General features: G+C 38.7%; 4 protein-coding genes across 12 annotated transcripts; 2 read left to right on the top strand and 2 right to left on the bottom strand.

The window, feature by feature from the left end:
• Window positions 1-267,351: 267,351 nt before the first annotated feature.
• On the bottom strand, window positions 267,352-779,398 carry NAV3 (neuron navigator 3). 6 transcript variants are annotated; one of them, XM_050987333.1, is made up of 39 exons: window positions 779,165-779,398; window positions 649,234-649,639; window positions 449,564-449,681; window positions 448,785-448,837; window positions 425,080-425,152; window positions 421,238-421,415; window positions 407,669-407,737; window positions 404,839-404,978; window positions 396,740-397,778; window positions 389,169-389,284; window positions 375,805-375,913; window positions 373,658-374,041; window positions 370,172-370,291; window positions 333,113-333,251; window positions 329,613-329,889; window positions 326,829-327,534; window positions 324,799-325,287; window positions 318,279-318,320; window positions 315,773-315,933; window positions 313,747-313,935; window positions 311,290-311,342; window positions 306,649-306,672; window positions 304,277-304,354; window positions 295,926-296,009; window positions 294,189-294,300; window positions 292,792-292,913; window positions 290,813-290,985; window positions 288,499-288,652; window positions 285,345-285,519; window positions 281,529-281,626; window positions 280,806-280,901; window positions 280,386-280,554; window positions 279,414-279,649; window positions 277,297-277,451; window positions 276,320-276,391; window positions 275,707-275,903; window positions 274,963-275,081; window positions 272,146-272,349; window positions 267,352-269,996 (listed from the first exon to the last, which is right to left on the bottom strand). In XM_050987333.1, exons 2-39 carry the CDS (start codon window positions 649,312-649,314, stop codon window positions 269,877-269,879), a joined length of 6,924 nt encoding a protein of 2,307 aa, XP_050843290.1. In that variant the 5' UTR covers window positions 649,315-649,639; window positions 779,165-779,398; the 3' UTR covers window positions 267,352-269,876. The 6 variants fall into 6 exon arrangements, with proteins under 6 accessions (XP_050843290.1, XP_050843279.1, XP_030093701.2 ...); XM_050987322.1 differs by lacking the exons at window positions 649,234-649,639; window positions 779,165-779,398 and adding an exon at window positions 519,252-520,908 and having other exon boundaries at window positions 267,352-268,628; window positions 269,849-269,996; XM_030237841.2 differs by lacking the exons at window positions 649,234-649,639; window positions 779,165-779,398 and adding an exon at window positions 519,252-520,907.
• Window positions 779,399-871,477: 92,079 nt separating this feature from the next.
• On the top strand, window positions 871,478-890,806 carry E2F7 (E2F transcription factor 7). Of its 2 annotated transcripts, XM_030238570.2 has the most exons (13): window positions 871,478-871,492; window positions 871,642-871,722; window positions 874,250-874,525; window positions 876,480-876,648; window positions 879,044-879,325; window positions 879,967-880,125; window positions 881,149-881,286; window positions 882,119-882,313; window positions 882,963-883,047; window positions 883,670-884,186; window positions 885,125-885,395; window positions 886,649-887,073; window positions 887,619-890,806. In XM_030238570.2, the coding sequence occupies exons 2-13, from the start codon at window positions 871,642-871,644 to the stop codon at window positions 887,793-887,795; spliced, it is 2,775 nt and encodes a 924-aa protein (XP_030094430.2). In that variant the 5' UTR covers window positions 871,478-871,492; the 3' UTR covers window positions 887,796-890,806. The 2 variants fall into 2 exon arrangements, with proteins under 2 accessions (XP_030094430.2, XP_030094431.2); XM_030238571.2 differs by lacking the exon at window positions 871,478-871,492 and having other exon boundaries at window positions 871,551-871,722; window positions 885,128-885,395.
• A 50,665-nt stretch (window positions 890,807-941,471) lies between these two features.
• On the top strand, window positions 941,472-950,117 carry CSRP2 (cysteine and glycine rich protein 2). 2 transcript variants are annotated; one of them, XM_009086713.3, is made up of 6 exons: window positions 941,472-941,567; window positions 945,200-945,318; window positions 947,232-947,400; window positions 948,357-948,489; window positions 949,156-949,249; window positions 949,807-950,117. In XM_009086713.3, the coding sequence occupies exons 2-6, from the start codon at window positions 945,207-945,209 to the stop codon at window positions 949,881-949,883; spliced, it is 585 nt and encodes a 194-aa protein (XP_009084961.1). In that variant the 5' UTR covers window positions 941,472-941,567; window positions 945,200-945,206; the 3' UTR covers window positions 949,884-950,117. The 2 variants fall into 2 exon arrangements, with proteins under 2 accessions (XP_009084961.1, XP_018765691.1); XM_018910146.3 differs by having other exon boundaries at window positions 941,501-941,562.
• A 1,793-nt stretch (window positions 950,118-951,910) lies between these two features.
• On the bottom strand, window positions 951,911-1,018,024 carry ZDHHC17 (zinc finger DHHC-type palmitoyltransferase 17). Of its 2 annotated transcripts, none has more exons than XM_050986499.1 (17): window positions 1,017,923-1,018,024; window positions 1,001,546-1,001,649; window positions 992,828-992,950; window positions 989,469-989,546; window positions 987,969-988,113; window positions 981,993-982,057; window positions 980,531-980,693; window positions 975,845-975,970; window positions 974,451-974,593; window positions 972,055-972,155; window positions 965,202-965,326; window positions 963,154-963,216; window positions 961,929-962,022; window positions 958,614-958,697; window positions 958,058-958,215; window positions 957,140-957,234; window positions 951,911-955,116 (listed from the first exon to the last, which is right to left on the bottom strand). In XM_050986499.1, the coding sequence occupies exons 1-17, from the start codon at window positions 1,017,983-1,017,985 to the stop codon at window positions 954,978-954,980; spliced, it is 1,869 nt and encodes a 622-aa protein (XP_050842456.1). In that variant the 5' UTR covers window positions 1,017,986-1,018,024; the 3' UTR covers window positions 951,911-954,977. The 2 variants fall into 2 exon arrangements, with proteins under 2 accessions (XP_050842456.1, XP_050842460.1); XM_050986503.1 differs by lacking the exon at window positions 1,017,923-1,018,024 and adding an exon at window positions 1,017,091-1,017,270.
• Window positions 1,018,025-1,053,659: the final 35,635 nt, after the last annotated feature.

The following is a 1,053,659-nucleotide window of genomic DNA, read 5'->3' as shown; positions in this document are numbered from 1 at the left end:
TTAGTGTGCTCCAGTATTATGCATTTCTGTAGATTTCCTCAGTGAGCTAAGTAAAGTGCATATCATGTCTTTCTACTGCTGTAACCCACAAGATTCCTTAACTTAGGATCCTCAGTGAATTCACATGACCCTGGAAAGACATGGATTTACACTTGAACATTTTTTAATTTCTATACACAAAAAGACAATTTCAGAAAAGTTTGGATTAAGGAGCAAAAGTGACATCATCAATTCAATCTTAGACTCAAAACAATTTCCCAGAACTATTCTGACTATACTATATATATTTTCTTTTCCTTCTCTGCTCTTCTATTTGCCTTCTATAAAGTCTCATATTCTGCTAAATTAAAGGTGTTCACATGAATTTTCCCCCACAGCTATAACTAGAAGCTCTAGTTAAGACTGAATGCTCACTGTAATGGAAGTTGTTTGAACAAGACTGTTAGACATCTTTAAGATTTTTATAAATCAAATACCTCAGACACTAAAGAACAGGAGTAAAGCTATATCAATATATTTGTTCTACAGATAAAAGCTAAGGTACACAAATATTAAACAATATGCTCAAAGTCACACGAGTCTGGTTCAAGGATCCTTCTCAGTATAAAATGCCTTGAATCCTTACCCAGTACCTGAATCACACCCCATAAAGCCTGTCCCCAGTCCCCATATCTTATATGCAGAACTTCTGAATATTTTCCTTAGGAGGAAGCACTATCAGTATTTAATTTTGTTGGACTTGACAATATTTAAAACTATAAAATTACAAATAAAGATATTTTTTACACAACAAAAGCACTGAATTAAATACAAAAATAGTTAAAGTAATTTTAAATACTTAAGAAGCTTTCATTTTTCGTTAGTTAAGCACCAAGAAATCAATATTGTAAAAATGATGGAATTTTCTGTAAATGTATATACGTATTACTTGCCTTCTAATTTTTAGGGAATAAAAATTTTTAGGGAATAAAGTCCATATCAGCAAACGCATTGCATTGAATTTAGAGTCACCAGAGTCTGGGGGTACAAGAATTTACAGCTCCACATAATGTGTCTTTTCTATCAGAAAAGGAAAGAAAGACTAAAGCCTTTGAATTATGCCAGGACCTAGGGTTTTAATGAAATAACTATCAGGAAAAGCTGGTTAAAAATGTTCTGACTTTCACAGTCAACAATTATTTTGTAGCTTGTGGCTCTCTGGATAGAATATCTTTATTTATCAAAACAACAAAGTGAAATTAAACTCATTAGATGCAAACCACAACATTAATAAAAAAACATCACTGTCAAGCACTCAAAGTTTAATTCATTCTATTTCTGAGGCTTTATGAAAGTCTTTGAGTCACAATTTTTTGTGGGGAGTGATGCTTATTCAGTGCTTAGGTTGTTTTTTCAAGGAATTTAAGGGGTTTACCACCTCCTGTACATGAATTCTCTAGAATTCATGTACTTTATGGAGCAGATCCTTAAAATAAAATAATTATTTTCATTATGAAATTTCTTTAAGATAAAAATATCCACTGATTTTATACACCAAATAATAGATCCTTATTTCCTCTCCACGTCCTTTTTTCTCCCTCAAGCATGTAGCACAATTGTATGTTCCTATATATCCCAGGCAACTCCCACTGAATTCCATTTTCCTGCCTTTCTGGATCATTTGTCAAGCATTCCCAGTTCTCTCGAGCTCGGATTACTGGCTGATACTACTGGCAGTTATGTTGGCAGCTCTACATCTGCTGTCCAGATATCCAATTCCTTATTAAATCTGTCTTCTCTAGAGCTCCCCGCCAATTCTGACTCTTTTTGTTTAGTCAGTCCCAGTTTCCCATTCCATGTCCAATTTTTATGCCCTTTCTCATTATCCAGGTTGACCACTAATCCACTGCCTTTGCCCATCAAGCCTCAGCCATTCCCCCCTCAGCTCAAGGCTGACCAGTTTTCTGGTACTCTTCTGCCCACTGGGGTCCTGGCAGAGCTCTGTCTGGGATAACACGTGGGGGAGTACCAAATGCCGATACAGGAAACTCCTTTTAGATCTTTTTCATCTTGCAACAAAAAGTCCATTGGGTGATAGGCATGCTAGAGTTTATCACAGTCAGCCCCCGGAGTTCTGAGAAGCCAGAGCACACTTAGTAATGACTGCAAATGGATATTTTTCATCTTTGTTTTATTAACAGATCCCTCTTTCCTCTGTGAATTCTTTTCCTTTTCAAAAGGCTTATGATTTTGCTAATTCTAGTGAATATTCACAGGCATGACCACAAACGCATTCTGTCAGAATTGGCAATCTCACTGCTAGGCAGAAGACCTAAATCTGCCAAAAAAGGAAACTTTTGAATATGACATGGAGTTTTATGTTGAGATCTTAACTGTGTTGAAAAATCCTAGTTAGATGCAAATATTTCTAAGGAGACACAAGTTAACATTTGGGAGTCAGGAAAAGACAGATAAATCTATCGAGTAAGTTTTAGTGCATTTTAATATAGGTAACAATGAAGCATGAACAATGTTTCAACAAGAATTTTTAGGTTTTCTTAGAGATTTAAAACTTCTTTTTACAAGTCTCTTAGGGAGCAGAATAGATGAATTCTCTCACTTATTGGACGAACAGTGCATAATACTTTGCATAATGAAATTAAGCAGCCTGAAGTACATGTGAACATGACTAATGAGACCAAATGCAGCAGGAAAACCAAGCAGATGGCTTGAGCGAGCTGGAACAGAGTAGCAGGGACAGATCTGAATATTTTGGGGTTTTGCAGGATACATACAGAAACACAAATATAATTTTTGCATTTCTGTATAACACTGCATCTGTCAGCACTCTGGTGGTCTACAGATCACAAGAGAGAGCTTGCCAGAATACAAATACTGTCTGTGGAAAACCTTTATGTGTTATCTGTGGAGAATAACACAAACAAAATGGAGGCTGGGGGTCGGAGTTGTTTGTTTTGCTGTGCCTTGCTTTTTTAGTTGCATAAAAAGATACTCAAGCTTGTGGTATTCTTAATGATTTAGTTCGTCATCAACAGCCTGGTTCTCAGACACCTCCTTAGTAGTATGAACATCTGGAGGGAAACGCAGTAAGAGAGAGAGAAAGGAGGCAGCTGGTATTAAAAAAAAAAAAAAAATGGTAGGAAAAGGCTTTCTTATCAAGAAAGGTCAATGAGCAACTTATAAAGGATGCTACCAGAAATACTGGAAGATGAAGATATATTGAGCTTGCTCTCATTGCTTTCTGGGAAAAAACCAAATCTGTCCACAGAAAAGATTAACTGTTCATTTCTGTAACATGAGTACAATGAGGGTTAGCAGACAGCCTCACCTTGAGTGGTATTCAGGTGAAGGTATAGCTCTGCTCTGCCTGAAACACATTCTGACACTGGCTATTTACATCTGCAAACTTATGGGCTTGCCTGCAGTTATGTTATAAAGAACAAGCAGATTCAGAGAGAAAAAGTATAAAATTGAGCAAATTTAAAAAGTCATCCTGCTGCCATTTCCACCACAAAGGACTGGGATAAAATGCCTGCAGATGTCTTTTTTCTGACTGAGATTTTTTTTCACTAGAAAACTTTATGTGATGTTTTGAAAGGAAGCACAGATACTACCTCAGATTGCAATATAAAGGTGTCTTGTCAACAAAGTAATTATAACCAATGTTCAGAAGAAAACTATTTAATTGATTTTTCTGCTCCTGTCAATAAGTATAGTAGTCTGCTTCACTGATTATGACAATGCTACAGCTGTAGCCCACATAACACAAATTTGACTATTACATGATCCTAACAGTCAGCGCTCTTAACACAATTTAGTAGTGCAAAATACTTCTATTACCAACACAAAATGTTGAGGTACAAAATACACATTCTTTAATCCCTTCAGTTAGTTTTAAAAAAGTATCTTTCCATTATGTGCACTGGTCTCTCTTTTTTGGAAGTTCAGAATATTTAGAAACATAGAAAGAGACCGCATAATTCCATGGAGCATCATTATTCAGGCAAGAAAATAAAAAAGGACCAAAACTCACAAAACCACAAACTTCTTTTAGTTCTGGAAGACAGTAGTAGTATTTCCTTTTTCTTTTTTCAGGGACCTCTGATGGTATTTTTTTCTCCTGAGAGAGAGAGGACTCAAACTCTACCTTTGTATCATTTTAGGTATGGCATAATGTATATAGGATAACCAGCAACTTTAAAGGAAGCTGGTAAGAGCCAAGTGCAAAACAAACAGAAGAAAGCAGTTCTCCGCCCAACAGGTGAAAAATCTATGAAACTGCCTGAAACATATTAGGGGGTACAAGAAAATTTTAAAATTTAAAAAAAATTTAAAATTTTAGTTTTATGGAGAAACTTAACATAAATTTAGAAAAGAGATTCATTGAGAGCTGGTGATATCACACCGGGTTTAGGAAATCCCTTGAGCTGAAAGTTAGAGGCTGGAAATTTTCTAGAGATGTGTTATGCACTCTCACTCTATTCTTCTTTTCTCTGGAAATCTGCTATGGCTTATTGGTGATAAGATGCTTAACACTCTAGACCAAGGCTAAGAGAATCCCTGGTCTGAATTTTTGGAACCATTCTTTTATTTCAATGAGATAATCTGATTTTTTTTATACTTTTGCCTAATCAAAGGTAAAAAAATGGACACCATCATATTCCAGGAATTAGTCAAAACCACTGCATGACACATCTGCATCACCCACTAGTCCTTAGTGCTGTAAGTAAGCTCACTTGTACTGAAATTTGTATGGCTTAAACTGAGTATGTCCATGATTATTAATTCATTAGTAGTGGTTCCTGTTATTCAGAATAGTGAAGGAGAAAAATTATCATTATTATTATTATTATTAGTAGTAGTAGTAGTAGTAATATTACTGCTACTACTACTAAAATGTTAGATCAATTTTCTTTCCTTACATGGCATGGGTAAGTGTAAGGCAGACAAGCGTAAACACAGAATCCAACATGATGGTCTAAAACCTAGGAGGAATTTTTATTAAAATTCCAAATTTTTATTAATTTTATCTGGTAAAGCAAGAGCAGAAGACAAAGTGAGTGCAGTACAGAGTCATGTGAACACACAGACTTAGAACTGTCTGATCTGGTAACTGCAACTTGCAACTGTTTTCTTTCCCCGTGTGTTGTTTCAGGTATCCATATGGTAAACACAGCTAGACATTTATAAAAAAATTACCTTGGTGACATGCAGCCAACATCTTTGTGTTGGCAACTTTAAAAAAAAATGTGCCTGTCTCAGATGTCAATATTCAAGCTTATATGTGTTTTTTGGTCTCTCTTCTCTCAGTGGTATATTTTTTCACCTTCCTTTTGAGGATATTTTTTTCCAGAATAATTTGGACTGAAATTTTTGTTTATCTATTAAAATTAAACAAAATTAGTGAAGGAAATTCTGGTCCATTTTTCTACTTTCCAATCAAAACCAGCACACAATACAAATAGGCAAATACAGACTTTGGTCTGCACTTAAATGACAAGAAGACAAAAAGATTATTTCTACCAGCACCCTACTTTATTGGTTCCCATTTGAAATTCTGGGTAAATAACACACTCCTGCTTCCACTTCACTTATGCATGATGCTACTTAGTAACATTCTTTCTGCTTTTGCTTCATTGCTCATTAACATTATTTTTTTTACTATAGCAAAAGCAGCCAGTGACAGACATCTTGCTTTGCTGTAAACATTTTTCTTCCACATGAATGCTAAATGCTGAAGTATGCAATTAAAGGTAAGAATCAATAGTGCACTACAGAGTAAAAAAATTACATTTCCTTATACTGTGCCAGCTCCTACCCTCAAACTCTTATTCTGACCTCTCGTACCGCACTAAATTCATGATCTCTAATTCCACACCAATCAATTCATTTACTTGCTACTAAAGAACGACTTCCAGCTTAAACTATCAGCATAACCTTTAATTTATGAAAGATATCAAACAAAATATCTCATACAGAACTCTCCACAGAAAGAACAATTGGGTTTTTTCATGCCACAAACGAAAATAACTGAAGATATACAATTAACAAGTTGACAACAAAGGGCAAGTTTTTGATGTTCTGTCTTCCAGATCTCTGGACTTGCTCAACTAGCAATTATTAAAGTCAACTAATGTGACCAGCTGACAACTTCTAATGCCATATTAAGAGTTTAATGTTCTTTGCCAGCATCAAGCTGATGTACAGTATGCCCCTCTGTATCTAGAAAATTCAGCATGTCCTTTTAAGATGACAAAATAAACTTCACAAAGCTCTGGTAAACAGAAGCTTACACTTTATCAAAATCCTGTAAACTACCTCAGGTTCAACTCTCTTCAAAAAAAGTTCATTAGCCAATAAGATCGGAAAGAAGCATTTTCCTCTCCAAACAGCTCTGATGAGTTGAGTTGACATTTTTCTCACATACACAAAGAAAAAGAAAATCAAAATCCACTTGCCAAGCATTGTTTCCCAACCACAACATTTAAAGGAAGATTGCCATTTCCTCTGGCAAAGACTTATGAACATAAAAAAAAAGCTGTACTCATAAAATCAGGGGAAAAAAAACCCCAATCAAATTAGAAATCTCTAACAGCATGAACTTATCACATACACCCAGGCAGAGCTCTCTCTCAACTAGGGATCAGATAAAGATTTTAATTAGCTCCCTTGAAAATTGTTGTTTGCATTTAGAACAAATGACAAGTTCATCATCACCTCTTTATCATCCACTTTCCAGGAAGCTTCTTTGTCAGAATCTACGCCCTAACCATGAACAGGTGCACACATAAAGCAGTCAAATTATGGTAAATTACAACAAAGTATTGTTTAAGAGTGGGAACCCTTTGTATTTTAAGGTTGGAGTTCCTACTGCCCAACTGGGCAACACAGCTTAGATGGCAAGATTTTAGAGTTGCACTTATTTGGAAACAGGAAAACATGGGAACATTGCATCCAACTCACAACAGTAAAAGCAGGTTTGTATCAAGAATGATAAAAATTACAACACACATGAGATTTTATAATTAGTTCAGACAAACAAATGCATAGCACAGTAAATTCTGCCTTGGTAGAGGAAAGAGTGCCAGGCCCACATATTTTTCAATCTGCATCTTTTATTGTTACCTTTCACATATATTATATGCATGTAGATTTATGAACAAAAATGTGTTAATAACCAATCCATCAGTCCAGAATAACCAGGCTGTAGTAAAGATAGCATTTTTAATAATTTTCATTTGTGTTTGAGGTACTACTTTGTTAATTATAAGGAAGTGCCTGTCACTTAACAGCAGAGGAAACTAGTTTGTAGTGCCTTTATAAAGGTGGAGGTGAATCACAGTTTTAAAGTCTTTTAGTTTGCATCTTAACAAGACATTCTGAAAAACATGGAAAGGTCTACCTAGTTTTCTACAGATTTCCCAAAGTTTGTCAATATTAGATCATCAGGCTTAAAAGGTATGAAGTAATTTATCACAAAAACAACTGCTTACTGAGAATCTCCAACAGAATATTAAGTGATACAGATAACTTTACCTAACAGAAAAGTAACAACACAATGCCATAAAAATGTCCAAAACCTCCAAATGGCCATTGAAATAATCAGTTTCTGTGAAATATTTCTATTAATATTACTTTTTTCTTTTGTTTTTAATTTTTCAATCAACTATTATTTTAAAACTATGGATTAACTGACATTACTGCTTCATTTCTAGCTGGCATCTTTCTGACTATCTCTGAACAATAGGATTCAGAAGGACACTGAAGTTTCAGATACTGTGGTGGGTTGTCCCTGGCCAAAAACTAAGTTCCCACCAGCCACCCATTCACACTACCTCCAAGCATGGAGGGGAGAATTTGAATCACAGAAGCAAGGAAAAACACATGGCTTGAATCAAAGCCAATTTAAAAAGTAAAGGGAAAAAATAGGGCAAAAATACACAAGTGAAGCAAAGGCCCTCCTGCCAGCATCCCAGCACTCAAACAGCCTCCAAGCAACAAGTACTTTGGATAGGCCAGCCTGCAGCTTTTATCACTGAGTGTGACATTCTAAGGCACAGAACACCCCTCTGGTCAATGTGGGTCACTTGTCCTGCCTGCGTTCCCTCCCAAGCTCTTGCACACCCACCCCCAGCCTACTTGCTACAGACAAAATTAGAAAAGGCCTTTTTGTTGTACAGGTGCTGCTCTGCAATAGCTAAAACCCTGGAAAACCCTGGTGTGTTACCACCCCTGTTTTAGTCACTAACCCAAATCAGCAGCGTGTGAGCTGTGGTGAAGGAAGTTAGCTCCATCTGACCCAGACTCCATACAGATACTCAGTCACAGTTCATGGCTCAAGTTAGCCAGCATGACATTGAACTGCACACAGTGACCTTCCCTCATTTTCTTTCCCTTACCATTTCCACCCTGGTTTCCAGACACTGATGACCAAAAAACCAGGACACCCAAAAGCACAACTCATGCAGTCTAAATGTGACTACTGAGGACACAGTCCTCAAACCAGATGTCACTCTGATGCCACGAGCCTCATTTCCATCTCCTTGCTGTTCCACTTTCCAAAGTGCAGCACAAGAAAAATTACTCAACTGTCTTTGGTCCAGATAGTATATAATATACTTTATAAATACCTCATGTCCATAATTGCATTATCCTCTTTTCCCTCTTTTTTTTTTCCTTCCTAATTTCTCTAATTCCTTTCCCTTAATTTACTGCCTGTCAAAGCCTGTCCAGTTCTTGACACTCCTGATGTATTTGACACTTCTTAGTGTTCTCATACTTCATCCAGTTCTTTGATTTCCCTAAAAAATTCAACTAGCATTCAGTCCACTAAGGAACATCTCCATCATATTGTCTGTTCATGATTCCAAGTTGGTGCTTTGTGCTTGAATGGGGATCATGCAGGTAAGAACTTAGTAGTGACCCTTACTGATAGAAATGCAACTTCTAAAGTTTGTGATAGTACATATGTAAAAAGAAGTAGAAATATGATTAAATAAGATTAAGTAAGTAATTGTGTTTCTCACACTATTTCATAGTTTACTTCAGGAATATTTAAACATAAAAAACCAATACTGAGGCAAAACTTAATTTCCATGTTGTACTGCATTGCATTCAAGAAAGCAGCAGTTTTCTTGACTCACTGTCATGTTGTCAGTCCATATTGAACTGAAACAAAGTGAAGAAGTAATTCATAGCACAATATTATTCTCGGCAGTTCCACATGCTGTCCAGGCTATTTAAGTAGTCTATAAATAATTGCCCAGAAAGGCAAAACTGACAGTGTGCATAGACTGGTTGATGAATCATAAGGTATTTTAAGTAATATTTTGCTTGATTAACTGTTTTGTTTTTAAACCACCCACGCCATATTGTTTGATGTATCAGGACAGATCAAACTGTTCTCAGTCTTCTACTGAAAACTAGACAAGCTTACAAATGATAAGTTCTATTGTATTATGGAATTGATGCCAAACAGAGGAGCTGTCTATTGTGTGATTTCAATTTTCTATTTCTGAGTCAAGTATTTAGCACCAGATATTGTTATATATGAAACTAACCCAGATATGTCAGCTTTGTGTCATATGGAAGTAATTTTAGTTTTTGTCTCCTGATTTCCAAAATACATTTATTTGTCCTCCTGAATAATTCCTCATTTGAATTTTTTTTTTGTCAGCTGGCAACCAAACTGATTACATCTAGAGTATCTTCAGACAGAGGCATAAATGAACAGAGCCCACTGATTCAAGGCAAAGCATACCTGACTTCTGCCATTGTAAATGCTGCCAAGTGCATACACTTCTTTGTTTAGCCCAGCAGATGAGGTATTTGCATGTCTAAAGATGCACAAAAGCACCTAATGCAGATTATAAAAGCATCTAAATAAGTAAGCACCTTACTCCCAGCAACCTTCATGGGAGTCAAGCATCTATTATAATCAGTCATTTCAGCAAAACCTACCATGTTTAACTGGTCACCCCCAATACTTCCAGTACTTCTTAACAATATCCTTAATAATGTCAATCAGAAATCTCATTTTCCAAAAGGTAAACATCAAAATTTAGCACTCAAAGCAATAAAGAAACATTTAAATGAGGGTATGAAAAATGTATTAGCTCTATCTTTTAGAAAATAACCCCAAATATCTCAGGTAACAAAATCAGCTTCATCTCCAGGTTTTGCAATTGCAGAGTTATTCCTCCTGGCATGCATACAGTTTTAGATTATTACCTTTGTACAACAGAATGCAATATAATGTTTATGGTAGAGCAAAGCTTTCCCTCACCTTCATGTGATTTCACTTTTTTATGTGCTCCTAAGGAAGTATTACAAATTAATTGCATGGATCACCTTTTGTAGACACAGTATTGTGTTAGTGCTGCCTTAAAAAACACCACTGAATTTGCTAACAATTGGTCTCCCATGTGCATTTGAAGAATTAAGGACCTAAACAAATTTTTTAACTGTTCCTCTAGGTTTTGGTGGGTTGATTTTTGGGTGAACAAGAGTGAGGAGGGTAATGCTTACTTCATTTTACATGTGTTTATTGGATCTCAGTTCCTTCCTTTCCACATTTTTCCCAGATAATAAATACTCACTCTTTTTTCAGCTCAGTCCTGAGATTTAATTAAGATGGAGTCCTAGCATGCTGGTTATTGTGCAAATATGCAGTCAAAAAGAAAGAAAAACATTATAGCAATAAACTAAAGAGTTTAAACAAATACTGACATTGGTATTGGAGAATCAGGACACAGTGCCAAGTTACTTTAAGTAAATTGCCACTTTAAAGTCCTTTTTCAGTTGGAAAATCTACTGTAATGCCTATCAAGCAGAAATATAGTAAAAATGATGGAACTAAGAATGTAAGTTAAAAACTCCCACCCTAATAAGGGTATGAAGACAAAAACAAACAGATGAGAAAACAAATGTGCTTGTTCCTAACATTAGAAGAAGCTTAAGGCTGTGGAACACAGAAGTAAGCCACCAGTCTTTCAATAATCACACAAAGCTTTTTCTTTATTAACTCCTCAAGATGGTATTTCAAGAAATAATACTAATCGACACATTAAAGAGCTGCTTCTATAAGAGTAGCAGAAAAGAATAAAATTTCATATTTTGCTGTATACTATTTAGAATTTCTTTTGGTATTCTATTCTTTTATGTGCTACAGGAGTATTCAAAGCTATATTCAGTAGAAATGAGACATCCAAACAACTCACCTCAGAGACTATTTAGGGCAAGCATGCCAGCACATCAAACAGTACCAGCTACAACAGAGAGATGCAAGGACAAGCTCTGCTACTATTTCAGGCTGTCTCTGGTGGAGAATTTAGGTGCCAGTTATGAAGATCATATAAATGTTTTATGTTTTGCACAATCACTATTGATTAATTATGACCTATATTAGCATTGGAAAAGCCTCAGCAGTAAGACCCTGTAAGACTGCAGACAGTCATTTCAGGTGAATTACTGGTGTGATCCTACAGAATGTCAGTAAATAATGAGATCATCTCACCACAATAATTATCGAGGCAGTAGAAAAACAAACTAACAAAATGCAGAGCAGTGACATGTTATCTAATCACAACGCTGTGTTTGTGTAGACCTTACTTTGAAATGGATCCATTTGAAAACACAAACCCCTTCTGATATGGCTATTCTAATATGCATCAATAAACTCCTGAAAATAAGGATTTATAAATGTAAGATACATCTGCAGTTTTGGATATACCAATAACCATCATCACTATTTTGGCATGGGTTTGTCTATTCTTTGAATACCATGCTCAGAAAAAAAATAGTATAACAAGAATGTAACATCTCAGGGCAGGATGTTCCACCTTCATTTAAATAGCAGGGGATGAGGATGTCCAGTGAGCTGGGCTGGAGAGGAGGGTAGTGTGCTGCCACAAAAGCTCTTTGCAGCAGTTAATACTGGAAGCTTTCACAAATCCATGACTGGAACTAGAGTAAGCTTTACTCTGACTAACAAATTGCTGACAGCAATTAAAAATGACCCAATTATTTCTGGAAAAAAATAGCTCTTTAAAACTTTAAGGTGAAATAGACAGATGGGAAGAGTAAAAAAGCAAAATGATCATGTATGAAAATTCAATAGCATTTTAGTTGAAAACAGAAAAATTGAATAACATTCTTTATTGTCTTTCAATATAACAGAATAATACAAGCTACTGTTTTCAACTGTTTTTTAACAGGTTTTTCCATAAATAGCACTTATGGAAATGTTTTAATTACTTGTTAAAGCTAAATGAAGAGAATTTACTTTGTTGCATACTGTTTCTTTACAACCATTCTTAAAATTACTCATTAAACTGGCATGCCATTGACATAAAAGTGCACTTTTATTCTGTTCCTTTAAATCACTGAAACATCTGTATAATTCCTTAGCACCAACTTAACTACTGATGCAGCTGAAAATGCAGTCAGTAGGCATCTTCATCCCTTCAACATAATCTAGTATCTCAGTGATTTGTGAGGCTTACGTAAGACTCCCATACAGACCAATACAGCTATAAACCTTTCTATTACCACAACACAGCTTCTTAGATGCTGTTATTGTTCCTCTGGGTACTTATTTGCTAGTTAAATTTTTTCCCTCCATATAACTTAACTAACCCTTAAAAGGAATCCTTTATAAATACTTAAAATTATGAGAACAACAAATCACTTACAGAGAATATATTCTGAAAGCAAGTTTTTCTATTAACAGATTCTGTGGCACAGTGTTCATTAGTTATTTTTTGTTACAAATGAAACTTCTGAGGAAAAAACAAAACCCCAAAGTTTACATTTCCTAAATTCTCTCAGACTGCAGAGGCCACCAAAATTCAAAAAAACCCAAACAGTGGTTCCTGACTCTATTTAGAGCCTCCAAACATAGTATCTGCAAGGAACAGTAAATATTAAAACAGTCAGTAGTACACTACTAGCCTGGCCAAACCTTATTCAGCACAAAGGCTGCAGAAATGAGCTGTGTAATTCTGGCTATGATCAAAACTGACTTTATATTTTCAAATCTGTTTCCTGGGACTTGCTCCCCCTTTCACTGTTACATTCATCTGCTGCCTCTTGTCTTAAACTGAACTCCTATGCCACTGCATCTTTGGTCATTATATACACCAAACATCACAAATGATGGATCTACATTTCCTGACTAGGTGTTAGAGCTAGCAAGAGCTGCTGGGAGCTCCATGATATTCTCCAACAAGCACAAGAGTTAAGCTTCTGTTTTGAAGGTTTCATCCAACACAGCTCTGACACTTTTTCTGGGAGGAATGAGCTGGTACTTCAATGAGGATGAAGATGCACCATGACAGACTCCTTACAGTATGCAGTCCTGAACAACCTAAGGACTCTTCTAAGTTTCACAACAAGGCAACCCAACCAGAAAAGCTGGGCCAGAAAAGTTTTGTGAAAGCATGGCCACCTCTGTTCTAAAACACATCCTACTCTCCTGTAGAAGATGTGATTCAACAGAAATTTGGCAAATGTGGGCACACACACACCTGCACAGCTTTCAGCTACACAAATGATCCATGACCCTTCACGATCGCTTTCCTGGCCTTGCAAATGTAATTATGCAACACTGTTCACCAAAATAAAAGAAAACAACAACAACAATAACAATAATAATAGTAAAAATTTTAAAAGGGGAAAAAAGCAGGAAACCTCTAAAGCAACCCTATGATCCTTTAAGGCAAGAAGTTCTGGATTTTCCTCTGTATTATTAAATCAATATAGAAGACTTTTACACTATGATTACAGCACCTACTATCAAAATCCATAAAAAAGGAGCTGGAAATTTTTTTAGTACTGAATTATGAAAATCAGAATTTGGTGTTCATTTGAACACCAAGCTGAATCAGCTTAGTGGCCCAGTATCTGCAAGCAATGCAACACATTATGGAGTACCTTAATTATTCATAGGTTTGAAAGACACTATGTTCCTTCCAAAAGGCAAAAAACATCCCCCTATCAATTATATCCTACAGAGAAAGGAGGTCAACAAATTTAGCAGAAGTTACTCTAATATTTGTGTTGGGTAAATCAATAAAAAGTAAATAATAATTGTTTAATTTGATCTGTCAGTTTTTTACCTTTCATCTTTTTCACTTAACCCAAACATGTCCAGAACCATTCACTGTCACTGTGTGCTCTGAGGAGAATAAATTATTAGAGTACATTAGTATACACTGTCTTACTTTATATTAGACTTCTATTTCACTGTATCATTGAAGCTGTGGTTGCCTCCAGTGAACGTCTTTCTCCACAAGGCTCAAAATCTTTTTCCTCTTCCTTTTCTCCCCTCATCTTTCTCACTGCTTTGGTGGGTAATTGCAGTCACCCTTTTTCTCATAGCAGCAAACTGAGTTCTACCCTAGTAAAAAAGCTAAACCCCATGACCCTCTTGGCTCTTGCTTCCCTTGTACAGACAGTGCCTGATTAGTGATGGCCTTCCTTATGGCTTTTTTCTTTTCCTCTCTTCTCCTTTTGCATTCATTTCTGCTCTCTGTGTCCAACTTCAAAGTTTTCACTCTAGAGTGCTTCATTTCATCCTTATTAATCTCACCCATTCAACTTGCCTCCCAACTACCACTTGACTGATATTCTCCATTTCCTCCTTTCAGTCTTCCAAAACCACACTTAATCTGAACACCAAGTCGACTTAACACAAAAAAGAGAAGTTCATGTGTTCTTCTAACACATTGTAATATGAAATGTGAAAACTATATTTTTATTTGCATAGGATAGGCTCGACTAAAACCTGAGCAAATAAATTATGCTGCTCCTTCGAATACCTGGCTAAGCCAATGTATTGTAGGCAAAAAGTTACTATAAAGTTTTGTGTATGGAATTAAGGATTAAGATCTAGAGAGCTCTGCTGTTTAGTTCAAAGATGTTTTATTACTCAAAAATATTTGCTCTTCAAAAAAAACTATATGTACGTACATGGGCTGGGATTAGCAATAAATATATCTGTACATGAGAACAAATAGTGAAGCATTTTTCACCTATATTAAAAAAATACCAAGAAGAAAAATGAGAAAGGTATTAAAATGTAGTGAAGATGGTACAGATTTTAAGATTAGGGTGAAAATATTGAATGCAGGGATGAAGATGTATAACAGGAGTAAAAAAATATAAATGATCAGTTAATTATAAAACTAGAAGAAAAGCTCAAGAAGATTAAGCTGAGGGCGACAGAACAATTCCTAGCCCAAAGTCAGAAAGAACAGGAAGAGGATATTTCAGGTAGCAGGATCATTATCTTGTCCTATAGGTACAGAAGAGAGTAGAATAGTGTAGGGCCGGAAAGTAGGAGAGACGAGAAAGCAATTAGAGCATCAGATGGTTGGAAAGCTTTTCAAAAATGTCTGTTTTTTCAAAGGAAGTTTTCAGAGTAGATGTATTTAATTTAAAGACATGCAGGTCAAGGGAGGATGAGTAGGCAGATCACACTGTATCAATTCAGCAGCTATCTTCAAGGTTCTGGGGATTATTAGACACTGGAAATGTGAGAGACCTCATATATCAGAAGTTCAGATAAGCATTTTTCATATCATGCAACATGGGAAATCATTACTCATTTGACATAAAATTAGGATTAATATCAGAAATATTAGGTCAGTAAGTAACTAAAGGGCAAATGAAAGTGGTTACTGTTAGAAAGTTTCAGGCTAGAGGGAAGCTATTAAGAGAGTTCCTCAATGACCAGTCTTGGGAGAAATCTTATTATTTTTGTAACTACTTTAACCAAAGTGTCAGTACTATATTGAATGAATTACCTATCCTGGTAATTCTTTTTTGGGGAGATAACCAATACCAAGGAGCAATGGGATATTTGTATGCAAAGAACTGGGTGACCTTGAGAACACAACACCAGTGAAATAAAAATCTAGCATATAAATGGCAAGGCCATCCCCTAAGGACTAATAAAATCATTTCTTCCATAAGCCAGAATTTCATCAGTTGAAAATGACAGAGGTGGAAAAGGATAAGTCATAGGATTTAAGTATGAGCTGTTAGTGTTATATGGACAATGCAACTCTAAGCTGCATCAAACAAGATTTTTCAGGAGAGAAGGAAATACCAATATGGGCAAAATCTAATCATTGCTATCTCTAAATTGCCACAGAACCCTGTTCACTCATGTTACAGAATGATAAGCTTAAATTGGAAGATGTGCAGAAAAGAGGTGCCAACATGATCAGAGAAATGGAAAATCTATCTGACAAAAAGAGACTGAAAATGCTTAAGCATATCTGGTCTGGTGAAATGAAAGTCAAGAGAAAATATGCCAGGGAACTGAATAGTGAAAGGAAGGAAAAATTATTCCGTCTAGGAGGCACAGCTGGCATAAGAACAAATAAATAAATATAAGGTGGCCATGAATAAAGTCAGGCTGCAAATAAAAAAAATAAATTTAAAAAAAAACCCCTAAACATTAAACCAGTGGGAACCAGTAACAGAAAAAATGGATGCATCTCCCATCCCTTTCCCAGAACTGCACGTTCTTGCACTGTGCCTTACAAGCATACATGGGTCAATATGAAGGGCTTGAAACAGTAAGGAGCTGGAGTTGGCAGCCAAGGAGATCCCTATCTATCTTATGTTTTCAAAATTCCTTAAACAGCAGCTACCATTTCTCAGGAGAAGCTATGTATGATAAACGGAGGATAACAGAATATGAGTCTTCAGTTTACAGAATCATACACCATTTTTCCACAGACTAAATGTGCTAATTAAAGCAATCTACCTAACTTTTTTGTGGAATTCACTATTTCATGCCCCTGAGATACTTGTGACCTTTCCACTTCAACTACATTTTATTACTGAACTGTTAAGTGACATTTTCATATACTTGAATATCAACTCTACCTTATATAAGTCAAAATACATAGGAAAAAGACTGTCCAGCACCAGCCATGAGGAATTCCATTTCTGAGATCACAAATCTATACCTTACCCTCATCTCAATGTATCTACATTTCTAATAGATTAAAGAATAATTTTGCAGGCATGGTAATTTTGTTCTGCTGTTTTTTATGTAACTATTCAGATGTAGTATAAGAGATGCTGTTAGTTGATGAACTCTGAATGGAGGGGACAGAAGAACTTTGTAACACCACTGCATCACTGTACCACTCTTTCATTAACAGCCACTTTCCAAAACAGGCTCACATGTGCAATTTTTTCCTGAGGAGGTAAGAACTGACAGAAGTCAACTATTTATTTTTCATAAAGAAAGAGGCTTTTCTAACCAGATACATGAATTTAGACAGCTCAGTTCTCACAGTTCTCAGACCCTTGTGAAGGGATATTTAAAGGACAGTAACCTTTTCATTTTTTTTAACAGAAATGACTGAGAAGCCAAGAAGAGTAAGAGTCAATGAGACCTTGGCAGTTCTTTCACAACAAGTTCAGGACTTTTTATTGAACCAAAAGAAGAGTCAAGAACTGACCAGGAAAGCCATTGTAGGAGAAACTAGAGAAGAAGCTTTCAAAGCTAAATTAGTAATCCAGCTGCTGACTTAATGGCATCCTGGCTAACTGTCCCCAGCTCAGCCTCTGGGCCATGACCACAGTACATTTTCCCATTTTATATACATTTGGTATTGCAATACTGATGGACCATTGACCAGCTCACACCGCTCACAGCTCCAGGGACCTGACTGAAAAAGCTGTAAGTTTCCCCAAAAACTAGTCAGCAAATTCATTTTCTATCAGTTGCCTACTGCAAAAGTTGTTTATTTTATTTGTAAGTTATTTGAAGCTTGTTTAAAAAAAAGTAATAAAAACTCACCTATACAAAAAGTAAATAGATGATGAAAAAATGTTACCATCAGCGATAGTTAGAGCCTCGTTCAACCCTAGCAAAATGTAAACAAGGAAAGGTAACATTAACAGCAACATCAGAGATCCACTATTGCTACACAAACAAAAAGCAAAGAGTAAACAACTATGTACAAACAACTTAATTCAGAAAACAATTATCTGTGACAGTGTACACAAGTATACTGTCTCCAGCACTGCCCTACACAAGCAGGTATTCACAATTGTGCCACCTCTTTCTGTATGCCACTTATTCCAGTTATTTCCCAATACTTCCTAACAGCAGTGTCACACAGCAGTTACACATGTTAGGGGATGAAAGAATAGAGCTCAGTGTCTTCAACTCAGCCTCAGCTTCACCTAAATAAAATACTGCTCTCCCTCCTTTACCACAGAACTTACAGGAACTATTTGGACTTGGCTTACAGAAACATCCATCCTAGAGAGAGCCTTGCCTAGATAGGTGCACTGAGCTTCATGAAAGATGTTCTGCTCTAGCAGGGCTCCAGGGTAGGTATCAGCAGCCACACTGAGGTCACTGCAGTGCCTGGGAAGGAAGAGCTATAAATGCCTCTGTTTGCACTCGGCTGCCTTCACTTCTCCTACCCAAGGTACGATTTGTCCCGCACCCACGGATTTCAGTGGTGTCATGGGACGTGCTGCTGTGCTTCTGCAGACCCTACGCACTAAGCCTACCATCATTCCTAATTTCTTTGCCACCCTTGGGCTTTTTCTGCATCAGCCTAGAGAGAATTTGATAAATTATAGCTTTCATGAGCTTATTTGAGAGCTGAAAAGTACAGCCCGTATATTTAAAACATCAACCCCTCCAGAATCCACATCCTGTTTATTTATTTTTTTAGTATTTGCTCTGAATGTTACCTTCCAGGTAATTCACATCTCATCACCAGCAATCTTGCTTGCAAGGGCAATATATGACTCTGATCCTATACCCCTAGAAATGTAGAATGATTTAAAAAACCACTTTGATAATTTGAACCACAAATTTACATTTAAATGATATATTACTTTTTTAAAAAACCCTATCTTGTTATTGTAAACCTATTAAAACATTCAGTTTTTATGTAGCAACTTTTATGTAGCGCTTAGATCAATACTCAGCTGTTCCATTTATTAAAATCTGCCATTTTATCTGCAGAATTTGTACTTGTTGGTATTGCAACATAAGGATCTCTTAAGTTTAAAAAAATAGCTGTTGGATAAATATAATCTTAGGCACAATATACTGCTCATTGTTTTCCATATAAATCTTTAGATTAGAATTGCTGAGCAAAATGACTGGAGAACTGCAGTTACTTCTGCTGTCACTTAAGTGTTCTATCTTATTTCTGGCACGTTCTAATTAGCTAATTGGTTTCGACCTTGTTGGGCTCTGCAAATGCAGTCCATGCAGCAAATTATACAAAGAGAGCAGCTGGTCCCATAATGTTATTGTATATTGCTTCATCTCCTGAATGGGATTTATCTCCCTGATCCAGTCTGTCACATGATCTGAGGAAAAAAATAATTTGGGGGCTTTTTTTTGTTTTACTAAGAAAAATGTGTAAAGCACAAACACAGAACAATTTCCACTGAGTGTGGAAACACTGTGAATGTATTTAGTGCTCACATTTTTCTTAGGACACTAGGAAACTAATTTGTCTCTTTCCTGAGCCTTTTAAATAGATGATGTTGTTATCTTAGGTGACATGTCAGCAGAAAGCTAACATGCAGTAGAGGCAGTACACAATACTAATGAAACACTTCACAGGCAAATCTGGTACACACTGTCACTAATTCAAAGTTTATGGTAGGTTTTCTTATCAGTGAAGCCACCTTTTCCATTTTCTCTTTCTTTACTGGCTTTATCCATATTAAGCTCAAAGGAACAAGAAAGCTCTCACACATGGCTTGCTGAATATTGGCATGATTAATACCTGCTCCCTGACAGCTGTTTGAATTGAGGTGTTCTCTCATTGTAAACAGTCTGGACTGTGTTCCTACTGAGCTCTGGCTTTTGAGGAAGGTCTCTCATATGCACAAGAGGGTGGCAGGAGAGAGGGGGTGCAAACCCATTCTCCACGCTTGCTCTGCTTTCTTCAATACCTGGAATGCCACAAAATAAGCCTGAGCAGTCAGGATCACTTTACCAGGGCTTTTAAAATAATGTTAATTCTGAACTAGCATCAGGTGCCAACAATTTATTTTGTATTTAAAAAGTGCTGTTAACTCAGCATCAGGAGGCAGTTGTAGCTGAAACACAAATGGGCCCCCACTGACTATGTATGCTAGGGCCAATAATTCAAAGCAAAAAACCTCTTCAACTAATTACAGGCCTGTACATTTCCATTATATTTCCAAACAAATCTAAATTTTCTTCTTAATGCAGTCATCACAGCATCTCCATGGTAAAGGTAAGTATTGTTGCCATTTCCAGGAGGAATGGACAGGGAAAGATGATGGCATGAGGTGACCCAATAATGTATGACAGCAATCCCTACTTCTTATAAGCAAGGGTGCTTTTCTTCACACCTCTCAGGATGTACCTTCTGTTCTTTCCCTTGCCTACAGGCAGATCTGCTACCCAGGTGGATTAATACAGAGGAGACCTATGCCAAAAGCAGCTCTTTCATTGACCACATCCTCTCCTCTTCCCTGTAAATTCACATGGGTTGCCATTCATCACCAAATGGAGGCATCTGCCACCATGGTTTCCTTGAAATTTAGCTGGAACTGATGAGTACTTAGAGCAATGCTTGGGGAAAAATCCATACCATCACCGTTAGCTCTCTAGCAATTAATTTGATGTGCATCATTTACACTGAACTTGCAACAAACCTCCAAGTTGAGCTACTGCTGCTCACCTCAGAGTATCTTCACATGACAGAAGGAATTAGACATTTTAAAGGGACATTTCTGTCCATTAAACCAATTCACAGCCCCAAAACAGTGTCTCAGACACACAGTTACACATCTTGATTTTTCTCTTTCCCCTGCTGCCCCGCCCTGATGAATTCCAGCACCTGACTTTCCATGATACAAAACAAGACTCATTTTCCACAGCGCTGAAAAGCCAGATCACTCTAGGGAAACAATGTTTCCTCCTGCTGCATCTCCTTTTCCTCTCACCATGTCACGTGCACACTCCAGAAGCACAAGACACCTTCCTGTTTTGTGCTGAGTATCATTTTTTGCTCAATTTCTAATCAGCCATTTGTTAAGGGAGCTGCAAAAGCACACAAAGGCAGCAGCTGTTCCCTCGCCGCTGCGAGTGTGCAGCTCCGCGAGCAACTGCTGCCGGAGGCGCTGCCCAGAGGTGGCTGGTGATGCTCACTGAGGCCTCCCCAACGCCCCAAAGAGAATCCTTCTCCTCTGCAATGACTCTCACCCCATGGCATGAACAATTAGATTGCTATCAGCACTTTTTTTTAATATGGGCATTAACCTCAGGAAAACACAAAGCGTTTACTGAATGCGTGACTTTGTGGAGAGTATAATCTAAAGACACGGAGGGTGCTTTAAAAAAAGGTAGTACCTCTGTTTTTTAGAATACTCTGTTTTGCAGAAGAGGCTATTTTACTATTTGGTAGTTTTCATACTATTATAAGCACAAATCAAATACAGTTAACAAAATTACATGTAATGCTTAGTTCAGATACATCCACCAAGGAAGCAAAACCTGAGAGCATTCTACACATCAAGTCAAGGATACAGAAACATAATAAGGAATGGACAAAACCCCCAGGATGACACAAAACTATAATGAAACATCTAGACTGATAATCCATGTCATTACATTTTGCAACACTTCAACAGTTTTTAAAAAAACAATACCTTTTAAATCAGATTTTCCCAGTATCTGACATTCAGTTTAAAACAGGGAGGGAGAAAATCAAGTTCAGATGCAAGTCCTCAAACATACATGGATACAAATAAGGAGGGTGTTGGTGTGATACCCCATTGAGGAAGCACCAGCTGAACATGCTAAACTAAAAGATCCTTGAAGGCCTCAACAGAACTTACCATACTTTAAGCATTACTAGGGGTTTTCAAATAAAACAATTTGTTCCATTCCAAGGAAGAAACCTGCATTTTTGTGCTTTACTCCTGTGAAGACCCCTAGTGTTAGCAGAGCCCTCCAACAGACCAAAATATATGATGATACAGATTAGAGGTAACCTGGTCCAAACCTCTACTACTCAGGAAATGAAACACTGATACAGCAATTCAGATCCCAAGGAAGAAGTATGATCCTCCATTTAAAAAAAACTAATGTGGCAGATGAGCTCAGTGAACAGCATTTTTTACTGGAGAGATACTATTTAAATGCATACCCTCTTGTTTTCTGGCTTAGTGCTTCAACTGGGTTTAAAATTAATACTACTGGATTTGTTAATTAAACCCTTTTTTTTCTTAGAGTATGTTTTAGAGTGAAGTATCTCTAGATAAAAGATAGATAACCATGTTATCACTGTGAAAACTGCCCAAGAAATTACCTAATAATGGGCTTTAGTGTGTATTACTGTGCAAAATACTGAGTAAAACAGACAGATTTTAATGAGAATTTAAGTATTTCCACTGTATTTTCTATAGGCTTTAAAGTATTCATCAAGCAACATTATTTGAACACTGTGTTGCCTTTTACTAATTCAGCTTATTTGATAGCAGCAGATCAAAATTATACATATTAAATATACATATGTAGAAAGCGAGATATTGAATTGTGAAATGCCTGAAATGCTAAATTAAATCCCAATAAAAATTTGCTGTAGGACATGAATCCACACACATTTTGAATTTAATGAAGTAAACTTACATAAAAATGCATGCAGTTGCTTCATAATCTATGTAACCTTCCAAAAACTGTACTTACCTACCTAATTGATGCCATTGATAACTGCAGGGAAATATAAATTAAAATAACTCATTTTGTAAGAGGAATATTTTGTATCTGGAAAAACATCAGTCACCTATACAATTCTGTGTCCCTGCACATCACAAATAGGAAGCAGCCATGTTAATTGCCAGTGTTTAGCATTTCATTATGTACAGCAAACCTGTACTTAAATATCTATTTCTAGAGCAATTACATGTAAGAAGGTGGTAAGTGCACGTGTCTAGCAGTGGTCAATGTCTCAGGTGACAATCCTCTCTGGCATCTTTAGATGGTGCCAGGGTGGCAGAGAGAAGTGTGCAGCCCAGTGCCATGAACTGGTAGGGCCCTTTACAAGAACCCACAGCAGCGCTCTCAGACAGCCTTGAGCAACTCAACCAGAGCTGACCTCAGCCAGAAAATGCCTCCTCTGCCTGGAAAGTTATCCTGCTTCCCCTGGGAGGCTCAGGTGATGAACTGGGAAGGACTGTAGAGCAGCTGGAGCAGCTGGCAGGATGCCCTCTTCTCCCACCTCCCTGGCAAAGGGGACTCCCACGAGGTGTTTGAACTCCGCTCTTTCCTCCACACCCTCCTGACCAGCACAAGGGCACAGGCCCTCCATCTTTAGACAGGAAATACCATTTTAATCTAAGTACTAGAAAGCCTTGAGTGGCTCTGTATGAGTCTAAAATCATAATTTTTTCCATGTGCGCTAGCTGATATAATGAAGGAGAGAATCAGCCCCCTAATGCAAATGATACTATGCCACCTTCAGCGTGAGGGATACACATAAAACCTAAAATGTATGCTATTTGAGTGAGAATATAAATAGAATTATGCAAAGAATGTGCTTGTGACACGAAGTAATTTTTTGTGGTAATTTCTGAGGGGGAATGTTGCCTAGGCAATAGCCTATAGGGTAAGGTCACAGTTAGAACTCAAAAGCCCCCATTTAAAAGGCAAAGAAGTATGATAAATACAGAGTTACATGGAGTTTACTGAGTTTCTGGCATTGTTCCAGCAGAGCTATAATCCACTCTGGCTGTCATTCTTGTTCTAACACCCATTTTTGTACAGAAACAGAAAAAAAGAGCAGCATGTTCTCTCATGTAATATGTATGCATAAATCTCACCCAGATATCCATCCCTGGAATCCACAGATCTTTGCTAAGCAAAACTCACACCTGCTGTCTGGAATCTATTAATAAAAAATGCAACAATATCTAAACATCAGCTGAAAAAGTGTCCTCAGCCCGTATACACAACTCCCATCCCAAAATCTGATTACCTGGAATCCAAGAGGAGAAGAATCCACACCTATTTGCTGTATAATGTAGCAGGCAAACAGCCCATCTGCCATGGGATGAGCCAGAAGCACCCACCCACCCACGTGAACAAGATGAAATGTCTTAAACAATGCACATTGGGTCAAGTGATTCACCTTTTAAAGAAGCTGCAAAAGAGTTACTCTACTTCAACACCTCCCTCTGTTTAATAAAAGTTTAATAAAATATTTACACTGTTTAGAACATTTAGGCCATTTCAATATTTTTGAAGATGGAAAATTATGGTTAAGGGAGCATCTTTAAATCTGAGGAATATTATATATTAGGTAAGCTCAATAATAGATGAAATTGTACATACTGTTACCATTTTAGTTACAAGTCTTAACAGAGATATGATTAATTACAATACTAATTTGTACTTGCTCTGTATTTCAACAAAGTATATTATATATGAATATTAAATTCCTGGCACTCCAGTGACTCATGTTGAAAAGGCTGGCTTTTGTTGCTTCTGCTACTTACATAAATTGAAAAAGCAATCTAAAATATTACTCATTTAATGAAACTATTAAATAAGCCAACAAACAAAAAAGCTAAAATACTCCTTGGGAGTTTTGTAAATAGGACAGAAGGGTGTTAAAGAGCAGAAATTAAAAAGTAAACAGCATTGACATCTGCACTTTAGGTTCTTTTTACAGTCACAAAGGAATAAATACAGAAGATGGTTCATTTAGCTTAGTTCCTCTATCTGCTTTAGGTTAACTAACTTTAGAAAGTAATGCTTCTCTTCTCTAAGAACAGATGCTAAATCAGAGTCTGATGGCTGCAACTGCAGATATTCAAAATTTAAGTTTAATTCTACCCACTGTTTCCAGAAGATAGCAAAAATCCCACCCCAAAACAACCCTCCCTCTCTCCCAAAGAAATTGCAAAAAAATATTATTGATAAGGAGGATTTAGTTAGTTTAAAGATCAAGACTTCATTGCAAGAAGATTACACCATTCCCAACAAAAAGGAGAGAGATAAAAGGTCTTCTCCCTTCACCCAGGACAGCAGATCCAGCAACGGATTTAAATTCCAGCCATGCAGATGTAGACCTCCAGTTAGGATTAACTTTCTAATGGCCAGCTAAATTGAAGTCTAAGCCTAAAGAGACTTCTTAAGAAGGTGGTGAAATGTCTACCCCTCTGATTTTTGCTGAAAGAGCTGATAGCTCTTGGAAATTATTTCTCTTTAAAAGGTAGGAGACAGACAACAAAATGTCCTTACAATTCCTCTGTTGTATGAGCAGTTCTTGGTTGATGGGTTCAGTGTCCATCTTACAGACCTGTCTATTGCCAGTCACTTTCCAAAGGACCCCAGAAAGCACTGCCACTCCACCTTGGCAGCACCATTCCAGCTTCCAAATCCAGTAGAGAACTTGAGGGCCCATAAATGCACAACCCATACTTTTTTGTTGTCTTTTTAAACACTGTTCAGTGTCAGAAACAAAGGCAGAAGGCCTAATTTCATTACAGTGTTGCAAATTAGCCTCCTTTAACCCAGCAACAGTCATTTGGCACAGTGGCTTTGTTTTCCATTAACTTTCCCTAATCATATTCCAAGTCCCAGTAATGATTTAATACCTTGTGTTCATTGCCAGTTTTGCTGCTGCCAGTGTTTTACCTGCCTTTTTCCCCCCCTCCCAATCCCATCATCAACACAGTCTTGGCAAGGCACAGGTAGGAGAGTGCTTACCCACCATTAACACTCGCTTCGTGTCTCCAAGTCTCAAGGAAGCCATCAAGTCTCCTTGAGTCAGTGAACTTACACTCAATTAATTCCAAGAGCACTGAAAGTCCTTACTTTTGGCCACAAGAGGCACCATTTTGTCTTTATTTCCTCCCTGCCAATAAATTTTCATGAAACGAACACATCCACTTGCCCTCTACCAAAACGTTATGTCTAACTGGAAAAATCCCAGTAGAAAAGTTACATAAGCCAAATGTACAAAGTGCTTCTATTTTATCTGAGAAATTTTTAAAAAGCAATATTGTCAACAACAAGAAAAAAAAAAAGCACAGAAGAAAATGGGAAAAAAAAAAAAAGCAGCAAGCTTTGATGTCTGCTTAATAGTGGTTTGAGGGCAACTTTGCATTCCAGTTCTGTCCAATCCAAAAGAAAGAAACTGACTGCTCTCTTTTGCTTTTAGGAGAGTGTTGATCATCAACACACTCCATCCATTTTGCTTAACCATCCCTGATTTCTTCCTCTTTTCTCTTTCCATCCTTTTACCACACAGGAATATTTCTTTCTGCCTTACTTATACTCCGTTCTTTTCCCAGCACTGATGTTTGACATCATCTTTACATATTTTCCACCACTTCCACTGTTAGAACTGATTTTAGCTCTTGGTAAACAATTACAGTAAAAAATTGGAATTTCTGGAACTAATCACTCTTTTTGTGGAGTTTGATTAAGCACAGCAGTATGATGATACCCTATAGATTACACAAAAATCACATCAGTTTTGTGACTGAGACTCAGCACCTAGACCACGCATTTTTTTATTTAATTACTAACCTACAGTGGTATTGTGCCTTGCAATGGAGAGAGATAATGCCAGGACAATCCTTGGTTTTTTGCACCTTATACTTCTGCAATTCAGTCTGCCTCCTCAAACTCTTCTCTTTCTAGAACGGATCAAGTGCCCTTGCAACAACAGTAGGAAATGAATGTATTTTAACACGTCTATTAATGGAATTTTGTAGCTGTTTTGTGTCTTGACTGTATCTTTCTTTCAGTATTTTTATATGTGTGTATGAATACAGGAATGCATCATTCATCTCCCCTTGCCCCCTTAACATTAGCTGTGGTTGGTTTTCTGTGTCTCTTATGGTGGTGGAAAGAACACTTAATGGTCCTTCTACTGGCATTTGTGCTGTTACATCCAAAATGGGATCCGTGTGCAACCACTGACAACAGAAATTTTCCTGAATCACTCTCAGAATTAGTCCCAGATGAAATTCAGTGAGTTAAAATAAACCCTAACAACTAATCCGGGCCCACTTGAAGCAAATGCTGGTAGTTATAACACTTATTTAAAGAAATTAAGTATTACTTGTCACTCCATTAGTAGACTAAAACAAGCATAGAAAGAAATTCTACTAGAATCCTTCTGCATCTTCAGAGAATAGCAGAAACTCTAAATGTGGCAGAATAATTCTGAACACTGCACATTTTATTAGATCTTGATAGGTCAAATCTCAAAGGGGAGTGCACTGAAGTCTGAAAGACTTTACACTAATACTTGAGATCTTATGAATAGGTGCTTTCATCTTTCACTTAAGTTCTTCATCAAATCTCTACAAGAAAACAAAACCCCCACATTTTATTGTGTACAAAAATACAACAGAGTAAAACCTCCTATAAGTGTAATTTTTGTACAGGTGCACTGCAGGGAAAACAAAGGGAATGGGAATACCTCTCTGCTGCTACAGTGAGGAAGAGAATATGGCTGCATCTTACTGACCACACTCAAATACCTAACATTGATATAGCAGACCTCAAACCTGGTCTCAGAAAGGCAAACATCAACAGTTCAATCCTGCCCAGCTATTTAAGATGCAAGGGAAAAGGGAAGCATATGAATTTATGTGTATGTACGGAGCAGAGTGCACCTGTGTTACCAAATGAGTCCAGCCCTCACAAACTAGCCTCTTATGTAAAAACACAATACAATCTGAAAAAAACCTAACATATACTTGCCCTAGATAACCCAAAATGTTACTGCATTCCATATCCATCTGTGCCCAAAAATGGTCGCTGTTTTTTAAGACCCAGCCCGGCCAGAACTGGAATTGTGCGGCAGTCGGGAGGTGCCGATCGCGTGGAAGGACTGGAGCACCCAAGCCAACCCGCTCTTCCACCCGCAGCACCTGCCAAGGTGCAGGCCCTGCTTTGGGGGGCTTCCTGCGCTTGCAACACTCGGAAAAGCTGCATTTTCAATTAGAAACTGTTTTTAGAATGAACTCTGCAAATCCCATCGGCAGCAAAGCTTGGGCTGGCCCCTGGGCCTGGGACCTCCCCCCCACACACACCTGCAGCAAGGATGGCATTAGCACCAACACCTGTGGCATCCCTGCAGCGGCAGGAGAAAGTGACACACGCACCGGGACAAGTCCTCATCTGCGACTAAAACTGCTCCGTAAGCTCTCACCTTCCTGCAAGCGTTCTTCTTGTCTGCCATCTTTTCCCTGTTTGTTTTCCAGACCACATGGTCAACTGGGGAGCACCATTTTAAGGAAGAGAGGTGACACCATTTTCCCTTTGTCCCCCAAGCGATGCAGTCACCATTTTGTGGTGGGCGCCATTTTGTGGTGGGTGCCATTTTGTGGTGGGTGCCATTTTGTGGTGGGCGCCATTTTGTGTGTGGGGTCAGCCGCCATTTTCCCAAGTCTCCTAACACACAGATGCGTGTGGCAGGGGCCGCCTTGGAGGGGGGCAATAAAGACCCTGACAATCTGGGTGACTCTTTGTTCCCATGAGGCTTGTGAAATTCAGCAATTTTGTAGGGATTTCTTACTGGGTTTTTTTCCCCTGTTGCTGATTCACTTCTTAGTAAACTGTTATTTTTTCTACTTATATCTGCTTGTATCCATTCCTTATCGGTGGAAAGAGAGTGGCTGAAACTTAAAGGGGATGTAAATAATTTTAGAGTGTCCACCCCTCTAAATTGTCTTAAACCAAGACAATACTTTTGGTACATTTCTCCTAAAATACAGGGAGGCCTTTATATTCAGTACTTCTTACTACACGTAACTGGCTGAGCATTCAAGATGTAACTAGCTCTGGCAAAAAATTGATTCAAATTTCCCTTTCTAAGGTATCTAACTTGAAGACCTGAAGCAATTTTGAATTATTACACCCGTGTCTCCTTAAAAAACCAATCAAAAGACCAGAGAAGCCACATCTGTTTTCTCAGCTCTCAGTTGGGTGAATTTGTTTTCTCAGTCCCTTCAAAATAGAGATATGACATCTTTACAGAGCATGGTGAAAAAACAGTGGAAATTCACCAGTTAGGGTCTTTGGGTTTTCATTTCCTTGTGGTACCCTTTGAGTTGACTCCAAGGCTGCAATAAATAGGAAGCTAAGGTCACAGTCTTACACCTGGATAAATTCCAGGGCTTTTCCTTCTTAGTGATACTGGTAAGGACTGTGATGTTTACAAGCAAGTCATTAGCTTCCAAACTAGAAAGGAAGGTTGCTCCATAAGGGAGTTTTCCCCTGGAGGACAGAAAGAAAAACATGAGCTAGAGCTTTTCCAGCAGCATATGCTAGATGAGGGATCTTCAATAAACAGTTGATACAAAGAGGGTCACTGCAGTCTCACAGGTGGTTTTTACAGTGCATACGTCTATGATTCTTGTCAAGGAAAGATAATAGGAGAGCCTGGTGCTATTAAAAAAATATTAACTTAGACATACATACAAGTCATAGCACAAACACACTTCAGAAATTTATACAAAAGCACAAAGAGACTGGTGAGTGGAAAGATTCATTCAACTGATAATTCTAGAAAAATTAGAAGCAATTAAAGCCTCAGACTGAAAGAATATTATCAAACAAACATAATCATGGAAGTAATTAAAAGCATTTGATTGCTTCATAATGGGCAGAGCTAATCAAGCTTGTTCCTAATCAAAGTGTTCTGCTCATTTTAAAGGTAACAGTAAAAAACAGTGAAATTACTAAAGAACAGGTTACACTGCAATGTAGAAGCTACAACCTAGGTAAAATTGCCCATCTTGCATGCAAGGAACCAATGTGGATATTCACTGCATCAAAAGGATGAAAAGACATCTGCTTGTCAACAACCCAGTTACTTACATTCCAGTGAGGTTGCTTTAAGTAGGTCAGGGATGTGGAGGAATGTGTGAAGCCAGATTTCTGAACTACTTACATATCCATCTCTGGCAGCTGGCATTCCTGCAATGTAATGGACCTTGCCCATCAAGGTAGGGTGAGGAAACTTCTCTGTGTTTCCTTATCTAACTGGCTAGTGATCACTTTGGTTTTCATGAAAGAAATATTTTTATTAACATGAATGAAAGCTAACCAGAGTATTTTTGCCCTCTCCTTCTTACTAATGCAAAGTAAAAACTCATTTAATGATGGTGGGCAAGAAAAGAAACCATCCAGGTGATGTGTAACAGAATGATGCATCATTTTGATCACAATTTAGATGAGTGCAGGCTTAACCTACCAGACTTTGTTTATCCTAATGCCAGTACTATATCACTTGACTCTAATGTTTTACCATAATGAAATTTGAGTCAAATAGAAGAAAAAAACCAAACAGGTGCATATTTGAAATATACCCTTTGCTACACTACCTACTAATCATAAGAGGTAGAAACACGGGTTGACTCATAACCAGCAGCAATTCACCCTCCAGTGCCACTGATCAGTCAATCCCAAAGCATTTTACCAGGGAGAGCAGCACCACTTTGTCAACAGCTCAAATGGAGATGGTAAATAATTTTCCCAGGGTCAGCACCTCCTACTGGCAGAGCTGGGACTGTAACTAAATTCATTATCAGCCTGGTAAACGAACAGATCATAAAACTTGATAAAAAAAAAAAAATTAAGTGTTTTATCATATGACATCAGAAAGTTATATGTTGAATATATATATAATGAATCATGTTACAATACCTAAAGATAGAACAACAATCATTTATTATTGACTTGATGCTGTTGTTATAATCTGGATTTAAAATAATTAAAAATGTATGCTTACTTAAAACACAATTCACAGAAGGGTCTCTATGAAGAATTCAAGTTTATTACAATTTCTGAGTATATGTTCTCAGATCAACTAAGACACCTCAGCTCCTCATAAACTACAAGTACTAAACAGCCACCACCTTTCAAAATAAACCCCCTCCAACGGACTTTGGAAAATAAACCAAAGCTGGATCAATCTCTATTGTCAGCTACAATAGTATGAATTTGAAGAAAATATTAGTATTTTGGTGCTCAATATTTATGCTCACAAATTGCTTTGCTGACATGAAACATTTTGGTACTCTTATTGTAAAACTTATCAACCATCCTTTTTTCATAGGCCCCTTCTTATAACACAATTGCAGTATTGTATAGAAAGTGGGAAGGTTTTATGACAAATAAAAGTCAGATTAAATTTTGCACATAAATACCACACTGCCACCCATACTCAGGGAAACTCCAAGTATACCTAAACCATTTTATGAAGGTGAATGAAAATATAGCAATGTTTACTGGATTAAATAACCACAGTTACCCAAAGCAAAATTCTTATCTTACAAACAAACTGCAATGTTTACTACAGCCTGTCTTTCATTTACTGGTTGTTGCCTATCTGGGATTGTTATGGAACTTAAGAGCATATCAGCCATGGGCAAAGAGCCACTTTCTATTGATAGACAAGTACATATTTGTTCCACTCTACACTTTTAAGCAAGTTCTGGACCCACTTAGCAAAGAACATTACAGCTAATATAAGGAAGAATACAAGATACTTTCCTTGCCCCTTTCTTTGCCCTTAGCCCAGTGCCATGGTATCCTGTGAATGAAGACCTAGGGTGTCAGTCGTTGTAAATGCAGTGTTAGCCCAAAGCCACAAATTATTGTCACCCTGTCTCTCAATTAGAAACAATATACACTCATTGCTGCACTAAGTACACTTGCTCCTCAGGCAGGCTGAACCAGTTCTTGGTCAGTTCCATTCCATCTCAATTTAAGCACTGGGAATAGGATAGAAAGATCAAGTAAGACGATGAACAGAAACATTTCCTGTTGCTTGAAATGAATTGCCTGGAATCCTCTTCTAAGTCTCCAAAAGGAGATATGGGGAGACTATTATCTCTCATCAAGCTGATGAATTGGTAACTGTTGAATCAATACAGAAAGCATCATGTGTCTAACAAACAGTCATTTATGTCTGTGAAGGAAGAGAAGGACCTTTATTGTAGTTAAGAAATACAGTGATTAAGGAAAAAGACAAGTTTTAGGAGAAAATACCAATCTGCATTGATCTCCTGAAGGACTTCAAGAAGGAAATTAATCAGGAAGATGGATGTAATCAAGAGTTACAGAAATGTAAAATTCCTAGGCAGCTGAGAATCTCAGAATACACAGCAAGTTTGCTGGATGAAGGGAGAACAGGAAGAAGGTGAGGAGAAAGGGAGAAGAAGCCCTGCAATGAAATTTTAGTAACACAAATATCTAGCATAATCTACCTTTCACTTCTTCTTTCATATATTTTATAAATATTTATTAGACATGTTACATGTATTTCACACCCAGCTATTGAGCTCATGTTCTCCAGGTAGCCAAGAATAAAGGAGCAGGTCCATGCACACGCTGCAAAGGACAGGTGAAGAACTGGTATTCAGCTGGTCCAGAAGAGCTGTTGTGCAGTAACAGTGATAGACTGCATGGCTTCCTGGCCTGCAGAATGCCAAACCTGTGAAGATGCCAAGGGACATTCCCACACAGTGCCTAGTTTCGTTATGGTCTATGGGATTCTACCAAATATCTCTTGTGGCTTTGAAACTGACTGGGCAGCACAGTAAAGAGAAGCAGCTTGCATTGTCTCAGAGCCTACACAGGATCAGCGGTAGGAGCACAGACCAAGACTTGGCAAACTCTGACATCTGCAATGATGTCAGTTGTAAAAGCTTCCTTCATCATTCCTCTGACTGCATAAGAAGGTACTCACGATCTGCTTTGTTAGGAGATGAAATAGCAAAGTGAATAACAGCATAATACATGTAAAAGTATTAAATGCTATAGCATGAGAATATAACTGTTCTGTGTACTAGCTTCCTGTTTGTAAGCTGTGCTTGATACTGGTTGAGTATAACACACACAAGTAAAAAGGTAACTGGATGATGTTATGCAGCACAAACTGTCCTCTGGACCTTAAATATCGTAAACTGCCATTTAAAAAAGAATAAAGGCAGCAAGGCAGTCACATCAACTAAACCTTGTGGAACACACCTTACTACAGCTTGTCATAGCACAGGAAAAAACTGTAAGCAGTATTATAGCACAAATTAATATTGGTTTCTACTGTAATCTCACAAGTGTGAAAAAGAGAACTAAAAATTGCACCACAAGATTTATTTTACACCAAAAACCACCTCAAAAGCTCAGGCATTGGAAATTTTTAGTTTCATCAGGACTTTGAAAAGTCTAAATAATTGGACTTCTGAAAAACATTAGTCCCTGAAGAGACAAACTGTTTGTGCTATACTGTGCTCAGTCTGAATTCCAGATAGACTCAACAGCCTCCTACATAATGTAACTGTCCTGGAATAAAATGAGTTTTTTTCTTTCTTTCAGGCATAAAATACAGGAACACTAGAAGCAGGCAACATGTCTCTAGTGCAGCATTTGGGCTCTATTAGTCAAAGTGTTGTATTCCTTAAGTATACATCAGAGGATAGATGTGCACATAAAATACCATATGTCAGTTTCGAAGCTGTAATTTACATAGTTATTTAAACTTATGCAAATCAAGACATTAAAGCTGAGACACACACCAATAAAAGGAAATTATAAGTTAGAGCTGCCACATTGTCCTTAACTTCCTGCCAGTGACTAGGTACAGTGGAACATATGGCAGCAGGCTCTCCCACTGTTCCCACTGCTCCTGAGAGAAGGCCATATGGGCTGCGGTACCTAGACACAACAGGGTGCGTTAGGAACACACGGCAGCCTCACCTCGCCCTTTAACTCTCACACAGCTCATGCCAACTACTTGGAGACAATCCTTAAGCTGTGGCCCTTTCTGTCCTGGGTACTTCTCCTGGCTCTTTTCACAGAGCAGTATGAACTAGAAGGAGGAATTCACATCCCTTCCCTGACTCAACCTGGAGAATTCCAGATTTTCAAGCAAGGTCCATAGGATTTTCTACCCTGCAACATGTTCATGAAGTAGCTTGGTGTAAATCACAAAGGCGAATCATGAGGCCTTTGACTTTTCCAGCCTGGAAGTAAGGATCACAGAGGAGTTTATCTCCTTAAGCCTAGACTCAATCTCCTAGAGTTTTCCCATTAGCAAAATAATGAATATAACACCTGAACAAGAGTTGTGCATGCCAACTTTGGCAAAGTTTTAAGATCATAATACAGATGATTCTGACAATCCCTTGGTAAGATAACATATTAGCAATAAGAAGGTTTGTTTTGCAAAAGTGGCAGAGACTCAGTATTACTCAGCTAATCAAAAAAAGGTTTTTTTCCAAGGAAATTATTACAGTTATCTTTCCAGCTCATAGTAAAAAACAGAGGTTTGTTTTGCTTGGGGCTTTTTTCACACAAAGCTCTTACCATTCCAGGTTTATTGTGCTAACTGAAAAAAAAGCACATTTATAAATTAAGCATTTATAAAATGGCCTCCCTCTAGTGCATACTTAATTTAAGGCCTTAAGTGCTTTTAAATAAAAAAACCCAAACCAACCCTATTCATGTAGGTTTCTGAATCAAAGGAGACAGATAATGTATAAAAAAATCGGGGAGATTAGCAAAGAAACCCTTATGGATCTAATAAAGACAGATACCACACTGTTAGGGTTTACCTGCTAATTCCACATTTTCAAACAGTAAAAAAAACGCAAAAAGTTCGTGGTTTCTTCCAAATGAAAGAACCTAGTAGAAGATCAGAAATACAGATCTCACCCATGCACCTTCCAATGTTGTTACTCAAAATTTAGCATCATTTTACTAAACAGCTTTAGTGAATCCATCAATAAGAACAGCAGAGCTGCCATCTTCTGAAAATCCCTCAAGTTTCCTGAGACTGTCTACTTACTCCTCTCAGCATTAAATTGTCAAAAGCTTAAAGCTTTACAAGACATCTTAATTCAGACCTATAAATTTTACCTGACCATGTCTGGAAATGAATAGGCTGACAACTGCTATTTGTTACTGTGACTGCCTGCCAGGAGTTAAAGAGTCACAAGACAATGAAAATACTTGAAGCAGAAGTTGTATGTTTTAACAAAAAAAGAAAATATAGCTTTTATTGCTCTAACTCTACCTAGCCACTTTCTCCAGAAATTGCTCCTGGAGAAACATGTACATCCTTTCATGAACCTTCCCCTTTCCTACATGGTGATATGATACTCCACCAAAAGGCTCACCTGCTCAGGGGAGGAAGTGGTCTGAGCATACACAGAATGTCTGCATCGTGTGACGTGTCTGCTACTGACACATGCCAGAAGTCACGGCTTACAGATGCTCATGCTGTAAAATGCTTTTCTGGGCTTAGAAAAAGCTCTGCCAGTCAGCTGGGAACACACAAAACTGCAGCTCTGCTGCAGTGAGGGGAGGTAGGTCTGGATTAACTGAATCTCTTCCTGACAGATTGATATTTGTGCCCCAGTACTTTATATTCCTGGTGGAAGAATCTGTGGGACACATGCACAACAAAACAAATGCAGAATAAAAAGAATCCCAAACAGTTAATTTACTCTGCATATTTGAATATACCGTTGTTGACAGTTCTTCACAAGTGCAGCCTTAGTGTAAATTACGTTAGGATCGCTGACAACTCTGTGCAACCAGACCTCAAACTATTGTTTTTTCAGCAAAATGAGGCCTTAGCCATACCAGTTTCTTTTATTACCAATTGTATGAAGCTGAACAAGAGCAAGTTCCAGATTCTGCTCTGGGGATGGGGCACAGACTGGGGAGCAAGAGTCTGGGGAGAAGCACTGCAGAAAGAGACCTGGGGGTCCTGGTCGATGGAAAGTGGAACACGACTCAGCATTGCCCTGGCAGCCAGGAGAGCTAACCCTGTCCTGAGGCACATCAGGCACAGCATCACCAGCCAGGCAAGGGAGGGGATTGTCCTGCTCTGCTCTGCACTGGGACAGTCTCACCTCAAGTCCCGTGCACAGGGTGTCACAATATAAGAAAGACATTAAACTATTCGAGAGCATCCAAAGGAGGGCCACAAGCATAATGAAGGGTCTGGAGGGGAGCAGCTGAAGGATTTTCTTTCTTCAGCATGGAGGAGACTGGGGGAAGACCTCATCGTAGTCTTCAACATCCCTACAGGGGGAGAAGGAGGGGAAGGTACTGATCTCTTCTCTTCCAAGACCACTGATAGAATTCAGGGGAATGGCATGAAGCCACGGCAGGGGAGGTTTAGGCTGGATATCAGGAAAAAGCTTTTCACCCAGAGGGTGGTTAACCACTGGAACAGGGTCCCCAGGGAAGTGGTCACACCACCAAGCCTGAAAGATTGCAAGAAGTATTTGGACAGTGTAATTAGGTACATGGTGTCATCCTTGTGGTGAAACAGGAGGTGCATTTGATGATTCTGATGGGTCCATTCCAACTGAGCTGTTCTATGATTCTACTTGCTTATGTGAAGCTTTTGTAACAAGAGGGAGATAAAAACTTTTTGGCCACAAGACAAAAAATATTGTCACAGAGACTAAAAAATATTCTTTTATGCCTCCTGTTTACTACAGGCTTGAAAAATATCCTCTGGTTAAAAGCAAATAAATATAAGGATGTAATTTTATTAGTAATTCCAACAGACACTGCCTTGGGGATGTTCCCACAATACTGAACTGCTAGCTTGGGAAAAACAGTTTGAGTTCCATGTACATAACAAAACAATGCTACAGGTAATCTCTAAAGATTTCCTATGCCTGCACTGAGGAAATCAAGTGGAGTTGCAGATGTCAGTGAGTTGTTAACTTTATAACGAGCTTATAAATGCAGCAACTCACAGTAAATGGTCAGTCCATGTAACTCATTATGAGATGCAAGAGAAATAACATGAGGTCATTTGACTACTGTTTGTTTTTCTTGAGGAGTATTTCAGAGAGGCAGCATCCTTCCACTGTGCACAGTGTAGTGACCATATCTGACGTCAACCTAAAATGTCCCAGCTAGTAAGTGAGGTTAATTAATGATGCATTCATTCCCTGAGTGAACTATATTACAGCCAGGCTAAAAATTCCTTTATCAAAAGACATAAAAGCAACATTGATAGGTTGAGGAAATCAGATCTTGGCAAACCCTACCAATTATGGAGTCAAAATTCTGTGACAAATATTGACCACAACCAAAGAGACAGGGACCAAAAAAAAACTACTGTATTTTCTTAGCCAGTATCTCTGAATGAAGTACTTGTATGAGGTCACATGAGTGCAGAAAGATAATGAGCCAGTCTCTGGGCCTTCCAAAACACCTTGTGGAGTGCAAAGATATGCTGGAGTGCTGTGCCAAATGGAGATTGCCAGTGGTGCTGTGGTGGGCAGCTTTACTGGGGTCTTACACTCTCTCCTCTCCTTGCTGGAATTACAGCCTCTCCTAGGAACAGCAGCCATATCTGCATGAAGTGCTCCAACTGCTAGCACCAGCCTTTCAAATGACAATGAGGGACAGTGGGAAGAGTCATCACTGAGAGGGAACCTGAAGGGGCAACAGGGGCCAACTAGTAAAAAAGAACAGAGCAGCTGCAGAACTTAAACAGAAAATGACAGACAGGGGGGAAAGCCATCCTGAAACAGTCATCCTTCAGTGACCCTTCTGCTGCTGGTGCTGCTCAGGCCTTTTCAGAAAAAAAGAATCATGATGTGCTGAGGAAGAGAAAATTTTCCTCTCCTTCAAGCTGTGAAACATCTTTGATGAGCAATACTTAAATGTCAACACCAATGTGTTATGGTCTACAGAAAAAAGCATTATTATCAGAAATCACAGATGCTGTTGCATTTCATAGTCCAGGTGGATTATGTTGTCTAGAAATATTTTTTGAGAACAGCTCTTTTTGAGAACAGCCCCAGCTACAGACCGTAACCAATTTCATCTCCTCTATACATAACTGAAATGTACGAAGGTCTGAATTTCTTACCTGGAGACCTACTTTTCCAAAGTTCGGAGCTAATGGCCTGAGATCAATTAATTTATCTTAATTTTGCCTAGCTGGCCAAAATCATTTCAAGGCTAGACCAAGACCCTTGGACTGCAAGGGCTTGCCACAACAGTAGGACTATCTGTTTCTTCCCGAACCAGTGTTTTGTGAGTGGTTTCAGTTTGTGGGTTTGGGTTTGTCTTTTTCAAGTGAACTTAACGGTTTTGTACTCATGTTATAGTAAGAAATTTCACAGCTTTCCAAATTCAGAAATATTCTAGGCAAAGTGACCTATGTGTTCCCACCACTGTTAAGAGGGAGCCAAAGATTCAGCTAGTCTTTTTTCAAGAGCATGGCTTTCAAATCATTGCCAACAGCATTCCTCTGAAGAAAAAAATATGAATGAAAGCAAACCTAGAGAAGTTTTTTCTTTTAGAACAGTGTATTTCTTTATTTTCACAGAACTGTGTAATCTCCATCTCATTAAGATGTGTAAATAAGGCCTGTTTTTTTCTCTCTTCTTGGTTTCTTTTCCTCACTGTCCTTTTTCTATCTGGCAGGAATGCTCCAGACCTTGGAGCTTTGTGGTTTATGCGTTTCTTTGTCAGGTTAGATTTGCAGATTGGCCAGAAACAAGACAAGACTTGTCAGTGCTAATGTTCCTGACACTGACTCTTCACAAATCTTTAATATTTGCTGTTTTGCTTATCTGGTGCAATAAAGTTCAACTACATTTTGCATCTGATTAAGAACCAGCCATCTAAAACCAATTCTCTCCTTCGCATCTGAAAAATGAAAAATGTGCACACTGGCATTAAAGTAATCTTTTCCTTTAAGAAATAACACTGGAAAGGCTACACCCAAATTAAGTCTGCCTCAAGTATTACAGATTGTTCCATATGAGTTACTGAAAGTTTCCACCTTAGTGCACCACGAATCAGACCCTAAATAAGGTGTGTTGAAACTAAATTACTACTGTTGCATCAATAAACACATTTACTGTTCTCTAGTCTTGCTGATTATTAAATGGCTTATAAGGTCACATAAACAATTTTCCATTACTTCCAAAATAATCATACCTGACATTTAATTTCCTTTTTCTCCTTAAACCATATTATTTTAGGATCAGCCCAGATGGACCTGTGGTGGTGGTTTCCTTTTAACATTCATTCTTAGGAGTAACAGGTTCCTCAACTGGTATCCAGGTTTGCTGGTATCTAGCTGATTAACCATATTAAAATATGGTTCATCTTATTTTATCACAGAGCTCATAACACCCACATTATGCTTAACTAATGTTTTTTTAAGTACACAGTCATTGTTTAGTTGCTTACAGCTCTGGCAGACTGAACAATGGGGCTAAAATAACCCATGCTTCATCTCCTACTTTGTCAGTCTTCAGAGGAGGGGGTGGGAGACACGACTAGCTTGTATATTGAAATACTGAGTTTCAAAAACTAAGCTGAGGCATAAATATGTAATGTTCTATGTGCTGGTATTCTCTCACTTCCCTCCTCCACACTCTTTCCAGTCCACTTGTTTTGTTTAAAAGATGGGAGAATATGGGAAAGAAGTCAAAAGCGCTGACCCATGAAAATACATGCAAATTTGGTTGGGCTGAAGCTATTAAAAGTTGCTAGCAGTGGCTGATCCTAAATCTGACCTGTTATTCTTACTAGAGAAGGCTGGCACAAAACTAATAACACTATGAACTCCAAATCCACTTCCTCCAACATGCATATCAATAATGTTTTGCATTTTACTGGTACCATGTAGAGAGTACCAAGCAAGATATGACCTTAATTTAGCTTTCTTGTGAGTCTTTAATTTTATATCAAGCTTTCATTCCTCCATTTCAGCTGGACAACATAATGGGCAGTAGACAAGACTGAGGATTGCAAGAAGACTGAGAATAATCTCTGGAGACTACAGACATTGATCAAGAAACAAATGCTTCTTCTATTCCTGTATGAAAGAAACCTATCCTAATACATGAAGACAATGGAAATAAAGATGCCTGGGCAATATAGTAGTCAGCACTGCCTAGGTTTTAGTGCCTGACTTCACAGCTTTTACATTAATTTTTGCTGTAATTTTATCCTGCAGACGTGTGCTAAATTGTGAGAACAGCTGAGATCAACATAGGTTTGCACCCCAGTTCTGCAAAATGGTCTCTAGCTTACCCATCACAATAAAAGGTGAACTGTACTTTAGGACTGGAAGAATGTATTTTCACTTTTATCCAGATATAGTGGTATGCTGCTCCATGTTCTCTCTTTCTGTTAAAAACCCACACATTTTACTTAAAAAGTAATATTTTCTCATTTTAGTAAGAGCTTATGTTTAGCTTACAGATATAACTACATTTTTTAAACAGCTTGTCACCATTTACATACTTGAATTAAGCTTAATTCAAATTTCTGTATTTCACTTGAAAAGAAATCACTGTCCTCTAAAAATTTTTATGTTGAAGTAAAATGCTATGGAACAAGGCACTGCAAAAGCTGTCTCTCCCTTTCCCTATGCAACTAAAACCTTAATTTAGCACGTGTTACAAGTTGTAGTTTTACCAGGCAGGGCTGTATCAAATGATAAACTCTTTAATGTCATCAGTAGTGTAATTATCATTCAACAGTATCACAGATTATCATTCCTGCAGCAGATATAACTTCATCTCTAATTCACATCAAATTAAGTTTTTATAAAAGAAAACTGAAGAGTATTATTTATAGGATTATTTATTTTCTATCTCCAACTTGAAACCTCACTCCCCCATCCTATCAGAAAAAGGGGAAAGGAAGTTTCATGCTTATTTATTAGAGCTGTTCATGTAATTAGACTCTTCCTGGCAACAGCAATTTCCTTGTCAAAACTAGTAATCATAGCACCCACTTTTGTTGCTACATGATTCATTTTTGTAAGTTTAGTATATATTACATAATACCTCACTATTTTTCAATTGTTTTGTTTTCCTTTCACAATGATTATTTTGAAGTTGGATCAATCTCTCATTAAAAGCCAGGGAAAGACTCACACCATCTATACAAGTAACTGCACTGGTCCTTACAGTCTAAGAAGTGCCTGCCCAGCCCAGAATTCCTGCATATGCAAATAAAAAGAGGTATTTTTTGCTCTGAAGTAAGGTGACAGAAGAAGTGTGCATCTCTGCACCTAATGTGAGTTGAACAGTTAATAATCACACTAAAATGAAGCAACTTTGACAAAAAGGAAGATGATTCTAGTAAGTGCAGTCAGGTCAGCTTGCCATTTATTTATGTGCTACAATTCAAGTAAACATTACCTGGAAGGATGCAATCATCACCCTGCCAAGAGAATCTAGACACTACAGACTGATTAAAATCCCTCTCCATATAACTTGCATTCTATTAAAATTCAATGCCAGATTGTTGCTATTACTCAAGTTAGAATAACAAAGCAGTACCACAGATTTCAGGAAGAGAAAGGACTACTTGAGAACTGTTTTGAGCATTGAACAGGACAGGGAAATTAATTCTTTGGTGAGAAGTAAATAAAGTACTGAAAATGGCAACATGATTGTTCACCACTTTGTCCTGTTATTCTCCCTGTGTATTTGTCCTGAGATACTATTTGCTTTAGAAAGAATGACATTTGAAATTGTTTGTTTCCAAGCACTTGTTCAGGATTTTGCACAGCAACCCAAAAAGGGGGTTTTGCACTGAAGTTGCCTTCTGCAATCCTGTAATAATTTCTTCCGACATCATGACTTTTAGAGACCACACATGGACAACAATGAATCACTGGCTGTCTGGGGGCAAATCAGCTGTCACAGTTGTGACTACTTCTGCAAGAAGAGATCCTACCCCAAGGAGTTAGCAGGCAGCCACATGGAAAACATCTGAGCAGCAGGATGAGTTTACTGGCTTATTCACTCCCTTATTCACTATGCCAGTGTTTGCTCCTGACTTCCAATCTTAGCTTATCCTTTGCTCTGATTTAACCTATGGATCCATTATCAAGGACTCCTGGTCGTGGTACAATCAGTATTGGGGATCTTTTTCTCTGGCTCCTGTTTCTGCTCCTGATGGGGAATTGGGCAGAGTGGTGTTTGCTTTTCTAATCATGAGGCCTTCCTACCTGCCTGCAAGAAGCCCAAAACAGGTAGACAACAGGATTTGACAACAGGATTTAGACAACAACTATACTAAATTCTCTTTTCTGTTAAAAAAAAAAAATAGCCTGCATTTGATTAGAGGTTTCCAAAATGTTCCTTTCAACATTTATCTAAACAATCTTTGCTTTTATCACATATGTGTTTTATCTTCTCCTTTATATTTCCAGCAGCCCAGTCCTTCTACTGCATGCTGTTGAAGACACATAGGAGTAACACAGGTGGTCATATATAAAGTTTCAAAATTCTAACAAAATCAATTTCATAGATTTTGAATAGTTGAGATATCATGACTGCAGGAGGCATGAGGCTTACACTGCTGATTCTGCTGCCATTGATGACATGGAGCCAGAAAAGAAGGAGGGTCAAGTCAGAGAACATGAAATCACACCTACCTGTTCATCACCAACACACAAATCTTTGTGCTTTTTTTTGTGAGACATATTCATCATCTAAATATTGCTCAAGAGTTTGCAAAAGAAAAAAAAGAAGGAAATTGAAATCCTGAATTGCTTGCAGTGATGTCATTTAGCAGCCACCACAGCAAAGCAAAAGTGGAGGATACCCACAGTTCACAGCAACAGAGAACAATGATATCAAGTTTTACTAACAAGATTTCTAGATGATGTTTCAAAAGCAAGCAAACCTTGGCGACTTTAGAGTGGGTAAGTGGAGAAATTTAAACTGTTATTTTGTATAGTTAATTCTTTTAATTACTGAAATCCAGTGACAGAGAAAGTATTTATTTCTGGGTTACACAAATACTTGAAGATAGCCCAGTATTCGTATTGTGAAAAAACAAAAAGGACCAACATTTTCAGCCTAGCTAATAGAATAAAACCCTTTCAAATCATATTTAAATAGATGCATAGGTTTCAAAACCAAAGAGTAGGACACTCAAAAAAAAGATTATTTTGACAACACATATTACAAACAGTTTATGTGATTTGATTCTTCCTGGAGAGATTTTGGTTGAATTTACAGACAAAATAATCCATAACTCAATATAAAAGGGAGTATGTGTATCTGGAAGGAAGGTGGAATAGCATGCTAGAAAATGACAATTTAATTATTCAAGCTTTATGCCCTGAGTTTCTGTGAAGACTCCAGTTAGTTTAATCATTAGCATGAAAAATTACCTAACACTTCCACTGATGACTAATTTTGCCACCCCAGTGGTAGCTGATCAAATCTCTTGCTGCACATATGCTGAGCACATAGCTCCCAGAATGTCTGGCAAAACATTCAGTATTTTTTCCTTCATTTGGACTCATAAAGCGTCTTATGTCACTCTCTTGCTTGGGATCCTTCCACCTTTTCATCTTTCCATTCTGGTATAAATGTCTGTGAGAGGCAGCTGAGAAAGAGCCCTGTAACCTGTTAAGTGATTTACAGGACTCAGAATACAACATCAGAGAAGCCCCACTGAGGCATGTGGTGCTATCAAACTTGAGTTTGATACCCTTCAGTACATCAAGCATCTTCCAGAAGTGGGATACCAAGCTCTCATGGCTCTTGTGTAGCACCCAACAGCCTACAGAGAAATCCCACACCATCTATGAAATACCAAAAAAATACAGGTGCTTCTGTGTTTGTGGATAAATCAATCAGCTTCCACACCTGTCCCTATGAAACAAGGAGATGACAGAAAACCTCACAATAATTCAAGTTAACAAATGAAAGGTCTGACTGAGCAAGAGAGCACGAGCTCCATCCTGAGTTTGAGTTCTTATCTTAATCATTGCAGCTACCACTTGGACAACCTTCCTTTAAAAACCTCCCCTCTCCCATTTGTCCTCCATCACTTCTTGTGTGACAGGAAACCTGCAAGCATTCACCCATTTCCCCACTTATTGCTAACTTGAGTCTCACTGTACCACTTCCTGCACTGTACCACTGTGCAAATGTTAGCACAGTCTAACAGTGAGTGGATCTAAAAGATACTAGTTATTAACATTATATACATACTACATATCTGGGCTACAATTCCATTTTTCATGGTATAGCTGTTAAGAAACAAGCAATATATTTCTAAAATATCACTATTCCTTCCCATTCTTTTCCATTCATTATCCTTTCAAAATACAATATTGAGTAGTCCTCTAAATTCCTTGAATTCTTTGCATTGTGACTAACCTTTCCTCAAAGTTTAAGACACAGGAAAAGTCCAAAAGTAGACTCAATTCCTTAAACATCCTCTAGTTGGGGATAAGACCAAGAGACAAGAATTTATTCTTTTTCAGACATTCAATACAACAGTCTGCAAAACACAGTAAAAGGCATATAGTACTTTGAATTACTTGAATAACAACCCACAGATGCCTGCTTCTGAATGTTCTTTATGTAAGAAAAGAGTTCTCTACAGAAGCACACACAATCAGTATCTGTATTTTCCTGAGGTCCAACATACAGCTTGGAAAAAACTCTACAGGCTGCACATTCAGCATCTCCAACAAAATTCAGCTCTCCAAAAAGCAGAGCCGCAGGCATAACATGACCTGAACTGACAAAGTCTCTGTGGACTGGGCAGCACAGCATGGAAAACTGTAATGGGCATTGCCTACTGCCTTTTCTACTTAATTACAGGCATAGCAGGAAAGTCACCTGGCATTTCTGTTGAAGGAGGCTGTATTACTATACTATAAATCTGACTAAAGAAAATCCAAACTCTTCTTTCCTCAAATTATTCCTAAGACTCAGGAGTAAAATCACAGAACAAGTTTCTATAACACAGAAATAACCATTAACAACTTGAGTTGTCATCTAGCAAATGAAGTAAAGGACTAAGGTAACAGCTCTCGAGTTTTCAGGACTAGCAATGACAATATTCCCCCTTGTGGCCTTAGGCAAGTTACTTAACCTCTCCAGATGAGAGTCCCCACCTGTAAAAAGGAGGATAATGATATTTACTTACCTCTCTCGGAGGAAATGTGAGAACTAATTACAATAATTTGTGTAAAGGGTTTTGAACCTGAAGAGCACTAGGTAAAGTGCTAAGGAAATAGTGTTTATATAAAAGGCTGAGGGGAAGAGAAGATTCAACTTACAAAGTAACACATCCTTTTAAGAAAGAAACATAACTTAGTCTTATGCCAAATCAAACTATATATCTGAGATAATTTTCCTACTACAAAGTCATGAAGCACTGTAACTGAGTACCAAGGCTTTTTCATAGCACTGGCCATGCATATTCCCCTTCTGTCTAAACTTAGTGAAGGAGCTCACCCAAGGTAGTTGCCAAAATTGCCCTACAATATTCCAAAATATGTCATGCACATAGACTGTGATCAAATTTGTTAGGCATATTGACATTTGTTTACCCCAAGCACTCTGATGCTTGTTTTGGTCAAGACATGGACATTGTTTACCTACTTGTCCTGACTTTGGTGAATGTCACCATCTTTATAAGGGCCTCCCTATGTTATTTTACAACCACATTTTAATGTGACAACATTACCAAGTGAAAAAAACAAAGAAGAGCAGCTATTTTAACTAGAGGTGAGTAAAATTATTCTCTGTATATACTTTGTAGCAAGTCTACCAACATATCAAAAAAGAGATTTTTTCCCCTTGCCCCAGGTCAGGGAAGGCAAACTTATTACAAAGGGGGAGAGAGGTGAGACCAAGGTGACCCCAACTAGATATGTAAACCAGAGGAGACAAAGTTTAGGGTTGATTTGATTGCTGGGTTTTAGCTTTTACTGGAAAAAACAATAAATGCAAGAAAGCAAGAAATCTGTTCATACACATGCAGGAGATTATTTTGGTGCTGACCATACAACATGGAAGACTGGACAATAATGAAGTAGCACAAACAGGTGGGCTGATTGAGAGACACCCTTACATGCCTAGTTAATTTCAAACCTGGACAAACCAACGTATTGTTTTCATCTCTGACCAACTAGCCTAGGCCACACTGACTGCCTCTTGGCACACATTTGAACACTATACAGAGTACAGAGTTCAATTACTTTTACTTACAATACAATTGTGTTTTCCTCTTTGCTTATGATTAGAAATTACTAATCAGACACATCAGAACTGTTGATTAATGTTCTTCATAATTACAACCAATTCTGTAGATGGCATAATTGATTTAAAATCTACTTCTTGATTGGTATAAATTCATGAATAAAAACTTTTTGTCTAATAAAGGAAAAAACCAGACATGACTGCACATGCAAGCAGCTGAACAGGCACCTCAGCATCACTACACCTGCTCTGGCATCCTATTGCAAACCACAGCATTAGCATTCTGAACCCTACTGAAACACAGTAACCAGAATTATCTCTAGTTCAATGTCTCTCTCACTGGATAATTCAAATATGATTTTCAGAGTTATTCAGAACAGTTATTTCGGGTTATTGATGTTGAAATTGGAACAACCGGAACTAATCTAGAATTCTGCATTGCTTCATCTTTTGTACTGTAAGTTTTAATTATTCTGCTACTTTATTATGCCTTCCAAATAAAAATTAGCCTTGGGCAGAAAGATTAGAAAAGATGCTTAGATTTTATAACACATTTTGGGTAGCATTGTGGGGTGCGCATATCAAGTGTTTTGTTGTAGGATTTCCTTCTCTGCCATAAAGAAGCTCTCTGGTGCATTTTTTACTTCTCCAAGTTGATTGCTTACCATCCACAGATATTAATATCCTGCTGATCTCTGTGCTTTTGAAATGTTTTCTTTGGCTTGTTTTTTTTTTTTTGGTTTTTATAATTTTTGTTTTTTTCTTGTTTGCTTTTTTGTGTGTGTTTAGTTTTTGGTTTTGCGGAGCTTTTTTCTATTTAAACAAGTTGATTGCAATTTTCAAACACTCACCTAGAAGTAAAAGCCAGATGAACCAATATTGTCAGAAGATTATTTTCATCAGTAACTTTCTTAAAAATGCAAGATTTCAAATAGGAAGTTAAAATCATAAAATAAGATGGACCCTAAAACATGCTAGCCATCCTAGGTAAAGTGAAAGCTCTGTGAAGATGTTGACAAATAAAATGAGACATAATTTTATTACTTTTCATTAAAAAATTAGGCATATGCTTTTGATTATTTTATACACAGTTTAAAGTAGTTCCTATTCTGATCATCTTAATTACTTCAGCAAAGCATGGCAGTAGCAGTATAAAAGTTTTGCACCAAAACTAACCCTTGTGCTTCTTAAATGTTTATATGATACTTAAATTGGAACTTACAAAATTATTTTAACTGACACTGCAAGACAACTCAAGCTTAAGAATAAAAGCTAATTTATGTTGCCAAAAAACATTCCTTTACATCAAATAAATCAGTTTTGATTTTAAAACAAAGTAATTGCAAAGGTTTTTATTTATAATTTGATTTTTGTTAAATGAAAGTTTGAGTGATCACCAACATGACCTTCTTGATAAAGAATTTTCATTAAACAGATCATAAAGTTTCACTAGGTGAAACTTGACCAACCCTCCTTACCATTCACATTAAAATATCAGGGATCATCTGAGAGGAGACTGTGTCATGACATATCTTATTCTCACAGGGAGAATATTCAAGGATCTCCAAGCATAGCCCAGAATTGCGCTGACTCATACGACTTCAAGATGGAGTTAAGCTCTAGCTCTGTCTGAGGATTTATTAAGCAATAGACCATAACCATCCTTTCGTTCTTCAAGGCTGCACTGAAAACCTGAGAGAATGAAACTGCAGTCTTACAGGTACACATGGCATTGGTAACCTATCTGCAAGCCACGTTATATTTCAAACAGCAGCCATCCTGTTCCAAGGATTTTCACCCTGAAGGGGTAGCACTGTTGGAGACAACAGCAGCCGCACTGAGCCTGGTAACTGCTGTCTGAAGTAGGGTCATTCCATCACTTTCCTTCAGTTACAGCACTGGCTGCAGACTTTTTGGTACCTACTCTGGGGCTGCTCAGGCATTGCCTCTTTGTATGGAAATGACTATGACATTCTGTATGATCTTCTTCATTCAGAGAAGCTGAGGCTTTAGAGGAAAGCTGCTTCTCTTTTAGCCTTGAATAATACAGACCCTGCTTCAGTCTGATCCAAAGGTGAGCAATTTTGCATTTATAAAAAGCCCCAAAAGTTTCCAGTGGAGCTACAGACCTCAGCAGCTACAGTGCTGATTCTTTGTAATTCCAATCAAATACACACACTTGCTTAAACAACACTTAGCCCCAGATGTTATAGTCACCATGAGTAAATGTCACCAGCAGGCCAAATGAGCAGAACCACTGCTCTATTGAAATTTTAACCATTACTCTTTGAGCTAAAATCCGCTCTCTGAGCCTAACTATCAGTGTGCATAAATTAGCCTTCAGTCAAGTTTAACATGTAGTAAGAGCTGATAACTGACACCAGGTATAATACCACACACTTCTTCAGTGGAACCTTGCAACCAAACCTCCTAGGACTTCAAAGGCAGCAAAGACATCATTCTGTTTTTGCTTGATCTCTGTCTCCCTTTGACAGAAGGCAAAAGTAGGGATGGTGATTAGATGTTTCTAATTAGTATTTCTTCCTACAATCTGTTTTGGCCAAGTGTGAGCAGAACAAAATATTTAAACAAGCAGCATTAATAGCATCGTTATTAACGATGCTTTAACAAACCCATTTTACTGAAGAACAAGATGGAAATGACCTAATGAAAAGCAAAAAAAAAGGAATTAGAGGACATAAGAGAATAAGGCTGTTTGAAAATCCCATGTATACTTCCAAATGTTAAAGTGTACTCTCTCAGCCTGGTACTGCTGCAAACATAAAGGAATAAAAGGAAAAACAGGTTATGGACAGGGAAGGAAGTTTTAACTTTAATAATTTCTGCATCCTACAGTATTCTTAAAAATGCATCATAAATTTTAAAACATTAGTGAAATAATTTTTTTTAAAAAAATCACTAAGTACTAGGTGTAAGTTCATGGAATAGAATCCATGCAGTACTTGGACACCAAGTCTTCTGCTGCCTCTGCATGTTTCCCTCTCAAGGCAAAGATGAATTGGCCTCCTGTGAAGGCACTCACCAACAGGTCACTTGGTATGACGAGGAGGTGTCTATCCCAACCCACAAGTCACCTTCATTTCATCACTGGGTAAAAAACTGTGTTCTTGCACAAGCACGACCCAGCTTCAGTGTGATTTACAGCGCCTGTTCCCTCCCATGCCTGAAGGGGAAAATCTTCAATAATGTCAATACTTTTTGTTTACCCAAATATGAAATAAAGAAGGATCCTAGTCATAAATCGATCACTGCCACCAGTTCTCACCAGTTTTCTGAGATTCACTGTCCAAAGAGTGCAAGATAAACATTCGGTGCTTTCTATTAAGAATCACGCTCAACGCAGGCATTCAGTCAAACATTCTATGAGATAAAAGGCACTATGATAGCACAAAACACCACAAGCTATACAGACTAAGCAAAGCCACAATCTCTTTTCAATCCTCTCCCATGCCTTGGCCTATGTGACATCACACAGGAGCTTTTTTAGTTTTGCAAAGACCAATTACTTTCTTTCTACCCCTCCAGGTTTTTACATTTCCTTCATGATGGGGAAGAAACATTCAGCATCAAAATGCTTATGAGTGGGGACTGAACACACAGAAAAAAAAAAAAAAAAAACCCAAAAATTAACACCATGCCACACATGCTCGAGGCACATTCCTATTCTCCCCTCCTTCAAACTCTAAACATCAAGCAGTACCTACATCTTTAATAGAATAGGAAAACGAGCCATGTAAAAAAATAAGCAAGGCTGTGGAATACCTGAAATGGCTCTTCCTCAAAAGATGCTCCTATTCCTATTTTCCTGTTACATGATTTAGGAACATGATTTAGATTTTATTTAACATAGTTCTTTCACTGCCAGACATCCACTAGTTCTGTCACAGCTTTTGACAGGCAACCTTATCAAAGTTTATTTCTGAGAACACAAGGTGTTTGCCTAAATCAAAATAGCACTTAAGTTTAATAAATTACTGGGAGACTTTTTTTTTAAGTCAGAGGATCTTTGGATCTGTGAGGTTTTAAAAGTTTTAAGAAGACCTAAAAAATAATAATCATAATCATAAATAAATCACTGCAGAAAACTGTAATAGTTTTTATTCAGTAATTCAAGATTTTTTAGAAGTTTATTGAATAGTGAAGCACCTCACTTTAAATTTTGGTATAAATGATAGTGAAGGGAGATGTTCAACAGTTAAACTTTGGCTTCAGATGAATAGCTGCTGAAGATGGGAGCCCCATTCCCAGTTTCAGCAGGCAAGAGTTACTCAGTACTAGCAAAGCTCTCTGTAGTGCTAGTAAAGATGAAACAAGCACATATTCTAAGATTAGCCATCTGTTAAACATGGATAATAACACCTGCTTGCTCTGATCAGTATTTGTAAGGTTTATGTCACTGTATTTTTTAAATCCTTTCAACACTCAGATAAGTCTAAGCAGAAAAAATTTTAAATAAGAAGTCTGTTTGCAGCCCTGCAAGGAATTCAGCAGATGATTTTCAAAATCCCAGTTAAACAAGAATTAAATAAGCAGCAACAGATCTTGAGTGTCTCACTCAAACACAAAACCACATTTACCAGTGGGTCTGACCCTGACATGAGTTGGCATCTCATGACACGGATGGAGAGAAGAGGTCACACATTGAAGCTGGGGTGTGAAGACTACAGTGTGTATCAGGTTCTCAGATGTCATATAAAATCCCAAATAAAACTGTAAGTGCAACACATTACTATAAAGAATGCTCAATTATTTTGAGATATCCATGATGAGATCTATAAATTACAGTTTTCCCCAAGTGAAGCAAAACCAGGTATGTTGATCCAGTTCAGTAGTTTCAAAACAATGACTTCTAGTGTCATCACTAGAAACAAAATTTCTGTACTTCCCCTGTCAAAGGGAAAAAAAAAAAAAAAAAAAGCAATCTTCCAGAGTAATTTAGAGTTATTCATTCCCCTGTAACCTTACTCAGGTCCCTCTTCTGTGCCCTCTGCTTCTCAGTTACCTTGCTCCTTTTCTGTAATGGCAAGTCCCAAAAAGATGGGCTCAATAACTAACACAATTTGGAAATGCAACTTTCCAACATCCTGACTAATAAAGGTCTAAACACAGAGGACCAAGTGCAGAGGAGGTCCTGATCCCACTGGTAAGGGGCACATGCAACATAAATGCAAAGATGAGAAAGTGTTAATTGCTGAACTTTCAGGCTCTGATGCAAAAGTCCTCTACAAACCCAACTTCCATTGATTTTAGGCCTGTTCACTAACAATTATTCATGAGCTGTATTTCAAGTCCAGCTAAAACATACACATGGTAGAGCTTCTGCTAAGAAGGTCACTAAATGTTGTCAATGTGCCTAGCTAAACAAACATTTAATATTTGCAGAACAAGGTAAAAATAAATGAATGTCCTATACAAGGCTTTTTTTCTGAGAACAAAGACTGGACACTGTAAATTTGTTGATACAAAGCTATTTATCCAGGCCATTTCGTCTGTTGTACATTGGACCAAAGCCAAGAGTCACAGTTTTCACCTAACTACTGAAGCAAATGAGTGACCAGCAGACAGAGGTGATTTCGGCCTTTATGCTCTGTGAGCACACTCATTATTAGTCACCTGAAATCAGGAACTTTACAAAGTGACATTTGAGAGTGCACAGGTAATATTTTCCTCTTTTCCTCCCTGTTACTGATTATGCAGTTTGGTTTACAAGGAACTCTATGAAGGCATAACATCTGGAGCTTCCTTACAAATTAGCATTTTGCACCATCAAGTGCTCAGCTGCCTTGTGTCCTACACAAACGCCTGGATCAGAAATACTCAGAAGGGAATATTACATAATCTGCACTTCTACACATGAATGTTCTGATGCAATAATTTATTATGTACTGTACTGGGAAGAATGACTAAAGATGCACCCCCCCACCCCCCCCCCCAAAAAATAAGCCCAAAACAACAGAAAAACATCACCACCAAACAAACAGTCAAGATTCTTTACAGATGCAGTAACACAGGGGAATATATCTGAGAATGCCAAACTAGGAGAGCATGATATCTCAAATGTAATGCAAAATACTTCCTTTGAGACAAGTACCAAATCAACTCATTGACAGACAGGATATAGCAAGGAAAGAATAAGCACACTCTGTTCTAGTAGAAACAGTTAAATGCAGACTGGCAAGAAGAAGAAACAATCTTCTCCCTTCCCACCGCAACCATCTAACATAAAAAAATCAATCCTGACTGCTATTAGTCCCTCAAATCATCTACAAAGTTACTACTTATTATACAGCCCCCTAGAAGCAGCTAAATGAAGGCTTCCAGACTCTTTCCCCTCTCTATACTCTTGTCCAGGTGGTCACACTTCTTCTTTTGCACTGGCACTCAAGCTTAAATGAGTAGGTTAGGAGCAACTCCATCAGCCAGCCAAAATAATTACTATTGTTCTTCTCCTAGATCCACTTTCTGTTGGCTCAGTTCCTTGAACTGACTTACCCTCTGCTCATACAAGAGCAAGAAATGGCATAAGTGGGGGCAGAACCACTATGTCATGGGAAAATGGGAGGAGGGACAGTTTGACAGCAGCATAAGCTGAGATATTGTAGGTTGGCACTCCCTCTGCTGTGATGGAGGACATGTCCTTCTAGACACATTCATAGAAAAAAGACACAATTTACTACACAGCTCATTACCTTTTGGGAGACAAATCCTGCCATTGGACAAATACATACCAATCCTGGTATAGCTGGGGGAAGTAAATTCAAAATGTCCATTTCATGTATTTGGTGTGACATCTATTAACAATCAAACCATATGACACCTACCTGCTAGAATTCTCTACAGCTGACTAAATTCACACCAGAAAAAGACCACTCATTAGTAGCCCCTGGATTTCCAGTGGACAGGAAAATTAATTCCTATAGATTTGTCCTATTGGGTAAAGTACTTTCAATGACACAAATTCAGAATTAAGCTATAAAAACCTATTTTAACATAAAAGACTGATTTTTCAGGCACAGCTAGTTATTCTGAATAGTCACCCATGAAACTAGAGCACATTCTTCTTCTGTATTGCAAGTTCTTTTTGATTTGTTTAGAAAACAGGAATTATCTAGTACTAATATTTTAAACCTCTGTACAATAAATAAGAATTATCTATATAACAGCAATCCATGTTGCTCAGTTTTCAGCAGACTGACAGAATAAATTTCCTTCTCACTGCTGTTCTCACCTTCACTGCTCTCTTGTCTGCCCTCACCTTTCTTGAGGAAAGAGTTAACCCAGCCTCTAATTGTGAGCTATCTTAAGCTAAAGATAAAGCAGGATTTAAAGACCATTTTCAACTAGCTTCACTATGCACTAAGAGGTCACTTGCTTGTTCAACTAACTCTGACTTGAAGTTCAATGGCTATTTTAAAGACACTGATCCTCAGACTACTTTTATTTATAGGACAAAGAAAGTAAGAACAGATTTTGAAACAAATCCCAGAAAATGCCTTATACATTTCTAATTTACTATGTTCTTCAATTAATGGTAGTAGTTCTGGTTACCTAAAAATACATCAAGACATTTTAATTTTACAAAAATTAGACTTTTCTAATCAACATATAGAGGTGGGTCACTCATATGATAAGAGAACCAAATACACAAATAATAAGGTTTCCAAATAAGGGAACCAAAAATAAACAGCTACATTTAATCTGAACATCATTTCTTTTTAGACCAGTATTTCTTTTATTATCGTTAGAGAAAGAGAAGAGCCAACTATACCATTTCCCAATATTTCAAGAAATGGATATCAGCTTCAAATTTTAAGATGTGCATGTTGCCTCTTTAATTTAGCAAATTAAATTAACATTTTCTCAGTATAAAAAATATGCACAATAAAATCTGAAGTTAAGAGTTACATTACTGTTTAGGAAGCTCTGCCTACTTTATTTTTATTATTCTGGAAGTACTATTGAAGCTTCCTTCTGGGGGAATTTATTATTTATATAATTAACTTTATTCTTATTTTGGTTGCACTTTAGGTAGTTTAATATTAATAACTTAATTTTCTCAATTTATATAAATTACCTATTTATTTTTTATTGTCAGAGTTGTAAAAGATAAAAAAGAAACAATGTGAAGTCTGCATCGATGCAGGAACCTGAGATCCTGGCTTATGTAGTTTCATGTTCTAGAAAACAGTCAGATTCCAGTGTCTCACTTCAATTACATACATTTTTGGGAGTTAATAATAGATAAATATACATAGGTATCAAATTCTTATATAATACTATTATGGCTAGCCAGAGACTCCACATTCAAAACAGTATGTAAATGTGTCTAGTCAATACTTCTGACCTATTTTGTTGAGTGTATTTTTTACATATATAATTGGGTCATGTTTCACTAATATCATGCTTTCCTCTTCAACTCATTTTTATTCATTTATTTTATCACATTTGAACAGCTTCTGCTAATCCTATTCTCTGTCAAATTTGGATTAGAGCTGTGCAGAACTTTACCATCATTTTAGCTGACAGATAGGATTTCTGGCAACCCTGAAGATGTGGGTGGAAAAGGCTGCAGAGTGAAATGTTTTTCTTCACGCACATCTATTAGTTACAGTCCCAGGCTGCATTAAGAGACCTGCAAACAAAGCTAGAGATTCAAAAAGTGTTCTAAGAAAATGCTTCAGTCCTCATTATGATTAATATTTGTAATCCAACTATTAAATAATTCACAAAGAGCCCTCGCTTTGAGACTGCTAGGTGGGTCAGCACACATGGAAGCAATGACTGTTTACATAAGAAAGATGAGACTACTGAAGGGATGTGCTAGGATTTGTAAATAATTTTCCTGGCAACTGTAACAGCTATTTTGCAGGTATCTCCCTTCTACGAGTCCTTTAAGAAAACCCCTTCCTAGGTTTCTGTCTGTACATCTTTTCATGCTATTTTGAAAATAACAATGATTAAGCAGTAGGAAAACTGTTTCCTCAAATCAATGACACAATGAGGTCAAGAAAAGTTGTACTTCCATGGGAATACATCCAGTTGAATGTTTCCTGCATGCTCTACAGTTGTGCATGTAATTTGTCTATATCTATCACAACCCTCCTGGCCCCTAATCCCTCTTCCCCCCCCGCTAAAACTTAGATTAAAATAATGCTATGGTTGCTAAGATAAGCACTCTGAAGTTAAGAGAAGCCAGAAGTAAGGCTGTTGGTACAAAGTTAACTTGACCCCCTAGTGCAAAACAATCTTTAAAGCTCCACTATTTTTCTCCACAGTATCCTGCATCATTTAGTGCACAGAATGCTCTGGGGATTAATTTAAGTTATGTAGTGAAGAAGACTGCCAGTAGAATTCCAGCTTCATTTACTGCAGTAATAGGAAAGTCTGTAGTAAATGAAGCAGAGGAGGGCCTCAATCCCTTCCTTTCCATCACCTGCTCCCAGATCACTCTTCCTTCCTATTTCCCTGACTCACATTCGCTCTCTCCAAGCTGTAACACCTTTGACCAGGCATTTCACCTCTTCCCTACAACTTCTCACCTCCATTAATGGCATCTGCCTCTGGGTTGGTACCATCCCCTGAAGAACATGGAGAGGCTCCCTCTACACAGTGTCTGGGCAGCTGCAGGGAGGAGAAATGGGATGTGCAGCTTCCATACCCAGGGCTCACTGCTCTGCTAATGGGACATCAGATCCTGAAACAATCAATATACAAAATATAAGACAGAGTGGCTATAACCTATTTTGCTGGCTGTTACCTATTTTAATAGCTCTCACCCTCTGGGCATGGTTTGCTTTGCCATTGAGTTCATGGAGCAAAGTAAGCAAATTCAGTCTTGCTGGATACATTTTATAGAAATACTTCCAAATTATTACTAATATCATACTAATTAATGAGCCATATTAAAATAACTTTTCTACTAAAATAACTACTTCAACTTTCATTCATTGACAATTCACAGCAAAGACTTCCAAAGCCAAAATGCTGTAAGTATCTAGAGCCCAATCTCAGTTTTATATACAAACCTACCAGAACAAATGGATAGCACTTTCACTTAAAAAAAGCAATTACTATATAAGTCAGTATAACATTTCCAGGAGTTGCTATTCAATTAGAACCTATCACATCAAGAAAAACAAATCAGGTAGCACTCTTTTTTATGTGCACAGATGCCACACTTTCTGCAGAGCTTGCCAGAGAGTAGGTGGCAGTGACAAAACCATGAAGTCATTACTGAGCATTAGAATCACAAACAGATTTATATGCAGCTGTGGGAGCACACACCAACCCAGTGACACCTATTAATTGAACTCTCTGCAGCTGAAACCCTCCTGTGACATATTTCAGTCATATAGCCCCGAGTTGTATGCCACTGGAGTAACAGGCAGAAAGAGCAGCTGGCTAGTCTGAAAAATCAATTTGGTTTTATTCCTTGCACTTATATTTGGGGTTAGAAAAAGCATCAATTATAACTTTATTCCTGCACTTATAAATGATACTATTCTACATATGTTTCACATTCAAACAACAGCACAGTAATTGTAATATTTAGTTGGGGACTTTTTCCCCTGAAAGACTTAAAACTCCATGAATCAAGACTATGTACATGACTTTTCACCATGTAATTGAGTTTCTAATTCTCAAATAAAACAAACAAACAAATAAACACATAAACATTAAAAGTAATCTGAAAAATAAAATTTTCTGCCAGCTTCATATTTGAGGTCTAATTTACGTTTCTTGAATACTATGATAAGTATCCCTAAAGTAGCTAAGGAATTATTGAAAAATCAGTTGGACTTTCTCCATGTGGTACTACACACCAACTTCTAGAAACAAGGAGGAATACATCAATAATGACCAATAAATGAATAAATATAATTAAAAAAACAATGTAATGACTGTAGGTATATTTCTACATTTGTTATACATGAATGCATATTTTAAAATTGTTTAAACTATCCATCTAAGTCCCAGAGATGCTGTTTGGATAAGTCAGTTGAAATTGCTCTTTCCAAAGACAAAACCAGAAGACGTCAAATTCCAAATCACCTTACAAATATGTCAGACCACAAAACCCAAAGTTGATACTATATCAGGATTTTTTAAATCTGTACAGGTAATAATGATGAAAAAAAAAAAACCTGTTTCAGTACTAACTTCTTCACTTTGCCTACATTTCAGCATAATAATTCTTACAGCATTGCAGCTTTTACACCCCTGCTGAGTGGTACCTCAGGTAAAGATGTGCTCCTGGTTGCCACATCATGTGCAGACTCCCTCACTCACCATGACACACCACTGCATCCTGTTCTCCAGACCTGCACGTTCCCATAGCTGTGAGAAGCACCAGTGCTGGTTCAGGTGCCACTCCAGAATATCTACACTCTGAACTCCTGTTCCTCAGGCTCAGGGGTCCTTTATCTGCTCATGTATAATACTCTTTTTACCCAGCTCAAGAAACAACAACATCCTGCTAATCAATGCCATAAACTAACAGCACACTTACTTAACAACTTCTTCCCTCCCTCTTGCAGTGTTTCAGGTTTGTCTCCAACAACCATTTCCAGTTCTCCTTTCTACTATAGCATCTGAATAACATTGTTTTGTTACCATGAAGCAACACACAGAATCCAAGGTGGGAAGCTACATTTGCCTTGCTAGATGTTGATATAGAAGGTTCATTATTTTAAATGCATTACTTCAAATCTTCTCAACTAGATCTTAGAGAGACTGACTTGTATGTCCCACTTCAGAAGTTCACAAAACCAGATGAAAATTCTATTATTTTGATTAAAAACATACCACTGACATTAATTTCTATACTCCTAAAATATCTGCGCTAATTCTATTCCTGAAACATTTACACTAACTCTATTCCCTATATTGACCTGTTTTTGTGAAGTTTTCTTGGAAAGAAACTGCTCAGAACAAATTCTTAACAGCAAGAAACTGAGGTGGGAAGTTCAAATCATGTATTTGTTAAACGGAACATTTCAGACACTCAGTGATACAGCAGTGCTATATTCTGCTTTTAGAAATTTGTGAACCTGCATTATCATGAGTCTTGTGAACACTTTTTTTACTTCTTTCATGTCATGCAAGGTCGTGGACACATTAGACATATTTCTTTTTAATGCATGATCTAGAGAGATTCATTAAATCTGTCGCATTTGAGAAACTCATAAAAACTAGACAGCAAAGCCAGATATCAAACATCTCAAATTATGAGCAACACAACAAGAAAAAACATGCCACCAAAACTGCTGACTGCTAAATTATGATACTCCACAGTTTTACCACTTTTTTTTTAATACTATTTGATAGACTTGCATTGGCTAAAGCATCCAAGCTTTATTAAAATAAATATAGACCAATAATGCCTTTTTTTTTCTGAAGAGAAAACAGGAAACAACTTTAATCCAACCATTTCTCATTCACACTGCAATTCCAAAAGTTCATCTTAAATCCCACTTCAATTTACTTTGGCATTCTTCAATAATTCCGACAGCTCTCTCCTTTGATCTAAATGCTGAAACTGCCAAGTCTTAGAGATGCTTCTAGTGAGGTTTATCCTTTACAGGAAAAAACAGGTAAAACAGGGGTTTTTTTTGTTTGTTTTGCTTGCTCAGTCTTCTAGACTAATATCTTTTGATTTCTTCATTAAAACTGCTTCAATATGCACTTTTGGAACACACACATTAAGATTCATTTTCCTATCTCCTGAGGGTATACCAGGGGGAGGTTTTGAGCATCTGCAGTGGTCAATTGTAGGCAATATATTTACTCCATAAACATGGTCAGATGAGGAAGCAAAAGCCTTTTTTCCATGTTCATTATTAACCAAAGAAATAGTGACCATTTATGTATTTTATTCAGTATCCTAAAAACAGAAAAAAATAAAGGACCAATCCTAATAACAAGACTGAAAAGCCAATTAACTTCATTCTCAACCCCTTCTGAGAGAGGATGGATTTGAAGGAACCAATCACTGTATGAGGAATATTTACCAATATATTTTCCCTTCTTAAGGGAAAGAAAGCAGACAGAGGTATCTTTATGGGAATGATACATGCACACTTATTTTCAGAAGAGGGCATGGGACTGCTGAAACCCAAGTCCTTGAGAGTGCTTGCAGGCTGCTTAAACACAGGAGCTAGATGGTAGCACCACAGAAAAAATATCTTTACAGCATCTTGCAGCATTGAAGAGCTACCATTCCAGCTTTTGGAAAATCTGAGATGCACAACTTGTACATGGCATTAAGGTTCCTGTGCAAAATAAAGTATTATAAATTATCTTGCCTAATGGCAAAATAATTATGATTTTCCAGCACCACAGTGTTGAAGATTCTTTGAGGATACTAGATAAGTAAACTGAGCACAAGGTTAGACAAACAAAAACTCTTCAGCCATTAACTGTCTGAGTATTTTGCTATTTGATTGCTGAAAACCAATGGCTACCTTCAGTAGCCATTGCTATGTACTTATGGACCAGAATTCTATCAGGGGGAGGTAAAAAGAAAAAAAACTCAAAAAATGTTGGCTGTTTGATTGGAGTTTTGTTTTCTTCAACTATTATGAGTTATTAATTTAAATTTTTCACTATTAATGGAAGCTGTTACTTAAATCTTTGGAGCTGTTTTATGAAATGTGCTTGCTGCAACTAGGAACAAAAGCCTAAGAACCTATCTTTGTTTCAAGAACAGGTAGAGAATGAGAGTTTGTTACATAGTTATTGCCCAGAATTTTCCAGTATTCTTGCCTTTGAAATCTAACCCTCCACCCCCAAAGCTCCACCCACAGAGTTGTCAAAAAAAAAAGACTTCAGCACATGCCAATGTGAAAATCTTGGAAATCTGTGTTTGGAAAAAAAACCCAAACAAACCAGGTGATGGGATAACTCTTCATAGGCTTATTTGTTTTATTGCTGCTAGACACTGGCATTACAATCATCAGTTTGTAAGCTTTTGGCTACTTCCTTACATGTCATTTTATTGTATTTTATTAAAAGAACATCTTGTCTGCACAAAATAATTAATTTAGCTCCTCTGAAGCATTTTTATTCTTCATTCCAGTCTTTTTTTTATTCTAATTTAACTGATGGACAGCTAACATAGGCAGCTTGAAGAAAACAGCTGCACATGTTCATGCTATCCCTAAGGATATAAAACACCCAGTACTTGTACATGTTATTTGCATGCACATATTTTGATACTCACCCTCAAGACTGCACATCCACAGGAAGTTTATAATCAAAGGCTTCACTCTGAAGGACTGGAGAGGCTGTTTGCATGCATAATGCTCAGTGTAGCTACCCAAGACAATACCTCAAGGTCACTGCCGAAGTATCCTAGCTAAATGACATTTAGCATCCCCAAACTTTATCCCACAAATACAGTATGACAGAATGTGAGGCAATGTCCAAGTTCCTAATAATATCAAAGACATGCCCAAGGCCAGGGAAAACACAACCATGCCAGGCTGGAAACATCCTAATTGGCAGAGGCGTGCATACTGCACGCAGACCTACACAGTCGCATGCGCACATCCAGCTCAGCTGAAGAAGCAACATCATTACTTATATATCTGGGACTCACAGTACCATAAATGCAGTTAGATTAAGAAATAAAGCAGCAGCAAGAGACTTCTGCTGAGATTTTGTACAGTTTTCAGAAATCTGTTTGGATGTGCCAGCAGGTATGCTGCTTCCAAGACCTTAAGAAAAAATGCCTAATGACTGGTCTCACTGGATCCCATTAAGTGATCATATAAACAGCAGGGCACTGAAAGGTACTCAACAGAAATCTCTTCGTAACGTTTTATGCCACCATGCACTTAGTGTTTCATTTGTTCCTGAGGAAACATGGAAATTCATTCAGGTTTGCAGAATCAAAGTATCATACATGAGACTACTAAATACTAACTGAAGTACAAATCAACTACAAGAGTGAAAGAAGACAAAATTACAAGGACAGAAGACATAGGCACCCTGACTGCAAAGCATGTATTGTGAGCATGTTATTCACCTTTATTCAACAGTGTTGTGTGATAGGGAATAAGCAGAAACCCTCACAGTCAAAAAATGCTAAAAGCTACTGGACTGGTCTAGAAAAGTGTGGTTTACCTAGTAATCACATTACATAGTACAGCTATGCTCATCTCAAAGATCTTATGTGAAAGGCATCTGACCAGTACCCAGCACATCCCAGACTGGGAAGAAAGGTCTACAAGCAGGATCAGGCTTTCGATCAGGCAGTGATCTCCACAGCCACACCAGCCATGTGGTCAAAGTGCCTCTATCACATAGTTTCTGTAACAGATGAATAAAATTTGCCTTTGGGCCAAGCATGAATTAAGCCTGATTTTAGCAGCATGCATGCCCAGCACCTGCTGAAAACAAGACACTTCCAAATGTGCTTCAAGCTGGGCACTGCTGGTGGAACTGGTCATTTACAAATCCTGACCTGCTTAAACAGTAATAATTTTGCCCTTCATCCCAAAACCTAGGAGAGATTTGTCAAGTATTGCCCCTCATATATGCTTAAGATGGACAGGATTGTGTCCTTGCTTTGGCTTTGATTTTCTTTATAGCAGCTGGTATAGTGCTGTGGTTTGGATTTCAGAAAATAATGTTGTGAACATGTTGATTGATGTTTCAGCTGTGTCTGAGCAGGGTTTACACTAAGTCAGGGATCTTTCCTGCTTCTCATACCACCCCAAAGCAAGGAGGCTGGGGGCCACTAGAAGCTGGGAGAAGACAGCCAGGACAGATGACCCCAGCTGACCACTGAGATATTCCATACCATATGATGGCAAGCTCAGTATGTAAACTGAGAGGAAAGCTGGCCCCATTGCTTGGATACTCAGAATGAGCATCAGTCACTAGGTACCACATATGGCAATTGCACTGTACATCACTTGCTTTGCATATTCAAATTCTTGTATCATTATTACTGTTTTTCCTTCTATTTCTGTACTGCCAAAATGCCTTCATCTCAGCCCCTGAATTTTACTTCCTGTGCTCTTCCCTCCAGTTCTCTCCCCATTCTACTGGGAAAGAAAGTGAGAAGGGATCTGAGTGGTGTTTCCAGACCTGCCAGCTTAAGCCAGCACAATTGTTAAGTATGTGTAATATTGACACTGTTACATTCTTACTATATTAATTTTTTCAGTATCCATTGTAGTGAATTTCAAGCTGTTTGTCACTGTAGCATTTGTCTTAGATGTCTTTTTCTGGCAAAGAAAGCTCTCCAACAATGAAATAATTGTGGTAGCACATTGACCATATCTTGAGTTTGGGCATATGTTCCAAGTAGATCTGTTTAAAAACCAATGAAGCAGAACCTAAAATTGAACAGAATAATATGTCACCATCTTTTACCAGAAAAGGGAACTCCTGGATAGCTCTACTTCTTGGTGCAAAAAGCAACCTTTGAACTCCTCATACATTGTGCGACTACTGCTATGGTCAGCATAACTGATGTTTTTCCTTCTAAAAAATATTATGTACTGAGAACTAAAACAGTACTGAAAACTATCCATGTAAAAATATTCTGTGTCACATTTCTATATCACCCCAAAATTCTCTTGCAGCTTGAAACCTTCCCTCAACTCAACCCTAACAATTGTCCATTTCTATGAATGCTACAATGAAATCAGGTCATGAAGGCAAAACATTTTTTCAAAAAGGGGAAAAAAAAGGAAAAAACCACCCTGTCTTGACATTCCTAAAATATGAACTACTTACACTTTTAGTATACCCAGTTTTTGTTAAGATGTCAACAGAAAGCATTAAGACATTCTGTTCCACAATAAGGATAATCTTAAGGGCCTATAACTTGCATAATTGGAATTTGGAAGTTTTACAATGCTGTTCTTCACAAGTATGGACAAGAACAATTCACAGGGTTATATTCTTTTTTTATAATATGCAGAATTAAAAAAGACTATTCATTCTGACAAAGACTGATATGTCTAAAGTGAACTTATGAATACTTTATTCAGTGTCAAAAATTATTTGAGCAATGATTGGTTTTCGGCTGTTGAACAAAAAAATAAGGCTACTTAGAATTTTTTTTCTAAAAGCTTTATTTCATTAGCATTCAGCATTAAGGGGTCTGAAAAAACCAACCTTCTCTGGAGTGCCTAGATCATGCACTCATGTTTTCCATGTGGGATTTATACTTCCTTTTGCAGACACTGATGTGATAGCCGTCTGAACGTACACACTTAGAGTTATTTTTAAACACTGCTGTAATACAGCAGAGGTAAGAACAACTTTGATTTCCAGGTGATAGTTTCGAAATAAATTTTGGAAAATTTAAACCCTACAAAAGTCTCAAGACAAAGTCTTGCTGCAATAACAACCAGGTGATTGAGGTTACAGAAGACCTCACATTTGCTGATTAACCATAATAGGAACTCCTAGGGTTCAATAGCATTGCTTTGACTAAAGCAGTCCCTGCAACTGTAACTGTTTAAATGTTTGGAAGAGCTGGGAGGAGAGAGTGAGGAACCAACCAACCAAAGAAACCACATATACACAAAAACTAAACAACCCCACACACAAACAAACAACCCAATACAAACCTTACCAGAAAATGATGCACTTTTCATAAGCTATTTGAAATAGCTCATAAAATTCACCTTATCTCCCTGGTACACCTTCACAATCTTTATTGGTTGGACTCAATGATCTTAAGGACCTCTTTCAACCTAAACGATTCTGTGATACTATTCTCAGAGAACATATCAATAATGTGTTGTCTGAAGAGATTCTCAGCTCATATATGCTGTGTTTCTCTTATGCAAACAACCTGATGAAAGGCTTCAAGGAAACATTCCAGGAAAAATTAAATCTATATACACAGTACTCATTTTTTATGTGGTATCTCATGCTTCAATTTCAGAAGTTTTTATTTTAGCTAGGAGTACACTTTCACTTGTACAGATCACTTTAATGTCAGAGGATTTCCAGATGCTCAGCAATTCACATGCACATAGCGCTGCACAGAATGAGCATCTTACCATGGGAACTTACCCAACCACCACTGTGGTTTCTGGGAAAATACAACAGAAACACTCAGAAATCCAGACTCTAACAACTGAAGAACAGTTGATTAACTCATTAAATCAGGCATAAACATAGTTTCAACAGGGTGATACCTAATCACTTCGTCTACTGCATTAATGACAGTTACTTTTTGATTATATACAGGTCACCTCTCTAGCCTTTACAGTACATCAAGTGTTGTTTGGCTCCTAACCAGAGCTTATTGCAGTATCTGTTTTAAATTACATTTCCTATCCTTCTCCCCTCAGTTTTAAAATGCACAGAAGAGAAAGGCATGTGTAAGGGAAGAAGAACGTGCAAAACTGTTTAAATTCAAATTCTAATAGCCATAGTCAAATCAACCAAAGAATTGCATTTGGTGCTCCAAAAAAACCCCCAAAAAAATCCAAAAAATAAGCAAGTGTTGCTTAAGGTTGCTGCAAGATTGACATTGTACCTGTAAACATATGGTGCTAACTTTGAATTTTCACACACCATCTCTGTTCTCTAGTGAATACTTTTGTCAAATGTGAAAAAAACCATAATTGTTTACATACTTCACCTGACATACCTGATATTACACTCACTAAGAACTCAGCTATAGCAGAATGGATAAGAGAAATAGCTTACCAAAACCAACACCCGGAATAAAAAAGTTCAAAGTGCTTTGGTACAGCAGACACATTTAGAAACTGATAAATTCAATTTCATTAAAAAGGTGATAGGAGGCTGCAGTTTTACCTATCAGTTTCTGAACCTTGAAATCTCTCCTTTCCACAGAAAGGATGTTGCTTCAAACCCTTCCTATCTGGAAATTAAAGCAGCAGAGTAACTGCTGCAGGAGGGGCTGCCCAACTGCTCCAAGTGAGTCAGCGTGTCCAGCACCTTGGGCTGTTTGATGCACGGCCGGCAGCTGAACAGATTGGGCAGTGTGTGTCCCTGTCCCTGCATACATAGGAGCCATCTGGAAACAAACAGCTCAATCATGAAAGAGCAAAGCTAACGAGGCAAATTGCAGCTTTCTGATCAAAAAAATTGCAATCTCCTCAAAAAAACCAAACGTAAAAAAAAAAAAAAAAAAAAAGAAAAAAAAAGGAAAAAAGGACGCACTTGCTTACTTGCTTTCCTCCTTACTACTCCTGTTTTAAGACTCACAAAAGATGAGGGTTTTTCTTTATCTCCTTCTGTAACTATCCTTTTCAGTTACATTAAAATCATCACCATGGGAAACGAGGAGGCAAGGGCTAGCACATGGTTCTGGGGCTGGTGCCTCAGTCCCAGGCACTGCAGATCCAGCAGCCTTGCAGCCCAGCAGGTTTCGCTGAAGGCTGCTGTCCGGTCAGGGAGACCTTGTGAGTAGATGCTTAAATACTACAAAATTTAAGACCACAACAGCCTCTATAATACTCGAGAAAGAGCAGCTGGAGGAAGGAGACAAGAAGCTAAGCAAATTGTGTACATCAAATGGGATCAGGCCGTGAGCACCGTGCAGGAAAGCCGCGCTAACAATGCGCTATTTAGCTTGGCCAAGCTCACAGCAGCCCCACGCCAGCCTTGCCCCAGCACAGGCACAGGCGCTGGCTCTACCAGCAGCAGCTACTGAGAATCAGCCCCAGCTGCTCTGAAGTTTGTGACCTCACCTTTAATGAGCCTAATTAATTTACTTTCAAGGTAGCCTGACTCCAGATTGCACTGTGTTTTCCAAATGTTTTCCGCAAAGCTGGGGGAAGAGACATCCGCTCCCTGTGAGCCTCCACACGGTCCTGGGGTATCCCTCCAGTTCAGGTGCTGTTTAGCACCAGTCCCTGCCAAGGGGAAAGACCCATTGCCTGCTTCCTGGAGAGCCTGGGGAAAAAAGCCAAAAGGTAAAATACTGCAGAACAAAACATTCTGACTGAAAATTCAACCAGGATTTTATTATTAAAAACAGTCCTCAGATTAAGGATTATAGCTCCTAAAACTTGGGCGGGGGGGGGAGGTTTAAATACCTTTTTTGACATTAAGTGATACAGAAACAGAGATCACTACCTTCATTAATAGGTGCTTTTCTTTCCTTATTCAATCCCTCAGTCTTCTAACACAATTTTTTCTCTGCCACTGACAACTTCTGCATTATTTATACAACGGCCAAACTATAATTGGCCTCTTTCACATGGGTGAATATCAACATATGGAGGAGAAATAGGGCAAGGAGAGAATGCAGATAAGTGACAATTTCCATATTTGTGGAGAAAACAGTTGTACTCTGACAGCATGACAGGTTTTAGACATACTGTTCTGCATTTATACATAGTTGATGTCTAGCTTATAAAGGTTCATTTAGCTGGAAAATCATCATGTTTAGCTGCTGAAAGGAGGCTGGAACAGAATGAGAAATTCTCATGATCTGTGTGAACAAGACAACCATTTTGCTGTAATATAATTTTTCAGAGTACTGGATTTTTCTTTCTAGACCATTCTGATTTTACTTTAGATCCAACATGAAGATACAATTTTTACTGTACACAGCACTAGGAAACCAGTGGCCAATTTCCAGTTTTTAGAAGAAGAAATTACATAAACTTAGAACACACACCCTATTTTACTCCTGACATTGCCAGCTTTTCTTTTAGCTTATTATAGCACATTTTGTTCCCTTCTTTTTACTACAGCAATTGAATGAAGAAAAAAAACCAAATCTTGACATTTACATCCTGAAGCTTTAAAAATCACAGTATATTCCCACGTAAAGACATGTGCTGCCATGAATTAAAGAGGGTCACATATTACTAGGAAATTCTGGTTCACAGCTGGGACAGGGTCATTTGAGAATATTTCTTCATATCAACTACACAAAGCTGTTTAAACAGATCTTGCCTTACAGCTCAGAAAATATGATCTCATCTCACTTACAAACTACACTAAAACTGCAGCCTTGAATTAGGTTAAGGAGGAAGGGATGGGTTGGGTATGTGCAGGGAAGCAAGCAGGGAAGAACCAAGCTAACCTCTAAAAGCACTTACTCTACAATCTCTTAAACTCATTCAGGTGCAAAAATTACTGCAGGTTCAGAGAGGGAAAATATACACAAGCAACACCTGAACTGCTGCTTTTCTTCTCTCCACTGGAAGCTTTACTGACCAGATGACCAGAGGAGAGGTAATTCTCCCACTTTGCCCAGTGTGCCACCACTTGTGCACACCTCACTGGCTCCCTGCATGCTTCAGGCAAGATCCAAAGCCTGCTGGAGCCACTATCACTCCCCATATCAGCTTTCATATTCCGGCTTCAGGAAGCATCGGATGTCATAATGCTTGTGATTCACAGTAATATAAAGCATTTTCTCTCAGGGAAGCCCTGACTGGACAAGTCAGACTTCAAACTGCCCATAAATTATTGCCACTCCCAATACAAAGGACCTTTATCTACAGTTTTACTGACAAGATACCCATCTTTCTGTGGGGCTGATAGTCAACTTTGCACTGCTATTAGGACTCTGAGATACAAAGTTTATTCTTAGTGCTTCTTTTGCACTGTAAGATTCTGCAGAAACACATACTGTGATTAGCTGCATTAACTTGGGACCAGAAAACTTGAGACTCAACTCCCAGCACTGCCACAGGCTCCCCCAATAAGGCCTTAGACACATTACTTAGAATTCCAATGTCCCATGTCAGGTGTCTATAAATTGGCTGGCAAAGTCTCATCCAGTACTCCCAGACTTCTTACAGTCACTGGAATGGAACAGATAGCTCCAGAGAGCAGTCCATCTCACCTGCAGACAGCAGCCCATCTTACACCAAGACAGACGCCTAAGGTAGGTCAAATGAATCACCTTCTGAAGGTATTTAAACTTAAATGAGATGAATCCTATCCTTAATCCCCCTCTGCCATTGATCCCCATCTGTCATATGGGATTTATGTTTGAACACACCAATAGGATGTTACTTTGATTGGCGCCTACGTTATATAAATGACTGTCTGATGTGTACAGACTTGCACACTTCAGAAAAAGCTGTTCCTAAGATCTCAGCCTGTTTTGAATGTAGACATGAAGATTTCATGGGCAGCTATGGTTTTGACTTTGTATTTGTTTTGCCCATTTAAGTTATCACATATCAGAGTAGTACTAGGTGTTCTCCTGTATCAGCCTCTCATTGAGCAGAAATCTCACATAATTACATGAACCTCTGGACAGATAAACTGGCTCCTGTACTGGGGAAGCTGCTGTAGCAGAATTTTGCTAATTCCTTTACAATAGAAACTGCTTTCTGGTATGAAATTGCTAGTCTTTTAAGTATTACTGGAGCTGAAACTAGTTTATCTTCTTTATGTCAGATAAATTCCCTCCTGGACACAGAAGGCTAAAATCCAGGTCCTTTGTACCATCCCACCTGTAAATAATTCAAATCCCAGTTGTGAGCATGGCATTATACATACAATAGCTTTGTTCAGTAGCAAGTCAAACAGCTTACCTAGTTTTCAACTGAAAGAAAGCAAATCATGATTACTGGGAAACAGGACACTTTCTTCTATTTAAAACTGAAAAAATTATCATTTATGCCAGGGTGAAGGTAAAGAGGTTTTAAAGAGTAACTCAGCATAGTTTCTGAATAGAGCTCCAAACTGGATGTCCAAATCCCCTAGTATGAACAGTACCCAATGACCAGCAAAATATACTTATATCTGGCAGAATGCCTAACAGACAAGTGCTCACAGTCACAGGTCTGAAGTTTCCATGATTCAATTGAAATCCCTTTGAAGGAGAGGGTTGATGGCTGCAGCAGAGAGCTGTTTATTGATCTCTGGGGGCCTTAAAAGATGGCAGTTTTTCCAACATTTGGGCTAGGTCGTTGGGGTTTTTTTGGCACAATAGCCCATGTCCCCATTCAAAGATCTGGATCCTATTATGCTAGGTGAAGTATAAACACATTACAAGGCATGTCAGGCCCTGTTCTAAAGAGACTGCAGAGCAAACACTGCTCCTTGCAAACATGAAGCGGCTCCTGATGAAACAGCTGTCGCCGGTTACAACCCACATTTGGAATTCATGTGTTAACAGAGCATCCATACATAAAAATAACATAAAACAAAACAAAACAAAAAAAAAAAAAGAGAGAAGGAACATGGCCACCACACATTAGGATGTTTGCTTTTGATTTTTCCCATGTATCCAGGCAAGCAAGCAGCCTACAAAAACAGGTTTAAAAAAGCCTAACTAGCTATTTGAAGTGATGGTGACAATAAGTGACTTTGCATGCAGTCTTCCAACTCAACTATAAAAGTGCTTTGAAGGGAAAAAAAATATAACTGTATTTCTGGGACATAGTTCTGCTCGTCTAAAAAAACCATGATTCACTAGAAATACATTAACAAGGTATTTGTTATGGTATATAACCATATATGCCATATATAACCATATATGGTTATATATGGTATATATATACCATATATATGGTATATGTGAGCCAGAATTGGAAGAGCAATATTAGACCAAGTCCAATGGAAAAAGCAACATGGCCTGAAGCAGCAGTTTTGTAACAGGAGAAATTTTAGCACGTGTTCATTTCAGACTCTCTTTCTGTGCCTTATCTAGGGAAAAACTCACATGTATTTACTACTACTAAAACTCACAGCAATTGTACATGCTGCATCCACATGTACAAGGGTGCTGTCCCACGTGGTGAACATGCTTATTACATGTTAGTCTTAGGCACTAACCTGCTGATACCAGCCAGCTAAGGTTTAGTTCTATCTCTGCTAGGCAGAGTTTGTGTAGATCATCTTCATCTCTGCAGCGACAGGGGCAGACCTGTTTGACCATCATGGAACAACACAGAGCCTCTCCATCACACACCTCACTTCTAGTTCCTCCTAATCTTGCTACACATAAGTACAGAAAACTCATATAGCCAGTTATAATGGGACAACAGCTTGACTGGACTAACCACAATCAATAAACTTGATGATGGTCTTTAGGAGTGAAAAAGTTTCAGTACATTCCCCTACTCTTTTTTTTTTTAAGTACTACAGCTTAAGGTAAGCACAGTTCTACACTATTTACTATACAATCTCAAACTTTATACCTAGAATTTATTCAATACAATTACCTCTAAGCAACTACCTGTAAGTATCTCAACAGCACTACAGCTATAAGTAAGACAGGCTGAGCTGATATTTTTCACAGTTTGAGAATAAATTTTTTTATTACTTCATCAGCGTAATCCCTAAAGTATTCAGAGTGATCAATACACTTATCCCAAAAGGACCCATGAAAAGGCCAATATTTGGCTTACTGGAAGACAAAACCTTAAACAATTTGTTAACTATAACAATCTCAACTAGGCTCAGTACTCATTACATCCACCTATGACCTTTTGTCCACCCTTGAGTTTATCCTTTCAGACTTACACATTTACCTACTTGAAACCCCCAAAGCCAACACTGCAAACTACACCAAGAGGTTGGATTTTTACCTCCCCAGAAAGATTACTTTTCTTCATCACAGAAAGAGTCATAGAACTGAGTGGAAGAAGCCACAGTGACACCACAGACTAGGGAATGGCAGGTGCTGACGCCTTCCAGTAAATAATTTAGAATTGCTCTGTGACATCAGTAAACACCACTGAATTCATATGTTGTTTTAAAAGTAGCTGAAGCACATAGACATTCTAAGAGCTAAATTTCAATGCAAATATCTAAAAAGGCAGAAAAAAGTTCTAGCTTTTGGGTTTTACTTGAATCCTTAAGTAACAGTGCAGACAGTGCCTCCTATGCCTGCAGAAGACTGGTTCATCACCTTTAATGGACATTTAGCTGGTTTTTGCTTTAGAATCTAATTGACAGTACAGGAATAAACTGTGTTGAATTCAAAAATCTGAGCTCTAGCTGCTTGATATAAAGATAAAATATTAAGTACTATTATTCTTCCAAAATGCTTATTTCCATAGCAAGTTTTATGCCTTGCTCACCTGTAACACAACTTTCATCAGTATTTATAAAGAATAATTGATTTTGAGTAAACACCTCACAATTATAAGCCAGTGTACAATTTATAAAGCAAATATTTGCATATCAAATATTAAAGTAAGCCCATTATTAAAAGCAGACATATATTTTGAAAATGACAAATGCAAGAAAAAAACTATAGCATGTGACTTTGGGTGGTTTTGTCCCAGATGGATTTTACTTTAATTTTTCATTAACAGCATTTTCTCAGTATGCTAAAAAAAAAACCCAAAAACCTGTAAATACACAGTAATAAAAACCCCAAACAGATCAATCCTCTCATGCAAGATTTACATAAATAAAGCAAATATACAAGATAAAAGCAGCAAAGGCCTTACACAGCTAAAGCACATCACAAAGAACTACGTGACCTCTGTCAAGGTCACCTGGATATTGCCTGGTGTTTCTCTGCTCTAACTAGCAGCTGAGTAAGCTAACAAAGCATGAAGTAAGAAAGTCAAAAATGATGAGCTAGTGCAAGGTAACTGCTTGTTATTAGCATATGAAAAAAACATAAAGAAATAAAAAAATTTCAAAAAGAAAGGCACCCGCTGTCAGGCTTTTCATAATGAAATATTAGTATATCCCAGATAGAGTTATCAAATGCAAGAGTATAACAGACAGATCTTTAATTAAATATTTGGGTTGTCAGAAAATACAGAAACTTTCATTTCAGGATTTAGAAGTCCTGCAATTCAACCAATACTCCATTTGCAGTCAAAAAACATATCTGCCTCCTACCCTCAGCTGGACTACTCAAGGACATCTTTGGCAGTTCAGGGGGAGCGCACTCTCAAAGGCAGCCCTCTCACTGGAGACACCTGTTTTCTTACCAATGCCACCAACCAACTACCCAAATCCTGGAGAGGACATGGAAGATGCTAATCAAGACAAGTTTGTCCTGGTTCAAAGCAGAATCACGACAGGATTCCCTGGTTCAGATGCCAGCCACAAGGTTTGCCACCTCCTTCTGGTATCATCTCACTGATGATGGGCATCTGGAAGCTAAAGACTATTTACACAAATCCTGGCCATAACAATAAAACACAGGGCACTGGCACTCCCACATCTCAGAGTAGCAGGAATTCTCTTTTTAAGTGAAGTACCTACTAATAACCATAGTTTATAGTTTTAGGATACATCAGAGGAACAAAATAAATGGAAAGAAGAGTTAGCAACTTCAAGGGGCTTTAAATCAGATCCCAAAGAGGAACACTAGTTAGATAAATAAACAAAACTTCTCGTCAGTTACAACGGATGAAATAGGATTATAACATACAAGGGCAGCTTAAGGGAAGTTCAGACAGAACCTCTTCACACTATGCTACGTGTCACATCTTTTACAACAAATGCTGTTTAATCCAAGAGACACAATAGGAGTTAATAGCAGCAAGTTCAATGGGTTGGTGATTTTTAGGTCAAAAGGACAGGCGATTACCTTCTCCGTTCTCAAGGATTAACACAAATCCAGCAATTTCATCAAATCTAGAACTGGTACCTGGTCTAGTTAAAAGAAAAGAAAATACTAATCTACAGTCTTTAAGTAGAAAGGTGTCATCTGCTCAGCAAGGTGGTTCATACACTTGTTACCCTGATGGACAAAACACTGATACCTCATCTCCAGTCTGGGCTCTTGTACCCTGAGTGCCCAGCCAGGTTGATGAGTGAACCTCTGTGTATCAGGGCACAACTTAATACTGCTATTTTCACTGTGTGGGGATCAAGGAGCCTTTCAGCATCTCCAGCTTTGCAAAGAGAACATTAAGCTTTTAGAAGTCCCATTAGGAAACAGACTAGACACATCTCAGTAGAGACAACTCAAGCTCTCCCTCCAAACTAATTCTAGTCCAGCATCCTTTCTGAGTTAGGCACCTCTCCTACTCTCAACACTCCAGTCAGAGTTTACAGTGCATACAACTTCTTTTCTCTTTGAAATAAGAGCAGATCACATTGCCTGGCTGCAATCCCTAATCCTTCTCAGAACCAGTATTTTAGGGGGGGGGAAATCACTTTTTTTTTCTTTTACTGGAAGTAGCCAAAAGTATTACAGTGCACTTTGTTAAAACACATTCAGATGTAGAATGAGGAAGCAAATGAAACCAGTCTATAACAGCACTTTTTCCAACTTTATTAAAATTGGCACAAAAAAACCCAGAAGTATTCTCATGAATATGGATTTTGTATTTTATTCCAGATCATTGTCAAAGGTAATGAAAAGAATTGGAATAATGGAGATGGCAATTCCCCATACACTATCTGTTCTGCAATTTATTACATGGGAAAAAAAATTCTGTTCACATAGACAATAGTGCTGTTCTACAGTATTATTTTTACAACTAGAACATCACCCTGAACTAAATAAAATGCCTTACTAAATTCAAAACACAAAACTTACATTATCAACAAGAAACACAAAGAGCCCTTTTTTAACTCAAAAAAAAAGTTTCAAAACTCTTTTGATTATGTATTACACTATCTTTCTTTACACTATGTATGTATTACATATGTATTACACTATCTTTCTTTAACCCTCAACTATTTGCCAGTATATTGTGTCTTTTATCAACACATCATACCATTAAGTTTTCCTTATCACTTTATCTTGTAAAAAATTTAAAAATACAACCCCTCCCATCTCCATCTGTATCATCACATACTTTAAGAATTCCTCTCAACTGTAATACTTTATCCTAGAAATAAATGTTTATAAAGAAATGCTGTCCATAGCTTTAGAAAGAAGTAGAAACAAACAAACAGAACAAAAAAAAAAACAAAAAACCCAACCACAAATAATCCAAACCAACCAAATAAACAAAAAAAAAAAAAAACCCCAACACCAAAATAAATTAAAAAAAACCAAACAAACAAAAAAACCAAACAAACAAAAAAAAAAACCACCCTGACATGCTACTAGTGGTCATTAAGTTTTTCAAATAAGAGTTGGATCAAGTGTTCATCTGTACAGAGACATATTTTCTGGGAAAAGCAAGACTGTTACCCTGAACCAGATAAGCTGTATGTCAAAGAAACTTTATTTCCATAGTGCTTTGCACAAAAGCACGCCAGTTACTTTTTACTGCACTATCTACATAGTTATTTAAACACATGGACGTGAGAGTTCATGGGTACACTCATGTCTCTGAGCCAAGCTGAGGAATGGTTACCAGCTTTCCCATTTGCAACTGCTACACTGATTTTTCAACCACATGATTACAGAGAAACGATACCCTTAAGATAAAGGTACAAAACAGAACTTGTAAATGGATTTTTAATCACTTAAATCAATTCCTTAAAACATCACTGAGCAGCTTTGAGGCACTGTGCTACCTAGTCATTATAGCTATGGCTACATTATTAAAGCTACCAGAATACATTTGGCCATAAATCCTGAATAGTGTCCAGGAACCTTACAGACAGCATCCTTAAATGAACCAAATTAGGTTTAGCCACTCCTAAATAAAATTTTATTTTCCTGGAATTTTTATGTAACTATAATAATTCAGAGATGATTAATTATTTGGATAATTTCTCATGACTGTTTTAAAAATTGTTAAATTTTCTCAATTGAAAAAGATATTATGGACATTAGAAGCTTATGAGATAACTCCACTGCACAGGAAACATTCCAGATTTATTTCGTGTTCTGATAGATTTCTCTGAGCCTATTTAGGGACATCTAGAAAAGAGAAGTGGCATCCCGAGTTTGCAATTCTCTGAGAATTTAGAAGATAGCAACACCACTCCCTCTAGTATGGAGAGGGAGAAGTGTTCAGTGCCTTCTGTTTCAGGGAAATACCTCCAGACAGGCAGTGATAAGAAAACAGGTTAAGAAAAATGGTCAGCTCTCTCATAAGCCATTCATGTGCTCCTCCTTTAGCCACTTGGGGAAAACAACAGAAGAGAAAAGCCTCTAAAACATACTGGTTAGACATTTATCAAAAGTAGTACATAAGGAGGCATTCTTATTACAGTTCCCTTCCAGCTTTCAGTCATTACAAGACTCAAAGAAAAAATTAGTACTAGTAAATATTTTTACTTCTTTTTTTTTTATTTAAACAAGAAAATTTTTTCCACCTGCTGCTGCACAAATCGCTCAGCTAATCCATGCAGTCCCTGAAAGAGATTGCCTGTAGCCTGCTCTCAGCCTATCACCAGGAGAAATCATGAAAAACCCTTGTCAGTTGTCCTCCTCCAACTGCATTCTGCTTTGGTGTCTGCTATTTCTGTAAAAGACGTAACAGTAAAACCACCCCCACTTTTACTGGGGTGTATGAGAGAAGAGTAGAGCCTGCTCTAGCAAAGATGACATTTGTACATAACCATCCTGAAAATATTTGTTAACCTAATGCTTTGTTTACTTAGTCTGGCAAATGCTTTTATTTTAACCTCGAGTATCTTTAGGAAATGTCAGCAGTAAACACAAATTAATAGTTTGCTCCCTTATCTGTCTTTCTCATTAAGTTTTTTTCCTAGATACAGAGTTATGTCTAAAACAAACAATCTATAGAGAATCAAAGTAAAATCAAACGATGAATTATTTCTCTTTGTCAAACTGCATATTTATACAGGCATCACCAGCAGAGGGAAGAAGATCATGGTATCCATGCATAATAGTTCCTCCATGCTTTTCTTCCAGATATGCAGAAATATTTTTTTGTCCTTTTCATTTGTGTCACAAACTTTAATGTCTCTTCCACAGCATGTAATACGAGGTAGCGTGCACCCTTTATTCAGAAAGCAGTTCCCACTAAAGAGTTTATCTGTGTGCTTAAACATGCATGCAAATATAAAACTACATACAAATATTTTTTAAATTGTGCTCAGTCTGCTGAATGGACAGGAAAAGACAACAATCTGCTAAACAGAAGCTTCATTTTCATGTAAGGAAACATCAATTAACTGAGTTCTGTACAGCTGAGTGGCTTAAAAACTTCTGCCAAGACACTAAGCTGCTCCTTCTTTTTACTTATTACAGCCAACCCTGCCAAAAGACCATAAAAATTGATTTTATGTTTCCGGTGTCTCTATGCTAGCTGGAAGAATATAGATTTTTTTTTTTTTCCCCTAGGTTTCTGACAAACAGAACCTTCCCTTATCTCACACCTTCGCTACACTAACCAACACTGAGCATCTTCTTGGTCATCTCTTACATCTGATTTAAGTTATGATTAAGGCAGGAAAACATTGCAGATTGTTAAATCAAACACTGTTCTGTGTGGTTCTAAAGGGTTTCTTGCCCATCAGTGTCACACAGGAGGCTATATCCCACTTGTACTCCTATGGCATATATGGTAACTGATGATTTTTCACATTTGTTTTAAGGAAGTATTAGAACTGCTGTTAGACTGTGAGCTACCTCTTTAAATTCCAGTATCAACCCTCAAAATGGATTTAGCATCTTTCGCATCAAACATTAATAAGGCTCACTTAGACGCTCTTAATGTGAAGGAAAATTTGGCTTGTATGAAATGGCTACACTGGAACATTTCATGCTTTTGCAAGTGCAGGAGTATGATTATTTCCTACAGTATGTCATTATCTTATGCCCTGTGGTTCTTTTTGAAATTATCTCTTCTCACTCAAGCTGCCTACACTATGTTTTTTAAGCTATATAGTCTCAATTTATGAATTGTATGCATGCAAATTATGAGTAACTATACCACCAGCCAAGTAATACACCACACTAAAGTATATTTCCCTCAGACCCTACTAATAGAACTAAAAACCCAAAAAGCTTGGAACAAAAAAAGATATATATTTGACTCAAGACATAAAATCAGGTCATTTGTTTCCAAGACAGACAAGAAAATACTATTCTAGACACATGTGCAATCTCCTTATGCTTTTCCTGAGCAGGTTTTTTTAAGCATGGCAGGAGATGTCATTTCACATCCTCACAAAGCAAATTAGTTCACAGCCTACTTGTCCTTGTACCCAAAAGCTTCCCCCTCCCTTTTTCAGGGACACTCCTAGAACAACTGCCCATTTGTAACTCTAGATGTCAAGTCATCAGGGAAAGAAAACCCCCCTCGGGTCTGCAAGTACCACCTTCCCTTTCTCAGGATGAACTAACTCTCTCAGACAATAAAGCAATTTAAACACCGTGTAACAGATTAACATGCAACATGGATGGCACACTGCACAGCAGCTCCAGGATCAATATCACCGCTGCAGATTAGGACTCTACTTGTCATCTACAACATGTATGCGTATCTAAAACTACTCTACTGACCTTTGTACAGAAAATATTGTTTCAGAGACAGTGAAATATTATCGCACTACAACATTTTGCATTGAGTTTACAAGGTAATAAAGACAGAGCTACTTCTTCACACGCAAATGGCTATTAAATAAGGAAAATAAAACTTGACATCCCCCAGACAATCAAAAGAAATTATTTATTTGGATGCCAACATCTGTCTTGAGATTGTGGCCAAGTGCTTTTCTGTGCTCATTTAGGACTCTACTTGGAAAGCTTTTCAGTTACATCTACCTAGAGATTTCTCTCTACCACTTCCCATCTGACAGAAATCACTCAACTGGGTCTGATGAATAATAGCAAAAGGCAGCTTGTATCAGAGATGATTGAATTACAGATTGTTGAAAGTGCCATAAAGGCTCATTCCAATGACTACATTTAATTTATTTACTATACTGACTACCAGAAGCTAGCAGTCGTTTGATATCTTTATTTCAGAAGGCTAGAAACAAAATAAATATTACCATTCTTTGTCACTTTCTCACTACTGTACCTAGTAGAGTTTGATAAGCAAAATTAACTTTTAAACAGAGCGCTGATCCCCTACCCATACCGTGTGCAGCCAGGAAACTGAACAGAACGCACCCAAAGCAAAGCAGGGCAAGTGGTACTCGGTATGAAGGAAACAATGTCAGAGAAGATGAAATTGCATGGAAAGAAAACACATTAGCCTGACAGCCTTTCTAAGTAATGAGGGAAAGCCTTTTGTGAATTGATACATAAACGATTAGCCGTTGTCCTGCGGTCCGGAGGGGAGAGCAGCGCCGGGGCGGGGCACATCGCCGCGCCCCGCCGCCCTCCGCCGGGGCGACCGTCGGGACAGACCACCCTGCCGAGGGCGGGGGCACGGCGGTGGCAGCGGCCAGGTGACACCCGGAGAAACAAGTTGGCCCGGCGGCCGCCTCGGCACCGGCTCCGGGCAGCGGCGGGGAGGGATGGAGGGATGCGGAGCGGACGGCTCCCCTCTCCTGCAGCCGGGGCGGGGGGCGACGGCGGAGCTCCGCGGGGGAGGGGAGCAAGGAGGGCGGGGGGGTTGGGGGGGGGCGCGGGCGTCCCCTTTGTCTGTGTCGCCCCTCCCGTAAACGCCCCCACCCCCGCCGGGAGCGCCCCGGGGGCGGGCCCCCGCCCCCCCGCCCCCCGGCAGTGCGGGCAGAGCCGGCGGGCAGGCGGCGTTACAGCCGCCCCCGGAGCATGTGCGCTCCCCCGCCCGCGCAGCGGGCAGCCCCCCCCGCCCGAGGCGACGCCGCCCGGGCGCGGCTGCGGGCGGCCCCGGAGCGCTGCCTTACCTGGCAACCGGGGCGGGCGCAGCCGGCTCCGTCCTTCAGCCTCTCCCCACGGCGGCAGCTCCCGGGGCGAGGCTGCGGTGCGCGGCGGGGCGCGGGCGGACCGCCCCCGGCACGGCAGGCAGGCTGCCCCGGCCCCCTGCGCTCGGCGGGCTGGCGGCGCGCCGGGCGTTAAGTTTCGGCGGCGGTGGCGGCCGCCGGCGGGCAGGGCAAGGCGAGGGGAGGCAGGCGGGGCGGCGGAGGCGGCACGGGGGCTGCGCGGCGCCGGGAGCGCCGCCACACTGCAGCGTCTCCAGGAATCCCTCCCGCGAGAGGCAGCCCATCACCCCCGGCCCGCCGCCCTCATTGGCTGCGGGGCGGGGAGACGCGCTCCCGCGGCCAATCGCCCGGCGCCCACCGAGGGTGGAGCCGCCGCGCCGGCCTCGCCCATCCCGCGGCCGCGGGTCCCTGTCCGCCCCGTCGGGCGGGGCCGGGCGGCGACGGGCGGGGTAGAAGGATGAGGATGAGGATGGGGAGGATGAGGAGGGGTATCCCCGCGCGCGGTGGGCAAGGCTGGCATCCCCGGGCCGCCGCGGGGCTGCCGCCGGGCGGCTCGAGGCGCTGTGCCGCAAGCCCAGCGGCCGTCGGGCGAGCCGGGTGCCCCGGGCGAGGCGCGGCGGTGGCCCTCGCCCGTAGGTGGCGGGGCGGCGGCGACCCCCGGCAGGCGTAGTTGGCACTGTTAGCGAGCCTGCGGTGCGCAGTCCCCCCTCTGCCGCCGCCCCGGGCAGCCCGCGCCGGGCAGTCGCGACCGAGCGGGGAGTCGTAATTGGCTTCTGTGGCTTAGGCGAGAGCAGACTGTATCGCGTGTTCAGGTAAGGACGTGCGAGGGTTAACCTAATTCCCTTGATCCATCCACTCTGAACTGGAGCTTTGATTAACATTGGTCTGCAAAATGTAACTGTAACAAATTCAATTAAGGGAAGCACATTTCTTCAACTTTTAATTAGATCTACCCTATTTGTCTCATGTTTAATATAACATAAAAAGTTGCTCAGGTTCCAGGGGGAAATGGAAATAGATTTAGACGTAAGCCCAGCTTTTAAAAACACAACAGACTAAAGTTCTTTGTTCCTCAGCATATATTGCTGCTGCATTTATACCCTCAAAGAGGATAACAAGCAATATTCCTCAAAGAGGAGGAAAACAATTTTACCTGCACAATTGGAAACGTAACAGGGTGGTATTTCTGTAAGTGTTTCCCATAACCTTTAGTTGGTTACAGGGTACTGAACATACAGGTTGTAGCCCAGGTTTGATGCACTTACTGTACATGATCCTGCCGGATTACAGTTGTTCTAAGAAAACTTGAGATAGTAGTAATATATTTCACAACCATTTAGTTGGTTTCTGTTATTACACTGAGAGTGAAATTCACCTAAAGTACATCTTAATGTAGGTAGCAGATGTTGGCAAAGAGATGAGCCCGTATGCCATCGTCAGCAGGTAACTGAGAAAGTCAAGCAGCCCCAGGCACATCTCGTAGGTGACTTATTGTGCCTTCAACAGAACTGTTTTCTGCCATTCCCCATCCATACTTTCGTGCTGGGATTTGACTCTAAAATTCACAGCCCTTTTCCAGTTCAGTTTTTCTGATCACATTTGTTCTTAAATCTGTTAGTCAGAATATCAATTTTTCTTGTATGGGTACATTAGATCATGAGAGGAGAGAAGGAAAGCAAATGCAAAACAAATTACATTGCAAAGCTTTTACTGAGCTACGGACAGGAGGAACAACCATAATTTAAACTGCATATGCACAAGTGTCACCTGTGTTCAGATTACCCTGTGTGATTTAAAAGGGTTGCTGTTTTCTCTGTCCCAATACTATAGATATCAAGGATTATTTTCTCCAGGATCATATATCTGGTCAGTTAAAAAACCCACACATTTCAGTGCTAGTAATTATGAGGACTTGATGCTGAGTTCCTAACAGCCACACAGCCAGAAGTCTGTGGGAGTCTGACATTCACAAGGCATGACACATCATATGCTGTCTTAGTATTTGAACAAAGACAAGAAACATCACTGAAGCCCAATGGCCCTTCCTTAGTGTACAGACAGCAAGGAACAGAAATGCTATCTTGTAGTAGTCCTGAAGAGTATACCATCCCTTTTGCACTCCTTGGTAGCCCACACATAATTATTCTGCTGTGTCTAAAAAAAAAACCAAACAAAGAAAAAAAGCCCCCCAAACCAGCTGTTGTAGCAGCTGGGAGAGTTTTTGCCTATTATTTTCTGAGCTTGGTTGTTTGCAATGAAAGAATTGCTGCAAAAGTTGCTTCCTTCAGTTTCTTTCAAGTTCAAAGGTTTATTCATACAAAAAGAGGTTTTCAGTCCTGCAATGTTTATTTCACTACTGCATTTTGAAGGAAATGGGTAGTTACTATGCAGTCATTATCTTAATTATACCAAAGGAAGTTGTGAGGCTTGAGGAATGACATATCCTGAATGGACAAGGATGCTCTAGAAGAGCATAGGAGCCATTTTATGAATGCTTGGAGTGGTAGCCAAATGCTAGCCTCTAAAATCATGAAACATAGATCACTGTATTTGTTATTGTTAACTCTTCCACAGTTGTGTTTAGGGAATCAGAAAGGATGCTATTAAGAGAAAAAAGAAGATACATGCAAAATCCAGAAGAAATTCTATTCTAAGCCCTATTTTGTTGTTTTGTTTGGCATTTTAACATTTTTAATGTGTTTTAATGCATCAGAAGATAATTTTAAAGACTGTCAGCCATTTAGAAGTTCCATCAGGAATCCTACTACATACAAATGAAGAACTAGACTCCATTATATTCTTCATATGTCCTGTTTTTGTTTTAGACTTTGACCCAAAGATACAGGAGTATCAGATAAAAAATTGAATAAAAATCAGGACCAGAAATTATTCCTTGTTTGTCTTTGTCTTTTTTTATTTTTTACTTTCTGTATATTGTGACTTCAAGATATAACCTCAATATTCGAAAGCAATATGAGCCATAAAAACTAGATTTTGAAAATGAAAGACTCCTGTTTAATCCATCAAGAAAGAGGAAACCTGGGCCAAAGCCAATGAAACCAATATTTTTGGGCCTATCCTGGCAAGTTTTATGGCATATAAAGAGCAGATGCTAGAATGGCAGTCACTGAACTGAGGCTAATTCAGGAGCAGCAGCAGTTGTTACACATAAAAAAAGCAATTGGGTCTTTGACTTTTTTTCCTATTGTAGGTCACCCTTCATATGACCAAGTATCACAAGTGCCACAAATAGATGTACAAGGTGGGTAGTCAGGTAAATAATGAGAGCAAATCACTGGCAGGTAAATAAGTAAATAAAACTTGTGGCATGTTTATTTACTTGCCAGGTAGATCTGTAAACTAACTGAACTGGCTTTGTGTTGCACAAGTTTGCAGATCCCTGTCTTTAACAGAAAAATGCTTTTATTTTGTTCTTCGTTATCATGTAATTTACTCCTGTTTATGCTTTGATTTTGTCTTTTCCATCCTCAAGTTTTTAGTTTTTAGAGAAGTTCTTTTATGGGAAGATAAAGGAATTGGGTTTTGCTTAGGGAAATGGAACGTCTTTTAAAATTAGGCTGTGATTGCACTAGTTAATGAACATGTTTCTGAAATTTCTTCTAACATATTAAAGGTCTGTTCTTGATTGTTTTGGTGTTTTTTCCAGTTGACTGGGAATCAAAGGGCTGGTCTGTATAGCTGAGAATTAAACACTTGGAATCCCATTTTGGTGTTCTGTTGTCACACTCTTGGTTTCAGTAAAGTTTACATAATACCTACTGAGTGGTGATGATGCACTTAGAATGAAAGACATGAAAGCAGAGAGAGAAAGCTGCATCCCAAAGTGACAATTAACCTTCAGTAAAATTAATAAATACTGGACTAACTATTCAACTATACACAACTAATGGAAGTGTAACATGAAGCAAATCATCTTTGAAGATGATTTTTCTAAAAATGTATGTGATTGCCATTTGGGTAGAGGGAGTGGAGAATAAATGTTGGGGGTTTGTGGTTTTAATCATAGCTAAAAATCAAAGGGTAAAATCAAAGAACTTGTTAGTCCATTCACTGATGTTTGTCTCAGCTTGTCATCTGATTTCATTGTTTTCTTCTGTTTGATCTGTACACATCTGCTGCTGCTTCTAAGTTGATTAGGCAGAGATGGTCTCTTTTAGTCTGCATTTGTATAGCAGCTGACACTGAGAGCTCCTGCTTTGTGCCCAGGGCTCCTGGACACTGTGGCAGCAGAAATGAAAATGAAAACAGAAGTACTCTGAGGGGGTGTTCAAGTGTAGCCAAACCAACTTGCATATGCTTTGCACAGATGTCAGCTGTGTAATGTGTGAAGTGATCTGAGTCTGTGTCAGTCTGTTCCCCTGTAGATGGTGCCCCTAGTTCAGGGATTCTCTTTTGGGTTGTCAGATCTGCATCCCTAATCCCCCTCCCCTCTTTGAAAGTCACTTTTTGCCAAAGAGCTTCTCAGGATGGTACTCCAGAAAAAAAAGTTTTTTCACTGAAGGTAAGATGAGCGGGACTGAAGTCCCAGTTCTCTTTCCAGGCAAAATCTATTATATAAATGACAAACTACTGAACTCTTAGCTTTCAGAACACCCAGATATTATCAATCTCCTTACCTTATGACTTCCTCCATGTAAAATTTCTAATCCACAGTTAGTATATGCATCACATGGATGACTGTGTAATAAAAAGAATGTAAAATGTCATTTCTAATTTAATTTTGAGGAGTGACCTTGCAAAGCAGGTGGAAGATCTGTGTAATGGCAGTCAGTGTTACCTCTGAAGGGAGGGTCGAGATTTAAACAATGTTTTTTCAAATCAGTATGAGTGATTATCACAATGTGCATAAGAGAGCACATTCCATGTCTCCAATACAAATTAAGCATCACTCTGTATGGAGAGACTCAAATGAATTGACTTCTAAGTGCAAAATATGCTTATATTCACCCAAACCTGAGAGTGCAGTGAGAGTGAATAATATAAGTATTGGACTATAACACTGAAATAGAGGTAAAATCTTAAGGCTTCAGGCTTCCTAGACTTCGTGTCTCTAATTTGAGATGTCCATGAAACCTTCACTTTGCAGCAGACATACAGCAAAAATGGCCCAGGAAGCCAGCCCAGCCAGAAAGCATGGTAAGTTCTACCATCTAACTATGCAGAGTAGGGCAAGAACTTCCAGGTGAATTAAAAATGGGATATAATTACTAAAGAACTAATTAATATATTTTAAATTTCAGAAAATACTTCTGAATATTAGTAGCATGATTCTAAATAAATAATTCTCAAGGGAGTTTGTTTTCATTTAGCTCACATTGTCATTTCATTCAAAGTAAAACTACCTTAGTATTTGAATTTAAAAATGCCAAATCAAGAAAGTGTACTATTTTTCTCTAAAGTAATCATTATTTCATAATATTTTCTGTTTAATGAATGCATTTACTTCTCTTACAGAAATTCTGATGTCTAGACTTTTATTAAGCCTAAAAGCTTGCAAACCACATAGATAAATGAACTGAAAGGTATGCTTCATTAATATAATTAGTAGAAAAGATTTTTGAATTTTGCTTTCCTCATAGCACTATCTCAGCCAGTATACAATATGGTAAGCTAGCATTTACTCTGGCAACTCTGTCTGTCAGAAACATCATTTTGTTTACAAACTAAAAGAATTGTTTTGTTTGCCTTATTGCTTTTTCTAGAGCATATGCCATAGCCTTCAAATTGTGTGAGTATAAATTAGAAGGAAATAGAGCTCTCCAACTGGGTTGTTAAGATGATAAGGTCAATAGTAATGTCTCTTCTGCAAACCTTGATAGATATTTATCCAGGTCAAAGCTGAATTTTTATTCATTACAATATGTTAGTGAAAAGAAGGCCTTTCTTGGTTTTAAAAAATTTAGGCAAAGAAAAATAAATCCTACCCAGTGAACCTAATTCTCTTCACAGTTAGGTATAAATCTGTAGTAAGACTTGCTGTCTTAAAAGCACAGTTTTCACAACTGTTACCTTGTATAAATCAAACTGCTCCAAGTCCTAAAGAAGTTAATGTAGCAATGCATAATTTTAATTCAAGTGCTGAATTTAAATACGAAATTTTAAGGTAACAGAAACTCCAGTTGCACTCTGGGGACATAGTTTCTTCTTCACTCAATAGTTCCTACTTAGTCTGGGGCAAGGTCATCTTCCCTAGCTGTTCATAAATCTGTATTGAGAATCCCCTGTCACCTTCCTAGGCTTTCTGCCTTTGGTCTCTTCTCTTGCCAGTCTTTTTACCTTCCTCTCAGTCCTTTCTGTTCCTCTGAGAATATATTTTGGGTTAACATAACATTGCCAGTCCACTGTGAAATGGTCTGAACAGTCACAGTCATCCTCTTCTGCCTGATGTTAGATGCATTTCTGCAAGAGCCAGGATTGGTTCTTTTCTGTTAGGGATGGAGGTGAAGTCTGCAGTCAGAATTATGACAGATGATGAGGTACAGTAACAAAGTGGTTCCTTGCTGTGGAGTGGAAAGGTAGGTCATTAAGTCATTGGTTTGGTTTTCATTCTTGTTTGTATGTGAACAGAAGTAACTACTAAGGAATGTTGCTTCCTGGATAAAACCAAAATTAAATAATAATAATAAAAAAAAAAAACAGGAAAAGAAAAGAATAAAAACAGACTAAAAAGCAATTTATGATGGGGATAAGAAAGGTTCTCATCACTGGAAGCTCCCCTTTGCCCACACTGAGATTGGACTAAGAGCTTGCTAACTTGAGCTCAGTAATTTGATCCTAGGGAGAAGTTCAGCCCAAAGGAGTATTTGGTACTAATTAGTTTAAGGATTTTTGGCTAATATCTCCTTGTCCTTTAGTGTGGATTTTCAAAGAAATGGTGATTTCATATGGTCTTTGATGTTGGAACTCTAAATTAAAATGTTCTTTCTGAAGATGAGAGCCTAGATTAAGTTATTCTGGGACTTCCAGTGGACTCCTTCATTCTTTCCTTTCTCCCTTCTGCTGGAATCTATGGCCTACACTTTCCCACCATGATCACAGAAAGGCATTATCATCATTATTCCCTCATAAATACAAAGGTATCTGCAGAATAACCTCAGGGACTTTTTAGAGCATCAATCATTCATCCTAAGTTTAAAAAGACCTCTTCAATGCTAAGACCTGGTTTTTTTTATTAGCTTCCTCTTCAGCTTGGCTTTTCTTCTGAAAATTACTAAGCTTTATCTCTGACCTAACTTTTGGGGTTTTTTTTAATTAAGGAAACCAGTCATGCCATTTCCATCATACAAGGGTTCATAAAAATATTTACATTTGACTTTTTCCAGGAGATTTATATTAGTTTTCTATCCATTCTACTCTTATTTAAATAGAACTTTTTTGATTTTTTTTTCCTGCAGTCACTTCTAAAAAATCCTTGATGGTTTTCTTTTGAGGAAAAAAGGTTATGTGCCAAAGTTATTTATATAATTGCCAGTTTAATTACAATCTAATGTCTCATTCATTGTGGCACACTGTACTCTGCAAGCTGACCTGTGATAGATGGCTGCAGGTGCAGTGGCAACAGATTCACCTGTGTACAAAGCTGGGCAGGCTCAATCTGTTGTCAGCAGACCTGCCCTGAAAAACCACACCAGCCCTCCAGTGATGATCAGAACATGAAAAATTCTCTGACCAGGCCTGTTTGGAGTATTTCAGTGTTGTGGGGTTTTTACACTCCCAGTTTTTGCCATGGATGCATAGTCCCCTGACTTTCTGTACTGCCTGTATGTTGGTGAACACATTCAGTGGCTGTCCTAGAAAGGCATCTCAGAGCTGTGTACAGGGACTAGCTGATGCTTTTGGCATATTTTGTCTCACTCCACTGCAGATGCTATCATATATCTGATGTCAGCTTACAAGGATCTCAGAAATCTGTGTACCTTTCTGGAAGGACCTCCAGAACCTCCAGAAAGGAGGCTGTAATGCCAGACTACAGAGAACTGTATTTGTAGTATACAAAAGCTCCATTTGAGGTTGTTCTGTTCCTATTTCTGGTGCTGGTTAGAGAGTTCTGTGAGAAAAAAAGATTTGATGCCTTCACATGCTAAATTTCATGGCCACGAAGGTTTGCTGCTAATGACATATAGTCATGTATCTATAAAGTAACTGAGGTTATGAGAGACTTTTAGGGGTCATCTTTGAGCAAAACCCACATGCTCAAAGCAGATCCTGATAGGACAAGTTCCTCAGGGCTTTGTTCAGTCAAGTTCTGAGTGCCATGAAGGATGAAGGGTTTCAAGTCGTGTAGGTGGCCCTCAAGACCTCCTCATAATGCACCAGATGTGGTTTTACAAGTACTGAATAAGCAGATAGATTTCTTGCTTTGACCTCCTGGGTCTTCTCTTGCTGACACTGCCAAGAATGTAGTTGGCCACTTTTGCTGCAACCCCATACTGCTGATTCACGTCCATGACTCAGAAGCACAGCTATACATTGAGAAATTGAAAGGCTGTGCACATGCATGTCCATCCTTGGTCAGAATCAGCCAAAATGGGTCAGCTTCCCACACCTCCTTCATGAATTTGGTGTCAGGGAGTCCATGAACCAGCCTGAGGGGCCACAGCTGTCACTCCTGGTAGAGAGCTGTGTCTCCTAGGGTGGTGGTCTACTGGTCACATGAACACCATTTATTACTTTAAAAAGTTGGGGAAGCTCCTGTGGGAGGAGTATAGGGATTCTTCTGAAATCATTCCATTATGTGAGGATTTCTTCTGAAATCCTCCATAAACGTGAGGTCTGTGAGCACATTTATGATCTTGACACTAGATTCTCCTAGCTCAAACTAATGATCAGGAGTGACTAAGCTTGAAAGGGTAATGACATCCTTCTAAGATCTGGAGCTTCAGAGAGGTGTACCAAACACTTGGCAAATGCAATTATTCTTGTCCTGAAATTCACTGTCATCCTGAAAATCTGCTTTAAGCTGTTCCAGGCCTGGAGATGAATGTTTTTCCACTATCTGAAATTAATTTCATTTGTCCAAAGTTTCCAGACAGGAAAGAACAGATTGCCCTCATGCAGCTATGGCCCAGTCTATCCTGGTAGGAGGTTAGGATTTGCTTAAAAGATTTTGTCCTTGTTTTTAATGTGGAAGAGTGGAAATGAATGACCACTCACTTGCAGGATGTCTGCAGAGCAGATTTATATTGTCATAATGCTCTATGGGCTTTGGGAAGGAGAGACCTGCCCCTGTATTTGGGACAGTTACAGCATTGTTTGAAACAGAAACTGAGGGTCAATAAATGCAAAATAATGGCCTATAATTATCTATAACCACTAAGAAGATATTGTATTGAGGGGAAACCAATCTGGGAGACAATCTGCAGACTGCAGCACTGTGGATGCAGCTCAAGTGTGCACCAAATACAGACTTAGTCTATTAATCTTCTTTGCAAAGTATATCAGGTATACTTATACAACACTTCACGTAGCTCTGGATTTTTACTTCAGCTTTTCATGTTCATTCACATTCAAATGAAGCCTTGGGGTACATATCTCAGGACTTTTTCCTTGCTTACTTTTTGAGCCCTCTCATTATACATTAGAGACTTCCTTCCCAAGCAGTCATGCACAGTCACACCAAGATGGGATAATGGTACTTATGTTTTCTACAATTAGGTGTTGTAAGCCCTATGATAACTTATATACTTACCTCTATTTCAGCAGTAGGAAGCCCTATATAGCAGCAATAAAGCTGGTATAAAGCAGAAATGCTAATATAGCAGTATTAGAAATGAAATTAATTAATATAAAAGTAAAATAATCAGTGTATTTTCTAAAATAAACCAGAAACGGTGTATAAAGTAAAATAAAACAATAAATAAATTAGCAAAGCTAGTATAGCTGTAATAGTATTGTATTAAAGATATATACTGTAGCAATAAAGGATATAGTAAATTTTACAGTGAGGCTACTCTAGTAGTAGTAAAACTAGAGTAGCAATTAAGAGACTCTTCTCTTGGCATGGAGAGTGAGTTTAAAGTTTGTTTTGGAATTGGGGTTTGTACTGTCTGGAAAAAGATGAAAAAGGCTCTTTCTGATATTATTCTTTTTAACTTCAAGGGTTGCTGGAATACCCTGAAGCACCCTGAAAATATGCAAAATTCTTTCACTTTCACAGTAAGAACTACATTTTTAATACAGTTTCAGTAACAATTCTTCCTATAATAATTTTTCTACAGAAAATTATGTGTGTTTATTCTTCTAATTAAAAAAATATATCTAATCCATTTTTTTCATGATAGAAAGTATAGCAGAGTAATCTTTGCCTTCAGGTCATAACACTTGAGCCAGAACTGGAGAGTTGACTGAACTGAAATTCTCCTAATAAGCCACAGAAAAGTGACTAATACAATGATAATCTCTGCAGCTCTTGCTGGAACCATCAGCACTATCTGAGACTGAATATTATTACTATTCATCATCAATATCCTCTGCCTCAGGATGTCATTTCTAAGGTGATTTTCTCATCACTATTTTTTTTTTCGTTTTTGATTTCTTATCTTGTCTTCTTTATCCTTGCCATATATTTGCAGCTTCTACACAGGAACTGTAATTAAACCTTTTCTTTGCTCTGTGCCTTCAGCCTCCAATGCATTGTATAATGTTACAGTCCTAAAGTAGAAGAGTAAGAATCCACTAATGTAAACTTTTGGGAAGGTTTCCAAAAGTACATTCTGATTTGAATCATGTAATAAATTGCACTGACATACATTTAAGCTTATAATGGTGTACTAAGATCTTTCCACTTATATAACAGAAATATGGGACTTTTGTGACTTAGAATTTCTAAAATGGTACTCTTAGTGAAAGAGCACAGGTAATCTGAAGTCTGAGAATGCCTATGATCAAAACTGAACATCCATTTTCTATTGGCATCTAAATGTAGGTTTAATGGCTTAAATAAAGGTCATTCTGATATTTTCTGGCCTTTATTCTTCCTAGTGTAAGAGAAATGTTTGGGTATGGTAGTACAGGGGTTCTGTTTGCCTTTTTTATATTATTTTCCTTTCCATGTCTTGTTTGTATTTTGCTGTATCATTTTACTCCAAGTTCTCTAAAGTTCTTCCCCTATTTTTCCTTCCCTGTTTGTAATATTTAAATTGCATTTGAACTAGACTTTCTACACCTGACTTGCTATATACAGATTGCATTATTTGGCCTAAATTTTGCAATATGAAACTCCTCAAAAATCCACTGCTCATAAGATGACTGACAGTTTTGGGACATGTTCTAATTGTTTTCCATTTGGACATTTTACTGGTCTCAAGGCAGATTTAATAGAACCCACATTTCTCCAATTAGAACTAATTTAGGAGTATAAAGCTAGTTTGATCTTTGACTATTCTATCCTCTCAAATTCAAACCTCTCAGTTAAATGCCCTAATTTTCTTCTGATTCTTTGCCTATTCACTTGATGGCATTGACCCCAAGAATGCTGGCCCTTTGCTTGGAACATCCTATTCTAGCAGCCTAATTTAATGTCAGCCTGGCTACTCAGATGCTGCTGAATATATTGAGTGTATGGCTGCTCAGGAGCTGCTGAATCTCTGGTTTCTCTCTAAAAATTGCCTCTATATTTTTGGTATCCCTTGACAGATACCTGTCAATGCATTATTCAGTTTTAACCCAATGCTTATAGTAAAAATATAATGTAATTTTTATATATTATCATAATTTGCTTTAAATAAAACTTACAGCTTTTAAAAAAAATTTGAAGAAGCTCAGATGTCGATGGGCGCAAAACCGCTGCTTGTAGCAGCCAAAAGCTATCTATTTCTGAAAGTGGTTTCACTTGTTTGCACATCTCAAGGATTCAGGTTGGCAGAACCAGTTTGCTGTTAAAACTAAGGCAGATTTGAAACCTGCCAAAAACCAGAGATGTGTGCTCTGAGAAAGGTCGTTGTGCAGTGGGAAACAGAGCCACAGTTTTCCACAGTGTCAAATCTACCTAAGAACAGAGATCCAAGGTGCTTTTATTGATGCTCAGTCTCTGCTTAGTTGAAGAAAGATAGCCAATCTGCAGACAGATTCCCAGTGGAACTGTGCTGGAAATACAAGATGGTAGGGATGGGGAGGAGGACACTGCAGACTCTGTAAATTCAGATTACCATATTATAGCTGTGTCTGTGCTAGGATGCCCTGACTAACACAGTTTTTATTGAGGTTCTTTTTGAACAGTGTAGGTAGGGCTCCAGGTCATAAACTGTTCTCCTGCTTCTGGGCCTGAGAAAGTGAGCCTAAACCCATCCATTACCCAGGGTCTTGACTGAGAGATCACATTCCCATCCGGGCTGTGACCTCTTCAGACTGTGTCTGCCATGGCAGATGGAACAGGAATACCAATCAGGAGAGGTTTTTAAAAGTTTTAAAAAGTGATTTGTGTGAAACCTGTGCCAGCACCTCTCAGTATTTCCCACATGGACTAGAACCACATAGCATCCTGCTTATAAACAAACTCTCAGATGTTTCCTGTTATTAAAATGCTTGTGATGTTATAGCACTAGAACACATTTAGCATAATTGTTTTGCATTGGCATCTATAATTTCTGATGTCAGTTCTGCATATTCTTGTTTTTGATTCCACCACAATTTCAATCTTCTCTTCTACCATTTTTGTTCTTTCAATGATTCATTCAAGCTTGCAGTTTGAAAGTCCATCTGCTTGTTTTAAAAGCAGATCTTTCTCTTTCTAATCAGGAAAAGAAACAGCAGAACCAACATAACGTAGCTGGAATTCAGGTAATTACATATATATTTACAGAATGCAGATGTGTTCCTTTTCAGGTCAAAATTTGTAAGCCAGTTTAATAATGAGTGCCCCCAAAACATCTATCATTGCAGGAAACAATCTGTTTTTTGAACAAATAATGTGGAAGGATGCAACATGACAGGAGTCATGCAGTTTAAACTTCATTCCAAATTAATATACCACATTTCATTAATTGGTAATATTTCAAATGAACGTTTTACAGAACCAGTAGACATTGGTATTGTAATTTTCTCATAGTAAACCATCTAATAGAAACAAAAATTCTGAAATTCTGCTTCAGACAACTCATTTTCTCTTGGCATTGAGCACTCTTCTCAGCTCTACTCAGCACTGGGATTTTGTGAACATTTCAGATTTGTTTTTTCACTTGTTTTACATTTGCAGCTAGCTTAAAAACATTATGCAGTAAAGCTTGAAAAACCAGCACCCAAGTGTCAAATAACACAGACAAAGTGCAATCCCCAAATTCATGTATTTTTCTAAATTTAATTTTCAAGCCAGTCTTTTAGGATTTGGATTTCTTTTTAAATATTTGCAGTACTAAAGATTCTCAAATCCTCATCAATCTAGTCACAATACCAATACATAAGAATTGATGTTAGTTGAACTTATAACAAATCATTATCAGAAAGGAAGGATGAACAAAAAGTCTTTTGGTATAAGTGGGCCACGTATTTTGGCATATGCTGAAGTAGCAGTATTGCTTTATTACAAAGATTAATTATTAAACTCAGTTGAATGCCAGAAGGCCAGTTTTTATGTTTCTCTCAAGAAAAAATCTGTTAAGATTTTCTTCTATACCTTTCCTGTTATATTTCAGTAAATGTGACTGCTTTTCAGTGGTTTAGAGCTCTGGTGCTTTCCCTGGTTTGAGGTTTTCTTCTCCAGTTCAGCAACCTGTTCTTGTGTCCCCAACTGTTTGGATTCTCATGACATTCATTTGGTCTAGAATTCATGCATTTCTAAGTGGTCTGCACAGAATCTGTAAAATACAGTTGACAGGACTATAGGTATTTTCATATCCTTGGGTTTGCATCTATCTGTAATGGCTCTTAACCATTTGCCTAATCTTTGCAATTTCCATCATTTCCCTTTGTCACAAGTTACCTATGAGTTGAGCTGGAAAACAGGCAATATTAAACATTTATACTGTTTTGTATGTGAATAATGTGGGAGAGATTGAAAAAGCTCTTACTATTTTCCAAGTATTGTCCTTCTTCACTGTAACCAAATTATATTATCTCATTAACAAATTTAACCTCTTTCACTTTGAGACTACTAGAATGCAAAATTCTTCCCTCTATGTAGATGATTTGCACAAAAGATTAAATTGTTCTTTCTAAGGAAAGAAAATGCATCAGTACATTTATACTCAAAGGATCAGAGCTGGAGGTATCTCTCCTTAATGAATGATTTTGAAACTTCTGGACTAAAAAATCTCAGTGCAATTAAAAGGAATGCTGGAAGTATAGAAAACAAAAGGGTGCTTATAGAAATATACATCAGAAAGTGTAAGAATAAGAAGATTAGGAACAAGCTAGAAGAGAAAGCTTTGCGGGCTACAACAGACATCAAGGGTCTTGAGCCTAAACTGGGCTCTGATGGATTTTTGGCTGTAAATGCTGTTTTCCAGATGGAACCTGACTTTGATAACTCAGTGAATTAATAAACAGCTCCTTCTCTGATCAGGTGTTCACTGGTGAGCAGAAAGTCTATTGGCCTTGTAAGCAGGACAGGTATTCAACCAAGAATGCTCTAGAAATATTTTAAAAGGGAAGTTTTTGTTTTCTTTCCTAATAGGACTTTATTTTGGCTTATCTACCTTTATCTCTGATCCCATGCCATTCTCCTCTTTTACCCTTCCCATTTTCCTTCTTTGAAACAATTTTTCGTTAGTGTAGCTCCCCAAAATATTCTTGATTCATTGATGTTGGCAGAAAATGCTGATCTGTTTTAATCAAATTCTATAGGAATGTATTTGTTTCAGTGAAACTACAGCTGAAAGCAATTATGAGCTCCAAATCTGAATCTCTGTAACAAAATTAAAATTTAAAAAAATCCCAGGAGCTTTTCTAGCGACTAGGTTTTAAGTTAGTGGCACTCTCTTGGGAATTGAGGCTGCAAGTTCAAGTCCCTGTTGCATCTAATTTGGAACTGGAATTGGAACAGAAAATTGGATCTAGGTCATCTGCATTTCAGGCAAGTATCCTGCTCAACAAGCCAAGAAGCCAGCATCCATTATCCAACAAATGTTTTTCATTAAATGAAGTCTTGAATAGGAGAGATTTAGCTTCTTCCATGCTACACAGAGGATACCCTGGTACCCAGCCTCCCATGGTCCCCTTCCTGTCCTGAGCCATGTGGCAGTTCCAGGAACAGACTCAGTTTCAATAGACCCATTCCTTTCTAGTAAGTGACTATCTAAAAAGAACTTTTGACACTCCAGCTGGCACTCCTGTGAAGTCCTGGGCTGCCACTCTCTCTGGCACTGCAGAGATGTTCTGTCTTGTCCAGAGATAAAGGCAGGAAACATGGAGAGGTAACTGAGGTTCCCCATTCCCCCTTGATGCCTAGCCTAGTAACAGCCCAACCCTCCATTCCCTAGTCCAAGGCTGGAAAATAAGAGGAGAGATTTGTGCCCAGATAATAGGAGCAGCAGAACTTGCCTGAAGCAGTTTTTCTTTTCTTAAGGGAAAAGGCTGGTAAATGGAAATTTAGGAGTTCGACATCTATTTGAAGTATTGAACTCTTGTGTTTACTTCATTCTCACCCTGGATTTACAAGTATGAGCTATTTTCATCCAAACTGGAAGAAAAAGCAAGGCAAACTGGCACATGTAGTAACCAGTCTCTTCCTTACTCATATAGGCCTGTTATGAAGGCCTATTTCAAGTTTCCTTTTTCTCCCAAAAGACATATTAAACTCAGCTTTTAAGGGCTTTACAGTATAACCAAACCAGCTCAGCACAGCAGGAATTCACATATTTTTTCCCATATTATTATAAAATCTTCTTTCAAGTGTCTTTGTACACCACCGCATTTTGGGAATTCTGGAGATTATAAATAAAAGCATCTTCTTTTCTTGAAAGAGCCTCCAGGCAAGTTCTTTCAAAAGAAGCTTCTCTTCACAACATTAGAGAATTCAGTGTAAAGTTCACTGTTACAGGAAAAATATTCCTCCCATTTATCAAAAGATTATTTTAGACACGTTAGTTTAAGACATACCTTTAAAAGGCTGAGTGTTTAGAAAGCACAACAAAACCCTTTGTTTTTTCAATCTGTATGTTTGCTTTGCCACCTTCAGGATGCACCTTCATAGCTTTGTTCCTAGTTTAGTGATTGCATGTATCTTCTAAATGCACACAGATCAACCTGGAAACACCATTTGTGCATGACCTTATCTCCAAGTGCCAGATGGATATAGGCAGGTAGCAAGAGAGCTGTGGAAAAAGCAAAGGTTTTCATTTGCACTTCCTGACACGTCTGAGAGATGGGAAGGTATTTGCTTAGTCCTTCAGTGAAAGTTGGGTTCATATCCTCAAAGAAGTCCAATGGGAAGTTCCTATTAGGTCTGCCAGCGTTCTGTTGCATGAAATGACGAATTTGTATTTGAGTAAGACCATGAGGATTTCAAAGAAACTACTGGTGATTTGAGAAATTTAGCTGAAAGTTCTTGGCTACCTCTGGGGTGTTAAACAATAATTTGTGGAGGGTTGGTTGTATAGGACTCAGAGATTTCTAGAAAAAGGTTCACCCAAATGTCAAAGTTAATGACATATTCAAAATGTCAACTAAATGATTATACAAGCAACTTTTCTCTAAAGTTTTTTGATGTATGACAGGTGTCTACCACATTCCCACAGCTTAATGAAGACCAGTACAGAAAATGGGAATTGATCATAATTGCTGCTGAAATGGAAAGATAACGACCAATGACCTTCTTCATTGATGGGAACAATAATGTCTACTGTGGATAAAATATATACTTTCAGGAATGTGGCTCACAATCAGAAAATCAATAAGGAGAAGGTTCAGATTCTGCTGACTGTGTACTAAATGTCTGCTGACTGAAATGAGAGCTTAACAGGCAGATCTGTGAGCTGTGGAGTTTTACACCTTTGCACTTGGAAACTGGTGAAAAAGTTGGAATTAAGACTTACTCTTAACACTCACTGTGTAATTTCACAAATAAACAAGAGAAAATGAGGGTGTTTTTGAAAAATAAGAGAATAGTAGTTTATCAAAAGAATGTTTCTTTCTCTAAAGAAATGTTGACTCGCAATTATTTTCAGATATGATTTCAGCAGGAAATTAAACATGCTTCAGGTAGCAAAAAAAAGTGTAACTGTGGCTCTTTGTATACAGATGTTTACAAAGAACCCTTTATTAAAGAATTTGACCTACAGGATCAAAATGTAAGATAGGTTTTAAAACAGCCATGTCTTAATTCAATGAATATTTATCTTGTGCCATATAAAAGCATGTGCGTGTTGTAGCTCTTGCCAAATGCCATTAAATTAAATTAAAAATACATACACTGTTATTTTTCAGAATCAGTGGCTTCACAGAGAATTACAACAGGAACTCAAAGAACCCATTGAGTTCTGTTTTAATTTTATAATATTCTGGTTAATAATGTCTATTAAAACATCCATTAAAAAGCATCATGCTAATTTAACTGGGAATATATAATGGATGCTGTTTAATGCTCCCATTAAATTAATGCTAAGACTTAGTCTCTTCAATAGATGTTGGTATTAATGATATCTTAAATAGATGCTATTATTAAAAAGAGTAATACAACATTAATTAAAAGCAAGCTAGGACTTCACTGTCAAGAGAAAAACTCTTTACCCAATAGACACCAAAATATTAGCAGTAGCAAAACATTTTCTTGTTTGGTTCACTGTCTTCTACATTCTACCATTATTTTCTCTATAGTGTAACAACCTCAACTGTGCATTGTAATCACATGAGATGTCAAATGGATATAAAATACATGCTTCCACAGTGATGGAATGCTTCTTAGTTTCTCTCTCTTTCTCTCTATTTTTAAATTAGTAAATGCAAAGTTTAAATGAATCAGAAATTATCAATGTCCAAATATTATTTGATGGTAATTTCTGTATTTATAGTTAGCATTAAATGATGGATGAATATTCTTTTTTATATGTGTATATATTTCTGTGTACTCCATGGCATAAATTTATTGTTTTGAAAACCTTTTTTTTTAAATTCACTATAGTTCATAAAGCTCATAATTCTGTAAAGCTACTGAAAGGCAAGAAATGGCCATGTTTGACTGCTGTGAAACAGAAACATACAAGCAGGTCTCATCACACATGCCATGATGGAGCTGCAGCAAGTACAAGAAAACATGGAAGCCAAAAGCCATGGTTTGTTGTAAATACCACATAATAATAAACCTTAGGGGTTATATCCATGCTACTGTGGCTTTTCTCCACTTTGAAATGCAAGCTAAAGTACACTCATCACCAGGGTTGCAATACTATAACTTTGTTTTTAAGCTTGAAAGTCATTGCTTTTCTCTGTCATCAGAGACTGGAAAACACTGAGCAGAAACGAATACATGAGAAAGAAAAGATCATGAAGATAATGCTCATAGTCACATCTCCGATAGGGAACAAGATTCACATCACTTTGTAGACTCATATTTCCTGACATTTGTCCTAGCAGATTATGATCACAGAAATAAAGCAGTGGCTGGGAAACACCACGGGAAGGATTAAATTAAATGATTATGTAAACTTCCAAAGGAAGACTACTTGCACTTGCATCCTGACTGCTAGAAACCTTTTGGAGTTTATTTAGAGATTGACTCTTTTTCAGCATAGCAGGGTCTCTTTTAGGGATCCCCTGACAATTTTAGCTTGTTTTATTGGGCATGCATTGCCCTGCAGTTACCATCTCCTTGAGCAGAACTGGCTGTCAAACCAGCAGCTGCTGCCTGTAGCCTGTTCACCAGTGCCAGCCAGCAGGAGACCATGACTGAAGTGCAAAGAAGGATAATATCACATACAAAATCCACTAAAGTCATATTAGGTTGGTACACGATTAAAAATCTCAGATACAGTGCTAATGGGAACCTCTGTACCGAATCCTTGTATTTGTAATGAAGAATTATTTCAAGAAAGTAACAGAGCTTTGCATTTAAAAGTGAAAAAATAAAGATGACTACCCTCCTTTAACCCCAGTTGCTTAATATATTTCAGGCAGGGAATTCAATCAGCAAAAGCTAAGCGAATTGAACACTGAAAAGATTTTTAAAACAGATTGGACAGGTTTATAGCCTATGTAAAACAAAAATAATCAAATCATATTCATGTGCTAAACTGATTACTTTCAGCTCTAGTACTGCACAGCAGGCCTGGTCATGAGGGAATGGGAGGAGAGCTGCAAACAGTTAGGCTGACACTGACTGGGATTTTTGCCTGATAGAAAAACAGGGAGAAATCAGGGTTGACAGTCACAGTAATAGACCTTTCCTTCAAGAAAAGGATTATCTGATGTTTGATAAAGATGCTTTTTTTAATTTTCAGTTTTCATTTTCTTTTTGCTTTTAAAAATAATTACAACCCAGTTGCAAAAATGGAAATAATAGATAGGGTACTATTTGTCAGCCATTAACCACAAATCTTTCTAAGAACTCTTTGGTTTTTAACTAATGGGCTCTCCCTTCTCTTCACTCTCAGCAATGAAGAAAATACCTTTTCAACTTGTCCCTACCTTGTACAACCCAAGTTATCCAAATCCTTGTGTCTTGTGATCAACTACTCAGAGAGCACAAAGGGAATACTAAATGTTAATTGGATAGGTTTCTGACTTTGCATCTGTTTTGAACATCTACACGAATGAAAGTAATGAAGAATCAGATTCAGTAACCTTTTACATGCAGTTTATAGAGACATTTTTTCAGTAGGGAAAAAAATTACCTCATATTATTAATGATTAATTCATAACTTACCTGTGCTGCCTGCATTATACAGGGAGGAGTAGGTAGATGTTGCTGTATTGAGAATTAGCAAGTAACTGCAGAGTTAAAAGGTATATTACATTAGTCTCACTGAGATTTTCTGAGATGACTGGGTGAGGAGCACATTTTATATTTAATTAAATTACTAATTTTATATTTAATTAAAACTGAGTGTTTCCTTACCCCTTGTTTACCACATGTGTTCACACAAAGCAATAGGTGCTGAAAGTATATGAACTAAGGTTAATTGAAATTTTGTAGATTTGTGATATTCTCATGAAAATTCGCAAATACAAAGTAAAAAGTTTTTGTTAATAATCTAAATCATTATTTTGAACCATGTGTTCAAAACAGTATGCCTTTATAAAATAAAGGTTTTCAACACAATTTTTGGAAATATTTTATCCAGCCATGTTGCAAATAATAACAACAATTCATTGATTTTATTTAAAATCTTGTCTCTTACAAAGAGAGGAAAAATTCCAATTTGGGTATTGAAAAGCTGAAATAGTTATAAAGCTCTAAAAACAGTAATTTTCAGCTTTGAAGCCAGTACAGACAGTAAAAAAGTCAACACCTTATGCATTCTCTTTCTGACAACAAAATGCCTAATCTGTGGTACATTATTAGAACTAAAAAGCTCCAACAAATGAGAACAGAGGAGTTCCTAAATCTGATGGCTGAGTCATTCCTCTTATTTCATGGTTCCTCTCAGCATTAAAGCACACTGCTGATCAATCTGCAAGACAGGGATTTGCAATGCCAAATCTTTCAGGACAAAGTTGATTGCTTATTAAAGATTCCTTAATTTTGGTGGTCAAGCTGTTCATGAATCAAGAGTTGGAGCTTTGAGGGTTGGCACTGCAGAGCAGCACGGCTGTTACAGAAAAGCTGACCATGGGAAATAACCTTGGGTTGTATGATAAAGACATGATTCATCTTGTACTCACAGATGAAAAAAATTGCTTTGAAAGATAAAGAAAATTTTATTACAAAATGTATTCCCTCTCCAGAGGAGAAACTTGGATAAACTTTGATAAACTGAAGATATTTCTCAGTATTAAAAGTCACATTGAGGACACCAGGACTCACATGTAAAGGAAGATTTAAATTCCCTCCAGTCAATGGATATAAAAGTGTCTAGGATTTATATTACAAACAACACAGGGGTTAAAAAACCTGCAGGCTACAGTTCTGCTGGCTGGCTGACTACTTCATGAAGGACACTTGGAACTAGGAGAAAGCCTATTCAGAGAGGAATAAGGCTTGATTGAGAAAGAAACACTTAAGAGGTCAAAAAGGGCAGGGACATGAAAGGATTTGAGAAATATATCTAAATAATAAAAGGTTCTCCATCAATACAAGTAAAAAGAGAACAGAAATACCCAGGGTTCCATACAGTAGGAGGAAAATATGGGCTTTGGCATCATGCCTTTACTAGCACTAGGAATCTTTTGCTTTTAAAAACTGAACTCTGATATGAGCTGGCAGGGCAAAGCTAGAGGTTAATGCAAAGAAAATGGGTGTAGATACTTTCCACCAATTTTGATAGAAATGCCATTGTGAGCTTAAAAAGTCACTACTGTGTATTTTTAACAAATCTTTTCAGTAAGAACTATTGCTATGTGGTTGGAGAATAGAAAAAGTAGCAGTGATATTTTTCAATGGAGAATAAATGTGATACAGACATGTGCAAACTTGCTCTTTTGTCTGTATATAAGATAACAAATGGTGAAGCAGAGCTCATCAGAAACATTAGGGGTTAGAGAATATTTGTTAAATATCACAGGAAGTTACCAAAAGTAGACTGGTAGTGTATGTTCTCAACAAATCAACACAGGTCTTACCTACCTTAAGAGGTGAAGCACCGAATAACTGAGTCAAATGTAAAATTGTGGGTGAGGTTCAGCAGGTGAGCCATCAAAAGCTAAACTGCAAGGGAATAAAAAGACTTGTCCAACGCAGAAGGACATGGGTGGCAATGGGGAACAGCAGTAGAGTGCAGAAGTTCTTTACCAATTTGTCCACGGGTCTGTATTTCTCTGAAGATTTCAATAATGAATGGCACCAGCAATATGTTAAAAGTTTCTGCTGGTAAAAAAGCCAAACTGTTGTGGAGTGGATGGAGAAGGATCTAGAACAGCCTTCCCATGCTCTATGGACCCTTCAGGACTACACAAACTGGTTGCTAGAATGACTGTTTGGATCACTTGACAAGGAGATCTCTTTTAGATACCTTTGCCTTCACCAGGATGCTTCAGAAGCCCATCTTCAACCTTTTAATTTGCATTTCAAAACCCACATGCTAAACTGGCACGGATATTGCTTCTGTTTGATGCATAAGTAGTTTACACGTTCTTTGAACAGTCTGCCCACAGTATCCAGATGCTCTGGAGTCAGAAGGATTGTGCTGATGAATCTGACTGAATCCACTTGCCAGCTTTACAGTGCCAAGAAAGCCCATAACATATGCACGGGAACCCAGCATTCATATCAGATCAGCCTGAACAAGAAAAAGCTTGGTAAGGTGTTTTGGCAAGGCAGTAAGGGCATTCACTGGTGGAGCCTCTGCTAACAGTACTTAAATCTTTACCATTTACTATGGAATTCTAAGGTTAGATTTAAATGCACTCCCAGTTTTTCCTTACACATTACCAAACTTTACCTGCTGTAGCTATTTTACAGATCAAACCCTCCTCTTTAGGTCCCCTAGATGCTAATCATGTCAGCTGGAGAAGATCACTTTTATTAGCACACCTGTGAGATCTCTTTTTCATAGCTTCAGACCACCTTCACAGAGAGTTTCAGCTGTCTGTTTCAGGTGACAGATGAGCTCAGCTGCTCATGAAGAAAGCAATGTCTTATTTCACCAGGATCTTCTTGCTGATGCTCCTGCCTTGGGAGCATCACAAAGAGCTCAGGGAGTCCATATGCACATCACAATATATGAACTAGCACAAACAAGTGAAATCTGATGTTCTGCAAACAAAAAGGTTAGTGTAGGTAGGCCCCTGCTTCTTTGTCTCTCTGAGAACCACGTTATAAGAACTCGGGTCTGAGTGGAATTATACAGAAAAACATTTTCTTTAAGCATGTTTTTAAGTTGAGCTGGTTGCACAATAATTCTGTTCTGCTGGAGGCATAGTCTGTGGGTATGACCACTCTGTTGTGTCAGCTCTTCAGTGAAAACATAGCCTAAAAATCTATCTTTGCTGCAGTTAGTTCCAGTGACAGGAGTTCATTTGTTAAGAACTAAGTGGATTCTTGCCCTGCTTGTTGGCAGTGCATTTAATAGACATGCTCCATCCCTGTCCTATGTTATATGTTTACAACAAAGCATTCAGAACCCTAAGTGGAGAGGCTGCCTTGCTGTTGCCTGTGGTACAGATTCTTGCTGCAGCTTTTAAACTGCACCACTGTTTGACTTTCTCTCCTTGATTATATATTCTTACATAGAAATAAGTGTGGAATAAGTGACTGCTTTATAAATGTGCTCTCTCAGAATGTAGAGCTGCTGTCTGCAGAGAACATTTATTCATGGAGGGCCTGTAAGGCCACTGTGTGAGCAGCAATGTAATCTGACTCTGACTGCATGGAAGTGAGGGCAGCCATGCTGCCAAGGCTTACATGCTGACCTTGGGAATGCTGTGTTTACAGCAAGTCACAGGAAGGCACCAGAACCAAGAACAGGTGGCCTTGAGTTGTGCGAACAGCCTACAGCCTACGGGGTTTTAAACAGTTCTGATTTATTCACTGTGACACTCCCTGTATAATAAGGTTGGACTTGGAGACTGCAAAATAGGAAGTTTCCACGTGTTTTTTTGTGAATATGATAAGGAAAATGGGCTATAGCTTTTCATGTAAGTGATTGACATTCACTCCATCGTCACTTTTCAGATTTTGAGCAACACTGCTCGTGGACACATCTTGTGCTCCCTGCTGTTGCCTGATCCCTCAGCCAACAGTGCTCAGGCAGAGCCTCCCATCTCTTGAACACCAGTCCATCCTTCTTTATAATTTGCTACTTTAACATAGTGATCATGTTCCCAATAACCTCAGTCTAAGAAGATAAATGTTACTGAAATTTGTTGAAATTTTTTTTCTGTTATACATACCTTCTTTTTTTTTTTCCCCCATATATTTTGTTAGGTTTAGATCCTGATCCTTCAAACAGGCAATTTATTTCAGTGGATCTGTAATAACAGATAATAAAACAGGGACACCAGTGCCCCCACAAAAATCAAAATACTTACTGGTCAGCTCTCTTGAGCAAGAATCTTTCGAACTTAAGTTTGTCAGGCTACCACAGAGATATATTACACATCTCACTACAATATTCTTTCTTCTGGTCCTAAACAAGTTTGTTCTTGTTTCAAAACTGCCCATTGCAGTCAAATATTTAGCAACTACAGCTTGTGTTTGGGGTAAGTTAATATCTTTACAAACTCAATTTTATTGTCAGTGTAATGTGACAAAAGTCATGGCTGAAAATAAATAGCCTAACTCATTCCATCTCTTACAAGAAAAATATTGGGAGTTGGGCATCAAAAATAGAAAATGTGTATATACAAAACTTTGACAACTCTGCAAAAGCATGTCTTTATGAAATTGTATTCTGCTAGGTGTTTCTTTCAGGGAAAGTCACCTGCACTGACCTGGGGATGAGGATGTGACACTGCCATACTGCTCAGGCTTTTGCCCCTTCTGCTCTAAAAGGGCTTTGTCAGAGCCTCTAAGTGCAGTTTTCAATCCAGTCATGAAGATGCCTGAGCTTTTCTGTGAGCAGTACAGAAATTTTTGACCAAAAGAAAAAAATCTTCAGTTCTTCACGCTTGGTGTAGATTAATTTCTATTTACATATATCTTCACAGCAAAGTTGAGTCAGAACTTCCTTGGAGGAGATCATTCACAGTTCCAGTCCTGGGGCCTTCCTAGATGAGCATTTCTATGGCCTCTCAGAATTCTTCTCTCTCGGTTTCCCTGCTGGTTTGTGGGTCTTTCTGACCCAGAGCAGAAGTTATAACACCCACCTTCACATAGGATAATGCTGCTATTCCCCAGATTTATGGCTGCAGGCTGTATCCAGTACAGGTCTTTTGGCAGCCATCTACTTGGTGGGCCTTGGAGACATTAGAAAGAGCCTTTTCTACTTTTTTGGTGAGCAGTTGAATTTGTACCTCACCTGAACCTGAACTAGTCAGCTGAAACTCTCACCATGCAGATAGCCAGAAAACATTAAAAAGAGGTCTCACTGGTGTGTAAAGTGACCTCTTTCCAGACAAATTATCAGATACCCTGGGGAGCTCTTGTAATGATTACCAGCTAATGCACTTACATATAGCAATGGTCAGTAAGGCAACACAATGATTTTACAAGGTAGAAGATAATATTGCATCACCTCTGTTTTCTATGAAACTGCAAATATACAGTGAACTTTTGCAGACTTCTGTCATTTGTTGATGTGATTTTGTCTTACAGAAGGCAGAAACTGAAATGGGCAGAAACCCAGTGATTTTCCAGATGGTATTTACTTTTCATTTTACATAAAGTCTCTGTTACATGGCCTCTTTTATCCTATCAATTTTTATTCACTAACCACACTCTGTCACCAACTTTTAGAATCACATCAGTACTAGCAGCACCATTATTGTCCTTATTCAGCAAAACACATATGTTCCAAAATTTCAACTGCCCCTGCAGCAAGAATAGTTACAGAATGATCTGGAAAAAAAAAATCTCATTTTTCTTGATATTCTAACGGGACTGTACTTTAGATTTACTGAGGTTACAAGAATAATATGGAAAATGTGTTTTGGCTTTTATAGTATTTTTTATCTTGATGAAGTATTAGTAGGAGCTCTCTGTGCCAGATAAAGAGATGGATTCACATTTATGTTTGATCCAAGAAAGGTAGATGAAAGCAGACAGAAAAAAAAATATGTTAAAAGCAATCAGGTGCTCTAGAAAGATGACTTTTTATTTTGAAAAGATATGCATATATCCAGTCAAAAGATGGGAATAGAATGAGAATTTGAGCTGCACCATTTGCTCCAGCAGTATTCTCTCCACCTACCCTCTTCAACTGTCGTTCTTTTCAATTTAACTTGACTGGTGGGAGAGTAAGAACTAAAGGGCAGTGCAGAAAGTTGGACAGAGTATTTTTGTTGCCTGGAAAATCAGTATCACTCTCCTGCAAATCAGGATGCTGTAGCTGTCTGGGCTCATTCTGCACACTGAACTAAACTGCAGTACAAATTTTCTTCCTCCATTTGCTTATTTTAAGCTCCAGCTAATTACAACTGTTTCACAGTCTTCCTAAAATCACCCTGTGGGAACGTTAGAATAATGGTCTTTTTCTCAGCATTGTAACTAGAAGGTATTTTTAAGGTGAACCTGGAAATGCTCATAATGCACACGAGCATATGTTTCTCTGTGTGTGCATATGTGTAGTGCATACCTACCTACACAAGCTGACAGACGCCTTGTGGAAAGAGAAGAGAAATAAAGGGCACTTTTCCTGACCTTGGGGTCAGGAACTTAGGTCTTACAAAAATAAACATCTTTGGGATGAATTTAAAGGTTCCTGCATGAGGCAGCTTTTTTCCAGTGCATTTTACCTCGTGGAAGAAAAACTGTTGGCTTGTTTACAATACTCCCAGATGTCAATTAATTCCTTTCACAACTGGTTTGTGCAGCAAATTTCTCAAAGCTACTGGTTATCTGTCCTTTTGTTATGGATTTATACAGTGCCTAGCATAATGCATCACTGGTGCCCAACTATTGCTGTAAGTGAGCACCAAATAGCTAAGGAACTGAGCACATGTTAACTGCTTTCAAGTAAATTAGGTACTATTTATCATGGACAGAGTGTTTTTTAAGTCCTGTGGGGAAGGGGTTTCTTTCTTCTCCTTTTTTCTTCCCTTCAAATTTTCTCAACTCAGAGATCAGAGATGCATGAACTACTTATTGAGTTACAACCTGCTGTTCACGAATCACTCAGATACTGGCCTGATTCAATAATAGGAAGACCATTTCTATAGAAATTGACTCATTTTTATGTTACTTAAATTTTTTCTAAATGGCAGTTACAGAAAAGAAACCCTCAAAAATACCTTTATTTTGGGATAGAGGTTTGAGGCTGAGAGGGAAATAGCCCTCCTGCACTAACATTATTTTACTGTTCAGAATCGGGATGCTAATTTGTAATTTTTCTTGTGCAGGATAAATGTTTGTTTAACTGACTGCTGATTATAAGGGAACTGCCTCTATTAACACCTAAAATCCTAAATTTTACTGTGTGTGGTTTTTGGATGTATCTTAAACCGAGACTGAATACCCAAACACTTGAAAAAGACTGAAAAAATGATAAAACTGAAATAAAATATTTGGATGTTCCTAAACAAAGTTGTTTCATTTCCAATCCTTGTGCAGGCAGAAGGAATTAATTTTGAGCTGCTGCAGCTCTGAACTGCATTACCAAGGATAGGATACTACCACTAACCACTGGCATTTGCTAGTGCTGTTTTGCTTTTAGAGTAGATTTCCTGGCAGGAATGTGTATTACTCAGAGTTAAGAGGTACTGTCATGTACTAAACAGGTTTGGTAGAAGAGTTGACCACAGTCATGTCAAACCTGAGTGATTGTTTTTTAGTAGTCACAGATAAATTGCATGAGAAGAATGAAGAAGTACTTTAGTTTAAGAGAAATTTTACTAAAATATAATTTCAATTAGCATATTGTGCTGCTTTCTCTCATCTGTGTCTTTCTACTGTAATTCAATTGTGACAAGCTTCAGGGTTTTTTTTGTTGGAAACTAATTATCAGCTTCCATGCAATTCAATACATCTTTGGCTTTCTACCTCAGTTCATTTTTTTTCTGCTTGTACCACTAAAATTAATTGCAGTTTTTACCTATCTAGAAATAATTCCAATTTTAACAAATTTTCATGGTTCAAGTCTGTTTCCACAAGGAAAGAGGATTTTTCCAGCAAATTTGAAAGCCATGAATTTGTCACTGTCAGTAAGTTTTAGAATTCTAAGTTAGGGTTTTAAGTCTGAACATTACATAGTTAAGAACCATGTATACATATGCATACAACATTCTTTCAAAAAAAAAATTTGCATCTCATGTCAGTTTCAGCCCTTGAGTAATTTATGCAGTAATACAACTATAAAATAGTTTAGAGTGAAAAGGACTTCTAGAGGCTGTTTTGTTCAATGTCCCACTCATTGGGTTAATCTGGCCCTTGTCCCAGCTGAGTTTGAGCACCTCCAAGGATGCAGATTCTATAGTCCCTCTGGGGAGTATCTCTCAGTGTTTGACTGCTATTACTGTGAAAAGCTTTTTTTTTAATATCTAACCACAGTTTTGCTTGCTGGAATTTTCATTCATTCCTTTCCCTTTCATCGTGTAGCTCCAAAAAAGTCTGTCTCCATCTTATCTACACCCTCCTATTAACTTGGTGCATGCAGTCATAATGTCCTTCCATGGCCACCTTCTCTGGGCTGAACAGACCAGCTCTCTAAGCCTCTCCTTGTTCACCATGTGCTCCAGCCCCCTGACCATCTTGCTGGCCCTCCCCTTACTGCAGTGCTTTATCAGAGTGCTGCTTTGGCCAGGAGTTCTCATTAGCTCATTACTTGGCCATTACTTTGTCTCTCAGATTCCTGACATCATAAATGGTCATGACTGACACCTAAGAAGCAGATTGTGAAAGCATACCATTATCACTGGAAGTTTCTTCTCTTTCCTGGGTTGTGTCACCCTTGGAGAACATGCATTTGCACCTGAACATGCACATGCTAGTTCCAAAAGTCTAATTGCAAAAATACCTTTCCAGGTACCACGTAGACAGAGAACTCTCTTGAGGACTCTTCTCAGGATCTCCATATATTCAAGGAGGCATCTGCCTCCTGAGGTCTACCTAAGCTGATAAAAAAAATGTTGAAGAGGCTTTATCATTTTGAATTTCATGTAACAAAGATATTACAAAGCATAGTCTCTAAAGCATTCTTTGCTGCATATTCGGTATATGATCTTGGCATCAGCTGTAAACAATTATTTTTCATTAATTTGTAAACATAATGTCCTTTAATATTCATCCATCAGCACCTGCACTGTCAAAGTTAAATTTTCTCACAGTTTTAGTATTTAGTTACACAATTTTCTCTTATCTTAAGAATTATCAGGTAGAAGACACTTCCAACAGAATATTCAGACAGAAGCTGTCTTTTCAGTGGCAGACAAAGAAATTTCTCTTCACAGTTTTTAAGAGAAAATAGCTCCTTTGATAGTAGATGCCACAATAATGTAAAAGTAATTATATGTAAAGATGCTGCTGCTTTTTGCAGTTTCTTTGGGGAGAGAATATTCATAATTGTCTTAATCATTCTCAGGTTTTTGCCTTTTCTGGTTGTATTATTCTCTCTTCAAGTTGTTCGTGTTCCCAGTTCACAGAGAACACATTTCTCTTTACGGTTACACCAAATGGTTCTCCTTAAACACTCTCCTCAACAAATCAGTTCATACCAGCAATACAAAGCAGTAAAGCATCATAAGAGATGAAGTACTGCTATTTTATAGGATGCAAACTGGATTCAAATTTGCAGAGTCCTGATATGATCCCTTCTTATAAACTTCCAGAGTTTGTCAGAAGAAAATGCATTATTACTGTTTTTTCAAAGCTCTCACTTGCATGTATAACACAGCCTAAAAAAGAAATACTAACTCTCCTGTGAATCATGAGTGAGAAGCCAATTCTTCAAAATGAAGCTTCAGGAAGGCTTTGTGTTCCAGGTCTTATTTTAATCCAATCTTACGACAACAGAAAAGAACAATCACAGCCACTTTGTGGCTGGCTTTTGCTAAATGCCTAGGTTTCCCCAGGATGAATTTTACATTCAAGCAAGAAGAAAGTTTAATCAACAATTATGTTCCTTAATGTTTCTTTGAAAGGTTTGTTTGAAAATTTGGCAAATTTCATTTTGCTTTTATTACAATGAGAAATGAACCAAAGCAAGATGTTGCCATCTCCCACATTGATGGCACACATTGCATCCAAACTCCTGGCTACCAAATCAAGATTGCTGGTATAGTATTGAATTTTGCCTTTTGTGAGTGTGATCAGCTTGAGGAGTCTTTTGGGAAAGGTGGGGAACTGTCTGTTGGTTGCTATGGAAGAGACAGGCACAGCTGTAGTTTCATAATCTGTCTAGCAAATACAACCTCATTGAAAACAACAAATTATTAGTCTCAAAATGTCTGAATACTGATCATAAACTTCCCTCTTGGTAATCTCTAACCAGAAATGCCCTGACACGATTTTCAGTGAGAGAGCTATTAGCAATCAAAGATATCTCATGATGTGAGGCAGACTTGAGTTATATGAAGAATCTTGCATCCAAACTACTTCACTGTTCCTGCAAAACCACTGAAGTAGGAACTGTCACAGGTCTTGAAGCACCACCTCTGTTCTCAATTTCCTATAGTTCATAATATTTTCAAACTGGGAGGGAGAAGGTTTTTTTCTGTGTTTTCTAAGGGTCTGATTATGGATGGAACAAAATTCTTTATTTGCAATCACAATTTCTGTTGTGGCATAATCCCTGGGTGGATTAATGCAGAAAGACTGGATGTTTACACCATAATCTAAATTATATGGTGTTTTTCTATCTAAACACTGCTTTCTTGTGAATCATACTTGCTAGATTCCACCTGTTGTCCAATCACTATGTTAGCAAATAAACTTAAGCCTCAGTGTGATGGAGGGACAAAAATCAATCTTTCTTCACTGTGTTGGGTCATTATCTTGCTATTGACTGGTTCTGCATTTAACAATTTCCAGTCTTATTTCTGTTTGTTTTCACAGTTCATGTTAATAAACAACATGTAGAATATTTCTTTTCCTTATTGCTTTGAAGGCTAAAGTGTCTCCCCCTCCCTGCCTCCAAATTTGAACCTTATGTTGTGTTGGTTTTTTTCATTAAAAGCAATAGTGTCCATATACATTTGTCCTACAACCAATACTCTTTAATTAGATGTGGACTTTTAAGAGAAAACCTTTGGTAGTGTGCAGTTTTGAAGATATGATCTCCGTACACTGAAGTCCCAGACATATTTTTAACAGAACCTTTAATGCTCTGGGAAATGCCTGCAGGGCTCTAAATTAATGTCTCCCACTGATAATTATGGAGTTGCCAAAATTAGCTAATACTGACATAGCAGAAGCATGAAATGAAATATTTTTGTAACCTTCCATACCAAGACTAGAGCAGAAGTCCAGGAAGAAAATGTATCTGCAATGCACTTGAATCATATAGGTTCTAGTAAACAAAGTTTAGGTGTGATTGAAATTTCAAGAAAACAAAAAAACCTTTCATTTCTTGAAGCACATCCTTAGTAACTACCCAAATAATGATTTTTAAAATTAGTAAACAACTTGAAGGACTTGAAGGACTATTTTTCTTGAATATCTAAAGTATTGCAATATGTTTTTAAACCTAATGGGCTACTTTTCTGTTTAGAGAATAATTTGTTGTGCATCCTTTCAAACTGTATGGCTTTTTTGCAGGCACACTGAAAGCAAGACAGCCTATGACTAAGCAAGAATAAATCAGCCCAGTTTCCTTCTATCAGTTCATTTTCTTTAGGCTGAAGACCCTCTCCTTTTGCTTGAAAGAAGCAATAGTGCTTGTCTGCTTCTTCTAACAAAGGAATATTATCTCAAAACGAGTCATCTACTCTATTTTTATTGGCCACTGCTGTGTTCCACTTCTACATCATGAAGATATGATCCTGTATAGAAGCCTGTTAGGAGTGTCATCCAATGATAACAAGTGGCTTGATAAAACAAGGAAATATAAGCTGCTAAGGGAGACGAGGAGAGAGGAAGGGACTAAAGATAAGTATGATGAAAAAGAGCCATAGCAACAAATCCCCCTGCCTAATTCAACAACATGTGCAAAAGAGAATAGTTCTCCTCTGTGAGCCCTGCTAAAATTTGAACCTGTTGCCTCTCAATTTGGCTGCTGGGACCAGGAGAAACACTACCAGTGGGACACTTGTGAAAAGCAACAGCCAAAAGCATCACAGACACACAGAGGGTGTGGGAGGGGCACAGACAAAGATGGTGAGGAAGTCAAAGTCTCTGGAGACTTAAAGTGAGCAGAAAGCTTGTGTTTGTTTTTAAAGGTAAAGTGTGGTTGCATGAAGTAGGAAAGAAAGGACTAAGGGTCCAGCTAGGTCCCAGGCTAAAGTCAGAACACCTTTCCTAGTATCACCTGATCTCCCAAAAAGGGAGATCCCTCCCATGGTTGTTGTTAGCCATAACACATTCTCCCCTCTCCCCCTCTCCCTGCATTGTTCCCTCTGCTGTCTCCATGACTGACTGTCCTTGGCCAGAGCTGCTGACAATACAGCTGCCTGCATGAAGTTCATTCTTTCCTTCTTTCAGCCTTGGAACTGAAATAGCCTGACCTGAAACCATTGTTATCCCTAGAAGTAGGTCATTTTTTGGCAGTATAACAGAAATAATATAGTTATATGTGGCCATATATGTGCAACTATATATATTCTTACTAGCACTTCAATTAGAAGAGAAGGTTCATCTGCCAAAAGGAGCATGGGTAGTAATGTTTGAATTAACACTGAGTACATTTTCAGTGGAAATATTCTTTTGATTACTGAAACTGAAGTGCTTCAGTGAATTATCCCCATAATGCTTTCTTGGGAAATAGTTACTTCATGTAAAAAGCAACTTGTGAACTGTACCTCTCCAAACCATTAGGGTGTTTTGCCATACAACAGTAAGATACAAGTAGAAAGACAGTGACAAGACAAATGGAGGTTTTATGGGAATAAGTGTTGCTTGAAAGGAAGAAAATTATGGTGAGGACTGCAAAGAAGAAAATTACATGTTGTCACCATTTATTTCACACAGGAGAAAAGTTGTGTTTTTCCATGCTAAGAGTAGCTGCAAATTTGAAGAGCCTCATATAAACTCTGTATAATTCCAAATAAATAAAGCTGCATTATAAGCCTCAAGATAAAAATTCGAAGTTATGAACCACCATCATTATTTCCTTGTGATAACCAGGAAACTATCCCTTATTTCCTTGTGACTATTGAAGCAATACTGCCTAAATCAGATGCAGAACATGCCTGCTCTTATACCTAGAATACAGAATAATAATTGTCTATGGCGTGAGAGGAGAGTCCTTTTAAGCATCACAGGCCTACCCAAAAACCACTAGGGAGGGTAAAATGAACTTCAGGAATTACATAGGATCAAATAGTGCTGCTGCAGCTCTATCTCTGGAAAGTTACTGGCAGAAAAGTAGAGGGAATGTTTGCACCTTAAGGTTAGATGTTTAACATGCCTGTCATATGTCTTGAAAAAAAGCTGTGTGCCAGTGCACTTGCATGTTGAGCCAAGTATGCCTTTTCTAAAGTCATAAATTACATGGTTTAATTGAAATCTATTTTAAAATCAATTCTGGTAACTCAGTGCCTCTGAATTCACTGACGCAAATAGAACAGGAAAAAACAGGTTTAAGCTGATTAAAGAGACTGAATGTAAAGACTGAATACCTCTTTTTTCCTGTAGCCTGAGCAAATGCAGATAGTGTGGATTTATTAATGAGAAACTTAAGGCTAATGCTACAGAATTTTGTTTTTCAGGACAAGGAGTATAGCCAGAACTTACTGGGACAGTTTGCTCTGTTTTACTTCTGTTTGCATCATGCCTCACTTACGTCATTTGCTCTCACAAGCATTGAATTCAGAAAAAAATTATTTTAAATTCCATTTCAATGCATCATGAATCACTTTCACTTAAGAAATGACAGCTTAGAATCACATGAAATTGCTTCCAAAAAGGAGAAAGATACCTTGCCAGGTATTAACTAATTTAGAATCTCTTAAATCCTTCAGAACTACTGAAATCTCAGATGTTCAGCTCGGCATCATGTCTGGAAATTGGTATGAATGTGAGAAGACCAAAGAGGGTCCTTGGTAGCTCTGATCTCACACAGCACGAAGGGGAGGACTTCTTCCTTGCTTTGCTTCACGTGTTCTGTCTCCAGCATTCACTGTGAATCAAAACCACCTACAAACTCCTACAAATAGGAATATTTATTCATAATCTTACTCTCCATAAAATTCAGCGACAGCCTTAGGGTTTTTTCTGGAGGTTTCTGATGCAGGCAACGTCAGCATCAGCAGGCTTGTACTGTGATTATATAGTTGGATTTTCAATTTCTATCCTTCTGCAAGTGTCCCAAGTGTTTTCAACCTTACCCAATTTCTCATTAGCAAAATCCTATGCAGCATTCTTTTATGGTTATGGCTGTTTTTCAAGTATTGTCTCCAGTGTAGTTCATGATTCTTGTAGGACATTTCAGTACTAAAGGCACAAGGTACCTATAAGCCTTCCAAGATCTCAACTTTTCTCTTTATATCCTCTATTTCCATTAAGAAAAAAAGATGAATAAATAAGAAAAATATTTTCCCCTATAGTATTTTATTTTGTTAATGCATACAGAAAAGAATCAAAAAGTCTGATTTCATGTTTGACTCCTTACCTATTGTCATTCAAGTCCAATTGCTAAAAAGTTTTTACTATGGCACCTTCTGGCTCTTTTTGATAATAGCAATTGCGTATTGCCTTCAGCAGGAAAAAAAGCAGGACTTTGATTAAGTTACTTATCTAGGTACAAAATACATTTTTTAAAGTTTGGCAGCAATGAAGTAAAAAACATACTTCCCTTCATTGTTGCCAGGTCAGCACACTGGGGTTTTTGAAGATCAGGCTCAGCAATGACAATCTAATGGGCACCAAATTACAGTAACATGCATTTCTGGCTTCCTCCTTTCATATTTAACAGTGTTTCATTACAGATTTTAGTGCTTCATTAGCATAGAGAAAAAAAGTTATTGTCACACTCTGTTTTGCTTTTCATTACTAAAATAAATTAATTATGGTTCTTGAAATTCACAGAGCATTGCCACTTCCAGTGGTCTAAGCATATTAAGCTGTCTTCTTGGGAAAAAAAACAATAAGGCCACATCAGCAAGACTGACATTTATTTCAGTCTCCTACTCTAAAATCTGTAGTTAACAAGGTCAAAAAGCATTGGGTGAATTATGGGACAAGAATTCTTAAGATGATTTGCAGCAGGGATTTATTATGAAGCCAAAATTGTATTGTCAGGGGGAAGCAGATATGTAGTGAATGTGAGCAAAAAACCAGTCCATCTACTTTACATGCTGTCAAGTGTTAAAGGCAGGAATGATTCACAACTGCACAAATGGTGCAATTCTGAAACTGTAGGAATTATTTCCTCTTGTATCAACCTTTGAGAGAAAATACCTTTGCATATGTCTAAAGCGTGGAAATAACTAGTTTTTTCTCTTCTCTAAGTCAGGAAAGTATTACCCAATGTCCAATTAAACTTTGAAATGAATAACTGACATACATGAGAATAAATTTGCTGGAAGTAGATGAAACCATGCATTTTAAACTTGCCTACAAAGGGTTTCCTCACTGAGATTTCCTTTTCTCTCTTCCAAGTAATGGAGATTTCACCAGCCATTTTTTAAAAATTCTTCTTACACTCTACAGGAGTAGGACGTCTTGCATGTAGCTTCACATTCCTCTGGAAAAGCTGTTGCAATATGCATCAGGAGTAAGAGAATGTTCCAAGAGGCTAGAGGACAGCATGGGAATACAGGGTTGGATGAAAAGCCCATCCCAAACTCTCCAAGAAGAAACTGAGAAGCTGCAGGCAGGCTCCTGTTGTCTGCAGGCTTTTTCAGATCTTCGGCCTCATGCAACGTATGTTGTTAGATGCCAGCTCTAAGCATGTTCCCTGCTTATTGATATGCCAGTACTAAGTGATGTAATAACTGATATGAAACAGTTTTCAGTGTAAAGCACAGCAAGATCTCTGACAGTCCTTCTTGGCTGTTTCACCAAAGCCCTGAAGAGAGAATCAGGGAAGAAGGTGCTGCAGGGCAGGTGCAGAGAGACTGAGAAGTGGTTGAGTCACCCCGTTTGAAAACCAATCTATATCGAATTAGCGAATCCTTGTCACAGCCCTGGTAGGTATATAAGTATTGCTGCTCAGTTTTACAGCAGTCTGGGATGGAAAGGAACAAATTCTGCTCTGTTTTAAAAATGCCTTTAACCAGTTGAGTAAAGGCAAATTAGGCAGTAATAGCTGTGAATGTGCCTTATAAAGTGCAACTTAAAGCCCCTGCTGGTTACAGTTGCAGTTTACATGCTACAGAAACCTTATATTTACTGTTCCTTCAGTGCCTTATGATTTTATTAAATTTCACATCCACAAACTTCTTTTTCTCGGAACACATGATGAGATATCTGCCAGAAAGCTGCTAGCAGTTGGGTTACTCACACCAAAGGGAGGAGATTTGTGTTCAGGTGCTGTAGTTTGAATTTGAGGAGTCTTTGAGCAACTTGGTCTAGAGGAAGGTGTCCCTGCCTGTGTGGTAGGAGGGTTGGAACTAGGTGGTCTTTAACCTGTTTCTTTCCAGCTCAGGTAACTCTATGATTCTCTGATATATTGTCTTATGAGAGAGACTCTGTCTGGCTTGTAAATAGGTATCAACTCTCTCCTAGCTCCTAAGAAAAATATGATGTAAAATGAATGACAACACATAGCACCTGAACACAGCTCAACAGAAGAAGTGAGGTACAAATATAGCTTATCAAAACATACATTGAATTTTCTCCTCCCAGAGCCCAATTCCTTTGCACTACTAATATTTACTGGGTGAGTTGGGGAAGGAAGGAGGTTTGTGCTGCCCCCGTTAGAGCAGAAAATTTTAAAAAGTTAATCTTGTACTCTGAATGAAACTGGACTCATCAGTCTCTAGATTTATTGCATGTTTAGCTGATAAATATACTAATAATGTAAAAACATATTCTGGCAAGCAGACTAATATTATACACAGGTGTTCTTTTGGGGATATCTGCTGAACTTGGGAATCAGATTCAGTCTCTGGGAATACCATGTATTTCTTGTCACTGCTTAAAGCAATGTGTTCAGAACACATTATTTCTTTGCACTCTAGGCTTTTATTATTTAGCAAGAAGAAACTTTTTTTCCCCTTCTGAGTGGATGTCACTTGAATATAACCAGAAGAGCCAAAACTGATTTTGAACATCTTGAAAGAACCTATTATACAAATAAAGTGCACTTTGGGGCTTCCATACTGACGAGTTGAAAGAAAGACACTTTCAAATTGATGCATGCTTGGGAATGCTAATGAGCAGTCTTGGACATATGACTAAACAGCAGCATTACAATGCTGTTGAGTAGTCATCTTCTCCAGGACGTGTCTGCCAAACAATAGCTACCAATTTTATTTTTCTTACAGAATGTTCTTCTGTACATGGTATTCCTTTTTTCTTTCTTTTTTTTTTCTTATTTTTTCTCCTTTATTTTCGTTGTTATTTTAATTTGTTTTTCTTCCTCATTTTCTGTTAGCTGAATAGTAAAAAAACCCTATTAGTAAAACATTCTTGTTTATGGTCAGTCCTTTTATTTAAATATCTCTTAATTGATTTTTTTTTAAAGCAACAGAAGCAGCAGCAGAAGTTCAGAAGCATTCTGTAGTTTCTCTATTATGGAACTGGGACATTTAAATGGGGAAATAACTTCATTTCAATAAGAAGTACTTCATCCTTTGTTAACTGATTTCTTACTTTCTTCTAAACTTCAAAACATATGTCAAGATTGCTTCCAGATAAAACTATTTCATCTGTATTACAGAGAATTCTCAACATTTCAATAGCTCTGGCTGGAGGAGTACATAATAGTCTGAATATCTCCAGGTATACATATATGTCTGAAACCACTGAAGTTTTCTCACTTTTGTAAGGTCCAGTCTGGATTACTATTGTTTTTAGCACACTACTTTTAAAACCTGCTGAATGCTCAGCCTTGCTAGTTACTCTCTGAGCCTTATTAGGGTGATGCCTGAGGTTGTCCTTTCAGGACTGTTTTCCTTATATACACATTTTTCCCCCCTCTGAAAGATGTTACCACTCTGTGGGAAAAAGAATGCCCTAAGACACCAACAAAGTCCAACAGCTTACAAATAAAAGGGGTGAAATGCTGTAACAGAGAGAAGCTTTATGATGCATTTATATTCTTGATGGATATGAAAGGTTAGGGGCCAAATATGAGACTGTATGGCCAAATACATTATTTTAGCACTGACAAAGATGACAGCATGGAAAAATTACAGAGAAATTCAAAGATACTTAAAACATTAGAGCAATAAATAGAAATCGTCCATTTCCTTTATTAAATAAGCTTATATTGAGAAAATACACCTTAGAAAATGCATAAATGAACCAAGAAGAAGATGGGCACTAAAGACAAAACTGCTGAATGCAACCAAGCTGTAATTTCTTGGTCCAGGGACCATCAAAAGGAAAAATCAGTATTGTCCAAGGTTAAATGTGACTTAAAACTCCTAAGTGGCAATAACTGTCCACACAGGAAGAAATTACAGAGTTGTTCCATTACACTGAACATAAATTAAAAACATTTGTCAATGAGTTCTAATGGCAAGATAGAGTGACTTTTATGCAGGTGAAGACTCCTGAAGAAGGAAGTTCTCCTATATATTGACTATAAGTTTGAATAATAACCTTTATGTTAAAATTTCTTTCAGAAGACAATGTCACCTTGCATTTTTCTTACAATGGGCAATAAAATCAGACTGTCAGTTCATCTAAAAATAATATCCATATTTTGCTATCAACAAAGTGCTTCTTGAAATGTATTTAAATATATTTTCCAGAATTGGTTCTTTGTATACAAATATATGAATAATTTATGTGGCTGAATGTGATTTTACAGATCATTAAAAATTTGCACAGCCAGAAATGCATTCCTGAAATCCACGTTTTACTTATATAAAAAATTGTCATGTTAAGCAGTCTGTTAAAAATGGTCATGCTGATGTATCAAACTTTATTGCAGTTGTCTTACGATATCAGAACTGTTTGTGCTAGTTTCTTTACTGTCATCATATCATTACTTTATAAAAGAGATGTGATAGGCTTAAACATTCTGCTTATCTAATTCATGATTGACAACTGAACTTCTGCACAGCCAGATAAACACTTATCTTCAAGCAACATAGTATAAAAAAAATTTAACTGGTTGCAGTTATTCATAATTGCATCTGCTGAAGCTGTAGCCTAAAATTTATACTGTATTTTCTTAGGAGATGGTGTCTTCTGTAAGGGTGCTTTTTTGGGGGGGAAACTGCTGTGTCATTGTTGAGGTATGAGAGTGGTCAGGTACTGCCTACACCTACAGCCATATCCAGGGCTTCCTATCTAACTGCAAGGATTTGTCGTGTCAGTCAGCTGGTTCCTTGAGAAAAGAGAGGGTGAGCACAAGAAATGATAAGGTAGGAAGGTGTTGCTCTTGAATTACTACACACCACAAGAGTTTACTGAAATGACTGTTTTAAAATCCAGTTACTGTAAGTTCTGTGGTCCAATAAAGTATGGCTAAAGCATGTCTGTTTCCTAGCCATCATTGTTTTTAAAATGTCTAGTCCTCAATTTCAAAATATCAGATACGATGTATGTGCTTTAGCCATTAATGGTGACTAATGCTAAAGCAAAGATGCTAAAGGTTTTAAATCATAAGACCTGAAATGATATTTAGGAAAAGGAGAAAGTTTAGCTTTCACCCCTTTGAAAGGTCAAATGGGAATTAAAAAAAAAAAAAAAATTCAAGTCCTCGAAGTTTTATAAAAGCAGTAATATCTTACCTTTGTATGGTGCTTTTTTTCCTGAGCACTGAATAAACATTAATAACAGCAAATGTTCTGCAAGGTGTGGAGTCTCCATTTTACAGATAGGAGAAAATGAGGAATGAAAAAAGTTATGGTCTAAACTCTCAGGAGTGCCACTTAGGTGGATCTTAGTAAACCTTACTTAAGTTATGGTATTACGTAATACCCAAAATTCCCAATAAATTTACAGAAAATATTAATAATTCAGTAATAATGTAGCCAGATCCAAAACTACTGAACATGTACTCCTACAAATTAACTGCCTTTCTCACAGCCTCTCACAGGCAGCAGGAATGGCATCAGAAAGCTCTATTTGAATTCTTACCTCAGGGTTAACACAGGTCATAGATTCATTCGATAGCAACCTGTGAAACTGGTAATGTGCCCTCTGTACAAAAAAAGACAAGATCAAATTGCAGTTTGGGTTTAGTTTCTTTAGGGCAAAAATCAGTCTTTCCATGGTGTATTACGTGTGGTCAGTCTCTTTGAAGCCAGGCCAACTCATGTTTTGGCTAGCCCCTGCAAAGGGGCAGTTCTGTCATTCTGCTCAGAAACTGGTACACAGAAATCCCTTGCATGCATCTGTTGAATCCAGTTCATAGTTGTATTTTTTTGTTTCTATAAAAAAATCCCACATCTGTACCATGTGACAGAGCGTGGTGTGGGTACACTTCAGTGACACTAGAGCCTGTATGTCCTTCAGTGTGAGCATAAGAAACACTGTGCATCACAACAGTGCTCTGTCTAGCCCTCTCCTCTGTCTGGCACTGGAAGAGCAACCCTGGCCATTTCTCTCAGATGTCTCCCAGCATCCACAATCACTGGATGCATGTTGCTAGAGGATACATCCATGACCATCTCCCTTTAGTATCTATGTATTGATTTTTGGAGCATGAATTGACCATTAATCCCTTGGTGAACATGATGATGCCAATACTCTTCTACTGATTTTCTAAGTTTCATTGGCTGGTATCTAGTTCTTGTCCCACAGAATTTGTTGAACAATAGACTGTATTAATTTCACTCACCAGCACCTTCATGTTTTCACCATAGCCCCCTGTGCTGGTTTTGGCTGGGGTAGAATTAATTGTCTTCACAGTGGCTGGCATTGGGACCATGTTTTGGATTTGTGCTGAATCAACAGAGTTGATAATAAGAGATTTTTTTTTGTTATTTCTGAGGAGGGCTTCCACAGAGCCAAAGTGATTTCTGCTTTTTCTACTGCTGCACTGGCGAGCAGAACAGGGTGCCTGGGAGGTTGAAAGGACACACCCTGGACATGTGACCCCAACTGACCAAAGGGATAATTCAGACTTTATGGCATCATGCAAGGTAGACAAAGTTGGGGAAAGAAAGAGGAAGCGAGGGACATTTGGATTGATGGGGTTTCTCTTACCAGGTCAGTGTCACACTTGATGGGGCCGTGCTCTCCTGGAGATGGCTGAACACCTCCTTGTCCATGAGAGGTGGTACATTTTTTTATTGTTATTGTTTTTCTTTGCTTGTGTGTGCACATTTTGCTTTCTCTATTAAACTGTTCTTCTCTCAGCCTACCAGTTTTACTTTGATTCTCCTCCCCATTCCACTACGTTGTGGGGAAGAAGGGGATTGGGCAAATGACTGTGTGATTCTTAATTTCCAGCTGGCCTTAAACCAAAGCACCCCCTCCAGTTTTTCCTTCTCCCAACTGAGAGTTGTAGTTGTCTCTTTATGTAGGCAACTGCTCTATCTTTAATAATTTTAGTTGCCCTGCTCTAGATCCATAGCCTCTTACCAGCTAAATAAACATGCACTGCCAGGCAAAACAGCTCCACTCAGCCTTGCTTGGATTGGACATCCCTGCCTTTTTTTAATGTCTAGTGTGGTCCTGCCACAGAAGTGTGATTTTATATACACTGGCTGCAACAGTAAGGCTGCCCTACATTCCCATCCCTGCGATTAAAATAGGAACAGTAGCTCACACAGCACGTGGAAACGGGTTTTTTTTTCTTTTGATTGAAAGAATAAGAATAGAAAAGGAAGCTATTTTGTTAGGCTTTTAAAAGGGATTTGGAGATGCTGGCAGTCTCCAGAAAAGCTTCTTTTTACTGCATTTTGTGCCAAACCTCACAAAATTACTGTTTGGCTATGCACTGGCTGCACATTGCAGATTTGCTTTGTGGTTGCCTGGATTAAATTTAGTTTTAAAATATACCTTCCAAACAAAATCCAAATTCTCAAGCTGTCTTTCATTTATAGAAGTAACAAAATACTTTCAATTTTTCAGTGCTCTTTAAAAATGATGCTTCTAAAAAAATAAGGAATTTCTGTGTCTTAAAAGTAGGAAGATACTTAACATCTTTATTAAACAAAATAATTAATTTAAATGTTTCAGAAGAAGGAAAGAAATGAGCTGATTATTGACTTGCTTGACTAAATAGGTGCTGCAAGTCCATCCTGGGCCAATAGATTAGTGACCTCATTCTGGTACACAGCTTTTACAGCTGGTAGGGATATTACAGGTATTTTACAGGTGGTAGGGATATTATCTTGGCATTCAAAAGTCACAAAATCTTCCTTTCTTCTGCCACCAAATGCTGTGTGAATACACACATGCTACTCAAGTCAGAGATTTTTCTAGCAAAATTCCATAGGAATAAAGACCTTAAATCAATTTTTAAAAATTTATCCTTGTTTTCCCTAGGTCTAGAATCCGTGCCTGTAACAGGAGCGTAGTATTCCTACTGCATCAGCCCAAAGCATGGACAACCCAGGACAGCGTCGTGTCACTCAGCTTTATAGGTTAAAAATATAGACATCTGAGTGATGCAAACATCTTTCTGTTCAAACAGAATATTAGGGTGCCCTCAGCCAGTGAGGTGTGTGACCTATTTTTTATTTGTGCTGTCCTGTAACCCAGTTTCTTGGTTTGTTGCTGGGTCCTGATGAACCACATTGCAGAAGAAAGGCTCCTCTGGCCTCTTGGGTTGTCTCTAGAGTGAATCCAAGACACGGAGCCTGAGTGTGGCTCTGATAGCTTGTGGCATGTCCACTTTCTGTAGATTTGCAAACCTTGCCCTGCCAAGTGTACTGTCTTCTCTTAACCTCCTGTCAGGCCTCACAGCATCCAACATATCCTCCTGCTGTCAGTCTGTAAATACACTGCTCTGTGGGCCACTTCTTTTCAGGTGCTTCAAAGCAAAAGACAGGAATGCATAGGCACAGACCAGGACCTCGTGCCAGCAATCGGAGTGCCACAAGAGGTCTGAGGTGTGGGAAGTTGTTCAGAGGCACACGGGTCACTCCTCGCTTCTGCCAGCCAGCCAGTTTAGAGCAGATGATTCTCTCAGCCCCCCACACCCTCCTTGGGCATGCTTAGGTGCCTTTTGTAGGAGATTCAGAGATAGTTTGACATGGCACACAGGCCAGAGTGTTGGTGGTGTATGCGTTCCTGGCTTTAACGTCCCACGTCTGTTTACCCATGTCCTTTTCCCCGAAGCTGTTGTTCACTAGAGTGTAATAGTTTTGATCCCTTCATACTGTCACTGCTTCTTGGTGGAACTTGAAAATATCACAAGGCTGAATGAGATCTTTGTTTACCTTAAAATAGACTCCAGCAGTTCTAAGACAAATGTAGTTTAAATATGGAGCAGAATAGGGTCTCTCTGGAAAAAACACTTGGATCTCTGCCGAAGCCACTGCAGAGCTGCCATTTCTTCATTAGTTCAGTATTCAAATGCTAGACTGAAAATGACTCTTGCTTTTCCTCACAAGGACTACTTAAAAATGGAAATTACTCTAAATTGCCAGGCAATAATTTCTCTCAGGGGGTCTGCTACATTTTAATTCTACTTACTTCTCTCTTTTCTCCTATGTACACCATCCCTCAAATATTCTATTTCCTTAAGGCTGTTTATACTCCACCATGAAATTTCTGCACTCTGTCTGCCAGCAAAAATAATCAAAAGTTTTCAGAATCTAAGGGATTGCAGAAACCAAAGGATGCTTGTCTCAGCTGGCACACCTGGATACAGCATTTGTACAAGGTTGGGTAAATTGGCCATATGTGAAAGTCCTCCCACAGCATAAGTAAAATAGACATTTTTTATGATCAGGATAATTAGTTGATTTTTTCTTCAATCACAGGTAACATTTTACAACTGCTCTGAGTGAAATGGTGAAGTAGCAAATTCATAACAACCACTTAAATAATGGAGGAAAAAAAACCTCCATGCCCAGCAATGAAAGAGGCTGGAAAGCCAAACACAGGTGGGAAAACCTGCAGAACATGATAATCAAGAGCTTTTCTCTTGAAGCCCTCAAGGACTCTCCTCTGTGCAGGAAAAGTTTGCCTGTTCATCTCTGTAACTTCTGCAGTCTTGCTTTCATTTTGGTCTGCTCCTGAATTATCTATCTGTACGCACATGCGGAGCACAAGTGAGTGAAATCCTGCTGAAATTTGCATGCCTTCAGCCCTTGAGGCAAAAGTGCCTTCAGAACTTGATACAACAGCAAAAAACTTCAGTGGTTCCTTCAATCAAATGACTGACATGAAAATATCTCAAACAGCTATATACTGGAATACTAGAATTGCTGAGAGTAGGAAAGGCAATTTCTTGGTTTTCTAGTCATCAGAAACTTCAAGAAGGAGGATGACATTTTCTATGAGGGAAGAAGGATCAGATCATCCTTTTCACCACCCCACATGGAAAATAGCCAGTGAGAAATTCATTCTGTACAGAACAACAATTTTTTTTTGGCCATACATTCTGCAATACTTGAAACCCATAACCTGGAAAGAGCCGAGTCCAGCAGAAGCATATCCTGCATAGTACTGCACCTCGTTGCATCCTTAAACCTTTCTGGTTTATCTTGATCCACTGAAGTCCAGAGAGTTTCTGTGAGTTGATGCTGAGGTAGATAAACCAAAAAGAGGAAAGGAATACCAAACTGATGTGGAGCTGTAAGACATAAATCAGTGTCAATCAATATTCTATGCTTTTGGAGACACTAATCAATAAGAGGCACAGTATTGCCAAGAATGCCTTTGTTTTCATTAATGTATGAAAAAAGTGAAGTCAGAGAGAGTTTTTTCTTCTTTTTTGTTTGTTTGCTTTAGGTCAGTATGATGCATTGTGTCTCAGGGAGAAAACTGTAAGTTGTAAATTATGCAGAGCTAGGCAGAAGTGTCTATTGTGCATTTTTTTCAGGGGTAGAACTATAATTATTTCTTTTCCTTTCTGTGTCCTAAATGTCCAATTATTTAAAAATTGTAACATGAAAACACTGATAGGGATTATGTGCAGGATAAAAAGTGGTGACTGTAGAAGTAAAGACTGGAGAAGTAAAGTTGACTGTGTAGAAGGTGCTGAGTTTTAAGATTACCAAGATCTCTATTTCTTTTCTGATGTAACAACCTTGGCAGTGGCCATCCCTGAGGATTTACTAGAACTGGCCTTATTCTTCTCTTCTGCTGTGGTTAGATAAACAGTAGGCAAAGACAGTGTGTCAATTTGCAATTAATGACATTAAAACAAGGCTGAGCCACACATGAAAATTGTGTTTAGCCTTGAATTTTTATAAAACTTGTTCAGATAATCTGACCTAAGCATTGCTATTAACACAGCTGAATGCATGGAGCCAGTATTCAAAGCAGGCTGTGATATTGTAACCTAATTAAAATTGATTTTGTAATGGGAATATTTGGTATTTTTTCTTACTTAAAAATCTCACTTCAAACTAAGTGGCTTGTGTTTGACAAGTCAAGGAAATCAAATAATTTATATGTGATGGCAGGCAAGATCATAATGAAGACATATATGGACACAAAGTTATCGATAACAAAAAAAACCATGTAGTACTCACCACATACTGTTCTTTCCTTTGCAGTTGTGCCATTGCTAGGCAACTGAAAATGGATGAATACTAGATTTCAGATGTATATCTATACACTTACATTAGGCTTCATTTGCAGGCTCAAAAAAGGGGTTTGTGAAAAGCTATCATCTTTCTGATCAGGGTCCAATATGCCTTTACTACCAATAAGGACAAGAAAATAGATTATTTCTAGCAGGAACAACTTTGGTTGATAAGCAGCACAGTGTACTTTTTTTTTTTTCTTTTTAATGCAGTAACTGAGAATTTTCTCAATTTTTCATGCTTCAATTTTTTAGTCACCATATTGTGACATTGAACAAGTTATGCACCCCATAGTCGATTAAATCATCATTGGTGAATAATCAGTTACTAAATTTTAAAATATTAGTAAAATTTCCTTCAGTAGGGATTATACATAGTTCTATTAGGTGGAAACATTTTTTACTGAAGTAAATAATCTAATGACGTCTGTCATTTAAAAAATCAAGTTCCAATTGCATTTTCTACATGCTTCAGCGAACACTTAAATTCTTATTTCTAGCTATATTTCACAGTAAGGACAGAGAGACTGCTATAGGAGTATTAAAAGTATCTGACAATTCAGATTTTCTCTACAGCCTGCTGCTCCTTCAAAAAGGGGGGAAAAGGAAAAAAATCTAGTCCCTTGATAATTAGTACCCTTTGTCAAAGCTTCAGTTACAGTTTGATGAAAAAAATCCTAAATGTCAAGAACCATGCAGTCTGATAAATATGGATGACATTTAAAAAGCAGAGGAGGCTGTTTCTAGAAAAGCAGAAGAGGCAAAAAGAAATGTAATACGTATTTATGTTGAGAAATAATTTTTTTACCATGTATTCTCCTCATATATTGACTATTTTGTACTCCTAGTTCTGTTTTTCATGATAGCTGTGATCCCTTTGTCTTATATCAAATGCCTCATCTGCATTTTGCAGTGTTTCTTCAGTGGAAAACAGTACATTTGAATGACCCAGGCCTTTCCACTTGTAATCACTCAGTATAATTGATTGAAAAGACAGAGTCAGAGAACCCTCCAAATATTTTAATTTTTCAGTGTCGCTTAAATTTAGCAAAGAAATGACACCCTGAGAAAATGAAATGGCATGTACTCGTAAATTGCTAACTGTGTGATACAGATCAGTCACAGCCCTCAGTGATTACTCTTTAAACAAGTCTGTCTCACCAGCAGACTCAAAGGAATTGACTTGCTGAATGTTAACAAACTGAAGGAGAAGATATTTTGCTTCTGACAAGTTTGAAAACTTTCTTGTTGGAAAGTGTTTTTCAGCAGGTTGAAGCAGAAAGCTGGTTCTCCCAATTGCCCCTGCTGGGTGTGACAGTGCTCCTGCTACAGTCTTGGCCAGAACAACACCCACTAAGCAAGCTGTAACAGAATGGAAGATTGTTATGGAATAAATAACTAATTGAAAAGTAATGTGCAGTAGGAAAGTATTAAGGGACCAAACTTGTCAATGACAGGGTTAGAAACACGTGTCAGTGTGTTGCAGTGACAGAATGAGAGACAGGCTGTAATGAATTCACAGTCTTCATTTCCTGGTGTATCATCCTGCCAGAGCCAGGAGCATTAAGAATGTAAATGCAGTCACACAGTTAGACACCATCTCATCCTGCATTGACAGGATCCAGGTGCTGTGCCTCTTCTGACTTATTTTTCAAGAGATGGCAGTAGAAACAGCCAGGTTCCATCCACACCCTTAGTGGTAGCATCCCTGGACTACACTGCCCAGTGACTACCTGTCACTGCTGGGGGTACCTCTGAACTGCTCAACCAAATCTACTTTTATCAAAATTCAGTAGCCAAACAAATTAAAAAATAGCCTACCATATTACAAAAATTGACTGAAAAAAATTATTTCTGGGTCAGTTTTATGATGTCCAAAACTGTGCTTGACTTATTTATGAATGTCAAATATCTGTCTTTCTTATTTAATTGCAGTATATGAAAATCTAAAATTAAATATCTCTCAGATTATTTTAGCTAGATTTGTTTTAACAGATTACTATAATAAAGAGATTTTCAGATAGCTTTCAGATGAAGGCAATAATATATGGAAAATTTATCTCAGATATCAAATTGCACCTTTCATATGTGTTGAAAATACCATGAGTTTACTTAATAATCTGAGAGTTTTTGAACAGCTCATTAAAATTTCTGTCCTCCATCCATTTGATTCATTATCTCAGATATGTCTCCAGCACTGGCTACTTGGACTCCCTATTACCTTGCACTTCTGAGCTACTATGATACCAATTCAACAGGAGCAAGGACTGAGACATCTGCACAAAAATAACAAGTGAGATCTGCTAGGTGAGCATCTTTATTCCATCCCTAAACCCTTGAGTAGCTCAATCTATTTGGTGCCAGTATGCAGATCACAGAGGTTTCCCTTTCCTCAGTTTTGTGAGACAAATGAATAGTTTTCACCTTATTTCTAGACTGTATTTCTCCCCAGATTTCTTCACTGATGCATGCTGAAGGAAAAGAAGAGCTGTTGACATAGTAGTAGTGCTCTCTGCAGCAAGAGGGATACAGTCTGGCCTCAGATAGAAAGATGACACCCTACCAACAAATATCCTTTAAAAGAGGGATTACAGTACCAGCACTGAGAAAGTCCCCAAAGCTCTGTGTAATGAAGGATATGCATGCAGGCTGATATTTTTTAACTGATAAAGGAGAAGAAAAATGCAAGAAGAGAAAAAATATCGGCAGTATTGAGTTTGTGGAAAAGACACAAGTCTTGAAACCCTCTTAGCAGGCATGTGTCCAGTTGTGGCTCTGTGTTTCTGAGCAAACACAGATGTTCTTCCAGCAATCCACCAATGTACAGGGGTGTGACGTTTTGCTGCAGTGCATCGCATTTCATCATCTGCACCGTGAGAAGGTCCTGAAATTGGGACTTCAGCCCCTGGTTTCAGTTGTGCTCCTAATTACTATTCTGTCATGTTTCTGGTGAAATCAGGGAGAGCATTGCCACTGTTTTCAGGGATACCAGCATAAGGCCTTTTGTGACCGAAATCCTGCAGTTAAACTGCACATCTATATATTCAGGTCATTTTGTTTTCTGGATTAGCCACAGTATGGCTAATTTAAATTTCCTGCAGCACAGATAAAATAATCTCAGGTTATCTATTAAAAGCAATGACATACCTGCACTCATACACAACTGCTACAGCAGTTGTTCAGAATATATACACCATATTTTAAGTTATAACCTTGCTTATAAAAATTTCCCCTGTCCTTGTGTTGTCTGCTGTGTTGGTTGTGAGCTTTTGTTTTCATTGTTGATGTCTCAAGTGAGCTTTCCTTCTTGCACTGGACTGTTTGATATGCACAGCACAGCAGTACCTTTAACTAGGATGGTAGTTATACAGAGAGAAATGTGGTGTTGTCATCTCCCTTCCTTCTGGGAGGGCTTTGCAAAAATTGCTTTTCATGAAAAAAAATCATTGAATCTTCTTAAGGGTGTTGGAATTCAAGTAGCAAAAAGACTAGACAGAAGGTTATTTAAAATGTAATCCCTTTGTTTAAATATTCACATCCCTTAAAAAGAAAAATTTATAAAAGCGATGCATGGTTAAAAATTAATAAAATTTAACTTTTTCACATGCCATAGGTTTTGTTTCATAAAAATATGTATTTGAGAGTGAAAGCCATGTGATATTTTTAGTATTGTCATTTTTTTCTAAGGCAAATGTAGGAATATCTTTGTCTTCAGGAATAGCACTTCAGCATGAACTTTGAATCCCAACCCCCAGCCATCAGCTTCTTCCTAGATTAGCTGAGTGCATTGGGTCTATTTAACCATTAGCTTTTATTGAAGGATAGATGAATATCAGTCCCTGAAGAATAGTGAATTAGCTACTGCCTTGTAGCAAAGCATTTTCTCTTTTCACTCTACAATAGGTCTGCTATAAGCACAGCTTTTCATGATACAACTGGCAAGTAAAGCGGCAGGTCTGCAGAAGAAAATGGAAATCTTTTGGAAAAAAAGACTCTTAATGTGCAAGGGCTTTTGCTTTCATTTTAGTAACCTTAGAATGAGGTGGTCTTTTGAGAACAGAGTTTTATGATAAAACGATCTGAGTAATGCTTAACTGGTAAAAAATGTGTTCTAGTGAGTTTTAAACAACATATGTTTAATTGCATATAGAAAAGTCATAGCATCACTTAGGAAAAAAAAAATACTTCAAAATCATTGAAATATGAAATATGGTAATATAAACCCTAAAACAAAGAACAGCAAAAACTTAATGGAAAATACTTATGGTAAATGAATTTATGAATTTCTGATGCTTATGTTTTTTCTGCATCTTATGTTTATTCCACTTATTTTCCCTTATCCTTTCTCTCCTCAGAAGGCCAGCTGAAATTACATCAATTTAAGAAAAAAAGGTGACTCAGAACTACTGGCTTTTTTTCTTTATTCAAAAATATCTGTGTTTACACTTAAAGAAAGATATTAAGGCCATATTCTTTTCCCTGTTAGCTCTCAGCTAAAGTTCATGCAGGTCTTGGATTTTTCTTTTAAATTTGAAGAAGATAGCATAAATAACTCTCCTTGTTTTCTTCAACAGAGAGCTAACAGAGAGAGGAAGGAAGCTACAGATGCTTATGCTTCAGTCCCTGATAACCACAGGACTAAAAACCTTCAAGGCAGACAACAGATGATGTATAGGTCAAAAGACCCCAGCTCTATGGGCATTACAATGTACTTTCCTACCTTTTAAGTCTTGTGATGCTTCAAATTTAGTCACTTTGTATTTTAGTTATAGAAAAAAACCCCACAGGTCTGATAGCATTAGAGGCAGAGAAGCATGAGACAGCCCCAGGAACACAGTAGAGTGCATTTTCACAGACTCACCAATGATCATGAGACGTGACATCCTGGGGGGGGAAAGGGGACACAGAGGAAATTTTCAGGAAGGAAAATAGACTGATCTCTTGGGTTTGTTTCTCCAGCAATTTGACTTCACACATGACAAATTGTAATTGTTTCACAATAAAAGTTACCAATCTACCAGCTTTTTAAAAATCACCATTCAGGCCTGAAAGACAGAGGAGAGCAATTGTTCATCTGACCAGTTACGTACTCAGGGATGCTGGATGGGATCTCACATAATGTGAGAACTCTTCTGGTCCTACATGAAATGCCAGCTGCTGTGTCATTTTCTTTGATCATTCACAACACTGGCCAATACCTTTGCTGGTCACTCCATCCTTTCCTTCTTGATCAAAATACTGAAAGTTGAAATCTCTCAACGAAACAAAGAACACAAATTTCCAGATTCATACTGGGGAGGAAATTATCTCTCTCTGGATGTAAAGAGAGAATTCCTGTGGCATCCTAAGGCCTTGATCTGTAATCAACCTAAGGTCAAAGACCTGGGCCTAACCCACTTGTTCTTCATGGCCTTGGAATCTAAGGCCCAATCCAACATAACAGCTGCCTTCTAGAAATACTTTGCTTTCTCTTTCTACATAAAGACTTGACAACCCAGAGGGCTGATCTGGTGTCAGAGGCTGGTTCCAATAGCAGGCTGTCTTCCACAGGGTGACTTATGAGACATTCAGTTCAAATGGGCAGAATCTGTCAATACATTAGAAATAAAAACTCAGGGTTATAAATATCCCATTTATCCAATTGCTGTGTAATCTTACTGTTTTTCTTATGTGCTCTGGATACAAAACAGCCAAACCCTCTTCTTGCCTACTGCATAAAAGTGAATGTAGCAAAAAGGGTGCTTTTGCAGTTTAGGGAAATATAGTTAAATTAATGTTTGCAGTTTCTTGCTTAGTTTTAGTTGAGTCCATAGTTGAGGAAGTCCAAAGTTCATCTTGCATGGTAAATACTGGACTGTGATTAGGCAAGCCTGCATGTGGCAGAGGAGGAAAAACACATTATACCAATATTTGAAGTGGCAGAACAGCAAAATTTGAGTGCCCACTTTTGAAGCTATTTGTCACAGAATGTTAAACTGCATTTGGAGCAACAGAGCAGCGTGGCAGAGATCGAGACAAAAGTGGGTAGCTATGTCCTAGGTGATTTTTTTCACTTAGAAAGCAATTGAGTCCTGCTCAGAAGCTCTCCCATTACATCTGGCTTCTCATCTTGAGTGTGGCAGCCCTCAGTCCAATCCTGAACAGGATCTCTGAAGGAAACCAGGTTGGGAGGTAGAAGAATACCTGGATTCAGATGGACTCAGACCTCTGTTTCCTGACCCCAGTTTAACTGAAAGTGTAGGAATGTTTTTTTGATTTGTTCACTGGATCTAACCCATGGGTGCTTCAGAAGCACAAAAGCTTTCTAAGGTTGAATAACAAGCCAGAGTTACTATGCACTATATGAGTATATCAGCTCAGGCTTTACTCTAAAGTAATGTGTAGGACTGGCCTGCTCTCCAGGTGAATAAAATTTGAGTTAAACTTATTTATAGTGCTGGAGTGAAGGGTAGCCCTTAAAAAATAAAGATAAACATAATATAACTGCCCATGGAATTAATATTACTGTATCAGAATGGGGTATCACAGATTAAAAATAGTTCAATGCCTTCCAGAATGTACTTGTGTTGCCTTGTGACTGACTAAAACCCAGACAGTGAATAGAGCAGACCTTCTTTGGACACTGGCACTGTGACTTTGGGTGTTTCTGAATGCCAGATGGTTGTAGTAGAGCTTAATTCCCTAAAGGCTCCAAAGTCTACTTATTTCATCCTCATGGACAATCAAAGAGTTTCTAAGCCACAAGATTAGAACATATCCAGAATAGAGTTTCATTTCATAGTATCAAAATGGTTTGTGTTGGAGGGGTCCTTAAAGAATAAATAGTTCCAACCCCCTTGCCATGGGTAGGGACACCTTTCACTAGACCAGATTGCTCCAACCTTGCCTTGAACACTGCCACTCAAACTGTGGCACTAAGGGCTGAGAATGTACAGCAGTAGTGACCAATAATAAACAACCACTTTATTTTTTAAGTGCTAGAAACTTCACTTCCTGACTCACAGAAACACGTTTAAGCCTGGAAGAAAGTGAAAAGACATTAAAATATTTACTTCAAATGGCAGAAGAATTTCAGTAGATTGCTGCAGAGACTGCTAGCCTCAGAAAAATAGGATGATACATTATCCCATTCCTTCTCTTGTTTGGTGGCAGCCACCAAACAGGACCAATCAGCTCTTGATAGAAATATTCCTAGTGACATCTGGGTCCTTGGCACATTCCTCTGGCAGCTCTAAGGAGTCACCTTTAAGCTTGACACAGTTATTTTGCTGGTAGGCTGCCTGCTATTCCAAATTACTTGATAAAAAGCATTATAACACACTGGATGCACATGAAATTCTTTAGAGTTTTATCATAACCCTTTTGTCCAGTACAGCTAACATTTCTATGTGTTGGAAAACTCTGGGTACAATATGTCGCAGGTTTGTGATGAAACATGGCAGATTTTTGTAAGTCCATTTCAGCTGTGTGTTTCACTTTCCTTAGCCATGAGTTGCTCTGCAGTCAGTATTTTTGTATAAGAGCTCTAATGCACAAAATACAGCTGAGACAACATAATGGAAAATCTTAAGGGGACTAGATTGCCAAGCAGCTAGAACAATCAAGTGTCTGTGAAAAAACAACAGGCACTGGGTTAATCAAAAAGGCAGGCACTGTGGTAACTAACAGAAGTGACATTTACTGTTATCTCTGTTGTGTTTGGTGAACACAGTTTGTGACTTTTCCATCAATTTAGATACCAGCACGTGTTATTTGCTTGTGCAGGAGCCACAGGCCCTTTTTATCATCTTTTCCCCTAATTTGCATCCTCCTTTGCAAGCTTTGATGAATTTCATTAATTCCAGGGACTCAGGGGGAAAGAGAGAATCCTTCCTGAAGCATTTGCTGGCACCTTCTATGTCTGAGATTCCCCTCAAGCAATTGCAAACAACTGGTTCAACTTCCTTGGTGTTTTCTAAGTCAGTTGCTCAGAGTCCTTGATCCTAGCCTTAGGACTACAAAGATTAAACCTCTCTAGCTTAGATGGAGCTAGGTAGGAATATTGGCCTGTTATCAGTGACTCACTAACTGAAAAGTGTAATCTTTTATTTATTTATTTATGTTTTGTTTTTTATTTTTTTCCTTATTCTTCCCTCTAAAAAATATCTCATTTAATTATCCCTGTGCCATCTGGAAAAATACCACCACACTGACAAACTCAGTCTTGGGCATAATACAATGAAGTCCCTGAAGCTGGTGATTTGTAACAGGAATATTGACATATTCCATGCTGTACTCCTTGCTGAACCTTGGGTATGTGCTCTTTTAATGTGTGTGTTTGGAGATAATGACTTTTAAATGCACATTTGAACAACACTCTCAGGCACGTGTTGTGATTATTGGGGCTGTCGTGTGCAGGGCCAGGAGATGGATTTTAATGAATCTTGTGGATCCTTTCCAATGCAAAATATTTTGTGACTCTGTGTTTATTTTTCCTAGAAACTGGCATAGCTTCCATTTAATGGATGTGCAAATTGCAAAGTCTGCATGCTTTTAAAAGATGCAAGGAAATTTTAAATCCACTCAATATAATTTGTTTAGCCCTGCAGTCTAACATAAAAAAGTTTAAAAGTTGAAAAACAGTCAGAGCAAGTCAGCTGGCTGTAGCCCTGTGTCTACTGAGGTAAGAAGACTGACCTGCTGACAAATCAGTTCTAAGTAGCAACCTCCTGAGGCATTATGATACCCCTGACAACAGCAATATGTATCCCCAGACCCCTTCCTGTCATCCCTGCAGTGGTGATTTCACTCTAGCATGGATGCTCAAGGCTTGAGCCACTGTGATGGCACCCAGCAAAATACAGACTGGGAAGCTCTTCCTAGGTGACAGAGTTCCCATTCAGGCCAGGGAATTAAAGTCTGTAGGAAGTGCTCTTTACCTGAATTCCCAGCACATACTTCCAAAAGCAGCGTTTAACAGAGATGTATTTGGCATTGTGCTCCAAAATTAACTGATGCAAAGTAAATCCATGCATATTTATTAGTTTTGATTAAACTGACATAGCCACCATAGCCATAGTTTTTGATTGACTAGACATAGCTACCAACAGTTTTAGAAGTAACAGTCCAAATCTAAGACCTTACAATAGTTTAATTATGTTATATCCATCTCCTACTCATCCCCCAAATCTATGCAAAGCAGCATCATTATTTAGCCTGCCCACTGCAACTGCTAACGAGATCACTGATTGATAGCAGAGCTTTCTCAGTGTAAGCTGTGAAATCTGAAACATCATTTTAGGGAAGATCAGATGGGCTATGTCCCTCACTGCCTCCAGGTCACTGTCAATCACTGTTCTTTGCCAGTTCCTTTCTTCTTCCCACCACAAAAAATTGAGTAATCTAAGAGATTCAGAAATGTTTCAGTAATATAAAAGACACAAATCACAGAGTCACAGAATATGCTGAATTGGAAGGGAGCTATAAAAATCATTGATTCCAGCTCCTGACCCTGCATGGGACCGTCCCCAAGGATCACACTTAGGTTCCTGAGAGTGTTGTTCAAACTCTTCTTGAACTCTGTCAGGCTTGGTGCTGTGACCACTGCCCTGGGAAACCTGTTCCAGTGCCCAACCACCCTCAGTGAGGAACCTTTTCCTTATATCCAACATAAACCTCTCCTAAAGCGACTTCAGGCCATTCCCTCAGGTCCTGTCACTGGTCACCACAGAGAAGAGATCAGTGCCAGCCCCTCCTGTCCCCCTCATGAGGAAGTTGTTGCTGTGATGGCAGCTTCCCTCAGCCTCCTCCAGGCTGAACAGACCAAGTGACCTCAGCCCCTCCTCATTCAGCTTCCCCTCCAGACCTCTCACCACCTTCACTGCATCCTTCTGGGAGCTCTGGAAGAGCTCCATGTCTTTATTACATTGTGGCACCTGGAACTGCTCCCAGCACTCCAGGTGAGGTCACTCCAGCCCAGAGCAGAGCAGGACAATACTCTCTGGCTGGTGATGTTGTACCTGATGGCCCCAGGACAGGGTTGGTCCTCCTGAAAAGAGTTTCATGAGCTCTGTCTCTCTAAAATAATACTTTTTCATTTTATACAGTTCAAACTGATATGTTTTGATATTTGGAATTTAAATAAGATCCTTTTGAAAACATACATGAAATTTTCATTCAACAAACCACACTAAATAGTTGCCAAAAATATATTATAATTTTAATTTTTCCATTATAGTATATGAGAATATACTTATAGAAAACATTGCAATCACTTTAAATTTGTGAAAGTTAGCAATGTGTTTGAATTAGGGACCTTATCAGAATAAAGGAACAGAAGAAATCAAATACAACCTGTGAAACAAATATCCCTCTATCTCTTTCTATGTGAAAATGTAAGATGAGGATTCAGATTAGACTAACATTAAAATCCTGTCTTTTTTTTACAAAAAAAAAAAAATAGGGGGTACAAAAAAAAAATACTTTTTTTTTTGTACCCCCTATTTTCCTGATCTAAGGAAAACACCCTCATTAAGCAGGCAGTAACCCTGGAGATTTGCCCTTTCCAGCCCCTTGCTCCCTGTATATCTGGCTTTGCTGTGACCAGAAGACATAAAAACACAAAGGCTACTCTAACTGATAATCAGCTAGTAATAAACAGTAAGAGAAGCTGTGATTTTAATAAATATATAACTCTCATCAACAACCAGTATCATGTATTCAGACAACATCCATCAATCACTTGTAATTGGTCTCGTTTGCAGCTAATTGCTGTACTGTTCCCAATGTAAAAAAAAAAATTAAGCAGAGTCATGAGAACATGGATGTTGTGGGATGCCAGCTAATAAACTTCTGGGCAAATGGTGAAAATATTCAGTAGAGCAGTTCTAGAAGTGATTATGGGCACAACAATCTCTGAAAATATTAACTTAAAAGCAGTGGGACAAGAATTGGATGTGATCTGTATAGAAACATAGGTGGCTATTTAGCATCCCATCTTCATTGAGGCTCAAAAGTGACATCTGATAGCCAAGAGACTCAGAGTGGTACATTTCTGATAGATCTTGACAATTTTGAAGGTATTTATCTACCTACCCTTCAAAGGTATCCATTTTATATTAGTTCTATTTAAGTCTTTTCTCCATTGATTGCAGTCTCACTGGCTCACACTAAAGAAGTGTAGTGCTTTGCAATCAAAATATGGAGCCATAAAAAGGTCAAAATTACAAATAATTACAATAATTCACAAAATTACATTAAAACTTCAAATCCTGATGACCTATTCAGTGAAAAAATAAATTGTAATACTAAATGTAAAATGCACAACAGGATTCCACTCTCTTGACAAGAGGCTGCAAAAGATTTTCCAGAATGATCCAATAATTACAGAGTAAGATGTACTACAGAGTTTTGCGCAAGAAAAAAGTAAATTGGGAAAGTTGTTCATTTAAAAGTAAAGAAATAGAGTTATGTTCCTGCATGACCCTGGAGAAACAAATTGTAATTGACCCTTCCCTGAGCAAGGGGAGTGGACTAGATGACCTCCAGAGGTCTCTTCCAGCATCATCTATTCTGAGATTTTGTGATTCCTTCAAATAAACCCTCTGTGCACAAGCTTTGTCTGTTTTGATTTAATTACAAGGTTTCCTGCTATTATTTTCCACAAGAATCCTGATCTGTTCAAAAGACTGATCTAAAGCTCACTGAAGGCCACAGTAGATTTTCCAATGGATTTCAGTATAAATAAAATCCATAATTCTAAATAAAATCCATAATTCATGTGATGGATTGTATCTCTCAAAAGAGGTAAAAAGATTGACTTTTGTTTTGAAATAATAGTTATCACAGCAGTACAGAGCAGGCACCAAGAAGTACAATTGCTGTCAATGCAAATATTATTTATCAATGGACAGAACATTAAACAAATTGATTAATTGGTAGTTAAACAATATATTAAATACTTTTTTTATTCACTTCTCAGTAAATGAAGCCTTGCATTTATGTCTGTATTCAATATATGACATTATCTGATCTTTCCATTGTGAATCAGGGCTTGTTCTGTCTTACTACAGTATAAATTTAAAATAACTTCTTTACCTTCAACTGAACTATTCCAAATTTATGTTGCTCTGAACTGGGGCATGATCAGGGAGGAATCAGCTGGGCTGTTATCTCTGTCATCATGGTTTAGAGCAGAAAACATGGAAGTTGGTCTTGGGATTTATTCAAGATTTGCAGTGCTTTGAGCTGCCAACAGAGTATTCAGTGATGAAAAAGCTTTGCTTCTGTGAAAGGAAAAAATGAATTGCTTCTGTGAAAATAAGGAACAATTAAGTATTTATAAGGATTTATTCTTTGATACCTCCTGATTTTTTTATTATTTTGATTATTACCTTTTTGATTATTTTGCTTACATGACAATTCTTTTTCTGCCCGCTGTTCTAATGTGACATCGGTTCTGTCTTTTGGGATCCACCTCTGTCCAGTGAGTGGCATTTTATGAAAATATGTTTTCCCATTGGTTTTTGTTTCTATAAAACATCTAGTTTAAATAATATTGTTTTAAAAAAGCAAGGAGTTATGCATGCTAGACTCCAGGAAACTGGGGAAGTGGAGAGCCATTACTGAGTCTTGAAAAAACATTCCTTACTGCAGAAACCACAGTATACTTTCTGGTTTTGAGTCAAGTTAATTTGTTTTATCTTTTGGCTTTGTAGACATCTTGTGGAAAGTCTGAGTGAAGTGTCAAAGATAAGAAAGCACCTTAGCTTGCTTCAGACTCATCTCCTTCTGTTTCCTATGATTTCTTACAGTGACTAATTGAGCTTATCTCAGCTCAGTTATTCTTTGCAGAGACACCATCAATCTGCTCTGTAACTTTATACTCAAAAGCAATAGACCCTCAAAGCCTGAGCTGTGGTCTCTGGCAAGTGTGTAGAGTGGATCTGTACTAATGGGAGCAGCTAGTACTGAGTGCCACTACCACAAAAAGCTGATATTTTATAACTTTATCAACCACTTAATTGACCTTTGGAAATACGCTTAATACTGCACAGAGGCACCAAAAGCAGCTTAAAGCCTCAACTGAGGCAATCTTTAAAGTTTCAATACTGAGAGGAGGCTGTGCATCTTTTGCTAGAGGCTCAAGGCTTTTTTTCTTGAAAAAGAATACAAGCTTTTATCTTCAGGATAGAAGAAGTAATGAAAGTTTTAAGGCTAATGGTCTTTTGTCTAGAAGGAATATATTTTACTTCTGTCTTGTATGAACAACACTTATATTCCAGTTGTATAATAACTGAAAATTTCTGACCAGAAGCGTCAATGCTCACTAGTTTATCTCACTTTTGGACAAAAAGGGTAGAATACTGAAATAGAATTCCCTGAGTAGCAATAAACTTAAATTGTATCACATTTTATTTTGATGACAAATCGTATTATTTCAGTTGTCTTTTCACCTTCCTAGTGGAGCAGTTGCCTTTGAAATACAACCAAGAGCTGTGATGGGTGATGTAATTTAGTCACTGGTTTGGACAAGTGCTGGAGAGAATGTGGTTTAAATTATCAGTCATTTAGAAAATAATAAATGACTAATGTCTTCTCTTTCTTAACAAATCTGGATGCTGGGATAATTCCTAAGTTCCTGGCTTGCCCTCAGGAGAGGCATGATTTTATGACAATCCATGCTGCTTGAAATTCTCTTTTACTTTCATGCTATGGAGTAAGGATAAGGTCAGCACAAGTGTTTTTCCTATAGCAGTCTTCTGTATCTTATTCCCAAATAGGAAAAATCTCCTAAAGCATGAATGGGAAACAAGGATCACAGACTGCCACTGCACAGGACTACCATGTCCCATTACTTCCACTGCACCACCTTCCCTGTTGGAAATAGGAGAATCTTAGCAATATGTCTTTCTCTCTCCTGTGAAGGATTGATGTGCAGTAGACCTGGTTCTCACAGGTATGTCTTTGGTAGTGTTGACTCTCATGAAAAAGCACGAGCAGTCATTAGTGATTATGTATACTAGCTCTACTAATCCATGTTCTCCCTAAAATTGGGAGATTATGTCATCCCTGAAATTGGTTAAACTAGTAACAATAGATGTGCTGCTGCTGCTCAGAACCTGAAATTTCCTTTTCCTTTTCCTTTTCCTTTCCTTTTCCTTCCTTTTCCTTTTCCTTTTCCTTTCCTTTCCTTTTCCTTTCTTCCTTTCCTTTCCTTTCCTTTTCCTTTCCTTTTCTTTCTTTCCTCCTTCTTTCTTCTCAGAAGCTCTATGTCTTCTTTTTAAAAATGTGTGGAAAGATGGGAAGTCTATCTTTAGTATCATTAAGTCATGGATGAGGATGCCTCCAGTAATACATTATTTATACCTTTTGCTTAACATTATACTTAATAAAATATAAGTCAGAAGGGAAGGCAGAGTGGAACTATTTATCATCAACTATTTGATGTTAAATTCAGTCAGACTTCATGGTTTTTTTTCATTCTGCCTTTTCTAGAGGAAACTTTGCTAACCAAGTAAAAGTGGGAGACAAACTAAATATTGAGGGGTATATTTCTCATTTCACCCTCCTTTGCCATCCCATCATTAGTGATTTCCTTATCAAATGACGGTAAAACCAAATTGGATATTTCCAATATACTAAGTGGAACAACTCTGAAAAACAGCAGAGAAGGTAAAAAAAAAATCCCAGATAAAAGTATGCTTCAAATGAGATCTTTATCTATGTTTGTTTGTTCAATTGCTGAGGCATTTCAGCAGGTACAAACCATTTATGCAAAGTATGGTGAGCACATTTAACTCCTCCAGACCAATTTTGATTCTTTCACTGCATGTCACAGGAAATCATGAACAGTTGTTCCATTATCATTGCTTGGATTTCCAAAGACCTCTTAATTTTCAAAATAGTTATCACTAAATTAATTTCATATGTAATACATATATTTATACATAATATGTGGAATATACTTGTCATGAAGCATTCATTAAATTTAAAGAAGAATATTTCATTTATAAGCTCTGTTTGCCAGCACAATCTAATCCTAACATTCCACCAAAACATAATTTAAAAACTTTTATGGGATTGTTCCTGCTTGAATAAGAACTTGCTACATGAAGAACAATTTTCCAAGGAACAAATGATTGGAGGTTTGTTTTATAAAGACAGTGGCATGAATATATGTAATATTTCTTGCTCTAAAATTCAAAGCAATCTATGCACCAGGAAAGATAATTATATCTTGAATCTAAAATTTGAGAACTGACAAAGATTGTAGGCAGCACTTTGTTGTCATGTGGTAGGCTCTGAACTACAGAATCATTCAAGTTGGAAGAGATTTCCAGAGGTCACCTTATTCAGCTCCTGCTGCTTCTTCAAAAGCAAGGACAACTTACATCAACTCGCTCAGGGCCATGTGCTGCTGAGTTTTGAATATCTCCAAGGGTGGAGATAAAGCAACATCTCTTGACAAGTTGTTGCAGGGCAGCCTCACTGTGAATTTTTTGTTCCTAGCACCTAATCATAATTTCCCGTGTTTCAACTAGTGTTTCTTCTCTTTTTTTTTTTTTTTTGTTTTGGCAAGAAAGACATCTAAAATGAAAGTCAGTCTTTTTTCATGTCAGTTCCTTCAAATGTTAGTCTGCTACCTCTTATTCTAGAGAAAATGTTCGACAATGGAGATATCTGGAATTCCCAAAACTAGAAAGGAAAAGTTTAGAGGAAAAACAGGGAACAAGACTGCTTTTAAATCCAACTCTGTATATTCAGAAATGAAATAGATATTTTCTGTGAATAAATAGTCTTGAATTTTTTTTCAGTGTCTGGACAGAAAGACAAAATATTCAAAATGTTGAAGCATTCCTAAGGAATCCATAGGTATCACAAATTATAGCTTAGAATCAGACTGCATCAGGTACATGGCTTTGTTTTTTACCACAGCTGGCTGATTACTCAGCTTTGTCTGTCACAACCAACTGTCAGCTAAGAGAAAGGTCAGTGAAGATGGTTAACAGCATTTTGTTTTTTCCAAATAAATTGAAGGTTAGTGTGGTGTTTTGGGTGGGTTTTTTTTTTTTTTTGGCTTTGTTTTATTTTGTTCCTTTTTTTCCAAAGAAGTAAAATCAAGTGCAATTATTTTTGTAGTTCCAGCAGAAGAGGCTGACAGAAAATGTACTTTATTTTTTCTATGTCTTATTAAAAGTGGCTTCGATCCAGGTGACTCAACTGGTATATGAGTTTACAAATACACAAAGGCAAAAGGATCATCCAAGTCTAAAGATGCTGCAAAAAAAGTTATTTATTCTTGTCTGAGCAAAAATAATTACAGCCTTTCAGATTAGTAATTTATTCGTGTTCATTCAAATACTTTAATAATGCAAATGTTTTAGTGACATGAATATATTTACCCATGCTTTAACAAAAGAGAAATAAATTACCTATCCTTTTCCAAACTCAGTGTTAATAGTTGTAAAATTAAAAATTGCAGTACCTGACCTCCAGTCACCTACGTCTGGCAAAAATCAAGATTTAATCTGACTTTTCTAATGACTCTGCACAACCTTAACTGTCCATTAGGTTTTTGTGTTGTAACACCAAGAGGGTTGGGCACAATAAAACAGAATCTAAGTAAATGGATCCAGCTTCTTTTAAGAAATGAAATGGCCTTTGGCAGAGTGCTTTGCACATTGAAAGGAGCACTGCTTACTCAATCTGCCTACCACAGGATCTAAAGGTGAAAGAATGACTATCTGCACATCATACGCATAAAGGAAGTTACTTGCTGAGAATAAAAATGCAGTTGCTGACAAACAAGAAAAACTATGAGCAGTTATTTTTGGGATGGATGTAAGATTAATCTCTTATTGATGCATGCTGAGAAGCCTTCTTTTGCAAAATTTGAAGCTGAGCTGGAAATATATAAATCATAAACCAAAGGGTCCCATATTGCATGCTGGCTTTTTAGTGAGTTGCCGCAGGCTTTGAGGATCATGGTGGATGTAGGTGGCTATAAGGGTCATATGCACTATAATAGAAGCCAGAAATGCTAAACTGGACAATGGGATCTGATAATCCACAAAGCTATTTGTTGACCTCCCAAGGCTTCTCAATCTTTTATGAATATCTGGAAATGCCTGCTCCAAACCACACTCTCCCAATGGCATTAACAGGCTGTCTAGTCTAGCTGCAACTATCCTAAACATAACCTCCTAATATTTTCTGGAATATTTCCTATGGTTCTTCATTCTATTTGCATGCATGCTCTATCTGCATTTTCTCTTTCTCCAGTTAAGATATTTGCCTTAGTTTGTAGGGTTCTCCCAGATTAAAAAAAAGAGAAACCTAAAGGGAAACTGTCAAAGCAGCACTCAGGGATGCAGTCACTGGTGCAAGGTATGGCTGAGTTCCTGCCTGGGCTGCATCTTTGCCCTCCTGGAAAACTCTGGTGACAAGAGTGGCTTAGGGGCTACAATTTCTCCACATCCAACTTCTCTTTATTTCTTGTTTCTTCTTCTTTTGTGTGGGAGCCACTCATATGGCATAAGGCTCTCAAGCAAAATTAATTTAAATAGCTGCCTGAACACCCCAATGTGCCTTCCTGGAAAGAGAAAGGGACAAAAGACACTGGGTTTTCTCTGTTTAGCCTGTAGTGCAACCCTACTGCAGAGAAAAAGAGATTTACACAGTGAAAATTTTCCTTCTACAGACTGGAGACAAGTCTTAGGATACAGCTAGGAATTAGTCAGTTTTTTGTCCTGAGAGGTTAGTAGAATTCAAAATTCTCAGAAAAGCACTGCAGATTGGGGAATAGGCAAGTCTAATTCCTCCTGCCTTTTAGGAAGAAAAAAGCTTTCAGCATCCTTACAATGTACAAAATTTCCCTCCAGAATGTAATGGCTATGTCTCATATTGCTTTCAGTCTACTAGTAGACTAAAATACCACTATAATAAACCCAAAGGCCTTAACACAAGGGAAAAATAGATGGATTCCAGCTGAGAGACTTAGATTTCTCAGATCATTACAGGACTAGCTATTTGCACTTGGCTAGCAAGTGCTAGGTTTTTCCTATATCTGTTTCAACTCCTGTGAGTTTAATACTGCAGACTCACGTTGTACCTGACAGGCTCCAAACCGTAAATTGATTGAAGTTTTTGTCTTACCAGGTATCTTCATCTGTGTAGAGGGAGAAAGTGATACAGGTCTAACAGAAGAAGAGTGTGAGTGCTGGTGATCAGTCATTCGTATGGAAGTGCTGTTGGCAGCTCTGCAGAAGAGGCAGCCTAGGCAAGGGTACCTGTAACTAATCCATCAGTCAGCTGGCAAAGCAGAACACGGGGTTGTTTGTCAAGATTTTTTTCAAGGGCTTAAGGCTTGTTGTTCTAGACAGGAAAAAAGACAGAAAGGGAATAAGATGTGGAAGAAAAATTCTGCCTAAGTAAAACTTGGAGGATTTTGATCAGTTCCTTAACAAAACACCCCAAGAAGCCAATAAAACCACCTTGGACAGCAGAGGATGGTGGGAAGTTGAAACAGGAAAAGGCATGTAGGCATTTAACTTTTCTGTCTCATCTACTGTGAGTTCTTTTCCAAGTTCACAATTCAAGTTCAATAGGATAAGGTCTCTTGTTTGACATGGCAGTCTGGATGGAATTTGCAGTCTGGTCAATATATTTGACAGCACTGGCAGCAGTTGCCAAGGCTTCAGCTATATAGCACATGCATCCCCACTGCCCCTGAGAGCATCTGTCCCACTTGCCTTCTCAGTCCCTCACTAGAGCCCACACTAGCAGCACTCATACTTCCTCCATCAGAAAAAAACAGTCCAGTGGGTTTTCAGGGCACTTGAAGTAGTGCAAAACACTGGAGAAATCAATAATCCAGAAACATGCCTTTATGACATGAATGGTAAGCTCAGCACCCTCTGTGGCACACACCAAGAACCAAGTGTGCCACGTACAGCATGCTGAAGTCCTAACCAAGTTCCTTTCCATCCCAAACCGGTGGCAACAGCACAAATGGGAAGCTTTACACAGCTTCTGGAGAATCTACATCTCTCTCTAATTTCTCCCCAAGACAGTGAGGCTCTTCATTAGCTGCTACAGTACAGTGCCAGTAGCATGTGTGGCACCAAAGCAATCAAGCTGAAACAACAGATAGGAAAGGATCTCCTCTTTGCTCCCCCTCTGGCATATCTATGCCTTATATATTAAAGTGTCATAACTGGCTGTCTTGTGGAAAAATGAGAACCTGGAAGTTTTGGCTTTCTCCCATAATGCCCAAGACTGGAATATGTTCATCATCTCTATGTTGGTCCTTCTGTTACTTTGGAATCAATCTATCTTTATTTATGCCTTTTTTGAGACTATGAGAAAGTGGGGGAAATAATCAGTGAAAAACTCCTTCTCAGCTACCTGAAAAAGGATTTATTTGAGCAAACTTCAACTTCTTTCTGGATTCTTTCTGCACTGTATAGGTGCAGATTTAATGCAAACTGTTTCAAAACCTGACACTGTTTTGGTTAATGTATACCAGATATAACAGGTTGCTTTTCCTTACCTATAAACCACAGCTCAATGCAGTTAATATAGACTGAAACTCAAATGGTTCACAGAATTCTTAGTAAATATATTTTAAAAAAAGGTCTACTTTCATTAAGATACTTCTTAGAGCCCCAAAGAAAATGCAGAGTGTATCTGGACTGGTAATAGGAGACTATAATTTGCTCCTGGAGTATCAGTTCAAGCCAAGCCCAGACTGGTAGTAACCCGAAATTTTTATCTTTTTGAAGTTACCTGATCACATTATTCTCTATAGACAAGTGTGTCCATTAGAAATATGCAACAGCTGGCACAGATTGGCTTCTTGCTGGCATTTGCAAGAGTGAGGATGGGGTAAGAGTGTGGTTGGAATCTAAATTATTCCTCCCTCGAGGTGATTTGGCCAACACGGATTGAGGCCCTTTAATTTGAAAGGGAAACTTGAACTTTGTAGTTAATAGATGAATAAATGGAAGACTTCAGTCAACAGGACTGTCAGATTAGTAGTTTTCACAAACACTTAAATCAAATACCACATCTGAGGGAAAGAAATTAAGATGTATATATCCAGGAGCCAGTGCCAAGACCAGTGAAATCAGAAAACAGATTTGCACTATTTTGCTTCTGTGCCTCAAAATATAAAGTATATCAAGATCTTATTGCCTGTAAAGATGGTTTGTCATGTTTTAAAAAAAGGTACAAAGGACAAAAAATCTTTATCCTCTGATCTGCCAAGAAAATAAATTTTTACAAAAGACACTTAAAAATGGCTTCTCTAAAAATTCAGATATTTATCTAGAGAGGGGTTAATTGGAGACTACCATTGCCATCAACAGCAATTTTTCTCTGCTGTTTATGAGCACTTTCCTGAAAATTATAAGCAGCCCACTCCTGTGTCTGCTGTGTATACTTACTGATGAATCATGCCAGTCAGATACAGAGTGCTCTGAGTGACCACTGGATGAGTCTGAAAAAAAATATTGGACGTTCCATAAGTTTACCCTGAGCTATTTTTAAATGCAATAGCCAAGACATATTTGTACCAAGGTAATTTAAACATGTATTGGACCTCCTGAGCTGGTAAGGAAATGAGTCTATTGCCTTCTGGACTGGCTGGGCAGGGCAGAGCTGTCAGCACCTGCTAGCACAGACTTCACTGACATCCAGGGCACTTCATGGCTCAGGAAGGTGAGCTGCATTAGTCTACAATTTATGTTTCTGCAAGGAAACATAAATTGTACAGTTGGTTTGGTTTTGCATATCAAATATGTGCAGCATATTATTCACAGATCCCGTTAATTAATCCTGATGAAATCATAATGAGAAAAACATTAACACTAATCGATTTGGATGAGATGAAATTTCAGACCTTCCTGACATGCTTATTTGTGGCACATACCATAATGAAAAACAACCACCCAGCTTTCCCCTTGCAATGTGAGCATTAGCTTCCCTAATGGTAAAACAGAAGGTCAGCTTAAAAGTGCCATTTTCTACAATGAACAGCAATGCTTTAAATGACATAGAAGAGCATGCAAGTATTAGAGCTACTGTTTTCATAAAGCTATTCTGCTGGTGACTATTCATAGCCACCCTTGGCCACACGATTCCTTTCCTAAGCAGCTTTCCAATTTAGGTTTCCATAGGCTACAGTTTGACAGAGTAGCTAGAAGAAATCATGCATGTATATTATGAAGTTTCATTATCCTTTTTTCTCTTATGAATAGCATTCCTTAGAGGATATATTCTGTGGGTGCTCTGTGCCAAGGCAGCATTATTTTCCTGTCTTGACTAATGAGGGTTCACCACAGAGAAATAAATCACAGGGTTATGCAAAGTTTTTCTGAAAGGCTCGACAGAAGGCAACTTTTTAAAGCAAGCAGTTGGCCCTTCATGAAAGTCCCCCTGTCAAACATGAGCCAGCATGTTTTCTGGGCTGGTCCCAAGCTGGTCACTGATTGCCATGAAAGGCCTTTGGGAGCTCACCAAAATTCCCTACTTGCAAGCCTTGCGAGTAGCTGCCTGTGCCCAACACCAGGATTGTACAAATAGAAATCACAATCCAGGGCAAAGTCAAGCCCATTAGACATTATCTCTCAGCCAAGTTGGAAAATATTGTGTGATTTCTCACCCAGAGTCTAATAATACTCATTCAATCAGTCCTTTCCTTCAGTGTTGGGCACTGCTGAACTTACTCTTTTATCTTCTCTCTCTCAAACAGGACCACCTATTTCTATTTAAAATGCAAGTGACAAAATCAAAATGTTCCTCCAGCTGTACCTGTAATACCTCCAACTGACTAGGTAAAGTGGTGAGTACATCAGAAGTTTTCAGCAGAAAATGTAAAAGATGCAGCTTCATTATGCAGAGGTAACACATTGCTTATTGCAGGGGGTTCTGCAGTCTTCTGGAAAGAAAAAAAAAGCAGCAAAGTAACCTTGGAACAAAGTATCCACCTTTGACTACCCTAGAGGAGAGTCCTTTTGGTGATTTGAAAAGGCCGTGAAGAAGTGTCCACTTTACACTTTGCTCAAGTATGCTCAAATGGGGGACTTTTATCACAGTTTGTCTTTTATTTTCTTGTATTTTTGTACCCGTGGCTTGTGAAGGCCCAGAAATGAGTGTGTGTCATGCCCAAAGTTTATATCCATCTGTCACCAGCACTAGAGGCTGCTGCATTTTAAATCTTCAGCATACTGCTTGCACAGTGACTCAGCCCTGACAGGGGTGTCCACCCTGAGGATGAGAAAATGATTCAGTATTCATTAGTCTAACTTAATGCAGTCTCTCCTCAGCAGGAGAAGAGCCAATCATGTGCCTTATCTGTGCCTGCTTCTGTGATTTATCCACTGAGGAGTGACCCACAATCAAGAACTTTACTTAAAACCTTTTCACAGGCAGCTATCTGCCAGTCTGGAGATAAAGCTAAGCTAAATACACCCATGCTAATTTCAGACTCTGCTTTTCTTACAATCTGAGAGCTTTCCATAAAGTTTCTGAATACAGTAAGTCAGACATACTGCTTATATGTGTGTACGATTTTCATAAATCAGAGGTGTTCTCTTTCCTAAACTGATCTTGTGGGGCCTTTTTGTGTTTTTTTTTTTTTTTTAATTTTAAATATTGAAAGAATGACGCTGCTCTTAGTATATCATTCCAGAGATGTGTGCTCCAACCTGTGCAGGATTTCAGGATGGAGTTGCAATGTAAAATGAAACCACAAAACACCCCAAACCTTATGAACTTTTTCATTTGTGAAGGTGGAAAAACAAAAAGAACAGAGAAAGAGACAGTACTTGACTAAAGAACAGAGAAAGAGACAGTGGGTCTAATTCCAGTACATTCTTCTCAAATAAACCTGAAGTTGAAACATTTGGAAACTCCCTCCATCACGAGGCAACCTAAAATGCTTTCCAAGGGTGTCTGATTTGATAGATGCAAAGAGGGGAAATAGAGTGACAGACCTGTCAGTCTACCTGTAAAAAGGAGTCTTCTTTCTCTTCCCTGAGCTGACTTTTCCTTGTCAAACTTGTGTTTGCAGGTAGAAGGGTAGAAGAGCAATAAGCTGTTTTTTGTTTTTCTTTGCTTTGCTTTCAATAAACTCCCAAATATGACTTTTTTTTTTCCTAGCCTAGGTTAAGCTGCAGTTGTGGAAATAATATTTCAAACAAACATTCTGAATCTCAGTAGATTTTGCCCTGTAGCTTTACAGAGCCTTTAATTCAGCCAATATGTGACAGTTTCAGTTCAGAGAAAGCAGGACAGAATGCCTTGACCCACAGCAAAACAAGAAGGATCAGCCCTGAAGAAGACTCATTTTTAGAGCATTCTTTGGCCTAATGTAAATTTAAATTCAGGGAGAGGAAAAATTGTTACATTTTTTTCTTGCCTCAGGGTAAAATTATTGGACTCCCAAGGAAGCTTGATAGATCTAGAAGATTCAGGTGCTTTCAAACACCTAGTCAATTTATAGATAGCAGTTTTTCATATAATCCCATGATTGAAGAATGAATGAATCTGACAGCCAGCACCTCAGTAAGGTAAGAAATCAGACTAATTTTTTTTTTTCCAATGTCAAGTCAGTGTCATTTTAGGAAATAGCCGTATTTGGGATCAGTTTTCTGAGTTACTCATGGCTTCAAGAAAAAAAAGGTAGAGAAAGCAGCCCATAATTAATATAAGCATAAACTCATTTTGATTTGTTTCAATATCTCTTCTTTCTGTCAATTCCAAGCACTATCAGATGGAGTTAGCATTAGCCATGAGATTAATTCTCATAAACTTTTTTCTGCACATCGTGCACGTTATGAGATTTTTTTCAGTAATCTTTTCTTAAATTTGGAGAAGTTTCTTCTGGCTCAAGAGTAATATAGGGGTTTTGTTGTTGTTGTTTTGGCTTTGGGATTTCTTTGGTGCATTACAGAATGAAGTAAACCCTACAGCACTGAAGGTTAATGATGGAATTGTATGTGCACTCTACCATTTCTCTGTCTTTTATTTTATTTTACTGAATTTCTACTAAGTGTCATACATTTGAAGTAATTTAGGGTGTTTACTTCTAACTTGAACTTACATTTTAAGAAGCTATTTTAAATTGTGTGCATGTGTGTATGTATGTGTGTGTCTGTAGAAAGTAATTTTCTGTATTGTATCAGATGGCAAACTGGAAATTCCCAATGTCCCAAAGACTTCTTGAAGCCCTGGTTTTAAGAAAAACAGCTTTAAAAATCTTGTTTAGCAAGAGTTTACTTCTCTGTAAACACAACAGATGATTTGTATGCACCTGAACGTTACCATTTTTAAGACTGCCAGACAAAGCCGGTAATAATGATTTGTATGTCTGGTATGTATTGGTATTTTTGAACCTTCTGCTTCTCAGATAAGCAGATGGGAAATGGATGATTGCTGTGAAGCTCTATGGAAGCATATGAAGCATAAAGAAACGTAAATAAAGTGGTGTAAACCAATGTGTTTAGCTAGCCTCCAGTTTTAACTCCTGCAAGCACTACAGCAAAGAGATTGATAACATATACTGATGAAGGCTCCAAGGCAGTAGTCAGTTTGTAAACCAACATGGACTATGTAGAACTCTGATTTTTATTTTAAATTGAAAACATGAAATTGTCAGCAATTAAAGCCCTAGTAATTTCTGAGTCAAAATCCCAAGCTGAGAAACACCAAAGGATCTTTTTGCATTGCTGTGTGGTTGTCCTTGTTTGTATGCAAAACAATGCAAACACTACCTTTTTATTTTTAAGGTTGGTCAAGAACTGAGACAAATGGGGTGCTTCTTATGCTTATTTCACTGCAGTATGACAGAAAGCTATGGATATTTGATTTTGTAACCCATGAAGTAGCAGAAAATCATGTGGGAAATCATTTATGCAGTACCCTTTCACAAATGTTTTCTATCACTTATGTCATGTGAAAGTTGCTCACAAAACACTGCAGAAAAATGTTGAAACTACTGGTACTGCAAGGCCAGTCTGGATCAGGAAAGAACAACTATGTTTTTCCTGCTTTACTTTCATAGTTATGGAGATTTTTTCTTTCTTTAAATCTGGGATTTAGTGTTTTGTTTTGTTTTTTTAACCTGACAGAAGCAAATCAGACTGTGCTACTTCTATCAATATGTGAGTAATGGAAAAAAGAATTTCAAGATGAGTTTTCAATTTCCCTCAAACTGACATTTACTTTTGTATATGAAAATAATTAAACTTTGGGCTTTTTCCCACTTTAATTTTTTTTCATTTTCTTTTTTTCCAGAGTTGGAAGTTAGGCTGTTACTTGAGTTTTTATGAACACTGTCTGTTACTGAATTTCACCTAATGTCCAGAATATCTATGGATGCTCCCTCATATAATTTAACTTTGAGCCCCGTGTTTTATCCACCAAGTGAAATTGCGTGCAATATTTCCCCTTGCAAGTTACTGCCAAGCCATTTAAGAAATTTGATTTTTGGTGGATTTAATGCTTCTTCATAAAAGAAGATAATCACTCTCAAATCTACTGAGAAGTAAATCACTGACTGATGTAACACATCCCCTCTCTTTTTGTGAACACTCATATTTAAATCTAAGCAATTTCCTTGGCATATTTTACTGAATCTTTTCACTCATCACGTGACTTTCTATCTTGTCTGTCTGTATAAAATTTAAAGATGGCCCACAATGCCATAGAAGATGATGTAATTTTGCAATGCATTATAGAATCAATTTTCATGGCTACAAGTTTAACAATATTCAACTCTTTGCTCTGAAGACTGTCATTCCTGCTGCTTAGGAGGATGAGGTTTGATTCTATGAGAGGCAGAAAATGTAGAGGGATTTTGTCATCTAAAAGCTGTGAAAAGTCATAAGATGTGCCTGTATCCAAGTCAATATAAGAAAAATATGATGTTAAAAATTTTAAAGGAGTATTATGTAAAAAAATAAAACCAAAGATGTAGAAATAATGTTACTGTAGCAACTTCTTTTCCTCATAAGAGGAAGATAAAGACAAATATTACTTGAGTGAAATTCTTATTTTAAAATATTAAAATATTATAATTATATATCTAGATAATATATATAATAGTACATTAAAAAGAAAAACAGACAAAACCCTAAAAACACATGCATTCAAAATAGATTGCAAGTATATCCTGAGAGTCCTCTGATCTCACTTCATGAGTGCTGATAGTAGCAGCTGTTATCTTGACATCCATGAGAAATACTTTTCTGTGGGAAATCACATTGGCCCTACCTAGCTGCTTTCTGTAGCATATTCCTGTCTAAAGGGGGAAGGGAGAAAACCACAGGGGCACCATAACTGCAACTTTACCTTATGAAATATATTCTGCTTTCCCTATGGATGAATTGCTCCTTGGAGTAGAATGTCCTGGAATGTGCATGAAATTGCAGCTTGAAAAGGATTAGTTCATGATATATTTAGAATTATTACAGTTCCCATAGATCTGTATATAAATATAAATAGCTGTCAGTGGCTCTCTTAGATGTTTGTAACTTCTTCATTGACTATTGATAAAAAAGTCTAGTATTCAAAATTGGACAGATACTTGATAAGCTTTTCCATTTCCTTTTTGCAAGGGTTTAATTTCCTTTACTCATTTATCTGTGTGTATTTCAAACTTTCAAGGTCACAGATTCTCTTAAAGAGAGACTCCCCTTAAAAACAGATATGCAAAAGCAAAGAAAATCACTTCAGCAAATTTTGCACCAACCTGATGGAATACAAATGCACATTTTTCAAGACAAAACCAAAAAAATTCTTTGCCAATAGGTATTCTATTTGGTATCTAATTGTTAATAATTCATTTACACCTGTAGTTCAGATTTATAAGAGCCCATCAGCAGCTGTTTGGTCTTCACAGGACAGGGAAAATTCAGTCACCTGCTGCAACTTGAAAAGCCACCATGATATTGTGCAAATGGCAGGGATGACCTCCTTTCCAACAATGGCAACTTTTGAGCACTGTGAAGGATGAAAAGTTTGGATTCACTTGTCTGTGAAAAACAGTTCTTTTGCAGCAATGTGGTCTCTTTGCAGAGCAAAGGGATAAAAACATTCTGACAGACTGAGTCCTGGCTGAGACCAGGTACAAAGAGATAAGAAACATTCTTAACATAGTGGATGAGAGTGTTCTGGATACAAATAGGTTTTTTTCATTTTTGGGTTACAAATTCTTTATGATATTGAACAGAACCTCCTAATAAATGTCAAGAAATCACATGGCTGCCATATCATTTATGGTTAACAGCACATAATGGTCATGTAAACATCATGGTTCTCTTCATTTTCATAGTTATTACTGGTAAAATAGCTGAAACATAACCAAACTGATAATTTCATATTAACAGATTCAGAACTGATATTACACTGTGTACTTTCACTCTCCATGGTAACCATGAATAGAATATATAACTATTAAAAAAAATTAATTAATTGGATTAAGAATCAAAATTAAGAACCAGAAGTTATAGTTTATTGATGTATCAATATCATCTGTGTCATAAAAATGAGTCATTACTTCTGTGATTAGATGAAAGGAAGATAGGATATGTTCATGGACATTCTATTTTATTTAATCTATTTTTGATGCATAACTCATATAATGAAAAGTCTGATTGACTTTTAAGGGGGATTTTCATCTCTATGAATTCAGGTGGTGTATAACCTAGATGATAGCCAGCAGGGGTACAAAACAAAAGCAGTGATACAAACACTTAAAAGGAGTTTGGATTTGGGCCATCTTTTACTGAACTGTGTGATCCTTGCTGACTGTTTTGTCCACAATTATTTTTTTCCTATATGTTCAATTTTGCGACAGCATATCTACACCAAGAAGGTTCAGACTTTCCATTTCCTCACAACCCATCTGCAGAACAAAAGACATTCCATCACACACATATCATTTTAATTAATAATGTATCTAAAATATGTAGGGATAAATAAGGCAAGAATAATCTCAGTCTCTAATGCTTTCCTTTCTCCTGGCATGTATGTTCTTCCACAGTTGTCTTTCTACCTTTGATGCCCTTTTGAAGATTTATGTTCTGCTCTTTTGCTGTTATGACTGGCTGTAAATAAACTAGATCACTATATTCCTGTCAGAAAATAACACCTGTCTTGATGACTTATAACTCTCAATTTTTGTTTCCTGTAGGCATGCTGTACACTGATCTTCTAGCAAAGACAAACACTTTCCAGGTGACCAGCTAACACTGGAGCCACAGCCACCACTTCACAGAGCACAGGGAACATGGAGTTAAACACCTGATAATTTGGCTGGGCTGGTTTGCATCTGTTTCTGGTTTGCTTTGGGTGCCAGTCACCATTGTCTAACCTTGCTATCAGAGTTACTGATGGCATTCCCAGTCTCCCCCTAGGCTGCCTCTGTTGGTCTCAGTGTGCCAGGAGTGCTGGGAGACATTCCTGCCTCCTCAGCCGTGGCAGGCTCCTGCCCCACGGTGCCTGCAGGACCCGGGTGAGGCAGGCAGGCATCCAGAGCTGGCCCTGTGTCTGCTGCAAGAGCTCCTGTGTGACAAGGTTTTGGTAATGAGGGACCTGCAGGGCTGGCTTCTCTGGGAAACTCCCAGAAGATTCCCCCTTGGGCAACAAAGCCAATTCCAGCCAGCTCCAGGATGGACCTGCTGCTGGCCAAGGCTGGGCCCATCAGCAGTTGTGGTAGTACCTCTGGGATCTAAGAAAGGGGGGAACTTCTGGAACAGCATCCAGAGAGAGGAGTGAGAATGTGTGGGAGAGTCAGCTCTGCAGACACCAAGGTCAGGGCAGAAGGAGGGGCAGGAGGTGTTCAGTGTCCAGAGCAGAGATTTCCCTGCAGCCTGTGGTGCAGCCCATGGTGGGGAGGATGTGACCCTGCAGCCCATGGAGGTCCATGGAGGAACAGAGATCCACCTGCAGCCTGTGGAGGACCCCACACTGGAGCAGGTGGAGGCCTGAAGGGGGTGGTGACCCTGTGGGAAACCTGTGCTAGAGCAGGGTCCTGGCAGGAGCTGTGGCCCCAGGGAGAGAGGATCCCATACTGAGCAGATTTCCTGGCAGGACTGGTGACCCCATGGAGGACCCACTCTGGAGCAGTGTGCTCCTGAAGGACTGCACCCTGAGGGAGGGACCGTGCTGGAGCAGTTTGTGAAGAGCTATATCCTATGAGAAGGAAGAGAAATTTGTGAAGGACTGTCTCCTGTTGGAGGGACCCCACACTGGAGCAGGAGAAGAGTGTGAGGAGTCCTCCCCCTGAAAAGGAAAGATCAGCAGAGACAATGTGTGATGTGTTGACCACAGCCCTGATTCCTCATTCCCCTGCTCCACTGGGGAGAAGGAGATAGACAAAATCTGGACTGAGGTTAAACCTGGGAAGAAGGGAGGAGTGGACAGTTTAAGATTTAGTTTTTGTTTTTGTTACCCTACTCTGATTTGATTGGAATAGATTAATTTCCCCAAGCTGTTTTGCCTATGATGGTGAGGATGAAAAGTCTCTTCCTGTCCTTTTCTCAGTCCAGAAGCCTTTAATTATATTTTCTCTCCCCTGTCCAGCTGAGGAGGAAAGGGGTAGAGCAACTTTGGTGGGCACCAGACATCCAGCTGGAGTCAATCCACCACATACAATTGACACAAAAACCACTTTCAAGGCAGACTTCCTCCACTGTTAGCAGCCACTAAACCAAGGCAGACCTTCCTCTTCTGGATATACAACTAGCTGCATAAACCTCTCACAGAGAGCCAGTGTGCTCATTCCATCCAGCTGAGCTGCCTAAACTCCTCCCATTGAAAGGGGCTGGTTTCCAGCTTCCTGTTTTCAGAGGGGCATCTTGGCTATTCCATGTACCGGGAAGCCCACCTGTCCCAGGATATATTGCCCTGCTGAAAATGCAGAGCTGTTCTAACAGGTCCTATGGATGGGTGGGAGTAGGTGGTGGCACAGCCAGATGTGCTGTTACAACACATGAGAGTGTGCTGGCTGCCGGGCCTGGCTATGACCCCAAGCAGAAAGGATTTTATGCTATGGAGAAGACAAAACCAGTATCTGTTTTCTTGTACAGTGAGAAAACAGCAACCAGCAGTAGTGCTAGCTGTCTTGTTCTTCCACATCATTAACACTCTTCATTTTTCCCTGATAGCAGGAGATTGTACAAATGTAAAATTTGAATAGGTTGTCTCACTAAGACCGAAGTTAGGAACCAAGTTTCCTATTACAGTCCTACTATACAATGATCTAGACCTCTTTCTAGAAAGGGAATGCACTGTGCAGTGCTTAAACTGTCTTTAGAATTAACACTAAGGAAGAGGATTTATCCAGCTGTGGTCAGTTTTAGTTTTTTTTCCCAAGTTCACCTTTGGCATTGTCCAAATTTTTCCGTTTGCTTTCAGTAGGGATCTAAAGTTGTTACATCTAGAGTAAGAAAGGCCCAACAAAATCAGTGAGAAAAATAATGATTAAAAATGTGTTGTCTCCTCGACTTTTAGAATTGATATTCTCCAAAAGCACATAACCTCCTTTGCTCTTAAAAACCCTTATTAATTTATTGATGTTTTAAACTTTGATTCCTTTATTGACTTCATTCCACCATATTTTATTCAAGGATAGAAGGCCTGCACAATTGTGTAGAATGGTTTTGATGACATCTTTGTGTAAAAACAAAGTCATTGTTCTTATATTTATTGAAGGAAAAATAAAAAAGCTCAGAGGCTCTCTGTGCTCCAATAGGCATGTTTTTCATGTGTTTACAAAACTTTCCTCTCACAATCTATTAAAATATTTTTGTGCTTCACTTCCCTATAGAAAGTGTTCTTTAATTCCATCCACTAGGCATAAATTACAGTGCTATCTGAACAGGAAATTATTCAAAATCTCAATTTTGGATTAGCTAGAAAAGCAAAGATGAAACAATTGTTCCAGGGAAATGTTTAACAGTTTAAAAACAGATTTTGAAGCGCCAGATTTTATTCCAAAAGTTGATATTCATATTTAGGTGAAATCAATATGCTAGGCTGGAGCCTCACATCATATTGCTATCGTCATCATCTATTTGTATTACCTGAGAGCCCTAGAGTCTCCATTCAAGGTTAATCAGTGTATAAAAACCAGATGTTCCCTGCCTCAAAGGATGGATACAGACAGGATGCTACAAAGAAGCAAGAGAGTAGTGTTCAGCAGGAGACATAATGGTATCATCATAGCACCACCAGATGGATATGATATCAGTAAAAGAACTTGGAGGTGAACAGTAAATTATAAATAGCTCTGCAGAAGATTCACCATAGTCAAAAGGGAAATACATGGCCTAAGCCAGAAGTTTGAAAGCATTGTGTGCAGAAGTTGTGTCAGATGTACAGGAACAGCAGAGTTCAGGAAAAAAATAACTCTCCAAAGTTTATGAAGCTTATTAGTGATTGAATATAAATTTAGAATGGAATTCAGCTCTTCTTATTTCACTCAATCACTACCAATTCTGATCATCATCACCAATACTCAGATACTCAGTTAGAAGAGATCACAGAGTCACAGAATGGTTGAGGTTTGAAAGGACCTGTGGAGGCCATCTGGTCCAACACCCTTGCTCAAGGAGGGACACCAACAACCCTTTGTCCAAGAACATGTCCAGATAACTTTTAAGTACCTCCAAAGATGAATACCTCCACAACATCTCTGGGCAACCTGTGCCAGTACTTGGCCACCCTCACAAGAAAACTCCTGTATTTCACTTTGTGCCCATTGACAGGACCTTTGTTCTGGTCCTGTCCCTTGCCACCACTGAAAAGAGCCTGGCTTCTTCTTCTTCTTCTGTATACCTTCCCTTCAGATATTTACAGACATTGAGAAAATCCTTATGAGTTTTCTCTTCTCCAGCCTGAATGGTTCATACTCTCAGCCTTTCCTGTTATGAGAGATGCTCCAGTTTGAGTATATTAATCTTCCTAGTGGGGATGCACTTGACTCCTTGCACTATGTCCAAGTCTCACATGCATTGGGGAGCTCAGCAATGAGCACAGAACTCCAAGTGCAACTTCACCAATGTTAAGTATAGCAAAAGGATAATCTCCCTTGACCCACTGGTAACACTTCTAACACTGCCCAGGACACCACAAGTTGCTGTTACAACGGGGGCTATTCATTATTTGTCTGTAGGGAAGAAAAAATGGGCTTGAGATTTTTACTTTGAAACTTGATTTTTTTTTTTTAATTCTATTTTGTGAGTTTTTAAGGAGAAGATATTTAATCTGTACTAGACCAAGAGGAATGCAAGGTCCTTAGATATGATATTATCAACCAGTCCTTTAAAGGGACATTTGATAGCAAGCTGCCGCTCCATAATAGGTTTCTATCAACAGTTAGAAAAAAGCCAAAAGTATAGAAAAGTCATAGAATCATAGAATATGCTGAGTTGGAAGGCACCCACAAAATTAATGAGTTACAAATCCTGGCCCTGCACAGGACAGCCCAGGAGTCATGTGCCTAAAAAGAATGATTCAAATGCTTCTTGAACTCAGACAGGCTTGGTGCCTTGACTACTTAGCACAGTTGCAAGTGCTCAAACCCCCCCTTCGTGAAAAGCCTTTTCCTTTTATTTAACCTAAACCTCCCCTGAAACAACTTCAGGTGTAGCCACATTTCTCTTCTCAGAGAAAAGCAAGGAACAACTTCCCAAGGGTATTTTCTGGAATTCACATTCTCTGAACATCAGAGAAAGAAAAAAACAATTCTTTTCTCAGTTGCTGCTCACAAGTGGAACGCATTGTGGAAGATTGTTTACCTGAAGGGAATTGGTGATTGGATTCTGGTGTGATTGTTTTGATTCACTGACCAATTGAATCCATGTGTGTGTGTCGGGACTGTCAGCTGACAGTCACAAGATTCTGGGCAGTTGAGTGCTTGGTGCAGACTCCATGTAATATAATGTAATATAGTATAGAATAATAAAGTAATTAATTAGCCCTCCTCCAATATTATGGAGTCCTCCTCATCATTCCTCTCCCAGACGTCAGGGGTGCCCTGCTTTATCGATACTTCAGGCCATTTAATTGAATCTTATCACTGGCCATGAGAGTGAAGAGGTCACTACCTGCCCTTCCACCCCTTGTGAGTATGTTGAAAAGTGCAGTGAAGTGTCCCCTCAATCTCCTGCTGAACAAATCAAGTGTCCTCAGCACTCCTCACACTGATTTACCTCAAAGCCCTTCACCTTCATTCTTCGTGTTCTCCTTTAGGCACTCTCTAATACTTTAACATCTTTCTTATATGGTGGTGACCAAAACTCCACACAATATTAAAGGTGAGGCTGCCCCAGTTCAGAGCAGAGTGAGACAATCCCGTCCCTTGCCCGGCTGGTGATGGATGCTGGGCCTGATGAACCCCAGGACAGGGTTGCCCCTCCTGGCTGCCAGGGCACTGCTGACTCAGGTTCAACTTGACATTGACCAGGACCTCCTGGTCCCTTTTGTCATGCTGCTCTGGCCTCTCATTTCTCAGTCTATGCACACAACCAGGGTTGCCTCATCCCAAGTGCAGACTCTGGCACTTTTCCGTGTTAAACTTCACATGGTTGGCTGGTTGGTCATTGCCCATCTCTCTGATTTGTCAAGGTCTCTCTGTAGGGCCTCTCTCTTCTCAACGGAATCGACAGCTCCTCCCAATTTATTGACATTGGCAAACTTACTTAATATTATTTTGGCTACTAAGTTACATTAAGGGAAAAAACAAAATTTTCCTTTTGAGATCATCCATGCTGTTTTTATTCTCAACTATACCAAGCATTTATCGTGCATTAATCTCCTGTGAAAAGAACATAGACAATGTGTTAAAAGGTCAAGTGGATTATTCCGGATACTGAAAAATGTTTTCAAGGCATTTTTTTAAGTAGTAAGTGCCTTTCACACCTCACTGACCACAGTCTTTGCAAGTAAAACTAGTAGCTTTTAGGTCACATGAATTAATATCCAGTGGTAGCTTTTGCAACATCTTATACTTTGCCATATTTCTCTCTCCAAAATATTTCAAAATGCAACACATTCGGTTATAAATGTTGATCTCTGTTTAGTCAGAATGATTAAGGGACGGTCATTGTAGCATGACTCATTGCTTCTGAATAGGAACATTTTCACAATATTATCTTTGTTATGAAGTGCAGTTATGATTCACATCATTCCAAGCCTTCTTCAAGTGAGGATAGTTATGATTACATTTGGAATACTTCATGCTACTTGGTGATTTACTGGTAGTGAGCTCAGTACTTACACTGTTACTTTCTAAAGGAGGAAAATAAAAGAAAGGTTGACTGCATTCCTTAGAGATTGGTGCTGCCAAAACCATATGTTTTCATTAGATGTAAATGAACCTCCTTAGAGGAAAATTCTTCAAAACTTCTCTCAGAATCTGTCCACAAAGAACAGGAGGTTGCTGACTCATTTGGTCTTGTACAAAGTTCTAACAAAGACAGAGGTTAAAGTCATAGGCAGAGCTTCACTCTTCAATGGAGCTTTGATTTTACATATGTCACTAGCTCTGAAGGAAGATTGCAATAAAAGAGTTACTATAAAACTTGTCCCTATTATGCTGAATTATCTCAGCTGATGTTTGAAATAGAAGAGATGAGCCCAGCTTGTGTACTGATATTGGTATCTGGGATTGTGTTCTTGCATCTGTGTGACCTAACCTAGCTTTTTGTCATGTTGACCTTGTACACTATGTTCAGTGTTTCAAAGGTAGCTCAATATCCAATATCCTATTTCTATACCCTCAAAATGGTGTTCTAATAGTAAAGAGAAATAAAATCTTCTTAATGACATTTTTAATCATAGAGCCAGCAGCATCAGCTGAAGTGTGTGTTTTAGACAACCCTAAATAGATTTCTTTTGATTAGTCTATTAAAGTAAATAAATGTAAATATGCTATCAATTTTAGAGCATACTGATCTACACATTTATTTTATTTGCAAAGTAAGAATATGAGTCTTGAAACAATCAAAGCATTCCAGGTGTGCTTGAAAAGGAAAGGTTTTGACCTTACCAAAAAGCAACATTTCATCTTTTTCTTCCTCAAAATAAACAGACACGTTGACAGACATCAAGGGAACTGCTGAATTTTAAAGATGTCATATTTTCTGAGAGAAAAATAGCATTCTTGACTGCAATTTTTTGACCGCTACTCCTTCAGATCTTTTAATGTGCACTTCTTAATGTCAGAGAAATGCCTCTGCTTGCCTTATGTAAGGCATGCCTAATATACAAGTTATCTCTGCATTAGTTCTGCCTTCTACACAATGAGTCAATTCAAGAAGGAGTTGCATTTGTCATTTATATGTACCAGAAGGTGTGACCATGGACTGAACTGTCTTTCTTTCACAGAATCACGTTCACCTTCTCTTGAGTCCACTTCCATGTCACTTAGGCTGTAACTTAATTTTTGCAAATTTCATACTGGGCACATCTTACTTAACCTCACCAACCTGTTTAGCTGCCTCAGACTTCTATGGGGGTGAAAAGACTATGTTTCTTCAGTTGTTTCCATTAATAATTAAAAAAAAAAAAAAAAATCAAAATTAACATCTCACTGTTGAGCACACAGAAATAGACCTAGGCATAATGTTGAGGCAATCAAGAAATTCTTTTGCAATGCAGTTTGACAGCAGAAAGTCCACAGCTTTTTTAATAGCATTCAATCTACAGAAGGTATTTCATCTATGTAGGGCAATAAATACAACTACACCTGCAGCAGTTCTGGACATCTCATTACACAAGAGACAGTGACAGATTGAAAGAAATCCAGGGTAGCTAAACAAAAGTGATAATTCACTTGCAAAAAAGACTTATGGAAATATTAGAAGGGCTAAATACATACCAGTTAAGCCAGAGAGGAAGAAAATGGAGACAGAATTCCACTGCTATTTAAATAATGCAGAGACAGGAGATGGACATATGACATATTTGTTTCCCTGGTCTTAACCTTGACATAGCCACATTGAGTTTAGAGTCACAAATGAAACACTTAGGACAGTGCCAGGAAAAGTCCTCAGCTGTGTCACTCAAAGTACTGGGCTGTGCTGAACTGGCTATGCCACATCAAGGTGCAGAGCTACAAAAAAATGGACTCCAATATAACCAACCAACCCACCCCCTCCAAACTTCAAAAAACCCACCACAATTCAGAAGCAAAACAAAGAACTGCCAGAGTAAAGCTCCTTAGCTGCACAATGGGGGCAATTTCTTGCTCACACAAATTAATTTTTATCACCTAAGGTTTTGATCTAGTTGTTTTCTTAAAACATTGCTGCCAGCATGGTAAGGTACGGTAGAGAACTTTTCTTCTATTGATTGAATAAAGCTTCCTTCTCAGGAGACACTGACAATAAAATAGCAAATAAGTTTTATTTTCTGGAGAGCCCTCAAACTCTCATGTACAGAGTAAAAAACCCACATTGTTGGGCCATATACAGTAACAGACTAAACATCACTGCATCCTGAAAGTTTATGCCTTAAAGTTCCAAAATCTTTCCTTCCAGTCCAAATGCTAGCTGCACTGAAAAATTTGTCTTAGTACAGAGATGTTGAGAAAAGTTTTGTAAGAGGAAGATACTAAAGCTACACATTATTTGTTATACACAGTTAATCTAGGAGTCTTTCTGGATCCTGAAAAATTCTGAATCTTCACAAGGTTAATCTCCAGAGTTCTGAAAAGATCTACTTTTTAAAACATTGCATAGAAAGTGTTTGCTGAAGTATAATCAGTACATCAATAAGAATGCTTTTTTCTAAAAATGTTTTAAAGTATTTTATAGTAACAGCAGTTAATTGAAAATAATTCTCTTGTTGTGGGGATGTGATTAATTCCTTCTATTTTGTCTCTCAGGGAAGAATTCATAATGTCATATTTCTTTTCAGGGAGTCAGAAAAAAAGAGCTAAATCCTTCCAATCTTATTGCAGTCATGGGACCAGATGCACCAGGAGGATAGCAATAATCTGATCCATAGTTGTGCTGATTTCTTTTTCTGCAAGTTTCCTCTCCTTTGTGGGATATACCAAAGGCTATCAGTAAACATTACAGTGATCCTGTATTAGCTTTGTATATTCGCTTACTAGGTGAAGCATAAACACTACTGATAATTTAAACAATGCCCTATTCCAATCAGCAGTTTGTAGTGATGGTGGCATTTATTCAAAGTTTATGCAGAAATGTGACTCAGTTCTCCTTGCTGAGAAGTTCTGCCATGATTATAAATGGTTATTTTAGCATAGCAGGAAATTTAGCTTAAAGCAAACATATAAATTAAAGCCCAGATATTTAAGGAAGACGTCATAATGATAAGAGAGTTGCTCTTAAAGGCAGGCAGATGGGAGATGCTCAAGGGGGCTGCTCAGCAGGGCAGTGTACAAGTGAGTCCTGCTTGCACAGACTGGACATCTGTGTTTGGCAGCTCAGCTCTATCTTTCCAGAACGGAGGCCCTAAGCTAATGAAAACTGCTGCCAACAGCAGCCTACACAAACCCATTTGACTGCCAAGCTGCAACAACATCAGGCTGTGAAGTTGTTTTTCCCTGTTGTTGCCAGACTTCTGAAGGGACTATCACTTTAATGCCTTTTTTTAATTTTAATTTTTTTCTAACCACAAATTAGCAAATATCTGTTTTCTTTTAATTTACTGTGACAAGACCTATGGGGCACCACTGCCAACTCATAGAGCTCTACATCTGCATTTTTATTTTACAGAGGAATAAGACCCAAACAAAAATAATAATCAGTGAAGACATATTTTCCTGTTACAAGCTAGGTTGGCAGTGGTCTTGTTTTCTCTGACAAGCCTTCATAAACAGTCAGGAGAGACAGCTGTGCTCAGAATTGTGCACCTGTAGCATAAGTCCTCTCCCTCTTCCAGCTGATTAGGGGTAAGAAGGTTTAAACAAGGGAAAAAATATTTGCAATGGTTTTTAATTCCGTAGAAAAAGAATAGAAACATTGAACATGCTGAGCACTGTCCCAAAGCTTATTAGAAAGAATTATCACCTTGAAAGCAATTTAGAGGTACACACATTATATGGTACACTCACTGTCAACAAGCAATCATACTGCCTCAAGTTGAGAAATCACAGAAGTGAAGAACATCAGTGGGGAAGTGAAGCCAGCTAGAGCCAGGATGAGAAAGGAGGAGAGTTAAAGTCAATTTATTGACTTAACTGAGCTGACTCTGAAAATTCAAAACCTGCCTTCAGCTCTAAGATGTTTTAATGCAAATGCCATAGGTTGCTATCCTACATTATTTTAGGGTATGACTGCCAGTTATCCTAACAGACATCCTATTCAAATCCTGTTTAGGCTCCTGAGGAGCCTAAATGTTTACAGTATCCAAAGAGGCCCAAGTACGCCTTTGTAGACCTAACTTTATAATGGTCATTATCACTATTAGTTCACTGAGGTGAGATACATGTTAATTTTTTCCCCAGAAGTTCTATTTCGGTGTTATTTTTAAAGGAGTGTGTATTAAAAGTGTTGTTCTCCTTTACTGGCTCCTTCCAGTAGATCTACTTGTAGCCTAAATTTCTTGGGGAATAGGTAGCCATTTTAAAAAGAAATCTCTCTTGCTTCAATTAATTGCTCCTATGCTACAGTCTTTTTTATTCTTCCTAAGAACTCATATAATACTTTTAGTCTCTGCACTGCACCATCTTCTCTTTTCTCAAGACTGCCTTAAATCTGGGCTTTCTGCAGGCTGAGTATCAGACAGGGCTCTTCCGCATTTGTCGTGTGATGCTTGTGTACGTTCCTAAGTCAGCTGTGAGCCAGCCATGAGCAGGCAAAGGCCAGGAGATTGTGCTAGAGGTGCTGCCACCAGACTCACACAGCCCACCCAGCTGCACTGCTCTTGCTCTTGTCCACTGGCCCCAAGTGACAAGCCCTCGCTGTTAGCCCATTACCTGACCGTGCAGCTTCTCAGATGAGTGTGCTTCCAACGACTGTTAAAGACTCCACAACATTATAGCTGTTCCCCATCCCAGCTTGGCAAGCCAGAGTGCAACATGTTAGCTTTGATGCAGCAGAAATTCATGATGCTCAGGTAATGCAAATTGGCACTAATAGGCACACTGGTACCTCCATCTCTGTGTTCAGTGAGGGGTGAATAAATGCTTCTAGGTACATAATAGAATTTTTAACTGTCACTCCCTGTCACTGGAGTTTTTCTGAGCAGCAATGCTGGAAAATCTTTATGGTAGAATCACACCTCCACGAGTTACTTTTGGCTGTGGCCGCTGCAGAGCTGTGCACCATCTGTCATGAAGGCAGCAGAGAGAAGCATTGGAATAGCAACCCAGACTCATGTGGGAAACACTGGCATTGGCTACGTGACAGAGTAACTGGGAGCTCCACGAGGCAGGTGACAGCTTCCTATTGTACCTCCCGAGAAATGACAGCAGAGCCATTGCACAAAACAGATCTGGGCTCTCAAGTCGTTGAAACAGCAGCACAATGAGAAAAGTTGTGGCAGGCAATTCTCCAGTCTTGTTCATACAAGTACCCCATATCTGTTCTTGCAACAAGAGCAGATCCTGTGCCTTGAAGTGCTTTTTCTCCCCAGACTCTTATACCGTGCCACTAACAAACATTACAACATGTGGGCAAAAAAGTATTTTGGCACGGAGCACATGTTTGTGAATTACAATAACACTCTTGAATGCTCTTATTACTAATGGAATATGGGAGAAATCAGGTGTGCATAAGATACACATGAAGGATTTGTGGTAGCTTTTAGCTCTATCTACTCAGAAATCAAAGAAAATAAACTGTGAATTTAGAGTTAATGTCTCCATTTAGTATAGTTTAGAAAGCAGAAATTGAATCTCATGTGCTGTGTTGTATGTATGTCAGGCTTCATTATCTATGCAATGGGAAATTAGCAGCAGTTACTTAGTGCCCAGCAGGATATTTGGCAGCTGTTTGAATCAGGAGCTGATCATCAAGTTTAGAGAGTCTACTAGAAAAGAGAGAAGACTAGAAAAATCCTATAGGGCTACAATGCAAGCAAAAAGATTTAGTTCAGAGCCTTGTGAAATCAGAGAGAAACTTTCAATTAATTTCCTGGTGAGTTGTGTAGCCCTTTAATAAAGATTCATATGATCTGAGTAGGAACTAACAAGGAGAGTGAATGGCTATGAAGTCCACAGGACTGGACTAAAGTCTTCTTTCAGCAAAGAAAGAAATCAGCTGGAGAGACTCTGGAGTTTTCTAGGGGTTGGAGAAACAGCTGGATTCTTCCCAAGATTCACCAGAGGATGGTAACTTTACACATAGGACTGATTTTATAAAGTCTCTTTTAGTGAAAGATAAAAAATGTACTGGCCAGTCATAGATCGTTGCCTAAGTTTTATCGGTAGTCAGGAGCAGCCATAAGGCAATTCAGTCCCTCTGTTTTCCACTAACAACAAAAGAAGACAAGATGGCTGTCTTATGCTGCAAATCTTAAAGGACTAAGTTCATGTACAAAGAATGCAACTATCAGCTGTTATTAAGCAGTGGGACTTGAAAGACTGTTTTGAAGAGCTCAAAAGATAATCCGGGATCTACTTTTGGAACCTGTTAAGCATTGTCTTTTTACAGATTGAGTTGTGATTTTGTAATTGTATCTCTTTTAGAGAACCGTTTACTTAAAAGAACAAAATTACATTCAATTGCAGTTTTATTAGATAAAAGGAAAGCCATTTTCTGCAAAAGTGGCTATTTAGAAAACACTGACATTGTAATTGTCTTTGTTTATCATGCTGGACAGAGCTTGACCAGGTGGAAGCTTCCTAATGCAAATAGCATTAGGAAGCTTCCTAATGCTTCAACAATTGAACATTTCAATCTAGACAGTCCTCATAACTTGTCTTCATTGCTCTGAGAAGGCATAGAAGGAAAAAAAATCTCATAAATGCAAAGCAAGGCCTTAGGCTGGGCATTTGGAGAGAGGGCGCTGGAAATTACCTGTAAGAAGTGGTAAGAAAGCCAAGAGATTTTGTAGGGAAAAGGCAGCATTGGACTTTTTTTTGAAATCATATTTTTGGCAACTGATCTTACCTTTGGAGAGATGGATGGTTCTTTAAGGATCAGAATCTTCCATCAGAAAGGAGCACTTTGAACTCAGGATAGTGACCCGGTATAGAGACATACAGCCTTGATTTATTTTCCTACTCTCAGCCAAATGCATATTAGACCATTGAGTACAAAGATAAACCATTATGATGTATTGCATAGAGCACTTCCATTATATCTAGACTTCAGCTGTGATAAGTCTTGGATAAACTAAGATTTACCTTGACGATGCAGTTTGAGAGTTCTCTACCATGCTGGGCAGATGGTTACCTTGCAAGCCTCTGCTTAACCAGCTCCAACTATTATCAACTATATCTCAACACTTTTTTAGTAGACACAACTGGTTTTTAATGTCACAGACCCAGACAAATAAATGGGTTTGATATTCTCCTGCTTAGACACCAAGACAGCACCAAGAAGTATAAGTGAGATAAGAGTCCACAATGAAAAACCGCTTGTCTTGGCCAAAACTTATTCAATCAAAAATGGTATATGCATTGACAGATATTTGATACTTCTTCCAGATGATCTTCTAAGTACCTTCCTGCATTTTTCATCTTCAACATGCAGGACACATCACAACACCTTGCTGTTAAAAGGCCCATTTAACGGACATCAGTGCAAAGAGAAAAAAATAACATGTCATGTTTAAAGACCTTTACTAATTTACATGAATTGGCAAGAAAATTGAAAATGTGATTTAAATGTAAAAATGAAACTGTGGTGTAATGGTTAATAGTTAAATTATGTTTTAAAAAAAGTATGAAGTTGAATGCCTCGTAAGGCTAAATGGATAAATTTAAGCTACTAAGTGGTTAAAATACTAATATCAAGCAAAAAAGTCTGCTGTAATGAAGGCGGGCAAGGGTTAGAAATTAAAAAGAATCTCATAAAATAAAAGCTGTTTCCACATGATATGATGATATAAGGCTCTGTGAGATATAAGGTGCTCTGATAATCCTTGAGGAGTGATTCCACTTAATCCTACTTTATGCCACTTTATTTATATGTTTTCTCACTTCACCTGCTTGTAGCAAACATTAATACTGATAAAAAACTATATATGTGATGCACTGCATCATGATTAGAAAAAAGAACACTTTTAATAAAGTTCTATGATTTAAATGGCTTCTAGCAGATAGTACACTTACATTTTTTCTGTGAACTGTAGCATATAGTACATTTCTAAAATTCAAAGGTGCTGCGGTATCTCTTCCTTACACCTCTGTTTAAAGATATAGTCACTGGAATGATAAGGCTCATTTAAGCATAACATCCTTTAAGAGAAGTCAAAATGCTACATAAAAAATCAACTTCCAAATTTTGAGGACAAAACATGACATGAAGAAAGAAAATTTAAAAATCAACGTTTGTTTTACCTGCAGATAAAATGAAAAGAAAGTCACCTCTTTTTTTACCAACATAATAAATCTTCATGCAAGTACTTCAGTGTGACCATCAGAAAATTGAGAGCAAATGTATCTCCTACACTGAAAGATGAAGAGCTGAATGGACCGAACTATTGTGGAAGTGAACAGCTGCCAATTTGGGAGCATTGTGCCTACATTTCCTATCTCTTCCTGTACTCAAGGATCTTCAGTTTGTACTCAAGGATCTTGAGTTTTGCTGAAAATCTTCAGGATTTTCAGCAAAACTCAAACTTTACTCCCACAAAGTGTTTCAGGCAGCTGAACATGGCTTGCTGATATCACAAAGGAACAGAAAAATGATATTTTTCAAGCCTCTCTTGAAACAAGTAATTTATTATTCTATTTTAAACTGAAGTCTAATCAAATCAAACCATATTAATGGGGATATCTTCAACAGTTCAAAAATTTGACTGAAAGACAGGTGATTTTCTTGTCTTGGTTTGAAAAGACAGGTGTCTGCTAAGGAAGGCAGGAGCCTCTCTTGAAATGGAAAATGTAACCTCCCTCTTTCTGAATTATTATAATTTTGAAATTAAAGGGCTCTCTGGCAAAGGTATGGGAGTAGGAATACTAGCTATTTATTAGGAAAAATAAAAATTTTAAAAATGCAGTAATACAAATCAAGACTGACAGAATCAGAATACATCCTGACACCCTGTTGGTCAGGGTGTTGGTAGTAGTCTGATTAAATGGCAGTCCTCCTGGAGTGACAGATGTAGTTCTGTTGAAGCAGTGATCTGGGAGAAGGGTGTAGCTTTCCTCTGAAGGTCCAGTGGTGATGTAGATGGGCCTGGAAATCCACTGGGAAAAGGCTGCCTGTGGTATTCCAAATCTCAGATTATATCCAGTTAGGAATGCTTGGCTCCTCCCCCTGGGAGGAGCTTGTCAGAGTAGGGTTATGTAATTTTATCAGTCATGCAGTGAGACTCAGTGACCCATCAACAGAAGATATCTCCCTGGCGGGAGGATCGGTCATGGAAGAGATTAAGAAAACTGCCCCACCTGGTTTTTAACAGGTGGCCCATTAACAGCAGATAACTGCCCCACCTCTAACAGATGGCAATAGAATACACACATCTTGCATTTGCAACTTAAGACATTTCTTTAGAAGCACACAACCAAAATAGACACTCCTACTCAAAGACATTAAAAAGTAGAACTTTTTCCACGTGCGATTTTGTTATATAGATGATGCAATATAATTAAATTGAATTAAGAAGTCTAACACATTACTGCATTGTTAGAAAACATTGTTAGAGGACTTTTAAAATTTAAATCTCTTGCTAAAGCAGAAATTTGATGGAAACTTTACCTGGTTGTAAAATTTGTCAGTGATATTTCAACCATTTATTTTTGATAAAAATACCTCCTGAATGCTATCAGTTCTACATATAATCTTTCCATAGCTGCATAGATAAACTAAATACTGACACAAACAGGTTGAGCTTCTAGGCCAGGATTTACAGCTCCAAGACAGGTGGTGACCTCATCTTGAACCATGCAGAAGTATAAGTGAGATAAGAGTCCACAGGTTATCCTCCAGGTAGTATTTTTGGTAAATTAAGACATGCCATAGAACAGAAGCAGGGGTGAAATGTGCTAAACCCACAGCAAATAAATTGGTCCATTTTCTTCTTCTTAAAAATCTTTACACAAAAGGTCTGGTAGATGCCATAAGTACTTTAATGGTGATGCAGACCTTTCCCTCTGGGAAATTCTGATCTTTGGGTACAGCCAGACAAAAGTGTTACTGCAGGAGTCATTAAGGAGTTAACTTGTAACACAGTAAAAATATACATGACCTATATTAAGATCTACTCCATAGGAATTTCCACAAAATTTTCTCCTTCACTACCAGATAGGAGCTCTTCATTGTATAAACTAGCAATTACTGCCATGCTGGTCTCATGACGTGTGTCTAAATCAGCTTAGTCTGCAGAGACTCTTCTCTCTGTGCCGGTGCCAGGCACATACAGGATGCTGTTTAAGTGCTAAAGAGAGTCTCACAGATGATATTTGGGACAGTGATCTGCCTGCTATTTATATTTCAAACTGAGTCAAACTAAAAGGATTTCTGAAAGCCTCTTAAGGAAGATTTAAAGAAGGAAACAAAATGAATAGAAGAAACAAAACAAAAAGAATGGGAAAAAACAATGCAGGAAGATGGGGGGTGTTTCACCTGAATACTAGTCATGTTCCACAGTGTACTGACATTGGACCAAAGAACAAAACTAAAAGATAAAAAAGGAAGGAAACAGAACCTATCTTCACCTGGGAGATTCTCACTTTCCTAATTCCAGCAAGGATAGCGTATTATTTTGCCTTAGGCCTATGCCTCAGGGTTTCCAGCAGTACAGACATGAAAGAAAGATGCTAACTAACAGAAACTGTAAGTGAATTTCTAACAAAGTGCTAGCAGCTGAACACTGTAGGAATAGTCTTATGGCCCCACATCACATATAGGACCTGAATTGTGCTAAACTTATCAAAACAAGCATGGAAGGGAGATCCATGAATTCACATGGCCAAGGACAGCATACACTTCTGTAGCCACTGCAGTTCTTTTGACTGTCACATCTTCCTTCTGACAAAGCTGAGTGGTGTACATTTTCTGGCCATCAGGTAAACTGCTTCTGTTTATCTGAAAATAAATGGGCAGCAGGGCTGAAACCTTAGCATACCACTAGCTCCATTTGTCAGGAGAAAGGATGTACAGAGAGTCTGCAGGAGAGCAAGATGTAGCAAACTATCTTCCCTTGAGAAAGGCAAACATTAAATCTTTAACATGGCCAGATAACTATAAACTATCTGAGACTTGTTGAAAAGATGCACTGGCTGTCAATTTGAGGAGAAAGCCAGTGACAGACATAGGATTTCACAACCTGGGGCTTTGTTCTAAAAATGCTGAAATAAATATCAAAACAGCATCTCTTGAAAAGTTCTTCTTGTAAAGAATACTGAGAGGAAAAGTATCTTGATTTACAAGTACGATTGCTTGATATTGTCAAGAATCCCAAATGCTGTACCTGCAGATCTTCTTACACTTCATAGTAAATGAGGTTCATATGCTGCTAAATGCATTCCTATTAAAACTGGGTAATATTTAATGTATCTGGAATATCGTTCTGGTTTTACCTACTTTTTTTCATTGAGTACATGTATTTAATTATCATTGTGAGTCAATTCCTGTGAGACATAAAAGAGAAAATGATACTGAAGTAATTTTCATTAATGTACCTGATTCATCATAGAAATTCCCTAATAATAAAGGTATCATAGAGCCACAATGTCTTATCAATGAGATATTGCAATGGGGTCCTTTCTTGTTTTAAGACTTATTGATTCCTCTGTGACAATTCCATTTTTTAAGGATATTCAAGTTTCCTCAGAAAACTGCTCTTATTTATATGATGCTTAAATCTCATCCTCCCACAATTAACCTTTTTTCCTAAATCCTTGAGCAAGTGTGATTTTGAGGGTTTTTTTCACTGCTCTTTTTACAGAAGTGGGCAGTGTGCATTTAGCATTAGTGCCACTTAGTCTAAGGTTTGCTGAAGCACAGCTTTTGCCTGCTGAAGCATACACAACCTTTAAAGTTCAACTACCCGCTTTTGGAGACTGTTAAAGACTCACCCTGCTTAGCAAGAGTTTAGCTTAACATCTTGTATTCCTCACCATTTCTCTCCCTGACACTCCTAATGCTGAATTTCATGGGAATAGCTCTGTATATCAGTATTTGAAATAGAATTTTAACCACAGAACCAGTGTTAGAGCTTCAAACAGAAAAGAAATAGGTGGAAACTCAGTTTCATCTCTTAGGAAAGAAAGGAAGTGTTGTGCATATTGTTCAACCAGTCACTTATGAATACACTGTTTAAAATAAAATAAAATAAAATAAAATAAACACCCAGCCATTTCTCAACATATTGCAAAAATGCAATATTTCTACTGACAGTTTGGGATTTAATTTTTGAGCAACATCCCCTGTGAACTAAAAAACTAGTTCAGCAGCCACCAAACCAAATGATCTGCCTTCCTACAGGTCAGTGCCCTGTGGGTGATTGTTGTGTTAGAAGGTACAAGAAATACCAAAGCATATGGAGGCTCTTTATTAGTCCAAGCATTGCTTGGTGAGCTAACATTAGCCTTTCTTTACTGGGCCTGCTACAACACTGTCACAGCTCCTTAAGACTTGATGAAGTTAAATAATGGTGATAGCTTCAGTTTTCTGCCAAATATAGATGAAATTGGTGGCTGCTACTACAACTACTACTGCTACTACTATTAATATGACTAGTAATTGTAATAAAAATGTTGAGATTTCTTTTTAATGTGAGAGAAAGCATGAAAGACAAAGCACAGGATTATATGCAGTTTTCCAAAGAAAATAAGATTTAATTCCCCTTTCCTCCATGTGCCCACCAATGTCTTAAGCTCCATCCTGAATGACATTACAGTTAATGTCAGAGATTTTACAATTGTCAACAGGCATGAAGATTACAGCTACTTTCAACTCATACTGTTTGATTTCCATTAGCACACTATCATCACACTGTACCAAACAGAAGGTGCTGAAATCTCTTTCAGTAATTCCTCATAATTTTAGCCCATATGGAAATAAGAATACATTTCACAGGTGAAGCAGTGTATCCATTTTCCCATGCATCCTGCTAAACATGGTATTAATTCTCAGCTGGTCTGAATACAGCTCCACTTCAATGCAATTATTTGCATGCATGCTTGGAAAGTAAGTGCAGCAGACTTTTCTATTTATTCAGCTACATGGTATGTACTTTATCTTCACACACTCATATTAGAATATTATCTAAAAATATATTTCCAGCTCTCAAACAGACATTTCATTAATTTTCATAGACACCTGAGCATATATTAAAATCCAACTGTGCATAGCAAATAGGATTTTTCAATTTTTCAGAATTTTTTTTTATGGATCTTTCCTCTATTAGAGCATGTAATATCATGGGGGGCTGCAATGTCTTTAATTGTGAAGCACTCTTCATATGTGGTGATCCCTGCCTGTAATACACAACATTCAAAACATGTTCCTTGTCTCAGATCAAAACTTTCATTTCTGCCAAGTGCAGGTCATATGTTTAAATATGTATGTTATATGTTTAAATAAGTCAGGAATGAAATGACATGGGTGTAGATTAGGGTCTCAGGACTCAAAAGTGGAGGAAGAAAGACTCCTACAATTGTTCTTACCCAGACCTCAAGGAAAAGAGCCATAACATTTTTGCCATGTCCTTTGCAAGCATCAGGGTGGAAAACCGATCTGTGGACAGAGGGAGATGCAGTGAGCAGCACCAGAGCAGAGGCCAAACAGCCTTGTGGAGACAGCAGGTCTGAAACCCCTGGCCTGGAGCTCTCTCCTTGTGCATGCAGAGCTGCTCTGGCCTGCCACATGCAGGATGGTGTCACACCTTGTGCAAAAGAAGGGTCTGCAGTTGTGGCTGCTGAGGTGGCCCCAGCTGTGGGTCAGGAGACGCCTGAATAGTTCACCTTAGCAATTGTACCTTCCCCTGGTCATGAGAAAAGCTCCAAAAGTGCCTTGCCAAGTGGAAACAGTTTCTGTTAGAAAGAAAATATTCCCTGACAGGGTTAGATATTTGAAAGGATTGTCTCCTGGTACTGCTTCTCACTTTACCACCAAAGATGTTCCCAGGCTGGAGGTGAGGGTTTGTGCAGACATTAAGTGCATTTGTGTGGCCACACTCTGATGGTGTCCTCCTGCTGGCAGGAACAACTGAAGCCACCCAATGAACATCATGTCCAGTTTGTTCATGTTATAGGTGTCAATTGGTGTTAGGAATCTACAGTGGAGCCAGCAAGACTGAAGCCTTTTGCAGAAAATGTGTTTGTGTAAAGGCTTGAAAGTAAGCCAGGTACACTCTGTGTGAGGCCCTAAATGGAGGGTCAGATGCAGAAGCTGGGCACAGAGTGACACAGGGACTTTTTTCCCTCTCTGCCTCATTATTGCTCCACTGGGAATTGCATAATCTATCCAACACTGTGGGGTTTGGTTTAAAAGCTGGCTCAGCAGCAAAAGTGATATTTGAGGATTCTAAGCTATAACAAATACCATATAAAAGCTTCATCAACAAGTCTTCCTCCAATATATTCTTGACATTCTGTATTTAAAACTCTAAATTAGTATTTCTGAAATTCAATAGCAATGTTTTGGCAAAGAAACAGTGTAAGAATGACAATTTTCCTAAGCTGACCGTATGCCATATGCCCATTAAACTGAGGTGCTGTGCTCTATGAAAGATCACCTTAGTACTTACTATACCCCTTAAGCTGAGGGAAGAAAAAAATAAAATTAATCTCACAATTTGATGTCAATATTTTGTTGGAATAGAGTGCATTTTTGTGCATGTTTATAATCAATCTTTAAAAGAAATTCAAACTCGTTTCTGTAACAAACCAAGAATGAAAATACTTCCTGTTGTATCATCCTTCTATGCACAACATCAGCATGGATTTCCTAGAAGTAGACAGCTTCAGAAAATAGAGGAAAAAAAGATATTTCATCTTGAGATTTTCAAACTAAGGTAGTATGCAGAATAAATAATCAGAATATTCTGAAAAATTCACAAAATTCTACATAATTTTTAAAATACAGTCATAACTTCATATGAAGTTTATCTTCCCCCATTTTCTCAAAGCAATCTCAAAAGAAAAAAGATGCCAGAGATTAACTGCAAATTAAATGTCTTTTTAAAAATGTAAAATAAATATTGCTAAGAGCTTCAGCCCCCATGTGTCACTCCTGTTTGACCACTGTCTTTTATGACACACTCTACAAAGAACTTTTGAGCATCTATATTTTCAAGGACAGGAAATGTATTTAAGTGATGTAAAGGTCCATAAATGTATAGTCAACACACTCTTCCACTAAACACACACATTTCTAATTTGTTCCCCTAAAAAGTAACCTTTCCTCATTCAGCCAAGGAATGTTTTTCCTCTATTGAGATCAAGAAGATATATGAATTAAAACTAGTTTATGCATGGTGAGAAGTTCCTGATAAAATATCCTGAAATTGGCATGTTTTACTGTTCCTGTAATTTTTGTTTTATTATAAAAATTGTTATAAACCTATCTAAGCTTAAATAAACCCTAAATAAAGAATTAACATTTTCTTGTGTACTCCTTCACTGGATTGACCTAGAGTTCTCCATAAGTGAGTTAAATGATCAGAAATGTTTGCTTCTCACATCACAGAACCATAAAATCATGTAGATTGGGAAAGACCTCCAATATGATCATGTGCAAACCTTGAGGAAAAAAACACCATGTCAACTAAACCATAGCACTAAGTGCCATGTCCTGTGGTTTTTAAAACACATCCAGGGATGGTGACTCCACTTTCCTGGAAAACATAAAGGCACAAGGAGGGCCACCAGCTCAAAGCCACAGCTTTTCACAGTCACTCTCTGTGGACACTCCCCAGAATGGAAGATGCAAAACTGCGCTCTGACATCCTCAGGCTGCAGGTTTCTGAGGGTGACTTTGGCTCTTGGGTTAGCAAAATGCACATATTTAAAATCCTTAAGGAAGTTCTGGACATATGCAGGCAACCCTGCCAATGCTTTCCTGGCCTCCTGTTCCACAAAACCAAGATGGGTCAGCAGAAAGCTGACAGGAAACAGCTGTGACAAGAGGTGTGTATGTGGGTCCATCAGACAGACACAGTCCTGCTGGAAAGGAGCATGAACATCTATCTACTGGGATGGATATCTCTCCAGAAGAAGTTCTCTTCTCATTCTGTGCTACATAATTTTTAAAAATAAAATTCAGTAGGAGCATTAATGTAAGTTGCTGCTCTCATTTCTCTTGGCAGGAAGAGAAAGTGTTACTCAATTTTATATTTTTCTTTTTTCCTTTAGAAATCCTGATAGGTCACAGACTTGGAGAAGAAGTGAAAACAGGTTTACTATGAAAGTAAAATATCATTGCAGTACTGCTCTGCCATCTACACAATGACAAGATCAGGACAAAGCTGCAAATCTATTCCCAGGGCAATGTGAATTCTAAGCAAGAGCAAGTGGGAATCAACAAAATACCCTAAAAACCAGTCATAAAAGGAAGATGTAGGATATATATGGCTTAAACTACAGCTCTTGATGAAGACACAAAAGCTTTTAATCACATTGTATTATCTGAAATCCCTGCAATACCTGGCTTTGAATTTAAATCTCAGCAAATACATTAATGATGATGGTGTACTAGCCAGCAAAATCAAACTGTTCCTTCTTGGCTCCTGATGAATCATTTGAGTGATGCAGTAGGACAGACAGGGCACTAATGGTCAATACTTTGTGGAAGGCTGCCTTGAGATGACAGCAGTACTCCATAATGTGTATGTTACTGTTCAGAAGATTTTTGGGAAATACAAGGGGTCTCCAAAAATAAAAGCAGTCCTCAAGCTTTACAGTGGGCCCAAGCAGATATTTTTAGCCTTGTTCCCAAACAGCTGTGATTCTCAATCAGTGTCTCACAAATGCAGAAATCAAAACAGGAAAAGAAAAAGGAGGAAATAATTGCATACGTGGGGGAAAATTCAGGTTAAAATATGAAGGGATGAGGGTGCAAATAAACTCACATAATGAAATCACATGGGTGTTTTGCAAGTGAATGTCATGAATGATAAAAAAGTTAGGGCAGTTATGCCTAAATATAGCTTGTTTATCAAAGTAATGTTTCCACTGCTTAAGACAATGTAATAATAGCAATTCTGTGTAGTGTAATAGAGAACATAACACCTAATGTTAAACATTATATGACTGTTAACTTACTGCTGACATTTATTTTGGTCTGCTTGGGGCTATTTTGTATATCTGAGCAATGACTCTTTTTTTAAACACATATTCTGAAATTTTACATTATCAAATTCAAGCATATTTTATGGAGATTTCTGCTCACCAACAAGGATTAGCCTACCAGGGTGAGAATATTTCAAATTGCATTCATTCCTTCTGTAATTATTTTAAGTGACTTCTAATCAGGATTTGAGGACCCTGCCTATACACTCATTTCTAATTATCAGCTGAGGTTTGAAGGACTTTAAGTTGACTTAAGTAGCCCTGATGTATGCAGCTCACGATTCTTTCATGCCAGCCCACCAATCATTCCATTGTGGTGAGGGAAGAGAAACCAACCTCTCTTTGAAAAAAGAAATCACAAAAATACAACACTTTCAAAATGGCAGTACCTTGAAACCTGTGTTATATAATGTGATGTTTTTAGAGCAAGCCAAAACAACAAATAATTTCCACTGGGTCTGTAAGTCAATGCATCTGATAAAGACAAGTTTTCATTAATGAGAGAAATGTTACTGATTAAAGAAAGATCTCTTTAATCTAACTTCCAAATTAGGCTACCTGGCAGAATTAGTCTTAAATTAAAGCTCTCCAGGAGATGCATGCTATCAATACTGAATTTGGAAACCATGAGACTGTGGATGTTGCATATTTTCCAAGAAAAATCTTAGGCCATGGTAAATGTAGACAGAAGAGACTGCTTTTTAAAGTCACATATTTCCCTCTAATCTGGGCACAGGGAGCTGGAGCCTGTCAGATATGCCAGAAGGTTGGGTGCAGGGAGGGCTGGAGGGCACAGCCTTGCCTCCAGAGCCCCTCCCTGGCCACTGCCAGCCCAGAGATCCCAGGCCCTTTGCCCAGACACTGCAGGGCCACTGTCAGTGCTGGCAGGAGTATCTTGCCTGCCTAGGCAGAGCATGAATACAGCACTTTTCTCACCAATCTGAAAGTCATAGTATTCAAGATATTTAAAAGTTACCTAATTTTCTTTTAAAGAAACCATTTGTAAACAAGTCAGATAATAAATTTCCAAGGTGTTTTTTTCTTTTTCCATGCTCCAAATATACTTTAAAATTATGCATTTTCTCAGACAATGACTCCAACGAGAAACTCTTGAGTTTGGGGGTAAACCAGATAAAATCTGTGGAACTGATTCAAAGTCTTAACAAAAATTGAGTGATCTTGACTTTCCTTTCCACTCATTACATAACAAGCTGAATTAGAAAGTCCATATAAAGAAGACAGAATTTTTCCAGGACTTGTCTCCTTGTCTGTGAGTGATTAATATGTAGACTTAGATTAAAAACATTTTTTTTCTGGCAGGTGAAAACAGAGATACCAGGACCAAATTCATCTCCAGTGACAATTCATTAGGCTCATTACCATCATACTAGGAACATTGTTTCAAAAACAAGACAGAGCAGAAATCTCTCTGCTTTTCAGTGAATAAATATTGAACAGGTACTTCTGTCTTCATTTACCTAGATTCTTTTAAAGGGAGTTATTTGAAAAGCTATGAGACATTTTCTGTTTATTCAGACAAAGAAAGCTTTTATCCTCACACACCTGTGTCTTCTAAGCTAGGAAATTAGTCAGCTATGTTCTGCTAAAATAGTGTATTTTTACTAATTATACTGAATGATCCAGCAAAGTGTCTCTGAATAGGAGAATAAAAAACTATTCTCATTTAATATGGTAATGAACAGAAAAATAATTTACTGCCACTTGCTGCAGGAAGCCACTGGGATACCTCTACTCTGCACCACATGATGTTGGGGATCAGGAAACTGGGCTTATTTTTTGAGTGCTTTGAAGGAACTCCTCTCATATCCTGATCGGATGAAACTGCTTGGGCTGTTACAAAGCTTAACTAAGAACCTTATTTTGATAATCCAGTTGCATTTGAGCAAGCACAAAACATTTAAAAATGTGGCTTGGGTGCTTGACCCTGCTCTAAAATTAAAAATTCTTGACTATCAATATGACCATGAGTTATCCATTTTCCTACTGGTTTGGCTCAGTTTTTGTTTGAGATTTTGGGAAGACAGGAGGTCTAATAATAGTCTGAGTGAAATTCCCATCCCAGTGTCTTAAATGGACACACCATGCTGAGCCAACAAAACTCCATTATTCCCAGCAGGCCCCAGAGCAGGGGTCCTTTCAGCCATAACAGAAAAACATCCTCACTTATTCTGTACTATCAGGTAGGGTGAACATGAGGTTTTATCTTCTTTTAAGCAAACAATTCAATAGTGCAAAGAAATTGATAGCAACTGCAAGTCTCTCTTGGTATGAACCACCCTTCACCATCTAGACACTCTAATAAAGCACTAAGAATTATGCAGTTTAAGTTCATCTGCAGTTGGGAATGAGTAATGAAAATCTATAGCATGAAACTGTAAAACTAGGCAATTATAGTGAAACTGTACCCCCATGACAGGGCATTTGGAATTAGATATTTAAAATCCCTTCCAAACCAAGTAATTCCATAATTCTCTCATAATTTAACAGATATACTCTCAGCTGTTCACTTCCACTTCCTGAGGAATTCTCTTAATTGACAGATGGACATTTAAGGGTTTTTTTTTTTTTTCACAAAAACCAGTCGACATTCCCATCCATTCTAATCTGGTATGAAGCATAGAGAATTACCTATAAATTCCTCCTCTTCCTACATATGGATGCAATTATTAGGAAAAGTCTCAAGAGATTATTAGAGCCTCTTAATTTAAATTGGGTCTTCTTTGATGTTGTGAGTAGTCAGGGAAGGCACAGACCTGAGGACTGGCTGAAAAGGGACTTCTTTTAATTCTTTTTCTCGTTTCAGGAGTCATCACACAGATGACTACACATACAAGTTACAAAACAAAATACAAATCTAATGTGCCAAAGGAGAGATAGTAAAGAGAAACTTTTTGCTGTCTTGTCCTTTTAAGGAATATTTTGCATGTTTTGAATATGCCAGAAAAGTTGAAGTTTCAGAATTCCTCTAGTTAAAATGATGTGTTCAAGTATTCATGCCAATATAATATATTAGCTCTGTGAAACACAGCAAAAATAGGAGAAAGAACCAGCACATTTCTGCAGTGATTTTCACAACAGGATTAAGAACATATTTATATTCTGTCTGAATGGTTACCTTGATAAAACCTACCTCGCCTGAAAATTAAAGGGTGTCTAAAACCAAAAGAATTGTTATGTTCATTTTTGTAGTGTTTTCAAGCTACAGTAGGCCAATTCAAGAGTCCTAAGGGTAAAATAAGGGATCAAAATTCAATAGACAATGTGGTTGCCTTTGTACCATTTTTTTTTTGCCATAGCTGTTTTTCTTATTGCTTTCACACTAGATTTTAATTTTAAAACCTATTGCTTTACTAAGTATTGGATATTTCCCCCTCTCCCTGACAACTGGTCAAAGCTATGTTTTTATTTATATGCAGGTGCTTCATTGCCCTCCTGGGAAAGAGAGGAAGGCAGCAGGCAAACTTATTTTCCTACTTAACTTCTAAAAATATTTAACATTTTGATGTTCTTGTCATTATAAAGCAATAAAAAGGTGCCTCTTAGAACTGAAAAACAGAAATGAAATTTCAAACTGGTCCAAATTATGTTAATGTACAATATACAATTTTAAAAGCAGCTACATAAGGTGCAGAGAGTAAATTTTGGTCCATTTTTTGTTCAGTCTGTAATTGGAAGGAGCAGTTTTCATTGTTGTGGTTGCTGCTGGTGGTTTGTTTGCTTGCTTTCCTGTCTGCTCTCACTCAGCTGAACAATTCCCCTTAGCAGGGAGAAGAACATCTCATACCATCCACCTACTTACTGAAGCTGAGATAGAGCAAGGTGAATTTGACTGCATGATGCTCTGTTTTGTTTCTCCTGTCTTTCAGGGGCACATCCCAGCTCAGAAAGACACTTGAATTCAATTAGTATTCTATAGAAGGAGTCTTGTTTAGAGCCCTTCCAGCAGTGTTCCCTTATGAAAGAAAGCTGCACCCCAAAGATAACTGGTTGCCATGCAGAAATCAAGTTCTTAAGAAAATTTCATATATTTTCAAAATCTTCTCTGTGTGTGTGTACATCTATTTATTAATGCTGTGGCCAGGAAGCAGAGGAGAAAGACACAAGGTATTCCATTCCTTATTCAGAATATGAATTCCCCTTTTCAGTCATTTGAAAGACAAAATTACCCTGTGATTTTTATAATCATTAATTTTTTTCCAAAGTTCTGCAAAATTCCAATCTGAATAACATATTCTTTCCTCCAGCACACGAGACTATAAATTGTTTTTGAGCACTGCTTTCTTCGATATAGGAATTTTAATATCTCTGTGGCCACTTACTAATCCTCAGTCTTGGTATTTCACCACAGTTCTCCCCATTGTCACAGCCAGAACCCCTTCAAGCACTGCCCAGTACTTTCTCATGCTCTTAAAAGGTACATCTATGCCATTAGTTAAACCTAAACTTCTCTTAAGAGCTGCCTAATTGCAGTTCTAAGATTCCTGCCATAATCAACAACCTTGTCTTACGTTATAAACAAGGTCTCTGGGAAAATTCAGAAAGTTAACTAGTCCAGAGAAACTTCCAGAGTCACAAGGATGGTCTTATTAAATGCAGCTAGAAGGAATTGCCACCCACTGAAGAACTGACCTGGGGAAAAGGCAGGGCCCAGATTTATATTAATTATCCTGTGGTGCTGTACATTTCAAAATCCAATCATGAACTTTGCCTTGGTCATGTAATTAAACACAAAAATTCATGTGTGTTCTCTATTACGAGTCAATAATACAAACAACACAAACCCAAAACATGTAAAAGCTATGTGAAGATTACAGCTGAAAAATAGAAGAGAAAGGTAAAGTAGATATTTTATGGAAAAATAATACAGCTCCAGCTTATCTGTACAAGTCCTAGCACAGTTTTCCTTCCAGTGCCAAATCCTTCTGGGTGATCAGCAGCGGAAATGTAGTGAAACTCTTCCCATCTGAGCATTTTCTGTTCTTTACACTCCTTTATTTCCCCCCACTCCAAATCTTGCAGGTCTGCATTAATATTCATCTGTATTTATTGACACAGGCTCTGTTAAATGTTTCCATATATTTAATTGGCTTGGTGTGTTTCAACACTGATTGACTCAAGTCCCGGCTGCCATTAATCTTCCCTGCTGACCATGACAAAGCTCTCATAGATTTTTCCCACAAACACAAGTGGCAGGTGATTTTTCAAATTCATTTAATGTTACCTTGTACAGGAGAAACTTGTTCCCTTGACCAAGGGTGGCACTTGTTAAACAACAAGACAGCATTTAAGGTGCGACTGGTTCAGGTTTTGTTGGATCAGGAAGCCTCCAAAGTAACTTGATACAGAGCAGACTGAACTAGACTGTTGAACAGAATACTGTTTTGGGACAATTGCAGAAGTGTGTTTCTCTCTTGCACAGATTTCTTTGTTATCAGCTGCAGTATTAAAAGAAGTTTGCAGAGGGTTTATAGACATTTTTCTTCTGGATTGAAAAGAACATGTGAGCTGTTCAAAGCCACACAATAGACAATTTCAAAAGGAGTTCTCAGCCACTCAGTTGAATTCCCTGATAAACTTAATTTTGCAATTACAATACAAATGGTCTTTTGAGTCCTGCAGAGCTGAGTGGTATCATCCATGGTAAACACATCTTTGTCTGGTCCATGAAGGAGGAACTGTTTCCTGTCCTCCCTTCCAGCTTCAGGAAGCTGAAGAAAGGACATAGCAGATATATGTATTTCTTCTACATGGCAGAGAGAAGTTTGAAGACAAAGGCTGGACAACAGTGTGCCATGGGATGAAGGAATAATGAAAGCCACAAGGCAGCTTTTTTTGGAGACTGTGGAGACTTTCTAGAATAAAAAGCGATATTATTGCTTCATTAGGTTCATCTTTGTGACACTGCTTTTGTATAGACAAGTTTTATGCTGTTGTAAGACAGAGCACAACAATGGAGATGTGGTTAGGACAATTAGACTCATGATCTGTCATTAGCCAAGTAGTAGATACCTAGTCCTAATATGCAGGGTATTTCTTCTTTAGTAAAGGAGAAGAATTAATAGTCTGAGTCTATTAAATTAAAGTGATCAAAGCTCCTACTTTTCTTCTCAAGTTGTAGAACATTGTGTTCTCCCCAATACCACATCCCTCTACATGATTACCAGCAGAAAGCATTGTGTCTTTAGCTGTCATTAGCTAAGCAGGGTTGAAAAATGAAATTTGAATGCTTCCATAAAGCTACGAGCACCTGAAAACAGCATCAGAATAATAAATGTTTTCCAAAATTTAACTGGAGTAGGTATTACAGACATTTCTGCAGTCAAGAAATACATTATTTCTAGAACAGGTAATCAAAGAAATCATGTCAAATTTCACAATGCTAATAGAAATTATTTTTGCCGAGATTATCCCTTGCTAGTTACCCTGTTCATACAGGAACACTGTTTTCCTTCAGGCAGCTCCAGGCACATCAGGAGGACTGAGAACAGTTCATGTATCAGCAGTCCTGCCAACTGGACCAAAACATGAATGTTCTGAGTTTACAGCAGGAAAAACAGTCCAGACACATGATACAGAGAGACAACAACTGAAAGGATGTTGCAATTGAAGGTGGAGAGAGAGGGAAGGGGAAGGGGAAAGGGAAGGGGAAGGGGAAGGGAAAAAATACCAATCATACAAATTGAGATGCTCTCGATTTCATTGCTTAACTCCAAAGACAATAAGAAGGCAGGGTCTAACTTTGGGAAGGCTGATTCTCTCTGACTGACTTGGCACTATTTCTGGAGTTAGGCAGTGCATGTTAGCCAAAGGAAGATTTTTTTGTGTGCTAAGTCTGGTGCCCTGGAAAGAAAATGCATTTGATTTCAGAAGGTAAACATTTTCCTTTTTTCTTTCTCCACATCACCTAGAGTTTAGAAGTTAATCCTTAAGCTTTTTACTAAGTGTTACCTTGCCTACACTGATCAAATGTTTTTCCACTCCCATTGATACAACCATTTTATTAAAGACTGGGTAATTTCTTCTCTTTACTGGTCAGATAGTATCTCCATAATCCCTAGTACCATCTGTATTGTACACAGTTGTGCTGATGGTAGCAGGGCTGACTGCCCTTCTGCATCACATGCCTTTTGATCACACAACACAGCAGCTTCAAATGTGATGCTGGGAGAAAGGGAGAGAGACACAGTCCAAATGAAAATTAATTTATCCTGTCCAAGTCCAGTCTTTCCCTGAGGCTGAGCAGCAGGATAACACAGAGAAAAGCTAACTCCCTTTTCCAAAACCACACAAAGCACAAACAGAAAAAGCCCTATGAAGTCATACGGTCCTCTGACTTATCACTATAGAATTGTCCTTTGCATTATATTGTTTGCTACTGTTTTGACTTGCACAACCATTGAAAATAACCAACATTTCCCTTAGGCATATATTCCAAAAACTACTAGATAGCATTCTGAGGAAATAAAGATCTTACCATCTGTCAGATTATAAGTCATATAAAAAAAAATAAAATACAGAATTATATTAACAGATAATGACATCTAACACTCTAAAATTTGGAAATTAAGAAATAATGCTAAAGTGCTCAATATCATGCATATCTCAAGATGATATCCAATTTAACAGTTAGATACTCTTCCCCCCCCACCTAATGAGCTGACTGTGACTGTTTTTCTTCTCCTCATTTTTAGGTTTTGAATTCAGTCACTACACATAAAATGAACCCTTCTGAAGTTTAATCTCCTTAAAGTTTTTTCTCTGGTGCTCTTCAAAATACTATGCACAGGGCAGCCTTAGGCATTGTCAGGAGTGGTGTTAATTCTCTCTGACAGCCAAAGAGCTCAGGCATAGAGCCCTCACAATGTTTGGGTGCTCAGTCTGAACCCCAGAGCCTAAAGGTTCAAAATAGTCAGACTCATTCACTACCATATCCACCCCAAGTGTAGCTGCTGCTGCATCAGTTATAGTGAAGTTCATATGGTACTCCTGGAAATCAAAGCACATGTGCCAGGTCAGGCTCTGGAAGGCAAGGGATGAAAGCACTGAGTATCAGTGCCAAGCAAAGTAATGGTTTAAAGCTGGATAGACCAACACCCCAGGCTCCATGTGCTGGACCCAGTCCATTTTTAGGTTTCTATAACCTCACGTTCCCTCCACAATATCTAAGAGCAGAATTCTTATTCACAGACTTACTTACAGACTTACTTATTCACAAACACTCAGTGGAACCTATTTCCCCTTGTGTGAAATAGACATGTATTTGTTGGACCAGAGAAGCAGAAAAAGCCTCAGACTTAACAGACGGCTGTTCATGGACATGCACCTATGGGCAGTAGGTGCAAAACCTGGGGAATAAGTTCTGATGCTACTTCAACTGGATATTTTAACTGTTTTAGTCAGAATGGAGAAGAGTCAGCAGAAATCACTGAGTTTGTCTTTATGCCAAAGAGTGCCATTTAATACAGTCATTACAGTACAGCTTCTGGTTTAATAATTACAGCTGTTTCCCACATGTAAGGAGATATTCTAGACACTGGTGTAGAACACATGGCAGTGTATTTATATAATGTCGTATGTTGTAACACATGAGCTTTTATTTAACCCTAATCTGGTGGCAGAGGTGTTGGTATGAATTGAGCCCTTCCTGGGTCTCTGAGCAGGTGCAATCACACCTAAAGGATATCAAACTGCTGTATCCTCATTATTATCATGTCTAAATTGAGAAAACTGACATGGCTGACATCTGCTGCAAATTCATGGGCACCTGGCCTTTATTGGAAACAATAGCATACTGTTGTATGTAAGAGGCCCTGGATCTAAGGTCCAGTGCCAGGCTCCGTAGAAAAGTGTGATTTACCGGGAACAGACTTCAATGTTTTGTTCCCCACCTTCTCCAAACTTAATTCAGTGTGCCCATGCTCCTAAAATGCCTCTGCTCTACTCCTAATTGCTCCTAAGACACATCCTCTCCCTTCATTCGTCCCAGAAAAGTAGTTAATTTCTCATCCTACTCCAGTTCTTTTGCATAACCAGCCCTCCTCTACTTTTCTGCACTGCTGCCCACTCACTGCTGCATTACCTCCTCTCTCGCCCAGTAGTCTTGTTAACTAGTCTCATTTTCCCTTTCTGGAAGCTGGATTATATTTTTTCTTGTCTCACTAGGTATTCAGTTGTCTTCTAAACTCTGTATCTGTTCCAGGTACCTCCTTTGGCTTTGCTCCCCACTACCACTGCCTAAGAAGTTTGTGCAGTCCTGCTGGTGCTGAAGCTTCTTTTCAGACTCATCTATCCTTTTTTTTCAAATTTCACCAGTTTCTACATCACTGTGCAAGCTGCTTAAGAGATCAAGACCATTGGTTACTCTCAGAGGTTCCTGGTCTTAATCTCAGAGGTTCAGGTCTTCCTGGCCTGAAAACATTTAAAAGTCTCTGACACAAGCTCCATGCCAAATTCCCAATTTTGTACCCCAGTCCAACTCACAGTCTGAGTTTCTCCCTTTGTTTGCCATGCATCTTTCCAGTGTCTTTGCCTCAGCTCTGCCTTGTTCCCTGTGCATAATATCGAGTTAGTTTTTTGCAAACTGCTGGATCAAGGGACAGGAAGAGAACTGGAAAAGCACACAACTCATCCACTGTGGGGGTGTAGACCATGTACAGTCACTGCAGCCCAGAGCTGCAATGGCAGGAAGATATCTCCTTCCTCTCCACATTCAGAGAAAATGACATTTTCAGGACATTTATATTCTGGAATTTCAAAATGTGTGATCTGTCTACATTGACTTATCAAGTATGTGTGGGTTTTCATGTATAAAGAAGTTTCTCCTCAATAAATGTAAAATTTGCCTCCAAGCCAATAACTACTGGAGTTTCCAGGCAAAAAGATAGTTCTGACAGTGTATATCCCCTGCAAACTTTCTCTACCCTGGTCTCCCTCTTTAAAAAAGGAAGTTAGTGGATTATAAGAGCCTTAAAATTTTTTCTTAACATTCTTCCAAATTCATCTACAGTACAAAAAAATAACAAGTTACAGGGGAAAAAATTCTGCTGATGCTTTCCACAGAGAATAATCATCTGAGGACTGGATTTTGAAGATCAAACTAGAGAACCAGATATAAGAAAAACCTCCCCTAACACGCTTCAGGAGTAACCTGTCATCAGTTCAATGGACCAGCTGGTAGCTTGGCAGTGCGATGGATGCTCAAAACAATGGAAACCAATCCAAAGCACAAATGCTGAAAAAATAAAAAAAATCAAGTAGTTACTGTCTTTGATTTGTTCTATCCCATTCATATAAATTTAGCACTCAGTGGAAAATACAAAATTCTAGTTCAACAGAATGGCCTGTGTGATGAAGGTGTATATGTGTTATCTTATATGCACAGGCATGTTTATCTAGCATTGTTCCTACCTCTGTAAGGTACATGCCAGGCTAATTTAAAAAAAATAATTTTATTTCCCTTGTAACTTTTTTCTTCATAAGTTTTAATTAAATATAACAAGAAAAGTGGCCGTTGGATTAAATAACGTGCTGTGAGAGTAAAACAACCCAGCAGTCAAAGATAAATAACAATATAAAACCAAAAATGCAAATGGCATACTATGAGTGCAATGATCAGCTGATTAGCCACTTAATTTCTCGTTTGAAATCAAATTTGCATACCTAACTTATCAATTCAGATGTGACAGTAACATTAAAATTAAATATGTGTTTCAGTATTTCAGTAAATGACAGCCATTGGTTAAATAGCAATAATAGTAGCCTTTGTGACAAACATGTAGGGCACATTGCCTAATTCATTTCATTTTCAAATGAACAAAGAATGACTCTGAATGCCTTGTTTCCCTACAAATATGCCCGGGAGGGTTGGTTGTTAACTCTGGAGACTGAAAGATGGTGGCTGCAAAAAATAAGCGCCATTTATAATGTCAAAACCCAACCTCTGAAGCAGAAGGGGGCTGTTCAGACATCAGCTCCCCACACAAGATAAGTGTTTCAGTTGTGGTTTGGACATAGCTGCTCATCAGACATTCTAGGTCTCCATGCAACAGTCTTTCTAGCAACTAATATCAACTCTCGAGAAGGAAATTTAAAATTTCTAAGGCTTTTTTACTGGAAAAAAAACCAAACTAAACATCCCTGACAATTAATGGCTTATGTAATATTTAATTATTCATGTTCAAAAAAATGACTTCCATAGATCACACATCCATGAAATTTTGGGTCAATGTTTGCTTTACTGATGAAGGTATTGAGCCACTTCAGGGACGTTAGGAGCAAAATTTTGCAAAAAACTTAAAATATCTGTCTGATGCATTTTTCAGTACTGCTAATTAATGTGCTGTTGTTTAGGACCATGTATCTGAGATAACTATACCTTGTAACAACTTTTGCATTATAAATTCTTATTTATGAATCTGGGAACAGAGACACATTAAAATCCATTGTGGATGATTATCACTGCTTTTTAAATATGATTGAAAAACAAGAAGGAAAAGTAAATGTTTTTTCTTTTTGTGACAAGAATTGAATTGCACCACATTCAGGTTACCTTTCCTTACATTTTTTGTTTGTTACAAAGATACTTGCCTGGAATGTTAATTCACAGAGGACAGAGAAAAGAAAAAGAAGAACCTGACAGATTAGAACTCTATCTGCTCCTGCACATTTGGAATGGTGGAAACACAGCCTGAAGAGATGAAGAAACAAACCATGGTGCAAGATGTGTGGCAAAGCCTGCATGCAGAAATCACTAAACTATGAAGACTGTTATATAAGACTGTAGATTACTGAATTATTATTTTTGCTTACAGTATATACATGTATATTTAGTACCCAGATACATGCAAGGGTGGACAAAATATTATTTGCCCTGTAATGTTTAAGGTTTTAATCACTTCTGTTGCTAGTAATCATAGTTATTTGTCCCATCTGCATAGCAATGTTCTGTGTGTCAATTTGTGAAAACTATAGGAGATCACCACCTACATAAATAAGTATATAAACGGAAACATTTATGGATTGAAAAGAAGAGGCTGAAATGCTGCATTAGTTTTGCCTTTATTCCTTACTGATTTTCATATACCTGTTTTCCCAGAATTTAGTGTCTTTCAGCACAGAGCACTCTCTATGTTGTCAGTCTCAGAAGCAGCCTGGAGTTTCAGAGACAATTTTTTATAAGCTTATTTCCTTTCATTTCTTAAGTTCTTAGGAAAACGCAACAGCTTTTCTATCTGTCAAACATTGCCATGCCATAAAAATTAGTCTGGTGGGTGTGGGCATTAAAATGCTTCAATTTTCTAGCACATATTTACCTCAAAATAATCCATTTGCAGTAAAAAGGAAAACCTGGCTTTGCAGAGGTTTGGAGGATTAAAGGAAACATTCAAGAAGAGAAAGTGAGCCTGCCCAAAGCATGCTGAGTACCCTGCCTTCTGGGCTCTGCACCAGCCTACTGTTAATAGCAGACCTCTGCTTTTGGCACTAATTAGGAGGATAATTTCATGAATAAAAGTGCTGTCAGAAAACTGTAAGACCAATGTTTTTTGAACAGGTGTTGCTCTTGCAGAGTATTACACAGGACACACTTTGATCTTCTTGACTAGCTGTCTGAACAAGATGTCATGGAAAGAATTCATACTCTGACCATCAGCTCCTCACCTAACAGCCCTGAAGGGCACCAATTAGTAAATCTAAAGATTTTAGTGACAGAAAGGAGTTGGTGGCACGTATTTCATCACAAAAGAGAGTTCAATCTGGCAGCTAGTCTGTCGTTTCTTTGAAGGGTAAAGGAATATTTTCAGGAATATTCAAATGGGAAAGTCTGTGGACACTGGCACTTTTGTTAAAACAAAATCCAGCGAGAGCATTCAAACTCTCAGCCTGATGAAAAGCCTCAGTTTCCAGTTTTTACTGGTTTAATATGCAACCAACTTGCCACCACGTCCTAAAAGAGCTGTGGTTACTTCTGTGCCATGCCACTCCTCCAAAGCCAAGTCACCAGAAACTGCTGAAGAGTCACTCCATTCATCTTCTCTCCAGCAGCCCTAATGGCACTTCTGGAGCAGGCAGACAGCCTGAGTGACAGCAGCCCTGAAGCTACTTTAATGTGTTTCACAGACACGGGCTGGCATTTGTTACCTGAGGTTCAGGGATGTGCTTCAGTGTCTTAATGCCTCTTCCTTCTAGTTCAGATTTGCTTTAAGCACAATTCTGCTCTCCCAGAAAAACAAGGCCAAACTGCAAGCTATTAGTTACTGCTTGGAGCAGGAGCTAGCCACAGGCACTGCAGAACCAAAACCTTGGTCTTGGGATTGTTTCTGACAACACTCTACTCAATTGATTTTTGCACCAAAGAGGGTTTTTTCCCTCTCCATTTTTTAACTAAACTTTGGCTGTATATATGCCAATGCTACTTTCTTAATAAATAAAAAACCCTTGATGGATTTGAATACAAAATCTGAGATAATTCTATCCATGAAAACTCATATTTCTTGCAATGACAAAAAAATGACACCTAAATATTTTTGTAGTAATGTCAGGTAGCATCACCATTCCCAATCAATGCTATCAGATGATGGTGCAGAGGGATAAACACAACTGTTGCTGAATCCTCACAACAAACAGAGATAGAAACCAGCATCTAGAAGGTGATTGATTTCTTTAAGGTACTGTAATGAATCAATACCATTGCTTCTGTTAGGTTTCTGGATCCCTGGTATCCAGGCCTAGAACTGATAAACAAAGCCACACTGTAATCATTACCTTCTGTTCCACAGCAAGATCAGAAGTGTTGAAGGAAACTTGTGTTGAGGCATGATTTCTTGGTGGATTAACTGAGAAACAGAGGATTGCTACATCCTTTTACAATGCTGAGGATCTTCACATGTCCTAGGACAGCCACATTTGTAACATTTAAGTTCATCACCAAAGTCATAGCACCGTCAAATCTCTTGTTTATTTGTTTATTCATTTTATATCTTCATGAAACAACTGGGAGAGTAATACTTTTTTTGGCCACTTATTTTTTACTTATAAATCTCTATGACCACGAGATTCATGTGTTACTATTTCCTCTTCTAACCCTATTGCCTTTTATTTTGACAGCACACACCTGGCTGCTCATTTTTAAATTTTTCCTGGGGTTTTGGCAATTCTTCTCTGTCTTGTGTTGACACCTCCTGTAGCTGGTACTTCACTGATCATGAGTCAGAATGGAGGGAGAGGCTCAGAGGAGGGTCTCAGGTGGAGGGTCTTGGACTCAGGGCAGGTGGTCAGCACAGCATTGTTTAAGTAATCTCATGGTACTGACTGAAATGACTTGGAAAGTGATTTCCATGGTGTTTTTTGCAATGCAACTACATCTGCTGCAGGCTCACAGGAGAAGGGAGCAGCTCAAGAGATAACGCTGATGGATTAGTGGAATGAGAAACTTGTTCCAAAGGCAGCTTTGCTGCTGATCCTGTTTGTCTCACTTAAATGAAAAGGAGCAGGGAAAACATTTTCCTTCATCACAGGGGGGCAAATCATGCTTTAGGTGTGGGGGCTGTAATAAACTTGTCCCTAATCAAATTTCGCTATAATTCTTTTATCATTACTAGTGTACTTCTCCATTTCTGTTTCTTGCTTTTGCCTGATCCATCCTATTTTTGTATATTTGCCCAGTTCAGTCCCAGCTCCTCTTTCTGTTTTTTAGCCATTCTCTTCACCATTTAAATGACCTGTCAAATGCAACACTGCAGGAAAAATGAGGAGCCAAAATGGGAGAGAACTGCAGCTCTCCCCATGCCTGTAGCACTCTGCCACTTCCAGGGCTGGTGGCAGTGCCTACATCAACTGCTTTCTTCCACTTGCTTGTGACTCATGATTTCTTTTGCATAACCACAATAAGCAACACCCACACAGAGCCATCAGTCAGTTCAGCAACGGCAGCAGAAAAGTTTCCTTACTTCTAAGGAAATATTACATTTTTGGGAAAAATAAAGGAAACCAAAACAACACAAAACCCCCAAACCACTACCCAGCAAAGGCTTAATCATTTTGTTTTCAAGGACTATTTAAATTATTTTTCAGAGAAATTATCTTGCATAGCCTACTGAGGAGTTTGAAAAGCAATTTGATTTTAAGAAATTACTGAGATTTTATAGATTTTAGGGAGTCAAGTTCATTGTAACCTGTTAATGGCAGATTTAGAAAGGATAAAGAAGATTGAATGTCACAAGAGCTCAATAACTGACATCTCCTCTATGCCAAACCTTCTTCTGTCTTCCCTAGCATACATTACTCTAACTACTTCAAATGAAATCCAAACAAGTTAACAAAAATACAATTACTTGAGGAACTCTGAGAAATACAGATATACATTACCAAGACAACAACACATGCCTTGCAGCCCAACTTCAAGGGACCAATCATGATTGTTGGTTTGAAGATCTAGGTCTTTTGGTTTTCTGACTTTAGGACATATTTAAAAATGCAATTCTTTTGCATAAAGACCATGAATTCTCAGTGTTCCTTTGGAATTGAAGGCACATTTGTTTTCACTCTTTAATGAAGTCTCATACACAGAAGCAAAGCTTGGATGACAGTTTTGTGAACACTTTACTGTATGCTTTTGATATGAGTGCCGTGAGTAAAGCAGAACTTTATCTTCAGGACTAGCTCAGAGACATGGGGCAAAGTTAGCATATTTCATCCTTCACCCATCACTTCACTTCATTTAAAGAGACATTTCATGTACAGTCAAAGTGACAAGCTTTTAAGAAATTGGAATTTCTAATTTTTTTTGCTATTTTTCTTTAGCTTCTAAGCAACTTCATGCAGAGATGGGAAATTGCATGATAAAGCACCTAAAATACAGTACAGAAAGCATGCATCACTCCACCTGACTATTTTTTTGAAAATAAAATCAATTTTCTTTTCTATTTAAAAAAAAAATAATGAAATGCATTTATTCTGTGGACTGACTGAGATACCAAAGGCTCCAGTTTAATTTACTTGATAATAAACTTCAGCAGGGCCACAGTAAGTATGCTCAAAGAGGAAATTAGCATGTCACTTACTGAACAAGATAATATTCACTTGATGTGTCGGTATCTTTTGTATTCTTCTCATTTCTTGGCTTTTTCACCTCTATTCTCAGCCCTTTATAGAGAGAGAGAAACATGAATACTTATCCACAAACACACCTTTGTAGCTCTCATTTCCCATATAAATCAACAACTTGTTACAAGTGACAAAAGCTGGCAATATTTTCATGATCCATGCCCTCAATTAACACCATTCCAGTGGCATCCATGCTGGGATGGATTTTTTCCTGTGTTTCTGTTAACGGGGTCCAGAGTCACAAACCTGGGAAGTACAAAGCCTCACAGAGCTTCTCCCAAAGCTTTCATTTGGCCTTTCAGTAACCCTCTCCAAAAATCTCATTTCACATTTGTTACCACTTGCAGCAGTATCATCTACAGGGCAGAAGGAAGCTCTTAAGGCTGAGGTTTAGGAACAAATAAATCCAGGGGGAGAGGATACCTGAGTTTGTTCTTTCAACGTTCTCGGTCTTGAAACACAGCTTTTCCAAAACACAGACTGCTGCTGCTGCTGCTGCTGCTTGTGCTCTCTGTGTAGATATTCCCCATCCTGCCACTTATCCAGGGGATCAAGGATGAGCAGTTCAGTGCCTGCCTGCATTGCAGGAAGCCTCTGGTGGGCCGAAAGTTTTTCACAATGCACTAGATGTAAAATTGAAGACCACAACTAATAAGGTAATTCCAAGTGCAACTACCCCTAAAACAATTAATCTTCAAATGTTTTCCTAAAGAAGTCTTTTAAAAGGCCCTTATTATTTTCAAAACTTTATGATCCTGTGACTGTTTTCAAGTAGAGAGTCAATTACTTTGGATGAAATTTGAATTATTTCCTTTGCATTAATGCCCAGAAATAATTAGCAAAAGCACCCTTAGCATGCGACCTCTCTTAGAGAATGGTTTTCCTGGCTTGGTGATTGCTATTCTAAATAGAAAAAAACATTTTTCTTAAGACAGTCTTAGCTGCAGAGGTCATGTGCTGATCCTTGCAGATGAGAGAACACAATTGTGTTTCTTCTTATTCCCAAGGACCTCTAAAACATTTTCAGGCTAAACTGGCAATTAATTTGTGGAACTGAAATTCATTAAATGCTCAAATTGCAAACATGCAGCTGAGTATTAACAGTGTATGAATCATATTTTTCTATTTTATGCAACAAAATAAATTTCCAGTTGAACTCAGTAGGACGAGTCACACTGCCTAAGGGAGCAATTTCTTAACTCAGGGGACTGAGTCAGATGCCTTTATTATCATTATACCCCCAAGAGGGAAAAACACAGAATAAAGTTGAGCTAAAATGTTGATTAAAATGAGAGTTCTGGATTATTTAGTAGAGAAATTATTGTGTATGTGGTAAGTTGTCCTCCTAATTCAGGTGTCTAAGTGAGAAGCCAAAAACTGGTATGACTGCACACAAATTACACAGTCAGCTGGGATAAATACCTCTGCACATATGGGCATGGCCTGGCATGAGAGGTACACAGCCTCCTCCAAATTTTCAAGGAGCAGCAAGAGCTCACTGTATGCTGCCATAATCATGGTGCTTTCCCAGGCTCAGACCCTTCTGTCATGGCAAAACAGTTCCAGGATACCCTGTCCCTCATAGAGAAAACACACATTTCCCTGGATGGATTTCACAGTGGCACTGGGTGCCATTTCTAAAAATGACAAGAGGAAGGGTCCAGGGACCTACAGGTCAGCCAGGCTCACCTCAGACCTTGGAAAAATCTCACAGCCTGTCTTTTTGGGATTCATTAATAAGCATTGTTGTGAAGAACAAAAACTTTACCGTTTAAATCAGCAGTCCCCAGATTTACCAGGGACAAATGATGTTCAGCAAACCTGGGTGCCTCCTACAACAAAGTGAGGTTTGTGGATGTCATGTATCTCACCATTAGGAAAGCTTTTGACTCCATACTCTGCCAGCTGGCAGATGAGGAATTGCGGACTGGAAGAAATTTTGTTTAGATGGATTAAAAATTGAGTAAAAAAATTGAGCCAGTACCTCTGGGCTTAAAATTTATCAATGAGCAGCTCAGCATCTGCTTGGTGGCCAGCAATGAGCAGAGCAGACTAATGGTGGCACTTTCTCACTGTTGGATGTCTTAATCAATGACCTAGGTGATGACCTAGGATGCAACACCTGCAAATTTATGAATGATGCTAAATTAGAAGGAGTTATTTGAACCCACAGGAATTTTTATAAACCAGAGAACTGGTAAAACAGAAACTTCATGATGTCCAACAAGGAGACAAACACACTTCTGCTCTTGGAATAGTATAAGCTCATATGTGATTGAAAAATTCATAGTTATCTGGCTGAAAATAAGATTATTGTTGGACTCTAGCTTGAATACTCTCTCTCCCTGTGAATAAGGTAAAATGAAAATCACCCTGTTGTTGAAAGGAGCTCCCTAAAAGAGATGAGGAAGTTGCTTTTCCTATCTGCCTGGAGCTTGGGAGGCTTCATGCAAAAAAGTGAATCAAGTTTTGGACAACCTACTGGACCATAAGGAAATACTGAGAGATCCTGAAATACTGAGACTGCCAAAGAGTCTTAGGCTTGGTCTAAAAACAGGAAACAACTACTTGAAGAGGAGAAAAAAAACCAAGGGGGATTTAAGGAAAGACTTTTCAGTAGGAAGAATACCTTTGCAGTGTAGCCTTGTCAGGCTGTGCAGGTAAACTCTGAAATTTCCATCCATTTATTTGAGGTTTTCAAGATGCAGCTACACACATCATGGCTGGTCTGACTTAGTATTGCCAACAGTCTTGTTTTTTTGGGTGAGCAGCCTCAAGTCTTTTTGAAATTCTTCTGTGATGAGCAGCTTTATGTTTACCCTCCACTATTCTATACTGCCTAGGGATTTCTGCATCTACATCAGCAATCCTGGCAGGTCCACAGGATTTGAAGATTAATAGGTTGGAAAATGCCTTTTCCATGGTTGCCTGGAAATCCTCAGCTCTGCCTCCTCTGCATGCAGAATGTATTTTTACCAAGACCTAGCTCCTGTAGTGAAAGTTTCATTATGAACTGTAGCTGTCCATACAAATTTGTATGTAAATTAAGATTATACAGACAAGCTAATTACAGAAACATCCTATATTTCAGAAGTTTGGCCTTTCAGTTTAGGTATGGTGTAACCTTTCATAGCAAACCCAGGATTTAGTGTGAGGAGTGTTTGGACTGCATGCTTCCAGAACAGACATCTTACAGCATGTCTGCTGGTAAGCAGCTGATAAAGGAGAAGTCTGTTTCTCCAAGGATGGTGCAGAAGAATCAAGTCCAACAAATAGTCATTTGGGACTTCTCCTGCACTTGACACCCATACATAGAGAAGTGAGGAATCTGGAAACTCCCCATGGTGGTTTTCCTCATCATCTCACCACAGGGGTGGGGCTGGAACCAGCTCTGTGTATTTTTCTCCTCCCAGCAGATATGAGGGAGTGGGGGGCATGGCCCATACAAATGAGACAGTGGCACTGGTGATATATTTTGAGTCCAGAGATATTTTAGGACACAGTAGGTGATGCAACTGGTGCAAGAGATGCTGATCAAACTAGTGAGCAATCTTCTGTGGAACATTTTTAGACATTAGCTTTAACACACTGAAGAATCTTCCCAATCAAGGCACATTACTGAAGGCAATTAATTATTATAAATAACTTTCACATCACTCAAAATTGAATGCAATTTCACTACTCAAGAATAAAGTATATCCCTACCTAAGGATTTTCTACCTTCAAGTTCCAAAAGCCACTGGGAAGGAAAACATCCTCAAACAAACAAATACCAAAATTCCTTTTGTGATCCAGGTTGTAAATTAATAAAGGAAAACAGCATGTGTGATAGAGAAGTGCCTTGCTGTCTGAAGGCTTTATTTTTAAGACAAGAATGTTCAGATTTTTGAAGCAGATGCAGGTGCTCCCTTTTTGTGTCAATGCCAGAAAAATTGCACAATTTGGCACAAAACTAACAGAAATACAGTCTAAGTGAAAATTCGCTGTAATTATTGTTCTACCTTAAAAGCTGTATTTCTAAGCCACCCCAAGAAGCTCTACTTACAGATTTGCTTGCTTTTCTTTCATTTGCTTTCACCCTATTGTGCTTCATTATTCTTGCCCCTCAGACCCAGGTCTAAGAAGTAGGAAATTAACTGCCTCCATGTTGGTGGGTGCTCATGCAACTTGTTTCACAAAGTGCTTCTCAGTGTTGCAGAGACCATCTTAAAAGTACATATTCAGGCTGAAAAATAAGCACAAATAAAACCAGTGGAAAGCAGCACTGATAATTTAGCTGGAGAATCTATCAAACCATGTGTGCCAGCAGTAAAGACAACAGGGAGAGGTGAGGGGTTTGAAAGGCCAAAAGTATTAGCCCAGTGCAAATCTTTTTCACTCTTTCTTCTCCCAGGCCCCTCCTCCCTATGTCTATCTGCAGATTGCCGTTCACATTCCCTGTTCTTTTGCCCAGACCGCATTCTCTGTAACTCTCTTAACTGTGTCATGTAGCAGAGAATATTTATCTAATCTATTGATACCTGTAGGTGAAGTTGTTTGCAACTGGCTGTTATCAGCTGTGAGTTTTGGGTTATGGCTCATCTAAAGGCACTTTTCCAGTGTCACTGGGTTGGGCTTACCCTGTGGGTGCAGGGCTGTGGATGGTGGTAGCTGCACTCCAAATCATTCACCAAGGCATGGGTAGAGAATGGACACCATCTCTTCCTCTGTCTGTTTTATCATCTGCCCTTGACACTCAGATCTCAGTGTGCCCCATTTCTCATTTCCCCTATTCCCTCATTTACCTGATGAACAGGTAGAGGGGGGGATTTCCAGTACTCAGCTGAACCTCAGTGACTTTCTTTACCTGCCCTGCTGATCTTGAATGCCCCAGATCATCCTTAGAGTCTTCTTGAGCTGGGGAAGGTACAGGACTTGTCTCATACTCTCCATACTGCACCAAAATCCTCAAAGATACATTCCCAGCCAAATCCTCAAAGATACATCCTGGAAGGTGACAAGCAGAGACATCACTGCAATAACAGCTTTATGAGGGTAAATATCATGGTGTAACAGTGGCCAATTACTTATACATATTCAATCTCTACTGTTTGAGAACTAGGCTGAACTTTAAAATTTACATGCCACAAAGAATTTGCCTTAAATAGATATTTCATTTCCCCAAGTAATGGGCAAGCTGAGGCTTGCTTGTTATATCCCACTCTCTTCAGTGAATCCTACAGCACAAATTACAAATCTTCACTTTCTTTTCTCCTGAGCAAGGCAGTTGCAGTGTCATTTATAGAGTGAGGCTCTGAATAGAACTATGGCTTATAGTTAATATGTTCTCAACACCCCACAAAATTGTGTCAGACTCCTCAGAGAAGAAATTTCCACTTTCTGATGCTTTTTGGAAGATCTGGGGTTTTTCTGCTGTGAAAAATCACGAGTCTAATTTCACTATTAGTCACTCTAACCACAAAATTTCTATATACAATCATATTGTTCTGGAAATTGCTTGAGTATCCTTGCCTAGATCATTGTCCAAACTGTCATAATACCAGTCAGAATGGTTGAACTCCTAATTTGGTGCCTTCTGAGGAAATTATATACAGCAACATAAGACACATATAGTCCTTCCCAAGCATGCATTTTTAAAACTTGTTTACAGCTCACTGGCCTGTGTAGAGCCCAAAAAGTTCTGCTGGACAAAGTTCTAGCTCTCCTCTATAATTTCCATTAACAGCTGGTCTCTCTGCCCTTTCCTACCTTAGAAGTGAAAGAGCTTAGGAAAATCTGGCAGTCTGCTTGACATGCAGTGAGGTTTTTTAAATTCCTCATTACAGTTTAAAAATCCCTACTGGGGAACGAATTTTCTGATCATCTGAACTTGTGCAAATCAGGGAGTCTATTATATTAATGGCATATTTCATTGCTTTAAAATTCAAAAGTGACAATCTATGACACCAGTTAGGAATAACAGAGAGGGAATAAGCCCAACAGCCAGGGCAGTGAATGACACCCTGCTCTGCACAGAGGCCATTTCAGTCCTTAAGAACTGCACCTTCCTACGCCTGAAAGCACTGCCACAGTGGAAAATTCATTGCATTAGAAGGAAAGGACTTTTTCCTGTCCATAACTGTCCATATCTGCCCAATGAAAGAAATTGCACGTTCTGGGGGTATCTATTTATGATTATTTTGTCACTGTTGTGCCACTGCAGAGTTTGGGCAAATCCTCCAGGAACCAGAAAGAAATGATTTGGAGGAATTCTTAAGGAGAAAAAAGATGGATGACATTATTAGAAGACCTCTTCTCCCTGTAAACAAATGCTCTCAATAGCAGGGATAATGTCTTTCAGTAAGGTAAGCAACATCTGAAAGAGTTGAAACTATGGTCATAATGAGTGTAATAAATCCATGAAGGACATCTGAAATGATTCATAGAAACTGCAATAATTTGTGCTTTATCTAAATTGTGTAAACATACAGCAGAACAAAAAAAAAATCTCAAACCTAAATTCAAAAATATATACAGAAAAATCCGTCAGCTATCTGTGATTTTCATTGCCCTAGAAACTATGAAGAATCTGGTGATACAATCTTAATTAATTTTGTTTGATTTTATGAACTCTATTTATTACTATGACCTCTGCTTTGCTTTAAGACTTTCTTTTTTTATGGTAGAAAAAGGCAGTATCTTTGAATCTTAAACAGGAACATCAAAGAATGTCATCAAAGAGACAGGCTCTTCAAGAAGAACAAAAAGAGACGAATCACCAACCACATCAGAGGGCTGAGCTGAGCAAGTGAAGGACTGGTAAGACATGTTCTCCCTAAGGATGCTGAAAGGTATCCCAGCAATGGTGATGATACTAGAGGGAGGAATTTGCTGTCAGATATTGGTTTTTTGTATGCATCTGTAAATCTCCTCAGTTGCTACAAGCAAACCTACTGCAAATTTAAGAAGGGCTTTAGCAAAGCAGACTGGTTTATTCCTTTTGTTTGGTCAAATAAATAAACCAAGGATCCTACTTCAGCAACTTCTGAGTAGTGCATGAAAGGGGTTTGCAGTTATCCTGCAGTAGTGTCAGGTACTGGTATCAAGACTCTGGGAAGTCACCTGTAGCCTTCCAGTAGGGGTCACTGGATCCATCATTTTCCCTCTGGAAGGTGTTTCCAGGGTGCTAAAACCTTTTGTGGTGTCTATACTTCTGCTCTCACCATATGGCAATCACAGTGCCCCAGCTGTCAACAACAAAACTCATATTCCACACCCATAGAATTTGTTTTCAGAGCTCTTTTTTTCTGTCAAAACAAGAAAATTATACTTTGCTTTCTATCAAAACTTGAAGCATTTCCTATGCCAGCAGAAGACTATCACTTCCATTACTTTCAATCTTTATTGGACTGGGCTAAGTTGTGACCAGCAATAAAGCTCAGAAAAGGCTCTAAAACTTGGCAACCATTCCAGCTGATCTCCCTCTCCTTTGATCTTTCTATTTCAGCTTCTCCTTTTCTTTTTAATAGATTTGGATTTGCTTCTCTCCCCCTAGATAACTGCCCAGATTTAATATAAGCCATTCATTGCAACATAAGAAAAAAAATGCCCAAATCAGATAAAATCTGACAGAAACAGTCACTCTTGGTTCTGTCATTTCCTAGAATCTGAGTTTATATCTTAGCTGTCTTACCAAGCTTTGAGCAAAGCCTTACTTAGGCAAGTTTGAGGGGGAGAAAAAACCTTTAAAATCTAAGGGATGAATTTCTACTGAGCTGCATCAAGAGCTGACATTTCAGGAAGTTTTATTATACTAATGTTCATCTCCCCAGTTCTTGAACCTTGCCTACCACTTTTCATCCTTTCTCTCCACTGCTTACCTCTGTCATCATGCCTAAGATGCTCTCCATTCATTATTGTCACTGAACACAGCCTGCCTGATTTTTCATTCCTTAATCCCTCCTTTCCAAGGTAACTCCCCACTCTTGTTTTCTTTCTCTTACAGATTTACTGTTTCAAATTAACTGTTCCCAGTTCTAGCTCTCACTAGTGTCCTCTGCTCTGTCTTCTCTTCTGTACATCTCCTGTCTCCAGTTCCTCACCCATCTGTGTTTTGGTCCAACGTCTTCTCATGAAAAGGAGAAAAGCTCTTTTCTAACAAAACTCACAAGGGCCAGCAGATGAAAGGTTTTCCTTGGACAAGGAAAAAGGCTGTCCAGCCCATTTGCTGGAACATGTCAGAATTTTGCTATCAGATTTATCAGTTACCACTTAAAAAATAGGTAGTTTTGACTCTACAAAAATAGCAAGATACTCTATCTTTTAAAACAATAGCCTGTGAGGTGGCAGCAGCAGTGACTGAGATGATCCAGGAGTGAGTGTCAGATCCAGGGGCCTCCTGAGCTCAGAGCCACCTGGGCATCACCCCTGAGCCTTGTTCCAGGAGCTGGCACCTGGAAACCCCGGTCAGATAACCAGGCAGTGGTGGGAGTATCTGCAGGAGGTTTGAACAGCTCTAGGCAGCACAGGTTTATATGTGTAATAAAAGCCCTACTAGAGGAAAAGGATACTAAAAAGAACAAAAATATGGACTAATTACTATTAGAAGTGAGAAATCAATAACAAATAGGGAATAGGATATAACAGAGAGTTTCTCAGACAAACACCTTACCTTTTAATGTGGAAAAATTATTCTTTTGTTAGTAATGTTGATCCTGGAAAAATCTTAAACTTTCAAAATCAAATGAATGATTCACCTGAGCAGAAAAAGCCCACTGTTCTTGACCATTCAAGTGGTTTAATGTTATAAGCAGTTAATAACATCATCTCACAGTAATGTGTGCAGGGTCTTCTTAGTCCTATAGGTGCACCACTTACCATGGTAATGGTTGCCCAGTACAGCACTGACTTGAATATAGTCCTTGTAAATTTAGTACAATATTTTAAATGTGTTTCCTGAAAGCACAAGTCCTTGGTAGTTGTAGGCTGTACATCTCACCACTGTGTTCTCATCATGTCAAATCCTTCAAGTGAAGTGACATTACGCTCAGTCTGCACTAAACAGTGCTGGTGATTCACTAGGCTGCAGTCTTCCTTTTAAGTCTGTACTGAGTCAATACTCTGATAGGGGTTTATTAAAGAGCACCCTGATGCTGCAGGTCTAATCCTTTGATGGGGCCTACTGTTGGGATGTGCCCTCTTTTTGATCATGTAACACTCACAGTAATTTTTCTGTAAGTCGCACTTTGCCTCTTAACCTGGATGTCTTGGATGAATTCCAGCTCAGAACAACATGCTGAAAACTCAGATCCCTTGACATTTTCAGTGATAGAAATGAAGTTACTGCTTGAACTGTTTATTATTGATGAAGAATTTAGCTAGTGGTGGTTCTCTGCACCGGAGGTAATCACCTCTGGTGATTCCATCCTTAACTGAGTACTCATTGTGCAGCTGTTCTCTGCATCTTAGAGGTGTTATCAAAAATAATCATTTCAGTCGTTGTGAAGGCACTGGAGACTTTTAAGCAAGAGCTGCCATGTAAGGGTTAAGTTCTATTTGGTTGCCTAATAGTATCATTACATTAATTTTTTTTTTCCAGTAATGTCCAGCTATCTCCACACACGTTTAAAAATACATTTCACAGGGACCTAGGAAGCAATTCTTTCCACAGGCTTGGAAAACAGGGTATTAATATATTTTTAATTTAAAAACCTGGCATATAAATTCATAATCACTTGACTATCTAAGAAATAGAATTAAAAGAAGTTTGTTATGTTTCCTATTTTGTATGAAATAAACCCTATCTATAGATCGTATTTAGAAAATGAAGATGTAAAATGTCTTTTGGGGAAAAAAAATAATTAAAGAAAACAGAGCTTTCTGGAATCTTTAAAGGAGACCAGTCTTCTAGAATGGGAATGAGTCATCTATAATCACACATCACATCTAAGCAGTTCTTTGTCAGGTGTATAGGTTTAATTTCCTGCTGGATTATTAATTCTGTCAGATACCATGGGGGGAGGGAGGGGGGGGAAAGGAAAGTTGTTTGAGCCATGGGAATTTTTTTGCTGTCCTTCCTTCCCTCCCCTTTCTCTAAAACTGTCATTTGGGTGGCTCATATTTTGGTCTGTTACAGTGCCAAACATGAGAAGCAGCAAGAGTATTTTTACAGTATTTTTCTTTTCCTCGGCTGAAATTCCAACAGTTTAACATTGTCCTAAAAAGAGAAAGAACAAGGAATTTGTCAGGGATCCCAAGCTATAGGTCTGCTGGGATCTCTGGCCATTTAAAATCTCTGAACCAGACTGCAAGGAACAACTGTAAACAAGTGTGTGACTGCACAAAGTGTGATACTTACCCAGCTGTTAGGTAGGCGTGGAGGAAACAAAAGTTTGGAGGGACTCTGATTAAAGCCTCTCCAAAAACCAATCAGGGAAAAGTGAGGAAAGGTGAGTTCTCTCCCATCCTCATGCTGATGTAAAATTTATATGTTAGTAAGTGCTATGTACCTCTAAGAAAATTAACATATTTTACTTTAGAATGCCAACCCTTCTGAAAAAAAAGGAATAAAATCAGGTATTGGTGCTGCAAGTATAGCTTCCTTTGATCTTGAAAAGATTTAGAATTTCCTGAACTGTCAGAAATAATTGACTGAATGAAGAGTTGATCTTTCAATCATTCAGACCTGGATCATAAGTGGAGTTTTCCATATTCCCTGTTTGAACATCAAGGAGTCATATTCTAGCTGCTGGGGCAGCCCTGAAGAGAGAATATTTTCTGTATAACAACCTTTTCAATAATTACAATTATGACTTACAAATAGAGGTATTTCTGAATTGCTCCATGTTCTTTGCCCTTAGTTTATATTTTGTAGCTCCAAGAGTGGTGGCTAGAATCTGGATCTGTCTCTCACAATGCACAAATGAGAAAACACTCAGCAACCTGCATGGATTTCAATAATTTCTCAAGGCATCCATCTTCCCTCCACGTCCCTGAAAAGGTGCTTCTCAGAACATTAGAGTGTCTAATCCTCTGGTAAGTGCTAAGTAGGCTGCTATTTTTCAAGCAGAAAGAGCTATTCTTTTCCCTCTCCCACATTGCCCTCCAAGAAATGTGGTTTTCCTAAGAGCAAAATAAAGACTCTATTTGAAGTCTCTATAAAAGAACACAGAGAGAATGAAAAAAAAATCAATATGAGGCCCTTTGGTAGCTGAAATTAGATGCTTCATAATGCTGTGCCAATCTCCCTGAGCATCATGTACTTTACCTTCAGTGCCTTCTTAACACTTTTTGTCCATTACCTGTGGGAATAAAATACAGCCTTAGGGTGCTTGTTTGGTTTGGGGTGTTATTTGTGTCAATTTTTAAAAATGCTTTAGGATTTTTATATTAATTATTAGAAAAAATGTCAAATCCAAGATCAATGATTGGAGTCCCTTTGTAATGAAATACCTCCTACATTTGGTGTTCCAAGTCCAGGTAGGTAGTCAGGGAGCATTTTCTGGTTACATCCCAAACAAACTAAATCAGTATCTTTTATGAAAGCTCTTTGCTAAGGAAGACACACAGAGCAGGCAGAAATACTATGAGTGATATTCTGCACTGAAACTGGCTGAGAGATAGTGATTTTGAGATATTCCTAAATATATTAGCATTGTGCTGATGAAATCCCTCCTAAAGGAGTACTGAATTTGAAGAGGCTGCCTCAAAGTACTTTTGGATGGTTAGCTGGAAAGAACATATCAAGCCCAATTTACATTTATTTACTGAAAGGATAGTCACACACTGAAACAGGCTTCCTACAGAGATGGTTGATTCCCCAAACCTATCAATATTTAGGAGGCATTTGGACAATGTCCTTAAAACCCTGCTTGATCTGTTGGTAAGTCTGAGGTGGTCAGGCAGCTGGACAAGTCGTAGGTCCCTTCCAGCTGAAATAGTAGTTCTGTTTGATTCAATTCAAGTCAGTTTGATTCAATGTATTTTTTTAGAATATGCTAAATTTAGGATTTAGAATAATAGATTTGGAATTTAGAATAATTCTATCTAGCACCTCTTCACAGGTGCAAGCAAACTACAGAATGTTTTTTCTCTTGTGATAACCATCAAAAGACAATGTTGCTGATCACTCCTCTGGGAGAAGTGTGTTTTAGTGGTTATCTGTGCCCTTTATTGACCTTCACAATCCTGATTAAGTCAAGAGGCTGAGTGCTCTGTCTTGTTCAAAATGCTGCCTGACTCAAGCAGCATGAAGCAGCAGGAGAAACACGCTGAGGAGCACTCCAAGGTTTTTCTGCTGGCAGGGAAATCCAGTTCAACTCTTCATTAGCAGAGCATCTTCTGCAGGATAAGGCAGGGGGAAATGGTTAAAACTGGACATTCCCTCCCCTCCACTATTAATATGCATAAAACTTCTTTTGGAGTGAAGAAAAATTTGACTGTTTTATCTACAGAAACACCTGGTCATTGTTACCTCGTTCACAGGGGTCCCAGGATGAGGGAAGAGATGACAAAGTTGACTCCATGTGTCAGAAGGCTTGATTTATTATTATAGGATATATAATATATAAAAACTATACTAAAAGAATAGAGAGAAGGATTTCACTACCATGCTAAGCAAAGAATAGAAAAGGAATGTAAACAAAGGTCTTCTCCCAGACCGAGACAGGTGAACTGTCGTTGGCTCTTAATTGCAAACAGTCTGACGGGGCCAATCACAGATTCCCCCTGTTGCATTCCACAGAAGCAGATAAGAATTGTTTACAGTTTGTTCCTGAGGCCTCTCAGCTCTCAGGAGGGGAAAAATCCTAAGTAAAGGATTTTTCATAAAACATGTCGGTGACGGGTCATTGCCTTGGCTTCCTTTCTAGATTCTCTTTTCTTAAAGAGGAGAATATTACCAGGTTGAGTAAAGAAGGATGTAAAAGTCCTGCTTACTAGGGATGACAAAGAAAAACCTATAAAGAAGTTGATGCTAGTATGTTAGCATTCCTATTCTCAGCACTTTAAACTGTTTAATAACATCTACATTTATTAACTGGTGGTATCTACAGCAATTCAAGCTAAATTTCAATTCCTTTTTTTTAATCAGTTAATGGGTGATGGTGTTCTGAACTGCAGGCAGGACAACAGGTGTACTCCCTGCATAGCCTGTACCCCTGCCAAGGGTTACAAAATGTTGAATTCTGCATCTGTGACCTTTATGTAATGAAGAAGGTCATTTTAATGCTAGGACAGCTGCACTAAGCCATATGGTGAGCTAGAAATGGTGTGATCTCCACTCAAAATATGTTGCAAAGATATTATTCTAGTGCTGCATGCCCTCTGGTATCCTCAGGCAGAGTCTTATTTATCACAGAGTAAAAGCATAATCATTGGAAGAAAAATGATCTGGAGTACTTAAAAAAATATTAGGTACTTAAACAGAAATATTCACTGCTGGATCTGAAGATCATCTCATGGACATTGCTCTTACATGCCCTCGCCTTTGGCTTGGGATGCTCACTGCGTTTGCTGCAATCCATCATAGGACCAGTGAAGCCAGGAGCTCTCACCAGTAATGAATTAATGAGGCTAATTAGAGAACTCTGGGTTATTTCTGCTGCTGTTTATAGGACATCATGATTTAAGGCCACAGTACAGCCCAGATGCTGGTCAACTGGATGAGAAGACCCCAAGTGGTGAGCACCCCGAATAGGAATGCTCCTTCAAATGATTGCTGTCCAGCACACTGATCATTGCTCACATTTGAAGGAACTGGCCCAAATCTTAGATTTCTCCATGAATGTCTCTCTTTGTACAACTTAGTGATGAAGAAGACTCCCCCTATGTGGATGGAGCTAGTTTTTAGGTGAAATGGATGTTGGAAAAGGTTTTAAAATCCCAAATAAATAATGCTGGTGTAAAAATGCAGTACATAATAACTAAGAGAGCCAGTCTGCTTGTTCTCAAAAGCTGCCCTACTATTGTTAAGAGTATTAAGATTAGAATCAGGATGTGCTGAACACAAGTGAAACACCTGTGATAAATGCTCTGAAAACAACTCAGCAGTACAGAGCTCTTACTCTCACAAATTACTTGATTAAAGCTTTAAAAGCCAAAGTTGTTTTTGTTTTTTTTTGTCAAAGTCATGACAATTTCTTCCTGCAAACAGTGCTTTAATGTTGTGTTTTCATTGGATTCTTATAATTCAGATGCAGAATATAACATTTCAGGGATTTTCATTTTATTTTCTAATGTTTTTCTAACGTTGTTATATGTTACATTTGAAAATCTTGATGAATGGATAAAAGGAAAAAAAAATAGAGTGTTTCACATAAACAAGGAAAGACCATGTCCAAGAGTATTCCTTGATTTTAGGAAAATTGCCCTTTCTTGTTATATAAGAAAAGAAAGCTTTGGATTGATCTGCAGTTTCTCCTGATTAAGAGATTGATAGCTTTGTCTCAGTAAGGTAATTTAAAATCAGCTCTGAAATAGGCCAGCAAAACTATCACTTTTTTGGTTTTTTTTTTTTTAAGAATCAGATGAAATGAAGGAGATTACAAAACAAGGATATGGGGTTATGATGGGTGACTTTTCTTTTCCCAAAAACTAATTGCCTGGAAGATAATTAATATAATTAGAAGAAATTTGGGCTCGATGCACAAAAATATTACTTTCAACCTTGTTATGAAAGATCACAAATTGAATGTTTTTGGAGGAATAATTTATAGACGAGGTTAACTGACTACCAAAACTTCTAAGATTCCTACTGAGCTCTCCAAAGCTTTACCTTTTAACTAGGGACAGGGTTTTGTCCTAAGAGATTGCACATAACTGCTTTCTGCTTGTGGTCCCTGCTCCTACAGTGGCAGTATGAGGAAGTCAACCTGTGTGCTCCCTGGTTGTAACAACTCTGCCTGAGCCTACCAAAAAAAAAGAAAGAAAAAAAAAAAAAAAAAAAAAAAAGAAGCAAAAAAAAAAGCAAAAAAAAAGCAGCCAATCGACCCCCTGTGGTTATTTTCCAAATGAAAAATCAATCTAGAATGTCCTGCAGCTGCAGTGTGAGCCCAGCAGCCATCAGCAGCCACAGAAGGAAATGGGGAAGGTTGTTTCTTCCACCAGCTCCTTCCTTTGCAGAGTGCCTTTTCTCAGAAAACACTAATAATCTCCTGGCAACACCTGTAGCTTTTGGACAATAGGAGTGTACTGTGGGGAATCCACACTTTGATATTCTCCCAAACTCTAAGAGAAGCCTCCCCACACACTGGTTTAACTACAGGCTTGTATTTTCAGCATCTGTGCAGTTAGTCTCTAGTAAAATACTGTGTTTGAGACACTCACTAATTTATTTCTGCTCTTGCCAACTGATTTACCCTGCATATTAATATTAAAATCATGTTTTTACAAATGGGTCCATTAATTCTAACTCCATTTCCTTTTCAATTGGTAATATATGTAAAGAACAATAACCAATGCAGCATAATTTTACCCATGGCTATTATAAGGGAGTACACAATATCACATTTATTTCCTTCTAATAGCATTGCTTTCAAATGAGCAAAGGATATTGCAACAGTGTTAGCTTTTTTCCTTCCCTCAATGCATTGCAAAGATGTGGGAGGGTTGGGGAAGGAGAAGCCATTTGAAACCAAAATGGAGTTTGAGAGGTTGATCCAAAGTCAGACTCCTCCAAGGGGAATGCTGCCTTTTACTTTGTGAGGGCTTGGTACAGGTCCATAATGAGCATTAACCAAGATGCCCCAGCAGACACAGGAAGAAGAAATTTTCTGCAATCTTTGGCATAATAAACAGTACTGAACTGTGTCATTATGGAAAAAGGAAAGACCATATTACAGTGCATGGCTGAAAACCACACTGTGAATTTCAACACCAGAAAAACCTGACTTCACAATCCAAATCATGAAAGCCAAGCAAAATTAGTAAACATTTGTTCATAAATTAAATTAGTATTATTTTTCAGATTAGGAGCACAGAAATAGATCAAGTGATAGTTGCTATCATACTTCAGTGCTAGATTGTACAGCAGGGAAGGCAATCAAGAAAGTTAAAACTACCTTTAGAGAACTGAAGCAGTAACAAAGAAAATAACAGAGTTGTACTAGCTTTTGAATTTGTATTGGGCAAGACCCTGAATAATCAGGAAAGAAAAAATTAGATCCTTCATTACAGAAAAATACTAATAGAATCAGATGCTCTTGTTTCTGTGGGAAAAAGGAGTGGTTTACTGAAGAATTTTGGTGGTGTGACTAGGGCTTCAAAGCCCATATAGATTCTCACACAGAACATTCCAAGAAAAAGCACTTCAGTTCAACATCAATACTGTCATCTTGATGGTCAATACCTGTACACCAAACTCAGCACTTACATCCCACTGCAGCTGCTTCCATGAATCTGACAGAGAAATATTCTTTTTCAATTGAATTTTCTAAAGACTGTCTATTTTTAAAAAACTTTTGTAAGAGGGGCAAAACCCATGAGTTTCTAAAAAGAAGTTTTGTCACTTTATCTGGGAAGTATTTTTGCTATCTCCTGTCAACTCTGTCCCAAGATCTTCTTACCAGAATGAGCTAAAGCATCAGAGAGTGCACATCAACATAAATTTCCCAGCAGAATAAACATCTTCAAACAACTGAGCTGGCCTTAGTGAGTGGAAATATCCATTGGCACCAAGAGATCTCTCCAACATCTTCTCCAGAAGAAAGCATTGCAACCATAACAGAAATGAGCTGACTGGTCGCTCTCCACGGCAATCTATGTATTTTACTTTTCCATGTTATTTAGTGGTGGTTTATTAGATAATTTCTGAGAAACACCTGTCATGTAGGTCAGAGCCCACCACAATATTTGGTAGTCAATATCAAATTGGGATCATCTTTCAAGTTATCCTGGATTCCTTTCCCTTGGAACTCTGAGAGTTATGATTGAACATTAACTTCTAATGAAGTGTGCTGGATGGAAGCTGATTTAGGCAATTTACTTTCATAAAACTTAGGAGTGGGTACAAATACATGACAAGATTGCGTGGTACAAACACCTGGGGTTAGGAGTTTTGCCCTAAGTTATGTCCAGTGCTTCACAGGAAGCAGGCTACAAGGTGGTATGTGATTTCATGGCAAATTTTTCTTCATGTGACATTAACAGGTGCCATTAGGTGGTTTGTTCACCCAACAGGTTTATCTCCCTCACTGACACAGGCAAACACAATAAAAATTATTTCAGAAAGGTCTATGGGACTACATAAACCCTGAATAGCTTAAGTGTAGAGTTAAACAGTAAAAGCACATGATTTCAATGTGTCCCAAGTGCAGAGCAAATGAAAACAAGGATCTTTGCAACAGGAAATTTGTGCAGTTAAATCCTGGGCTGTCTGTGATAATGCCCCATGAAATTAGGCAAAAAAATAGAAATAAAACCAGCTCTGAATGTCCATTCTTTGGAAACATTCCTTCATTCCCACAAAGGCGCCAGCATCTTTAAACCTGAGCGAGCAGAATGATCAAACCCCTGAGAAATTTTAGAAGCAGTAGGAGTGCTCCTAGACTACTCCCAGCAACCTGTCTCCAGCTCCTAGTGCATAAAAAGACAACTTCTCTTTTCATTTTCCCATCTTCTGTTTCCCTCAAACCAAATTATGCATCCAGAGAAAAATGTCCCAAGCATCTTTTTCTTTCTCATTCTCTTGGCTTCATCTTCCTTTTTAGTATCCCTTCATAATAACTCTTTTTGGAAATACCCGCTGCACTTTGATTTAATTTCCCAAATCAAAACCCCACTCTGTGTAAAAACTCTCTTTAGCATAAAGTTGGCAGGCTTTCTCCCTTGCTGATAACAGGCATTTAGGTTGGTTGCCAACAGTTACTTCAATAATAGTCTCACTGTCTTACTGACAATTAATGTAGGCTTCCCTGTTAGACTGGTAATTGGGGCTTCAGAATGTCAGAATCTGCTCCAGGTTGAATATCCTGGATAGTGCTTGTGAGTAAATAAATAAAAATATGACAGTGAATAGAAAATGACAATATCTGGCTGAGAAGCAATCCGGGTTGCAGGGTGATCTTTCCTCCTGGTATGGGGGCCAGGCTGGCTCAGACTTGGGAATTCTGGGGCTGGCCCCCTCCGGCTCACTCAGGCAAATCAGTGTGGCTGCTCACCAGCTGAATTGGGTACTTTCATATGAGTAAGGAAAACAAAATCTGCCAGTTTGCAAGACAGAGAAAGATCTCTTTGAAACACCAAGTGCCCCTGCAGTGGGTCATATCTATTAGCAGTCTTAACGAACACTGCAATTAAAATGTCTGGAATGAAATTCCTGCTCCAGCTGCATAGTAGGTGATGGCAGAAAGACAAAACCAGAAGTGAGAGAACTCCCAGTTATGCCATGTTATGAAAGGAGACCTGCAACAAATTCCTTCCTACTCAAACCAGGAAGATTCTACTGCCCTTTGTCCCAATAGTGTGCAAATTCACAAGACATGACACAGAATCAAAACAAATATTCCTTAGAAGTTCACCTTTTCTGGGAGGATTTAGAGAGTTAAGCTGCTGCCAGTTGAGGTGCACAGCCTTCCTGTCCCACGTCTCTGAGTCACTTCTCTTTTTAAAACACAGATTTGTCAGAAAACAGACATTTAACCAAGTTCTGCCAACTAAGCTCTCTAATGCAGCTGCCCTTTTTGACCCATGCAGCTAGATAGAGGATTTTGGTCAAAGGGAAATCTAAGATTAGACTGACAACTCTCCTATGCAACCTGTGTATTTCTAATTAGGGTTCCATAGGCAAAATAAGAAAACAATTTGTACCTGAACAAATTCACAGCCTCTTTTTACTTAGCCCTTTCTCCTAAATTCCATAATGTTTCATTTTCTTTTAATTACTTTTAATTTCATTATTTCATAGACTCTTCAATGCCTTTTTCTCACACATATTTCCCTGCAGAAGAAGGAAAAACCCTTAACCATATCCCTTTATCCACACGTGCCCTGCAAGTATGCCAGGGATGGCTGTATCCCAGGAAGTGTTGTACCATCTTGGTCTTAAGGAGAAGATACCAAATGTTCTTACTTTTTACATTGTTTATTAACAGTGAAAGATATATAATATTAATGTAAGGGTGATTTAATCCAACCATAGCAACAAATTTTGCTACTGTCTTCCAGTTTAATACATTGGGGAAAAAAAAGGCAGATTCTATTTTCAAGTTGTGTCAAATGTAATTTTTCAGTACATATATAAAGGAAATTATAAAAAGCAGTTACAAATTTTCTCTTCTATTTAGAGGGAAGAAGGCTGTTCTGGGTTTTTTAATTTCAGATAAAATATCTCTGTTTTCAGTAAACTTTACATATTTAACATTTAAATGAAAAATATGTTCTAGCTATGGAAAAGTCATCGATTTGGCAGTAAACTTATTCTAGCAAATGGAAGTATCTTTATTCTGAAGCAGCAGTAATACTGTTTATATTTTGTGTTGGTTTTCTTTTGAACTGAGAAATCTGGTTATTTAAAAAATAAACCAATATTATATTTCAGTCTGCCATATTCTGCAGGCAAAAACCATCAGACTTGCAAAGTGCTGTAATCACTGGAAATAAGAAACTGGAGTTGATAAGCTTGGCTTCTCATATAATCATTTCAGGTGAATTGGTGACAGCTGAAATAAAATTCTGGGGATGAGCAGATGTGCCTTTAAATGGCTGAGATTACTGAGTTCCTTTTCCCTCTTTTCTGGGTATGCAGACTTCAGGAGGAAAAAAATATATTTTAGGGGTTTGATAATACAGCTTTTAAAACAAACTGTCTCTTTCATCTTTGCTCATGTTTTTCAGAAGGAGAGGGATTTTGATTGAGAAAATAGCACAAAATTCAGCCTACATTTTGAAAGATAGCTTCTTCCCCTCTGTTCCAAAGGCTATGTCTATTGCATTTTATTTACAGATATGTTCATTTGTTGGCCTATGTGTGTGGCATAGTGATAAGGAGGTCCTGGTCTTCTCAATAGGCAAGAAGGCTGAGCACTTCCAGTAGAAAAAAAAATTGCTTATGGATTTTATTTTAAGGGTTTTTTTTAGTTTTAACATTTAAAATTTTTCTCTAAGATCTCTTAGACAGCTAGAAGAGAAGAATAGAGAAATTCCAGCTGTGGCAGAGCTCTGAGAGTGCACAATTTAAGTTTGATATATCTTCATTTTAGGTAGGGTGGGTTATTAATTTCTGAGGTCAGTGAAAGAGGTGGGCATGGAGGTGATGAGTTGGAAAACATGGCTCTGGACATAACAGGAATTTGGGGTGAGAAGGGAAGAATTAGAGAAACCTGGAAAAGGATAGTAAATATTTCCTTCCTGAAAAACAAAGAGGGTTTTTTTCCTATGCAGAAAATCAAAGGGAATAAAAGAGGATAAAGGAAGCCTTGAGGATGGAAGCTGTGACCCAAGCAGCATTAAAAACACAGTGGCAGCTCTGAACTAAATCTGCATTTCTCTTATCCTATTAACTGGGAAGGCCAGGTTATATTTACTGCTTGCTCCAATTAAAGAGCAGCACAGAGCAGCACCACCTCCAGATGAAGCCTCTGTGGCAGGCTGCTGTCGTGCAGTTGCTGCTGTCCTCCCCTTCTTCCTCCCTGCTCAACTATGTCCTGGGGAGCCCCCTTGTCCTCCTCTGCCCTGGGCTTGCCAGGGCAGAGGAGGACAATGTCCAGGGGAAGGACAATGCACATCCCAGCTCTGATTGCATTTAATCTTTCCTTACTGGCTCTGTGTGTATGTTGTCAGGAAAGGTGGGAAAAAGCCTCTCCTGGCTGAATTGTAGACCACAAACAAGGTAGCCAGGGTAGGGGGTCAGAGAATTACCTTGAAGTGTATTTTAGTGCCATCTGGGATTTAGGATATTCAAGAAGTAGCAGAAATTTTTAGAGAGGGCTTGACACACACAAATGTCTCCAGTGAAGGAAAAGAACAGGTTCTTTTTCAGCTTCCTGCCTGCTACCCTCAAAACAGCTGCAGTGGAAGTGTAGATCTTTGAAAAAGATCATACTCTCCCAACCTGGAAGGACCTTGCTCATCAGTTTGAAATAGATGAGAACATGCTAGAGAATTCAGTTGGATTTTCAATTGCTGAAAATCTTCACTTTCCAAGACATCAGGTCTGGCCCTCCTGGGTTCTCTAGAGGGCCTGAGAGCTGCTCATCATCTTTTCAATACCCACTGGAGCTGGCAGCCATCCCTATGCACCAGGTTTCTTTATTCTGATACAGGTGTATTTCATATTTAGGATAAAGTTACAAGCATTACAGATTGCCCAGCAAAGGTGTGTTGTTGATACACCTCAGTGGGGGTAGCCCAGGGTGGAGTAACAGCTTGGTTCTTGCTCCAGGTAACTGAAGGGACCATGGAATTGTGCAGAGAAAGGCACAGTGGGGCAAGTGTGAGATTTACCAGCCTGATGTAGCACCAACAAAGCTGCTCAGTGCCTGCCCCATTGAGGACTGCAAGGATTGTGCCAGTGAGGAAAGTGGAAGCAGGATTAGGCCAGGTGCCAAAGGCTTGTGAACCAGGATTAGTATGTGCAGTCTGCTTCTACAGCACCTTTAAGAGCCAAAATGGCCATCACACTTATTTCTTCTCTAGTCCACTAGAAGGTATTTGAAACTGGACAATTAAAGTTCCACAGAATTAGTGACTGGTAGCCACAGACATCATTTCTGGTGAATAGGCTGCAGTCTGGTCAGTGCCTCTAACAGAAGATGGCTGCTGTGTCAAACTGGGATGAGAAAGCCCATCCCGATTACCCCAGTCTTGTTACATGAGAATTTGTAGCATATTTCCCTTGAAACAAAGAAACATGGCACATAAGACAGCCAGAGACCAGCAGCATTTCTCTCCCAGAGCTACAGAGCGTTATTATCTTGGAAGGCAGCACTGCCACCTGGGGATGGAAAAACAATATTTCAGTCACAGTTACTGTCTCAGGAGGGGGGTGGTGGTGGAAACATGGAAAAATAAATAGAAGCTTGCAGTAGCTCACAATGATTTTCTTACAGTATACATGAATCAACAATCCCCTCTTGGATTATTGCTCTCAAATAGGTTTACATTATTTTTCCCTTCAATACAAAGGTTCTACCCTTCCACAAGCATAAGTGGGGTCTTGCCTTTTTAATGTTTGTATCATTTAACAACTGTCTACATGGTGAAAATGCTCGGCAATGAATTCCCTATAATTCCTTGAATTACAGTATTATTCCCTTTTTGCTCACTTATACCAGCAAACAAAGGAAGAAGAGATTTGCTGAGCCCAGCTAATAAACTGTTCTGGAGGTGAGTCTGCAGTCTTTGAAATTCACAACAAATACCAATGCAGACATTACCATACCCATATCTTTTGACATCCTACTGAGTCTACTGTCATTTTCTTTACTCACAGCATTTATTCTGAAACATGTGTCTTATTCCTGGGAAAATTGCTGTCCTTTCTTCCATCTCATCTAGGTCTGTCAGGATTTCCTTCTGTTTCACGAAGAGAGAAATTTCTGTACGTACTTACATAGCTAATTATTTCTCTGATCTTGCCTAAAATCCATGTAGAATATAGAACTGCCAGTCTTAAAGAAAACCCACAACCGCAAAAACACACAACCCCCTCTAGATTCAACAGTCAGCAATGTGATTTATCAAGAATTATTATATGCTGGCAGGTAGCCAGCTGCTTCTGATATCTTGAATTGCCTGTATGTTTTCTGTATATGTGTGTTGATATCGAGTGTGATGATGTTAGAAGTATAAGCTGACCTGAGAGCACACAGGGGCCAGAAGGGTGATCCCTCTTCCCTCTCTGCCCTTAACCTTGTGCTTCCATTGAGTTGGCTCAGCCAAGCAAATTGACCTTGCTGAAAAATTTGCACATGCTTTTTATTTTTAATTTTCTGACTTGAAGGTTAATTTTCAGCCAGATCGGATCCCTGTGAACACTGGCACAAGGGAAAATTGAGATCCTGCAGTCAAAATTGCTATTTTGAGAGCTAGTACAAGATACATATCTGCTTACACTGAGCATAGAACCACATCCTCCCACATGCAGCTTACAAATCTAATAACTGAGTCATATCTGAGGTATCGTGTGTAAGTCCAGAAAACTATTGCATGAAAATTCTGACAGTTCATGAGTTATAACAAAAATCCAGTTTTTGCTGTAAAACATACAGAAGGAACCTTTGTTATAAGCCCGAAGCAACATAAAACTGAACAAGACTCTTAGGGCAGAGTACAGAGATTTTTAGGTAGATTCTAATCTTAAAATAGATTATATAAGCACACCCAAATAGATTACCCCAAACATCATTTGAACTGACTCACTACTTACTTTTTATTTGCCATTTAACAGAAAATAACTGCCCTCTGCTTGAAGCCACTTTCTTTTTATATCATTTGCTATTTTAGTAAGCCCATCTATCTTACCTCTGCTGAAAGGATTCTCCTGCAGTAGATAGAATACATTTTTAATTCTGCCTTAGAAACTTTTATTTTTACACAGTTTTCATGGAGAAATGTTTCATAATAAATGCCGAGGACCCGCTTATGTTTATATAATACATCTGCCATCAGACAGGCTTTAGTTACTCACAGAACAGAAATAATTTGGTGTCAACCATTTAGGCTGTCAATCTATTTAGCAATTTGCTTAAGAGTGAAGTGACCAGTTCAATTCAAATGTGACTCCCCAGCATAACTGGGTCCAGATGTTCCAGCTGTGGGAGTCTCCAAGCCCTCGGCTGCCAGAAATTATGAAGAAGGGACATTTAAAGTCTGCCCTCACAGCTGAAATCCAGTCTGCAAGATGACTAGGAGCAACTGCCTGCCCTCTTTTCTCATCTCTTCTGTAAATATGGAAGGGGTTTTGTTGGCTGGGATCATATGAAGGTTTTGGAACCAGACATTAAAGCTGGCCACCCTTTGTGCATAGCATTTTGAAGCAAATTTTTGCACATTTATCATACCAAAGATAGTGGCTGCTACTGAAGCTTGCCAGAATTTTATGTACTTTTCTAAGCGCCTAATTTTGCTCTAATGTGAGGCATTAAAAATGTTGCTTTTATATGGACAAAAAAATAAATCTTTCTGGGCTTCAGATCAATATTTCCAGAATAAAAATACATGTACTTGATAAGGTCTTCAAGAGCTTTGTTCACTCTTAACCAAGACAACAACACTGCCTCTCAGGTACAACAGAGCAAGCTTTTGTCACTTTGCACAGAAAGTAGTATCGAGCATTAATACTGGACAGCATCCTATCATCTCAGGTCAGCTTAATAGCTTTTCTGCCTGAAAGTCTCAAAGCACTTCTGAACCCCAAAAGATGCAGGTGATGTATTCAAAACTGCCCAGGGGTTTTGGACACCCAGATCTCATGAATTATAATGGAAAAAATGGTCTTTCAGCCCCTAGAGGCAAGTCTGAAAAACTCTGCCAGATGGTTTTGTTATTAAAGCACAGAGCTGGGAGTTAAAAGCTGCTGTGAAGAGCTTCACAAAGAAAACAGTGATGTGCACTAGAAAAATTAGCATTACTAGATTTACAAAAAAACCCCAAACAAAACAGGTGTATGGGTACATCATTCAATATAGTCTGTTCTACACTTGGCAAAACTTAAAAGCATGGGCATACAAGTCCTTAGAGCTTTTAGTTTTTCTGTGGCCTGTAAATCTCTCTAAGATAATTCCTTCTTGTCTGTTGAACTTATTTTGCTTCTGCAGTAGCACCAACGGAAGTGGTTGATACATGGCTGAGTTTTATATTAGTACTTTAAAACAATTCTAACCATCATTATTTACTGAGGGCAATCCACATGGAAAAAAATTATACATTTTTTCCCCCACTGGTACTTTAAAGTTATTGTTTCCACTCAGTGAGCGCAACTTATTATGAAAGCTCCATGCTAGAATCGCTTTAGGATGGACTACAAACCAACGTGTGGACTACATGCTATGAAGGTTTTTAACACCTGAGAAGGAATAAGAAAAAATCCAACAGAAAAACCCCAAACCAAACCAAAAATGCCCAACCACCAACGTACTCGATAATACAAAACAAGCTTGTGTCGTGTGTTTTATGGGAATCAAGGACTCAAAAGGAAAAAAAATAATGAATATTGAAAAAGAAAAATCTGGAGAAGGGGGAAATTAGAACATGCTTTCAAATCTGTATTTTCCTTTAAATTACACAGGCCATCCCCAAAATATGGCAGAGTGACCAGCCAGACACTGATCTAATCAGGACTGGAAGAACTGCTTGATTTAAATACAGATATTAAATTCGTTTATCACAGAATGAGCTAAGGTGGAAAAGACCTTTGAGATCATCAAATCCAACCAATGACCTTACACCACCTTGCCAACTCAAGAAGATCTGTTCTTTGCTGGGCACCAAGGTCAGGCTGACAGACCTGTAGTTTGTTCTTTCCTCCTTCCAGCCCTTCCTATGGATGTGCATCACATTGGGCAGCTTCCAGTCATCTGGGACCTCCCCAGTGAGCCAGGACTGACGAGAAATGATGGAGAGCACCTTGGTGAGCTCTTCTACCAGCTGCTTTGTTGGATGGATCCCATCTGGTCCCATAGACTTGCCAGCATCTAAGTGGCACAGCAGGTCATGAACTGCTTCCTCCTGGATTACAGCAGGGTTATTCTGCTGCCTGTCCCCATCTACCAGCCCAGGAGGCCAGATGTCCTGAGGTCAACCTGCCTCATTGTTGAAAACTGAGGCAAAGAAGATTTTAAGTACCTCAGCCTGGCAGAATCACAACATTCATTTATGTTTGACAGCATTTTTACCTCTTAACTGTATTGAAAGCTTGCTAACAGTCAATGGTAGCACAGCTCTTGAGCTGCTGCAGTTTTGCAGAGTGGAAGGGCATTTCCTCCTGGAGACGAGAAGCAAACTCTGGGAGCATCAGTGCATGTGTTATATGTGTTATTCATAATCCATACAACTGTTGCTCCCCTATAACCACTATGAAAGAATAAGCCATGTTATGTCTCAGGGATTGTATCTCAAGGATTAGTTACATATCTACTTCCTTATTGTTTTATAGCAGAGAACTTGTTCTCTTATCTCCTTTGCTCCATAATATGAGATATTGCTAGACTCTCAAAAACACAGTAAAAGGAAGATACCTTTTTAAAAAAAAAATATTACATTTTAGATAATTTCTGTTTTGAATTGTAGTCAAAGCATTCATAGTCTGTTAGTTCTGTTCATCTTCCACACACCTATGCTTTTGCATCTGAGCACCAGTCTTGGCAAGGCAGCATCTTCTAAGACACTTGTAAGTCTTGCAAGTGACTTCCAGGGTCTTTGACGTGACACTCTCTTGCTGGGAGTCATGTTTGTTCAGAAAATGAGGGACCAGTAAAGGTGGCAAATCACGGGTGGGGTGCGATATTTCATCTGAATTACATGAACACTGAACTCTTTATTAGGAAAATATGGAAGGGATATGTGCAGGGTATTCCTTCAGAGCTAAATGGAGCTAAATCCAGCTCACTGTGTACCTTTCCTGAGGAAGGTGACTGGTTGTGGAATAGGTTCAAAACTCAGTGGAGTAGTGAAACCAAGTCACAGCTATAAACAGCTGCACCTATAAAGCACACCCATAGGACCTAGGCTTAAAGCACTGTCAGTTTTACACAGCTGCAGTAAAGGAGCTGTTAAAGGACTTCAGGAAATGGAAGCAGAAAGTATCACAGAGAAGCAAAAGAGCCCCCAGAGAAGCAGGGAAGGTGAGAAGATGGTAGCTGGACTTTTTTCCCTGTCCCAGGAGGGATGTGGAAATAGGTGGAGAGTGGACAACAGAAGAGCATGAAGACAAGTATCAGCATCTCACAAATGTCAGGGACAGCATCTGGGGTTGGACAGCCCTTTGGCCAGATACTCTACATCTGCTCTTTTGTCATTTGCTGCTGTGTCAAGATCTGCATACTGAGAGCAAAGTGGATGATTCTGTGCATCTCTCTACCAGCACCTTGGTGACTCTTTAAAGAATTCAGAGAAGCCACTACTCTGAATAAAATGGAACTCATTAAAAATATGAAGGAAACAAAGAAAGAAACAAGGAAACACAAGGGTTTTCTTAGGAAAAATTTATTGAGGGTTACCTTCAGGCCTTCCCAGTAAGTATGACAGTTTGGTCATGAAAGGAGCCAACCCTGCAGGCTGTTCAGACCAAGCAAGACTCAAGAGCTGATGAGGCCAGAGCTGTGGTGACCCAGTAACTGGATCAATAGGGGATGTGCAACAGATATCACTGGGACACCACGTGGAAGGATATGTTACAGCTTCTCTGTTTGCTTAGTTTTTGTGTAGGATGATTTTTTTTTTCCAAACCAAAAATTTATCCCATTTATAAATTATATGTGATTTTCTTTTAAGAAACCATATAACATAGATGGGATGTTTCACACAAAGAGGTTTGTAATGGACACACTAATGCTGGCTGAACAGTAACAGGGGGTATCTATAAAGAGGAAAAAAACCCAACTCTCAGAGGAAAAAATGCCCTTCCACCTTTGCCTTTTCTTGAAAGGTAGCAAGAGAAAGTTTTCTCCCGTTCTAGTAAGCAGCCTTGCCTGAGGCCATTGTTCCAGCTACACTTCAGGGAAAAAGCCTGGAGGAGCCATCACATGTCCCAGCCTGCCCTTTATAATATGTACCCTTTTTGTTAAGAAGGCAGCTTTAATTGAAAATATGTCTGCTTGAAAAAGAACAAGGGTCATGATCTTGCTCCACAGTGGGAGCCTGCAGGAAAGAACTGGCCTAGCTTTGTTAAAATGCCTTCCTCCACGAGCTGGATGCTGTCTCTGCAGTGACCAGTCCTGCTCATATGCACAATACACCTCCACCTCCTGCTCCCAGTGGCTCAGATCTTTTGTGGCTGTCCCAGCAGAGACAAGTTCAGCCAAGATGCCTCTTAAAGACAACTTTCTGATGAAGGTGAAGCAAGGCATGAGGAAAGGCACAGATCTGCATGCAGGGATGCACATTATCCTCAGTGTGCACACCAGTCCACTGGGTTCAACCACTCTGAAAAGCAAAGGAATTTGCAGGTGCTCCTGCTACATCTACTATTTGTAAGACTGTCTGAGCTTATGCTACCCTAGCAATTTTCAGTTGCATGATGGCATTTTGCCCAAACAACAGCAATAAAGTGGCAAATCTAGCTAAGGATTAAGTCTTCCTTAGACTGTGAAGTTTACGAAAGCTGTGGAAAAAAATAATAGAATTCAAGGTCCCACTACCAAGTCTAGTGTTAATTATTATTTAAGCTGAAACCCAACTAAACAAGGCATTTAGAGACTTTTATCCTGAAACTGAAAGGATGTTTTCTTTTGAAAACCTAACATTTAAAGACCTTGAAGTTGACCACTGCCCTGTTACATGGGTACAGTACAGAGCCCCACTGCAGACAGACTCACCTGCCAGAGAGCTGCCTGCAGGAGGCCTTTTTAAAAGAGATCTGTACTCAAGCAGCCAGGGAAAGCAACAAGAGGATTAGTGACACCTCATTTCTCCTGTCCGCTGCAATCAGCTAAGGACTTGGAAAGGACAGCTTTATTCTTTTGAAGCCTAAGTTGTGTGGGGTAAATTGATTCTTTTACCCTAAATCTTTCTCTGGTGGTAGGAGCTGAACTGATTTCCTCCAGGTACCCAGGAGGGCCATAACAGGTTGTCTGTTGTTCCATTACGCTGCTCCCGACACCTCTTGCTGATGGCAGAGGCAGCACCATTTACCTGGTTTTTTTCCTGACAGAGAAATCACAACAAATACAAGTCAATCACTTTCCTTTGGAGGGTAACTGCAGGAAGACAGGAACATTGCCTCTAAATTAAAGCTATTCTGAAGAATTTTACTGTCCCCTTGGGCTAATACTGGAGGGCCAGCCTGTTAAATGGCATAAATCAGCAAAGTCACAGTATTACTTAGGCTTCTAAACAAAAGGTTTCGTTGCCACTCTGAAGAGATGCCTGACTTTTACCATGAGAATATTTCCACATATCACACTAGTAATCCATTGACAATTGAGATCACAGTATAAATTTTGATGACGAAAAGATTTGTGTAAACTGACTGACAATGCGGCATTGACTTTGCTCAGTCGAAAGCAAGTGTGATGTATCCAGCCAAAGTTACTGTGAAAAGTAAACACATTTGTAATTCATTGGTTAAAATAGCAGCAGAAGCAAATTAACTGGTGCTACCATCTGAGAAATAAGGAGAAATAAGATAGCAGCATTTTGGAAGCAAAGTTGGAAGCAAAATTTGGAAGCAAAGTTTGTGAGATTTGCCTTAGATTCTTCTTATTTAGTTTTATTGTCTGAATCTGAGAGGTGCTACTTAAACAATGAATTTGAGTGCATTTTTAAACTTTGCTAAAGCAAACAGAACTCTTGTAAAGCCTTTGGGCTGTCAATCCATAACCCAGTAAGGAAGCCTTTCTGTTAAAATCCAGTGGTTATACCTACCCTGACCTTTGAGGGCCCTCCTGCTTGCCTCTAAAATTTTGGCACAGTCTATCCTGACAGTGAATTTGACCCATTTGAAGAATCTGACACTGCAAGTGCCTGAGAACATCTCAGAATTAACTGTCTTAGGATGCTGTGCATGAATTCAGATGTTGCCAGAGACCCCCTGCTCCTGGCTTGTGCAGAGATAACTGCATTCCCTGAAAGCTGGGAGAAGAAGAGGCAGCAGGCAAAACTGTCCTTGGTGGTACCTGTGGAGGACTGTGCAGACAAAACCAGCTCCAGAACAGACCCCTCTCAAAAAGGCCTGGACCATAGTAATTTAAGTGTAAATTAGAGAAGTAGCTATCAAATTAAATAAAGCCATAATTCTAGTTAACCAGATCTTCGTCTGGTTAAAAATTCAAGGCAGCATTTTGGCCCTGTAGTTTTGCAATCTAATTTGAAAGACATTTATTCCCTCCCTGCTCCACTTCACCCAAGCGTGACGATCATCAAACAGAAGTTGTTCAGCCTCATTGCGTGAGATGAGCTGTCTGGCTCACGGGCAGCCAAACCTTCTCCTCCCCTCCAAACTATTTTGTAACTGAGCTATTGATCACCATTTTGTTACAATAGTATAAATGTATAGAAAAGTAAAACATCAGCGTGTAACCTGCAACCTTTTGGTGACTTTGCCACAGGAGTAGGGGGAGGGAAATGACAGGGGATGGGGGGGGACACACAGATTTGAAATGCAGATTAATCACAATGGTTATTCTTACAGCAAATTTCCATCTGTGCTTGTGCCTAGTTCTCATTTTATGTCGCTGTTATTATCACTCCCTTCAGCTAGGGAAGGAGGAGCCCTGGGTTTTGATTCAGACTTCTAATGAGAGAAGAACAGAAAAGAGCTGAAAAGAGCAGAAGGTACCCATATGGGTGAGATCAGTGCCCAGAGAGACAGTGGTGTAAATTAAATGGCTGTAGCTAGTCCTGCAAGCTAACTGGGTCTGGGAGGGCTCCCAGGATACTATTGCAAGGAGCAACTCTAGCCACTGATTTAGAATATAAGGAGTGGTGTTGCAGAGGTGAATAAAACTGAGTGGAAGAGAAGGAGGAGAGCCCAAGGACTCAATCTCTTTTGGAAACAAAGAAATGTAGGTAAAAGTGTGTCATGTAACCTGCATTAATGATATAATGAGACGTGAAGTAAAATGAATAACACAGACAAAGCAGCTTTTTGTTTGAGTCACAACCATTTCATTAAGAAGCCTCTGTCAAAGCATTTTTTTTTTGTCCTAGGAAAAAATGTTATGGGCTCCTAGAGGGAGTGGAAGTGAAAGCATCAGATCTGAGGTAGAAGCAAGGCATCTGAATTAATCAATTTGCCATGACAGCTTGCAAACAAGGCAAGAAAAGACAAACAGGACACAACATATCAACAAAAAGATGTGCTGGTCCTCAAAGAGTCCTCCAGTGTCTTTAAAACTATGGAGATATATCTATAGAGATATAAGAAAAATGATGCAGGAAAATTTTAACCTGTAATTTACACCGACACAAAACCCAAGATATCCTGGTTAAAAAATCAGCATGAGATGGATGTACTACAGTCTTCAGTTTTTCTCTATGCTTCACATACATTTTCCTACCAGGACCTCATCTGCAAGACAGATGTTTTCATTTCCATATGTTCAAAATACCTGACTCACAGTGGAAATGCTGCAGATGGAGCAGAAGCAGTATACTTTTCCTGGACTGGCAGAGAATTAAAGACTTGAGCTGTTGGAAGAGACTAGCAGAACTTGGCCTGCTGAGCTAGACTATAAAAATGAGGAGGGTGGATAAGACTTCTGTGTAATAATATGTAGGGTGGGGGAAGAAAGAGTAAATGCAGAGACACTGGAACTTCTTTAACTCAGAGGCAGTACTGGCACAGGAATAAATGATTATAAAGCAGTCATGAATACATTTAGACTTGAAATAAGAAAAGATTTCAAACCATCACAGGAGTGAAGCAGCTTTACAATGGGAAAAAGTAGTGTTAAAGACAGAGCTTAAGAGCTATTGTTTAATGAATGGAATTGAACATGACAACGATAAGAAGAGAATTAAATATGAATGATTCCTTCTAGTTCACTTTTTGCTGTAAAAATCCCTTTGATTTTTTATAGAGAGCTAGATAAAAATGGAACAAATGCATTTTCTCTAATTATCACCTGTAAGTTATTTTCTAAATGCATTAATACAAACACAAAAGAACACTAATTATCCACTAATTAAAATGCAAATTCAATGCTAATAGTCACCTTTCATTTGCCACATCTCACAATTGGAATATCTGAAACCAATCTAATATAATGGGAGTCTACAAAGAGCCAACAGTTTTACTTGCTTAGTATTTGCTGGATAGTAGCACAGGGTTCCAGGAGGAGGTGAATTAATAAATAAATTGCTTGATGAAGAAGGAATAGAACTTAATATCAAGACACGTGCCTCATTGTAAGAGATCACTGTCCATGGATAAGTGATAAGTAAGAATTAATGTGTTCCTTTCTTTTCACCCTCCCCATCTTTCCCTTAATGAATCACAGCATGGGATACCACAATGACCCTTATTTTAACAAAATTGCTGTGGTGGACTGATGTCCTGCATTACCAGGATAAAACCAGACAGGGATTTCCCTTAGGTACTTTATACATAACTCTACTAACACAGCTATCAAATTCAGCATCTACACACACACAAAAACATGATAACCCATTTCTAGATGCCCTTCCTCATCCCTTGCTCCATCACTGAGTTCCAAGTATGAAACACCTGGAGTAGGAAAGTACTTCTAGACTAAAGGCTTTCAGGCAATCTTCTCTTCACACAAGAGGGATCATAGGGCAATACAGAGGCTTTCCTTAGAGAGGAAACATTCACACCTGGGCACAACATGCAAACCTCTGAGAGTCACTGCAAATCAATAAATCCTCTGCCCTCTAAAAGAAATGTTTTTTTAACTCTTCTATAATAGTAGAGTCCACTAAGAACTAATGGAACGTTGTTGTTTTCAGACAGAAATCAAATACTTAAATAACACTGAAATCAAGTCAATGTCTTTGTCTTTAGAAACCCAATTGTCTTATCATGTTCTTAACAGTTATGTAATTGTTTGTTATATAGCACATTACACTGTTATATGGTTATAATTGCAATAGTCAAACTATTTTAAATTATACTGAGATATTAATGCTGCTTTTTATGGAAAAAACTGGTAACTGTATAAAAAGAGATTTTGAATAAGCCCTCTGAAATCCTAGGAGGCATATGAAAGTGTTAAGAGTAGAGCTTAAAAAAATAACATAACAAGAAAAACAATCACTTCATCCATAATGTCTATATTACTTCCATTGTGCTTAGTTTAAGTGCTCCAACAATTTTTGTTATTACCTTCTCAGTGTAATATAATCTCAATGTTTACTAGACCATTTTTGTAACATTTCAGTAAAATCACTAATACAACAGATGTATCTGTGGTTAATAAATAAAACTGTGAGTCTCAAGCAAATGGAAAATTCTGGAATTAGGAAAATTAGGAAAAATTAATGGGGACTTTCACTCTTTAGAAAGAAGTAGGACAAAGTCATGATCTCCAGGAAAGTAAAGGACTCCTACACAAAGTTTTATATAAGAACAGGAAAATTCAAAACCTGGTGTTACCAAAGGTGAAAGGTATGAAGAAAAAAGAAAGACTTCAGAAGAGAAGCATTGCAAAACCCAGAGCAATTGATTTAAACAAATCAATGGCTAGCCTCCTCCTTTTCAGTGCTTCCTTCCCACAGCAGAAAGTGACTGAAGGAAAGCCTGAAAGCAAGAATTTCTGAAAGATCAATAAGTGGATGTTGGAGAAAAGTTTCAGTGAACCTAGTAGAGTGGACAACATTACATAGTTGATGAATGAAGAAGGGATTTGAGAAACTGTTGACTCTCATGGGATCTGGAGTAGTCCCTCAGACTCCAGATCATGAGTAAATTTTCCCTTGAGGGCAGTGGGGAGCTGGTAAGTCAGAGGCCACTTCAGGCAAATGGTTAGAACAAAGAGTGAGTGCTGCTGCAACCACCCTGGCTAGTGCTTTGGGGCAGAGGTTCCACAGAGATGGCTGCTGGAGCTGTGACAAGTACTTAGAATAGGTTATCCTGGCACTCAGAGGTTTACAAGATTGCATCAAGCCACGCTAATCTCCCTCTTCTGGAGAGGAGGAAGTTCAGTGCTCCAGCTTTCCAGAAATATTAACCTTTATTCTCACTGCCAGGGCCTTCACTGCTGCTACTACAAAGAAATTGGGCTAATGAGATGAGCTTATCTGATCTGTGGGGAGCACCCAATCGATTTTGTCTGTATGTTACACCTTTGATGCCTGTTTCCTCCTCTTTGGTTAATGTCTTCTCAAATAGTACCACTAACTCACTGCTTCAAGTGCTCAGCTCTTTTCTTCCTCAGATATTGTCACTTGGGTTTTACTTTCCTGTTCTGCTCCTGATTCTTACAAACCAAGTCAGCATATTTGGCTTAATTTTTAATTTGCCTCTTGCATCCACTCCTGCAGAGAAATGTTTGGAACGCGCTGCCCGCTGTCTGATTCCCTCACTGTACAAAGGGTGGCACACAGAGGAGGGTCAGCTGGCCCAACCTGCTCAAGCAGCTTCACTCTAGAGCCCATGCATGGCACAGGACTGTGTCCACATGATTCTTGAATATCTGCAGCGAGGGAGACTCTACAATCTCTCTGGGCAGTCTGTGCCAGTGCTCAGCTGTCTGCAAAGGAAAGGAATTCTTCATCGTATTCAGGAGGATCTTCCTGTGCTTCAGCTTCTGCCAATGCAGGATCTTCACTTTGATTCATATACAACAGATTTTATGTATTTCGCTGATAAAGTGGGCAAAAATCAAGCAACTACTTTGAAGCTGGTGTGGTTAACAGCCAAAAGAGTTTTCCAGGACATCCACATAAGCACTTTTGTATGATGATAGTTGAAATTACTTTCTTTCTCTCACTAAACACCTTTTATACTGTACAAGACCAAGAACAGAGGTTCCTTTGGTACTGAAGAGACAATGTAATTCCAGTTAAGCCTGAACTGCAACCATGACAGAAACCTATTGCAGTCGGTTTCTGCAATAAACACTTTCAGAAGTACAACTGGAAACTGAATACTGCAAAAAGATAAAGATAAAAAACTAGATAGCAATTTACTGGGTTTTACTAAGCCACTTTACTGAAGTGAAAAAAAAGAACAATTCACATAAATGAAACCTTGGCAGTTCTCCTTGGGCTAATAAATTTCCCTATGAGACAAAATACAAATGAGGAAATGCATCAGAATTTTCTGAAAGAAGTATGATATTTTGATTTGGCCTTCCTTCTAAATGGAATCTATTAGTAATATCACAGTGATGGTTTAAAAATAGGCTTTGCCTTGAGAGAAGAACCACAACCAAAAAATTACTTCACAACCCTTCAAGCGTTAAAACCTTACAGGCTTCTTAATGAGCAACTTCTTAGGAAATGAATCCCTTTCTGTGCTAACTCCAAAGTTTTCTCTTGCTACCTGTGCATTCTTCTATACTTTGCTTCTGTGTCTGCATTCCAGTTCTCTAAACTGTTGCCCTCAAATGCCCCATCCTCATGACACGTTTATCATCACACAAGAGTACTAGCTTGAAAAACAGAAAATGTTTCACAATGCAAGAATTGTTTTTTAATAAGGGTTAAAATCAGTGGACTACAATTAAACAGAAAATATCACTAATAAGTCAAATAAGACCCAGAATCAATAAAACTCCTGGAAAGATGAATGAATAGGCTTTGAAATATAATTTGTTGTTAATCCATAATTATTTAGTTGCCGTCATGCCTAATGTATGCACTTTTATGGGGATACTTCTACAATCCCTTTTGCATTTGCAGGTAAAAATATTTTACAATATTTGTTGCGTATTTAGAAAATATTGTCTTTCTACATAGGAAAACAGATTCTCAATCTAAATAATAATGAAGCAGAATAAAGATATGGCCACTTTTGTGATTTTCTCAGCAAAGCATCCAGTTGAAATTCCATCTCCTGGACTGATGAGTAGGTAACTGTATGTAAAAATTTGGGCATAACACTCTCTGTCTACCCTGATGCAAGGCTTATTTATACCTCTTCTCAAAAGAGGCAGAGACCATGAGCTAGTCAGGATTTCTGTCTTCTATTTAACAAACACAACCTTTTACTGTTAGATAATAACCAAACTGGAAGGAGCAGAAGCCTAGCCTGTTCCCAATTTGAATATTCTAATTGTTAGACTGCAGATTAGGCTGACTTTTAATTGTTTGTATCTTGATTCTTAAAATTTTCAATTTTGGTTGAAGACCAACACAATCTCAATATGGGGAAGATAATTCCCCTAGCTCAGTACTCTGCAGCCTCTGCCCACAGGAGAGCTCACACAGCAGTAGGAACAAATTCTCTACATCCCTGCTGCTTGCAACTTAGGAAAAACTTCTGGGTATAATCAGTATCTGATCAGGGTACAGGTGTTTCAGGTTCCTGGGAAAAAGGGATACCTTCTAGATTCTTGCAGTATAACAGTATTTATTCTTTACTCCAGCTTTGACATTTTAGGGCTTATTCTGATGTAGTGGAAATATCTACTTGAAAAAAGCCACAATATTCCTTCTGTATTTTGAATGGTGGCTAAATGATTCTAGAGCAACAGTGTGGGCACACAGCGTGGGTCCAATCCAGTCTGCTCTGAAAGTCTAAGCATGATGCAAGAGAAATGGAGGAATAAGCAAATGGGCAGGGAAGGGAAGAAGAAGAAAGATAATAGGCCACAACTGGAATGGCCAACTTGAGAGATTTTAAGAAAAGTATCTCCCACATGCAAAAAGGAGTTGTATTACTGTGGAGGAAACCAGCACAGAGCAAAGAGAATCATCTCTGCAGAGCATCTCTGCTTCAATGGGAAATCAGGCCAGCAGAAAGCCCTGTTAATGAAAGGCAGGAGGATGGAATGCTCCTGAAAAAAGATTCACCTGCTCCTCCCCCAAGTCCAAATGCTATTTACTAATAATTTTAATGAAGATGAATGCTTTCAAACAAAAAATATTGTAGATGAAGCTTTATTTAAGTGGGAAAAATTTTGATGTTGCCAACATGACCTTTATGGAGAAGTCACAGGACAGCACTAATATTCAAAGTGCTCTCCCACCTTGGTGCAGTGACAGGATGTCCTTGTGCATGTCAGTTGTTTTTCCACACCTGATAGCTTAGAATTATAGATCTGCAGGAAGACAGTGACTTTTGTCATCCAGCAAAGGCTTTATATGGAGCTTCTCGCTAAAAATAACGTAATGAAACGGTGACAAGTGAGAGGATTCAAACTCAGCACCTCCTCACAAGAACTTCAATCAAATCTCTTTTGTCACAGCAATGTGATTTATGTCTTTCAGTCTTCCTTATTTACCTTCCTTTCATTCCTGTATTTTCCTTTTAATTGAGATTATATGTGTCTTGGAAGATTATATCTGAGAAAAGAGTACAATGGCTGTATTGTTTGTCCCCTCATCCCTGTTTCTTTGCATGTCTGCAAGTGCCTGGAGCTTTGTCTTTCAAAAGTGCTACACAACACAGACCTCTGAAAACATTTCCTGATTTATGCTATAAGGCATTAATTATAATGTTTATTTAAATTAAACCATTTGTATGCACAAAGAGTATTTTCAACCAATTTTGCTCACAAAATCAGTCCTACTATTTATTACAACATGAATATTAATTGTTTTAATTAAATTGCAGTAATTTCAATGGTACAAGCCATAAGGAATAACACACAATGCATTCATCAGAAAATTCGGGAGGGGGCATCAAAACTTTTTTATAGCCAGAGGGAAAGATACTTTTTCAATATGCCAAAGTCTATGTGTACCCATCAGATGTGTGAACATCTCATCTGTTCAAGAGTCCACGTAAGTTTAGGTTCAACTTGACAAACATACACTCAGGATTGTATACTATTGTATTAATATTTAAATAATTTAAAGTAAATAAATCAGGATTTCCAAACAAGCAGTGCTATGGAGCATTCAAGCACAGAGAAAAGGAAAAAATGTCCCCATTCTAAGCAGGCCATAGCTCTCTGATGACAAAATGCCTGAAGCAGGACAAGCAGGCAGCTCCTGATGGGCTCAAAGCTCCCTGAAATTCCTTGGGAGCAGTATTTTAAGCCTTGACATTTCAAACAGATGAATATTTCCCTCCTCAGCCCATCCTTTTCTCCTTTTCCCCAGTGCTCTCATATCTTCTTTTTAAATACTCATTACTTGGATGCCGTGGTCACACAGAATCGATTTCAAAGCTTTGCTTCCACACACAGAACTGAACAGCCACAGGAGCAGGGCTTTGAAGGAGCAGAAGAGACAAGCAGCTGAGTTCTCACAGCTTGAAACACTGAGCTGCAAAAAAGGACAAGCAAAGGGGAATCTGGAGTCTGACATCAGAACCAGTGTTACTGACACTCCTTATACTTTATGTGACACTCCTGCTTTTCTTCAGGGAGAAGGATACAGAATCCAGGGTCTTGGTCCAGCCCTTGGTCCACTTGCACTTAAGGTTTGCACAAAGCTTCTCTTCAGAGAGGGGGAAATAACCAGGGATCTCCTGTGAGCAGTAGGATACTTAGCCAGAAACAGGTATCTTAAATTTTGCTGCAGTGTACCCATGTGGGATTTTTTTAACAGGTTTCAGAAATGAGTCACTGATAGACCACTTATTTCTTAACCAATGTGACAGCATTTTTCAGTTCACTGAAATCACCCCAGTCCCCTTCATTCCAGGATCAATTTGGTATTTGCATTTCAGTATTTTTAAATACTATTCAATAACCAGTTACTCAGCAATCACGATCACACAGACACTCTGCAGTTCTTATAATAACTCCTTGTGAAGAAGTAAAGCCATTTTAATCAATATTTTCATCAGATTATCAGGGCTACAGGGATGGTTGGGGATTGGAGCACTTGCCCTGTGAGGAAGGGGGAAATGTTCAGTCTGGAGAAAAGACAGCTTCAGGGGGACCTGATAGCTGCCCCTGGTACCTGTGAGGTGGCTACCAGCAAGACAGAAACAAATGGTGGTGCACGATGAAAGAATAACAACAGTGGTCACAAAATGGGAGCTTCTGACTTGAAATATAGAAAAATAAAAACCTCAATAAGGAAAACTAAGCATGGGAATAAGTGGCCCAGGGCTGTGGAAAAAGCCAATGCCAAGTTCGGTGCTGACCCCACTTTACCCAGGAAGTTTGTCTAGGAGACATCCAGCATAATTTTCAGCCCAAATGAGTTTGTGGCTCTGTGTGGATCTTATGACTAGAGCGACGCCAAGGGAGCAAAGCCTCAGGATGTGTGCACTAATGCAAACCTCAGTCTAGCTCTGCAAAAGCCCTGGAGTCTCAAGAGTGAATTTATAACTTTTCACAGCACTGTGAAATGAGTAAGATAAACTCAAGCCACGTCTGTTCTGTATTCTCTATGTGCTGTTCTAGATAAGAACTTAAAAAGATAAATCCCTATCTATCCTCTAGTCAGTAACCATCTTATAGCAATATTTATTATATCAGTTTTACTGTGAGTCCTTGCTAAGACTTTGAGCTTTGCAAACATAGGTGTCGTCTTCTAGCTCAGTCTTACCTCTTCGAAATACAAAATCATTATTTCCTAACATACACAGATATTTGAGGTGCATATGGGATCCAGTTTGAAGAGAGATACAAATGAATTTTATTCATCTTTAGAAAAACCTGTGTTCCATAAATTTAGAGGTTTATCTTCAGACAACCATGTAGAATAGTCCTCCAGTGAGCCTAACTTTGATCTTCAGGTCTATACTATGTCCATATTGGGATTTTGAGGCAACTGAACATTTCATATTATTAAGATCTCATGTGATGCACTGCATAGAATACATAAGAATATTCTCATTAGTACCTATTGATTAAAGTGTGGTCACAACTTCTGTTCATATTTATTAGGAGTTTTGTCATTGGTAAGATTTATTTGTTTTCATTTCTACTCATAATAACACTTCAGTGTAAGAAATCAAATCCTAGGAGGTGATAAAGATACAACCACTCAAGAAGTTAATCCCACTTTGTGATGTATAAAATAAAAAAAAATTATTTGGGAACAAAGTGGATCTGGAGATTTTATGTAAGTTCTGCCATGTGGGCCCAGGGTAGCACTGGTTATCCTGTGAAATGCAGTGGTCTGCCTTCCTTGTTGAATTCAAAAGGGAAGAAATGCAGGAAAGAAATGCCAGGGCAAATAAGGAGCTCAGCTCTCAACATGAAGTTTGAGAGAAGACATGATTTTTCTCTCTAAATGCTTTAGAGGCTGACAGCAGAAGGAGAGAAGGCCTATTAAATCTAAGGAACAACACTAACATGAGAACAAATGGGTATGTGGCGTGACTCAGTTTAGGCTGGAAGCTAGGAATATTTACAGGAATGGCCTTTCAGTATGAGTAATCAAGAGGCAAACAACTTGTGTAGCATTAGGATAAAGCTTCATTAACTGTGTGACACAATTTTTTATGATGGCACGTATCCAGGAATTCCCTTCAGCCTTATGAAATGAGCTAACAAGGTACATCTACTCAGATAGGGCTCCTCCTCCATGATTGCTATCTAAGGACAAATTTAGGAAGCGGAGACATTCTCTTCCACGTGACTAAGCAGAGCAATCTTGCATCTTAGATCAGGAGAGGCATTACATAATTTGTTCATGCCTCCTTTCCTCAGAACAGAATATCCTTTTACTTTAAAATCCCAGCTCCCCAGAAGATTATAGGAATTTTGTAACTGATCACAGTAAAAGACAACATTTTGCAGTCCACATATTATATGATTAATGCTATGGCTACTCAACATTAAAAAAAGCAAACAGTGGGAGAGTCAAGCTGCTGGAATCACAGGGTAACTGTTACAGAGAAAAAACCCCTAAATCCCTGTTGCTCCTTGTTACTCCTTGTTATTCCTTGCTTACTTCTTACCAATCTTTGGAGGATAAAAAACCCCAAATCAACACCAACGCCTATGTAGCAATCAGCAGTTCTTGGAGTAAAGTGTATTTTACAAAAGGGAGCATTGCCTAGGTATCTATAATTCTGAGATAATACACATTAAATTAAAAAAAAAATACTTCTGGCAAAAAATAACATGCTGCTTCAAAGAACTGAATTTGCTATTACAAAATAAATATGTGGCCACACCCCCAGACTTCTCATAAAAGCAGATTATAAACTAGCATGAAATCAGATTAATGAAAACTTCACAGTGAAATAAAAGAAAAACAAATCCTTTAAGAAAACAACATCACACACATAAATGAGGCTTAAAGACCATGAAAAGCAGCACAAATTTAAAAAATAGGTATATACTGCTGGTGAAGTAGCCAGCAACAATATATTGTGTCTACTATGGCTGCAGCTGCAGTATAAAACCCCTTTGCTCTCTCAAAATAATCTTTTCAAATTATGGATTTGCAACCCTAAGATTTCCCGTTGCCATGACAGCATGAAACTGTTGTTGCCCCTCATTATGGATCATGTGTTTTAGAAATTTGATAGTATTGCTGTAGTATTTAGGTTGCTTGGAAAATACCCTGCTGCTTTTCAATGTATTTCCTTTTTAGGAAGATGGGGCTTATTAATTCTTTCAAAAGGCACTCTTATAAAGGGTGACATATCAGAAATATAGTGTGTTCTGCTCCAAACAAAATAAGTCTTTCTATGAGCACAAATATTTTACTGGATATTTAAGTAACATAAACCATAGTTCTATGCAATTCTATAAATCTACACCAGAGATAGGACCCTTAATCTGGAAAGATGGTTCTGTGAATAATGGAAATGTACATTTTCAGCTCAAATAACCCTTTCTAGTCCTGCATTCTAAAGGGCTTATTACTAAATGCACACATTTGTTATACTACATTTATTTAAGGTGGCAGTTTTACTTGTAAAAGGATGGGCTGATAGTAGTATCAGGATATTCCCCACTGTGAAAATTTTGTTTTCATTTTGGAGGGGATTTTTGTTCTTCTTAACTTTTGTGTATGGCAAAGGGCAAGGAGATATGAGCCTTATTGAAGACCTTGATGGCTGCAAAGATTCAGTGCTCTAGGCTCCAGGTACAGTAAATCAGAAGTGACAGCCCTGGCAAATGGATAGACAGACCAAATCTCTTCTGCTCACCTTATTGCAGCAACCTTACACTTCTGATAACTCTTCAAATGTATTTGTATATAATTAAAACGTTGGGGCTTTATTCTTGGATCATAATAGCAGATACATCCCCTGCTTTGCTGAGAATTACCATTAGCAGTACTTCCACACAGACTGAAGCACAGGAAAGGTCCCTGCAAGGTTTCCAAGATCAGGAAGCCACTGGAGCACTGCTGGGAGCAAAGGAGCCTCATAGCTCTGATATGGACAAGTCTGCTCTCCTGTTATCTCCTACCAAAAAAAAAGATTAATACCTTTTCTTTGTTTTTCCTCTATCCCATACAGCACATCAAATGACACCACCCTTTTGAGAGGTACCACAGGAATGTAATATATATCTTATAAAACAAATTTTTGTGATTTGCCATTTGCCAAACAGGGAAATGAATATTAACTTCTCCATTAGGGTACCATCAGTGAGATAAATAACTTGGGCAAATACATAATGATCTAGTAAGCATCAGCAAACAGCATTAACTGGCTGATTTTATCCCCTTTGGTCTTTCTTCAGATTTCTACATCTGATGATTGTAAACAGCTCTGTCTTAGTTTAAGTAGAGAGAGAAAAGGAAATATCTGTGTACACATAAGACTCAATCTCTCTATCATACAAGGGACATACAAGCTCTTCTTCAAGCAACAAAGATGTTTTGGTACTGAAGAGGAGTAGAGAGGAAGAAAACACAAGAAACATTTGTTTTACAATTTTTTTTTCTATCATTAAACATGACATAATTAAAAAGGTACTAAACCCAATAATGGATTTGGAAAAACCAAAAAATTATCTCTCAATTTAAGGTGAATTGCTAAATTAAAATGAAGTGAGGAGTATATTCACATACTCCATAGCCTCTGTAAAAGATTACAAAATATGCTTGTGATGTGTGAAGAGCAAATTTAACTCTATCAGTAAAAGCAGCTGAAGGTATACTGGTAAATCAAAGTACTTAGGAAAATGCAGAAAATCAGTTGCTAACACATTATTAAACCTGTTATAATATTTCCTTGGAATATTTTGGCCTGAAAAATTATCACTATTCCCAGCAATTACCAAGCCTGTCTTGGATGCTTCTGTGTTTCCTCCATGGAACACTCCCACAGGCAGCAGGCTCAGAGAAAATTTCCCAGGTCTGTGCCTCCCAGCCCACAAATGTTCCTGGGCACATTTAATTGACCTGTATATGGAGTCTACAGCATCTCAAACATACAGGGAAAGACAGGGATGATAAATAATGATGCTGTCATGAGAGCAAACTAGAAGCAAGCCTCAAAAGCATGTTCTGGCTTGCATCAAGTGTTAGGTCCTACAAATAACTGACATAATTTGGATGATTTAAAGATTATTATTTTCCTAAATATGCCTGCATATGTTTTTGTAGTTTATTATATGTACATTTTACAATTCATTATACATCCTCCACTGAGAGGGTCCTTTATTCTGCCTGCTGTACGATTTCATCTACATTCCTGAGAGTGCACTCAGTGATCCAATCACAATCAAGTGATAAAAAAGAAACCAAGCAGCAGTAAAAGCTGATTCTTTCAATGGTTTTAAGCAGTATTAGCAACATTAGACTGTTCCACTGGCTCAGTTTCACCTTACAACTGCTGCCAGGAGCTGTAGCAACACTGGCATGCAGGCAAAACCACTTCTTCTGCAGATCTGGTATGTTCAGCCACCACAATTCAAATGTCAGCAACTGTCCTGTTAGTCAGTAGAAGCCACATCTCAAAGCCAGATGTAATTCCAGCCTCATGCCTCTGGGTATTCTGACCTTCCTACTCACTTTCTAGGGAATTTGTGTGGATCTGCAAGTTTACAAGCATGCAAATATGCTTAAAAGCAAGAAGGGTCTTTTGGGGAGAATGGGTATTATTGGTAAGTGATTTTTATGTGTTGTTTAACTGAACTCTATTATTTCAGCATGCTGCTCCTCTTTCTCAACCCAGAGATGCTTTGTGAATAAACCTGTGAAGCTTGTCTGCAGCAGAGTTGCAAGAAGTTAGGGAAGGAGGTAAGCAGCCTCTGCAGGTGTGTGAAGAACACAAGGTTTGGTCAGAAATGATTAGGACAAACTATGAATGCTGTTAACCATAGAATGGGTCAACCAGCTCATTTAGACTGAGGGAAAATGAGTCAAAGCTACTGATGATGGTTTGCCAGACTTCCCTGTGAAATGGCATCAGAAGTTAATCTTTTCTAGAAAACTCATTTATTTCCTGGTGGTCCACCAATAGCATCCCAGAAAACTTCTTGTATATTGCTTAATATTCTGAATACTGTTATACAGTGCTTAATATTCAAACCAGAACATCACTTTTTTGCCTGATCTGAGTCTGAACATCTAAGAAAATCTAAGGTTGGATAGAAAGGTACTGACATAGATGAGTACATAACTGCCTGAGGAATGTAGCCCCCTTCCTAAGAAGATGACTCTAAGCAGTACCTGTGCCTCTTACCTTTCATGGAATGTGCCAATTTGCTGATGTTCAGAAAGCAACATTTTCTCTTTCTCAGTCCCCTGTTTCACTTCAGGATGGTAACTCAACTGCAGTCTTGTGGTCCAGTTTTGCATATTGCAGTAACATTATATTTTCTTTGCCTTAAGCAAGTCTCTCTGTATTATGCTTAGTGAAAATACATTTCTTATCTTTCCCAAAACGCTTAATAGAGTTTAAAATAAACATGATGGGACCTGCTGACAGAAAAAGCTATTCAGAGGTCACGCTCAGAGAGAATGCATGCAGCAAAACATCTAGTTCATCCAAAAGGAATTATATCACAGGGGGCACCTCAGCACGCCTATCCTTTCATAGAGCACTTGTAATTTGTTTTTTCTTACTTCAGTACTCTTCCAGCTCTTTTCAAGTGTGCAGGGAAGCCAGATTTTTTATTATGTGGTATATATAATTAATGAGTAATGTGAAGAAAAAAACTAAGGAAAAGAAGTATGACAGCACAAGCCTGTCTCACCCAGGTGATGAAACTGTCAGGAAAAGATGTCTATAAGCCACTTTGGGATTATGAAGACCAAGGAGGTCTGTGAACAAGAATGCTTCACCCCCACCTCCCAAAGAACCAAGCCTTAGGTAGCACCCCAGAGTGCTTGTCAATCAGAGCAAGGCAGAAGGAGAAGTCACGATTTGGCCAACAATTTGGTAGTTATTCTCATAACTCATAACCCATACTCTCATAACATCAAAGATGCCTCTAAATTTAACAGCCTTTGTGACACAAGCCAAATAAAAAAGCCCTGTCCACTCAGTCAGGAGGTTCTGTACATTTTCCAGTGAAATTCAAACTACTGTGGTTTTTTCTCTTCAAATTCGTCAATCTCTCTATACAATGTAGGAATTAAAGTTCTTTGTTCTTTCAACGTAGCAATATGATTCTGCTTTTTTTCCTGTCTAGATTCTTATAAATTTATCTGTGTAATGAACCTCCCAAAATGATTCCTATTTAGTGCAATATACACACTGATCAGAAAACCACCATAACAACAATTTCTTCTCCTAGGTCCTAACCTAGGAGAAGACTAGTCATGGCAAGTCAAGACAATGTCACTAGTGTCTGCCTGCTAGCCAACAAGGATGCAAAAATTGCAGTCTGGTGGAGTCTGGGTGTTGCATGCAGAATTTTAAGGGAATGTTTTCCCACCCCAGAACTGATGCCAGTCTTACACATAAGGAAGTAGGCCAGCAAGAACTGCATTGCCTTGTGCTTTTTATCCTTCCACTGCAGTGAAACACAAGCTATCTTTGAAAGACAACAAAGGAAGAAAATTGCCATCAAATAGATCTATGTTTAAAAGTGAGCATTTCAGACCTTGGTACAGCACAGACAAGAAGTTGATTCTCAGCCAGCCTCTCTCAGTCCCAGGCTTCCCCTTACTCTGAGAATTTTGGTGTTGGTGTAAGTACAAACTAACCTGGAAAATCAAAGGCATATGCAGAGAGATTTGAGGAAGTTGTCAAGAAGTTCAAACAATTGGCCTGTTTCCTAGGGAATAACAGCAGTCTGGTGCATACTGATACTATTTTGCCTTACTGTACTCTGGGCTTTTTCCACCCTCCATCTGTAAGTTTTGAGTCCTGATAGGATTACATATATATTTTTTTTTGGGCTTGAATAGAACTGGTGTAAATTCAGGAATGAGCTGCCAGGCAGAAAAGTTGCTAGTTTCAGAAATATGTGACAGTAAGGCATGAGGTAAAGTTTTCTTAAAAAGGTTTCAGGCAGGAAAGAGGTGGATAAGGGGTAATTATGCTGGAGCACTGTCCTAAGCAGAAGATGAAAGAAATGTTGTGACTAGTGGGAGCAGAGATAGAAAGCCAACCACCAGCAAGCAGTTTGCTGCTTCCCTACTGGTCAAACAACACACCTGTAAGGTTTAAACAAAGAGCATGAAATTATGGCATTGAGAGGAACACACTCCAAGGGTTTATAAAGTTGATAAAGCTTCTGGAGCACAAACCTAGACAGGTGCTGACTGTTCAAATTCTATACTACTACATAAACTGCAGGGGTATAAAGTCAAGGTTGAGAAAGCAAATGTAAAATCCAAATGGTCCTAGTCTCGAGGTCCAAAATAAATATATTTTATACTTTGGCATACTTTTGCCCTCTTTGGGCATTAAAGTAATGAATTCTTGTGTTGAAATAGGCGACAGGCCCCTTCTCTCATTTGTATCACTGGCAGGGCTAGAGATGGATGGAGTTTATGAAGACAGATATCTCTTTGCTTGGTCATAAAATTTACAGGCTCTTACTCCTAAGTACACCCCAGAAAAGCATGACAGAATGACCTATAAAACAAGCAAGCAAATGAACAAGCCAACAAGATATAGAACAAGTTACAGATATTCTTGTAAAGGCTAGGGAGAAAAAAGAACCAAAACCCAAACTACCACAACAACAAAAAATCCCTGAAAAGGCAAAGAGGTTTTCCCATAGAGATGGCCTTCAGCTGCCTGTATGGAAAACCCTGTGGTGTGGTTCTGCAGTTTCTTGTTTCATCTGAATGTAAAAAAGGAGCAAGTTTATGTCTCAGCTCTTATGTGAGCTAAACTCTCAACTGGACTTCAAAACTCATGGTACAGACTACAAACAAAAAGAATTTTATGTGTGAATAATTCAGGTAGTTCTCCACTCAGATTCAGTGGTATCCTATGAGAATTTTCCCACTTTTCACTATGCTATTGAAGAGTCCATCTGGATACAGAGTGCTGAGGCTCTGAGCAGCACTCCTCAAACCCCATTTCTACACGGGGTATGGAAACAATGATTTCTTGGAAAGACAGCACTTCTGTCTCTCATGTGTCACATCCAGTAGAACAATGCTTCTGTTGATTTATAGCAACCAAGTCACTGCTTTTCCAGAGCATGACATTTGCTATTATCTCTTTGCAAAGCATGACAATCTCAGGGCAACAGAAAGAAGACTTGGCTATCGATTAAAACAAACTTGATTCATTAAAAGTACTGCTGACATTTCCACTGATCTGTGGTATTCTTTTCCTTCACATTAAACATTGTAGTCATTTAAAGCTCTTAAGGTCACTGTTCTATAAATGTGCTGTGTTTAAGGTACATGCCATTTAACCATTCCTTGGCCTAAAGAAAAGGAAAAAAAGAAAAAGGATAAAAAGAAGAGGAAGCAAATAGGGGCTGGGTGCATTGCTCACATTGCTTGTCCTGCTCCAGAACAGAGCTTCCCTCAAAGGAGGAGAAAAAGATTTACTAATTAAACACATGCAGGTACTTCACATGCACAGTCTCTCATTGAGCACAAAAATAGCAAGAATTCTTATTGCAGGACTACTTGTTTATTCATCCCTGATGTCACTTTAAAATTGTCATTACAGAAGAGGGTCCAGCAAAGCTTGGCCAGCACCCACACTGCCAACAAAATCTTAAGGCAGAGCTCCTATGAGTCCAACTCCTCAACCCCATCAGCAGCTTCATCTGCCAGCAGTTCAGCTTCCTAGCAGCCCCTGACTGTACCCTGTTCCCTGCTGAAAGCAAGATTTTTATGATTTAACAGTACAGTTCCTACCATTTTGCTACACAGCATGAAACTGTTTAATTCACTGTTTGTTTTACAATTAAAGGGGGAGAACATATTTCCAGAGAATTTCCCACATCCAGGAGGGTTACTGCCTCAGGAAAAGCTAGTAAAAGCCCACATGTGGCAACTTGACCCATTAAGATTACTCACAGTCTAAAATGCCAAGCCTATATCAATTGTTTGACTTCACTCCTAATGGAGTGATGGTATTCTCTCCTCAGAGGAAGACAAGTTCCTCCATTAGGTAAAGGTCCTGGAGAGTGGGAAAAGTCAGTGTTCCACAAAGGGAATTGCCTTGAAGCTCACCAGCTTTCTCTCACAAAGGGCTGAAAAGCAGGTATATGCATGTAAATACCTAATGAAAACCTGCAGAAGAATTGTGTTATTTTTTCAGAGGAATTGTGTTATTTTATCAGAAGTTTTATCAACTTCTTTTTTTTTTTTAATTTTTTTTTTTATACAGAGCTTTTTTTCACACAGTCTTTAATGTTTGTAGTAGTTTAATCTCAACACATAACCCTGCTTTTGTGCTGGAATTTGTCCCTGAGCCTTCATTTGACTTTTTGGGGACAACTGGATATTCTAAATCCTTCTTGAAGGTCAGAGAAAAGTTATTAAAACCCCCTGCTTTTTCATTTCTCTGTGTGTTGACTAAATCTCTGAACACTGAGACAAAATGCTCTTAAAATGGCTGTAACTAGGTGAGAAAGAAGTAAGTCTTGATCACTCTCCAAACAAGAGGCCAGGTTCTAATTTCCTCTTAAGCCTTTGCTAAATAATAAAGCTTGAAAGACTAGGAGCATTACTTTTATACTGGCAGATAAAAGGCTAAAATGAGGAAGAAAAGAGAAAATCTAACCAAGGTGGAATTTGTTCTGGCACCACCAAATGATGTTTGTCTTCTGGTAAGTGTACATGATCCAAATTGACTTGTTGGTCAAACCCTCATGTGCCCAACGTGTATTTTGAAAGCAGAACCAGTCACTAGATCTTAACATCCAACCCAGGATATTTCTGAGTATTTTTATGGCCTATCTCATAACCATGTGATGAATTGGTACAGTGAAAACTCCTGTGAGCAAACTCCAGAATTTACAAAACCTTAGTGGAAGGGGGACTGCTGCATGTACAGTTTAGCAGACAAATGGATGTTCCTTTCCACACAGCAAGTGCACTCTGGAACAGTCATCCAGGGGCTGATACCTGAGAAGCACAATGACACTGAAGTAGCTCAGCACTCATGAGGGGATGGTTTTTTATTATCATTATAACTGGAACTTTTGAGGGGATAGTTTTTTGTTATTATTGTTATTAAAATCATCCACTCACTATTCAACTCCTGGATCTTCTGATAATGAATTCTGCCCTAATACCACTTATCAGTGATTTTCTGCTATAACCCCACTGTTGCAGCCAAATAATATGGCATGTTAATGACCATGGTTACCATTCAAGCATGAATTCAAAGCATTTATGTCCACACAGAGTTGATAATACTGATGCTGCACATTTGAATGATCTGAAAAATAAATAAATGGGATAGTATCTATCTGTGTGAATTACTTCTGAGATAGAGTATTGATTCTCCTAGGGGCATTTTAGATTGTATGCAAGAATGCAAGAAATACAAATGGAGTCCAGCTGCATTGGATATTGAAACTGGGAATAAAATTAGAATGACTTTGGGTATTCAGAGCAATTCTTAATCCAGGGGAACTGCAAGGCTTTTCTTAGCATACTTCACAAAATCTGTTCCCAAGCAGACTTTTTTCCTCTTCCTGTTTTGCACATGGATAAGAACCTGCTGCTGTAAGGCACTAGAGCTAGATTAAATGTGAGGTTAAGGTGTACCACAATTCCAAGAAGTAAGGCAAGATTTTTTTCCCTTCCTTTAAGATGAAAAATGTATCCAATCTAAGGAAACTCAAGATTTGGTAATTTGATTTTAGGACTGTAGGGGTTTTTATCTTATATTTATCTCTTTCCTATGGTATGAGATTGTAGTAAGTATTCCTTTTGTAAGAATTTGCTGATATTTCTAGAAGTATTCTCAAAGATTGAAGACAGAAGATATCAGAGAAAAAAGCTGCTGAATGGAAATATAAATGGACTATTGGCCTATTTCTAGGAAGAAAAAATGTCACATTTTAAAATGCCTAAACATATACCTGTATTTCTAGAAGTTGTAGATCTTGAAGCACAACAATTAATTTCAGTTCAAAAGTATGCATGACCTACAATTACTAAAAGTATCTAAGAATGAAAAAAATCTTGTTTTGCAGAGGTCAGGAAATAAATCAGTTTACTTTCTGAAGCTTTTTCAAGTTGGAAATATGCGAATTCTGGATTCTGCAGCATCAGAAAAAATAAAAATTGAACTATAGACAAAGTGAAAACCCAATAAAAATTTGGTTTTGCAGCAACTCCAGTTATAGAGATATCTGCCTGGGTGATTCAGTTAATTATGTACAAAGAGCATCCTTCCTTCACTTTCTTGCTGCCATAGATCTCCTGCTGTGTCAAAACCTAAAATGAAGATGCTTGCTTTTCAGCCAAGAAATCTTCCTATCCTTTGAAGCATTAACATCAGTAGATGTTACACCCCAGTAAATAGAAACTCCATAAAGAATTCCCTGCTACCAAAAACTCTGTTGAGAGACACAGCCATTTATACACAACCCTGCTAAAAACCTCTACTGACAGAAAGGACAAAAAGATTCACCGGAGCTGTATTTTACATGTACAAGAACTAAATTTTTTTTCCAGTACGTTGTCCCCTGAGATGCAGTTCAGTTTTAAATGTGTATGAGAAGGTAATCTATATGCAAACTGGGCTGGGGGACCTTTGTAAGGAAGGCCAGTTGGAAAATGTCAGAGCACAGCTGTACAGAGTACAGCACAAGTTTGGACAGATCATGTTGATTATGACTGCTAGCTGAGACGCAAAATCATGGAGCTGCAGCTCAGTTAGTTCATGCCTCTTTGCCACCCTAAAACAATTTTGACCTTAGTATTCTTGTATATGAGGTACCACATTTCCTTTGTGACCTTCTGGTTTACCAAAGAGATAATAGCAAATATGTTTCGCAGCGCTAATTCTTATACTTGCTTGTTATTTCTTTCAGAACATTGCTGGACTAGATACTGACCTCTTAAGCTCTGGACCTCAATAATTTTGCTTTCAGAAACATGCAGAATATGAGTCTGTGAGGTTAATGATGAGGAAAATGGGTAGCAGGAAAGTTGGCTGTGTGAATTATGTTGGTTATTGAAATAAATAATGGAAATAGCAGGCGGCATTAGTGAAAATGAGTCGAGATTCTGGATAAATCTTCCTGCTTGTTAAACCAGGGTTAATTATGTACAGTCTAGTTTCGCCGTGTCTTCAAGTAAGATTTAAGGAATTAAACAATCCAGCAAATGTAGATTCCTGCCCATCTCTCCATTACTATGCTGTTTTTAAAACTGTACTTTTTGCATTCACTAAAACAATGGTGTACTGCAGAGGGAGCAACTATATTGCAGTGACACTCCAGTCACAGAAGGTGCCTTTGAGGAATGAGGGCTTTGGACTGGCTGCTTTCAATCCATTGGTGTCTCTCAGAAGGGAAAAGGATCAAGTTCTGCACCATAATGGTGGGAGGGCCTTGCTCTGCAGGTCATTATCCAAGCAATTGGCCATGGCTTCCTTGATGCTGTGAAAGAGGCTGATATTTTAAGTCAGGTTTGTACAGGCCAAACAACCCTATCTACTGCAAAGCTTTAATTAATACAAGGTCTAAAGCATTAAAAAAAAAAAAGGAGAAAAAGCATTAAAAAAAAAGGAGAAAAAGGCAAGTGGGTAATACAAACACAATTAGTATGCAGTGCTCTGAAATTCAAATTCTGTTCAGCCTAGCTGTACTGGAAAAGCAAATAACAGAGGTGCTATCATTGCTACTGATTGGCTTAATACACCCAGGAATTGTGCAGATAGAAATTAGAGTCTGTTTTTCATGCCTATCTAGACCTTTTCATGTCCTCCCTGTTCTTTCGTTTCTTTCAGTAGCTGTTTCTTATCTCTACAGTTTAGGTCTTCTGCTTCAGGGACTCTCTTTTATGGCACCCCCATCTAGTACAGTGGGGCCCTGACCTAATTAAGGTTGTAAGAGCTAATGCAGTGGAAATAAACAATAATAAATTGTTTTCATCAGCATCAAATAATAAAACTATGTTATGCATAAGAAAATTCTCCTTATGTTAACGTCTTCCAGCACAACTTTTGCTAATAAGCAAAATTAATGCCACTGAACAAAGAGACAAGAAAAAACCCTAAAACTCAAGCTAACAGACTGGGGAATAACAGAGAAAGCAAAAGCTGAAAACAATAAAGATGTTGTTCTCACTAAAACAAATGATTTATACCTCCTTAATGCCAGTCTCAGGTACAGTGGGATCCATTTACAATGAGCTCTGAAGATTCAGGGAGACCTCACAGACCCAATTCTCAGATTGTTTGAGTTTGTGAAGCCCAGTGGTGGTCAATGGAATGACAGCAATTTACACACAGAAGGATCTAGGATCTATCTCTCTCATGACTATTACCTGTTAGGAGGCAGACCTAATTAAGACTTAATACAACTATCATCCATTTAAAGGACTTATACAGAATGCTTCTACAAATGTGTAACAGAGAGCATAAGACCTTTTCTCTGTCTCTTTTTTTTTTTTTCCCCCTGCTGTTCTATGGGGAAAGTGCTGCATTCCAGTTTGTCCTAAGTAAGGGGTTCTGGGAAGGGTGAAAAAACCTTAAGGCAAAGAATATAAATTATAATACTATTAGTTTTTCAGGGTATTAGAAGAGATTGCTTTAAAAAGAGAGATGACCTTGTGGAAGATGTTCCCAGAATGTGTGCCATGAATGCTCAAAACCCATGATTCATGTGGAATGGGCATTCCAGTAAGTACTGTGACCTTGTAAGTGAAATTCCAAAAAGGTTTCACTACCTAAAGGTCTTTCAGAGAAGTTGTTATAGTAAACGAGAAACATCTATCCCTGAGTGACTTGCTTAAATAGTCTCAGGTCTGAAAACCTCCTGCCTGCAGCAGTCTCTTTGGCCTCCCTGCTGAACAGACTTGGCTTCTCCATGGCTCAGAGTGGGCTCTGCCAGTTTCCCAGGCAGCTGCTTCCATCTGCAGAAGCAGGAAGCTAGCATAGTTGCCTTTGACAGAAAAATAGGATACAAAACCCAGAGTCAGAAAAGGAATAAAAAAAGCTGGTGTTTTATACAGGAGCACTACAGTAATGCAAAGGACATTTCCAAGGACAGTCCTCAACCCCCACATTCTTTGTGCAATTACAACTCCTTAAAGCTCTTCATCATAGGATGATCTCTGAGCTCATGCAGTTATGCATAGACACCTAGAGGGTCCTTGTCTGTAAGTGGTTGAGAGAAAAAGATTGTCAGGAGAAACCTAATGAAGGAAGAGTGAGGGAGGGGAAAAAATCAAAACAGAAAAGGAAGCGATCATCGGAGAATGTAGAGAGAAAAGTTGCAGGCACCGTAAAGCCAGAGACAAGAAGATTTAATATTAAGGAGTCACTAGCATGTCAAACAATAGCATAAAATAAATGTTAATAGTATATACACTGAGCATATACACTGTGAGTTGAGTTCTGTCTCCTGATGAGGTCCAGCACACTTTCCCCCATGGAGCTTCTCTGTCTCCCTGCTCCAAGTGGGATTCACCAACCCTGGCTTCCATGTTTCACTTTCAGGCACCAGTGTTACTCATTTCAAGATCTCTTTGTAGTCAAGGAAGAAGAATAGATGCCTCAAGAGAGCAATTCATTTGACCTACGTTAGTTGTCTTTCTTTGGATGAGATAAATCGCTCTCTAGAAAAACTATTTCTATAAAAGGAGGCAGTGGTACCCAGATTAATGTTAATATCAGAACTTTATTGACCTCTCCTTAGAAGAAAGTTTCTTTGGCTGGTTTTCTACATTAGGATGAAGAAAATGCCTTTCATTTTCAGGAAAAAAAAATATACACAAAGATAAAGGTGAGCTCTTTTGCCCTACCAAATCCCTAACTCTTCAGTTTAGAAACCATGTTGAGAAGCCACTGACCGTGTTCTACCACACACATTTTATAAAAAATATTCTCAGAGGACCAGATCAGGGAAGATTACAACAACATGCATTATATGATGACTCAGGATTTGACCTTGAATAAAGAGGAAAAAAAATCTCAGAGATACCCTGACCAGCTGAATCCATACTGTGATGCCAGTGCTTTGCTGCAGTGAAGGAAATGCTGCCCTAATGCATTTTCAGGGATGGATCAGGAGCCTAATAACATCTGGCACTCTCAGCATCTTGTCAGGGTCCCACACTACTCTACCAAACTTTGTCATAACTGCAAGAAAGTGACAGATCTGCCTCACCCTGTGGTCTTCTAAAATGTTCTGCTGAGCAAACTAAGCACTGCTTGCATTTAAACAAGATTGCTGGGAAATTGGTAGAGATTTACATTGGTATTTGGGCCAGCTGATTAAAATAGTCTTGCAAGAGACACTGGACTGCCTCCCTCCACTGTGCTGTGGAGTTATTAGGAGGTTGTTTCAAAAAGCTGCAACTTGTTTTGTGCTTTCATTTTGACTTGGCAAGCACACCGTATAGATTGTCCCCCTCCATACTACATGCTTTCTATAAAACCCCTCAGAGAGTCTGGGGAAAAAGATAGACTGTACTCCTCCATCACAATTACAGCAGCAGAGCAGTGTGAAGGAGAAGAAACACTTAAGTTTCTTACTTGCATAGTCCCCTAGTATAGAAGAAAACTACTTCACTGCATCTTCCATTCTCTGCATTCTTAATAGAGAAATTCCACCTTGATAGCAAAGTTAAATTAATGAGATCTTCGCTTCCAGAGTGAAATAAATACATCTCTAGTGCACCTGCTTGTACTAGATACACTTCTCATCTGCAAAACTGATTTCTAAGTCCCAAAAGTATGCACAGCAGAAGAGAGAGAGAATGTTAGAAGTTTCCTATTATTTTTCCTGCAACTCTTATAAAAAGGACAATATCTCTGCCCTAATAAGCAACAGACAATCTCCAGAAGCTGTTTAGTAGTATCATTTGGCTGGAACAGAGCAATTACCTAACAAAGTGGCTGCCAACACAGGAGAAAAGAAAACCTTCTTGAAAACTTGTTATTTGCTCTGGGAGTAGGGAGCTTCTATCCTTATGTTATCTATCTTCTTTCTTTAAAGACTTCCAGCTAATTTTATTATTTTTTTTTACCTTCATGCACATTAAGATTTCCTTTACTACTTTCTGCATGTACATTTATATCTACTGGAGATGGACGGTGGCTGCAGCCTTGCAGTGCTGACAATGTCAATTTCAGTCTTAGCCACATAGCACAAGATCTCATTTAACCCACAACACACTTCAGAGTCTGGGACTGAAGCGCCAAAGCTCCAGGTCTGTAGTGACTGCTGAGCTCCAACATCTAAAGATTACAAGGCCATGTAGGACTTGGATATGAGCAGTAGTTTTACACACTTCTGGGAAGAGCAGGGGTGGCACAAGCACTGGCCTCAGCATCCTGCTCTGGCTGGCACACACCAGCCTTGCCACCTACCACAGAAATATTGGGAACACTCTGACTTCAGAATATAAATACCAATCAGAAACACCAAAGCAAGCTCTGATTCCTCAAATTCCCCCTGTTTTCCCCTGTTATTCTAGTATTCGGAGCCTCTTTTGATCAGCTGTGCTTTCTTTAAGCTAAGATTGAAATGCAGAGATATTTGGGCTTAGGAAATAAAAAATATATTTGACTGCACCATGTATTCCACCAGCTCCTCACATGAAGTTAGTTTTAGGCAGTCTGCCTTAGTCAATCTCTTTTTGCTTCCCTAACAAGAAAATAATTTTATAAAAATACAAATTATCCCGTCACCTGCGAAACACTATTATTTCAAATTGCAGAAGTATATTCTCCTTTAACTAAGGACCAGAAGACTGCTTTTTTAGGCAAAGTGTGGGTTAGAATCTGTCAGAAATATTGCAGTCTGCCAGCAGAAAACAGGTCTTTTGTAAAAACTTTTAATATGGAGCTTCATCATGCACAGACTACAGTTGCCAATACTCAACATCCTGCAAGCTGTCTTCTGACCTGCAGCACTGTGAAGCATTGCAGAGTGGGACTCGTAGTCTATAAATGGCACAAAATGAGAGTAATTGTTATTGGATTGATCTTTCAAGATGAATATTGGCACCATTTGTTCCAGAGGCAGTACTCAATATTGTTGCACTCCAAATTTTACTGTAGAAAATATTCTCTCAGCTAGAAACATGTCTGAATCCTTTCCTGCTCATGAAGCTGCTCAGCAGTTTGTAATATTTATTTTTCTAATTGGAGACAAGCCTAGTGGAAGAGAATAGTCTTTGAAGTGCACACTGTCTGCTGATAATCCTATTCTTCAATGCAGCAAGATACCCTCTGTGCAGAAAAGATAGTCAACTGTTTGATTTGAAACTAATGTTTTAAAATATCCCAAATCCAAGTTACTTAGTTTTCATTGGAATCTGACTCTGCATTCTGTAATTCAAGCTAAAATGCATTCCTGTGTTGTGCATGATTCTTTTTCTACAGATAAGAGCTGAAGTCATAAGCCTCAAATGGGAAAGAGACTCCTTCATAAACCTTGATTTCAATGAAACAAGGCATTACTCACTACATGAGAAACAGCCAGGGTGCTGAGCTGTCTTAGATTTATAAGAAGTCAAGAGGAGATGAAATTCAGCACCAGCCTACTCTGGCAAACAAGAAGTATCTTTTTCTCTGTTAAATGATGAACAGCTGTCCTTAGCTCCCTGTCTAAGACTAGAACATTATAAAGCTCCCATATGAGACAGACATTGCTTGAACTTGGCTACTTTTATAGGAAGGCAAATACAGCTCTGAAATATGGGATTTCTAGAGGCTGTTTTCCAGCTGTGTCTGTAATCATACATGCAATTTTTCATGCCCACCCACCTTCATCTGTGCAAAAGCCAAGGTAGCCCCAACAGCAGTGCTCCCTCCTGTCACAGCAAGGATCTTCAGTCTATCTGTTCTTTGCCCTTCCTGAAAACTCATGAATAAAATTATTTAATTACCAGAAAAGCAAAACTTAAAGGCTATAAAACAAAATGAGCCACTCCCCATGCACAGCCAGACCTAATTCCTTCTAGAGTTTTCTATTCTATGTTGGAAAAATCACTCCCCAGCCACTTGCAAAGCCAGCAGTAAGGGCTGAGGTTTGGAGTCTAGATGATTTAAGGGTGATCTCTATAACTGTGTCTAAAAGCAAGCAAATTCCTTTCTGCTCTAGGAGTATTGCTGACTCTTTGCCAGCTCAATGTGCCTCTCTGAGCCATGGCAAAACTTCAAGTAGCCTTACCTAATTATTCCAAGAAGCTTCCTAATGGCCTTCTTATTTGGTTGCTTTAGAAAATCTTTTTCCTCTTTTCTGACCCAAAAGCCTTTCTTGCTCAGTTTACAGAAGGACCATGGTCATACAGAAGGACCTCTTGAGAGAGGATCACTCGACTTTCCTAAGGATGCTTTTCTATGACACCTGCAAGGAGTGGTCCCCTTGTAAGAGAGGCAGCCTCTGACAGTACAGAGACCAGACATCAGCCTGGGTCAGCACCAAGCCCTGCCACTCCCAAGTGAGGATTGCCTCTACAGGCACCTGGGATTCTGGGAAGGGTCCCCCATGTCAACAGCTCTGATTCCCTTGATCTTGTTTCACGAATCAGACCAGCCTGCCATCCTCAAAGTAGCAGTGAGCCAAGGGCTAGCCACAAGTTCCAAAATTTTATCTGTGACTAAAACCAGGTCTGCAGAGGACAAGAACTAACCAGAGACTGATGGTGCCATCATCTGGAGCTTGGCTGTGAAGTGCTCCCAGGGCTGGTGGCTTCCCAGTATTTGTGGGGATATTCCTGAAAACCTATGAACTCAGGTTGGAGCTTTGTGGTTCACTCTACAGGCAAAGGCTCCCAGAAACATCAGCCAGCACTTTTGTTCTGTCAAACACTTCAATATCAGCCATGAATCCATAAATGGGGACTGAGTGGCACCAGAGTCGATAGCTGGCTTTTTGCTAAACCCTTGAAAAAATATGCTGCTTTCACAAATTTCTCAAAAAAGACCATAACCTTCAACAAATAAAAACGTTCTTAATTTCCAGGTTTTATCTCCTTTAATTGGGAAAAGCCTAGTAGTCATTTCATGGAGATCTCACAGTAGTCATTCTTCTTCTGAGGCATTTTTCACCCATTTAAAAAGCAGGAACGTTTTCAGTTTTTGTAAGAGAGATTGAACAGATGGGTGGGCAGACGGTGAGTACAAAATAGTGCTGCAGGAAACAGCCAGGGAAGCAGCTTGCTCCCATCCATCCCTGCTTGTTTGTTAGAGGGAAGATGCTATTTGAGGTGTGGGCTATAATGGGACAGTGCCTCAAAAGCATAAGGCCTAAACTCGTTGTGGTAGCTTTGCTCAGTAGCACCCACTGACTTCAGTGGGAACAGGGCCACACTCTATGAACAGCACTATTTAAATGCTGTCTGATGTAAAAAGGGTATTTTGTGCAACTGTTCTGCCTTCCATGCCACCTGGCATGCTGTAGGAGTCTGAACAGGGAAAAAAAAAAAAAAGCTTTTTACATAATGGAGAGCAGCATACATATTTTCAGGATGCTGAAAGCTGCAGGACAGAAAGAGAAGGGCAGGCCCTCTCAGAAAGGCAGTGAATTGGTACCAAAGGCAAGTGATTACATTTGGCTAATCTTTTCTAGTGCTGGGGCAGACTTGATGTCTGCCAACAGACATTCTGCCGCGAGCCTCCAGCGAACACCGTCCTCTCAGGCAGCAGCTTCAGTTCTCCTTTCCCCTACAGGCTCTCTGCTGTCAAGCACGTTCTTGGTGGGACTAGGCTCTCCCTTGGAATTTGAATGCATCTTCAGTGGAGGTCTGTCCTTTACCATCTTCTTTGTGCATCCTAATTTCCTCACCGGTATCCCTGCTTCTTTCTGGCTTCCATTCTTCTTCCATTCTTTTCTGTTTTCTCTTTCAACTTTGCCTCCTGTATGACCTCTACGTGACCAAGGGCCTTCCCTCTTGCCCCAAAATCAGTTTTTTCTGATCAATGCCTTCATTGCTGCAACTGTTTTTCTAAATTCTTACTTCTGAAGACATGAAGATATGTGTACCACAAAGAATTGGGCTAAAATATTGCTCTGAAGATCTACGAATATGTATATATATACATACACATATATAATGAAGGAAATGGGTAAGAAACTATCCTGAAGAATGTCTGTACAATTTATATGAAATATATATGAATAATTGAAGTAGAAGCTGGTTTAGAGTACTAACATAGGACATTGGCTTTAATAGCAACACCTCTGTACTTCAAAGGGAGTCGTGGCAGGAATCAGGTTTGTGAAGAGTGCTATGAAGCAAAACCCAACAACCTTCTCTCCCTCAATTAATTTATATTGAAAGCCAAAATTTTTACAGTGTTGCCTGATTAATTCTGAAGCAAGCATGTGCATTTTCTTCAAGCTCATCATAGTCCAGATGCTGTTCTGCAATTTTAGCCTTTACTCCACAAAGACTGTTTGTAATTTTACAGCCAGGCTCTTTATCTCTGAAAAGCTGCATGTAATAAAGGTTATTAAAATTTTATGAGTGGTGGATCTTCAGAGCTTGTAAGCCTGGGCAGCCCTGTTCCACATCAGTGCTATTATGCTTTTGCAATACGAAGAAGTACAACAGGGAGTTTAAATCCTGGCTGCTATTTACTTACCTCACCTGACTCTTCCTGTAGTTCTACTGATTTGAATATTTAACTATATTGTGTTCTTTTGTATTTTTACAGTGCTTTTTTTTCTCATCCTCAAGGATTTATTCTTGTCCCATCAACAATATACTTATTAAGAAGACTTTTCTCCTTCATCTGATTATTAATTTCAGGCTGTAGTATAATAATAAAATTATGCAAATTGGAAATAACATAAGAGCATTTATAAGGACACAGAAATAGCTGATGATTTCTATCTACCTCTCTATATCAAGAAAATGTTTTCCATATTTACCATTACTTCTTACTGTTGTAGACAGGGAGACTAAAAAGGTAGCAGTTATGTTTGTTCTTCATTTCATTTGGAACCTCTTCAAAATATTTTGGCATATAATGACTTGTCAAGGTTAAGGTATTTCACAAGGAGCTCAAAAATTTCCTTACATTACAATTCAGTGATATTATCTAATCCAGTATTTTTTCCTCTACAAACAGCCACTGGCTAATTTTAGATATTGCATCTGATGAATTATAAAAACAGAACAAAAGAGTAGATTCTTCATCACACCCAGAGATGAGGTCTTCAGTTTATATCTAAACCCATGCTGATGTACTATATATTTTCAAATATTTACTTTGGAATTATGTTTAGCAGTTAGATTCTCCAAGGAGTTCAGAAGTCATAAACAACAGTGGTTATTTCTGATAATGGATGAGCTGGGGTTTTCCCAACCACAGGCCAGAAGAAACATCCTGTGTATAAAATGCAAAATGATGGCTGTTCCAGAAGAGTGATAAATTAGACCAAGAAGTAGAGATGAGTAATTTAAGAGAAGACAAAATTTCAAATGAGAAAGAGCCAGCTACTGAGGAATGGGAAAGAGAGATTTATGACTCATAGCCAATGGAAATTAGAAGCTGAGGACCAGGACAGGGAGGTAGGGAAGAATGGCTGCATTCTTGCCAACATAGAGGAAAATGGGAGAATTTGATGTCAGATCACTAGGCTGTAGACTTGACAACTGTGGCTGCTATTGTAGATGACAGTTGGCTAAGAAGGAAGAAAAGCTACTGTGAAGAAAGAGGGAAGGAAGACAGAGGTGCACAATCCTCAGCTATAGGAAAACTAAGTAAATCTATAAAAAAGATGCCATCTATCCAAGAGTCACACAGACTGGTCCAAAACAGTCCAGCCTGTTTTGAATTCAGCTGTGATAGGAGGTTTATGGTTTGGATTTGGATGATTTTTTGTTGTTTACCTTTCTTTCATAAATTTCAGGTGAAAAAATCAATCAAGGTTCAAGAAACAATAGTCAGTTGTCAGTGTTGGGTTAAAATAAAGATTTCAAACAAAAGTTTAGGCCAATCTCTTGTTCAAGGATATAATGTTTGAAACAAGTTTGCAGATCAGAATGGAGTTTGGTGTGATGCCTTCTCCCCCAAATGGAATTGAGAGAACATCCTGTAAAGGACGAGACAGCAGATGGTGTGCTATCTCCCTGAGGCAGAGACACAAGGTGTCACTCTCTAAGTACAGCTACTGGCAGGTCTGCAGTGAGGTATTTCAGTATCAGAACTGGTTTTCAGAAGTGATGCAAAAAAAAAAAAAAAAAAAAAAAAAAAGATAGAAGAAGAAGAAAGAAAAGGTCAGGCTTGCTTGAGTCTTGGCAGCAGGGGAGCAAGCAGTAAAGGAGTCAAAGTGAGTTAATTATCCCTGCTTCTTCAGTAAATTACAGTTTTAGGGCTATGGCCACTGTAATGTCAAGTGAGTTCATTTAAGGTTGACTGGGTATTTCTATGTTATTGTAGCCTCTAGTGTACTTGGAGATTCAACAGACTTGTGAAATGTGTAATGAGGATACACTGAAGGTGGTGGCCCAAGGATGCTGCCCCATAGCACCTTCGTGGCCCATAGACTGCTCTAGAGAAACTCAGAATTGAGGTGAAGGTAGAACACAGCCAGGAGGTTTTCCTGGTTTTTTCATCTGTCACTAGTACCTGAAGAACAAGATTAAATTTTTTGGCTGCTTTGTTCTTGCAAGTTAGTTGTTATAAGACTGATCTCTCTTCTGCTAGAGCCTGTTGTTAGCCTTTCGCAAGATAAAGGGATTGTATGATTTGGGTGGAATCTATGTCAGTGCAATGAAAGCTTTGTGGGGACAGCCCAGATAAACAAATCAGAAGGCATTGAGAAGAAAGAGAAAAGATGAGAGGAGGAACTGAGTGCAAGAATAAGGTTTGCAATCAAAATTAATCTAGATAAGAAAGCATGTGGGGAACAAAAACCCTCTAATTGCATATAAAGCAATATAAGGAACCTGATTAATGAGCACAAGTAATAAGAATATAAGAAACCTGATTAATGAACACAAGTAATAAGAATTGCTCATTAAAGGTCATACACTTCACCTTAAAACTATTACTGAGATGTCATGGAAACTTTGACATGACCAGCTATTGGATAGATTCAATTTCAGGTCAGTTAAGTGGGCTGAAGGTTAAGAATTTGACAGGCTCAGAAATAAAAATAAAAAAAATAAAAAAAAAACCCAGAGCAGATAAGAGAATATTGCATCTTACATATCTACTATGAGCTGAGAGAAATGAGGGAAAACTGCATCATCATGAGAACTTTTGTTCTGCATGGCACTGCCAATACTGACTTACATTTGTATGCTTATGTCTAAAGTCAGGTATGCTCACTCAACACAAAGGAACTTTATATGGGGCCTCATCTTGACAGACAAGTAGGGTTTGGATCACAGGGCCAGAATCCAGGACTGACCTGTGGCACGCTGACAGCACAGGAAGAGCCTTGCTGTGATCTTTGTGACTGTGCAGATGTGATCACATAGCACACATAAAATCATGACATTTACTTAGGCTTTTTGCAAACAGAATGAGGAATAAAAATTTTCTTGATGATGAGGTGTTCTTGAAACTAAAAAAATAAATTGGGGAAATGAACCATTTGTAAAAGTAATTTGACAGAACTATGTGAACATGACTGGAAATTTGAGTACATCAAAAACCGTAACTCTTCTACCCAGATGAAAATAATAATGGATTGAAAACAAAGATGGTTAAGAGTGAAGGTGAAAAAAACATGAAAAATAAAGCCTTTATTTATGTGTCTAGGTGTGTGTACACTTATGTCAACATTTAAATTTACATTAGAAATATTTGTCTTCTGGTATGTCTATTATAGACACATTCAGAAGATAAGACCTGTCTGATAGTTTGAATTATATGAATCAGAAACAAGGAATTGAGAAACACTGAGAAGTAAGGCAAAAGAAGAAGTAACCTGTTGCAAAAAAATATTACTTGATTATAAATCCATAAAGCAGAGCCTGAACAAAGAAAATTCCAAGAATTAACAGGTAAGATAAAATTGCCAATAATCATAGATACAAGGCAAAGTACAGAACTACATTTATCCAAAGAAAGAAAAGAGAGCAAATAGTAAAATTCTGTCATAAACAGTGATAACATACTTTCTCTCCCAGAGTGCTTTAGAATTTTGTTAAATAGCAAGAATTCAATAGAAGCAAAGTGCAAAATGCAGAATACAAAAATAATGCAAGGACTTCTCAAAAGTGAAAAGCGATCACAGAATTTTTTTTTAGCAACCTTAGACTACTTGAGCAATTCTGCTAATTTAAAAAGGAGTAAATAGGGCAAACTGAATAATTCCAGACCCTTCCAGAAGAATAATTCTACACATGGTCAAAAACTTTTGAACGGGAGCAGCACCCACCAGGTAATAATGACCAGGGTAAATTTTAAGGATTTAGAAGGTGATATGAATGACATTGCCTGGAACAGATTGCCCAGTTCCTAAGCTCAGACTTCAAAAGGGAGGCTTGTAAATAAGAATTGGGTCAGGAAGGAACCATGAGATGGTGTAACAGAGTAAAAAAAGCCCAGTTTTTGAAGAAGAGTCTCAGAATTTATTTGATGAGCAAGGTTAAAAGATGGCATAGTCAGAGTTTATGAGTACATGCTTGAGAAAGAGATTTCTGAAAAATGAAACACTTCTGCAGAGGGGGAAGAATGCTTAAATAGGTCAAATAAATGAAAAATGTTCCTTAAAATTATTAGTTTGTGCCAAATGCAAGTAAAGTGTCACCACAATTTTGTTGTTGTTCCTTATTTGTGATTTTTTAACAATCCTGTCAGCACTCTGTCAGTTCTGCTTGCAGCACATCTTCATGTCCTCACTAGACAAACTAGCAGACCAAAATCTCAAATGCTTAACACAGGCACAAGACTTTTGGCTGATCTTTCTATCCAGAAGGACAACAGAGATTTCAAAGTTAGTTTCTGTGTCTAATTAAGGTGAACTGCTGTAGCGTTACAAGCACAAAGTCATAGCAAATCTGATTTTCTATGATAACAGCTAAACAAAGTTGAAGGCTGTGGCTAAAACCACCTGTCTTGTCAATGAATGTGCAATTCTGTTGCCAAAGTCTACCCTGTCAAACACTACACAAAAGCACCAGGGGAAAACAGGTGGTGTGAGTCCTGGCTGCCTTTGTGTTTTCAATGTCTCTCTTTCTCCCCCCCTTTAAATAAACCATGCCAAAAAAGCAGAAGAATAACATCAGAGCAAGAGGAGACTGGAAGCATGCAGGATTTGCCTTCCTTGTTGTGCCAGACATCATCCCAGGGCTGTTTAGGAGATGTGCTTTGCTATACTCACAGAGAAACAGTACAAGCAGTAAAAGGACACAGAGCCCAGTGCTCAGCTAAATGTGTATTCTTGGTAGGGACTGTGTTTCAGCAGTTCACAATAAATGTTTGTGGGCCTGATGGGAACCTCCCTTTTGTGAGGCACATTGCTGTTTCTTTATCCTGACCCTTGGACTCTGGTGGCAGATATCCTTTGCCCAGCTGTGTTTGTCTAATGCATCCTGCCTGCCAACAGTGCCAGGTTGTTAACTCGTAATTTGGTTCACTGGTTGTCCTTCTCCTTCCTCACTTGTAGCACAGAAACAGGAAATGAAAAGCATTCATCCTGTATTATTGTTCATGGCTTATAATACTTTAACTGATCTTTTATTTTCCAAGAATTCCCTGGCTATTCATCTTCACTCACATACTGTTAATAATTTTCTTCTTCTACAATCATTTTGAATGGGGATCATCAGCATACCAGCTGAACATAAAGTATTTTTTCATATAATAACCCCAGTGTTACTTTAGATTCCATTTTTCAGAATTCCCAGCAATCCACATGCCTTCACCACTGTGAAGTATGCAGAGATTTTTCACAGATGGTCAAGCTGTACCATTAATATACCTAGCAAGTATATGAATAATTCCATGTGCTTAGTAAAGACTGAAATACTTCTGTTTCCTAAGTCATGTTTAATTTGCCATTATGTGCCTTATCTTTTTCCCAAATCCTCTGAAAATCTTATCACATCCATATTCTGGAGGTGACCACCTCCAGACATTACAAACCAAGTAATGCTATTACCTATGACTGTTTCCATCATTTCCACCTCAGGAATAACCCCAATAAACAGTGATATGGTTCTAAATGCTGCCCCTCCTAGATGCAGAGCATTACCAGAGCACAAGCCTGTAAGGCTCTCAGGCTCCTGTCTATCACACTCAGTAAATTTAAGGCCCATAATGAACTCAGTGTTGAACATTTCCATTAGAATTCACTGATCCACCTCCCACACCTTAAAATAATCAAGGAGTATCTCTAAGTCTCCCAATGTGAAGCAATCAGCACATCTTGTAACAAAGCTGAAAATTTGGTAAAGAAGAAGGGGGTGCCTGAGGCACAGATGATTGATTAAAGAGGATGCAAAACTTCAGTTCAGAAGATAATATTCTCTGAGTTCTTCCTGCCGGAATGCAGTGAAGAGATATTGAAAAGAAATGTACAAAGCAATTGTTACTTGCCCTTCTGGCTCTCTTTAGAGCAGAATTGCAGTTGGCTGCAGTTACATGCAGTGTTTCATTTTAGTAAATAAAGTCACTTTTTATGGACATTGTTCTTTCCTGATCCTTTATGAGAATCACAGAATAACTAAAGCTGGAGTTGACTTCTGTAGGTTACATTGCCCGACTCCTTGCTCAAATCATGTTCAACTTGGAACAGGCTGCTTGTGGTCATATTCTTTCAGGTTTAGAACACCTGAGCAAGCTCTTCCAGTGTTTCACTATTTTCGTTTTGATTCCTACCCAGATTTTTTTGTCTTACAATCTACCATTTTAGTGGGAAGAGGACACATTTTGTCCCCTTGCTCAGTTTTTACTTTCAAAGACAAAAAAGAATGCAAAATATTCTGACGATTGAGAGTAGTTCTTTTGTAGCAAATATTTCATGTTTCTGTAAAGTATTCTCTCAAAACCCTTCCTCTACCACTGTTTCTCACTGTTAATAACCTGTTTCTCAGCTTCAGAGAACTAGATCCAGACAAGATCAGCTGTGCCACCTAGAAACAACAAAACAGAAACCACTCACCTCACCACACCATTAACCATTTGAAATCAGAAGGGTGTGGTATGAAAGGAGGTACAGAAACACAGCTGAGTTTTTAGATAAAACCTGCTGCTCCAACAAAATACCTCTTCTTCTGTAGTCTCTCCTGTTTCTTCTGGCCTACAGATAAATGCTATCACAGCCTTGGCTATGGCCTTCTTAAATGATAATTCTTCTCCTGTCACATAAACTTCATGTATCAACTCCAGCTCTTGACATGCCTGCTCTGGACAGGGGTAAGATAAATAATTTTAGAAAACACATTAACTTTATTTCCTCAAAAGTCACCTGCCTTGTCCTTCTTATGACCTGTCTCTTCTAGGAGCTTTGAGAAAAAAGGGAGAAACCCTTTCTTGGTTTGGAAACCTGAAGAAACTCAGTTTTTCTTTCTTATTCAGTTAGTTAGTTAACTTTCTTATTCAGTTATTTATCCAAGGACATGGATAAATAACTGTGATGCATTATTTCTCCACTTTAAAGCAAATGTGGCTTATCTGCAACTCCTTTCTCCTCATCTTTTTTTTTTTTTTTTCCTTTTAAGGTCATAAGCATACCTAAAATCTACAGGTTTCCTGTTGGAGCCTACACAAAACCTACCCTTTCCACCCTCTGTAAGCATCAGGCAGAAGAAGGCTGTTTATGTGTCAGAAGGCTTGGGATGTGCAACATTCATTGTTTGGGTTAGTAAAAATAATGACAACAACTCCTGTTAAATATCTAACCACAGATGATGCACTCAAGCAGCTTCAAGGGTCACTGAGTATTTGGGCATTAATCAGACACTCAGACACTGCTGAGGTTAGGAGCACCCTACAGCCTATTCAAGATGGAAAAAATGGATGGAGGGTCTAACTATGGATCTGAGACAAGTTATCATCTTTGTGTAGGAAAACTTGTTTCCCTATGTGGTATTCCTAGATTAACTAAGTAGGAAAAAAGCACAGCATTATGGTCTTGTCAGTCATTTTTTTCTTTGTTTGTTTTGAGGTTTTTTGTTTGTTTGCTTGTTTTTTCTTTTTCTTATTTTGAGCAGCCATTACATTAATAATTAGAGAACATTTGTTTTTTTTTTTTTTTTTTGGTTTTTTTTCTAACCAAGAATAAGAAGTCTGGACTCATGTGCAACCAGACTTGAAAAATACATACATCTCATCTTTTGTCACAGATAACTATATCATTGCCATCAATACCATCTCATACTTGGGTGTGATCAAAGCCCTGATGGAAAGTGGCAGGCTGAAATGGAATGCAGACTACAACTGGTGAACAGCAGAGGGCAAGGGCAGGGCAATGGTTAAAGGAATGGTTATTCTTGCTTTTGTCACCTGCCAGCTGGGCTGAGGCTCTGTGATATATCTGAGTGTGAAGTTCACAGCCCTAGAAAATTCCAGGTAATATGGAGTAAAACAGCTATGTTTGTCTGCAAGTCAGGATGCTGCATGCATAGCAAACCTCTCTGAGCTGCATACAAGCTTTTCACAGCATTTGAAAGAAAACTAAACACGTTGCTATCATAAAAATACTAGTGAAGTTGTGCCCAAGACATATTAATAGAAATCTCACTCTGTACATCTGAGTGGAAGAGAGTCCTCCCCCTCTCTGTGCATTTGGTGCAAAGGATCTCTGTGAGCAGGGTGGATCCTGCCCATGCATGCCCCATAGGGAGCATTGCACTGAAAGCAAGTTCCTCACCTGCTACTGCCAGAGACCCACCTCTGACCACTCCAGGCTCACAGCAGCATGTGGATTTAAAGAAAAGCAAATGAAAATGTCTTCAGAAAACAAAATGTTCTGCCCCTGCTTCTCCCCCTGGGGGAAGGATTATAGTACAAACAAGACATGAAAGTTGTTTGTCATGGTATTTAAGTGCTCAGGTGCACTCAATACAGCATCAGGAAAAAAAACCCATATGGATTAAAATATAAAACAGCCTTCTCTGCTTCTTGCCTTCTTCTGTCATGTCATGCCTATCTTGTCTTTTCTCCCTTGCCTCATCTTCATCTCCCATGGCAAAGTGAAATCCTGCTCACCAGCATGTACATGCATTGTCAGTCAACTCACCCTCCTTCTTCAGCCCTCTGCTGTGTTGACAGAGGGGACGTTTGTAGGTAAGTTGGGAGCAGTGCAATGGTGTTACCCTGCCACAGCATTGCTTAAAGTGCCTTCTTTGGATGGCTCAAAAAGTGAAAGACTTGATTTGGGCTACATATGAAACATTCAGGTAAGGCCCAGCTCACCAATATTTCTTTATCTGCACCCCTTCAGCATCACTCTCATGCACAAAACACCCACGGGTCTGTGTTTCTAAGCATAATGCTCCACATGGCTGCAGGGAGGATTTTTCAGGGGCAAGAGGTTTTTCCCACCTAACTGTTGCTTTACACCTCATGCCACTCAAAGTAAATGGTTGCAGCCAATTCAGGAATGCTACTGCTGCCATCTCCTGAGAAAAGCTAGGCTGAGCATGTTTAATGGAGTTTCAGAAGCTGCTGCCAGAATGTCTGCCTAACTGTGTCCTAATGAAATGGGGTCTTTTGGCTGGACTAGACTAGTCTGTAAATGAGTTACATCTAAATTACAGTTATCAAACTAGAAATATGGGATCCAAACCCACATGTCTAGCAGTTGCCTGGAAATCTCATTTGCTGATGTAACATTAGATCACAGTATGGGATGTGATTAATCTTCTCTGCTTCCCAAAGGCACACAGGAAATCCCTGCCCTACTGGGCTGTGGAGGCCTCCAAGTCCAGCTAACTGGGAGATCTGAAATTTTTGAATTTAGAGACGTAAATGCTGCTGTGACTCTGAGCAGAAATGCTTATCTTTTCTCATTGAACCCTGAGCATAGAAATTTTGAGGAAACCTGTCACAAACTACCATAAATTAAAAAACCATCAAGGGATAATATTAAGCCTTCTCAGGTAATCATGAGCCACAACTGAAAATAGAATTCAGTCTCCTTCACCAGCTAAGTAACATCAATAGCCCTGTGAAATTCCCATTTATAAAATCTCCAAATCCAATGATTAATTTTCCCCTTCTCCTTCTCCATATGTGCACATGTGATTGAATATGTTATCACAGGCAACAAAATGTTTCATACTAAACATTAGTTTAGTTGCTCATAGGGACAACTATGTGGGTCTAAAAGGCTTTCCCAGAGTCTTCTTTTTCATATACTGAAAGCAGTATCTTGCACTATAAAATCCATAAAATGTTCTAAAGCTGCATATTATATATGATACCCTCTGAAATAAGGGGTGATAGACAGTAGGAGTGCCAATCACTTCCAGAGCTTTCTTCATTGGCAGCACCTTGACACACAGTCCTTGCATGAAGCTGGGCTATGTTGTCATCTGCACCCTGCTGCTGTTAATGAGATTTCCTTCCCATTCAGTCCTTAACAATAATGCTCATCCCAATCTTTGTAAAGTGCTTCAACATGAGGCTCCAAAATCACTAAGAAAGTATTAAATAATATTACCTGATCATTATAACTCCTGTGACAACCATGGTAAAATATTTTCTGTTTGCCTAGAGCTAATGACTACTTAACAAATATCACTATAGTAACATGACTATTTCTAATTTTCTTTCAAATTACCAATGAGACTTTGCTTCACTTTCAAGATGAGATATTTTTGCTTGTAATTTCTGAAATTGAAAAATTCTACCATTTTTTACAACAAAAATTCACATTTCTGGATCACAGGAGTGGTAGTGCTGATATCCTTCTTTTCCTTTAGCCAGCCATAAAGAAAGAGAATAAAACCTCTTTTGTAAAGACTCACTTTGAGAGCAGAAGAATAACTTTGGATCCTCTGCTCCCACTGTCCTGTATCCTAGATAACTCTGTGTCTCCCAGCTTACGTCCCACAGTCCTCCTCTAGGCTACAAAGTATGAGCTATTTAGTTTTGGCAGAGTACTAAAAGCAGTAAAAGGTTGCTTTTGAACTTAATATTCCTGAGTCAGCAGAGATGAGGGTATAGAGAAATGGATGGCAGCTCAGAATACTGAGGGGCCACGACCTTGCAAGTCATTCAGCTTTTTCACTGCAAAGTTATTACCATGGGTAAGGTACAGGGCTTCCCAGAGGCTGCTGACCTCTCCTGCTGCTGCAGTGGGTCTTGCCATGGCACTGGCAGAGGAGTCAGCACTCAGGCAGAGTCTGGGAGGGGATGTTGCTGGCTGGATTGTGATTGCCACACTCTGCTCAGCTGTGACAGCATATGCTCAGCATTCAGAGCCAGAAAAGGACAGGATGCTGTCCTTGCACACTCTGAGCAGCCAGCAGCCTTCTGGGGAGTGAGGAGATGGACAAGTGAAATGTGTCAGGCAGAGAAGGGGAGCCAAACTGAGTGTCAGCAGGAACAGCAGAGAGAAGAGGAACACGTACAAGAAAGGCAAAAGAAAAAGAAGGGATGTGCTAAATGGCATAAGGGCAGAGAGGGGAGTGAACAAAATGCTGAGAGAGGAAAAGAACCTGTGAAAGTGACAGGAAATGTTTTCTATCTATGAAAGAATCCAAGCAGAAAAAAAAAAAAAAGGCTAAAACCTTGATGCTATGGAGTTCTCTGACAAAATGCCTTCCTTTCTTTGGAAATGGCAGTCCTCAGAGCAAGTTGCAAAGTCTGCCTCAACAAAGTTACCATTGCCAGTGCAGTCTAAACAGACTGCTAAGGACCCTGTATTAACAAAAAGCTGGATCCATATAGAAATTACCTCTAGAGTAACATCCTCTATGTGTATGTGTTGGAAATAATTTCAGTAAAAGCTTATCTAAAATATTCCACTGAGAAGAAATTCTCCATTCTTTCATTCTAGAAGGAATTGGTGGTTTTGCTCATGTTGCATGGAACAGATCAGAGCATCATCAACTTTAGGACATGTTTCTCCATGGGAGCTGGGGGTAGTGGGGGTATTCATAGTGAGGGAAGCCAGGATACCCTATCCACTTGGGCTGTTGGAGCTTCCAGGGGAGTGAGAGCCTGAATTCCTGCAACAGGCATCTTTGTCTCTGTAGCAAGAAGCTTCGTGCTCTGGATCCTGAACAAAACTTCACCAGAGCAGCAGATCTCTCATTTCAGTTCAGAAGTATCTGCCTGGGGAGCTGGCAGGAAACAAGGACAAAAATATTCTCTGGTAGTGGTACATCCAGAGTCTATTTACTCTGACATTCTTTGGTGCACCATTTTGGCTTCAAAGGACAGCCTTGTTAGATGGAAACCTCCTGACCAGCTGTGGTCTAATGCTCAGCATGTCTGCTAATAAAACTGAGGGGAGAGAATTCATAGATATAAATAGGCAAATGAACCAGAACTCTTTTTTTTTTCTATTTATCCTGCTCCTTCAAAGGAAGGACAAGAACAGAACTCAGCATAACTGAGCAAATATGGAGGATTATATGGACACAGGTGAAATTTCCGTGCATCATACTATGTCCCCCAGAATTAGGCAGAGAGCTTCAATATAACAGCCCTTAAAGACTGGATATTTGTTCTAAAGTTCACACTGAATTTCAGTCTTATATTTTACATTTTGAGTACTGCTTGGTTCAGACCTCTCCCTTGCTAATATCTTTGACGCCTGGTAAGAAAATGTTTTAATTAGTTAAAAAAATTACCTGCCTTATCAAGGACTGGTAACAGCTGAATGACAGTGATATCTTTTTCCATAAAAACCACTTCTTCCAGCATGCCCTGTAACATTTTGCTATAGCTTGTCTGTCTTTCTCTAGGTGGAGCAGCCTCTCTGTTGTCTTGTAGCTAAAAATAGGCAGTTAAGCTTTATTGCCAGCAGCTGCTCCACTCCAGAAAAAGAGGAGGCCTCCCTCCATTCTGATTGCCAACATGGTCTGCAGGTTTTATTCAACACCACAACTGGCAAAATGGCAAACTACTGAATACTGTGCCTAAGGATGCAATTACATTATAAGTCTTGATTGTAATACTCTGTACAGTTACTACAATGTTCAGCTGAATCTTGAAGCAGTTGGCTGACCATCTTATTCTCTGAAGATGATGGTTTATGGAGGAATAAATTGCAGGCACTGAGGTTGAAATTAGGGAAGCACTTCACATGCTTAACCCTATATTCAGGACAGAAATTAAAGAACATGACTTACTCAGAATACATGGCAAGACTAAACATGTTATTTAACCCCAGAGACCCTTAAGCTAGAAATGAAATTTACTGTGTGTGGATGTAGTTTGTTAAACAGGCTGGTAGATTGATACAAGATAATAACCAGCTCTCAAACAAGCAGTATAATTTTATACTTGGAAACAAAATTTGTTTTTACAAGAACACTACTTCTAGAGTATTTGAGACACATTGAATGTACAAAAGCAGTAACACAAAGATATTAAGTAGTAATGAGTAATTACTAATGAGACAAAAAGGTTTCCTTATATAGCTTTTATGTTTCTTATTCCTTTAGATGAAAAATACATTTACATTGTAATGTTAGTTAAGATGAAAATTCTGCCTCCAGTGTGACTTTGCACAGCCACAATCGAGAGTCAGCACTAATAGTTCAAAGCAGTGCCACTAGCTTGACCCGGAAAAGCAGGGACAGAGAATGCCAAAGATCATGGCAGTAACATGAAGAGTGTGGTAATGATGGAGCTAAATTATTCATTCTGCCAACAAACTGTGTCTGGTAGCTCAGGAACTGCTGTACAGAAGCCATATGTCTTTCTGGCATGTGGCCTGCACGAGTGGAACAGCTTACCTGCACTGAAGAGTCTCTTTTCAGACTGTGTGTGTCTTTTCACTGCACTTGCAGAGTGCAGCACAACGTATTTAGGGGTGTTGAATTATCAGTGCTAAAATACAGCTCACTAACTTAAATGACTTTTTCATTCACTAAGTCCTTGGGCTTTCATTGTACAGGTAACAGGTATTTTTTCTGCTTCTTTGCTCTGTCAGAGCCATCCATATATGGCAGGATAAAATTATTAGTGCTGGCCATGTGTCACCACATAAATGCTTTATTTTGTTACCAGGTGTCTTTTCTTCCAGGTTTGGTGTTTAATTGTCAAGATTCATATAATTTTCCTAAATTGTATAATCTAATCTTACAAAAACAAGTAAATGCACGAACAAAGGTGAAACATTATTTCATTGATGAAATTTTTTACTGAAGACATAATTATTCAGTGTGCTCTCTCATTGCTATTTATCAGCATTTGTTTAAGGCTGCAATTGAACAAAGAATAGTAAGTGCAGTTTAGTGTATAAAGGCAAGGTCACATGGCCTTGGCATTAGTTAATTTATCTTTCATGACAGATTCTATTTTCTGCTACTAGTATTATTACCAGAATTACATTTCTTCCATGACAGTGCATCTGGAGCTCTTCCATTGCCAAACTTAGTGGTAGCATTTAATTTGTGTGACATTATTCAGTTATCAAGAAAAAGCACATGCTGAGAAACACTGTAGTTAGTTAATGATAGCATAAAAAATGAGTTCTTGTAAGCAAGAGCAATGTCTCAAGTACTTTGCTAAAAACACTTCTTTCTAGGGCTGCACTATCCCATTCCTGTCATGGGAACCTGGGCATTCACCAAGCAGGTCTCCAAATGAAGGTTAATATGTAGATATGTCAAGACAGGAGACACAAAATGAATTTAACAATTAAATTTCATTCTTTTTCCCTTAAGTAATGGCAGCTAGACAATGTGCAAAGACTGCAGCACTGAATTAAAGGAAAGGCACACTGAGATCACCCTAGTCTAGTCCTTTTTCTGTGGAAGATAATCTCTACATATGTAATTTTCAACAGAAAGGAATCTAAGCCATCCTTGGAGACCTACACTGATGGAGAAGCCATGTAATTCATCATGTATTTCCTGTAATATAATATACCTGTGACTTTGTATGCTTATATCCATATTAACTGAAATACAAATATGCCCATGGCAAGAGTAGCTGTAAACAATGTAGCTGTAAACAGGAAAACTTCATGGAAGGTCCTACCAGGATTGAACAGGGCTCTGCTCTTGCCAAAACATACCTTATTACCTTTATGTACAAACTGAAAGACATAGTAAAATGACAATGCAGGTTTTGGAAATTAAGGAAGCTGCTGAAGTTGTAAATTAGACAGATGATAACTGTAGAGAATCAATAATTTAGTGGGGTGGGCTGATTTTAATATCCTGTTTTAATACAGATAAATTTGCACTCACATATCTGAGAAAGAAAGAGCATAGTTTATATAGACAGGATTGGACTAAGTATTTCAAAATGATAGAACATGAAAAGAAGTCAGGGTCTTGGTAGATAATTAACTGAACATGAGTTTGCAGTGGGATGATGCAATTAGAGAGTGAATGTCAGCCCTGAAGCCTAAGCAGGGAAAATATGAAGTGGGAGTGGGAAGGTGATATTAGCTCTGTTTATTGCAAATGTAAAACCATGACAGGAATGCTATGTGCAATTCCTATATCCACACTTCAGAGTGGACTATCTGATAAACCACACAGTCATAAAGTCCTGCAATAAACATGTTGAGGCCTGAAAGCCATGGCTTATTGTGAAAAGCTAGGAATGAGCAAGTCGCCTGACTTATGAAAAAGACAAGCAAAGAAGACTATTGTAAAAGAGGGTTTTGATTGTGACGTGCTTTTTAGTATAAGAAGAAAGGGCATACCAAAGGACAGTATGGGATATTATTCTCTTGAAAAATTGATATGTAAGATTTAACTGCAAATAAAGCCTTTCAGAAATCCAAACCTCACAGTGAATAATTATGCACATCTTTAATGAGGTTATGAATCTTCTACTCTGCATGGATATGTCTAAAGGTCTTTCCTGGGATTTTGTACTTCCAGGAGAAATTACAGACCAGCTGCTGAGACTTACAGCTGAGGTGCTGCAACTTGTAGGAGCATAATGATCTCTTCCAGCCTCAAAGTCTATGGTTAGGTAAGTAAGACAATTATACTTTCTTTTGAATTCTATCAAATAATATTGGTGTATACGTGCTGATGAGTAGTTCTAAGTTCTTTGAGTTTCAGAATAAGGCATTATACTTCACTGGTTTTGGACAGATTTTTTGTCACTAAAACAAATAGGCCTGTATTTTAAAATAATCCTGAGAATGGGGAGATTGTGAAGTTGTTTCTGAATGGCATAACCTGTTCCCACTAAGGAAACAGCCATTCAAAAATCCTGAATCACTGAAACTGGAAGCAGTACTTAATTTTGTTTCTACAGACATCAGTTGTGCTGAATACAGAAAAATCACATCCTTCAGTATGTCATTTTGTTTTCACATTCATATATTTGAAATAATATCTGTTAAGTAGTCCTGACTGCAAAGACATCAGACCGTGTTCTCAATAAATAATTCCACTTTAATGGCAAAGTAATAATTTAGACAGATACAGTGTGCACACCTGCAAAAAAAAAAAATATACGCAAGCTGGTTTACAAGCTAGAGGAACAATAAACCAATAGAAAATACATCATCCAGTTAAGTCCGATGACACCAAATACTTATTATTAGGGTTTTACAAAGACTACAAAAATTTTCAGATGATTTATTTCACTGTTTCTGTCTATTTACAAGATATGTTACATCAAAAATGTACAAAATATAAAATGTGTACAGACAAATGTTTCACAAACAATTTCTGAGTTGTAAACTAGGTGGACTCACTGAGATGTATTGCAGGAAGTTTTGTATACGTAATATTGTGTGTTTGTGAGCTAAATATGGCAGGAAAAGATCTGCAGGTTTGCTCAGAGCACAGGTACAAAAAAGAGCAGCTTTGCTTTAGTTCTTTGAGTCAGTCAAGGTGTATGAACTGACATTTTGCATCAGAAATGGATCCAGGTTTGGGGGGCACGATGTTGGTCAGACTGAATCCTACGTGCATAAATTCAGAGTTTTATTAGGGCAATAGCACCGTGTAGGAACCTCTAGATTCAGCGATGCAGCTCAGTGCCATTTGGAAACTGCATTGATTTCTTTAAGTTACAGCAGGTGGCCACGGGGTGGCCACGAGGAGTGAATAGCACCAGATACACATGCCGAAGGTAACATCCACGGAGGTGTACAGTACGTGACTACACAATGCCAGAGCCCTTAGGTACCTTCCTGTTCACGTGCACCCATTTTAACCATGGCTCTGGTGGTAAAAGAGTGTTTTCCAGTTACTCTGAGCAGTCCGGATGCAGTCTGGCTGTAGCCTGCCCTGTCATATGAACTTCAAACATTTCCAGACTCTTCCCCCCAACATGTATTGGTTTCATACAGATATTGAAACGTGCGAACTGCGGCACTGATAGCTCCTGCATAGTCGTAACAGCTGTAAGTACAGGACAAACACACCAGGTAATAACAGCTTTTAGGTTTTGCATTCTGTATTTGTTTGCAACATACAGGAAATCTCAGCAAGTGAAACATCTCTTAACACCAACAGAATAAAATACAATATTTTGTTTGTTTGCTTTTGATTTGATTTGTGCAAGGCTTTTTTTTTCTTTTTTTTTTTTTCTTTTTCTCTATATTTACAATACCCACCCAGTAGACTGTGCAAAACCAACCCACTTTTACAGTATAAACTCTTCCTCTTCCACAGTGGACATCACTGCTTCAGTGTTCTTTTATGCTGAATTCTTCATGTACAACTATAGCAATCAAAACAACATGCTGAAACTAGAAAAAGGAAAAAAAAAAAAAAACAAACCCATATATTTGTGCTCATGCTGCATCAAGTGCATCCAGCTCTGCTGGATAAATACTCAAAACATCTATCCTCCCAAAAATTCCATTCCATGGGACCAAATGGATTTGAGCCGATTTTGTCAGCATTTAAGTGGCAGTGAAAGTGGGTTTGGGTTCCTTGTGTACTTCTGAGGGTAGGCAGAGAAATCTATTCACAAGATAAAAATATTATATAGCAACTGTTCTTTCTCTTATCCATTACTTTAAAAAATCATGATATACAGATATGAGGCTACTATGTTAACTGATGTTTTCTCATTAGTAAATGAAGAAAAAAACAGTGTAAATTACCAATGGTTTATGAATTAAACCAACTGTAAAACTGTTCTAGAAATCTGTTTTAAGGCAGTGAGACAGCACCATAAGAAATGTTCCTTCTTTCACTGAAAAGGCTCAAACAAATGAAGCCCTAAAAAGCCTTTAATCAGTGTTGGTTAGTAATTGGTAGAAAACTGTTGTTAAGGAGTGGGCAGGCGGTTAAAAAAGACCCTTGTGGTAAAAATAACTTTATAAAATCTGTGACTTGTGTACTAAAAACTTTATGGAGCGCATCACCGTGACCATGGCAGTTAGAATTAAATTGGCACTTATCCAGCATATCACAGTCATGTTTTCTGGTGATTGCACAATACTGTTTGTGCTTTCTGAGTTACTATCATCTTTTACTCATTTTGGAATGGGCAGCAGTGTATAGCACAAACACCACTGCCGTCCTGTGACCAGCACCATGTGGCACAACAGAGGTTAGAAGATAATCAGAAGGCTGCATTGTTCATGCAGCACCTCAGGATAAACTAAAGGAAAAAAAAATCCAAAGAAGTTTCGCTGTAAACTCGTACAGAGAAACACAGAGAGACAGAGAGAGAGAAAGAGGATAAGGGAAAAAAAAATATTCCAGTTTGGCTAACACGTGTGCAATCTGCTCAGATGCCCTTGGTCTAGGGCACTTTCCAGTTGACAAATGGAGTCTCACTCGGCTCCATAGGTATTGAAATGCCTTGAAATTAAACTAATTCAAGCTTTCCACTTCAATTTTTCTTCCTGACTTTGCAGAGTTAGGTCTCCTGCCTCCCTACAACACACCGTTCTTACTGAGAGACCTCGGTGTGCTGCTTTAATACTGGCAGTGGTCTAGTGGAAACAGATTTTACCATCATCCCACAGCAAGATTTGTCCCTTTCAGAGAGTTGATTCAAGGGATGAATCCAAAATGTCGTCATGGTGGCTGGTGCTATCACTGTCACAGCTCTGTGCGCTCGAATAGTTGGCTGCCTCTTGAAGCCTCATTAGCATATTCATCTGAAAGAAGAAAGCAATGTTTACATAATCTCATCTCATTTAAAACTGCAGCGACCCTGTTAAAATTTAATTAAGCTCCCCTGCTGTATGAGGTGTGCTTGTACCTAGAGGAGGGACCGTACAAAAGGATTTCAGAAAGGGCAGGGTGTTAGCAGCTCCTACTGGCACTCTTTTCATTGCCTTCTGGTTTTTAAATAGAAGTTTAAAGGTCCAAAGAGGGACACAAATGGAGCTGCCTGACAACTCTCTTTAATTCAGGGGTGAGGCCAGCTGCAGCTGCAACACCGGCAGAGGAAGGAAGCCATATCTCAGCTGGACATAGTTGGAGACAGTCAAGCTTCCAGATAATTTTTGGATGGTGTAGATGCATTACACTGGAAAAGCAACTGAAAGCATAATCACAGTAACATACCCCCTCTACAAGAGAAGGATGGGGAGGGAATGAGAGAGGGGTGAACTGATGCCAGCTGCTTCATAAGTGAGTCTCATCTGCTGTTGGGGAGCTGCCCTCAGGAGCAAAACAGCAACAGATCCTCCTACCCAGGAGAACTGAGCCCACCATAATTTAGGGATTACTGGTACCTGAAAACCATCTGAAAATAATCAAATAGCAGCATTAAGATCCAGAAAATTACTTGGATGCTTGATGGCTGACTATATAATGGTCAGGATTTTATTTATAAAGCATCCACTTCTGCCAGCATGCTAAGGATTGCAAGCAATGTCGACAGTACTTCAGTGTTTTTCAAGAACAAATACACTGTCATTACAAAAAGCAGGCAAAGAAAAACCAAAGCCAAAGATCTATTCCTAGCAGTTTGTGTTTTAAGTCCCAATTTCCAGTTTGTTCAGAAATCCTTACATCTCTATGCTTCCAACTCGCACGGTGAAGTTTCTCTAGGCACTGAACAGTGTTCAACATTTTTGCACAGCTTTGCTGAAGCTTTAACACATAGCCATGCTTGTGAACACAGGATACCTGCAGTGGGTGTTCAATATATCCTGCATGAGATGTGCTCTGTTTCCACAAGGGCAGGGTCTGTCCACCCATGAGCTCCACTGGAGGTGGGGGCAAACCCTCCAGTCACAACTTTCAAGCTTCTGATATTTACTCAGACACAAATGCTGACCACAGTGTGCAGGGAGCAGGGCTGAGTGGAAACTGAACTCAGGCTGCCCACAGCCTGAGTCTTCACCATAACGGAGATTATGCTGTGCTGGAAGCCTGTCCAACACACTCACTGGAAGCTCAAATCACAGGGCCAAAATATCACCTGGAAGCTTATGGAATGGAAGAGAAATTCAAATAAGATGATCTTCTACACTTCTTCAGGACACTGTTTTTGAACATGAAACACTAAGGCTGAGGGACCATTTTCTTAACACAGTTAAGTGAATTTTACTCTGAGAAATTCCCTTTTCCAAGGGCTGTCTATTCTAGAAATACAGTTCTCTAAAATGGTATTTTGAATTGTGGTAAAGGCAGTCCACAGAGAAATCACTACACAAGAATAGCAGTTCAACATATGCATTTTAATAGCCCATTATCAGAGGAGGCAATGGTAAACCTGAATGTCTGGGATCATATTTAAATAAAACAATAAGTGGCATTGAGGGAAATCAACTTCTTATCATTTAATGCCACCACACTTGCATTCCTCTGCATTAAGACTATTACACAATCATCAGTTAACTTGAAATATCATGAGAAATAGAAGGATGGATAATTTCTATTTTCACTAAATTCTCAACAATAGGTAAGTTAGATAATGTGAATATTGCAGTCCTTCATTTGTATAATGTAGATGCAAAACTGTCTGATGAAGAAAGATGTTTTCATGATAAAATTGATTAATAAGCTGCTGAAGAGTGGCTCCCAAACAATACAGTGATGAAGACCTGATACAGGGTACCAGATACATCTGGGCAGATGGGAAATACAAACAATGTAAGGCCAAATTAATGTGTTGGTGATACATGCCCTCCTGCTTCTTTTCATTTTCAATGTTTTCATAGATTACAGGAGGATTCATTTTAAAAGCCTATTCTGGAATAGGTGCACAGTACTTTTTTACTGCACAGTGTACAGTTTAACAAGTGAGAGTAAAGTGCATACTGAAAAGCCTCTTCCCAAAAGTCTGAACCTTACCAAGGGATCCCCGTCTGTATCAGTCTGCGGAACGTGCTTAGAGGTTGTTCCTTCTTTTGCTGATGCATAACCTTCATAACCAACATCTTCAGGCCTTAACTGCAGTAGTGATGGCCACTCATGCTGTAGAGTTGCAGAGCTCCATGGATAGGTGTCAGCTACCCACTTGGAGGGATCCTCCCAGGGGGCCCTCTTACCGTACATCTACATTATGGATATAACACAGGTAAGGATTTTACAGATTTTTCAGTACCAGTTGTTACAGCAGGAAAAAAAAAAAAGTCATCACAAACATCAAAAGAATTTTAGAAAGAGATTTGCTTTCAGATGTTCTCAGTACTCAGGTAAAATAAGACCTTAAGGAGATCAGATCTTCTCCACTAATGATCTTTCAATACATAGAGTGGCTGCAAGTTGGGAAATGCTCCATAACTAGTGACACTTGTAGACAACAGCAAGTGCTTGATACAATGTGAAATGAGACCTCTAAGTATTTTGCTTAAGTTAATTTCCCTGCATATCAGGGAAATTAACACAGACCTATCAAAAGCATTCAAGTCAATTGGATTTTGTTCGAAGTGAATTAGAAGTACAGATTGTTCACTTCTCCTAGAAAAATGAGATGCTGAAGCAGACATCTGTCCACATCCTAAATGTGATAACTTTCAGAACGTTAAGAGAAGAACTTCACACGGGATATATTTTTCCTCACTATGAAACATAAAACGCTTATGACTCTGGAGGGAGGACAGAGGAAGAATGAGAATATTGTAATTTTAGGAGATCTGGTAGCATCCTCACTAAAATTCACCCCTCTCTGTATTGCTGTTCACAAGCAGCATGTTAACTGAGAGCCCCTTGGCAGCTGCTTTAAAGATTTCCTTTAGCTGTAGCAATGATGGGGTGGATGGGGAGCCATCCACCAGGGCTTTTTGCAATTTCTCCTGCCTCAAACAGTTTCCCACAATCCAAGAAACACCATGCTACTGGCAGGGCATGCACCCACGCAGGATATAGGTGGGCTGCACTCCTAGAGGGAGTATAGCAGGGGATAAAGGCAGAAGGATGGGTTGTGCTTATCACTGCAACACCTGCTGCCAGGCACTTGCTGAATGCAGAGCTTCAGGTTAGGGAGCCAAGTTCCTTGTGTTAGCCATAGAGATACTCAGTTTTTTTCTGCCCTGCACTGAGGCTAGGCTGCTACAAAAGGGATTTGTAAAGAGAAATGTTTCTCAGAGGTAGCAGGCTAACTCCAGGCTTTAGAACTTCCCTTCATCTGAGATTAACAGCGACTAAATCTTCTCTGGAATCTAGAGCAAGGCTTGTAAATCCTAAGTCTGACAAGTGAGTTTGCAAAGTACCTGACCAGAAAGGCAGTTTTTATCCATCTTTGGTTCCAGAAACACTTAATTATATGATATTAACATTTCTGTTTATTATTAATAACTTTATTCTATGGAAGCCATCCAAAGCAGCTAAAAATTAGTACAGTTCATGAAACAAACATATTTTCTTTTATATGCTGCCATCTTCTGCTGCATAACTGAAGTTTTCATTTAAGCAGTTACCCTGTATGCTTGGGAAAATATGAGCATGAAGAATACCACTGCATTTTTATAGCTGGTCTAAACAAGCGTTAATCTCACTGTGGCTGTTCTATCAAATGTTTGGCAGTATTCTGCACAAGGCATAAACACTGTAATTCCCAGAGAGATAAGCAGTTTTAGGAAAGCTGATGAGATATTCAACAGGCAAGATTCTAAACCTCCACTGCATCAGTATGTCACTGTGTCAATACAGGTGATAAAGAAACTTCAGCTGCTTACACAGTTCTTTGCCTAGCCCATAGCAATCCCCCCTGCACTATGCAGTAATACTATTGGTGTCATGTGTGGGAAAAAATGCCTTTCCACAAAGCATGTTTTTAGAGGATATAGAATTGCTGTGCATAAACAAAAAAAAACAAAACAAACAAAAAAAAAAAAAAAAAAAGAAAAAAAAAGAAAGGGAGAAAGCCAATTAAACACTGGGGGGGGTGGGGAAATAGGAAAAAAAAAAAAAGAGAGACTGGATTAATGTAAATATTTAGGTTTCCTCCAAAGATGTGAAATTATCCAAAATCCTAACCTCTTCTGGTATAACCTGGAGAGTTTTTCTCCTGGTGAAGACCTCATTGCAACCTTCCAGGGGGCTTATAAAAATGAGGGGGAACAACATTTTAATGCGGGCAGATAGTGTTAGGGAGAATTGTTTTAAAATAAGACAGGAGAGAATTAGGTAAGATGTTAGGAAGAAATTCTTTACAGTACAGGTGGTGAGGCACTGGAAAAATCTGCCCAGAAAAGTTGTGGATGCCCCATCCCTGGAAGTGTTCACGGCCAGAAATTATATATCTCTTAGGTGCCTACATGTGCATGTAGGTGGTAGGAGCTATTTTCTGGCACCAGTGTAAAGCTCATTAACTGTTCCATTCAGGGGTAGGCTGAGATTGCCTTGACTCCGGGAGACAATCTGAGCTGTATTTAACCATGCTGGGAACTCTTTAAACAATGGAAAAGACCCACCTTCCTCCAGTCATAGAGAAGAAACCCTCTTCATAAAATACAAGATATGTCAGTGCTGGAGCAGACAAAGCTAAATTATACACCAGAGTAAGAGCAAACCAAAAGGAATTTGAGTCTGCCTCCTATAACCCATCCAAAGATTTTCCTCGTGCAAATGCAACAGCATTTACAACAGGATGCACTGTTTGTTTAAAAACAGCTTGGAGAAAGCATTTCATCAATTTAAAAAATTTCTAGGAAACAAATTACATACCTGGAGTCCTTCTCTCACAGCTTCCAGAAGATAGGGAACCAGGGAATAGTTCCAAAGGTCTGTGAACCACACTCTGGAGCCATCAACATCCATAGGGCAGGGGAGGAAGAGGCGGGGACCTGAGAGGTCAAGTTGTGTATTAAAAAGGTATAACTAGGAAACACACTTAAAATAATCTTCTGAAATTAAAAGAGCAGTACCAGAACAAGCTCAAGTCCAGAGAATACTAAAACAGGACTACATTAAAGGAGGTAACAGTCTCCTGTTATTAAAAATGAACTGGTGCCACTTAGTCCAATTTTAGGGCCTGATGAACACTTACAAGTTTTATGGCAGAGCTATGTGAAAGCTGACATCTTTGCTAACATAGTTATTCCATTAAAAGACCTCAGGTCCAAGGGGTTTTATTGCTGTAATTATACTGCAGTGTGAAAGCAGGAAAAAAATAATTAAACTTAGGAAAGTTACTATCAGGGTATTTTTTTTTTAATTTAGTTTTAAAAATAGTGATATTTTACTTGAAAGTATTTAGCAACAAAGAACTACCAGGAAATTATATATAATCTCTCAATAAACTTTCAATTTTATTTTAAATCTTGCTGACAACTAGACAAATTCCCCACACCTATGTTGTACTTCCCATTGAGACATGGAAACTTAAACAAATAATAACATAATCTTCACAAACCCCTTGAAATGTTCAGCCTGCATCCTTATTTCAAACCATTCCAGCAGTGGACTCACCAATGGTTACATCTGAAGAGCTGTGTGTTTCTAGGAAGCTGTTGAGATGATGCCATGTTTTGGGGATCCAGTCAATGATTTTCATAAGTTCATTATTGCGTATGCTCTTTTCTATTTCCATTTCAATCAGTTTCCTTCTCAGATATCTTCCTAAGAAACCTTTAACAGGCTCTGTGTGATTAGCACACAGCACCCACCTGGGTAGAAGAGAGAAATGTCATCAGCAATGAACAGCAAATACATTATTTCCTCTCCAACATACAGATGAAAGTAATGTCATAGTGTCATTATTCAGCAAGTATAGCACTGCTCCAAGGAACCTCATTTCTGCTCATTTTTTCATCACAGCCATTTCATGTTCCAGCAGGAATTCAAGACACTGCTGAAAACAAAAGTAATGTAGGAATGCAATCATCTTCAGCAACTTGTTAGAGGTGCCAGACAGTGTCTTATTTCTTCTGCCACTCCCCAACACCATTCAGAGACCCATCAATAGAGGAGAGAAACTGAAATGCTTTACTGTGATGAGAAACAAGATCAATATTTGTCAAAGAACTGGGCTGAGAAGCAGGGAGCTGAGCAAACATGGCCACAGTAAATACAGTGAATGTACCTGAAATTGTGATGCATCTCCAGATTTGGTGAAGAAGAAACTCCTTGGTTCATGGTTCCAATAATATAGGGACTGGAAATATAAAAGCAGTAGGATTTTTTGAGGGAGAATTCATTCAAATATTCAGAATATATTCCATCTTTTTATCTGTACTAGGCCAATTTCAAAAGAGTCTGGGTTACTCTAGCCATACATTTAAACTATTTCTAAGGTACCCTTTTTAAAAAGTTTATTCCTGTATGATTTCCCTCTTGCACATATTAGTTTACTAGTGCCCATCTGTAATGAATAAATAAATAAATAAATAAATCCTGTCTTAATGTAATTCATAATTTGGCAGTACGTTTAGCTTTTTAATTTCAAAAGCCATCTCATCATGGATGAGATGAGCCAGCAAATCATTGCATGCAATGATTTTAGGAAGGGAAGTCCCTATGACATCACTTCTACAGCAGAAATAACCAATGTTTTAGGCAGTAAATGTTCTAGAAAATGTTATTTTTACTCTTGCTTGAGAATGAAGGACAGTCAGCCAACTTTCTACTTCTGCACTGCCGCAGGAAAACTGTGGGAAGGGCAAATCTGCTAGACTCAAAGCTGCTCCTGTATGGCATGGTTTATCCCAAATTCCCCTATAGCAATGTGTAAGCTGTTCTTATGGTACTAATGAGCTTGTGTGATCTGACAGGGTGCAAAGGATAACACTATAATACAGTCAAGCATTCAAGCACATTCTTAAGTCTTGCGGTGCATTCACATCTCACTGAGAAGCATGGAAGTAATGTGAATGAAGTGAAGGAGACAGCTACCTTCTTGGCTGAAGGGGGTTAAAATTATTGAAGCACTTAACAGCCTTGCAGATGGCTTATGGGAGCCTAAGTTTTCACTGGACATTTTATTTTGCAAAATAAACAGCAGCTTTTACTGTTTTAATTGTAAAAATCTGTGTGCAAGGAGAGAGAAAAGGTGCTACCTACCATTTATTATATTTACAGTTGAGGAAACCATTGAAGATGTCACTTAGTGAACTGATGTGGTGGAGGTTATCGAGAATTATGACGACAGGGAGGTCAGCACCATTGTTGTCAGCACTGCACTGCTCAGCTAAATTTGCCAGATATTGTCGCAGATCCTTCAGCAGAATTAATAAAAAAAAAACCAAAAACAAAATCACAAAAAAAGCCCCAAGCCCAGAAGAGATTAATCAATTAGACCATAAATATATTTTCACTGGAAAAAAAAAATCAGAAAGATAAAATGACTGATAAAGAGTTTTCCTCCTGTGGATCACTCAGCTGGATCTGCACATGCAGGAAAACATCCTGTTTGCACAGGGCAGCATTAAAGCCTCATGCTAGGAAAAAACAAAGGTGCTAAACACAAGGCAAATGACTGAAGCATTGTGATTTGGGGGATACATTCCTTAGAAATTTGCTGATAAAATATCTTTTATCAGGAGGAAAATACATTGCAATGAAATATGCCATTTCCAGTGGGCTGAGATGCTCATAATAATTTTTGGACCTTCATTCTTATGAGTGCCACATTTATATATCAAAACCCCACCACACTGTCACACAATTTTGGTGTATGAACTGCTCCTTTAGATATCTCCTTTCAGCACTCTCACTGAAAATCTGCCTGCCTTCTTGGAGATGCTTTATCACACCTCATAATAAAATTTGGTGTGTAAGTTCTTTCCTGTCAGCTGTCTGGCTGCTGTTTAGTGCAGCAGTAAAAGACAACTTTCTACAATCCCAACATTTCATATTTTTGTCAACAGTTGCTCTTGAGAATTTGGGCTAGTCAAGTTCTATGGCAGTATCTCTAGAGGTATCTAATTTTGTCAGGGTTGGAAATGCTTAGTATCATGGGCAGAGTTCCCACTGCCATTTTATTTTCTGGATCAGGCATAGCTGAATCTTTTCTTCTTTCATGGGAACATGCACCTTTTTTATTTCAAGAAAGATTTTTCTTTGCCTTTTTATGATCAGGTGTCTCTCAGGGAACATTATAGGTTTCTTCCATGGAATAGTACCATCTATGTTATTCAAACACCCTTGGTATTTGACAATGTTGCTTTTTCTTTTTTTTTTAAATTTTATTACAAACTCAAAAAATTATACATGAATTTTGATAGAAGTAAAGAAAAATGGTAAAAAAACCCCAACCAATCCAATCCCAAAAGCAGCAGTGAAACATCAACAACAGTGAAACACACAGACCAAGCAATTTACTAGAAATCCAAAAGCTTGCTCTTTTGTGGGACAATTTTCTTTAGAGATGTGCATGGTATAACAATAGAACACAAACACATTCTCTGCCAAAGTAAATGGCACCACAAATCCTCTGTACAAAGTCAGTGAAAAGCAGTTATTTTTGCCAGAATGGTCCTTTTGCCCCTTTGGGATCTGTATGTTCTCCCTTCTTACGTTAGCATTCTTTATGTTCTGTGAAAATCAGAAAGCTCCGGACAAACCCTTTCATTTTTGTCCCCCCAGGAACCAAGTAAGGAGTGCACTCAATTCAGGACAGCCAGGTGAATAGCATTATCTGTGGCTAGCACAGTAGCCCTGCCAGAAACCTGATAATCTGAGCTATGTAAATCACTGGGAATGTGACATGATGTGTGAGGCAGTTTCAGTACGGTCAGCTTCCTGACCAGAAATCACGACAGTTGTATCTCCCCAGGGCTGATGAAGAAACTGAGCCCAAGACAGTAATTTCAAATCAGCCCTTTGAAATCTTTGCTAACAAAGGCTGATGTTATCATCATAAAAAAGATACACTACTATTACTATATAGCAAACCTTCTGATAAAGGAATTACAGACACTTCAAAAATTTAATTTACAAAGGAGTTGGACTCTGCATCTATACTTAAAGTGGGTTTCTTCAAGAGGGAAAAAATTGAGACTTCCTTGACAGTGCCTCAATGGTTTGTTTATAACAGAGATCTGGTCCCTGTCTATCACCAGGACTGGACACCAAATTCTTGTAGGAAGAAATGCTAACTGAACAGCAGAAGAGTTGACCCATTAATGGAATCTGTTCTACAAACTGGGCAATAGATTATGTTTGCAGCTGTAACTTACCTTACTTGACTTGTGATCTATGTTAAAAGTTGCAATTGCATCCTCAGTTTTTTTTCTGCCAGATTTAGTAATAACATATTCAGCCAGCCTGTTAGCTAAATAGGTCTTCCCTGTGCCACTGGGTCCCGACAGAATAATTCTGCGATGCTCCATCAGTAAATTAAAGTACCGTTGGGTAATCGGCTTAGGAATTAATGTGTCAAACACAAAACTGTCCAAACTGTTTTCTTCTACTCCTGGGGAGAAAAGAAAAGAAAAGAAAAATGGTCTGTCTTATCCTTGCTAAAGTAGTTATTTGCTCCAGCACCTGATGGCATCAGTGCTATGCCCAAAGCAAAGTAAGATACCTCTTAAATAAAATCTTCTAAATCAAATCCCTGCTTTACTGTAGAAATACTGGCATCCTTCCACAAAAAAATTAAACAGCAGTGGTGAGTTGAGATGAATGGGAGAGATGCAATGAGAGTAAATGTGAAGAGAAGGCTCAGTGAGGCAAAGATATGTTTCAGACATTACTGGCAACGATGACAAAAAAAAGGTCAAAGTGACAGCCACGAGGGCGGCTACCAGTTGTCACATCAATGTATATAAAGTCCTCCTGAAGGTCCCCTCTACCCTCCAATAGCAAATCCCTAGAGATTTTGAAATGTATAGAATTTTTCCTGTGGAACTGAATAAAGCATAAGTATTTCTCATTGTAATCTCTATTTTTGGGTTGGATTTTTGCCACTGTTTAGAAATCTGTATTTTGTTGTGATTTGGCAGTCAGGCAGGGGAGGACAGATATTCTTAGACTTCCCTCAAAAGGCTGTGATAGATACTATGCAATGTCTTACAGGCAGTTTGTGATAAATGTGCCCTCAAACTAGAGACAATACTGAAAGGTCAAGTGTAAGAAAAATAAACATAAAAGGATAGGGAACTGTAGTGTAGAACTCTATGGTGTCTGCAGAAGTATTCTTCAGGTTTTACCTTTCAGGTTCACAGTGATGACGTTATTATCTCCAACCAGATATCCGCAAGGCAGCAGTTCAGGCACTTCTAGGCTATGGGCTCTAGTTACATCCCCTATACAGTAGCTAGCAATGCAGTCAGAGCTTAAACCCAGGCTAGTAGTTGGATCCACTCGAAAAATATACTCCTGAAATTATATGAAAACATAAGGCATAAAACTATTTATTGAATGAGAACTATTTGGAAAACTGCCTACAGTCGTAAAAAAAAGAACTGCGACCTTGAGAATAAAGCTTAATAGTAGTTGGTGTTAGCTATATATCAAAAAAACCTCAAACCAGAACAAAAACTTGGCAAGACAACTCAAAGAATGCAGAAATTTTCTAAAGTGAAAAAGAAAATTGTAATAATACTTAAGCCAATTTTTCAGTGTCTTACCTTAAAGAGACGTCTGATTACACCATCTAAAACATCCCATTTTGTTTTTCCACTGACTCCAATTGATCCTATCAGGTATGCATGTGGCTTTTGATCCTGCAAAGAGAGATTTTATTGGAAAAAATGGTGCTAATTAGTTTTCTGTGAAAATTCATAGTTTTCCTAATGAAAAATAAGATTATTATTTAGAATGAGAGTTTACAACTTTGGTTATAATCTCTGTGCCAGAAGTAGGTACAGATTACATTGCTTTGATACATCTTTATAAAGAAGGGAATTTTGTTCTGCTCTTTGATTGCATCTGTGATCTTAAAAAGATGACTAAAAATAAAGGTTGCACTGTATTTGAAATTTTTTATAACAGAGAACATGAAAACATGACAATACAATTTTTCAGCAGCAAATTCACAGTTGTACCCTAAGGAGACCAATGCATAGATCTAATTTACAATGACTTAAAAACAGAGACAGCAAGTCCCAGGATATCTAATACTAGTTAAACTAAGAATTAGCAGTGTCTAAGCCACCACAAAGGCAGAGAGAGGCCATATGGCATTAGCCTATGGAGTTTTCCATAACTGTATTGATTATGGATGACAGAAGAGAGCTGCAATCTATGGGATATTTACCTTCAGTTCCTGCCTTAAAATATTGAAAAAAATTTGACCTACTATATTCCAGCATTTGCTTAAGCCATAATGCTGCTCTGGGTAATGCACTTACCTTGGCCTGACTATAGCCTTTGTTTATGGTGACTAAAATTTTGACACTATGACCTTCTTTGTGCAGTGCTCCATCAGTGACGTCATCCAGCAAAATATCTACATTAAAAGAAGGGAAGTGATCAGTCTGAAAAATCACATAAATTATGTTCACATCATCAGTTCAATGTTTCTACAAAGGATTTAAAAGTTAAAAATTTGTTTAGAAAGAAAGGCTGCCATGATAACAACTTGGAATTGTTGCATTCTGTGCTTATTCCTAATTCACTATTTCTGTTGGAGGTCTAACAAAAAGTTACAAGTTGTCAATTTTTGCAGGCATATTAAGAGTTTTAATCATGTAGAAACAGATAGAGAATCCACAAATAAATAAAATCTTGCATTATAGTCTTGTCTTTGCTTTCCCTCTTGGAACTGTCTCAAAATTACAGTATGTTCACAAAGTAATATTGTTTAAAAACTAAATCAAATTTATGTCTTTGGGCACTCATTTGTGCTTTTTAGAATGTTGTATGAAGAGAAAACAAGAAATCATTGCATTTATATATTTGCTGTTAAGTTAAATAGCATTTAATTTCACTTTCCAGATGATTCCTTTGCCTTCTGTACATATGGCATAGATGGAGTCCTTTTCACCCCCACTCTGGATTCCTCCAGAATATGTGACTCTATTTTCAGCCATTTCTCTAAGGAAAGGCTTCGTTTTATTGGAGGTGAAGAAAGATTTTGATCTGCTCTACACCTCTGTTTCTACCACTTCATTAACTCCCAAAATGAGGAAGCAGATATATTTCTATTAAAGGCTGGACCTACAGCTTTATTGCAAGTGATAAAACTGCTGCTTTCTTCTAGAAGTTCTCTCTGAGATTTTACTGTTACCTTTAAACTAACTATAAAATTAGATGAGATTATGGATTTGCATTTTCTTCAAAGGCCAGCACAGGAATCCACTAACCTAAGCCCTGTTTGTTCTTAGTGTGAAAAACATTGACTTCATGACATAGTCAGCACAAGGTCAGATTTCATCCAAATTAAATGAGGTCCCAGTAAGATTCAGTCACTTGTTCAAAGGAAAACCAAACAAGGCTTATGAATATAATTTCAATTAATGTATTAAAAATAAGGTTTCATGTTAAAAGTTTGATAACTTACATCAAGATCTAGAATGTAGATTCTGCTGTTGCTTTGTTTTTGTTTTTTTTTAAAAACATTTTGGTTTGTTGGTTTTTTTTTTTTTTAATTCATTGAACAAAGAATTTAAATTTTTTTTGGTGAGTTTTAATAAATCTATGCTTGCTTTATTCCAGGCCGACAGATTTTCTGTGTCACCACTGAATGTTTCACTTCACTTGTGTTTTGGCATATTTGACAAACCTTTGAGCAAACCTAAGAGCTTTGATAATGTCATAGCTTGTCAGAAGGCAAATTATGACATGATACCCCTGTGAAATTTTTCAATCTCTAAATGACCCTTATGTAGCCCTTCAAATTCATTCTTCTTTAAGTCTTTAGGAAAGAGGAACCACTCTGTAGCAAAAGAACAAATTCCGCTTTCTAAGAGCTCTCTCTATCACTGATACCAGGGGCTAAGAAGATGCCCAAGGGCCTCTAATTCCATGGTGGTACTAATTGTTTTAATCACCCCCTGCCAGGTCTGCTCTTTAGGCATGCTATGGTTACTTCAGTTCAATTCTTGTCAGAGCTCTGGCACTCTGGGCCAGTCTTGTAGTGGTCCTTGTTGGCTCCTTTCACTCCAGTGAGTGACTGAAGTCGGGGTGTCTCTGAGCACCACTTCCCTTCCCAGGCTGCCACTCACACTGATCTGGAGGCTATCATCACACCTTAGGAAGAGACAGTGGATGGCTAGGTCACTTCCAGATGACCATGGTTGATTGGAGACATTGCTCCCAGAAAGTGCAATGGTATTTTTATAATATGAAGGGCCAAACCACTCAATTCTGTCAGCTTAATCCTCATCATGATTAACTCCCCATATTCTCAGGGACTTTTGTTCAGTGGTACTCCAGCTGTCTCAGAAGTCCCACAGGACATGGTGGGAAGCGTTTACCCTTCCAAGTTCTCTGGCATGATAACAAAATGATCATCACAATGATCAAAAATTCCAGATTCATAATCAAATTAAATTCTCCACTCCTCATTAGGCACTCATATCTTTAATTTTTTATAATGAAAAGTAATTACTTTGCATGTGAGAAAAACATTTAGAACAATATCACAGAAAATTATATAAAGTTTACAAAATATTGGAATCATTTAGGCTGGAAACATCCTTAGGATCATCAAATCCAACCACTTCTCCCAGTCATCCTGCTCTCCTTCTTTCCTTGCCCTGTTTTCCTCTTCCCCTTCCTCTTTTTTTTCTTCCAGCTTTAATTATTTCTATTATTTTGCTGAACACTTCATCCTAATTTTATTTATTTTCATTCTTTTATCTTATCTTTTACCTTCCCTTTTCTTTCCCCCATTCCTCTTCACCCATTGTATTCTCATCTAGTTCCCACTCCTTTTCTTCAGACCTTCCTTCCCATGTGCTTATTCCTGTATCTAGACAGAGTTAGTGCCAAGCAACAAAGTGCTAATGGCTGCTACTCATGAGAGACATTCTATAACCACCATATTGCAAAAAAAAATTATGTTAATTTTTTTTTTTGTTTTTGTTTGTTTTTAATATGCGTGGATCTGTGAGCAGTTAAATTTTTTCTCCCTGCTTTTGCAACAGCTCATTGCATGCTGAGGCCTAGTTCAGGATCCTCCATGCTAAAAGTTAAACCCTTCAAAGGGCTGTAATGTAAATTAAAAAAAATACCAATTTTCATACAAAATCTGATATTAACCAGAAAAAATGTTCAAATATCCGTGTAATCAATGACTGGCAAGATAATATGAGTAACTGCCAATTCAAATTACAGTCAGTTTGGCATATTTCCAGCTGTACTCTTGCCTAGACTCTTTCCACAATTATTAGCCACACTTTTATTGCTTCCAGAGACTGCATTATAATTTCTGTGGCGTCTATGCTAATGAGTGCTGCTCTGCTCCTGCTTTACTCCTGGTTCTAATGTTAGAGACAGCACTTCTGTTTCTTGGCTACATTATCAAAACAAATGTAGAAGGCTTATTATCATAAGTTCCATGGCATGGAAAATAATCCAATGTTAATGTTCAGGATGTGGACCAAACTTCTGCTTGCTTTCCTTTATTCACAGAAGACAATGAGAGTGCCTAATTGATCAGGAGGGGTTTGGCTTCTATGATAAATGGTGATTTGGTCCAACATAGGCCAGCTCGCTGGGCCAAATTAAAAAAATATAAAGGATAAAGCTGAGACCACCTTCTGCCTTAGCTGGAAATATGAAGTCAAGTTAAGGGAGCTAACTGAATGATCAAAGACCTGTAAACAAAAAGAAGAAAGTTTCACATACTATACTCATACTTATCCCATATGGGCAAGAGAATATACAGGTGTCACGTATATTTCAACAGATAGTTCTTTTCAAATAAATTGTAAACTGGATGGCCAAAGAGTATTGTAAACTACAAAGGCAGAGAGTGTCACAGCTAGGAGCAAAGCAAACATAATGAACAGTCTCTTACTGCTGTTCAGGGGCTTCTAAAAGCTTCATTTCCACATTACCACCAGCATTCTCCCTCTTCTGTTACTGAATGTATGCTGAATGTATACCTGAATGATATGAAGGGTTTTAATTTCCAGTCATGCTTCTCCTGTGGGGCCCATTAAAGGGCTGAAAAATTCTTGCCAACTGCCGAGGCAGGCACGTGCCCAAAGCATGTTTACCTGATGTAACAGCTTCTGTGATGTTTAAATTGTTCAGAGAAAGTCCTAGTGACTGCCGTGATGAAGAGGATGATGTGCTGCTTGATGACTCTGATGGCGGCCGGGCAGGCTTTCCCGTATTTCCAGTCTCTGCCTTTAAGCGATCATTCTCAGCTTTCAGTATCTCAATCTCATTCTACAGACAAAAGAAATCAACACCAAAGCACAGGAGGTTATTCTTTTGGAATACCAATGTTGGTGGCTAGTCTGGTGATGCTGTTCCCCTGACCCAGGTAACTGGTTTACCACTTTCACAACAGAGATAGAATACAGTGAAAACTGGATTGCCTTTACTTCTTAAATGAAGGGAAAGCCCCCAATAACCTTATTTTAGATTTTGCCTCAAGATAGATCCTAAACAACATAAGCTTCAAGCTTTTGTGTTTATTGCACAATTGACCATAAGGTGAGTGTGGTTAGAATTTCCCCAGCTATCCCCCATTTTTTTCAGCTACTTTCTATTGTCAAGTACCTAAGGTAATGGTTAGTTAGGCAAGTTACTGGATGTATCAATGATTCTAAAGTCAAAGAAAATTATTACTGCCATTGAATATAAAATTTAAGCAGTAACTTCACAGAGAAATTAAATTAAAAATGAAAAATTAGAAATTGATAGTTTAACAGTTTCATAACCCTTCTTGCTATCAAATAGGACTTTTGGATCATTCAGACACAGGATTGTTAACATAGCAGTGAGCAAACTCTCTCTGATGAAAACAGATGAATCAGAACAACTGGAATTTTTTAGCTAAATCCTCTGTGCTGCCAAGTCATTACTGAATGTACAATAATAAAATGAAGACTTAGCCTGAGAACAGCCTGGTACCATCTAAATCTAGCTACCAGTTGCTTCACAAAGTGCACTACAAAGCAACTGCTTATGCAGATGGATCTGCGCATCAAATTTATTTCTACATTCACATCACCCTGCTAAAAGTATTACTTTTTAAATGGAGGCTGAACAGCTATATTATACAAGTAAAAACATAAGGGATAGATAGCATCATAAAAAACCCTGGCTACAGCTACAAAAAGATTAGATCACATACACACATGTGAGAAGACAGTGAAAGGGAAGGGGCAAACCAGCATAACAGTAACAGAAGGTAATAGATGGGTGTATCAGTTTCGTCCAGGGTTCAAATCAGGAGCCACTCTGCAAATTAAGCTGATTAATTACATAGCTCTTAGCAGTCTACAATTCACCTGAGCTTTAGGTTTTTAAGGTGCTTTGAATCTAAAAATATTCATGTATCACTTCCACCACTCCTATTTTTTCCCCTTACCACTACTCATCAATCCTCTAAAATATCAGTTTGGCAACTGCAAGGTGGCTGCCTGTTTTTTTGGGTGAACTTCAGAAATGGGGATAACCAGTAACAGCATCTCAAGCAGTTGAGATGCTGTTACTGGTTATCCCCATTTCTGAAGGTTTGAGGAAGTTCCCCCATTTCTGAAGGTTTGAGGAAGTATCCCCATTTCTCTGCCCAGGTTTGAGGAAGTTCAGACTTTGGAGACAGTGCCCACAGCAGACCCCTCCCTCTGGGGAGTTTACCTGACTCAGGCACTCATCTCCCAGTATGAGAATGTCATCAGATGACAAGCCTTCACATCCTTTTCTCCACCACTGCAAGTAACTGCATTCTATTCCTCACAGTTCCTTAAAACCTTTCAGTGCCTTGTGATCAATGCCTTACTTATGTCTGGACAAATGAAACCATATTTATGGACCAGTTCTTGATAAGTCTTCCCTCTAACTGAACTTCAGCCAAATATCCCACAGTAGTGTTTGCACGTAGTGGTGTGAGCACCTGGGAGGATGGCAGGTACCATAGATGTTTAAAGATCTGGCTGAGACTGATACAGGCATTGTGTAAACAAAGAGATCTAGAAAAGACATCAAGCACTCCATTTCTGAAGTTATGAAATCAGGTGCTGTAGGCATCTACAGAAAGGTGCCTAAAGGTGCACCTGACCTAAGCAGCCAACACAGAGCAGTTCTGCTGGCACGACACTGGGCTGGATTCAGCTGTGCAAATGTGGGTTTCCAGTGGCATGACAAACATGGTCTTCCATGGAAGAATGCTAAACTTTTATGTCCTGGGCAGCTGCAAATACTTGAGGCTGGTTCAAATGGTAAGAAGTGCCTATGCTCAAGGAGTTCCATTTCACCTTCTGTACCTATCTCGGGGAAATTTTAGGATAGCTCTTTAGCCCTCACTACTACAGGATTAAAACTCTATTGACTACAACAGAAGTTTATCATACAGCTCATTCCTAGACTTTTAAATGTACCAAATCTGTCTCAACCTGAATCATCAGCCCACGGCCTTGATTCTGTTCCCCCAGATTTACACAGATTTACAGTGCCTTCAGGGCTGGCATAGGTATCTTAGCTGCCATTCCAGAAGGGCCCAGTTCCACTGAAAGATTTATGTCCCAATGTGTGGATATTACAGGTACTTTTGGGCACCCACCATGGTACTGGCCATTTGCATGTATGCAACAGAATTGAGACCCATAAAACTCTGTGCTCTACTGAAGAACGTTGCCATTCTTTTTGCATCCTTTCAGCCTCATGAAAGGGAAAACCTTCTAATGAAAAAATGTGTTCACAAAGGAATTGGGGCAATGTAACAAAAAAATTTAGCAAAATTGTATGATGCTGGATACAGTAATTAGTTCAATTTTACATTCTTTGCCTTGGCAAGCCATGACTGAATTAGGAATCAGAAATGATGAAAGAGTATGCACATAACATCCTGCCCCCCTCCATGGCTCAAGGATTTAAAACGCTGTAGAAATCACTTTTTGATCTGCTTCTCTGTCATGTTGCTAACTCCAGTTATAGGCTTGAGATAATAAATATCCTTTGGGCAGGGATTATGTCTTCTTCCATATCTCCTAAACACATTTTAGCTATTAATATACATGTAAGAATGTCTTTATTATAAGGTGAACACTTATCATACCCATCCTTCAGAAGTACAGTCAATCCAGCAATTTACTTTGTATTGACAGTTTTTTGGTGCCTGTGACAAAGTCCTGGGAGAGGAAACCCACCGGTCATACCTTTGGTGTACATCTCTGTCATCACTTCAGCTACTGCACTGACCTGCATGCGGTTCATGGCTTCCCGGATCTGATCCAGATGGTGAGCAGAGCTGAGGGCTTCCAGACGAATATCTGTTAATTTGAGCTCCTTCTCCCTCAGCTCGCTTTTTAGCTGAAGAATAATTTCAGCCTCTGCCTCTGTGCACTCACAGATCCTAAAGAGGAGCAGGAAACAAGTGGGAGATTAAAGGAATGTTCTCTCCCCAAAGCAGTGTCATTATTAAATATCAAAGAACAGAAAAATGCTTGCTGCTGGTGAAACCTATGAGTGAAGAAAGAAACTTATCAAAGAAACATGAAAACGATCAAACTGCAAATTAAAAAAGGAAAAAAAAAGCCTCCTCCAAAAGAAGTGATCAGATTGCTTTATAGCTTTTTAGTTTAGCTCTCTATAGTGAAAAACAAATTCTTAACTACTTTTCAGGTATCTTTGAGTGTCTAGCATCCATTGGTTTTAATTGGATTTTATACTCACATAATTTCTTTGGTGCAAAGTTTATGATTTCTCTATGCAACAGTAGTCAGAAGTGAAGTGTGCTGATTAAACTGTACTGCTGATATTTATTATTTGTTAGGCATCAATATTTTTCTCTGCTATTAATATTACACAAAGGGACAGTCCTTGAATTAATAGTCTAGAAGATTTTGATCTGTAATGGTTTTGATTTGTGATGGTTTATGTTTTGCTTATAGCCTGTCATTTTGTAATGTATGATCTATGAAATCATGTGGGTTGGTTTTTGGTTTTTTGCCCTTAAAGACTGGATTACCATGTGGTTAGTTTTCATAAGCATTTATTTTAAGGGAAGAAACCATTATAGTGTAAGAAAAGATTGAAACGTGACTGTCTCAGGGACCCACAACTGTCCAGCTCTCCTGTCAGACTGTTTTGCCTCTTTGTATCATCATCAGAACCTACAGTAGAAAATAAAACACTGAACTTTGGCTTCATTGTTACATTAAGCAATATTTCCAGTCAATTCAGTAAATGTTATTTGTTCTTTATTACTGTGACTATAAATAGTTAATATTTTCAGAAAAAATTCAATATGAAAAAATATTTTATGACAATAAGTATTATTATTGTGATTATTGCTGCTAATATTAAATAAAAAAAGTAAAAAAGAAACAAAGGTCAGCATTTAATTGCCAAATGCATGCAAATGCATTTTGGGAAAGAAGATGCAGCACTCTTCAGGTCAGCAGCTGGGTATACAACTCCATGCCCCACACTCAGTTTTACCGGGATCTATGCTTGTAGACCACGCGACCGTTTTGCCTTTTCTTTGATGCCCAGACTAGAGATGACCTGCACACACATGTATTACACAGATGCAATTGGAAGAAAGTAAAGGGAACGGTTTAGAACTCCAGACTCCATCAACAAAATATATGAAGAAATCGTAAGCAAAGGGAAGATGAAGTTCATGGCAAATAAAATACATGTGAAATAGAGGAAGAAAAATAATGAATATAATTCAAAACATGCACAAATATTTTAAATGTGATTAAAGATTAAGAAAGACATACACTAGGATTTTTTTCCTGAATATTAGGGTACAGCTCTTTCTGTGATGTGTCCATACCTTCCTATGCTAAGCAAATAGGAAATGAAATTTTATTTCCATGCATATTCCATTTATTATCTAATAAAACAGTCATGAGACTGGAATTCTTTGGGTGCCTTAAGAAAAAGCAATTATGACCTGATTATTCTTAATTAGGAGAAGGAAAGTAAAGCTAGCATCAGTAGTAGACATTTTTTGGTTCAAAGAGGTGGATTACCCTGTATTAGAAAGAGTTATGAGTTTAACAGAATGAAAAAAAAAGCAGAGGGATATGAGTAAGAGCATCCAAGCTGATAAAAGAGGAGAAATAGAGTAAAAATTATATACATCACTAGCTACAAAGTAGATAAAGTAATAACAGGAGGAATGAGTACACTATAAAAAATATTTTAGAATTTTATATTTTTAGAATGTTCTGAAAAAAGGTAACAAGGAAACGTTAGCATTTGGTCTTTGCTAAGTGGATACGACAAAGTTGCTAATGGTGCAGGGAGAGCACAAAATAAGCTTTGGAAGTTTGTATGGCTAGGTGATTTTGGGTGAAATCTGTGAAAGGATGAAAGATTATGAATAAAGCCCTGCTGCAGAACCAGTATGTAAATGGTGAAGCTCATGAGAAATCTGGCAAATGGGTGGAGCTCAGGATAAGAAGATCACAGCTGTTGACAGTGGTTTCTGAGCTGCAAACAGCCACGCTGGAGGGGGTCTGCTTCCCAGCCCACCCCATCTGCCAAGAGAGACACTTACGCAGATGCTGACTGTGATGGTTTCATTGAAGTTGTTGCACACTCTCCTGAGCTGTGGGGCAATTTAGGTGAGGAAGGAAGGGAGGAATCTGTCAGCTCTTCTATGTCTGAATGTGAGGAAGGAGGTTTGGTGGACTTTTTCTTTCCAAAGGCCTGTTTGAAAGAGCTTCTTAGCTGCAAAACAAATACAGAGCAAGATTATTTTCCTCATCACAGCACTTTGTGTCCAGCTCATGTTTTGAAGAGTTAGTTTGCAGATGCCATCCTAGCCACTGCCTGAGGTCAGTATGCAGAAGCAAGGTATTAACATATGCAACACAGTATCTCTAAAAACATGATACAGTGCTTTGTTTTGACTTTATTAATCCAGCGCAGTGCAGAAGTAATGGTATGGGAAAAGTGCAGGACTGAGTGGTACAGCTGTTGGGGAGGGGTGCTCATTTAAAGCCATTAAGCCCCAGTGGAATCCCATTCCCATGGCATTCCCTTCAAGGGGTGGCTTTAAATAACCACTTTGCGTCTAGGTACAGGCAGAACTAAATGCTTAAATCAAAAGACAAGTCCAATTTACAGGGTTTGCAAATTTATTTTCCCCATTAAAACTTTGAATGGTCAAACTATGCAAATGCTATGATTTGGATGACAATCAAGAGGATCTAAGTGGGAACATGAGGTTTGCTTTGTTGTACTATTGAGAAGAATGTTAGCTGAAAGGTATATACTGTTTGTTGCAGATTCCTTTAGAGTGGCAAGATCTCTGAACATACAAGCATTGCCTTTTCCCTCTAGAAGCTTGTATCCAATATTGAAAAGGGACAGAATAGCCAAAGAGCCATTTATTTCAGAAGCCAAGATGACAACAGTTTTGTCTGCAGTTAAATTTAACTATCTCATTTGTTCATACCTTTGTCTAAATACAGAACTTACTCATCTTAGGAAAAATACCGGTTTTATTTTTATTTTCAGAGAGTTGTTCTGGTCAAAACTGTACAGAACACAACGACCAGCTGGTTCCTCAATGAAAAAATGAGGACTTCAAACACATTTTTCTCATGGTAAAATTGGAGAATGGGGAGTGTGACCACTGATCTTAATGAGAAACAATATTTAAGTCCTTTCCAGCTCATGATGTCTGAGGAGAAAGAAATGGATTTTGGCTACACTCCCCCTTTCTATAGCCTAAACTTTGAGATTAAAATGAATAAGGACAAACTGAGAAGACATACAGGATAATCTGGTTTTAGAAGGTATAAAAGCCTACTGCCAAAATAAATAGCAATCATGCCAAGATAGGGTTTTTTATAGATGCATGCCAACTTTTCCATGGTTTATATTCACCTCACTTCCTCTAGAGTTCACCTTGCAGAAACATGAAAGAGTGTGGAATTACAAATCAAGGGAATGAAGGCTCATCAGCATTTTAAAACAAATGTTTATGCAGATAATATTTTTTAAAAAATAAAAACATATTTTCTGATTTTTACTGAAAGTACTTAATTAAATCTTTAGCAGTATGTGGTATTTGTATGTTCCAACTGAGCAACATCTTAATTGCTTTAAACACTATAGTATTTTTAAGTGAGATTTCTTAACTGATTTCAACTCCCTCCATAGCTGGGTAATATATTTGAGTCAAGGTTTTGAACCAAACTCCAACTGAAGAAAAATCAAACAGGGTTTCAATGTGGCCCAGAGGTGATTTTTGGTCACAACAGCTATTTTAAATTTATGTTGTTGTTGTTGTTTTCTTGTTGTTGTAATTTTGTTTATTTTAATTACTTTGACTTATGCAAATAAAACCCTGCTGATATTCAATAATTTTTAGTTTGCTGGTAGTGTCACAGTATGGATACACATGGATTTCTTGATATCCATCTGGCCCCACAAGAACATTGCAGATGAAATGGACCATTATGTTACTCAGACACTAGGAAATGACATAATAGTTAAAACAGAGGCTTAAACCTGCTGAGCACTCACCCAGTTTTTCTTTTTCTTTTTTTTGGAATCAGCATCATTACCACTGCCAATGCTGGAATGACTCGTAGCGCTGTTGATACTGGAAACACTTTCTGAAGAATGTTGCCGCCTTATACGCAAATCTGAAGAGAAGAAGTTACTGTGAAATCTGTTTCAATATAATAATAATAATTATAATTCTAATATTTATGTAGCATCTGCCTCCTCAAAGGCAGCCTAAATGAACATAAATGGCACTGATGCTTGCAGTGGCTCAGATTCAAGCTATTGAAGCCTGTGAGAAACCAAATAGGGACCGAGGGGGGTGCATACAATCAGTCCAATACTTAGGGGCTTCTCCAAACTAGGCTGTTCTTGCCCTGATGGCAATGACCCTTCACAGCAATCTATGCAAGTGTATCCTCAGAACTGAGCACATGGATTACTCAACATTTCAGTGCCACATGTACTGCAGTTCTGAGGAGTGTAGGCACTGCTCAACTTGTAGCAGCCCTAATCAATGTTCAGATGCTACCTTCTAATATACCCTGATGGAAAGAAACAGAGAGGAGTTCATTAAAAATGAATGAAACAAAATAACCAGGAAGAGGAGAATATTAAAAATGGTTGGTGCAGCTTCTGAGTTTCAATTTTTTAAAAGTCTCTGATAACTATAACTTAATCACTGGAAATTATTCTTGCAGAACATGCCTGCTAATACCAAGGGAAATTACTTTTTAGATTATTTTCTACTTCCTAGAAATTTGCTTTGCTACACTCAAATCATGCAGTGAAATGACCTTAAGGCAAACACCTAAATAATGACCTCTCTAATGAGAGATCAATAACAACTCTCAGGAATGAATACTGTGCTTTTTTTTTTTCCAAGTAATTCTTTTGCTGTTGCTTATCTGCAGGCACTTTTGAAGTACATATTTATCATGCAGTATCGGCCTAACAGCAATGACAAATTAATTTCACATCTGGAATTTAAAACTTGCTTTCCTGCACTGATTTAGCACTTCCTGAAGGAGCTGAAATGTTGTCAGTCTGTCTCTAACCAATGACAACACCAGTTTACAAAGCTATAACTCTGACTGTATTCCCAAGCTATAACCATGCTATACCATAAGACTTCACTTGCCTTAGGTGTATTTCATTAGTCAGTGGCAGGGACACGGTTAACTCTCAATCAATTCCTGGCCACCCGGCTCTAAGATAAAGCTCCGGGAACTTTTGCAGACTGGAAACTTGGGCAAGGTTTCCAGCTCTGGAAATACCACAAGTATGCCTGCCATTCACTTCAGTATGTGCTTTGCCTTGCAAAAGAGTTCCCAAACAACAGAAAAGTAGTGACTTAGCTTTTTATTTTCCTGGGGAGAACTTGTGCATTTATTTTGATAATGACAAACCCGTACCTTTGTGGGTATGATCAGGGCCGTTCAAGGCTCCTTGAATAGCAGCTTGTGCAGCAGAATTCTGAGCTTTCAGCATTTCAATGGTTTCCCTTAGCTCTATAAGCTCAGATTCCTGTGGGAAGAGCAAAGAGAGATCAAAATAATGGCAAAAGAACAATGTTTATCTAAGCTAAAAGAAAAAAATTGCGAGAGAAGAGTCTTCAAATTAAAGATCATGGGACTGTTTGTGTGATCATAAGGGCAACAATAAAAAGAATGCATACTTTCTCTCCAAAGATATGAAGTTAACTAACATATTATTTGTCATTTACTTCATATAAAGCAATCATGCTATTTTTAAGAAGAAAACATTTTAATAAGGACTAATCTAAAAAGGGTCTCAATTGACTATTAAATATAAAATTAAGGAAAGCTCAATGACTTTATTGCAAAAGACAATGAAATAATTTGAAGTACATCCTTTAATATGTGAGGCTACTGTTTAATGGATGAATTAAAAAGATTTAATTTGGTAAATACTAATTTAATTAAGAAGCCCCTGTTTAATAAAAAGTAGAAGTAAAATTACTCCACTTGAATACAGGAAGTTCTGCATTAGAATGCTCAGCTGATTTTTATTAGAAAATATATTTTATTATTGCTTTTAAAGCATTTTTTATTTATTACTCCCTGTCCTTCCAGTCTCCTTCCTATATAATAAGGGTTAAAGGAATTTAAACTCAAGAATAGCAAAAGAAGAGAAGGAAAAGAATAAGTTCTAAATCTTTTGGGAAAGAAACTTGGAGATGATCTGTTTCAATGTCACTGCTTAACTCCTTCTGGAAAGAAAACTTTCTGATGGATTTATACTTTGTAAAATAGTTAAAAGTTCTGGTATTAAGAAAATTCTGTTGTGACTGTGTTGTTTTTCTTTCCCCCCATAAGATGAAACAAAAGCAAACAGTACAGATATTTTCTGTCCAGTTCATAATGAGTCTTGCCACATTTCATCTGTTGGTGCTCAACCAGACTCTGAAATGTTATTTTTGTAGACAGTTACAGACTCCAGTGGTCACTAGCAGCTCACAGATAAACAGATTCTTTCACAGTTTGGGTCAAGGAGGCCTTTCTATTAATAGGACATTGTTCAAAATTCATAGGGGTAGAAAGTTGCAGAAGTTCAATTCTGGAAGGTGCTAAGCAGCCTCCTAATCCTGAGCTTGGTAAAAGGACTCACATTAAATTTTTGTACCAGGTTTAGAGTATTTTTTTCTTCCATGAGACAACTTGCACAGCAAAAAAGTGAAGACCCAAACTGTTTACTTATGGATAGGATGCCTAACCTTTGTTAATGTTCTCAATGAAGCTATTTTTCTCTACTTAAACGTCTTTGTTTCCTGAAATTCTGTTGTTCTGGTTGTGCTGGGAGGGCAGAATGAAGCACTGCAGCATAAGTTTTTGTTACAGGATCTTTCAGTATGGAGCAAACCTAAAGTCATGCATGTTTTCACTGAATTCTGGAAATGAAAGATTTTATTGTCAAACTATTTTATGACACTGTCTGTGTAGACCTGCTGCTGCATGGTTTTATCTACATGCTGCTGGACATTAATGAAAAATTGATCGCAGCAACTATTAAAGAAAAATATGTCTTATTGCCATAGATGTCCCTTTTTCCTTTCAGTCTTTTTTAGACAAAACTCTAACATAATTTTCTCGCTATTTTCTAAAGTAAAGCATCCTCTTTGACAAACCTACCTTTTGTTCAGCTGTCATTGTTAGACTTTGCAATCGGCCTGTCATATTTCCCAAGCTTTTTTCGAAAGCTGCTACTAGATGAGCCTGTGAAAGAAAGACAACATAGGGCAATTTTCCCAGATCTATCTGATTTTTAAAAGTATGTTTTTCCTTCAAGCACATTTTCAACAGCTCTTTAATATCAGTTCAAGCTCAGACTAAGCTAAGTTGGATAGATGAATCAGCCAAATGAACCCAGTGTTCCTCAGGCTTATTTAGCCCCCAGTGAGATTAGGTCAGGTATCTCTGCCTGGAAATGAATTATGGATTTAATGCCTGGCTTTAAGTTTACTGATGTATTAACCAAAAGAAGTCTGCTCCCAAGGAGAAGTCCAAGAGCAATTATTTTCAATTACTGGACGCTTCAAAACAGGAATTCAAGCACTTTATCTTGAAAAGCAAATTTTAACTTCAGAAATAAAACACTTCAGAAAAATCCGGAGCCTTAAACAAAAAATATCACAGTTAGTCTTTTAAAATATCATTGCTTAGTCTACTAATATTATATTGCTCATATTTGTCTGTGTGTGTATAAAATATATTTTGTAAAATATAAAAATAACATTTATAATGTGTGCAAATATATATATAAAACAAAATAAAATCCTGCAAACTGAAAGTCTTACTTCTCAGTATAAAAAGCAATAAAGTTGAAAGAGACCAAAATATTAAAAAATAAATAAACCTTCTTTTTCTTTTTTAGTTTTTAAACAACCAGCATCCTACTTTGCTTGCAAGCTAAATTTATACAAATTATACTTCATCAGCTCTAGTTGGCAATGAGATTTGTAGGGCAAAGAAGAGCAAGTGGTCATAAAAATCCCAATAAGCTAAGCCAGGGAAAGTACAGCCGAGGGAAAGCAAAGATTTAATTTTTTAGGAAGTCCATATAATCCCATCCACTTCTCTCCCAACATCAAATAGTGAAAGCATAAGGAAATGCTTATTTTCTCATTACCATCTCAAAAGTGGTGATAGACAAAGTCTCCAAACATTGGCATGTGGAAATATAACTCAAACTCACCATTTTTATATTCACAAATGGATTAACTGAGCTTCCTCAGGGAGGAAATTTAGTTTTCATTATAGCAGTTCAGGCACACACAATGCCTGGCAAATTTTTCAGTTGCAGATTTGCATGCTTTTACAAGTATAGTTGAAATTGTTGGACATATGTGGTTGTAGGGAATCTGAGGTATAATCAAGAAAAGACATGGTCCAAAAAGGATTTTGTTCTGCATTTTAGGAGAGGGAAAAAGGCTTCTTGCCACCTTGCTCTGTATATTATCCCTCAAACAGAAGAAGATTACCATATGTATAATAGCGGGCTACTTCTTCATCTCCGCTTCAGAGCTGTTACACTGATGAGTGACTTTTGTGTCTTGTACATAATTTTGGATTGCTATAAATATTTAGGCATCCTGAAAGCCTCTTATTTTATTTTTAATAAACTTACTATAAGTTTATTCCTTGTAAGCTACGCTATTTTTATACTTAGATACACAATTACTTACAGGTGTAGTGGTCAATTGACCTGCTTTCTGCATCTGCAAGGATATCTTTGGGATAACTTTTGTGGTAAAGGACACATACCACAAGGACTAACTCCAGATCAACATGAGGCTGGACAAATATACAATCTCTTAAGGATTAACTAGTAATTGTATATATTCCTATTTTAACATTTAAAACCTAGGCCACATTCTTGAAGTTATAATCTTTGATAAAATTAACCTGGAAACCTGTCAATCAATATTACAGCCTTTAGTTGTTTTTACTACTCTATTCCTTTGAGAAAATAAAAATAACTGGTTTTTAAACTTACTTTTAACTTTATTAATTAGCTACATGTTAAAAAATCCAGATTCATCTACAGTGTTTTATTTCCAAAGATGATGACCACAGACCCAGAACACTATCAGAGACAAAATTGATGCACTACTACAGAATTTTAGCCAAATGTCTCTTCATTACTATTTTTTTTAACAGGAAACTAATGGAGCTCACTGTTGCGTGCCTCATAAAAAATCTATGGCTTGGCTGATGGCCCATGGTTCTGTTTTACTCTGAGAATTACAGTGGGGACTGAGGGCTTGAAAGAGGAATAATTTGTTAAATTATGCATTGCTTCTGTCCTTTTCTAGCAATTAGATTGTAATAACCACAGTACTTTGGTACCAAACTAGGCATACTTGTGTAAAGTATTTTCCTATTCCATAGCTACAGATTCATCCTGTATTGTACATGAATAGACAACAAAGAACTTACAGGAAAAATTAAGTACTAAAAACCAGCATTAAAAATGTCATCAAAGGTCACTGAAACTGTTATTTTCTGACAGCCTTTAGCAAAAGACAGCCGTGTTACAAGGGTTCTTACTAAAATTCACCCTGTGACAGAGAACATTACCTTCTTGGAATATTATACCAAACTTTTTGCCTCATAAATGTAATTGGATCAAGATGATGCATTTTTTCCAACTCATTTCAAATAAAGACCGTTAGCTCTTGATTTCCTAATAATAAAGGAATATCATTCAAAGTTCCATTCACCAAAAACTATTCAAGAAGAAAACCTTTTAATTGCCTTGTTCATTACTTTAAATGTTTATTACAAGATAGCATTCTTCTACTGAAGCATTGGTTTATATTCAGAGTAATAAAGTATTCTGTGTTTCTCCATGCTAGCTAATATTCATTTCTTCAGCTGTCTAGGAGCTATGACTTGAAAACTTAGGCAGATTTTCCCTATAGAAATATTATACAATAAAATAAGAAAATGTAATTTGAAAAAGGCTAAATTATTGGTATACTTATATGTGTGTTAAAGTATACATAAAACATAGGTATATGTCTGTATTTCCATTTGAGATCAGGTTTCACATTTAAACAGTTAAATGCAGAATAATTCATAAAACAATTAAAGCAAAGAGAAAGAAGTATCTGTGGCTCTAAAAATGTTCATCAGAAATTAAAGATTCTAATTAGAAACTTTTTTTACACTTAAAAATTTGGTAATTTATTTTGATTGGATTGTTAATCCTCCGTTTCTGAAGATGATTTAATTTATCTAAAATTTTCCATTCTTTCATTCTTGTAAAAATATTCAGGAGTTATTACTTTGTTTTTCTTTTTTAAGATACAGCCAGTCTCTCACACCTTAGAAATCTCTGCGTTAGATTCAGAAGTTTCATTTATGGTGTACAACACATCATTGCAATACTTCAAAGAGTAGCCTGAATATTACATGTGCTTTATATAAAGCTCATTCTAAAGTAAAAATACATCTTCAAATCTGAATGCATTATTTGTACTTGAAAAAAAAGACATCCTGGAATTAAGAGCTAAGTAACTGGGCATTTCTTGAACTATGCTTGCAGCAAAATATATCCCCCATTAACATGACATACATATTAGACACATAGATATACAACTCTTAATCTGTAGATATCCTTCACGTATGAGTTAACTTTAAATTTTGACTTCTATTAACATATGAAATGCCCACTGGAAATAGTCAAAGAGATGTATGATTAGGGTATGACTTCACTGCTAAGACGACAGATTTGATTTTAAACATTTCTTTAGCAAACTGTCCCAGCCAGGCAAACCCCAAATACCTCAGCTCTCAGGTTTAGAGCCTATCCTGAACATGACATTCACATATGAAACATCTGCCTTCCAACGCGCTTTGGGATTTGACCTGTGGCATCCAGATTTATGAAACAAAGGTAAATAAATAAAGTTCCTCCCACCTGACATGGCTGAATGGAAGGAGGTGTGAAAGGCCAGAAGAGATCGGGCTGATTGCAAGCAGCAGCTGTAGATCTGGTGACCTTTTCTGTTTGCTGCCTGCCAGCATCTTGTGGCTTGGCTGTAGGATAGTGGTTCAGAGCTGGCCAAACAAGAGCATTAGCCAGCAAACCCCCTCTGCTTTCTACTGGCATCCTGGCTCTACTACAGTTTGCAAGCATGCACCCTTCAGCTTTATACAGTACAAAGCTCTGATCAAAGTCCCTCTGAACTGGCTTGGTCAGGCTGCTCACTGGAATTTGAGCCCTTGTCAGTCACATACGGAGTCTGCTGGTTGGACATTTTCTGCACTGAAAAAAAGGCCCTTTCTGAATTAGTATTGAGATTTACCCTTCAGCCACACTGAGACAGATGCCAGGGGTAAAGCAAGAATCTCAGAGAAAATTTGTAAATTAAGCATCCAAACGACAGCTGGACCCAGCTTGAATTAAATCTTATGCAGGCAAAACACTTTGGCCCTTTGGGGTTAATCAAATGAAATAAACTGCTGAAGTCAAGCATAGTACTTGAGTCCAGCCAATGAAAACTGAACAACAAATCAAACCAAATAGGAAAATTTTTAGCAGTGTTTTCAATAATACCTGAGAAATGCTTCCAGTTGATAGATTTTGGTATAAAATAATGTATCAAGCAAAGGCTTTATTAAATAGGTTAAATTTCAACCTGCTTGTCTTTTAATGACTTATATACAAATGTCACCAGTAGTCCTCTGTGGAGAAGCAAAGAAAGGCACAAATAGTGTTGAAATGAGCTGAATAAGGTGCTCTTTTTTTCACAGTGTACAATACTTTTGCTCAGTCCTACAAAGGGAAATGCTAACAACAAATTCACATCAAGATGGAACTTTGAAGGAACAAGATTTCTGGCTACTAACACTTTCCTTCTCCAGACCACAGCAAGGGAAAAAGTGCTGCCTATTTTCAGACAGTGAAGGTATGGAAATTAGGAGAGGCTCAGAACTAACACTAAGGAGTAACGCTAAGAGGAATGCATTTGTAGCAAAAGCATCAGAAAGGATTGAGCATTTTTCTGGTTAGCAAAAGCATCACAAAAGACAGCCTGTTCATACAGTTCTCTGCCAGAGATGGATGTCTTGACAGAGAAGACAGGCAGTGACCAAACTTTACTCTAGCAAACTTTATGTTGGTTCAAGTTTTAGCCTTACTGATGAGCAAACATGACTCAAAATGAGGGCCACAGTAGTATTATCCATGTAGAGATTTGATTTCTTCTCTGAGAAAAAAATTCCAGATTTTTTGATTAGGAATACCCCTTCTTTAAAAGGCAGTGACTGGTGAAATATGTCTCTTAGACTACAAAATAAATATTAAATGAATACATGAAAGGAACGCCTTGCTAAGGCAGTGCAAGTTCATGAAATCTAGAAAGCCATCTAGGTTTTCCGTAAGTTTGCCAAGTTAAATCAATTATTTGTTAATAACCCTCAGAATTTTCATGAAAAGTACTTAATATCTGACATTTAAACACCAGCTCTGTAAGTAACTAAATTTCAGTGGCTCCATCACAATTAAATAGTTGAATATACTCTCCACTTTCAACCTGGATTTTATTTCTGATGTTTAGGAGATACTTTGTAGAATTTCTTCTCATAAAGTGCTTGAAGGACTGACAGAAGGAGTGCTAAAACATTTAAGCAGTCTCTTTTGATTGTTTGGATTCATGTGGAAGTGTTGTGTTAATACTTAAAAAGTTCTGTACCAGAAACAGAAGAAAATGAACTCAGGACCAGGTTTATTGTAAAATACTTCTCAATTTTTTGGTTTTGTAAAGTATGTATCTCATGAGAACATCCTGCCAAAAATATTTACTTCCAATATCTAGTAATATCTACTTTTCTTTAAAGATGGTATTCATTGTGAATATAATTTCGTTCATGCCTAGGGATTTTGAAGCCTCTACATTTCGTGCTCCTGAAAAATTTAATTTTGAAGGAATTTCTACATGTTGGGGATTTGGCAAGAGGAAAGATTTCTCTTGTATCATTTAAAAAATGCATGTGCAAAATGGGTCAGCCTTAGGGTTGCTTATAGGTTTAGAGTTTAAAGAATATTTCCATGGAGATGGATTAGAAGGTGTGTAACAGTCAAAAGAACATGATTAAATTAACCAAATGTGGTAGTTCTGGATAAGAAAAAAAAATATGTCTATGCACATATTTTTAGCCATTCTATTGAAAATGAAGTCCTCGCAGTTAGATCCATAAAAAATCATTCTTGCTAGCTGTTCAGAAGCCCAGAGGCAGCATATAGGAACAGATCCCCAACAATCCAGTCTGATTTATACAGACCAACCCAAATTTATTTCTTACCCATGCAGCTGATTTAGTTTGAGTAAAAACCAAGCCCAAATAACCATTTTCAACTTAACTCAGTTTCTTTGAATTATGGATCAAATCTAATCATAGCATGGAGCTGGCTTTGACAATTTGACTGGAATAAGTAATGTTATTAGAAACCATCCTGTATGGTGTTTATTTAATAGAAAGTCATATTGGAAAGTCAGAGGTATAGTGAAGGACTTCTAAATTAGACTGAGGAGAGATTGGACACAGTTTGTCCAAACAAACAAACAATGGCTTAATTTCCTCAGCTGCAGAGAATGCTCTGGTATTATTGCACTTGTTGCTGTATTACAGTCTGCAGCATTTCTGGATTGACTGAAAAGTGATGGAGTCTGAGTAATCTTTCAACTCTCCCTTTCAACACAGCAGTTAGAAAGAATCTGCTGGTGTTTCTGTTCTGAGCCAGTGGAAAGAGGGAAGGGAAAACTGTTTTTCTACCTGCAGAGTGGAGTGCTACCAGGGACCTGAGTTATCACCTGGAACAGGCACTGAACACAAGCCCACCAAAGGCAAACAATTTAGTTTAACTGATATGACATCTCTATTTAGAATAATGAAAAGGTTTTGTTTGGGAGGGACCTTTAATGATCATCTAGTCCAACTTCTGACTCTGGGCAGACACACCTTTCACTAAATTAGGGGCTTGCTGGAATCAAGACAACTCCTCTGGATAACACCAGGGCATTCAGAGTAAATGTGGGCAGTCTGTGATTGTGCTGTGTCACAAGTCCAGCCAGGAATCACCTTCCTGTGCTCCCCACTTCCAAGCAGGGCTGCTGCACCTCTGCATTTGTTGTGGAAAGAAAATGGCCCTGCAGAGAACAACAGACTCACTAGCAAACACACCTTCCCAAAGCATGCTACTTCAGCTCTTCTCTCCTCTCAGTGTGGGTTTTAGTTTGTTGCTCTCAGGATAGATGAATGAAGAACTGCCCAAACTGGTAAAGATGAAGGTCAGTGTCTAAAACACGTGAATGAAGGAGCCCCAAACCCAGTATAGATATTGGCTGGCTATTCTAGCTATACATTCTCAAATGAAAAAAAACAACCCAGAATCGAGATTTTGAATTTACAAACATTGCAATGTCCCACATCATCTGATTAACTAGTTCATTCCCAGTACTCAGAGGAGTCTGACAACCTACACTGCTACAGATATAGAAATACCCACAGGTGCTCTGCAGCCATCTGAACAGAGAAGAAAGTGCTAAGCACAGCTTTTCCACATTTTCATGTGTGGAAGTCACACACAAACAAGCAGCTTTAACAGAGCTAGAAATTATTTTCTCACAACATGAAATAATTTCTTTAAAATCAGCACTTATTTATAAATCTAAATATTCAGGACACATCCACTGCAAAGAAAGGCACTCCATGGGCTGCCCAAGATATCAGGAAAGTGCTTTCTTGAACTGCAAAATGATACATTCTTCTAACTGCATCTCAGATTTCCCTCACAATAATAACAATAATTATGGTCTGAACTGCATTTAAAAATCACAATACCAGATTGTTCAGTAACTTCACCTGAAACCACATCAACCAGACAGGATTGTGGCTCACATTCCATATCTGCCATTATTTTCAGAGAACACATTCCATAACTCATGTTACCAATATATGTTAATTGGAAGGAACACCAGGAAGCTCTCTGTGAAACAGCCCAGTTTTAATTAGCTATAAATCAGCACTGCTTTTGTAGCATATAAATCCTATATGCACTTGTAGACTGTGCTTCCCTTCACACCTGACTGCATTTTGTAGGGTTTGTCTTAGTGAAATTAAATTTGAATGAATTCCATTCCAGAATATGCAAATCATGTCTTTCTTTGGTTGTGTCTTCCTTACTTTTGGCCATTTTTATAATTGATTCTGAGAAAAGGGTGAAACTGAACAGGATAGGACTGTCACATTTAAGGGTGGAAACTCTCAATTTCGACTGTCTACTTTCCATTTCCACAAGATCAGTTTTTCTTGAAGCTGGGACAATATGGAAATTCAATGAAGTCATTAACTTGAAAAAAAAACCCAAAAACTAAATAAATAAATAGTAAATGTCTCCAAGACTATGTTTTGAGTAAGAGCAATTGATAATGTATTTGTTGATACTACTTATCATCACAAGCAAAAATACTTACATTTGCTGAAAGTTGAGAAGTAAGGGTAGCAACTTTCTCCTGTGATGCAACCAGCTCTCTCCGTAGTTTCTGAATTTGCTAGAGAAACAACAGACTGCTGTCAGTATTTCAGCAATGGTTTTGTTGTGGTTATTTTGTATGTTTTCTTGAGACACAACCAATATGTTCACAGTCTTAGCTTCAGATTTTAATCTCAGAACTATCCAGAAATACAAATTGTTAAAAGTTGTATCTCAGTGTTGCTCCAACTGTTTTCTAGCACTTAACTGGTCCAGGATTCCAGTAAAGGAAGCACACATGGGCAAATGCTTAATTAATTTTTATGTATTACCCTTTTTTGCAAGGGAAATGTCATGGGTTTTTACCAAATCCCACAAGTCCCAAACATATGCTGGGTGCAATCAAGGAGAGCCACCCTGGATGTGGTCTGAGGTTTTGAAACAAGAATGCATCCAGGTGAGGTTCACTGTGCCTGACTGTAGGCATGATTCAACCAGCATATGTTGAATGTCTACATTAGACTAAGATAACGTGAAAAATGTACTCTCATGCTGCCTTGGCATGAAGAAGGCTTTGATGGCTACATCAGATGCAAAATTTTTCTTCATTTTCGTCTAAAATTAGGTGAGGTAAAGTAGTATTTTTTTTCTCTAACACATGATTCTTACAGTCTCTGAAATTCAAACATGCAACTTCTTTAAATCTTACACAGTATTCAAAAACTTGCTTGCCAACTTAAAAAAAATAAATGCAGTTTTAAATGTTCTTGTTGACGTGCAAATAACTCAAGACTCTTTTATCCTTTAATGAAAAACAGAATCCTTAAGAAAAATATCTGTTTCCGTTTCAGCTGGGATAGATAACTAACATGAACCCTGCACATCATTTTAAGCTGATTTAACCCTATTTGAGATCTTATAGGGACTTCTGGGCACTGTATTTAAACTCCAAGCACAGCATGGAGCTTCACTTTGAAGAGCCTTTCATATTCAGACGTAAATTATTCCAGACAAGAGAAGTAAAATGGGCAAAACCAGCCTAGGAAAGGGAACATTTACAGTCACTAGTAAAGACCATTGCAGTACTTTATTTTTATGACTCCCATGAAAACCAACAAGAAATACTGCACAAGCAATGTGAACATGTTTCTGTACTTCTATAATGCAAAAATAGCTCAGTCATTTACACTAGCTCAGTGCAACAGGGGCAGATTATCGAGCGGTTCTCCACCCTGGACTGACTCTTTTATTTTTCCAAGCTTTCTCTTGGGTTTTTAAATGCAATTATTTGACATTTCAGCTTAAGCTACACTTTCATCATGTTCTTGCAAATTCACAAAGGAAGGTCTCATGAAGTGCTGTTCAACATCTGCAGAGCATCTCAAGCAGACCCAGATACTGAGAAAACATCATGTAGAAATACACAGGAAAGAAATGTTGTTTATTTTCTATATTCTGACCTACATAAAAGGCAGTAAAATAAGGAACTGGAGCTTACACTACTGAGCTATAACATGCCTCTTTAGCTCCTTTGTTTTAACTTAAAGAGATGAGATGTGAGCTTAGATGAAATTATATTGAAATATACTGCACCAAGGAGGGAAGGATATGTTTATTTGTTCAATTTCCTCAAAATATCTTTTTGTTGACTTTTTCTTTGATTAGAATAGTAAAAATAGGAGCAGCAAAAATGCAGGAGTCGGAAGTCATGTAGCTCTGTGAAGTGGAAATGCACCCCTTGGTGCTGTATTTTATTGCAGCTACTCTTTGGTGCCCTTTTAATACAACCAGGACTTCATTTTGAGAAAGGCTGTAATTGTATCCAGCTGCTGACCCTGGCTTGTCACCCATTCTTATACACTGTGAGGAGAAAGAAGCTATTTTCCATGTCAAATTTGATTTATATCTGAAATCAATCTGCATTGCTCAGAAATCCATCAAAGTGGTCAGTTTCAGAAATTTAATATAATTCAAAATGTGAGGGAGAGAAGTTCAAAGCAATCATTTGAAGTATTTTTCCTCCTGAAAGGCAGCACCTTACCTTGAATTGCACAATTCCTTAGATCCTGCACAGAGTGGTATTAAGTCTGAAATCAGACCTATCTCAACTCCTCCACTCAATGCCCAGTTCTTACTGATTCTTTTCATCTTTTCAGAATGACAGCCAGGAGGCTTTCTTCAGCACAATGCTAAGAAAACACCTTCTAGCACACTAAAAGCTGCGCCAGATTTTCACCAGTACTTCTTCAAAGGTGATGCAAAGACACAGGGCGTATTTTCCCCACCAACTATGCAGTTTTAAAGCAGGTAAACAATAAACTATTAAATAATGTAAGGCAATACAGAAGTATAAAAATGAAGAGAAGTTCTTACCTCTGAATGTGCCTTTTCTTCTGCCTGGAAGAAAACAAAGAAGAAATGGCTTGGAATCAGTGTGCAACATAATTGTGATAGTAGTAGAACATAAAAGCCAGCCACACTGGAGTGAAATGAATAGCTTCACGCATCCATTACATTTCAGGAAGGTATCCAGTAAAAACAATATATGGAACTCTTTTCAACTTGCTTGGCAAAGCTCCAGCTGAAACCCCAAAGAGCCTGCCAGCATACTGACAAAATGAAATGGTGAAAAGAGGGAGAGCAGGACCAGATCTGCAGAAACTGCAGCTACAGTTCTAAGATACAAACAAAAACTTTCTATGCTCACACTGCATGAGCCTTAGTCTGACACAAAAAAAATGTTTATGCTGCAATGATTATTAGGGCTCCTGCATTTATATTTGTTTTACTGCATACCAAGACATGTTCCTAATATGATAATATGTAGTCTCTGATAAGAGAAGTTGACAGCATACCTGTAAAACATTGGGAAAGGGGAGGGGAACTTGCATTTTAATGTAATTTTCTTCTATACTGAGTACTGACCAAAATATGAAGGGCTATCAAGGCATGTTAAAGTTGTTTTCAATTAAACTTGTTAATATTATTTGATAATTTAAGTATTTTCCATATTGCAATGTATTGTGTCATATACTGAAACTTTTTACTCAGCAGCTTTTTTCAACAAGCTAAGAAACTAAACCACTGCAAGGCAGACCTTTGAAAGTCATTCAATTTCTAAGCATTGGATCAGTCCTATTCAGGAAACATTTGGTAGACAGATAAATCTTGCTTCAGTGGGATTCTAATGGAATAGAATGGCATGCCAGAAGAAAGGAACCCTTTCATAACATAAAATAAGAATCAGTTAATGTACTGGAAACTAATCCACCCCATGGTCTGAAGTGGCCCATGTTCAGAGAAGCAGTCTACATTATCTGGAAAAGAATAGCAAGCAGTAGAAGGAAAATGTAGGTAAGCAATTATCTGTAAAAAACATTAGAAACACCAAGAAAACCCAAGGTAAAGGCACTTCAAAAGTTTTCTGGCATAGGACTGTCTGTCCTATACTGTGTTATTACAAATCAGTATAGCTGAATTTGAGCCATTAATTTTGTTGTCAGGATTTTAATGTTTTATAACAGAAATGGTTTTTTTGCTTTATCTTGCATAAGGGAAGAAGACATCTGGAAAATGCCTTTTTCCATACATGCTTATCTGTTAGCAGTCACTAAACATACTGTGATGCTATGATATTTACCTTGGCAACACTTAGAAATGCTTTTGGCTGAAACTACTCTAATACCTGACACATTGCTAGGTGAGGATGATTTAGTATAATGATTTTTTCCCCCATCACCAATGTGATACACTGACTTTCTATGTTTACAAAAAGGAGATCTGCCTACAGAAAGAAAATTTTATTCTATTCCCATTATTACATCAAATATGTAGTGCATGGAGGGTCACAAAAGGATTGAGGTGTCAATTCCCCCTTATGATTTTTTTCTGTGACAAGAAAAACAAAGATTAGAGTTGGTAACTTTTTCCTAAAACTGCCATGTGGGGACATGGTCCTTGTCCTTGGAGCACCAAACCTGCTGATGAAGGCATTGCTACGTGTCCTTGCCAGGCAACTCCCTCAATGCACAAGGAAGCGTTGCCTCTCCCCAAATTCAGGGAGGTGGCTCTCACAAGTCAGATTTTGTGGGCAGTGAAGGAAGTAAATGAATGAGAAAGACCAGGATTTTGGACCAGCTTTAAAAAAATAGAATCTGACAACCAAAGGCATCTCAGTAGTTTTTACTTAAGTTTATGCTCACACCATTGTAACCCAGGACTCAGCCATTGTCGCAATAGAATCTAAAAGGAAAAAATTCTTTTTCTCACTCTACTTCTGCATTATAAGCACACATCTCACCCTTGCAAGGATTATTTTTCTTTTTTTGAAGTCTTAGAACATTAAGGTGCAAATGACATGTCCGTATAGAACTCCTCTGAGCACAGCCTAGCACAATCAATGAAGCCCAGGGAGTCAAAGTGCAGCTAATGCTGAGAGCCAGTGCGGGAAATTGGCAATTAACTAAATATGGGAAAATTTAAGTGTTTCACCTACTGAGCAGGAGGAGACTGAAACAGGAGACAACCTATCATAATTTTTTCAAATTATGGGTTAAATGAGTTCACTGCCAAAACTGAATCAGTTTACTATGTCTGCTCACATGGTATATTTTTCTGTGAAACAAAACTGAGGTCTCTGTACATGAATATCTCTACAATATCTCTAGATTTCCAGTCTATGCCTGTTAAGTCCTGACAACCCAAAAGCAAGTCAAGAAAGCCAATATATACAGAAAAGAGTACTGAATGCAGAACTACTGTGTCATTGGACTTGTTCAATGGCAGAAAATAATGAAACATCTCTTCTGAATCTCATATTCTAATTCCCAAAGAAACAATCTTCAGAGAATAACTTGAAGACTTTCAATTATCCCCTGGTAATTATACATGAAGGTCTTGATCTTCATTTAGTATTTTGATTGAATTTCTCCAGTGATCAGGTCACAAAAACCACTAGCACTAAGGCTTAATACAATGCTTGAGAAATCTAATAAATACCTTTAATTGAGATAACCCTGTGAAGCTATCCCATTGCTCTCTTCACTCAACTGATGTGATACTGAATGGTAAACTTTTCAGGTTCCTACTCCACTTGTGCATCATCTTTTGATTAACTGCTGGAAAGTTTAAACCATTTTCAAAGAGGGCTCAAGCAGAAGAAATTCAGGTCAAAAATCTTTGCTAAAAGTCAATCATAGTAACTATTTATACCAATTTATTTCTGGCCCTTTTCAGATTTTTCTGCAGTTTCCATTATCTTGCCTACATAATCCATTACTTAAGGAGTGGGGCTCAGCTGTAATGTGAATTCACAGTCAGAAGATATTTTTAGTATGAACCTGGGTAAACAGTTTAAAGTTTATTTTGCAGGGAAAATACCACTCTTCAATATCATGGGGTTTAGTTAATATTTCCAAGATACTCTGTTGAAATATAAAAGGTTATATAAATAGTAAGTATTAGCAAATTCTTGCTACATTACACATCATCAGAACACAGATATTTCAGAGTTACTCACTTACTGGGTGCTGAAAGCATCCTGTGTCTCTTTCCAGCTTGATTTTTTTCATCTATTAGTTTAATAACATTCTTCTAAACTTTGACATCAAAGCTTGAGGTATAATTTTTGTCACACCTTCCCATGCAAAATGATGGTAATGTCCCATAGACAAGGAAATAGTTCTAAAGATTTTTTTCAACCACCAAAACATGAGCAAGAAGCTTAACTTAACTCTGACTGTAAGTTATGCCTCATGTAGCCAGCCTGCATATACATTCTACACCTCCCTCCCACCTTCACCTCCCCTCTCCTGCTTCCAAATATTTCAGGACTGGTCTGGACTGGAATGACTTGCAACTTGCAGTTTAAGGCCTGTAAAAACATAAGGCCTGTGTACTTGATGTTTTAAATATGCCCTTGAAAGAACCTTTTTATGATCAAACAGAGCTAGGAGAGGCACCATTGTGCATGGATACAACATACTTCCCAAGAGAACAGGAGTTTAGCTTTGATACAGAGCTACCACATCCTACAAATGCACCAAACTGCAGGAGCTTGGTATTCCTGGGCAAGAACTGCCTCTGGGTGGAGGAGTCCATCTCTGGAATGTCAGCTGACACTATTCAAGAGCTGGACATAGGGAGAGGACACACACTGTGGATGAATGCATGGGATGAAAGCAGGTAAGGGGGCTGCTCTCCTGTGAAAAGGGCTTACTCAGCCCTTTAACTGTAGTTAGTGAGGAGGTTGCAAAGCAACTCCCTGCTGTGTATCAGCAAGGGATTGTCCAAGCATGCTCAACTCTTCCCTATGGAAGATTTCTTGTTAGTAGAACAACCAAAGCAATAAATGATGCAAAATATATTAAAAATCCCCCATCAAATTAAAAAAACAACAAACCACAAACAAACCAAACAATAAAATAGAGGGAAAAAATCAATCCCAGAACAAATTCTGGAGATAGAAACAGGTATTACTCAATCTAATTAATCTAACTAATGAAGATTAAAATTTTAGAAAGTTATTCTCTTTTCTTTGTAAATAACATTTAAATGCTGCCACTTGCAAGAAAAATCAGTAGACACTTAAACTCCAAATTACATCTCCCTTACCCTAAGGCAATCTTGAGGTTTTCAAGTAGTTTACCTCAAACAAGGCCAGGATATAAATAATTTTCTAAATTATGCACTAGCGGAAGGCAAGCAAAATGACTTAAAATGGTCAACTACAGTAGCATAAGGACCCCCATAAGAGAGACACTCTTAGACTCTCACCTTCTTTTTAACTTTCAAAATGTATACTGTATGATTTTAAACACTAATAAGCAATTCACATAAAAAGGTGAAAATAACGTTTTCTAAAATAATATGCAGTAGTACAAAGCTGAAAATAAACATTCCTACTTTACTGCAGTAGAATTCTAATTCTCTTAGATCTCAAAGTATTGAAACTTTCAAGAACAACGAACAAGAACAAAGGCAGGCAGAACTTTTTTCTAAAATGTCAATACTCACCGTAGAGTAGAGAGAGGATGTGCTGGAGACAAGTGATAATGAGGACCCATGTACTTTAAGAAAAGGAAAATAACATGAAATATTGCTGAAAGCATAAAACTTCCCCCATGTAGCTCAATAAGCAAACAAATTTTTAAAATGAGCACCAATTTTCCACAAAAAGCAATTATGAGCTATCAATATAGAATAGCTATTGATAGATTTCCCTGCATTTAGAAAGATTGTCCTCTACAGAAAAAAACATTCTCCTGTATATGGGGCAGGTGAGTGAGCAATGATATTTTGTATTATTATCAGCAAACCAAGCATCACTTTAGTTGCTTTGACAAGAAATCACTTGATAAATACACTCTTCAGAGAAACCAGAAATCGAGCTGTTTATACACCTGTCCTAAGCTGAGCAAATTATTTTGGTAAGAGTTTGTGCTTTGGAAAACAGTTCATGTTCTGTGGGGTGTGCTCCCAAGCTTTCCTCAGAAGGGCTGACCTGTGAGGTTGTAATCCATGGGAAGGGGTAACTGTGAGGGGTAGTGACATATTTCCCTTAGTCCTCAGTGGAGTCAGCCTCAAGAGCATTGAGTGAATGTTGCAGGGCTGCACTTTAAGAAATGGGGTCCTGGCCTACCTGGAAATGGCAAATAAAGACTAAAACTGTAAAAAATATTGCCCCTTCTGCTTCTGATGACTCTCCTGAGGAAGGCTATACCCACAGATAACTTCAAAGAAGATAATTTATTTCATTACCTCTTTGTATTTTTTGTTTTACAAGATTTAAAAAAATATTTACCATTTGCCAGGGTTTGATAAAAAGAAGTATTTTGCTTTAATAGCTATCTGTCTGCAAAAAACAGACACTACAAGAATACTTGGATTAGCCAAATGGACTTTAAGTCTAGTTTTGTATCTATAGAAATATGGTGCACTGGCCATTGGAAAGGTGTGGCTTCCAAAGCATGCTTGATTTTCAGTCTCTGCTTTAAATGTCTGAGCTGAACTGCCATTCTGCACTCATACACCTATGAGTGGCTCCATGCATTACCTCACTTGTGTCACTTTAACCTTCCTCAGAGTTCCTATCTCAAAATATCTGACCTTCTAACAGCATCGTTTAATGCTAATCTCTAATGATCATAAACTGCTGAAAACTGTTTATTGCTGCTGCATTGACTTTCATTTACTCAGGTTGATCACAGTTATCCACTCCAGCTGGATATGAAACAGAACTAATGAAAAAGCTTTCATCAAACCCACTGGTGGCCCATTACTGAAATTCTACATTTAACACCTCTTTTTCTATGCATTAATTGCTTTGTTTTCTCTATTATTCTTCCAGTGTTTCCTTTGATAATTCTGCTCCTCAGCAAAGGGTCTGTAGTCAGCTCTGTCCTTGAATTATGTAGTATTCTTCTGTGCAGTCAGCCATCCTCTCTGCGCTGACAACTCACAGCTTGAGTTGTCCTGCACCCTGCTGCTAGTATTACATACCCAGATGTCTGCCTGATATATCATCTAAAATACAGTAAAGGAATCAGAAAGTAGAAGTATTGTTTGTCTGCTGTTTTATCTAGGGCATTTTTCCCCTTTATCTTGTAACTATGACCTTTGGGGCTAAGGCAAGACTTTTCTAATTTATTATAAAGATGATTTACATTGTAATCACTTAGCAGTAAGCAAGATGAGCGTTATAGAATGAAATCCATGGAAATTCAGTTGTCTTTTTTGTTAATTAAAGGGTTTAAGGACTTTGCAGTCATGGGAATTCTGCAAATAATCAGATTTACCAGAAATGTTAGTCAGAAGAAAATGTTACAGTGCATTTAATTAGGAGTTGTCAGGTTCTCTGTGGATGAAAAAAGAGCAAAACCCAAAACCAAACAAAAAATATTCACCAAGTTCCAGATGTTGAAGATAGCATTAAAGAAAGCAGACAGTAATAATCTGCATGAAGTAGTGAGGTCAGTTCAAATTACAGAATTTCAATAAAGAAATTCACATGGCGTTTGCTGCAGGAGGCTGTAGGAAAGTGGGGAGTTTAAATGACTACAAAAGAAAGGAGATGTTAAGCAGCACTGGTGTTTGGGGAATAAAAAGGAAGCACAGAAGTAGGACTAAGAAAGCAGAGAAACACAGTTGTCAAGGTACGTTCAGACATTTTGCATTTAGAGGAAAAAAGAATAATTTTCCAAGAATGGCTTCCTTTCCTCCAAAATTTCTCACAAAGGATTTGTACATGTATGAGATACATACAGCATTGCTTATTACTGGGTGAAAGTAATACCTTCCATGTTTCAGGATAAGAAAGGCTTGTGACTCCAACTCAACAGGATCAATAAAAGCTTCACAGAATCATTTAAGTTTCTGTGGTGCAGGGCGCAGAAGAAATATATTAAAATTTTACAATGCTTTGGACATCTACTTTGGGATGTGTTGCCAATCTAAGTAATTACTCAGTCTTACCTTCTTCCATGCTGTCCCTGAATGAACCTGAATGACTGATTGCTCGTGGTCTCTCTTCTAAGGACGTAGCACTGCCACACAGCTGGGAGTCATCGTAGAGATCAAAAGAAGTGTCTTGTGCAGGGATGCTGTTTGAACGCATCATGCTGGGTCCAGGGAGGTTAAACTGTGACAGGTTGGTTGGACTCACTGGAATAAAGAGCTTTATTAATGAAGCATATTTCCATTAAGTGAATTTTGCTTCTGCACAAAATTGTAATGTAGGACTAGCACGGTTAGGTGGACTTCATGCTGTTGAGATAATGGAAGACTTCTATTCCTACATTTAAAGCTTCAACAAAAAGGTGGAGCAGATGGCTTCAAAGGAGCTGGATGACATTAATCCTATAAAACACATGGTAACACTAACACTGGTGTCTGAACATCCTTTGGCAGCCCACAGAAAATCAATGGGGGCGATTCAAAAGTTAAAAAGGAATAAGAGGTCATAAGTATTTTTATGAGCAGCTCCTCTAATAAATCAGTACCTGTATTTCATATTTCATCGGTATTAATGACTGCTGTTAAGGCCAAAGTTTATTTGCATATATGAGATATTTATCCTTTGATTTTCAGGAGCACCTACCACTATATTAGGTTAAATATTCATGCAAAGGCCTCAGTTGAATCCCATCCTAATAAACAGGGGTAGTCAGACACGGTTGAAATCAAGAACAGCGTTGATGAACCTACTTTAAGCTTTCACAAAGCTCCTTTGCCAGTAGGAAGGAATACCTATGGTTGCCCTGGACCACACAACCTCAGTGTCTAGAAGAATAAGCTAACTGTCAAGCCAAATTCAGCCTCAGTATTTGGACTTTTAGTTTAGATCATCCAAGATGTGTCCTAAGTTATAAACTACAAGAACAGTTGTGTTGTGAGAGCAAATTATACCATAAGGCTATGAAAACTGAAATAAAGCAAAGGACAATGAAAAAATAAATTTTAAACCCCATGATCTTATTTCTCTCTATTGTGAGTTCACAAGAACTATGAACAAAAAGAAAATGAGATTATTGTAAACAGAAAATAATATAGTGAAAAAACACTGCTTAGAACTGTGACACAGAAAAAACTGTCTCTAAAACTACAGGAGGAAATTCCAAAGCAGTGGCTTGTTTAGCAAGGATCCAACTTCATTTTTAAATGTAGCTTAGCTCACCTTCTTTTCCTGTACGTATTAAAGACTAACATGTGTATGTCTGATCAAATTTCTTTTGAGTGATCATAACCTATAGATCCCATAAGCTGTGACAGAGAGATAGAAGTCTTAATTCTTCAAAGGATGCTAGTAATTCCTTACTAGGGGCCTAAATCATAAAAAGCTCATTGTGAACCTTAGTGTGTGTCAAGTACAGTGGACATAAGTGGGTTTTATTCGGAATTAAAGAAAGAAATAATACTATAAAAATAAACTTGTGTTGGATTAATTTGAAACAAAATTAAGAAGAACCAAATGTAAACTTTGGTTCATAATCAAGTAAAACTGCAATGTCACTCACATCCCAAAATACTATATTGCATTCAAGGTTAGGTTTGGATTGGGCCCAGTGCAGTTACAGCCAGGGCCAGCTACTGAAACACATTGAAAAGGTCTATCTCAAAGTAAACCTCTATGTAGGCAAAACGCAGTGTTTAGTTTCTGACATTCACCAAAACCACTGGAAAGAATCCAATGACTGTGAAACCTAAAAGATGAATAACTTTAAACTAGAAGCTAATTTCCAGGTCTCCCTCAAAATTTATCTCCTTGGTCAAGTCATAAAGAATCCGTGCTACTTTTTTTCCTCTGTGCAAAATAAGTCGCACCCGACCCACTTCATTAACCCCACTGTGAGTTTCCCCTCATTAGTGAGGTACAACAATATGGTGGTGATGGTGATGTGAAGAATAAACTACCTTGTCTGGCAGAGTAAGAAATATGTACAGCTGAATTTTATGGTTCTGTTACAGAGGGGGAGAAAGAGTGAAGGGAAACAGCATTTACCCAGATTGGAAAAGTGATATTTTCCAGTTGCAGATGAAGACATAGCTGAAGGAGAAACAAGTGGGGACTGACTGCCAGTGTCTTGCAGGCCTCCAGTTGAGTGGGAGCGCAGCCATTCCTTGCCTTCCTCCTGACTTGTCTGCCGGGATGATGGTGTGTATCTGAAAAACCACAGCTGGCATGCTCAAGACAATGACAAGGTGATGTCTTAGAAAGAAACAGCTGTCACATAAATACCCTTCACCAGTTACACAGAACAAATCCCTGGGAAAACGTCAAGTCCAGTCAAGTGATTATCACCAGAGATTTTAACTAGGTAGAATTTACCACTGGGTTACATTGAAAACATACAGGACTTGAATCCCCCTTACTCTTCATCCCCCTCCCCAAACAGCATTCCCTTCTATTGAAGAGACAGGATGATAAACCATAGCAGACAGACAACTGAGCTGACTGAAAAGGACTTCAAAGCTATAGGAAGTGTACAGGTTGATGCAAAAGCTTGGAAGCTGTATGGTTAGGATGGGGAACGGGCAGAATAGAAGCCAAAGAACGTTAGTGGCCACTTGCACAATGACATCTGTCACACATCATGTGGGCAATTGATTAGACAACAGGAGTGAAACAGACCAACAACTCTGAAAAAGGAGTTTGCATTGGTAATGACAGCTATTCATGCTCATTTGCACTAGGTCTGCTGCTCTGAATGCTACCTGACATTGTGTCCTGCCCCAAACTCAGGGGAGGGAAAGGGACAGGAAAAATAAACAATTAGCTGAAACAAGTTCTCTGGAAGGAAGAAGTTTGGCAATCAAATAATAAATCAACTGCTTCCTATCATAAACCAATAAAAGAAGTGCAATGTGACATGTGGGCCAAGAGGGAGAGCTGGTAATTCACTACTGGTCCAGCCTTGGCTGAGCTGGAAGAAGGGTAATTCTGGCACTGACTAAACATTAAATTGTGCAGACAGTGTGGGTCTTAATCAAGAGATTTTTTTTTCAATGAAATGCTTCATTCAGACAATATCCTGCTGAGAAATGAACACCTTCTCTGCTACTGTCATGAGCCATCAGTGTTCCCCAAAACAGCAGAGCACAAAGGGCTTTTGATATTCTGGCTTCAGGCTTGTGAGGCACAAGTGTTTCTGCTTAGAGAGAGGATTAAATGAACATGCAAGTTCTTGTGTTGCGCTTGGGGTTTTGTACAATATTTTACAGCAGTAAACCATCTTGTCCTCATTAAATATTTACTTCCTTTCTCCTTTCAAAAATACAGCTATGATCTTTGCCTATAATTGTGGTAGAGCACAGAGTTACTGAGTGGTTATCAGATTGGAAAGATGGCAAAACAAGAACTCAGGATCTGAGTTTTGGACTGGCATCTCTTCACATTAAACCAAACTGACTTTTTTTCCTGGGCTAACTGCTCATTCTTATATGCCTAAAAGCACTATTCCCACTCCAATTCGCTTTCAGCCACCATTACAGCTGTACAGCCACAAACTTTGAACATCCCATAGTATCCCTGCAGGGTCCCCATTGTGCCTTTAATGTCTTCCACCTTCTCCATTCTCTCCAAATCCAAAGGGATTGTTCTGTGATGATAGAAAATTTGACAAAATTCTTATTAAGGAACAGCTAGTGCAAGAGGTCAGAAGGTGCATTATAGTGACAATAGCTTAGCACTATCCTAAAATTTCACAAATATTTATTCATAACTAATGGCATTTAATGGTGCAATCTCAGTTATTGGAAAGCTGCAGTGTCTGTGTGCATGCACATATCTCCTTGCTTGCCAAATCTTCTTCCTGGATTGGGGAGATGGGCTTCCATGCCTCATGAGACTAGACAAGTTACCTAATAATCTGCTCTTTTCACCATGGATGAGAGAAAAGGGTGGATAAATTCTGTTTCCTCTGATGAAGACAGAATTTAGTGAAGAGTTAGTAGCAAAGCTGGACTCTGTATTGATGGATAAGGACTAAGAAAACTGTATGGAGCAACACACATTTTATACTTACAAACCTTGGGTAGTAAAATTAATATTTTCTAGCCCTACCCTTCAATAACTCTCCAGTTCAAATTGCATGAGTGTTTGCATGAGTCCAAAGTCAGATCCACCTCTAAAACCTTTTTTTCTCCATAATGTTTCCAAAAATTAGTCCAATTGAATTGCATAAGTATATTGTTCTGTCTCTTTTAGCTCTCCAGAATTCAATGCCTTTTAAGATTCATTCCATAAGGAAATGATCCCTAATAGTATTTATTTTCCGTGGTGTATCTTGAAAAAAGATTTATTCCTTGGCAGACACAGAAAGAAAAAGTCCATTGTTAAAATTTACATTTTCTGGTTTAAATTGAAATTCCAAGAACTCTGTTGTAATCATGATCAACAAAAGGAGAAGGAAAAATAGAGGCAGCATAGAAAAGGTTACAGGAAAATCGAGAAGCAGCAGTCATGCTCAAAAAAAATATATATCTTAATAAAAAAAAAAAATATATACCTTAATCCCTTTTTGGGTAGTGTATTTCTGTCAAGCTGCATGCTGTTAAAACAAAAAAAATCCCTAAGGACATACAGTAAACAGGACTGTTCAGAATTACAAATTTTAAAGCTCTAGGTTTGTGTGAATAACAGAAGGTCACTTAATGCCTTTTAATATAACTTTCATAATAAATCCTTTAGTCATTGGAAGGAACCACAGGACATGGACCGCTGCACATCCGTTTTTCATCTAGACATGCTCTGGGCTGGGTCAATAATAATTTGGAGACTGTCCAAATCCGAAAGAAGTGCTTCTTTACCATTTCTAACCTTTCTACAGCTTTGCTCTGCAATCTGTGTGAGAATCATATGGTCACAGTATGAATCTTTATTTTACACAGTTGCTTATGATAAGGCAATAGATTTCCAAAATAAATGAAGGCTGTGGCACCTGCTAAGAGGCAGCATGGCTTTGCCAGAAGCCAAATGACAGCTCTGCATGTAGAAATATGTCCTAAAGATTCAGACACTTGGCTTTCTGTTGTTGAGGGGCTCACACAGTAAGGCGATGGTGGGGACAATGAAAAGTGGCACCAGAGCGATGTTGTTCCATTTTCCTGCACACAGTGTCAGAGTGGCTGGTTACCCAAAATACATGGATGGAGTTTTCCTCTTTAAACCCCATCACTAGAAGAGCACCCACTAGCCCCAAAGTGTCATTTCAGCATTCCATCATAAAGTCTTGGTAAATTGGTCTCTGGTTGGTGTGGTTTGAACTAGTTATCATCAAAGAAGTATTGCAAGGTTCTCTCCCTTTGGAACATAGCTTAGTGTCACCATATGGATTAAATGGCAAAATGGCTTTTGAAAGCTTCTGTGTTACATATCATAATCACACCTCTGAGAGCAGCAGTAACTTAGGACCCTTACTACCCTACAGACAAGATGTTTTTTTCCTGTTGTGCTGTGGGTGATGTATCCTTGATCCTAGCAGATAAAGGCAGTGAAAACACTGTTGGCATGGACAATCAGGGGTTACTATCAGGAGTTGGGCAAATGGAAGCAAACTATTCTTACCACAAGGAAATTTTACAGACAGCTACTAGTTAAATAAAGGGCCTTGTTCTGCATTTGGAGAAAGGAAATGGAAGGAGAAAATCAGCAGTATTTTAGTGCAGGCCCAGTTATTATGGTCCATGTGGGAGTAGTCCCATGTCAGACAGAGGACAACATTTTGTACTGTACAGTATTTCCAACATTTTGCTCCCAACATAACTAATAGGATCTAGAATAGCTGGCAAAAAGAAAACATAAATTTGAAAGAATTATACACTTTTTTTTTTCCTTCACAGCTAAAAATGAGGCCTTGATATGCCTATATTTACCTTTATGCACCTCTAAATTTCAAGATGAATAAGCATGATGATAACACCAGCTTCTTATGCAAACACTTAAAAGTCCAAATGAAAAATGTATTTTCCAACAGAACTTTGACTTGGAGATATATGTATTTAAAAGTAATCTATAGCACATTTTCTAAAAACAAAGGAAGCAGTTGTCCTTTAAACCAATGCACAAGCCAAAAGGTATTGCCAGTTGTATGAGCAGGTTAAGAGTGACCACAGGATTTTCCAAAAATCTTTTGAATTCAGATGATCAAATGCAATAGGGATTAATATTCCTCAGCATAAACATGGAGTTATTGCAACTGCATTAAAGTGAGTGTAGCAAATGCTCAATGTGTGTCATTTAAAAAATAATAATGCTTACAAAGATGCTCCTAGATTTTAGATAATTACATGAAACCATTAAGGATAGTTTCTATGCTTAGTAAGTAACTATTACTTCAGACCAGAAACTGCCCTTATCTTTTTAATATCTGATTTCATATCTTTATATCTGAAATCATTCATCCACCAAAAGCTGGGTTCATTGCTTCCACAGAAACTGGACTTTTGGCAAATAGAAGTTAATTTACCTCACATCTCTAAAGTTGATAATAATAATAAAGACAGTCCTTTCTTGAAAAAAGCAATGCATACATGGACAAAGAGCAATATAAAGTGAGGATGAGAATATAATCATATTCCTGATATTTTCCTTTGCCATGTAAACTGAAAAAAGCAATCTTGCAAAAAGATGAATGAAGACATAGGCTGAAGTTATCAAGCTCACTGTATCTCATTCTCTTTCATTTTACACTGCTGAAACTGACTGCAACTGCTATGAGGGAAATTACAGGAAGCCTTACATTCCTCATTTTCTACCTGCCCTGGGTGATGAGGTTATCTCAGGAAAGGGCCCTAGCAGAATATCCTTGAGCTACATCTCACTCCTTCAGAGCTGTTAGGGAATAAAACAAATTATTGCAAGCTAAGAAACAACTAGAGAGCTCCATGACAGGCTGGGCCAAGCTGATATGGGTCTTACAAATTAGTTTCTACAAAGTCTAGGCATATAAGAAAATCTGATACATGATGCACTGTTTCTCACCTTAAAACCACAGCTATCGATTATGATAATTTAAAATAATTGAAAGTCTGGAAGGGCTTAAGTGGATTTCAATGCACTTTCATATCACTCAAAACTAAGCATTCTTTAAAAGCAAACTACAGAAAGCCAGTCATGTAACTAATAACTACTTCCACTCTGCTAATCTTAAAATGCAGATCCTAAAATGCAGATTACTGCTGATCATCCCATTTTTTTTTCTATATTTCTGCATTTTTATGCCTTCCTTGCTGTGTCCTTCGGATTAAGCAGAAGAAAGTTACAAATTTGCAATGCTCAACAGCAATTAAGGGTTTGAAAGAACTACTGGTGATGTGTCCACCTGGAAAATCTTACAACTAAAGCAGTAATATTTTCAATTAACCCCAGAAGATGTTTTTATTTTAAAGGATAAGTGCCTGCCTGATCATTTTAACCCCTCCAAATTGCTGTAAGGTAAAATACAAGTGTCCTCCCATACAGGGAGCTACACTGCTATGACAGTAGAATTAGACTTTTCTAAATACTGCTAGTGCAAAACCAGCAGAAGGCCTAAGAGAGATGCAAAAACTGCCTTCCTTCTGAAAAAAAAAATTTTTGCTTGCTTTTACTGAGTCTGTTTTCTGGTTGTTACATTGCAACAGAATCTCACTGAATGCTACAGATTTTGGCTAGAGCAAGCTCTGACACTGCACTCCAGGAGCTGTCAGGGAGCTCTGCCTTGATGCCACACCACCACTCAGTGGGCAGCCTGAAAATGTGGGCAACATCTGAGCATCCCTGGAGGGACAGAGGGGCAAAAATAGCAGAGACCTTGCAGATTTACTGTCTTCATGAAAGGTGACTCTTTTTTTGGAGGCAGTCAAGGGCTATTTTCCTTCAAAGAAAACGTAGATGTACTCTGAGATCTTGTTCTCATTTTCCTTTTTCTTTCCAGCTGTTTCTTCCTAAAACTTGACATTCCAAAGTCTCAAGTATAATGGGATATCTACTTTGTAAAACTCATATGCAACAGTTTCATTTTCAAAATGCTTTGTCCCAGCACAGCACTACAGCTCTGTACACATGTTCTGCAAGACAGCCCCACTCTTTTCCATTTTGTACCCATGCAAATATATTTGTATATGTAATACATATGTTATATGTAATGCATATATAATATTTTGTATATGCAAATATATCCTGCCCTGTTATATCTCTTCAGACTAATCAGCCTTTGGTCACTCATCTTCAGTAACTCTTTACCAATTAGCACTTTTATTTTCTCCATTTGCTTATGAAAATGTTATCAGGAATAGCACTTAAAGCTTTAGTAAATTCAGGATTTTTATTGCATTTACTACTTTTCTGCCATTCAGGGACCATATTTTCCTGCAAATGAATTAATTTAGCCTTTATTATTGAAAAGGCTGTTAATGACTAATCTCATGTTATTTGTTAATTAACCTATTTTTGTTTAATGTCTTCTGTATTTTTCCAGGCAAATTGGCCTTCCCATAATCCCCTTGCTCTCCATCCCAGCTCTCCTCCTTATTCTTTCCTCAGCAGAGAGCCTTTGAAAATTTTTCTCCAGTTCTAATGACTGCAGGTTTCCAGGCTCTGTCTGAAGCAGGGAAATGAAAAGTTCATCAGGACCACTAAACCAAAGATATCTTCAACCATTTCATTTCCTCTTAGTATGCTTCCCATTACTAATACTTATCCATCAAATTACAGCTAATGCTTCAATGAAAAAAAAAAAAAGTTTCTTTTAATATCATCTATCATTAGCTCTCTCCTCTCTTTCAGTTTTTCCTGCATTTTCTCTGCATAGACTTTATGTTGCTTGCTAGTTGTACCTCATTGTGCACACTGGTCTTTCTGATTTTGTCCCTACTTTATATTAGTACATCTGATTATAAGGACTGCTGATTCAGCCTTTTGCAAGCTTTAGGGTGACTGAAGAAAAAGAAAAAACCTCCTTGCAGATAATTTTTATGCTATGCCATGCTATAATTAGTATAATCAAAGGCATTTCAAATATGAGATTACAAAGAAAATAGGACATAATGTGCTGCCAAGCATATCTGTCTCCAACGTTGCAAATCAATGCTTTTGTTGTGAAAAAATACTTTGCTACAAGTAAGTTTTCATGTATAAAAGAGTTTAGAAACCCAGCATTTGTATCAGACCTTTCAGAAAATCAAACCGCAAAAACCCTCTTGGGGCTATAATTCAAGAAATGACACCATTTGCTTAAGGTACATTCATTTGTTTTGAGGCCATTTCAACATGAACAATGGCTCTCTCTGGACTCAATCACAACATCCCCATATGGGCTCATCTGAAACTTAAAAATATTGCCAACGGCAAAGTATTTGGAACCACTGAAATTTAGTCACTGAACAAATACATAAAGTATTAGCAGTGGGGGTTGCTCAGAAACTTCTGCCAAGCCATTAATTTTTGAAACATGATTTTTAAGATCCTGCGTATCAATATAATTTTTGGCATGAATTCATACTGGTCCACATCATTCTATTGACCTCACCATCCATATATGTGGCAGTGAAGGATTTTGTAAGCTTAGTATTAATAACTGACCTTTTAAGAAATATTGTCACTGTGTGTTCATAGCACACAAATTCAAATATCTAATTAAAAAATTAAAGTTATGGTGCAAACTACAAATTGCTCTGGTATCAGTGTATTTATAACTACTCTTAACAATACTACATATTGGTAGTGTATGTAATATTGGTACATATATATGTATTCTAATTATTAAAATAATACATTATAATATAATCGTACCATAATTTGTATAATAGTATGAGGTGTGAATTTTTGCTGATATAGTAATACTTATGAATGCAACACTTATGAAAAGTTTCCATCTAGATTTCTCAAGGTTTTGATTCTGAGGATTTTTTAAATGCTGGCTTACTGAAAGTGAATTCCTTCTATACAAAGGATGGGTATCAAAAAATCTCTGAGTTTATATAAAGGGCAAAAAAACCCTGATGTTGTATGTTAAAGGTCTTTTCTCCTTAAAATACTTGGGATGTTAAAAAGTAATTTAGTTTAAAATACTTTTGACTGATTCAGTAAAATTTTATTTTTTTAATCAAAGGCTAATGAAATATTTAATTTGATTTTACAGTCCCCATGTGAGATAAGAGTTTCACTGTCAAATCCTGAACATTTTTATGGGAAGAAGAAGTTACTTAGTTCCTAGCAAAGATTATTTTTTTCTCTCCTGCCAAAGCTAAATAAATGTTTCAAAAAGAAAAAAAAACAAAGAAAAAAGAAAAAGAAGACAAAAAAAGAAAAAAATCTTGGTTCAGCTGTGCCAGGCTGGTCACACCTTTTATAATGTGACTTAAATGGCAAAACGTCTGCATATCAAAAAATTCTTTAATAGAGCAAACAGAAAAACATTTTCTTGCATTTCTTTGTCTGTTCTGGGCACTTGCCAGGACTGACCATATAGCAAGGATCTCATCTTGTAAACTGCCTCCCTGCCAGTGAAGCTGCACTTCAGGAAGGATCTGTGTAATGATTACCATGTAAGAAGAAACTTGTCAAGACTGAGTATTTTAAGGCAAGACTGGTCAGCTGAAGACCAGGACACACCAGCTCTGCCTGTGTTTTCAGCTAATGGGAAGAGAAAAGTGGGGGTCCCACAGCTGGAGGTTTGCTTGCTTTGGAACTGCCAAATGCTGGGACAGCAGGTGGATCCTGCTGCAGGAATCATTATGTGCCTCTTGGCTGTTTACACTTGCCTTTAGTTAGACAATTTTCCCCCTTTTCTCTCATTGTCTTCAGAACAAGGGGATCCCAAAAGAATCTCGAGATATAAAAAGTGCTTGTAAAACCTTAAAAGGCAGTTGATTCCACACTACAATGCCTTTCAGCTCTCTTTTCTTCCTTCCTTTTATTACATAAAGGACTAAGCTGCTAATTAAACAGCGTCCCTTTAGCAAAAAAGGTGGAGGGTTCATTTTTTTGGCTCCTGTCCTTTTGCCTCTCACTTATTTTGTGGTCACTGTATCTATAGGCAAGCTCACCTTTCCGAAAGAGTAGATCTGACGCTTCCAGTCCTCATGAGCAGGCTCTGAACCTCCTGAGTGCTTGTTGTCAGTCCAGAGAGAGAGCCATGATGGCTAAGAGGGAGGTCAATAGACTCGGAACTGGTGTGGAGGCTAGTCATGGACTGGTAACTTGGTGTGTCCTTACTGCCCGCTGAAGAGCTGCTCAGGTTTGCAGCCCACACAAGACCACCTGATGTGAAAGAGTGCACTGAGGCAGGACTGGAAGCCAGGGAGTGACTTAAGCTTACAACATCTGCATTTAAGTCCGAAGGTTTACTGAAGAGGGGGCTGCTGCTACCACTTTGCCCACCTGCACTGCCCATGCTGCCTGTGCCCGAGGATGGCGATTCCAGGCTGCCTTGCCGTGCCAATGTGGTACTAGGGCTGGGCATTGCCGATGTGGGTTTCACACCTTCAGTACTGGGTGCAGAGGCAGCTTTACCACTTGCCTTGGCACCAAACAACCTAAATGTAAAACAAATAGCTTTAGAGAAACTGATAGCCGCATTAAACATTCATGGAGCAACATCCTAAGAGCCAAACTACACATTTTTAATTACTGCCACCAAAACCACGCCTACCTAGTTGATCAATCGCAGCACAAATTTAAATTCACTTAACCGTACCACAATAATCATGGTTTGTTTCTTTAGTAACAGCTCTACTCACTCCTATTCAGATGTGCTCTTTGCACAGACCCTCCCAGAGAGAGGAAAAATAATCACATTTTTGTCTTCTTAGTTCATAAACAGATTACACTTTCACCCAAATTCAGTAATTAAGCATTCCCAAATCATTAGCTTTTAAACTCCTCACCTCTCAAATCTGCTTAAATGATTGCAACAAACACTTGCAAAATCCTTCATAGTTCAATAAACATCTAAGTATTTGTGCAAAATTCCCCTCTGGTTGTTTTTTTGCACAGATGGTCATGTGGTCATCAGTCATGTAGTAACCACTCAGACAGAATAAACCGCACCATGGCTAAATGGGCTCAGTTTGTCTCCAAGGGCAGGAACGATAAGAGTGTATGTCACATAATATCTTCCAGCAATTCTAGATATGAAAATTCTATAGTGATGATGAAAAAATAGACTTCAAGTCCTCTAAAATTGGAAATAAAAGTTCATGTGATGTTTTAATGCATTTCTGGAGATATTTTAAGCTGCAGTTAATGTAGCTTATAAATTAAAGGTAAATAAATGAAAAACTTTTCATGATGTAAAGCATGTCTAATAACATAAGAACCCATTTTACATTTTACCAAGCCCACAAAACTCAGCAGCAGCTCCCCAGCTGCCTAGAGATGCTGATTTGGTAAGTGGGCACAAGAGGGCACTATTGGCTTTTTCTCCAGCAGCAAAAGGGCTCCATCCCAATTCATGGAGCACTCGTCCAGATTTATACTTCCAGAAATGTTACAATAGAGCATTTACAATTGATATTTAGCCTTGCCAATGCTTGTGTCGAAAAATGTAACGAAGCTGCTAAGATAATGAAGTGTTTGTAGCTGGAGCTGCCAACAATGGGAAAGCAAATCTAACTCTATAATTTAAAGAGCTCTTAAGTTCTCCATCCAGAATATGACAATGCCTATTCCATTAAGAGAATGTGCCTGAACATAGGGTCCTTCTTCCCTTTGGGGGTTTACCACGGAACTGAGAAGAAACTGCACATGTGGCTGAACTTAGAATCATAGAATATCTTGAGTAGGAAGGGACCCATAAGGATCAGTGAGTCCACCTTCTAAATTTCAAAATATGGTTATGGGGATGTACCTAAAATACTTAAACCTCAGGGAGCAGCCATTTCAGGTCTGTGAAGGTCTTCAAATCTCAAAGGAATCACTGTGTTGTATGAAAAAAATACTGCCCTTTTATTTTCCTGTACTTGATTTGTTTGTGGCAAGATATTCCCTGAAAAGGCTTTTTTGCACAGTAATTCAACATACTGAAAATCCTTGGTTTATATATTGCAACTTCAGGGAGTCATAGAAATGCACTAACCTTCGAAATGTGGGGGAAGCAATATCTGGGTATTTGGATCCTGGCTGTCTAAGTCCTGGTGTGCCAGAGGCGCTTGCCGAAGTCGGGCTGGATTTAGGGGAGCTGGACAGTGAGACGCTTTCAGAATCTGACACGGCCACTTTCTCTTTTTCCTTGTCCGTCTGGTTGATGGTGACGGGGCTGGACCTCCCGGACCCAATCTTGCTTGGCTCTCGCAGTTTGGTGGCAGCAGCACCCGCAGATTTGCTGCTGACGTTGGAGTCGATGCTGCTGGTGCTGGAGCGGTGGCCGCCCCGGCCCGGGATCCCGCTGCCGCTGGATTTCGACGGGCGAGGCAGACTCCGGTACTGCAGAGTTGTCTTGGAGCTCACGTGCAGGACGCCGTCGTCCTGGTTTTGGGAACCGTCTAAGCTCGTCTTCCTCCCTGCATTGGATTTCCCGCTGATGGCTGAAGATTTTGGCATTTTTCCTAGCGTTGCTGACCCGCTTGTGATGGTCGCTCCACTTGTGGTGATTATGGTAGAAGATCCCAACCCAGACTTCTTGAATCCAAATGACCCTGTAGCAGTTGATCTCCCAATGCCAGAGGGAGGCTTTTTCCCTTCATCACCGCTGCTTTTCCCTGCATCTGATGGGGATCGCTGTATGGAGGCTCCTTTCAGCGGAGTTTTCACTTTTTCTGAAGCTTTTGCATCATCGGTTTTTCCTAAGTAAAAGCATATTTGAAAAGGTCACTTGTGTTTAAGCTGCAATGTCTAAATATCCAATTTCAACACTGTATGATTACACTTTCAAAATGAAAAATACACAAATAGAATTCCCCTAAGGGAATGGACCAGTTTGGTCTTTAGTCTCCCATCAGCTATCCGTAGCCGGTATGACACATTACAGGTAAGCTTAAAGTATTAAAAGCTTGAAATTCCTGTGAGAACTTCGAGTTTCATATATAGGTGGAAAATGTAGTTGTAGAAAATTATCTTTAATGAACTATAAGGAATTTGGACTAATTTTTTTTTCTTTTAACAAGATTTCTATATGAAAGAAATATTACTTGGAAATAGAACATCACATGTAATAATTTCCTGAAGTATGACATCAATTATGTGTGTTGAAATTAGTGTTACTTACAGAGTTCTATTGTTTTCATTGGTTACATTTTTTTAGCATGTGACTAAGTTTGTTCTGGTTTTAGTCACACAAAATTATCAGGGAGAGATTATGTTATGGAATGAATTGTCTTGATCTATAACAATATCAATTAAACAAGTTAATTAGTCTTTGTTGTATCCTTGATGACTTCTCAAGATTTTTGATTTTTTTGAGGGGTTTTCTTCAGTCCTGTCTAGGCTTGTGTCTATTTAACTATATTTACACACTTCTTCCATATTTTTTAAAATTTTATTGTTACATGCAGGAAGGTTGAAGATGTTCTGCTATACCAGAAAATACTCTCTTCCTGTTTTAAAAAATAGATAAAAACTTCCATTTCAATTCCAATTTCTCTCTAAGCATCTTTTGTATACCACTAATAACTCCTAAAACATACCAAAGTTTTTAATTTACTCTTGAAGTAATTGTGGAAGCTTTGGAGGTGGATGACCTAATTTCTTTTAAGAAACTAAAATGCAATATAGAGTGACACCTGCAAAGCAGAACTAACTCCACTCATGTTTTTATCCAGCTCACATTTTATGCTACACAAACGGATGCACATACCATGATATAGATCAGACTCTGACCCAGCAAATACACAGCTCATCAGTAGTTAAGGCCTCAATTCTTTGTTTCACAGTGGCTGCATGATTACCTTGAACAAAATAGATCTGGAAAGCTTAGCCTGGTGTTCAGCAAACATTTTAGTATCTCCATTTTTAACTAGAGGGATATAATTTCTGTATCCATATGATCACCATGGCAGTGCTCCTCAGGGGTCTCACAGACCAGAGACTGATAAGTCTTTAGCAGTTCCAAATTACAAAGAAAGAAAAGGGGTTCACAAAGGGCAGGAACTTATTCTGAGATCTTTGCTTGTTGCCTTTACCAATAGGGGTTGAAGCAAGCACTGTTTTTGTCAGAAAATGTTCCACTGAGAATACACATTTCCTTAGTAAAATGATGGATTAGGATTAGATGGTATTAATAAGTGTCTCTTTCACTAGCTTTGTAGTTTTTGCTTCAAAACTAGATTGCAGAAGTGGTTACTACTTCTAGGAGGCCTTCCAAAATTAGGTAGGAGGGGCATTTAGCACTGAAAGTGTGTAAAAAGACTTTTTGTTTAACAAGTTTTTATCATTTAACAGTGGTCTGTAGAACACTCATAGTATGTGAAATGTGATAATTCAGCTTTAGATCAGAAATAACTAAAAGTATCATTTGGAGTACCCTCCTTTGAATATTAAATCTTGTTGATTCGGCTTATAATATTTGGCCATTTCTATCAATATGTTGAATTATCAAAGGTAAGTTTTTCTAGAGAATAAGGATAAGGCACAGATGATTCCAAAAATACTTCTAAGAATTAATAGACATTGACATACACAGATGATAGCACAACAAAATGCAATCACACTTTTTGTTATGGATGAACCCATGTGTACTTAATAAATTATCATTATTATGTAGCAAACTAACAGGTATAGAAATGAAAACGCTATTTTAATATTAAAATCTGAGCTTGCAGTCCTTTATGGGAGGAGCAAACAATATGCATATAGTGTGCATACATCTATAACATCCATCAATCATTCTAAGACCGCTGTAATCTGAACTACAGAAGTTTCCTACCTGGGGTCTTGAGTGCACTTGTTCCTGCTTTGTGCCTGGGCTGAGTTGTTCCTACTTGTGCAGTCATGCCTCTCCTCCAAGATCCGGTCTGTGATACAGACAGAGATGTTTTCTGCCCCCCCTTCTCTGACTCTTCAGACAGCCCCGAGGGAAGGCCTTTCCACTTGCCACTGCTGTCCACGCTGCTGTCAAAGTCTTCCTCTGGCTTCTTCAGCTCTTCAGTGCTGCCCCAAGTTTCACTGTCTGTAACCGAGCGCTTCTCTGAGTCTGTCTTCAGCTACAAGAGATTCGCATGAGAAAGGGTCAGTCCCAGCATCTCTGTTATTTGCTGATTTCTTAAATCATAGTAGGGGAGGAGAATTTGGCCTATTTGCAGCAAGGGCCACAGAAACTTTCCTTCCAAAACATTAGTATCCTGATTCCAAAAGTTTAAAACCATACAAAATATAGCCATTCGGGGATGATATTTCGCTTTTATTTGCAAAAGATTTAATCCCTTTCCTTTATAGATAAACTTTAATAAAGTGAAAGGTAATTCACTCTAGTCATCAGTGGTGATACCTATTGTTCCTCAATTCAGTCTGAATTTCAGAAGTGAATCGCTGTGCTGAGAGGTTTTATTAAAAGCTTGAGCAAATTCCTGAATACACTACTAAAATCACCTCAGTCTGGCTTCTTGCCTTTTCCTACCCAAGACTTCCAGTGACTGGATTAGGAATATTTCTCCAGCAGAACAGAGTAAATTGTGCTACCAATGAGCAAGGATAGCATCTTCCCCAAAAATATTTGTGCTACAGCTGATGGCTTTTCTACTGGTCTGTCTCCACATAAATGAATTCTGTCCAACAAGAAACTCTCTCTAGCTGTATCAGCTAAGAGAGCAGAAGAGGGGCTTATGCCAGCACTACTCATCCGTGGTGTGAAGGCGACCAGCTGGGCTCATGCTCCCTCTAAAACTCAGAGCCACGTGGTGGATACACCAGTGAGCACCTAACGCCCCTGTGGCATCTGCTTTCCCTAAGGCATGCTGATAAGGGAGTGCTAAGGAGCAGCCCAACAAGACAATGCAGAAGCTGTGAAAGTGGCTTAAACAGAAACAGAGACTGACCCTGGCCTCTGTGTTTGACAGGACTGGTGTTCTTTGTGCTGACAGGCTGTTGGGTGTAACCCCTCCTTCTGTGCTTTTCTGCAGCCTCCTGACCTCAGTCTGAAGCCTTATTTGCACATCACACTCTCACCACTCCTGCTTGCCTCTGCCCCTCTTTAACAGCAAAAATATGGTGCTGCTCTCAGGTATCATCAGCCTAAGAGGGGCTGCAAAAAGGATCTCATTGAGGGACAGGCTGTTAGTTATCCTGTGCTGTCACAGCTCCTTCACCACAGAGACCCCTCTGTGGCTGTGTCCTAGGCACTGCTGCCATAAGGAGGATTAATACTGATTACAGGACCGACAGAATAATCAGTTCCTGTTTACATATTTGTCAGCTGAGGTGTACAAAAGGCAAAAGCTCTCTACATTGGCATAATTATGTATGTGCTTTGGACATGCTAACACAGATTTTATGGGTAAGGATTAATGGGAAGAAAGCCCAAGCAAAAATATGTACAAAAATATTGCAGGGTCATTCAAAAGCAAGTTTTATTGAAGTTATTGTTACAGCGTGTAATGTGTAACAACATGCTTACAGACATTTTACCATAAATGAATGGCTGTAAACATACAGTCACACATTTTTAAAGCAAACTGCTTAATTAAAAAGCCAAAAAGAGTAGTACAATACTTTCTAAAAGCCTCTCTTCACCATTATGATACCTGTAATAAGAAAACAACAACAAAATATGCAATTTCTGTCTCAGTCTATAGCCAGCCTTTACTGCTCCAATCACTTCAAAGGACTGAGAAAGGGATCTCTGTGTTGCAGTTTATCTAAAACTTGAAAAAAAGCATTCAAAATCAGTATTCTGTTCATCTCAGCTTCTGACTGAGATTGCCAGCTAGCATGGAATACAGTGAGTTCTGCTTAATGTGCTTGGTAAAGGCATACCTGATAAAGGTATTTTCCTAGTTTTCATAATATAAACAAACTCTGGAATAAAACTAAAATTTGAAGATTCATTGTATCTCTGTCTATCACTGAACAATTTGCAAATAAAACAGTGGCTTATTACAGGGCAGCTAGAACATGAGATAATCCAAATGGAAAAGAAAACCCCACAGAGTTAAAAAGTCAGCTTGGGATTTCCCAGTCCTGATGACTATGCAGTGGAACAAGCAAGCCAGAATCAGCTGGCCATCATTGTTGATGTGAAAGGGAAGAGGCTGATCCCCAGTTAAAAACCATGGAAGTCCCTGATGGAGTGGGAAAGGCAATGGTAAGGGCTGAAGAATGTTAGCATTTGAGTGATTACCTTTGCATGAATACAGCATTGGTCTGGTATCTGTCCTGTTGGAGATTAAAGTGATTTTCATTCCAAAAGTAACTATATTTCCCTGTTGTCTGGGGGAAATAACAAATATGTGTTTTTCTCCTGCTCACAGAGTCTGCTGAAGTCTACACTGACAAAACAGACCACTGAATTGCAGACACTGGCTGCCTGCAGGAGTCTAAATGGAATCAGAAGTGTCAGTCTTGTGTCCTCCATACTTGACATCAAATCACTGGAGGCAGCCACTCTTCCCCTGTGCTGAGTGTTCAGTCTCAAAGTTCCCTACTAGTGAACAGGAGATGACATGGCAGAGAATACTTTCAGAGAATACTTTCCTATTGAGACAAATTTTTCTAGTTTTTTTTCTTTTTTAGAGGAAACCAAGTCCTGCAAGGATTCCATATTGACTTCTCTGTTACTTGCAATTTTGAGGGGAGCTGGTAAGAAATGCTTGGATACCTGCCACCAGACACATACACATACATACACAGACAGATATATGTATGATGTATATAGTTTTTGGCTGTATGCTATTAACAACACTGTTTTGACACTATGCATTGTCACCTTGCATTGACATTTTCATCCTGACCTAAGTGGGGAGAAGACAATCTCTGCCATTTCAAAGGACAGCAAAGCCTGTATACTTCTTCCTTAATGTGTTTAAGTCATAAAAAGCAAAAAAAATGTTATTTTTTATTGTGCTATCTGTTGAAAGAGATACTCCAAATGAGCTGAAGTGAGTAAAAATCCATGATCACAGATCCAATCATATTGCATTTGCTTTGGGTTAGGATGCAGCAGGGGCTGGGACCTGGGCTGCTGCCCCAGGGTGAGCAGAGCTGGGTGTCACCAGCCAGCACCTTCAGCAGTGACAGGTATCCTGGGAGCAGGGAATTTGGAGTGTTAGCTCACAGCCCAGGGTTGGGTCAATAGAGTCTATAGCTTCTTGCATTCAGGTGTAATAGAGGATTCTGTAAGATATGAATACTTCATTTGTTTAGAGGCATTGATACCAACCTTCTTCAATGCTACATGGGGGTGTTGCAACAAATGGCAATAAAGCTACTCACCTGGGCATGAGTGTTCTTCCTTGAAGAGGCTGTTATATTGGAATAAGAGCTGACAGATGAGGTGGTATTCATATCATCTGTGCTGAGGTTGTCAAGAGTGTCACTGAGGCCACTGCTAACCGAGCTGCTGTCATCCCAGCTGCAGAAAAAGGAGCACATCTACTTTACATACTGTGTCTCAATAGGCAGAAGGCATCTCAAAATCAATAGATGTGATTACTTATTTTTCAAGTGATTCACCAGAAACTTTTCAGTAATATTTCCTAAGGTACAATGAATATTGTTCTTCAGACTTTAAAATTAATTATTCACTCTCAGTCAAGTGGTTGCTTGTTCAACTAATGAAAGATGCAGGTGTCCTTAAAAAAATTACCATCAGATCTAAGTGTAAGCCATTAAAAAAGTTCTTTTCATGCTTCATTGCAATCACATTCATTACACTGCCAGGGAAATCCATTAAGCTTACCTGATATTGCTAGTCTCAAAAATTATTGATATCTTAGAGAAGACCTGATGAATTGCCAGGCTACATAAAAATAAAAGGAGTATCTTTTCTGCAGACTAATCTACTGTCAGCAAGAAGTTAGTATTTTCAAAAGTTTTATTTTCTTGTCTTCAGGATCTGTCTAGCTGGTGCAATGTCATCAAAATAGGAATCTCTGAGAATGCAGTCACTGGAGCTGACAGAGAATAATTATAGATCTCTGAAGGAACACAGTCTGTCAATTGTTTTGCTTCAGGAGATTGAGGCAAAGGATGCAACTAAGAGAGAGGCTTCTCTTTCAGAAATATCACTACCAACTCTCACAAAAGCCTTGTTTTTGCACAGAAGGCAGGTTGAACTGTATTTCTCAGACTTCTCTCTACAGAATTGATCCTCTATGGCATTACATTCTGACTTTTATTTTATTGCCATATACAGCATTATACTTCCAGTATTTTGCTACATCTCCATCTGTTCATCTGGTTTTGGTTTATTCACAGGCCAAAATTTTGAAGAAAAATTCATCTTATAACTTTCAAAGGGATTTATCTCCTATAATGTTAGGTATATAAAAGTTAGGTATCTCCTTTAATTTAAGTTACCTAGTTGTCCTCTCTAACCAGTATTAAAAGCAGCCTCCCCCAGGAGGTATTTCATTCAGGCTTAAAATGTCTTAGGCTTGTGGGATAAACTGTCCATGGAAGGTGCCTCTTTTTTCTTTTCCTCTCTTAGAGAGGACAGGGTTGATCAAGCCTCTTCTAGATATATAACTTCTAGCAAGACAAAGCTAGGTGTTGACACCTGTTGATAAAGTCCCAAACTGTTTTGCTGTAGCCTGTTAAAATGATTTTTAGAAAAAAATATGTAATTCAATCCCCTAGTTAAATTACAGCTCAGTGCTATTGACTGACTGGTCATTCAGTGCAAATAAGAAAAATATCTGTGAGTCCTTATTTTACATTTGGAGTTTTGGGAGACTGCAGCAGTGATGGGAACTGCATGGAACAAAATGTGTGCAGATGCACTGGAAAGTTCAGTGCACTAGTCTTGTATCATAGCAACTGCAGCAAGCATTACCTTTCTTCTGCAAAAGGTAGAACATCACATTAGTAAGCCAGCTCAGTGACAAGATAAACATATTTCAGAGGGCAGGAGTTTATTACAGTGCTGCACTTTCCACCACTGAGTACAATGACTACAAATAAATGTGTCTTCTGCTACATTTCCAGGAGATAAACACATGAATGATTTAATAATGAAACTATAATGTCATACATAATAGGCTGTCCACATTCATCTAAGAACCATCTCTGAAGCACTAGTCATTTAGGCCTTCTGTGTTTTTCACTATTTAATGTGATGAATAATTTCACTGATGATAAAAAGCCATTAGTTAAACACTGTGTACCACATAGGAATATACCTTTAGAACAGTGTTAAGACTGAGAACCTTAAGGATGGATAAAAACATAAATAATGTAAATGGGATTATGTTGCAGAAAAGGTAGTATTACCTCATTAAAAGCTGCTCTTTAAAAAAGAGGAAAATAAAAAGATCATAAACCAAATCCAAAAGAATATATATTAGATACTTCCTGAAGGAACAGGAGCTTTTAATGTATGATATTCATGTCAAATAATATTTGACCATCCTTTTTCTGAGTCTACCATAGACCCTGGGGATAAAATTTCATCCTCTTTCCCCATGTCCCATTGTTATTATGCTCTATTTTAATTTTTTATACTTCATTTCGTGCTCCTTTTTCTCTGTAAGAGAATTTACATTTTCTAAATTCTGGACCAGTTCAGCTGATTCACAAAATAAAACTATGTTCTCTACAGCTGAAGTTTTCTGGCAAATATTACTGTGACTGTGTTCTGTTTTATGGCTTCTCTGTGGTGTTTCACAGCCATCACACTCCAGTGTGATAACCCACACCAGTGGATTGTTAGTGGGTTTGGGGAACACTCATGGCCATTTTCTAAGTTGTACAGAAGATCATTCTGAAACCTCTGCTACTGACCTTTCAGAGTCATCACTGTATTTGCCTGGATTTTTTTTTTCCTCTTATGATAGGTGCTTGAGATGTTTCATAAATTTGGGGGTTCTCATACACCAAAATTTCTGGCAATATTCAGTACGCCTACAAAACCCAGGAATATCAGAACCCACTTTCTTTCTAGCATACTCTAAGGACTGTTACAGAAACTGATGCCTACTTGACACAATGCTTTATACCAGCCTTTTGAAAAGACACAGTAAAACCCAAAAACTCCAACAGAACAGACCATATCAGCTACCCCTTTGGCAATGAAGATTGTTGTTTTTATGTATTTTAATGTATTATCCAGAGTTGTTTTAACTTGCTCATGCAGCTAAATTTTTGTATTTCAGTATTTACTGTTTCCGTTTTTATAGACCTCTTTCCCCAAATTTAGATAGTAGAGCTGCTATCAGACAAGAATGTATGTTTTTGATAATGAAAATGCCTTGTTTTTATTTTGGAAAAAAAATCTTGATGATTCATATTAAGATATCTGTTAAAACTAGTAAAATCATAACAAAAATATCTGATAAAATTATTGTGCATCACTTCGAGACTGAAAACCCATTTGTGGAACTCTGCAACAAACTTTAATTTTAGTTCTTGTTCCTTCTACCCTTCATCAAAAAAATATTCATTTATATTTTATTATGCTGGCTGAGATTCATCTTTCTTTTTTTATTTTTTTTTCATTTACTTTTATCTTTTTCATGCATTCTACAGAGTCTATAACAGGTCAGGTTAGAACTGCTGCTCATTAATGCTTTAAACCAGTTTGCTGTTAAAAACCACATTTTAACTAAAAATGTAGATAGAATTTACTTTGTTTTTCTTGGTGTCAGACTCAGGCTGATTTCTTTAAAAGAAAAGGTCAGCAAATGGTGTTCACCTATCTGGGAGACTGAAGCTAACAGAAAAGTGCATTGTTTTGACAAGTTCTGAAAATTTTTATTTGATAAACCCCTGGATCCCAAGAGGATTTCAAGAGGAATCTTGATATCCAGCAAGGTAGTCAGCAAGACACAGCCTTGTCATTAAGAATATGAATTTTGCTATTTTCTAAGAGAAATCTTAAATCTGGATAATTCTTAAGTGTCTTCAAAATCACTGCTTGCGTGTACCTGACATATTTTTATTTTCAGCAGCTTAGCTAATTCTGCTTTGTCTGGGTTCAAATCAGCAAACAGAGAACAAGCCAGCAGCCCAGCAGTCACTGCTCTCATTGTGAATGCATGTAACACCACAGTGTTTGATAACACAACCCTATTTTTTTGCACTAGAAATGCTTAATTAATTTAATGCTTGTAAGAGGTCTGCTTTAGGGATGAATCCGAATTTTGCATTAAGGAAAGATGCCTTCTGTCTTCATTCAAAGAAGTTGAAAGTTCTCTAACAAAAGGGACTGTATGAAGCATGACTGAAGTCTCTGGTGTACCAGACTCCCTGAAATCTGCAAGGTGACTGCTTTAGCCAACATTTTTAAATAAATCAGACACAATAAAGAGCTTCTAATTTACTTTAATGCTTTGCATTAGGCTTACAAAGATGAAATGAATGGAAATACGTGCTTTGAACCTACGTTTTGCTGCAGGGATACCTTAAAATTTAGGTTACTAAATCAACTCATATTGCACAAAAAACCCAGCACCTCTTTTTTTGGCCTTACTATTGCTGTACCTCAGCTTTACATCTGTAAAACAAATACATGCACAAATGGTTAAAATGATGGTCACTGTGTTACAGCTTTCATCCAAAAACATACCTCATGCCCTCTGACTTTCCTGAGACTCTTTGCAGTAACTTTGCCAGTATGCTTTCTGCTTAGATTTGTTTTCCTTTCATGTACTAGTTATGCCAATGAGATAATTTTGAACTAGCTAAAGCTCATCCCCTAATTCTAGCTTGCACCTTTCAAATCTGAACAATTCTTGCCTGTTTTGATGCAAGACATTGTCACTAACTGGCAAAGGTGGCTATGAATATTGCACGCATTCCAGTTCTTCACAAATTGCTCCAAATGCTTCAAGCAACATTTCGACTCCTTGACCGTATCAAAAACTCCATAAAGTTGAGAAATCCACAACTTACTATCTACACAGCTGGTTAGTCTCCACTATCACTCTTTGTCTCACTTTCATTAGTGTGTGCTAGTACTGATAAGATCTCCTCATAATAATCCCCTCATTGACCTCCCTACCACATAATGTTCTGGAAATAGCAAGGTGTCTGAAGGCAGAGCATGGTGCTTAACATCAGTGTGTAGTGCTGCACAAAGACTACAAACACATCCCAACAAGTATCCTCAAATGGAAAGATAAATTGCACTCAGCTGTGCTCAGGAAACTTTTTCATTTGCTTTCCACAAGCATCTGGGGTTTTTTTTGAGTTCCCACACTGAAGTATATGAACCAAATGAGGAATATTCTATACAATATAGGACATTATTTCATACATCAGGCAGGCAAGCAATAGAGCTCTAGGGCAAAGATGCAATTTGACTGTTGCCTACACAATGAGGACCTGCAGATAATATGCAACACATTTTTTCTAAATTTTTGCATGATGCCTGAAAGTAAAATGTACTGGATTAGGAGAGCAATGAATTATGAAGGTATGGGGTGAGAGGAAGTGGTATCAACAGTCTGTACTAGTTCCAAGGATACCTAAAATATTCTCCTTTCAAAGTACTTGTTTCAGAAAATCAAAGCAGACTACTTGCAGAAAGACATGACAGAGCACTTAGACGTGATCATTGTTTCACCCACCCTTCCTGTTTCTACTTTCAGCATTTTCCTACAAGCCCTTAAACTTGCCAGCTTATTGAAGTTCATCACACTGTTAAGCTGGGTCGGTGCCTGGAATTTGTTTGAATATTGGCATACTTCATTAATTTCTGAGACCACCTCCAGCCAAAGTGCCTCATATGCAAATAAAGAAGCTTTTCACAAGAAGATCATCAGACACAGCAAGACTCCAATCAATGTGCTGTCATGAATGCCAGAAAATTATGGTTCCTTCAATGTACTCGGTCCTTGCACAAGCTGCTTGCATTGTTTTCATTACCCATTTTTGCAAGCAGAAGCAGGAGCTACAGCTTTCAAATATACAGCTCTAGAAAACAAAACCAAAATCTTTCCTCTTAAAGAACTCATTTAATCAGAATAACTGTTCTTTCTGGGGAGGTTTGTAGCTGAATGAAAAGCAGCACTGTATTTGTCACATGTTTGCACTGCAGACGAAGAGCTTTAGACCACAGCAGTAGATACACATACTTGATTAGGAATGAGAAACCCTTAGTCACATTCTTGCTAATGCCAATGGAACTCACATATCCCCAGGGACCTTTGTATGGGTTTGTGATTCAAGGAATCTGAACCCATTTAGCAAAACAACCTTTACTTGCTTTTTATAGTAACTTTGGGCTTTCAAACTGTGAAGCCATTTTAAACACTTCTAAATCCCTCATTGTTATGGTGTTAGTGTTCAGGAACACATAATCACGAGAAATGATTGTATGCAGGTGCTTTTATTGAAGAGCTCTGGGTGTCAGGGGTACAAACCCAAATCTGACTCCGACATGGGTTCGGGGTGAACATCTTTTTCATATTCTACCATTATATAACTTTAATGTTAATTATTAAACTTGTATTGTTCAATTGTATACATAGATTTTAGCCAAGCATAGCCTCCTTAGATTAGGAACATACAGTTTCTCATGATCCTTCTTATGATTATACAATAATTATTTTTAATTACTAAACAATCATCACATCTAACAATTATATCATTTATCATACCACTTACGTAGGTACAACGCAAAGCTTAACATTTCAGAGTGTATCTTGACATTTTCCCAGGGCCCCACTATCACTGGCAGGTACAAGCAGGGTGGTGCCCAGGTGTATTTCTCCTGCTGGGGGGAATGGTCTTGGAGGACAAACAAAACAACCGAGATCATGGCACAAGAGGAACATTCAGAGCTAACCCAAAACTTGGCTTCTGAATGTTTGAGGATCTACAAATCCCTCCTAAAAACAGATCAGTGGTGAGCAGTAAGGTGTTGCCCCTTTCTTTGCCTGCACACAGCTCATTGTTTAATGTCAATGAATCCATAGAGGATGCAGCTCTCCCTGTCCCTTTCTTAGAGCTACTCGAGGTCATTATGCAATTTTCATAGAAAGAGCAGATGTATGGGAAACACCAGGAATTTCTTTGATTAGTATAGCACACTTCCAGGTTTACCAAATAAGATGCTAGTACAGTTGCCTACTGTGGATAGGACTTGGACATCCTCAGTTACAGTGATACCTATTTAAATTACAGTGTTCTAAAAATACCAAATCCCTGGATTTAGGTGCCTGTGAGGTGAACAGCTAGGGTGGTGTGAGACATTTGGTGTCAGTGATGTGCGAGGCATCTACATTAAATGTGTGCTAGGAAATGAAGGGTCTGCATTTAATCCCCTAGGGAGTCAACAGACAAAGGCAGGTACATCCAAAGGGTAAGCAGGAAAGACTGGAGAGGTAACAGCAAAGTAAAGGATTTAAACTATATGCTCACAGTAGAAAGTTTGAACTTAGTACACCTTTACTTTACTCACACAAGTTAAGCCCTGCAAGAGGAAGATAGTGTTTAAGCTCCTTCTACACACAAAATCCATAAAACAGGGAGCAAAATGCAAAAATCAGCCTCCACTACACACTCCATGCAGGTGGTCATTACTTCTCTACAGCACACCAGTGGAGCCAATATTAGCATGCATTCTGGGCTGCTGCCATGAACTCTTCCCTGACACCCATATTTCAGGTCATGTTTCAGGAGAGCAAGGCACGATTCAGCTGAATATAAAGATTTTATAGCTACTTCCATAATTGACTTTTGAGAACAGAAATGTCATCTTAGCTCATTAAGAGGAAGAGATAAGAAAATAATTGGACAGTTTTACTTAAAGCAACTCCTCACTAACATGCCAATATATCAGCTGGCTAAATTTCTCCTTCAAAGTTCAATTCAACATGAATTAATCCTTTTTAAATCTTCTACTGTGATCTCAGCTGCTCATTATTCATGAACAGCTACGCTGACCCTTCACAGACAGACTCAAGAGGGCACAGAGTTTGTAAAATCAATACTTTCCTTCATTCCACAGACTGCGAGAGCCAAAGTCCAGGCCCTGAATCAAACTAGAAACTTGCAGGAGCCATAAATTTCCCTACAGCTATTCTGTGCTCATAGCTAAATGAAAACATAGCCAGATGGACTCATACTTCACTGCTTTTTCCTCAGCAAGTGTAATGCATCACCTGTCATACCGAAACAAGGTGACTGCTGAAGCCTTAATCCTAAATTACTTTGAGGTCTTTAAGGTAGAAAACCATCCCATGTATATTTCAAAATGGATGCACTCAGCCTATTCAAAGTAAAATTTTTTAGAGTTAAAAAGAATAGGAATGCATTTATGCATCTGCTTTAATGCAGTATCACTTTGCAAGGATTTTTTTTTTCAGGTTAGAAATCTATTTTATAAGAAGATCCAATTAGAAAATTATAGCCTGCTACAGGAAATACAGCTAGCCCATGAGAACAATTAAAGAAAAATGCATTTTTGCAAGGTCAGTTAATTTCCATATTCTTCCAAGCATTTCATAAGTACCTTAAGAAATAATTTGGTTTTAGACCCAGCAGGGAAAAAAAAAAATGAACTAGTGGAAGATTTACATTCCTTAAGATAATTATACATACCTTGCAAAACCTGCATAACCACACCACAGGATCTGAATATGTCTTTGCCAGAACCCCTTCTGGTTTCCACTTATTTCTGAATGCAACGCTTAATCTGACATGATAGGGACAGCAGAAAGTCATTACCTAGCTCTAAATTCCTAACAGAATGTATAAACAACCAGAAGAAGGAATTTTGTAAAATAAAATTTAGGCAAGTGAATAAAACAATAAATATCCATCTAGGAAGATATTTTATTTCTGGAATGTACAGGGTTGTTTTTTTTTTTTTGACATGAGGCACATAAACAGCATCCATTTTTAATTATATTTTGAAAAATCTTTGGAAAATAGTAATATATGGGCTGAAGCAAGATGTAAGAAAGTAATTCCATCTAGAGCTGTTGACAATATCATAACAAACAAAGGGAGAAAATCTTTTGATGGAATTATCTTCCCACTGCTGTTTGTTAAGTATTTTACACACAGGATGCAAGAGATCTTTACATTTTTCAAATTCAGATTCAGACAAGTTAATTACCATTAGTTGAATGAGCATAAATAAACAAAAAACAAACTGCCTATGCAGTTCTTAAGAAGTTGAAAAGCCCTATTACTTCTTGTTACCTCATCCCTTCATGAAGTAAAAATCTCATTCTTCACTTTGGATATGGCCAATTCCCATCCCCAAAATTGAAAAGATAAATGAAATTCCCCAACACAGAGTATCTCATGGTATCTGCATTTATAGTCAAAGAAAAATCATACCAAAACCAGCTCCTTAAAAACCACGAGATAAGCAGAATTTGGCATTTACCTTTGCAAACTGGCAGTCAACTGCTTCAGATGGGAGGGAGGCATTGAAATATCAAACCTCTTTACTCAACTTTGTCTCTACAGCATATTAAGAAACCAAACAGATCATCCTGATGATTGCTCAGAGGAGAACTATTCCCAGTAATTGTTTGCCCAATGTTGAAGTCCTGATTTACTGCTAACCTCCTCTGCTGTGTAAAGTCTCTCACGCTTAAGCATCTTTGTTCCTAGAACTACCTGCCTTTTTTTGGCTTATGAGCAGAAGCAGGGATTTATTTTTCTTGTCTGCACCTGATTAAACTCAGTCTGAAAAAAACAGTGTCCATAACTATGTTAGCAGAATAAGTAAATCTGTCTTCATTCTGGTCATGATACTCATTCTATAAATCTCCATGATGAAGCAAGTCTTAAATTCAGCAGTTTTATACAGCTTTCCTGCTGCAGTACAGGAAAATTTGGAGTGGTTTTGGCTTGTGACGAATATTTGGTACCCCACAATGTCATTTCCTTAGAATAGGAATATGGGGCAGACAAAGACTAAACCAGAATTTTTATATTCCATTTGTAACTTCACTGGGATTTTTAAAATCATCCTTTACAAGTGCAGGCAGCAACAACACAGAGTTGATCCCCTCCTATCCCTGTTACCTAATTGCAGCACTCCCTAATAAACTTCTTACAATAACAGGGTTCCAGAGTTGGCAGCCTTGCACTGCCTTCCAAGTAGAGCATTCCAGCTGCAGGATGCATCCCTAAACACATGAGAATGTTGGGAAAACATAGCCTCTGAAAGAGCAAAGTGAGTTCAGTCTGGGGGGGCAGTGGGCTTCCTCACACATAGTCTTGTGCAAAGTATTTTCTCCCTGCAGGTCTCAAGAGGAGATGCTGGTTTGTTGAGTTTAGCAACAAGTTGTGACTATGGGAAATGGTGCTAGTTCAAGGCCTGAAGAACTTCTTAATAAAAATCTTCCCCCTTTAACCTCTTTGAGAGCTTGATCCACCCAAATATTTTCAGATAACAAGGTAAGCCTATTTCCTGAAGCCTAATAGGATTACCTGCTTGCAGTCAGCATCATGACAACAGCCTGTCTGGCAAAGGGCAAGTTAAGCAGAACAAAGGGGTCCTTCTTTTCTTGGTTTTGTTTGCCAGGATTGCATCTCACTCCTCTTGCTTCTTTCCCAGATTTTGCTGAGTCATGACTCAGGGTACAGCTTTAGCAGAAACCTGCATCTGCATGACCTGATTTTCAGCATCAGTAGGGACTAAAGGCTTCAGTGGTCACACTCCCTGTGCATCTGGCCTTCACAGTCCTGCTCATCACTGCTGCCTGGACAAAACTACTGGCTGATTCTGGCAAAAATTTGCAAAAAAATATAAAGGTGAAAAAATTATATTTCCTAATTCTCAAGTGAATACACAGCCACATGAAGACAGAGGCAAAGCAGATGTATTTCTGAGAGGAAATGTGCAATATGAATTAAATGTATCAGACATTCACAATTCTATACATAAAATCAGACTGCTTAGAAAGTAGCAAAACCAAAAGCTCAATACAATTCAGGTGTATCTTTAGTCTCTTCTTAGTAAATAGGTTCATGGAACATTTTTATTCAGGTTTGAGATTTAGAGATTTTCAAGACCCTCTAGCCTTTTCACTCACAAGCTCCAGGGTGCTGAGTTTAGAAAATACTGATTTCAGAATCTGACTTATTTACAGAGGTTTAGCCCTCCAAGCACTTATTTGATATTTTTTCAGTATCTCAAATATTCAAGATTTTTTTGCTCTGCATTAAAGGGCTATCTTGGAATTCATATTATTGACACTGCTTAGTTTAAGATAAATTGTGGTTGAAGGGTTTAATGTTATCTTTAATCCTGACTTGTGCCAGGTTTTTGCAGCAAATCTAAACGCTATTAATTTGCACCTTATGTTACATGACATGCTTTTCACATGGTTGTTAACAGCAGTCACTGACAGTGATAGTAATTTAATTATGCTCAGAGATCACAGCTGTCATTTATTCTATCATCAGACATTTTCCAACATATTTCTTTATTCCATATGCCAGTGGTACCCAATCCTTGGTCTCATCATCTCCTAAAAAGTCCCTCTGCCATGTGTTTATCATTTTGCCAATGAGGATAGGAGCTAACGTATGGAACTGTTACTTGAGGTTTCAACCTAATCCTTATCCAATTTTTAAGAGTCTGGAGAAGGCAGGGATTTGGGAGTAAGTTATAGGCCAGATAAACTGCTTAGGTTTCTGCACTATAAAAGAGTAAACATTCACGGAGCTGTGGGGATATAAAAATAGGTGGAAATTTTCAAATAAAATATAGTTGACAGTACATTATTTTTTAACAGAAAATCAATCATCTTGCAAAATTCAAAAAAAAATTATTTCTCAAAAACCAGAATATCTTAGGAATTAATTTTTAAATTTCAGTCAATCTATACTTAGTGGTACTGCAATTAGACATAATTTTCTTGCACAGAGAAAACAGTTGTAATAAGACACTACAAATGTTCTTTTTGTATCTTAGCTTTCAGATGCTTCAGTGTATTTCATTTGATATTTCAAATCATCGTGGAAATGATTTAACATAGAATAAAACTAATTTTTAGTAAATTTAGAGCATCTTCAATGAAATATTATAACATATATTAATCATATGAAAAAATGTATATATAATGAAATAATAAAGGATAACAAAAAATGGAACCCAAAATTTTCAAATGTAATTTCTTTATTCTTAAATGAAACAAAGTTGAATTTCTCTTGTAACAAACTAAAAAAAAACCCAAACCAAAAACAAAAACAAACCCTCAAAATTGAATGCAAAACCAGAGCCAAAATACGTAAAACTCCTTTAAAAAGAAATTACATATTTTGATCAAATCTCTAAAGATACACAACCAAAAAGCAATAACCAATTTTTATGCATACAAAATATTTTGGTATTCTTGCTAGTACAGTGACAGATACTTCTTGGAGGCATTGCTACCTTCTGTTTTCTAAAAAATTTTCTTCAAAAAATGATGAACCCAAACCATTCAGAAAGTTGCAGTCCTTCTTCTGGATAACAGAATAATTCCCTTGGCTATTTTTAGATCAAATTTCCGAGAAACAGGACATTACAGGAACCCTTATCAGCTGAAAAGGTGGCTGCACTAATGTATCTCACCATGAGTTCTCCCTTTCCTGGGGATGAAAGTACTGAAATTACTATTATTGCCAGATTGACTGAAAGAGAATAATGGTGCTCATGGATTCAAGATGCTTTTGACACAGCTTGTAGCTGTGGTGTGAAAGGCAGGTTTTTAAAAGGGGACACATTTCTGCCTGTAAACATTTTCAGCAGCAGAAAAATAATGCCTGATCTCCCTGCAGACATGTAAATAACTGTCTGGGTGGATTTACATCCCTAACATATCAAAACCTAAAAAAAATTTAAGGAATTCAGTTCTGGATGTTTTTAATGGAATCTGGAAGAGTGGGAAGTGCACTGAGGTCAACAGAAAGGGGAAGATAAAGAATTTTGTGATGGGACCAAAGAAGTGAATAACAGAGACAAAAGTCCTCTGGTTGGTCCTCCCCAGCCCTCCACGGCCACACACACGTGCTTGAGGAATGGTAGCAGCAGACAGAGACCGTAGGGGAGGAGATTTTGGCACTTGATAGATCTTTACTGTCTGTCAAGGCATATGTGCTCTGTCAGTCTCACTGCATCCTGCTGGGCACCAGGGGCAGGATCTCTCCAGGCAACTCACTTTGCTGCATTGGGCACCTCATCTCAGAGCCAGTCTAAATGTCCTCCAAAATGATGATGACTCCATTGGGCTCATAAGCAAGACACATTTTAAGCTATCCTACAAGCTATCCTTGCAGCTGTGTGAATTTTTAAGTAACTTTAGTAATATAAAGACTAAGTTCAGTATTTATTATTACCACCTAAAAGACCCCAACCCCAGCCTAGCTGTGAAAGTGGGGAAGTGGATCTAAAATCACAAAGAAAAGAAAAAAAGAGAATGCATACTCACTATTCTTTCAGTTCAGTTTCTCCACATTAAAAAAAAAATACAAAACAAAAAAGAAACAAAAAAAAAACCCCAACAAACCAAAAAACAAACCATGAAGGATAGGCATGAAGCCTGTAGCCTGCAGAAAGAGAACATAAAGGACTAGAATCCTCTTTACCACCAGCTAGGAGAACTGAGAATTAAAATTCTCATCTGCAATGTTGCAGAAAGAATTAGGATGCAAGAAAGGCAACAAAAGACCAGACAGCGAGAGATTGTGGAAATATGATGGATTACAGTAGAGAGGGACACCAAGCTCAAATCCTGCATGAAAAAAAGGGTGAATGTCACCTACAAAGGTCAGAGCTCTAGACATTAGCAGGGAGTGGAGTTTGGAGAATTGACCTACCCTGGGCACATAAAGCCAGACAAAGGGCACTGCAGACAGCAGCACAGGGCCTGCAGCAAAAACCCTCCCATGCAATTCCAGCAAAGAAAGTAAGTTGTCTTTACCTTACTCAAGTACTTTGTTTACTTACTTTTCACCTGAAATTGCCCTGTTCCCTCCCATTTAACCTAAAATTCAGATAATTTTTGCTCTCTGACAGACCGCATAAAATTATCAGAGCAGTGGAAATTAAAGGGCAGAGGGTATTGCAGTAGTGAGAACAGGCTATGGCAGGCTAAAAACTTCACTGTAAACTTACCTTTTAAAATCCCCAGCACGTAAAATACGTACTACTACTGATATGATAGCTCTTCTACAAATAATCCATGCTTATAACATCTAGCTTTCTTCTGATAAGAAATCCCCATTTCCATATGTAATCTCCTCATAAGTTCATTTTCCAGGAAAGACACAGAATTACTGGCATAAATACAAAACTCAAAACATCCTAAAAAGGTTTTGAAAAACTAAAATTTGAGTTATGGGGTACCTATCTTATACTGGGTAACTATTTGGACTATTGTGCTAAAACATAAGAGATAGGACCAACTATGAGAAAATCTACATTTATTTTAGTATTAAATTTCTAGAACAATGAATGATGAGTACCATTTTCTTTTGCAGTAGAGCAGAAGAAAATCCTGAAAAAACACAACTCCCTTTTCTTGGCTGTATTGCTTCAGTTGATGAAAAGGCAAAGAGGCAGTGGTATCACAGAGGCCATTCTTCTCTTGCCTTGCTAGTTTTTGTGGCTTTTTCCAAACGAGGAGAACACCAGAGAGAACAGTCAGAGGACCTCTGATCTTCACTTTTTGCTAACTCACTGCCTTAATGAAGATGGTTGCTCTCTTATCCTTCATTCAAATCTCTGGTTTTCAACTGACACCTCTAACACTGCCACTGCATCTAAAGGAAACCCATGTGAAAATCATGTCTTTTTCAAATATTACCATTCTAATGTTCTGATTGCTAGACACTTAAATACAGATAATTGTTTTGAGTGTGACAGTTAAATGGGTTAAGATTAATTTTTAATAGCAATATGAAAACTGGATGTTGGAGACAATATATGCGCACTGTTCAAAAGCCAAGTGGCCATTGGGTACTCTGTGTTCAACAGCAAAGCTCTGCATGTGGCCTTCCCCCCCCTTGGTATAACTTCTCTTTCCCTGCTGAGACACCTGATACATGCACTGGCTTAAGCACACACTTGCTTTTGGCCTCAGATTCATTCTACAGAAATCTAGGCACAAAGCCAAAATGTCACTGTAATTAATGCTGGTGACGAGTAAAAACGAGAGTGCCAAATCAAAGCTCCAGCTGGAAGCCAGCTCCAGTCATCTGCAAACAGACTTGACTTGTCCTTGGCTGCAGAAAGACTTGTCCATGGCTGCAGACAGACTTGTCCAGCTCTTGGCAGATGCTCCCATATAAAGCAAAGAAAATCTGGTTGTTACGGAATATTAAAACATCACAGGATTACTTCTCGTGACCAACAAGAAGACTCCATTGGATTTTCATTCACTTTGTAAAGTTTCTCTCTGAAAAACTGTAAATTTACTCCTTCCTCCTCCTATTAAAATATGAGTCAGGCATTGCCTATCTGCAGCACAGCAAAGCCTAGGAGCCTCCCAAGACTGACATGGCACTGAGCCCCCACTTTTTTTTGCTGTTACTCTGCTATTAAAAGCATTTGGCAGATTTGAACATGGCAAGCTGCTGGTTCAGGCCTCTGGTCATTCTCAAATCTGTCAAATGTGATGGCTTACACTTGGGAATGCTAGAGCGTGCATCCTTGGAAAATAAACAAGCTATTAAGGGCTCTCCTGTTGATTGTGCAGCATGTGAGTCCATCTCATTATATCTTTATTCTTTTCCACTATCAAAATAGTCTGTCAGTAGAAGTCAAGATATTTATGTGTTAGCAAAAAATAATTCTGACATCTAGTGTTACTTCTTTCTTTGTTTATTTGCCTTTTGTCTTATGAAATTATTCAGTTTAGGTTTTTCTAACAAGTTTTTGGCCTTTTGTTTGCTTGCTTTTTATGGTATAAAAACTTTTACCAGAGTTTGTCTGAAGGACATTTTCACTATTTTATTTATAGTTCAATTGTTGAAAGTAATTTATTTTAAAATCCCTTAGTTCAGACACGCATAAAAGCAGAAGTCTCTTGGGGCAGAAATGAAACAAACTGAGATATAAACCAATATGACAAATTTTTAAAAACACCCACTAACAAGCCTTTTTGAAAGAATTAGACATTAATAAGGATAATGCAAATATACATTTTTAATATTAGTGTAAAAATAAAAGCCCTTTATGTTCTAAGGTATAAATGATCCCTAAATATCCTTCCCCTAGGATTGGCATTTTCTTAAGACTTTCCTTAGAGAATGGAGATTGCCTTTGCTATTAAAACTGTAATGTAAGGGATTTTCAGCACTTACTTCTGAGTGATTCAAAACACAAATTTCTTGATATTATGTAACATCATTTTTCTTTATGACACATAGGATTTAGGTAGAGATCAAAATTCTCAACCACAGATTTAATCTAAAACTGTGGCACTTAAGCATTTAAGGACACAACCAAATGGCTGATTTCCCCAGCTACTGCACACCCTCCAGTCTGTTGGCAGACAATCTGCCTAAAATTATGGCAAATAATGCATCTGAGCAGAGAAAGCAGAAAGGTCTCCTTTTACTTCTTTGTTTCTATCTATTCTTCCTAAATATGAGACAGATTATTTGGCCGCTTTAAATTATCTGAATTAATTTCTCAGCCTCTTTTTACTTCTAAAGTTTGAAGGGGGAGGAGTTGGTTTACTCCTGAGTACTGAGTCTTCATCTTTTATACACTGATGCTTTTTATTTCTCTGAAATCAATGAACTTCACAAAAACTCAAGAAAATTTAATGAGAAATGCTAAAATGCCCCGCTTAATGCTGCTTGAAAAGATCCTTCCATTTGAAAGTTAATAATTTCTGAGTCAGATTCTTAATGCATGGTTCGTCAAACTTGACAGCTTTCCAAAGAAAGGTTGTGTTTGATGATTATTTTAGGGAATAAGGTCTGATGAATATTCATTTCCAAAACTAAACTCACTGGCTTAAAGCTCTTCAAACTAGCCATTTGGTTTCCTCTGCCTTTTTAATCCATCCTAGGCACTTTTTGCTGAGTGACAACTGACAATTACAAACACTAAATTGCATTTTCCAGACCACATCTTTTCTCTGTAATCTCATTAAAATCAGTGGAACTTTGTGCCATGTCTTTTAACAGGTTACTCTCCACACTGTAGTTCACATTTGGGATTGGGAAGGAGCATCTACTGTGATTTGAAATTGCTCCCCTGAAAATAAGAAAGTTTACCTTTACATTGCAACATAGTGCAATATAACTGGAGTATACAGGGTCAGTAAAAACCCCCAAAACCTGAACATTCTGAATGACTGATGAGAGAGCATATCATGGAGCTGGTGTAAGAAAAAAAATTCTCCACCTCCCAGATGGAGAAATCCAGTATTGAAAAAAATTAGTCCTCCTAAGTGAGACCAGGCCAACAGTTCACCAAATTCAGATAGCAGCCTTCATCTCACTGTAGCTTGGTAGCATTAAAGGCAAATCCAAAGCTGGCAATCACTTCTTATTTCTTATAATTCAGGCTTCATTTTGCAAACTGCCGCTTTCTCATGCACTGCCGTACATTATATATTATATGTATAATATTCTCATTCTGGGTATGTAGGCTTCAATGTACAGCCTAGTAAGTTGACAACATGCAGCACTGTGAAAGATAAGCTTTGAAATGGTGTGACATTTCAGGGTGAACAGCTGAGCCATCTTTTTCCTAGCAAGCCATATTTCATAGCCAAGATTACCTTGTGCAACTGAGAAATTGTCTCCTAAGGCCACGACATGCTGCACAGTCCTATGAATCTGCCCAGAACCTACATCCCAACCACTAATCATGGAAAGTCCTAAGTAATGAGATCTTCAGTTACTCCCCTACTGAAAGTGGGACACAGACATTATTAGGATTGAGCATGAATTCTCAGTGAGATATAGATGAGAGCAGAATGCTGTATGCAACTTCAAAAATAAATTATAACCCAAGAGGAATTTCCCATAAACTTGAAAACCTACGCCAGTAGAAAAAGGGCTTTTATTTCCCCTTGCTCACCCAGCAGTGCTGTGCTGGCTCAGTATGCTCTATTTGGAAATGACACAAACAAATAATATTGGGAGGAGAGAGAAAGAACAGCTAACAGTCCCATTGACATGATGGCTGCCTGGCAGTGAAGATTAGAAGCAGTGTTGATAGGCAAAAGCAAAGATAAGCAGGAGAGAACAACCAAATCCTACGTATTCCTGCCAGTGACTAATTCACCCAAACCCAAAGCTCTTTTTGTAGGCTAGTTGTGACTTCACCTCCCCCAGTGACAACCCTCCTTTGTGAACTGCAGTGGTGACCTTTTCCTGCAGGGCTCAGCAGCACTAATCCACCCTGTCAGCCATCCCAGGAGTCTCCTCTATCTTTAACCTTTGTACAAAAACCTTACGTATGGGGGTGAGCAGAATTAGTAGCTGCTGCCAGAATCAAATCATTAAAGCCAAATGAGTTCATCGACATTGTTGTCACTACAATGAACAACCTAATCTCAACTGCTGTAAAAAATATTGATTAAAATAAAAGATTTTACAGAAGTAACTGCAGTTATTTTCAAGAAATTGCCTGCAGAAAAATGGAATCCGAAAACAGCATTCTGGAAAATGTATCTTATTTTGATCTAGGTTGAATTATTTTACCTAACTTCATTCTCACTGTTTTCTAATCAGTTTACTGTGAATTTCTCTAATTTATTTTGATATTCAGATATTTGATGGATGAGAACTTCTTTAACCATTTTTTTTGTTACTATAGAGAATTTTTTTCATTATCCTATTAATATTTCCATTAACTTAGTAATATATTAACAGAGCCATGAATATTAAAAATGACCCCAGTGAGAACAATCACTGTGAAATACCATAATTCTCCTGTTTCTTTGTGGTTTATGTGCCAAAAAGAGTTTTTAAATTGCTAAATCTCATTTTGGTTTACCACTTTGTCTAACAAACTGTTTATTACAACCTGCTCTGGGGGATAGCATTTAATAGGTAGACCACCTACAGTGTGCACACAGTTATAGAACACCACCAAGTAAGCCAGGAAACTCCTCTTCTTGATTAGATAATGAGCTTATTCTGAGTTCTCATGTACCAAGTCTGGGAGGCCTCCTTTGTTTTATAGCAGAAATCAACCATCAGTGAGAGATGGTATTGAAAGCTTCATAAAACAGCTTTTTCCCAAAATCTAAAGCAAATACAAGGGAGTAGCACTACAGGAAGCAAAAATATGTTTGGCATTTTCTCTTTCATTGCATCGCGGCTGTTTGTCAAATACAGCAGGCCTTCCTCTTGTGTGAGGATTATGTAAATAACAGACACTTGAATTTATTGCATAAAGAACCAGGATTACTGAACAATGACTTCTTGATTCCCTGTGGGTCGTATCCCCATTGCGTGGTTCTGCATTTATTTTCTTAAATTAACTAACACCAACTTCCTGTCTTCCAGAATTCACTGAGTATCCTTTTTAAGTGTTTCCCTGATTTTCCTTTCAAAATGCTAGGATTCTTTTTGTCCAGATACGTCGGATTATGAAGTCATCAAGGAACATTTCTCTCTGTCATTGTTACAAAGTGCTAATTTTACCTTTATAATCAACCACTGCCTTGCAGAAAATCAATAAATACTTTATCAAAATGGACATAAACATAACTGTCTGATAAAAGCCTCTTTTTTAATGCACTATTAGTAAGATTATGAAATCTATTACTTTTTTATTACATTGTGATCATTATATTATTGACTTCCTGGCTTTAATATTATTTTGCTTTGCTTTGCTTTTTTGCCTTTTATGCTCTGACTTCTTTTCTGACAGTGCTCTCACAGATATTCCTTGCAATTTATTGCCTTCCAGCATTTATTGCTAATTTTTATTTTAGTATTTTATGTTACTGTATTTGAAAAAAACCTATATAAAAACCCAGCCCAGTGAGAAGAGTGAATTTAACAAGATGCTCTGGGCATAACACAAAATCTTTATTATGGGAAATAGAATAGTCAAGTGAGAACAGCCAAATATAATTATTTAGCAACAGTCCTGAATTAGACTACACGGTGAAACAAAGGGGCTTTCCAATCCAAATCTCTAATTTCACAGCCCTACTATCTCAGTACAAAACACCCTCAATTTATCTTTTCATGAATTTTTCCATCTATTTTAGGCATGCCATTTTAAGGAAGGATTCTGCTGAAAAGGAACAACGCCCAGCATGACTGAATCATTAAGGAATAACATTAGGTGATGTTTTTGACTGAATTTGAATAATGGCTGAATTGCTAACTTTGTAGGGGCGGTTTTAGATGATCTTTACTAATGATTATCATAAGATGTATTATGGTATCCTCTAGAAATAATACTCAAATATTTTAGTTGAATATGTTCCCTGCACAATGGAGCAACATGCAACTAAACTATTTGCCCCAGAATATTTATAATTTCCATAGTGTTTAGGACATGAGAGGATGAGAAAACAGCCAGCATAAGCATAGAAACATCAGTGGTGACCACATGCAAAAACTGAGCAAAGAAGAAGATGAAGGAGCCAGACAGAATTTGTTTGCCTAATCAATAAAATGAGATGTAAGGGTGTAAAGAGCAGATCTATCACAGTTAATGAAAAAAATACATTCTTACAGTGCAGAAAAAAAAGCACAGGTAATGTATGGATACTTCTGAGGAAAAATGGGTATATGACTTTAGAAAACTAAACTCTGGAGGATTAAAAGGGTTGATAGCCAGTTTGCAAAACCAGTAGACTTAGAACTACAATTTTTAAGACAAGAATAGCTCTTTTTCCTTTGTTTCCCTGATTTCAAAATACATCAGCACTGGGATGTTCGGAGCATTAGGGAATGTTTTTACATGTAGATAAAAATTTTAAATATTGTATGCTTCTTAAAACTGGGGATGGCAGAGTGATAATAGAATATTTCCTTCCTTTGTAATTGTAACAAAAGGAAAATATCAGCATATTCTGCTTGCTCATTTCTACTTCTGAAATATACAGCAAGAGATAATGTAAATTAGGTCTAATATACAGCACTATGCTGTCAAGCAGAAATTGGTAAATAATTAGCAGGCCCAAATGACACTGTCAGAGTAAATTTTTAATTATCTAGTTCATCAGACCGGAAGAGACAAAATAGCTTCTGGAACCTAATGCATCTTCACAAAATTCTTTGATGAACAATTTTAGTCTATCTGTAATCACTTGGAGTGCATATCTATAATCACTAGGAGAACATTTTCATTGCCTTTTTTTCTCCTTGGCTCATAGGGTCATTATTTATGTGTTACCTTCCTAAAACAAGCCTTATACTTTATCCTTCAAGAGCTAAAAACTTATCATGCTGTGTCATTGCCAACCACTTAAGGTCACACCCTCTTAGTTTTTAACACCTATCCGTTTTCAGGGTGACATTCAAAGTCAACCAGCTTTAGACAAAGAGCCAGCACAGATGGTGACAGCAGGAAGAGGCAGCACAGCTTGTGAACACCACCTCTTCCCCCATGGAGAACCTGATCCCTCACTGTACACACACAGAGAGACACTGACTCATGGGTGTGTACCAGGAGCACATGCTCACACCACTTGGACCAGCACCTGCAGGCAGGACACACCTAGGCATAGGTATGCTGATACAAATATAAGTTGTGATTGGTGATTTGCAGAGATTGGTTTTCTGCAGAACAGAAAAGCAACATTTTGAGGTTGTTTAAATCTTGTGTGACTTAGGGGTGGACATGGTAAAGAAAAAAGTCACGATTTTGCCTTCTGAAAACTTGCCTACAACAAAAAGCATACCCATTTCTTCAGTCAGTCTAGGGAAACAGAAACATGTACAGTCCATGTAGATTTACTGTACTATGACAATTTAAAAACAGTAGGTGACATAGTTTAAGCCAGGAACTTCAGACCTTTGCCCTGCTTGCCTGTCCAATTATAGCTTACTATTTGGTTTGGGATTTTGGTGTTTATTTTTCAAGGTAAAGGAATTAAATCCAGGCAGCTTGAAATAGAGGCTACTTAATAACGATTTAATGATTTCATCAATTCTAAAATGTTTTTGCTGTAAGTTTGGGCTGAAATACACCTGTAAGTCTCCAATTTTATATTAGGTGAAACAGGAAAGATTGGTTTTTGTAATGACAGAGAGAACTCACGTTGTAGTAATTTTCCTGGCTTATCCTCTGATTCTTTTATTAGATCCTCTAATTATTAAAGTCCCAAAGCACCTGCACATAATACAAAGAGCCTGGCTGGAACCCAGAGCACATTCATCCTTTTCCAAAAATTCTATAAAACATATGCTATTTTGTCTGAGAAAAGCAAAGCAGACTTTGCATTTAAATTATAAAAATGGCAATATGCATACAAAATGGCTGATTGCTTCCACAGCTTAGTTGGAACTTATCAATGTTTCTTATTAAAAATTAAATAACTCTTAGGCTTTGAATGATTGAGTCTATGACACAACAAACTTTTGCTGAGAAGGTAATGGGACCTCTGGCTATCTGTGTTTATAGCAGTAAATGTACCAGGATCACAGTCAGGGAGATAAGGCAAGCTGCTTTAGTAAATCACTGCCAAACAGGAGCCAATCACCCAGGATCACACCCCAGCATCCTGAAGCTCTCTCATCTCCCATAAACGTCATCTTGAGTTAAAGCCAGAAAAGACAAAAAAAGCAGGGCTACTATTGGCTGTGCATACACACAAAAATAACAACCCCAAGCACCAACCAAAACAAATTTTAAAACCCCTTTATCCGCCAGAAGTATTGATGAAGACACACCAGCAATATAGGACATCTCTTTTAGCCTATTAATTACTCCAGTTAGACTACTAAGCTTCAGGGGTGAGTCACTAACAAAGATGGAAGGTGGCCATAAATGGCTTCACTATGTAGGGCAAGAGAGAGCCCAACTTAAAAGCTCCCCATTACAATGAAATACTTTCTTCACTTCCTACATTAATAGATGTAATATTCAAGTTGGAGAGCAGGCTAGCAGGTGACAGATGAAATAAAAATATAGCTGCACACAGCAAAACATTTAAAGTCTGTTGCAATTAATTAAGTCTCTGCCATCTTTGGAAACTTCGTCCTCGTCTCACACTCCAGACTTCTTGGCTGTCATGTTTGTTACCACCCACTTTGCAAAAGCTGAAATAATTCTTTGAATGCTCCCCAGCAGCAGCAGTATGTCAAAGACTTTTTTCCAAATTGAATACTGACAACAGCCTTTTGCAGTTCTTTCTCATTCCTGATTACTGTTCCTCTCTCCCAAAGCCCAGCCAGTGTTTATCACTAAAGTTTACTCTCATATTAGAAGAGATTGAAAGATAAGCTGGAAGAGGTCAGAGCTACTGAAAATTGATACACTGGGAAAAAAAATGTGAGACAACAAAACCAATCTGGAAAACAAACAGTTATCATCTTCATAAATGTAAGTGAAGAGCAAAAGCAGGTTCTATATTTACTGCAGAGACAGAAAAGGACAGAAAATATAGTGACATTTCAAAATGGAACCATCAGTGACCTAAAATCTCACCATCAAAACCACTGTGGCAATACATTTAAAAGAGAGGATCACTATAGAAAAGCCTATAGCTAATTGCTGAGTAACTAATAGAATCAAATACCTATTAACATGGAGAGTCTATTTTGAATTATAGTCTATCCTAGAAAGGTGCAACTAGAGGAAAGAGCTTGGTATATTTTTCTTTGGTCAAACAAACAAGCAAACCAAACCAACAGATGATGAGAATAAGCATGAAGTTAGCTGGAAATCTGAAAAAACCCAAAGAACACAACTGCTGGAATACAGGAAAGCTGGTCAAACTTAAAAGACACCCCAGGAGGTGTAATGGAATTCAATACTGCTTCAAAAGGAAAAATGCAAGGAAATAGAAATTACCAAAGTGAGTTAAAAGGTTGAAGATTAAAAAAGCCCTCTCTTGTAAAAGAAAAATGGGGAGGAAACCAATGAGTAATATGGCTTCAGACAAGTCTTGCAGGCAAGAGATAACACCAGAGAAGAAGTATCATGAAGTAATGCTACCCAAATGGGAATACAGAAGGCTTTTATAAAAATATCAGAAGAAAAAACTAGCACTAGGAAGAGAAACCCATTAAGGAAGGGGATCTAACTTTAAATTAACAGTGATTCAGAAATAACTGAGGTAGCTGCTTATTTTAAAAAATCCGTCTTCAACAAGAAAAAATTAAAACTCTGCCAAAAGTTTTTACTTAAGAAATCCTTGCTTTACCAGTGGCAACTAAAAAAAAATAAATCTGAGATTTCTCTTGGAATTTACAGAAAGATAGCAGATGGAAGAGCTTCATAGAGAAACATCAACAAAATACTAGCTTTCAGGAAATGCACGAATGTGCATTCTATATGTTCTTGTCCAAAATGGTTTTTTTCTCTGCCAAAAATAAGTCCTTTAAGAACACAAAAATGAAAATATATTGGGAAACCAAAAATGTGTTTCCCTTTTTTAACCAATGGAAAGATAGAGCAACCTAAAGTGAATTGATGTATAAAGACTGCAACTTATTACACACCACACCTTCAATCATGTATTTTTTCTTAAAAACTGTTGCTGCCATACATTTTTACAGAGCCTCTGATATTAGCTTCATGAGATCTTTCTCTGATTAGAATAAGAAGCCAGCTGATTCCTAGGGCTTGCATGAGCAGCTAAAAATGTATCAAAGAAACTTTGAAACTGTAGCACAAAGAAATACTATCAGTAAATTTTTTGCCGCTATAGGATATTACTCTCAAGTACTCTTGTGATAAAATGTCTTTCCATTCCTGACACAACAAGCAGTGATTTATCTAGAGTTAATACAGTTCTCCTCATGCACTTTATTGGAATTTAACATACTCAGCTACTGCAGGTTAAATCCCCATCCATCCCAACTGTGCACAGAATCCATTGATGCCTCCAGGCCACGTCTGGATTTTCACAGTCTGGGGATAACTGGCAATTAATGCAATGTTTTTTGTAATTGAGTGCATCACAAAGACAAAGAGCTCTTCTGCAATCACTTGGCTACACACAGCAACTGGCAAGTGCTGAGGCATGAATCTCAGGGAGCCACCCCACCTCTGCTGAGCTCATGGGACCCTCTGAACTGCCAGCAGCACTGCAGGGATGCTTAGGGCTCTCTCTGCACCTGGCCAACATTCTCTGCAGCAAAAGTCCAACCATGTTTCTCTAAAATAAGTCAGAGTATCTCAAAATATGCTGAAGCCAGACACAAAATATGTATTTGCCTGTGGTATTGTCTACAAGGGTCTCAGGATGAGGGAAGAGATGAGAAAGTTGACTCTATGTATCAGAAAGCTTGATTTATTATTTAATGATAGATAATATATTAAAACTATACTAAAAGAATAGAGGAAAGGATTTCATCAGAAGGCTAAGCTAAGAATAGAAAAGGAAGGAGTAACAAAGTCTTGTCTCTGACCGAGACTGTCTGGACAGGTGATCTGTGATTGGCCCGTAATTGGAAACAGCCTGACGAGGCCAATCACAGATTCCCCCTGTTGCATTCCACAGCAGCAGATAAGAATTGTTTACAGTTTCTTCTTGAGGCTTCTCAACTTCTCAGGAGGGGAAAAATCCTAAGGAAAGGATTTTTCATAAAACATGTCGGTGACATTTGCCTATAAAATAATTTGAGAACATCCCAGTTGATTTGAATGATGATATTGCAGGGTCTAATGTTGCTGGCACACTAACCAGAGCAGAAGGGCAGCCACAGAGGCACAGATACTGCTGGTCATGCTATGAACACTGCTGAGAACAGCAGTCTCCTCAGTACCCCTCTGATATCTTTCATGCACAGCTCCAGCAGTCTCTTTAGAGGACCTTGAGGTGTTTGGAGATGTATGATAATTCTGCTTTGATACACAATTAGTAACACAGTTTGCATCCTCTACATGATGAAGGCCCTTCCCTGCTGTCTCTCTGGAAGCTTCCTGCTCCTGGTTTAGCCCAGCCAGCAGATAACTTTCTGACTGCCCTTGTAACATAAACTCAGCCTGAAGAGCTGCTAAGGAAAGCATGAAATAATTTTGGTGATGTGTAAAGAGTATTTAGAGCGTGCTAATAACAACCTTTTTGGAAATCTCTGAATGACAAATACTGTATTGCATGTAGGGTATGTGCTGGAGAGAAAGTGTAGGAGCAGTTTCACTGTTTTATCTTTTTCACTGGGACTGAGCAGTAAAATATATATAGAAAAAGTTAGGCTGTTTAAATACTTTAGAGACCCACAATATTCTCATCAGACTGTTCCACATCATCTAAAGTCATAGCTGTTCAACATAATGGGGTTTATTTTCCTATCAGAAATAGAAAAAGACAGGAAAGGAGAGAAACATTCATGTCTAACTGAGTCTCCTTAAATAGATATGGCTTTCTATGACATGTACATTAATCCAAAAATTTCTCTTGAGAAAATTCTCTAGGGTCAAATGAAAAGAGAATGCAATTTGCTAAATCTACAGCTTAAGCATTCAGCTCTTGAATCTAATCATGTGCCATTCAGAAAGACCTGATGACATGTTTGGCATAATTTCTACATTATGGCACACTTCTGCAAACAGTATTTTGGAAAAACATTCAAAGGTGAAATAAAAATGAATTAACTGGGAAAGATTCAGTTGTGTAAAGTTCACTCAGGAGCATTTCTGTTTGCCTAAAAGATGAATAGTAAACATGTAAAGATTTAGCACTGTCCTCTGAAAATTTATTTTTATTTACAGTTTTTCAACCTTCATAGTGCAAGCCATCCTGACATTATTAGGTTACTTACAATTCTCATTTTTTAATCAAATGGTTTTCATTTATTTTGCTTAAATTTTCCTATTTTTTTTCTTTTTAGACAGTAGTTAATTCTTGATAACCTGGCTCAGGTATTCAAATAAAACTCCTATAAAACCAGATGTGAGACACTTAAGTTGGATTAGTCTTCTTAGGATTTATCTCAAGCTTTTATCCCAGCTTCTCCTTGCAAATACCAGGAACAAAGCTGCTACTCAAATACAGGAAGGTGGTAGCAGAAAAAGGAGAATTTCCTTGCAGGTTTCAGATAGCAAATATCACATCATTCAGTTCTCCCTTGTAGCTGAGTCGTGTCTGGCTAAAGGAAAGGAGCACTTGTCAAGGAAATAGTTATGGGTACCTCAGTAAGCATTATTCAAACCCACTACAGACCCAGGACCAAAATTACATGTGGCATTGCTGACCAGCTACCTTCAGTATTTATTGCCTTTGTGCTGATGTGGACCAAATAGCTGCAGTAAGTCCAAGAATCAGACAAGTCATCACCAAGGAGCAATAATACCAAGGCAGCAATCCAAAATTAAGAAACTATCTATCATCAATTTTCTGTGACGTAGGCTGTTCTTACTGCCCACATGGAATGCTGCAGAGATGGATTCAGAGTTATTGGGGCTCATTTACCACTGCTCTACAATTCAGTGGCTTGCTGGAATGACACATACACACACAAGCCTGCTCAACTTAAAGTTTCCAACATTTCCAATCCAACAGATGCATTTCAAAAGAAAATAAGTGGAAATTTTATGGAAAATAAGTTGTTTAGGGAAAGATGTTGAAAATCTTTTAGGATATTAAGTTTCAAAATTTATCTGGAAGGCTCTAAATTATTGTTGTCAACAACTATTATTTTTAATACATGAAATTTTTTTCCTACATGATTTAGCATTGAGTTTATCCACTTGATATTAATCCATTTCTCAAGAGTATGGCTGGTATCATTAATTTAAATGATTAGAAAGAAAGATGTACTAAAGATGGAATCATAAATTTCTTTGTGCACTGAACAAAGGAAAAAGATTTGTAAAGCAGAGCAATTCAGTTATTTACTATGCATCAGAACGTGTGGGTTGTAAGTGCCACACTGAGTCAACTCTTTTCATGAAGGGGAATGATTTTAACTCAAAGAGGAAAAAGAATACTTCTTCAGCCTTAAAAAACCATGCTGATTTCTCTTTCAATAACTTTGATGTATAGAGAAAGACTCCATTTTAGGAAAATCATTTTTAAAGCTTTTGAAAGATAACTCCTTCCACTAAAGAACGATCCCTGGGTGACAGGCTGTCACTTCACTGCAATGATGTACTAGAATTTATTTTATTTAAAATTAAAAGAAAAAAAATAATCTTTTAAAAAAATTTTTCAAAACAGTTATATTTTATCTTAACATAACCCAAAAGCTTTATGTCTAGCAATGTCCCCAGTACAATCAATAGAGATATGGGCTTCCAGATGGTGGTTCATGAATCATGAAGATTATACACCTTTGCTGATCTCTGGCTTCTCAGAAAGCATTACATGTCATCTAGTCACCCATACATGGAGCACTTCTTAAATTTTGTCTACTTTAGTATTTAAATCAGTAAATTATAATCTTAGAGAAAGATCTAGGTTTGATTCAAAAATATGAAGTACCTTTATTCTTCATATCTTGTTCCTGAAGTTCACAATGATGTTAAAATTGTGTGTGCATTTCCAGTTGGAATCAAAAAATTCAGCTTTTATGTCCTGGCTATCAGTATGAATCTGTTCACTGATAAACTGTCAGAGGATATGCAATACATACCTTTATGTTTTCTTACTCTGTAGTTTCTTTTCCAGAAACTGGTTGAAATCCTATCATTTGAAATATCCTAATTTCACTTTTAAATCAGTTTACCTAGTGTCTGATCAAAAACTGTTGGGTATTTAAACATAGAAGACACTAAATTATATCAGTAAGATTTTTTCCTAGATAAAGCACTTTGAGGAATGACAAACACCTGTTTTAACAGTCATTGTACTTCCCAGGGCAATGCAATTATTTCTAACACAACACATGTATTTAAACTGCAGTAAAGCAATTTTTGTTATTACTAATTTACATTCACAGCAGCTGATATGGTTAGCAGCCATTTTACATTCTATTCTGCAGTATGAAACATACCAGAGTGCAATGCATTCAAAACGAATAAAAGGGAAAATTTAGCACATCAGAAATTAAAGCTAATGCACATAGGAAACTGATTAAAAGTTTATTTTTTATTCAGGTAAATTTAGTTAGGTAAATCTGGTTTTAAAATTTCCTTCAAATAATGTATTTTTTTATTATTTTAGATTATTCAGTTCATAAGCAGGTTTGAATTATAAGTATATTGTATCCTTTTCCAAAAAAACTTTTGTAGAATTCATTGAGGGTTCCCCTCTAAATTTACACATCTGATCCTGCTTAAATTGTTATGACAATCTTTTGTTTACAAAGGAAATCTTTGAAGACAATATTTTAACAATTAGATACAGATGAGATTAGTGCTGTAACATCAAAAGAAAACAAACTCCTAGCATACTGCTGCACCAAACATTTCCCTGTGTGGAGCTGAGGTTGTCCCAAGGGGCTCAGGAGGGGCAGGAAGCCTCCACAACAGCACTTGGAGAGCAGATTGATGAGGGAGGCTTGTCTTTTTCTCTCTCCATCAAAAGAAGACTCAGAGGTGACATCATTAAGATTTATAAGTAAAATGTTGATATAGCAAATGGAGGGATTTTTTTCTATTCCAAAAGGGAAGGTTAACACATGCTGTGCTCTGCAGCAGGCAGCCTGCAGCACAGGGTATTCTACACACTGGCTGGCAGGTTGTCAGCCACGTGGTGTTCTTCCCAGCTTTCCCTTCATGCTCTCTCCCTTTGAACTCACTCTTCAGCCAGCCTACAGTGTTCAAAGTCTATTTCTCTGTCAAGGAAAATAAAAGGCTCCCATGTTTTTTAACCTGCACAGCTTTAGAGACATCCTTCTTTTCATTTTATTTAATCACAGATAACCCATAACCAGTTTCCATCTGGATTCCAGCTATCTTTAACCACGAATGATAAAGTTATCTAGCTATGCAATTTCAGTTCCAAAATGTATTGAACATCACTGCTTTCCTGCAGGCCCAGGACAGAGTAGCCCTGCTCTGCTGCAAGAGCAGCACGTTGCAAAGGAAAGATTCAAAACTTTTCAATTTCTCTCTTGTGCACTGGAAGCAGCACCACAGCCTGAGCAGCAAAGTGCACTCACACTTTAGATGTTTAGTTTAAATTAAATTCATTCTTCCTTTCACTTAACTATTTTTTTCCACCTGACAACTAGGAGAAAGTGCAGGTGTACAAAACAACAGTACATTTACCCCCTTCCTTATGACATCTCCTGAGTGTGAAAAGCCCACCCTGATGGGGCTCTCCATTTTTATCTATTTCTCATTGTTCTAGAGGTCTGCTGAAGTTGCTGAAATCATATTTTATTTGAAGTAAACTTATACCTAATGAATCCAAGGCAAAGGATTTTTATAGTGTTACAAATTAATTGTTTTCCATGAAAGGGTTATTGGAATGTTCTTATAATTCATATACTTAGTTTGACAAGCAGGCAATACCTCAGTCTGGAATGCAACTATTATAAAAGCAGTTCTTTAAGAACTGACTTAACTAAGAAAGAAGTATCTCTCAGGCAATTTAGAACAAAAGACAGCTTAGCAATCATGAGCTGCTTTATCTCCTGTAATAAATCATCAAAATCCATATTTTTATATCCAGTTTTATGAGGCTTCTGTCTAAAACACCATGTGCTTGGTAATGTTAGAACTTTAATATCAATTGCAGCTATTTTATTACAAATTTCAATATGATTTTTTAAAAAATAGCCAGGCAGGAGAATAAAATGACAATATTTGTTTCCTCCAGCCATCAAATTAATCGAGACATTTTAAAGAAATTAATTTGTTTCTTGACTCCAGGACTCAAGTAGGTATCACATGGGAGATTCAAGTTCTTGAATTTTATATTTGAGCCTGGGGTATTTTGGTTAAGGATTTAAATCATACTACCCATGTTTTATTCTAACACAGAGGCAGTACAGTAGTCTTTGCTAGCAATAATGAAGTACAGTGGTGGACCAAAATGCTGCTGCTGCTGAAACTGTAAGTTGAGTCTTAGAAAGCTTTTATTAAATAGATTGATACTCTCTTCAGAAGTAGATTGCAATCAAAATAAACCATCTACACTTTGCCTGAAGTCAAGAATTAGAAATCTGGTAAAAAAAGATAAAGTCCTGCCTCACTTCAAATACCTTTAAAGCATTAAACCAAATTTTGAAATAAGCAGAAATGCCATGTGACTGCATGTCATTAATACCTAGCTCCACACCATCCACTTTTCACAAGTACATTTATGAAAATATTATATTTGTCATCTGTAAAGAGCCAGCCTTTGGTTCAATAAACCTGCAGCAAACCATATGTTCAGCTCATTTAGAGAATGCATTTGTCTTGTATTCCTGCAAAAGTTTAAACACTTATTTCTAATGATTTCTTTTTAATCTAAACTGAAAGTAGTTGTCTCTCTTTCTTCCACTTAATAAAAATTTCAGAAAGAGAAAACTTAATTTGTCATTTGCAGCCTGGGCTTGTTCTAAGGTAAACCTCTGCCATTCACATTTGCCTTTTCTGAGCGTGATCTTCTTATGTAAGCTGGGTGCAAAAAAATGTGTCTGCAGACATGATGTTGCAGGATCATGACAGTTTAATGTACTAATGACAGCATGCTAACAATGCAGTTTGTTTATGTCACTGATATTAGTTTAGTATCTGAACCTAAAACCACACAGCTGGGAAATGTTTCCATGTTTTGGTTTGTGGTTCTATGGGCAATTACAGTAGGTGTTTAAAGTGAATAAGGAAGGGTGAACCTCACAAAATTAGATCATAGTCCAGTTACTTTGCCTATTTTATGTTGCTCAAATCCTGACTTTTGAAAGCATGACCAGAAACAAATCGTACTAATTCAAATAACATTCTTTCTAAATTAATAATGCTGTACAAAATTGTATTACTGAAAAATTTATTTCTCATTATGCTTTTGAAAATAAGGAATTCATCCTCAAAGAATTCTAAATACTTAACAACATAATGAGCCAAAACTCCAGGAGTGCTCCTTTTGACACAATTACTCTGCCCTTCATGCATGGATTCACACATATTTATGCTTTAGGTACTTAAATTTAGCATCCATACTTTGGAGAAACAATAAAAGCCAAGATACACACTGAATTAGATACTACTAACTAGTAACTTAGTTGATAGCCTAGCAGATGCCAAGATAAGGAAAGATTTACACCAGAGACTATGAAGATGCAGGAACATTTGAGCATAATAAAAAAGTAAATGGTGGGAAATGTTAACAGCAACAGCTGTGAAAAGAAATTAGAGAAGATTAAAAGTATAGGAGAGAACAATAATAGTAAAAACTCTTTAAAATGTAAATTGCTTCACAAGAGAGATTCTATAATTACGGCTTCTATAGGAATTTGAACAGTAACTGCAAAAACAGTGAGGTATAGATACTTAAAATTTTTCCAACATCCTAAGAACTTACTAATACTATAAAATCTCAACCAAGAGAATGATAGCAGATCACACAACTATATGAACCATGCTGACTTTAAGACCTACAATGACTTTTTTAGATTGTGAACACAATGTGTCACAGGCATACTGAGTGGTGAAGGCAGATGCAAAGATATTGGAAGCTTCCCTACACAGTGAAGTTTTACACCAAAACTCAGTTTTGCCCACGAACGCCTTAGAGAGCAAGAAGAAGGCAAATTTGTTTCTGTGTTTTATTATTTATTATTTCATATCTGTGGGATGGATATTTGTATTTATTTCCATAGACACAGGTACCCAGTGTTGGAGAGACCTGGATTGTTGGCAAAGGAAAGGGTAGATAGCTGAATGTGTGCACACAGTGCATAGCTCAATACTCTGGCATAAACATTTCCTTTACCCATAGTAAATCTTGTTCTGCAACCAGAAGCAGCAAAATGAAGCAGGTAATAGTTGCAACTTGGCAGAAAAACGGTCACATCAATACCAAACTGCAGAGACACACAGCAGAAAGCACAGTATCAGTACAGTGATGAAAAAACATCACACAGATTCATCTGATAGAAAGGCAAAAAGTAAAGTATGCCCCTTTGGGGTATACACACAGTGGGGCAAATTCCAAATGACAGCAGAAATTTCAATGTGCTTCTAGAACTGTATAGTATGAGAACAGGCATTGTATTATATTTGGATTTCAAGTTACTGTTCATGATGTCTCAGCCTTTTCTGATACGACCAACTCTATGAAACAGAGCTCCCAGTTCAATGCACATTAAACTCTAGAAAAGTTCCTTTTTCAAATGCACAGTATTCCAACTCAAGGCTCATCTACTCAGACAAACACCAGAAGAAGACTTATAGTCATTCAGGCAGGAAGTTAACTAATAAACTAAAGGCAAAATCTGGAATTATTTTATTATAATTAATAATGTATTATGGTGATTATGGTTTGGCTGAGAACAACCAGGCCAGCCTGAGCTAGTCTGAGATAAGTGCCAAATCTTCTGCACATGTGGCAGATGGTGGAAGCATTTGGGAGATTCCTTATGCATAAGAGGCTCAGATTCAATGCAACAGCAAAGTAGCTGAAGTGGGTCATGATAGAAGTACATTAAGCAGCATAAACTTTAAAGCTTTGGGTTTCATCCAAAAAAAGGTGAAAGAGCAAGAATGCTGCATTCAAGGGATGTGAGGGGAAAGTGATTGTACAACCTGTGTTGATTCATGAAGGTGAAGAAGCTGTGGCTTATGACACACTGCACTAAGTTCTGAATGTATAGGGAGTAGAAGGACGATGTTTGAACTCAGTGGAGCTATATCCCCTTTTAATAGGGCTTTCTTTAAACTTCCTTAACAGTTTTCATGAACATCACAGGGTGGTTTGGAAACATTACAATCTACATTGCAACAAACCTTATTCTTCCGAAGAACATAATTCATTCTCTGTGCTTATATCTAATCTCTTTTGGCTCATCTTACTTTGAAAAAGGCTTTGAAATCCAAGAATGTTTCTCAAATGCTCCCTCTCCAAGTCCCAGAAGGCAAATGCTAGAGCGTAGAGGAAGCAGACAGGACAATAAATGAAATGTAATATAATACCACTGAGAACTCTCTTAGCCATATCCCATGTTATACCTGATAAAGAAAATTCATCTTCCTCTCTGATTAATTTCTTATGGTAACTGAAACAAGGTAAACTGGAAGGAATATGCATTTTTTGTAAAAAAAAAAAAAAGTCCAATTAAAAAAATAAAAAACAAACAAGACCAACCAAAAAAAACCCACAAGCAAACAAAAAAACAACACTTAATGAAACAACTGTTGACATCTGATGCTGCCAGTGTCCTTTCTGGTTTTACAATCCCTTCACCAGAACAAGCAAGTTTGCTGTAATACTTTCTGCACCAGTGTTCTTTATGCAAGCTGTGCTTTATGAAAGCAACTCTTAAGCCTTCACTTATGTTGACTTTGTGAATTTAACTTTTATGAAGTTCAAAGAGCAATGCAATGTTATTATGGGGATGAGCTCTCTCAGGCTAGGTTTCCAACATGGAGATCCTTCAATCCTTTGCTTTTTGGAAAGATGTGAAGATACAGGTGCTCTCTGAAACGATTTAGCATTATCACACTGGGGAACCTTCCTGTCCTTTTACATGATCCAGGATATGAGAATCAGTCTGAAAGTATAAATTTACCAAAACCAGTATCACCCTTAGAGATATCAGTCCACATCTCTAAAGAGCTCACAAGGAGAAAAAGTTTTAAAATATAAGCAGAAGATATAATTTAAGTTGTCAGAAAAAAACCCAAATTGAGTTTTCATGAACATGGGATTGCTGTCAGCAAAAGTTGCTGCCTCTAGTAATGGGGAAAATACCAAAACTCCTCTCCTGCTTGCTCCCGATATTTGCAGCATATAATTTATTTTCTGCCCAAAAAAAGATGCCAGCAGAGTCCTTTACAACAGAAAGACAAGGGCAGATCATGCCAATTATGAAAAAGGCTTATAGTAATGATACCACAGAGAAAATGCATATGTCCTACTGGGATGACAGTGGGGAAAATAATCCTCTTGCACAGAAGTTCATCATCCCAATGGCAAGGCATACCTTGAAGCTGTGACACAAACCCCATTATTTTTTGTTCAGAGTAGACCAAATATGTTGCAAAAGGCTGTGGGAGATCAGATGCAATCTTAGGTACTTACACTGTTGTGAAGGAATGAAGCTTACCCTGCTGAAGTCTCAGCAATCTCTACTGCTTTTTTCCCCCTGATTTCACATCATAAATGTGGCCAACATTCTTGAAGATCATCATAAACCATATTTTTCTACCCACCACAGGTTTTTTTGCAACCATGGTAAGCATGTGTTTTATTATCATCAGAACTCATAAAATTATTTACATTTCCCACTTCCTAAACAACTTTTGCTTTTTCAAGGAATAGCATGCACTTATATGTAAAAAACCTCCCCCTTATGTCCACAAAGAACAATTAAGTTTGTAAAAGTAAAGTATTGAAAGGTCAGGGAATGCCAGAAATTGTCTGAATAGCCATAACTTAAATACCTTATGCCTGTGCATTATGACAAACCTTTCAATTAAATATTAACACAGTATGTTCCATTAAGCCTCATTTAGAGGGTTTAGAAGAACACAGGAATACAGCTTTCTTTCTTGGTGTAAGGGAAAGCAGTCATTAGTTGAAGTTCTATTTCATGTTTGTACGTGATAGAGTCTGCAAAATATGTATGAACCAGCACACTCTACAGAACAAACAAATACCTACATAAAGACAAATAAACATCCAGTGTTTGAGTGGCATCTAGAACTTGAGGAATACTAAGAAAAAGTAAAAAAATCCCTTATTTTGGACCTTTTTTTTTTTTCCCCAGGAGAAATCTGCGTGGTTTGAAACCTGGGTGTGAATATTGCATGGTGGGAAGAGCTCTAATAACTTCACTCCCAAGGGAAAAAAGAGACACATACAAAAACGTGGGCACTAGTGACATTCTCTAATTACATGACTGCCAGCCTCTAAATTTTCCACCCTCTCTCTCACTTTGAGCATAAGGTTCCTGTTCTCACATACAGAGCTCCACAAAAGTCTCTCCTGCCCACATCTCATTTCTTCCTTCTGTTACTACCTGAGTTCTATCCAAATTATTTCCTTACACGCCTACTGCACACCTTCTCTGGTCTTTGCATCATGTCAGTGCTTGCATTCCCAAGAAGCTTTCTGTGTTCATTTGAATTTCTATCTAAAATAGGGGTTTTCTGCAAGGCCAACAAATGCTCTGCTGTCAGATAAAGCAACCTTCTTTCTTAAGTAACTTTTTTCCTAGATGAAAATGATGTCCTTTACTCTGATGCATTGCTGACACTGTTTGACCAATGCAGACTATTCCTGACTTGCGCCACAGGCATATTTTCAGCAGAAAATGTGAAAAGTAAAAATTATATCATACCTAGGTAAATATCCTAGAAATTTTTCAACTGATTTGACAGGTTTATAAAACCAGAATCATGAATCTTTTCCCCCTTTGCCCCCTTTGTGACTGAATATATTTTTTTCCCCAAAAGAAACGTTATTTTAAAACAAGGGCACTCAATCGACCACATAACATTTTAGACTGCCAAATTTCACAGCTGTTCCTTATCTCTGTGATGGTCTGACCAAAACCTCAGAGCTGACAGCTCCAAGCTCTGCAAAAGCTGGGTTATGAATTTTTATTTCTCAGATGTAGATACAAGCCACCAATATGAATCTACTTTAAGCTTGAGGAAAAGGAACAGACATAATAGTGGGAGCATGTTTTTTATTCTGACACCCATATATAAGGGCAAGTTGGAGTTTGTTTTTTCACACTGTACAAACAATGGGATAGAACCCCAATTCTCACTTCTCACTACTTGCTGGTATTGCCTTCTTCTGGTACTTGCAAAGGGCAAAACAGGGGGACACGACCATTGTTCTAGCTCCAGCCAAATCCAAATGTGTTTTGAACCATGTCACCAGGCACACACAATCTGTCTGCTGCCTAGAGACCATATGAATTTTCCCTTTGCTCATCAACTGATAAGGCAACCTCTAAAAATCATGCCCCAATCATTTCAGAAGTTTAAGATTGCAAATAAGGGCTTCTTAATATTTTCTCTTACATCTACAACAAAAAATTCTTCCTGAGTCTCGTTCCCATGTGAGAAATTTGCTCTTTCCCCCCACTCATTGTGGTATTTTCTATTTTGGGTGCTCAGAAAACTTGTAGCCTCAGAAGCTTGCTTCCTCTTCCTTATATCATATTTACTAAGTATGAAGGATGCAAAATATTTATAGAGCTCAGACAGGTTTTTACTTAGCAAAGCACTGTTACCTGTCAGCATCCACAGTCACGTCATGAACCCCTCTCTGGATGACGTCTCGAGAAGCAGCAAGGTCTGGTATTCGGTTCAGACTTCTTGTATATAGGTTGAGTCCTCCATCTGTCATGTACCTGAAAATAAATTTGTGGTCAATCAGTGGGAAATGCAGCCATCTGGCAACGTGTTTCACTTTAAAGTTAATGGTCTGTGAAATTCAAATGTTTGAGGTACAGGTTGTCTTATTCGATGGGGGACTTATACTAAATATTCCCACTTTATGTGCCTGGCACAGGGAGATTGGGTATCTGCCTGTTTTCTGGGATCATTTGCCTTTTTCTCTGATGGCTTACAGGCCAATCTCTTTTACTAAAATATTTTCAGACTGAAGCCCTCAAGTATGTTCAAAAGCACATTTTAAATACTGTGGTTTTGCCAAAACATAGCACCAGGTGCAAGAAAAAAATCACTCCAGCTTAAAAAAAAAATAAGTTGCATTTATCCAAACAGATATTAGGAACCCAAATTCATATTCCTTGCTATGCAATTATTCAGATATGAAAAAGGTATTCACTGAAGACCTTACAATGATATTTAAGAATATTTTTAATGTGTGTTCCTTTAACTTGATCCTCACCACATTATAATGCACGTCTAATGAATGAAACAGTGAGTATAGTGCTGTTTACTCACTAGAGAACCATTAAAAGTTTATGAATTAAAAGTACCAGTAATAATTTCTGGAATATCTACCTACAGTTTGGTTGTCTCTCTGAGATGTCTTGGCCCTTATAATGGAGCAGCATCACCAGCCTGTCTTACCCACAGGACTTCTCCATTATGTTCTCAAAGGACCTTTAGTTAAACTGTCCTCCCTCTTTGGCTCTTGTTCTTTCTGTTTTCCTTTTATATTTTCTGATAACTTTAATTTTCCAACTAAGTTAGCATAAATTTATTTTTGAAGGACCACGCACACAAATGGCACTGAACACAGAAGCACACATATTCAGAAAAAAATTCTGTACCTCACTGAACCTATTCAAAGTACAGACTTCCTGAAATAGGGGTAGTCCTAATGTTAGGGTGATGGCTAAAATGATCTCCCAGAGTTTACTCATGATTCAGTCTTTAACACAAGCTCTTCTTGATCCACAAAATGGTGCCACATAAATACACCTTTCAGTCTAAGTATGTGTGCAAGCTCACAAACATTTAACTTCAGTAATTACAGAGAATCCCAGGCACAAAGCAAAGCACGCACACACACTGCTGCTACTCCAGCTGTTCTGTTGGCCCTCTCCCTGTGGAGAGGAAGCAGATTTAATTGAAATCATGTGTGATAGAGACCTGAGGGCTAGTTCTGGGAGTCTGGGAGCACCTGCTTCTGCCTCCATCCCTGTGGCTGGGGGAGGCTGAACAGGGGCAGGCCTTGAGAGCAAAGCTGCAGGAGTGGAGCCGTGTGTGGTAGCTCCAGTGTGAGAGGGCAGTGTGTCCTGGGTGGCACTGTGGGTGAAGGCAACCTCAAGGGCAATAAAACACAAAGGGTTCCTTTGATTATTTTCAACAAAATTCTGAGGCGTTTAAAGCATGGCTGAGATTTGGACGGCAGTTTGGCAAAGTGTTTCTGAAGCCTTGGTGTCTGGAGTTTGGAGAAGGTAACTTCACATTTGTTTTCAAAGGTAAATTACCAGTCACATTTACATATTATATTCATCTTTTTATCAAAGACAAAATTCAGAATTTTTTGACAGATTATTTAGCTAGCAGTGAATTATACAGTAGATTCTACAGCTCTAGTATTGCATATTAAATTTAGCTGTGGCTTGAAAGCAATCCAGACTATATGAATTTTTTTCCAGCATAAGTAAGGATAGACTTGAGAAGTGCAAGAGGTCTTCCTCGCACTAATTTCTAATTACTGCTGCATTTTTTCCCCAAGTGTTTAAAGTAATTAAACTGATAATGGAAGAGGCATAAAGGAGATAAGACTTTACATGCCTCAGTGAATCCTGAAATTTCAGAGCTTATCAACTTGTTCTTAACATTTACTGCACCTCAAAATGTTAACTGAGCACAGAGCAACTTACTATCGATTGAGTTATCCTTATTACAGATGCAAAGAAAAGTCACATAAGATGACTATATTCACCCTTTAATGTGATAAGCTAATTAATGCAACTCATGAGGCACTGCAAAGGATTCCCTTTTTTAAAATTTTGAATAAAACCATGCATCTGTTGAAGACAGCATTAATATTTCCTTTATGATAAGACGTCCTCAGACATTAAAGTATCATTTTTCCTTATGTATTTTCTCTTTTCTAGCACATATAAATATGGCATCCTACTTGACAGTCATTAATGATGTGTTGTGGACAATGTTGTCAGCAGTGCTCTATACACAGATCATTGAAAAAGTCGACCAGGGAGACATAGGAATATGCCTTCTTTAAAATGATGCTTTTTCTAGAGATTTATCTTTGGATGGTGCTTGAGATGAGACACTACTCTAGAGAGCTTAGATCACAGACTTAGATTTCCCTTTAGGAATGTATCATATTCAATTTCGTCCCCCACTATTCTCTAATCATAGCTATGCTTCAAACTAAGAGATTAGATTGACAGCAAGAATTCTAAAATTATAGAGTGGAGCAGTGTGGTGTGACATGACCAGGTACTCCATGGAACTTCTATTTAACATAGTGTTACATCAGTCAGCAAGCAGCCTTGGAGTGCCAACAGCAGTACTGAACAGTAATTTAAATATGAGTAAAACTGTAACATGGCTGTTCTTTTTTAACGATGTTCTAGGAGCTCTAACACACACAGGACTGAAGTGACTTGTGCTCCTAGACTGATATAAGAATTGTTGAATTTGAAAATCAAGGAATGCAGCGTATTCTTGATTTTCCTTATAATCAAGTACCCAATCTGATTGAGCAAACAAAAATAAAAATTGTGATTCTTCCTCCTGGTTACACTAAAAGAGTAACTGGTCTGGTCTTTAATGAAAAGATATTACTGCTGCTCAAATGATATGCACAGCTGAAGACCTACAATAAAGGTCCATCACAGTGACTATGCTAGACAAAATCTGAAGTGGAAACAGGAAGTCAGTGCCGTCAACAACTGCTTTTCATCAGCTGCGTGCAATGCCACACCTGCCATCTCAAACAAAACATAAAAACACCAAAAGAAGACTCAGCCCAGGGAAAGCAATGCAAAATGATGGCTCACAGGACAACTAGAATTTTCTGGTAAGCAATGTTGGAACTCAAAGTTCACAGCAAACTAAATTTGGTGTTAAAGGAGAAGAACAGGATTTGAAGGCAGCCGAGAGTATCACTGGCAGATTTGAAGCTTTTTTTTTTTAATATGTATGTGTATATTTACATTTTCCAACTATAATGCAACTTCTGCTTGTGTGCCAAAATTTTTAGAAAAATCCTTCTACTCCTACCAATCATGCATTAGTTCAAATGGGGAAAAAGTGCTGCTTACCCACTGTTGATGTCATCAGCCCTCAGGCTTTTCCCGAGAATGTCTCCATCACTCATGTAGCCACCAACGTCAGCTTCAGAGGATATGTCCAAATCAGCAGTTCCCTTCTCACTCATGTCAATCTGTGAGATATTTCCAAGGCGAGAGACAGCAGCGCGGCGGAGCGGGGTGGTGTACATGAAGCGAGAAGGGTCAGTGTGTATGAAGCGGCTGGCGCTGCTGCGAGGATAACCAGCACCCAAGGATGGGGCATCTCCCGCCTGCAGCCGAGGACTGGCCTGCCCCAGTCTCCAAGTCACAGGGGTCGATCGGCTGGATAAGCTTGGGATGCTTCTCCCATTCACCTCTGTTGTCACAGTGCTGTCAAAAGTTGTCTCCAATGTGCTGCCAAACAGAATGGAGAAGTCAGTGCAGGGTGATTTCTATGTTCCTGAGAAATCAAGAAAAGTGAATGCTGGAGGAAAGTATATTTGTTTTCAAAAATTCTCTGTCTCTATGTGGTTTCACCATATGCACCGATATGCTTGTGTATGCCCTCTGTACTGAGGCCAGTCCTGTTTAGTATCCTTACAAATGACCTGGATGAGGGAATTGAGTGCCCCCTCAGTCACTTTGCTGACGACAGAAAGTTGGGCAAGACTGCTGATCTGCTGGAGGGCAGGAAGGCTCTGCAGAGGGGTCTGGACAGACTGGATCAATAGGCTGAGGCCAATTGTGTGAGGTTCAACAAAGCCAAGAACCAGGTCCTACTCATGCATCCCAAAAACCCCACAGTGCAGTGCTACAGGCTGGGGACAGAGTGGCTGGAAAGCAGCCCAGCAAAAAAAGAGCTTGGGGTGCTGGTGACAGTGGCTGAACATGAGCTAGTGTGTCTCCAGGTGGCCGAGAAGGCCAATGGCATCCTGGCCTGGATCAGCAATGGTGTGGCCAGCAGGAGCAGGGAAATTGTTATCCCCCTCTACTCGGCACTGGTGAGGCCACACCTCAAATCCTGTGTCCAGTTCTGGGCTCCTCAGCACAAGAAAGACATTGAGGTGCTGGAATGTGTCCAGAGAAGGGCAGTGGAGGTGGTGAAGAGTCTGGAGCACAAGTCTGATGAGGAGTGGCTGAGGGAGTGGCCTCAGGAGAGACCTTATCACTCTCTACAACTGCTTGAAAGGAGGTTGCAGTCAGAGGGGGATTGGACTCTACCCCTAGATAACAACTGATAGGAACAGAGGAAATGGCTTCAAGTTGTAACAGCGAAGGTTTACAGTAGATATGAGGAAAGGTTTCTTCATGGATAGGGTTGCCAAGCACTGGAACAGGCTGCCCAGGGAAGAGGTGGAGTCACCATTACTGGAAGTGTCTACAAGACTTGTAGATGTGGCACTTTGGGACAGGGTTTATTGGTGGACTTGGCAGTGCTGGGCTAATTGTTGGACTTGGTGATCTTTTGGGTCTTTTCCAAACTAAACAATTTAAGGGTTCCATGATTCTATAACCTCTACTTGTGGGAATGGTGCCAAGCACCCAGTATCATAACCAAGATTAGAACAAGAGAATATTGACCCTAGAGGTTTTACTAATCTGTGCATGTGATTGAAGATGCTGTGGTAAAACTATTTTGGTGGAAATTCCACCATACGAGTGTGTGACTGAACATAATCACATACATGGAATGCTTGAGACATGTTTTGTGTGTTACAAAATTAGCAGAGACCCCAGGGACAAATCAGAAGGCAGTGGTTTATCTGTAACAAAATTAAAAGGGAGCTCATGTGGGAAGAAAAGGAAGGAGAGGAAAAAAACACCTGGAGATCTCATAACTGAAATACTACACCAGTGTGTCTTTTTCTCATTGCTGACATATTTATTTTTCACATTTAGATTTTTCCTTGCATATGATCTCATCCCCAACATCTATTTATAAAATTACCTAAAATAAATTTTATCAGCTTCTAAATAAATGTGTATGAAACAATAACTGTCTTTATGAATGATTGTATAAGACATTTTGACAATATAATATATTAAAGTCACATGTAAGTTGCTAAGGCAGTTTAGTGTCATAGCTCATTTTCCCTTGCAAGTCCCTCATTCATTCAGCAACTAGTGATACTCTCCAATGGTCCATATTTTTAGTAGTCTACACAAAACTGGTATACCTGTGGCTTATCTGGGTCCCTCTAAGGCTGGACATGGTTTCTTCCAAATTCTGTCTCAGGTCTGCAATGTTCTTGACAGTTCTCATTCTTCTTGTTTCAGGGTCTTCCCCTGGAAGAAAACAGTAAAATCAATAAAGCATACGCTTTAGCCTGTGAGTTTATAAGGCTGAATAAAGTGCACACATGTATCCAGCTGAGAATGTATACCTATGATTGTAAGTATCTTTTAATATTTTAAAAAATAAAACTTCATCCTTTCATTAATAAAACACATAGATGGTCATAAATAACACGTGGTGTGTAAAAAAACCCCACCAAAGTATTCCTGTTAAGGCAGGCCCAAATCTATTAATGAAACTCTGATTTACATTGTTGGGATTGTTATCCTCTGTAATCAAGGCAGGATGCAGCCCCAGACCACTTGATACATTATAAAGTCCCTTTTTAGTCCTTGACATTTTACATAACTCAGTAGGAAAAAAGCCACAGTAAATCTGTGATCTGCCATCCCAGAAAAAAGTGGGATGACTCTTAATACAACTCTTCAGCATTCCCTTAACATTAACACAGGCTATTTCAAAGTACTTCTTAAGTAAGGCACTTAATAAAGCATCTTTCCTAGACTGCAATGCTTTTCTGAAGAAGGATATTATTCCTCATATGGGATAAAATAAAATATGTTTCTTGGGATACAAATCTGAACACTCTGAGCACACACATCATTTATACAGTTAGATGTTTCAACAACCTTCAGGATCCATTGTGAAAAGCTAGTCTCATATCCCAGATAATGAAACTTTCAGAACTTCACCTGGAACAAGGTTTACTTCATACAATTAAAAATAAATTTAAAAAGAAGAGATGTTATATATGATATGTTACAAAAGAGAAAGATCATAAACCTCAAAGGAGCCTCCAGTGGTCATACACAAAAAACCAGAAATGCAGGTTTTCTAGGAAATTCATAGATCAAAGAAGTTTAATTCATTTTACTTTTGAACAACAAGAGAATTTCAAAAGAAATTCTATGACAAAAGCCTCTGATTTGTTCAAGGCTAGTGTTCTACTTCTGATCATGTCCTGTATCTTGTAAGAAGGCTGGCAAGAAGCATGAGTATTAGAGTTACATGTAAAATGCTGAACTTGAAGTGCAATTAATTCCTTTTTGACTCTATCAATTACAAATTTTCACATCATACCTCCCAGACCTTCTGCAGTCAGGTCCTATTGCCCAAACACTCTGTAGGCTGCTAAGAAAAATCTCAACCTCTGACATTAAATGGAAATAAATTATTTCAGATAAATTACATATAAGCTTTAATTTCTCCTCAATAAGCAAGTGATGCATTTAACGAGCCAACAAAACCTGCAGTTGTGGCTTAATGTCAAACCAGCTTTCACAGCAAAGCCATTTTGAGGGTTTCTCCTCTACCCTGCCCTGGTTGTGTCTTTTGTCCTCTTCACTGCAGCCAAACGGTCCTTCGGGAAATTATGTTTGCTTATTTCATCACTCACAAAAAATTCTTCAGTGCTTTAATGATGCCAAGGTCTGTAAACGTCTGGTTTGGCACCATGGAACTGACAGTGGCATCAACTCCTGGGCGGGATGGAAAAATGAAGTTGGGATACAGGCCCTGCACTGCTGCCAAACTCTCTCTTCTCAAGCCACACCCCAAGGTCATGTCTGCTCACACATTTAGTTTCATAACATAAACTACCTGAGTACATTTTTACATGTAGTGTCTGGCAGGACACAAATGTCTGCAGTCAGTCACTGAAATGATTTACAACTGTTCTGTGTTTCAAGCTAGGTGTGTTTGCTAAAGCACTGGCAGTCAATGCACTCATGGGTCCCAGCAGCTCTTTGCAGAAGTTTCTGTACCACCCTGGAGATTCCTGTGAGGCAAAATGGCTCATGGCCAGGCTAAGCTGAAGGCATTTAGGTCCTGTTAGACTCAGACTGCTTTTTAAAGCCCAGCCAACTTCCAGGCACACTGTCCATGCCTGCCTCCAGCTAGTTGTCTGTGGTGCACTCAGTTCCTCAGCCACTGCCCTTTGCCTCCCCTGCCCTGCCAAATGCAGGCAAATTGACTTCCAGGAGCACTTTATATTCCTGCCACAATACCTATGTAGGGAAGATCCAGGAAATGTTACCTGCCCTGCCTTGAACCAGAGGTGAAAGAGTAGCTTGTTGGTACAGGAAAATCTTCTATTTAACACAGAAAGACAAATTCTGGGGTCTGTGCAGGCAGAATTAAAGGCAAAGCAATACTTTATATTTATTTGAGGAACTGAATACAATTCATATTTTAGAATGATGTTGCCCTTTTCCTTCCTTGTTTATCCTTGTCAGTTGTCCTTTGCTGTATGTTAACATTGCAAATTCTTGCAGCAAAAATGACAGCAGCTGTCTTTTTTAATATGTATTGCACAGTAAATGGCATAACAAAGCCTTGAGGTATAATTGCAATACATTAAATAAAAAAGGTACATATATGGCAATCTGCCAAGATAGATTTTCCCAGTACAGAATACTTTGCTTTCAGACAAATTATACCATATAATTACTGTTATTCTATCCTGCAGAGGATAGAATAACAGTAATAAGCTTTAAATCTAATATCTTTTGATCTCTCAGTGACACAGCAGATAATTTCCACCAGTTTTAACTTAAAAAAAGTTAAAACTGAAATTTCATTATATTAAAATACTACAAAGTACTATTTTGAAAAAATTTCACACTAACTGCTAGAGTGATTTGAAAGGAATAGTTCTTTTTTCTTTCCATCATTCTCTAAATGTCACTGGAATCCTGCTGTGCCATGGATGAACAAGTCAGGAAGTATAAATTGTTGACAGTGAAGAAATTTTCTGTACTGAGTAGAAGATCCCATGTTTTCATGACAGCACTGACTCCCCATCCACATCAAGTCTCCTCCTGTAAAGAGGACTATAGGGATGATGAATATGTTAATTCTTCTGAAAACTAGCTACACTGTGCCTGCTAGTGGAGACACTGTGGTGCTTATTGCATCAGGATTGGGTTCAAAGGCACCCCAGACTCCACTGGGTACTTTGTTTCTTATAATATGGCCCACTCATCACAGAGTCTGGTCATATTTGCAGGACCTAACATATCAGAAAAGGACCTAACACATCAGGACCGTATCAGAAAAGCTCTTGGTCTTGTTATCTCAAGTGATTCTGGTTTGTACACTGAGAAAAAACCATTCTGTTTCACACATGGGGAGACTGGGATAAGACTAAAACTGGGGTAACCTGAAACTTTCTGTCAAAATTCTGTTTCTCTTAGAAGAAAGGCCATTATCTCCAATCATTTATAGCTTCATCATTTGTATTAAACATGAATATTCCAAAAGATTGTCCCCAAATTTTTTGCCTATAAACAGTGAAACATTATTCCCTCAGTAAATTTCTGGAAAATACATTGATTTCTTACACAGTGTGAGATACATTCACAGGAAATCAAAATAGACATTTTACAGAAATCACTAGATACCCAGGTCAGATTTTACATTCACATTTCTGAAGCTCCCTCATATTTACATTCAATAATACTGTTCATACTAATTTCTGTTCTTCTGCACATGTAACCACAGCCCAAAGCAAATGGGAGAGTAACAATTCCATCAATTGTCTGATTTGAATGACAGGATTTACAAATAACAAACGTTTCTCAAGAGAATTGTCCACTGTGAGATATTAACTCAATTCAGAAAGGAAAGTACCAGTTTTACCCTGCAAGCAGGGAAACTGAGGCTTACAAGAGAGCAGGGATTTGTCAGTGACAGACAGCTGAAGAGGAGCAGAGGCAGGTTTGAGCTCGGTCTTCTGTGTCAGCAAGCTTTTGATCTCTAGCAGAAGCCCTCTTAACCTACTGGTACAGTCTAATAATAAAAGGTATGCATACAAAGAGAATTCCTATTTCTTTCTTCTTTTGAAATAACAACCTTTACACTATATACACAGCAAAAATTTTGTCCCTAATGTTTAAACACAATCAGGGCTAATGTATCTACCAGAAAGAAGCTCCAGGCTAGACACATGGCATATAACCTTGGAAAAGCAAGCAGCCTCTTCAAGCATTTAACTGACTGAAGAACAAAGCTTTGGAAATCAACACTTTGAGCACTCTTAAAGGGCTGAGAGATGAAAAGTAACACAGCAGCCTTTGAAGCACCTATGGCTGTGGACTTCAAATACTCACTGGCGTGCACAGATATAAGAAAAGTGGCTATTTAAGCTACACTGAAACTCTGGCACTCACAATTCCACATGTAGGGGTGCAGTTATCTGCAGGAGGGCTAGAGAAGGGGGAAGAAATACTGCAGGTCAGTTTGTAGGAAGGCTGAGACGTGTTTTGTCTCACCCAAAACTTGGATTCAAGATAGCAATTTCAAATCAATGAGAAAAATGCCAGTAAAATATATTTATTGAACAATAAACTAATAGCAGTAAAATATTTCACGTTATTTTTCAAAAAGCTAAGCAAACTATGTTCAGTTATTCACAGGCTGCTGCTGCCCCTGCACCCATCACAAGCAATTTAGATATTTATCTTCATTCCACACTGTCTTAAGAGGTCATAGTAAGGAAACAAAGAAGGAATGGCTAGACACTATTTTTGCATATTACTGCAAATAAACCCAGTTCTGTCTTGGGAAATCACTGTCAAGATCAAAAATCTGCTCTGAGCAGATATGTGCTAAGACTTGGGTCTCCTTCTGCCCTTCCTGATGTCAAGCCAAAGTTAACTTACCTAAAATATCAGTATAAAGGACCTGTTCTAGGTCACCCAGCATTGTTATTATGACATCTTCATCCAGATGTGCAGTCCCTTCACGCAGGCACCCTTCCTCCTCTTCTTCTGCCCAGGTCCTGCTGGGGAAATGGGATGTGCAGGATGCATTTTCATCATCGGATTTTTTGCTCTCCTCATTGTCAGTCTGAAAGCCTTCACCTGTACACTGGTCTCCTGACCTCCTGGATGTCCTGCTTCCAGCAGGGGGTATCCCCTGAAAGGCTTGGGTTGTGGTGAAGCTGGAGTGGCAGAGGGAGTGCACTGACTGCGAGAATGCCTTGGACAGGGAGCCCCTGCACCCGGCTTCTGCACGCCGCTGTTGGTAACTCTGGCTGCACTTGGAGGCGTTTCCAAACCAGTTCTCCCTGTATGAGTATCGCCTCTTCTCCCCTTCACTGATGAGCGTGAGATTGGTTAGAGACTTCTGCTTCTGAAGACGAACACACCCTGCTCTAACCTCCGTGCCTTTAAACACTGACAATTCAGCAGATCGCTGCATCTTTCCGGCTGGGTCTCACCTCAGTTAGATTTCATGTTTCTGAGAGGGACAGCAGCTCAATCCCCTGGAAGCTGCGGGCGCTGCTCCCCGCATCGCCGCACACCCCAGGTAGCAGACGCTTGCACTGGCAGTGAAAGCACAGCTCCCACGTGCTTTCACTCTGCCTGCTGGAAGGGGCTAGACAGGCACAGTCATCTTCTTTAAAATGACGCTGCTGTCTCTGCTCAGCCACTTCTCGTCCGTCACATTAATCCGCAGCACTTACAGTCATTTTCACTTCGATTTCTCTCAAGCAGAAGAGAGTTGATCAAACACTCTGCTCCAGCACAGAAGTAATCCCAAAAGCCAACTGTGTTTTCCCCTCTCCATCCAATCACCGGTCTCATCGGAGCGGCGGGCCTGCATCTCTTTCTACAGCTGCTGCCTTCTGAAATCCAAAGTAGGCACAAGTACTGTCTCGGGCTTTTCCCTCCCTCTCACCAGCTCATGACTGATCCTAGTGCACAGCTCTTCACTTCAGATGGGCTGACACAGAACTGCAAGTACAGCCTCCACGTCAGAGCTCAATAAAGAGCCAAAATTAACCACTGAAGCACAAGCCTCCTTGCATTTTAGTATTCAACCTGCATTCCCAGATATATGACTCTTCTCTGCTACTGCAGTGAATGCTGCTGGCTGCCATGGCAGCAAACATCCTGGTGAATTAAACCGGAGACACAGAAGCCTCTGCCCAGTTTACTGTGCCACAGGTTTCCAGACACAGCTCCACCTGAATGGGATGCTACAGTAACAGATCTAGCTCATGGTCAAATCCTATTTTTCTTCCCGAAAGGTAAGGATGAAAAACTATTTCTTCCATATCACTGTTACTCCCTATGCAGGAAGCTAAAAGCAGACTTGCAAAAAGACCTTCAGTCTTAGCAGAAATTGCAAGGCTCTAAATATAAAAAATGTAATCTAATATCATAAGACAAGACACGGAACACAACAGTATTTGTCTGGTAAAATGATTCATAAAAGGAAATATTTAATTTCTTTCTCCTTAGAAAGCTGCCCTTTTTGCACCTCTGTGAGATTCAGAGGCAAGTAAAGAATTATAAAATCTGTAAAAAAATCATTGTTTCACAATATTCTGAAGAAAACCTATTAGAGGAGGAGTAATTTTATTTATAAAGCAAATTGGTCTTGTGTCAGAACTAAGTTCAGCAATTTTGAATGCTATTTTTAAATTTATTATCCAGGGAGAAAGAAGACTTAAATGTAGTGCTAAAATGTACATCTTTTCTCACAAAGAAAAAGATATTAGTCCCAGAAATGGACAGATGAACAAAAAAATACCTGAAAGAATTATAATTTTGAGACAGAAACTTTTTTATCTAGGGGAAATTAATTTCATAAAACATTATACAGAAATCTACAAATAATAAAATTGCTGTATAAAAATAAACTGCTTTCGTCAGTGTGAAAATATGCTCATATCAAGTCTCTATCTGAAAAACCTTGACAGAAAAATAACCTTTAAAAATGCCACTCTAAGAACTACAAGCTGTTTGCAGATTTCCTGTATGAATAAACAGATGTTAGCAGAATCCTCAGTGTGTATTTCCTGCCTTTCACTGGTTCAGTTTACAGTTTTTGAAGATACACAGAGGAAAATTCTTGGAAATTTCAAAGGAAAGGTACATTTCTTCCTAGATAACTCTCAGAAACACAGAAAAACTCAGAAAAAAAAAATCAGTAGTCCAAAGTAATGGTGGTTTTCCATATTAAAGCACCAGAATTCCAAGAAAGCCATGTTCCACATCACGAGGAGGTACCACTCCCATCCCCACCCAGAACACACAGTCAAAGAGGAGACAAGAGGAATGGTTCTGTCTGTCTGAGTACAAAACTATCCCAAATATTAAACGCCCATCACTTTTTCAGCATGGAAACAAAAGACAGGACTGCTGTGTTTACTCCAGGGTCTGCCAGCTGCAGTGACATATGGGCTCTTGGAAGGGTTTTATGAATGTGCTGGTGCCAGCCTGCAGCAGAGCAGGTGAGGTGTGGATGCCAGTGGTGTCTCAGAGGTGCTGTGGTGCTGGTGTTGTCACAGAATACCAGCACTGCCTGCACACTCCAGTGTTGGTGTGCACTGACTGTACCATGGCTGTCCCAGACTGTCCAACATACCTGATTAAGCTGTGGTGGCTAGAAAGTCCTCACAGGGAAGTACTGACAATAGAAAATTTCAAAAAAAGAAGGGTAGTCTCACTCTTTTTGCATTACTTGGTTTTATATCCTAAATTTATACTCAAATTGGTACAGTGTTCTCCATTGCTATAATTTGAATTAACAGGAAGGATAATGATTTTTAGCTCAGTTGGTCAGAGGAGAATGCTAATAATGGCAAGGTCATGGATCCAGTCTATATGTGGGGCATTCACTTAAGAGCTGGACTTGATGATCGTTTAGGGTCCCTTCCAGACCAAATCAGACTGTGATTCTGTGATTTGGCTCTGTGATGCCAAATTTCTCTTGGTGATTGTCTTGGAATCAAAAGAACAGGCTCTTTTCCTACCAGAAAGAGCAAGTCTGAATCTCTCCCTGGCATTTCAAATCCATTGATAACTTCTCCACCTGCCCTTTCACACCCCAAGACCTGCAGGCAGTGACTTGTCTCCATGGTAAGCTGTAGGCAGATGTGGACCTGCTCTGCCTCCTTCCAGGCTCCCAGTGTGCACGGTCACATGCAGCAGCCTGCACTGCAGAGCTGCAGCAGCCTGCACTGCAGAGCTGCAGCTGGCCTCAGGGCACCCCTCGTGCTCAGCGCTGCTCTGCTAGGGAAGCAGGGCATGGCACAGGTGCTCAGCTCCAACACCAGAGACCAAATACAAGCCTGCAGAACTGGACAGGTACAGTCAGTGCTCTTTCCAGCTGGGAGCAGAAAAAGTTATGGCAGGGGATGAAAAATGTTCACCCAATGAGCCACACCAAACCTCACATCCCATACGGTGCTGTCAATAGGTGCCACACCTCTCCAGGCTGTCTGGTAGTGACACAGCTGTGTCCTTGGCCACCCATGGGCCTCAGTGTCTCTGCTGACCTGTTACTGCTCCCAGCTGAGCTGTTCATTGCAGCCCAGCTTCAGAGCACACAGGCCACAGACCATCAAACTGCAAAGGGAACGACACCTGGACTGTGTGAGAGCCATGAGAGGGTAGCTGGCAGCTGCAGCATTTGTCTGCCTCACTTCAAAATACACTGAAAACCCCATGGGACCAATGCTTTTCTACAGAGGTACTCAGGCTAATCACACACCCTTCATTCAGCCTCCCTGTGTACAGACATGTTACTACATCTCCTAATTATAGAGTTATATGAACTTTTCTCCCATTAATCCCATTGCCTCACATGGTTGACAGGCCATTGTGATCATCCCCAGATACAGTGGACACTTATTTATCTTAGGCCAAGTACTCAGCAGAAACAACACTGAATTTATCCTTGAACTCTACCACATCTCTCTGCAGGGTGTCATTTGCCAAAACATAAAATTGCAATATGGAAAATTCTTAGGTTTGTTTCTTCAGAAAGTACTTTCTAAAGCTCAGCCCTCCATTTAAAAATGTTTACATATAGCAACCAAAAAATACATCTTTCTATGGCAAGAAGAAAGTATAGGAGACTAGAGGAGAACAAATGTCATGACAGCATTGATCCCCAACTACCTTGCAATTCCGTGTGTTCTCCACCCACCAAGCAGGAATATGTTTACATCAAGAACATATTAGGGAACTTCCTCAGTCTATCACAGTCAGTGTAACACACTATATTATTTTTACAGTCTTTTTTATAAAAGAAATTGCAAAAATTATTTTAAGAACTAATAATCTTTGGGCAAATTTTGCTGTCAGATAAGACTTTCTTTGAAGTCTCAGTGGATGGTTTAGAACCCTACAAATGAATTATGTAATAGATCTGGAAATGCATTCAATTATGAATCTCTTCAGCTAAGCTTACTTTAAAAAAAAGTAAACTATTCCTGCATGTATTAATTATTTCTTTCAGAGAACAAAAAATTAAGCACAATAAACATAAAATATTTAAATTTGAATGTTTTTATGCTAATACTGCCATTAAGATAGGCCTATAACTTTTAATAGTACTGTTTGATTTCTGCTTCATCCCTCAGATTTTAGATAATTAGTCAATATTTATAAATTCATGAATAATTACTTAATCAAACACTTTGCATTAAGCTCTTAGAAAATGCCAGCACTTGTGAAAGCCAAATGTTATCAGTGATTTCATAAAATAATACTTTGTGGTTTACAGACATTTACATTTACAATGGATTATTAACTAATTAACTTGCTGACATCCTTCTCCAATAAACCTGCTGCAGAAAGTGATAAATGTCACAGCTACTTTAAGAAGAAATAGTTAGTAAGAAAGTCTGAACAACTTGTTCCCAGCCATACCATGAATATCAACAATCAACTTGGATTACTTTATTAGCCTTTATTGTCATTATAATTTTATAATCCTGTTTATAAAGGTATATTCCAGTTTTGTGGAAACTGAGTGGATATATACTAAGTTGTCTTGTTGAGGCAAATGGTATAAAAACTACATGCAAGAAATTGTTTTCATATTTGAATGCAGAATTGTTCCTTATTTAGGGGATTTAGATTCTGTCTGGGATTTCCTGGACAGAGGTCTGCACACCTGTGTGCCGCATGAGCAACAAGCCTACCACACACAGAACACACCAAACTACTCCTCAGGTGTCTCATGCCTACAAACAGGGCTCATTCAGAGGGAGTACATGCATCATTGGAGCTGTGCACAGAGGGGATTCAAGGTGTGCAGGAAGACTTAAAACTGCTCTAGGTGTACTCTAGTGCTGATCACCATGTGCACTGTGGAAACACTTGGGGCTGCTCTGGCTGAGCTGTGGAATCTTCAAAGGGGAAAAAAAAGCAGACAAAAGTCTGAAGCACTTCAGATCACACCTAGAATAAATTCCCAGCAGAGACATGGGAACAGATTTACAATACCTCTACCAAGATGCAGAACTGGTTTTAGGCATAAGCCATGTATATCTTCACCAAGAGCAGCAGCTTATTGGTGATAATATAAAGATAAAGAGGGTGTCCAGTTGATCATGACATCCACAAGCCACACTTCTGTGTCTGTGCCTACACCAGCCTCCCCATCTCCCTTGCCTTCCAGCACTATTCTCTTCTCATAGCTGTGCAGGTAAAACCAAGAAATCCCTTGCAAAGCAGTGGACAGCAAACTCGCTGTCCTTTCACCAGCCCTGAGCTGGAAGACAGGAGAGGCTATAAAGGTAACCAGCTGCCTTGCAGGAGGAAGACAGAGCAGAAGAGAGCTGAAAACTCCCTCTACAGAGTCTTGCTTTACTTTCTACTTTCCCATCACCACTGTTTAGACAGTAGCTAAGGGATGTGAACTGCCTTGCTGGACACAGAAAGCAGAGCCATGACTTTTCACCACTACAGCAAGGAAATTAACTTAGGTTTGGTTCCTGGATTACACCAGGAGAATGGTGCCTGGCCAACCACTCCTAAATAATTTTAAGATTATTTTTTCTGCATTCAACTTTTGTCTTTATTATGGAGAAGTCTTGAACTAGACAGGCTTAAAGCATTAGTTTGGGTTCAGTTGGCTGATATAGCTCCAAAGTGAATTAGAAGCTCTGATATGAACAGCTTAGCTGGTAATAGGAGTAGTAATCTTGAGCCAAGAAGCAATAAAAAACAGGAATGTGTAAATATTCAGAAAGTAGAGAAACTGTTTATACAACAATGTTGGCTAAAATATTCTAGTCCTGAGGATGTCAGCCTTAGTTCTAAATATCTGGCACTTGAAAAATAATGATCAATGAAGCAGAAACACAATACATGTGGGACAGCACTTTATGAACACACTTCTCCAAGCTGTTTAGGGATTTCCACAGATGTTCAATTTTCTGCCTTATCCTTACTGATCCTTACTGTTCACAAACACATTGTGCTAGGGTGGTGGCTACCGAGGTTCAAAAGATCAAGGTAATATAAAAAGGATGCCCACCCACAGCAAGAGTTGAAAATTTCAGGAAAAAGATAATATCAAAGAAACTTGATTCATTGCTTAATACCCTGAAAATAAGTGACCAGACCATGGAAATTACTCTTGCTATCTCTTTGCTACTACTAGCGTAATTCCTTGATCATATCAGAATAAAGATGCTCTTTAGTAAAAGAGTTGAAATGTCCTTTCTCACAGCTGATCCATCATGGGATAGTCCTCTGAGCAACTGTCACATGACAGTCCATGCAGATCTAACAACAGGATCACCAATGACTTGGTGATAGGTCATCCACGCAGGAAATTAATTATTCAGCAAATATAGTACTTGATCCATTTATTCCTTTTGCTGCCAACAGTTAAATACAGGTGACACACCTCTGTTTCCCTTTGCACACAGAAAATCACTGACCACATTTTCCCAGTGGTTCTCCTTTACAGCCTGTTATGCCAATCAATGGCTTATGCCAGAGTCTAAATTATCACACTAGGAATATCTCTGATGTCTAGTTTTCTTTATGTCATATTCTTCTTTTTGATGCTGTTTAGTTTCTGTTCAGAACAGTAGAAAAGGTCATCAGACATGATATTCTGTTTGATCATTTCAGCAAGTATTGAATTATTTGGGGTTTTTCTGGCTTATCTCTGGATGATTCCTTGAAGCATCTCTTGATTTGTGGTAAGCGTTTCAATTAAACTCTTTATATCTATTAGACCAAGGAGTCCAATTTTTGCAGTAATTAAAAATACTTTTATATTTTAGCAGGTATGCATCACCTCCAAAGAACATTACACCACGTTTCAGAGTGACATATTTATCACAGAACCTGGCTGTGCAAATAAAGGACGTCAGAAAACTTTCAAAGGGACTGAGACAAACCAGGACAAAACCTATTTCAGTAGGAGTCAGCTAAATGTCAAGACAGTCCCCATAAATCTTGGGCATCTGATTTCCCTTCTGGTGGAGAGATAATTTTAGACTGATGTATCAAATTAGTGCTTTAAGTGAGTTATATCCTGTGTGAGAAGAAACAAGACTCATGACTAATCCATTTAAATGTTGACAATTTGTGGTAAAAGAGCAAAACTATAGGTAAAACCAGTGAGACAAGATATCACCTTTAATTTTTGTAAAGTTATAAGATTAAGGATGCTAATGGAAAAAAAACAAAAACCCAAAGCAACAGCAAAAAAAAACCCCTAAACCCCCAAGTAACAGCTCTTGCAGAGTCTCTTTGGAACAACTTGTACACAACCCTGCAGTGCAGTTCAGTCCTTCTGAGAAAGTGAAGTGTGGCACATTTTGCTTTTTGCATCGATGGGCAGAGTCGTGGCCAGATCCAATGCTGATGTAACTCAGCATGGTTCTGTTTACTTCAAAGGAATTATTCCAATATGACTAAAATACCCCATCCCTTCAGCTTTGCAACCTAGTAAGGACTTTAATCCATGTTTACAAGGAATTTCTTGTAACACAATCTTTAGCAGCTTAGCTCTAGCAGCAGGTTTCAGGTCAGGTACAATAGTAAGGACTTGATTGTTTTCTGAATACAGTTTAATTTCTAAAAGGAACATGTCTATTATGTAATTTATGTCTCAGTTCGGATGTTATGATTTAATTGGATGTTATTAAATGATAGTGTTAAACTTTCTGAAGTCAACTTTCCACTGCTCCTCTTGGAACATTCAGTATGATTAAATGACACAACAATTACTTGAAACCCAAGATTGTCAAAGCTCAGTTTTTGCAAAATGATAAAGAGGGTATTTCAACAGAAGGAACAAGTTCAAATAGGTAACAGTGGATTTAAAGCACTAAATATGCATGACTTGAATTTTCTGTGTATTTAATACCCCTCATGATTAGAGGTCAGAAGTATTATTTCAACCCATCACAAAGTTCCTGGTAAGAAACAGATGTAAATAAAGAAGTTCACAGTCTTCTCCTGACTCATTGTTACTCACCAGATATCTCCTCTAGGCACTGTTTGGCGGTCTTACTAAACGAAAAATCCATTTTAGTAGGACTGGTACAGGAGTCAGCAGGTGGTAAAGAGGTACTGTCATTTTCTGAGAGAGTTCTGAAATCAAGCAAGAAGATTGATTATTATTATCTGTCATTCATGTGTTCATGGAAAAAAAGTGCTACTTGCAGCTCCATCTAGATTCATATCACTATAGGGTAAAAATATAATTTTTGTCACATTCTTATTATGGTAATTTAAAGTCCAGCTACACATACATAAAGGAAATAAAAACTTGTAATTGATGAAATATTAAATGAGAAAGGCCATGTGGGAAAAAGCTTATGCAAGGCTGGATGGAAACTTGGCCCAGATATTTAAATCTATGTGCAGCTTCTTTTGATAATACCCCTTATAAGACCCTGGGGAATGGGATAATACAAGTTTTTCAATTAACTTCCTACTAAATAGCTCATATTTGCTTTGAGGGTATATTTCTGTGCATATGAATGATAAATTATAATGGTAACCCCTCACTTAATACAGTTACTTTCTGTTATATGAAGGTAAATAGCAAGAAATACATGAGCACACTGATTGTAATAAAAAACAATAAAAGAAATAAAATATCTCACACACTTATTGCCTCTTACAGAACAGCTGTAGAATCCACTTTACCCTGGAACTGCTGAACTGTGATGTCATCAAACAGCAACATGTACCACCATGTGTAAACAGTAAAAAACATCTAAAAATATAATAGCCACTTTTTGAAATAAAATTTTAAAATATCTTCACTTAGAGCTTAAGCTCTTCCAGCTTTCCTGACATGAATAGCAGTCACTCTTCTGATTTATTAAAAGACTAGTGAAATATTTATATTCTAATTTCAAAGTGTGACATTTTTAGTTCAATTTTCAAAATTAACCATAAAGTGTTTCCAATGACCGACTACACTTCAGAGAAACATTTAACTTTGTGATGTATTTGTATTTTATAAATAAAACTCATAAAAACAGTGACTTATCTCTCAAAATAATTTTATAGCAACTTATTTTATGAAATAAATTTCCAGTTAATATTTTCTTTACATTTACTGAATGAATTTGTTCAGTAATTCATAACACTAGATGAGGAAACAGATAAGTGCACAAAGAGCAGCACATGTACTGACACAAGTACTGACATGGTGGAACCCATTGATTAGAATCATCCAACTCAGAAATACAAACAGATATTATGCCTGATCAGATGCACAGTTTTCTTACCAATTTCTGCACTTTTGAGATACTGGAAACAGAGAACTGCTCTATAAAAAACTATTTTTGGTTCTTGTCTTTCACACACTACTGGAAACACAGAACATGTTGCAAGGTTAGCTATGTCCTGCCAACCTTGAATGTAGTTTTACATTTGATGCTTGAGAGGAGAGTCTCTTAAGTAAAAAAAGAGCGCACTCTATCCCTCTGCAGTGAACACACTCTGGAACTCCACAGGCTCACTTGCTTTTCCAAAGGGCTTTAAATCATCAAAATTTTAATTTTCTGAGAAACAACAGAAATCTCATCTAGGACTATGGATTTCACAGCAACCTAAGTTCTGCTTGCTTGAGACATCAGGTTATTTGTTGTGGTACAGATGGACTGGATAGCACCAGCCCTTGGGTAGCTGTGCTGGAGGACTGCAGGGAGGGAACAGGTCACTCACAAACAGCTCTTTTTCCATGAGATCTCCAGGGGGCTGCTGGCTGCCAGCACTTACACACCAGTCCTGCCTTTTCATGCAGGATGGCCAAGGCCTTGATTTCCTCTGGAGCTGAGCTTAGCCCAGATACTGAGAATGGTGAAAGACTAGACTAGGGGTGAAAGACTTCCAAGTAAAATGATGTAGGATTTTGGGGCTCTTGGGGAACAAGGAGGCCCAGGTACACACTGGCTACCTAAAACTTCAAGGTGCATTGCTGTGGGCCCATTATGGGTTGTGATACATTGGCCCAAGAATATAAATGCCTCTTCTAATTAAAAAAAAAAAAAAGGAAATGAAATGGTGAGGTTTGTCTTGTATAATTCTGGCTTTAATGTCTTTCAGTGGGACACATTATTCCTATAAACAACTCAAGTAATTGCTGCAGGACTGCAGCACAGATTAAGCTCAAAGCAAGTAAACAGCAAATTAAGTGATCTTCTCATTAGCCTTGCACACCAGCCTAAATGAATGACCCTCTATCCTCCACCTACTCACGGCCCACTGCCTTAAAAAGAATTAATTTCTTACATCTCTCTTGATTTGAAAAAAGGGAAAAGAATTTCAGTTTAGTCAAAGCCAGCCCAGTGATATTTCTTCCAGTGCTGTGCATCTACAGTGGAGGTTAACTTAGGCAACCTTCATGAAAACAGGACAATCTATTTCAATCATGGCAATCAAAGAATATATTTATCTCCAACCCACTGAGTTACATGCTACCTATTTTGTAAGAGTAGCAAACTCACTTAATGGGACAAATCGTTCTTTCAGTCAGACCTGCACAAGCTTATTCATTCTGATTAAAATGAGCCTGTACAGGGTAATTAAGAACAGAATTTGAAATGCTACTTAATAAGTGGTCTCTAACACATCAGTCATTTCCTGTCTCTTACAAAACAGCCAACCTTAGATAAACATAGATAACATCAAAGATTTGTTTGCTTTTTAGTTGACATTCTAAAAAATATCAGATGAATATGATGGCGTTTTTCCAACAGCTCCCTGGGATGCAGCTGTCTTGAATGTGTATCACTGTCAGTGTAACAGACTGGCAGGACCACGTCTGCAATATGAGCATTTCGATCACCCATGTTCAAGAACTGTGAGTTAAATGGGGAACAGATGCAAGGAAGGGCTACTAGGATGCTCATGGGGAAGAATAAACCCTTCTGGGGAAAAAACCCAAAAACCCAAAAAACAACAAACACAAAACCAGAAAGAGTTGATTCGGTATAGACTCACAAAAGAGAAGGAAGGGATGGGATTATTCCCTCACGTACTTAAAAAGAGAAAACAAAGAGAAGGAAAACATCTTTTTCAGTCAAAGGACTGAATTAACCAAATACATGTTTATAATGATTTCCTCACTTATCATGCTTCCTCCCATCTCTTAAACTAACACCTCTACAACGGAAACTTTTCTTGCACAATTACTTGAAAATCTATCAGGGAAAAATGGGAGGATATGTCTACAGACCACGTATTTGTTACAACTAAAACTGGTGAGCGGCAATCTTTAGCACTACTTATGACTGCAAAACTTTGGTAGTGACTGTTGCTTTATTTTCACAGCAGCAATGCAAATAACAGGAATCAATAAAGCACTGCAGTAAGACTTTGAGTCCTCACTTTACTGAAGAAAGTATGTTTAGCAGTATAATCTATTATTAACAAAAACAATTAACTAACAGAATGTTTTTTTTCTGTAAACTTAGTTTCAGCTCCACAATCAGTGACACAGAAGTAGCTTCTGGTCTTTAAAACAGGACATCAATATGAAACCCTTTACAAGAAACCCTTTACATGTTATGGTTGCAGGATCCTTGAAAAGTAGTATAATTTTTTCCCTAAGCCTGTGCAAAAACATCCTGAACAGGCATCTGGAATTGAATGTCACTGTACTTCCAGAGATACAACCAGATATATCCTCTTTTCCATCTGTCACTGCTCTGAAACTCCTGCTCACCTTTAAGACTATGGCCTAGTAAAACAATTGCACTCATCACCACGTAGTAAAGGAGTTGGGAAGAAATTTTTAGTAACCAGTACCTTGTTTATTTATTACATTGATATGCCCTTTTTCTGCCCTATCTGTTAAATACTTTAGTCCTTACATAATCATAAAGTAACTGAGATCAGAAAGATGCTCTAGGGGCCATCTGGTCTAATGACTTTCTTAAAGAGGGTCTGGTACCATTAAATTGCTCAGAGCCTTGATTTTTTGGGTCCTGGACATGCCCAGGGACAGAGATTCCATAACTTTGGTCCACAGCCTGCACCAAGTATTTCACCGTCCTCAAACTAAAACCATATTTTTTTAACTTTCAATCAGCACCTTCGCTGCTGTAACACGTATCTGTTGCCTCTTATCCTTTCACCCTGCCTTTCAGAGAAGAGTCTGGCAACATCTTCTCTACACCAACATATTAGGTAGCTGAAGTTGCCAGTTTGTTACTCAAAAGAAGTGTCAAACTGGTATTTGTAGTCCAGCACTGAGAGAATATCTCTGCAAAACTGCAATTCAGACACTGCTGAAACATCTTCCAGATGTTGCCATCATCAAACTAAAACTTAGCTGAAAAATGGAAATTTAGGCAACGCACAACATAGAAGTGTAGCTTGGGATGATGAGTGGTCAGCAAATTCTCGGCAGCAATTTCTAAACTTTCAGCATTTTGGGCAGTAAGCAATTCCTGAGCAACAAAAGCCCTGGGATTTGAGAGCTTTAGATTCTGCATCTCAGCCATGGGAGAGAGACTTACTAAGCCCCTACAGTGGTTACTGGAGGAGTTAATAAAATAAAGCTGAAGTGCAGTACATGCATCCAGGAACAACCCAATGTTCTCCTACTGAAATTCAGCAGGATTTCTTTTTTTGTCATTAATGTACATTAAATGTACCTTTTTCCTCTTGTTTGTACTGTAGCCTAGTAAGTGCTAAACTTCTGTGTTACTGTTCTCCATTTGAAATTTAAGTACTACTAGGAAGACAGCTAAATTCTAAGGCCAATTTCAATACAAGTTAAGGGACTTGGGAAAATGGTACAATTTCCAGTCTCCTACAATTCTGTCTAACTAGAAGAACGTGTAATTTTAAGTAGCAGCTGGTGTACTTCAAACAATTATACAGTCTCCTAAACCTTCCTACTGTATCTGTCTTATCAAGCTTTCTGGCAAATAAATTACATCTTCTTCAGTCTTACATCAGTGGGAGACTGCAGTCAGCTTCAGAGGGGACACATAGGGGACTGTAAAGAGTACATTCACAGCCACCTTTGAAAATAAAGAATCACTTTCTGGCAGAATGGAGGAATTTAAATGATACTTGTTTAGATAATCTCAAACACAAGATAGACTAATGTTACTGCTAATGTTTGAAGAGAAGTTTTAATCCCATATGAATTTCGATGTCAGGCGTTTAGGAGGAATAAAAATACCATGTGGTATCAAATAGGGCAAAGCACCAAGACTGCAAAGCTGAATAGTGCAATATGCCACTTGAGAACCTCCCACTAAAGCAGTCCATTAATAAAAATACAGACTTCTTGAAAACATGATTGTTAATAACTATTATGGGTTTGCATTACTTACTTAAGGTAAATACATGTCAGTCTCTAGGAAACTCCTCAGAATACCTAATTTTCCTCACAGTAATCTACAGTAATATCCTCTTGGTAAACAAAAAAAATATTTCAAAATACATGGTATCTGCAAGTATCATCAACAAATCAAGAAAGCACTAGCTTACTTATGCTTGTGCTAATGGTCTAAATAGATGACACAAGTTTATTACAAGATTCTGCAGAACTCTGGATAACTCTGTATTTTTACTAAATTTTATTGAAATTTTTAACAAGGACTGAAGTACAAACTCACAGAGCTTAGATATTCCTTGTAGCTGGGAAAACCCTGTTAGTCTAAATGGTAATCATTGTTTGCTAACTTATATAAAGCTGTTAGAAAGCTCACCTGAAAATTCTGTGTATTAATTGTGGTAACTGCATTGAAAACAATTATGTTGAAGAACAAAAAATATAAGTATAGTACCCCAGGTCTTGCTCATTTCCACTTACTGTATATCCACAGAAATAAATAGGCAGACTTTGAAATTGTGGGTATTTTATCCTTGGTTATATTTATAATTTTTCTATTAAATCATTGTGCAGTATTACAAACCCCTCGAGATTGTAAAGAAATTTAGTTACTGTGTATTTCTTAGTCAGATTTTGCACTCAATTTGAGAGATACATATTGAAGCAATCTCATCAAAGTCAGTCTTTTACTCTGAGTTTATGGCATTTTGAGATCAGACACTGGCTCTGAAAATTTTATTTTCATCTGAGATTCAACTTCAAATACTCCTTTGCTGTTTGTTTGAAGCAAAGAGACAATTATTAATAAGGAATATTACTGGAAGCTGCACGCTTCTATCACCCTTTAAAATTCAAAATACATACTGCTTCAAGGCAAAGCTTAAAATAAAACTAAGACATCTCCATCATGCAATGAAATGGCATCAACATGCAGCAAAATAGCCATGGAGCAGCACACACATCTGAAGGCAAAGCATAGCTCCTTTTTCTCTCTCCTTGTATATGCACCCTAACACATATGTAGGCTGTCCCATGTACCACCCTTGAAATTCCCTCTATCACTAAAGTTATTCCAGACTGTCACATGCGTATTAAGTGCATCCAGTGATACATAGAATTGAAACTCCAGAGGCTCCACTGCATATTAGAATAAAATAACCCATACTGAGCCTTTGTTTCCTCCCATATGATTTTTTGAATTTATCAGTCATCCAGATTGGTTTTGAAGCTATGTTTAGTTGTGTGTTATGATATATATACTTCCTCAGAGCCTACTTCATCACCTCTTTAATCTTTAGCCAAGACTATCCAGAGTACTAGTCACTAACGAAAACTGGCAGTATATTTTCCTTAATAATGTATTTGTCGTTTTATCAGATCTTAAATTTACCCAAAACTGTAGCTAAAAACCTCCAACAGCTGACAACTGAAAATATTATTCACATCAGCCTGCCAATCTTTCTACCCCTTTTCTGTCTTCTGAGTTGCACAACAATAAATATCCCAGCTTCTCTTCCACTGCTCTATCATATAGCAAAATAAATTTGGAGAAACGTTGATACATTTGACTGTTCGTTCTTCTTTTCCAGAGCCTTGGCCCTCTGAAGAGTTACTATTGCCTGTAAAAATTAACTGTCTGCAGGGAGTTCATCTACACCTATTTCATGCAGAAAACTAAACAGGAAAAGAACTGCAAACAGCAACCTTTTCTGTCTACACAAACTGTTGAAATATTTTTGAATACTTGCAGAAGTTTGTATATGTTTTTTCTTCAAATATCTACTAGTAATGTTACACATTCTGAAAACACCAGGAGTTTATTTTAAGATCTTTTAAAAGAATAGTGAGTTCTAACCAAATATTATTGAATATCAGCAAATAGATGATGAGGTTCTTAGAATGCAAACAAGAATATTCACACTAGAAACCTGACTCAGCTGTGACCTTTCAAAAGCAGCACAGAGAATGTACCACATGGTCTGTATTTCTAATCAAAACACCCTGAATGTTAAATAGCAAATATTTGCAGTGGATTGCTTTTGTACAAGGTAAAGACTCAGAGTTATTGTAAGAAATTATTTATAGAGTAACAATTAATAAAAAATTATATTAGAGAAACATTGGCATGATGCTGTGACAGAAACTGGGGGATAACAGCATGATCCACCATTACTTTATCCATTTTGGCTCTCTTGCTTAATTGGAAGCACAAACCCCAATTTTCTCCGTGATCTTACCTATAAATGAAAGGAGCTACGGTGGCAGTGTTGGGGTGGCTGTATTGCTGTTGCTGAGGAAGCTGGACTGCACCATTTCCTGTGCCTTGGCCACTGCCTGCAGCCATCGAGGCTGACAGACCGACGGAGGATCCTGGGGTGAGAGCAGCACTTGGTTCTTTCCCTTCAGAAGAAGCAAGACCAGAGGAAGGAGAAGCCTTCTCACTAAGCTGAGATTTTGGTGTTGACTGGGACTGGTTTCCTTTTGTAGTCCTCAGTTTTTCAACCTCCTTGCTCCCTGTGCATGAGGAGGAAGTGCTCTGCTTTGCTGTTGGCACCTTTGATCCAGGTTTTGGGATCCCACTAGAAGATGATATTAAACTTTCTTTCTTGGCTGCTGTTGTCTTGCTCCCCTTTGGGATTAAGCTTGCAATTTTTGAGCTCTTCTTTGTAGATGATTCAATGACCTGATCCTTCTCTTCCTTGACCGCTTTCTCAGTGCAAACTTTGTTTTTGTCCCTGTTCTTTTCCTCTTTGTCCTTTGGCTGTAGCAAAGACTTTTTATTGCTGAGATTTTTGCTGCCAGCTTTCGGGGGGGTTAACTTGGGTGATACTTTGGGACTGCTACTTGTGGAGCCGCCGCTGTTCACCCCACCACCTAAGACATCCATTTCACCACACTCTGAAAAGTTGTCATCCTCTCTCCCACTGTCACTGGGTCCTGAGCTCAGTGACAGAGGAGGTCTCAGAGCAGTCCTAGCATTAACCAGCTTGAATTTTTCCAGCATAGATTTTTGTCCAGATGAAGGGGGCTTCACACCTTCAGAAGGGGGTGGCTTGAGCCTGTCTGAAGTAGGAGTAGGGGAGGTTGCAGGACTGGGCTGCTTCACAGACAGCATGGTAGAGGTCGCGCTGTGTTTGACATTCATGGATTTGCTGCGCCAAGGCTTGCTGGCACTTGGAGAGGGTATGGCAGAGACCTGCTGCTGCCCGGTGCTGGTGGGATGCTGCACATTTCCATTCATGCCTGAAGAGGGGTGAGGGCCTTTTGGTGAATCTGCTTAAAACACAGAAAAAAACCATAGTGGTATAGTTACTCTCCCATCTCATGCTTGAGGGTGTTGTTCCCTGGCATTTAAAACACATTTATGTGTGATCTAAAATAAAAATAATCTATATGTGCATGGAACATGAAGGATGCTAATGGAATATGCCTTTCTTCCCTCCATTATCACAGTGTTTGATATTTCCACAAATCCAAGAAAGCCTCAGAAACACCTTTGTTACAACAATTTCATTATGCCAATCAAGTCTTCCAAGTTAGGATTTTATTTTTAATTCTTTAAATCTTTTATTTTTCCAATCACTTGTTCAGAACAAAACACTGATGAAGAAAATAAAAGAATGCTACAATTATGAAAGAAAAACAAAGCTGGACAAAGAGGGGTCTGATGTTTGGTGAAAGGAAAATATGTGCTAGAAAGCTAAGGTTTTGGGCAAGAGGAGAAGGACTTAGTAATACTGAAATTAAATGCAAAAAAATCAGTAGTCATAAAAGTGAAAAAGGCTGGTAGCAATACATTTTTTAACAATGTACTGTTAACAATATTTAGCAGCTCACTTTAGGAACTTATCCCAGTACACTTTCAAAGGTAGGAAAAAATTTTATCAGCAATTTCACCAGTGTCACTACTTGAAAGTTACAGCGATACATCATCTGCAATGGTAGCTGGTTTGGCTCTGAACTCAGGTGGGCAAAGAAGGCTCTGGCACATTCACTACATTTGCATCATCCAGGAACTTCAGGGGCTCTTCAGAATGAATTCTGCAATAATCCAACTATAATCCAACAAGGCTTCTTCTGCAATAATCCAACTATACCAATCAACAGCTATGATTTTCATCATCTAGCCTTATTAAATGAAACAAACCAATGCATGAAAGGGTTAAGCTCTTCTGTATGAAGTTCAGATTCCCAAGACATATCTGAGTATATACACACCACCACTCTGAAACACCAGAGAAATGAAGTGGTAATAGCAATCAAATCATGTGGTACACAGCTATTTCAGCAGCTGACATATGCTCTTTTAGTGGATGCATCTCGCTGTGCCATTCAGTATTGGGACTGTTGGGGAATTAGATGTAAGCTGGTCTATAGTATATTGAATTCTGTACTACAAAAAGCCCATGAAACATACAATTCAAATATAGTTTATGTTATGACAAGAAGAGATCTTGATGCCTTGCATACACACATAGTGTGTTATACCTTGGGGTCCCCCTGTCTGAATAATATCATAGATGAGAATGCTGAGGACAGTTACCCCTTCAGCACAGAGTATGAAGTTATGCATCACTTTCATTTTTGCAGTCTCAGCCCTAAACCTCAAGTAAATATTCAACTACCCATCTGGAAGCCTTAAGTCTGCTAATACATTCAGGGGAGGCAGAATTTTGAGAATACTGAAAGTTAAGTGGTTTTTTCTTTAACAAAGAGAATGAAAACATAGCAAAATTTACTGCTCTGAATAGCATTAAGAAGTCCTAATTGAAAAATATTATAAAATAGTCTGAATAAAAGTAATATGATAACAAGTAAAATTTTTACTTGCTTAACTCTTTTAGTAACTAGTTCCACTAGCAAACCACCTCCACCTTAGTAGATGCTACATAATTCCATCTGCCCAGCTGTTTTTTTGTGTACATCTCAGCCTGGTATGCAAATGCCACAGTGCTACATGGGTGACAAAGATGATGAAGGGACTGGAAAACCTCTCCTTCAAGTATAGGCTGGGAGAGTTGGGCCAATTCAGCCTCCAGAAAAGATAACTGAGAGGGGACCTCACCAATGTATGCAAGTGTCTAGAGGGAGGGTGTGAAGCCAGGCTTTTCTCAGTGGTGTCAGCAATCAGGTAAGAGACAACAGGAAGACCCTGATGCACAGGAAGTTCTACCTGAATATGTGGAAGAACTCCTTTACTGTGTGAGTGACTGGGAACTGGAACAGATTGCCCAGAGAGGTTATGAAGTCTCCCTCACTGGAGATACTAAAAAACCATGTGGATGAACTCATGTTCAATGTGTTGTGAGAGGACCCTGCTTGAGCAGGGGGGTTGGATCAGACAACTCACTGTGGTTCCTTCCAACCTGACACATTCTGTGATTCTGTAGATGAGCTCATTCCACCTTCACAGAAGGTTTCATTCAGCTCTGCCAAGTCTTGCTCTAAGCAAGAAAACTTTAACAGGTAAAGCTTGCTTCAGAGTATTTTTTGTGACAGGCTTACTTACAGCATATTTCCCAGGCTCCAGCTTGCACCATGGAGCACCTTTGGTGGGCAGCAGCATAGCTGATCCCTTGGGAACAAGGCAGGAATTATGGCTGGGCCCCTGCTCTTGTCTAGTGAGCCTCAGATGCTGTAAGAGAGCCTGGGGCCAACCACAGCTGTTGAAAATTACTGCAGCCCTCAGGCTTTTTTTTTTAATATAATTTATACCAGGAATCATCCACAGGGCAGATAACTCAAAAGTGGGTGTGCACTTGCACACATCTTGCCTTGCACTAAGCTAGCCCTAAATACACAGGAGAACTGGAGTCTTAAGCTATTCCAATAGTTTTGCAGAAGAACAATTCACCATAAGAATATGCAAAGCTAATGCAGAATACATGTAACAATCTGTGAACAGCGTGATGCCACGACGTTCTGTTGTATTAGTTATGTTACATATTTATGGCTTCAGGCTATCAGTTTTACTACCAAAAAAAAAAAGTGTAAAAAAAGTGTTCTGATTAAAAAGAATGCCTGTCTTGCAATATTTCCAGCTGTATAATATTGAACTCATTGAGGGAAAAATGTAAAAAAGAAGAGTATTTACTGTTTCAACAGCAGCTTGCTCTGCTACATATATAGCAAAAAAATACAGGTTCCTGGACCCACTGATATTTATCTGATCCCTATGTCACAAATCATAAACAGCAACAAAAAATTACAGACAATTTCAGCTTGTCATTAATCTTCAATTTAAAGGGCATCCTTAATATTCCTGCAAGGAATGTGAACTGAAAGCCCTCAAGAAATGTGACAACGTGTCTGTATGTTTAAAGATGTGGAATTAAAAGGTCTATTCCCCCCCATCTCCAGCACAAATGCATTACTTGAAGCTGCACACAATTAACTGCTTTCTGTGTGTTCAATTGGGCTTGGCTTTAGCTGCTCATTACATGAAACCTGTCCCCACCTTGTGGTGATTTTGAAACCCAGCCTATGAAAAGGATTTGTTATTTCTGTAAACTGAGTTTTACAAGAAGTCAGTCTCTGTTTTGGGCTTAACCCCTTATTCCTGAGATGCAAGTCAGATTCTGGTGAAAACAGTTTTGCATTCTGCTTGAGAGCTCAGAGCTTCAGAGCTCAACCTCCACTGTAAAAGCACAGCAGGAGCACAACATCCTCAGATGCTTAATGCAAAAAGAAAAACTTCTATCATAACACAGCAAGACCATGATGATTGACCCATTTCAAATCCACTTTTCATAGGCTGTTGAACAAATAAAGGACATGTGAAGAGTTGCACTTGTGCCCAGTACTTAGACAACCTCCTTTGTCTTCTCATCTGTGACCTTAACTGTGCTCTGTGCTGCTGGAGAAGACAACCTCTTAACAACAGCTCCTCACTGCAGCAAAATTACTCATGATAATCTAAATATTCTGTAGCAGGCAAGTGTCCAGATTATCCACTTTTAGCCAGTCACTATAAAAAAGGTTAGTAGAAAATGTGAGTTGCAAAGGGTTGCTAGAAGAATGTTTGAAGGAATGGGAAGTCTATCTAGTGAGATTAAAATAATTCAGCTTGTTCAACTCTCCCTTTGTAGCTGTCCATGAGAAAGTAGCTACCCCTTATCAGCACAAGAGGAGAACACCACCAGGGATAACTGGAAAAACAGTGGCACCAGAAGAAACACACACAAACTAGCTATAGATGTACATACTGGCCAGAGATGAACAATTTGCACCAGCATCATCACACCATTGAGTTCCAGGGCAGAGCTTCTCAGAGTTCATATGGGCAAAATAACCAAATACTGTTAAAACTGAGTTTGGAGAAAACAGAAACACCATTTTATATCACTAAATTATATTGAAAAGGTGGAAATAGAACTCCATGACATAGAGAACTTAATCAGTGTTCCAATAGACTATTTCTAAGATCTAAGGGATAAAGACTTGTTTTAAAAATGTGTGAATTATAACATTATTTCTCTGCTGTATTCAAAATGCACTGTTTTTCTACCTTATTAGCAAGCTGAATAATTTCTTCACTTAAATAGTTAAATTTTCCTCATTTTATTTTTATCTTTATGTTATTAAATCAGAGGGAGATAAATGTGACATGTCTGAAAAGCATGCATGTTCTTTGAAATTGATCCGTAAGCTGCAAAGTCCAGGAAAAAAAAAAAAAAAAAAAAAAAAAGCATTGTGCTAAAGCTCCACAAACAAGTTTCAGTTAATGGTTTGTTTAATGTCCTGGTGCATTTTGTGTTTCAGACTTAACCAGATCTATACACAGTTGCTGGTGTGACACAATAGATCGGGTCCGTCGGTTAGAACTGCTCTGCTTCACCAAACCTGCATTTGCTCAGGGGAGCCAGGTTTCTTACTGAGTTCAACTTCTCCCTAAGCAATGTCCAAAGGAGATCATATTAATGAGAGACTAAATAATGGAATACCTAATAAAAGTATTTAGTATTTTATCACTTCTTTTGGATCACCTTCAGGTCTCCTTCAACTCTGTGACTACATATCCATTCCCCACTGTGAATGGGGGACCGTGTTATGCAGGAATGGATTACAAGTGCTACTTATAACTGGATTTAAAACAAAATATCTTATGGTGTATATATTTTCTGAGGTTTCCTTATTGCACATACAGGAAGGTGTACAGCAGGGAACAGAACAACAGTGGTCTGTCCTTGAAGAGGTTTGATAGTCCCAATATCGAACAAACATATAATTAGCACAAGTCATCTCTTTGTTTTAGAAATTAGGGTATATGGACTGTGCATGTATTCAAAAAAAGCTGGTAAAATTATCTTGCTCCAAGCATCTGCATCAGAAGTAAAAATTAAATATAAGGTCTATTATTTGTGCTGCACTGTAGGAAAACAATCAGTTTCTTACTGTATGGTAGCAGTATTTTTTTAAAAAGATGGGTTTTGTATAATTTTATATTATTACTATTGTAAAGGTTGTAGTTTGTTTCTAAACAAATTCTTCAAAAATCTCAAGTTACAGAACAACCTAAAATACTTTTAAAAATATCAAAAAAGTACCTGGAAATCTCATGGTAATATTCAAAAATTAGTCACTATAGTAACTAATGTTATACTAATAAGTATAAGTTTAAAATATAGAATGTCATGGTTGTTTCTCTGTTACTCTCTCAGCATACTCAAATGCAGGTTCTTTTGTTCTTTCAGGACATTATGAAAGAATTTCACTTTGCTACCCTTGCATTCACAGCAGTCATTTTCTCTAATGAACTTCTGCTTTATACCCTAAAAAAACCTTGAATTTATCTTTGATTATCATGTAAAATTAATGTTTTTTCATACATTCTGCTGTTTTGATAGGAAAAAAAAAAAACACATGGAAACATATCAAAAACAGTAGTCCCTAGATATGCACCATTAGTTCTTTTTCTGTAAAATGAATTGATTGACTTTACAAAAAAATACACCCCATATTCTCTTGCAAGCACTGACTTCAGTAAAAACCTCATCAAGGTTCTCATTCTCTGCTGTAAAAAATGGGGAAGTAAAGAAATACATCATGCAAAAAGTCCCATAAATGTACAATGCAATGCAAGCCTTAGCAGTCAAAAGACAGTTTCCAAGTAATGAGCTAAGAATATTATTATCTACATTCATGTCTCGCCTTGAATCATTTCATTCTCACTTATTTCAGTAGCAAACATGTCAACATTATGAAGCAATTCTAAAACCTAAACTGCTGTACATACCTTCACTCAAGTAGCCACATCTCCTGCTTCATAACTTCACTATTGTATTTGTGAATTATACAGTGTGTGCTCAGTTTTCACACTGATCTTGTTCTAGTTTTAGTTTGGATGTCTTGACACAAACAACTCCTTGATAAAATAAAACCCACTACTGAACTACGTGAAACATTCTATCCTGATAGTAAAATAAAGGAATAACTATTGAAAGGATGGTTTTATATCTTCAGATACAGCTAGGGGCAAAGCATGGTCATCAGAGTTTTGTAAAAAAAATCTGGATAGCTGCCTGTTGCTTGGATGAAGAACATTCATTGCATACTTGTTCCTCCCACAGACCCCAAGGATGCAAACGGGTACTATGTATATTGTATCATTTTCAACTCGCTTCTAACCCAGAGATATGAATAAAATGCTGTTCATTACACAAAGGGAAAAAGAAGGGGAGGAAGGGGATGGATTAGTTACACAACTCAGAAAGCTGCATTTCTGCATTATTCTTTCTGAGATAAAGCCTGAAGAGGCACATTTTCCAGGAAAACAGAGTCAGGGTGAGAGAAACGGAAAGACCCAGGGTGTTCAGCTCATTGTCACAATGGCTGCTCCAAATCCCTGCAAAATTTCATTTCACTTGCAATCCTTTATTCAGTATTAAACACACTAGGTCAGGTTCTGAAAGAATAGATACATGTGACATTTTGATGCAAATATAATGTTCTGATTCTTCTCCATTAGAGGCTAAGATGCCATCATTTTTCCCTGAAAATGATGGCAGTATTCCTTGGGGTAAGAGAAGACTTTTATATGGAATAAAATTGCAGGCATCCAATATGGATTAACTTTTACTTTTATAAAGTCACCCTGTGATATTTTCATCAAAGATTGATAAAATATGATTATAACATCTGGAAAGTTTTTCAATCTGAACTTAAATCCCAACTGAAACACAAGTCCTAATTCAGGCCCAATTCCCGTAGGTATTCCTTACCAAGCCTAAATACTACATTCTCTTCTTTGATCCTCGTGGAAGATTCTTTTTTTTTTTTTTTATTTCTCTTTTTATGTGTTACTGGGAGTGTAATCTTAGTAACTTTAATCCCTTACCTTTTTCATTTCCGTTTGCATATTGTGGAGGCTTGTTTTTGTCAATGCTGTTAAAGCTCTGACTTCTCCGATTTAAATTGGAAGCTCCCTGGACTTTGGTACTGCTGCCTGCAGCTGGCACCCTTGAGGGTCCTGGAAGCCTGAAATAGTGAGAAAATCAGTGAGGAACCAGTGAGAAATCTGTTAATTTTATGTAATACAACATATAGCGGAGACAGTGTGCAAATATCAGATCACAGTTTTAAACCAACTAAACCAAATGAATTCAGGAAGCAACAACAAACAGGAGGATTCAAATTAGTTAGACTCCACAAATGAAAATTTAAACTTATCCTTATGCACACAAAAGGGAAGAAGATGCTTTCTAGAGTCACAAGACATGTAAGAAGATGCTTTGCATTTGCCATTAACATTGCTAAAACAGATTCACCCTAACAAATATTAAAGTGCAACATGAACCTTTACTTATATGTCACTTTTTGTAGAGGAAATATCAAAGAAATAGATTAACAAGAACATCAATACATAGATAAGAAATATTTTGTATCTCTTACTCTATTAAATTTTTCACAGTTGTGTTTAGCATAAAAGCTGCCTTTTTAGCTATCTTCTTCAGTTATTTTTCAGAAAGCTATTGACTAAAATACTTCCTCCTTACTATTTTAAATGAAAAATATTGTAAATACTTTTTTTATCTAGATGATACAGATGCATTTATATCTTTTCCATAGAAGTATATAATGTAGACTATACAGTTCATTTCTTAGGATTTGCTGCCACCATCTGAACCTTACTATGTGGCTATACTAAGGAAAAAAATGTAGATTCTAGCTGTTTCTGGCATGTGTAAGCCTGCATATTTTAAATTTGTTTTGTGCTGTAAGATTCCTTAATACGTGCCTACTCCAAACTTTCTGAAGCACCTTTGTGGGCATCCCACTGCTTTCTAGTTTTGTTATCACTTAGATAAAATTAATTGCTCAAATCAGTTTTAAGCTTTTGCCATAGAAGAGCATCTCACTTCTGCTTCTTGCTTCTTGGAATGATTTTAATAATGGCAGTGAAAATTTCACCAGAGTTATCAAATTCTGTTTCACTTTATTATGAAAGAGCATCATTAGAAGGAAGGAAAAAAAATCACATTACAAAAAAGTACGAAACATTTGATTTTTTCAAACTTTTTTTGTTTGTTTAATGCACTAGCACACATAAATGTTCAAATAATTTCATTTTCATTTGCAAACATATGTAAACAACTCCATAGTCTCGTTCTTTACCAGTTTAAACCTGAGAGAACTAATGCACTGGTTATTTTCAGGGCTGGTTCTGGCTGCCAGCCTGCTCTGCTAGTCTCGGTGCCGAGCCCGGAGCAGACTGTCTCCGCTCTGCAGCGCTGCGCGTGCTAACCTTTACCATGACCCGTGAATTCGAGTGATCTTCTGTTCCCTGAAGAATGCACTAAAACAAACTTAAAAATCCATTTGCTCCTTCTCATTACCTTAATTTGACAGGCAGTAAGAGTCCTGAGACCATTTGTCAAAGGTAATGACAAAAGCAATGAAAAGGCATGTGCAACACTAGCAACTCATCTGTTCTGTTAAAATACAAAATAGTTCTGTGTATATTCTGCATGCCAGAATTCAAGAACTTGCCACAATAAGCACATTATATATGAGGTCATTTTCTCTACACACTTTCCAGTTTACCTCATCTGCTGACTTTCTTAATTGAATTCAGGTTTTAAATTGCTCTTGCAGAATCATGTTAAGCAGCTAAGGAAATGCAAAGAAGAGCATAACAAATAAGGGACAAGTCACATACCTCTGAACAGGCTTCGGAAACACTGCCACAGATTTAAAGTATTAGACAGTAAGACTGTTAACTTTGACAGGTTGAATGTGGACAAGACAGGAGCATCAGCAATAAGGAAAACGAAGACCTATAAACGCAGGTGCAAAGCAACTGGACTGTGGTATAGCTCATTTCAACTTATCACCAGCAACACACATTGTGTTAGTGTTCTATACTGCAAAATGCAATCTTTATTGGAGATTGGGCAACTTAGAGTTCATTGGTCTCACCAATGAACTGCAGAGCAAAGGTATAATTAATGAACACATTAATTATCCCCCCTCAAATAAAAAAAAAAAAAGCTAGAAAAAAGAGTAAGCTTTAGACCTCAGCTTCTTTCTTCTATAATCTGGTTTGTAGATTTTAGTGCTCGTGGAAATGACAGACTAAAAGTACTGACAAAATCTGAAACAAGTCAGTTCCTACACACAGCTCTGTCAAATTCACTGCCAAAACAAAGCCTCTCATTCATGGGGACTGTGTGCAGGCAACTCTTGATGGAGCAGAAGTCTTGGAAGTCATTCTTTTGTTCTGCTCTATTTTGCTTCTGTGTAAACTTGACTCTGTGAACTCAGACTTTCAGGTGGGTTAGCTATACATGCAAAACCTCTAGTGGGAACTGGGGCGGACTCCAAAACTTCTTTTCACTCATGACTAAAGTCAGGAATTGAGCCAGAAAGTACAGAGCACTAAAATCACCAACTAATCCTTCACATCCAATATGTTACATGCAGAATACAAAGATGCAGGATACATAACAACCAGAAATATTGCTAATATATAGTAGAAATCAGCCAGTTGGCCAAAAGCCAAAGAATAAAGGCTTTTCTGTGGCAAAGCTCATCATTCCAAAGCTTGCTCACATAACAAAAATTGCACATTGTTTAGAGTCTGCTTAAGTCCAAAGGATAAAATATCAATGGGCATATACTTGCTTGAGTATCACTAACAAGCAATAAATTAGAGATATTTAACTGACCTAGAAGCCTTTTTTTGACTGGTTGCAATTCCACTGTGATTAGACTGAGTTGCATATCTGGCTGTGAGACTGTATGAGAAGAAACAGAGAAATTGAATTAAAGAATTTTTTTGAATATGTATAGAAAGAACACACTTACCAGCAAATGATGAGTTAATGAATGCAAATCGAACATGGATAAAAAATGCAAATTAACTGGCAACAATATGAAACAATGTAAACATGCAGATTTTTATGAGATGCAATGAACAGGTTATGAAATAATGGATATTGTTATAAAATGTCTCATTTGCTAGAAATTATCTTATCAATAGAAAAAATGAGCAAATTTCCACAGTGACTGAATTCCTGAAGTATAGCTCAATTCACACAGAATGTGAACTTCCATACACTGTGCTGCTTTTTTTTTCCCATGAAATGCACTAAGCACAAATACACTCCTACTGGTCTCCTCAGCCACCTGACTGGATTCACAGTAGGGCTCTTAGGAACAGATTTGCTATACCAAATTCAATGTGGACTCAGAAAAAATCCCACTAAAGCAAGGTGACCCTCCTGACAGTAGGGCTGTATGGAAGAAGCACCCTGTCACAAATTTTATTACTGTTACAGCACAGGTCATGTATGCAATGACCCAGGTAATGAAGCAGAGGCTGCATTAAGAAAGTCTTGGCATGTGCTTAGACTCACTGTGGAATTCATAGCAAAGTGCACCTTTGTCTGTTAAGGCATCCAAGTAGCATTTCTGCAACAGAAAACATACTGTGCTATAGGGCTAAAAGCTGTATGTTGCTTTTGACACCCAACAACCTGGGTGTCAAAAGATAGCAAATTATTTCCTCTAATCTTTTAGACATTTGCATAGGAGATATGTCAAATGTATGGCCAAGGTAGAGCTTTCTGTTAGGTAGAGCTTTCTGTTAGGTAATTTCAGTTTCACAGACAGGTGCAACCTTTGGCATTCCACACAGTCTAAGGCTGTAGAGAGGTGCCTAAGCCAGGTGCAATCACATCATCAAATTCCTTGAATTGTTTGGGAAGTCATGGACAACTAAGGAAGCAGAAACACTGATAGTCACAGATTTATTCTGTTTCTCAGAGTTCTGCATCCTCCAGCAATTCTTCTGAGTAGCAGCAGAAACCACAGTGCTCTAGTCTCAGCTTTATAGACTAGGAGCACTTTTAAGAAGCACCTGGTGGTGTTGAGTCTACCAGAACAGTGTTAAGCAATTTCTGCCAGTCCACTGAAGCAGCCAGACCTGAGAGTAAACCAGATGGGAGAAGCTGTCAGGTAAGAAAGGTGTTCCCTTCCTTAGCACTGCAGTGCTGAAAAGGGGTGAGAAGAAGGCACAAACCATGGGACAGTGTGAGACTGGAATGAGATGTGAGATTATTGCTACTTTACTAAATTAAACCTCAACAAATGGTTCAGTGCTGCCTCTGTTCCTTGCCAAAAAAATAAAAAAAAGTCACATTTGCATATGATGAATATAAAAGTAAGAAGAGTACTTCAGTCTTAAGAGGGCAGAAAGGAATCATTCAATATGTAAAAGCGGCATTCAAATCTCTGACATATATCTTCAGAGTAATGCTGAAAAATTGCTATTTTATATGACCATAGCTTCTGTGGATATTATAGTATATAATATCACTTATAATATATTACTTATAACAATATAATATATTACTTATAACAATACCAAAATAATTTCATAATAATCACACTTTATGTATTTTTATCTATCTAGTTTTTACAACATTGAATCATATTTCACTTACAGCTATATTTCTTAATAATGGCTGGACTTATGATGCAAATGTGACATAGGTTGTTTTACTGAATTTGCTACATTTATGCCTGGCATAATAGTCCATCTTTTGATGAGATCTTTCTCTTATGTTTCTTTTTTACAATATACTTAAAATGAAGGAATCTAGAAATGAATCACTATTTATCTGAATTGACTAAAATAAGAGATTTGTAAGAAAAATTGTTGTCAAATAAAACCTTTGTGCATTTATGCTGCAAAAGGTGAAATGATACACAGTACAATCAACACAGAAAGTAAGATGGGAAAAAAGAGTGAGTAAGTTGCAGTGCCTTAGTGTATCATAGTATTTCTACCTCAATACATTCAAGAGTAAACTGAAAGATCAAAACCCTTAATCTCAGTGTTGACAAACTAGCCCACATACTTTTAAGAGCAATAAATACATAAAATACCTATCTGATAATGCTTGCTAGAATGCTTCCCTTCTGTGGCTGTTACTTGGGACTCTATCCACTGGCAAATTCATGAAACATCAGCCTGTAGACTACTTTCAAACTTTCCAGACAGGCTTGACAGGCATTGATGAAAGTATCAACCTCAGTAAAACATGATTTGTAAAGCATGATTTCCACTGTGACTGATTTAATTTATTTTCCAAAGTAATGTGAAAAGATAAAGGCAAAAAGAGAATTTAAGTCATAAAGCAGGTGCATCAAGTTCTAATGACTTTAGGTTTTCCTTGTCAATTAGCTCTGGGTGTGCTGAGCCCATGAAAGCTTTCCATGGATGCATCTCCCAGTTGCTGCCCTCTCTTTCATGGATGTGAACTGCCATGCTGTTTCAGACTAGACTTTAGCCTACCCACTCTTCTAAATATATGAACAAATACTTACATACTGCCCTCTCTCCTACTGGGTAACTGTCAGTGAGGAAAAGAAACCTGCTTTTCTTAAAACAGTTATTTTTAATGCTTAAAAATCCACACCATGATATAGTAAGTGTGTGTCTGCAATAAAGCAGTAAATGGATCTGAACATATAACACATAGGGGAAGTGAAGTAAATGCTGTCCAAAACAGGTAAAATGGCAAATAGGCATCTGAAATATTAGAAATAATCTGGACTCTGCCAAAATAATACGGACTCTGTCTTCCTGGTGGAAGTCATCAATATTTTGTTTTACAAACCAGGGAAACACCAGTCAACACAGCAGATATGAAATGGTGACAATTGGGAAATCTCATTTGCTGTGAGAAAATGGAATAAACATCCTGAGACTGCCCAGAAAGGCAGTTCAGCGCAGAGGCAGCTGAAAAGAAAGGACAGTGGTGTTGCTGAGCCCGAGGTGCTGATGGAGAGCCCCAGGTCTGTATTGTGCTGAGTGGCTGCAGGAACCAGGGCTCAGCATGGTACGACATGGCTGTGCAGCACAGTCAGGACCTGAGCACCATGTTCCATCAGGATGGGGAGCTGATAGGGGCCATTCACTTGCAGGCATAGCACAGTTACAAAATGGTCCTAAAAGGTGTAGAAGAGACTAGGAAATCAATGTAGGCTACAATATTAAATGACTTTATGTGGCACTTGGGATAGGTTCTAGTGTTGGACTTGGCAGTGCTGGGTAGCAGTTGGACCTGATGAACTTAGAGGTCTTTTCCAACCTAAATCATTCTATGATTCTATGCAGAAGGAAGGCAACAGATTGTTTGACACAGGACTAAACTACCAGAAACTCTATCTTGTTTCCATACAATATGTCAGAAAAAAGCAGACCCTTGAAAGTGTGTTAACTCATAAAGCTGAAGGATGAAACTTCTATAAACCTGAAAAGAGCATGAATCAAGCTAAATATATTTTAACGTCCATCTTCAAAAAGTAACTCATGCAGTGACACCCTGAATATCATATACTTTTTATTAAGTCCTCCAAAGGATCAACAGGATCATGTTACATCACGCTGTCATTTTCCTGAAATGTTAGGAGTCACAGGGTGGTTCTAAAATGCCAACTATGCACTATGTTGAAATTAGAAAAAGGGGAAAGGTTTTGTAGAGCATAATCAAACTCTTTCTTCCTTACTGGCATACTTGAATTTTTATATGCTCTTGATCTTACAAAGTGCATTTAGTCTCTAGTCTGAATGCACTCCAGAGCTGTTCAAGACTTTTGTATTAGAACAATTCTTTGGAAAAGACTAGTTTAAAAAGAATGCTTTTTTAATGCAAGTAAAAATTTGCCCAGAAGGTCTCAGTTGCCCTGTGCACCTATTTTTTAATTTTTTTTTTTTTATTAAATGAAACCAAAAAATCTTTCTTTATTTTTTTTCCTATTTGGCTGCTCACAGTCCTACTGGTTGAAAAGCACTAGAGATAACATTCTAAGGTATACCTGACTCCAAATTCCAAGTGTGCCTGGAAAGATGCTGCAGGAAACAAAAGTTTCCAAGCCCTCACCCTGCCAAACAGCTTGGGCAGGTAGAAGATCCGTGAATCCCCAAATGTACTTTCAAGGAACAATGAGGAAGAAACCAAAAAAACCCTTGATTTTCTGTACAAACAAAATTTTTCAGACATTTCTTTTCCCTTTTTAGTCCAGCCTTGGTGAACTAATGTATAGCCATATCCATGTGTATATATTTATATAACTACACATATCTATACCTATACCTATTTGTTTATTCATAGATAACTAAACATTAAACATTTATATAAATTTTATTTATGAACGTGTATTTTATAGATAGAGGTATATTATCTACAGATAGAGGTAAATATAAAAATAAATATAAATAGATAAAAATATATTTAATACATAAATACACTTTTTTTTTTATTCATAAGAGGAAATGTCTGTGGCTCAGGCAGTTCTAGCTCATACCCTGTCATCTGTTCTAAATTATTTGGATTTTTCTCCTTTCCGCTCTTTGAACTTCTGGCATCTTAGTCAAGCAGTCTGTCTCCAAATGATTCATGCTTGAAGGTACAAGGAAAATTATGTTTTCAATATTTTCCTATTGTTCACAACTCATAAACCAAAATGCAGATAACCCAGTTTTGCATCAATATTTATGTTCCTGCAGAATACGAAGACTTTTAATAGGAAAGATTACACAGTGACCATATCTTTTCTGCTTTGGTCCCAGTATTGTAGTACAGGTATTTTGTGGAATTTAATGAAGGAGTACATGAACCACAACTTTAAAGAAACAAAACGGATATCTGGCAGTAACTAGATGTGTTGTGGTTTGGGACACTGTGCTACTTCACTAATGTGCTTAACCTAACCTGTAGCACACCTAAAATGCCATCTTTTGAACCTCTCTATTTTTTTCTGAACAAATTAGACAAGTGGATTACAGTGTGGTGCCAGAACTAGGATTAGGCCCTTAAGGAACAACTGCACAATTTTATGACCTTATCTCCATACCATTTATGATCTTATACTAGAACAGAATTATATCAGAGCACCTACACAGAATCATATGCCACCATTCTACTTCACAGTTCGATACAATAAAACTGTAATAAAGTTTTTTCCTAGAGGAAATGGAAATGGAGGTGACAGAAATGCTGATGTTTTTACTTCTCCAAATCTATGCTAATTATCTCTTGAATCTTTGCATAGATTTCCAGAAAGTCCACATTCGTAACACATCCTAATATACAGTTTGGATTGCTATAAACATGCATCAGTCAAAAAATTATCACATGGTTAACTGTTTCTATTGACAGTAGTAAAATACATTTGTAAGCATTTTGTTCAGTCTCCCCAGTGACTTTAAAATGGTAAAGAGCTTTATAACATAAAGAAAATACAAAAGATTCTATCAGCAGTTCAGCTATTTTCCCTTAAGTATTTTCAAAACACAAATTCCTGTAAGTCTGGTGAATTAGAAATATAAAAAACCCCTTTTATTTTCACTTCTATTTAATCTATTTTCCACAGGCAATGACTGCCAAACAGTGCTGCCTGGGCTTCTTTGGAATTCATATGGATTTTTATTTTAGAGATTTTTTGGTAAAAAAAGAGACAAAGTCATCTCCTTCACAGCAGCTTCTAACTATAATGTTATTTCATTAACTGACACCTGGAAAATCACCATATGTAGAATATCAAATTTGTTGCACAGTCTGTGAAAACAATAAGATATAATAGATGTAAAAAGGACTGACAGAAGAAAAAAAAGGAATTACAAATATAAAACTATGACTTAAATGAATGTAAAAATGCAAGGAAAAGACTGGGTCACCCATTGGTATGAAGGAATTTATTAAGGAATAAACAGGAACAAAGAAAGAATATTTTGCTTCATAATAGGAGTGCTAATTAAATATGGCTATCCTTGCACTTTACATGTATTGAAATTTCATTTGCCACATACAAATAATTATAGGAAACCTCCAATGTTCAGAAGGTGTCAGAATTAAATTGATGGCAGTTCCTGGAAAGTAATAAATGTATGGAAATTTACATCAGATTTCATTTTCAGAGAATGAGAAGATCTAATGAACCTCAGTAGAATGTGAGGGTAGAGCAACAAAAAATGCCTGAAGGGAAAATAACTTAATTATAAAGCTTCTATTCCTTCAGAAGCAAATATATAAAAGATTGGATTCAAGTGCTACAAGGTTGAATGGAACACTTCCTATTAAATTCTACATGATCTGGATTAGCAACAGTGAAAATTATGGCCAAAGTGCATCAAAACTGACATATAAAAAGTAATGAGTGCCAAGGGTGACACAGGCCAGACAATGAGAATATCAGAAATGTACAAAATGAGAATTTAAACTGATTTAAAACACTCTTTTGAAAACTGTAAGAACAGATAATGAGCAAAGATGATAGTTACATTTTGAACTGCAAACAGCAGAAGAGGCAGGAAAAAATTAATGTTCTTGAATAGAGGTACTTTATAAACAGGTGAACCCAGGGTAACTGCATGCCACAGGTTCCTAAAGAAAGTGTTCAGACATAAATCAGGTGCTTTGCAAGGAGAAAAAACTGTGCAACAAACAAGGGGAGATACCAGTAAGTGAAAGACAAGTTTGAAGGATCCAGCCCACAGAAATAGCTAAGAAGGTAAAAGATTCAAGCAGTTTATGATGGACTGGTGGGGAAATGGTCAATAGAGGATGAACAGTTTAAAAAAATCTGAAATGCTATTGAGAGACTAAAAATGCTTTTTAATTTACATTTTTTATTTTCTCTCTAAGCATGCAATAGTCAGTTAGAGTGGTGTATTATAACTATAGAAAAGAAGCTGAATGTCACTTTGAAACACCCTTTCCCCCGTTATTTTAAGCTGAAGAAATGTTATTAGATATCTTCTTAAAGAGGATGGGTTACATGGAAGATGTATGTGAAAAATACCTTCTTACTAATGCTTTGTTCTATCTTTTCTGTGTGAGGGTTATTGGACAGGCTTGTCATTTGCCACTGAGACACACTAAATGCTTTGTTTGCTTGGGCTTCAGGACAAATATGATGAAAGAACTTCCTTTCCGAAGTTTCTGTGATTTGGAACCTTGAGGGCTGTAATGATTGCATCTTTGGGGAGCAGAACAAAATGGAGCCACAGCTGATTTGCAAGGTAAAATAAAAGGTTAAAATAAAACTAAATACCTAAAGGACAGCTTCCTGCAGATCCTGGAACAATCACACAAAGCAGCTCATTCTGCATTATCTCCCAGACATATAAAAATACATCAAATTAGATTAATAGCACTTAGACCCTTACTAGCAAAAAGAGAACAGAAAGAAGAACTAAGTATTTTTTAAATTTTTCTTCTCTTCAGAATCAGTGATTCGGTAATGATTCCACAGTGGGAAAAGCAGGAACTACCTGCCACTTTCCTTTCAGCAAAACCAAGTGACTAGCAAAGGCATGAGCTCAGGACAGCCAAGGGACTTGTTTCATCCCTTTCCTATATATTAACCAAGAAACACACACAGCTATGTACATCTTCCATTTTCCAGCCTATGTCAGTGCAACACACTTGGTGTAGACTGCTGTAACCATATTTTAAACCTTCAGAACATTAATATTTTTTTAACCTTAATTAATATTTAAATGAAGGCCTTTTTCTAAACAGAGTGATGTAATCAAGATTGCTATGCAGATTCCCACTATTCTGACATGGATCTATTTCAATTCATAACCAGAAGCACTACATTTTCATTACTGTAAATGAATTTCTTCTCTAGTACTTCTGAGCAGCAAGCAACATGAAACCCTGTTCCTTGCAGTAGTTATATATGCAACTGCCTGCAGAAATCAGCTACCTAACTTTGTTTATATGCTCAGGAAAACCAGGGTGCACTTTTAATATAACAAATTTAACAAAATCCATCTGGACCTCAAGCTGTGCTCATCATTCCTGTACATGATAAAATAGTTTGTCCGTCTAGGGGAATTTTTCTGACAGCTTACTGCAACCAGTTACTGTCTAATATGTAAATGAGACAGAACTTCTTTCATCCACATGTGTTTTCTCTTAGTGTCTGGGTGGTTGAAAGATCATCACTGTAGATGTTTTGCTCTGATAATGGAATCCACTAGCAAAGCAAAGCATAAAAATATAATGTAGCCATTGTTATCATCTATCAGTACTGACAGATATAAATAAGGCCACCGGCACTGTATTTTTAAAAATAAACCTCAGAGCTGCAATAAACTCATAAGGAAAGAGTGAAGTGCCAACTTCAGATTTCGAAATATTCCATTCCCTCAGTTAGTCATGGAAGAATACAGGAAATTTTAGGGTAAAAACAAATCAGAAATCACATCTAAAACTACTCTTTACCTTTGGTTACTATTTATTTACTGCAGAATTTTTCACTAACAGTCTAATAATTTCAGAGTTTTTATAATTACAAAATTATGATCTTCCATAAAAAAAGTATGCTTTTTGCAAGGCAATTTCACTTACCATGAATCAACTCCCTTCCTTCCTTTTACATTTAATTTGAAATGCTGCTGTTGCCATAGGACTAGATAGGCAAATAATACTCTTTAAGAAGAATCTTGCTTGCCTTCTGTATGCACAACTTTCACAATTCTGACATTGGTCACAAACAGTTTATGTGGGAACAGGAATGTTAAAGTATTGCCACACTGACTGGATTTTGGATAACTTTGAAAGGAGCCTGTGAAAGAAGATTCATTATCCTCCCATGCAAACTTTACACTTAGGAAAGAGAGGTTCCTCCAGAAATTGGTTTAATTACATTCCTGTCTGTGTTGTCTCCTGGTCACATGAGGACAAGTAGCCTCCTGCATCAGTCTCCTGAATTCCCCATTACTGCACAAATCTAACCCAGCCAGTCTTGTGATATTCTGATTATAACCTTCCCCCAGGGCTTCTGTTTGTTTACCTTAGCAAAACAACCTGAGTATGAAACCTGTAGAGACCTAATATAATTTGGTGGCTGTTTCAGTTTTTGTTGGCAAAGGGCTCAAACACTGTATAAAGAATCTTGTCTTCAGTGGCACGTGGAAATGTTCAGACACAGTAATGATCACAGACATTGCTCATTACTGAGGACATCATAACCTGGAAATGGGGATGAGTACCATCACCACTACCATCACCACCATCATCACCAGCAGGACTAGTCTTTTAAATTAGGAGAGTGAGATGCTAGCCCTGCACATACAAAGACAAAACTTTCTTGGTCTTCAGTAACCTCTGTTATCTGTCCATTTTCAGTGTGACTTCTCAGAAGAATTTTCGTTCTCCCATGTATAATCTGTATTTCTCTTGGAAAAAGAAAAGGGCATGACCTTCTCTTATTTGTTTACTAAAGAAAACACAACAGCTTTTTACCTCCTAGGAAATAAAGTTGACATTACACAATATGCTTAGTATACATTAGCTGGAAGCAATGAAGAAGATAACTTTTCTTATAGAATATTGTAACCTAAAATAACCTCAGTTATTAATATAAACTAAGATATAGTTTCAAATACTTAAAGTACAACATGAAATGTGACTGATTACTGAAGATTTAAGAAAATGTATAAAGTCTATAAGAAGCACCCACCTTTTTCATTGTATATATTTTGCTTTTGCTTACATGTAGGTGCACATACAAACACATGGATATCAAAAGACATCTTTATTTCTCAGGTCAATATGCAAAGTAAATATGTGTGAGTCTTCCAGTAAAATAAAGTACCCATGGTGTAAGAAGATGGTTTTCACAATTCCCCTGAAAATTTACTCAAATTAAGCTTGAAGCATTTAGCCATTATTGAAAAAATACAAATGTCCCATTCAGGTGTTAGCAGCTACATTGATTATCTGGCTTCAGCCATAATAATAAGATAATTCTTGTTCCTTTCAAAAACAGTTCAATAATTCCTGCAATAACAATTTCTAGGTAATAAAAGACCACAGGTCAATTTAATGGAAACTATTTTCTGTTATGTGCATTTGCCAAATATTTTTTCAAAAATACACACCGTAAGGGATTTTCTGCCTTAGGGCTTCTGCATACCAAACTTTTCCATAGTTATGTTACAAATGTTAGAAAACAAAAAGAATTAGGAATTTTTAAAACCATATTCAGAACTGCAAAACTGTAATAAAAAAAGGCATACCTGCACAATAATTGTGTAATAATATATAGCCATAAAGATAAACACTTACTATGAAAGGATAAACCAGCTGGTTTTATCCACAGCACTTCAGAAAAAAAGTAAAATTACTCAATTTTTGCTTGACAGCAGTTAGATTATCAATTGAGTTAATTTCATATGGACAGCAAGAAGAATGTACTGTAATATATAGTTCAGATTTTATCCCCTTCCAAAATTCTCCATACAGTGAAATGTGTAGGTTTCAGTATCTGTATGAAACTACTTTTTGCCAAAAATATCTAAAGATCTTAAGTGTCCCATAGAGCAGTCATGTGAGTTCCTAAGGACCTTCTAAATCATGAGCTTCCCCCAGCTCAGTTACCTTGGTTGCATTTCTAATTATTGCTGAGACAATAATTAGATTCCTTACATGAAAAGAATCACAGAAATCCATTTGAGGAATTATGTAAGCTACCTGTCCACATTACAGACAGCAAAAAGTGAGCAAGAGGCAAGATGGATCTCACCAAAGTAATCTTTTCCTTCTTAATTCATATTTTGGCTTCTTTCTAAAAAGAAGTTTTTATTTACTCATTAGCATCTTTAAACTAGAAAGGTGTTTGGAAAATATTTTTAATTAATATTTCAAAATATTTATTTTATTAGGAAAAAATAAATTGAAATAAATGGCTGCTTTGAAAAGAAATGTTGGTAAGTCCACCAGAGAGAATTCACATCAGTGTATGTTTATATATGCTCATCTATTAGTGGAAAACTTGTTTTCACATGTAGTCATTTTTCTTAGGAAAGGAAATATTATTTTATGATAATTTATTTATATTACTTTAAAATTTACAAATAAAAAAAGAAAATTAGTATTAAAAAATTGTATTTCTGTTTATTTCTAAGTTCCAGGGCTCCTTGTTTTGCTAGCAGCTCATATTATACTAGATGTATTTAAATTTATAGTAGAAGATAGAAAATTTTCATATAGGAGAAATTTTTTGGTAGGCACCTTTCTTTATCCTTAAAGACCTACATGAAAAATATATGGATAGAAGAAACCATACTCCCTTAGGCAATACAGACATTACGGTAACAAGCATCAAACTTCTCTGCATGTGAAAGCAAATAGAAAAGAATTTGCTTTCAATTTACAGATAAGAAATAAGAAAGATGTCATCAATCTTGGTCTGGTAATTTTTTACATAGAAATATTTTACATCTGAAACCTAGCTATGAACAGGAATTTAATCAAAGAATTAAATTATTTTAAACTCCTAGATTAAAGTGGAAGGTTTAAAGCACACTGATAGAAGCTGAAATTTTTTTACACCAGGCTTAGATGTCACTATACAAAATCAAAAATGTGTAGCATCTGGGACATGGAATAATTTCCCTTCTTCTTAATGAAGCACGTTTTAACATAGCAAAATAGAAGAGGATAAAAAAGTGCAGAAGGAACATGAGATCTCAAGGAATTATAATGGGAAGCTTAATAAAAGATTCAGCATCTCTTTGCCTACCATGTGGAATCACCACCATCCAAACAGTAAAAAACCTGCTTTATCCAGGCTTTTTTGGGCAAACTCTTGCAATAGTCATGATGTACAAAGAACACTGTAATTTTTTTTTTTATTATTAAAAAATCACCATGGATAAATTATAAAATCAGGAAATGTTTCAGTTCTTTCACTTAATAAAACCAAAAAACAGTAACCAAAGGTATTTATAGGAAGCTGGCTAAGTTCTTAATTCCCCTGATTAAAGCTGTGAGCACTTAATTCCTGAATAACAATAAGTTATTGTCTCTTATGCAGTATTAAATATCCTCCAAAAAGCAGAAATTCAGGTTTGGAAAATGCTGAGAATGGTCAGACTCTTCTGGGACCCCACCATAATTTCCTAGATTACATGTTAACAGTATACTTCACAGGGAAAACCTTCAGAGACATTAATTTTCAGTAGAAGAGAAAATAAAAGCACTTCACTTCATAATGCAGCAGCCAAACACATGGATCTTAATTTTTGCATCAAATGAGGTAATTAACATGTTATTAGCAACACTTCCCTCCAAAACATATTTTTAAAACACTTCTAGTTCCAAGATACAGATTTCTATCAGGATGAAGTGTCTTGGTCCATCGAAGAAGAAATATGTTGATTATATATATTGTTATTATATACATTGTATACAATGTATATATTATATACATTGCATAAAGTGTAATTTATATATCAATGGAATTAAGAACCAGAATCTCAATATATTAGTCTGATACTTTTAATCCAATCTAGATCATTGACTTACCACACTCGCAACATGCAGTTGTTCAGTAAGGCCACAAAAGTGTTTTGAACAAGGTTATAAAATATGGAACAAGCACTGAACCCAAAAAGCAACAGACAAAACTCTTCATGAAGATTCACAGTTGACTTTTTTTTAAACTTTCTCAATAAAATATACATTGTTAATATTCTTCCCAGTGAACCAGATATTTCTGTTTCAAGCTCATTCTTCTATAGTGGCCTTCAAGCAACTACCTTCAAAAATGTTTTCAGATACAGTCAGAAAGCAACGTAATTCAACAATTATTGGGTACCAATGAGTGCTTTGTTTTCTTAAAACTTAATAAAAACTGCCCTCTTAAAAGAAATAACTAGATTTAGACTGTTTCTTTTCCCTTGTACAAACCATTCAAGTAGAAATAGGCCTTCAAAAACGAGAATGTGCAGGGATAAAAATAACACTTTATTTATAACATATAGAATTATATAAATAACACTTTAATAATACTTTCATAATAAATGAAAGTATTAATTGTGCCTTTTCCCCATCTATTTTGTTGATTATTGGAAATTTTTCATTTACATGTGGAACTGGGAATGTGAAGAAAACATGAAAATAACCAGTATACTAGCCACATGGTGTGGTAGCAGTCTCTTACTGTGCAGTGTGCAGAAATATCAATAATAAAGTAAAAGAAAGGCTTACAATTAATTAAAATTGGAACTAAAACTAATTGGTAATGTTCTCTGCTCTTACTCTAACTTTACTCCCAAGAAATGTGAGCTTACCATCAAAAAACACATTGAAACCACTGTGTAAACAGCTAAAAAAATTAAATAGCCTATTTTTTAAACAAAATTTTGTCTTTTTCAAACAGAAAAATGAAAAACCTTTACACCTGAGAAAAATAACTTTTTAACCTACCTTGACTGCATATCTTGGTGTGTTTTAGACTGGCTGATTTCAGCTGGAGTTGAAGGGACCTGTTGTTGTAGCTCCACCAAAGACTGGTAGTACTGTTGCTGATGATGTTGCTGCTGTTTGTACCGAGACAAACTGAAAAACAGCCCTAAAATGGCTTTCAAATTTCCATTCCTTATTTCTATTAAAAAAACAAAAGAGAAAAGGAAGTGAAAACACTTGGGTTTTAGACTTCAGTTTTGTAAAAGTCATACTAGAGTATGTCTGTACATACCTATAGCTATACATGTGTATGTCTTACATCTCTTAATTTACCTGTAATATAAGAGGCATTTTAGGTGTCACTGATAGTATATTTTTTACTATAACTTATGGGTTTTTATGTGTCAGTGTTGCAATAAACATCTGTCTCTACAATGTCTTCATGATGAGCCATTTGCATGGTCATAAACATGAGTATATCCAACCTTAAATCAGACATATTTCTGAAATGTCCTGTCCCAACAAAGTACAAATATTCTAATTAAGGAAAAGCTCATTCAGAAAAATCTGAATTCTTTCTAGTCTTAAATATACATCCCTTCAAACCTCATCCCTTTAAATTACTCTTTTTGCTTTTGGAGCAAATTCTGTGCACATTGGTAATGAACAGTGAGTTCTGGAAAAATCAAAAAGATTGCATAGCAATGGTTCTTGTTAGTGAGCACCTATCCATTCATACAGATGTGTGCAGGAAACTTGAGAGAAGAAAATAAATGGAAGGTTGTTTTTAAGAAAGGTCACTGTAATGCTCATGATCACATCTTTGAACTTTCACATGACATAATTTTGTATCTTTCTATTTTACACTGCTATTACTGATAATGAAAACAAAACCTGCACAGCCTTGATGAGGCTAAACAGCTACCTGAATACAATTCTGGTGAACCCCAGTAGCATCCCTGTGACTCCCATTACTTTTTTAGCTTTTTCCCAGCCTGAGATGAAGATTTTACAAGGATGTTGTCATTCTTTGCTGATAAAGGATCTCAGCGTCAAAAAGAAACCTCAGAAGACTTTAATGAAATTATCTGCAGCATGTAGGTCTGTTCATAACCTCATAATTAATTTTCTTTGGCACTGGCCACCTTGGGAAAGGTTTTTATTAGACCTATGGACTTGCAACCTGACATGCAATGCCACAACCTTCCTGCCTTCCCTGCAAATCAAAATGCTGAACTGTGTGTGCTGCACAGCTTTCCTAGGCAAATTTTCAAGTGGAACTTATAAAATATTACTGTCATTTTCATGTCTCTTAAACCATATTAATTTTCTTTCAATAGGATTAGGTGAAATGTTAATACATATACTAATAAACACTGCAGCTTTTATGCTCATAACCTGTTATTCAAAAGGAAACCAAAAACTGGAAGATACTTTTCAAGATGCAAATTTGTTCCAAGCAGCCATACTTATTTATCTCCTCTGTGAAGATGCTGCAGGATCTTTGATTAGCAATGAGACCACGAGAGATATGTAGAACTTTCCCAGAACTAGTAAACTTTTTAGGCAATATGACTTTTGCAGTCATGTTGGTTTCAAGGAAGATCATTGTCAAGGAATACAGAAAATTTGTATTTAAAATTATCCTAAGTACACCCTCAAAATAACCATATAACTATCCATTTTAAGTGGCTCTGATTTGAGAACACTGCCAGTACATGACACCAGTTTATTTATTCTAATAAATTTGCATCACTTGGTGCTCAGAAGAAGAATCCTTTGTTAAATCTCACTCAACATTTTTCAATCTTAACATTTTGTGTTAATATTTTCGTTACTATCTTTAGGGAAGGATGATATCAGTAACTTTTTCTTTCCTAATTTTAATAGACTTATAGTTAGAATGTTTCTCACAAGCAAAAAATCCAGAAACTTTTAATGTGTACTAAACATATACTAGGAAAAGGAGGAGATTGTTTTTCTTTGTAGCAACAGGATAATTATTTATCAACTGGGCTCTCAAGCAGATATTTGGCAGCCAAGATTTGAAAATTACTTTTTTCTAGACCTCTTTGTTCAATTGTCAAAATGAGGTCATGAACTGGTTGTGAGATCTTCCAAACTTGTTAAGCTAATGGTTTATTGTTCCACAACCTCTCAGATCAAAAACAAATGACCCAGTAGTAATAAGATGCGTTTAACAAAGCTTATTACAAGAAACTCAATTTCTTCTCCCCCTAAAAAACTGTAATACTCAGGATTACACACAGTAAAAATGGTATATTTAAGGAAATCACACCTCTGCAGTACTTTGAAGAGTATCATTATGAAGATAGTGGTGGATTTACTCCAGATTCATGACCAACTATGTAACAGCAGAATTCATTTTAATCTTACTTCAGCATTAAATGTTAAAATTTTATTTTGAAGAATAAAGAGCATTTTAAATCATAATCCTTGGACTTAGTCCTATGTGGTAGCATTGCTTTTAGTAGTATGTGAATTTAAAGCCACACAATTGAGGCATATATCCTATGAAAAATATTTTCCAAAGCAAAGCAAAAGTAGGAATAAAGGCACTGCAGAATGCAGGAAGATTCAGATTTTAAAAAGTACAGAAAATGTATCACATACCATGTCAATGCACTAAAAAATGATGAGTATCCTCATAAAATAAATTCATGCTATTCACACCATTAATTCATACTTGATATCAAAATAAAACTAGGGTGCTCTAGAAATTCTGGTTCTAAATAGCTTTGAGGGGAATGAGAGCATGCAAACTTTCAGTATTCTCTGGCAACAGGACATCTACAAGTGGACACAAAGGTTCTCCTAAATCACTTGGGAGCTTTTCACAATTTGACAATCAAGGTGAATAGACAGTACATATCATGTCTGTGTTGCATGTTTAAAATCCTAGATAGTTTCAGACGGCAAAAGACAACAATTCTGAGTTAATTTAAAAATAAAATAGTGGTTAGCATTTTTTCTCCAAGAATCTTTTAGAATTCAACTGAAATTACCATCTCTGGAAAAAAAAAAAAAAAAATTCCTTCCAGCTTTTAGTTGTGCTATGAGCAAAATAAAAATACAGGGGTGCATCTCTGGACCTGTTACCTTCAGGTGCCATAGAGGTCAAAGGGATTTTGAAGGTGTGCAGCACCTTGCAGAACTGCTTAATTTGCACCAGGACAAAGACATATTCATTTTATTAATTCACTTGCCTCTTACATAAACAAAGCAATAGTATGTAATAATTAAGACAACTGGTATTTTAATGGTTTTTATTTATTATATTTATTAATCTAGTTGCAACGACATTAGGCAATCATTTAAGGTGACTAATACAGCAGAATAATTGAAGCAGCAAAAACATTCACTCTTTGACTTAATAGGAGACATCAAAGGAATACTATAATTTTCAGACTCATCTGGACAGCATTACTACTAACAATAAATTTGCTGAAACAAATAGTCTTCCCTGGGTTTATTTAACTGAGCAAGATTCTTATGTTCTTGTTTGCTGTTTTGAATCAAATATATGAACAAGTTAAAAAAAAACAAAGTATGCTTGGGAAGTTCTGTGCCTATCTAATATTTTGGAGATAACATTAAAAGATTAATACCGTTGAAAAACTGTTGGTTTAAAACATTGTCTCAAGCTTCATGAACATTGCATTTCTTGGTTGAATTTCAAGGGAAAATTAAAAGGAAACTCTCTCACTTGTTATCATTAATCTATATTTGCATGCTGTTCAAGACAGCTGGAGCTCGGTATTTAGGTGCAAGTGATTTGTGTTAAGAAATTCAGCTTTCAGATTAAAATTTTGTTATTTGTTCTGATGATTTGTTTCTCTTACCTTCTGCAGAAAGACCTTGGACATTTACGCCTCTGGCTGCCAGAAAGCTAAGGCAGACATCAACATTCTCAATCTGCAACATGAATAGAAATAACAAGCAGGATAAGACTATTTTACAAACACTGAAATGTTGGGAGAGGGGAAGAAAAAAAACCAACAAAAAAAAACCCTGCTCAGGAATGAATACTTTACATTCATTGCATACTACAGCTCTTTATCAAAGTTTAGCAAGAATGATTACTGCTAATTGGGGAATCGAGATAAAGCTTCCATTGTCTGCTTTGGTGCTTAAAAACAATTCACAAATGCCCAATCCAGAATGGCATGCTGGCAACTCAGCAACCCACCTAGTTAACATAAAACTGGATTTTGTATGCTACAAACAAGCAGCAGTGAAAGCACCCATAGAGAACTGGACACTGAATATATGCCTGCAGATGTGAGCAGCTTAATTTACTAAAAATGTAAGCAAAAACAGTGTAAGCAAAAGTACTTGCTTGGGATGATGTGGGATTCTGTGAAAATGATATCACTCTCTTTAGTGGTTGTTCCTCTAATTTCTTTCCCTCAAAAAATACAATAAATAAATTTAATTTATTTATTGCTTATGCTCCTCAGAAGAGTTTTTGCTTAGTGAAGAACGTGGTGCTGCCTTCTCTTGGTGATTCAGAAGAAATCTACAGCTACCACAGAGAGCTTTAGGTACAAAAGTGTATCCTTTTAGGCTACTGATCAATAAAAGAATAGAACTTTTGCCTCTAAAATGAATAATCACAGAATCAGACTGCTTTCATGTGTCTAATAGATGATGGAGACAGGGTGCTCCAAAATGTTCTTGAGTCACCATCCTCAGCTGATTACCCCAGTTCTTTCAGGACCTCTGAAGGAATAATCAGCCATAAACATAAAAACTACTGTCTTTGTCGATAAATATGCTGATAGGAAAACAGAAAAAATAAGTATTGAGAGGTGTTATGTTTCAAGTGGCTTCAACAGGTTTGATTTTAAAATACTATTTTAGGTTGATGCACTTATTTCAAGGCAATTAGGACCACAAAAATAAAACAAAATTTGAACAATATATTTTAAATGCCAATTATCACTGGAGAATTTTATAATAAAGTAAAGAATATTCAACATTAAAAACATAAAGTTGCAGTAACTCAAGTCCATGCAGTTATTTTATTTGAATGGTTAGACATTTTACAAAGTCTCATGTCAATGATTTTCAACCATCAAAACAGAAGGGGTATATTCACTCCTTGAAAGAAAGCTACTTGGTCCTTGGCAGTATCTTTTCTCACCTAGGAAAGTCTTTAATGACTGTCATCTTTCTATATTGGAGTTCTGCCATTGTTCTCTGGAAATGGCAGTAGCTAATAGGATATAAATATTCTTTTTTTACTACTGACCCTAGAAATATGTATGACAAGTCTACAGAATGTCTTGATCCATGGGTATAAATGTAAAAATTTGTAAATACCTGAAAAATATTCAGATTTGCTCTTCAAGGACAATAAAGGTCAATACACTATTAAACACATTTTTAGAAGTCTTTTGAAACCTTGATTTCAAGGGCATAGTAACATTTACAGTGAATGATAAACAATTTTTTTACTGAGTCAATTACAAAAGAAAACCAAAACTTGAAGTCTGCAATTAAATTAATGAAATTTACAAAAAATTTGGGGTCCACCATAAAGTTTTCATAAATCAGTTTATGGTGGGTGTCACCAATTTGCACAGCTTAGAATATGGAATAACCATCCTAAAATCAATGGGATTACTCCAGCTCTGGTCCAGCACAGCAACCCAGGCATTAACTGTCATTTTCTTAAATGTTTATGTAGTTTTACACCACAAAAAAAACCCCAAATTACCTAGGTAATTTTGTTAATACATAGAGACGTGACACAGCTAAATCAGTTGCAAGCTGGCAGTGGTTAAAATAGGAAGATCTGATTCTTCCTCACCTCCTCTTCCTCCCAGATGTGAGGGCCCTGCTGCTGCTGGGCTTCAGTGCTTCTCAGCGGGCACCAGGAGCTGGCTCTGTGCAGGGAACTCACCCAGCAAAAAGGCAAAGGGATTTCAGTCATTCCAGTTTCCCGTGCAGGCAGAGAAGCACAGGAGCCAGCAGAGGGGAGGGCGTGTCCCAGCCTGGGTAAAGCGTGGCTTGGGAGAGGAAAGGGGAGGTGGGAAGGAGGGACAAGGTGGATGGTGCCACTCCTGGTGGCAGTGGCAAGGCACTGGGCTGGCTCAGCCCTGACGTTCAACCAAACACCTGAATCCATTGGGAAAATTGTGCACATGAAGAGAATATTTCTACTCAACCTTTAAATAATGTCAACTACGTAAGAAAAAACATTGAATGGAAATTCCTGTGCTCTGAAAAATTGAAAAGAAATGAAGATTTGGTGGGCTATTAGCTGCATAACTCATTGTTTCTTTGGACTTTCAAATCAACCATAATGCAGTATCAATTGCTTTAAAGATGGGAAATTCTGCTCTGTAAGTACTAGAAGCCAAAGGGAGGGGAAAAAAAAAATCACTACATTACACCAGTAGCATCCATCTTGAAATAACTGGAATAATATTTCCTAACAAATATTCTATTTTAATCAAGTAATTTTTGATAATTACTTGATTAAACTAAAATATGTGTCAGGAAATATTATTCCAGGACATGTTCCCTCTGCAGTAGTTCAGGAGACCACAGATATGACAAAATCTCCGTTCACTGGAGAATATTTAAGCCCTAATGCAAAAACATCTCAATATCTATCTGCAATACCAAATAATAGTGAATAATAAGCCTACTACCTAAGCCTTCATATACATTTAGTGAATAATATCCTATAGAAACAGCACCTGGTTAATTTACGTGTTTACTTTTACAGCATGTGTCTTTGAAGTCATGTTTCTTAAACTCAGAAAAAAATGCATCATTACCACTAGCACCAATGACTCAGTATGCTGCAGAACTACAAAGCAAATTCTGTTTGGCTTCAGAGTTCACCAAGAGAAGTGTAACAGAAGCCCTGAGTCCAAAGTCACCCCTTTGGTAGGGGTGAATGAAGCAACAGCAGTGGCCAACTTTCAGACAATAGACTGGGGTTGCACTGTTACCCTTATAATAAAGTCTTGTTTTGACTTGTGAATTGAGCAAGTTTGGTGTGGCAACTCACAGGCCCAGAATATCCTGAAAATGTCAGAAAACAACTCTTGCAGTCAGTTCTCTGATAATAACTGCAGTTACTGTACAACTCTCAGAAACTCTTAGGGGATTCAATGAGACATGCATTAATACATTTTTGGGTTATTTTCACTTTCTTTCCACTCTAGTCTAGAAAACGTTAGCCTTAAAATTGTCCCATTTTGAAGCTCTCAGTATGTCTCTAAATATTGCTTTAATTACCTACTTCTTGCCCTGGAAAACCACAGTTATTCTTTGAACTCAAACCCAAGCAGCCCCAAACACTTTTTCTCCAAACTCACTCACAGATGAGAGTAATTTTGCAATTACAAAAGTTCCAAGAGATTTCAAGCAGCTTCCATTCCTCAGTACTGTTTCAATCAAGAGTGGTTTAAATTCCTGAAGTCCGTGTTTATATAAGTAGTTGTTCACTGGGATAAACTCCTCCTAGAGCTGACACTGTGTGTGTAGAATTGTGCTGCTCATATATCTCTGGTTGAAGATTTTGTGGTGTAACACAACACAGACACCAGACAAATTTTGTACCTTACATATGACCACAATTCTGTAGTGAATTTTGCTTGCAAAAAGAACTAGCTTATAGCAGAGATTGTGTTTATCATTATAGTGAGTTGCATCATGAGAACTACAAGGTACTAGAGCAGATGATATTTCTCATTAGAGTACAGAATTCAGGATATATAGATTGACTCCAAATCTTACATATCACTACAGAGAAGAGTCTCAAATTTGCAAATCTGTTTGTACAGGTACATGTTGCCAAGATCAAACTGTTGCTGCTGATATAGTTATCTATCACTCTCAATCCATGATTTTTTTTTCCCAAGGCACTTATTTTTTATTAAAGATTCCAAAGAGTGGAATAAATGTAGCACATTTAATAACAGAACTTCAATACTAAAAACTTTAACAACTATAAATACGTTAAATAATTAACAAAGTAATAAACCTTCATTGCCATGTAGATATTTGCCACTTAGCTATTCAATTAACCATGCTGAAAGTCAATCAGCACTACATGAAATTGCTTTTCAGAGGCAACAAAAACCTAATTTGGAAACATAATCACGTCCTTATCAAAACTCCAGCATTGTGGGTAAAGATATACTTGGCGAAGATTATGATAATTTAGGAATTAATTTGTGGGTATCATGAGGTAAATAACTATTTGATACTTTTTTTTATTTAAGCTGATAGGTTATGCTTACAATATATTAAGCTTTCTTTATAAATCTGATCCTTTTGGTGGTATTCTTACACATAGCATCATGAAAAAAGCACCTCTCCAATATATTTTTACACTGATATATAAGGGGATACAGTTCATATGATAGTGTAGAAATAAAGAGAAATGTCACAGCTGTGATAACATTAATAGATTAGGTAGCACACAAAGATACATTGGAAATATGCTGCCACATTTGATATTGTGTAGTTGTGGGTAACCTGCTTTTGAGTGAAAGCTATTTGAAATTTATCATCAGAACTAAATCACTTAATCAGACTGGGGGACTTGCATAGACGTAGTACTTAATAGCCAGCTGACTTACAGGAAGAGCTCATTTGTGGGATGTACTCACCAGTGATTCAGCACATAGAATATGTCTATTTATTCCTATTATTTCTGCTGTTGCCAAGATTAGCTTTCATCTCCTTTGTCCGAAAGACACTTTCTTCACACGCAAAAAAAAATTTAGTTGTGGGATGTTCATAAGACATGTAATTATGACTAACACAGCATTATGTTTCTCTGTGTGTACAAGAAGCTCAAAAAATATCTTGCTTTGACTAACTCTCTCTTTTAAGTTTATGGCACTATAGTCTACAAGAACACATAGACACACAAGTTATTTACTGTTTGCCTACTTTGAGCTGGACTCTTCCTGAAAAATGGAACACCTTTATAAAAACAACAAACTATTATAACCACATAGAGTTTCTATACATACAAGCTCTTAAATGTTCTTGATTATTTTGGCAGCAAAAGTCAAACAATAATTTCTCTTAGCACTTCATTCAGTGCTATCTTCCACAGTTCTGTGTGTGTGTTTTGACATTCTGATTCGTGACCCAGCTTCCAGATAAAATTTGGCAAAGGATTTTCCCTGTAGAAGTTTTGTAATGTTGCTGATGGTTGATTAAGGACATCCATGGAAATAATATTCTACAGAAATCCAGAGAATCACATACATACTCACTTTCCAGAGAACAGAAACTCCACAAAACTCTTCAGTATTTGATGCATTTTTTTCTTTTTAATTGCAAATAATAAATAGCACTCTTTTGAAATTGATGTTATGGTAGAAGATTGTGTGTGTCACAAGAACTGTATTTCAAATACACTTTACCAGCACGTTTCTTCCTAAATGTCCCCAGAGAACTAACCTGAGTTTAGAGACATACATTTGAATCTTCCTTTTGCATGGATATTCATTACTAATACAATTTGTGGAGGATTTAAATGAATGCAGAATTAGAAAATATATTATTGCTGTTGCACATCTCCTTCTCTTTCAAGTTCTAGAGCACTAATAGAATCAAAATCAAACAAAATTCAGGAGTCACAGCTAGTAACCAGAACTCTAAATATTTACAATTCACGTTGCATAAGATTATTAACTTTAAATGAATGTAAAAGCAGGTACTATTGTCTGATTTTAACAGCAATCATTCATGTAAGGAGATGCACGAGCTTTTGAGATCTGGTTGCTTACTCAGAAGGTGAAATGCCAGTAAACTGATCTCAGTTGCAGGCTCTAGAAAGATCAGAGGTTCAGGAAAGCAACCAAGATATCTTCATAAGTAAATAACATCATTTTATATGTACACGTTGGAGCTGGTAAGAGAACTAAACTTTCCATATAGATTTAGCCATACAGAATGCTCTGGAAGACACTAAAAAGTATTTCAAGGTGGAAATGGCCGAAACTCTGATTTTCCTATGTCTAAGAGCAGTAAGAGAATTGGTCATGTACACTCTCACTAATACATGGTTAATCCTCATACACACACTACCTAAACAGAGTATTCTTTGGCCAAATGTATAAACTTTCACAACCTGCTATGCCCATAGGTGCTCTCAGAGATTTAAAAGGACAAGTTTATTTCACTTTCTGTTCTTAAATGACTCATCCACTGCACACATTGTGACCTGTTGACAACTCACTCGTTGCGTGGGAAACACCCAGATTTTCGGTTTGCTTTGTAATTTTGTTCCTTATGGGTTTTCTTCCCAGCCAGTTTCACTAGTTTGTATTTATGTCTGCCAGTCTTTAAAACGAATAGCTAAAAAGTTACCACAGAGAAATACAAAATGAAAAATGTTGGCTGTTCTATAGTGCCGTGGTTTTAACCTCAGTTTTATCATTCAGATTATTTATCAAACCAGGCTTGACAAACCAGGCTTCATAAACTAGGCCAGAGCACATTTAACCTTTTTTCAATATGTACAAATGGACATATGTCAAATACTTCCTTCACCAAAAAATAAACAAACAAGTCAAGAACTTGCTCCATTTCTGTCATAACAGAATACGTTGCTCACTAATCATGAGCATGCTTGCTTTGTACATATCTGTATGCACTATGATTTTTTAAGACTGAGAAATACACTTTTGACAGCTGACTTACTTTGAAGAGGAGTAACTCTGGTCTGGATGGTCTGGGTGGTCACAAGCACCATCCAGATAAATATTGGTGTACAAAAATGGATTACCCAGTCCAATGTCCTTATCCACCTGCCTATCCATTCTTCAAAGGCTGCACATTCAACACTGTTTGGGAGTCAAGGTGATTCCTAAATGATTGCTTAAACAATATCCAGTAGTGAGATTTCCCTGTGTTTCACTGTAAGACAGATGTTAGCACATCTGAAATTCTGTTCATCTCTTTTGAAAAATGTGTAACTGGTAAACTAATTAAAATATAAAAAGACCATAATGTCTTCATATTTGTATATGTCCTGTGGGATAAAATGTATCTAATCCATAAAAATTATGCAATTATGATTTATTTGTTATAACACATGGTAAGATTTATTCCAATTATTTGTAAAAGTACCAATCAATAACCTTAATCATTATAAGAAACCCCTTCTATGCCACGCACTCCCCTCCATTTGACACTGTTGATTTACCTGCTGTCTTTGAAAAGCTATCAAGAAATTTTACATGCAAAACTGTAGTGCCATTTTCACTACACTGCAATGTTGCATGTTATCCCCAATAGCTGATTCATAGGTGTTCTAAAAGGGAGGATCCTTCTTTAAACTTAAGAGTAGGGTTTCTACTCTTTCTATGTGAAGTAGACTCATATGAGCTCATTTTGCAAGTATTATAATTGAACTATCACAAGCAAGCTGATTATTTTTATATATATATATATATATATATATATATATAGTGCAGTTTAAACTAGTTTAAACACAAGTGACAGAAAGAGTTCTTCTTTCTAGTGTCTTCCATATTCACAGTTGTATGTCCTTATTAACACATAAATGTGTTCATACTAAATTAATTACAGATTTTTAATTTTAAGCAAGACTGTTTAAAACTTGTTTATTTCCACCAAAATTCCTTGTGAAGAAAGTGTACAAAGTATTACTATGTAATAATTTTCTTTTTTTACTAATAATACATAATAAGGACACTTTGAAGAGCAGAGAATACACACAAATTCTCCCAAATCTGAAAGTAAATGCAATGGGAAGAAATGTGGCCCAGAGTAACGCAAAACTTATAATGACTCTTCTGAGGAAGCTCTTTAGCTTTAAATTTGCAGTTTCTATGGAAGATGCTTGTGTGGCAGGCTGCATGTTACACAGTTCCCTTGGCCACAGACTGCTGAGACTGAGTGAAATTTGCCATAAATTCTCAGTTTCCCTCGCAGAAATGGGGAAATTTGAAGAAAGAGAAAACTGGGAGATAAACAAGCTCTCAAAAATGATTTTATTTATTTTTTGGTAATTTGTTTCCTATAAGCTCCTACCGTGGCAGCTGACTGGAATCCCCTCTTGTGACTACACTGGAAGGTAATGTCAAGTTTCCCTGGGTGGTGTAAATTAGAAAACCCACCCAGACAAAACAGGTGTTAACAGTCCTCTGGGAGATGCTTCGTGCATTCTGCCGACTTGCTGTTGCACGTGGCCTAGAATAAGGCACATTCCATATTTCTGTCAAAATCATGACACATTTTAGGGGGCTAAGCAGAATACACTGACATGCAGACACTTTCAGCTTAACTCTTTTGTAGCAAATTCCTCATTATTTGCAATAGAATAATTTAAGGAGCACTTAATAAAAATATCTATCAGTGAACCATGCAGCTTCATTCCAGAACACTGTTCCAAACTAAGCATTGACTTTGCAAGAAGAGACCATACATGCAAATTAAAAACTGATTTACTGGAGGCATCTGGGGAGAATTTTACCTTAGAGAATAATAACTACTGGTATGTAGAAGGCCTCCCAGGCAAAAATTTTTAGGAAATGATACTGGCATTATTTAATTATTAGGTTTTTTTTTAAGGAAAAAATGACAATCTTATTTAAAACTGAAATAGCTTCCACTTCCTTTTCCAACAGATATTAAGAAACAAGCACATCAGATTCTTCCAACATGCAGTCCAAACATGAAATATGATCAGTAAAATCAGAAATGTGAAAACAAATTAACTTCTCAAGTACTTGGAGAATTCAACAGACATATGTACTGACCTGCTGATAAAAGAATGTATGAGGTCACTACTGAGGTCAAAGCATAAGCTGGGGTGTGTATTGTTTTTAAGAAAGTGGTACAGTGGGAATTGGATCCCTTCTGGCATAAATTACTGTCAGCCCTGTCAGGAACACCAAAGCAATAATAAGTGCTGCAAATTTTTCACCTAGCTCCTCACTTGGTGCTTGGAAATCTTCAAGTGAATGTGAAATAATTTCTGTAATGGCAAATACAGAATACAGTCTGTTTGTTTCTGTCTGTACACATCAGCAAGTTAATGAATAATTTACTCTAAATTAAAAACTACCCTAATCATAATTTTTAGATGGCCAAACAGATCATTATAAACATCTGCCTATGATTTTCATTTAACACAAAAAAAGCTCTATCCACAAACACCAAAATGAGAATGGTGTGATAATGGTGTGACCTTTCTTTCTGTTTCTTGGCTTGTGTGCATTTACTCTCCCCATTTTTATATAGCAATCTCTGCAGCAGACATTGTAAAGCACAAAATACAGCAATGGTAATTTCTGAAATGCTTTTGTGCTACCGTAATAGAAATTGTCAGAAGAAAGTCTTGGATTTTTGATTGGAATATAGTGTTGGGTTTGAACTCAGAAAACCATGGATGTGTTTCAATACATTGCACAAATTTCTTAGAAAGCTTATGGCTGCACAGCAGAATGGATCAAAAGAAAAGACAGGGCAAAATTCTTTTCCAGTGTCGGCAAATAACTTGCTACATCAAGACTCATCTCTGTAGGCCTAAGGCCACCCCACCATGAAAGAGCCTTACACATGCACTAAGAACACAAAATTGAAGATAAATACTACCCTGGGAAGATCTTTTTTTAAGGCAACGATAAAAAGAACTGTGTGTTTAAACACCGTGTTTCTTAAAGCAATGCTCTACTCTAGTGAGCCTTTTTTCTTTTTTTTTTTTTTTTTAAACTATGCAACACTTCTGAGTCAGCAAGGTACCAGTCTATAAATATTTATGGAACTTGACAACTTCTGAAAACTGGAGTGCAGTGTGAAAAAGCACGTTTCTTTAAAACAGAGGAGCTTCTCTCCATTAGGTCAAAAGAGAGTCTACAACAGACTCTTCATTTATTAGATTTAATTAAACCTTTGAAAGAATTCCAGTTCTCTCCTGCTACACTACTTAATGCATAGCAACTTCATTCAGCTCATTCAAAAAAGCAGCTTTTAGAAATGAGGGCAGTACAAGCAGTGACGGGATTAATCTTTTAAAAAATAAGTAAACAAGTAAACTACGAGGCATTTCGCTTCATCTCTTGAACTTTGCCACTGGAATCCATCCAGATGCACTGCGTGCTTTCTGAACCCTCCCTCTTGACTGCACCAGAAGTTATAATGCTACAGCTTGTGCAGGAGAGACACTGACAGTTTGCTCCTATCCATCTGGCCTTTTGATTTTATAAACATTCTAGGGATTTTTTTAAATTAGATATATTTTTCATGCTAGCCTGGGAATAGTTATGGAATTTATAGAACATACAATGTTTGTAGAATATTGAGCTCATCAAATGAAAAGGAGTAAAAAATACTTGTTGCTAGCACTCTCTAAAAGCACAGTCTAGAGTTTTCTGTAGGACTAAGGTTAGGTTATGTGGCTGGTCCTCTGGCTGGAAATTAAATTCCTTGGGAAAATATGCATTAGAGAACATAAGTTACTAGTTTTCCTCTATGTTTAGTTTTCATATTACGTACTCAAATTGATCTAAGCCCTAGAGAAAAAAGACAAGAAAACCTGATGGTGAATTGACATCACAGGTTATTAAAACCATTCAGGTTAAACCATTCAGGTCTTTAAAACCCACAGGGATAATACAAGAGGCTCACATTCAGGCTTTCACTTTTGCTAGCGTACCTGAGCATTGCATTTCAAACTCTGTTTGGCATACATGGGAATTTGAGGCAATGGTGTATATGCTTTCATGCCATGCTTCTAAACAGCTTTCCTGCTTGCTTATCTCTGCCCTTTTCTCATTTGGTAAGAACTCAACTATGGTAAGAATTTTCCACATTTTCACAAGATCTTGGGTCTAGATTATTGGTCAATAAAATCACCTGGAACCAGAGAAGGCAGTAGGATATCTGCTTGTAAGCTCAACAGGGTCAGATTTTTTTTTCTTGACTTCTCAGCAAATGCTATAAGAGAAATATCAGAAGTGCTCAAGCCTATAAAATGAAGCCTTAACAAGCACTTAGGGCTTGTTGTAACATCACTTACAATTGTAGCCAATGAAGTGTAAAGTGTAGGAGGAAACAATTTTTTAAATAGTCATCCAAGTGTTTTAAAGTTCCAAAATACTGCCAGTATTACTTGAAAAAAAAAAAAGCATTTTAGAGGGGCTTTAGAGGGGGCACATATCTTCAAATACATTAATTCATACGATGCAACAATCTAAATCTTTCAAAACTGTTTATGCCAAGAAATCTAAATAGAAGCTTTATATACACAAGAACTGTGAAAACAGCCTTGCACATGTGTTTACCCTGGAGTGTTACTGCTGATCTGCCCATGAACGAAGTAAGAGCTCTTAACAAAAGAAAAACAACAAATACCTAATTTAAAGTTGTTATTGGGAGGAATTACTGAGAAAATCTGTGTGACAGGCCAAACAGCTCACAGGGCTGGGATGCTGGTTAGTTAGTTCTGTGTACAAATAGAATACAGAAGACTATAACTATCTAACTCCATGAACTACTATTTATCAAAAAACAAATTAACATGAACTATTACATGCAAATAGGTCTCAGTTCTTAAGTATGGAAACCAAGGGACAAAGAAATTTCTTGTGGTGCTTTTTTGCCCTAGAGGAAAAAGCCATTTGTACAGTCCCATTGTAATTCCAAAGAATCACTGAAGAATCAAGAGGTATGAATAATTCAAACAACCTTCTAATTAGCTGCCAATACAAGCCTAAACAAAATATAATCTAATTGTTGTAGAATTAAAGACTGCCAAAAGCTACAAGGTTAAATACAAATATATTTCACTTTCAGGAAGACTTTCAGATTCATCTTTCAGATCTTTGGGGGTTTGGTGTTGGTCCAGAATGCCACCTGAAAGAGTTGCTTGGAACTGCATAGGTAAACAAGTGCTTTAAGTTGACATAAACAATCAAAAAGGCAAAAAATACTTCTGAGCAGTTTGTGAGAGTGACTATAACCTTGTCCCAAAAAAAAAAAAAAAAATCTTGGACAGACACTGAAAATGAACCCTACCCAGACTAATACATATCCAGACACTGGGCCAACTTAAAATAAGTTCAATTCTAAATAAGTATACCCCTGATTTATGTCATGTGGTCATCTGTTGATCATATGGTCAGCAGACTCCTCAGACTAGGAGTGTTTTAAATAATTCCTGCACATCAGATACTGCCAAAGAGACTACTATATTTATACTTTTACTATTTATTTCTGCTGAAACAAAAATGGTTGTACTGTATTCTAACTATTTATGTATTAAATTTCAGGTTGTGGTGGATTTAAACAGACAAGTTACATTAAAATAAAATAAGGAGATTGTCTTAATATTTTATTCACTTGATCAAATGCCTTTACATGAAAAGGGATTAGTTAATGCTGTTGAAATAAGCAGTCTATGTGATAACTTGCTTGTTCTACAGTTAATTTAAGCCAATTTACCCATCTGTACCTTAACAGCATTGGCTATAATAGGATCACCAGCTGTAATAAAGTCTATATTTTGAGTTAACATCAGTATTTAAGTTCAGTTCAAAGTTTGTCTAAATTTTTACTAATTCTGAATTTCAGGTGCCTCATGCTATGTGGTGCCACTTCAGAGTGGTCAGACCCATGGGCTCTTGACAGCAGGAGAAGGCTGCCAGAGCAGTTATTTCAATGAGTGAAAAATCCATGACTACTTTTCATCTGGTCCCATGGCTGCGGACATGATTGTGGAGGACATGAGACATTTTCTGACAAATACAGCATGTTTCATTTTGACATTTCACAGAAAATACGGTGGTTACAACAGTAGTGGATAAATATATACTGAAAGAGCAGGCAAGGAAGCACATTCTGACTCCCTAACATTGTACCTTTAGATATTGGGGTAAGAGGAGGAGAATGAAGGAAAAAATTCCAGGATCAGTTGTTCTTTTTAAGTCACCCTCACATTGTCATTCTCAGGGAGGGAATATTGACCTGCTGGACCACTGCTGCCTGCTGGTCACATGTGCCAGCAGTAGCACTTTGGGGAGAGGCTGTAAGTGGAAGGGATTTGCAGCAGGGTTCAAAGAAGAGTTTGTTCCTGGAATAAAATTAAGGGCAAAGAAAAGCACAAGGTTAGGAGGGTTAGTGTGCATAAAGGTCAAGGAACTCCAAAATTGTGAGTATGTAAAAGACACTGTAAAATCAAGCAGATTTGGCATTTTTTCCATGAAAGCAGCTCACACTAAGCTGCAGCAGATCCAGGCAGCTTCTGTTCCGGCAAAGATCAAGGGCAGAGTGAGAAAATACATCTGGACAGATCACAGTAGTTTTAATAGGCACCTACTTTCATTCCTTCTCTTCCTTTTCTAACACTGTAAATTGTATTACTTTCTGCAAGTAATGTGATACTGCCAAAAACCAAACTTTTTGAGGTAACAAATTTTGATATTTTACTTTCTAACAGGAGAGCAGGGAAAGGATGTCAAGACTTTCTAATGTATGTCATAAGGGTAAGACAGGATAAGTTTTGTTGCCACATTAGTCTGTAATTAACAACGAGGTTGCTAGGGCATTCTGTGTCACTTTATTAGCCTCATGTCTTGCAGCCTCTTTGCTGTAAGACCAAAGTTTTAAATAGCAGGTATGCAGAGTGGCTAAAAGATGACTGAGTGACCAGCACTGTCACCTAGGCATAATAAACCACACAATACCTCCAAGAGCTTGATCGTTTGTTGGACAGCATTTATTTTAATTTTAAACATACATAAGTGGTTAAAATTACAAGAAGGGTGTCTTCTTTCTTCCCTTCTGCAGCTAAACTCACAATACAAACCCTGATCCACCCTAACATTGCTAATTCCTTTAATTACAATGGAAGCCACAACTTGCTGCTTTCTGGCACCCTCTGCTGCTTTACACATTACACCACAGTCAGCATTTTATGGACAGTTGCACAATTCCTGTGTCTCCATTAAAACATCTTCCCAATAGTTGCATTTCCCAGCCCAACCAAGTAAAAGCTGACGATGCTCCTACTTGGTATGTGCCCTCATTTATTGTTTGCAGACATTAATGCTTAATTCTCAAAAATCTGTCCAGTAGTTCTTTTCTAAACCTAATCTGGACTCAACCTAAGGAACAGAGATATTAGTTCTGGCCAATCTGTAGAAGAGTGGCCATCTCATGATTCCACAGATATCCAGATAATGCAGAAATTCCAAGAACTTAAAAGCTCCCACAAACTTTAATTCACAAACGAGAGGTAGGGGGGCTTAAATACCTTTGAAAGTGAATAAAATCATTGAAAGTTCAATCAGAACTGCACAAGCTACTTTACAGAGATGCATGGCCATGTGTGTGAGCCACACACTAAAACACAGAGTTTCTCAAGAGACTGCATCTTACTGAAGCTTCAGAATTCTCCACTGTCAGGAGAGGCAGTGGCAGATTATTTTAGGAAGAAGGATGAATGAAAGGCCTGGGTACTTCACCTCAATGTTAAGAAATGTTCTTTTGTGAAAAGCCTACCTCTCTGTGGAAAATCAAAGCTCCACAGATATAGAACAATAACCTTCTCTAAATAACATACAGCACTCAAAATGACAAAAGTCTAAGCAGAAGTGGGGGTGGTTGGAAAATATTTAAATAGAAGTCCTCAACTATAACTATAAGAGAACTGGCATTTTGCCACTGTTCCAAAATAATCAGACATTTGAAAAAATCTAGGAAGCTGACAAAATCTCAACATTACCAGAAAGCCTTGTTTGGTTGTACTGTAAAATAAAACCACTTCAGATACATTGTTTATTTTCTTGTTCAGCTTAAATATGCATTTTTGGTGTTCAGCTAAATATCACGCACTTTCTTGTCTATTTTTAAATCCAGTAAACATTCTAGACATTCCTGGTATTTATAACATACTCTCCCTATAGAAGATGATAAAAATATAACCACCATGAAGCAGACATATTTACTGTAAATTGCTACTGCTATCTGGGAAAAATCTGTTAATGTCTTATAACCACAGGTGCTTTCTAAAATGGATGTCATAGTCAATTTGTGTGTATGTATTTAACTGCATGTTTATGTTTAGACTTTTCAGAATATTGCTATTAATGGAGGTTTCAAGGCCATTTATTCCTTACCTCTTTGTCTAAGCACATGCATTACTAACATATATTTGTTCTATTCCAAAACTCCAGGGAATGTTCATATGATATTTTTGAGGGGGAAAAAAAAACAAAAAAAAAACCCACACACATAAAAAAAACCCAACTAAAAATTGAAGAGCATGGAAAGCTAATTACAGATGGGTGAAATGGAGACACTGTATACTGAATCTCTTCAAATGATAAATACTTCAAAGTGTACATCACTCATTAGTTTTCCAACATACTGCAACATTTAATCTCTGTATGTCCTCCCAATACAGTTTCAGCCAAGTTTCTGATTGAATTTCATTCCTGACAAACAAAGCTGAGGAATGGTGAGAAGAGATAGATGGGTGAGATGGTCGTATCTCAGGGGCTCAAGTGGCACATTCCAGACTGAGATTGAGGAGAGGTGGGTTTCAAGGAACTGCAGGGGGGAGAGGGAAGAGAAGGCAGTGTTTGAGGGAAAACAGGTGACTTTAAGGAACAAAAGGATCTTTTAGTGTTTCTGTAGTCTTGGTCTACAGAAGCAAAGTGTGCAAAACCCCTAATTCCAGTCCTAACCAAGCAAACTCAACTATAACCTAATGACTCAGTAGATTTCCTGGAGACTGTATAAGTATTCATCACAATATATGTTCTTTTCATTACATGATTATTTCATTAACATCTAGATGAGTTATTCTCTTATGATTCCACCCAGTAAAAACACAAGGGATTTGTAAGAATAAGCAAAAAGGCTAATAACAGTGCACGATTTATCCTTCATGAATAATGGACTTCTAACCTAGTGAAATAACACTCAGGATGTGTTCCTGCAGCATTTTCTTTTATGGCTTCAGACAGTCAAATGTGAGTGACTCAGGGGAATGTGAATCTCAGTGCCTGATAACTGAGCAACTCTGAGCTATTCTGTGAAGAGGGATTGTTATAAATCTTGTGGTCCTTCTAATGTTCTCAAATGTAATGTTCTAAATGTAAAGAGAACTGCTTGTTTCAGGGTAAAATAAAGAGGTCTCACAAGAGGTCAAATTAGAATCAAACCATATCCAAAAAAGAGATTATTTTGTTGCCTTTTCCTCCCCTGCCTTTCTAAGACAGTAACATTCTTTAGGCAAGATGAATGAAGGGTTCCATTCTTTATTCTCTGCAAGTCTCACATTTCCAGCAGCTCTTCCATCCTTTCCTCAGCTTCCTTGTTCTCTCAGAGTAAAAATATGTTTGGTCTACCACAAAAAGGTATCTGTTACTCTGTCTGTCCAGCTGTCATCCCATCTATATTTTCTCTTAAATTTCTTCAGTTCCTGGAAATTTTAGGGTTTGTTTACAAAAGCACTTGGAATTCCTCCTCTTTCAGATCTATGCTGAACCAGTTTGCCTCTCATCTTACTCAAACTGGCTGTGTTAATAACATTAATTATCTCTTATCAACAAAACTTGAAACAAGAATTCAAACATCTGCATCCTTGAGATTCAACCAGCATTAACACCTTTAACCATGCCCTTAGAGAAATTCTCTTTCCTTTTTTTAATCTCTCCATTCATGTAGTCACAATTATTCCCAAAATGTATTCTTATATAAACCCTCATTATTCCCTTTATCTTTTTTCTTTTGAGGTTACATATATCTCTAGTCTTGATACACTCATTTTCATTTTTACTCTAGCCATTATGTCAAGTTAATTTCAACTGCAAACAAAAAAATAAATTTCAAGGTCTACACCAATGAAGATTAGTAAAGAAATTACTTCCCATAACTATCCTTCAGTTTGCATTATCTATTTGCATATTTTCACTGTACTTGTACCATGTACATGCATTGCTTTTTTTGCCAGGGAATTTTTAAATTTCTCTGGCATAGAGGATTACATAAAAAAGACATGAGCCCCCTGCAAGGAATACACAAGTTTATAAGATGGCTTTGTTGATGTCTAAAACAAAGAAGGAAACTCCAATACTGAAGTTCAGCTTCTAAAATTTTGTCCTGCACTCATCATTCATGATTCAAGAGTTTGGAATATGGGAGACCAGTGATAGCTGGCTTCAGCATTCACTGAACACCAAACAAGTTACAAATGCTCTGAAGCCATCTTGTGCATTACACACTGAACAGTGGATTGCAAGTGTCTGGATGTGTCAAACATCTGTTTGAGGGAAAGTCTTCCCTCAAACAGCTGAGGACAATCACTGGGGAAGGATGTGGGAATGGGATTAATTCCTAAAAAGAAGCTCACACCCTGAACCTACCCAGGAAATGAGAGGACTTGTCTAAGAAAGGACCTTCAGAAGGCTAGTTAGGACATGCTCCTGGCTGTGACAGTATTGGGCCCTTGGGTTCTGGGAATCCCAGAAAGGTTAAAAGTTTAATGTAAATCACCTACCTAGTGAAGAAACTCACAAAGCACAGCTAGTTAAGCAAAAATATATACTTGAAAATGGGAAATCTGAATATGAATCAGGTTGAGGAGTGTCATTTCCCTCACAGAAAAACATCTGCTCATATCCTTTCATAATGGAGCTATATCAGCCTTGTCTGCTCTTCCACACAGAGCTGCCAGTGTTGCAAGACAGGAGAGAACAGATTGTGAAAAGAAGTGTTTGTCACCACTGCGGCTCTAATGTGTATTTAACCCATAAAACAGCTGCCCCCATAAAATTTTTATTGCATGAGACTTAATTCTGCCAAACCACAAGAGCTGAATTCAGAAACATGTAATTAACAGGTAAGTAAATCCTTGTGAGGCAGGACACCAAAGAACACACAAGATGTGTACTACCATGACCTAATTTTCCCAGGGAATGGGGATCATAATGCTTCTGCCACCAATTAAAAAGTCCAAGGAAGTAATGCAATTAATGGGAGCTTGCTAACTTTTGGGGACAGGCTCATCTACACTGAGGGCAAAATGTCCTCATGTCATTCCCAGCTGGACAACAATCTGGCTTGAGGCTGCACAAAAGTATAGTCAACATGGTCTGAATTTAAAAAAAAGGGGGTCATACAGATGTCAAAAGGAGTCCTATAGGTGAAACTGCAGGAAGAAACTGGCCCACATGTTCAAGGAGCTGGGGTTAGTTTTCAAAACTCAGATTGAATTCCCAGCTTCCCAAGGGACCATATTTCTTCACTCAGCCAAATTTCTTTGTATATTTCAATCTGTTGCGTGGAAGGCTCACCTGAAGCTGCTCCAAAGCACAGAAAGTATATCTTGAATCCATACAGCCAATCTCACTAACAACTGCCCTAGCAAAGCCAGGAAATTCTTATGCAGTTCAAAACTGTGCGGGCAGGAAGAGCTCACATGTGGGCCCACTTGACAGTGAGCATAGGGATGACATTTTCAGGCTTCCTGTTCCTCAAAGAGCTACACACAACCATAGCACACACATTTTCACATGGAATTCATGAACCTTAGTAGAACCCTCTTTAGTAGAAACCAATTCTTTATACACAATTATCCTGTTTTCCATGAACAATTTTTAGACACAGGATCATGCTGATGTTCCCATCCCTGGATACTGACATTGCTGGACATGGACGGGTGCTACCTCACAGTGCTGCCCAGCACATCCGTGCCAGAGGAAGCCTGAAGGACACATGGCACATACCCATTTATCCTGTTCACAGCCTGATTCCTTGTAAAGAAGAGATCTGCATGAACCCCATCCTCTTGCAACCTTGTCCTCCTTCAGAGGACAACCCAAGCCTATCAGCAGAGATGGAGCCACCATGGGCTTCTGCGGGACTACAGGAGCACTACAGAGCACATCTAGCACAATAAATTACAAAGCAATGTCTACCAGCATACACACAGCATTCTGTGTCTGTCTTTAGGCTTCACACACTTTAACTTTCTCTGTCACAGAAAAAGCTCCCTGGCTAAGCAGAGACTGATTCACCCACTCTTGTTACCTTCCTCTTGTTAACGTACACAACTTTTCTTCATTCTCATAAAATAAAGCAATATTTTTGGCATTACATTTTAATATTATTAACCTCTTATTAATGAAATCAAGAACTATGTTGCAGAAATTATCTTATTAGTTCTAAACATAGTCACACTAATTCCCACCTATATCAGATATGCTGCTGGTCACCCAAAATTGGTGCTAGCTCTGATAACTAAAGCTTTTTACTGAAGATTCTTATCAATGTGGTACTGTTCTATGGCTCCAACACCTTTTCTCTGCTCCTTGATTTCCAGGATGAACATGACCTCTATTTTTAGTGAACTCAACTTTCTCTGTGGGACTGCAGCACATCTATATTCTAAATCATAAAATTATCTTTGATGCATACCTCTGGTTGTATAAACTGGTAGAAAAGTGTGCCAAAGATCAGGCTGACAAAATAAAAAACAGTCTTCATGAAGTGCATACAAAAACACTAGGAAAGTCTTTAGTAAGAAAGGTCTCTCCAGCACTATCTAACTATGAGAAAGCCCCTGATACCAACAAAAATTAAGGATGCTTTTGTACCTAGATGGGTATTGGCAGAGATATTTCTTGTGGAAAGTAGCAGCAGCTAATCCTCAAAAACACCTATTAAGGCAACATTGATCTCTGAAGGGAAAATTAACTTGAAGTGCAATAAACTAAAAATTTTTGTTAACTTTGAATTTATTTTACAATTTATGCTGTAAACTATGTGAGGAAAGAACAGAAACATGAGTTTTTTAAAAGACACTAGGGACAAAACTGAAAATCTCACCATTAAAGGATTTTCAGTTCATTCAGATTTATTGTATGTTTGATGTGATGTGTTAAAAGCTGAAACACTGGAGATTTTCCATTATATATATCATTTGTTCAGGAGGAAAATAAACCCAAACCTGAAAGCTTTCTCTCTGAACAATTAGATAAAAGCTTTATAATGTATTTTCTACTCAGAAGGCTATCTAATTTTCTCTAATGATGGGGAAACTTAAAACAGAAATTAAAGAAACAAATGGGTTATAAAGAAGCAGAAAGGAATTATCTTTAGATTTTATCAAAAAGTAAACCCTTGAAATCCTGTTAAATTTCATAGCATCTTTTTAAAATAAAGATGATATGAAATATCCTTAATTGACAAACTTATGGAATAATTCATACAAGGAAAAGATAAAAATTCATGTGGCATTATTTTCCATTGAAGGGATTCAAAGAGATGATAGAAAAATAGAAGTTCTGTATTGCTCTTATGGAAGCATGTCAGTAAGGAAAAAATAGGCAAGACCCTACATGACACTCTGGACAGACATATGCTGTAATACACAGAGCTTTAAAGCCTCATTATAGTTATGAAAACAATGCATAAGAAATGCTAAAATCTTTTCTCCACAGTAGACTGACCCAGCAAACAAGCAAACCTCCCCAATTTTCTTACTAACTTGATTTATTTAAAGCTTCTGAGATTTGAATATGAAGTAGTTTATCCCCCAGTACATCTCAGATACTCAGGTTCTGTGTGCAACATCAAATGGGTGAAGATAATGAATTCTGGTAAAGCTAACTATGCAGAAGCTGTGTGCTGCTGGGCTTCACTGGTTTTTAGTTGTTATGAACTTGGACCTATGGAGTCAATTTAATTTGTCTGTAAGTATTTATACATCAATGCCAAAATGAGCATAGTGCACAAGACATTGCAATAAAACTAACTAAAGAAAAACTAAGCATTTTATATGCATTTAAAATATGTTTACAATTTAAATTCAGTAACAGCTGAATTGAGATGCCTCAATTGAAAGATTATGCCATTGGCATCATTCACTTGAAAGATGATGCCATTGGCAAGAGGACAATCAAATGATGAGTGGAACAGACTTTGGGAATATTGGTAGTGATTAATTATGAGGTGGTATCAATATCATCCACAGAGAGTATCAAGAATTTCCAACAGCAGAAAATCCATGTCAGTGCTCCCTAGCTTTTTTAAAGCTAATAATAAAATATCTTAGACCTCCTGAAAATGCGTATCAAAGGCCTCCTGGAAAGGGTATAAAATGGCAGATGAATAGGGAAACATTTCCCTTTAATTGCAAGTTATGAGAGCAAGGATTATGAAAACATATGTTCAAGAAGAGGGTAGTGGGATTCTTGAGATTTATTAACTAGAAAGTTTTTAATTAAAGCAGTGAATGAAGGCTAACAAATGTTATTGGAGTATTTGACTGTTGCTGGTTTGATGGCTGATGTTCTAGCATGTACTGACAGGACATATTGCTAGATACTGGTGCATGACAAACATACATCATGTAAACTAGTTTTGACCCCTGTTGTATTTTTTTCTCCCCTGCATATCACAAACACCTCAAGAGTCCACTGCTATAAGGAGAAGAGAAATGCCTTACAATTCACTGAGCAGGGTAGCAAAATTGAGCACTGCTGAGGAAAATTACCTGAAAATATGGTAAAATTGTGCCTTTGGCTAGGTTAAACCAGTGCAGAGCCCAAAGGCTACAAATGGAGAAGAGGCTCAAAACCTGGGCTCTCTGAGAGAAAAACTGACAAGTTTAAATGATTTTAACTTCAGTACATTTTAAATTTCCTAACTCAGTTAAGAAATCAGCAGTATAGAACTGGAATGTGAAAAGTCAGGAGAATAATCTGATCAGTCTATAGAGGTAAAACAACTCAGTAAAGAGATCCGTCAAAGGACAGATAAATAAATACATTGCAATGAAGTTAAAGTGGCTAAATGTGACACTTTAGTCACTGTGCAAACACTGAAGCATGGCTATGCACAGCAGCTTTGAAAGCACCTGGTTTGACACCCAGAGCACCTGGGACATGTTCTTTGGCCTGGCTGAGCTGTGGCATGGGCTTATGGGAGGAGAAAGACGGACACAAGGAGAGCCACACGTACCACTGCAGCATGGGCATGCACTGACCACGTTTCCTCCACAGCTGCATGGAACTAGAGATGAAATCAAGAATCCCTTTTCCACATAAAAATGCAACAGGGAACATACACCAAGGTTGTTCTGGAGATGCAAACATTGCTAGAGTAGATAGTTCTCTCTGCAGCTCATCTCTCTGTCATGGAAAGGAAGCTCGATAGACAACAGAGTGGTGGGTCCCTAAGCAGCCCTAGATGGCCACTAACCATTTACATAACCTTGGAAAATGACACCCTTTCCCTGTGCTTTTGTGCCTCCTTGTTTGTCTTGCCTGCCTGGAATGGCAAGTTTTAACATGATTGAAGTAGAGAGTGATTATCTCTTGATCGGTGTGTGTAATATTAGAGTTCCACGCTGGAGTTCCCAAAGTTCTCAGCCAGGGCCACTAGGTGCTGCTGTAATATGAGTAATTAAAATAACAACTATTATTAGGAAAATTGTGTGTATTCTTTCTATGGACTGTTTCAAATAGCCTGAAAGTCAGAGAAAAAACTTATTCTAAACCTGCACATTTTTTGAACAATAAGAAGCAAAAGACCCCGTTATTCACGACACTAGTACTCAAAAATTTTCCCCTTCCCTTTTGACACTTTGCAGAAAAAAGCTGCAAACACCTTCCACCTTTAAAAATGCACTGAGAAAATGCACTTTTCTGTTTCATTTCCATTTTTAAACCCAGTTTCAGCAGTTTACTATTATGCAAGTTCAACCAAATCACTATACACCAAAATCCTTGCCAGCTACACAATTACGCACCTTATTTATATCTTATTTGAATGTGAACAGAAAGGCAAAGATCTCAGCATGGGAGAACATGACTTGGATTGCAAACGATTCAATAAATGCATGGTGATTTTACTAAGGCTCAGATTTTGTGTCTCTCACTTTCACAGTATTCTAAGGAGGTTCCTTCTTATTAAATGTAGCTGACTAGCCATAAACACAGTAAAATATTAATAGGACTCCATATGAATCACAGTCACTAAATGCTTCTTGTCTGAGTGTATTAAAAAGTCCTTAGACAGCTGCCAGCTATAGCTCAGAGAGCTATATGACTAAAGTGCTATTTCTGAAAGCCTTGGAGTCAGTTCACCAAACTGGACTTCACAGTGGACAATTCAAAAGGCTATTTATATTTTAAAAATAATTTGGCAAGTGTTGTTTTTCAAACCAGTTTTCCAGACAGAAAGACTCCACTTAATAATTTACTCTTGGATTCACTGTCCTTAGAATGAAGCTAAATGAAATTATTTGGATCCACAGAAGAACAGGTCTGATAAGGCAATTCTGGATTAATTAGAAGTGATGAAGTTTTGCTGACAGGTTATCTCAAGATCCAAAGTTAGCAGAGAAACAAAATTAAAAGCATTAGGCATGTGTGGAAAATAGGTATCAGGAACCTGTATGAGAATTAGGACTTTATGGTAAAAATGGAACAGAATATTATTATTTTATATAAATCCTTAATAAAAAGCATTTTAGGAAGGTGGAGTGGTGCCAACACAAACTAAAAATATATTTTATTCTTACCATTTGAGACTGGCTCCGTGGACAGCCATTGATATCTTCAACCTTTTCATTTGCTAAACAAAAACAGTGAGGGGAAAAGCAAAAGTAAACAATGAGATAAAAGTTTCCTTTCCAACCCCTGGTAAAAAAAAAAAAAAAAAAAAAAAAAAAAGAGAGAATAAAACTCAAACCCAAAAACCTAAAAATCAACACAGGAAAAACCCCTGAAGAAAAGCAGAAAAGGCACAGCAATAAAATGCAGAGGGTTTTGTTGACAGAGAGCTCTTTTCTAAGTAAAGCTCAGTCGTACAGTAACAACACTCTTGTTAGCAGCAGTTGCTTCCATATGCCAAATCATGCAAAGGGGGAAGTGCGAAGGAGGTCGCTGCTAATTCTTCAGCCCCTGCAAAATAACTGCTGACATGAAATCTTCCACAATTGTCTTTGCAGGGTCAGGATACAGTTTCAAGGCATCCCAGAAAGTATGAGCCACTCCAGCTAACAAAATGCACACATGGGAGACATATGGTTTAATGGAGCATTCATTTCTGACAATTCAAAGTGTGTAAGATACAGTTCTGGCCATTTAAAGTATGGTTAAACAGACACTTCCAAACATGCTCACATAAACATATTTTTTAATTAAGACAAGGATGAACCACACAAATATCAGAGACATATGGACCCAGTCAAATTGTATTATTCAGGGTCCATCTTATTGTTAAATACATTCAACTTGAATTATATATTCCCCCACGCAAGGAGTCAGCTCACAGTGCTTCCCTCAGCCCTGGTCTTACCGATGATCTGGATGATTTCTGCTAGCAGAACTCCATCTGCAATGTCCTGTTGCAAATCCTTGATCAACCGCTTGTGGCCAGATTTTGCTAGGTAGTGGTTAGCCCAGTCTGTGTAAATCTGCAGAGCAGAGAGGGAGGGCAAGGGGAAGAGAGGAAAAAAGACAATAAAAAGTCTTAAAACAAATGTTGGCTTACATAGCAGAACTATTCTGGAACACATTCCCATTTAAGAAGTCAGCACTAAGGGAAACAATTTTAATGTGTTTTTTGACTTTTTTTTCTCCCTAACGGTCATGCCCCTCCCCCTGCCATTCTCTGATTTATTTTAGCTTCAAATGATTCAGGCTGTTTCAAGAGGGTTCAAACTTGCTGTGACCAAGCAAAATTCCCCTTATGACTGTAAAGGAAACTCCTGTCGTAAATCAATCACATCTACCAAAACTCCACCTCCCACCACATTTCTACCTCCACACATGCCCTGCCAACAGCATTCATACTTTGGGGCTGCCTAAGAGAAAGTGATAGAAGAGACATGTGCCTGTGTTTGAGTAAGGATTAATTGGGTTGTCACTGGTGTTTCTGCACCTGGTGACGCTTCTGTAACACTTTATGCAGCAATCACTGTGTCCCACTGCCCAGGGACAGGTCATTTACCCCTTGCCTACAGTGCAAAGCGCTCCAATGTGCCCAGAGGAGACTGAGAGCACCAGATGCACAGTAGTTGTGTCACTGGCATTAGAGCACATGTATTCTGGAGATATGCTGTGCCCTTTCTTTGCCTAAAGAGGAGGGAGGAACAGTGAGACTGAGCAGCACCAAATACATAGCAACTGGCAGCACAAAAATGGCAGTTGTAAACAAAAGGTTGAAAAGGACCAGCTGAATTACATCCCGCAAAATAAGGGAGGAGAGGGGCATGAAGAGAGAGGTTGGAGGCGTTTCACTAGGTGTGTATGCACACAGAGCATTTGGTAGCACCTACAGCACACACACAAGCAGAGCCAGGCTTATTTAGGGTGGGATAAGTGGGACACCTTCCCCTCTGCACTGAAGGAGGAGTCACCCCAAGAGCATCTCACACCTTACTGGGGTGTCCCAGCATAGAGAAGGAGCTTATAGAAGTGGAGGTTGGCAGGGGGTGTCACACAACAGGAGGGTATCTGTGGCCTTTGGCAGCCAGCCCTGGCTCCCTTTTGCAGGGTGTCTGTGACCTCTTTCCTCATTCCAGAAAAGAGGACTTGTACAAAACCTCCCAAGCCTCCCACTGCTGTGGGATGATAACATTAAGAGAAAGCACATATGTATGATAGCACCACCATGTGAGTAAATGTAATAACCAAGAGCCTTCCTCTGCAGAGAATATTGTTTGAAAATGTTGAAACTGCACCTTTTTCATAAAAAAAAAAAACCCAAAACCATAAGCTTACTTTATAAACATCCTTTTATTTAACCTCACAGGCCCTTGGGAGAGGAAGGGGTCAGAATCCCATTTTGTGAAGAGAAAAACAGAGGCCAAAGCCATTAACAACTTGCTTATTTCATCAAGGAAATCTGTGGGAGAGCCAGGGTGGGAAAACAGATGCAATTCCCAGTCCAGAGCCTAACTCAGAGAACAATTATCTGCTTTCCACCCCACAAAAATATCACCACTTAGTCCATGCTCACCTGCTAAGGACTTGTTTGCTACCTGAGCACAGAGCCACAGATTTTCTCCCTCATTATTAAAAGAGAGAATAATAGAACGTGTTTGGTCTACGCTATTTCTTCCCAAATTCTTGCAGGAGGATCACCAGCTGATTTTTCATAGATTTCTTGACAGCTTTAGAACTTCAAATAACTCCACAGAATTAAACTGTAGAAGTGCATTCAGCTCTCTGAAAGTCAAAGGATGCTGCTGCTGAATGGGACCCTGAATCTCCCTGCTGCACCCAGGAGTCCACTTGAATCTCCTCTGCTTTCACTGACTGAAATCAGTGTTTTGACTGATTGATATTCTTTTTTTTTTCTGTTACAGCCGAGTAACATAAAAGACTCCATTAATTTATTTGGTTTTTAAAGCAAAATGTAGCTAAGAAAGTGCTTCTTCAGCCATATAATCATATGGAGTCCCCATAAATATTGTATGAACACATATTTAAAATAATATGAAACCATGATGATAAAAGACACATACCACACCCATAGCATCATATATTCCCTACTACTAGTATTTCAACTTCAGTCATACTTTTTAAGTAGTGTTTCAAAAATACTCTCTATTAATATAAGCAGAACTATTTTCTGTATTCCAATGAAACTGATCCACTGGAACATACAAAATTTAATACCACTAGTATTATTATAGGTTAGTTTTATATTACAAATAAAAATACCAGGCATTTCCTTTTTCATTTGTCACACCCTCACAGAATTGGGTGTATCAGTCCTAATTCTGACTACAATTTGAACTATTCTCCCTCTCAGCAGACAAGGAAATTTCAACATAGCAGCTGCTTTGCAAGTGTCTAGTATTCAAAGAATGGACTTCACTGATCCATCCACCCCTTCATAATTTTCTTTTTTCATTAATTTAAAAGTGATAAGCATAAAGAATGCAAACAGCATTTTGTAAGAAAGGCTGATTATCCACATCACACCAAAATTTTTCTGATGGTCAGCATTTAATAGTCATGCAATGGTACAAAAACAGTACTGGGAGGAGCCTGTGTTCAAAGAGAAGATTTTTCACTTCAGATGTATTACAAAAAAATCAAGAAGGCAGAGATTTATTGGTGGAGACAATATAGCAAACCAACACCCAATTGGCAGTGGAATGTCATACTTTATTTCCTCTCTTTCCACTTGCTTCTGTTTCCAACCCCTTCCCCCTAGGATGCCTTTCTCATTCATGTCATTCTTCTGGGACCCAGTCGGTCAGGAGTCTTGTAAAAAAATGAAAAGCATGAAGAGAGACACATGAAATTCTAAGAATGCACACATGCCACTATAATCTTTTTACACTAAATTCTCTCATGTAAAAGTAATGAGAAATACTCTCCCCTTCACAGTTTTCAAGTATCAATGCACCTCATAAGTTTTATCTTTAAATCCTTGGGAAAATATAAAGCTCCGGTGTGCTTCATCATTCACAACACTCAGTAATCACGGGAGAAAACTCAGAACAGATCAAAAATCAGTAACTTCATGCAAGTCTCCTTTTCATGAGTGCTTCCCTTCCACTGGGTGCAGAGCAGCTCTGAGGAGTAGCTGTGCATGCTCTCCCTCTTCTCAGAGCTAGCGATAGGCCACCACATCTTGCACTAATTCGGCAGCAATGCTTCCCCAAATCCTCTTATCTTAGAGTGTTCTGTAACGAGGCTGTTTCAGAGAGAAGCACAGACATGAGTGTGAGCTGTTGCAACACTTCCTCCGCTCTCCACTGCTCCAGTAACCCCGAGCCACAGCCACGCACCGCGCCGGGCTGCGGACTGACTCAATTCCTGCCCGCCGCCCCTCGGGCACGGCCGACCGGGACAGCTCACTCCAGCACAGCCGGCAGCGCAGGGCACAGCCGCTGTCACCTGTGACAGCTGGGAGCATAGGGGACAGCCACTGTTACCTGTGACAGCTGGGAGCACAGGGGACAGACGCTGTTACCTGTGACAGCTGGGAGCGCAGGGGACAGACACTGTTACCTGTGACAGCTGGCAGTGCAGGGGACAGCCCCTGTCACCTGTGACAGCTGGCAGCACAGGGGACAGCCACTGTAACCTGTGACAGCTGGCAGCATAGGGGACAGCCACTGTAACCTGTGACAGCTGGGAGCATAGGGGACAGCCACTGTTACCTGTGACAGCTGGGAGCATAGGGGACAGACACTGTTACCTGTGACAGCTGGCAGCATAGGGGACAGCCGCTGTTACCTGTGACAGCCGGCAGCACAGGGGACAGACACTGTCACCTGTGACACCCGGCAGTGCAGGGGACAGACACTGTCACCTGTGACAGCTGGCAGCACAAGGGACAGCCCCTGTTACCGGTGACAGCCGCTGTCTGCCGTGCGCAGCGCCGCTCTCAGGAGCGCGCTAACGGAGCAGATCTGACCCTCCTGTGTTTGTGTGGTCCCAGCCCCATGCCAGAGCCTGGTGATTTAAGTGCTCACAGCACAAACGGGATTCAGCAGGGCAGCCCGAGCCCTGGCACAGGCTGCTCATGCTAATGACGGTTTCCCCTAGCATTCCTCAGCTGCTTGTCATGCTCCCCTTCAACAGAGTAGAGGAAATAAACCCTGATACCCAAATATAGTTATGAACTTCACCTCGATACTTCACATGTAGCTACAAGGAGCACAGTAGAGCTGCTTGGCAGGATCTGTAATGAAGCAGAACACTTTGTAGCATGGTAGCTTAATGAAGTGAGAAAGGGAGAGGATCTCACAGGTTACTGCCTTTTTAGAAAATGTTTAATCAGGAACCATGTAATGTACATCAGGCAGTGATATAAAGCATCCTCTTTAATACAGAAACATTACCGCCCACCATCGAGGCCAAGTGGGAAATGTCAGATGGGTTTCAAAAGTGCAGTCAGCCTAATGCAATAATAATGCATGACACTTCATCAGTGTCTCTCACTAGACCAGCTCAGCATGCTTTCCAGGCATAAATGAGATCACTCCTTCTATTTATTATTTCTGTAGATATGAGGAAACTGAGGCATAGGGTTCTGCTTTTTGATGTAGCTCACTCAAGGGCAAGCAGCTGGGACTATATTTCATATATTCTGAGTGGAAAATAACTTCTTTTGTGAGCTATTTTATCAGGTACTTTTATATAGTATATAAAGGTACTTTTATATAGCATATTACAAGAATTTGGATCCTTCCTGAATTTCTGTTTGTTTTTTTGTTTGCTACAGAATGTCGACTCTCAGCTCTTGAAATCATCCCCTGTTGCTGTTGAGAAGATGGCTTTCCACATACCTCTGTCCCTCCCTTATGTACCAGAGCTGCAGCTCAGGGAGAACAGCACTTGCTGCCAACTGAGGTACAATAAGACCTTGACAGACCATGCCATTTAGGAGCAGAGGTTAATTTTCAAAAATATTTAAATATTCTTCCACTAAATGAAAAAGATATGTGGAATGAACAGACAGAATCCAGCTTTTATCACTTGTCCTTTAAAATATTCTGCAAAGACAAACAAAGACAATTGTATCCCCATTCATTTGCATGGCAGACTTGAAATGTTGTCCTCCAATGCTCACTATCATAAGCACCTTTGGGGCTGGGGAGGCTTTCTAACAACTCCACTTCCCAAAAGGAATCTGTAGGCAAGAGCAAGCTTCTCACACATTTTTCTTAAGTGTTTATTTTGTAGCAAATAATACTTAGACAAATGAAAGGAAAATTTATCTTAAAAAAAAAAAAAAAAAAAAAGCTGCTAGCAATGTACCTGGGTTGCAATATTCCACAGCAATGCACAATGCTACTTCTCAGCAGAGCAGAGAGAGACTGTCCCTTATTCTATGTTTGGATTATAACAGCACATTTCATAATTATTTTTCTTTATGAAAAATAGAGTAAAGGAAAATGAAACTATTAAATAGCCCCAAGACTAGAATATTAACAGTCAGCCAAAATGGAAATATGGCACTGTTAACTTTATAAAAGGGTTATGTGACTTCTAGTGTAATGTTTTCACTCTACTTAAAATGTTTCCATTGGAAACAACTGATAGTTGATAACACTTAGAACTTTTCACCCATGGACACTTTTTCAAATTGCCTTTGAAAAAGATGAGATTGATGAGTTGTTTCTGTTGTTGCCCAGTATGTTACAAAATGAGCTGTAAATGCTGTATATCTATTTCCTGGGAGGTTGTCCAGTGTGTGGCCTAGCCTGGATGCTGAACACCCAGCAGAGCCTGAGTAACAGTCCCAGAGTCCCTGTGAAGAGGATTTGCCAGAGGAGAGGGCACGACCACAACTTTATTTCGACTTAGCTGTTCTTGGCTAATAAATTGTGGGTAGCAAAGCATGTGTTAGAGTGCCCCTGAAGCAGTTTGTATTTATAAAGAGAAGCTGGGCAACACATTGATTACTGTTAGATTAGGGTGAGGAAATCAGATTACAAAGAGATGCCTTTCTCCTTCCCACTGCCTATACATTAAGGAAATCTCAACTGGAAGGCAGGATCTGACCTTTTAAATATTTTCTTGTTGAAGGATATGCCTCTGGGATGCAGAAGAATAATTTATTAGTTTCAGTCCTCCACTTAGCAAGTAAAAAGCCTAACTTTGAAAACAATAGTTCACATTTAGACTGCCATAAGAGACAGATCAACCATTTGATTTATGTCTTGATTTAATTGGCTATAGAAAATACTCTGCAATTCATTTGCTATGAAGTAAATCTAGGGTCTGGGGGTGGCACATTTTGTAACATTAAGCAAATTACATGAGAAAGAAAAATATTTACACAATTAAAAATATATAGCCAGAAAATGAAATTTAAATGACTTAATTTATAGGCAAGATGGAAACCAATGCACTTTATTTAACAAAATGAAATGAGTATTAAATGACATTCCACCAACCCTGTTTCTGAATCCCACTGAGCAAATGAGAACAATTATGAGTTAAGGAATAGAAACCACTTAGAGGGATACATGCCAATTAACCAAAATGTCAGAATCCCTGTAGTACAATTCTATTTTGTAAATAGCAGCGTGTATCCATCAACACTACTCAGAGGTTTACAGATAAAAACACAATTAAACAAAACTCCACTAATCCCAGCTAAGAAAATTGGTAGAAACAATACTTTTGAACAATCACTGGCAAGCTTTAGATGACTTACCCAACTTTAAGGGGGCTGTTTTATATTTCCAAGTTCCACTTGCAGTTTGTGATCGAGTGACTGAAGTAACATTAGTACTGGCTTACTGTGCTCCCTTTCTACTCATTTCTTCCCAAACTCCAACTCAGAATTTATTTAACACATATGTTTTAGACCAATACTCACCAATGGCACATGAGCAATACTTTTGATGTTTCTGTGCCAGATGGAAGGTAACAGTATAAGGTTCTTTGAATGTGTATCTGTGTGTGTATGTATAAGGTTTACTGAGTAATTTGTATATTGGCCCAGATAAAAATCCAACACTTTATAGAATAAATTCACTTGTTCATACTTTGAAAAGAATCCTACTGATTTGCTTTACAGTTTAATCATCTTGTTTTATTTACTGGCTTCACTCTTGTGCAATAGCAATAAAATGCCACTGGAAGGAGCCAGATCTTCATCCTGAAGCTGCAGGGAGCCTGGACAGACAGCTGCTTCTCTACAGGCTTGTGTTGTGGGGAAGTGGTGCTTGCCAAGGGAGCAACAGCACCACAGTTACTAACACTGGCCTAGAGCTTCCTGAATTATCAGGAGACAATATTAAGTGCGACCCACACAAAGCAATCCTCCAAAGCAGTCGACCTTGAGACTTTTATATTTGTTCATACAACTTTGGAACTATTTCTTAGATATAGATATGGATATATACATATATCTATATATCTATATCTAGATACATATATATATATATATATATATATAATTTAAAATTCATTTCAGCATGCATGTAGTGAAGGTAAAATAAAATACTAGGCATAATATTCAATGCAGCTTTAACATAAAACATTGATTTAAACTAATGTAGTGGGATAATTTTATTACAGTGAGAAAGACCAGGATTACCCAGTGAGCATGAGTTACACCTAAAGACACTGCTAATAAGGTGTCAACATTTTAGTTCAGATAAGCAGTGTGATTCTAAAGGCAGTCTCCTATCACTTGGGCTCTCTCAAAAATCCCCTTCATACAAAAGAAAAAAAAAAAATAATAAAGTGCTTCAAGAAAACCATGCTTTAGTTTTCTTGGTATCCAGGATAACAGAAACACAATTTGTGTTAATCTCAGTCTCATATATGTCTTGTCACTGCCAAGATAAGTTTCATGACCAGTCCTGCATTCACTTTAATAAAGAAACACACAGTAAACAGAGTTCAGTTTTCTGTAAAAGGAAAATTTAACTGAATTTGAATAGGTTTCCTTTATGGCTCACCAGTATAACACCACAGATGAAAGGACAAGACTTCTACAATCTTAATAGAAAGCATGAAATAATTTTGAGAACAAAAACATTATTGCTTTGTTGCTTCTTCTTCTGTTCACAAGCAAAAAGCCAGTCTTGCTATAAAACAGACCATTTCTGGGTGAACACCTGCCTCTGCAAATCAGCAATGGGGCTCCTCACATGGAGCTGAGAAGATTCCACTGTGAAACTACTCCAGATTTTCCATCAAAGCTCATTTTAAGGATTTATAACTTGGACAGGGAGATTCTTTCCACACTGCAATTTGGCATTAAAGAACTTGGCCCAGGGATCAAAACAACCCTCTTTGCCAGCACTTCTTTTTAAGTGTGGAAAGGCAAATTTCTGATATATAAAAACACAAAAATATTAAGACACACGTTTGTTCTCTTGTGAGAAAACAGAAGCAAGTAAAGCCATAACCAATTTTAAATATAGAGTCTTCAGCACTTTTTAAGGCTTAGAAAACTAATTTAAATTTTCTAGTTTGCTCTTATGAGGAAGAACAGTTTTACAAATCAAACTAAACAAAATACATTTCTTTCTGAGATACATATTTTATAATAAGATATTTTAACTCCTGGGTAATTTTTCTCTGTGCCTTGATGCTTAAAAGTTGTTTTTCACCAACTCTATGATTTTAATATCAATTATGGTCCTGTACATATTCAGAACACCACTAAGGTGTTATAGGTAACACAATAATGTTGAGTAAGCTAATGATTTGAAATGCTGTGATCTGAGATTCTTACTGTCATGAATCTGTTAAAATGGGCTTTAGTGGGGAATGTGAGAGTTGTAATGGTCGAGTGTGCAACTGCTTTGCCTTTTGCTATCCATCTGAAGCTCAGGAAACTGAAATTATGCTTACACAGATGACTGCCTATACTCACATCTCTTCAGCTCAAGAAATGAAGTGTTTCAAAGACTTGAAAGACTTAAAATGCAGCTTGGTACAATAGGGATACCACTTCAGGACGCTTCCTTTTTTTCCTCAGATCAGCACTGAAAGCACTGCCCACAACAAATACCTACCAATTCTAATTATAGTAACACTTAAATTTGCAATCATTCAGGGCAATTAATTTTATGTATGAAGCAAATTCTGTCAGTCAATATTCTTAAACAATGAAGAGGAGAAAATAATCTTATCATAGTTACGACAACAGAAGATTTTTCATCTCATATGGGAATCAATGTTCTAATCTTTCTTGTTTCTTAATGAAAGATGTGTCTCATGTACACCTTCTGTAACACAGCCTGATTTGGAAGGATCCTACAATGCAAAGGAAAAGGTTCTAGCTTCCTGCTAGAAATGCCCTGAACATCCTTCCTTTCTATCATAAAAGGTGCCTAAATGCCTCTAGTGCATGCTTTGGCTGCACCTTGCATGAGAAGAGGCAGTGTCACTCAGAGGGAGGACCTTAGGGCAGGGCAAGGGGGTTTTTGTTCACTGTTCAGTCTGCAGTCTCCCATGAACATATTCTACCAGATTTTGATTCTCCTACACCCTTCTGTAGGAACACAGCACCATCCAAAACAGCCCCAAAGATATATGATCCATGACTCAACATTTTTTCATCCATGGTTTACCTCAGAGGACAATGAAACCCCCTTCTTTTGTGAGACAAAATGGTGCTTTAGTGTTTGAGGCTTGTTCTCTGGGTCCCGATGACTGCCCATACACAGGGCCCTCTTCCTCAGGGGACTGCTTTCCACATCTGCAACTCTTCATTCACCGTCCTATATTTTCTTTTCAAATACACATTCTGGTGATACCATGTCTCTTGGATGACAGACTAGAAATGAAGGATAAGAACTGACTAACTCACTTTAAAGGGCCACTGCCTGTAAATTTAATTAAATCCATATCTTCCACCTCCCACACATTCACCCCTTGGGACTAAAGGCTTCTGTAAAGGATTAGGAAGGGGATACTCTCACTGCAGCCACACCACTAAAGAGAAAATAATTCAAGATTTGGGAAGTTGTGAGCAGGAAGCAGATGAGGAAGAAAGGGGCTCACTGAAAACACAAACAAATAACTCTGCTGGCTAGAGATTACAGCATTTATTTTGGACAGAGGCGATTGTGCTCCAGCCATTCCTTCCAAGAGCCTTTTTGTATCTTGCCCTACTAATGTAAGTAAGAAAGGGAAATGATGCAGCGAAAGAAGCATCGTGTCTCCTCTCAAATGAGTCCCTGACACAGCTGCCTGCCACCCTGGGTCCCATCCCACGTCAGGCTCAGTTCTTTTCTTGGACTGTGGTGCTGCAGAGCACTAAAGGAACAAGTAGCTCGCTCCTCAGGTAGCTCTGAGAAGGCTGGCACTCCAGGAGAGCCCACACAGCTGTTCAATCATTCATTGGGATGGGATATGAAGTATTACTTTGGGGACTTCTGTTGACACCCCTCCATTTAATCTACTTTTTTCAACAGGAAAAAAAGGGTTTTTTTGGACCTTGTCCCATAAACCTCCTAACTCATTGACAACATAAGAAAAAAGATAAATTACATGTGCTAGCTTTTTTTTTTTTTTTTTTTTTTTAAGGAAATACTTATTGCTGATGAATAATAAATATTTAATTCTGAAATGCTGGCAAGGTTATTTTTTCTCCAGCTCTTAATTTTGTTAAAGTAGGCAGGTGCTTATTTCACCTGCCCTTTAAATAAACCTTGCTGGCAAGGTGCTTGACTTTGTGAAGCCAGCACAGCTTCTGAGCATTCTCAGAGGTACAATTTCATGTCTGTGCAGATCCTTAATGTAAAAACCTGCAATGGCTATGGACGGAACATGAGCACTGCCAAAACTGACAGCTGCTGAGTGGGAGTTCTGAGGACGAGAGTGATGGATATAGACACCTAAAATGCAAGTGAGATAGGTCATAGGAACATAAATTCTTTGGGGGAGGAGGGAAGATCATATTTCAGGAATTACTGTACAAAGGATATCCTTTGTTAAAAGTCCAACCATTTCCTACATTATTTAGTGCATAAATACGTACTAGAATAGTCCTTAAAACAAGTTTTTCCTTAAATTCTTATAGTTGCTCTTGAAGGTCCCTGATAACAGAGGATTGTGGATTTTTAATAGCATTTGCTGAATATCTCTCATTTTGATGTAAATGTAAGGACAAATGCTTTGGAGGAACTTACTGAGAACATAAAGAACCCTAATGCATTTTTTTAACATTTGGGAACTTGGAGTGGAAAGTCAAGTTTGAAATTTTATGAAACTGGTATATCTCTCAAGTTGTTCAGTCCCACAGAGAGGCTTCTCAAACATTGCACCAGATGGCTTTGTTCTCACCTTCCCTGGACAGTTTAATGCTACTTCACTACCAGGAATAAAATCCCATACTTACACCAATGCTTCATTTTATGTTACTGTCATTATCTTGTTACAGGTTATAACGGTATTGGCATTATCTGCCTAATAATTATTCTTGAGTAACAGCAGTAAAACTCTTTTAAGTCTCAAGCTCTGATCTGGAGTCTGCTGAACTACTTAAGTTTCATCTGTGTCCCTTTGACCGAAAAAAGATGTTCCATGCATTAAAGAAGAATGAAAGTGGGCAAATGGATTCTCTAGGCTGTGGTTTTAAAGTAAAAAAAAATCCCATCTCAGCTAAATAGATTAAATGTATCTCACCATAATACTATATCATAAAAAATATAATATATTTATATTTATAATCTATATATAGATATATATATATATATATATATATATATATATATATATATATATATAAATGTATAAATGTATTGTGTAGATTGATAGGCCTTCAATTTCTAATCCACAGAAGCATTCTCTTATCAGCAACAGTTTATACCACAGTGCAAAATAGGTGACTTTGTTACATGTCAAACAAGCTTCAGGATTTGAATCCCCAAGGAACACTCTAAAATGAAAATACTGCAGTAAAATATGTATTTTAGCATACAAATGATAAACTGTCTTGTATTGTAAACAATCAAAAATATTATACCCTAAAAATGGTATTTAAAATGCTCATAGTGATATTAGTTTCTGTAAATAATTTTCTTAAGAACAATGTATTTCCATTAACTGTGTCAGCACACTCCAAATTCCAATCACACAACAGCTCCAGTGATACAGAGGGCACAGGACAATTCTGCATAATCAGCTTTGAAAGGATGCTCAACCAACAAACTGCCCATAGAGTGGGCAACCCATCTGAATGTTCCTGATGGGGAGCAAAGGTTATTTAAAAACAATAAGCATGCACATGTATTTGCATATTGTCCATTCTTTGCAAAACGAAATTTATAAACAAAATAAACAAAAGTTTTTTGGGCATTCCAGTTCACATGAGAGGATCACCCATATCCTTCAGCAGTAACTAGGTAACTTTTTCTTTTTTTTTAGTACAAAACCATAAAACCTACAGTGTGCATTTGGATGGATTGACCCCAAAGACACAGGAAGAAAGCCAAGAATTGAGAAAATGTCTTAAAGCCACAGGTAGATAGTATGGTAATTATGTAATAGTTTTAGCTATATATATTTCAGCCACTGAATACACACTATGCAAGCAGAGTTTATGAAGAATCTAACAACTAAATGAACAGCAAAGCCATGTGAAGAGAAGCAAAAAAAATTAGGGAAGTCATGATGTTGAAGCACAACTTGTAGAATTGTGCAAATCCTCAGCTATGTACAAACCTCTCTTGCTGCCCTTCATGGGAACAGGCAGTGCAAACACCTCAAAGTAGCTGTGGCATGCTCAGCTTCTTATGTTGTTTTTTCAACTGACCAGACCATCTGTCTTTGGCACGAGTGAACCTTCTTTGTGGAAAGCTGTCAGAATCAGAATTTGCAGGGAAACCCAAACACTTCTAAACAAACTTCATGTATTTATTCACTTGAAGTCAGGAGGCAGAGCAAAGGCTTAAAGCAACAAACAGGGGCTTTTTTTCCCCCATTGCCTGTTTCCAATGTTCCTTGAAAGCATTTATAAAGTCACTTGAGTCTGTTCTCTGTTCCTGGCTGGAAGGAACTGGCATCTTTTCTCCTGTCACTGTGACTGTGGAGTTTTTAGAGAGCCATGACAGACACAGCATGGCCTAGTCCTTTCCAAGCCTGCAATTGGGCTCCTTGAAGTAGAAATGTTCTCTTAAACTCCAAAGTAGTTCATGCAGATCCAGGAGATGCAGGACATCTGTATCCACCTCTCCTGCATAAGCTGATTGAAAGTGCTCTGTCCCTTTAAAGCAGCAACCTTTCAAAGGAGTGTTTATCCTATTTTTGTCTTTCTGTTCCTACAAGCTCCTACTGATGCTCCTGATTTCTAGCACCATCATTTTTAAGCTTTAAGATGCCTTTTAATCTTACTCTCTACACTCATCTTTGGGAAGAGTAAATTGCTCTCAGCCTGAAGAGGGCAAAGACAGAAAATATTTCCATATAATTATTTCTCCCATTTTTGAATGAAAAATCCTTTTTGCCATCACTTCTTGTTATACTCTTAACAAACCTTGTATATGGTTCTACCTTGAATCCAGAACCTGAGTGGCTCAAAACATTTTCCTGCAGTACTGTTTAATCTTCTGTAAAGCAATATAAACTGACTTACAGCAAGCACTTTTTCAACTGCTTTTTCACTTTTTCACAGATGCCTTAAAAACAGTCCACTGGTTCATGGAGGTCTGCTGTATGTTGTGCTGTAAATCTTAAGATAAGGAGGGAATATTTCATACAACATCAAATATTGAGAACTAAGGAGGAAAACAATTAGGAAAGAAGATATCCTTCCATAAAATATTCTATTTCATATTTTTCATTACTGCTTTTTCCCTTAAGAGAGCAGGTTGATATGTTTTGTCTCTGTGAAGTTATATCTAAATTAAGAGATAAGGTATATCTGTAAGAAACAGCTAAGCATGGAGTTTTGCTGTGAGCAAAGGCAATTGTAAGGTTTCCAGGGATTCAGATAAATTTGTCAGAATGACACTTTGAAAATTGTTTTTGTTGAGATGATGAACAAAGAAAAATGAGCTGACTAGAAGAAGCAGAGACAAAACCCAGGGTGAGAAAAATCACTGCAGGAAAAGAAACCAAAATCACAGAATAACCTGTATAGTATCAATGTGCAGAATAAGCAAACATTTCATGTTAAGATTGTGGCTAAAATAATCTTGGGATGTAGGCAAGGAGATTGGCCTGGATTATTTAGATATTTTACCTCTTAATACAGAAAGTTGTCCTAAGTTCATGTAAAGTAGAAAATGGGATTTTAAAATTTTTCTTTTCTTCCTTCAGCCAGGAATAGCCTACTAAAATCTGAACTTTTTTACTAGCTATTCCAGACAAAGGGTTAGGAATGTGCTTCAGTCAATCTGTTTACTAGCAGGACACCCAATGTCATGACATCAGGTACAGGCAAGATCTTCACTTCCCTCAAGAATATCCAACTGCAGCATATACTGGTGCAAAAAAAAAAAAAAAAAAAAAAAAAAAAAAAGCCAAAAAACCCCACATTATTCTCCTCACAAAGGAATTAAAGCACATTCATCTGTTTTCAGCTGAATCTTTCATCACAGTTTCTGGGGTTTGGCCTCCCCCAACCTGTACCATAAGAAAGCAGAAATATCTCCACTAAAGACAACATATAAACAGAAGATTTGTTGCATTTAGGGTAAGAAGTAGGGCCTGGAGCTAAACAAACAAACCAACCAACCACATCCCCCCTTGGCACTGCTGAGCAAAGTGAAGAGTTCATCACAGCTTATTGTAATTATGGTACTAATGAGTATCTGATGCTCTGTCTTGTCTGCAGATCCTTAGCAAGCTGCCTTGTTTCTATGCTGGATCAGCTGCTTCACCAATGCCATTCAAAACTTTGTTCTGCCATAATCCTTTCTCATGTGGAATGAAGTGCTCTCTTTAACACTGTATTCTTTTCCAGGCATCAAAAACCAGTTCAAGGCAGGCAGGAGAAGCCAGAAGCACAGCAAAGCCTGAGAAGGGAGCTCTCAGGACAGGGGGTGGCACCGAGGCCACTGGGTGAGTCAGGAAGAGCAGGACGTGCTGTGACTAATCCTGGTGGAGAAGGAGTGTCACCTGCCACCCCCACACCATGGCAGTCACTCATGCCACAGCTCAGTGACACAGAGGGTGCAGGACAGCACCAACAGCAGGAATTCACACAGGAAGAGACCTGTGGAAAAGCAGGGCTGCATCCAACAGTGGCCCACACTCCCAGCTCAGATCTGTGATCTCTGCTGCTCCCACATCTGAGGCGCTCCCAGCAATAAATGCACCAACTAACTGCAGCAGTATATATCAAATAATATATAATAACCTTGCATAACTGTGCTGCAATATTTCTGATTTTTGCATATTTGGTTATAACTGCATGTTTGACTTATTTATACTTATGTGCATATTCCATACCAGTTTGTCTGATATGAAAATAATCATGGGTGATCACTTAAAGTTGGTGGTGTTCAAGAAATATCTGTTTCCTCCAGAATGCAGGCATCTAGCCTGAGGTAGGCATCTAAGCTCCATTGACAGTCAGTACTGAGAGACACAAGAAGCTGTGAAGCAATTTAACCCAAGCAGGATGGGAGCCTAATGCAAGAAGAACTAATTCCTTTCTGGAGTAAGATTCCTATTTTTTAGAGGACAAAAGCTAGTGAGACTAATCCCCCATGTAGTGCATGACTATCTTTAAACTCTAATTTTGTGGTTGACTCTGGAGCATCTGGTTGAGAAAGTGGAATAGGAGGGTGTGTAGAAAAAGTGCACAGCAGACACTCTTCCTCACAGTTTAAGTAAAATATTTGCTAATTTATCTGGTGATTTCTACCAGAGCAAGACTGAATGGAGTACATCTGTTCAGTACTGACTTGTTCCTGCAAAGGGACAGCAGGAATTTGCAAAGCAGGAGCTTGTGGAGATGCAAATATTCCAGGAGGGTCACACTCCTGGAATATGGATATGGATGAACACCTGTATCTCTGTCTCACTGTCCCCTTTTTGCTTTTCTACCTGCAGAATCAGAAAGAATCCCAGGCCTGGCACATATAAGGCTACAAACAAGCTGATCACACATTCAAACAAGTGATCATGCATTGAGTAGGAACTGAAGGCCAGAAATAAAAATACAGAAAATTGTGTTAAGAACAGGATTTCATAATGTGGCAAAACCTCTGTTTGGGGGTTTATCTTACTGGAGGAGGTGATATGGGGAGAGAAGTGAGAATGTATATCTAAGCAGCTGCCTAATAAATTGATAGAGCATAGAAATGCAGTCAACTGCTTCTAGAAAATTCAGCTTATTCCATCTATGGAAATAAAAAAAACCTGCATATGGGAAATAAAGTAACAGCAGTAATTTACTATAGAGCTATCCATCCTTTCAATGTAAAAATATGAATATGTCAAGCACTATTAATACATTTATATGGCATATATAGAGCACATACAGATGAACACAAGGAATTGCTTTCATTCTCCTCTGATCCTGAGCCCAGCTCTGTGTCAGGCCAATATTTTGGCACCAATTAAAGTAGCCTTAAAAGCTCTTCACCTCGTTCCAGCTGACTAAATTGCCCTACAGTTCTCAAGAATGAAGGGTCTGAAGCTGTCCCAAGTGACAGCTGCTGTACCACACCTACCAGCAGTCACAGTTCTCCCTGGCCCACCGGACTGAGCATCCCCCACCAGGACCCTCACTGAATGACAGCCATCCCACCTGCCCTGAATCCTGCCAGGTCTGACCTAAAATGACCTAAACTATCATTACTCACCTGCCTATACAACAAGGCAATATCAGGAGTCTGGCACTAGGGGAAAATACTGAGGAAAAGGGTCATACTTTGATGTGGTGTTTTGAGTTCCACAGTCCACACATACAGAACTACAGCTGCTGGTGAGCTTTATTTTAATGTAAATCCTTGGTGAGAGAAAGGGAAGGAAATTATCAGTGTGATAAGCTGCCATCAATTCTAATATCCACGTCAACTTTTTGAACAAATCAATAATTTAGTGAGAGAACTGTTCTCAGCCTGGTGCCCTAGACCATTTGTTTCTAGGCACATATTTTATTTACAAAAGGAAAATCTGAAAAGAGCATTTAAAAATTACTACCTTTGGAGACAAACAGGAATTGTAGGATTCTCACAGTTTGTTTGTTACACTGTGTAAAAGAAAACAACATACAATTTGTGGTTGTTTCTTGAAAGAGTCAAATGACTAAAGTGAAAACAGGAAGGAGTATGATAAAAGCCACTGTTAAGCAGCAGCCTAGAGGGTTCTGGGAGTGGTGTCTTTTCTTGACTTGGATTTTTGGCAGAAAGAATTTGGAAAGGTTTTTGGTAAAAACTGGACTCTGTTTGTAATTTCATTTGCAGGGTGTTTCACATGGAGTGAGAACTATATTGGATTGCTTACAGCCAAGGAGAGGTAGGCTGTGTTGATGTCCACTTACACTGACCACTAAAGCATTTCAGACTGCAGGAAATAATGGCACTACTATCCCAAGACAAACCAACAAGTAACTTTCTTCTGACTTTTGTTGATGGGCAGCTGAACATTTACTATCCTCAATTTTCCTTTAAAATCATTGGCATGCCCTCTACAGCAGCAATTCCAGACTCTCAACTTGTTGCCAAACTCTCATTCTCCTGACTGTCTCCACCTTCTCATTCACTATTGCTTCAAGGGCACTTTTGGTCAAATCATTTGCACTTCAAAGTCTCAGGTGGTTACAAATGCTTATTAACTCTAAAGGAACTCTTTCAAGAAAAGCTTTATGTCAACAAAATATGTGGCATCCATAAGCAGACCAGAGCCACAGTGTATTCTAAACAGCCAACAGCATGTATTTGCTCTTGCAACTTAATCAATCCAGATATAATTCATGACATCCTGTTAAAAAATCTATTTTATTTTCAATGTGAAACCTTTCTTTTCCATCACATCAAAACAAGTATAAAATGAGATCATCAACTTTTTTGCACAAGGCTTAAAGAATCAATAAAAGAACATAAATAGCATATGAGGAAATCTATTACAAACCTCCCAGGACATCCTGCAAACTAGAATCTTTCAGATGATGTTAAAATTTAGAATAGCATCTGATTCTCTGCTTGGAAAAAGTCAATAAGAATACAGAGCAGCCAGAGAAAGAAAAAACTGTCCCAAACCAGATCAGAATGTGAAGCAAGAAATCAGACTCACATCATGAAAGGATCACTATAAAATCACCTGACCTCTTACTCTGAAATATCACAAGAGTGTGTATAACAGGAAATATATTTCATATTTGCATATTGGTGATAGGAATTCAACAGTCTTGCAAGGAAGTAAAAACAGTCTGATAATCAGTATAGTCTATTTAAAGTTTTCTGTTTCAAAAATCTTTCCTGGCTTACATGTGCAGTTGCTATCAGCTAACAGGGAAGAATGTTTTGCCATGAGGCAGAGGCAGGCCCAAGTCTGTTTTGACTTTTCTGTATTCCTTATTACTATTCCATAGGATAGTAATAAGGGAATTTTCATGTGGGATCATGAAAATTTTCCAGGGAAAAATTCTGGGAAAAAAGTGAGAAAAACTACAAGCTGGCTGGCTGGTCTACCAACTAAAAATCCTGCTTCAGTCTTTGAACTTGTTCACAGGTCTACCTGTTTATCTTACTGCCAAAGTATACAGTGTATGATGCTTGCAAGTCTCAAATACCATGGCACATTCAAATACAGAAAAAAAAAATTTTAATTGGTTATGAGGAAATACGTGCTGTACAGGTAATAACAGGTGAAATTTGATATTCCTATTCTCTCAAAATATGATGGAAATCCAAAGAACTGCAGCAAAGACTGAGCTAAAAATCCTGCTCTAGAAATACTAGACCCTCTAGAAATACTTTTTGACTTTCACTTAACTTGAACTCATGGAACTGTAATATTATCAGAACATCTGTCAACTAAGGAGAGAAAACCAAAATGAATAAACTGAAATTGAAAAAAAATAAATTGAAAATAGCATGTGGTCATGGGTAAGAAAAGCAACTTCTTGTCCCACCCACACCACCAACTTCACAGTTCAGTAAGAAAATAAATCAGAATAGGGGGAGGAAACTAGGCCACTATGCCAGGAATGTGTTTTTGATGAAAAAATTAGTCCTGTTTTTTACAATAGCTGCATTCAAACACCTCTCAAAGCAGGCCAGATGTTGGTTGGAGCAAACTAATAACATTCTGTATGTGCTTTTAGCCCACTCTGACCCTCATCCTATCAGCCATTTGTCCCAAAAGCCTCCACACTGCATCCATCAGCTCCTGACTCTTGGAGATTCCTCACACAGCTGAAAAGACACATCTCCTTAAGCAGCTGCTGCTGCTACAAAACTCCTGAGCCTTTCTCATCACTAACAGCACTTAAACTGGCAGGAAAACAGCTTTAATTTAAGGGCAGGACCCATATCCTCTGCTTGGAAACCTGTGGACCATCTGAATGCACTCAGCTTGTCCATGCTCTCCCAGGAACAGCCTGCACCTTTTCAGCATGGAGGTGTATCATTCATTTTATTTGTGTGGAAGCTGAAGGAAAAAGAAAAGCCTGAGCTCCAGTGAGAGCAGCTTGCCAGCTCTACTTAGGGAGCCCCTCAGATGCACTGAGCTGACAGAATAAGGAGAGGTGCTGGGGAGGGAGCAAAGCAGCAAACACAGCCTGGGGGAAGCTCACAGCATTTGGGATGTAGTTGCATCCTATTTTCAAAGTAAAACTTCAGGAACATATGCTAGAATCACTGGAAAAATAACTGACATTGGAGAAAACACATTTGGTGCTGATTACATTATTTCTTTTCTGCCAGCTTATACAGTCTTACATGAACTTCAAGTTCTTTCCTCAGTATATTGTAGTGCAAATCACGATTTTCAAAGTTATGACAAAAAGAAAAAATTGGTATTGTGTCTCCCAAAGAAGAACAAGTGACAGCCCAAAGTATCTCAGCTTAGTAAGGAAAATTGTTAATGAAACTAAGACTATTTCTAATATGTGAAATTAACACCAAAAAAAAAAAAATATTACCTCTCTCTCCTTGGAGTCTGCCCAATCTCTGTAATTCCACCACCAGGTCCTTTATTTTTTGGCACCTGTTACACTCCCCAAATGGCTCTTAGAGCCAGTGCAGCACCACTAATGAAGAGGAACATCTAGAGAGTTTCAACTACTGCACTGCTCCCGAAATGCATTTCAGAAACAACAGCAGCTGTAATGATTTAAACTATAACACTCCCCCATTGCAGGGATTCAAAAATATTCTAGAGCAGCTGAACCAAGTGCTGTGTATGTTACTAATTAAAGTACTACAGCATCAAGAAGTCCTCCTACAGCCCAGGATTTTCAATGCAACTACATAAATAAGGAATAAAAAAGTATTTCTTGCTTTAGATAGTGTAAGAGCCATCTACAAGAGAGGACACTGCAGACTGACAGAAAAAGACATCTTTAGGAGAACCAGACAAGCCCACTCTGGAAGTGCTAGTACACTCTAATAAACTCTATTACCCTGGAAATACTCTTGAAGGGTAAATGTCCTGTCCCTCAGGGAGTGAATCCTGGCCTCCAGCTGGGATATCTTCATGCTCTGCTGGTGCACAAATACTAATGCACAGGTCAAAGAGCAACAAGGTGTGGAAGTACTGAGTCAGCTCACTGGGATGGAGTGTCTGCCTTGCCAAGGACATTTGGGCATGCATGGGACACTAACATGTGTGACTAGAGTAGACAACATTCTCTACACATCACCAGCACACTGAGCATCAGGTTCACTTTAGGCATTACACTCAATGTGTTTTAAGACTCAGGTCATACAGGCTCAGACAAGACTCAATAGCTCACTTGGCCTGCTAAGGAGGCAGCTTTCAATGTTAATATGATGAATATAAGGAAAAGCCAAATGGTTTATATCTTCTTTTCTGCACAGTCCAAAAAGTCCTCCTTTAGGTCTGTGTTGATATTGGAAGAAGCCTACTTCATACCTGTTTTTTTGGAAATTAAGTGTATAACATATTCCTAGTTAAGAGGCTCTACTTACATTTTTTCTATTTCTCACTAGAATAACCATCATGTATTCTTTAGCACATAATTCTTCTCAAATGATCCACCCAATCTAATTAATATTTTGCCTCACTTCTTTTGGATTAATTTTCAACGCTATTTACATGATGTTTTGCCCATTTGAGAAGGACTGCCCAGATTTTTTACAACCATGCTACTCATCTTCTGAAATTTCACTCTAAAAATTCTCATATCATGTGAGGCTTGGCCCTGAAAGTAGTTTAATTATTGTTTGAAAATATTGACAGTTGAAGCTAGAACAGGATTTTATTCACATCAGTATGTCATCTAATTAAAAATATATCTTATTTTAGTCTGCCACCAAAAAGTAACACACTGGAATTCTGCTGAACACTCTATTGATCCAATGCCACAAAGGCAAGGAGGAAAAGGCAAAAGAACAACAGTAAGCTTCCTGAAACAGAAATTTGTGAAGCTGCTGCATTCTGAGAAAATCCTCTTCCATAGCAGTGATGCCTGTCCCGGATCTAAGTGACTAGCTGATACACCATCTGAGAAATCACCACCAGTGAAGCTGTTTCTCAACAAAAAAAACAAACAAACAAAAAAAATAAAAAAAAAAAAAAAAAAACCAAAAAAACAAAAAAAACCCAAAAAACCCCAAAATAACAAAACAAAAAAAAAAACCAAAAAACAAAATCACATCATCTCCTTCTTTCTTAAATGAATTTTTAGGATGAATTATTTTGTGAATGCAAGAGCTCAAATTGCCTGGAGAATGGCTGCCTGAAAGAAACTGCTTCAGAAACACCTAAATTCTTTCACTAATTTGTCCTTCTAAGCGCCTCCCTTCCCTCCAAAGTAGCTGTTCATCCTTGTAGCTCTTCCATAGTTCTGAATTAAGAGACATGCTGTGACTGGTACTTGTGACTTTCTGCTAATAGACAGAAAACTGTGAAAACTGGATCCTCTTTTCCTCCAGCAGGTAGGAGGTGGGAAGTGGAGGTGGGGCCCTGGGCAATGAAGTGAGAGAAATGTGTGTAAAGAGCAGAGGAGAAAGAAAAATGCAAAGCAAGAAGAAAAATTAATCACACCCACTCTTCAGCAAGTGTTAGACACCAGACAGTAGAAAGGGGCATTTAGAAAGTAAATTAAGAATAGGGCAAAAACTGTGATTTAAATAGCCATAAGGGAGCTTTTATTTCTCTGCAACTCCACCCCCTTCCTTACAAGACACAATCCCAGTGGTGTTTCATGCAGAGACAGCTCTGTGAGCTACCCTATTTTTACACTCTTCTGAATCACTACTATCTACATGCAGATCCAAATGAATCCCAACAGGGGCCTCAAGATCCTCTTGCAAATGCACAGTTCACAAAAGAAAATGTTTGCAATATTCACACAGTGAATGAGGTTAACTGAAAGGCAAATTATCCATGACTTTTGCACCAGCATAAACGTAGTAGTCAAAATACTTTGCTGTTCAAAATCAACATCTACCTTTTCTGAGGGGAAAATAAACAGGAGCTGCAGTACAGCAAGGTAGTAAAGAAAGTGTGCACATGTTCTGCTCTCAATATTTGGCATTAGAGGTCGGTCTCTACAGCTGGATGTACTGACCATTCACAAGTGAAGGCAGTTACTATGCAAAGGAGAAAAGTTTTATGATGTTTTGAGCATTATGAATGTGTGGCCAAACTGTGAAGCACTGGAATATTTTGTGTGTTAGCAGAGAAATAGCTGGGTGAACCAGAACTATATTTAATTAGGAAACAGTGTCAAGACTATGCCTGAAGCCACTGAAAAGTTATCTGTACAATGATTTTTTTAAAATGGCATTATTTACCCATTGTTTACATTGTTTACAAATTTTAAAAGCAACATGACTAAGAAGAATCCTACAAAGGCCTAGCTAGGTGAACACCTCAATCTGGTGTTCAGAAAAATCTGCTTGTTCTTCTTGTTTAATTTCAGAATGTTCTTACCACCTTGGCAGAGAAACTCCATTGATGGTATAAAGAAGGGTCCTGTGCCTTACAGGCGAGGAGGGGCAACCCCCAGGAGCAGGGACAGGGGCACTTTCCAGAGCAGCAGTGCTCTGGAAAGCAAACTGGAAGACTTCTAAGTCCTGTGATGCCCAGGTGACAGAAGCCAGGCACCATGGGGAGCCACAGCTAATGCATTCCCAGTATTTTGTGCCTCAGACTGCCTTCTTGTTCTTTACAGTTCAGTCTCTAGTTCAATAATAAGGATGCTTAGAAATTTCCTAGTTTACCCAAATATCATGGGCTCTGAGGACAATTCTGCCAAAGTAAGGTTCTCAAAACTTAGTTTTGACTGCTTCCTTTTCCACTCCTGGTATGACCCTACTATAAATGGCTAAGATCAACATTATAACCTAATTCTCACTGGCAGCACTCCTGACTTTTCACCCAAGTTTCAAGACCCTTTTTTTTTATCACTTACCCATTTCTTTAGCCCCAGATTTCTCATAAATTTGGCTTCTCTTCTCAACAGATTTGTGCTCTAAACCACAGCCTCTTTATTATTTCATTTGACATTTATTATTTCATTGACGCTGTTTCCCCCAAATGCCAACCAGCCCTGAGGAAGGTAAATCCTGTTGCTCAGGGCAGAACCTTAATTTTCTCAGTGCCCATGTCCAGTGTTACAGTGACCTCTGGTTGCTGGAAAAGTAAGCCCAAGCACTGGAGTGCATTCAGCACAAGTATAATTATGGGTAGTTTATTTTCTAATCTCCAAGTTTAGAAAGCTTGTGTGAACTGAGACTTTCCAGCGCTCACATCCTGCTCAAATAGCAGAGGATTTTTCACAGGGAAGGAGTGAAAAGCATTTTGCTGACCCTCCAGAATTCCCTTGCCAAAACTGCTCCAAAACAGAGTTGTCATAGCTTCACAGTGAAACAGTCATAAGACTCTCCTCATTGTATCCAGCACCATAGTGCCTATCTCCATCTTCATTCTTTTAAATAAGTGAAATGGAATTTGATTGCTATTCTTCTAAAACTTCTGCCTAAAACAAATACTTGCCTTAAAAGTATTAGCCCATGTATTCAAACTTTTAAAAGCTATAAAGAGCTGAAAACAGGGCCTTGTGATGAACAGAGATATCCATCATCCATCCATCCATCCATTTTGATATATCTGGTAGAAGGGCACAGAATTTCACTGAGCCCTAGATGCTACATCCCAAAATTACTCTGAGAATTTGCTCAGCAGCATTACTTCAGCTTTATTTCTCTTGGGAGGTTTTATGGCGTGTATGGGGAAGGTCGACTATCTCCTCTCAGGAAATAAAGAGACAGATGACAGGGTTCTTGTCTCCTTTCTGCAGTCTGCTTCAAAGGGTGGGTATCACCAAACTGTAAAGTCAGTGAGAGACTCCAGCCTTTCAGAAAGTCTCTCAGAAACACCTGATCCCACCATAGGACAATTGTGTGCAGAACCTCAGTCAGCCTGCATGATCAGATGTCTCACCTCCAAGACCTGACTATTTAACTGCAGTGTGTGCATCATCTGTTTGCAGTTACAAATCCTCTGCTGGAAAAAGACACGGGGTCAGAATCAAAATCCACAACATACCAACGGTCCAGTGTGCTAATTAGCTGGCTGGAAGGGAGAACAATAATAAATAAGCCCTTGAGTCAGAAGCCAGATGTGGCAGAAGCACCCTGAAGCTGCTGGGCAGGCTCAGCAGAGGCCCCAGCCCATCCCTCTGAGCTGGAGGTAACTGCACCCCCCTTTGCAATGGGGTCTCTGGCATGGACATTATGGCACTCAGAAATGGAGTACCACAGTCCCAAAGTATAATCCATAGTTCAGCAAGATTATTTTATTAATTATTTTAAGCATTTAACATGCAGGGTGTGCTGTTTTTTTCCCATCCAAAATGCAAGTTATAATTTTCTGTTAGTCCCAGCAGACCACAACCCATATTTCTTCAGGTTTCTCAACCAGCTATAAAATAGGCCTATAAATGAAAACAATTGCCTAAGTGAAGCAGCCTTCTCAGAAAGGCTCCTTTCTCAAAATATTTATTGTTTTCATAAAGAAAACACCCACAATAAAAAGTGTCCCCCAGTTATATGAAAGGTACTGCAATTTCTGATTTTTTTCTCTGAATGTAGATTACCTGCAGCATCAAACACTACCTGAAGAAACATATTGTGGGCAACTAAAACATTGTAAAGGTCTGTGTGGGAACTTCAGATGAACATATTGGCCCGAGGGGGTAAAAGTCACCCTTAAGGAGAAGGGATGAAGACTGGAAAAGGAAGCAGAACTGGGCAAGTATACACTTTAAACTTGTGAAAGCACAAGAGGGCAGAAATAACAGTTTGCAAAACCCCAATAAATATGTTAGATGAGTTTGGTCATTACTGGGGAAGCCACTAAAGCCATTTGTTATCTGATGTGAAGCCTGCTAGGATCTTAATGCAGTGTCAGCTACTCTGTGCCAGTAACTCACTGACAAGGGATGGGGAGATTCTAATGACGGTTGGGACCAATCTTTTTCCAGAGAAAAACACGCTGTCATTTCACTTTTGGCATCATTTGCTTTACAATACTCACAGTAACCTCAAAGTTTAAACAATGCTCAAGCAAAAGCAGGCATGAGATTGTGGCCACAGGAAGGTTTGGGGTTTGTTTTCATTCAAATAGGGCCACCAACACTCAGGCTCAGAGTATTCGGATCTGCTTTCCTGTTTTGCTTTTTCCTTCGTAATAATTGCTTTTCAGTTTTTAAAAATGCAGCAATAAACCCGGAAATTCCATAAAAGCCATCTTCTTTTATATGAAAGTAAGGGGGGAAGGGGAACCACAAAACCATATGGAAGTCAATGAAATGCTTTATTTGTTCAGCAGAAAAAGGGGACTGTGTATTTCCTGAATTAAATTTGTTTTCATTGTTCTTTTGTGGCCAGCTAGTTTAGGGAGATCATATACAATGACACTCTTCATTTGTGATTTTTTAAAATAAGAGTACCTGTATTCTGCACGTACATGGGTTTGCAGCTGAAGCTAACTTCTTAAAATCTGTGCTCCGTGTTTACAATGATGTAACAGGAAGAAGACTGCGTGCTGTTGCAATTTTAGCAATGCAGCTCCCATGTAATTCTTCACAGTTGTATAATAAAAATATTAACAGCTGTATAATTTCTGTTAGTAATTAAAAAGCAATCCTTAAGGGAAAGGGTAAAACCAGTCTTCACACACATTTTTTTAATATCCACAAATACAATATGTGCAGGGGCATAATTTTGGGCAGCATTAGAAATAGGGCTATGTTGAAGAAAATCTATCAAGAAAATATTGTGTACAGACTTATCCATTACTGCATATTGCAGGTAGTACTGTGATGAAAATTGAAAAAAAACCTCAATGCCCTATGTTCTTTCCTTTAATTCATTCACTGACTACTGGACATGCAGTGTTCCAGTATTCACCATTTTTAATTTTAAGGTGATTTAAGAGCAATGAGTCACCTTGTGCTTATTGTTTTAGCATCCTCCTTTCTAAACCATTACACTTTCTGCTGCTCATTAAGATTTTTAAAACTGCAGTTAAGCACTTAGTCCTCTGAGGCTCAAACAACAAAATTTCACATGCAACCACCAAGTACATTGTTAATTGTTATAATATGACCATCAACCAATACCTACTGATATTTAGATATTCATTAGAAAGTTTTCTCACAAATGAAAGTGCAATATACTGTAACTATACCATATGATCTATAAAATGTACCTGGGAGAAAAAGAATGACAAATGTTTTTCCCAAGGAAAACACAAAAGGGGAAGAAGAAGAGCTGGCAAGGAAGATTTGGCATGAAGGTTTAATTTATCTGTATGGCATTAAATGGGTATTTTGATGACAGCACCTATAGATACTATGTAAAAGGAGGAGAGGAACATAAAACATAAACTATAATTGATGGAAAGTACAAGGAAGTGATAAAAATGCTGTTTTGGAATAGAAAGACTCATAGTCAGCATTTTATACAGCATCTGAAGAGCAAAAGGACGTGGCTTTTCATTCTGCACAAAAAAGTAAAATAAATCTGTGCTTGATTATTCTCTCTCAACAATACTCTGGCATAGTCTTGAAATACAGAAATAACTGCTTATTAGTAACTTCCAAAGTTGGATTACTTAGTCATTAAATTATCAGTATATCCAAGTGAGCTCAGAGATAAGACTTGTGCATTGCTCTAGTTGTCATACACAATGCAGAAAGAAATGTGAAACTACAGAATCACCATGTTCTGTTAATATCTCAAGAACATCCCAAGCCAAACAAATTAAATAAAAATATTAAAAGCAGATTAAAACACTGAGAGAAAATGATAAGAAAAAAAAATTAATCTAGAGACATTGAATTCACTTTACAGACATACAAATATCTCAACTGATAACCTCTTCCCACACATGATCTTTGGATACAATCATATAAAAACATATAATAGGCTCCAAAGGAAAAGTTACAAAAAGTAGAGTACAAAGATGGAAACTTTAGACAAGGAACATGATTTACTTCATAACATGGAGTAATTTGATAATTGAAATGTTTTAAACTCTTCTGAAACCTGGGGCAAGTGGGGAGTTTTAACATAAATAAAAATCCAAATGGAACCATTTGCCAACTTAAAGGGCTTAGGTTAAGGCATCACATGGAGATGAATTCTAACAGCTGCTATACATTTGCAATATCTGTGTGCACTAATCACATAACATGAGCTCAAGTCACAGCAAAAGAACACTTATTCTGTGAGTCACACACTTGTTTGAAGAATTCTCCATTGCATCGCAAGATCAGCTGAGCAAGGAGGAGGGAAAGGAAGCACATTCAAAATTATTTATGGTCACAGTGAAACTTGTCAATTCAGACCTGATTTAGGAGCACTTCTGGGCTCCTTGCTGATGTTAAGCTTCCAGCAGTATCTGTAGCTTCAGATACAAGTTCCCTTTGTATCACCTCCAAGTGGTCAGCAAACCTACGCCAGCAGAAACTGGCTTATTCGCAAATGTTCTTACCTCTTTTGCTTCTCAGCTGGGTCCTAGAAAGACCATTTTACTATGAATTTTTCAACCATCATCAAACTCTACCATGGAAAAAATACTGCAGCACTCTTGGTACTCCAAGCTGCCTATATGAGCTTATGCAGGGTAACTCTTATACTCACAGCCCATTAATATTTCCCCTTTTACAATCAAGCTGAAAGCCTACTCTAAGTTACTAAAATACTTATATTTTTTCAAATTCTCTTTGTCTTCTCTTAGAAAGAAAATTACACTCAATACTGCTACAATAAACTAATATTAAGTACTTATAGTGATGCAGATAAAAAAAGAAAAATGAAAGTAAGAATTACCAAAGAACGTGTAGATGGCTTACATCAAAAATGGATATGAGATGTAGGGAAGGAATTCCTCATTTTCCTTTAGTTTATATAGCAAATAAAGAACATTACATGTAAGAAATGAAACTGTGGCTTTTAAGCCGCAAAGATGTATGAGGAAACATCAAGGCTTCTGTCCCATGATAATGTACAGAATTATGTCCTGTTCTATTCATCTGTCACCTAATCCTGTAACCCTATTGCCACCATGTGTCTTCTCCAAAATTGGATAGCCATCACCCACCTTGCTGAACAAATGAATTTTAATACAGCAGAAACCAGCTTGACAACCAGAGAGAAATGATTAGTGAAAAGGTGGGCAAGCTGAATCAATCCAGCATCAGTGCTGGCCATAGGCAGAAGAAGAGAACATGTGGTCTTGAGCAGGAAAGGAGGCAGCAGATGAAGAGGGAGCAGGAAAATGTCCTCTTTATTAACAAACATGATTCTGCTTAGCTTTATCATTAAACAGTATTTTGGGACGATGTTATTTATTTACTGTTGGTCTTCCTAGCTTCAGACTTCACTCTGAAGCAAGGTCAGGGGTCTCAACAACAGAGTCTAAATTGCTGGTGAATAAAACCTTATGTCTTCAAAGGATTTTCAGATTAACACCAGCAAAGAATGTATTAGTAAGGAAAAGGAAAACACAACATTGTAAGTAGCAGACAATCCTGTGAATAACATTTAAATAGTTAGGCTTATACATATGCTCAATCTTCATTGGCACATATTTAAATACAGGCTTTCACTGTACAGTGACTATTGTGTGTAAGCTTTAAGCCACATCTTTCCAGTTAAACTGGGTGAAGATATACGACCTCTGCTTTGCTTGCATGTTGGTATTATTATTTTCTAAAAAGAGAGAAAAATCAAATCAAAACCAGCTAACAGTAGTAGTTAATGAAACTTCTGTAGACAGATTAACAACTGGAAGTGACAAAGATTTTACCTTTCCTGTCCTGATCCTTGCATGGTAACATGTAGTCAACATACTTGAGTAAATGTTGTGAAGTGCAGCATAATGAATGCACACAAGCAAGAGGGAACAGCATCTATGTGTATCCAAAATGCACACACCATTTAAATGGGGATGCCTCAGGGCCATCTCTAACTCTTTTGTTTATATCTTTTCCACCCAATTGTTCTCTCTCTGGCTCCTCTGTTGGAAAGGATGGGATGTAACCCAACAGATGACTAACTATGTACAATCAAACCCATTTTGTTGCTTAACCCCAGCAACTGCCATAAGTTATTTTTGAATCTCAAGGACCCTTTAGCTATCGTGCTGTGGTGACCCAGAGCATTTAAAAAAAACCAAAACCTCCTCTCTTTTTTAAAGCCAAACAACAATTTGCACTGAAAGGCAAAACCATCTCCCATGTATAACTGCTTGCAACAATCTAGATGTCTCCGAAACACAATAGTAGAGGTTTGCTCAATGCTTAGTTAAACATCACTATTTCCATGCACCCTGAAATCAATGAGAATTTTTTCAAGGATTTTAATGAGCTTTGGGTAAGACAAAAGTGGTTTAAGTCACTGACTTCTGTTGATCCGTGGGCTTGATTTGATATTCTGAAAGAAATACCAAAAGCTAGTTAATAAACATATGCCATGTAAACAGTGATGCACCCTAAAACATGATACTCAGCTGGTTTCCATCTCAAAGCTCAGATTATAATAACACAGAAGCCAGGTGTATGGCACTGACCCAGACTTACAGTTTCAGATCCAGCTTCAGTAAAACAGCTCAGCACGTATTTTATAACAAAGTTATAAAATCTGATATGAGAAGTAGTAATGGCAATCTGAAAATCCAAAATGTATTTTGCAGGGTTTTGAAAATAATTTTTTCTATGAGATGGCTTTACAGATGGACCTACCATAAAACCAGCATTCTTGAATCCCTATGTCCATTATTATCAGTTTTTGGTAAGGTATACCATTGCCATTTGAAATGAGCTATTATTTTTGCACTGTTAAATATGATACAGTATTCTGACTATATGTTTATTATAGCACTGATTTCACCTAAGGTTTATAATTTAACAAGCCTTCAGGGTCACAGATCTACTAAAATTGACTTCATCTTTATACACACACTTTAAAAAGGAGCTTTAGGCATCTGTGAAAACTTTAGGCTTCTGACTTCCTGATAGCTTGCAATAGAAATAACAACTGTGAGCACCCTCCTGCACTGGATAGCTAAATCCATTTTATAACTTGGTTGAACCTTTAAGCACACAGAAAAGATGATGCTTTTGTGCATATTAAATCTTAAAATGCTTTTACTGTCATGATTTGCATCAAAGAATGCATGAGGATTCCTGTGGTTATGGTTCCCTGCTCTTCCTGAAAACTTAAATGGATAAAGAAAATGGTACTAGGAGAGCAATGTTTAAAGATAAGATTGTCAATTCATGGCTGTCCCAGTTCCTCCTGTTTGGCAGTGAAGTATTTCCAGCAGTATTTTAAATGGTCCTGCACAGCAAATGTGGTTCAGGTCTTAACAAAGAAATTCACCACTTGAGAACTTTCTCCTTTTCCATTTAGAGCATTAAAAAGGTTACATTGTTTACTATTTTCTGAAGTACTTTGTCACAGGACCTAAAAGCCACTGCTGATGACCAGCCAGCACTGCACAAATTGTTGGGGTTTCACACAAGGACCTCATGGTGGGTCATCAATGGAAGTGCTGGACCCAGACCACACTTTAAATCTTCATTTCAGTTTTTATATGTATCTTTAGTCACTATCAATGTGAAAGAGCAAAGCATGCTCACACAGAGGTAAGCAATTTTTCCCCAAATGGTCAGGGGAGGAAAAAAAAAATGCTAAGAGATACACTTACAATGGGCAAAAGGAGAGACTTGAGGACCTATTCTGTCATTACTGTAATGACTGAAGAAACATTTCAAAGCTGAAGGAAATAAGTGTTGGCGTGTTTACAGATCAAATCAAATAATGCTCGAGATAGTAACTTTATAGTTTTTTAGCATCATTTACATGCAATGACCAAAATTTTCCAAATTGTTTTGAAAATCCTGTCCTCAAAACAGAGGTTGTCCAAGAAGATTTCAGACAGTCACTTAATAGTCCTAACTATTTTTAAAAAACTTCCACAGTTTCTTTATGCCTGCATACATTTGCTGTCTTACGGAGTTATAATTACATACCTTATTCTGACAGCTCTGAGACAGGCAATCATTAATCACTTTTGCTTAAGACAATCAGTGGCCCAAGTGGGAAGAAGCCTGTAACTTCTAATCTAACACAGAAAGTCAGCTCCTCTTCTATCACACATCTGCTTTCCACTGGCAGACAGCATCTCACTGCACAAATACAAAATTTATGCAGACCTCTTCACCATCTTGAAAATGTCACAGATTACCTCAGATTCCAACAAGCCAGCTGAAATTTAATACACTGGCAGGACAATGAACTGCTATCTGTGTGTTAACCTACACAGCTACTGCTTTTGGAAATGGGTCCAAAATTTGGGAGTAACTGTATGGAACTGAACACAAGTGATTTAGTCAAGCACCTTAAATCCTCCACATTGAAATCTTTCACAAGACTGTAAGGTATTCCCTAAAAGAGCAGGTACTCCAGCCATATAGTTTCATCATTTAATGTCTCTGGATACAAAGGGATCTCTATTAAGGTGCTGCAGTTTCCACCTCTCTGTAGACATATGTGGTTTGAAAAAGTAACATAAATTTAAATTCAGGTAAAGTATCTATGGGACTTTCCTTACCATCATTACAAATAAGGATTTATAATTAATTGCCTTTACAAGATCTGGCTCACTACTTTAACTATGCAAATCATTACCATCAACACTGTGGCATGGAAAAAAGACAAGGACACTGGGGTTGAACATTTTTACATATCCACTTTTATACAAGTTGAACAACCATTAAAGGCCTCTGGAAGCTAAAAATGTGTAATTTCTCTGTTTATCCAGAGCATGCATCTGATACAGAGGATAGCAAGTTCCTTAATGATGACTATGTCAGCTGCCACAGGCAAAGTCATCTCTTGGGTCAGAGGACAGTTTAGTCTCTAAGTTATCTCAGTCACTGCCTCCTCACTCTGTTCTCCAGCATGGTATTAATTAGTTGCAGTTGTAGGGTAGACTGCTGGAATATCAACATCTGTTCACATGCAAGACCACACACTTATCCTACACAGGCCTAACACAGCCAGTTATGACTGATCTGGACTTAAACTGAATTACATCCACCTAGAAATAAAAGTCTCTATGATGCTCACATTAGTTTGACTTTTCATTAGTTACTGTTTCCCATTAAATCCATTTAAATTCCTAATCTTAGTTTCTGATTTTCCTTTTTTTAAGCTATTTTTCCTCTTTCAGACATGTTTTGGAGAGATTTTCCTTAAAATGTTCTCTGAGAATTCTTCAAATACAGGAAGATAATTTAAAGCATATAAGAATCCTTAATGCTTTTTTTTAAAAAAAAAGAGATTGCAAGAAAACTCATCAACTAAACATTCTTATTAGAAATACTGTGTTCTTCCTCATTCTTCAGCAAAATTCATCAAAATGGATAGGTGCCAAATGGAATTCCTACATTATGTGAAACTCCACTTTGTCTACAAAATTATTAGAGCTCTGTTTTAGTTGGCTTTGCAGTACCTAGCAGGGTCTGAGGTCACTATTAGCTTGATTACAGAAGCATGAAGTCATTAATATGCATTAGTTGATTTAACCTGGAACACTAGGCATCAAATTATCCTTCTTTTTCCCTTCAGTGATCACAGCAACTCAATTCAACCCTGATAAATTGGAGTGAGGAGAAAAGAGAACATGATAGTAAAGACTCATTAGCAAAAAAAAAAAAAAAGCTCTATTAGAACAGCCTAGGCTGTTTTGCTCACAAGAGTTTTGACTCATTAGGGAAGCTGGGTGGCCTCTAGCTGAAACTGATGCAGACTTTCCAGGAATCACCTCCACAGTTACAAAGGGAAAATCTGCTGCACCTATTTTTCCACATCATATCCCACTACAGGCATCTGCCGTACCTCTCTTTCCACACCATGTATAACCATAAATATTTTTTGTTTCTCAATGACCTAGTTTTCTGGATTAAGTAGGAACATCATGTCTCCTGGTCTCCCAAGCATTTTTCATAGAGTCAGCAATATGTACTGATTCATGCAAGGAAGTTTAAATATTTTCCATCTCATAAAAGAGCATCTTTGAAGTGATCAAGCTGAGATAGAGCACCCTAACAAAGCAGAACAGTTCTGTTAAATGAAAAAGGTACAAGAAATCAGATATTTAATTGCCTAACTTTAAACATTATACTAAAAAGAAGAATCCATAAATCTTTCTGAGTCACCTAGGCTGCTTACACAGTGCCTGTGAAAAAATAGGCATGAACAAAAACCAGTCTCCACATACTGGAGATACAAATACCTAAAGAAATACTTCAGTGCTTAGCATGTTCAAAGACTGAGACTCAGGTAAAAGGCTCAGAGAAGGCTCCATTTTCTTGAGGATTTTTCTCATACAATTTGTGAATTATGGTTTACATTTCTGTGGCACATGTGAGGTGGCAAAGATGGTGTTTACTTCTGTAGTTGGTGTGTTGACATCATTTATATGTTCATTTCCCCAGTATTTCTTTAACTTGTCCATTAAAGCGACAGTAAGTAAACAGGCCTTAAAGCAGGACTGGAATTCAGGGCCCACCTTTTCCAATAAAAAACCAAACTCAGTGAGATATTCTTCCCAAGCTTCCATTATTGGCAGTGAAGTAATTAAAAAACAATAGATGAGCAACCTCATGCTACATTTGCCCATAGTCTAGTGATTTCAGCCTGAAACTTCAGACTCTTGCTCTCTGCTATGTGAAATCCTCAGACTCTTACAAGAGGATGAATGCCAAATTTCACACCTTTTTATTTAAAACGACCCCTCACCAAAAGTGGTCAATCCACTCACATTAAAAATGCAAAATGTGTGTTTCAGAGCTTTTGACTGGTGGGAATGCCTACATGGGGCAGGACACAGGCTCTTCTGTTCAGCTTTTAATCTTTGACTCATGGCAGGCAGTTGGGCAGCCTGGGCTTGCTCCAGTGCCAGAAGTCATGTTCACAGTGGGCTCCAATGTAACACCAAGAGACATCTGGTAAATTTAAGATACTGAAGGCTGAGATATCAAGAGATGTTAGGCTGAAAGATTTCAATCACCCTGCTGAAGACACATTTTTTATTTTTCCTGGCCTGACAATCCTTTCCATCTTCTGTGGAAAAAATTCTTTACCTGACAAAATCTACCCATCAAGATGTTTTACTAAGAGCAAACTGAAGGGTCTTTTCCCATGTTCACTAAGAATCTTTACTGCTCTTTTTTGTGCACACTTTCAATTTTCTCTCTTAGTGGATTTTTCAACACAAATCAGCCTATAGATGTACTTATGAGTCCTGATTACACATTCAGATTTAAAAATGAATTAATGTCTTACTTAAGGGAGAGATTTAGATAAAATTTCAATGAAATATTCAACTTGGATAAGCCACTTCTTCATATAGGATGTATAAAAAAGTTCTTGGTAACTTTTTCATCCAGTTCAGAGCAGAACTCATCTGTCATCCATAGTGCACTAAAAATGGCATAGAATTAATAAACAGAATTTCTTTACTCCAATTTACCTACCCTTTTAATTAAAACAAAACTTTTATTCAAATGGAATAAAAAAATTTAAAACCCCAAATCTTGTCCTCTTAGTATTTCTATTGTCTTTTGTAAAATGCTGTGAGCTTTTCTCATCACTTACAGAGATGAACTTAAACATTACTTCCAGATTTTAGCTGCACACTCATAACTGCAATTTGAACTGCAAATACTTTTTGGCAGCTGTTAGCACTTACAAATGTTGTCTCATTTGAATAATTATCTAGCAGGATTCTACAAATAATCAGCCTATTTTCAGTGTAATAAAATCATAGCTTTTGCCTAGGATCAACTTCCCCACTATGCAAAGGCACAACCAAAGTTTTATGAACTGTCCTTCCAATGCATTGCTAGAGGCTACCTCTATTTTCATGCATTTCCTCTGCATGAGAGTGAAGTACAGCTCTAACTGCAAAAAGCCAGTAAATGGTGAATAGGTTTCAAACTTCTTTGCATGTTAATAATTTAAATTACCACAATAAATTTCATTATCATTTGAAGAAATGAATGTAGTGATACAATACACATCAGGACAACACCAGATATTTTGGCTTGGCCCCAGCCTTTTCATTTCCTCAAAGAAAGAGGTTTTGCAATATTTTTTTAATAGTACAAACATTCTTCAGCATTTTTGTGTGTAATTTATTGGAAAAATTATTTTTACCTATCTTATTTGCAACATTGTGCTGTTGTAAACAGCCATGGTGCATTCCTGCAAGCCTTGGCTTTGGGGAATAGTATGTGAAATAACACATGCAGCTCAGACTCCAAACAGGGAGAGATAGCAGTGATCTACATTGGTGTTTCTGTTGGGGGTCTGTGTTTCCAGCAGAGTTAGTCAGTGTTTATCCCTGGCACTGATAAAGAGAGTAGGCATGAAGAACAGAAAAAACATTTTTTTTGAAAAAACAATAACAAATATTCTTGAAGAATATTTTTTTTTGGATTAGACATTAATTCGCATCAATGTTGTCTATTTCAAGCACAATATTAACAACAGGTGTGGTCCAAGTAGGGACATTCCATTAGGCATCCAAGGTTCAAACACTTTTTAAAACCAGGGTGTTATTAGCAAGGAGAGAGCTCTGTGAAAGGAAGACTGCAGTTAGAGACTTGTAGTTGCAATTTGCTATCTCTGTGCCAGTATCTTTGAAATAAATATTCAAAGCTTTTTCCATTCCAAGCCTCTGATCTTCCTTTCAAGTGTGGCAAGCACTCTTGCAATCCTGAAAGAACAGTATGAATCATGTAGGAGTATTCACTGACCTATCCATTTTTTAAAATTCTGAATCATCAGCAGACACCTATTCCCTTCCACAAGTCACTATCAACTATGACTTGGAATGTGGAGTGAGATGCATTGACTTAAGTCTCAGAAAATAAATAAAGTTTAGCCTGATGAATGGGTCTATAGCACTATAACCTATGAGAGGAAATAAAAGAGATGTTAGGCTTTGGCAGCTCTGTATGCCTGACTTTTAAAATAAAAGTATTCAGGATTTCAGTGAATGCAACCAAGATGAGGATTGATGCTGGCATCTGCTGGGCGCTGAAATGAACAGAAAATCAACCTCTGGGGAAGCTCTCTTTCTATAATCTAATCTTTTTTTGTTACATAAAAATAACAGTGTACTTAGTTACCAAACATTACTCTGAAGTACCCAGCCTTTTTCTAGAAAGACCAACTACAAGAATTTCCCCTTAGGACCACAAAAACATATTGCAAGATTTTATTCATCAACAGCCCTCCTGCTCACATGACCCTTTTTTCCATTAGCAGAGCTCATGACACCTTCCTCTCCTCCTGTCTCCAACACTTTGCACTGTCATGGAGATTTCTGGTATAGGATCAACTCATCAAGCAGGGAAAAGAACAGCTATTTATTTAGTTTCATCTCTCTTGTGTTCTTTATTTGCCAGTGGTGGAAGGAAGTGCAGTTCTGCCAACAGCTCTCACACCAGTCCCCTAGATCTTGGTAATTATCAATACTACGGACACCAGGTTATTTATGGTGTTGTACAGCACAACCAGACACACAGCAGCTCCTTCTTGGTCTGAAATTGCCCAGGTGCCACATGAGTTACAAAGATGTGGCACTCAAAGGCTTTCACCTGATTCTTTCCTGATTCTTGATTCTACCATGACAGTTCTTAATGGTTAAATTCACCCTTTCAATCAATTCTAAATTTTGAACATTTAAATAAGAATTTATTGTAAAACTTATAAGTAAATATAATATAATGCATAATTTATATTAAAAACCCAAAATAAACAAAACCACACCAATATCTCAAAGGCAAATGACACACAACTTGGAAGAATTAAATTCAAAATATATGCCTCATGTAAATTTGCAGATAATATGTCTGTTATTGAACAGCATTATTTTTTAGTTGGTGTTTTGTTTTTAGTAATTTCAAATAATTCCTAAAATTCAAATGTGTGTTACTATAATAATGATGATGATGCTTATGTAGTTTTTATTTCAGCAAGCCACTTTGTGTAATGTCCCATCAGCCAAATTCTGTCCTTCGAATGTGCTTGTGCTACCCCATTTTCATTCTTTCCTTTTTTTTCTTGAAAGGATCTAAATTATGGTGTTAAACATTCAAAGATTATTTTCTGTTTATCTCAATGGATATTTCTTTTTATTCTTCCTATTAATGTGGAAAAATATTTCCCAGCAAGAAAGGGATTTGTTTTTTCAAAAATCACTAACAAAGTTTACAGATTTACAGTAACCTACATACTAGCCAATTGAAAACTGGTAGCTATTCCCTCCATAATGTGGCTTGCATTAAAAACCCTTTAATAACTGATTATAACTGCATTTTCTTCTCCCCCCACAGACATTCCATTCTTATATTTCCTAACTAAAACAGAGCACATAGGCAGGTGATATAGACATTGTCTGCACAAAATCCTGCACTCACTTAGCTAAAATATGTGTGTTCCAAGCCAATTTAGTTAAACTTATGCAGTCTGTTCTAGCACACATATTTTCATTTACAGATACATTAGAGGGAACTTTGTGAGAGTGGTCAGTTGGATTATAGATTTTTATTTAGAGAGTGTGGCCGAGACTGAAATTGGATCCAGAGCGAACATATTTCTAATATTAAATCCATTTTGTTCTTTTGGAAAATAAAACAGAAAATGAAGGATTTGGTTGTGGAAATTCCTGTTCTCACAGAAAAAGTGGTTCTTTTCTATATTTTCTTAAAAAGGTTTGAGTATTATAAAAATTGTCACGTCATCTAATCCCGCAGAAGTAATGTTTGCTATAAATCTATAAATCGAGTTGTTCATTGGTGGTCTGCCTCTTCACTTTTACTGTGCAAAGCCAGCTTTCACAAGGAGCACTGTTTAAGGGCCCTTATCCTGTTTTTTCATGTATCTGGCTTTCAGAGACCTATTTCTCTATTTCTCCATAGACACATTATACTGGGGACCTATTTAATATATTCACTCCATAGGAACATGTTTCATCCTCTGCAGAAGTAAAGTAATAGGAACCTGAGGATCATATCACACTGAAATTCAAATAAACTTATTTCCCTTCTACATACTGTAGGGAGCATAAATAAAGGCAATGGGTTTTCTTTACCTTTTAATTAATCACCAGCTGTACTTTGAATAGTCCCCAGTGGTTAATTATAGCTCCTTTTGAGGTCTATGCTCTGCAAGTTGCAGCAGCCATCTCACTCTCATTGCTCAGGCCATAGATGCAGCCTGGTGGGGAACTTGTCTCTTCCTTTTGTTAACCTTCTCATCAAGTAATCTAATAACATTCAATTTACCTCAAACTTGACCCTACAGGCTGAAAGAATTATTCTAAAAAGAATTATTCTTATTCACTTACAGAATAGAAACATTTTTTTTCTGAATGCTTTCAGAAGGAAGTGAATAGAACACTCTTAAAGGAAATTGGGGACCTGTGAATTCAGTTGAGAAAAGCCTAAAGTTCATGTCTTCTGTTTCTTGCTGTGGGTAGAAAATTTAGGTACAATATTCAACTGTTAAGCACAAAGTAAACACATCCTCCTTCTACAATGGCTTGAAACAAAATAAGAGATGTGATTGGAGTTTAGTCAAAGAATAAAACCTTCTGGGGACTAGCAAATCCCCAAAAGCCCCATGAATAAAACAGGGACATAGTTTTTCAGTTTGACCACAGGGAGCCTCTCTGAGGCACCCAGACTAACAGAATTTTTCACTTAGGCACTTAGGTTCTTTGAGGAAAAAATAAAGTGTACCTGCCACTGGCTAGCAAGTGAGGCAAAATTGTTTGGCTTGTTTTCCTAAATCCCTGGGGGTTGATCCAATTTGTGAATTTGTGATCTCACTGTTAATATAGTATCTTTTAGCTTTAACTACTGCATTCTTTGTTTCTACCTCTAAACTGCTTTCAGGACTGCTCTTAAGATCAAGTCCTTTATTTACATGAATATAATCTCAAAGAGGTTGTAAACACATTTCTTTATTCAACTTCCCACATATCAAGATGGATCAGCTCATATTGGCTTAATGTATCAAGAACCATTGTCCCAGCAGCTAGAAATTTTGCCACTGTTAGTCAGCATTTCTAATCAAGGAGATTCTTCAAATGCCTTCTGCATGGGGCTCAGAGCATGGGTCTTTATCTTACAATCAGAATCTTGTTCAGTTTTCACTTCCACAATCACATGCCTGCTTTTGAAAAAAACTATATACTCTTTTCCACTGTTCATCTAGAATAAATTTATTCCTTAATATATAATTCCACCACAGAATGTTATTTTTTTTCCTAATTTGGCGTCATCTTTCTATATTCAGATCAAAATGCATTACAATCTTTAGTCTGTTCCATTCCAAAATATCATTTAAAATATGTTCCTCTGAGATGTTTAAAAAGTTTTCCTTCAGTCATCTCACTTCATCTCTTGCCAATCTATGTTCTACTTCATCAACAGATGTCTTCTTTTTCCAATGCCTCTCTTTGTCTGGCCACTGAATGGGATTAATTCCCCTTCCATAGAGTATCTTTCGCCTCCTGGAAAAAGAGTTCTGCATTTGACAGACTCTCTAATTTATTCTGCTCCTTTTCAAGGCAGTTCTTCTCTCCATTCCATAACTTCTAATCACAGCTGTAACAAAATAAAGTAACTACATTCTAGATCCAAACCCCACATACATCTTTTGCATTATTTTTACCGCAGTGTAAAAACACATATGAGTTCAAAAATTATGTTGATACATAATTTAATGATATTTCCTCTTCACAGTGCATATTCTTTACATTTTTATGAAGATTACAGACCATAATTATTATTTTGTGGTTCAAAACTCTTTATGCTTATAAGAGTTACATGCTTAAGTGAAAAATGTTTTGTTGCATAAGGTATTTATCATGCAGTTACTGTCTGTGATGAAGAGTTGAATAGAATGTTTCAATTATTTTAACAAAAAGGTAGTATGTGCCAACTGACTAGCCCACCTTCCAAATTAACTCAAAGAGGAAAAATCTGAACAAGCCAAAGTTCACAGTACTCTCTCTGTCTCTCTTGTATTTCTAAAATTACTTCCAAGATGGTTTAATTCTCCTCCTATGACTGACATGCTAGGGAAATTAAAAAGCTCTTACAGAATCAGAAATGCCTTATTCTCCTCAACACCCCATCAACACCCTTCTGTTTTTCTTCCACAATCAGGCACACCACGAAGGTGAAGGAGAAAGGTGTGACAAGACAAAAGGGATGTAAACAATGGAGGAGATGTGATAAAGGATGCAGCCAGAGAATATTTCAGAAGCAACAGAAGATTTTAAGGTGGAAAAGAGGTATGGAGTGAAAGACAAACTGAAGGAAGTGAATTTCTTGAATAATTCATCATAGGGACAATAATAAGAGAAACCTGGGGTAGAGCAGAAGAAAACAAGCTGACCTCTGGTCAGACAATAATAAAACATAATATTAACAATAATAATAATTAGATTGTCTTTGGAAATATCTCATCTTGATTTAGCAATAAAATTTCAAAAGGATTACTTGTTTCCTAAATCTGCTTAGTAGATCCCATAAAAAAAATAATATAAAAGAGAGATAAATTTGATTAGCTAAGGAAATAGCTGACTTGCTCTTAATGATCAGAAATAACTACCTTCATTTCTCCCAAACATATATACATATATACCTGTTTTTCATTGTTAGGCACTAATTTAAAAGAAATTTTCAGTCAACTAAATGTTTCCTTCCTTCCAATTATGTGTGTTTTTCCTTTGAAGCATCATTATGTTTCTTATTTAAAGCAGAATTTAACATTCCTTCTTTGTTTACAGATCTTCCTACAAAACTACATAAATGTACAAAACTTTATGAATGCTAATTTCAATATCTCATGTCCACAGGAAAATTTATTCTTAACTCCTAAGACCCAGCACAGGTTCAACTACAGTTTGTTGTAATAGGAGGAAAAAAAAAAAAAAGGTTATTTTGGTTATGTAGTTCTGTTGATATGTAAATTAGCACAGATAAAATTAACTCCAGACCTTTTAGAGCTGTAATTTCATCTGGCATTTTATAAAAAGCTTGCAATACTCAATATCCTACATCATCTGTAGAATTCTTTTCTCATTTATTTCTTACATACAACTTCCCAGTTCCATGGCTTTATTTTATATAAATCTAATGCTTCATTCAGGTTCAGATTTTCTGATCAGCAGATGATCTTCCAATTATTCTAGATAAATGTAGGAAATAACTGGAATGATATTAAGTGGAATGATATTAACTGGAATGATATTAAGTGATCACAGTACTTTCAAATAAGAGTTTCCTATCCATCAAAGACGTAAATACAAACTTTAAAAAGCCTCCCCTATTTATGTCAGGTGCTATTATTTTAATCTGAGGCTATTGAGTCTTATTCTAAGGTATGTTTTAAAACTGATATAAATTGACAACTGCTGTGAAAGTCCTATCCACTTCCTACACCCACTGCTTACTCCTCCCTTCATCTCCTGTTACAAGAGTCTGTGAACAGTACTAGGAAACAGATCCAGATTAAGTCATACTTTTTATTTAACTTCTGGTAGAAGCCTGTGATTTCTGATCTATTTGTCTACATACTACTAAAATACTTGTGCTAGCTCAAGACTGAGTTTAAGAGGAGTCAAAAGGAGAATAGCAGCCATACTTGAATGTTTACCAAAGCAGGAGATACTCTAATCATTGTCCAGAAAATGCAGGTGGAAAAGCACTAATGCCTTATGCATTGCACATGACTTCAGGAAATATTCAAAGTAATGTGTGGATGAGAGGTGGCCTTTGGGAGATGTGTAGTTCATAGGCTGATTATGAAACTACTTGGCCAACATGTACATTTGAAATAAATGTTATTGAAAACAACACTATTTAATTTTAGGAATGAAACCATTTTGCTCTTTCTTCATAACTTTGACTACACACCAGACATCCAGTAGGATCTTGTAGTTAAAAGCATAATTAGCAAAACTATTTCAGTAATTTCAAGGGAGTTTCCTAAGCCAACATTTGTAAAATCCTTTTGCCTAATATTAGGTTACTTTCTCAAAGAGGCACTGAGCAATCTACAAAAATATGAATGTGTTTTCAAGGGTAGCTCTTCAGAAAATTATTTAACCTTTAGTACTTGCCTTTCTGATTTGTTTATGTGCTGATGAGAACCTGACATTAAATACATTTAGACTTGAAAGATATAAAACACATGAGGAGATAAAAATGGGTTTGGTTAATAAAATTGCTTAATAAAAATGGGTTTGGTTAATAAAATTGCTTAATAAAATTTCTTGGGTATCAGCAGAGCCCCGTTAAAATCAAACAGACCTCTTAGTTTTAAAAATAACATCATACATGAGTGGTTTTATACATAATCCCCTATAGATAGCAGAAATGTCCTCAAATAAACAGATGAGGCCATTTATAAGGATCCTCTTTCTGTATCTACAACATCAAGACAGAAGTGGTACATATTACTCAGAAAATGCCAGTTGATCAAAGTGGTCAAAACCATACATTCCTCAGATGTTATATTTGAACAAATTCTGTAATGACAGACATTAATAGAAGATTTAACAGAACCAGGTGGTGCCTGTTACACTGTGTTTTCCCCTGCCCACCTATGAGGAGAATGAAGGCCATTCAAGAGTAGGACTGTCCATATTTCAGTATCATTTGTGGCTAAAAAGAAAACAGAAGCACAGGAACTTAAATCTAAGTATCAGTAATCATGTTTTTGCATTTAAGCTGTGTTTCATTTCTTCCACACTTTTAATAAATTATAATTTGGTTGAATGACAACACTGAGTGTTTTCAGTGGGTTTTTGCAACTGTCAGGGTAATATCCTTTCTCATGTAAAGGAAAAGACAGTAAAATTAAACTGGTTGAAATTGAAACACTATTTATCTATGAGGAAATACTTAAGAGAGACACCTAGACTGAACCCAAAGCTCACCATCTCTCTTGTTTTAGACCTCATCACTATGCTATTGACAATACACAATGGTGCCTCATGCTGCCTTTCAGAGAGTCTTTTTTACAAAGTCGAAATTAGGATTAGTGACCAGAAACTAGCTTCAGCTCCAGGATCAATGTCAGCTTCCTCAGAGGGCTTCAGTAGGGAACAGACAAAAACAGATAAACAGACAAACCTTTACTGAGGCCTCTTTTATTTGTTGTTGAATAGGGAGCAAGTATAAGAGGTGTCAAAGCAACTCCTTCTAGCTCACAAGACATCATGAAGGGAAGCTCTGAGTTGTCTCTGGAGTTGTGCTGATATATGAAATAATACCAAATTTTTAAACAGATGTGAGTGGGTGGCAGAGAGGAGGGAATCACGTCATAAGCACACAGGAACTCTGGAAGAGCTGATGTCTGCTAAGATCATCCTTCTTTCCATCTGTGGTGAGGTGCACCATCTTTTAACTTAGCATGAAGTAATGAGAATCTGTTTTACTGCTCCATCCCAAGGCTACTATGGGCATCAAAGACTATCAACCCTTCTAATTTTCTGCAATGGCAATCTCTGTGAAATCCGCAGTTTTCCTTCTGTTCAAGAGGAAGGCATGCAGAAATTGTTAGGAATAAAGTTTTATTCTTTTATTCTAAAGTTTTATTCCAGAGGAATGGGAAAAGACTTAGCTCCAAAGTCTTTTAGGCAGAATGATGAGTTATTATGCTTACAGGGTTTGCAGTACTTTGATCATGTACACCAAAACCTTATAGAGCTGCTCAGTTTCCTGATGTACACGCAGAGGTCATGAGTGCAGAGCCATGTTCCCTCTCTCTCTCCATAAGACTGAAAGCAGAGAATCATGGAAAGGTACAGCAGTAAGCTGAATCATATCCTATGCTCGATGTGGATGCCATACATTGACATCAAAGGAAGTGAAAATACCTTTTTGATAAGTTTAAGTCAATCTGAGAGGTAAAATCACAGAGGGGAAACTTTTAGAAAAAATGGTATAATTCCACAGTGATTACTGAGGAGTAATAGATGCCATAAAGAATACATGTGGCCGATGAAAGTTGTGTGCTGATTAAAGGATCCTGCCCATTTTGCTGACAAGAAACACCTTAGGAGCACAAATTTCAGTATTAGACCCTGCTAAGTGCAGAAGAACACAGGTGTCACCAAAAGACCCTGTGAAGGAAGCATACAGGAACAATATGAATGTTTTACCCTAATATTTATCAGAAAATAATTCTTTGCCCAAAGAAGAGAAGAAAGTTTTCTAAAAATTTTAGTCTGCAAGGAAATTACATCTTATGAGCACATCTATAATATGTATCCTCATGCTCAAGTCTAATACATAAAGATGTTACAGGTTATCAAATACAAGCAGTAAACTTTTTTTAAAAGATATGATGACTGGAAACAGACCTGCACACAACAAATCAGTACAGTCAAAGCAGGTCTCAAAGCCTTCTCTTGTGCACTTGATACAGATTTCCCTGCCATTTGAAAATAAAAGAACGTGGCCAACCAGATGGTGACCATGAGTATAATCTTCTCCTGTGCAGGAATTTCAGGGAAAAAAACTCAACAGTTTGATGCTTGAGTGAGGCAAGGATACCTGCCAACCACCATAAGACTGCTGTTGTGCACATGTGCAGTCTTCTGAAGAAGAAAGACAACTCCTAATATATGTTATAAATAAATTCTTTAAGTGCTGGGATAGTTTCATTAGAATAAATAACAACCATGAGGCCAATGGGACTTTCAAATCCTTAATTTCTGGCAAAGAAATAAAGGACTATATTCTGTCCTAGGATATGCATGGATCCCAGATGTACTCACAGATAAAATACTCAGCTCAAAGTGATGACAGGTTTGGTGTGAATTTTGCCTTATCTCACATCTGCTTTAATCTGGCCCCCCTGAAGTTGCTGCAAAAATGTCTTTGATATTGGTGACAGTTACACACAGTAACAGTGATTCCTGTCCTCCTGTGTGCCATGGTAAAACCAATATAATATTGGTAATTAAGGTCGGGAACAAGAACCAGTTACTGTGAAATAAGCTGGTGGTTTTTATTCCTTACATTTAGGTTACAGTGAAAAATGTGTGCCTGATGTTATCACATGATAGCAATGAAATATAAATCCCAATCCTTGGATTAGTGGTAATTAGCATTGTGGTCATTATTCATGTAGATAAATGTTTAGAAATTTTCAGGGCTAATGAATACTGGCCTTATTTGTAGGGATGCCTTAAGAATCTGCTATAGATTTCACAGAGTAATGACAAAACTTTTCCATTAAACCATGAAAATGGGGTAAGCTGTAGGAAAGCTATTTTCAAACCATGTTTTCAATCTGAAAGCTAAATTTCTTAATTTTAGGTGCCTTTCCCATACTTTCTTTGTATATTAGTTTAAGTATAAATGTTTTCAGCTCAATAATTTCTTTTCCTTCTGTACATATTCCAACTAGATTTCTGACATACAGGCCTTTAAAAGTGTCCTCAAATGCTGCCTGCACTCAGCCAGCCAGAAGCATCTTATATATTTTGCATCAAAAATTTTTGCATTTTTTTCCCTATAAGAAAACCCAAAGCTTTTCAATTCAGTAAAAGCAGGCCAAAAGTAAAGAATATCTAATGTAGTAAGATTTAGCATACTAAAACAATTAAGGTATCAGATAGGCTGAATATTACACTATCCAATTTACAATTGTTACCATAACGGATGTGTTAGTAGAGTCTGTAAAGTCATGTGAGCAGCCATATTAAATTCAGTTATTGGGCATAAAGGAAATCTTTAATTACCATTTGATGGCAAGAGCTCTAACATGAACTGGGTTTTTCTTTTGATGGCAGTGGAACAATGAGATTAAAACAAACTTCACGGGCAAATCAACAATCTGTAATTTTTGCAGGGGGAATACTTAAAACTGGCATTAAAACTACCTGAGTACTAATTATAAATAACTCATGTTATTCCCTACACACTAGAAATATTTTTGAAATGAAATGTTTTAAAAGGGACAATTCCCTTGGCATTAACACAATCTCACCAAGACAATAAGAATCAATTTGTTTCAAAAGATGGAAAAGAAGTGTTTAAGTTAAAAATAAAGACATTTATTGGGCTAAGCAATTTATTAATCCATAAATAACACACCTGAGAAACTCAAGTGTGTTAGGTAAAAAATAAGGCTGCAGTTAGCAGTCACATCTGAAAAAAAAAATTGTCTTCCCTAGGAAAAGAAAAAAGATGTTTCCCCTATCAACTTCTCTAGTACAGTCTATTAAGTTACTATGTGCCGGTATAAAAAGCAAAGGAAGTGGAATAGAGCCTCTGTGTTCTTGATTTTACTTCCTTCCATTGTAATGTGTTCTGACTTTATGCAGGATTACCCTGCTCTTAAAAGGAATTTTCAAGTTGACTCTTGTTCTCCTTTTTTCTTCTCCAAATCATAAAAAAAAGCCAATCTAAACATGCTGAAATTACTCAGAAGACTCAGCAAAGTCTGGTCATGTTGTTGTTTCTAGCTTCCCTAACCAACGGCAGAAACCTCAATTTTGTCAGTGTGTATTTTAAAGCAATTCATCATTGGTGCATCAGATTCACACAACAATGATCAAAGGAAGCAAGGAGCATCCATTACCACAAAAAAAAAAAAAAACAAAAAAACAAAACAAACAAACAAACAAAAAAAAAACCCAAAAAACCTCTAAGTCACTGCAATAGTACATAGAAGTCTTCTTTGGCCAAAAACACTGTTGAGAAATGAACTAACAGCTGCACATTTTTACTTGCTGAACTTAAGTCCATGAAATGAACCCAACACTGAGCCTAATATGAGAGAATCAATGGACTGTTGCCTTACTCAGTGCTTCTCCAAAGACTTTTGAACTAGAACAGAATTCATTTTAATGAGCATCCAACATCTGGAAAAGCCCCTTAAGAGTTACAGAAAGCTGAGTTACAGAAAGCCAAGTTTAAAAACCCTCGCAAGTATACCAAATGTCTACTGAGAAAACACCAGAAAGACTGGAAAAAGGAAAAAAATAAAGAAAAAAATTTAAATCTTCAGTAAATATAAATACATTTCGGAATTAAGAGTGAATTATATTATGATTTGGAGATTTACTTTAAAATCATTTCAGACACAGTTTCTCTTTTGAGTATTTGATAAAAACTGATCTACCTGGAATTAGCAGTAGATTTTTGGATGGAGTCCAAACAGCAATTTTTTTTAAGGGCTTTGAGTAATGCAGTTTTACTCCTTTCTGTAGAGCACAACTATACCTTTGAGAGTACCATAAACAACCATGAGGAAAAACACTCCATATCTCCAGAGGGATTTTTTTATTGCCTCCTTTCTGTTTCCCGCTCAATTTTCAAAAATTGGCTGCAATGCTTTGCTGTCTTGAAAGAAAAATGAGCAGAATACTTCTGCAGCTCTACTTTATGAGTCCTATGGCCTTTGCAACAGGTGGCTAATGTCAGAAGAGTTCAGGTCAAACAGTGTCTGTGCACTCGCAGACATCCAAAGTCCTCTCTAGATCAAAAATGCATTTATGCATGTGTATATATATATTTGACTTTTGGCCTCTGTTCACCAGTAATTTAAATTAGGCCCTAAAAAGATAGAAAAGCTGGAATCAGCTAGGTAATATTCAGAGTATTTCTGAATAGATTTTACACATACAGCAAATGCTTTCTGAGGAAGGACAACTGATAGCATTTTAAATACTATTAATTTTAATCTTTCAGAACTTGCCTCCATCTATGTGACACAAATGAAAACAGTGTGCTAGAGTGACCTTTTGATTTTATGATGGCTGAAGAGCCTTAAAAAGATGAAACATTTAAGGATATTATATTTTTTTCTCCATGGATTTAAAATTAAAAAAACAGTAGAGAGTAATAGATTAATACATATAGAAGAGAGGTTGGAAGGAAGAGAAATAAGAAAATACTTCTAAAGAGTTTTCCTTTTCTGTTTGCTATGATTTTAATAAACTGTGACCCTATTAAAATCACCACTCCATACACTTTTGTAATCAGTTCCTTTTTTGTAATTGTGCCAGTGTTGTATCCACTGTATATGAATTAATGCCAGATAAATATGGCTATGCTTCAAGAAGCACTATTTTTCATAGCATTACCCTGAACTTTCTGGCTCAAGTATACAAATCTGAGGGACAAATGTCTCTGAAAAGAACAGTCTACAGTGCTTCCAGCCCCTCTCTCCTACATGACTCTTCTGCAGTTGTACAAAGGCCAACAAACATCAAATGAGACATGTAGACTGAAGCCAAATAATTCAGACTAAACTGATCAAGTTTACCCATGCAGTGCAAGATGTTTTCAGTTCATAAGGTCTTTTTTCTTTTGTGGGCTAATTAGAACAGTTTGACTAAGACTTACTGAAATATCATGTTCCCTGCCATTCAAAAATTGTATGAGCCAATGCCAACACTACACCCTGCTCCCTTTTAAAGCCATATGCATTTCTCTTAAATTTTCAAACCTGCCTAAGGTATCCACAGCTGCTTCTAATATTTTGACCATAAATTCTTCTTCTTCAACTGAATTGCTATAAAATATGCCAAACAGTTAATGTTATTTTGTTTTTTTGTCTTCTTGCATAATGCTGCTGTATTCAAATGCAGGAACTGTACAACTGAACAACTGAAGCTTGTATTTTTAGGTTCAAAATTGAATAGCTGCCCCTCAAAGCTGGACTTTGCCTATTTAGCTCAGCAGTGTTCATGTAGGTATTACAGCTTTAACATGTATAGGCAGATTAATGAATATTCTAAAATGTATCTCTGGGATTGAAAACCAAAAAAAAAAAAAAAAAAAGGTACATGAAACGATATCCAGTTTTGGAAGCAGCATGATGCTGCTGCAGCAGTATCAGCAGAGAACCAATGACTGCTTACATACCAGTCAGGTATGACACAGACTTAAAACACTGCAATCAGCCACTTTTCCTGTTAAGGACCCCAGAGATACAAATTAGACTGCTGGTGAAATTTTCACTAGCTTCAGGAAGGGAAATCTGCTATAACTGACAGCATTCATAGTCCTCCAGAATCAGAGCTTCCTAGAGAGAAGTCCATGCTGACAACACTTCCCACAGCTCTGCTCAGCAGGAATAGCCTAACAAGGGCTGAGAGGATTGAGTAAGGGAAATACTCAGTCCCTTACTGAAGGCAGGGGTGGAGGATGACTCATCTGGTGCTGTTCCTCTCCAATCAAGCCAAGAGCTCACTGAGGTGCTTCAGGAACCACCCCATCTAATTTTTTTTCCAGAGCAGAAGAGATGGCACCACAATCTGCTTCCTTTGTGCATGGGCAAATGAGGAATCAGAAAGAGCATCCACCTACAAAGACTAGAGCAGCTGAGTACAGTATTCTTGATAGAAAAGTTTCATTACTCTGCATTTTACAGCACCTGTCCTTAACTGGGCAAAATTTACCAAGTTTTATCCATTTCCTAAAACACCATCCAATGTAATGTTGTTGGATTTTTTTAGTGGTAAATTCTGAAAGATGATTTATAGTATATTTCTGAGACAACCTTGGATAAGAATGTTTTTAAGAAACAGAGGAGAAGAATTAACAAAAGGTATTTACCTCACTGCTTAGATAAATTGTGACTCTAATTAGGTAAGCTACAGAAGAGTAAAACACTCCAATAAATGGGTAGATTTACTCTTCACAGAATCACAGAATGGGTCAGGTTTGAAGGGACCACAGTGGGTTTTATCTGGTCCAATCCCCCTGCTCAAGCAGGGTCATCCTTAGAGCACATGGTGCAGGACTGCATCCACACAATTCTAGAATACCTCCAGTGAGGAAGACTACTCATCCTCTCTGGGCAATCTGTTCCAGTGCTCAGTCACTCACACAGTAAATATGTTCATCTTCATATTCAGGTGAAACTTCCTGTGCTTCAGTTTCTGCCCATTGCCTCTTGTCCTATTGCTGGGCACCACTGAGAAGAGCCTGGGAACCTCCTCTTGACACCCTGCCTTCAGTTACTTGTATACATTGATGAGGTAATGTATACAAGCCATCTCTTCTGGAGGCAGAAGAGGCCCAGCTCTCCCATAAGAGAGATGGGAGAGCCCTTCTTCATAAGAGAGATGCTCCAGTCCCTTCATCATCTTTGCTGCTTTTCACTGGACCTGCTCCAGGAGCTCCATGTCTCTCCTGCACTGAGGAGCCCAGAACTGGACAGAGCACTCCAGTCTCACCTCACTAGGACTGAGTAGAGGAGCAGGATCAACTCCCTTGATCTGCAGGCAATGCTCTTCCTAATGCACCCCAGGACACCATTGGCCTTCTTGTCCACAAGGGCACTGCTGGCTCATGAAGAGCTTGTTGTGCACCAGAGCCCCCAGGTCCTTCCCTGCAGAGCAGCTTTCCAGCAGGTCAGCCCTCAATCTGTGCTGGTCCCTGGGGTTATTCTTCCAGGGACCAGGATGCTGCATTTGCCTTTGTTGAATTTCAGTTCTTGTAAACAATCAGATAAGAGTCAAGTTGTAATTTCCTTTAGAAATACCTACATTTCAAATACCCTGCATTTTCCAGGATTAAGGTCATAAGGTCTCTAAGTAGTAATGTAGAAAGTGAGGGAACCTAAATGCACCTGGAGTCAGTGCATAGAAATCAGAACACAGAAAACTTGCTGGACTGTGTCTATGAACCTTGTCATGGCAGAGACTGAGTCAGCCTTTTGTGTTGAGCATTGTACAACCCTCTGTAGCTGGTAATCCCATCCTGTCCCCTGAGGATCCCCACCTCCCTCCCTACTCACCCCTCCTTAAAATCCTTTTTGAGGGATGAGTTTGAGCCTTGCAAGCAAAATGTAGGAAGGACATGCTAGTTCTAAGCACAGTGACAGACACAGGACAAATAAGACAGAAGAACCTATTATTAGTTTTCTGCTTTCTTTGCTTCTTACCCTCCTGTGGAGTTAGGAAAAAAGCTCTCTTTCAATGAGAAAGTAAAGGCTGCCTGAACAAGCAAGTGAATGCAATGACTGTGGCATTTGTGTTGCAGCCATTTTCATACAAACAGTTTCAGATAACTTTGCAATATCAGCCTCAATGTGTACTTTGTTTAGAAAAGATTCCCCTAATCATCAAAGCACTGCATAAAAAACAATCACAGCAATTAGGACATGCCAAACAGAAGAGACAGCTGTGGAGATTTTTTTGTCCATTTCTCTGAACATCCTTCCTTCGATTCACTTGAGTTGAGTTCAATTTTCTAGTCTTTAACTTCAGGCTCTTTCAAACAGACACAGCCCTTACATAGCTATCCAACTGCTAACACTGCTCCTCTGTCTCCAGAGCAACAGCAGAGCCTTGCTCCTCACTCCTCCAGTTTTCACCCAAACATACACTCTGTTTTCACCCCATCCCCAGGGCACTGAAACTCTCTAGGACTCTGACTGCCTCTTCCAAAGAGTGATTTCTGCTGAGGTATTTGACAAGAAATAAGTTAGCATACTACAGCAGGGCCAAAAGAAGTTCAACATATAAACATTTGTGTTCTAACATAAACACAGATAAAAATTTTATGTATCTGTGAGTTGCTTCATTCTCTCCTCACTAATTTGAGGCAATTTTACATCATAAACGATGCAAATGGAATTTAGGTCACTATTCCACTTGTATAGCATCTAGTATCACCAATCCTGTCATTTAAGTGCTTGGATTTAATAGTTTTTGAGTCATAAGATGGTAGAAGAAAAAAGGTTGTTTTTTAAATTGAACTTTTGTCTACAGTATGCCATATTTATTTTCTGACACACTCTCAAATTTATTATCATGAAGCTAAAGAATATAGCTTCCTCAGCCTTAAAAAGATAGCTTGGAAGATCTATTATGAAATACCCTGGAAGCAGGTACAATACAAGAACAGAAAACAAGAACTGGAGCCCTTTAACAATAAGCACTGCAGTCCTTGAAGAATAGGCTGTGCTCTACAGTAGTTGTACCACAGCTGCCACAGTGGACAAAAGTGAAAACCATCATCAGTTTCCCAAAAGCAATCAAACATTTTCAGAGAAATTGTAAAAAGGACTAAGTTCAGCCTGCTACAATTTAAAATAACTTGGTTGTTTAAAACTGATTCCAAAGAAGATAAAAATATTAACAACTTGATTAATTATTTTTCTCTGAGTTAATGTTTTATTTTCACTTCTAACATAATGGAAGAGACATGAGAAAACTAACACAGTATTAGGCATTCTCTTTAGCATGATCAGCAGTGCTTTGGATGAAGAGGAATGATTTTTATATGTATCTAGTGAGCCTCAAATATTAGATTGTCCAACTTCAAAATTTTGAAAGGAAATTAGTTTCTGTGCTTTGTAAAGACCTTAAGCCCTCAGATGCAAAAGCCACTCACCCCTTTAATCTAACCATTTCCCATACACCTTTAACACTTACACATCAAAATGTTTATAGTATTGAATGGCAGGCATTTAGCTACCTTTTGATGCCTATTTTTCAAGATATCATCATCAATTTGACTGATGTCTTCTCTTCCTTACACTGGTATAAGGCTCTGCATCTGTGTTCTCAGGACTGCCTGGTTTGAAATACAAATGGCAACAACCAAATTGGCAGGAACAACACACACCTGCAGGGCACACTCAGACCAAACTGCATGTTCCCTCTAGTGAAGACAGCAAGCACGACGTCCAAAATGAAAATAAGCAGACTGGTTAGACAGGTGACAGTTCCAATGCTTTCCAAACATTTCTGCTTCATGACAGTTTGCCAGGCAAAGTAGATTACAGCTCATGGGGATTTACCAGAGAGATTTCAGCAACTACAGCCAACGAGCAGCACCCTTTGCAGAGCACACATCCAACTTGATTAAGCCTGCATGTAGCCCTGTCACTTGCTATAAGCTTTCCTGCTTATTTCAAGTTGTTAAGCAGAAACCACAATTCCTTAATGATATCCTTTCCCATAAGCAATGGCTGTAGCAGTTATAGCAATGCCATTCAGCTCCTAACAAGAAGAAAAATAATTCACAAGGGAGGTGGTAATCCTCAAGAAAAACTTACTTAAAATGATGTATGCAATACTCTGTAAGGCTGAGAACACATTTATGAGCATCCATCTCATTTTTATACTGGCTGAATTACTTGTCTTCAGATTCTGTCTCTTTAAGTATTTGAGTAGCTTCTAGATTGATGCCACCCTTCTCCTCAGACTGTGACAGCAAGTGAAGAAGGAGGACTTCTAATGCTGGCAGATGAATGCAGATGCTTTGTATATCTGAATGAGATTCTGCAGAGATAGTAGAGAACTTTCAACATGTGTGCAAGTATACATGTGTACATTCACATGTTCAAGTTGACTGCCCACCAACTCATTGAATATTTCTCCTTGTGTGTGCACACATCAGACTTGTCTTTATATACACAGCTGGATTGCCATACATTCAGTAAACTGATTAATTACAGTGTTTCTGGTTAATGATCCATTTCATTATCTCTACAATCTCTGCAGCATTAAGCAGAAAGCTGTGAGAATATATCAAAATGAAACCTGATACCTCCATCTCCCATGCAATGGCTCTTTTTGAATATTATTTTTGCTTGCCTATTTCTTCTCATCACCTCTTCTCAGGGACTTTCCATATCTTCATATTTCTAATCTCTTTTAAGAATCAAAAAGAGGATGTCCCTCTGATAAAAGCATGTCCAGATCCATCACCCTTATGAGGACCATGTCTCCACTAGCTTGCAAAGTAGCCTCAAAAGATTTAAATAATGTACTTTGAAACACAATTGTACAATCTGTCATAATAATGATAACATTAGTAAATGCCTGAAAAGAACTTCAAAAATAGAAGTTCTGTACTACAGGTAAGATTTATCTCAGCTAATTTCAGACACAGAAAATCAAGTGTTTACCTTAAATTGGATGGTTCATCTCCCCTTAATTAAGCAATAGATGCACAAACTGCCAGAGGCTGAGCCATTCTACATTTACATAAAAAACTCGGAAAAAATGAAGGATTTGCCCTCAAGAAGTATTTATCTCTGCCATCTGGATAGAGTAGGAGCTCAGCCTAGGTGCCAACCTTTTCACTGGCTTTAATGAGGTAAGATGAATTCAGCTCTGACTGGAGCCTCCTAGAATCACAGGATCTTTCAGGTGGAAAAGACCTCCATGATCATGGAGTGCAACCTTTGACCAAACACCACCATCCCAACTAAACCACAGCACTAAGTGCCACGCCGAGCTGTTTCTTGAACACTTCCAGGGGCAGTAAATCCACCATCTACCCTGTTTAACCATGCTTTCAGTGAAGAAATACTTCCTGATGGCTATCCTGAACTTTCCCTGGCACAGCTGGAGACTCTGTCCTTTTGTCCTGTTGCTGGTTTCCTGGGAGAAGATGCTGACTCCCACCTAGCTGCAGCATCCTTTCAGGTAGTTGTAGAGAGTCCTCAAATTTCAGCAGGACTTCCATCCATTCTTAAACTGACAAATATATTATTAGGGTTCTAATTCTCAATAAATACAAAAATTACGAGACAGAATTAACAATTTTCTTCAAACAATTTTTGTTCTGTGCTCCCCACTCTTTGTTGATTCTGAACTTCAGTGATCTATGATGCAGTAAAAAACTACTAGGACTCTGTTGAACTTTCCTAATATTTTCCATTGGTCCCAAGCTATTTGCAGACAGGAAAAAGCAGTCCTAAAGAGCCTCTTGCCTGTGCTCCACATATTCTATTCATACTGACCATTAACCACACACACTTAGTCCTGACTTAACAGCAACATTCAGCTATCAGGACCTAATATTACTGAACTCAGAAAGAAAGATTTCCTTAAACACATACAGCATTTTAGGACAATGGTCCTGTATAGACTGAACTCTTCTGATACACAGAATAAGACAGAGAAAGCTGACATGGATTGGGAGTAAAGATTGTGAGTGCATTTTTACTGACCACATTTCGACTGCCAGCAGTCATTCATGGGTGGGGCAGAAGGAGCCTCAATTTTAATCTTTAGAGCCATGAATGTGAACAATTCTCTCTGCAGAATTTATGAGCTGTTTTACTTATCAGTATTTCCTCAGAGTTTTCACACAGATTGATTACCCTTTCCTTATACTGTTTCTGCATACTCCAGTTTGGCTATAGAGTGCATAAAATGGACATGAACTGCATACTGTACCATACAAGGAAATTAAAGGCAGTGACATACCAATCATAGTTCTTAAATTTTTGCTCAAAAACATAACAGGGTATCACTTATAAGAAATATCTAAATGTCCAAAAACTTCAGCAACAAGGATAACCTAAATATTTGGGAATTTTTAATTAACCAAATTCCATAGGTCATCTAAACAGATTGAATTTTTAAAATATTAAAAGGATAGAGTTTTATTTTATTCTGTATTTTTTTTCTCTCTTTAAGTGCATGATTTCCCTGAATAAAAATCTCAGATTATTGATTATCAGAAAACATCAGTCAGCTGACATAAAACATCACAGGATTAAAAACATAGCCCAACATTCCCAAAAATGAGGCACAAAAGCACGGCTTGAAAATCTTACCTTGTGAAAATATAAGAGGTTGTAAATTGTTTAACCACAACAAAATGGTTTGATGTTCTCACTCCACTAAGCAAACAGAAAAATCCCCACTGATTTAAAGAACACAGCAAGTTCTAATTTCAGAAGGATTATTTTGTCATGTGTCTAGAATGAAGAGTTCAAAGTGATGGAGCAAACAACGGACATCTTCCTGGAAGACATCACAGAGATGGTGAGAGAGCTGCAGAAGCATTCAAATAAAGGGTAAGAGAATCTAGTCTGTTTGGAAACTGACACTCAGTAAGTTAAAGAATTTATTTACCATTTCTCCATCAGTCTCCTCAACATTGCAGAGGCAGATTCACACCCCAGAGGAGCTGGAGGGGGTAATGCAGCCTGAGAGAGGAATAGTGGAGGGACAGAGTAGAGCAGCACCTGCCAGACCCTGGCCTGTCACTGGGAGCGTGGGCTGCTGAGCTGCTGCTGAGTGCTCAGGGTACACAGACTGACACACATGGCCTAAGCAGCACAGGGAATCAGTGCTTCTGCTGGGTTTGCCTCTTGTTTCAGTATTGAACATATCAGTTAATGCTACAATTAATGACGAGCAAAAAAGTCATGTTCTGCATCTCACTTTTTTGCACATTACTATAAGCAGTAATTCTATCCTTTCTTTCAAAATTCTATCCTTTCTTTACCAAAAAGTGAACATATATGACATATAGTGTATATGTAGATATATGTGCACATGTGTTACATCCATGTATGCATCTCTAAACCACCTTCCACATTATTAAAACAAATGTATAGACTACACTTTTAACTTTTGTAAATACATAGATAAATGTTAACAGGTATCTGTATATGAGCACAAATACCCATCTATGAGCACAAATACCCATCTGTATTTAACTTGAACCATAGGCTGAATATGTATAGTGGTTTCACCCTACACAGGATTCACTGCTGGTGCCAAAATGCTAAGGCTACAATTATTATCTATGTTCTAAAAAATTAAATCTCATGGTGGCTCTAGAGGAGCTGTTCTAATCTATTCCATGAATTGCTGGTTTAACACTTTGAGTCATATCCAAGCTGTATCCTGCTACTCCAAAAATGTTGGGGCAAACCAATGCTTGCCACACTGAAACACATTTGAAAGTATCCTAAAAGCAGCTGCAGAATAAAATTAATCATATGAGCACAAAAATTATTAGTTAGATAGCTGTTCCATAGAGCTTAACTGCTAAGGACAAAACACCCAAGCTGCACTCAAAGGAAGACACTGTGTGGATCTCAAAGAAAAGGCACTTTATAGTAATGTTGCCTTACACAGTCCTAAAATATCCAACTGGAATTGAATCAAATATTAGTTGAAATATCATCATTCCCAAAGTCTAAATAAGAAAACCAAAGGTAGTTGTAGAAGAGTGCTGTTGCCCTTAGAATTTCCTTTTTTTTTTTTTTTTTTTTTTGTATCTAAGGCTCTACTTGAATATTTGTTAAAATGCTTCAGCAATAAAAAGAAAAAAACTTATATAATCACACAGCTAGTGATAAATCCACATGAATCTTACCAAGCAGCTCTGGAACTATCAATAAATTACACTTTGCCTCATGGTGGATCTATGTGAAGTTATACCCCAGACTTTTCCAAAATGATCCAAAGTGGATTGTTGCTTTGAAATGGAGGCAGGAGTCATACATTGTAAAAAGCCTCTACTCAACCTTCAGTTCAGGTTAACTACTGCATCCGTGCAGAATTTTATGAGAAATGGACTAAATTACAAATACAGAATTACAATATGGCAGGAACCAAAATTCATCCATACCTTCCAAAAGAACAGTATTTGGATATGACACTGCTTTATGGCTTGATTAATATATGTAATATTTCTCTTTATTAATTAGGACAAAATAACTTTTTATATTGAAATGGTGTTATGAATCTTGTGCAACTCTGTGCAAAGGCTGCTGAGACCTTTAAAGACAAATATACATCTGAGGAAAAATTATTTTTGAAAATACTGACTTTATTGTCATACAAAATAAAAAAATTAATGCGAAGTGAAATTTCATCCTTTAGACTGAAATGTGACTACTTTCACTCTGTCTTTGCTAGCATTTTTATAAGTATGTCAAAATAAAATCTTGCAACTTTACTCAAATAATTTAGATTATTAATTGTCCAGGGAAAAGGGAAGATATTTTCCATAGATGGAAATATGTCCATAATCCCCTTGCTTTTAGGAGGTCTGAATTATAAGGTATCTATCTTGCTGATCTGAATCTCCTGTATAATATTATTTTCCTTTTGCCCAATCACCTTTAAATGATTTTATTGAATGACACTATTCAATTCAACACACCAGTACTCAGTGTATTGAGATTTGCATGCTCCCTTTCCTGAAACTTTGCTTAATCAGCTCCCCTCAGTACCCTACATCTCTGTATCATATCCACAAATAAGGCTGAATAACTCAGAAAAAATCCTGCACTGACTTGGTGGGGCCCTGGGAAAAAGCCTTGTTTTCATTTCCACACATTTTTCTTTTATTCCCCACTCCCTTGTGCTAATAGCTTATCTTCCAACCCAAAGCCCTTCAGGCTGTGACTGACATAGCTGTCACAGATGGGGAGGGTTGCTTTGCTCTTGTTCATGGGTAACACAAACACCAACCCATTCCCAACACCCAGCTGGAGAAAACTTGTTCTTGCATAAGAGAAGTGTGGATGTGAAAGACCTGCAAATTTGACTGCATTAACCTCCCCCACACATCTGGAGATGGCATCACCTGTGAACAGAGTTCTTGACTGTCAATCACTACAATAGTTTCTTTGTGGGGCAACCTATTTCTTAGGTTTCAGCTAATATTATAGAACCATACCAGTTTTCAGAGTGATACTGCAGCAAGGTAAATGAAACATCAAAGATGCTGTTATTCTCTCCTTAATTTGTCAGGATCACAAGGTTACACAGGAAAAAAATGCATGTTGTATGTAAAATGCCTTCTACTTCTATTTTCCTATTGCAAACAAGAAAAAAGAATGGATGAATTATTACCCTGACAGACAGGAAACTGAAAACATCAGTAGCAGATTAGGGCCAAAAAAAATAATTTTTCTATGATAATTTAAAGTAACTAAATAACACTTTAAAAAGTAGCTAATTAGATTATTTCTTCAGTATTTTAAAAAAATGATAATCAATTAATAGTTAGCCAAGGAACAGCTTCACTCTGAAAAAACCCATTCATTATTACCATTTCACATATGAGCTGATTTCAAGGAGGTACTTGATAGTAACCAGAAATGAAAATAGATTGTGAATTCCCATGTGAGCCACTCAGCCTTACTCCCTCTCAGAAGCATTTCAAAGGAAAATCTGAACCTGCAGCTCTCCAGCTTTCAGATTTGTGTTTCTCCTTCATGAGAAACAGATTCCTTCAGTTCTTCCTTCCAGCCCTCTGTCTAAGGCCGGTGAGCTGGCCAGCAATGACGAAAGCAGGCGGACTGCTCAGCTGAGAAAATTTCTAAACTCCTTTTGAACTTTTATTTGTTATTTCACATTCTTATTTAATGCCTATTTATTTCCACTATAGAGACAGCTTACGAAAAGAGAGCCTGAAAAACAAAAACCAAACCAAAACAAAAATACTCCCCCCCCAAAAAAAGAAACCAACTTGTTTACTGCATAGATGTGCTGCCAGGAAATCTCATTGTTGGAGCGGTGAGTAAAAATCCTGCACCCTGACTTATGTCTTACTCACCCCTAAATCACGTATGAGCCATGCAGCCTTTCCTGATTAATGAAAGTGGTCAAATGCTTTAGAACACTTGCTAGGAAGTCATCTTTCTGTGCATGGCCATGCTCATTACTAAGCTGTGATGGTTTTACTCATGCCCTGTAATTCAAATCCTGATGCACAACAGGAAGTTTTCACTGCCAGATCTTTTGGAGTTTAACACAACATCAACAAGATACAAAGCCAGGTGTTAAAACTGTCATAGAGAGATAATTTGAAAAAAAAAAAAAAACCACAACAGAGAGAGCTCAACAACTATTTTTGTTCCAATCTGTTTTCAAATTTGCTGCAATTGGAAAGTTTCACCTGAAAAAAATATTTTGATCAACTGTTGAGAGATATATTAAAGGATGAAATGCTTTCTGCTGAATTAAGATCAGAAGGGCAGAGCAGGAAAGGAAGGTTTACAAGGAAAAATATAACTAAAAAGATAAGTCAGACCAAATGTCCTGCTGAAAGTAGGTTAGGACAATACTAATATTATACTTGGTCAAATTCTCTCATGTTTTATGCAGAGTTAGTACATTTAGTGGCTGGCACCTTCTCAGTTTATATATCCAGAAATATTATGATCCAGCTCTAACCACTTCAAAATTATGCTTCTCTTTGATTTGCTTATTTTCCAAGTTCTTTCAGCTTGGTTTACACAGAACATACACAAGAGCCATCAGAAATCTGCACATCTTACATGAGGGAATTATCCCTTCACATTTACCAGACAAAACACTCTGCATTCTTTTTCTGAATTTTAAAGGAGTTATGCTATCTTTCAGCCAACATCCTCTTGCCAGTAAAAACAAAAAGGAAGGTTTGTGACCTTAAAAACATCATGGGCAAGTGAAGATTCACACAAAATAGTCCACTGCTAGGTTTGAGAATAGATATATGCTTCCTCCTCTTCCAGCTTAATCCCCAAACACCCTCACTTGTCAAAAGGCTATTGTTAAGGCATGGGCTTCCTCCAAGACCACATCCTGTGAATCAGGTCAGAGTGAAACACAGAGCTGATTTAAATGAACTGCTCTTTGCGTGCCCTCTAAGTAACTGCAAGAAAAACTGTGTGACTCAACAAATAGTCCAGTATACTAGACAGAAAGAGACAGTGGCCCTAGACCACTAGAATGGACACTTAGTCAAAAAAATTAGCAGCTCTCATTTGTAATTCATGCTGTTAGTATTTACTAAATACAAGTTTCTGCAAAAAGGAAGCTAGGCAGTGTACTCAAAGGCAGAAATTAGGACCCAAAAAGCCATTTTTCTTTAAAACAGGCCTGCTTCACAAATCCTTAGATTTTCCACATCATATTTAACAAGTCAGCAGCCTATCAACATCATTACACACAGGACTGTTGATGAGTGTTATACTGCTTCACAAAGGGCAGAAAATATTCAGCATCTTTAACAAACTGTGCTAGTCTATGCTGGTTGGATACATCAAAATCAAGAGAATATGTCTACTAGAGTAAAATTCCACTTCCAGCTCAAAGCTGGGCCCACACTTTCTGACATTAAAATGATGACAAAGCCAAAACTGTCCTTATGAGGCAAGCAGGAAAAATAACTCATTATTTGGATGTTTCATTCTCAACTGATCCCTTAGAACAGACAAAGGAGAGGCTTGTGGCTATGATGTGGAGATTGGGACTTGAGATATATATGACTTGAAATTCCTAGTCCTGCCACAAAATCCCAGCCTGAGTGTGAGAAAATCATCCATTTTCTCTTTAATCTCTCCCTTCCCTCTGCACTCTGGGGATTATGTTTTTCCCTTTCTCCCACAGTCCCTGTAATAGAGCCATAAATTTTACAGGGCTGGACTGACTTTTGCACACATGCACACTACCTGTCACAACAGGACATCAATCTAGTAAAAACTTCTAGGATCGAGATATGGTTGAAATAAACAGAAAAATCCAAAGAAAGAACATTATTTTTATTTGAGAGAAGAAATGCTTTTCAGTGTAACCAAACTCCCTAATCTTAGTGGTACCCTTCACTCTGATGGGCAGTTTGGGATGCTCCCATCTTCTAGGAACCTCATATGAAATGCAGCTAGAAGAAATATTCACTATAGTGCTCCTGAAGGGATTTTAAATTAAGGATTTTTAAGTTCATAGGGCCTCTATGTTCCTTGCTGTAAAGAACTGAGTCTTCAAGGGTCACTCCACTGTCTCTCAGGCTCTTGAGGCATGAGGACACTCCAATACTTGATATGCCGGGGAAATGAGTGTTTCCAAGCAAGCCACTAGCTTGCTGGGCTCCATGAACACCCTACCAGTGCTTTTGGGAAATTTAACAGCAATATTTCAGGGCAATGCCCCTGGAAGCACCAACACCCACACTGCACAATGGCACTTTTTCTGAGGAAGTAAATCTGTCTCCAAAGAGAGTCCATACATATCTCTATCACCCTGGGCCACAGTGCTGTCAGCTCAGTCCCAGGGAAGCATGCTTTCATTACCATGCTCCTGAAGTTAGCTGAACCAAGGAAAGACAGAATAGAATGAGAAGACCATCAAGGTTGTCACAAATTCCTTGCACAAGGAAGAATCACTGCTAACAATACCATGACTGGCAAGTGTATACATTGGGTTTTCCAGTGATGGAGATACTGTATTTTCCACAAGCAAAGTTTCTCTGTTTAACTACTATTATGGCTGGGAAGTTTTATGAAAGCCTAACTAGAACCTCCTGGGGTACAATAGAAGCCCATAATTTTTATCTGAAGGTGGAGACCACTTAGCTTCATTTGTGGTTTTGAAGAACAGATGATCCCAGGGGACTGCAAGAGGGCTGCACCAAGCAAATGTTACTGGGTTGCTTCTGCTGGTGTATTCACAGTGCATCATCCTGCAGACACACTCCCATTTTTGAGGAAAGGATTTTTTATTGAATAGTTGTTTGGTCAGAAAATCCCCAAGCACCTTCTCCAGGCACAAATGCAACACAGAAGGGTAAGCGTGATTGTTTTCTGATGATGTGCAATACCAGCTCACAACACACCAATTGATAGGAAGTAAGTTGAGTTCTGTGTTCTTATTTTGCAAGAAAAATAACATCAAAGCAGTAGAAATTTAGGCAGAATTCTTAAGCTCAAGTTGATGAATACCCTCCTATCCACAATCCCAATTAAAAATTACTGATGAGAAACATCATTCAACCCACATTCAATACAATTTGTTCACAAATACAAGAGATTTAAGAGTTGATATTGTGTTACTTTACATTTATCTTAACTCTATGAAAATGTGCTTGATACAGATGATTAGACAATAAACATGTAATTGTTAAATTTAGTCCAAGCTCATACAGAATGAAGCTCTTAAATCAGTTATAAAATAGCAAAGACAGATAGTCCTGGATACATAAAGCACATTAAAGACAGTGTTATCTGTTTGATAAAGAAATAATTCAGAGCACTAGACAAGAAGCTGAAATTGCTGACAATCTGAACTCCTGCCAGCTGTCCTGGCTTCACTGGGGCTGTGTGAATTTTAAACACACATAGTCCCAGGTGTCCACAGTGCTGACTGAAATTTTTGGCAGACAGTTCAGTGCTTTTGAAACACTGCTGGCTTCCCATCACCAGTGGTCACTTTGGGGAGAAGATAGAGCAGCAGAAGCAGCCAGAATCTGCCTTTCTGTTGCCTTGGCTGTAGTGCTGCAAATGAAACACTCGGCACAATGAGCAGCCTCTTTTCTTGCCAACCCACAAGGCAGATACCTCCAGGGCACTAGTGCTGAGAAAAGGAAGGGTATGACAAAATGGGGAAAGAAACTCATTTATTTATGTTCCCTAGACTCAGTCTGTCAAGAAACTCTGTGGAGCTTGGCCCTCAGAGACCAGACAAAAATGCATCCAAGAAATTGAAAAGTCAAAGAGATGTGTGATTGCAACAGATGCCTTGCTTTGGAGAGATTTGGGGAATGGTGGGAAAGGGTCACATGAAACCTAAGTAAGTGGTGTGGAAGGGTTAGCTGAGGAAAGGCAGAGATATGGAAGTCATTTATGGCGCACATCTGGTATTCCAATGTGCACAGCACTCCCTTGACGTGAACAGGAGCCCCACCCATGTATGAAAAACAAAAATGTTTGTCTTGAGATCTGTCTATATGAAAAGTTCTCCAAGTCTGGTGTCTTGTGACAGGCAGGATTTATCACACCACTGACAAACTACTTAAAATTGATGAGGGAAAAATGAGAGGTTTCCATGAGCATCTGAATGACCTAGTGCAAAAGGGCTGGCTGAATGGCACTGGAGGGCATCAGAGTAAAACTGAGATGCAATGGTAAGATGCCAAATTAAATGGACCTTAAGAGTCACTTCAACAGCTTCAGCACATGCTTCTGCCTAATCAGATCAAAGTATTTAGCTTGGTTTTGTCACACTGACATTTATTTTAGATTACTTTAACAACAAGTACTTGCTACAACCAAGTGTTTTGGACCCCACTCTCTGTTGGACATGCTCCCAGGTAGCACTGCTGATTTACTGGGGACTACTTCCCCAGCTTAATTGTTCTGATTTCTGTGCTCTAGAGAAGTTAGCTGTGTCTCTTTATTCAGCTGGACTCATAGTATTCTTTGTAATTTCTTCCAGAAGGCCTTGCAGAAGATCAATTTCCAGAGCTCCCCTAAGATCTTCCTGTATAAAAATTGAATTTTAGGTTTACATATGTGTACTGGATCAGCTGGGGAGGCTGACTAGCACTTTTTGATAATGAACACTGATATGAAAAATGCTGCAGGCAAGACAGGAAGACTCAAATAGGGGATACAGAGAAAAATAAGTCATATTCAGTACCCTGTAAAGATGTCTGCCAACATGAAGGAAGAAGCAGATAAAGAAGACAGCAGCAGACAGACAACATGAACAAAGAGAAACTGAAAACAAAAAACCCCCAAAGAAATTAGAAAATACAACAGTAAAGGAACTAATTAACTCAGAAAGAAGGCTAAAATCTTATCATCCAAGTCACACAACCAAAACACTACAATTAATGTATCAGATTAATCTAAGAGAGCATTCATTTTAGAAGCATAAATGAGGCGCAGGGTTCTTGAAAGAAGGAAGTCTAATGATGGGAGGAAAACTTTGGGAACACAAAGCAGAGCACTGCAAGGATCAGTCCGAGGAAGCCAGACCAGAAGACCAGTGGGCCTAGCAGGGGTTGCTGACTCCCAGCAGCTGCACATCTGTGTGCTGGAAAGGACTCCTGGCAACACACTTGTGCCTGAACCAGCAAATGTGTGTGAGTAGCTGAAATCAATCACATTTTCAGGTGACCTGGAGTAAAACACAGCTGCATTTTGCTCCAGGTCAATATTACAGAGTCACTGAAGGGAGACCCTGTAGTCCAACCCCCCTACTAAAGCAGTTTCACCAAGAACAGGTTGCACAGGATTGCACCTATAAAAGGTTTTGAGTGTCTCCAGAGGAGAAGACTTCACAACTTCTCTAGTTAGCCTGTTCCAGTGTTCTGTCATCCTCAAAGCAAAAAAAAAAGTTTTCTTGAAATTCAGTGGAAATTCCTGTGCTTCAGTTTGTGCCCTTTGATCCTTGCCCTGTTTTAGGCACAACTGAACAGTCTGGCCCCAGCCTCTCAACACCCACCCTTAAAATAATATAATGCTGAGATAGGATTCAGTGACCAAATAAGTTGGTCTTGCAAATAAATTCTTTCTTCATTCCTATACTTTTAAGTCATTGCTTAATTTACCTTTCTACAATATCAAGGGATATTTTTTCACTTTGTTACTGTTTAGTGTCTCAAAAGCAAAAAGTTACCTACCATGATCTGATGAATAATTTTGCAAGCAGAATAAAAGTGGCGGTAGAGAAATACAAATAATACTATACCCACAGTTAGAAAAATATTAGAAAATATACTGGTGTTTTCAGACATGGTTTTGCATAAAAACACTCTTTGGTCCAGCTGAACAGCAAAACTTCATCTGCTTCAAAGACAGCCAGCATTTCACCTCATGAATCCAGCAGCTGGATTCTGTTCCTGTGTACATATATAGGAACAAACTTTTCTCTATATGATACTCAGGGAAAAAGAATGTGCTCTGAATACTTGTGTTCAAATATTTTGCATGACTATTCACAGCATAAAGTGTTTATGCAGTCAGCCTAAACATTAGTGGGTTTAGCAAGAAAGCAGATTGACCTGTTGTATGAGACTTGGATACCAAAGCACAAATTATGAAAATCTTGAACAAAAGTGCATTTGAATAAACTACACACAGAATAATTTAAATCATTAGCAACTTATTATTTGCTTTCGTAAGCTTAACCAAGCTCTATTCAATTAAGGAAAAAAGTAAACATAATCACCTCAAACTATTTCTACCACAGTTTCTATGACAATATCACTTTTATTAAACCTCAAACTTCATCATGTCCGCAAACAAGAAAACAACCAAGACTACACATGCAAGTGCAACAAAACCACGTGAGATGAGAGAAACAGCAAGGGAGAAGAGAACTGATGTTTGCTGCTATATTCCCAACCAGCCTTGGCCTTGTGAGAACGCCAACACAAGCGACAAAATTCTCAAACAATCAGGTTTGGTGAGAGTGAAGTTCATAGAGGAAACAGCTGTGTGGCGATGACCTATTGTATTGACATGTATAGCCCAAATTTATTTTAGAATTCTAAGTGCTCAATAGATACATCACAGTGACCACACGTGTCAATCTAAGTGCCTTGCAGACGGGATGAGAAAACCTGGGACCTGCAGTGCAGCAGACGTAGAACACCAAAACAAGAAAGGCCAAAGGCAATGCTTTCAGCAAACAAGAGCCAAAGTTAACCAGATGATGAATTTATATGTTCCATTCTCTTTTGCATATAGAGATCCTTATTTTTTCCCCTCAAAAATCAGTGATGCCATATATGTAATGATATATATAACATAAGCCAAGAAGAAATATGTAAGAAAGACTTTACTCTCAGTTGGAAACCCAGACTACATATTCACTACATTTTGATTGAAAAACCTTTTATCTGACCATTTTTATAGTTACACAGTCCCAATGTACAGCGTTGCATACAACAGTCACACAGAGATATCACATGGATTAACGTGTTTGCTAGCAAAAGGTCTATTGAAATCAGCACTTACAAATGGTCAAGCTTTGGGACAACACAACCTGGAATGCAGAACTTGCATCTGCTCAGCAAACCTGAAGAGACATTAACTCTAACAGTTCCATCAGATCTCTGCTTAGAACTACTGTTTAAATAACCTACACACACTTCTGAGGCTACCCAGGTGGCATGGATCTCCATCACTGATAAAGAAAACAGCATTAATACTTTTAGGCTGATCCTTTGAAGAGTACTAGTATGAAAAAAATTAAAATAATTTCATAATCATAAATATCAATCCACCTTACAGTCCAAACCCCTTTGGCAGAAAGAGTTCATGAAACTTGCTTAGAAGGTGAACAAAAGAGCATCTTTCAAAAAATGTGCCAGGAAGAAAATTGAGTAAAGGGCTGCCACTAAGCTTTAATGGGAATGTCAGACTTAAAAGGGGGTAACACAGAAAGGCTTCAGAAATTAGTGACTTTTTGAATGTTCAGCACTTCTATAAATTCAGGTGGCTGGGGGAAGTTTTAATACCATCATGTGCACAGCCTGCTCTTACTCTTTATGGATCATCTTCTAACACTGCTCAGCAGCCTCCACTGAGAACATAGATAGAGAAGGATGTCAAGGCTGGTACATTGTTTTTGGGAAGTTGGTTTGCTTTTTGTTCTTTAAAAAAAAAGTCTCTGAGATGACAGGTATTGTCAAACCAATGAAATGGCAAATTGGTGTCACAGTTTGTGTCCATCCAGGCTGTTATTTTACTCACTAGAAGTTCAGCAGAGTTCAGGACCAGATGCCTTGGAAGGCTATCACTCCCAGTTGGTCTCACACTAATTACTAATAGCTCCCAAGGGGTTTAAATACTGAAGGCAAATTGCTTTATATCTTTCTCCACACTTTTTTAAGTAAACAAGAAACAATTCTCAGCAGCCAACATAACCTTTTGCTTTTTCATGGAAAATAGTATTTGCTAGTCTAATTTACTTTCCATGGTCTATCCATTAAGGAACAGCATTAAAAAACAAGCAAAAATTATTTTATTAAAAAATTAAACAAGCAGAAATTGCATTGTGTTGAAAAATTATTATCTTCAGACTTATATTATCTTCATACTCACATTCTAGAAACAGGCTGTTCATCACTTGTAGTTATCAAGAGATGAACAGTTTGCTCCTTTATTTACATTTCTGTATAGAATGTCTGATTCCACCAATGCATCATTTCTGGGAGATGGGAAAATGGGACACAGAAAACTCCAAGGGAAAAGTTAAGTGGCATGACCAAAATCTCATGTGTAAATATGTGGCAAAGTTTAAAAAGGAAACCAAATGTTCAGAATCCCAATCCTATGCTTTAACCACAAAACCAACTTTCTTCACTAAGATTGAATTAACACAGTAACTAAAAACAAAGAAAAAACAAGTACATATATGTGCATCTTGCCACTGTAAGAATTCTAATGACATATAAGTGCTCTCAAACTAAGATACAATTAAAAATATATGTTCAATTCCAGGGTGGTAATCAGTTCCACAAACCAAGAGTACTAGAAAAGGAAGAGGAAGTAGCCTCACAGCTTGCTGAAGCTGTGTAAGCCACACATGCAGGCATAATGTACTGGCTGAAAGACCCACAGAAATATATGCTGCTGACAAGAAGGGACTCAGTACTCATGTACAAAGCATGAAAAATGTTTTCAACTACAACAGAAAGCCTAGTTAAAAACCAAGCAGAAGTGTTTCTAAAAGTTAATTAGGACTCAAAAATAATCCCCTTCCAAAAGGAAAAAAAACCCTAAGCAGTCTAAAAAGTATTGTGGCATCCTACTTGAGATAATATTTTTTTTTTTAATCACAATGAATTTCGGCTATATAGGGGCTAGGAAGAAGATATTTTGCAGAAGAGAAAAGCACCAGTACTGTTCACTGAGAAGCTGTTTTTCTGGTTCAGCAGTTCTGCAGCAAGAATGGCCAGATCATTTGAAAATTGAAAAGAAAATCAATTGCATGTTTTTATTTTAAAAGAGCCTCCCTGTGGGAATAGGTGTGGGCGTGAGATCTCTTTTTAAATTTCATAATATAACATAAAGCTGCCAAGATTTTTTTTTTTTTAATACTCTGTTTACTGGGTGCCAGAATGATTTTTCTCTCCTTATGATTCTACTGATCCTTATCAAAATTCATCTGTGAAGTGAGTAACACTAACATTTAAAAACAGAATATTTATTCAGACAGCAGCACTGAGCAAAACAAATTTCAAGGCTGCTATGGGAGTTCAGTGATGACAGCAAAAGTCTATTTACTCATTTACCCCCAAGTTCTGCATGCAGAAAGTTTCTATCAGAGTTTTTTTTTAAAGCAAATAAAGGGGTTTTTTTTATAATTGAGTTCCACAGGTAAAGTTTACAACTAACCTTGCTATCTTCGATCTCCTGGGTTTTTCCTTGAAGCGTTTTCCTCTCTCCAAAATCACAGGTTGACTTTAAGGTAAGCTGACAAGAAAGCATCGAGCTCTCAGCCCCAGTAAGCTCCAAGGACTTTGGTGAGTACTTCTGTGAGCCGGTGGGGCCAAGGTTGGGTATCGGGAGGGCAGTGTGGACAGGCTTTGACCCTACGGCTGGCTGCCTCAGCTTGGAGGCAACCCCAAGCACAGGCATGGCTTCTATAAAAGTATCTTCTTTCTGCCAAAGAAAATGCTCCTGACCTCAGTCTGGTAGGCTCCAGCTTCAGCAATTTCAGAGCAAATGCTTTTAAACAAAAGTAGAAGTCATCTTTTCGAAAAGTCTTAAAACAATAATACTGCGAGTTTCACAAGGAAGCAGAATTTTTCCTTCATCTCTGCCCTTCTCCCTCGCAGCCACTCACACGCACGGCTCAGTGAGTCAGTGGCTCTGTAAGACTAAACGCTCCTTTGGGGCGTGAACTTTTCTCGAAGGTAACTGCCACAGAGCTGCCTGTCTGGGATTAAAGAACTCATAAATTCGCTTTCTCTTCTTCCTACAGCATTCCAGGTCTGTGCATTAAGTGAATGAAGGATGGGAGAAAAGGAGAGAGAGAAGAGAGGAAACCTCCCCGTACTCCAACTGTCAAAACAGCTCAGAGACCACAACACTGGAAGCAGAGACCTCTTCCTGACTACATAAATAACCAGCCCACATCTTAAAAAAAAACAAACCTCTTTTCTTTTTTTTTTTTTTTTTTGTGTTTAATGGGAAAAAAAGGGATCTGAGTAGTGGCCAAAGCAAACAGCTGTTGGACGAGTTTTCATCCCGGAAATAATCTCAGCAATGAAGCTGTTTGTCTGATTCCTGGCTATTTTTCACTGCTGACAACCATGAGCTACGGTGTTTCATTCTCTGTTCCTCCCGTGAAATCAGGTTAAAATCGTGCAAGAGCGTGGCTAGAAACAGACACTGAATCACACTGTGGGTAACGTCTGTCTGTGCTATGAAAAATCCATACAAAAACAGAGCAGGATATAGGAGAATTGCAAGCATTGTTAGAAGATTTAGTCAATACAGCTTTCAGAGCTCTTTTTTTTTTCTTTCTTGCTGGTGGTGTTAACGTCATCTATTCAGTGTTAACACTTCCCTTTCTAAAAACATTGAAAGCTCCATGAAGTCCATGTCCAACGCATCATTTCTGCTTGTTGCTCACAGAAATATTCTTTCTGGCAACCTCAAATCCTTGCACCTAGAAATACAAGTCAGGCAGGCAGAGCAGGCTCCAAAGTGAGTCATGATGGACAGTCCAAATTGTTGAGCAGCATAAACACTTACTTAAAAGAACAACTGTAAATTCCTTTGAGATTCTGTAGCAGGGGAAACCCTTTTAAACTGACATGAGGAAAAAACCTGTGCAGAAACATCATACCATTCAGCTCCTATGGGATTTTATCACCCAGAATTATAGACATGGGGTTTTTAGTTCTGTCTTCCAAAATAAAACATAAGATAGCTTGTCTTATTCTGCCCCAATATACTGCATCGTATTAACCACACCTTCCTTGAACAGTATGTACTATTACCACCACAGATAAAAGCCCAAGAGAAAATAAGAGCCCTCTGGACGTTTATGTTCTCAAAACAAGGATGGCAAAAGTTGAAAAAAGCATTGAAAAGAAAGTAAATGAGAAGCAGAATAAAAAGATCTTAAATCGTGCTTTAAAATTATTTTACAGAATAAACGTGATTCCTGCAGTATTGTCCTCTATCATTCATTTACAAAGATCACACTGACACAGTAAATAAATTCAGCTCTCTGTAATGACTTACAAACTACTCCATTCTTGTTTGTGGTTTGTAGGAGTGAATTTAACCTGTTGTTGTAATCTCCTGACCTTTAAAGTGAGAATTCAGAGAATCAGCAAACACATTTCAGCATCCTCTGCTTATCTGCCATTTGATTTTTCCACCATTAACAATAGATGCAATGGGTTTTGTGCAAGAATGCACAGAGGTAGCTGCTTTGAATTTTAGACAACTTCAGCCCACAGGATACATCAATTTGCTCCAATGATTGGAATATTCTTGTTCAGTGTGGTATTTCAGATCTTCTGCAGAGCAAAGGGGAGGAAAGCTCCTTGCACAGTCTGCATTTGTTTTCCAGCATTATAAAGCACTGAGGCTGTGTAAGGAATTTAGACTTCTTAGGCACAACTGTTAACAGTTAACACTTCAGAAAATGCACATATGCAAAGACTGAAGAGGACCACAGGAAAAGAGGGATTTATCTCTTGCAAGGTTTGAGAAGATGAAAAATCCTCATGAGAACTGTTACCCAATGATCAAGACAAAGAATAAACTACAGCCATGAGACAGATACTTTCTTAAAAAGAACTTTGCCAAAAAAATGTAATTGAATCTTATTACTTCCCGGGGTTATAATTTTACAAAGTAATGCACTTTGGTAATCTTGCTGATCTTCTTTTGAATATGAATGATGAGGTCATGATACCCACAGTCTCTTTTGCAACCCATTTTCCCAGCACAGAAACCCTGAAAGTAATAAGTAAGCAAACTTACTAGGAGTCATCTGTAATACATAACCAACAGGATTTGGAAACAATGATGTGAGGGTGGTGTTACTGCTACTCTTTCAAAAAAATTTTTCATTATATGTTGACTTTAAAGCTAGTACTGGGTCAGGGCCATCCACTTCAGAACCCCAACTACCTAGAATTTGTACAATGGTAGATCACAGAAGTGCTTCTGATCTGTTAAAGATGCAAAGAAGAGTATGCAAGATTCTTTGCAGGAATCATGAAAAATAATGGAGAAAAACAATTTTACTCTGTAAGTAAGAATGCAGCTACAAGCCTAGTCTTCCTTTTCTTGTTTTCTCTAATTCTAAGTAAAAGATAAATAAACAAACATCTGCTACTCTTTGAAATCACTTAACTATAATTTTTGCTTGAAAGCCCTTGTGTACCTCATGGTGAATGTGGGTTTTATGAAGGCTGTCTTGGGGGAAAGAATATTTAACAACTAAGCTTCAGTACTGTTTTCCACACAAACAGGAAAGTACAGGATAAAGCATCTGTGGACAACAAACACAAGCTGTCACAAGATGCAGGTGCTGGTGGGATGACCCTGCAGGCAGAAGGTGTCCAAAGATTCCATAAGGGAAGGAATTGTGGGGAAAGGGCAAAGTAGGAAGCTGCAAAGAAGGGCACATTGTCAGGCATCAAGCTGACCATGTGAGTTTGGTAGTATTTTCCTCAGTATCTCTGTAGTGGAAAGCTAAGTGACTGTCAAGCAAGGCAGACAGGGAGAATCTAAAGTCAGAATGAGGATGATTTAGATATGTGGGAATAATATCCAAACAGAAAAAAGGCATGTCTGTGAGAAACAGGGGTGGAGAAGGCTGTCACCTGGAGTTACATGAAATCAAACACAACACTCTGGAATGAGAGACAAAAATATTCCAGTCAGGATAGAGAAAGCAGTAAATAAAAATATATGACTGACAGAAATAAGGGACACACATATTCACTTGGTTATATTAAACTGATATCTAGAGGGGGACTGCAGAGAAACAGGCTAAGCATTGTTCAGAGAGGAACTGTAGGTTTATAATTTACCATCTTAGACTTTAGAGTAAACATCCTCCAGCCAGACAGGTAAGGGACATCATTTGGATTCAGGATTCAGGAGGATGAACACAGATCATGACTGAAGTCCTGACACAAGGGAAATGGTGCTCAGGAAAGGTTGGAGAGTTAAGAGGAAGCTAGAAAAAAACTGAGGTGTGGGAAAAAATTGAGGGCAACATTTCAATTGGGATGCTAGGTAAGGAGATAAAAGTGTAAAGAGGAACCAAAAAATTGTAAAATATAGCAATGGTCAAAATACAGTCTTTAGTAGTTTTGTATTGGCAGTTCAGGTGATATGTTGAAGGTAGGGCCATTGTTTTAGCTGATGAAATAGTGACAACCTGGCTGTAAAGCATGACTGTGAAAGTGTCACACAATCCATTTTTACATAAATTATAGATTATATTAATGATCTGTACCTCAAAGTAACACATCGTGTATGAATTCAGTATAATAGTCCCCACATCCTAAAAAAAATGTAACCTTTATTTCAAACAGCAGAAGCTAACACATCTGAAGTCTAAAACACTTCATAAAAGAAGGTATCAGTCACTTGTAATGTTATGGTGAATTTCTGTTCTCAGGACTGAACAGAAATAACTGTTCACAGCACAACACCCCAGCATATATTTCCTTTCCTTCACTGAGCCTGATACCAGTGCAAATCCCATGAAGGTTGCTCCCCTTCTGCACCCCCTGACAGTTCAGACAAACTGCTCGTATGAACTGAGCAGACAGCTGGCAGTGTGTCCCAGAGCACAGGAAATATCGAGAGAGGGGACACCTGCCTCAAAAGTGGAGCCAAGATATTTGTTTGCTCCTCCTGCTCTATGATCTTCCACAAGGAAGCTGTTGCATGTGCAGAGGGTCAAACAGGAAATGTCAGGGGTCCAGAGACTGCAGAGCTCTCTTCTGAGCTGTTCCCCCACTTCATCCCACTGGTGTAGCAGCTGTGTATAGAGTTTACAGGAGCCAGGCCAACTTCAGAATGAGCTGATACAATCTCTCAAGATTTTGTGCTCACTGATTTCAGGTTGAGCAGAAAGTTTTCCCCAGCTGGGGATGGACAACTCTTGAAAAAGCAACCAATGGTTCTAAAATACTCAAGGTACCTGAAGTAAGATGATTTATTTATTTACTCCAGATAAGACATGTTTGAGCTTTAAAAATGCAAATGAGACTCTGTTTGGTGTAACAAAATATTTTCAACTTGTCAGATACTGATGAGACAAATCCTTCAGCTCTGACTCATGTTCAGAGCATAATTCTATGAACAATATTTTTTTGTTATTAAAAAAATCAGGTGAAACCATTAGTCTCAAGGCAAGACATTAAACAAGTATTTAATCCCATCTGCAAGTATGTAATGCTGTTGAGCAAGCTGCTGTTGTTTTTCTTAAAAGTTTTGTATTTCAAAAGATATATAATCCAAAGCCCAGTTACAGTCACAGAAAAAGGTGCATCCGGCTTCCTAAAGGAAATCCTTCTGCTTTGCCTGAATGTTTGGGGAAGCTTTTCAAAGACAACTTTTAAATAAGGATATAGTTTTATCGTCTGAACAATTTGGCCTTTCAAAACTGAGACAGGACTTTAAGGGTTTGAAAGTATTAACTGATAAAGTGACTGTTTTTTCTACAATTCATCCATGCTGCATGTTTGCAGCATCTTCCATGAGATAGTTTCAAACCTTTATGTGTAATTTAGTACCATACCACCCTGTGAAGTATGTAAGGTATATTAAAATATTGTCAAGTGGAACCATTAGGCTAAATGACCTTCTCAGGTATATATGGGGATTCAGAACTTTCTTTCTTAAATAGTGGGGTTTTTTTAATTCTAAATCTGTGTGGGTTAAAAATTAGTTTTTTCTCTTTGTTGTCTACTCTATTTAATTATGAAGTATTTTGCTTAGAGGAATTGAGCTTAAACACTATAGGATTGGAAAACAGAAGCTAAAATTTTATGAGGATAAGAAAGAACTGATGGCAACTGAACACACTATGTAAGTATTTACATACTGATCTACTGGCTAGACCACACAGCCAGCTGGTAAAGCTTAATGAAAGGATCAGCTTTTCTCCTTGGGAGATGAAAGAGGAAAAGGGAAAGAAAAGGATATTCTGTTTGTTCATTTCTAAGCAAATGACCCAAACAACAAATGCTGAAGTCTCTCAAAGTTGATGTTAACTGCAGCTAACAAGGAAATATGCCCACAATCTGCATAAACTGGTCAGAAATTTTACAGTCATCCTAACAATTGAAGTGACATCTTTTCTTTTTTTCCTTGTCCCCTTGTTTTCTCATTTACAAAGCCTCTCCAGGACACAGTCATAGCAGGCACACTGGCTTCTCCAGTATCCTCCTGTTCACTGACAGCTATCTTCGCCTTTTCCATTTTTGCTCTCCTCCCAATTTGTCTTTTTTCCTCTGGTGGGATTTCTGTCTTTGTATCACTTTTGGTGGGCCCTGGTAAATTATGATTTCTACTGCTTGCCCCACATTTTTCTGTCTTAGAATACATGACTTCAGTGCTGCATTGTCAAAGAGCATTTCTCCCACTTACCAGGGTAATTAAGAGCTTCAGCTCTTTGTAGAACTGCTGGAGAAATGCCTAAGGTAGACACAACAAAACCTGGCATTTATAGAATGCATGATTAAGCTCTTAAGTGATAACATTACTTTCAATGGACGTGGTGAAGAACAGAATTTCTAGCCTTTTTGTAATAATGATATTGATGGAAGAAGTTTTGTTTCATTTGAAATTATGATCAAAGTTTAAATTATCTGGTGTTCCCCTCAAAATATGGTCCCCATGAATTTTCTGTAATCACTACTGCTTTCAATACGAATTCCCCTGGAAAAAAAAATTTCCCAAAGTACATACACCCCAAAATTTTGCTGGAATATTTCAGTTGATGCTATGGAGACATTTATACATCCTAATTAGATGAAAAGGAAATTGGTGTTATTTGTAGTTAATCAAAGCTGTTCTGACTCTTGATACTAACTGTGAACTGTTCAGAACTTTAATCTGAAATTTCTTCAGAGAAATGGACTTGCTTTACTTCGAGATTTCCCAGCAAACTGTAAAAAATAACTCATAAAAAGAAACTGCGACTAAGAAGGAAGGAATCTGCTGATTATCTGCCATCAGGTGGCTGGCAGAGTGGCAAACCTATGCTTTCATCTGCAGGAAACTTTCCTCTTACGAGCACTGTGGATCTGATAGAGGGTTTCAAAATCACAGTTATGTTGGCATTCACTTTAGCAGTGCAGTGAAAAACTTCTACATAAGGTTCCCACTGGTCTATTAAAAAAAAAAAAGTTACTGTAGAAAAATAGCTTAGAAACATCTGCTACAGTCATGATCAGACTCTTGGCCAAGTGCAGAAACAACAGTAAGAGACTTTGAAGTCAATCAGCTTTGCTATCACCAGCAGATAGCCCTGCAGTCAGTGGAAATTACTGCACAGAGAGTTTAAGAAATATGAAGAAAACTTGCTCTGCCAAAAGTGTATGTAGACAGCAATGAAGAAAAGAACAATTTTTTTAACAATCATGAAAACTGTTGGGAGTGAAAGGTCAGCAATAGGTGTTTAAAAAAAAAGAGACTACATTAAAACTTAGAGAATACTTCATGAAAATGAAGATGGATATATTTTAAGGGATTAGCTTTGATATTTGACCTCAAACAAGTGCAAGCTGCACTGCAGCTGGAGGAGCACTTCTGACTCATGATCTACTCTCTGCTTCTTTCTTGCTTTGACACTGTAATCGTTCAATGCCAACTTGATGATTGATGATCCCCCAGAGTACATACCTACTATAGCTCTACCACCTCTACCCATCTGCTACCCCAGACCCTGGTCTAAGTAGCAATTATTGCCTAATACTTCATGTTATTCCTCACTGCTTATCAGTATAGCGGAATGATCCCAGCACTGGTTTTGGTTTCCTGTTGGCCTTTGCAGTTAGCCATCATAACTAATTTTGTTATCAAGTAAACCTTCTTACAATTCCCATATTATTTTCATCTTCTTTAACCACATAAATATTTGATATTTAGCCTACATTTCCTGTGATTTGCAGTAATTCAAGAGACACTGATAACACATTTTAAAGGCAAGATTTCCTTTGCCAAACATAGTACCTCAATATAAAGAATGAAAAAAATTATAGTTTTTGGTGAAGCTTTACAAGATCACCATTGTTATATCACCTCCATAAGACAATTCCCATCAGAAAATCTACATTTACAGTGCTATCATGCTGGGTGCATGTACCAGTAAAGCATTTTGCCCCCTGGCAGTGCTACGTTTGCAGCTTCACTTTATGATCTTAAGGGTCTTTTCTAACCTAAATAATTGTATGATTCTATGAGACAAGTTTCAGCACACTTCCCTTTTACATCATCTCTGGCTAATGGTCAGAGGCACCATCCTCAGTGTTGGATCTTTTCTGTGACCAGTACTTTCATTTTGGATCTCAAGTTGCTACATGAAGTACAGGTATTGTACCTTGAAGTCACTCTAAGGTTTTTGTTTTGTTTTGATAAACAGATATGTTCTTTTAACCATGTGTTTTGTGCCACTTGCCTGCTCTTACTGAGGAGTTACGATAACACTATCCAGAATCCACATTTTTCAACAGTGTTTCCTCACCAGGCCATATCACTACACAACACTGTGGTTTTCCTGCTCTTGTCTTGTGCTTGGCCAGCTTGGAACTCTGGCAGAGATGGTAACTCACCTCTCCCTGCAAAATATTAAGCAGACAGGCCTTGTCGGTCAATGAATGAAAAACTTGACCACGTATAGTTGAGCAATAAGTGGGTGCTCTTTTCTTTCAAATAGAAATTGGCCTAATACACACACTAAAAATCCCAACCATCTGTCTCTATCTCCTGTTGGCCATATGTGAATATTTCCTACAGTGAGCCTTGAAAGCTTGTGCCTTTCTCCCTTCTTCTGTGATCAGAGCGTGCTCCAGGCCAACTCCTGAAATATGTTCTGTACGTCACAAGACTAAACCTTCCCGTTTTTTGATCAATAAGTGTCAAGGAACTGCCGTTTCTCATTACCAAACATCTCCCATCCATGCTAAACCATACACCTTGTGTCATCCCAACAAAAATCTAAGAGTAAATTACAACAGCAGCTTTTCCAGTCATCAAATTGTATTTCCTCACCGCTACTCTGTCTATAGATCCATGATTTTATCTTTTGTATGTATCTTTATGTGCACAGGAGTACACACGTTTAACATGTCAGACAGATAATGATGCCCTTTGAGCAATTCACCTGGGTTGCTTTATCTTTCAGAAAAAAAAAACCCCAAAAAACAAAAACAACAAAGAAACCCCATCAAACCCTCAATAGCACACAGCTGTCAAAAATAACTTCAAATCCTGCAGATGTTAGATGCTTCCTTCCTGCTTTTCTGCATACTGGGGAGAAATATTACCTTACAGATGTGGCATGTTATTAAAAAGGAAAAAAAAAATGGAAGCAATGTTTATATATTGGTCTTACCTTCCAGTGCAAGAAAAGTGCTAGATGGGAGACAAATAATACAACTCCTCTCCCAGCTTTCATCCATCACTTGGGCTTTTGGAACTGACATATGTAACAAGCATTTGGCAGCCATAAAAGCAACATCAGCATTCACAAATTAAAAAATAAAACAGAAAGCCAGAATATTTTTTTTCCACCTACAATAACCCTAGGATGAGCTACAAAGAAAGCACAGTTTTATCAAAACCATAAGGGAGACTAAACCAGTTATTTAGCTGCAGCACTGAGCTAAACAGACACTGTTAGGTATAAATGAGGAAGAACTAAGTTAACAGCAACTAGTGAAAATGTCCCTGGTGGCATGTGTACCTTCAATGGGGACAAAGGCAGAAGATATTTTCTTCAGATAGATATGTATTTAGAAAGAAAAGTTCTTCATTACATGTTCATGCAGCACCACAGCCAACAATACAGTAACTTTCCTGATCCAGGCAGATTTTCTATTGGTACAAAACTGTGTGATTCCCATTACTTCTCTTCTATTCTCACTACTTCTCTAGGCCAAGTACAAGATATACAGTACAGTCTCTCTCTCTGTTTAGAAAAGATATAATTAGATTCCATACATTATTCCTTTATATTCCTTTATATTTTTCTTGTGTTCTCTTTGAAAGTTTTATTTTTCATTCCATTCCTTTCTCTGCACCCAGTGAGGGAATATTCTCCACAATAAGAACAAGATGTGCATGCAATATTTTTATTTTCTTCTCAGAAACCATTGCAGCACAGCATTAAAATTTCTGCAGTACAAACCACCTGAGCAACACTGGGATCTGTAACAAGCAGACTATTCAAAAATCTCCTCCAATAACCTATCAAAAGATTCTGGTCTTCTCAGAAACCTACTTCAATTTAGAAAATTTCCCAATATCCCATTATTTTGGTTTTAGCTTTATGTTTTACTCACCTAAACTACAATCCAGCCAGTTTTGCTTATATTGCACTACTTCTATTTAGCTTTCTATGGAATTTCTTGACTCTAATATACCTGAGCAGTTTTATTCTGCCTTACATAATAAGGCTGAATCAGTCCAATGCCTAATGCTATGGGATGTTAATGCAAGGAGCAGGAGTCTATAATTGCTGAAATATCTTAGCTAAAGATGGTAGAGAAGGAGGGGAAGAATAAAAGAGGGATACACCATGTGCAGTCTGCTTTCTGACCTGGAAAAGGTTTCCTTTTGTGATTAGAGTTTGCGTTCCAGGCTAGTTACATTCCGGCCAAATTGATTTTCCCACCCTTACATAACTGAACTCTGTTCTTCATTATATGGGTGTAAATCTACAGCAAGAACTTTGAACTTCCAATGAGTAATTCTAGATTTATGCCAGAGTAATTGAGAGCAGAATGTAGCCTCTTGGTTGCTCATAGATATTATACTATTTAAGATTTCTATCCTCCAAGACAATTGTGACTATTTAATTTCACTCTAGCCCCCTCTTCTTTCCTTTAAGCTATTCTACAAGTTGACACAATATTTGGAATTTTTAATACAAGTCATATTTGGAAATATTTTACGTCCAAATCAAGGGAAAATGTAACTGAGAATGTATGTATCAAGAGGAGCTTTTTTTCCTTAGAGAAAATCTTTAGGGACAATACAGAAGCATTCTTCTGTGCTGACACAGGCTGCATGCATGACTGTCCAGCTCTTTTTCAATTCTGCAGAACTATTATTATTTATTAATCTCTAGACTGCTAATATTATTCAAATAGCAAGCAGCTCAAAAAGTTCACTAAATCTATATCTTTAAACTGTTACACAACTATTTTGTAACCACTGAACTCATTAAAAATAAAAAATTATTTCAATGAAGTGTACTTTCTAAGTGCTACATAAACTTTATCCCTGGTATAAGTTTAATTAATTCCAGTGAGTTTTCCTCCAGCAGGAAAGAATTTTTTGTTTATCTTACATGCCAACAATTTGCTAGATTTAACAAAATATGAATCCTTCTTGTGTTATAACTTCTGTTTAAAAATTTATCCCAGTAGGTTTTTTTTTTTAAACAATTTTGCTGATAATGTCATCCTTTGTTTGTTCTTCACAGAATCCAGCAGGGTCTCAGAGATATTCTTGTGTGTGCTAGTGGCTTCAACCCACCCTGTTTGTTCACATAACACCAAAGTACCTGGAGCTCAGAAATTCTGACATTGTCCTACTGTGACTAGAGAATTTCTTTTCTTTGATCTTTGATTTCAAGAATCCTATACTTTCCTCCTCTTTGAGGAAAGACAGTTGGTTTTAATTTAAAAAAAAATAAAAACATTAAACTGGAGAATTTCCCAATGGGGAAACAGACTTAAAGGGAGCCAAACTTTAGTGCAATACCTTTTGGATCATGCCCTCAGCAGGATGTAAATATCCAGTCATTTTTAAACTTCAGCTTAGGCCACCTTAAGTAATATCTGGATTTACAGTGTACAAATGAAATCAAAATCTTACAGAGCAGCTATTTCTCAGACATGGCTTCAAGCTAGGCTGTTGAAAGGCTAGAATTTTAAAGGCCTCTACTTTAAAGGTCTCTGAGTAAGCAATTCTCACTGATTTCAATGAAAGGGAGAGGAAAAATCCATTCCTAATTACAGTGGTCTCAGGGAGCCCAAGAACCAAGCCCAATTTCCACAAAAATCTTTCCACAGACAGAAATCTTTCCATAGATTTTGGTGGCCACATGTGCTAAATAGTTCTCACTCAAGGACTCTGAGGCTGGGATTATATTATACACTTATGTAAATGAGTTCAAAGAAAATGTAGAAATTAGTGGGAATGGTATAAACTTTAGGACCACTATGAGATTTGCTTAAATTGGCAGGCTAAACTATTCTGCATCACTTCTATAAACTCTTTGAAACAAATTTGGCTTAAGCAGAAGCTCTTCTGAACTGATTAAAAAACTTATCAAGGCTGGTTTTAAAGATTTATTTATTCAAATTCTCTTACACTACTGGCAGCCAAGTTGAACTCAAAACTCAACTCTGATTGGAAGAAGTCATTTGAATGTCAGAGGGTTATGTAAAAGCTGAGACATTTTGCCCAGAAGTAAATCTGTGAATGTTATATTGATAGTGCTAGTCTGAGAAGTCAGAAAAGGATTTAGAATCTGGAAGCCTCAGATGCTTTTTAAATTATTTTGAATCCATATAAATATGTTGGTTTCTGCCTTCTGGAGAGAGGTCACTGAGAGAAGCCGCTGGTTTTTGCCATGATATAAGAGTAAAATGTCTATTCCCAAATGCCTTCCAAATTTTAAGTCTCATGCCCTGGAGTTTTGACCCTTAAAGGCAGGGCTCCCAGAGTCTTTTTGAAGTCTGTTAGAAACCTTCCTATCGCTAATAATTTTATACAGATGAGACTGCATAGCAATGGAAAGCAGTACCAAACCTCAGTAGTCTCTTTCTATTTGTTTCAAGATAAGAATCGTAACCACAGGACCCCAAGATCTGTACAGAAAACAAAAACGTCTGTCCACCCTTAGGGAATATAGTGGGTGAGAGACATCATCCAGATTTTGCTGGTGATACCTCAACATATGTCAGTCTGTTTGAAGAGATCTGAACTGCCAAATCAGGAAATCATCATAACTATGATACTCAGAAAAATATTGTGAGAGATTATGATCTTACAGTCAGTAGAATTCAGATGGAACAGAGGAGATACTCAGAAAGATATCTACTTGCAGGAAGGGCAAGATGAGAGCCTCTCACCATCCATCACCCATTCATCCATACATGCATCTATCTATATATAAAATATTATGGGAGCCTGGCCCCTCATTATTCTCATGTTCATTTGATTTGTATACCTATCTGTTGAAAAAGAAAACAGTACTGCTGTATTCTTATGCTTACATTAATGGGTGTTTATGAGTCATGGCCTGGATTCTACAGTAATTTCATCATTACCCATTCTACTGTTCTTCAGCTGATCAATGTAGGAAAAAATCCACATTATTATGCATAGCCTATGACTGCATTTCACTTAAAAAATCCTATGATTTAAGCTTCCTTCTAATCCTTCTAGAGCCCTTAATTACATAGATTTGAAAATGTACCCTATAACTATTATGGGTCCAGCTTGAAATTAATACTTGGGTTTTTTTCCACTTTTACAAAATTCCTAACTCACCATAATTTTTTTACTTTAAAGATTCCATCCTAAATCCAAGTTTTATAAGCTCTTAAAGAGGAGAACTGAGAGTCACCAGACATTTTTTTCTGCTTGCAGCTGAACCTGTTTTTGAAACAATCTGTGTCTACAGAGTTTTTTAGATGTATGCATAAATAGGTGTAGTTAATGAGCAATTTTAAAATTTTCTTTCTCACATTAAGTCAAATATGATGAGGTATAGATTAAAATACATGAGCTCAATTGTAATGAAAAAAGCTAAGGCATACTAGAAACTTTCAGCTGTACACTAGGGTAATGTACTTCCTAAAGGTTTGATCCTGCAGCTCTAGCACATACGCATTTCTCATCACCATCATGAGTTCAATCATCACATGCAGACTACAAAGCCACATCCATTTCAAGTCATTAAGCAGAACTTGCAAGTGGAAGCTGGTGGGAGTTGTGCAGATATAGGACAGTAGCTGGCTCTGAGGTTTTTGCTAATTTGTTCACCATCCTTTGAAGCACAAAAGCAGGAAAGAAAGCCACATGAAATATTAAATCATCCCACATTTCCAGGAAAGTTCTGAAACAATTAAAAGCTACTACCCTAATGTATAGATGTTAGTCAGTTCTCTAAGAAAGCCAGAAAATTTGTAATAGGAGTAATAAACTTTCTACTTACAAGTCCAATAGCAGAGTTTATGTTTGGTTGTATCTACTGAGCAATAAAATATCTATTCAGCACTTAACAAATAATTGTGAAAACACAGGCTGTTACATTTCAGGCAATAGTGATTTTATTAGGAAATTGATTTAGATATTTCGTCCAACTTTGAAGACATACGACCATCATAGATTCAGATCTGGACTGGGACTTGACAGAGAGAATTTATAACAACATGAGGAGACAGATGGCAACAAAAGAAATGTTTCAACAAAATACAGGTAAAATATATTAAGAAAATCTAAATTTCAGAATGAAAAGTACTAACAGCAAATTATTCCTTCTTTACTTTTAAAAGTAGTTCTGCTTCTTGTCTGAACACTATTTTTTTCTCTTTCAAAATTCTTCTTTCAAACTAACCTGTTTAAGTTACATTCTAAATCAGGTAGTGTTAAATTCCAGTGACTAATTACATTTTAAAAAAGCACTGAAAAGCATATCTTTGCTACATTTCTTCCAGATCTTTTACTCTTAATTTTGAAAATGTTTCATTTCAAAACATTCTAGATCGTTTATTTATTAAAAGCATTTAAAACATACTAGATCAAACACAATATTTTCTCTCTCTGAAACAATTAAAAAAATTTAAAATAGAGCTGCACAGCTGTAAGGCAAAAGAAGAATAGCTGATGTTGGCAAGCAGCTGTTGTGCAACACGCCTGTTCTGCAAATGAATCATAATTGTGTCTCTCGAAACTTGTGCTCCCCCATCTGTCTGTTGTATCCGTTACAGAGAGGAACATGGCTCTATGAAATTATGAACTACATTTTGTATTATGTTAGAACACATGTCCAATCTTGCCCAAAGCAAACCTATCAAGTTCCTTGCCAGACAGCTGCCCTTCCTGCAAAAGATGCTTGACATCTTAGTGGGAGAACAACACTGAAAAAACATTGAAACTGCAATTTGAAGCCTACTTCTTCAACTGTTAAGTCTATTTCATCTGTTTGACCAGCAGATGACTAAATTTATCCCATATAATAACTATTTAATGCTAAGCAGGGAGTCACTAGAATTGAGGACTTAATATGGAAATGGAGCCTTTGAGACAAGTAGAAGTCATAGTAAAGACCTAGTCTGTACTAAAAGAAAGGAGTCAAACAAGAGAGTAGGATTAAAGAGTTAGAAAGGGTTTTGCCTGTTCTAGGACACATGGAAGCAGGAATTCATCTCATGCATCTTCATAGATCTATGTCCAAGCAAGCCAGCCCCAGCTGTAATTATGGTCAACAGAGAGAAACTAGAGGCTGCTCTGAGTATAACACAAACCAACCTCCCAAGATGCCTGTTTCCTTCCACCAAACACTGTCAGTCTCCTGTAGGTATGACTGGATTGGTACGACAAGGCTACAGTTTCAAGTTACAAAAAATGAGGCAAAACCACTGAATTACTCAATGAGACTATTCACACCTTTGTCCTCCTGACCCCAGCATTACTCCCAATTGCATGCCACAGGCCTCTTCTCCTTGGCAGTGCAATCATGTCTGTTAATTGAATTGATCCATTTTTAAACAAACCTTTTTTATTTTTTGCCATGGACTTTTTTTTTTTTAGTATTTCCTAAGGGTAGGAACTAACTCCAGAATCTAATCTAACTCCAGAATAACCAACAATTTTTTGTGAATAATGGAAAATATGATAAGCACCTCACCTCCTGATCTGACTCTGAAAAAAGTCCCGATGCCACTGATTGTCCTGGAGTTTTTGGGGGTTTTTTGTTTGGTTGGGGTTTTTTTTTGTTTGTTTTTTTGTTTTTTTGCTGTTGTTGAGTTTTTTGTTGGTTTGGGTTTTTTTTTCTTTTTGGGCTTTCGTCCATCTTTTCAATTTGCTTGCATTGGCAAAAAATTAAAAAATAAAAAAAAAACAGTCAGTGTATTTTGAGTCAGTCTGAAGTCCGTATCATACTCAGTAACATGAGCTTCAGGTTGCAATCCAATCATCCAAGACAGCCCAAATTTTGGTGCTAAGGACAGAGGTACCCTATGCCACCAGTCATCAAAGACATGTTCTGAGGCTGGGACTGTGCACTGGTCCCATATGTCAGGACTGTGATTGTGTTCCATCCAAAGCTGAGATGGGACTAAATGGTCCCGCTTGGCACATACAGGAGATCCCTTGCATCCACTTAGACTGAAAGTTCCTTAGGTCCATAGCTGATATTGCACACCTCTAAACTGATGGTCCCCAAGCTTTCTGGATAATTCTTAGCCTATGATGCTTCTGCAGAGTTCCATGTCTCCTGATTATGAAAACAAGAATCAGAACACAAAACACATATTGAAGACCAGCACTGAACACAACCATGGCTTTGCTGCAACCCCCGTGATAATCTGAGAGCTACAGCTCTGAATCAGGTAGCACAACAAGACTGCTTAAGCACAAACCTAACCCCAAACAGCAACAAACCCACAGTGTTATTATTTCTTTCTTCACCCTACATATGGGACTATTCAAGTGGTGAATACTGTTAGATAAAACTGTAGTGGGTTAAGAGAATTGCACCATTGCAAATTTCCTGCGTAGGAAAAATTAGTCTCAGCATAAAATCAATCTCAAGTCCCAAGAACTTTTGTACATATCCACAAATTTAAACATAGTTTTTGGCAAGTAAATAATTGGTTCTGATGCTCAAACTGTGAGCTCAAACTCATAGCCTTGCAACAATGTCTTATCTTTCACTGATGATCAAAAATTTTATGTGAAACACCAGAAACCCATACATGACTTGAATCATCTCTGGTTCTTTTCTTAACTCACAAGGGACATTGTTCCCAAAGTGCTTCCCATCCAGTACTTACTGTCTTTGACCATCTACTGTTAGCCAGATACAAACATCGTATGAAAATACAAGTTTCTTTCTCAGAATTTCAACAAGTAATACTGCAGGATTGGAATATCTGTACCTGGGCAAACTTAACAACATGAGCTCTTTGCATTTAAACAATCTGTAAAACATTTAAGGTTTCTTTAGGGTACTTCAGCTCCAGAATATTACAGCAGAATGGCATAAATTCATTTTATAATTTGCATGTTTGAAGAACATAAGGTTATAGGCAAACTTCATTAAAACACATCAAAAAGTATTCATATATAAAAACCAGAAACCTTTTTGGGAACAGCTTTTATGTGTTTAGCAGGAAAAAAGCAATTTTAAAAGTCAATCAAGTAAGTGCTTTTCCACTTATGGTTGTGCTTCATACACTTAATTCTTTCTGTTCACACCCCAATATTTAAAACAGTTTCTTATGTAGGCACATGGAGTTGAAATTATGAAGTATCTTATCACAAATTTATCCTTCAGTGTTATTGCTTATGGATGGTCCTTACAGTATATTTTGGCTCAAAGGCACAACTCACTCCTAATTTCCTCTCTTTGATAAGTTTTCTGCCCTCAGGGCGAAAGATCTCCAAGGATATCAGCTCAGAAGTAGCACAGATGTAATGGAATATTTGTTATGCTATGACTGCAGCTCATATGACCTCATCTGGCTTGATATGACAGGTGGCAAAACCTGGGTTATCTGCATTTTTATCTAGACAAAAGAAGGACTGAAATTACTTTAACTAGAAGGACAGTTCCACTTCCTGTCACTCCCTGCACATAAGGATCACAGGGCTGTGTGTAGCCTTAACTGAAATGTTTATTGATTTATGAGTCAAGCTGGGTCTGTGCTGAGGGCTTTGGGGAAATTTTCCACTCTATCCCAGCACTGGTTCAGTCCTTCTAACACTAATGACATGAGTAATATCAATGCCAATGATCTACTAATTGTTGCCACATCACATCACATCTGTTTGCCATCACAAAAATCCTAGAAATTTGCCTAAGAAGGGCTCTCCAGAGGGTACCCAGTCAACCACCAAGCACAGAGGGGGATTAAATATAGGGGCCACACACATCAGCTCACTGCCTGAGCACATCTTCACCATCTCCCATGAAGGAGATAATACAGTTTTGTTAAGCAACCTGTTCCAGTACTTTAACTTCAAAGCAATTAGAAAGCTTTTCCTGGCACATGGTGTTTTGGTAACAGCATGAGTTCCTGGCTCGGGAGAGGTTTGGATGACAGGGGAGCATGTGTATGGGAGTGGCATTTAGCAGCAGGAAGTATTAGGGTTGTTGCTTTTGTAACTTGGGAAGATACCTTAAGATCTTTCTTGTGGGCAACACCTCAGTAAGTTCAGTCAATTTTTTTCTGTCATCGAACATGTTTTTAAATACATTTTACATGTTTTATACCCTAAATCCTTGGGTACTGACTATATCACACCTCACACTGCAACTTTTCCAATGTATTTCAGACCAGAGTGGGGAAAAAAAATCCATTAACTACTTTTCTTTCCATACAATGTTACTACAGTCTGTCCTTCAACAGAAAATTTACCAATACATACAGAAAGCAAACAAAAATAGTTTTTAATAAAATAAAGCAAAAGATTGTCCAAATAAAGGACAAACCCTTTTTAAAATGCATACATAAAAAAGTCCCTGATTCTGTAAAAAAATCATTTGTATATTTAACTCTTATACAATTTAAGTTACAATTTTAGCAAAATAAAATAATTAGTGGCAGCTGTGCAACTAAATCTTCTTGAGGGAACTAAAAATTCCTTTGAATTTCTCCTACCATATCATGTCAAGGATCAAAAAACATTTGAGAAGACTACTATGCTGAGATTCAATTGCAACAATTTTATACAGCTATGTAGGGTATCTTTAATAAAGTTTGGTCTTTTGGTTGTACTCTGCAGCAGACCTGAGCACAAGTGGAATTGTTAGTTTATGGTAGTCAGGTCTACTGGTCTTTTGGTTGTGCCTGGGCTCCCATCAATGTCAAATTAAGTGAATTTTGCTTACAGACAAGAATATTGTATTTCTTTAATTTATATATCAGCAAGGGATTGCAAACATATGCATGTGTGCAAATCGGTTTTATTTTTAAGTTTAAAAAAGGTTCTCAAACATAGTTTTGGCTTTCCTCTTATTTAATTCTTGGGTAATTTAATCTTGATTTCACCAATCCAAAAGGGTGAACAATGAAGAAAAGAAGAAAAGTCACTGGTGGCCTGGAGACAGCTCTGTGGCAGGAAGGAAGAAAAAAACAATGCTATTACCTCTGCTATTATACAAGGATATTTGATTTAATCATAAGCTTCATCACAAATAAAAATTCGTATTTATCATATGAAGACTCAGTTTTACTAAACTGTATATGTCTCTGACGTTTTGGGAAATTATTATAAAAGGGGGCAAGTCCACTACAACTTTAGGAGGTATCCAAGCCCATATGCCATCCAAAACACAAAGATGCCTTGTAATTCTCCAGTTCATTCTCCTTTTATTTCAGTTCAAATGGCTCAGATACTCCTGCCCCCTGCAATCCTTTTTCCCCTTCTGAAAATCTGACCTAGTGTCTGTCTCCTGGAGCCTTTCTGCCAGACATATGGCAGTACCTTCCATGTGACACTGCTGATCATCTTCCTCAAAGGGCAGCTCTTCCTACCATGTCCTCCCCTGACATTTCAGAGAGAAGATTTAGCTGAAACTTTTCACAGTTTTCAGACTAATTATCCATTCCCTCATGAAACAGTAAAAGACAGCATTTGTGGTGCCTAAGGAACTCTTAAATTAGGCAGGCTGATTTTGAAAATGACAAAAACTTAATGAAAAATCTAACATTCACTAAAATTACTCTATACACATTACTGCAAGACATACTTAAGATTTTCAGGCATTTTAAAATCTGGTTTTAATAGGTTCTCAATTTAATGTTTTTATAGCAGTATAGGTGACAAGCCAATAAAAATATTTGGCAAGTCTTTTTTTTTCTAGAGTGGAATATAATGAACCCAAGTTAAGACAGATACAACACTCTAACCAAGTCAACGTCTATCATCCCTGAAAGAAAAACTGATCTGTAATTCACTATGGAAAAAGCTACAAAACTGTGGGTTTGCTATGAAGTAGGACTGAACATCTCAACCCAATTTTGGTGACAGAGTGCAAAGAGAAAGGAAAAAAAAGAGAAAAAGAAAATAAAAGAAAAAAAAGGGAAAGGATTTAGTGCAACGAAACTGTGTTTGATTTGGATTTATTTTATTTCACAAACAAAAGAAAAAACTCTGTCTCAGGAGAGCAAAAATTAAGGCATGAAAAAGGAGGGGAAAAATAATTCACCCCTTCCTTAAACTGTACATTCCTCCATAGCCACTGTTCACATAAAACTCCTGAAATGCTAACTGAACAAAATAATAACTTGGTTCCTTAAAGCTTTGCTAAAGTGTGTGTACAGAAGCCACTGACAAGAGACAAACTTTTGACTACACTAGCACTTTTTTCCAGAGGAATGTCTTGTCTCTATAAACATGGCAGCATCAGGGTCAAAACTGCATTTAATTTCAAGAGTTTCTAACAGAATACAAAATTACCTTCTTGGCTATTTCATCCAGGATATTTGTATTTTTCCAAAAGTATGTGCATGTTCAAATCTCTCTCTCTCACTTGAAGTTGCTACTCTAAAATATGCAGAGGAAGAAATAACAGGAAATTCATGTCAAAACAACAGAATCATTATATGCCATGATGAAAGATAAAAAGGGGATGTACATTATCCTTAGCAAGATTCAGAGAAGCAAAGCAATGAACTGTTTGAAACGTATTGTTTAAAATTTGAGGAATTAGACCAAAACAAATGCCATGGATTTGGTTATTACATATGCTCCAGCTAGCTTTGAAAAGGCCACAATTTTGCCAAATTCCATTCAGTGTCTTCTGTCTTCTGGCAAAAGACTTAGTCTACTGACAGTGTATAGAGCTGAGTGCCATTTCAGTGAAGAAGAAGGAAGACAAGACAGATCTTATTGCTTTGAAGAAGATATTTAGAGTGGATACTTGGAAAAATTTTTTGTAAGAAAAAAAAGTAGTCAAGGATTACATAACAGAAAGTGTAAGGGAAAAAAGAGAATCTTCAGGCTACACAAACACAAGGAAGCAGCCTGCTATATGACTTCTAGTGAGGTCAAAGAGGCAAAGTAGCTTTCATGACACAGAAGCTGTGGAAAATCCCCAGGAAATAAGAGATCAAAGCAAACCAGATCTCAAAAATAGCCCAGGTTTTTTCCAGCATTAAACTCTAGATCACCATAAGTGCGATTTCCAACATATAATGAACTTAATAAAAGTTTTTTTTCCTAATGCCATGATTTTTATCACTCCTAAAGTAATAAATACTTTGAGCAGATTGATAGATTTTCTTGGTTTTTTTAAAATAAAAAAAAAAAGAGGCAGTCTCAACCTATTATATGAATGCTGTGATCAGATTAATAGACATAGAGGAGAAAAATCCTCTTCCTAAGGCCAGACTTAACACAGCTGAGATAAGCAGGCTGCTGCAAATGCCACACAAGGTCATCTGTAGACAGTCAACTGCAAAATAGAAGGTGTAGGAGGGCTGAAAGCTCAAGGCCCCAGCTTAAAACCAGAAAATACAGATACATTTCCTAACTCACAGAATAAATGTCCAATAAACATGTAACATTCAATGGTTGTGATGATCTCTTCATTACCAGCAATGTTTTAGGTACACTAAATTTTTGATGAAAAGACAGACCACAGTTCAGCTACAATTATTGGAGACTCAGAAATCCAGACATCACATAGTATTCCCATCATCTATCGTGTCAGGCAACCTCAGTCTTAAGAAACTAAAAGCCAATCAGCTTTTAAGTTTTAAGAAGAAGCTCATAAAGCCAATCAGCAACTATAAATGTAAAGGAGAGAGACTGAGAGCTAGATGTGCATGTATTGTGTATTTCTCAGGCAAAACCAGCCCTCACAGTGCAGACCTCAAATTCAGCCTCTGTTTTCCAAGAGTAGGAGAAAAAGAGAACAGATATAACATGGGTAGCCCAAGTACCAGAGAATGAAAATAAAGATGGGAGTTTCTCCCCTTTGTGATTTCTGTCCTCTGTCCCTTGAATAGGAGATCCTTGAGTTGGTTACTCCTCATCCTGAATGTCTGGAGGTAGACAGGAAAGGAAATGTGTTTCCAGCTCCAGCTTTGAACACAGAAAAAGAGACTGATTCAGGGAAGGGCTACTTCTGCTTTAAAGAGATTTTGTGGTGTTCCTAGCATGGTTAAAGCTGCCACAAGGCTGACCTCCATCCCAGGACCCAGTTGTAATTTTATTTACTGATGGTGAGACCAATTGCTTGATTTATCAAGCAGTCAAACCAAGCAGATATGCTTGGTTTATCTAAATGTCAAAAATGACCACAGTAAACACTGAATTTACAAATCTCTATTTACATACAATCTCGCCAATAATCTAAAGAACAATGTACATTAATAAAACATTTTCATGTCTTTACCTACACATTCACTGGGAGACCTGCAGAAGAAGGTGGAAGGGAATGGAAGAGAATTCACTTTCTTTCCTTTTGTGAACAGAGCAAGACTACTTGTTAAAAAAAGGGGAGTTGGGGCTGAAATAACATTTCTCTATTGAACTGCTGCAAAACACTGAGCAGCTGTTGTTGATCAGAGGTTTTCCTAGCTTGTACTCATCCACATTCTATTTAACGTGGATCAAGCAGGGAGTAAAATTTTTTCTCACAAGCTTGTCCTTGAGTAGGGCTGTAAGCTCAAAAGCTTGTCTTTTCCTTCAGCTGTATCAGCTGCTATAATAAAAGATAGCACATCTCCCTAGACACCATAATTTCTCCTTTCGTCAATAAAAGCTGAAATATCTGTAGCTGAAAACACCATTTTCCCTCTGACAAAGGAAAATGTTGAATTTGGAAGGCTGAAAAGAAGCAAGTGTTGGGCATTCAACAACTTGATGAGATCTTGTAGAAAAAAAAATCTAAAAGGCAGATGCCAGTTATAGTGGAAGCCAAAGAAAAGATTAAAGCTGAAACAAATGAAAAGTGTTAAAAAAGAACCTAGGCAGACACTTGACTGCTTTGGTTTTCTTATTGTCTGGTCCCAGTTTCTGTGTGATTTGAGCTAGTTTCAGTCTGGTCTCAGGTGAGTCAAAGGTAGGTGCATGCTGCTGGAGGAATCAAGGCTTCTCAACAGTATCTTCTCTACCTCCAAATGCAACAGCATTTGAAGAGCTAAATACTCTTATTGCAGGTGGAGACAGCAGGCCACAAAGGGCTATTAATGCAGCAGCACCTGGAAATTCTGTGTATTAACAGCACTGTTTCAAATGCCTTGCTCTGACCTAAGCCACACACATATTAAAGGCTGTGAAAAATATGATGTGTAATCAGTGTCATCCTGTGGTGGTACAGGAAGGGGCAGGGTTCACACCCCATAATGTGTGTGCCTTGCTCCCCCCTTTACAATGGTATGAGGCTGATTCCTAGGAGTGGAGCACACCCCATCACCTCCAGAGAAGTCTGGGTCACAGCAGGTTACCCTGTGCAATCTGAGGAAGAGGAGACAGACACCAGGAGCACCCTTATGGCTTCAGAGCTGTGATCATGGGTTTTCCTTAACATGGGAGTAGAAAACATACCCCTTTCACTCTATGAAGTCTACTAAAAATACTACTTTAGGCTACTAGCAGACTTTTTGGGGATTTCTGTGAAAAACTGGGGGTGAGAAGCATTATAGTTATGGCACTCAGCAGGTAACTGCCAGAGTAAATGTCCTCTGTGATTGCTCCTGTTTCTTGCTAATCCCATCAAATCTGGCAGGTTTGACTGTATGTTTTCTGAAAGGAGGAATCAGTCATGCATTTACAGACTGATGAGAGATAATTTACAGGTTTTTCAAGTGACAGGAGATGGAGTGTTAGGAGGAGGAAGGAGAGAGAATTACACTCTGAATGTTCATGAGTTTGTGTAATTAAGCAGTTGGAGGTGGATGGGAAAAGACTCCAAGTCCAACTGTGACCTAGTATAAAACCCAGGATTTCAAAAACAAAATATTATTCTACTCTAGGGATAGCACATATATTACTCCCCTTTACTTTAGCAGGTACATATCTGAGAGGTTTATTCCCAATACTAACTAGGATGTAAGATCACTAAAGGAAAAAAATGTGATGTGTGAACACAAGGAAGAGCAGAACATGAAAGGGTCACAGACAAGTAATTACCTCAGTTTGTAAAATATGTCTCTAACCATGGCACAGCTGCCTGATGACATGGAGGCTATTACAGTAAAGGATTTTCCAGTCCTTTTGTTTCAAACTCCTACATCCAAAGCTTAATAACTTGTCCATAAACTTCTGCAAACCGATCACTGTGGTTGAGCACCTTCTTAAATATTGATCTGGCTGTGTCATTAAATTGGCTATTACATAAGCCTGAACAGAAAGAGCTTTCAAGTAACATTATTTAAGAATTGACCTCCTATTTTAAGTGTAAAGGTTGCATCACATCCATCACAAACATTGTCTTAGCTGCAACGTTATCATAAGGCATTGCATACTTTCCTCAAAAAGAACTGCAGAAAGCATCCACTACAAGAGTATAGCTGTACCTTCTTATTTATAACCGAGAGATGATAACCTAAGGCTCAAAGTTCAGGCCTTTTTCATGGCCACTTTGATCTCCATGAAGAAGCCTGAGGACAAATGTATTTCATCCTTGCATAACAACATTTTATGAATTGTTTGTAAAGCACAGTAGGAAAGCAAAATATTTACACTACTTTTTGCACTGAGGTAAGTTGAAAGTAGCCCCAAAGCTAAGTTCCTCAGTGCCACAAAAGATCTTCCTGAATACAGTCCCCCCCACAAGCAGCTGTATGCACTTTTTCTTTAATGCATAGTATCCTTGTAGGATGAAAATAACTTTCTTTGAAAAAACGCTTGAGGCAAAGTTTACCACTGCTTAGATAAATGTTTACATTAAAATTTCTAACATCCATACAGTTAAGATGCTTTTTGATATTTGAAAAAAAAAGAAGCAGATGCATACCTCTACCTCATGTGCAAGAGTTCCCTTGAAAAATTAGACCTTATCTTCAGAGTTCAGCAGGAAGATTGCTTGCATATGTACAGATTAAGATTGTTTCAAAATGGCCATAAGTTTTTCCCCCCTGCAATCTGTATGAACTACATGCATTAAAAAAAAAAGGCTGATTTAAGTTTTAAAAGTCTACCAAATAATTAATATGAATTAATATGAAAACATGTCTGACACAAAAGGAAAGCACGACCTACATTACAAAGTTTTGTAATTTTTATGCCTACTGGTTTATTGGAGACAGTTCCAACCCTGGGTAACTTTGGACAAAATAAAATTGTATGTAACAACTATCTTTACAAAAGTGCATCTACCAACAGACTTTATTTTAAAAGAAATAGAAGTTAAAAATGCATGCATTCATGCACATATATCAAAATTCACACAAAGATAAGTAATTAAAAAGAGTAGTTGTTCAGCTGAACACAAGAAACATCCAAACAGAATAATATGTGAAATATATTGTGAACCAACTCCATTACTGAGGGCCATTATATTTCTCTTCATAATAAAAATTAGTACCTTATTTCAAACACAAAAGTCCAAACTTGCCTCCTAGATCCTTAGTGAAAACTACTTTGACATCAGGCATAAAATAATTGTTGATAAAAGGCAAATTACCTTCAAGCCACCCATACGTTTCTCACAGGCTCTAAATTTTTAAGGATGCATTTAAAAAATCAACATCAAAAGAAAATTTATCTGTGTTAGCACCATTTGCAGCAGTCATATTAAAAAGAAACCAGATTACTCCTATGAAAATTCATAAATCTAAAATTTAAAACCTTTAAATGGCTGAATTTACATCTCAGCATGCTGAAATCACAGTTCACAACTAAGGTTAATGGTGAAACAGTGGCAAAATCTGCAGCCACAAGTTGCACTGAACAGGATACCCTGCAAAATGCTCTCATAGAACAAATAATCCCAGTAATTATCAGGTGCTGCACCACAAACTACACACCTGATGGGAAAAACGTCCAGTTCTATTCCAACTATTAGTAAATATTTCTTTTTGTCTTTTGGCTTAGTTTGTAAATGTTAAACACTTGTTCTAAACTATAGCATTTAAAAATTATTGGTGTGTTTATTAACATTTGAGTAAGCCATAAAGGCAATATGTTGATTTAGATTAAAGCAACATATTAACTTTCCTACAAACACTGCCCTTGGTATTTGACTTACAGGTGGTGCATTGCTGTCCAAAATACTGTCTAAAAAACACAGTGTTAGGAAGTGGGAAAGAGAGACTGTGAAAAATAAATAAAATAAGTAAAAGACCCTTATTCATTCTAGATTAAATTCACCCCTGTGTAGAGAGCTGGCACAGGACTTGTGTACTTCTTACGTCTTACTTAAGTCCCATTTTAGGAATGAGTGCATAAATTCATGCTGTCACAAATATTTCTTAGACTCTATAAACTATGTCTTTCCTCTCTCCAAGCATGTGAATTTCTGCCTTTCTTGCAGTATGTGAATCCCAATTAAAAACAGTAAATAATGAATTTTCTTCAATCTGAAGCATCATAGTTTATGTCCCTGATTTTCCATGAACATATGCACATTTTTTCAGCCACTCTTGGAATAATTTATCATTACTGTATTGTTCTTTAATTTTCTCCTACTCAGGGACTGTTAATAGAACACTGAACAACTTCCAATATTTTATTTTTTTCTCACTTTAGCCTTCTATTCCACTATGATAACAAACTGTAACATGATGAAATTCAAATGAAATGGAAGGTTCTATTTCAGAATTCACGCAGGAGTTTACCCACATTAAAAAAATACTTGTTTTTCCACTATTTTTCTATTGGAACCCAGAATTTAGGGACATGCCAAAAAATTTTTCCAGTTGGAAGCACTCTATCCAAACGCCTTCCAGAAGGTATGTTCCCCAAACTTTCAACTTGGAAGGGTGCAGCTCTGATAATTTAGAAAAGTATGCCACGATGAAATGAAAAGGAAATGTTGCTGGTTTTCTCCAGTTGAGCTTCTAGTGCACTGAAATGAGACCTCAACCTCTTGCTTCAAATCCCTTAAAAATCCTGTGAAGATGCACTTCCCAAGGCTGTTATGCAGTGAGAGAATTAGCTGGAGCTGCTGCTTCTGGACAAGGCACATCTCAGGTGGCCTCTCCTGCCCCACGGCACGCAGAGCCACGAGCACCAGCAGCACCCTCAGGCGTGGGCAGAAGAGGCATCTGCTGAGATTTCTGAGTGATTTGAGACCTGGAGGGAAGCAGCAAAACAACTGCAATGCTGCCCATGAGCCTTGTCAAAAGCCACCTGGATGCTTTCCAGTGTAACCTGCTCTAGCTGACCCTGCCTTGGCAAGGGGTTGGACTGGATCATCTCAAGAGGTCCCTTCCAACCCTGACTATTCTGTAATTCAGTGATTCCTAGCAAGAAAAAGGTTTCATATCCTAGGTGCAGAAGGTTAAGTTTTGCTTACATATCAGATCACACCATGGAAAGTGGGAGTCTTGACGACAAGTGTTTTGTCCTCTGACAAGCTCCATTACTACTGACAGCATTACAGAGAACATTTTGCCATCTTTAATATAATATGATGTTTCCATGAAAAAAAATCAGAATGTATTTTGACATTTCCAACCCAAAAAATTTCAGCCCTCACACCTACACATAACAGACAAGCCCAAAAATCTAATCTTTTATTTTACAGTAGCATTAAAATTTCCTTCTAAATGTTTATAAGCCACCTATTCCTAAGTCATTAGCTTTAGTGAAGTAACTTTGACTATTAAAAGACCAACACTAAGCAAAGTGTTATAGATTATGTGTAAAAATAGCAAGAAAAAGCTAAAACTCACCCATAAGACTGTAATGTTAGCTATTTTAAGAGACAAAAACAACCTCCCACAACACCTGCATTTAGACCTGACATGTCATGCAGTGCTAGAAGCAGACATAACAACACTTGATAGCCTGCCGTGACACACAACATCCTCTAAGCCCATGTTTTTATCCTACTCCCACTGATGGCTGTTACAGACTTCTCAGTACCTACAGGAGAAGATACTTTACTCAAAAATGCAAGGCCAATCTGCAGCACCTGCAATAGTGTGTTTTTCATACTGAATCTCAGATGAGCAGTTTCTTTGAAGAAGAAATTTATCTTATGGTGGCTGGACACTGGCAATTGCATCTGGAAAGCTATACAATTTTGAAAACCCCAAACCCTACAGACAAACAAAAAAAAAAAAACCCAATCCAACACAAAGCAACCAAAAAGAAAAAAAAAAAAGAAAATGGGAAAAGAGAAGGAATATTTTAGTTCAATTTTCCTGATTAGGAGCATAAGGTCACTGAGAAAATTATTCCCATCAAAGAGTAAAGAAGATTCTCTATTTGGGGTTTTCCTTAGACTGATAGACTGACAGCTGCTAGACATAAGGAGTACGAGCTATAGTGAGAGTTTTTCCATTTCATGATATTTTTGTTGAAATATCTGAAATACTGAACAACTAATACAGAAAAAAATTATCTGATGATTTGGGAGAAGATAAAAGATGGCTCTATGGAATGCTAAGCAATAGTTGCAGCAAAGATTTTGAATTTAGGTGAATAAATAGTTTCCATTAAAATGTCAACCCTTCACCCAGAATGCTGCTCAGTATAGGCAGCCTCAAAACACTGAAGAAATTATCTTCATTCTTTGAACTATGTTTCTATTGATGTATTGCCCAAGTGTACAAAACAGTATTTCATATGACAAGATTTACAGTGAAATAAAAACATTTCAAAAAGCATTCTCTTTAAATTGTCTCTTCATTACACAGATGAAATAAATTTTATAACAAGAACACAGTTCTCCCAGGTTTTAGACAGATGACCTACTAAAGGACAATTAAGAGTGTATACTGAGGCGCTGCTGTGCATGGCACATAGGGGACACAGCTCTAAGGATTTGCCTAAGCTAAGCACTGCAAAGAACTGTTTGTGACATCTGTCCTCAGTGTCTCAGAAAGCGTGCAGGAAGAAAATGACTGTCAGCTGGACTAAAATGTACAATTTGCAATGAAAGGTTATTGTTCCCATACACACAAAATGAAGGAGCTAGAAAAGAGGTTATCAAGAGCAACAAAAGGGTAAAAAATTAAAACACAGGTTGTAAAATGAGAAAACACAAATGGAGTAAAAAAATAGGTTTAGAAAAATATTTACATATATATAAATATATATACACATGCTTGAACAACATAGTGTTCTGTGCTTTTATTTTTTCTCTGCTACAGTGTTTTCATTCTACTCTATCTCTATATGAGCCATCAAGAAACCTTTTGGACAGAAATCCCTGAACTGGTGACACCTCTAGCTTGCAACTCCCGGGTTTTCCGCTCCTAAGAGTTCTCTGCAGACACAACACATAAAGACTGACTGGGATGACAAAGTGTCTCCTGCACTTCCATCTGCAAGTGAAGTAATTATTACACCTTCACCTACTCGATACACTTCTGCTGAACCGATGGGAAGACAAGAGGACATTTCTGAAAGAAAGGATTCCATTTATTTCCTCAGGTATTCAGTCAAGTCTTCCATATCTCCCATGCACTTTGCTCATGACACAACAATTAAACATTCTCCCTTTACGAGTTAAATAGGAAAAAAAAAAGTTACATAATATTGACTGAACCCCTGAAGACTCATAGCAACAATTCCTGATTAAACAGAAACATATCTTTACAAACAAACCCCAGACTTTCTCAGTCCTCAAACTGCAGGTAAGTGATGAAAAGATGCAGAGCAAAAATCAAACCCAAGCTTTAAATACTGCCATATGGGGGCTTTTTTGCTACTGCTAACTCTAGCAGTCAGATAAAAATCATGCACACACCATCCCCACACCACTGTATGTCAAGCCTGACTGACAGCAGCACCATATATTTGCAGCCTTTCTGTTTATTATCTGTTTAGCCAGACTACAGAAAAACATTCTTTATTGTGACACTAATTAAATTATTTAATATCTTGATACCCTGGAAATGCCCAGAAGGATCATTTTGATGTTTCTTTAATGAGAGGAGATCCTTACAGCCAAACTGAAAACAGTGAATTGATGATAGTAACAGCTGGTAGGAAAGAGTACTCCAGTGGAATGAGGAGAACTGAGCACTATCATATAACGTTGCTTAATCTCAATGTCACAAAAGACCATTTCAGTGATCAGAAGTAATCCTTTCAACCCAGGAAGAATGCATCTTTGTTTCTGGTTGTTTGAACTGACTCAGGCAATTTAACTTTTATCCAGCTTCTCAAATGACTTTATCCATCTAACTTTAATCTCATAATAGTAGTCAAAAGGGACATAAAATTAAGATAAAAATATAACATTTGAACATAAAATATAGTTCTGTGCTCAAAACCTTCCGGGCAAGATTTCAACCCAACTTTATCCGTGTCCAGCTTTTATTCATAATAAGCAGCAACGCAGCCCTGTCAGCAGTTTAAAAACCGTGCTAATTATGGAAAAAGGAGCTCTCAACTCTTTTTAGAAAAGAGCTGCTTCTGATTTAACATAGTTATCTCTCCCTTCCACATCCCCTTTCTTCTCCCTAATGTAAAAAATCCTCAAAAAATAAATTGCAGTATGAACCCAACTGAGATGAAGCCTTTCTTCAGAACCCAAACCAAACAGAACTGAATGGATTTGGATTCTTTTATCTGGTTTCAGCAAATCAGAAGAAACTCTGTTTTTACTTAAGGAAATAAAAGCTGTTTATTCCAAAAGAGGCCTTTTGGGTGAAATTCACTTTAACACAGGAGGTCAGTGAAGATGTAGTCTCTACTTTGGTCCTGCTCAAACCTTCAAAACATTAAATAAGAGGCACAGAAACCCTTGGGTTAGCCATCCTGTGCTGAGACGCAAAAAAAGCTTGTGAAGCAAGATGGAGAATCCCTTTATGGTTTTCAAAGGGTGGAAGTAAACTCATAGTTCTCATGCTCTTACATAGTAGGATCACCTGTGACCACTAACTGCCTGGGACCTAGCCACTCTGCTCCTTTCCCTACATTTTAACAGAGAATTTTTTTCTTCTTTCAATTGTGCTCCATGTCTGGCCAAATATAACCTGGAATACTGCTTTTCAATTGTGGTCACATTGAAGACCACATTTTAAGAAGGAAATATCCTAAAGTTTCCTATCCCAGAGCCACCCAATTCCAATGTACTTTTTCTTTGGATATGTGCATGCTTGATTGTATCAAAATTACCATTAGAACGGTGTGAAGGGAGCTAGATGCAATAGGCTTACATCAATGGGGGGAACACTTATGAAGTGCTATGACTCATCTTTTTTCCTTGTATTCCTAATGCTAACTTTTCATTCCCTGGGTATGGGATTCTATCTTAGCACTCACATCAACATTTACAGATCTGCTACTTCTATGGTTGTCATCTCCTGACTCTTCAGAAAAAGCATGACTACAGTTATCTGGATGACAATAGCCCTAACATTAAAGAATTTAAACTGCAGGCTAAGAAATGCAGGGTCCCAAAATTATTTTGTAACTTAAAGCATTATAAATGGAGCCACAAAAGACTAAAGAATTGATACTTTGCTAGCAGTGAAGGCTCTGTGTGGACCTCCTGGAAGTACTTCAACCACTGTGTAGTGTATTGGAAGCACCTCAAGAAACCACTCATGACAGAGTGAAAATCCTCATCTGTGACAATTAAACACTGTCACATGAAATGTTCAAAGTATAAAGTTCTCTGAACAACATATATTCTAATTAGTACACAAAACCTATATTACTCTATTTTAAAAGAAGGTTTTTTAAGCATATTAAGTTTTGTGTACAAGTCTCCTGAGGTTTATCTGTGAAATAAATCTCAGGTGTAAAACCTGGCCTGGCTGAAGGACTGCTTCTCACTGATTTTACCCATGGAATATTATGTGCCATTCCACAGAGTGGAGAAACAAGCATGGAAGCTTCAAACCAGCCCAGAAATGTATGCTGAAGTAATTCAGTAATTCATTTTCCCATCTGTTCTATCACCACTGGACTAGACTAACTCTCTTTCCCAACAGACCATCTATGACAACAAATTACTGTCCACTGATAACAATGAGCCAGAAAAAATATGCAATTAGCCAACTGAATAATTATGGGTTTTATTTTGTATACTTAAAATATTAAGCAAAAAGAAAAGGCAATTACATCTTTCTCTACTTTAACTACTGCCCCTAAAACCAAAATAAATACACTCAAAAACCTATCAAAAACAAAGCAAGAATTTGTGAAGGGCCAAGAAAACAAAAATCTTCATATTAAAACTGAGTTTACACAGAGATACTGGAGAGCCACATAATTTACTTTTCCATGTCCTTATCCTACAAGTCTTTGTACAGTCACTCACAAGCATAGTCCCAGTGACTCTCAAGAGTATTCTTGATATTGCTTTCATTAGCTCTTTTCCAAGAACAGGAATTTTTTCTATCCCATAGTGCAAGCAAGTATGATCTAGCAACCTAAAACCCATTTGCAAATCCATTAAACACAAAAGGAATCTTCACTTGGCACCAATATATGCAGAATCAGGACCTTCTAAAAGATTTATATTGTCTTAAGCAAGGCAAGATTTTAGGTTTTAGGTCAATTGGTTTTTTTTGTAATTTTTTCCTTAGAATTTCTGGATCAAGATCAATTCCTTAGTTTTTTAGTATTAATTCTTATTTTAGGTCCTTCCTGTGGTATTATGAATCCTTCTGATTCCTGAAATCTTTTTTCAGAACATCTAATATTTTTTCCCCTAATGGCATAATAATAATTTCCTCTCCACATTTCTAGTTTTTCAGGAGGAATCTTGACCATTTCACCTTGTTGATATACAGTAATGCAGTTACAGATGCTCTGTGCCCACCTCTTTTCCTTTTACACAGAATATTGACCAGCTTATTGTTTAGCTACCCCAGGGTGACAAATGACTATATTTGCATTTAAAATGGTGCCAAGATGGAGTCATTCTATTACATGTCTAATACTTCCAGATTTACATTGCACTCATAACAGTGGTGCTTAAGCAAATACAAGAAACAAAGAAAGCATTTGAAAGCACTGAAATATTTATTTTAAAGAGACTGCAGCTGCTTTAAGTGATCCAGGGCAGTATGGCTCTTTCTATGGGTTAATGTATTTGACAAAGCAATGTAAATTGGGTTGGACTTGGTGTTACAAGTTTGTAACACCAAGTTACAAACAGTTTGTCCACTCCTGATGCTTTAACTACATGGCCCAGAAACCTGCAGAGCTCATTTGTATCTGGAACATGCTGTAATCTACCTTGAAACTGAAAAACAATTAGATAAAGGTTTCAAATGTATTTTATCATCTAATTCCCATAAAAAGTACTGGAAGCTTGCAATTGATTGCAGTTTAAAATTGAACCCACAGGAAGCCATTGAATACACATGGGATGAAGCACATACAGAGACATGGCTTCAGAAGTGTGAAGCACTCTCACATCTCAATGACCAAACCTGCAAAGGTGCTTAAGCACCTACTGACTAACTCCCACTGACATAAACAGGCAGAACTGACTTGAACCCTAGTCTTGAAGTCAGTTCTGTCTGGTTTTTAAAGGAATGTCTTGCCTAACATGCTGGTAAATTCCTACGGGTATTTCCAAAACTCCACAAATTCTAATCTGCATGATAAAACACCTTGAAAATCTAGCCATTATTTGTAAACTGGGGCTTCAGATACACCAATTAAATCCAAATTCTCAGCAACATTAAGATGTGTCACTGCCATTGAAAGAGGGAAACAGAAGGCCCTGACAATTTTGAGGATCTTGCCACTAGAGAATGCTGAATGTTCCACACATTTTATTGATCTTTAGCAAATAGTTAGGTACAATCTGTGATTTCATATTTGCAATTTAACTTTTGTTTTTTTAACTTAGTGCCCTCACTGACCTCATCTGCAGTTGTTGAAAACAGTGGCACTTAATGCTCCCACTAATGAGAATTGGATTTGGTCTTTAGAGAGTGAAAAGAACTAAGGAAGAGGAGTTTTACATTTCTACATAACTATTTGAAGGAGCGTTTGAAGCAGTCAGAATCCACACATTCAAACATAACCACCAATATGTTTTTACAGAAAATGTTTAAGACATCATTTAATATTCACTGTTCTGGAAGCCATTCTCATCTCTATAAATTGATTGTTCTTGGCAATCAAGCATTCTGTATATGCCAAAGAGATTAAAAAAAAAAAAAGAGAAATTGAAGCCAACATACAGCAGCTTTATGTCAAGACTGGTTTTAAAAATAGAGATAAAGAGATATCATTGTACTGGTTTTAAAAAGAGAGATAAAGAGATATCATTGTACTGTATTTTTGATAGGGCTTCTAATTTTTTTTTTTAACTGCAATCAGCACAGGAACTGGTTTTGAAACCCAACAGATTTATCATCACCTGTCTCTGCAGGGCTATTCCTCCTTTAATGGTATGGAAGTTGGGCACAGAGAAAACTGCTTCTCCAAAATCAAACACGTCACCTTACAGCAGAACCAGAAATTATAAAGCCCTGCAGCTTATTTCATAAATTTTACCACAAGATCATAAGTGTTTTGTGTACTTCATTTAAGATGAGATATTCAAACTACCTCAACAATTTGGGGCTTTAATTGTTACTCAGTTACTCAGTTACTCAGGCTCCAGTTACTCAGGAATTTTTTAATTCTCATGCATAATTTACATTAAGAATGTGCTACTCCTGCTTCTTAAATAATAAAGAAGTTTCTAATAATAGAATAATATTTGATGTCCTACTTCTAGAACTAAAGTTTGCTGAATGCACTACACAATGACTTTTTTAATAAGGAGAAACACTGTGAACTCATTGGAGCTTTAAGAAGAAAGTAAGAGTTCAGAAAATCAGCATCCCTTTATAGTTCTTACAGTTCCTCTAAAAAGAGCTTAAGACCAGCACTGCTCAAAAGGGAGAGAAGAATCTATTACCTGTAACTATATTTACACATAAACTATCTTAAGAGTCAGTTTTAAAGACTGTACTACTTAATATAACACTGCCTTAATATATCCTGACTTAGTATGTCCTGCCTAAGAAGCAAAACACCTCAGAAAAACAAAATGGCCAATAGCACTACTACTCTTGGAGCAGCAGTACAATGTTTTGAACTGCTTTATATACACACACACTCTTCTACTTCTTGGAGTTCTAAAATATTTTTATCAAGAGATGTTATAAGCATGCAGCTGGCATGGCTGCATCAGCATTGGGCCACCCCAGCTCTAGACTGGGGCTCAGTGCTGCTCCTACTAAAGAAACTGAACCAATGGACACAGCTCTAGGACATTTTGCCAATTCTGGCTGGCAAGTGTTGAACTCCTACACAGAGTTTAATAACCAAGAAATGGAAATACTTCTAAGTGTGCTGCAGCTGGTGCTACTACATCAATCCTCCTGAAAAGCAGCATCACCCATCAGTTTGATGCAAAATGTGTCAGGATGAATACTGCAATCCTGTGGTGGGAAAACCAGCATAGGATTGAAGGATCAGAGCCTTACTTCAGAGGAATAGACTGGAAATTAAGAAATGTATCCCAAAACCCAGTTCCTGTCCTGCACACCCACTCACTCTCAGCTCTGTTCTCCTGTTCCCAGCAGTCTGCTTTTGGCAAGGAAGTTCTCTCCTCAAAAACTCACATTCAAACTGTAAAACATGTGAAAATTGTTTTGTCTGTTTTTTAGTATTTTTAACTATTTATTTCAACCTCAGACAACACCTCAGTGGAGGAGTATTTTTATCAAAGTTTTTTATTTTATAGGTAACTATGGAAATAATATCCATGACAGAGTCAAAAGGACCTAAAGGACTTTTTCAAGACCAAGTGATGGTCCCACCATTCTCAAAAGCAGCAGGATAAGCCTTTCTATGTAGGTAAGTACAGCATAATCCAAAATGCAGATGAGGATCACCTTATTCCTTATTTAATAAATTGTAGCCATTCAAGTGTCTATTGAACTCTAATCATGAGATAAGAATAATGGAGCACTTTCTAGCATGGGCCAGAGATTTTCAGATCAGTTTTTTTATAATTAATAAACTAAAAACTGATACAAATTTAGGGTAGAAATTCAGCAATTCCCTATTAATGAAAAGGTCCCAGCTTAAAATCTGATAATGACTGCCAACAAAGAGAGTAGGCAAAATGAAAAAGAAATGTTTTCTTCATCTACTTAACCACGTCAAATTCAAACAACAATTTTTCCTAACACGCATGAATTTACTCTGCAATGCTTGGGCCTAACTTCATGAAAAAACAGGTTTTGAAATGTTAAATGCCTCATATCCTAATTTTACACAAGAGAATCCTTATAGTTTTAGCAGAGTTCAGGAGTCTAGAAAGCTCAGCTACTCAGTTCACTATAAAAAAAAACGTGCAAATCAATTTCTGACACCTGGTTTATTTAGCCAGTTCTTATGCTCCACATTTAGGAAAGGAACCCCCAGAGAAATAAGAGTGTCCAAAGCAAAGAAAACCTATAATTACATTACCCTTCAGCTGTGTGAGAATGTATTTCCTGCAGGTTTAAAATTCATGAGAAGAAGAAAGATCAGAAGAATGATCTGAAGTCATTTCTCAGCTGGGAATTTCCTGGAAAATTGTGCTATTCCATGCACATAAAAATAATAAAAAATGTGTGTATTTGGGTATATATAGATGCAGAGGGCCCTGAGCACTGTTTATGTATACAAAGAAATTAGGTAAACTCATTAATATTACTTAAGTTTAAATCAAAAAACATCTATTACACACTGACCTCTACAGGTAAACTATAATCCCATGGCTGAAGTTTAAGTCTAGAATATAGGAAATTCCTTCTCTTTCCTACCCAGAGTCTGAACCTTCCTGACTCTTCAACTGAGGTTTCACCTTTTGAACACATGTTATGGCTGTCAGGAGGTCCAGAAGTTTTAGTCCAATGAGATGTCCCAGCTTTGTGTCTTCCATCCAATTATCAAGAAAATATCTAAGTGCAATATTTTAAAGAAATTTGTATTTAATAAGGTAAGGTCCTTATGGCCAGGTGCTCCCCAATAGGTATTCTATGCCTGTTTGTGCATATGCCTGCACAGGTACTCTATGCCTGTTGGTCCTTATGGCCAGGTGCTCCCCAACAGGTATTCTATGCCTGTCAGTTGGTGGCTAGGATAAATTTTCAGAGACTCAAAAATCTGCTTTCAAAAATCTAAATTCCAACTCTATACTCTTCATTTTCTTTCTCTTTCTTTTCCATATTGCAAACTCCCAAAAGGTTGTCAATTTAAAAGTGCTAAAAGTCACCTTAAATGGATGAGTGCCTCCTGCAGAGCTGGAATAGGGAAGCAGGAGTGAGTCTCCTGCAGGAGAAGCAGAACTGCTGCCAGAAGAACATGAGACTTCATTCAGTTTGTTAGTGATACTAACACAGTGACACAGAGTCACAGTAAAGGACAGAGTCAAGCATCAGGAACATTAATGTCTACCAGATCAGGATTTTCACTAAATGATAAACTGCTTTGTCTAATGCTCATTCTAAAAAGTCTTGTGAGCCCTCCAATTCATATTTCCTGGGTGATGGTTCACAGATTGGGTTTGGACTAATCACATTATCTCAGCCATGCAGTTGCATTTGCAGAGGCACACCACCACTCCAAGCCAGTGGATCACCTGGGCGGAGCACGCTCTAGGCAATTTCCACAAGGGGCTCTTACACAATTATATGTAGCTATGTGCTAATTACGCTTTAAAAAATCTTCCCCTTAGTCTCAAAAAACTCCAAGCATACACAGTTTGCCTTACTCTTTAAAAATTATAGCCTGGTACATGTTTCTGGATTTAAAAAGTACCTCAAAAATGTCTTTAAAAACACCAAAAGGAGATATTTGTAGAGAAACAGATTGTATAAAAACTTCTAGTAAATACACTTGCCATGATGTGTCACTGGAATTTCAACATTAGATGGTCTTCCTCCCTTAAATCCGAAAAAAATGTAAAGAAAATATAAAGAAATCTCATGTGCTCTGTCATTTATCATTAAAAGGGACTGGAAGAAATATTTTTCTTTCCTAAATAAAAATAAAAAAATAGATAGTTCATTAAGTTGCATCTGGCTGTGTTTATATGCTTCTGACAGAACACACAGCATATGTAGATAGGACAATGCACTGCTATGTTTGTGATACTTGATGGAAGATGTGGTGGATAACTTGTTTATGGATAACCTCCACCCTGAAATAATTTCCCTGCTATTTATTGTGGCCAGATCTGCAATATTTTTCATTTAGAGAAAATTTTATGAGCCAAGAGACATGTCAGCTGTGGAAAAGATATTTGCAGTATCTAGAGATGGAGCAGTGCATAACAGACAAATAAATCACTGATAAACACCAGATACAAAACTGTAACATAGGGCCTCAGGGAGATTATCATATATTTTCATAATATCATTTGCTTTCATGGTAAAATGTGACCTAGTACTCTAGGGAGACTTAGATTTTCAATGTAATTTTTATTTGATCAAAAGGAAGGGGGATGGAAAAGAAGGGAGGGGATCAGAAAGGGAAGGAAAGGATCAAACTCCTAATTCAATCACTTGTACATTAAATTGAAGGGCTGTGCAAATTATATGCATTTCTCTCAAAAACCTTTGGCAGTTTTGTTTTCTCCAGTTTTGCATAAAGAAAAAGTGCAGTTGTCACAGTACTGAAAAAGTGGACTGCAATAATCATCCAAAAGTGAACCACACAAGAAAGAGCTATTTTTTTAATGAAAATGAGACTAACCTCATTTTCTGCAGCAAAACACATCAACGCAAATTGATTAGAATGTTTCACACAATTCTTTCACTGTAAGGGTAAAGTGGCTAAGAATGTTTTCAAAGGCACATGAAAATGGAATTACCTGTCAATTTGTATTCACTACTTAGTTCAGCCAGCAGAAAGCCTTTGCATTAGCAGCCATGTACTTCTGCTGAGAGTAAGAAGCAAATAGTTCAGTCTTAAGAACACGAGAGTGGAGAAAGGCATGAAGCAATCACAGACGAGTCTTGGATGACAGTCTGGCTTTGGATGTTTTAGAAATTCTGACTGACAGAACTTGAATGTCCTTAGAAAATCATGCTGAAGCTAAAATTATGAAGAGTAATAATAATTTTTGCTGATGAAGACTTTTTTTTTTTCTCCTGGTATCCCTATAACAGTTTGTCCATATATTTTCTAACAAAAAAAAATCTTAAATGTGTTCAGCACAAAGTGGTGTGATACAGTTCTCACAACTTAATCTGAGGAAAGGGGAATAAAGAAGTTGCTGTAATGAATGTGACATAGTGTGAGGGCTGAGCAGGACAGGATCCTAAGGAAGGCTAAAGCATAGGAGGACACAATATAAACACGATGTAGTTGGTTTTGGACAAGAGCCCAGTGATGCAGGCAAGGAGAAAGGAATGTGTCTCACTGAAAAGGAGTCTATGGCCAAGGCCATCACAGCTGCACTCCTCTTTCTCAACTAAGCCCTGAGAACAGCATAAAAACAAAAGTTCATTTTATATGGCTGGAGAATATCTTGGATGGGATTAAGAGGAAAAAAAAGTCAAGGAACTTAAGAGCAACAAAGCAGACTTCTAATACTTTGGGGAGTTCATTTCATCATCCTCTGACTTGTCCTTAAAATCTTATCTCTTCATTTTTCTAAGTGATCTTTGCTAAACAAAATTCAATTTTCTTATTCTAGTAAGTGGTGATAGAAATGCCTAGTGATATAATGCAGTTCTCATAGATTCTCTACTCGATCATATATAGAAACCTATCAAAAAAGGAAATTATCTAATAAGCTATGCTGCATAACTGTGGTTTGCATGTGAATTTTGCAATGAACCGTACATGGAAATCCTGAAGAAATCAAAGTGCCATAGAAACTGTGGGCCTTTCTGTTGGAAAAAAATCTAAATAACTAGATTTTTTCAAATTATTTCAATCATTTCAATGTATTAGTTCTATTTTACTACTAGATATCATTACAAAAATTAGCCATTTCAGTATTTTGTACTGAAGGCAATAAGCTACCACTTTTACAGTTGAGAAGCTTAAAGCAACAGAAGTTTTTATACCAATTATGGGACTTTGGCCAGAATTATAGCTAACAGAGTGCTGCCTTCCCCAGGCTTTTCAGGCACACTCCTCTCAGTTGCAGTGCACAGAAATGGGGATTTTGAACTGCATACCTGTACTCCTCATCACTCAGATTCAAAAACAGACAAGTCACACCCTGCATGCCAAAAGCACTATTTAGCTGTGCTCTTACATAAATGGGAGACTTCTTTCCTTTATTTTCAATGTAGACTATAGCTGACTGAAAATTTTGATGCAGATATGAAGAAATTAGTATACTACAAAACAAAGTTTTGCTTTTCCAACAGATTCCACCCTGCTGTTATATTCATGTGTCAATATTAAATTTGGTACAGCGAGCACTACGATCATTTGTGGGTTTTGCTTTGAAAATTTCAGAAAAGCATCAGTTAAAAGTGTCAGTAGGAGTGAAGTTGGAATGACTTGCACCATCAAACATCACAACAGCAAGGATACAGACACCTGGAGATTCATGTTTACATATCTAGGCCAAATAGGATAGTACTTGATCTTCTTCTAAGGAGGAGTTAGGTTAGCTTTTCAATTTTTTCATTTGTTTTTTCACCTTTATTTATAAAATATAGGTGAACCATCCTTCTTAAATTCAGAGCTGACACTATTTATACTACCATCTGAAAGAAATGGCTCTAAAAAATAGAAAGGTATACTCTCTTTTCTTTTCCCCACTGTTAGAAGGCATAAATAGCAACATTTTTCACTTCAGAACTAGGCAAGAAAAGAGACTCTGTGACAAAGCAGCATAGCTTGTACAATTCAAGTCTTCTCTCTTCTCCACATCCTAATTCTCTCATCCCTGCTGAGACACAGATGGCACTAAAGAGCTCAAACACAGCAACTTCTTTGTGGCTAAGACAAGGTAAATCAACAGCCTTGTGTTGGCCTCTAATTTGATGCTATTTTCCCCAGAACAATAATTATTAAATAAAGGGCAGAAAGAGAATGGTAAATAATTTGGAACTAGCTTGTGATATTCTATACTGCAACAAACATAGACTCATACCAATTTCAGTAGAGGTGAAGGGCTGAGAAATGCCAAAGGCTGTGTACTTTCACAGCCTGTTCTCAGAAAAACTTTAGCAGGTGGTGTCTGAGATTGCAGTGACACATCTTTGGAGTGGGCAAACAGACAGGACAACCATGACAAGATAAGAGGTCACCATAGCCTGCAGGAGGTAAGCAAGCTCACCCTCTTATCCATAGAAACTTTGTATATGCTCTTTACAGATTGTTTTGGGTATCCTTGGCTAACACTACATAACAAAATATTATATTTCAATTTCCCTTCTTTCCAGGATGAATACATAAATTGCATTTACAATACAAGGTGAAATACAGGAAACTTTAGTGCTTTCATGTCTATTACTTCTCTGTAGTCCACCCTTCCATATTTGTCATACTTCACACCCATTCGGCATTTCAAGTTTGGTCTTATAAGGAGGGAAATAAAGAAAAGAATTAAAGAGAGTAAGTAAAGAAGAAAGAAAAGGAAATGGAGGAATGGGATGAAGGGGAGAGAAGAGAGGTGGAGGAAGACGATAAAAAAGGAGGGAAAGGAAAGGAAACTTTCTCAACTGCTGTCATCTCAGTCTAACAAGTATTTTACATCAGAACTTCTTATTACCATTGCTACTGGACAAACCCACATGTGTTTATGTTTTAGCAACTGGAACCATTTTTTCCACTTTCACATATTTCCAGTTTGCTCTAAGACACCAAAGTCATTCAGACTAGGGAAAAAACTAAGAAAGGGTTGGTACAGCTTTCTGATGAAACAGCCTCGTCAAAATAAACTAACTCTCCCCAACTTTTAACTTCTATATGTCTTATTACAGCCTTCCCCCTATACTCCATAAGACAAATTGACCCCAGTAAACATTCAACCATCAGGTAAATATTCTTGCTTCATCCCTTGCTTCATCCCACTTCCCAATGCAAGGAAAGTAGAAAAGCTCACTCAGTATAACAGAACCCACAGTCAATCTCAAATGGAGGAGTTACCTCCTAGATTTTATGTCAGAAAGGATTTTATTTCATGTTTTACACCAGAGGAAGACTCTATGCCAAGTTTAAATTAAGAACAAAAGTCCATGTAATGGTGCATCGCTTGTGGTTTTGGCAGTAGTAAAAAAAAAAAAAGATAGCCTCAAAGAAAACATACCTTTTATGGAAACCAAATATAGACCACAACTGGCAAAGAGAAAACTGCATGGACAAACAAAACTGCTGGATAAACAAATCAAAATTACACAGGAAGCTGACACCCATTCTTTACAGTGGAAAACCAAAGATAAAAATGAGTCATATATCTTATATTTTTGGACAAGGCAAACTCCCGCCTGTCTGGCGGTATATGATTTATATTCTCAAAGTAGTCTAATATTTCCAATATTACTCCTAAATAACCAACCGAATAATCAAGCAGAAGGATCATTTAAAATCGTTGATGTCATGGAATAGCTTACAACTTAGTGAAGAGTAGGAAAATAACCAGCCTTGAACTGCAATATGCATTTTAGATCAAATTATTAGAGCAAAGAGTGAGCAAGGGAGGCAGGAATGGAGGAAGAGAGGAAGAGTGAGATAAAGAAAGAAATAGGGAAAGCTCCTATTATGCTCTAGGTATGTTAGATACTAACTTTCGTCTTAGGAAGGCAAGTACAATTCTAAAAGAAATTACTTTTTTTTCCACAGAATTTAGAAAATTAGAGTCTGGTTTAATTTTCTTACTTCTGCTCCTTGTAAATTTTCATCCTGACTTGTTCTGCATATAAGATGTCACTTATAAACACATTTACTCATTTGTCTGGCAGGAATATTACCACATCAAATCCAATAGTAAGAAAAAAGATGTACCATAACCTTGGTCAGGAGAAGTGAAAAAGTCAAGCACCAACACATCCTGCCTCATGTCTCTAACAGTTTCTTCAGTTTTGGAACTCCTAGCAGATATTTTAGTAATTTATTCTTACATATTCTCAAATACACAACTGTCATTATCTCTCTGTTGTCTTACTCATGATTTGCCAGAGGTTATCACACCTCTAGAAGAATTGTCAGAAGCAAATGTGCACCTACATCTCAGCTACCCTAATTCACAGGTGGGGGAGAAGTTGAATCCTAGGCCAAAGGAGGCAGTGAATTGTAAAGCCTTGTGGGCAGAAACACAACAATTTGTTCATAGTTCTGATATGAGCACAGTAATACCTTTTGGGACAGAAGGATACTATGTTGATATGAATTGCAAGAGGGTAAGAAATGTTAGGTCTTCAAGTGATTTCTCTTGAGTCCATGTATGTCCCTTCTATAAATTACTTGTCACTTTTCCTTTCAGATAATAACTACAAATCCTTCCTTCTCTGCATAGAAATAATAATTAAAAAAAAAAAACATAAACAGGTTACTTTTAAATTTTGTCATTGTAAAATGTGGGACAATACTTTAAAGTGCACACTGGATGTATGATTCTGATCGAAGAAGAAACTCTTGAAGACTTAGCTGATGTTCCTTTTCCAAATAATACAAGAATTAGGTGATGTCTGATCTTTATTAAAGATGCCTGTGCTCTTTTCTACCACACTAAACTTATGACTACCTATTAAAGTCTACTAATTTGGAAGCTTCTCACTAGAATAAATTTATAGATGAAATACAAATTGCTGTGAAATGTATTCCTGTGTATCTATGTTTGGACTCTCTTAAATTAACTCCTCCTCATCTAGTGTTGCGGTTCACCAAAGTGCTAGGAAGCCACAATGATTCTGCCAAAAGAAAAGGAGTTTAGGATTTATTTGTAAATATCATTTATACATTACCAAAGTCAATTCATCACCATCTTTTTTGAGACATCTTCCTATCCACCACCACAGAGATAACATTTACTAACAGTACTTTACTGTTGAGCAAAGCACAATTAAATAACACACACAGATAGAAAAATAATATAGAAACACTTTATAAATCCCTTTAAAACCTGCTTGTAACATAAACTCCATCAACTTTTAGTATGGGAACCATGATTCCTATTAGTGGGACTATAGGCTTCAGGCAAATGTAACAATATATTTTGTTATGAAATGTGCTGAATAAGATATTTGCACTCTAGGAAGCAGAAAGAAATGCAATGATTCATAATTTTTTGTACAGTGCAGTGAATGTTCATATATCAAAGTTTTCTCTCACTGCTGTAGCAACAAAGCAGGACAGAAAAAATAAATAACAATTCCTAAACAGTTCAGAACAGCTTAAGAAAAAAATAGGGCCGAAATAGTTTTGAAATATTGACATGAATCTTGCACTTCCAGTATCTGGGGAGGGGGTAAGAAAGAGAGAACAAAATGCATAATTTCCTTTTTCTAAATCTAACATTGAAGTGTTATGTTGACGTCATGGCCCCAGCCTGGGCTGTGGAGTGCCTTGCTGGGCAGGGGCATGTTTGATCTGCTGAGTAGCAAAATGTGCCACATGAGAAACTGTCTGGGTGCTGCAAGGTCCCTTAAGATACACCAGCCACTGGGGTGCTGATCCCCAGAGCTCCACTCTGCTGCATCCTTCTACTTTGTTACCTCCCTTCTTATATCACTTGGTACAGCAGAATGTTGGATTGCAGAGACACCACACATTTGTGGCGTCTCTGCAATCCAACATTCATAGTTGGATTGCAGAGACGCCACAAATTCACACATTGGAGAAGAAGAATCACAAATATAAATATCTCCCAGCAATATCAAAATACATGCATCTTCCCAATTAGAAGATGTCAGTAAACAAAATTAGCTGAAAAATACAAACTAATAAATACAATTTGAAGGTCATACTTCATTATGTCCACTTTTATTAAAAGACATAAATTATTTCTGGAGACATAAAATTACCCTAATCATCTGTATTAACTCACTTGCAGTTTAAGGTTTCCTCCTTACTGATGTTATTTTAGAGGTTTTGGTGGTGTTTTTTTGTTTGTTTATTTTTAAGGTTAAATTCAAGGATGAGAGCAAGCATTTAGATGACATTATATTTTTGAGCTTTAGTATATAAAATATGCTGTAAAATTTAGTAAACATACGAAGAAAGAAGTACCACATCCTCAAGGGTCAGGATAGTCAAAGGCAAGTTTCTTGAGCAGAGCCTGAAGTAGGACAGATGCAGAACTGGGAGCACAAGCCCACTGCACTCTCAAGTTTCACAGTTAAATATCAACCTGATCACAAGCAGTGACATGATTTGGCTTTAAATAATCAGCTTTGAAAAACAGAAGTCAGAAGCCTGTTTAAGGCCCAGTTGCCCAACAAATGGCTGAGGTTATGGTAACTAATTTGTGCAAATTTTTGCCAGAAGTTACCCATTTACTGCTGAGCAAAATGACAGCACAGGCCTGGATCAAAGCTGTGGCACACAGTAGACACAAGTCAGTTACTGTCTGTCAGAGCTCTAAAGTTATTCTTATTTATAAAAATGGCTCAAGGTTTTACAAGGTAATGAAGCATCCAAGTCCAGTACCTTCTGAGATAGTTAACTTGGTACTTCACCCAAGAATATGTAGAAAATTACCTTATCTCCAACACATTTCCACAAAAATATAGATATGAAGAGAGTTATTAGACAAGCCAATCACTATCCAAGAGACAAACCCTCTTTCTCCACCATGAGATGGGGTGTGAAACATTATTCTGTTATTATGCAGAGTGGAAAATGGTGCCTACAGACTCATCTGCTCCAGCAACTGCAGCAGTGGGCTGTCATCAAAATCCCTGCTACCACTTAAGGTCTCAAATGCCTGTGGACCTTCTTCCAGTAAGGTCATTTGGAATACACATCTGGGTGCATATTCAATACACGAACAAAGGTCTATATTAAAAATACATGGGGAAAAAGTCATTCTTTCTTGCTACTCCTATGCAGAATACCAAACCAAGGAGGGACATTTTTCAGCAATATTATTCTATCTTTACATAGATATTCTTGTCTTTCAAGATGTGCAAGAGAAGGCACTTTGGTCTTCAGAGAGCCTGTTTCACCAATTCAAAAGTTCACTCAAGTCTTTGATCATTAAAACAGAGGTAGGAGAAGGGAAGAGGAACAACAGTAAAATGGCAGCCTGCCATGCCCAAGTCATCTCACGTTATGAACATATATCCTTCATCACATTAGGCTTGTAAATTCCTTGCCAATTTTCTCTATGATTTTCATCAGCTTCTCCCACAGGGATCCACACAGTGCACGAAGAGTTAAAAGATGGAGCTAACTTTAAAATGTTTGTAACCTTCCAGTGACACAAATGACAGGGGTTTCTTTTTTTAAAAAAAAAAAAAAAAAAAAAGAAAAGCCAACAATATGTTTGGATATATTGGTGGATAAGGTGAAAACAACATTCTCGTCATGTCGGCCTTGAGGCAGATGTTTAAAAAATACAATGACACACAGACATGCAATTAGAATTGCAGGGAGAGGGAGCACGGCTGCATCTTTCACTCTCCTTTGAATTGTCTTTACTCCATGACAGCCTTGACATTTACCAGATGGAGTCAGATTTGTATCATGCACCAGAAGAGACAGTCTTCAGCTAAGCCAATATTTTTCCTTTCAAAATACTGGCATTAACACCTTATTTTTAAGTAAATATAAGCATGAACTAAAAAGAGAATTTTAAATCTCTGCAGCCGCACTACAGCTTTTCTATGTGCAATATATGAAGTGATTTGTAATATTTTAAAAAATAATTTCAAAGTTTGTAATAAACATCAAAAAGCTGTTGCAACAGAGATGAGAGGTGATGGTTTTAGCCATCACCTAGTTGAATGACTAGCTTTGTAATAATCTTCAAACTATTACTATAATTAGCCATTACTTCTGCTCAAACCTTGAATCTAAATTCAGTGGTACAAATAAAAAAGGGAAAAGAGAGACCATATAAAGTCTTATATTACTTACTCATTTTTCTGGCATACTTTTTCATGATACCTATCCAAAATTAATAGGTACTCAAATATACAAAGCACTTAGCAATCATTCTGCAGGAAAAATACATTTTTCTTGATGACTTATGAGAGTTTCACTTACATGTAAATAAAATGTATGCTGCTTGGTTCCACAATATTTATTCGAATGATATTTTAGGTGAGACTTTTGAAATTTCATGCCAAAGTTGGTTTGCTTTCCACAGCTACCATTTGAGTCAGGGAAAGCACTAAACCTTGTCTTGAGATCAGTACCTACACACATGTATTTCTATGGTACACTTCCCAGGAAAGATGCTAGTTAGATGCTCAAGCAGTGAAATTAGATAATGTATCTGTTAAAAGTTACAGAGTCAAATATCTTACTAAACTGAAATTTACCTGAAAAATATCAGAATAAATCTGGTTATTGGTCTTATTTTAAGAATAACATTTTTTAAACATGCTGCTCATAACTGGGCATCATAAACCATCTGAAAACCGGTTTGTTGTTTTTTTTTTTTTTTTTTTTAATAAGGAAAAGGAAATTGAATACAGCTTTTCTGGAAGAATTCATTCTGTGCTTCTATTAATGTCAACAGTTATAAAAAGTACTGGTTTTGTGTTCAATTACATTGAATTCCACATGGTAGGAATCCAAATGAATTCCCTTTCTACTTCCATATTTCTATCAGGATCCAAAAAAAGCAGGGGGGAGGGTAGGGATGAACAGCACATCCTCTGAGACACTAGAATGTCTTAGTGACCTTTTAAAAGCCAGCTTTGAAAACTCCTTGACTTTAGAGGAGGATGGCTTCCTCACAATTTTTTTTAGAATAGCTATTGTCTGTGGAGTAGAAAGGGAAATAATGCAAATAATTACAAGTAATCCTACATATTAATAATGCAGAACCAGGAATAGAGCTCCCTTTTTCAATCAAATCATACTCTGACTCTCATTGCTGGTACTGTAACTAATAGAAACCAAAAGGGTACTTTACATAAAGGTTATACCAAGGCAATCTCTTTGATGTCATTATCGATTTTATTTAAAATTTACTCCCCTGAAATAAAGAAAAGAAAAAATGAGAAAAAGAAAAAGACAGGTATTTACTGGTGTTACTTAAAAGCAGAGGGAAAAATAACAAAAAAAGTCTGTTACTTTGAATTGTAGGTCTACCAAATCAATCATTTACTAAAGGTGGTCAATTTGTTATTGCTGGGATTTGCCCGAGAAAGCTTCAGGGCACCTCAAATTTATTTTTATAGAACCATTTAAAAGGGCAGTGGTTGCCTCTGCAAAGTAATGACATTTCAAAGATGCATTGGAAAAGTGCGTATCCAGAAAAATCACAGCAAAGACACAGATCTCATCTTGGAGAAATGTTGCCAGTTTTCCCAAAAGGCAAAAATACATAGAGACCTGAGAAAGCTCTAAATGGTAAAAGGGACTTAGTAATATATATTCTTTTTTGCTTCATTTTTAGTGATTTCTCCCTGTAAACAAAAAGAATATATTTTGAACCTAGAATTGCCATCTATTAAGCAGACACGAGAAAAAAAAGGGTGTTGCAATTCTGAAAAGAAAACAATATAAATGTACAGTGCAATGCAAAGGAAGAAGAAGTCATCCTGTGTAACCACAATTTACTTGGGACATGCATGTATGCAAAGTATAGGGGACTAGGGAATAAGGAAATCTGTAAAGGAATATTCTGTTTGTCCAACCAGACTCTCTCCCCCTTCTTTTAAGCTTGTGTCATCTCCATGGCCCTCACCAGTGGCTGGCTCACAGCTCTCTCCTTCCCCCTAAAACTAGTCCAGATCTACTAATCTCCCATGCTGATTTCCAAAGCTCTCCATCATAATGCCCCTCACAATTTGTTTTCTTCACACTGTCTTATCTTCTGATCCCAGTCTTCTCAATCCCTATCCAAGCCTCCTAACTAAAGCAAACTGCTGCTTTAGCAGAGAGAGGAACAGGACAATTGTTGAGAATTCAGGAATGATTGGTTGCCTAAACTTGAGTTCTTTGTGGCCTCCACAAAACACTAACATTTCAGGAAAATCCTGCTTTACCTGCCTGGGTTGAAAACCACAGAATCATTCTGGCAAACAGCTCCTGTGCAGCTCATGGACACATGAAAGTCTTCCAGACAAAAACTTGTGCCAGCACAGAACAGGCCACAGAAACCTTTAGTGAACATGTCTGATAGATGACAATCTTCACAGACTTATTAATCTCTCAGATCTGGACAGGTTTTCACAACTACAAAAAAAGTGCTGTGTTAGACACAAAGGTCACAAGGCAACCATATTTTAAATTACTTAAATTGAAATATCAGAATTATTTCAATTAAAAAAAAAAAATGTTTTTTTCCAGTTTTTTCTAAACATGAGTGGCTGAAACTTTCAGAACCAGTTTTTGACAGAAGATGAAAAGGTGAAATTTAATTGAAATGAAGAATAATTTGGCTAAATTCTCTCTCAGTGTTCCCAAGTATACAAATGTCTAGCAACTTGAACACGTGTACTGCTGCTTCCCATATTAATCTAATGGACCATATTCTGCCTATGATATTTGCCACTTTCCCCTTTTCTAATTATTAAAATTTCAAAAGAGAATATATGCTAACATCAGCAGGAAACATGTAGACCCAGCTACTTATGTTCTACATAGGAACATGGAGATGTTACGTTATGCTAGTTTCACACATTCATTTATTGACCTCTGCCAATAGGTCTGCAATAGTAGCTGCAAGAGAAGAACAGCAATATCACCTGCTTAAAAACAGTGATCTTCCTATTTACAAAACCAAAAAAAAAAAAAAAAAAAACCAAACAAGAAACCAAACCACACAAAAACCCCACAAAAAATAAACAAAACCCCCAAAACAACAACACAAACAAACCTGAAATTACTTGATTTCACAACTGACCATAGTGGTGTACTGAAAGGTTAACAATACAGTATCCATAAACAGCATTTAGAAACACATCCCTTTTGCCAGATTTTTATGTGAAGAACCACTTCAGGATGACTATCCAGCCAGGCAAGTACGAGCAAGGGAACAGAAAGATGCTATGTTTTAGCAAAGGATAATAAATCAAGCCATTCAAAATTAAATTGAACTGACTAAACATGCTGAGACAGCCATGAGGAGGAGACAGTGCATGAAATTACTGAGCTTAGAAATGCCTGTCCTTTATTCTGCTGTTATCAAACTTTATAGAGCTTTCACAATGAAGAATTCTATCAGCTAATGAAGTTAAATGAAAGAGGCAGTGGCCCACAATTCTAAAACTTCACACAATCACCAAATTATTGAGATGGAAGGGTCCTCTGGAGACCATTTAGTCCAACACTCAGCCCAAAGCAGGGCCAATCTAGAGAACATTGTTCAGGTTCCATGTGGAGTCAAGTTTTTAATATCTCCAAGGTTGGTGACTCCATGATCTCTCTGGACAACCTGTGTCACTACTTGACCACCCTTACAATTTATTGTTATTTTATATTTAAATGGAATTAAAGCAAGTCTGATTAATGTAACCTGCTTTAATTATTGATCACATTTTGGGCAATGTGTGCTTCATTCTATCTACCATAAAACAAGATTCTCTAGACAGCAAAATTACAGATAATTACTGATAATTTAAAAAAACTGCAGTAGTCATATCTTAAGGTTGGATAGATATACACAGACAGTGGCATAGAGTAAATTATCACTTCTATTTGGAAAATATCCATGAGAATAAATAATTTCTGTTTAAATTTAATCGTTTTTAATGGATAAGGATTTGCTTTTAGCAACAATATCCAATAATTCCACATTGGCAATAGTTCTCTATCTTTTATGAGTAAATCTGCTGTAACAGCTCAGTGTATTTCCCAAGTTCCCAGCAATGAAGTTAGGACACTTCATGACAGCATTAAAATCTATGAGACAATGAATTTGAAGAAAATAACATCTTGCAATGCTAGTGAAAGAAGTGAATCTTAACTAAATGCAGTATATAAATATAGCAAGAGGCTGATGTTTTGTTAATATCCAAAGAATATACTGGCTGAAATCCACCCTTCTGTATCTGAAGGCAAAGTAATTGGTCTATAATTAACTAAAAGGCCACAGCCTCAGTTCAGTCTCTTGCTGGCTGTGGACTGAAATAGTAGTTGTTGCCCCCTAGCAGGCAATTTGGGTCAATGTGTGCCAGTTAACAACTTGGCACATCTGGCTACACCAGCTCGTGTGGACTCGCAGGTTGCCATACTCCATATGAGTGCAGATGTTCCTTTCAGTGCAAACCACAGTCTGCTCTTCCAAAATTCCTGTGTGCAGGCAAAGCTGATGAAAATGTTTTCTCTACAAAAGCTTTCAAGGCTAAAAATATGGTTTAATTTAAGGTAGAATTCTAAGGAGAATGTGATTGTTGCTGAAAATATTTGATTTTACTATATAAAATGTAGTTTTAGTTCTGCTTTTCAGTTAAAATCCAGTATAACTGTATGAAAGGTATAATAAAAACAACTACTTTTACTGGAAATATTACTATGTTTTGAAAAATAAAACAAAATAGAAAATAATTTGAATAGAAAGGATATTTTCAAGCATCTTATCTCCCAACTAAATATCAAGCATGCACATATTATAAACAGCACTGTGTAATGGATGAGGTGAGAAGAGAATTTAAATGATCCTCCCAGCCTTATCTATGTATTAATTCAATCTCAAAAGTTGCTGTCTGGAAGAATGTTTAAAAAGACTGTTTCTCAGATTTTGATCCACCAGACTTTCTCAAACTCAATGTCTACCAGACCCGATGCCTGCAGGACCAAGTTCTAAGTTCTTCCACTCCTTTCACCATCAAACTTGGGCGTGCACCTGTCAGGCAACCCAGAGCAAGCAAACCCTCTCATCTGACAGAGGAGCCAGGGACCTCAGATTGCTTTCATGTGCAGCTAACCCTGGTCAGGAGCTGGGGGGAAGGTAATAGTGGGAAATGAGGAGACAAGGAGACTGAAAAAGCAGTTGGGGGACCAGAACCATGATCAGCTAGCTCAGCTACCAACCCCTGCCAGTGCCTGTGGGGCCTCTCTGGAAACACATGCCAGTGTGCTGGATCCAATCTGCAAGTCAGGAGAGCAGAGCCTCTTGCTGATTTTGTGGTTAGGCTGCCATGGGACTCAAGCATTTATGTTTGCCTACTGTTTGTCTGCTGAGTTTTGAGGGGCATTTTTTGAGCTTTTTCTTTCTTTTTTATTCTGATTCTAAAGATGAGTTTGGGCTACGTTCTTCTCCCCACTTGACTATATCCTGCAGAATGGACAATGATCAGCTCAAATTTAATGTAACAGTGTAATAACAAATAATCAAAACAGTAAAAAGTGAGGATCGATGCAGAAAACTCATAAAACTCCTAGGAAAACCCTTGTATCATGATTTTGAATCCTAAAGCATGCACTGGAAATACTCATAATAAAGACTAGGCAAATACTTCACTAAACATAGCATGTTAATTAAAATTCACAGAGAAGAGTGGCTGAAATCTATGATATCTCAGAAACATTTCCAGTTTTAAGGGAATGGGATGATATTCTGCCAGTAATGACAATGTATGTGGCTGAATACAAGAACAGTTCTGATAGTTCTTTTATTTAAACCATATCCCTATAAAAATAAGTGTGGAAACAGCTTGGATGTTCTTCAAAGAGCTCAATGGGCTGCATAATAACATAAATTAAGGCTAGTTCAACCAAATTGAAGGAGAGTATTTTCATTTTATTCCATTTCTGCAATTTTGATGTAATTTGAACACTGTTGCAGACATGAAGTAAAATCTCATTAAGGCTAATCAAAACCTAATGTAATGCACCATTAATATGAAGAATATATAAGATATTTGTTTAGAATAATCAGCAAAAAAGTTTCAGTCTACAGACCTTCATATCAGATTCCTGCATCTCCTCATATAAATTTCATTACCTAGAGGTTTCTAATTCTTTGCCATCTAGTCACATATCTATAGTACTAACAAAGGTAACTAACACAATAGTATTTGTATAGGTGAGGTCAAGAATTAGTTGTAAAATCATCTCCTTATTGAGAGTCCATCTGTTTTGTATCCAAGAGCAATGGAAACTATATGTGCAGGAAAACATATCTTATTTCTGAGCAATTTACCCTCCAACTCGTTTTCTAAACTGTAGTGGCAACACTGAAACTCTCAAGAGCCACACAGTGTGTGTTTCTGAATCAACCACTCCTGAGCACCAGGCTTGTCTGCAAAAGTCCCACCACAAAGGCTACATTCCATCTGACTGGAGGTTGTCCTCTAGCCTGCTTTGAAATCCTTACTTAAACAAGCAACTTTTCACAGTTTTCAAACAATGAGAACAAAATATGTTTTCCGATTGATATTTATTTGCTTTCGACCAGGTTTCCCCATACTTGCTGGTTTGCTTGTGTGTAGTTAACCCATAGCTTGGGTGTGGAATCTCTACAGGCATACACCTTGTGCCACATCTGTTACTGTGCAGGAGGAGACTGATTCTTTTTTTAAACATTTTCTCACTTTTGCCAAGTATCTCACTTTATTCTGTATTTGAGAGTTGATGTAGTTACAAATAGTGCAGGTCACTCCAAAGTGACTTTCATAAGCTTCAGTATCTTGATGTGACCATATAATTTGGAACTAAAACCTTCTCTTCCTCTTGAAATTACATAAATACTAATATTACTGTTGTTTATACTATATAAAATGACTTCAGTTCTTGGTAGACATATTTTTTTGCTTTCTAAAGTGTTTGTCTTAATTTTCTAAGCAGTGGCTTTCAACAGCAAGTCTAAGAAACTCAAGGGAACCCTACATTACTTCTAAGAGGCCTTGAAGGGGCAACAAAGAAATGCAAGATAAATATATTACACAGAGACACCTCTGACATGTAAATGTGAAGACTTTAAAACCAGCCCTCTAAAGCTGTACTGTGAAAGACTAAATGCTTGCTACACTTAGGTCCTGTCAATACACGTCAACTTTCCTTTCCTAAACTTTGCCCTACTCTCCTACTAATGCTCTGCTTCATAGAAGCTGAAATAGGCCCTGTAAACAAAGGTTTTTTGGCATAACTGTACGTTATCAGGCTGTAAACAAGCTGAGTCCTCCAGGAAAAATAACAGAACTTTATCATCATTCACTTCTTCATTCTCAGCAGAATTCGCATATGGCTGTTCACAAAAATACTTGAAATGAGTAGAACCATGTCAGCAAATATTCAGACCATATGTTCTGAGCTAGTTAGTTAGTTAACAATAAACCCTGAGGTATATTAACAAAAATTAATAGAAAAAAATTAATACCATCTCCAAGCTAATCAATAATTTGTACTTTTCAAAAAAAACCCTTTTCCTGGGAATAGCAAGTTTTATTTCACTTATTTAAATATTTGTATTTTTTCTATACTATAGTAATTCTCTATTTTTTACTTTTATTAGGGAAAAGATTTATGGATCATTATGCTTAGTTATCCAATTCTTGATCAAGGCTTGTGATGCTTCCATGATAGCAGGCATCTTTGTTAATGTCCCCATGTGTTTTAGCGAAGCTGAGCAGAGAAGAAGGGGTTTATTCAAAACCTATAAAGTGTTCATCCACTTATACACACATCGACATAAAACGTGTTGGTTGGGGGACAGGATGTTGGAAGTTTGGGGCTTTTTATTTTATGCCATTTACCTTCATGCTTGCTGATGTTATTTTTATCATAAATTCAACATCCTAGTTTTCCTAATCTTTGCCTTATCTCTTTATTCATTATGTCATATGTGATTGCTTACATCAAGAGAGTTGCTATAGAATGACTGCACCTCTGCTTTAATACCTCTTTGCTCTTTCCCTGATTGATTGATTCTAAAGCACCACAGTAAAAATTTTTTCAAGTTGACAATTACTCTTTTGTGATGCCTAATTGTTTCTATTACCTTTGTTTACTACTAAAATGATAGCTACTGTCGTGATTTTACATCCTCTCCTGCTCTGCTCATGCACAGTAAATATTGAGAGCTGGTAGCAAGTGATAAGTCATGAGACTTGTGGCCACCCTGTGTCAGTCCCAGAGCACACAAACCCACAGGACAGCAACCAAAGCAGCAGTCAACAGGTTACAGAAAAATCACATGAGCTCTACCCTAGGACAGAAGAGTACCTCTGATTCTATGCCACATTTCCAGCCAAAAGATTTTGTTATTTGAGACATCTAAACTAATACCACACTTGGTGAAGCTTTCAGGGTACATTTCCTTTCATTTTCTGCCAGATTTTTTTTGCCATTCCCACAGAGAAATATAAGCAACATGAAGGGAAAAAAATATCTGATAAAAGCATAAATGTCAAGGAACTCAGAACCACCTGCAGCACTAGGCATTAAAAAGAACTATGTTTTTATGAAACCAGAACTTTTTTAAAAACAACAGAGAAGTGAAATGCAAATATACAAAATATTTGTGCCATTATTTCCCCATTTTAACTTTTATTACTATCCTCTACTGGCACTAATTCCATATTGCTCATTAAGACAGTTATATAATGCTATAAAATAGTTTTCTGTTTCAAAGTACACCATTTCTAACAAAAAATGGCTTTTTTAAAGATGCACAGTGGTGTTGCACAGTGGTATTACAGTGGTGTAATACTTCATTGGGTTTCTTTTTCTTTTCTTTTATAAGGACAATTTCATTTTGTGTCAAACCCAGACATACACCATTACAAGTACAGACCTCAGTTTGTTAGAAATTGGCCAGCCTGGATTCATTTTGCACAGTTTTTACTTAGTTTTAAACTGACTAATAGTTTCCCCATCTTCAGAGTGTGCTTGAAGCAAAAAATGCTGTGTTGCATTAGTTAATAAATTGTGGAAAAAAGAGAATATATATATATACACACACACACATATATATATATATGTGTGTGTGTGTATATATATATATACATATATATATACGTATATATATGTGTATATATATACACATATATATATGTGTGTATATATATACACATATATATATGTATATATACATATATATACATATGTATATATGTGTATATATATACACATATATATATGTATATATACATATATATACATATGTATATATGTGTATATATATATACATATGTATATATGTGTATATATATATACACATATATATATGTATATATACATATATATATATATATATATATATATATATACACACATATATATGCATTTTGAACATTTTGATTGAACAAAAAGTCTCTGAATTTTATCAAAAGGACAACTGGGAGTGCGTCCTGAAAGAACAAAATTCTCTTCCTGCCAAGGTTCCCCCAGACAAGCTTGTGTTGCACTCCAGTTGCTCAGAAAGATCCTTGCAAAACAGCAAAGGTCAAGACTGTGGATGAAGACCAGATTCCTGAGTGAGGGATGTCTAGGCCTCAGATGGGTTCAGTTTGCACAGCAATGAATTGAGATCTCCTGTAACACAGAGGACTGTCCTACACTTCCAGGCCACCAGCAGGTACACAGCACTCTCATCTCCAGTGCACCATGCAAGCAAAATCTGTGATCAGCTGAAGTGCAGATCAAGTAAAACCTGACCCTGTGATCAGGACACTCAACTGAGAGAAGACAGACCCAGCCTTCTGGAAACTGCATGTATTTTACATGAGACTTCCATCAGATAATAGCGCAAAAAAAAACCCCAGAGAGCAAAGGCCAGGGCTCTGAGCATTTCCTGTGCCTCTCCTCCAAGTGCTCTATCTGCATGGTTTCATTCAGGCTCTTTCTTGTCTGCTCTGAAGTTTCTCCTGCTGGGATTTTGATGAGTTCTAAGATGGAAGTGAACTGCTAGAGCTGGCTGTTCTCAGCTTGGGGCTTAAACTGTTAAGAAGAAAAGGCAGCACTCAGATATTAATAACAAGCTTTGCTGGAAAGACCCCTGACTATTCCTGGGATCTTCAGAAACAGTTTTAAAGGGAAGATTGGTGAAATCATGATGCTCCAAACCACAATAAAGCCAGGAAGCTGACATTCCTGCCATCCAATTTTCTTTCTGGTAGCTAATACTTATTTTAAAATGTCCAGCATTTCTATGATCTTACTTTGCTTTATGAAAATTATAGAGAAAAAAATCCCCAACCCACAATTATTCCCGAAACAAAGGAGTATTCAGAAATGGCAATTATGCTCATTCCAAATGTCATTGTGCAGTACAAAGTATTTCAGCATTAAAGAGTACTTTACTTCAATTATTTCATAAACTATTTGATTTGGAAATCAACTAGCCAGTATAATAGTATAATATTCATGCCAAGAGAGAAAATCCAAATAAGAACAAAGCCAAGACATTTCAAATTAGATGAAAATAGCTGCCAGAAAAATCCACATCAATACAAAACAAAAATCCACTAAGCTTAGTTTCATCCATTCATTCTGAATTAGTCCAGGAAAGGAAGTAAAGCAGAATGGAAGGGCAGGACAGTGTGCAGACAGGAACAAAGTACAATGACATACAGTAGCACTGACATGCAATAATTAGTAATAGCAATGATTCAGAAAAACAAGCATTGAAGGTTTAGGGGCAAGACAACAAACTGATGGCTTCTTATAGGGCTGATTTACTCTAAGATTTTAAGGGAAAATGGCTGTTTCATTTGTATCTCGACTAATGATTAAAATATGTATCAGGAGCACCAGGGTGGTGGAGCCAGTAAAGCTGCTTGTAGCTGAACTGATGATCTTACAGAGCAATTCCTCTCTTCCTGTCACATTCTGCTATGAGTCAGTTGTGTTTAGTCATCTCAGGGCTCACAGTGTTATGAGCGGTCACCATGTGGAAATGTACACTGTAATAACAGAACAATGCACTGGTGAAAAAAAAGAGAAGAGTAGTAAGGGAAAAAAAAAAATCAACATTAGGCCAAAAAAATCAGGTGGTGCAACTTTTCATTTCCACAAGACTGTATCTTTCTTCTCTACATGTTATACTAGGGATTTTTCCAGTGGAGTTTTATATGTTTCTATGATAGGGATTTCTCAGCTTTCTGGTATTCACCTCTCCTGCTCTGCTTAGCTTTATCCTATTATTATCAGCTTTCTCCTAGGGCAACGTGAATTAACTCCACTCTCTTCTTGGTGTTTACATCCTTATTCATAACAACTAAGTTTACAAGCACTCAAATAACAGAAATGGAACTTCCAGAAACAAACAGGATTATGGATATAAAGGTAGGATTACAGAAACAGAAAGTTGGAGTGCTTTGTAAAAACTGCCAAAATTTTATTATTTCAAACAGAAACTCATTTATAGAAGCAACAGAAAAAAAGTCTGCATGTGTTGGTATAAATAAGAGTCCTACTGAAAGAAATGCCTTTTTTTTTAAGTTATATAACAGTGACTTAGGCAAATCAGCATTTTCTTTTTTTTCATTTGTTTTTCTGTTCAAAGGATGGTCCAAAGATCAAGCACTTCACTACATCCCTTGCATAGATTACTACCCTACTCCATTTTGAAATAAGTAACTTTCCCCCCTCCCCCCCGCCAAGTATATAAATTTGAAAACTATTCCATAACTTCATTTCTCTTATGGTTCTAATTTCTAACCCTGATTTTTTTTAGGATCATTTTATGCGGAATTTTCTTTCTTGGAAGAGTCATTAGGTTTTTCTTTTTCCCTAATGCTCATTCCTCCCTATCATAAAGAGAAATTATATCCCCTCTCAACCTCTGATTCACTTGGCTGGACAAGCTCTTGTGAGACAGACAAGATAAACTGAGCATTCTCCTGACCATCCCAGCAGCCCTCTAGCTGTGTTCCAGTAAGTGCACTGTGAAGGCTGGAACTGAGAACAACATTCCAAATGGTACCTTATCAATACCACAGATAGGAAAGTTTTCATGCCATTATTTTCACTGAACATTAGATGGAGGATCACATTAGGGTTTTCACCACTCTTAGAGATCATATTCATCTTATGATCAGCAGGTGTAATTTTCTTTTCTTTTATTTCCTGATGAAGCAGCTCATAAATTATAAATGCAGAGTCAGTTTGCCCCATTTCATGTTATTCCATGGACCTTAGAGACTCCTTCAGGATGTTTTGATCCTCCTTTGATGACGCATCTCAACTTTTTGATCTCCGAGTGCCACTGGTGAAAACCTTGTTGTGCCATAGCCATTAATGAGAATGTTAAATAAGATCCACCCTCAAACCTATCCTACAGCAAGTCTTCCAGCAATCTGCTTCAAACCCTAGTATGAGATTTCCTCATTAATGTTCCTTACACATCTTTTTAATCATGTACTAATTTTAACTTTCTCTGTCTTAATAAATACTTCCTCAGATGACTATTCACATTTTGTGGTCTATTACATATCCTTCAGTAAGAGGGGCAAATGTTTAGTCAAGAAAAGAAAGTATAACCTACCTTGGTTAATCCATCTCACTTTCTTGCTCATCATTCAGTTACCTCCACATTCATTCTTCTGAAGTATTTCATAAAGCATTTCATGAAGTTTTATAGCTCCTTGAATTAATTTTTTTCTTAAAATATTTGTGAAACACTCATCACTTTCTGTTCATCCAGTGCCATCCTTGGTTTGATAGTCAGTAAAACTCAAAGCAAGCAATTTCATATATGCCAGACCTGCCCCCCCAGCCCCTCCTCACCCCATTCTGTACCTTATGAACAAAAGGTTCCAGTCCATTTAATGAGAATACAGTCCTTCCTGCTTCTTGGGTATGGTAATTCCCATTTTAGACATCATTCCAGTTATTTAGTCACTTGGCCTTTGGCCTCTTGTTCAACATCAATATCCTTACTGAAAAGTGACTCAAAGTATTCCCTGAGTTGTGAGATCGCACTGACTTTGCCCTTAATGAGGATGTGACAGTCACAGTGTAATCATCTCCCATCTTTCACCTCTCTCTTTTCCAGTGACTAAAGAACCTACCACGATTTCTCGTAAATTCCTCAAAAATGCTTAATCAGCTTCACTTTAGGAATCTCACTTATTCACAGTACTTCCTGACTTGTAAAATGGACTTTCAGTACTGCTTGCTCCAGTTCTTTGCATATCTAGATACCTCTTTCAAACATTCATGTTATTTTGTTGAGACACAAACCTTTTTTTTCTTTTTTTTTGGGGGGGAGTGGGGTGGGGGGGTTGTGTGTATGGAAAGGGGAGGGAGAGTAAAAGTTCTAAATCCTTAAGTTTTAACTAAAAAACCCAAGTTCTCCAACCCTCAAGCCTAACTAACCTTACTGGGAAACTTCCTTAATTCCCCAGAATTTGCTATGTTACAAACGAAAGCGATTAGAAGTCTACATTTCATTTAAATGGTATCAATGTGGGACCACATTAGCTGAGGATCTTTTCTGCTCACAGTTCTACAATGTCTTCACAATTTAACAAAATCAAAAGTAATAAATTTCTCTTTGCTGGTTCACTGGCAGTATGGTGAGAAACGCTGCTCTCATTTCTGAGACTGTTGGGATCCATCTTTGTTCTCAAATTTGTAACTAAGGACTGATCTTCCATACTGACCCACATTTCAGAATTATTGCTCTCTAACAACTCTAAAGATACCAATTCTACATTAAAATCTGTAAGTCTTCATTATTCCATTTTCATGTAAGTGATGCTGATCCAAGTAAATTTATTTTATCTATCCTCTTTGCCAGCCATACTAAAACATAACAAACCCTCCAGTCTTTGTGCCAGTTGTATTAGTTACTCAACCATACTTTATTTAAACAAACAATACCTGGTTTAAAAGCCTAAAGTAATTCCAAATTTTTCATATTTAGGCATAAGCCCTTGAGCTACGATTGCTGGTGCAGTTCCAGGCCGCTCTAATTATGACCCTTTCATTATCTATGCAGTTTACCGCCAAAGTCACATAAATATCTGCTTTCCTTACATTTGCTACTTCATTCTGTCAAAATGACAGCCTTTTTTCATGTAATTGTCACCTTTCTACTTCATAAAAATGGATTGCAAGACTACATGATTCTTTCCCTCACTTTGTATTAAAATTATTTATGCCAAAGTCAGAGCTCTAGTCTATCCACAGTGAAGGGATCCATTTCTGTGAAGGCAGTCTAGGCTTGTATAATTGTTAATTCTGGATGTACTACACTCATTACATAAACAAATCCCAGCTGACATTACCTAGACATTTTCACCTGAGCTGCATCAGATAAAATCCATTCCTCTGATACTTCATCTGATTAAGGTGCAGCAAACAAAATAGCAAGTTTTAGCAACTGATGCTCACGCTCTACCAGGAGCACAGTTTTATATTTTACAAAGTTTATCTCCTAGTGACTATTGGCACAAACAAAAGCACAACAGTCCTTCCCATCAAGTCATTAAATAAACCTTAGTGTAGAAAAGTATTTTAAAAAAGGTAATTGTAAATGCTTCGTTATATGATGGTGTGACTCAAACCTCTTTTAATCATTGTATTTTTTTTTTTTGCAGCATGGAAAAAGAGTTAGTGGAGACAAGTATGGACTCCCTTAACTTTTACAGGGTAAGAGGGAAAACATTCCTTTTAAAGGAAATACCAGTTAAATATAACATGAAAGTGAACCTAATTCCATATGCTTGCTTTAATGTGGTACATCAAAAGTGTTAATGGAGAGCAAGTTGACTGTATATAAAATATATATTTATTGGCTACTCCTCTGAGAACAGGTTTTGAGCTGTGGTTTTGGGTTTTTTTCTGAAGTTGCTTTTATATTCCAGAGGATTTCAAAACACAACTCTGAGTGACTGTTTCACCCCCCTGAGATAGGAAGACTATGTGGGCTGGGAATTGTCATGTTTCTGGTTTCACCCTCTAACCTCTGTGTTTTAAACTGTTTACATTTCATGGTTGTGCATCTCTTGGCTAACAATGTTTGGAGATGAACTCTGTTTTTCATTTGAGTGAAGAAGAATGCAACCAAACCTTCTGGAAAAAGTGTATTCAAACCAACTCTCATTTTAGAAACTGCCACATAAATGAATCACAAGTCAGAGAGCAGGGATGTGCTGCACACTTTTCTAAGGACCTTTTGCCTTCTATTTAGCCTTAAGTCCTAGAACTCTACCCAAAGAACAAGAAGGAAGATCTTCCCTAAGAAGCAAATGCTTGAAGTTATACTGCAGAAACTTAAAGGAATATTTGGTCTTGGATGTACTTTGTAATCTGACCTGAATATTGGTTTGCCTTATGATATTTACTTCAATTCCATGTTCATGGAACAGTGCTTAATTTTCTCGTAGGCTCAGGTTAGGATCTCTTCAAGAGCAGTGGCTCTGACTGTTTGGCCTGAAATGAACTGCTGAGTATTGAATGCAGCTTTTTCATAGTTTACTTGTTCTGCTCCAATTACATAGCAATCACTTTAAAGCTATTAGTCTTTATATTACACTTTTTTTTCTTAATTCTCCTTCCATCTCATGCTTCATCCAGAATATATATCTACAGCTTTAAAAGCTTAAACTAACAGAGAAACACATAGCTTGGCTTTAAGGCACTTAGTCTTACATTAGCTTCCTATTTTGCATTTAAAAAAATTTAACTGAGTTCACTCAGGCTAATCTCAAGGGCAGAGGTTTTTTCCTCCTTCTTTTGCAGTTAGTGGGGTGTAAAATTCCTTCAGCTCATCAGCCAACACTCTGACATTAGGAAACTGAGGATAAAAACCCAGCATTTTGCCTTTCTGAACTAGAAGCTGAAATTCCCCCAGGAAGACATATTCTGGAAAGATTTAAAAGAATTAATTCCTGGCTGCCATGAGGACTTCAACAGCCTGCACAGAGCAACTCTTTAAGAGAAACAGCAGTTGGAGAAAGAATATCTGAAGGGAAAGCCTTGAGAGCTGACATAATTTTCATGCATTTCTGCTGTATCATGTCAAGCTACAAGCTTTGCTATAAAGTCCAGGCTTCCTTTTCACTACCTATCAGACTTGAAAAAGCTCATCTTTCAATTATCTTTGAGCTTGTATGCAATTCATGTATGAAATCTAAAATCTTGTTTACAACATAAATCTTATTAAGGAGAGCAGCTTATACTGGAAACTAGACAAAAGAAAAAATTAAGCCTGTTAATAGCAACAAATAAAAATAAGCAAAAACTTAGTAGCAGCAAACAAATCTTGCCTACATTGAATTGAATACTGATGGAGTCCAGGAGACTGAGAAAGCTGGAACTTTATTTTTTCCAGAAAGAAAGCTCTAATTAGGTAGCAGCCTAATTTGAAAACTAGTTCAACTATTATTGCACATAAGAAATTATTCCTGTTTGTCATTTTAAGCCAAGAAGGCAGAATGTGGTCATTTTGCATGCATGAGACTGGGACATAGAAAAAGGGTAGAAAGACTTTTCCAGTACCAACAGAGGACTGTGAAGGGCAGTGCACAAGACTCAGCATATTCTATTTGGGAAAAGGTTATTGCAATTAATGCATGTAGAATAAAGAATGAAGTTATGGCAGGGACTAAAGGGCACTGCAGTTATAGGGACTTGGCAAGGCACTTTAACTCACTTCTAGACTTAATAAATCAAACCCCACTTTTTATCAGCAGCTACACATTAAATCTGAGCATTATTTTCAGAACGTTTATACCTAACTTTGAGAAGGTTTCACCCCATGTCTCCAATTCTTCTGTAACACGAGCACGGCCCTCCCACCTGAACAACTCTATGTATGTTTCTCAACTGGGTTGGTTTGGATACTTTTTGACAGCTTGCTGCTTTTATTTCATATGTTGCTTTTCACTGCCTGGTCAAAGTGCGCAACTATTTTAGAGCAACAATCAATTTGTTAGAATGATGCAGGGCATAGAAACACTGCTTAAAACTTGACCAGATTTCAATCTAAAACCACTACACACAGTTTAAGTGGCTGCCTGAGAATTGTGGGCTACTTCCTTTGATACATAAACCTGGGCAAGGATACCCATTGTACTCTGTAACAGACAGGTGGGGGATGAAGGCACTTGGCAATTATTTTAATGAATTTATATTTTTATGTAAACAACTGGCAATTCTGACAATATCCAGTAGGTGGCAGATACCACATGCAATACAGCAAAATTACAGAAATGCAGAAAGGCCTCCTGAAAAACACTGAAAACACTGATAAGAGTTAAGAGAAGTTAATCTGTCCTCATACATAATTCTTAATTATATAAAGTAGGAATCTCAATGTAATTAACGTGCAAAGCTGATGCACAAACCTAAAAGCTCTTTCAAAAAATGGAAACCACTTTTATTTTCTTAAAACACAATGGATTTCAGTACAAGGCACAATTCACCATGTGCTTTCTCATGATCAAAAAATCATTAAGTAAAAAAATTTGATAATATAATGATTTTATAAAACCTGATATTCATTTTCAGGATTTTATAAGATTTGTAAAAGGATAATGAAACACATAAATTGTTAAGGAAACACCCTGAAATTTCATTCAAAGCACAAATTCACTTTCTTTCAAGGGTCTAAAAGCATTAGGTTATCTCTAATGTTTTTAAAATGGCTCTATAAAAAGAGATACTCAATTTTATGGAATGTGCCAAAATGGGATGTCTGTCACAAATTTTTTTCTATTTAAAATGAAAACATAACTATTCTTTAATAGCTGGAGATGTAGACTAGGCTAGTATGGGCAGAAGTAACTGATTAAATCAAAAGGGGAAGGCCACAGACTCTAACTGCTCATGTCCAACCATGACTCGTGACATATTGAGTTTTTAATGTCTGTGTGTAATCAGGCTTCATAATTCTCAAATCCCACCTGACTTTCCATACCACCTGCCCAAATTCCCAACTGGAAAGACAGGATGAAGCTGATTTTTCTACATTTTTAGAACCACCCAAAACCACTTTTGAGTCCTGAATTTATGTCTGTATCTGTGAGTACAAGACTTTGTAAAAATGGAAGTGTTTTGCCAGTGTTTCTTAGTTTGTATTAATTTAAGCAAAATGATTCTTGAGGAAAAAATATCCAACTAATCAGTATAAGAAAAACAGGGTTTTTACCTTTTTTCAGCTGATGTAGCTTATGGCTTGTATTTACACTAATCAAGTTATTCCAGCTTCAATACCCTACTGAGCCTCTTGTCCTTCAGCAGAGGAAAACTGCTCTGTGAATTTGCATAGATCAGATTATGTGTTAGGCCTCTAATACTGTCTTCATCAAGACCTTTCAAAGATCTGCTTTTATGTTTCAGAATACAAAATTCATAATTCTTAACATGGCTTGAAATCAGAAATTAGGTGCTACTCTGTAGAAGCTCACCTTTGAGTCTATGAAATAAAAACATTTTTGCAGGTAAAGGTAATGAAAAAGTAAAATACATTATAATTCTTTGAGCCTAAGTGTTTTAAGGAGGAGGACTAAAAATAATTGTGTGAATTCTTTTTTTTGCCTTCTTTCTGCTTCTAAATATTCTCTCAGACCTATATAAAACTATTTCTAAAGAAACAACTTTCTCAGTTTCAAGAACAGAGCTTTTGATGTTTCTAAGCTGCTAGAGGCTAAAAAAAGTAAAATTTGAATAAAGCATGTGTTTTTCTTGGTGAGAAATACAATGATATGATCTTTTGCTCAGCAAACTGAAGTCAATGAAAAATCTCATTTATTTTTAATAAGCAAGATTCCTTATTTTCAACATGACTAAATAATTAGCCCAGCAGCAAAGTAACTTAACATCTTTGGGGTGCTGACATTTCACAAACATCTAGTGTTGCAAGCAAAAAACATATTTTTTTTAATAAATAGGACTACTGAAGAAATAAAATCAGAATTGCTTAAGAAATTATGAAATTATGAAAACTCAGAAGCTTTCACTTTTGAAGAGTTCAAAGGGATCAAAAGAGAACAATGGCTTAGTATTCCTCAACAACATCCTGTAGTTTCTGTGACAAACAGAGATGACAAACCTATCATTCTATGCCTAGATCAGTTCTTTCCCTCTGTTTTCTTTTCTCCAGAAGTCCAAACATATGGACAATTGACAATTTAGACCAACTGGCATCACTGCATGTGTCATGAGGATACCTGGCACTGAAAACTGAAGCATAATTGCTAAGTTATTTTATACACAACAGACAGTTGTGATAATAATTAATTTAAGATAATAATTAATTTTCAGTTGCTAAGAGCTCAGAGTTACTCCCAACAAGAAGGGAAGAGGTGACCATCACAATTAAATCACAGTTCTCTGAGCCTTACATCTCCCCTCTCTCTCTTGTGAGCTGGGAAAAAATGACATGCGATATTTTTTAGGTAAATGAGAGTTATTCCTTTGAAAATGTAGCACACAGCTCATTACCTCTAAGTGATATCAATCTCAGACACCACATGTGAGAATATACTTTCCCAAGGTCAGACTCTGTAACATTTTCTGCCAAACTGCATCTCAGGCTGATGGCTGCACATGTTCCTTTTAAAATAAAGGAATTAATTCAAATACCACAAGCTTCTGCTCTTGCTACAGTAATCCTCAAGCTATCTGACTGAAAAGGGGAACCACAAGCTACTCAAAAAACATGCTGGGTGATAGAAATGCAAGATAAAAATGTTAAAGGCATGTTCTGATTGCCAGCATTACATGACTCAGGACCCACCACCAAGGCCAAGAAGTGAGGGGCTTGGCACCACAGACCCCAGGAGGAGCAGCTACTCCTGCAGCACTGCTCCCCAGGGATGTGAGGGCTCTCCCCATGCCACCAGGAGCTCCAAGATGAAGGGGCATGACTCAAGGCATCCATGTACAGAAACCTTCTGATATCATGGACAACAAATGATAAAAATGTGCAATTTACGAGCACACATGCAAGGGAGTGTGAGAGAGAAGAATTAGCAGGTGCATTCAATTCCACATTGCCTGCAATCATTCCAAATAAATGAAACAGAATTTGTATGCTGATAATGTAACATGTAATTTATTACTGTGAAATAGATGCATGGAAAAAAAACTAGTCTTAGGACTTTGAAAACAATAAATGCTGAATTATTTAAAAATATTTCTGAAATATCAACAAGAAGTATAGAAATATCACAGGCTAATTACCTTCAAAAATGCCATTTGGAAAAGCAGCTCTTTCATTGCAGATGAAACATCTTCGATAAAAACAAACAACAAAAAAGAAAGCCCCTGCATCTGTTCTGAAAATTAATGTGGTTGTAAAATACCCCAGATTCTCCTTTATCTTTCATGCTTTTCATGCCTGTTTCAGCATATTTGAAACACTGAAAAGGTTTGTGTATGCATAAGCTCTCACTTGGCACTACTTCTGATTAGTTTTATATACAGCAATCAAAACTAATTGCAACTGTTCCTTAAACAACATTATTAAGGTATTTTTGCAGGCTGTGGTGCCCTCCATGTTTTAAGGGGCCTAAAAGAATATAGAGAGATGTTTTTCTTGGCTTTAACAGTCTCCATTCTGCTAACAGTAAGGACACAATAACAGAGCTGGAAACAATTTATTGGCTGAGAGTAAGTCTAACAAAAAATGCTTTTTTTGGACATGGCCAAATTACTCACAATTTCAAGTCAGATTTGGCAAAGAATTCTGGCTGAATGAAAATCCTGGGATAGCTTTTTGACTTTTTAGAAGTAATTTTCTAAACAGAATGTTTCAACCTTTTGTTCTGGAAAAGGACTTTTAGTTCAAAACAGACCTACTTAAAAAGAAAAAAAAACCTGCAAGAAATATTGTTGAAATAATATCTATTTTTTTTTCAACTAAAACAAAATTCTTTTTTTGACAATACAACCTCCATACTTAAACACTCCTAATTTGTACTCTGCTATACAGAAACTCCCATGCAATGGCTGACAATATAGGAAGAGAAGGCAAAAGATCTGCTTGCACATTATTTTGTGCCTATATATTGTCATAAACCTTGTTGATACTATGATTTTATTTTGTTCCTCCAAAAGGAGCAAATTTTTGTACTCCAGTACAGTTCTCTGTTCCAATCCAACCCTTATTGAAGTCTTTGATTTACTACTGTGTCAACAATATGGGTATATGTTGTTATTAAAAAAAAGTGATGACTCCTTATGGTCAGAGATAAATGTTGTTGCTGCTTACATTAACCTTTATTATGCCTATATAAATCAATGGCTTCCAGCATAAGCTTTCCAGAGACAAAGTTAAATATAATCCTGTTTATACAGCTACATGATGAATTTTACTTGAAAAGCACACTATTTTTATTGTCTGGAATTAAGACAGAAACTAAAAAAATAAGAAATTCCTGAGAAAAGATGAAATATCGCACTTGGTTTCAAGCTAAATACAATGGATCTCTTTTAGAAAAGGGCAGACTTTCTTGAGTGTCAGCTGACACATGCTTCATTTAACTCAAATTTCCATTTACATCTCAAAATCAAGGCCAATTTTTATTCCTGGAGTTTAGTTTGAACTCCTGCTCATGAGGAAAATTCACACCTGACATGCACAAACATCTTCGAACAGCTTCCAAACATGTTCAAACATTATTATTTCTGGTTCAACCAAAGGCTATACTAATAAAAATATTGTACTTGCAAAGTCAAACACTAAAAATTTTAGGAAATGTCAAAATGATGCCTATTTATCCCACCCTAATTCACCCTGCTTATGTGCCCAATTAATGCATTGTTGTGCATTAGAGCCAGATCTTCCAAACCACAAGTCATAGTCACAGTACTCGTTACCAGGATGCATTCTCACTAGCAAACCCCAAACACAGAGATTATCACAAGGACAAAACCACTTTGGTACAACCCTAAATTAATTGAGAGTTGTGTAAGAGGACAACCACAAAGCTGTGAAGTCTCTACCCACAGAACAACTTCCCAGAGCAAGAAGGAAGGAAGGAATCCCACTTCACAACACACATGCACGTCCTCATTGTTCTTTTGTAGGAAGTTTAGGAGAACTGCTTGCCAGAGTTTCTCCCCTTTTTCTATCTGTACAGGCTGATGTATCCAGAGGTGTGCATGTGTCAGAAACCTTTATGCACCTATTCCTGCATACTTTAAACTGCATTCTGGGATGCCATGAAATCAGAAGAACTATAAAATTCAGAACAGGACTGTTCTGAATGATGGATATTTATGAGACTGCAAAAATAGCTCTATATATATATATTGATGCTTTGTAGAACAATAGAGAGATTCAATGTCTCTGTCTCAGTCTTCTGACCCTGCTCTGTTGACCACAGGTAATTCTGTGTGCACAGACACGATCAAGCTCTGTCCTCACGTTTGGGATCCTTGTCCTCCCATCTCACACTTCAAAGAGAAATGTGCTTGGGTTTTTAAGTTAATTTTTATTGCAATTAATCTAAGCAAAAAAATGTTCAAAAGATACGTAAGTGGTTTCACTGACACTCCTAGGCTTTAAATTTATAGTTATCCATTCTGTGTTCTATGGTTCACGTATTTAGTCAATAACAATGTTAAAATCACACTTGAAAGAGTTAATTAAAAACATCCAAAAATAGATGATAATAAAATACACAGATTCCTTCAAGGCAGCACATATTTTTCTTAAGTAAAAATAACTCTTAAAAGTTTGTTTTAGGCTTTCTATAAATTCAAAAAAAAAGTGAGGATATTGAGTATCATTAATACATGACAACTGTGAGCATGCAGTTTAATGAAGCTTTTGAATGTGAAAATAATTCTTCTTTCTGTTTTTTTTTTTTTTTTATTAATGGGACTGAATTTAAATAAGTATTACCATTGTTCAAGGAACAACGGCATTCTTCATTCATAATTTAAATATTCAATAGAACCATAATTAAGAAAAATCTCTCCACTTTCTTACTTCTGAATTAGGAGCTACTTCAAAGTCATCGGGACAAAGTTTATGAAACATCCACCTCCCTGTATACATACTTCTTTCAAGAATTATTTTTATTCCTCCAATGGCTAATAGCACTCTTTGCCTTCCCAGAAATCAGAGGCAGCATATGTGGTAAGTACAGTGTAAGAAAGGCTCCACACAGAAGCCAGAGGTGCATTTATATCACTTTTTGAGGTGGTCCATGAAGTGTGGCACTCTGTGTGAGCTAGCAAGCACCATGCCATGGTGGTTGTGCTGGTACACTGTTTGTTTCAGTTGCAGTGAGTTCAAAAAAATTTTATAAATCAAGTACTCTTCTTTACAAGCACAAGAAATCTAAGGTACAACATACAACTTTATATAAGAAAGCTACAGAAAAGATGTTGGAATCAACAGCACTCAAGAAATACAGTTTTATGAAAAATGTACTTAGCACTTACTAGTGATGTTTACTAATGTGATCTCTTTTAATGATTCAGAAGAAATTACTAAGGTAGCTATTAAGATCTACTGAATCATTCATGGAACATGCTAAGCACAATTCCCTGGTAATGCAAGCTGATTTGAACAGATTAAATTTTAAATTCAAAGTGCATGTGAGCTGTAGAAGAAATTACTCAGTGCCAGTGAAGCTTGACTTTCTATGGAAAACACCAGAAGCTCATCCTTTATTTATTTTTACAATCTGGGGGAGGAGGGATGAGGAGGAAGAAAACAAACCAAGGCACTGAGAGAAAATTGAGACACCAGTAAGCTGGTGAATGTGTTTTCATAATTAAATGTTTCTTACAATATAAAATCCAGCTGCATACAGAAATATATGTAAGAATATATTATCTTTCATTTAAATACAAAGATATTCTTAGGTAGAAACTAATCTTCTCAAACTTCCTTGAGACGAAACATTATATGTTACAGAGACCATTATACAGTGCATATATATTTAATAGACTATCAACAGTTCAGATTTTTTTTTAAATCCTACTATGTAACAAAGTAGTGCACATTATAGGCATATATAATATTTGTTATTTTTAATTTTTATTTTATGGAGATGTCTCTGAAAGACTGAAAAAATATCAGCATAGCTTCTGAGCTTTTCATATATACCTGGTTAAGGCATCTTAAAAGAGAATAAGAAAGGAAATTATATGCTACTAAATTTCTTATCCTGAGCATTGTATTCCTCTTTGTACATCTGTGGTTACTCTTGGCATGCTGAATTCATTTGTGGCCTTGCAATGTTCTACTCCAAATATGTAAGATATTGAATCCATCCATGCAATACCTTCAATATGCAGAATTCTTGCCCTACAATAAGATTATTTCATAATTCCACATAATACTCAGCAGTAAACACAAACATTCATACACTGATAAGTTAACATTTCCACAGTCCAAGATTTCATTTATCAAAGTCTATCAATAAAGTCTTGCTGTGGGGTGTTCTGTCTCATTAGCAATATGTCTGACACTTAAATTTATAAACTTCAGGTCAACTACAGCATCTGCACCTATAAATTAAGCAATAAGCTCCTCCAAATCAATCAGTCAACACTACTGGATGGCAAATGGTACACATAATATTACATGTTTCTAGTGCTGCCACACATTTTACAGTGAAAATTTGTATCACTTTGTATCTTACTGTATTCAAAAGATCAGGAATGAAATCTGAGGAATAATAATAGGCCAGAAAAGAACAGCAAACAGGAATAACGTGCATAAAAGAAAAGGTAAAAGCCATTTTTTGTCAGCTAATAACTTGTTCTTGAAGGATGTACCTTGAAGATATATACTCACACATTCAATGAAAAAAAAAAAGAAAAAACATCACTGAGCTCAATAGGTTAAAATCCTTAATTAGCCTTGCAAATTTTAGTCCATATTTTCACATCTGATGCCCTCCAGAAGGGTAGAGAGTTATTCAACAAGATCACGCAGCGAGTGTCCAGACACACCAAGCAAGAATTGCAAAAGCTGTAACAGGCGTGGGACAGTGATTGGCCAGCTAAATTGGAGGCTGGAAGAAAAGCCTGGTGATTTATGTTCAGACTTTCTTGCTCAGAGTCAGGCTGCATTGATTGTGTGGAAGAGGCAGCTTGGGGGAGCCCATGAGATTTACCTGCTGTGAGCTGTGGGTTTTGGTGCCATGGTTCCCCGAGTGCTCCTGCCCGAGAGCAGCACTGGACAGTACCCACAGGGCAGAATGCCACTCCTGCTCTCAGCTCTGCTTCTCTTGAGCCTTGCCACCAGCTTCTTTTGATCATGGGTCTTCCAAAGCCACCTGCAATGCTCTCATTTTCAGTTTCAATTTCTATCTTCTCTCTGGAATCCGCTTCAAATCCTAATTCGACTTCGATTTGGAATGCAAATTTTTGATAACCAAAAGATGTTATCACCACATTGTCTAAGTTAATGGGTATGTGCACACAGGTACCAGCTTTGATTCAGGACATGACTATGTATATTTTAGAATTAAAAAGAACTCACAGAACTTAAGCATTTGTTTATTCTTAGACAAGAAAATCAGTGGGTAGGCCAAGTGATACTTATTCAACAAATGCCTGTTCATTAAAACTATCATTTTCAGTATCAGTTAACTTTCTTCTATAATTTATGTACCATTTTCCAGAGCTTGTGTGCTTCTGCACTTATCCAAGCACTGTTTTGCAGACTGAACTGAAAATTTCAGATAACAAACCTGACTTTAGCTGACTGTATGCATACATTAAAAATGCATTCTTACAAAATGCTGAGTAATCTCCTTCAGTCCCTGCTGAACTGTTAGGATAATGAGATTCACTAAACTCACCAGGCTTAATTAAGGGGAAAAAAAAAAGTTCTGGCCAACAAAGCTCTTTTTTTTCATCTTTGCTTTGTCATCATTTGAGTACATGGCCACCTACTTGTGTTCTAGAGAGAGAACCTGCACAGGAACTTTGGAATACATGGAAAGGTCAGACAAGCATCTACACTTCAAGCATCTGCAATGTCAGAAAAGACACCTGTTCCTTTTTTTCTCCTCATTCTTTGCATTCATATTGGTTGACATTGACAAGGTAAGATGTCAAAAATATTTTATGCCAGGTAAACATAGATTATGTGTTAGGAAATGCAGAGAGGGGAGCCTGGCTGAGCTGTCACTGCAGGACATAAAAATACAGACACTGGAAAAACAAAACAGGGCAGCTCTCTGCCCAGAGGTTTGTATTTGAATGCTACATCACAATATAAATCAGTTTAATTCAATAAACATGTCTCAGTCTCCCAAAGTATAAATTGTCACCTGATGAGAAAAGAAGTAAAACTAAGGGGACATATACAGCTGACATCCCAAAAATTAAGTTATACACTTATGGATTAATCAGTGCACTCTTCATAAAAGGAAAGACACTACAGCAGCACTGCCTGAGTGAGATTTTTGATGGCACAATAATGGGCTTGGAAGTGGAGAGAATCATAGCCAATTATCCATGCTTTGGAGGGACAGTTTCTCCATGGCCATGTCTATAATCCAAAAAAAGCTACAGTCGGAGAGGACTCTCAATTATTTCATTACAACAACAACAAAAAAGGTTTTAAGATGCTGATTTTTCAGTGTTTTCTGCTAGAACAACATTCAGCACTGTTCATGGCCTGAAAAAAGGCTTCATCACAGTAGTGATAAATCTAGCACACAGGTTCTCACGTGTGGCACCAGGCAATAGTGAGAGATTGCCCAGGTTTTTGCAGTGGGAGAAGGGGAACAGGGTGACCACCAGTGAACACATTAGTCACTGCCTCAAGAGCAAAAGGACCCATTTGATGGTAAGATATGGCAGGCATGAAGACAGGACATAAGAAGAAGAAAGGAAAAAGAAAAGACTAACTACCAAATTAATAATTCTAATATATATTAATGAATGGAGAAGTGAGCTAATAATAAACCAGTTCCCAGAAGCTCTGTCACATTTTTCAGGATTCAAATATGGTGCCTGCACCTCTGCTCTGATTTGATGAAATTGGTTTTTTCTTTAAATATAAGGGAAAAGAATGAGCAGGAAGGGAAAATAAAGGGCAATAAAATATAAATACAAAGTCACCAATCTACAGAAGAGGTAAAAAAGGGAGCAGTTGTGAAAGTAAAATACAATGTGCCCACATTTTAAAAAGTAATTTCTTTCAAGAGAGCAAACATTTAAAATTAACCATATCTTGAACAGATCTAATGGATGTAAGTATTATTTCCATGTCTGCATAAGCATATTCCATCACTGAAGTTCTTTAATGACCAAGGCAGATGACATTACAGTGTCACAATATGTACTATAGTGAAATAAAAACAGTTCTCAATTAGATAAAGTAAAACATGGGCTAAGAAACACAAATGTATTAGAACATCTCACACCCATTCCAACCTGAACAAATTAAACCCATTTGTGTTGGGGTCATTGTGCCTAGGGACTACACCTTGATAAATAATTTGGAACCAAGAAGACAAAAAGACTGACCCAAGGATGGTGTACTTCATAGTCTGAGGACTGGAAGTGGCTTAGGGGCAAAACACCTCCACACACCTTTTTTTAAAGAATCTGCTGCCAGTCCTGAAAAGAGGGTGAGAAGGCATCTCCCTAGAAGAGGAAGGGAGCACAAACACACTGCAGAGGAAAAGTCAGAGGAGACTCCCTGGGCCCATTTTTCACACAAGAGAGATTTTCTGCCATAGAGGGGGTCAGAGGAAAATTTATGTAAGTCTCCAAGTTTTTAAAATATGTCCCATAAAAGCTGAACGATTTTATCCTAAATTCCACACAGTGACTTTTCCAGAGGACACAATAAACACTGCACAAAACTTATGCTTTGCCATCCTGCTGTTCAGTGGTTTAAGGATAAAACCAGCCTGTTCATTACCCTTCACTGCCAGCTAAATCTTCTAATGCTATAGTTATGGTCTCCATTATCAGATGTAAGACTTGTAAATTTCCTTGCTGTTATTGTGACCTCAGCTTTCCAGCATTCCCTTCTCTTTTAAGTCAAGTCAGCTACAGTAGCAATACTGAGAGCTTACTTACAAGCAAGGACTACTGTACTTTTCACATCACTTGCATTTCACTTTTAATTTTGAAGGCCATTAAAACAACACTCATCTTCTGTGTCTCAGAAACACATTCTAGCTAGGTCAAATGATCTCTTTTATCATACAAAGCAGACACTGCAGATAAATCAAATCCTTCCTGTCTGTTTAAGATGCAGCTCACATTGACAGCTAAGCACTGATCTGTAGATCTAAAGATTTAGAAACCAGGCTTATTTTTTAGCCTCTCCCCCTCTCACAAAGTGAATTAGATATTAAGGCTTTAATCAGGTGTTTATTCAGTGCAGCTGGATTGTTTGGCTTGGGGAAATGGAAGGTGCTTCTTCATGTTTGAAAAATTAGAAGAAGGCAAAAGGAATCAAGTTTTACGTATGTTTTATGATTTTTGTCTCACATTTCTTGAAGAATGTTACTTTGAATCACTGGATGCTGGTTTTGTACAACCATGTATTGCCAAAACAGTTTCCAGAGCTAAAGAATAAACCTTGTTTTGAAGCACTATAAAATGTGTATAAAAAATTAATTGACTCTGAATTTAGGATTTCTTGTCTGTCTTTATAGTTACTTATGCCACCAGTAGTTCTCAAAGACTCAAGATTTTATTTAAATGGTATTTGACATAAACTGCAATTTGGTGAGCATTCATTGAGTGGATTATCTTGGTCAGATTAAATAATTACAGGAAACCATGTTAAAGAGGCAGATTTTTAAAGGTTGTTTCTTTTGTTGCTCGAAATATTCATTTAGCCTACTCATCACTGTTAGCATTCTGAAATATGCTTTGCCACTTCATGCATGTCTTTCACCTTATTATAGTTTCAGCTTCCTCTTTCATGCTTTAACTCACTTAACCAGCAAAAATGGGATTGTTCCATGCTCCCTTTGTAGCTCTTCACTGGCTTTTGTTTTTCAGTCATGCCTCTTTTCATGGGCATCTATGCAGTGCTCAAGAGGAAATCTGGTACATGTACAGAGGCTCTAGGCTAATGCTAATATGATTCTGAGGATGTCTATAAAACAGCTGAAAACTTATTACTGTGCTCTTTCCTCATTGCATTTTTTCCTTTTAAATTTTTTTTTGTTCTATCATGAGGTTCAATATTTAGATTTTTCACTTCCCCATGCTGTTTGATTATAAGCTACATATAAAATGTGCTTCATATTTCACAAGTTTGAAAAGAAGAAATGAAGGTATGCATTCCTAATATGACAATTGGAGGAGGATAGCTGAATATAATACAAGCAGAGTGGAAACTTGCAAGCAAGAGGATGTGCTGTCTTCATTTTCAATGGCAGTTGTTGTCAAGTGGGTTGCAGACAGCACATTACTTTTCTAAAGCTGAGACTTTTTATTTTTGCCAAATCTCATGCAAGCAAAGATACCTGGGCTAATTATACATTTTCATCAGCCATCATTCACTTGCTGCCTTCCTGCAGACCATATTCTTAAAAATAGACAAACAAGAAAAGCACACCCTTGATCTTCACTTGGGCTTGTGATCAGCACTATAATATAGTTATTGAAAAGAGGTATCCCTTAGGAAATGGATGTGCATGAAAATGAGCTTTCACAAAGGCAGAAATATCTAAGTTTTTTCCACAGTTTAGAGATATGCAACCCATTTAATCAAAGAAAGCAAAACAAAAAAAATCTTAGAAATTAAAAAAAAAAAAGTGAAATCGTTGATTTTTAATTTTTTGAGACTCAATTGAGTACAGAAAAAAAAACCTATTTATATGCTGATTGGGGTTGCAGGGGTAAACCCTCCATCACAGATTTCATTTGCAGGTTGGAAGAGCCTAGACTGAGAGCACAAGTTATCACTGGGGAGTTTGGTTCATAGGAGTAAAATCTATAGGATCTTCCATCTATACCCTGTAGGCCCTGCCAAAATCAAACAATGTTTTTTACTTACTGAGCTTGTGGTTACACTATGATTTTCAAGATCCTATGTACTTGCACTAATCCATTCAAAAAACCCAACACAAACACTTGATAGTTCTGAGGGCTCAGGCACCTAATCAGATTTAAATCCTGTTATCCTGGAGGTGTTTAATAGCTGCACAAAGCTTTTTTCTTTTTTTTATTTTTTTTCTGATCAAGAGTTGCAAGGTTTGAGGGACTCCAGCTTCCAATTTCCAACTGACTGCTTAAAGCTCCACTACATTGACTGTCCAGTTGTTTGACATTTGTGAATTATGCAGCAGGCAATCACAGTGCACACTGAGTGGCTAATCTACCATGAGCTTCACTCTCAGAATCTGTGAGAGGAAAGAAGTGTGAAACAGCAGTGGGCATGAGAATACAACTATAAATTAAGTAACATTAAGTTGATTATACAAAGTAACATAGACAAGGACACTGCCTCCTAAAAATTGCACTGCTTTCTAGCAAGCTGTTTCTGTAGACTTGGAAAGCAGTGGTGTACTCCAGAGGGTTTGGTGCTGGGTTTTTTTTTGGTTTTGTTCTTTTTGTTTGGGTTTTTTTTTGGTGGGTTTTTTTTTTTTTTGGGGGGGGGGGTTTTGGGAGGGCCGGTGGGGTGTTGAGGACTAGAAACTGATCTTCCTCATTAGTGATTCTCACCTTTCTCCTGTGAGAATAATTCTGCACTGACATATTGCTATTTCATCAGGTGGATGAATTCCATATAATTAGTTTTTAGTAAGTCTTCAAGAAATCTAAATCTTTAATCATCATTGATGGCTTTCTCTGAATTCCTTCCAACTTTCTGGTGCCAGCTTGTCCAGGATTCAAACCTACTCCTTGCAGCACTGCAAAATGAAAAGACAGCTTGCTCCTAAGATCTGTGTGTATTCATACAGGATGTTCCAGCAGGAAAGCTGTTAGACTGGGCATAGCTTCTGAATAATTGGCCAACAAAATGCAAACTATAACTTACATTTGAATTCTGATGCACAAACTCTCTAATTAGAAAATATGAGGCATTCAAATGTTCCACTTACACCAATGATAAATAAATAAAAGAAAATAAGTTAACAGAAATTAATTACAGCATATAATGCTGTATCACATAAAAATATCTGTCAGCTGAATGCTGATTCTCTTTCACAGACCTTTTCACATGAACAGCAGAAATCCTTAAAGGAATCAGCTAGAAGCCTCTGTCTATCATTAAAAAAGTGACCATATGCTTCCATCCCAATTATTAACTATGTGGCATCTCTTACACTTCATCTTCTTTTGAAGCCTTTACCCTGTCAGAAATCTCTGTGGCTATGGTTTTCCACGCTCAGCAGGGAGCTGACTATAGTAGCAGTTCAGGTGAATCCCAAGGGAAAATGTGGCAGCTGAGCTGGAGCTGCTTGAGACTGTAAGTCAATGCAGGTTGGCTGCTGTTAATTTGAGGTTTTTATTAATAATTTAAGCAGTAAGCTCTATCCTACAAATGCTAACTACAGAAATGGACAGGCACTGAGTGGGCATCTGTGCAGTTGTGATGTTGAGACTCTACAGTGTTGAGACTTGACATTTTCTGAAGGAATAACAGAAATAATATAATTTGTACAGTGGGTCATTATGACCTTCCTTCCACACTTATCTCTAGCAGCATCAAGGGCATGAGACAATATGGAAAAAATAATATCTCAATGCCAGTCACTCTATGGTGGAAACAAGTAGAGGAAGAAAGGCAATTCCACAGCACCCTCACTTGTCCTGACGAACAGTGGAATGTGGAATGACAAGAGAGGTTTCAAGAGAGAGGCAAGAGCTGTTTGCTTTCCTCTGCTATGCACATCATGGAAAGGAAGCCCTGTGGTTTTGATCTGAGTGCTTCTGAGCTGAAAAAAGGCCTCTTGGATGCTGATATAGATGCAGGCATCCATTTTTAGCTACTCTATCAGGACAATCTCTCCTCCCTTCCTGCAATCTCAGTTGAGCAAATCACTCTTTCCAACAGTGGTGAGCAAGTGTTGAAGTTAACTATGTGCATAGGTCTTGCTGAATTAAATGTTAAGCACACAATTAAATGCCTTGCTGGCAACTAGATGTAAGAATTCCTAAGGCCACAGCAAGGGGTGCAGATGCTCCTGGAGCACAATAGCAACTACAGAGTAGATTTCCCTGCTGCAAACAGCTTTGGGGACTACTCTTTTCCCTTTATCCTCAAAGCAAATCCATGCTTTTTAAGCAGCTTTTCAAAGAGGGACTATTAGTTCTTGTATTTGCAATATAGATAATAATTTTGTTAAGCAGTGGGCATAATATTATATCTGAGGTAATGTGCAGGAGCTGGATTACACTGAGATGCTTGGGCAGGAAAGTAATTCTCTCATTTGGTAAAAAAAAAAAAAAAAAAGTAACTATAACCATAGATCAATCTCCTCTAAGACAGGGGGAAAATTTCAATTCTGCAAAGATCTCCCATAAACAGTTACCTTGCCATTCTACCATGGCCAAGAAGCCAACTTGCTATTTTACCCATGAACATAACTCATTTCAAGCTATAGGCTGGATGACTTGTAGTATTTACCTAATAACACAAATGTGACTGAACATCTCCACCACTGTAAAAAAACTTTTTAAGTATCACCACTCTACCACTCTTGTTGCTTACGAGAGTAACCATAATGCCTTTATTCTTTAAGAAAATGAATAAAACATGCTGTTAATTGAAGTGACATAGGGACAGACTGTCTCAGGCACTCAAGTGAAAAGATGACCAGCATGAGAAAAATGAACATCACATTAATGGTTTATTAACTCCCTTGAGACTGCTCCACAAGCCATCAGTCAAAACTCCTCATTACTAATTCAGAAATATACAAGTCCCAAAATACAGAACACTTACCTTTTCATATTCCATTGTTAGTACTTTTTCTTTAAAATGTATCTAGGATCTCTTGTTTCATATTCTTTTTGTATCACACCACTCTAGCTACAAGGGTGTAGCTCACTTTCTTTATAATAGCATAATTAAGCATAATATTTAGGAATAATAAAGCCATCTAATAGATTGCATAAGATATATGCAGAATGTTTTTATACTTCTCATATTGTTTTTTTTTATTTCTACATAACACAAATATATATATATATATATGAGTATGATTTAGGTAAATACAGAATCCATGCCTGGACTCCTTTAAATAAGATAAGGCAATTTCCAAGGATCATTTACATACAGTGTATGAAAAACATACTTATTTTATGAAAGGAAATAATTTATGTTCTTTTACCCAGAGTAATTGGAGAGATTTACTCTGCAGAGGAAAGGTGTGTTTTCCCCAGTTTTTAGAGGCAATCGGTATCTTTAATTAGATATGTGACCTTTAAAATTTTATTTCTTCTCCCCAGCTGCATCAGGTGCACACCCCTCCCATAATTACTTTGCCCTGCAGACAGCTCATTTATTTTGTCCTTGATCATTCACAGCTACAAATAACAACCAGAATAGTGCAAGTAACAAGTGGTGAAAAAATAAGTATGCAAAATTTAGAGGAATTATGCTGGTGAATTTGATTTGATTTTTAAATGTCTTCAACATGGAGTCAAAGAGGTGCACCCTCTATATTCTTGTCATACATGTGAGGGCTGTTTGGCAGGGTAAGAAGGACATGCTCATTCTTACTTTCTCCCATATCTTCTTAATAATTAGGGAAGTATTAGATGCACACTTAGCTATTGGAGTAGTTTGATGAGACAGAATTCAGGGTCTAATAAAAAAACCTTGATGTGTTAATTTGCTTTTGTCTTTCTTTATACTCTATGGGATTGGCATAGGAATATATTACCCAAAGTATATATGGGACAATTCACTACAAAAAAAACCCTTTTTTTCCTGTGGTGAAACCTTTTACAAAGCAGAAAAAAACAAATCTCTGCCTATTCACAAAAAATACAAATCTCTGCCTATTGCATTTGCTGAAACATTAATACAAAAAATACAAACTGAAGGCAAGAAATCTAAGAATGTGTTCAAGGAGAAGAAAGGCAAAATACGTTTTTTAGTAAAACGTGAAGTTATAGAAGGTACAGGAAAATAAAACTTCTTTAATTACAGAGCTACTGAAAATGAAACAGCTTTTAGAACTCCTTTGAAGGCATCCACTTTGCAATGAGTCATTTCTGAACCGTCTGGGAGAAGGGATACTGTGCTTTAGAAGGAACATCAGGGTTTGTGTTTCCCTACCCTAAGACAACAAGCAGCTCCCCAGCACCAGAAAATTATTTTCTCGGCTGAACCTCCTGCTTGTGCTTTTACAGAGCTGGAGTCCAAGGTGGCAGTGTTACCTTCTGGGATTGCCCTCTGCATCCCAGAAGGGAGACAGAAGTAGCACCAGGCAGCACTCGGCAGCCTCCCACCAACTGCTTGAGGTGAGGGGCCTTTTCAGGGAATCCCTCCCATAAAGCAAGAGACACATTTTCTCGAAAGAACTTTGGTCTCACTAATAATTTTTCAGAAGACACTCCGGTTAGACAACTCAAGATAATTATTAGGCTGAGTACGGTTTTGAACAAAGAATGGAGTGAGGGAGGATGGTGGGGGGAGAAAGGGAAAGCCCATCTTCTTAAAAGCAAGCTTGGTCCCCTGTTTAAATAAAGTCATCTTTCTTTTTTTTCCTAAAAATATGTCATTTTCTTGTTAACAAGCTTACACAATGGGTAAAGAAGAATAAAAACACCTTTAAATTCCACTTTGAGATACAACTGCGAAGCAGCAAGTTTACTTTTCATAAACAGGCCCTTTCAAGTAAATCTGCCTGGACCTGGCATTGTTTTTCCATCCAAACTTTAGTAAAGAATTCAGGCACTATGTTCTCGCTCCATTTGAATCAAGAATTTTTAAAACTTATTTTAATAATCTGCAGCATCTTGTTTTTTTGTTTGTTTGCTTGTTTATAATGTTCAAACCATGACAACAGTGTGGAAAGAGAGGAAAAGTCTGGTCTGTAAATCCTCACAGCATATATCATCAGCTCCACTTAACCAGCCAAGACAGACCAGACAAAATTCAAAAGACAGCTCAGCATCACAAGAAGGCTTGGAAACAGAATTCGGGGGCTACTCTGTTTGACTGCCCTGAAATCATCACAGCAAACAGTCTGTTCTGGAAAGATAAAGCAAGCTGTGCTACTTCTACTCAATGGTAATTCAAGCTAGGTGGGAAATGTAGAAAATACCAATATGAGGAGCCCAGCACTAATGACAGCATCACTTTAACAAATTTCAGCCATCTTTAGCATCTATACCGAAGCTTTTCTTACAAATATTGGAAAGAAGAAGTGGGAGTGACCTTCTGAAGGTTCCCATTTTCTGTTTTTGCCACTCAGAGATGCTAGACAAAAAACACAGACTAGAAACCTAATTTTTATGTGGCTATGCTTAGGCCACCTACATTTCTACCTAAGTAAGAGAAAAAATGATAAATCCAAGGGAGCATGAGGTTTAAGAGAACAGTTCTCCAATATGCAATAAAAAGTTTGTTGAACCTGATTCATTTATAAAAATTGATTTAATAAAAGAATCAGGTACATTAAAGGAGATCAGAACTGCTAGTAGTAGTAATTCTTTCATCACTGGAAGCCAACAGCAATACTGTCAAATTAACAAGATTTTAAATTAAAATCTAGGTTTTTCTTGGAGATGTGGAAGGTATTTGTCTCAAAAGCACTTGTTTAAAAACAAATTAGCATATCAGGTAAATGTATAATTCTGGAATCTCTCTTTTTAATTTTACTTTTTATTACCTGTTTTAAGCTACTAATAAATTTCTACCACATGAGAAAAACCAGAGCAAATTCAGCACACCTGCAGTCTGTATCCTACAAGGGAGGAATCTCTGGAACATTTCATTATCAAAACTGGTTCTCCATTAGCTCAGAGAAATGAGCTATTGAAAAGTAGGAAAACAGACTTCAGAAGAAGAAACTGTGATTTTTGCTGCTTTTAGTGAAAATACATATGGCTATTATAATTACACAAATAATTACAAGAAAATTGCTTTTGGTTTATATATATCTTATGACACTAATAACATTTTATCTTTTCCCTCTGAAATCCTCAATTTTTTGTATTTCTTTAATCCCCTAATAAATTAATCCACTATTTTTTAATTGAATTAACTCTGTAAATACCACTCTCTGTCACTTCAGTAAAGAATCAACTAAATAAAAAAAATAGAAACAAAATAATTATATCAATAAGATTTTCACACAGAAGGGAGCTGACAGTAGCTACTATTAGAAGAGGAATTTGAATCCTGAGGTATTTCATTTTGTAAGTATGTATTCTTGCTGTATCAACAACATTGTGCAATTTGTAAAAATAGCTCTGTTAGTACTAGATAAATGTTAAAAGGTATATAAAACCTATTACTTTCTTCTAGTGGCTTTTTATGTATTATTTTTGTTTTCTATGGTTTGTTTTCTTGTTCTTGTGAGAGGTTTTTTTTTTTAAGGAATCAGGTGCTTTTAGCAAATGCCTCCTGTTATTTTTGAAGTCAAAATTGGAAATAAATGTCAAAATATTCAAGAAGCCCAGCTGCAGCGTGACTCTAAGTCTACTTCTGCTTCAAGTATCCAAGACCAAACTGTAGGAATAAGTTCAAAACATGTGAATTTGATCCTCAGAACCTTTGCACACGCCTACACCTATCAGCATGGGAGCATTTGTATTGCCAGCACAGACAGACTAGATGGTGACAGTGAAGCTGTATCAGCTACACGTGAGCTAAAGGCTGGCACACTGCATTTCTTCCAGATGTTTTCAACAGTGACAGACTAAAGAAGAGCTAATATCCCAGAGCCCTAGGCACCCATAAAACTGATGGAGAAAAGGATAATTGCGAAGAATACGCTATCAGCAAAGTAAGCATTCCACCCTGAAAAGGCACAAACATTGTCTGCATGCAGCAGGTCACACACTAATGAGGTTGCCTCTACTGCTGCAGTTGATAGGGGAGCAGAGCAGCTCTCTAATTAGGTTTACTGACCAGGGCCCTATACTGTCTTCCCAGCATTAGCAAGTTGGAATGCCACAACCTTCTACATAGAAAGGAAGTGAGATATCTGTCTTACTGCCCACATAACCAAAACAATTTTAAGTCAGGAGTATCTCCATCACTTCATCCATTCATTCATGGAGGATAATCACTTCAGTCTGTCATTTTTACAAGCCTTGAAGTTACTGAAGGCAAGCCTTAGGCAAGTCAGATGTATATCACTGACAACAGTAATCTACTTGATAATATTTGCTGAACTTTTTTCCAAGTCTTTCTTGATAAGGGTCATAATGCATTTATACTTAAGCCAAACTGCTTCCTATTGCAGCACACATACTGATAAAATATAGTCAGAGAGCCCATAGTGTCCATGACTAATTCAGCCTCTTCTCTCCAAGAGCACAAAAAATTAAATGGACAGTGACCAGACTACTTTACCTGCAAATCATGTTTGCAGTTGCAGACCATATCAGCCCTACATCCTGTGACCATATTGGTACATACTAATCCTTGAACTCTGGTGGAAATTCTGATACTCAGGTGCTTCTGTGCAGGCAGCAGCATCCACCGTAGGACCTGTCTGGGAATCAATCCCTCAGCCTCTATTTCAAAGTGCACAGCATGACACTTACACCAATGACTGGGTAAAGCTACCCAAACCAGGTCCATTCAATCTCTATTATTAGATAATCGTGCTGACAGGAGCTCGTGGTTCAGGACTGAACTTCATACTAACCACAGAATGGCAGCATAGCACATTAACATTACCTTAATTTTGTTACAAAACCTGTATTTCAATAGGATGCACTTTTGTCAAAATTCAGCTATTTGCTTTGAAAATTTCCTCACTGGTTTCTACATTAAGTGCAGAGAGCTGTCAGAGAGCACATCTTGGTACATGGAAGTCTCAGCAGCCAATTTGTGAGGAATCAGCACCTTCACCTTTTGTCTTTGCTAACATGATTATTTGATAATGCAATTTTGACAATGTTCTTTTATTTTGACTACATATGTGTAAACAAGTGATTTTATATTTTAAAAATATGGCAACTAGACTGGTACTGGTTTTTATATAATTTATGGTCCTGAAAAAGCAAATTTTGTTGGTCTCTCACCTGCAAGGTACAAAAAGCAGTAATGTAACACCACTGGATACTAAATCTATGCATAATGTACAGCAATTAACATGTCTTAAAACATGTCAGGAGAAGAAGAAAGCGCTGCTGCTCAAGTTTAGTAAATAAGTACATGTCATCAAACTGCTTTAGGACATCAGTTCTCCTTACAGGTTTTCGAGGGATCCTACTAAGTACCCTACTCTGTCTTATGCTAGAATTGTTAAAAATGCCTCTCTAGATAAAATTCTAAATATTTATTAGTGGAAAAAATAGTTCACAATAAGATTAAAACAGATTGAGAACTGTGTCAACCAGTTTCAAGAACAATTTTGCTGGGATAGAAAATAAACAAGGGCAGCCATGGTCTTTGTGAAGCTTGTGATGCAAGTAAGGGCAGAAAAATTAGATCCTGCTTTTATTTTATAGAAGCTATAGTAGTATTCTTTCTTAAATTATCAGGAACATTATGTCATAAGAGCCAATGAAAAAACAAGCATCCAAACCTGACATTTAAAAAGAAAGGGAAAGTATTACTGATTCATTTTTTAATGAAATTGGTCATGTATGACTTCATGGCAACCAAGAGATTAATTTCACTCATAGGGATTATAGGAAATGACTTTTTCAATTAACAGTCACTAGCTGAATAAACCCCTGAGGAGACCTTAGTCTGTGTTACCCTATACTACACAAATAAACTTGGCAAAAGCTGACAAAGCAGAAAGACAGAGGTCCTTCTTGGTTTATCAAAGGAAACCTATTGTCTGTGAAAGCCTTTTATTTACTAATTGTAATTTGAAAACTGCTGTACAATCTCTTCAATAAAGATAATTATCTGTAATGTGGCTACTTCCTGGTATATTGGTTTTTTAAAAATTGTAGGCTCCTCTCAAGTTTTAGCTCAAGCCTGAAAAAAAGGATTTCTGTTGCCACACAAATCTCTCATTAGAACATCATGTTAGCATCAAAGGCTTACAGAAGGGGCACAGGAAGATGTGAACCCAATTGAACAGCTGTGGTTGCTCTGCAAAACCCTGCAGCATACACAGAACATGGAGATGGCCCAAATATGTATGGCTTTCCAAACACATCTTGCCTAAGTGTAACTTCAACTCAGGTTCCTTGGAAAGAAGTCTGCTCTATACTCCCAGTCTCTGCAAGCACTGAGCTCCATCTAAGCGTTACAGTGTGACCTCCCAGGCAATCCTCCTACAACTTCTAAACACTTTTATTGTCAACTGGATTCAGAAATTAGTTTGTTTTTAAATCAGGTATTCCCTTTTAGTAGGCAGCTCTAAACACAGATGGAATTGGGAAAAGCCTGAGTATGCTTTAAATATATTACTAATTCTAGGCCCCAAATATGAAGCCTCAAATTCTTAATCATGCAAGTCACGTAAAAAAACCTCCTGTCACGTTTTCATTTTCCAAATATTTGTTAGTCAACTGCAATCCCTTTCATGAACTTTCACATTATATATTATTTCACGTTACACATATATTTACAGCATTTAGTAGAAAATGTACCCTTTAAAACTTACCAATTAATTTGCTTTAAATGTCAAAAGTTTTATTCTCTGAGGCCAATTTCAAAAATTAAAAATAAATAAAAGCCATGCCAAGCACATATCCTTAGCAGACATTCTTATCAACCAGGTGTACAAAATCCATTAACTGAAATACAGGAAGTTCTCTGACATTGCTGACAAAGCTTACTTCCTTCTCCTCCCAGCTTTTCAACTCTGATATACTTTACAACTCCTTGAGATGCTGATTGTGAACTGCCTGCAGTCAAGATTTCAGTTATGAGGTCAGAATATTTCAGGTGGCCACCCAGTCAGCAGCAAAGGGTGACATTTTCTTTGTATTAATAGTGGGCTTTCCTTTAACATCTTTAACCATTACCATATGTTCCACATTGCAAGGCAAGACGTATTCTATACCCATCTGTAGAGCAGTTGTCTTGTGTCAAGTGGGCAATTCTCCTTATCTCTCTGAGTGATCACAATCTCTCCTCCCTCAGCAGGGGACATCTGCTGATAACAGGCTATTGAATGTCACTGCACGGCTGATAAGAACTCTAACATCCCATTGTGAGATGCCCTGCCCAGAGGGAGGAGCCAAGCATTCCTACCCAGGTATAATCTGGAGATTCTGACAGCCCAGCATGGCTTTTCTCCACTGTATTCCCCAGAGGAACAGCAGCTGCCTTTCCTTCCACTGGATCTGCAGAGGAAGAATACACCCTTTTCTACAGGACCCCCCTGCTCCAACAGAACCACATCTGACACTTCAGGAGGACTGCAGCCACATTTCCAAATGGACTGCTACCAACACCCTGACCAACAGGGTGTCAGGTTGGGTTCTGACTCTGTCAGTGTTGTTCTAGTGTACTGCATTGTTTATTTTATCCTTTTATTTTTCTTCCCTATTAAAGAACTGTTATTTTCTTCTCCCATATTTTTTGCCTGAGAGCCCCTTAATTTAAAATTTATAGGAATTTGGAGGGGTGGGGAGGGTTTGCATTCTCCATTTCAGGGGAGGCTCCTGCCTTCCTTAGCAGACTTCTGTCTTTCCAAACCAAGACACCATAATAGTAATAATAAGATAATTAACCATTGAATTATCTTGAATATCCATCTGTGAGCTGGGACTAAACTTTAAAAAATTAAATTCCTAAGAAGCCAATAAATTGCAATAAGTTCCTTGTTTTTTCTTTGTTAAAAATGATAAGCATAGATCATCTTTATCAGCATCATGTACACATGCGAGACTACACATGTAAATGTACATTTATGGCTTAAACACGCCATATGTGTTTGTCTTCCAGTAATATCATGGGGTTTGTGCAACAGGTTAGCAAAGATATAAGTCCCTCTTCTTAACTATATTCAGGGTGACCCTGCTTGGGCAGAGAGGTTGGAATAGATGACCCACAGTGGTCCCTTCCAACCTGACCCAATCTGTGATTCTTGGAACTGATAACCTGAATAGCTGCCTAAGACTATGAGGCTTTTTAATCCTTTAAATTTTTTAATCTTTTAAACAATGACATAGTTTTCACTGCATATCCTGACAGCAAGAGGTTTCAAGGCTCTTGCTGCAAGTCCTAGTTCATGCATTAAAGAAAACCTTTCCTACATAATTGAAAGTTTGTGTTTAAGGATTTGTAAGCAAAATTGGCCTTTTTGTCTGGCAGACTAGTAATGCTGGGGAGATTGTCCTCGCTAAATGGTGCTGCCAGTAGTGGTTGGAAGAGATGAGCAGGTGCACACAGGAGCAGAGGGACTGCAATGGTACCATGAAAAACAGCAAGAGAAATGGGGTAAGTTGTGTTTGGCCATATGTATTATGGGTACAACAGCAGAAATAATTAGACTTTTGCTTCCATACAGAACAACCCTGAAAGGCAAATTTATCAACTACAATAAAGCAGAAATCTTTCTCTGGAAGTGAATGTTCAGTGAAGTGTAATAATACACCGAAAAGCAAAGCATGAAGTCTGGAGTCTGACTCCACTGCTATGCTATTCAAAAAAGGTTGGGTCTATAGCCCAACAGTGTGAAACTAATTCCAAAAGATAACTATATTGTAAAAGGAAGTACATTTCTTTATCTCAAGTAAACTCAAACAATTATTATCCCAATGATAGCATGCTTTTTAGAGAAAGACATACAGCACTTCTGTATGTCTTCTTCTTCTGTATGTCCAAAGAACCTGCTAAAAATAGTTTAGAATAATGTAATAAAGGACTGCAACATCATGCAGATGAACAAACGCAAAATAAAATTGCACCAGCTACCTTAATTCCACCTCTAAGTGATTAGCTTCATATCCATTATATCATTTCTTTAACACAGTTTTACTGCATTTGATACCATCTATTCCATAGCAGCTCTCGGGACTGAACAAAGCTGGTGAATGGCACAGCACACTGAGACTGAGTAGGCAGGCTGTAAGCAGAGACATATTTTCTATTTCAGCTAGAAGACTATTCTTATAAATGCTGATGCGTTTACTAAAAGTTGTCACAAGTGTGAAAACTGCAAACAGGCACAGGATTGGAGCCTAAATAGCTATAACATGGTTTGGGGACACAGTTTAGTGGTGGACTTGGCATGAGTCAAGAGTTGGATTCAATGAACTTCAAGGTCCTTTCTGACCTTAGAAGAGAAAGTAAAGAGGAGATTATTTTCCCTTGGATTTTTTTTTTCCTATTTCATAGGAGAAAAGCCTGCACAGATCTAAACATGTACCACAAAGTCAGGGAAGTCCACGGGGCCAGCAGGATTTCAATCCAGATATCTTTTCAGTTCCTTAGTCACAGGTTTGCTTTCTTGAGGCGTAAATTGCTAATAAAGCTTGGGATAAATCCATTACAGCTCTGTATCCTAAAGCATGTTCAGCATTAGCAAGCTAACTTGAAATGGGTACACCCTAGAAATATCTCAAACCTCAAAAATATCATTATGAAAGAGTCATTAACTTTAGCAGATTTTTTTTTTCTGTTGTGATGCAGTATAGAACGTTTCAAAAATTAAAACAGCTATTCAACCATCATTTTACATCTCACTAAATATCAAATTGCTTCATCTTTAATTGGATACCTACACCACAGCATAGCCTTTTAACACTGAAGACCAAATGAGACAGCCCTGACTTAGTCTGCAACTCAGCTGTCTGCGCTGTACATGATGAATCACTCCCTATTTTGAGCAGCTTTCCACACACTGAAACTTGCATTCATAAATTCACATTAGGCAGTTAATGGGACAGAATCGGGGTTGCTATGGCAACAGTGTGATGTGCCCTATCACTTAAGTGAGAAAACGAACACCAGTAATTATCACCAAGCAAATGGTATTTTTGTCTCTTGTATATGGTATCTTTTCTATGTTTTACTTTACCTAATGAATGGATTTGTGATTTTCTACAAAGGTAGAACAAAAACCAGCCAATATATTACCTGATCTCACACTAAAAGTGAGTCAGACTACACCACCAAGCAAAGCTCACAGGACTTATGTATTTGCAAACAACATTGACAAGATTATAATGACATTGGGAAACTACAGTTCTGAGTTCAACAGTAGGATGCATCAGATGAAATTCACAGGGTGAACAAACACTGTCTCAATGATGCTTTCAATCTGAAATCAAGATTGCCTTCATGCCATGAAGCCCAAATCGTCATAAAGAACATACAACACTGACTTAGCTCATTTGGGTTGCAACAGATGTTTTGCATTGCAGAAAAATATAGTCAAGAACTCTTTGTGCACTTCCTTTCCCTCCTGAGAAGGTCAGACTGCCCTATTAACGTTTCTTTTACTTAAAAGGACAGATGCAAGCAGAATACATCTGGACTGATATTCCAAAATTAAATATTGCTACAGTCATAACTTTATGACCTGTGTTATGTTTCTTTCTATTTATTCCATGCATAATTTAGAATCTGCAATACTTATTTTAATATGCTAACAAAAATGATATATAGTTCACATTTAAAGTCTCTACCTCCCACCGTTGATTTGCCTCCCCCCTTTAACCTCCAGGAGTCTCCAGACATATTCTTTTACCCACTTATCAGGAGATAATTGAAACTAACCCTATTTTCATGGCTGTTGAGTATAGCAGCTCCCATTTTTATCCTAGATATCCTGAAAGAACAGAGTTTAGTTCTCTGAAACTGCCAGTGCCCAATATGTCTTAGAGTTTAAACAAGCTTAGTGGTGCTACCTGCCTTCTGTCTGGCAGAAAATTCAGGTATGGTTAATCAAATTTTTCAAGGGCCTATCATCAAAGTACTCAAATGTGAAACATATAGCATATCTCTAAAGTTCTGAATCTTCATGATATTATGATAAACTTCCTTATTCACATGAGTTTAGAGATGGTAATAGAGGCACAAATCCAAAGATGGCCATTTAGATTTGAGACTTAGTGCTTAATCCTGACCTATCTTCATAGACACTGCCACACCAAAAGGTAGATCTGCCTCTAAAAAATGTGAAAGACAAAGTGTACATGGAATTGTTCTTCTACCTTTAGACTAACAGACTCTTAAAAAAGTCCCAAAAGACTGCATTAAGAATTCCTGTCCCACAATGAAATCAGCATTCCATAAAATGTAGATATAGCTGAGGAGAGCCTGAAGAAACAAGGAAAATGCTTGAGTAATACATAATATAAAAAAGAAATAAGAGAGCATGATGCTACCACAGAATGAGTAACTCTGCTGTGTTCAACACTGTAAAACAACAGTTAGAAAGCTGCTCTCCAGTGATTTCAGTGCACTACTATATATTTTTATATTTTCATAAAATAACAAGTTTCTAGATAGCATAAGGTGAGTATGCTGATAAGCGTGAGGTAAGGGAAAATAATTAAATAAATTTATTAAAATATAAAATTAATTTTATTTTATTTTTTGTATCTTGAAAGTCTGGAGAAAACCAAAACCAACCAAACAAAAAAAAAACCCTAACAAACCAGCTAGTCAGAGACTAACACATTTCCCAACTTTTCATAATATCCAGTTAAGTGAACTTTCCTGTCAAGATGAATTCTGTACGTATATGTCTCTGTACTCAAAGGTGATTTTCCATTTAATCAGGACTTGCTGGGTTTATTAAGCTGGTCTTTTTTCCTCACCCAAAATTTTATCTTCATGCTTGCAGGAAGTATTTTTCTTCAGATTTTTAATTAAAGTAATGTAATTTGCAGTCCTAAGACTGGCTGGGAAGTTTAGGAGGTTTAAGGACTACATTTCAGATCAGCAACCTGTACTGGGTGACCTTGTGATGAGTGGCATTTTCTAGCCTAGACTGCAATTCCCATGATGTCAGCAGAGGCACATATTTTGGCTCTAAACACTTTATTAGGGACTTCTTCCTCAGGCAAATTATAGTTGTTGGTTGCTATATATCTGTGCACTTAATGATAAAACCACAGCCACTCAGAAAGGCAGATGATATGAGCTGAATTCTAATGTAGAACATAAGCAACATTTTGTAGATAAGAAAGAAATAAATTAAAATAAAACTGTGGAGTTCCCTGTTTCTACCTCAATGTACTCATCCTTCAATGTAGGGCTGTATATTATACTTCATTCTATTCATAAAACTAAAGATAGCTTTATCTCAGTACTTTTATGAAAAATGGCAGAACTATTGTATTATGATCTTTCAGAGAGGTAACATTCTCATTTACTGCTCTGAAACCAGTGGTCTTAAATTAGCTACTGATTTATACAGTCCTCATGCTTTCCTCACTCCAACACATGACCAGTGGTAAAGCACAGAACTGAAAGGGTTTTTTCCTCTACAAATATAAGTTTTTCTCACATAAATGGTTTTATTAAATCACAGAACAAGTCCAAATATTTACCAGAGTTTCACCAAAAGCACTGTTACTCACACATGATTTATAAAATCCCTCTTCACAGTGACCCCCCCAAAACTTACTCCCAAACCAAACAGACCAGCTGGGAGATAACTTCTGTTACACTTTTGAGAAATAATTGAGCAGCTGTTATCTATCAAATCCTGACAACCTGCATAAAATAAATTATCTAACCACTTACTTTAAGAGAAAAGTCACTGATAGCAATCTTAGTGTTAAACACAGAGACGTACATTTATTTACACGGGGAAAGGTTTTTATACTGCATTTTCTCCTGCTCATAAATTGTGATCAGACAATTTAAGAACTTACTTTCTTCATAAATCTTCATTAAAGATTTTATTTTAAAAGGAAAAACTCCCATTTAAAGAGCACAATTGGCTAAGAAATGATGGTATAATTGTAAATAAAAATTATTTATCAACTGTCACTTGAGAGTATTCTGACCAAATTTACTGTCAGTGTCATGGATAATTTTTTGTGCATTTTATTTCTTTGAACAGAAATTGTACTGTGAAAGAAAAAACAATCATGAGCAATGGTCAGGACTCCATTTACAGTAGGAAGGGAGAGAAAGAGGGTGTCTGAAAACAGATTAGTGTCTGTGTAATCTCAAAATTCCTTTTTTAAAATAGCCACTGATACTTGTAAAAATTCAGTGTGAACTTACAGCTTTGTACTAGCAGGGTTTACATCAATCCAGATATGATCTGTCCTTCCATAACCAGCATAAATCAAATGGGCTTCCCATCACCTTCTCATGCTCATTTTTAAATAAAAAACAATGCATGCCCATGTCCAACCCAAAGTGCCATCCTTAGATGATCTCAGACTATATAGGTGAATATAGATCCATATTTTCTTTAATTTCTTCATATCTGGATCAAATATTTTAAACTGATAATAGTTCTGATGTTCTAAAAAAACTGAGGATTTTTGCATTTCTCCTCAACTGGGCTTGAATCAGGCCTGATTTAACCATCTGTCTGAAAACAAGACATTTGTAATCCAAACCAAAGAACATTAGGCCCTCACTTTCTCGGCAGTTCCTAAAACTAGGACACACTGACAAGTGTCTGGATCCTCCCCCATAATTTCTTCTAGGCTAACAGAAGCACTCACCTCTCAAGATGATGTAAGTGTCTATTTAAGAGCCAAAAGCAGGGAGGGTTGTAAGGAAGTACCACCATTCAGGGGCAGCTGGGTTTTCATCTTTAGGGTAGTGTAGTGGGAAACATATTTGTGCTAACAAGTTTTTTTTGTACTCAAATGGACTTAAAAGTTAGCAGAAACACTCTACCTTCTACAGAATTGACTCTCCCTTGGCAGAAACTGGTACAGGGAACAAGCATCCATTCTTTTCCAGTGCAAATTTTGTTGAATTTACCCCTCTGATTTTTTTTTTTCCTGAGGTTTAAACTGTTAAACAATACTGAGCAACATGGATAATTTTTAAATCCACAGCTAGGATTTTGACAGGAACAAAGTTTACAGCAATGCAAACACTTCTGAAAATATCATGTGATTCTATGTCTTAAATCTTGAGAAAAGCCAATGCAATCACTAAGTGAGCAACACTTAAAGCACTTCTCTCCTGTTTTATGTAAACATCACGTACAGTTTCAGTTGCCAAATTCATTAAATGTATGTCTTGCCACATTAGATGTGTGCAACAGACACAGATGACATCCTTACACACCCACATGTACTTTCACTAACATAACAAACAAAATCTCAGTGAGTTCAAGTAAGAGTACTTAACACAGCTACAAGTAGAGAAATGTGCAGAGATCAAGCATATGGCCACAGCATAACTATGTTCAAGCAAGTGCTTGATGATGAAAATTAAATCTTTTTAAATATTAAGGAAAAATTAACTACTATCTCTACTATGTAGAAAGACTGAAGGGCAAAAGGTGCAAAAATAAGCTTCTACTGCTGTGTGAGAGTCAAAGAAATTGCATAAAAGAAGGAAAGTACTTGTTCCCTCTCCTTGATATTGTTAGAACATGGAAATCAAGACGTAACAAGAGTTGAAGCTGACACATGCACACAACTTTAAAAAATTCTACTAAATATCATGTTTCATAGAGCACAAACAATATGATGTACGTAACAGAAGCAAAATAGCTTTTCTGATGAGGAAGCAAAGACCTGCACTAATGCTCTGCATCTCAGAGGCTCCCTAAAATATTTGAGACTGTCCTATCACACTTGCATTTCATTGTCATCATCAAAGATAAGAAGTATGAGGTGGAGGAAGAAAAAGCCTCATGAGATGAAGAGGTCAGCTGCAAAGCTATTTAAACTCTTAGAGTTTCTCAGTTGTACACCACAAATAGAAGAAGATAAATGCAGTAACAAGCTGCAGAGAGTTAAATTTTCAGCCTTTCCGTGTATTCAGTGAAGGAGGTTATTTGTTTGAGGGATGTGATCCTGCTCTGTAAGAATACATAAAACCCACTCGTGCTATGCATTTGGTTCTTGTCAAGGAGGCTGTTATATGAAAACATGGGGTCATTTCAAAATGAGACTAACTGCATTTAAGCAGAAAAGTAAACATTAGCTGCAAATAGCACTGTACCTCGATTTTCAAGAAGAGTAAGATGTTACTTGCCTTAAAATGCTGCCTTGAAACAGTAAGCTCACTAATATTGTCAGAAGATCCAAATGAAGAAGAATGGCAACAGCAAGTGTTACAAAAAAGAAATGCTCCTACAAAAATAAAAGTACACAGCCTTGAAGAATAACAGGCTTTTAAGAGGGACAGTTGATTCATCAAAAATGGAACTGCTCAGGTAACACTAACATTTCTAAAAGTTTTGTTAGGTAAAAAAAAAAAATGACCAATTATTCACCCCCCCACATTGGGATTAAAGAGTTCCTAGCCTGACAAAGTTGTCCCTGAATGTATACAGAACAGAGGATCTTTCAGCCCAGTTTCCAGGATGCTTAGGAGCAAAAAGGTTGAGCAAGGCACAATAAAGTGGGGGGGACAGAAACAGAACTGACTACATAGACTGGGATCCCTGGAGCCTTGACTCCAAATGTAGTGCAAGATCAATGCCTTCCTCTGAAACAAACTGCTCTAACAGGAGAGGCAGAAAGAAAGTGCACCTTAGATTTCCTGCCTACAGCTAGGATAGAGAGGGTCTGTCCTGAAGCTCTGACAGGACTGTCTGCCTTGCTGCTGGAGCAGACAGCACAGGGGAGCAGCACTACCACATCTCCCTGAAATTGAACCTTTGCACTAAAAATCTTCTCCATCCCTTTCACAGAACCCCCTGATTAATAATAATGGAAATGCTGCATTTCTGCACTGTCCATGTCTGATTCAGCACACAGGATCTGCAGCCCAGTTTAGGAAGCCTTTTCAAGTCATTTTTGCAACTGCCTCCACCTTACAGTCACTTCTGGGATTTGAAAAGGTGAGGCACTCAGAGGTGTTATAGCAGCCTGAGGGGAGGGGTGGTTAAACTAGAGAGAATTGCCAGCCCTAAATTTTTGGGCACAATCTAGAATGCCCCAGAACTGAAATGGGCAAGTTTGCAGGTCACAGTCTTGACCACAAATCAAAAGATTTTGATACTGACTGAGTGGTTATCAAAAGACAGACGCACACTTGAGGCAGTGTCTGACATGAGTGCTTTCAGCTCTCAGCACTGTCTACCCCTCCTGTCCCATGGATAACCATCCTGCTTCCAGGGGCAGCAGAGCACAGCCCAGGGCTTCCCACTGGCACAGCAGCGGCGCAGACTCTGCAGAGAGCTGGCACTGACACAGCAGCTGATGACAGGCCACTGTTGCTGTGCATTCTCTCATGCTGCCCCTTCCAGGCACAGCCACGAGTGCACCTTTGGCTCTCTGCACACCACACAGCCTCATCCTGCCACTTCCCCTCATCACTGCACCAAGGAGAGCCCCTCAGCACTAGACAGGGGTGTCGACATATAACTAAGGTACACAAGAATTAACAAGCTCTGTAAATAGATTCTCAATATTCTCAAACCCACTGCCATTGACACAGTCTACTAAGAGGGAGATTTATTTCACAGAAATAAATCACCCAGGAAATTTTGGAAAGCTAAAACATACAATATTCATACTATGCAAACATAGGCAAACATCTTGAATGCCCTTTAATGTCGTAAATTAAGTCCATGCTGTCTGATCCAATAGAAATGAGGATTCTGGAGAACAACAGTGTAATTTCAGAGAATTAGATCTAGCTAAAAGACAAAGGGGAGTGCTTATATGAAAATATCCCAAAGTTCCTGGAACATTAGTTGGTTAAGAAATCTGACCCCTATGCAGGAGCAATGAAAGCTTTCCATACAACTTTAAATGCACTCATACCATTAGAAATGGCTACATCAGTTGTCACAAAACATCACCCTACAATTCAGGCACTGTATAATTCTCCACCTGGCAGTAGGATATGACCAGTTGTCTCAGAAGTCTAATGAAATTAACACATTTTTTAAAAAAATTAACACCCTCACACTCCCATATCATTAAAAATATGTTCATAGTCTTTATCCTCAGACTACTTGATGTTAACTATTACAATTACAATAAATAAATTTGTTCACAAGACCATTTGTGGAAGGTGATAATGAAAAAAAAACAGTCCCTATGAAACAGCTGCTAAAAATTTCTTCAAAAAGCAGTTGACAGTTTGGGAATCTCTACACAGTCCTAGTATAACTCTAATAGCATTTTAAAAAAATCTAATAGAAATACTTTAGGTTTTTTTCACACACATAATTAATTCCTTTAAAACACAGAAACGTCATGAATCACTAGAAGAAATTCCAACATAGAATTCAAATAAAATCACAATTAAACCTTTTCTAACTAAAGGTAATTGCTTTTCAACAACTGAAATTAAATCCTTTTAGGTTATTTGCATTAAAAAAAAAAAATCAATAGAAGCCTTGGGAAATAGAGCACAAAAAGTAGTACAGGAGATAAAATGATCCTTTCATGTTCTGATTAAGGGTTTGTGGATAATGAAGTAAGGCAAATACAACACCAAACCAGAGAAATACAAAAATATTCATAATCTTAAAAAAAAAAAAAGTGAAAACAGCAAAAATTAAAAAAACCCTTTTGCTTGTTTTTGCTTGCTGGTGTTTCTTGTTTTGTCCACTAAGAAACCAGAGATTTTTGAGGTTTCCATACAGACAGAATGACATATTCGTATGCGACTACTTGAAAATTCTTTCCTCAAGCTACGAACTCCAGACATACATTATAAATGACACATTGGTCTCCATGAGCCTTGGGGACAGCAATCAGTCTGTCAATGGCAAATAGGAATGACTTGATGAATATAAAATATCTTTCAGTTGAAAGATTTTTTTCACTGTTTGGAAAATACTTGTCAATAGCAATCCATTTCAGTCTCTCCTGCTGAAGAATACAAAACTAATGTGATTAACCAACAAATTAATTACTTGGACATCAATGCTTGATAAAGATTTTGTTACAGAATTGGGTCATATCTCTGGGCTTTACTACTCAGAGAGGTAAATTCAGATAAAATGCATCTGCTCTCTACACCAGGCCATGGTCTAGAAAATTGTTACAATAAGACTTGTATAAGTGTGAATTTCTCATCCAGAAAAAAAAAATAGCCTAAATACAAAAATATCAGTAATAAGGAACAGAATGAGTGTCTGCAACAACCAGCACATGTGGGTCAGCATCAGGGGACATAGATAAGATTTTAATGAATTTGAATGGCTAAAAACCAGAGACCTGAACTTTTCACTTTGATATTGATACTACTTCTAGAAAGATGACTCATACATAACAAAAAAAACCTGAATTGAATTTATTTTGGTAAGTGATTTCTGTCTATGGCAGGATCTACTCTATCAAACTGATGACATAACATTGGAGCTAACCTGAGAAAAATTCCCAGTTGGACAATATCATCTGAGGCAAAATCATGCTGTCACAAAGCAGCACAATAGAATATGAATACTATCCCCACATGTGTCTCTGGAATAAGGTAGGGAGAAAATAACACAGGTTTAAAGGTTGTTCTCTGTAAGACTGGAAAGCTGGAACTGAGGTACATATTACAGAAATATCCAGCAGATTATGCTATATTTCTTCTTTGATTATTTTACTATTGTACTGTAGAAAACACAACCATTTTGGCCTTCACAGCAAAAGCTTTCATAGGGATAGTCAGAATTGCTTCAAATAAAAAAAGCAATCTCAGTGGTTAATTTCTTTTAAGATTTTGTGAAACAGTAGTCATTTTCTTATGAATGTGTTCATCAACAGCAGCTCTACCCAGGAATGTGAAGAGCATGATTTATACATTGTCTTCTGTCTACTGTGGATCAGTGGAAAATGTACATAAGCAGAAAAATATAAGTGGCAATAGGAGGCAACTGAAAGCAACACCACAAGAAAGAATCAATTTGTACTCTCAGTGCTGATAGCTGGACAAGGCCACAAGGTACTCTACTGCCATGTGTCAAGAAATTATAAGAATTACTCATGATGAAATCAGAAAAATTTCCTGCACAGATTCCATTGCAATACACTCAGGAAGTACTTGTGCTCATCAAACAGCTGATAAACAAAGCGCTGTGGTAAGGAATTTTGTTCTATCCAGGTAAAAAGTGTTTGGGTTTGTCTTCTTTTGGTTGTGATTTAGACAGTCTGATCATACCCCCTACACATTACTGGTGTTTATGTCTCTCAGCTGTCATCACCAGGACAAAGATGTAACTCTGAAAACTGACTGCTCCCACACACTGCTTTCTCTTTAACTGGAGCTCTGCCTCTGCCACAGAAGTTCCCTGTCCCCTTTATTACCCCAGCTCCACCATGCACAGCCAGCTTCTCACAGACAAATTAGTTTTCCTCACTGTTAATTAATGGTGCTCCTGGGTTTGCACTACCTGTCCACAAGTGCATCTGATGGGACCCTGACCTTGCCAGAGAGGCAATGCTTTAAGCTGGACAAGGGGTAGGAGTGAGATCAGAGAGGGCTGCATGGGAACAGTGGTTCTCTAAGCCATGACTGTACATGAGATCAGCATTCCCAAGATGCTTCACAATGAGCTGGATCTTGTTTTCTGTGGCAGCACTTGTCTTCTCTTATGGTCATCTTCATTTAACATTCTTTTGCGATGAGACTGAGCATGCATCTTGGTGCCTGTGACTGCCTCAGCTCTCTGTGTTCATCTTCTCTGCAATCTCTACATCCTGTTCTTTGTGCCCCCACTTGCAGGAAATGCATTCATATATACACATACACACACATATTAGTTTCCTTCTTCCTTAGGGATGACACTAATACACTGTCATGATTCTAGAAAAGGCCCTGGGGGAAGCTCTTGTCAGATCAAATGGTAGTGATCAAAGCTATTTTAAAAAGTAAAATAAAACAGGAGTCCCAACCAAAGAGGGAAAACCCCTTCTTCAAGAGGAAGCCTATGGAATAGTTAGCTGAGGGAGAAGCATTGTTCAGAGTTTCATCTTCAGATGTCATACACAGAACCCTTCTGTGTTTGTTTCTCATTTTGCATGTCTGGCAGCAGGATGGAGAAGGGGACCCTTGAGGGGGAATGGGCACTTCATTCTGTTCTGAGGAGGTATGTGTCTATTGATGCCCTTGTCTCTATATAGGAAATATTTGAGGAGGACATGTGTTGTGGGTTTTTAATGAGGGTGGTTTTGATTAATTTTTGTGAGATTTGTTTGGGTTTTTTCCTTTCAATTGTGAGACCAAGACACAGCTGTTCTATTTGTTTCATAAAATGCCCCCTCTGGATAATCACAGAATAATACTGGCTGGAAGAGATGTCAAGAGAGCCCTCTAGTCCCATCTTTTCCAAGTAGAGTCTGCTCAGCTCACTCAGGGCTGTTCCCAGATAGAAAATTGCCAAGGTCTGTATGCACAGCCTCACTTACAGTACCTGTACTGTCCTTGGGGAAAAACCTTTTCCTTTCAGTACAGCTCCTCTTTTTTCAATCTACTCCTGTTGAACATGGTGGGAGAACAAGAGACAAAGAGCCTGGTACCCTGTCCTTGATGAACTCCTGGTAGGAGCCAACAGACTGCTCCTCAAGCCATGCCTGGCTTCTCATCACAGGTAGGACTCTGCTGAACTGCCTACAGCATATTTATTTACTGTCACTCTTGTTCAGAGGGGCCCCAAACTGCAAGGAGAAGTTTAGATAGGGTATAAGAAATGGCAAGGAAAGAGGAATCATGCCTTGCCTTGATCTCAGCCTGTATGTCTCCTCACAGAGCTGAGGAGGTTCTTGCTGCCTTTGCTGTCAGGCAGATACTGCTGTCCCCTGCTTGCCTTTCTACCTACCACAGCCCCAGGACTTCTTCCACAGACTGGTTCACCTCAGACTGCAACTTTGTGAGGAGTTATTGTTTCCCAGGAGCAAGGCTCCCAAGAGCAGCACTTTGTTCCCTCCTCCAAGTCATAGACTAAGATATTGAACACAACCAGAACAAAATCCTGTAGTACTTCTCTTACTACCAGCCTCCAAAGTATGACCCATTAAAATCACTCTCTGGGCTGAAACAGATCAGACCACATCTCATCACAACTCAGACCACAACTTAGACTTCAAACACCTTCACACAAGAATTCTGTGTGAGAGAGCATCAGAAGCCCTGCCAAAAATGTACTCTTACGCTATATTTTTTCTTAAGACACAAAATCATTCAGCTGTAGCATTCCTACAAATAAATAGTAATTTTCTCCCAAACCAAGAGGCTGGTAAAAATCACAATTCTCACTGTGAACCAGCAATGAAATCACTGTACTGGGACAACTGAAGACAGCTGTTGACTTTGCATCCTGGATTTCTTCCAGCTGTCACTTGCAAAATGGCATTTTCTCTTGTGCTATTTCAGCTGGAGTTGTGGTCCAGTTTCCATGCTAGAATTCCTTCTTGCAAGCTCCAGGACTTTGGATAACCTTGACTTTCTAAAAAACTGTTTCCTACAGTATTAAGAGAATTAAAATTAATTTCCCATAGCATCTAATCTCACTAGGCAGGGATCCCCAAATAAAACAAATAAATAAATAGTTTCATTCTCAGCAGTCAGAGCAATTGCAGCTAGAAATAAATCAAATTTGGGGCGCTAGTGTCAGTACTGCAAAAAGAGATTTGGGTGAATCAAAACATTTTTGCCCTGATATTTCCACAGTTTTAATGTCCAAGTTTCCAAATGCTGTGAACTTCACAAACACTGGAGCACTCAGCTTCAGCTTTATATCCATCCATCAAAATTCACTGTTAAATGGAAGAAAACCCCCTGGGGAGAGGGGTGGGAAAAGACAACTTTTTCCTGTGTATGCAGGATATATGGCTGGATACACATCCACTGATACAAAAGGACTTCTGCTTTTTTCCACCAGAAAGGCCTCCAACATTACCTTAGAAAAAATTTCATCTGGAAATAACTGCCAACTATATAAACACATTTGTTATATAAACAAAAAGGGATGGTTTTAAATCAAAGTGAAAAACTCTTCTCAGATTCTGAAGATTGATACTTTTTCATCTCTGGACTTGTGAGTCTATCTTTCAGAAAAGAGATCTGCACGTGGGGAAGATAGTGCCTCCAATAACATAGAAAAATATCTGACAAATTTAGAGATCGCTCAACTAAAAAAATATTCTTTTTCACAGAATCATACTACCTTTCCAATTTAAAACCAGTCAATTATTAAAGAAGAATTTGCTAAATTCAGAAGTATTAAAATGTCTAGATTTAATTCTAGAATTTGAAAATAGCATCTCCACAGCCTTTGCCCAAGATCATATGGATCAAGCAATATACACAACAATAATTTCTATGGATTTCAAGCTTATATATGAAAAGACTTTACATCTGTAAGTGCAAAGATAACGGATAAAGATAAATCCCAGTATTCTGGTTTTCTGATAGCCAGCAAAGAAAATTAACTGCTTTCTATAGTATTGTTTACTTGGGACAGAATTAAAACATACTTCAAAAATTGCCACTACAAAAAGCAGGGCAGTCTTCCTATAAGGCTTCACCTAAGGTCTACATGTAACATAACAGAGGCACATTATAATTCCAGTGAAGTCACACTGAAATCAAAGCCATAACCTGGCATCAAGAGTAAAAATGAACTAAAGTTTTGAGAGGCTTTTATATTATTTTTCTGATCCTTGAAGAGCTTTAATGTTAAAGCAATTTTCACACCTGCTGGATGATTGATGATTTCTGGGTTCTGTAAAAACTCAAACCAGGGCACAGCTATTTATGTCCGAGAGATCCTAATCTCTACACACACACTCCAAAATCTGTCTCTATCTTCATCTCTTTTTCACTGTGTACTTTTGAACAAAAGTCTGGGTTATATGGGAAGCACAGACAGACTTCTTCAGAGACCACCCTGGTGATGAGGGATGGCAGAGTCCTGTCAGGGAGGGGAGGAAGCTGAACTGGGACCATACAGGATGAGAGGCAAATGTTTTGCGCCAAAAATGAGAGGGGAACAGATGCATTCCTGTGAGCACAGGACTGTGTTCATCTACAGAATCTTGACACGTTGCAAAGGCAGGGAAGAACAAGGCCTTCAGCTCTCCTCTGCCTTGTCCCAACACAGATTTCAGCCTGTGATACAGCCACACTGTTCTGGTGCCATTCTTTGGGAAGATGCCTCCTCTCCTTCAGGCTGAGGTGCTCATGAGCCCTGCCCAGGATGGTGAAGACTTGGAGATGAAGGAACATGCTCTGAGCATGGCGGGTCTGTGCTCCCTCTGAGAGGACAACAAGTTAGAAGCAAGTTACCACCTCTTAATTTTTGCTTCTAAACTAAGACTCTGGTTTTTTTCCTAAACTTAAAACAGCAGTAGTCCTCTAGTCTTTGAGCTAGATTTGGAGTACAGAGGCTGATTTTGCACCTTATTTGAAGACATAGTGAAGGCAATTAGTGCCAGAATCTGCCCCTGCCTCCTTCCCCCAGATGTTTTCAGAAACATTTTACCTGTCTGATACAACAGTTCCTAAGAGATGACTAATTTAAACAACTCTCTCACACTTTCCTGCAGAGTTAGCTTGAAATCACAGATATTGACATTTGCACGGCAATGTCCTCTAGCAAACAAAGATTGGACTGTTTATAGGAAACGGTGTTCAGAAACCAAAGAAGCTTCTGCAACTTGCCAGAATAGCAGATAAGTATGCCAAAGTTCAGAAAAGCCATGAATACAGTTCAATACTGAAGTAGAGTAATACACATAAAAAGACAACCACCTCAGCAAGAAATAGTTAAGTAGGGCCATGACAGTTTTAATGGGATTCAGCAGCTGGAAACCCATGATGTCATCCCTTAAGCAGTCAAGGATTCCTTCACCTCTTTCACAATCCTTTCTGAGGACAGCACTCACATTGCAAAACCTGGCACCACACCTCTCCTTGTAGCACAGGAGCACAGATGAATGCAGGGTTGCTCTTTTTCTGCAAATTCTGAAGAAATTCACAGAAAGTGTAAGTCTCTTCCTAAAACAGAATTGAAATTCACCCTAAAATATTCCCTGAAACAATTTTTAAAAAATCTAATGATTACTCTGTATGTTCTCTATCTAAAAGAGTAGCTGGAAGAGTATCTAAAGAGCAGCTTGAATATTTTATTACAGAGGGAGTACATCTTGGTTAAACAGTAACACAATTTATTCTGACTGTGATTGAAGCATCTGAAAGCACAAATCAAATCAGATCATGTCAAGAATATAACAAAAAAGTCCTAGTCTAAATCTTTAAGATAATTTACCTTTCAGTCTTTCGCTATTTGCAGTATCTAAAGAACAAGAGACAATGAGTGATTTTAAAAGACAGGATTAAATCAACAAAAAAAAAAAAAAAAACAAAAAAAAAAACTTGTACAGTCTGCCTGGTTATCCAAGCTAAAGATAGTCAGATTTCCTTACCAATATTCCCACAATATCACTGTACTGTAAAGATGACTTTAATAGGTAAGACAGAATTCCTTTAGCACCTATAATAGACATTAGTACTACAGAATTAAAAAAAAAAAAAAAAGGACCAGGGAGAGCAGTAAAAACAATAATTTTTGTTATGCTTTGGGCCTCAACTACAATCTGCAAAATATAACAAGTATGGCCCAGGTAAAGGACACCTTTGAACAAGAGACAAAGAACTTGTGCTCTGAGTGGAAGTAGTAGTCGACATATTTTAGTTAAGCCAAAACAGATGTGAAGCATAGTCAATTTTCAATTACTCATGGAAAAACTATCCATATTTCAGACTAACCATAATAACATGCAGAAAAGATCCTGAACTTTTTCCTTTTCATTTTTAACCTCACTCCATATCTTCATTTTATGTTTAAATATAAATTATGTACAGAACGTTCATGCAGTTATTTTACATATGTTTTAAATTTGTGGGTTTACTTTATCTTCCCTATCCCACCTCATTTATTACCCAGAATAGCAGACTCAATTGTAAATAAATACATACCAAGTGTACTGCTCATTTTATTTTTTCCAGTGTTTTTATTTGTTTTATAATGAATCTCAAAAGACTTGATTTCCCTTTCTTTTACTAAGAAATTCTAAAGGCTATAAATGAATTATCAGCTATGCTATCTACAGAGTACAGATCTATATGAGACATGATTAAGTAAGAAAAATTACTTATTTTTAACAGAATTTCTGAATGCCCTTTGGATGTTGCTAAATTCAGGCTAGAACACCATGATCCAATCTGTCTGTAAGAAAGATAGGGAAAATTGTAAAGGCTGATCTGGAAGAAAAGGTCACCCTAACAGATAAGGATATATTTAAAACATCTATTTTAGAAAAATATATGGGGAATACTCATCAAGATTAATAAACTTCTCAGCTTATTAAAAGTGGCCAGGAAACAACTTTCATGAGATTAAACATAGCTCTACTGTCCTTTACAAGTACTCAGCTCACATATCAAAAATTCTTCTACACGATTTGAACTAAAGCTGAAGTAATTTTTATCTCTGCCTTCATTTCACAAAGATAATAGAAAATCCATATTTAATGAAGTCTGCTTTTGGCAAGAGGAAATTTGGACTCAAGCAGATTCTCAGCTGTAAGTGAAATCCTTCCAAGAACTGTTTCACAGATATAATTATAAGGTGGAAACATACTTGACCTACTATTGTCAGTAGAAGAGGTGAAAAATTAAAACCTGAATTGGCATAAGAGTGCTTGTAGAACAGAAAAGTCATCAAGTTTCAACTCCTTCAAAATAAAAGAACAGAAAGATTTAAACATCATTCTTCAACCCGTTTTTAAAACCAAATACCAGAATTAATCAGTAAAAAAAACTTAACAAAAATCACAAAAGAAGATCCCAAACCACCTATGTTCTCTTCATCTTTGTGTGAAAACCTGTCTCATACTTCTACAGGGAGCAAGGGTGAATGCCTAAGTGCCAACTGGTAGCTAGTGCTTTGATACCATCAGTGAGCTAAATTATCAAACCATCAACAAAAAAAATATAGCTGTGCTCAACTCAATTTGGAATACAATAATGGAAACAGGCAATCTCATCTAAATCATCATCTGCAAATCTTGAAACGTTGCACCCCCATTTGCTTAGGAACATCAAACCATCAGATCTTGGTATTATAAGTCAAGGTGCAATCCACCACACTCAGTGGGACTCATAATTCTGCCTGGGAAATTCTGGAAATGAAGGTGGAAACATGCATTGCATAACTCACATACTCTGACAAACCCTGCTGCACTGGGCCTGCTGAAATAGAAAATCACTTCATCTATTTGCAATGGTTATTTGTCCAAGGTTTTGAGATTTTTTGACAGGCTGGCAAAGAGATACCCATGAACAGTATTTGCACAAAGTGGGAAAAGAGACTCAGATATATAATATCTTGTTTATTAAGCATAGAGTTTATATAGGATTTTTATATAGTTCATAACAGGTAATCATTTTATCTTAAAGAATGAAAATGAACCCCCCCCCTTTTCCCCTCCCCCTTGATTTGCCTCTCATGACAGAGATGTTTTAGAAACCTTCAATAGCAAATTGTACAAACAAAATCTTGACACCTGCCACACAGGAAGCACAATAACAACAGATCCAAAAGGATGTGGTTTATAAAATAAAATATAAGCATCTACTCATGTAAAATGTGTTTATCCAGCACTTCATGCTTTTCCAATGACACTGATTTTCTTTGTGAGCAGTAACACAGGGATTACACATGGTTAGCTGCTGCAGTCGTGAGACAGACGAGAGGCAGCAGGAAAGTGTTTCCTTTCCCTCTGAAGTAGACAGAACTCAAACTAGAGCTATATTCAGTTCAAAGACTTCAAAAAGCACATGCCACCGCTCAGGTTTTAGATGAATCTTAACACACGAGATTCAGTAGAGAGACGAAGCTTTGGGTCTTCAGGCAGGCAGTACTTTAAAAAAATAATTAGGAATTAAATGCATAAAACCATGTAACTGAAACATGAAATTATTAATATCTTTGCAGAATTGAGAAAAGCTAAAGGTCACATTTGCTGGCTAAGCAGCTCACCATGCTCTTATTTGTCCAACATGAATAAGCATTAAATCTATTTGATGTCTGCATACAAGGCACACAAAACCAGGTGAAGCAAGGTTACTATGAAACCTTTTCCATTTCATTGTCTGGATGCTCTAATAGAATTTGTCCCCTTAGCACTGCCAAATGGCATTTAGAAGCTTAGTCACACCTGCCAGATACAATCACACAGGCACCATGCCATGGTAATCCAGAGCTGCATCTTGCCAAATTAAAGCACAAAAATCCCCACAAAAATGTAGCTATGCCTTCAGAAAGGTGGCTGCAAAAAAACAACACAGTGAAGCAGACCTTCTGACCACAACAGCATTCACGGCTCAGACATCAGTGAGCTACCACCAGTGATAGGTGACACTGTCCTTAACGGCTGAAGATCTTGGAATTTGAATGTGAAAAGCTTTTGGTTTTGTTCAGGTGCACACACTGACAGCAAACTGTAATCCTTGCTACAGCAACACCTACAACAAAGGTTTGGGCCCAAAGTTATTTGTTCAGGCCCAAGTGATTATTTAGACATTAAAATACTACAGCATAGATGCAGAAAGAGAAAAGAAGTAAAGAATGTGAGAACTTCTACCCAAAAAGAAAAAAATATGAGACAAATCTATCCAAAGAAAAATGCAATCCAAGATAACCTTTTAGGAACAATAGAGAGATCAAATGTAACTAAACTCTCAGAATCCAGGTGTAGAAAGCCCACTCCTTTAAGTTGATTATGCAGAAAGTAATGTATATGAAATCATACATTTTCCAGATGAGGGACACATTTTAAAACACTTTATAGGCTTGCATGTATATTTAGCACTTGATAATTTAAAAATTAGTTATTTTAAACATTTCAATAACCAACCTAGCATTTAGTTTACTGTCCAGTGTGACCTCTTATTAAGAAAAATTCTCTCTGGTTGAACACCTGTTCCAAGACAAATGTCTGACTCACATTTAGAAAAAAATTAGATGAAGATTCATTCACTGATGAAAACTAACTCAAAAAAAAAAAAAAAGAAGAAGAAATAAAACAGTATTAGATAGAACAACTAATACCAGAGAATATTTTTTTTTTGCCAGCCTAAGAAAAGATTCACTACCCAATAAGTACTACATCAGCTCTTCTAGAACGACCAGCACTTCTGCATTGCTTTGATTAGATCATCCTTGGAAACTGAGTGCTCAGTTAAAGAGATTTCTGATTTTTACCTCTTGCTCCTTGATTGCAACCTTTCATTTGAGAGAAAAGCCACCGTGGTTCAGAGAGCACGTTACACTGACACATTCCATTTCCTACAGCACTTCCAATTATTTGAAAAGCAAGGCTTCAGAGCTGGAGTTTAAAGACATAAGGATTGGCTACAAGGTCTCTTTTGTTTTAAAGCTCCCCAGCCCTTTCCAAATTCTCTCCCTCACCTCTACTGCCACACCTGAACATCTCTCACTTAAAAACAAGTCAAGTCTCTGCAGAATCTTCATTTTGCAAACCAAACAGCTATATACTCCATCTCTTTACTACATCCAATATCTCAGACTTGATTTGCTGCCTTTCAGGACAGATTGGAAGATGGATTTCTAAATAAGATGGATTTCTTAATAGTAAAGACCTTGTGAAGAGATGGTTCACTGAGACATGTCACTGAATTTATGTTGAATGGTGTGCCTGGACATAAGCACCTGCAGCTTAGGAGCTCAAAATCAAACCATGTCAGCTAAACAGTGGAAAGAACTACAAAATTTTTACTTTCTCAGAAACATCTCAGTCAGCACTATTTTTTTGTTCACTGTCAAAGTGATAAAAACCACAGGGTGTCCTCCACCTGGCCTGTTAGGTGTACTCATAGAAAAGCACAGCTCTAAGTATTTCAAAGAGACATGGACTGTGGGGTGGAAGGCATTGCCCAGTTTCTTCTAGTACACAGTAGGATGAATTACAGGTGTTTCAGTGCATGGGGTCCCCTGTCTTGATTCCAACACAGACCATTGGGGGAGCACCACAGATAATGCTGTGGCTCATTCCAGTGTGGCTTTTCTCCACCTGACTGGAGGCAGCAGAGGATGGCCTGACAACCTCATAACAGCCAGGGGCATTCCTGCTATTTACAGTGCTATTTACAGTGCTCACAGGGGCATTCCAGTGCTATTTACAGTGCTCACAGATGATAAACAGCAATGATCCTGAACATCCTACTTGCACACCTATTAACATACAGTGTACTATCTGAATGGCATCATTCTGGAGTTTTATCACAATTAAGAATTTCATGAGTGCATTGTGAGTAGGCCTGATGTGATACAACTGCATTACTTTCCCCACTGTATCTGCTACTTGTTTGAAAGTTATTTTAAAAAACCAAGATCAGAACAGTAGTAATGCATATGCAAATTGAGTCAGCTCCTTCAGTGCCTTCCAAAGGAATCATTTTTTGTCAATTCTTGTTCTTTACATGCATTTATTTTATTTTTCAAGTTTGATGATAAAAATGTTTCCAAAGTGCATATTTAAATAAAAACTGGTGCTGTACAAGCACCCACCACTATCCACTGAAGCAGTTATACTGAAAGACTACATCTGACTTCTGTATCTTACTCCAGTATTAAAGAAATATTACATAGATTTACATATAGATACACAAATCTAAGTACATATATTCATAAATTTATATGCACACTGATAACAGAATAAGATGATAAATGATAATCACAAGACTGCTAATGTTCAATTGATATCCTTATTATAATTTTAATTGGTTATTTAGCCAGTACTGTAGTAATTACAGCATTTACAAAGCATTTTAGGAGCTATAAAATAATTTTCCAGAAAGATTAGATTAATATTTATATGATTGAAATTTTAATCTCTATTTCCATGTTTATCACATTTTTAAGCCAATAGTAGAGCCTGAAATATTAAATCAGAAAGGCTATCAGCAAATAACTAAAAGTAGAAAAATACGTCTTTTTACTGAACTCCAGCTATACATTAATAGATTAGGATGATAAAAAGGAGACTGTTAACATCATATCTTTGTTAGAAAGCAATATTCTAGATTAATGCTCATTAAAAGTACAGATTGGTTTCAAATATAGTGTAAATTATGATAAAAGCAAAACTGATAGCTAAATTAATTTGATAAAGTACAATTCGGATTTACCTATCAAGCCCCAGAGGGGAAAATATTCTCCATGAGATAATAAAATTCTTCAAAATCAAAAGACTGAATTTTGCAAAGAAAGAAAAAGACATCTCTACCTCAACACTATCTAGTAAACTTCTTTTGAATGTATGGAGCCCTCTCTTACTGCTGTTTCAAAAATTTAATTACATGAGAAGCAAATCCTGTTAAAATAGTTGAGTGCGTGTACATTCAATACCCCACTTTTTTTGCTCTAAGGTCATAAAAGTACCATTCTAAGTACTAGGGGGCTAGAAGAGTATTTAAAGCTTTTTTGCTTTGTATTGCATCATTTCCTAGTAAAAGAGTCAGGGAAATGATAAAAAGTACATGTATTTAATTCAGCAGCCATTTAGTTAAATTCTAATAAGCAATCTTTATCCATACACATTTATCTTCCTGCCTAGGGAGAAGTGGTGTAAGACACCATGAAAAATACAGAACTACCCATTCTTCAGAAATGCTCTCCTTTTGAACTTTTATATGGTTCACAGGCAGGCTGTGTAATCAACAAAAATAATGAGTTCACTTACAGCAGCAGTATTAGTGGCTGATCACGTAAGCTGCTAGAAACACTAAAAACTGCATTTTCTATTGCTGCACTCAATCACAGCATTTACTGAAACTTTTGAAAGCAAAATGTAAAACATTTTGGACTTCTCCCATGACACACAGATCAAATGTACTTAGTGGGGAGAGAAGCTTTTCACCTCACCTTGAAACTGATAATCAAGCATTCTTTGTTTTCAGCTGGTGTAATACCAACTGCAGAAAATACCTCCTGCTCATCAAACTTTACTGCCAGTAGCAGATGTGTGACTTAAAGGTCTTTACATTTTGACTTCAGCTGTTCTCAAACAACAGGCTCTTATCTTCCAGTGCAACTGCACAGACATAGCTAAAGGCAAAGTTTTCTCAAAGCAGTACCAAAAATTCTACAGAGTCCACTGACTTTTATTTTCTGTACCTTGGCTGCATAATAATGCCTAAGCCAAAACATTTAAATGGTTGCATTTGTAATTGTACAACCATAAATAATTACAGAATTTGTACTTAACAAAGATTCAGACAGTTGTAAACACAGGTGCCTCTGTCTTCTGGTATCAGGACAAATTCTCTTACAAGCACGAAACCATCACAACAGTATTGTGGGATAACCTACAGGTGCTTTTTTCATTCTCATCAGTGTTGACCTCTTCCCAAATATAACTTTATATTGTTATTTGACATCATGACTTTGTCCCCCAGTTTTCAGAACACTGGGAAAAAAATGTGGTAAGAGTGATGTAAGAATCACTTATTGACAGAATTTGCTTTGTGGGTCCCAAGCCACAGAAATGCTTCCTTTTAAGGAAAGGAAATTGAATTAAGGCTTTTGAGACTACACGCTCAGTAAGTGAACCACAAGGGGAATAAGAATCCTTCATTAGAAAAACCTAGAAGACAATAACATAATCAATCTCAAGATGATTCTCTCTTGCTATCTAGAGACTCTCAGGCTAAATGAGAATACATAACAACATACAACATTTTCCTATTAATTATAAAAATCTTTGCTTCACTTGACTTTCTTGAGAAACTTCGATATGTGCTTCCAGTTTGGGGTCATCTCCCTTCATACACAAGAGCTGCATATTCGTGCAGGAAAAAATTCATCCAACCTGTTCATGTTCTGCAGATGTCACTTTAATTGTGACAAAATACCAGGAGAATACTGTATAGCCATCAGACCATATCCTGGATTCTAGTGGATAAATTACAAGGTTCCTTTCAGTACATTCAAATATGCTGTCTATTGACAATAGCTAAAAGACTTCCTCCCCTCCTCCTCTTCTCTCTAGCTTAAGCATCCTATGGTTATAGGTTTCGAGTCAGGAATGCCTGAAGGCCTCTGCATTTTCATTTCTCAGAAGACTACAACTACACCTGCACCTTTGCTTTATGACTGGGACAATCCATTCCTTGGAGAAAAAAAAAAAAGATACTGTATAATCATATAATTTAAATCCAGTATCATAATCTATCAATAATTATAAATTCCCAACGTGTTCACACAGATTCAAGCCTGGTACTTGGACTTCAAACCAAAAATAATGACTCCATACAATTTTACATGGTGACAGGCACCAAGTGGTCTGATTTAAGGTCATGGCTGGTAGATACTACTGCAACACAAACACTGCAAGAGTAATGCAAAAAAATCACAAAAAGGTAGTTAAGACTTTCTGCATATTACCATTTGCCTCTTCCAAAAGTTAAATTTTGTTTAATTGTCATGACCACCTACTCTCACTTAAATCAGGGTAAAAGGAAGATAAAAAATATTTCCATGGCATCTTAACATTAATTAACAGCACTACTTAAACACGAAAGACATTGTTCTAATTTATATACCATCTAAGAATATGTATTTTCTTTGGAAAAAAAACAACAAAAACAATCTGGTCTGTGATTGAAAGCATTCACATTGCACCCTGAGATGATATACTATGAAATTTGTGCAACACAAAGCAAAGAGGAGGGAAGGAGAGAATACAGGAGGGATACAGTAACTCACATTTTTATTAACTTACTTGTTTTATTTTATAAAATAAAGTAGAATAAATGTTAAACACATCGAGGCAAGATTTCATGAGTGAAAATCAGTGCAATAAGTTAGTCTTGAACACAGCACTTTATGTGGTCCCAAAAAAAAGCTACCTTTTCTATTACATTATTTGGATCATGTCTCTAAATGGAAGTATAGCTCCTCATTCATTAAGGAGCACCACCTAATCAGGTTATTCAGTAGCACTCTACCTTTCTAATATAATTCTAACTGTCAAATTGTTCTACACTAAAAATATACTAGAACATATCCAGCTTGTTGATATATTCATAGCCTTGAAATACATTTTATTCAGGACATTTACAGTGGGAGTATGAATAATTTCAATTTTAAGAAAGGTGTCTGATTTTGAAAACCCCAAAGTAGACTAGCTACTCCAAATAGACTGCTTACCTTACTAATGCTGCTTTAGACTGACAATTTTTGAATTCAACCTACTATTTGTATGTGTACAAGGAATATCTACTACCATAGGACTTTCTGACCCTGAGTCTTATCTCTAAAATCTTCTTAAATATAAATTACTATGAAATAACAATAACAGTAATTATTTGTTCTTCCCTGGGGCATTTGCTGTCAAGGCCAAGCTGAAAATGGATTCATTTACAAGAGGCACACAAACATCCAAACCTGCAAAATGACTGCACTAACATACATTGATCTCCACCCTGTGCTATGAGTCAGGTCATCTTTATTCTCTTATCAGCATGTAAATAAATAAGTAAATAAATCATAATTTCTAAACCTCAAGATAGCTATCCTACAAGTGAAAAATTAAGTTGAAAATTCAGCTCAACCAAGCACTGCATAGACAAACTGTAAAACCAAAAAGTCACTGTCCCAAGGAGCCCTCAGTTTAGGATAAAGTACCACAGAGGTAGGGTTAAGAGAAAAAAAGAAGATGAATGAAAACACAGGCAAACAAAACAATGTAGAAACAAAAAGAGACTAATACTCTTAAGATGAGCAGTAGTCAGCTGGTTAAGGAGATCAACAAGTTAAATCAGTTGTTACCATACTTTCAGCAATTTCAATGAGTTTGGGCTATGGTGGAAGCACACAGACATTGCTGTGTTTCCTCATTTTGTCAGTGTCCTCCAGCACACAAGTTACTGTGTTCCACAAACACAGAGGTTCCACTTTAACCCCCAGTACTCTTATTTTTCATTCACTCCTTGCTTGATTCTACAAGTAGACAGTCTTTCCCTCCCTATGATATCTTTTCCCATTATCTATGAAGACCAAAACTTTTATTTCTCAAATTATGAGTCAAAACACTGTACAATGGAAAAACTGGATACCACATAAATTATGTAAGATAATATCAAGATTTCTGATTAAAACTAGTACATTTACAGGCATCCATGATTCTGAAAAATAGTAAACTGCAAGGAAAAGCAAGTATACATTGCCTCTTAATACAAAAAATTTTCCTTTCACAACCCAGTCCTAAAGTTTACTCAAACCAGATAATCAGGTGATTCTTTATTTCTGTCAAGAACATAAAATAAATTAAAAAAAAAAAAAATAAAAGCTTATTTGAAAATTCCTGGGTGCAGATAAATGAAATGCATGTTAAATGACAGTTTCTTTAGATTTTCATTTAAGGAAGAGTATGTTCTTTTTCCCTGATAATTTACTGCTTGATTTGCTTTTCAGCGGCCTTTAGAGCCACACTGTCTGAAGAGTCAGCTTCATGAAACTGTAGAACAGATATTCTCATCTTCTGCATTTATTTCCATATGAATGGAAACCCGGACACTTCGAACTGATCAAAAGGCCCCAATTCCAAACTCTGTGAAACTAGAAAAAATTAACCTGACATTTGCATGTATCTGAAATTGCCAGAAACATTAATATGCCAGTGTATTTTCATGAGGAGAATAATTTATAGCACCAAAGCTCAGGGTTTTACTTCAGTTGGGTTTTCAAAGCTAGCATGAAATGCATGTGTATTTGAAAAATAAGATATCAGCTCATTCTATACTGGTGGAATGACTTTTTTCAAGGTAATGTCAACACCACACAGAAACTTCTACAGTGCTAAAAGCTCACAATTTTATTAAAAGGTAATAAACACAATATAAAACAAGCCAAAGAAATTAAATGTCAGAGCACAAACCAAATAAAAATGTTATATCAAAAGGTTTATTTGATATTGAGAATATAAGGAATAACCAAACAAAAATGCTGTAACAAAAGGTTTATTTGATATTGAGAATATAAGGAATAATTATAGAGAATTATATAAGGAATCATTATTGTTGTCATTAGGTCATTATTGTTGTCTCTAAGTCTCATGATTCTACCCTGACATTTTCATAGGCACTTTTACAACAATCTTTCCACGGAAACTCTAAAAACAAATAAAAAACCTCATCTTCATCCATTTCTCATCAACCTCCTTCATCCACCACCCAATAGCTAGCCTACCTTTAACACAAAAACCTCCAAGGTGTTTATAAGAGGAGGAATGACTGGAAAAGCTGCTCTCCCTTCTGTCACCTACACCATCTTCTTAAAAGGACTTTACCCACGAAGACATAGGACCAGACAGATGTGGGGCAGCCACTGATGGGACAGCCCAGAAAACAGAGCACAGGCACCTTGTCAGCAGTCTGCTCCCCCAGCTGACTCCATTGGAAGAATACTGATAACACCCAGACCCATGTCAACCCCTTCAGTTTAACTCATGGGTTGCCCTTTCCTGTCAGGGCAGGTTGGGTGTCCTGCAAGTGGAAACAGTGAACTCTGTAAATCACAAGATGGGAAGCTCTGGAAAGATAGCAGCCAGTAGATCTGGAGAAATCTGATAAATTTTCATCAGCAAAGTGACTATATGAGGAATAACGTTTGAGTAAAATCAGACTAGCATCTTGTTTTAGGAACTAGCTCATGTTCTGCTTTCTGGACCTTCTGTTAAATCAAAAACCAAACTACATCCAATGACAAATTTTAACACTAAAATGTTTCTTCTAGAAGGGACAGTATGTGCTTGTTCCAAACAACATTAGAGGCAATTCAACCAATTCAATCATTGTCTGAAGAGTCATTGAAGGGCCTCATTCAGACAAAACAGGGTTTGGAAGATTTTCAGTTTTTAAAAGCAATCTGCATTAAAAACAAAGCTATTGAGGAACCTCCTTTCCTAAATTTTGGATTATATTGTTATTAATATTGTAATAATAATTGTAATGACAATTGTTAATATTATTTGTTATTAAGACTTCTTTTTTACAAATCCAGTTAACTAATGCTCTCCAAGAGGTAACACAAAGGACTGTGGACTTCAATGGCTCTGCAATAGCTTTGGTGGATTGATAAGTCTTTGTCTGACAAACTGAATTTAGGTTGTTCTCAAAAAAGCTAACAGCTACAAATATCTTACTTTAATGTAACCCCAAGGCCCAAGTTATGTCACAGACTGCATGCATACACAAACTAGCAACTGATGGGGATTGTAACTCTCACCTGCTGTGACCAGATACATTTGGGCCATTTGCTTTTTTAGTTTCGGGTTGTTTGGTGAGTTAAAACCCCAAACAAACAAACAAACAAAAAAACCACAAAAAAATTAACCAATATGTTCCATCACAAATTGAAATGAAAATTTTCTACAGAAAGCCTGCCAAAAATCATTGGAAAGATTCCCACTGTTATCTAGAGGTCTGAGTAATTACACCTTTAGAGTATAACTGTGAAGTATTTTAATCCAAGCACAGCCTAAACCAAGAGATTGCCAACAATACTGCACCTCTTTAATGAACTCATGTGCAGCTACTGATTTGATTTTGAGAAACATGTTAGAAACACTGATGTCACGTGCCTGGAGCACTTACCAGGGTGCATTTTTAGATATAGTACCAAAATTTTAAGAGTGTCTTGCAAATGTAACAAATGGTACACGCTCCTTCAATCTCTAGTTATGTTACCAAATGGTAAAAATCTTAAACAGCATTAAAACACATACAGAGAAATAAATTTTCAAGTCTAGAAAATGGGGGAGGGGGGGTGGGGGTGCAGTTTACCACGAAGAACAGCAACCTTTTATTCTTTTTCTTTACTAGAACCCTCATGATTCCAGTGGTGTACTTTTAGGAATGTGGTGCCTGCAGCATTCCCAAACACACACTGCAATAACTGAGGAAGAAGAAAAATGGAGCTCAGCCTGCCAAGAACACATTGACAACCAGTATCTCAGAGAATCACAGAATGTGCTGAGTTGGAAGGGACCCACAAGGATCATCGTGTCCAGCTCCTCCAGGAGCACAGGACCACCCCCAAGAATCACACCACATGCCCAAGACTATTGTCCAAACCGTTCCTGAATTCAGAGAGGCTTGGTGCTGTGACCACTTCCCTGGGGAGCCTGTTCCAGTGCCCAGCCACCCTCTGGGTGAAGAACCCCTTCTTATACCCAACCTAAACCCCTTCTGACACAACTTCAGGCCATTCCCTTGGATCCTGTCACTGATCAACAGAGACAGTCCTTGTCCTGTCACAGAAACAAGATCAGTGTCTGCCTCTCCTTTTCCTCTCACAAGGATCTCATGATAGGAAGAAACAGGTACTTTTTGAAAATATTAAATAGCAGCAGTAGACTTATTTTCCCCCTTAATGAGGCATCAGTTGTTACTTTATTATTAAAAATCCTCCTAAGAGACTAAAATAAAGATAAAAAATAAAAAAAGATCATGTAGTATACATGTGCTGGCTACCACACAGGACAGTCATGGGTTTCCCTGTGCAGCTGTCAGAGCAATTGACTTCAGTCACAGAAAACTCCTTTACAGGGGAGGAAAATAAAAATTAAGACAGCACCCCCCAAACATATGTTGCATGGTTTCCCTTTTAGCTCCTTTGAAATTCTATTGTTACTCAGGCAAGCAGCACAGCCAGAGCTGAAAATTTAACAGTTTAAAATCTGTAACTCACCTTCGTAATGAATTAATTCCTGGAACACCCAACTTGAAGACTGTTATGCCAGCTGTTCTACATTAGCAGAATGACAACTCCTCCTTTCTTTCTAGTTGTGACATATCAAGATAACACAAGATTTTTGACAGACCGAATTTGGATTGGCCACAACTATTAGGTACAAGTTATGGAGGAATGACTTACTTTAATCCTTTGATGGAAATATACAGATAAGTTAAGGGCAAGAAAGATACTAACTACTGTAAAGGCATTTTGCAGCTCTTTTACTAGTTAATAGTTTACTTATAGCAATGCCAATCAAAAGCAAACAAAAACACTAGGGGAGAGGAGAAGGAAGCAAAGCAGACATGCACTGGTTTCGCTTACAATGGACTAAAATGAACTTTTGGATTGAAGATCAACTTAGCAATCTGGCTCTTGGGATCATTTTTGTTTATAACATTACGTACCATTTTAGCTCATTACTGTTGAACATGGGATATAGCATGGAATATTGAACTCCTTTTTTGCAAGAGAGTTTAGAAGATTTTCAGTTTTTAAAAGCAATCTGCATTAAAAACAAAGCTATTGAGGAACCTCCTTTCCTAAATTTTGGATGATATTGTTATTAATATTGTAATAAATCTTGATGTACTATCAACTACTAACAGGCAGCTATAGCTCATGAGTGTTTCTTTCATGGATAATTTTGTCTTTTTTTTTTTGTATGTAGTCAATTCTGAAAATAAGCTTGCATTACTGGTGTATTTTTAAGAACAGAGCTCCTCTGCATTTTGAAGTCTCATTTTACAGCAGGACTGGTGCTACCCCAGAGCAAATTGTAACCAGTTCCATCTGTTTTCAAAAAAAGAACACAATCCCAGTTGTCTACACTCACAAAGGAAAACATTGGGAAAATCCTGGAATTTTTTTCTATTATTTCTATCTTCCATTCCTCTGACTGATCCATTTCATCGTCCTGAAATTATTTCTTCATATCTTCATTTGGAAATACATAGAGAAATGGCATTGCAAAAAGTTGCCATGTTGCAGTAGACAATGACAAGAAAGTACCATCTACTTTAGCTATCACCTAAATGGAACTAATTAAGAAAGTATTCCCCTATCTAATGCACAGTCCAACAGGTTCCTGGATTCCTGAGAGCATGTATAAATTACTACTGGGAAATTAGGATAAAGAAAAGAGATACAAGGCAGTAACAGCTAAGGCATGATAAGTACTTTGGTAAGCATGACAAAGAAAAAGCCTGGATATTCCCTCTTTTCTGCGCACAATCTTCCCGTTCCTCCCTCACACATATTTCTAAATGACATGTGTTTTTCTATAGGAGATCACATTCTATGAAGAAAGAGACACATTCATCTCTTGGGGATTAAATACAAGGATGGAATCAAGGGATATTACAAGCAAACTGTAAGGTCTTTAAACCAGTCTTTTTCACTGTATTCCTACAGCAGCAGCAGAACTGTATCCTGATTCATAACTGAGACTCCACAATGCAAATAAATAGCCATAAGTGCAGTATATTTATTTTAAACACTAGGTAAATATATTTGACCTTCAATACGAGGACCTTAATGCTCTGAGAAAACTCAATGATAAATGATTCAGAAGATCTTTCAATTTTACAGATGAATAAAACTGAGTATAAGCAACTGTCCTGAGGGTACAAAGAAAATTGACAAAGCTAGAATAGAAACAGACCTTCAGTCTCTTGTCTAAACCTTAACATGCATAATCCTTCCTAAAAGCAATAATGCAGCAGCTACCATATAGCAATAGGAATATTTATATTTACATTATTAATAAGCTATTGCATAACACCTACAGATAGAAATTATGTTTCACAAAGCTGTAACTACTCCACTCTAGATACAGAGTATGTTCAGGTAAACTAAATTACCACCTTCCAGAGCTGTGACTTAATGTTGATCTGCTACCTTTTATTGGATTTGTGTGGCCAGATTTTGGTAGAGGAGCCCAGTGGGTCTACAGGGTGGTTTGTGTTTGTGCTTTGGAGCTCCCTTTGTTTCTCATTTGCAATGCCAATAATAAATCCAAAGTCACCTGACCTCTGCAACCAAACCAAAAATAGCACCTGCTGAAAATTATCCCTTCCAAATTGCACATTATGGACTCAGTGTTTACATCAGCAAACAACAACAAAATATATTTTTGGCAGCTGCCCCCCAGTCCTCTTTTCTTGGTACAATGACTCCACCATACTTATAGCTTCTCACTGTCATGGACCTAGCATGCAACTTACTAGTGGCATCAATGTGGTGATTCAGACAGAGGAGAAAGTTTAATCCATGTCAGTCAGATGGCACAGGGACCAAGAGTATTTTAAGGCTGCACCTCTTATATCAAGGGCTAAGAGCAACAACCATGCTTCTAAGGTGGAGAACACTGACAGAATCTATCAGAGGAAACAAGTAAACACACAAATTCCTCACCAACACCCCCACAAAAAATCCAATTTGGAAAAAAACCAATTAAATCATGCACTTACTCTTATAATTGTTTTAAAAGACTCAAGAGCCCCCAGCTGTGATTCCTGCCCTAAGCACTGCACAAATGTGCACACAGGTACACAATGTGACACAGACCCTGAACTGTTTTTCAGAAAAACCAACAAGTGGAGAGAGAAAAACATTTTCAGATTCAATCACACTAGATATTTTCCTATGCATTGTTGTCCATATTACATGTTTATTTATAAGCACTCATTCAAGATACTTGGATGCAAAAATATACATGCAAGTAAACATGTTCATGCATGCATATTCACACACACAGTTACCTGCCTGTCTGTATCTGCACATATACTGAAAAAAGTGATAGGTTGGGGTCAGTCGAGCACAGGAGAAGGAAAACAAAAACAAGACAGAGGGCAACAAAGATGCAGCAAGGAGAGAGGGAAGATGACAAGTAATGAGAATACTCCTGACAGAGAAAGGAGGAAACAACAGTAACAACAATAGGAAAAGAGAGTCAGGCAAAAGAAACAATTCCAAAAGCCCAAGTAATAAAGACAGCCTGCTGACTTGCATTTCAACTACAGGTTTATTTTTCCATCAAAAATAATAAAGGTTAAACTGGTACCAAAGCTACTTTGCTACAAACTTTTGATATATTCCTGTATTCTGGAGCTGTCCCTCACCCTGGTAAAATCCACATTTGGTCACTTAGGTAAAAAAATGCCATTAAGAAACATTTCTGTGCCCAATACTGACAATTCTAGAAGACATCAAGGACTTTTAGTATCAAAAAAGGATAGGGATTTTGCATAAACCACTGCCTAATGAGATACAATTTTATTACACCTTAACATGTTACGAAAAGAATATTCCAAGGCTCACTTAACTAACTGTAGAGTGTCCTGAAGTAAAAAAAAAAAAAAAACAAACAAAAAACCCAACCAAAAAAATATACCAACCAAAAATACCCAAGAATAAAACCCACAAAACCTAGATGTGAAATGGAGCAAACATTGGTATCAAACTAAGTAGCTCTATGAGCTTTTTATTTTCCTCTAGCAAAGAAGCTTTTCTCATTTACCTGCAGGAAACAGAGCATAACTATGTTACTTTGTACATATACATATTTATACATATTTAAATCAAAATCAATATATATGTGCTTGCCATTAACTAGCTGTGAAAGGAAGGAAGAAAATGATAACCATTTCCAGAGAACTTCCCTGCCTTTGCATTCTTTTGTACTTGAGCGCTGGAGAACAGCCAACATCAGTACCTAACCATTAGAAAGATGAAAATGAAGTTCCTTCCCAGCAGTATTCTTTTATTTGACTACAGCATGAATGCACCTTGGCACTTCAAGTTAAGCTATAATAAAGCACAGTCTTCCACTCTGGTACTAGAGATTCACATTAAAGAGCTGCGTGCACTATGAAATTAACATGACAAACTAATGCAGCCTTCACAGTATACCTTGTCCCTAATTTTGAGGTTTGGAAAGGTTTTCACATGTATTTCTTTGAGTAAGGATGCAAAAATCCTAGGAAAAACTCATTTGTAGAAGCTAGGCTTTAAATTTTTGGTGGACAATTTCTGCATTTGTACAAGCCTTTCTCATTTTCTCTATTCAGAACGTGTATTTATGTATCTTATCTAAGAAAACAAGAACTGGGTTAATTTGGGACTACTAATTGTTGTTGGCAATCACTCAATGTTCCACCAGATGATTTCATTCAGAAGCTAAAAGCCACAGTACGAGGCAAGGTTGCTTTGTCATATATTGCTTTAGGCTAGGCCTATCTAGAATGAGTTTAAAAGGTTATTAACTCTGCTCTATAAGCAGACACACAATGCAGTCTCACAAGAAAATCCTTGCTGTAATGTTTATAAAATGCAATCTTTAAAAGGTCTTTATATCCCTCCCACAAAGGCACACTGCAGTACAGCCCCTCACTTGTTTACTTCTGATAGCAGCAGCAGCAGATGCTTCTCCTTCCAATTTCAAAAATTAGCCTTCCAGGGGAATTAGAGAAGCAAACAGTAGGACTTCCTCATGTGACACACAGATTCAACAACACTTACAATACATTACTTGTTCTGCAAGACAGCAGAGTTAATTAGGAAGCTGCAGAGTCCTTGACCTGAATTTAGGATCCACTTAAATCTCAAGGTACCATTACAGAGTGATTTTAAGAAACTAGCTCAATGCAAATATGGTGAAAATAACAACAGCAGCAGCAGGTTCTCCCAACTACTTTGTAAACACAGCAGCACTTTTCACTTAAAGTAGAAAAATTATCAAAGCAAAAAAAGCTTTAGTTGCAGCCATGTCAACCTTGCTCTAGTGATTTTTGTGTCTTTCAGAGATTCAAATCTAGTCCAGAGCTGGAATAAGCAGGAAGTTCTGGTGATTTTTGCTTACTTCCAACATTTTTGGAGGAATCCTGGCTATTCTTTTATTAGTTTTTGCTATATGAAGCTTGTTCAACATAGTGAAGAATTCCATAGGAAGTGCAAGTTCAAGGGAAGGGGGACAAGAAAATAGGCATTTCCCCTAAATGCATGGTTTAATAAAGGATACTCAATAAATTTTAGGAAAATTCTTTCAAAATCAGCAAGCAGGATAGCTGAGTGCTAATGCACTCATTATGGAACCTATCACAAAGATGAGATTTCAAGCAGCAGAAACCTCACAGCACCTTTTGAAGGTATGATCTTCATGAGGCTGGGTGATAAATTCCCAAAACAATGTCACAGTGCAAGAAGAGATCAGCTGGAAGGCCAAGCTCAGGTTCTCCAATCTACAGTGTCATGTGCAACTGCTTCTCAAGCTTATGCCCCTTCTTAGAAGACAAAAGAGAGCACAAGATTGCAGATTAGTTCAGCATTTAATCCTTGAAGTTCATAACATTTTCCCAGATGATGTTTTCAGGACAAAGCCAGACACATGACAAATACTATTGAGAACAGTTTGAAAAATAACAATGCTAAGAGCAGGAAAGTAGTAAATAACAAAAACAGTGATTTTCTTGTTTTGTAGTGCCACTGTAGAGAAACAACAACAACAACAAAAGGAAAGTTTCATTTACTTGCTTAGCTATTTATTATCACGAAATATTCTTTGTAATGAGGCTAATAAAAGCTTTGTTTTAAAAAAGTAGGAGCAACAGCAATCAAAAAACAAGATTTATAGTATAAAGTCTTATTTTCTTTTCTACTTGACATATTTAAACCATGCAGGTAGTTTGTAACCACCAAGGTGTCCTAGGGAATATTCAATAATCATGAGATACTAATTTCATTAATTTCACTGTTTTCTGCTTCTTAGCCATTGTATCATATTCTAAATCAGAGAAGACCATTTGAGACAAGACACTTAAATCCACCTTTGCAATCTAAATGGTAGAGACTGGAAACTGTGTCCTTAGCACTAAGGGAAGACCAAGTCAGTCTGTTTATTTTTTCAGTGGGGAGAGGGAGGGTAGTAATCAACCCAAGTGAGAAGCCACTTTCTTCTCTCACTCAACTCTGCAGTGCACATCCCAAGCCATGCTGTGTATGTACATATAGAATAATATTCATTCCAGCTATCTGATTACACAAAAAACTGCCAGCAGTAACAGCTGCAAAGCAGCTGATTGCCTTCCCACCAGGCAGTGATGACACCCCATACAACTTTTACTTGGTATTCCTGAATTTAAAAAAAGTTTTAGTCAGTTATGGGGGATATATTAACAACAACTGTAAGACAAAACTGATAGTGATTGAAAAAGAAAGCAACCATCTACAAAACCAAGGCATATTAGCAAAATATTTAAAAAAAAAATCTGCTAGCCAGTATTATTTTAAGAACAGAATTAATTCAATCAGTATTTAATTTCCTAGCTGTTTTGGTGCAGCACTGGGACAAAATACTTCCTTGCAATCAAGTCTTTCTTGCAAACAGCAGCTTGGGGAAAGCAATGAAAAAGTATAAAAGAGAAACATGTATAATCTTATTTACATCATGGTTGTCCAAAAAGAAGAAAAGCCCTGTTAATATGCAGCAGAGGACATGACTTTACTTTATAAATTATTAAATATGGATTCATATTCCATAAAATTATATTTAACTTCATTTATTAAGATTATAAAAGTTGTTTTGTTGTGGTTTTTTTTTTTTTAATTTGAACTTCTCTAGCAGTGTGCACAAAACAATTTCAGAAAGTGAGAAGAGTCAGGTGGTGGGGCCCCAGGGAGGTTTGATAGACACAGAGATAATTCAAGTCTTTCTAGCAAAACTTTTGAAACAGAAAACACATGGAATACGGAGGGAGAAAGCTTAAGGGAAGGAATGACAGAGGTAATACATGACAAGCTGATATAAAAAAGCAACTGTAGTTTTATCCCTACAGCCCATTTCTCCTTATCAACTGTGTTGGCTCTTCTTATCTGTGCCTAATTCTAGAGTATCAAAGTTAAAAAGCTAAAAAAGAACTAATATCTTCCCTCAGCCCTGATGACCCCTCACCATTCCCTTGCTGCACTATTTTTGGTTAAAACACTTGTATGTCCTGAAAAGCACCCCACAAAATCCCTGCCAGTTGTTGTGCAATATGGGATAACAGTGAGCCTAATGAATCTCTGATTCTTCAGCAGCTCTGCAGACCTCTGTGGTTTGCAAAGCACCCCCTGTCAGACAGATGAGCAGATGGACAAGAACTGCACAGAATATCCATGTATATGCACACACGTGTAGGAGTGACTGGGATTTATGAGAAGGGATAGAAAGCTCAGTCAGAGCAGCCTTGGGAAATAAAACAAAAAGGGAGACATCAACCTTTTTGTTCACATAATCAGCATCATTCAGACCGCAGGTATTCACTATTAAAATATGAAAATGCACTATTAAACAGGAATAGCAACAACTCTGGTCTGCCCAAGATTTCATGTCATTATTTTTCAAAACAATTGTTGGATGAATACAGATTTAGCCATAAAAATGGAAACTCAGGTGTGGAAATGGGGAGCACAGACACAGCAGTAGTAGTGTGCTCATGAGAATAAATCATGCTTCTGGCCAAACTGCCTCATGAGGATGACCTCTGACTTTCCTGAAATGCTGTCCTGTGCACTGAATATTGGCTAGGACAAAGGAGACAGGGGACAGAGGAACAGTGTAGTGTACATGCTGATTATTCCTGTTATATCTGACCCTTTTAAACCTTCTCTCTGGATTTTTTGTTTTAAAGAATTGTGTATCAAGACTGCCTGATGCTTTCAACTGTAAACTATTATTATTACCCCACCAAGCAAAACCTGACTGATTACTGGACTTCTAATTAATCTCCAAATGCCTACCAGGGAGATCAGCAAGATATTGAACACTAGACAATGCTTCCTTGCCATTCCTGCTAATTAGTTTTATTTAATTATTGTTCAGTAATAGAGCCTTGGTGTCTATTTGAATGTCCCTCCAGGTACAGTGGCTCACCTGCCTACCAAAAGAGAGACAAGAAAACAATGTCATTTGTTCTGAAAACAGAGGTTGTTATACTTTCTCATATTTATCTTCAAAGCCTGGATTTGCAGAGGAGGTGGTGCAGTGGTAAAAACCTTCCTCTATTTTCATTTGGTTTGGCTCTGCCTCTAAACAGAAAAATCAGGGCCTTTTGTCAAGAGAGTTTAAAGGAAATATGACAAAAAGCTATCCCTGTGACCACTCTGGGTGTGCAGAATTCCAAGACAGGGACAAGATGTTCAGAGGTAAAAAGCCTCTTATTTTGGAAACAAGAAATTCTGCAAGGATGTAATTCCTACTGTATTCTGCCTAATGGATTTGAAATCCAGACACAAATCTTTTGTTGTGAGTCAGGATAGGGACCCAGAGGGCTCATCTGAAACACCCTAGACATAGTGGAACAGAAAGCAGTAAATTAGTTGGCAGACAAAGCAGATATGCCAAGCATTTGAGGCACAGATTATTATTGTTACTGGGAAACATTTTGTACATTCCTGTATTTCTGAAACAATTTCACAGATTTACACGTGAACAAGTGCATAGATGATACCTGGGGGTACAGCCACCTGTGTTGTTTACTTGTGTGCTGCCTCACAGACATCTGCCTACCCACAGTGAGCCACAGCCAGGCTCCCAGCCCCGGGCTCCAGCCTTCACAGGGCCACAGCAGCAGCATCCTTCTAAGGCTTGGCTTTGCCTGCCTGCAGCAAGCAGGTGTTTTTTGAAGATACAATGCAATCTGGATAGCCTGTCAAAGAAATGGCCACAATGGGACTTTTTTGTAATGAAAACATTAAAATTAAATGAGCAGAGCAGTCAGGAAATTTTGAATGCCTTTTGGAAATTGGCTAGCATAAACCGTGTATGTGGCAGAGTATTACAAATTGCAACATTGATTTTGAAAACAGAAGAACCCTTCTGAATGACAAAATACTGACAGATAAGATAAAACCCTTTTCTGGTTTTAAAATGGTAATTTTAAAGAAGTTGCCTGTATAAATCTGTTGTGCAAAATGCTAGTTTGTAGCTCTCTCTGCCATGTCCTAAAATCATGAACTCGCACACCATACTGTAAACAGCAATATATGGACCTGCTACTCACTGACATTTCTGTCCTAAAGCCTTGAGATTTATCCTACTGATTTAATAAGGAATTACAGTGCACTGTGGAAAGGGCAAACAGAGGCATAGGAAGAGCATTTAACCTGAAATACCTCTGTGGATGAAGCAGTATGGCTGGCACATCAAGCCTGGAGGAAGAAAAGGCTTCTTTTGGACAGAGTTACCATGGACACATGGTCCTTGGGCAAACAGAAATGATGGACACCCCAGAACTACCTGTTCCAGCTCATTCCCAGTTTCCTGAGGCTTTGCATCCAGACAGAAGCATGTGCAGAGGGAAGGCCTATGCCTGTTTCCTGTAAGAGGTCAAATCAATTAAATACAATAATCTTTCTAAAACCTTTTTCCTTTCTGCACTATTAGCCTGCCTCCCTCCTTTTCCCAACACTTCAGCCACAGAAATCAGACTATTGCTTCCACATGGCTACTAAACTAAAGCTCTAACTTCATGACTTAGGCTCATCTTTTACTGTGAGCATCAGCCCAGTGACACATGCCAATTCCACAAGTATAAGTAAGCCATGGCCAGAAATCAATAAAAATGTCATTGCATCTTGCAGCTACAGGAAGAATAAGGAACTGGACAGTCCTGCAGCCACAAAAGAAGTATGCACCTTTTAAAATGCAGGTGATAACGTTTGATGGGTTTTGACATAAGGAGTATATTTAAGTGTCATACACTAAAAATTATTGACATATAGTTGTTCAGGCCTAAATCCAGACCACAGAAAAAAAACCCTGTGCTATTATGCATATAACATAGCTATGAAATTATTAGAAAATTTACATCCTAAAGCACAGTCTGCATTTTTAAAGCTACCTGAGAAGTCTTATATGGAGCTTTTTTCTCAATTTTACTTTTCTCCTAAATTGTTCATGCAGAAAACAGTAACAATATATTCTGCAGCCACACAACCATTGAGTCTTTTCACAATACAATATTTTTTATTTATTGAAAGGACATAAGGTATCCAAGAAATTCAGCTTGACTCTTGCCTAGTGCTATCCAGTTCATATGCAACTAAGGCACTCATGTCAGCCAGTAATTCAGCCAATATTTCTAAATATTTCCTAGTTTTCCTGGTAAAATGTAAAATAATGTAAAAATTTGATTTCGAGACAATACAGCAAAAAGAGACAGCCAAATTACTACTACTTCTCATGTTTCACCACCACCTATAAACCCTTCTTTTTTTTTAAATATTAGCCCTTTATAATGATATTAGCATATCAATGATATTCCAGTCAAGATCCCTGAATGAAACTAAAACTAACAAGACTTCTGTTTATTATCATCACATTTACTTCTTCAGCATCAACCACAGCCCAAAAGCAGAGCCTGTTATCAACTGCAGAGCCTTTGGTGGTCGTTGCATTGTTCCACAGATGGATAAAATATCTACAGACTGGCTCAAAGAAAAGATTTGACCTTGAGGTACAACAGATCCTCTTTGAAACAAACCTTCCCCTCCTAGGCAATCCAAAGAGCTTGTGTCTAAAAGTGAATCTGCAGATATTAGGCATGAAGGGAAAAAAATTCTTTTAAAATAAGGGGGGGAGGGGTTGGAGGAAAAGGGGACTCTGGGTTCCAGGTCACATAATAATGGTTCAAAAAACAGTTCACTAGATGGTGAGATTCATGCTAACATTTCTCAGCTTTTCTGCCACAGAAGGGTGGGAATTATGAAGTGGAGAAAGCACCATGTTTTAAACTAATTATCATTTATATTATACCTCTCTCCTACATTGCAAAAAAAAAAAAAGCTCAAAAGTTGAATATATTTTCATTTATTTTTTATGTATTTCATTTATATCTTATGTAATAATTTCATCCTGTCTGTTATGATAGTATATTACCTAAAATTCTCTGCACTTTATAGGGTTATTGGTATGACTGAGTGACTTAGATTAACAAATCTCAGAGACACTAAAACCACGTATTTGATTTTATAGGTCTTACAATTGTTTTATGTTGTCCATAAACTACACCAATTTCAACTTTTTTCCCAAATATGTTTTAAAAATTTTTGATCTTTAGACAGAAACATTCATACCAAAAATTAAAGGAAAAAAAAGACCCAAGCCAAAACCATATATTGTAAGTATATAATATATGTGTAATAATGAAGCACGTAACCTGCACTTCAAAACATTGTTTGGACAGTCCCACTGAACCTATGCAATAACTCAGAGGCCAGTAAATCTCACTTCAAGGCACTGTATGAAATATTCTCTCTGCTGGCTGCCAATCAGGGCAGGCCTTACCTTAGAACCCAGGCAAAAAGAAAATTAGAGCGTTTTTGAAATTTTAATAAATTAGAGATTGAGAAAACCTAAAAAACAAAGCAAGCAAAAAGCTTTTTTCAGGAAAAATCTATTAATGTAATACCAAAAAACCAATAAAGCATGGGTACTGCTATTATCCCCCAAAAGCTTAAGACATGAAATTGAGGTTTATGAAATAAGCATTAGAAATATTTCCAGACCATAGTATGAACTTGGAAGATGAGATTTTTTAGGACAGTCTGTTGCAGAAGTGGGATTTCTGAAAGAACTTCCCATACTATGGAAGCATGAATTTACATGCTTAAACTGCCTTAGATCCTGAAGGATAGAAATTGAACAATATATTGTCCAGAACTATGGCAGGACAGAACGAGAAGGCTCTACCCATGCAGCCACAGTCAAACAAAAGATTTCACCCTGTCTCAGGCTGATGTCAGATTTTTGCTTCAGGTCAGCAAGTCCAGGTTTTGACAGACAGTTTGCTAGACAAATTCAGGGAGTTCTCTGTTTGCAATATCACGTGAGCATAGCAAACTACTTTATCCTCAAAACACATTCACTTCTAGCTTACTGAAAATCATCCAAGAGTTTGCAAGTCATTCAAATATAATCAAGTAATTAAAAATAATCTTACCTTCTTTTGATCTTCTAGTTTATGACTTACTGGATTCCTTCCATGTTTGTTCATCTCTGAAGATAAATCCATCACATTCATTCCTTGCCCTTCAAAATGAAATCGGTTCAGCGATGCAGCAAACTAATCCAAAAAACAGGGGCTACAAACACAGAAACATGGTGCTTTTTTCCATCACACACCATTCTCTGAACATCAATGACTTGGAGAAATGACTAAGAAATGCATCAGTTGAGCAGAGGAAAACTTTGCAGTTCACTCTTGAGACTTTCCAAATCACCATAGCGTTTTTAAAAGCTGGTGCTTTAGAAGAGAAATATTCAGCTACCACTTTTAACTCCAACTGCTATCTGTATCTTTCTTCACACGTTTCCATTTTACAGGAGATTACATCCTGACTGTGAACCTGTTGAGATAAAAAAAAAAAAAATCATCAGGATTGATTTACAATTTTCTGTCAATCTGTAACTGATTATCTGTCTTCATTAGTACGTGTGGATTTTGTGTGGTTTTTGTCATGGTGGTTTTGGTTTGAGGTAGGCTTTTTTTTTTTTGGTTGGTTAGTTTTGCTTTGGTTTTTCAGTTTTGTTTGGTTTTGTTAAGTGGTACTGGAGTTTAATTTAGTACTTGGCAGGATGAAGTAATATATGATCCCATTCATTCCCCTCTACATCCCTGTGAGCACAGAGAGTATTCACTGAGAACAGCTAGTGAATTCCAGCTACCAGTGTAAAGGAAGAGTTATAGGAATGAGAAAAGCAAAGACTATTTGACTAAAATACTGAAAACACTAAAGTAAAAATGGACCAAAAAGATCCTCCTTAAAATGCCAACTCCCGCCCCTAAGTTTTCTTACTGTTATCCAGTTACAAATAGAAGAAAGGCACAAGGGTGAGATATACCCAAAAATGAGAGAAAAATCAAGAGATCAATATTGGTACAAAGAAGCACTGATAGCATAGTACCCTGCAAGATACAATTTCTTCCCCAGACCAAAGAGTGTTCCAACAAGAAACAAAATTGTAGTTACTCTCAACACCACAGGGTGAGGCACCTATTTTTATCCATATTTATCTTCACATCCAATAGAACATGACAGCAATAAAAGACTAATCAAGCAATAAGAACAATCCTTTATAAAAATAACTAGAAACAAACAGAAGACGCATTTGCCTCGGGAAATCACAGGGATATAAACAATCGTACACTAAGCTACTATATGAGAGAACACATACCCAAACAGCTTGTTACCCAAACACCACTTTAGCCTGATACATCTTACCTCAGAATCAATTAAATTTTCCTTGCTATTCTAACTTTTGAGAATCACCTCCTTCTGCAGATAAGGAGTGTATTACAAACACACCAAAGGAAACTCAAATGCTTAGAGACCATTTTTCATTATTTAGAGCATCCAAGGGAAAGTCACTGAAATAAAAATAAGACTAAGGTGTTAACTGCACATAAAATAGGAAGTAGGCATTAAAACTATGCTTTTAAAATCTTCCATAAATTTATGATTTTATTGGATTAAGAAGCAAATCAGATTCCATAGTATACTATAGTCTTCCCTAGCACACATAGATTTTCTCACCCTGTTTTCACAAAATCTGAAGCACAGCAGGACAGAGCCAGATAGCACTCTCAGGTGCAGCCTGTTCCCACCCCTACCTGTGATTTCCCCCATTTGAGTGTTACACAGATCCACAGAATGCACAAAACCATAATGCCAGGATCAGGAAGATGAAACAGGAGATACCGCTGCAGGGATCAACATCTGGATTCATGCTTATAACAGTTGTAAAGCCAAGGTAAGTCAAACCCAAGCTGTTAAAACCCAGCAGTTTCTCTGGTTCATTTCATGGTCAGACATGTGAATTATATTACTTCCCATGCCTGGCAATTATGCTATGTTAGGCAATTAAGCTATTCTGTGGAACTGGATGGCGTTTTCAAGCCAAAGTTCGACAGAATGGAAATAATTTTGTTTGGACTGCCCTCATTACTTTTAACATGCAAAGCACAGGGTAGCAATTCTTGCTTGTTCCATCCAGCACATTGTTCCTTAGTCTTACAGCTGTTTATGTCAAAAAGGCTGAATTAAATGCTCTTCACTGGCAATTTTTTTTTTTTTTTTTACAGCGGAACCAAATTTATTATTCACTGTTTTACACTGATATTTAACATACATACAATGACAGAATAAAGTATCCATAGTTCTAGATAGCATGATGATCACAGACTAAAAATTGATTGTTAGTGGGTCACCTACACATACAAAAGTCAAGGTGAGTTAGGGCTTTTTTACATTTTTATTCTCCTAATAGACACAAAATTCATTCAATACAATTTTTAATAATTTTGAGATACTTAGAGTCTTCCAGATGCACTTAACACTGCAAACACAGGCCTAAGGAAGTAGAGCAAGCTATCCAAGCCAGGAACATATTTAGCCTTTCTTGCTAAATAACTCAATGAGGAAAATACTGTGTGGAAATATTTGTGATTGTGGTTGAGGGGTGGAGATTAGTGACTTCCTCCTCTAGAGAAACTATGGAAAGCATTCAGGGTGATGAAGCTACTGGTTTAAGTGTCTCAAATACTTGCCTAAATTCAAGTGGATGTAAGTCAGGTGAAATATATCTGAACTATCTTCTACTCTGCAAGCTACAGGTTACTGACAGACAAGTGGGGAACAACCCCAGAATATATTCTGAGAATTAACCAGAATTATCCTTTCTATACTGCCCTTACTGTCATCACAGATAGCACTTGAAAAGTTTGCACTGACAGGATTTTCAGAAAGCAACCAGCATCCTCAAGCTCCCTGCTGCCTCTTCTATGTATTAGTAGTAGCAGTAGTAATAACAACAACATTTTTCTGTAAGTGGCACAATAAATATTTCATGGAAGTGAACATAAATATCTTTACAGAGTCTGGATGTTGCAAATCAGTCTGGTTGAGGAGAATGTTCAGGGAGGGGGAGTTGTAAGCAACTACTGATTTAGTCAATTCTAATAGCTGTACAAAATCAAGGGAAGGTTTCTTCCCATTGTCATTGGCCTTCAGGACTATTCAAGCTCTATGACCACATAAGGTGCATTCTGATGGCTACCTGGGAGGCTTCACACCAAAACATTGCTCTGTGGTTGTTGTCATTGGCAAGGGTGGGCACAAGGGCTATGTTAGAGACTCAACCTTCTCTTCCAAAATCCTCTTGTGCCCACAGGGACATTCTCAATTTTTACCACACAGTTAAAGCAATTTTGAGACAGGTCCAGGTATAAAACTATGACTGTAATTTGCTCTTTTCAAATTTTCTTGTTTGTGTACAGGGTAAGTGGACGGAATTGCATCCTGGGTATTATCAGCTGCATGGATAATGGTTTATGCTTAATAAGAGTTATGTTTTTATTTTAAAATTTTGGGAAATCTAGATAGAGAAATTATTTTCTGGATATGCTGATAGGAAATGCCATGCAAATTTTAGGACACAAGAGCAATTTTCAGTACTAACACCTCATTATTAAAATGGAGCTTCTAGTTTATATAATAGACATAGAATCTTGGGGCTGGGAGGGAGAACAAACTGGAGACAATGCCCATTTACCTATTTCAAACACAACAGTGAGTATGCCAGGACCAAAAGCAAGTGCCTTCTGTAAATCTCAGTGTACAGCTAAAGTAATCCCAGATACAAACCAGCCTTTGCTCTTGCCCATCAGTGTTCCCAGGGATGGCAGCAAGGCTGAGAGAAATGGTGGGAGAGTATCAAGACACTGACTCCCTTGAGATTGGCAATGGGGCACATCTTGTGCAAGGCATGCTCTGCCCCACTGTCCTTGACTTTGGTAATGCTCACCACTAACATTCTGCAAAATTATTCAGCTTCACATTGAAGACAGGCAGGTCAGGAATTTTAGAGGTGTAACTTCCATACTTCACATGGTTCTGTGAATCTTCCAGGTGATGAGGCACCCCAGTATGGCTCTAATAACTTACCCATAGCAATAGTTTCACAATGGCCTTAAAAAACCTCTAACCATGAAAGCTTCTTATCTTTCTTTGTAGTCTTTTCCCACAGGGAGAAAGCATTAAGGCTCTCTGTATGGTATAACTTCAAACATTATGATCAGGCACACAAAGAGTTATCAGAAAAAGAAGGTGATGTTGACTCTTGGAGGATTTGAGAGCAATTCCAGGGAACATTGCTTTTAGCCAGCATTCAGAATAAGAAGCCAGTATCTGTTCTCTGCACACACATATGATAGAAGTGCCACAGAAAGGCTTGTCTGCACCAGATAAAAGCAGTCTGGAAAGGCAGCTGCTGAGGCAAAAACATATCTCTAAGCACTGAGATTGCCTACAGAATTATTTATTCTGATACAAAATTAATTCTTCTCCAAACACAGCCTGATTCGCAGCAATACAAAAAGCTGCAGTGTTTACAGCTCTTTCTAAACAATGTAATGGCTTTTACTTAGATAAAAAGTGACCCCATAAGGACAAGTCCAGAGATGTTATTTCCTTTATAATTGCATGTAGGGCTCAAACATTTTGTATTATTTCTGTGAGCAGTGTCACTTTATCCTCTGCATTTCTTCATAGGGCAAAACCCCTCTTCAGCACAGAATGCTGTGTGGAGCCGCCACATTATCAGTGAGGACAGAATTACAATTGTTTGCATTGTTCCTGGCTCCAGCCAATGCATATTAAAATATTTATTTTCAGATTTGTATGGATTAAAGGAAAAGATAAAGGGTGATCTAATATTTACATCCTTGCAATGCTTTTCTGATAAGCAGAATGCCAATTGCCTCAAAATCAAACTGAATGCACAAATTAACACTGGTGCACATAACGAATTAGAAAAAATAAATTAAAAAACATACATACATATATATATATCTATACACACACACATACTTTTTTATATGAGACTGATCTATTCTCAGAAACCATTGTTATAAATGGCACAGCAACTCAAATCTTTCTGGCTTTCTCAAATCCTTTTTATCTTACATTGCAACATCCATCAAACAGGCGGAATTCTCTCTACAGAATTTAGAGCTGCTATTACATGACAATTTTATTTCAGGTTTGGAACCAGTACCAGACAGGAATGCCTTCTCTCTTCCATCATCCAATTCTTTTGCCACTGAGTATCAGAGATAAAGAAGCATAAGAAAGGGAACACAAAGTCTATTCTTAAGAGATAGTCCAGTCTAGCCTTTTACTATGATGTCTCCTAAAGATATGTTGTGAGGGATGACAAGTTTTGTTGCATGCACAGTGCTCTGAGCCAAGATCTGAGCATCAGACCTAAATGATACTTGGTTATCTTTCCCAGCGCTGCCCTGCTACATATGCAGTCTCTTAAGAGATTCATGAAACGTCTACATTTCACTGTGCCTTGCAGCACTTCTGCAGACATGCTGCAAAGGACAGATTCCACCTTATATCAATTCCAACTCCAGTTTCAGTGGAATATTTCTCCATTTTTGTCCAAACTTGTTTTGAAGGTTCCTCTGTACTACTGAAATAGATGGAAACAGTATAGTGTAGCTTTTATGGTTCTAATGTTTGGAAAACAATAGGAAGACTGAATATTCCTTATTTACACGCTAAATACTCTGCAATATTTGTATTATTTTTTATAACTCTGCATGTATAACAAAAGAGCTACCTTAAAAAAGAAGATAGGCAAATATTCTCCAAAGCCTACCAAAAACCTGGATGGGATTTGAGAAAGACAACACTGAGGTGGAAATTAAGGGGAATGCAGAAAGCATATTCTCATATTCCAGGTATACAATAGAAAGAGTAAGGAAGAAAATACAATTCAATCAAACAATGTAAGTACAACTACAAGGATCCTAAATTGCTCTGACCCATTAACCAAAGCAGCCTCTTTATGCAAGAAAACTATTTATGAGGCTCATGAGAAAGAGAAAGGCTAATCAAAAATAGCAGAGAGCTCACATACCTTTGAAATTTTGTTTCCTAGGGAGCTATTAAGCCTTCATTTCTCCTGCTTTTAAGTTTTGATTGGCATGCTGAAAAAAGATGCAGCTGACCTGTGTCTGAGCAGTGGCCGATCTTCCGGGAGTTTTAATCATTTACAGCTATTGTTCTAATCAGATTGCCAAGACATAAAAAAAAAAAAATCCAGAAAAATTGCATAAGCCCTTTTTTTGGTGCACTTTACAAAATTTCCAGGGAGAAAAAGGCCCCTGGGCTTCAGGAAATATGCTGATATATGGAAGCCCTATAGAGACTAATATATCTGGTATATTGCAATACCTTATGTATGTATGTATGTAAAAACTTTACTACCACCCATGAATGGAATGCAATCCAAGGAGAGGTGTTGTCTCTCTGGTTCATAGGCTGTGAATATGACCAACAGAAGCACATATAAAGCTTCACATATGCTACTATTTTGAGCAATTTACATATTCAAACACCGAAACTGCATACTGAAGGGTTGCCAGTTACTCTTACATGAAATACTTAAATCCACCTCTCCTACTTTACTGGAAGTAAGAACTTATTCTCCCCAACTTGATAAATCTACATTCTCGAAACTTAAGAATATCATTAAATTGCCCAGCCTCTCTTGATCTGTCAAGGCTTGCTAAATAGCTCAATTGGATAAAAGATTCAGCTGCATTTTCAGAATATTTTTAACTCAATGCCTTCTACAAGTGATAAAGCAAAAAATATTACCTAAGCTCACAGACAATTTCACAGCTGCTTCAAAATTTGCCAATTAATTCTTTCAGTATTTGTTTAGTGGCAGCCTTTCCAGGTGAACCCCATGCTCATCACAAGAAATTACAGATAAGTGCTGATCAAACATTGCAAACAGTGCTCTGTTACCTCAGTATTCAATCCATGTCCAGACCAGTCTCCTGCAATTAAATCAATGGATTCAAGCAAATATGTGGCTGAAACAGCAACTCCTAGAGACTGCAAAGCAGAGAGATAACTGACTAAATGAGACTGCCAATTTGGGGAAGGGGAAGGAGGTAAAGAGAGCAGGGAAATGGAGATGAAAAAGGACTATAAAGATTTTTTATAGAAAGATCCAAGTGACAAAAAGTATTTCAAATATTTAAAGACAAAAAGCATCAGTAGGCGGGGCTGTCTTAATAGCAAAGTAAAAAGATGACCTTTGATGGTAGACGTTTGTCCTCACAATCACTTCATCACAAACTAGTTTAAATTTGGGCTGGGAAAGACCTTCTGGGTAAATTGCTTCCTGGTCTGCCAGTGCAGAATACATTACTACATTGTATTTCTAATGCTTTATTCTGCTATTACTCTAAATTCTCAAGTGACACAGCTCATAGTGCTTCCCACATGAAAATGTTAAACAGCCCAATAAAAAAGAACCCTCCAAGAAGTTTCTCAGAAGATGGGTACATTGACGTAACATTTAAGCTGAATTTTACATTCTTCAAGCAGTTTGTATCAATATTTACCAACACAGATTATTGCTCACACCATATATTTTTATATACTGATTGTAACATCACAATTTGGAACACATTAAAAATCTTCTTTTATTAATACAAGTATCTAAGCAAACTTTTACTTATCTTAGGTCTCAGTCCATTCAAGTGAACCTTGAACAGACCTTGAGAGTACCACACATACAACTGCATTTTAAGATGTCAAAGCACTTTATCAATTACTGAAATTGTAGAATTAAAAAGGGTTTGAGGTAACATCTATGAAATAATTGATAAGAGAATTATAAGGTCTTTGTGTCTACCTAGAACACACGTTAACTCATGAATGCTTAAATTATGTCTCAAGACAATAACACACTCAAAGAATGTCACACTCCACTTGTAAAGTGGAGATTTGCATCACTAGGTACACCAAATTGTCTGTGGGACAATCTTGAGTTGGATTCATCTGAACAAACACTGTTGCATAAGTCTAAAATCATGGCTTGGTGTTCTCACTATAGTTTGAGAAAATAAATTGGCTTCTTTAGAATGAAATTCTTCTCATCCAAACTAGCTGAGATGAATCATGACCTGGAGGAATAATGACCTAAGTGGCTTTGGAATGCACAGACTTTTGCTGTATGTATGAAATCAGGTGAGAGGAATCTTTTCCTTCAAACCACACATCTGAAGGGATGGAATATGTGAGGCTCATACATTAAAACAAATGCTTCGAAGCCATTAAAAAAACCACCACCAACAACAAAAAAACCCTAAAAGCCAAAACCCAAAAAACAAACCAAGTCTAAACACACCAACACATCTAATCAAGTCCTACTGGAACATTCCAAACAAGTAATCTACCAGCTATCTCCTCATTCAATGTGGATGTCCAGGAACAACAGATTTTTCTCTTTTGTCACAGGTGTAAATGCTGGCTGCCACAATAACTGAGCTACTCCAGGGGAAATGAATCTTCTCCTTTCACAGAAAGTTGCCTACAACAATTACTTGACTGAGAGCTATGACTCTTTTTTCTTAAAAGTTCAATCTTGACTTGGCAGATAGTTTTTCAACAGTGTTACAAAAACTTACTGATTCCTTTTAAATAGGAAAGACACAAATAGACCTCAAGTACTTCAAACTTTTTCCTGTTTTTCATTTGTTTATGTTAAAGTATATTTTACCGCTACTTAAGTCAACAATAAACCTTGTTGTAGTTTAGGAATGATACTCTCCAATTTAGTCCTGCTAAAACCACTCCACACTTTCTTCCCTCTCCCCCTGCCAGTGGGTGCACAAAAGGCATAGATCTATGGGTTGAGATAAGAACCATTTACTAGAAAGAGCAATGAGATTAGAAGACAGTAATAGCAGCAAAATTAATAGGAAAAGGTGTAAGACAAAGAAAGGATTTCCAAAGAAAGCCTGCAATAGTACACAGTAATCACATACCAATCAGCTCTTCCCCACTGCATTTTCTCCCACTGGAAGGAGCATCCTTCTCAAAAGCAAAAGAGAGACCCTTTTCCCAACCCTAGGCATTGACTGTGAGATAGTACAGAAAAACCTCCTAGTCATAGCTCCTCAGCTACTACAAAAAATTAACTCTGTCCTGGCCAAAAGTAGGACACTTGAAAGTAGGCCTTTTGCTGTTTTCTTCCAAACCTTTAAAACAGCTTTGAGAGGTTTTTTGCCTCTTAATATGCAGAACATTTTTTTGACACAGTCTTTTCTTAGCAGACATAGCTTGACCTATTTCTGTAATATAACACTGACAATCTCCTCATTGCATCATACAAGTTACTTGCCCTGAAAAAATAACAATAACTGGGACAATCTTATGAGTTCTACCTGTGTCAATACCACCTCTTAGATCTGAGTAACACAGATCCCTGACCTAGCTACAAGTTCCCTCCTCATCCATATCCTGTGCTTATATTTAGAGATTCTGTGATTCTTTGTCACACTGTGAGATGAGAGATATTTAAATAAAAGGCTTGGTTTGCAAAATGTTTTGTAATACCATTTGTAATATCTTCTACTACTTACTGCATGAATTACATTGTCTATAGCACTTTTGATTTTGTTTCTCATAGCTAAGCAACTTTTAATATCATATATTTAATATAAAACTTTCCTCATATCCTAAAAGCTAAATTTTAACAGTGAATTTCTGGTTATTAATCCACCTTCAAGTTAACTACAGGATGTTGTGATTTTAAGACCAGCTGAAAACTGAGCATGGTACAGCTGTTTGCTCAACCTCTCTTACTCCTTCCGTCCCACCCTGATATAATGGGGTGGGAAATCTAAATAAAACATTTATGTTGAAATAAGAACAATTTAGTAGTTAAAACTGATGGCAACACTGATCTACAACTCAGCTGAGGTGAGCTATTAGAAGTTCTATTCCTCTTTTTAAACAAACACATGTTCCAGCCCTTAAAAAAAATGCCAAAAAATTAAGTCTATTTGAAATGGGCAATAATTAAAGAAAAAAGAAATGCTAATTATCTATGCAAACAATTCTTACTTTCTCTGCTGAGACAGCTGTCTTGTAATTTGCCCTTCCAATTATTAAAATGTGATTCATGTCACAAACACACTGCTGAATTAGACCACAATGTGCACTGCTTGCACTGCTGTATTTACATCTAAATATTGTCAGCCTCCCAGACACTCTTGGTAATCAACACACATAATCTATATCATTCAAGATAAAAACATGCAAAGGTCAGAGATCATCCACAATTACAAAACAAGCACAATTGCTTCGTGTGATGAAACACACATGGAGTTGTGAACAGTATTTAGCTGGATAATATCTGCATCTCATATGTGTGACAACCCAAATTTGCCATTAGCCTTACATAATCAGAAATCAGGTATGGAAAAATTTAGAGAAATTTAGCAGCTGGATTTTTAAGAAAATCTGTTTTCTGAAATTAAAAACTCAAATTTAATTATTTTGTTCACCAGATGAACAGATTGGCAAAAAGATGACAAAAACAGTTCTGTAAAATGTATTATGTACTCTACCACAAAAATAGAATCTACCTGAAGAACTTTCTGTAATTAATTTCATTATATATTTGTGTACAAATATTAAAAGATTTCATCCTAAAAAGATGTCCCTGTCCTATTAATTTTTGACAGCTAATAACATTTCAGAGTAAAAGGGTAATCCTGAACATATTACTGCATCTAAAAATAGAGCTAACATACACAAAATAGTATTTTTATGCAGGAAAATACTCCACACATTTTTACAAACTTAAATTTGCTCACAAATTCAATGACTGCTATTAAATAACATGCACACAAATTTCAGATAGATACAAAATTTTGGTACCTCTTATAATGTACCTCAATTACTTTCCCAACTTCTTCTTTTAGTAATTTAGATGAACCAACCTAAACAGCCTCAACCAAAATAAAGATTGTTACAGTTACTACTGGAAAATATAGCAACCCCATTGAAATACAAGTACAATATTTATTTATTTTTAAAAATAGAGCACTGCTTCCCAAATCCCACAAACTTATACAAAGGAATGATATGAACATTGTCTAGGTGATGCAATAAGAATGTATGATTTTCATCATGTCACTGTGAGATTCTGCATGAAAATGTTTTGGATGTTCATAAATCCGTGAGACCAGATGGGATCCAGCTCAGGGTGGTGAGGGAGCTGGCAGATGAGCTTGAGAAGCCTCTCTCCATCATTTGCCAACAGTCCTGGCTCACTGGTGAGATTCCAGAGGACTGGAAGCTGGCCAATGTGACCCCCATTCAAAATAAGGATGGGAAGGAGGATCCTGGTAATAATAGGCCAGTTAGCCTGACCTTAGTACCCAAGTTATGGAACAGTTTATATACAGTGTCATCACACAGCACTTACAGGATTCCAGGGTATCAGACCCAGCCAGCAGGGATTTGGGAGGGGTAGGTCATGTCTGACCAACCTGATCTCCTTCTGTGACCAGGTGACCCACCTGATGGATGCAGGAAAGGCTTTGGATGTTGTGGACCTGGACTTCAGCAAGGCTTTTTGTCACCGACATGTTTTATGGAAAATCCTTTACTTAGGATTTTTCCCTTCCTGAGAGCTGAGAGGCCTCAGGAACAAACTGTAAACAATTCTTATCTGCTGCTGTGGAATGCAACAGAGGAAATCTGTGATTGGCCCCGTCAGACTGTTTCCAATTAAGAGCCTATCACAGTTCACCTGTCCGGCTGGTCTCGGTCTGAGAAGACTTGTTTTGACATTCCTTTTCTATTCTTAGCATAGCTTAGTAGTGAAATCCTTCTCTCTATTCTTTTAGTATAGTTTTTATATATTATATATCATATAATAATAAATCAAGCCTTCTGATACATGGAGTCAACTTTCTTGTCTCTTCCCTCATCATGGGACCCCTGAGAACGGGGTAACAGCCTTTGACACTGTCTCCTAAAGTTGGCAGCCCAGGGCTGGGACAGGAGCACTCTTTGATGGGTTAGGAACTGGCTGGATGGCCGGGCCCAGAGGGTGGAGGTGAGGGGCTTGGAATATGAGCCCTATGAGGAATGACTAAGGGAGCTGGGGTTGTTTAGCCTGGAGAAAAGGAGACTCAGAGATGACCTTATCACTCTACAACTCCCTGAAACGCAGCTGTAGTCAGGTGGGGGTTGGTCTCTTTTGCCAGGCAGCAACTGACAGAATGAGAGGACACAGTCTTAAGTAGTGCCAAGGGAAATATAGGTTGGGTATTAGGAAAAAGTTTTTTTCCAGAAAGAGTGATAAAGTACTGGAATGGTCTGCCCAGGGAAGTGTCACACGATGGAGTCACCATGCCTGGATGTGTTTAGATGAAGACTGGATGTGGCAATCGGTGCCATGGTTTAGTTGAGGTGTTAGGGCATGGGTTGGACTCAATGACCTTCAAGGTCTCTTCCAATGTAGTGATTCTGTGAAAACACTGAATTATAACTACTTATATATTTCTACATTCTTGCAGTTTCAGCAATCTTGCGGTAGATTTTAAATCTAGCAATCTCGTGGTAGATTTTAAAAAGGAAAAATACCATCATACAAGTAGAGGCTAGGACAGAAGAAAAGGCTCAGAAAACAATGTCTTCACCCAAGGAGGGGATCATATTGCAGTGATAGAAATTTAATGGTTCTTCAGGAAGTATAATGAAGCCTTATCTCAGGAGACCTCTATTCTCCACATACATCGAGTGGTGACAACTCATCCTTACCAAAAAGCCAATACACAGAGGAAATCACTTGCCTGAGTGTTAAATCCTCAGCATGTTAGATGCCTGCTGTCATCAGAGACTAGCATTACTATGCACCCTACCAAGCTAGCTTAGATACTGCAGTTCAAAGAGACTTCTCTGTATTTCTCAGTACCACAAATAGAGAACACCTCTGTTAAATCTGAGCCTGTTAGCCTTTACAACCCACTGCCTGGTTCCCCATTCCAGTACATCAACAAGCCAAGTCTGGTCTTGGCAGGCAGTGGGGAGCTGCACAGCAGTAAAGGCAGTCCCCTGGAGTGGAAGGAAGCACACAGCTTTATCCTGCCACATTAGCAGCAGAATCGATGGGCTGCAAGACTATTCTGCACAGACATCCTCTGACTGAAAGTGGATCTCTAATATAGAACACCCTTGAGTACAGAAATAAAAGGGAAAGCTGTGAAACATTTGGGGTTACAGAAGCATTTGACTAAGCTTTCCCCAAAACAACAGCAGAAAGAAAACCAGTCTAGCTCAGTAACTCAGCATTTACGCACACAACATTCCTAGATAATAGGAAGCAGAACACAGTCTTTTTGCACAAGAATCATTGTGGAAATTCATGAGCTGGTCATTCAACATAACTGAAGCAAGCAAAAAGCTGTTTGCTCCGTAAGAGTTTGAGATAGGGATGGGTAAGTAAGATTTGTACACAATAAAGCATAGAACTCAGAGATAGTGTAAACAAATAATAACAAAAACAACCTCAGCTAGCTCTCTCAGCTAGATATTTCTATGCACAACTTCTCAGTAAGTTCAAATTCTACTCTTGTACTTTTGTTTCATTAGCACTCCATAGCAGTGCTGGACACACACACTAAACATCAATGCCTTCAACTGGAACAATTACCTTCTGCTTTAAATATATCTGAATTAATACATACAGAAAACACCACTGAGAGCAATATCAAGTTCTCTTCTGGTGAGTCATAAAAGCAATTTGTTCTTCACAATTTATTATTTTAAAAAGCCACGTTTCAAGCAATTTTAAAAAATCTGCTTAAGCTTGTAAGGTCTCTCTATTAAGAACATACTTGTTTACCCTGAACATGCTACTAATTTGTAAGAGCAAAGGAACAATGTCAGGCAATGCCCCCCCCACCCTTACCCCTTTTTTATTCTTGCCCCTTAATAAAAAGAGTTGAAACAAATAAACATAGCCAATTTTCAGGACTGATTCACAAAAACTGGACTAGTAATAAAGACAGGTTATTTGTGCCGTTTACAACAGATGTCAGTAGCATAACACAGTCAAAATGAAGAGGCCCATATTATTATTTATGACCTGAAATTGTTTTCATTAGGTACTTATAGTAACATTGCATAATATTTTCAAAAATAAAATGCAATCAAAACAATGTTGATGTTTTATAAGCAAATCTCGTTCTGGTCCAGCTCCTACAATCAGGCTGAGAAGCATCTTAGCAGCCATTTGCACTTACAAGAACACAATTTTCTATCTCCACATGAAATGGTGAAAGAATTAATGACAATGACCATGAGATTCACATTTCACCACCTTGTTTAGTGAGCTCTCTCTCCTTTATATAAAAATTGTTGTTGTGCTCGATAAACCATTTAACACCATGTCCTTCATTAGCACAGAATGAAAAATGAAATGGAGAAGAGGATAGTCTCCATCCTGTTCACAGCAGGAAACTGCCCATAGTAAAAAAAAGCTATGATCACAAAAGCAGGTATTAAATGTCAGTTTAAGCAGAGCCAGGAGACAAGCTGGAGCCAGTCCATCTATGACAGGCAGGCACACAGGTGGGATAATTTGCCCTACTGCTGCCCAGGGTGCATATGTTCTCTGGGTACAGGATCAGGCAACAGAGTCAATCTGGCACCTCACAGGAGCCCTTAGTTCTTTTGCACAAGTATTTAAAAATAGTCTGCTGTTTCCATGATAAAATACTTTTTCTCATATATTCCATTTTTATCGTGCTCTTTTGCCAGACAATTTTCAAGTGCTTAATATTAATTAGCTCTCAAAAGGCATATTTAAAAAATAGACAATCATTTCATCCACACTTCAGTCCTCTGTGGCACAATGTGGTGACAACAACATGACAGCTACTTAAAAAGCAAAATATAATAATGGAGAACCTAAAGCTGCTGAGGGTAAATTTTCTTAAGCTTGAATTTTCAAAGCCTGTTCAAGGACCCAGCTGAGCTCCTGTGGGCCTCTTTGAAGCTTCTAGCTTTCCTAATCAACCCCAGGATCTTTTTTCAAAGAGAAATTAAAATCTCAATATTACTAAACCCTATTAAGCACATACCTTTGCCCCATCCTGGCTTTCTTTTGTCATCTGGGTGTCTCTTGAAGTTTCTGGCCAGTACTTATGGGTGTTTTTGTTCTTTGTGAATATTTTGCATTCTCCTACTTTCAGACTTAAGAGTATGTTTTCTATTGACCTTCATGTAAAATTCAAAATATGAAATTAAGATCATACACAAAACCAGGATGGAGTAAGAATAGTGAAGGAAACAATTACGAGGCTGTATTTCTAAATACCTAAAAAATGCATAGCCACACAACAACTGGCAGGCAAGCTGTAAGTAAAATCACACAGTTGGTTTCCATTTTAAAGACTTAATGTACTAACAATTATAATTAATTTCTAGTTATTTGCTATTGAGATATTTTTATTGCTCATCTGCACTAGTTATGATGCATTTATTCCACTTTTTTCAATGGCAAACACTGCAGGTCCCAGGTCAAGCACTAGGAAGTGCATTGGAGGAGCAAGAAAAGAGGATTTCAGTTTTGTCAGAACAGCAAAATAGTGTTTTAAAATATCTAGTATGGATATTGAGATGACATAGATAAATTATGTGTAATGAAAGAAGTAGCTGATGTTAATAACCGAGCTAAATTGGTAAAATAACCAATTAAAATGTCATCTTTAATTAAAATGCCAATTAGAGCAAAGGGTTATTAAGATACATGTCAGTCACTAAAACTGATGAATCGTAATTCTTTTACAGGATGTCTTTTCTTTAACCTCCCCCAAGAGCAAGAGCTCTTACCCAAAATAAAACCAAGCTCTTATTGCCTTTTTTTAACACACATTGCATTCAAACTATTCCAAAAGGCAAAAATTAACAGTGCTACAACACAAAAAGATATTAACCAGCTCTTAAGACAAAGAGATATCCAACCAAATAAAAGGAGGAAAAATGCAGGAGGGGGAGAAAAAAAAGGGCAAATAAGGTAGCCTGAGGGTAGCTTGGTATGGCAGCTGATATGAAATGCAGATTCTTCTTCCCAGCCCCCCACCTCTGAAAGGAAGACTTCTCCAGATTTCAAAGCTTGTATAATGAGGAGGCAATAAAACATTATAATCTGCTAATGCCTGTTACCACTGATTCACAGGACTTCCTTTCCCTTCAATTAACCCACGTCACATGGATCACCATGGCTTACTAGACTGTGCATGAGGATGGGGATTACACCACAATTGACATAAGATAATAACACACACAGTAGAAACACAGCAATAATACCTCCAACAAGCCCTGTAATTGGAGCCGAGATATTGCAATGACAGATCTATTAGCACGAGGTCAGTGGGAAAACATCTGGGTTCCAAGCTTAAAAGGGGCAGTTTTCTGGCCTGACCAAAAAGTCATCATTCTGCTTTCTTCCCTGTTTAGCTCAGTGGGTTTTGGATCAAGACAGCATCATTATTTTGGTGTCTCCCTAATGCTGCATTCAATCACATCAAGAAACAATAAATCCATGCATGTAAAATAGTCCACCAACTGGATGGCATGCTACCTTCCTTCTATTTCTTCAAAACCAAAATCTAGGAAAAAGGAACACAACCCAGTGAAACTTCATTCACAATCTGAAAACAGGCTTCCAAATCTAGAAATTAGCAGCTAAATGAATATGCACACATACATAATTTTTTACTTCAATGTGCCCACTTCTCTGGTTTCATCTCAGCCTAGCCTTCCCCTGCTTTGCCACCAACACTCCCTTACACTTGTTTTATTTAAAGATCTCATCAGAAAATGCAATTGATTTCATGAATGTGTGAACCAGCTAATCTGTTCCCAGCCTAATCAACCTTAGCTTCTATGGTTGTACCCTCCAGGGTAAGCCTCACCTGTTTGTACTGTACTATACGACAATACTAAAATGCAGGATCAGATGACCCAAACTGTCTCTATAGTTTTCTCATGAACCATGAAAACAAAACAAATGAAACAACATACTCAGTGCCTATCCATCAGCTTTATTTACAGCTTCTTTCTATTCTATAAATTCCTTTCATTACCATGCTAAATTTCTAATACACAGGATTGGAAAATTCATAAATCTCACACTCCTATGGGTGTTGGGGTTTTTGTTGTTGTTGGTTTTGTAGGGTTTTTTAACTAAACAAATTTTAGAATACCTGTATTTTATTACACTTATGCTTAAGGAGAATGCAACTTAATTCCAGTCTGTTAGGAATTATTGAGAGAGAAATTACCATCCTCCTCATCAAAATCTCCAGAGTCTTCACTGATAGTGCTGTAACACATTTATTGTGCCTTCTTCACATTGTCTGTTGACATTCAATCTGCCCTTTGATGATGAAATATGCAAATTGTAGAGGCAGAAATATGAGGTTCACATTCCACTTAGTTCTACCTCCCAAAATTCAGCCACAGAGACAAAATCTGTGTTATGCACTCCTGCACTCCAACCAGACCATCAAATATCAGACTATTTTTATAAGATAATATTTACAGGAAAATGAGTAAAAAAAGGGAGATCAAATAGCTGTTGGAAAGTTATTACTAAAACCTCAGAAAACTTCTTTTCTGAAAGGTTCATAAATTTGCAACTGGTCACAAAATCAGCTAGGTTGGAAGAGGCCTTTGAGATCATTTAGTCCAGCCTATAGCCTTACACAATATTGTCAACTAGACCATGGCACTGAGTGCCACATCCAGTCTTTCCTTAAACACTCCAGGGATGGTGACTCCACCACCTCCCTGGGCAGCTTATTCCAATGCCCAATCACTCCTTCTGTGAAGAACTTTTTACTGGTGTCCAACCTAAACCTCCACTGGTGCCGCTTAAGTCCTCTTAAGAGCACTTTGTGCTTTTGTCCTCTTGCTGGTTGCCTGGCAGAAGAGACCAACCTGGTTACAATCTCCTTACAGGAAGTTGTAGAGAGTGATAGTGTCTCCCCTGAGCATCTTCTTTTTAACTCAATTATTTTATCTTTACCATATTCCCATCTATGGAAAGCAGAATAGAATTGGACTTGGCACTTACTATGCTATGCTACACTAATGCTCTACAACCATTTTATTGCCAGGTAGAGGTCTCTTGGTATTTTGATTCTTTAGGAGAAAAATTATGATGACAGTGATGAGTAAACTGAATATTGGTGACTGAGAATATTCAAGTAATTTTCAATTACTAAAATAGGAAAAAAAGAAACTTAAAACCCACTAATTTCTGACTTCATAAATCAGACAGTATAAGTGTAAATATACTTCCATTGGATTATTTTGGCATATTCTGTGGTGAAAATAGACAAGACAAGCTGTTTAAGATCAGAAAGTTTTCAGTATCTAATAGAATGTTGAAGGAAGTACATCAAAGCAGACTGCTAAATAAAACTTCAGTGTATCAGAAACTTCACAAGGAAAGAAAGCAAACAAGCATCCATACCAGCAGAAATAGATGCAACTGATCTGATTTGCTGAATTATTATACAGATCTTCCTAGCAGAAAACCAATAGTCTGAGTTGTAATTGAAGCAAGAGTTACCAGAATTAGATTTAAAAATCTTAATTAATACATCTAAGAGCAGTAGCCTTGCTTTAAGTATAGATTCTATAGGTCGCCTTGAAAAAGACTGTTAATTAACAACATCCTCTCTCCAGATTATTAAATTTTCAGATGTAACAAAGAGAACTGGCAGAAGAGTTGGCATCCTAAATTGGCCAAATGAAACACAACACACTGAGAGGAAGATGAGACAATACAGCTAACAGTGAAGTAGTGATGGCACCAAAACATATGAAGAGAATTAGATATATTGTAAAATTATGATTTTTTGATTAGTATCTACTATAACAAATTAAGGAACACATGCTACACATAAAGGCACTGAATGTATGTATTAAATATAATTTGCTTCATTCAGAAATACTGCTGCTTCAGAAAAGGTGAGAAACACACCATTAGGGTGATTTGACAGTCTTGTTTATTGCTGCATACAAAATTATTCAACCCTGACTTCATGAGCTGCAGTACACCCCAGGAAACTAGTTTTTCCCATTCTATCCTCTGCTTAATATATCTGCATCATTTCATCACCTGTTCAGGGCCTGTTCACCTGTACAGAACTGATTACTTTTCCAACAAGACTAGTGACTTGATCCTCTAAGTTTCTTAGAGATCAAGAGATCCAATTCTCTTGTAAGCCATTTTATTTTCATCATGCAGCTATGCTTGCAGAACATCCATACACATGTATTTTTAAAGGTCAAACATATGTAAAGACTCATCACTCTGTTTGCCTTTGTCAATGCACATAGCTGAGGACAGGTTACCTGTCACAAAAAGCTCAGAAGAAAAGCACCAAAATCTTTGCCCATTGGTTTTTAGTTTGAGTTACTGCTAGAAAGGCTTTATACCTGTCTATGAACAGGTCATATGATGCATTATCTTAGCACAGGATGGATCATTTTGAAGCACACCAATTTCTTTTCACACCACTACACTGCTATTGCCACTACACAATGACATGGGATTTGTACATCCCCTAAGCACACAGTGCTACTGCCAGAGCACATCTGGAGTTAGTCAGTGATGTTCTGTCTGACAATCAGTCTCCTCATGCTTCAGGAAACAGAAAAACACCACACATCTGGTAGAGATGCTTATGATTCTGACTTGTGTCTAAAAACAGAGGACTAGAGCCCATCTCAGCAGAAAGATTATTCCAGAAACAAGTACCCATAGAAAAAGATGAAACTCTCCTCCTTCAGCACCTCACATATGTTCATATCAGAGTGATATTTTTTCCTTCCTAAAACCCTTCTTTAGGAAAATATGCAAAATTCCTTTGTTTTCTCGATGTGATAAGCCTTATCAGAAACTCCTTCAAAGCTCAGCCTAAGCTCTACTGCACAAGAGCCTACACATCTATCCCGTGGCCTCCCAGACTCTGTGGACAGTGAGCTGCTCACACTGATGTGTCTTTCCATACCCTCCCCACAGCTTCTGTCCTTCAGAAGCCCATGTGCCAACCTGGACTATGGCACATTTATGTTTTTCCTCCTTGGAGACTCCTAATATTACCATTTTCTCTTCTCAAAGCAGTTAGTATTAGACACTACAACAAATGGTGTTTTCTCAAAGAGGCTGCTGAAGATAAACATCCAGATCAATTTAACAAAACCATCCTGGAAAACTATAAATGCTAAGATCACAGGAAGAAGGGAAAACAGCCATTTAGCACGAAGTGACTGAAATAGTTACAGAGCTGAAAAATTAAGTAGCACAGTGCACAAGACAGAGCCTGAAGGACTGGTATTGTTTAGTCCTGACACATGACTCATAGCCTTAAGTGCAGTTATGTGCAAAGTTGAATCAAGTTATTTCAACATTTTTGTTCCTGCAATGGTAAAAGCTCCAAAGGGAAGAGAAAAACAGAAAATCAAACCCTGCCCCATGACCACAGGCAGCAAGGCAGCAGTTCAACAGTTTACCTGACACAACCCTGCATGTCCCAGACTGTCTCCACTTCACTCTCCCCACGAGGGCATCTAAGGACTGCTCTCTGCTGCCAGCACCAGTCCTATGACTGCACTGATGAATCATGGAGTCTCTTCTCATGATGTGCAAAATCTCTATTGCTTGGCCAATAGCTGCTCTGACTATGGAGTCAATCTGCTCTCTGGATAGAGTATCCAGCCCCAGGATACTCTTTGTCCTTTTGGGATCTTGACTATAGTAAACACAAAATTCAGCTCCCAAAAAGTAGCTCATTCATCCCTAGCAAAAGGCCACCATTTTGTCTGCAGGCTGTAAGTTCATCACTATATTCCCCTGGGTCACAAATAGGGCCATTAGCACCATTTCTCTTCCATTCTTTCTGCAATATCATTCTCTTGGGAAATTAATTAAAAGCCTACACAGAGACTTACATTTCAGTCTGGACAGTTTCCCTCCCTCCTCCCTCATCTCCACTATGGACATATGATAAAATCATGTCCATAAAAGAAAATTATTTTGAAGGAAAGTCAGTTGTGATGCAGTATCCCAAATGTTTATGCATTTCAAAATATCACCATAGAACAATTCATTGTTCACTAGTTCCAATGGGAGAAAGTAGAAGCAACACAATACTAGTATCAGAAGCTTATAAAATGAAAGTAGCAAAGAAAAAGGAGAAAAAGACAGCTCTGTATTTTATATACAGCCACAAACATTCAGAAAATTACTGGTAACAATGAAGTTATGTTACCAGGGTAGAGCTGTGTCTTTTCACAGCACATATTCATTTAACAGGCACAGAGCAGCCAGTGACATCTTAGTCAGGAATCAAGAAGCATGTAATAAATCATAAAGTTGTAAACAACAGCATTATCCTACAGACTAGTAAAAAGGTTATTCATTTACTGCTCATAACACACTGCCTGGATGATGCTTCATAGCTCAAATGAAGAAGAGTATCTGTTTATAGTCTTACAAGATATCAGTACTTAAAAAATCATGTTAATCCTGCAGTGAACTATCTGAGAATAATGCGTAGCTCTTTTATTTTCAGCTAAGCACAAAACTGCATTTATGTACTCAGAGCTGTTCTCATACCAGGGTAAACCAGCACATTTTCACATGATCTCTGCTAGGGAGGAATCCAACAACAAAAGTGAAAACAAAAATTATTTGTTTGAAGGAATGTCTCTACAGATCCTCAGACTTATTAATAACACATTTTTAGCTATTACTGTATTTCCCCACCAATTAGACACATAATCTCCAAGCTTCAATTTGAAAAAGACCACACTTTGCAATGTTATAGTTCTATATAATTAAGCATATAAAAGACTTCTTATACTTTTATAAGAAGCCATAAGCAGCAATTACTGTCACAAGTGACTGCTGACATTCAAAAAAAGTCACTACATGTTTATGCATGTATTTGTATGAAAGAAAAATGATAATTGGCACTTTGGGAGGACTCTAGAAAGAGTTCACATGGGATACAGGACATCAAAAGTAACAGGCCAAACAACCAGCTGAAAATAAGGGCACCAAAAAATTTCCACGTTCTTCTGCATTTCATATATCTAATAATGCCCCACTGCATGGCAGATGCTTTAAAACATTCACTGTTCTCAAATAATCACGAGAAAGAAGCGCTAAAAACCTCATTGCTGGAGTCTCAAGGAAAAGATGTCTCTCTCAAGGTCTTCTGCAAAGCCTAGAGCAGCAGTGCAGACTCCCACACCACCTAACAGTTTTGCAACAGTTTTTCCAGTTTTTAATCTGCACCTGCAGAACAAAACAGGGCGCTGGGATTCAGTGTGACAATCCACTGAGAACAGAGTGGCAATAGAGTACGAGACTGAAGCTGATGAGGAAGACAGTGCTTATGAGGTGCTCCTCCTGCCACCAGCACAGCCTGTGCTAAGACCAGGGTCTTTTCTGGTCTACAGTTTGCAAAACTTGAACAGACCATCCAGGAGCTGGACTAAAGCAAGAGATACAACTCCTCTCCAGACAGATTACATACTTGATTTCTCTACCTTCATGCTGCTATAGGGATATATCTGGCACTACTAATTTTTCTGAGACTTTGTCTATTTTCCCCCTAGGTTTTCTTTATTTATATATTTACATTTGAAAAAAAAATGCTGCTAAGGAGGCAGACAGAGAAAGGTTTTTGCATAGAAAAGCTGTGGCTGTGAAGAAATGTTTAGTCTGCATGAAATGGAAGAATACTTGTTAGGAACCCTTAAGGCAAAAATCAAGAAAGTGGGCTAAAGAGAAGGCACACATGCATATCTCAGCACGCATTTCTGCTGATTAAAGAATATTCTTCTTATTAGGAAGTAAGTTAAAAATGCCTGAATCTTATACTAGTATTTAGCTCTATGCTTAAACTAATGCCACTTTCCCCAAGCTAAACTAGTGCTCTCGTTTGAGACCACAGGAAAAAAAAAATCATTTAGTTATCATGAGAATCAATTACTCTTAACGTGGCTCAGCACATCTTGATGTGTTACTTCACCTAAGAATATCTGAAGCCAGACAGTTCTAATAAGTTCTGCACTACATGATGAACCACATATATGAACAAGAACTTGAACAAAAGCAATTAAAGTAAGTTGAATTTTACACAAGAGTGAGAATCTCACATTAAGAAATTTGAATCTGAGCAATTTCATGAGTCTCCCAACATAGATCTGATAATTGTTTTGGTATGCTTTTGTTCCAAGTTTAGAAAAGTTGTTTCTTTCTTGACTCAAAGCTTTCTTGGCCACCTAGATTTTCAATTATTCTTTATCATAGTCATTTTTTATGATAGCTTTCATTTGTAATCAATTGTATATTTGCTAGAAGCAGCAAGGATTTGTATAGAATCAAAAATAGCCAGCTGCAAGAAAACTTCATTTGAGCTTGCTTTTATCATGAAAATAAAAATAAACCAATTCCCAACTGTCAAACAACACAGTGAAAATTAAGAAGTTGAAACACTTACATCTTCTTTCCATATGGATAAAAAATACATTTTTTTTTTCCTAACTGAAAGATATTAAATATTACATTTCACTGCAAAATATGTGTTTGCTCTCACAGTTATTATGACCTTCAGCTTCTCCATCACATAAAAGGAAGTGTTGATATGTCAAAAGTAGATCTATACATTCATGAAAACCTCTAGAAGTGAAAAATCAGACACAGTGGAAAACCAGGAACATAACCTAATCAGGTATTTAAATCAAGATGATAATTTTCTATTACAATAGAATTCCATTATGTGATTTAGAAAACATTTAACTACATTAAAAAAATATGAAAAATTTGGGAAAAAAGAAGAGACTTGACAAGAAGAAATGAGTAAATGCTACACAGCAAAATATGGGGAAATCCATAACAGTAATCAATGGTTAAATGCTTTACTAATGTGATTTGTGAAATCAGCTTCATTGTGCTTGTTACATCTAAACATTTGCTAGATAAAGAAAAAAAAATACTAAGGCTAATTCTTAGTGAATGTGACAGGAAAACAACCAACTTCTAAGTACATGGCAGCTACACAACTAACTTTGGAGATGTACTTACAATCCCAAACAGAATTACATACTTTTGGACTCTGAGATGAAATATTTGCTATTTTATATACTTTTAGGTGTATTAAGAAGCTTCTTGATTTTGAGGGACTTCCCCTTTATCTCTGAGCATAATGCTGTTATGGTTGGATTTCTTCCTGTCCCCTTAAGGGATGGAAGTTGTTTGCAGGAGATCAGACTTTCACCTGAAATCTGATGTGCAAGTTCAGTTTCTGCAAAACCCCTAGCAGAACAAAAAAGAACAAAAAAATCTGTGGATATCATGTCACCAACCAAAGTGCTCCCTAGCAACAATTCCTTGAAAAAATGTATGCACCTCCTGCAGCAAACATGGCATTCATAAGCAATCCCATACTTTGTCCAGCTCCAAGATGTTACATCCCACCATCCAAGGAGCAGAACAGACAGCAGTCTCCTGGTGTGTCCTGACATAAGCAGAGAGTTCAAAGTCTGTTTCCCTTCTATTATATCAAGAAATTTATTTTTCTGAAGGACAAGCAGCTTCTTTCCAAGAAGATACATCATGACTGAAATTTGAAAAGCTCATTTAAGAGAAAGCATCCACACTGAAAGACAGGCATAGAGCAACCTTGGAGCTCAGACTGGTGTACCACTGGACATCAGACAACACTGAAAAGCACAGATGTGTGCAAAAGCAAAATTCCTCTCTGCACTTCTGTAGTCAGAGACGGGATGGGATCACAAAGTTGACAGCAGTGATTCAATCAGAGTGGAAACACCCAGGATAAACTTATGGCAGATGGCTGGAACAGTAACATACATGCTGCATTCATTCACCCCTCTATTATTCATCCTGAAGTCCCTCTTGACTAAACTGTAATTTTCAGGAAATTACAATGATAATGGTAAGCAAATGAACCAAAATTAAGCCTAATGCAAATGAACTTCATCCATAAAATATGATTCATGTTGGAGCCATGTATTTTTTTAAAAAACAGAAAATGCAACCGATTTGTTTCCATATGCAGATGTAAGTAGATACACAAATATACAAGCACTACAATTGTACCAATAAAATTTTGCATGTAACGGTGACTCTGCATAAAATAGAGTCCATCACTTGTATTCTATTCTTCTCAAAAACAACCCTTTGGTTGATAGAACTATAATTAGGAGCTAAAGGTTTGTTACTCTGTCAGTTGCATGAATTGATCTGCAATGAAGCTTAAAAAAAAGAACATGAAAAGGGCCCTAAGCAACCAATCATCAGTGGACTTTGTAGCCAGCAAAACACCTTTCACAGGAGTGAAGCTTTGTGACATCTGCAAACAAATTTCTCTAAAACTAAGCATGTGTTCAAGTGAACACAAAGCACTGCTATTTGTAAAAAAACAGTTTCAATTTACTACAAAAGTTTCCTTCTATGGAGCAGGGAAGGAAAACATCTTTTGTATGAGGACATTACTAAATCACTAAACTTTAATTGTATATGAATTATAAGAACAGCATGTATTTTGATAGTAAAGGTGTGTATATATAGGGTAAACCACAGTCTAATAATAACAGCAAAGAGGCTGATAAACCACCCAGTTGATCACTGTGCCTGTGTGTAGAGTGACTATTCTCTCTGACACATTTTCAAGTGCCCTATTTATTCAACGAAAAGATTATGCAAGAGCCTGACATGTATCAAACAGCGTGACAGACAGACAGGCAGACACACATATTACTAAGCCCTGCTGCAAAGCTCCAATTTGTGGCAGAACCCAGTGCTCATCTAACCTCTGTCATCTTAGCAGGCACAGAAATTGATCACAATTATTACTGCAGACACATTCAGGTTTGCTTATTCAGCCTTTCCACCAGAAAGTCCAATGCCTTTTGTGCTGTGGAACTGCATCTTTAAACAGTTGCCTGAATTAACACAGGGAGACTGACAAAAACACAGCTCTTCCTTCGGCTCCGATTTTAAACTGAAGCGGAATCATGAAACATCATAGTCAGAAATCAACTGCTCTTAACCTGCTACAGAGCTAACTTCCAAATGAAACAATGAACAACAACAATAACAAAAAAAAAAAAAAAAAAAGAGAAAAAATATCTCAAAAATATTTCTGATTCTCTCTGAGGATGTTTTATAGATTTCCTATAAACAGATTATCATATGGAGCACCAAAGTAACTCTGCTTTTTCAAAAAATTACAGAATTATCTTCTGCTTCTAGCAAACATTACTATTTTTGTTATTTAGGTTGGCTGTATGAAAGAGAAGCAAAAAAAACGTCTATAGCCTGTCTATAGAAGAAGGCAGATGCCAAAAAAAGATGTATCACTGCAATACCAGCGAAACCAAACCTATCATTCTCTCTCAAATTATCATTATTTATACAGGCGAAATTGCCAATAATGGAAAAGATACAAGATGAGTAATAATAAGCACTGAAGACTTACCAGGACCTAACAAAGGTCTAGTGATGCCATAAAAATATATACCAGCAGTTATGAATTCATGCCATCAGATACTTGTTTCTTGAAATATGAACCTACATAGTGTACTTTTTCAAGGCACAGGCTTTCAGGAATTCACTTAGGAACAAGTTCTATGATATTTGGGAACAACTGTATTTTAGAATTCAGGATCTGAATTACACACCATTTCACTCAAGGATAACTCTGGCTGAGAAAACCAAACCCAGAGCAGATTCTGCTAATATTCAAATTTGTGAAGGACTTCAGATATGAAGGATGTTTCACCAATATCAGTGTTAGCTCCTAATTGTTTGGGCCTTTAAAACTTACTCCTATAGCTCACAGGTTCAAGAATGATTAATAATCTGCAAGCATTTTATCTGCTACAACAAGAACCATGCTTGGATGCAAGCATTTCCAATAAATGCAAGTTAAAACTGTGTCTACGCAGCTTGATCCAAAGAAGCTGTGAGTCTGCAATCCTCAATGGCACTGGCAAGAAATGGCTTCTACTGAAATCACCAGGATTTCTCCATTTCATTCTGGGATAACATTTTCTCCAGTGGTATGGAAAGCATCAACTACAATGCTGTTTTGGTTAAGAGTTATTATTACATATTTTTTTTTCCTGTGGTACTGCCATGAGATTGCAGCCAAGACCATGATTTCCTGGGCTAAGTGCTACATAATAAAATGCTAATTCTCCTTTCTGAGAATTTTAGCAGTATTCAGTCAATCATGGACAAATCCACTCTATGCATGGAAATCTTATCCATGCTCCAATTCATCACCTCAGGCTACTTAAGACATTTATTTACAGGGAGAACAAGATCTGCAGAGACTTACAAGTATCTAATCACACAAAACACTTTGCCCACATTTCAATGCCCTGTTACTGCTCAAGTGTCTGGGGCATTTCAGTTTTTCCCTGTCAAAGTTTGCAAGTCCTTCAACACATCAATAATTTCTTACCCTCGTGGGATCCAAAGAACCTAAAACACCTCTCTAAGGTAGCCTCAGTTCTGAGGGAAGTGCCAGAAGACAACCAAGTCCCCACAATTCTCATACTTTGAAGCTGGTTGTACTCATCCTGCACTGATATCCAAACGTAGCCAGGGGAAATAAGAGCATATGTCTGTGTCCTGCTGAGCCCAACTTTAAGCTTGGATGTAGCAGTCAAAGGTACAATTCCCTGTTCTGCCTGACTTGGAACATATGCACCAGAAATGCTACAGAATTTATGATTCTGCATAGAAATGAGGGTTCTGCTCTTTGCATCTCCCACAGAGCAGGAAGAAACATAAAAATAGAGCAACTGAGTAAATCACACAGATTGATTTTGGCAAAGGCAGATTTAACCCCAGCAAGGCTTTTTAAGAAAACTACAATACAGGAAAAAATTGCTTTCATATTAACCAAAGGAGATCAAGAGACCCAGGCAGAAAGGATCAGGCAAGGGGAGAAAGTTAAACTGCCAGCAAAATTTAAATCCCAAAAAGGGCTTGTACATAAGAAAGCAAAGAGTGGAATAAAAAATTCTCTCAGATTCTTAGAGGTTTCTTTATTCTCCTCCTGTTAAGTAGCCCAATATTGAAGTGCCTAATTATAGTTCTGTGTCTAAAATAACAGGATAACAGCCATTTATATACACTGCCTCCTGACAGTCCTCAGTACAAGCCAGTACACCCCTCAAAACACAAATACAGGATATTTAGATGTTGCAGTGCCCTTTCACAAGTCATTCCTTGCATGACTGACTGTAGGACTAGACTACTCTGTGACTCTTTCACTACCATCCTTTGCTGTTGCCAGACTGGACTCAACAAACAACTACTAACACTGCTGACAGAGACAGCAAATAAAGAACATGGGAGAACAATTTAACCACTTCTGATAAAATTCCTCTTTATGGAAGACAAGAACTAAAGCCACAGAGTTTTTAAGCTCTCAGTACCAAAACCCCCTGAATTTTGGAAGTGTCAATACCTGATTACTGGCAGCTGGTATCTCCTTACCAAGCAGTGCTCCAAGACAGTGGAATGGAAGACGCGCTGATCTTCAGTCGCTGTGGGTGCTGCTTCTGAGCCAAAATCCACTCCCAACACTGCCTACTTGAATGCTGCTTCATCCTATGCTTTTTCCATCAATGGCCTATTTCATAAAAGTCTTATGACCTCATAGCTTCTTTTTTAAAATATGGCTATAGTCCCCAGAATAAACTCGACACAAACAGATTAATTACTCTGAAATACTGCATTTTACCCAAATCTAAGAAAAGCCCAAATTTAGAATACAAGATCACTTAAAAAAATTACTTCCTACAGCTAGAGGCTAGCAATACAGCTCTCAATTTGGTAACATGGGAGATATCTAAAAAGGAGGAGAAAAAATACTCAATTTTCAAACACCTTTTTATGTAGTCATGCAATTTTAACCAAGAAAGTCACTAAATATGTTTTCTTTTAACCACAGTGCATTACTAGGAAGAGCTACTTTTCCTCTCTTCATACCTCTGAACAGCAACTCATTTCCTTTCATTATAGCACTGCTGTTCACACACAAGATGAATAAATTTCACTGGATTCTCCCTGTTTTGGATACAGATCCATTGTGAACTGAGCAGAAATAGTTTCCTCAATTAGAACACATTCTGAGTCAGTTGCAACAGTCCAGAAATGGCACAGTGAGAATCTAAATAATAAAAATAAGTTTCACTGGGCAGAATAACTCCAATTTCCCTGCATGTTCAGCCAGGCAAGAGCACGTATAAGAGCACTTGGCTGTGACCAACAGCACTTAAGGTACCAACAATAATGGTTTATGTGTCAACATCAAAAATGAATTTTTAAATGCTCAGAAATAAAAAAACAAACAAACCTGAAGAAACAAAACCTGGTTTGAATAAATAAGGTAAATGAGATACAAAAGCTAGCAGACCACAGTGTGGAATCATGGCCTGTATTTAAAAAGTTTGCAGCTAGCCTTTTTGGAACCACAGAATCATTAGGGTAGAAAAAGACCTCTAAGATCACAGAGCCCAGTGATTAAGCCAGCACTACCAAGGCCACCACTAATCCATGCCTCTGACCACTACATCTACATGTCTTTTGAACACTTCCAGGTATGGAGACTCAACCACTTCCCTGGACAGCCTATTCCAATGTTTGACTAGCCTTTGGGTGAATAAATCTATACTAACATCCATTATAAACCTCCCCTGCTGCTACTTGAGGCCATTTCCTTTTATCCTATTGCTTGCTAACTAGGAGAAAAGGCTGATCCCTACCTGGCTACAGGCTCTTCAGGTAGGTGTAGAGAGCCCTCCTTTTCACCTGGTTAAACAACCTCCCCTCCTTCTGCTGCTCCTCATAAGACCTGTATGCCAGACCCTTCAACAGCTTTGCTGTCCATCTCTGGACACAATCCAGGTTTTTCAAATTGCAGTGTCTGGTTACAAGATGAGACAAAGAGAAAGAGGAAGAGGAAGGTAGTTCCTGCTGCCATTCCATGCTGCAGGGCCGCCTGCACTGACAGCAGACTTGGCACCTGCTTCCAAGGATGCCACAGGGCTGAGCAGCGAGACTGCAGCAGCAACCCAGAAACACTCCAGAGGAAAATGTGCAGACACACACACCAGACATTGGCACTACAGAGGGCATTTTAAGTGTGCACAAGCTGTCACATTCCTACCAATCCCCAACACGACCCAAGACTGTCCAGGTGCAGGTCCCATCTTCTCCCAAGCCTGCTTCACCTTGTGCTCCACATCTGCCACGTCAGCTTGCCAAGTCCTAGTCTTTAGCATCACTTTGGGAGACACAGCTTTTGAGGAACAACTGGGTGCTGAAGGTGCATGAGGTGGGGGAGATGTCTGACTGACCAGCTGCTGCAGAGGATGGGGAGGATGAGCAATGGGACACTGCACACCACTCACATGATTGTTTCTTCCACTGCACACCAGCACCAGAGGGCCTTCTGCAGCAAAGTGAAAAAGGGTCATCACTGCTATGCCTGACAAGAGGAGAAGAGAAAGAGAGGTGATGTCTTCCCTGAAAGCAAGAAGTTACAGGAAGAACACCAGGAGCATTACATGTATCGTTTCTTCTAGCTTCACGTGAAATAGCATCACAATTTGGAGTGTCAGAGTGCACTAAGAAGTGCTGTTAGTACTTTTACTGCCATATTAGCAGTACCCAAAAATTCAAAATGTTAACAATTACTGTTAGATCCCCCCAATTAATATAGTCTTGTTGTTAAAAGGTGAAAACCACCTTCTTTTACTAATGTACATAATTTGAAACTAGAGTCTACCCTTTTTGCTTCTGTTTGACATTGCACAGATATATCTTATCCAAGGGTGATACAGCTCAAGGCTGAGAAAGGCCAAATTGGGTCCTCTAGTCTAGTTTGGTGTATAATGGCCCATATAATGTGGACCATCACAGTTGATCTGGGACTGAAACTAAGAACTTATGACAAACTTGCACAGACTAAAAAATGCATCCACCCTTAAACCAACCAAGGCACATTTTACTTCCATGGTTTACTTTATTGACAAGAACAAAATTTAAACAAAATGCAGAAGAATTGAGTCCTCAGGCAGTGAAAATTAAGAAATTGTTTGTGAAGCAAAATGGAAGAGAATATTTGCTACTTGAAACTTTGGACTACCTTATCCTTATTCCACACAAAGAAGCAGATTAATGCAGCCAACAGTATCAACCTTGAACACTAAGGTGAAAATGCTACAGAACATTTCTGAAGGGACTCAGTGGTTCCTTTCCATTGAAAGAGGTCAGATCTACAACAAACATTTTCATTTCATATCACTATACTTGACTTTCTCCTTTTCATATCTTAGTTATAGTAGAAAGTAAAAATCATCATGAACAATACCTATAATTGTTGAAGTTATTAATTGCAAAAGTATTTTAATTTTACAATATTGCTTCAAATAAAATGTGAATACATTTTTCTTTAATCTGTGTGTGAAAAACAGCTTATGAATAATTCATTCAGTGCTAACTCCTCTAATCAGAGAATTATTTACATACTTTTACTAGTGTTAGACTAACTCTGTGCATTATTGCTTCACTAAATCCCATGAAGAAAAATGCCAAAATTTCTCCAAACTCTATTATTAGCAAGTAAAGTTATTCTTCCACCACAATTTCCTACTCAAGGGAAGAAAACAAAATTCATACTGGTTACACAGAAATTTCCTACCACTATCCAAATATAGACATTTAAATAAATAAATGCATAACTCGAGGGAAAAATGGGAGGTCTCTTGTCAAATTTAAGGACTGAAACTCAGTGGAAGAGAGAAGCATCCCAAATCCATTTCTGTCCAAACAAACCCCAAGCTTTTGTACACACATCTTCCAATTGTAGTTTTGAAAATTTACCCCTTGGAGCATACCTGGCAGCAGCTGAAAGTGGTAAGTGCTCCAAATCAATTTCCTGTAATCACAACTGTGACTTTCCTGCTTCTGTCCTCCAGGAAAGATTGTGAGGCTCACACCATGTGACAAAAACTAAACCAAATTGATTATTCATTTGTATTATCAACATTGCCTCCTGGATTAAGTGAGAGGCTTCTATTATATAGTAGACTTCTGTTTCCTAAAATCCTGGGTTTTCTACTTTGCTTTTCAGATTCATTTTTATCCTTTTTTTCCCCTTTGTGCAAGCCTTATTGTCTTCCTTTTCAACTGCAATTATCACTTTTCAATACTAATCCTTTCCCAAGCAGCCTAGATTTTCACCCCTTTGTACTGATCCAGGTTCCTTAACATTTGATCCAGTAACTGGCTTATTTTGCTACCTAATCCCTCATTTGCCACCTCTGCATACAACCTGGATCTTTCCCTACCTAAACAACTCATTTTCTACGCTCATTACTTTTTTCTTTTATACTTTTTATCTCAGCCTCTCTAGTTCATAGGATTACTAATTCCTTTTCTATCCAATAAACCCTGGTCTTTTCTTATTTTATTTAACCTTATTTTCTCAACAGATGTTTTAAGCTTTTCTCCTATTTAATTCATGTTTAATACTCAGAATTAGCTGAATGCTTTAAGTTGTTGCTTTGTATAGTACAATAAAGAGAACCAATGATAATCAAAAAGCATACCAAAAAACAAGAAGTATAAAATATTTGTTCCAGTGGCATGCATGCACATATATAACAATGTTAAACTATATTATCTCTCTAATGAGTTGTGATGATCCTCTGTCTGCAGTGGTAGAACAAAATAGAAAAAAAAAAAGGCTTCCTTCATACTGGGCTGTATAAGCACAGAGAAGAGTGGAGCATCAAGCTAAAATTACCAACAATTTGCAAGGGTTGCGAAAGAAAAATGTTTCTGTCAACCACAGCTTCTGGCCAGATGCTCAAAATCTGTCCAGCATCACCAGACACAGACAGTCTGAGTCCTGACACAGCCAAGATTTTTGAGTTCCAAAGACAACTTGATGCATTCCTTTAGACTTCACTGATATTTCTCCCTAAATATAGCTTCTGTCTGAATGAAAAGAAAAAAATTAATAAAACCAGAAAAAAGATGCAAAGTGAGAACACAGAACAGTTCAACCAAAGAACCATTTATTTCTTTAATTGTAATAAATATTTTATACATGGATATCTTCTATAGACACAGAAGAGCTTTGTCCACTCTCCTGGCACCAATGGCTGTAATAAGACAGGAAAGATTCTCCCCCTCTAGGCAGAGAGGCATGGACTGATGGTACAGAGACACTCTCATGCCAGATCCCACATCTGGCCAACAGCTCCCAGGGTGTCACTTCTGCCCAGAGGAGCTGGAGGGCGCAGGGACGTGCAGGAAGATGCGCACTCCCGATGGGACATGGCCAGGACAGAGCCGGCACATGAGCCAGGCTTCCACTGCCAGGAGCTGGTGTGAGAGCTGGCTGGTCCTCCCCAGCTCCTTCACAGACAGCCCCTTGGTGAGGGACAGAGCTAGCACAGCTCAGCTCCCTCAAGAACACTGCCCGTGCTTTCCTGCATGTTTATATCCCACATATTTCCAGTTTACACAAGATATAAATAGGCATTGCTGTAGAAGGACCCTGGTTCTGCTCAACATTTGTGACATCTGCCTCAACTAGAAGTTTACACCACTGAACAGGTATTTCATCAAAGATGAGTCTTTAAAAGTGAACAATCCAATATTCCCTGTACTTGGACTAGATTCTTTCAGAATATCTGCAGTGATACAAACATCCAGAAAGCAGAACAGACTGCAAGGATTTAAACCTGCTTTGCTGTTAGTTTTATGCTTTTATGGTTTCATGCCAAAAGCTCTGAATAGTGAAACCAATGGGGTAAAGGAGGTTAATGGGATTGATTTGTCAAACTATGTGAATTTCTATAATGTTGAAATGATAGACTTTTTTCCTCAGAACTATAAGGATTACTATCAGATGTCTAGAGGGCAAGTACCAAGGCATAGAAGTATGTGAACCCTTATCAGACTATCTTTAATGTGCAGTATTGTTAGAGATAATGTAATTAAGGACAGCAATAGGGATTTTTTAAAAATAAATTATGCTAATTATATTATCATTTTAAAATTATAATTAAATATTCAATTATAAGAAATACAAAGGAAATTCAGCAATTGCATGGCATGTCTCTGTCATGGTGAATATGTTTTAAATTAACATAGCAGCTCATTATAACCAACTGATTTTATCCAACAACATATGACAGTTTTACTAGGTACTTCCACGGACATTTAAATCAAACTCAATATACAGTATTATGGAGACACTTCCATCCACTTGCTTAAGCTAATCTTTGTTCAAAGAACTCGTGTAACTATGTTTAAATGTATGAAAATGAGAAAATCCTCTTTATTTTGTGCTACTTTTTACTCAGCTTTTTGTCCATAGAACTCATTTACAGTTCAGTGCCCAGTGTCTATAGGACTCCTACCATGCCACTGAACAAATGGCAAACTGCCACTCAGGAGTGACACAAGGGACTTCTTAGAAAGGCTTCATCACCCAAACTGGATATTGCCCTGTACTATCCAGCCTGCCTACACCACTGTTCAGGGAAACTCCTAAAATCTGCTCTGGATTATGTTTATCCAACTATTTTTTGATGTTTTGGAGCTACTTGGGACCTAAGTTAAGTGGCTCCAGAATAAACAGGCATTATGCAAAGAGCTCAATTTAGAACTTTGCATTCCCTATCTTAAATAAAAGGAGCTCAAGCAAGCTATGCATGGTTGAAAGTTTGTCCTATTAATTTCCTTCCTCCCCTATCCCTAAATACCTTAGACCTACGTTACAACGTGCTTTTGGAAACATCTTAAGTAGAACAGAAGGAAAATTAGGCTTTTTCTAAATAGGAAAGAAAAAAAATTAAAACAGTTTATAATAAAAAACCCACCTGCATTATCACTTACTAAAACTCTGTTACATGGTAGGAACAATTTCATATCCAAAGAAGGAGTAAGTGTAAGCTTTTATTTGTTGGCCAGTTTCTCAGAAGTTAAACTAACTTTTTGAAAGTCATTTGAAGCACTGTATGCAGGAAATCCCTAAAGCCTACGTTCAAACACTGCTTGATTCATAAGTGAGCTCAGAAAATAAAGGGAAATTGAAATTTATAATGAAATTTCTGTTTACTTTGGGTAAGGTAATCTAAAAACTACCAACTTCCCCCAAACATCATCTTTTCTTCACGCAAACTCTAAATATTTCTATTTAGTTTTTTAACAGAGGTTATATTCCACTTAAATACAGATGAATTCTATGTACAAGATAAAGGAAAACATGAGCATAATTTAATTTATATAGCCTAGTTTAATGAGAAAGCCTGTAAAACCCACCAGTTTAGATGCTTAGTGACTGGCATTTTTGTGACAGTAATTTTTGTCTATTATAAATAGACTCCTGTATAACCACTATATGGTCTTACATAAAGACCAAGTCTTCCTCATCCCTGTTGTTATCATCATTCTCAAAAGAAGAACCACAGTTAGTAACATTACAATCAAATTAACATTGGATTGTATGCAAAGATAATATCAGAAACTTATTGGGGAAGAAGTAAAGCCCCACACTTGTACCTGTGAGAGCAGCAGAAGCTCATCATGGCTCTCAGCTTACAGAAGATGCAATTACATCTGGCTATGCTGCCCAACATCTATACCCTCTTACAGTACTCCTTTGAAACAGAAGCTCCCAAATTAAGAGGCTACAAATGGTGCTACCTACAATTTCTGTATGGTTAGAGCTGCTGCTTCTCTCGTGGGACCCTATTTAAATGGCTGCCAAATAAACTCTTTCACCTCATCTTCAGTGACCAAAGCAAATGGTCAAAGCCCTCCTCAAGGCAGACAAATTTGAATCCTGCACTAAGTATTTTCACACCCTAGCAATAATGGGCTGTGCCTTTCAGAAACTAAGGTGCCATGCCCTCAAACATTATAACCTGTAGCCAGGCTGCCCTAATAACTTCACATTTTGAATGTTGCTTTGTTTACCAAAACAGGTATCTTCTAGCCTTCACACACATCAGAACCCTGGGTTTCCAACCCACCCAACCCAGTCATATCAGCTATTATCATAACTTGTCACATACTCCAGGCTTAACAGGAAGTTAAGCATAATGGAGAACAGGTGATTTTACCTGTCTTAATACTATAAAATAGGTGCTTTTGTCCTGCCATCTATGGTGCAATCTAGCTCCAGGAGTCACTCACCAAGCCTTGAAGAACTTCCAAATCTGAAGTGAAATTGCTCAGAGAATCTAGAGAAGACCTTAACAAAACCTTTATAAGAAGCAGGCCACCAACCAGAGAAAGGGAAATTCAGCTGGTGAAGCTGCCTGGGAAGGTTAAGGCAATGCATATTACTGAGTCCTCCAAAACTGTCTTTTCCATACAGCTTTTGCTATCCTTCCTTATTTTCTCATGAAAGTGACACAGTTTAAGAGAAAGTAAGAGAAATTTCCCTTCTCCCAAGTTCACCACTGTGTTTTACCTATACACATGAAAATTACATGAGATAAACAGAAGCAAATCTGTTATCAGGCCCTACCAGGTCACTTTGTTCTGTCACTTTATCATTTGTTATCTATACACCCCTGTCTCCAGATGATAGGAACATCTGCTAGTCAACAAATGAAAGTTAATTATTATGATGATGACAAGACTGACCTTTTCACAGCTGTTCTCTCACTCCCCATCATCCCCAAGATGTTTGGAAGTCAAATATGAAGCAGTGTTACAGTAACTCAACACTGAGCTAACAACTGATGAGATTGTGTGTTCTGGATTTTAACTTTTCCTTAAAGTAAAACTAAATACCCAGGCCTTACAAATAAAAATAAATAAATAAGGGAAAGTCTCACTAAACATTCGTGTGTAGGAAACAAGAACTTCCATGCACTACATTCTTTACAGATTTGCCTAGCAACTTTTACTGCAGCATTTAGTGAAAACTGCAGTTAAACCCATCATATTAAGTTACAGCACTGGAGCAGAGGGAATGAGGAATTAGGAGAGAAGGTTAGGAAGGATGATATCTTCACCTGGCAGAGATATTCTCACCTCTTCCAGCTCTTTCAAATTATGATATCTGCACATAACACAGTCTTGCACCTTTCATCCTCTCTGCTCTCTCCAGGAACATACTAGTCACAGCAAGAGAATGCAAGGCCAAGGAGGACAGCTACACTCTGCTGACTTCTGTACTCCCTTCCTGCCTCTTCAGATAATGATAGGTAGGAACAGTTCAAGAGCTTGTTGACAAACTGTATCAGGAGAGGTCAGTTCACGTTCATGCAAGCACTCAATCTGTGTAACCCTCTCCTCATTTTCACAGGCTCAGCTAGGCTGGAAAAGACCTTGGAAATCCACAAACAACACAAGCAGCTACACATTTGAAAGGGATAGCCAGCCAAGCCAGCAGTCCACACTGCTTTCAGGCCTGCCTGGCTCAACTAGGAAGTGTGACTACCAGTTGTTGGTTTCTCTGGGTCTGGACTGAAGGCACTTGAGACAGTAGCTCATGTTCAGACTCAGGTGTTTATTATTTCTTATCAGTAAAACTGTCTCACTGCTGAGAGTTCAGCAGCTTTTCATTAGAAGGCACAAAATGGCTCACAATCTCTTGTTACAAGGTCTTTTAAGACTAAACTACCCAATTAAGAGCTGACACCTGGATTATTTTCCCTTTTAACCCAATAACTGATCCCACAGAGCCCTCAATGCAGACTTTACTGCCCAATTACAAAATGCCACCACAAACCCCTGGAGTAGAAGGAAGAAGAAGCATGAAGAAGAAACCCAGGACAACACCCTGTGCCCTCCCATCTTTCTTCCATCCACAACGTACTAAAAATCCCAAACCCTAAGTTTCTCACCAAGTGATACACCTACACTACTCTCTATAATCTATTTCACATTTTTGTGGATTCTAGTCTATCTTGAAGTCTAGGAAACTTTCTCCATGAATGAGGGTCAAAGTCAGTGCTCCCCTGGGGGTCAGGGCACCCCAGAGCAGACAGAGAAATATTCCCAGTGCCTTGGGTTTCCACAGGAAGATAATATGGGGTTTTGTATCCACTGTGTGAAGCGCCCTATTCTAGGCAATGGATGTTTTTATTTGGTCCTGCTTTGTCACACACAAGCACAGTTTGCATTTTCAGACAGTAAGCACTATGTACAGCCATCTCTTGGCTACAACTTCTGTTAACCCATGGAAAGAATGGTTAGATGGTTTTTCAACAGTTAGAACTGAGAGTTCCCAGCCTAGTCTTAAGCCACTGGAATAAGGCAGAGAGAAAAACACAGTTTATGCCAACATTTTCTCCTGTTTAACAACTTGAATGAGCCTTTTCATCTGAACAGAGCTCACAGTCATGCTGCAAGCAAGGCAGGTATATGCTGTATCATCACTCTTGCATTAAAACACCCAATTGAACAAGACACCAGCAAAACCAGATTTTCTGTAGGCAGAAGAAGGAAGGAGGGTGACAAACGTTACTGCTTTCTGAAGAAAACTGGAGCACAGAAATGCTTAATATGTCTCAGTTAAATTTGAAAAGGAAAATGCAGTAGCTTTGCTTCCCGTGGACTGCATATTTCATGCACTTTGTATTTCCCAGGAAAGTCAGTTGGACTCTTCCCACAGACTTCACAGAGAGCTGGATCAAAGCTGTTCTACCAAAACAATAGCTTTCCCATTTGTCCCAGTTCACTAGAACATTTGGGCATGCAAATGCCCAAGGGAAAGAGAAGGACTATTTGAGAGATGAGTGCTTTCCTCCACACAATACAATATCTGAAGACTAAGGCAGCCATGCTCCAGCCATCATTTACTGCATATTTCCTTAAGTGAAAAATCCTCCTGCTTCACTCCTAAAAAGGTGCTAAAAGGCTATGGAGTACCTTAATTAAGTTTCCAGAATGTTGCATTGCAGTTGGCAAGCAAAGGAAATAAGACAGTGTGATAGCCAGTGACAGAAGATGAAGTATTACATTGCTTTGCTTATTACATTATCATAGCTATTCCTCTGAAGATTGCAAGAACATTGGGGAATTACAGCTTCACATCCCTCCTTATCTCCTACCCCCTCTCATAAAGAAATGGTCATTTCCTGGATTATAAAAGGGCAACTTCCACATGTTTCAGGGCAGCTTACTGAAATATAAATCTATATAACACAAAAGAATAGCAAAACAGCATAAAGAAAGGATAAAGTAGTGGATTTTATTCTGTCTCTTTTCCATACTCCTGAAATATATATGTGGGACGGAAAGTCATCTCAGTTCACATGCCAACAAAAGCCCTGATGGGGCTGTCACTGTCAGCATCAACTAGAACTGCCTTCAGCCACCACATGCTGTGTGAGAGCTAACCAAATCCCTCCTAGCCCTGTGTATAAGGGTGAGATTCCTCCCCACACCACTTGCATTTAGTGCATTTCACACGCACCTGAAAAATTGACCCAGATACTTGCATTTCCATTCTCTCTCTTAATAAAATTAAAACCTAAAAACTATGAATATTTAAGCCCTGCCTCATCTTTATGCAGCTGAATAAATTCTTAGACTGTGGGGATTTTTTCATCAGGTGACTATTACCACACCATACTTTTAAGCAATAGATTACATACAGATAGCATGGTTCTTCCTCACAGATGAATTTGATCCCCGTTGTGATATTTTAATAAAAAGGTAAAACCAGCATGCACATAATAGCAGGCTGATCAGAGTTTAAAAATAAATCTTCTCTTCAAAAGTAATAGCAGCAGCACATTCTCTTCTCTGCTGCTGCTTTCGGAAATGACTTTATTTGGGTACCAACTGTCAGATTCATGGAAACATTCTGAAGAGTGAGAATGCTGAAATAGTTTCTATAACAGTGATCACAGCTGCCATGCAGATGACAGCAAATGACTTTTCAAGAGAAGTAAAAGACAGAAAAAAACACTTAAAAAATGTTTTTTATATATTACCTGCCCATCCCAATCCTCCTAAGTAAGGTAAAATATAATTGATATGAGGTTTTAGAAGAACATTTCCTCCTTTTTTCCAAATTACAAATAAAATATTAAAGTAGGCTCTGACATAGAACTATAGCAATAAAAATCAAAGTGTCATCTATGTACAATGCTAACTATGCTAATCATGTTTTACGACGCTAAGAAACAGTAAGAAAGCTCAATACTTCTCTAAAACTGCTCAAAATTATTACTAAGAAAAAAACTAAAGTTTCAGAAATATATTAGAAGAGTGCCACTGCCATTAAAAATGCAATTATATTTTAAAAAATTCATCTTTTAAAAGTATAAGAGAGAATTTCCAATTTTTAGATACATTCTGTCAGGAAACACATTGGAACAAGTTGATAAAATTATTTCTGGACATATGGCTGGTTTTATTTAGAGAATTCAGAGAGAGATTTTTATCACTTCTTCAGAGATATTTACACGCTCCTCCTCCTCCTCTCCTTTCCCCAGATCACAGGGATCACTGACGGAGCTCTCGTTAGAGCTTCCCAGGAAGTCACAGGAAATCTTTCATGTCTCCTTCAAATTTAAGTTGTTCTTTCTTTTAACATAATTCCCCACTAATCTCATTGGGTCTTCTTATACATATGAGGTAGCAACAGACTTTGCCCAGCATCCACTAAAGCCTCTCCAAATTAACAGCAAGAACACTTTAATACCTATTACATATTAAATACACCTATTAGCAACTAGTTTGATGCCTTCCATTCATAAACACTTGCAGAGCTATCTATATTCTGATTCATAGATTTCACTTGCACAGCGAGGCTCACACTCAAGTAGCACAAAAGAAACACAATCTGAGCTTGGTGTCATGAGGGATGAGCTATGTTTATAACATGATGTAATATCCCCATGATGCACAGCAACATCCAGTCTCCCCCTGTATGCCTAGAGTATGGCACCACCTCAAAGAGGAAAGCAATGCATCAAAGAATGCCTTGAAAATGCATCCACAAAACCTTGAAAAAACAATCATTCATTTTCACATTCTCAGATTTGGAAATATAGGCGCAAGGAAAAAAATGCAATGTCTTGGTAAAAAGCACTTTTCCTTCTAACAACTCTTACACCACAAAAAAATTACAATGAACTACACAAGTAATTTCCTAGGAAAACCAGCTAGAACTGCTTCCTGACTCCAAAAACAAAGCAGTTACATCAAAGTCCTAGAAGCAGAAAAACTGTGCTTCAGCAATATGAAAGTGTAGAAGCTCTGATAGTAACAGGAGAACCCATAAACACAGAGTTGTCTCTCCAGAGTGACTAATTTTCCCCTATGCTAAATTTAGCAACAGCTACCTTTGCCTTACCACACACAGATATAGAGGGGAGATGTCAAATGACAATGAAGAGCAAGAAAAACCTAAGGATTGTCACAGTCTTATTAAAAGTTTCCTTATAAAAATAAGGGAAAGCAGCTGTGTCTGATTTTAAAATACCCTTCCACAGGCTCTCACCAGGTTGCTTGAGAGCAACTCCAGGCCTGGCCTCATCTGCAGCTACTTTTGAGCACTTGTTAAGAGTGCAGACATCATTTTTGTCACTGTGATCCTGTCCATCTTTCATAAAATTCTCTTAAGACTTCCTATCCCAGCTATGTGTAAATGAATTCATCCTTGGATGATTCAGAGGAAAACTAAAACAATGCTCAAAGATGAAACTCTCCATCCCAATTCATCAGTGATTCAAAACCAAACAATTTCATCTTGAAACTTTATAATGAAGTTTCAGTTACAAGTCTTTCTATTCTTTTCCCCTAGAATTATTCATTTTTTTATGTTTACACACTTAAAATTAATTACAATTCCCCCCCTTGCCCTACTGCAAAAGATTTTCAGTTTGGAGCTTTGGGTTGGGTTTTTTTGGCTACTACTTGCTAAATTTTTTCTCTTCCTTTAAAATGTCACTATTAAAAAAGAAACCAGATTTTGATAGAGAAAAAAGGCAAAGCTTTTCATTTTCTATCAGATGCATCTACTTTGAATAAGCACATTCCTTTATAGAACATCAACCAGAATGAATAATTATTCCCCTCTCATTCAATGAAACTAAAATGGCTGGCTGGCTTATATATATGAATTTTTTTAGTTGAGGAACATAAATCTCCCACATTTCCTTTACATCCAAGTGACAAATCTTTGCCTTTTTACTTCACTGTGTCAGGGAGCTCTGGATTCTATTTATACACAGGAATAAAACTGTTCTTCATTTCCTACCCTAAGGCCTCGTCTTGACAGATCTCCATTATAGCTTTTCATCTGAAAAACTGCATGCCTTTTATCATTTATCCTTGCCCATGCTCCCAAGTATCAGTCTTTCTAAAACACCATGTATTTTCATTCAGCTGTGTTCCATTAGCCCCTACAAACCTCTGTGTGTGTGTGTCCACAACGCTGAGACAGCACTCACAGCAAAGCTAATTGAGACAGAGAGCTACACTTCTGTTCCAGTCTGGTGGTTCTGATGTGGATGCTTTCCTCAGACAAGGAAACAGGATAAGAAATAAATAGGAAGGCACAACAGAGGGCAGGGAAAAGTGGGGGAAAGCATGCTCTAGGCCAAGTCATAGGATTATAAAAGTACTCAGATGGGAAAGGACCCCAGGAGGCCATCTGGTCTGACCTCCTGCACAAAGCAAAGCAAAATTCAGTCGGGTCACACTACTCAGGTGTGAATTCAAAGTCAGGCCACAGTGCTCAGGTCCTGCCAGGCTGTGTTCCACAGACCTCTAAGGGCACCCCAGCCTCCCCTGGCCACCCCTTCTCCAAGCTCAAAGACACTGGTGACACGTGGCACCCTCCAGTTCCAAGGAACTGAACAATATCTGAAGACACCTGAAGAGTTTTCTGACATCATGGCACTCTGCATGTTACATTTATGTGATTAATGGCTGTGGAAATTACAGGTAGCAACTACAATATCTACAGGATTGCTTAACATTCAAGTGAAGCAGAAGCAGAGGAAGATTTCTAGACACTCAGAAGCAATTCTCCATGACCTTTACTTAAAACACTGAAATGTAACAATATTCTGCACTATTCTTATGCTGTAGATATTCCTTGGAGACTGTCAATTTAAAAGCAGCAACCAACCTACCCCATCTTTTCTAGTAAGAAAATATCCTAATTTCTAAATCAGGGGTGAATAAAATCGGACCGAGTAATGAAAGGACATTACTGATGCAGTCTTAGACAGGAGCTGTAGGAGTTTCCACACATCTCTAGAGTAGCATTCACTACTCTATCCCATACTGCTAAAAAAAGAAGCAAGAAATTCACCAAAATGTTCAGCATTGATCTATCTGTGTTCATAGTAAGGCCTACAGATTCTGCAGTGGCTTTACTGGAGCAACCACCCCCAGAGAGAGCATTTTCAAAGGCTCCCTTAAAATTTCTGATTATTAGCATCATTGCTAATAAAACTGCACAGAGTTTCCATCACCATGACCTGCAAATATCTAGATTGATAGAACTGACTGTAATCTCATATGATAATAGTTGGGTCCTCAATTTCCCCAGTGTTTATTCATACAAAGAAAATACATTCCTGCGACCTTTGCTTCCTAAAATTAAGCAGAATAAATGGAAAAATTACTGTAAAATTGAAACCCACAGGATGACTATTGGCAGTTCAGCTCCAGAGATTTTTACCTTTAATCCACACCTCATAAAACCTGTAAGAAAAATAACAATTAAATACACCAGGCAATAATAATAATAAGGTGCTGCTTAAAAAGGCCAGTAATTTTATTCTGTTCTCTCAGCGCCATAAACAGAATGCACAAGAGAATAATCTGATAATAACGAATTCATAACTAGTGTTCACGTTTTTCAACCCCCTTTGAATGAAAATTTTGGTTAAAAAAAAAGACTGAGTTACTAATTCTTATTTGAACATCAGCAGGCAAAAAGGACGAGTGAGACATGTAAAGCATACATAATGCAACTGTCACTACTCTATTAGAAATTCATCTGACAGACTTGTGAGGAAAAAGTTTTTTAAAAAAAATATGGTTTTGGAATATTTTTTCAATTTTCTTTCCCTTGTATTGTAGACAAGAAAACAGGAATCTGCAGGTAAATATATCAACCCTCTATAGTCTCTCACCACCACCTGAAGTGCAATTAACTGTTGCATTTTTTCAATCAGCTTATCTCCCACTCCACACATAGCTTTCTAATATGTACTATCAAGGACCTTTTACTTTTTTCCTGTTTAGCCAAGGCTCAGTTATAAAAGAAGAAAATCAGAAAATCCATTCTAGGGCAAGATTAAGAAAATGTTGCTTCCTGATCTGAATTTTAAGTATGTTTCTACATAAATAACTGATGCAGCAATAAATATAATTTGAATCAACTGTTCATTAATAATGTATGGTACCCAGAGATAATTATGTCACCACCATTTGCAATGTTTTGGAGTCATTTGAACTTTGAAACTCAGGTCTGAAAAATAAGGAATCTTTGCCCTCTGGCTTTCTGACTGAGTCATGACCTTTCAGATGATCTAGACTACACCTCTTCTTACACTCAGCATCCCAAAGAAGACAAGAAGGGCTTTGAGTCTCCCATGCTGGCTTTTATTAGAATAAAAGGTAAGGCCTTTTGAAGCAGAGGGAACTCCTCTCTGGTGTGTAAAACAGAATAATAGTAAGGGAGACTTTCAAATCCCTCTGCTCAGCCTGCCTTTTCCAAAAGGATCCTTTTGTTCATGCTTACACTTTCTGAGGTTTCTTGCTCCCCTTGACCTCCCTCATCAGGCTCTCTTGAGACCCAAAGGCCCATAGAAAGTCACCCCCGCTGCTTCCCATATGTTTCCTCCTTGCTGTTCCCAGGAATTGCCATCCTCCTGCACATTTATTTCTCCCCTTAGGAACAAGCCACCATCCTCTTTCCAAAGCCTTCATCAAAGCTGGCACACAGCCCACAGGATGAGACAAATGGGCAGCTGCCTTCTTTCCTGCAGCCCCACCATAGGCAAGAGAGCAAACAAAGCAATAAATAGCAATACAGCCCACAACATTTTAATTGACACTCATCCCTGTAGCAGTGAAGGATCTAACTAAAGACTGCACGACTTTAGAGATAGTATATTGTTCTGACACTCACTGCCAGTTTTTAAAAGCCCCTCCTCATTCCTACCACTCTGGAATTCCACCCCCACTTCCATGCATCCAGCCTCTCAGGCAGCTTACAAAGCTTGAGTGAAGCAGGCTTCAAGGCCAATCATTTAACTAATTAATCAACCACCAAATTTCAAGGTATATTTAACATGCCTACTCCAATACTTGCTTTTACCTGATTCTCTCCTCTATTTTCACTTTTTTCCCCTTCTCCTTTTCTTCAAAGAGTTTCTGGCTTTATCTCTGCACGGCAAGGCACATCTGGGTCAGGTGCTTGGCAAATTCACAGGGTGGACCTTTGTTCTGATTTATCCCTTGTAAAAGGAAGAGTGCTGTATTGTAAAGATCTCTACAAAAAGCCACAGGAATCTCAGTAGTCTATAATCCTGCCCACAATCTGCAAAGCTTCCTGTCTAAAATTTAAATTTGAAGGAAATAAGGACATGGATAGTAGCCAATTGATGTATACAGTTATGTGCTAAAATGTGGATTCAATTTCCAGATCTGATACCAGAATCCCCCATGATTTTCCACCAGCCTCCATTTTTATCTTCAGGTCTGTACATTTAAGATAGTGGTATTCCCCTGCATCCTGCAGAGATTCTAGATAAGCTTTCTGAAGGATTATGTTACAGCAGCGACAGGGAAAACATCAAGGAAAATAAAAATCCATGAAGAAAAACTCCTAAACCTTAACCAAGGGTAACTGTAAACAAAGAGTAGGTTTCTCAATGGTATTGGTATGATACAAAAGCTGTAGAAGAGGTCTGCATGAAAAAAAAAAAACCAACCCAAACAACAAAAAACAGTATTCAAATTGAAGTGTCTGAAGGGGTCAAAGCAGCTGACAACTTCCTCATTCCCAGACCTCAGATTTCCACTCTTCAGACACAATATTGAACATGGTACAATCTGGACAGGAGCAAACTCTTAAAGAAATCTACTATGCAGCAGTAAACTTTTTACATTTGAAGACTCATAATTAATTGATTTTAAAATATTGTCTCCATGACCAAATTTTAGCAGGAGCACCTACACAAGTTAAGAAGTTCAAAGTCACTTTAAAGTGCAAAGTTACCTTTAAGTGCAACTATGAATCAAAATTAGGGACACACAAATCAGAACCCCAGATCTCTACAATTATTTCTGTTTTAATAAAATAGAGAAATACTTTTGTGTCAATAACAGCCAAGCTTTGTAAGTGCTCTGTTTTCTGTGAGATGAAGGATATTACCATTTCCCCCTGCTTTTAGAGAACAGCTAGAAGCAGAAAGACTAATAATACATAATGGCAGAGTCCTGCATTGAACTGGTGCTAAATATGCACTGTTTCTCTGAAGCTTTGAAATCTAAATTAGCTCTTTAGAAAATTACTTTAACCATCTGCATAGCATAAAACTAATCTTACTCAACAATTAGTTTTAAATCTTAAAATATGAAACTAAATTCAAAAAGAAATTCAGTGGAAAAGGGTAAAACTAGCAAATTGAGGTTTAAACTTATGACAGCATTAAAGAGCATCAGTATAAAAGTCCAGTGCATGTACTTCATATTTTCTTTCAGATTTAATTTTAAGTAACTCCATAACATTTAACTGTTTTTTCCTTCAACACAAGAACTATTAATCTTGCCAATGATTTTGGCACTGTTATCACTATCAGTTCATTTGAAGTCAGACTTGCACCTGGCTTCTGATTGCTGGCACCCATTTACAAATTTAAATCAATTAAACCTATTAGTATGTTCTCTGCAATGCACTTTAATTTTTATAGTGATGCATTATTAATGTAATCATCTCAGCAAGTCCTATATCATATAAAGAAAAAAAATTGAAGTGTTCAAATACAGGAATTTAAGTAGATCAGAACTTACGGTGCTGTATATTATTTTACCATTAAAACAAAAAAAATGGCAAATATTCACTGTAACTTGTATATAATTAACTCACTCAAGGAGAAACATGAGTAAATCTGACAGAAAATTAGCAGACAAAGCAACTCCAACTGGGGCAATCCATGTAAATATTCTATGTGAATAGATGATCAGATTTTGTTACTGTATTTATGTAGTAAAACAAAAGTTGTTCTTCCCCAAAACCAAGCATGAGCAGTGCATATACAGAGGCTCAAGTTGTAATATCCTGTCTGTGTTTGACAACTGATAAGTGCATTGTCCAGAAAAAGGTGAGGTTGATTGCTGCTGCAATCCTCTTAATGGCCTCATCCCCTAAACAAAAACAAGAATAGCTTTTAATTCAAAAGGAAATTTTCAAAATTAAACAAGTACCGAGTGTCATTCAAACAATAGTGACAGAATCCCAAAAACAGTATTTGAAACTCTGCTCAGTGCTAAAGACTTTGTCCAATAGTTTGTGTTTTGAAAATAAAGCTCATTGCAATAACTTGCTGGCAAGGACAAAACCTCCAATCTCTCTAAAACATGCTTCTTTAAAATCAGACAACCAAAACAAGATTCCTTTCTTTTTTCTCCTTATTTACTTACAGGTGCATCTTCCAACTATTACAGACCCTCAGTTCTTCCCATCATACTGATGAGATGTTATTTTAGCTATATCCCTTATTTAATACCCCTATAACCTGTCTTCAACTAATGATCACCTGTAAGTAATCCCATTTTAAATAAAGGTCAAAATTTTATATCCAATGGGGTAAAAGCAGGTCTGGAGAAAATTCAGCTAAAGCATGTGGTATTTTAATGATCCAGACATCAAATCATCCTTAAGATGGGTTTTCACTATTAGAATTAATTAGCTTTAGAGTTTTATGTGTCATTGCTGGTTAAATTTTGTGTTAATGGGCTTCAGTTCAACAAGCAAGACCTCTTTGGAAATGCCAGTTCATGAAATACAGTTGTTTATCAGACCTCTTGAGCAATAAGAAGGGCACACCATCTGATAGCTGCAGCACAGAAAGCAAATGCTATTTCATGCTTCACAGCATCAACTAATCATAGCAGAGGCTGTGACAGATCTGCTCATGGGCTGCATCACCCCCAGGACTGGTGTGCTCTGGGAGCTGCCTCAGCTGAAGCCTGTGCATAAGAGCTCTGACCCAAATGGGACTGTCGAGGAGCCAGGACAGCAATCCTGATGGCTCCCATCCTGCACACCAGTTTACAATCCTTGCTCTGCAGCAAGGCTGAAGTGCTACATTTTGGCACTTTTGGGCTAACAAGAAGAAATCTGCCACCCCAGAGAGGCTGAGAACCCTCTTCACCTTCCTTTAGAGGCACAGGGAAATGAGCATGTTCATCAGGCAATACACTGCTTACAAAGCACACACTGTTTCTGTCAGCTTGAGAGGCAGGCTAAGGCACGTAAGACATTGTCCTGTATGACCTCTAGCTCCTGTAATTCATCACTGCCATGGAACAGGAAAAATGGTGCTCTTAGAAAACACATGAATGTTCATTATTTTTCAAAGTCAGACTAACTATACCTTACCCAGTGCTGCCAATCCTATATTTTTATCTTAATCCTAGGATCTGTGATGGGTTTTAGAAAAATCTCATATTCAAACTACAGACATGGCAATAAGAGTTCCTACATCATTTGTAGGAGTTCCTACATCACAGGTTTGTCAATATTTCCTAATTAACAGATGTCACACACAACTATTGAAGAAAAGCTTATCAAAATTCACAGTAAGCATTGTTTCAGAAACAAAATCCAATAGCAGATGTTCACAGAATAAAAATCACTGCAGCTATAAGGCAAACCAGTGTGCCCTGCAAGCTTCAAGCAGCAACTTTTTGAGACCTCTGACATCTGAATCAGTGTCTCAGTATCTACTGTAAGTTTCTGTTGGCATGTCTAAAGCCCTTTGAAAATATTTTTGCCTGTGATCTGCTAACCATTTGGGAGCAACTAATTGCACAAGTATTAGCTTCTGAAAGTTCATAATAAAAATCAGAGGTTTTGGTTCTACAGCTTAACCTTGAGTCCCATATGATTCTCAGACCATTTCAAAAGATAAGGCTAAATGAACAGAAGTTTAAACCACACAAATAGACTAAAATATTTTTTCTTTTTTTATGATTATGTATTCAAGATTCACTGAATTTCAAGGTCAATAATTCCATCATTGAGAAGATATATACATAGCAAAGTATAACCCAAAGCAAAAATTGTGCAAAATGTTATATGCATGTGGAATATCTGAAAGCCTAGCTCACTCTCAGTAGCTCACAGGGCTAGAAAAAAACACTGATGAAACTAATCAGAGATCCAGTATTGTCTCAGTAGAAAGGAATAGGATTTTTTTTTCTTTTGTGCAATATATATTCAACCTCACTCCCCCTTCTAAATGTTTTTCCTTTGATTTATTCAAGAACATATTACCAAAGAAGAGCAGGAAGGTTAGATGCTATTTCAAAACAGGAGGTGGAAAAAAAGAGCCTAGTATTATCCTCCTTCAACCCTCCAATCCTCAATAAATATCTGATTTACTGCTTGAATCCAAATGTGCAGAGGAATATTGGGAGCCAGCCTCGTTGCTCAGTGCAACTTTATGTGCACACACAAAGCACCTTCTGCTTTGGAAGGAAAAAAAGAACCAGTAAGAAGTCTCATAATTAGCACTGAGAGAACTGAATATTTTTTTCATCTCTTAGATGCCCATGGAAGCATATCTGAACACTGTAACCATGGGGAAGAAATGAAAAATGTAAAAGTTCAGAGAGAGGATAGGGGGTATCGGATCTAGAGAGAAGAGGTGAACATCTTGACAAGGAGAGAGAAGGCAGGAAGGAGGAGGATGAACATTTTATGAGGTATGAGAAAAATAAAGAAGCAATTAAGATGGGTTTGAAAAGAAGAGAAGGATTAAAAATCACTGGATACTGTGAAAGGACAATACAATGCAGAAACAATGAAGAAGAAATGGAGGGGGAAAAAATATAAATAATGTGAGAACACCAAGCAGGGTGTTCTCTGCTTGAGATAGGGTGAGGTGAGAAAACAATATATGATGAGATAAACAGAAAATATGACAAAAATTCACAACTAGCCATGTCAACCAGGAAGAGAGATTAGAATACAAAGCGTAGAACGGCAAGAGTAAATATTCATTCAGGTATATTGAGGTGCCAAAAGCCAAACTGGGGTACCTTAAATGTGATTCTGGAAAGGGTTATTATACTCTACAAATTTTCAGGTACAATACAATTTGACCAAGTACTAGCACCCACACTACTGATTACTGCTTAGAATGAAACTTTGCAAAGCAACTATATTCTTGCAGCATTCTTGATGTGTCTGTTGATCCAGATGTCAGTCTTGCTCTAGCTACTTACCTATGATGTCAGAAAACACTGGGAATGTTGCAAAGGAGCAAGGACATGTTTCAAAGGAGCAAGGACAGGATTCTGGTAATATTTTGGCTGTCCAGGGATATCTTTTATTCTTCACAGGGAGATTTAAGTTTCTACTAAGTCTTTATTTCCAGGGCTAGGCTCTGTTCTACATTGCTTTACTTCAGCATGAAACATACCAGAGTCTAGTAAAATTCAACTGCCTCGTTACATTACAGTGTAATGTAATGTAAACTTGTAATAATATATCTATACACATACACACACATGGAAGCTAGTACACTTTATAACCAAGACCTACTGATATAATGGGAAAGAATTTTCATGAGAAAAGAAAAATAACATTACCTATAACAATTTTTGTAGAAAACAAAGACTTCTGATTTATGATTAAATGGCCCTAAAGGACAAACATTTTAAAGTTCAAAGAAGGAAACTCCTCCTTTTCTACACCACTGGTCCCTGACTATTCTCTAATCCCATCAGCAATTTACCAATCAGTGAATCTGTCAGAAGGTATTTCCCAGGTGAACTGTTGCTGTCTGTGTATTCTGGGCACAACACACATTTTCTATTTTTATTATTTCTTTAGATTTATAGAAGATGTCAGGCATTCTGGAGGGGCCTTTTCTGTGGTGTAGAATCCTGTGCTACAGACAGAATCACAAACTAATCAATGTCATTGCAACAAACAGAAAATTGCTCCGTGCTCACTAAACAGCCCTATAATGGTCTACAGACCAAATAAAGCACCAGGGGAACATAAACACTTCCATTTCCTTTCCAGTGATTTCACAATCTAGTTCACCACAACAAAAAGGACTGTGGTCTTTGTCATTGCTATCAAAAACAGCCTAGATATTGTCCCTCTTAACTAAATCTAGAAAAATTCAAAGCTCTCAAATTGCAAAAAACAGGGATTTTACTGAAACATGCAGGTTGCCAGAATAGCTCCCAAGCCACTGCTTTAGGCAGGCTTTGCTGAAGGCCAGTGGGAAATTGCTGCTCTTACCTAACACATCAGTTCAATGTGACAGCAAGGTGGCAGACACACATGAAGGAACAGAGTAAGGTCAACCTGAAAAACAGACAATAGCTTTCAATATTCTATTTCAGGCAGATGAAAGATGCACAGTCCTTTCTATGCTGGTTATCCAAAAAAACTGCTAAGCCAACCACTGAAATGAAAATGAGGATTCTATTAGCAGCTTTGTTGCAGGTTTCCCTACAATATATCCAGGCTGTCTAAATTTCATACCCATTCAGAATAGCGGCCTATCCTCCTTGGAAATTGGTAATACCACCTCCACATTTGCATAGTTCTATCAGTTTTATGTCTGGGCTGTCATAGGTATGTGCTATGCACTGAATTGTGGATAGCTGAAGTCTTTCCTCACGGCACTGACATATAGGGATGTGAATTCATATTTTATTATGGCTTTAAGCCATCTACATACTTCCTTTTTTATCTACATGTTGAGAAAGTGCTGCACAGAGCTTTTTTGGTTTTAAGTCACTTGCATATTCACTCATAGCAGCTGTGATATTCAGCTATTTTGTCTTTTGTGTGTTATACCTCATTAACATAGAATGCAGACGCCCTAGTGAATAATTAGCTAGGGTAGGATACTTGACTCCCATAGATGCATTCTTAATTTGACATTTAAATTAATATCACATTACTGTGGCTTCATTCAAAAGTCACCAAAAAAAAAAAAAAAAAAAAAAAAACCAAACCAGCAATGGTAACATACACAAGAATATATTCACTGGAAACCAAAAAAATCTGTCCGCTAGACATGCTATACAAAACTGCCAAGTTATTTATGGAATTAATTCTACTGTGCTGCTCAAGAAGAAACAGAACAAGGCTGTGTCCAAAAATAAATCAAGAGAAGAGAAGCCTGTTACAAGGCAGCAAACAACTGCTATTTAAATATTTTTAAACGTGGATGGCATTAGGTGATCCACTTTGCATGAAGAGGAGCTCTGAACAAGGTATCCCAGGCTGACTTAAGAAGCATTAAGGTGATTATGTCACTTGAATGAAGCATCCTTTAGCAAATTCACTTATGCACTGATAATGAATCACTTCCTACCTTAGGAGCACAGCTACAAGGTTTGAACCCTTTTTCAAACTATTGTAATCTGCTTATCATGGTCAAAAAGGTCAACAGTGTTTATCAGATGTCTATTTCCAGCAATAAGTTAAAGGACATTCTAGATCTTATGCAGCATCCATGACATATCAATAGAGCTTTTTTCTGATTTCTCTTGAGGAACCAAACATCCAGATAAAAAGGCAAAGTTGAAATTGGTTGCATGGCTGGGTATTTAACTGGTACTTCTCTGCAGAATTATATTTCTGTGGGTGAAGTCTAAAGAGTAGAGTATATAAATTCCGGTTTATTTGCATGAAACAATAATTTCAATATTTGATAAAACCTATCACCTTTGTGAAGGACATGCCACACTAGATGAAGACTACCTGACTTCTTACTCCACCAATAAATTGAGTTATAAAGGTGTGAAGAACACTGGCTCAGCCTGCAAGTTTAAGTTGCCTATTTTCTTGTGATTGCTCCCAGACTTTGAATTGACAGGACTGAAAATCCAACTTTATTGTCTGGACTCAAACCACAATGACTACACGACACAAATAACTGATCTTATCTAAGCTCAAACAATTCTGACAGTTCAACTTGTGCAGTTCCATTACAATAGATAAGGTATCCCCCTATCAGTAATGCTGTCACTTTATCAGGTATTTTATCTGGCACAAAAACCATGAAACTAGAATAAAATTCAGTCATACTTTCTGACTAATGTAAAAGGAATGCATCTGCTTGAATAAAGCTGCCACTGAAGGGCTTGAGATACAAGGAAGCAGGCATATTAACTTGTCTTGCAAACTTCCTGATTTTCTTCCCATCATCATATCTTGTCCTCTCCTGCAGCAATTTATTTGGTTTTGTTTGCCAGGCTCAGCAAGAAAACAGTCATTCACTGTACAGGGCTGATTGTTGACTGGGGAAAGCTTAAAAATAGACAAAGTCTGAAAAAGCAGAGGATCTCTGGCTACAAAACATGAAGAACTTTCCTCTTGGACAGAGGGACTGTGTTTTTGTACAAAAACTTAACTGTTTTGTCAAATGGCACTGCCAGTCTTGTATTTGCTCACTCAAGCACTGTTTTGCTGCCCCAAGGAGCCAAAGGCACAGTGTGCCATGGGGTCACACTCTGTCTTAGCTAAAAGGCCTCTGTGCCCTTTGCAGAAGTGTTGGCCACAGGCTTCATAGCTACTCACGGATTTCAAAAATAGTCTTGAAATGCTTGTGAAGGTTGGTGCTATCTGAAAGCTCAGGTAAGGCAGAAAACAGGAGGGGGAGCTCTCACTGCACCACACAGGAGGAGAAACTGGTCCAGAAGGGTTCTTCTACCAAAGAGGGAGAGTTCATGCATCACCGTTTGTGCCTCCCAGCACCATGCTTTGGCAGCCTCGTGCTGGTGGGAAGGGCACGTCACTCTTCCAGCTAGATCCTTTTCTTTAAAGCATTCCCTAAACCAACAGCTTTAAATTGATTGGTTTTAATCTAATCTTTAGCTTGTTTTCTTTACCAGGAGGAAGAAAATCATCATAATCTGCCACGTGAAAGGCTGCACTTCTCCTACCCTGTGCTTTTGTCTGATTGCTGAGCTAGGAGACCTGCACACATTTTTAATCTAAAATCCCCCAGAACTTTGGTTCCCCCAGTAACTCAGCTATGCTGCATGCATGTATTAACACAGCAGCACTTGGCAGCACTGAGAAGCATGCAGCACTACTAAGGGTATAAGTGTGGAAGAATCATGGTTGCTTTGGTAACCACCACTTTGAGTTTTCCTGACTTCTTTATTTCCTTCTTGCCTTTAAACACTCAGCCATAATTCCACACATGTCTGCAGGACACATGTGCCTTATGACATCTGGACAGTCGTAAGACTAAACTCAAGTCTAGTTTACCCAATGCTAAAACCTGACAACTGCAATGGTTTTTTGTTTTAAGCATATTCCTATATGTTTTTAAAATGATTCTCAACCAGGGCTTTTGCCAGAATGACAAAAAAACACAGAGATAAAGATGGCTTCTGATCCTGATGGTGTTCCTAGGGAGGGGAACACAGAAATAAAAATATAAAATATACAAAAACACAAATACAAAACCAGCCATGACTCCAGAACTGCTTTGGTACTCTCTTAACACTTCCTCTTACATGGCATAGAGATGGGCACAGGGAGCACCCACAGCGCTGCTTCCAAGGAGCTCTCTGTGTAACTCCAAACACCAGTGCTTATCCCACATGCGACAACCATCAACTCCTGACCCTAACAACAATGGGCCTTTGAAATTTTGCCAGTACACTCACTGCTAAATAAAAGCAGTATCTACAACCTTCAAAGGAATGAAGGCTCCTTTGATTTTACAATGATTCATACATCCAATTTTAATAATTACCTATTTAAAAAATGATTTTAAATTTTTGACATTAAATTAATCAAGGATCTATTTCTACCAAAGCTTCCTATTTCTGTAGAACATCATTATTCCACTGCTGAAATTTTTATTTCAATATACAGGGCAATTTATTAAAAAAAAAGCTAATACAAGAATGAAGATAGCAAAATCAACATAATGGCTTTTAAAGACTCAACAAGAAAGCATTATTTACAAAAAAATATAGACTAAAGATAGGATAGTATTGGGAAATTAAAAGTTTATGCTTCCAACAGAGATTTCTCAGCAAGGGATAAAATCACACAATGATTTTCAAATACAGTACTTCATTTGTAACAAACATGATACCTGTTCTTCTCTTAAAGAATTATTAAGGGCCAAGAACTGGTCCCATTAAGGGGCAGGGTGGGGAGAAGGCAGAGGAGACAAGATCTGGGTAGGTGGAACCCTCCAGTATGCTGCTGGTACTGTAACTGGAAATACAGGGAGATGCTAGACTGCTCCAGATGTGCCTCTCTGCTTAGCCAGCCTTTCCTAGGCACAAACCAGCCACAGGGAAACACAGCTCCACATCATCCACTGTAGTTCTAAGGGTTGCACTAACCTTTAAAAACCAAGTGGATTTGCAGAAAGTACAACTTGGGTTTGCAAACAGGATGAAAGAAAACTTATCTTATGATCTTATGTGTAGATATGAATGCTTTGCCCTCTCAGGTATGTGCACCAAATATCACATACAGCACATGTGAATAGAAGGTACACCATTTCCTCTGTACCTGCAAGTCACCTACAAAATGACAGAAACAAAAGTCTTAGCTGGGTGACATTCAATTGTATCCCTGTGAAAAGACTAAGTGCAAATCAATGTCCTATACTGCGGCCACTTCCAGGCAGAGCCTGAGGAGAGAAAACTTGGATCCTCACAGTTCATCCACAGGGTCAGCCTTGTGGATGAAAATACAGGATCTGGAAGCAGATCCAAATCACCCACATGCATTCAACAAAGTGTATCAAACTTCATTATAAAACTCTAAGGATTACACTACCTCTAAAACACTGCAGCTACTAAACAAACTCAGAAGCCAGGTCCTACCCCTAAAGAAAGATTTTTTTTTAAACCCTCCCCATTTTACATATCTCTCCTTCTAAAGCAAAATGAAATTTTAAAAAAGAGGCGATGCCTGACAAGCAGAACCGAATGCTCATGGTTCAAGTCTTGCTTTTACTGCCTTGCTATTACAGTAAGACATATCAAAACAGATTAAGAAGGCTAATGCAAAATTATGCAGAAATCAGTAATACAGAATTACAGTGGGAAAACCAAGTAGTCTGTCAAACTGCCTGTAGAGAACTTAGAAGTATCTGGGGCATTTGCCAGAGAATTTGTTTTCACAGAACCATCTACCATCCTAATTTTTTTAGGATCCCCAATGTCAGTTATATAGAGAGAATGCTTCCACATAAATTTTCATTCACTGAAAAATACCATTGAGATGGTCAAAACTGTACACAAATTCAGAATAAATGTGGTGAATAATTTTGGATTAACAAAGAACTGAATGCTGAAAGGGATGCTATGATTCATCAGTTATATTTTACTTTTTTGGGTTGATTTCCCAACAGCCACTCACAGAACTGGAAAAGGAGATGCAGGTCTGCTTTATAATTTAAAGTCTGTAATAACAGGACACACAGTTTCAAATCTAGCATTTCAACAGCTCTACCTGAAGCATTTAGGGACTTCTTCACTTCCTCTTATCCATATTAAAAATCAAAATGCAAAAAGAGTAAAAGCAAATTACAGGAAGGACCTGGAGGCAAAATTAATAGGTAGAGCACAACAAATAGAAAGAGACCTGCACAGTTCCCATTTATCTGATGCTAAGGTCCCAGAACCTTTTCCTTTCTTACAAATCAGCTGCCAGAGGTTTCCATTCAAATCACGTTTTGCATGCAGGTATATTTTGTGTGACACCCTTGGCCACAGCACTGGCTGTAGTCAGTCAGATTATCCATTACAGACTGGATTACATTTCTGTATCAAAATAACACATTGGCATTCTTAGGGAGTTTTATCAGAACTACTCCCCAGATGTCCAGATATATCAAGCTTCATGAATAGGAACAATTCCTACAGCTGCATGATACAGAGTAACTCTATATGTAGCTCAAGAGCAGGAATTAATCTGGTCCACCACATTTCCCTTATATAGTCCAAACAAAGCCAGGTTCCTACAGAGTTCCTCTGCTGATTGCTATAGGAGCACAGCTGCTGCATAAATTAGCAAGTTAAGTAAATCAGCTGAAGCCAATCTGAATATCTAATCTCAGCATAAAGTTCCAGGATGTGCATTTACATACATAAGGTTACTATTTTCAAGACTTGATTTTAATAACTAAGCCATCTAATTTTTGGTAATAAAATAGAAATTATATTGCTATATTACCAAGCTTTCTTCACACTTGTATAGATGCTTTAGATAGCAGCTGCTGTTTTACTGGAAATTGAGCATGCTATCACTTAATTCCAGAGGAAAGAAGAATCTTCTCATTTGTTAAAACAAAAGAGACCTGCCAAACCAAGTTTATCAATTACCTGTCAAATTATGGTACACTTCAGAAACCTATCCCTGAATCCTCAATTATCTCTTCCTACCCAATTATCTGCAAGCTGTGGAAAAATTCAATTAATGAATTTAATTATTCTAGTATTTTTTCTGGTTCCCATGCTAACTGAGATGATGCACCTGCCTGCAGACACAGGAGCCTGCTTGCTGCAGCTGTACCAGGGCCACCTCAGTCTCTGAGCATCAGTAGCTGTCACCTTGGGAGAACAGAAAAGCCAGCATAGGATTAATGCAGTTCCCAAATATTCATATTGGCAACTACTCTAGAGTCCCAGAAGGTAAACACAGACCTGAAATGGATCTCTGCTAGTTAAAGAGAACACAGAAGAATATTCTGGGCTATAGATTACACCCCTGCAATTCAGTAAAACATATTTCAGTTATTTTGTAGTTAATTAAGAACAGAGCAAGTTCTGTCTCTAATTACTCCCCAACATTTAATCCTGCCATCCAAACCTTTTTTCTAACATTCTGCTATTAGGCAATGATAAAGTGAAGTATCTCCACAAATCAAAGTAATAACTCCTTGCTTGGATACTTATATCTAGACATTAGTTTTATATCTGAATCAGGCTTCATTATGGCAAAAAAATTATTAATTGACCAACTAATATATTTTGTATAGTTGCATGTATTACTTGAAACAAAATAATCATATTATTCTGGTTAACTACATGCACACTCAGAAATTATGGTCCTGAACTCTCCCATCTGCAGGCCAACAAACAAATGTTACACCAAGCAACAACTTCATTTCTCCCTGTTAGAGGCTCTCCACCCAGCAAAAGAGTACCACAGAAGGAATCAGTAAGACCTTTCTGTAAATTTGTACAGAGATGACCTGTACAAAATAAACAGAAGTATCAAGTTCATGGTCTGCACTTTTTCCATAATCCATATACCAATAAGGAAAGGATAAGACCTTTCCCAGTTCTCCGTTTGAGAACAGCCTTTGAATGTTTCAAGCCAGGCAACAGAAGCAACATCTCTGACCAAAGAAAACATGGAATTCCCTCCACAACCCTTTACTTTGACTTCTCAGAGCTTCTCACACCATCAGGGAAAACCAAATTGTATTTGGGGAACAGGAAGCTGAGACACTAACTTTCAAATATTGGCCAGCACGAATCTCAGGACACGACACAGAAACTCCAAGAGACAGGAACAACCTTAGGTACAATTTGTGCTCCCACAGTAACACATCTGTGCTGAGGCAGCAAATGCACAGACACCTCTAAGTTCTGCCCCCTGCCCTTCTACAGACTAAGGAGTAGGACTGTAGCTAAAACCCTGTAGTCCAAATGCAATTCCTTCAGCCTAGGTGCATGTCTAAGTTCCTCCATAAAAAACATTGTTTGAACCATGTCTGAAGAGCCCTTTGTGGGCATTGTGAGCCCACAAAGGGCTCTTCAGAATGGTTTTTTTTTTTTCTCCACAAGACTTTAAATAAACATAAAATCAAAGTAAATTTAGTTGGCAGTCATTTTTAATGAACAAACAGGATGGTAAGCATATTAGCAAAATAGGTTACCAGAAGCAGGAAATTAGGGGGAAAAAAAGCAAAGCTTTGAAAGCCTAAATTAAAAATAAATGAAAAACACAAGTATACATTTTAATTTATAGTAGTTTCTCATTTGTGGTCAAAACAGCAGTAGACAGTAGAAACTATTTATCTAATCTTAAAAATTAATTAAGTATATGTCAACCCTACCCATACTGCCAGCCTCCAGAAAACCTCATGAAAGTAACAACTACAAGGCAAATTTATTTATGATGTCAACAACTAGTTAAGAACATTTTCATAAGAATGGTCCAAAGCCCACTACAGTCCCATGAACTAGTCCCACCTCTTCTTGGCTTTTATTCTTGAAGGTGCTTGTGGGCATACCTCAATTATTATGACTGAATTGCCTTAATTTAAAGAAAAATTTTTCTTAGAAGTACAGATCTAGCAGCTGGAAAACACAGTCTAGTGGGTTTTGAAGGATGAGCTAATTTCCCTTCTGTCCAGCTAAGGCTATCAAACTTACATTAAGAAAAAAAAATAACATCTGCAGCTATTCCTATGCAGTTCTTTAGCATTTAAGAGAATTTATACTACGGAATTTGACTGACTAAACTTGGAATAAATTGGCCCTGCAGCTTAGGATTAGAAATTAACTTCAATGATCAAATATAAGGGAAAATAAAATCTATTTTTTGCTATGTGACAATTTACTAAACTACTGGCATAAAACCCAGTGAGCTTTTAGTCACTAAAATTAATGAATGAAACAGACAAAAAATACAGAGATCCAAAAGGTGCAATTTTTGTAGCCATACTTCATATTTTAAAACAATTATCCTCTCAGCTAAAGGTACATTTTTATTTTTTGCTAAGACTCTCCTGACAAAGTAAAAAGTCCCATAGCATTAGAGAAACTGTGAGGGTGAAAAAAGTAATGACATATAAAAATATATTTTAGTTGGCTTGCATGACAGTATGCACTACTACTGAACTTTACTTCTGTAATGTGTTTAATGGCAACTGGATATATTCACATTTCATTTCTAAATACTCCTTATTATCTTCGGTATGTGTTTTATTATTTAATTTTTAACTGAAATCTGAGTGCCCAAATATATTGAAGGACTGATTAAACTCTTAGTTAAGCCCCTAAAAATATTCTCCAAATGATTAATCCTATAAAGACATCTCTTTCTGCAGCCAAAAAGCTGCTTGAATTCCACTGTGCTCAAATGATCTTCACCAAACACTGCCACAAAACACTAACAACTTGGCACTTTCACTAATGACAGCATTACTAATAAAAATATAACTCTATATTGAAATCTTCAGCCAGATGACGAAGACAACCCACTTCTACGTGGTATACATAAAATAAACTGATTAGTTATCCAGCTCACAAAGACTTTGAAGAATCATCCATCCTGGATTGCAAAGCTATTTGAGCTTCTAGAATGAAGAGTTATGCAGCTGGGGAATAGGAGTAAACTGTTATTTTTAAAGAAGTGTTCAGAGATATCTGCATAGGCATAGAGGTGAGGCTGCAAACACCAATTTCAATTAATTGTACAATCCATTTTAAGACTGGTTTTGATCAATTATATCTTTTACAACCTGAACTATTTCAACTGAAATAGTCTACCTAGAGTACCTACTTTAGGATGCATTCATTTAACATGGAACACTATAGTACAGAACTCCATATAATTCTGATTTAGCAGTTCTACTACTAAATTCCTGCTAAAAATGAATCAAATGAGCTGATAGTGGTTTGGCTGAGGAACTGTAACATTTTTTAATTGAATTTTTAATTCTTATTTAAAGGATGAGAGAAGACTGCTCCGTGCATCTGAGGAAGGCTTTCTTTGGTTACAATGCTATTTGCCAACCAGAGGAATTCCTCAATCTGCAAAACCTACCCACACCTATTCCTTTCCCTGCAGTCCCAGACCACCATCCCCACTGACTGGATGGGAGAAGGAGGTTAGAAACACCCTGAGAAACAGGGGGGATGAGAAAAGGCTGAGGAGCAGGTAGGATAAAGGATAACCAGAAAATCTGTGAAACCTGTTATATCCAAGCCATTATTACTGGACACTCCTTTGACACAGATTTTTTGCAAGAAATGTGACTGTGCACACATCCTGCATCCCATGAATGGGGTGGAAATCCTGTTCTCAAACAGCAGCACCAAGCTGGGAACTGCTGTTTGAGAGGCACAGGTTTCAAAATAGCCAGGCAGCATCTCTGCTGACTGACCACAACTCCTCATCTCTGAAAATCCCCACTGAGTAAAAGGGAGCAGTCCACGCATGCTCAAAGACTTCCTAAGAGTTGGCAGCTGAATTCCCCAAGCACCTCAAACATACATCCTGGCTCCAACCTGGCCTCAACTGTGCTTTTCTGCAGCAGTCCTGCAGCTGCTCTCAATAACTCCACAAGAACACTCTGCAGTTCTTAGTACAGTGACAGTGGCAAGAAAGCCCTTGCTGCTGTCTGAGCCCAAACCATGCTCAGACAAATAGATTAAACACTTCCCACAGACCAAGATTTACACACATGAAGCCTCACCTTGCATAAACTGAAGCAAGTCATTGGACTTTAGTAGGGTTGTAACAACCTGCATCAACTAAAAAAGATACCCCATAAGGAGAGTCCATAAAGATATATTTTAAATGGGATTCTTCAATGGTTTTCGGGGAGAGGATAGGGTTTTTTAAGTGTTAAAAGTCAACAGCAGATTAGATAGAAATAGCTAGGTTTTTATGCACATTTTTCTGATTTTACATTGTCCTGCCTCCCTTCTCTATTGGCATAATATACTTTCAGTAATAACATCTGAAAAGCTGCTGGATCTCAAAGGAAGAGCCAGGTTTTTATAAAAGCAAAGGACCAGGAGAAAAATGTTATCACTGTAAGGAAACATATTTAGGATAAGTGTCCATCATGTCACAAAGGAATCAGACTTAAACATTTAATGTCATTTGCAATATGAAGAACAATGTCCTGCTCTTAATTTCATGACTATTAATCCCATCATGTTTTCATTTGTTACCTTTTCAAGCATTGTCTGATATTCCTGAAGCATTGCACATCACTTCTACACATCCCCTTAGATAACACCTCCTTCCCTTTTTTGAAATGACATGAAAGCTCTGAACCTCCAAGGCAACTTCTAATTTTATCTAAACCTTTACACAAACTGCATGCTAACTTTCTTCCTAAAGCTCTGGTAAAGCAACAAAACCACCATCAAGAAAATGGAGCTTCTAAAAAACAGCAAAGAAAACACCAAAAAATTAGGTAAAAAAGCCTTTGTTTCTGATGGCATTCATGCACAAAAACTTCACGTACCAAGACTTTCCCAAGTGACCAGATGAAATTGTGCATCAACTAATTGGACCTTTGCCTGTAACTTTGAGCTAAAACCCAAACAAAACCACAGAGCCATCGATAAAATCAAGGGAGAAGATCTGCACTCTGCCAGAAGAGAAACAGAGCAGAGGGAATGAACAAACACACAAAAATCAGAGAGAACTTCAAAATCTACTGGTGAAAGCAAACATGAATATAAGCCCAGCAGGAGATCACACATTTTCTGGCTCACTCTACTGAACAGGATGCTTGGAGCTGCCCTGTAATGTGCAAGTCCCAGGCAAGCAAAGCAGGGTCAGTGATGCTACGAAGCTCAGACAGCACTGCTGGATGCAGAGGGGGCACCTCTCCACAGGTCTATATGATCTGCTCATAAGTGCTAAGGTAGGGACAATTCTTGTTCTCATTTCCATAACAAAAGGAGGAATCAAAGACAAGGATCTGGAAGGGTCCAGATCCTTGCAAACAAACAAGTGAACTAACCCCCAAACCAAACAAGAAACCCCTACAGAAGTACCAAAAAAATCCCAAAGTAATCACCTTGTTTGCCTGTTCAATTAGACAACAGAAATCACCTACTGGTCACAGAGGTTGTAAGTAAATAAAACACACTGTATTCTGGCAACTTAAATGGAAAATAAGGTGATTTATTACTAAATAATTTTTAAACAATTTAGTAATTACATAGCACCAATAGCTGCTTTCCCTCAAATACAATTAAGTGAAGGAGAAACCTATAAGAGAATTTGTAAAGCTTGCAAAATGGTTACAAGATTTGTTTGTCCTAGAAGATATTTGAATGATCTCACAGCAATTCATTCTTTTTTGTGAAATGTCATCTTAAACTAATGTGTCAGTAGAGTAGCTGGAGGACAGATTGATAAAAAATGGCAACAAATTTTCAAGGCCAGATGGTTTTCACCCAAGAGATTTGAAGGGCTTCTTATGTGAAATTGCCAAAGGATTGTCATAACCATTGTGCAATATCCCATTTGTACAATCATTTAAATCATCTTCAGTGCTGGAAATTACAGTAAAGAATAGCATCATTAGATTAATGAATATCCATGATATACAGGAGAAGAGCCAACATAGATTTAGCAAGAGAACTGATAACAGACAAAAATATTAAAAACTCTTTGAAGGAATTAGCTAGCATGCAAATAAAAGATAATCTCATGGGTTTACAAAATGACTTTGATCAGGAAGCAGAACAGCAGTCACAAAACCAGCAAGGTTCCAGATTAAAAACTCGGAAAAACATGGCCATCTTGAAATTGAGGAAAGATCAACTTAGAGATTAATATGGGCTTAATGATAAAAGGAATATGAATGAAAAGCATCTTTAGTAACCCTGGAAAATTCCCAAAAATCTAAACTATGCAGAGCTACAGATAACTCACAGTACAGAAAAACTGGGCAATAAAATACAAGTGAAATTCAAATACCAAAATAAGGCACAAAACCAAGACTTGCTTTGGCTATCAAAAGCAATAACAGGCTCTAAATTTGCTATTACCATTTCAGGACTGTAGTGTAGACCCATTATCAAATGCACCAATTAACAAAAGAAAAAAAATAACACTTAAGTACAAGAAACCCCACACAACCCAAGCCACCCCACAGACATTTCTCAGTGTGATGGCTTTCCAAAGGATAACAGAATATTGGGAAGAATTACAATGAAATCTTCAGCAGGTAATTCTACATATATATGCTGAATAAGTTTGAACACTGCATGGAGTTCTGCTGTCTAATTTTCATCACAGAAGTCTGAGACAAGAAATAGAGATGGAGACAACAAATTAATAGAAAAGACTTTTGTATTAGAGGACTATAAAGCAGAACTAATCAGTTTGAACATGAGAGAGAATACAGAAGTGATATAAATTTCTGTACAGTCACAAATCACCTATAAAGGTAAACTGAAAATAATATTCCCCAATTCCAATGAGACATGGAGTGTCAAAATTAAATCAAACAGAAGTTTGATGATAAAAAATGAAGTAATTTCTTTCCAGACAAAAGAAATGCAGTGACATATGATGCAATGTATGTTAAAAGTCTAAAATAGGTCCAAAAACATTTCAGGCAAGCTCACTGCTTAAAATTCAGCATCCCATAGTGTTCACACATGACTTCAATTCAAGAAGCCTGTAAACTAGAGGAGTATACAACAGAAGCATTCTTGGGACTGCAGCAGTCACACACCTCCTCTTGCACTGGCTTGACTGAACACCATCACCTACAGAAGGAATATTATGCAAAAGCATCCTAGGTATCACAGGGCTCAATCCCTTCTTTAATATTGGTAGAAACAGGTTACTTATTAAAAGATGAGCCCATTTTACACTGGGAACTAAACTAGACAGCACTTTGAAACACAAAAAATACGCAAGATAAGAAAAGTCATGTTCTCTTCAGTGCTCAGGCTTACATATCTGTGCATGTCCATAAAGCTGGGAACCCTCTGAGACCAACCCAGTTCTGACCATGAGGACATTCACAGGTCTAGAAAACAGGATACATAAAAACAGAAAAGTGAACAGACATGGTCCGTGAACATACACAAACTTCAGCAAGTTTTTCAAATGCTGGTGAGGAGTGACTTAAGTGGATCATGTGGGAACACAGTGGACATATGGCCAGGTCTCTTGCCACCCCTGCTTTTCTGGATTTAAATCAGTGATGGCTAAAATTACACATTTTTCAGAAATACAGTTCTCAACATTTGGCATCCAATACCAAAAGAGCTGAAAAAAAAAAGAGATAGTATAGCCTCAGACAAATATACACTCAAATTATAAAGGAGAGGGACAGGATTAACATCTTTAATATATATCAACTTTTCCACTCAGTCTACATTTACTATGCTGTCAAGTTATTTTATTCTTTGGAAGCAGTAAATGTATAAGTTAATGCAAAGACCTGTAATTTTCCTTTAACTATCTTTTAATATCAGGCAATAGATCAAATTAAAACTTCAGAATCAATCCACAGATAAGAATGTGCTCTTTGTTTTTAAAATTTAGATTATTAATAGGCAAACCAAAATGCTTTCAAGGAAGAAGAACCCAAACAAACACTTTTAAAGTTACATATACTGTACATAAAATTAGAGAAATGTTTTGGATAATTTTTCTAAAATTTGAATGAAATTTCAGCCCAGGACTGTAGACAAATCAATCCATGACAGTTTTGTGAATAATTAAATGACAATTAGCTTTAATAATGAATGATATTTTGATATAGACTTTTAGATTGGACTTGTTCACTGAAGGTCTGTGATAATTAATGACAGCTGAACTTTGGCCATCTTAGTATAATGGAATTTTAATACTGTTTCCTATTAAAGAGCTCAAGACTATTTTTTCAAAAGGTTTAACAAGCTTGAGATTCTTTTCAGTTATGAAACACTGATTATTTCAGAAGAAGGGTGTAATATTTCTTGTAAAACTCAGTCCATTTCTCAGTTCTTCTCCCTTGGAAACTCTGGAAGGCACAGAAAGAATTCAGCTACATACATTTAAAGGATCAAGTGGGGAAGAAGAAATTACTGCAACATGAGTCACAACTCTGGGCAGAGCTACAAGCTGGCAGAGAGTGGCAGAAGTGTTGCTGAAAAGCAGCCCAGCAGAAAAGAACCAGGGGATGTTGGTTAGCAGCCAGATGAACACGATCCAGCAGTGTGCCCAGATGGCCAGAAAGGCCAGTGGCATCCTGGCTTTATCAGGAGCATTGTGGCCAGCAGGACCAGGGCAGTGAATCTCCTCATGTACTCTGCACTGGGGAGGCCACACCTTGAGCACCATGCTCAGTTTGTGGACCATCACTACCAGGAGGACATTGAGGTGCTGGAGAGTGTCCAGTGATGGGCAAAAGAAATGGTGAAGGGTCTGGAACACAAATTTTGAGGGACAGATAGGACTGTTTAGTCTCTAGGAAAGTAGGCTTGCAGGTGAGCTTATTCCCTCTCTACAGCTATCTGAAAGGTACCCAGGTAGGGGGTGGTCTCTTCTCCCAGGTAACAAGCCATAGGATCAGAGGACATAGCCTTAAGGGGACATTTACATTGGATATTAAGAAAAAAATTTCTTCATGGAAAGGGCTGTCAAGCATTGGAACAGGCTTGAAACTTATAGTAATACACCAAGAAAAATGATTTATGGAGACTAATTGCTTAATAATCTTGTTGCATAAGTTCTTCATGAACCAAGATGCTCACATCCTGTTAGCCTTTCAAGGATATTGTTCATGGTAGAATGATTAAACACAGAAATACACCCAGAACAGTGGATACTCATAAAAGATATTCTTGCCATAGCATCATAAATACTATTCTCTAATATAACAGGGAAAACAGGAATCAAAGTATAATAGCATTTAAGTTGTGCATCTCAATACTATGGGAGAATTAAAGTTAAGAGCTGCTGCAGACAATGCAAAGCTGTCTGCAAACAGGTGAGTAACTCTGAAGAGGTACCTGTTCAAAAAATATCCCCTTGCACTGCATTCACTGGACACAATGGTTCTTAGACCTGAGCAAAACCACAAACTTGAGGAACCATCAGTGTCTCCCAGTACAGGCAAAGTGATTGCTCTAGTTTCAAAAGATATTTCAACACTGTTCAGAGGCCATAATATATTTTAAAATAATGTCCTTAACAGAATCAGCTAGCTTGGGAATAATCCAATAACACCACAGACAGCATTTAGCCTTCCTGCACTGATGAAAGAATCAAATTCTTGCAGAAGAGCAAGAGAGAAGTGGGGAAAGAGGGAAATATCCTCCTGTCTTAACCCACAGCTGAAACATGCTTGGTAGTGTCTTCTCTCAACAGAATGCCAATTAAAAAAAAAAAAAAAAAAAACCACTCCTCTGTAAAAATGCCAGTATCAAACTATACTTCAGAATAGTATTCCCCCTCACCAATTCATAAAGTTTGATATAAACATTTATACCACACATTATCACTGGTTTTGGATATACTTTCAGTTTTTTCTCCTTTGTGGAAACATTAGCACAGCAGCCACCAGGTATTTTACTTCATTTCAGCTACAAGTGTTAAGATAAATTTTCTATTTGATAAGCAGTTCAGGAGTCCCAGTAATGGTACATCTATTGCCCTTTGAGGAGGAAATTACTGTTTAATATTTTCATTAGGGTAATAGACAGTGGTTCCAAAGCAATCAAGATTTTGTGTCATTAACAAGGGATGAGGCTTGCAACACTTAAGGGACAAGATGAGACAAGAGGCAATAAACACATTGTAATGTGACAATGGGTGATAGAATAGGGGGCTTAACGGTGGTGGCAATGAACAGTATGATTTGCAAAATCTCCATTACCAGACAGAAAACCAAAACTAATGCACAGTTATGTAAAAATAATCTTTCTGTAGCAGAAAGAGGGGTCAGGCTTTGAGAGGATCAATGTTGTTTCTGCATTAGTCGTAGAAATAGGAATATCAGAGCACCTCAAAAATCCAGGAAGGCTCAAGGGTTTGCCACTGGATTAAGTCAGATTAGAGCAGTAACAAGGCAAGAAGAGGAGCATGCAGCACAAGCAAGCTCTTCTTGCCCTGCTCTGCCTGTCCTGGCAATCTACACGCATTGATTCATATGGGATTCACACGGGTGAGCGCACAACTCAACAGCAGCTCCCAGGATTAACACTCAGGGTTCACAGGCATGGTTGGAGGTATGAGCAATGCATGGGTGTGCCAGAAAGCCTTCAGAAGTCATCTGAGCATTTTCACACTTCTGCTCTGATTTATATGTGAGCAGAGGCACTGAGGAATGAAAGACAGACAGGGGTCACTGTGGGAGTGGGGCTGTGAAGCTACAGTGGGCTGGCCAGCCCAAAGGTATTATCCTCTCCAATACAGGCAAAACCCCCTCAGAGCCAGGACATCCACAGACCCAGCAACTTACCAGTAAAGAGCTAAAAAAGAATAATATTAAAAAATTAAGTAATACAGGGTTTCACCACAGTAGTTCTTAATAAGGGTGGCAAGAGGAAAATCCACCTCTGAATTTTTTTTGATGAATAGAAGGAACATACCAGTAGAAAGAAGGACCTACAAGTGCAAATTTGCAGCTTCATTGGGGATTACAATTTCCTGTAACTGCATAAAAGCTGCCCTACATAGGGCTGTTATCGTCACCATTTTTCCCTTGAGAAGTATATATTCATTAAAGAACATAAAGAGAGAAAAAGTAAGATCAGCAAATGCATATCATGCACATGATCTTGCACTGGTAAATCAGGCATACGCACAGAGAGATGAACTCAGCCATCATAGGCACTTCTGAAGTGGTCAAAAAACAGCTGTGCAAGCTTGAAACTGAATTATTATCTACCTGAGCATACAATAAAGCTGTGCCAGGCTCTCAAGCTACAGGATCAAAACAGCCAAATTTTTAACACTGAGACAAGAGGATCAGAGGTGCTGCAAGCCACAGGTCCTAAAAGTGCTTCTTTTTTATTATTAACATGGTTTATTTAATTTCACTACTATTTAGGTACATATTTGCATAAAGGAGTTTTGGGACTAAAAGATTTCTAAGCTGCCAAAGCATAGTTCTGTAAGATGCTGACCTTAGCCAATGGGTTTCTCAAATTAGGGTTTGTGTATTGAACACAAAGTTTTAGACTCAGTGTGATTACCACTTCATAAAGCCAGTCCTCTGCCTCTAGAAGGAGAGTGATGGTTTGTTAGTTTAGACCCCAAAGCAGAACCAGGTTGTATCTCCGGGATGAGACAGTCCACCCACTGTGGTGCCCCTGAGTCAGAGAACCCATCCTTCTTCCGGTCAGCAGAGCTCTAGGGCTGTACCAGGAAACAGCAAATCCCAACACAGGATTTGCAGCATGAAGCAGCTGGTGGTGAGTATATGACACCCATGTACACATATAGTGCATGGGAAGGTGACTATTTCTAAGTAACTTCATGGACTGAACACGCACTGGTGGTTGGAACATGCAGTTTCATCCTGGAGTTAAGTGTTCCAATACTGCTCCCTGAACCAAAATGGAAATATTGATTTTAAAAGTGTACTCATAATTCAAACACAGATGTAAACAAAAACTAAACATGGAGTCCATCATATTTAGGCAACCAACACAGGTCATATGATCAAAGGGCCTATCTCCTGCTCTTATACAACTACCTTACTGTTTGATGTGGGAAGCATTAGGTAATTCATGAGAGAACAGGAGAACATGTCCACCATTCAAACCAGCAGGTGCTCAGAGCACACCTACATTCCAAATCCAGGAAAGAGCCATGAAACAAATGTTCCTTTAATATGAGTTCTTCTTATCCAAATGCACCAGGTCCAATGGCTTAGCTTGCTTCCCTGGTCTAAGGACAAGTGCAGATCTGTTTTGGAAGAGAGATCAAGAGCCTGCAGATCAGAACTCCACAAGAAGCAATACCATTTCCCAAGTGTGTGGTACATGGCACCTCCAACTTGAGTCATGCTGTATTTAAGTTCATGCTAATTTGCATGTGTGGATCTCTATATGGTACAATCTATATGCCACCTGCTCTGTGCCTACACATGCAGCAAAAGACACAGGGATATATTTCCAAGCACAAATCATCTTTTCACACAGAGATAGCAAAAAGCAGCTCTTATCCTGCCAGACTTCACCAGCCAAAACCCTGTTCCAGGAGATTTCCTGCTAGTATGCACCTGCCAGTGCCAAGCCTTGGTCTCAACTTCTTTTCTGCCCTGCACTGGGAGCAACATTCTTGGAATGAACAAAGACCATACTGGTTCTCTCCTCTATGGCAGAAATTTGTTACTGAAAGATCATACCCGAGTGACCTAGAGCTATTTGAAGAGTTAAAGTTAGAGCAAACTCCCACTGTGTGAAACCCGCCTCTTGCCAGAGAAAATCTGTAATTGTAGCAGTATCCCACACTAAAAAGTCACAATTTTAGCCATTGCAGATATTGGCTGAAGTGCTGCCTGACTCTGGGGGCAACACTTACAACCTCAAATGCTTTCTACTAACCAGATGGTTTCAAAGAGAGGCAGGGAAATGTAGATTGGACACAGCTCTGCAAATTAAAAGAGAGCAGATAAAGTTTTGAGAGCAAAATGAAATGCTTTGTCCTCTCCCATCCCTGGGCTGCAGTCTCCCTCTTCCAGTAAACAGAGTGAAAAAGGATTTAGGTTTCTTATAATATGTACAGTTCCACCAAGCATCTTAAAATTCTGTGAAAAAATACACAATTAAATACTGTCACTTTAATGCCATCAACAAGATGCTATTTTTGAGAGCATGTGTGACATGACGTAACTCTATGCTATGCTGAATTTTAATACTCTTAAGTTCTGCACAGACTGAAATTTCTTGCAGTCTAAGAAAGTAGAGACTATGTTTTCAGTGAAATGCCTCAGAATTTTCTTTGTGACTCATGTGGGACATCTGGGCTTCATTTTTTATATATAACTAGGTAGCTTTAGCTTTATCCTGCTGTAAAGATTGGCTGCAAAGACTGGAGGGAAAGGTATTGAGAAAGTCCAACTTTTTCTAAGTCCAGCTATATTTCAAGATAGCCCAATAATGGTCACATGGTAGTCAGGAACAGTGGAAAGTTATGATTTACATTCTCCTAAGGGCAGGGGTAAAGAAGTGATCTATTTGACGGGATTTACAAGCCCATCTGGAGCAGCAGACAGAAAAGAACCTGGAATTTTTTGTGTTCCTACGCTCCAGCACACAACAGAGGTGGTCCACAACAAAGAGCCTTAATTCAGAATACTTCTAGAACTGAGATGTATGAGAAGCTGGATCTCATCTTTGTAGACCACACCTGTCTTTCATCATCAGTGAGCAAAGAAAAGGACATTTTCATTCCATCATGATGTCCAAATCCCCAGCTGGCAAGCAGCACTGCTCACAGAAGTCCCAGACATTATTTGCCCTGACAAATTAAAACAGGATCAGAGTAAGGTGTGTCAGCTTGACAAGAAGATCTGACTGTGAAGCTGTGCTCCACATTAGAGGACAGTATCCTCCTCAGTACTGGAGCTCAGCAGGCAGAACAGGTCACTATCACTGCCCCACCACTGGAGAGCGTGATAAGGGCTCTGTTGGCAGAGTAATTTCTGAGCAATTACAGCCTCTGCAGCATCCTGCCTCTCTAAACCCACCATTATGGAGGTACAGCATAGTTAGGCATATGAAACCTGGAATCCAAATCTGAGAGATGATTCATAAAGGAAACACTGAAACCCAATTATGATTGCTGAGCATGAAAATAAAGACTACTTGATTTATTAGCAAAGTATGGCTGGAAGTTTTGTCATCCTTGTTTTCTGCACCACCTTTGGAAATTTTCTTTTACTTCCTGGTGCTGTTTTTTGAATTTTGTGAAGGCTTGGGGTTGTTTTGTAATACAAACAGCATATACTCAGACATCAAATGCAAAACAAAACAGAACTTGAGCAGAACTGTGTTGAGGGAGAGGTTTTTTATTTATGGATTGGCCAGGCATAAACCTGACTCTAAAAATAAGCTGAGCAACTGTTTTCTCTAAGACACTAAAGCTTGAAGAGATTAAAAAACTGCAAGTGAAATCTGTATAAAAGCAATGAAAATATTGTTCCATCACTGACATCAGTCATTCATCATCATCCATAACTGACTATCACTGGCATCAGTCAGAGCATCACACAAAACACTAAATATGTGATGGGATATGGGCACGGTATTCATCTTACACAGTATCATATTGCAAACTCATTTAGTTACTCTAGTATTTGTAGTGCAGCTAGGCTATGATTCCAACTGCAAACTTAGCTATGAAACCTGCATTAAAAATTGAGTCCCAGAGCATCCCATTCCTTCAGCGTTTAAGGCTCCATACTGAAAAGCATGCCTGCTTCAATAAAGCTGCTCTGACCAGCAATCAAGGGAAGAATGGCCATGTTTGTAGATGAAAAATTTAACTCAAGACCTACATGAACACAAGCAACTTAAAACCATGCCCTGTAAAATCTAGGATGGCCACCTTCCTTGTAGGAATAGCAAGTCAGCAAAAATTTGAAGAAATAGATATTTCTCCTAAGCAGACCCACACATATATGTACTGAATCATGGACAATTTAAATAATTGTTAGATTAAAAACAAATTAGAAAAAAAAATTACACAGAGACTCAGAAGAATAGGAAGACATGAGAAAGATTTGACAAGAAACAGACAAGGTAGGAATAATCAGCTACAGCAAAGAAGAGAGCAATTTGCGGAAACCAGACATTCAAAACTGAAGTTCTAGGGAAATCTCAAATGATCCTAGGCCAGTTTCTAAAGAGCCTTTCAGAGAGGTGGGGATGGAATGAAGAACTAGTACTTTCTAAAATGAGAAGTGCTGAACTTTTTGAAAGGACCACATCTGTTTGCTTCCCTCACTGAAAGAACCAAAGGAAATGATGCCCTGTCAGCACACTATTTTCTAGATCCTCTTCTCAAGTCAATTACAAGTTTGAAGAAGCAAGTAGTGGTCACAAGTTCTCAAGTCCTCCAAAGAGGGTTCAAAACAGGGAAACTTACACAGCAAGTTACTTCAGGTTACTAGTCTGATGCTCAAAAGACAAACTATCTCTGCACATGCTAACTGGCATTTGGCATGGGCTAAAGACTTCACTTAGCCCAAAACGAAACATGGTTGAACCAAGTACAGCTGTCCTGTGCTGACTATCAGCTAAGCACACAAGTTGCACTTCACAGGTTTCTGCAAACCAGCTGTATCACAGCAACAAAAACCTGAGCCATCAACCCTTGCTTGGGTATCTGCAGCCAGAGACAGCACCTTGTGTGTGTTCAGCCAGAGAAAGCCCAGAAATACTTTTTCCAGTTCAGTGGGATCTCTGTACAGAAGCTGAATGAATGTCCCAGGTTGCTAGAATTGTTACCTTCCTACTGGCTGTATTTTATCATTAGTGTGATAATGGGGCATGTTCCAAAAACTAAATATCTCTGCATTTTTCTGAACAACACACCAGATTAGTTTTCCATTATCAATCTTTACTTCTTTCTCATCGTTTGCCTTGTATCGTTATGCAAAACCATAACTTTCACACAAAAAAAAATCACCTGAACATAAACTAAGCATTTACTGCACCAAGTCTGAAAAGATAAAGCTATATTACATGTGATTATTTCAAACATTAGAACATTAAAAAAAATTATCTGCAAGCCCAAATTAACGCTCCAGTGACTTATGCACCACATCAATTTACACTTTAGGGAAGGGTCATCTTAGTAGCAGATAGCTGTGTAGTCTGAACCATAAACCCTAATTTAAAAACCTGAATTCTCCCATTCAGTGCAATGGGGAAGTCAGGCTGCAACAGAATCCAGAACTGCCTTCACATTGGACAGTAGCTTCCAAAGGCAAATGACATTAAAATCTGAAAAGGCAAAATCAAGTTTAAATGCACACCATTATTCTGTCAATGAATTGTCTCAATCTCATAAGAAGTATTTGAAAATACTGAAGTTTTCTGCAAATACAATTTGTTTGCCTCCAGGATAGATGGTAACTGAGCAAGCAATCTGAAAGTTTAATTTTTTAGTTTAGATAGAATAAATTATTTGCTTTCTTGTTGGATCTAGCCCAAAAATATATTGAATGTTTAAAAGCTGAGCATATGCTTAAATATCTCACTCAACTTCATCACTGAAAAATTAGTTTTTCCACCCATTTTCCTAATTATTTTGTGTTTCTTTCAAAATCAAGTTTTTTTAAAACTCAAAAGGAAACATTAGTATTCTACTCAAGTTTAATTATTCCCTCTACCTTTGCTAGTTATTAGCAAAAACGTTTCAGCTTGCATTACCTAATAGATAGGAAAAAAATCAAGACGCCCTTCTTAGGGCTGGAGGTCTAATTGTACCTGTATGACATTTTTCTCCTACTCCTCTTCACAAACCTCATTTCAGCTACTTAAAAAGGAACATACTCACAACACCTTGAATTAGAAGATTTCCAGATTCTGTTATTACAGTTTTAAATTACAATCTTTTTTTCAGATTCCATGACTGACAATTTCCCCCAGCCTTTCTGTAAAATACAGTCAGCAAAGCAATATTATTGGTTGTAGCAAGATGGGAGTCAGCCTCCCCTGCCAGCAACAGGACAAAAGACACAACCTCAAACTGCACTGGGGAAGGTTCAGGTCGTACATCAAGAATTTCTTCAGAGAAAGGGTTGGAATGGACTGCCCAGAGAGGTGTCCATCACTGGACAACATCCCTGGAAGTGCTCAGGACACAAGCAGACATAGCACTTAGTGCTGTGGGACAGTTGACAAAGCAGTGATAGGCCAAAGGATGGATTTGATGATCTGGGGGTCTTTTGGAACCTAAATGACTCTGTGATTAGAAGAATACAAAACAGGAAATAAAGTGGTTTACATATTCATGTGCTATTGGGATTTTTGTTGTTGTTTCTTTGATTTTTTTTTTTTTAATAACATCACTGTTAAAATAGGACCTACATTGACAACAATTCAGGCAATATGTAGCCTAGGAAACTGCTTATAAAAATATATGCCTTGCTGCTCTGAAGTCAGAGTGATTAAGAGACAGGCTACTCCTGGATGGATTTCTATTGCTGCAGGTACTATTTTAACCAAGACCACATAGAAGCCATGAATAAATATTTTATATAACTATTATTTATAATACAAGTTATTCTGTGGAAACAATGTAAAATAATGTTAAGTGCTGTTAGGATAATTTGAAATTAAATCAGATGATACAAGAAACCTGCTCTTAGTGTATACATGCACAGAGAAACTATATGCATGCCCATGTACAAATTATTCCCAGCAAGCCACTTTCAGCTCAAACAATTACTGAACTAAGTATTCTCCAGCTAGGTATTCACATCTATATATAGGTTTTCTAGCAACAACATTATGTAGTTAATAATAAAGAAGGCCTGCACTAAAACAGAAAATCTTATTAAAGGTTATTAGTGAAAGCTGATGTTCTACAAAAATTAGGTTCTCATAATGTGAATTAACAACTAAGGCAGCCAAAATCCCAAGCTGTTATCAGAGGCAAGGTAATTGCTCTGGCTGGGATCTATCCAAGATTAAAGCATCCATACTTAAGAGTCTCCGAAAAGCATTCAGGCTCCCAGTATAGTCACTAGTCAAGGCAATGGATTTAAAGTATCTACTTCAGGGAAAGTCAAATCACTCTCTAGGACCCTGTAGCCTGTCCTGACTTGAAGCTCAATGCAGTTTGCCTTGCCATCAGAGTTTCACATCATTTAAAGTGCCCAAGGGATGACAGATACCAGGTGGGGCTGATGGAAGACTCACACATCTATGGACCATCAGCCAAAGGCCACAAGTGTTGGCCGAGGGGTGCCTGTCCAGGAAATTCTGAGATCTTCACCAATGTAACAGGAATCAGACACCCTGTTCATATGTAAGAACTAATGATAAATGTTTAAAATTCAGGTACCAGCCTCAAACTGCAATCAACCCCAAGATAAATTAGCACATAAGGGAAAAGGGAAGGAGGGGTGGTTACCCGGTGTTTAAAACCAAATATTCTCTCTTCAGAAGCTTGCACCCCTTCTCCCACCTTCCCTTTTGGCCAGCATCCAGAGATGTGCACCAACTGCCAAGCTGGAGAATAGTTACAAATTGAATTCTTATCTCATGGAAATGCAATCTGCTTCCCATAGAAACAATAGAAAAATACAGCCCCTACCACTTATATTTAAATAACAAAGGATTAGATAGTACATGTAGAAAACTATTTTTCAACTTGAAGAGCAGGAAGATTTGAAGAAGGGAGCAGAAAACACTTTGGCAGCATATTTACTATGCATTGTTCATAAGCATGCCTGGGAGCTTTACACTTTGTAATGCGGTTGAAAAATGCTGATAAATCTTAGTTAAAATATAGCCCAAGGTAAAATGATTATAGGGCTCAGTGTAGTTCAAGGTTTACTTGTGAGAGATTATTCCAGCAATCCACCCTCACACAAAGATTTTGTATCTTCACTGTAGAAAAACACCTTAAAACATCTAGCTTTAAACGTGTTTTCAAGTCAGAAAATGTATCTACAATCTACCACTGCCACTGTAATCTTGTATTTTGTTCTGATTGCTATGTTACATTTTACAATAAGCTTCATTTGCAGTTTAATTTAGATAGCTGATTTGTGGCTATATCTTGTCTCTCAATGTTAACGAGAAACAGCAATTTGAATTACATTCCCACAAGTTTTATTTCTTCATCTTGCACATGATTTTTTTTACCCCTGCTTCCTCTAATTTTAATTTCACCTTTGTGCAAAGGTGAAATTTGCCTGGTTTTTGTAGTTCACCAAACACAGACAGTCACTGAAAGTGCTCGCACTCCCCCAGGAGTGGCCACTGAATCTCCCCTGTGGCTTTTACCAAGGGACCTGGAAAACAACTGAATATATTTTCAAAAGGTGACACCTGAAGAGGCAAAGAAAGGTCTGGCTGCAGCTCAGGAAGGCAGTTGCTTCTGTGGATGTCACTACTCTCCTCATCAAAGCCCCAAACAAAACAACAACAAATGCATCCCTTTTTCCTTCAACACCTGAAGAAAAGGCTGGTAAATGCAAACATCATTTTGAGAAAAGCAAAAGTAATTTTGCATTCAATACTGTTCAAATATTCCTGATGAAAATTCTAAGATAGAAGCTAAAGACTAGTTTTAAAAGCTCTCTGGAAAACATTCTCCAGAAGAATTCTGGAAAACAATGAGAATCATTACTGGCAAAATAAAAATGAACTTAAAAGCAGCAAAACTAAGGAATAAATTATATATTTAAAAAGCAACAATTCAGTCACAACTACTACAAATTTCAAGAAAGCAAAGCATAGGGACACTGACTTTTTAAAAAATAACAAAATAAGTTCTGTCTGGCAACAGATCCTACACCATGTTACATAGAACAGACTTGTTTTTCATTTGCTTAAGATTTTACTGCTGTGTATTTTCTACAAATCTCCCCTCACAAAGAGTGAAATACCTGCTCCTTATTCACTTCCCCCAAGGACGAACATGAGCAGAGGAAATAGTTAGATCCACAATACCACACTGCACAATGAGTTGGCCAAAACAGCCCTCTTTAGGAAGCCACAAAAGGGATGCCACATGCTTCCTCAGAGGCATTTGTAGTCCTTGCTGATGACAGGCTGGTAGTCAAATGTCGCCCTGATTTTCTAATATTTCCTAAGCCTTCTGGTGTTTACTCCTTTGTGGAGAACTTTCTCACACACTTTCTGTAGATAACACGTTGTTTTGCATTCCTTTATGGAGGAGGAGAAACTTGATGGACTGTTAGTTTGTCCAGTGGTCTTGGAGAGGTGGCACTGTCACCCTCCAATCCACTGTCACTTTTGGGAAACTATAAATATTGGAGTCAGAAATAAAATTTCTCTTTTTGCTCTTCTCTTCAAAAAAAAAAAAAAAAAATAATTAAATTAAATAAAAAGGGTTGAACGAGCTAGCAGCTCAGAAAGTTTTGCAAGCCTGTTTCAGGACCAAAAGGGAGTTTTCAGCACTGTCAAAGAAGAACATCATCAGTTTGGACCTTTTCCTGAAACTCAGCTGTTTGGACTTGAAGCAATGAACTTTCCTTGGACTGTTTTTGCATTTTCTTCTATTTTAAGATTGTTTTAGTGATGTGATGGGAATTTGGTGTTCTGCAGGTGAAGGGTTTCCCTGATGGTTCCACACCAGCATTTGATTGATCTTTTGATTGTATTTTCTTTTTAATTTACTAAACTTAAAAGGGTGAGATGTTGCCAACATATTTTATGAAAAATCCTTTACTTAGGATTTTTCCTTTCCTAGAGTTGAGAAGCCTTGGAACACTAAACAATTCTTATCTGCTGCTGTGGAATGCCACGGGAAAATCTGTGATTGGCCCCGTCAGACTGTTTCTAATTAAGAGCCTATCACAATTCACCTGTTCGGCCCATCTCGGGCTGAGAAGACTTCAGTTTACACATTCCTTGTCTATTCTTAGCTTAGCCTTGTAGTGAAACCTTTCTCTTTACTCTTTTAGTATAGTTTCTATATCTTATATATCATATCATAATAAATCAAAGCCTTCTGATACATGGAGTCAACGTTGTCGTCTCTTCCCTCATCCTGGGACCTCAGAAAACCCCTGTAATAGTCAAATCCCAGGTGACTGCTGACATCACAGCACAGCCCCTCATTCCTAACCCATCCAATTGTCTCTCTTTAACCTACAGTTAGTCTACTGTCACCTCAGATATTCCATTTCCAGCCCCCCAAATGCAAGGAAGTACTTCACATCCTCTCATCAATAACTAAATTCTCTCCTGCTGCCCAGGAACAAATAACAGGATAGAGATGAAATATTCTTGAGCTCTGTCTCCTGGCCACAGACAGAAGCAGCTACAGAGAGATCTCATTCCATCAGTGCTTCCTGGCTTGGAAAATGTTGCATGAAGATGAAATTTTAATCATTTCCTGAACATTAATATGATGCAATTGTGTTCAGAACCAATGGTGGAAATGGCCATTCTGATGAAACAGAAATTTCAAGGAATCCTTTTAAGGATTTCAATTAACAAAATGAAGTAGAACAACAAAAAATATTTTGAGTCCTATGGGTTTTTTTTCTTTTCTGAAAAGCCATGCTTCATTCAAAGACATATCATTTTGGATGTTATTTCTTATTATATAGAACAATTAGAGGAGTCAAAAGCCGAATACAATGTTTTGATTTCCTTAAAATAGTGCTTCAATGAAGCTAAAATAACATGTTTTGAAAAATCAGTTTTATGGACAAATTAATGTTTGTTTTCATCCGCATTGAAAAGAAAATTCAGCACTGGCATTTCATTGAAAACAGGCATGCCAAGTTTCAACCAGCTGTAATATTGCAACTGTGAAAACAGATTCCAGAGGTTCGTTATCAGCTTTGAGCCATTGTTAAAAATTAAACCCACACACCAAACAAGCCCCCTCAGAAAATGGCAAAAAGATCCATGACTTAACAGAAATAAAAAACAAGCAAACAAACAAACAAAACAAAAAACCAAACCAAACAAACAAAACCCCAAACAAAACACTTCAGGAAGAGAACAGCTCCTCAGCAATATTCCTATGGGAGTCTAACATGGGCAAAACAACTCATTTTTCATACACTGGCTCTGAGAAACAGGAGAGCTGCTTTTGCTATATTTTCCATATAAACCTCTTTCCCTCAGAGATCTTTTGAGACAAACAGGAGCCATAGAAGATTTTTACCCAAAACTTTACTCTTCAGGAAAGTTTCAAGCAACTTAAGACATGACAATGCAATGTAACTCTCTTTGAACAGAAAAGTTTGAAATAATGTTTCTTATTTATGACACCTAAAATTATTTACATTTAAAGTACATATCAAGCTAATTCATACAGATATGATGTAAATATTTCCAGGAAAGACAGTGCATACCTTACTGCACTCTAAACACTGTAAACACAGTCTTCCAGCATTCATTCTGAGATTTTGATTTTACAAGGGCCAAGTCCATTATATCACAGCATAAGTGGCAATTCTAACACTGCACCCACATCCAGCAAAAATCGGTTTATGTTTTTTCTTTTAATCAGTTCAGCAGCCACTACCACTTTTCTTCAATGTTGAAATTGTTTGAGTGATTTTGTTCGAACAAGATAAAATCTTCTGTTGGATAGAGCCATGAAATTTTCTGTGAAGTACCTGCTTCATCTGCTACTGGTGTGCTTAAAGATTATCTGATGAGCTGTGGTGGTTGAATTAACCAGAAATCACACATACTGGTGTTTATCTTGGACAGAAGAGTAAGAAGAGAAATGTACAAAGTTTTCATCCAGTGACTGAAGACACTAAACAATCACACCAAAATAAATTGTAAAATCAAAATTATAGAATTATTAAAATTGGAAAAGACTTACAAGATCACTGAGTCCAACCTTTGGCCAAACATCACCATGCCACCTAAACTATAGCACTAATGGCCAAGTCCAGTGTCGTAAACACTCCAGGGATAGTGACTCCACCTCCCTGGGCAGCCTGTTCTAATGCTTGACAACCCTTCCAGTGAAAAAAATCTTCCCAATGTCCAACCTGAACCTCCCCTCATGCAGGCTGAGGCCATTCCCTTTGGTCCTGTCCCTGCTGCCTGGGAGAACAGACCAACTCCCACCTGGCTACAGCCTCCTTTCAGATCCTTGGACAGGGCACAGTGACCGGCTGCCCCCAGGATGCAGCTCCATCCACCGGCACCCCCCGGGCGCAGCCGCCCCGCCAGTTTCACCCAGCCCAGAGTGCTCCTGTCCAGGACACGGGCTGCCAGCTTCTCCAGGAGAATGCTGTGGGAGGCAGCACTGAAAGCTTTACTCAAGTCCAGGTTGACAACATCTCCAGCCTTACCCTCACTTGGTCTCAAAAGAAAATCAGGTTGGTTGAAAAGGACCTGCCTTTGCTCATCACATGCTGGCTGGGCCTGATCCCTTGGTTGTCCTGTCTGCCAGCTTCCTCTGGACCCTCACATTGATTCCATCCAGCCCCACAGACTTGTGAGTATCTGACTTGTGACTTGCACAGCAGGTCACTACTTCCTCCTGGATTGCAGTGGGTCTAATCTGTTCCCCATCCCTGTCTACCAGCTCAGGGGGCTGGTTACCCTGGGGATAGCTGGGCTTTCTGTTAAATACTGAGGCAAAGAAAGCATTAATTATTTCAGCCTTGTCTTCGTCCTTAGCTATGCTTTTCTCTGCATCCAATAAAGAATGGATCCAAAAAATAATCCCTTTTTTTGTTGTTAGTGTGTTTATAAAAATACTTATTACCTTTTACAATGGTGGTCAGACTGAGTTCTAGATGAGCTTTTGCCTTTCTAATTTTCCCTCTACATCAGCCAGCAACATCTTTGTTCTCTTCCAGATCTGCCTGTCCCTTCTTCCAAAAGTACTAAGCTCTCTTTTTTCCCCCCCTTGGTTCCAGCAAAATCTTCCAGCTCAGACAGGCTCATCTTCTTGCCTTCTGCTTTGGTTTTGGGCACATAAGGATGGCCTGCTCTGGTGCCTTTAGGATTTCCTTCTGAAATTACATCCAGCCTTCTCAAACCCCTTGGCTTATAGGGTCATTTCCCAAGGGACTCTCCAATCCAGTGTCCTCAAGAGGCCAAAGTCCACCCTCTGGGTGCCCAAAGTACAGATTTTGTTGACCCCCTTCCACAGTTCATCAAGAATCAAATTCTTAATCATTTTGTGGTGGCTGTGCCCTGACTACCATCAGATGGCCTCTGACTACCATCACCCACCATCTCTTCTCTGTTCATCAACAGAAGGTCCAGCTATGTCAAGAATTCCTCTTCCAAACACTCCAGAAACCTCCTAGACTTCATCCTCACCACTGTGCTGAGTTTCCAGCAAGCAGCCATCAAGAAAAAGTCTCTCATGAGCCCAAAACACCATAAAAACACCAGAGAGTCCCTTATGTCATATTTTATCTACCTCTTTGTCCTGGTTGTGTGATCTGTAACAGATCCTCACCAGGATGCTGGCCTTCTCCCTGACTCTTATACAAGTAAGGCACTCAACCTTATCATCACTGTCCTTGAGCACCATAAAGTCAAAATACTCCCTAATGTACAGAGCCACCCACTGACTCTCCTTCCCTTCCCATCCCTTCTAGAGAGCCTATAACCACCCAAAATCACACTAAGTCCTGCCTGGAAACTCTCTACCAAGTCAGTCCCACCTAGTGCATACAAAGTATAAGAACACACATCAGCCTTAAACCACATACAAAAAGAGGAAAATTTGTGCAAGAAGCTTGTGTTAAGCCCAGAAATTACTTCTGTAGCCTAGATAAATCTGCATCATGTGATTTCAAAATAAAAAAGAAATAAGAGAACACAAAGAGGGACTATTTCTGTCTAACACTTTGGGCCACAACAGGGATCACTGCAGGGCTACTTCCAGTGGAGCCAGGGCACCTCTGACTTGTACTCAAAAACTCAGCAGCCTGATGCACCATAGCTGATACTTTTGGGTGGTTCCTCTGAGTGAGACAGGCCCAGAGAAGAAGCAACAGGGCTGTACACTCTCCAAATACCTGCATCAGGACTGCATTATCAGAGAAGCAGCTGAGGTAATTGCACCAGACTCTGTTCCCTGATGAGCACCAACACATGTGAAAAGCAGCCTGAACCCTGCCTACAGATGACTTTCACTTTGTGGCCTCACTAAAGTGCTAAACTGAAAGAGTAAATCAGAAGATCCCCCTGGACCCGTTCACCTGAGGGCTCTGGGACCTGCAGAAGCGAACAGATTTCACTCTGGGACCTCAGATCTCCAATGCTCCAAAGACACATTTATCTCAGATTTTTCCTGCACTCCCATGAGCAATAGAGGAGAGGAAAAATGACACTAAGAAAAATTTAAACTAACAATGCAAGTTAGGAGGAAGAAATAAAACCATCTTTATTTTTTTTTGTCTCTTGAGTCTAAAATTTCAGACTAGAGTTTTTCCATTTTCCTTCTGCCTTCCTACACATATGTTGCCTACACTTAGAGAAAACAACCAAATATATCCTTAACCATCTAACATTTACTGTTACAGACTTCAAAGAACCTGAATTTTTTTCCTTCAAATTCAACATGGGCGAGAAATAGGGGAAAAATCCATAGTGCTGTCATTACTTACCTCACGTACATCATGTATTCAGAATAATAAACTTATATATAACAGAAAAAGGTTTTAGCAGTGATAAAAAGCATAAAAATAAGCACTTTTCACATTGTCATGTACACGAGTATTAAGTGATAATGGAAAGCTATTTAGAGTATGGCAGAACTGGCACTCCACCAAAATAGAAGGAAGCTCCCTTTTAAGACAGGGAGTTTTACAAATGCACAGTCTACCTGCTGGTTTTTTTTCAGTGCTGCTTTATCTTCAGGAAGAATAAAGCTTACTAGAAAGCTTAATAAATAGACCAATTATCACATGGGAGATACTCTAGAGTGAAATCCAAGCAGATGGTCTTATGAAATTTCTGATCACGTCTACATCATGCTTGGAAATAAGCACATAGCCTTCCACTGGAAACTAGATTAAAAGCACAATCCACAATACAAAGTAGAATGCTTTATGACTAGCTTGACACATTTTAAATTTAATTTGCATCCAGCTGTAGTTTTACTTTTGTGCCCACCATCCCACCTGCCCTGGAACCCCAAGACTCTGAATGAAAAGCAGAGCATAAACCTACTCTTCCAGATGCTCCTGGCTGGCTGAGTGACACTTCATGCGGTCAGAGCAGCCCTTTGAGAGCTTGGCCCAGCCCAGGGGTTTACAGCTGAAGTTATCAGACAACACATCTTGTTAAAAGCACATGACAAGAGCATTGGGCAAAGCCTCATTTGCTGCCTTCCCAAACTTACTCCTGGATCTGGAGATGGTAACAATCTCCTTTATAAGTGGAAGTATAGGGGTGTTTTAAAGCTGTGGATGGTGTTATCAACTGACCCTCCATGCTCTCAGCCTACTGGCTACCAAACAAAAGCTGCCTGGAGGGTTTCAGGACCAAAGCAAAACAGGTGCTAGGAAGTCTTGTCAAATAAATGGAGCTGGGAGCAAGCAAGACAACAAGACAACATAATTTAAGTGACACCAAATACTAATTTTTTTTTCATATTATCTTCTACCTGTAATTATAAAAGTAAAAAACAGCTTTAAAACACCCCTATACTTCCACTTATAAAGGAGATTTCTGGACCTCATAGTTTAAGCCAGAAAAAAAATACAAAGTCAGAAACGGAATATATCCTAAAGGACCAGACATCTAAAAAACAACAACAAATAAACAACAGAAAGCCACCAAAATGATAATAAAAAAACCCCAGTGCACACAAACCCAGGAACAACAAAAAAAAAAGGCAAAACAAATAAACCAAAACCCTCTCCAAACTTGCTATTCTTTCAAGAGCTTGGAAGCTTTTACTCAGCCACGTGATTTCTGCCTTTCTTTTGCCATCAATGACCCTCCCCAGACATGGTCAGCCCTCATTGCCTCTGCAAAGGTTTTCTGTGTAGAAAAACAGCTTACCTAGCAGTTTGTTTTTCCATAGACCAATAAAATAAGACCTTCAGTTGACTGCATCCTTGAAAGGCAGGAGTCTCGGTAACAGATAATTCATATATGCTGAAAGCACACGTACCACCACCCCTATAGGCACCCTATCATCTTAAAAGATCACTTTGAATTATCCTTAAGGTTTCCAGGGTGGTTAAGTATGACCCGTAGTTTTTTAAAAATCACATTTATTAAACATTCAATTTCTGCTAGTTCATTTCATCCTTATTTATGATATTTTCACCCAGCTGCCTTTCTCTCAAGCATATACATTATGCCAACAATGCACAATTATTATTAACTGGGTACTGTTTTCTGGATTTCCACCTTAAAGAGAGGTATAAAGGGCCAAGGTTGTCACTATAATTCAATTCCAAACTTCCAAACCTTCCAAATTTCAGAGTGCTACCACTGCACCTTGAAGGTGCATTGACACAGTGACAGCAGGTGTCTTTGACAAAGAAAAGAAGAAAAATGCTACCTTACAGGGGCAGCACTTTCAATTTCAAGTTTAAATGACATAATTTCATCTTAATTGGTATCCAAGAATCTGTACACTGGAGTTTCCAGGTTATATAGTTGTTGTCTCAGATATCATAGGTTCTAGCATCATCATAGCACAAGGATTTCATATTGTCAGAGCTTCCTACCTTCTTGATGTTCCTCACAGGCTGCTCCTCTGCACACCCACTGTTCCTGGTCCTCGCAGTAATCTGACTCCTCTCACTCCTCTTTCCTTACTCTTATATAGCACTAGTTCTAATTGATTACAGGTGTGGCCTTCCTCTTTCCTTACTCTTATATAGCACTAGTTCTAATTGATTACAGGTGTGGCCTATCAAGATCAGGCCCCGCCTCCAATCTTCAGCAACTGGTCCAGCTGCAACTCATTGGGGGACAAGATCACCCTCTACATATAGTGTCAAATTTCTTTTTTTCCCTCGATAGTAATTTATATTGTGATGAAAATTCTTTTACTCATGAAGCTTTAGATTATCCTGCAACCAGAAGAACATGACAGTGGAAGTTGATCCAAAGTGAGCATGATCTGTGTACAGCTACACAGCCACCATTTATAAACATCTTGCCATGAGTTTTACCATTTTAACTTATTTTAATCCTTTTTCTGTAGAATTGCAAAAAAATATACCCAAACACTATAAAAAATATACTCTGTTATGATACCTCTTTGAAAACATGTTGTGTTTTTCAGCTGTTTTGCAATGCACAGTATTCCTGATTTATGAGTCTCTTACTGCAAATCAGAACATTACTGTCACATAAATTCAGGTAAATATATCTGTAATTACACACACACAAAAAAAAGCCACCATAGCACAAAACAAAGAGCAGATTTACAGTAACGAACCACGTAAACCTTCTCTGTCAGCACTAGCTACAGATTAAAACAAAAAGCTTTTGCAACAGCCCACCGAAGAGCACAGAGGTATTTTCAGTGACTCCGGAAAATAGGTATAATACATAGAAGTATTTTCAGTGACTCCTGAAAATAGGTATAATACATAGAGATATTTTCAGTGACTCCTCGGGGGAAAAAAACACAGCGGAGGCAGGGTGGAATGGGGAGGGACGGTAGGGGCTAGCATTAAGCAAACCATGCACACACATTGACTCTCTCCCTCTCCCAGGCACTCGCTAACTGTGCCCGCAGCAGCTGGAGCGGTCGGGCACAGCGCCGGAGCAGAGCCCGGCACAGACAGACAGACAAACAGCCCTGCGAGCGTATCCGCACACAAACAGCATTGCATCACAGCAGCAAGAGCAACTTCCAGCTCATAAACACAGAATACAAGAGAGCATTAGTTATCGGGCGGTTCTACTGACACAGGGAAACCTTCCCACGGCCGGGCAGAGAGCCTCGCTCACCTGCGGGGATGGTCCCGGGCTCAGCCCCCGCTGCCCACCTTCAAAGAAAGGGGCTGCCAGTCTCCTGTCCCCGCCGAGCACACCGGCCTTTCTGAAGCGGTGCTCCTCTCTTTTTCTGCAGAAGCAGGTAGCTCAGACACACCACACGAGCTCCAGACAGAGGAACCCGTCTGCCAAGCTCCTCCATTCCTGGTACTGAGTGACCAACAAGAGCATGGAGAGCAGCAAATGCCACCCGAGCGGTCGCTGCGGCTGACCGAGGAGCGGCCAGGTGCTCCCACTCGGACCAAAAGAGCAGCGACAATCAGCTGCCAATTCCTGCAGGTGGCACGGGTAACAGGGCGTTCCTGAGCTGCACTAATGCCCCGCTCCTGCTGGGGTGGAGAATAGGGAGAAGAAATTACAGCCCTAGCTTGGATTAATGAGGCAACACACATCCTGCAGACTGAATAGGAAGAGTAACAGGTTTCACTTAGAGAAGTCTGCAGCCTCATTACTACCAGCAGCTGTCACTTACCAGACTCGTACAGACAACTTATGCAACAATAGGCAAAGGAAATAATGGCTAAAGGGGAACAGGAAACTTTCTTAAGACGCTTTTCACACTAGTGATCATCATTCTGGCAAGTTTTATGTTTCAAGAAGAAACATAAATACTGACATCACAGTTCTGAAAGAGATCGTATGAGAACAAACACAAAGTTAGACAGGTTTTCTTTATGCCTTCTGCTTCTCAGGAACCATCTCCTTGCATACTGACCTAAAAGTGACAGTATTAAATCAGTCTACAACAGTTAATCAAGATTAACAGCTTCTGCACACACATGTTAACAAATCAAATGGATGCACTCCTACTGAAGGTAAGAGGAGTTTATCTTCACTGGAAAACGGAAAGGGCCTTCTAGGGCTCCTTGAGCAATATCATCAAAGTTTTCCAATTTAAAACTTTGAGACTAGACAAACTCTTCTCTCAGTCAAATGACAATTTAGACCAGTATCATGATTCCAATTAGTGACCCTCATTCTGTTCTCATCTGTCTGGAGAATCATCTGGAGTTTTATTTTTATTTTATTTCCCTCAAGACTATTATTTTTCTGTTTTCTTCTCATAATTAGGGACAACTTTAATGGTATAGGGTTTGGGGGTTTTTTTTGTGAGGGTCTTCTATACCAGATGCCTGAAGAAGGAGTGTAAAGCAAAAAGACAAATAGAGAAATTCTCCTTTAGCAGCTCCTGGCAATAGTTTAATGACTTTTTGAGCTTGAGGCTGCATCAAGGACATGTTTAATAATAACCAATGCACCTGTCTCTAAGCATAAGGAATTTAATCATTTTCTCTGGCACTAACAAAGCTGTTCTGTCTTCTCTTAATAAGGCAATTTAATTATTTTAAAAGTATATAGTGAAGAGAGATGACCAGAATGACTGGTTAAGATGCAAGACTGAGATACAGAAAATCTGATTTCTTCTCTTTGTTCTCTGAGCAAGCCCATGATAAGGGGACAGGTTTTGTTAAAAATCAGCTATTTGACTCACTTTTGCAGAAGGAAGATTTCCTCTTTAATTTCACTGAGATTCAATTCACCTTTAATCAGGAGAATAAAACTTATTTTTCAGTCTTAAACTAACTTTTAACTTTTTTGAAACTTTTTTAACAGTCTTAAATTAACTTTCAGTCTTACAATTTAAATTGTGATTACCTGCAGGGGATGGATCCCAGGCTCCTGCAGCCCCAAAATAAGCCTACAATTTTTAGTTTATGGAGGCCAGTCTTGGTGGCTAAAATTTATAACTACTGATATTTAAAGTCTTGGAAGAACCAAAACAAGCAGTCTACAGCTCTTCAGCAAATATTTCATATCTCCAAGATGGAATTTTTTTTAGACAAACAAATGCCAATAAAAATCCTATGGAGCCTCACTCCCTAAGACAACTGAACTTCCCACCTTCAGCAGGTGTTGTAAAGCAAAGAAGGAGGACTGATATGTGCTGTTTGCTGAGCTCATTTCACCCATGCAGGCTGTCACCCTATCTCCATTCCTCTCCACATCCCATACCTTGTTGGTAAACCTGCCTTTGCTATAGCAAGCAGGAGGTTACACGTCTGCTTAAAGATCAAATCTAATGTAGGACTTCCATTTAAGTTGGTTTCCTTCCCACAGACTTGGCCTACAATCAGTAGGGATGGAGAAGAAGAGGGACTATCCCCTTCTGGCAGCCTGAAGTTTCACTGGGTAAGTGTAGCATGAACCTACAGTGCTCAGCAACCACCTTCACCATCACAGCTGCCCAATACAGCAGTCCTCTCCTATCTTCATCCCCTTGGCCATTACATTTCCTCCCTAAAAATGGTCTTCCCATTTTCAGCCTCTCACTCAACAGGCTTGTGATGAATCAGATCAGAGAATGGGGCTTTTTTCCCCAGCTGGTTCATGAAGCTGACACAAAACCACTGGTGCTAGCAAAGGAAGGCAGCTGGTAGGGACAGAAATAAGCAGGGAATTGTTACAAATTTAATTTTTTTAGTGGATGGTGTGAGGCAAAGCTGCTATCAATTGTGTTCAGATAACATCTCAAGTTTATGCAATTTTGGGGTTGTATAAAAAGAAAAATTAAGAAATTGCTAATATCAGGTTATAATTTTTAGATCTTCAAGAAGTGCCCAAGTGCTTTAAGGAATAGATAATTTAATCTCTCTGCATTTGAGTATGTTGTTTCAACAGTTCTTCAGCAACAGGAAACACCTATTTATTTTATAGTGAAATATGATAAAAAGGATATAAGACCCACCTGATAAATTTGCAGGAGAGCTCATTCATAACATGTTTTAGAGAGGCTGAAACACCTACTTGAGTTCACATATTACCATTTGATCATATCTTGCACATTTGTGTGGCAGCTGGTAATCACAATCCTTTCCAAGATAAATTATCCATTTCTGCTATTCACACAATATTTCTGTGTTCTAATTTTCCTTATACTTTTGATTTCAAGAACCAGGTGTTGCCCTACCAAATAAAAAACCCAGCCTGGCTTAGATGAAAACCTCTCCACTTACCACAAAAATATAGAGTCTCTGTCAGATCCCACATTTGCATGTGGGATTCAGAAGTATTTGAACAGTGAGAGTGAGAGCAGTTTAATAGTTTTGGGTTTTTTTTTTTGCAATATCCAGCCAGTCAGAAGTCACTGTATTGGAGATGTGCTCATTTGAGATATTTCATCAAATATGTTTCACAATGGGCATATTCAAAATAGGTTCATTATGACCTTACCTTGCACTACCTAGTCAACCTTTGCTCTCCTCTAGGATGAATATTCAAAAATGGAGAAACACAAAAAAAGATACAAAGCTTTGAAACGCTTCATTACTAGTCAACAAATTAATGGAGTTTTAGACTAAAATGTGTGGTGGCTTCTCACCCTTTCCCAGATAAATTAGCAGTGTCTGCTGTCCATGCAAGTCTGTGCTCTAATTTGCTCCTGAAAGATTATAAAAGTTTATAGAGAAAAAAAAATTGGAAAGGATAGATTCCAGGCAGTGATAAAAAAAAGAGAAATAGCACTTAGGACTGATTTACCTTTTTGGGGAGGTGAGGGCATGCAACATTTATTGCCCCATGTTTTAAACAATTCACTATCCATATCCTCAGTTAAATAAGCTCAAGGTGTCTGAGTCAGAGTATCTACCATTAGATATCTCAGTGTCAGGGGGCCAGAGGACTCACTGAGAAAGCTTGATGGAGAAAGCTGTTGCTAAATTAACTATCATATATATTTTAGTTTATTAATGAGTAACGGTATTTATCTTTCCTTTTTGAAAATTTTGATCTTATTCTAATAGTATTGTTTTCTGTAATTAACATGAAAGCCAATTTCATTTGGCAGGGAAAATGATTTCTAATCATAGTTTACATTCCCAAAGAAATTTGAAGTGCCATAAATCCACAATACTTCTAAATTTTAAAATAAATAGAATTTTACTGGCAGACATAGGCAATAAGTATACTTACTTAAAGCTTCAATAATAATGGAGATTCGGATAAAAGAATTCTTCAGTTATTCCTGGTAAAATTAGAATTAAATTAAATTGAAACATTGTCCTATGCCTCTGTCTCTTTCCAGTGGTGTAAGTTGGATTTAAAAAGTTTTCATGATTGTTTTATTATGTCATTTTTGCTATCAAAAAAATAGAAGCCTCATAAAACCCAGACTGGGTGGACTGAATAGATAACAAGATCTTTTGATCTGGAGACTGATATCACCTCCTTTATGTACAAAAATAAAACCTTATTTCAACATGAATGTGACCAATCATACAGCTCTAACTCTTTGTGGTTTAATTCTAGAGGCTTTCTTATAGTCTGAGAAGAAAAGCTTTTTTTTTTTTTCAAATTGAGGAATTAATTGAAAAATACTACCATGGGGGGAAAAAAATACCAAAGGCAAGGGAGGGTGGTGAAGGGGAGAATATGTTTAACATTCATATTCTCATCTACTGTCATTTAAATTAGGACCACAGCCATACAAAAATCTAAGCAGTGAATCCCTTTGTCTATGAAAATCATCTGCCTCTATGAAAATCCACTTCTCTGGCATTTCAATACCTAAGTTTTCCAAATACCATTCTTGGCTACAATCTCTTGCCCTTTGCACCTCTGCCCACTCTACAGGTTGCAAACCATGTTGTCACCCTCTCAGTTCCATTTGTTCTTTAAAAAAGCAATTTTCCCTCTGTGTCCAGCTCCTTACACAGCCAAACCCTTGTACTTACCTTCTGAAAAGCCCAGCTGAGATTCTGCTCTACCAGACTGGGAGCAAACTGTCTCCCTTTGTGAAGAGCTGCACACTGACCTCACAGTCTTATAAAGAGGAGAAAAACTTTCCCACCTGCAGTGAGCAGGCAATTTTCACAGATCAGGTGGAATGTATAAAAGGACAAGAAGCTGTCTAAAGTTTTGATGTACTACTTCCAAATTTGTCTATGTGAAAATAAGGAGTGAACAGCAAGACTCATTTTTAATTAGTCCCAGTGAGTCATTAAATTGTTGCTTATTTTGCAGGCTGCAAGAGGGATAATAGAGTTCCTGCATTACAATCTGGTATAAAAACAGGAAAGTAAACTTATTCAAATACACACAAATCCAGACATATTGCTAGTAAAATGTTTATTGATGTTATGCAATATAGTCCAAGCACATCTCAAATATTCGTTAAGAAAAAAAGATGAACACAGCAAATAAACATTTTTCCAATTAAGTGAAAGCTCTTTAAAAGTTAAGGCAGTATGCATTAAAATTGGATTCCATTCTGACGATAACTAAAAGCAACTTTGCGGGGTTCCACATTTATCTTTTTTGTAGTAATTTGCATATAGAATGCAGACATTTGCAAATCAAAGTACACTGTTTGTGCTGCCAGTACTGCAAATTCAACATGGACTCTCAACACAAATTCTTCTCAGGGCTGTCTCTTGCACAGTGCTCCTCCATGTCCTCCAAATGCATCCGAAGAGCGAGAGCTGCTATTCCCAGGTCGCCCCTGCACACACCACCTGTGTGAAGCACAGCAATGCAGAGTCCCCAGGCAGGGGCAAAGGAGTGCTCTTTATTGCCAAAACCCAGTCCTTTTTAAGCAGTTAGCTGGTTGTTAGTTTGCACAGTTTTAAGGCACAACAAGCCCAAATCAACCAACCCCCATACGCCATGATGTGGATGGGATGTGGCGGCAGTCACGCAACACGTCTCTTATGTCTCTTATGTCTCTTATGTCTCACACTTCTCCCTACCCGTGTTCCAGCTGAATCACTCTCCCATAGTTCCCTTCTACTTAGCCTAAGCAGCAGGCCTGAGCCACGATTTTACAAAGGTAACAAAGCCCTTATTTTATAAGGCTTTATCTATATGCAGTGACCACCCTCACTCTCCTCAGAGTCATACATTGCTCCCTCCTCAGCTGTAGAAATAGGAGCAGTCTGGGGCTCTTCCTTGAGTACACGTACAAAGAATTATTATTTGTATTTGCTGCTGATTGGAGAAGGAGATGGAAATACTTTCAGGAAGGGGTCCAACCTGTTTCTGTGCAAGCACTGCATGGTCGCTCTCTGTGCCCGCCTCTGCACCCTGCTTGGACATGCTACAAGGCTCACATGTCAGGTGTACTGAGTTGGCTCAGCAGAATCAGCTGAAGTCAGGTGACTTGGGTGAGCAACAGATGGGCCCACCAGGTAAGGTGTCCCCAACTCCTTGGGCCACCTCCTCCCTCAGCACTGCCTTCTCAGTGAGAGCAAGCACTGTGTGCGAACATCAAAATGTCACAAAACTACTTCATGCAGGAAAACTTGGAGTCTTCTGCCGTTTCCATGGATTAAATAGCTTATAGTGTCAAAAAGCAGCAGAGCCACTGCAAGAAAGGGGTAGATAATGAAGTCTTGGGAATGGGGCAGGAGAGAACAGGAGCATGGCTCTCACTCCAGGCAGCAGCAGCACACCAGAGAGGCTCAGCAACTTGAGAAAGAGCATTCCGACCACCATAATGAACTGGAAGCTTATTAAGGGGCAGTGAAAGGTAAGTACACAGAAAAATCAGAAAAATCACATTGCTTCAGAGAGCATCTGAAACATGGACATTTCACGTTAAATTTGTGTGAAAAAAAGTGCTGAGATGCCCATATACGTAAAAAGACTTCAATATAACACGTGAGGAGGGACGCACTACCACTGCTACTTCACTGCTTTCCTGGCACTTCATTTTCTCCATGGGCATGAGCAAACACAGATCAGCACTCTGGGGGTCTAAACTGCAAGGCAAGGTGATACCCCTCCCTCAGAGCTATTTTCCTGTTTATAATCACATTAATCTAGTTCATCAAATATGATTGGTGGGATAGTGAAAATGTGTTTTGTCTCCTCTGCCCCTGTGAAATGGGTATTGCTGGAATTCACATGGGTTGCATCTGCACTACCTACTACTTGCATCAATTTTAATTCAGTTTTAAGAGCTACTTCTTGCACAAAGTGCATGAATGATAAGATAGAAATGAATGGCTGCACGCTGCCTTGCAAGGACAGGTTATTTCATCAACTCGGTCCATTGGTGTGATTAACAAACAATCAACCAAAGCTCACCAATTTCATCTCAGTATTTTGCCCAAAGACACTGTGAATGAGGTACTATATCTGCCTTGAACTTGCTGTAATTTTAAACTGCTCCACTTTATCACAGCTCTTCATCTGAATGCCTAGTGCCAGGAACTTGCCACTGTAAAATTAATAACATATTGACACTTCCAGCCCCTCAGTCTATCTTTGAAGTTTGAAAGCAATATCAAGGAATAGGTTATTTTACTTGGAAGTGATGACAATTTGTCTAAGACCACAATTCTCCAAATGTAAACAAAACAGAAAGTACACATTTTGGCAGTAACAAATAAATGAAATTTGCATTGGAAAGCATTGAAGGCTAGTTATTTCTGGCCTCTCTACAAGGACTCCAGGGCACAGAAGAACAATGTTAAATGGTCTCTTTCCTTCATGATTAAAATCACTGGGGATAGACTGTTCTCTCTCTCAGGGCTGGATAGATGGGGTTATGGTTCCAACTCCCTCTTGGAAAACACTAGCTGTGATCCACGCTGTAGCATGATGCTTCTCTCTCCCACCAGGGATGGCTCCTTTCTCCCTCCATGTGCCCCTGCATCCCTTGAAGCACCAGCACTACTTGTAGGAGGCAGAGTTCCTGAGTAAGAACAGAGGGAAGTACCAGCAGGATTTAGAGGTACCAGCTGAGAACTTCACAGGGTGTCTCCTGCCACTCGGTGACTGCGAAGTACCAACCACATGTGCAATTCCTTCCTTGCCACTGCCCTCAGTGGGGCTGCTTCCCCTTGCCAAACATTTATTCTGACAGTTCTCATTGTAGAGCAAATGTGGGTTTTCACCTGGGTTTAAGCCAGGATATTCTACGGCCCACAGAGTCTTCTGAGCCACAGTATATGGTGCTGTGTGTCTGAGCTGCCTGCACAGCTTTGGATATCCCTGAAAGCTGGGACTTCAATCAGCTGGTCAAACTTCCTTTTCTCGCATGAAGCTGCAGGGTGAAGCCATCTGAAAGCATTCAACCCTCCAGTGCTACAGAACAGAATCATTAAGGTTGGGAAAGACCTCCAAGACCATCCAGTCCAACCTCCAGCTGAATACTACCATGCCTGCTAAACCATATCACAAAGTGCCCTGTCTGTTCATTTTATGAATACTCCCAAGTAACTCCACTACTTCTTTGGGGTGCCTGCTTCAATGCTTAACCATCCTTTCAGTGAAGAAATCTTTCCCAATATCCACCCTTAACTTCCCCTGGTGCCACACGAGGCCATTTCCCTTGGTCCTTTCTCTAGCTGCTTGAGAGAAGAGGCCAACCCTCAATGGGACTCCTTACAGCCATGAAGCCCCCCAGCCTGGGCTGCCTTGTTGCTTAAAAGCTCCATGGGAGTGGAAGCAGGCACCTTACAGAATCACAGAACAGTTTGGTTTGGAAATATTGCTCTCCTAGTCTTCAAAGAACAGAACAGAATTCCTACAGTGAGTACAGCCAATAGCGATGAGTGGTGGGAGTTACCCTGGCTCAGCCCACAAAGCTGATGGGTCCCTATGTTTAATCCCATGTGGCTGAGCCTGGCTGCTCCCAGGGACAGCAACAGGGGTAAAGCTTTACTGTCAACATCCTTGCACACAGGTTATGTGTATCAAGTTGTGCATTTGCTGTTTGGGATGGCAGTGCCTCAGGAACACACCTGAGCAGAAATATTTCACGTGCTTTACACAGAGCTATAACTTTTCCAACAGATTTACACGAAGAAGAACACAGCAGAAAAAGTGGAGAACATGAAGAGTCAGAGGGACAGTACTCTTGTCCCATAACAATACACTACAGAAGTCAGAAAGTACCTCTGACATTGCTTGAGCATCCTCCTGAATGCACTATCCAATAAGACTTGTTATTCTTGGACAGCAGTATACTTTTCTCCTCATAATTTATTCATTGCTAAGTCTAATCCTCATGCTGATAAGGCAATATACAATAAGGAGAAGAACATAATCATGTTTGAGGACAAGAGTAAGAAAGCATGCCCAAGCCATTTCCTGCTTTGTCACAAATTATTTCAACACCGTTTTGTTTTATTTCTTCCCGGAAGCTGAAAAACAGTGTCTAATGTTTCAACCAGAGAACTGTATTAAACATAGTCTTTTCTCTATCAGTATTATTAGTCAAGGATAAATTTCATAGCTGAAAACATGGATAAGCTGGATTAAAAGGGAAAGAAATGATGGGAAGAGCTCTGCTCTGCAGGGAATAAGATAGAAAAAGTATGTATGATATTATTACAGTTGTCTTGTTCATGACTGAAGCCTCTATTAACCTAAATCCCAATTAGAGGTATATTGACCGTGATGGAAAATGCCACTGGACTGGTGCTACTCCTGGAGGACTCTCCTAAAAACCTTCTCCACCCTTCAATGCACATGCTTTTTGTAAGGCTCAAGCCACTCCTGTTCATACAACTTTTGAAATTCTGGTATCCATCTGGAACCATCCTTTTCAGCCAAGAATCTGTTGTTATGGTGTCAAGGGCAGGAAGGAGAGAAGTGGCCTCAGTTACGGAGTCAATGCCTTGGTTAGAATGTCAGTGACTCTAGGAAACAGATCTCCCATTGGCACAGAAATCACAAAGCAAATGTATTTTCCATCCAGCACTGTCCCTACCATACACTATGAGGGAATGTTCTCCCATCCTTGCTCAAGTCTTTGGGTGATTTGTGTCAATATCTGGATTCTTTACAAGTAGATGCCTGAACACATTGCAAAAATAGCATGAGGCAACTCTGTCAGTGTTTTGATGCAGGAAGTTTCAGGAGTCTTTCACTGATTGAAAGACTGCAATTGAATGAACTTTCAGATTAAAGACCCATCTTCAGCTCTTTGATCTCATGTGCATCAGTTAACTACTGAACTCAAGCAGCTTCTCTTTCCTAGAGGAAAAGAAAGGTTTTATATGAACCTGACAGGTAGGAAGAAACAAGTAGTGCATCCAGATCTCCAACAAAGTAGAACATGGAGATCCGTAAAGAGAATGATATAATACTGGGTGGTGAAACAGATACTATGAAATGCAGAGTACCCAACATCAGGGAATAGTGTGCAAGGTCAGAAAGGTCTTTGGAGGTCCAGCAGAGGTTGTTTCACCTTCATTCTATAAAGCAAGACTGTCTTGAACAAAAGAATGGAATCAGCATTGCATGCATCCAAAGTTTATTTTATGCACTTGATTCAAGTGAAATGTGACAAGAGGAAAGAAAAAAACAAAGCAAAGGACAACCCAAAGGTTTATAAACCATCCTAAGGGCTTGAAAGGATAAAAAGGAGCTAATATATATGCATATAAAAATCTTCAGTAAATACCATCTTCATAAAATAAGCAACATTGCCCAGGGAAATTACCTAATGTATCTCACAGATCTTGATTAATTTTGTAATTATCTATTGTCTTTGTTACTTGATCAGCATTTTGGCATCATCTGATACTGTCCAAGATTTGGTTCCAAATGCAGCAGTGTTTTTCACATAGATATAAAGTTACATTTTTATACTGAGATACTAGGCAGCTAAGCTTTATTACTGAGATTTTCTTACATAAGTGCTTCAGGTTAAATATGGGATTTACCAGGGTTCAGAGCCTTAAGCAGCACTCACTGAATAAAAATTTTGATTTCATACATGTATACGCCAAGTACAATGATCACAGTGAAACACGGTCCCTTATATAAAAAAATATTTAAGAAAGAAAATATTACTACTTTTTATTAGAAATAACGTGTTCCTAATTGAAGAATTTATTTCTACTCTCCATTACATACATGTTGATTTCAAATGGCTTCTTATTTTAGTGAAGAATTTTTGATTCGATCTTGTTTTTAGAGTTTTACAAAGTTCTTTCTCTAGTAACTATGGTTTAGTCATAAATATTTTTCATATTTTTAGCCAGTTATATTAGAAGCCAACATCCTTTAAGACAACTTTTCGTCAAGCTATTTCAAACATGTTTCACTAAATAGCAGTCTAACATGTTTCACTAATTTTAAAAGTGCAATTGCAACCTTAGAAATATATTTCTATAGTATAGAACTGTGACAACTAAGAGAACAGGAGGAATATTTTGATCTTGTTACTGAGCAGAAGAAGATCATAAAATTGAGAGAACAGAGAAATCTGGGAGGGTGAGATAAACTTGCCATCCCAGGAATGAGAGATATAATTTTTTTAGCTGGATTATTCAAGCACAGCCTGTCAGCATCAAAATCCTAGTTCTACTTCTATAAAGTTTTCCATACACATCTAAATATAATTTTCCGTATGAGAGAGCTTCCAACCACCACTGTAATTAAGTCACCAGTATTAAGATTATAACAAACTAAGAACACACAAGATACTTGATTTTGAATTGTTTTTTTTCACTTGGGGTGAAACAATTAGACATCTTTGAGTTGTGACTGTTTTCCAAAATTTATATAAATGACAACAGTGGTAATTTTTAGATTGGGGTAAAACAACTGCTGGAATGAAAATAATATACTAAGGCTGAGGAGCAGGTGCTGCAGGAAAGGTTTCCATGGACTAAGGGTATCAGCTAGTAGTCCACACCTAAGCAACTAAGTGGTCCTTATCTTAGACCAAGCCCCCATTGGGCATGATTGTCTTCTAAAGAAATCAAAATTAATTTTCCTGTCTTAGAGAGCTAACATGTGGGAAGAGATGAGAAAGGAGGGGAAAGAGAGATTGAAACAACAGAGAAAGTATATGTCTGCTAACTAGCCAAGACAACACACCAGCAGGCCATTGGTTTTAAAATATTACAGCAGGAGGAATCTGATAAAAATCAAACATACACAGCACACACCCCCAAAACACTTTTGCAGATATTTATGGGACTGTCACCAGATAAGGGCTGGAGGAAGCACTCAAGTGGTAACATGAAAGTTTTGCAAAAGTGTCTTAAAACTGGCATTGTTAAGGAATTAATCCATACACCACTAGGAGGGCTTTGGAAGTGAAGTGAAGCATCTTAACCTCAAAATAAAGAAATGAATACCAACACAAATAAGAAAAGTGGGTGGCAAGAATTCTTAAAATAAGTGATAAAAGCATCAATAGAAGAGAAAAACAAAATTCTTAAGAGAGAAAGAAAGTAATAAATTTCCAGAGGAGATAAATCCCATAAGAAAAAGCAAGCTCCTTCCCTCTCCTTAGAGGATAAAAGATCTCTCTCCACCAAAAACCTAATAAGGAGGTACTAAAATGGGACCAAATATTAGAGTATTGCACCCAAAAACTTTGGAGCATCATCCATCCTGCAGGGAAAGACCTGGATTTACAGAGTCTACCAATCACCCTAAACAGTGATCTCAGGATTTCCCAGGGATCAGAAGCAAAGTTCCTGTCTGGGCTCAGGAGCAGCCTTGAGTGAACAGCTGCTTTATCTCTGTTCTGTAAAGTGTCTGTCTGTGGTGGTTCCCTGTAACTGCTGCTCTGGAAAGAGCTGCAGGAGAGCTTATGCAGGTCTGTGCTGAAAGAGCACTTTCCTCTTCTCTCACACAACACAAAAGGCCACCTGCTTCATGTGTTTATGGGCAATAACCAAAACAAAAATAAACAGAGGAGATGTCCATGGGCAAAAGAAAACACTTTCTGAGAAATGAACTTTAGAAAAATGCACAGAGAATCCAGGACACTACAGACTAGCTAAATTTACATCAATACCTTCACCAATACAGGTAGCAATGAACAGGGGAGAAAAAAAATAACCCTTTAACAGTATTAATTGTAGCTTTTAATCACATGCAATATGAAAAGACAAAACCCCCTTCATAAAGACTAATGCAATTTCAGAGCTTGTTGGCAGTTACAGTTCAGTGCTTCTGGAGACTGAAAATCAGTCCAGCATGAATTGCATAACAAATGACTGCATTAAATCCACTCACCAGGCCTCAGAATCCAGGCACCAATCCTGAAATTCAGCACAAAGTTACACCCAGGCTGGTGAGACCATGGGCTGCCATGGAAAGAAGCTCTCTCCCAGCAGACTCTGCCCTAGCATCAGAAGGAGCAGCCATGTGAGCACAGCACCAGCTGGCACAGCGACCTGCCTGGCAGAAGATTAATCTGCCAAAAGGTTTTCAATCCAATCAGTTGGCTGAACTGACTCACTCTGCACTCACAGATTGCTCAACCCAGTGCAACGTAAGCCAGAGGAGCAGATGAGATGGAGGGAGCGTGGGACAGAACACAGCCTCCACTCAAACCATGTTATGCACAAAGCCAAGCCTCACACTGAGATGTTCACAGGGCTAGAGGGGCAAATACACCAAGTCTTTGCAACTACTTAATAACCAGGATTTATGTCAAAGAAAGTGCCATTTTCCTACTGGGACCATGACTGAGAGGTCTGCAGTCTAACAGCTGTTAAAAAGCACAGACTTCAGGCCAATATGGAGCTTCTGAAATTGGAACGTAGATGTAGAGCAAATAACATACTTCCACACAGAAAATTTGTCAGACTATGTCTAAAAAATTGATTTCACTTTAGGAGGATGTTCCAGCACAATACTGCACATGAATCAACAAGCTCAGCAAATTTAGCTCATTGCAGCTGAGGAGCTGAAGTACCTTCAAAGACAAGGTATTTTCACTAGCTGCACCTCCCTGAATGGAAAGGAAACACCTGCAGCATCCACAAGATACTCTGTACTAGTGTCAGATATACCCACCAGCCAATATTAAGCTATAATTAAGCTATTTTGGATTTTCCTTATCAGCAGAATCCATCTTTAATTCAGGTACAAATCAAACACTTTATTATTCTTACCACTAAAAGAGATCCATATGGAAAAATGCATAGATGACTATAATAGATCATTAAAATATCACAGAAAAGGCAATTCAGATACAAATTTAGACTCTGCAGTACTGACTAGCAATGTATTACATTAGTGAAAATTTATATACATGAGTGATAAAGATCCCCTAAAGCAAAATACTTGAAAAAACACATTAGAATCAAAAAAGAAACATAATCTAATATGTTCCATTTCTCTGCCCCTTCTTCTTGGGTGTAAAGGGTGTGTTTCTAACACTTGCAGAGCATGCTTCCCAAATGGCAAATGGCTGCCAAACAAATGAAATGTTGCAGCTGACACCATGGAAGTTTGGCTCTTTTCTTTATTCTCTTAGGGGAGTTATCACACAAGCATTTGCCTCTGGCAACCCATTCTAATGCACATTGTGATATTGTCTCATTTGGATGCAGACTGGCAAAAATTATGCATAGTTTACATAGAGACTATCTCATATTTTCAAGGCCTGATCTTGGACATGGTTAACTGAAAACATGGCTCCCTTTGTTCTTCATGCTTTGGTTGTCAGTCACCACCATACATTTCTCTAGTGCAAGCACTGCCTCCTCCTTTTCTAAATCTCATTCCTGTATGTTCTCCAAAAGAAAAGAGCCATGGAACAACGATGTCCTCATACTTGATTTTTTCTGCTGTCCACCTTTTCTTAAAACAATATATTCCATTTCATTTTCAGGAGCTTAGGTTTGCATGTCAGGGGAATTGAATGGCATGATTTGCAAATGAAGTAAGTTATAAAGAAAACTTCAATTTAGCATACACAATGTGATATTCATCTGCCTGTAATACAGGAAGATTAATTGTGTGTTTTTAGGAAAAGTAGCTATTGGATTTTTTGAAATCTACAGGTGACTGTAGGCTCATGCTGGAGTTTATCCCTTCCCAGATACCCTTTGCATTTCTCCCCATGTACTTCTCAATTATGAGGAGAGCCCCAGTGCTTCAGGCACTGCTTATCCACCATGGAGTTCTTCTATGCATGTGCTCAAAGTAAGGGTTCCCTGGCCTTGCCAGTCCTTCCCAGGCAAGCAAGGCCAGCATGCATACCTGCATGCCACCTGCCCACTCTGAAGTGTCAGGGCATGAGAACATTGTCTGCTAGACATATCCTTTACCTCAGAGCACTGAGTCCCATTCCTTGCCTGAAGAGAGCCAGCTCATGCTGGCATGCACTGTAAACCACCTGTTTCATTATTCATCCCCCTAAATCCCCTTTTGTAACACTTCAGCTATCTATTGATATACCACATGATTTAAGATTCAGATGTCCACCTACCTCCATTTTCCACCCCTTCCAAGACTTTACACTTTGGAAGAAGAACTGTCATAAATCTGTATTGCAAGCAATTACTTCTCTCAGCTCCATCACTGGGAGATAATAGTCTTTGGAACCAAAAGGAACTATGTTTAAACAAAAGAAATTCTCTTTCACATTTCACATTTGGTTTTATTACAGAATTTTTAAGGCAAGTTTTATTTTAAAACTGAGATATTATTGACTGCTTAGTAGCACATACATAAATGGCACTAGTGAATGCATCAGAGTTCTGTAACTGCAAAAACATGGAAAAACAATGATGTCATCTCTCTTTCACCCATGCCTTCCTATATAGCCGCTGGTTTCCTATTACTGCAGTGCTGCAGGAATCTGATGGCATAGAGCCAATAACACCGTCAAAACAAACAAACAAAAAATTCCTGGCAGCTACACAGAGATGGATGGGAAGAAGAAAATTCAAAAGCTACCCAAATGACAGTGTGTCAAATATGTCAGAAATACCAAGAAAACAAAGACAACTCCTGTGATAAAGAGGAAGCAAGGGTCCCTTGCATTTTATAGTTTCCTTCTTCCAATTTCCAGTTTAATGCACTGAGATTTCTGGATTATGTAACCTCTTCAGTGGCTGCACTTTGTAATGAATTAAATGCAAAAATAAGTGACTGAATCAATATAGCTATTAATGTTGATAGTACAGACCAGCAAAGAAGCAGCATCCACTAAAAAAGGACAGCACTGTCCTTTGTGAAGTAGTTGAGCAAGGCTTAAAATTATCAAAGAAGTTTCAGAGTTAATAACTTCTTAAATTAGGTTCTCATATTTCACCTTGTCAAGAGCAGGAAGGAAGGCACTCTTCCCTTCACATTTTTTAAGATTGTTTTTGCAGCAATAAGAATCGAGAGTCCATTTTCTCTTTAAACTATAGTTCAGATTTCAGAACTGAATGCTATGGCAAAGGATAAATTTTGAAGATGTACAATTCTAGAAAACAGAAGATTTCTGCTAAATTATCTGCCATGTTCATGCTAGGAAATCAGCACTATTTTCAAAGTCTTAGCACCTTTCTAAAAAATATTATTTGAACATAGCTCTAATAATAAATGGTACCACATTTTTATGACGCATGTTCCTAATTTGAGATATGCATAAAATACACAGAAAAAACCATGAGCAGCTTTCCAACAAGAACTGAACCCAACTCTAGACAGGTATGTATATCTACTAAATCTCAGACCAGATAGAGCTTTAGGACTGTAAAAATTTCTACTTAACAGCATAGCCAAGAAACAATGTCTCAAACAAAGCTCTAGCTGTGGCTTGCCAGAAAAAGTCGGCTTTACTGCCTTCAAGCAGCTGTGGTCTGGAAAGCAACACTAGCCAACATCTATCACCATCAAATGTTTAAACAAAAACACATTATTCCTTTCTCAGATTTTCCTTCTTGCTATCCCTTATAAAGTGCAGTGCTTGGATTTTTCCAGCATTTCCTCATAAAGCCTGTGGTCCTAAATTACAATATGCTACTGATTCTCAAACAAGCGATTAAGTCCTCACATGGGATGGAGTGATCTGTCTAATTAAGGTAAGGAAGACATGATATTTTTGAAGGCCATCCTTGAAGAAACACATTCCTTCATAATTTCACCAGATATAACGTGTATATAGTGCCAGCATAAAGTTAAAAATTGACTCCTTCTCGTGTCCACCACTTCTCTTATGACTTAGTGATTGCCCTGTGGGGAAATGTGCTGGTCTTCATTTCTGTGCTGATCACTATAAGCTTTGACTGGTATTACCAAAGCAGTTCGTGAAGAACTGCTGCCCATGGGAAGGACCCCCTCTGGAGCAGTTCATGAGCTCCTGTGGTAGGAACCCCATGCTGGAGGGGGAGAAGAGTGGGAGGAGGAAGCGGCAGCAGAGATGAAATATTATGAAGCGACCACAACCTCCATTCCCCATCCCCCTGCACCAGCTGGGGGATGGAAGAGATGGAACACCTAAGAGTAACGTGAGACTGAGAAGGAGGTGGCGGGGAAAGTGGTTTTTAGTCCTGTCTTTCTTCCTCACTGTCCTACTCCATTTTAACTACGAAAAAATGAAATTAATCTCCCCCAAGTTAAGCCTGTTTTGTCTATAATGGTAATCCACGAGTTACCTCCCTGTCCTTATCTCAATACATGAGTTTATTTTCTTCCCTCATCCTGACAAGGAAGAGTGGGACAGAGGCTGGATGGGCATCGAGCAGACAGCCAAGGTCAAAATTGTGCTTCCCAATAACAGCAACTCATCTGGACCAGTGGAAGAAAAAACCAAAAAAGCACATTTATGGCCAGTTAGAGGTCACTTACCCCAGCTCTCAGTGAACAGAAACTTGAGCATGTGGGCTGAGCCACTGCCTGTCTGATGAGGGACCCACTCCTGCTTCTGCTCTAGCCATTCAGAAGACAATCCAGAATTTGGCTGTGAGAAGGAGTACAGGACAGCACCTTTCCAATTTGGTGGTTTTCCATGTTATCTTCATCTGGTGTTCACACTAACCAAACTGAATATTACCAGCAGATAAATTGCAGTAGTGTCCCAAGGAGAGGAAACAAATATTTTTCAGCAGGTTGAATATTTCACAGCAGGAGAAAGATAACATTTTATGCAGATACGTTGCTGCAAATCACCACTACTACCAGCAGTGCTTTGGTTGGTTTATTTCTTTAATATGAATATATTTTTTTGAGAAGAATCTTAGGGAATATTTTAGGGAAAGGAAGAAATGCATATCTAAAGATCCTTCAAGCTGAACATCTTTAAATCCTCCTTACAATCAAAGATGGAATGAATGACAAGATTAGGCATTGAAAGGTTTGGATTGAGAGAGTTATTTCATGCTGGGCCACACCTTTTCTAGTCAAAAAGCTCCACTTCAAAGGACACTGGACTAACAGCATATCAATTGCTGTATGCTGAGGTTTTTTCTCTGCTTGGGTTTTTCCAAAAATTATTATAGAGTGGCATATGTGAGGGGGTACAAACTCCCTCCTGTTTCTGCTACCTTTAGCAACAACCAGTCAGTTTCCACCAAATTTGACAAAGAGAGGAAGTAACAAATCTACTAAGGTTCTACAGTGTTTTTGAAGACAGAAATTAGAGCAGGGAGTTAAATTTGATCAGTACCCCCACTGAGAGAAAAGCTAAATTCTAGGTCTGGTTTTCAATACACAAAGAAGAACCCACTCATATCAAAGATATTATAACAGAGACTAAATTGCCTTTATCCCCATTCAGAAGACCAGATTTCACCCCTAACTAGATGTGAAAGGATCCAACTACATTCCATATGACATGTGCACATCCACACTCACAAATACTCTTAGTAAACCAGGCTTCACAAGCCTCAGTGTTCCTGAATGTATTTCAGTGTTAAAAACTAATGCCTCTTTCTCCCCTTTCTTCAGCAACAAAGGCACTTTAAGCTCAGTTAAACACCATTCTTATTTGGACTGACCCCAGAAAGCTGGGGGACAGCTTCAAAACCAGAAATTTCAAGATGTCAGTCAGCAGTCCCTGGGTTCTTTGGCTCACCTGACACAGCCTCAATCTGCCCTAGGGAGAAAGTAAGTGGGTGTGTAAATGCAAAACATAACATTTCAAGTAATCTGTTTTGAGGCATAACAGCATTTGCCATACTTATTTAAAACCACAGATCATTTCCATGGAGAATACTACAAGACAAAAAAGACAAATCACCCCACTGCATGCCAAAACCCTCTCCATCTCTGTAGTAAGGAACTGAAAAAGGGTTCAAGCACGGGGATACACACCCCAGGATGACCTGCACATATCCCCTCTTATAAATGTTGAAGTAAGCAGGCAATTTAAACCTCATTTCTAAGCTCATACTGCACGCTGCCATTTGAAGACAGTTCCTTCTCCCATACAAAGTAGAAGCAGCTTAAAACAGGATTCGAAATCTGGCAATTTATGCCACTTTATGCATTTGCTGACAGGAATACAATTCCACAATTTTAAATTATTTCCTGTGGCCGCTCCTGTGCATTGCCATATAAAACAGTGTCAGTATTAGTCCCTTGTGCTGCAAGAGGGCATTAACACCACCACATCAAATGTGCAGTGTCAACAAGTAAATCATGGAGAGGAGTTGACGAGCTGAAAATTGAACCCACCTTTCAGTAAGGCTGGAAGACCGACAGTCTGGATGGTTACCATAGTAATCCTGTGGCAGCTTCAGATTTATTGCCTTGTACTGCACAGTTACAAGGGGTCTTCAGCTACCTTCTGCACTGCTTCCAGAGTCAAGAGGAATTCTATGATAAATGTCCACTACCCAAAAGGTACATTCAAGGGGATGTAATGCAGGAAAGCTGTACTTTAAATGCAAATTACATGCTTTTTGCCCCTTTAGAATATTAAAGAGCGATTTCAAGGGAATGAAAACAAAGAACTCTGACCTCTGACACCATGATTCTTTGCTCTACAGATCACAATTTTCTGTGGGACTGCCTACTGCATATTTAAGTACCATGAAACTGAAAATGTGGTAATAAATTCCACCAAAGATAGTCTGAGTAATGCATTGATTATGAAAATAAGCACGCAACTGAGCAATTACTAGAGCAGGCAGTCACAGGGTCTTGTTCAGTATATTTAGATCATTCTGCAACCATTAGAAATTAAATTATTTCATTATATTTAATTTATATTCCTTTATATTTTCAATAACACAAAAAGATATTGCTATGTGAAATAAATATGACAAATTAGTATTCCAGTATTCGCACTCTATGCCATAAAGAGTGTGCATTCATGTTACCAGATTGCATTAGATTTTAGTTTACCTCCATGATAGGTTTTAAAGGAAAACACTGATAATTTGCCTTTTATTACTACTCTAAATATTGCTTGCTGCTCTGTTCAGCCATGATTTGAAAAGAGCAACCTCTTCTCTTGTTAATAAACATTGCAATTCATGAAATATTCCATTATATTTTACTAGATTTTTTATGTCCATAATTCTCTTTGATTGCACAGCAATAAAAGGCTGAGGGAACACAGGCTATCTTTTCTACCAAGTGCAGAAGCACCATGCACTAATTTGTGTATTAGCAATTCCCATGTGAATACTACATTATTGATTCTGCCATCTAAATTCCACTATATGACAGGAAGGATATTGTGTGTAGGATTAATAAAATTATTTCCTCGAGCAATATTTTTTTAAAGCATTGATTGTGTACTTTTACTTCAGAAAAGCATCTCACAAATGTACATTACAATGTGAAAACAAAATAGTTCTGTGGTGCGACATAGTAAATACAAATAAGACATGCTGTGTGACACCAATTCTGCAATACGCCTGTGTATCAAAACATCAGGCTGAAACTGCTTTTAAAACACAAAGGGAGATGCATACTTTATAGATGTTTCATGCAAAAGGACACAGCACTCATCTGATTAGCAGAACACATATTGACATTGTAAGGTATGTTATCCCAAAGACAAACTGCATTAGATTTACAGTCTGCTGTTTGCACCCATGCAGCCCAAATTTTGTGACCTTTGTGCTGCAGAAACAGAGCCCCCATTCAAGTGTTTGCTTTTAATGACAAATTGAGAAAACAATATCTGAAGTGTCATCTCTTGCTTGTAAGATAAATAAAGGGGAGACTTTGGCTGGCTTATTTTATCCCAGAAACACCAAGGCACATTTAGGGTTTCTATAAGAGATGGTTACACATGAGCAAATGCCATTTATTTTTATTAAATTTGGGCTGCCCATTCTGCCTTAATGGTGAGCCTCCCAGAAACCATCTCACTAAAAGAATCTGTTAGCTTTAAATCAATTATATTTTGAAATAAACACAAATGAAAAGATAATAATAATAATAATTAAAAAAAAAGTAGGGAAAAAAAAGCACAAAAAAAGCACGTATTAAAAAAAAAAATATCTTTTAAGAACTGCATGCACTCCCTCTCTGCCAAGCCTGGCTGCAGCTGAAGCAGCCTAAATGAAATGAAAAGTTCATCAGGTCAGGCCACAGTTCCTGCCTCCATATGTCCTTTCCCTCCCAACATGATTTTTAATGACTCTGCATGTAGGCATCAGGACAGACCAAATGGAGTTCTACACCTGGTGACAGGGTCTGTGCAGTGGCAGTGGCTCTGGGCTGTGGGTGTAACAGTTCATCCACTGCTTGTTGAATGCTCTGCTGTACAGGCAGCAAAAGCCATTCCCACACCCACTGGGGCCAGCCCACCTGATGGAGGCGGTGCCAAAGCTCCTCTGCTTCCTCTCAGCATCCTCAGATTTCCTCTAGCAGCGAAGGAAGTGCGTGGTGTGATCCTGGTCTTGTCTTTACGTTTTATGCTGACCAGAAGTCTGGTTTTCATGGTTTACACATAGACCAGAGGCACTGAATCTACAAAGCTATAATACATTGTACAACTGGTGATTAGCTGTATTTCTGCTCATTAATTGCTGTGCAATGAGCTGGGGGTCCTTGCATCCTCCCTACCTGGCCCCACACATACCCATGCACTATCACACAGAAAGATATCCTAACTGTGGTCCTATTACTCCTACCAGACTTCAGTGTAGCAAAATGTAAAGCAGCAATGCTCACAGAATAAGTTTCTTACTCTATGTTATTATCCTTATAAAAAGTCTGTTGCATGGAGGGATCTAAAAGAGTTCTCCCAAGACCAAAGCTTGGTTAATGCTCCTCAGGAATGACAGGTTCAATCCCACATCATTTCTTCCTTAGGAACAAGTCCCAGAAAATTAATTTCTCAGTAGCTGACTGAGAAGCACAGAATCAGGCATTATTAGAACTGAAGGATGGCATTAATAAAACATAAGGAATAGGAACAGATCAAATATGTAAGACTCAACAGCTGGTTGTCAATGAATTCATGTTGCTCGTCAGACACTATTACATGCTGTTCTAATCACTCACCAGGAAACATTTCAATGCACTATATTTTAGGTCACAAAAATATTTATTTCTGTTTCATATAAAAACTATTAACAAATATAAATGCAACTATATGTTTCTTTTCCTCTCCTTATCTCTCCTGGTCTAAAGAACTTCTATTCTGCAAAGGGCAGAATAGGATCAGGGATCCATTCTCCTCACTGACTGTACACACCAGCCAATGCTGGGTCCTTTTCTCTCTGTGCAATGACAGCAATGTGACATTTCCAAGCAGCAATGTTTGCTGACATCATGAGTCACTTTAATGCCATTTTCTGTACCTCATTTATCAGCAGCCATTTAAATAAAAGGCTGTGAAGGAAAACAGAACTCTGCAAACCCTCGGCTATGCTCAGAACTTTGCCCACCTTTCACAGACTTGGGACAACCCAGTGTGAGGCTTGAGGCAGAGTTTGCTGCAGATCAGCAGTCTCATTGTTTGCCATGCTGCAGATAATAAAAATAATAATTTTTGACTGCACATGCAATCACAAGATGCAATGTGAATTGAAATGAAGCGACAGCGGGATGCAGCCTTTACCCTGCATCAGAAGCTATGCAGACACCATTAGATTTTCCCTCTGCAGGAAAAAAGAATCACTGAGATAAGTGAAAAATGCCAGCTTGTGGGTACTGTGCTGCTGACTAGTAAAAGCATTTTGATCAGCTTGGTACATTTCAGTACTGATATCAGATGTGGACAGTGAGAAACTCTCAGTAATAAGAGAGCTGGGCAGCAAAATTACACCAGTGTCCAGTTAGAGAAATCCTTTATAACCTTTCCTGGTGCTATGCTCCCTGGCAGGAGGAGAGGCTGCTGCAGAAGATGGCCTGTGAAGCAAAGGAAAGGCACAGAGATCCACTTATACACACATCTACCAAGGACCTTATCTTATCCTTTCAAGGGCTGCTCCTGAAGAAAGCTCTGTGGCATGGAAAACAGGCACGGGACCCATCTCTTCTTCCTCACAAGAACTGAGGAGTAGTTTAAAAGAACAGAACTAAAAACCTTATGCTGCCCAGTAATTTAGGGATAAGTGGAAGGAATGAAAAAACAGCAATAAGCATATAAACACCAACAAGCCCATAAAAGTTGTGGGCTAACAGTAGTGAGCTGAAAGTGTAGCGAGAGTCAGTGACTCATGACCAAGCATTTGATTAAAAAAAATAAATAATTGAGGTTACCTCCCTAAATTAAAATTGAATGTCCAGGTACTCTCAGGGGTCAACATAAATAGGAGTTGGCAAAAATACAGACATTGTCCAGCTTATTCCAAACTCAATGGAAAAATATGTCTTGATGACAATTTTAAGTTTGTTAACTGAAAACTGTTCATCCAGGTCTGTTTTACCAGTTTACCTTATGCTATCACTCCAGAGACTACAGGAACATTTCTGTTTCTTTCAAAATACTCAGCATGGGCAGAGTCCTTCCCTGCCCGTCCTTCCTGGCAGGTGAACTACATGGACTTTATACTAAAAGGAAGCTTTTGATCATACTTAGGAGAGCAATGTTTAATGACAAGATGCTTTCCCCTTCCCTGATTTTTCCAATGACATAAGAAGATAAAACTGCATCAGTGGTTCATAAGGTGTAGCCTTTAGACATGGGCCAGGTAATTTTTTCTTCCCACGTGAGCAGTGATGCAAGTGTACTCAGCAATATTTCTTGTAAGGCATTTTAGACAGAAGCATCAGTTAGGATTGAGGAGCTGAGGCAGAGGATTTGGGAAGCAATCAGCATATGGACAGAAAGAACAAAATAATTTAGCACTAGCCAGCCTCTTGGATTACTCATAATTGAACAATTAAAATACCATCCAAGTTCCAGAGGAATTTTCATTCTTTATTCTGGTTTAGATAACAGTGACGGAGCAGTAAAGTCTGCAAGTAGGATGAGCACAAAAGACAAGGTGCCTTCCTTCTTTTCCACCTCTCTGCAGCCAGTGTGGGATCTTTGATCAGACTTCAAAAGCCTTAACATGCTCAGTTACGAGCTGAATCAGCATGTGGAGGATAAGGAGCGAAGGAATGAATGGGATATGACCAACTGAAAACCTGCTCAGCTCTGTCTGATTCTGAAAAGATTTCATAGTTACAGGAGAGTTCAACTCATTCACATTCAAGCCCTGAAAGAGTCTATTTTTTCACAGCTTCTTAGCTGAAGTGGGAGAGCAGCCCATAGGAGTGTTAACACTTCCTTTGTTCCCAAGACCTGAACTGAGATAAATTTTCTCATGCTAACAAGTTGAGAATTCACCTTTTTTTCCTTAATTTTTTTATCTATCATGACTCTCATTGCCAGTAGGGGCATGGAATAGTTGTCCAAAACCAAAAAATGATTACATAAACACTGAAAAAATTAAGCACTGTATTTTCGAGTGCATGATCCTTGTCCTGTTCTTATCAGAAAACAAAGATTTGGTACATATATTTCATTCAATGCTCAAAATACTAAATACTAAAATACCTCATGATAACACAGTTTTAATTTTTAGAATTATTCTGGCACAATTAATTATGTGGTTGAAAAAAGATGAAATTAGCATTTTGGAACTTGGAAAATGAGCACCTAACTTTTGGACTGCTTAGGCATCAGAACTACTCTAGAAGTCTTCAAACCTTAGCTAGTTTATTGTCTGTTGATTTTAGCAGACTGTAATTTGGTCACACAGGAGAAAGAGGTTTCCTGTAAGGGAAAATGAGTACTTTTATGTTGTTGCTGGCCTCAAATTACTATATTGTGCTGTGACTCCTGCTAATAATAGAGGCAGCATTTGACAAGTCCAGCAGGATCTAGCAAACATCCCATTTCTAATCCACCAAGGCTGTAAATATGAGAACTATTGTCTCAAAATTAAAAAAAAAAATACTGAATAACTGAAATATATTGCAGGAGTAAAATGCATCCAGTTACTCAAGGCGGGTTATTCAAAAAATTCCCTCAAAATATTTAAAGGGAATGCTGATTATTGGTGAGGTTTTGAGCCAGGGTTAGCTAATGGCACACAGGAAAGCATGCTGAATGAAGAAACCAACTGGAGGGAGCACTGATTCAGCTGAATAGTAAATTAATATGCTGACCATCTGCCCTCAAGGCATTGTGGTTGAAATTCTGACATTGATGCTTGAGTTAGGAATCATAAGTGGGTGATGTATGTATATGCACAGAGAGAAGATTCCTTGACTCTGGTATATCTAAACAGTGAGTTGGTACTTTGGAGCTGCTGGTCTGTGGGTTTGAAAGAGAAGGTGGCAATTATAATGATTTATTGTTATGAAGCAGACTTATTCCTCTGGATTATGGCTTCCATTAGGATTTACAAAGATTGCTGTTGCTATTCCAGCTTCTCATTGCATATAAACTTGCTCTTGAACAAGAATTTCCTTGCCTCCTTCAGAAATGTCAACAGGAAAATATTTTACCCTCCCAGATGAGAAAAGTGTAATAAAATCATAATATGAATTTCTCATTATTTTAAAAAGAAACATGTTATTATTTTTGCTTTGCAATAACCTTCAGAGCATTTTACGACAGGGTGTTAAAAGATTATTGGAGTCACCTTAAAAGGGTTTTGGTCTTTTTGAGAATTAGGGTAAAAGTCAGGTCCCATAGAAATTACTTCAAGTACTGCCAAGTAGTGAGGTAGTAAATAAAAAAACAGAATTTGACTTAAAGGTAAGGAACTGTGCCTGTAGGAAACATTAGGCACACAAAGGTTGTCCTGAGTGCTAGGGATATCACACAACTGAACTTATGTCTTCTTTCACATTTTCCTATGCCCTGACTCTTCAATGTCTGCAGACCAAGCACAGAGAATAAAAGGCATTGTTCACATGTTATTCCTGACCCTGACCCTTTAACAAAAAATTGGAGGGTTTAAAGTTTATAGTGAAAAATGGTCTGCACTAAAAATTTATGTCACATTACTGATAGAGCAAACCAATTTTCAGTCACTTCATACTATGGGGACACCACACTATTAAAGCCCCAGAAATATTTTCTATTACTAACAATGATTAAAACTGAAAAAACAAGTAACTGTGACATTCAATTCCCAGATATGCTAAATTGGTTTTTGTATGTGTTTTTCTGTCCATGAATATACACATGCCATGCACTTATTTTCCAAATCTTCAAAACAGGAATGCTAAACTGTGCCATCTGGACATCCCGTTCCTGTGTACCCGGGAGTTTTAGGACAAGCTGGCAAAACGCATCAGAAAACCCAACGGCTGTGTTCCTTCTCTACCCCAAACAATAGATAATACAAGAATAAAATAAAAGTGAATCTTGTCAGAGCAATTGCTGAGTACTGCACACCAGGCATGGAGTGCCTGGACTGAAGAGGATGTGCCAGGTTGTTATGGTAACAAGATAACAACTTTGGTGCACACAGTCGACACTGTCACCTCTGAGACTGAAATCCAGATTGGCTGGGGATCTGCCCCCTGCCTTGCTCCATCACATCACTGCAAATGAGACCTAGTGCTGCTGTCCCAGAGGGAGGTCCAGGCCTTACATGACACTGGCAGGGAACTGACACCCTCCCCTGAGTCTCTCACGGCCTCCCAACGATCCTCAGAGTTTGCAGAAGAACATCTGCAGCTGCCAGGACTTTACTGGATAGAAAGGACACAGGCATGACATCTCCAAGTCACTATCTATCTCTAATGATGTCCATGAAACCTACTGGCATTTGGCTGATTTGGATAGCTAGATTGAGCCTTTCATTTTAAACAAAGATGTATGGTACTCCCCCGCTTATGTAAAAGATGCGGAAGCAATTTCCTTTCTGCTAAAAATAGTCACCATTCATTCTGTCAGGTCCTTTGTCTCATTGCCTTATACAATGAGTAGTTGGTCTAGTATATCCTCTGCCAGCAGAAGACCATTTCCCTTTCTTCCTGTGTCCCAGCCTAACCTCTCTCCCTTTATCCCAGCACCCTCTCCACCTATTCATGTGATGGCTGTTACCTTGGGATCTCTGTGAAAGTTTGCATGGTGGGTTCCCTGGGACACAGCACTGCCTTGGGAACCTGATGCAACCTCTGTGCTCCAGGATTTATCACAGGTAACAGCTTCCAGCATTTAGCTCAGCATGCATTAAGTAAAGAGTATTTTCCTCATAGTGCCTCACTGCTCTGTCCTCTACTTTTGCCACTGCCACACAGGGAGCTACAATAAGAGGGAAAACTGGACCTCATTTGACCTCAGCCAAGAGTGCTTGCACATCTTTCCAGGCAGGCTTCTAGGAAGACTGCCTTCAGAAACAGTTATACTGCTCACAATCAGTGCAACTGCCTGGAACTGGAAAATCACCTTCCCATCATATTCATGGAAGTGAGGTGCAGCACACAGGGATGTCCCAGGGAGCAGACAGGGAGAGAAGAGAGGGTCAGAGTGAAGCTGCACAGGCAGCAGCGGGAGGCACTGCTGGCACAGGCTGTACAGCAAACCTGAGCTCACACCATGGCTCCGTGTGACACAGCCCTGAACTGTCACCTACCCAGTGACACTGCAGGAGCCTTGCTGCTGGATGGCACCTGATCTTCTCTTAAGGACTTAGGTACTCAGTCCTGCAGCTGTTCAGAGACAGCATGATCTTCCAGGGATGTTAATGGCTAACCAATTTGGCACCCAGTGCTGGAGCTAATAGATCACTGCCTGAGGACCGGAGAGTAAAGGTGCAGCCCACATCCCCACAAGGTGAGATATCCTTAGGAGAGAAAACATTACATGTGATGGTTAGATTGGAGATGGATGGATGAAAAGAATTTTGCAAACTTCTGCTTTGAGGTCTGTTTTTAGATGTGACGTATTGGCCTTGACCTGTTTGTGTGCCTAGAGAAATTCCTTAAAGAAAATGGGTAAAAGAAAAGATCATTATAGAGATGAACACCATGTGAACTTTTTCTCTTAATATTATCTTGGGAAACCTAAAAAGACCACAGCTGATATAACTAAAGACATTTTAGATTCCATGAACCCCTATGTTACAGGAGAAGCACACGCTGCACAAATGGACAGCAATATAAATACCTGCTTCCCACAGCATTAATTCCCTCATAGATTAGCTATAGCTATAGTCAAAATGTGCTGAATTTTAGAGAAAAATTCCTGCTTTGCTCTGTAAGCCTGCTTCTTTGAGTGTGAAAATACATAACATTTGAGAAGCTGAAAGTGACTTCGATGTCCACATCCCCCTGACCTGGCAGAGGGAGTGAGGCAGTTGCATCCATTATCTTTTGCTGAGTTCCTTCTACAGCAACAAATCTACAGAGAGCCAAGATCGATTTACATGGATATTTACCAATTACATGGGCTTACCTAACCTGATCCTTTTTTTGACTATGTATACATATAAAGTAGAAGCACAGTACAAAATGTTACAGAACCAAGCTCTGACTGTGGCACAGTAAGCTAAAAATTCTCTATATTAAAAGTTCAGCTGACCTGCTTAGGACAGCATCAGTTTCTGCCAATGGAATGCTCCAACCTCTGGGTTTAGCTGTTCCTCCCTCTTAAATCTTTCCTTGCTAACACAGAAACCACACTGGTCTTAGACATAAAGTGACGACACTTAAATTACCCAGGAGTTTGCATGCACTTTTGTGAGAGCACAGAAACCTGATATTTGAAATGAGGCAACATGCAAGTCTCATCTTAAAAGAAAAAAACCAAACTGGATAAAAATCAGAGATGCTTTCTTTCTTTCTTTTTTAAGGAAGATAAGAAATATGTCTATTTTAAAGTTGTTTGGATAAAAATTGTCTTAATTAATAGCTGAAAGTTTTTGGTTTTTGGGTTTTTTTTTTTTAATCAGCCTCCTTTCCAGAACAGCACATGCTTACTACATTCCCCTGGCTTTTTTTACTGCTATGGTTTTTTTAATCCTACCCCTTCATCCTCTTCCTCTTTTCACTTCTTTCCTGTTACGAGAATTAAACTAATTTGGATTTCTCCACTGAGGGAAGATGTATAGGGAAAATCCTGGTCTTCCCAACATGCCATAAGCAGGTCCAGGCTCACTCTCACCTCTGCTGGTCACTCAAGCTGTGCTGGAAGTACTCTCAGCCTTTGGCTCCCAGCTCCACACCGTGCTGTAATCACAGCAGCATCTTTGTTAAACCTGAGCATCCTGGCTGAAAATGCAAAGGTAGTCTCCAAAAAAGCCCTAGGCCATTAAGAACAGCAGGATCAGGACCTCAGAGTGTATTCAGAATTGAACAGGGAGCCACCAGAGTGTGCAGAGCATTAATGTGATTTGCTCCTGGTAAACTCCTTCCTCCCCAGAAGACACACCATTTGTACAAAAGTTTGAGCAGTGGCTTTCACCTTCTCTGCAGCCTATGTCTCTGGCATGATGCCCTAAATCTTAAGTTACATGAAACTGGAAGGGATTAGCAGCTTCTGTTTCATCAATTATATTACTTTTAATTGCCTTGAAGGATTCATTTGTCTTCACTCCAGTAACCTTTGGCAGCAATCAGCAGTTCAAACACTACTCCCACACACAGCAGCTCTTTTCAGTCATACTACAACTACTGAAAGGTCCTTAAGAAACAAAAACAACCTCATTCAGATAGCTTTGCAGATGTATTTATTTAAATTCCACCTCTGATAAAGTTAAAATATTAAGTGTACTTCTGAGAAGCAAGAAAATGCTTCATCATCACCAGGAATGGGCTTTAAATTCTTGTCTATGTTTTACAAACAGCATAATCAAAGTTCAATAGAGAATATGCAAAGATTGCAAATCTATAGCAGACAGAGAAATTTACATAAATAACAGATATGAATATCTGATGTTTACAGAAATAAAACTGCCTGCTATGCAAACAGACTAAAGTCTACAACTAAAATACATTTCATTATGCTGATTTTTCAAACCAAAGCTCATTGTAGGTGCATATGTAGGAGACGGTCATGTAATGCAAGGAGAAACATCTATAGTAAAACAGTATCTATATATTGTTATGCTGTATTGCTAAAAGAAGTTTGGATTGAGAATTGGATGAAAATGGGGATTGTTTCCCCTTCAAGACCTTTGAATTTCACAGCTACAGCAGAGACCTGTACAATTCAATGGGAATGTAGTACCCAAAGACCTTTAACAAGCTTAAAAATTCTGTTCTTTAATATCTCACGCTGAAAGTGGGAATTTGATTTTTTTTTTTTTTAAGAGAGTCATGTAAAATACCATATCAAGTACATTGCACTGATCACACTGATTCTGCTCTGGAAATATGACAAGGTCACATACAAAGATGACAATTTACTTATTAGAGTGAGTTAAAATGTGAAATGTAATAAGACTGTCAACAGAGCAGTGCTTAGCCCAATTCATCCATCCTAGAGCTAGCCTTTGTCAATGCATGACTGAAGGTTTAAAAGCCAAACTTGATTCCTGCAAGTGGTTTCCTTTGGGAAGCAGGAGGACCCTACAGGTGTGGCAGAGACAGAATTTTGTCTAATGCTCATTGTTTGTTTTTTAAGGATAAAACACTGGTTTCACTAGTATCTGGAAGACATTGACTTCTTGTCATGTTAGAAATACTATCAGTACTCACACAAAAACATAAATAAGAAAGGGATGTGAATAAGCTAGCGTACAAACTCCAGGAATTAAAAAAAGGAAAGAAAAGAAAAAAAAGCCTGAACACCTAAATTCCCTAAAAAGCAAGGAGAACCAATACCTCACATCTCCATACACATTGTGCTCGACAAGGTCACCCTCCAAATGCAAAGAATTCATTTAATCCTCTGGATGAATGCAGCATGTGTTGCACTCCCAGTGAAACCACACAGGCTCCAAATAAGAGGCCATCAGCTACTGCTATAAATGCACTCAAATGGCTGGGAGCCTGAGCAGTGTAATTTGATTTTCCCCTTTCCAATAAAAAAACAAAACAAAGAGAAGTGTTTTACTGTTGAAGGTGTGCCTCGTTTAAAAGGCCAAAAGGTGCCTTTCCTTCTAAATTTTAAAAACATTAATCAAGAATGAAATAAACAACATGTGCAGGTCAAAGGTTAATATCCCAGGGTCTTTAATGTGCATTTACCACCCATTTCTTTTCCATTAACACCATCACCTCCTCCCTGTCTTTCAACACCCCTCCAACTATTCTTGCCTTGTGTCTCACTTATTCACACAACTGAAAAGTAGTAATTATTTTGCAGTTAATCTTCAGGAAACTGCTGCATACAAAACAGGCTTTGCCTTCTGTTCCAATGTCTGAAGGGAATGACCACTAGAGAGAAGCTACTGTTTCATTTCTCCTCTAAAGAGTTTGCCTGGGTTTTTTTTTTTTTGTTTGTTTGTTTGTTTAAAGATTAGAAGACCAGTTTCACTATTACCTTGAAGACACTGATATCATAACACAAGAAAAGAAAAATATCATCAGCAAGAGGATAACAAAGGTCTATGGAGGAGATTTTGATTTTAGAGATAATGGCATTAATCCGAGATAGATTTAAATTATTTAAATAATGTGATTGTAGAAATTCACAAGCACTTTTCAGGGTAGAGTAGGGCTCTAATTATATCTGAACAATTAGCCTTTACTATTGTGCTGTTTAGAATGCTTCTCTGAGTGGGTATATTCTTAATAATTGGGCCATTAATTAAAATTGCTATCTCAAGGGCTGCCAGAAATCTTCAATAAAAAAAAACCATATTGGGCTGGGATGGAACCAGGACAAAATAATCCCTCTCTGAATGTGTGTTCTATCATATACACTGGGAAAAAAAAAACAAAGAAAAGCAAAGAAAGGAAAGCAGACATTGTTCCTGTATGTTCTCTACTTTTCTAGAAAATATAAAGCAGTATTTGAAAAATTTCAAAAGCATTTCCATATCAATAAAGAAAGGTACCAAAAGGGTAAAAAGATAACTTAGATATTTTTTCTTCTGTTCTCTCCCACAAGGTAGAATGAACCTATTGGTATAATACATCTTTTTCATTTCTAACACTGATGTTTTTTTAATTCTCCCTAAACTGTCTTCATAATACTAAGCAAATCTCTAACATCATTACTTGTATTTACAGAACCAAGATTTTTCCCAAGTCGTCCTTTCAGCAGTGAAACAAAGGCTACTGTATTTACTCAGAAAATATTTCTCAAACTCCATTAAGCAATTATGTTAGAAATTAGGGAAAAAAGCCCACCAGTGGGATTTAAACACCTGCATATCTCAGTCAGGAGAATCTCTGCCCTCTGGCACATCAAGGCTGGTTGGACAGACTGAGCTTGCAAGTTCCTCATTAGGTTTAATTCCACTCTACTGAACACACACTTTGCTGAATTAAAGAAATGGATAAATTTATAACTGCTCTTCAAAAGTAGCAACTTGCACTGAACATCTTTGATTTTAGCAGGTAGATAAAAAAAAGATCTGTCCTCTGATTATATCCAGACAAGCTTCCTGGTGAATACTCTCAGATGACAACTCATACTCAAAACCACAGAAAAGTCTGTGATATATTAGTCCAAAACAATAACTCCTTATAACTTCTGGCCTTCCTGTATTGTATTGAGTCTGTTAACCTTATTGCTAAATACTCTTCTGTTGTGGAGTTACTCTGTGTTGCCCTGGATGGGAAAGTCCTTCATATGTGCAGCAGGATGTTAATTTTATGATTACTTTGGCCAACTCCAGAAATTTGTCAGGGGAGGCCATTTTTATTCCATGTGGAAAGTTCCACATTCTGGTGCTTTGCAGACAGATTTCTTCTGCCTTAAACTCCAGTGCCTCCATATCTGCTGTTTGCTCTCCTGCATGCTTCAGGCAAAAGGTTGTAGGGCACTGTGAGGATTTTCACATCAGACACACGGAAAATCTGTTTCAGGATCTCAAAGTGGAAAGCGGTAGCGTAGGTCACTTAACACTATCGGTCATTTTATCTCGCAGGAGACATGGATGAGAGGGCTGGGCAGAAGGAGGATCATGCCTCAAGCAGCTCAGAACTGGCTCTGTCCTCTCTGCCCCCTGAAATGGCATGGGTACACACAGGAGCTAATACACACGGGTACAGCTAGGAATGGGCATTCGTGTTTTTTCAAACACACACTGTTATTCAGCAATTTGGGGAAGTGGGCTTAAAAAAGAAACAGAAACAAACATCTTGGGTCCTCTTTAACTTTCCATTACTCACTGCTTCTGAAAATGCATTTCTTAGTTTTTTCCCTTTTTCTTCTCAAAATGTGCCACACATTTTCAGAAAATTAATGTGAGGATTTATAGCACTAACTTTATCAGCAGTGCATATGCATTTTAATAACTGAGTTAACTGTAGGCTAACATTAGCCTGTGCAGTATTTGTTGGCACACACTGGAAATCTTGTGTGCCCCTGCAACAATGAAGCAGCGGGAAGGAACCTAACACCAAGTTTCATTTAGTGTTCTGTCATGTGTAACTCTCCTACTGGGGCTACAGACAAACAGGTAGTCCAGGTCCTACAAGAGAAAGAATCTGAGCTAAGAGAAGATGCTGAGGCCATTGTTACTTCAGTCTAGGACCACTCTATCAGTGTATCGAACCTCCTGAGGCCACCTCCCTCTCCCTCCTGAGAGAAACCTTACTCACCCCTCTCATTCTTAAACGAAGGACATACCAGTTCTGTAGCTCTGACTGGGTGAAGATCACAAAATATGTGTGTTGGAACATCAGAAGCATCTGCTTATGGCAAATCTAGTGCTTGTAGTTCAAATACCCAAGAATCTCTGCCACCTAATGGCTGGAATAAATCAGGATTTGACTTGCATGCATTGACTGATCATCATAAAATGAAAAATATTGGAACTCAGAGCCTAAAAATCTTTGCATGAAAAACTAATGTGATTTTAGTAGAGAGAACAGCAGTTTGAAAATGGAAGGAGCATGTGATGGGACTGGCAACAATCTGCAGGTAAATCTCAGCTATATTCAGGTCACGAACTCAACTCCCTTGTTACTTCTGAGCCTGAAATTTATTTAATAGAAAGAAATAAAATGTGAGAGAGAAGGGAATAAATTATCCTATTTTAACATCATTGAATTATGTGCCATGAAGTTACTGCACTGAAGTTTTCATCAGCATGAGCAGAGGATGAGTAAGCTAGGGCGGAGCAGATTGCCAACAACAGCCTTTAGCTATATCATTTTATATGCTTTAAAAAGTGCTTGTAAATTTGTACACTTGGGAATTTCATGGACCCACACCTGATGTTAATCTGGTCTTTAATCATGTCATTGATGCTAGCAAATTCTTGCAATGATCCTTAATAACTAGGGAAACTGATTTTACTTTACACAGATTGAAAGGTGTTAACTACTCTGCTGTCCAACATTTAAGCCATCGGTTATTCAGTGTCGTAACCAGTATGGCTGCCTACCTTTCTAGGTAGACTACAAATAATACATTGAAAAATGAAGAAATAAACCAAGGAAATGCCCCAAATGACCACAGAATATGATAGTGCTTTCAAGACAGTCACCCAGTTGTCCCCAGATTGGTTATTTTACATCCAAAGATAACTTAAGGAGCTTTGGTTTTTACTATTTGCAATACACTATGCAAGAAAAGGATACAGTATTTCGTGTAGACCAACAAAGTTCTCTTACAACTGAGATATTTGTAAATTCCCCCCAAATGAAAATATAAATCATTTGAGTTTAATAGTCTATCAAGGCATACAAAATGAATAGCAAGGACATGGACTAGAATGTAGCAAAAATTAATTCCTCTATGGATGAGATCACAGAAAATTATCTTACAGCCAACCTATTGTAAATAAGAAAATTTATGTTTTGTTTCTAATGTAGTAGACCTTTAAAAAACAAATTACAGAGGTTTAGTCAAAACTGACTCAGTGTAAAAGTCAGTGTTTAAAAACTGACTCCATGAAAATGAGCAGCTACAGATAACAAAATAATCACAAGGACACAAGCATCGTTTAAAAGGCACTACAGAAAATGTGGATTTAAATTTTAGTAGTACACTGTCATCCAAACTAATAGTGTGTCAACATTAGGCTCAAATGCTCACTTGCATCTTTTTTAGTGCCACTATCACATGCAAGACTCCCATAACACTTTTCCATTTACCAGCCAAACCTAGCTGAGCTATGCAGACTGTCATTTTGTCTTTATCTGTTTGTTAATAACATGGGGTGAGAAACTACTTACATGTAGAGTCCTTGTACTACACTTACAGTAACTTGTTACAGAAGTCCTTTCTTTCAACTCCTTTTAGCTAGTTGTTAAAAACTAAAATGTCTTTCAGTTCAGAATATGCCGAGCACTTTCCAGCAATGGGAAATCTACCACTCTTGTGAGCAACCTGTTCCAGTGTCTACCACCCTTGTAAAAAATGTTATCCTTATGCCCAATCTAAATCTACCTTCTTTTAGTTAAAAGCCATTACCCTTTTTCCTTTCACACAAGCTGTGCTAAAAAGTCTGTTTCCGCCTTGTAAGGTACACTTACGGTACTGAAAAGCCACAATTGGTGTCTGTGGAGCCCTCTCCAGGCTGATAGCCCCAGCTCTCTGTCTGTTTTGATACATGACGTGCTCCATCCCTCTGATCACCTCATGGCCTTCCTGTAGACCCCATCCAACAGATCTATGTCCTTCTTCTGCTGGGGACCCCAGAGGTGGATGCAGCAATCCGTGTGGTACCATGAAGGACTACGGCAGAGCAGAGCCCCTCCCTCAACCTGATGGCCATGCTGGTTTTGTTGCAGCCCAGAATACAACTGGCTTTCTAGTTACATCCAGCTTTTCATCTCCCAGTATCCCTGATTCCTTCTCAGCAGGGCTGCTCTCAATCCCTCCATGCCTCAGCTTTTACTGGGGGCTGCCCAACCCAGGTGCAGCACCTTGGCCTTGTTGAACCTCATGAGGTGCCCATGGGCTGATTTCTCCAGCTCCAATCCCTCTGGAGAGCACCCAATCCCTCAGTGGTGTCAGCTGCCCCACTCAGCTTGGTGTTCTCTGCACACTTGCTGAGGGTGCACTCAATCCCACTGTCCATGTCACTGCTGGAGACATTAACCTGTGCTGGTCCCAGTGCAGACCCCTGAGGGACAGCCCTTGTCACTGCCCTCCATTTGGAGACTGAGCTGCTGACCACCACCCTCTGGATGTGAGAGACAACCAATTCCTCATCCACCTAACAGACAATTCATCACATCCATTTCTCTTCAGTTTAAGGAATAGGATGTTTTGGGTGACTGCATCAAAGCCTTTACAGGAGTCCATATAAATGCCACATGTAGCCCTTCTCCTGTCCACAGATGCAGTCACTCCATCACAGAAGGTCAGGCAGGACTTGCCCTTGGTGAAGCCATGGTGGCCATCTCCAATCACTGCCTTCTCTTCCATGTGCCTTAGCACAGATTGTAGGAGTGTTAGTGTTGGATAGAGGGAAGGAGTAAAAAGCTAAATGGACGTTGCTTTTATTTAGAAGTAATTCATGATCTGGGCACTGTATTCTGCTAACAATAAAAATCTCAGCAGGGCAATTTTAAACTGGTATCAGACCACTTGGGACTGTTTATTTCTACCCAGCTGTCCAGACTGAAATCTACTTATCAATACAGAGCTTCTTTGCCTCTTTGTTGAAATTATCTCCAATGCACTGCCAAAATAATGACAATGTTGTGACAGTCTCTGAAGGTTTGCTTTGATTACCTCGGCATCATGGTGACACAGAACCACTGGACTGCTTTGATACTCAAGAGAAAGGACAACAGGTTACATAAACAGTGTTTTCTAGACACAGAAGATAAACAAAGTCCTCCCAGACCCTCTAAAGTAACAGCCTAGTTCATTTATTACTGCTTCAGACTAAATCACTGCTAGGTTTTTTCCCTAAAACTGGTGTGTGTATTAGTGCAGACATGACATATTTCACTTGCTTTCACTTTTACTGAGTCAATTGCTACATGCAGCTATGCCTTTCTCCTATTCTTCAAAATGATATTTCTCAGTTTCCTCATATATATTAAAGAAGTAATGCCCCAAAATAGATGATAGGAGCTAAAGTTTCACAATTACATAATTGTGATTTTACTGAAGTCCCATATTGCCTAATAGTTTATAGTGTAACTCAGTGCCTTATGGATGCTGAAATGCCTTCAAATAACTGCCTCAATTCTCCAGTGTATATTCCAAGACATATTGACTCTTGCTTTAACTATTTTGGTGTCTTGGATGACTAATCAGCTTTGTTGTGAGTCAAGACTTTCTGTAAGGCTTTGTGGATTTGCTGCTTCCAGAACAGCAATACTGAATGAATTCACAATGGTTTTAAATAGATTGTAACAACCCTTATCATCTTAGACTCTTCTGCAATCATCAGCTGTTCCATCAACAATTTTTAACTGCCAGTTCCTCAATGTTATTTTAACTTTTGCCAATTCAATGTACTTCCCCCTGCTTTATTGATTTTTAAAGCTTAATAACAACACATTAGGACATAGTCCACAGATGAAAGTTTTATAGTCCAGCTGGAGTTTTACCATAAAACCCATTCATCTGCAGTAAACAGAATTGTTCAAATGAACAAATAAACAATTTTGGTTTTGACATGCTCTTCCAAGTTGCCATGTTACCTAGGATTTGATTTCTTTCTAACTCAAAGAAATACATGGACATCTATTTAAAAACAAGGTGGAAATTAACAAATTGGCCAGAAAAAGTTAGATGTTACACACATTTTAAGGAAAAGTAACATTTCCCTGTAAGAGTTTACTGACATCACTGTGAAAAAAAGACAAATATAAACAAAACAGAACCCTTAATACAATAATGACTCCTGAAAAAGGTAATTGCACCATAATTTCATATTTGTAACTGTAAACTTAATTAATGCTTCATTAACAGATTGTAGCATCTTCCTTATGGAAGATATTTCTTCCCAAACCTGAAACAATGATTTTGCTAGTTTTCAGCCAAATATTTTGTTTCAAGTAGCATCTATCATCTTCTTAATGAAAATGTCAGTAACACAGAGAGAAGCAGCACATTTTCCACAAAAAAGATATGTAGAAGGTATTTATTTATATGTAATAAATCTAATATGAAATATCTCTCTTTTTTATGACATGTAAACATATTTGATTTATTTTCCCTCTAAATCAAATTATTTTGTACACTGCAGGACATCCCACTTAAAAGGACTCCAGGATCACATTTTATTTCTCTATGAGCATGGTTCCAAATAACAAAAAAAAATTCATGTTTTTTTATTTGACACTGACAGAAGATTGATTAAAATCTGGGGAAACAACAATTGCTACTATTTCTGTCAGCTCACAGTCAAGCATTCTCTCTTACAATTTTTAATAGTGCTTAGGCATTTTTTAACTTTATGTAAATATTTTTCTGGTTCAGTATAAATATTAACTTGCATTATTAACACTATTACTTCACCAGCTTTCAGTTACTTCTTAATTATTTGCAGCGTTTCCATCTAAAAGGTGTCATCAGTGGGCTACCCACCAAGAACCAACTGGGACCACCTCTGTTCCAAATTAGAGCTTAGCAGCTACTGCTGCAGTACAAGTACACTGAGCAGTCATGACTGCATTGTGATGTAATAGAATACAATTGTTATTGTTTCAATTAAGTTCAGAGATGGAAAGTCACCAGAGATCGAAAGTCATCACTAGACATAATGGCGTGACCTTATTTTTCTTGCTCACATTTCCTTTCTGTCTGCTGGAATTAGTCTAGAAGGACACTGCTGTCTCATTTGAAATACGTCTCCTGACGTGTCTGGATGTGGAACACATTTGCTCTCTGGAGCCATGAGCTTGTCTTGTTCTCTAGACTCCACTTAAAGACTGCAAACCAGTCATTGCAGTAAGTGATGCCAGCCCATTCCTGAGAGACCTGACCATCTCCAGCCACAAAAATTAACAGCCAAAGCTCAGAGGATCTCAAGATCCATTGGCTCCATTTCAGGCAAATCCCTGGAAAAAGCCTTTTTTGCATCCACTTTCCTGATACAGTTACACAGAAAGGGGCATTAGTGCTTGCACCATCCAGCACTGTCCACACAGGACACCTGATTTGCATGCAGACAACCATGTGAACCAGTGCTCCAAGAAGCTAGTGAGGACCAAGAAGCTCTGTCAGAAGAAGGACTGACTTTTTAAATGCTTCTGTCCTGTACAGAGTTTCTGTGATGCCTCAAGGTAGTCCAAATCCAGAGGACTGAAAGCAGGAACAAGGACTGGTGAGCCTTGGGAATGCTAAGAGATGGGACTCAAAGCTGAATCCTGGTCTGCTAATGTCCAGTTGAGAAGAGAGAACATCTCATGCTCCCATTATCCTATCTGTCTTTTTTGGGTTAACAGATGAACATGTGTCACTCAATTAAATAGATACAGTTCTAAACATAGATAGGGAAGTGGGAAAAAAAAAAAAACAACTCCAAGGTGTTATTTGTATGCAGTCATTTTCAAAAGCAGAAAAGAAACACTAGAGCACAAGCAAAACATACAGCAATTACCAATTACAAATTACATATTTTACAAAATGTTTCTGCAAGGAAATTGAATGTGGGTCTGATTTGACACTGACAAAATCCCAAGTCTTTCCATGGCAAGCATAGTATCCGGTCCTTGCAATGTGTATTATAGTGATTGGCATAAGCAGAACATAATAAAAAACTCAGTCCTTGCAATGTGTATTATAGTGATTGGCATAAGCAGAACACAATAAAAAACTCAGTAGTGGTTTTGCCCCCTTCTTGCTTATTTCTCTGACATGATACATGAAGTTTATCTTAAAGAGGCCCAGTTTTCAGAAGCCAGCATCCATCTGTGGTAACAATTTTCCATGCATGCATTTATCTTTGCAGTAATAACTGATCTACATATAAACAAACCAGTTCCTACATACAAATTCTAGCAGCTCTCAGGCAGATTATTTCATCAGCACGTGCAGGCAATACCACAAGGAGGTTAGTACCAAAAAAATGCATACGCATCAGTGCAAGTCAGATTCCCTGCTAAAAATCCAGCTACACATCTCCCAGCCATACACCTCTGATCCATCTCAATGGGGAGCATAAATGTAAAATTTAGCACAAATTAGATCACACTTCTCTAAGAAAATGAGAAACTCTGTATTATTACATCCCTGTGTTACCAATCAAACATAATGAATTTTTGATCCTCTGCAGTATAAAGCACAGCACTGCCAGCCATCTAAAGCAAACATTCCCAGACTCTGAAACACAGTGGTAAATATTCTTGCCCAGGGTGCTGATGTTGGTGGCAATTTCAGGCATTGACTCATGCCTACTTTTCCCAAGTCCATACCAGTAAAATCTGGATAAAACAATAGCTTTATGAAGGCTTCTGTTAGTTCCTATGAATTACTCCAGCTAGCTGGCCAGTGATATAAAACGGACATTATTTTTACAATTCTCTCAAAATGAAATTCAAACTAATTTCAACTATTCTCTCATAGTATTTTTAGTTGAATCAATATTATTCAGCCATTTTGAAAGCTGTTATGACACACATAAACTAAGACATACATGAACAATTCCCTATTACAGGAGAATAAAGGTTATGTTGCAACTCTTTTTTATACACATACAATGTTTAAGTGTTCATTAGAGGACCCCAAGAGGGCCATGGGTTCCCTCAATATACTGTAAGTGCTTTTCTCCCTGCAAGGTAACAGCCTCACATCTCCTGCACTTTAATCCATTCTGTGACTGATGGTGACCCCTCCTCACAATGCATGGCAATATTCACTGGAAAAAAGCCCTTCAACTGTTCTGAATTTAGCCCCCTGAAGTCATATTACCATAGGAGTTTTTGATTTTAACTGTGGTAGTCTAGGCTAGATAGCATGTGAACTCAGGAAAGTAAGTATATTAAAAGGTTCCTCAATTCTCAGATCTGATTTTTTTTCATATTTAAAGCCCACAGTAGGGGAAAGAGGAAAGATGATTTTTTTTCTCCTTGCAGCACTTCAGAGTCAATACATTTACCAAGATACAATCTGAATTCCATTCTGAGTTGCAGAATGGTTAGCTAATTGGCAAGCACATACAATTTAAGAACTAGATTTCGTAGATTAAACTCATTACTTCAAGCTTTTTATACCAGGCTCTGAGTCCCCGCATAACCTCTTCCTCTGCCGATTATCTGCCCTGCTCCCTTTTCCTATTCCATTCCCCTGCCTCGGTGCTGTAATCCAACGCCTTCTCTGCAAAGGTTGCCTCACCTGGCCCCAGTGCTTCCTCCTGTCCAGGCTCCCTCTCTCGCAGCCCCGGCTCCTCATAGCCCAGGCTTGACCCGAAGCTTATGGCAGTCCTCTCCGAGCCACCACCGTCACCTCGGCACCAAGGACCTGTCTCACTGAACGCTACATTTCCCGGAATGAATCCAGTTACCAGGCGGCGGCGGCGGAGCTGGTTGTTGATCGGTGATACCCTCCAGCTGACTGCCTTTTTAGCATGCACGATCTTCAGGCCACAGACTACGCCTTTCTTTTGTGTCTGGAAAGCCTGTAGCAGTTGCTGGGCACTAGGAACAAGCCAGCCTTTGTATCGGGGGCTACAAAACTCTTCTTACCTAAGAGGACTGCAATTCCCGTCCACCTTCACTAAAGATAAAGATTAAATGAGGTCCGGGGATGTTTAAGGATGAGTAGACTACTCCGAAGCAAGGCTTGTTTTCTATGTTGACTGTTTTGCACAGAAAATAAAGCTCATCAAAGGCCTGAAGTTGCCTTTACTTTGAAAGAAATACGTCATCTTCAAATATGCAAAGCAGGTTTACTGTTGATAACCCAAGAGTTATTGACCTTGTATTTCAGCTGTTCTCAGCGTGCACTTTGGCTTTTTCTGTAATAAGATCATCTTACCAGCAGATGATTATTGATCACTTATGACAGAAACAAAAAGCCTTGAGCAGACTAATCTATTCATTGTGCTCAGTGCAAAATGATGTAAAAATTGACAAACACTCCCCTCTTCCTACCCACCCCAGCTCACCCCCCACTCCCCCCCCCCCAAAAAAAAAAAAAAATGTAGTCACAGTCAAAACACCATTTCAGGATGAAACAGAGAACGAGGGAAGATGGCAAGCAGCAGCAAGTTTTACCGGAGACCTGCTTGGTGAGCAACTACCACCCGGCAAGAGCCATGGCACTGCCAACCAAGTATGATCACAACTGGACTAAGTCCTCACCACCTAACCCAAACCTGCTAGGCCCTTCCCCGTGCTGCCCACCCAGGAAGGGGAGGAAATGTATGGCTGCACGAGAAGGCTGTGGAGCAGGGCTGGGCGGCTCAGGACTCACGGGACCATCAGTATCCTCGTCAACCCAACGCCGACGCAGTGGCAAGATCTGCCCCCATCCCCAAGTTCTCCGGACGGGCACAGGCAGGTGGGCAAGGAGCAGGTGATGGAAGGAGAAGCTTCTAGACTAACCTGCTCACAGGTTTCCACGATGTGCTTTCTCCCCCTCGGGGGACCCTGACCGTGACGCCCGGCTTGGAGGATGCTTTGGGCTGCTCTGCCCCTCTCCTCTCCGACGCGACAGGAGAGGGCGGTCCCCTGCCCGCCCCAGCTGGAGGGCTACGGAGGCTGCGGGGCGCTCCGGGCGGGGGGCACGGCCGGGGCTAGGGGACGAGCGGGGATGCGGCAGGTACCGGCCGTGCCGGGAGCGGGCAGCCGGCTGGCTGTGTCCTCGCTCGCCGCAGATTTTAAGGTTAAGTGCGTGCGATTTCTCACCCTCACAAAAGGGAGGAGGAAGGAAAGATGATCAAGGAAGCAAACCAGGCAGGGGAGCGATGAAGGGGCGGGGGGGGTGGAGGGGGGGGAGAAGAAAAGGAGGGAGAAACAAAGGGAAGAATAAAACCCTCTCTGGGAGCAAGCAAACAAAGAGGGTAAAAAGAGCTCGGCGGTCTCCTCGGGGGGTAACCCCCCGCCGGGCTTCCCGGTACCGCGGCACCCCGCCCCGACGTGCGCCCCGCGGCAGCCGGCCCCGGCCCCGGGCTGCTGCCCACGGCCGCGCACAGCGGAGCCCCGCGGGCAGGACCCCGCGCCTGGCCGCGGTCGCCCTGGGAAGTTCGGCTGCGCGCAAACACCCCCGCGGGGTCCGGGCATCTTACCTGTCGGCTGGCACTCCTCGGGGAGCGGTGGGATGAAACGGGGGGAAAAAATGGGGAGGAAAAAAATGATAATAAAGCCACCCCGGTTTCCGAAATTGCACCGCTCGATCAGGTTACTATGGAAATCGTCGCGAGGAGGCAAAAAAAAAAGCCAGAAGCCATCCTCATCCTCTCCGCCTCCGCGAGGCACCGCGGCGCCGGAGCCGCTGCCTCCCCGGGCGCAGGGCTGCGCGCTCCCCACCGCCGGCCGCTCTCCGCCGCCGCGCACCGGCAGCGGCCCCGGCCCCAGCCCCGCGCCGCGCCGCCAGCCGTGCTGCCCCCCTCCGCACAGCTGGAATTTAAAGGGGCCGTGCTCTCCGGGCGCCGCTGCCCCCGCCGCCCAGGGCCGGCTGGGTGTGCCTTTGCAACCAAAAGTTTCCCGCGGGTGCGCCGAGATACGGGCATCCGCAGGGACACGGGGGATAAAGGAGCGGCGCGCTTGCCTTGCGTAGCCCTGGGCGTTATGAATTATTATAGGCGTAACAGCAGGATCCAAAGGCCTCAACAGAGCTCAGTTGCAACGAGTGCTTTGCACAGACACGGGTAAGAGGCAGCCCCGGCCTCTGAGAGCTTGTAATGTGAGCAATGAGGGCAGAGAGAAGGGAAAAAAGTGTATTAAATGCATGAGGAAGGGTTGAAAACTTCCTAACCACCCCAGCCAGAAATCACAATTTTTACATTTTAACTAAAAGACTCAAAAAATACAACAAACAGTTCTGACACAGTGTCCCTTATTCATAAAGAGAAGCACTTATCAAACCTGCCTGTTCTGAGAAGTGAGTCTGGCCTGCAGGACACCCTGGCCAGCCTGGAGGTGGGATCTATTTGAAGCCCAGCTGTGGAGAGATCTGTGCCAACAGCTGCCACTCACAAGCCCATGTAGACTTTGGCCTGACTGGGTGGACAGAGCTTAGCAGCCCTTGCCACCACTTCACTCTGTCCCCACCTTCACGCCTCACATGATGCTCTGCTCTGCCCCACTCCCGGGTGAGCTGTTTCCCACCACAAGCCCTCTCTCTGCTCCAGCAGCATCAGGTGCTTCAGCTGATTCAGGAACTACCACCCAAAGCATGGGTTTTCACCCCTAGAGAATATATTCCACAAGTTTCTGCTGATGGGGAATGAGGCTTCTAAGTTATTCCAGCTCTGAAAAATGGCTGCCTGCAGAATACAGGGAAACCCCATCTTTGCTCTTTTGTTGCAGTCTAACACTATGTGTGCTTAGCTCCCAAGAAAGGGGGAAAGTGGGGAAAAAAATAGTTTTCAGATGATTTCCTTTTCTTCACCTATGAAGAAAAGGAGCCCCTTCTGGAGTAAAATTGTGCATTTATTCGTTCCAGAGTACGTTGCAAGTCATAGGTTTAGGGAAGATAGCTTGCACTTACTGGTTCCCATGATACCTGTGGGTCTTCAAAAAAGCTTTCATTTTCCAGTCTATCAGCCAGTCAAGCCTTGCAGCTCTTTATTTTGCACAAATAGTCATCAGTGCTGGTCAGCACAGCTGCAGCTGAAACCACCTCATGAGGTGAGGGAATTAGCTACCAGAGGCATGTTTGGATGCAGGACTAAAAAATAAACAAAAGAAACAAAATACCTCTCCTACTGAGCTGTGTGGTATTTCCCCATTACGAATAATGCCTGACATTTCAGCTAGTCATTTCTATTAAGAAAGCAAGTGGCATAAAATATACAGCCTAGTGAGAACTTAGTGTTAAGAAATAAGAAAGGGCAGACCAAAAGGCAAGAATTGACAGCCACATTGTCCAGGAATCCAGTTTGCCAAATACCATCATAACTTGAAATATTCCCACCAAAATACCACCATCACTTGAAATATCCCTGAAAATAAATAAGGATAGATTTTGACCATAGTTTACACCATAAAACATACTGGGACATCTGAGGCTGCCTTTTCTTAAAGCTGTGAGACAAGAGAGTGGCTGAGTATCTTAAAATTAGAATTACAAATACATGGCTGAAGATCCCGGGTGACCGACATCTTTCAGAAATGACAGTCCCTGGAGTGGATAACCTGGAGGTTATTTCTTTCAGTGCATGAAAGGCACAGAGCAGTGAGTTATCTCGGCAGTCTCTGTGCTGCAAGACTTCTCCCTGAAAGGTTAATTGGGTTAGAGGTGTAATTTTTACCCAGCAGAGATGTGCCAGCAGAGGCCTCTAATGGAGATGCAGTTCATACTGACAGAACTGTGGTTTTGTTAGCATAATATGTTTCACTGTGGCGTGGAGTAATTTCATTTCACCAGCGTGAATATCAGACCTGGTGGTCCAGCCACCTCTGCTCAGCCACTCTGTCAGTGCAAGGTGCAGACCCTGGTACCAAAACAAGCAGCAGCATCCTCTAGGCTCTCACCTCCTTTTTGCCAATGACTACTCTGGAATTGCTGGTCTTTTTCCTAAAAGGTTTTGCAAATGGATAGAATATTTTTCTGTTTCCTAGGCCCAACCATTTCATCTTATGCCTCAAGAAGTTTTAGGAGTCTGTGTCTGACAGCAAAACAGTAACCAGTCCTCTAGTCCTGTAAGAAATGATATTCCAAAGCAGAGAAATATCTCGAAAGTTTTCATATCATCAAGAATTTTCTGCAATAACTTTTGTAGTTTTACACAGAAAACATCTAAATAATTACCTATTTTCCCTTTGGTGCAAAACATTTGACTAGCAAAGCATGGTGAAGAATAAAAAGGTGATACTCACACAGCTTTAGGATAAACTGCATAGTTATACCTTTAATATATGAAACTTCAACACATTAGTTACATTGTAGTTTTCTTCTACATGAGCTACAAACAAGTATGTTGGTATCATTGACATGAGATTAAATTTATTTCAGGACTGAAATTGCAGTATATTTAAATACAATCAATTATCTTAGCTAACGTATGTTTATGTAAGTGAATGACCAAACAATGACAAACTTACAAAGACAAACTAATGTATTATCTCTGTGGGCTTTCAGCCCTTTTAAAGTTGCATCACCAGATGACATGTGACCTCATTACAAAGACTAAAGGGGTTTCCTATCAACCATAAAGATTTAAATGTATCTAGTCAAATACATTAGGACCTTTTGTCTGCTAAATTGCCATTTCAGACAAAAACCTGTTTATATGACTCTGGTGTCAACTGGCAGCAGAAGAGTGTGCTTCTTCATCCCCAAAGGATGCTGTATTAAAGCAACTGTTTCTTGCTACAGCAATATTTAAAAGTTTGAAAACACCAAAGAAAAAAGTTTGACTCAAAATCTTAACTTAGTCTTTCTGAATATTCTCAGTATTTCCTGCTAAACAATAAGATGTGAAACCTTTTTGTCTTGCCATGAAAAGCATGATAATCTTGAATCACACATTGACATGTCCAAATGAAAAGTTACAACTGAAACTTTAATATCTAAAAAAGCTTTTAGATGAGAATAACCTGGTAAAGCTCATTTCACATCTTACAGGTGAACCTATGGGGAGCTCTGTGGCTTCTTTCTGCAAAGATCCTGGGCAGGACAAGTAACTGACACTTGCAGAACTCCTTACAGATCTACTAATGCCAGAAGTCCATTTGCACCTCTGCACTTTCACTTTACATTCCCCAAATACCTGCTATGGCTATTTGTAAGACCCTTCCCTGCCTGCCTACTTTCCTTCAGGCACTGTGATATGTTTTATCCTAATTACTCATGATATAGTCTTGTAATGTCTTTATCATGCCTTGTAGGCAAAATCTTTGCATATCTATGTCCCTTAGTAGTGTAGGCAGTAAAATTTCATCATTAATTAGCACATGGGGAGTTACTAAGAACGAAGGAGAGGAAACTTCCTCCCCAGTTTCTAGCACTGACACCACTTTGGAGCAGAGGAACAACAAAGGCTGACCTTGCACTTGGATCTCTGCATAGCTGGGGATCATCATGCCCTCTTCCCAGTTGGGGAAGGCAAGGCCTGGCTGCCTGCAAAAGTGTAGGTGCACAGGAGTGCACAGTGATGGGCTCAGAAAACATGCAAGGCATCCCTGCAGCATCTGGACAAATGTGATTTTCCAAGATCTAATAGTTTGAGCAAGTTTTGAAATGGATTTTCTCAGTAAAGATGGAGTCTCCAGCACCTTTACTTTTGGCTATTTATGGAGAAGGCACAGAGCAGCACAGAGCAGCTGGGGCTTCCAAAATGGCTCAAAGTGCAGATGTTTCTTTAGAATGGTGAAGCACATATCTATGATTAATTCACTAGTAATTTTCAAATACTTGCTCTAAAGCTGGAGTTACTCAAAGAGAGCACAATTCAATACTTGTAAAGAAGCACCATTTTTTCCAAGTCTCATTTTCACGTGTTGCTGAATTTTTCAACAATTTTGGTTCTTATCACACCATGGCTGCAAAACAATCTATTAGAAGTGTCTAAAAACAGATTATTTATTTTTATAAACAGGAAAAAGTGATTTAAGCATCTATTTGCTCTTGTATTAGCAATTGTAATATGACTGAAGAAGGGATCAATTCTGCAGTCCCACGAACCAAACTGGCAACTTCTTTAACAGCATGCCCAAAGTTTTCTATATGTAGAGCTTTTCTAGAAAATTCAGTTTCTTAATTTCTGCTGTTTCTATTAGCCCCAGACCCTGTATGGTTTATACCAGCTGCGTTCCCAGTTGGGAATCCCAGCACAAGGGATTCCCAACTGGGGGTACAAATTGCCTGCTGAATGGCCCTGCCTGACTCCATGCTGTTACTTTTGACCTCAGATGGCATGGGAAATGCTCTTCAGTTGACTTGCTTCCAAATGCCAAAAAACCCCAACCCCCAAACTGCTACACATGAAACAGAAGGAAAGCTAAATTATTTGAGTTAAAATAACACTGCAAAACAGTTATATCGCAAATATAGCAATAAAAAAGTGTTATAAAAGTGGTGCCTCCTGATACATAGAGTAAAGATATCCTGAAGAATGATTTTGTGTTGTTTATAGACATTGGAAATTTACATACAGTTTATATACATTAGAAATGAGTTTCCATAGTTTTCTTACTGCAAACAGCGTTTTCATAAGCAAACAAATTTTTTCCTATAACTGGATATTTGCCTGGAAGACATAAATATGTTTCTGTCAAATTCACCATTCTGCCATGGATATCAGAGGACATCTTGGGATGATATGGACACTGTTTTTCTTACTTTATTAACCTTTCAGTTCTTGATTTCTCACACAACCTGGGTCTCTTCTGATCTTCTGTATTTAAATTCAGAAGCTCTTGCCAGAATACTCTTTCAGCTTTGTTCATAGTTGCAATGCAAGAGGCCTGCAACTCTTGCTTTAATTTGGGACAGGACTTATTTCTTCCTGTAACTGAAGACAAATGGCAGACATCACCTTCCTCATTTCTCCTGAAGTAATGCCTCAATTCTCTGTCTGAGTTAGCTGGCTAAATTATTTCCTTTCTAAATAGTCAAGTTCTGCTGCATATAGAGGATTGTGACTTTCAGTGCTCAATATAAGCAAGCAGTGAGAGGAGGGACGTACGGAGAAGATTATTTTCTGCGAGATACATATAATATCCTTTCTGCTCCATGTGTTCCTGCTGCAGCCTCAGCTGTAGCTGTAGGGGTAGGGATTTAAAAAAATGTTGGGCACCACTTAGTGTCAATTAGACTAGCAATGCCCAGAGGTTTAGAAATTGCATCCTGTAGAAAAGGGTTTTTTTTTTTCTCAAAAGCCTTTAAGAGGTACAGGGTCATATAGACCAGAAACCTCATCTTTCCCTTATAGCAAAATGGCTCCTAGCTAAATTTCTGGGACCTGCTATGCTAAAATAAGAGGAGCTTGTCAAAGTAAAGCTAATAGTCAGTGGCAAAATTCCTTATCCCAACAAAACAATTGAAATGTAAAGTGCAAATTAAGGATGAGAAAGGAGAGAAAGAAATAAGATGTAAAAAGAATTGAACAGAGGCTCCTGACTTTGTCATATCAACAGTTGAAGTTAAAAGGTTAGCAGAGGTTGATCTGACTGCTAATGTTTCCTCATCATTTTGTTTATGAGAAAGAAGGGAAGACTTCCATCCCTGTTATCAGGTTAAGTTACTGTGCTTGAGTGGAACAACTTAATACTTCAAATAGACAAACTTCAAAGAGGATCACAGAAGAATGTTTGTCTCTGACTGTCATTGGAGTAGATCTGTTTGTTTGTGTGATTGCCACCACGGTGGAAATCTGTGCTTCTGTATTTGCACAACTGCAATTATTTTCTAGGAATGAACCATCTGCATTTTAATATCCTGTAGATTCACTGCAATACAGCATATTACAATATCTTGACCTTTTCAGTGTTCCATAAATTGATTGTCTGGTTGTTCCAGTCCTCCCTCGTTCACAGTCCTGGAAACCTTAGAAGAAGAGGTAAGATGGCTGTCTCTGAATCCTGTCTTGTATATTTATCAGCATTTTCAGAATCACGCTACTGGTCTCTTGAAGGCTTGACAGAAGTTACATACTGTGTGCCTGAGGTGCAGCAGCATATAAAATCATGCCAGAAAAGGCAGGGATGAGTGCCACAGGCAGGCTCACAAGGTCCACCACAGGTGGTCCTGCTGAAGGTCATGTTGGTTGACCAGCTTTGTATCAAATTGTCATCTCTCCAGTGAGTTATTCTGACAGCCAGATAAACCTCCAGCTAAATAAATATCATGTGCAACCTTCAACCAACCAAATGTAACTGTTTAATTAATGTGCTTTTCCTAAGTAAATTAAAAAGCAGAGGGAAAAGGCTTCTGGTCTTTTAAGGATGCATAAAGCAGAAAATGAAAGATCTAAACATGAAAGAGAGAGAATCCTCTTAAAGCTGAGGGTGCAGTGGTAAGAAAAATGATTATTCATTTCTAGACATCACCTCAAACTGATGGATTAGTGAAAAGAAGATACAAATTGTAATAACTGCAAATGTTGGAGGAAGATACAGAGAAAGAGCAATTGCCACTTTTTCATTGCTTGTCCTCCATCAAAGAAGGGAGAGGGAAAATTCACATTTTGTAATGTTTATTACAATTATTACGCCCTCAAAAAACCCCCAAAACCATAGAACCAAACAGAAATGCTCTAAGGTGGCTCAAATTCTTCCTCTGAAACTAAAGGCAGATTTTTTTTCTGAAGATGCTTTTTCACTTGCAGATATGCCTTCAGGTCCCACCTGTGCCTTGAGGTAAATTCCTCTGCCTAGAGAGTGTGGAGCCGAAGAGTCCATTACGGCTTTAGTAGCTTCCCACAAGCATAGCTCAAACCATCTCCTCTGCCCCTTCCAGCAGCAGCAGAAAGAGGTGTTTTGCCTCAAGCACTGAACAGAACAGGATGAACATGAATTTACCTGCACTGCTCAAGTGTGGCAAGGAGGTGGGCATGTCCTGCAGCTCAGCCCTGTTGCACTGACCACTGCCATGACACTGCTTCTGACAAATCCCTGGATCAGCTGAGGCCAAACTCTTCTGTGTTCAGATAGGCATCACCTTTTGAAGTCTCACATCTGGTCTGGGGTGTGAGGTGTGCTGTGCAACTATGAGACAAACCATGTAAAGAGAGCCTGAAACACAAAGGAGACCTCAGTTCCTTTCTTCTCTGCATCCCATGGAGAGCAGTGCTGTCTATCCAGCCTCCTGCTGAAAGCAATATCAAAATGAAAAATAATCACATTAAGGCAAATCCAGACAAAACAGAGCAGTTACTTATGGAAAGAGGAAAGCATGTTTAAGAATTCTCTCCTTATTTCAAAAGCATAAATCTTAAGATTATTAAAATAAGTCTCACTCAAGTTTTTTGACCTATTGGTTTTGGATTCCCATTGAACTATCAAATGTGATGAGGAAAACTCATATGTCTGTCTTCAGTTAATAAGAACATTTGGGATAAGCCACAAAGTAATAACTCTGGTCACAGCCATGTTGATGTTACTTCCTGCAGATCTGCTGTTGAAACCGGAGCCTCTTGCATGCTGACCAATAAAAAATGTACCAGCCTTTTACCTAGCAGTAAGGACCATCATATGCTGATCATTAGTAATAGTAATCTGCACTTTTTCCTTCTTCTTTGTTCAATATAGAACCTAATTCAAGGCCTCTCTTTTGGTAATCAAAGGTTTCACAGCCCCTGAATTATGCTATTTAAGGCATTACCTATGGATATGTTACCAGTGCTACCATTTGTGCCTTAACAGAGACTGGATGCCATCCCATTATCTTTCCAACATAATAAAAGAAGTCATCATGGTCAGGAGGTAAGAAAGTATTTATTGCCTACATCATCCACAGAAGAAAAAAACCTGGGACATCTGTGGTGGTATAATTTGACTGACAACCAAAAAGCCTGCAGTAACATCATGCTGTGGCTTATTGTGAGAAAGGCAGGGGAACAGAGGCAGGCATCTTCCAGCAAAAATAATCACAGTAGGCCAGAAAGAATGGAAACCTATACCAAGAGATTAAACCTCTAAATTATGGAGGTAAATGCTTTTATGAGTATATCTCACCAAATATCTGGAGGCCAAGCTATAAGATTGTTTGGAGTGGGATGAAATAACAGCGAAGTGCATTATTGTGATGTGTTATTTATTTACACCATTCATGTTATGTTCATTAGCCTCCAGATGACATGAGGGATCTGGAGTAGCCACTTTGTAAGCAGGAGAGTCTGCCTTGCAAAGCTTTCTATCCAAGTGAGTTGTACAGGAGTCAAGGAGAGGTACAAAACGTAGGGACATACCCATGCCCAAATGACAGATGGGTGCCAGAGCCAGAGAACAGACAACAAATTCACAGTGCTTGCATCTTACACTTGGCAGATAGGCTGGGAAATTTACAGTTCTTAAAAGGGACATAATGAAATATTCCTCTTGATGTCCAAACTCTCTAACACATAAAAACAGAACAGTATGACTGAAAAAAAAAATCCAGTTTATCTGAAATCTTGTTCAGAGACCTTTCTATAAATACAAAAATGTTTTGGTTGTTAGTTTGGGGTGTGAGCCATTGTATATGTCCAGCTATAGTCTCTCCAAAGTCACATACAGCATCAATGCCTCACCAGCTGATTTTAAGCTAGGTCAAAAAGACAGAGAAGCCCAAAGGAGAAGGATATTTCTTTCTTTGGTATCCTCTACATCTTAGTTTCCTTCCCTTGTCAAGGTTTTTCATTGATTTCTGAGAGAGATTTGGCCAGAAATAGTTTGAGAGGAGGGTGCTGATGAATTTGTGCATATTTTATTGCTAGGATATACTGCCAATACATGACACATTTCCAGATCTTTCAAATAGTATGTGTTCAACACACAGTGAGAAGGGTTTTACTCATAAAACTTAGTTAAAAGGAAGTGTGCAGTTTTCTTTCTGGAAAATAAAAATGAGTCATCCATGCAGGCATTTGATCTCCAGATCCAAGAGTCTGCAGTCTAGACTTACGGTTTTCATTTTTCTGAACACCTAATCAGTCTCTACATAGGCTGTTACATCCTGCTATCAATAGGAGGTTCACAAGGAAATAAAAAACAGAGCAGGAGGTACCAGGGTTTTCTTCCAGATGAGAAGGTGCAATAGTTTTTCAGAGTGGCTACTAAAAAAATAAACAAACCTGTGACCTTTAAGTTGAGGGACCCATTAGTCTTCTCTGTGTCTCATCCACAGAGAAATGACTGCCTATCTCTGTTCAAGTCTGCAGAAATTCATTTCTGTCTCCTCAGGGTAAGCAGGCTTTTAAGACTGTAGTTGTACTCTCAAGTAACAATTCAATTTGGCTCTGAGCTCTGCAAGATCACCAGAGGAATGGGGGATGATTTGCCTAAGAGAGAGGCTGCATGTGCTGACAGGTGGAATAAGGGACTTAGGAAATGAGAAAGTGGTGATGATATATGGCATTGTGTTATAAAAAGGAGCCTCAGAGAAGAGGTTTCTCTTCCTCGACTCCATGTCCTCAGAGTGGAGTCCATGTTCTCCCTTACTGTGAGGGTGGAGGACCAAAAAAAACCATCAGAAAGTGTATACATACACACAGAGAGCAAAGAGCAATCTTTCCTTCACTGAACATGTCCTGGGTTATGTTTTTATTTCCCAGTAACTTCCCAGGATGTCTGCGGTTGAATGATTTTAGGAGTGAGTACAAATCAAGGTGTGTGTTGGACTCTCCTGTCCCAGATAGGAAGGGGGCAGAGGAAACCCTTCTGCTTCTTGTGTAGATCTCAGGTGAAACAGCTTCTCCCTGTTTCCCCCTGAAGCAGAAGAGGAAATAAGGCATTTTCCAGAAGACAAATAGGAGAGAAATGTGGATTAAGCAGCGACTTCCCCAGTTGTCACTGCAGCAGGAAGTGCATCGCTTTTCCAGAGATTTGCTGGTGTGAGTCACTGTCAGAGACAGCAATGCACAAGAGCAGACTGTGAAGAGTATCCTATGCTGGTCCCCCATCCTGCCACCCTCAGCATTCCCAGTGATCTCCTCCTGACAATGTCAGACAAGGATCAGAAATTAGCCTTTTAAAGGAGAATGTTCAGTAGCCCTAAAGCTGCAGCCCTGTCTTTTAAAAACGGATGGAGAAGCTCCTCACCAGCAGCAATGGTGCTTGGATTCCTGTGTTCCTCCAGCAAGAAATCGAAGAAGAAGAAGAAGAAGAAGAAGAAGAAGAAGAAGAAGAAGAAGAAGAAGAAGAAATCGAAGAAGAAGAAGAAGAAGAAGAAGAAGAAGAAGAAGAAATTGAAGAAGAAGAAGAAGAAGAAGATTCAACTTCTGAGTAAAACACTACACATGGACACAGGGATAGTTACAGCATAGTCACTGTCCAGGTGTGCTCTAATCCTTGAGCTGTGGTGTAGCAAATTTAAGTAGCAGTGTCTTCCAAAAAACAATCTACTTTCCCTCCATATCCAAACTAAATCTGTCAATGCACCTGCCATCAAAGCAATTAGTCACTTACATGGGGCTGAAGGGGCAAAACATTGTTTGATCTGCTCAAGTCCCCCACCTTTCTTCTGTGGCATTTAAATCCTGAGAAGGTATAAATAACCCATCTTTATCGATTCAGTTTGATATTTGAGCAGCATATTAATTCATAGTAAGGAGCAAAGAGCAACAAAAGATACCACATGTAGTAGAAATGGAAATACTGTGCAAGAAAAGAAGGGCAAGTCATGAAGCAAGTGAGAGCAGCCATCCCACAGTTTCCCAAAGCCCACAAAGATTGGCTCTAGGTGGGCAATCAAGCTCTCTGCTTCCTTGGCACATCTCCACTCTTCCTTGCTTCAGGTGCTCTGTACTTCTCACCTCCTCCTGCCAAGGCACAAATAGGCTGTGGTTAGTGCTTAAACCCAAATCTGCTCAGTCCCCAAATATTAGTGAATTGCTATCCAAAATAAAAAGGCTGCTTCTGACCCCCAGCTTGCTCACTGGCAGTGCCTTCAGTCTGAGGAGCAAGGTGCACCCGGGAGGGATGCACAGCAATGACACAAGGTTCAGATGTGGTCAGGGGCAGTCAATCGTCCCTTTGTGCTCTGTAAGGCACGGCCAGCGGCAGCGATTTAATCGATTTAATCGCTTGAGTCACCCCTGGCTAAAAGGGCACTTGTTTCCTCTTCCTTTTTGTCTTTCAAGGTCTTCCAAGCCAGAAGCAAGGCAGAGGCTCACAGAAGCCTTGAGGTAAGCAGCAGCGTGCTTCCAGGGATTCTGACCTTGCTATGGCTCACATAGGAGGCAAATCAGCCCTGCAAAATAGGACTTCTCTGCATTTTCCATGTGGATCAGAAAATTCGAAACTAACTGGAAAGCTTGCTCTTGCAGAGCCATGCAGGGCTTAGGCAATTTTTTCCATGAATGTATATTGACACTGCTTACCATTTCATTATCTGTTTTCCTTGTAAAATAAGTTTTGTAACTCTGAATTTGTCATTTATGAGAACAGTAGAAACTCCTAGGGAAGATGGACAAGCTCTCAGGCTCTGTTTCTTCAGGTCTGGAAATATTTATTATGATTACTGCATTAAAAACAGAGAATGGTACGAGCATAGGGAAAAATACTCATAAGTACTTTTGTCATCATCTTTAAAAGGCCGTTTAGAGTCATTGCCATGTGACTCAAACTCTTTAAAATGCTGGTTTACATATTTTAATTGTTACTGGCAAGGAAAGTTAGTGCTCATGATCTTTCTGTAAGGCTGCATCCTGACCACAGCTCATATAATCAATATTCAGGCTCCTCATAATGTTTTCCTGCAGTATCCAAAGAAAAGAAATGCACCTCATTCAGAAATTATGTCAAGTAAAATCTGATAGCAAAATGACCTGAGGTACTGTTGTTCCCTAGAAATGAAAGAAAATTAAAAACAACATAAAATACTAAAAGTATATAAATGTTTCTGTATCTGGCAGGGTAAACTAGCACCACAATCCCAGGAGGTTTGTTCTCATTTTCATTATCACTGCTGTATAGTCCACACTTCAGAAAAAATAGCTCTGTACATTTTGGTTTTTGTAGTTTTTAGATTTAAACAATTCCAGAAAAATTTGGGGGGCAAGGTGGGGAGTGCTTATTCTTTTCAGTTCTTGAGTTGTTATCCTATTGTGGATACATTATGTTCTTATACTCACTTCTTATCCTCACTTTCCAGATTTGACTATATATATTTAAAAAAAACAGCGGAGGAAGGATTTTTCTATTAAAAGCATTAAAAACAACCACTTGAACCCTGAGCCATTTTACCAAGTTTTGAATTTCTTTCCTTTATATACATATACACATACATATATATATATATATACACATACATACACACACACACATATATATACATGTATATACATATGTAAGAGATTGAGTATTTTGCATTTTATGCACAAACTCTGTACAGTAATTGCATTTTCTATGGAACATCAAATCTTTTGGCAAAAAGAAAAAGACCATCACACTGAAGGAATACTTGGTCATATAATTGGGATTTATAATCCAGAATAAGTGCTTGGCCCATGCAATAATGATTGGGATCTCAACAAGTCATAGTGAATGATGCAATTTAATTGGTAATTTTTTTCAACATGGAAAAAAAATTCCCACTGACAGTGATTGCTGTTGGTTTGATCTGTATCTTGGCAAACCCCCATATTTTTAGTCAAACAGAAATGAAAACAAAAAATTTAGTTTCCCCTGCAAATATTTAAGCATGTTTACTGCTAACAGAATACCGGAAAGTGACAACAAAAAAAGAGAGGAAAAGAAAAAAAAGCAAGAGACGCCTGCTTCTGTTGGTGTCTCCTGCTTGCAAGTTTGTTCCTCACACCATTGGGGACAGGAGAGAGTGAACACCTGTCCCCAGGCTGAGGGATTTGTGTGGCACAGCACAGTCCCCATCTCTGCACAGTGAGAAGGATGGCTGGAGTGGAAAAAAGCCCCATTCTATCTTTTTGAGGAAGAAAGGAAGGCAGCTGCAATATTTTTAGGGGTGGGTGACAGTTGAAAGTCTGTCTTGTGAAGTTGCTCTTTGATGAATGTATAGCGTACCTGGAGGAAAAATAGGAGTTTGCCAAGTCTAGGCTTCTTCTGTTCTCATATGGCTGAAGCTGCTTTGATCTAAACTTGACAAGCCATGGGTATATTATACTACTGAAACCACTTTAGTCTTTTTAACTCAAACAACAAACAGCCCAGGGACCTAAATCTGCTCTTGGACACCTCCTGGTGTCCCAGTGTTCCTGGCTTGAGAAGCATGAGGGGTAGGTGCAGCAGGGGAGGACTCAGGAAAGGCACCAGTGGTTCAGGTCTCAAACACTTGCAGCTTGGCTTGGCGTGCCCAGGTTCAGGTCCCAGCCTGGATTTGGATTGATTTCCAGGGCAATGGTAGCCCTGCTGGTGGAGGCATGAGAGTCTCCCTAACCTGGACTGGCACTGACTTATATTTTACATCTTTTGGCTTGCATTTCAGAGGGACCAGCACTTCATCTATCTGTGAAAATTAATGATAGGTGTCTTTCTTTATTTTTTTTTTTTCAAGATAGCCTATGATGTTCAGAAAAGATGATTTATAAACCCTTTAACTTGCTTAATTGTATCTGTCTCAGTAAAGACTGCTTGAAATACTGGTAATTTTGATTCATTTATTGCCAAAATGAGAGCAGCATTTACTCTGTCTGGTATACGCATTGCAGTACCTGGCTGAAATTCAATAAAGTAAGAAAGTGTAAGAAAGATTGTGAAGAAAAAATGCCATGTGTTGTGACACTGAAGTTTGTCCTCTACACATAACATTGCCTTCTTCAAATATATCCTAAATAAATACCTTCTGTACCTACATCAAAGATAGCAATTACAGATTCAATTTTAAAACCCTTAAATGCATGTCTGTTTGCCACATTGTATCAGAGAGTGCAATATCCTCTGACAGAAGCTCTCATACTTCCATTTGTACTTTACAGTTTTCATTAGCTTCCATCAAACTTCCAGCTTTGATTTACTTCTGGGAAGACTGTTTCAAAATTTTAATTTAATTTTTAGTCTAAGTCTAATCCTGATATATAACAAAGGAAAAATATTTTGATTACAAAACTACTTTATTGAAAGTTAATAAAAATACATTTTCAGACATTAATTTATCTTTAACAAAAATATTATATTTAAATGGGAAGTCTTAGATAAAAAATATGTTGTAAAGGATTAGGTAAAATTATTTACAGAATGAAGAAACCTGTGAAAAAAAGCCTTTTCTGCTTGTTCTGCTGAGAAGTGACTAAAGGAAGCTCAGTTATATTGCACATGACATACTGAACTGCATGACAGCACTGAAGTCTTGGGGAAGAATATTTGTTTCACCTCCATCCTTCAACTGGGGCACCCAGCGTTGATCAATCTGTTACCATTGCTTGAACTGCTCCTTCTTTCTCCAGAGCAATTTACACACCTCTGGTAAATACAGGAAATTGAAACAACTGCCTGCACTTTCTTGCTGTTAAGTTAAGTGAGCACTAAAAGAACCATACAATGGTTTGAGTTGGAAAAGACCCTAATGATAACTTAGTTCCAATCCCCCCTCCATAGGTAGGAATACTTTCCATTAGACCAGGTTGCTCACAGTCCCAGCCAGCCTGGCACTGAGCAGTTCCAAGGATGGGACATCCACAACTCCTCTGAGCAAACTGTTCAGTGCCTCACCACCCTCTCAGTAAGGAATTTCTTCCTTGCATCTAGTCTAAATCTGCCCTCTTTCAGTTTGGAACCATTCCCTGATGTCCTTTCATGACAGCCCTTGTAAGTAGTCCTTCTTCAGCTGTTTTAGTGTGTTCCTTTAAGGTACAGGTGGCATAAGGTCTCTCCTCTCCTCTCCGCGCCTCGCCTACTCCTCTCCTCTCCGATCCTGCCTCAGCTCAAGAGCCTCAACCGATCCGCACCGCTCCGATCCTCGCCGCTCCACTACACGCCGCATCGCCTCGTCCTCTCAGCAGATGCCTCAGCCTGACGTCCTCAGCGAAGCGACACCGAGCTCCGCACCGTCTAACGCAGCAATGAGAACGCACGACCTCGAGCCCTCAGAACGCGCATCGAAGCGCCTCGAAGAGCCTCTCACGCTCCTCGACCGCAGAGACGAGCCTCTCCTCTCCTCTCCTCTCGCTCGTCCTCTCCGATCCTCTACTCAAGCTCTCCTCTCCTCGACTATCCTCTCCTCTCCTCTCCTCTCCTCTCCTCTCCTCTCCTCTCCTCTCCTCTCCTCTCCTCTCCTCTCCTCTCCTCTCCTCTCCAGCTCTTACACTCTATTTTCAAAGGAGTGCTACACTACAGCCCTCTGATCCATCCTCTGGACTTACTCCAACAGGTCCATGGGGTTTTGGTTTTTTTTTGGTTTTTTTTTGATTTTTTTGTTTTGTTTTGTTTTGTTTTTGTTGGGACTCCCAAAATAATGAAATTCCTTTCACAACACTTGCTCATGAGGGCTGCTACCACATCTAGGGTTAAAATGTTATGTGTTGCATTTTGCTTTCTTTTAGTAGAGACAAATACTTTCCTCACTTCTTTCTCCTCTCTTTTTCTATTGTAAGGATGATTTCCCAGGGAGAGATTTTCAAAATTTACAATCAAACCATCTCCAGATTGGAAGAGAGAAAGAAGAGAAGAACACAGCACTGTGAATGAGAAGCTGCACTTCTTGCAAATTTAATTTGTGTTCGGTAAGCAAGGAATAAAAAGACAGTGTTTAGTTAAACATGTCAGGAAATTATGCAGTAAATGCCCCAAGAAATGTAGTGTACTGAGGCCAGGACACAGTCCAGCATAACTTCCCACACATAGAGCCTTTTGCCAAGCCTGGCTGATGCACAGTTCTTGTACAAGTACTTAATTTTGGGGCATGACTTTTTACCAAATAATTTTTACTTTTCTAAAAAATAACATCAATGTTTTTACACCAGAAATATTTTTCTGTTGTCTTCTAGTTATGAGCATACTTAGTATAACAATAAAACAGCAGAAATTGGAAATAATTTAGATCATCTATTCCATTCCCCTGCCTGTGAGGAATTATTTCTTAAATTGCATTTGCTAAAATTTTTTCAACATATGAACAACACTGAAAAGTCATGTCATGCAACTGGAGAAAATAGGATTACAGGAACATCTGCTGGAAACTTTTTCCTTGTGAAGTATGATATTTATACCTTGGCAATGAGCAATGTTCAGATTAACTGCAGATTATTTGTACAATTGAACTCTTATTCCTTTTGACAACTCTACCCAGCCTGTTTCCAGGGCAGTCCAAGAGACTCCACCCTTCACTCTTTCAGGAGAAAAACATTTGGGCTGCTGGGATTTCAGGGTTTAAGCAGGATGCATGGTACCTGGGTATTGGCTGGCTTCCTTCAAGATACATACTCACATACACTGTTTGTGCCTTTAAAACAGGTGTTTTTCTAAAGGAAAGTGAAGAGAATAGTAGAACAGATATAAAAAAAGCCAAAATAATTGAAGGCAAGGAGACTACAGCACTGCCCTGGTCTCACTTACAGTAAAATGAAGAAAGTTCTCTGCTTTCAAGACAAAACTCAGTTGAAAGGTTTATTTTTTCTATACACAAATTTCTTTTCCTTGCATTTTTATAAACCAAAAAGCAGTTGTGATGACAGTACTGCAAAAAGGCAAGAAAAGGTAAATAAAAATTACTTTAGGGGATTAACAGCCTTAATGAGAGTGACCCTGAACACATAGAAAACTGTGTTTCTAAACAAAAGCCATGTTTCTCTGGAAGAGAGGTAGCCTTAGAGAATGTGAATGCTCCCTCTGAATTTCAAATTGCCACTCCATTTCTTCATTGTACGTGCGAGTGCAATGAGCTCCTGTGAGGTCACCGTGGGCAAGTCCAGAGCACATCTGGGGTGCATCAGGTAATCAGTGACTGTGTAAATCATCACAGTGCTTCAGTCCTGATTTGTGTTTTAACTGAGAATGAGAAGGTGGTAAGGGCTGATGGAATCTTGAAAGGCTCTCTGAGGCAGTGGGTGGGAGTGGGGGTGATGTAGCAGACCAGGGCCAGGGCACCTGGCCAGAATCAGCATTGGAGCTGATAAGGAAACTGCTTCAGCTGGCAGAGAGTTACATATATAGCAAAAGTGAGCCTTTATTCATTATTGTCTGTGCAATTCCAGACTCTTTATACCAGCACAACAGAATCATGCCTTTCTCCTTCAGTTCCAGAACAGGGGACTCAGGGAGAGCACCCTGTATAGTATTTAAATGGTAGCAGAAATCCTGTCCTCAAATTAACAATTTTGGCTTTGTTTCCTGTGTGTGTTCAGCTCCAGTTAGAGTAAATGAAAGTTTTAGGTTATTCTGAGCAGACAGACTGACAGGCTAGGGCTCCTCCATGCATCATTTTCTCTTTTCTCACTTGTGCATAGATCAATAAGGGTTGGTACAGGGTGTGACTGTCCCTGTGCAGGCAGCTCAGGCAGTCCTTGTACCCATTTAATGGAAACTCTGGCACCAGCCTGTTGGGTATATAGAATTACAGCAGTCAAAATGTTTCTCTAGACATCCAATGAATAATGAAAAGACTGTAATAAGTACTTCAAACAATCACACTCCCATCCTTTGGGGTATGGAGTTATCTTTTTGAAGGGCTAAATCCTTGCAAGTTTAAGGTTTCCTCAAAATGTATGCCCTTTTGTGACAAAGGGAGATGGATACAAAGGTAGGGAGACAGGCCCTTTTGCTTTGGTTTTATTCCTGGACATGTTGACTGTATTTTGGCTATTTGATCCACATACATTCCATCATTTTACTCACAAGGCCCCCCCCTTTGAATATAAACTCCTAGGAAGGGGGCTGGGATGGCAGCACCTGTATCCTTGTCTTAGACATGGCATTTCTGATACAGAACAGAGGCAGCCAAATGGCCACATCCACAGCTGAGGAGGGCACAATGGCTTGGCATATCCTTTCAGTTCATTTCATGCACAGACTTTATTTAAAGACTTATTTTAAATGATAAATGTTAGCTAACTTCACAGAACCTCAGAGGGAGCTGACAGCAGGCACCTACCAGGGCATGTGGCTGGGCAGCTTAGATTTCAGGCTGGCAATACTCTTTTCTTTCAATCCATGATCCCTGTTGAGAGATTGTCTTGTCATGTCAGCAGTAAATAACTAATGTAGTCTCTTCATGTGGTGCCAGTAACCCATTTAGGAAGCCTCCCAGCTGTACTTCTACTGCTCTCTTGCTGACTTTGCACCTCACTTGTACAGGCACGGCACAGGCAGTGTCAAGACTTGCAATGTCTTTGCCTTTGTAATGCACAGAAAGCAGCTATATAATAATATATTTCTAAGATGAGCCTAAGATAGAAATGGCAGTGGGTGGGAATAAGGAGAATCAGGCTGTCTGAGTAGTCTGTTTTTAAATCACAACTTTCTCCTGTCTGTTTTTTTTGCTGTAATGATGATCTGCATGCTCTGTAACATCTCAACACTTCCATAACCCCAATTAAAAAACAATTAAAAGGAAATAAGGAAAGGTTGGAAATGAAAATGCTTTTGAGTAAACTACCAAAGCTCAAAAATCAATATATATGCTCAGTGGTACTGAAGAGACTTGAACTTGCTTAGTAAATTAAGATGTGAACTATGAACACTCTTTTGAATTATTGAGATATATCTCCATATATCTCCTTGAAATATGGAGATTAGGAACCAAAATGGATCATGACTAAGAGCTGGGGATTTTTAGTTGAGGGAAGAAGTGGAGAGATAATCACAGAGTCAAAATTGTGGATCAAAGATTGTTATTATTTGGTCTTGTGAATAACTTTTCAAAATATCAGTCCTTTGTTCAGCATGCTTTATTTAAAATTACTGAGGAAGAGGCATTTGTATCTCTTTATTGCTTAATGGGTCATTTAGTTTGACTGAGAGAAACATTTTGACTGCTGACTTGTTCTCCATATTGGGTGGTGGAGAGAGCAGCCTTTCACAGCAAAACAAAATCTACATACACTGCCACTCAGCAAAGACTGTTGGAATCAGGGGGAAATATTTAATGTGTATTTGCAAAAATGACCCTTTCCTTTTATCCTGTTTCAGGATCTACTTCACAACTTCATGTCAAAGGTCTGGTTTCATGGATCACTGCTAATGAAGCTTTCAGATATGAGCCATAAGTCTTTGTGTATTTTGTGCAAAAGAAGACAGTTTTTAATTGTTATTGCCATACCTCATACAGGAAAATGAGCTTCAGTCACATGAATACTTTGTCTCACTGAAGAAAAGAAAAATTGAGCAAAAGAGCAAGTTTGCAGCATGGAAAAAACAAGCATCAGAAGTTATGCCAGTTAGAACCAGAAGAGAAAGGTGGGATAGAAAGAGGCTGATAACTGCTGTTTTACAATTACTTGCAAACACATTCAATAAGAATAATTTTTAATGTACATATATGTGAATATGAGTGGCAATTTAACCCATGTAAGTAAGGAGAGTGCCAATGCAAGCAAGCTATTTATCATAAGGAAAAAGAAACCCCATGTGGTTGGCATTTATACTGTAATCAAAACCTTCAAAATAATATACAGATTAAAATCATAGTAGCTCATGTTGTCATGTATGCTACACATTTCTTTTTCACACATTTGTAAAGAAACTAAAAGAATTTGAGGGTTATGATCAAATAACCCTCAAATTCAAATCAAATCAAAGCCACTGCTGTTCCAAGGCACAGAAAGCCTGGATAGGACAGGGAACACAAGAGATACCTTAATGGATTTTAAAAAAAGAAAAACCTTTTCACATGGAGCTTAATTAGTATAAAAAGTTTAGGGAAGAGAAAGAAAATCATGAAAGAGTGGTCCATTGTGGCTACTAACCATGAACACTTAATTTTGCCCCATAGTTCAGGGATTCTCCTGTTGCTTCGGGGGTGTAAAGAGATGTCTCCCCCCTGTACTTCTGTACCATCCCACCTCCACGGACCCAGGAGCAAACACACAGTTCTTTGTTCTTATATTTCTTTCCCTCAATAATGTGCAGGGAGAGAGGAAGCAGGAGCAGATGAGCTTTTGCACCGACATCATGTGGATGCTTTCTGTTATGGTACACGCTGATGTGACAGCCAGGAGGCCACGCCCCTGCTCCTCATCCTGCCTTCAGCCAGCCCTGCAAATCCCTGTGAATTCAGTAAAATCTCCTTTCACATCTTCAGAGCAGGCTCCTCAAGGCAACAGCCTGGTTAACACTCCAGCAGAGAACATCTGATTATTACATGGGGCTGGTCAGGGAGAGTAATCAAGTTACATAAAGGAAAATACTTAGGATGCATTATTTAAACTGCATTAGATATCTGTATGGCCATTCCCAGGCAGAATAAATATTTCCTCAATTTGATTTAATTTTATTCCATTTAATTTACACCTTTCATTACTTTGGATGAATATTGCTCTACAACATCTTCATGAAACAGGCTCTGCAGGAAATGGTGTGAGCTGCTGACATAATTTTTACGACCATTTCTAGTACTATAAAATATTGGAACAGTAGATAGTTTTCTCTTGAATAAAATATAAACACAAGGTTCTTCTCTGGATTCAGTTATGTGGTAAATATAATTGCAACCTAAACATGTAAGTACAGAAATCAGCAGTAGACAGAAACAGCTTCTTAATGTTCAAATTTGCAATTTTTCCCTTACTACATGGAAACAAACTTAGCAGGGCAGTCCCTCCCTCTCTGATGTCTGTCCTACACCATCCTCACAGGCTTTTGGATCTGGTGCCCACTGGCTGCAGTCCAGCAAAACCAGAGCGTAGGTGCATTTGAGTCATCTAAGTCTTGGAGAACGATCTCACACTCAACAAGGACATTTGCATCGCACAGGATCTAAAACCAAGAAGTGCTTCTGCTTTTTGACCAGGGCAAAAAGCCCCTTCCAAGGGGCTTTGGAGTTTACTAGCAAGAAAAGCAGGATTTTAAGATGCAAAGGGAATTTGGTACTCTGACCACCTCTTCTCCTTGCTCTCCAAAGGTTCCAATCACTGAGCTATTGTGCAAAAGCCAGAGCATTGAGCACTGTCTTCCAGCTGCTCACCTCCTCATGTTCCCCACCACCTGCAAGCTTGTCCCAGCACCCTAAAAATATCCCTCACTCCATCAATTCAACAATGGTTTTCAGAGATAAGAAATCATAGCTCTTTCTTGCTGCTACTACATGCTGGGTCTGAAGTCACTGAAAGGCTAAAGGATGAATAGTCTCTGGATTTTAAATTTAAAGGAAATTTGCTCATTGTCCTCTGAAATTAGTGGCAGTACAGAGAGTACTCTGGTTACTCAGTGTTGATTGTTACCAGAAATCTGCTTGTCATAAATATTGAATTGTGTCATAATCACTGATATGTGCTGGGCTTTCATAAATATTGGCATTTAGTAATTAAACTGCTGGCTTCAAACTTGAGTAGGTAGTCATTAAAATGGCCATTAAGAGAGTTCAGAGCAGGAAAAAAGCTGCTTCTTATTCATTCAGGACACTGGAACTCTAAAAATAATGTGAAAATTTTCATTTAAGTAGGTCATATTCTGTATTTGATGTAATTTATATTGTATCTCTGATCTCCTTATATCCCTTCACCCAAAAAAAATATTTTGCATTTTCATTTCCAGATTCATCAATACAAAACTGGAGCTTTGTTTCTGCAGGTCCATTCCAGAGTCCTCCAAAAAGAAGGACACATGCAAAATTACTTGCAAGGTCTTTGCAAGGATTTTAAAACATGTGCTTGAAAATATCAGATAGTAATGGAAGACCAGTGTGAAATGACTGATCCACACTATGTTTTCAGTGCTTATATACCAGTGCTTACAGTTTAACACTGTACCTTTCCAGGAAAAATACCCATACATGACTAGGAAACAGATAAGGGACGATTTTCTACCTTGGGCTTTTTGTTAGAAAAATTGAAACATGGTATCATTGGTTGATCTTTCCTCTTGAATCTCATTTAAAAATACTGAAGAATTTTTGGCAGTTTTTAACTGTTCATTTATTTATTTTATTTTTTAATTTAAGGTAAATTAATAAGGCAAGGCCAGACTTCACTTTTTGGATGGTCAGAACAACTCCTGTTACTTGCATAGTCACAACGGTTTTGGGGAAGACAAACAAGAACTTTTTGGAACAGGAGCAAAGAAGACTGAACAGTTCTTCCCAGCACTCTTAGGGGCCACTGCTACCCTGCCAAACATTAGGAGGTGAAACAACTGGAAAAATCCTTCAAACACCAAAGTCCATACATTCCAACACATACCAGTGAGCAATCAAGCACAACAGGTAGAAGTGAAAATGATAAAAGGTCAGTCTGATTGTGCATTGGTCATGGCAACAAAGGTTGCCATTCTGCAGAAGACAAGTGCACAGTGGCTTTTCTCTTTCTGGGAATTCCAGGTGGTGCTGACATTTCTCATCTTCAAAAGTTGCAGTTGCCATTAATTGCTGCTGGCTGACAGACACCTCCATAAAGACTATGAAGACACAAGCAGCTTTCAAATTCATGGATTTCAGTCCCACAGCAGGGAGGGAGGGAAAACGCAGAGGTGCTGCCACCCAGCATCCAGGCTCTCTCTGTTACTGCCATTAACTGCAGCTCTCTGCCTGCCACTTTGATGAGAGCCAATGCCAGTAAGCTTCACAAGAGGATTATTGGTTTACACTCTGCATGAAAGATGTATCTAATAAGAAGAAATAAGATTAATCTTAAATCAGTTTAAGGGGAAGATTGCAAATTGAAATGATTTGTAACAGTAAGTCTGAAAATGTATGGGGTGGATACATAGAGCCACGGAAGTGCTGGAATTTGGGGAGTTGCTGGTATGGTATGTGTCTCTTGAGTCTGCTGTATTTTAGACTAACTAATTACACTTGCACATTTTGTTTGTAGTGTAGTGCACCACAGCTGCATGTCCACACAGACTCGTGCATATGTATGTGTGCACCTACAGGGAGAAGAAAAACTGGTGGATTTTTCTAATTTGAGATCGAGTTATATATATTCACACATGATCCTGTTTGGAAAGAAATATAATCTGTTGACATTTGGGTTTGTGAGTGAGCATGTGTGGCTGTACAACAGCAGAATGGCATAAGAGAAAGCCAGCGAATTTGTTCTTAGCACAGTGCCCAACAATTCACCTCTTGATCCTGCCCCTTTCACAGCTGTTTCTCAAGGAATTATTATTGCTAGGAAGCCTGAAAGCTGAGAGACATCCCATCAGCATGCACAAATGATGATTTTTCTCTCATTTGAGAAGGCTTTAGAGCTATACAGGTGTAGCTACAGCAGGACTGGACAGGTGGCTTGTACCACCCCATGTGATGGAGACGCTGCAGTTGAACTCCGTGGAGGGGTGTCCACCCCACCTTGGATCTGAGTGAGCTCATGGTCTTGCATAAATTACTACTATGGAAATCTCAGCTCTGAGCTTCAGGTCTCCAGCTGTAAAAACAAGCTAATATCATCTCCTTCGTGCCTTTCTTCTGCCTCTTTCTTCCAGAGTTCTCCAGGGCAAAGACATTTACCTTGTTATATTTGGAAGATGTCTCTTTGCCTTTAGTTACTTTTCATCCTATGGCCAAATCAGCAACTGCCCTGAGATGGGGAGACAGGAGCCACACCAGGGTCTCAGTGGAAGAGAAGTGGAAGAAAAGCCCTCAAACTGACCCCACTGCAGGAGGATTTGTCCTTGCTACTTAGGGCTAGTGGAAGGGAGGGAATATCTGCAGGCATCCTGAAATCTGCAGGATTTCCTCAAGACACCCATGTGGGTGAGTCTTGACCCTTCTTTGCTGCAGGGAAAATAGTGGAATGTGCTGCAGGTTGCAGAGATACCCCCAGTCAGCTACCACTGGGCAAGGACTTAGCACTGGATCCATCCCTTGGCATGCTCTGGGGGATTCACTATGTTTCTGCTGAGGGAAAAGAGAATTGTAGGAGGGGCTGAGGTTGGAGATGTTGAGATACAGCCTTGCTCCAGCTGTAGCAATTACCTGCACTGTCAGAAAAACAGCAGGTCTTAAATTTTGAACAGAAGGGACTAAATGCATCCTTGGAGTGACTCCAGAAATTTCTACATTTTGTAAGAGAAAGATTTTGGCTTTCTGTCAGGTTTGTGCACAAAACTAAATATTTTTCTAACACTGAGTCAAAGGTCTGAAATTATTTTTAAGATTGAGAAGTTAGATATTAAAGCCAGAGGAAAGAACCTACCTTACTGCCAATGAAATTGGCCTCTCCATATTTCTAGTGCACGTCAGATAAAACAGCATTTTTCAGGTAGATGGTTTTTTGCTGATGTTCATTTCAAAATTTCAATTTCAAGTGCACTAGAGGGTTTCTCTATGAGAGAGGCTTGATTCTTACTGTCATTTTTCAAAGGGCTGCTGTGAGAGCAAAGAATTGGCTTCCTTTAAAAATTCTGCAACATCCTGAGCTCATTTGGTGGTGAAACATGCCCTCTACCAGTTACTGCCTTCCCTGTCTTGGTGACACACAGAGTGGAGTTCTCTGAAGAGGTTATCTTAGGCTTTAACCCTAAATGTTTGTAGGTGATTGCCTGCAGATGGACTGACAATGTTCTAACAGCTGAAGCAGGAGGCCGTGATGTGTTTGGACTGTGACACACAGCTCAGTGGGATTCCCAGCATTTCTTGCAGCATAATTCTGGCTACTTTTGTTTCCAATAGACATCTCATAGGCATCAATTCCCAGAGGTGGAAGGCTTGACATCATGCTCCCAGAGCATAACATGGGGGCAATGGCAACAGATCCCATGTCTGATGGTCCAGTCCTGCTGCAGCTCCCCAGGATAATGCTCAGACAAGTAACTGTCACAGATGTGTTGGGGCTGCAAAGGGGAGGATGGAGAAAGAGACTGAAGGTGCTTATCTGAGCAGGAGGTTGCTGAGCTGTATTTCCAGGGGGGCCACTTCTGTTCAGCCTTTTCAAGTCTCATTTTCCCCATCTGCTATGTAATGCTCATTTGCCCATTCTGGTGTCAGGAGACCTCACTGGTGTCTATGAAGTTCTTTGATGCATGACAGCTCTACATGAAAAATAAAATGATCAGAGCTTGTTTCTATCTGTACCACTTTTACTTGGACATCAGCAGCTGTCCGGTGTTACTGAATGCATTCAGAAAAAACAAAAATTGTTTTTTCAATGAACTCAGGAATGGTACTTCCCCAGTTCAGAGTTGGTTTCCTAGTCTTGGGATTTTTTGCCAATAATAAGACTTGCTGTTATTTGTTTTTCGGTGATGCTGCTTATAGCCTCCTTTTCCCTCTTAAAACAATGCACAAATCCTCTACTCCTCTCCTATAATTACCTTTCCCTGGAGTACAGCAATCTGCATTGTTTGCCAATTATATTGGACAAAAAACCCCAAACAAATAAACAAAACCCCCAAACCAAAAACAAACAAGCAAAACCAGAGAAACAAAACACTATTTCAAAGTGTTACAAGCAATAAAAAAAAAAAAAAAAAAGAAAGCAGACAGCTGATTTCAAATCGGGAGGCATAGTAAAGGGTTTGCTCAGAGGATGGATGCACATGGAGCAGGGAGTGCTCAGTTCCAGGCTGCTCCTCCAAAGCACTGGCACAGGAACAGATCCTATCACTTCTGTGTGGCACCACAGGTCTGTGGAGGCTGTAACCCCATGAGTGCAAGAGCCAAAGCACTCTCCTCATCCATCAGATTGACTCACAGTGAGTCTCACAGACCTGGCTGCCGAATGCAAAGCCGCTGGCTGACAGGCGCTGCCATTTACGTGCTTTAATTAAATAGAGACAAGGAGATGGGAAGGGTCTGAATCAGGACAACAAGAGGCAACTGAGCACCAGAGAGCCTGGATTTTTTCACTCTCTTATCTGTTTGCTTCATCAGCATCATTTTTGTTGGCCAGGCTAGAGCATATTACCAAGGGTTTTTATTTCTAGGTTGAATTCAAACCTTTGACTAAATCTGTCTGTTACTAAACAGACTCTTCTCAGCTTTGTATTCCTCGTGTAAACTTGGCTTAAATGTCTCATGTTTGATAGATTCATTTATTTTTAACTTCCAGTTAACCCAGATTCCCCACTGGTCCTGAACCCCTGTGATTCTCCATCTGCAGAATTATATTAGTAACCATCACAGGCTTAGATATTGTTATGGAGATGCTGCATGGTGGTTTTGGCTTTTGGATGTCCCTGCTGGCCTGATTATGTATGGATTCTCCACAAATGGATACATGCTGCAGATAGAGCATCCATCTCAGCACATCCCCATTAAAGCCCCCCCAGGGAACTGCTGGTAGGCTGCAGCTCCCACACCAAGGCTGTGGGGAGCATTTCTGGGTGTGGGGGGTGTCTGTCTCTCTGCATGTGGCTTCTTTGTTTTCAACAGAAAAATAATAAATCTAGTGTGAGTATGACAATGCACCTTAAGTGGAAAATGACACAGAATAGAAATATACAGTGCAAATTTCTCTTCCCCATTTACAGCTAGTCTAAAAAAATCTATAGCTCCATGGGTCTTGCACACTGTGTATCTTTTTCTGTGACAGATTATTCTGGTTTGGATTTGCTGCTTTGGGTTCATTCAAAAATAAGGTCTTTTGGAATTTCTCATGTGTTTCTGAAAACACTGCTTTTAGCTGTACTGCTGGTGAATACAAGCTCATAAAAGTGAAATAAAACTGTGCTACATCTCTGCAGCTTTACCACAGATAATGCTGGAAAGATTCATGCTAACTCCTGCTCCTTTTTCTTAGTTGTGGAGCTTGTTCTCATCTTCCATTTAGCTCTTTTTTCCCTAATGAGTTCCAAACTCTCTGTAAATCACAGTGTTTGGGTTAGAAGACACATGCTGTAATCTCCAATGTAATTTACAAGCTACTGTGAGATTTTCTGATGATATCATAAATAATAAATAAAATCTCAATAGGAATAGGTTCAAATGGGGGCTTTGGCTGTGAAGTGCTGCTCTTGTTCCATAAGCCTGTATTTGTATTTAGCCTCATGTGGGTAACACTGGACATGAGTCACTCACTTGAGTTCTGACAGCGAGGAGAGATTCCTGAAGGGAACCTCATAAAAGCCACTTAAGTTGCAGGGATTCAACTTGTAGAAGACTCATGACAGCAAGAAGGCACCAGAATAGTGAGGTGTGATTCATCTCTTCTAAACTTAACCCTCCAAAACCAGCAAATCTCTTCTCAGGTTGTTTGGTACCCAATCAATGGAAAAAGAAGGCTACCTGCAGGATGGCTGACTCACCAAGAAAGGATGAATTAGGAAGGACCCTAGGTGGATGAACTCAGGGCATCAAATTTGAGTTAGACAAGCCCAGTTAGCAAAATCAATCCAGCCCCAAATGACCTTGGTCCTTATAGGATTTACAAAAATCTGTAGTGCAGACCTTACTTCAATTTGATGTCATAATCCCTGCAGCAGATTTCCCATGGGATTTCATCTTTCACAAAGCCTTGCTTTTTGCTGGGAGGAAAGGAAAAGGAAAGGAAAGGGAAAGAGAAGATGGACATGTAAGGAAAGAGCTTTAAAGGCCCCTGTTGTTTTAACACTTTGATATGCTGCTCCTTGGCAGGTTTAAAAAGCTTCTGGCTTACCTTAGAAGGGATGAGTGAGAATTGCAAATAGGACAAGCAATAGGACAAGGGGAAATGGCCTTAAGGGGAAGTTTAGATTGAACATTAGGAAAAATGTCTTCACCACAAGAGCTATCAAGCACTGGAACAGAATTCCCAGGGAAATGGATGAATCACTATCCCTAGAGGTGTTTAAAATCTAGGGGTATGATTTAGTGGTATACCTAACAGTGCTGGGTCAATGTCTGGAGTCGCTGACCCTGGAGGCACCTTCCAAACTAAATGATTCTATGATTCTATGACACTATGAAATAGAAACCGCAGAACTTAATTTCCTGATATTCCTGAAGGAATTTCCAGTGACTTGGCTAAGAACTGGCATAATGGTTAATGCCATATTATTCCCTTCCTAAAAAGAGAGAAAGACTTGGGTAACAGAATAAAATGAAAGGATGACTGTAGAAAAGCCCTCTAAGCTCATTTTTCAGGCTGCTCTCTCATCAGTTCACCACCACAAATGTAAAGGGGTTTACAGGTGTAAAAACCCCTCAAAGAGGGTTGAAATGATCAAAACAGTGGCACTGGTTGTTTGGGATGACTGAGATCTCCAGGAGCACAGATTGAAGGATTTTACAGTCAAGAGCTGGCAGGCAGGGAGAGATTAAATTGTCAGCTCGGTGAATGCATAAAGAAAAAACAGAGCACCTAGCTATAAGGCCAATGACTCAAATGCTCAGTCCAAAATTTTATCTTGCAGCAGGATTCATTTCTGCTGATGTTCTCAAGGTGGTATACTGCCTACAGCAAGGAAAATAGGAAAATGTAGAACATGTCTACAAAAAAACCCTCAAGACATTGATTACCAAACCATATCAGTTTGATTTCAGCTGTAAGTATGTGCTCTGGCTTTACTCAGAGCAGCAAGGAGCAGGAGTCTTGTATTGAGCAGCTGGTACAGATGGAGTGTCCTACCAGTGACAAAGGAACCACCAGCAGAGAGGTGTCATTCTCTCTAGGACTCTGGGCTGAGAAGGGAGAAAGGCTTCATGACAAAGAAAATAAAAAACTGATGGGAAGTGCTTCTTTCCAAAGACTGACTGCTAAGTAGAAGGGAAAATGTGCAACTGCAACAAGGATTCCAAACTAAAGCACACTATTTCTCATGAGCATTTTGTTGCAGCAGCTGAAAGGTGAAATAAATGTAGTACCTCTGACAAGGATGGATTTTAATCAATGTCCAAAACACGGGACTTTTGTCTCCAGTACTCTCTGTCTGGCTTGCAGACAGGAGCACAGACAGCCCATGGACCAAGTAATGTCCTGAACTTCCATTAGATCTAGGGCCATACTATTTTTTTCTTGCTATAACTGAGCAACATTAAGGGATGTTTAGGCTTCTGGTCTGGCAAGGCCTTTCAGAACACTTTTTTGTTTCCTACCTAAAAAAAAAAGTGCTATTTTCTGCTTCCATACTCCTTTCATAACAATTATCTGTACTGTAAAACTGCTTGAAAACAGAAAGGCTGATAATTAAATAGAAGGATAGAAAGCAGGTTGCATTTTGTTGTTCTTTCATGTAAGTGAAAATACTCCTAAAAAAATTTTTAAAAAAATATGAAAGTACAACATCATTGTACTTTATTAAGACATTATGTTGCAGAGCTCCAAGGGATGATATGGCCAGACTGAGTGGTGTCCACAGTCTGGAAGTCAGGTGTTTCTTTTGTTTTTAACTACCAGAATGAAGCCAGAAGGCCCTAGCTGACCTTTTTTCTGGATATTCCCTGAAGGCATCAATATGGTGTAGCATAACTTTCCCTTTTTTTTGCTGGACTCTGCACCCACGGAAGGAGCAGGGCATGAGAAAAAGGCCTGTGGGCAATGTGCTTCTGTACCCCAGCTATCCAGAGCCTGATGGAGGCTTTTCTAGCCATCAGGCCATATGTAGATAGAATTCAATGAAAGTTTTCTTTCATTTTATTTTTTTTTTCATTAGAAAATCTAGATATGTGGAGATAATCACCTGATAAATACATCAGGTTAGCCTTTCTGAAGGCAAAAGGTGGCCTGCAAAATATGGCTATTTCTCGTGGAGATATTTTAAAATGTCAGTTTGTTCTCTCCTGCAGTAGGACTCTGCAGCACACATTTTTCCAGGAGAGCTGGGCTCACAGCTCAAGCTCCTGCCAGCCGTGAGGTACCTCCCACCTAGTGGCCTCACCTCTAGTCCGAGTGCTCCATGCTTCAGCAGCATTTCACAGGGCTCTCAAAACACAGCCATCTGTGATGATGCCTAATAATAATATGAGACCAAAATAAAGCCTTGGAACTTAAGCAGGCTGGAAAATGTTGCCTCTAGGAGAAGTCCATTTTTCTGCATGCTGCTTCCCCATGCAGTGAACACAAGCATCTCCTAACACCTCTTCTAGCACAATAAGCCATAATTTTGGACCACTCCAAACCCAGTAATGTGTATGTAAGCCACTCACAGCCAGACCATTTTAATAAACCATTTATTAGCTAAACACAGGCTGATAACAAAGACATCTATACCGAAAAGGATCCCTCCTTTGAACTGGAATTTGCACAGTTCAAAATCCCATTTCTTCAATCGTTGGATTAATGTCTGTGTTATCTGTCTGTGAATGCAGTTCTACTTTGTCCCCATTGTAGCAAGGGCCTGTACACCCAGGATTTACATGTTTGTATTTGTAGGAGGATTGTATTCAAGGCAAGCACGGCTTGGCTTGGGGAGGGAAATGCTGCATACTATTTGTATTACCATTAAAAAGCCCCCATGCTGGGTATTAGGCATTACTTCTCTCATACTTGGCATGTTGTAATAGGTTCTCTATGCTGTAATACCCTTTGAAATATCACTGGAAGTAAAACCATGCAGAGAAATAGAGAAAAAAATCTGTCTTGCACATTAACCTATTCTTGAGCTCGAATTGCTTCTCACACTTCTCTTTAATTTAGGCATGTTGCTTTTATAAATTTGGAAATATGCCTATGCTTTATCTGTTTTGTAACTTAGCAACCTTTAATCTGGGTTTCTTGCTTCTCCTTATAAAGCAGTTGATAAATCTAGTCAAGCACTTACAGTATACTTGGTGGAGAGAGTATAAGGGCTTCATCAAATACATAAGGAATACCCAAAGCTCCATTCATTTTGATGACATTTACCTTTACACATAAAGACAAGCAAAAAACCACCCACTGCTCAAAGTCACACATGATCAGATTGAGTGGCTGTACCTTGCACAAAACACTTGCTAGAGGGAAGGCTGTGATTTGCAGACTGAAGAAGTTTCATAGAGCATTATTGGTCTGAAATAGGATGATCTTGCATTTAATCACTTAGTTAATTTGCTATCTCTGTCTTTAGAGAGGGAGTTAGCTAGAGGAAAAGTAGAAAGAAAACAACAAAATGGAGAAGATTATCTTGATGCAATGTATTTTTTACAATTATTTGACCTCACTGAAGACCATGAAGCACTGTTGGACTCAATCCTATTCACAAGGCAAACATATTGCAGAAAATAAGACCTGGGAGCTCCGAATGACATAATTACCACAAGTGTTTGATGTATTTATTAGAGCATTGCACCTTATCAAAACATGTTTTGGCACACTGCTGTGGGATTCCTGAAGGATGGCCGACAAGCTTCTCTCTGTTTTCCTCACACATTAATGTAGCTACATCATCCAGAATTGCATCTTGATGTTTTGCATTTCATGAATGGCAGAGAGATATGTCCAAAGGGCAGGGCTCCAGGCTCAGAATTGGAGACTGTCTTACAAGCCATTTTTAGACACTTAATTACACTGCTGCATTTGAATCTTGTTCTGAAGAGTGTGGGTATTTCTCCAGATGTCTTGATATTCCTTTTCATCTCCAAAGTAAGCCCTGAGGTAGGGTGGGCTCCAGGAGACTAATGCTTAAAGAACAACAGCAAAGGGATTGCTGTTTTGCAGGCTTCAGCTTTAAGAGTTTGTTTCATGGGAAGTGAGAGGGGAATTTTATCAATGCTATGAAACATGTCCTTTGATATAAAGACAGTGAAAGCTATAGACAAAATGCACCTGTCCAATAGCCCAAAACATATAGCAAAGGTCAATCCAGGGGAAGGGGATTTTTATGAACATGTCTAAAATACATGAATCATATTCATAGAGGATTTTTACAGTCTTTTCAGTGGACTTTATTTCAGAAGAGGAGACAGGTGCCTGATGGTTTGGCTATAGAATGGCACAAAAAGAGGTACTTCTATCTATCACATAAGAACAGGGAAGGGTCACTGTATGATCCGTGTCATTAGCAGACTGCAAGAGTTTGTTTAACCCTGATAATTATTTATATCCCACTTCAGCTTTCTACTGAGAGTCTGTGTGAGCCCAAACCCAGGTTGGATTGGCCAATCTACTTTTTTTATCACATTGGTTTCAGTGACTACTGAAGAAAGTTAACACTTTAGTACTGCTCCCCCTGAACCTTGTGAGCATCCATTGCAATTGCTTGTGGACTTCATCACCCTACAGTGAAAGGAAGCATCTTCCTTCTGCTTGGTTTTTTTTCATGGCTGGAAGGAGATTTCTTCACATGGTCCAGTGTTCCCAGTACAGAATATAAAGCCCAGCGTAGATGGAACTTACATTTCTATGTCAAACATCAAGATCCATAAAATTAACTTCTTCACGAGGCAAAAAATGGTCTGCAGTGCACTGACATGATTTCCTCTGACAACACTGCCAGTTCATGTAGGAGTAACACCAAGAAGACATGCTGGAATTAGAAAATACAGGCAAGCAACAGCCAAGAACCACATGAGAGCACAGCTTGGTGATAGCTGCCAAGTTGCATGTTCAAGTTAGCAGATGTCTGTGGGGCTTCTGAGTTTTAACATCTCCATTTGTTTGCTTAGACATATCATGTCTTTCTTGTCAGGCTTTGTGTGTTCTTTTCTCTCTCCCATGGGCTTTTATGCAGTGGTGCCCTTTCAAAGTTTGACTATGGTAAGTTATATAAATAGACATTTCTTCTTCATATTTGCAATAGCCTTGTGCTTTTTGCATTTATGACATAAAATATAAAGCTTTGGATTTTATGCCCTGTAATAATAATTTCCAATCTCATAATTTCAGGCCTGACTTTTATATCAAAAATATGTCTTGTATCAGCAACAGTGTGGCCAGCAGGACAAGATCCCTGATTGTGTCCCTGTACTTGGCACTGGTGATGCCACACCTCGAACACTGTGTCCAGTTCTGTGCCCCCTCACTCCAAGAAAGATGCTGAGGTGCTGGAGTGTGTCCAGAGAAGGGCAACAGAGTTGGTGAAGGTTCTGGAGCACAAGTCCTTGGCTGGGCTGTTTAGCCTGGAGTAAAGGAGGCTCTGGGCAGCCTCCTGAAAGGAGGTAGATGGGGGTTGGTCTCTTTTCCCAGTTAGCAAGCAAAGGAACCAGAGAAAACTGCCTCAGGTTGTTCCAGGGGAGGTTTAGATTGGATATTAGGAAAAATTTCTTCATGGAAAGGGCTGTCAGGCATTGGAACAGGCTGCCCAGGGCAGTGATGGAATCACTGTCCCTGGAGGTATTTTAAAGATGTGCAGATGTGGCACTTGTGGACTTGGTTTAGTGGTAGACTTGGCAGTGCTGGGTTAGTGGTTGGGCTCAATGATCTTTTAAGTTTTTCCAACCTAAATGATTCCATGATTCATATCTGGATAATACAGAGGGAGCTGAAATTCCCCAGAACACAGTCCACTGCCCAAATTATCTAAAGTCTAAAAGGAGATACCGTGAATACTCTGCTCCCACTGGAAGAACAAGTAGAAGGGCTGAAGTCAGACAGCAGAAGAGAGGCTGAGCTGAGCTGAGCTGAGCTGAGCTGAGCTGAGCTGAGCTGAGCTGAGCTGAGCTGAGCTGAGCTGAGGTTCCAGCCTGGTCTCCAATCACCACTGCTCCAAGCCACAAAGTGCTCCACCACTCCAAGCCCCACTGCTGCTCTGCCTGTGCAGCAGGACTAGGCAGTGCAGAGGGACATTGAAAGGACCAAGGGTCATGTCACATGCAGACATTTTGTAAAGCAATAGGCAAGTTTTTACCATGAATGGAGAAATTTTGCAGCTTGCATGCTTCCTAAATAATTTCATTTGGTTTGTTTCTTCTTTATTGAAGATGTCCATTATATGCCATTCATAAACATGCATAAACAAATATATAGATAAAATTTATCTTAGCTAGAAGTGGTTAGTCACACATAAGTGTATATATCTTTTTCCTTTTTCAAATTCCATAAGAATGGATATTGAAAAAAACTAACGTCTTGAAAATCCAGAAATGTTTGTAAGATTTGTTATTTTCTCCTGCTTATTTCCTCAGCTCATTGTGAACATGATGAAGAAAACCTGATAAACTGATTGTTTTTCCTGAAAAAAATGCAATAAAATTATTATGGTATCTTCAAACAATATTTATTTTAATTAATCCATTCTAGAAGTTTGAAGAACAGCAAAACAATTGGTTTTGCTTATCTCTGCTTTTTTAATTGTAACTATGAAGCATCCCTGTCTGTCAGGTGTTGTGATTGCAGTGCCAACAGATATGAATGTTCTTCTGCTTCAGCAATGCAGCCTCCAAACTAAAACCAGAGGTGACACTGTCCATCATCACCATTGCTTTGTTTGCCCTTGGGCCATTCTGCTGTACTGCTCACTGAAACATTTCAATTGTTACCCATGTTCATTATTTGTCTGGAAAAACAGTTGAAATTAACCTTGCTAATTTTCTCCTAAAAATTCAACTCCTGCAGCAGCTTACCTTACCATGGTATTTGCCAGGAGTTCAATTAGGGCTGGCATTTGAAAGTGATTTCCCAGGCAGCTGCTTTTTACTCAGACACCAGGAGACTGTGGGAGGGATGCTCAGCCGGCACACAGTCTGTTCAAGTTCTTGAAAAACCCTCTGCTCACCAGGGCCCCTTTTGGCCACCAAGGCCCAGAGCCCACAGGTATTTGAGGTCAGTGGGACTGCTGGGGAGGCCTGTGTCAGAGAGCTTGGGCTTCAGTCAGCTCCAGTTGGTCGGGGCTGCAGGTCGCTGGCTGGGTTCCTGCAGGCACAGCCGTGGCCGTGGCTCACGCCAGAGCCAGGCTGGTGGTGCTGCAGCCAGAGCCAAGCCCTGTTGGAATGTGAGCCAGAGCACCACCTGCACTTGTGGTGGCTCCAGCACCGACCCTCACCTGCCACCATCTGCTCCTGCAGCAACCCAGCACTCACATCTCCTTCTCCCTGTATCAAGCAAGGATCTGGGCTCTTTCCCCTCCAGTTTGGTGTAATCCCCAGTGATCTCCCTGATGCAGGGATGACCTCCTGACACCCACAGGGCAACTCAAATGTTTTCTTTTTCTCTGCTCTCCACATCCAACCAAGTGGCTCAGAGTTAGCAAGGTGGGGATAGGGATGAGGGGACAGGCTGAGTAAGGATGCTGTGAGGTCCTCAGATGTTCTGATTTAAACTGAAGGGCAAGGGAAAAAAACTGCTGACATACACACATATTTTGTGGGAAGCTGGATATTTCCCATGCTGCCTAAAGCTGCAAGTAACTCATGTAGAGTCACTTTTGCTCTGTCCTCTCATTACATTCTGCCTCTGGACCAATACACCAAAATTGCTGCTTTGGTGTAGCTCAGCTGCTGCTCAGTTGAGCCTGAGCAACTGTTGTGTCTTGAAGGACAGCAGTCTTCATTACCTGCTCATTAGTGTTTGCACAGCTTGTGGAGTCTTTCTGACCTCCAGTGGGGGCCAATGAATAGCTTTTTTGCATTTAGGAGATTTTTCTGAATAGCTTGCTTTGTCATCTTGTTAGTGTGTGGCTACCTTGGCAGGGAGAAAATGTATTTTACCAATGGGTCTGAACAAATTCCTGATATTCTGCATTCTTGGGAACTGTCAGTATTCAGAATCTGTACTGCTCCAGCCTTTGTAAGAGATGTCTAGAGACAGATGGAGGGAAAGAGAGAGCAAGAGCAGAGAGGGAGGAAGATATATAAGGAAAACCTGATGGCATAATAAAAAGGGCAGGTTTTTTCCTACCTGTTAGCATGGTGACCATGTGTATCACCACCCCAAAAGAGAGGCACTAAAACCTCTATTGTGCTGTACCAGATTCCTGCTCTTCTGCAAACTCCAGGGCAGGTGAGCTGGAGGAGCAGTGCCAATCCCTGACAGGGCTAGGCTTTTATTCTCCCTATAAATATGACATCTCTCTATCCAGCTCCTCCAGCAAGCTGTTGAGACAAGATGCTCTGAATAGCTTCCTGGAAATGCTTACTGATGGGATCTGGGGGCTATGCCTATTCTAGCAAACGAAGCAGGGTGACAGACAGAGCTTTGGCCTGTGATCATCCTGCTATTTAACTGAGTAGGTGGAATAACACATTACCCAGCATGGATTTGACCCATGCCAAGTGGTACTTTCCTGGACAGCCCCCAAGCACAGTTTGTGTGATACACAGGCCAGGATTTGTTTCCAGAAGACAGAATAGATGTAGTCACTGCCCAGGAGGAAGTGGGGAAGCAACTTCTGCTACAGAAGTTTAGCCCAGACCTTGACACTTCCCTTCAGGGAATGAAGAACAGACGCTCTACCTAATTTATTAACATTTCTGTACCCAGGGACACCTCAAGCCAGACAGTAGACTTTTTTTTTTTTTGTTAATATACATCAAATTCCACAATTCTGACCAAAACAAAAATCCCAACCTCAGCATAAAGACATAAAAATATTCTGAAATACTTTTCGTATATATAACAAGGTCCGTCTTTTAAATCCCAGACTTCAAAGCCAAAGGAGATTTTCCTGACAAGCTGGACACTCCCACTGTGAGGACATCTGAAGACAAATTTCTGAGTCACCACATTTCTAGAAAGATAGAGCTGAGCATGGCCAGCACTGAGACAAGGACTGGCAGGGAGGGTTAGAAGCTCATGAGAGGAACAGTCAGAAGAGGAAGATTTCTTTCACAGGAAGAGGAAAAAGCAATCAAAAGGAAACGTTTGCAGATGCTTAAGAGTTGTCTCAGGAAGTACATTAGTATGTTGATTGAGATGTCAAGTATCTAATAAACTGCACAGGAATATGCAGTTTTATGCATGGATTTTATTTCCATATATGTTTCAGATGTCCTATGGGGAAATTTAAACAAAATCTAAAGCTGCTAACAAATCCCTTCTGGTCTGGATTCAGTTTACTCTGCTTTGTTGCAAACGCAACTGGCTGATTTTTGCATAAATGTGCATGTTGGTCTCTCATATGATTTTCGTTGGCAATAAAACTGCCATCTTTAAGTTATGGCATTTTAAAGCAAATTTCTTTGAATTACCACAATTCCTGTAATTTTGGTAACTCCTTAGTGGCCCCTGAGGCATCTGAGGAGAAGGCAGAGCTGAAACATTATGTATTGGTTTAAGGTCTTGTAATTCTGCAAGTTTCTGCCATCCTTAATCTTTGTGTGCTACCTTGTGCCCATGGCTTCTGTAAACTCAGAACTAAATTCAGTTTAGCTAATATTTCCTGGATAATATTTCCAGTTACAAGCATCAATCCTAAGTTGATCCTACTTTTAACTACAAATGAGCTTCAGGAAAAAACTTCTCTCAGGAAAATCTTCTATCTTGCATATGAGCTCTACTGCCCCATGCCTAATATGAAGGTTTTGCTAACCTCTTCCTATGAAGGGTTTGCTATTTGATCCCTTTTCCATAACAGCAGCAATGGTAAGAGAATAGCCTGTGGCTCATCCTGCCCTTTGTTATGTGGCATTTATCATTCACTGCACCCAACTGTGCAGATGGTGGGGCTCTGTGTCCCCCAGTCCCCAGGGTAAGTTTGCCACCAGCCCTCAGGGTCCAGCTAAGAAACTGAAAAAATTAGACTGTGCTAAGACCTGTGTCACTAGGACTAAACTGCAATGTCTTTTCAGGGCTTTTTTTGGTTTTTTTTTTAACTACTAATATTTCTAAACATTTTTAATATCCAAGGGTTGAATTTAAAGATCAACTAGACTTTGGCATGTAAAGTCAAATGTATTAAATTGCACACTACTTAATAGAAACAATATTTTTTGTTTGAGATATCCTCTGCCAGTCTATCAGCCAAAGACTATGCAAGTATCCTTTCAAATGTCATTTTCTGACTTTTCCTATACAAAAAACATCACAACACTACAATACACCACAAACTATCAGCAACAACTAGTGCTTGCAGAGTACCTAAATCTCTTCCCTTTTTCTTATGAGACAAATACTCTCTTTCCAGACAGTGAAATCAGTAATGTTACTGATTTGTCTATGAAAATGTACAAGACTTGGTGATAAAACCACATTACATGTGAAAAAAGCCATGTCAGTCAGTGTAGATGCAAGTGGTTATGATCATTTACTTGCTATAGGCTAACAACTACAGTGTTCACCAGCAGTCCATACACTTCTTCTTTGAGAACATCACTTTCCTAAAGCTGAAAAAAAATTCAAGCTAAAGCAAGTAGGAGAGAGTCTGTTGACCACAGCCTCAGGGTAGTGATAAGCAATGAATGTATGTGTAGTAGCACTCAAGAAGGTTTGGCTTTTTCTGTTGGCATTTGCCCTTCTTGGATGAGTTTTCACACCAAGCAGAGGTCCACACCAACCTGACTGTGCTGCCATAGCCCATGGTAGCCAGCCATCCCAGAGAGAGTGCAGGATAACACCTGCTGTAGCCCTGGTGGGTCAGGACAGTGGGCTGCCCCAGGTAGAACAGTGCCACAGTGGTGTTATTTCCAAGGGGAAGGGTCTGCAAACACGGAACAACTGTCTGCTTTTGGGCTAAGGGGATGAGGAGCCTGTCAGAAGAGCAGCTGTTAAGTTGGTACCACCTGGAAGTCTCTTCTCCCCTTTCATTTGAGGCTGGAGGAAGGAGACAGGTTCTCTAGGAAATCATTCCAGATTTTATTCCACTTCTGCCTCTTCTTCAGTAGCAGCAGCAGCTCCACACCACCTTCAGTCTGTCTGTTCAGCTGCAAAGCCTTGAGGAAACTCAACACTGGAACCACAGGGACAGAACCACAGCCAATGAACCCAAAAAGACACCATCCTAGGGAGGCCAGTTCTGTACTCTAGTGGATATTCTTTCTCTTTCAGGTTGAGAGATTGCAAATTCTGCAGAAAGTAGAGCAGCAACTCCTAATCACCCATGTTGTGCAAAGACTCCTCAGCTCCTCAGATGAGAAATGCCTCCCTTCATTAAATGATGAAAGGGAGATAGAAATACCACTAAACCCAAAATGATCCTGCTGGTAATAGGCAGAAATAAAGAAATGTGGAAATACAAGTAATTACTAAGGCTAGAAGAGGCACCACTGGTCATCTAGGGTAAGGCTAACCAGGAGGAGTTATTAAAATACATCATGAGCAAATGAAATTAAATCCCATTAACAGCTTGGACCTGCTATTAGACAAGGTTGGTGGGATTATTGATCACAAAGTACAAAAGACAAAAGAACTCAAGCAGGGGTTCCCCCAGGTGCTGAGAAGCTGAGCTACCAACAGCCAGAGTCAGCCAGTGGGGTCTGGCACAGGGGAGAGAACACCTTCCCACACGTCCTCTTTAGACAATTCTGACTTTGCAAGACCAGGTAAATTGCATCTATGAGAGATAACAATTGTGGTCAAGAAGCTCTCTGTAATAAATCCTACAAAGATTAAAAAAAAATCCAACCTGCAAGGTTACAAACAAGCTTAGCTTGACGTTGGTCTCTAATAACATCCAGGAAAGGCTGGTAGAGAAAGCAATCAGCAAGGAATCAAAAGAACAAGTCATTCAATCAGTATTGTTGGTTTTTTAAAATTTTTTATAATCTACCTCAAAAGTTTTGTGACATTACAAATTTGATTCAGTTGCCCAGCTCTTATTAGTCATTAGAGCAAGTCCTTCATACCATTCTCAGAAAAATTAGCTGAACAAGAAAATCAAAGAAAATCAATACAGACCTATTTTAAAGAGATCAAGGATTGCTCAGTTGGTAGATCTGAGTAAAGCATTTGAAATGGCTAGGGTTTTTTTTTTAGCAGAAGCCTCCAGGGAGCTGCTTTCCTCCCCTTCAACAATCTTGAAGAAAATATTAAATCATTGCTGATAGAATTTGTAGCAAAAAGAAAATAATGAAGAGAGAAGAGATGATGGGCATAGGTCAGGGTCACTTGAAAAGGGGGTTTCATTTGAATGCCTGTTTCAACATAACCAAATTGGTCATTTTTCAGGAGAAAACCCATTTATAAAGGGGAGCAGAGAATATCAGAGGAAGAAGTTGCTTTTAGAAGGTTTTAATAGCTGTAAAATATAAGAAAAAATAACATAATGGCCAAAAGAGCAAATAATTTCCATTCTGGCCAAGAAGGAATAAGGAAATAACACTGTTTTGTTGTACAAATGCTTTTTACTTTAAAATACAAAACTGACCATGAGCACCAAAGGAAGCTGCCTTCTGTTTCTCAGGTGGCCAGTCTGTCAATCTCCAACTTCTGCTTTTTCCCTCCTGCTACTGTGTCCTGGTGGCAGAGGCCAGAGCAGTGGTTATCCCTGTCCCGAGGGGAGCCAGGGATGCTGCAGGTGTGGAAATCAAGGGTGTTATACTGATACAAAAGGGAAATATAAAAGCTGGGGAAGTATGCCCAAATTTGATAAGCATCTTCTGGTAAAAATGTCTAAAGTTTTAGTCTATTTTGCTTACCCAAGAGAATGATAAGAGGCTGTTTTGTTACAGCGTAACAGAATTTAAATACTTTACCTGATAGAAAAAGATGTACGATTCAGTGGTTGGAAACCAGAGCCAGACAAACTCAGTCTAGAAACTCTTCCATTCTAACAAAGAGGATAAATAATAATTGATCCTTCACTTGCAGCCTTTAAAACATTAAAAAATGCATTAAACATTTGCTATGATTCAAGCAAAAGTTTAGGCTGGAGTGTAAAATCATTGCACAATGAATTGAGAGACTCAGTAGATCACATACAGCCCTTCTATGGTTACTTTATTATTTTGGTATTTTTTCCAGGCCTTGGAGCTCCTCAGGAAATCTGATACTATCCTTTCTCCTTTTCTGAAACCACAGCATCTCATGGAAAAAATGTAAATACAAATGATATATACTTCATGCTTAGGCATGTTTTCAATCCTGAATTTTCAAACCTATTGCTCAAAGAGCTTATACTGATTTTAGGAATCTTTTCTGAAAATGTGGAATTTACTACTTGTACTAGCATTTTGTACTTTAGCCATGAATTAGCTATAACTATAAAGATTTCTTCATCTTTTAACATGATCATTTTTTAACATTGTAGAACCTCATTTGAAGACTATAACATGCAGTGGTTTCAAATTACTCCTAAATTGTGGTGATTATTATATTATAATTAGGCTTTGTCTGTACATCCCGAGGACAGTTGTTCTACAAGTTGGGGGTTGTGTCTGTGACTGAGTTACTTTTTGATCACTTAGTGTATTTTTAGACTCTGGACACACTCAGCAGAGTTTATGCTGTAATAACAGTGTCATGTGCTAACCAGAGTATATCAATCAGTAGTTGTAGGTAACATGGAACCGTAATCAATTTAATGTAATTGCTGTGTGATTATTACGTAATTCTTGTCTGATTACAAAATAAAATGTATTTACTTTGCCACTATTATTTTAGCTATATTTACCTATCTCTAATAGATTTTAGCTGTTAGGTAGTGGCTACAGCAGAACTGATTTTTTCCCAGAAATAATCCTGATTCCCAAGCACTCATTTGAAAGGAAGAGTCCTTTTGCTCCATGTGGTATTTTTGGGGTCCCAAGTGGCAGGAAGGAATGAAAGAATCTGACTCCATGTTCTTAGAAGGCCAATCCATTACTCTATGATATTATATTACATTAGAGAATGCTATACTAAAACTATATTAAAGAATAGAGAAAGGATGCAGACAGAAGGCTTAACAAGATACTAATTGAAAACTCAGACTCTCTTCTCAGAGTCCGACGCAGCCTGACTGTGATTGGTCATTGTCAAAACAATTCACATGTTGGAGAAACAATCTCCAAACCTCATTCCAAAGCAGCAAAACACAGGAGAAGCAAATGAGATAATCTTGTTTTCCTTTTTCCCTGGGGCTTCTCAGCTTCTCAGGAGAAGAAGTCAAAGGAAATTTTCATGAAATGTGGTGGTGACAGCTCCATGATCCAGTGAAGCAGTTAGCTCATTTTCTGTAGTCCAGGAGACACATTACATGGTCAGGACAGACTACCAAGAGTATGTGCACCACTGCTCTCAGTGTGGTCAGGATTCACCCTAGGCAGCAAAGATCCTTAGAGAAAACTCCTCTTTGGTGTTAAATAAAAAAGGCTGCAGAAATACAAGAGTCTCTTTGGAGGTTTTTGTAAGTGATAGCATGGAAGAAAATTACAGAGGAAATGTGATGTTTTCTATGGTAAGTGTCCAGTACTTTTTATTTGACTATTGAGTTGGCATCTCCCCAGTGCTGGCTGAGACAGCTGCAAGGCTGAGGGCTGCTCTGATGCCATGTTCATCCAGAAGCTTTTGTATTGAGGAAAAATACATGGAACCAAACCAACAGAGCACATTTGTTGCAACATGCACTGCAGAGATCTACTGGTGCTTCAGCAATGGATTGACTGCTCTTATGTTATGAGAAAATCAATTTGTAGTGACTCAAAACTGTAAGTTCTTCTGTAATTAAATAAGTAGAAATTATTTTATAAAATTGACATTTGAGTCAGCTTCTCCTCTTCCCCATCTCACATCAGTATCACAATTTATTCCCTTTCACTTTTCCCATTCTTAACATCTTATCTTGCTTGTCATAAATACAGTTAGTATAAATATCAGTACATTTCAGGCAGAAGTATCATGGAGAATTATTTCTGTAGGCCCTAAACCACAGACTCGTGCTGACATTAGTTACCTCTTTTGAGACTTAACATGTTTTCTTTCCTAGATAAATTCACACAATAACAGCCCAAAGTCCTCTTACAGATTAGATTTTGTAAATAGGTCCTTCCTTTTTTTAAAATTATGTATTTTTTCCAATTACCTCTGTCTTGGCTCCAGAGACAAGACCTTCTATTTCCTTTGGAGGCAGCGTTTCAGCAAGGATTTGGAAACCTCTAAACCACTCTCTAACTGAGCACATGACGTGATACAGAAAGGGACTTTCTTTCAGCCTCTTGGACCATCTGGGAGCCCACTCAAGGAGTCACATGAAAGAAATTATCCTGGCTGAGCAGCAGCAGCCAGGCAGAGCCCCAGGCAGAGACATCCACAGATGTGGAGGGAACAGCAGGCAGTGTTTTTGTGACAGTAGAAAGCATTAGTTCTATTCCATGGCTTCCAGTGGGAACTAGCCCCTGACTTATGCTTTTATAAGGTCACATGCATGATAGAAAAATTCTTGGAAGGGGAATTCAGTTCCAGTTACAACACTGCATCTCAGGTTTGTAATTTAGGGAACTGTCATAATTCCCATGAGAGCCCATGGAGGTCTCAGCAGCGGTGTCATTCAAGACTGGAGCTTATCTCAGCTGGCCAGCCAAGATGCATCCATCTAATGTGAGCAGAGGCATTACCTACAGGAAGAAGATATCTGCTGTCTGTGACTTCAGACTAGTCTCATAGTAAAAATCACAGAGCTGTAGAAAGGTTTGAGTTGGAAGAACCCATAAAGATCACCTAATCTCAACCCTCTGCCAATCATGTTAGCACAATTTGCCCTTAGTGAAGCCCTGTTGGCTGTCACCAACCACTTCTGTATTTTTCATTTGTCTTAGCACAGTTTTCAGGAGGATCTGCACTATGATCTTACTTATGATCCTCAGGTCTTCCTTTTTTCTCTTTCTAAAATTGGGATTGTGTTTCCCCTTTTTCTGTCAGTGGGAACTTCACAAGACTGCCAAGAGTTCTCAAATATGATGATTAATGGCTTAGTCAATTCATCTACCAGTTCCCTTAGGACGCACAAAAGTATCTCATCAGGTCCCATGGACTTGTGCACCTTCAGGCTCCTTAAATAGTCTCAAACCTGATTTTCCCCTACAGTGGGTGGTTCTTCATTTTCCCAGTGCCTTTGCCTTCTGTGACTTGGCAGTGTGGCTGGAACACTTACCAGTGAAATCTGAGGCAAAAAATCATTGATTACCTCAGCCTTCTCCATGTCCTTGGTTACCAGGTCTCCCATTTCCATCCGCAGAGACACCATTTTCCCTGGCCATTTTTTTAATACTAACATACCTATAAAAGCTTTTCTTGTTGGCCTTGATGTCCCAAGCTGTATTTGATTCTACAAGAGCTTTTAACTTTTCAAACCCAATCATTGTCCACGTAGACAATGTCTCTGTATTATGCCCAGGTCCCCTGTCCTTGCTTCTACCTCTGTAGACTTCCTTTTTGTGCTTGAGTATGCCCAGGATCTCCTTGTCCACCCTCCTGAGATTTTTGCCTGATTTCCTCTTTGCTCCTGAGCTTGAAGGAGGTGATCTTTGAATACGCAAAACCTAAATTCTGATCTTCCTATTTGAGGAGCTGGGTACAATCTTAATGTTTACATCGTCCCAGTTTGTCCACAGAAATCTCTACACAAACATCATGAAAGGGCACTCTAGTAAATTCCTAAATCCAGTTCAAAACTGACACCGAAAGCACTAACTAAAAAGCTGTTCCATAACAACAACTATCTTTTATCCAAATTATTCAGCAGTAAGCATTATTTATAGTAAATCTCCTGATTTATTTCTAATGTTTATACAAAATGTCAGGACAAATTACTTACATCCAATACAAACTCTGCTTTCCAATTCCATCCATTTTGTCAGGGGTTTAATACTGGTCCTAATTTACATCTTTATGTTAGAACATGAAAATGGAGCTGCTTCTCTTGAACACCCTTATTTTTCATAAACTTGAATAGAAATGTCTCATGTAAAAGGAATGCTAGATCAGAAAGGGGTGGCTACAGTAAGAGCAAGCTAAAATATTGCATGCCAAAGGGGACAGTGTCTCCTCCAGTGCTTTATGAGGAATATCCCTTTTAAATCAGGAAATACTGTGCATAAAGCCTAGCAAAGGTTATGAGCTTCACTTTAGATTCCTCAGGTACAGTTTTTTGTGAGTCCCGCACTAATTTCAATAAACATATTACAGTCCCAGAGTGAGTTGAAAAGGATCCCTTCATTACCTACAAACCTTTAGACAAAATGCTAGAAAGCAGTTTAAAGAAAAGGGCATCCACCTACAGCAATTAGCTTTTAGGAGCAAAACCCTGGGTGTGTCTGTTTTGGTTAACATGACAAATCAAGGGAAAACTAGTTCATGTGTATAAATTATTCTAACAGCAGTATCTTAAAGATCGAACACAGCATACATCAACATATCTCTTCAGAATAAATGCTTCTAAATTTAAGCTTTAAAACATTTATGGGTATACACAGAACAAGTTTTCTGCTCCTACAGATGATATTCACCATCATTTCCTTTTGATCCATCCTCAATATTTGCCCCTTCAGCCATACGTACAAATGGCAGTGGTTTTCCCCAGAACAGTTAGAAAGATTGCAATGACATTGAATATGACCTGGTTTCAGTAATATTGAATGGATTAAAGTAGCAAAACAAAAGCCTAAAACAACATGAAAAACAGATCACACTGTAATTAGTGTTGTAAACCAAAGGTGCTTTTTTTAGTCCCAGCACAACCTCATACTAGTCACTTCTGTCTCCTTTTGTTAAAGAAGTTACATTCCTTAGCTAAAAATTTGCATTTATTCCTGATTACATTATGTATTCTCACTGAGAAAGTGCAGAGGACACAAGTAATTGAGTATGCGAATCAGACAAGACTGCAACACTGCCAATTTTTCAGTCTATTTTTTCACCAGATCACCAGAGGTTCTTATTGCTTCCTAACCATTAATATTAATATTTTCCATGTGCATCTCACCCACTCATTGGGGAAAATTGTAAGGCACTTGGTTGGTTATTTGGTTGGTTGTATTTACAGTGTAGGAGTATGTTTCTGCACCAGTGATTTCCATGGATGCATTGTTACTGATGTGGGCAGGAGCTCCCATGATGGAGGATGTGTCCTCTTCTACTTTAGACAGAGTGGCAAATCCATTTCAGATATTGCCAGATGGGAAATGGTATGCTAATAAACCAAGCATCTGATACTGTTTCTAATAAATATTTTAGTACTCTTCCTATATGTTGCCATGAAGAGGCTTTAATTGTGGGTTTGAGGTAATAAAAACATAGAAGTCAGTAATATGTGTAGAACAATACAGACCCACAACTGAGACCTACATCATGCAGTAGCAAACAGGAGATAATTCTGCGCCAGTTAGTCAGCTAAAAACACAGAACTACATAGATAGATACACAGCTGAACATGTAGGAATAACAAGTGACCTTTTAGGCTACACAAAGTAGCCTGAAAATTTTCTGAAGCAAAGACAAATAAAGGCAAAACTTCAGTGTAAAAATATTCATTATGTCAAGCCTGCACAGTAACATCAAAGTCTGGCCCAGAAATGGAGCTCTCACCGTTGCCTTTAGTGGCTTTGTTATAAATCACTCTAGAAATGCCCCAGTGTCTAGAGATCCAGTTCATTTTCAAGCAGCAGCAAACAGGTGGCCTGACACAGTGGGGTGAGCTCATGGAGATCTCTATTCTCATATTTACAAGAGATTATTCAAAATACAGAAAAGGAAAATTTTGTATATCAAGTGTCCTTGTCTGTCTGTCCTGAATAGTCTTTATTCGCACAATTTATTGTCTTAATATTTATACCCTTGTGTGAAAATCTGAAAGGCAGCATATTAATGTGTTCTTCACAAGCTGTACTTTTTTACCAAGGAAAATGGAAAATTTTAATCCAAGTGTGTAATAAACTTACATTTCTTTACAGCTCATATTCCTCTTAAATAACCATAAAACCTTTTACAGAGGCCATGGTCCAATAAAATTTCAGATTTATGCTTTGATTTAAAAACAAGCAAACAAGAATTTATGTTTTCCATTGAATGAGGGAAATATTATAGTACTGGTTTAGCTCTCCTTTTGCTGTACTATCTAAAGCAGCAGTGATGATGTATAGAGTAATTTGGGAGGAAAAAACTCTTCAAAATATATCTCAAGAAAGCCCAGTGAAATAACACACCACGGGAGGAAGATGAATCCTCAGCCAGACATCCTCTAGTTCTCTCCAAAAGACATCACAGGCCTAACCCACAAGCACGAGTGCTGCAAGGAACACTCTGTAAGGCAGGGCACGGCCCTGCTACTACAAAATAATATGGCTGTTTGGTGGGATAAGGCAATTTTGTGAGTGTGCATTAGCACAAATGGGCATTAGCACAAATCCTGGTGTCTGTGCTCTCTTAGGCATAGAGTCTTGGTCCAGAGCAGCCGGCTTGGTGCCTGGGGAAGTGCCCATACGAGGCTCCTCCAGGCACCGTGGGGTTTGCAACTCTGTGTTGTCCTGGGGTGTTTAAGCAAGCAGCCTCAGCATAGCCAGGAAGAAGGGATCTGGGAAGGGCTTTTGATGGGATGTAATTTCCACTGGCACGTTCATTTGGCTTCTGTTTAAACCAGTTAACTTAAAGTCATCATAATGCTTAAATGACTAATGAAATTAAACCTAGGGCAGTTTTTAATAGTAATCTAATCAGAAGCACATGTTTGGAAGTCAAATAGTTCTACTGCCATCTTATCTATTGTCAGCTTTTAATACAAACAAGCTCCCAAATAAGGCACAGGTGATGGTTCATTTAACCCCGAGGGTAACATATTAAAAAACCTACATGTAGGTGTATCTTCATGAATAAAGGGGAAAAATTGAAAACAAAAAAAAAGATCAAAAATATTGTTGAATCAGAAGGGACAAGTAAGTAATTTGGGGTGACAAAACCTAGGGCTGTATCTTCATGAATAAAGGGAGAAAAATTGAAAACAGAAAATAAGATCAAAAATGTTGTTAAATGAGAAGGTACAAATAAATAGTTTGGGGTGATGAAACTGCGGCTCTATAAGGCTGATGTGCAGAGCAAGAAACAAGCTTGGGTAGAGGGTACCAGTTTGGGGCAAGGCACCTCATTCAGCCTTTCCCTGTCTGACTTGTGGCACACAACTGGCTGCACCTCCCCAGGAACACAGGGCTCCAACAGACAGCAGGTGTTCAAACATGAGCCACAGAAATCCTGCTCAAGAGTACTGTCCCAGAGAAACCCTGAAATGTGGGGTTCAGAAGGATTTCCCGTGGATCAGAGGAAGGATGGTGACATTTCACCTCTAGCAAGAGCCAAGTTGCTGTGCCTGTGATCCCCTCCATGGGCACCCCTGCTCTCCTTCTCTGAGGTTTCTGGCAAGTACTACAGGGTGGAGTTTAATCATATAATTTGAGCCATTAAAAAAAAAAAAGAGAGGTTTTGTCATCTCTTTCTCTAGCTAGTGATTGGAATGGGTGGCTTTGGGAGAAAACCCTTTCCTGATAACCATGTTATACCATGTGTCAATGTACCTACTGGGAGTTTCCTTCTTGATCTCTCACTTCTCAGATCATTGAGGGAGTCGAGGTGAACAGCTTGTGCAAGAGGCCTTATTTTTAGATGAAAAAGTTTCATGAAATGAATTCTGCTTTCAGCTTTTCCTTTCATTTCTGGAAACTACCACTATGTCAGATTAAGACTGGAGGCTTCCCCTCCTGGAAATGCACAGTGCAGGACTGCCTTTACTGAATCATGCTTGATTTGATGTTTCTTGTGTTTCTGTGTTTGAAATAATTTCCTACATGTAATTATACACTTAAACAGCATTTATGTGCATAAAACAGCTCCACAGTTTTCCTGTTTTCCAAAAGAGATTAGCTTGCTAGGAACATTTTGCCTTACTGTGTTTTTGGACTAGATATTGCTACTTAGGATACAAGTAAGGGTAAGAGACTGTTAATTGTGCTTTTAAATGAACTGTACAAAATGGTCCCATGTGAAGTCACACATTTATGCAGACAAAAAATGTGTACACACTGTACAGAAGTGTAATTATATTGAATCCACACATGTGTAATAAAAAAAAATTGGAAATTGACATTGCTTTAATAATGTGCCAAATATTAAATGATGCTTTTAAAATTCAGATTCACAGTAAATCTTCTAAATTCTAAATAATCTGTCTAGTGCCCATGACACTGGAGTCTCATTCATCTGCTTCCTGACAAAAATCTGCCTCTGTCAGATTTTGAGTGAGTGTAACACTTAAAAAGAAGTTCAGTGATAGCCAAATCCTGCAGCACTTACTCTGCTAAAACCTGCCTGAAAATTGGAAGCTGTTAGAGATGGTGAGAGAATGGTCTCCTGCCTTTGTTAAACCCTCCATTTCAGGGTTTAACAGCACAGTTCTGGAGACTGCAAGGAATAGTCCTGCTTTAATATGACTCATTCGATTTTTTGGTAGTGTATGTGTGTTTCCCTCTTAATAACAGTGTGATAGAGTATATAACCCCATGACCTCCAAGAAAATTGCCAGCATGTAAAGGAGAATGGAGCTTAGGCTATAATAGTGGTTGTGTAAAAGCCTTTGGGAATTAGGCTGAAAAGAGCCTCCAAGTGATACAAACTTCACAGCTTTTAAGATTTTGCTCACTGCAGATCTTCAGCAGCCTTGTTTCCCCCGCAGCCAGTGGAGGCTCACAGCACTTCCAGGCTGGGCTGCCACTGTGCCTTGAAGATAGGTGGCAGGTATTGAAATGCTGCCAGATTGTTTAAGAGGTAAAATGTCCTGGATCCTTAATTTTTCTGCATATGGTCATCTGAATTGTGGCACTTGGAGGAGCATCCAGCAGGAGGGCTCTTGCAGATGCCAGAAACAGCCTTTCCCTTCTGCAGTGGGATGGTGATGGAGCATTTACACCAGGATTCACTCAGCTGGCACAAGGTAAAGTATCCCAAACCCAACAGGCTCCTGCACGTACATGGCAGAGAGTGCAACAGCTTTAAGGACCCAAAAATAGGACTGGCCTCATGTGCTCTGGAGGAAAATTAAGTGCAGGGGCTGGGACTCAGCCCACAAACCTTCGTCAGAGCTGGCAGGTTTAAATGTGCTTCCAGCACCCAAAGTCAGGAGAGATGGTTTCATCCCAGCTCTGTGGGAAGGGGTGTGTACCTATTCCTCCACAGCTAATAAACATCAAGGGGTTGCTTGCAGGAGAAGGCTGTTTCTTTACAGGGATTTGAGGCCAACCCTGTGCAGCTGGGAGAGGGCAACAGACGCTTCTTCCTGTGAATTGAAAGGGAATGTCCTCTTTTTATGCCAGGCCAAGAATAAAAGTGCTCTGTACTAGAATGGCACTGCTGAGGGTGTTACCATGGTGGACTGGAGGCAAAACCTGCTTTTCCAGAATTGGCTCTAAGTCCTGTTCTGTTAGGTTTGGTCCCTTCCTCCTCCCAACAATTTTATTCAATAATTAATGGTAAAGTGCAATGAAACTGCTCCTGGGTGCAACCTATAGCCCAGAGTCCCCACTTTGCTGGGGTAAGAGTGAGGCTGTTGCTTGTAATCCTGTCCTTAGACCATTAATTTTTCCTTTCACAGTTGCACAATTTCAACTGGCAGAGGTAAAGGAACCTATAAACCTGTCTTCCCCTGTCTCCAACAGGCATCCTCTTGTATTTCCCCATTCATCTTGTCTATTCCATAATGAGTAGCACTGCCTCTTAAAAATCAGGAGTAATAGGTTTAAACCTTCCTTATACTGAAGTAGCCATCAAACTCCCAACTTCCAGTCCTTGACTAAGATCTTCAGGCTGCCATGAAAAAGATCATTTGCAGAGGGTGCTACCATTTTGGAGGAATAAAAGCCACAATTACTACTATGCTTTGTGGTGTCAGGTCTTACACTGCCAGTCAGAATTGACATTACAAATTGTTCAATTTATTGAGATTGAAGATTATTTTACATGAGTCTAATACAAAGAGAGATGTACCCTATTCAGGCTGAAATACAGATTTTTCTACAGTGAACCAAGCTGCTAAGTTGGACACAGCAGACACTTCAAAAATACATAAAATTCTACAAAACAGAGTTACAGGACAGTTTTTTCCAGACCCCTAGTGCCTTAACCTGGAAGTACGAGGTTTCAGGCTTCCCTTCACCCACACCAATATTGTAAGGAGCTTACTGCTCTTAATTTATTTATTCTGCTTCTTGGTCTGAAACCTGAATGTTCCTATGGCACTGGATTTCACAGATCAATATGCAAAAAGACATTTCCTTCGTGCTCAGACTTTTTCACTCAGTTCAAAATGTCTACAATAAATCATAAAATGTCCCAGGTTGAAAGGGATCCACATGATCATCAAAGTCCAGCTCCTGGCCCTGCACAGGACAACTCCAAGAATCACACAGTGTACCTGAGAGCATTTCATCCCACATAGTATTTGTATATGTTGCCTCATATTCACAAAATTTCTCAGCAAGGGTGGAAAGCATGGAAAGTCCAATAACAAATACACTTTGAAAGTCAAGATTGTTTGAAACTGATAGATTTCTTTCTACAAATACTATTATGTCAACGGCCATACCTTTTGCCAGCCCTAATTTGTCTCAGTCTATTGATGGTCCCTTGTGGAATGTTTCTGCATGGTTCCTCGATGATTACAGAACAAGGAAGGATCACTTCCACCTATGGCAGCAACTGACACAGCCTTGCTGAAATCCATGGCATGACCTGCCATCTGAAGTCATTAATGTCACATTACAGCTATAAAGTCTGGGCCAGCTCTGGCTTGCAGGCAGGTGTGCATGCCTAATGATTTAATTATCAGTAACACTGGACTGTTCCAAAAGGCCTCGGCAGAACAGCTCTCCTTGCTCACAGCTGAGACACGAGCTTGCCTTGTGCATGTGCTTGTGTTATCTTGGGCAGCTTTCGTCTTCAGATGTACTCCAGGCAGAGCAGTCAGAGCTGAAGTCACATAGCTCTCTTATCAGTGTTCTCCCTCTTTCACTAGGCTAATGATCTGGACTGATTTTCCCCTCCTAGGGAGAAGGTCTTTGCTTCTGGCTGATGGTCCATGTGCTATCCATTTCCCTTTCTGCTGGGATATTTCACAAAACCACTCAAAACCCTTCATCCCTGCTTCGGCTTTCTTCTGGGAAGAGGATCTGTGTTGAGTCAGTGGAAGCTATGAGTTACAGTCTGAAGCCCATCCAGGGATGGGTGTTAAGAGCTTGCTGCATTTCAAAACTTTTCTGAAGGAGCCTTCACACACTCCCCTTGTAAAGCAAATGTCCATTTTTTACCTCTCAGCCTGGGATTGCTGAAGTGAGACTGAATAACTTCAGGCAGTGTTGGGGGTCAAACTCAGGCAAATATTGCAGTAGATACAAGAATTGCATGAGCTTCAGCCATGCAGTCTGAAATGGGATAATCCCTTTTGCATTTTATCACAGGGGAGCTCTAAAGATAACTGTGCTGATATTTGTGAAGGAGTGCAATTTCCCAGCAATTCATGCTTCAGAGGAGCACACGAGGAAAAACTGATTACCTCCATTTCACTCAGCTCAGTGCTTAGTCAAAGTGACACAGGACCCCTGCATGGAAGAGCTGGAAAAAGAGGACTGCTGAACAGCTGCCCATCACAGAGTATCTTATGCAACAACTGAAGCAGGAGTTGAATGTGGAAAACGCCGTATGCAATCATGTAATTAACAAATGTGTCAAAATGCCTCAGCATAAGGGAGCTAAATTAAGCTATGGATGCATAATCTAGCTTGCATGTAAGATCTTCATAAAGACTGTATCCCTTTTGCTGTTATCAGTGGATGCTCCAGGCAATAAACAACCCTGCAGTTAGATTTCCTTGCTTGGGCACACAGCTGCTAAATTCAGCATTTATTAGTAGTGTCTGAGAGGGAGGCTGGTGTTATTGATGAGAGACTGTACAAGGAATAGTTGCAGTATTGCAACTGCCTCTCTGTAAAAATGGCTAGGAAAAATTTAGCACTTAAAAGCTGCTGTGCTTGAGGAGGAATCCACAGCATTCCACGTGGTACCTGAATAATCAGAATATAGGAGAGTTTTGAACAGAATAACTCTATGGACTGAATGATGGCTGCTTCCACATGTTTACCTACTATGAGGCTCAGCATAGATGGTCATAATTGCTTGTTTGGTAATGGCATTATGAAGCTGAATTAATGGTGTGTACGATATATCTTAATGCTCACTAAAGGTGCTTCAATATTTCAGGCTCAGAGAGACTACTGAGTGCAAAAGATATATGTGAAAAGGGAAAGACTGATGTGCCCATTTTTCATTTTCATTATGGATGGACCTGATAACAGTCACCCTGCTTCACAGTCTGCCTGGGAAGAAATGATTTACATTTCTGCTTTGCAGCATGTGCCTTCCCTGGGTGAATACCATAAAGGCTATCGTCCGGCTCACTGCTCCTTGAAGACCAGATTTCTCACTCTGAGCTGTGACAGGTCTGTGGTCCACCAAGATAAAGCTTATTAATGTGGAAATTTCATGTGACAGTAAGGGGTGTCGGAAGGAGGGCACCCCCCACACTCTGAAGGATGCTGCAATGCCATCACACAACCTGAGCTGATTCATATTTGTATTTCTCACAGAAGCGTTAAAATGTACACAGCCTTCAGTTAGCAAATAAATTCAATACCCGCATCTGCTGTGTCTTTGCAGAGAATACATGTTTACCTGTTGTGGGGTGGCTGTCCAAGCAGTAGGGTGGCCTGGGAACGTGATCTAGATCATATTCTTCCCAGGCAGGTGCTGGGCTCATCACCCTTCCCATCAAGCCTTCTCTTGTTAACCACAGACAAAACTCACTAGCTCAGGGCACTAACATTTTTCACTGCATTCTCAGAGATGAGGCTGCAAGGAGCACAGGTGGGTCCCGTTTTGCCATCTGTAAGTGTTCGAGAAGGTAATTTGTTGCCTCCCGCTGGTGCTGGGGGGTTCTGTGAGTTACCACTTTGTGCTTTGTATGCAGAAGGTAATACACAAGTGCATGTTTGATACAGATATTTGCCAGAGGCTTACAAAGCTTCCCATATGGCATCTCCACGCAGCGCTCATGAGCTCGGATTTTCTCTGCATGGAACTAAGACGATAAAATAATGCCTCTGTCAAACTGGAAGCCTCAAGAAACGTAAGTTAATGCCCCAGAAACATTTAAAGGGTTCTCTTTGCTTGATTTTTTTAAAGCATCTGAAAGTTTTCTGGACTTCCAAATTTATGTTCTAATTCTCATCCTAAATGCCCTCTGCTCCAACCCTTTAGCTTCTTTTTCCCCTTAGAAACCAAGAAACAGCTTTAAAAGGTTGAAGTGGAACAGTTGTGCTTTAGAACATGTACTTTTGAAATAACATTCCCATTTAGAGTTGGAGTTCTTACCATATGCTGAAAGTAAGGCTTTCTTTCCCTTTGTGTCTTAACCTTGAACACCCTAATGCAGGCTTTTCACCTAAATGTAGACAAGGAATGTTTCTGCCCACTTTCTAGCTTTAGTAATTCCCTCTCTAAAGAGAACAGTGTGCAGTGGGGTGGACAGTTCCTAATGACAGAATTTATCACCTGCCACCCTGCCCCATCCCTTCCATTGTCCTAATAACAAAAATCACTCAGAGATTTCAAGAGCCACACTAAATTTGAGCTAAGTCATGTTTAATTATGACTGAGAGGGATAATTTTCAGTCAAGCTTAATGTCATGTTACATAGTGGTACATAAGGTCCTTTTTTCACCGAGGGAGATATAAGCACTCATGCTTTTCATAGCTCATTCATTAATTAATTTGCTCTGAATAGCAGAATGTATGCATGTCACTTCTCAAGGATGCAACATATGGAGATGGAACATAATAGGTCACACTGAGTTGGGTGACTTGCCTCAACTCAAGTCTGGTACCTGTGTCTGACCTGAAGGTTAACTGGTACTTTGATTCACCTTCAGCACCCACCAAAAAGGCAACTTTAAATATAGTAGAAGAGAAAGCAAACATCATTTAAGAAAAGTGTGCTTAATGCTGTTTCTTGTTTTGCCTGTAGTCCTGAAAATGGGACAAAAGCATTTGGGACAAAACATTATATCCCAAATGAAAGCTGGAAAACCAAACTAGATTTAATTCAAACCTAAATTGTACTTAGGAAAAAACACCAAAACAAACACATTATCATTAAAGGTCACCCAACAAATCCACAAAATATCTTAGCTATCTAAGACTGCTGGCCAATCTGTGCCTTTGTAACTCCCAGATCTCAGTGACTCAAAATTTAAAGAGTATTTTACCCTTCCTATACCAACTTTGTGATGTGGAAGAAGCATTTATCCCACTGACAGAAGGATTGTCAAGATAGTGGATTGTTTAAGGGCATGAAGGCAGCTTTAATTTGGAACGAGGACAAGAAGCTGTGCTAAAATAGGGGAATTGAGCCCAGCTATTCCCCTTCTTCCTCCTGAGCAGCTGGGACCAGCCCCAAGCATGCTGCAGAGCCTGTTAGCAGCTTTCAGGAAGCCTCTCACTGTAGGGCACCTCCAGGTTGAGGGTTGAATCCTGTGTCCCCATGCCCAAGGTGCCACATTGGCAATGCCTTCCCAATGCCTGACTGTGTCAGCCCCACTGCTGCCCCTTTGGGCCCCATGGCTGGTGAAATGCCAGCCAGGAGCAAACTGTGTATCCAAGGCCACAAGACAGCTCTGCATCTCACCTGGCACCTGTACCTACATCTTGCAATGCTCAGCAAGGCATCCCCCAGCTTCATGTGGCTCGAGTTTGAGAAAGGAACTCCATATGGTTAAATGGATATATGAAATGGTCGAGATTTATGGATTCAGGATCTTTTCCAGGCTGTTATGGTGATTTAGAGTTGGGTCAGAACCAAAACCTTTGATCGCACACACAGATTTGGGTGGCATATGAAATCTGGATCCACTTCTAAAATCTGCATCTGACTCATCTCTAGCTACAGACATGGTGTTTTACGGCTTTATTTCTATTCTAGGGGGACATTTTCATGCATGCCTTGTAGCAGACAGAGGAGGTGGGGATCTCTATATGATTTATATTCAAGGTAATGCATACATAACTGCATCTCTATTTCTCTAGCACATAGAGAGATGTAAATATAACTTTATTCATTTGCTGCACTAGGAAACAATGCAGCTCCCTTGGCAACACATCAGCCACAGACAGGAGTTAGGTAGAAGAGAGATTCAAAGCCAGCCTCCTAATTGACTTTTTGAAGTCATAAGCCATTTGTAGCTATAGCAGTAAAGGCAGTAAATAGATCAGTTTGGGGACAGCAGAGAAAAAAGTCTCCAGCACCAATCTTTATTTAAGTGAATGCTGGAACGCTTCAAACGTTTTGTGAGGATTTTCAAGAAGAACAATTTCTTGTTTTGCTTTAGTAAACCACTCTGCTAGTCAGACTGCTGAACCAAAAAAAAAAAAATTTTGAAAACTTTTGATATTATGAAAGGTTAGGACTTATGGTTTTTGAAACCCAGTAATTTAATCTCTGTGTAACAGAAGATTGTATTAACCTGGAAGAAAATTCATTTAGTTGGGAAGAAGTGACCTCATTGAATATAACTCACTTATCTGTGGATTTAGGTGAACAGCTTTTTTTTAAACTGATACTGAGAACAAGGTGTTCAGCTGGCTCCGGAGAAAAAAATTAAAATATTATTTTCAAAAAAAGGTAATGGCTGTTTCTTTCTGTGGAAAATGTGAAGTCTAACAGGTATAAGGCAGAACAAAATGAACATGAAAGCAAGAACACATTTTGTGTGCTATTTTGAGATCTCTGACTGAGACTGAATCCATTTCCTCATGGAAAAGCAGCACATACACAGAGGGGGGTATTTCTGTTCTCCAACCAACACACGTATCTGCCCGAGGGGATACAGAAATACCAAACTATGCTGTGAATTCCTGGAGCAAAACACCACTACCAGGAGGTTGTATCAGGAGCTTGACATCCTCTGCAGGCAGCAGTGCCACTGAGCACTGTGACAGAGCTCCCTCTTGGCTGCTCCCTCATCTCTGTGACCCAGGGGAGGTCCCTCTGACCAGATTTCTTCCTTCTCCAGCTGCCACTTCACCTGTCTGCTGAAGCATCCATGTCCAAGGTCAGATTTTGGGTCCTTTCAGGTTGCACTGTCATATTTCTCAGCTGTGCCACAGGATCCTGCTCTGAGATGCCTGAGAAAGTGACAGATGCAAATGTATGGAAAATGCTGTGTCATGGGTCCTGAGGCAACTCAGGCAGAAACTTGGGGGTGAGTCAAACTCTGAGGACAGAGTTCCCACAGTAAAAATCACTGCTGCAATGGAGGCACATGGTTCTTTACACTGTGCATGGGGAGAGTCAGACATAAAGCAGGACAATGATGAGAAGTCATCATGCTGAGAAGGAAGCTGTTATATCTAGCCAGGAGGAAATAACAGGAAAAAGAATGGGGCTGCAAAGCTGACTAACTTCTAAAACTGCAACAATGGCAATTCTTAGCTGTGCACCCCTTCCTGGAGCTAAATTTTGCAGCCAGGTCAGTCACAGCACAGTCACAGCTGTCCAAGGGAGACATTATCTTATGCATTCAAGATACCTTGGCACATCCAAGAAAGGAATGACAAAGGAGTAATAAAATAAAAACCCCAAGACTAAAAATCCAGGCATCTAGATTGCTGTAGAGCATTGGATGTAACACCAGGTATCATCCAGGCAATTGAAGCTGACCCCTGTGCAGCACTCCAACCAACATTCCACCAGTCCTTCAGAACCATCCCTTGAGAGCTGCAAAGCCTTATGAGCCCACCATGTCTGTCAGGACTGCCTCAAAGCCTGGGGTGTTCCTGCCAAGCCCTGCCCTTCACTGCTGAGTGAGAGCTGCTGGCCTGTGTTGAGGCTGGATAGACTCCCTCTGGTGAGTGGGACGTGTATTTTGAGCTGGCATTACAATAAATGCACCTTACATCAGTTAGACTTCAGCTAATTATTTAGTGGCCAGCACTGACTCAAGGAAAGATCAGAACAAGCTACAGAAATTTCCAGTGTTCTTCTTGCTTCCTGCTCATGCCCAATGTGTAAAGCAGCTTGGCTGGTGGGAACCTTTTGTCAAAACCAGCATTGCTGAACATACAAGCTTCAGTTGCTCTGTCCACACAGAGGACCAAGTTCCCTGAGCTCCACATGATGGTGGAAATGCCACCAATGTAAGGCTGGAACCACAGAGCAAACTCTGTCCTCCCTGTACTCAGCAATGCCCAGGAGCTCTTGCAGTCCATGAAACTGCTGGATTTACAGGGGTCAGTGAGTTCTTACAGGCCCCCCAGAACACTGTTAATAGAACAGCTAAGCAAAGATGAGAGCTACTTGCTGCTAAGAGGCTTGATCCCAATTTCCCCTTCTTCCCTACACTTTGAGCTTGGCAGTAGCTCTTGATTCAGCAGTCTCTGGGCAGGCAGGGGAGCAGCAGCACCAGCAGAGTGATGTGAGTGCAGGAAGAGCCACGGGAGCACCACTGTCAGAGACAATGGGCTATTAAATCAAGTCACCTGCAGCATCAAATTGCACCACTAGAAATGGCCTCAGACCTTTTCCAGTGCAACTTTCCTTTAACCAAAAGCCCTGGTGAAGTGTCTCACTTTCTTTCAGTCCCAGTAGCTGGATGACTGCTGCTGCCACAGGCAGAATAAACAGCAGGTTTCAAGTGTGAAGAGCACTTGTTTGTGCAAGGGGATTTTGGTGATGTTATTTGTCACAGGCAGATCTCACTCCATGTTTACACATCTTTTTCGTTTCCTCAGCTTTCTTGTGAGGACATTCCAGAACAATCAGCAGAGGATATAAAGCTGATAGCTTATCACCCAGGCACCAAGAAGAAGGCACATGCATCCTGATATACATCAGGACAGAGGAAGGAAGTGATTTAGTCCCCTGGAGGGTGAATGCTGGTGCTCTACAGCTCGAAGAAGCCAGCACATGTGAAAGATTTCCAAAGGCTGGTGAGTAATTCAGTGCTGAGTTTTTCAGCTGTGCAGAAAACTACAAACACAGCAGCTCTGCCATGTTTGTGAAAAGTAAAATGAAAAGATATTGATGGCTGGTATCTGCAGCTGGGTTTGTTCTGCTATTTAGGTCTTGTTTCAAATGGAAAGAATTTAGAATAATATGTTAATGCTTACACTAACTGTATTCACATATCAAGACTTGGACTATAGGCATACAGAGCAATTCTGCCTATATTATTGTGCTTCTGAAAACATCCTACAGGAAAGAGATGGCAATGCAGCCTGCTCATGTTCAATAGCTTTAAATACACTGGATTTCATCCTGATGTTTTCAATCTAGAAAATAATAAAAGAGCAATATCAAATAAAAAATGTGGCTGTTCAGATTATAGTTTTTAAGAGGATATTAGAAAGGTTGAAGTATATCCTTAATGCCTCCTGGAGTTCTTAAATAAACACACAGGTATTTAGGTCTTTGTAAATCAGTCTAATACCTTTTGTCTCTGTTCACTCTCTTTTCCTCTCTCTAAATTTTACAGTTGCATGGACAAATATTCAAAGTGAGACCAAGTCTGAAATTCATCTAGGCCCACAGAAGCCTTGAAACATTAACAAGGAACTGTAGTCCTTCCCCCAGACCATGTAATATTGCCAACATGTCAAAATAAAAACATCTTATGCTGTGAAGAGATGTAAGAGAGGGCCAAGAACCTACATATCCCCAAAAGGAATAGAATCCCCCATGCAGGAGGTTCCCAGAGGATTCAAATATATTCCTTCAGCTGAAGTGTTTCCTGACTCAGAAATGTATGTGCTTGTATTAAAAACATCGTCTTAAGGTCTTTTTTGAAGGTTGAGATCAGAAATTTGTCATACAGCTCACCTTGACTTTAATTGAATTTTATGTTTACATCATTTCACATGAACACTTGACTTTAAATTTCCTTTTTGACCTCTCTCTAGATTACACAAATCTGGGAAGCAAAACATTTTATTACACTGCAGACTGAGATTTGCTGTTTTCACAGTAAATGACCATGATGAATTGGTGCCTGAGACACTGGAGCCAGTTCATAGAGACATCACATCCTCTTGACAAAGGGTCTGCTAATACTGTTTGCAAGGCAAAAGCTTGGTCATTAACCATCAGCTTGATTGCTCACATAGCCTTTTAGTCCCACATGAGGCTAAAAACACAAGAGGGGTGCATTGTGTAAAAACACAGTGGGGTTCCATTCCACTAGATGGAACATCAAAACTCTCTTCCATCACTCTGGTCACTACAGGTAATCTTCAGTACAACCATTCTGAAATGTAGTACAACTATTCATTAAGCAGAGCTAAAGAAAGCTATACCTTCAAACTATAGGCAGAATGCCTTGCAGCAGAAGGGCTCCCTCAAGCAAAAGAGCTTTTTGCCAGCTCTGGCTTGGGCCCATAGTTCAATTCCAGCTACTGCAGCTCCCAGTCAGTGAGCAGTACCAGCTCTGTGCTATGTCATTATGAGTGTTGGACATACCAAAAGTTCTCCCATGTTTATTTTTTTTTTTTAGTGAATAGGGGATTGATTTGGCCAAACACTTGATCTAGATCTATAGTCTTCCACGTGGAATTTGAGCTTCATTTTTAGTACAACTTGCAGCTCTTGCTTATTGCCTGAGACAGACTGACACAGTCTAAAAACCAACCTCTGTGTAAAACTCACAATTGAAATATTCAGAATGAAAGGGAGCATGTAAGCCCATGAAGCACAATACCCTTCTTTAAGGTATGTTTCTTTTCCTCTATCTTCTTAAATACATGGAATCTACCTTTGATTTTCTCTTCTTAGAATAGTATATCCCCTTGCCAGAGTTTTGCAAAGTTATCTGACTCAAGAAGGACTGAAAGAAGTGGGATTTGTGAACACTCAAGACTGCCAGGAAAGCTGCTGAATGTAACACAAAATCTCTTGGGTTCCACATATTTAATCTTCTTACAATACTGTAGAGTTGGAGGCCAATACTTATTTGCTACTTTCATGCTACCGTAACACACACCCTACCTGAGAACCAACACATTTTACTTTTCAGGGGGACAGCATCCTAAAAAGTGTCAGCAGGCAGATTTAAATCTCAAACCATTGCGAGAGAACACCATCATTGAACGCTGCTGCTGCTGCTTTAAAGACTGCTCCTGGAGGAACTGCCTGCTGCCATCTATTGATGCACTGCAGGAAGGCGCTGGACCAGCAAGCCCCCACTCGGGTGTTTCATGGGCTTGGGTGAGAAATCCTGTAGATCTGAGTCCTAACTTGGAGAGAAACCCTTACTAGGTGACTCAAGAGCAGCAGAATTATTTAACATAGCTCAGGCTGAGAGTTCACTGCAGACAAGCCGGGCTTAGGATGGCTTGCACTCCAGAACCTTGAGCACCATGAATGTTCCTGTTGCAGCCTCTTTCCCTTCCACTGCAGGGCAAGCATTCAGATCTTGACTTTTGGGGGCTCACGCTATGGAGAGGTCACAGGATCCGCCCACTACTTCTGCAACTAAGAATTGGATGAATTTGTGATTGTCACCTTTGGCCAGCACCCACAGCACTGAGGTCACTTGGCCTGGGTAAAGCTAGGAGCCTCCTAGCCAATGCTGGTAACACACAAAATGAGAGCAGCATCCCATGGGAGCAGCAAGCTCCCAGGACATCAGCTTTGTGTGACACCACTGCAATCACTGCAGGGGCAAACTGCATCTGAAGGAAGGACAAGGCAGCCCATCCTAAAGGGCAGCTACCTTTGCCCTGCAGTTCAGAATTATTTTTTTTTCCCAAGCAAAGAGAGGACTAAGGGTCTGTTGAGCCTGGTACTGGATCCCTCAGTCCTAAGGAGCTCAGCACCCTAGAGGTGACCTACCCAGAGGCAGTAGCCAGAGTGCCAGTCAGCTGTGATACAAGCCAGTCCTCCTGTACACTCGCAGTGTACACTGAGAGAGCACAGAAGGATCACACTCACCAGCTACATGCTGCAAAGGTCAGGGCAGAAAAAGAAAGAAGCCAAAACAGCCATAGGGAAGGGGTTTATTTATGGTTGGCACCTGGATTGCCAGTAACCTCTGGGATGAGTATAAATGGTAGGGACTCACTGGTGGTGAGTGACTGCATCTTTGTGAGCACAGAGACACCAGGGAGATTTATTTGAATTTCTTCAGTGTTAGGCAGCAAAGGGATGGGAAGGTTTCAGTTTGTGAACAGAGGCTAGAAAAATTATTTCAGAGCACTGTAATGAAAGAAGCAAGTTTTAAAAGGGAGTCTTTACTCATGATCTGATCCTAGTTAACCCCAATAAAACAAATGACAGGAAGGTCTTTGAGTTAGTCCCTATAGATAGCAATGAGTTAGAGAGGAAGACAGGTGAGCAAAGAGCTGTGATCTCACTGAAATGGATATTTTAGTTACTAGTGGCAGCTTGCTGATTCAATGCTTCCATGATTTTCTTAAATCAAAAGAGCTTTCCTCCTCCCTCCTTATTCAGTTTGAGACTGCATTTACGTGCAGATTTGGACCCTGAAAGTAGAGAAGTAATGACTCCTGAGGTCCTCAGCAGAGATAACAAGACTTGGGTGTGAGTGGAAATTGTAGGCTCCCACCTCTTTTGTTTTATAGTCTTTTAATAACTTAATTTTTTTCTAAGAAGCACTTCCTCTGGCTAATGACAGAGGATGGTTTTCATGAGTGCTTTTGTATAGCCTGCACAGAATAGTGAGGCATCAGCAAAATACCCTCCTCTACCCGTAGGTTTCATGTTATTTTATTAAATAATCACGATGAAATTTTCAACCCTTTCAAACCTGGGCTCCTTCTACTGAGATACAAGTCACGTATGAGGGGCAGATGAAGCAGGAGCAGTAATAAAAAAGCATTCAAAACTCTTGATTTTTGAACCTACATATAGGCTGTGAGAAAGGGGCAATAGAAACTCTTCATCAAATAACAATTAGAAATTTGCACCCTCTTACTTGGCAGAAAGGCCTAGGCTTTATATACCTACTCTTTTACTTCATGCTTCTCAAATTTCTATTAAATTGCCTTTGGAGTGTGAACACAAAGAAAATAGGTTGGCTATCTGTCTGGAGAGACAAATAACCTTGACAGATTATCTCAGGAGAGTCCTGTACATTCTAAGGGTCTGCAAGTTTAGGCTCAGGAAAATATTTGGTTTACAGAATAATTTCTTGAAGGATGAATTTTGAATTATAGAACCAACCAAGGCTTTTGTCAGTTAAGATTAACCTTTCTAATATCTCATCCTGTAATTTAGCTTTCCCAGCTGCTATCTGGTGTACTGAGTAACCATTAGCATTTCAGTTTGGATCCTTGTGTTCTGATGATGCATTCCAGAAATGCTTAGATTGACTATTAGGATTTTCTTCATGGAAAATACTCTCAAGATTTGGAAGAGGCTTCCCAGGAAAGTGGTTGAGGCCTCATTTCTGGAGGTATTTAAAAAATGTGAAGATGTGGCACTTAGAGACATGGTCTAGTGAGACTTGGCAATGTTGTGTTAACAGCTGGACTTGAGGATCTTAAGGGTCTTTTCCAAATTAGATGGTTCTGTGATTCCATGCTCAGTATGCAATCTGCCTCCATGCAGGGTGATATGGAACTGGTGGCTCCTTTGACCAGCATTACATACAATTTGAAGAACTGCAAAGAAAATATTGACATAGATTCAATCTACAACATGTATTACTTAGCAACACTTCCCAAAGCCTAACAGTGATAAATCTTGCTTTTTTTTCCCTCCATTTTTTTTCTTCCTCTTTTTTTTTCCTTTTGTGGACATAGGTGGTTTTAATTTGTTGCTTGAACTGCATATGGAAAAGCCTAACATGAATAATTTGGTAACAGTTTTATTTCAAAGTTAAAAGAAAGATCATGTAACTCCTAAGTTGCATGTGTGCATTTAAAAAGAGTAGAAGTATGAAGAAAAGAGAGAATTTAAATTTCTATTCAATGTTTCTTTTTTACTTGCTTCTGGAACTTTATCAATTTCAGTTTCATAATACAATACCTTTCTAGATGCTCATTGAGAAATCTGAATGCCTTTGGACCACTAAGGCTTGTAAATCAAGTTTCAGGACTCACAGCAGAAACAACTGTGTGTTCTTCAGCTTGTATTTTGTTTTAATGGTGATCCTTTATCTCTTTTCTTGGCAAGTGTTTTCTCTCACAACTTTTGGCCACCACAATAAAAACAAGATATTAGAAAGCATCCAGAGGAGGTCTACAAAATTTGTGAAGGATCTAGAAGAAAACCTATCCACAGAATACCTGAGGTAACTTGGTTTGTTCTGTCTGGAGGAAGCCTCTTAGCAATCTACAACTTCCTTCTGGAGGGAAGAGGAGGGGCAGACATTAATTTCTTCTCTGTTGTGCCCAGTGCAAGGACCTGAGGGAATGGCCTGAAACTGTGTCAGAGGATGTTTAGGCTGAATATTAGAGAAGGGTTCTTCTCTCAGAGTGTGGTTGGGCACTGGAACAGGCTCCTCAGGGAAATGGTCACTACACCAAGCCAAGCCTGACAGAGTTCAAGAAGAATTTGGACAACACTCTTGAGCACATGGTGTGATTCTTGGGAATGGTCCTGTGCAGGGCCAGGAGTTAGAGTTTGATGATCCTTGTGGGTCTCCTCCAACTCAGAATATCCTCTGATTCAATGATTCTAGGATCCTAGGATTCTGTGATTCAGAGGCAGCAACATTTATTTTTCTGCATATCTGCAATAGCAGCAGAGGTGTGGGATAGTTAATAGCACATGATAAGGCTATTCCAAACCCCTGGTAATCTGATCATGTTCCACAGTCTGTTCCTTTGTGAGGTTAGGGCATACAGCAAGGATACTCACTCAATAGATCAGCCTTTACCAGAGGACTAGAGCTCTAAATTGCTCCCTACAGTTTCCTGCACTCTATGTGCATCTATATTACAAAATATGAGTCTGATGCACAAGGTCAAAAGGGAAAAAAGCTTATGCCAGCAGATTTTATAAATATACCTTATAAATGAAATTTTAGTGTAAACAGAATAAGAGGGTGATTTAATTCCCAAAGATCCAGCCCAGAGACCTCCCTAATGTGCTAAAGAGATTTGAGCATGGTTATGTCATACTCAAAACCAGAAAAATTAAACAAGCTGTGGGTAAAGTATTGACTGGAAGAAGGAAGTCGGGATAGAAACTATTAGCATTTCTCCAATCATAATGACTTAGCATTTTCCACCAGCAGCTTGGGCAAAACAGATTGAACCTGGGCAAACTAATTTGATTTATTCCCAAACAAAAGTCAGAGTAGGCTGATGAGAAATAAAACCAAATCATAAAATAGCTCCCCTCACCTCTCCATCTTCCTGGGCTCCACTTCACTTCTGATTTTATCTACCTCCTCCCCTCCCATCCAGAAGTGCAGGGGGATGAGGGTGGGTTTTGTGGCCAGTCTATCACACTGTCTCTCCTGTTCCCTCCTCCTCAGGGGGAGGACTCCTCACACTCTTCTCCTGCTCCAGTGTGGGGGTCCCTCCAACAGGAGATAGTCTCTACAAGCTTTCCTAATGTAGGTCCTTCCCAGGGTTTCAGCTCTTGTGCTCCAGCACGGTCCCTCCCTCAGGGTGCAGTCCTTCAGGAGCACACTGCTCCAGAGTGGGTCACCAGTCCTGCCAGGAAATCTGCTCAGTATGGGATCCTCTCTCCCTGGGGCCACAGCTCCTGCCAGGACCCTGCTCCAGCACAGGTTTCCCACAGGGTCACAGCCCCCTTCAGGCCTCCACCTGCTCCAGTGTGGGGTCCTCCACAGGCTGCAGGTGGATCTCTGTTCCTCCATGGACCTCCATGGGCTGGAGGGTCACATCCTGCCTCACCATGGGCTGCACCACAGGCTGCAGGGAAATCTCTGCTCCAGTGCCTGGGGTACCTCCTGCCCCTCCTTCTGCCCTGCCCACAGTGCCAGCACAGCTGCTCCTCTCACATGTTCTCACTCCTCTTTCATGGCTGCCATGTCACAGCACTAAATCTCCTATCCCAGAGGTGCTGCCACTGTCGCTGCTGGGCTCAGCCTTGGCCAGCAGTGGATTCATCTTGGAGCCAGTTGGAGTTGGCTCTGTGGGACATGGGGGAGACCTCTGTCAACTTCTCACCACAGTCATTCCTGCTCCTGATACCAAAACCTTGCCACACAAACCCAACACAAGCATATAGAAAAGGGCTTTAAAAACAGTGTTTAAAACCATGAGTTTAACTTGTGAATAACCAGGAAAAGTAGAAGAGCATTATGGTAGTTACCTCTCTCCACCTGAAGTTGAGACTATGAGTAAATTTAATATAATAAATCCAAAGCACAGGTAACCTCTTTTTGATATGAAATGAAAAGAAAACTGATTTATCTCTCCAAATCTAAACCCGCCTTTTCAAAGCATTGGCTCACACATTCTGCACAGAGTAAACAGAATTAATATGGCAGTTCTTCTACCTTGCTTATCAGCAGTCTCTACCCCTTTCTTTACATAGAACTGTCAAAAAAGGCAGAAAAAAATGGGTCAACAAATTAAACCACTACATATATATTTTAATTATATATTATATATAATGTATGTATTTAATTATAATTTATAATTAGAGACACTATCTCTGCTATCAACAGGAATATTTGCTTCCTTTAAGGAAATGTTTTTATTGTTATAGCACCAGCCTCCTCTCCTTTTCTTTTAATAACAGCCAGAAAACCCCACAACCCCCCTTCATTTTCTTTTGACAAATTCTTATTGTTTTGCTACGGACTTCATAGATAATTTCAGGCCACTTCAAGGATCTCACCTGAAATCCCAGGAGGCAGTATGGAACTTGAGTTCTCCTACCTCAAACAGTGGCAAGCAGCATGACTTTGAAAAGTCTTGGGCTCTCTATTCTCCCCTTGCATGTCTGAACTCAAAATTGAAAAAGATTAAATAGATGAAACTATATCTTCCATTCCTGCAATAAAGTGATCTACTGAACAGAAGAATAAATTTCAAGAAGTACTTCAGAAGGAAAAAGATACATAAGAGATATTGTGGTTAAGACAGTGTCTGCTTAGCATCATGGAGCTATAGATGTGAGATTAGCAACAAAATATTGTTGTTAAGCAATGACTTGTTGGCTAAAACCCTGCCACTCATGAAGCCCCAGCACCTGACATTTTCATACTGTCTCCAGCCCTCTGTCCTTGCCTCTGCCACATACTGGGCTCAACAGGCACAGGTCCTCTCTGACTCTGGAAGTTGCTGGCTGCTCATTCAGAGACCTCTTGGAGCCTCGCCTCTTCCATGGGGCTTGCCAATTGCCATCAGCCAGTAGTGGGAGCAGCACTCTGCTCACAGGTAACTCTGCTGCTAATCACACAGCATTACTCATGACGTTGACAAACTTGGTAAAATAATTAATGTTCAAAATAAAGCACTTGCAAGCAACCTGCAGGACTCCTCTCTGAATCAAATTCAAATTATTTGCAGACATCGCTTGAGTACTTTTTGTTCGTATCTCTGTACACACAAACCCAGTTATTTATCTGCTGAGATCATTCTGTCGAGAGTTGCTCATCTTCTTGTCTGTTTTTTATTCCAAACAAACAAACTTACCTTCCCTCTCCCTCAAAAGATAGAATGAAAAACAACAGAATGAATAAACCACAACGTCCTAACAAAAGTTATAGATGTTGCATTTTTATTTTCAGAAGATAAAATGCTGTGACTGGTAATTTGCTATTCTGAAGTAATTACTAAGATGGTAATTTTTTTCAATACTTCAGACAGAATAAAAAAGAGTTCATTTAAAATATGGCATATAGACCTTACAGTAGAATGAAAAATATGAAAGAAGAGACTAAGAAGAGAATCATCCTCAGATTTAAAGTAGGATTAATAATGTGCCATTGGCTGGCTGAAACTACCCAAAAAACTAATGGCAATTAACAAGCAATCTTTCAGTATTATTCATCAATAACAACACAAATTTGTGAGGTTCCTGCACTCCTTTTGTCTGATACAGAATAGCCTCAGTGTTCACAAAAGGATATAAAATTAAAAGTTTGATCAAATTCCAATAAAAGACTACAATAATGATTTCAGTAGGAACCAGATGGGATAACCTTTGTGCAGGAAGCCCTAGAGCAGATGTAGGACTACTATATTACTTGTTACAACTATTGCCTGGGAGAGTAATTGATGATGAGCACAATTAATAGCTAACAGAGATGACCTATATGTAAAGAAGCATTGAAAAGTGCAATAGAAACACAGTTAGATACATGGTTTGGTGAGGAAAGAAAAGCGGTAGATGGAAGAAAGATACAATTACATGAGATACAATTTGTTGTTTAGTATTCTTCCTATCAGTTTTGAAACAACCTGTTTTATAAAGTTGTCTAAAGATCTCTGTTTTCTAAGAGAAGACATCCCTCAGCATCATTTGAAAATATATTCCAAAATAAAGTTTCTTCTGCGTATTTCTCCTCTATTCACAGACAATCTCCAGAAAGAAAGAATCATTCCCAGATCTTGCTTCTTCCTTCTCCTTGAGCAGAAACTGAAGCCCAGAAATTTCAGCCTAAATATAAGGAGGAACTTCTTTACTCCGTGGGTGACCATGCAGTAGAACAGATTTCTCAGAGAGGTTGTGGAGCTACCCTTGGTGGAAGGTTCAAGAAGTATCTGGACACAATCCTGTGCCATGTGCTCTGTAATCTCCCTGCTTGAGCAGGGAGGTTGGACCCTGTGATGACCCACTGTGGTACCTGCCAACCTGACCCATTCTGTGATTCCTGATAGAGGAAGAAGCTGACAATAAATGTTGTCAGAATGGCATCATCTTTTAAACCCAAAATGTACAGCTCATTAGCTGTTCAAGTGTAGGTATAACTAAAGATAGAACAGGTGCAAATCCAGTGTATGAAGAATTTGCTAAGGGGAATGCCAAATTACCTGTAAATATTTACGCTAGAGTCTTGTGGTTCATCACAACTATATTTAATTATGAATGTAATACTGGTCCTTAGAATGGACTGGGATCTTCAGTAGCATCCTGGCAGTGACATCCTTCACCCCTCCATGGTGACTGTCATCTAACACAGACAAAACAGCCTGCAATTGCAGTGGCTTTACTCAAAAATACTGGGTTTGATGGAAGGTTGAGTTCTGTATTGCACGGTCTCTACCTCAAGTCGAGGCAAATGCTGAAGTAAAACATGCAAACACACATATTGACCTGTATTTGTTAAAGTTTTCCTGCCAGCTTGGATCCATAATTTCCTCTGAAACCCCTTTTCCTGCTGTCTAGAAAAAACCTGTACTCTCTGACCCAGACCCTTTGCCTATGACCCTCTCCCTGACCAGCAGCATTTCTCCCTGGACAAACCTGGGCTGGATATTTACTGCTCAATCCCAGAGCTACGGAGCTCCCCTCACTGGAAAGCAGAGTGTCTGATGGCACACACCACTGAATACCAGGGCTTCAGTAAGTGCTAAGGCTTCTGACATCACTCATATCTCCCACAGAGCCTACCACTGAAAGAGTCAGAATGCCATCACATTCTTCTGAAGGCAGCAGAAGTATCTTGTGTTCAATTCACTTCTCTCAATACAGTCATCTAACATCCTAGCCTAACCCAACCCAGTTCCAGATGCCTCTCTGTTACGGTGGAAGGCTTCCAGAGGCCCTACATCACAACTTGTGGGCTTCATCTTGAGCAGGAGTGGGCTCACCTTCTGGAACTTGCTGTCCATCATGCTCTGAGCATCTCTCACCCCTCAGCACACCGTGTGAGAGGTGGAGCACGCAGAAAAAGTTCCACACCAGTATTAGCAATAATGTGGTTTTAAAAAATTGCAGCTCAGTACATATATTTTCCTAACAGAGCCAGTCTGAGTTTTATTAAGTTAGGGATCCATTAATAAGGGTTGTACCCAGCAGAAGCACGAGTTACATGAAGGAAGCAGATTTAACCCAAAGAGCCTGAATCCTGTAACAGATGGGCTGGCCATGCTTGCCTTCATGGAACTGGCTCTCCTCTCGGAGTCTGCATGACATTCAGCAGCACAAGGCATCTGCTGGTGAGCACCATGCAGGCTCTGAGAGAGGACCCAGCTCCACACACGCAAGCACGCTCTGTGCTCAGAGGGTCACTAATCCTTAATCGTGTTCACAGCTTTGCAGGCTGACGCAGCGCCGATATAAAAATACACCAATTTGCCAGACTGAGATCCTCCCACCTCACTCAAGATTCATGAAAGGACATGGGAGTGGGAATGGCTGTATGACATGTAGGCTCTGAGGAACATTCTTGGGCTGTGTTACACCCAGGTGTTGTGTGTGTGGTGCCAGGTGCAATATTATTGCTCAGGGAATGGAAAATTGGGGTTTTATCATTTACCAAGGGTACAGTCAGACCACAACAGGCATTAAAGTTAACTGCAAGCAACTGAGTTACTGTGGTCTGAGAAGCTGACTCACCACCAGAAAGATTTTAACTAACCATCTGCATGCTTCTGACTCATTGCAACTAAGGAATAAATCCTATACATTTAGCATGGTTTAATATGTTTTGCTTTACCATGACACCAAGTCAGGAGGGCATATACAGGCCAGGTTAAGGCATTTCAGCTTTCGATCTGTAAACTGATCATCTGTGGAGCTGTCAATACTTTTAGACATTCAGCACAGCATACTAGGAAAAGTTTGCAAAACATTTTGGTCCCTAAGCATTTTGTTTCCATTTTGTGCTCTGAAAATCCCTATTTAAATCAAAGATATCCCCTAAGCCTCATACTCCTAGCTGGAGATCCAAGGAAAGTTGTTCAATTTGGAGGGAGAGGTTTGAGCTTCTACAGTGTATCCCATTGAATATTTTGCTGGCAAGATTTTGACCAATGTTTGTAAATCCTCACAAGTTTAATTAGTTTGATTCAAACCTAGATTTCTTTGGTTCAGTGAGTGTTCTTGAATAAGAAGCAGAATCCTACTGAACTGTGGAATGATATAGCACAGGTCCCTCTAGAAATAGATTAAATTCTGTAACTAGAGTAGTGTTGCACGATGCATTTTTCAAGCGGCCAGATTCAGGGGCCACTGCTTTTGTTAAAATTTTCTGGTAGAAAACACCTTTGCTACACAGAAGCATACTGCAGATTTAGATTTTTGCATTTCACATTACTAAGCTTTCAAAGGTTAGACTTTAGTTTTCTTTTTAGAACAGTTCTTGAGCTGCATTCTTCATAAAAATATGTTCAGCACTAAAATCAAAGCCAAAACACTGAGAAATATTTTATTTTGAGGTAAAAGAATGTTTCCCTCCTAAGATAAATATTAATTCAGTCACAAAAAAGAGAAAGTATTGGCTCCTCAGACAAAAAGTTCAGCCTTAGGCTATTGTGTCATTTTGTTCCATTATGTCTGCAGCAAAGCTTAAACAGACCAGTGATAAAAACACACATTTTATTTTGTTTATGACCAAGACAAAGTATTTGTCTACAGAAATGAATAAAAATTCTTGCCTAATGCAGTTGAAGATGTATTTGGTAGTTCTAGATTGCTTGAATATGATTGATTTTCCTGTTTTATCCTTATCTATCTTAATAAAAAAGTAATGTGGACATATATCAGCATAATTCATGCCTAGCCATTCTCAAGGCTCTAAAGAGTTTTATAATGCTTCCCCATTAAGTCAGGGTCTACTTTACCAGATCAGCCATTTGATGTTTTTATGTATAGCTTCAGGATTCCTTTGCCCAGTAAATCACTTGATGCTAGCACCTATTTGATAGACTCGTGTCACTTTGGCAGGTGACTAATTCTACTTCCAGACACCAAAACCAAAGAATGATTCCCAAGCTTTACAGTGCAGGAAATATATGAAATGTGAAAATCAGAGTGGGAAGCACTTAAGTAATAAATAATAAAATGACATATAAAATGAATTTTTTAATGTATAGATGTTGGTTGGTGATTTTTTCCCTTGTATCAAGGAAAAGCCTGGCTTTTGGAGATACTCAGGACATACCATGATATGGGGCACAAGAAATGCATGTTTTGTGGGAAGAAGAACCAGAGACCATGCACCACAGGACATTAGATCACCATTACCTACAAGTCAGCAGAGGACAGTCACAGCCCTGGGCTCCCATTCTGCAAGGGATCTGGACAACAGTTATAAACTATTGCCTGCCCTGAAAATGCAGGATACCTCATTAGCTGGCTAGGATTCACTCCATGCTTGAACTACTGGCTTCCCTCATGGGTTTCCCAAAAAGAGAGCTCAGTGGGAGCATCTAAGCACACTGGAGTCCACTGTTACAGATCTTAGAGCAGGAGCAGCCCAGCTCATCCATGGAAGGTGCTGCCCAAGGCATGCACATTATGTCTCCTGCTATTCTGTGTAAAAATCTGTGTGAAACACATTCATCAAGTGACACGATGAAGAAGAATGGATGTTTCATGGTGATTCATTATGAGAAATACTTCCCTTAATTCAAACATGCTCAGCTCACAATTCATGACTGCAAAGAAGATTTGAAAAGATTTTTTTTTCCTCAATGGTAACAGGGGAGAAGGCAATTTTGAAACTTTTCAGCTGAAGGCAAAGCTCACATAAGGAATAGGTTGACAGCCACAACACTGTCATAAGAAATCAGGTACATCATGAGATCTGGTTTTATTTTGCTTTTTTTGCAGTAGTAGTTTTAGGATTTCTGTGCTTTGTGCTTCTTCTAAAAGGTGGAGGCTATCTTTAGAGATGATGAAGATAAAAGATTTTCTTAAGCACAGGCTGTCACATAAAGTTTTATGACAAAGACCTGATATTACGGGATTAAATATAAAATCTGAAGGAAATGTCAGAAGTGCATGACTTTCTGAAGGGCCCCTCTTGCCTCAGGGAGCCCAATGGATCAGCTGTCTGTGATTTTCCTGCCTGACACTTCTTTTTCCAGCACCTTCCTCCCAAGGACATGTCTTTCTGGGCTTAACACATATGGCTTCAGCTGGGTCTATCCTGAGCTGCAGGTGACTGCTCCAGCAAGTCAAGCAGGACCTTGAACCACCCTCAGCTCCTCCTGCCTCCACAGACTGTTTGAGGTACCCAGCTGGAACAGTCCTTGGGAATGCTTATCCATATTGCAGTCACCTGGTAGAGTCCCTGCTTAAACTTAGGAAGGAGACATTAATATTCTGTCCTTTAATTTTCAGAGCTGTAACTTCTACTGTGGTGCCTGCAAGGTCTACTTCTCAGCATAAAATAGCAGGAGGCTGCACAGTACCCTTGAAATTTCCTGCTAGTGGCAGAAGGAGCCCTGCTGGGACCCAGACAGCTGCCAGGACTAGCAGGCTGCCAGCTACAAGGCTCTTCAAGATCCTCCAAGAGAAAAGCTTCCTATCCATGCAAGTCCAACATCTCATTACAGTCTCATTCGCCAGACATTAACTAATCAGCCCAACCAGATCTGTAAAGAGGCATTTTGAGCTCCCTCTCACCCTCCTCAGGTCTTTTCCATCAACAGTGTCCTTGCAGCAACAGCCAGGAGCTCCCAGGCAGTGAGTGTCCTCTTCCCACAGCCATGGGATGGTGCCCTCCCCGTGCTGCCAGTGGCTCTGAGCCACCTCTCTTCGGGTTAAATGCTTCTTCGTGGTGGAACCCCACCTGGTGTCTAGAAGGGGGAATACAGTAGTATGGCATGTCGTGAGGAAGAGGGAAAAGATGGTCTGGCAGACGAATATGCCAGCACTGCCCCTCCAGAGGATCAGACCCATATGTAAGGGAGAAAAAAAAAAAATCTGACTTCATAATTTATGCATCCCCACGATTATTATTATAACCTCCTCTGCGTTACTGTCTCACTTCAACATGCTGTCCTTGTCTCACATCCACTGCTTCCCCCTGCATGTCCAGTGGGTGGCTGCTGTGCCATGTGTGCTCACAGGCATATCCAGGGGCTTAAAGATGCTATGATCCCTGGCAAACAAAACCAAATATACTTGTTGGCTGTCTGGCTGGCCAGTCAGGATCTTTCCTCACTTCCTGACACCCACCTTCCTCTACTACATTGCTTTACATGCAATTAGTAGCTTTTATAATACCATAGTACAGCAAAGATCTGTATGTGGAAGAGCACATGAAACCCACAATCCTTTGTAACACAAATTTCTGTGTTTTTTAAGGAATGACAACTAACTGCAAATATGTTCAGTTTAGGTTGCCTTTTGCAAAATGTCTCAAAACAGTCCACTGTAAAAAAGATTATTACTCTTTACAAAGATGAAGGCACTTTCAGCAGTGTGGGTTATATTTCTTAGAATGGCTATGACTAAATGGACATGAGGCACTTTTTAAAAGCTCAAGAGAGAAATTACATTCAGCTGCCTGCTCTTTCCTGAAGCAGTAATCTGATGGATTTAACCCTACCTCTAGCCAGAGTTTTGACAGCCAGCAACTCACACAATATTTACACGGGGTATAAATCAGAAGCCAGCTAAATCATGTTGTTGGGAGCTGAGCTAAAACATAAGTCTATTTGATGAGCTTGAAGAATGGCCCATACTTGTTCAGAGAAACCTGCTCATCTATCTCCTTAAAGGGCACTCAGTTGCCTTGGCACTGATCCCTACCCCTGCTCCAGACCAGTCTGGGCCACATTTCCCACCCTGTACACCTCTGAGTAACAGATCAGGGATGGTGGGACTTCCTGAGCACAGGGAGCTGCTGCTAGCCTGGCAACTGCAGTGGCACTGCTGTTTCATTAGCTGTGTGATGTTTACAGGGATTCAACTAGAAGCAGGTCAGCACTTTTGGGGGGAACTTCCTTTGGGATAGACTTCATTGCCTAACTCCAACTGCCACTATTCCACAAGGACAAAAAGCACAAGGCCTTGTGAACAGGCACACTTTGCCTTTTTAAGTGCATAACAGCAATCACTATCTTCCCTCCAATTATCTTACTCTTTCTTCACCTGCTTCTTTTTTATGGAACCCCTTGTTCTCTAATCCTTTCTTGCTTAATTTTTCTCTGCCTTTAGCCTTTTGCCTTGTTAATTGATTATTCCTTCTTTGTCTCTCTTTCCTTCCCTCCCTGCCTCCTCTTTGACAGAAGGTGACACACTGCTCATGCTGAGAGCATCTAGCAGATGACTGTGAAAACAAGCTCTGGCTTGTAGACTGCTGGAGGAAATGACAGATGCCCCTTCCAAAGTGACTGCCACACAAGTGCCAAAAAATTGAGAGATGAAAATCAAGTTATTTTCAGGCAGAAAGGTATCATCCTACCAGGACTGTACAGCTAACAGAAACCTGTATGCAGTATATGTATGAGGCTTTCTGCTCAGGCTGTTGTTCTGGTCTGGCAGCTCTTCTGCAGCAGCTTTTGCAGATACATTTCCCCTTGACAGATTGAAGATTTTGTTCCAAGACGTCCAAATTTGACCTGAAGCAGATTGCATAACTAGGACACTGCATAAATAAGTATTAATATCTTCCTATTTTCATAAATAGCTTTACCATGATCAGCATCCTCCTCCCTCCTTTGGAGACAGAGAGACTGACAAATAGCACAGTGCAGTGACCAGCTCTGTGTCACACAACAAAGAAGTGACAGAGCCCATAGCTCATCTGTACCCAGACACAGCTCCTCAATAATAGGATGATAGTTGGAGCTTAAATTCTCTTCTACAGAGACACCCTTCAAATACTATGTGATCTAATTAGACACCATTTAATAGCCTTAACAGCCACCCTTCCATGGACTCACGTGGCAGCTACATGGCACTTTCTTTCTGAAAGGGCCAAACCAAAAGATTTTACTGCAGACTGTTATTCTTAAATGGTTCAAAAACTTCAGGACTTTAGAAATATGAAGGGTCAAAGTCAAGACCTGAAATTCATCTACTGGGTATGAATTTCCATGCACCCTCCATTGGTAAGGGTTGTTTTAACACATCTGACTAGAACGATGACCTGATCAGTTTGGCTTCAAATGGCTGCCTTTGGAGTCTGAAAAACTTAAGACTGTTTGGAATTTAGGCAAATTTAAATTTTCAAAGCCGCTAAATCTTCCATCACCTGAGAGATGCTTTTGGCTTTAAATTTTACATGTATTTTTGATCTGGTACATGGCATAACATTATCTACTTGGTCCAAAACATATTTATGGTAATATTGGATGGTTTTAGTGCTACATTTCATTTACAACTGAAAGTTGTACAAAAACAGGTAACAGGTAACAGGATTGCAAGACCAGTTCTGAGAGCCCTTCCTCTTTTAATAAGGTTTGCTATGGTAGCTAGTTTATGCCTTGTAACTATAAAGGAGAACATGAATAAGAGTGAATGAATCTTTCATATACTCCAGCCTCAGAAAGCACCATTTTGTTCATTTAATTTGACCTCCTCTGCTTGAAAACAAAACAAAAAGAAATAACAACAAAACCTCCAGGCCATAAAATTTCAAGGTGTTGCTGAATCAAACCCATAAATTTGACATACTAGAGCCAAGATAAAAAATTCTGCCAAGTCTGCACTTTACAATAGCTAAGATGTGGAGAAGCATTTTTTTCTTGATAGAAATTGTCTATAAAAGGCTCGTAATACCAACACTGCTGCTTCTTCCTACACATTCAGTCTTGTCTTCAGCCCATCATGCAGGAAAGGGAGCTCTGTTACAGCTCTCACTGCCTCAGGACTCCTCTCTAACACAACAATATCTGCAGATCCTTTCAGAAAGCTCTTTGCTCGTCTGAGCCATACAAGAAGCTGCATGAAAAGGCCAAATCTCCTTCATGTTTAGGACAGTTTTGCATATACCAATATCATCTGTATCAGGCTAGTAAAGACACACTAGAGATGTAGTTTGCTTCAGAGAAATGTTGGGTTTGTTGTGGCGGCTGTGCCTTTGGAGGGGTTGGGTGAGTCACATCTTCCAGACTCAGCAGGTCCCTCATCCCCATGCCCCACAGAAGTCTGCAGCTCACTCAGAAGAGCCAATTGAAGAGAGAAGCCCCTCTAAGGCAGTTCTTGTAGAAACAAAATGCTACTGCTTTTTCTGTAGGAGATAGTTGGAACACTGTAGTTTTTTCCTTCTGCTGCAAAGCCAATCTAGAAGAGTTTTACTCTCCTTGCCCCTCCTTTCTGGACTCCAGGAATTATTTCCTTCACTCTTCCCAGTGTTATGCTGAGGCAACTCCTCAGTATATCATGTTCTAAAACATATCAGTAAAATGATCCAAATTAAAAGCGTGCTCCAAACAGGCATTAATGGAGACAGGAAGGAGATGGAGGACTATGGAAAGACCATCAGCCCTTTGGCAGGTGGAAAGCACCCCCATGAGATGCCAGGCCTGTCCTTGGGCTGCCTGTGCCCTTCTGTAAGAGGCAATCCTGTCCCAGGAAGGTTCTGCTTCTCTCTTCTGCTCTTCAGATACTTCATCCATCACTACAGTGCCAAGAATATCTGGGGCTGTGCTGGCAGCTAGGCAAGGCAATTCTTCAGGGTCAGAAGGAATCCTTTTGTACCCAGGCACACCAACCCCTAAACCAACACATCTGCTAAAGAAAGTATGAGAAATATGAGATTACAAGAACCTGGATTTGAGTGTGTGGGTGTGTGTCCGTGTCTGTGTCTGTGTTTCAATTCATTAAGCCAAATCATTCTAGATATTTAAAAAGCAGTTAAGCAAACACCTCAGCTGGCAGTAACCTCCAGAAAGGCAAGGGGCTGACAGACCAGAATGAGCAGCAAGAAGAATCACTATCCCTCAAGCACAATCACATTAGATATTTAATAAATAATCTAACTTCCTTTCCAGCTTTGTTTTATTTTCCTGCCATGTCCTTGTCAATCTGTCAAGAAACTGCAAGAATATTTCAAGACTAAAGCTCAGGCTGAGTCAAGCTGCTCATATCTCTTTACTTAATTATGCTACTGTCATACAGCTGATCAAAATCAGGCCACAGACTCTGGACCCAAGGCTAGATGTATTGAATGACATATTGAGCAGAGAAGTCCAGGTGCTCACAGAGGTGGTTTCCTGGAAAAGACAGTAACACATTCCTTCCTGAGAACATCTCTGAATACTCGGTAGAAACACAGATAGGACTTTCATAAGAAAAGGAAATGTCTTTACTTAAAAGTGGTGTGTCAATATTATTCTTCTCAATTATAATACATAGTTTGAAAATCCAGGAATGACATGAAAAATACTCAAACACTTGTCTTGTGTTTTGTATCCAATCCCTTGTGTCTTCCAGAGTCTCACAGAATAAAAATCAAGAGGGTCTACTCTGAAATGACAGAATATCTCATCCACTCAAAGAAAGGTAAATGTTTCAATCATTAAACATCTCAAAAGGTGTGTCATGGGCATGCTATGAGTACAGAACATTGAAATCCACAAGAGGGAGAGAAATTATCAAGCAGGAAATGTATGGAAAATCATTGGGAGAACAGGACTCCATGTTGCAGTAGGAGACAAAAACCTTAACATCCTCTCTAAACTCATATGTGATGACAGTATAAACCAACTGCATGAGAAAGATGCAGATGTGAGTGTACACTGAAGTCCTTACAGTTCTTGCTGACAGCAGGCTGAATTTATCCTCTGCCTACATGACACATGGTGGATCCACAAGTCAAGGATCTTTCTGTAGGAATAGAATATTCACAGTCTGGTTTAAAACAGTAGCTCAAGCATGACTTTCTGTCCTTCCCCCCAGTTTAATAGGGCTTTTCATACTTCAATTTGAGTTACCTTGTTCAGTGAACAGATGGTATGTCAATGTACTTTCATTGAAGTGACTTGGAAAACAGAAGGCTGCCCCTTACATTTTTTAACCACATCCTCTACATACTGTTGTTTTCACCTCTGAACTATTAACATGCCTTTTTTTCATTTCTGATGCCGGTGTCACACCTATAAAAATGGTCAGGAAGGACAAATGTATAGTGACAGGTGGATAATTAGAACTTTTATTCCATCAAATTCATCCCAGCAACCATAGATTTCCAGAATCAATATTGACTGACAGCCAGTCCTAAATATCACCATCCTCATGAATCAAATCTACCCTATATCACACTGCCTCTGCACAGACAATGTAAGAAAAGCAAAACCCTGAGACCTTCAATTAGGCACATCCATGATTGATGTGCCTAAGTTCCCTGTATACACAAATGCTGAAGAACTTGTACTTAACATGCTTCCCAATTTTGTGGAGAATGCAGCAACTTTAGCAAATCCATCTACATGTTTGTGACACTGATAATACAAGCCTCTTCACAAGAAAAGAGGCATTTCTCCATTCTCAGCTAGACAAGTTACCAAGTCTCAATCAGAGCAAGGACATTTAACTCCTGTTAATACTTCCTGCTCATCTCTAGCCATGAGAACAAGATTCTGACCTTGAATCAATGTCACCAGTCACCAGCCAGTGGCAGCAGACTCATTTGTTCTGTGATTTTGTACAAAAAGCCCCATTATTGCATGACCTGAATGCTTGAGAAAGCATGCTGCTCTTGGACTAAATGCAAGCAAGAATCCTCTCTGGAGATGGCAGTGGGATGCAACTTTATCTTCCAAATCCCTCAGCATTTCCCTCCAGTGCCCTAGGTACATCAATTTGCTACACATCTTTCTGTGTGAGTCCTCTAAAACACGTAGGAATGTCCAGATCCAACATCACTGGGAACATTCAGCATCTATGTATGAACACCACCTGGGTTTCAGTTTCACATTTAATTAAGGTATTGCCAAGCTCCATGTGGAATTCCTAAAGCCAAAGTCTTCTTGCAGAAAGTAAAAAATTAGGTAATCAGCACAATGTGCTGAGACTGGGTCAAGCTTAATCCAGCTGACTGCAGGATGATCTGAAATCCTGTCTCTCCTCTGGGCCTGAAACTAGTGCTTCAAGCATCCTTCCATGTCTGTACCCTAGTTAGAAATGCAAGACTAAAAACACCTCCTGGATTTTTGATACCAAGCTGTCCTAGTGGCTGTTAATCATACTTTCATGGAAGCCAAGAAATTCAGGTTTCAAGGGCAGATTTGTCTTGTCTTTATTTCAAGACAACCCACTCTCCCAGGCAAGGGTGTGAGCTCCCAGCTGTGGACTCCAGAGTCCATTCAGGTGAGTGCACCAAGTGGCTCTTTACTGGCTCTAGTAATTTTAAGGTTTTTTTCTTTTTTGCTACTGTAGCAAAAAAAGAATGATCAAACCAGAACAAAGCTCATTGTAAACTTCAAACCTTGTAAAGCTCAAAGCCAGAATATACATGCTAACATTTTTTCATTATTTTCTTATATATTTGTTGAGTACAGACAGGTGGTTCTTTGACAGCCCTCCTCCCTCCTGAGCATCTTTAAGTTTCCCATTTGTTCTGATCATTTGGAAAAGAAAACAAACAAACAAACAAAAAATAAAAAGGACTAACTGAAAATAAGAGCAAAATCAGTTCCTGACTTTTCTGGAAATTATTCTTATTCCTTAATGAGTGAGAAGGTTTAAGTACTATTAACTATTAACAATCTTTACTAAGCAATGAAAATAAGCCCTGAGCTTTTATTTAGCCTTCCTTGGTATTCAGACAAAAAAAAATAGTATGAGTGGTTTCCATTCAATGTTTGGTGCCAATTATCTAGGTCGGACACAGCATTCTGCCTTCACAGTTAGGCAGCACCTGTAAAATCAGTTCTTGGTATTTCATCTAAAGAGACAAGCCACTACACTGAGCCCAATTATTGGCATTCCCAGCTATGTGTCAAGAGGACACTGGATATGTTGAATAAGCAATACACTCAATGCTTGCACTGAAAATGAGTAGTGTTTTAAGGGCATGTGATAGACTACTGGTTTTTGCAGCCTTCCAGACATTTAAGAGGAAAGCAGTGCTGTTCTTTATTTTGAGCACTGTCTCATTTTAGACAATTGCAAACTATGTCAGCAAGCTGCAGTGCAGGCATATTCAGAGGTTTCACTCAATTACTAGGGGCAACAGAACTTTGATAATTATTTTCACTTTTCACCTGCTCAGCCAGAGTAGCTGAAAGAGATCAATTTCATGCTGCAGCTGAATTCCCAAAGGAGACAGAAGCCTCTGGTTGCACACACTGCAGGTCAAACACAGCATCTCATTCATATGCTCCAGAAGGTTTTTGGGAATAAGAATAGCACTGTCACTTAAATGTGTGATTTACCCCTGCAAGTCACCTAGCAGTGTTAACACACTTGGAGATCAATCCTATAGTGGTATATCATAGCAGACCTTTCATTTGTTCACTTTTACTGTTTTAACATTCAGCTTAATGTAAAGAAAACCTTTGTACTCAGTCAGACATCATATTTCAAAGCAAAGTACTTTTCCACACTGTGTAATTCCAATGTGTAATTACAGTGTGGAACTTGTCACTTCAGAACACTGAGGTGGCCCACAGTGCAGCTGAGCTCAAAAAGAGGTTCAGAGGTGGCTGCTCAACCTGACTGCCCAGGTGCAAGTGCTTTCTCAGGAAGTTCCTTGGAGCACTGGACCTGGGAAGAATGCTCAGGGAAAAGATCACTTTCTGTACATTCTGATTTGATGTACTTCCCCCAGATGTTTGTCCTGCTAGTTGTGAGTCACAGGGCTGCTCAGGGCACACTTCTGGCTCAGTCTGACATGCTTGGCCCTGTGTTTTCCCACACTCACCAGCACTGACTGCAACTGCCAAGCAGCATGGATGATGTACAGTTTTGCCCAAGGTAACCTCCCTGAACCTACCATCCTTCCTGTGACTGACAGATTGTATGTGCATGGGAGTCCTTAATAAAATGGGTATTAAGTGTGTTTACACAAGCTAATTGCAGCCAATAGGCCTGACCAGACCCAATCTAAGTGATTTCCTTCTCTGCCCTTCCTCTGATTTCTTACTATCATCTCCCCTACAGGGCATATGGCAGAGTTATGTTTGAGGGAAGGTAATGTTACCTCTGATTCAAAAAGAGGTAGTGATTGAAATTTTCTAAAAGAATATAAATAACTGAGTTTGATGATCCTTTTAGTAAACCACTGCTCAAAACACACTCCAAAGGCTTCAGCAGAATATCTTATTTCCTTTTTTTTTGTATGAACTACATCAAGCTTAAGCACATCATGGTTAAGTTAAAAAAAATAGAGAACTGTACATTTGGAAATTTTACCTGTTGATGAGAGAGGGTATATTCCTGTGATTTTCTCTATATTTTTTCAGTGTACTGAAGCAAGAAATGCAAAAAGGGACACAAAAAGAGCAATTGTCTAGAGGGTAGATGGGCTTTCTGGGCTTGTAAACTACTTTCATATCCAATCCCTTGCACTGCAACCGACAAGCTGGTGTAGTAAGTCAGGTCCTAAAATGCACCAAATTCCTAGCAGTTCCCCAGCTGATTTGTGGGACTTATAGGGCAGGCCTTGAGCATAAAATACAACTTGTTTTTTAGCAGAGACATATAGCTCCATTTTCTATTGGCATTTTAAACCTTATTAGGCTGGGGTTCTGTTGTTAATTTTATGGCATTGGTTGACCCCTCCCAAAATAGCCATATTCATACATAAAAGAAAGGGGAAAATATTACTCTGGGCTTGCAAACATTGGAGAGATGAAAATGTATTTAGAGAAATCTCTAGGACACCTTTTGTAATATATCCCACAAAACATATAAGATGGCAAAAACATATAAGAAGGCAATGCTATCTTCTCCTCCAGCCCTGACAAGATCATTACAAACAGGTATTTTGATTTATTTCCCCTCCAAGAGCTTCCTTTCATATTGGGGAAGAAATTTTGATAAATCACAGCTTTCATGTGCCAACTGTAAGACTTCTATTTTCCTTGAAGTGCATTGTAAGTATAATACTAAATCCTTACAAATACCAAGAGATTTAGGGTCTGCTTCTGGAAGGTGCTAAATATCTTCATTCCTTTGCAGCTCAAATAAGCCCCTGCTATCTATCAAATGTAATACTGGACCATTGCTTTTTTTAGGTCTCATTATTTTTAAAAGCACAGTTGTACAAGACTTCAGATATATAGTCAGCTCTGCTCTCTTTCTTATTGGCAATTTACCTGGCTTCCAGATTGACCTCACCACAGCTGGAGACACATCACATGGCTCTGTGCAGAAGCAGCTTAGTGCTGGTTTATTACCCCAGGGACAGCCCTACATGAGTGCATCTGTATTGCTCCAGCCTGGAAACAATGCTTCTGTGTGGAAGTAGTCCAGTTGTAAACACGGCTGCTCTGCCAGATTGCAATTAGTCCCCTGGAGAGCCATGGAGCTCTCTTTGCTCAGAACTCTAAGAAATAATATATTGAAAAACAGCAGAGATATCACTGCCTATAAAACAGCAGACCTAGGGCAGCTCTAAGCAAACTGGTTAATGGCCTTGGGATAAAAGGGAAGAGTAGGGGCACAGAAAAAATAAAGTGATACAAGCAACAGCAGTTCTAAATACTACTTTGCCCATGATGGAAGCAAGGAGGGTTTGTTATCCTGAGGGCTTATTAGCATGAGTGCAGGGTGAGGGGGCACCAGCTCAGATTCAATTTCCAGGCAATACACTTCTGAAACCAAAATCTCCAGATAATGTGACATGCCAGACACCACCAGAGCGTCTGTGCAATGTACACTTTGAGTTCAAGGCTTCACCCCAAAGTTTGGTTGCCCTGAAGACTGCTGCTCCAGGTTCTGTCACACAGGACAGGGACATGCACAAAGCTGTGCTTCAGGGCTCAGTCTTGTCCTTATCATCTCCTGCTGTCTGGGTGAAAAGGGCTTCCCACTGTGCATGTGGGTTTACATTTCAGTGTGGCATCTACCTCTGCAGACACTGAATGTGACCAGCACAGAGCTTCAGATTCCACTCTGAGAGTCAGGGACCTGACAGCCCCCAGTGTCTGAATAGTGTATTATCTCTCCCAAGCCATGGTGTATTATCACTCCCAAGCCACCAAGGAAATGCATTGTGCTGTACTGGCCATGCAAATGGGTTTGTATCAAGTTCAGAGCTGGCTATTGACAGTAACTACAGCTGATGGTGGTGGGTCAGCTCTGGCTGCAGTTTGATATCTTCCCAGGCAGCAGGAACTGCTCAGGTGAAAACCCCATATCTCCTGCAGAAGAGCTGATTTCTGAGGTTTGGTGGCCACAATGGATGCTTGGTGACCACAAGATGATGTCATGGTAACAGCTTTCTACTTCAGATGCTGAAATCTGCCTAAAGTGCACCTTAACTTCAATTTGGATCTTATCAATGTCTAGAGCTTCTTCAGTCCTACCAGCAGCAGAGATTTTCCCCTTGTTGTTGTTGTTGTTTAGTGGTTTTCTTCATCTGTTTTGGTAGCCCTGCTTTAGAGAAGCTGGCACCAGCCAGGCAGTTTTGTTTGAGCATGGCACTTTTATGACATGAGGGATGAGTGGGAACTGCTCTCCTTTCCATAGCAGGAAAGGATGGGCAGAGAGTCCAATGACAGCTTCGCTGATGCTTGCTGATGCTGAAGCAGCAAGCCTTTAAAGCATACTGTGAAAGGACAGCTGTAGCAGTATCTTCTCAGCATGTGCAAATTTCAAACAAGGACAAAAAACTAAAGACTGATAAAATTCACAGGTGAGAAGGGCTGTCACATTGGGGATAAGGACTGCTTTATGAGCAGACTGATAAAGATCTCCCCTAAGCCTCTTTTCTCCAAGAAAAACAACCCCAGCTCCCTCAGCCACTCCTCACAGGACTTGTGGTCCAGACCCTTCCCCAGCTTCATTGCTGTTCTCTGGACACATTCCAGCACTCCTGTGTCTTTCTTGGAGTGGTGGGTCCAGAACTGGACACAAGACTTCAGGTGGGTCCTCACCAGTGCCAAGAACAGGGGGACAATCCCTGCCCTGTCCTGCTGGCCAGGATGCCATTGGCCTTCTTGGCCACCTGGGCACATGCTGGCTCCTGTTCAGCTGCTGTCAGTCAGCACTGCCATGGTCTTTTCCAGGCCACTTTTCAGCCACTCTGCCCCAAGCCTGTAGCACTGCATCCAAGGGCAGGAGCTGGCACTTGGCCTTGTTGAACTTCATACAATTTGCCTCAGCCCATGAATCCAGCCTGTCCAGAACCCTCTGCAGAGCCTTCCTGCCCTCCAGCAGATCAACATTCCCACCCAGCTTGGTGTTGTCTGCCAGCTTACTGAGAGTGCACTCGTTCTCCTCATCCAGAACTAAACAGGACTGAACCCAACAGTGAGCCCTGGGGATTGCCACCAGTGACCAGCGGCCAGCTGGATGTATCTCCATTCACCACTGCCCCCTGAGCTTGGCCATTCAGCCAGTTTTTTTACTCAGCAAACAGAACACCTGTCCAAGCCATGGCAAGCCCTATTCTCCAGGAGAATTCTCCAGGATTTGCTGGGGAAAATGGTGTTAGATGCTAAAGTACAGGTAGACAACATCAACAACCTTCCCCTCATCCACTCTGAGGGTTAACCTGAGTGGTTAACTAACCTAATGAGATTAGGTTGGTTAAATAGGACCTGCCTTTCACACACCCATTCTGGCTGGGCCTGACCCCCTGGCTGTCCTGTATGTGCTGTGTGATGGCAATCAAGAGAGGATCTGCTCCATAAAAATAAAAAATAGCTTTTAGTGATAAGTGAAGTCTGTTAAAATGAGAAAGAGGTGACCTGTTTATTATTGCCACGGGAAAAAGCAATACTTGAAAGGCCTTGCAGTTTAAAGTAGGAAAGCATGACAGGAACTAATGGCTTGAAACTTAAGTCAGAAAAAATCCAATTAGAAATAGGGAAAAAAATTAATAGGGACAATGGGATAATATTTAAACTAATAATAGTGGAAATGATGGATTCACAGTCTTTTGTTGTCTTCAGATCAATACCACATCCTTCTCCGGAACACAAGCTTTAGCCAAGCAGAAGTCCTTAGAATCAATACAAGGGTAATGAATACCATTTTAATGGCCTGTAACACACATGAGGTCAAACCAGATGATCTAATGGTCCCTCTGGCTTTATAATCTAGGAACAGTCATATCAGATGAAAGAGTACAGGGCAGAGAAATTAAATGAGTTAGGAGTGCTTATGGCAGTCTTTGCCAGGACTACTGTGCTAAAAATTTAACACATATGAGACTTCGTTTTTCTGTCTTGTCTGTTCTTCTGTCGATTTTCTTTCTCCATTGGAGGTGATTTCATGGATAGATTTTATCACCAACTGTAAACAGTCTTACAGAATTCCCTGGGTAGCACATCTCTAGGGTCCTATTGAGACTTCTGTTACAACATTTATGATAGTAATTTCCAAGTAACAGCCCGTTTTTCAAATTTTTCTTATCCATGTTGTCTCAAGAGAAATTTTTAAATTATTAAGGAAAGCAGTTGTCCTGTTTTTAGACAGGAAATCAGGAAGGAAACTATTCATCTGTAAGAAGATGCATTCTATTTCACTGCCAGTTCAATGGTTAAACTTTCAGGTGGCAGGTCCATGGAAGAGTCTAGCACTGCTGAACATTCTGCACAACGAAATAACAGCACATAATCACTAGAGAGCAGTTCTGAACATTTACAACACAGAATGCATCCTTTTTTTGTGTTAAACTACTGACAGTTTTATGGAAAAATAAACATTTTCCTGTGAATTTTAGGCAGGAATAGTTTCTATTGGGATTTTCTTGATATTCCACAAAGGAAACAAAGAACTCTAGAGTTTAATTTCAATCAATGGAGACTGCAGGTCCATGGATGTGTGTTCTCCTGTCTGAATAGCATCCTGTGCTGTGAGGTCCTGATTCATTTTAGGATGAGTCAAAACAAGCCATGCAGAGGTACTTAAACCCTTTTCACTAAAGGTAACCTAACAAGACACAGTTTGCACACAGCTTCTCTCTGCTACAGCAACCAGATGAAAGATGTCCATGAACACCTTTCTTTTAGATCAAGGGCTATCCAAGATGAAGATACTATGCAGTATGCAGGAAGACAGGGTTTCAAACACCAAGGTGGCTTTCTAGAGTCACCATGTATTATTTCAGTAATCTTTTTAATAATTTTTAAATGGTTTTGCAGTTAAGTTTTGCTCTTTAGTGCAAAGTTATCTGCCTGAGCCCTAGCAGAGAAGGTTTGGGGTAGGAGACGTTAAGCAAACTGTATCTCACTTAGAGAACAGTGATGAAATTGGAACTTTACATAGAGCTGACCATTAATTTCATTATGCAAACAGCAATTTAATTCTGAACAAAAAATGGGGGTGCAATGTTACCTGTGCAACACTTCGTGAAGGATTCAGGTTTTTTAACAGCAGCAGCTGGAATTGATTTTCAGGTGCAAAGCTGATTCAAGAGCCATGTGATTTAGGAAGCTACCTGCTTCCTTATGTGACCTTTGTCAGGTTACTTGAGATCAGACCCATAAAAGGACTGAGGCATTGCCATGCCAGTTCCTCAACTCCTAGAAGGGATTTTTCAAACCAGCTGGAGCACTTGCCTACACTGCCCACTAGTCAAAAAGTCAGCGTCCTTGTGTGAATCAACAACCCTGAGCAATCAACCCTGTTGATTGCTGCAACTGAATTAAGCAGTGGGAAATACCAAAGACCTGAGGCCCTTCCATGAACCTGTAGCTTCAGGTTAAACATGATTGGTGCCTTCCTTGATTTGAGTCCAGGAAAATCACCTACTGTTTTTATAGATAAGACAGAGCCAAGAGACAAAGTAATGATACTGAGAGAACATTAAGCAACTACAGCAGGCAGAAAATGGGAAACTCATCCAATGCCCTCCTCTAGTGGAATGGTTTCCAGTGTGCATATCTTCCCTGTCACTAAGTGAGCCACACACCTGTGGTCTGTTTGTGACCCCTCTCTGCCCCTCCTGTCAGAGCTGGGGCTCTGTATTACGGTGCTGCAATCTTCAAAAGCAAGTGACCCCACAGCACAGAGGCAGGAGGGCTTTGCTGGGTCCAGGTCCCACTCCCAGCCTTGCCACTGATGCCACATGCCCATAGAATCACTCTTAATACAATCTCCTCCAGCTGTTTTTGAATGTCAAATGGTCATGGCTCCTGCCCCTGCTGGTGCAGAACATGCCTAGATCAAAGCAGTCTCAGGTCCTGGAAGGGGTGGGAAGTTCCAGGCCACCCCAGGGAAGAGATGATACCTAAGTCAGCAGCATTTTGGGAAATCATCACCAACAGACACTGGGGGCTCCACTACCTTCACTGGTGAGAATACTGGTATACACAGATTCCCTGATGGCTCAGCAACTGGGTGACTCAGTCTGGCTTTTAATGGAAATAAAACTCATAATTGGATCTGTCTCTTCCTCTCTCCTAGCTTTTGACCTGAAATTTCAAATATCAGCCAAAACAGAGGGAGAAATATAATTTCCCATCACAACTGAGCTCATAGGAAAAGGCAGTAAAAGAAATGAGAGAGAATAGAGAAACTAGTGAAACATCTTATTTCTTGAATTGCAAGAATTCATACAGGTTTAAAGGCCTTAAAAACTGTTTCCTATTCTGAGATGAAAAGTGCTGTTGAACACATTGATATTTGTTTTTATCCATTTCCTCTGTCAAAGGTATTGACTTTCTATCACAAAGAATTAGCACTTTCACCTCTACCTTACATGAAATACTGTATTTACTAGTCCAGAAACAAATGGACATAAATTAGTAGAAATTCTTAATTCTTAATAATATTCATTCTAAATAGAAAAAAAATATATATGTGTGTGTGTATACATCTGTTTTAGTCCATGAACCCTTCATTCCAAATCATAAATAATCAGATAATGGGGTTTGGTCCTGTAAAAAAGTTATATAAAAAAATCATTCAAGAACAGGCACTTCTGTTTAAATTTAGTCATCAGTCTGTTAACTTATTCCTACCAGTTATAGTAGGAATTATATAGGTATATATACCTGTGCATATCAAAATGGATATAAAAACCATCTTGGAAAATGTTATGAAATATGATGGCTGCAACAATTAATCTTATTTGATAACCAGCAACCTTCTTTCAGCTGCTATAGCCAAGCAAGGAAATGCAATGTCATAGTTTTGTTCTGATTAATTTGTAACTTGTTTACCAGTTAAAATTTGCATTTCAGTATTAGAGATTTGGTTTTTTCGTTTATTTCACAGAAAAAAAATTGCTTATTAAATGCACTACAACACTGTGTATTCATCTTATGGAAAAGATTAGCATTGCTTAACAAATATGTCTCTATATAAAAATATGCAACGAATAGTAAAGCATATTTTTATGTTATATGTGATCTTCACATTGTATAACATTTTAATATGTTAATCCTGAACATTCTTTTTTCCATATTACAGAAGAATCATTGCACAGAGGAATCCAAGTCACTGTCAATACCTCCCATGAAACGCACTTCTCCAGTCTAAATAAAACTCATTTCCTCAGACTAAACCAGCACCCAGTGTCCCTTCACACTCACTGTGGCTCCCACAGCTGCCCACCTGGTGCTGTGTCTCACTTCTCCCACCTCAGTCTATATATGTGACTCACACACCCCTTACTGCACTCAGTGTCAAAGTGGGCTCTAGCACCTGCCTTAGGCACAGGCATGACTCCTCTCTCCCTCCAACTCTGCTGTTTCTCATCCCCATGCTGAGCTCCACACCTTCTGGAGCTGCATTTAACCCAGCAGATTGCAGCCAGGGCCCTTTGAGCAGTCCCCAGCTCTGCTGCCAGGAATACAGTGCCTGTAAAATTACAGCAACATTGAGTAAAGGTGTCAAACGTGATTCAAATTAGTTCTCCCTTAAGGATTAGGAGAGACCTTTAATAGTAACTCATTTATATTCAGGGGCATTCTTAACCTGTAAGAAGTCACAAGTCTTGAAGGTCAAATAAGGCCCTAGGTCCATCCCAGTAGCAAAACTATAATATTACAAGTTAGTTACATCCCAAATAGAAAGTGCCCCACTGCCTATATAGCCTGTAATGATGTTGACATGTATTTAGACTTGAGCCTCCCAGGTCTTGGGCCAACCTACAGATATTTTCCTTAATGGCTCATAAATTACCAGACTTCTAAGGCCAAGCAATCACTGCAATGATCAAATGAACTTCTACATGTGCAAGCCATGATATTTCAGCAAGTGACCCAAATATTGTGTCCAGCCACCATTAAGGTCTTAACAAGAAAGTCTCTGTGCTAGAGCTGCAAATGCAGTTAGACCTATTAAACTTTCACAGCACATACCTTACAGTAGATGTTGTAATTGGCAGTGGATACACAAATGCCTGGACAGATCTAAGATAAAGGTCTGAGAATGTATATTTCTGTGTCACTTTAAGTAGATGACTAAAAGGGACAGAGGGCAATTTCCTGTCACTGGGGCTGCAGCACACAAGCAGGTTCTCAGCTGCTACAATCTCTTCTCCACTTCTTTCCTTTGGTCTAGAAATCATGCCTGGGCTTGTCAGTCAGTCTGTGACACGAGACTCTGCCTACATTTTCCATGACTCTGCATCTCTTAGGATTCCCATGAGTCTGTTTTCAGAGTTCCTATGAGTGAGAGCAGCAGTAATAGTTCACTCCTTAGAAATGTTTCTCTCTACATATCTGCAAATATGTATTGAAAGACACACTTTGCAGTTACGGAATTCATGTTCTTCTTAAAAGCAGGAAGGTTTTAAAAGCATAATGAGCTGTTTTGTATAGGGCCATTAAAGATTTTTTTTTAATAAAAGAAGGTTCTCTGATTGTTTATATTTCTTTCTCTTTAGCAAAGTGTGCTATACTAGAACTTGCTGAGAAAAAAAATCAGAGTATTTTAAAAATTAACAAATTATAATTAATTCAAGAGACAATATCTAGCTGTTTTCTACATTCTTATCGAAAAGAATTTTTTTCTATTCCTGAAAAATTACTAAGAGAATATTTTTATAAGCTCCCAGAACTGTTCCTTGCATTTTTTCTTCTGTGACAACTCATTACTAGCTCATGAGCAATTTCAGAGGGAAGTCCTCCCACAACAAAACAAGACAGGAATAATGCAGCAGCATGTCTGCTGTTGCAGCTTTAAGAAAAAATCCTAAATACAAAATAAAAATCTTAAATACCCTTCAAAACACAATTTTAATTACACTGCACAGAGGAAATTTCTCCAGAAAGGGTCTCAAGCAAAGAGCAATTACTTTCATAAGTGAAGTATTCTGCATTGCATAAAGTGATGATTTTGACAATTCCCCCCCCCTTTTTTTTTTTTGGCAACATTGTGTCTCCATAGTCTCAACAGGTACAACAATAATCTCATCGCTGCACCGCTCCACAGGCTGCCGGGATTTATCTGATTTGTTAACTTTGGACACGGCTCCCTTCCAGTTCTTCCTTTATCTGGGTATGTAATGAGGTACCACAGGAGGGAAACCCACGGAGCAGAGTCTCAGGGAAAAGCGAAGCCTCCAGACCGCTCCCCATGGCGTCTGCTCGTTCCACATTCCCGGCAGCAGACTCCCTTCAGGGGATGAGGTGGAGGAGCACAAGGCTGTCCGAGCTGCCCGGGGCTCTTGAGCCGCTGGACCCTCTCCCCGGGCGGCGCTGCCCCGGCGGGCTCACCGCGGCGGCGTTTCCTACCAGCCGATGGCCGGGCCACCGAGGCGGCACCCGCCTCTCGCCGACTCAGCCCTTCCTCCCCGTTCCCTGGTTTAAGGAGGGCGGCAGCGGCTGCAGCAGAGAGGCAGGGGGCTCTCCCGGCTCTCCCGGCGCTTTCCCGCCCGGCCGGCGGGGCGGCGGGAAGGGCGGGCGGGGGAGGGCGGGCAGCGCCAAGAAAAGGAGCGAAACGGCTCCGCGCGGGCGGGAGCCCCGTCCCGCGCGCCCGATGCCGCGCGCCGCCTGCCGGCGCGCTGATTGGCCGGCGGCGCGGCCGGGGCTCCCCGGCTGCCGTGCCTGATTGGCCGGATTGTAAAGAGATGTCTGAGGGCGCCTGGCGGGAGCGGCAGAGCCGCGCGCCCCCCGCGCGCCCCGGCCCCGGCCGAGGTGAGGGCGCGGAGCCCGCCGAGCCTCCCGCCCCCTCCCCTCCCTCCCCGGGAACGCAGCCCCGAGCAGCCGCGCTCCCCGCGCGTCCCTCCGGGGACCGGAGCGGCTCCTCTTAAGAGCCGGGCTAAAAGCGCCTTCTCGCTTTGCAGATGGAGGTGAGCGTCCTGGCTCTGCGGGACCTGGCGAGCGCCCGGCCGGGGCGGCGGGGCCGCGCCGAGGCGGCCCAGAAGGTGAGCGGGAGGGCCGGCGGGGGGTCCGGTCCGGTTCGGCGCCGCGCGTTCCCTGAAGGCGTTGTCCGGAGCCGCGGGCCGGTGCGGGGGAGAGAGGGAGGGCGGCGAGAGCTGTGGGCGCCGCGGAGCCCCAGCCCCGCGAGTGCAGGGCCGCCAGCTGGGGGGCTCGGAGGGGAGTCGGGCTCTGCATCGTGCTTCTGTGGCTTCCGTGGGCAGCGCTGGAAGTGCTGCCCATCGGACCTGCTCTGCTCTGTTACTGTACAGCAGCATCTTACCTGTGAGCACTTAGGGCACTGGGATGTCCAGCGCTACCCTTATGGTAAAAAAATCCAGTGTAAGAAGCCTGAGTCATGCCACCCTTGTCAGTAAGTGAAGTGATTGCACTCTGGCACTAGACAGCGGGAAACACTATTTAGCTGAACTCAGTGATCTCAAGTATCCCAATGGCTACCATGTGGTAAGGCAGAGAAGGCTGTTGTAGAAACTCATGGTTCTAAAGGTAAGAACCACCAGGTTCTTAACTTGGCACAGGAATAATATAGTTCTGTTAATTAACAGTAGTTTGAGCACACTCATTGATACTTTCCACTATGCTTGCCTTATGGCCTGTGTTCATAAAGTGCACCAGTCAAGAGGCTAAGCAGGACCACTCAGCAAGGAGCAAGCTCATTGTTTCCCTACTGCCTCACCAGCCAGCAGACAGCATATGTGGCCTTGGGCATAACCTTGCTCAGTAATGTTTCCTGAACTAGATGCAATTCATGACCTGTCATCCATGCTCAATCTGAGTCCTCCAAAATTCACACAGTTCTTGTTAGATTCCACTCCTGTTATATCAGAGATTTGTTTTAACTCCTGCTCACATAGTAAGTTCATCAGGCTGGCCTTTCCTGTCCTCTATCTTGTACTTCTACCAATTGCCCTTGAGATTTTGTGCAATACAGGTAGGACTTCACAGAATTTTGCAGGTACTGAAAAAAAAAAGGCGAGAGAGGGTAAAAGTGTTTCTTACCTTATCAGGTAATTTTGATAGTAGAAACTGAAGATCTGTAGGAAATAATGATAGTAGAAAATAATGATAGTAGGAAATAATGATTTGAAAGGGCATAGTCGTGTGCTTTAAATTGTGGTATTTGCACAAACATGAAGTTCTGAGGTACTGAAATAGCAGGTTGCTTCTGCTGCCCTCACTGCAGTTCCATTGCCACCAGTCATAATGAAAAGGAGCTTTAGGGGAAGATAGACTTTCTGCGTGACTTAAGGGTTGATTCACTGCCAAACGTGAAATTGCAAGAAAATATTGAGTGCCAACACTATGTGAGTATATATGCCAAGAAGTACCTTGGCCTCTAAATTGACCCCTATTTATCACAGTGTAGCAAGTTACGACTGGCTGACTGTTACTTGTAAAAAAAGACATGTATTTATTACATCCTTTTGGGCAATTCATAGATGAATGTATGCAGAAGAGTTCATCAATGCTCAGAGCACAATGCTTTTGATGTGCCAAATTTGTTTCCAGTCTGAATGCTACAAAATTGCTCCTAGTAAAAGCCAGTTTCAGTTGCTATTAGAACTTTTTTCTACTTTCTAGCTAGACTGTTCCTGTTAGGATGACCTTTGGAATCACCTATTTAAATGTATTTCAGCTACAGAATAGTTTAATTACTCCAAGTAAAAAGCAAAACATAAGAAAGTTCTTATGGCAATCCAATATAATATATATCCAGCTTTTATTCAACTTCTGAATTGGATTTCTTACAGCACAAAATAAAATGCAAGGATACCAATAATGCTAATGCTTCCTTCAGTCGGTCCCTTGAAGTGAGTTCATCTGTTGTGATAATTCTTGCAGTAAGAGAAAGGGATCCATAGCTGAAATATGAAGAAAGTTTGATGGCAGCTAGGGACTGGAAGAAATTGAGCTTCATTCAGGAAATGATAAAAATCAGCTGATGAATTAGACTTTTCCTCCTAGCAGCTCTTAGCTGTAGCCAAGGAACAGTTATGGAGATTTTTTTGGTTGCTTTGGACAGCAGACAGTGCAGATACAAAACTTGCCCTGCTTGCACATGTGGTTTGTGCAAGCCCTTTAGTTTGATATTTTGTGAGTTTGAGCTGCATTCCCAGCATGGCTTTTAACCTGGGACCTTTCAAACCCAGCTCTACTTTCTTGCTAAGTGTAATGTGACCAGAGCATGATTTCAGTTTCCCTGCAATTTGGTGATTTATGCTTGTGGGCAATGCTTTCTTGTAAGAACAGTCAGAGTTTAAAAGCCTAGTAGGCCACAGGTTAGACTGGTTGACCTCAGGTTTTGTATTTCAAGGCAGTATCTCAAATACACTTCCTCCAGTATAGCAGCACGTAGAATATTTTAACATTCCCAACAAAGGCAGAAGAAATTTGCTAAATATACCTATGAGTGCCAAGGCACAAGTCAGTAAAAACAACTTCATAAGAATATCATGAAATTGATTGATTGAATGTTTTTTCCTCTTGTGTCTCAAAAAACTTTGTTTTTAATAGGAAAACATATATGATCGATCCAGGATGGCCCCAAAGACTCCCATTAAGAATGAACCAATTGATTTGTCGAAGCAAAAAGGCTGCACACCGGAAAGAAATCCAATTACACCTGTTAAGATCATTGACAGACCTCAACCCGATCCCTGGACTCCTACTACTAACCTGAAGATTCTTGTTAGTGCTGCTAGTCCTGACATGAGGGACAGGGAAAAGAAAAAAGAGCTCTTCAGACCCATAGAAAACAGTGAGCAGAGTGACACACCTGATTCGTTACAGGTGAGACTCAGAACACAATTGCCCTCTAGTCACTTAGGATTCAGACCTTCCTTAAGTTGCTCCTCAGATTCCTTCCAACTGGTTCTTTGCTCCCAATGGAATGGTGCAGAATTGTAAGACTTTCCCAGGGACAGCTGCCAACACAGCAATGTCTGAGCAGTAGGACTTCAAAAGTAACTGAGTTTGTAGTAATTGACCTGATATCCCCTCAAGAGCCTGAATATTACTTAAAAGGATAATGAAGGAAGTAGAACTTAAATGTTTGATTTCCCCAACTGAAGTTCTTTTGAACCACATTCGAAAGCAAATTGCCAGATCTGTTTTAAACAAGCATCCTTTTCAAAAATAAATTTGACAATGAGAGAATATACTCTCCAAATCTTAGACCTCATCTGCAACTGTCCAGCAAAGTGGTCTGCTGAAACCCTTTTTTCCCACTTCCCCCCCCACCCCAGCTCCCAAACTAATGGTCACAAAGCAAGGTCAAGCATTAGAATTTCTACTTCACAAGACTTGGGTAATGCAGGGGTTGATTTCTGTCCTCACTTCATAAAGTCTGTCCCTAGAGAGAATGACATCAGATTGTAATAAGCATCACTGCAGTTTTCTTCCTTCATGCTTTTTTTTTGGTTTGTTTGTTTGTTTGTTCCAACTGCTGCTTTTCCTCTCCTGGTTTATTTCTTGTAGGATATCCTTCCCTATTGATTTCAGCTACAAGACAATAGTTCTGTGTCCTACTGAGAAGCATCATTTCATAGGTACAGATCATTCTGGAAGTGTAGTTTTTACAGCAACTTCAGTAGCAGCAGGAGGGTAAAAAATTCTGCAGTTTTCCTGGTCATAACAAAACAAACAGTTCCCCAGAGATCATTCCTAACATAGTGTCCTGTAGATAAAAAATAGTTGATCTTTAAGGTTAGCTCATTAACGCTCCAAGCCTGCTAAGATCACAGAGCATTTTTGGAGTGGCTACTCTAAAAAGTTCAATTATTTTCTAGTTAATAAAACTTTCATTTAATAATCTTCTACACTTAGAAGGGAAACATCTAAAAGAAGGAAAAGTTTTCGAGTAAGAACACTGTTATTTCCATACCACATAAAACTCAATTCTATCAGAGCACCAGCCTGCCACAAGGTAACTTACTTGCAACTAGCTAAAGACAGTTTAAGATCCCATAAGCTAGGAAACAGAGGTTTCAACAGCTACCACCACCTTCAGCTTTTCTTTGCCAGAGGGCAAGACTTCTTTTCTTTTTATAAAGCAGAAGATAACCCTAGAGTTACCAGTGCAAAATAATCCTCCATCATTCTTGTTTGGTGATAAACAAACTACCTCTTCCTACATTCTTGCCACCACTGTTTTGCTGGTTTCTATTTTTTCCCACTGCAGGGTCAGAAAGACCACAGTCAGACCATCCTACATAATTATTTAAGCTAACATCTTGACTAAGTTGAAGGTTCAAAGACTGAGTAGCGCCTTTCATAGTTTCTGAGCAAAGTGCCCCCACCCCTTCCCCAATCACCAGTTTCTTAAAGTGATAGAGTCACTTTAAAAGTCAGCAAACAGAGGTATTGCAGGAACTTCTTGATGGCTTCTACATCTCCTGTTTTATTAGATCCAGAAGTTTTTGAGAGCATATTCTTCCCTCTTTCCAAGTATAGTCTTACCATCTGCTAGTCTTGGATATTGATCTTACTGGTTTTTTCCTTATGCATGACCACTATTTTATGATTGCACAGATAAGAATTTTTCTGAAGCTGTCTTGTGTGATGAAATAAGAAGAGCTTGCAATTGTGTTATCCAAGTGCTGTGTGCTTTCAAGGAGTCCATGTTTTTATTTTTTAATTAGAAAATCTGATCTTAGGTATTGATAACATCTGAAATAAGCTTCATTTGACTATGTCTTGCTTTTAAAAGCTCTGCACTAAAGGGTTAACATTTATTTTTTAACAGTATGATATAGTAGATGACAGCACGGTTGATGAATTTGAAAAGCAGAGGCCCAGCAGAAAACAGAAAAGCTTAGGACTCTTGTGCCAAAAGTTTCTAGCTCGCTATCCAAATTATCCATTGTCAACAGAGAAAACTACCATTTCTTTGGATGAAGTGGCTTCAATTCTTGGTATGTATACCTGTGAAACTGGGGTAACTGATCACCTGGGGTAACCTAACAGGTGGGCCTTCTGAAGATCATATTCTAACAGACTACATTCAAGATCTGCCTTTCCCAGGGTCTGGATGCTCTTCTAATCATACTAATCAAGAGTTGGAAATACCTAATATTCTTCAGGGTCTTTGTTGTTTGGTAGTACTACCATTTTGAAATCTGCTTTCTGACTTTCTGCACTTTTTACTAGACAGATCTTGCTTCCAGCTGTTTACCAACTCTGTTGCTTTCTTAAATACTCAATTTGTTGAACACTGAAGGAAATAGGATTTACAAACCATCTGAAGGAGGACTTATAGACAACAAATTTTGTGAAAATGAAACATTTGGGGAAACAGTTGCAAACTGGTATGCGTAGGAGATCAGTTGTGTTTACTCCCTGACTTCTGAACAGATTTGACATTGTATCTTCTGAGATCATGTGGTTCATCAAGGTTACCTTAGCTTTGAATATCACCCTATGATGGGAGGGTACTGGGAGAACTGCAAGAGTACCATGAGAAAATGTCTTGTTTTGAGTAGCCCATTTGCTGGTTCTGCTGTCAGGTTTGGTTTTAGTTGAAAGATTAATGAAACATCTGCAAGAAGTAATACAACTTGGGAGAGAGGACTCAGACAGGACACATTAATAACAAAAATATCTGAGTCCTTGGAGAGGTTGTTTCTTAGGTAGGAAGGGCTTTACAAAATTGGACTTAAACTACATAAGTCTTGTATCTACATTTAAAACTCTGGTATCTACAAAAAAGACATAGTAAAAACGAAATTTGTCTGTTTTGGGAAGAAAAGGAACAGAAGAATGATGTCTTCTGTGACTCTGTAAGAAAGGCCTCAAAATAGCCATTTATTTGCCTTGGTAGAGTGAATTGGAAATACGATATAGTACAGATTAGGTACATAGATAAATTATTTTTAAATTAATTGTTCTTTTAGATTCTGAGCTTACTTCTTTATGTGCTTGCATGAGATGCTCATGCTCTAGCCTTGTACAGCTGAATATGAATAGTGCTTTATTCTGTGTTGGGAGTGGCATTACCTTGCTTTCCTAAATAACAGAAACTTTCTTCTAAAAGTTACTGTTGGAAATTTTACCTCCCAGAAAGGGGAAGTTTGGGTTGTCCTTCTTCCTTTCATTTCCCCTTCCTTGCTTGTATCCATTTGCTTCAGTGACCACGAAATTACCCCCTGCTGATGTTGCTGCTCTCAATGTAACAGATAATGTCTGCGATACATCTTTTGCTACAAATGTATTTTGCTTTGTTCAAGGAAGGCATTTGGAAGGCCACAAAGGGGGCTGTACCGCTGGTGCCTGACAGACACCAGGATATGTGTAGCACTCTTGTTTTTCTGAATTGTGTTTCCCTCCAAATTCTTCACATACTTGCAAATGCTCATGAGTTGTTTCACCCAATATGTGTTTGAGGCTGGTAAGTATTATGCCTAGTCTTCAAATGGGTAAACAGGTACATTACAGCCTTGCCTCCCACTGGGAAGTTTTCAAAACCTTTCACCCTAACTAGCACTTGTTCTGCTCGGCTGATGTTAACTGTTAGAAGATTTTTGGTGCAGATGCTACCACCAGCATATAGTACATTGTGTTACATATAGGAGCCGTGCTTCAAACAACACTGGACACAAGCACTTAGGACAGCAAGCATTGCCACCAACGTGTTCATATTCAGTCCCCAGCCTTGCTCACATCACTCAGGCTGAACTCAATCTTGGACATATTTCATAAATTTCCTATAGGACTAGACCCAGCCAGCACTGATAATTTGTTTCTGTTATGTTTGGGAAACAGTAGGTCTCATTCTACAGCGCTCTGCACCTTGTGAAACTGTTGACGCCCTTTTTCTTGGTACTTGCTTAGAAAGTAGAAATAATTGTGTCACTGTAAATGCAAGTGGAGGACTGTACTCCCCCTGGTTCCTGTATGAGGGGCTTTTATCTCTATGCTGTGATATACCCTATTCTGTCTTATTACACACAGGTATGTGTCTGCGTGTTGAAGCTCTGTGTAAGGAAGGGCCAAAGTGCTCTGAAAACCCTGAGGCAGTTTGGGTAGGTCTGAGTGAATGGGGCTGGCAGACTGCAATCAGTTCTAAACACAGTGTAGGTGCTTTAAGCTGACTGGGCTGGAAGTTATGAAAGCAGACAAAGAGCAACATACAGTGAAGCTGGCCACGCATATGGCAGATTTTCAGTGCACAAATATAGATGTAGCTAATAGAATGTGTCCACATGAACACTGAAAATGTCTATTAGAGAACAACCTGTTCTCTGTTTGCTTCTGCTGAACTAAGGTGAGCATCTCTGTCTCTTTTATCTGCTCCCCCCACTTCCCAATCAGGAGTTGAACGAAGACGAATTTACGATATTGTGAATGTCCTGGAGTCATTGCAGTTGGTCAGTCGTGTGGCCAAGAACCAATACTGCTGGCATGGCCGGCACAACCTCAGCCAAACTCTGAAAATGCTTCAGGAGGCAGGAGAGCTGCAGTATGGAGAGTTAATGACCTCCCAGTTCAAGGAACAGGACTTAGAGTACAAATTTGGAGAACGGAAAAAGGAAACTATTCCAGATTCTCAAGACAGACCATTACTGGACTTTTCAGAACCGGATTGCACCTCTGGTAGGATGATTACTAAATGTGTGATGATACACAGACACAAAGTCTCTTTCTCCAGTTTACTTTGTCACTTTTTCTTTTTCTTTGCCTTTAAATTAAATAAGTTATCCTTTACAAAAAGGTGCTAAATTCACCATGTAAGGTACAGAATTCTTCCTTCTATTCTGTCCCTAACATAGGTCTCAAGACAGATTATTCTCTCTGTCCTACACACTGGTAGGAAGTTCTGCTGAACAATCCAGTTCTTTCCCCACCTGTATCTGACAGTAAATGCTTTATCCCGTCAGAAAGCACCATCTTCATTTGTCCATTCTTTGCATGCTGCCCATATAACACATGATGGCTTTAAGTTACGAAGTCCATTGGAGTCACAAAATGACAGTGGCACAAAGCTGTGTACTATAGCATAGAATCAGCTTTGGAATTTCACTTTCTGATAGCTATTTCTGCAAGTTTGAATTTTTATTGCCCTTTGAAGAGAGACGCTTGTCTGCATTAATCAGTTATTTGCTGCCTTTCAATTAAATTCTGCTTTCTTGCAAGGAAATACTTTACTTATTTTGTGTGTGAGAAACCTTCTTAGTAGCTTTCTGGCTGTGATGGATGACATATGCTAAGAGCCTTGGGTATTATTTGTAACACAGCATCTGCAAACAGCAGAAAGGACAAGTCATTGCGGATTATGAGCCAAAAGTTTGTCATGCTGTTCCTTGTCTCCAAGACCAAGATAGTCACTCTGGACGTCGCAGCAAAGATACTGATAGAAGAAACCCAGGATACAGTGGACCACAGCAAATTTAAAAGTAAGATGGCTAATGAGAGGCAAATCAATCAGTCAGTGAGTAAAGAAAATGGGACAATTTGGACTGACAGCAAACAGACACCAGTATATAACAGCAAAAGCAATTTGTGCATCTTTTCCTGGAATATGTTCTGAATTTTTTTTCATTGCAAATGCATATTTGTGAAAACAGAGTTTGTTGTGGAGAAGAGTCACTGACAATTATCTCCTGAGTTCAGCTTCAGAATAAGGAAGAAAATTAGTTGTTGACTTATTTTTTATACTTAAACCCTGTTTCCTGTACTGCTCTGAATAATGTTTCAGAACTGAAACATGTTGTTTAATTTAATGGAATTAGTTTTCTCTTTGGAGAAATATGTTCTGTCTCCCTTTTTACCCAAGAAATCTTTTCAACTGGATGGCAGGGTTTGCTTTCAGTTAGTGAGGATTAGTACTTCAATCCCTTAGATAACATGGAAGAACTTAGCATTAGTAAATAAATCTTCTGAGATAACGACTTTTAAGTCTTTAAAGTACTTTTAAAATAAAGTACTTGCACTTCACTCTTGAAATTCTATCCCAAGTATAAGAAGAAATAGCTGGAAAATATGTGGGTATCATAGTCAGCTCAAAGATGTTATTTACTAGAGTCGCAGGGATTTTTCTGAGCATGTTACATTTCCAGAAATTATAAATGTGTCTTCTTGTGGTCAGCTGTTCAATCTTTTCACCAGCTTCTCTTTACCTACGTGGAGGTAGCTGCCTTTTCTGGCCAAGTTGCTGTAATCACTCCCTAACCTATATCCATCAAAATGAGGTACATGAGTTTAAACCTGAGCAGCTAAGCTATGAAATAGCACTGGCAATCAGGTGGGAGCTGGCATGGCAGACTTCATGGGAGGAGGCCTAAGTGCATCCCAATTTAATATTGCCCACCTCATCTATGAAAGCTGCGTTGATAGTCTGGAATGAATTTAGCGCCAGAAAATGTCCTATATGCATTGTAAACCTGACTCTCTTATCTACTCCTGCCCTCTCATGTTAGCAAAGGTACGAAGACTGTATGATATTGCCAACGTCCTCACCAGCCTAGGCTTGATCAAGAAAGTCCACGTCACAGAGGAGCGAGGACGCAAGCCAGCTTTTAAGTGGATTGGGCCTGTGGAATTCCCTGAAAGAACTGGTAACTTGTGTAGCTTGCATTTATTTTCTTTTTGCTGTGACAGTCCCTTCCCAAGTGATAAAAAGTTGCTTTCTGTTTGTAAAGAATGGTTCAGCATTCAATGCATACTCTGCGATTATTAATTGCTGCCAGCTCAACGTTTGCCCTTGTTAGAATTTGCACCCAAGATCTGGGTCTGTGGAGGGGTGTTGAAGGATACTGTGTCTTGTAGGTATTTTTACACTGACTTAGATAACTGTATGCATAACTGTGTGAATTGTAGAGCAATAGCAGATAGCACTGACATTTTCAAATCTGGGTCCACAGCTGTTCTGGGTTGAAAAATTTTGGTAACTCCTTAATAATTATATAGTGAACTATTTTCTTTGTAAAGGGACATAACAAGGTAGAGCAGGGCTGTTTCTTGAATATGGCACCTTCTACAAAAGTTTGTCTGCTAAGAACAAGGTGGTGGGATAGTGCATCTCTGTGAGATTGTTCCTTGGCTAGAAGCTAGAGCAAAAGGAAGCCCTTTGGCTTTGATATTTGCTTCAGGACAGTGCCAGGAACAATTAAAATGAAGGATAATGCAAATACTGTCTTAGTACATTTTCTCCTCCTGGCTAGAACACTGGAATGTAGCTGCTGCTGTAGTTGCTATGGATTGGATAGGAAGGGAGCCCTTACCTTGCCTACTTGTGCTTACTGAGTGCTAGGTTTGTTTTAGTTTGTGAGATTTGAGATAATATAGAGGTTGCCTCTTCCCTTAGCGCCAGGTTTGGTAATATGGCAGAAGCCTAAATGGTCAGCTGTGTTGTCTGAAGGACTGCTGTACAATATTATGTCCCTACAGATGAGTTGAGAGGACATAGCCCAACATCAGATCCTCTGCCAGAGACACAGAGAGGAGCCTGTGCCCAGTACCAGACCAGTGCTACTGGAAATCAAAGGTTTACACGACATGCTTCATTTAACAGTGCACAGCCTTGTGAAGCAGCCAGAAGGAAGGTCAATTCTGAGCCTAACAGCCCCCGTCAAGAGAGGCAAGGTAACTACTACTGAAGCATGTTCTTTTCTGTCCCACTGGATCTGCCCAAATGAAGGCATGCACCAATTTAAGGCACTTGATTGGGTCAATCAGTGTAATTAAATATGTGAATTATTCATGGGCGGTACCTATATTTCTACTGGGCATATGGTAATGAAACTTCTGGTTTAGAACCTCCACTCAAATGCCTAAAGTTACAAGAGGTGAATTTGGGCCATAACTGCAATTGAATCTGCAGTTTATTTTCTGCAGGTAAATATTTCTGTTCTGTACTAACAACAACTATACTACAATTTCTTCTGTGATAAACTGATTAAGATAAATTCTTTAGCCACAAAATGCCTGCTTTATTGTATGGTTCCTAATATAGTGAAATTTACTGTAACAATCTAATGGATAGTTGTTTAAAAAGATAAAGTAATTACAGGGCTTTTCACAGTTCCCTCTTATAGGAAATAATGATGTTGAACATGTCTCCAGTGGGACTGAGGGTTCTGAGTGTCTTGCAGGTTCTGGCTCTAGGTGATTAGTGGATGTTATAAAAATGTGTCAGGACTGAAAAATTATAGCAATTATTTTATATGGCCAGTATCAAAATATGCTTGGTAAACCTGTCTGTGATTAATTGAATTCCTCTTTGTTCTTTCAGCCTGTATTGTGAATTCAGATGAAAATTGTTCCAAAATGATAAATCTAGCAGCTGTCTGCAGGCAGAAAATAGAGGAAGATACTGGGTAGGTTTGTCTTAGCTGTTGTCCAGTTGCAGCTTTGTGCTTGTCATGTTTAGTTTAAGGATAGATTCCATTGATGAGACTGAGATAAAAAAGTTGCCATAAAGTCTTGTTATTACAATTTTAATATTGCTGGATGTCAGCATGGCTTTTTTTTTCCTATAGTCATTTTACACCCATCTGTACTTGTACCAGTGTTGGTGTTTTGCTTCAGTAGTTCTTTCTGTCATATGTGTTTATATAGGTCATTCCTGCAGCCTTTGACCTAATATCTGGGTAGGTTGAGCAAATTATGATTCCGTGGAAGGGCATCTCTGTCTGTCATCTGTCTTCTCTGCACCTCTTCCAATTTGAATTCATTTGTGAAGGATTGACTAGTCAAGTGCAGCCAAAAGGATTATTGGTCCATCAGAAACCTGAGAACTCTGCTTCTGTGTTTCTGGAAATGATAAAAAGTGACCCTTCTTGTAAACTGTGCAAAAATTGTTGTTTGGGGGTTGAATTTTTCCGCATTTATGTCCAAATATGTCTCTCTCTGCTTCAAAGGACAAAATAGGGGTTTAATTTTGGAATGAATGTTTTTCCTCTTTTCATTACTATTTGGATTTTTTTTGTTGTTTTTCAGGAATAAAGCTTGCGACACTGAAACGATACTAAGTTCAGCAAAGAACTCCAACATAAGCTTGCCTTTCTCTCTTCTTCCGGTTTCTGGGGACTCTGATTTTTGTGTTAACCCTTTGCCTCAGGCAGTTTTCCCTATGGTTCAGGCAGATGTGCCAAGCTTCTCATTACCAAACGGTATCAGCAGCCAGGCTTCACACCCTTCCACTCCAGCAGCCTCCAAAACAGAAAATGGAAAACCTACCCTGGTCCCCAGCCAACCCTTCCTGTGCTTCCCATCTTCATCCCTTTTTATGTTGTGTGGTGGTCTTCAGGAAAATAACTTGAGTGAGCCCCTGCCCGCTGCAGGAGACCTGGGAAACAGGAGTGCAGAAGCTCAGGCTCCTGTACCTCCCACTGCCTGCCAAAAGCGCAGCTCACACAAGTGCTCATCACCCTCTGCACCTGTAGATGAAGAGCCAGCTGCCAAAAAGCAGGCGTTGGAGCACAGTGATCTGCCCCTCTCACTTGTAGTACCCAAGGTAAAGTGAGTTTCATTATCACTTAGGCTTTCTCATAGCAAGGAAAGATTTTTGCCTAAGACATTGTTTTCAGAAGGGAAAATTCAGTACACTGCTCTTGAGAGATAAAAATGCTGCCTCCCACATGTTAATAAACTTGCAAGTGGGCTGTGCCAGGAAGTATAAGCATGAACTGGGAGATATTTTTGCACCACCAGGGGAAAGTGGACTTGTGTTGCTTTGCATAGCGATGTGATGCTCAGCTGTTCTTTGGAATTAGCGTCCTGATCATTTTTTGCAGCAAAACAATTGATCAGAGGGGAAGAAATCAATGTAATTATTACTTCTCATCTTCCCCTGTTAGCTTGGGCTTTCCCAGACAGCAGCAGCATTGCTTACTCTGCTGAGCTATAGCAAATGCAATTTGTTTTCCCCCTACTCTCTAGCCTGAGTACCTCTCTCTGAGGCCCAGTGTTGCCCACAGCAGGCTGGTGAGAGAAAGGTAATGATGATGGTGGTGATGTGCAGTTATCTCAGAGTTCTCTTAAATACTGAAAGTAGGTGTCAAGCTCAATACCATGTCATATAAGCCATTTGAATATTGAATAAAAGCCTTTGAATCAAGTGTTTTTCCTTATCAATAAAATAGTAATCCCAGAGGTCAGGTATTTCTTAAGTAGTGTATCCAAGTACTGAATGTGAACTGTAGCAAATGGCACAGGGTTTAGGCATCACTAATATGACTCTTCAAATCCCCTAACAAAAATTTTAACTTGGTGATTTGCTAATCAAACAAAAATTTTAACTTGGTGATTTGTGCTGCTCCTTTGCACAGATGCATGAGGAAGGTTCATGAGAGGTATTGCACTGTTTAATTTCAGTTTGGACTCTTCATTTCCACTTTTTTTTTTTTTTTTTTTTTTTTTTTTTTTTTTTTTTTTTTTTTTTTTTTTGCCTAGAAGCCTTCTGAGTCACCCAAGGCAGAATCTTCCCCAGGAAGTGGCTGTTCAGCTGCTGTACATCTAGAAATAAATCGTCCTGACCTTGCAAGTCCTGCTGCTCCAGAGGTGGCAAACAAGGAGCCTACTAAGCCTTTAGATTGTCAGGAGAAAGAAAAACAATCTCAGAACAAAGACCCTGATGAACCCCCTCCAGAAAATGAGCACATCTCTAAAGAAAATGGCAATCAACCTTTCCAACCACAGTATCTTTATGTTCAGCCTACTGCTGGTAAGGACAGCCATGAGATCTACAGGCACCCACATCTCTAGATCTGTTCACTGAGCAAATACTGAGTCCTACAAATAGGTGAATATTTGGCATAAAAAGCCCTAACAGCAGTTCTCTCTAAACCTCTTGAAATCTCTTGACTCAGAGAACTATTGTTCCTCTGAAAAGAGACATTTTTCTGAGGTTCCCAAACATTAATAGCATTGAACAATGTGGAGTTTTCATGCCTGAATTATGTGCAAAAGACAGTTATGAATTATAAATTCTGAATTATATACAACAAAGACAGTTATCCAGCATTCAAAACTCAAAGGAGCTGGAAGTCTAGATTTGGCAGAAAGCTGGCCAATACAGAACAGCAGCATCCCCTGAGTGTATGAATTTCATCACCCTCAAACTTTGTACTGTCTTGTAATATGCATTATCAGTATAACCCCTGAAACCCAAGGCACTGGGAATGTTGCCAGCCCTGCTTGTATGACACTGTGGGGATCTAGAGGAAGCAGCTGAAAATACTGCAATGGGATTTGTTGTCCACCATGTTTTGTGCCTATGTTTGTGTGCAGTAGATGACTGCTTTGTAGGAACAGGATGTGTGGCAGATTTCCACGACTACTGCTTTAGTCTTTGATTCACTTGGGACACAGAGTGGGTCTATGGCATTTCACTTAGGCTGGAGATGCTCAGTTTAAATATGCTGATCCTGGTGTTTTGGAAGGTCAGACAAGCTGGGAGCCAGAGCAGCTTCTGCTTCAACACAGTAGTTCAGCTGCTCTGAGCAAAATTAATGCCTCTGTGATATAACCTTGTGGGTGTCTCCCATTTGTTGGGTTTGGTTTGTCTAGCTTTTTTTGCCTCATTAAAAGTAAGGTCTATGTTTTCGTATAGCAGAGGATGATTCCAGTTAGTGGAAAAAGTTTGTTTAGCCAGGATGTTGCTTGTAATCGAAGTTAGAAGCAGAAAACAGCAAGGGGTGTGGTTGGTATTTCATATGACCAAAGTAAATGGATGCAGGTACAGTGAATAGACAACTGGGGGAAAATGGAGGCAAATAAGGAAAGGGAGCTGGACAGAACAGTTAGGGGATTGTGACACTTTTCTTCCTTATTTTTTATTGTTTTTGTCATAGTTTACTTCCTAGGCAGACTTTTCTCTACTGTCACCCACTTTTCCTATTGTAGATGAAGTTACAGTAATTTTATTCCCTTTTTCAAGATTATTAATGCTTTGGTTTTTTTCTCTCTTTGATTTAGGATTAAGCAGTTTTAATTTTCTGTTCTCTGCAAACCAAGCCCCTGGTGCCATCAGCCTGGCTGCGAACCAGTTGCCTTCTCTAAGTGTACCCTGTGTCATGGTGCCATCAGCAGCCTTGGCTTCCTTCCCTCTCGTCTGTTCTCCCTCGTTCAGCAATCCTCTTTCTTCAGTTCCCGATGGCTCCTTCTCAGCTGCTGCCTCCACGAATTTCAGTGTGTCCAGCCTGGCCTCCACTACCCCTGTGTTCATAAGCACCACGGGCGTTGTCACCCCCAAGGTCTCACCCGCCCCTTCGGTGGATCCACAGCAGCCGGCTCACCCCGCTCTGCACCTGAGTCCTGTGCTCACAAGATCTTGCAGTGCTGTTAAGCTGGACTCCCCCGTGTGTATGGGACACCCAGTGACCCTTCTGAAGCTGCAGCAGGTAAGGGGGAAAGGTGATGAAAGAGCTGTGCCAAGTGCCTGATGGCAGCATGTGCCACAGGCTGGTGCCTCTATGTCAGTGCCCAGCTGGCACACTGAGAGCTGCTGTCTTCCACTTAGCTTGTGTGTGCTCTTAGGGGTGGCACACAGTGTGGGACATTGTTGAAGTCATAGCCCAACACAGCACATTTAGTCCTGAGTAGTGAAGTGGTTTTATAACTTACAGAAATTCTAAAATCCCCCAGCAATCTAAGGTTTTTTCCCCCATCTGACAGTGTCATTATGTGTTATGCACTGGCTACAGAAAGTATTAGGAGGACAGGTGGGTTGTGTCACAGTTCTGGAATCAGCTGGTTGCAGCACTTTTCAGGCAGTAGTATCCTAGATAATCCCCTCAAGCCCTGTTCTGACCTCTCTTCAGTATGTAATGGAAAAGGGTACAGGCATTAATGTCTTCCAGAAATGCTCTGTTTGCCTGCTTGTGTGTAGACTTTGAGAGAACTCTGCTGAATCACTTTGGGGTTTTGGTTTTTTTTTTACAAACAGCCTTCGTCAGCTCCTCTCACTCCCAAGAGTATTCGTCCTGCACATCATGAGGCATTTTTCAAAACTCCTGGAAGTCTTGGAGACCCTGTGGCATGGAAGAAAAATGAAGGCAACCAGACCAGAAATGCCAGCTCTGTGCAGAGGAGACTGGAAATCTCTAGTACCAGCCCTGACTAATTCCGCTCTTTGCAAGAGGTGGGCAGATTGTCCTCGGACCCTGAATCAATTACAAGAGACCAAGCTCTTACCTGGCAAGAGGAGCACGTTAAAATGTCACCCCTTTTGGCATGCTTCCCTACTATCCATTCACCCACTGGTTCTGTTAGCCATCTTCTTCAAAGTCACCCTTGGTACAGAAATCCTTTTACTGAATTGTTCTTTCAGTACTGATTTGAATCCAGATTCTGTGCTTCACACAGCCTTGTGGGCATCAAATTGGAATTGTGATTTTTATTTGGAAAACTTGCTTTATTTCTGTGAGGAGATGCAAACAAATTCTTTTGGAGTCCCCAGGGGCTCTTTATTCATGGTTTTAAGTGAGATGTCTAGCACTTATCTGGGGTAAGCATTTCATTTGCATGTACTCTACTTACCCTGAGTAAATCTGTGGTAAAAATGATAAACTCTCGCAGTTGTGAAAGCAACTGCTTCCTTGGCTCCAAACTATCAAAGCCTGCCTCTGCAGTGCAGCCTCTTGCTTTTTACTTTGTATGTTGGAGTGGGATTAGTGCAAAAAAGGATTTTTGCAGTTTCAGAATAACAGATTTTCTCAGGGTAGGATTACTTGAATGTCAGTTGGTGGTTGTACAATTTGCCCAGCACTTGTGTTTAAAAAAACCTAATAATAACACAGTATGATTGAATGTATACATGTGAAAAATATTAAGACCAAAATAACTGTGAATGTTAACATTTTTATAGTTGTGCTAATGAGCTGTATTAGTCCTTGGGTTGGTTGTTTTTTTGGGTTTTTTACTTTAACCTTGAGCAAAATTTGCAAGTTAGATGTAAAGAATACAAAACCTAAATCCTTTATCAGATTTGACTAAGTGATTTGAGACAAACCACTGAGAGGACTGTGCTAAGATTTCATCTCCTGTTTAAATATCCAGTCTAGACTTTATGACCAAGGAACACTGATAAGTCATTAACCTCACTCATGATTAGATTCAGTCTAACCTGAGTCTACTAAGTGCCTACTTAGCTGTTTACTTAAGTGTACTTAAGGGATATGTACTTAAGTGCCTAACTCTTCACTTGCAGGAATTTTGTGACTAGTTAATCGTGCTTTTGAGTATGTTGGGAAGACAAGGGAGATCTTATCTATCTATCTAAACCAGAAAAAGAAGTTGAAAGAGCAGGAGCCTTGAGTTTTAAAGTAATATAAAAAATTAATAAAAAATTATCAGTATACCCTAGGAGAAGATAATGAGGAAGAAAAGTCTTAACAGTTCACATTCAGAGTTCTCAAATAATAGATGGTGCTATTATCAATATAGGATATAATTTTAAGAGCTAATGCTCTTATGCTTGGGTATGTTTTCACTAATGTAGCAAACTGCAATTAAATTTGTGCTGTCACCTGTTCAAAAGACAGAAAGTGTTGCTGTTGACATCACATTAGCCTGGACTTTTAGCAAATGGCCAGCATGATCAGCTCTTTCTTTGGTACTGGCATTGGTTTTCCAAGGGCAGATGCACACTTGGATGTGCTATTTCGTTGGTCAAGGGAGGTTAGGACTTTGAGGCTGGGGATTTGATGAAGGCATCTTATTTTTATAATGAAAATGAAATTTAAGAAAGAATTTTAGTGAAGCTGAGGGTTTGAGTAATGTGGCCTTCTCTTAGAATAGACCAATAACAGGTTTTTGAGAGGACTTGGTTAGCCCCGGTTCAAACAAAATCTGTAGCAGAGTTATCATAGGAAATTTCAGGGGTGGTAAAGAGACATCTTTAGACTGCTAATTTTTTTATATTTTAATGACACTACAGTTATGAAAGTTTACAGTTTTTTCTTCTGAATTATTTCTTCTTATACACCCACTTAGATGAATTTTGCTTGGAAAAGCATTGTGTAACTAGCACAGTGCTGCCCCTGCACTTCTGCTGGCATGCATGTGCTGCTGCTGGGGCAGGAGCAAGCTGCTGGGGCTCCAGGGAAAACGGTGGGTGCTGATTCTCCAAACCTTGTCTCTTCTCTCTCCCTCTAGTACGATGCAGCCTTTTAGTGAAATGGCAGCTGGGAGCAGGGAGGAGGATTAGAGCTAATATTGGCTCTTTGCTCCAGTTGAAGCATCATCACCAAAATTGCCTTTCTTTGTTGGTGATGTTACTATGTGCCATAACTAACTTAACTATACTTGAAAATGCAGGGAGTGAAAATGGATTTTCCATTTCCAATTTCTGCTTACAGTTTTGATTTTCTGGAAATACAGCAGGTCTGGAAATGAGGATTGATTCCTTCTTCTCACTGAGTCATGGCTGAGAAAACAGGTTTTGAGCCTAGAAGAAAAAGGATGTTGATATGCTGTCTTGATTTTGTCAATGCAAAATTCTCACTGAAACAGAGTGAGACCACTGAAGCAGTCGAGCAGCTACATTCTGTACCTGAGCTGCTGAACTGGACTGGTGAGGGGGAGCAGTTGGCTGTCAAGAGGGAATGGGTTTACCTTTCCTATCTTTACCTTCACTGAAAGCTAAAAAATTAAATAAACTATGAACAACTCATCAGCAAAGCAGCTTTGGAAAAGCAGAATTTGTATTTGCACTGAGACAAAGTGCATACCCAAGAAGTTCTGCAGGGTTTGTGAAACCTTTCTGTCCCAAGTCAGTTGTTGAGGAGGCTGAGCATATAACTTATACTTGAATCTATCTGCCACGTTTACATTTCTGATTGTCTTCTGTAAATTGGTGCTATTTCTGTATTTAAAAAGCTGTATTTTTAATGTAAAGCTGCTTCCAGTTTGGTTTTTTTTTTGCACTGCTAGTTTAATATAGACATTAATTTTATTGCTGTTTATAACTGTTCTTCAGTGATTAGATGTCCTGCTTTTCCTGCTCTCTAGCTATCTGTTTACCTATCAGCATATAGCTTTACTCCAATCACACTGTTGGGTTGAATATTTTTTTATACTATCTGTTAGCAAAATATTAAACTTTTACAGAATAAAATATGAACTTAAAACTTAGGCTCTGATTTCAGTAAGGAAGACTTTCTAGTACACCCTTGAAAATAAATATTTCTGCACCACATGTCCAGGTGAGGAATCTTTGTTGGCTGTGAGCACTGAAGGACTAGCAGAGGATAACAGCTCGCCCCAGTGGCTCCAGCACCCAGCTATGGTAGCATGGGCACAATTCCCACCCAGCTGTTGCAGGCACAAAGACCAGTGCCATGGCAATTGGCTCTTAAAGTCCTGGAGCAGGCCAGGGCAAGACTGGGTAACCCTGGCCCGAAGCCATGCGAGGTGATCCTGAGCTGGCCAGCACGGGAGAGCCCCCCAGCCCTGGCGAGACGCCTGCCCAGCCCCACGCTGGAGCCCTGTGTCCCTGCAGCCGTCCCTCTGTCCTGCTCTCCACAGGAGGGCAGCAATGCCTGCCCGCCTGCAGCCACAGACAGCCGAGGAGCTACTGCTTGCTTTGCATCCTTAGAGACACCAGCTGCTTGGAAAGAGCAAGTGGACAACACAGCCACAGACCCCTGGCTTCCCCTTCCCTTTCTCCTGCCCTTCCCTAAGCACACACATAACACACAGCTACACCAAAACCGAGTTTACTCCCATTAAAATCAACGGCAGGTTCACTATTGATTTCAGCAAGCCCAGTATTGTCACCTTACCCTTCCCGGGATTAAAGAGGTGTGAGTTAATGTCCCATGTCACCAACAACAGCTTTAAAATGACTGTGAGTTGCACAGGGTTGAGATGCTCAAAAATCATTTCTAAAAGGAAAACTCAGCAGCTCAGTCAGTATTGTTTTTGGACTTTTTCTGACTTGCTACTCCAACAATAATATATTTCCAATTATACAGAAAAATTGGAAGTTTAATAAGAATAAATAAATACATAATGAGAATCACTAACAAGCCCTAACGCTGCTCTAGCTGCACTGATGGAACCATGGCCATCATTTCCTTGAGGAAGAGCAGGGCTGTATCCTCCAACAGATCTTGCCTTCACTGGTACACTTGGAACTCCCTTTTTTAAAGTAAAAAATAGTAGAGAAGTACACCAAACTCCATCTGATTCAGTTCTTGCTATGAAAAAGGGAAATAAACAAGCAGTACCATAGAGGATGAATGTCTTACTGCTTCCCAGCCTGGGCTGGTCAGCCCAGAGCCAGCTGGGAGAGACCTCCTGGTGCTGGCAGGTGTTGAGCACTGCCAGCAAACCCAGCCAGAGACAAACAAAAGGAAATCCTCCAACACACAGTGAAGGAAAGCCTGCTCCCACCATGGCCAGGGAAGCAGGTCTTCACCAGCTGTCTTGGTCAACAAGGAGGGTTTCCTTAGAAGTTCTTGGGTCATGGCAATGCTTTCTCCTTCCAGACCAGCAAGACTCCATGGCCTGCTTAAAAATTTGAAATTTAATAGCTTGGGATGTAAAGGAGTGAAAAGAAGGGCTGCACACAAAACTGAGGCAAATTTAAGCCATGCTGACTGTGATCAGCTGAGGAGATCCATGAGGGCAGGAAGCATTAGTGTCCAGCTTCTTTCCAGATTCATTTATTGCACCAGACACGCGATGAGAATTTAGGATATTTTTTCAAGCCCTTTCTCCAAGGATTCCTAGAGCAATGAAATGAATTCTAATCATGTCAGTCAACACTGACTTAAGTTCTGAGAGCACAAAGCCTTCCCCCATTCCCCTTGCAAGTCATGGTAACTTTGTTTGTGGGTGGCAAAAGGCTGCATTGCTTGTTCACAAAATGCTGGAACCTCCAAGTCTGCTATCACCAGACCTCCTAGGAGACAAAACCTTCTGCCTCAGCTGGAGCACCTCCATTTTACTGCATTTTCCAAATAAATAAATTCTCATTATGGCCCCAAATGCCAGATGCCAGGCTTTTATGCCTTCCCCCTGCCTCTGGCTGGGTATTTCTCACCTTGGATGTGACAACAGTGTAATTTCATAGATGATATACCAAATCTGGGTGGGAGGGGAGCATGAAACTTGTTTTTTTCCCAACAGCTGCTTTCTCATTTCAAAACTGACAGCTATGAACCAGCAGTTTACACTCCAATCCCCCAGCATGGTGTGATTGCAAAGGCAATGTAGTGAGACCAAACAAACCATCAATATATGTAAAATTCTGCATCTTGGTAAGTGCCTGTAACAGCAGCTGAAATGGGCCAAGTTGGACCAGGTTTAATCTTTTGGGTAGAAAAGGGAAACTATTTAAGCCTAGAAAATAAGAAATAAAGATCCCACCATAAATTCTACAGAAGGAAACTTCTCCTTTATTTGGGCAGCCAATTCTTCAACGCTAAAGAAAACACTTTGCCTCTCCTTAGTCTCTGCATCTCATTGATAACCAACCAGCATGTAACTTAACCACCCCACACCCCTTCAAAATCTTGATTACCTGGTAATGATTTGTTCTGTCCCTGAAAGGCACCAGTAATTAAATGAACTTAAGGTGGAAGATGCTAGGGAGGAGTTGACTGGAGCTCTGCTCTGAGGCTTGCTCCAAGTAATGACAAAATCCCCCACTTGGCAGCTCACCTCCATTAGGATTTTCATCCTTATTGTACTGAATCGAAGATGTTTGGAAGATGGTGGTTAAAAATGTCTCTACAGACACTCTAGGTCTAAGTGGCAAACACTCAAACACTCGTGTTCTTCTCTGCCTTTATAGTAACACAATGCCAGTGATTTCACTGGACTCACTCTTGGTCTGCCTTGGCCTGAAGGGAAAGAGGGTCAGTCTCCTGGTTTTGGAGTTCTTAATTCTACCCATTATCTACTGCACATCACTGAGCAAAGCATCCTTTGACTTCTCTAAATCCAGAGAAACAGCAACCAGGAATATCACTTGGACTCACAAGAGTTGAGGATCTAGCTTGTGGATGTGGAGGAAAATGGAAAAAGTGCAAGGAGCAGCCCCGTTGAGCAGGTCAATATACTCACTGATTTGAAAATAATTTTTAAAATAATGTGGGGATTTTCTGCTGAGCCTTGCTTGGGTCTTCCCATTAATTGGACATGTCAGAGCCTGCTGACTTGGGACAGCATCAAAACCTGCCCTTGTGCTCCTGCAGTACAAGCCTGATGGTCTTGGCGTGACCTTCCCTTGCTGTCTGATCATTGATTTTTAATGTAAGATTCCACTCCAACACTGGGGCAGAAATCACATAGTTTGAAGCCCTTATGTATATAAGACATTTACAAAAACATTTCAATTGCATTAGAAAAAAGAGTATTTTAAGAGGCTGAGAAAGCAAAAGCTCTTCCCAGCATTCAATTAGAGAGGAAAAGATGTTTCAGGGAATATATTTTGGTATAATCAGATAACTATGCAATGCCCTGCCAATGTAGCTAGGGCTGAGCTCCAGGAGCCTCTGTAGGGGATAAAAAGATTCACTTAGGCGCCAGCCTCCCTCCCGCCCTGTTAAGAGTCTCTCTGGACATCTCTTCAAGTTAAGGCAAGCTGCAAAGACCTGCACAACCCTAGCAAATTGTTATCTCTGGGAAGAAACGGCAGGCAGGAAGAAATACCAGACCACCAGCTTTTTCTTAGCAAAGTCTTTGCCATTTGTCATTTTTTAAAAATGTTTGTAAGCCTCCCCTTGGCTTTCTCAAGACACAAGCTTAATTAAAGAGAGCAAAATTACTCTCAAAGGTTCATAAACCTTTCAAGTCTGTTGAAGCTCAGAAAACCTTGGTCTGGATTATGATTTTGCACAGAAAAATGTTATTTTTGTAATTCTATGAAAAATTGAGTCATACTTATTTGCTCTGTTTCATTTTCAAGGAGGGATTCTGCTCGGCCAATGTTAAAAGAAAAATGAGATGCAAAGACAGGCAGCAAAAATCCCTCCCTGAAATATCTCCCCATGCAGGGCTATGAGGCACCAGCAACGTCTGAGGCATGACACTGACCTGGATCCTTCTTCTTCAGGAAAAACTTTTGGCAAAGCACAGCATTGGCTGGTCTGGTTTGGGCCCAGAAACAGTGGCCATGGGGAGATGCAGCCCAACAATCGCCCAGCTCAGTGACCAGGCTGCTCTGAGACCAAGCCAGAGGCTGAGCCCAGGCACAGCTGCTCCCCAGCTGCCATCCAGCCTGGCTGAGACCAGCCATAAAGCTGCAAAGCAGCTGCATTTCAAGGGAAGGGAGGGGTACTGTCTTACCTTCAGCTCTCTTCACCACAGCCCTTATCAGCAAAGGAGCCCACCTCAGACTCGGCCAGCCAAGCTCCTCAACTCAGCCAATGACATGTCTGGACCAGGGATGTCTCCAAGACAATGACTTTAATATGTCATTCAATTCAGGTGAATAATCAAAAGGCTAAAATTAACTTAATTCTGCAGAGCCACATCCACACAGATGAAAAAGCTTGATCATATTTTCCAAAGGAAATGGGCTTCTGTTGTGTGAGAGTAGATTCCAAGATAGGGAGGAAGGTTAAAATGACTCTGTTTAATCCAATAGTGTGCTAATGAGACAAAGTGATTAATTACACCTCTGTAATGAGAAAGAGATTGTGTAAAGGCTTGAATCAGCTTTAACATATCACCTTGTAAACTGACACCATGTTCACATATACCTACTGGCATCTCTGGGCTCTAATTACTGGTGTTTCTCTGTTAAACCAGTGTAATTAAGAGGGAGAGAGACTGTTCTTGTCTTGGGCTCTTCCTTGGCCAAAGGGAGCCTGGCTGAGAAGATTAATCATAACCAGATGGGAGTAAAAACTTCCCCCTTCAGCAGTACTTCAAACAGAGGACGTTTGGGTCAATTACTAGCAGCGTGAAGAGACAGATTAAATATCTTTCCAATCAGAGGATCTGTGGTCACTCTCTCTGCCGTGCTCACCAGGGCCAGTTGAACACAGCCGCTTGTGGGATGAGGGCAGCAGCCACTGCTCTCTGAACAGTGACCCACCCTGGGGGCACAAGGGGAATTTTGCCCTACCACATTGGCTAAAGCTCTCCTCGAGCAAACAGAGTCAGAGCATTTGCTACAACTGCCAGATTTTTGCTCTTAGCAGCTTATCAGAAAGCCATATCATTAAAAGTTTGCATATCCCTGCAGCAGCCCAGCACTGCAGCATCTAATTGCCACACTCGAAGTGCAAATACCTGCCTAAACACAACTGATGATACTCAAGCTCTTTGCTGAAGGGAATTAATTTTTTTATGTCCTTCTTATCCTTTCAACTTGTTTCCTCTCTGCTCACCAGCCATACAATTTGTTTACAGCAGCTTGAAATTGTATGTGAGAGGGGCAAAAAAACCATTGAAAACACTTTGGAGGACAAGATGCTGAACTGAAACCGATTCTATGGAAGAATAAGAAAATAAATTCAAAAAGCCTTGTAGTAACAGCAGCCAGGCAGTGATCTACAGCTGAACCAGAATAGAAGCTAGGTAATTTCCATTTCAACCTAGGAAAATGTGAAACAACTGTGAGATGATCACAGGTTCTGCAACAATTCTGCAGAGTGAAAAATGTCAGCAAATCCAAGCAATCAGTCACTGAGTATTGCACTGGGATATTTTCTCATGCCAGTTTTCTCATCCCCTGAAACTATTCACCTGGTCTCCTGTGGGATTGCACTAGCTGGCACAGCTCTGGTGCTCATCCAGCACAGCACAGCAGCTGGAGACAGCCCTGCCTCTGCCTGTGTGCATTAACCAAGGGGGAAACCCTTCCAGTCAAACACCCCACATTTCCAAAAGACAGCTCCTCATATGAATGTCTTCTCCCACGGATTCCTGCTGTATCACTGCATGCTGACATAGTCGGATATTCCCATCACTCTCTGTGCTGCAAACCAGATGCACATCCAAATTAGGTTCTGTAAAACAGGGAAGACGTTACAGCTTGAGGTAAATCCATAGATGTGCTGCCTGGAAAGTGGCACAATTGTTCAGGCACGACCCCCCTCACCCATCCATCTTGCTTCAGGGGGTAATTTTCTCTAGTCCTGCCCACTTTTATGGGAGTGGAGGAGTCAGGGATGTGCATTCACATCCTTTGAGAATATAAGGGAATGTAACTATATCTCTTCTCCAGGGACAGTCTTGCCTTTCTTGTCCCATTTACAAACTAGCAGTTCTAATATAAAGGAAATACAGAGAAGCTCCTGGAAACGGGGAGAGGGAATTTACCTCACTGCAGCAGTTTTTGAGAAAAATCAAAAAAGAATTTATCTAGTCCTGATAACAGAGGACTGTTCCACACCATACTGGCTCCAGAACACTTGTAGGCCACATCATTACTTTTTAAGGAATCAAATGAATCTGTGTCAGTCTGTTCTTAGGAACTTTTCTGCTATATTTTAATTGAGCCCTTGTTGCATTAGTTGAACTTCCATAAATAAAGTGAAAAAAATCCTTTTTCTTTCTTTTCTTTTCTTTCTTTTCTTTTCTTTTCTTTTCTTTTCTTTTCTTTTCTTTTCTTTCTTTCTTTTCTTTTCTTTTCTTTTCTTTTCTTTTCTTTTCTTTTCTTTCTTTTCTTTCTTCTCTTCTCTTCTCTTCTCTTCTCTTCTCTTCTCTTCTCTTCTCTTTTGTTTCCTATTTTATCAAGTCATTGATTCTACTGGAATTGCAGAATAAAACTTTTGCTCATTCAGGTCAGTCAATCATTCTGTCAGCAGAAACTCACAGATCAATTTGAATCCATAAATCACATTTGTGGTTTCTGTTAGAGGAGTCAAATTTTTTTGTGCTTTCTCTCAAGATGGTAAAAGTTATACCATGAGTAAAACATCCATATGTATTTCTATATAAAACACTGAAGGCATTATTTAAACTCTCTGTTTAGTGGATTCAGCATTCAGCCTTACCACAATCACCTCCTATTTTTACCAACGTGTAATTCAACTGTGCAGTTTTGTTTTGTTGTTTGAGAGTAGATTTTTTCAATGAATATTCTGTTGCATTGTGAGCCAGTTCCAGGGGATTTTAGGGATGAATAAATCACTCCTAAGGAACATTGGTCATGTCATAACATAGATTAAAAAAATTCTGCTTGGGACCTGGAGTAAATATCACTGGAAACACATCAGAATTCATTCATATTATGACATACTACAAGGAGAGTGTTCTTTGCACAAAAAACAAAACTATCAAAGGAGGTTGCTTTGATGTCTGCTTCCTAAGTCTTTCCATTTTGTGAGGCTTGTTGGACTGATTTCTCTGAGTACAGGACAATGGATGTAGCTGGAGATGCAGATAAAATTAATGCCTAAGAAAAATATCTTGGCAGCATGCTAGTTAGGCCAAAGTGTCTCATTGCAAGGCATTTTTTAATGCCTGCAGTAAGGTCATATCATGTAAGATTGTTATCTTGCTGTTATCTCGCTGCATTTATCTCTATTAAATTCTGTTCTATCAACACTTTGTCCCTGGAGCAAAGTGTGCCAAAATATTCATAGCTTCTGATTTTATGCCGTTGAAATGCACATCTGGAATGGGAGCTGTTCACACTGAAAATATTTCCATTCATATGAAACCAAGCAACGTTTCTACTTAGCCACAAACGGCTGTGAGCGCTTCACCGCCATGCCCAAACCACAGTCTGCTGGGCCAGGACAACCACATACCAAACATGATGTATTTGAAGAGCTGGGATTCTAGCTAACACAGATAGGTGAAGTCTACTAACCTACAAAAGTACTGTCTGATATTTTTTCAGAAAGGTAAGAATGGGGAGATGGAAGTGGAATATTCTCCAAGAGCTCCTAACAGCCCTGCTAGCAGTGGTCCTCATCATCTACTCAACACCATTTTGTCACAGCTCGTAGTGCACTTCCAGCTGGTTCCTCTTCCAATCACCTTCTCCAGATAGGGAATTACAAAGGTCAATTTTCAGAAAGTCCTAGACACAGATGCATCTCAATATTGGGGATCCTTCACTACACAAGTGCTGATATGTTCAAGTTCTGCCAAGTTTTGTCCACATGAACAGCTTGCTGATTTCTATGCAAATACCAGCTGTGAGGTTGAATAAAAAGCTTTCTTAATTCCACTTTAACCACACCAAGTCCCCAGTACCAGCAAAACTACAGCCACTCAGTTTTGCACCACTAAAGCTCTCACCAAGTGACCTCAAATTGATGACAGCCTTCAATAATGAAATCTGTAATGCTGCTCTCAGGACCCAAATATGCTCATAACCCAAATCTTCTTTAACCAAAATGTTGTTTGGAGGTTTCTTGGGGTTATTTTTTTGTGTGTATATGTGACATACAGTCCTGTTTAGGAGGGGTTCAGAAGAAGCTTGAGCAGGTCAGTGCTTTAGTCTGGAGTTCTGACAAGCACTAGCAATGTCTCCAGCTGGAATGAATGCACAAGCTGCTCCTAGAAATGCAGCATTGCTGACAATAGCTCAGCTGCAAGAATAAAACAGCCCTCTGGGTCCAGCCAACTTGCCAGCACCTGCCCTCATTTTCCCTCTTTGTACACACATTTCCTCAGGGTATGTGCAAAGTATAACCTGTGCACTGGGCATTTATTCTGTTGGATGGGAATTTCATACAACAGCTAAGGTGCATAACTGCTGCCTCTTTATGTAAAGATAATAGCTACTATCCTGACAGTCTTTGGTCTCAGATGATGTCAGGCACTGGCTGTGCCAAGGATCAAATGATGCTACTGCCACCAGGGACCATCTCTATCATGTAGAGCTCCTACTCTTTTCCCCAGCATTACAAAGTGATCATATTGCAAAAAGCAGTGAGTGAATTCAGCTTTCCTTAGTAAGCAAGAAATTAAATCTATGCTTGATATAAACAGAGTGGGGTTTTTCCAGTTTCTAAACAGTTTAAATAACACAGATGATACTATCTTGGCATCTCTTTTAGTTTTCCTTATGTTTATTGCTCTTCTAACCAGGTAGGAGTTTCCCAAGCAGCCATAAATTCTCTGAGACTGGAAATATCTCAACAGCAGAGGAGCACAGACAATAATTTCTATTTCTGCTCATGGTTTCCGTCTTGGAGAGAAAGATGTCATTCTTCACATTTTCTGCAAATTTTTTTTTAATTTTCTGAAAAGTATTTTTAAAAAGACTTCAGCTTTTGAGAATTTTCAGAAAGCCTTTTCCTTGATAGCCCTTGGCATTCTTTCCACAAAGTTATCAGCATTCACATGAGAGAACAAACAGTTTCCATGTGGGTAACATTGTGCTTCAAAACATGCTTCAAAACTGGAGCATCATTCCATGACTGTTCCATGGCTAACTGATATCTCCTGAGCATGTAAGGCTCTGCTGGAAGCTAGATTGTCCATTCAATCATCTGCACACAAAGAGCTGCTGGTCTGAGTGAGGAAGTGTAAACATTATAGAGGGGATGTTAGAAAAAGATCCACCTTCTTCTCCTCTGGGAAAACCAGTCAATTTATTAAAAGGAATGAATAAAACACTCTGAAGAGTGAATGAATATCATCAATGCCTGTTAGAAGGCATAAGTGCACACTCATAAGAGAGATGGTGGTGGTTTAGGAAGTTTTGCTCTTTCCTTTTAGTCACTTATCAGTAGGCCATAAATCCATCATCTAATACCAGATTTTTGCAAATTCATTTTAGCTAACTCATGTTAGTTGGACAAACTGTCCTTTTCCAGGCAATACCTCATCTCCTTTATGAAGAAAAAGACAGAACTCTCTGACTCCTCTATTAGTTGCACTTATTGCTTGCATAAAAAGCATTCTGGGATCCTGTACTGAACCCATATGCACATCTGAAAACATAATTCCTTCCCTGAAAATTTAACTCCAGTTAAAGTATGCTCAGAGCATCACCAACAACATCCTACAGTTAAGGAGAACTAAAACACCCCTGCTGTATTCCCATCACCAGACCAACTGCAAGTAAATTATCACAGAAAGCACTTACAGGGCCATGAGTGATTTAGGAAAGCCATCAGTCAGGATAATTTAAGGAGCATGCACATAACTCCACTTTCTTTGGATCTGCTAGGCACTTTACACATCCTTTGCTTTTAGAGGTTGGTTTGGATAGCACATACAACCCTCTTTCAAAAATAACCCACATTCCACCAGTCTGGACCTAGTGAACGTAAAAAAGGAATGTTCTCTATAGTTTTTAGGAGTTCCCAGCTCATAAAGGAATATGAAGGAATATGAAGTCCACCCCATACATTGGGGTGGACTTCAGAAAGACTAAAATTATTGTAAAGGCATCTGTGTTGATACAAAAATAAATTTACTTAAACCTGGTTTTAAATAATAATTGTACTGGCACAATAGTGTTGTTTAGATGACTTTAGATTTAGAAATGTACATTTCTGCAGCAGGAGACTCTCTCATTTTGACAAAGTAGTCTATTTGAGTTAAATGGATTTAAAACAATTATTTGGTGACACTGACAATACGTTTTGAAAACCATTTTGTTTTAAAACTAAAATTACCCTCTCATTTTCTCTTGGTTAAGGTCCTTTATTTTACCTAAGCATACATGAATGTTCTCCCTCTTAATCAGGAGCAGAGGCTAACCATGGAACTGTGAGCCCCACGAGGAACACATGCCGTCCATGCCACTGCACTGCAGACACCACACCAGTGGGCTGAGCTCCTCAGGGCTGGGTAATGGGGCAGAGACACCTCTCCCTTCTGACCTGCTGGGCCTGGGGAAAAGGAACAGTTGAAGAAGGCTTGTGGAACAAAATCACTTTAAAATATGCCTGCTGCAAAGTTGAGAGGAGGAGAACTCAGTGCCTGTAATGCATAGGGCAGGACAGCACACAGGCTTTTCCTCCAGGTGGCCCATGAATCCTGATGGACCATGATGGTTCCTTGGACACCCTCACTCCCCAGCTCTCTCCCCCTGAGCCCATTGCCCCAGCACTCTGAAGCAGATGTTCATGGGGTAATGTCTGTCCCACAGTAGCCACAGGGCCTGGCAAGTGATACCCTGACACACAGCACTTGGAGGAGGGTTGTGTCTCTGCAGGTGCTGAATGTGTGAAGCAGCCTCTGCCCTTGAGAGCTTCCCCATTCTTGGCTGAAGGGCATAGTCCAGCTGACAGCTCCCCTGAGGAAGGTGTGGCATGCCCTGTGCCCTTCCAGCATGGAAGGGTGGCCAACATCCCCTCCCCAAGGCACTGCTTAAACTACTAAACACATATTTGTATTCATATGAAATCTAATGTAATTTAGAGACCTAGAATGTAACTTATTGTTGTATTCATAAGCCCTAGGAAAAAGCAGCATCAAAGAAACTCAGCTGAGTGTGGGCCCCATGGTTTCTGATACGCTCCTCAAAGGCAAATGGCCTTTGCCATATTGTGATGTCCATTAGAAGAAGAATGAGAATAAAACTTCTCACTTCATCTTTAAAAATGCAGTCTAATCAGATCTGGCAGGAAATTTATTTACTTTCAATTGTCTAAAGAACACAGCGACAGGGCACACTTAACCTGGATGATTTGTCTGTATAGTCCTCTATCTTCACTTGTTTCAGTTTCTTTTAAAGCTTAACCTCCAGGCTGAGTGACCTGGTTAATCCTTAGTCTGAGCCTAAGCACAGCTGTTTCTCAGCCTCCCAAGAACACCTCAACCCAGGTTTAGCCAATTTATTCCCTCCCAGGAAAACACATGTGACTTCAGTTGTTCCAGAACTCAGAACATTTCTTTCTGCAAAAGTTTAGCCTGTGTTACATTAGCAATTGAACTTCTCCTCAGCAACAAAACCATAATAAATGTTCAGTTTCCATTGCACAAAGGGAAAATCAGAGTACAGTCTGCTTTGCTTCCTTTGCCTGTGAAGTAATGAACACAGACCATAAATGACTGTCTGCAAGACTTAGTTATCTGTCCCTGCAAAAGGACCATACACTGCAGGAGAAAATGAGATTGCAAGAAAGAGAGAAGCTGGAGGATTAATAATTACAGGAAAGGAAACTCATTTAGGAGCCTAACACGATCATTACGTAACTAAGCTTTGTTCAAGCCCGTTCAGATGATAAAGCAGTACAAACTCAAAATCAGCTAATGACTTGCTTGAAATGTGTACCAAGCTAAAGGGTTTTTTAGCATAAGCCTTGACCAAACCTTGATCAAGCTGGCTGATACTATTAAGTGATGATTTTTAAATTGGTCTGTACACACAAAGAGTGCTTTCCTTTCCCCAGAGATGAAAAGGGCTCTTACCTTGCTCAGAAGGTTTGTCTTTAGAGGGCATACCTGAATTTTCCTAAGCCTTGTTCTTTTGGGTGCACATCTCCTTCAATCCAACAGTGCCAACAGGGGAGACCAGACTGTTTCATTCCTCCAGCAACAGGAGTGAGTCTCAGCTAGTTCTGCTTCTAAATCTGCTCTTCCAGAAACAAGCCACCTTTTAAGATTCAATTAGCCAGAATGGCCAGCTCAGACCTGAACCATAATCCACATTATCCCCCAGCTACCTACCTCAGCAATCTAATATTCTTCCCTGTCCCAGAGGGTGGATGGATGTCAGGCTGTCCATCTTCTGCTAGATGGCAGCAAAGCCAAAAAACCTGTGGCTTCTCTGTTTGTTTTGTCATCAGTGAATAATGCTCGTGGTTTTCATGGTCTTCTTTCTTTCCTATTAACCCTTCCTGGCAAAGGAAAGTAACCCCATCCCCTTTTTTGTGGTCCATTTCTTGTCATTCCAGACACACAGCTGTTTTTCCCCATAGCTCCATGTGTGACTCCCTTCGTGGTGGAAATGAACCCATTTAGCCCTAATACAAAATAACAGAAGAACATAGAGAAATGAAGGCATGATAATAACTGCATGCTTATCAACATGGAAACAACGTTGAATGACTCTAATAGTTTTTAGGCTCTCTGTATTTCCATGGCAGTGCTATTTCTTTTGGCAGAAAAAAACCCAAGTAGATGTTAACATCCAATTTGGGACAAAGCCTAATTTAACTTTAATTGGTGGAAATCTAATATTCAGCAACTTATACTATTTTTAGTCAGATTTTATGAAAATGCATATTTTTTCAATAGATCTGATCAAGATTTCTATTGTTTCACTGTACTAGTGAGATCTCCTGTTGCATATTAAACTACAGCATAAGAAGTGTAAATATATCAATTTAGTAAATTCATCTGAAAGTTCAGAAAAGACACAACAACGCCATTGTGTCCCAGGGATTTGGCATGAAATAAATTTATGAATTTCAAACTTGTTTCATTTTAATGGCATCCCCAGATTCAGATATGATTCTGCTGTTTGCCTGGGAAATGAAGTGCTGTGAATTAGATGAATGAAGGACTGATTGAAACCACCCTGTACTTGCTTGCAGTGCCAAATCACACCAGTGCATGCAAAAGGTTTTCATCTCTAGAGTACAGTTTTTGCAAAAATTATTATAATTTGTTCCTTAATTGCAATAAAAGACTGGGCACTCATAGACAGTGGATGACAGTGACCATGTAGATTTATGATGACATTCAGCAGAAGATGACAGCTGTGTGCAAACACCAATTTGAAAGGTGCATTTACTTATGGACAGTCCCTGCAGCCCCCAGCTGGCAGTGGGATGCAGAGGGTATAATGCCCTCTTGATCTCAAAACTTCAGCAATGTTAAAGTAATAACAGTATTTATTTATGTCTTCAAAATACTTTGTAAGCATTAACTAATGAATCTTCACAACGTATCTGTGAGGAGGACATTTTGCAGATGAGCTTATGCACAAAGAGATGCAATGATTTATCCAATGTCACTACACAGTCAATGTTAATGGAGACTAGGACACAGTGTTCATTGGACCACATTCACATTGGGAACAGGGTCTTAAATATTTCATTGAAATTACATTGCACACCCTCCTCATCCAGAGCAGAACATTACTGCAGCTGTGACATACGTCCCATGCAGAAACAAAATGATCTTGTGTAGGGTCACCTCCTCTACCTCTTGTCAAATGTGCTGCTCTGTCTCCTTGGTTTATTCCCACAATATTGAATATAAAGAGAAATTATAGTACAGTGCAATTACCTACACGCTCTTCCACAACTTGAATTATTTTTAATTAGTACTTTATACATAAAATAAGAGGATTGCTTGAGAAAAATTTCTTTTACAGATCTGTCTAGTTTTTCAGTTTCCATAGTTAACTGTCCTAATGCAGTTCTAGCTGAAGGAGTTGGTAAAAACATTATAATTATATGCCTGCTCCTGGAATTCCTAGTTGGAACCAGCTCCTTGTTTACAGGATGATAAATTACTGTGCCAAATTCACAGGGCCTGGCACCAAGGACAAATGCAATGCTGACAGCCAAGGAGACAAGTGCTCTTAGCTTGCTGCAAACCACTCCTCACCACTCTGCCCTACTCCTCAGGAGCATCTTCTCAACTCCTTCTTAGTCCAAACAATTCCATTCAGAGGTGATGGTTACCTCAGCTCATGGGGACTGAATGGAGGAAGGGAGTTTCATGCGTAGCCCTACCAGCACATCTGAGCAAACAGGAAGAAGCAAACAGGCAGCCCAGAAGAAACAAAAAGGAGCAGGTAACACCCTCTTCCACTGCTGCATCTGTTTGCACTGCATGCTTCTTTGCACACTGGGACAACACACCGATGTCATTTGTACCTTTGGTCAGCAGACACAAGAGATGCTTCAGTCCCACTCCTACTTCCACTCCTACTTCCATCACTTCCACTGGTCCTGTAATCCCTCCACAAAAAGACCAGATAATGAGGAGAAAGCCAGAAACATCACACCGTGTGGCATGTCTGAGCACCTCAGTCATAAATGTCATTCACATCACAAAAACATTTAATCCTAAAAGTTGGTACAGCCCATCAGAACATTTTACTACAGCTTCAGCTCCTTGGTGATCAGAGCTTGGGAAGCAGTTGAAGGATGATATATGTGAATTTAACCTGCACCTCTTTTGTGACCTGCACACTGACAGCACTGCTCAGCTTTTAACTCCCCTTGTTCAGGATCTCCACCTCAGTATTGTCATCTGAGGTCGTCACATCACCTATCACTGATATAGGTATCACTGATCACTGATTGTATTGCCTGATCATCTTTGTATTGTTAATTCACTCAGACCTGAAGAACAAGGAGGATGTATGTCCTATTTCATTCATCATTTCACTTTTTGAAAATTTTCCTTTCCTGTCTACAGAGGAAACTGGTTTTGTCTCACTGTTTGTTTTTGTCTTGCTTTTGCTGTATGCTAGACTGTATCCTGCTTTCCTCCAATTGTAGCTAAGGTAGACAAAGCCTTAAAGGGAAAAATGGGTTTGAACACTTACAAAATCCTACAGGGATAACTCTGAAACAAAGGCAATATCTATCTGCCTACCTGAAACATCTGTAAACCATAGGGCAGTCAGAGTAACCCTCCCCTCTTTTTCCTTCCCAAACCATTCCAACCTGTTAACATTTTGGTGTTTTTCAACTACATCAGAAATAAACCAGGATATTTATGCCAAAAAATACATGATTTTTTTGTTTCAGAACAGAATAATTTTATGTCTTTTCATAGTAGAGCAATATTAGCTCACTTCTCACCAGAGCAGACATCCTTTCTTTCCCTTAATTTCTGCATGTTCTGCCTCAGGTGAATGGTTAGTAAAGGGTCAAAGTTAGATCAGTTTATTTATCCAAATAATCCTGTTAAGAGCAGCAGGGAGCCCAAAGGCTGGTAAGAAAAATAACCTACTTGTTGAAATATTTGGACCAAGTAGGAGAAAATGAGTCCATCTGCTTTTTATATATTTTTAAGGCAGAACGAATAACCAATGCAGGAAAATAAATTTCTGGCATGTTTTAAAATCATCATTTAAAACTAAGAGGCAATTTTCAGGAAGTAGGGGGAAAAATATTTTTTGGGAATTAATACTTTACCAGATTCCTGGGTTTTAGCAGTAGGGCATGGAGATTCAGTTGGACAGGAACCATTACTGAGTGTCAGGTTTGCTACACTTGGAAAAATGGACTTCTCTTTTTCCATGCAGCTTTTAAGCACCTGTTCTATAGATACCACCAAGGTAGTAGATTGTGCCTCCTAAATGTATTTAATTACATTTCACTGCTCTTTATCTCAGACATTACAAGCTGGGAATGAAGAGAGCTACCAGCCTTGGAGAAGAGAGAGCAATGGGGAGAAGTTTCTTCAAAACAGGATCAGCCCCTGCTCTAAATGATTTTTTTCCCAGTTTCTGACCAATTCCATAAAATAGAATATTATTTCTTATATATGCATTTCAAGAAAAAATAATGGGAAAATGCCAGGAGAAGAAAACAATTGCCAAGGCACCTATCTGAACAACTCCAGCATTACAGATCCTGTTATAGTTCATAGCAACTGGGATTAGAAATACCACAGAGTACCCTCCTGCCATTCTTTTACAGACAAATCTGGGCTCTTCCAAAGCCGTGCCTGCCAGATTAGGCCTGTGGCACTGATTTCCAAGGAGACATATGTTAAGTGTTGACAGGCAGGATTCAAAGCCCCTATCACTTCCAATAGGCCTTTGGAACCGTGAACACCTTGGATCAACGTCATGGCCTAGTGGATAAGCAGGGCAGGAAAACCTATTTGTTTCTAAATATTGAATTACCACAGCTTTAAACCCCATGAGCCTCCAAAACATTCTCCTGAATCAGCTTGGGCAGACAGGATTCCAAGAGCAGCTTTATGTTTGATCTCCATGGCCTCTTTCTCCCAGCTGTTCCTTTGCCCAAACTCTGCCAAGTCACCTCGGCGACTGGAGCAGCGCAGAGAGCACCGAGAGCACCCTGGACCCCTGGCCTCTGATGTTTGTGCCACACCACTGTGTGGGCATTGTGAGAGTGGGAGTGCCAAGGTGCTGCTTTCCAGGTGCTGCCAGGTGCCCTGGAAGCACCCACACCTAATCAGTTTGGGCACATCCTTCAGTCTGACCAGACCCAGGCCTGGGCTCCGGGCAGAGTGGGGGATCTGGGCATCACTCAGACACTGCCACAGCAGCTTTGGCACCCTCCAAGTCATTTTCCTTGGCATCTCAAGCACAACAACCAAAAGGAAAACAAATCGAAAATCCCAGTCCTGAAATATTCCTGAAGGCTAGGACATTAGCACACTTCTAATTCCATCTAAAACCTTCAAGTGGCCTGCAATAGATTCCCACACACCAGCACAGGGCAAAAGCCCCTCACCTCCACAGGTGTTTCCTTCTGCCCATGGGCACGTGGGTGTCCTTGGGAAGTAAAACATGTTCTGGGCTTCTTTGGGAAAGCAAGGCAGCAAGCTATTTACGAGAAAGAAAAAATGCGCTTCAAAGTCCTATGGAAACACTTGGCTACACATCTGTGGCCATTGTGGCTGTCCCCTGTGCTGGCCAGGCATGCTCTGGCCTGGGCAGCTGCTCCAGGTTCCTGGTGTTGTGCAGCTGGAAGGTTGGATGCTGCAGCTGGCAGCAGCACATGGGCAGGCACAGCTGCCCAGGGCTGCCAGCCTGGCTGGCTCTCCCCATGGCTGGGCACGTGCCCTGCAGAAGAACAGTGCAACAGCCACATGTCTCTGCACTACTCATTGCTGCCTAGATGAACTAAGAATTTCTATTTCTTCATATAATAGACGTCCTCCAGATGATTTCCAGTGCAGCCAGGCTTACACAGCCACCTGAGTCATTCCTGATTAATCCAATACCTTGAGTCTCTACTGGAAAATTTGGGTCCCTCAGGAACGTGTGGAAAGTTTCAGGAGTGGAACACTGGAAAATGAGATGAATACAGCCTATTGAAAGGCAAAATATGTGTTAATTCAATAAAGTGTTTGGGATTTTCCTTCCACTTTTTCAAAGTTTCCCTTTTTGTTTACACAAATGGATCACATGTCCAATAGATGCACAATGAAAGGAAGAAGGATTTCCTACACTTAGAGATACTTTTATACAGACATGGAGCGTACACTTTGAAACAAGGAAAGAAGGAAACTAACACTCAGCATGTGCTTGCCACTTCAAACAAGTGGGTATCTGCATGAAACAAAAGCTAAATGTGTATTTGGACATCTGAACAGGAAAGCCAGCATCTTTTATGGGTACCAACACCATTATTCCATAGAATCAACTCTTGAGGCTTGGGATGTGTTTTCTAGGCTGACAGCAGGAAAGAGGATGTCCAGGATGCGGACAATCTCTTTTAGCACTTCAAGAGTCATGGCACAGTCCTGCCCTGGTCTAGGATAGGTGAACAGTAGAGAAAGATGGACAGTTTCTGATAGACCTGAAGAAAGCTAGAAAATATCAACTGCCACCTGGAATTAGCTTGATTTACTGGACTCTTTAGTACAGTTTTTAACAAATCTTCCTGATGTCATTGCAAAAGCTTGTCTCTGTGGTGCCCCTTTCTGTTCCTGTCCATTCACTGGCAATAAATATTTTTCTTAAAGTATGACACGACTAGCATGTCCAGAAAATTTCTTGGTGAGTGTGATAAATGGAAGGGGAGACATCCCTGCATTCTTTGGAATGGGAGAAGAAATACAATGCCATTTTTCAGAACTGTTTGGAGATGGTGCTGAGAAATAACATGATTGCATCAGCTCAGGTCCAAGAGAAGCCCACATAAGCTGCTGGTAAAGAAACCATTAGCAGGAGGCAATCCAACCCTAAGGAAAGCTAAATGTCATTATCCTCCACACACTTTGTGTGCAAAATGCTGTACAGAAGGATGTTACCCCAGCCATGTCACAGCCTTCTGAAAGAGCCCAGCTGAAGGGGGCACAGGTCAGGGAACAGCCCATCAGCTCAGGTTTGTGTTGAGGAATACCTCTGCTGCAGGCAGCTCGCTGCTGGAGGAGACTCAGACTGAGGTGCAGGTGGAGCTCTGGGTGAGAGCCCAGGACAAGAGGCCATGAATTGCCAACCCTTTGGATAACAAAGTGCTCAGAGACCAGAGGCATCAGCCAGGTGGATGGACACTGAGGGAGAGAACAGGAGAGGAGGTCTCAGGAGATGAGCAAGACTTGTGCACAAGGAGACTGTGAGGGAATAAAAGCCATGGGGTTCCTTGGTTAGGAGATCTCTCCTCAGAGACACCAGCTGGGGCTGTTTCTGCATTTCTGCACTGTGAACAAATGCTTTTATGGAATGAGACATCTGAGATGTTGCTGGGGAAAACCTGGGGTTGAACCAGTCTGGAAACCTGGTCTAAGTGTAAATGGAGTTTGCAGGGAGCCAAGCAGGGCACCCATGGGCTCCCTGGAGCTGCTCCCTGTGAAGGGGCTTTGGTCCCAACAGTGAAAATCTGTTGGGAGTGGGATGGGCAGAGAGCCATGTGAATGGTCAGGCTGGGAAGTTTCCTGAGCACTTGCATGTCCAGTGGGATTGGGTCACCCAAAGACTGAAAGAAGACAAAAGAAAAAGGTGGAGAGGCAAGAAGATAAGTGCTACTGGATCTCTGTGGCAGGTCTTTCTCCACCTATTTATGGCTCAGAGTCTCAAACAGCTTGCAACAGAGTCAGAGTCACTGCATGTACAAAGAGGCTCATGCAAATCTTGCCAGTCTGTTCTCTCAATATGTGCAGACCAATGCAACAAACCATACTTCTCTCACAGCCTGTCTGATGCCTCCAAGAAGGAAAGAGAGGGAAGAAAATGGAGGGGGGACAGCTGCAGCATGTTGACAGTGCCAGGTTGCTGTGCAGGCTCAGCTGTGGAACTACTTTTCAAGTTCTGATCTTACCTTTAGCTAGTTTCTTGCCCATCTGTCCACAGCAAAGTCACTGAGCTTACTGACTCCTTTGTTTCCTCTGCAGCACCCTCTAGATGGGATAGAGTAACTCAGCAGTGTGTCAGCCCTGGGCTGGCTCATAGCATCAAATCATACAACCAACAGAATTAACCACAACCTGAAAGCTTTCCATAGAAAAATATCTATATCCTGAGTTTCATGAAAAATGAAAGTTTTGGAGTGTCTCCCTGAGTCACCCAAGGCTTCCTGAGCACCCAGTGAGAGACAGTCTGAGAGAGTAATTCAGGTGGTAAGAGGAATAAACAGCATTCCAGGCCTCTTGACTACAGCAATAAGAGAACTTAAAGCATTTAAACTCTTAATTTAAATGCCTCATTAACTGCCTATGATGTGATGGGATGAATTTGGGCCAAAGGTGTTCATGCCACTGCAACAACAGGACTCTGAGAAGTTTCTGTTCTGTTTTTATTTGGATGAAGTCCAGCTCATCATTTTCCCATGAGCTTTGATCTCATCTCAGTGACTCTGCTCAAGACACTAATCCCCAAAAGCACAAAGCATTCCATTTTCAATTTAGAAAGAGAGTGGGCGTGTAAATGAGTATACCAAAATGGGTTTTGGGTAACCAGAGCAAGATGGAGAAAATAATTTCCAAACCCTGCTCTCAGCAAGGGATGTGCTCCATTATCCTCTCCCATGATTCAGAGGAGAACATCAGAGTTTATGCTGCTGCTGTAAAGGCTGAGTGTTTAACAAGACATGCTGTTCTCTTGTCTGAGGACACCTGGAATACACTAAGAGCATTTTAAGAAATCGTTGCTTTTATTAACTGTAATTACACAGGCCAGTAATGAAAACTAGAAGGAGCTATACCCAGTCCCTCCCAGCTATCAAGACTCATAACAACCAAAATCAATTAGCTAAGCTATAAAGCAAATAGTTTTAAGACAACTAGAAATATCCAGGGTAGGAGTGTAACTGGCCCAACTCCCAACTTTCACACATTCATATTCTTCTGTCTACCTTATGAGTTCATGGTAAGTGTTTTTTTCCTGGGGAGAGAGATGACTCTGTGAAAAACTGAAGTACTGTCTAAATTCCACACTAGAGTTATACCTACAGAGTGGAGTTTTTCACACATATTTGCTGGGGAAAAAAAAATTTAAAGACTAAGCTGCTGTTGATATAGAAGCTATAGAATCATGGATATGTGGGTTAGAATATATCTTTAAATGCCATCTACCCCAGTCTCGTGCTCAAAGCAGGATTGTTGCCATCCCAAGACTCTCCCTGATGGAAAGCTACATTAGGTTCTGTCTTATTTGCAGGCAAAATAGTGATTGACTTATCTGCAATGAGAGTGCCCTGTCAGCATCCATCCCCCATAAACACCAGGACTTTTTGAGCAGGACTGCCACTAGTCAGTCTTTTCCCAGCCTGTGCTGATACATGGGGTTATTCTGCAACAGGTGCAAAACTCTGCATTTCTCCTTGTTAAACTATTTGAGCTGTTTAGATTGGCCTGGTCCTTATGTTTAGCAAAGGTGTTTTAGATTGAAGCTCTGCCACTCATCTTGTCAAATGGTAATTTTAATTAAATATCTTGTATAAATTCACTGATGGCTCATTCAGTGAAATCATTCAGGCTGCTGATGAAAACGTTAAGCAACATCTTCAGTACTCCTCTCATAAGTGACAACCAATCTGATGTGAGCCACCCTTGGAGTCCAGAGGTTCAGCTGCTCTTCAGTCCACCAAGCATTTTGTTCCTCTAGCCCATACTTCTTCAGCTTCCAGATGAGAATGCTGTGAGTGATGGACAGCAGCAAGATCATTAACAAAGTCATGGTGTATTGCCTACATGGCTTTCGTCTTCTCCACACAGTCACACTGTTGTAGAAGGCAATCCAGGCTGACTATTTCTGAGTACCTTCTTGCTCATCTCATGTCTGTAAATGGATTCCAAGAAGACATATCCCATAATCTTTTCAGGAACAAAAGGGAAGTTGGCTGGCCAAAATACTTGACTTTTCGTTTTCTTTGCTATTTCGTCTTCTTTTCTTTTCTCTTCTTCTCTCTTTCCTCTTTTCTCTTTCGCTGGCTTGGGCGTTTCCTTTTTCTTTTCTTCTTTTTCTTTTTCTGTTCGTTCTTCTTCCTTTTTCTTTTCTTTTCTTTTCTTTTTCTTTTCCTTTTCTTTGCTTTCTTTTCTTTTTCCTCTTTCTTATTCTTTCTTTTCTTTCCCTTTTCTTTCCTTTTCTTTTTCATCCCTTCCCCCTTCCCTTCCCTTCCTACTTTCCCTTCCCTTCCTTTTTTTTCTCTTTCTGTTTTCCTTATTTTCTTTTCGTTTCTAGTCTCTTTTCCTTTATCTTCTTTTCTTTGAGTCCTTCCATAGCGTTTTCTTTTCTTCTCACTTCCGCTCCCTTCCTTCCCTTCCCTTCCCTTCCTTCTCCCTTCCCTTCCCTTTCCTTCCCTTCCCTTCCCCTTCCCTTCCCTTCCCTTCCCTTCCCTTCCCTTCCCTTCCCTTCCCTTCCCTTCCTTCCTCCCTTCCCTTCCCTTCCCTTCCTTCCCTTCCCTTCCCTTCCCTCCCTTCCCTTCCTCCCGTCCCTTGCCTCCTTCCTCCCTTCCCGTCCCTTCCGCTTCCCTTCCCTCCCTTCCCTTCCCTTCCCTTACCCTTCCCCCTTCCTTGCCTTCCCTTCCCTCCCTTCCCTTCCCTTCCCTTCCCTTCCCTTCCCTTCCCTTCCCTTCCCTTCCGTGTCTGAGGGAAGAAATTCTCAGATAAAGGTCTGCTAGGATTTACCCTCTGCCCTATCATCCTACCCCTTCCCAAAAGTATGTGCTTTAGACAGAAAAATGACAGAGTAGAATAGAAGTAAGGGTGTAAGAGTTTTGGCTCTGCTCCTTTCTACTCAAATAGTTAAATTTTCATTGAGAATAAAATATTTTTTTCCTGCTGGTATCCTGCACCTCAGACTGGGAAAATCAGAATCCTATTACCCTTGCAAGTGGGGTCTCCTACAGCCTTAGCAGCTTTTTGGATCTTCTTCCTATCCCTTAAATCATTCCCAGCACCTTCAACAGTGCTGTGTTTGTTGGCCTCTCTCCTTATCTTATACACACACAGAGTTTCTTTAACTCCTTTCAAATGGGCTTTTGAGGTTTTCTTGAGCACTTTGGATATCGAGTTATCCATTAATACTCTTTGCTGAGGCAAAACACTCAATGGTTATGCTCAGCGTTGTTTTTCCAGCCTCCCTCCCTAGCCAGGATGTTTATTTTCCATAAGACTCTTACAAGTTTAATCTCCTCACTGGAATTTGCGTTTGTCTAGCGAGCACAAATTCCCTCCCACTGGCACCCGCTAGCCTCTAACAAGGTAAGCTGTTCCTACAGGATGTCAGCCTCCCCAGCAACAAACAAAATCTCTCCTACCCGAGATCCCTTTGGCTTTTGCAATATGCTGGCTCTGGAAACATATTGATGGGGGTGCTTTTTGAAGGGCCTTGCATTTGAAGAAACAAATCTCAGCTATCTTAGCCTGCTTCAGCCAGCTGGCTGTGACTCTTGCCAAGAAAAATGGCTGTTTACCAAGATCTACCCTTCCTAGCAGAATTTTTGTAAGGATTAGTTCTGATTTGAGCTCTCAGCAGACCAGACGTCAGTACAGGCACATCCATGCAATCCCCAGCACACAGGGAGAACCAGCTCCTTCTGCACCCAAACCTTGTCCCTGTTTGAAGGTCCAACCTGCTCCACCACTGGGAGCCACTGGTTTCTGGGGCAGTGCTCAGGACAGCAGCAGCAGCCACCATCCCTGGCAGGTGTGTTATGCCCAGTTCAGAGACAACTCCTCCTCCAAGGCCTCAGCTCTGCAGCTTGCACAGTAGGCACTAGTTCAATTCCTCAAGTGCATGCCAAGCTCTGGAAAGGGAGTCAGCGGCTCTTACACTTTGTATACACTGTGCTGGCAAGAGCACTGGTGTTAGCATGGCTGCATCTACACTACGGCTGCTGCTGGCACCGATGTTCTGTATTAAAACACATGCCTCTACCCCAGCCAACATTCCTGCTGCAGCCAACATTTCTAGGGTAAGCCTAGCTGGAGCTCCCAGCCAGCTGCAATTGTACACAACCGGCAGCGTCTGTCTGCTCTTTGGTGAAAGCTTTGTCCTGGAGCACAGCGTTCTAGCAATGGCTCAGCAGTAATGCTTAGCCAGGCATGGGAATGCTTCTGAGGTTTTCCATCTTCCAGCCCAGAGAAAGGATCTCGGTGTAATGGTAGATTTACACTCATTACATCACTACGAGGATTCCTGCCTCACTGGAAAGCTTTCCTGGACCTCAGAGAGAATGGAAAGTTTGGAGGAGAGTTTTTTCCAAAGCAAAACCATTCCAAAATACCCACCTCCATCCAAGAAATAGAGGTTTGGCACCATCTGTCACAGTCTAACCAGCTTCCAGCTGCATCTGAGCATGCTTACGAGAAAGAGCCAGGATGAGAGACAGCTACTGTCACATACAGCTAAGGAAAATGAAACACAGCTAAAAGCTCTGCCTCTCACCTCCCACTGATTCCCCCATGATAAAGTCTTCCAGAAAATTAATTAAGGTTCTTTGTGTTTTGAATTCTATATTTGGCTGGAATTCTTTGCACTTGACATACTAAGTGCCATGGGGAAGAAAAGCCTTATAAATTGTTGCATGTTTCGTTGCAGAAACCATTTCTTCCCAAGGCAGTAAAATTGCGCTCACTCAAGCTTAATCAGGCTATCTCCTAGGGCTTGCCCTAACAGAAAACCTTCCTGAGGCTAAGCAAATGTTCTAAAGAGATTAAATATGTGCTGCAGTGATGGTTGTAGACAGGCAGTGAGAACAAGTCCAGCTCCTTGTGGTTCAAGGACGCCCCTCTGAAGGGTACCCACTTCAGAGGACAAGGACAAACAGATCAATCAAACAACAGCAACCCCCAGCAGAGTCAGGCAGGGGTAAAAAAGATTGGGAACTACACATCTTAGAAGATCTCCAGCTACTCCACTCCTGCTGGCCTCAAGTCAAGTCTCCTCCAAGTGAAGCTGGTAATTTTTGGTGTCCAGGCTTTCTCAGTAGCAGAGAGCTCAGCCTAAGCTGCAGTTTGTGGCTGCTTGATGTCATTGCCAAAGGGCCGCCACCAAGCTCACAGGTGCCAGGACAAACTGCTGTTCAAGTCCACAGGAAGGAAAACTTTGTGCTGAAGAGGAAGCACAGGTGCTGAGTGGCAGTGATGTCCCAGGAAAATGGAAGGGAACTCATCCATTCATCACTCAGGATGTAAGACAATGAATTCCCTAAGGGAATTTTCCTTTACACCCCCAGGATTTTCTCAGCTTTTTCTTTTTATATAGTCTCTTAGTCCCTGCCCAGTGATAGTGGGCATAACACCACTCACCTAATTCTGCCTAGGATTTAACTTTCTTCCTCAAAAACTGGGCTTGGGGACCACTGTACATGGAGCAGAGATGGCAGAAGTGTCTTCTGAACAGACAGACCTAAAACCTCAACAAGCTGCTGCAGCAGTGACCAGCTTTTCAGCTGGCTGCCTTCCAGAGAGGGATTTACAGTCCTTGACTGTGCCAGCATTGGAGGTTAAGAGGCAGAAACCTGACCTAGCCAAAAGGAAATGCTTAAAGGAAGGGCGTAATATAACCTAACCCCATCAGCCTCATCCTGGGCTTGGATGTTTTCCTGCAAACTCCTGGAGCTGGACTTCCAGCCCAAGCCCCTCCTGGCCTGCTGTATGGCCAGGAGTGTGTGCCCCTCTGTCAGACACACTGCTTGCTGTGCACTGAGGATGTTACCTCCTCTTTCCAAACCATTACCAAGTAACTCATGCATTCAGCTCTGACCTCCTTTGCATTTCTTCTGCACCTACTGCTCACACTTGACACTTTGCTCTCCCCTCCTTGGCAGCACTCTGGTGATGCAGTTTAGGGAGAAGCTGCTCTGTGCTTGTGGCAGTACCTCAGAGGACCCACGCCAGGGCAGGGACACTCCTGCAGCTGGTGAACAGATGAAAAAAAGTAAGAAGGAACTAGCAGTTGAAAGAAACCCTTATGCACAGATCCAGCAGTGCCTATGACCTTACCATGGACATGGAAGGGGCTGGTATGAGGGCTGGCAGAAACAAAGGAATCTGAGGCTTGGGAGGTGTCTGGTTTAGGCTGAGTTAGGAGAATAGGGAGGAAAGGTGTTTTCCTCTTTGTTTAATCATCTTCATTTCCTCAGAATCCAAATTGGTAATAAAAATATATGTTAATGTGCAGAAAGGTAAACTAATTTCAAAACCAAGGTTATTTTGCCAGTGTCACATTGAAAACTGCCCTTGGACTTGAGATAGCTTTGAAAAACAGTTACAAGCCCCTCATGTGAATCAATTCCTCCAAAAAACCTTTTACCCCTTTTACCTACTTTTCTTCTCCTTTCAGTTTCTGAGTCTATATTATTCCTCTTGAAATGTATAGTTCACTTTCTTTGATACTGCCTGCTGCCTCACTCTTAACAGCTTGAGGCACATAGTTGGGAGTCAGCTCTGCCTACACACACACACACATGCTCAGTAGCAGGTCTTTTCCTATTCTTTATTTTTTTAAGGAAAAAGCTGTCCAGCTTTTGGACAGATCAAGCCCCATCACTTCCAATGGACACGTTGCAAGTCAAATCTTGTTCCCTTCTATCTGCTCACTCCTCCCACACCCTCACCTGTAGCAGAGCACTGGAGGTGCAGCCCATCTCCCCAGCTGGGGAGGTTTTCCAGCACGTACAAAGAACAGGATCACCACGGGCAGCAATGCTTCATTTCATGCAGAAAATGGGGAAATGGCTGTGCAAACCACATATACATATGGAAACTATCATACCCAAACCTTGGCTAGCTTCACTGGAATTCTGAAAGTCTTGTCACCTCTCCAAGGACTATTTTCCTATACTATTTCAGTCTTTACTTGCTCCCACCCATTTTGACACCAAAGCTGTTCAAAACAATCTATCACTTTTTTCCTTTTTCCTTCAGATGACGGGAGATTTTCCCTACCTACAAGAATAGCTGCTTTTTGTTAACTACACATCTAAATGAAATTAATCTGGGGTAGAAACCTGGTCTGGAAAGCTTAAGCTCAGAGGCCCAAATTTTCAGTGGGTAATTATCATCTGAATCTACAGCTGTTAAACAGGAATGAATACACATCCCAATTAAGAATGAGGAAACAAAACACTCTGTTCCAGGAAGAGCACTGATACCTATCCCAGCAACAGCTCTGGCAGTTCTTGGTTGGTAGATCTTAAGGACTTCTATTGCCTTTCATTTTTATTGTTGAACCACTCCTCTCTCTTCAGCATACTTAGCATATCTGAAGCAGAAAGTAATTTTTTCCTCTCTACAGATACAGCACTCTATGATGGGTATACTGAGATGCGAGCCCTCAAAGGTATTTTTGTTCCTAATTTCAAGGAGATTCAACAACTCAAATGCATGTGAAGGTTTGGGATTAACTAACCTTCAAAGGCTGTGTGTGTACCCACTTCACGGCCTCAAATCACACTGGGTTTCCTGAGCTCTGGGCTTGTGTTTCAACACCTAGAGATGTTTTGCTCTGTTACAAGTGTTCCTGAGTTCAGAATAGTTTCTTGCTCAGTAAGGGAGTGGGAGCAGTGCACACATGACATGGACAGACAGGCACAAGGAACTCCTCCACTGCAGGTTTCTGTCTTTGACACTTTGACTATGACCCTGCATCAACAGCTCATGCAACATCTCTTTGTCTGGGAAACAGGGGCAAGCCCAGGAACACACACCCTGCCTTCACCCTGCTGGTGGGGTGTTGCTGCTCTTGCCTGGTCATAACCTCACATCACAAATCAAATTTGGCATTCACTCCTGAACCCTTCTTCTTTTTCCTCGTGAGTCCCAAGAGCAGAGGAAGGAGCTGTACTTCACAGAGAGCCATTTGATGAGTCTCCAGCACCCACAGTTAGACCCAATGGCAGCAGATTTTCAGAGAATTAGTACAGGTGTTTTGGAGCTGAACCCTTTCTAGATAGTGAAACTCCACAGATTTATCCCTAAAGTGGGTTCCTGAGAACCATACCTTCAACCTCCAAAGTGCAAAAATCATCTTTTGTTCGAGGATTTAACTACTGCTCAGATTCATTAGCAAAGGTAATTTTGGCCTAATTAGTCTTCTAATTTCTATGTTATCCCTTGAAGGAATATGCCCTCAGAAATTAGTAAAATGACTTATAATATATGCTAATCACCATAATCTGATTTGTCTTTAATTATACATGTAATGGGGAAACTAATTGGAAGATAAAGGGTATTTGGAAGGGCCAAAACGTGTAAATCAGGAAGAGAACATAATACTATCATTAAGCAATAACAAAAAAAAAAAGGTTTTGAGTTTGTGGAAGATTATCTGTTTCCTATAGCAGAAATACCAGCTTGCTTGACTTCTTTTAGGGCTCCTTACTGCAGCAAAGTTGATTCATAAATTTAATGACAACTGAGGTTTTGGCTCTACAAAATCTGCCTGGCCTCAAATGGACCACCTAATACAAGGACAAAATCATGGAAAACTTATATGCAGAATAGAGGGCAAAATATAAATAAGTTTACCATTTATATCAGTAGTTTCTAAATGAAATTTTCTTAGTTTGAGAATTTCCTGCTAGCAGAAAATATCACTGAAGGTTCCTCTGTGTTTGAAAACCAGATTCAGCTGGTGGGTCTTTTATCAACTTTGCAGTGTATTTTTCTCCCTTTCCATGGATTTAATGGACAATAGCAGCAAAACCAGCAATTTCCTGGGCACTTATTATTTCTGTTCCTGAAAAGTACATTTGGTATGAGGTACTGTCAAATTCTGTCCATGCTTTAAATGTTGCAGTGTAATGTGACTTTACAAAGCACAGCAAAAAAAGGGAGAAAAGAAATTATAGCTGTTCTATAAAGTTATCAGAAGGGTGCAATTTAAAAATATCTTGTTACACAAAAGGACATAGATCAGCAAAAATGAAGATATTAGAGCTATCTATGTCCTTTTGCATAAATATTTGAAGAATAAGCATTTTGTCACCTTAGTGCTTTCTGACAATAGGAGAATTGAGGTCCTGATTTGTAATTTGTCTTGATGAAAACCATTTTTTTTTGTATAATAGTGGGTGTTATTGTGGTGTATTGTTTGGTTGGTTTTTCCCTGTTGTTAGACTGAAGTTGAAAAATTGCATTTTGACTATTCCAGTTCAATAAATATGTCAGTAACCATTGTCTTTTGTAGCAGAACCTACTCAGAGGCTGAGATGTGAATGGGGGAAGCTGATGCACATGCTCTGACCCTCTCAGCCCTCTACCAGGGCTTGTCCCACAGTCCTACCTGTGCATCCTTACTTTGTGCCTGCCCCAGAACGGCAGCTATAATGGATTTTCTATTTAAAAAGACCAGCAGCAAACATGTGCAATGGTTTTCAAGCCTTCAATCCTTATCTTTGCTGATCCCATGGGTAAGACACACACCTTTGATCAAGCATGTGGAAGGCATCCACACCAGATTTTCAGGTATTTTAGGAAGCTTGAGTTATCATTTAATTGAATGTTCAAGTGCAGTTAAATCCAGCACATCCTTTTGGGCAAAAGCTTCCAGAAACCTGAGAGACACCCTGGCTCTTCAGCTCTATCCCACAAACCAGCTTCTGTAACTTAAAGCAGGGGAAAGCTGCTGTCCCCAGGAAAAACACACTCTCCTCTCTGGGTGCAGCTTGCTGCTCTACCTGGTCACATTCTCACTCTCAAAAAAATTAGACCAACATGTCCCAGCAAAGTGTCAGTGCTTTGCTGGGGTACAAGCCATTTTCTTTCATACAAAAGTTCTTGAGGAGGCTTCATTAAATGACAAGCTGCATGTTATTTTTCAGGAAAAAATACACCAGCATCTACCATTTTCCTACATTTTAAATCAGAGTACATTTAAATTGTAAGAGACTCGTACAAAATTTCACTTTTGTACCCTCAGACCAACAAATAGCCAAAAAGAGTGGTGGCCCCACCAAAGTCATGAGTTGGAGAGGACACCTTAAAGCAGGACACAGACAATAATGTTTAGCAATAATGCTAAGCAATAATGCTTACCTGCATGCTTAGTAAATATATTGTGTCATACAAAAAATTCTCATCTGCACTGACCCTTATTGTTTAAACACAAAACTATAATAGCTGGTATTTTTATTTTGAAATTAAAAGTTTTGTGTTAAAGGTCTTTCTAGATCTTTAGAGTCAGTTGTGTTTCTTTCTGTGGTTTTATGCCAGCAAAGAATTTGAACTAATGACTATCGTGCATATCTCCCAGTTCAGGCAATATCAGGACCTCTCCTAATTTAGGCAAATTAAAAATATCAACAACTATATTTTAATGACTTGTGCATCCCAACCTTTCAGCCACTGCCAGCTGGGATCAAAGCACAGCTAGAATTGTCTGCTAATCTTCTTAAGAGAACTAACCACACAGCAGGATGTGCCTTAAAGCTTGTTTTTAATTTTTTAATAAGCTTTATTAAATAGGGAATTGGGGAATCAGAACATGTTCATATATTTTTTACTTCTTCTACCAATAGGAAAAACCAGGCCAGCTACACAGAAGAAATAAAACATGAGTCAGTTGAAATATTAATTTAAATAATAATTCTGCACAGACGTAGATTTTTCATGATGACAAAATAGTCAAATGTTCTATTTGTCTGAGAATGTCTTATTGCAATGTCTTGCAATATTTGCTGAATAATTTGAACAATTAACTTTCCCATGAGGTATTACAAATTGTTTCAACCATCCACTTGGTCTCTTTGGCTGGTAACTTAAGTCGTCTGGTATTGATTACTGCTATTGGAAGCTGAAATGGCAAAAAATCTAAGCAGAGCCAACCTGCACCTTGTATAATGCTCACAACAACAAAACAGCATTACTAGAGTTGGGAAGCCTTCAGCACAGCCTCACAAATAGCTGGCAATTTTCTGAATATTTACAGCCATCAGACAATATCAGCAGCACCAGCCAAGCGAGGAGAGGTTTGGGGTATTTCTTAATTAGCCCATCCCATTACTTAGCATGCCCTCACACACGCTGCACACAGTGCCACCAGCTGTCCCTGTGGGGGTCACCGTGCCATCAAATGCCACCACTGCTCGTGACCTTGTTCCTTTCCAGGAAATACTGACTGCACCTTTATGTGGGAAGAGGTCTGTGCAGATGCAATCTGTCTAAAAATGAAGGCTAGGAGATAACTTTGGTACTTTTGAAAGAAGACTTAAATGGGAAAAATAATCACCACCCCCGTGGGCTTCATTGACCTTCATCTAGTGTTTTTCCATGGGTGTAAAACTGAGTGAGCCCAAATGTGGCCACACACCATAAATTATGAAAGCATGCCCAGAAAAGATGCAGTGCAGAGGAGAATGATATGAACAAATCTGGATGACATTTAACATACAAGTTAATAGTCATATTGTTCTTGGATTTTACTGAAAATTACCAGGCAGCCTCTGGAAAATATGTGCTGGTGGGAATCTGTTCAGAGTTTTATCAAAGCTTCTTTGCAATTAGTGGCAGAGTATTGTTAATTCCTCTGGAATTCCTTGAAAAAAGATCACCCTGAATTCAGCCTTTTACTTTTCATAGCTTTGCAATCTGTAGCTCTGTAGGAAAGGTGTTTCCATAATGGATGTAATAGCAAGTATTTGTGCAGCAAGCAGCAGCGATAAAGTGTTAGTGCAATTCAATAGCATTTCACTGTCAAGGGACTTGCCAACCTCAGCCTTTGCAGCTCCCAGGGAGGGAAGTGTGTGCTCAGGTTATCTCAGTAAGCACAGTGCCAGCAGTGGCTGATCTCTCCATCCCAAGGCTGGTGGGTCACACCCGTCCAGCAGCTCACTCTGGCCTCATTGAGGCAGGCTCAGCTGGATTTGGGTGCTGTTCAAACACGTTGCTCTTTTCTTTTCAAGCACTTCAGGGCCCTGTGGGTCAATTATTAACATTTCTGGCCAGAGTGAAGGCACATATATGGGAGTTCCTTGCCTAAAGCCGGGGTGCTGGAGCTGATCCAGTCTCCCATTTAGGAAGTTGTCCTTGTGCTCCCAGTGCTTGCAAAGGTTCCACTGCTAACCTGACAGCTTCTGGGCTGCTTCTCCTCCTCCTCAGAAAGGGGAAATATTTGACTCTCTAAGTCCAATTTGTCCCACGTGGTCACCCTAAGTTCTCTGTGGGTGTGGCACAACTTGGCCAAGCTACAGAGGGTGAAGGTCCTTGCTGGAGGTGTGGTGCAGCCCAGCTGCAGCTCTGCTCAACCTTTACTCCTTTCTTCCCACCACCATTGCTACCCAGGGTAGCAGGCAAAGGGGTGGAGGAAGGAAAGCAGAGATACCTGGCCAACCTTCCTACCCAAGGGAAAATGTCCATCCCTGTGTCATCCATGGGTTGTGCCACTCTATTCTTTCTAAGGGAACTCTGCAAAGTCACTTCAGTTGACTGAAGAGACTTTGAGAAGAGAAAATCAGAATTAAATGTTCTCTTCTGACAAGAGAAAATCAGAATTAAATATTTCTCTTCTGACAAGAAAAAATAAGAATTAAATGTTCCTCCATTGAGGAGCTGCACAAATTCTTGAGGTAGCAACATCTACCTCATCTACAAGCATGGCAGTGATGGGCCACAGAGGTACACTAATGGAAAAATAGATTATTATTAGCTACACCACTGAGAAAAAGCTGGCATTAAAAGTACTATAAATATCTAGGTTTTTTTCTTTTTTTTTCAAAGACGTGAGGTATGAGGCAAAGAAAATTAACCATAAGGGAAATAGTTGGAGTGGTGTCACTATTTTCATGGTTATTCCTAGCAGCATAATTGCCAGCAGCATGAACAATGGGAGAGCATTGTTAATTTAAACTGCAAAATGTTTTCCAGCAATTTATGCAGCAAAAAAGCAGCCAGAGTGAAGGCATGCAAAGATTTTAAAGGCAAAGAAGCAACTAACAGTTCTGCTAGAAACATACTGTTTCTTTTTCTCAAAAACCAAAAAATGTTATTAATTTGATTAATTAGGAACCTTCAGGAATAAAAAATGCAGCATGAAAATCTTGATTAGCAATCATTGCTACCCAAAGTTAATGACTGCTAATGATTAATTAACAATTGCTCAAATGAGTTCCTGCAGCAGTTGGATGAAATTATATAGGAAATTACTGTGCCATAGCACACTAGACAAATGATTCCCCTAGTGTGTATTTATAGAAGTAAATTGCACAAAGCAAGCAGCAGAACAATTATCAAAATTGATCAGTCCTAGAGCTTAGGATGTTGTTTATCTTTTATCTGGGGCTATGAAGCAGGCAGATAATAACCATGAAAACCATATCACCTGTGGCAAGGCTTAGCATCTGCTGATGGATGCTCACCCACAGCACCAGCATTTCAACAACACATGCTTTTTGTACCCCCCTGTAACCTTCTAGTTCTGAAGGAAAGTAAAAAATTTTTGGAGACTGTTTTCTTCAAGGATCAGGGTTGGGAACTGCAATGAAGGCTTTCTCCTTATGGGCTTTATCCAGCAAAGAAATGCAGTCAGGCAACTTCATGTACAGCTGTGTGACCACTGGTTTCAAGGAACACTACAGTTCTACTTGCACTCATCTCACTGCAGCATGAGTTCTTGGTCACTGATTTACTGAGCTGACCTTGCAACAAAGTGAGGCTGGAAACTGCTTTATATTACATTGAAAAGAAGAGGAGGAGGAAGGGGTAAGGAGGAAAAACAATGGAGTCATCAGAAAATTATTTGAGGCAGTAAAAAAACATTGGTAAGCTAATGAAAAGGAGAGACAAACCTACACAACATGTCACATGGTTGTATTTTGTTTAATAAGAGAATTTATTTTTAAGTGAATGGATGATTCATATGGAAAAATTGTCCTAAGTATCCATCATCTGTGGGAGAGTACTGTTACAACATGAATAATGTGGTTTCAGAGAGAACAGTTTGGCTTTGTAATAAAGATGTGGGTTTCAATGGTTTTAATGGTAAGAAATGTCTATGTTACTTTAAAAAACCTGTCAAAGTTCCAGAAATTAAACTTTTGTTAATGGAAAAATGTACCAGAGTTATTCCCAAGCTGTTATTACAACTTAGTCTTGTCATGCAGAGGAATCTGCAGTTAGTTATCCCTGCTACTGGATCATTAGACAGTCTCCTTGAAAGATACAGCCCCATCCATTTTATAACATTATAGCAACACTGCTAGGGTTCATCACCTTCCCTTTCACAATGCAGCAGAGTCATAACACTGCAGTGGGGAAAAACCTCCACATCCTAAAACTTCCATTGCTCCTTCTGGGCTGTTAACTCCTTACCTACATCTGCTGTTGTACTTAGCTCCCCTTGCTTCCTGCATTCATTTGTTCAGCACGGAAATCTACTGGCAAATAAGCTTCTGAGTCAGTTTTCCAAAAGCAGAAGATTGTTTCATGGATGCAAAGGGAGGCCCAAGTTCATTGCCTCACCCAAAACCAGTTCTGTCAAATGATTGCCTTTGATGGGACCCCTTGGACCAGTGCTTATTCACCACAGGGTGTTTGTACACAGCACATGGAGAACACACATGTGGTCCTGGGCAGAAACCAACTCACCCACGTGGTGTAACCCCCAGTGCCTTCAGCTGAGGTGACTTGTGCTGAAATGGGTGCCAGAGACACAAGTAGGATGCAGCTTCTGCATACCTCAGAACAGGATCCAGGTGAGTACTGAATTGAAAATAAATGTATGAATCATTTTTTTTAATAACCCTTCCCAAGGAAAAAAAAAAGCCTATAAAAGCATGGCATTGATCACTTTGATTGCTCATTCATTCAAAACAGTGCAAATGGAGTGATTTGCTGTAGCAGAAGTACATTTACTGCTTGTACAGCATAACCTGGGCCAATCTGAATTTTCATTCCTAACTATACTACTATCTGGAAACAGGTAACTTCTGGATTTTTCAATTAAACCCTGTTACAAGGACTTAGAGAAATTGATGGGTATATTTGAAACAAATAGGTGAGCTGGGAAAATGAAAAAGAGAGAAGGAATCTGTTGCTGCAAAACAGCCATTACCAGCTCCATGCATTTCAGGCTGCCAGAGCCCAGGACAGGAACAAATAACTTGTTTAATTCATTAAGAAAAAAAGCAAAGATGAAGCATCATTTCTGCACTTTGATCCTAACTTCCTGAACAGTGTGCTGGTTTTGGCTGGGGTAGATCCAATTTTCTTCACAGAGGCTGGTGTGGGGCTGTGTTTTGGATTTGTGCTGAACACAGGGTTGGAAATATTTTGTTATTGCTGGGCAGGGCTTACCCAGACCCGAGGCCTTTGCTGCTTTTCTTGCTGCCACACTGGTGAGGGAACTGGGGGTGCCTGGGGGGTTGGGAGGGGACACACCCAGAACATGTCACCCAAAGTGACCAAAGGGGTGTTCCAGACCACCTGACATCATGCTCAGTGTATCAAGTGGGGGAAAGAAGGAGGAAGGGGGTGACATTTGGAGTGATGGTGTTTGTCATTCCAAGTCCTGATGGGGCTCTCCTGGAGAACACCTGCCTGCCCTTGGGAAGTGATGAGCTCATTCCTTGTTGTACTTTGCTTGTGTGCACAGCTCCTGCTTTACCTATTAAACTGTCTCTACCTCAACCCATGGGTTTTCTGGCTTTTACCCTTCCAGTTCCCTCTCTGATCCCACTGGTGGGGGGATGAATGGCCAGCTGTGTGGGGCTTGCCTCCTGGCTGGAGTAACTGTGATTAAAATGTACATATACCTCTCTTCTCATCTAAAAAATTTAATATGTTTCATTTCCTCATATGAGATGTGATGCCAAGAAATCTTCAAGTAGGAGAATGCATCTACTGCCAGGTACTGCACGATGGTGACTATATTTCTTCAACATTACTTTCCTGTTAAAAGTTATTAGGAATGCACAGTTGCAATTTTGCACCACTTTTGACCCAGGCTCTAGCTTTGCTCAATAAACATTACTGACCACAACATAAAATATCTATCCAGCCAAAAAGGTAACCCATTAAATATATATTTTTAGTAAGTAATAGTCAGGAAAAAAATTATGAAACTGAAAACTCCAGAAGGTATGCTAAAGGAGAAAAATGAACCTTTTAATAATGTTTGTATTAGTGATTTGTATCAACAATCCTGATGCAAACTGAGGTAAAATCTCAGTGGCCAACTCTAATACATGCTGCAGAGAATTTGGAAATATCAATATTTTGACACCTTTCTTTTGGCTAAACTCTAATAAATACCCAAATCCCATGCATTACAAAATGTTCCCATACCCTGTGGAGTTCTCCCATTTGCCCCTGCTCCCAGTAATTCAAAGCCCCCTTTATGGCAGATGTTTGTGCAGGTCTATTTAAAATAAAAGAAACATGGGTTCCAGTTTCCTCTTGGGTATCGCTCTAGGCCTGGGGAAATTCAAGTCAGGTAGAAAACTTTTCTTTTGCTGACAGGAGAAATCCCAGTTCCACAAAACAAAGCTGCACATGAGTCCCCAAACATGGGACAGCTGCACCAGATCTGGCAAGTAACCAGAATGCACAAACTGAGCTCTGTCTCTAATGATGAAGTTCAAGGAAATGGCCTTAATTGGTCCCTTTGAAAATGCCAAAGAATTGAGCAAAGCTGATGAGCCAATGATGACCATGGAAACAATCCACTGCAGCCACCACAGCCAAAAACAAGGAAAGCGATGAGTTGGCCAAAACACTGAATCAAAAAACAGCTGAATCTTCTTGTACCCACAGTGCTCTTCTCTGTTAAAATCCATTCTAGCTATAAGCCAGGAGACCTGCCTTCCTGTCCAACCCCTCACCCCCCTTTGCCCTTCAAATTGTTGTTTAAATCATATTGTTTACTTGTAGTTTCACAGTTCCCTCCCTCACTGTAAGACATCAAATGCTGATGCTCTTACTCTGTATATGCCTCACATTGTACAGACACACAATCTGATGCTAACAGCCTGCTTGAGCAAACAGCAGCAAGAGGATTTCAGGGTGTGGCCAGCCACTGCACCCTGGTACCTCTCAAGCCCTCATCAAAGCTGCTCACCTGCCTGCCCCATCAGCTGAGTGCTGCTGTCTTTGGGTGGCTTCCCTTCTTTGCATCCAACCCTCCCTGTCCTGTCACTTCACATGAACTACAAACAAACCAAAGGGCATCTCTGAGATTTCAAAGCCTTGACTCCAGAATTAGGGGATTACATACAAGGATGGTGGGGCATGTCCTTCCTCTCGGGCCCCCCAAAAGGTGGGGGTAGAGCCAGAAGCCCAGGTCTCAGGAAAACAGGGATGTTGGGGTATACACCTGCATACACCTGTGACACAGAACTGTCCACATCAGCTTCTTTAGCTGTGTTTCAGAAGATCCACATGCCTAAGCCTCAAGGAACCACTAAAAGACTACAAAGTACAGCCTTACATTTTAAGCAACACTGCAAGCTGACATTTCGCCATCTAAATTGTACAGACTGGGCACAGTCTGTACAATTTTTTGGATAAAAATTAACCAAGTGTTGAAAAATATTTTCATCCTTCTAAAAATCATTTAAACTTTTGTTATCAGAGCACCTGCAGCACAGGGCATCAGTGACACCCACCTGCTGCTTTCATGAGGGCTGGAGTGAGAGCCACAGGCTGCTGGAGTGACATTTCCAAATAAATGCTGTCAAATAAATATTTCCAATATTTTCAGGTCTCTGCATTCAGGCTCTTCAAACACATGCTAATGCAAGCCAGAATTGTACCCAGCAAGGCTCCCTTGGTACTTAAGGTAAACTTTCAGGTTTATATTTGCTGAACTGGACCTTTTGCAGCATAAGTTGGAACTCGCAATGAATGAGGAGCTGTCTCGTGGAAAACTGGATTCCTGGAGATATTTTCCTTGATTGGCATTTTAATAAGTGCCTTGAGAAAACATGGAAGTGCTTCACTTCAAAGGCTGAGGAGTGAAAGATATTTTACGAGCCTCAAATGAAAAAAAAGCTTCAAGTCTACCACCTCTGCTGAACTCTCTGGAAAACATGCTGTGGCAGGAGAGTACAGAAAGGCAGCACAGTGCCATTTCTGAGCTATACATCCAAAGGGGTGGTCATGTCTTGACTCAGAATCAAAGCCTGAAACCCTCACTCAGCTCCAAGACCTGAGTCAGAGCACGGCAATACCCACCCCACACCGACTGCAATGCCTGAGCAGGGACAGTGAAACCAGGTCCTGTGGGTCACAGCTCTGCTCTGCAAAGCAGCTACAGGGAGCCGACTTAAGATTCATTCAAGCTGATGGGGACTAAAGTACGTCCTTAAGTGGGCATTTTATCAGAGAGCATACTTACTGACCAAACAATGCCCTGACCAAACAAAAGGCATTGTTGGCAACTCCTGCAATAAAAATAGCACAAGTACAGAGCCTGAATCTAGCAAATTGCTCTGGATTGTGGATCAGTGGAGCCCGCTGACCTCCTGAGCTTCACAAAAGTCTGTCTTAATTGTGCCACAGGGTGGAAGTCTCAGCTAGGCTCAAGCCCCCAGGCCTGGGAGCATCCGGATGCTCAGACCCCTGTGGATGCTCCTACAGGATGCAGTCCCTGAGTGATGCACTAAAGCAGGCCTGGGCATGAGGAAGAGCAGGGTGGACAAGCCTTTATTCCAACAGCATGGGCCCCTTCTGCACCCACAAGTGACATCCCACTCCCACAGGTCAGCTCGGAGCCTGGCAAGGCGACGGCTGGCATTCCTTCTGCCTGGAAAGGGACCTAAGTCCAGGCTTCCCAGACTCTTGTTAGCTGCTCTAATTGCAAGGTTGTCGCACAGAGCAGCACCACAACCTGCCTTCAGGGAAGCTGGCAATGGAATTTCTGCCAGAACAATCCTGCCTGTGTACTAAGCACGGCAATGGCTGCAGGGCAGGGACATTTTTCTTGGGATCCCAGCTGGTCTCTGGCATCCTCCACACCCCAAGGTAACATCTGTGCCAGGGCCGGTGCAGCTCTGGGTCTCTGTAAACATGCAGGTCCAGCCATCTTAAAATCAGGAACTGAGGAAGTTTTGCCATCAAATAAAAATCCCCACACTTCAACTGCCCAAGTCCTCCACCATATTTGACTCCAAGTTGTACACAATGAGGTAACACTTACAAGGGGAAAAAATATGATTCAGCTTCTCCAGGTACTATTGTATGGTATGAAAATCGTATCTGACATCTAGTGAATGTCAGCAGCAGTGACAGCTGCTGGTTTCAGACGAATGCTGGAGTGCTGACACTGCAATGCGCAGGCCTGGTATTGTACATTATCTGCTGGTGTCCCCCTCCCACCCACCTGAAACTGAGCCTTCTGGGAAGACATCCAAGAAAGAGAACACCTAATACTCAGGCCTCTTGTCTCCTTTGACAAAACTCCATAGACCGGAGTAGATTTAAGAGGAACAGAAAACCTTAGCAAAACAAAGAAAACCATTTTTAAGAGCTGCACTGAGTGCCAGAAGGCTAAACAAAGACTTTATCTACTCCCAAAATAACAAACTGGTCTAGTGCCATGAGTAGCCTAGCAGTTCTAGAAAGCATATTACTTAATGCCAACAATAACAGACACCTTTGGTCAAATGTGACCCCTTTAGAGAAATTTACCATATATGACTAATGCAGACAGCCAGCAGTAAATCGAAAGTCTGTTCCTCATCTATACATGAAATTATTTATAGCACAGTGAAATTCTAACTTTAGATTATATTGCATGATATATTCATATATTAGTGGTATATTGCACAATAATTTTATTTCATATATATTTATTTTCCCCAACATTTCTTCCCTGAAGTACAGTTGAACTGTGGAAAAAAGACTCTAACTATAAAAAACCATATAAATTCAACTGTAAACTTGCTATTAAGACAAACTAAAATAGCACTGAAACTTCACATGAGTTATTTGAAAAGGTCAGGGCAATAGATGTGAGATGATGTAAACCATGTTGTCCTCCCAGTCCAGGTGAAAATAATAAGTTTGTATATAGGTTTGTATAGATGTGCACATGCATCTGTGCATGTGTGTGCATTCCACACCAGCTTGAGAGCTGCTCTAAGGCAAGGAGGAGTAAAATAGGCCAGATTAAGGCTTTGGAGTGGAGGTGGCAAAAAAGGCTGCCAGGCATAGGGGAATATAAAGGATTAAGCAACATGTTATGTCCTGCACTTTCCATGCAGTGAGAGCAGGAGAAGCAAAAAGGCAATGAAAGCAAAAGGAGTATCAGGAAATGCTTGTGTAAGTTTGTGAAGAGCCCCTAGAAACTACTTCCACACACATTACTAAGGTGATCAGCATAGAAAACACAAGGATGACATTCACACAAATTTTAATATTTTATGGAGTTACAGTAGCTAAAATAAACAACTCCAAGAATTTCGGCTTTCCTCATTAAGAAGGACTTTGCACAAGTCCAAAGCAACAAGAGCAGTGTCCTGATGGCAGGCAAGCTGTCAATGGCCCCCCCTGGCAGGACCAGGTATTGTTTCCTCATTTATACAAACTCATTTCAAACAAGGCCCCAGTGATGTGCTGACCCCCAAAATCATCCACAGGCAAGTGCAGGGTCTCCATTCTCAACGGTGAAAGAAAGCCTCACTGGGCTGGCACAGGCTTGAACACACACAATCAGATCCCAGCACAAAGAACAAAACATGGGCAAACAGGCCAAAAAACGTCTGGCTGAGTGCCATGCCAGCTGGGCTGTGAAACAATGGGCTGGAAGCAAGGAAACAAACTGATAGAAATCTCCAACACCTCCGAGCCTCCAAGGTGTCCAGGTGCTCTAGAGTAAATCTGCATGATCAAAAAATGATTTAGTGTCTAACCAGCTGGCCTGCCACCTCTCCAAACAAGAGCTGTACTCCTGAAGCATACTAGCTCCTAGGGAACATTTTCCTGAAATATCAAGCTGGTAAGAGCAGGACAGGTGGGCTGAGAGAGGAGGCAATATGCACATGAGGGGGCTTCTGCTGGGTGCCCTAAATTTGAGAAGCCCTCTGCTCAAGCAAAACAGCTGATGGAAACTACCAGCATTGGTTACCCCAAATTATTGGTGAGAGTTCCATCCAATGGTTGAATGCTCATCTCTCAGATGATTTCCATACTGGTTTTGTCCCCAGACTCCAAATTCACCACAGGCAATGAAACTGCCCCATTTCCTTCTCTGGTTATTAGATCATTGAAAGTATCACCAAACAGTAAAAATTCTGCTAAGCTGCAAAGCAGTTTTATTTCACCTTACACCTTCTGAAAAAGTAAAAATCCTCTTCTGTTTGGCATAAAATGGCTGCTTTTTAGGAGAGCTAATTGCTTTTGATTTCTGTTAACCCTCTTGCTGGGAACATAATGCCTAATTGAAAACAGTAACTGGTTGCCTGACAACAATGACATGTAAATAAATCAAAACAAATTTTAGCTGTGAATTTCAGGCCCACATAATTACTTTAGAACATTGAAAGCCAGGTTTGGAAGAATGCATACAATGCCAAGGGGCCTTTATAAGGCCTGATTCACACTGAATTATCATGGGCTGGAAACTAATGTCTTTTATTTCTTTTGTAAAGTCAACACAATGGTTAGGTTTTGGATTGAAAAATTCATTAACTTTTAATGCTGCAATACCTGCTAAAATTTTTCAGTGTTTGTTGCACTTTTGCTCCACTGCTGTTTCTGCAGGGTTTGGCCTGAGCTGTGCTGAGGATTTGCTGCTGGACAAAGAGAAGTTGTAGCTCACTGCAGGGACAAGACTGAGACCACGTCTGGTGGAGGAGAGACAGACAGCAGGCTGCTTGCTCAATGACCAGAGCCATAAGAGTATTGCCTAACATTAAATCTTCAGACTGGACTGTTGACCTTTATTTAGTGACCTTTAATTACAGTTGCAACCAGCTGTGGGAGGGATATGGCTCCCTAAAACTTACTGCCTTGCTCAGTTATCACAATGTTAGCTGCCATCCTCACTCAACAGGGGTAAGATGGCCAGGGAAAATAAGAGAAAAACCATCCAAAACTTACTGAAATCCATGGGCTGCTTTTAGCTGCCATGGGGGGAGGGTGGGGAGGGTTGGAAATAGGCAAACTTTTAAGTTCCTTTCCAATCCAAACTATGATTCTGTGATTAGTGGGTTCTTGATTTGCCCTCAGCCTTGGCTAGATGAGGGGATCACCTACTCTTAGGAGGATTTTACAGCCCAGCAACAGCCAGCTGCCAGAGCTGCTCTAGCATGGCCTACACCAGCCCCTGGGAGAGAGAAATGTCAAAAACCTTCTGCTGTTCCTCCCACTCTGAACCATGTCACTGAGGTTGTTATGTGCACACAAAGCATAGCATTAAACTGCAGGGTACAGCATGATACTTACGGGTTTTCAACTGAGAGCGGAATTGTTTGGGTGATTTACATTGGACTGGTGGGTGTGTACTTGTGCTGAGCAAATGACAGAGAATAAATAATAATGTGCATAGCCTAGGATCAAAACACTACAGGCATCCATGTCATAGAACCATAGATTAGTTTCAGTTGGAGTGGACCTTTAAAGGCCATCAAGTCCAACACCCCCTGCAATGAGTAGTGACATCTTTTACCAGGCTGCTCAAAAAAAGCCCCAGCCAACAGGACCTGGAGCACTTCCAGGAACGGGGCACCCACAACTTCTCTTGCAACTTGTTGCAGTGCCTCACCACCCTCACAGTAAAGAATCTCTTCCTAATACCTAAACCAAACCTACCCTCTCTCAGTTTGAAGCCATTCCCCCTGCCCTGTCACTACATGCCCTTGTAAAAAGTTCCTCTCCAGCTTTCTTGTCAGCCCCTTTAGGCACTGGACTATAAGGTGTCCCTAGGGTCTTCTCTAGGCTGAACAACCACATCTCTCTCAGCCTGCCTTCAAACAAGAGGTGTTCCAGACCTCTGATCATTGTTCTGGCTTTCTCTGGACCCATTCCAACAGGTCCACATCTATATCCAGATAGATAGATAGACAGATAAGACTATATATATTTCTGACTTAAAATTTAGTCTCTGATGAAATGTGCAAATTATTTTCAGTTAAGAGAACAGGCCTTTCAGTGGTAAGAAAAGATCCCCCCTAAATTCCAATTAATGTGTTGTTTATTAAAGCTTTTGAACATCTGGACTGCTGCAGGAAAAAAATCTTAGGACAAAAAAATAAAAGCAAAGATAAATCTAACTGTACAAGCAGTAGCATAACTCCCAAGGAATACAGAAAATACACATATTCCTGCATCTCATAACCAGTTTGAAGTTAATAAACTTTTGAATTTAAAAATATTTTTAAGCTAATACTAAAACCTCTCATGCTGATGACTGTTTCCCTAGGTCAGTCTCCAGTCTCAAACAACATTAAAAGCTGGTTCTTTGTCTTCTTCTGAAATGTTTTCCCCTAGGATCTTGCATATTATCTTCCTCCTTATCTCTGTTCCAGTTTCCCTTAGTACCACTCATCTTGTTTCCCCTATTTATGCATTTACCCTGTTTATTCTCTTTGCTTCCTATGCTCACTCCAAGCTTGACACTTTCTCTTCTTCCTGCCACAGTGTCCCCACTTATGCCTACAAAACAACCTCCAGAACATTCAGTTTTTAAAACCTTTTTAAATCCCTGCCCTTTAGATAATAAATCTCAACCACCTCTTCTTCGATCTCTGTTAGTACATCTCCTCTTGGGGTAGGGTTAAGTAGGTTGTCTTCCCAACCTCCCTACAATATCTTTTATGATATAATATGTCTTTTAATTAAGTGTATGGAAGAACATAAACTTCAAGGAAGACCAGAAATTACTCTGTGGTAGACAATGACAATTCCCTTCTTTTTAAAGTTTGTGCAGATAGCTATCTCATTTGTGCTAGAAAAGAAAACTGTTTACTGTGGCCTAACATCTAGGAAGATTAACTGACTTCAAACACAAAGCAGAATCAATGAGAAACACAACAGCCTCATTTCATTGCCTTGCATAATGAAGTGTAAAAAACAAACTGACAGCACAACAAAGACAAAAGAATAATTGATTTCAAAATGTATTCCAAAGGTGGCATTTGTAATCCAATTAAGGAAAATATTGGAAATTGTTTGGGCTTTTCCCTGACCATGGAATTTCACTGTTGTTGATGCTGGATCTTCTTTCCAAGTGATAAAATTACCATAGGAATCCTTTTAGCTCTTTCATTGCTTTTTTATGCCCACATTTCTCAGCAAAAGAGGTCTGTACTTTACAGGCACTGGTCTACCATAGCAGGATGGTGTGTGGCTGTCACAGACCACGCATTACATGGTAGTGGTTGCCATAATTTGAACGCAGCACTAGCAATAATGACTGAGCCAAGCACTGAAAGCTGACCATCGGCGCCGTGCAGACGAGGTGCTGACACCCCCAGCCTCCCAGAGCTTCTGTGTTTGTGCCAAGAACACAGGGATCGCTGCCAAGACTGTGTGATGTGCAAGGGCTGGCCAAAGTGCTCTTCCCAAGCACAGTTGTTTCACTCACTGTGTGTGGAAGGGGTTGTAAATTGCTATCCCAAGGAACCACAGAGAAGCAGAGTGCCTCGCAGTGATTTGTTCCTTGCCATGCAGCATTGCCCCTAGGTAGGATTTCTGCACTGTCGGTTTTAGCTGCGGATTGCTGAGCACCCTGATTAATGCTGTGGCCAAAAAGAGGGGTAAAGAATGAGCAGGAATGGGAGTAGGAATGAGCACTGGGGCCGAGGGACATGGGCAGTTCCAGTGTCAGTGCTGGGTGATGGATATATCTGCTGCTGGGGGAAAACAGCATCCCAAATGAGCAGTTTCTGCTGGGCAGCTCGGATAGGGTGCTTGCTGTGCACTGCAATGGCTTTTAGGTTAATACAATCACAAACACATCTCCAAGCACTCAGCCCTGACATCCTCTCCTTGCTGAAATCTTTGCATACAATCACCATTTCTACCGTGCTATTATTACCTGGTTTTACTCGTTCAAACATTATTTAGTGATAGAGGTAATTAAAATACAGTGATGATAACTAAATTAATTAATAACTAGATTAGCTGATTGAACTGACAAAGTATTTTTTCCTCCTCAGATGGCACTGAAGTGAGCAGTTCAGCTTCAAAATGCAGATGTGAGGTATCACTGTTGTGTCAGGCAGTCACAATAATTTGGAAGGAGCGGGTGTCCTTCCATGCCAGGAAGTTTTCCATCTTCCTTGGCAGATCTTTTAAACCAAGATGGCCACACAGCTGCTGCCATGCATCTTGCACACCAGGGATATGTCAGAGACAGAAATGGGTCTATCCAGAGCTTGATGGAAGCTCGCTTTAATGGCAGGAGCTAATGCAGCCTCACCTGTAGCTGGTATCCACTGGAGACAGGCATCACACAAATGCAGTGCAGCTGCTGGTTCACCACAGGGGCTCAGACTCACAGCTGCTAGGCCCCAAACCAGGAGCTGTGCAGGTTGGGAATAGCTCTCAGGCACAGGTCTCCCTTGGCAAGCTGCCTGCAGCCAGAATACCCTTGTTTTTTCAAGACAGAGCCTGCTTCAGGTGCTTAGTTTCCAGGCAAAGGGATCAGAGGGGCGCTGTATCTTATGGCTGGCTCTTGCTGCTGCTGCCACACCCAGCCTTAGAAGCACCACTAAGGTGGAGACCAGTGCCACTTAGGCACTCTTAGGTTGAGAGTCCTCTTCCCCTTCAGTGGCTGTTAATGAAGCACAATCATATTTATGGAGTCCTCTCTTTCTCCCCCAAGGAGGTTCAATGTGAGACAAAGTTTACCTACCCTTTCCTTTTCTACTGCTGGAGAAAAACAGGGTTCACAGCACGCTCATACACTCCCAAATGACACGTGCTTGTCACTGGCATTACAGCCAGTAAAAAGGAGTCTGATGCTCATGTTTTGTTCAGAGGAGAACAAAACCCCACCAAGCCCCTCTGCAGAGAGTCAGAGTAATTAAAGCACTGCTGGCTGCAAGGAGACATGCTAGAAACTACCAGCCCCACCACACTCATCAGCTTATTCTCCTTCAAGGGGATAGCTTTTCTGCCAATTTTTTCCCTTCCTTTCTCTACATCCAATGTTCCAGCCTGGGAAAGGTAAAGCACCATTGCATCTTAGCGCGTTGTGCTGCCAGGGGCAGGGACAGCTTTTGTAGCAATGGTTTGCAGCAAGCATCAGCACGTTGCTGGGTTTACTGCTGACCACCCCCTAGCTGTTTCTGTGGAGTCTGAAATGCTTTTCCTTTGATGTAAGGACACTGGAAACTTCACGTAATGGCAACACAATGCAACCTGGAAACTGCCCGCCCTCCTCTTTCTCACAACGCTCAGCAGCAGCTCTGGAACAGGACTGCCAGCGGCTCTGAGGAAGGTTGCTCACAGGTGATGTAACACCCTGGCATAACAGGCCTCTGAGGTTCCTCCTCTTATCAGGACAAGAAGCTGCATGCAGAGGTGCTGGCATGGTGCAGAAGGGTTTATAGTCCTAAGAGTTACTGGGAAAGGGGACAATGCCAGGGAATAAGAGATTATGCGGGCTCTTTTTTTTAAGCCCAACCAGAGCTTTTTGACATTATGTATTTGGAGAAACTGTATCTGCTATCCAGGTAACTCCCTCAGCAGCCTGATGGAGCTGGGAAGCTTTCTGAAAATAGCAGAGTCAGAGAGTTTCACCTGGCAATCCCCTCTTTGCTTTATATCTAATATTAAATACATTTCCCTGCCCTCCTCAAAATCAGTAACAGTGTTATTGGAACAAGCTGTATGGGTCCTCAGACTCTGTCCTCTGCTAATGATATCCTGTCAGTCAGCAACAGAACTTGTACATGGTTGAGATTAGTGAAGCTCTTGCCTGCAGGTTTTTCCATGGCACAACACAAGGGGTAATCTGGCCCTGTGAGCATACAGTGAAAAAAAATTGAGCTTTATTAAAGAAATCAATACTTTCAGCCTAGATTACCCCTCCTGCCAGGGAGGTGACATCATTACTAGTCCAGGTATTCATATTCTGCTGAGCTGGCATCTAAAATAGAGCTCATGTTTCCTCAGACGTTTCAGAAACATCTGTTCAAACCCTTAGAACTTCAGTATAGTAACTTCAATGTTTTGCTGGGTTTTTACAGTGCTGTGATCTGATAATTTCATCACTGGCAGCCTACACTGTGCTTTACCTTGTGAAATGTATTTAGGATTAGATGCAAACCATGTGTTTCATTTAGATAAGTCTCACATCAGTCTGAAGTGTTGCATGCAAGACCCTCAGAATGAATGATCCATTTCCCTGGGGGACCAGAAAAACACTGGGTCCCAAAAACTTCTCTAAACTGGAGAGGAATCTGAGAGCCTCTGAGTCAAAACCCACTGCTCAATCTCCTTAAAATCCCACTAACACTCACTTGTAGCAGTGGGCAACTCTGAAGCTGCCTCCATTTCTGCTTGGAGCCTCTAAAGCAAAATAAAATAAAAACATGACCAATAATAAAGAAATCAATAACCTTAGAAAGCACAATCTTCTCATACTGAGGATGTTTTCCATATCTGTACGTTGGACTTGAAGAGACAATTAAAAACCAAAAATCACAGCTCTGGTAAACACTAGAATCATCCGTTGTATTTTCATAAATTTGTGCAAACTTCACGAATTTATCATTATTGTATTTGTAGTAGAATAAATGTATAACAGTGCTGAGACATATGGATGCTTAGACAAGGAGATTAGCTAAATAGTTCCCTCTGTGATAGGACAAATCTGGGTAATGCTGGGCACAAATTCATTTTTCACTTGTTGATATTGCACTTGAAAATCCCTTTTACTAGGGGCAAGTTTGGGGGATGGCCAGTGAGAAAAAATTAACCAAGGTACCATGAGAAGCACTGCACAGTGTCTGACCTCCCAGGCTGGTAAACAATAAACTCTATGCTAGCTTCAAAACAACTTTCCTAATAGACAAAATAGCTAAAATCAAGCTCTTATGAGAACATACTTAAGAAAGTCAATCAGTAGTAACAGTATTTGGATAAAACTAGTTCTGACCAAAAAAAAAAAAGTGTCACAATATGAATATACCCCCTGCAAAGTAAAATCTAGACTAGCAAGAATAAAGTTTCAGAAAATGATAGCAAAGGTTACCAGCAGAGCAGATTGACTCTGCCATGAGCAGAAGTGGGGGCATGCTTACCAGATCAAATGAGGATAAGATAATCCCAGGTGAGAGGAAGGTGCTTAGCAGATGCAAAAACCTGAGTACGCTGATGTGTGCCAAGTCTTTTGAGAAGTAACTAGGTCAAACAAGCTGATTATTTACTCAGCTTTTCAAAACAAGGAAAACAGCCCTTGCATAAAATTATGGCATGGCTAAAACTTGAGAAATTTGTTCTGGGGTGACAAACCTGCTTCAGGTGAATTTCATATGTGAAGGGAGAACTAGTTTTGTGTGGAGCTTGTGGGCTTTCCCATGGCTAAGGAAGCAGAAGAATAGAGAGGAAACACACACACACCCAACCCCCCCAGCCCCCCGAGCTGCTGAATCAGCAGGGGAAAGGAACAGGAGCTGTTAATATAACTGAACTCTGCTTTTCAGAGATAAACTGCCCTAATTATAACCTGCTGAGCTCAAAATGGCAAAAGCCAGACAAAAAGCTGGCAGACTGCAGGAGCCAGGCTGCCTACAGGGGCCTGCCACGGTGGTTAGGTGGAAATTTCTCCCCAGGTCAGTGAGTAGAGGCATCATCTGAAATTCTGGGTGAGTCAGAAAGAGTAGCTTACAGCAGGTGTTAGGCAGGAACACAGGGAAGGATAGGATCAGGTCAGGAGGATGCTGAGGAAGGTGGAGGGGGCAGTGGGGCTGCTTGGGCAATGGCAGGCATGTTCAGGATGACAGGTTGAAGGAGTGCAGGACAGCAAGGAGGAATGCAGCAGGGCTGGATCCAGGCTTTATCTTAAATAAATTCTGAACTATGCTCTCAGGAAAGAAACAGAGAAAAAGAGACCTGCAGAGGAGATAGAGTAAGTATGCTTATAAATCAAATAACTATGTATTTGTAGACAACAAATATACCTATGCATACTTATATTTATAAAAATTATTGATAAAAATAGTCCATATCAATAAAAATAAAGTGTGTAGTAAAATTTTTCATTCTTTCATTTGTTTTTCTTCATTCCAAGTTATTATTCCCAAGTGTTGCAGTAATGTATCCTTAATATTGTTCCTATAGTAATGGACTCAATATACTTATGTGTGACCCTCATGGTTACTCTGTTTCTGACAAACTGACTAAATACTAAACATGAGAAAATTAAATACTGGATGTCAGACTGTCTTCTAGCTCACTCAGCAGTGCCTCACCCCTGAAAAGTGTTTTATTTCATACCAGCATGGCCCCTTAGTCGCAGTGAGAATTTCCTTTCTTTGAGTATGGTCAGACCTTGCTAGGTCGGCAAAGCTTCTCTCTCCCCATTGGGACCTCTGCTGTTTATTTTGTATAGTCTGTAGGAAATGTTATCAAAAGACAAAATCTATTAGCTCTGGAGGCTGCCCGAGGAGACATGGTAAATAACTTAGCATCATCATGCACAGTTCCAGCAGGGCTGGGAGCGGGACAAGTTGGACAAGAGAGCACAGGCATTTCTTGCAGCAAATGGAGTCAGCCTGCTCTGACTCATAGCCTCTCATCGACTTTGAGAGATCCTCTCCCTTCATGCAACCTCCAAATCAAGAAACAACAGTTGCAAACACTTCTGCTTCTCCTAGTGCTCGCTTCCCTCAAAGCCTAGCATAAAGTTTTTGCTATGATGCTTGAGGTCAGACTCTAGGTCTTGCTCACAATGAGCACCAACTCGTTCCACAGGAACAGATACTGGCTTTGCTTATGGAGCAGGACTCCGAGATGCACATAAATCATGCACAGTCTGGTCATCCAAGATTCTTTACAAATAAAAAAAGAAAATTAAAAGCCAGAAAGCAAAAAATCTCAGCAAGTTGCAGTCGCCATCACGCGGGCTGCAGTACATGGAAAGAACATTTTCAGGGGAGGGAAGAGGTAACCCTTGTCATTCTCTGACCTGGTGTGGAGGTCATTTTCACATTTTCATCTCACAGAACAGGCAGTTTGGGCCCAGCGGCATGTCACCCAGTGTCTGTGCCAGCAGCTCGGCGGGGTCTCTTCCACCCCAGGCAGCACACAGCCCACCTCACTGCACAGCGCTTGTGCAGGAGGGCTCCTAGGTGCTGCCTCCGCCCAACTGGGCTTCATTCCTGGGGCCCCATCTCTGGTGTGTGTGAAAAGGTCGTTCCCGTGCTGCCTGGCATTCCTGTGGGCAACGAGTAGGTGATTCGGTATTGGATTAATAACGAGCAGGGGATAAACCCCATCTCCCGCTAGACACAGGGAGCCCTGTGCATAACCCCGAAACCGACAGAGCCAGTGTGCAACAGCCCTGGGAAACTGGAGATGGAGACGCTTACAAAAACCAGCTGAAGCCTCAGGCAGTTTTCTCCAGCGTGTTGTAGACAGCTCTAATTGCCGGCCTTTTGTGAAAATATTAAGGCCCCTCCTAATCAGTTCCCACTGGAGCAATGGTTCAGCGGGAGCTGCGGTGCCGAGTCCCCGAGGCTCCCACGAGCCTCGGGCACGGGTTCCTGCCTTCGCCCGCTCCTGGCGTCCTGGGAAACCTCCTTCCCGACGCCTGCATCCTTTCCTGGGCTCTGGGGAAATACGGGAAGCCCGCAAGTATGTCAAGCAAAATCCTAAAACCGGGGTCCTGCGAGCGGAGGCTGCAGCCGGGCCATCTCCCTCCCGCTGCCCCCGGGACGGCCCCGGCAGGGCCGAGAGCGCGTCCCTGCCCCGGCCGGCCCAGCGCGGGCAGCGGGGCCGGGCCCTCCTGGCTCCGCCCCGGCTCTTTAAGGCGCCGCGGGGCCGCGCCGTGCTGAGACGCGCCGAGCCGAGCCGAGGTGAGGTGAGTGCCGGGACAGGGTGGGCCGGACCGGCCGCCGGCCCGGGCAGGGCTCGGGGGTGGCGAGCCGGGGCTGGAGCCGGGGCTGGGGAGGCGGCGGCGGGCGATGCTCACCCACTCCCGCTGCTTCGCTGCTCTAATGATGGAGCTACCACGCACCGGGCTTCCCCGAGAAAGCCGTCTAGGATAACCGGATAGCCTGGAATTCTTGTGTGTCTGTCTGGCGGCTGGCTTAGTCTCTTGAATCAGAGCCGCTGTTAACAAACGGGTCGGAAAGGACTTGGAGGCTGCCGTGGCTTGTCCCGTGGATGACGTGCTGGGTACAAGCAGCTGCCATCAAGCCGCAGCAGGCAGCCAGAATTATTGGTGTTGGCAGTGAGATCACCTGGATGTTTAATTGCTGCTTGGAGCTCCCCAGAGGCCTGCATGAACTAACCGGAGAGTCCCGAGGGAGCAGGGCAGGCTTGAGGCGGGGCTGGAGGTCTGAACCTGCTCCCCGCGGCGCTCGGGAAGGAGCCCTGGGCAGCAGGAGGATCCCTCCGGGCACTGCTGAGGAGGGCAGCGGGCCGGGCCGGGCCGCTCTCCCGGGGCACAGCCAATGCAGGGCACCAGCCCTCGCCCCTGAGGCGCCCCCTGAGCACCGCTGCCAGGAGGGAGCTCCTGCTGCTGAGTGAGTGAGGAAATAGTGCCGTTCTTCCCACGCAAGCGTCATAGGAACTTCGTGGGGAGGATAAATGGAAATACCTTTTCTGGAAGAGAATACGGTTACCTTGACCCTTGATGGGTACTGACTTCAGTTCCTTTTTATTTTTCATTTAATGAATTCCTAAAGCCCTTATCAGAAGTTTAGCTAATGGTTGTCGGGTCGTCTAGTCTTCTGTCTGTGTCGGGGAAGAGAGGGTGGAGGTGCACCCTGTGTTGCCCAATATTGCATGTGAAATCTGGGGCAGAGCTGGAGAAACCTGATTCAGGTCCTCAGCTCTAATGTGCATGAAAACTGAATTATTGTTTGCTAACAAAACGATTAAAATAATGTAGGCTCATGTAAATGCACAATAGAACATGAGCATGGTGGTGATGAGCGGAAAAGACAGAAGTAGTTCTTGTACCAAATACCATTTACATTTTAGAAAGCATTCTGTGGAAAGGAATCTCTTCTCCTTTTCTTTTTTCTTTTTTTTTTCCCAGTCCATGCATTCCTTTTCCAAAGCAGCCTATGTTATGGTTGTGCAGTGTATTTCTCTCTAGCTAAGGACGCTCTTTGCTCTGATTGATGTCAGCTGCTGTGCGGTAGCACAGCCAAGCACTCGGATAGAAGAAATGGAATCTTGATTTTTAGACTGTACAGTTGTGCCAAGAATGACAAAAGCAAAGTGGGGAATGTCATAAGACTAATTTTATGAGCTAGGTCAGTGTATTAGTGCTAAACCATGGAGCAGTAATGATGCTAATCCCATGGAAGTATTAAACAAAGGGCTATCCCAGTAATTGGTGTCAGTGTGCAAATGGCACTGCTCAGCCACTCTGAGCAAGTTTCCTAAGCTGTTGCTTAGGAATGTACCTAAGGTGCCCCAATTTAGGTTAATAAACTAATCTTATTTTCCCACATGCCATGAATGGCTGTCTGCCTGTCTTGGACAAAGGTCTTGTAGCAGCTACCTGGCAGCATGTCTTTCTTGGGAACCACACGTCCTGTCTTGCATCCCTAAAACTGCTGAACTGCTACTGCTCATGCTGCTGGGGTGGGAGGCTTGTTTTACCAAGCAAGATGGGGTCATGGAATTCAGGTTTAGCCAAAACTGCTGCTCTCAGTTGTGATTTGGGAGTCTGCTCTGCCTTGCAGGCAGCTCGCTCTGCACTGAGGCCTGTCCCACACGCTGGGAGAAGAGTCCCTCAGAGAAAGGAGCTCTTGAAGCAAAGTGCTTCTCTCTGGCTCCCTGGGGTGGCACTTCCAATTCCTCTCGGTTGATGAGAGAGGCAATGGAGATTGGTAGTCCTCTGCTTCTGGCTCAGAGGGATGAGTGCAGAGTTAACTGAAGGCAGCAGCCTGTGGGCTTTGTATGGGGATGCTGTTGTGTCTGTCCTCTCCCTGTCAGGCCTAGCAGAGCTTCTCAGGGCAACTGAAGGGGAGTTTTGCAGGGAAAAGTCAGAAGGTCCCAAGAAATTCCTTCCCAGCCTCCCTCCCTGGTAGCTGACCTGTGCTGCTGTGGGAGCTCTGCAGGGAGGGAATGCTCTTGCTGCTGGGGTAGGGTGGCAGGAGGTGCCTTTGGGGCTTCCAGTGGGCAAACCATGGTCCTCATCCAAAAACCCTGTGTGAAATGAGGATCAGTAAGGAGCACTGGGGTGATGAGTGCTGAGCAGCTCTGCTGGCTTAAGCTCTTGGAGGCAGTAACCCTGTCTGGCTGCTCTCGGCCTCTGTGCTGGTGGGAGGTGGTGGTGCTGAGCTGCAGGAGAGCAAACCGGCATTAAACAGCAGTCACAAGCCAAGGGCAGTTCAGGGCTGACAGCGAGATGAGCCTTGGGCAGACACAGCTGTGTTAGCTCACGGCGGTGGCCGGAGAAAAGCCCCAGAAATCTCGACGGCGATGGGCAGGGCTCCACTTTGGAACTTTAACCCCAGACAGGGAATGGGAGGAGCCGGAGGGGAACTGCTGATGGTGGTGACAGAGAGTGCAGGGGAGTTCTGGAGGGAGCAGATCAGCTTGAGATGGGACAGCTACTGCTTCTGGCTTAATGTAAGAGACTGTTCCCAAGGCTACAGGTTGACACAGTGGGTGAGATGCCTGTCCCCAGAGTTTTCGGAGTGTTCATTGCAAGTAATGCATGAGAGGGGGTTTCACTTCCTTTTAAATCAGCTGTGGCTACTAGAGCAGTTGGGTTTGGTTGATATACCGGCCTGGTAAAGGTGCAGTTCATGTAATAGGGTGGAGTCCCTGGAAAATAATCCCCCTTAAACGTCTTTGAAGTGCAGGTGTGATCTCAAAGGAGTTCAGAATGTTCCTACAACCCTAATAAGTGGTTTTCTGGTGAAGTGAACTTTGGCTTGTTCCACATCCCAAATGACAGGCCCTGCAGTAAAACAAAATGCCATTGTTGGCACAATTGGTTTGCTTCTATCAGACAAGAGGCCCAGCATTAGTGAAGCATAGAAACTGAAATTATATCCATCTGGGAGGGCATTCGTTCCAGGTACAGTAAAGTCCTGTGCATGAAACTGTAATTTGTGCATATCCAATTTATGTAACTTTCAAACTCCCCGGGCAGAGACAGAGGACATGGCTTGTGAAGACTTTGTCTCTGTTTTTCTTGCTGTTCAGCAGCAGCAGTCTCTGTTCCCCTTGCCAGTTCGTCTGCTTTTACAAATAGCCGTAGAGAGCTTGCCTAAGCCTTTAAGTCTGGTCTGGCATCTGAAGAGCTGGGAAGTTGAACTGGTCCCAAAAACTTCTCACACAGTGGAAGGGTCACGTTTTTAAACAGTGGATGAAATTACAGGGTTGCGCTCTGATGCCACACAAACCTCACAGATCTGGTTTAAAGGAGCCTGTAAGCCCAGCTGTCCTGGGGCCAGGGTGATGGAGGACATTGCATTTAACAGACGTCTCCCCTTCTCCCCTCCTGCCTGGCTGGGCATACAGAACCACCATGCCGAACTGGGGAGGTGGCAACAAATGCGGTGCCTGCGGCCGCACCGTCTACCATGCTGAGGAGGTGCAGTGCGATGGGAGGAGCTTCCACCGGTGCTGCTTCCTCTGCAGTAAGTATCCTCCTCCAAAATCTCTCCTGCCATAGCTGAGGGGGTCACAACAGCAAGGGGCTGGTACACAGGGGGTGTCCCAGACACTGGGAATGGCAGCAGCCAGAGGTGACTTTGTCCATCGTGATTCCTGCTTCCCCATGTGCTTCCTGGGCTTGGCAGCCCTGAGGGGAGAGCTCACCTCCTGGAGAGGTTTTGTCATATCAGGAGTGGGATGTATGTCTCAGAACAGAGCACATCCATTTCTGCTCTTGCCAGCCTTTTCCTCAGGAGTCTAAGGATCCTGAGGCTGCAAACCTGACTTAAGTGTTGCTCATGCAGAGGAGGAAGGTCAGTGGCAGAGCCTTGTTTGCACTGATCTGAGCTCAGCTGGGCTGGGGCTGGTCCTGGGGCTGGCAGAGGCTGAAGGAACTTTTATCAAACTGCTGCCTGGAGTCCTGTGCAGACCAGGACAGCAGTGCGCACGAGCACAGCCGAGTTGTTGATGCTTTAGCATAGCCAAAAGCCTAAACTTTCTTGGCACAGAGGCCTGTGGTTTATTTCAGATGAAAGGAGTCCAAAGCATTATTTTCCAGTCCAACCAACAAGCCCAGTGAGGCATTGAAAATCGCTTTCTGTGCCTAAAATACCTCTGCTTAGATGAAGGGAACAAAGGGTCTCTGTGAATCAGAGGCTCCTACTTTGCAAGCAGACAGCCTCTCTGTCTGAATCAGAATTTTACCTTATTGCAAACACGAGGTACTCCTTTGCCCCACTTGTTGGTGATTAATATGTTTGGGCAGAGCTAGGGTTTAGCCTTCTTATATTGGCTGCAATTACAGCTGGGCCTCTGAGATAAGTTTGCTGTTAAGTCTGCTGCCTAACCTTGGTGTGCTGTGCTGGCACTGAGAGCCTCGGCACACCTACACTCCTTTCCTTGAGCTCTACAGTGGTCACAAAAAACAAAGATTAGATGCCTCAGCTGCCTCATTTTCAGCCTTTTATGGGAGTTACTATTAAAAGAAACCTGGAACTTGCAGTCAAACAATGGCTCTAGTGTGTCCGAATACATGGTTTTCCTTAGTGCATACTTCTGTTAGGGTTAAAGTCCATAGGCTTAACAAACAAGCATTAATTGATTTACTTATTGGATATTAGTGTCTTATAAAAAGAACCTTGGAGCTAATGATTGCCATAAGCAAAAGTCACCCAGTGTTTTGCAGATATTAAAATCTTTAAACAAAATAATTTATGAGGGCATTTATTTTTTTCTCCCCAAATTCTTTTTCATGGGCATAATGCTGTTGCAGATGGAAAGAGCATGCCAGTTGGCATACAAAAGGAGGTTTAAGAAGGAAATAGTTCTCCCTTCTACTGTAACCTTGAGTAGAGGGTTTGCATTGTGCTGGAGGACAATGCAGGAATGCCAGAAAAGCACAGCCCCTCTGGTGTCAGCTGTGAACCAGCCCCAACTCTGGCCTGAAGCAGTATTGAGGCAGGGAGGGAGGTGGGAAACCTTGAAGACTTGGATTTTTTCCCAGCCCCACTCTGGCCAAAAGGGCAGGGCAGTGGCTCTTCTGTACTGATAGGCTTTTGCTTCATGCTGTATGGCATCTGTCAAGGGAAACTGCTGACTGCCCTCTCTGGGTTTCTGAGCAGCCTCATTCATCAAACCACAGCAAGTTTCCAGGCTTTAAATGTCACAGTCATGAAGAGGTAGGAGGGAATAGAGTCCTTTATGGGGCTAAGCATAATTCACAAATTCAAACAGCAACTTTCTCCCTCTAATCTCTGGTGGTCTCACTGCCTAATGGGAAGAATTTTGGACAGGAAAAACCATAACATCACTTCTCACTTGATTTTTGGCTTACTATGTGTGATGATGGAAATAGTCCCTTAAGGCAGTTTAATTTATTTTTTTTTTTTACCTCCAGTGGTCTGCCGGAAAAACTTGGACAGCACAACCGTAGCAATTCATGATGCTGAAGTTTACTGCAAATCTTGCTATGGGAAAAAGTATGGCCCAAAAGGTTATGGATATGGCCAAGGGGCAGGCACGCTGAACATGGACAGGGGAGAGAGACTAGGCATCAAGCCTGAGAGGTGAGTGAACTGAGTTGTGGGATGCATGGCCCTTGTCCTTCAGTACTATTTTCAGAGGAGTCTTTCGGGCTGGATTTTGTTTATGTTCACGTTTGGAATAGAAACGCTGCTAAATGCCCCAGTCTAGTTGAATGCAGGGCATTGAACCTGCCTTGCACAAAGTTCCCACTGGTGACTGTGTGAGTTGGAACAGTAGAAGCAGGAGTTAGTGCAAGCAAGGACACACTCATCTTATGAATGAGCCAGCTGCTGATGGCATTGCATGAGCTCACAGAGGTGACTGTGGGTCTCACATTGCTCTCCTGTTCAACAGGTTCTTGCAGGGATGGATTTGGACAGCTGAGAATCTGACACTACAAGCAGTATGAATTTTTAACTGGCAAATGAAGAACCAATTGTGCTTAATTATAGCCAAAACCAAAAGTCACATTAAATAGTAAACATTTCTAATTTGATTAAGTTCCTGCTGTAAAGCAGAGTATGTGGAAAGAAGCTGAGGTATGTCTCACAACTTGCTTCATGCAAGTTCCCAAATTATTGCTTAACATTTATATGATGTATGCTCTGCAGCCAGGTTCAGTGATCCATTCAGGTTCCTGATTATAATCAGTGGACAGGAACTTAACAGAATTATTTGTAGCTTACTGTCTGAGAAATCCATGTTCTAACGGAGCTCAGTTCTTCTAGTTAAGTGAAAAGAGGAAGGTTCTCAAGAAATTAGCCTTTATAGTACCTTCATTTTATCCTTTAAAGCATGGCCTTACTCTTCTTGTTGTTGTGGCTTTGAGTTTTTCCCTACCAAGTGTAATTGGATAGCCTTGCTGGTAACTTCTCCAATATTGCAGCAGTACTGTATTCTGTACCATGTCCTGGGTGCTGGTCTGCTCATGTTGCTAAGCAGAACAAGAGATCATTTAGTAAAAGAGTAGAGAAAACAAATGTCCTGTTTCTTTCAGCACGCCTTCTCCTCACCGGCCCACCACAAATCCAAACCCTTCCAAGTTTGCTCAGAAGTTTGGAGGGACAGAGAAATGCTCTAGGTGTGGGGATTCTGTTTATGCAGCAGAGAAAGTAATAGGAGCTGGAAAGGTAAGGAACTGCGTGTGCTGTTTTGTACCTGCTACATGGACTTTGAATTGAGCAATGTGTGTTATATCAGACCCAGCAGGGAACCAACTGCAGGGCAGTTACCTTAAAATTACATTTCTTCGACTGGAAATAGTCGAATCAATCAACTTAATTGAAAAAAAAAAAAGCATTTGAAATGCAGGGTGATGAGTGATCACCTTAGATTTCAGAGGTGAAGATTTAATACCATGTCATGCTAGAGACTTGAAGCAAATGACAGAAGCTTCTCTCACCCAGAAGAGGAAACAATCTTTAGGTGTGCAGCTTGTGAGGGAGGCTGAATGTTTCATTTGAAGGGGGATAGTCTCTGAAAATACCATGTTAAACTGCATGTCAGTCTGCCAGCTGTCTGACTGGCTCGCTATGGAAAGCCAAGGTGTGCTCTGAATTGATCACAGCAAGCCCAAACCTTTCAGAATGCTGCTCTGAGCAGGATGCTGGATGGAATCTGGGGCTTTGTGCTGCTCACAGAAATGCAGATGCTCTTGTCTGCTACCGGTGCTCTTCAGCTGGTTTTCATTGCACCACTCTCTAATCAATAGTGATGCAGATATCTCCAGGTAATGTGGATTTTTACCAAGTTGGGCATCCTGTGTATTAATACTATCTTCTTTATTTTTTCTCTAGCCGTGGCACAAGAACTGCTTCCGATGTGCCAAGTGTGGAAAAAGCCTAGAATCTACAACCCTAACTGAAAAAGAGGGAGAAATCTATTGTAAAGGTGAGAAAAGAAGCAAAGAGCATTTGTTTATAGTTTAATATGCCTTAAAAGGACAAATGGTCAATATCTTGCTTAATATAAGAAACTTTCAGGCTCATATTCACATGGAAGTGATCTGTAAGTCATAGGAATAGAGTAAAAAATGGAATAGGTATTACTGAAGCTGCATCAATTAAAACATCACATACTGAGAAATGAAGCAGCAGCCTTGCCTTGTGCCTGATCAGAGTAAGGAAACAAGCCAGCAAGCATCGTGCTCTGTCTTCTTGAGTGGTTGTGGATATAAACTTGATCCACACAGTGGTTTGATGACAACAAATGCCTTAATAGATACCAAGCCAGAGACCTGACCTGTGAATTGCTCTCACAGAGTAGGCTGGGAGCTACACAGACCACGCAGTCCTGTTAGTTATGCAGCTTAACAAAATGTTTCTAAGTGTTGCTTCCCAGGAGGATATTCTAGTGACTAAGGAGAAGCCACTGAGAGGCTTAGCCCAGACAGTGCTGTTCTTTATGTGCCAGAAGACTCAGCTACTGTGTGTTCATCTTTCTCACAGGTTGCTATGCGAAGAACTTTGGCCCCAAGGGATTTGGGTATGGCCAGGGAGCAGGTGCCCTTGTTCATGCCCAGTGAGGGGGCTAAAAATGCCTTCCAGCTCTGCTGAGATCCTGCCAGAAGGAACAAGAGAGTTTCCTAAAAGTTACTAACTACTGTGAAACAGATACTAGTTACTGTAGTGTATCTTCAGCCAATGATTTTAAAAACAAACACACACACTGCTTTTTTCCTTGCCTTGTGTATCACACTGTAACACTTTTAATACGGAGTATCAATTCAATAAAGCTTTGCTTGTTGATATACCCTAAATCTAAGCGTTGCCTACTTTGTCAGCAATGAAAGTGTTGGGTACTTCAGGGGTGGAAGAATGATGCTTTATAGACTTGAGGCACAGCTCTGCTGAAAGCTGGACATACACAGTCACGGCCTTCAGAGCTGAATAACTCTCCTCCAGTATCACACCATAATATACATGTGTGCAAGGCAAAGAGCTGCTCACTGCATAAAAGTGGTAAATCTTAATCTACTGCTCTGTATGGGGACACAGCTCTGAAAGTGATAGATAAGGGGTACCTGTGTGCCTAAATGGCTGCCTGTCTCTGGCACACAGTCTCTAGTAAATGAAAACCAAACCATAATATTCTGGGGGGCTGAGGGTGCTTTGGTAGTGAGGTACTGTTATGCAATTACTGTGCAGGAATACTCCACCAAGACAGCTGCAGATTTAAGAAGTTAAAATTTAAAATAACTCTTGTCTGGTTTGAGAAGCAAGCTGATACTTTTTTGGGATAAAAGAACCCTTCACAACACTGAATTTATGGAAAAACATATAACTGGGACTGGGACTGCTGCAACAAAACATTAAGCAAGTGTGTCAGCATGGTCTAAAACAGTTTCAAGCAACATCTATGACCGTGGTCTGAGGCAGTGAAGCAGTTCAAGCCAAAAGCCTAATTAGAAAAATATGTACTACTCAAAATAATACACAAAGAGCATTTTGTACAGGTTATAAAGGAACCATGTGGATAGAAGGAAAGACAAGCCAGCTCAGTGACCCAAGAGCTTGTCCAGTTCACAGAGCAGGAAAGATTAGAGCTGAAAAAGGCAACAGTAACTCTGAAGCAGCACATTTCAGGTGGGAGTGAGACAGTAAACAACAGCACAGCCTAGGAAAAACTCTCAGTCCTGCTACTCATAGCATCAACATTGCTTTCATAGCAAGGAAGTCTGATTTTATTAGAAGGCAGCTAATGGTAGGTGCAAGGCACTGAACTCTAGTAGAGGCATAATGAGGGTGCAGAGGGCTGGCTTCTTTCCAAAAAAACCCAAACCCAGGAACCAGCTTTCAAATCATCAGGACTCCCAAGCACAGCAATTCCTCTGATGGAGCACTGCAAATCTTGGATGGAGATCTTCAGCACAGGTTGAAAGGTCTTCCCTGGTCTTTTCCTGACAAGCCAAAGGGTGGTCACCCCAGACACAGCCTCACCAGAAACACTGCCTGGGGAAGGGAAGAACACCACCACCAATTCTCAATCTCAATACCAAAACAAGACTCAGCAGAAACACTTTTTCTTCCCTTTAGATGGCCTCCTAAGTCCTAGCCTTACAGTTTATTACTCATTGCTGGTTGTAAATGTCCTGATTAGACTCGAGCTTGGACTGTTACCTTGTTTCTACTCAAACTCTAACCTTTAGCACAGATCAGAATAGCCAAGGTAGTCTGTCTCCTGCGAGTGCCACCCAGGAGCATATATCTTGGTGACACATCCTAGCTGTATGTAGATGCTTGGCTGACCCTTAGAATACCTCAAATGTCATTATGTAAGTACATTGGGCCACATGAAACATTCCCTAGATGGAGTTCTCCTTGAAGAAACGTTACCTTGCCAGCAGGCTTCACTCAAAAGACAGGAATATTTAATTAGGGAATGCTAACTTTAATTGGTAGTGCAAAGGTGTAATTTACCACAGTGTATAACTCATAGGATTTCACATCTGTACAGATTTGGGTGCATGCCATCTGTAAGACACCTGCAGATTTTTCCAGAAAGGCTTCTGAAACTGGACATAAACTACACTGCATGAAATCACACCCCAAGTCAATACAAACACTGCATCTAAGAGTCAATATTTATTTGATTAATAACTTACAAAATTTAACAGATTTAATTTATGTAAGGAGAGCTAGTTTATTAAACATTTTACAGATTTTTTTTGTTCACAATGTAATACACATCAAGATCTCGACAGTATTAAAATAATACTTGGCACAGTTATAAATAATATACAAAAAAATCCACAGCTTAAAATGTAGTGATGCTGTTTTACACATTAATTGAAAAAAAAAATCTGGTGGACATCAAAGAATACAAAAACCTGCAAAGAAACAGCACATGTTTAGGGCCAAGACAAAATTCCTATTTATTCTACCTATGTCAGATTAAGTTGGTCTGATCTGCTGTTGGTCTGGATCAGCTTAAGTTTCAGAAGCAATGCAGTTTTGGTTCAACAAGTGAATTTTAAGTTTGATAACTTGACAGAAAAAATGCTGCATAGTTGGCTCCCCCCTGCTTGCTTTATGATTTTACATCAAAAATTCAGTGTTACTCAAGACAAGTTACATTTTGCACTGGAAACTTCATACATCCCAAATCCATATATGCATGTTAATTTTCACAACTACCTACTATTGCTCAGATTCTGCAGGTCTCAACAAATCTGTCACCAGAGAGCAACTGACATGTAAATAGTGCAGAACTTGCTATGTGCTACCAAGGATCACCTCTTCTTTTGCAAACATTTTTGACATGGAGTGCATGATACAATTTATGGCATTTAATGCTACTGGGCAAATATGACCAAAACTTGCATCATGCACTGAACTGCTCTTCTGGTGGCGGGGTGATATTTTATAAAGTGTATTGAAGCTCCTCAAGTCAACCGACCCCCAACTAAAACATGAAAAAAGAAATGAATGAACAAATATGCAGAATATCATTGGTGATTAAAACAAACTATAGTGTAAAGCTTTCATGCTTTTTTCTGATTAGAAAAAAAATATGAATAACTGAAGTCAATTGTTTTCACAGAAATAGAGCATGTTTTTGTTAGGATTACAAATTTTGTCTGACAACAGTAGCCAAAGCTTCTTCACCCCTATACCCAAACCTCTCCTGTTAAAAGTGTCGAAGACAACATTGATTTTTCCAGTATTAAACATTCAAGGACTCTGATGCTTCACTTCTGTAAATCCTGATATCTGGTACTTGCAAACTATGTGTGTGTCTTGAGATCAATGAACAACTACAGAAAAAATGTTTACTTGCAAATACTGAACATCAACTATTTACAGTTTCACTGCTCCTCCTACTAAGGCAAGGGCTGGGAATACCACTAGATTGCTTTATTATCTGTAATCTGCGTATTACAGAAAATGCTAATTTTGCCAAGCATCCAACATGCAGTGAATTTGCAGGGCATAATGCCTATTAACAGCAATATTTAACATCACTAAAAGCTCATTAGATATCTTCCTATACTTTTTTGGTTGAATAAAATGAAAATGAGCAGCTTTAAATACACTAAACACACACTCACAGAGAGAAAACTATTTGATAAATTATTTATATACAGATACACATTCTTTACACTGGTCTCAGACATCTGCTTTCAGGACCCTCCCCAAACTCCCCTCACAGGTTCCTTGAACCACTGGGTTGCTACAGCACTTAGAAGAGAACAAAACTGATTCTCAGTCTCTCTGTAAACAATAGTTAAGGAAGCAGTGAACAATTCACTATGAGTATATGAAAACACCATAACAAAAATCAGTGCATCACATTCAAGAAAAGCCCCTTTGGAATGCAATTTCAGATCATTCCTTACCTTCCAAACACATCTGTAGCATGAGAACTTAAAAACAGAAATTAAGGGCGATTTCCACGTGCCAATACACCATCATCCCCAGAACACTGCTCTGCATTTTCTGTGTGCACGTGCTGTCAAGGGGATTCTTAGTTTTTTGTTTTTGTTAGAGTTTGGGTTCCATTATTTCACATCCAAATGAAATAAGCATTTCAGGCAACTTTGGGTTCTTCTTCTCCAATTGCAAAACTCTCTTGTCCTTTTATAACTGAGACTTTTGCTTTGTCCTTTTATAACTGAGACTTTTGCTTTTACATCTGTGGTATCCCCCATGTAATTTCTCTTCCAACGTGTCTCCAGATACACTACACTGTACTGTATGAGGACCAAACCTAATACTAAAACATTGCTAGTTTGTAAATTGCTTTTACAATTACTTCAAAGATAATTATTTTTCCCCCACTTTTTTCCCCCACTTTTTTCCCTGAACATTATATACTGTAAACTAATTTTACAGGTGTATCATGCATTTAGGCAGGGCTTTAACTTTGACAGAAAAGCTTTCCTTATTGGCGCAGCTGTTTATTTCAGACTACATTATTTCAGAACAGGGTTGTTACAAGTATTTAGTTGTACCACTAACTGGTGGCAAAAACAATCACCAAAAAATGTGGGCAACATATTTTACTCAACATTACCTGACGTGCCCTACTGCTATAACTTAACATGTTACAGGGGATCCCCACCACAGGATGTTTATAACAGTACTGAAAAGCACATTTTTCAACGTACATCTTACTACAGAAAATCTGTATTAAAAAAATCACATTACAGGAACTACAACATAGCGATCAGTGAACTCTGTATCATGAAATTTAGTTTGATATTCTAGATTCTTGTTTCAGTGGAATTATTGATATTGGGATACAAATTTTTCTGCTCAGCACAATATAACTACTTATGTCAATACTTCAATAATCTCATGCTCCATTGTGAAAGACCTTAAATAAAAAACCCAATAACAAATACTGTGAATATGTTGCCATGAATAATTCTCATGTTAAGAACTGTTAAAATCCCTTTTTGATCTTCCTCCTCTTCCTTATCAGGTTTGGCAGTTTATTCTGTCCATTTTTACTTTTGTTAATAAAATTCTGATGAAGAGAAGGTACCTTTATGATTCATCATCAGCCCTACACATAGCATGCTACTCTTCAAGGGATGCGGAGTCGAGAGAAAGAGAGAGAGGGAAAATTTTTCAGGCACCACTCAGGATGATATGCTCACAGGATGAAGGTGGTGCTACACTAGCTGGTAGCCTGATCCTGAAGTTTGGTCATATTCTATTGTATACTGCCTTGTCCAGTCCACAATAACAGGCCGAAAAAGACCACAGCATCTGAATTCAAAGAAGTCTATAATGTTCCTTATACATCCATGGCTAAAAACAAAAGAAAAACACACATTAGCAAGCAATATCATAGCTCCTCTAACAAAGTACATAATCTTTTGCCTACCTACAAATTTGATTCTTCACCCTTAAAGTTTCTAACTTTAGAAAATTAGCTCTGTTCAGAATTTTTCTCATACTTGATAAGCAAGTTGGTGAGTAAGTTCTGAAATAAGAAATGGTCACCAGACTGGTGAATGTTTGATCCTTGGGCACAATCAAGACACCAACTTTCTTCCACTATCTACCAAAACATGTTTTTAGCAGTCCATCACCATGTAGCACAACCTGGTAGTTCAGATCCTGTTCTAACAGGACAGTTGCATTGTACAGATGGATGCAAAACAAAATGGCATGAAATGAATGTCTTCCCAGAATAATTTCCATATTTATTGGTATCTGTTTCTGCATACATACTGGTTCACCAGCTGCAGGGCTAGAATCAACCAAGTCTCTTGACAACACAAAATTAAGAAAGCATGATCTGAATTAAATGAACTATTCAAGCACTTTCTGTGGCTAAATCAATTAACTGTCAAATATTTAAGACATCTACATAAAAACTCCCAACATGCTGGGGATTTTTAACTTAATTAGACATGTGCTGAATAGATCATAGTTTTCTGGAAGAGAAGCTCATATAATGAAATATGAGAGAGTAGGTCTAAGGAAGAAGGAGATTAAACTATTTTATGTCAATGCTTCATGTGACAGGTGATGCTCAGTTATTTCAGACATCTGGTGTTATTTTCAGGTGTAATTTTTATAATAGCAGCCATTTCAGTTAAAATGGTTGCTGAATGTGACAGCGATCTGCAATCAAACCAGCACTTTTTTCTTATCCTGGGGATCACCCTGTGTTTTCCAGGCAAATTATCTGCTTTTTCTTTTTTCTGTTACAAGTCTAATCTGTAGGAACACTGCAACTACACAGAGATGCTTGTCTGCTTCTCACTACAAGTTTTCTATGAAGAGATATAAAAAAAGACCACACAGAGTCCTAGCACAGAAATCCATCTGCTACAGAACAGAATCACAAAATGGGCAGGTTGAAAGGGACCACAGTGGGTCCCTGGTTCAACCAGGGTCATCCTAGAGTTCATTGCACAGGATTGTGTGAATCCATGCTGACTGCTCCTGATCACAATTCCCATCTCCTATCTCCTTTTACCCTGTGTAGCACCAAAAAGAGCAGCAGCTCCCACAGGAGACACAGCATGTGCAGCAGGATGAGATGTGTTTTTCTTTTTCCAGCTCCTTTTATGCTCTCAACCCATAATTATACTAGCCTCATGCCTTCATTTATGTCCTGCTTTGGATCCACAAGCTGCTCCATGACCCTGTATTCCACCTCAGTGCTACTTCACCCCCAAGCCCCCATCTTTCATCTAGCACTCTCATCACTACAGAAGCCAGAATCCCAACCTACTCTTTACATATTGATGCCCCAAAACGGTATGCATCAGCTTGCTCTCACCCATGCAACACCCACTTAGGTTCCTGGGACATCCTGCGCCCTTCCCCACAGATGGCTTTGGCCATGCTCTTCCTGATAAATAGGAAGGAAGTGAAGCCTCTTTTCTCATAGTAGAGAGAAAGGGGAGCTACTGCACAGAGCAACTTCACCAGCACAGTAAGTATTAATCAGAAGAAAGTGCCCGGTGCGGAAATTAATGTCCAGGTCAACACAAACATGCTGCAGTAAGCAACTACCTCTGGTTTGAGCATCTGCTTTATAAAGATGATATTTATTTCCCCATCAACTCTACAGTGAAATACAACCACTGCTGGAAAGCATTCTTTTCTGTGTTTGTCCACCCTACACTACAAAACATTAATCACTTCATTTAACTGGATAGAACGTGTGACTGTGAAAATAGCTGACAAGATTCAGCACTCCAAGTTGAGAAAATAGTCTGGAAGTGTTTAGTTGTGGTCTGTTTCAACAAGCAACATGATTCAAATCTATGCAAGGCTACACAAATAAGAAATTTGTATATGCTTCAAAACTTACTTGAATGGGCTTTCAATAGATGTGGTTGTAACTTTAAAGTGCTTATATCTTCTTGCATTCATCCTTTCATTTGTTGTGATACCCAAGCAAGATATCTTAAGACAGGAAGAATAAGTAATTTAGCTCACATAAACACATGCAACCAAGTACTGCATGAGACAGACTAAAAAATGACCAAATGTACTGTTTTCAATTTGTTTTTAAATTCACTTTTAAACAAATGAGTTTTTGACTGGGGAAATTATCAGAAGCAAATATAAACCATAAGACTTTGAAATTGATATATGTTTTAAGTAACAAATATTGTAAAAATGGAGGACAAAATTTAAACTTCGTGAAAAGTTTTATCTAAGCCATAGAGGATCATTTCTATTTCCAGGAAATCTTCTGGAAAGATTAAGTCTCATGGTTCATTAATGACAAGTCATACTTCAAGGCGTTCAATGTGACTTTTTTTCCATAGAAAGTATAAAGAAAACTTGGGTTTGGTCAGACTAGAGTATAATAATATGGCCTCAACTCACACTGAAGCAGTGTAAGATATTATTGCATCCTCTTTCAAGCTACCGCTCCCTTTCTGTTAATAACATACAGCATTATTATAAGTCCCCATGGCTCTTATCCTCTGTTAGTCTTTATTGCCTTTTTCTGGTCTGTTTTACCTTTTTGTTGTTCTGAGAAGGGAAAGGAGGGAAACCTCTTGCAGGGAAACCTCTTGCACAAGAAAAAGGGCCATGTGAATTAGAGCTGAATGATGACTAACACTGAGAGACAGCAGATGCTTGCCTCCTCCAGCAAGACTGAGAGATTAAACACTTGGTCTAGCACAATGAACATGCAAATTTAAAGGACAGAACTATTTGATATTCTTATGTCACTCCCAAGACACAGCATTATGAGTGAAGTGCCCTTCCATACCTGATACATCTGACACATGAGTAACACAGCCACCCACATGAAGTGAAATACACTGTTTAGAAACATCCAAAACATCCACGGAGAGCAGGTAGCAATCTGTGTAATGTAGGTCCAAAATCCATCCTTTGTGTAACTTGTCTCACAGTGGAAACCCCAGTCTGGAGAAAAAAAAAAAAAAAGTTAAAAAATATACGAAGATTTAAGGTATGTTTGTTTTACAGCAACATATAACACCCACATTAGAATGTGTTAAATAAAATAATAAAATGACAAGTGCCAGAATTCTGAGCTTTACTTGCTCTCTCTTCCTTTCCCAACTCCTTGAATACATGACACATGCACATACTTGTTTGTGATGAAGAAAAAAAGATCTAGAACAAGAAAAACATCTTCTAAATTAAAATACCCAATATAATAAAATATTAATGTGCAGTTCAATTCCAGGATAAAAATATCCAAAACTCTGATAAGGCAAAGATCTATAAAAATCCATATGAGGAGATATAGTATATAAAAGCAATTAAAAAAAAGGCCAAAAAAAATCACATTTACTCACAAGAGATACATCCATAGATCATCCAGCAGATCATAAAAAGCAGGAAGAACAGGTATCCCATAAAATAGCGATGGTTCCCTGCTCCTAAAGTTGCACAACAGGGACCAAATTAATACACTTTCAGCAGCAAAAAGACAACATTACACCAGAAAGTTTAATTGCTTGCTTAGCAGAACTGCTTATTATTGTATATAGAAACATTATGCTACAATATTAAGCCCCTATAACTTCAAGACAGTGAAATTAGCTGGTTTACTTATGATTTTTCTCTTATTTCTCAGGCAACAAAGCAACTTTTCTTTAATTTTCGGTCATGTTACAACTGCAATTCACTAATTCATTTGTAACCTCTTTCCTGAACTAATAAAATTATTGACAGACAATATTTAGAGCAAAGGCGGTGACAGCTATTGCAGAGCCCTTAACAGCCAGGAATTACACATTAATAAGTAATTTTTAAAAGCCACTGAAAAATCACCAAACTATAGAGTTTGTTTTCTTAAAAGTAACATAAATATGAAAAAATATACAACCTTCCTTGATAATAAGCTAACTTACATCTTATGCATGGATGCCTGATGAAGCTTGCTGAAAATAAAATAGCTAGTAAAACTTGTAAAACAAATACCTGTAACTGAACAGACAAGGCCTAAGAACCCAGCTATAACAATGAATGGGATAAAAACAACTCTGCTTTAGACAGAATTCTAATGCAAGAAAACTCAGTTACTAAAAGACTGATCTATTTTTAACAGTAGTAGAGCTAAAAATATGCCTCTTGTGAGAGTACATCATAATTCTGAAGTACTCAGCCTTCCTTCTGTTTGTAAAATATGTCCAGTGTTGCAACCTTCCAACAGCTCCAGGCTGTAAACAAAACCCACAGAGATGATAATGGGCTACAAAAGATTCGGCTGTCATCATTTACCAGCACAGCATTTACTTCTTTATTATGTCAAATGTTTTCCCTGCTAAAACAAGAGCATCCTCTGGAGGCAGAAAATAATCAAGTGCTTTTAGCAAGTGAGCTGAAAGACTGCATAAATAAGAGATGAGGAAAAACATTTATATAGCACAAGCTAGACCAAACATAAGACACTTCCTTGAAAATCAAACAAGTTCCTGAACAAATTACATTGTAATATTGCCTTTGAGCACCTAAGGGCATACGAGAAGTGTTGGGAATGTCCCTAAGGTATCACTGTCATTTGCATTCTACATTTCAGAACTGTTAAGTTTCATAAAAGACATTCCGTAAAGAACACAGAAGTTAAACAGTGGCCTAGAAGCCCATGTGAAGGGATGCTTCTTTTAGCAACATCTTTAATGATACTAAACCAAATTCTGCCTATCAGGAAATCCATATGTGAGAGCTAAAAACATGGATGTAGCATTTAAAACTATAAATGAAATAGTACAATCTTGATCACAGTTTAAAAAGGAAAAAAAGTGAAAAAAGAAAATGGAGAAACTGTTTTTTGAATAAGATTAGGCAAAACACAGTATTGTGCTCTACAGCTCCCTCCTGGACTGGCAAGAATAGTCTCATCCTCTGCAGTTAAAATAAAATTTAAAAGAACTGTAGAAAAACATAATGCTATTTCAATACTCCATTTAGAAGATAAATATAATCACTTCCAGAGACTTGCTTGCTGTATTTTACCTAAAATTTTGCCCTAGTTGCCAATTCATTTATTTTTCAAATAGTCTCCACTTTTTCTCAACCTCGTAAAAATGGTAAAAACATTCTAGGTCTCTTTATGTGCCAAGTTTTACCCCCAAAGGATTTATTTTAGAGTGTCTGTAAACACTCTTACAAGATTTCTCAGTCCTATCTTTAGCAACATTCTTATCCTTTTAACACATTCCACACACATTCAAATTCCACCTTTCCAGAAAGGCATGATTCATGTTTCCCTTTTTGGCAAACATACCACAAATGCTGTTTTAAGAATGGACTCTGTTTTGCAATCCCATTCTTAGAGTGACCATGTCCCAGTCTGAGACAGAGAAGCCATATAAGGTTGTTCAGACCATCACTCCCTCCAGTTCAGCTCCAGCTCCCATACTGTGATTTCTAACACTTTTTCCCAGCATACTTTCAAGAGCCCAAGGTTTACTTTTACCTCCAGTTACCCCACTCTGTACACCACCACTAAAAGACAGACTCTACTTTTCCATCATCACTGTGACTTAAAAACCATTTCCTCCACCTACCCTAATCCCATCACTCATACTTTCTCAATACACACAAACAAAGGGCTTTCCTCCCCCATTTGTTTTTTGTTTTCTTTCTAGTTACAGATTAAAATACTGGATCTTGCTGTCCCATTGACACATACTCCTTGGTACTCTTGTAAAACCTGAGCCCATGCTCCCCTGCCTGGCTGAATTAAAAATTTCTTAGTTTTTAGTTGTAAAACATCTAAAATATAAACCAAAAATATCTCAGATAGTTACATCTCTAGGAAACATAAAACAGAAGTGGTGATCTCAATGAGACTTTAGAGATGTTCTGTTAAAATTTAAATGCCAGGATTTTATTCTTGATTTTCAGACCAAACTACTCTGCTTATTCATTACTAAATCTATTTGAAAGGACTACAGTGAAGCATTTATGAAACTGTCAACTGTCAGTGAACCCAGGTCATAACTCCTCCCCAAGATTAAAGTTACCTCTGCTTGTGTCCTAAAAAATTAAACACGTGAAGCAAGCTGCACTCATTTCCTAGCTGAGAGGTCTTCAGTGCTCCCTGCATAATAATGGTTTTCAAATAAGTTTCTCAAAAAGTATGACTGGAAATAGCAGCATTTAGAGACTTTATTTCTATTCTATAACCATTCATTTCATAATCACTGGGGAGAACAAAAGGTAACCTGAATGGTCAAAAAGAGGAGAATACCTCAATAGGAAGTAATTCTGGATCTAACTTGTATAATCATACCAATTTTAAAGATGCATACTCTACCAATAAGTTACTGAATATTATTGGTCAAAATTAAAATTTTCATCTTATGTAATGGATAATAATCAGTTGTGAAATTGGGACATGCATTTTCAGCAGTTAAGCTTTGAATCTTTTCATTACTAAACTTCATGTCAATTAACATACAGATGTAGCAAACTGAATAAGACACAGAACAATATTGAGGACAGGTATATAATAGACAATACAAATGAGAATAATGCAGAGAATCAGCTGTTGAAAAGGAATTAAGCTCAATATTGAAAAGCTTTTCTTAAGAAGCCAAGTCTCTTCCACTGTGAAATGAGAACTGGCAAGACCTTGCAGAGCATTTTAGCAAATTCCTCACCTACGCAGTTCCCCACCCACGGGCAGTGGTGATCAAACTTTGCTATACATCGATTGCAAACACCGCAGTGTTTGGACCTCACTGGCTTCCGTATCTGCAACGGAAACAAACATTTGTTTAGAAAAGCAACCTACCCTGATGTATTTGAAATAGAACACAAACTTTCAATTTAAATGTAAATTGATTGTGCTATTGTTAATTCCTCAGAGAACTTCAAACTCGAAGCTAATTACAAAGGCAATCCTAGCTATTTCGCTTAATCTACACACTTTTTAACACAAACATCCTTACAACTGCACTGAAATAATCTTCACTTTTTTTTCTTATAGAAAGAATTCTTTTTCTCATACAAAGTTCTTCTATTACCTCCAGCTATTGAGTTTTGTATAGCAACCAGCTTCATTTCAGCTTTTAACAATGAAAATAAAGAATGCACTTGAGTTCCATGACTGTGTATCATTCATAACCAAGCTCTAATATTAACTTTTCAGGTTATTTTTTAAAGACAGAAATATGACTCAACAAGCAGAACTCAGTGGAACTTAAAATGCTAAATAACTCCCAAAATTTTTTCTTGAAAGGTTATGTCTTAAAAGAAGTCTGAAATATATATGTATATATACACACATAATTTTTAAGGTGTCACATCTGTATATAATTTTCCAGCTTCAGATTTGGAGATACAAACATCATTCACGTTCCACATACATCAGAGCTTTGCAGTGTTAACACTGATATGCTTGAGGATTTTGTATCTGCTAGTTAATTTCCAAAGAAAAAGCATGTTATATTTGTTTTACAAAAATTAAGATTTCTTCCCCCCACTCCTGACTATTGCCAGATAGCGAAATACACTTGATTTTTGAAAAAATATTTTATTAGAACACAACATAATTTTACTGCAAGTTATGAAGGTAGTGGAATGTCACATGTGACTTTTATAATTTGCTAGGGGTATAACCAACCAACCTGGTAGACATACTGGATACTTGAATTTTGACACTGGCAAGTTATTTCCAATGCAATAATCTTTTTCCTCTCACTGTTGCATTTTTTTGTATATATATTATGTACTGAAAACATTGCTTAGATTAAAGAGTACAAATAAATTCTGCCTTTGAAACTGCAATAAGGTCAAATATGTGTTCATTACAGGAACACTAATTTTGGCTTAGCATTAAAGGGAAAAAAAATAAACAGCAAAATTGATCAAAAAATATACTACCAAGCAGGTACTGCAGAATATACTGAGGTCCAGACTTCCTGTCTCTGCAAGTTCTACTATTGTCTGCAGGAAAAAAAAAAAATTTAGAATTTAGCATATAAACAAATGGTGACAAGCATTTTCAGACCTGTGGCTGTGAACCCTTTATTATGTACTTTCTACACACAGCAACAAATTCAATTCAGATGAAACTGATTTTGAATCTACTTTACTAAACCAATATGCATATTTACTTCTAAATTAATTCTAGTTTATACTTATTCCTAGTCACCTACTGTGATTTCAGCGCTGCTGGTGTGACTTTTGACATCCTGGACAATTCAATATGAGTCCCTCTGATTTCAGTGGGAGTATAACACTACACTACAGACTAACAAAAGGATGCAAAAACGAATGTGCATGGTCTCACACTCAACACTGGAGCTCAGTATGGTCCACAAGCAAAATCCCAAACCTCAGGAGAACAGAACAGAACAAGAGCAGATGAAGAGCTTTTAAATATAAGTCTTGTGCAGACTCAGGATCACCTCAGTTAAATGCACATCATTGTGCTTTGTAAACCTTTGTCTCCCTTCTATGCTTTCAAACTATAGGAATATCTTATTTATTTATCCCTTCACTTGCTTTAAAACTGATTTGGGTTATTTTGTAACACAGAATGAAGGACATGACATATCAAAACAACAAACATCTGAAATTGCTGCTTACTACACATTTCTAAACATAATTAACACGTTTACCTGAAATGAAAAGAATTTTCTTTCTTAGTTATTTCAAAGCTAAAGACTAACTCAGCATTAAATACTTGGAGACAAATTATGAAAATGTTAGGAAGTGGTACACTGCTTGAAGGTAACACACATGTCCTACAGTGGTTCATATCCCTGGTAACAGAACATTTTACCATGTGGTTAGAAGCAATGTAAGAAATCCAAAACATTCACAGCCATATGCATCTGCCTCAAGAAGTTCCATTTTGCAATTCCTACCCAGTTTAATGTGGCTTTTGGAACCACACTTTCCTACTTAAGCAAGTAGATTAAATAAATGCATAGTTGTGCAATTTGCTGAATCCAACCCAAAGTGTCATAGTTGACTACTCAATCTAGTCCAGCTGAAGAAGGAGAATTTAGTTGGGAATTTACTTTGGCAAACTGGCAATAACAGAAATGGAATTTTCAGAGTAAATCCAAATCTGCATATTGACTAAGAACTCAGCTATAGCATATTGCAGAACACAAAAATTATTTCAACAACACCATCCTTTTAATGGCTATTATATTTTCATTCCTACATAAGAATATAACACCAAGTGGTCTGATCTTGATCCATACAGGTCTTTTCACAAATAACCATGAAGTAGAAGCTCAAAGTTCATTTTAGGTGGAATGTTGGCTTCTAGGAAACTTAAACAAAACAAAATGGTTTTGCTGCTTGTATAATTTTGGCATATTCAATGCTCATTTTGGCTGCTGGGAACAATGCACCTAATTTAAAATAAAAATATGAGATGCTAATCATGATACAACATCTTAGACATCATTAGATCACTCATATTTTCTCTAACATTTACGCCAAAATAAAAGCCCATCCCAAACTGCCTGGGGTTTTGGCTGTTTTAGCTTCAAAATGTTTGTCAGTCTAATAATTTTAGATACAAAAATAAAGAAAATTAGAGATGCTTAGAAGTCTAGAAAGTTTTCATAAAAGTAACTAACACTTTTCCCATAATGGGCTATTTGTTTCAGTAGGGCAAAAGTCTGAAACTTCACACTTCCTTTTTCACTTAACTGCTTTTCAAACTTTTAATATTGGAAATTCAAATTACAATTTTATTTTGCTTCTCAAAATGACTAATATGTAATTTTGCACCAGTTAAGAGCTGAAATGCATTCCACACGTTAAAAAATAAGTCTGGAAGACTTTTCAACATTTTAAACCCTTTTTTATACAACTTACTGAAAAGCAATGTACTGAATGGTAAACTAAATACTTTGATCAGCTGGTGGAAGGCTGTTGAAGAACAAGTTTGTATCTCTTGGCTTTACCTTTTTCTTTTGTTCTTCCGTGGCTTTGATGATTCCCGGATCAGATTTCCAGGATTTTCCAAAATTGTAGAAAAGTGCAACACTATTAGCGAGGAACGGAAGATGTATAAAGAAAAAATTGAGATGTGTTTTCAGTCAAGGAATCTCAAGTGTAAAACTGAATTTCCTCTTAAACATTCTCACTAATAATTCTGAAACAAAATTTATCTAAATTTAAATTTCACTAATGCCCTTGAGTTACTTTCTTCAGTATTAACAAAATTCAACACTGCTGTAAGAACTAGCTTGGTACTCAGCATTTGCTGTTGCTTGACATTCAAAACTTACTTTTAAGAATGGTCTGTTCCATAAGGTATTTCTAAAGCATTTACCATTCTAAAGCATGAATAAAGATAGTTCAGTTTTTGTAACTGTTTTTCCTTTTAATTAAATTAAATGCCATGAAATTTATCTTCTTAATAACTATTTCCTGTTTTCAGAAAAAACATTTTGGAGCTCTATTTATAAAACAGACATTTGACTGCCTATGTCTTCACTGGCTTGACATTCCTATGATATCATAGGACAGGCTGTTTCTGGCCATAGAAGGAATTTTGCTGCAATGGCCACTGTTGCACAGCAATCATGTCCCAACACCACTTATCTCCAAGAAAGGTAGTGTCTGAAACCTGGTCCTGTAAGGAGGCAATACACATATTTTGCATCACTGAAAGTTATTTTTAACATACTAGTATGTCTAATACTTAAAAAAACCCCACAGGATTTATTATTCTCCAGAAGTGTTTATAAAATCACTTACCATAAAGACAGAAAATAGCCATTTGTTTTAAAATACATTTCCTGCATTCAGTGTCTTGCCATGTAATATGCTAGTCTTACAGCACTTGACATTTCTTCAGAGAATTAAAACATTTTTAGCAGTGATGTTGAAAAACCAAATACTTCAGATGTTTCTCTTCCACAAAAGGAAACCTATTTATTCTCATAAACCTACAAAAGACCTGACAAAACTGACTGAAGACACCTGCTGTCACTGCCACTTACAACTGCCAGAAGATGCCCTACTTGACAAATTTGTGGTGGCAGAAACCTCTACAGCATTATCCAAACAAAAAGGATAGCTAGTACTCAGGCAGAGAACACTACACACCCAAATTACACTGTATTTTGAGGAGCTTAGATATGTTCAGATCTAAATAGCTTGCGATGCAAAAGAACCCAGAAATGCAAAAAAAATCAAGTAGGCCTCTTTTTGACTGCTGAAATGTTAAGGAAGTCTCATTGTTCATGTGAAGTGTATCACAAATAATTTTTATTTTCCTCCTGGTGGGGCAAGGAATTGGCTGTGAATTTCTAAAAAAAAAATATTGGCAAGCTAAATTAAAATTTGAATAATGTCTCTTATACAGTAGAATGTTAGTATCAGCTTACTAAAGGCAATTAATCTGACCAGTAACAAGATGTTTCCTGCAAGTTTATAATAAGGGAAAAAACAACAGCTATAATATAACCTAAACACTCACAGCTCTATTTTATACATTAGAGATGAAAAGCTCTGACTTCAAAATTTACACAATCCAACTTCCTATTTTTTTCTAAAGCTACCTGCTGCCAAGAATAAGCTGGTGCAACTGAACTGCTTAGCTAGAGAAAGGTTACATTTTTTTAGAATACTAAAATAATTGCTGGGTTTTTTATAACAGTGAAAACTGGTTTTCCATTAAATGTACCTTAATCAGACAACCACTACAAACAATGAAGGTACAACTGGAACCAATTTTATGGCCCATTTCTAAATACTATACGTCATGTCTAGACTTTTAAAAAAGATGTGAGAAAAGACTAAGAGGGTTTTTATAACCTTAATGCTTTGGGATTGTTTTTCTGCTATAATAAATTTGGATAACCTGTAACTTAAGCAGCAGCCCATTGTCTCAATGGACTCCTTCCCCACTTTGCTCCCTCAAATACACAGAGAACATAAGACACACCCCACAGAACCTGTTTTCCCTGTCCTTTTATCATGTGGGGTCAGACAAGTACAATGCTGACAATGTAAATTGTGGCAGATAAGAGACTTCTCTGCTGCAGCTTTGAGACTACATGAGAATTTAAAAGTTTTCTTCTCCAGGGTATTTCCAGCATGTGATGTAGGTAAACAACTTCAGGTGTAGGATTCATCTCACCCACTTTAAATCACTCCGTATGCCTTCACAGACATCAGGAAGGAAAAAAGCCACATCCAATCTACCTTCAGTATCAAGATATTTAAATTATGTAAGAGAAGCAGAGCCTTACAAGTGGCTATTTTTTGTCACTGGCTATGAAGAGTGTTTAAACTTCAGTACAGATGCCCACACTAGAGGTATCTAAAATCATACTGAACTCCCTTCTGAAGTCTCCTTTGAAAGAGATCTTAGCAACTTGGATCTCAGACACCTTGCAAAACTCTTCACCTGTAAGAAATTCTTGTAGGTTTGCAATAGCTTCAGAGTAGGGGATTGGTTCTCTAGGGAGAGTGTCTCATTTTGTGTTGACATCCTCATTTACAGCTACACAAGAAAGAAGTACATTACTATATTACTAAAGGCTGCAAAATGCATAATATACCAGGCATTCATATCTCCTGCCTTACCACCAATTTGCTCCTCTTTTATTCAGTTTCCCCAGTTTTCATTGAGAGACAAAGCACAAACACCCATAAAATACTTCCTACTTTTAGGCCTGATCAATATTCTTTAATTATTAGAAAAAGTACAAAATGCTGAAAATTATTCAAGAAACTGGAACGAAAAAGGTCATCTCATTAAAAAGAAAATTAAAACCAATCAAGAACCACACAACCCTTAAGTCAGGTAAACAAGGGATAAGTTAATTTTTCATTGTGAACTGTAGTCTATTTAAAAGGCCCCAACTACATGCAGCTTCCTGCTATCAGGTATCATATAAGTCTGAGATCAAGCCAAAATGCATATTATAGACCCAGATGTGCCCTTTCACTAACCAAAAATCCTTTTCTCCTGCACAGAAAAATCTGCAGCCAGTGCAAGGTGTCAGAGATCAAATATATGCTAATAAACCTGCCAATTCACAGAATCCCAACATCAAAGAATGGGTCAGAATGGGTCTCTTCCAGGTTGGAAGAGACCACAGTGGGTCATCTGGTCCAACCTTCCTGCTCAAGCAGGGTCATACCAGAGCACACAGCACAGGATTGTGCCCAGACTGTTCTGGAACACGGAGGAGAGAGTCCAGAACCTCCCTGGGCAATCTGTTCCAGTGCATGCTCACGACCTTCACAGTAAAGACCCTCCTTTTCATATTCAGCTGGAACTTCCTGTGCATCAGTTTCTGCCCATTGCCTCTTGTTCTACTGCTTAGCACAACTAGGAAGAGCCTGGAAACATCCTCTGACACACTCTCTTCAGATTCTTATAGACATTGATGAAGCTCCCTCTCAGTCATCTCTGTCTGAGTCTCAATAGGACCAACACCCTCAGCCTTTCCTTATAAGAAGCTCCAAATTCCCAATTCATAACAGCTGTACATCTGGATCTAAGAGTCCAGGCAGGTAACAGCAGCCAGCTACATGAGAAGCCTCATTTGACTAGACATTTATTAGAAAAAAATCAGTTTGTAATTAACTGAGGCTCTGCAAAAGCCCTCTATCACCATTTCTATCTGACATAAAAGAATCCCTTAGCTTAATTCAGTTAGCCTATCTCCTCCACACTGAATTTTTTTTAAACTTTTTTTTTTTTAACTTTAGAAAAAGTATTTAGACATGGGAATAGAAGCTCTGGACAGCTGGGACCTGAGTTTGGAGTTTTGGGGGTCTTTGGTTCCTGTAGAAAAATGGCTGTTGACTTCTTTTTTTTCTGCATGAAGACTTTTTGCTCTTTTCCTGAAATTAAATTTGGTAATAAAAATTTTTTTAACTACTCATCTGTACCAATTAGCTTGTTACAGTTTTTTAAATCCTATACAATTGTACCAGCTTTGCAAAAGAATGAAAATCATCATGAATTCTCTTTCACCCAGTTTTAAAATGATCACTAATTGAGAATGTGTGCAATGTTTGCTTCCTTTAGCCCAGACCCCAGCAATTGGTGAAGTATATTTGAAATAAGATAATCAATACAGTATTAGTCAATGATAAATTATTTTAAAAAACACAAATTGCCTTATATTATCTCAAAATCTCAGCATTGCAGAAAGGATGCTATAGCGATAAAAGCTTGCTTAATTAAAACTGCACACTCCCATTTGCATCAAATACAAACAGAACAAAAAAAATACTGTGAATATTTAGGTTACAGTAAACTCTGACATTTTAGAAAAACAGAGCAGTGCAAGAACCTTTTGACATAACGAGCAGTATTTGTTCAGCTGGAACTGAAAAGACTGCATGAACAACTGTGGTATAATCTTGGCAGGACATTTACAGGACACAAGAGAACGTTATACCTATAAATACTAATGAAAAAGAACAAAATGTGAAATTCTAGTCTCACATTATTAAAAGAGTAATTTTAAATAAGTTTTTTTTTTTTTAAATAAAACTAAATTAAAACGTAGTGACTTAATTTGTAGGATTTTGGAGAGCATTTTCACTCCTATCTGCAAACACTAGCAAACTAGAATACACTAATGGGGCAAGACATCCTTTGTTACAAGCAAAATATAGTTACAGGGATACAGCAAAACAGTGGCAGGGAGACACAGGACCATAAACTCATATGTAGACTCAAAAATACACAGATCATATTCCTCATTTCCTGCAATAATAGGATTTCTACTTTATCAAATACACCAAACTCAGAAGCTGCTGAGAAAAATCCAACAGAATTGAAACATTTATAAAAAGTTCAGTACATTTTCAATACTGGCTCTTTGAAAGACACATGATTAAACCTTAGAATTTAGAGATCGATTTTTCATCTGACCACACCGAAATTCAAGAAAATGCACAGCAAATCCTTGGGTTTATTTTTCTTTATGATACATTGCATCAACTGACCTTTTCTGTCCCGTTAGGATTAAACATACAAGAGTTGATGATCTTTAAATACCTAAATATTAAAGTTGCACTTGCAGCAATTAAGATCTTTATGTTATTTATAATATAAAGTTCCAGTAAGGCAATTCCTGATAGTTGTTGAAGGTTAAAAATTCTATTCCCCAGGCAAAAGACAGTCAGAATTTGTGAAAACTACTAGGATAGGTTTTATCATTTGAATACTATGAAGTGTAAAGTAATACTCTAGTCTGCTGTAAGCAATCATATAAAACTGCAAAAATAGAGGAATTCTTTATCCAACCACAATGCTATGCTTCATGTTATAAAAATAGAGGAGGTATGCAAAATTTCTATTTTGCAATAAAGCTACAGGGCTATGTACCAGAAGAAGAATGAATTTGGAACCTATTAGAAAGACTTCCAATTAAAAATCACCAATTAAAGGAAGATGGCCTCAAGCACTTGGTCTCTAAAACTGCTTGTCAGAGAATTGTGTCAGCTCTAATGAAAGTGAAGGTCTTAGACCACTACTTATGTTCACTAAAAGACTGTTGCAAAGGTTGTGAGACACCAGCTTGGGACAGAAGTAGGACAGAATTTTATTGACATTCTGAAGTCAGGTTTTATGAGGGTAATTGCCTATATTTCTAGTGTACAATTAGGATTATTCTATGCCAAAAAAAAAACCAAACCCCAAACTTCAAGCTATTTAATGAGAATGAATAACAGAAATAAACATCTAAGCAAGTTGATTGATACATGAATGAACTATGAGCTTCAGGATAAAAACCTTACAATTACAACTATAAGAGCTACATTAAACATCAAATCTACTTTGTTTTCTTGGCTACTGAAATTACAGTACCCAAGAAAGCTGTTTGAATCTGTTTCCTTGACATGGAAAACTAACATTCCCCACTGAACTCTGACTCAATTTCTACCTCCATGAGTAAGAGAAATTCATATCTAGGCAAACAATCAAAGCCACAAAAATATGGCTGTCGCCCTGATTTTGTAAAACTTTGTAAAGCCTTCTGATGTTTATATTCTCTCAACAAACTTTCTCACACACAATTCTGTAAATAACCTATGTTTTGCATTCTTTCATGGAGGTGGAGAGAATTGATGGACCCTTGGTCTGTCCAGTGGCATTGGAGAGGTGGCACTGTCACCCTCCAATCCACTGTCACCTTTGGAAAACTATAAATGTTGGAGTCAGAAAATAAAGGTCCTCTTTTTTGTTCCCCTCGAGAGCAGCAGTGTCTGTGTCATCATTTCGTGCCTTATCTCAACATATGGCAATATGCTGAATCTCTATAATCTAGTATTGTTAATTCACATATTTTCAAAATAACTGAAAATATAGTTATCAAAATATAGTTATCTAAAGTTTGCACAAAATGGAATTTCCAAAGTCTTTAGGCAGCTCTAACTGCCTAAACTGTGAAACCAATTCTACTGGAATTGATACAGACCATGAACCAGCCTACTGCTTTCAGAGTAGTGTCTAAAAAATGTAGTCAATTACATTGTGTCTCCTTACAGCCAGAGAATATTTTACAGAGTTGCTAACATTTCCTTCACAGAGGAAAGGTTGGTAAAGGAAATTCTGCAGAGTACTGTAAGTAAGTTTTGAGGAAAATCTTTTACTTACCAAATAGCATGCACATTTTTAAAGCAATAAAATAATTAACATTATAGAAAGCAATGTTTAGTGGCGATTCCCTTTTATAAATTATTATTAGTTTACTTAGTGTTGTATGTAGGATATAGCTGTGTAATTCCTCATACTATGAACATGAAAAAAATACTACTGTACACAAAAAAGGATATCATTCCAAAACCAGAAGAACCACGTCACGTACATCCAGAATTTTGTTGCCAAATATATTCCAAGAGGCAGTGCACTGTGCATGGAGTGATCAAAGAATGACCTGTAATGTAGGAACAATGTCACAAGGTAAGTTTTGATTTATAAAATGTAAATCCTGAACTACTGCTTCAGGGAAACACTTCCTATTAAAATTTGTATTATATGGGATTTTGCAAAATATGCCATACATACACTTTCCTCACTTTTCTGTTCAAAGTTCATGAGAAATTCTTTTTTTCAACCTGCCAAGACAGGCAGAATGAGTAAATACTGATGCTAAAACTACACTGTGCAAGCAGTCAGGAACCTGTGAGATTTGTAGCAACATGGACAGTGGTTGCAAACTATATTAAGTTTTGAGATTCCAGTGCTAAAGACATTTTGGAAACCCATACAATGAAAACTGCACATTAAAATTACATCATTAAGAAAAAAAGCCTAAGACACTTCGGTGTTATCAGCCTATATACTTGAAATATTTCAGATAATTCAATATTTTGCTTCTGCTACAGTTGCCAATATAAAGGAAAAAAAATCCGGACTAATTAATTTCCCATATATCACTATATATGCCAAGTTCTAAGATAAAATGCTGCTACATTAATTAAAAAAAAAATTAAGCCATCAGAACAATTTTCACTTTCTTACACTTTTGCATTTTAAAGACTTTTCTGAATAAAGTTGCATACAGTGAGACAAACTAGGTGAATAACTAGGCTACTCTGTATTCAAGAAGAAACTGCTAAAAAACCTATGGAAAACAACACTCTAAACAACTAACCTCCCTGAAATAAAATTTCTGCATCATCTGCCTAAACATCCTGATATTGACCCATTTTGCTTTTTGTGCTGGTGATTCCCTCAGGGTTGCCACAGACAAATGTGTGCAGGGAGTAGTTTCCATTTCACTTCTTTACACCCTTACAGTAACTCTCTCTTCTCTAGTGAAAGTTCCTTAGGTCATTGGAGAAAACCCTGTAAGGAACATGAGCTCATTTGATGAATAATAACGGAATATGCACTTGGACACACAGTAGTTACTCTGCACTAATCTTTCTTTCAGTGATTTCTGTGCATTTTTGTGTGTGTGAAAGTAGGGAGGAAAACACAGCTAAGCAGGTTAGCTAAAATTTTATAGGGAAAGAAAACACTATTAGAATAACAGCACAAGTTTAATTCAAATCTGGGCTTTGTGTAAAACATTTTAAAATTATTTATACTAAATATTAAGCAACAGGTAAGAGAAAATAAAAATGTTAATCTTGAACTCATGTCAGTTAGTCAAAAAATATAAAACTTGACAAAACACAGATCTTGAGAGATTGGAAGAAATCTTGTCCTTCCTTTCTGTAGGAGGCACAGTTGAGAATTTGACAAATGAGAAATATGGTTTTTTGTGGGAGGAGGCCAGCAAATTGCAAAGCCTTAGAGGTAACAAAAAGACCAAACAGATCATCTCCAAGATCCTGCAAAAGCTGGATAACCTTCCACTTCCCTCCCAGTCTACTAAGTTCACTAAAATCTTCTGAACTTGGTTTAAGGAGCAGATATATTTTCCTCTTTATACAGAAAGAAAAGAGTAGCAAATGGTTCTAAATAAACATGACATCCAACCCCAGAAAAGCAGAAAGCTCCTAAGCATGGGGATACAACAAGTACTCCTATCTTGGCAGCATGTGATAATGAAAAGCAAAGGAGAGATGATGTAGTCTACAGCTCTTGAAAATCCACTGGAGTATGACTACACACATGAGTGTGTATGTGTGTGTGTGTGTATTTGTAGGTACATTTACAGACATTTAAAGTAATCATAAATACAACTGAAAGCATTTATGATGAGATAACAAGATGTACAAAAATGCTGTTAGAAAGCAGCCTTTTTTCTTTAGTCACTTATTTCCACAACAACAAAAGCTTCAAAATCTGATTCTGACTTAATTCCTCTCTATAAATCTCTTTTAGATGCCTTTGTGCATTTAAATTATAGAGAGAAAACAGTTTTAATACTACACTTGCACATTGTCTTCATTACTTTATAGAAACTTTTCCATTGCCTGCTTTCTGCAATATTCATGCTGATAACTCTTTGTAGACAGACATTCAGCACCCTCCTCTGGATAATGACTGAATTTCTGTTCTGCTGTTAGCTTCTGTTAGCTCAGCAGTATTCACCCAAGATAATTCCAAGTTTCACAAGACAATAGAGCATTACAGGAGCTATAGTTGCACAAGATCTTTTCAGAAATAAAGACCAATTCCTACAAATGGAAATTTAAGATTATCTATCCAGTAAAGATGCCAGCAAAATACTTCTCACATGCACACTAAACAGACGGTGTCCCAGTGAAACACTTACTTTGAAAGAAACTGTACCATAGCCCAAACGCCACCATACATCAGCCCTTTAATGAGCCAAGAATCAATGTCTAGGTCTGCTATAAACCCAACCAGCCAAATAACTAGGAAAGGAGTTCCCAGCATCACCTTCTGACGGAATTCCTATATAGAAACAAACACCAGTAAGTAACTCTGTTTTCAGGAACAGATTCTATAATAAACAGGACAGTCATGAAAACTTAAATTTTCAGGAAGCTTGACACTGGGGGATAAATCTTCACCAATTTTTCTCATTTCTTGTCTTTACACACCTCCAATGAATTTGCAAGGAAAATTAACCTTCCTAAAATTGTATTACAAATCAATGACATTGTTTTAGAACTGTCTTCTAGAGACTTTGTTGCTAACCCAGAATCAAGGTTATATTACCTTTTGTTAACAAAAATGTTCATCCATAAATGTATGAACTACCACACAGCATATGACAAAGTCAGTAAATTTTTATTACTTATGTAACTGCAGTTTTTAAGCTATACAGAAGCATCTATTAATAAAGATAGGACCTTTTTTGTCTTACACTGTGTGGATACAACTCCTGATGAGAGCACTGAACTCTTTACAAATCATTAAAGTACAGTGACAATGAAATGTACAAACCACTTCAGGTCAATAATCACAGCATTGCTACAGTACCACAGGGGTAAAGCCCAGACTGTAGCAGTACTTTGAGCATCTTGATGCAATGTATCTTTATTTAAAAAAATTAAATCAGTGGTAGGTATCAACACTTAATATCCAGCACAACACTCTGCCTGAGTGTTGATGGACACTAAGAAGAAAACATTAACTGTTTTTAAATAATCAAACAATAGGTAGGAAGACAGTTCTTCATGCTAGAGCAGCATGTTAACCCTCATTTATGGCCTCTTCCTATCTGCAGTATTATACAGTACTCTGAGAAGCAAAAGGCCTCCACGTTAGAGATTCATGTATTTCTTTATACTGCTGACTGCTTCTTTCATTCAACACAATAACAATAAACAATACATAACTAGAGAGGAGATCAGAGTTCAGGACACCAAAATGCTTCTTTCCTCAGCTACCTGAGTCAGGTTTGGAACGTCTTGGCTAACCCAAACAATACATGACCACACAATACTTTCCTAACACTTTTTTTTTAGTTAGCACAAAAACTAAAAGTAAGTGTATAGAAGCTTAGGGTTTTATTTTCTCCTGCCCTAAATAAAGTACTTTTTTCCCTTTTGCAATCACTTTATTCATAATAAGAAGACATTCCTTAAAGCTGAAATGTGGGGAGACCACAGACCTCAACTTTTTTTAAACAAACACACAGGTCCCCAAACCAAGAGCAGCCATAAGATTGATTTACACAAGAGTTATGATACTACTTACCTTATCTGCTTTTAGCTTTCTCAGAAAGGATGGACTATCATACCCCTTTGCCTGTCTTGCTTCTTGTAGATGATTGATCATCCAAACGTTCTTCCTTTGTTTTGCAAGATCAAGAGGTGATTCTCCCTGTCAAGAGTATAAATGTGGGAAACATCTAATTTAAAATAAAATGCATTTGGAGCACTTTTGAAACAGAAGATTGGCTGTTAAAATTAACACATTTTAAAACAGTTTAGCTACATTCTGGCATACTTTTTGCTCTGCAGCTTACTTGACACCAAATATCATTCATTCCTTTTGGTTTTTCACTCTCCCATAACTATACAAGTGTGCACAAGTAGCATATTAAATGTATGATTCTGAAGAGACGTATGTCCTGACAGCAATAACTGTTGCCTTTAGCAGAGAACAAATCTATGTTATACTATTCTACACACAGTCTACTAGTCTGTAAATGAAGAACTGTGCTTCCCCCTCAGCTATTGACAGGCAGCAGAAATCAAGCAAAGAATAAGAACTTGTGACCCACTGGATCATGGAAACTCTCCCAAGTCTAAAGCCTTACTTCTTCATTAATTCTCTGCCTTTTGGCACACTGAAGTTACTAGTATAATGGAATGCTTCCAGGATTTTTTTTTTCACCAGCCTAATGTTCTTAGGTTCATTTCAGTTACAGAAGTCCTAGGAAGAAAACATGAAAGAATAAACTGAGTGCTCATGTCCAACGTATTTCAAAATTCTGAGCTTTTACTCTGAGCTCGTGTTTCATGTATTTTGGGCGCTAAGCCAGCAATGGCTCATGTTTTTATTTCTGCAATTTCAGAAAGGACTAACAGATGAAGCAAAAGAGAAACACAGAGTGAAAGATACAGGGACCAAAGGTGCCTACCAAACTGATTTGATTATATTACTTTTTAAACACTTAGGAAGAGAGATAAATGAAAAAGTTATTGACTTGGTCTAAAATTACAGAGGAGGCAAGAGACAACCAATTGCAGGTACCTCCAGCTTCAGTTTTGCATTTGACTCTTCCTCTCTTCTACTGGAGTTAACTCCCCTCCTAAACAAATCATTCATGGAGGCTTGAAAAATGGCTGAATCCTCCATCGCTCGGCCCCCTCCTAAAAAAAAAGTGAGACAGGTACTAGAAACTGAAACTACCCAGAAAGGGTAATAATTACTATAGACAGAAGTGATTTCAAAGATTAAAAACTGCAGTTAGCTACCTATGTCCCATAGAAAGACAACGGGAACTGAGCTCTTAACTGTCATCTCTGCCTCTGAAATCTTGCTCCAAATCTTTAAGAGAGTAAATAGCATAGAATACAAATTATGAGGTGAAGCTTTTTGCTACTTAACAGGACCTTTCACACCTTCTGTGTGAGAAGTTTAACTAGAAAAAACAGTTAAAAAAGAATAACCTTCTGACTTGGCTTCAAAGTTATTTAGCCAGATGTTTAAAAAAACCAGATTAAATTAACTCCATTCTCAACAGAAATGCCTGAAATCAGACTATTGGTGCCTGTTTCATCACAGGATTAATAGCACCTTGAATTGCTAATATCTAGGAAACTCCAGAGATGCTGTTATTTTAGTATCACCTTATAAATCCAGACTGTAAAGATTACCTGTGGACAAGCAATCCCCTCTGGGAGTTGATCTCCCAAGTAAATCCTGAAGTTGTCTTGGGGTCCAGCTGAGCATCCCTTCCACTAGAGGGCCATGAGACACCTAGGAACTGCCTAGATAAAAAAATTGAGGGAGCTTTAAAGAAGTCTTTGACTATGTCTCTCATCATCTGGCCACTTTAATATTCTCCTTGTCTTTACAGGAGTAGTTGATGGCTGACTTCCTTAAAAATTAAAAAAAAAAAGTATTGGGGAGCTTAATCTAGTAACACACTTGAAATTGTCAGCAAGCAGTAAGGCTTCAGTAATACATATTTAAAGTATTTAGATAAAAAAAATAACCTGAAGAGTCATTACGATAGGGAACTGTACATGCAGACTTCCATGGACAAGCCTAAGATACACTGCATAATCAAGAAACTACATTTAAACTTCAATAAATTATTCACTTATAGATTAAAAAAAGGAAATATTTCTTAGACCATAAGAGATCTTTTAGGTCTCTATATCTCTCTAATAAATCAAGGAGTTTCTGCTCATACTTAAATAAAATTTACAAGTTTTCCCCAAGTCCCCAGTGATAACTTGGCTCCCTGGGAAATCCTATTCTCGTCTGCCCAATCTGTCTACTGGTCTGGCAAGAAAACTTCCTTAAGAAAAAAAATCAACCAAACAAAAAAAATGCTCTAACTTTGATTACTGAAATATAGTTTCCAACTCTAACATTAATCCAGTTCTCAGAAACGAAAGAAGTATCTTACTACCAAACAGAAAATATTAATTTCTTGTACAGCATAATAAAAAGAGGGTCAATAACAAAATAGGACTAACTCACTGCTTGCATCAAGCTTTGCTCTAGGATAGGAGTGCTGTTGTTCAAATATTTCACAAACTGTCATGCAAAGTAAAGAACACCTTACTGAGATGGCTGGTCCCAATTTGTTCCAAGCCTAGGCAGCCAGCAGCACGTGAATTCTAACACAGACTGACTAGAGCTGATAACAATAAAGCCAAAGCTCACATCTAACATTTCAGTCACATGATCATTTGAAGAAGATGAACAGCTTTCAGCCAATGTATTTTTGTAACATCAGCTGTCTTACCACCATTCTTGGTCATTTCCATGGACTATTTGAGAAAAGGAATTCACCAAACAGTGCTGCAGGAATCTGGAACTGACTGCATCAGAAAGAAGCCTTTCACAATTCCTTTTATTTCTGAGGAAGCATGAGCCAAACACTTAATTAGTTTTTGGCTCAAAGAAAACTTTTGATGAACAGTCAAAGGAGGGGCACCAAAATGAGTTTCTATTGGCATTTAAGAATCAACCAAATGTTCCTATTTCCTACATATTTACTACCACCTAAATCAGCATCTCTTACCAAGTCACTGGCTGGATGGCAAAACTGCCATTGCTCAAATAATTTTTCTCTGAAGATCCTAAAAACCTGGGGAAGCATGCAAGAAACCCAGACTTCACTGCAGAAGATAGGCAGTGGTCAGTGAAACCAGATGCTTATCTTCTGGCATGACTGGAAAGATATCATGATCCAGCAGGTTCAAAAACCCATTTTTCTACTGACTGCTGCTGTCTGTCAATAAAGAAGGCAAGACCATGAACTACTTCAGGCTAGCATATACTTTTTCGTATAGCCAAACACAGAAATTTTTGTTACAGATTTCATTAGAGTCCAGAAATGTAGGTACAGTGATGACTTTAGAACTCTTGTCACACTAATCAGTCTGTCAAGACAAGTAAGGTTGACATACTGATTTTTTTCCCACAAAACCACCTTAATTTTTTACCATATGTGGCACAGGAAAATAGCTTTTCCACACAAGAAGTGAGACTACAATCATAACTCCTTCACACAACTGACCTTACAGACCAGGAATAATTAACGTATCTTTACCTCAGCCCATGCAAGAGGCTAGGTTATTTGTTTTAAGCATCTATATAGGTGATTCCTTGTAATGAGTTTTCATTCATTTTTATGAACATTACTGATATTTTGAAGTGAATGTAGGACCTAAAAAGCTGCCAGCAAAATTTGGCTGCTCCCTTAGAAAGGCTATTCCATGCTCTCCAAGATAATTGATGTGTACTTTTTTTTAAATATATATATTTCTATCACTTATGGCCAAGCAAAATAGGCCCTGGCCATCTTAATCAGTAGGAAAAATGGCAAAAGGACAAATAAATTAAATTAAGTTACAGCTGTATTTTCAAACATAACCACTCTGCCTGTAACACTCTATAAGTAGAAAATACAAATATTTGAAGAGAAACTAAGTAGAGAACTCTTTTTCTAAAAGTGATTTCTTCTCTGACACCACAGATGAAACAGCGTGGGTAGCAAAATGCATCTAATTTGATATAAAGAGTATCTGGAAGTAATGGACAAAACCACATTCCAAAGGCACACCTTCCAAGGCTGGAGAAGCTCCAAGTTATGGCAGAAATTCTAAGAGCTGTTTTGCTGGTCTAACATATGCTGAAGATGGGCTCTGCTAGTACAGAATCTAGATCCATTGTTAAGAAATTCTGGTCACCAGGCAAGCCAAGTTCACATGCATAAAAAGAGCCCATTTGCTTATTTGACTCCTACTGGCATTTTCAGGCCTCCAATTTGCTTACTGGCACTAGGAGACTGACTAGAGCATTTGTCAGCTCCCTGGACAGGACTGAGATGTCTCACATCTCACTCCAACAAACAGTCACCCCAGAATTTCACTAGAAGATTTTCAGTCAGGTTTCCAATTTTATATCCAAATACACCAGTCTTCACACATGCAGCCTAACTGCACACCCCACTCCCATATATTTACACATAATCATTGTTAAATAATTTACTTGAGTACCTTTTATGGTGCAAATCTAGTGGTTATGCATCACTCTTAGGAAAAAAAATTGCCAAATGACACATTAATGGTATTGCTTTTGCTCCACCTTCATGATCCCACTATACCCACAATAATAACCTATTCTTGAGATTTATCATAGTCTCTGTTATTTCTGCCTCAAACCACTTACAATTAAGCCAGACCAAACGTTTACCTTAATATTTTGAGCATCAACATTAGCTCCAGCTTCTAACAGAAGACTAATGACTGTAGTATTTCCTGCTAGCACAGCCCAGTGCAATGCTGTGTTTTTGTGGTACTTGTCTCCCAGATTAACCGACACATTAAATGTAAGTAGTAATCGTGTTGGATCCACACTAGAAAAGAAAATTCTTGTTAGAGCTACAGATGATCTCAATTACATCTCAAATTATTGTTGATGCATTCAATTTCTATGAAGATCACTGACTAGGTACACTATGTAATAGCAAAGTGACATTTTTTGCTGCCAATTATGAATGACTCAAAATCTCTCCCCACCAAAACCAATCACTATTATGTTGACTTTAAAGGATCTCTCTAAGACAGCTCATTCTGGGATATCAAGAAACATTTGATCTACAACTCTAGTTTTGTGTTTACCAAAATCTAACACTACTAACAGATTTTTAAAAATATGCACACAATTATATACTTAAACAATGAAAGTTCAAAACATGTTGTTTCCATTTCACAATCCAGATGAAACAAAAATAGGATGTGAATGTTGGCAATGGCAAGTATTGGTAAGAGCTAGTTTGTGTTCCTCCCAACAATAGACAGAGATAGGCCCTTCCAAACAGGAATCTAATTCAAACATTTGTTCTTTGGAGAAGTGTTATTTTTTTATCATTTTTTTCCAGTCATTGCCACAGGAAGGATTAGTGAGCACTTTTTCACAGTACCCTCTCTCCTGAAAAAGTCATTGTACTGGGTTTAGTTGAAATCAAGTAAATCATCTTCACAGCAGCTCCTACAGTGCTGTGTCTTGGATTTGTGACCAAAACAGTACTGATAACACAGAGATGTTTTAGCTACTGCTGAGCAGTGCTGACACAGGGTCAAGACCTTTGCTGTTCCTCCTGCTGCCCCACCAGTGAGCAGGCTGGGGGTGCACAAGAAGTTGGATGGGGACACAGCAGAGAGAGCTGACCCCAACTGACCAAAGAGATATCCAGTACTGCATGGCAGTGTGCTCAGCAATAAATGCTGGGGAAGAGAAGTAGGAAGCAGAGGACATTTCAGAGTTACAGCATCTGCCTTGCCAAGTAACTATTAGAGGTGACAGAGCCCTGCTGACCTAGAAATGGCTGAACTTCTACCTCCTGATGGGAAGTAACAAATGAATTCCTTATTTTGCTTTATCTATTCAACTATTCAATCTTTATTGCAACACATGAGTTTTCTCATTTTTACCCTCCTGATTCTCCTTCTCATCCCACTTGGCAGGAGTGAAGAACTGGCTGTGTAGGGCTGAGCTACCAAGTGGGATCAATTCACAATAACTATAAATAAAGAAAGATAAAATGGCAACTGTGGAAAGAACAGAAAAAAAAACTTACAAAAAACTCCCCAAACCAGTCACTACTATATGCCACTTGTTAACACTAAGATAAAGTCAAAACTGCATGTATTACCTATGTGTTCTGTAAGCTGCCCACATTAAAGGTGTCATTCCATTTTGATCCATCATATCTACATCCTAAAAAAAAGAAAAGAAAAAAAAGGTGGTGAGGTAAGTAAGCATACTCAAGATCCAGCAGATGCCATGTTTGCAATGAGAAGCAGTGTTCTAAGACTAATCATCTTGGAATTGGAAGAAAAACTGGCAAGCTTTTACACTCAAATGGTATTTAAAAAGTGAAAACAAACATTGATGCCACCATTGCCAAAAAAATAACTGTTCCAATTTATTTTGGAAACTATCAAACAGTCATGCTGTGTAAAACCATTTCTAACTTACTGTTAATCTTCAAGATTAAAGATATATATAAAGATATATACAGGTGGTATATTACTGCATTAAAAAGCAGAGGAAAATTAAAATAATGCACCAATATTTGAAAAGATACTTGATAAATTACTATAAATACCACTGTCTGAATCCTACATCCTACTAAATGCTAGCTGCTCCTGTTTTTCCACTTGCAAAGCAATTTCCCTAGTTCATTGAGTTCTAATGGTATTTATGTATCTGGATATCCAGTTAATGGACACCAGAGAATTTTAAGATTGAAAAAAAGCCATTAATACAAACAAGCTCCTCAAAAATAAAACTGATCTGTAATTTCTTTCCCTCCTGCCTAGAGAAATTGGTAATTCCTAAATATTTTGAGGCAGATTAGACTCTCAAGCACATTTGGGCAGATTTCACAGACCAGCACTAACAAAATCACTGCAAGTTAACATAATGCAGGACATGAAGAGTTTTCCTTAGAGGCAACAGAGCCATGACAACATTTCCTATACCACTTCTCTCAGTTCTTACTAGGAAAATTAGATTGGAGAGCATTTCAATGAAGTCTTCTGCTAGAGAAATTCCTGACAAAAACCCAGAAAGTGACTGATGTTGCTTTCTGTCATCCCCAGAACCTCCTCTGCTCCAATAGTCTACAAAATGCCCAGCAAGCTGGGATCCCTACTCACACTGCTGCTAGCCTGACCCAGGCAGCTGTTTCCCAGAAAATCCAACTTAGCTTCTCCAAATAATTGCTTTTAAAACACCTCTAGCCTGCAGATTACTTTATATTTCTGAGTTTTTACTCTGTTGCCTAATTAAAAAAAAAAAAGGTTATTTTAAAAACACAGTTGATGGAGGAGAAGAAGAACAGTTACTTGATTTACTTGCTTGTACTGTTTGTTCAGAAGAGTTACATAGTTTGAAATCAGGACCCAACTCTGTTTGCCCACAATACTTGTATAGGTTAGATTCTTTTGAGCCTACTAGGACTATGCAACTGCAGGCATTGCCTTTAGCCCCCTGTGGTTGAAATTATGAAGGAAGTTAGAACCACAGCCCAATCTCAAGTTCATTCATCCTTGAGAAACACAGCTGATTCACAGCTCACACTGTGTGAACAACATACTTTGAGGATTGTACTGCAACATGAACAATCACTCTTTCATCTTTAGATTTCATATAGAAAAGCACCCCTTTGTGACAGTATGAATGTGTTTAGTTGTAAGTAGAACAATTCCTTCAATGATTTCACCTGACAAATCTAAACTACACTTTGCACACTAGATGACACTCAGCTAAAAGAAAAAAACCCAAACCCATCAGCTGCAGAGCATTCCCTACATGTAAGTCACCTAGGCAGACCACAGCTACTACTCATATTAAGCTACTATGTTGGCTGAAGCAGATCCCTTTTCAAAGGAAATTTAACAAGAGGCAAAGCAGCTAAGATTTACTTGCACACTGTTGTACAGATGTAACAAAGATGATGTAGTTGTGGATAGCAAACATGTGCTCTAATAAACCTCTCAGTAAAAATTTGTTATTTCTCCAGATCATTACTATAACCACAGAGTGAGACATTTTAGAAAGGAAGCTCTGCTCATGCTTTTTGCCAAAGAGAGGGCTGAGGCAAAAAAGTAAGCCTTCAGCAGCTGGTTCATATTAAGAGACTGTTCTTCCATTCTGTGGTGTCCAACAGGTACTTTAGCATTACGTTCTTGTTTAATGCTCAGTGACAGATCAGTGTTCACAGAGGGGTGTGCCTGTGCTATTAGAACATGGTGCAAGAATCAAAGATCCAAACAATAAGTGATGAAATGATCAAAAGTTGCAAATACTGCTGCCCTCTGCATGTGGTTCAAGTGTGAATTCTGTGGATCACAACAAGCAAAATTTCCTCTTGTTTCTAAAGTACAACTCTGGTTCTGAAGGAGAAAAAACTTTTCACATGCAAAGATAGCCAGACTTTCCTAGGACACTAATATAACATTGCACAAAAAGCTTTTAGTGAGGCAAAAATACTGGGGAGAAAGAGCTTGAAAAGGGGTTGCAGCAACTCTTCTGCTGCTTAATACCATTTTCTAAAAGCAAGAGTTGACAAGGAAGGATTCTGAAGAGCAGCTAGAGATCACAGTAGCATTAGGCTTACCAGGAGATTTAACAAGCAATGGTCAAACCAGTACTGTGATAAAATAAGCATAGAAAACATCAAGAGATCCACTCAGAATTACTTTAAATCACACAGAAAGGAACCAGGAGTTTGATCCTCTTTAGAACCATTACTGCTTATTACACAAAACACAGACCTTCATAGAAAAGACCCATCACATCCTTGCTCAGAATCCTATTCTCCATAGTGAAAAGATCTCTTTCACATGAACTGTTACCCAGGGAAAGGAAAAAAAGGCTTTAAAAGCATATAGTAAAGAAGATTTCTCAGTAAGGCTGATGTAAGTCTGACAATATTAATTTAGAAAAGATGTGCTAGTTACAGACTAGAAGCAGAGATTTTGTAACATTCCCATTAAAGCAGAGATTTTGTAAGAGTCCCATAGAACAGAGCACAGACCAACAAAGAACACAAGACACAGAACTAAACCTACTCCATTCCTTCAAACAAAAGCTCTGTTCTGAATACCCTAGTCCATCAAACACAGTCTTCAATCATAAGGAAGAACACAACTGGACTTACAATTCTCTAAGTAATGTGCTCTGAGCTGGTCTAGGAAATAAAATTCTTGGTGCAGTGTCTTAATGCTGAGCTTGGTGGAGAGAAGGAGCCCCAGAGGCAACTGAGGTGACAATGCTTAGGAGCACTGCCCATGGATCACAGCACCAAAGTAAGCACAGCTGCTGGTACCACACCAGCATCTCTCAACCTAGATGCCAACTACTTCTAAACCATAGCTCAGGTGACCCTACATAGCTCGAGACATTAGTTACATACAAAATTGCAACTCAGAGAATAAAAAAAAGTACTTGATGAGTGAGTGGTAGTTAAACTAAGAAAGTGATAGTTGAACTATGAATATGAAGTAGTTCAACTAAAATTTTAGAAGTAGAGTATTTCTTACATAAATTTACCCTACAAGCAACTTTATAGTCACTCATTATCTATGATTAAGTTACCTCACACATGCACAGGATGAGAACAGATTATTCAACCATTCATATACAACATTTGTATCTTAACTTATTCCAGGTGAATGCTTGTGTATTCAAGCTCCTGATACACCTCTGGCATTTTAAGTAGCCTAAGCACAATATTAAGCAGTCAAATTGTACATTGCACATTATTAAGTGCCTTCAAGCTCTTTTTCAGTTTTTCTTTCTTGCATTTTTTTTAATAAAGATCTTACCTAAACTTGAACTGTGCTACAGATTCTGTTACTTGATTTCTCATTATATTTATATAATGTACTTGTACCAGGCATGATTTTGACCCAGGCAACCTACTGATACAAACAACATGCTCAAATTCTGATGCAGCCAGATATCAGTCTTTCAGAATTCAGTAAGAGGCATGACTAAACAAAAAGCGACATCTTTATCAGCCACTGCTGCCTCTTGGCTGAGTAGTACTTGCTGGCATGAAAATGGGTTCACTTCCAATCAAAGCCAGAGTGCATCCAACCAAGAGCTCTTCCCCTTCACTCAAGCCTCAGATTGGCAAATTTTACCGTTGGCTGCTACAGCCCAGAAGAAAGTGAAACAGGAACACTGAAGTTGGGTTCCAGTTCTGTCTCAAAAATGAACAAGGTAGCAATTAGGAACAATTTCTTAATCCACCTGTGAGTCCTCTATTCCATTATGAAAGTTGGCTTTTCTTTGACCACACTCATCCCCAAAGGCATCAGGATCTGAACTAAAACAGCACAACAGCCTACACTGACCCTCATTTTGACATTTATTTAGCTGTCATTTGCCACACAGGTGCTAGAATTATGTTCAGAACAAGGGCTAGCCTACTCTTTGGATATGAGGGAACCTGGTCTCTGTAAAGACAAAAGGAAAATAAGTAGCAGTATATAGGGTAAGCCCACAGAAGCAAAAGCACTTCAAGTTTCCAAATCCGAATCTCAGCACCACCAGGAAAGTGGGGAAAGAAATAAAGAGAAGAAATTAATGACCTCAGTACTAATTGAAGGAAAATTTAAAAATAGAATCATGTATCTCCCATGGCTTCTAGATAAACTAAAGGCTCTGTAGTTGTATGTAATATAGCTAGAGAACAATCATTTTAGGGATTGTTATTATAACCCTATTGATATTACTAGATTTTAAACATACAAATCAATACATAATTTTTCAAGTGGAACTTTTTGAAGCACTGTGAAAAATTATTGTTAAAATTAACTTAAATTTACATCACGGAAAGAATACCAAAATCATACTTGAAAATATTTGAGAGATTTAATAAAAATAAGTGTTTTAAAAATTATTTATAAGAAGAGCTATTTTTAAACTAACAGTTTTAAATTTTAAAGCACTTTTTGTGTCTTTACATATGTACTCATGTAAAGACATAAAGCTTCTTTTCAACTGAAGATATGTTATGAAGATATGAAGATAAGTTATTAAAATATATATGTTCAAATAGACAGGACAAATCTGTATACAAACATGAAGACAAACACATGGAGACTTCATAATCACAGTAGAATACTTTAAAGGCTATTAGTACTTTATTAATGCTATGCTTTAAACAAGTTCACACTCATATAATACCAGCAAGATTTTTCTGTTAACATAAAAACCACATACACAGATACATAATCTGAGAAGAAATCACAAAACATGCTCCTCTAAAAACACCTTCCTCTCCAATCATTATTTCTTACAAAACAGCAGTTATACAGAATAGGATCAGCCTCTTCTTTTGCCTAGCTTACTCTTTATCATACACTAAGTACTGTTTTACCAAACAGATACAGGTGTAAGTAATTTTCTGCAGCAAATTCAGTATTTGTTTTACACAGACCAAACTCACTGATTTCATATTCTACCTGACTCACTGGATCATATCTCACTTGGTATTTGAAAGAATAAGCAGAATACAGAAGAGTGAAGAGCATTAGTAGGACTGTCATACAAGAGGAGGGTTTTGACTTTTCTATATGGTTTACACAGTAAATCAAATCTGTGCTTCAGGCACATGCCTATGGGTGAGTAAATCTACAAATTACAGAGCAGGGTGTGTAGCAAAAACACAATCAAGTTTTTGAGCAGACAGAACTACAGATGAGACATAACAGGAACAGTAATGAATACACATTATATACACGCTTCACAGATCTAGCAGTAATATAAGGGGCTAGCAAGAAGGTCTGGGGTTGTTTGATTCTCATTGAAGAATTCTACAACACTTGCTACCATTGTCATAGCTACATTTAAAGGTTAAATTCATTAGAAATAAAGAATCAGAATTTCCATATACTACATTAGGGAGGTGTGAATTAAAGCCAAAGTACTCAGAAGACTGGTGTAGGAAATTAGTTTAATAGGTGGCACATCAATGCTGCAGTCTACAAAAAAGGACATGGAATTATTTTTATATTTATTCAAGCAGATATTTTACATCTGCTTAATGACAGGTATAGGTTTCAACTGTGTTAGTAGAATCTATTTAAATATGGTATTACTTAAAATTTACCTGTCCCTTTGCTATCAGGTAAGCAACAATCGAAGTATGTCCAAACTGGGCAGCCAAATGAATACAGCTACATCCTTCTCCATCAATTAGCGACGGATCTGCCCCGTACTTCATCAGCTGTACAACCATGGATAAGTGACCCTGCCTAAATGCAACAAAACACAAAAAACAAACAACTGAATAACTATATGCAGGAAAACGATTAAAACTTGAATAATGAAATACAACAAATATGTTTAGCAGTTAATTACACTATCAGAATTCCCACAATTTAACTCATACTTTTAAAACAGCAACTGCCATGACTTGATTCTCCAAGTGAGTAAGCAAACTCATTCATATCAGAAATTATATGCATATAGTGCACTCATCACATGCAATTTGCTTAACTGTACTGCACAGCAAAAAAAGACAGTCAACCAAAAATATCAAGTTATGATTGAGAAATCTAGTCTACTATGACTTGTTACAAACCACATACGAAACCTGCTATTTTAAGAGATGTCAAACTGGCTAGATACTCTCACTTTTTGTGGAAATTAAAAACTGTAGCAAAACAAAAGTAGGGGAAAAAAGGAAAACTGAAGGTCTACATTTCCTCCACACTATCTTAAAAGCTTCTGCATCTTTTTAGCTTAATGAGCATAGGCATAGCCTTCTTTTAGACACAGTGCCTAAGCGTCAGTACATTGTTTCTGACATGAGCAAAAGACCTTTTCAATTTTGGAGAAGCCACTTTGGACAATGCTTCACAGAAGTGATTACAGGTATGAACAAACACCAGGAAATTTAGTCAAGATTTTGTGCTATTAACACAGAATCACAGACTGTGTTCTGTAACAAAAAAATTTAGAAGCTAAAATCTTTAATAGAAGCTAACAAGCAAGTCCTCACCTTTAGCAAACAGATTATTTTGATATATTAAATCTTCTAAAAACTAATTTTCCAAGTCTCCTTTTGCCATCTGCAGTTAAAAATATTAATATGGACACTGTTTCTTTCCCACCTTTTCTAGGTGGCTGTCTGAAGGAGTAGGTACTGTGCGAAGGCTGTCTTTAATTTTTCCAGCCATTTATCATGACCATCTTCTACATAAGAACCCTGACTTTAAGTACATCTTTTAAAAGATCCACATATGCAATAGAACACTGCAAGAACAATGTCACACCAAGCCATCCTACAACCCATCTGCACAAGTGCCACTGAACCTCAGATGACTTGACAAAAAATAAGATCTCGGAAGTAAGAGTAAGGTAAATTGCCTATACTTCATTTGTTTTCCTACTGTAGCAATCATCTTCCTCTATTACAGAAAAAAAAAAACATAAGCTGAAAGCTCTTTTAGTTCAAACATACCACATTGACAGTGAGCCCAGTTATCACAGACTGAATTGATTCTAGTACAAAGTATTTCATAAAACACAAAAATTCCATAAAACCATCAGTACTCCATGTTAAGCAAAGAAAGAGAGAAGAAAATTTCAGAAGATTTTTTCATACCTTGTTGCCCAGTGAAGTGGGGTAGAATTTAAATCTCCTCCAAGCTGATCAACAATAGCACCTTTTGATATATAGTACCTGGAATAACAGAAATAGTAAACATTACTGATTGTTTTGATTAAATTGAAAGGACACAGGTGAGCATGTCTGATGTCAGGCAAAATAGGCAGCGAGAGATCAGAGAACCAGAGCCTTTTCTTGCCTTCATATAACCTTCCTTTTTAGAGGTCATGCATATACTTTCAATTTTCTTGCATTTCTGACATGGGTTGGGAAACTAGAGATGCCTCCTACAGTGTTTTAAACATTATACTATTTCCTAATTTTATTCTAAGGTATAACAGAACAATTGCTATATACAATGTACAGTATGTACAGTAGTACAAACTGTGCTACCACAGAAGTATTTAATAAACTATTCTTAAATATTATGGGCCAGTTGCATTAAATAGAATTCTGAATTACTGGTAAAATTTACAGTGCTAGAAGACTAAAATTTTTAGAGAATTTTGGCTAAATAGTAAAATTATATGCCATTAGACTTGCAGCTTATTTCATCACTGGAATAACCCTGCTGAAGTCATAGATCCCAGAGATTACAATTCAGTTACACATTTCGTGAAGGACTGAGATTTCTACTTACTTTTCAATTATTATTAATCAAAGGACAGAAGTCATCTGAGTATTTAAAAAGTATTGCTATATGATGAGATAGCTCATCTTTTATAAAATCTTTTGAGGGAAAAGAATGTCTATCTGTAAGAACAAAAGAAGTTACTTATTTTTAACTGCAACAATTCATATTCATAGTCATTTGTAATATTTCTGTGAGCTGCTGTCATTGCTATTTTATCTGGGACACTAAACTAGCAATATTACTTTTCCTTCTCAAAAGAAAATGCATGCTTTATAAAGAAATTACTGTTTCCAAATACAGGGCTTCCTGGAAGGCTTCTAGTTTTTCATTCACCACTGTCTAACCTTTGTCTATACCTAGCTATAGATTTGTGTCTGCACATTTCAAGTGCCTGTGCCTACAGACTTTTCACTTTTGAAAATACCTGTCAGGTGTATATGAACACTGCTCTCCCACCCACACGAGCTGTCCTTCAAATCCTCATCATTGAATTTCTGCCATCTCAAACTCTGCTAAGTGTTTCAAGACATGGCAAGAAGAAGGGCAACAAGCAGAACAACTTGAAAAACATTATTCTTAAGTAACTACCTTCATTTTCTAAAGTGCTTATTGATTCAGAGAATGAAATTTCAAAAATAGCCCTTTTAGGAACCTTTAGGAACAGAAACTGAAAAATGCATGTCAGACTAAACACATCTAAAGAAAAAGCTTTTATACAGTTGCTTTAGAGCCATCAGACACAATGAAGTACTTTAACAGATTTGCCGAAGTGAAAAAAAAAAAACAACAGTGTGAAAGACAAACAAGATCTGCTCTGATTGATGCAGGACAGTCCACTCCATTGGTCTCCAACCCTAAAAGAACAAAACTTCAACATCTTTCTGCTGAAGTTTTTTTTATTTCTCCATGAGAAAAATCAGAGATTTTGTGAAAGTCTTTGTCCCATCTAGGTGAAAACACAAAGCACATTATATGGTAAAGAAACAAAGTAATTTCATTACAGTGAAGTATCAGCTACTAACTGAAGAGCTATTTATTCCCCCCTGGGAAGGAGCTCCAAAGGAAATCTTGTCTAGATAAAAAGAGAGCACAGAGAAATTCACAGTCAAAGCTTGGATTCATCTCTCTGATGTGACAGCCACTCATGGGGAGGTGAACACTAAACAGATTGTCTTCATTCAAACACTGGGCCTTGCAGATATGCAGAATACGTTCAGATTCTACTGAGAGCAGAACTGCTTACTGGTTAGTATGTTTTATTTAGTAGGAAGAACTTGCAGTTTGACAACTGGGAAAAGACAAGGTGACAATCTCCTGCCAGATGGTGCATTGAAATAACATTTTATGTTTCTGTAAGGGTGTTTTGAGACTCGGTTGAGATTTATCACCGCCTTTCGGTTTCAGTATACAAAAATGGTAAGATTTTTCTGCAAAACCAGACTGAGAACTTAGTCTATTTGTCTAAGCAGATCTTGCAGAAGGAAATTTGTGCTAGGTGAGAAGGTCCCCAAAGAAAGGAAGAACTGGGCAATCTCACTCTCAGTGAGTCATCTAAGCTTCCAATAAAAGATGCTAGGCATGCAAGTTCTATTTAAGCAAACTACTTACACTCAAAGCAAGCAGATCTCATAAGAGGTCGCCTTAAGAAGAAAATACTTCCACTGATCTCCACATTAGGATCACTAAGCCTTTGGCAGGCATTTGAAAACTACCTCAGCTTGCATTCAGTGACTGAGGAATCAAAAGTGCATGCAGTCTCTTTTATTAGAAGGAAAAGTAGAAGAGAAATCATCCTTGTCTGGAGAAAGCTTGACACAGGGGATGGGGAACTACTGTAGGAAGTAAGTAACTGTAGAGATAGAAGGCCATTTTTTGCATTTTTACAAAGATGAGTTGAAGAGCTACCAATAGATCAGTGTAATTATGAAAAGAGAATGGTGTTCTAGACACTCATCCCTGATTCTATGGAAATATGAAAATGTTCTATAGTTTTCCTTATCAATGAGTTTCACTGTTATGTACACTGAATCTCAAGTCTCAAAATAGATGGGATGAAGAAATACTAAAAATAAGAGGAGCCTAATTCCAAGCCTGCACTCCTGACAGACAAGCTGCTAAGCTACTTCACTGGAAAGAACTTACATAGTCAACAATCACTAAACAAGACACTGAGATCTACTATCACAAGAGTAAACAACTTTATCTCTGCAGTACCCAGCTTAATAGCCAACATATTTAATGAAATTATCCACTGCACATAATGGGGAAATTGAGAACACTTCGGGAAAGATGTGATAGGCTTGAACAAATAGAAAAACAACCAAATAGTTTAATTCTGAGGAAATAAAATAAGCTAGTGCCTTGCAAAAAAGAGAGTGGAAGAGCACAAAATAAGGTGAGTGATGGAAAAAAAAAAAAATCAAGATTCTCTAAAGACAGAGGAATCTGAAGTGCAAAAACTGCATCAAGAGAAGGGAATTTTAGATACAGTTAGAGACACCAGTAGTTACATGCACGCTAGTAAACAGTGGGAAGAAAATGCAGTGCTGTATGTCACAGCGGTAGAGATGCATTAATGGACAAGAGCTTTGACATACTGTCAAGGAAAAAAAGACAAATTAGACACATTAAATTTACAGATATTCAATAGACTTAAAAACAGAAATCAACATTTTTAAGGACATAATTAATTTTAAAGTGTAACTTTAGGTGCAATACATACTTCACCAGATCTATCCTGTTGTTGATTGCTGCCCAGTGGAGAAGCGTTACGTTTTCTTTGTCTGGTTGTCGAACGTCATAACCAGCTTCCACCAACTCTCTGCATCGTTCGTATATTCCATACCTTGAAAATAAAATAAGATTTGTCAAAATGCTGACCTTAGATTAAAATGCATTCAGCAAACACCATATATTTGGTCACAATATAAAATCTTCAACAGAAGAGAAATGAAGAAGAAACTTTACTTTCTTTTTCTAAATGATTACAAATGTCTTGCAACAAGAAGCTTCCACTGGCAAAAATAACCTTAATCAAATCAAGGTATTACACAAAACTTTTGTCTACAGAAAACTGTACTGTAGAGCAAGGCAAAATATCTACCAGTAGTATACTAAATTTAAGTCACTGTTCACTTCCCAGGGACTCCACTACATTTGCTTCTCTCACTTGGTTCTCCTTCCTTTCCAGCTCTTGAAAAGCAAAAATAAAAACTAGTCAGCTGATTTGCCAGTATCTTCCTAAAATTCAGAAGATCATCAAGCCAATTACAAACAAAAGCAGATCAAGTACTTCCCATTTTTTTTTCTCAGAACAACAAATAGCCATCTTTCTGATACAAGTTAATATAATGTCCTTTTTTAGGGCACTTTGAAATTCTGTACATTATTGCAAAATTTATTCTTCTATTAAAGAGAACTATTAAATGCGATGTACTGCCTTTTGAAAAAAAAAATTCTGCACATATTTGAAAGTTGAAACAAATCAGGAAGCATAAACATCACTTAAGCATTCAATATAGGAGTAACTCCAACATTAAATAATTTTTGCCTTGCTGTTTACACTGTTTTACCACTTATTTTCAGTGTCAAAAATGTAATGCAGAAAAGCAAGTAAAGATTACATTACAAAAATCTGTACATTCATAGTGATTGCTCAAGTCTCAATGAGGAGAATGTGGGAATGCCTTGAAATCAAGGTCAATGCTTTGTGATATCTGACTTCTAAAACAATTTTAACAGCCTCTCAAAGTTGGGACTTAAATTTCTCATATGCTGCTTCTATGTTCTACTTTCTGCAGAAGAAACAGCCTTAGAAAAGGCTCTTCTGTTCTTGATCAGCTTGCATAACTCTCACAGAGATCTTCCTAGGGCAGTTACCATTCTTACTTTTTCTTTCATGTATTTGAATGGAACCTCAATCTGGATGGTTCTCCCATAATGAATGATCAAATGACTCAAGCCAACAAAACTCAGGAACGCTTTCTAAGCCTATCACAGATCTGAAGCACAGAAATTATGGGGACACTATTAAAAAAGTACTAGACATAACAGCCCACTTAGATTGTGTTGTGCTTTCACTTTCTTATGAAATCTGCATGAGAATCCATGAACAATGCTGGAAATTTTTGTCATACTTATTATCTTCTCAAACATTACAAGAGATCAGAACAAAGACTATTGCATGCAACATATACCAACTAGCACTGATCAAATGTGGTCCTCCAGACTAAGTAAAAAAGCAGCAGCCATGAACAATTTTGACAAGAAAGCTTTTTTTTAAATACACTGAGGCAGGTGGAAAGATTATGTTTGGGTTATGATGACTTAAAAGTACACAACCAGCCAGACAAGATACATGTACTCAGACAAACATAAGTGCTAGGAAAACTGGTAAGGTTCTAAGTCAATCCAGCCTTGAAGCACACCATCTACCAAAGCCTAGTTTAGATCAGCAGTGTGGCCTGATGAGTGCCTCTACAAATGGCTTAAGACATACACACTATGCCTGACTTCTCATGTCAGCTGGAAGGCCCACTGAAATAGGTTAGGACTACAAAAGGCAGGTCAGGCAAGAACAGGGAGTCAAGAGAAAGGAGGAGAGATGGAGGAAAGAAGGACTTCCAAAACCAGACAAAATTCTGATCTTCCTACAGTACAGTATCACACGGCCATATTACAGTGAAGGCAGCCTGGAAAGTGATTCATACAGAATGGCAATGCAACCATTTGTTGACAAGCTGTTCTACTCCAGTCAGTTTTTATGACACTCCTTCCTGCTGGAATGCCTGCAGCCTTCACTTAAACTACAAACTGAAACCAATTATGTAAGAAATAATTCACCTAAGCCATGCTATCAGTTTTAACAGTCACCAGCTTAAAAAAATGTATTGCCTAAGGCTGAGTTTATCTGACTCTCATCCTACTTAGATAAGCAGTGCAAAACAACAAATAGGAATTTTTTAAATAAAATATTCTAAGTTATTGGAAAGATACAAAGAACACAAGGATACAATAATTTTAACTTCCTATAAAATGCAAGAGGCAATCATGTAAGGCTTTCATGCAAATGGATTAGGATTTTTCTTACATGTATGTGGTTTGGGTGGGATTAAGTTACTCTTCTTCAGGGTGGTTCCTATGAGGCTATGTTTAGTATTTGTGAGCAAAACAGTGTTGATTAAGACACCAATATTTAAGCTGTTGCTGAGCAGTGCTGACACAGGGTCAAGACCTCTGCTGTTCCTCATGCTGCCCCACCAGTGAGCAGGCTGGGGGTGCACAAGAAGTTGGATGGGGACACAGCAGGGACAGCAGATGCCAACTGACCAAAGAGATATTCAATACTGCACGGCAGTGTGCTCAGCAATAAAAGCTGAGGAACAAAGGAGGGATATCTGGAGTGAAGGTGCTCACCTACCAAAGTAACCATTAGATGGATATGGCTGAACACTCACCTGCCCATGGGAAGCAGCAAATTAACTCCTTTTTTTTTGCTTTGCTTCTGTGTGCAGCTTTTACTTTATGTATTAAAATTTGTTTATCTTTACCCTTTTGGTCAATTTCTCCATCCCAGCAGAGGGAAGCAAGAAAGCAGGTGTGCAGGGCTCAGCTGCACAGGAGTTAAACCACTACATCACTACTGGCCAGCTATGGCAAATTGCACATATGCTTTAAGCTGAGTGTCCTATCAAGTTGACTACACAACACAACTTGAACCTCTTTGAACGTAACCTTTGATTGCTACCCAAGTTTTTGTTAGGCCATGCTGCCAAGACAGGAATAACCAAGAAGGTCCCTGACAGTCTTAGGAAAAGGGGTGATAATTCTTTGGGTGTTCTTGCAGGGAGGAGGTTGGAGCAGTTATTTGTCAGGTTATTTAATTAAAAGCAAAACTCCAGTCTTACAAAAAATGTGATGCTACCTTCTGAAGGACTTGGCTTAAGATGTATGAAAATCAAGGAAAGCTGTCACAAGTAACCCTGCAGCCTGTTTATGCAGAATGCTGCTGCCAGTGCCCATAGAATGCTCCAATTATGCTCCACTGATGTTTACAAGTACCTCCTTCTAGAATTCACCCATACACTGTGGTGAGGCCCTGGGCAAAGACTGCTGACATGGCCTCAGATACAAGAAGGAATAGTAGAAATGGATTCACTCTTTTGGGGTTAGCATTATAGACTTCCCATTCTTCCCACTAGAAGGCATCTACAAGTCACAGTACATGGTATTACTTCGGCACAAAACAGAACATAAATTCTGCAATACACCAGAACAGCCTTTACAGGATAATAAAGCTCCTTCTAAAAGTGACACTGAGAATGAGGTATACAGAAATTTTTAAATTTAAATCACCCTCAGCTTGTCTGTTTCTAGCAATTTACATTTAGTATTTTGAACACGATCATAACTGTTTACTAAAGATGTAGTACACAAGGTATAATTTTATGACTCTTCAATTTATTGTCAGAAGAGGACTTAAGGATCTTGACAGACAAAATCTGCCTGGAAAAACCATTAGGAATTTACAACAAGTTGCTCCTCTTCCTGGAAAGAACAGGCTCTCTACAATTAAATAAAACACTGAATCTACTGCAGTTATGGTTTCTGTCCCAGAAGTGCAGCATTCTTCTATCACATACAACCCGCAGTCTTGTTCCATCAATTTGCTGCAGCTGACTTCACCTTGCCTTCTCCAAAGGTTCATTTTCTAACTGTTAGGTTAGAAAATGATAAAGTCACCTATTCCAGACACTCAGCATAATCACGCTTGCAAAGTTATAAAGGGCTCTATGCCCTTCAAGGGTAATGGAGAGTAAGACTGAAATCCTCACAGGAGACTGATATATTAATCTAACAAATACTCAGCATCTGAGTGAATTCTAGAGGGTGATGCTGTGAACATCAATATGGAGCATAATTAAAGCATATTATTGAGTTTGGCTTGTTCTGAAAGAAATGGGATTAGTCCAGGACAAAAATACCATTGTGCAAGCTCCTTTTGCTACCACAGTCTCTAAGCCGTTCCAGTAACTAACCTGTAACATTGTATTTGTTATCGGAGGTTAAAGATATTCTGACCTTAATACCTTGAAAAACAATACCCTACTGCCTTTTGCATTTAAAATATGCAATCCATTTTCTATTCTTTTGTCTACAAATACATCGACTCTTGAAAACAGACACTGCCAGCTTTGCAGCACGACTAACATTAGATTTAGCAACAATAATAGCAAGGAATCTCTCTACAGTGAGCACATCATCATGCCAACAAAGAGCAGGTAAACCACGAGCTTCCTCTCATCTTGCTATCATTGTAACTCAAATCAAAGCTGTTTGAACTGGAAACGCAATTAACAGAAAAACTGATCTTTCTTCCTTCTTTGGAAATCTCATTCCCATGAATAATGATGGTAAATACTAACAAAGCCTTTAGCACATTCTCAAGGTTTTTGTGTTAACGGGTAAAACAGTTTTGTTTTCAACAGAAAAGGTTTAACTCAAGAGCTACTTAATAGACCATTAACAATAGTATTGAAAGACAAAAGAAATTCAGCTCTTAAATACTGTTTCAAAGCCCTAAATTGTCTAGACAGTTGTGGCCATATTATTAATGTGGTTAAAACAGTCCCATCCTTCCACATGAAAGTCAGGTACATTCACTTTCAGCAGTATAATTAACCCCATGGGTACAAACAACCAGGAATAATGGATGTGTACCTGTGTCACAGTCTGACCACTCTCTCCTACGACTAGCTGAAAAGAGCCAGGAGTAACTGTTCCTTTAGCCAACCCCTACCAATTTTAATTATTCCATATATACCTTTTTTTAAATCAGTTACCCTATGACTAATGAGAAATAGTCATGAAAAAAGCATGTATCTGATGATTTTTTCCTTGACAAGATTCAACATAATTTATATTTTATGCTGCACTATTTCACAATGCACACAACTTCATTTTGAATGATCTCATTGAATGAAATTTAACAGAAAAGTTCATCTTGAGATAATGAAATTATAATACTTGAGCTCAAGGAATCAATCTTCCAGATGTCACAAAAGCACTTATTAATACCATTAATGTTTAATATCCATGTTCATAATGGTCATTTAACTTACTTTCAACAAAGCTGGAATTTGATCAAACTCACTACAAGCCAAAAGTGTCTATTCACTCTCAAGAGAACAGAAGAACACAATGTAGATTAATGTCTCAGATTTTGTTTTCCTAGTGACAGCCCATCACATGCTTCTCTACATGAGAACTTGAGCTACTTCTAGTTTCTCAGCTTAAAAGATTTAAAACAAAACAAAGGCAGCAACTTTGTCAAGTTAACACAGGATGCTTCCCAAGTCATCATATTAAAAGTTATGACTGCTGCCTTGGATGACAGATGGCTACTGCTGCCAGACCATAGAAATAAATGTTCCTAATATATCACCATTAAATTTCACTTTTAAAACACTTGGGTTTTTTTTTAACCAGGATTCCATTCCCTCCCTGGAGCTCCCATGAGAACTCTGAATATAACAGTGGAACAAAACCAAAGGCAAGCATGGATAATTTTTTTACTATTCCTCTGAAAATAGTTTTTCAAATAAAGATGAGTGGCCTGCTTCTGCTTTCAGAAATGCAGTGGAGACTTTCTATGAACCAAACAATTTTGCTGTAACAAAATATAAAATGGCAACAAATTATACACACATTCTAACATCTGGAACATGAACTTTTAAAGCTATCGAGATGCTCTTGGACATGTTTACAACAAAGTCAGTGAAAAGTGTTCATTGTATGAAGAGGTACTAAAGCCAAACACTACGATTTTTACTCCAGCAAAAGTTTCTGTAAAATAAAAACCAGAGTCTGACTATTTTTGATACAAAATATGCCTCGGGCTCCAGGTCTTTGTGAGAACTTACGAGGAGCATAACGGATAAAAAATACAAACACCAATAAACTCTTTTCAATGAGCCTAGCCACTGCTTCCTGTATGAAATCTTAATGTGATTATAAGGAGTTATTGTATTTGTAACTCATACTGTATTAGCATGTTAATTTGCGTCCAATCTACAGATTAAGATGATAAAGCAATGAATCACTTCAGTAAGATATGAAGAAACATACAAATACTTATGGAAAAATGTGAGGACTTTGCAAGCCCTTGTTTTTTCTTGCTGAGAAACAAAATTGAGCACAGTATTTTACTAACATAGTTTTATTTCTGTGTAATCTAGTGTCAATAAAAACATGTCAAAATAGAATTCTAAACTCAAACGGCATACATGAAATATAGATGTGTTTTACATGTTTTCATCCCATTTTTCTAACCATCACCTTTAAGATTTAAGGAACAGTGCTCTCAATTTTCATGTATGTTGGAACAATGTCATAACTAATTATTTTTTCCAGGAGAAACTGGACTTGGGGAAAAAAAATCCATCCAAACCAAGAGACTGAAATAATTCTTATTATATTTTGCTACATCTTGCTTGAACTTACAGACCTGCTTGGAGGAAGAGTTCTAGGAGACTGATGAGTGGCCCCTTTTAAAAAAAAAAATGTGGCATCTTTCTTACATTATCACTGAACTAAAAAGTAAAGAAAAATCAGCAGATAATTTAATCTCAGGGAATATAAGTAATTAAGGACAAAGGGTAAACAATAAGATCATCTGTTTTCCTACATGGATGTGGTAGGCTATGCTTCTATAAATGCAAATAGCTACATCATTTTAGTAGGAAAAGTGTATCTTTTCAAGAACACTGAATTAATATAGCAGCAGCATTATTTATTTTACTCTAAGTCTTATGATATTTGGTGGGTTTATTTTCTACCTGAATTTCAGAAATATTTCCCTTTATGACAGACATCTTTTATAACATGGCCCTCAAAACCTAGTAAATGCTTAAATAAAGGTGTGCCTGAGAGGACACAGCCTCAAGCTGCACCAGGGGAAGTTTAGGCTAAATATTGGAAATAAATTCTTCACAGAAAGAGTGCTGAGGTGGCTGAGTCACCTGGAAGTGTTTAAAAAACACTTGATGAAGCACTCGGTGCCATGGTTTAGCTGATAAGGTAATGTTGGGTCACAGGTTGGACTTGATGATTTCAAAGGTCTTTTCCAACCTAGTTTATTCTGTGATTCTGTGAATTCTCCTTCTAGCCAGGGAATTGCTGCCTAGTCACCACAACTTGATTGTGTTGGCAATCCCCCTTCCCTGCAATAATAACCATTAGGGCTACAATATGAAACTGCATCCCTTGTGGTGAGATGTCAACTCAGAGCTAGTGGTTCCTGTATGAGGAGAGCAGCAAAGAAGTGTAACAACTCAGCTGAAAGCACAGATCAGCCTGAATCTGAGGGTTAAGAGGGACAAAGATATTTTAGTTTTTCAAACATGCAATGAGCATACAAGAATAGAAGTAGGTAACTTGTAAAACCACTTCTGCTGTCAAACATGCTTCCACACTTTTATAAGAAGCAGCTAGTTTGATATTGTGCCAATACTTTAACTTCTAAAAATATCCTAATGTGAGTATTATAGGTTGCAGTGCTACTATTAATTATTTAGAGCAACAATAGCAGAGTCAGACATCTGTTTCAGGAAGCTCAACTCCTTACAGCTCAAAACAAAAAGTGAAGTACATACTGCCTATGCCTAAACTGGGCCTGTGTCACATGAAGAGCTGCAAAGCTGCTCAGTTCAGACAGGGTTTTTTAAGAAAAAAAATGGAAGAAAAATCTTCTCTTAAGAAAAAGGCAAATGACTCTGTAAGATACATAATGATTAAAGGAGACAACACAATAATAAAAATCTTAAAGAACTATCTCAGCTCATTGAAGAAGGATGATGGTGGTGATGCTATCTGAATGGCAAACAGCAGCAAACTAAAAACAGTGTTGTACAACTTTCTGGAAAGTCTTGTAAATTACTGTCTGCTAAAGGACTGTGGAACAAACAAATTTGAATAATATGTCTGCATTAAGAGAGCAATTAAATCTGCACTCAGTTTACTCCTACAGTCCTCCTTCAGTACTAAACTCAGTCTCATAGTAGGACTGAGACTGTAGAATCAGAGATAATGGAAGTTAGAGACTTTCTAACCCAAAAATTGATCAAACCCTTATGTTTGCATATAAATGTTGTCTGCTTACTTATCATCACCTATGGAAAATAAACATCAGTACCATTCTCTCTTCCAACAATCTATCCAGCAACCACCTATACTTACAACTTACCACCATTCCTCCCATATTTTTTATACAATGATCCTCAATTGGTCATAACAGTAATTTTGTAGAGCTTATTTCTGAAATCTTCCACTACTGGATTGAAAAATACATTTTATCTTCTACTTTACACAAATAAAACAACCTGTTTTACTGTTTCTGACTGATACAAACATAGACAAATCTAACATTCGAAAATAAACTTACTGTGTGGCTTTGACAATGTCCCAAGTGCTGTAATCATCAATGTGGCTTTTCCGTCCAAGAGATTCACTGTATCCATGGTTGTAATGGCTTTGAGGTTTTATTTCCTGAAAAAGACAAACTTGTTTTTAGAACACCCAAATCAGCAAGTTTTGGAGAAAAAAAAAAAATTATGAGCAAACTAATTCAGTACACAATTCAATGTATGACAAAGCCACCTAAATGTAAGAGTGGTGCATTTCTACATTTTGGAAAGCAGGCCACCATATCCCCCAGTACACTTTTCAAACACTTTACAGAAAACACAACTTGCAATCACAGGTTCTGCCAAATCCTACAGTTTTTTCCTACTTGTATTTTTTACAAAAGGCAAGTAAAAACTACAAACAAATTTCTTTAAGTACTATTGGGTTTAGGTTTTTATTTTTTTCTTTGCTTTACTTTGCTTTTATAAAGGCAACATAACAGGTAGAAAAGCTATTTGCCACAAACTAAGTCTCGCTCTGTTACTACAAATAAATGTTGCCTTTCAATCTGCAGAGGTTATCTGTGGATGTTTAAGCTGCGAATCTCAAAAGTAAATGGCACGACCATGACGTGTTCTTTGGCAGATACAGCTTTCTGACTTAACTCTGCTGATGAAGGGCAATACTTCCAGACTCAGTGCTTCACTTGGTGGAATCTATATTCAAACACTATTAACATATCACTAGGACAGAAACATACAGTTTTTCTTTAGACAAATGAAAGCTCAGCAAGCTGAAATTGAACAATTATTTTATACATTTTCTGGACAATTTTATATGTGTTGCAGATGCTATAGCCTATCACCTCTGTGCATCAGCCATGCAATTCAGCATAGCTACATAAAAAAAGCATGAAAACTGCAACATGGGTGAAAAAGCAAAAAAGAAAATAAGCAACTCCTCTACAAGCTCTAAAAATGCATTTCAGTTGATTTCATTAAAATGAATTGTTTACTTTCAGTTTCCCCCAACATATACTTCCATTAGAACAATTTTTATCTTTCATCTATACCTGAAAAAAACTTTTAAACACCTTATGAAAGGTGTTTAATTAAAACAGTTCCAACTTCCACTTAGTCACTGAAATGAGCAATCAACTTGTTCAGTATTATACTAAACAGATTTTAAATTTTTTTAATAAAGAAAGATAATAGAGTCAAGACAATGATCATGTAGTGCACCTAACCTTAACAACGATTCATAGTCACATATCCCTAAAGTTAGTTGTATGTTGCCCTGTTAGCTCAACTGACTAAGAGATGTATTACAGCTAGGGAGAGTTCCAATTGCCGGTAGGAACAGGCCTTCCTATTTCTCATGTTCTCTCAGCTGGGCAGTAATTTCTGCAAAAGGAGATGTTGGGCACAATGAGAAATAACTTCCCACTGGGTCCAGTTGTGGCTAGTGAACCAAAGTGTTTGCTTGCTTCCTGGGGCATTACCCAGCTCTCCACTGAATGGGAGTTTAAGTGAACTGCCCTCTAACCCTCAGACCTTACTCATCTTGGCTGCTATTTTAAAGTAACTGTTTCTACTCTAAAATTATTACATACATTATCTCATTTAATGAGGCTAGAAAAAAAATTAAGTCTGAAACCCACATTTTAAGTATTTCTAGATTTCAACATGCTGAAGTACCAGTCAGCATGAAGTCTAAAAACTTTGGATATCAGTTATAACTTCAGAGTAAACTATCAAGAAATTAGTCTAGTTGCAAATAAGAAAATTCTCAATATTTATGTAAAAACTGAGTAACTTCAGTTGAGCATGTCTGTATTCATTATATACACTATCCCTATTCCAGACAGAAGGAAAACAAATCCAAGTAAGAATTTCTAATGCATTGAGTACATTTTGTTGCATTAAATTAATATAGTAATTTATAGTTAGAAAAATAATGAAAATTTATACACTAAAAAAATCTTTCAAGAATTTGAAGCATTTAGAACTTTAAAACCAGAGCACAATTAACACTGATGACTAGTGCAGCAAGTCTTCATTTTCAAAAGACATATCTATGACTTTAGCTCGAAAAAACAAATTTTTCCGTATCACACAGTACCTAAGTGATCAGCAGGTGCTTTTTTTTTTTTTTTTTTACCACAATATTATTCTGCAGCATTTCATTTTTCTTTCCTAGTGTGAAAAATTACCTAGATGAACCAAACAAGCATTGCCAGCTCAGCAGGAAGGTTGCTTTGTTGCCATCTCTACAGGAGACACAACCTAAAAATGTAACTGGGCATCTGCTGTCATCCAAATCTTACGTTACAACCAATCCTCTTACAATTCAGAAACATAGCTTTGCTTTGTATCTGAAAAAGGCATCAGCTTAACCAAACCTTTTTTTCCCCCAGCTACTAGATAAGCTGAGATAAGATAATCCACTGAGAGCTGAGTTCATATTTTATGTTTAGGAATAATTGAAACAATTCCTAAAATCCCCAAAGTTTTATGAACATCACTTCTTCCAAAATCATACCACAGAGTTTTCTATATCATAGTGTAAACTGTGGAAAAAAGGATGATTTTAGAGAAGAATATGCAAAGACTGACCACTTTGGAAGTAAATCTTTAACAATAAGTCACAGCAAAGCATATAGAATCTGAATACTCAGCCAATGCAGTCAATTCTCTGCAGCCTGGACACAGATTCCCAATCTTAGACTTGAAATTTATTGCTCATTATTATCTATGCAACTTGACAGTTGCAGGCTGGCTCACAGTAGCATGCTGACTACTTCAAGTACCATTCTATGGGGGTAACTCTTACCTGGCACTATGAGTGCCTAGTTTATGACTGTAACCTGCACAGTAAACTCCAGGTTCCTAAGTCAAAAAGCTATCAGGAATCAGGAGAAAAGAAAACCTGAATTTTGTGAATTACAGTAATCTTTGATTCACCTGGTGATAGGTGATTTGGACCAAGGCAAGGCAAATAATACTGCTACACACTGTGCTGGGCTGACAAGGCAAAAATGAAAGAAGCAAGGCAGCAGCTAGGAACTGAAAACAATTGTTTCAGGGTTCAGAAATTACTGTGCAGCGCAAGGCACCTGAATATAAATGCAGAAGAGCAATTCTTCCTAATTATTCTAGAAAGAATGATTTAGAAAGAAATAACCAAAGACTAAGAGAATGCAACATAGGCTTACACCACTAACTGGGCAATTTACCAATAACAGGAAAACAACTGACAGCCTGAAGCAGGAGACCTTTAGAAGACCTGCAGTGAGTGAATGCAAACCAGCAATCTGCTCAAGGGGGCACATTCCCCATTTCTAAACGTTTAGCACAGCAGCTTAAAAGACTGCCATTTAAAAACCTGTCAATATTAAACACAATCTCTTTTAATACACACTACCACAGACAATAGTTTCAGCAGATACACACTCAGACACCTCTCTAACTGGACAGCAGGATGCCTGAACAAAGCTCCCTGTGCCCAGGCATCACACAGCGTGCTCAGCCCCAGCAGGACCAACTGCACTGGGGCTGCCCTGGGGGGAATTAGTGTGATTCATTTTGCATTGGCAACTAAACTAGAAAGAAATTACACCTAAGACATTTACACAGTATCTCTTCTCAGAGTTAACAAAAAATAGTAACACACAAAATAGAGATTACTTCCTCCAATTTGCTGGACAGAAAAAAAAGCTCAACTTTTAAATTCTGCAATGATCTAGATTACATGCCTCCCACTATCAGAGGAACAGAAATAAGCATAAAAACCTGAAAACTGATGAGTATAGGCTTTTAAGTTACCACTAAAAAGAATGAACCTCCCCTGAATTCATACACCCTCACACAAATTTTAGGAATATACTTTATATTCTTGAAACTATTATCACTTTTTTAAACATATGATATGACAGATTGATAATAAAGTAGCAACATAACATTTTGAGCCTAGAGTATAAACTGCATTAACAAATGGCTTCAACAACATTTCCTAAGTGTTAAAATATTTTCCTTTTTTTGATGAAAATATTTATCCCAGGGAAATTTAATTTTTCAATGGTGATCCACTGTTAAAAAAACCTCAACAGTCAGTTAAAAGTGCACTTGGTTTTTGCTATTTTGATCCTCTGTGACAATGGTTCTTCCCCAGCTGAGTCATGAAAACCAGTAAGAAGGTAGCAGAGCAGAGACCTGATGTCACTGATTTAAAATAGGCAAGTTGCAAACACTAGATTTCTGGTTGTTCCATCCTGTTTCAAGTAGCCATTTTCAAGCAGGACTCGAGCCAAAACTGTTACCTTTACTAAAATAGAAAGGTCATTCCTCTGCCCACTTTTTGCTCTTGGTTCCATGCTCCTGCTGCCTAACTGAAGCCAACTTGGAGCTGTGGTCACACCACACCCACTCCTCTCATGGCAGCAAAGGGGCAGGAGGGATCAACACAAAACAGAAAAAAACCTCAATCTTTTAGTAGGAGAGCGAGCTGAATCTGTTTGTCCTGTGAAAACACAGAGCCGCTGACAGAGGGAAAGCAAGCCAACAGAAGGTAGCAGGAACATTTCTGTACCTGCTAATTGTTAACTTGACTAAGTAATCATGGACAACTCACTTCAGCTTTTAAATAACCAAAACGTTGGGCAGACCGGTTGAAAAAATGATTCTGTTTAGAAATTGCTAGAGCTGGCTGGTATGGAAGGTTGCAAGAAAGACAAATTTTGCTCATCTGTAAGAATGATATTTGGCTCCCCCATTCCTACCAAGGATCACTTCTTCTAGATGAGCTTCCCACTTCAGAGACTATCCTTTGACAAGGCCCTAATCACTCATGTGCATCTGTGACAATTTTGTCATTATTCATTAGTCACAAAATGTGCAGACTGCTTGCACAGATGCACAAGAAACATGATGTAGAAAAAAAAACCTCAAAAGAGAATAATGCTTTAAAAACAACAACAAAAAAGACATGTTTTGGTAAAAAAAGAAACAACAGAAAAAAAGCAAACCTCCTCTGGAAAACAGGACCAGTAAGATGGGGAAAAAGATAATGCAAAATATGAAATATAATTCCAAATGAAAAAGTATGAAGTGCAAGGAAGGGGGGGGGGAAGTGTTTCTTCCTGGAAGCTCTGCTAATATCAGCATTCCCAATCAGTCCTCCTCATAACCACATGCATAAGTAAAGTTATACTCATTTCCCCATAATACTCAAGTTCTTAATAGTTTCCAATAAAAAAGCCTAAATGAAACAAGCTTAAATAGGATTTTGAGAATAGTATTTACAGAAAAAAGGTAAGAAGTTTTGCATGAAAGAATAAGATGACCAAGAATTATTCTGAGATAGCAATTTCATAATTCACAATTATACATAGCAGGAGGATATGAATAGGTCAATATGCCTTCTTGGACATAAGGAAGGGAGGAAAGAACTGCTGCTTACAGCTGCCACACATGGCTCTGGGAGGCACAAACAGATGGCTAGGACTGCTTTTCCTTTAAAGTTATATGCAATGTTGCTGCGAGGAAGAGATACCATGATCAAAATCAGACACTCAAATTCTGAATGGTGACCAAGATCATTGAGACTTAAAGAGAAAATACTAACAGGTTTCAAAATATAAACTTAGAAGTATTACCTTCCATAAAATATTGCATACTACTGCATCTGTTTCTTAATAGAAACAAAACAATTTCTTCTCTAATTGATGACTACACAATTTTCCTATCTGGCTGTAGTCAGAGAATCATAATCAAATTGGATGTGACTGCAACTGTTTCAGGGAAGCTAAATAATAATCCTCATGTATGTGTGTTACATTTAGCAGGGACTACTGGAGGTTAGTATTAAAGAATTCCTTCCCCCATATTTGTGTGTTCAATTTCCTGGTACTTCATTTACTACAGTATAGTGGTTTACAGTTTTCTCTCCCAGTTTTCCTCCTGCTTTTAAAAAGGTGCAAGAATCTATACAGACAAATTTATATGTAGTTATTTGCATATTATAAATACCCACATTCATTTATATACACAAAGACTAGTCACTCACGAACTAACATTAACAGAAAAATGCTCCTAAAATAAACAAGCAAATTGATCAAACATAAACAACAAAAAAGAGATACTGCTGGTATTTTAGTATTTTCAATGAAAGATCCTCTTCTAAAGATCCTCTTCCTTCGCTTACCCCTTTAGCTAACTCTGCAACTCACGAAGTTCCAGAAAGAAAGGCTAAAATTTGTGAGTATTAGAGAGAATCACAATGAATCACAATCACAGGCATAAGAAGAGCAGCTTTTTCTTCTCTAGAAACCAGTTTCTCCCAACATTGACTGCTGCAACAGTTCATCTAACTGTTGACTGTCATTGAGTGAGAACAGTCTGATCCTTCTCATATTCACACAAACACCTAGCCCAGAAAGTTAGAATTCTCTAGGGCTACGTAGGTTCATAACTTTGAGGAGCCAGAATGTTCAGCAGCTATGAGCTGTTAGATAGTCTGGACTGGGATGATTCATATACACCTTCAGTTTAGCTAATCCATGCTAGAAAATTTCCACCTAAACCAGACACCTTTCTCCATGGAAAAAAAAAAAAAAAAAAGCCATACCACTTGTTTCATTAACTGATCAAATTACACATTTTAAAAAATAGTTCAGTGTTTGGCTAGCAAATATCTACCAGCAGACTTGCCTTACTTTGATCCTTAACCATTAACATTAGGATTCTCCCTGCCCCTATTATAGCAATGAATTACACAAAATTAGTACGACAGGATAAAATAAGCTTCCATTCAATGGCATTTCTTTTACTTTTTTACATTACTTTTTACAGTTTACTGCATTTTGTGAAGCCTGTTTAGCTTGCTTCCTATAATTTTGGTCTAATTGCACAATTTCTTGACTAAAAGAAAAGATGCATTTATGAAAATCCCTAGAGGAGCTAATTATATAATACATAAACAATGGAAATAAATCTTTGCCTAATACTCAATACTTTTTTTAATCAATATATAGCTTAAGTAGACAATGCTTTCTTTAAAAAGTGGTGAAATAGATTGAGAAAAGCCTCAAATCAAATACCATAAAGCAGTCCTTTTTCTGCTACAGACTTCCACCCACATGCAACTCAGGCATCACACAGAGACCATAATCCTGCATACTCTCCAACACAGATCTAATTTTTTACATAACGAGTTAGAGATGCTCAACTAGAGCCCTTAATCCAACCACTCTATGCAGAGGTCAGAGCTCATGTGATTTAAAGCACAGCTATAATGATAAGTTTTGTTTCTTCAAAACAAGCACCCATAACCAGTCAACTGTTTTCCAATATTTTCCTTGAAGATGCTGCTAAATTGAACAGTTCTTAAATTGAACTTTAGGAAGCCATAGCTTCACAAGTAAGCTTTTCAACAGGCTTTGTATTTGCACACAAAGCAAGCACTATTTAAAAGAGTTACATTAGCATTTATAATGGTTAAAAAACTTAAAATGCTATGGTGTAAAGCTCACTATAAAGCTTTTGTTTAGCCAGCAACTTACATTAACATGTACATTTATCTTTTTGGTTTTCTTTTCAAGGAGAGTCGCATTATGTTCTCAGCCAAAAATCTCAGGACTTTGGCAAAAATGAAACTATGCTTTTTCCAAGACAGGTCTAGGTCTCACAATACACAAGCTTACAGAGCCATCAGCCTAAGAAAAAAAAAACCTCTGAAAGACCAAGCATTAAGAGTCAGTCATGAAAACAGTGTAAAACCATTTACATATTTCATTCTTTTAAAGTGCTAAACTTCAAAAATGCACCCAAGTATGTGTCTAGCCCAACAGTGATACTCAGTTACTTGGAGAAAAAACAGCCCTCTTTTTCAAATTCACAGAAAAGGATATTCTTAAAAGTCTTTTGCAAAGGTAAATGTTTTTTCCCATCAAGAATTAGATCACCAGCAAGTGCACACAGCAGAACAAGCAGTCAGCCTAGTTACAGATGCCCTTTTCTCCATGGCAGACACAGAGAAAAAAGTTAGTACAAGTTGTGCTCAACCCTTACAAAAAATTTCAATCCACCATTCCCATCTCAACTTTTTAGCAGCCCATGGAGCTTCTCATCAACATCCAGTGGAGCAAACTCCCATTCCCACTTATAATAAATAGAGGCTGGTTAACCCACCACAATTAGGAAGTGCAAGAAAGGTGTTTCTAGTCATGCTAACAGAATCTTCTGCAGCAAACGAGACAGCTCAGTGAATCCATGGTCTAACACTGCAGAAGGGTCCTGTTCTCTCCAACTCCTCACTTTCCAAACCAGGACTGCCAGCTCACCATCTACCTTCTGTCAGTGCTTTAGTGCATTTGACCCTTCCATGAGTAGGCTTCGTGAACTGGCAGAAAGTTATTCACAGCTGGTTTTTTACTGGATGGGTTTTCTACTGATTTACTTCCATGAACTGGCTCATCCTGGGACCAGAGAAGCATCACTGGCATATGAGTGCAGCTGGAAGAACCTAAATCACAATCAGCTTAAGACAAGCTAAAAGTGATCTGCCATGAGGCAGGTGATCACACTCCTGGTCGTGGCTGCACCTTCTCCATTACCTCTTACCCATTCTCACAACAGGTCACAGACTCACCAAGCAAGTACCACCCCAAGTACCTAATGGCCAAGAGCTCACCCCAAGAAGGGTGAGGAGCTGTGTTTGGGTTCCACCATGGCTTGAGACCAGCTTAAACTCAATCATAAAAATCATAACCTTCAGAGCCAGCAATGCATGTGTTCTCAGAGTGCTCTCTGATGTCCCCCCTCTCTTGCTACTCCGCTCCCTCCATCTTGAGTCATCTTCTGATCTTGAACAGCTTTCCAAGCTCTGACCACGGCATTCCCACCACCCTCCACTTTTGGTACCTCCTCCCTTATAGAGAGAATCAAGGAAACACTTCTAGATATCTCAGAGCATCCTGCAAGTGTAGTAAGAAATTACTAGATCTCCAAATTGCACAATTGTAGTCTAATGATACAACATGTACTGGATGTGACAGGCCCAAGGCTTCAGTTCAGCCAGACTCCCTTTGACTTCAGAAAAATCTCTCTACTTTGCTCCACAGTCTCATTTGTAATATACCCCAGTGTGTATCTCAACTACAAGAATACCATGAATGTCAAATCTTTATCTCATACTGTCTTTGAAAAGCCACAGAGGACAGTGTGCATGATGAAATATCACTTACTGAGGCTGCTCCTACGTAAACATGTCAGTACCAATGGCAACACTGTTCAGTTTTCAAGCAAACAGCAAACAAACATCTTCCTGCTTAATTCTGTAAATTTTCTTCCACATTCATTAAGTCTTATTACTTTTCTAAGCAAACAGACAAACACAGTGAAACAAGCACTGTTGAAAGACTAATCATCTGTGAAATCTGAGAGATATAAGGCCTGTGCTTAATGAGTAAAAGCAAACTGAATCAACACAAATTTGGATCAAACCAGACACTTATCTCTTATGCATTAAGAGGGCCTGTCTCAAAACAATTTTTTAACTTTAAAATCAATTACTGCCCAAATCAGAAGAACAAAAAATTTTAGAAATTTGAAAACTAGTTTAAGTGTTTTACCAGATGCCCAAGAAGCCACAATTTTAGCACTGAGAAAAAGACCAGAGTGGTGAAAAACTACACCATTTATAAAGGCCACTGTAACAAAACAACTGTAAAAAAATCTTGTAAGGATTGCAAGTGAAGCATTGGCATTGATGATGACAAATTAGAAAAATATGAAAAAACAAAAATGTTAGCAAAATGATACAATACCTCCCAATCCCTATCCCTAGAAGGACAAGCACCATCCTAGCAATAAAAGAAATTAACAAAGGTGTCAAGATCACAAAGTAAGAATGATAGAACTGTCAACAGAAACACAAACCCACAAAATTTGAAAGTGTTCGGTAAGTGCAGAACAAAAAGAAAATTTAAATTGCCCAAATAAAATGCTTTCTATAGAAAAACAAGTATTAAAGTTCTGTAAATTACATGTTGTTTGGGTCAACCATATAGCCCAAAAGATGTGAATACTGCTATTGAATATGGCAGAAGAAACTCCTGCAGTCTGGATACAAAATGACATTGTTTATAAACAGTTACCATTTTAAGTTATTGCTGCCTTTTCTAGGTTTTGATATAAAACTGACAAAAAAGCAAATACTAATACAGCAGACTACAAAGACTAGTACCACGGCTTCACAGGAAATTAAACCTGTCACTTTCTTTGGATAAATTAGTAGCAATGGTCAAACACAGGTAATGTCCAAAGTGTTTGGGTTAGTAGTGTTTGATATTTTGATTAAGAAATTAGAATACAATTAAAGTTAATGTGGTCTGTCTTGCATGTATTAAAAGCTACAGGTGAGCAAGGTTTATTCTTAGGATTTATTTTGTAATTTTTACCTACTCTCCTAGTTAAGGAATATGCTCCAAAAAAACCTCGTTTTGGTTTTTTCAGTAGCTCCCTAGAGCTACCCCTAGAGAAGTGTCAATATGAAAACACTAAGCATCCTTCAGAGGCTGTACCATGACCCACCCTATTTCATCACTGCAATGCAGAAGTAAACAACAGTTAGAGATAACTCTTACTGGCATTTACTGGGCGGGGACAGTGGGGAGTGTGTGGAGAGAGAAAAAGGGGAACAACTAATACTCTCTTTCTGATACAACTTGGGGACAGGACAAAATTAGGGGTTTTTAAATATCAACAAAAGCCAAGTCCTATCTAAAATAAGGACCTATCTTAGAAACTACCTTGAAGGGATGGTCATTATCTGAGTACAAATTTCCAGTGTGATGCAATTCCCAACAAGACCAGTTCAAATCTATCTATGGGGAATGATGAGCAGGAATCATAGGATGGCCTTAGTTGGAAGGGACCTCTAAGCCCATCTAGCTCAAACCCTCTGCAAGGACAGAGGGCAAGGACACCTGTCACAAGAGCTCAGAGCCCCATCCAGCCTGGCCTTGAAGACTTCCAGGGATGGGTCATCCAGAGGGTGCTTACTGCCACAGTCAGAAGAGTGCACTGCTGCCAAGTTCCTGCAATGGCTACTGCACTGAGAGCAAAGCCATCAAAACACTGAAAGAACAAATGAACACGAGAGACTCAAAAGGGTCAGGAGGACTGCAGACCATAACAGTAGTGTAGGGATCTGATAATCATCAGCATATTATATAGATACAGACAGACCTATATTTGGACAGGTATCTTGCAAGATGTAATGAACAGAAATAAATTAAATTCAGGCTAGAAACATGTTTAAGTCTTAAACAGACTAATTAAATTTGAGGGCAACTTTCCCAGTTACACAATATGACCTATTAACATAGAATTTTATTTTCTTTTTTACTTTATAATTAGCACTCTGGCAATAAAAAGAATTAGTTAAAAAACCTTCAGCCTGTGATATAAGGTTGGATTAGATCTGCAATCCTCTCCATACTCAGCCTCTAAAGCTACCCAAGATACACCAAGTAAGGCTCAACCTTCAATATCAAGCATGCTAATTTGTTTGAGACTTCACAGTTCTGATGTCCTTTCTAAGCAATATAATAAGTGATACCTGATCTTTGAATGAGCTCACAAATGCAAGACTAGTCTCTGGAGTGATCCTGACTAAACAACACAGTAAGTTCTGGATCTGTACGGGACAATTAAGAACAATCCGCACTCCAGGACAACCCCAACAATATCTACAGAACTCCACAGAGAATAGAGCTGGATGGTAAAGTCAGGCCTTTCACTGAAATTTTGAAGATAAAAAAATTAGAGCAAAGCTCACAGTAGGTTTACTTGTTTTCTTCAAATTACCAAGAAGGAATGTAAGTATATATGCTTCTAACTTCCCTGGTAGATACAAAGTGAATCAAAAAGGAGAGAAACAAAGATAATGATGGCTTCCATCTGGAAAAATTCCTGTCAAACAGAGGCTATAACTGTTTAAATTGCTTTTCAACTTTGCAGGAGGATTGTTCTTGGACAAGATTTTTTTAATGCCAAGAGTAATAAATAATAACATCTATCTTTCTCAAATATATCCCCCACCACCTGATAGTGTTAAATATACTACACTGAAGTAGCAAACCAGATCTTACTTCCCAGTAATAGCTCTTACCATTTAGGAAGAGATGCAGCTCTCAACAGCTGCAATATCTTTGGCAATTAGGGCCATACTAGACACATATCTAGAATATTTTTCAAGTACAAAGGAGCATTACAAGCAAAATCCACTTTCTAAGATTCTTCTCCCTCCCCACCCCTTGAATTTCAGAATAAAACATCCAAACCTATCATCACCTACCACAGCAGAGTCAAGAATTCACTCTTATTTAGAAGATGCAAGGAATTTGAAGTCATGTCTGTTGTCCTATTAAAATAATTTAATCAGAGGGCAACAAACCCAATCAGCATGAACAGCATTCCCACGGCAGGGCTACACTGTATAAAAGCAAGCAGAGCTTGCTAGTCTGTCACTAGAAACCTAAACACTGGGCAAAGGAAACAAACCAGCAGGGAGGGACTACTTGGCCCAGTGTTAGCCTGTCATGGCAGGGTGCTCTGTATGCCTCCTAAAGGAGCTACCATATCACACTGCAGGTCAACTCCCACCATGTCCATCCGAGACCTATCCCCATGGGGGCTCCCTTTGGTCGACCATGCATTCCCAACCCTGCTGAGAATTTTTAAGAATTCATGTATATGAATCAGACTCACTCCAACCTAGTCTACAATCCTCCATATTCACATATTTGATGCACCACTCAGTTATCCATTTGTGGAATTAAAAAACTTGCATCTGGTCTATAGAAAGATCCTTGAACTCCAGCTGAAAGCATCAACAGCTGGATAATCCACTACTGCCCTCCTTCCTTCACTACAATGATTATTCACACTCCACGTTTACCACTTGCGCTTTTCAATTTAATCCCATTCAACTTCACTTTCCAGTCACTGGATCTTGTTAAGCATAAACTGAATAAAGCACTGGATTTCAGTAGGAAAATATTCACATAGGGGAGAAAAAGATACTACTCACTTTTTCAGATAATGTGAACAGGGCTTTGGCAGGCTTTTTACCTACCGCAAGGCATTATTAAAATATTTTTTTATTCTTTCCCATACTCTTCACTACTTAATATTTTTTAAAGACAAAACTTCATCATGAGCATTGCCACATGTTCAGCCAAAAATCATCTCCTTGTTCTTATACATTTTTAAACGAAGCATTATACTGAGAACTTCTGCTGAACTGCTTGTTCATATTTGGATCCTATCAGTCAATAACTTTTGGGATACAATCCCATGCATATGCTGCTTATCTTCAGTGCACTACTTTGAATATAGCTGCTCTAAGGCGTGCCTTACTAATATTTTAGCATAATTTCACATGAATTTTAGATGATTTTCTACAGTTCCATCCTCCCTGCTTCACACCCATCCGTCTTGTCTGCAAATTTTACTATTTACAATTTTGATATTGTGTCCAAATCATTAAAGAAAAAATCTGAGTCTAGTAGACTAACTCCTGCAAGACTTTTAGGAACAATGACATTCAGGAATAATCCTAACAGCTATTACTAAGATGGATCAGTTAGCCAGCAGTTCTCCTAGCATTTATCACATTCTATAAGATCCTCCTACAAGTATCACATGTGCAATTAATATTATTTGTTGTACTTCACCACTAAAATTATCTTCAGAAGCTTTGTTGTTCTACTGGCAATCTTACAGCTAGAAAGATGGGATCTACCCTCTCAGTCTAAACTGAACTTGTCATAAGGCAGAATAAATATAATTGGAAAGAAGAGTCTATTAATTAAGTTCAGCTTGCATTCATGAAGGAGGGACTAAGGGAGGCCCAAGAACTCAGCACAGTACCAAACAAACCCTCTCAAAAGCACTCCCACCATAAATTTCCTAGAGCATTCACATCTCCATTAATTTCTACTTCTTCTTACCAAAATTATCGAATCACTTTAAACTGAGTCTTTCACAAATAATAAATAAAAGATCTCCCAGCATGACAGTATTTAAGTAATTTTCTCTATTCCTTCAAAGCTCTTTCCTACAACACTAATATTGTATTCATAGTATTTCATGGCAAAATGCAAAGCCTTAGAGTCCAGACAAAAACAAACACATCCCTTAAAAAAACAAACAAACAAAAAACCCAAACAAACAAACCTGCAAAAATTTCAAACCATTTGAAAGTAATCCAAACTAGTCAATACAAAAAGAAGTAAGAAGCAAAAGTCTCATTTAAAAAGGCATACAAAAATACCTGAAAAAGATACCAAAAATAAACAATAGCACCATGAAGCAAAAAAAAAAAAAAAAAAAGGTTAAGATGTTAACAGTCCTAAAACAAGCATCGGTTTTAAATGTACACAAATGTTGAAACTGATTATATGCTCTAACGTCACTACTTACATAAGGACATGGTGCTATTTTCTTAAAAAGTGGAAATCACCATGTATTAGGGCCCCTGACCTTCAAAAAATGACTGAACACATGCACTGCATCATTCAGTGGGCAGGTCTGTGACAGTACAGCTCTGCTATGGCACACAATCCCTAAGTTTGTAAAAGAGCATTTCCGGAGTGTCTGTTAACAGCCAGACACTGATGTCTCATCACCAACATGAAAAACATCCTTCTCTTCTAAAGTTTATGGGTTCAAAGACTTTAGGGAATAAAGAAACACTCACTGAAATCCATGTAGACACTATCTTGTGAGTAAGATCGAGTCAGACACTCAGCATTTCTGGAAAAATCAAATAAAACTCCCTCCAAACTAGTGATGTTGACTCTGTATCAAAAGATACCAGTTGATGTTACAGCACACAATATATATTAACTTCCATTCCCATCTTCTGTGCAGACATTCAACTTTATGCATGAAAGGAACAGTATAAAATTCTACCAGATTAACTAGCTAGACTACAAATTTAAATTGAGATAATTTCATTTGCTATAGAGTAAGTACTCCAAGTTAACAAACACTAGTCTTCAATCTTTAAAACACAATGAATTTCTGACAAGCTGTAAATGCTTTTTATTCCACTTTCCAATCTTAGATTGCCTATTTAAAGTTTCCACAAATTAAGAACACTTTCTTTCAAAGAACATCAACATCCTACAGTCTGGATCACTACTAAAAAGTTGTGTCACTTCTGAAAATCATCAGACACTGCTACCGAGGGTACTGCATTTAATCTGACTCCAGTTAGGCTGCAAAAACGTGCAGCAACAGTCTACGCACATCCCTTAAAATAAGTCCCCAAAAAACCACAAAAAAAAAAACCCCAACCAACAACAACAAAAAAAAAAAAACAAAATAGACATTCACTTGGGGTTTACTGATAGCTAATCACCTTCCAGAACAGACTGGTCTATTCTGAAGTCATGAGCACAGTTTAGAGAGGTAGAGCAGGTAAGATACACAACCACATACAGAGGCCTATATAGCCTCTTCAGTCATCAAATAAACTAGCAGTCTTTTAAGATACTGTTTAAGGAAAAGATACCATCTGTTTAGCAAAAACTGGAGCCTGACATATGCACTTATCTGTTTTGTAGGCTGAAAAATCAATTCTTATAGTGCTTAACGTATCAGGTGACAAGTCCAAATGTAAAAGCTTTTCTAAACTATTTAAAATACCTTTCAAAACAATCATACTAGTCCTCCAGAATACACACATGCTGCTGACAAAGGTGGGCGGCACAAAAGGGTAAAAGAAAACGGCATGAAACGACCTCTACATGTTACCTGTAAACATTCCTCCCACCGTCAACACACTGGAAAAAAACAGACCGCTCGCTCTCTAAATGAGCCCACGCCACACAGGGAGCGCAGGGCTGGATGGGGCCAGCCCCGACCTGCGGGTGAGCTGCAGACCAGTGCCATTGAACCCAAGGAGGAACACATATTCCTCCGAGCCGCTTCCACCGGGCCGTCGGGCCGGGCCGGGCTCCGAGCGCTGCCGCTCAGGGGCCGGTACGGCGGCACCACCCGGGGCGCCTCTGCTGCCCCCGCCGCTGCTTCGCCCCCCGGCTCGGGGGCGGGCGGGACTGCCGGCGGGGGCGCACGGAGGACCGGCGGCGGATCTCGCACCGCTCCCCGCCACCCGCACCCGCCTCCCCGCCCGGCCCGGCCCTGCCCTGCCCACCCCGGCCCGCCGCCGCCGCCGCGCACACCCAGGCCGGCGGCGGGGGGCGGCGGCGCCGCACCTCCCGCCCTCCGTGCACTCCGCCCGCCCGCCGAGTCCCGCTCCCCCCCGCCCCACGGCGGGACGCCGTCCCGGCCGCGCTCCGAGCCCCGCTCCCGCGCCCCGCTCCCTCCGGGTGGGCCGCTCGCACCTCCGGGTGCAGGATGGGGACGCAACCCGCCTCCTTCTCGTACTCCTCCAGCGGCGCCGCCATCTTCCTGCGAGCCCCGCGCCCGCTGCATGCCGGGTAGTGCGCGTGCCCGCCGCGCCTCCGCGCGCCGCCGCTTCCTTCGGCGGCCCGGGCGGGAGGGACGGAGCGGAGAGCGGCGGGCTGAGCGTGAGGGGGTACGGATGGGTGCGCACACACACACACACACACACACCCCGTGTATCGTGTGCATATACACACAGACAGAGCGTGTGTCATGTACATCGTGTGGGGTGTACATGTATACACAGCGTGTGTCGTGCGTTATATATACATGAACGCGGCATGTGTCGTGTATGGTGTACGTGTGCACACACACGGCGTGTGTCCTGTGTGGTACCTGCGGGGGTGTGTGTGTGTGCACCCCCGGGTCTGCGGCCATACCGTACCAATTCTCCTGGAATCGATACTCTGTGTAGCACAGGTTTGTGGAGATGCCCCTAATAAGGAGTGGGGTTCATTCCAAGTTGGAATGAGAGCGAAAAGAGAGCCGTTCACCTTCTGCCTTTAACGGAGATTTGGTTCCATACAAAGCAGTGTCTGTCCATTTTTTGTTGGGAGTTACCTTCATGCCTGCTGGAGTAGCAAAGAGAGCCTGGGAAGAAAGCAAGAAGGTTTTAATTAGGTTTTTGCTCCCAGCTGCAGGAATGTTTGAAACCCCCCAGCAGTCCTGAGGACTCCTTGAGGCTTCCAGCCCTTTGTGCCCTACTGGGCCGGTGGTTCCTCACATCCCGACCAGATGGCTGTGGATTTGGGGACAAGTTACAAAATAGCTCTGTTTAGCTGGTCATTTCTATTCCCACAGGCTGAGTAATGTGCATATAGCCAAGATCAGGAATCCTAAAGCACTTTATTTCTTTTTTTTTTTAATAAATTACATTTCAATCAAAAATGGTTTTGCAATTACAGAACACTATTGCTGTTTGACTACTGCTCTATATTGCTATATCTATGGTGCTCTCATTTGCCTTTGTGAGAAAGGGACCTTTGGATAATACATTTTGTTGTATCATAATACATTAAGCTCATAAGCCTCAAACCCTACAATGATATTCTCTTCATTACTCTTTCCTATCTCATGCAAAATGTAACAGAGAGGCACTAATAAAATCTGACTGCAGCTTTATTAAAATGTTAAACCATAAATGTCTTTCTTTAAAACGTATTTAAATTCAAAATTGTGAAGAAGAATGACATAAGATTTAGAAAGCGGGGGTGTGAAACAGGTCTCAAAGCACATATTTGAAACCATAAGGGCTGAAGTGCTAAAAGAGCAGAACAAGACACTGAGTATACAGGAGAGGATTTTTTTTTTAACTGTCTATATTATTAAATGTACTAGGGCTTAGATATAATTTGCAATTTGATTTGCATGAGGAATAGGGTTTTCAACCCCCTACAACCTCCAGAAATAGAAATCCTATTAATCATGACAGTTCATCACTCCTATTTATAATAAAAGCAAGGGTGATAAAATAACTAAAATCTTTATAGTATTTTTACCATTCAGATTATTTTTCCTTAGAACTCTGAAGAAGTTATGGTTTGTCCCATAGCTCTGAACTGGATTGTAAACAAATACTCTGACATGTGTCTAGGTATTTATAGTCTGTTCTTCACAGATCTATACATTTGCAAACCAATTCTATTCCCAGATATTTCTGTACAGAGAATTTTTGCTGTTTGAACTGGGGCCTGATCTGTGAGTATAGTTCATGTGCAGCCTATTTTATCTTTCTTCAGAACGAGTGTCCCTTTTACTGCTAAGTAACAGCAGAACTAGAATATGGGATTGTGCTACTGTGCCTCTGCATTGGAGCTCCTCATTCAAAAGCTAGCAGAAGTTCAGAATTTTAAAAAGTTTTCCACACTTCAAACATTCCCTGTCCTTTCCTAATCTACATACAATATAACATAATTGCATAGAAATGTGATTCTTCATTGTTTTACATTGTCATTACAGAGAGGTTATGGTCTGTGCAGAGTGAGCAATGGCAGATACAAATCCAACAATCTGCTACAGTAACAAAGTTTACTCCTATTTTCCACAAATCTAAAAGGCTGTAAGGTTAAATGTTTTTTCTGGACTCTGCCAAAAAAATTACTATCTGACCTTAAGAAAGTATTTAACTTCTCTGTGATTTACTTTGCTCACTTGTAAATCAAGAACTTTGTCATCTCATTCAGGGGGGTACTCTGGGAATTTATTATCATTGCAGAGCAATTTTATCTCTGTGATTAAAGATGGCTTGTAAATGCCAGGAATTGTTGTTGATCAATGGCAGGATATGCTCTCCCCTGTGATTGCATTGAATGCTACATAGCTGATGTGTGAAGTGCTCTCCCTATTGACCCAAGAGGTTTATCCAGTTCTACTTAACTAGGCATGCAACAGGGCCAAGTCTGCAATATTGGTTAAACACCACACAAACTAGAAAACTATTTTAGGTCATATTTTCACAAAAGGAAAACAGTTCACCACTACCCCAGACACATAGATTTTCTTGCCTTTGTTTTGCTTTATGTTAATCACTGTGAAAAGGGGCATAAGGTCTGGAGAACTTTTAATTTTCAGGTAAGCCAAACAACAGCTAAATTGGGAAGTAAGTAGCAAAAAGTCTTATGAGTCTCTATTCTATGACATGAATTTTATCTTCTTTAACAAGTTATTAGGAAGAAAACCCTTTGGCAGAGACAAAACATATTTATGGAATACACATCTGTACATATGATTCAATACTAGGCATGACTGTAATTTTTTTAGCTTCTGTATTCTGCTAGACTAAAATGTGACAGAGAAATTAAAGACTCTTAACATACATTTCTTACTAGTAGCTTTGTATTATGCTATCAACACTTAAAACTACTAAAAGTGTGCATAAGCAATGTTTAACTTTGCAACGAAATATTGCAATTAAAGCTAAATGTTTATTCTCATGGCAGGTCAAAACTTAAAGTAAAAATACTGGAATGTCTTAGTACAAAAATAGGTTGGTAGTCAAAAGTACCTTACCTGAACACTACAAAAATGTGTATGTTTAAAAAGTTGTGCACGTCCTTCACTTTTCATGCATAGTTTTGATTAATCCTGTTCTAATTAATAAATCACCAGATGGATTTGCTAACCATACTGAGGTGCCTCTGAAATTTTCTCTTGCATAATTGTCACTTGCATAGTGACCCAAAAAAGCAGCTTCACTATCAAGGGCTAAAATATCTGGAGAAGCCATGTCATGGTCCTGTTCTCTGAGTATACTTGCAGAAAGGCTATGAGTAATTATCTTTATTATTCTCTATCGATGCTTCACTTTCTAATCCCATTACTGTTTGAGCCTTGTGCTTTATGTATTGGAAATGACACCCACCTATCTAGATGTGTATACCAAAATGAATATATAAAACATGTCATTCTGCCTGGATTTATCCAAGTCTGTGATTCCTCTCTGCATTCACTCCTACATGGAGAACATCCACTTCTCACAGTTTGGACCAGTTTGGGTGACTGAAAGCCTGTGAGTTTGCATGACAGCTCCACAGGATTTGTCTTTAAAAATATAATCCGGCTGAAAATGCTCTCAAAGCAAGTGCTTTAAGAGAATATTAAATATGCATGATTGAAAACAGAAATCAGACAGAACAGAAATTCTTCAATATAGTGCCTCCTGTTACTGCAGGCAGTGCTTCTGTTACAGTATCTCAGGGCTCTGACAGCTGTGTGGATATGAATGAAACCTGCCTGACTAAACCTTGTTTTGGTCCCAACTGGCTACCCGCCCTCTTGAGAGGGGTGGCTGTCCTGGAAGGCAGATCCATCAGATCTCGTTCTAGGTCCTGTCCTGAACCACTGCAGGCTTCAGCTCTCTCTGCTAGGGTAATGTGAGATTTCAGCATCCTGGGCTGAAAGCCATGGCAGTTCAGGAGAGGACTCATGAGGGGATCAAGTGTCCTTATTCAGCGGTGGCAGCATCTGTCACCGGGATGGCTGGGGACAGCAGCCGTGTGGCCGTGTAATGTGCTGCCACATGTCAGCCAGTGCTGCAGTACAAGGCAGCAGTGGGGGATGTGATTTCCCTCACTACCTGTGATTTCCCTCACTACCAAGCATGGTCAGGTTCTTCTCTGCCCAGCCAGTGCAGAGGATCAGTCACAGTGGCTGCATTGGGCAGTTTGTTCCTGAGCATCACCAAAGATGAGCCTGGCAATGTTCTTACACCAGTTTATATCAGTGTGTTTCTGAATTCCAGTGGTGGTCATCTTGATTTACATTGTTGTGAAGAGAAGAAAGTCAGATGCTGTGTTTATACTATCCCTTACTGTTTGCCAAATAGCACTGTATGTCATGCTAGGCAGTTTTAGATACCATGAAGCAATCCTCCTAAAATAGGGGGGAAATTTTTGGAAAAATCTCAGCTGAATTATCATTCCAATGTCTGGGTCCTCCCTGTAGCCTATAGCACACACAGCATGGACAGGGGTCCTAAAAGGGAAAGTCACCTTCTTCTCTACTCCTCCTGAGTGTATCTATTGGGGGCAGGCTTCTTTGGATGGGATAAGAAGTCATAATATTGTCTACTGGTCTGCAAATAATAGGTGCTTTTACAGAACAGGATGACTCTCCCTAAGGAAGTCTTCTCTTTTGCTACTATATCCTCTTGCTCCCTTGGAAACAGTCCAGGAGGTTGCTAGTCTTTAAAAAGGCCTAATGGCAATGTTTGATATAAAACTTCAGAAAAATAATCTATTTGTACTATTTCCCCCTCACTTTCCTTAAGGAAACAAACTTTCCATTTGATTACTGAAAGCTGGAAATGCCCTTCCAGTGGTGAAATTGTCACCCTTTCATTTAAAGGGAGCCTTTTCTGCATGTAGTTTCCCACTGTATAATTGGACCCCAAATCCCTGTTTTAAATTATATTCAGGGAGATTTCCCCATAGAGTTATTGAAATATAATGCTGATTACATAAACACATAGATAAAACAGGGACAATCTGCAAGATGCTAGACATCTCTTAAAAAAAAAAATGAATAAATTGTATTTGTTGAACCCTAAATGTCTAAATTATTCTTGTGCTTTCAAAACAGTAAGCACATCAGCCTGTGAATCCAATATCTCTTTCTGGAGAGATTCTTTCTGTCACCAACTGAAACTGAAACCAACTTTCTGTTGGTTTCAAGTTTTTTGCAGAATCATTACTTAGTATTGAACACAGAGGGGTGAGCACTAAACATAAGCTGCTGCTAAGCATAGCACCCTTGCTCTCCATTTTTGGTGGTTTTGCATTTTATTGCATATTTCTTTTCTGCGAAAATAATCTTATTAGCATGAAATATGTATAGCCCTTGAGTGACATAAAGCAATCATATTATTTCCCTAGGTGATTATCTTTGCTGATGCAATTCCACTGCTGACAAATTCTGCATTGAAGAAAGTACAGAAAATGAGTGGGGTTATCTAATTTGACTTTTTATTCCCACTTTTTTTTTTCCCTTTAAGATGATGTGCTTCTGTTTCCCACTCACTGTGTTTTAAATATGTGATCTTGATACCATATCAGACTCATGGATGACTTTGCTGCTCTCTTTTATGTCAAAGGACCATCTCTCCTTTCTTTGTTCATTACAGCCAAAGAGGCTATTACTTTGTGTTCTCATTACTTAGACTAGGTAGATCTAATAGGTGCACTAAAATAATTTTTTGTTTACCTGAGTCTGTTAGTCTCCTGTGAGTTTTTCCCCAGAGCTTGTTCTTGGCACATTCAGTAGCATGCCACACCAGTTTGTTCTGCTGACACATCTGCCTGTGCTCATTTTTTGGGGAAGCCCAGGACTACTGTGATGCAGCCCTGTCCAACAGCTGACACTGAATTATGCTCCATATTTGTAAAGGAAAATGAACAGACTTAAACTGAAGACTGGATTACATTTTCCCTTTTCTATTTTAATTTTCATTATCCTTTGTCCTCTCCTAGACCTCTCTTTATATCTTTTGGATTGGGCTGATTACTCTAGCTGCCTTTGGAGAAGGTGCAGAATGTATCCAAAGGATGAATTTTTGAAACACAGGCAGTTGCTGAGGCAGAAACTCACTGCCAAAATGAAAACCAATGACAAACCAATAAAATAAAATTAATAGTAATTCCACTACTTTAAAAAGATACCATTGAGAATGAGGCAATTAATCTTCAACAATGGTTTTTTGGAAGTACTGCATCCTCAGGAATTTAGGTTGAAGTGGGCTGAATGATAAAATAAGAGAAAAATAACAGTGAAGAGTTTCATTTACAATCTTTGGTTGAAAGCCAATAAATGAATTATTTTTGGTACTTTATATCAGATGAAGCAAATATTTTCCCTGCTCAGATATAAAGCAAGCTCTGAGGAACATGCTCAACTAACACCCTTCCCCTTTACAAATGAGAGTTTTCTAGCTGAATTAAAATAATTAATAATTAAAATAATTAATTTTCAGTAACCAAGGTGATGTCCAAACATAAATCAATAAGACACTTCCATAAATAGCATGGTCCTAGAATACTATTGTTTTATAATCCTCTTAAGGAATTGTTGTCATCATGGTCATGGCAGTGAATATGTAGAGCCCATTGTCAAGGGAGTTGTATTTCCAGGGATGGACCTGCTCATTCATTGGGCATGAAAGGCACTTTGCCTTCATGTAAGAGGAGAAAAAAGGAATAGTTCAGGAAAACAATATAAAAGAGGGAAAGTTTATCAAAAGTGGTGAAAAAGAAAATGAAATATTAAATCTAGAAAGTTTCTGATAATAGAGAAGAGTAGGAGACAAGAAGTGCTTGGTTGAAGAGACCTACAATAATCATCTAGTCCAACTGCCTGATCACCTCAAGGGTGACTATTTGCTTTTCATGGGAGTTGTTTAAATTCTGTGTGGTTGGTTTTGTTTGGGTTTTTTGGTTTGTTTTTTTTTTTTTTTGTAGAGAACAATTAATTGGCTTAATGATGTCCTTAAAGCATGCCATGCATGTATTTTATATTTATTATATTATTGGAATTAAGGACAGACAAAATAAGCCAACAGCACTTACCAAAAACTTCGAAAATTGTGATGGAAAATATTGCATGAATAACCATCTTATTTAAGTTTGCTGAATTTAAGGTAAATTAATAACAGTTGCACACAGGCAAGTACTCTAAGCATAGGGGCCAATATAAATTTGACTGTGTTTTAGTGGGGAAAAGTGGTAGCAGCTTTCTGCCCTTGATTAAGCAAGGATACATAGCAGCAACCTCTTCCACTGACTCATTGATAGTGGGGGAAAACTCCTTTATTAGATTCATATAAGGACTGCCAAAATATTGAAGGTATGACCAAATGAAGAAATAATCCCCACAACCAGTCTTTAAAATAATAAAGAAAGTAAAATACATCAAATATTCATAAGGTTTGAATGCAAATGGCTAATCTGAAATGCTAACTCAAACATCCCTAATCTTCAATACACCATGTTAAACATCATTCTGTGTGATTATAAAAAACAAGCCTGGAGTTCAGAAAGTTGTATGTTTAGATGGCATGCTTGGGAATCATAAAATACATCAAAATGTATAGGAGGTGCATAGTTGGTATAATCAAATCTTGAAGCTGTGGGGAATGAACCAGTGGCACTGTTTTTGGAACAAATGCAGGAGAACTGAGCTGTCACATTAAAGCTGACAGCCGTGCTACGCAGCTCTAATCTGCTGTGCAAAGATCTGGGTTAGGAGAGGATGGAAATCTACAGATGCACCATTCCAAGTCTGCCTTTCTGAGCTTGCAGATCAAAGTAAAAAACCATGCCTGATCAGAAACATCAAAACCCTGGGCAATGTAGATAATTCCAGAAAGAGGCAGATGATTTAACCCTCTTTCATGATTCTTCTCTGGAAAAAAGTCTCAGGATGCCAAGACATTTTCAATGCAATGAATGTATTATCTCCCTTCAGAATGTATTATCTCCCTTCAGATGCTGAGGTAACACAGTCAAAATAGCATCGATGATTCTTGCAGCTTGATGAGACAGACTTCCCTTGAATTGCTGCAAAGTTTTAGACTCTCACCCCCTGTTCTTGAGAGAATCATCACTTAAGAGATTTCCCAGCACTCTAACTGCACATCTTGATGGTAATGGGAAGTGGCAGCACTTCTGAACTTGCAGGACCTTGGTCATCTTGGGTTTCATTTATTGCTGGTGCTTTTAGTGGTCCTTTAAAAAAAAAAAAAAAAAAGAAAGAAAAATGCTCACTCATGCTTTAATACAGTGGAAGTAAAAGGTTTGGCACACAGAATTGTATTTAATAGATGAGTATATATCTGGGCTTTAAAACTGCTACAAATGGTCATATATTATAGCAAAAGATGTAAGGAGTTTATTATACTAAAGCATGGTGCTGCTAATTTATAAGCTCTTTCTCTTAGGTGTCAGCAGTTGCTAGAAGCACATGAATGTTTCTGTCATGTTTTGGAAACAAATAACAAAACATGTCCATAGGGAAAGTTACACCATAAAACTGAATTTCAATAGAGCAGGAGGGAGCTGACAACAAAACAAATAATTTCATCTGCCAAGTTGCAGGTCGGTGTATTGCAGCTGAGAATACTCTGGCAGTTGTGTAGATGTGAGCTCCCCTGTGTAACACTAACCCAGTCCCTGCCTGTCTCACAGGGAGAAGGGGTAATTCTGTGATGGTGAAATGACATGTAATACAGACCTAGTAGCCATATGCTTAGTTTCTTATGAATATCTTCATTTTGCTTGATAGCCCATCTCTGGCATTTCCAGTTTTTAACTCAGTAATTTTTCCCAGTGTCATGTCCTACAGCTTCAGGCAAAGGAGCAGAGCTGCTGCTGCCTGGGTACCCACTGGGCTGGTAGAGGGAGAGCAGGGGGGCACCAGCATCAGTCACTGCCCTGGGCATGGGGACAGGATGGACAGAGTTGTAGGAAGCTGCAGGCTCGTGCTGCTGTGGCATCTCTGGAGCAGGGGCTGATGGCCCTGGAGGGCTAACATGGGGTGGGCAGTGTGGGGGAGCCCCAGGAGTGTGGACAGGTACAGTCAGGGCTGGTGGTACCATTGGGGTCCTCATGTACTGAGTAGATCTATAAAATCCTCTCTACCGACTCCATTTTCCCTCAGAATTGTATGGCAAATATTTTCCTACCATTTCTGCCCAAGGTAGTGAACTGAAGCAGATAAAAACATAGAAATACACAGTCTAAACCTGCACTTGTCCATAATCACAAGGTTGGTTCTGCCACTCGCAGAGTATTAAAACCAAATACAGAGACTCAAACCCATCTAAACTGCCCAAAAATTCTGTGTATTACTGTGTCAAGGAGGGACAGGCAGAACTCTGCTGGATGGAGCAGGGCTCAGGGAGCCCTGGTGTGGGCTGACCTGAGCTGGAGCATCCCTCTGCTGCAGCATGGAGCCCTGTGCTGATGGAGCAGCACAAGGGGAAAGGCAGCAGCACTTGTGCAGATGCCAGCTGGGTAACACCCTAAGGCTCCCAACTCCAGAATTAGCAGAGCCAGTTCATGTGAACCCAGCTCGGGGTCGGGATCATGCAGAGCCAGCTGTGCAAGTGGCCAAAGATGCACATCAGAACCAAGTCCCAAACATTTTTATGATAGCTTTACAAGACAGAGACAACAAATCAGAAGAGATCTGAATTTAAAGGAGAAAATGAAGAGACTTCAGACACCGTAATGCAGTCACCCCACAGAAGTACAACTCAAGGCAAGCTAAGTTGTGTAAGGCACTGTGCTATTAGGCTGGAAACTCTATCAGCTCTCATAGTTTGCCCTTCACAAATGTTCAATTCTTATCCTAAGACATAGATAGATTCAAATAGAAGGCAGATTGGAAATGCAAAATGTACCAAAAGGAGCCACATGTAACTGTATTATTCTTTTAAAGAAGCAATACAGGAAGACCCACAACATTGGGGTTGTGGTCATTCTAAACCTGAAAGCTATCTCTTGTCAGGCTTGAGCACTTCAAATCTATGGTTATGGGCTCCTTTCTTACCAAGACATGGGTTTTCCTACACATAGGCTGCTGCCAGAATGGGGAAGGAGGCAGTAGGTAACCTTTCCAAGAAATTGGGTGGAAAAAACCCAAGAGTGAATTTGAAACATTAAATATTTTAATATTAACCATGAGTATTTATCTCCTTCTCAATCTTGCTGCTTGGCAAGAATGAAGCACCTCAGAGTTTTACTGGTGAGATAGGTGGTTAATGAGGGACCTGGCCCAACTTCTCTAATGCACCCAAAACAGACAAAAGCCAGTTTCTATGGTGGTGAGAGAGACCCTGCATCCTGCCTGTGAAAGCTATAACACTGTTCAGACATCAACCTACCTTTGTTAGGATGGGAGAATTTGTGAGTGACCCCCAACAGAGGCTACTGCTTTTGGCACTCCCCTGAAGAGTGATATAATTTTACCCATTACTCCCCTGAGTGATATAATTTTACCCATCACTCCCCTGAGTGATATTTTTAAAAATTGCTGTGCCTCCAAAGCAATGTAGGTGTTTCTGAAGATAATACATTTATGCAAAAGGATGATGGCTCAAATCTGTGTGCATTTGTTTTGTAGTGGTATTTCAAGTGCTTGTCAAATGCATGGCAAAGAAGGTGTTCAGAAGGATGGAAGAATAAATGAAAAAACTTGGCAGCAGTAGCCTCAAATTACGAGACTTCTGCAGACATAAACCTTATATTTTTTTCAGCAAAATCAGTAAAATCATTGTAGTGATTGGCCTTTAAGTGAAAAATCTGATGCTACACTCTTACTTGCTTCCATAAAGACCCACTGGAATTATGTTAAGAAAGTCTACTGTGATTGTCTTGCTGTTTCTTTTCTCAAAGTGTTGTTGATTTCTGGGTTCCCCATCTTCTCCTTTGATCCTAAGGAATGTCAGCAGTCTGTAGTCTTGGCAACTTCATAGCAGCCAGCTGGTAGGAAGTCTCCCAAACACTGATACTGAGAAGTCTAGCCTGATTCCTTCACATGCTGTCCTTTCAATTCATTAAGATATATATTCCTTAAAATACCTATTTGGAAGTCCCCATATATGAATGAAACAGGTCATATGCAATGCTTCTAAGAAGTCTTATTTATCTATGACATTGCTACTGTGGTGACTAGAGGAAAGACAATGGAGGCTTAGACTTAATTAGAAAGCTGATTAATGAATTTGGCACCTCTAGCTGAAAGACAGGAATATATTTCCATGTAGTTTTGCTGTGGAAAGTGCAAGCACAACAGACATCTGAAATACCATGTTTTGGGGACAGCATTAACATGCTTTTTCCATGGTGATTTTTGTGGAGTTAAGACTACCTGTGGGGGGTGAAGTTTTTCAGGATATGAAGGGGATGAAGTAAAAGGCATGGGCAGAATGAACAGCAAAAATATGAATGTTTGCAAAATTATCTGCCACCCAGCTGTTATTCTGCAGTAAAGAGGCTGGCTAAGAGAGGAACCTGGTCTCTCTGATGCATTATGACAGAGGAAAAAGAGATATGTGTTCTGTTTATCTGCCATGAATCAACAAGAAAGAGGTCAGCAGGAACATGAAATGAATTTTTATGAGGATGTTGGACATCAAAAATTGCTTGCTCTCTCTTGCCTGAATTATCACTCCAGCTCTTCTTTCTGTATTTATGCTTTTGACTTCTAGTGGGAACAATTAAGAAGAAACAACGAGCCTCTGCTGTCCTGACATAAAATGTGCAATAATATCTAGGCTCTGGAAGAAAAGCTTATAATCCATCAGGGAGAAAATATATCCCCCTGATAATTGTTTAGCAATGGCAGAGCACTGAAGACCCTCTGAGGATATGAGGCATGAGATTATAGATCTAATAAAAATGTCTGTAAAATAGAGAGTAATTGAGATGTTTTAGAATATATTCAGCAACTATGAACGGACACAATAGGACAAAAAGCTATCAGTCTGCTTGAAATAACAGAATCAGCAGCCTTGCAGGGTTTCCTTCAAGGACAATAGCTTGGGTTTGGGTTTTTTTTTTCTGTACTATACCTTGGAGGAGTTTTCAGTTTTTAAAAGCACAATAGTGCCAGAGCAGGTTCTGTCAAACATGAATAACTGAATTTGAACAGAAATGCAGAGACTCTGAAAACACAACTGAAGACTTTGGAAGACACTCAGAAAATGTACAGGCTGGGTTTGCTGCTCCTGGTCTCACATCACTAAACTTGTCCTACCTCCACTGAGAGCACTGCAGTTCTGCTGGTGCAAAATTTCAGCAGATAGCTCTGAATCAGGCCCAGTATTTGCAGGGCTCTCCTCTTCAGTGAAAGGATCAGTGGGTATCTTTGCAAACAGTGGTAGACAACATGATAACATTAATATAAATAGAATTACTTAAGACTCCCATTAATCAATGCTCTGAGGTCAGCATCTGCTCTTCCCTTTTGCTCCAGTGACAAGTTGCCACTCTGTGATTGTGCTTATTGCATTAGGCACTAATGAACCTCAATGCTTGCTCCAAGGGCACAGTGCAGATTACTGAAGCCTAATGACACCTAAGTTGTTTGTTCCTTAAAGAGCTCACCTGTGTGGTCCTACCCTCTGCCAGCAGCCTTGCCTTAACCTGGCAGCAATCTCAATAAATAGGTGGAGAAATAAAAAGAGGAACAGAGACGGTGCAAATTAAGGAGTGGGGGAGCACATGAGAAACCAGGAAAATACCCTTGAGTAGAAAGGAAATTACATGAGTCTGTAAAGCTTTGGAGGAAATAGAGAGAATTGCAGACAAACCATTACAACAGGCAGCAAATGGTAGAGAAAGAAGGGTACTAAAGAAGAAAGGAAGGGTGGCTAGGGAAAGAATAGGGGACTTCTCACCCATATTCTCTTGAAACAAAGTTTTTTATTTCGTGTAGTGCTTGTTAATCATAAAGGCACTGCTTTGTAATTTTCACTTGCACTAAATCTTCTACTACAGAATATATACAGCCTGCAGGGTGGAGCAAGGGAGCAAGGCCATGGGGTCTCATGCATCTGAAGTGCAATAATAGTCATAATTTTTTCTTTCTCTGTGATTAAGCAGTGTTTGACTTTTAGCTTAGCTGTCTTCAAAATGTCAAGAGTAGCATCAAAGCTTTGGCCTGTTTCTAGTGTCTCAAATCCCAAGCACTCAAAAGTGGCAAAGAATATACTTTCTTCCCCAGGGCTTTGCAGATAAAGGATATTTCCAAAAACAATGCATACAGAATTAGAAAATCAGGCAACAGAACATCCTTTTTAACCAAGCAGCTGCTATTTAAACTGAAGACGGTATTCATGGTGTGCCATTAGTGCCATTGCCTGAGAAGTGCATATTTAAGAGCAGCTTTACACTCCATGTGTACCCTCTTGAAAAGAAAGCCCCATACAGACAATTCCTTAGATATATGTATACCTAAGTCTGCATTTCTTACTCTCCCACACTATAGGAACAAAACCTATTTTTTAAAAGATCCATTTACTCCTGCTGGGTAGCCTCTATTTCACCAGGGCTGGATGATATCTGGTAAGTGATTCAAGACACTTGAGATGCAGAAAACATCCTCTTGTGCCCAGAAAAAGGTCTGTGTGTTTGCCAGATTTGAAAATCCATTGACTATTGATGACTCAGGATATCTTTAAGAACAAAAATCAATGCAGTATGCCACTAGAAGGCTAATCATCCAGTCCAGCCTTCCAAAGATGTACAGCAGTTTGTTTTCTAGACTCAGTGGTTCATGAGAGTTTGAAGATAAAAATCACATTACTTTCACTAACAACCTCTTTGCTTGCATTGATTCACTAGTTCTGACCCAATTTAAGTGGCTGCTGCCTCCAAGAGATTTGTGTTTGAAACAATGTCATGTTTCATCCAAAAACATATAGTCACAGCTTCCAAGCTATATGAAGCATTCACCTCCACCTCCAGCACTTTGTGGAAATATTGGCTCCAAAGCTAATTCAGGAATTTAAAGATATGGGTGAGAATTGTTACAATAGTACAATTTCCAAGGTCGCCGATATTAACCGTATTCAATTATTTCAGAAAGGTTCTGTTGAGACTGTTAGGTAGCCTTCTAACCAGACAGAGCAGCATATATGTAAAGAAGAGAGAATTGAAGAGCAGCAGATATAGGAAAATTAAACAGAAAGGGAGACACAATATCTGTGAGCTCACTGTGGGTGAGGCAGCAGGTGTGACTGGGAGGGAGCCTCTGCATCACTGAGTTGAACTCCCTGCAATCATACTGCCATGGCATCAACATTAGGATCAGACAGATCCTCAGTGTATCTTCTCCCTCACCTAAACCTCATATCACAAAGAGACCTCTGAGACCATGTCGGACCAGTAGTGCAAAAGGCAAAAAGCCTCAAAAAATTACACCAGGACATCACTTTAAAGAGAACATAAGAGAGGCACAGCACTGCCGTTAGTGAAACATCCCTGGAGAATTTCTAGCAGATGGACCCAGCACTATGCCCTATAGGAAAAGGAAAGCTGCTGAGCCTCTGCCAATCTGACATGAAGGGAAAATTTAACCCTCAAATAAACACCAAAATTGACAAGTAGTTTGGCCCTGGGAATGTGAGCAAGATATTGCAGCCAGCCACCTGAGAGATTTGTCAGACTGTGGTCCTGACCTAGCTCTTGTGGCCAATCCTACTACGTATCAAAGAAAATGGTTCACAGACCTTTCTCTGTGCCAATACCTGGTGGTAGCATTGCCAAATATCCCCAAAGCAAAAAATATCAGGAATAAGAAGCTCAAATTTTGTGGCATATATGAGATAGGTCTTTCCCTCATTTGTCCTCTGCTTACCTGCTCAAGGTCAGACCTGAGAGCTGCTTCCCAGAAGCCTGGCAAATGACTGGGAGATTTGTGCATCAGCCCCAAAAACCTGATTCAGTCACACAATCAGTGCAGTGTCTACCGTGCTGTCCCTTCACCTGAAGCACTCGAGAAGGAGCTTACCCTCACCTCCGCAGGTCCTTCGCTGTGAGGCCTTCAATGTACAAAACTGAAATAATAAACTTAATCTCTTAATTATAAACTTAATCACTTTCACTTTTATACCCAGACAGTTGAGGACACATAGTCATCCAAGCAGCCCATGCTCACAGTCACACAAAAGCCAGTCTGAAGACTATCCATCTCAAAGGCTTCTCTCTTCTCCTACTGGTCATATCTCTCCTCCAACAAATCTAGCTCCAACTCCAGTCAAATTCTAGCCAGATATCCTTCAACAGTAGCAAAAAGGGCCCAAATCCCTTTCCATTTCCCTAAATTTGAAAATACAAAAGTTTAGGACTCAAACACCCCAGCCCAATCTAGGCTACTTTTTGCTTCTCTAACTGGTACAAGGCCAAGAGAGATAAGGTCATTAGTCATAATTATAGATAAAAAGAAATAAGATCAGTGCACAAACAATCCATTTTAAAACTGCACCTGCAGTGAAATGTCAGTCCTCTTCAATAGAGCCTATATTTTCACTTGAAAGGAATAGTTCAAGCAAGTCTATCTTAGAATTAATTTGCAGACAGAACCATAGTTGAAGTATTACTCAAGTAACTGAACCACAAAAAAGGATAATGCTGTAGATGAGGGTGGTTTAATAATAAGGACTCTAGACATTTATATATTATCTCAAAATATCAGTAAGATCATACAATATCATTTAATTTTGTTTGTTCAGTTCTGAATAATTTCACCATCCAACTTGCTTGTCCTTAAATAAATGTACCTGGTCTCATTAGATTGTTTTCTTTACCAAATTCACCAAGTAAATTTACAGAGCAGTGTTAATGTAGCCGTAGGGGAGTCAGTACCATGTTATCCCAGTGGGGAGCAGCATATAGCACCAGCAGGAGCTGTGCACCATTTGCAAGTCTAATAAATCCCATAGCCCCAGTTGGAGGTAGCCCAGTTCCACCAGTTCTGAGTTTCAAAGAGATGTGTGTGTTTGGTTTGGGGAAGGGGGAGAAAGGGACAATCAATCTTGGATGGACAAAAAGAGCTGATGACACACTTCCTCAAGGACTTTTGTGACTGACTCTCCTCCGACAATGACTTGTACTAAGTAGTAGTACTAAGTAGAAAGGACTCTACATTGAAAAGTCTCTAGATAAACTGCCTTGTCACTGAATGGAGATGAGAATCTTAACAATACAACAGGAAAATAGGACTGAATAAGAAAGGAGTAAGTCATAGACTGAGAGTGAAACTTTCCATCTTAATACACTCTGGAGAACTTGAATAAGTGCTTTCTAATTAGCTGGCATTTCACTTGACATATTTATAGCCCTCACAGCACAAGTAGACCAATGTACAGGGATTTTTATTAAAGGGTCTCCAGAGAAAAGCATACAAACCTGCCAGCAACCATGTTTCAAAGGTTTAACCTCTCTAATCTTTATGGTTCAGTTAAAGTTCTTTCTTCACACGTGCCAAATATATCATTCTGCCAAGTAAACTGTAATATTGACTTGAGCACTTACCTTCTCTATTTACTATGCAATAGTAAATTGCATAGTGGTTACCACTATGCAATTTACTATTGCATAGTAAATACCACCTTCTTATTTACTATTGCATAGTAAATACCACCTTCTTATTTGTGGTAAATGTTATATGATTTATTCATAAAACTTGCCTAGTTGTACAAAGATATGGTAACAGAAATGCTAAACCTAACTACTGATTTACAGAAAGCAGATGTAGCAAGCAGACACTGTCCATGACCAGAAGATCACTATTCATTGAGGCACGAGTGATCCACACAGCATCTAACCTGAGCAGGTGTGCCCTGCTGCAGCTTGGTTTTCTAACCTGTGCTGTGCTGCACAGGTGTCTTTGCTGCAGAGTAAACCTGGGTGCTTGCTGGTAATGGAGAAGCCTGCAAGCAGCTTAGTACTGGTGATCACACCACCTGCGTGTTTGTCTGAAACTGCAGCAACAAGTTCTTCTGGAAACATGGCAGCACAAACAATGAACACAGATTTGCTTTAAGAAAATCCTGAAAGAGTGAGAATTAACAAAAAATAAAAGGTGGTATAAACTTCCACACAGATGGGATCTGGAGGCCTGTCTGAACCTGCGCAACACAGCATCGGCAGTATCTGGAAGACATAAGATTATCTATGTTACCTCTCTTTCTCTGTAGCGCTCATGCTGATAAATAGCAGTGCTTGTCAGAATCTGAACGCCTTTCTTATTGGGATTTTAAAAATCTAGCACCTCCTGCTGCAAAGCAGCAGCAAATAAAGCAGTGTCCAAGTCTGTACTCTTCTTTATCTACAGGACTGGTGTCATCACTCCCATATTTTTTCTCTAATTAACAAGGTGCTCAATAAGACTGGAAAAGCTGTATCTTGCTTGAATTTCTTTTTCGTCATCAACTGGGAGAACCATCCAGTTTGACTTTCATGCTCCTAATTTCGGTGGCTTTTCTTTGCCCAGTACAGGTGGTTGAGACTTCCTAATAAGATTTCTCTTTTTTTCCCCTTTTCTTAAGGTTTAGTGTACCTTGATTCTAGCAAAGAATTTTTGGGTCATCAACCTACATGTCACCAACCTCCTGGCCACTCAGCCCAGCATTTTCCTGACAGACCCTTGCCTAACCATCCATGTTTATCTTGGTTGCTCAAAAACCTTTTTAGCACTGACTAGCTACTAAGCAAATGAGTCAGCTGTATGTTTTACCCTCAGAGTGAACATTTTTTTCAGCCCATTTCTTTTCCTATTTTTCACTGAACTGGGATACAGTGATGTTTAAATGTTTGTGTCTGGCACTAATTAGCAAGTACCACCCATCAGAGCTGTTAAAAGTAATATTTGTTTTATCCTACAGAGGTATTCAGTGATTTTGTTTCATGTAGACTCTGTGCCTTCCTTGACAGTTGCTCCTTCATTTTCCCCGTTGGAAGAGCATAATCTTTTTTATCATTTGCTTTCAGCCAGAGATTCCCTAAGGGAATCCCTCAGCTATTTCCTCAGATGTCTCCCTTGTGTCCATAAAGCACAATGGAGCGTGATGTAGCAGTGCTGACTTGGAATTGGTTGAACAGAGCTCAGCTCCCTTCCTGAAGGCGCTCACTCACTTGGCTCTGCTGAGAAACAACAAACATTCAATCCCAGGCAAAAGGTGCAGGGATGCCACTTGTTTTTCCCAACACCTAAAGCATGCATTGTGGTTTTTTTTCCAAAAACTTGTACCCTTATTTTTGCTTGTACATCCATTTTGAGCAACTGTGTAAGGAAGCATGCTTTGAGTATTGTCACTATACTAACTATTCTGAAACCTGTTCATATATATTGGACACCTCTTTCTCCAAACTGAAATCTTACTTTTTTCCTTGATTTGTGTGGTGTGGTTTTTTCTCTTTATCTCTTCATGGACTGTCAACATTAAATCTTACCCAAAGTGAATATGCCCTTCTTCTTTTGCATGTGTCACAATGAGTATCCTGAGTCATCTGACAAGGAAATTAGGGAAATTCATTAACTTTGCTTCCACTGCTTCTGTTTAAGCAAAGGTGGAATGAAAATGCTTACTAAGTATAATGGCAGTGGTTTGACCTGCCTGAAAGGACCGGTATCCATCAAAGCCACTCTATCACTCCCCTCCTCAGTTGCACAGGGGAGAGAAATATGAGAAAAGGCTCATGAGGTGAGATAAGGATGGCAAGAATCACTTACTGGTTACAGGGAAAACATACTCCATTTAGGGAAATTAGCTGAATTTGTTACCTGTCAAAATCAGAGTAAGATAATGAGAAGTAAAATAAATCTTAAAACCAGCTTTTCTACACCTGTCCTTCCTTTCCGAGCTGAATTTCATTCCTGATTCTCTACTTCCTTCTGCTCAGTGGTGCAAGGACATGGAAATGGAGGTTACAGTCAACATTGCATGTTGTTTCTGCCACTGCTTCCTCCTCAGGGAAAGGAGTTCTTCTCCAGCTCCAGAATCCTTGACTAGCTTCTCCAAAATGAGTCCTTCCCACGGGCTGCAGTTCTTCATTAATTGATCCAGCATGGCTCCCTTCCATGGTGCAGTCCTCCAGGAACAGACTGCTCCAGCGCAGGTCTCCAACAGGGTCACAAGCCCTTCCAGCAAACCTGCCCCAGTGTAAGCTCCTCTTCCTATGGCTCTGCCCCTGCCAGGAGCCTGTTCCAGCACTGGTTTCCCACAGGGTCACAACATTCTCTGGGGCACCCACCTGCCCCAGCATGGGTCTCCTCCATGGAGTGCAGGTGGGTCTCTGCTCCCCATGGACCCCCATCAGCTGCAGAAGGACAGCCTGCCTCCCCCACAGGCTGCAGGGGAATCCCAGCTCTGGTGCTTGGAACACCACCTCCCTCTCCTTCCTCACTGACATTTGGTTTCTGCGGAGACTTTTCCCCAGTCTCACTCCTCTTTTCTCTGGTTGTGTTTACTTCTGTGCAATAACTTTTCTTTACTTCTTAAATATGTTATCACAGAGGCATTGCTTCCATCACTGACTGGTTTGGCCACGGACAGCAGTGGGTCCAGGTGGCATTGGCTCTCTTGGATATGGGGAAGCTGCTGGCAGCTTCTCTCTGATGCCACCCCTGTAGCTCCTCAGGTCACAGTGTGGCCTGAGGGGAGGGGGATGTAACTAAAGTCAGCTTCTCTGAACCTCTGCACTCCCCTGCTACCAGAGCACTTGCCATGCAAATGCAATACAATAACCAAACAAAACACACTCAAACAAAAATCAAAAGGTAACTTTGTTCAGCGGTGACCCAATAAAAAAGCAATCATAGTAGATGTATGATATCTAGATAAGATAAAAAATAATCCTTAAGATGTGGAAGAAAATCAATGTGATCAAAATGAGTATGCTCAGAATCCACATGTAATTAATTTTTGTAAGGCATTATTTGTACAGGGTAAATATTTTTCGCTTAAACAAGAAGTTTCAGCCTTTCATTGCAAGAACTGGGCAAAATCCAAATTGCTTATTGACAAGTTGCAGTAACTATGTACAAACAAGAGATGAAAGATTTTTAGCTTGTCATTCATAATATATCCTAAAAACAAATAAATGAATCATTCTCAAGTAAGCTCTATGCTAAATAAAGCAAAAAGGGGAATCTAGCCCCAGTTTTCATAAAATAATTTTTAAGAGGTGCCTAGAACTTTTATCTTTGCCAGTGGTTTAGTGCTTAATACTGGTACAGGAGGTCTCAGAGATTAAGGGTTGCTTCCTTGCAACAAGGAATAATTGGGGAAGCACATATATTAACTTTCTTAGGAGGGGGAAATGGATTTCAGGAAAGGTCATCGGTTTTGCAAATTGAAACAAGGATTGAAAAATTTTAATAAACTTAGGATCTTGGTAGCTAAAATTAAACATGCTGGTATACAGTTTTGGAAATAACCTAGCAATTGAAGTTTAAACCCAGTCATAGTTCTGGAAAATTGAATGGGTAAAACTGACATGAGCCACAAAAGCAGAGAGAGATCTGTGTGAGCACAGGGCAGCTGCAGGGTCCAGCTGGAGGTGGTGGCATCTCCCTGTGCAAGGGAGTTGCTGGCTGAGGGGATCATGCTGCTGCTGCCATCCTTTGGCTGTACAACATGACCAAGGAAAGGCAGTGCTCTACGGATTGATGAGTTTACACCATTTTAGACCATGAAACTGAATGCAATAGCCAGCAATTTCCCTTTAGTTTTCCCTTTCCTGTCAGAAAACCAGGCTGCAGCTATCAGATGCCCCCTGGGTTGATACAGAAGGGCCTCTAGTAATAGCTTGACCAAGCAGTTTACTTTTTTTCCCTCTTGAAGCATAGAACACAGGAATTTGGTCATGCTGTGGCATGTATAAGTCTGGGTGATTGTGTACATACTTACATACACAGACTTTTCTATGTTTTGATAATGCTTTTACTACTGCAGTAAGGAGATGTGAGTGCATTAAAGCCAGCATCTTAATAAATTCTAGCCTTCCAGTCCTCCACTTTGCTGATGATGGTCTTCTAAGTTGCACATTTGAGGTGAATTGCCTCAAAAGTACCTGAGTTTGGAGAAAAAAGTGGCGGGGGGAAAGAAAAAATAAAAGAGTAATGTTCCATTAAAGCTGTTTTCTCAAGTCTCGGATTGGTTTGGTTTGGTTTTTTTTTTGTAAAATGCTTCATTATAACTCAGATGCAATTTTCTACCCAGGTTACAGTAATTATGCTGATTGTCATTAACCAAGCAATACAGAATTGTGTTTATTATGAAGTGCAATCCTGTAAATAACACAGGCATAGCTCATGAATACTGTACACTTAATTGGGGTCTTGGCTTGAAATATCTCCCAGTTGACAGAGAAAGATAGATGACATTATCCTAGATGTAACCCCAATGAAGTGGTGCACCACAAATATCTTGCTCTTCCATGCATTTAAGGGAATTGGAAATAGTATCTTGAAAATTTTCTAAACAATATGCAAATCTTTCATGCTTTCAAACCTGTGTCATTGATTTTCATAATGGCCTTGGACTCCAAATAACTTTCACTGTATGTACTAAAACATTTCCAGCCTGAGTACTGTTAGTAAAATGCCAAGAATTTCTTACAGAAACTCATTTGCTATTTTCCTTATTATGTTATACATCTTAGGACATAAACACTTACATGCCCTGGTAAAGGAGAAAATTGGAAAAGCTAGCACCATCCTGCAACACAGAGTTGAAATTAAACAATATATATGGATAGTGTGCCTCAGAGAGCTCTGTTACCTCCTCAGTGGGGTCAAACAAGTACAGACACTGATGAGAGTTACAGTAACAAGAAACCAAATGTATTTCCAACAAGTAAGGCAATAAAAGCATCTTTTATTAGCTATCTACAAATAATGTAAATTCCTATATGTGACCCAGCAGAGAGAGATTTTCTGCCAAGATCATAGAGTCATATAATAATTCATGCTAGAAGGGCCCTCTGGAGGTCACCTTATCCATTTGCCTGCTCAAAGAAGGCATGGCTAGAACAGATAGTTCAAAATCCCATCAAGAGTTAGTTAAACAGCTCCAAGGAAGAAGAGTCTAATCTCTGAGGATCCCTTTTCCAGTGCCTGACCACCTTGACCCCCAGCCTCAAAATCAAGATTTTTAAAGCCTTGAGTGACTATAGCCTTTCTGTGTTACAGTGATGGTTTGAAAGTCCTCTTACCCACAGTGGTCTCTACAAAACCAGGGAAGTCTCCAGTGATGCAGTGATCCCCTGTCTCAGCAGTGCTCCAATGCTGCTGTAGCACTTTGAGGCTCCAGGGAACTGCTACAGTTTGGGTTAATGAGACACTACACCTGGGGAAGGGCAGAACCACTATCATCCAGACATTGATTGTCTTTGCTAACAAAATTCAGAATATAAAAATGAAGCCAGATATTTGTAGTGGAGATGTTAAAAAAGAAAACTCCCCTTGGCAACCTTCTTTATAGCTTAAAAAAAAATACCTAAGTTTTGGAACTAGCTTAATATTTACATTTATGCAGTGCCTTAGTGCCAAAATACAAACACAGGGTTTATAAATATATTATGTAAAATAGAAATATCTAATTACGTAAAATATTTTTATGGTACTTATCATTCTCTAGATTTTCTCTTTTGCCTTTATGTATATAAACAAGTAAAACTTTAATAAAATGAACCAAAGTCTTAACTAATTGCTTCTGCTAAGGATATGAATTCATGGGCATACATTTCCATGTGGGCATCATGAAAATCTCAATAGTTATCATAGCCCTCTCTCTTCTGGTATACATTTCACCAGAAACCTGCAGACACATCATGCAAGGACTGAGGGCCTTGGAAGGGCTTCAAGAGACTTCACTCCCTTGTGCCTATAGCAAACCTGTTGACTCAAAAAGTGCTTTTCACCAGCTGATAATAGCCAATCTTTGTATGGCTTCACATAGCAGACTTTTTCCTCTTGGGCCTGGGTGCTGACAAGAAAGTTCACTGATTCTGAAGAATAACTCAGCACCTAGCACAAGGATTTGAACATGGTTCTCTCTCCTGTTTACTCCTGAGACTGAATGATGTAGCATTCCAGTCCCAAACCCTCCTCTTCACAAGAGAGCCTGCTGTACAGGTTGCAATACTGAGAGAAAAGAGCATCACCTTCTGCATTGGAAGGTGCCATCTCCTGGTGACCACCTGCCAGGTATATGCAGGACTTCCTACCTCATCTGCAAATCTCTATTTCATCTCTTCTCAGACAAAAAACCCTAACCGAACCCAACCAACACCCCCAAAAAAAGAAACAACCAACCCCCCCCCCAAAAAAAAAAAAACTGAACCAAAAAGAAAAAAAAATTGGAGAAGCTACATCAACCACAGAATAAGGTCATTTCACTGAAATCCACCCTGGCAGAAACCCCTCCTGAGAGACCTTCTCAGAGTCTCCTTGCTTCCACACTTGGCTTTAGGCAGACCCCTCTCCACTGTGTATGCCGCATTGTCACTTTTCTGCCCAGATGGCTTCTATCCTGGGATGTCCCACTGCAGCTGCTCCCTTTGATACCTTCCTTTCCTGCCACTGGCAGCTTGTGGGGCCCCAGTAGGGAGCAGGTTATGCAGGCTTCCACTTAGTAGCACAATGAGCACTTTTCATCCCACTGTTCCTGCAGGACAAGGTTCCTCCCTTATCCTCTGCTTTTTGGCACCATCTGGTCCTTTTCTGTAAGAAACATTTTCCTGAAAATTAGAGCAACTTCTCTTGCACTGATCTAGTGGCCAAAGGGGACAGCTAAAATGTGGCATGGCAACATCTCCTGGTGAAAAGGAGTGCCGACAGGCACTGAGTTTAAAGCTGCATTTTAGTTGATTGAGTTATCAGATTGTGTTTAACAGCAACAGCCATGCTTGTGGTAGACAGGAGATTTTGGAGCAGATACTGTTGTAGCAGAACAATTTGCATGTGTGAATGAATACAAAGTCTAAATTCAGTTCTCCAGCAATCAAAAGAGCAGAACAAGACTATTGGGACCACTGTCTCCATGGCTCTCTTTGGAAATGTTCCAGCAAGAGGCTGGATTCACCCCATGCAGTTATGACTTCTCTGCTACGTTAGCCACACAATATTTCATTAATGACTTTTCCTTCTCCAGTCTCTTCCCTTTTCATGGCATCATAGAATAGTTTGGGTTGGAGGACCTTTAAAGGTCATCTAGTCAAATCTCCCTGCAATGAGCAAGGACAGCTTCAACTAGATCAGGCCACTGATATTTGGTAAATATAAATTAAATACCTCCACTCTTACTTATATTTATCAGAGCTTTGCTCCTTTATAAAGAGGAGGTCACCATGAGGTTCTCAAATACAACTGGCTGGCATTTTGTTGAAGATTATTTCTGTTGAAGTTATTTCTGTGAACTGGTCTCTGGGGGACTTCTGTGGTGCTAAGAAAGACCTGTATGTCAAATGTTCTACTTGTAGCACAGCCCATACGCATCACAAACAGAACCAAACCCATCCACTCACCAAGATCTAACCAATAACTGAATATTTAGTAGCACCAAGTTCAATCTGCCTAAATAGTATTGTGTACCTTTCCAGAAATATAAAGTAAAATTGAGACCTTCAGAAAATCAGGAAATCAAGAAGTAAATGTGAAGACCTAAATTTAATAACTCATCCAGACACCTCTTTCTTATGTGGAACATAAGAGGAACAGATGGAACACTAGAAAAATACAGAGGCCGCAGTTCTTTTTTTAGTTACATCAGTAAATTATATTAGCCTCCTTCAAACAGCACAATGTTGTCATAAAGCTGGCATCATATTGATTGATTTGACAAAAATCATTAATACCAAGTAAACCTTCAACGGAAACATTTTTGCATTAGCTGGGTTACTAAGGTTTGCTTTCTGTTGGCCACAAACTTGATTTTACCTCTTGAATTCCAAATTTGCCCAGTTGAGCCACAGTTTATAATGACCAGCAAACTGGCTATGAAGCTTCCTTCCCTCCAAGCCATAGGCTGCCATAGGAGGTCCTGCCAAGCTCACATTATCTCCCTGTGTAATTACAGCTTTTTAGTGCAGTGGGGTGTGATTAGCTCAAGCTGTAACTCATTAAGTGCACTATAATTACAGTGCACTCAGCTTCACAGTTGGTTCTGACCTAGAAAGGGTGTGTTCCTGGGGTTATTTCAACAATCTGTTGGCAGTGCTCATAGGCACTACCAAGCCTCACAAGGAAAACATCTGAAATTCGACAGGCACTTGACAGTCTTGTTAGTGGCTGCCAGTGTTAAACATGTCTGGATATTCCTGAGCTTTCTGCGTGTTGGTCTCATTCATGTGTCCTTACCTAGCATATCAAGATTAGCTCTTCTTTTAGCAACACATGCCCAGTGTTGCTAAAAGGAAAAAAAAGGTTGTTTATTAACGATGAGATTGTTAATTTCTGAATAGAATAATCAAAAATATAAATACTCAGTAAGTGCTGGAGTTATAAAAGGCAGTAAAAATTACAAGCTCTGCACAGGAGAAATCTCATTTTATGATGAGGAACTATATTTTAGTGCAAATAGGGCATCAGATGATTAATGCCTTGTCTGAAAAAAAAATAAATACAGTTTCCACAAAAATCCTTTATGACAATTTACCATTATAGATGTGTATAAAAGAACAATATTGTAGCCACCTTCAAAAGATTGTCCTCCATTTTTTGCATTTCTTTTTAACATTTTATTTGAATTAATGTGGCTGGGGACCATTGTATCAATTTAACCAAACCCATGAAGAAAAGCTGCCAATTCATTTCCATTGTGGTGTTGGCCTGGTGACAGAAAACCTTACCTGCCAGTCATATCGAATATTCTCTCTTTATTTTTTTTTCTGTATTAAAAAGAGTCTTCCTGAAAATCTCTCTTCTCTTTCTTCCAGAGGTGTTGCTTTCACCAGTTATTTCTGGACCTATGAATGCTGATAAACTGCTTCTGCTAGACCAGGATTGCTTTTCACCTATTAAGAAGCAAGAATTGATCACATGAACTATAAAGACAAAATTAAATTGGACTTTTCTTTGATCAGTAGGGAAGGAAGATTTTCCCTTCAAAAAAAGTGTGGAGGATAGACTAATGTGTTTAAATCACACATAATTAAGGACAAAGGCCTGCAATATTTTGACAGTTTTGTATGACCTTCTCTTGGGATTTTATTCCTTCAGGTATAAAGGGGTGCAGAAAAGCAGCACTGGTATAAACATGGCTGAGAATAGCCTGTAGCATAATAGATAGACTGCACTACTGAATCAAAAAACAAACTTTTCAGCTTTGGTTCTATGAAAAATGCCCTTGCTCTGCAGGAAATTCTGTTCCCATCAGGGAAGCATAGTGGAAGAGCTCAGAAAAGTGGCTGCCAAAGATGTAACAGAGTTGTGGTGCGCATCCAATTTCCAGTTGTGTTATCTTCCCTGTTTGTATTGTTCTCCCCATTTTATAATGTTCTCCCCATTTTGCATGACTAAGCCTATGTTGATGGTTCAGCCCTGGTTTCCCCCTCTCTCTGAGTTGGTTCCCTCCTGTTCTGGGAAAGCTGCCAAGCCCTTGTCTCCACCCCCGTTCCCTTAGCAACCACCCCACTTGTTGCTTTTCCCCTCCTCCCGGGCCCTGTCCATCTCCCGGGGCCCTGCCCATTTCTCCAGAAACTTCTCCCTTCCTCAGAAGGTGATTGGGCAGGTGCTCTGGGCCCCTCCCTAACTCTTATATCATTGGTTCTCGACCGTGTCAGTTATGTCCGATTCCCCTCCTCAGTTTCCCCCATTGGTTCTTGTACCTATGTTCCACCCCCTTTATATATTGCTGTTACTCTTTGTTCTGTGCCTTTTCCCGCCTGGATCCCCTGGAGACAATAAATTTCTGGATTGTACCAGGCGAGTTAAGACCCTCTTTTCTCTCAAGCTTCTCCGCTTTTGCCGCTCCTCCCGATATTGCTGCCCTGTCGAAGGTGCTGCCCGACGCCCCGGCGAATTAAGGCAGTGCCCCCCCTGCTGCTAGCTGCTGCTGTGTGCCCAGCTAGCCGGCGCCGCCTCCCCCCCGCTCTCAGGGTTGTAAAGTGCACTCGACGCAGCAGCGCGGCATAACAGGTGGATTTTTCTCAGCAGCAGGTTAAGTTCACTCTTTCGTGTGCAAGACTGAGCTCTCTGAATCGCTCTGTCACGCACCTCTCACTGTTCTGCCCTTTTAACCCAAAGGCCTGCAAGGCACCCCCAGCCAAAGCATGAAGAAACATCCCTCCCCTCTGAATGATAAAGTGTCCCAGCAGATTAGCAGAGCACTGCTTGTGGCAGGTGATGTCTGTGTGAACAATGGATCACAAAGCCAAGGCACTGTGCTTTTTTACATAGAGAATTGAAAGAAAACTATCAGTCAGGCCTGCTGAGGGAATCTGAAGGAGATGAAACCCAAGGACCTTCAAGAACACCTTTTCTATAGGCTCTGCATGCAAGTGCATGTTGTATGGCTTCCATGGCTAAGTGATGCCGGATAAAGGCAAGGGGAAGATGGTGTCATCCTCCTGAAGTGACATTATTACAGATGGCCACTGTGGGAAAGGCATTCATTTACCATCCCTCATAAACACAGGGACTGCTCTTTACACATCACAAGGCTTTTCTTACACATCCCAAGGGACTGTGTAATTCTAACAAAAGCTTCTGCTGCTCTAGCCCAGGATAGTTGGGATTTGGGGAAGTTTTCCCACGGTCTCGTCTGGTTAAATGTGTGTTTGATTAAAAGCCCAAATCTGCTACTGTTTGCCATGCTGAGAGCTGTTTGGGCAGTCAGGGCAAGGTCTTTTGTCCTAAAAAATTAGGCAATGGAAATTTTATAGGTTGACATAATTGATGCAAAGTAAAAATATATTAGGCCTTTTTTTTTTGTCCTCTCTTCATTTTTCCCCTGTCACTTTTCTAAGACATTATTTCAGAAATTCAGTTTCTAACTGGTTATAAAAGCAGTTACTTCTCCATGAAACATTGCCCAGCTGATTTTATTACTAGAGGTCCTGCTAAAATAAATAAATGATTGTGCAGAAAAGGAGTGTTTTCTTTTCTAGGAAAAGGAAACTTTCTACCTAGCACTTTTCTACCCTAGCAGAGGGTAGAACACATATCATGAGCTAGTTACTAAAATAACAATGTGCATTAATAGAGCTGGATTCACCAATCAGGTGGTATTCTGATTATTTTATTAACACTTGCTTTTATTATTATTTTCTAGTGGTATTTTTACTGTTGCAGATATGAAGTTTTAAAAAAAAAATCAATCTTATGTATTAGAGTTCCATAGATGTACTCTTCAAAGCAAACTTACTTAAATAAGTTTGAGTTTTATCTTTGTGCAGGTGGGTGCAGCACTGGAATCAGCAGAAATTCTGCAAGAGTGAAATCAGCTTCTCAAATGTTTAGGACATGTCTAGTGAAATGGTTTCTGCAATTCAGTAGCTGGTGCAGCAGAGTGGGATGTATGCAACTTGATTCAAGTCTTAGTCTTGGTGTTCCCACACAGAATCATCAAAGTTGGAGAATACCTTTCATATCATCAAGTCAAACCATCCACCCAGCATGGCCACTGTAAGTGCTGAACCACATCACCCAGTACCAGATCCAGGCATCTCTTAATCCCCTCCAGGGATCGTGACTCCAGCACCTCCCTGGTAACCAGTCCAATGCCTGACCACCCTCACAGCAAAAATTTTTTCTATTATCTATCATGATACTGTCAGAAGTTAAGAAAAAAGAAGAGATAATAATACAGTCTGCCTGTTAAAGCTGGGCCAGCATACAGCAAAGATTTCCAAGGCAGGGAAACCAGAGAGCAAGAGGCAACATAAACATGCAGCCCAGTGAAAAGAGAGCTTGATTTGATTTGCCTTTCTCTCCTCACTAAGTTAAGTGCAAGCTCTTCCTTGCCCCAAAAATACCAAATTTTCCTCTCTGCTGTACCCCTTTAAAAGGCAGAGTGAGGAGGGAAGGCACTCAAAAGTCAGACTAGGTGCCTAAGAGAAAAAGGGAGTTCATCCTGGCATTAGGAGAGAGCTGAATTCAGGAACATCCCCTGCAGTATGCTTTCTTCATGGCTGTGTTTCCCTCAGCCCATCTTATCAGCAGACAGGCTTGTTTTCATCCCATTTCTGACTCACAACACAGAGAGAAGCTGCTAACTTCCATGTATGAATTTTAGGATCTGGCTCCAGCACAGAAGTTTTGTGCATCCAAATCAGTAAGAAGTAGCACTTCAAAGAGGACATACTGTTTAGTTACTGGGGTATCAGGGGCCATTGTCATGCCCTTTGGTCATCTGCCAAAAGTAATGCTGCATCAAGGCCCTCTTAAAATACAGCAACCACTGACAGCCACTCTTGCCTGCCTGAGAGCACAGAGTCACTCAGACCTTCCTGATCTATTTCCCCCACATTTCTTTTCCTTTATGTGAATATATCCATATTGCACTTATAAGGGAGGCAATAGCTTAGCACATCTGCTCTCATGCTTCTTCCTTCCTTTTTGTCTCTTCTGAAATACATTCCAGCTCCTTACACTACTTGAACTGACTGGAATAATGAGGAGTCTTATTCAGCATCTTGGCTATTCTCTGCCTTATGTTTCACTTCATAATGAGGGAAAAGGGTCAAATTACTAGTATAAATTCACTCCAGTAGCTGGAGTGAATTTATACTAACTATTCATACTTTCAGCCAGTGCTACTTTACTTGGACCAATTACATTCTTCTACAAATGCTTTTCCTTGCCAGTGTCAGTGTCTCAGTACGTGACATTTTCTTACAGGTTCCACTAATACATCCCTGTGCAACAGCTCTGACCCAAAGGTACCCTCCCCTTCAGGAGAATTCAAATGTCTTCATTACATTACTGGAATCGTTCTCTGACTTCTTTCACTGTGAAATGTAGTCAGCCTCTTTCCCCATCACTCAGAGGAGAGAGTATGCCCAAGGGAAACACTTCTCTTGGTCTGATTTGGGAAGTGCAGCTTCCCATGGCACACTGCAGACACATGTTTGCTGGCTGCAGGGCTCAAAAAATTAACTCAGAAGTACAATAAGAGCATTGGAGGTGATAATTCCTCCCACCCCCCAACTGAGAATCACAAATGTAAGGCAAAGAAAAAAATGAAAAGTACAGGTCCTTCTGTTAGACTACAGTTTGAAGTGTCTTCAAATTTGGCCTTTGCTCTCTAAATCCTTGATCAGTCTGGAAACACAAAAAAAAAATTCAGAAAGGGTTAAAAGCAACTGAGAGAGACTCTTTTGTAGGTCATAATTAATTTTTTCATTGATTTTTCTGTATATACATTACACTTTCTTGTGCATGTCAGTTTTACTCATGTCTCTCTAGGTTGAAATAAGCATACACTGCTCCTTATCTCTGCCAGGAGGGTAGCAGCTATCCATCAGTGTCACATTAGGTTATTGGTCTGGTTATTTCCCACCCAAACTTGTGCCCTGTGAAGGTATAATTTTGAAAGATGTGGCCTTTCTTTACTGACTATTTCTTGCAGACAATTGCTAGTTTAGAAATAATTGTTCTTTTCAGGGATGCATGCCACTTGCTTACTTTTCTAAGGTATTACCTTTTTGGTACTCCTTGGAAACCTATGGAGGTTCATCAGGAAATTTGCATTAGCAGATTTGAAAGGAGACCAAGGGGATCTCTCTGTTTAGAGAGTAGTATAAGAACATCATCCAATGGATTATGTTCATTTAAACTGGTTTCTGTGTGTTAGGTTCATTGCCGGTGCCATAACTGATGCAAGACATTTAGTGCCAAGTGGAAATATATGGTCATAATAAAAAACAAATGAATAAGCACTTTTTAAAATAAAAACAAAACCAATAATAGCAACAACTAAAAAGAAAAGCATTTTCACATAGTTCTACAATCTGAAATGAGATTTTCATTAGAGGGTGATGGGCTAGACAGGGAAGACTAGTGTTATTAAACACATACAGCTTCCTTTACTTGAGTAATTTGGTATTGGTTTCCAGTCAAGGAGAAAATATTAGTAGAAGATGATGCTGCAAAAGCTTAACCTGGATAAGTAATTTTTTAAAGTCTAGAAAGGTCATTCCGGGATCTGCTGGGAACACGACATTGCTCTTTATTGAACTGGATAACACACACAAATTCTAGTCCCATCTGTACCAGACATCCAGACACTAATATAGGATTGCAATATAATATTTGTCATTGTAAAGCCTTTCCTCCAAAGATGAAAGAGCTTCAGAGTCATTAGTGAATGAGACCATAGAGTATTCCACTGAAACAAGCTTTGCAAAGATGAAACGCAGCAGCAGCAGCAGCTGTGAAAAGGAGTCACAGACTTTCTGCTTGCTTTGGGAGCTGTGGTGGTGCTGTGTCCATTTGTGGTTTCTTACAGAGGCTTTTATCAACAGCAAGCAAAACATAATGGCTGCAGAAGGAGGTGCTGTAGACGACAGGACCTCACTCTAACATGGAGAGCTCCATCCATCTGTCCCAGTTTTTCTCAATCCCAGGCAATGTGCTCCTTAACTCCTGAAGGACCCGTGTGGCCAAAGAGTTGGGCTTGGCACAAGGAACAAAGTCTCATTCCTGATGTCCAGAAGCAGAGAAGAAAAATAATCCTACACAGAAGTTAACCATATAAACAGTATCTTTTTGGCAACTCAGTAGCAAAAGTAGAAACAGAATCTCATTTTTCTTGCACTTGTCTTCTACATAAGGACAATTAATTTACATGTTTACTACAAAGGAAACATACATTTGAGAATGCCAAGGCTTTCTTCAGTACTGCTCTGTCTCTGGTGGAGTCAGTGGATGGGCAGCAGGAATGAAATTTCTCTTGATCTAATTCACAGTGCAAGACAGTGCCTAATTAGACAGCTATTTGCTAAGGAGTCAATTTTCACTTTCCTCTTTGTTCTTCTTCTTTTTTTCTCCTCTTCCATTTCTGCAGCTAATCCTATTCAGTCCTTGTGCAGGAGCTCTACAGAGGAAAATAATGAAGTTACCAGTATGCTGTTAATTAAACTTCCTCCCTTTATTAATTGTGCTAGGAATGAAGGTACAATTTTTATGATTTTGTTGATGACCAAACATTACCAGTTCCTCTAATTTGTCAACAGTATAAAATAATTCACAGGCATAACAGTGCTTCATCGATTAGTGTAGGAAGCTGGAGTGCAAACCCTTCTAGAAAGAACAGTTGAATGAGCTAGATATGTGGTGAAGTCCTGCAGATGTGTAGGAAGTTGCTGTTTCTGGTTTTAAAGCTTTTCTGTAAAGGTTCATGACAGCTCTTGTCATCTTTATTTTGTTTTTCCACCATAAAATACAATGGGTACATTTTAAATTACTTTCCATTTCTCTTCCCTCTGCCCCCTCAGTATCCAAATATTTCAAGCAATATCTCTGCAGGTCTATTTTATTGCTAGTTCCTCTTCTCTCTTGTCTCATGTACTTCCTAATTTCATTCCTAGTTAATTATTGTGAATCTCATTTCCATCTTATTTAGATTTTGTTTCCATCTTGTTTAGATTGTTGGTCCTTTATGCTTTCCCAATGTGGGTTTTTTTTTTTTTTGCTTAGGAGAAACTAATTTTTCTCGTACCCCAGACTCCTTTTCAAAGTACATAATACAGTCAAGTCCCTTATCCAGTTTTATACAGGTTCTAGCATTTGTCCTCTTCCAAAAACTCTTCCAAAAACTGTCATTCTCCAGTTTTCTTTCTAGGGACATTGCCCTTTTTATCATTCTCCCCATCCCTCCCTACTCCAACTCCCCATCACTCCCTGCTGTGTTCCAGTTCTTGTCCTGCTGCTGCCAGGATTGATACAGTAGAAGGAGACCTGAAAATCCCAAATAGGCCAGTTCTTTGCTCTCAGCTGTTTTGTCAAGCACCACAAAGTCTTCATCAGCCAGAAGCAGCACCTGCAAGGCTCTTACTCTCTATGTCTTAGCTTGGGCAAGTACTGTGCTTGCAGATCAGATTTCTTGGGAAAATGGGTACCAAACTGCGACAAGTCTTTCTGGAGTTCACAATAACTGAGCTACCAGAGTGCTTTATAACTTTTTCAAAAATGGTCTGTCGTCAGAAGACTAGAAAATAGCAAGTATCTGACCTGAGGCCATTCCCCTGCCAAATATCAACTTCCATCTCTAAAGCAGGAAGGCAGCAGAGAACTTGTTTAATATGGAGAAGCACTGACTCATGCCAGGGAGTCAAGTGAAGCTGCCAGGATGGGGAACCTTCTGTGTGACCAGCAAGGTGGCAGAACAAGAGCCTCCATGCCTTGCTGGTGCTGGTAGCTGCTCTTCCTAAGTTCAGCTGCATGAAAGGGTTCCTTCCAGTGAAGTACCTCCTGTGAGAGACTGGAATGTTAGTGGTTAATGACTCGAAGCAAGCAGCCATTTACAGAGGCTGCAGGCTGCTTTGCTGGGCTGGATTTCCGCCCCCCCCCCGGCCATGGAGAAGCAGGATCTATCAACAAGAACCTGAGTTACCCTCACCTTCAGGGGCTAATCATAGCCCCTCCTAACCTGGATGTTAACATTACCCAGAAGAGGCTCTGAAGATCACACTGAAGGGTCAGATTATTACCCAACATGACTGTGGATGAAATTATGTTGGCAAAATTATGTGCTGCATTGCTACAGCACAAGATTTACAATGCCTCCCTACCAAACCACTTTCAGTTCTGCTGTCTTAAGAGTTTTGTTCTGTTCTACTCTATTCTTGCTTTCTCACCTTTTTGGCTTCTGGAACTGTAGATGGGTGCCTCCCTATCCATCTATCTATCTTTCCTTCCTATCATTAGGCTTACTCAGCCTCTGACTCGCTCATAATGAATCTTTCTGCTTCAGAGATATGGTTCCTCATGCCATCCCATCATTTCAACACAATCATGTAATATCCTAATTCCTGCAGTCATTTACAGATAAAAGTAGCATTAGGAAATAACAGTTTGGATTTATTGATGCACCATAAAAAATAAGGAAAAAATAAGAATGAGTACCCCAATTCTGCTTTCTGTGAATGACCAGTAATTTCTCTGTGGAGCGTGGATATGTGAATGTAGCTGTGGCAGGGATGCTGGTGTGAGAAGGATGAATGGAGAATTCTCCAGTCTTCCTCCCATGTGGCTGACATAGAACTTAAAAGGTGAAGCACCAATCAAAGGAGATCCTATATGGAAACCATGAACTACCAAAGTGCACACACAGCTGAAAGAATTAATAAATTCTAGGACTCTGTCCCAGGCCTGAGGTAAGATCACTAAATCAATAGATATTATTTCTTTTTTTGCATATTATTCCCCAGTCACTCCCTCTACTAGCTCAGAGAACTTCTTCCCATCTCCAGTATTATCCCATCCCCCAAAGCACAAGAAACTATCTGCCTTCACTCTCCTCTCCCTCTGCACCATGCAGAGAGGTCAGCTGTGCTTGTGGTTTTAGGTCTGAGGGGGATAACAACTGGCCATCTTGCAGGCAGTTATGCCCAGAACAAATACACAACAAATCTGCCTCTACCCTTCCTCCTTCTCCTTATTCCCAGATCTCAGGGCAGTAAATTGCTTTTGATTTTCTAACTCAGCTGGTGTGACCAGCAAGTACAGCAAAATGGAATCAAGGCTCTGCCCTCTGCCTGGCTACCCGTGGTGAAAGGAATCATATTAACAGCTCTGAGCATTCAGGTGTCAGGTCCCAGTAGCACTCTTAAGGTTTTAGGTGAGCTTCTCAATTCTCAGGACTAGTACATGGCTTTGGCCACAGTCTCATTCTGAGTCTAACCCTAATCTGTGGGGCTCTGAAGCTGTTAATACCTGATGCTTGCCTGCCAGCTCCCAGCAGCACCAGCACACAACAGAAGGCTCCAAATGTTGATCTCACTGTCAGTGAGAGCAGCAAAATCTTCTGGGGAATGTTAGTGATGCTGATAGGTAGGAAGGGAACAGATGGAAAATAGGGTTAAAAGCTCTGGGGACATCCATGATGCTCCAGGGACTGCAGATGGCTGGGAATGAACACAGTAAAAGCTGCAGCAAAATTATTCAGGGTCTCTTACTGTCCTAGAGCTGAAGGAGTGATTTGGGCACCTTGTAAACAATGCCTGTGACAGATGGTTGAATATCTATTTATTCACAGCTTGCTAATAGAAGTATTATGGCCAACCTTGAATTCTGCTAATCCACATTCTAAACCTGCACAAAAGGTATACAGTAAGGTTAACTATGAAGCCAAACAGCATCAATAAAACCTACACATCTGGAGACATGAATTAGTATTACCTTACTCTTATTTCATGTGGCTCATTAGAAGAACAAGAAATATATGACAGCTGATTTTAAGATGACATTCTGTCTGCTCCATTGACCTTGATTTTGAATAGAATTTATGACTTAATACAGAGCCACACTGCTTTCAATCCTCTCCTTCTACCTTCTCTAAGAGAGGGGAGAAGTTCTTGAATCCTCTTCTATTTAAAATTCTGCTTGTATTAAGAGAGCACAGGCAGAATTAACTTTAATTGTAGGTTTTCACAACTGGGCTGCAGTCTGAGGAAGACAGTAGTTGGTAGCAGAGCAGGAAACAATTCTCTGCCCATCAATTCTAATAGATTG

The sequence above is a fragment of the Serinus canaria genome, chromosome 1A (assembly GCF_022539315.1).
Source record: "Serinus canaria isolate serCan28SL12 chromosome 1A, serCan2020, whole genome shotgun sequence".
NCBI classification, from domain to species: domain Eukaryota; kingdom Metazoa; phylum Chordata; class Aves; order Passeriformes; family Fringillidae; genus Serinus; species Serinus canaria.
This window is presented reverse-complemented; position numbering and strand designations above follow the sequence as displayed.

Bases quoted from the DNA above. Each gene is read 5' to 3' on its own strand.
- CSRP2 (XM_009086713.3), top strand. From the start codon at position 945,207: ATGCCGAACTGGGGAGGTGGCAACAAATGCGGTGCCTGCGGCCGCACC. The intron at 948,490-949,155 runs GTAAGGAACTGC...TTTTTTCTCTAG, and splicing joins AAGTAATAGGAGCTGGAAAG to CCGTGGCACAAGAACTGCTT. The intron at 949,250-949,806 runs GTGAGAAAAGAA...TCTTTCTCACAG, and splicing joins GGGAGAAATCTATTGTAAAG to GTTGCTATGCGAAGAACTTT.
- ZDHHC17 (XM_050986503.1), bottom strand. From the start codon at position 1,017,264: ATGTGTGTATTCTGGAGGACTAGTATGATTGTTTTGAAAGGTATTTTA. The intron at 992,951-1,001,545 runs GTAAGTTTATTT...TTTATTTTCAAG, and splicing joins GACATTGTCAAAGCCACACA to GTATGGAATATACGAACGAT. The intron at 974,594-975,844 runs GTAAGTAGTATC...GTTTCTATATAG, and splicing joins GAAAGCTAAAAGCAGATAAG to GAATTCCGTCAGAAGGTGAT.
- E2F7 (XM_030238570.2), top strand. From the start codon at position 871,642: ATGGAGGTGAGCGTCCTGGCTCTGCGGGACCTGGCGAGCGCCCGGCCG. The intron at 876,649-879,043 runs GTATGTATACCT...CTTCCCAATCAG, and splicing joins TGAAGTGGCTTCAATTCTTG to GAGTTGAACGAAGACGAATT. The intron at 883,048-883,669 runs GTAGGTTTGTCT...GTTGTTTTTCAG, and splicing joins AAAATAGAGGAAGATACTGG to GAATAAAGCTTGCGACACTG.
- NAV3 (XM_050987322.1), bottom strand. From the start codon at position 519,494: ATGCCTGTGCTTGGGGTTGCCTCCAAGCTGAGGCAGCCAGCCGTAGGG. The intron at 448,838-449,563 runs GTAAGACCAGGG...GTTTTTGTTTAG, and splicing joins AGAAATCATCCAGATCATCG to CAAATGAAAAGGTTGAAGAT. The intron at 294,301-295,925 runs GTAGGTTTGTCA...CTCTTCCCACAG, and splicing joins CAATGACAGCTGAACAAAAG to GAATCTGAGCTTATAGAGCT.